Source organism: Kogia breviceps, chromosome X (genome assembly GCF_026419965.1).
Source record: "Kogia breviceps isolate mKogBre1 chromosome X, mKogBre1 haplotype 1, whole genome shotgun sequence".
Classification (NCBI taxonomy): Eukaryota; Metazoa; Chordata; class Mammalia; order Artiodactyla; family Physeteridae; genus Kogia; species Kogia breviceps.
Genome location: NC_081330.1, coordinates 99977229 through 101130661, shown reverse-complemented (window position 1 = coordinate 101130661; position 1153433 = coordinate 99977229). Strand labels below are relative to the sequence as shown.

The window sequence follows — 1153433 nt, the reverse complement described above, 5'->3', positions numbered from 1 at the left end:
AGAAATGAAACTGAGTTATTTGTAATGAGGTGGATAGACCTGGAGTCTGTTCTACAGAGTGAAGTAAGTCAGAAGGAGAAAAACAAATGCTATATGCTAACACGTATATATGGAATCTAAGGGAAAAAAATGTCACGAAGAGCCTAGGGTGTAGGAGGGGAATAAAACACAGACCTACTAGAGCATGGACCTGAGGATATGGGGGGGGGAGAAAAACAAAGGTAGCAGAAGGAAAGAAATCATAAATATCAGAGCAGAAATAAATGCAGATTTTTTTTAAAAATAGAAAAGATGGGCTTCCCGGGTGGCGCGGTGGTTGAAGAGTCCGCCTGCCGATGCAGGGGACGCGGGTTCCTGCCCCGGTCCGGGAGGATCCCACGTGCCGCGGAGCGGCTGGGCCCGTGAGCCATGGCCGCTGAGCCTGTGCTCCGCCAACGGGAGAGGCCACGGCGGGGAGAGGCCCGCGTACCACAAATAATAATAATAATTAATGATAATAATAATGATAAATACATAAATAAATAAATAGAAAAGATCAATGAAACTAAAATATGGTTCTTTGAGAAGATAAACAAAATTGATAAACCATTAGCTAGACTCATCAAGAAAAAAAGGGAGAAGACTCAAAATCAATAGAATTAGAAATGAAAAAGGAGATGTAACCACTGACACCGCAGAAATAAAAAAGATTATTAGAGATTACTACAAGTAACCGTATGCCAATAAAATGGACGACGTGGAAGAAATGGACAAATTCCTAGAAAGGCACACTCTCCCAGGGCTGAACCAGGAAGACACAGAAAATATGAACAGACCAATCACCAGCACTGAAATCGAACATTTGATTAAACAACTCCCAACCAACCAAAGTCCCGGACCAGATGGCTTCACAGGCAAATTCTACCAAACATTTAGAGAAGAGTTAACACCTATCCTTCTGCAACTATTCCAAAACACTGCAGAGGAAGGAACACTCCCAAACTCATTTTATGAGGACACAATCACCGCGATACCAAAACCAGACAAAGATACCACAAATCCAGAAAACTACAGGCCAATATCACTGATGAACAGAGATGCAAAATTCCTCAACAAAAGACTAGCAAACCAAATCCAATAATACAGTAAAAGGATCATTCACCGTGATGGAGTGGGATTGATCCCGGGGATGCAAGGATTTTTTTCACTATCTGCAAATCAATCAGTGTGATACCTCACATCAACAAATTGAAGGATAAACACGGTATCATCATCTCAATAGATGCAGAAAAAGCTTTTGACAAAATTCAACGCCCATTTACGACGCAAATGCTCCAGAAAGTGGGCATAGAGAGAACATACCTCAACATTATAAGGGCCATATACGGCAAACCTACAGCCAACATCATACTCAACAACGAAAAGCTGAAAGCATTTCCACTAAGATCAGGAACAAGACAAGGTTGCCCACTCTCGCCACACTTACTCAACATACTTTTGGAAGTCCTAGCCACGGCAATCAGAGAAGAAAGAGAAATAAAAGGAATCCAAATCGGAAAAGAAGAAGGAAAGCTACCACCGTTTGCAGATGACATGATACTATACATAGAGAATCCTAAAGATGCTACCAGAAAACTACTGGAGCTAATCAATGAATTTGGAAAAGTAGCAGGATACAAAATTAATGCACAGAAATCTCTGGCGTTCCTATACACTAAGGATGAAAAATCTGAAGGTGAAATTAAGAAAACACTCCCATTTACCACTGCAACAAAAAGAATAAAATACCTAGGAATAAACCTACCTAAGGAGACAAAAGACCTGCATGCAGAAAACTATAAGACACTGATGAAAGAAATTAAAGATGATACAAATAGATGGAGAGATACAGCATGTTCTTGGATGGGAAGAATCAACATTGTGAAAATGACTCTACTACCCAAAGCAATCTACAGATTCAATGCAATCCCTGTCAAACTACCACTGGCACTTTTTTTTTTTTTTTTTTTACAGAACTAGAACAAAAAATTTCACAATTTGTATGGAAACACCAAAGACCCCGAATAGCCAGAGCAATCTTGAGAATGAAAAATGGAGCTGGAGGAATCAGGCTCCCTGACTTCAGATTATACTAGAAAGCTACAGTAATCAAGGCAGTATGGTACTGGCACAAAAACAGAAATATAGATCAATGGAACAGGATAGAAGGCCCAGAGATAAACCCACGCACATATGGTCACCTCATCTTTGACAAAGGAGGGAAGGCTATACAGTGGAGAAAAGACAGCCCCTTCAATAAGTGGCGCCGGGAAAACTGGACAGCCACCTGTAAAAGTATGAAATTAGAACGCTCCCTAACACCACACACAAAAATAAACTCAAAATGGGTTAAAGACCTAAATGTAAGGCCAGACACTATCAAACTCTTAGAGGGAAAACATAGGCACAACCCTCTATGACATACATCACAGCAAGATCCTTTTTGACCCACCTCCTAGAGAAACGGAAATAAAAACAAAAATAAACAAATGGAACCTACTGAACCTTAAAAGCTTTTGCACAGCAAAGGATACCATAAACAAGACCAAAAGGCAACCCTCAGAATGGGAGAAAATAGTTGCAAATGAAGCAACTGACAAAGGATTCATCTCCAAAATTCATAAGCAACTCATGCAGCTCAATAACAAAAAAAACCCAAACAACCCAATCCAAAAATGGGCAGACGACCTAAATAGACATTTCTCCAAAGAAGATATACAGATTTGCCAACCAACACATGAAAAGAATGCTCAACATCATTAATCATGAGAGAAACGCAGATCAAAACTACCCTGAGATATCATCTCACACCGCTCAGAATGGCCATCATCAAAAACTCTAGAAACGATAAATGCTGGAGAGGGTGTGGAGGAAAGGGAACACTCTTGCACTGTTGGTGGGAGTGTAAATTGATAGAGCCACTACGGAGAACAGTGTGGAGGTTCCTTAAAAAACTACAAACGGAACTGCCATATGACCCCGCAATCCCACTATTGGGCATATACCCCGAGAAAACCATAATCCAAAAAGAGTCACGTACCAAAATGTTCCTTGCAGCTCTATTTACGATAGCCAGGACACGGAAGCAACCTAAGTGTCCATCAACAGATGAATGGATAAAGAAGATGTGGCACATACAGACAGTGGAATATTACTCAGCCACAAAAAGAAATGAAACTGAGTTATTTGTAATGAGGTGGATAGACCTGGAGTCTGTTCTACAGAGTGAAGTAAGTCAGAAGGAGAAAAACAAATGCTATATGCTAACACGTATATATGGAATCTAAGGGAAAAAAATGTCACGAAGAGCCTAGGGTGTAGGAGGGGAATAAAACACAGACCTACTAGAGCATGGACCTGAGGATATGGGGGGGGGAGAAAAACAAAGGTAGCAGAAGGAAAGAAATCATAAATATCAGAGCAGAAATAAATGCAGCAGATTGTTTTAAAAAATAGAAAAGATGGGCTTCCCGGGTGGCGCGGTGGTTGAAGAGTCCGCCTGCCGATGCAGGGGACGCGGGTTCGTGCCCCGGTCCGGGAGGATCCCACGTGCCGCGGAGCGGCTGGGCCCGAGAGCCATGGCCGCTGAGCCTGTGCTCCGCCAATGGGAGAGGCCACGGCGGGGAGAGGCCCGCGTACCACAAGTAATAATAATAATAATTAATGATAATAATAATGATAAATACATAAATAAATAGAAAAGATCAATGAAACTAAAATATGGTTCTTTGAGAAGATAAACAAAATTGATAAACCATTAGCTAGACTCATCAAGAAAAAAAGGGAGAAGACTCAAAATCAATAGAATTAGAAATGAAAACGGAGATGTAACCACTGACACCGCAGAAATAAAAAAGATTATTAGAGATTACTACAAGTAACCGTATGCCAATAAAATGGACGACGTGGAAGAAATGGACAAATTCCTAGAAAGGCACACTCTCCCAGGGCTGAACCAGGAAGACACAGAAAATATGAACAGACCAATCACCAGCACTGAAATCGAACATTTGATTAAACAACTCCCAACCAACCAAAGTCCCGGACCAGATGGCTTCACAGGCAAATTCTACCAAACATTTAGAGAAGAGTTAACACCTATCCTTCTGCAACTATTCCAAAACACTGCAGAGGAAGGAACACTCCCAAACTCATTTTATGAGGACACAATCACCGCGATACCAAAACCAGACAAAGATACCACAAATCCAGAAAACTACAGGCCAATATCACTGATGAACAGAGATGCAAAATTCCTCAACAAAAGACTAGCAAACCAAATCCAATAATACAGTAAAAGGATCATTCACCGTGATGGAGTGGGATTGATCCCGGGGATGCAAGGATTTTTTTCACTATCTGCAAATCAATCAGTGTGATACCTCACATCAACAAATTGAAGGATAAACACGGTATCATCATCTCAATAGATGCAGAAAAAGCTTTTGACAAAATTCAACGCCCATTTACGACGCAAATGCTCCAGAAAGTGGGCATAGAGAGAACATACCTCAACATTATAAGGGCCATATACGGCAAACCTACAGCCAACATCATACTCAACAACGAAAAGCTGAAAGCATTTCCACTAAGATCAGGAACAAGACAAGGTTGCCCACTCTCGCCACTCTTACTCAACATACTTTTGGAAGTCCTAGCCACGGCAATCAGAGAAGAAAGAGAAATAAAAGGAATCCAAATCGGAAAAGAAGAAGGAAAGCTACCACCGTTTGCAGATGACATGATACTATACATAGAGAATCCTAAAGATGCTACCAGAAAACTACTGGAGCTAATCAATGAATTTGGAAAAGTAGCAGGATACAAAATTAATGCACAGAAATCTCTGGCGTTCCTATACACTAAGGATGAAAAATCTGAAGGTGAAATTAAGAAAACACTCCCATTTACCACTGCAACAAAAAGAATAAAATACCTAGGAATAAACCTACCTAAGGAGACAAAAGACCTGCATGCAGAAAACTATAAGACACTGATGAAAGAAATTAAAGATGATACAAATAGATGGAGAGATACAGCATGTTCTTGGATGGGAAGAATCAACATTGTGAAAATGACTCTACTACCCAAAGCAATCTACAGATTCAATGCAATCCCTGTCAAACTACCACTGGCACTTTTTTTTTTTTTTTTTTTACAGAACTAGAACAAAAAATTTCACAATTTGTATGGAAACACCAAAGACCCCGAATAGCCAGAGCAATCTTGAGAATGAAAAATGGAGCTGGAGGAATCAGGCTCCCTGACTTCAGATTATACTAGAAAGCTACAGTAATCAAGGCAGTATGGTACTGGCACAAAAACAGAAATATAGATCAATGGAACAGGATAGAAGGCCCAGAGATAAACCCACGCACATATGGTCACCTCATCTTTGACAAAGGAGGGAAGGCTATACAGTGGAGAAAAGACAGCCCCTTCAATAAGTGGCGCCGGGAAAACTGGACAGCCACCTGTAAAAGTATGAAATTAGAACGCTCCCTAACACCACACACAAAAATAAACTCAAAATGGGTTAAAGACCTAAATGTAAGGCCAGACACTATCAAACTCTTAGAGGGAAAACATAGGCACAACCCTCTATGACATACATCACAGCAAGATCCTTTTTGACCCACCTCCTAGAGAAACGGAAATAAAAACAAAAATAAACAAATGGAACCTACTGAACCTTAAAAGCTTTTGCACAGCAAAGGATACCATAAACAAGACCAAAAGGCAACCCTCAGAATGGGAGAAAATAGTTGCAAATGAAGCAACTGACAAAGGATTCATCTGCAAAATTCATAAGCAACTCATGCAGCTCAATAACAGAAAAACCCAAACAACCCAATCCAAAAATGGGCAGACGACCTAAATAGACATTTCTCCAAAGAAGATATACAGATTTGCCAACCAACACATGAAAAGAATGCTCAACATCATTAATCATGAGAGAAACGCAAATCAAAACTACCCTGAGATATCATCTCACACCGCTCAGAATGGCCATCATCAAAAACTCTAGAAACGATAAATGCTGGAGAGGGTGTGGAGGAAAGGGAACACTCTTGCACTGTTGGTGGGAGTGTAAATTGATAGAGCCACTACGGAGAACAGTGTGGAGGTTCCTTAAAAAACTACAAACGGAACTGCCATATGACCCCGCAATCCCACTACTGGGCATATACCCCGAGAAAACCATAATCCAAAAAGAGTCACGTACCAAAATGTTCCTTGCAGCTCTATTTACGATAGCCAGGACACGGAAGCAACCTAAGTGTCCATCAACAGATGAATGGATAAAGAAGATGTGGCACATACAGACAGTGGAATATTACTCAGCCACAAAAAGAAATGAAACTGAGTTATTTGTAATGAGGTGGATAGACCTGGAGTCTGTTCTACAGAGTGAAGTAAGTCAGAAGGAGAAAAACAAATGCTATATGCTAACACGTATATATGGAATCTAAGGGAAAAAAATGTCACGAAGAGCCTAGGGTGTAGGAGGGGAATAAAACACAGACCTACTAGAGCATGGACCTGAGGATATGGGGGGGGGAGAAAAACAAAGGTAGCAGAAGGAAAGAAATCATAAATATCAGAGCAGAAATAAATGCAGATTTTTTTTAAAAATAGAAAAGATGGGCTTCCCGGGTGGCGCGGTGGTTGAAGAGTCCGCCTGCCGATGCAGGGGACGCGGGTTCCTGCCCCGGTCCGGGAGGATCCCACGTGCCGCGGAGCGGCTGGGCCCGTGAGCCATGGCCGCTGAGCCTGTGCTCCGCCAACGGGAGAGGCCACGGCGGGGAGAGGCCCGCGTACCACAAATAATAATAATAATTAATGATAATAATAATGATAAATACATAAATAAATAAATAGAAAAGATCAATGAAACTAAAATATGGTTCTTTGAGAAGATAAACAAAATTGATAAACCATTAGCTAGACTCATCAAGAAAAAAAGGGAGAAGACTCAAAATCAATAGAATTAGAAATGAAAAAGGAGATGTAACCACTGACACCGCAGAAATAAAAAAGATTATTAGAGATTACTACAAGTAACCGTATGCCAATAAAATGGACGACGTGGAAGAAATGGACAAATTCCTAGAAAGGCACACTCTCCCAGGGCTGAACCAGGAAGACACAGAAAATATGAACAGACCAATCACCAGCACTGAAATCGAACATTTGATTAAACAACTCCCAACCAACCAAAGTCCCGGACCAGATGGCTTCACAGGCAAATTCTACCAAACATTTAGAGAAGAGTTAACACCTATCCTTCTGCAACTATTCCAAAACACTGCAGAGGAAGGAACACTCCCAAACTCATTTTATGAGGACACAATCACCGCGATACCAAAACCAGACAAAGATACCACAAATCCAGAAAACTACAGGCCAATATCACTGATGAACAGAGATGCAAAATTCCTCAACAAAAGACTAGCAAACCAAATCCAATAATACAGTAAAAGGATCATTCACCGTGATGGAGTGGGATTGATCCCGGGGATGCAAGGATTTTTTTCACTATCTGCAAATCAATCAGTGTGATACCTCACATCAACAAATTGAAGGATAAACACGGTATCATCATCTCAATAGATGCAGAAAAAGCTTTTGACAAAATTCAACGCCCATTTACGATGCAAATGCTCCAGAAAGTGGGCATAGAGAGAACATACCTCAACATTATAAGGGCCATATACGGCAAACCTACAGCCAACATCATACTCAACAACGAAAAGCTGAAAGCATTTCCACTAAGATCAGGAACAAGACAAGGTTGCCCACTCTCGCCACACTTACTCAACATACTTTTGGAAGTCCTAGCCACGGCAATCAGAGAAGAAAGAGAAATAAAAGGAATCCAAATCGGAAAAGAAGAAGGAAAGCTACCACCGTTTGCAGATGACATGATACTATACATAGAGAATCCTAAAGATGCTACCAGAAAACTACTGGAGCTAATCAATGAATTTGGAAAAGTAGCAGGATACAAAATTAATGCACAGAAATCTCTGGCGTTCCTATACACTAAGGATGAAAAATCTGAAGGTGAAATTAAGAAAACACTCCCATTTACCACTGCAACAAAAAGAATAAAATACCTAGGAATAAACCTACCTAAGGAGACAAAAGACCTGCATGCAGAAAACTATAAGACACTGATGAAAGAAATTAAAGATGATACAAATAGATGGAGAGATACAGCATGTTCTTGGATGGGAAGAATCAACATTGTGAAAATGACTCTACTACCCAAAGCAATCTACAGATTCAATGCAATCCCTGTCAAACTACCACTGGCACTTTTTTTTTTTTTTTTTTTACAGAACTAGAACAAAAAATTTCACAATTTGTATGGAAACACCAAAGACCCCGAATAGCCAGAGCAATCTTGAGAATGAAAAATGGAGCTGGAGGAATCAGGCTCCCTGACTTCAGATTATACTAGAAAGCTACAGTAATCAAGGCAGTATGGTACTGGCACAAAAACAGAAATATAGATCAATGGAACAGGATAGAAGGCCCAGAGATAAACCCACGCACATATGGTCACCTCATCTTTGACAAAGGAGGGAAGGCTATACAGTGGAGAAAAGACAGCCCCTTCAATAAGTGGCGCCGGGAAAACTGGACAGCCACCTGTAAAAGTATGAAATTAGAACGCTCCCTAACACCACACACAAAAATAAACTCAAAATGGGTTAAAGACCTAAATGTAAGGCCAGACACTATCAAACTCTTAGAGGGAAAACATAGGCACAACCCTCTATGACATACATCACAGCAAGATCCTTTTTGACCCACCTCCTAGAGAAACGGAAATAAAAACAAAACTAAACAAATGGAACCTACTGAACCTTAAAAGCTTTTGCACAGCAAAGGATACCATAAACAAGACCAAAAGGCAACCCTCAGAATGGGAGAAAATAGTTGCAAATGAAGCAACTGACAAAGGATTCATCTCCAAAATTCATAAGCAACTCATGCAGCTCAATAACAAAAAAAACCCAAACAACCCAATCCAAAAATGGGCAGACGACCTAAATAGACATTTCTCCAAAGAAGATATACAGATTTGCCAACCAACACATGAAAAGAATGCTCAACATCATTAATCATGAGAGAAACGCAGATCAAAACTACCCTGAGATATCATCTCACACCGCTCAGAATGGCCATCATCAAAAACTCTAGAAACGATAAATGCTGGAGAGGGTGTGGAGGAAAGGGAACACTCTTGCACTGTTGGTGGGAGTGTAAATTGATAGAGCCACTACGGAGAACAGTGTGGAGGTTCCTTAAAAAACTACAAACGGAACTGCCATATGACCCCGCAATCCCACTATTGGGCATATACCCCGAGAAAACCATAATCCAAAAAGAGTCACGTACCAAAATGTTCCTTGCAGCTCTATTTACGATAGCCAGGACACGGAAGCAACCTAAGTGTCCATCAACAGATGAATGGATAAAGAAGATGTGGCACATACAGACAGTGGAATATTACTCAGCCACAAAAAGAAATGAAACTGAGTTATTTGTAATGAGGTGGATAGAACTGGAGTCTGTCCTACAGAGTGAAGTAAGTCAGAAGGAGAAAAACAAATGCTATATGCTAACACGTATATATGGAATCTAAGGGAAAAAAATGTCACGAAGAGCCTAGGGGGTAGGACGGGAATAAAACACAGACCTACTAGAGCATGGACCTGAGGATATGGGGGGGGGAGAAAAACAAAGGTAGCAGAAGGAAAGAAATCATAAATATCAGAGCAGAAATAAATGCAGCAGATTGTTTTAAAAAATAGAAAAGATGGGCTTCCCGGGTGGCGCGGTGGTTGAAGAGTCCGCCTGCCGATGCAGGGGACGCGGGTTCGTGCCCCGGTCCGGGAGGATCCCACGTGCCGCGGAGCGGCTGGGCCCGAGAGCCATGGCCGCTGAGCCTGTGCTCCGCCAATGGGAGAGGCCACGGCGGGGAGAGGCCCGCGTACCACAAGTAATAATAATAATAATTAATGATAATAATAATGATAAATACATAAATAAATAGAAAAGATCAATGAAACTAAAATATGGTTCTTTGAGAAGATAAACAAAATTGATAAACCATTAGCTAGACTCATCAAGAAAAAAAGGGAGAAGACTCAAAATCAATAGAATTAGAAATGAAAACGGAGATGTAACCACTGACACCGCAGAAATAAAAAAGATTATTAGAGATTACTACAAGTAACCGTATGCCAATAAAATGGACGACGTGGAAGAAATGGACAAATTCCTAGAAAGGCACACTCTCCCAGGGCTGAACCAGGAAGACACAGAAAATATGAACAGACCAATCACCAGCACTGAAATCGAACATTTGATTAAACAACTCCCAACCAACCAAAGTCCCGGACCAGATGGCTTCACAGGCAAATTCTACCAAACATTTAGAGAAGAGTTAACACCTATCCTTCTGCAACTATTCCAAAACACTGCAGAGGAAGGAACACTCCCAAACTCATTTTATGAGGACACAATCACCGCGATACCAAAACCAGACAAAGATACCACAAATCCAGAAAACTACAGGCCAATATCACTGATGAACAGAGATGCAAAATTCCTCAACAAAAGACTAGCAAACCAAATCCAATAATACAGTAAAAGGATCATTCACCGTGATGGAGTGGGATTGATCCCGGGGATGCAAGGATTTTTTTCACTATCTGCAAATCAATCAGTGTGATACCTCACATCAACAAATTGAAGGATAAACACGGTATCATCATCTCAATAGATGCAGAAAAAGCTTTTGACAAAATTCAACGCCCATTTACGACGCAAATGCTCCAGAAAGTGGGCATAGAGAGAACATACCTCAACATTATAAGGGCCATATACGGCAAACCTACAGCCAACATCATACTCAACAACGAAAAGCTGAAAGCATTTCCACTAAGATCAGGAACAAGACAAGGTTGCCCACTCTCGCCACTCTTACTCAACATACTTTTGGAAGTCCTAGCCACGGCAATCAGAGAAGAAAGAGAAATAAAAGGAATCCAAATCGGAAAAGAAGAAGGAAAGCTACCACCGTTTGCAGATGACATGATACTATACATAGAGAATCCTAAAGATGCTACCAGAAAACTACTGGAGCTAATCAATGAATTTGGAAAAGTAGCAGGATACAAAATTAATGCACAGAAATCTCTGGCGTTCCTATACACTAAGGATGAAAAATCTGAAGGTGAAATTAAGAAAACACTCCCATTTACCACTGCAACAAAAAGAATAAAATACCTAGGAATAAACCTACCTAAGGAGACAAAAGACCTGCATGCAGAAAACTATAAGACACTGATGAAAGAAATTAAAGATGATACAAATAGATGGAGAGATACAGCATGTTCTTGGATGGGAAGAATCAACATTGTGAAAATGACTCTACTACCCAAAGCAATCTACAGATTCAATGCAATCCCTGTCAAACTACCACTGGCACTTTTTTTTTTTTTTTTTTACAGAACTAGAACAAAAAATTTCACAATTTGTATGGAAACACCAAAGACCCCGAATAGCCAGAGCAATCTTGAGAATGAAAAATGGAGCTGGAGGAATCAGGCTCCCTGACTTCAGATTATACTAGAAAGGTACAGTAATCAAGGCAGTACCGTACTGGCACAAAAACAGAAATATAGATCAATGGAACAGGATAGAAGGCCCAGAGATAAACCCACGCACATATGGTCACCTCATCTTTGACAAAGGAGGGAAGGCTATACAGTGGAGAAAAGACAGCCCCTTCAATAAGTGGCGCCGGGAAAACTGGACAGCCACCTGTAAAAGTATGAAATTAGAACGCTCCCTAACACCAAACACAAAAATAAACTCAAAATGGGTTAAAGACCTAAATGTAAGGCCAGACACTATCAAACTCTTAGAGGGAAAACATAGGCACAACCCTCTATGACATACATCACAGCAAGATCCTTTTTGACCCACCTCCTAGAGAAACGGAAATAAAAACAAAAATAAACAAATGGAACCTACTGAACCTTAAAAGCTTTTGCACAGCAAAGGATACCATAAACAAGACCAAAAGGCAACCCTCAGAATGGGAGAAAATAGTTGCAAATGAAGCAACTGACAAAGGATTCATCTGCAAAATTCATAAGCAACTCATGCAGCTCAATAACAGAAAAACCCAAACAACCCAATCCAAAAATGGGCAGACGACCTAAATAGACATTTCTCCAAAGAAGATATACAGATTTGCCAACCAACACATGAAAAGAATGCTCAACATCATTAATCATGAGAGAAACGCAAATCAAAACTACCCTGAGATATCATCTCACACCGCTCAGAATGACCATCATCAAAAACTCTAGAAACGATAAATGCTGGAGAGGGTGTGGAGGAAAGGGAACACTCTTGCACTGTTGGTGGGAGTGTAAATTGATAGAGCCACTACGGAGAACAGTGTGGAGGTTCCTTAAAAAACTACAAACGGAACTGCCATATGACCCCGCAATCCCACTACTGGGCATATACCCCGAGAAAACCATAATCCAAAAAGAGTCACGTACCAAAATGTTCCTTGCAGCTCTATTTACGATAGCCAGGACACGGAAGCAACCTAAGTGTCCATCAACAGATGAATGGATAAAGAAGATGTGGCACATACAGACAGTGGAATATTACTCAGCCACAAAAAGAAATGAAACTGAGTTATTTGTAATGAGGTGGATAGACCTGGAGTCTGTTCTACAGAGTGAAGTAAGTCAGAAGGAGAAAAACAAATGCTATATGCTAACACGTATTTATGGAATCTAAGGGGAAAAAATGTCACGAAGAGCCTAGGGTGTAGGAGGGGAATAAAACACAGACCTACTAGAGCATGGACCTGAGGATATGGGGGGGGGGAGAAAAACAAAGGTAGCAGAAGGAAAGAAATCATAAATATCAGAGCAGAAATAAATGCAGATTTTTTTTAAAAATAGAAAAGATGGGCTTCCCGGGTGGCGCGGTGGTTGAAGAGTCCGCCTGCCGATGCAGGGGACACGGGTTCGTGCCCCGGTCCGGGAGGATCCCACGTGCCGCGGAGCGGCTGGGCCCGTGAGCCATGGCCGCTGAGCCTGTGCTCCGCCAACGGGAGAGGCCACGGCGGGGAGAGGCCCGCGTACCACAAATAATAATAATAATTAATGATAATAATAATGATAAATACATAAATAAATAAATAGAAAAGATCAATGAAACTAAAATATGGTTCTTTGAGAAGATAAACAAAATTGATAAACCATTAGCTAGACTCATCAAGAAAAAAAGGGAGAAGACTCAAAATCAATAGAATTAGAAATGAAAAAGGAGATGTAACCACTGACACCGCAGAAATAAAAAAGATTATTAGAGATTACTACAAGTAACCGTATGCCAATAAAATGGACGACGTGGAAGAAATGGACAAATTCCTAGAAAGGCACACTCTCCCAGGGCTGAACCAGGAAGACACAGAAAATATGAACAGACCAATCACCAGCACTGAAATCGAACATTTGATTAAACAACTCCCAACCAACCAAAGTCCCGGACCAGATGGCTTCACAGGCAAATTCTACCAAACATTTAGAGAAGAGTTAACACCTATCCTTCTGCAACTATTCCAAAACACTGCAGAGGAAGGAACACTCCCAAACTCATTTTATGAGGACACAATCACCGCGATACCAAAACCAGACAAAGATACCACAAATCCAGAAAACTACAGGCCAATATCACTGATGAACAGAGATGCAAAATTCCTCAACAAAAGACTAGCAAACCAAATCCAATAATACAGTAAAAGGATCATTCACCGTGATGGAGTGGGATTGATCCCGGGGATGCAAGGATTTTTTTCACTATCTGCAAATCAATCAGTGTGATACCTCACATCAACAAATTGAAGGATAAACACGGTATCATCATCTCAATAGATGCAGAAAAAGCTTTTGACAAAATTCAACGCCCATTTACGACGCAAATGCTCCAGAAAGTGGGCATAGAGAGAACATACCTCAACATTATAAGGGCCATATACGGCAAACCTACAGCCAACATCATACTCAACAACGAAAAGCTGAAAGCATTTCCACTAAGATCAGGAACAAGACAAGGTTGCCCACTCTCGCCACACTTACTCAACATACTTTTGGAAGTCCTAGCCACGGCAATCAGAGAAGAAAGAGAAATAAAAGGAATCCAAATCGGAAAAGAAGAAGGAAAGCTACCACCGTTTGCAGATGACATGATACTATACATAGAGAATCCTAAAGATGCTACCAGAAAACTACTGGAGCTAATCAATGAATTTGGAAAAGTAGCAGGATACAAAATTAATGCACAGAAATCTCTGGCGTTCCTATACACTAAGGATGAAAAATCTGAAGGTGAAATTAAGAAAACACTCCCATTTACCACTGCAACAAAAAGAATAAAATACCTAGGAATAAACCTACCTAAGGAGACAAAAGACCTGCATGCAGAAAACTATAAGACACTGATGAAAGAAATTAAAGATGATACAAATAGATGGAGAGATACAGCATGTTCTTGGATGGGAAGAATCAACATTGTGAAAATGACTCTACTACCCAAAGCAATCTACAGATTCAATGCAATCCCTGTCAAACTACCACTGGCACTTTTTTTTTTGTTTGTTTTTTTTTTTTTTTTTTTTTTTTTTTACAGAACTAGAACAAAAAATTTCACAATTTGTATGGAAACACCAAAGACCCCGAATAGCCAGAGCAATCTTGAGAATGAAAAATGGAGCTGGAGGAATCAGGCTCCCTGACTTCAGATTATACTAGAAAGCTACAGTAATCAAGGCAGTATGGTACTGGCACAAAAACAGAAATATAGATCAATGGAACAGGATAGAAGGCCCAGAGATAAACCCACGCACATATGGTCACCTCATCTTTGACAAAGGAGGGAAGGCTATACAGTGGAGAAAAGACAGCCCCTTCAATAAGTGGCGCCGGGAAAACTGGACAGCCACCTGTAAAAGTATGAAATTAGAACGCTCCCTAACACCAAACACAAAAATAAACTCAAAATGGGTTAAAGACCTAAATGTAAGGCCAGACACTATCAAACTCTTAGAGGGAAAACATAGGCACAACCCTCTATGACATACATCACAGCAAGATCCTTTTTGACCCACCTCCTAGAGAAACGGAAATAAAAACAAAACTAAACAAATGGAACCTACTGAACCTTAAAAGCTTTTGCACAGCAAAGGATACCATAAACAAGACCAAAAGGCAACCCTCAGAATGGGAGAAAATAGTTGCAAATGAAGCAACTGACAAAGGATTCATCTGCAAAATTCATAAGCAACTCATGCAGCTCAATAACAGAAAAACCCAAACAACCCAATCCAAAAATGGGCAGACGACCTAAATAGACATTTCTCCAAAGAAGATATACAGATTTGCCAACCAACACATGAAAAGAATGCTCAACATCATTAATCATGAGAGAAACGCAAATCAAAACTACCCTGAGATATCATCTCACACCGCTCAGAATGACCATCATCAAAAACTCTAGAAACGATAAATGCTGGAGAGGGTGTGGAGGAAAGGGAACACTCTTGCACTGTTGGTGGGAGTGTAAATTGATAGAGCCACTACGGAGAACAGTGTGGAGGTTCCTTAAAAAACTACAAACGGAACTGCCATATGACCCCGCAATCCCACTACTGGGCATATACCCCGAGAAAACCATAATCCAAAAAGAGTCACGTACCAAAATGTTCCTTGCAGCTCTATTTACGATAGCCAGGACACGGAAGCAACCTAAGTGTCCATCAACAGATGAATGGATAAAGAAGATGTGGCACATACAGACAGTGGAATATTACTCAGCCACAAAAAGAAATGAAACTGAGTTATTTGTAATGAGGTGGATAGACCTGGAGTCTGTTCTACAGAGTGAAGTAAGTCAGAAGGAGAAAAACAAATGCTATATGCTAACACGTATATATGGAATCTAAGGGGAAAAAATGTCACGAAGAGCCTAGGGTGTAGGAGGGGAATAAAACACAGACCTACTAGAGCATGGACCTGAGGATATGGGGGGGGGAGAAAAACAAAGGTAGCAGAAGGAAAGAAATCATAAATATCAGAGCAGAAATAAATGCAGATTTTTTAAAAAATAGAAAAGATGGGCTTCCCGGGTGGCGCGGTGGTTGAAGAGTCCGCCTGCCGATGCAGGGGACACGGGTTCGTGCCCCGGTCCGGGAGGATCCCACGTGCCGCGGAGCGGCTGGGCCCGTGAGCCATGGCCGCTGAGCCTGTGCTCCGCCAACGGGAGAGGCCACGGCGGGGAGAGGCCCGCGTACCACAAATAATAATAATAATTAATGATAATAATAATGATAAATACATAAATAAATAAATAGAAAAGATCAATGAAACTAAAATATGGTTCTTTGAGAAGATAAACAAAATTGATAAACCATTAGCTAGACTCATCAAGAAAAAAAGGGAGAAGACTCAAAATCAATAGAATTAGAAATGAAAAAGGAGATGTAACCACTGACACCGCAGAAATAAAAAAGATTATTAGAGATTACTACAAGTAACCGTATGCCAATAAAATGGACGACGTGGAAGAAATGGACAAATTCCTAGAAAGGCACACTCTCCCAGGGCTGAACCAGGAAGACACAGAAAATATGAACAGACCAATCACCAGCACTGAAATCGAACATTTGATTAAACAACTCCCAACCAACCAAAGTCCCGGACCAGATGGCTTCACAGGCAAATTCTACCAAACATTTAGAGAAGAGTTAACACCTATCCTTCTGCAACTATTCCAAAACACTGCAGAGGAAGGAACACTCCCAAACTCATTTTATGAGGACACAATCACCGCGATACCAAAACCAGACAAAGATACCACAAATCCAGAAAACTACAGGCCAATATCACTGATGAACAGAGATGCAAAATTCCTCAACAAAAGACTAGCAAACCAAATCCAATAATACAGTAAAAGGATCATTCACCGTGATGGAGTGGGATTGATCCCGGGGATGCAAGGATTTTTTTCACTATCTGCAAATCAATCAGTGTGATACCTCACATCAACAAATTGAAGGATAAACACGGTATCATCATCTCAATAGATGCAGAAAAAGCTTTTGACAAAATTCAACGCCCATTTACGACGCAAATGCTCCAGAAAGTGGGCATAGAGAGAACATACCTCAACATTATAAGGGCCATATACGGCAAACCTACAGCCAACATCATACTCAACAACGAAAAGCTGAAAGCATTTCCACTAAGATCAGGAACAAGACAAGGTTGCCCACTCTCGCCACACTTACTCAACATACTTTTGGAAGTCCTAGCCACGGCAATCAGAGAAGAAAGAGAAATAAAAGGAATCCAAATCGGAAAAGAAGAAGGAAAGCTACCACCGTTTGCAGATGACATGATACTATACATAGAGAATCCTAAAGATGCTACCAGAAAACTACTGGAGCTAATCAATGAATTTGGAAAAGTAGCAGGATACAAAATTAATGCACAGAAATCTCTGGCGTTCCTATACACTAAGGATGAAAAATCTGAAGGTGAAATTAAGAAAACACTCCCATTTACCACTGCAACAAAAAGAATAAAATACCTAGGAATAAACCTACCTAAGGAGACAAAAGACCTGCATGCAGAAAACTATAAGACACTGATGAAAGAAATTAAAGATGATACAAATAGATGGAGAGATACAGCATGTTCTTGGATGGGAAGAATCAACATTGTGAAAATGACTCTACTACCCAAAGCAATCTACAGATTCAATGCAATCCCTGTCAAACTACCACTGGCACTTTTTTTTTTTTTTTTTTTTTTTTTTTTTTTTTTTTACAGAACTAGAACAAAAAATTTCACAATTTGTATGGAAACACCAAAGACCCCGAATAGCCAGAGCAATCTTGAGAATGAAAAATGGAGCTGGAGGAATCAGGCTCCCTGACTTCAGATTATACTAGAAAGCTACAGTAATCAAGGCAGTATGGTACTGGCACAAAAACAGAAATATAGATCAATGGAACAGGATAGAAGGCCCAGAGATAAACCCACGCACATATGGTCACCTCATCTTTGACAAAGGAGGGAAGGCTATACAGTGGAGAAAAGACAGCCCCTTCAATAAGTGGCGCCGGGAAAACTGGACAGCCACCTGTAAAAGTATGAAATTAGAACGCTCCCTAACACCACACACAAAAATAAACTCAAAATGGGTTAAAGACCTAAATGTAAGGCCAGACACTATCAAACTCTTAGAGGGAAAACATAGGCACAACCCTCTATGACATACATCACAGCAAGATCCTTTTTGACCCACCTCCTAGAGAAACGGAAATAAAAACAAAACTAAACAAATGGAACCTACTGAACCTTAAAAGCTTTTGCACAGCAAAGGATACCATAAACAAGACCAAAAGGCAACCCTCAGAATGGGAGAAAATAGTTGCAAATGAAGCAACTGACAAAGGATTCATCTGCAAAATTCATAAGCAACTCATGCAGCTCAATAACAGAAAAACCCAAACAACCCAATCCAAAAATGGGCAGACGACCTAAATAGACATTTCTCCAAAGAAGATATACAGATTTGCCAACCAACACATGAAAAGAATGCTCAACATCATTAATCATGAGAGAAACGCAAATCAAAACTACCCTAAGATATCATCTCACACCGCTCAGAATGGCCATCATCAAAAACTCTAGAAACGATAAATGCTGGAGAGGGTGTGGAGGAAAGGGAACACTCTTGCACTGTTGGTGGGAGTGTAAATTGATAGAGCCACTACGGAGAACAGTGTGGAGGTTCCTTAAAAAACTACAAACGGAACTGCCATATGACCCCGCAATCCCACTACTGGGCATATACCCCGAGAAAACCATAATCCAAAAAGAGTCACGTACCAAAATGTTCCTTGCAGCTCTATTTACGATAGCCAGGACACGGAAGCAACCTAAGTGTCCATCAACAGATGAATGGATAAAGAAGATGTGGCACATACAGACAGTGGAATATTACTCAGCCACAAAAAGAAATGAAACTGAGTTATTTGTAATGAGGTGGATAGACCTGGAGTCTGTTCTACAGAGTGAAGTAAGTCAGAAGGAGAAAAACAAATGCTATATGCTAACACGTATATATGGAATCTAAGGGAAAAAAATGTCACGAAGAGCCTAGGGTGTAGGAGGGGAATAAAACACAGACCTACTAGAGCATGGACCTGAGGATATGGGGGGGGGAGAAAAACAAAGGTAGCAGAAGGAAAGAAATCATAAATATCAGAGCAGAAATAAATGCAGATTTTTTTAAAAAATAGAAAAGATGGGCTTCCCGGGTGGCGCAGTGGTTGAAGAGTCCGCCTGCCGATGCAGGGGACACGGGTTCGTGCCCCGGTCCGGGAGGATCCCACGTGCCGCGGAGCAGCTGGGCCCGTGAGCCATGGCCGCTGAGCCTGTGCTCCGCCAACGGGAGAGGCCACGGCGGGGAGAGGCCCGCGTACCACAAATAATAATAATAATTAATGATAATAATAATGATAAATACATAAATAAATAAATAGAAAAGATCAATGAAACTAAAATATGGTTCTTTGAGAAGATAAACAAAATTGATAAACCATTAGCTAGACTCATCAAGAAAAAAAGGGAGAAGACTCAAAATCAATAGAATTAGAAATGAAAAAGGAGATGTAACCACTGACACCGCAGAAATAAAAAAGATTATTAGAGATTACTACAAGTAACCGTATGCCAATAAAATGGACGACGTGGAAGAAATGGACAAATTCCTAGAAAGGCACACTCTCCCAGGGCTGAACCAGGAAGACACAGAAAATATGAACAGACCAATCACCAGCACTGAAATCGAACATTTGATTAAACAACTCCCAACCAACCAAAGTCCCGGACCAGATGGCTTCACAGGCAAATTCTACCAAACATTTAGAGAAGAGTTAACACCTATCCTTCTGCAACTATTCCAAAACACTGCAGAGGAAGGAACACTCCCAAACTCATTTTATGAGGACACAATCACTGCGATACCAAAACCAGACAAAGATACCACAAATCCAGAAAACTACAGGCCAATATCACTGATGAACAGAGATGCAAAATTCCTCAACAAAAGACTAGCAAACCAAATCCAATAATACAGTAAAAGGATCATTCACCGTGATGGAGTGGGATTGATCCCGGGGATGCAAGGATTTTTTTCACTATCTGCAAATCAATCAGTGTGATACCTCACATCAACAAATTGAAGGATAAACACGGTATCATCATCTCAATAGATGCAGAAAAAGCTTTTGACAAAATTCAACGCCCATTTACGACGCAAATGCTCCAGAAAGTGGGCATAGAGAGAACATACCTCAACATTATAAGGGCCATATACGGCAAACCTACAGCCAACATCATACTCAACAACGAAAAGCTGAAAGCATTTCCACTAAGATCAGGAACAAGACAAGGTTGCCCACTCTCGCCACACTTACTCAACATACTTTTGGAAGTCCTAGCCACGGCAATCAGAGAAGAAAGAGAAATAAAAGGAATCCAAATCGGAAAAGAAGAAGGAAAGCTACCACCGTTTGCAGATGACATGATACTATACATAGAGAATCCTAAAGATGCTACCAGAAAACTACTGGAGCTAATCAATGAATTTGGAAAAGTAGCAGGATACAAAATTAATGCACAGAAATCTCTGGCGTTCCTATACACTAAGGATGAAAAATCTGAAGGTGAAATTAAGAAAACACTCCCATTTACCACTGCAACAAAAAGAATAAAATACCTAGGAATAAACCTACCTAAGGAGACAAAAGACCTGCATGCAGAAAACTATAAGACACTGATGAAAGAAATTAAAGATGATACAAATAGATGGAGAGATACAGCATGTTCTTGGATGGGAAGAATCAACATTGTGAAAATGACTCTACTACCCAAAGCAATCTACAGATTCAATGCAATCCCTGTCAAACTACCACTGGCCCTTTTTTTTTTTTTTTTTTTTTTTTTTTTTTTTTTTTTTACAGAACTAGAACAAAAAATTTCACAATTTGTATGGAAACACCAAAGACCCCGAATAGCCAGAGCAATCTTGAGAATGAAAAATGGAGCTGGAGGAATCAGGCTCCCTGACTTCAGATTATACTAGAAAGCTACAGTAATCAAGGCAGTACCGTACTGGCACAAAAACAGAAATATAGATCAATGGAACAGGATAGAAGGCCCAGAGATAAACCCACGCACATATAATAACCTCATCTTTGACAAAGGAGGGAAGGCTATACAGTGGAGAAAAGACAGCCCCTTCAATAAGTGGCGCCGGGAAAACTGGACAGCCACCTGTAAAAGTATGAAATTAGAACGCTCCCTAACACCACACACAAAAATAAACTCAAAATGGGTTAAAGACCTAAATGTAAGGCCAGACACTATTAAACTCTTAGAGGGAAAACATAGGCACAACCCTCTATGACATACATCACAGCAAGATCCTTTTTGACCCACCTCCTAGAGAAACGGAAATAAAAACAAAAATAAACAAATGGAACCTACTGAACCTTAAAAGCTTTTGCACAGCAAAGGATACCATAAACAAGACCAAAAGGCAACCCTCAGAATGGGAGAAAATAGTTGCAAATGAAGCAACTGACAAAGGATTCATCTCCAAAATTCATAAGCAACTCATGCAGCTCAATAACAAAAAAAACCCAAACAACCCAATCCAAAAATGGGCAGACGACCTAAATAGACATTTCTCCAAAGAAGATATACAGATTTGCCAACAAACACATGAAAAGAATGCTCAACATCATTAATCATGAGAGAAACGCAAATCAAAACTACCCTGAGATATCATCTCACACCGCTCAGAATGGCCATCATCAAAAACTCTAGAAACGATAAATGCTGGAGAGGGTGTGGAGGAAAGGGAACACTCTTGCACTGTTGGTGGGAGTGTAAATTGATAGAACCACTACGGAGAACAGTGTGGAGGTTCCTTAAAAAACTACAAACGGAACTGCCATATGACCCCGCAATGCCACTACTGGGCATATACCCCGAGAAAACCATAATCCAAAAAGAGTCACGTATCAAAATGTTCCTTGCAGCTCTATTTACGATAGCCAGGACACGGAAGCAACCTAAGTATCCATCAACAGATGAATGGATAAAGAAGATGTGGCACATACAGACAGTGGAATATTACTCAGCCACAAAAAGAAATGAAACTGAGTTATTTGTAACGAGGTGGATAGACCTGGAGTCTGTCCTACAGAGTGAAGTAAGTCAGAAGGAGAAAAACAAATGCTATATGCTAACACGTATATATGGAATCTAAGGGGAAAAAATGTCACGAAGAGCCTAGGGGGTAGGACGGGAATAAAACACAGAGCTACTAGAGCATGGACGTGAGGATATGGGGGGGGGGAGAAAAACAAAGGTAGCAGAAGGAAAGAAATCATAAATATCAGAGCAGAAATAAATGCAGCAAATTTTTTTAAAAAATAGAAAAGATGGGCTTCCCGGGTGGCGCGGTGGTTGAAGAGTCCGCCTGCCGATGCAGGGGACGTGGGTTCGTGCCCCGGTCCGGGAGGATCCCACGTGCCGCGGAGTGGCTGGGCCCGTGAGCCATGGCCGCTGAGCCTGTGCTCCGCCAACGGGAGAGGCCACGGCGGGGAGAGGCCCGCGTACCACAAATAATAATAATAATAATAATAATAATTAATGATAATAATGAAAAATACATAAATAAATAGTAAAGATCAATGAAACTAAAATATGGTTCTTTGAGAAGATAAACAAAATTGATAAACCATTAGCTAGACTCATTAAGAAAAAAAGGGAGAAGACTCAAAATCAATAGAATTAGAAATGAAAAAGGAGATGTAACCACTGACACTGCAGAAATAAAAAAGATTATTAGAGATTACTACAAGTAACCGTATGCCAATAAAATGGACGACGTGGAGGAAATGGACAAATTCTTAGAAAGGCACACTCTCCCAGGGCTCAACCAGGAAGACACAGAAAATATGAACAGACCAATCACCAGCACTGAAATCGAACATTTGATTAAAAAACTCCCAACCAACCAAAGTCCCGGACCAGATGGCTTCACAGGCAAATTTTACCAAACATTTAGAGAAGAGTTAACATCTATCCTTCTGCAACTATTCCAAAACACTGCAGAGGAAGGAACACTCCCAAACTCATTTTATGAGGACACAATCACCGCGATACCAAAACCAGACAAAGATACCACAAATCCAGAAAACTACAGGCCAATATCACTGATGAACAGAGATGCAAAATTCCTCAACTAAAGACTAGCAAACCAAATCCAATAATACAGTAAAAGGATCATTCACCGTGATGGAGTGGGATTGATCCCGGGGATGCAAGGATTTTTTTTGACTATCAGCAAATCAATCAGTGTGATACCTCACATCAACAAATTGAAGGATAAACACGGTATCATCATCTCAATAGATGCAGAAAAAGCTTTTGACAAAATTCAACGCCCATTTACGACGCAAATGCTCCAGAAAGTGGGCATAGAGAGAACATACCTCAACATTATAAAGGCCATATACGGCAAACCTACAGCCAACATCATACTCAACAACGAAAAGCTGAAAGCATTTCCACTAAGATCAGGAACAAGACAAGGTTGCCCACTCTCGCCACACTTACTCAACATACTTTTGGAAGTCCTAGCCACGGCAATCAGAGAAGAAAGAGAAATAAAAGGAATCCAAATCGGAAAAGAAGAAGGAAAGCTACCACCGTTTGCAGATGACATGATACTATACATAGAGAATCCTAAAGATGCTACCAGAAAACTACTGGAGCTAATCAATGAATTTGGAAAAGTAGCAGGATACAAAATTAATGCACAGAAATCTCTGGCGTTCCTATACACTAAGGATGAAAAATCTGAAGGTGAAATTAAGAAAACACTCCCATTTACCACTGCAACAAAAAGAATAAAATACCTAGGAATAAACCTACCTAAGGAGACAAAAGACCTGCATGCAGAAATCTATAAGACACTGATGAAAGAAATTAAAGATGATACAAATAGATGGAGAGATACAGCATGTTCTTGGATGGGAAGAATCAACATTGTGAAAATGACTCTACTACCCAAAGCAATCTACAGATTCAATGCAATCTCTGTCAAACTACCACTGGCACTTTTTTTTTTTTTTTTTTTTTTTTTTTTTTAACAGAACTAGAACAAAAAATTTCACAATTTGTATGGAAACACCAAAGACCCCGAATAGCCAGAGCAATCTTGAGAATGAAAAATGGAGCTGGAGGAATCAGGCTCCCTGACTTCAGATTATACTAGAAAGGTACAGTAATCAAGGCAGTACCGTACTGGCACAAAAACAGAAATATAGATCAATGGAACAGGATAGAAAGCCCAGAGATAAACCCACGCACATATGGTCACCTCATGTTTGACAAAGGAGGGAAGGCTATACAGTGGAGAAAAGACAGCCCCTTCAATAAGTGGCGCCGGGAAAACTGGACAGCCACCTGTAAAAGTATGAAATTAGAACGCTCCCTAACACCACACACAAAAATAAACTCAAAATGGGTTAAAGACCTAAATGTAAGGCCAGACACTATCAAACTCTTAGAGGGAAAACATAGGCACAACCCTCTATGACATACATCACAGCAAGATCCTTTTTGACCCACCTCCTAGAGAAACGGAAATAAAAACAAAAATAAACAAATGGAACCTACTGAACCTTAAAAGCTTTTGCACAGCAAAGGATACCATAAACAAGACCAAAAGGCAACCCTCAGAATGGGAGAAAATAGTTGCAAATGAAGCAACTGACAAAGGATTCATCTCCAAAATTCATAAGCAACTCATGCAGCTCAATAACAAAAAAAAAAACAAACAACCCAATCCAAAAATGGGCAGACGACCTAAATAGACATTTCTCCAAAGAAGATATACAGATTTGCCGACCAACACATGAAAAGAATGCTCAACATCATTAATCATGAGAGAAACGCAGATCAAAACTACCCTGAGATATCATCTCACACCGCTCAGAATGGCCATCATCAAAAACTCTAGAAACGATAAATGCTGGAGAGGGTGTGGAGGAAAGGGAACACTCTTGCACTGTTGGTGGGAGTGTAAATTGATAGAGCCACTACGGAGAACAGTGTGGATGTTCCTTAAAAAACTACAAACGGGGTGGGAAGCTGCTGCATAGCACAGGGAGATCACCTCTGTGCTGTGTGACCGCCTGGGGGGGTGGGATAGGGAGGGTGGGAGAGAGGGTGATGCAAGAGGGAGGAGATGTGGGAGCATGTGTGTATGTATAACTGATTTAGTTTGTTGTAGAGGGAAAACTAACACACTATTGTAAAAAAATTATACTCCAATAAAGATGTTAAAAAAATTAAAAAAAAAAAAAACAAAAACAAAAAACTACAAACGGAACTGCCATATGACCCCGCAATCCCACTACTGGGCATATACCCCGAGAAAACCATAATCCAAAAAGAGTCACGTACCAAAATGTTCCTTGCAGCTCTATTTACGATAGCCAGGACACGGAAGCAACCTAAGTGTCCATCAACAGATGAATGGATAAAGAAGATGTGGCACATACAGACAGTGGAATATTACTCAGCCACAAAAAGAAATGAAACTGAGTTATTTGTAATGAGGTGGATAGACATGGAGTCTGTCCTACAGAGTGAAGTAAGTCAGAAGGAGAAAAACAAATGCTATATGCTAACACGTATATATGGAATCTAAGGGAAAAAAAATGTCACGAAGAGCCTAGGGGGTAGGACGGGAATAAAACACAGACCTACTAGAGCATGGACCTGAGGATATGGGGGGGGGGAGAAAAACAAAGGTAGCAGAAGGAAAGAAATCATAAATATCAGAGCAGAAATAAATGCAGCAGATTTTTTTAAAAAATAGAAAAGATGGGCTTCCCGGGTGGCGCGGTGGTTGAAGAGTCCGCCTGCCGATGCAGGGGACGCGGGTTCCTACCCCGGTCCGGGAGGATCCCACGTGCCGCGGAGCGGCTGGGCCCGTGAGCCATGGCCGCTGAGCCTGTGCTCCGCCAACGGGAGAGGCCACGGCGGGGAGAGGCCCGCGTACCACAAATAATAATAATAATAATAATAATAATTAATGATAATAATGAAAAATACATAAATAAATAGTAAAGATCAATGAAACTAAAATATGGTTCTTTGAGAAGATAAACAAAATTGATAAACCACTAGCTAGACTCATCAAGAAAAAAAGGGAGAAGACTCAAAATCAATAGAATTAGAAATGAAAAAGGAGATGTAACCACTGACACCGCAGAAATAAAAAAGATTATTAGAGATTGCTACAAGTAACCGTATGCCAATAAAATGGACGACGTGGAGGAAATGGACAAATTCTTAGAAAGGCACACTCTCCCAGGGCTGAACCAGGAAGACACAGAAAATATGAACAGACCAATCACCAGCACTGAAATCGAACATTTGATTAAAAAACTGCCAACCAACCAAAGTCCCGGACCAGATGGCTTCACAGGCAAATTCTACCAAACATTTAGAGAAGAGTTAACACCTATCCTTCTGCAACTATTCCAAAACACTGCAGAGGAAGGAACACTCCCAAACTCATTTTGAGGACACAATCACTGCGATACCAAAACCAGACAAAGATACCACAAATCCAGAAAACTACAGGCCAATATCACTGATGAACAGAGATGCAAAATTCCTCAACAAAAGACTAGCAAACCAAATCCAATAATACAGTAAAAGGATCATTCACCGTGATGGAGTGGGATTGATCCCAGGGATGCAAGGATTTTTTTCAATATCTGCAAATCAATCAGTGTGATACCTCACATCAACAAATTGAAGGATAAACACGGTATCATCATCTCAATAGATGCAGAAAAAGCTTTTGACAAAATTCAACGCCCATTTACGACGCAAATGCTCCAGAAAGTGGGCATAGAGAGAACATACCTCAACATTATAAGGGCCATATACGGCAAACCTACAGCCAACATCATACTCAACAACGAAAAGCTGAAAGCATTTCCACTAAGATCAGGAACAAGACAAGGTTGCCGACTCTCGCCACTCTTACTCAACATACTTTTGGAAGTCCTAGCCACGGCAATCAGAGAAGAAAGAGAAATAAAAGGAATCCAAATCGGAAAAGAAGAAGGAAAGCTACCACCGTTTGCAGATGACATGATACTATACATAGAGAATCCTAAAGATGCTACCAGAAAACTACTGGAGCTAATCAATGAATTTGGAAAAGTAGCAGGATACAAAATTAATGCACAGAAATCTCTGGCGTTCCTATACACTAAGGATGAAAAATCTGAAGGTGAAATTAAGAAAACACTCCCATTTACCACTGCAACAAAAAGAATAAAATACCTAGGAATAAACCTACCTAAGGAGACAAAAGACCTGCATGCAGAAAACTATAAGACACTGATGAAAGAAATTAAAGATGATACAAATAGATGGAGAGATACAGCATGTTCTTGGATGGGAAGAATCAACATTGTGAAAATGACTCTACTACCCAAAGCAAACTACAGATTCAATGCAATCCCTGTCAAACTACCAGTGGCACTTTTTTTTTTTTTTTTTTTTTTTACAGAACTAGAACAAAAAATTTCACAATTTGTATGGAAACACCAAAGACCCCGAATAGCCAGAGCAATCTTGAGAATGAAAAATGGAGCTGGAGGAATCAGGCTCCCGGACTTCAGATTATACTAGAAAGCTACAGTAATCAAGGCAGTACCGTACTGGCACAAAAACAGAAATATAGATCAATGGAACAGGATAGAAGGCCCAGAGATAAACCCACGCACATATGGTCACCTCATCTTTGACAAAGGAGGGAAGGCTATACAGTGGAGAAAAGACAGCCCCTTCAATAAGTGGCGCCGGGAAAACTGGACAGCCACCTGTAAAAGTATGAAATTAGAACGCTCCCTAACACCACACACAAAAATAAACTCAAAATGGGTTAAAGACCTAAATGTAAGGCCAGACACTATCAAACTCTTAGAGGGAAAACATAGGCACAACCCTCTATGACATACATCACAGCAAGATCCTTTTTGACCCACCTCCTAGAGAAACGGAAATAAAAACAAAAATAAACAAATGGAACCTACTGAACCTTAAAAGCTTTTGCACAGCAAAGGATACCATAAACAAGACCAAAAGGCAACCCTCAGAATGGGAGAAAATAGTTGCAAATGAAGCAACTGACAAAGGATTCATCTCCAAAATTCATAAGCAACTCATGCAGCTCAATAACAAAAACAAACAAACAACCCAATCCAAAAATGGGCAGACGACCTAAATAGACATTTCTCCAAAGAAGATATACAGATTTGCCGACCAACACATGAAAAGAATGCTCAACATCATTAATCATGAGAGAAACGCAGATCAAAACTACCCTGAGATATCATCTCACACCGCTCAGAATGGCCATCATCAAAAACTCTAGAAACAATAAATGCTGGAGAGGGTGTGGAGGAAAGGGAACACTCTTGCACTGTTGGTGGGAGTGTAAATTGATAGAGCCACTACGGAGAACAGTGTGGAGGTTCCTTAAAAAACTACAAACGGAACTGCCATATGACCCCGCAATCCCACTACTGGGCATATACCCCGAGAAAACCATAATCCAAAAAGAGTCACGTACCAAAATGTTCCTTGCAGCTCTATTTACGATAGCCAGGACACGGAAGCAACCTAAGTGTCCATCAACAGATGAATGGATAAAGAAGATGTGGCACATACAGACAGTGGAATATTACTCAGCCACAAAAAGAAATGAAACTGAGTTATTTGTAATGAGGTGGATAGACCTGGAGTCTGTCCTACAGAGTGAAGTAAGTCAGAAGGAGAAAAACAAATGCTATATGCTAACACGTATATATGGAATCTAAGGGAAAAAAATGTCACGAAGAGCCTAGGGGGTAGGACGGGAATAAAACACAGACCTACTAGAGCATGGACCTGAGGATATGGGGGGGGGGAGAAAAACAAAGGTAGCAGAAGGAAAGAAATCATAAATATCAGAGCAGAAATAAATGCAGCAGATTTTTTTAAAAAATAGAAAAGATGGGCTTCCCGGGTGGCGCGGTGTTTGAAGAGTCCGCCTGCCGATGCAGGGGACGCGGGTTCGTGCCCCGGTCCGGGAGGATCCCACGTGCCGCGGAGCGGCTGGGCCCGTGAGCCATGGCCGCTGAGCCTGTGCTCCGCCAACGGGAGAGGCCACGGCGGGGACAGGCCCGCGTACCACAAATAATAATAATAATAATAATAATTAATGATAATAATAATGATAAATACATAAATAAATAGAAAAGATCAATGAAACTAAAATATGGTTCTTTGAGAAGATAAACAAAATTGATAAACCACTAGCTAGACTCATCAAGAAAAAAAGGGAGAAGACTCAAAATCAATAGAATTAGAAATGAAAAAGGAGATGTAACCACTGACACCGCAGAAATAAAAAAGATTATTAGAGATTGCTACAAGTAACCATATGCCAATAAAATGGACGACGTGGAGGAAATGGACAAATTCTTAGAAAGGCACACTCTCCCAGGGCTGAACCAGGAAGACACAGAAAATATGAACAGACCAATCACCAGCACTGAAATCGAACATTTGATTAAAAAACTCCCAACCAACCAAAGTCCCGGACCAGATGGCTTCACAGGCAAATTCTACCAAACATTTAGAGAAGAGTTAACACCTATCCTTCTGCAACTATTCCAAAACACTGCAGAGGAAGGAACACTCCCAAACTCATTTTATGAGGACACAATCACCGCGATACCAAAACCAGACAAAGATACCACAAATCCAGAAAACTACAGGCCAATATCACTGATGAACAGAGATGCAAAATTCCTCAACAAAAGACTAGCAAACCAAATCCAATAATACAGTAAAAGGATCATTCACCGTGATGGAGTGGGATTGATCCCAGGGATGCAAGGATTTTTTTCACTATCTGCAAATCAATCAGTGTGATACCTCACATCAACAAATTGAAGGATAAACACGGTATCATCATCTCAATAGATGCAGAAAAAGCTTTTGACAAAATTCAACGCCCATTTACGACGCAAATGCTCCAGAAAGTGGGCATAGAGAGAACATACCTCAACATTATAAGGGCCATATACGGCAAACCTACAGCCAACATCATACTCAACAACGAAAAGCTGAAAGCATTTCCACTAAGATCAGGAACAAGACAAGGTTGCCCACTCTCGCCACTCTTACTCAACATACTTTTGGAAGTCCTAGCCACGGCAATCAGAGAAGAAAGAGAAATAAAAGGAATCCAAATCGGAAAAGAAGAAGGAAAGCTACCACCGTTTGCAGATGACATGATACTATACATAGAGAATCCTAAAGATGCTACCAGAAAACTACTGGAGCTAATCAATGAATTTGGAAAAGTAGCAGGATACAAAATTAATGCACAGAAATCTCTGGCGTTCCTATACACTAAGGATGAAAAATCTGAAGGTGAAATTAAGAAAACACTCCCATTTACCACTGCAACAAAAAGAATAAAATACCTAGGAATAAACCTACCTAAGGAGACAAAAGACCTGCATGCAGAAAACTATAAGACACTGATGAAAGAAATTAAAGATGATACAAATAGATGGAGAGATACAGCATGTTCTTGGATGGGAAGAATCAACATTGTGAAAATGACTCTACTACCCAAAGCAAACTACAGATTCAATGCAATCCCTGTCAAACTACCAGTGGCACTTTTTTTTCTTTTTTCTTTCTTTTTTTTTTACAGAACTAGAACAAAAAACTTCACAATTTGTATGGAAACACCAAAGACCCCGAATAGCCAGAGCAATCTTGAGAATGAAAAATGGAGCTGGAGGAATCAGGCTCCCGGACTTCAGATTATACTAGAAAGCTACAGTAATCAAGGCAGTACCGTACTGGCACAAAAACAGAAATATAGATCAATGGAACAGGATAGAAGGCCCAGAGATAAACCCACGCACATATGGTCACCTCATCTTTGACAAAGGAGGGAAGGCTATACAGTGGAGAAAAGACAGCCCCTTCAATAAGTGGCGCCGGGAAAACTGGACAGCCACCTGTAAAAGTATGAAATTAGAACGCTCCCTAACACCACACACAAAAATAAACTCAAAATGGGTTAAAGACCTAAATGTAAGGCCAGACACTATCAAACTCTTAGAGGGAAAACATAGGCACAACCCTCTATGACATACATCACAGCAAGATCCTTTTTGACCCACCTCCTAGAGAAACGGAAATAAAAACAAAAATAAACAAATGGAACCTACTGAACCTTAAAAGCTTTTGCACAGCAAAGGATACCATAAACAAGACCAAAAGGCAACCCTCAGAATGGGAGAAAATAGTTGCAAATGAAGCAACTGACAAAGGATTCATCTCCAAAATTCATAAGCAACTCATGCAGCTCAATAACAAAAACAAACAACCCAATCCAAAAATGGGCAGACGACCTAAATAGACATTTCTCCAAAGAAGATATACAGATTTGCCGACCAACACATGAAAAGAATGCTCAACATCATTAATCATGAGAGAAACGCAGATCAAAACTACCCTGAGATATCATCTCACACCGCTCAGAATGGCCATCATCAAAAACTCTAGAAACAATAAATGCTGGAGAGGGTGTGGAGGAAAGGGAACACTCTTGCACTGTTGGTGGGAGTGTAAATTGATAGAGCCACTACGGAGAACAGTGTGGAGGTTCCTTAAAAAACTACAAACGGAACTGCCATATGACCCCGCAATCCCACTACTGAGCATATACCCCGAGAAAACCATAATCCAAAAAGAGTCACGTACCAAAATGTTCCTTGCAGCTCTATTTACGATAGCCAGGACACGGAAGCAACCTAAGTGTCCATCAACAGATGAATGGATAAAGAAGATGTGGCACATACAGACAGTGGAATATTACTCAGCCACAAAAAGAAATGAAACTGAGTTATTTGTAATGAGGTGGATAGACCTGGAGTCTGTCCTACAGAGTGAAGTAAGTCAGAAGGAGAAAAACAAATGCTATATGCTAACACGTATATATGGAATCTAAGGGAAAAAAATGTCACGAAGAGCCTAGGGGGTAGGACGGGAATAAACCACAGACCTACTAGAGCATGGACCTGAGGATATGGGGGGGGGGGAGAAAAACAAAGGTAGCAGAAGGAAAGAAATCATAAATATCAGAGCAGAAATAAATGCAGCAGATTTTTTTACAAAATAGAAAAGATGGGCTTCCCGGGTGGCGCGGTGGTTGAAGAGTCCGCCTGCCGATGCAGGGGACGCGGGTTCCTGCCCCGGTCCGGGAGGATCCCACGTGCCGCGGAGCGGCTAGGCCCGTGAGCCATGGCCGCTGAGCCTGTGCTCCGCCAACGGGAGAGGCCACGGCGGGGACAGGCCCGCGTACCACAAATAATAATAATAATAATAATAATTAATGATAATAATAATGATAAATACATAAATAAATAGAAAAGATCAATGAAACTAAAATATGGTTCTTTGAGAAGATAAACAAAATTGATAAACCACTAGCTAGACTCATCAAGAAAAAAAGGGAGAAGACTCAAAATCAATAGAATTAGAAATGAAAAAGGAGATGTAACCACTGACACCGCAGAAATAAAAAAGATTATTAGAGATTGCTACAAGTAACCATATGCCAATAAAATGGACGACGTGGAGGAAATGGACAAATTCTTAGAAAGGCACACTCTCCCAGGGCTGAGCCAGGAAGACACAGAAAATATGAACAGACCAATCACCAGCACTGAAATCGAACATTTGATTAAAAAACTCCCAACCAACCAAAGTCCCGGACCAGATGGCTTCACAGGCAAATTCTACCAAACATTTAGAGAAGAGTTAACACCTATCCTTCTGCAACTATTCCAAAACACTGCAGAGGAAGGAACACTCCCAAACTCATTTTATGAGGACACAATCACCGCGATACCAAAACCAGACAAAGATACCACAAATCCAGAAAACTACAGGCCAATATCACTGATGAACAGTGATGCAAAATTCCTCAACAAAAGACTAGCAAACCAAATCCAATAATACAGTAAAAGGATCATTCACCGTGATGGAGTGGGATTGATCCCAGGGATGCAAGGATTTTTTTCACTATCTGCAAATCAATCAGTGTGATACCTCACATCAACAAATTGAAGGATAAACACGGTATCATCATCTCAATAGATGCAGAAAAAGCTTTTGACAAAATTCAACGCCCATTTACGACGCAAATGCTCCAGAAAGTGGGCATAGAGAGAACATACCTCAACATTATAAGGGCCATATACGGCAAACCTACAGCCAACATCATACTCAACAACGAAAAGCTGAAAGCATTTCCACTAAGATCAGGAACAAGACAAGGTTGCCCACTCTCGCCACTCTTACTCAACATACTTTTGGAAGTCCTAGCCACGGCAATCAGAGAAGAAAGAGAAATAAAAGGAATCCAAATCGGAAAAGAAGAAGGAAAGCTACCACCGTTTGCAGATGACATGATACTATACATAGAGAATCCTAAAGATGCTACCAGAAAACTACTGGAGCTAATCAATGAATTTGGAAAAGTAGCAGGATACAAAATTAATGCACAGAAATCTCTGGCGTTCCTATACACTAAGGATGAAAAATCTGAAGGTGAAATTAAGAAAACACTCCCATTTACCACTGCAACAAAAAGAATAAAATACCTAGGAATAAACCTACCTAAGGAGACAAAAGACCTGCATGCAGAAAACTATAAGACACTGATGAAAGAAATTAAAGATGATACAAATAGATGGAGAGATACAGCATGTTCTTGGATGGGAAGAATCAACATTGTGAAAATGACTCTACTACCCAAAGCAAACTACAGATTCAATGCAATCCCTGTCAAACTACCAGTGGCACTTTTTTTTCTTTTTTCTTTCTTTTTTTTTTACAGAACTAGAACAAAAAATTTCACAATTTGTATGGAAACACCAAAGACCCCGAATAGCCAGAGCAATCTTGAGAATGAAAAATGGAGCTGGAGGAATCAGGCTCCCGGACTTCAGATTATACTAGAAAGCTACAGTAATCAAGGCAGTACCGTACTGGCACAAAAACAGAAATATAGATCAATGGAACAGGATAGAAGGCCCAGAGATAAACCCACGCACATATGGTCACCTCATCTTTGACAAAGGAGGGAAGGCTATACAGTGGAGAAAAGACAGCCCCTTCAATAAGTGGCGCCGGGAAAACTGGACAGCCACCTGTAAAAGTATGAAATTAGAACGCTCCCTAACACCACACACAAAAATAAACTCAAAATGGGTTAAAGACCTAAATGTAAGGCCAGACACTATCAAACTCTTAGAGGGAAAACATAGGCACAACCCTCTATGACATACATCACAGCAAGATCCTTTTTGACCCACCTCCTAGAGAAACGGAAATAAAAACAAAAATAAAGAAATGGAACCTACTGAACCTTAAAAGCTTTTGCACAGCAAAGGATACCATAAACAAGACCAAAAGGCAACCCTCAGAATGGGAGAAAATAGTTGCAAATGAAGCAACTGACAAAGGATTCATCTCCAAAATTCATAAGCAACTCATGCAGCTCAATAACAAAAACAAACAAACAACCCAATCCAAAAATGGGCAGACGACCTAAATAGACATTTCTCCAAAGAAGATATACAGATTTGCCGACCAACACATGAAAAGAATGCTCAACATCATTAATCATGAGAGAAACGCAGATCAAAACTACCCTGAGATATCATCTCACACCGCTCAGAATGGCCATCATCAAAAACTCTAGAAACAATAAATGCTGGAGAGGGTGTGGAGGAAAGGGAACACTCTTGCACTGTTGGTGGGAGTGTAAATTGATAGAGCCACTACGGAGAACAGTGTGGAGGTTCCTTAAAAAACTACAAACGGAACTGCCATATGACCCCGCAATCCCACTACTGAGCATATACCCCGAGAAAACCATAATCCAAAAAGAGTCACGTACCAAAATGTTCCTTGCAGCTCTATTTACGATAGCCAGGACACGGAAGCAACCTAAGTGTCCATCAACAGATGAATGGATAAAGAAGATGTGGCACATACAGACAGTGGAATATTACTCAGCCACAAAAAGAAATGAAACTGAGTTATTTGTAATGAGGAGGATAGACCTGGAGTCTGTCCTACAGAGTGAAGTAAGTCAGAAGGAGAAAAACAAATGCTATATGCTAACACGTATATATGGAATCTAAGGGAAAAAAATGTCACGAAGAGCCTAGGGGGTAGGACGGGAATAAACCACAGACCTACTAGAGCATGGACCTGAGGATATGGGGGGGGGGGAGAAAAACAAAGGTAGCAGAAGGAAAGAAATCATAAATATCAGAGCAGAAATAAATGCAGCAGATTGTTTTAAAAAATAGAAAAGATGGGCTTCCCGGGTGGCGCGGTGGTTGAAGAGTCCGCCTGCCGATGCAGGGGACGCGGGTTCCTGCCCCGGTCCGGGAGGATCCCACGTGCCGCGGAGCGGCTGGGCCCGTGAGCCATGGCCGCTGAGCCTGTGCTCCGCCAACGGGAGAGGCCACGGCGGGGACAGGCCCGCGTACCACAAATAATAATAATAATAATAATAATTAATGATAATAATAATGATAAATACATAAATAAATAGAAAAGATCAATGAAACTAAAATATGGTTCTTTGAGAAGATAAACAAAATTGATAAACCATTAGCTAGACTCATCAAGAAAAAAAGGGAGAAGACTCAAAATCAATAGAATTAGAAATGAAAAAGGAGATGTAACCACTGACACCGCAGAAATAAAAAAGATTATTAGAGATTGCTACAAGTAACCGTATGCCAATAAAATGGACGACGTGGAGGAAATGGACAAATTCTTAGAAAGGCACACTCTCCCAGGGCTGAACCAGGAAGACACAGAAAATATGAACAGACCAATCACCAGCACTGAAATCGAACATTTGATTAAAAAACTCCCAACCAACCAAAGTCCCGGACCAGATGGCTTCACAGGCAAATTCTACCAAACATTTAGAGAAGAGTTAACACCTATCCTTCTGCAACTATTCCAAAACACTGCAGAGGAAGGAACACTCCCAAACTCATTTTATGAGGACACAATCACCGCGATACCAAAACCAGACAAAGATACCACAAATCCAGAAAACTACAGGCCAATATCACTGATGAACAGAGATGCAAAATTCCTCAACAAAAGACTAGCAAACCAAATCCAATAATACAGTAAAAGGATCATTCACCGTGATGGAGTGGGATTGATCCCAGGGATGCAAGGATTTTTTTCACTATCTGCAAATCAATCAGTGTGATACCTCACATCAACAAATTGAAGGATAAACACGGTATCATCATCTCAATAGATGCAGAAAAAGCTTTTGACAAAATTCAACGCCCATTTACGACGCAAATGCTCCAGAAAGTGGGCATAGAGAGAACATACCTCAACATTATAAGGGCCATATACGGCAAACCTACAGCCAACATCATACTCAACAACGAAAAGCTGAAAGCATTTCCACTAAGATCAGGAACAAGACAAGGTTGCCCACTCTCGCCACTCTTACTCAACATACTTTTGGAAGTCCTAGCCACGGCAATCAGAGAAGAAAGAGAAATAAAAGGAATCCAAATCGGAAAAGAAGAAGGAAAGCTACCACCGTTTGCAGATGACATGATACTATACATAGAGAATCCTAAAGATGCTACCAGAAAACTACTGGAGCTAATCAATGAATTTGGAAAAGTAGCAGGATACAAAATTAATGCACAGAAATCTCTGGCGTTCCTATACACTAAGGATGAAAAATCTGAAGGTGAAATTAAGAAAACACTCCCATTTACCACTGCAACAAAAAGAATAAAATACCTAGGAATAAACCTACCTAAGGAGACAAAAGACCTGCATGCAGAAAACTATAAGACACTGATGAAAGAAATTAAAGATGATACAAATAGATGGAGAGATACAGCATGTTCTTGGATGGGAAGAATCAACATTGTGAAAATGACTCTACTACCCAAAGCAAACTACAGATTCAATGCAATCCCTGTCAAACTACCAGTGGCACTTTTTTTTCTTTTTTCTTTCTTTTTTTTTTACAGAACTAGAACAAAAAATTTCACAATTTGTATGGAAACACCAAAGACCCCGAATAGCCAGAGCAATCTTGAGAATGAAAAATGGAGCTGGAGGAATCAGGCTCCCGGACTTCAGATTATACTAGAAAGCTACAGTAATCAAGGCAGTACCGTACTGGCACAAAAACAGAAATATAGATCAATGGAACAGGATAGAAGGCCCAGAGATAAACCCACGCACATATGGTCACCTCATCTTTGACAAAGGAGGGAAGGCTATACAGTGGAGAAAAGACAGCCCCTTCAATAAGTGGCGCCGGGAAAACTGGACAGCCACCTGTAAAAGTATGAAATTAGAACGCTCCCTAACACCACACACAAAAATAAACTCAAAATGGGTTAAAGACCTAAATGTAAGGCCAGACACTATCAAACTCTTAGAGGGAAAACATAGGCACAACCCTCTATGACATACATCACAGCAAGATCCTTTTTGACCCACCTCCTAGAGAAACGGAAATAAAAACAAAAATAAACAAATGGAACCTACTGAACCTTAAAAGCTTTTGCACAGCAAAGGATACCATAAACAAGACCAAAAGGCAACCCTCAGAATGGGAGAAAATAGTTGCAAATGAAGCAACTGACAAAGGATTCATCTCCAAAATTCATAAGCAACTCATGCAGCTCAATAACAAAAACAAACAAACAACCCAATCCAAAAATGGGCAGACGACCTAAATAGACATTTCTCCAAAGAAGATATACAGATTTGCCGACCAACACATGAAAAGAATGCTCAACATCATTAATCATGAGAGAAACGCAGATCAAAACTACCCTGAGATATCATCTCACACCGCTCAGAATGGCCATCATCAAAAACTCTAGAAACAATAAATGCTGGAGAGGGTGTGGAGGAAAGGGAACACTCTTGCACTGTTGGTGGGAGTGTAAATTGATAGAGCCACTACGGAGAACAGTGTGGAGGTTCCTTAAAAAACTACAAACGGAACTGCCATATGACCCCGCAATCCCACTACTGAGCATATACCCCGAGAAAACCATAATCCAAAAAGAGTCACGTACCAAAATGTTCCTTGCAGCTCTATTTACGATAGCCAGGACACGGAAGCAACCTAAGTGTCCATCAACAGATGAATGGATAAAGAAGATGTGGCACATACAGACAGTGGAATATTACTCAGCCACAAAAAGAAATGAAACTGAGTTATTTGTAATGAGGTGGATAGACCTGGAGTCTGTCCTACAGAGTGAAGTAAGTCAGAAGGAGAAAAACAAATGCTATATGCTAACACGTATATATGGAATCTAAGGGAAAAAAATGTCACGAAGAGCCTAGGGGGTAGGACGGGAATAAACCACAGACCTACTAGAGCATGGACCTGAGGATATGGGGGGGGGGGAGAAAAACAAAGGTAGCAGAAGGAAAGAAATCATAAATATCAGAGCAGAAATAAATGCAGCAGATTGTTTTAAAAAATAGAAAAGATGGGCTTCCCGGGTGGCGCGGTGGTTGAAGAGTCCGCCTGCCGATGCAGGGGACGCGGGTTCCTGCCCCGGTCCGGGAGGATCCCACGTGCCGCGGAGCGGCTGGGCCCGTGAGCCATGGCCGCTGAGCCTGTGCTCCGCCAACGGGAGAGGCCACGGCGGGGAGAGGCCCGCGTACCACAAATAATAATAATAATTAATGATAATAATAATGATAAATACATAAATAAATAAATAGAAAAGATCAATGAAACTAAAATATGGTTCTTTGAGAAGATAAACAAAATTGATAAACCATTAGCTAGACTCATCAAGAAAAAAAGGGAGAAGACTCAAAATCAATAGAATTAGAAATGAAAAAGGAGATGTAACCACTGACACCGCAGAAATAAAAAAGATTATTAGAGATTACTACAAGTAACCGTATGCCAATAAAATGGACGACGTGGAAGAAATGGACAAATTCCTAGAAAGGCACACTCTCCCAGGGCTGAACCAGGAAGACACAGAAAATATGAACAGACCAATCACCAGCACTGAAATCGAACATTTGATTAAACAACTCCCAACCAACCAAAGTCCCGGACCAGATGGCTTCACAGGCAAATTCTACCAAACATTTAGAGAAGAGTTAACACCTATCCTTCTGCAACTATTCCAAAACACTGCAGAGGAAGGAACACTCCCAAACTCATTTTATGAGGACACAATCACCGCGATACCAAAACCAGACAAAGATACCACAAATCCAGAAAACTACAGGCCAATATCACTGATGAACAGAGATGCAAAATTCCTCAACAAAAGACTAGCAAACCAAATCCAATAATACAGTAAAAGGATCATTCACCGTGATGGAGTGGGATTGATCCCGGGGATGCAAGGATTTTTTTCACTATCTGCAAATCAATCAGTGTGATACCTCACATCAACAAATTGAAGGATAAACACGGTATCATCATCTCAATAGATGCAGAAAAAGCTTTTGACAAAATTCAACGCCCATTTACGACGCAAATGCTCCAGAAAGTGGGCATAGAGAGAACATACCTCAACATTATAAGGGCCATATACGGCAAACCTACAGCCAACATCATACTCAACAACGAAAAGCTGAAAGCATTTCCACTAAGATCAGGAACAAGACAAGGTTGCCCACTCTCGCCACACTTACTCAACATACTTTTGGAAGTCCTAGCCACGGCAATCAGAGAAGAAAGAGAAATAAAAGGAATCCAAATCGGAAAAGAAGAAGGAAAGCTACCACCGTTTGCAGATGACATGATACTATACATAGAGAATCCTAAAGATGCTACCAGAAAACTACTGGAGCTAATCAATGAATTTGGAAAAGTAGCAGGATACAAAATTAATGCACAGAAATCTCTGGCGTTCCTATACACTAAGGATGAAAAATCTGAAGGTGAAATTAAGAAAACACTCCCATTTACCACTGCAACAAAAAGAATAAAATACCTAGGAATAAACCTACCTAAGGAGACAAAAGACCTGCATGCAGAAAACTATAAGACACTGATGAAAGAAATTAAAGATGATACAAATAGATGGAGAGATACAGCATGTTCTTGGATGGGAAGAATCAACATTGTGAAAATGACTCTACTACCCAAAGCAATCTACAGATTCAATGCAATCCCTGTCAAACTACCACTGGCACTTTTTTTTTTTTTTTTTTTTTTTTTTTTTTTTTTTTTTACAGAACTAGAACAAAAAATTTCACAATTTGTATGGAAACACCAAAGACCCCGAATAGCCAGAGCAATCTTGAGAATGAAAAATGGAGCTGGAGGAATCAGGCTCCCTGACTTCAGATTATACTAGAAAGGTACAGTAATCAAGGCAGTACCGTACTGGCACAAAAACAGAAATAGAGAACAATGGAACAGGATAGAAGGCCCAGAGATAAACCCACGCACATATGGTCACCTCATCTTTGACAAAGGAGGGAAGGCTATACAGTGGAGAAAAGACAGCCCGTTCAATAAGTGGCGCCGGGAAAACTGGACAGCCACCTGTAAAAGTATGAAATTCGAATGCTCCCTAACACCACACATAAAAATAAACTCAAAATGGGTTAAAGACCTAAATGTAAGGCCAGACACTATCAAACTCTTAGAGGGAAAACATAGGCACAACCCTCTATGACATACATCACAGCAAGATCCTTTTTGACCCACCTCCTAGAGAAACGGAAATAAAAACAAAAATAAACAAATGGAACCTACTGAACCTTAAAAGCTTTTGCACAGCAAAGGATACCATAAACAAGACCAAAAGGCAACCCTCAGAATGGGAGAAAATAGTTGCAAATGAAGCAACTGAAAAAGGATTCATCTCCAAAATTCATAAGCAACTCATGCAGCTCAATAACAGAAAAACCCAAACAACCCAATCCAAAAATGGGCATACGACCTAAATAGACATTTCTCCAAAGAAGATATACAGATTTGCCAACCAACACATGAAAAGAATGCTCAACATCATTAATCATGAGAGAAACGCAAATCAAAACTACCCTGAGATATCATCTCACACCGCTCAGAATGGCCATCATCAAAAACTCTAGAAACGATAAATGCTGGAGAGGGTGTGGAGGAAAGGGAATACTCTTGCACTGTTGGTGGGAGTGTAAATTGATAGAGCCACTACGGAGAACAGTGTGGAGGTTCCTTAAAAAACTACAAACGGAACTGCCATATGACCCCGCAATCCCACTATTGGGCATATACCCCGAGAAAACCATAATCCAAAAAGAGTCACGTACCAAAATGTTCCTTGCAGCTCTATTTACGATAGCCAGGACACGGAAGCAACCTAAGTGTCCATCAACAGATGAATGGATAAAGAAGATGTGGCACATACAGACAGTGGAATATTACTCAGCCACAAAAAGAAATGAAACTGAGTTATTTGTAATGAGGTGGATAGACCTGGAGTCTGTCCTACAGAGTGAAGTAAGTCAGAAGGAGAAAAACAAATGCTATATGCTAACACGTATATATGGAATCTAAGGGAAAAAAATGTCACGAAGAGCCTAGGGGGTAGGACGGGAATAAAACACAGACCTACTAGAGCATGGACCTGAGGATATGGGGGGGGGAGAAAAACAAAGGTAGCAGAAGGAAAGAAATCATAAATATCAGAGCAGAAATAAATGCAGCAGATTTTTTTAAAAAATAGAAAAGATGGGCTTCCCGCGTGGCGCGGTGGTTGAAGAGTCCGCCTGCCGATGCAGGGGACGCGGGTTCGTGCCCCGGTCCGGGAGGATCCCACGTGCCGCGGAGCGGCTGGCCCCGTGAGCCATGGCCGCTGAGCCTGTGCTCCGCCAACGGGAGAGGCCACGGCGGGGACAGGCCCGCGTACCACAAATAATAATAATAATAATAATAATTAATGATAATAATAATGATAAATACATAAATAAATAAATAGAAAAGATCAATGAAACTAAAATATGGTTCTTTGAGAAGATAAACAAAATTGATAAACCATTAGCTAGACTCATCAAGAAAAAAAGGGAGAAGACTCAAAATCAATAGAATTAGAAATGAAAAAGGAGATGTAACCACCGACACCGCAGAAATAAAAAAGATTATTAGAGATTACTACAAGTAACCGTATGCCAATAAAATGGACGACGTGGAGGAAATGGACAAATTCTTAGAAAGGCACACTCTCCCAGGGCTGAACCAGGAAGACACAGAAAATATGAACAGACCAATCACCAGCACTGAAATCGAACATTTGATTAAAAAACTCCCAACCAACCAAAGTCCCGGACCAGATGGCTTCACAGGCAAATTCTACCAAACATTTAGAGAAGAGTTAACACCTATCCTTCTGCAACTATTCCAAAACACTGCAGAGGAAGGAACACTCCCAAACTCATTTTATGAGGACACAATCACCACGATACCAAAACCAGACAAAGATACCACAAATCCAGAAAACTACAGGCCAATATCACTGATGAACAGAGATGCAAAATTCCTCAACAAAAGACTAGCAAACCAAATCCAATAATACAGTAAAAGGATCATTCACCGTGATGGAGTGGGATTGATCCCAGGGATGCAAGGATTTTTTTCAATATCTGCAAATCAATCAGTGTGATACCTCACATCAACAAATTGAAGGATAAACACGGTATCATCATCTCAATAGATGCAGAAAAAGCTTTTGACAAAATTCAACGCCCATTTACGACGCAAATGCTCCAGAAAGTGGGCATAGAGAGAACATACCTCAACATTATAAGGGCCATATACGGCAAACCTACAGCCAACATCATACTCAACAACGAAAAGCTGAAAGCATTTCCACTAAGATCAGGAACAAGACAAGGTTGCCCACTCTCGCCACTCTTACTCAACATACTTTTGGAAGTCCTAGCCACGGCAATCAGAGAAGAAAGAGAAATAAAAGGAATCCAAATCGGAAAAGAAGAAGGAAAGCTACCACCGTTTGCAGATGACATGATACTATACATAGAGAATCCTAAAGATGCTACCAGAAAACTACTGGAGCTAATCAATGAATTTGGAAAAGTAGCAGGATACAAAATTAATGCACAGAAATCTCTGGCATTCCTATACACTAAGGATGAAAAATCTGAAGGTGAAATTAAGAAAACACTCCCATTTACCACTGCAACAAAAAGAATAAAATACCTAGGAATAAACCTACCTAAGGAGACAAAAGACCTGCATGCAGAAAACTATAAGACACTGATGAAAGAAATTAAAGATGATACAAATAGATGGAGAGATACAGCATGTTCTTGGATGGGAAGAATCAACATTGTGAAAATGACTCTACTACCCAAAGCAATCTACAGATTCAATGCAATCTCTGTCAAACTACCACTGGCACTTTTTTTTTTTTACAGAACTAGAACAAAAAATTTCACAATTTGTATGGAAACACCAAAGACCCCGAATAGCCAGAGCAATCTTGAGAATGAAAAATGGAGCTGGAGGAATCAGGCTCCCTGACTTCAGATTATACTAGAAAGCTACAGTAATCAAGGCAGTACCGTACTGGCACAAAAACAGAAATAGAGATCAATGGAACAGGATAGAAAGCCCAGAGATAAACCCACGCACATATGGTCACCTCATGTTTGACAAAGGAGGGAAGGCTATACAGTGGAGAAAAGACAGCCCCTTCAATAAGTGGCGCCGGGAAAACTGGACAGCCACCTGTAAAAGTATGAAATTAGAACGCTCCCTAACACCACACACAAAAATAAACTCAAAATGGGTTAAAGACCTAAATGTAAGGCCAGACACTATCAAACTCTTAGAGGGAAAACATAGGCACAACCCTCTATGACATACATCACAGCAAGATCCTTTTTGACCCACCTCCTAGAGAAACGGAAATAAAAACAAAAATAAACAAATGGAACCTACTGAACCTTAAAAGCTTTTGCACAGCAAAGGATACCATAAACAAGACCAAAAGGCAACCCTCAGAATGGGAGAAAATAGTTGCAAATGAAGCAACTGACAAAGGATTCATCTCCAAAATTCATAAGCAACTGATGCAGCTCAATAACAAAAAAAAACAAACAACCCAATCCAAAAATGGGCAGACGACCTAAATAGACATTTCTCCAAAGAAGATATACAGATTTGCCAACCAACACATGAAAAGAATGCTCAACATCATTAATCATGAGAGAAACGCAGATCAAAACTACCCTCAGATATCATCTCACACCGCTCAGAATGGCCATCATCAAAAACTCTGGAAACAATAAATGCTGAAGAGGGTGTGGAGGAAAGGGAACACTCTTGCACTGTTGGTGGGAGTGTAAATTGATAGAGCCACTACGGAGAACAGTGTGGAGGTTCCTTAAAAAACTACAAACGGAACTGCCATATGACCCCGCAATCCCACTACTGGGCATATACCCTGAGAAAACCATAATCCAAAAAGAGTCACGTACAAAAATGTTCCTTGAAGCTCTATTTACGATAGCCAGGACACGGAAGCAACCTAAGTGTCCATCAACAGATGAATGGATAAAGAAGATGTGGCACATACAGACAGTGGAATATTAATCAGACACAAAAAGAAATGAAACTGAGTTATTTGTAATGAGGTGGATAGACCTGGAGTCTGTCCTACAGAGTGAAGTAAGTCAGAAGGAGAAAAACAAATGCTATATGCTAACACGTATATATGGAATCTAAGGGAAAAAAATGTCACGAAGAGCCTAGGGGGTAGGACGGGAATAAAACACAGACCTACTAGAGCATGGACCTGAGGATATGGGGGGGGGAGAAAAACAAAGGTAGCAGAAGGAAAGAAATCATAAATATCAGAGCAGAAATAAATGCAGCAGATTGTTTTAAAAAATAGAAAAGATGGGCTTCCCGGGTGGCGCGGTGGTTGAAGAGTCCGCCTGCCGATGCAGGGGACGCGGGTTCGTGCCCCGATCGGGGAGGATCCCACGTGCCGCGGAGCGGCTGGGCCTGTGAGCCATGGCCGCTGAGCCTGTGCTCCGCCAACGGGAGAGGCCACGGCGGGGAGAGGCCCGCGTACCACAAATAAAAATAATAATAATAATAGTAATTAATGATAATAATGATAAATACATAAATAAATAAATAGTAAAGATCAATGAAACTAAAATATGGTTCTTTGAGAAGATAAACAAAATTGATAAACCATTAGCTAGACTCATCAAGAAAAAAAGGGAGAAGACTCAAAATCAATAGAATTAGAAATGAAAAAGGAGATGTAACCACTGACACCGCAGAAATAAAAAAGATTATTAGAGATTACTACAAGTAACCGTATGCCAATAAAATGGACGACGTGGAGGAAATGGACAAATTCTTAGAAAGGCACACTCTCCCAGGGCTGAACCAGGAAGACACAGAAAATATGAACAGACCAATCACCAGCACTGAAATCGAACATTTGATTAAAAAACTCCCAACCAACCAAAGTCCCGGACCAGATGGCTTCACAGGCAAATTCTACCAAACATTTAGAGAAGAGTTAACACCTATCCTTCTGCAACTATTCCAAAACACTGCAGAGGAAGGAACACTCCCAAACTCATTTTATGAGGACACAATCACCGCGATACCAAAACCAGACAAAGATACCACAAATCCAGAAAACTACAGGCCAATATCACTGATGAACAGAGATGCAAAATTCCTCAACAAAAGACTAGCAAACCAAATCCAATAATACAGTAAAAGGATCATTCACCGTGATGGAGTGGGATTGATCCCAGGGATGCAAGGATTTTTTTCAATATCTGCAAATCAATCAGTGTGATACCTCACATCAACAAATTGAAGGATAAACACGGTATCATCATCTCAATAGATGCAGAAAAAGCTTTTGACAAAATTCAACGCCCATTTACGACGCAAATGCTCCAGAAAGTGGGCATAGAGAGAACATACCTCAACATTATAAGGGCCATATACGGCAAACCTACAGCCAACATCATACTCAACAACGAAAAGCTGAAAGCATTTCCACTAAGATCAGGAACAAGACAAGGTTGCCCACTCTCGCCATTCTTACTCAACATACTTTTGGAAGTCCTAGCCACGGCAATCAGAGAAGAAAGAGAAATAAAAGGAATCCAAATCGGAAAAGAAGAAGGAAAGCTACCACCGTTTGCAGATGACATGATACTATACATAGAGAATCCTAAAGATGCTACCAGAAAACTACTGGAGCTAATCAATGAATTTGGAAAAGTAGCAGGATACAAAATTAATGCACAGAAATCTCTGGCGTTCCTATACACTAAGGATGAAAAATCTGAAGGTGAAATTAAGAAAACACTCCCATTTACCACTGCAACAAAAAGAATAAAATACCTAGGAATAAACCTACCTAAGGAGACAAAAGACCTGCATGCAGAAAACTATAAGACACTGATGAAAGAAATTAAAGATGATACAAATAGATGGAGAGATACAGCATGTTCTTGGATGGGAAGAATCAACATTGTGAAAATGACTCTACTACCCAAAGCAATCTACAGATTCAATGCAATCCCTGTCAAACTACCACTGGCACTTTTTTTTTTTTTTTTTTTTTTTTTTTTTACAGAACTAGAACAAAAAATTTCACAATTTGTATGGAAACACCAAAGACCCCGAATAGCCAGAGCAATCTTGAGAATGAAAAATGGAGCTGGAGGAATCAGGCTCCCTGACTTCAGATTATACTAGAAAGCTACAGTAATCAAGGCAGTATGGTACTGGCACAAAAACAGAAATATAGATCAATGGAACAGGATAGAAGGCCCAGAGATAAACCCACGCACATATGGTCACCTCATCTTTGACAAAGGAGGGAAGGCTATACAGTGGAGAAAAGACAGCCCCTTCAATAAGTGGCGCCGGGAAAACTGGACAGCCACCTGTAAAAGTATGAAATTAGAACGCTCCCTAACACCACACACAAAAATAAACTCAAAATGGGTTAAAGACCTAAATGTAAGGCCAGACACTATCAAACTCTTAGAGGGAAAACATAGGCACAACCCTCTATGACATACATCACAGCAAGATCCTTTTTGACCCACCTCCTAGAGAAACGGAAATAAAAACAAAAATAAACAAATGGAACCTACTGAACCTTAAAAGCTTTTGCACAGCAAAGGATACCATAAACAAGACCAAAAGGCAACCCTCAGAATGGGAGAAAATAGTTGCAAATGAAGCAACTGACAAAGGATTCATCTCCAAAATTCATAAGCAACTCATGCAGCTCAATAACAAAAACAAACAAACAACCCAATCCAAAAATGGGCAGACGACCTAAATAGACATTTCTCCAAAGAAGATATACAGATTTGCCGACCAACACATGAAAAGAATGCTCAACATCATTAATCATGAGAGAAACGCAGATCAAAACTACCCTGAGATATCATCTCACACCGCTCAGAATGGCCATCATCAAAAACTCTAGAAACAATAAATGCTGGAGAGGGTGTGGAGGAAAGGGAACACTCTTGCACTGTTGGTGGGAGTGTAAATTGATAGAGCCACTACGGAGAACAGTGTGGAGGTTCCTTAAAAAACTACAAACGGAACTGCCATATGACCCCGCAATCCCACTACTGGGCATATACCCCGAGAAAACCATAATCCAAAAAGAGTCACGTACCAAAATGTTCCTTGCAGCTCTATTTACGATAGCCAGGACACGGAAGCAACCTAAGTGTCCATCAACAGATGAATGGATAAAGAAGATGTGGCACATACAGACAGTGGAATATTACTCAGCCACAAAAAGAAATGAAACTGAGTTATTTGTAATGAGGTGGATAGACCTGGAGTCTGTCCTACAGAGTGAAGTAAGTCAGAAGGAGAAAAACAAATGCTATATGCTAACACGTATATATGGAATCTAAGGGAAAAAAATGTCACGAAGAGCCTAGGGGGTAGGACGGGAATAAACCACAGACCTACTAGAGCATGGACCTGAGGATATGGAGGGGGGGGGAGAAAAACAAAGGTAGCAGAAGGAAAGAAATCATAAATATCAGAGCAGAAATAAATGCAGCAGATTTTTTTACAAAATAGAAAAGATGGGCTTCCCGGGTGGCGCGGTAGTTGAAGAGTCCGCCTGCCGATGCAGGCGACGCGGGTTCCTGCCCCGGTCCGGGAGGATCCCACGTGCCGCGGAGCGGCTGGGCCCGTGAGCCATGGCCGCTGAGCCTGTGCTCCGCCAACGGGAGAGGCCACGGCGGGGACAGGCCCGCGTACCACAAATAATAATAATAATAATAATAATTAATGATAATAATAATGATAAATACATAAATAAATAGAAAAGATCAATGAAACTAAAATATGGTTCTTTGAGAAGATAAACAAAATTGATAAACCATTAGCTAGACTCATCAAGGAAAAAAGGGAGAAGACTCAAAATCAATAGAATTAGAAATGAAAAAGGAGATGTAACCACTGACACCGCAGAAATAAAAAAGATTATTAGAGATTACTACAAGTAACCGTATGCCAATAAAATGGACGACGTGGAGGAAATGGACAAATTCTTAGAAAGGCACACTCTCCCAGGGCTGAACCAGGAAGACACAGAAAATATGAACAGACCAATCACCAGCACTGAAATCGAACATTTGATTAAAAAACTCCCAACCAACCAAAGTCCCGGACCAGATGGCTTCACAGGCAAATTCTACCAAACATTTAGAGAAGAGTTAACACCTATCCTTCTGCAACTATTCCAAAACACTGCAGAGGAACACTCCCAAACTCATTTTATGAGGACACAATCACCGCGATACCAAAACCAGACAAAGATACCACAAATCCAGAAAACTACAGGCCAATATCACTGATGAACAGAGATGCAAAATTCCTCAACAAAAGACTAGCAAACCAAATCCAATAATACAGTAAAAGGATCATTCACCGTGATGGAGTGGGATTGATCCCGGGGATGCAAGGATTTTTTCACTATCTGCAAATCAATCAGTGTGATACCTCACATCAACAAATTGAAGGATAAACACGGTATCATCATCTCAATAGATGCAGAAAAAGCTTTTGACAAAATTCAACGCCCATTTACGACGCAAATGCTCCAGAAAGTGGGCATAGAGAGAACATACCTCAACATTATAAGGGCCATATACGGCAAACCTACAGCCAACATCATACTCAACAACGAAAAGCTGAAAGCATTTCCACTAAGATCAGGAACAAGACAAGGTTGCCGACTCTCGCCACTCTTACTCAACATACTTTTGGAAGTCCTAGCCACGGCAATCAGAGAAGAAAGAGAAATAAAAGGAATCCAAATCGGAAAAGAAGAAGGAAAGCTACCACCGTTTGCAGATGACATGATACTATACATAGAGAATCCTAAAGATGCTACCAGAAAACTACTGGAGCTAATCAATGAATTTGGAAAAGTAGCAGGATACAAAATTAATGCACAGAAATCTCTGGCGTTCCTATACACTAAGGATGAAAAATCTGAAGGTGAAATTAAGAAAACACTCCCATTTACCACTGCAACAAAAAGAATAAAATACCTAGGAATAAACCTACCTAAGGAGACAAAAGACCTGCATGCAGAAAACTATAAGACACTGATGAAAGAAATTAAAGATGATACAAATAGATGGAGAGATACAGCATGTTCTTGGATGGGAAGAATCAACATTGTGAAAATGACTCTACTACCCAAAGCAAACTACAGATTCAATGCAATCCCTGTGAAACTACCAGTGGCACTTTTTTTTTTTTTTTTTTTTTTTTTTTTTTTTTTTTTTTTTTTTTTACAGAACTAGAACAAAAAATTTCACAATTTGTATGGAAACACCAAAGACCCCGAATAGCCAGAGCAATCTTGAGAATGAAAAATGGAGCTGGAGGAATCAGGCTCCCTGACTTCAGATTATACTAGAAAGCTACAGTAATCAAGGCAGTATGGTACTGGCACAAAAACAGAAATATAGATCAATGGAACAGGATAGAAGGCCCAGAGATAAACCCACACACATATGGTCACCTCATCTTTGACAAAGGAGGGAAGGCTATACAGTGGAGAAAAGACAGCCCCTTCAATAAGTGGCGCCGGGAAAACTGGACAGCCACCTGTAAAAGTATGAAATTAGAACGCTCCCTAACACCACACACAAAAATAAACTCAAAATGGGTTAAAGACCTAAATGTAAGGCCAGACACTATCAAACTCTTAGAGGGAAAACATAGGCACAACCCTCTATGACATACATCACAGCAAGATCCTTTTTGACCCACCTCCTAGAGAAACGGAAATAAAAACAAAACTAAACAAATGGAACCTACTGAACCTTAAAAGCTTTTGCACAGCAAAGGATACCATAAACAAGACCAAAAGGCAACCCTCAGAATGGGAGAAAATAGTTGCAAATGAAGCAACTGACAAAGGATTCATCTCCAAAATTCATAAGCAACTCATGCAGCTCAATAACAAAAACAAACAAACAACCCAATCCAAAAATGGGCAGACGACCTAAATAGACATTTCTCCAAAGAAGATATACAGATTTGCCAACCAACACATGAAAAGAATGCTCAACATCATTAATCATGAGAGAAACGCAGATCAAAACTACCCTGAGATATCATCTCACACCGCTCAGAATGGCCATCATCAAAAACTCTAGAAACAATAAATGCTGGAGAGGGTGTGGAGGAAAGGGAACACTCTTGCACTGTTGGTGGGAGTGTAAATTGATAGAGCCACTACGGAGAACAGTGTGGAGGTTCCTTAAAAAACTACAAACGGAACTGCCATATGACCCCGCAATCCCACTACTGGGCATATACCCCGAGAAAACCATAATCCAAAAAGAGTCACGTACCAAAATGTTCCTTGCAGCTCTATTTACGATAGCCAGGACACGGAAGCAACCTAAGTGTCCATCAACAGATGAATGGATAAAGAAGATGTGGCACATACAGACAGTGGAATATTACTCAGCCACAAAAAGAAATGAAACTGAGTTATTTGTAATGAGGTGGATAGACCTGGAGTCTGTCCTACAGAGTGAAGTAAGTCAGAAGGAGAAAAACAAATGCTATATGCTAACACGTATATATGGAATCTAAGGGAAAAAAATGTCACGAAGAGCCTAGGGGGTAGGACGGGAATAAAACACAGACCTACTAGAGCATGGACGGGAGGATATGGGGGGGGGGGAGAAAAACAAAGGTAGCAGAAGGAAAGAAATCATAAATATCAGAGCAGAAATAAATGCAGCAGATTGTTTTAAAAAATAGAAAAGATGGGCTTCCCGGGTGGCGCGGTGGTTGAAGAGTCCGCCTGCCGATGCAGGGGACGCGGGTTCGTGCCCCGGTCCGGGAGGATCCCACGTGCCGCGGAGCGGCTGGGCCCGTGAGCCATGGCCACTGAGCCTGTGCTCCGCCAACGGGAGAGGCCACGGCGGGGACAGGCCCGCGTACCACAAATAATAATAATAATAATAATAATTAATGATAATAATAATGATAAATACATAAATAAATAGAAAAGATCAATGAAACTAAAATATGGTTCTTTGAGAATATAAACAAAATTGATAAACCATTAGCTAGACTCATCAAGAAAAAAAGGGAGAAGACTCAAAATCAATAGAATTAGAAATGAAAAAGGAGATGTAACCACTGACACCGCAGAAATAAAAAAGATTATTAGAGATTGCTACAAGTAACCGTATGCCAATAAAATGGACGACGTGGAGGAAATGGACAAATTCTTAGAAAGGCACACTCTCCCAGGGCTGAACCAGGAAGACACAGAAAATATGAACAGACCAATCACCAGCACTGAAATCGAACATTTGATTAAAAAACTCCCAACCAACCAAAGTCCCGGACCAGATGGCTTCACAGGCAAATTCTACCAAACATTTAGAGAAGAGTTAACACCTATCCTTCTGCAACTATTCCAAAACACTGCAGAGGAAGGAACACTCCCAAACTCATTTTATGAGGACACAATCACCGCGATACCAAAACCAGACAAAGATACCACAAATCCAGAAAACTACAGGCCAATATCACTGATGAACAGAGATGCAAAATTCCTCAACAAAAGAATAGCAAACCAAATCCAATAATACAGTAAAAGGATCATTCACCGTGATGGAGTGGGATTGATCCCAGGGATGCAAGGATTTTTTTTCACTATCAGCAAATCAATCAGTGTGATACCTCACATCAACAAATTGAAGGATAAACACGGTATCATCATCTCAATAGATGCAGAAAAAGCTTTTGACAAAATTCAACGCCCATTTACGACGCAAATGCTCCAGAAAGTGGGCATAGAGAGAACATACCTCAACATTATAAGGGCCATATACGGCAAACCTACAGCCAACATCATACTCAACAACGAAAAGCTGAAAGCATTTCCACTAAGATCAGGAACAAGACAAGGTTGCCCACTCTCGCCACACTTACTCAACATACTTTTGGAAGTCCTAGCCACGGCAATCAGAGAAGAAAGAGAAATAAAAGGAATCCAAATCGGAAAAGAAGAAGGAAAGCTACCACCGTTTGCAGATGACATGATACTATACATAGAGAATCCTAAAGATGCTACCAGAAAACTACTGGAGCTAATCAATGAATTTGGAAAAGTAGCAGGATACAAAATTAATGCACAGAAATCTCTGGCGTTCCTATACACTAAGGATGAAAAATCTGAAGGTGAAATTAAGAAAACACTCCCATTTACCACTGCAACAAAAAGAATAAAATACCTAGGAATAAACCTACCTAAGGAGACAAAAGACCTGCATGCAGAAAACTATAAGACACTGATGAAAGAAATTAAAGATGATACATATAGATGGAGAGATACAGCATGTTCTTGGATGGGAAGAATCAACATTGTGAAAATGACTCTACTACCCAAAGCAATCTACAGATTCAATGCAATCCCTGTCAAACTACCACTGGCACTTTTTTTTTTTTTTTTTAACAGAACTAGAACAAAAAATTTCACAATTTGTATGGAAACACCAAAGACCCCGAATAGCCAGAGCAATCTTGAGAATGAAAAATGGAGCTGGAGGAATCAGGCTCCCTGACTTCAGATTATACTAGAAAGCTACAGTAATCAAGGCAGTACCGTACTGGCACAAAAACAGAAATAGAGATCAATGGAACAGGATAGAAAGCCCAGAGATAAACCCACGCACATATGGTCACCTCATCTTTGACAAAGGAGGGAAGGCTATACAGTGGAGAAAAGACAGCCCCTTCAATAAGTGGCGCCGGGAAAACTGGACAGCCACCTGTAAAAGTATGAAATTAGAACGCTCCCTAACACCACACACAAAATAAACTCAAAATGGGTTAAAGACCTAAATGTAAGGCCAGACACTATCAAACTCTTAGAGGGAAAACATAGGCACAACCCTCTATGACATACATCACAGCAAGATCCTTTTTGACCCACCTCCTAGAGAAACGGAAATAAAAACAAAAATAAACAAATGGAACCTACTGAACCTTAAAAGCTTTTGCACAGCAAAGGATACCATAAACAAGACCAAAAGGCAACCCTCAGAATGGGAGAAAATAGTTGCAAATGAAGCAACTGACAAAGGATTCATCTCCAAAATTCATAAGCAACTCATGCAGCTCAATAACAAAAAAAACCCAAACAACCCAATCCAAAAATGGGCAGACGACCTAAATAGACATTTCTCCAAAGAAGATATACAGATTTGCCAACCAACACATGAAAAGAATGCTCAACATCATTAATCATGAGAGAAACGCAAATCAAAACTACCCTGAGATATCATCTCACACCGCTCAGAATGGCCATCATCAAAAACTCTAGAAACGATAAATGCTGGAGAGGGTGTGGAGGAAAGGGAACACTCTTGCACTGTTGGTGGGAGTGTAAATTGATAGAGCCACTACGGAGAACAGTGTGGAGGTTCCTTAAAAAACTACAAACGGAACTGCCATATGACCCCGCAATCCCACTACTGGGCATATACCCCGAGAAAACCATAATCCAAAAAGAGTCACGTACCAAAATGTTCCTTGCAGCTCTATTTACGATAGCCAGGACACGGAAGCAACCTAAGTGTCCATCAACAGATGAATGGATAAAGAAGATGTGGCACATACAGACAGTGGAATATTACTCAGCCACAAAAAGAAATGAAACTGAGTTATTTGTAATGAGGTGGATAGACCTGGAGTCTGTTCTACAGAGTGAAGTAAGTCAGAAGGAGAAAAACAAATGCTATATGCTAACACGTATATATGGAATCTAAGGGAAAAAAATGTCACGAAGAGCCTAGGGGGTAGGACGGGAATAAAACACAGACCTACTAGAGCATGGACCTGAGGATATGGGGGGGGGGAGAAAAACAAAGGTAGCAGAAGGAAAGAAATCATAAATATCAGAGCAGAAATAAATGCAGCAGATTTTTTTAAAAAATAGAAAAGATGGGCTTCCCGGGTGGCGCGGTGGTTGAAGAGTCCGCCTGCCGATGCAGGGGACGCGGGTTCGTGCCCCGGTCCGGGAGGATCCCACGTGCCGCGGAGCGGCTGGGCCCGTGAGCCATGGCCGCTGAGCCTGTGCTCCGCCAACGGGAGAGGCCACGGCGGGGACAGGCCCGCGTACCACAAATAATAATAATAATAATAATAATTAATGATAATAATAATGATAAATACATAAATAAATAGAAAAGATCAATGAAACTAAAATATGGTTCTTTGAGAAGATAAACAAAATTGATAAACCACTAGCTAGACTCATCAAGAAAAAAAGGGAGATGACTCAAAATCAATAGAATTAGAAATGAAAAAGGAGATGTAACCACTGACACCGCAGAAATAAAAAAGATTATTAGAGATTACTACAAGTAACCGTATGCCAATAAAATGGACGACGTGGAGGAAATGGACAAATTCTTAGAAAGGCACACTCTCCCAGGGCTGAACCAGGAAGACACAGAAAATATGAACAGACCAATCACCAGCACTGAAATCGAACATTTGATTAAAAAACTCCCAACCAACCAAAGTCCCGGACCAGATGGCTTCACAGGCAAATTCTACCAAACATTTAGAGAAGAGTTAACACCTATCCTTCTGCAACTATTCCAAAACACTGCAGAGGAAGGAACACTCCCAAACTCATTTTATGAGGACACAATCACCGCGATACCAAAACCAGACAAAGATACCACAAATCCAGAAAACTACAGGCCAATATCACTGATGAACAGAGATGCAAAATTCCTCAACAAAAGACTAGCAAACCAAATCCAATAATACAGTAAAAGGATCATTCACCGTGATGGAGTGGGATTGATCCCGGGGATGCAAGGATTTTTTTCACTATCTGCAAATCAATCAGTGTGATACCTCACATCAACAAATTGAAGGATAAACACGGTATCATCATCTCAATAGATGCAGAAAAAGCTTTTGACAAAATTCAACGCCCATTTACGACGCAAATGCTCCAGAAAGTGGGCATAGAGAGAACATACCTCAACATTATAAGGGCCATATACGGCAAACCTACAGCCAACATCATACTCAACAACGAAAAGCTGAAAGCATTTCCACTAAGATCAGGAACAAGACAAGGTTGCCCACTCTCGCCACACTTACTCAACATACTTTTGGAAGTCCTAGCCACGGCAATCAGAGAAGAAAGAGAAATAAAAGGAATCCAAATCGGAAAAGAAGAAGGAAAGCTACCACCGTTTGCAGATGACATGATACTATACATAGAGAATCCTAAAGATGCTACCAGAAAACTACTGGAGCTAATCAATGAATTTGGAAAAGTAGCAGGATACAAAATTAATGCACAGAAATCTCTGGCGTTCCTATACACTAAGGATGAAAAATCTGAAGGTGAAATTAAGAAAACACTCCCATTTACCACTGCAACAAAAAGAATAAAATACCTAGGAATAAACCTACCTAAGGAGACAAAAGACCTGCATGCAGAAAACTATAAGACACTGATGAAAGAAATTAAAGATGATACAAATAGATGGAGAGATACAGCATGTTCTTGGATGGGAAGAATCAACATTGTGAAAATGACTCTACTACCCAAAGCAATCTACAGATTCAATGCAATCCCTGTCAAACTACCACTGGCACTTTTTTTTTTTTTTTTAACAGAACTAGAACAAAAAATTTCACAATTTGTATGGAAACACCAAAGACCCCGAATAGCCAGAGCAATCTTGAGAATGAAAAATGGAGCTGGAGGAATCAGGCTCCCTGACTTCAGATTATACTAGAAAGCTACAGTAATCAAGGCAGTACCGTACTGGCACAAAAACAGAAATATAGATCAATGGAACAGGATAGAAAGCCCAGAGATAAACCCACGCACATATGGTCACCTCATCTTTGACAAAGGAGGGAAGGCTATACAGTGGAGAAAAGACAGCCCCTTCAATAAGTGGCGCCGGGAAAACTGGACAGCCACCTGTAAAAGTATGAAATTAGAACGCTCCCTAACACCACACACAAAATAAACTCAAAATGGGTTAAAGACCTAAATGTAAGGCCAGACACTATCAAACTCTTAGAGGGAAAACATAGGCACAACCCTCTATGACATACATCACAGCAAGATCCTTTTTGACCCACCTCCTAGAGAAACGGAAATAAAAACAAAAATAAACAAATGGAACCTACTGAACCTTAAAAGCTTTTGCACAGCAAAGGATACCATAAACAAGACCAAAAGGCAACCCTCAGAATGGGAGAAAATAGTTGCAAATGAAGCAACTGACAAAGGATTCATCTCCAAAATTCATAAGCAACTCATGCAGCTCAATAACAAAAAAAACCCAAACAACCCAATCCAAAAATGGGCAGACGACCTAAATAGACATTTCTCCAAAGAAGATATACAGATTTGCCAACCAACACATGAAAAGAATGCTCAACATCATTAATCATGAGAGAAACGCAGATCAAAACTACCCTGAGACATCATCTCACACCGCTCAGAATGGCCATCATCAAAAACTCTAGAAACGATAAATGCTGGAGAGGGTGTGGAGGAAAGGGAACACTCTTGCACTGTTGGTGGGAGTGTAAATTGATAGAGCCACTACGGAGAACAGTGTGGAGGTTCCTTAAAAAACTACAAACGGAACTGCCATATGACCCCGCAATCCCACTACTGGGCATATACCCCGAGAAAACCATAATCCAAAAAGAGTCACGTACCAAAATGTTCCTTGCAGCTCTATTTACGATAGCCAGGACACGGAAGCAACCTAAGTGTCCATCAACAGATGAATGGATAAAGAAGATGTGGCACATACAGACAGTGGAATATTACTCAGCCACAAAAAGAAATGAAACTGAGTTATTTGTAATGAGGTGGATAGACCTGGAGTCTGTTCTACAGAGTGAAGTAAGTCAGAAGGAGAAAAACAAATGCTATATGCTAACACGTATATATGGAATCTAAGGGAAAAAAATGTCACGAAGAGCCTAGGGGGTAGGACGGGAATAAAACACAGACCTCCTAGAGTATGGACCTGAGGATATGGGGGGGGGAGAAAAACAAAGGTAGCAGAAGGAAAGAAATCATAAATATCAGAGCAGAAATAAATGCAGCAGATTTTTTTAAAAAATAGAAAAGATGGGCTTCTCGGGTGGCGCGGTGTTTGAAGAGTCCGCCTGCCGATGCAGGGGACGCGGGTTCCTGCCCCGGTCCGGGAGGATCCCACGTGCCGCGGAGCGGCTGGGCCCGTGAGCCATGGCCGCTGAGCCTGTGCTCCGCCAACGGGAGAGGCCACGGCGGGGAGAGGCCCGCGTACCACAAATAATAATAATAATTAATGATAATAATAATGATAAATACATAAATAAATAAATAGAAAAGATCAATGAAACTAAAATATGGTTCTTTGAGAAGATAAACAAAATTGATAAACCATTAGCTAGACTCATCAAGAAAAAAAGGGAGAAGACTCAAAATCAATAGAATTAGAAATGAAAAAGGAGATGTAACCACTGACACCGCAGAAATAAAAAAGATTATTAGAGATTACTACAAGTAACCGTATGCCAATAAAATGGACGACGTGGAGGAAATGGACAAATTCTTAGAAAGGCACACTCTCCCAGGGCTGAACCAGGAAGACACAGAAAATATGAACAGACCAATCACCAGCACTGAAATCGAACATTTGATTAAAAAACTCCCAACCAACCAAAGTCCCGGACCAGATGGCTTCACAGGCAAATTCTACCAAACATTTAGAGAAGAGTTAACACCTATCCTTCTGCAACTATTCCAAAACACTGCAGAGGAAGGAACACTCCCAAACTCATTTTATGAGGACACAATCACCGCGATACCAAAACCAGACAAAGATACCACAAATCCAGAAAACTACAGGCCAATATCACTGATGAACAGAGATGCAAAATTCCTCAACAAAAGACTAGCAAACCAAATCCAATAATACAGTAAAAGGATCATTCACCGTGATGGAGTGGGATTGATCCCGGGGATGCAAGGATTTTTTTCACTATCTGCAAATCAATCAGTGTGATACCTCACATCAACAAATTGAAGGATAAACACGGTATCATCATCTCAATAGATGCAGAAAAAGCTTTTGACAAAATTCAACGCCCATTTACGACGCAAATGCTCCAGAAAGTGGGCATAGAGAGAACATACCTCAACATTATAAGGGCCATATACGGCAAACCTACAGCCAACATCATACTCAACAACGAAAAGCTGAAAGCATTTCCACTAAGATCAGGAACAAGACAAGGTTGCCCACTCTCGCCACACTTACTCAACATACTTTTGGAAGTCCTAGCCACGGCAATCAGAGAAGAAAGAGAAATAAAAGGAATCCAAATCGGAAAAGAAGAAGGAAAGCTACCACCGTTTGCAGATGACATGATACTATACATAGAGAATCCTAAAGATGCTACCAGAAAACTACTGGAGCTAATCAATGAATTTGGAAAAGTAGCAGGATACAAAATTAATGCACAGAAATCTCTGGCGTTCCTATACACTAAGGATGAAAAATCTGAAGGTGAAATTAAGAAAACACTCCCATTTACCACTGCAACAAAAAGAATAAAATACCTAGGAATAAACCTACCTAAGGAGACAAAAGACCTGCATGCAGAAAACTATAAGACACTGATGAAAGAAATTAAAGATGATACAAATAGATGGAGAGATACAGCATGTTCTTGGATGGGAAGAATCAACATTGTGAAAATGACTCTACTACCCAAAGCAATCTACAGATTCAATGCAATCCCTGTCAAACTACCACTGGCACTTTTTTTTTTTTTTTTTTTTTTTTTTTTTTTTACAGAACTAGAACAAAAAATTTCACAATTTGTATGGAAACACCAAAGACCCCGAATAGCCAGAGCAATCTTGAGAATGAAAAATGGAGCTGGAGGAATCAGGCTCCCTGACTTCAGATTATACTAGAAAGCTACAGTAATCAAGGCAGTACCGTACTGGCACAAAAACAGAAATATAGATCAATGGAACAGGATAGAAGGCCCAGAGATAAACCCACGCACATATGGTCACCTCATCTTTGACAAAGGAGGGAAGGCTATACAGTGGAGAAAAGACAGCCCCTTCAATAAGTGGCGCCGGGAAAACTGGACAGCCACCTGTAAAAGTATGAAATTAGAACGCTCCCTAACACCACACACAAAAATAAACTCAAAATGGGTTAAAGACCTAAATGTAAGGCCAGACACTATCAAACTCTTAGAGGGAAAACATAGGCACAACCCTCTATGACATACATCACAGCAAGATCCTTTTTGACCCACCTCCTAGAGAAACGGAAATAAAAACAAAAATAAACAAATGGAACCTACTGAACCTTAAAAGCTTTTGCACAGCAAAGGATACCATAAACAAGACCAAAAGGCAACCCTCAGAATGGGAGAAAATAGTTGCAAATGAAGCAACTGACAAAGGATTCATCTCCAAAATTCATAAGCAACTCATGCAGCTCAATAACAAAAAAAACCCAAACAACCCAATCCAAAAATGGGCAGACGACCTAAATAGACATTTCTCCAAAGAAGATATACAGATTTGCCGACCAACACATGAAAAGAATGCTCAACATCATTAATCATGAGAGAAACGCAAATCAAAACTACCCTGAGATATCATCTCACACCGCTCAGAATGGCCATCATCAAAAACTCTAGAAACAATAAATGCTGGAGAGGGTGTGGAGGAAAGGGAACACTCTTGCACTGTTGGTGGGAGTGTAAATTGATAGAGCCACTACGGAGAACAGTGTGGAGGTTCCTTAAAAAACTACAAACGGAACTGCCATATGACCCCGCAATCCCACTACTGGGCATATACCCCGAGAAAACCATAATCCAAAAAGAGTCACGTACCAAAATGTTCCTTGCAGCTCTATTTACGATAGCCAGGACACGGAAGCAACCTAAGTGTCCATCAACAGATGAATGGATAAAGAAGATGTGGCACATACAGACAGTGGAATATTACTCAGCCACAAAAAGAAATGAAACTGAGTTATTTGTAATGAGGTGGATAGACCTGGAGTCTGTTCTACAGAGTGAAGTAAGTCAGAAGGAGAAAAACAAATGCTATATGCTAACACGTATATATGGAATCTAAGGGAAAAAAATGTCACGAAGAGCCTAGGGTGTAGGAGGGGAATAAAACACAGACCTACTAGAGCATGGACCTGAGGATATGGGGGGGGGGAGAAAAACAAAGGTAGCAGAAGGAAAGAAATCATAAATATCAGAGCAGAAATAAATGCAGATTTTTTTAAAAAATAGAAAAGATGGGCTTCCCGGGTGGCGCGGTGGTTGAAGAGTCCGCCTGCCGATGCAGGGGACGCGGGTTCCTGCCCCGGTCCGGGAGGATCCCACGTGCCGCGGAGCGGCTGGGCCCGTGAGCCATGGCCGCTGAGCCTGTGCTCCGCCAACGGGAGAGGCCACGGCGGGGAGAGGCCCGCGTACCACAAATAATAATAATAATTAATGATAATAATAATGATAAATACATAAATAAATAAATAGAAAAGATTAATGAAACTAAAATATGGTTCTTTGAGAAGATAAACAAAATTGATAAACCATTAGCTAGACTCATCAAGAAAAAAAGGGAGAAGACTCAAAATCAATAGAATTAGAAATGAAAAAGGAGATGTAACCACTGACACCGCAGAAATAAAAAAGATTATTAGAGATTACTACAAGTAACCGTATGCCAATAAAATGGACGACGTGGAAGAAATGGACAAATTCCTAGAAAGGCACACTCTCCCAGGGCTGAACCAGGAAGACACAGAAAATATGAACAGACCAATCACCAGCACTGAAATCGAACATTTGATTAAACAACTCCCAACCAACCAAAGTCCCGGACCAGATGGCTTCACAGGCAAATTCTACCAAACATTTAGAGAAGAGTTAACACCTATCCTTCTGCAACTATTCCAAAACACTGCAGAGGAAGGAACACTCCCAAACTCATTTTATGAGGACACAATCACCGCGATACCAAAACCAGACAAAGATACCACAAATCCAGAAAACTACAGGCCAATATCACTGATGAACAGAGATGCAAAATTCCTCAACAAAAGACTAGCAAACCAAATCCAATAATACAGTAAAAGGATCATTCACCGTGATGGAGTGGGATTGATCCCGGGGATGCTAGGATTTTTTTTCACTATCTGCAAATCAATCAGTGTGATACCTCACATCAACAAATTGAAGGATAAACACGGTATCATCATCTCAATAGATGCAGAAAAAGCTTTTGACAAAATTCAACGCCCATTTACGACGCAAATGCTCCAGAAAGTGGGCATAGAGAGAACATACCTCAACATTATAAGGGCCATATACGGCAAACCTACAGCCAACATCATACTCAACAACGAAAAGCTGAAAGCATTTCCACTAAGATCAGGAACAAGACAAGGTTGCCCACTCTCGCCACACTTACTCAACATACTTTTGGAAGTCCTAGCCACGGCAATCAGAGAAGAAAGAGAAATAAAAGGAATCCAAATCGGAAAAGAAGAAGGAAAGCTACCACCGTTTGCAGATGACATGATACTATACATAGAGAATCCTAAAGATGCTACCAGAAAACTACTGGAGCTAATCAATGAATTTGGAAAAGTAGCAGGATACAAAATTAATGCACAGAAATCTCTGGCGTTCCTATACACTAAGGATGAAAAATCTGAAGGTGAAATTAAGAAAACACTCCCATTTACCACTGCAACAAAAAGAATAAAATACCTAGGAATAAACCTACCTAAGGAGACAAAAGACCTGCATGCAGAAAACTATAAGACACTGATGAAAGAAATTAAAGATGATACAAATAGATGGAGAGATACAGCATGTTCTTGGATGGGAAGAATCAACATTGTGAAAATGACTCTACTACCCAAAGCAATCTACAGATTCAATGCAATCCCTGTCAAACTACCACTGGCACTTTTTTTTTTTTTTTTTTTTTTTTTTTTTTTTTTTTTTTTACAGAACTAGAACAAAAAATTTCACAATTTGTATGGAAACACCAAAGACCCCGAATAGCCAGAGCAATCTTGAGAATGAAAAATGGAGCTGGAGGAATCAGGCTCCCTGACTTCAGATTATACTAGAAAGCTACAGTAATCAAGGCAGTATGGTACTGGCACAAAAACAGAAATATAGATCAATGGAACAGGATAGAAGGCCCAGAGATAAACCCACGCACATATGGTCACCTCATCTTTGACAAAGGAGGGAAGGCTATACAGTGGAGAAAAGACAGCCCCTTCAATAAGTGGCGCCGGGAAAACTGGACAGCCACCTGTAAAAGTATGAAATTAGAACGCTCCCTAACACCACACACAAAAATAAACTCAAAATGGGTTAAAGACCTAAATGTAAGGCCAGACACTATCAAACTCTTAGAGGGAAAACATAGGCACAACCCTCTATGACATACATCACAGCAAGATCCTTTTTGACCCACCTCCTAGAGAAACGGAAATAAAAACAAAAATAAACAAATGGAACCTACTGAACCTTAAAAGCTTTTGCACAGCAAAGGATACCATAAACAAGACCAAAAGGCAACCCTCAGAATGGGAGAAAATAGTTGCAAATGAAGCAACTGACAAAGGATTCATCTGCAAAATTCATAAGCAACTCATGCAGCTCAATAACAGAAAAACCCAAACAACCCAATCCAAAAATGGGCAGACGACCTAAATAGACATTTCTCCAAAGAAGATATACAGATTTGCCAACCAACACATGAAAAGAATGCTCAACATCATTAATCATGAGAGAAACGCAGATCAAAACTACCCTGAGATATCATCTCACACCGCTCAGAATGGCCATCATCAAAAACTCTAGAAACGATAAATGCTGGAGAGGGTGTGGAGGAAAGGGAACACTCTTGCACTGTTGGTGGGAGTGTAAATTGATAGAGCCACTACGGAGAACAGTGTGGAGGTTCCTTAAAAAACTACAAACGGAACTGCCATATGACCCCGCAATCCCACTACTGGGCATATACCCCGAGAAAACCATAATCCAAAAAGAGTCACGTACCAAAATGTTCCTTGCAGCTCTATTTACGATAGCCAGGACACGGAAGCAACCTAAGTGTCCATCAACAGATGAATGGATAAAGAAGATGTGGCACATACAGACAGTGGAATATTACTCAGCCACAAAAAGAAATGAAACTGAGTTATTTGTAATGAGGTGGATAGACCTGGAGTCTGTCCTACAGAGTGAAGTAAGTCAGAAGGAGAAAAACAAATGCTATATGCTAACACGTATATATGGAATCTAAGGGAAAAAAATGTCACGAAGAGCCTAGGGGGTAGGACGGGAATAAAACACAGACCTACTAGAGCATGGATCTGAGGAATTGGGGTGGGGGGGGAAACAAAGGTAGCAGAAGGAAAGAAATCATAAATATCAGAGCAGAAATAAATGCAGCAGATTTTTTTAAAAAATAGAAAAGATGGGCTTCCCGGGTGGCGCGGTGGTTGAAGAGTCCGCCTGCCGATGCAGGGGACGCGCGTTCGTGCCCCGGTCCGGGAGGATCCCACGTGCCGCGGAGCGGCTGGGCCCGTGAGCCATGGCCGCTGAGCCTGTGCTCCGCCAACGGGAGAGGCCACGGCGGGGAGAGGCCCGCGTACCACAAATAATAATAATAATAATAATAATAATTAATGATAATAATAATGATAAATACATGAATAAATAAATAGTAAAGATCAATGAAACTAAAATATGGTTCTTTGAGAAGATAAACAAAATTGATAAACCATTAGCTAGACTCATCAAGAAAAAAAGGGAGAAGACTCAAAATCAATAGAATTAGAAATGAAAAAGGAGATGTAACCACTGACACCGCAGAAATAAAAAAGATTATTAGAGATTACTACAAGTAACCGTATGCCAATAAAATGGACGACGTGGAGGAAATGGACAAATTCTTAGAAAGGCACACTCTCCCAGGGCTGAACCAGGAAGACACAGAAAATATGAACAGACCAATCACCAGCACTGAAATCGAACATTTGATTAAACAACTCCCAACCAACCAAAGTCCCGGACCAGATGGCTTCACAGGCAAATTCTACCAAACATTTAGAGAAGAGTTAACACCTATCCTTCTGCAACTATTCCAAAACACTGCAGAGGAAGGAACACTCCCAAACTCATTTTATGAGGACACAATCACCGCGATACCAAAACCAGACAAAGATACCACAAATCCAGAAAACTACAGGCCAATATCACTGATGAACAGAGATGCAAAATTCCTCAACAAAAGACTAGCAAACCAAATCCAATAATACAGTAAAAGGATCATTCACCGTGATGGAGTGGGATTGATCCCGGGGATGCAAGGATTTTTTTCACTATCTGCAAATCAATCAGTGTGATACCTCACATCAACAAATTGAAGGATAAACACGGTATCATCATCTCAATAGATGCAGAAAAAGCTTTTGACAAAATTCAACGCCCATTTACGACGCAAATGCTCCAGAAAGTGGGCATAGAGAGAACATACCTCAACATTATAAGGGCCATATACGGCAAACCTACAGCCAACATCATACTCAACAACGAAAAGCTGAAAGCATTTCCACTAAGATCAGGAACAAGACAAGGTTGCCCACTCTCGCCACTCTTACTCAACATACTTTTGGAAGTCCTAGCCACGGCAATCAGAGAAGAAAGAGAAATAAAAGGAATCCAAATCGGAAAAGAAGAAGGAAAGCTACCACCGTTTGCAGATGACATGATACTATACATAGAGAATCCTAAAGATGCTACCAGAAAACTACTGGAGCTAATCAATGAATTTGGAAAAGTAGCAGGATACAAAATTAATGCACAGAAATCTCTGGCGTTCCTATACACTAAGGATGAAAAATCTGAAGGTGAAATTAAGAAAACACTCCCATTTACCACTGCAACAAAAAGAATAAAATACCTAGGAATAAACCTACCTAAGGAGACAAAAGACCTGCATGCAGAAAACTATAAGACACTGATGAAAGAAATTAAAGATGATACAAATAGATGGAGAGATACAGCATGTTCTTGGATGGGAAGAATCAACATTGTGAAAATGACTCTACTACCCAAAGCAATCTACAGATTCAATGCAATCCCTGTCAAACTACCACTGGCACTTTTTTTTTTTTTTTTTTTTTTTTTTTTTTTTTACAGAACTAGAACAAAAAATTTCACAATTTGTATGGAAACACCAAAGACCCCGAATAGCCAGAGCAATCTTGAGAATGAAAAATGGAGCTGGAGGAATCAGGCTCCCTGACTTCAGATTATACTAGAAAGCTACAGTAATCAAGGCAGTACCGTACTGGCACAAAAACAGAAATATAGATCAATGGAACAGGATAGAAGGCCCAGAGATAAACCCACGCACATATGGTCACCTCATCTTTGACAAAGGAGGGAAGGCTATACAGAGGAGAAACGACAGCCCCTTCAATAAGTGGCGCCGGGAAAACTGGACAGCCACCTGTAAAAGTATGAAATTAGAACGCTCCCTAACACCACACACAAAAATAAACTCAAAATGGGTTAAAGACCTAAATGTAAGGCCAGACACTATCAAACTCTTAGAGGGAAAACATAGGCACAACCCTCTATGACATACATCACAGCAAGATCCTTTTTGACCCACCTCCTAGAGAAACGGAAATAAAAACAAAACTAAACAAATGGAACCTACTGAACCTTAAAAGCTTTTGCACAGCAAAGGATACCATAAACAAGACCAAAAGGCAACCCTCAGAATGGGAGAAAATAGTTGCAAATGAAGCAACTGACAAAGGATTCATCTCCAAAATTCATAAGCAACTCATGCAGCTCAATAACAAAAAAAACCCAAACAACCCAATCCAAAAATGGGCAGACGACCTAAATAGACATTTCTCCAAAGAAGATATACAGATTTGCCAACCAACACATGAAAAGAATGCTCAACATCATTAATCATGAGAGAAACGCAAATCAAAACTACCCTGAGAGGGCTTCCCTGGTGGCGCAGTGGTTGAGAATCCGCCTGCCGATGCAGGAGACACGGGTTCGTGCCCTGGTCCGGGAAGATCCCACATGCCGCGGAGCAACTAAGCCCGTGAGCCATGGCGGCTGAGCCTGTGCGTTCGGAGCCTGTGCTCCGCAACGGGAGAGGCCACAACAGTGAGAGGCCCGCATACCGCAAAAAAAAAAAAAAAAAAAAAAAAAAAAAAAACTACCCTGAGATATCATCTCACACCGCTCAGAATGGCCATCATCAAAAACTCTAGAAACGATAAATGCTGGAGAGGGTGTGGAGGAAAGGGAACACTCTTGCACTGTTGGTGGGAGTGTAAATTGATAGAGCCACTACGGAGAACAGTGTGGAGGTTCCTTAAAAAACTACAAACGGAACTGCCATATGACCCCGCAATCCCACTACTGGGCATATACCCCGAGAAAACCATAATCCAAAAAGAGTCACGTACCAAAATGTTCCTTGCAGCTCTATTTACGATAGCCAGGACACGGAAGCAACCTAAGTGTCCATCAACAGATGAATGGATAAAGAAGATGTGGCACATACAGACAGTGGAATATTACTCAGCCACAAAAAGAAATGAAACTGAGTTATTTGTAATGAGGTGGATAGACCTGGAGTCTGTCCTACAGAGTGAAGTAAGTCAGAAGGAGAAAAACAAATGCTATATGCTAACACGTATATATGGAATCTAAGGGAAAAAAATGTCACGAAGAGCCTAGGGGGTAGGACGGGAATAAAACACAGACCTACTAGGGCATGGATCTGAGGATATGGGGGAGGGGGAGGAAACAAAGGTAGCAGAAGGAAAGAAATCATAAATATCAGAGCAGAAATAAATGCAGATTTTTTTAAAAAATAGAAAAGATGGGCTTCCCGGGTGGCGCGGTGGTTGAAGAGTCCGCCTGCCGATGCAGGGGACGCGGGTTCCTGCCCCGGTCCGGGAGGATCCCACGTGCCGCGGAGCGGCTGGGCCCGTGAGCCATGGCCGCTGAGCCTGTGCTCCGCCAACGGGAGAGGCCACGGCGGGGAGAGGCCCGCGTACCACAAATAATAATAATAATTAATGATAATAATAATGATAAATACATAAATAAATAAATAGAAAAGATCAATGAAACTAACATATGGTTCTTTGAGAAGATAAACAAAATTGATAAACCATTAGCTAGACTCATCAAGAAAAAAAGGGAGAAGACTCAAAATCAATAGAATTAGAAATGAAAAAGGAGATGTAACCACTGACACCGCAGAAATAAAAAAGATTATTAGAGATTACTACAAGTAACCGTATGCCAATAAAATGGACGACGTGGAGGAAATGGACAAATTCTTAGAAAGGCACACTCTCCCAGGGCTGAACCAGGAAGACACAGAAAATATGAACAGACCAATCACCAGCACTGAAATCGAACATTTGATTAAACAACTCCCAACCAACCAAAGTCCCGGACCAGATGGCTTCACAGGCAAATTCTACCAAACATTTAGAGAAGAGTTAACACCTATCCTTCTGCAACTATTCCAAAACACTGCAGAGGAAGGAACACTCCCAAACTCATTTTATGAGGACACAATCACCGCGATACCAAAACCAGACAAAGATACCACAAATCCAGAAAACTACAGGCCAATATCACTGATGAACAGAGATGCAAAATTCCTCAACAAAAGACTAGCAAACCAAATCCAATAATACAGTAAAAGGATCATTCACCGTGATGGAGTGGGATTGATCCCGGGGATGCAAGGATTTTTTTCACTATCTGCAAATCAATCAGTGTGATACCTCACATCAACAAATTGAAGGATAAACACGGTATCATCATCTCAATAGATGCAGAAAAAGCTTTTGACAAAATTCAACGCCCATTTACGACGCAAATGCTCCAGAAAGTGGGCATAGAGAGAACATACCTCAACATTATAAGGGCCATATACGGCAAACCTACAGCCAACATCATACTCAACAACGAAAAGCTGAAAGCATTTCCACTAAGATCAGGAACAAGACAAGGTTGCCCACTCTCGCCACTCTTACTCAACATACTTTTGGAAGTCCTAGCCACGGCAATCAGAGAAGAAAGAGAAATAAAAGGAATCCAAATCGGAAAAGAAGAAGGAAAGCTACCACCGTTTGCAGATGACATGATACTATACATAGAGAATCCTAAAGATGCTACCAGAAAACTACTGGAGCTAATCAATGAATTTGGAAAAGTAGCAGGATACAAAATTAATGCACAGAAATCTCTGGCGTTCCTATACACTAAGGATGAAAAATCTGAAGGTGAAATTAAGAAAACACTCCCATTTACCACTGCAACAAAAAGAATAAAATACCTAGGAATAAACCTACCTAAGGAGACAAAAGACCTGCATGCAGAAAACTATAAGACACTGATGAAAGAAATTAAAGATGATACAAATAGATGGAGAGATACAGCATGTTCTTGGATGGGAAGAATCAACATTGTGAAAATGACTCTACTACCCAAAGCAATCTACAGATTCAATGCAATCCCTGTCAAACTACCACTGGCACTTTTTTTTTTTTTTTTTTTTTTTTTTTTTTTACAGAACTAGAACAAAAAATTTCACAATTTGTATGGAAACACCAAAGACCCCGAATAGCCAGAGCAATCTTGAGAATGAAAAATGGAGCTGGAGGAATCAGGCTCCCTGACTTCAGATTATACTAGAAAGCTACAGTAATCAAGGCAGTACCGTACTGGCACAAAAACAGAAATATAGATCAATGGAACAGGATAGAAAGCCCAGAGATAAACCCACGCACATATGGTCACCTCATCTTTGACAAAGGAGGGAAGGCTATACAGAGGAGAAACGACAGCCCCTTCAATAAGTGGCGCCGGGAAAACTGGACAGCCACCTGTAAAAGTATGAAATTAGAACGCTCCCTAACACCACACACAAAAATAAACTCAAAATGGGTTAAAGACCTAAATGTAAGGCCAGACACTATCAAACTCTTAGAGGGAAAACATAGGCACAACCCTCTATGACATACATCACAGCAAGATCCTTTTTGACCCACCTCCTAGAGAAACGGAAATAAAAACAAAAATAAACAAATGGAACCTACTGAACCTTAAAAGCTTTTGCACAGCAAAGGATACCATAAACAAGACCAAAAGGCAACCCTCAGAATGGGAGAAAATAGTTGCAAATGAAGCAACTGAAAAAGGATTCATCTCCAAAATTCATAAGCAACTCATGCAGCTCAATAACAAAAAAAACCCAAACAACCCAATCCAAAAATGGGCAGACGACCTAAATAGACATTTCTCCAAAGAAGATATACAGATTTGCCAACCAACACATGAAAAGAATGCTCAACATCATTAATCATGAGAGAAACGCAAATCAAAACTACCCTGAGATATCATCTCACACCGCTCAGAATGGCCATCATCAAAAACTCTAGAAACGATAAATGCTGGAGAGGGTGTGGAGGAAAGGGAACACTCTTGCACTGTTGGTGGGAGTGTAAATTGATAGAGCCACTACGGAGAACAGTGTGGAGGTTCCTTAAAAAACTACAAACGGAACTGCCATATGACCCCGCAATCCCACTACTGGGCATATACCCCGAGAAAACCATAATCCAAAAAGAGTCACGTACCAAAATGTTCCTTGCAGCTCTATTTACGATAGCCAGGACACGGAAGCAACCTAAGTGTCCATCAACAGATGAATGGATAAAGAAGATGTGGCACATACAGACAGTGGAATATTACTCAGCCACAAAAAGAAATGAAACTGAGTTATTTGTAATGAGGTGGATAGACCTGGAGTCTGTCCTACAGAGTGAAGTAAGTCAGAAGGAGAAAAACAAACGCTATATGCTAACACGTATATATGGAATCTAAGGGAAAAAAATGTCACGAAGAGCCTAGGGGGTAGGAGGGGAATAAAACACAGACCTACTAGAGCTTGGACCTGAGGATATGGGGGGGGGGGAGAAAAACAATGGTAGCAGAAGGAAAGAAATCATAAATATCAGAGCAGAAATAAATGCAGCAGATTTTTTTAAAAAATAGAAAAGATGGGCTTCCCGGGTGGCGCGGTGGTTGAAGAGTCCGCCTGCCGATGCAGGGGACGCGGGTTCCTGCCCCGGTCCGGGAGGATCCCACGTGCCGCGGAGCGGCTGGGCCCGTGAGCCATGGCCGCTGAGCCTGTGCTCCGCCAACGGGAGAGGCCACGGCGGGGAGAGGCCCGCGTACCACAAATAATAATAATAATTAATGATAATAATAATGATAAATACATAAATAAATAAATAGAAAAGATCAATGAAACTAAAATATGGTTCTTTGAGAAGATAAACAAAATTGATAAACCATTAGCTAGACTCATCAAGAAAAAAAGGGAGAAGACTCAAAATCAATAGAATTAGAAATGAAAAAGGAGATGTAACCACTGACACCGCAGAAATAAAAAAGATTATTAGAGATTACTACAAGTAACCGTATGCCAATAAAATGGACGACGTGGAGGAAATGGACAAATTCTTAGAAAGGCACACTCTCCCAGGGCTGAACCAGGAAGACACAGAAAATATGAACAGACCAATCACCAGCACTGAAATCGAACATTTGATTAAAAAACTCCCAACCAACCAAAGTCCCGGACCAGATGGCTTCACAGGCAAATTCTACCAAACATTTAGAGAAGAGTTAACACCTATCCTTCTGCAACTATTCCAAAACACTGCAGAGGAAGGAACACTCCCAAACTCATTTTATGAGGACACAATCACCGCGATACCAAAACCAGACAAAGATACCACAAATCCAGAAAACTACAGGCCAATATCACTGATGAACAGAGATGCAAAATTCCTCAACAAAAGACTAGCAAACCAAATCCAATAATACAGTAAAAGGATCATTCACCGTGATGGAGTGGGATTGATCCCGGGGATGCAAGGATTTTTTCACTATCTGCAAATCAATCAGTGTGATACCTCACATCAACAAATTGAAGGATAAACACGGTATCATCATCTCAATAGATGCAGAAAAAGCTTTTGACAAAATTCAACGCCCATTTACGACGCAAATGCTCCAGAAAGTGGGCATAGAGAGAACATACCTCAACATTATAAGGGCCATATACGGCAAACCTACAGCCAACATCATACTCAACAACGAAAAGCTGAAAGCATTTCCACTAAGATCAGGAACAAGACAAGGTTGCCCACTCTCGCCACACTTACTCAACATACTTTTGGAAGTCCTAGCCACGGCAATCAGAGAAGAAAGAGAAATAAAAGGAATCCAAATCGGAAAAGAAGAAGGAAAGCTACCACCGTTTGCAGATGACATGATACTATACATAGAGAATCCTAAAGATGCTACCAGAAAACTACTGGAGCTAATCAATGAATTTGGAAAAGTAGCAGGATACAAAATTAATGCACAGAAATCTCTGGCGTTCCTATACACTAAGGATGAAAAATCTGAAGGTGAAATTAAGAAAACACTCCCATTTACCACTGCAACAAAAAGAATAAAATACCTAGGAATAAACCTACCTAAGGAGACAAAAGACCTGCATGCAGAAAACTATAAGACACTGATGAAAGAAATTAAAGATGATACAAATAGATGGAGAGATACAGCATGTTCTTGGATGGGAAGAATCAACATTGTGAAAATGACTCTACTACCCAAAGCAATCTACAGATTCAATGCAATCCCTGTCAAACTACCACTGGCACTTTTTTTTTTTTTTTTTTTTTTTTTTTTTTTTTTTTTTTTTTACAGAACTAGAACAAAAAATTTCACAATTTGTATGGAAACACCAAAGACCCCGAATAGCCAGAGCAATCTTGAGAATGAAAAATGGAGCTGGAGGAATCAGGCTCCCTGACTTCAGATTATACTAGAAAGCTACAGTAATCAAGGCAGTACCGTACTGGCACAAAAACAGAAATATAGATCAATGGAACAGGATAGAAGGCCCAGAGATAAACCCACGCACATATGGTCACCTCATCTTTGACAAAGGAGGGAAGGCTATACAGTGGAGAAAAGACAGCCCCTTCAATAAGTGGCGCCGGGAAAACTGGACAGCCACCTGTAAAAGTATGAAATTAGAACGCTCCCTAACACCACACACAAAAATAAACTCAAAATGGGTTAAAGACCTAAATGTAAGGCCAGACACTATCAAACTCTTAGAGGGAAAACATAGGCACAACCCTCTATGACATACATCACAGCAAGATCCTTTTTGACCCACCTCCTAGAGAAACGGAAATAAAAACAAAACTAAACAAATGGAACCTACTGAACCTTAAAAGCTTTTGCACAGCAAAGGATACCATAAACAAGACCAAAAGGCAACCCTCAGAATGGGAGAAAATAGTTGCAAATGAAGCAACTGACAAAGGATTCATCTCCAAAATTCATAAGCAACTCATGCAGCTCAATAACAAAAAAAACCCAAACAACCCAATCCAAAAATGGGCAGACGACCTAAATAGACATTTCTCCAAAGAAGATATACAGATTTGCCGACCAACACATGAAAAGAATGCTCAACATCATTAATCATGAGAGAAACGCAAATCAAAACTACCCTGAGATATCATCTCACACCGCTCAGAATGGCCATCATCAAAAACTCTAGAAACGATAAATGCTGGAGAGGGTGTGGAGGAAAGGGAACACTCTTGCACTGTTGGTGGGAGTGTAAATTGATAGAGCCACTACGGAGAACAGTGTGGAGGTTCCTTAAAAAACTACAAACGGAACTGCCATATGACCCCGCAATCCCACTACTGGGCATATACCCCGAGAAAACCATAATCCAAAAAGAGTCACGTACCAAAATGTTCCTTGCAGCTCTATTTACGATAGCCAGGACACGGAAGCAACCTAAGTGTCCATCAACAGATGAATGGATAAAGAAGATGTGGCACATACAGACAGTGGAATATTACTCAGCCACAAAAAGAAATGAAACTGAGTTATTTGTAATGAGGTGGATAGACCTGGAGTCTGTCCTACAGAGTGAAGTAAGTCAGAAGGAGAAAAACAAATGCTATATGCTAACACGTATATATGGAATCTAAGGGAAAAAAATGTCACGAAGAGCCTAGGGGGTAGGACGGGAATAAAACACAGACCTACTAGAGCATGGATCTGAGGAATTGGGGTGGGGGGGGAAACAAAGGTAGCAGAAGGAAAGAAATCATAAATATCAGAGCAGAAATAAATGCAGCAGATTTTTTTAAAAAATAGAAAAGATGGGCTTCCCGGGTGGCGCGGTGGTTGAAGAGTCCGCCTGCCGATGCAGGGGACGCGCGTTCGTGCCCCGGTCCGGGAGGATCCCACGTGCCGCGGAGCGGCTGGGCCCGTGAGCCATGGCCGCTGAGCCTGTGCTCCGCCAACGGGAGAGGCCACGGCGGGGAGAGGCCCGCGTACCACAAATAATAATAATAATAATAATAATAATTAATGATAATAATAATGATAAATACATGAATAAATAAATAGTAAAGATCAATGAAACTAAAATATGGTTCTTTGAGAAGATAAACAAAATTGATAAACCATTAGCTAGACTCATCAAGAAAAAAAGGGAGAAGACTCAAAATCAATAGAATTAGAAATGAAAAAGGAGATGTAACCACTGACACCGCAGAAATAAAAAAGATTATTAGAGATTACTACAAGTAACCGTATGCCAATAAAATGGACGACGTGGAGGAAATGGACAAATTCTTAGAAAGGCACACTCTCCCAGGGCTGAACCAGGAAGACACAGAAAATATGAACAGACCAATCACCAGCACTGAAATCGAACATTTGATTAAACAACTCCCAACCAACCAAAGTCCCGGACCAGATGGCTTCACAGGCAAATTCTACCAAACATTTAGAGAAGAGTTAACACCTATCCTTCTGCAACTATTCCAAAACACTGCAGAGGAAGGAACACTCCCAAACTCATTTTATGAGGACACAATCACCGCGATACCAAAACCAGACAAAGATACCACAAATCCAGAAAACTACAGGCCAATATCACTGATGAACAGAGATGCAAAATTCCTCAACAAAAGACTAGCAAACCAAATCCAATAATACAGTAAAAGGATCATTCACCGTGATGGAGTGGGATTGATCCCGGGGATGCAAGGATTTTTTTCACTATCTGCAAATCAATCAGTGTGATACCTCACATCAACAAATTGAAGGATAAACACGGTATCATCATCTCAATAGATGCAGAAAAAGCTTTTGACAAAATTCAACGCCCATTTACGACGCAAATGCTCCAGAAAGTGGGCATAGAGAGAACATACCTCAACATTATAAGGGCCATATACGGCAAACCTACAGCCAACATCATACTCAACAACGAAAAGCTGAAAGCATTTCCACTAAGATCAGGAACAAGACAAGGTTGCCCACTCTCGCCACTCTTACTCAACATACTTTTGGAAGTCCTAGCCACGGCAATCAGAGAAGAAAGAGAAATAAAAGGAATCCAAATCGGAAAAGAAGAAGGAAAGCTACCACCGTTTGCAGATGACATGATACTATACATAGAGAATCCTAAAGATGCTACCAGAAAACTACTGGAGCTAATCAATGAATTTGGAAAAGTAGCAGGATACAAAATTAATGCACAGAAATCTCTGGCGTTCCTATACACTAAGGATGAAAAATCTGAAGGTGAAATTAAGAAAACACTCCCATTTACCACTGCAACAAAAAGAATAAAATACCTAGGAATAAACCTACCTAAGGAGACAAAAGACCTGCATGCAGAAAACTATAAGACACTGATGAAAGAAATTAAAGATGATACAAATAGATGGAGAGATACAGCATGTTCTTGGATGGGAAGAATCAACATTGTGAAAATGACTCTACTACCCAAAGCAATCTACAGATTCAATGCAATCCCTGTCAAACTACCACTGGCACTTTTTTTTTTTTTTTTTTTTTTTTTTTTTTTTTTTTTTTTTTTTTTTTTACAGAACTAGAACAAAAAATTTCACAATTTGTATGGAAACACCAAAGACCCCGAATAGCCAGAGCAATCTTGAGAATGAAAAATGGAGCTGGAGGAATCAGGCTCCCTGACTTCAGATTATACTAGAAAGCTACAGTAATCAAGGCAGTACCGTACTGGCACAAAAACAGAAATATAGATCAATGGAACAGGATAGAAGGCCCAGAGATAAACCCACGCACATATGGTCACCTCATCTTTGACAAAGGAGGGAAGGCTATACAGAGGAGAAACGACAGCCCCTTCAATAAGTGGCGCCGGGAAAACTGGACAGCCACCTGTAAAAGTATGAAATTAGAACGCTCCCTAACACCACACACAAAAATAAACTCAAAATGGGTTAAAGACCTAAATGTAAGGCCAGACACTATCAAACTCTTAGAGGGAAAACATAGGCACAACCCTCTATGACATACATCACAGCAAGATCCTTTTTGACCCACCTCCTAGAGAAACGGAAATAAAAACAAAACTAAACAAATGGAACCTACTGAACCTTAAAAGCTTTTGCACAGCAAAGGATACCATAAACAAGACCAAAAGGCAACCCTCAGAATGGGAGAAAATAGTTGCAAATGAAGCAACTGACAAAGGATTCATCTCCAAAATTCATAAGCAACTCATGCAGCTCAATAACAAAAAAAACCCAAACAACCCAATCCAAAAATGGGCAGACGACCTAAATAGACATTTCTCCAAAGAAGATATACAGATTTGCCAACCAACACATGAAAAGAATGCTCAACATCATTAATCATGAGAGAAACGCAAATCAAAACTACCCTGAGAGGGCTTCCCTGGTGGCGCAGTGGTTGAGAATCCGCCTGCCGATGCAGGAGACACGGGTTCGTGCCCTGGTCCGGGAAGATCCCACATGCCGCGGAGCAACTAAGCCCGTGAGCCATGGCCGCTAGGCCTGCGCGTCCGGAGCCTGTGCTCCGCAACGGGAGAGGCCACAACAGTGAGAGGCCCGCATACCGCAAAAAAAAAAAAAAAAAAAAAAAAAAAAAAAAAAAAAAAAAAACTACCCTGAGATATCATCTCACACCGCTCAGAATGGCCATCATCAAAAACTCTAGAAACGATAAATGCTGGAGAGGGTGTGGAGGAAAGGGAACACTCTTGCACTGTTGGTGGGAGTGTAAATTGATAGAGCCACTACGGAGAACAGTGTGGAGGTTCCTTAAAAAACTACAAACGGAACTGCCATATGACCCCGCAATCCCACTACTGGGCATATACCCCGAGAAAACCATAATCCAAAAAGAGTCACGTACCAAAATGTTCCTTGCAGCTCTATTTACGATAGCCAGGACACGGAAGCAACCTAAGTGTCCATCAACAGATGAATGGATAAAGAAGATGTGGCACATACAGACAGTGGAATATTACTCAGCCACAAAAAGAAATGAAACTGAGTTATTTGTAATGAGGTGGATAGACCTGGAGTCTGTCCTACAGAGTGAAGTAAGTCAGAAGGAGAAAAACAAATGCTATATGCTAACACGTATATATGGAATCTAAGGGAAAAAAATGTCACGAAGAGCCTAGGGGGTAGGACGGGAATAAAACACAGACCTACTAGAGCATGGATCTGAGGATATGGGGGAGGGGGAGGAAACAAAGGTAGCAGAAGGAAAGAAATCATAAATATCAGAGCAGAAATAAATGCAGATTTTTTTAAAAAATAGAAAAGATGGGCTTCCCGGGTGGCGCGGTGGTTGAAGAGTCCGCCTGCCGATGCAGGGGACGCGGGTTCCTGCCCCGGTCCGGGAGGATCCCACGTGCCGCGGAGCGGCTGGGCCCGTGAGCCATGGCCGCTGAGCCTGTGCTCCGCCAACGGGAGAGGCCACGGCGGGGAGAGGCCCGCGTACCACAAATAATAATAATAATTAATGATAATAATAATGATAAATACATAAATAAATAAATAGAAAAGATCAATGAAACTAACATATGGTTCTTTGAGAAGATAAACAAAATTGATAAACCATTAGCTAGACTCATCAAGAAAAAAAGGGAGAAGACTCAAAATCAATAGAATTAGAAATGAAAAAGGAGATGTAACCACTGACACCGCAGAAATAAAAAAGATTATTAGAGATTACTACAAGTAACCGTATGCCAATAAAATGGACGACGTGGAGGAAATGGACAAATTCTTAGAAAGGCACACTCTCCCAGGGCTGAACCAGGAAGACACAGAAAATATGAACAGACCAATCACCAGCACTGAAATCGAACATTTGATTAAAAAACTCCCAACCAACCAAAGTCCCGGACCAGATGGCTTCACAGGCAAATTCTACCAAACATTTAGAGAAGAGTTAACACCTATCCTTCTGCAACTATTCCAAAACACTGCAGAGGAAGGAACACTCCCAAACTCATTTTATGAGGACACAATCACCGCGATACCAAAACCAGACAAAGATACCACAAATCCAGAAAACTACAGGCCAATATCACTGATGAACAGAGATGCAAAATTCCTCAACAAAAGACTAGCAAACCAAATCCAATAATACAGTAAAAGGATCATTCACCGTGATGGAGTGGGATTGATCCCGGGGATGCAAGGATTTTTTTCACTATCTGCAAATCAATCAGTGTGATACCTCACATCAACAAATTGAAGGATAAACACGGTATCATCATCTCAATAGATGCAGAAAAAGCTTTTGACAAAATTCAACGCCCATTTACGACGCAAATGCTCCAGAAAGTGGGCATAGAGAGAACATACCTCAACATTATAAGGGCCATATACGGCAAACCTACAGCCAACATCATACTCAACAACGAAAAGCTGAAAGCATTTCCACTAAGATCAGGAACAAGACAAGGTTGCCCACTCTCGCCACACTTACTCAACATACTTTTGGAAGTCCTAGCCACGGCAATCAGAGAAGAAAGAGAAATAAAAGGAATCCAAATCGGAAAAGAAGAAGGAAAGCTACCACCGTTTGCAGATGACATGATACTATACATAGAGAATCCTAAAGATGCTACCAGAAAACTACTGGAGCTAATCAATGAATTTGGAAAAGTAGCAGGATACAAAATTAATGCACAGAAATCTCTGGCGTTCCTATACACTAAGGATGAAAAATCTGAAGGTGAAATTAAGAAAACACTCCCATTTACCACTGCAACAAAAAGAATAAAATACCTAGGAATAAACCTACCTAAGGAGACAAAAGACCTGCATGCAGAAAACTATAAGACACTGATGAAAGAAATTAAAGATGATACAAATAGATGGAGAGATACAGCATGTTCTTGGATGGGAAGAATCAACATTGTGAAGATGACTCTACTACCCAAAGCAATCTACAGATTCAATGCAATCCCTGTCAAACTACCACTGGCACTTTTTTTTTTTTTTTTTTTTTTTTTTTTTTTACAGAACTAGAACAAAAAATTTCACAATTTGTATGGAAACACCAAAGACCCCGAATAGCCAGAGCAATCTTGAGAATGAAAAATGGAGCTGGAGGAATCAGGCTCCCTGACTTCAGATTATACTAGAAAGCTACAGTAATCAAGGCAGTACCGTACTGGCACAAAAACAGAAATATAGATCAATGGAACAGGATAGAAAGCCCAGAGATAAACCCACGCACATATGGTCACCTCATCTTTGACAAAGGAGGGAAGGCTATACAGAGGAGAAACGACAGCCCCTTCAATAAGTGGCGCCGGGAAAACTGGACAGCCACCTGTAAAAGTATGAAATTAGAACGCTCCCTAACACCACACACAAAAATAAACTCAAAATGGGTTAAAGACCTAAATGTAAGGCCAGACACTATCAAACTCTTAGAGGGAAAACATAGGCACAACCCTCTATGACATACATCACAGCAAGATCCTTTTTGACCCACCTCCTAGAGAAACGGAAATAAAAACAAAAATAAACAAATGGAACCTACTGAACCTTAAAAGCTTTTGCACAGCAAAGGATACCATAAACAAGACCAAAAGGCAACCCTCAGAATGGGAGAAAATAGTTGCAAATGAAGCAACTGAAAAAGGATTCATCTCCAAAATTCATAAGCAACTCATGCAGCTCAATAACAAAAAAAACCCAAACAACCCAATCCAAAAATGGGCAGACGACCTAAATAGACATTTCTCCAAAGAAGATATACAGATTTGCCAACCAACACATGAAAAGAATGCTCAACATCATTAATCATGAGAGAAACGCAAATCAAAACTACCCTGAGATATCATCTCACACCGCTCAGAATGGCCATCATCAAAAACTCTAGAAACGATAAATGCTGGAGAGGGTGTGGAGGAAAGGGAACACTCTTGCACTGTTGGTGGGAGTGTAAATTGATAGAGCCACTACGGAGAACAGTGTGGAGGTTCCTTAAAAAACTACAAACGGAACTGCCATATGACCCCGCAATCCCACTACTGGGCATATACCCCGAGAAAACCATAATCCAAAAAGAGTCACGTACCAAAATGTTCCTTGCAGCTCTATTTACGATAGCCAGGACACGGAAGCAACCTAAGTGTCCATCAACAGATGAATGGATAAAGAAGATGTGGCACATACAGACAGTGGAATATTACTCAGCCACAAAAAGAAATGAAACTGAGTTATTTGTAATGAGGTGGATAGACCTGGAGTCTGTCCTACAGAGTGAAGTAAGTCAGAAGGAGAAAAACAAACGCTATATGCTAACACGTATATATGGAATCTAAGGGAAAAAAATGTCACGAAGAGCCTAGGGGGTAGGAGGGGAATAAAACACAGACCTACTAGAGCTTGGACCTGAGGATATGGGGGTGGGGGAGAAAAACAATGGTAGCAGAAGGAAAGAAATCATAAATATCAGAGCAGAAATAAATGCAGCAGATTTTTTTAAAAAATAGAAAAGATGGGCTTCCCGGGTGGCGCGGTGGTTGAAGAGTCCGCCTGCCGATGCAGGGGACGCGGGTTCCTGCCCCGGTCCGGGAGGATCCCACGTGCCGCGGAGCGGCTGGGCCCGTGAGCCATGGCCGCTGAGCCTGTGTTCCGCCAACGGGAGAGGCCACGGCGGGGAGAGGCCCGCGTACCACAAATAATAATAATAATTAATGATAATAATAATGATAAATACATAAATAAATAAATAGAAAAAATCAATGAAACTAAAATATGGTTCTTTGAGAAGATAAACAAAATTGATAAACCATTAGCTAGACTCATCAAGAAAAAAAGGGAGAAGACTCAAAATCAATAGAATTAGAAATGAAAAAGGAGATGTAACCACTGACACCGCAGAAATAAAAAAGATTATTAGAGATTACTACAAGTAACCGTATGCCAATAAAATGGACGACGTGGAGGAAATGGACAAATTCTTAGAAAGGCACACTCTCCCAGGGCTGAACCAGGAAGACACAGAAAATATGAACAGACCAATCACCAGCACTGAAATCGAACATTTGATTAAAAAACTCCCAACCAACCAAAGTCCCGGACCAGATGGCTTCACAGGCAAATTCTACCAAACATTTAGAGAAGAGTTAACACCTATCCTTCTGCAACTATTCCAAAACACTGCAGAGGAAGGAACACTCCCAAACTCATTTTATGAGGACACAATCACCGCGATACCAAAACCAGACAAAGATACCACAAATCCAGAAAACTACAGGCCAATATCACTGATGAACAGAGATGCAAAATTCCTCAACAAAAGACTAGCAAACCAAATCCAATAATACAGTAAAAGGATCATTCACCGTGATGGAGTGGGATTGATCCCGGGGATGCAAGGATTTTTTCACTATCTGCAAATCAATCAGTGTGATACCTCACATCAACAAATTGAAGGATAAACACGGTATCATCATCTCAATAGATGCAGAAAAAGCTTTTGACAAAATTCAACGCCCATTTACGACGCAAATGCTCCAGAAAGTGGGCATAGAGAGAACATACCTCAACATTATAAGGGCCATATACGGCAAACCTACAGCCAACATCATACTCAACAACGAAAAGCTGAAAGCATTTCCACTAAGATCAGGAACAAGACAAGGTTGCCCACTCTCGCCACACTTACTCAACATACTTTTGGAAGTCCTAGCCACGGCAATCAGAGAAGAAAGAGAAATAAAAGGAATCCAAATCGGAAAAGAAGAAGGAAAGCTACCACCGTTTGCAGATGACATGATACTATACATAGAGAATCCTAAAGATGCTACCAGAAAACTACTGGAGCTAATCAATGAATTTGGAAAAGTAGCAGGATACAAAATTAATGCACAGAAATCTCTGGCGTTCCTATACACTAAGGATGAAAAATCTGAAGGTGAAATTAAGAAAACACTCCCATTTACCACTGCAACAAAAAGAATAAAATACCTAGGAATAAACCTACCTAAGGAGACAAAAGACCTGCATGCAGAAAACTATAAGACACTGATGAAAGAAATTAAAGATGATACAAATAGATGGAGAGATACAGCATGTTCTTGGATGGGAAGAATCAACATTGTGAAAATGACTCTACTACCCAAAGCAATCTACAGATTCAATGCAATCCCTGTCAAACTACCACTGGCACTTTTTTTTTTTTTTTTTTTTTTTTTTTTTTTTTACAGAACTAGAACAAAAAATTTCACAATTTGTATGGAAACACCAAAGACCCCGAATAGCCAGAGCAATCTTGAGAATGAAAAATGGAGCTGGAGGAATCAGGCTCCCTGACTTCAGATTATACTAGAAAGCTACAGTAATCAAGGCAGTACCGTACTGGCACAAAAACAGAAATATAGATCAATGGAACAGGATAGAAGGCCCAGAGATAAACCCACGCACATATGGTCACCTCATCTTTGACAAAGGAGGGAAGGCTATACAGTGGAGAAAAGACAGCCCCTTCAATAAGTGGCGCCGGGAAAACTGGACAGCCACCTGTAAAAGTATGAAATTAGAACGCTCCCTAACACCACACACAAAAATAAACTCAAAATGGGTTAAAGACCTAAATGTAAGGCCAGACACTATCAAACTCTTAGAGGGAAAACATAGGCACAACCCTCTATGACATACATCACAGCAAGATCCTTTTTGACCCACCTCCTAGAGAAACGGAAATAAAAACAAAACTAAACAAATGGAACCTACTGAACCTTAAAAGCTTTTGCACAGCAAAGGATACCATAAACAAGACCAAAAGGCAACCCTCAGAATGGGAGAAAATAGTTGCAAATGAAGCAACTGACAAAGGATTCATCTCCAAAATTCATAAGCAACTCATGCAGCTCAATAACAAAAAAAACCCAAACAACCCAATCCAAAAATGGGCAGACGACCTAAATAGACATTTCTCCAAAGAAGATATACAGATTTGCCGACCAACACATGAAAAGAATGCTCAACATCATTAATCATGAGAGAAACGCAAATCAAAACTACCCTGAGATATCATCTCACACCGCTCAGAATGGCCATCATCAAAAACTCTAGAAACGATAAATGCTGGAGAGGGTGTGGAGGAAAGGGAACACTCTTGCACTGTTGGTGGGAGTGTAAATTGATAGAGCCACTACGGAGAACAGTGTGGAGGTTCCTTAAAAAACTACAAACGGAACTGCCATATGACCCCGCAATCCCACTACTGGGCATATACCCCGAGAAAACCATAATCCAAAAAGAGTCACGTACCAAAATGTTCCTTGCAGCTCTATTTACGATAGCCAGGACACGGAAGCAACCTAAGTGTCCATCAACAGATGAATGGATAAAGAAGATGTGGCACATACAGACAGTGGAATATTACTCAGCCACAAAAAGAAATGAAACTGAGTTATTTGTAATGAGGTGGATAGACCTGGAGTCTGTCCTACAGAGTGAAGTAAGTCAGAAGGAGAAAAACAAATGCTATATGCTAACACGTATATATGGAATCTAAGGGAAAAAAATGTCACGAAGAGCCTAGGGGGTAGGACGGGAATAAAACACAGACCTACTAGAGCATGGATCTGAGGATATGGGGGAGGGGGGGGAAACAAAGGTAGCAGAAGGAAAGAAATCATAAATATCAGAGCAGAAATAAATGCAGATTTTTTTTAAAAATAGAAAAGATGGGCTTCCCGGGTGGCGCGGTGGTTGAAGAGTCCGCCTGCCGATGCAGGGGACGCGGGTTCCTGCCCCGGTCCGGGAGGATCCCACGTGCCGCGGAGCGGCTGGGCCCGTGAGCCATGGCCGCTGAGCCTGTGCTCCGCCAACGGGAGAGGCCACGGCGGGGAGAGGCCCGCGTACCACAAATAATAATAATAATTAATAATAATAATGATAAATACATAAATAAATAAATAGAAAAGATCAATGAAACTAAAATATGGTTCTTTGAGAAGATAAACAAAATTGATAAACCATTAGCTAGACTCATCAAGAAAAAAAGGGAGAAGACTCAAAATCAATAGAATTAGAAATGAAAAAGGAGATGTAACCACTGACACCGCAGAAATAAAAAAGATTATTAGAGATTACTACAAGTAACCGTATGCCAATAAAATGGACGACGTGGAGGAAATGGACAAATTCTTAGAAAGGCACACTCTCCCAGGGCTGAACCAGGAAGACACAGAAAATATGAACAGACCAATCACCAGCACTGAAATCGAACATTTGATTAAACAACTCCCAACCAACCAAAGTCCCGGACCAGATGGCTTCACAGGCAAATTCTACCAAACATTTAGAGAAGAGTTAACACCTATCCTTCTGCAACTATTCCAAAACACTGCAGAGGAAGGAACACTCCCAAACTCATTTTATGAGGACACAATCACCACGATACCAAAACCAGACAAAGATACCACAAATCTAGAAAACTACAGGCCAATATCACTGATGAACAGAGATGCAAAATTCCTCAACAAAAGACTAGCAAACCAAATCCAATAATACAGTAAAAGGATCATTCACCGTGATGGAGTGGGATTGATCCCGGGGATGCAAGGATTTTTTTCACTATCTGCAAATCAATCAGTGTGATACCTCACATCAACAAATTGAAGGATAAACACGGTATCATCATCTCAATAGATGCAGAAAAAGCTTTTGACAAAATTCAACGCCCATTTACGACGCAAATGCTCCAGAAAGTGGGCATAGAGAGAACATACCTCAACATTATAAGGGCCATATACGGCAAACCTACAGCCAACATCATACTCAACAACGAAAAGCTGAAAGCATTTCCACTAAGATCAGGAACAAGACAAGGTTGCCCACTCTCGCCACACTTACTCAACATACTTTTGGAAGTCCTAGCCACGGCAATCAGAGAAGAAAGAGAAATAAAAGGAATCCAAATCGGAAAAGAAGAAGGAAAGCTACCACCGTTTGCAGATGACATGATACTATACATAGAGAATCCTAAAGATGCTACCAGAAAACTACTGGAGCTAATCAATGAATTTGGAAAAGTAGCAGGATACAAAATTAATGCACAGAAATCTCTGGCGTTCCTATACACTAAGGATGAAAAATCTGAAGGTGAAATTAAGAAAACACTCCCATTTACCACTGCAACAAAAAGAATAAAATACCTAGGAATAAACCTACCTAAGGAGACAAAAGACCTGCATGCAGAAAACTATAAGACACTGATGAAAGAAATTAAAGATGATACAAATAGATGGAGAGATACAGCATGTTCTTGGATGGGAAGAATCAACATTGTGAAAATGACTCTACTACCGAAAGCAATCTACAGATTCAATGCAATCCCTGTCAAACTACCACTGGCACTTTTTTTTTTTTTTTTTTTTTTTTTTTACAGAACTAGAACAAAAAATTTCACAATTTGTATGGAAACACCAAAGACCCCGAATAGCCAGAGCAATCTTGAGAATGAAAAATGGAGCTGGAGGAATCAGGCTCCCTGACTTCAGATTATACTAGAAAGCTACAGTAATCAAGGCAGTACCGTACTGGCACAAAAACAGAAATATAGATCAATGGAACAGGATAGAAGGCCCAGAGATAAACCCACGCACATATGGTCACCTCATCTTTGACAAAGGAGGGAAGGCTATACAGTGGAGAAAAGACAGCCCCTTCAATAAGTGGCGCCGGGAAAACTGGACAGCCACCTGTAAAAGTATGAAATTAGAACGCTCCCTAACACCACACACAAAAATAAACTCAAAATGGGTTAAAGACCTAAATGTAAGGCCAGACACTATCAAACTCTTAGAGGGAAAACATAGGCACAACCCTCTATGACATACATCACAGCAAGATCCTTTTTGACCCACCTCCTAGAGAAACGGAAATAAAAACAAAAATAAACAAATGGAACCTACTGAACCTTAAAAGCTTTTGCACAGCAAAGGATACCATAAACAAGACCAAAAGGCAACCCTCAGAATGGGAGAAAATAGTTGCAAATGAAGCAACTGAAAAAGGATTCATCTCCAAAATTCATAAGCAACTCATGCAGCTCAATAACAAAAAAAACCCAAACAACCCAATCCAAAAATGGGCAGACGACCTAAATAGACATTTCTCCAAAGAAGATATACAGATTTGCCAACCAACACATGAAAAGAATGCTCAACATCATTAATCATGAGAGAAACGCAAATCAAAACTACCCTGAGATATCATCTCACACCGCTCAGAATGGCCATCATCAAAAACTCTAGAAACGATAAATGCTGGAGAGGGTGTGGAGGAAAGGGAACACTCTTGCACTGTTGGTGGGAGTGTAAATTGATAGAGCCACTACGGAGAACAGTGTGGAGGTTCCTTAAAAAACTACAAACGGAACTGCCATATGACCCCGCAATCCCACTACTGGGCATATACCCCGAGAAAACCATAATCCAAAAAGAGTCACGTACCAAAATGTTCCTTGCAGCTCTATTTACGATAGCCAGGACACGGAAGCAACCTAAGTGTCCATCAACAGATGAATGGATAAAGAAGATGTGGCACATACAGACAGTGGAATATTACTCAGCCACAAAAAGAAATGAAACTGAGTTATTTGTAATGAGGTGGATAGACCTGGAGTCTGTCCTACAGAGTGAAGTAAGTCAGAAGGAGAAAAACAAATGCTATATGCTAACACGTATATATGGAATCTAAGGGAAAAAAATGTCACGAAGAGCCTAGGGGGTAGGACGGGAATAAAACACAGACCTACTAGAGCATGGATCTGAGGATATGGGGGAGGGGGGGGGAAACAAAGGTAGCAGAAGGAAAGAAATCATAAATATCAGAGCAGAAATAAATGCAGATTTTTTTAAAAAATAGAAAAGATGGGCTTCCCGGGTGGCGCGGTGGTTGAAGAGTCCGCCTGCCGATGCAGGGGACGCGGGTTCCTGCCCCGGTCCGGGAGGATCCCACGTGCCGCGGAGCGGCTGGGCCCGTGAGCCATGGCCGCTGAGCCTGTGCTCCGCCAACGGGAGAGGCCACGGCGGGGAGAGGCCCGCGTACCACAAATAATAATAATAATTAATGATAATAATAATGATAAATACATAAATAAATAAATAAATAGAAAAGATCAATGAAACTAAAATATGGTTCTTTGAGAAGATAAACAAAATTGATAAACCATTAGCTAGACTCATCAAGAAAAAAAGGGAGAAGACTCAAAATCAATAGAATTAGAAATGAAAAAGGAGATGTAACCACTGACACCGCAGAAATAAAAAAGATTATTAGAGATTACTACAAGTAACCGTATGCCAATAAAATGGACGACGTGGAGGAAATGGACAAATTCTTAGAAAGGCACACTCTCCCAGGGCTGAACCAGGAAGACACAGAAAATATGAACAGACCAATCACCAGCACTGAAATCGAACATTTGATTAAAAAACTCCCAACCAACCAAAGTCCCGGACCAGATGGCTTCACAGGCAAATTCTACCAAACATTTAGAGAAGAGTTAACACCTATCCTTCTGCAACTATTCCAAAACACTGCAGAGGAAGGAACACTCCCAAACTCATTTTATGAGGACACAATCACCGCGATACCAAAACCAGACAAAGATACCACAAATCCAGAAAACTACAGGCCAATATCACTGATGAACAGAGATGCAAAATTCCTCAACAAAAGACTAGCAAACCAAATCCAATAATACAGTAAAAGGATCATTCACCGTGATGGAGTGGGATTGATCCCGGGGATGCTAGGATTTTTTTTCACTATCTGCAAATCAATCAGTGTGATACCTCACATCAACAAATTGAAGGATAAACACGGTATCATCATCTCAATAGATGCAGAAAAAGCTTTTGACAAAATTCAACGCCCATTTACGACACAAATGCTCCAGAAAGTGGGCATAGAGAGAACATACCTCAACATTATAAAGGCCATATATGGCAAACCTACAGCCAACATCATACTCAACAACGAAAAGCTGAAAGCATTTCCACTAAGATCAGGAACAAGACAAGGTTGCCCACTCTCGCCACACTTACTCAACATACTTTTGGAAGTCCTAGCCACGGCAATCAGAGAAGAAAGAGAAATAAAAGGAATCCAAATCGGAAAAGAAGAAGGAAAGCTACCACCGTTTGCAGATGACATGATACTATACATAGAGAATCCTAAAGATGCTACCAGAAAACTACTGGAGCTAATCAATGAATTTGGAAAAGTAGCAGGATACAAAATTAATGCACAGAAATCTCTGGCGTTCCTATACACTAAGGATGAAAAATCTGAAGGTGAAATTAAGAAAACACTCCCATTTACCACTGCAACAAAAAGAATAAAATACCTAGGAATAAACCTACCTAAGGAGACAAAAGACCTGCATGCAGAAAACTATAAGACACTGATGAAAGAAATTAAAGATGATACAAATAGATGGAGAGATACAGCATGTTCTTGGATGGGAAGAATCAACATTGTGAAAATGACTCTACTACCCAAAGCAATCTACAGATTCAATGCAATCCCTGTCAAACTACCACTGGCACTTTTTTTTTTTTTTTTTTTTTTTTTTTTTTTTACAGAACTAGAACAAAAAATTTCACAATTTGTATGGAAACACCAAAGACCCCGAATAGCCAGAGCAATCTTGAGAATGAAAAATGGAGCTGGAGGAATCAGGCTCCCTGACTTCAGATTATACTAGAAAGCTACAGTAATCAAGGCAGTACCGTACTGGCACAAAAACAGAAATATAGATCAATGGAACAGGATAGAAGGCCCAGAGATAAACCCACGCACATATGGTCACCTCATCTTTGACAAAGGAGGGAAGGCTATACAGTGGAGAAAAGACAGCCCCTTCAATAAGTGGCGCCGGGAAAACTGGACAGCCACCTGTAAAAGTATGAAATTAGAACGCTCCCTAACACCACACACAAAAATAAACTCAAAATGGGTTAAAGACCTAAATGTAAGGCCAGACACTATCAAACTCTTAGAGGGAAAACATAGGCACAACCCTCTATGACATACATCACAGCAAGATCCTTTTTGACCCACCTCCTAGAGAAACGGAAATAAAAACAAAAATAAACAAATGGAACCTACTGAACCTTAAAAGCTTTTGCACAGCAAAGGATACCATAAACAAGACCAAAAGGCAACCCTCAGAATGGGAGAAAATAGTTGCAAATGAAGCAACTGAAAAAGGATTCATCTCCAAAATTCATAAGCAACTCATGCAGCTCAATAACAAAAAAAACCCAAACAACCCAATCCAAAAATGGGCAGACGACCTAAATAGACATTTCTCCAAAGAAGATATACAGATTTGCCAACCAACACATGAAAAGAATGCTCAACATCATTAATCATGAGAGAAACGCAAATCAAAACTACCCTGAGATATCATCTCACACCGCTCAGAATGGCCATCATCAAAAACTCTAGAAACGATAAATGCTGGAGAGGGTGTGGAGGAAAGGGAACACTCTTGCACTGTTGGTGGGAGTGTAAATTGATAGAGCCACTACGGAGAACAGTGTGGAGGTTCCTTAAAAAACTACAAACGGAACTGCCATATGACCCCGCAATCCCACTACTGGGCATATACCCCGAGAAAACCATAATCCAAAAAGAGTCACGTACCAAAATGTTCCTTGCAGCTCTATTTACGATAGCCAGGACACGGAAGCAACCTAAGTGTCCATCAACAGATGAATGGATAAAGAAGATGTGGCACATACAGACAGTGGAATATTACTCAGCCACAAAAAGAAATGAAACCGAGTTATTTGTAATGAGGTGGATAGACCTGGAGTCTGTCCTACAGAGTGAAGTAAGTCAGAAGGAGAAAAACAAATGCTATATGCTAACACGTATATATGGAATCTAAGGGAAAAAAATGTCACGAAGAGCCTAGGGGGTAGGACGGGAATAAAACACAGACCTACTAGAGCATGGATCTAAGGATATGGGGGAGGGGGGGGAAACAAAGGTAGCAGAAGGAAAGAAATCATAAATATCAGAGCAGAAATAAATGCAGATTTTTTTAAAAAATAGAAAAGATGGGCTTCCCGGGTGGCGCGGTGGTTGAGGAGTCCGCCTGCCGATGCAGGGGACGCGGGTTCCTGCCCCGGTCCGGGAGGATCCCATGTGCCGCGGAGCGGCTGGGCCCGTGAGCCATGGCCGCTGAGCCTGTGCTCCGCCAACGGGAGAGGCCACGGCGGGGAGAGGCCCGCGTACCACAAATAATAATAATAATTAATGATAATAATAATGATAAATACATAAATAAATAAATAAATAGAAAAGATCAATGAAACTAAAATATGGTTCTTTGAGAAGATAAACAAAATTGATAAACCATTAGCTAGACTCATCAAGAAAAAAAGGGAGAAGACTCAAAATCAATAGAATTAGAAATGAAAAAGGAGATGTAACCACTGACACCGCAGAAATAAAAAAGATTATTAGAGATTACTACAAGTAACCGTATGCCAATAAAATGGACGACGTGGAGGAAATGGACAAATTCTTAGAAAGGCACACTCTCCCAGGGCTGAACCAGGAAGACACAGAAAATATGAACAGACCAATCACCAGCACTGAAATCGAACATTTGATTAAAAAACTCCCAACCAACCAAAGTCCCGGACCAGATGGCTTCACAGGCAAATTCTACCAAACATTTAGAGAAGAGTTAACACCTATCCTTCTGCAACTATTCCAAAACACTGCAGAGGAAGGAACACTCCCAAACTCATTTTATGAGGACACAATCACCGCGATACCAAAACCAGACAAAGATACCACAAATCCAGAAAACTACAGGCCAATATCACTGATGAACAGAGATGCAAAATTCCTCAACAAAAGACTAGCAAACCAAATCCAATAATACAGTAAAAGGATCATTCACCGTGATGGAGTGGGATTGATCCCGGGGATGCTAGGATTTTTTTTCACTATCTGCAAATCAATCAGTGTGATACCTCACATCAACAAATTGAAGGATAAACACGGTATCATCATCTCAATAGATGCAGAAAAAGCTTTTGACAAAATTCAACGCCCATTTACGACACAAATGCTCCAGAAAGTGGGCATAGAGAGAACATACCTCAACATTATAAAGGCCATATACGGCAAACCTACAGCCAACATCATACTCAACAACGAAAAGCTGAAAGCATTTCCACTAAGATCAGGAACAAGACAAGGTTGCCCACTCTCGCCACTCTTACTCAACATACTTTTGGAAGTCCTAGCCACGGCAATCAGAGAAGAAAGAGAAATAAAAGGAATCCAAATCGGAAAAGAAGAAGGAAAGCTACCACCGTTTGCAGATGACATGATACTATACATAGAGAATCCTAAAGATGCTACCAGAAAACTACTGGAGCTAATCAATGAATTTGGAAAAGTAGCAGGATACAAAATTAATGCACAGAAATCTCTGGCGTTCCTATACACTAAGGATGAAAAATCTGAAGGTGAAATTAAGAAAACACTCCCATTTACCACTGCAACAAAAAGAATAAAATACCTAGGAATAAACCTACCTAAGGAGACAAAAGACCTGCATGCAGAAAACTATAAGACACTGATGAAAGAAATTAAAGATGATACAAATAGATGGAGAGATACAGCATGTTCTTGGATGGGAAGAATCAACATTGTGAAAATGACTCTACTACCCAAAGCAATCTACAGATTCAATGCAATCCCTGTCAAACTACCACTGGCACTTTTTTTTTTTTTTTTTTTTTTTTTTTTTTTTTTTACAGAACTAGAACAAAAAATTTCACAATTTGTATGGAAACACCAAAGACCCCGAATAGCCAGAGCAATCTTGAGAATGAAAAATGGAGCTGGAGGAATCAGGCTCCCTGACTTCAGATTATACTAGAAAGCTACAGTAATCAAGGCAGTACCGTACTGGCACAAAAACAGAAATATAGATCAATGGAACAGGATAGAAGGCCCAGAGATAAACCCACGCACATATGGTCACCTCATCTTTGACAAAGGAGGGAAGGCTATACAGAGGAGAAACGACAGCCCCTTCAATAAGTGGCGCCGGGAAAACTGGACAGCCACCTGTAAAAGTATGAAATTAGAACGCTCCCTAACACCACACACAAAAATAAACTCAAAATGGGTTAAAGACCTAAATGTAAGGCCAGACACTATCAAACTCTTAGAGGGAAAACATAGGCACAACCCTCTATGACATACATCACAGCAAGATCCTTTTTGACCCACCTCCTAGAGAAACGGAAATAAAAACAAACAAATGGAACCTACTGAACCTTAAAAGCTTTTGCACAGCAAAGGATACCATAAACAAGACCAAAAGGCAACCCTCAGAATGGGAGAAAATAGTTGCAAATGAAGCAACTGACAAAGGATTCATCTCCAAAATTCATAAGCAACTCATGCAGCTCAATAACAAAAAAAACCCAAACAACCCAATCCAAAAATGGGCAGACGACCTAAATAGACATTTCTCCAAAGAAGATATACAGATTTGCCGACCAACACATGAAAAGAATGCTCAACATCATTAATCATGAGAGAAACGCAGATCAAAACTACCCTGAGATATCATCTCACACCGCTCAGAATGGCCATCATCAAAAACTCTAGAAACAATAAATGCTGGAGAGGGTGTGGAGGAAAGGGAACACTCTTGCACTGTTGGTGGGAGTGTAAATTGATAGAGCCACTACGGAGAACAGTGTGGAGGTTCCTTAAAAAACTACAAACGGAACTGCCATATGACCCCGCAATCCCACTACTGGGCATATACCCCGAGAAAACCATAATCCAAAAAGAGTCACGTACCAAAATGTTCCTTGCAGCTCTATTTACGATAGCCAGGACACGGAAGCAACCTAAGTGTCCATCAACAGATGAATGGATAAAGAAGATGTGGCACATACAGACAGTGGAATATTACTCAGCCACAAAAAGAAATGAAACTGAGTTATTTGTAATGAGGTGGATAGACCTGGAGTCTGTCCTACAGAGTGAAGTAAGTCAGAAGGAGAAAAACAAATGCTATATGCTAACACGTATATATGGAATCTAAGGGAAAAAAATGTCACGAAGAGCCTAGGGGGTAGGACGGGAATAAAACACAGACCTACTAGAGCATGGACCTGAGGATATGGGGAGGGGGAAGGGTAAGCTGTGACGAAGTGCGAGAGTGGCATGGACATATGTACACTACCAAACGTAGAGTGGATAGCTAGTGGGAAGCAGTTGCATGGCACAGGGAGATCAGCTGGGTGGTTTGTGACCACCTAGAGGGGTGGGATAGGGAGGGTGGGAGGGAGAGAGACAGAAAAAGTAAGAGATATGGGAACATATGTATAACTGATTCAGTTTGTTGTAAAGCAGAGACTAACACACCATTGTAAAGCAATTATACTCCAATAAAGATGTTAAAAAAAATTCATACTCAATAAATACCAAGATGCATGTGTTAAAAAAAGAAAATAAAATAATGTACAAGGATATATTGTACAACACAGGGAAAATATCCAATATTTTATAATAACTATAAATGAAGTATAACCTTTAAAACTCTGAATCACTATGTTGTGTACATGAACCTTATATAATATTGTACAACAGCTATGCCTCAATAAAGAATATACATACTATATATATTCATATTATATATATATATATATACACACAAACACACGTGTGCAGAGGCTACAGTAATCAAAATAGTGTGGAACTGACATAAAAAAATAGACACATACGAATAGAGCAGAATAGAGAGCCAAGAAATAAACTCACACTTATGGTCAACTAATATTTGACAAAGGTGCCAAGTATATACAATGGGAAAGGATAGTCTCTTCAATAAATGGTGTTGAGCAAAGTGGATATCCACATGCAAAAGAATGAAATCGGATTCTTATAGTTTACTCAAAAGTCAAATTTTAAAAGTAGGTTAAAGACTTACATATAAGACCTGAAACAGTGAAACTCCTAGAAGAAAACACAGGGAAAGAAGCTTCTTGATATTGGCTTTGGCAATAATTTCTTGGATATAATACCAATAGCACAGGCAACAAAAGCAAAAATAGACAAGTGAGACTGCCTTTTCATTTTGTTGATTGTTTTGATGTAATCTATGAAATGGGAGAAAATGTCTGCACACCATAAATCTGATAAAGGGTTAATATCCAAAATATATAAGGAACACCTACAACTCAATAGCAAAAAAACCCAAATAATGTGATTTAAAAATTGACAGAGAAACCGAATATACATTTTTCCAGTGAGGACATACTCATAGCCAACAGGTATATGAGAAGGTGCTCAATATCACTGACCACCAGAGAAATGCAAATCAAAACTACAATGAGATATCTCATAGCTGTTAGGATGGCTATTATTTTTTTTAAAGTAATTTTTGCCAGGGGTGTGGAGAAAAATGAACCATTGCACACTATTGGTAGCAATGCAGCCACTATGGAAAGAAGTACAAACGTTCCTAAAAAATTTAAAAATAGAACTACCATGACCCAGCAGTCCTACTTCTAGGTATAGCAAAAAGAATTGAAATCAGGATCTCTGAGAGATATCTGCACTGTCATGTTCATTGCAGCTTTACTCACAATAGCCAATTCATGGAAACAACCTAAATGTCTACCATTGGATGACTGGATTTAAAAGCGTAGTATACACAAACAGTGTAATATTATTTAGCCTTAAAATAGAAGGAAATCCTGCCATTTGCAACAACATGGGTGAACCTGGAGAACACTACGTTAAGTGACATAAGCCAGACACAGAAGGACGAAGACTACCTGCTACTGCTGACATTATGAATTTAAAAGTCAAACTCATAGAAGCAGAATAGAATGGTGGTTACCAGGAGCTGAGGGTGGGGCGGAGGGGGGGGGACAGGGAGGGATTAGTCAAAGGATTAAAAGTTTCAGTTATAAAAGATGAACAACTCCTGGAATAATAGCATAGAGCCTACAGTTGACAATACTGCATTGCCTACTTAAAAATTTGCTAAGAGTAGATCTTACATTATATGTTCTTATCACAAAAATTAAGTAAGAAGGTAAACAAGTCAGTATCAATCAATCAATCAATAAATATAGGGCAGGAGGGAAAAAATATCTTCCCACAAAGAAAACTCCAGGTCTGGATGAGTTTACTGGTGAATTTTACCAAACTTTTAAGAAAGAGATAATACCAGTTCTACACAAAGTATTCCAGAAAACTGAGAAAAAAAAGGTGAGGGAGGCATAATTCCCAAATCATTCTGCCAGGAGAGCATTACTCTTATACCAAACCTAATAAAGATATTAAAGAAAACTGCAGACCGATATCCCAATGAGCATGTATAGAAAAATTCTGAACAAAATTGTAGCAAACTGAATCCCACAATATATAAAAACAATGTTTTAATTTGTAGGGTTTATCCCAGGAATTAGCACTTCTCTTCTACCTTGTACTGAGAGTTCTAGCCAGAACAATCACACCAGAAAAAGAAATAAAATCCGTCTACAACATGGCTGAATCTGATGATCGTTACGCTAAGTGAAACAAACCAGTCAGAAATGATCATATATCGTATGATTCTCTTTATATAAATATAAATAGGCATATTTATAGAGACACAAAGTACATGAGTAGTTGCCTATGGGTGGACGGGTGGGGGCGTGGATGTTGGGGAGAAATGGAGAGTGTTAAAGGATACAGGGTTTCTTTTTGAGGTGATGAAAATGTTCTACAATTGATTGTGGCAATGGTTGCACAACTCTGAATATGCTAAAATCACTGAATTGTACACTTTAAATGGGCAAATTTTAAGGTAAGTGCGTTGTATCTCGATAAAGCTGTTATAAAAATATATGTCAATTATTATTTTTTAAAAGGTATATTTTGTGTCACTTAGTTCTTCTGGGTCTTCCCCTAAGTATGGTTGATTGAAAAAGTAAAGAAAATCCTTGTGCAGGTTAGCAAGAATTCTTTCGCCATTGTGTGTGTCACATTTTTTAAGTCAAGTTTCTTCAGGTTGTAACATTATTCAAAGATTGTTTGAATTACTTGAATTCTTCGGTCACTTGCTTGCCAAATAGTCATTTCTATTTAACAGAAGAGTCATTTCTGTATATGTTAATATTTTTAAAATGTTTCCATAAGCAATTGTGTGCTTTACCTGGCTATGAGATTGCAAGCTCAAGTCACTGAAGGGAGTATCCTCGTTTTTAAACTTTTCATTGAAGTGTAAGAGGCGAACAGAAAATGCTCATATCACAAATGGGTTTTTGATGATTTTTCACGAAGTAAACACACTCATTTCACTAGCACCAAGATCAAGATACAGAAATATATCCCAGCTTCTCGGAAACTCACTCATGTTCAGAAGAGAATGCTTTTTATTAACTGTGGTAGAAAACCACATAAACACGAAAATTATCATCTTAACTATTAAGCGCACATTTCAGTAGTACTAAGTACTAAGTATATTCACATTGTAGGGCAAACAATCTGCAGAAATTTTTATCTTGCAATTTTGAAACACTATACCTGTTAAACAACATCTCTGCATTTTTTCTTCCCCCACCATTCTATTTTTTGTTTCTATAAATTTGATTATTTTAGATACTTTGTAAGTGGAATCATACAGTATGTCTTTTTGTGACTGGCTTACTTCACTTAGCATCATGCCCTCAAGGTTCATCCATGTTGTAGCATGTGACGGGATTTCCTTCCTTTTTAAGGATGAATAGTATTCTACTGTATGGATAGAACACATTTTGTTTATCCATTCTTCTAGTGATGGACATTGGGTTGTGTCCACCTCCTGGCTATCGTGAATAGTGCTGCAATGAACATGGGAGTGCAGATAGGAGAATGCCTTTTAGTACTAAAAGTATCTAACGTTGACTGATGACAGTCATGTCAGGAAGGTTCTAAAGGTTTTATCCCATTTAATCTTCAAAGTGATAATATGAATTAGGAAGCATTCTCATTATCCCCATTTTACAGATTAATAAACTGAGCAACAAGGAGGTTAAGCAACTTTCCCAAGGTCACACCAGTGGAGTTGGGACTCTCAGTGAATCAGTCTGGCACCAGTACCACACACTTAACCACCATGTTATATTGCCTCTTCTTTGTTGTCTGTAATGATGCTATAAATTATCTCCAATGGAGTTTTGCTCATATGTGTGCTCATAAAATGTTCAGGTCTCCCAAGTACACGCCCCTTTAATTAAAAAGATGAGCAGTCCCTCTTGGAGCCCCAAATTTCTTTCAATTTGATTCATTTACAAACTGTAATATCATAAAGCATATTTATTAAGCACTCAACCTTCTAAAGCTTCTTTTCTTGTTCTGGGCAAGCATTTCAGATATGGTGTATGTTGAAAAGAAATAATCAAAATTAGCTTCATGTATTCAATTCTATTAAAAGTTATTAGCAATTAATACAGAATTAAGGGGAAGGGGAATAATTAGCTCTCTTGCCCTGAAAATTAATAGGTCCTTTTCATTATACTCCTAAGAGGTATTTTACCCAATAACATTCCATTTCAGACTAATGTAAAATGAAAACTACGTTGTTCGAGAATGCTGGCTACAAAACGATTACAAACCACAAATCTCACAAAGATTAACGGGGAAAGAAGATCAAGCAGAACAACAAACTATTAATAATTCTAGACAGGATGAAGGTAATCAAATCAATGTGTCAATCATTCTACCAGAATCAAGACACAGTATTTTTTGAGGGCATGGCCAGGCTTATGTAAAGTAAGAGTTGATATTGTTTTTTATAGGTTAAACTAGGCTTTCAGGAGTGGGTAATTTCTGTATAGTTACAAAAGAAATGAAATATGCTCCATAAATCCTAATTTCAAAAATGTAAGAGCCTATACACAAAGATACTCTCTTCTTCATTTCTAGGCAAAATTGTCTTCCTGCACAAGGGGCCCAAAACTGCTCAAGGTTAAGAGTGTCAACAACTCCAAATGAACCACTAGGGGGCAGAAGCAGACAGAAGCTTACCAACAGGTTCCTCTCAGACCCCATTCACACTTGGAGTGACTCGAAAGACTGCTGATAATTGCCTCCTATATATGTCGAATTTGAAAATTCATTATATTTTCTTACTAAGAACCAGCAACCAAGATAAAATTGCCTAATTCTCTTTTCTGTTCTGATGCCTGAGTTACCATTTGGTAAGAAATACTGACCTAGGAGCCGTGAGAGCAGCCACATGAATACAAGGCACTACTGTTTTGTTTTCTGTTCCTCTCCAACTCCAGTTTTACAGTCCTTTTTATCCTGACAGCCACTTGGTTTATTCTGCCTTATACGTGTGGTTACCCCTCAATACTTGGCAACTTGTGCTCTCATCCCAGAAGCAACATCCAGACAAATCTGATTATATAAGCAGCCCATTACCACACACGTTTAACCTATACCATTGTCATTTCATAACAGGCATAGAGTTCATGCCTCCCACTCCCACCCTGTCACAATGTGTTGAAATTTAGCCAGGAAATGTTGCAAAGGAACAAATAAACAAGTACCCAATATATGTGGTAAAACATGGCATTGATGCCAATTCTGAAAACTTTACCCCATAAACCCACAAAAAATATGTTTTATAAGGCAATAGAAGCTGGATTACAAAGCACCCGAAACATCTGCATCCATATATCACTGTAACTGTCTATACACTGAGGAGAAGTAAACACTGCTGCTTTTCCATTCGGCAAACTGGGCCCTTAATATGTGTTAGACTAAAGATGCATAAAATATGAACCCTGTCCTCATAGAGCTCACAGTCAAGTTGGAAGACTGATACAGAAAAGGAAAGATAGCATAAATAGAATTTTGCACTCTACGTGAAATCCCAGTGATTTGGATGGGGTATTGCTTAGCTAGGAGTTTGGGACTGAAATTCGAGGGATCTGATATAAATAAACGCTTCGCTTCCTGGGGAAGGACACCCGGAGTGCAGTGCTAAAGGATGAATAGAGCTGACCAAGTCAAGAGGAAGTGGAAGAGTGTGGGAGCCAAGGCAGGCGTTTGGAGCAAGAGACGAGGTAAGAATAGGATCGGTGTTATGGTCCATGGGAGGGCAGGTACCATCATCAGTTCTGTGTTCACTGGGAGTTGGGGACAGAGCAGGAAGAGTACCCAGGAACAGAGCTCTCTGGGCCTTCATACAACAGGTTGAGAACTGGGGGTTTCACCGTGTAGGCAACAAAGCCCTGGGGAACTGTTTTGAACAGGGAAAACTGATCGTTCTGGAAGAAACTGAGAAGCAGAAGGTTAAGGTCAGAGAGACTAGTTAATAGGAGGCTACAAATATCCAGAGATGATGCCAACCTTAGGTAAGGCACTGAGAGCTGGGGTGGAAAGGGGTTACATTGGGGGGTTCAAATGGATAGGTTTTGGTATTTGAGGAGAAATCAAGGATACTCTTGGATTTCTAGCCTGGATGACTAGGAGGACGGTGGGCCCACCAGCAGAAATGGGAAACACAGGGACAGGGCTGGGGGACAGCAAGGGGTCTACTTATAGATAGGCTGAGTTTGAGGTGCCTCAGAGCTGTCCACGTACAGATGTCTGACAGACACATGACTATCAGCCAGGTGAGTCCGAGTTGAGCTGCAGAGGTTGGTTAAGCCTCGTCACTGGTGGCAGAAAAGATGGGGTGGATGAGATTTTGCCGAAGGATGCGTACAGCAGAAGGGCAAGGCCTGAACGGTCAGCGAACCTCAAAGTTGAAGGGCTAGGCGGAGGACGCGGGTCATCAGGCTGGGGTAGAGAGGGAACAGTCAGAAGCAAGCATCTTGCGGAAGAAAGTGTTGACAAGGGCCTCAGATTACAGGTTAGGAGCACCCAAGGTCCTACCCATAATATTCAGTTAGTAATTATCTGAATGCTCAGCAGTGTGACAGGTCCCACACAGGAGGGGGCCACTAAGAAATCTACCACAGGACTCTTGACCTCAAGAGCCTTATAATCTAGCTGGGAAAACAAAACTCACTTCATAAAAGAGGTTAAATGAAAGCCTAAGGAAGAGCCAAACAGCTGGGGAGGGGCAAGGTCTAGAGGACCCTGTGGGAGTGAGGGAACCAAGACTTCCATGGGAAGCAGGACTTAGCTGATCTTTGGGGCCAGATGGGCCACAGGTGGAGATTCTCCTAAGAAAGAGAACTTGACAACAGAGGCCAAGAAGAGCACAATGTAATGTCTACGGTGGAAGGAGCAGCCACTTCACATCTGAGAAGAGAGACAGGTGCTCCTGGACACGTAGCTCAAAGCTAGGACTGAAAGGGCCTGAATGCCCACCTGGGCAGTGCAGATTGTGTTTAAGGGGTAATGGAAAGTTCAGGGCAGGAAAAGAACTGCCTTCATTAACAACAGCTGTGAAGTATGTATTCTCCACAGAGGGAGTAAGAAGATATCTTTCTGACCTTCAGAGACAAATGAAAGCAGTGTTTTTAAGAAATTAATACAATACTGGTGTCTCTCTTATTTTCTACTTTTGAAATAGTCTGACAAATCAAATTTTTATTTTCAGAAGGTATAATTCCTGTGCTATTTTTAGTTGTCAAGTTTCCTGGTTACTGTTATTTTCTGCCTCTCAAACTTGAGGAAAAATAAAATTGTACTTCAGTGAGCTTTAGCCTGTGAGATTCTATAAACTTCATACTTTTATAGTAGTTTCTCCTCCTTCAGAGAGCCTCAGAGAAATCTATGCCCAGAATCTTCAGAAATCACTAAATATGGGTACTTTAGTCAAGTGAATGATAAACTGTAATATCAATGTGGTGCTCTATAGCAAAAGAACTTTCCAAAATATGATTGTGAGGGCTTAAAGATGGCGGAAGAGTAAGACGCGGAGATCTCCTTCCTCCTCACAGAGAATCAGAAATACATCTACACGTGGAACTTCTCCTATAGAACACCCACCGAACGCTGGCAGAAGACCTCAGACCTCCCAAAAGGCAAGAAACTCCCCACGTACCTGGGCAGGGCAAAAGAAAAAAGAACAAACAGAGACAAAGAATAGGGATGGGACCTACACCAGTGGGGGGGAGCCGTGAAAGAGGAAAGACTCCCCCACACTAGAAGCCCCTTCGCAGGCGGAGACTGCGGGTGGCAGAGGGGGAAGCTCCGGAGCCGCGGAGGAGAGCGCAGTAACAGGGTGCGGAGGGCAAAGCGGAGAGATTCCCGCAGAGGATCTGTACTGACCGACCGGCACTCACCAGCCCGAGAGGCTTGTCTGCTCCCCCGCCGGGGCGGGCGGGGGCCGGGAGCTGAGGCTCGGGCTTCAGTCCGATCCCAGGGAAAGGTCTGGAGTTGCAGAGTGAAAAGAGCCTGAAGGGGTTAGTGTGCCACGGCTAGCCAGGAGGGAGTCCGATTGAAGTCCGGAGCTGCCGAAGAGGCAAGAGGCCTTTTCTTCCCTCTTTGCTTCCTGGGCGTGAGGAGAGGGGATTAAGCGTGCCACCTAAAGGAGCCCCAGAAACGGGCGTGGAGCTGTCGAGGAGACAGGAGACTTTCTTGCCTCTTTGCTTCCTCGGGCGCGAGGAGAGGGGATTAAGAGCACCACGTAGAGGAGCTCCAGAGACGGGCGCGAGCTGCGGCTGTCAGCACGGACAGTGGAGACGGGTGTGGGATGCTAGGGTTGCTGCTGCCGCCACCAAGAGGCCTGTGTGTGAGCGCGGGTCACTCTCCACACCGGCGCTCCCGGGAGCCCGTGCAGCCCGCCACTGCCGAGGTCCCAGGATTCAGGGACAGCTTCCCCGGGAGAACGGGGAAGGTGCTGTGGGCGTGCCTTGGGCCTGTGCGGCGTCACGTCGGCCTCTGCCGCCGCGGACTCGCCCCACACCCGTGCCACTCCATCCCCCCAGCCTGAGTGAGCCGGAGCCCCCGAATCAACTGCTCCTTTAACCCCGTCCTGTCTGACTGAAGGGCAGACGCCCTCGGACGACCTACACACAGAGGCGGGGCCAAGTCCAAAGCTGAACCCCAGGAGCTGTGCGAACAAAGAGGAGAGGGGGAGGTCTCTCCCAGCAGCCTCAGAAGCGGCGGATTAAAGCTCCACAATCAACTTGAAGTGCCCTGCATCTGTGGAAAACCTGAATAGACAACGAATCATCCCAAGTTGAGGAGGTGGACTTTGGGAGCAAGATACACTATTATTTTCCCCCTTTTTTCTTTTTGTGAGTGTGTATGTGTGTGCTGCTGTGTGAGATTTTGTCTGTATAGCTTTGCTTTCACCATTTGTCCTAGGGTTAGACCAACCCGTTTTTTCTGGTTTTTTTTAATAGAAATTTTTCTTAATAATTATTTTTTATTTTAATAACTATACTTTATCCTACTTTATTTTGTCTTCTCGCTTTCTTTCTTCCTTTATTCCTTCCTTTCTTCCCTCCTTTCTTCCTCCCCTTTCCTCCCTTCCTCTCTTCCTTCCTCCCTTTCTTCCTCTCCACCTTCCTTCCTTTCTTGCTTTCTTCCTTCCTTCATTTCTTCCTTCCTTTCTTCCATCTTCCCTTCCTCCTTCCTTCCTTCCTTCTTTCCCTCCTTCCTTTTCTTTCCTTTCTATTTTTTCTCCCTTTTATTTTGAGCCGTGTGGATTAAAGGCTCTTGGCGCCCAAGCCAGGCACCAGGGCTGTGTCTCTGAGGTGGGAGAACCAACCTCAAGACACTAGTCCACAAGAGACCTCCCAGCTCCACGCAATATCAAACGGCGAAAATCTCCCAGAGATCTCCATCTCAACACCAAAACACAGCTTCACTCAAGGACTAGCAATGAACAGTGCTGGACACCCTATCCCCAACAAAGAGCAAGACAGGCCTACAGCCCCATCCATTAGCAGAGAAGCTGCCTAAAATCATAATAAGGCTACCAACATCCCCAAACACACCACCAGACATGGACCTGCCCACCAGAAAGACAAGATCCAGCTTCATCCACCAGAACAGAGGCACTAGTCCCCCCAACCAGGGAACCTACTCAACCCACTGAACCAACCTTACCACTGGGGACAGCCACCAAAAACAACGGGAACTACGAACCTGTAGCCTGCAAAAAGGAGACCCCAAACACAACAAGATAAGTGAAATGAGAAGACAGAAAACCACACAGCAGATGAAGGAGCAAGATAAAAACACACCAGACCTAACAAATGAAGAGGAAATAGGCAGTCTACCTGAAAAAGAATTCAGAATGATAGTAAAGATGATTCAAAATCTTGGAAATACAATAGACAAATTGCAAGAAACAGTTAACAAGGACCAAGAAGAAATAAAGAGGAAGCAAGCAATGATGAGCAACACAATAAATGAAATGAAAAATACTCTAGATGGGATCAATAGCAGAATAACTGAGGCAGAAGGACGGATAAGTGACCTGGAAGATAAAATAGTGGAAATAACTACTGCAGAGCAGAAGAAAGAAAAAAGAATGAAAAGAACTGAGGACAGTCTTAGACACCTCTGGGACAACATTAAACGCACCAACATTCGAATTATAGGGGTCCCAGAAGAAGAAGAGAAAAAGAAAGGGACTGAGAAAATATTTGAAGAGATTATAGTTGAAAACTTCTCTAATATAGGAAAGGAAACAATCAATCAAGTCCAGGAAGCACAGAGAGTCCCATACAGGATAAATCCAAGGAGAAACACGCCAAGACACATAATAATCAAACTGTCAAAAATTAAATTCAAAGAAAACATTAAAAGCAGCAAGGGTAAAACAACAAATAACACACAAGGGAATCCCCATAAGGTTAACATCTGATCTTTCAGCAGAAACTCTACAAGCCAGAAGGGAGTGGCAGGACATATTTAAAGTGATGAAGGAAAAAAACCTACAACCAAGATTACTCTACCCAGCAAGGATCTCATTCAGATTTCATGGAGAAATTAAAACCTTTACAGACAAGCAAAAGCTGAGAGAGTTCAGCACCACCAAACCAGCTCTACAACAAATGCTAAAGGAATTTCTCTAGGCAAGAAACACAAGAGAAGGACAACACCTAGAAGAACAACCTGAAACAATTAAGTAAATGGTAATAGGAACATACATATCGATAATTACCTTAAATGTAAATGGATTAAATGCTCCCACCAAAAGACACAGACTGGCTGAATGGATACAAAAACAAGACCCATATATATGCTGTCTACAAGAGACCCACTTCAAACCTAGGGACACATATAGATTGAAAGTAAGGGGATGGAAAAAGATATTCCATGCAAATGGAAATCAGAAGAAAGCTGGAGTAGCAATTCTCATCAGACAAAATAGACTTTAAAATAAAGACTATTACAAGAGACAAAGAAGGACACTACATAATGATCAAGGGATCGATCCATGAAGAAGATATAACAATTGTAAATATTTATGCACCCAACATAGGAGCACCTCAATACATAAGGCAAATACTAACAGCCTTAAAAGGGGAAATTGACAGTAACACAATTATAGTAGGGGACTTTAACACCCCACTTTCACCAATGGACAGATCATCCAAAATGAAACTAAATAAGCAAACACAAGCTTTAAATGATACATTACACAAGATGGACTTAATTTATATTTATAGCACATTCCATCCAAAAACAACAGAATACACATTTTTCTCAAGTGCCCATGGAACATTCTCCAGGGTCGATCATATATTGGGTCACAAATCTAGCCTTGGCAAATTTAAGAAAATTGAAATCGTATCAAGTATCTTTTCTGACCACAACGCTATGAGACTAGATATCAATTACAGGAAAAGATCTGTAAAAAATACAAACACATGGAGGCTAAACAATACACTACTTAATAACGAAGTGATCACTGAAGAAATCAAAAGAGGAAATCAAAAAATACTTAGAAACAAATGACAATGGAGACACGACGACCCAAAACCTATGGGATAGCAAAAGCAGTTCTAAGAGGCAAGTTTATAGCAATACAATCATACCTTAAGAAACAGGAAACATCTCGAATAAACAACCTAACTTTGCACTTAAAGCAATCAGAGAAAGAAGAACCAAAAAAACCCAAATTTAGCAGAAGGAAAGAAATCATAAAGATCAGATCAGAAATAAATGAAAAAGAAATGAAGGAAACAATAGCAAAGATCAATAAAAGTAAAAGCTGGTTCTTTGAGAAGATAAATAAAATTGATAAACCATTAGCCAGACTCATCAAGAATAAAAGGGAGAAGACTCAAATCAATAGAATTAGAAATGAAAAAGGAGATGTAACAACTGACACTGCAGAAATACAAAAGATTATTAGAGATTACTACAAGCAACTGTATGCCAATAAAATGGACAACCTGGAAGAAATGGATAAATTCTTAGAAATGCACAACCTGCCGAGTCTGAACCAGGAAGAAATAGAAAATATGAACAGACCAATCACAAGCACTGAAATTGAAACTGTGATTAAAAATCTTCCAACAAACAAAAGCCCAGGACCAGATGGCTTCACAGGCGAATTCTATCAAACATTTAGAGAAGAGATAACACCTGTCCTTCTGAAACTCTTCCAAAAGATAGCAGAGGGAGGAACACTCCCAAACTCATTCTATGAGGCCACCATCACCCTGATACCAAAACCAGACAAAGACGTCACAAAGAAAGAAAACTACAGGCCAATATCACTGATGAACATAGATGCAAAAATCCTCAACAAAATATTAGCAAACAGAATCCAACAGCCCATTAAAAGGATCATACACCATGATCAAGTGGGGTTTATCCCAGGAATCCAAGGATTCTTCAATATACGCAAATCAATCAACGTGATACACCATATCAACAAACTGAAGGAGAAAAACCATATGGTCATCTCAATAGATGCAGAGAAAGCTTTTGACAAAATTCAACACCCATTTATGATAAAAACCCTGCAGTTTTGTTGTAGAGGGAAAACTAACACACTATTGTAAAACAATTATACTCCAATAAAGATGTTAAAAAAATAAATAAATAAAAATAAAAAAAAAATAAAAAAAAAAAATAAAAAAAAAAACCCTGCAGAAAGTAGGCATACAGGGAACTTTCCTCAACATAATAAAGGCCATATATGACAAACCCACAGCTAGCATTGTTCTCAATGGTGAAAAACTGAAACCATTTCCACTAAGATCAGGAACAAGACAAGGTTGCCCACTCTCGCCACTCTTACTCAACATACTTTTGGAAGTTCTAGCCACAGCAATCAAAGAAAAGGAAATAAAAGGAATCCAAATAGGAAAAGAAGAAGTAAAGCTGTCACTGTTTGCAGATGACATGATACTATACATAGAGAATACTAAGGATGCTACCAGAAAACTACTAGAGCTAATCAATGAATTTGGTAAAGTTGCAGGATACAAAATTAATGCACAGAAATCTCTGGCATTCTTATACACTAATGATGAAAAATCTAAGAGTGAAATTAAGAAAACACTCCCATTTACCATTGCAACAAAAAGAATAAAATATCTAGGAATAAACCTACCTAAGGAGACAAGAGACTTGTATGCAGAAAACTATAAGACACTGATGAAAGAAATTAAAGATGATACAAATAGGTGGAGAGATACAGCATGTTCTTGGATGGGAAGAATCAACATTGTGAAAATGACTCTACTACCCAAAGCAATCTACAGATTCAATGCTATCCCTATCAAATTACCACTGGCATTTTTTACAGAACTAGAACAAAAAAATTCAAAATTTGTATGGAAACACCAAAGACCCCGAATAGCCAAAGCAATCTTGAGAACGAAAAATGGAGCTGGAGGAATCAGGCTCCCTGACTTCAGACTATACTACAAGGCTACAGTAATCAAGACAGTATGGTACTGGCACAAAAACAGAAATATAGATCAATGGAACAGGATAGAAAGCCCAGAGATAAACCGACACACATATGGTCACCTCATCTTTGATAAAGGAGGGAAGGATATACAGTGGAGAAAAGACAGCCTCTTCAATAAGTGGTGCTGGGAAAACTGGACAGCTACATGTAAAAGTACGAAATTAGAACACCCCCTAACACCACACACAAAAATAAACTCAAAATGGGTTAAAGACCTAAATGTAAGGCCAGACACTATCAAACTCTTAGAGGAAAACATAGGCACAACACTCTATGACATAAATCACAGCAAGATCCTTTTTGACCCATCTTCTAGACAAATGGAAATAAAATCAAAAATAATGGGACCTAATGAAACTTAAAAGCTTTTGCACAGCAAAGGATACCATTAACAAGACCAAAAGACAACCCTCAGAATGGGAGAAAATAGTTGCAAATGAAGCAACTGACAAAGGATTAATCTCCAAAATTCATAAGCAACTCATGTAGCTCAATAACAAAAAAACAAACAACCCAATCCAAAAATGGGCAGAAGAACTAAATAGACATTTCTCCAAAGAAGATATACAGATTGCCAACAAACACATGAAAGAATGCTAAACATCATTAATCATTAGAGAAATGCAAATCAAAACTACAATGAGATATCATCTCACACCGGTCAGAATGGCCATCATCAAAAACTCTAGAAACAATAAATGCTGGAGAGGGTGTGGAGGAAAGGGAACACTCTTGCACTGTTGGTGGGAGTGTAAATTGATAGAGCCACTACGGAGAACAGTATGGAGGTTCCTTAAAAAACTACAAATAGAACTACCATACGACCCAGCAATCCCACTACTGGGCATATACCCTGAGAAAAACATAATTCAAAAAGAGTCATGTACCAAAATGTTCATTGCAGCTGTATTTACAATAGCCAGGACATGGAAGCAACCTAAGTGTCCATCAACAGATGAATGGATAAAGAAGATGTGGCACATATATACAATGGAATATTACTCAGCCATAAAAAGAAATGAAACTGAGTTATTTATAATGAGGTGGATGGACCTGGAGTCTGTCATACAGAGTGAAGTAAGTCAGAAGGAGAAAAACAAATACCGTATGCTAACACATATATATGGACTCTAAGGGAAAAAAAAAATGTCATGAAGAGATTAGTGGTAGGACGGGAATAAAACAGACTTACTAGAGCATGGACTTGAGGATATGGGGAGGGGGAAGGGTAAGCTGTGACGAAGTGAGAGAGTGGCAGGGACATATATACACTATCAAATGTAAATTAGATAGCTAGTGGGAAGCTGCCGCATAGCACAGGGAGATCTCCTCTGTGCTTTGTGACCACCTAGAGGGGTGGAATAGGGAGGGTGGGAGAAAGGGTGATACAAGAGGGAAGAGATATGGGAACATATGTATATGTATAACTGATTCACGTTGTTGTAAAGGAAAAACTAACACACTATTGTAAAACAGTTATATTCCAATAAAGATTAAAAAAATATGATTGTATTTCACTCTTATTTAAAATCCTTAAGTTTTACAATTCAATAAAAGAAAGGCTAACAAGTTAATGGAAAAGTGGGTGAGGGGCATGAAAAGGCAGTTCAAAAAAAAACAATTGCAAATAGCCATAAGCACATGAAAAATGCTTCTCATTCACTCTTATACTTCACTAACATTTAAAGACATGCATATAAAAACAGATGAATCACCGTTTTCACATCTGAAAGTATTTGCTATCATCCTCCATAGGTGACGGTGTAGGGACTCTTGTCCGATGTTAATGGCAGTGTAAAATTGGTGCGTCTTCTGGGAAGGACAAAGGCTTTCACATTGTAAATCTGTACACTCCTTGACCCAGCAATTCTACTCCCAAATGTCTTCCACCGATATTCTTGCTCAAGGGTTTCAAGATGTGTATAAAAGAATCTCCACTGCAGCATTTCTGTTGAGTTTTTTTTTTTTCCTTTTTTTAAAAAAAATAAAATCTCGGTCATCTAGTAAGAGGGGGGTGGTTAGAGTGACTGTGGTATCTGCAGACACTGTTGTTGCCTTGGCTGTCATCTACACCCTTTCAGACGCACTACATCCTCCCTCATAGACTCCCATTTGTTCCTGAAAGCCTGGCCACTAAGTGAAGAGCTGTTTCATGAAAGAACACCTACACGAATCTTACTAAATTGTGTTGGGCTCTAATCCAACTTCAAATACCCCAAAACGTTTTGCAGATAGAATGAGAAATGACTTGAACTATGCAAACACGTTTGTGTAAGTAATACGCATCAGTTTGCAAGTGTGCACATAATCGTTTCATTGTTCTTACCCACAGTGGATGGTGGGTGGTGGAGTGGGAGCTGTTCCTTTTAAGAATTCTGCTTTCTGTGCCATCTTCTTCACTTTTCTGTGGCTCACAGTTACCTTGCCCTGAGACTGTTCTTAAAAATAAAGTCATAGCATAGAAAAACATTGTGGAGGAGAGGTGAAGGCTACAACACAGGGTGTTTGGATCCCGTGGAAGCAGCACACCTGAACTCCAGGCTGAAGATGTGTGGGAGGTGCCACTGCTTCACCCCTCTTGCTGGGTCTCCATATACAAAGCCAGACGCTTTGGGCTTCCAACACGGTGCAGTTTAAATTAGTTCTACTCGATAATCTCTGACTAGACACCATTGTTATTCGAGCAAATTGGGGAGTGTGTCTTTGTCTGAAACCATTATGTCAAAATTCTCATTATAGTGCATTTATTTAGGATGCTTTGTGGAGGAACAGTCATTATACCAAATGGAAGAAGGTATTGCCCCCCAAAATGGTGCGACTTCAACAGCACTTATAGAAAAGATTAGTAATTAAGTGAAGAAGAAGAAAAAGCAAGTTGCAGGACAACACAGTACAATCTCCTTTTAAAAAGGACTTATATCCATAATACATGTTTCTGGAGAGAAAACTCTGAAAATATGTACAAGGAACTGTAGCAGTGGTCTTTTTGGAGGAGAGGAGTAGGGACAAGAAAGACTTAGGTGCACTATTTTTAGTATGTGAAAGTACCATTTTTTTTTTTTTTTTACAGTAAAAAACGAGCAAAATAAAGAATCTTTCAGTGATTTCCCCCAGACTGGAGAAAGGAGTTAGAGTTAGGGTTCAGGCACTGAATGCAGAGGACCCTGCAGGGTCTATCTGGCCACACAGGTCTCACACGTGCCCCTGTGTACCCTCATCAGAGCCCCACCAAACCACTTGCCACTCCCAGAATGCACTATGCAGCCCTGAATTTCTGTACTATTTGTTTCCTCTCTCTCAGGAATGCCCCCTCCAAACTCATCCGTCAGAAAACTCCCTCTTTTCCTTCAAGATCTAGTTCAAATGCACCTTCCTATTGGATGTCTTTCTTGACCGCCCCAAACCCCAATCCCTCCCCAGGCAGGTGTGCGCTCAGAAGTGCTTTCCCTGGGATGAATGCTTGTGATTCAGCTGATGTGCTATGAAGGGCTCCTCCCGGGTCTGCCAGCTGCTTGGGTCACCATTTTCCAATTGGAGAAAGGAATGGCTTAAAGTAGGGTATGGGATGCATGTGACAACCGCCCCAATCTGGGTGCAGTGTTCACTCACATATGTCAAGGCATCACTCCCAGCTTTCACTCAGAGCCAGACAACTGCTACCTGAACCCTTTCCCTTAAGGCTATTAGACCTGAAGCCAGGGGCTTATGTCTTATTGGCTTAGCCCATCCTAGGGCCAGGGAAGATTGGGCTCTGACTACCATGGGTTCACCTATTTTATTTTACTTGGTGAGATAAGTTCATTCTTCAGAGCAAGCTTCCATTGGGTTATGTTGGCCAATGCAAACTTAACCTTGGATTCACAAGAAAACTCTCCATCAAAACATTCTGCCTCATTTTTAGCAAGCAGAGAAAAATAATCTATAGAAAGAAGTTCCTATGATGTATGCAGAACTCTGCTTCATCCTTCATGTCCTCACACCAAAGGTTAAAAGATAACAAAACTATAAGAAACACTCACTACAAAATAAGCAAGAGTAGCCAGTGGAATTCTGAAAGAGAAAGACAATACAAGGACACTGACCCTACCAGACATTAAAATATACTGGGATGTCTTAGCAATTGAGAAAGTGCCTGAATAAAGAATGAGATCAATGGAAGAAAATTAGGAAGTCCAGAAATTAAACGAGGTACATAATGTTAGCACATGATAAAGATGTCATATCTACTTGGTAGACTCATAAGGACTTTATACTACTGGGTTGTGAGCTGGAAAAAGAAACCCCACAAAGTTGTTTCTATACCTCAAACTGTACAAGTGTACAATGGAACAAGTTCCAAGTGAATTGGAGATTTAAATGTAAAACAAACAAGAAATCCATAAAAGCATTCCAAGAAACATGGGTAAACAAAGAATATACAGACAGTTAACACACACCAAAAATCCCCAACATAAATGGCCCCTAAAACAGGTAAAAATATACCCAACCTCAGTGACCATTAGAGAAATGCAAATTAAAACTACACCGAGGTATTATTTTTCACCTCTCAGACTGGCAGAAGTCTAAATGCTCGACAACACAACCTACTGGTAAAGTTGTGGGGCAGCAGGCATGCTCACACATTACATGTGGAAATGCAAATGTCATAGCCCATATCAAGGGCAAATGGACACTATCACAATTACAAACGTGTTTACCTTTTGAACCTATTGCACAGATGCACTTGCCCATATAAGAAATGACATATGTTCATGATTATTCATTGCAGCACTGTTTGTAATTGCAAAAGATTGGACACAACCCAATTGCCCATTAATAGAGTATTGGTTAAATAAACTTTGCCACATCCATACAGTGGAATACTATGCAGTTGTTCAAATTGAATGAAAGTATTATTCTCTATGTACCAATATGGAAAAAAATCTCTAGGTTATAGTGTGAAAAAAGAGGCTGAACAACATATAGTACGCTTCCTTTTGTGTAAGAAATGAAGACTATAAGAATAATTACTCATATTTGCTTGTGATTGCATAAGGCGGCACTGGGACACAATTAAGTAGGATGACTGATTGCCTAAAAGGGACAGGAGAGAAAGGAGTGGTTGGAGACAGCAGAAGAGATATGCTTTAATATATGTCTTTCCATATTACTTTAACTTTTGACTACTGTGAATGCATTTCCTTTTTGAAAAACAGAAATAACATTTAAAAACATACTCTGGGGCTTCCCCGGTGGCGCAGTGGTTGAGAATCCGCCTGCCAATGCAGGGGACACGGGTTCAAGCCCTGGTCTGGGAAGATCCCACATGCCACGGAGCAACTAAGCCCGTGAGCCACAACTACTGAGCCCACGTGCCACAACTACTGAAGCCTGCGTGCCTAGAGCTCATGCTCCACAACAAGAGAAGCCACTGCAATGAAAAGCCCACGCACCGCGACGAAGAGTAGCCCCCGCTCGCCGCAGCTAGAGAAAGCCCATGCATAGCAACAAAGACCCAATGCAGCCAAAAATAAATTAATTTTTAAAAAAATACATACTCTGCAGAAACCTTCTGCCAAAGTCAGAGCTAAATAACACAAGGGTGGAGTAGATTTATTCTAAAGCATAAGCTCCAAGTTAAATGTGTTTTATTTTATTATTAACTTTGCCTCCTTATTAGAATCTACTGTGATCCTTTGCTTGGTGTGATGGCTCTGTCATATGTAAAACTAGGATGTCAATATTGGCTGGATAAGTCTGGAGAATACTATAATACATTCTTAGGTCCACAGATTAGAAAAAGCTATCCATAAAAAGTATAACATATATTTCCATCAATTATTCATTGAGAATCCATATGTTAGAGGATAGTTGAGTACTGTGGGTAAATAAAAATGTGATTCTTGGCTTCAAGAAGGTGACATTTGATGGCCAAGAAGCAATTAATCATTTCCAGGTGTGAACTTACAACCAAGCTTTCCTAAGATTAAGCCATTAAACATCATGATTGCTGGGGAAACATACCTTGAAATCGTGTTCGGGCTATGTGGCCTTGAGGCTGATTTTATCCTCCACTGTACCAACCCAGGTTTCTCAATGGCGTTCTGGATCACAGGAGTATCATAATTCAAGCTTTCCTTTTCACGTCTCTATTAACATCTTTTTCTTCATCTTCAGCATTGGGGCTTTGCTCCGTCCTCACTCTGTCTTTTTGCCAGCATGTCTCTCTCCCCATCTCTTTGACGCTGTTCAGTCACCTAGAAACATGTGCAGTGGCATTCACAGGCAATGATTGGCATCAGATTTCCCTCATTATTCTACCATAGAGTCAGCATTGAAATCAATGGGAAACCAAGTGCAATCACATAAAATTGATTGCCATTTGGATCCTATTGATTATCCTGCCAAATCTATGACAAGAAGAATAGCTTTGCTGGATGGCAAAAAGGCAGTGACTACATATGCTTCAGCTGCCATGTGAGGTTGGCTGAAATAGCATCTGCCCATTGACCTAGATCAGAAAGTAAGAGATGCCCTTACAGAAAAGCAGACCAGAAGAGGGAAAACATTTATTCTTGTCCACTAATGAGGACTTCTTAAACTTACCTTCAAGGACAGTCATTCAACAATGCTCCAGGGCTTCCCTGGTGGCGCAGTGGTTGAGAATCCGCCTGCCGATGCAGGAGACACGGGTTCGTGCCCTGGTCCGGGAAGATCCCACATGCCGCGGAGCAACTAAGCCCGTGAGCCATGGCCGCTAGGCCTGCGCGTCCGGAGCCTGTGCTCTGCAACGGGAGAGGCCACAACAGTGAGAGGCCCGCATACCGCAAAAAAAAAAAAAAACAATGCTCCATTTTTTAACCTCAAAATTTGAGGACCGAGGACCTCTGGGACCATCTTGGACTGAGTTACTATAGATAACCCTCTTACTACAAACACATAAAGGTGCTGGATAGAAAAAATTAACAATAACGTATAAATATATAGCTTAGTTCAAAATAAAGGAAAGCAAATCCTTACAAGTACAAAACTAAAAGGCAATCAAAAGCAAGGCTCCATGGGTTTGGGGTGGGGATAGGGTGCAGCATCAGATTCAGCTATAGGTAGGTCCTCGTGGCCAAGTATTGGGATTTAATGGTCATATAGAGACAGAAGATATGGCCTTGGGTCAATGCAAGACAATGAGTTGTAATGTATTTGTTTTGTAAAACCAGATTTCCAAAGAGCTGTCCCCTCATTGAAGGTAGATTAGAAGAACTCTGGCTCAAGGATTTAACAAGGAGGTGGTCTCCACCCACAACTTTAGATGGATTTAAAGTTTCTGAGAACATAAAGCCACAGGTTTATGCTACAAGATGTGTAGCATGAATTTTTACTACCTATATGAGAATCCCTAAGCTGAGAAATCAATATAAAAACTGGTTCCAGACCAATAAAATCTGAGCCACCTGGCTGAGAGAAATGGAAACACCCTGTAGGGATCCTTCTACAATCCAAGACACACAGGACTTCAGAAATGTGGTGATTTTAAAAATATTGGCCAAAATATTCTTGATATTCCACTGCTATTTCACTTAATTCCAGGCAGGCTTGCGACTGCTTTGACCAGAGTACAGCTGAAGTGATGCTACATGATTTCTGAAGCTAGACTTTAAGAAGCCTTGAACCTATCACCTTGTTTGCTGAATCATTCATGCTGGAGCCCTAAACCTCCATGTAAAGAAGTATCACCACTCTGAGGCTGCCATGCTGGAGAGTTCACATGTAGCTGTTTCCACCTACACATCAGCTGAGCTGTTGGCTGATAGCCAGAATCAACTGCCAGCCCTGTATGCGAGCCATCTTGGATGTCTAACCCAGTAAAGCCTTCAGATGATTCTAGGCCCAGTTGGCATCTGACTGCAAAAACGATGAAAGAACTCAAGCAAGAACTACCCAGTCAAGCCCTTCCTGAATTTCTGACCCACAAAATTGTGAGCAACATAAAATAGTCATTTTAAACCAATACGCTTTGGAGTAATTTGTTTGTAGCAACAGACAACCAGAAAAGGGGGGAAGAAAAATCTCAGGGGAAGAGATGCTCACTAACACAAATTATGAAAATGAGAAGAAAGGATCCTCAATGAGGGAGAAGTTCAAGGACAATATGCAGGAAGATACCAAGAACTGGAGACAATGCAATAATCTGAAAGAGACTATGTGAGGTATGTTAAACATGATTAAAGACAAGATCAGGCACTATCAGGGTGGTAAAGAATCAATATATGTATAACTGAACCACTTCGCTGTGCACCTCAAACTAACAACATTGTAAATCAACTATACTCCAATATAAAATAGAATTTTTTAAAAAATGATTAAAGAAATTTCACACATACTCTGTTAGTGATATTGTGGAGAATCAGGCACTTTCACGATTGTTGGTGGGGCACAAAATGTTCTAACTGCTATGAAGAACGACTGGGTTATATCTATCAAAATTACAAGTATAGTTACCCTTTCACCCAGCAATCCCACTCTGTGACTCTATCCCATAAATATAGTCGAGTGCTTGTAAAATGATATATTCACTACAGTATTATCTTTTAGAGTAAAAAACTGGAAACAACCCAAGTGTAGGGTACTGGTTAAACTAACCATGATATACCCACACAATGGAATGCTATGTAATGGCAAAAAGGAATGAGGTCATGTTTTTATGTGCAAAAAGTAAAACAGGCCACTGTTAATATAGTATATGGTGCTGCCTTATGGTAAACAAGGGAGAAAAAAAATCAGAATATATATTCAAAAATCCTTATATTTGTATAAAGAAACACTGGGAGAATACATAGGAAACTATTAAATGAGGTTACTTATTGAGGGAGGAATCTGTTGTTTTGAATCCTAAGCTAAATAAATAAAACGGGACTTTGAGACATTTTAAAGTAGGAGTTAAAGAAAAAGACATGAGGACTTCCCTGGTGGCGCAGCGGTTAAGAATCCGCCTGCCAGTGCAGGGGACAAGGGTTCGATCCCTGGGTGCAGAAGATCCCACATGCCGCAGAGCAACCAAGCCCATGCGCCACAACTACTGAAGCCCGTGCACCTAGAGTCTGTGCTCTGCAATAAGAGAAGCCACCGCAGTGAGAAGCCCACGCCCTGCAAAAAGGGTAGCCCCTACTCACCACAACTAGAGAAAGCCTGCGTGCAGCAACAAAGACCCAACGCAGCCAAAAATAAACAAAACCATTTTTTTAAAAAAGACATGACAAAAGTAGTATTTAAAGGTGGAAAATGAAAAATAGTTATTGGAATTAAACTCCAATGTCTATGTTAGACACAGCTGAAAACCTGTGAAAATTACTTATAATTCAGCAAAGGGAAATGAAGAGGTGGAAAATATAGCCAAAAATCTAAGAAATATGGAGGCAAGAAAGTGCAATATGTATCTAATAAGAGTTCCAGAAGGAAAGATTAGAGAGAATGGAGTAGAGAGAGTATGGGGTAGAGATCAACACAGTGAAACTGCAAAATACCAAAAAACTGTAAAGTAATCAGGGAAAAGACCAAAAAACAAAAATTAGACTGGGACTTAACAACAATAATGTCAGAAGATAATTGAATACTATCTTCAATTGTTAACCTCAATTCTATTCTCAGCTAGATTGTTGTGACTCGATCTTGAAGGAGCTCAAAGACATTTTTAGAAAAACAAAGAAAGAGAGTTGACATGCATAGAAGTTTGCTGGAAAAGCTCTAAAGGATATACTTCAATAAGAAGGAAACTGAATCCAGAATGAAGAAGTGGGATGTGAGAGGCAATGTGAGTTGTCACTGCTCAACACAGACTTCAAAATCTAAATAAATATTAACTATAAAAACAGTGACAAAGAAAATGAGTGATGGGAGGTTAAAAACAGGAGCAACTAAATATTAGACAACAAAGACATGGAAGATGGGAAGATGATGCTTGAAGTTTATGTTCCCAGATCTTCTGTTGTTCAGGTGGAGGGTAAAGATAGTAACTTTTTAGGTCAAGTATGTATGTTAAGCAATTAAGGGTTCCCACTAAAAGAACAGAAATGGAATGATAAATTCCAAGTGAGGAAATGAAAAAAAAAAATTTTTTTAAATAGAAACCATGAGAAGGTATGATATAAAGAAAATGCAAAAGAAGATATATTAGTAACCACAAAAATATGGAGGAATTCAACTCACCTATAGTTTCTCACCTCAGATTTTTTAATCCAGAAAAATTTCTTAAATATGATGACAGAAAGGAAGCAAAGGACAGAGAGAAATCAGACAAAGCAATATGTATGTCAAATGGGATAATCTTCAAGTCAAAAAGGCATTATTTGAGATTAAGTAACTCATTACATTTACATAGTAATGAAAGGAAAAATATAACAGGAACATAAAACGGTCATGAATTGGAATGCATCCAACAGATCTTCCAAATATACAAAGCCAAAAAAACCCCAAAAAACAATACTGCATAGAGAATTTTAAAACTATTCAATTAGTGAGGAATTTTAACACATCTCATTGAGACAGATACAGATCAAGAAGAGGAAAACTTAAGTGTATAGAAGAGCCGAACAACACAATCAACAAGCTTGAGCTAATGGAATGTGCAGAACTGAATCCAACAACTTGTGAATAGATACTTTTCTCAAACACCAGAGAATGCTTACAAAAATTGACTATGTACTTTATTATAAAAATGTCTCTAAAATTTCAAATAGTATCTCACTACCAGGCAAAAATTTTCATAGAGAAATCATTACACCACCTTACATCTACCATTTGACTTATTTAGTGTTTGCTCACACATGCATGTGTATGCACACCAAATGCACATATCTTCCGAGTACAGATGAAGAGTGAAAGTTTTCTAAAAAGAAATAAAGGGGTTTTTTTCCTGTTTGCTCGAGATACCGTCTCATATGATTCACCACCCATGTGTTGCTATTTTCATTGTGTATTTGAGCTGGTCATCAGAAGGGTGGTATTGGCAACATTTGTTCTACATTATCTATGAATGAAATTTGTGAGCTCTCAATTGGACCACAACTGAAAGCTTTGATAGCAAGGATGAAATGGAGGACAGTAGACAAAAATGTGAGTTCTTAAAAATATTTTTTCGGGCTTCCCTGGTGGCGTAGTGGTTGAGAGTCTGCCTGCCGATGCAGGGGACACGGGTTCATGCCCCGGTCCGGGAGGATCCCACGTGCCGCAGAGCAGCTGGGCCCATGAGCCATGGCTGCTGAGCCTGTGCGTCCGGAGCCTGTGCTACGCAACGGGAGAGGCCACAACAGTGAGACGCCCGCATACTGCAAAAAAAATTTAAACAATCTCTTTAGCTCCGTAGTCTGAGAAGAAAATAGCTGGAATAGAGAAACTCATTGCTTTATTTAACACTCCCCTGATCTTAGTCCTGTTAACCTGACAGCCTAAGAGAACCTGTATTGACAGAATGACGACAAACAAATAATGAATTGAGTCTGACCTCTTTCTCTATAGAAGGATGAGTTGCCGTATTGATATGGTAGAAAGATATTTTTGTTCCTTTTTACATCAAACTCAGTACAAAATTCTATAGTTCTGAAGCCTATGATTACTGTCTTGCATGTATGACAAGTTTAAGAATTAGGACTGTCTTTTTAAAAAGTTTCAGATGTTACAATTTCCAAACAATATTCTAATGGTACATGACTGGGGCTTGGGATGAAAGATCTCATCTGTGTGACAGGAAGCTAAAGACCTATTCTCTAAATCTGTCCCATAACTACAGAAATTTTGGGGGCAGTGACACAATTTTACAACATCAATGCAATGCTTATAATATCAATTGATACATAATGTTGAGACGCATAAACCTATTACATCGGGCTGAGTTGAGAGTATATGAAGAATGCAGACCTGTAACTGTACACAAAATACACAAAAACACATGAGGCAGATTGGGTGATGCTCATTAATTTCTCCAAGGCCACCTAGCTGGTGAATGACATCTCAGCATTTGACTCTAGCTGTCCCTTCTTCCAAGGCTTATGTTCTTCTCACCACACGATTTTGCCATATGCTCCACAAGCTGTATATTTTGAGCTAAGAGTTTAATTCACTTGAAGGTACATTTTGTATCAGTACCAGAATCCTTATTTACCTTGCAAAAGAATGGGCCAATATGGTTGTATCATTTAAGTCTCAGAAGCAGCTCCATTCTCCTACATTTGGAAATATGTATGACCAATTTTTTTTTTTTTTTTTTTTTTTTTTTTTTTCGGTATGCGGGCCTCTCACTGTTGTGGCCTCTCCCGTTGCGGAGCACAGGCTCCAGACACGCAGGCCCAGCGGCCATGGCTCACGGGCTTAGCCGCTCCGCGGCATGTGGGATCTTCCCGGACCAGGGCACGAACCCGTGTCTCCTGCATCGGCAGGCGGACTCTCAACCACTGCGCCACCAGGGAAGCCCTGTATGACCAATTTAATCAAATTTCAGGTAGCAAACCAAACTTAACATAAACAAATCTTATTTTTTAGTTTGCAGCAATTGAGCTCTATAACTTCGTTTACTTATTTGTTCCCTTTTCAAACAAGCATTTATTACATGTCTATTGTGTGCCCAGTATCACATTAGATGTTAGAGAAGATAAAAGTTATATCTTCAGTTGCCTTTTCTCATGGAAATGCTTATAATTCAGCTGGAGAAAAGCAATATACAAATAGACACTTAAAAAACAAAACAACTGGGCTTCCCTGGTGGCGCAGTGGTTAAGAATCCGCCTGCCAATGCAGGAGACACGGATTCGAGCCCTGGTCCAGAAAGATCCCACATGCTGTGGAGCAACTAAGTCCATGCGCCACAAGTACTGAGCCTGTGTGCCACAACTACTGAAGCCCACATGCCCTAGACCCCATGCTCTGCAACAAGAGAAGCCACTGCAATGAGAACCCTATGCATGGCAACGAAGAGTAGCCCCTGCTCACCGCAACTAGAGAAAGCCCATGCACAGCAACCAACACCCAACGCAGCCAAAAAAAATTTTTAAAAAAAGACTGTGGACTGGTTCTACAATCATATATAGACAAATGAAATGGTGTGTTAAGGACTTTAGAATTCAAAGAAAGGGCAATGTCACTATAAAATGGTATTGAGGAGGTAAGGCTTAACTGATAAGTAGAATCATTAAGACTTGAATAAGAGTGTGATTTATTTAGTTCAGCTTGGAGGGCAGCTTGGCTTCAGAGGAACCAAAGTCACAGTGTGGACCCAAGCCCTCTCTGACCTCCTAAACTAACACAGGTTTCCCTCTTTTGGTCCCTGCCTGAGCATCCATCACATTTCCTGAGAACTTACCAGGCTGCCTGCCTAGCTTCTAATAAGCAGGGACTCTGTCTTCTCATCTAAGTATCTCTGGCACATGGTACATTTCACATTTATCTAGTGAATGAATGAATGGCAGGTGAATTTTGGTTGAAGGACTTCATTGTGATGTCATATATTATGATTTTAAATACTTTTGACAGGTACCTATTCCACAATCCTATTCTGCCAAAATACTGTTGCATATACTGAGTGAAAATTATGTATTACTGCTTCATTTTATTTGTGATATGATTTTTTAAAAACAATGGTGTGCCCTCCTGGGCATATATCTGGAGAAAACCATAATTCAAAAAGATATATGCACCCCAATGTTCATTGCAGCACTATTTACAATAGCCAAGACATGGAAGCAACCTAAATGTCCATTGACAGATGAATGGATAAAGATGTGGTATATATATATATATATATATATATATATGCACACACATATGTATACATACACACACACACAATGGAATATTACTCAGCCATTACAAAGAATGAAACAATGCCATTTGCAGCAACATGGATAGACCTAGAGATTATCATACTAAGTGAAATAAGCCAAAGACAAACATCATATGATATTGCTTATATGTGGAATCTAAAAGAAAAGATAAATGAATTTCCAAAACAGAAAGACTCACAGACACAGAAAACAAACTTACAGTTACCAAGGGGGAAAGGGGGGTGGGGAGATGGATAAATTAGGAGGCTGGGATTAACATATACACACTACTATGATAACCAATAAGGACCCACAGTATAGCACAGGGAACTACACACAATATTATATAATAACCTATAAAGGAAAAGAATCTGAAAGAATATATATATATACACACATGTATATATCACTGAATCACTGTGCTGTATACCTGAAACGTACATGATACTGTAAATCAACTATACTTCAATAAAAAAATTAAAACACTGGTGTGTCTTTTTCTAGGTATTGATTGGGTACCTCTCAGATGCTTTCATTATCCCAGGGTTTACTACTTTGCCAGATTTGGAGAATGTAATGGACATATTTATGTTCTCAGCTAACAAGACTTGTAAATAGACGTTTTTATGAAGGTTTTTACTTTTTAAACCAAATTTAAAATTTGTAGTGTTCAGTACTTAAATGAGAGCACATGTGCCCTACCAATTGTATTTACACTACTTCTTTTCCTATTATATACTTCAGCCTTAGATAATATATGCCTGGATAAAGATGGTTATAGAAAGCAGTCTTTGGAAATTTGGTGTAGTACTTATCTAACGGTTAATGATTCTATAATAAATACATCAAACCTAAACATCCTTATAACAGCTTCTAGTTGGGGGCAAGATCATGATGGCAATGCAGTTATTTTAATCTCTCCAAATCGCCTCAAAACAACTAGGATAGCAAAATAAACAGTCCACAGGCACCATCTTCAAGCAAAGCAAGTGACTGTACACCCATGAACTCCAGAACACAGGTGATTGGATCCAAACCCTGACATCAGCAAGACCCCTATGGGTTTAATAGCTGTGGGAGGTTAATAGAGGGGGAATAAAACGGTGTTCTGACCATCTTAGGAGACCCAGGACACAGAATTTGCCAGACGCTTCCAAAAGAAGTATTCCACGTTGAGTGGAATATTCAGTAGGCAAGTCTGAGAACAACCTAACAGACATCTTCATAGTATCCATTTGCAAGTAAGTCTAGAAAGGGCCACGAGAACCCACTAAGGGGCTGTCACGGGGGTACTAAGGTGAATTAAGCCCATAACAACTTCACAAATACACAGTAACATCTGCCATCCCGAAGAACTGAGAGCCTCCCTGAAAAAGAGTCTCGTTGGGAGTGGAATCTGAATTGAGCAAGCCAGAAACGCTGGTGAGAGACAGAAGTTTCACACTGGCCAAGCGAGTTCCAAACTGAGTAGGTGGCTACAGAGATGCTGTGTTTTTTTAATACTCCCCAGCAGGACCAGTTACGTAATTCGCAGAGCACAGTGTAGAGTGAAAATCCAGAGCTCCTTGTTCACAAATGATTAAAAATTTCAAGACGGTAACAGGAGAGCGTGAAACCCGGAGCAGGACCCTGTGTGGCTATACAGGCCACATGCCCGTGAAGCCAGCCCTGCTTCTGAGCCAAAGCAGAAAGGGAATCCCTGAACAGGGAAGCCAGGAAAGCAGCTCTGGTTTGCTCTCTCCCTATTCAGGATCCTCCTAAAAACCTTCATCATTTAAACATGAACAATAGGAACAGATGGCGATCAAGCCCTTTACAATGATATTATAAGGAAAAAGAGGAATGAATCAACATACCAACAGATGATGAAGGCGCAGCAGAAAATTATAGTACAAAACCTATTACGCAATAGTACAAAATAAGGTTAAAAGAAACCACAAAAATTATCAAGCTATGAGAAAGTGTTTCCGAATGCAAGTTCTTGTGCCAGACGCGCAGCGAGGCCAATCAAACAGAAACGTCGGAGTTTGGAACAGAGGGAGGTTGATTGTAGGGTGGAGCAAGGAGACAGCGCCCAGGGCTCAAAAAACCTCGAAGTCCCCCAAGCGTTTCAGCAAAACAGTTTTAAAGGCCAGGTGAGGGAGGGGCGTCCCAAGGTACGTGATCAGCCCGTGCGCAGTTCTCTGATTGGTTGATGGTGATCACTTAGGCGCCAGCAGGTGCGGGGGCCACGGGCTCAGGATCATCAACTAGTTAATTTCTTCCATTTGGTGGTGGTTTCAGCATCTGAAACTCTCAGGGAATATGCATCGGGTACTATTATCCAGGTACTTCAGAGAGGAGCTAAAGCAGAGGATATGGGGGAGGGGTTTGTCCCGGGAAGGCCCCGTAGGGTGCTGCTCGGTTACAATTCCCCCCTTTTCTTTGGTACCTCTCAATCTTGAAAACAGATGTTGGACAAGAAAGGGAATAAGGTTTTGGATAGAGGTTCATCATAAACTCGGCAGAGAAACTCAGTTTCAATCTCCAATCCCGTTTCATACTTCCCCAAATCTTTCAGGGAATGGGGTGACAACACCTGACTACTTCCTGCTCAAATGGGGCATAGTCCTGCCTCAATTTGGGTAATGGATGTAACCGAGCAGGACCCTATGGGGCCTTCCCGGGGCAGACCCCTCCCCCATATCCTCTGCTTTAGCCCCTCTCTGAAGTACCTGGATAATAGTATCTGATGCATATTCCCTGAGTTTTACAGATGCTAAAACCACCACCAAATGGAAGAAATTAACTGCTTGATGATCTGAGCAGTGACACCCAGACCTTCTGGTGCCTAAGGAATGATCACCATCAACTAATTAGAGAATTGAGAATGAGCTGATCACATACCCTGGGACACCCCTCCTCACCTGGCCTAGTAAAAATGTTTTGCTGAAACCCTTTGGAGAGTTCGGGAGTTTAGAGCACCAGCCGGCCGTCCTCCTAGTTTTGGCACCTTTACAATAAAAGCTGCATTTTCCTTCACCACAACCCGGTGTCAACAGATTGGCTTCACTGCATGCAGGTGAGCAGACCCAAGTTTGGTTCGGTAACATGGACACAGAATTGGAAATATCCCTGAGTTTCGAGTCCCGATCCAAGTCTTGTATGATCTCAGTCCCTTAGTCCACCCTTTTGGTGCCAGCCGACCCAATTAGAAATAGTTGGAGGAGTGACAACTGGAACTTTAAGGGACAAGTATTGGACTGCATCCCGCAGGCCTACAAGGCCTGTACTTGCTGTTTCAAGACCTAAGAAAGAGCCTGGAGTCAGCAACAGAGACATCAATGGTCTAGTGGATGGGGGAGCTTACATATCTGAAGTAAGGTCCTGGAGCAAAACCCCACCATGTGCAGCAGGTGGTGGGCAGGACGTGGTGGCAGGCTTTGCTCCCAGGGGGAAGGGGAGATTACCAGTTATAGGGGGACTGACATCAGGTGGACTCATCGGTTACCAGGGAAACCGGCACGCCCCCTCACTGCCCCTTTGATAAGAACAATCACTAGCTGGGCCCTGGGGCAAGTAGGTAGGAAGGTCAGTTCTGTGAGTAGGGTGTAGCTGAAGCAGGCACTGGTCGAGAAGGGGAGGTACAGAGAGCAAGAGAACAGCCATCTGGAGTGGCCTGATCATATACCAAGAGACATGTCATTTCCTGAGGAATTCAGAGAATAAGTCTGAGAACCAGTCTGGACCTGCCAGTTTGGGGGAGACTTGTAGGCAGGTAGCCAGTTGTCTACTATTATCTAAGCCGATTTTAACTTCTGATGTGGTATTAACATATACATAACAGGAGCTATTGACCACTACATGTCTCCTTTTTTCTGCTAACATCTGATCTAAAGCAATTTTATTGTCTAGAAATCTAATAGTTACAAGAGGAGACCTTGAGGTTATGAGGTTGCAGCTGCCATCTGCCAGCAGACACTGCTTTGAGAATGGCTGGTGGCGTCCTGAGTATGACACAGCTCAGAAAATTCGAGTTCTCAACAATACAGGAACATGCCTGAAATCACGTCCAAAATGGCAACCTAGTTTTACCTTGGATGTCTGAACCACAGCTACTCCATTTTGATATTCAAAAGCATTCCCCTCCCCAAGGCCAAAGCAGATGTACAATGCATGTTCAAAAGGTCATAAAACAGGCTGCTTTGGTCAGTAAAGTATAAGTTAAACCAGGTATAAGCCAGAATGACTTCCCCATACCTCAAAAATGTGGAGATTTTTCCATCATTTCTCCCCGCTTTTTCTTTTTTTTGCAGTACGCAGGCCTCTCACTGTTGTGGCCTCTCCCGTTGCGGAGCACAGGCTCCGGACGCGCAGGCTCAGTGGCCATGGCTCACGGGCCTAGCCGCTCCACGGCATGTGGGATCTTCCCGGACCGGGGCACGAACCCGTGTCCCCTGCATCGGCAGGCCGGACTCTCAACCACTGCGCCACCAGGGAAGCCCCATCATTTCCCCTTTTGATTGCAAATCCCTGAAGGGTTTCAGCAAAACATTTTTAAAGGCAAGGTGCTCATGATCATCAAGTAGTTGATTTCTTCCATTTGGTGGTGGTTTTAGCATCTGAAAAACTCAGGGAATATGCATCAGATGCTATTATCTGGGTACTTCAGAGAGGAGCTACAGCAGAGGGCATGGGGGAGGGGGTCTGTTCATTTACAAAAGCAGCGATCAGGAACAGGCAAATCTCTGAAATGCTATGGCTAACCAACATGAGGGTCTGAAAAAAGCTTTCAGGACTTAGGAGCGAATTAGCAAATAAAGAAAAAAACCATTTCGGAAACAAAGACTCAGAGTAACACAAGAGTGAATAGACTCCATGTTGAAGTACAGTAAGAGAAGTAGGGGATAGGAAAAGAAGATGAAACAAACAGAAATAAAATCCTTCTGTGAAAAGAAAATTTCATAATCTCTAACCACTTGAATCCTACTTGACAAAAAACACTAAGTTTATTTTTCTCCTTTATTTGTTGACGTTTGATTAATCTTACCCAAAGAGGTTATAGTTAATTAATTTTTAAATCCAGTTTCAAGGAGATATTCTGGCAACCAATTTTGCATCCGCATTCTTCACAATTCATTTGATAATTTGAAACATTAACAAAAACATTTTTAATCTGCTTTTCAAAGGGAACATCTGTGTGTTATTGTTTGTGACAGTAGCTTTGTTATAGCAAGTGAAACATCTGGAGAGACTTGATTACTTGTTGACAGAAACTCCAATGCAAAACACAGGTGAAGGGCAATGTATTCTCCCTGGGCTCAAATAAATAAGCCCAGCCAATGGGGTTGGCCTAAGCTAATAAACTGGAACAGAGCAGTACTTGGGATCCTTATTTCTGAGCCATTCCTTGTAGTGGGTCTACATCTGTGGCCAATTTTGGTTCTAACCCAACTTAAAAGAACTAGAATTAAGAACTTTTAGCTTGTGACTTTTACTCTGGATGTTAGGAGTGGTCTGTTCAGTCTCCTTAGGTTAACTCCCTGCTAGAAACAAAGAAAATCCAAGTCTCAACAATCCAGATTGTTTGAACCCATGTTGATGGAATTTTTCAGTCTTTCTAATACTGATTTTCAGTTCACTTGGTTATTAGAATCAGTTGGGTAGCATTCTTGTTTGCCAATGAACAGCTCAGGGCTTCAGAGATAAATAGATGAACAAGTGGTTTCTAAGACCCCAACAGGTAATTTAATGACCATCCTAACTTTATTACAGCTTAATTAGGTAAATAATGTAATGCAGGTGAAGGTGCCTAACAGCATGCTAAGCCTGTGCTAAGCACTCGATGAAAGATGAATCTAAGTGTAGAAGGCACTGCTGATTATAAGCACAAAGGCCATCTCCTCCTCCTTTCTTGATGGCAGAGAACCTCCCAACCCAGAGACTGAAAATGCCAGCTTCTCACTTTCCAGCCTCCTTTGTAGCTAAGGCACAGACGATGTGGCCCAATTCTGGCCAATGATAAATGAGGAAGGGGACTTCTGGGGAGGCCTTCCTCCCTAATAAGAAATACTTCATGAGTAGAAACATCTCTTTTCTTCAGTTGGACATTGTTGTGTTGGCACTCAATGCTTGGGACCATGACAGCCACTTTGCAACCCTGAGGGGATGAGCCTAGGTACCTAGCTAATACCCCAAGGAAGGCAGAGCAGAAGATGGTGGGAGTCAGGGTCCTTGGTGCCATTGTGGAGCCACTGAACTGACCCTGATCCCACCCACCTCTGGATTTTTTTTGTGTGTATTAAATAAGAAGCATCCTTGTGTTGAAGCAATTTTAGTTGCAGCCAAAAGCACAACTAATACATTGAAGGAGCGAGCGCTCTCCTCTTCAAATACCTCAATAGAACCTAAACCCAGTTTTCCCTTAATGTGCCGGACAAAATGTGCATAAGTTGCCACTGAGGGGAACGGGTCCTTCCCAAACCCCCATCCGTTTCCACATTCAGTACTGTGTGTCCTCAAGTCTTCTTCATCCACAAAATGGAGATGGTTCCTGTTTCTCAACTCATTAAGTGTTTATGACGACTGGTAACCTAATTGATTTGTGGTCCCCAAATTAAAGGCACTAGAAAAGATTTTTTTTTAAATGGTAGTTTGCCATATGAGCTCTGCCCAGGCTGTACTGTAATTTATGGATGTGCTAACAGGCGAAAGGACAAAGTGACCTGTAATTCACTGACAGAGCCCTGAGAGGCTGCATAATGTCCGTTCCTCCCCATCATCACATGAATAATAACCATCAAACACGCTGGTGGGTACTGAGGGACTCCCTTATTTCTGAGCTTGTGTCCTGCATTGGATCCAAGCCCCATGCCCAACAGCCTGTGGTTATGACATCCCGAAGAAATCGGCACAGTGCCTCACAGAATCCAGCCCAGATTGAAAAGTAATCAACAATTACAGGGTACCAAATTAATATTTAACGAAGATGTAAATGATTAGAGTCAATACTGAATTGCTTGGTGAATTCTATTCCAGCAAGAGAAAGCAGCAGTGGTCTGTAGAGGCGGGGAACCGCCTTTCTTACGAGCCATTGTTCTTTGTAACTTCTCTCCAGCTCTAGCCGAGGCCTTGGCTCAGATTCCCCCAACAGCTGACAGTTGCAGCTAGAGTGAAATCAATCTTATAATCCTTCTAGCCATTGTACTCCTAATTTCCCTCTTTGTCCACCCTTTCGGTTCAAACTGTGCACTCTGAAACAAACTCCACATAGGGTTTCTGACATTAGACTTGCCTATTGCCAACACTCTGTCTGTCCCTCGGTCAGCTGGGTGTCTGCACCATTGAGAGGGGCCTGATGAGTCCGAGGCAATCCCTCACCTCTGCGGAGTGGGGAGAGTGGCGGAGCTCAGTGTGTCAGAAGAACCTGCCAATTCCTCAGTCAGAGCTGCAGGGTGGGTCTGAAGGTGCTGGTCCGTGAGACCACACGGGAGAAAGGGGGAAGCCTCCAGAAGCAGCGGAGAGCGAACCCTGGGCTGCAGGGTGTGATGGAGAATAACAGCTGGTTGTGTAGGACACTGAGCCCCTGAGAGGCCAAAAGATGCCAGAGGCTGCATCTGTTGCTCACTTTACTCTTGGGCTCCCACCCAGAAGATGCAATAACAGTGCTAGGGGCTGGAAGCAAAAAAGAATTTCCCAGGAAAATAGTTCCCCAGCCAAGATCCCCTGCTCTCGGACAAGCTAGGGATTGAAAGACAAGGAAGCAAGCCCGAAGGCTTCTTTTCTGTTTTCCCAGGTGGGTCTAGGAAAGAGCAGCTTCTTTGTCCACCAGGGATAGAGGAAATAGCACCTTTGCTGTGCACCAGCCCGCCAGCAGTCTGTAGAGACTGCTTCACCACGCTGTGGGCTGAACTCAGTCCCCAGAGCAGCCAGAACGTGACGTAAGCAGTATGGAGCCCTCAGTGAAGCCGTCCGAGCCCCAGAGAGGTGGGCTCAGCCCTCTATGATCACGATCGTGTCCACAGCCCTTAGACCTCCCCTAGCCCTGCTGTAGCCTCAGGGAGACCCTGCAAAGGGGAATCCCCAGGATGGCTGCTGCCACTGGGGAATACACACTCTGGCTCACACACCCTCCCTCCGTACCCGAGAATGCTCACTGTGGACTGGAATGGTGAGAAGGGCTGCTCTGTCACTCTGTCATCACCTTACAGAGCTGTTGCTGGGCTATCTGGTAGCTCAGCGGGTGGCTTTCTGTCTTAACCTATTTTATTCATGAAGACTGATTCCAGGACCTACAAGACTCTCTGTCCCACACTAATTTCTTTCTCTCTCTAAGACTTGTAAAGGCTCAACTGAGCCTACATGTCATAGAAGATGAAATGTTTTCCCCTACAATGCTAGAAACCATCCTAGGTATTTCAGACAGAAGGGGGTTAATACCAGCAGCTGGTTACATGGGTCAGAGAAGAGTGAGAAGCCAAAGAGGGGTCCATAAGGCAACACAGAGATCAGCCACAGCAGAAAGGTGCTAGTACCCTTAGGACGGGGGGGTCACATGGGAAGAGCTGGTGTCATCAGAGACCAGGAGCTAGGGTCATATGTCAGGAACTAGAGACATGCTGAAGGCTTGCCAGGAAAGAGGGGCTACCAGGTGGAGGCTTTTATTTGTCTACTGGTGTGTAATAAATGACCCCCAAACTTAGCAGCTGTAAACAATAAATTTATTACCTTACAGTTGCTGCAGGTCAGGAACCACCAGCTGAGCTGGGTCGTTCCGGTTCAGGTCTCTCACAAGGTTATGATCAAGGTGTCATCTGTGGCTGCAGTTAGCTCAAGGCTCAGCTGGGAAGGATCTGTTTCCCATATGGATGTTGACAGGCCTCAAGTCTTCACTGGCTGTTGGTTGAAGACATCAGTTCTTAGTCATGTGGGCCTCTCCCTAGGGCTAATCACAAGATGGTGGCTTTCTTCCTATAAAGCAAGGGCTCTGAGAGAGAGAGCATGTGAAAAAGGGAGAGCAAGAGGGAAGTCACAGTCTTCTTGTGACCCAAGAAGTGACTTGGAAGTGACTTCCCAACACTTTAGCCATATTCTATTTGTTAGAGTCATTAGGTACAGGCCACACTCAAGAAGAAGGGATCACAAAAGGCATGAATAGCAAGAAGCAAGATCTCAGAGGCTGCATGCTACAGGACTGTAGCCACCCACAGAGGCAGAGGCAGCTCTTAGTTTGAGGGCCCAAAGCTTACGCAATCCGGGGAGCCCTTTTAAGACAAAGCATGTAAAATTACAAATATAAAAATCACAGTCAGGTCCCGTAACTGGTGAACGTATAAACAAAATGGGGAATAGCCATACAATGGAATACTATTTGGCAACGAAAAGGAATGAAGTATTGATTCATGCTACGCCATGGATGAATCTCAAAAACATGCTGCTCGGTGAAGGAAACCAGCCACAAAAGACCACATACTATTTGATTCCATTTACATGAAAATGTCCAGAAGAGGCAAATCCATAGAGACAAGAAGCAGATTAGTGGTTACCAGGGCCTGGGCTTGGGAGCCAGGATTGACTGAAAAGACACGAGGGAAATTTGGGGTGATGGAAATTTTATAAAACTGGATTGTGGTGATGGTTGTACAACCCAATAAATTTACTAAAAACCATCGAACCGTATACTTACAATGGGTGATTTTCATGGTTTGTAAATGATATTTCAATAAAGCTGTTAAAAAAATTATACACACAGGGCATTAGAAGGGACCCGTGAAAGTGAGAGGCCCTGGAGCTTAGGCTTCATTAACTTTTCAGAAAATTTGTCTCCGTGGAAAAGATAGAGCTATTGCAGAGACACTGCCTGAGGCGGTGAGGGTAGAAGGCAATCACCAGGCTTCGCCTCTCCTTTCTCGTCCAGTCTTCTGCCTGGGCTTCCAATTGCCCTAACCTGCCCGGAAGCCAGGGAAATGGAGTGCTTTGTGATACAGAGTGGAGATACGAAGGGCTGGGAGGAGATCTGAGAACAAAGAGGCAAATGACAGGCTCAAGGGCCCCATCCTGCAGGGCTACCTCCACATCCTAATGCCAAGGCAACTTGGACCAGCTCTGCCTTTTGACGTTGAGAGATATCTTGAGAGGAAATCCATAGAAGGCCCATGTTTCCAAATGAAGGCCTAAGCTATGGATTATGTATCATCAAACAGTATAGAATACTGGATTGGTTGGTTCGCTTGAGCTGAACGTTCAAAATCATTTATTCATGCATAGATATGTACGGGAGGATGGAGAGCAGGCTTTGGGTGGGTAGGAGGAAGGGAACAAGGAGATAACTCATGGAAGAAAAATACTGGATGTGTTAAATATTCAATATCGGATGTATTGTCCTGGCAGCTTTCCTCATTTAACTCTTGCAGGCAAGGAGTACCAAGTGCAGGGCGGCGGGAGCAGTCAGCCCCAGGTGCAGGCAAGAAGAGGATGCATTGTTTGTGGAGAACTTAAAAACTACAATAAAACCTACTAAAAGTTGGTATCTTTATTATCAACATGTCCAAATAATTCTAAACAATGTCAGTGATAATATTCCTCCCCTCAAACTCCAAATATCATATTGGTTTAAGTTCTAAAATTGCCAAGGTTACAGCTGAGTTTTAAATAATATATATGTAAGCTTCAAATGAGCACATTTTCATTGCTTACCCTGTAAGAAACACTGTTTTCTGCGCGGGAGGTGATGCAAAGAACCCCAGTTATACAGTAGGCCACACACACAGTGGACTCAGCTACACGCATTTGATTCTAGAGTAAGTTCGTGTTGGTTCAGAATCATTTGGGCTCACCTTGGCTGAAGTTTGCGTCTCCAGTCCTGGCGGTACTACAGATTCCTGCATTCAAGTGGTAGATTCGGAAACGCAGCGATGGCACAGTGACGGTGAAAAAGAAGAAACAGAACTTGAGTTGCTTCGATCTGTCATTCTAGGTGCAGTGACTTTGAACCATGAGGTGCTCACTCTATTGGACATGTTTTTTCATGTGGTTCCCCCTCCTTCAAAAATATATGAACATATGATAACCTATATGAGAAAAGAATCTGAAAAAGAATGAATATATGTATATGTATAACTGAATCACTTTGCTGTTCACCTGAAACTAACACAACGCTGTAGATCAACTCCACTCCAATAAAATTTAAAAAAATACATTAACATAAATAAAACTATTCATCCAATTAATCCAATTTCTGTTTCCTTTTTGGCACTATTTATTTTTATTTTATTTTATATTCATTTTCATTTTATTTGTATATCTATTCATTTATTTTAAGTATTTATTTTTTATTTGTATTTGATTTTCTATTTCTACTAGAAGGAAAGTTCAACAAAAGAAAGATTTTCACTCTCTGTGTTTCTTAGTTGGCCGTTATAATCATTTGTTTTATTTCATAATTATTACTGAAAAAGATTTTGTCATATAGAGGAAGGGAGCTTTAAAAATAATCTGCTCTGGGTGTCAAATATTGATAGATATGCTACTGCATATAACCAAAAAGTATCATGTCCATAAATAAGGAAACCGAGGCTCAAAGAGGTGAAGAAATTTGCTGAAATTCACAAAAGTAGCAAGTCAGAGACCAAGGATTCAAACAATATGGTAGGGTCAGCAGAAAACATGTATCCTTTACATTTATGAACTCATTTGATACTAACCACAACCAGTATCATTGTCCCCACTTGACAGATGAGGGTCAAATGACTTCCCCAAAGCTCCATAGCTAGTAAATGGCAGAACAAGGATTTGAACCCTGGTAGCACTGCATGGAAGCAACCTGAGTAAACCTTTACTCTGGGCTTCCTCGTCAACTGAGGTTCACTTCCAAAGCCATGCTCAGTTCCCATGGCTGCCGCAGCTGAGTGACTTAGACCCGCTTCCGTTTGCGCTGTCCTCTCCACCATCCACTGCCACCAAGAAGGAAATCTGACAGACGCATGTGGGTGATTTCTAAGGACACAACTGCAGTGTGGTCTGAAGTTAGCTCAGCCTGGTTTTTTACTTGGTTTACTTTGAGAAGGGAAGGATGAGAAAGAAGACTGACTTTTTGGAGGTCGGAATCCTTGGGGGTTCTAACATACATTTACCACCCCGCAGACTTCTTGGCGAGCTTTCATAAAGGCCGAAGAAAACTGCATGGTGCTTCCATCACAGGTAATACTGACCTGCAACACTAGATGGCAAAATGGTGCTATGTTACTGCGTTGTTATCTGAAAAAGCCTGGTATAAAAGTCTTCCCCCCAAATCCAAATCTGCTGAACTGTCCTTTTTTTCAAAAATGTTTTAAAACATGTTTATTTTTGGAAAATAAAGTTCTATGTGGAGTTAATATCTTCACTTTTAAAAACCATTGTTTAGAAGTGCCCTATTTTGGATGGTCTCAGTCTCCTAGGCTCTATCAAGTAGGTAAATATATGTCTCTTTGCCTAATGGCCAGCTGGTCAAAAGCTACCTCCTAATTGATCAGATAAAAACGGGAGGATAACAGAAGATAATGGAGATAGTATGAAATGTACTTTCAAAAGCTGCATGTTAACAGAAATGTGACATAAATGTGACAAATGTATACGGCACAGATGTCATCTGTCATGGCCTCTTTTGTTTAAATAAACATAGAAGCCAATAACAAATTGGACACACTGCTCTTGTCCATTTCATTCATTCAAGAATAAGCACCTCTTATGTACAAGGCAGTTGTAGGCAGCACAGAATACAAAGAGAATTCTATTCTGGCCTTTAAGAAATCTGTGTTCTAGAGGGGGACAAAAGACAAATGTGCTGCTACTGTCAACCATCAGCCCCTGCATCATTCTTTCTCCGGAGCCTCACAGTTAAAGCTGCTGGTCCCCCCTTCCTCCCCCACCCCGTGCAAGCCTTGGGACCACCCAGGGTCCTGACCCGGGCAGGCAGCCCATCAGCGTATCAGGAGCGGCCCCAGCCAGGGGCTCAGAGCTGAGTCTGTAGTGCTCTCTGATTTGCCCGCGCAGATCAAATTTAGCAGAGTCCCTGCCTTATCAGAAGTGCAGAAAAACTATTAGCAGGAGGGAGGGACGCATCCTGGTGTACAGACATTGAGGAGAATTGATCCAGGAAGTTTTCTAGAACACTGCCATGAGCAATGAAGAGGAGGTGGAATTACAGGCCCAGAATATTATCCGCCCCGAGGCAGAGAACTCTGTCCCGGTCAGGGGAGCCTGCAGGGTTGCTTTGTGACCACCTAGAGGGGTGGGATAGGGAGGGTGGGAGGGAGACGCAAGAAGGAGGAGATATGGGGATATGTGTATATGTATAGCTTATTCACTTTGTTATAAAGCAGAGACTAACACACCAATGTAAAGCAATTATACTCCAAGAAAGATGTTAAAAAAACCACAAAAGTGTGGTCTGGTCAGCAGCCTTAGCATCCCTAGGAAATTGTTAGAAATGTAAATTCTCAGGCTCCACCCCAGATCTACTGACTGAGAAACTTTGGGGCTGGGGCCTAGCTATCTGTGTGTTAACACGTCCCCCACGTGATTCTAATGCACACTTAAGGTCCAGAACCACAGGGTTAGAGTATGGCCCCTGCCAGGGAGGGTTGATAGACAAGGGAAGCTACACAGGGGTTAGACCTTGAAGGGCTTTGTGCTGAGGAGATTGGTTTTTTTTTCTGTTTGTTTTATCTTGTAGGCAATATGGGAGCCACTGAGGGTTGCTAAGGAAGGAAGTAGTCAGAACAAATCTGTGCTTCCAATCCATCACTCTCAGGACGGTGTGGAGGAGGATGTGGAAGGAGGGGAGACACCCCCTCTTCGGAGCATCTCTAGCTTCTCTTCTGCCTTCACCACAAAGCTCCCTCCCGAACCCCACCCCAGCTCTCTTTGCTTGTTCTATAGCCTTGTCTCCTGGTGACCTCACCCACCTTCCTGGTGTCAGCCACCCCGTTGGCAGGTGACTACCAAACCTACCTCTTTAGTCTGTATCTTGCACCAGGCGGACTGGCTTGACTTCCTGGATGTCCAGCTGCCATCTCACACTCAGTACAGCTGAATCTGAGCTCACCATCCACAAACTACAGCTTCCTCTCCTGCCTTCTCGACTTCTGTTAATGGCAAGACTGTCTACACTGCCATTTAGGCAACAGCTGCCCTGGGGGTCATCCCCTAAGCTTTTTCAACCCGACTTACTTAATCACAGCCTATTCAGTGTTCCAGGAGTCCTCGGCACATACTTTTATTCCAACACATTGACGTGAGTGTCAGGGTCTGAGGGTGAGCATCTTAAGGGAAAAACAAGCTCATTTGCATATGTATCAAGCTGGCACACAGCAGAGGAGCTGGAGAGGGTAGACCTAGGATTTTTACTGAACAAAGGAGTGAATTCCACCCCTTAAAGCTGAGGGTGGGGCTTCCCTGGTGGCGCAGTGGTTGAGAATCCGCCTGCCGATGCAGGAGAGACGGGTTCGTGCCCTGGTCCGGGAGGATCCCACATGCCGCGGAGCGACTGAGCCCGTGAGCCGTGGCCGCTAGGCCTGTGCGTCCGGAGCCTGTGCTCCACAACGGGAGAGGCCACAACAGTGAGAGGCCCGCATACCGAAAAAAAAAAAAAAAAAAAAAAAAAAAAGCTGAGGGTGGAGACAGACCAGAGAACGGCAGAGAGATGCAAGTAATGCCAATTGGTATGGAGAGTGCAAACCCATAGAGGGTCCCTGGTAAGCTCTGGAAGCATGTGCAGCTGGGGGGTATGAGGGAAAGATCGGTTATGAGGCAATGGGATGAAGTTATAAGAAATTACAGAGGGAGTGGGTATGGAAGCAGAGGCAGCAGGTATAGATGAAGCTTTCTAGAAGTCTAGGGAAAAAAGAAAGGGAGATGGGTTAGCATTTCATAGGAGAAGGAAGGGAAAGGGAAGGGTGTTTGGGGGGTCTTGTTTTAAAAGGTAGGGGAAAACTTTGAATATGCAATTCAAGAAAAAGCAAAAAAAAAAAAATCAGTGGAACAGCAAACACTTAAGACATCAGAGGGCTTCCCTGGTGGCGCAGTGGTTGAGAGTCCGCCTGCCGATGCAGGGGACACGGGTTCGTGCCCCAGTCTAGGAAGATCCCACATGCCGCGGAGCGGCTAGGCCCGTGAGCCATGGCCGCTGAGCCTATGCATCCGGAGCCTATGCTCCGCAATGGGAGAGGCCACAACAGTGAGAGGCCCACAAACTGCAAAAAAAAAAAAAAAAAAAAAAAGACATCAGAGAGGGTTGAGGGAGCGCTCAAAAATCACAAAGACAGGGGTAGGTGACATCATGGACACAGAGGAAGGGGCTGGTCTAGGAGCAAAGGATTCATCTCCATGGTGTCAGCAGGTGGGCTGAATTGACGCTTTCGGAGCATGTCATTTCTGAGGTTGGTGAGGAGAAGGTGCAAAAAGATCCAGAGATGTTAAAGTGGCAAGAAAGAAAAGTCAGCAAGCTCACAGAGATGTCTGTGATGTTGAGGAGAGGAAAATGGAGGCAGGAGGAGGTTGGTGGTCTTTGGGAGAATGGAAAATGTTTGGAACATGCAGAATTTGATTGGCAGTCGGCAAGAGGCCCCAAACACAAGCTTCCCAGCATCGTCCACACTGGGCCCACTGCCTGTATTGCCTCAGCTTCTCCCCTGCCTGTTGGAAGCCTTCTCCTCTTCAAGCCCCAGGACCAAAGCCACTGTCTCTCTGAAATCTTTCTTGGGCGCTTGTCCCAGGCACAGCTGTTCTCATTAATAATAACGTTTATGTAGTGCTTTACAGCTTAAAAGCAATCACGCATACCTTTTCTTACATACGTTATCTTAATTAACTACTCTCTCCTCTGTAGTTATATAGCACTCTGTTCGTTACAGGAATGTAACACTTTATCAGTTCATATGCCCCCAAAACTAGATGTTCATTCTGTCTACTCGACTGTGAGTTTATTAAAAGGCAGCGTTGCACCTGACTCACCTTTGTAACCCTGTCTAACATAGCACCTGGCCCCAATTAGCAGCACAAAGGCATAGGCTGAACTGGGCCTCGAAGGATCAGTAGGATTGTTTTAAGCATATAATTTCAACAGAGTATCTTCTTCAGATTAAATAAACATAATTCCTTCTGTTTTCCTCAGAAAATGTATTTTCATTCTTTAGGTTTCGAAGTGATTTTGTTCAGACGTCTCGATATTATTCTTAAACATTTAGTGTTATGGAGTCAGAAACAGCCTCAGTGAGTTTCTGAACCATCAATGCTTCTCTACTCCTGGTTTGGCACAGGTTTGGGGTTGGCTTTGGATAGCTTTTCCTTCTGGTTACTAAAAGATATTAACAGGTACAATGAGGTTCTTTCCCCTAACTTCAATTAGCATTACTCTTCATTGTTAAGTAGTAAGGGCTTTTGTCTTGGAAGGCAGAGCAGGAGACCACCTTTTTCTTGAAAACAACCAGCGTCAATTCTAAATATGCTATGTGGTTTGGTTTTAAATACATCTCAGTGATTTTGGTCCTTAGGCAACTGAGAACCTTCTGCTTAACCTATGGCATCCAAGCGGGAAATAGAATGACCTCCTGAAAGTCTAAAAATACGAGGGCAGGTTGCCCCAATCCAAGCTTCACCTACAGTTCCCTAGAGTTTGTGGGATTCCTAGCAGGAAGAAGGTGGTGAAAGCCAAATTTTAACACCGTGAGTTCCACTAGACTGATGGCTACCATGTTCTGGAACACATTCCTAGCTCCCTTTCTGACTGTTGAGATCTGCTGGGAGACAGGGATTGTGGTGAAAGGATATAGCGTTTCCCAAACTGGGCTACACATAAGGATCACTTATATGTGTTAAAAATATGGATTTCCTGCGACTGACTTCCCTGAGATACTGATTCAGTTGATCTGAGGTTGAGCCAGAGAACATATATATTTTTTAAAAATTGTCTAAGGTTGAATTCTCCCAGAATCAGACCTTGAGAAAAATGTGAGAGCAAGGAGTTTATCTGAGGGGTAATTCCGGGGGGTAATGATAGGGAAGTGAGGAAGGGGAGAAGTCCAATAAGATATGTTGTTGAGCTGGTTACCACTGCGGGAAATCACATCTTAGAAATATTCCACCCAAGGTAGGTATAAGCTGGGGTATTAGTCAATTTCCATCGTTGATTCCCTGGCCCTGCCAGCCTGACTGACAGGTGAACCAAGGGGGCTCTGGCCCCCGTGCCCAAAGGCAAAGGCAAAGAGTTGCAGATGTGATCAGTTGGAGGCTATCTGATTGGCTTGCACAGGGATGGTGAATGTCCAGGGGATACAGGTAGGCCCTAACAGTGTCAGCTGCAACAAGCATCCTGGTGTTTTGAATATAGCCAAGGCTCACAAGAGACCAGATTTGGGAAATCTCACTAGGATTTTATGTAAAAACTCAATAGTTTTTTTTTTTTTTTTTCTTTTGTGGTATGCGGGCCTCTCACTGCCGTGGCCTCTCCCGTTGCGGAGCACAGGCTCCGGACACGCAGGCCCAGCGGCCATGGCTCACGGGCCCAGCCGCTCCGCGACATGTGGGATCTTCCCGGACCGGGGCACAAACCCGTGTCCCCTGCATCGGCAGGCGGGCTCTCAACCACTGCGCCACCAGGGAAGCCCCTCAATAGTTTTTATTTACCATCTTTTCCCCCATGATCTTGCTGACCACACTCCATCCTTTGACAGCAACTACCAACAAAGATGACAACTCCTACCTTTTACATTGAAATGGATTTCAATCCACTCTGAAATTTTAACGAAAACACTTATTACCAAACAACTCAGGTGAACAATGCACAACAGACAAGAAATGGCTTGGATTAGAAGGAAACATGAAAGCACAGTGTCTCACCTATTACTGAAGAGGAAGGAGAGAAGGGTCCTAGTCCACATCAAGGTGTCTCAATTGTCTCAGCAGCTATGAAGCCAAGGACATTGACATTTTCTATGCATCAGGACTGCCTGGGATGCCTTCCAGCTGCAGCATTGGGACTTTAATAAACGAGCCATATTATGTTTATACTTTACTGTTTAAGTAATGCTATTTCACTCTGTGTAAAGCCACTTAAAACACCAGTGGAAACACATGCATGGACCATGAAACAACTTTAAATGGATAATCAATTTTTATCACATATTGAGGGTTAGGCTGGTATATCTGAGTGAATTATGAAAGTCTGTATGTGCTCTGGCTAGGAGTGTTTGCATACCAAATCTTCTTCTTTGTTACAGAACCAAACTATTGTAAGCACGTTGGGAGTTTAGAAAATCTAACACCGAAAAACTTCCATTCTGAAAGAATTTTTCTGAACTTTAAAAACATGGATGTGTTATATTTGGGCTTAGCTGTGAACGATTGTATTAGAACATCTTAATTCCCTTGTACAGTGATTCTCCCCTAAAATAGAGGGAATAGGATCAACATGTAAGACACCAAGAAAGTATGGCCAGCACGAAGATGAACTTACTGATGAAAGTCTAGAATGTACAATGTACCCTAAAACTTATGGGATATGGTTTTGGAACAAACATGAAGCATTTGTTTTTGCAGTGACATGTAAACACATGGAACTCATTATATCTGCAAAGCTGGGCAAGATGAGAAGGTAAACGTGGTCAAGGAGAATTTGGATCAATTCATGGATAACAGAAACTTAACAGTTCACTACGGGGAAATTAGGGAAGTTCAAGTTACATCCTTAGCCTCTGAGATTGATGTCATGGATGCAAACTGCCACATTCTTACAAAGGAGTGGTATCACCTTCAGATAGAGAACACAAGATTGGTGGACCACTGATCTCACATATTATGACATTTCTTATGTTAACTAGAGGATGTTGAAAATGTCGTAAAATCTGAGCACCCTGAACCACCAAGAAGCTATCAGCTCTTTGATCTCCCAAGTTCCTTGAAGCGCTTGTTGTTCCTTTTTCGGTTCCAAAAGAGAACGGAGTAGAGAAGGTGCCCGGTCATGATTACCTTTCCCACACACCTGACACAATACACACCGACTGTGAACTTCCTAAAGCACTTCGAAAACTGACACTCTCCTCTATTTGTAAATGAGGATGCAGAATTGGGAAGGGCAATAGGCCAATCTTAATTCTTTAAAAAATGATCCACACCTCGGCCAAACATTAGTTAATTCATTTAGCGTGTCTGACCATGTTTTAAGCACTAAAATAGAGTCAGGATCTGTACTCCTGCCAACATAGCCTAATCACCAGTTGGTTTCACTTTTTTTTTTTTTTTGCGGTACGCGGGCCTCTCACTGTTGTGGCCTCTCCCGTTGCGGAGCACAGGCTCCGGACGCACAGGCTCAGCGGCCACGGCTCACGGGCCCAGCCGCTCCGCAGCACGTGGGATCTTCCCGGACCGGGGCACGAACCCGTGTCCCCTGCATCGGCAGGCGGATTCTCAACCACTGCGCCACCAGGGAAGTCCGGTTTCACTTTTTAGAAAATTTTTATTGAAGTATAGTTTATTTACAATGTTGTGTTAATTTCTACTGTACAGCAAAGTGACTCGGTTATACATATATTTATTCTTTTTCATATTCTTTTCCATTATGGATTATCACAGGATATTGAATATAGTTTCCTGTACTATATAGTAGGACCTTGTTGTTTATCCATCCTATATATAATAGTTTGCATCTGCTAACCCCAAACTCCCAATCCATCCCTCCTCCACCCCACCCCCTTGGCTTGTTTCCCTTTTAAATCCAGTGTTACATGAAGTTTGACTATGTGACAAGTCAAGTAAGACTATTTATTTCAACCAAGTCCCCATTTGATATTTGACCATGTGACATGTTCACACACTTAAGGGACAACCACAGGGACTACACATGTTCCTCAGATCTGAACTGTCACCCAATGACAGGTTTACATCAAAAACTCTGATGCTGGAAGATATAATTTTGTGCATGTGATAATTTTAACTTGTATTAATTGACTGTATTAAAGCATGGAATATTTTTTTAACCATAGTCTGACCTGTGGGCTGAGATGAATAAACATGTGTCTTAATGTAAAACATTCTTACACCAGAAAGAACATTCTGGTTTTGTTTTAGGTCATTGTTCACACAGCTCTTTTCTAACTCATATTATTTTTCAAAATGTTCATAACCCTCTGATAATTTATTTCTATTACCTCTGCCCCCTTTAGGATTTGCAGGTCAGAAAGGAGGAAGAGGAGGAGGAAGAGGAGGGGGAGGAAAAGAGGGAGGAAGAGGGTGAAACTTAAAGAGATGGAATTTATTATCAAAGAAGAAACGATTTGTGAATAACAAATGTGCATTCAATCAACAAATGACATAGGTCAAACCTACGTTTTGAGTGATAAATACATAAGTTCATTAAAAAAGTAAATGATGGTAGCATTCATTTAATCAATGCTAAATTCATCAAAATAACTTATAGATTTGGGTTTAAGAGAAAAATAACTAAAAAATTCCCATTTAAAAAATGTTGTTACCAGATGCTGGACTTTGTGATACACAATAATGATTCTGGTTAAATCAAGGAATATTTTGAGTACAAAAATAATGCATGAAAAATATTTTAAAAATTAAAATTGGGGGCTTCCCTGGTGGTGCAGTGGTTGGGAGTCCGCCTGCCGATGCAGGGGACGCGGGTTTGTGCCCCGGTCCGGGAGGATGCCACATGCCGCGGAGCGGCTGGGCCCGTGAGCCATGGCTGCTGAGCCTGCGCGTCCGGAGCCTGTGCTCCGCAACGGGAGAGGCCGCAGCAGTGAGAGGTCCGTGTACTGCAAAAATAATAATAATAATAAAATAAAATTGAAATGACTCCTCCCTGCTTAGTAAATGTCATAGAAAAGGAGCAAAATTACATTTTCATTTACTTTCAGTAAAGACTGAAACATCTAGCTTTTGTGTAAAATTGGCATAAAAATGTAAGAAAAACAATTGAAGAAAATATTAAAATATGAAAATGATTGCTATAACTAAAGCCAAGAAATTATAGCGTTCTAAAGTTTTTTTAAAAAAATATTCCTGGGCTTCCCTGGTGGCGCAGTGGTTGGGAGTCCGCCTGCCGATGCAGGGGATACGGGTTCGTGCCCCGGTCCGGAAGGATCCCACATGCCGCGGAGCGGCTGGGCCCGTGAGCTGCGGCCGCTGAGCCTGCGCGTCCGGAGCCTGTGCTCCGCAACGGGAGAGGCCACAGCAGTGAGAGGCCCGCGTACCAAAAAAAAAAAAAAAAAAAAAATATATATTCCTGCATCAATTCCTTGAACTCAGTATAATCTACTAAGATAACTCGATGGTAAATAATACCAAAAAAAAAAAATAAATTAATTCCCTTGTTTAAAAGCAGTTGTAAGTACCTGCATGTCTTGCGTATTAAGCACTTTATGGGAATAGCTGAAGGAGGGTTACAAGAGAAGTTTCAAATCATTTCTAAGTTGTAACTAAATTGGGAAGTACTACACATAAAACAATCAGAAAATTATAAAATAATACATTAATAAGGAAACATAAAATAATATAGCATAATGTGTCTAGACAAATGCAGAAAGAAAATAGATGGAAATGTCTGATTTCAGGTTAGAAAAAGAATTCACAAACCCTAGTAATTAGCGAAATAAAAAAAGATGTATTGTATACACATACACTCTAAATATACACACGCACATACATATAATTAGACATTCCTGTTGCTTCCAGATTACACTGATAATCAGGTATTTTTCTACCTAACACTGTACCCACTGCAGTTTCTATTTTTGAATTCTCTAGTTGGTGTTTGATAGTAATTCAGCAGTATTCAACAAATCATAAATTAAGAAGAAATAACAGATAATCTTCCTAATGGGGAAATTCCTGTATACCCCTGAAATGAACTTCAGCTCTGCCAAATTCTTGCAAAATTCCCCACGTATTTGTTTCCGATTATTCCACATTAGGCAAAAATATGCAATATTGCTATGTTTTACCCTAATATTCTTCTTCCTATGTCTCTAAATCCTAACACATCTATAACCTTCATTTGATGAATAATAACATTTCGATGCACTAGGTAATACATATGTTTTTTATTTGCCACAAAGAACTGTATTTCCTCAACTGATTTATGTAACACCTGGACAAAATTATTTTTATTACGGTTTGTTTCATTTTCTCCAGCATCCACAACTGAGAAACACTTGTAAACAGTCAATGACAATGGTAAAGAGGAAAGAAAGAGAGAGAGAAAGAATGAACAACCATGAAATTCAAAATCAAAACTTCACATTTCTTCAGAGAACCCCAATGAAAAATGCAGCTGCAATACTTTTCATTTGTTTGTTTTTGTTTATAACATTTTATTTTTAACATCTTTATTGGAGTATAATTGCTTTACAATGGTGTGTTAGTTTCTGCTGTATAACAAAGTGAGTCAGCTATATGTATACATATATCCCCTCCCTCTTGCGTCTCTCTCCCACCCTCCCTATCCCACCCCTCTAGGTGGTCACAAAGCACCGAGCTGCAATACTTTTAAACTAACAAATTCAAGATAAAATCAAACAGCCACCCATTTTTTTTCTGTGTTTCCTTATGAACAACTAGAAAAAATTCACTGGCAGTTCCAAATTTTTCCAAAACAGAAATAGTTATTTGGCTTATAGCTTGCATAAGGGACTTGTAAAGAAATTATAAACCACAAAAATATTATCATGACGTAATAACAAAGAAAGTTAATGATATTTTTTTAATCCCATGACTTCATTTCCTGAATTACATTTCATCTAGGACCTGAGAAAAAGCACTTCTAAGTTAAAAGTACTCCTTCACAGATTATTGTGTCATGTATCATTTCGATGACTTCTATTGAATTTCCTTGATAATTTTTTAACCAACAAAATTGCAACATGTTAAAGACAAGCAATTCAGAGAATGTTTGGGAAACATACCAGTGTTTGAGGCCATTTGCCTAATGAATATAACATGGACTCATTTCACTCCTCCTTTCCTGGAATAGCTTTGAATTTCAAACATTTGTTAGCCATTAACTACATTTTGCCTCTAATACTTCATATGTGCATTTTGGAGTCCACAAGCAAAACTAACTTATTTGTGATCCTATAACTAGTAATGGCCCTGCCCAGAACCAATAAGGTCGACACTCCCTGCCACCCACATCTGAACAATTAGTTCTGACTGGAACTAAACAGATTAACAGGATTTATCATCCAAAGATACTTTCTGTGCCTTTCAAAGTCACCCAAGGAAAGTCCTCCAGAATCTTCTCTAAATGGTTCATTGTTTTGTTTTTTTCTGTTTAGCTTTAAGTTCTACCAAAGTCAACATTTGTATTATTACAAGCCCACCTTCAAAATCTGGTGACACTCAAGTTATTTTTGCATGATTCTCTGAAGTAACCAAACTAGAGATGCTGATTTGCTAGTGAACAGGTTCTCAAATATAGGCCACAACACATACACATAAACATACATACTCATAATGTAGGTATTTCTTGACTCAGAAATGCCTAACTTATGAATTTCCTATACATACAAACAGCTAACCAGGGATGGCATCAACTGCTTTGTTAGCAGCCTTAAGAGTCTCCTCTGTTGCCCACTTTCATTTTCTCCTCAGACGGATCCACAGACTTTGGGGAGAGGAGGAAGGGGTGAGGTATGCTGAATTCCACCAAAGTGATTACACACGCCCACCCCAGTACACACGCTTATACATGTTCTCACCAAGTCATGGCTCTATGTGTGATCTCCCTAAATGTTCACTCACGTGCAGACAGGGTGTCTTGATATAAGCATTAGGAATTACCCAGTGGCTTCTCAAGCCTTCCAGATATGTTCCACTAACTGATTCGGGTCACTTACCCCAGGGCCAACAGCACAGAATGACCTGTGTAACCTAGTTGGGGGCTGCAGGCCAGTTCCCAGAATGGTGCAACCCAACTCTCATGAACTCTACTGTAGGGCTTGAGTTATTCTTCAGGGTGCCCATAACAAACAATGACCCCTTTTCCTTAGACAAGCTTCTGCAAAGGTATTTTAGGTTCCAAGCGGCTAAACGGATAATCATTCTCATTCATCTATTGAAGAATGAATTTATTCTACATTTATTGAGCACCTACTGTCCTCAAAACTGTTCTGCTTATGAACAAACAGGACACAGACACAGACACACACACACAGACACACACACACACACACACACATACACACACACCCCCTAACAAGCCAAGAAGAATATAGTAGTTGCTGTAAGAGAGGCTCAAATGGAAATGAGAATTCAGAGGCAGAAGATATTACTTTGACCAAGGAGTTCAGGGATTCTTTCCTAAAGGAAGTCTTAGTTTGGCTATGCCTTGAAAGATGGGTGTGAATTCAATGGGTGGGAATGGGGTTGGGAAAAGAGGTGCATTTAGGCATAGAGGTGGAAAAAGTACAAAGTCACTGAAGAGCATAATACGGTCAGAACATGGGCTTCCCTGGTGGCGCAGTGGTTGAGAATCTGCCTGCCAATGCAGGGTACATGGGTTCGAGCCCTAGCCCACAAAGACCCCACCTGCCGCGGAGCAACTAAGCCTGCGCGCCACAACTACTGAGCCTGCACTCTAGAGCCCGCGAGCCACAACTACTGAGCCCACATGCCACAACTACTGAAGCCCGCGTGCCTATAGCCCATGCTCTGCAACAAGAGAAGCCACCGTAGTGAGAAGCCCGCACACTGCAACGAAGAGCAGCCCCCGCTCGCCGCAACTAGAGAAAAGCCCGCGCACAGCAAAGATGATCCAACGCAGCCAAAAATAAATAAATAAATTTATTTTAAAACAATATATGGTCAGAACATGAATTACATGATGAGGAAAAGAGGGGACCAGACAAGGCCAGGAGCTGGGAGCAGATATGAGGAGCTCTAATTAATAAGATGAGGAATTGGGTGGGCAATGGAGATACATAGCAGGATTTTCATTATTTGTCTTTAAACTCTTTTTGTAATTGTGAAATACAACAAATTCAGAGAAGTGTATAAATCATAAGTATAGCTAAGGGAATTATTATAAGGCAAACACCTATCAAACTAGCACCCAGGAAGCAGAATGTTACCAAGTGCCTCAGAGGCCTCTCCTCATGTGTCCTCCTAGTCACTCTATCACCCCCTTAAGGGTAACCACTAACCTGACTGTTATGATAATGACACCATTGCTTTTCAAAATAATTTTACTACCTAGGCATGCACTCCTTAAACACAGTTTAATTTTGCTTGTTTTGTGAACTTTATATAAATGCTATAATTTCGTACATATTCTTTCGTGTGTCTGGCTTCTTACATTGTGTTGTATTTGTGAGACTCGTCCACGTTGTGTGGTAGCTGTAGTTCATTCATTTTCATCGCTCTAGAGTATGTCTGTGTGTGAATATATCACATTTATCCATCCTATTGTTGATGGCTATCTGGATTGTTTCTAGTTGGGGGCCATCATGAATAGTGCTGCTAGGAACCTTCTTGTACCTGTATCTTGATGCACATACCATGTCCTAATGTTGGCAGCATCACGACAACACCTAAAGAAGGACTGGACTACACAGAGACTAGTGACAAGGAAACTCCTTTAAAGATCAAGAAACTAGTTAGGAAACTCCTAACTAGTCTTGAGGATCTGACTCGGGATGTTGCCTCACTTGTCAAAAACTCACTAGGCAAAAGGTCTTTGGTTTCTAATATTCAAACCAAAGTAGGAATATTTTCCTTTCACTTTGGATTGTGGGAGCAAGAAATTGGATTTATCATAATCCTTGGTCCACAATGGACTCTATTACTGGTCCATTCCTGGTCTACTTCAATTAGTTTTTTTTTTTTTTTTTTTTTTTTTTTTTACTGTTTATTTGGTTAGTTTGAAAAATGTAATGATCACCTGCAAATCCACAGCCCCAAACGAAAACCAGGACCTTGGTAATAAATACAACTCACTCTACGTTTTCCCCCATTGTTCCATCCTCCAGACTTTCTCTACCTGGAGTAGAGGTATTTTTGAACATTACGTAAAACTCTCAAAAAGGACTATTGACCCCCCAAGTAAGTATCCACTTGTGCTAGGTAAGTAGAAAAGAATATTGATTTCATTCTCTTTATGTCCTGCTATTTCCAGGGAGGTAGATAAATGGTAAAACAATAAGTTGTGTGAATCATGTGAACACATTCTCCCAGGACAAAGCACTTGCCAGGGCTCCACAGTTTTTTTCATAGGTAACTACTCACTCCTTTCAGAAAGATTTCTAGTGGAAATATAGCTTATGGTGCAACAGACTTAAAGATAACCCAGATCTGAGAAACCTATTCCCTGATGATAAAACTGAACAGTGCCATGAAATTTAAATTCCTTGCTATAAAAAAATATGATTATACAATACTGACTTTCCTTGCTAATAAAATGCAATTGGATGATTAAAACTTATTTTAATGGCAAAACATTCCTTTTTATATGTTTTGCCACCAAATTGCTTGGTTTTCAGTTTAATTATGAATATACAACTTTGGTGGACTGAGTACTGCCAGGACAGAGTAAAGGAATCTGAACATCACGGTTTTGAGAAAAGAACGATAAGTCCAATATTACAAAGTTACAGTAGATGGTGCTAGACGGGTGCAAAAGATCCAACAGCCATTTGGGCCACCTTCAAGATTTCTCCTGAGCTTAGCAGTTTAGAAAATGTGCAATTTAGATTTATCAATTCAGGAGAGGCACTCAGATAAAACAGTTGAATTAGTGAGATCAATGAATGCAGAACCCTATAATTAGACAAATGTTAAGGTTTTTATGGAAATTAACAATGAAGGCAACTTTAAAGCTAAGGTCAAATCATCTGTCTTTCTGGGGTATTGGTGCCAATGTTAAATTGCTAAAAGAATGATTTTCTATTCATTTAAAATAATGTCAGCTATCAAGATGATTTTTAAGCTACTCTGCTCTTGGTATTAGTTATTTATTACTTATAAAGTATTGTACACTATGTAGCTTGGCTTGGAGATTTTAACGTCCTGTGTAATATATACAAAGTGATTTACAAAGCATGACCTAGTATAAATTTTTCTGTAGATGTAAATGATTATTTTAATTATTATTTACCTAAAAGTGTTTTTTCAAAAAATATTTGCGTTCATTACTTTTTTACGGCCATTTTGGGCTGAGTATTCTTCCTCTGATTCTTTTAGCTTTTTAGGTGAAACGGCTGAGACATAGGATAATGAAGTGAATAACTTCAAACATGTCTATTTTCCCCTTGCAGCCACAGTACAAAATGACTCTCAAATCGATGAGCCGGAGATCAGGCAAGCACCAGCCCTTAATGAGAGGGTGATCTAGGGTTAAGAAGAGAGGCTCCAGACCATCTCACTGGGCGCATCTCTGTAACAGATGCTTCCTTCCTATGATCCACTGAGTGCTCAGTCGATGCACTGGTCCTTGTCTTCCCTGGAGAAAGCAGCGACACAACAGCGCTAACCATATTCAGGATGTTACTTATCTCAGAATCTGTCAGTGACTGAGGGAAAATGTGGGATGGAGCGTAACTCACCCCTTGTCTCTCCCCAGAGCCACGTTCAGTCTAGGTTCATTTATCGGACAGGGCATGGAGGAAATTCCTTTTCTGAAAGGTAACCCACGTTTTCTAGCATTCAATCGTATGTCCAGTCCAAAATACTCTCTTAGATGCATACTTGCAAATCCTTGGAACTCCAAAGGCGTTTTCAGAGGCTGGGAGGTCCTAATTTTCAGTGAATTCTCTATTTATGAATCATTATGGCCTATTGATTGAATGTGCGAGATACAGTTCTAATACATCCGTCTGCCTTATCTAAACAGAATAGAAAATGTCCTATGGGCAGGGATACTATCTATAGTGATAGGGTGTTGCTAGTGTTTTGCTTTTTATAGAACTTAGAACCTAAATGGTTAAATAAATATAATATTAGTATCAGTATTAAATAATGATAGTAATATGAATATTTCTTTCATTTATTTTCCAAAATGTGTTTAGTGTCTCTAGAAGAATGTGCCTCGTCCTGGCTGTGATCAGTAGTGACAGAAGTCACGGTGGCTTTGGCTTCCTCAGCCACACTGACAGTATATCCAGAGACTAATATGCGATAGGCCTGTCCAGGAAGAAGGAGGAGAGAAATCCATATTTTTAAATGTCATAAAAGCGATTCGTGCAGTCGCCCAGCAGCCGACTTTCAGATGTTAATAATTAGGCTGCGGGCCAGGCCCATGGCTCAGCGGCTAACGCACTGTGCGTGCCGCCCTCGGGAGACCCCAATCTGACGTTCCCCGGAAGCTCTCCGATCTTTCAGGGGAGCAGGAACACCGTGGAGGTGACACTGGGCGCCTTCAGAGGAGCGATTGGCGTGATGTATCACCACTCACCAGCCCTCACCGGAGACCTGTTTAGAGCGAGATTACGGTCTCGTCAGAACCTCTCATTTCTCCTGGTCACGGGGTGACGGAGCACTTTACAACTTGCGCTTCAGTTACGCAGGGAGGGATTTAAATGCAAGGCTGGAAGGGCCCCTCCATAAACCTCAGCCAGATCAGCTCCAATTCACATGAAGTTTCTGCTTCCTCTGCCTTCGAGCCGGCCAGATCAACGTTTATGGAAAAATGTAAACTTGAAACGTGGAATGGAATACGAGTCGCCCATATTTCATGTGATCACAAATTTAACAGACAACTGGGGAAGCCTCTGAAATTCTGGCAGGAAAATGGTTCTTTCTCAGAATTATCTTTACTGCCCATCTCTACGGAGCCTCTACTACCACTAATGGGAGAACAACCCCTATAAGGTCAACACAAATGGTCCTGTAATAGTGTTCATTAACAGCGCTGCTCAGTGACTGTTTAAAATCGCTCCTGCTACGATCTCTCCCATGGATGAAATCATTTGTTTCATTTTTAACCATTGCTGGTAATTCTAGGATTTCCAAATCTTCCCCTATGCTCCTTATCTTGAAGACATGATCTAACATTATTATTTTTATTATTTGAAACTTAAAATTTCTGGGGATGGTCTCTCAGTGGTTTTTGAAAGTTAATCCATCACAATGATTAATGAGATAATATCTCTTTCTTGAGATTGCTATCAGTATTACCATCAAAGGGCCCATCAACTTCCCAAATTCAGAACTGCATCTCTTTGTTTCCCTCTTCCCCTTTGCTTCCCACATACAATTTACTACGAAGCCCAGCTGTTTTTTTCCTCCACAATATCTCTAATTTCTATTTGTTAATTCACTAAATATGTATTAAGTGTCAGGAACAATGCTACAAATGGGGGTTCTGTGCTCGAGCTAGGCCTGAGATCTACTTATTTTCATAGTCATTATCCTGGACCAAGTCTGTGCTGGATTAAAGATGGCCACACATTCCTTGACAGTTCTCCCATTGAGAGGTTTTATATATCTAATGAGACTGTAAGCCTTTTAAGGTATAGACTTTATGTTCTATACATGGACTAAATAGGTGACACACCACAACTAACATTTAACCCACCAGAAATATTCGTGTCACTTAGAACTTGACAGAATCCCATCAGTGTTGATGTAATCTTCAAGGTCTTCCAAAAAGTCTGAAAAGACTTTCATCTCTAGAATCAGAAACTCTGTACAGCATTGTCTTAATTTTGATAAAATTCCCTTGAAAGAGCTCATTATAACTCTTTCTTATGATGCTTAATAAAATTTGCAGGTTCTTTTCTCAAAACAGAAAAGAAGTAAATCAACTATTTCCAAGGATTTTCTAATGGATTCCAAGAGATTAGATCTGTATATCTTTTAAAGAGGCCTCATAGGGCTTCGCTGGTGGCGCAGTGGTTGAGAGTCTGCCTGCCGATGCAGGGGACGTGGGTTCGTGCCCCGGTCCGGGAGGATCTCACATGCCGCGGAACGGCTGGGCCCATGAGCCATGGCGGCTGAGTCTGCACGTCCGGAGCCTGTGCTCCGCAACAGGAGAGGCCACAACAGTGAGAGGCCCGCGTACTGCAAAAAAAAATAAATAAATAAAAAATAAAAATAAAAAATAAAGAGGCCTCATAAATGGTTTGAATGTGCCATATCAATTTCACTGGGAAATGATAATCCATGTCCTTAAATTTAAGCGTTGATTTTCAGTTATCAGTAAACCATATGAACTCTACAAGTGCTTGGCAGTCATACTGGATAGAACCTAACTAACTTAATTTGAAATTTAGTGTAGTTGGCAAAAAGCTATTAAGAGGAAGGTTGATGTGTTAAAGTGTGGCAATTTTAAAACTACATAAATATGCTGTACAAACAAAAATAACAACCTTCGGTTTTCCGAGAATCCTTATTTCTTCAGGAATTGCTTTGGGCCCTCACCTACCACCCAGTGGAGTAAGACAAAGCAAGTTAAAGGATGAGTGACGTTCATTTGTTTTCCAAAGCCATAAGCAATGTTGGCCCTAGTTATTATGTGTGCTTTATTTTTACAGACATTTCATAAAAACAAACAATTCAACGAGTATGTATTGAGCACTTAACCATGTAAAAGCTCTGTGCTGGAATTGTTTTTTCCATAATCTACTGGGAAGGGGGTGGCGGTGGGGGAGAAATGTACATAGATAACCAGAAAACACTGCATGACATAAATTGTAAAAGTGAAATATAAAAATATAAGCACGATGCTTTGGAAAGACAATGGTGAAGTGATTAATTTTACTTGGGGGAAGGTGTGAATGGGGACAGGAATCAGTGAAGGAGTCCTGGAGAGATGGCTTTCCTTCTAGAGATTGAGGAAAAATTCCAACCAATGTGGAGGGAAGAGGTGGAGAGTGAGGAACAGGAGGGAAGGGTAATTTCTGTTGAGGGCACTGCATGAACAATGCACAGTGCAGTACTTTTGGGGAATGGAAAAGGCAGGTTCCACTGTGGCTGCCACACAGGGCACAAGGTGGATAAGGGGAGAAACAAGTTTGGGAAGGTAGCTTGTGATGGACCTTAGAATTACTCCTAGGGTATTTGGCTTTTGCAGGCAATGGAAAGCCACAGAGGTTTCTGAGCAGGGAGTGACATGACCACCAAATATATTTTTATTAAATTTGTTGTCAGTAAAAGGATTTGAAATAACCCAAATGTTCACTACAGAGACTGGTTGGAAGAAGAATAGTTTATCCCCACGATGGGATATTAAGCCACCATAAAAAGGAATAAAGACAATTGCTATACATAATACATCTCCAGAATTTGTCATTAAGGAATAAAGATACCAAGCAGTGTATTTACCATGCTATCTTATATTTTAAAAAGGGAGAAAATACTACTAAACACATGTACATATACACATTTTGACTGTACTTGCCAAAAAAGCAAACACTGGAAAGACAAATGAGAAACTAATAAAAATACCTATAGAGGAGAGGAAGGAAGCAGGGTGGAAGAGACAATCATTGAAGTGAAACTTTCTGAACACAGCTTGTCAAATTATTTTGACTTTGGAAATAGAGATATATTTTAGATAATTAAAAACAATTTAAAAAGGAAACAAATTGGTGGCAAATATAGCCCAGAGACTGGAAACAAGAATGCTGCTTAAGAGGTTATTGCAAGAATTCAGCCCATATATGATAAGGGCGGCAGGAGGTGGAGAAGAGGTGCAGACACTGGTGGTGGCAAAGTCATCACCTTTGAATGCTGCTTTCCCATGTCTACTGGAGGCATCTGTCTGATTGAAGACAATTCATGCAATTTTAGAGTTTACCCCCAGGGGTACAGTAGAGAGCAATGGGAGAGCCACCATAGTTGAAGGAAGGAAGTAGTTTGGGAAGTGAAACTTGCATTTTATGAAATTTTGATTATTCCTTACTTGCTCAGCCCACACTAGACAGGAGGGTGGACAGATGCGAGTGTGGGTAAAATGGCTGTGGTGACAAAAATACCTTTGGCGCTGAGCCCCCTGAACTTCATAGAGTTCCTAAAACGTCAATGTCCTTTCGCTTCTCCTAGAATGATTCAGAGTCACTCAATTAGGTAGCAATGAAAGTTACCCCCTCACCTTAGCTGCTCAACTTTTCCCACTGCCATCACAGGGGCTGTCACTGGTTATGTTGGGGCTTTGCTTTGTCCATCCAGATCACCCATCACGAGTTGATCCTGCCACCAGCACTGACTCTGCTGGTCCCCTAGTCACTGCCCACATTGATGTCACTGATCCCAAGCCTATTCAGTCAACCCCATTGAGGTGGCCTCGTTCTGAGTTCTCCAGCCTCTCTCAGTGCAAAAGTTTCCTGAGGCTGGGAGAGGGAACACCTGAGAAGCAGCCACCAGAACTGGGCTCACAACAACCAACTGATTTGACTGTCTGGAGAGACAAAGGGCCTGCTGTGCTCTGAGGGACTGGGGGAGCCACTGCCTACTTTTTTTTTTTTTTTTTTAATTTTTTGGCCACGCTGCACGTTATGCAAGATCCTAGTTCCCCGACCAGGGATGGAACCTGTGCCCCCTGCATTGGAAGCATGGACTCTTAACCACTGGACTGCCAGCGAAGTCTGCCACTGTCTTCTTTACACTGAGGAATTTTAATCCTAGGGCCCAAATGTTAGTTAATTCCAATTGTGATCATTTCAATGAAGGCCACTTTGAAGAACTGTCAAAAGCAAGTGTATTTGCCTTAAACTGGGTGGTGAGTAATATTTTTGTTCACTGCATCATGATCCTTTATACCTTACATATAGGTTATAATTATTCCTTTCTACCTATTCAATATTCAGTCAATGTTTAAAAGACTGTTCTATTGACACCTCAGGAGAATTTTGAGAGTTTCTTTACCAGGGTTCAGATCCCAGCTCCAATACTTACCAGCTGTGTGACTCTGAGCAAGTTACTTAACCTCTCTAAGGCTTGATTTCCTTCTCCGTGAAATGGGAACATCCTAGTACCTCACAGATGGTTGCAAGGATTAAAGGAGAAAATACACGTAAAGTGCTCAGCCAAGTAGTACTGGGTACATAGTAAATGCTTATTAATATTCACTAGAACTTAAAATATAATGATGATGGGAAATGATGGCACAGGAACATGCTTATAATAAAATGTGGAGTAGAAGAAGTCCAAATGACTCTAATTACCTTAAAATTATATGTATATATATATATATATATATATATATATATATATACGTATACACACACACACACACACATACACATGTATATATAACATACCTGGTGGCCCAGTGGGTAAGATTCTGCTCTCCCAGGGCAGGGGGAAAGGGTTCAATCCCTGGTCAGGGAACTAGATCCCGCATGCATGCCACAACTAAGAGTTCGCATGCCTCAACTAGGAGGTCCTCATGCTGCAACTAACACCTGGTGCAGCCAAAATAAATAAATAAATATTTTTTTTAAAAAGAAGAAATACTGGGGCTTCCCTGGTGGGGCAGTGGTTGAGAGTCCGCCTGCCGATGCAGGGAACACGGGTTCGTGCCCCGGTCCGGAAGGATCCCACGTGCCGCGGAGCGGCTGGGCCCGTGAGCCATGGCCGCTGGGCCTGCAAGTCCGGAGCCTGTGCTCCGCAACGGGAGAGGCCACAACAGTGAGAGGCCTGCATATCACAAACAAAAAAAAAAATAAATAAATAAAAAGAAGAAATACTGGAATAAAATAAGACAAAATGTTATCAGTGATATCTTTTAGGAAGCATGATTACAGGTGATTTTCTTTTCTCTTTTATACTTTTCTGTATTTTCCAATTCTCTACCACTGAATGCAGTTACTTTAATAATTTGAAAAAGAACAATAAATGTTATCTTAAAAGGATAAAAGAAGGTGAGAATGACTGGGGCATCCTAGATTTGGGGAACCAGAAGTGAGATGACACTGGAGAGCTAAGTAGAAGGCAGGCCATGTAGAGCCTTGTAAGCTACCTCGGGGCTTTGAGACTCGTTATCTTTGAATGGCAATGGAAGGCCAGTCAAAGGTTTTAACCATGGGTTAGGGCTCACACTAGATTCAGGGTTTCCAACAAAAGATGGTGAAGTAAAGGTATATCTGTTACACTCTTTTGTTCCAAGCCCACAGATTTGAATGAAGGAAAACAAAGGAAAATTCCATCCATACTGAAACTAAGAAATGGCTACTATGCCCCAAAGAGCGAAGGATATTTGCTAAGCAAAGTGAACCCTGGGCGAAAGTATGGGCCAATGTGGGGCGGGGAGTAGGGGGTGCGGAGAGCTAACAAATAACTCTCCAGATCTCAAGCAGGGTGTAAATATCTCTGCACGTAAGTGAGAGGGTTTTGAGGCATCTACAGGCAATGGGTTCGTTGAGAATGGGCTGGGTGTGTGTGTGTGAGTGGGCCATGGTGGAATAGAGACCATCGCTGTATAGACTTATTTCCACCCTGAAAAACTATAGGGAGAGCAATGGTGAAGAAAAGACATTGTGGATATGCCATTTTTGTTTTCCCCAGCCCAGATAAATGTTCTCTAGAAAGTAAGGCAACTGGTAGCCAGAGTCGGATAGCAAAGGGAAGTCAAACCAAGCCAAACCAAACCAGACAAAAAACATAAGTCCATGAAAGAAAAAATTCCAATGAGCTGAAAAGTTAAACTAACCAATCTCCCCAGTAAACAATACCTTCCCCTTACCCCATGGAAGAGATACAGATTTGGATACAGTTTTCTAAGCCTTCATACCTGATTTAAAGCTTCAGGCTACCACAGCATACTTCCTTTCATCTTCCTCACAGCATTCCTTTTGTTTGTTTGTTTGCAGCAAAATTTACCTACAATAAAAGGCACAAATCTTAAGTTTACAAATCAATGAGTTCCGGCAAATGTATACATCTCTGTAATTAGCATCCTGATCAAGAATAAAATAGAACATTTCCATCACCCAAGAAAGCTCTTTTGTGCCCCCTTGCAATCAAACTCTAACTCCCCTTCTCCTCTCCCTCCAACACAATCACTGTTCTGATTTCTGTCACCATTGATTAGTTTTGCCTATTCTTGAACTTCATATCAACGTAATCATGGAGTAGGTACTCCTTTGTATTTGGATCCTTTTGCTCAACATAATGTCTTTAAGATTCATCCACGTTGTTCCATGTATAAGCAATTCATTCACTTTTATTGCTGACTAGTATTCCATTGTGCGACTATAGCACATTTATTTACCCAGTCATCTGTTAACAGACATTTGTATGATTTCCAGTTTTTGGTTATTATGAATAAAAGGGCTGTAAACATTCTTGAACAAATCTTTTTGTGGACATACGTTTTTATTTCTTTGAATGAACTGGAGTAGAATTAATGGTCATAGGACAGGTGTGTGTTTCACATTACAAGAAACGGACAGTTTTCCAAAGTGGTTGTACTATTTTATACTCCAGCTGCAATACTGGATTTCGGTTACTCCACATCTTCACCAAAATTTAGTGTTATCAGACTTGTAAATTTGAGCCATTTTAGTGGGTGTGAAGAAGTATCACATTGTGGTTTTAATCTGCATTTCTCTGATGACTGGTAACGTTGAATACCTTTTCATATGCTTATTGGCCTTCATATAGTTTCTTTTGCAAAGTGTCTTTGCAAAAGTATTTGATGCATTTTAAAATTGGGCTGCTTCTTATTTTATTACTGAAGGCATTCTTTATGAATTCTGGATACAAACCCCTTGTGAGACATATGCATTATGACTATTTTCATCTAGACCATAGCTTGTCTTTTCATTTTCTTAACTGACTTTGGATGAGCAGAAGTTTTTACTTTTGATGCAGCCCAATTTACAATTTTTAATGATTAGTTTCTTTTGTGTCCTGATTAGGAAATCTTTGCCTTCTTAAATTCATAAAGATAGTTTCCTAGATTTAATTCTAGAAGTTTATAATTTTAGCTTGTTTGCTTAGGTCTATGGTTCATCTAGAAGTAATTTTTGTGTATGAGGTTAAGTTTTTCTTTTAATGTATGAATGATTAGTTGTTCTAACAAAACTTTTTGAAAAGACTTTCCTTTTTCCCATTGTCTTGGCCTCTATATCATAAATAAATTGACTGTGTATCTATATCTATTTATGTATTATATTTTGTTTCATTAATCTATTTGTCTTTATGCCTTGATTTCTGTCTTGATTTGATAGCTTTATAATAATCCTTGAAATTGAATAGTGTGAGTCGTACAACTTTTTTATTTTTAATCCCAAGACCATATTGGCTACTCTAGGTCCTGTTCTGCTCTGATCCCTCCTCTTTAGTACACTGTCAGAAAATTCCATATGCTCCAGCTGCCCCAAACTCTGACCTCCTCAGCTCAGTAAGACTGGCATCCTCTGCTTGGTCTGCACCGTGATCCAAAAAGTACCCTAAGTCAGAAAGGTGATGTGAATTTGAGGCTTCCCTCCTGTGTTTCCATCCTCTCAAGGATCATACTCCTGTACTGCCCGTTGTTCAAAGCCTGCAAACACTTGTCTCCTATATTTTTTCCAATTTTTTAGTGTTTTATGATGGGAGGGTAAGTCCATTTCCAGTTACTCTGTCATGGATGGAAGCTGAAAGCTTCCTCACGCTATTATGAAGTAGCGGCCTCTTTCTGAACTGCCACCATATAAAGATAAGCAAAAGGGAGGAAGGACCTTGCATGACCTATATAGATATTAGTATCATCTCTACTCCCCCACCTGCAAAACTAGAAAAAGAGGAGAAAATAAACATATAACACAAGTTAGAGGAAGAATTTACATCAGAAGAAACAAAAAAAAATGTCAGATACTCTAGAGCAGCACTTTCCAATAGAACTTTCTGCAATGATGGAAATGTCATACTTCTGAGCTGTTCAGTATGGTAACCACCAGCCACATGTGGCTGTGGAGAATGTGAAATGTGACAGTGCAACTGAGGGACTGAATTTTTAATGATACTTAATTTAAATTTCATTTAATTTTAATTAATCTTATATTAATTAATTTTGGCTAGTGGTTACCAAATGTTTAGTATCACTCTATACTCTCATACGAACTTTTAGGGGGATAAAAAGGGAGACTTTCAGAAAACCAAGTCAGTGAGAGACTTGTTTTAACAGTTATCAGAATATACTGAAAAGTCACTTTTATCCAATCAATATGATATTGACATAAGAAGAAACATAGTAATCAGTATAAAAGGATAGAGAATCAAGAATTATAGCCCGTGTATATGAGAAATTAATAAATGACCAAGTCATAGTTCAAACCACTTTTTTGGAAAAGTATGAATTTGTTCAAGTAAGTGGTACATTACAATTGGATATCCATATGGAAAAAATTAAAATGGACTCCTTCTTCCATGATATAAAAAATAAATTTCAGAAGAGTTAAAGATGTAAATATAAAATAAAGCAACTAGAATCATCAGAGAAAATTAGGCGACTACATGTACAATATAGGGTCAGAGGAAACATTTTTAACCAAGATTAAAAACACAGAAACTATAAAGAAAAAGATAGATGTATTTGGCTTTACGTATAAAAAAGGTATCTAATTTGCAAGGACAGTTGTTGCTGGTAGGGGCTGATTGCATCACTCTATATGGGACAGAAAGCTAGGGGAGGGAGGTGGGCTACAGAATCAGGCTCTCCACTGAGGGACTACTAGATTCCATGACCACTTCTCTCTTTTGGAATGGGAATGTCTATCCAATGCCCATCTCATTACTGTATTTTGGGAAGCAGATAACTTATTTTCTAGTTTCCCAGGTCCACAGATGTAGAGGAAGTTAGACCCAAGGTGGATCATATCCGAATCTTCACCTATACCTGATTTAGATGATTTATAGGATGAGATTTTGAACTTTTTGAGTTGATGATATATTTTTTTTTTTTGGTGGTGGTACGTGGGCCTCTCACTGTTGTGGCCTCTCCCGTTGCGGAGCACAGGCTCTGGATGCGCAGGCCCAGTGGCCATGGCCCACGGGCCCAGCCGCTCCGCGGCATATGGGATCCTCCCGGACCGGGGCACGAACCCGCGTCCCCTGCATCGGCAAGCGGACTCCCAACCACTGCGCCACCAGAGAAGCCCGAGTTGATGATATTTATATGAGATTTTGGATTCAGAGTCAATGCTGAAATGAGTCAAGACTTTGGGGGATGTATTTTGCACACGAGATTGATGTGACTTTTTCGGGGGGGGGATGCAGGCAGAGGGCAGACTGTACTGGGTTGAATAGTGTCCCTAAAAAATTCATCTCCACCCAGAACCTCAGAATGTGACTTTATTGAGAAATATGGTGTTTGCAGATGTAATTTGTTAGGTTAATATGAGATCATAACGGATTACAGTGGGCCCTAAATCCAATGACTGGTGTCTTTATAAGAAGGCCATGTGAAGACACACAGGGAAGAAGGCCAGGTGATGATGGAGGCAGAGAATGAAGTCATGTGTCTACACGCTAAGGAAAGCCAAGGATGGCCAGCCGCCACCAGAAGGTAGGAGAGAGGCAGGAGACAGGTTCTCCCTCAGAGCCTCCAAAAAACAAACAGCTTTGGGCTTCCCTGGTGGCACAGTAGTTAAGAATCTGCCTGCCAATGCAGGGGACATGGGTTTGAGCCATGGTCCCGGAAGATCCCACGTGCCGCGGAGCAACTAAGCCTGTGCACCACAACTACTGAGCCTGCGCTCTAGAGCCCGCATGCCACAACTACTGAAGCCCACGTGGTACAACTACTGAAGCCCACGTCCCAAGAGCCCATGCTCCACAAGAGAAGCCACCGCAGTGAGAAGCCCATGCACCTCAACGAAGAGGAACCCCCGCTCGCTGCAACTAGAGAAAGTCCGCGCGCAGCAACGAAGACTCGACGCAGCCAAAAATAAATAAATAAATTTATAAAAAACAAAAAACATACTTGTTAACACCTTGGTTTCAGATGTTTAGAATTGTGAGACAATAAATTTCTGTTGCTCGAAAGCATCAAGATCGTGGTGCTTTGTTACAGCAGCCCTAGGAAACGAATACAGTGCTCTAGCTGAGCCTCTCCTTCAGTGCTAGTTAACCCAAGTGGGCTTTCTTCTATTAAATAACAGTTGCTGGGGCTTTGTCACATGTCCTTTGCCCATGACTTCTCATTTATCTCTCGCCTTTTTCAATTTTGTAGAAGTATAATTGAAATGCCCTATTTCATTTCTCTTTTGCATGCACTGAGAATTTGGGGGAAGCTCCGGGCAGTGTCAAGAGATGATCCACCTCCCCCGCTCAGCCTCCTAATGATTACAGTGGCTTAGTGAGCACAGCAGTGTTTCTAAAACCCTTTAATTCAATAAGTATTTAAACAGTAAAAACAGCCTCAAACAAAACTTTTGCATGACAAAGGATACCATAAACAAAATGAATAAAAAAAGAGCTGGAAAGATATTGTATCGCATAAGACAATCAAAGGCATACTTTCTGTAATATGCAAAGAGCTCCTATAAATTGACAAGAAAATGAAAAACAACTCAATAGAAAACTGAGGAAAGGGTATAAACAGATGAGAAACAGAAGTGCAAATTTAAATGGCAAAATCATATGAAAAGATGTTCAAATTCATAAGCAGTTAGAGAAATGAAAAATGAAGAACCAATAGTCACTTTATATACAACACAGTGGCAAAGATTAATAAAGAACAACGCCACCACTTCTTAGGGGTAATGTAGGGAAGAATGACATAAATTGTTGATTAAACTGAAGCACTGCAGCCTTATTTAAAAAGTAACCTGGAAATTCCTATTAAAATTAATACAAATATCTTTTTTTTTTTTTTTTTTTTTTTTTTGGCAGTACGTGGGCCTCTCACTGTTGTGGCTTCTCCCCATTGCGGAGCACAGGCTCCGGACACGCAGGCTCAGCGCCCAAGGCTCACGGGCCCAGCCGCTCCAGGGCATGTGGGATCCTCCCAGACTGGGGCACGAACCCGTGTCCCCTGCATTGGCAGGTGGACTCTCAACCACTGTGCCACCAGGGAAGCCCTACAAATATCTTTTGACCCAGGAGAGATTTTTTTTTTCTGTACTGTTCAAAATGAATGACCAAAAAAAAGAAACAAGAAACAAATTGAATACCCATCAGGAGAAAAACAGTTAAATAATTATAGTAGATTTACAAGATGGAATAAAATATGCAGCATTTAAAAACTGAATCAGAGAGGGAATTCCCTAGAGGTCCAGTGGTTAGGACTCCTCACTTCCACCGCAGGGACACAGGTTTGATCCCTGGTCGGGGAACAAAGATCCTGCAAGCCATGTGTGTGGCGTACCCACCCCCCCCGCCAAAAAAAAAAAAAAAAAACTGAATCAGAGATAAATAAGATGACTTAGAGATATTTCCATGAGGAGTCATTGAGAAAAGGAAGATGCAAGCAAATTACGTAGTATGAACCTATGTTTTTTTGTTGTTTTTTTTTGTTTTTTGCGGTACGCGGGCCTCTCACTGTTGTGGCCTCTCCCGTTGCGCAGCGCAGGCTCCGGACGCACAGGCTCAGCAGCCACGGCTCACGGGCCTAGCCGCTCCGCGGCATGTGGGATCTTCCCGGACTGGGGCACGAACCCGTGTCCCCTGCATCGGCAGGCGGACTCTCAACCACTGCGCCACCAGGGAAACCCTGAACCTATATTTTTAAACACTCACCAGATGAAGGCATATATGTTTATCATATCTGTTTGTAAGATAGACTGCATTATGGTTGCAATTTTGTGCTCCTCTTTGTTCTCATGCCTTTGCTATGTAACTTCACAGTTTCTTCCATCAAGAGATGAAATAGATTTCCCTGCCCATTGATTATGATGTGAGCCAATGAGATGTTAGCTGATGTGACACGAGCAGACTCTTGAAAAAGTGCTTGGGTGACTGGACTTGCCTGCCTATATTTCTCCTATCTCCATGGGAAGGATATTCCTGGGCTAGCTCACTGATCCCAGGAGGAGGATGAGGGATCCTTGAATCAGAGCAACTCTAGCAAAGATAAAAGCTATTCCAGACAAACCCAATCTAGAGCAGAGCCCCTAGCTGATCCTGAGATGTATAAGCAAACCCAACCAAGAGTGACCAAACCCCAATCTCATTATTTATGAACTATAATATTATGTAACTGCCATAATAAATTACTGAATTTGGGGTAGTTCATTATGCAGAATAACTAACCAATACTGTGTGTGTGTGTGTGTGTGTGTGCATGTGTATGTGTTTATCTGTGTATATACATTCTGTCTGCATAGGATTAAATGTCTGTGGATAAAATAAAAGTATCTGTGGGACTTCCCTTGGAGTTCAGTGGTTAAGAATCCGCCTGCCAATGCAGGGGACACGGGTTCAAGCCCTGGTCTGGGAAGATCCCACATGCCGCAGAGCAACTAAGGCTGTGCGCCACAACTACTGAGCCTGTGCTCTAGAGCTTGTGAGCCACAACTACGGAAGCCCAAGCGCCTAGAGAAGCGCTCCACAACAAGAGAAGCCCCTGCTCGCCACAACTAGAGAAAGCCCGCGTGCAGCAACGAAGACCCAGCACAGCCAAAAAATTTTTTTTTTAATAAAAATAAAATAAAATAAAAGTATTCACAATAGGCTGACCAGGATTATGGATCATTAGTATCATGTAGTTTGATGTGGGAAGAGAGAGAGAAGAATCAAGCAGAAAGTAAAATATAAAGAAATAAATACATAAATAAAAGGATTGCTCTAAAACAAAAATACATGTATATTATCCCATGTATCTACACACACACACACACACACACACGCAGTGGGTTAGATAATGCCCCTCACCAAAGACATGCCCACTCCGTATCTCAGAATATGGCCTTATTTGGAATAAAGCTCTTTGGAGATGTAATTAATGTAAGGATCTGTAGATGATATCATCCTGGATTACGGTGGACCCTAAATCCAAAGACTGGTGTCCATATAAGGGACAACAACAGACAATATATAGAAACAGAGAGGAAGGCCATGTGAAGACAGAAGCAGAGATCAGAGTAATGCATATACAAGCCAAGGACTGCCAGCAGCTGGTAGACACCACGAGAAAAGACTGGAACAGATTCTCCCTCAGAGCATACAGAAGGAAGCGATCTTGCTGACACCTTGATTTTGGACTTCTGGCTTCTAGGACAGTGAAAGAATAAATTTCTGTTTTAAAACACCAAGTCTGTGGTACTTTGTTGTGGCAGCCAGAGGAAACTAATACATACTCTATCTATGGTGTTCATCAGTCAAGACGGTGTTCAGCTGCACATACCGTAACAATGACCACACCCACTTTCTTATAGATTCATGCTTTATTATAGGTATATATGGTTATCTTCCTTATGGTGACAAATGGATGCTGCATCTGAGGCACCAAGCTGCTTTTCCAATGGTAGGAAGGGAGGAATGGAAAATAGAAAAAGGTGAAAGGCATCAGATGACAGTGTGGTCTGTCCTCTTTTAAAAAGTTTTTCCTGAGAGCCACTGAGAAATTTCATCTTTCAAGTCATTGGCCAGACCTGACCTCTCCTAGCTGCAAGGGGGCATAAAATGCAATCATATCCTAGAGATATTTTGAAGATTGAGCCAGTGTGATTTATTGATGGGTTCAAAGTGAAGTTAGGAGAGATGCAAAGAAGTAAAAAATACACAACTGGAAAAATGAAACTGCTCTCAATTAAGAAGAAATGTACAATTGTAAATAAGTTACATGTTTGACTACAATAAAGTATCACCTCACACCGGTCAGAATGGCCATCATCAAAAAATCTACAGACAATATGGGCTTCCCTGGTGGCGCAGTGGTTGAGAATCCGCCTGCAGATGCAGGAGACACGGGTTCGTGCCCTGGTCCGGGAAGATCCCACATGCCACGGATGGATGGACCTAGAGATTGTCATACTGAGTGAAGTAAGCCAGACAGAGAAAGACAAATATCATATGATATCACTTATACGTGGAATCTAAAAAGAGGGTACAAATGAATTTCTTTACAAAACAGAAGTAGAGTCACAGATGTAGAAAACAAACTTATGGTTACCAGGGGGTAAGGGGGGGAGGGATAAATTGGGAGACTGGGATTGACATATAAACACTAATATATATAAAATAGATAACTAATAAGGACCTACTGTATAGCACAGTGAACTCTACTCAACACTATAATGGCCTATATGGGAAAAGAATCTTAAAAAAGAGGGAGTATATGTATATGTATATGTATAACTGAATCACTTTGCTGTACACCTGAAACTCACACAACATTGTAAATCAACTCTACTCCAATAAAAAGTTAAAAAAAATAAGTTATATGTTTTTGAAGAGGAAAGGGAAAGGGGCTCAAGGAAGAGATAGTAAGGGATGATAAGATGCTGAGTAAGAGATATAAAATGTACTGACTCAGGAAATATGGATAATAACAAAACAATTATAGAAATAACAACTACATTTGTAATGTAAACTATGGACTCTGGGTGATAATGATGGGTCAATGTAGGTTCATTGATTGTAACAAAGGTACCACTCTGGTGGGGGATGCTGAGAGTGGAGGAGACTGTGGGTGTGTGTCTATTTCGGGGACTTCCCTGGTGGTCCAGTGGCTAAGACTCCATGCTCCCCATGCAGGGGGCCTGGGTCTGATCCCTGGTCAGAGAACAAGATCCCACATGCATTCCACAATTAAGAATTCACATGCCGTTGGGCTTCCCTGGTGGTGCAGTGGTTGAGAATCCGCCTGCTGATGCAGGGGACACGGGTTCGTGCCCTGGTTCGGGAAGATCCCACATGCCGCGGAGCGGCTGGGCCCGTGAGCCACGGCCGCTGAGCCTGCGCATCCGGAGCCTGTGCTCCGCAACGGGAGAGGCCTCGACAGTGAGAGGCCCGCGTACCACAAAAAAAAAAAAAAAAAAAAAAAAAAAAAAAAGAATTCACACACCGCAACTGAAGATCCCACACACCGCAACGAAGATCCTGCATGCCGCAACTAAGACCCTGCACAGCCAAAGAAATAAATAAATAAGTAAATTTATAAATAAATAAATAAAAATTTAAAAGTCTATTTTTAAAAAACCAAGCATACAGAAAAATATAGATGTTAATAAACAACCCAGGTACCCCCAACCCAATTTTATCAGATATTGACCTATTCACCATGATTTTTAAAAATGCTTCTTTAAATGAAGTATTTCAGATTGCTGGGAAAAAAACACCACATTTGAAAGGCAAAAAGTAGAATAGGTATTACTGCTATCGGAAGAAAGTAATATGGAGACAGCCTTGAAAAAATTGTCCAATATGAATTGGAAAAGGGGAAATAAATGAAACTAAATAGGAAAAAAGTAACAGCTATGAAAGGAAGACAAAAGAATACCGATAACCTCCAGAAGAAAAGGGTAGAAAACCTAGAGGAGAAAAAATATTCAATGATAAAATTAAAGGAAACTTGCTTGAAATTAAGGAAGACACGAATCTGTGGATTGAGTGTATACTAAATTCAAGGGAAAAAGTGATTTAGAATAGTAAATAGTGAGACATATACAAGTAATGTTACTGAACCTCAATGAATACATAGAATCTTATGGGCATCCATAGAAAAAGCTAGAATAAATCAGGGAGACTTCAGACTTCTCCACATCAACACTCAGCCATGGAAGATAGTAGGGTATATTCAGAGTTCTGGGGCAGGGAGTGTGATCCAATAATGTTATAGTTAGTTTAACTGTTGTCCAGATTTTTTTTTAAAAAAGAAATATATTTTAAAACCTACAAAAACTCACAGAATATTGCATCCACAAGCTGTTCTTGGGGAAAAAAAAAGTCACCTGATGACAAAATCAAGCCAACCAAGAGATGAATTGAAATTAAAAAACCAAGGAATGGGGAAGCTGGTAAAATCCAATTACCATAAAAACAGTTTGATATACAGAGATTTAAATTAAAACAATGGGCAAAACATCAAGCAAATGGAATGAAAGTGAAAAATTAGTCAGCAAAATTAATATCCTGTAAGGTTAAATTTTTAAAAACACATTAAAATGGCAAAGAGAATCAATTTTTAATGATAAAAGGAACAATTCAAATAACGAACTAACATTTGTGCAACAAGTAATATATATTCAACATGCATACATTAAAAGCCTGAAGGAACTACAATGAGAAATCGATAACATGTCCAAAAATTGGAGACTTTGACTTACTCTGCAGTAACACAGACCAAGTATACCAACTCCCCACCTCCCACCATCATCAAAATCTAAGTAAGGTTTTATTGAGGATTTAAATAACATAATTAAGATAATTGATTGAATAGATATTTATTAAACTTTATACCCTGAAAACAGGTAATAGTTCCTTTTTTTCATGTATCCATAGAACTAAAGGAAAGACTTTGTCATTAGTTCTAAGATTTCATCAACAGTAAGATACACCAATGATTCAATAATAGCAGTAGAGGGCTTCCCTGGTGGCACAGTGGTTAAGAATGTGCCTGCCAACGCAAGGGACATGGGTTCAAGCCCTGGTCCTGGAAGATCCCACATGCTGCGGAGCAACTAAACCCACGCACCACAACTACTGACCCTGCACTCTAGAGCCCACGAGCCACAACTACTGAGCCTGCAGACCACAACTACTGAAGCCTGTGCACCTAGAGCCCGCGCTCCACAACAAGAGAAGCCGCCGCAATGAGAAGCCCCGCACAACGCGACAAAGCATAGTCCTTGCTCGCCACAACTACAGAAAGCCCACGCGCAGCAACGAAGACCCAACGCAGCCAAAAAAAAAAAAAAAATAGCTGTAGGGAAAAAGCCTTAACAGTTGTCAATTTTCTTTTAGTAGACATTTTGAGGTATGTTACAATTTTAGAGTGATTTAAACAAAACACATTCATCAAATTTAAGATGTCATCAGATTGTAAAATCTAACATTATTTTAGGTTCCACTAAGAAAGTAAAAACGCTGCCAATTATGTAACTACAAGATACCATTAATTGTTGATAAGATGTCCCATTTCATAAACATTAAAATGTGTCTTAGAATCAATAAAAAGGGCAGTAAAATTAAAGTTTATATTAGAATTGAAGGAATAAGGCATAAGCAAAGAAAACTTTAATAAATCCCCAGAGTAGAAATCATGCAGATTATATTTGTTGACCCCAAATAATGAAACTTAACTTAATAACAAGCATAGAAACTAAAATAACTTATATAGAAATTTTAAAAATCTCAAGTAACATTTGGGCCAAAGAAGATATCAAAGCCACAAATAGAGTCTATCTAAAGAAGAATAATTAAAAGAACTAAAGCAGTAATCAAAGAAAAATCCATACCCTTAAGTAGTTTCATTACTAAATAGGAAAGATGAAAACAAATGAATTAAATAGTCAACTTAATAAGTTTAAAAAAACTGGCAAAACAACAAAGGAAAGCAGAAAGAAGAAACTCATAAGATAAAAAATATAGTAAAACCAAATGTAAAATAGATAGCTAGTGGGAAGCAGCCACATAGCACAGGGAGATCAGCTCCGTGCTTTGTGACCACCTAGAGGGGTGGGATAGGGAGGGTGGGAGGAAGATGCAAGAGGGAGGGGATATGGGGATATATGTATACATATAGCTGATTCACTTTGTTATACAGCAGCAACTAACACAACATTGTAAAGCAATTATACTCCAATAAAGATGTTAAAAAAAACATGTGGCACATATATACAATGGACTATTACTCAGCCATAAAAAGAAATGAAATTGAGTTATTTGTAGTGATGTGGATGGACCTAGAGACTGTCATACAGAATGAAGTAAGTCATAAAGAGAAAAACAAATATCGTATGCTAACACATGTATATGGAATCTAAAAAAAAATGGTTCTGAAGAACCTAGGGGCAGAAAAGGAATAAAGATGCAAGTGTAGAGAATCGACTTGAGGACATGTGGAGGGGGAAGGGTAAACTGGGACAAAGTGAGAGAGTGGCATGGACATATACAAACTACCAAATGTAAAATAGATGGCTAGTGGGAAGCAGCCACATAGCACAGGGAGATCAGCTCGGTGCTCTGTGACCACCTAGAGGGGTGGGATGATAGGGAGGGTGGGAGGGAGGAGATATCAGGATATATGTATATGTAGAGCTGATTCACTTTGTTATAAAGCAGAAACTAACACACCATTGTAAAGCAATTATACTCCAATAAATATGTTAAAAATATATATATAGTAAATTAGAAAAAATGACAGAATTCATAAATCAATTCAAAAGCAGTTGTTTCTTCAGAAAGGGGACAAAAAGCTAGATGGCCTAAATGAGAAAAAAGGATGACTATGAGAATGAATACAAAAATCTACAAATGAGATTAGGTTTATTATCATAGAAACAGAGGATCTTGAAAGAACTAGAAGAAAATACTTGACACAACTCTGTGGATAAAATGTATAATTTTCCAGGCAGATAAAAAGTATTAAAAATGACTTAAAACCCCAAATGGACTCATAACCAAAGTTGTTGTGTCAGTTAGGCCCATCTGAGAAAACAGAAACTGCCCTAGGTATTTTAACAGAGAGGTTTTAATATTGGAATTTAATTACACAGGTGGTGAAGGGCTGAAAGAACAAAAAGGCAAAATGGAGGCAGTGCAGAGATAATAGCTGTAAGAAGCAGCTGCCACTCATAAGGTTGGGGGAACAAGAAGGGAGAGGTTGGCATTACTCAAACCTAAGAGGTCAGACAAGAGGCTCCAAGAAGTTGCTGCTCAGACCTTTGTAGAGGGGTCCTGCCAACTGCTGCTAGTGTCCCAGTGCTGGGATATGGAGCAGCTGAGAGAGATTTGTCTCAGGTAGGGTGATTAGAGAAGACCCTTGAGTCTAGATCTGAAAGACAAGAATGAGCCAGCCAAACACAAAGCAAGAGAGTTGAAGGTGACAGATCTGAGATATGTTTAGGATTTTGTGACTAATTGGATGTGAAGGATTAAGAAGAGAAAGATGTCCAGGGTGACTTCCAAGTTTCTGGCATATGTAACTAACTGGCTGGATAATGGTGCCATTTCATGAGAAACGTGATACTTAAGGGAAGCAGGCTTGGCAGTGGTGAAAGTATGGTTTTGGACATGTTGAGTTTGAGATGCCTGGGAGGCATGACTGTGGAGAAAAGGGGTGACTATATGGGTCAGAGGCTAAGAAGAGGGGTCTTGGCTAGAGACACATTTTTTTAAAAAAATTAATTAATTAATTAATTATTTCTGGCTGGTTGGGTCTTCATTGCTGCATGCAGGCTTTCTCTGTGTGTGGCAAGCTGGGGCTACCCTTCGTTGTGGTACGTGGGCCTCTCACTGCGGTGGCCTCTCTCTTTGAGGAGCTCAGGCTCTAGAGTGCAGGCTCAGTAGCTGTGGTGCACAGGCTCAGTTGCTCCGCAGAATGTGGGATGCTCCCGGACCAGGGCTGGAACCCGTGTCCCCTGCACTGGCAGGCGGATTCTCAACCACTGCGCCACCAGGGAAGCCCGGAGACACATATTTTTGAGTCAATCACATATGGATGACATTTGACACCATGGCACTGCCCAGGGCAAAAGAACAAGGGGAGAAGAGAACAGGGTCTAAGAGGGAGTCCTTATGAACTCCAACATTTAAAGACTGGGTAGAGAAGGAAAAACTAGCAATGGAGACTAAGCAAGAGAGAAAGGAGGAAAACATAGAAGCTGAGGAAAGAGCACAGTCCAATGAGGATGTGGTCGGCAGGCAGTGTCAAGTGCTGACAACATCAAGTAGCAGGAGAACTGAAAACTTGATCTGCACCATGGACAGTGACTAGTAGCATCAGCAAAAGCAATTTCTGTGGAGTGATGGCTCTGGAAGCCAGAGTGTAGTGGGTTGAGCAGTGAAAAGGAGGTGACAGAGATGCTTAGGCAACTCTGGGGAAGGTAGCCTGTAAAGGGAACAAGAGAGATGGTGGTGGATTTTTTATAATCAAAAACTTTTTGATCCATTGCACTCTTATGAAAACTAGAATTTGGGGCAGCACTTACAAAATACTATGATTCAACACTGATATCTGACCACCTATGCAGTGTCTCTGCTTGATGTATAATATGTATCTTGAAATTAACATGTTTAAAATTGGATTCTTGATCGTCTCATTCAAACATGCTCTGCCAGGACTCTTTCCCATTTCAGTGTTAGCTCTTTTTGGTTGCTTGGATCAAAAACTTGTCTTCCTTGATTATCTTTTTTTTTCTGACACCTAAATGCAATCCATCAGCAGATTTTACTGGCTCAACTTTTTAAATATATCTAGAACACAACCACTTCTCACCACTTGCCATCTTTGTCTAAGCCACTTTCATCTCTCTCCTGGATGATTTCAGTGGTCTTCTAACTGCCCATCTAGCTTCCACTCTTGCTCCTCTGGAGACTATTCTCAACCCAGAGAATAATACAGGGTTCTTTTCATATGTAAATCAAAGCATGTCATACTTTTGCTCAAAACACTCCAATGACACCTCTTCCTCCAGTAAGAGCTAAAGTCTTTAAAACAGTTTACAAATCCCTCTGTGATCTGATCCCATTTGCCCTCCGGATCTCATCCCCTAACACTCTCCCCTTTACCTTTTACTGCCACACTGGCCTCTTTGTCATTCCTTGAATATTTCAAGGGGGCCTCTGCCTCAAGGCCTTTGCACTGGCTGTTTCCCCGTTTGCCCTGCTTTCCTCCCAGCTATCTGCATGGCTAACTTCCTCTCCTCCTTTCATTTATGATTTCTCTTTAAATTATTTGTTCTTCAAATATTACCTTTTTTGGCTAAATAAGTTTGAGAGATTTAAACAATGAATGTTGTAAATGTTCACATTATGTATGATGAGGAATTTGTGAACTGTTTTAAGAATGTGTGCTGAGGGCTTCCCTGGTGGCACAAGTGGTTAAGAATCCGCCTGCCAATGCAGGGGACACGGGTTCGAGCCCTGGCCCAGGAAGATCCCACATGCCACAGAGCAACTAAGCCCACGCCCCACAACTACTGAAGTCCACGTCCCTAGAGCCCATGCTCTGCAACAAGAGAAGCCATGACAATGAGAAGTACGCGCACTGCAATGAAGAGTAGCCCCCACTTGCTACAACTAGAGAAATCGCGCGCACAGCAACGAAGACCCAACGCAGCCAAAAAACAAACAAATAAATAAATAACTTTCTTTTAAAAAAAAAGAAAAAAAAAAGAATGTGTGCTGAGAGAAAGCATAGTGACAGAACTGACAAGGAAGGAAGGAAGGAAGGAAGGAAGAAAAGAAAAGAAAGAAAAGAAAGAAGGAAAGAAAAAGAAAGAAAGAGGGGAGGGAGGGAGGGAGGAGAAAAGAAAAAAAAAGACATCGTGTATCCCAAAAACTTGAAAGCAGAAGAGGTCCAAGGCCCCAAACAATGCTTCACATTACAAAAGATAGATGAGCTACAAGAAAATACAGGCATTTCTTGTCATTCACAGTTCTCACATATAGCCTCATGATACAGACTAATACAATATACAGTGAAAATATATCATAACCAAGTGACATATTAACAGCCTACCATATGCTTGATATTCTATAAGGTGCATACTTCATCTTTAATGCTTCCATTAACTCTGCAAGGTGAGGAAACTGAGGCTTACAGAGGGTATGTGTCTCTGCTGAGCCCACAGGCTAGGAAGTGGCAGAGGAGTGATTTACACCTGGGGGTTGTGGGGTGGGAGATGGGGATGGGTCTGACTCCAGAAGCTTTGCTCTTTCCATTACACTATGTGATCTGACACCTCCACCCTCTCAAGTAGATAGAATGTTTGTTAGAAAACTTATTTCTACCTAATTTTGGTATTTAAACACAAATTGACTTGGATGTTTCTACGGCCTTAATAAGAATGCAGTCATAAGTTTGGAATTAATCACTTACTTTGCAATGTGTGGTGGGTTTAATTTTTTCTGTGGTTAATTTATTGATATTATACCATCATATACAGTATCTTGTAGGTGAACTTGACCTCCTTGCACACCTCATTGTTTGGAATGGATTGTAGAAGGATTCCAAAATAGTTCGAGACTTGGGAGTACATTATACTCCTATTAAGCATTCCTCCCATTTCAATTTCTGGCCCTGTGGTGGGGAGAGAGAGAGGAGGTGGGTAGGAGCAGGGAGGGAGGGGAGGGGAGGGAGAGTGTTGGGCAGAGGGGAGGGGGGAGGGGGAGGGGAGGAGCGGTGGGGGAGGGGAGGGGAGAGGAGACTTTTTGTCTGGAAGATAGGTTACGAGCTGTGTTCTAGAAGGAAGGCAAATTAATACCTTATGCTTGAATAAATAAAAAATAGAATTTTGAGTAAACATGACATTAGATAGTAATAACCCAACCACTCTATTTTCCAGCTTTGGAGGAATTACACAAATGGAACAAAGAAATTCAAAGGACTTGAACCAATTGGTTGAATGTACAGAGGTCTGGTCCCTAGAATAGGTCAAGAGCGACATTTATAAAAGCAGCTGAAATGGTCATTCTTAGTGGCATCAGTTGCTTCAATCTGGAGCTAACAAAGCTGAACATGGTATCTGAAACTAAATGAAAAAACAGGAGGGAATGAACAAACCCTAAACCCACATTAGAATTTCTTAATTTAATACTTTATAGATTCCTAAGAATCTTCAATTTGTAATATTCTGGATTCTGAATCCAAAGCCCAAAGATTTAGATAATCTGCTAGTGAAGGAGACTAAATGAGAGAGAGAAGTTTTCATACACAGCAACGTTGTTCATTTTTTCTCTTATAGACTTTTTGTTAAGTAAATCAAGGTTGTTCTTTCTAAAATCCAAAATCTAATTACTATGTGAATCACCTCAGCATTTCCACTTATTGGGTTTTTTTAAAATTATTTTATTTATTTTTGGCCGTGTTGGGTCGTCATTGCTGTGCATGGGCATTCTCTAGTTGCTATGCGTGGGCTTCTCATTGTGGTGGCTTCTCTTGTTGTGAAGCATGGGCTCTAGGCGCACGGGCTTCGGTAGCCATGGCACACGGGCTCAGTAGTTGTGGCTTGCAGGCTCTAGGGTGCAGGCTCATTAGTTGTGGCTCGCGGGCTTAGTTCCTCTGCGGCATGTGGGATCTTCCCCGACCGGGGATGGAACCTGTGTCCCCTGCATTGGCAGGTGGATTCTTAACCACTGCACCACCAGGGAAGTCCCTCATCTATATTTTAAATCAGGATTGTAATGATATTTGAGCCCCTCCAATAGAAACCAAGTAAGTCGTTTCTAAAGATACTGTGTAGTTCCAAATAAACATTTTTGATAAATATTGCTGACTGAACTCTGTGCCACAAACACTTTCTACTTCCAGCCAAGCAATCACCCACTTGACACAAAATGAAATTACACGAGACGTTCTGTGTCTTAAAGATGGAAAACGTTTCCCTGTCTAATATTCTTCCAGGAACAAAACGACAATTATAACCATGATAATTATGACAAAGTTGCTTATTAATGGTGTACACATGAATTTGTTTCCAAATTTCTACTAATTGTAAAACAAAGAGAAATATCGTATGATATCACTTATATGCGGAATCTAAAAAGAAATGATACAAATGAATGTATTTACAAGACAGAAACGGACTCACAGACTTAGAGAATGATCTTATGGTTACGGAGGGTGGGGGGGAAGGGTGGAGGGAAGGGATAGTTAGGGAGTTTGGGATTAACATGTACACACTGCTATATTTAAAAAGGATAACCAACAAGGATCTACTGTATTTTACAGGGAACTCTGCTCAATGTTATGTGGCAGCCTGGATGGGAGGGGAGTCTGGGGGAGAATGGATACATGTATATGTATGGCTGAGTCACTTTGCTGTGCACTTGAAACTATCACAACATTGTTAATCGGCTATACTCCAATACAAAATAAAAAATCAAAAAAATAATAAAGAGACTTTTAAAAAATAAGATTGGGGGGCTTCCCTGGTGGTGCAGTGGTTAAGAATCTGCCTGCCAATGCACGGGACACGGGTTTGAGCCCTCATCTGGGAAGATCCCACATGCTGCGGAGCAACTAGGCCCGTGAGCCGCAACTACTGAGCCTGCGTGTCTGGAGCCTGTGCTCCGCAACAAGAGAGGCCGCGACAGTGAGAGGCCCGCGCACCATGATGAAGAGTGGCCCCCGCTCGTCACAACTGGAGAAAGCCCTCGCACAGAAACGAAGACCCAACACAGCAAAAATAAATAAATTAATTAATAAACTCCCACCCCCAACATCTTCTTTTAAAAAAAATAATAAGATTGGGACAAAATGCTAACCACAACATATTCAGACATGCCAGAACCTGAAAGCTTAAGGTTCAGGCCAGCAGACTCACTACTTGCATGTTCCCAGGTTTTAGCATCTTCCTATCTTCTCCCAGCTAAATCTTCATGAGGGTGTTTCCTATAATGACAATTACATTGAGATTAAATACCACCCCCTACACTTTTAATTTGGAATATTATGATGCAATTTCTGCATTTTTGTATCATATGACAGTAGCTCCTCCATGGCAGATGACAAAAATGCCCTTCTTCCTGATTCCATAAAAGAAAAACTGGCCATTAACTTGGGACTCTAGCAAGGCATTTAGCAAGGCCTCTCATAATATTCTGTGGTCAAGAAGAAAAATATAGGCTAGATGATTATACAATTAACATGATTCATAGCTGGCTGAAACAACATATGCCAAAAGGTGCTAATTAATTAATTAATAAAAGATGCTAATTAATGGGCTGATATCAAGCTGAAGAAGCTTTCCAAATGTTCCAAAGTACTTTGCCCTTTGCCCAGCCAGTGTTGCCTATAAATTATCAATAACTTGGATGAATATGTAGGATAGTTATCAAATGTATAGGTAAGACCCAAATACATTAGAGCACTGAATTAGGACCTAAAATATTGAAACATGCTGAAGTAATGGGCTAAATCTAATGAGATAAAGTTTAAGTAAGACAAATTAAAAGTTCTGTACTTTGGTCCAAAAAGATCTGCCCTGCTCAAGAATGGGATACAGAGAACTGGACAACTACATGTAAAAGAATGAAATTAGAACATTCTCTAACACCTTATACAAAACCTCAAAAGGGGTTAAAGACCTAAAAGTAAGACCGGATACTACAAAACTCCTAAAGGAAAACATAGGCAGAACACTCTGACATAAATTGCAGCAATATCTTTTTGGATACATCTCCTAGAGTAATGGAAATAAAAACAAAAATAAACAAATGGGACCTAATTAAACTTAAAAGATTTTTCACAGCAAAGGAAAAGAGAAACAAAGCAAAAAGACAACCTATAGGATGGGAGATAATATTTGCAAATGATGTGACCGACAAGGGATTAATTTCCAAAATATACAAACAACTCATATAGCTCAATATCAAAAAAAAAACCAAACAACCCAATCCAAAAATGGGCAGAAGATCTAAACAGACATTTCTCCAAAGAAGACATACAGGTGGCCAACAGGCACATGAAAAAAATGCTCAGCATTGCTAATTATTAGAGAAATGTAAATCAAAACTACAATGCGGTATCAGCTCACACTGGTCAGAATGTCCATCATCAAAAAGTCTACAAATAATAAATGCTGGAGAGGATGTGGAAAACAGAAACCCTCCTACACTGTTGGTGGGAATGTAAACTTGTACAGCCACTATGGAGAACAGTATGGAGGTTCCTTAAAAACTAAAAATAGAGCTACCGTATGATCCAGCAATCCCTCTTGGGCATATAAGCAGAGGAAACCATAATTCGAAAAGATACATGCACCCCAATGTTCACTGCAGCACTAATGACAATAGCCAAGACATGGGAGCAACCTAAATATCCATTGGCAGATGAATGGTAAAGACGATGTGGTATATATATATATATATATATATATATATATATATATATATATATACAATGGAATATTACTCAGACATTAAAAAGGAATGAAATAATGCCATTTGCAGCAACATGGATGGACCCAGAGATTGTTATACTAAGTGAAGTTAGCCAGAGAAAGACAAATATCTTATGATATCATTTATATGTGGAATCTAAAAGACAAATGATACAAATGAACTTATTTACAAAACAGAAATAGACCCACAGACATGGAAAACAAATTTATGTTTACCAAAGGGGAAAAGGGGAGGAGGGATAAATTAGAAGTTTGGAGTTAACCGATACACACTACTATATATAAAACAGATAACGAACAAGGACCTACTGTATAGCACAGGGAACTGTACTCAATATTTTGTAATAACCTATAAGGGAAAAGAACTTGAAAAGGAACATATATACATGTATAACTGAATCACTTTGCCGTACACCTGAAACTAACACAACATTGTAAATTAACTATAATGCAATTTAAAAAAAAAAAAGAACGGGATACATAGAATTTTGTTAACCAGCTGCATATGGATGTAGCAGTTAAAAGAAGTCCATTTAAATAGTAGGCAGCATTGTAAGAAATAGATATTTGTTGGGCAGTAGAAGGAACATTGGTTCTGGCATCAGCAAACTGGGTCAAATCCCAGTTCTGCTACTTTGGCTACTTAAACTCTGTGATCCTTACTTCCTTCTCAGGGTTGTTGTGAAGTTAAAATGTGTTAACATGTCTAAGTTCCAAGCACTTGTGTGCAATCAATATGATCTAGAAAAGTTACCGTTTACAGTAAAATAGGTGGCCACGCCACCCCATTCTGTCCTAGAAAAGATGGTGCTTGAATGAATTCCAGGTGCCACACTTACAAGCAAAGTGGAGCTACTTCAAGAGATGGTGAGCAGGATGGATGAGCAACTGCAGAGAGACCAAGAAAAACTGCTGCAGGAACTTGGAATAGCTGGCTTGAAAAATAGTGGGTTGGAGACCCTATCTATTGGTATCTGACAGTGTGCTGCATGGCCTCCCAGAGGGCTCCAAGATGGGAGAACTAACCTAGAAGATGGAAATTACAAGAATGTGGGCCAGGGTGACCACTTGGTGGGGATGTTGTGAGCAATTTCAGCACAAGTGGATGGCTGGTATGGCCTTTAACAAAACAGTCTGATTGTCATATTTCTACGACACTTAGCATGAAGTGGTTCCTTCTAATTTCTACCTCAAAGTAAGCCAGAGTCTCCTCTATCTTGAGTTGGGCTGGTTTCTAGCTTTTCAAGGATACCACCCTCTCACCAGCTCTAGGCCAAATCTCTTATTTCTCCAATGTGCCTTCTTCGACCAGTTTACTGTTGTTCTGTATTTTGTTTATGAATTTCTGGTTACTTTAAATGCCATCTTTCCCGGAACTATCCAAAGGACACAGAAGGGGTCATTTGTGAACGCTTTTTGGGAGATGGACCAGCAAAACGTGATGTTATGGTTGCTGAAGTAAGAAGGTAAATGTGGGAATTAAGAATCTGAACTGAGTTCCAGAGTTGGAGCTGTGAACCAAGAAGTGGGGTGGGTGCCAGACTCCAGACAAAGCTTTTACTGAGAATTTAGCGTCTTGGGGAGGAAGCAGAGACCAGAGGCCTGGAGCCTGCTGGCCTGCAAAAAGTACTCAAAAGTTGTTTGCTCACCAGACGACTTCTGTTTTCCAGAGGCAAAATGAGGCCTGGGCAGGTTGCTCAGCATCTCCAGCCTGTTCCGGATTGCAACTGGGAAATCGCCTAGGGCAACCGCGGAGGCTCTTCGCCTCCGGCCGGGCCAGACCCGCCCGCTCCCCTCCCAGGTGACCCCAAGGAACCATTTTAATTTTTTTTTCCAGGCACGAGTGGAGGGGAAAATTGGCGGAGCTCCGGTTGCCAGGGACGCCGCCGCCACTTCGTCTCGGCTGGGGTGAAAGAGGACGCTGGGGGGAGGGGGCCGTGGCTCCTGACTGGCTGGGGCACGAAGGCTTATTTGCATAATATCCCTTGACGGCACCTGATTGGCTGAAGCCGGAGGGGCGGTGGTGGGGTGATTCCAAGGGCCGGGAGCTCTGGCTCCGGACCTTTCCGTTCAGGAGTTACCCGGGTGGGCGTGAGTTGTTCTTCTGGCCCTGCGGGAGCCGAGAAGGCCCGGTTTGGGAAGTTTTGCAAGCAGGTGCATGAGCCATCTTTCTCTTATACTGTTTAAGAAATGTGAAAGAACAGGAGTCAAGAAACTGGGGGATGGAGAGTGACCTCGACACCAGAAGAAGGAAGGAAACAGACCGGGGAGCAGTGGAGGCCAAAAAGAAGGCATTAGGGGCTTTCTCCCAAGCTGGGAGTTTTTTGCTGGGATCCCTTTGCTAGATCACTTGAATTTCCGTTTTCTGCGAGTCATTATCACACTTTGCTGAAACTGGGAAGAAAAGAGGCAGGATCCTGGCTTTTAGTAACTCAGATTTGAATACTAAGTTTTCATCAGAGGTATACGGACTTAAAATATCCAGAGGGTCTGTCATGGGAGACAAAATACGTTTTAATTTATAGAGAATCAGTTGTTGGAAACTGGATGTGTGTGTGTGCATTTTTTCGAGATTACTTCTTGCAATGTTTTTTGTATGTCATTGCACATAAGGGCTTAAAATCAAGCTGGACTATTTTGTACTTGCCAGTTGCTTAAGCAATGGGGGGAAGGGTCTGTAGATCATCAATGACCATTTCCACATTTTAAGGTTTCTGACTCTTCACATAAACACCTTTAGACTATGATAAGAGCCTACATAAAGTACAATTTCATCTTTGTAAAGTACTTTGTATTTACATAATAATTTGTACGTCTATTATCTTATTCACCCCAAATCTGGCACAGCCCATGGGAGAAGCTCCATTTTATTGATAAGGAAACTGGGGCCGGAAGAGTTTGCAAGTCTCCATGTGTGTAAAGAGGGCGGTGAGATTATTTTAATGCTTGAAATTTTTATAATGCTTTTTTTGCTCTATATTTTCCTTTCCATTGATTCTCCCAAAGCCCCTGATAGGTTGAGCAGGTAACATGATTCCAGTTTTTCTAGATAAGAAAACAAGGGCTATGATCTGGCAGAGCTAATAAGCCCTGGGAAGGGGCTCCCCAGGCTGAGCTCTGTCTCCAGAAGGCACTGACTCCTGTCCAGCCCTTGTCGCACCAAGTCACAGTTTCATTCAAAAGACAATTAGGAAGATAGTCTTCTGTGGGAAAAAATTAAATATATATTATTAAGGTGAAAGAAACAGGGAAAAAAATAAACCTCTTATTATGTGCTTCTCCCTTTTGGCACTTTTTGTCCTGTGAAAAAACACTGTACTAAAAGCACCCCTGAAAGGTTTTAGAGAAAAGAGATTCAAAATTAGAAACTTGAGTCTTCTTGAATTATCTGTAGGACTGTTGGAGAAGACTGGTGTATGAAGGACAGACATGGCATGGAGATCGAGATGGTAAAACAAAAATGAAAACAGGCTGTGGTTTGGAGTCTCAAAGTGAAATTGAAGGCGCAAGCCTCTTAAAAGTTAAATCCAGCGATTTGGTACCTAGTTTAGGCCCTATTAAATGACCTTGCGTTTTAAGACCTATTTTTGGAAAGGTACATTTCAAACTCCCCTCCTAAAAAAATATATTGGACACCTCCCCCCTTTTCTGTTAAATGACGAAAGACACCCAACACCGGACCTACCTACTGTCACTCTCTCCTGGCCCTTTGGCAGCCAAAAGGCCACACGGCCTGGGGCCTGGGATCTCTGAGTAGCGGGACTTGGACAAAAGTCAGGAATTTGGTTGCTACACCGCATTGTCACATCTGATCTCTTGGCAAAATGTGCAGATCCGATGGTGGGTCGCTCTTCATCCCTGGCAAAGGCTGTTACAGGAAATATTGGGAAAGACCTCGCCAGCAGGGAGGCAAAAGCCTCCGAGGTCCCCCTCCCCCAGCAGCTGGCCAAGGCCAGGGCCACGGCGTGAGCACCACGCGTCCACGTGCACCCGGCATGCCCAGTCACCCTTCTTACGTAAGAGTCTTGGGATGGAGTTGCTGCTGCTGCGGGTCCCTCTTCCCCGACAGCTATTAATAAACCGGATCTGTAGTTTCCGGACCACAGCCAGCATAGATGCGGGGTTGGGGGTCTCACTTTACAACCTGGGCGCCTGCACTTCGGTCATCCCATCCTGGGAGCGTGAGCAAGGCGCACCCATCCCCCCGCACTTCAGCCCGCCCTCTTGCGGGACCGGACGCCGGCACCTTCTTTACCCGCTCTGTGCCTGGCCCTCCCCCCAAGCTGGCCTGCTCTGCACTCGGCGACGGCTGGGTGCGGCTGTTCTGTCCCTCCTCTGCCCTGCCCTGCCCTGCCTCTGCGCCCTCCCTCCGCCCGGGTATCAGGCGAGAGGCGGGGCTGGCCCGGCGCGCCCCGCCCCCGCTGTAGAAAGGGCCTGGAGTGTTACTCGCGGTCATCCCCAGCTCGGGCCTTTTATCTCCGCGCTACCGGGGAGGCGGGAGGAGGAGACACGGGGGGTGGCCCTGAGCGCCGGCGACACCTTTCCGGGGCTCTATAAATTGAGCACCTGGGATGGGTAGGGGGCCGACGCCATCACCACCGCCGGCAGTCACAGTTCGGCCACTGACCGCAGCAGCGTCCGCAGGCAGCAGCAGCCAGCAGCGGGAACACTGAGCTACCCAGCAGCAGGGGATCTCGAGGCGCCGGAGGAAGTGCGTACCCCCGCCCCACCTCTGCCCCGTCAGCGTGGGTGCTTGGACTCAGGCCTTGCGGAAGGAGACGGGAGTGGGGAGCACCCCTTCCTTTTCTCCGCGGCCCTGGGCGGGGGGCGAGGAGGTGAGACTGTCCGGCTGCTGGGAGTCACCCGGGAGCCGTCCCAGACAAGCTGTAACCTGGGAGGGAGGTGCGCGCGGGTGGGGGCGCCGGGCACCCTAGCCGCGTGAATAATCTGCTCTTTCGTCCCCGTCTCCCAACCAGGCCAGGGCTCGACCCAGAGGCCACGCGCCGATATCGCGAGCTTCCGGACGCCAGAGCCAGGAGAAGCCGTGCTTCCCGCCGGGCCGGGCTGCGATCTAGACGAGAGTTGGAGAGGGCGGAGGAGGAGCTGGGAATCCCGCCGCACCGGCTGTAGCCAGGCCCCCGGCGCCGGCCTCAGAGAGCGCGTGAAAGGCGTACAGCCCCTCGCCCCGGCCGGCCATCCCGTGCCCCCGCGTCCCTGTGCTTCGGCGCCCGCGCGGCCACCATGATGCAGATTTGCGACACCTACAACCAGAAGCACTCGCTCTTTAACGCCATGAATCGCTTCATCGGCGCCGTGAACAACATGGACCAGACGGTGATGGTGCCCAGCCTGCTGCGCGACGTGCCACTGGCTGAGCCCGGGCTGGACAACGGCGTCGGCGTGGAGGTAGGCGGCAGTGGCGGCTGCCTGGAGGAGCGCACGCCCCCGGCCCCCGGCGCGGGCAGCGGCAACGGCAGCTTTTTCGCGCCCTCTCGGGACATGTACAGCCACTACGTGCTGCTGAAGTCCATCCGCAACGACATCGAGTGGGGGGTCCTGCAGCAGCCGCCACCGGCGGCGGGGAGCGAGGAGGGGAACGCCTGGAAGTCCAAGGACATCCTGGTGGACCTGAGCCACCTGGAGGGCGCCGACGCCGGCGAGGAGGACCTGGAACAGCAGTTCCACTACCATCTGCGCGGGCTGCACACTGTGCTCTCCAAACTCACGCGCAAAGCCAACATCCTCACTAATAGATACAAGCAGGAGATCGGCTTCAGCAATTGGGGGCACTGAGGCGGGTCGCCCGCGGCTGCCCAGCACCCTTCCCGGCCCCATCTCTCACCCTCTCTTTCCTCAAAGCTATTTTCTTTCTGGCTCTAGGGCGCGATGGGCAGACTGCAAAGTTGGGGGGCTGCGTACGTGCAGGGGACGCGGCAGGGCTGCATGGAGGAGGGGGCTTCTTTGAGGAGAGGAGAGGAAAGCGGTGGCAAAAGAGGTGGGGTAGTGCTCAAGGACTTCCCTCTCCCACGGGTGTGGGGAGGGGGAATGAGGGGGCTGTATTCTACTTTGGTGGGAATAGGACTGAGTTGACGCCCTGCATTCAGTCTGTGCTTTTCCTGGAGTTTCTTTTCTGTTCTTTCCGGAGGATAAGGGCCGGGAAAGGGCCATTCCAGGGCGCGGCGCTGGGTTGCCACATTTGGGAGCGCCGCCCGGAGCTGGGCGCTGGGGAAGGCGGGGCGGGCGCACAGCCTCCCGCCGCCCTGCCGTTGGGCTGGTGGAGGCCGCAGCGCTGCTAGGGTTGCATCAGTTTTCCTGTTTGCACTATTTCTTTTTGTAACCGTGGCCCCGTCTTAAGTATTTCCAATCTCCTCCTTGCTCTGAAACTTCGGCGATTCCATTGTGATAAGCGCACAAACAGCACTGTCTGTCGGTAACCGGTACTACTTTATTAACGATTTTCTGTTACACTGTAGAGTTGTCCTGTGGTACCCCTATCCCATCCCTTTCACGCCACCCCCCCAAGTGGGTAAGCTGGCACTGTGCCAGCTCGTACGAAGCGTGCCACTCAATGAAAGTAATAACGTTATTATGAGAAAGTGGACTTACCCGAAATGGAACCAACTGACATTCTATCCGTGTTGTACATAGAATGATGAAGGGTTCCACTGTTGTTATATGTCTTAAATTTATTTAAAACTTTTTTAATCCAGATGTAGATTATATTCTAAAAAATAAAAAAAAGCAAATGTGTTAATGAAATTTGACAAGTTTGTTGCTTTCTGATCCACCAATGATGGCTTAGTAGTTAAATAAAATACAGTTAATTGATTTTTTTTTTTTTTTTTTAGCAAAAACCAATTTTATTTTTCTCTGGTATTTCAAAGTGGTAGATAATCATCTCTGTAAGTGTTCAGTTTTGTTTGGAAAGAAGCTACCAAGCTTTTTATTTCTAATTCAGTACCAAGGTAAGCACATCTCAACAAAAAGTTCATAAATATTCAAAGAATTTGGGAAGGTACATATATTACAGTTTTCAACCAACTTGACTAGCTTATTGGAGTGCTTAGTTAACATTTTGAATCTTTTAAGAGGCTCAAGCACGACCTATGCATTTTGAGGCCTAGAAACTTATTTTAAAGGCAGAAATTTCACTTGGCTACTGAGAAGTAAAGAGTCGGAAGAAAAACACCAGCTAATACTAGTGCACACATCTTGCAGGTCTTTATTTACAAGTCTTTTGTGTTAATCTTAGGAGAGACTTAAATGTGTTATAACATGTGCCGTGGCCTCTTTGACTAGTTGCCAGTGAAGTGCTAAGCTTTGTTGAGCAGTGTCCAGCAATGCTTCCAGTTTTCCAGGGAGCCAGTCTGCCGCTGTGGACAGCAGATCTGAGCATGATTGCAGTAGGGCCCTTTGGAACACTTCCTTAGATGCCATTATGATGCTTTCCTGGGACTGTGGGACAGGGGAAACACCATGCTCTGTATTTTCTCTATTTCATGATTCGTTTAGGGAGGATAAGTGTTGGATGAACTTCAGTTTTCGATCTTGAAGTCATGAGACATTCTCTAAGCTCATAGAGCTTGAATTTAAAATACATATAATTTTGCAGTTTAAAAAAAAAGGCAAAAAGTTTTTTTGTGCTGTGGGCAGCTCAAGCCTATTATCAGCTTTTAGCAGCAGTGAAAAAATGGGGAAGTGTTAAGGCTGGTGCCTGTGCTCCCAGAGAAAGTTAATATATAGAGATAAGCTAGGCAGCACCAGAAGTAAGGTGTATGACCTCTTGCCCTGTATCCCCTTGAAAAGCCCAAAGTGCGAGCAAAAATTCCAAAGGAAACTACAGAAGCCACATGGTAGAAACACCAAGACTTGGAGCCAGAAAGTTGTGTGTTCAAGTCCTCTTGTTATTACATATTAACTCTGAGAATTTAACTCTCCAAGCTTGTTGCCACATTTGAAATTAGGCATAATAATAACTACAAGGCTTACTTCGTGGAGATGCAGTGAGAGTGAAAGGAGATGGTGTATAGAATGTCTGATGCTTAGAAGTTTGTTCAGGCACTGCTGAAGGGCACTACAGGTTCTCTCCAGCTCTCTGAACGTGGCTTGTATCTTTATCTCCCTCCTTGCCTTTCTCCAGGAATATATGAAATTTAGGACAATATGTTCACTTTAAAAGCATAATTTCAATTACATACATGAAACCACAGGTAAACTATTTCCTTTCTCAAAGACTCAGGGAAGAAGCTGATTTAAAATCAAATAGGTATACTCAAATAAAGATGTTAAAAAAAAAATAAAATAAAATAGGCATAGTTTGGGCAAGTGATAGCAAGAATTTTATGGCATGTTAACATGATGTTTTCAGAACATTCTTGTATATAGAATACAGAAAGGTAGATGTTGATAGCAAAACTAAACTGTAAATAAAGCTATTAACTTTATTTTTTGAAAATATTCATGTGAGAGTATTTTTATATATAAATAGTGATTCTGACCTAGAAGTAGTGATGATCACTGTTAAAAGAGGATTGGATTTTTTCATGAACCAGTAGCATTTCCCAGGCCCAGTAAGTGTTATTCCACTGATATAACTATTGTATTCAAGTTCAGTTTATGCAACAATACAAAGTCAGATCACTGACCAGATTTACCTGTTAAAACTTCTCAAGCCATTTAAAACTTCGCTTAACTTCTGAGGTAAAGTGATAAGTGACTTCATATTTTTAGGTCTTTCCTGAGGAAGCTCAAAGTACTTCCTAGATTTTAAAAGTTGCAAAATTGTGTGGCCCCTCCTTCAAAGAGCTCTCCGAAATCATGGTTGTCTGCTAGTGCCCATCTCCATGGCAATTTGGGACTAAAGGGAAGGCGGGGATAGATGAGCTGGGCAAAAAGGAACAGCTTAGATTGGAGTTGATTGCCCTCCAGATATTTACATTTGATAAGAATTTTCTACATCAAAACCTCACACCAAAGCCTTTGAGAAGGCCTGCGTTTGCCTCTAAAAACAGCTTTCTGCTTTGCTCACATGGGGCTCTTCGTGTTTTACATTTACACAGTGTTCCTTAGTGGTCTAGCCTGATTTACTCTTGCTCTGAACCTGAACCCATTGTTAGCATGTCAAAGCTGCTGGGATTATCCTTCTTTGGACCAGCTTGAAAACTAGTCTACTGTTAACAATTTTTTTTTAAATGAAAGTTATTGTCATTTGCATATGCCTCTTCACTTTTAATTGCTGAACAAAAATCATTTGGGAGGTAGTAGCTCGTCTTCTCCACCTGCCTCTCCGCTCACGCCTTCTCCCCTTACTCCTGTGATTCTCAGATGTTTGCAAATTGGATACAGTTCTGGTGGACTGAGGGCTCAAAGTTCATATACCTTTTTTCTTTTTCAAAGGTAATTATCTTTTTATGGGGCATCTAGTACATTTATACCAATCATTACATCCTTGGGTGATTTATTTTGAAGAGTTTTGAACAAAATAATGACAGAAAGAATGTTTTCTTTAAAATTCTAGAGATAATTTTTACCCCCAACAGATAAAAAATTCTGAATCAGAAGCTTATGAAAAATTTAAACGTGGACTATTGGATTGGTCTCAAAAATTAATATTATTAATCATTTTAAAATTTCAAACTTTATGTAGTTTCTGATCAAGGCTAAGTTGCTTTAATTAGCAAGATAATTTAAGCTTAAAATTATTTTTTAAACTTTTTTTTCTTTCAAGGCCATGTTTCTTTTTTTTTTTTTTAGTAACTCAAGAAAATTTAAAGGTTGTTCTTGAGTTACTCTAAATATTAGGCCTCCAGTTAGTTCATCTGAAACTATGTAGAACTTTCTGATAAGTGGTGGAGATAATGATAGTCTCTGACCAATATAACTATTTCGGTATCTGGAAGTCAGTACTGTCCTTTGCCTCATGCAACCAGGGCTCCTTCCCTGGGATCCCCACTTTAGAGGGCCTCCACACTGACTCTTTGTAAGGCCTTGCAATTCCCCATGGGCAAGGAATCTTCAGAGCCAAGGGAATGCCCAGAGCTTGTGCCCTTCCTTCTAGACCACACTTGGGTTCCTGGCTCCCCAGAGTTCCCTGTCCAGATGGCCCCAAGCCCATTCCAGCGATTTCATAGGCATTTGCCCTGAGTTTTTCCTCCCGATAGTGGACAGGCTTGGTTGGTGGACAAGGCTTGGCCATGCAAACTGGGCTGTCCAAGGATGGAACTTGGGTGGAAAGATAAGGGGGTAGAATGTAGGCTGGAGGTTCCCGTTTGTTCTCTTGTCTTGGCCTCCCTGGGTTTCAGGGTGAACAAACGTTTCGAAAGCCTGCAAAAAGGAAATGAGGTGAAAGCAGCTCAAGCTTTAAGGCCTCTTCCAGTATTGACAAATGAGGATTCCATGGTTTTTCTCACTGTTTCCCTCCCACATCCCTCATGAGTCTCCTTGCTCCACTGAAAGAATGTTATTTCATTAATGAAATGTTGGTTAAGGAAAAGGAAAACCATATCTGTATACAGGCCTTTTCCAGCTGCTTGCTGTTCAGTGCTGGAAAGGTGGTGATTATGGTAAAGGCCTAAATGGATACATCTTCCATAAAACCAGGAAGATTTCACCTCCTCAAATGTTCTTTCATCTTGTTTTTATTATTATTATTATTATTATTATTATTATTATTATTATTATTGAGTTAGCTGTTTTCTTTTTGGCGTCAAAAGTCTTGGTCAGGTTAAAGCAGAAAACTAATAGTTGTGCATCTGTCTAAACAAAGCCTGCGAAAACCACAACTATCTCATCGGCCCTTCCTGTTTTGGCGTTCTCTATTTTTTAAGAGGACAATTTTTGTATCTTCCCATTCTTTTTCTTATATTTTATTACTTCTTTGTCTATTGTTTCAGAACCCTTTGCCTAGCAGTTTTAAAAATATATCTGCTGGTGTGTCCAACTTCAATAATCCCAAACTGGTAAGAATTTTGACTGGAGAAAATTCTTATCGTTTAGTTAAGAACAGAGTTATAGCAGGTCACTTTCTGACTTTGAACTGTCTAGAGAAAGTGCCTTCCAACCCAGTAGACAAGGAGACTGGGAAAATACTAGCAAAACATAGAGCCCAGCTCTTTATTTTAGTGAGGAAATAAACAATGTTGGAGGTGGGGCGTTTTCTCAAATCTATTTTACTTTTTAATCCCAATCTTACTAGTGTTGATATGTGCACTTTTATCAACAAGCATTCAGTTAACAGGATGAAACTGAACATGATTCATTTGATGTTTTCAAAGGTAGAAACTAACTTTGTAGTTTTTTTTTGTTCCTTTTGAATATCACACTGCTGAGGTAAAGAAGGTTGTAGCTTGTGGGTGAGCTCAATAGGGCCAATTAAAACCTGACTACTCTTCCGCCATGTTGAAATACCTGATAGGACTTGCTGTGTCCTTGGATAATGGCAGTTTTTTCTACTTAGCATACATCTAATTGAGGAGATTTCCTACTTGTTAGTCAAGGAAAGATGAAAACGAAAGTACCACATTGTTAATTCTGACAGAGGTATTTAAGTTTTTCTAGTTGTTCACAATGTGATGTTAATTGGAAGCCCTGTTTTTTTTTTTTTAATGAAACATATACATTGTGAAAGAACATGCATATGTTCCCTAGCAGCCAAGCTATGTGTAGAATGCAAGGAGTGTAGTTAGTGTACATTGGTCATTCAGAACAAGGTGTAGTATTTTGTGGCATCTGATTGACATTGCAGCTTGTAACTCATGGATGCTTTGGGGGTATAATTAATTTCTGTTGTGGTAAATACTTGTTGACAGTGCTTTCATAGCTTACACGTTTGAGGGGAAAGTGCCAGAAACCTAGATGTTTAACCCAGCTATTGGGGCCTAGGAGGAATCTCAGAAACCAGCAGCCCTTTCCCTTTAGTGGGTTGGGGAGCAGAGGAAAAGGCCTGATACCTGCAGCCAGTTAGGCCCCAAGTAGAAAAGCCAAGCCACTCCTGCCTTTCCAAATTTACCAGATGTCACTCCACCATTTCTGGGTCAATGTGATAAGGGAAGTGATGGAGAAGTGCAGGGTATCTCTCAGGATCCTCCCCCCCATTGGAAACCTGAGGAGTGGGGAGGTAATCATTTCTCTTCTGATAGTAGGTTGTGGTATCTTTTCCTCTCCCTAGACAAGCAGCAAATGTTAGGTTGAAGCATATGGAATTGCCATTTCTGTCTCTCCAAAATGGTTGAATAATCCCTGATTCCAGCAATTAGATGTCCTTCTGTGGACATGCTATAGCCTTCTTACATCACCTCATGAAACTGTTGTTTGCCAACTCAGGGTTGACCTGATTTTGAGATAGAAGGAGTGAGGGACAAAAAAAAAAAGACGAAGGTGGGCAACCATATAAGGGAGACACATACAGTGGAAGAAAGAGGAGACTTAAAATGAAGAGAAGAAATGGGAAAGTGGCAGAGAGGTTGTGGCCAATTGTATTTTCTAAAAGAGATTGCAGAGTTATTTCTGGCCCTAAATGCTCTTCCATCAAGAGGTAGAATCTCTGTCTCCTCACCTTGAATTTAGGTGGGGCTTTGTTGCTGCCTTGACAAAATCAATGTGACCATCACTACCAAGGCCAGACCATAAAGGGTGATACATCTTCCTCTTGTATGAAATACATGGCTGTCTCTTAAGAGATACTCATCCCTGGAACCCAGCTGCAATGCTATGAGGAATCCCAGGCCACACGGAGAGGTCACATGTAGGAGTTCCTGCTGACAGCCTCACTGAGGTCCCAGCCACCGACCAGCATCAAACTGCCAAACACGTGAGCAAGCCTTCAATTGATTCTAGCCCCCAGCCTTGGAGCTACTCTAGCTGATGCCAAGTGGAGCAGAGACAAGCTGTCCCCATCGAGCACTGCCCAAATTTTAGACTTGTGTGCAAAATATTTTCATTCTTTTGAGCCACTAAGTGGTTTGTTACACAGCAATAGATAATTGGAACCGAGACCTTTTTCCAAATTTCAGGAGATTGTAGAAATAAGTGGAAACAATTGAAAGTAGAATGTAATCTATGAAACATGGTCTATTTTATCGACTGTACCTGAGTAACAGCTTAAAATAAATCCGGAACCTTTGGAAACATTCATCTGATGGCTGATGTAGAGAATAGAAGGATTCGAAGTGATGGATGATGAGATAGATGTTATAAGTAACATTTTACAGTTCTGTTAAAGCTCGACATGGTCCCCCAAAGATGTCTGTGTCCTAATCCTTGGAGCCTGTGAATATATCACCTACATGGCAAGGGGCGATTAAGGTTGGCTGCAGCTGGAATTAAGGTTGCTAATCACCTGACCTTCAGATGGAGAAATTATCCTTGATTATCCAGATGGGACCAATGTAATCACGAGTCTTTCAAAATGGAAGTAGAAGGCAGAAGAGCCAGATTCAGAGTGACGCAGCATGACAAGGATTTGATTTGCCCTCGATGGCTTTGAAGATGGAGAAAAGCACCGCGAGCCAAAAGATGTAGGCAGACTCTATAAGCTGGAAAAGGCAGGACAACAGATTCTCCCTACAGTTTCCAGAAGGAATACAGCCCTGCCAACACCTTGATTTTAGCCCAGTGAGACCCATCGTAGGCTTCTGACTTCCAGAACTGTAAGAGAATAAGTTTGCATTGTTGTTAAGTCACCAAGTTTGTTGGAATTTGTTACGGAAGCAATAGGACACTAAAACACTGCCTCTAGCCTGTGGCACTTAATCCATTCATTGCTTTTGGGCTGGCTAAAATAGAGAATTTCAAACACAGCCACTTGTTGAAAACAGGACTGAATGGTACTTTTAGTCTTCTTTTGTGAAAGAGACTTTATTTTTCTTTTAAGCTCTAATCTTGTTGACAGTAGCCCTGCATAAACAGACACTACTTATGGGGCTGCCACTGTAGCACTGAAAGGGCTTGATTCAAATATAGCGGCATTATTTATTACATATTTTGTCGTTAAGATCTTAGATCCACTCTCTCTTTAATTTTTTTTTAATTCTCACTTCTTTCCCTTCTGAAGATATTTTTGGATCTTTATGTGTAACATTTATTTCTGCAGCCCCTGTCTCATTATTATTTTCTTTTTTATTGACATATTACATGCAATAAAATGTATGGATCTTAAGTGTATAGTTTGTTAAGTTTTGGCAAATGCATACACCCATGTAACTGACACCTCGACAAAGGTACAGACCATTCTCATCACCCTAAGAAATTTCCTTATATTCCTTTCTGATCATCTCCCCCCAGCCCCCCAGGCAACCACTATTCTGATTTCTGTCCCCATATATTAGTTTTGCCTGTTATTGATCTTCATATAAACTGAATCATACAGTATGTACTCTAGAGTCTGGCTTTTTTCACCCAACGTATTTTTGAGGTTCACCCATACTTTTGCCTAAGTTAGTAGTTCATTCCGTTTTATTGCTGAGCAGTATTCCATTTTATAAATTTTCACAATTTATTTTCCTGTTGATGGACATTTAGGTTGTTTCCATTTTTAAACTTATTTCTTTCAGCTTTTATGAATAAATCTATAAATAACATTCTAGTTCAAGTCTCTTTTTTTTTTTGGATAAATACATAGGGGTGGAATTGCTAGTTCATAAGATAGGTGTATATTTAACTTTATAAGAAACTGCCAAAGAGTCTTCCATAGTGGTTATACCATACACCCTCTCACCAGTAATATATGAGAGATACAATTATGCAGCCCTTTCTGATGAGTGATGTCTTTACCACTGGGACCTGGTACTCCTAGCTCTCATTGAATGGTGATCAGTTAGTGCTGGGATGGAGCATAAAAGCTTTTCAATGGAGAAACCTATTAGATGTTGTCTTGGTGAACATGAGAGACATTAAGAGAGGTGGTTGTGGTGAAGTGAGGTAGAAGGCAAGGTGGTACCCAGTGGTGAAAGAAAACCAGGATTTAGAGTCAAAGAATCTCTATTTAGCCCCAGTTCTTCCAGTTCATTCTGTGTGTCCTGGGGAAGTTAACTGTTTGGATTTTCAGTTTTCTCTTGTGCAAAATGGAGAGATACTAGCTCACAGGCTTCATAGTAATAGCAGTGAACTACCATTCAGTGCACACTTATTGTGTATACTTCCTTCTTATTATGAAGGAAGTCATTATTACTGTGAGTGTGGCAAACTTCCTGCGTTATCTCATTTTCTACTCACAAGGACTGTATGCGGTACGTATTAATATTATTCTCATTCTACAGATGAGTAAATTGTGTCAAAGGCTGCTTGTTGTTTCCCAATATCTGTTCTCTCCTTATTCCTCCAGCTTTAGCTGGGAACTGGATCACCTCAAATAAAAGCTATAATTCTCAGCTTCCCTTACAGCTAGGAGTGACCACACGACAAGGCTGTAGCCAACGAGCTGAAAGCAGGAGTTTCACATCTGACTTCCAAAAGGTGTCTTTAGAGGATAGAAGAGTACCTTTGTTCCTTTCTCCTTCTTGTTGAATGGAATGATATGGGATGGCTGGAGCTCCAGCAGCCATCTTAGCTAATAAGGTAGCAGCAACCTGTTAAGAACAACAAAACAACAGGAGAGAAGGAATCTGGGTTTCTGATTTTCATGTATAGCCTACCTCTGAACTTTGCTTTCAAAAGCCAGAAATAAACTGCTATCTTGTTTAAGCCACTGCCATGTCTGTTGCTCATGGCCAAATCTAATTCTAATACTGAAAGAAGGGCTAAAAGAAGTTGTTATAAGGAAAACTGAACCTTCAAGATATTACAAAGATTAAATTATAATTTGTAAAATCTTGAAGTAAGTGTTTGCTAGTTGTTTATTAAATATGAGCTCCAGGGAAAGGAGAAAAAGGAAACCTTTGGGGAAGGAGCTCCTTCTCTCACCTGATTTGTTCATTTAGGCTTCATAAGACAGTACAGCCAAGTTCTGGATTATTTTGACTATTTAATCTGTGAGTATTCCAGGTCTCTTTTTCTTTCTTCTCTTTTTTCTTCCTTTATTTATTTCACTGCTTATTAGTATATACACTGATGAGAATTTACCCTAGAAAAGCTTTAGAATCTTGTTAATAACTCTCACAAAGAGCATAAACTCAACCTTAAAGCAACCATTCCAGAATTGGGGCTGACAGGGAGTGAGAAGATGGCTAGAGCAACTGGAATGGTTCCCAGCCCCACCCCTCCCCAGTGCGATGCTGGAAGGCAGAATAAACAGGAAGTGGGGTGTGAGGGGAGGGGTGGCTGGGAGAGAGGATCCAAAATGCTCTGCACCTGCTCAACACAAACTCAGAAGGAACAATGTTCTAAGACAAAAGGCCCAATCTCTTCCTTCCTCCCTCCCTCTTTCTTTCCTTCTGTGTTAAGGTGTACTGGAATCAAATGTAAGAGCTCAGATGTGGTTCCAGGAATTTCCAGTCTAGCAGGGAAAACCAAACGTAGACAAACAATCTTGCAACACCATGAAAGACATAATGGAGGTATGCAGGGCTCTGGGAACATGCAGGAGGAAGCCTGCATGGAAGCAATGCTTCATTCAGTTATATCTGTATCTCTTTTGCTATAAAGGACACAGTTTGTTCAACTGGAAAAAATCTAAAGTTTGTATATTACATAATTGTATTGTAACAACGTAAATTTTCTGGTTATAATCATTGTTTTTTGCAGTTATATAAGTGATTGTTCTCATTCCTAGGAAACTATACACTGAAGTATTTAGGGGTAAAAGAGTATTATGTTTACAATGCATTCTCAAATTATATACATATATATATATATTCTACTATAGCTCTCTCTCTCTATATATATAGAGAGAGTAGTAAAATGGTATATCTGGGTGAGGGGTATATGGAAAGTGTTTGTACTATTCTTCCAACTTTTCTGTGAGTCAGAAATTATTTTAAAACAGAAAGTTAAAGAAAAATACACTTAGCACTTTGGGCTATATCCAAGGACAAGAAACAGTGGCCATCGGAGGGATTGGTGCTTTCAAGTGCAGTGTAGTGAATGACGCAATCTGCAGGGGACTCATTGCCAGTTCAGAGGCTCTTGTGAAAACGCAGATGAGCGATGATGGTGGCCTTGAATAAAGTGATGGCAATGGATGAGAGAAGTGGATGGATAAATGGAATGTCTAGGAAGTGGAAATCAGAGGACATGATGGGATGTTACGGAGGGAGAGGGAGGAATCAGGGTGACCTCTGGGACTCTGGGACTCTGGAGTCACTGAGTAGGTCTTCACTGAGTTTGTGAGTTAAGCACCAGAAGCAAAGGAGCAGATTTTAGGGGGAGGATGAGTTTAGTTACCTTACCAGTGAGCCAGCTCTAGCTATAACCTTCCTCCTGAAGTTGACGGCAACTCCACCCTTCCAGTTGCTGAGGCCCCAAACTCTGGAGATACTCTTGACTTTTCTCTTTCTCTCATATCAGGAAATCTTGTTGGCTCTGTCTTCATAAAATACCAGATATCTAACCACTTCTCACCACCTGTACTGATACTGTGCTGGTCCAAGCCACCATGATATCCCACCTGGATTATTTCATAGCTTCTTAACAGGTTTCTCTGCCTCTACACATTTTTATGTACAATAACCAGATGGATATTGTTGAAACAGAGGTCCTACCATGTTACTTCTCTGATCCAAACTCTGCAATAACTCCTAGCATCTGTCCACGTAATAGGCAGGGTCCTTCCAAGGGCCTTTAAGACTGCATGGAGTAGCTTCCAGTACCACCCTGATCTCATCTTCCACTCTCCCCCTTGTTCACTCTGTTCCAGCCACACCAGCCACTTCGATTCTCCTTAAACTTGCAAGATGCACTCCAGCCTTGGGGCCCTTGCTCTTACTGTCCTCTCTTCTGGAACACTCTTTCCTCAGATATCAGTATAACAGAAAACTCTGAAGTTACAAGGGCTTAGAATCGTTTCTCTCTGCATAAAGGGAATATAAAGGCAAGGTGTCCAGGGATGCTACTGTGACTCCATGGTGTGCCATCAGGCTCCGGGCTCAGAAATTTATGCTTCCATAGCTTCAGCATCATTCCTTTAAGGATACTCCGTGGCACAAGGTAGATGGCTGGAGCCCCGGATATCATGTTCATATTTTACACTGTCAGCAGGAGGGTAAGCAGAAAGAAACTCTCAACCAAGTCAGTTCCATTATAAGCAGCAATCCTAGCCCTTCCACAAATAATTCTGTGTAGAGGTCTTTGGTTACATCTTACTCACAACTTGCAATTTGAAAGCCTTTGGAAGGACTATGGCTTTTACGTTGAGAGACCATACTTAGTTGCTAAGAATGCTGAAAAATACAGTTGTTTATTTCAGGTGGCAACGTGCCCAGCTAAAAATTAGACTCCTGTTCCTAAGGAGAAAGGGGAGAATGGATATTGGCATAGGTAGCTAGCAGGCTTTGCCGCAGATATCTTGTTTCTAATGTTGATGACTTCACCACTACCTTATCCTCTGCCAGCACAGCCACAGGGCCTGATGCCACGTTGCCCATCTCCATTGTGGGTGGGCAGTGGGGAGCCTGGGTTTCGAGCCACACTGGTGAGGTAGTAAGAAGGACAGACAGGCTGAGAGAGAGGGTGTGGAAGCCCTGGACATGTACGAAGGGGGAGGGGAAATACATGCAGGAATCAGAGCTCTGGTCTTTGATGAATCTAAGACTAAATTGAGGTTTGAGTCTTACTATTGATGTGTATCCTTGTGTCTCTTTCCGCTCTAATCATTCACACTCAGGGTGGTCTGTGTGGGATCTGGCATAAGACATAGGTGTTCTGCTGGGCCTGTGTATGAAATGTGTCTGTGTTCAGAGTTTCTCATATTTCCCATTCTTTTTGCATTTTCATTTCAGTCTAGGATATTGGTAATACAATATGCAACTTGTAAGAAGAGACCCAAGTGTGAGTGAAGCTTTGCTACAAAGAGATAGAAAGGACTTAATGTTACCATAAATTATAATAATACATTTTCTGAGGTGTAAACTTCTTTGTGAAAGGAATGTGTAGGTAAATTTATCTCTTTTAATAAACTAGCAGAACTGAAGGGTTGTGGGAGTTAACAAAAATAAACACCAAGAGATCATTTCCTAGAATTTGACATGTTCACAAATACCTTTTAAAATCAAGGCAGGCATAGTATACATCTTAGACTAGTATATCCCATCGAAAAAAGTCTTTAGGGATAACCAATATTCTCCAACCATTGGGTATCTCTGCTGGAGTGATAGGAGGAATTTTAGTTTTATTATCTCCTTTTAAAATGATCAATTTGTTTTTTTTTTTTTTTTTTTTTTTTTTTTTTTTTTTTTTTTTTTTTGCGGTACGCGGGCCTCTCACTGTTGTGGCCTCTCCCGTCGCGGAGCACAGGCTCCGGACGCGCAGGCTCAGTGGCCATGGCTCACAGGCCCAGCCGCTCCGCGGCACGTGGGATCTTCCCGGACCGGGGCACGAACCCGTGTGCCCTGCATCGGCAGGCGGATTCCCAACCACTGCGCCACCAGGGAAGCCCTGTATCATTTTTTTAATGTGCACAAAAACCTCACCCTGAAACCCAAGGCAGGGCAAATAACCAAGCAGTCCCTGGATTGGCTCTCTTCAAAAACCCAGGGCACAATAATCAGACCATAGCCAACACAAATGATTTGTTCTAAAACGTCCAACTCGTATCACGATTGACCAATCTTCTTTGGGGGAAGATTGGGGAAAGAGTAGGGATCTTTAAGGTGTGGAGCACTGGGAAATGGAGATGGTTCCAAACTTTTGTGCCAACAGTGATATGGACTTTTGGCAAAACATTTCAATGTATGTTGCATAGATAGCAAAAGAGGAAGGTGCAAGATGGGGGCTTGGATACTGAACCATGGAGAAATTGAGACCAAGAAGATGAGCTAGCATGACTGGCATGGAAAGCAGTTCTGCTGATAGCAAGGAGACCACGAGGAAGCCTGGCAGAGCTGGGCAGGACACTCCTGCTGCTGAGGAAAGAGGGGGAGGCCCTCAGCAAGAGGGGGAGTCCACATGCAAGGTGAGAGCCAAGTCTATGAGAAGAGAGGACAGGAGTCTATCTCAACATGTTTCCTCTGGAAGATGCCTCTCAGAAAGGTAGAAATAAACATCTTGCTATCTAGGATCCAACACATTCCCACCTCAGCAAGCTAATTCCTTCCCCAAAGATGTATTTGTACTGCTGGTGGGAATGTAAAATGATACAGCCACTATGGAGAACAGTATGGAGGTTCCTTTAAAAACTACAAATAGGACTACCATATGACCCAGCAATCCCACTACTGGGCATATACCCTGAGAAAACCATAATCCAAAAAGAGTCATGTACCAAAATGTTTATTGCAGCTCTATTTACGATAGCCAGGACATGGAAGCAACCTAAGTGTCCATCAACAGATGAATGGATAAAGAAGATGTGGCACATATATACAATGGAATATTACTCAGCCATAAAAAGAAATGAAACTGAGTTATATGTAATGAGGTGGATAGACCTGGAGTCTGTCATACAGAGTGAAGTAAGTCAGAAGGAGAAAAACAAATACCATATGCTAACACATATATATGGAATCTAAAAAAAAAATGTCATGAAGAGATTAGTGGTAGGATGGGAATAAAACACAGACCTACTAGAGCATGGACTTGAGGATATGGGGAGGGGGAAGGGTAAGCTGTGACGATGTGAGAGAGTGGCAGGGACATATACACACTACCAAATGTAAATTAGATAGCTAGTGGGAAGCTGCAGCATAGCACAGGGAGTTCACCTCTGTGCTTTGTGACCACCTAGAGGGGTGGGATAGGGAGGGTGGGAGGGAGGGTGACACAAGAGGGAAGAGATATGGGAATATATGTATATGTATAACTGATTCACTTTGTTGTAAAGAAGAAACTAACACACTATTGTAAAACAGTTATACTCAAATAAAGATGTTTTAAAAAAAGATGTATTTGTAAATCTGTAGAAACAGCCTAATTCTCTAATATGATGCCTGGTAGGAGTTCTAGCCTTGTCTCCGTAAAGGTCAATTTCTTACTAGCAATTCGTCTCTCGTGGAAACACACTATTATCCAAAGTGGGTTACAGAGATCTGATGATTATTGCAAGGTAAAAATAATTGTCTACATTTGTTCATTTAAACATTTTGTCCAAAGAAACCATTTCTTCTTTCAGCTGAGAAAACAATCTAATCTAAAAAGTGTAAGTTCTTATTGTGGTAGAAATTCCCTTTTTGAGGTGAGCCTATGACTCTATGCATTCATGGACATGATGTCCTGACACTTCATGGCATCACGATCAAGCACTGTTATATCAGAAAGAAGCCCTGTGGGTAAATTCTGCTTCTGGACTCAGGCGATAATGTTACCTTTATGGCAATGGCAGGGCAATTTTTTTTTTGGTCATTTTAACAATATAATTAGCTCATTCTGAACATCATGGTTTTCAGACTATGGTTCATTCGCATAGGCTTGCAGCCATTATATTTGGATTTTCTTTAACTTAAAAGGATAGTGTCTTTTGTTTGTAAACCATGCAAATTAAAATGCAGAAAGATAAGCCACTGTGATATTCAAATCTGATATTTTAATCACTTAAGTCAAAGAAGTCAAGGTTCTATTTTCATGGCGAATATAATTTGCAGATGACCTTACTGTATATTTATACTTGTCCCTCAGGTGAATTAGGGGTCTTAAAAAAAATCTTCACACCAGGAGAGTTACTATGGTTCATACTATTAGGCTAACATCAGAACTGTCCACTCTAATAGGTTTTTCCCCAGTTGAAAAGCAGATTATTTTATGACCTTGAGATGATCACCTGAAGGGATGTACCTCACTGAGGGCTACTGTGTAGGAAAGGAGGTGTCAAATACTGAAAACTCAGATATAAAAAGAGTAATGTGATGCATGGAAAAGTTGTCAAAATGGTAATCCTGACTCTATGAAAGGGAAACACCCAAGAGGTGACCTTATTATACCCTTAGGAACAGAAGCCATGCACTCTGACAACAGTTGTACCCCTCTCAGCTTCTCATGATGGTTTCAGATTAAGGTGGCATATATTCCCTTCAAAGTAAACTCCATTTGTACATACTTTCTTCCCAAAGCAATTTCTTTCCAGTTAAAGAAGCCAGACAGCCTTTAAAATATCTCCCATGAGAATTAGCTTGCATATGATATTTAACCACTTAGTAAACATCAAAGTGTCATATGGATGCTTAACCTTACAACAAGGAGACATAAATCTACCCAAAAATAAAGATGTGAAAGGTAATGCTAAATTTTCATCAGATTGTAACTGAAAAAAAATTGATGAAGACATTTTAGTATTCTAATTCTTGTAAGGAGGATGGTAACTCCACACAAGAAAAGAATTTAACAAATGCTTCTAATCTAAGGTCCCCCGCCCCCCATCTCCAGGATTATTTTGAAGGGAGTTAAAACACTCGGATGAAAAGGTTGCTTATACAAATACATGTAGTCTATTATTTATGTGTGTATTGAAAATCAGACAATGGAATTCATAAAAGGTTAGAGCTGAAATGAACCTTAGGGATCATCTAGTATATTTTCCATTGTCTGAGACAGAGGCAAGACTAGAATTTAGGTCTCTCAACTTCTAGATCTTTGTTGCTGTTCCTTTCATTACACTGAGTTCTTTATTGTCCCTATTTAAACTATTTAATTTTTTGAGAAAAGTAAAAATTTTACCAAGGCGTTTTTAAAATTTTGTCTTTGGATATGAATTTCTAAAATTTGGGGGCTATCACTTACTAGTTTCTAAGGGGAAGGATCATTTGATAGTGTATATTATAGACAATTTTTAAGCCTAAGAAATAGCTTTCTCTACCTCAGACATGGGTTAGGAATGCTTATTAGCAAAACAAGTCTTTACTTTTGACCTTGAAAATATTTCCTTTTTCTTTATTCTGCAAACTTTTTCTTCCTTAATGATCATGCTGAGCCTTTATTTAGATCAAAGATTAAATGCCCCAACTCACTGTAGGAAAATAAACGTTCAAAGTTTTGATAGTACAACTTTAAGGACAATCTAAAGTCCTTTCTTTGTCGTTGTCTCATTCAGATCATAATAAATATTTCATTCCCAATCTAATGGATTTGGCTTGGAGGTACCTTACATAGCCATATTGTGATGTTAGGGTTTGGTTTGTTTTAAAAATTTATAGCAGTTCCAAGCAGAAGTTAGATCTGTTCTCACAACTGCCAATACCGCAGGCCATTTTCTATAAACATCTTCTCAAAAAAAAAAAAAAAATCAAACACGCATTACCCAAAGAACCAGAGACACAGCTGTTTCTGGTTCTGATCTTAAGAGACATCAACTTTTGCTTGGCAAAGTGCAAGTGAGAAGGGAATTGATGAAGTCTGATCACCTATTCCAAGGAATTCTGCCTGCGGATGGAAAAAGTAGAAGACGATGTCCCTGACATCACTTTCTTATTTAATTCAAAACTTATTTCCTAGCTGAGATGAGAAAGTAGAAGTAGTGAGAGAATCCATATAGTCCAAAATAAGATAAGGAAAGATTTATTTTGTCTTTCTTACTTTAAAAATATAAGCCCTTTGAGTTAAATGTATACTTACCATATGACCTAGCAATTCCATTCCTAGGTATTCATCCAAAAGAACTAAAAACATCTGTCCACACAAAGACTTCTAAACAGTTTTCCTTTTACTCCTAAAATCCCCAAACTGGAGCCAACCCAAATGCCCATTAATAAAGTACAGTATAGCCATACAATGGAGTACTGTTCAATAAAAAGGAACAAACTACCGATATATAAAGCAGCACGGATGAATCTCAACATTATGCTGAGCGAAAGAAGCCAGAGACGAAAAGAGAAAGAAAGTATTATTCCATCTATATGATGTTCAAGAACAAGCAAAACTACTCAATGGTAGAAAAACAGAATAGCACTTTCCAGGGACAGGTATTGGGGGAGCGACTGCAAAGAAGCACAAGAGATTTTGGGGGTGCTGCCAGGTCTAAGTTGGGAACAGTGGGTACATGAGTGTATATCAGGGTTTCTCAACCTTGTGACTACTGACATTTTGCGCTGTATAATTCTTTCTTGAGGAGGGCTGACTTGTGCATTATAGAATATTTAGCAGTGTCCCTGGCGTTCACCCACTAGATGCCAGTAACACCTCCCCTTATCTGAGATGAAACCACCAAAAATGTCTCTGGACATCGTCAAATGTCTTCTGGGTGACAAAATCACCTCTGGTGGAAAACCACCGCTGTGGTTCAGCAATCCTTGTCAAACTGTACACTTTAAATGGGTGCACTCATTTTACTGTATATAAAACATACTGCATAAAATAAATAAAAATAAGCCCCTTGGGAAGAAACAGTTATTTTGCAATGGAGAAACCTGACACACACTACCTCAGTTAGGTGATCAAGCTCAACATCAACTGTGATAAGTCATGGTGATAGTATGTAAACTGGATATAATGAGAATGGCAATCTTCCTTCCAAAAACACATAACCCCAGGCTAATCATGGCAAAAACAACAGAAAAATTCCAACAGAGGGGAAATCTATAAAATATCTGACCAGTACTCCTCAAAACTGTCAAAAACAAGGAAAGTCTGAGGAACTGTCACAGCAAGAGGAGCCTAAGGAGACATGACAACTAAATGTAATGTGGGATCCTGGATGGGATCCTGCAACAGAAAAAGGACAGGAGATAAAAATTAAGGAAATCTGAATAAAGTATGGACTTTAGTTAATAATAATATGTCAACGTTGGTTCATTAATTATGACAAATGTACCACACTAATGTAAGGTGTTAATCATAGTGGAAACTGCATGTAGGGTGTGTGGGAACTCTCTGTACTATCTATGCAATTTTTCTATAAACCTAAAACTTTTCTTAAAAAAACTTTTCTTAAAAGTAGGCCCTCGGGCTTCCCTGGTGGCGCAGTGGTTGAGAGTCCTCCTGCCGATGCAGGGGACACGGGTTCGTGCCCCGGTCCGGAAGGATCCCACATGCCGCGGAGAGGCTGGGCCCGTGAGCCATGGCCGCTGAGCCTGCGCGTCCGGAGCCTGTGCTCCGCCGCAACGGGAGAGGCCACAACAGTGAGAGGCCCGCGTACCGCATTAAAAAAAAAAAAAAAAAAAGTAGGCCCTTTTCTTCCCTGGTGGCGCAGTGGTTGAGAATCCGCCTGCCGATGCAGGGGACGCGGGTTCGTGTCCCGGTCCGGGAAGATCCCACATGCCGCGGAGCAGCTGGGCCCGTGAGCCATGGCCGCTGAGCCTGTGCGTCCGGAGCCTGTCCTATGCAACGGGAGAGGCCACAACGGTGAGAGGCCCGCGTACCGCAAAAAAAAAAAAAAAAAAGTAGGCCCTTTTAATATTTACACTGAGTTTAAATTGTTCAGAAATCTACATTTATGTTTTTTGTTGTTTATTTTGTTGTCTTTTGTTTTTAATACTGCTTAACCACAAACATGCCAAAGACATTTTATTAAATCATTGCCATCTATCCCTAGATCTTTGAAGTCATAAATGACCTTAAAAATCTGCTCAGGACATGTTGGAGCTAAATAAGATTTAATCAAATTGGATAAAAAAAATTTTGAGCACTTTATGCCATGCATTGACCTGCTTATTGGAGACATGAAGATGGATGCTATCTGGTCCCTGCTCTCCAGGAGCTCAGAGTCTTGAAGAAGGGCACCATTTGGTGTAATGGTGAAATTATTTATTACAGGAACATCAAGGTAGAAAACATTATTTTATAATGGGAGAGTCTTTTCCTTCCCACAACACAGATTGTAGTGATTCTGGCTGAGGGAGGGCCCAAGCCTGGATTAGGTAGTAAAAAACTATTTTGAAGAAGAGAGAAATACAAATCGATGGCAGTAGAAATATTTCTTTAACATGCTCCTATCATTCTCATTACTCTTTTAGTGTTGGCCTATGGGAGCAGTTGCTAGAGTTTTGTGAGCCATGACACTTGCTTTCTGTATGATAGAAGAAGAAGAAGAATTGTATTCTGTCAGATAGGATTCTCTGACTGATTGTGAGCTGACCTCCGTGTTTCCTGATGGCTGTGCTTATGCCCAGGTCTCCACATCTGGACAGATCTGTGGAAGGTTCAAGTCAGATATTGGATAATTCCCTGAAATTTCCTTCATCTCCATTTTCTTATCTGCAAAGAAAAGAAAATTCCAAACCTCATGGGATGGTTGGGGTAGGGTAAATGAAAATTCTTTATAAGTGGTAGGTGCTTCTCAGACGTTGGTGCTTTTTCCTATCCAGATCCCTATTTTGACCTGAGACTTACATGGACACTTTTATCCTAGGCTCCTTTGCAGTTTTAGAAAATTATTAGCATGAGGGAGATGGTGTAGCATGGCCATTAAGAACACAGACTTTGGACTCAGCAAGACCTTGGGTTTAAATCTCAGCTTGGCTATTTACCAGCTGTGTGAATGTAAGCTGGTTTTCCATTGGAGCCTCTTGTGAGGATTAGATGAATTAACGTACAGCTAAGTGCCAAGTACAGTGCCTGGCGGGCAGCAAGCACCTGATCATGAAAGTTGTTACTTTATCCCACTTTTTCAGTCTACGTTCTGCTAGAATGTAGACTCTATGCAGGCAGGAATTTTCTTTTTGAATTTTATTTAATTTATTTTTTTAATATAGCAGGTTCTTATTAGTTATCTATTTTATACATATTCGTGTATACATGTCAATCCCAATCTCCCAATTCATCCCACCACCACCACCCCCGCCCCCACTGCTTTACCCCCTTGGTGTCCATACATTTGTTCTCTACATCTGTGTATCAATTCTGCCCTGCAAACCGGTTCATCTGTACCATTTTTCTAGATTCCACATATATGCGTTAATATACGATATTTGTTTTTCTCTTTCTGACTTACTTCACTCTGTATGACAGACTCTAGGTCCACCCACATCACTACAAATAACTCAACTTTGTTTCTTTTTATGGCTGAGTAATATTCCATTGTATATATGTGCCACATCTTCTTTATCCATTCATCCGATGATGGACACTTGCAAGTGACAATTAAGCTGGTATAGTTTCTTCTCTAGATAACATAGTACTTCCCCATTTGTATGAGAACCTAGAAGCTCTAATAGCTGCTATGTGTTTTTTTGTTGTCTCGTGTAGATGTTGTTATAGTAATGAAAGTTGATTCTATTTTTCTTCATCTTCTTTCTCTTTGTACAATTTCATAAGGCAGGTTTATGCCCAACTTGACTGTCTCATGAATACGTAGGGGAAAAAAGTAGTTAATTAGGTTTGCATCAAAATAAGTTCAATGAAGCTGAGCAGTAAGAGCAATAGAAGTTAAAAGTAATTCCAGTTCATGGACTAGGAACAGGATGAGAAGGGAGATAATTTATAGCCAACTGGCAGCTGGAAGGGTAGTGAATTGATAAGGCCGCAGTCACAGACCTTTAATTGATGGCTCTGCCATCTGTATAGAAACTGTGTAAATAAGAACAAATAGTTTGGGCACAGAGCTCAATGTGACTCTGCAATCGAGTCACAGAAAAAGAGATGGCAAAATTCAATTTAATCCTCCTACTTTATGTGGCTCAGCCTCCTACTAGTTGAGAATGTTTCCTCTGCCACGGTTTAAAGAATATCTTATTTTTATGACTCAAGTGGAGAAGTTTCTACGACAATGCAATTACAACAGGACCACAGACCTCTAACAATTATCCTTTGCTGGCACGTTCCGGTCAAGTCTCTCAAGCAACCAAGGAGACAAGAACCATAAAAATGATCTGTATGCTTCTGTGTGGACTTGGCTTCTGCCATGTGTCCACATTTCTTTAGCTCAAGCTGTTTTCAGGGTACAGGTGCCAAAAGCTCTGTATTTTCAGGGGTCTCCCATGTGGCATGTCTGCTGTGACTCAGAAGATTATGATCTGCTTAATCTGACCCCATCCATAAGGTCACCACATGCATCTCTGTCACGTGATGATTGGAGAGGGTTGAGCACCTTCACAAGCGCCAGGTGTGTGACACCTGCTAGCTTGAAGGGGATGGAGAGGAGGCATCTGGTTGCTTCTTACAACCCATACAGCAAAGCAGGGTTATATAGAAAATCCACCTTGATCCATCCACAAGATGCATAGCTCATAGATGGAGATACAGAAATGAAAACAAAGAAACATACGTTACTTTGGGATCCCAGCAAAGTATGCTGGTGTTCCTATGACCAGACTCCAGAGCAAGCAAAGAATCTTTACTGCTGTATAAGCCCATGCTTATCTGTGGGACAGGGATGCCTCTCGCAACTTTGATTTTTTCTTAATAACATTTCTGTTTTTCTCTTTATAAAAGTAATTTATTAATAACAGCATGAAATAGGAAATATACCTAAATTATAAAGTAGAAAATAACTTAGAACATTAGAACATCCCCTTGGAAATAACTGCTGTTAATAATATTTGGGGCATTTCATGAAAATGTTTTTCCAGTGTGTGTGTATTACAAAATTAAGATGAAATATGTATGCTTTTCTCTCCTGTCTTCACTCAACATTAAATTTTTACCCTCTCATTAAAATTTAATTTGAATGCATAACATTGTATAGTATGGAAGTGCTGTGTGAGAAAATGCTATGGAGTCAAACAGATCCCACTCTGATCCTGATTCCTTCGGGTTCCAGGTCTGTAAATGCGCAATTGACCTCAGTTTCACCCTGTATAAAATGGGGATAATATTAGCTACTTCATATGATTTCTGTAAGGATTAACTGAGATACCTGCAAAACCCTTACATAGTTTCTGTAGATAGATAATAAATGTGAAATATACATTAGCTAGTACTGAATCATTGTTCAGTTGCTGGAAATGGAATCTATTCCCAATATTTTTGCTGTTTGTAATGTCAGATGTTTGCCCACATCCAAAATTATTTCCTCAGGACAAATTCCTAGCAGTGGAGTAAAGGGCATAAACATTTTAAAGGCTTGATGTGAATGCCTTTCTAGACCAGTTATATCTATTTGTACCCACACCAGTGTTGTGTAACACTGGTCATCTGGTTCCACCCTTAAGATCGCTGTGGATCTTTTGTAGCTGTGCTAATGAATAGGCAAATAAAGATATTTCATTTAAATATGAATTTTGTTGGTTACCTAGTGTCATTGAATATTTTTTTGTACATCTTTCTTTTTTTGAGAACTGTCTTGCCCATCAATCAACACATATTATCACACCTCTTTCGTGCCAGACATTGCTAGATATATTGTGGGAACATATTTGTATCAAGACGGACACGAAGCAGGCTTTGATCACACACCATTTATCGAAGGTGCTCTTCATGTCAAGCACTGGGCTGAATGCTTAACTTGACCATAATGTGAAACACTTTGAGTTTCCTGGTTAATGATTAGCCTCCTTTGGCTAATCACAGTCTGTTTTGCCACTTCCTTGTTTTGGCCACGTTCTTCAGAGTTGAGGATGCTCTGTTTATAATTCGGACTAAGTAACTGCTGTGGTATGAATTTAAATTTCATACATATACATGAAACAGAGATGGGTGGATGGACTCACTACAAAAAGTGTAGAGATGTATAGTGATGAATTAATCACATCTGGGTGACGAGAAGGGTCTCAAGCATATATAAACCATGTAAACCAAACTAAACAATTTTAGCATGTGTAAAGTTTGTGCACTCAATCCAAATTAAAGTGGTGTTCTTCGAATCATCAGGTTGAAAAGCCTGTCCTACATTTGGCAACTCACGTGGAGGCATCAGTGGTACCACCCTCCCATCTGCACAGCCATTGTCTAGTTATAACCTAGATTAAAAGGTCAACTTGGGTTTGACAACTGTAACATGAAGCTTTCTTGCCTACGTAGGTTAATTAGAACAGTCCTATGACAGGTACCGGTGAAAAACTTTCTCCTTCCAATGGTGGGTACAGGAGCCCCCAACATCTTACAATACTTTCAGGGAGTCGTTATTCACAGGGGTGATTACATCCCCTTCTGGCATACCGGCACTTCCAGTTTATCAGGGTAGTATTTACTGCCCACTGCAAAGATATCACACAGGAGAGAGGAAAGGCTAGCCCATGGTCGTTCTACCAACTCATTTTTTTAAAGGGATTTAAATGTTTTTATTTATTTATTTTTGGCTGCATTCGGTCTTTGCTGCTGCACGCGGGCTTCCTCTAGTTGCAGCAAGCGGGGGCTACTCTTCGTTGCAGTGCGCGGGCTCTAGGTGCGTGGGCTTCAGTAGTTGTGACTCACGGGCTCAGTAGTTGTGGCACGTGGGCTCAATATTTGTGGCGCACAGGCTTAGTTGCTCTGAGGCACGTGGGATCTTCCCAGACCAGGGCTCAAACCTGTGTCCCCTGCATTGGCAGGCGGATTCTTAACCACTGCACCACCAGGGAAGTCCCCAACTCATTTTTTCATTCCAATTCACAGCATTCAAAGAATTTTCACATATACTAGCACAATGATTCTGGGAGGTGTTTGAAAGCTGGCTTCCCAGACATCACCAACACATAAGACAAAGCTGAGTTTCTTGCTTTGATACTGTCTCAGAGGGATGAAGGTAAGGTTAGAGTTTATTGAGAATTATAAGTTTGGTTTACGACAAGTCTTTCAACGTAGGGAGGCTTGACTAGGATTGGATGAGAATCACCATACGTCCCGGATTGGTGAAAACAGCAAGATGATGTTTTGAGATGAGGGATTCAATGAATACTAGAGTACAAATTATCTATTGATGCTTTCTATCAAAGAGTTGATGGTTCTCTTGGCAAGATCCCATAATAAAAAATCAAACCATCCTGGAAAAGTAAAGTAATACTAATGAAGACAATGGAATAGCGAAGTCACGTTAGTGTAGCCGGTAAGGTGTGGTCTGGGTTCTCGGTGTCCAGGCTGAGTGTGGCGTAGACGGTTTTGGTTCTCAGAGGAAAAGTGGTCATATATCCATTTTATAGATGAGAAAACTGAGACTCAGGGGGATTAAGTGGCTTTCCAAGGTCACGCATCTAATTAGCTCTGGAGAGAGAACTAGCCCTTGAGCTTGTTTTTCCTTTTTACCTTGTCCACTGTGAACTTTCCCTCTTATGCTGTTCATCTTGCCCTTTGTCTCAAAGTCTCTTTGGGCATTGATGAGCTGCTAGAGCAAAAGGAAGTTTCAATTGATCTTAAGGTTTAAGCCACACAGTCTTACTTGAATAAATGATAAAATACTTTGCTGACAATGAGTTTGTCCAGTGGCTCTGGACAAACCCAAACACAGAGTTTCAAAGTTATGTTTCAAAGATAATTCATGGATGAAGAATAGGACATTGCGTCCTTACTTTGAAGTATGATGTGACATAGCAATCGTTAATACAGCACTGGCTGCTCTGTCGATAGCATGCAGGGAACATAAATCCTTTACTGGTTTTGCTCTAATTTTTTTCATAGGGATGTCTTTTTTTTTTTAAAGGTTTATTTATTATTTATTTTATTTATTTTTGGCTGCCTCAGGTCTTAGTTGCAGCACGTGGGATCTTCATTGATGCATGGGGGATCTTTTGTTGCGGCATGCGGGCTCTTCGTCGCAGCGCACAGGCTTCTCTTTAGTTGTGGTGCATGGGCTTCTCTGTAGTTGTGGCGCGCAGATTCCAGAGCATGTAGGCTCTGTAGTTTGTGGCATGCAAGCTCTCTAGTTGAGGCACACAAGCTCAGTAGTTGTGGCGTACGGGCTTAGTTGCTCCGTGGCATGTGGGATCTTAGTTCCCTGACCAGGGATCGAACCCACGTCCCCTGAATTGTAAGGCAGATTCTTTACCAGTGGACCACCAGGGAAATCCCTATAGGGATGTCCTTAAGTGAGAGCCAAGGAGGAAGGGAGAGACAGGGAAAAATTGAGACAGTTCATCTTATTCTATCTATCTCTATCTCTTTCTCATATTTGTGGTATGTACATCTGGATTTTCTTTATTTCGTTTTCACCACCCTGGCTCCGCTGTCCTCCTAATCTCCCATGTTTCACTGCAGCATTATTTATAATGGCCAAGATATGGAGTCAACCTAAGTGTCCCTTGAATGTACGGGTACATTTACTTTTCCATAATGGCTGCACCAATTTACATTCTCACCAATAGTGCACGAGGGTTCCCTTTTCTCCACATCCTTGCCAACACTGTTATTTCTTTCATTTTTGAAAATAGCCATCCAAACAGGTACGAGGTGGTATCTCATTGTAGTTCTGATTTGCAGTTCCCTGAAGTTGAACATCTTTTCATGTACTTATTTGGCCATCTGTATGTCTTCGTTTTAAAATAAGCTTCTGGGGCTTCCCTGGTGGCGCAGTGGTTAAGAATCTGCCTGCCAATGCAGGGGACACGGGTTTGAGCCCTGGTCCGGGAAGATCCCACATGCCGCGGAGCACCCAAGCCTGTGCGCCACAACTACTGAGCCTGCTCTCTAGAGCCTGCGAGCCACAACTACTGGGCCCACGTGCTACAACTACTGAAGCTCGCACGCCTAGAGCCTGTGCTCCACAACAAGAGAAACCACTTCAATGAGAAGCCTGCGCATCACAGCGAAGAGTAGCCCCCGCTCGCCACAACTAGAGAAAGCCTGCGTGGCAACAAAGACCCAACGCAGCCAAAAATAAAAAAATAAATAAATTTATATAGAATAAAATAAGCTTTGGTGTGGCAAGTGTACATAAGAAAATATTGCTGCTAGTTATAAAATTTCTTTCTTCCAGGCTTGATGCAAACAGATTAGGGATATAATCTGTCACATATACACATGAAAACTTGAATGTTTAGAGACAATGAGCTTCTTGTTGTTGTTTTTTTTTTTTTTTTTTCCTGTACGCGGGCCTCTCACTGTTGCGGCCTCTCCCGTTGCGGAGCACAGGCTCCGGACGCGCAGGCTCAGCAGCCATGGCTCACGGGCCCAGCCGCTCCGCGGCATGTGGGACCCTCCCGGACCAGGGCACGAACCCGCGTCCCCTGCATCGGCAGGCGGACTCTCAACCACTGCGCCACCAGGGAAGCCCTACAATGAGCATTTTGTTAAACCTATCTCTCTGGTATTGCATTTATATATAATTAAAATGTTAACTATTTTCATTTCCTTTTTAAACATAAAGTCCCAAGACTGACAGAATAATGGAATAGCCAGTGGAATAGCATGATTTAAACCACTATTTGGTAATCATGTTGCCTTTGTGGTCAACATAGAAAAGTAAAGGCCAAATATTCTTCTGTTGGAGAGTTTCAAGGTAACTTGAATGTTAAAAAATATTACATCTATGTCAACCTAGAATGAGGTTTTTGGTTGTGGGTTCCAGACCCCTGAACTTGGCCTTTTTTTTTTTTTCACTTTTATCAGCTGTTTGAATGAAGAGCCCAAAGCCACATGAAGCAAATTTACAAGTGAACCAAAGCTAGGAGAAATAGGCTGGGAGTGTTAGGTAATATGTTAGATGATGAAATGAAGATTGAAAGATAATTGTCATAGACTGGAATTAGGAAACAAAAACAATGAGATTAAAACTAAGAGATAAATGCAGATTTCTCATGAAATGTTCATAATTTAATTACATGGGTATATGATGGAGGAGATTCCTATGAAAATACCCAGGGGGATTTAATTGGCCCCAAGTTTAATATAAGCCAATAAGTCTAGAAAACTGTCCCAAAGTTATAATTTCTTTGGCTGTATAAGTTGCTGAAGGAGGGATCTTCTGCTTTCCCTCCTCCCTTCAATCTGCCTCTGGGGAGGAGGAGGATTGCTTTGGAATCATCAGATTCTGGGACATGATTACGCCATGTTTGCCAGTGGGCACAGTCAATGTGTGTTAACAGGTCAGCACTAGGGTGTGGCTGGCTTGCTAGGCTCCCTGAAACACTGCTGAAGTGGGAGGGGTCAGGGGCTACCCCCCGCCATGGGAGACTTTCTTCCTCTCTTCGTTCTCTGCCATCCATATGGCAGAAGTGATAAGCTCGCTCAGGGCTATCATCTTGACTCATAGGCAACCAACTAACTCACTTTTCTTTTTTCTTTACATGGGCCTGGAGCATGGTAAGATCCCAAACTTGGGAGGCAGGTGAAACATTAGCAGGGCTCACTCACAATCTGCTTTGGGCTGAAGGCATGTAGGCTAAGTGACATAGGAAAGGTTATGCACCGAATGAACACATGTTCCACATGACCCAGCCTGAACATCAGAGTGTCTTTTGGGGGAGCAGGGTTGGGGGTCTAAGCCCATAAAGTGATAGGATTTATTTAATTTTTCCTCTTCTATTATTTGTGTGTGTGTGTTTGTGTCTTTTTCATGAACCTTTCAAGGGAGGATGGCAGTGTCTAGAGCAAGCCATACATATTCTTTTTTAAAAATTTTTAAAAATTATTTATTTATTTATTTTTGGTTGCATTGGGTCTTTTTTTGTTTTGTTTTGTTTTTGTGGTACGCGGGCCTCTCACTGTTGTGGCCTCTTCCGTTGCAGAGCACAGGCTCTGGACGCGCAGGCTCAGCGGCCATGGCTCACAGGCCCAGCGGCTCTGCGGCATGTGGGATCTTCCCGGACCGGGGCACGAACCCGTGTTCCCTGCATGGGCAGGCGGACTCGCAACCACTGCGCCACCAGGGAAGCCCTGCATTGGGTCTTTGTTGCTATATGCGGGCTTTCTCTAGTTGTGGCGAGCGGGGGCTACTCTTTGTTGCAGTGCACGGGCTTCTCATTGCGGTGGCTTCTCTTGTTGCGGAGCACGGGCTCTACTGAAGCACACAGACTTCAGTAGTTGTGGCAAGAGGACTCTAGAATGCAGGCTCAGTAGTTGTGGCTCATGGGCTTAGTTGTTCCACTGCATGTGGGATCTTCCCTGACCAGGGCTAGAACCCGTGTCCCCTGCATTAGCTGGATTCTTAACCACTGCACCACCAGGGAAGACCCCCATATTCTTCAATTCTTTCATCGTAATACCACTCAAGAGCACAGCACTCTAATCCCTCCACTGTCTCTAAGAGCTGAATTAAGAGGACAATATAGCGGATAATGTCCCCTTATACTCCAGACATATGTTTTTGACTCTCTATGGCAAATCTCTATTTGAGCGTTCTATAGGTATGTCAAAAATTTATTTTCAAAACTTATCTCTTTGAATCCTCTTACCCTGATTCCCCACCACTACCACTAATTTGCAAATGCACTTCTGCTGCTATTTGAATATTATCCGTTTCATTGAAGACATCAACACCCATCTTATTCCTTGGCTCCTTGACCCTCCATATTTAGTTGGTTACCAAATTCTGTCATTAAGAAAAAAAAAAGTATTTTGAACATGTTTACTTCTGTCCTCACCTCGTTTGCCTTCACTATCTGTCACCTGGATTAAGGCATGAGCTATGTTTTCATTCATGCCGTAATGCTTGACACATAGTTTGTGACTGATTATGGAAAATATAGCTTTTGTGTTTATCTTCAGAATTTAAAGGAACATGATATTCTAGAGATAAAACATTCAGTTTTGGTTGCTTCAGATGTTAGGGAGGCAAATTTTCATTAATATAAGATAGAACTGAAAATAAAATGACTCCAGCTGTGGGCTAAACTATTTCATAAAGCTTTGAGCTCTTCACTATTGGGACTATTGAAGGAGGAGCTGGGTAGACATCAGAGAGGGTTCTGGTATAATGCCAGACAATATGACTTCTAGGTTCCTTTCGGCTTTAAGATTTGAGGATTTCTATATAAATTTTATACATTTGTGTAAAATCAAAAGTATTAAGAGCATTTGTTCTGATTGGTAGAATTAGAGACAAGTATAATTTTCTTCTTACTGCTTTTCTGTATTTTTTAAGCTTTCCAAAATAGAAATGTATTACTTTCATAATCAGAAAAAATTTTATGAGTAAGCCCCAAAACTGTTTACTTTTTAAAAGAATGTTTGATCTCCTTCAAATATGAATATAACCTTTTGTTACAGGTATCAAAGAAACATTTTTGTTGGTGCATATGCCAACTGTTAATTTGCTCTACGTTTGGCTGCATATAACAGGAAATAAATTAACAGTGGCTTAAACAAGCTAGAAATCCTGTTCTCTTTTATGTAAAAGCAGTTTATATGTAGACAGCCAGAGGTGGTATGATGGCGTCACTGTGGCAGGCACCAACGCTTTCTTATCTTGTTCAGCTGCATGTGGCTTCAATTCCCAAGGTCACCTCATGCTTCAAAAAGGCCACTGAATATCAGCATTACATATGTGTTTCGAACAGCAGGAAAGAGGAAGGAGAAGACGGGTTGGTCTCCTTTATTTTAAAGATCTTCCCAGAAATACCAGACAACACTTCTATATAAATTTCATTGGTGAGAACTTAGCCATAAGGCCATAGTTAACTGCAAGGAATTCTGGGGAAGGAAATCAGAGTTTTGTCTCTAATGAAGAAGAGAATGGAAATTGGGAAACTAATAGGTGTCTCTGTCACACCTAATGACTAAGGATAAGCATAATGCAGAGAAGCTAACTGCTGGCCTACGCCATCTCAGACTGGGAAGCATCCTCCTGATTCTTAAAAGTTCCAGGGGAGAGGCTACAGATTCCCCCATTTTTATGCCCATTTGTGAAACTATTACTTAGTATTTTAGGGTAAAAACTCATGAATTAAAGTAAGAATATTTTTTCTTAGTTTAAGAATATGCTACCCACTAAAAATAGCATCAAGTGAGTGAACAACAACACAGATATGGGTGAGAATGGATAATCTATTAGAACACATACTGCCTTTTTTTTTTTTTTTTTTTTTTTTTGAGAAGGGAAGTCTTTCCTAGCATTGCATCCTATTTTATGCAGTACATTTGCTAAGAGAATTCAAAAGAAGAGATCAGGCCCATTGTCCTTCATTCCAGCAGTATTGAAGGCCCAATTTCATCTTTTGAGGCTCTTAAAGAGCCTACTACATAAAAAGGAATGGACTGCTTGCTATTCAACCATAGCTGGAATAGCAATACCGATCATTATACTGTTATCTATTTGAAAAATGTGGATTTTACTTGGAGATGGTTTTTATGGAAGCCTGCAAGAAATCGTTTTCTGTCTACCTGGCAAAAGCAATTTGAAATGGAAAATTTGAGCTCAGAGATCAGTTGAAATTTGACCTTCTCTCTATCGTCATGGATTTTAGTATGATGGTGTCTGCAGGGGTGGAGGTGAGGGGTGTCCATCAGCTTCCAATCCTGTGCTGCGTTTGTCTCTTGCTGCAGAATAGGGCAATCTAAGAGAAACCTTCTCCGGCTTTATTAAAATGGGGGAGGGGGGACGCTGGGGCTGATGCACTTAAAATGCGCTTTGAAGCATCATGGAAATTTTGCAAAAGACTTTTATGTAGCAACAATTCTATTGATAAAGTCAATGAGAGTTTTGTCTGTGGGAGAACTGCAGGATGGGACCCCAAGTCACATGCTTTCAAAATTATTCTCCCTTTGTTGGATATCACAAAGGATATTTTCCCATGAAAACAAGATCTTTTGTTTCCTATGAATTCATTCTAATTGTGAAGCTGGCTGATAGGGTTACTTCGTGTTCTTCTCGCACTGGCAGGTGGCCTGAGGGAGCTGGTGAAATGGGCTCAATCATCTATTAAGGCTTTTCCTGGTCTTAATGTCATTCACTTCTCATCTAAAACCATAGTCCTTGATGTTTATTTCCAAAGGCGATAATAGTGAGGTCACAGATAGCGATTTGTTCCTGTTTAGCTTTTAAAGGCAGCGGACAAGATATCTCTGCCTTCCTGGTTTCCCTACCTTTTTGCAAATGTGTCTGGCTGACAAAGAAAAATGCAGAGACAAGAAAGACAGGTAGTGGAAGCTGATACAAGTTAGAGCATTGATTTTCAAAGGAACTTATTAAATTGCATGGGCTAGGTTCTGTGCAAAAAGTAAAACAGATATAGTCTCCTCATCCTGAGGTCTCACACTTGATCCAGCCAGTGTGCTGTGTGAAAACAGTTAACAGCAATTTGGCAAACATTTATGTAACCGATATGTAGAAGATCTGTGCTAACTACCGATGATTCAAGACAGGTAAGGCCTAGGTGGGACCCTCAATGAAGTCCGGCAGAAAATGCTCTGCAGCAACTCGGTGGCACTATGGCAGAGAGATGAATTTCAAAGTGCTATAAAACTCAGGTGAAAGCAAATTCAGCTTATACACTGGAAAGACTGCAGTCAAAAGTTCACAATATATTAAGCTGATGTAGGAAATATATATTTAAAATTTTCCTATGTAACCTATTGTGGAAAGCCTTGGTCAAGACTTTTTATGCACTGAGTTCTTTAGTCAGCCCAGTGCCACAATAAGAAAAGAGAGAGTGCTGTGTTACGAGGGTTGTGGGCTGTGGGTGGCTCTAAATAGTAACAGTAATCTGTAGACTGTGCCTGTGTATGTGTGCACACACGACTGTGTGACCATTGGACTATCTATCAGTATCTATGTGGAGCAAAGGAAGGTAGGAGGAGGGAACCTCATCCACTCACTTCCTATCTTTGATCTTGAGGACGTCTGCTGTACCTTTTGTTGGCTGATTCCTCATCCAGCATGAGTTATCATTTTCCTCAATCTTGGAATGTGCACTGGCCTTTGATGTCCAATATGGTGGTTTTTCGGGCATAGAGTGGGGTAAGGTATGGTTGGGGGCAGAGATGACTTGGAAATATCCTACATGGACAATACATGGTGTCACCTTTGGATCAAGAAAAGAACACTTTGCCGTGGGTGGGATGTGAGTTGCTTTCTTTGTTGGAGAAGAATAGATTTCCCCCCTTTTTTTGTGGAGGCAAGGAAGGAAACCCTGGTTAGCAGGGACGAGTGGGGGAAGGAAGTGTTCTTGACCCAAACATGGGGGTCAGGTGGAGCATAGGATTAAAGGCAGCAGGAACACTGGATAGTCATCGAGTCTGGTTTGACTGCAAGTTCAAGAACAGGGATGCACCACTGAGAGGGAGGCCAAGAGTGCCAAGCTGAGACCTGATACAATGATATCATGACCATGGTCTTGAATCAGAAACAGGGACATGTGGTCTGATGAGAGACGGTATCCAAAGAGGAATAGAAAAGAGACAGGTGGGGTAGACAGGGCATGTGATTTTATTTTTTTTGTTTTTAAAAAAATTAATTTATTTATTTTTGGCTGCGTTGGGTCTTCGTTGCTGCGTGCGGACTTTCTCTAGTTGCGGTGAGCGGTGGCTACTCTTTGTTGCGGTGCGCGGGCTTCCCATTGCGGTGGCTTTTCTTGTTGCAGAGCACGGGCTCTAGGCACGCGGGCTCAGTAGTTGTGGCTCGCAGGCTCTAGAGCGCAGGCTCAGTAGTTGTGGTGCACGGGCTTAGTGGGCACGTGGGATCTTCCCAGACCAGAGCTCGAACCCGTGTCCCCTGCACTGGCAGGCATATTCTTAACCACTGCACCACCAGGGAAGTCCAGGGCATGTGGTTTTAGTAACGATGGTGATGAAATACCCAGAGAGCGATTGTATTAAAAATAGGGCTTCTAGTGAAGTCTGGATTGCAGAGAGAGAAAACCATTGTTTTATATTTATTAAGCAGCATCTACATGAGACATTCAAGGTCTTTGGATTGCATTAGCTGCGTATTATACTGCTTTATCAGCCTTCAGAGGCCCTGGCCACACACTAACCTATAAAAGCCAAATTCAGGGATTGGTATGGGGAAGAGAAGTTTTCTTTACACGTGTTGTTTTGAAGAGGGTGTTAATGAATTCAAATGGTTCTCATCCACAGCTCTGCAGTATAAAGGGACTTCCACCTGAAGGGAAGCCCCGAGCAGGATCTTGAAGGATTTTCCTTCCCTATTCCAATTCCCTCCCTTTTCCTGGGCCTAGTTCTAAACATCTTTAAGAAAAGCACTTAGAAAATGTAAAATAAAAGTAGCCGAGAGAAAGGCCTGCCTTGAACTTTCTTCGTTCTTCGTGGAAGCTGCAGGGGCTAAGTGGGCCAGGCCATGTGGAAAGAGCTCTTGTTTGCTCAAGTGGCTGAGGATTTCACTCCAGACCATTTGTTTGAAAATCTGCTTGCCACACCGTAATGTGTCTTCTTTCTTTTAGGTGACATGTGGCTGCACCTGACCCTTATTTTGTAACTTGCCAGAGGCAGAAGCTGGCAGATGCATCTTCTTAATTTCAGCTGTTTGAATTAGTGTCACTGTAAGTGGACTAATATGGCTTTAAAAAGACCCCCAGAATTCCACAGAATTAAGGTCAAAAAGCTTCAGTGGGCCAAATCTACCACAATTCCTAGCGATAACCCTACTGAGAGCTAGGCAGGACCCTCTATTGCCTAGATGCCAAAGAAACAAAGGACAGCAGACCTCTCACAAACATGCATCCAACTAGTGGCTGTTACAGAATAGGTCCTCAATATTTGACTGACTGGATATACTCTCATCAAAAGCCTTTTTAGAGACTTCTGATCTCGCAAACCACTTGGTCGCCGCGGCACTACAGAAGATAATGCAATAAGGGTTTCACTAGTTTGTTGGTAGACCACCACTGAAGGGGGCCTCTAACATCTGCTGTCAGTGCTGTGCTGGAGCCTGCTTGTACCAGCTCACCAGAGCCCTTTGTGAAATTCTGGAAAGTATCTTGAAATTGGCAATGTTGGCAGTATTTATGCCACAAAAATTAGCGAATGCTACAAATCAGGGCTTCTTTTTTTTTTTTTTTCTTTCAGGGACCTGGTTGTTAAACATTTGCCAGCATACTACTGTCTTGACTCCATTCCTGGAAACTACTAAACTAACTAAAAGGCTACAGATCAGCATGGATAAATCTCATAGGCATGATTCTGCGTGAGAGAAGCCAGACACAGAAGATTACATACTATATGATTCCATTTATATGACGTTCTAGAACAGGCAAACTCATTTATGGTGAAAAATATCAGGTTGGAGTTACCTCTGGAGTGGGGAGGGTAACTGGACTGTGAAGGGGCATGAAGAATTTTCTGGGTTGATGCAAATATTCTCATTTTAATGTGGGTATGGGTTACACAGGCATATGCATTTGTCAAACACTCATCGAATTGTACACTTAATATCTGTGCAGTTGGTTTTATGAAAATTTTACCTCAAGATTTAAAAAAACTGCAAATACTGAACCCTACTTAATAGATTTTCTTTGTACAATTGTAAGGGTTAGCAATTTGGAAGTTATTTGTGCATTTTAAGTTTGAGCAAATGAGTAAATATGTTGAGAATAATGGGAGTCAGGTTTCCCACTATTAGAGAAAAAAAGGTCCCCGGGTAGGAATCCCAGGATAGAATGCAGACTGTGATAAAAAGAATTTAGGGCTTCCCTGGTGGCGCAGTGGTTGGGAGTCCGCCTGCCGATGCGGGGGACGCGGGTTCGTGCCCCGGTCCGGGGAGGATCCCACATGCCGCAGAGCGGCTGGGCCCATGAGCCATGGCCGCTGAGCCTGCGCGTCTGGAGCCTGTGCTCCGCAACGGGAGAGGCCACAGCGGTGAGAGGCCCGCGTACCGCCAAAAAAAAAGAATGTAACTGTATTACAAATGGATGAAGCAACCTCACTGAAGGGGATGGACGAGGAGGTGCTGACATAAGTAACTGAGGGAATAATTGGATTCTCTAAGATGAAAGGCAAAAGGGACTGCACAGAAACACTGTACCCATGGGGGCCCAGATGAACGATTCTGACCCTGGTACGCATATATACTGGAACTGAACAATTTAGTAAATGGGTGGTGGATGGTCGGAGCCAGGTGTCTCACTGTTGCAGTGGGAATCTACAAGTCAGCAAGGGGAGGAGTCTAGAATGATCCACGTGGTAACAGATTACAGGTGGAGACATAGGTATGAACTCTTATTTAGCTTATATCAATACAGATTACCTACAGAAATATTTATAGACATGTGTATATATACAAGTTATTATACTCATATCTTTCTTTGCTCTGCCAGCTGAAAGGGGCTAGAAGCAATGACACCCCAGTAGCAAAAACACATGTAGTATCAAGGCTGTAGTTTCTAATACAGTACTCTAATAAAAGAAAATGGGGCAAATTAATTCTAGGGCTGGGGCAGGAAGTATACCAAATGAGCCTGGAGCATCTTTTAGTGCCAAAAAGTAGGGAAATGCTAAAAAAAACAAAAAAAATCCGTTGATATGAGTATGTCAAAAGGATACAGGAGTCAACTGAAAGAGTTCCCAATGGCCAAAACTGCAAAAATTTGAGCAACAAAATAAAGTAGTATTGGATTAGTAACAAAAGTGTAAAATAAATATCTATGCGTCCGTACTGATATAAATAAGTCATTGAGTAAATACATAAATGCAGGAGAATAGACAAATCTCCAGTGCAGAAGAATTCCAAATAATTTATGTAGATGCTCCACCCTCAAGGATGTGGTACATAATTCCCCTCACCTTAAGTGTGGGCTGCAGGTAGTAACGTCCTTTCAAAGAGTGCAATGATGGAAAGGGGAAAAAAGAGTAAGTTGACAGTGGATAAACCCGACAAACACTATCTCCGCCAGGTGATCACAAGGTCAAGATCAACAGTGATAAATCCCATTGACGGTATGTACCCTGGATATGATGTGATGACAAGTGCACTTTACCTCTGTGGTCTTTCTCCCCATAACTCTAGTCTAATCATAAGAAAAACAGACAAATCCCACTTGAGGGGCATTCTACAAAATACATGACCAATACTCCTCAAAATCTTCAAGGTCAATATAAACAAGGAAAGCCTGAGACATTGTCACAGTCAAGAGGAGCTTAAGGACTCATGATGACTCCATGGAATGTGGTATCCTGGATGGGATCCTGGAACAGAAAAGGGATATTAGGGATAAACCAACAAAATGTGAATAAAGTGTGGATGCTTGTTAATAATAGCACATCAGTATTGGTTCATTAATTGTAACCACACTAATGTACCACGCTAATGCAAGATATTAACAATAGGGGAAACTGTGTGTGAGATATATGGGAATTCTGTGTACTATCTGTAACTCAATAGCTATAGTTTTTCTGTAAATCTAAAATAGTTCTAGGGACTTCCTTGGTGGTCCAGTGGCTAAGACCCCATGCTCCCAATGCAGGGGGCCTGGGTTCAATCCCTGGTCAGGGAACTAGATCTAGATCCCACATGCCACAACTAAGAGTTTGCATGCTGCAACCAAAGATTCCACATGCCGCAACTAAAGATCCTGCATGCTGAAACGAAGATCCCACGTGCCACAACTAAGACCCAGTACAACCAAATAATTAAATATTAAAAAATAAAATAAAATAGTTCTAAAAAATGAAGTGTTAAAAAAGAAACAATAGCTCTCAGATACAGATCGCTGGCGGTCAGCAGCTTGGGTGTATAGAGGAGAGTGTGGCAGAGGTGTGCACAAGGGGCTGACAGTATCTGTGTCACCTGACGTCTGCAGATAGGAACAGCCATGACTGTCTTAGTGTGCCCTTCTGGGGGATTTTGAAAGTTCTCCTCTGTCCCAATGGTCTTTTCTTGGAGAATTTGTGCAGCACACCTTTCAGCCTGCCAGCAGAGAATGGGCTCTGATTAAGGCCTGCACAGTGGCCTCAGAACGGGGGGGAGTCTGAGCAGACCCCCAAGACAGCCTGAGGCAGAGACTGCGGCACCTGCCCTGTGCAGAGCTCTGCTGATCCAGTGGGCAGAGCAATCTGCCTGTGTGTATGGGAAACATAACGATGCTGCCTGCCTCTCCGGGCTGTTCGTTTGGGCCTTCATAAAGATCTACTTTGGATGAACCAAGAGGTTCTGCTTTGAGGGTTTCATTGTATTCTCCCCATGTGATATGTTCGGTGATTTCAGCTGAGAAATTCACAAACTACAGAACTGAAGGAAGCATCTCAGCTCTGCAGACTCTTATCAGGCTGTTGCTGCTGTTTATGGAATTTGAATATCTAAACAAGAGCTCAAGGTGCTGATATCTTAGTTTCCGGGAGAATCATGAATAAACAAAAGTCTGTGTTCACCCTCCACAGGTGGCCAAGAGCAGAGACTTCTCTGATCATAACTATCTGGCGTGTTTTGACCAAGACTGACTAAATGGTTAAGCAAGCTGACCGACCTCAACCTGGTCAGTATGCCTCAAAGCAGCCATGTTTAGCACAAGGTCAACTCCACATTCCAGGGTACCAGTCACATATAGTCAACAGCTAACACTGAGAGTGGCAAATACTTCCTGGTTTTCCCAATTTCCCTTCTGAATTTAAAAATTGGGAACCTGCTGTCCTATTGCCAGAAGGTGAAGTGTTAGATGGCAATTAATATAGGTCAAGGGTTCTATCTCCTTTCCACATTTGTTCTGAGGAGACTACTATTGAGTTACGATTTGGGCTTACATCAGACGAGCATAAAACTAGAATCATTAAGAAGGGAACAAAACATTAACAAAGAACATTCGTACCTTCTCTCTTGCCCAGCAAGGATTCCCCTCACCAATGGAAATGGAGAAAGAGGCCTTGGAAAAAACATTTCTGACTTGTTGTCTAGTCCATCATGGTAAGCAGATATCATCAATAAAACTTCATTCCTAACTGACTTTGAGGACCAGGCCTTTATATATACATAAGTAAGCCCAGAAGAGTTGGCAAGGGATGCCTGGCTCTATACCTATTGATCTAAGATTGGGATTTACTGCCACCTAGGAAGTTCTACCCAATTTCAGCTTCTGCACTGTACCCAGCAGAGGGAATGTTAAGTACCACTGTGCCATTGCAGCTGGCCCTTTAGAGAGCAGCATGAATAATGATACAGACAAACACAAATTCCAGAAAAACTTGGATTGGCTTTCCTGTCAACACTACTGAAATGTGAGATGGGAAACTACTGATAGAAAGCACTGAGTGTTCCTGATAAAGTGTTGTGTAACAATGACTATGTTATGCAAAAGTATGTTTCTCTGTCTCTGGAAAAACAGGAATATGTCTTCTTTGAGGAGCATGCCTTTAGAAAAGATTCTCATATTTTCCTTGCAAGGGAATCCAAAGCAGAGAGAGAATGGAATAGGAAAAGTTTCAGAGGAAGCTTAGGAAACCATCAGAAAGTGTAAGGTGGTGTTTAGGAAATTCTCTGACTACTATATCTCCCTCACTAACTCAAAAGAAATTACTTAATTTAGGCTTTGGGAAAGCAGCTTGGACTATCTTGACCAGTCTTTTGAGTGACCTAAGTACTTGCTTTCTCTGTTGTCTGATGAAGGCATCAATACTGAATTGTCTTCAAGAAAGCTAATGGATTGTGTAAGTAACCATGTCAAAGGTACTTCAAGACATGGTACTAAAATAATTTTTATTAAATGTTAATATATGTAAAGGAAATAGTGCCTGGAACATAGTAAGTGTCCGATGAATGGTGGCGATTGTAGTAGATGCTATTGCCATCCTGCCCCATATTGCCTTGGCCCACGTCTGAGTTTGCCTGCAGCTGCCTCTGAGTTCCTATGCAAGTCAGTGGGTTCCCATCTTTAGTGCTGGGCTTCCTTGGTTTATCTGCCCAAGGGCCTCCTCAGGCACCTCAGGAGTTTATTTACTTCTTGGCAAGGCAGCCCAGAAATGCTGGGGCATGTAAGGGCCTGGGAAAATCCTCAACCAATAAGAAGTGAGACTTGGCACATAAGTACCCCAGCTTCCCGGTCCTTAGGTGGGACAATTCTGAGGCATGTTCTACAAGATTCCTCAGAGTGTCCCCAGCAGAATCAAGCTCCATTTGCCCACAGCAGAAGCTCATTCATTAAAGCACCCTTTTCTTACCTTCTCTCCCCTTATCTCATTTTCTCCACCCTTTCAATTGGGTTTCCTGGGATGACCTCCAAATAAACTGCCTGAACCTAAATCCTTTCTCAGAGTCTACTGTTTTGAGTAACTAGAGCTAAGAAAATATCATTGGCCTTACCCGCTGCTGAGCACGGGAAGTGGAGCCATAAAAGATCGTGACACAAAATTCATTGCTTGTTTGCTAGCTGAATATTTATCATGTGAAGCCAAATAGATGCATGCCAAATTTTGGATTTATAGGAAATGACCACAAATTATTGTAGCAGTAAGAAATAGGCTTTGGGGATAGTGGCTATAGCTAGAAGCCAAAGAAAAATGTTCGTATATACTAAAATGGAGGAAGAAGGGGTGGCTGCATTGTAACATAGAAGCAACTCCTGTGCTCATGGGCCATGAACTTTGTCACTTCCATCATGTTCCAACATGGAGAGCAAAACATATACAGTATGTATTATGGTGGTCTGTGAAACTGCATTTGCTGCATGAAAAAAAAAGTTAACATGGGACTTCCCTGGTGGTGCAGTGGTTAAGAATCCGCCTGCCAATGCAGGGGACATGGGTTCAAGCCCTGGTCCGGGACGATCCCACATGCTGCGGAGCAACTAAGCCCATGCACCACAACTACTGAGCCCATGCGCCACAGCTACTGAGCCTGTGCCCTAGAGCCCAAGAGCCACAACTACTGAGCCCATGTGCCACAACTACTAAAACTCATGCACCTAGAGCCCGTGCTTCACAACAAGAGAAGCCACTGCAAGGAGAAGCCCGTGCACAGCCACAAAGAGTAGCCCCCGCTCGCCACAACTAGAGAAAGCCCGCGTGCAACAGCGAAGACCCAATGCAGCCAAAGATAAATAAATAAAATAAATAAATTTATTTTTAAAAAAGTAAAGACACAAAAAGAAAAAGCTGTTCAAGGTTTTTAGTTCAGTATAAATTCATTCCTCTAAAGGAAAATGCCACCCTAAACATTTTTTACTTGCCAAACAATCTTCAAGATATAGAGCAATTTACTTCACATGACATTTACAGAAAATCAACAGAAGTAGCTTTTATAACATGTGAATCCACAAATCATGTTTCCTTGCTATGGTTATGCATTGAAATCTCTTGAGGTCTCCTCTGGTGCTGCCCATGGGAGAGGGCCTTTACAGATGATTGTTTCTGTTCACATAAGTATCCTTTGCTCAATGGAAAATTTATATTATTCCCTCCTGGGGCCCCACTGCTTTCTCCCTTCCCAGGCCCACAAAGACAGTCATTGACAAGGGTTGCTACATTCTGCCTTAATGGTTCCATTGTCTCCAACGTTTCATATGGCTTTTCTTGACGCAAACAAACAAAATTTTTAAAAAGAAATTTAAAAAGGCAAACTGAAGAAGTGGACTCAATAGTAATGCAATGCAATTTAATTGGTATAAAAATAATTTAAACATGGAAATTTGGATGAGTTCAATGAGTGTAATTATAACAGAATCTAGAAAAATTTGGTGACAGCATTAGTGTCCAAACTAAGCACAGTTATTATAAATGACCTTTCCCCCCTTCTTATTCACCCCCTTCAATACTTGGAGGATGGCTTTCATAATGCCAGCTGAGCTCAGGGCTAGAGTGGGCTCTCACCCGGGCATGCATAACCACAGCATTGACTCTCCAGCATGGGTTATTGCTATTTACCATTTATGCTGATCAACAGGAGACAGATGGCAAGCAATTACTTTCTGATGGCTTGTTCAGAAATAATCATTATATTTAAAATTTTATTTTATTACAGAGTGTTTTCCTAATTAAGCCTAGATCCTTGATCAGAAGGATCTACAGGTTTTGAGCAGTGACACAGTGGTTGCCTAAACAAAGGTAAATTAAAATATAGTACTGAGCCAGATTTCAAATGAAGGAGGTGGTGTTGGAAGGGCAGAGGATGTGCTGTTAATGAAATGTAGGCGAGCACAGGGTTTGCTTGTGATCTGCATAGTTTGTTTACAGTATCTGAAACATCTGGAAATGGTCAATAAGAAAGCAACCCCCTTAGTCAGTCTAGGTTGCTGTAACAAAATACCATAAGCTGGGTGGCTTAAACAACAGACATTTATTTCTCACAGTTCTGGAAGCTGGGAAGTCCAAGATCAAGGTACTATTCTCATCCTGGTGAGGATACATTTCTTGGTTTGCAGATGAGTTGTTTTATTGCTATATCATCATATGGTGGAGAAAGGGCTCTGGTTTCTTCCTCTTCTTATAAGAGCACTAATCTCATCATGGGGGCCCCACCCTCATGACATCATCTAAACCTAATTATCTCCCAAAGGCCCCACCTCCAAATACCATCACACTGGGGAACTAGGGCTTCAACATATGAACTTGGGGGGATGCAAATATTCAGCACCTCCAAAGACAGGTTCTTGAGTACTTAGTAGCTTAAAGAAGGTAAGGGTCTTGCTCAATCCTCTCCCATCAGCTAACCTTTCTGGTGCTGTGAGCAGACTTTAACACATAAAGCAACTCTGTGCAAGTGAACCGAGACTGTTCTACATTCCTTTGGAAAAGTTTGGGCTCAAGAATACTCTACCCAGTAAGGCTCCTGTTCAGATTTGATGGAGAAATCAAAAGCTTTACAGAAAAGCAAAAGCTAAAATAATTCAGCACCACTAAACCAGCTTTACAACAAATGCTAAAGGAACTTCTCTAAGTGGAAAAGAAAATGCCACAACCAGAAACAAGAAAATTACAAATGGGAAAGCTCACTGGTAAAGGCAAACATAGAGTAGAGGTAGAAAATCATCTACACACAAATATGATACAAGTACAGAATATTTGAAATGCTTTTGAAATTAAGAGATCAGCAACTTAAAACAATCGTGTGTGTGTGTGTGTGTGTGTGTGTATAGAGAGAGAGACTGCTATATCAAAACTTCATGGTAACTGCAAATAAAAAATCTGTAATAGGTATACAAACAAAAAGGAAAAAGAAATCCAAAGATAATCATCAAATTACAAGAGAAGAGAACAAACGAGGAAAGGAAGAAAAATGACCTACAAAAACAAATCCAAAACCATTCACAAAATGGCAATAAGAACATATATATCAATGATTACTTTATTTCATTTTATTTTTTATTTTTTGGCCATATAACATGGCTTGTAGGATCTTAGTTCCCCAACAAAAGATTGAGCCAGGGCCAATGGCAGTGAAAGCACTGAGTCCTAACCACTAGACTGTCAGGGAATTCAAGATAATTACTTTAAATGTAAATGGAGTAAATGCTCCACCCAAAAGACAGACTGGCTGAATGGATAGAAAAACAAGACCTGCATATATGTTGTTTAGAAGAGACCAACTTCAGATCTAGAGACACATATAGACTGAAAGTGAAGGGATGGAAAAAGTTATTTCATGCAAATGGAAATCAAAAGAAAGCTGGAGTAACAATACTCATATCAGACAAAATAGACTTTAAAATAAGGACTGTTATAAGAGACAAAGAAGAACACTACATAATGATCAAGGGATCAATCCAAGAAGAAGATATAACAATTGTAAATATATATGTACCCAACACAGGAGCACCTCAATATATAAGGCAAATGTTAATAGACATAAAAGGAGAAATTGACAGTAACACAATAATAGTGGGGGACTTTGACATCCCACTTACTTCAATAGACAGATCAATCAGATAGAAAATCAATAAGGACACACAGACCTTAAATAAACACAGACCAGATGGACTTAACTGATATTTACAGAGCATTCCATCCAAAAGCAAAAAAATACACATTCTTTTCAAGTGCAAATGAAACATTCTCCAGGATAGAGCACATGCTGGGCCACAAAGCAAGTGTTGGTAAATTTAATAAAACTGAAATCATATCAAGTGTCTTTTCTGACCACAATGCTATGAGATTAGAAATCAATTACAGGAAAAAAAAACTGTTAAAAAACCAAAAATATGTGGAGGCTAAACATTATGTTACTAAACAATGAATGGATCACTGAAGAAATCAAAGATAAATTAAAAAATGCCTAGAGACAAATGAAAATGAAAACATGACAATCCAAAACCTAAGGGATGCAGCAAAAGCAGTTCTAAGAGGGAAGTTCATAGTGATACAAGGTTACCTCAGGAAACAAGAAAAAACTCAAATAACAACCCAACCATACACCAAAAACAACTAGAGAAAGAAGAAGAAACAAAACCCAAAGTTAGTAGAAGGAAAGATATCATAAAGATCAGAGCAGAAATAAATGAGACTAAAATAAAAAACCAAAAAACAATAGAAAAGATTATTGAAACTAAAAGCTGATTCTTTAAAAAGATAAACAAAATTGATAAACCATTAGCCAGAATCATCCAGAAAATAAAGGAGAGGGCACAAATCAATAAAATTAGAAAGGAAAAAGGAGAGGTTACAACCGACACAACAGAAATACAAAGGACCATGAGAGATGACTATAGGAGCCTATATGCCAATAAAATGGACAGCCTAAAAGAAATGGACAAATTCTTAGAAAGGTACAATCTCCCAGGACTGAACCAGGAAGAAATAGAAAATATGAACAGACCAATTACAAGTACTGAAATTGTATCTGTGATTTAAAAACTCCCCAAAAAACAAAAGTCCAGGACCAGATGGCTTCACAGGCGAATTCTATCAAACATTTAGGGAAAAGTTAACACCTATCCTTCTGAAACTATTCCAAAAATCTGCAGAGGAAGGAACACGTACAAACTCATTATATAAGGCCACCATCACCCTGATACCAAAACCAGACAAAGATACCACAGAAAAAGAAAATTACAGGCCAATATCACTGTTGAACATAGATGCAAGAATCCTCAACAAAATACTAGCAAATTGAACCCAATAATACATTAAAAGGATCACACACCGTGATCTAGTGGGATTTACCCAAGGATGTAAGGATTTTTCAATATCCACAAGTCAATCAGTGTGATACACGACATTAACAAATTGAAGAATAAAAGCCATTTGATCATCTTAATAGATGCAGAAAAAGCTTTTGATAAAATTCAACATCCATTTATGATAAAAAAAACTCTCCAGAAAGTGGGAATAGAGGGAACATACATCAACATAGTAAAGGCCATATGTGTCAAACCCACAGCTAATATCATACTTGATGGTGAAAAGCTGGAAGCATTTCCTCTAAGATCAGGAAGAAGACAAGGATGTCCACTCTCACTACTTTTATTCAGCATAGTTTTGGAAGTCCTAGCTACAGCAATCAGAGAAGAAAAACAAATAAAAGGAATACAAATTGGAAAAGAAGAAGTAAAACTGGCACTGTTTGCAGATGACATGATACTATACATAGAAAATCCTAGGATGCTAACAGAAAACTACTAGAGCTCATCAATGAATTGGGTAAAGTTGCAGGATACAAAATTAATACACAGAAATCCATTGCATTTCTATACACTAACAATGAAAGATCAGAAAGAGAAATTAAGGGAAAAAATCCCATTTACCATTGCATCAAAAAGAATAAAATACCTAGGAATAAACTTACCTAAGGAGGCAAAGACTTGTACTCCAAAAACTGTAAGACATTAATGAAAGAAATCGAAGACAACACAAACAGATGGAAAGATATACCATGTTCTTGGATTGGAAGAATCAATATTGTCAAAATGACTACACTACCCGTGGCAATCTACAGATTCAATGCAATCCCTATCAAGCTGCAAATGGCATTTTTCACACTACTAGAACAAAAAACTTTAAAATTTTATAGAAATACAAAAGAGCCCAAATAGCCAAAGCAATCTTGAGAAAGAAAAATGGAGCTGGAGGAATCAGGCTCCCTGACTTCAGACTATACTACAACGCTACAGTCATCAAAACAATATGGTACTGACACAAAAGCAGAAATATAGATCAATGGAACAGGATAGAAAGCTCAGAAATAAATGCACGCATCTATGGTCAATTAATCTATGACAAAGGAGGCAAGACTATACAATGGAGAAAAGACAGTGTCTTCAATAAGTGGTGCCTGGGAAACTGGACAGCTACATGTAAAAGAATGAAAGTAGAACATTCTCTAATACCATCCATAAAAATTAACTTCAAATGGATTAAAGACCTAAATGTAAGACCAAATACTATAAAACTCCTAGAGGAAAACATAGGCAGGATACTCTTTGACATAAATAGTAGCAATATCTTTTTGGATCCTTCTCCTAGATTAATGGAAATAAAAACAAAAATTAACAAAACAGACTCAATTAAATGATTTTGCACAGCAAGGGAATCCATAAACAAAGTGAAGACAACCTACAGAATGGGAGAAAATATTTGCAAACAATGCTACTGACAAGGGATTAATCTCCAAAATACACAAACAGCTCATGCAGCTCAATATCAGAAAAACAAACAACCCAATTGAAAAATGGGCAGAAGATCTAAATAGACATTTCTCCAAAGAAGATATACAGATGGCCAAAAGGCACATGAAAAGATGCTCATCATCACTAATTATTAGAGAAATGCAAATCAAAACTATCATGAAGTATCACCTCACACCAGTCAGAATGGCCATCATCAAAAAGTCTACAAATAATAATTGCTGGAGAGGGTGTGGAGAAAAAGGAACCCTCCTACACTGTTGGTGGGAATGTAAATTGGTACAGACACTGTGGAAAACAGTATGGAGGTTCCTTAAAAAACTAAAAATAGAGCTACCATATGATCCTGCAATCCCACTTCTGGGCATATATGTGGAGAAAAGCATAATTTGAAAAGATACATGCACCCCAATATTCATTGCAGCACTATTTACAATAGCCAAGACATGGAAACAACCTAAACATCCATCGACAGATGAATGGATAAAGAAGATGTGGTATATACATACAGTGGAATATTACTCAGTCACAAAAAAGAATGAAACATTGCCATTTGCAGCAACATGGATGGACCTAGAGATTATCATATTAAGTGAAGCAAGCCACACAGAAAAAGACAAATATCATATGATATCGTTTATATGTGGAATCTAAAAACAAGATACAAATAAACTTATTTCCAAACCAGGAAGAGACTCATAGACATAGAAAACAAATTTATGGTTACCAAAGGGGAACGGGGATGGCTGGAGGTATAAATTAGGAGGTTGTGATTAACATATACTTATTACTGTATATAAAGTACATAACCAACAAGGACCTACTGTATAGCACAGGGAACTATACTCAATATTTTGTAATAACCTATAAGGGAAGAGAATCTGAAAAAGAATATATATGTATAACTGAATCACTGTGTTGCACCTAAAACTGACACAACACAACAAATCAACTATACTTCAAAAAAAAAAAAGCAGTAAAAGAAAAAAAAAAGAAAAAACTATGAGGAAGCTTTCAAACTCAGGTTATAGAAAAAAAATGTTTATTAATGGCCACAATGGCCTTCTCAGTAGGGTGGGTCTTACTAAACCAGAACCAGAGCTGCTTCTTCTTTTTTTATTGTGGTAAAACTGACATAAAATTCTCTATTTTAAATCAGGGCTTCTTAATGGTTTTTGTACCGTGGATCCCACTGGCAGTGTAGTAAAATCCATGGACCCCTTCTCAGAACCATATTTTTAAATGCATAAAATAAAATACATAGAATTTCAAAGGAAGCCAATTACTTTGAAATTTTGTTGTCAAATTTTTAAGGAACAAATAGTGAAACAGTAATATATATGTTTCTTAATGAATGCATTAATAGTAAGAGCTAGCAGGCAAGACTAATATCTGGTACAGTTTCAAAATGGTGGTGAACAAAGGTGATGATTTAGCTGTAACAACTATAATCTGACATGAAAATATCTGTGATTTCTCATGGTGGCAACAGACTCAGGTATTGCTAACACTGCTGGGGTTTGCTGCCTAGATTCATAAAAGAAGAAAATACTAAATGTTAAAGGTTACTGAAAATAAAGTAACACTTTTCTATCCAAGTTTTTGGACCCTCTGAACTCTTACCTCCGGATTAAGAATGCTTGCAGGAAATGCAAGCCTCTTTTGTCTGGTTATCTAAGTTTGGAAGCAGATTCTTCTGTTAAGATAGGGAGGGGGAACATTTGGAGCCAAGAGGGCCTCAATCTGGAAAGAATGCACAAGGTGAGGGCAGTGCAGCCATGGTGATGAGGTGGACACAGGGCATTCTAAAGTCAGTGATGTGTACTCTAACTCAGTTGTTTGCAACTTTTGATACAACTACTTCTCTGTCTCCCCCTGAACTTTTCATGAAAGTCTGATATGTTCTGGAATGCATTATGAGAGTGGACTTTTTGTGGCCCTTGAAGAAGGGCCAGCTTTACACGTTTGAGAATTGAAGGCTACTGGCCACCTGGGCAAAAGTAGGAGCCCCAAGAACCTCAGGCCTCTGAGGAGTCACTAAAGTCCTAGGGATGGCCTTGGACTCCTGCTGCACATAGAACTGGGGGCATGGTCTATCTAGATCCCCAAGGAACAGAGGGCCCCAGATGATATACAGTTATACTTGTTTTCTATAAAATAAGTAGAACTACAGGAGGTGTGAGTCTGACTCATTCGGACCCAGAGCCCTCCCTCTTCAGCTGACCTCTGAAGTCTGGAAGCAGATTTCTGCTTTGGAGCTGAGCTGAGGGGTAGAAACTGGGATTCTAACTGAGTAGCAGCATCTTTCTTGCCCTGACCTTAGGGGGACACACTACTTATCCCAGTACTTGAATCGCGCCACTGCCATTTGTTTGCTGTCCCCTACTGCCATATAGCAGACATGTCTGTGTACGAGCAAGGTGGTAACGACGCAAGTGGCGCACTGCCGTGGATTTGAGGGCCTGAGTAAGGTGATGTGGTGTAATGGACAAGAGCTCGCACTTTAGCATCTGATCTGAATTTGAACTCTGGCTCTGCTACTTACCTGGGTCAAGTTCCTTCACCTCTGCAAGCAACAACCCTCCCAATGTCAAATGAGGAAAGCAACTACACCTGATTCATGTGGCTTGGTGAGGATTAAACAATGTGTGTAAAGTTTTTAGTGCAGTTTGTGGCACATTAACAATGTAGCTATTATTGTTGCTGTTGTTGTTATTATTATATTAACCTTCCCCTCATAAGAGAGGTCAGTCTTAGTATTTTTTAAAATTTTAGTAGACAACTAAGAAAATCCTTACACAAAAGTCTTTAAATAGTCATGATAACACTTTCTCTCTACTCTTCCTCCTATCCATATACACCCCACCATTTCACTTGACTTTTTCCTCTTTACCTTCCTTTGGAATGACACAGGTGAAATATTTTTCAGAAGGGGGAAAGATTTCTTGAAAACATATACTCACCCTTTGCCCCCCACTTACTATCGCTGTAAACACCCTTCTCCCCCCACATACACACACACACATACACACACAGGCATATACACACATGCATGTACACACACGCACATATACACACACGCACACACTTATTCCTCTCTTCCTGCCGTAAGAGAGTCAAATTCAGGCCTCCTGCCTGGAACTGCAGAACATTACCATCAGGCTGGTCCATTAAATATCATTTGAAAGTCAATTTTATCCCAGAGTGGTAAGTAGTATGCGTGCTTATGTCTTCATCTACCTTAATTAGGAGAAGCAATTTGCTGCACATTTCTTAAAAGAAAGAAAAAAAAAAGCTGATCAAATTTGAGCTCCCGATAGATTGAAACACAGCGTATGTACACATCTAAATTATGGTCTCAAAACAGTCCAGCCTTATGACTCGTGTGTTTTCTAAGTAACTTGCGCAATTGCCCATAATTATGGAAATAGGGGCTGTCTCCTGAAAGCCAGCCCCTCCTCATTTTGTTTCTCAACCCAGAATAGAAAACTCCATTTTGAGATTATCACTCGAGATGTTTCTATCCCATCATATTTTCTGTGATTCTGCACCATTAACAATCTCAAGACCATTTTCACACATCTCCTTTTGCCAAAATGGTTGCAGTGTCTGAGAAGCTATAGTTCTGTTGAACGTAGGTGTCTGCTTTTCTCATTTGTTTCTTTTAACTAGGCCAGACCAATTTTAACTCACATGGGTGCCTCTGACTTGAAACCTCCTGAAATGCTGGTGGGGTGCTGGTGGCACCTGACCTGGCATTCAGATGGCCTGGGGGTGTCTGGGGTGCTCCAGGGACAAGCCTATCAGAAGTTTCTGTGTTTGAGGAACTAAGGAGCCTCTTGAGAGGGCACAACCCCTAAGAGAAAGATAAGCCAGGGAGGAAGCAGCCAGGCCTAAGAAGATTGACCCTGTAGGAGAGTTCTGGACTTGAGAAGGAGGTGTGCTTACGACCACGTGCTTCGTGATCAATGGCACTCTAAGCTGACCCCTGTGTACCTCTGAACTCATGTCTGGGTCCTGTTGAGAGATGAGCTATCATTCTCCCCCCCCCCCCAATATTCCATATGTCACACAGCAACCAGATTTTCAAATCATAAATTGGACCATGGCACTCCTTTGTTTAAAAACCTTCTGTGGCTTTCCCCTCCACGTAGTAGTAAATAAAACTCCCCTTCTGAGAGCCTACAGGATCCTACCTAAGCAGCTTCTGTTTGCTTCTCCCACCTCATCTTGTACCACTTTCCCCTCTGCCTTGTTTGTTTCAACCACAGGGCCTTCTTTCTCATCCTTAGCTAGGCCCATTCTCACCCTACCACCTTTATATTTGCTGTTCCCTCCTGAATACTCTTCCCTGGAGGATTCTTCTCACCCTCCAGGTCTCGATTTAAATATCACCTCCTTTAAATTGTCCTTTTCTGAGCCCCATAAGTGACAGCCCTTCTCGTGCCTCATAACTCTCTCACATCACCCTTTCCATCTTATTCTTAGCCCTTATCACAAGCTGACATGATCTTGTTTGGTTGCTAACTTATTGTCTTTCTCTTCCTTCTTGAGGACAGGGTCTAATTTTAGCTTCCCTTTCAGAAGCAAAGCCTGAGACAAGTGTTAGGTGCATGTACTTTGTGTTCAAAGACAGAGCTCCCCTAAGTATTACAGAAATAAAGAGGTTTGATAGAGGAATCAGGGCTTGCCTGAATATGGGAGGACCGAGAAGAGTGAAGGTCATGAAGACTGAAGCTGGAAGGTCAGGGACACTATCACTGATGATCTCAGCCTGGAGCAAAGCACCAAAATGGTTCTTGAATGTTCTCTGGGAAATTGTCCTGCCTTCTGTAACTTCCCAAGAATAGCCTCTTCTAACCTCTTCCTTTCCAATCTTACCTAGGTTCCTCTCACTGGCAAATTCTAATCTGTACCCAGGTTAAACTGGGTTGACGCCTGTGTGAAATTGTTTGCTATATTCATGACTGGGACCTGAAATGAGGCTGACAGGATAGGAGGTGCCTGACACTGGGCTTCTGTCGGTTTTTAATTTCTTGTCCCAGACCCTAGAAGGGTGCCTGGTGCATCATAGGGACTCAATAAGTGCTATTTAAGTGACTGGTTCACACAAGGGCTGTAAGTAAAAACTAACAGTTGTGACACTCAGTTTGGGAACCCAGTGGCACACAAGCCACATTACTATGGGATCCCTCTAATAGAGGGTACCTCGAAAGGCTGAGAGGCAGTCTCCATCTATTGCTCCAGACAACTGGCTCTACTAGCATGTCAAGGTTCCAGCCTTTAATGGCTGTGCTCAGTGGGAAGTAATAGAAAAATATGACTCCCAGTGGAATATCTGAGCAAACTTGTTCAGGAGCACATGTGAGACACCTCGGGGGCCTCCTAGAACTACTACATATAAGGGCAGGGGTGAGCGAAATCTTTGCTATGACATGTGATATGTCTATTAGTACTATTGGCTTGGCTAAAGGAAACCCAAGTAATAATATCTGCAAGAAAACGTGTCATGAACAAAGCACCCAAGGATGGGGCACATCACTTAAAAGTTCAGAAACCCCTAGAATAGCCTGGCCATCCATGGGATTCCCTTAGCCAGGGAGAAGTTGTATTGGCCAGGAGGAGGGAGGAGGATATGTTCAGTCATTAAACCAATATTTATTGAGATCTTACTATGTGCCAAACGGTGGGCTGAGCACTAAGGATGTAGCAGGGAACAAAACAGGGCTAACATTACACATTTATCCAAAAGAAATGAAAGCATATATCCATGCCAAGACTGGTATGCAAATGTTCATCACAGCTTTTTTCGTAAGAGACAAAAATCACCCAAATGCCCATCAGCTGGAGAATGGATCAACAAGCTGTGGTATGTCCATGTGATGGAGTACCACTCTGATAAAAAGGAACAAAATATTGATAACGACCACATGGGTGAATCTCAAAAATTATCATGTCAATTGAAAGAAGCCAGCCACAGAAGTCCACACACTGTACGGTTTCATTTATAGCATAACATCCTGGAAAAGGCAATATTATAGGGACAGAAAACAGATCCGTAGTTGCCAGTGGGTATAGGGGATTGGCTGCTAAAGGGGCACAGAGTTACTCTTGGGGGTGCTGGAAATGTTTTACAGCTTGATAGTGGTGGTGGCTATATGATGGAATGCATTTAACAAACTCATTGAGTTCTACACTTGAGAAGGCTGACTATTACTGTGTGTAACTTGTAGCTTAATAAACCTGACTTTAAGAAACAACACCAGCTTCTAGTCTAGTAGGGGTACAGATATTAATGAATATATAGAGAAGATGGAGCAGACCTATTTGGTGCCCCACAGCATTTCCCATCTGCCCCCCTCTGATGTCATCTGCTGCTCCAGGGCACAGTTCCCTGCAAACTTAGACTCCTCTCATGTCACAGCATCTCTCCTCAAGTGTGCACTCTATGTTTTTTTCACTTTCTGTTCTGGAGCTTCTCTAATACCTTCGGACTGTTCAGCCTGGAGGCAAGTCACCTGGCTGTGTGGATGAGTTAACTCTCAAGGGTAAGCTCAACACTTCAGGCCAAAATTTCTGGGATGCCTTCTGTACATTTTTTTAGAGAGTTCCTCTGGAATGGAGCCCAAGTGGGCCAAGTCTACAATGGCCCAATGGGCAACCTTGACAAAGCACCCTTACATTGTCTTTTCCTCCTTCCATGTCTCACTCTCCCCATTTCCTCACTCCTGCTTCATGGGATTATCTACCAAATAAACTACCTGTGCCAGTGCCTTGTCTCAGGCTCTGCTTTCAAGCTAAGATATAATATAATATCAGACACTGTGAAGCAAAATAGAGCAAGTAGAGGGATGGAGCAGTAAGACTGCTACTACGGATAAGGTTAGAAAAGATTTCTGTGAAGTAGGGACCTCTGAGTAGAAACCTGAATTCAGCAAAGGAATGAGCTGTGTGGTTAGTTAGGGGAAGGGAATTTGGGGCGGAGAAAACAGTAAGTCTACATGGAACATTCTAGAAATGGCAAGGAGTTCACCGTAGCTGGAGCTCAGTGAGCAGAAGATGAGGGCCTAGAGATAGTAGGGCAAGATCATGTAGGATCTCATAGGCCAAAAAAAGAACTGTGGATTTCATTCTGAATGAGCTAAGAGGCCATTGGAGGGTTTTGATCAGAGGAATAAAATGATCTGATTTATGTATTTAAAAGGACAACTCTATGCCCTATGATCCAGCAATCCCACTCCTGGGTATATATCTGGACAGAACTATAATTCAAGAAGATGGGCTTCCCTGGTGGCGCAGTGGTTGAGAGTCTTCCTGCTGATTCAGGGGACACGGGTTCGTGCCCTCGTCCCGGAGGATCCCACATGCCGCGGAGCGGCTGGGCCCGTGAGCCACGGCCGCTGAGCCTGCGCGTCCGGAGCCTGTGCTCCGCAACAGGAGAGGCCACAGCAGTGAGAGGCCGCTCACTGTTGTGAGGTGTGGCATCCGTAAGGCCTAAAGAAGAAATGTTTCCAGAAGGAGAAATGGGGCTGCTGGGTCGAGTTAGGGTGAGGTCTGAGAATTCGTCTTGAACTTACTTGTAGGGCTCATTGGTGACCTTGAAAAGAGCGGTTTCAATGGGATCGCGAGGATCGAAGCCTTGTTAAAGCAAGCTCAAAAAAGGGAAGAGAAGGACGTAAGGACAACAAATAGAAGTAACTTGAGTTTTGCTGTAGGAGGGAGTGTAGAAATGGGGCAGTGCCTGGAGGGGGAGGGGGGGATCAAAGGAGGTTTTTTATTAATCTGATTTCTGAAACCAGAGAAAGTTTGCATGCTGATAGGGAAGCTCTAGTAAGGTAGGCTAACTTAATGATGTAGGAGGGGGCAAGAGGGAAGTCTTGAGTAGCCTGGAGGTGGGGCAGGGGGTCCAGTTCACATACAGATTGTTTTGGCTTTAGACAGGAGCATGGACAGTTTATCTACTGTGACAGGAGAGAAGGTGGGGTATATGATCACAGACGCAGAGAGGCTGGGACACTTGATGGGGCAGGGGTTATGGAAGTTCTCTTCTGATGATTTCTGTTTTCTCAGTGACAAAAGCAAGATTGTCAGCTGAGGGTGAAGATCAAAAGTGGAGTATTGGAGATTTGAGGAGAGATGAGACAGAGTGGAATAGTTGTTTTAGAGACTGAATGAAGAGACTGACTAGGGAAATGTCAGACACTAGGCAGCATTACAGACCTGCTTGAAATGTGTGGTCATGAATTTAAAGTGAGACCAGTCATCAGGAGCCAAGGAAGTGGAGAGGTGGATTTAAACAGCACTGGGCTGTGAAGGAAGGAGAGATCTGTGAGGGATGGAGGTGGCTGAAGTGGTGGGAAAGGGAGTGGGTGTCATGATGGGATCAAAGCCAGGTGAGGAAGGAACTGAGGCTAGGAGGGTACTAAGGGGAGTGGGAAGCTGGTAGGATCAGTGGATAAATAAGAACTCCCAGTAAGATACAAGAACTGTTAGAGTTGGGGGATGGAGAGAGTGACATGGAAAGGTAGGAGGTGGTAGTTGGAGAGAGGAACATGTAAAACTGAGATTATGTTGAAGACAGTCATTGGTAATGACCTGGTCTAGGATGTGACCATAGGAATGAATGGCTGAGATAGAGCAAGGACATAATCCTTGGAGGAAAAGGGGTCAAAAATCTGAGAATCTAGAGAGTTGGAAGGATCATCTACGTTGAATACTGTTATCACCAAGAATTATGATAGTTACAGTGGCAGAGAGAGAGGAGAGCCACATGCTTAAATAATTCAAGGAAAAATGGGTGACTAGAAGATGTGTAAATGATAGCAACAAGGCATTCTTCATACTCTAACCTGTACTGGTCATCGTTTTGTACATTTTTTTTTCAACCTCTTCCCATCCTGTTCCCAACAAAGGATGCTGTGAGCTCCTGGAAGGAAGGGTCCATGTTGCTGTCATTTCTGTAGCTAAGCTAGTGCTTAGCCTAGAGGTGTTAGTTACTTGATTGACAGACAGAGCAGGACCTTCTTTCCTCAGATGGCTTCTAGAATTTCTGAAACATATGTCTAGATGTGCTTCAGCCCTCATAGCAACTGCACTTCTAAAGATAGTGCAGCCAAGTCAACTCGGGTTACCAGTTATATTCAGTGCTCAGTCAATGCAGGTGTCCAAACTGAAGAGAGTTTCTTCAAATCAACATAGGTATGGACCAAAGGTTGAGCCTGAATAAAACTGGGAAGCAGTCAACATTGTCTCTGATGATTTTCAGTCTCACTGCAAGCAAATTGTAGCACCCTGTTCCCCACTCCTGGGATCTGACCACTGTATCACTTTGTGTAATTTCTGCTAAAGCAGTGGGTTTCAAACGTCAGGCAATGGCAGTAACCTGGGGGAACTGTGAACACTGTTAACTCCTGGTCTTTACCCTCATTAAAACAGAATCATTGGGGTTAGGCCCAAGAATCAACATTTTCCGATGCTTCTCAGGTGCTTTTCAGTGGCTCACATTTGAGAAGCCCTGCACTAAAGTGGTGGTTGGCAAGGTTGGACCTTTTCCAGGTGCTTTTATATATTAACAGTGACCTCTTTAATGGGAGACCATTCTCAAGTCCAAAGGAGCAGATTGCTAATGGTGGAATTCGGGGCACCTGTCAGGATCCTCAAGAAGCAGAGGGCTAGTCTGTAGCTGTCAAATTTTGCGAGTCAAGATAAAGTGCAGGAGGAGATGCTATCACGTGCAGTCAGATTTCAATGGTCTAATGCTTCTCAACGTGTAGTTTCCACAGCAGCCTCAGAAGGATCACCTAGGAACTTGTGAGAGATGCAGATTCTCAAACCTCACTCCAGACCTGCTGAATGAGAAAGCCTGGGGGTTGCTTTTCATCTGTGTTTTCACAAACCTGACAGGTGATTCTGATGCCCTCTCACATTTGGGAGCCACTCTTCCAGCCTGTGAGCCCAAGGTAGTGGGTGCCCCTTCCCACGTGAGCGAGCTTCATGTGGGTTGAGCTCACTCGCTCTCTGGATCCGATGGCTCCCTCTCTCTGGTGCTCTGGGGTGTTTTGAGTGGGAGAGGTGCTTTGCTCTGATAAACTATGCCAGGGTGTGTGGCAGCAATGGCGTCTGCGTGTATGACACCACTGTGGTAGGTATGGGACAAAGATGTTTACATAGGGGACAGCTCTTCCCCTCCCCCAAACACCCTAAACTCTCCTCCATGGGTGGTCACCCCCTGTTTACTCTCAGAGCAGGTCTAGGGTAATGCCTTCTGATGTGTCTATATAGCAAACCATTTATTTTAACAAGGGGGTTGCCTTCCGAGGAGCTTCATGAACAACTCACCTCTTGGCTTGGATTTCAGTGCTAAAAGCCATAGGCTAATGCCTCCCAGGAATTGCCTGGACTATCCAATCACAGCCATCCCTTCCTTAAAGAATGTCATTAATTTAAACAGACACTTGGCTTAACAGAGAAGTAGGAGTGTCCATCTTATGCAAAGTCACATACAAATGATTTGGAATTACTTCCCTCACTGCCTCTTTCCTTAGTCCAGAAGATAAGGTTTCCACTGAATTATACAGGAGTCTTACATTGGCTGTTGATTATTTTTAAACTTGTTCTATTATTTAAAAGTAATAGAGATTGCAGTTTTATATGATCTGATTTTTATTCAGATTTGAAACTCATTCACATCAAATTAAAATTCCTTTGGGCCCTTTAAAATGCCTTAAATTAAAGTTTATGATTTAATAACTAACAGGTACAGAGGGAATGCGAACTGACTTTCTGAATCTTCAGTGATATGGAAATTTCCAGAAGATTCACAGCCTCTCCAAATTACTGTTTCCTCTACTGAACAGGCACAGTGGTGATGGGGGAGGATCCAGGATACTTGGGTTTCAGTCTAGGTAGGCTTTGTTGAAAGTGAGTTAGTGCAAAGAAAAGAGCTAAAGTAATTTAGTCACTCACTGTCCTTGAAGGACTTAGAAAATCAGAGGGCAAACATAGAGGGGAAAAGAGGAAAAAATAAGTGTATAAAAGGTTGATGGTATCAAGTAGGTCACAGTGAATGCAAACTGATGCTTACTTCACAGCAATGATGCCTAGTTCTAGGAGAAAGAGCTTCCTCTTTCCCTTCTCCCCTCCTTCCCTCCTCCACCTTTCCTCGCTTTATCCCTCATCTCCTTCTTTCCTCCCTCCCTCCATCCTCCCCTCCCCTCTCTTTTATCAAGCAACCCAAATAACTGAGCAAGAGTTCATTAAACATCTCTTGGTCCTAGAGGCATGGGAAGTACTGTCCATCCTTAGACCAGAGCTAAAGGGATATCTGCCCTGGGTTCTGGGGCTTTAGACACTTGTTACTGAAAGTGTGGTCCATGAATAAGCATCAGCAGCATCACCTGGGAGCAGGTTAGAAGTGGAGACTTGAGTACCACTCCAGATTTAAGGAATCAGAATCTACATTTTACCAGCTCCCCTTCTGAGTCAGGTGTACATTAATGTTTGAGAAGCATTGTTTTAGAGGTCCTCTCCTTTGGCCATGCCCCTCCCCACCAAGCAAGATTCTGAAAGGCCAAGGGGATGTGCCCACTCAGAACTTGCCCTCCTTCTAGAACACTCTCTGAGTTCCTGGATCCCTAAATTCCCCACCCAAAAGTCATGAGTCTGCTTCCAAGGCCTACACTGGGCTGATTGCACAGCCAGTATGCACTCCCCTAGGCCTGAGATGCAGCCAGATGTGGCTGTTTGGAGGGTGGAAGCAGGGAGGTCTGTGGAAGAAGCTTGGCCACTCAGTGCAGGATGGCTCTGTGGGTGGGAAATGGAGGAGGTGGCCGAGTGCCAGCTCTCTGCTCCTCCGAATTCCAGTGTGGAACTCCAAGGAAGCCCAAATTCTAAATTCACACCTGGCCTTCCAAGTTGTTATGACAGTTTATTTGTCAAGATAAGAGGAAAGAAGCTGTTTCATTTAAACATTTGTTAGCTTGATATATAACTTTCCAACATTCAGACATATGGTATGTGGGCCCCCCTTTGTACTATTGGCTCAGTTCTGCAGACGTTAGGGGCGAGCCTGCTGGTGATGGGGTGAGGGTTCATCCGAGGTTTTCCAGCACAGCTGGAAAACCTGCTTGTCTTCTGGAGACACAAAGTTAGAGAGGCACATCTGCTTCGCTCTCTCCTGAAGGCTGCATTCCTTTGTGTGCTTGGAGACTCCTCCTAAACTTTGAGGCCTTCTATTTAGGGAATTTCCTTTAGGATGTCCTTATAGCAGCTATTTGTCCATCCTTTAATCAAGCCTTCCTTTGGCCTCTCGTCAAGTTCGTTCTCTCTCTTTTTTTTAAAAAAATAAATACATCTTTATTTGGCATTGGGTATCCTAACATTTGTTTATTACAGTTCCTTAGAAAACAAACCAAAAAAATCAGAACCAATTAATAAATATTAAGGCCCAAGGGCCGCACTGACGTGGAGCCGAAGCTGTCCAGGCACCGCCCATTTGCGCGCGGGCATGCGCACACGCCCTCCCAGAGACTCTCGGCTACAGGTAAGACGTTAATAAACTTTGGGGAGTTTGCCGGGGGCAGGTTCCATGTTTTAGCAATTTTAAGACGTCTCCACTCCCCCCACCACGAAGTAAGGTGCCTCGTACAGCCAGTAAGGTAGAAAGAGTGTGGGTTGGCAGCTTTATTTTTCCTCTCAGGGTGCCTCACAAAATCACCCTGCGTCCGGCAACTCACGGCGTGTTCGCTTCAATGAGATTCACTCTTTTGGGGATTCAAGCTCGTAACAGTAGTCACATTTTCTCAAAAGCGCCTGCCCAATGCACGGTGTAGAGCACAGGTCCTCCAGCTTAGCACTCAGCACCCTGGGTCCCACCCTCAAAATTCTTATTTGCCAACAGGGAGGCCCAGTAGTCTGAAATTTTAGCAAACGCCCTGGTGATTCTGAGGTTGGTGGTTGGCAGGCCACACTTGGAGAAATCTTTTTTTTTTTTTTTTTTTTTTTTTTTTTTTTTGTGGTACGCGGGCCTCTCACTGCCGTGGCCTCTCCCGTTGCGGAGCACAGGCTCCGGACGCGCAGGCTCAGCGGCCATGGCCCACGGGCCCAGCCGCTCCGCGGTGGCACGAACCCGTGTTCCCTGCGTCGGCAGGCGGACTCGCAACCACTGCGCCACCAGGGAAACCCTGGAGAAATCTTGATATGGAAAGAAGGTGGTGTCACAGTCCCTACGTGCCCTTGTTCAATTTATATCCCAGTTCATGGCTGTCAATTAGCTGTACATATGCTGGTGACTCATAAGTGGCTTGGAGCTCATGAGATCCCCTGCATTCAATTTAACAAATATTTATTAGGCATCAGCTCTGTAGGGAGGAATGTAATGGGCACTGGAAACCCACCAAAGTATAAGATATGGCTCCAGTTATAAGGATCTTGACCGCCTCTTCTGTCTATTTACATAAAGTCAGGACTGTCATTAATATAATTTAGAAATATCTGTTTTGTTTCATGGGTAGAGTCCTGTGTTGGAGAGAAAATAGGCACGAAACAATACAGAGGAATGATGCAATATCTATTAGTTAAACACAATGTACTGAATGTAACTATAGTTACAAAATAAAACATTCTAACAACTCCAAATGCAATTACAGTAAATCTGTCTTAATCAAAAACCATCAATTTAAAAAGGCTAGTGAAAAAAAACTTAAGCCACTAAAAATGAACTTTTGAGCTCATGTGAAAGAATTTTTAAAAGACCTGTTACTAAGACGAAGTCTGTATAGCTATAATTATGTGATAATGGGAAAATATCCATTTAGGCTGTATTATCTGAATAAAGGAAGAAACCTTTTTTTAAAAAAAAAATTCTCTCTAGCCATTCCTCAATCTATGTTGTCTGCCAAATTCAGGGTAATCGTTTGGCCTTGGCTTTCTTTGATCTAGCTTGAGTTTGGAGTTAGAGATATAAGCAATATCCTTTTTGTTAAATTCCATGCATAGCTTCTGAAATCTAACACACTGCCTGACATCCCTGGACAGAGCACAGAAACCCACCTGGACACTGCTGTCGGGGTCTCTCTCACATATCGCACTGTGGAAGCTGTAAGCCTCTGAGGAAGGGTTTGCTAATTAAATGCCTTTTAGTCATGAGGTTTAATGAGACTGCTTTTAAGATATATTTGGGGAATTAATGGAATATTTTCTTTTCACACCCTCCACTACTACACACACACACACCCACACACACCAGTCCCCAACTTCTATCTCGAAAAATCAAAGGTGAGTTTGTGATTTATTATCAAACTGGAGCTAATGATTAAAAACCCCTCCCAGGCTGAAGTCTGGGGAGGAGGAATTCTGCCTGTGTTCACTAGGAGGAGGAGGAGGAGGATAAATTTCTCATTTACAGAAATGCACTTAAACTGTGGAAAATTTTCCACTCTTTTCTGAGAACTGCCTAACCCCTCAGTTCTCCACTCTCTGCCTCTCCTCCTGCTACTTTCCTTACCTCTATTCAACACTCAGAAGAGACCCAAGTGGCCTTACGTTGAAATTCTGGCCCCTAAAGCAGACTTCAGACATGGGCATCATCTTGCTTTTGGGACTGTGCAGTACAACCACATCCAACGCTCACCTCTATGGATGGCCTCTCTTTTGAACGCTCTGGGCAATGCACGTGTCCTATCACACCAAATTCTCTGGGATTTCAAGTGTTGGGCCCTGAAAGCAGTCCCAAGCCCGGCGTTTCTCTGCTTTTTCATTGATAGGAGATTGCTGTTGCAGCAAAGCTTTCGAGCCAGGAAATCCCATTGTCAGGCCACCTGGCCAGGCACGTGAGCTTCCTGCACAACGGCCTGTGACTGATCTTCACTTTGCACCACCAGCAGCCTTTTCCAGTTCACACCTGCCAACAAGGCAGCCTAGGGGGTGGCTTGGGAAGTAGCAAAAGGCGACAAGGCAGCAGGCTGAGCCTGCTGTGCCAGCTCTCCTCTTCTTCCCGCCCCTGGTGACTTGCATTTTCTTCCAGACAGCTTGCCAGTTTGGTCTTCCAGCTACCCTCAAGAATGGAAGTGTACAGCTTGGAGCAAGGGCAACTTCTCTGCATGTCAGAGGTGAGGGGAAATGAAAATGATTCTGGGACTAAGTGCCACTTCTCTGAGAAGTAACACAACCATGTGGCATGTAAGTGGGGGACGGGTGTGATTTGGGGGTGGGAGAGGGTCCAATCGAAAGTCAACAAAATCCAATTATTCCTCCCTCAACTTTACACTTTCTCTTGTTTTCCTAATCTGTGTATTATCTGCATACACACACACACACACACACACACACACACACACACACACACACACACTCACTCACTCACTCTCACTCCCAGGGCAGGAATTCTTTCCACAGTACCCCTTGTTGATGGCCATTCAGACCCTGCTTAAGTGCTTCCAATGATGGGGATCTCATTTTCTTGTGAGGTTGCTTCTTACAGTCCACTGTACAAATCTCCCGGATTCCTTCTTGTAGGCAATAGGTTTAATGTCGTGAGCTCAGCCAACCCAGCCTCTCTGAGGAGTACAGGATTGGACTAAAAAGGATTTGACCCTTAAGATGAAGTGGTAAACCTAGTCGTCCTCCAGGCCCACCACTGGCCTCGGATAGCTGTTAATTCTTCGGGAGCCTAATGCTATAGCCTTCGGGTGTTTCATGTAAACAGCTCTGTCGTGCTTTAAATTCTGTCACAACCACATTTGCTTCTCGTTTTTGCTGAAAGTGGTGTTCTGGTATTTCTTCGGGTCCAAGTGGCCCAGGTGGAAAATCTTGAAGGAACGGAATAAGAGGTGCATTTTCAAATGAAATGAAGGCAGATGGAAGCTGGAGTCATATAAAGGACATTTGAGTTGGATTTTCCCAGAGAGACTTCAAGACTATAATACCGATTTGCCATGTTTTATGTTTAAGTTTCCTCAGGCATTTGTTTTGCTCCACTTGCCTCTAGTCTATCTCAGCTGTTTTTCACTGATGGTTCTGAGGACATTTCTGCTGCAAGAATTTGTTAGCTAGAACCCTTTCCAAGTGTCAAAAAACCCAACTCCAGCTGTCTTAAGGGGAAATTCAAGAAAGTACTGGTTTACCTAATGGAGAAGTCCAGCGTGGAGGCTGGCTTTAGGTAAAGCTTGATTCAGAGGCTCCAGTGCTGTCACCAAGATGCATTTCTCTCCATCTGGAGACTCGGCCTCGTTCTTCTCCATCCATTGGCTCACTTCTCAGATTTCACAAGGTAGCAGGGCACTGGCAGTGGCTTCCCATTATTTTCTCAGTTCCAAATCTTGCTACTCCAATCAGAGGGACGCTTGAGACTTTGATAGGAGCTCCCAGCAAGTGACTCCCTCTCTCTTTCTCTTTTCTACACCCTGATGTGAGAGGTTGAGCCCACCCAGACCATTTGGACTTAGGCTCGATGGAGGGATCTATTTCCAAGCATATCTGGATCTTTGCTGGAAGAGGGGATAACAGATACTGGGAGGCAGATTGAACATGTCTGGAGCAGGGACAGCTATCAGTTTTCTTCTTGGGTGATTCTGGCCCCTCAGCACAACTCATATATACATATACATAGGAAACAGCTAGCACCGGAAGCTGCAGCTTCAAACACAAGAAGGATACATCAGGAGCTTTCTTGGAATAAAATACCAAGGAGAGTTTTGAAATCAGTGCCAATACAAGGAGGGTGATAGAGGAAATTCCACTCTGGGTGGTGGGAGAGGAGGAAAATGAGGAGAATCAGAGGACACAGGGTGAAAGTGGTTTGGCCATAGTATCCTCTAAAACTATATAATAGTGGTAATAATAATAACAATAATAATAACAGGAATACTTTGCAATAATGCACATTGAGCATAATGCTGGATGATAGCCAGGTACTTTACATGTATTAACTAATTTCATCAACATAACAACCCTATGAAGTCAAAACAATTATTATCATCATCGTCTCCATTTTACTGATGAGGAAATCAAAGCCCAGAGAAGTTAAGCAACATGCCCAAGATTGCAGAGCTAGTAAGTGGCACGACTAGGATTCCAACTCTGATAGCTCTTAACACCCACATTATAGTGTCCCCAATGAAGACACAGAAATAGCAATACCCTGGTGGCTCCACGGACAGGATTATGGCTGAAGGAGTGGCTGAGCCATTCTCTAGAGCTGGCAGCCCAGCGGACTTAGAAGAAGGACAGAAGAACGAAAGAAGGAAACTTCATTTCTTCACAACAGGGGTAAAAAGAAGATAATTACACCCCATACAACACAATAAAGTATCAAGGTTGCTGTATAATAGGTGAAGTGTCAGGGAGTGCAGGGAGTGGGTTAAGTCTCAGTGTTTTCCAGGCTAACCACTAACTTACAGTGTGACTGTGGGCAAGTCAGCTAACCTCTCTGTTCTTCAGTTCCCTCTTCTGTGAAATAAGGACGACTGTGCCTTGTCTCCCTTGTATGGAGATGAGACAAGATAATGTGAGATGAAGCACTTTGTATAGAGAGCTCCCAGTCATAATTATGCTTTCTATAGGCACTTAAAAGCTTATTTGCAATAATTTATGGCACTGTCATTGAGGTACTTTTATTAAAGAAAACCCTGTTTTTCTAAAGAGTATTATACAGCATCTTCTAGAGATAACTTACATTTTAAAAATTACATATTTAATGTAGGTAATTTAAAAAACAAAAATGAATGTATAAAGAAGAAAATAATAAAATTGCCCAGAAAAATCTACTCAACATTTTGGTTAATATTTTTTTCAGTTCATTTTCTGTGCCTATCTATGCTTTTATTTTAACCTAATAATGTTTCAGCTTAATATTTTATCTTACATACATACACTGTCTTTACTCTTTTGCAACCCACTTTTTTTCCATTTGTAAGAATATATTTACTTATCATAAATCTTGTACAACAGTGACTTCTAAATGTTTTGACCATGATCCATAGTAAAAAATACATTTACCTTGCTACTCAGTAAACACACACAGACATGCACACACTCGTACATATAATTGCCTGATACTTGCCATTAGTGTATATGGTGTACTTTGATATTTTCTATTCCGTATTAAAATGAAATAGTATAGAATAGATAGAATACACTATTTCATGATTTTCTAGTTGGTTATATGACCCACATATAGATCATAATTTGTAGTTTGAAAAACACTAGGATTTGTGGAGATATACCATAATTATTTAACATATCTCCCATTGTTGAACTTTTGTATTTTTTCTAATAGCTTGCCAGTCATTCTTTTGTTCATTAAATTGTTCACGAAATATGTATGGAGTGCCTACTATGCGCCAGGCACCGTTCTCGGTGCTGGGAACACAGTGGCGAACTAGACAGATGAGGTCCCCGTGTTACTGCACTTACAATCTATGGGGGCCAGGGAAACAGGCAATACACATATCTACAGACCAGAAAACACCAAGATAATGTGATGGGGAGTGATGGGGTAGGAGCTATTTTAGGTGATGGTCAGGAAAGTCCTCTCAGAGTGGTGGCATTTAAGCTGGTATTTCAGTACCAAGAAGATATTGTTGAACTGCCTCTTGAGAAGATCTGGGGTAAGAGAATCTAGGCTGGGAGGACAGCTAGCAGAAAGAGCCTAAGGTGGTCAACAGCCTGGCGTGTTTCAGGATCAGGAGGATGGCCAGTGTAACCCCAGAAAAGTGAGCAAGGTGGAAGAAGGAGGGTCACAGATGATGAGGTTAAAAAGGATAGCAGGGGTCAGATCATCCAGGACCTTCTATTGCAAATATGCGCCATCTTTGTTTACATCCACAGGTATGTCTTGAGGGAACAGCTTGAGAAACATCTTGACTAGCAAAAGCTGTGAGCAGGGAACATTGGGTGGTAGGGAGACTGAGAGAGTGACATGTTTTTCTGAAGGAAGGCTTCTGTGCTAAAGAAGATCCAAGTTCTGTTGGAGGAGCATAGCCCTGGCACAGCACCTTGTTCTGTCCCAAGTCGATCTTTTATGGGGGATTTTAATCTCTCAGAAAAGAGGATCTTTGTCTAATTCACTTCCATGTCCTCAGCACCTAGCACAATGCTTGACCCATAGCCGGTGTTCAGTAAATGTCTGTGAGACAAACAAGTGAATAAATGGACATCTCTCACCCCCAGGCACATAAGCAAAGGACAGAGGTAATTCGTGACAAATTTACATTTTCTCAAGTGTGACCCGCTAGCCTCATGCTAACAGAGGAGAAAGGCCCTCCATGTAGTGAAGGGAGAGTATTTCTTTAGCTCCTCTCTGGTGAAGTCACAGCTAATCTCTCAGAAGACATTATTTATTTTACTTGGCCTTTTTTTAAATAAATGAAATGGCATGATGACTCACCAGCTGCTTTTTGCAATGAAAAAAGCTAACACATTGAGACTGCCAGAAACAGATGTTGAAGCGGCCTAGAGAATCTGATTTTTCCACATCAGGGACCCTGTTGTGTATTGAAATAAATTGACAAGGTTATTGGGAGCTAGATTGTTGGTTTCTTTGAGGTCACTGGCTCATTGTGTTGAAGAAGGGGTGGCGGGAAACTCCAGCAAAACGGACGGGCACTGGAGGAGCTGCGAAAGGCAGCCCTTTGCCTGCCAGGGGCTCCTGCTGCTTTGGTGCTGACTGGCTCCATGTAACACAGCCTTCTGCCCTGCTTGCTCATCACCATCATCAATCCATGCCCTGGGTAAACATGGATGAAGCAAACAGAGACATTTTATTCTGCTGGTTAATGAAGGCCTCTCTTAACTGTCTTCCAATGACAGAGTAAATGGCCTAGACCCCATTCTTTGGAATACGGAAACCATTCCAGGAAGCAGTGCAGGGCAGAATATGATGAGTAGGGGGAGATCTCTGAGAGACCAACATAATACCTCCCTAAGGAATTTGAAGCAGACCACCCTAAGGGTGGTCACTGGGTTAGAAAACTGCTTTGGTCTTCATTGAAATAATTTTCCTCCTGGAAAATAAAAAGGAAGCCTGTCTATGTGGGGAGGCTTTCTGTCTCTTTTAGCAAAATTGTCCTCTATCATTTTTTGAGCTCTCTTTTTTTAATTGAAGTGTAGTTGATTTACAATGTTGTGTTAGTTTCAGGTGTACAGCAAAGTGATTTAGTTTATATATATATATATATATATATATATCTGTATAGATATATATGTTCTTTTTCAGGTTTTTTTCCCTTATAGGATATTACAAAATATTGAGTATACTTCCCTGTGCCATGCAGTAGGTCCTTGTTGTTTATTCATTTTATATATATCAGTGTGTATATGTTAATACCCTCCTCTTAAATTATCCCTCCCCCACCTTCCCCTTTGGTAACCATAAGTTTGTTTTCTATGTCTGGGTCTATTTCTGTTTTGTAAATAAGTTCATTTGTATCTTGTTTTTCAGATTCCACATATAAGTGACATCATATTATATTTGCCTTTCTCTGTGTGGCTTGCTTCACTTACTATGATAAACTCTAGGTCCATCCATGTTGCTGCAAATGGCAACGTTTCATTCTTTTTTGTGACTGAGTAATAGTCCATTGTGTATATACCCCACATCATTTTTATCCATTCATCTGTTGATGGACATTTAGGTTGCTTCCATGTCTTGACTACAGAGCTCTTTATTGAAGCATAGTATTCATACAGGAAATGCACAAATCCTAAGTGCACAACTCGATGGATTCGTATAAAGTCAACACACTGATGAAACCAGCACCCAGATCATGAAACAGAACATGACCAGCACTCTAGAAGGTCCCCCTCCTGCCCTCTTCCAGTCATCTCCCCCACCAAAGGTAACCACTGCTTTGTCTTTAAACACAGCAGATCCATTCTGTCTGTTATAAAACATAATGTAAACGGAATCTTGTAGTATACACTCTTTTGTGTCTGGCATCTTTGGCTCAACATCATGTTTGTGAAATTCATCCATACTTTTATATATAGGTATAGTTCAATTATTCCCACTGACATATAGTCATCCATTGTGTGCATCTACCATAGTTTATTATTCCTTTCTACTTTTGATGGGCATTTAGGGAGTTTGCAGTTTTTTACTATTACAACGAGTGCTGCTTTAAACGTCTCTTGGTGAACCTATGCACCCATTTCTGTTGGGTATATTCCTAGGAGTGGAATTGCTGATTTGCGTATATCCCACTTTAGTAGATGCTGCCAAACAGTTCTCCAAGGTGGTTGCACCAATTTACACTCCTTTTAGCAGTGCAGGAGAGCTCTGGCCTCTGTCATTTTGCTATCATCCCTCCCTTTCCCGCCTACCTTGGGTAACTTCCAGCTGCTGCCACTGTGAGTGTCTGAAAGTGTGGTTTGACAGGACTTCACTTGAAAAAGGCTGTGCTCTGGAGCAGTTTTGCCTACTCTGTCTTAAGTGGATACTTTCTGTAGCCACTGCGGTGCATACTGCTCAGCATCTGCTCAAGTATGAAATTAACTTTACATAATGCTGACTGGGATTGGAGGGGGGTGAAACAACTAGAGAAAACCATTCTGGCGATTGAGATTTGTTTTTCAGGATTATAGTTTCCAAGTGTCCCTGATTCCCCAGATATTAAAGCTTATAGAAGGAATGAATGAAAGCTAAACTTACTTTCTGAAAAGGAAGATAAGCAGGTATTAAAAAGAGTTATAAAAATCAGTCTGAATTGTAATTGGAGTTGGACTGCATGGGTTCAGATTCTGGCTCCATCACTTGCTGTATGACATTAAGCAAATTACTTACCATTTCTGTGTCTCAGTTGCCTTGGCTGCCAAGAGAAGGTGTTAGCAACATCTACCTCATAGGGGTAGATTTGTGAGGGCTGAATCTGGGACTACATGTGAAGCACTTAGAAGAACTCCTGGCATGTGGTATGTGCCATGTGAGTGTTAGCTGTATTACTACCTATCTTAAGTCTTGAACCCTAGAAGCAGTGTCTGAGAAGAAGATTCTTGTTTAAGTGCAACGAGGGAGTATTCTCTGGAGAAAGGAAGGTCAAGAAGCAGGACAGGACAGGGGAAGGACCTAAGCAAGGTTGTGGTACACCATAGGATACACTAAAGCTGGACTCCAGCTTTAGTGTATTCTATGGTGGCTCTTGGAGCATAAATGGCACCAGAGTTGCCCCACCTTGAATCAAGGGGGTTGGCTTTTTATACCCCCTATTGTGGTCTGTCATTGGCTGTGGGCTACAGGGGGTGGACTGAGGACTCTGCTCCTGTTAGCTGAGGCCAGTCCTCCAGAGAAAGGGACAGCTGTGAGCTCTTAGCAGCCAACAGCTCACAGCAGCTGAGGGCTGGGTGCACCTGCCAAAAAGCAGATCTCAGTGGGGACACCAAGACAGTCTGTTGTTCCTCACCAGGCTTTTATTTGTAGTCAAGTCAGAACAGCCACAAGACCAGTGAGTCTAAAGAAAGTCTTTCAGAGGTAAGGCCGGTTAGCTTCCTGGACATTCTTTGTCAGGAACAAGATGTCCACGGGCACCCCAAACTCTAGTAGTCTGTGCCCTCATGAGTGATGAGCATGTGAGTGTATGCACTGCCACACGAGCAGCTGCCTTGGTACAGGCTTAAAGCATTAAGGCTTCCCTTGTAATCCTGGCCCTTCCACTCAGCTGGTGCCTCCCTTAGCCCTCCCTCTCAGGACACTCACCTTTCCAGACCACCACTTTAAGTTTTTCTGTGCCTTCTGGCCATCTCTGTCCCTGTGGGAGAAATGAAAAGAAATATACAGAGGGCATCATCTACTTGAGACCCACTGGATCTGTGGTGCTTCAGAGTGAAATGTCATCATACCAACAGCTCATGACTTAATCAGCATTTAGATAATCTGCCCTTCTCTGTGGGAGATGGAAGCAAATGACCTGTGCCAGGTGTGTGTTTGGTTTCTAGGAAGTGGCCCTGTCAGCCATGGTTCTCTCAGGAGTCACATTTTCACTCACACGGGACGAAGATGAGTCACCATGTGGACAAATGGGAAGCCGCTTACTTTCCTGACTCTGCACCCAGGGAATGTAGGAGTAGCCTGTGAACACCCTGGTGCCGATGGGCGTGGGGTTTAAAGTACATGAGAGCCAGTCTCACGCTAACATATGCGTTTCCTCATTTCAATCAAACAAACTGGGAGAGTTGCACCTTGCCTGCCTGGGAAGTAAAATCTAGGAAAGGAAGGCAGAATGTACAGCAGCACTAAACTGAAATCTGCAACATGTACCATTTCTAAGCACTGGTTTATAGTAAGTAGCTCGTTCCTTCCTTCCTTCCTTCCTTCCTTCCTTCAACTGGTATTTAGCAAGTATCCTCTATGTGCCAGTTTCTGTGCTCCATGATGCATCTATCAAGGAAATCAGCCATACACACACACACACACACACACACACACACAAAATCTGTAATTGTGATGAGTGTTAAAAAGCCAAACCCAGCCAAAATTGGGAGCTCTAGCACATTGTTCACTGCTACCAGGAGCAGAGTTGGGAAGTTGTTCTAGCATAGGAACAGCTGCTTCTGACACATACGAAGCCCATGGGCCAAATGGAAGGCCAAACCTGGAAAGAAAATTAGATTTTGCATTCTAATGCTTTGGATGTAAGGAATGACCACACAAATGCCTGCCAGTTCATTTATACATTCATGTGGCAAATATCCGAACACCTCCAGGATATACCAGCTAGACTCATTTCTGATTCCTCAAGATTATTTTCATAATCTATGTAGTGGCATCATTCCTCTCTTCTATCCTTCTGGGGACTGCTCTGCTCAGATACACCAGAAGACCAGCTGGGTCGGTGAGAAGTTAAAAGAAAAGCCTGATGGAAACCTGAAATGATTCCATCAAGAAAAATTGCTAATTGTGGTTCTTAAACCTTTCCCCCAGGGACGTTTCAGAGCAGGTAGTGAATTTTCATGTGCTAAGCAGGAGGTTTTGTTTATGCCTCCACCCCTGAGGAACAACAGGAGCGCTCGCCAATGTTCCGTGTGATTGTTGGTCACTACGTGACTCAGTGGTCAAAACAAAACCCGTGGGACCTAACTCCTGAGGCCTGTGCTTCCCCGTCAGCTGTAACTTCCTCATTACTTTTCATGGCTGGTGAATTTGGCTCTTTAGAATGACATCCAATGAAGCTAGTGCAGCCATGGGTTCAGCATTAGAATTAAATGGAGATAATGCAGGTGAGATAGGCAGGAAGAGCAGCAAGAGCAATAGTAGGAGTAGGAGGGGACTTCCCTGGCAGTCCAGTGGTTAGCACTCCACACTTCCACTGCAGCGGGCACGGGTTCGATCCCTGGTCGGGGAACTAAGATCCCGCAAGCTGTGCGGCCAAAAACACAAAACGGAGTAGGAGCAGTAACCATTTATTGTATGTGTCAAGCACTGTATTTAGCACTTGTCTGGATTATCTCATTTAATTCTCTCAACAGTCCGAGGATGTGGGTTCTGGCTTATTCTCCAGTAAAGGTCAGTTAAGTTGCCCAGGGTCACAGCCATTTAAGTGGCAGACCCAGAACTGGAAGCAAGGTCTGTCTAGCTGCAAAACCCATTCTCTTAATTATTTCAGTTGATCGTCTCTCAAGAAAGTGAGCTTTGGCATAAAAGAAAAATAAAACTGCCAGTTAAGGCTCTACAACTGTGGTGAGGCTATTTAAACACTTTGTCCTTAGATTTTCTTCTTTGGAAAATGCACACAGCCCAGAGGGGTTGTGAGGATTAAGTGGATTAATTAATTTAAATTCTGGCACACAGTAGGCAGACAGTTCCCTTTCTCTTTGTGAAAGCCATTTGGATTCCACTGCAAGATGGAAATCAGGGAAGTGTTAGCTCAAATTAAAGCTTTCCAGAGGGCTGAAACTAACACTGCCCGAGTTTTCCCAGCTCGGTAAGGAGGCTAGAGAAGATCGTAGCCCTCAGCTGAGTGCCTGCCTCTGAGTAAGCCCTGGCCTCTGATCCTTCACAGGAAATGGTGGTGGGTGACTGTTTCCATTAAATGGAGTAATTGATGTGAAAATAAGCTCATATATTGCTATTTGAGGAGTTAGACTGTAATCATGTGATACCGTAGTTACTTTGAGAGAAGAGAGCAAAAAAATGAAAACTATCAGCCAGTGAAAATGTTCACTTTTTTTTTTTTTTTTTTTTTTGCGGTATGCGGGCCTCTCACTGTTGTGGCCTCTCCCGTTGCGGAGCACAGGCTCCGGACGCACAGGCTCAGCGGCCATGGCTCACGGGCTTAGTTGCTCCGCGGCATGTGGGATCTTCCCGGACCAGGGCACGAACCCGTGTCTCCTGCATCGGCAGGCGGATTCTCAACCACTGCGCCACCAGGGAAGCCCGAAAATGTTCACTTTTGATAAAAAAGCTCCTGGCAGTTTGAGAGACTCCTTCCCTGATAGTTTGTTGAAGCTTCCAGAAAGCGAGCCCAGTGACCTCTCATCCCACCCCCAACCCCGGCTGCAGTGGCACTCCCTAACTTGCCTTCCTGCCAGCTTGCCAAACCAGGGCACAGCCATATCCCAACAAACCTGCAGAGAGCTTCCTGCAACAGAGGCCACTTGGGGAGTGCTTGGTCAAGGCCTGGGTTTCAGTCATGGCTCTGCCTCAGGATAGGTGAAACTCCCATCAGTCTCACTGACTGTATTTAGCCTTTTCAAAGAACCAGCTTTGGCTTTATAGAATTTCTCTATTTATGTTAATGTTTCTTGTGCTTGTCTTTATTCTTTCCTTCCTTCTACTTTCTTTGAGTTTAATTTGTTGTGTTTTCCCTTAGTTCTTGAGATGAATACTGAGATCACTGACTTTCAGTCTTAATTTCTAATTTATGAAATTGAGGGTATAAATGTCCCTGTAAGCATGGCTTTAGCTGCATCCCACAAGTTTTGCTATGCTATATTTTCATTACCACTCAGTTCAAAGTATTTTCTAAGTTTTACTGTGATTTCTTCTTTTACCTAAAGGGTATTTAGAAGCATAATATTTAATTTCCAAATATTTGATGATTTTTTAGTTATGCCTATATTAAAATTAATTTCTAGCTTAATTTAGCTGTGGTTAGGGAACATATTATAAGTGATTTCAATTGCTCAAAATTTGTGTTGATGTGTTCTATGGCCCAGCATGTTTAATTTTGATAAATATTTCATGCACACTTGAGATGTCTCTGTGTGTGTGTGTGTGTGTGTGTGTGTGTGTGTGTGTGTGTGTGTGTGAGAGAGAGAGAGAGAGAGAGAGAGAGAGAGAGAGGGAGAGAGAGAGAGGTGGGGGGGTACTTTATTTGTGTGGTTCAGATCTTCCATATTGTTCCTGATTTTTTTGCCTGATTTTTCTCTAGCAGTTGTGGAGGGAAATAACTACCGAGGCAGAAATTATAAAAATGATCCAAGTCTCAGAATGAAGCACACATACCTACATTTTTTATTCCTTAGAATTATTTTAGATAAATCCCTGCTTGCCAGAAAGATGTTTATTTGGGAAAGATTGGTCCAAAGTCTTGCTGATAGTCTTGGGTTTTCAAGAATAAGAGAGTTACATTAAAATTTCCCATGGTTGTGCATGTGTCTGTTTCCTCTTTATTTCAGTCCATTCTTGCTTTGTATTTTGAGGCTATGTTATTATACACATATAGGCTTCTTTTATCTTCCTAGTAGACTGACCCTTTTTATCAAATGTTCTTCTTTATCTCTTATAATGCTTCTTGCCTTTAAGTCTACTTTGTTTGCTATTATTGTAGCTACATCAGCTTTCTTTTGGTTGATGTTTGTATGCTATAACTTTCTTCATCCTTTTACTTTCAACCTTGTTGTATCTTTCTATAGAAAGGAAGGGCATTGTGCCAAATGCCTCAGAGAATGTTGGGCTCACTTCAAGAGGTTTCCTGTCTCTCTTAAATCTTGGCCCCTCAAGTTCTGGCCTCCTGGGTAGCCCTGAACTCTAAGTCTTTTTCTCCTCATGCTGTGAGACTTCCAAAAGCCCCATTTGGCTTCCCAGTCTCTTAGTTGTCACATTATACTTGGCTTCTTAGACTCTTGGCCCCAAGTTTCTTATGAATCAGCAGACACCTCAGTGGGGAAATTGGGTACAGATGCCAGATTCAGATTCCCCTCAATGCACTTCTCTCTGGGATCCTGGTTGCTGTAGACTGAATGTGTCTCCCCTGCACCCAACTCATATATTCAAATCCTAACTCCTAATGTGATGGTACTAGGAGTGTGTCCTTTGAGAGATGATTATGTCCTGAGGGTGGAGCCTTCATGTATGGGGTTAGTGCCCACATAAAAGAGATCCCACAGAGCTCCCTTGCCCCTTCCATCATGTGAGGACACAGCAAGAAAATGGCCATCTGTTAAAAAAAAAAAGAAAGAAAGAAAGAAAAAGAAGATGGCCATCTGTGAACTAAAGATTAAGCCCTCGGCAGACATTGAATCTGCCAGTGCCTTGATCTTGGACTTGACCACCTTTAGAGCTATGAGAAATAAATGTTTGTTATTCAAACTACCTGCCACTATTTTTATTATAGAAGCCTGTGAGGACTAAGACTCTGGCCTTTCAAGTCCTTGCTGCTTTGGAAACTCTCTGAGGCCTTCACCCATGTTCTTTGTATTTTTGACCCACTCTTCTAGTTGTTCTCATGAAAGGGCTAGTCTGCAAAAGACCACTCCAGACTTGTTGGAAGTAGATGCCTGGGTGAACATTTTGGATGGTCCTTTGACCTGGGTAAGCCTTCGTTTCCACATTAGTAAAATAGAGGCATATGGGACATACCTCAAGGGGTTGTTTTGTGGCTTAGATATATGTTAAATATACTTTGTAAGCCTAAAAGCTATTTGAACACAAGCTGCTATTTTAAGTCTTTACATGATTGAGGTTCCTGATGAAAAAATGGTGGTGGGTGTCCATACGGGGCAGTTTGTTGCCATAGCCAGGTCTACCTGGGGGTGTGAATAGAAGTGACTTCTACTGGGAGCTTTGGTTGTTATGACTGTTGAGTTTATCATTCTTTAGTGTAACAAGTCACCTCATCGTGGTGGTTGGAAGTCCCAGAACACTATTCCAAACACTTTCTCTGAGGGCCAACTTGAAAATCCAAGGCCAACATTAAGGCCTTGGGGCCACCCTTTCCCAAGTACACAGCTTTTTGGCAAGCAGGAATTTATCTCAAAGAATTCAAAAGAATGGAAAATACAAGTATATGTATTTCGTTCTGAGATCTGGGCCACTGTGATAATTTCTACTCTGTTAGTTAAAATCTTAGGGTTTATCCCTGACTTCTTGCCCTGAGCAAGTCTTGCTCAGCTCAGGTGAAATAAGAGAGCTGCACAACTTGTTGGTCTATTTAGAGTAAACATTTGCATCAGCTTTAATTCTTTCTCTTACTATCCTGACAGTTCTGCACTTACTCTCTGGCTTTTTCTCCCTGTGCAAGGTCAACACCATCCTTGCAACACAAAGATGCATTTGTCCATCCCTTGATTGGTCTTTTTGAGAAGACCACTTCTTCCCTGCTGAGTGGTGAATAAGACATGCTTCTAGTCCATTCTGCCTGTCTTTTGAAAAATTACCTTTTTATGCCCATTATCATGTCCACCATCCTGGGAGTCCCAGAATCCTGATGTCTTTTTGTCTATAGGAAAACCACTGTGACTTGAATCTGCCATTAAGGTCTGCACAGTGCAGTCACTGATCAAGCCTCAAATACACTTGACCTACAAATGTTAGTTCAGAGGGGTATCAACGTGATTTAGGGTCACCCATTAAAACCTGAGCTCCAACCAGCCTTTTGAATTGGCTAACAAGCTCCTTGACTGCCCTGATGGCATAGACCACAAGACACTACAGAGGTGAGTGAGAGGGAAAATTCTAGATGCTAAAGTCACAGTTCTCATTTGGAGGGTATGGAGGTGGGGAAAACACTTTCCAAATGCAAATGTCAAGCTATACCTTAGGCCTACTGAATCAGAACCCAGAGCAGAGGCATTTCTTCCCTTTTCCTTCTCCTTTTCCTACCCAAAAAAGGCTTGGAGTCAAAGAACAGAGTGGGTTGAGGGCACTGGCATCTGTGGGTGGTAAGTTTGGCACCATTTTGATCGTGCCAAGATTCAACAGATGTCAAGAGTGAAATTATTGGACAAGAAAATTCCTGGGTACAAGAGACCTGGTTCAGCTATAATGTTTATTCACTCTGTTTCTGAAAGTAATTGACTTACTCTCTTAAACAATAATTTCTTAAACAGGAAATGTGCTAATGAGAATAGGTGCTTGATAAATGTTTAGTGCTTACCTAAATGTCCATCAACAGATGAATGGATAAAAAAGATGTGGTACATATATACAATGGAATATTACTCAGCCATAAAAAGGAACGAAGTTGGGTCATTTGTAGAGATGTGGATGGACCTAGAGACTGTCATACAGAGTGAAGTAAGTCAGAAAGGGAAAAACAAATATTGTATATTAATGCATATATGTGGAATCTAGAAAAATTGTACAGATGAACCGGTTTGCAAGGCAGAAATAGAGACATAGACGTAGAGAACAAATGTATGGACACCAAGGGGGAAAAGGGGGGGTGGGATGAATTGGGAGATTGGGATTGATGTATATACACTAATATGTATAAAATAGATAACTAAGGATAACCTGCTGTTATAGCACAGGGAACTCTACTTAATGCTCTGTGGTGACCAAAATGGGAAGGAAATTCAAAAAAGAGGGGATATATGTATGCATAAAGCTGATTCACTTTGCTGTACAGTGAAAACTAACACAACATTGTAAAGCAACTATATCCCAATTAAAAAAATAAGGTTAGTGCTTGACTGGTTGGTTCTTGTTGTTGATGTTATTCATGCTATCAATGAAATGATGAAGAATTAGGTGTTATTATCTGCAGTGCCTTTGGAGATTCCAGATGAAAACTGGCTGGCTGATTTAAGGTTGTTTTATACTGAATACTTCCTCATTATGCTAAACACAAATCTCATGATCAGGTTGGTTTTCCCTTTCCCCATTCTCAAAATTTTAGGGATATACGTTTACAAGTTTTTAACTCTCTTGAAAAGAAGTTTGGCAATATGTATAAATGGGATCAATTAGAATTTTATATAGCTATCTAAAGAAATTGACAAACCCCTAAACTTTTTTCTGTATCTGGGACAGTTGTCAACACTAAAATGTTATTTGGATGAAGTCAGGGGTCCTTTTTGTTCACTATTGAAATCTCAAGACCAAGCACAATGCCTGGCACACAGAAGGTACTCAATAAATATTTGTTAAATAAATGAATGAATAATTAAATGCTACCTTCATGTCTCTGGATAAGTCATTAATTTGTCTCAACCTCAATTTTCTCTTCTAAAATATGGGACTAATAATACTTAATCCTTGGGGTATTTAAAAAAAATAGCAGTAGTGGATGCTATGATTTGCATCCTGGATCCATTTAAAAAAAATAAATTTATTTATTTTATTTTATTTTTGGTTACGTTGGGTCTTCGTTGCTGCGTGCAGACTTTTCTCTGGTTGCAGCAAGTGGGGGCTGCTCTTCGTTGTGATGTGCAGGCTTCTCGTTGCGGTGGCTTCTCTTGTTGGGAGCATGGGCTCTAGGTGCAGGGGCTTCAGTAGTTGTGGCACACGGTCTCGGTAGTTGTGGCACACGGGCTCGGTAGTTGTGGCTCACGGGCTCTACAGCACAGGCTCAGTAGTTGTGGCACACAGACTTAGTTGCTCCACGGCATGTGGGATCTTCCCAGAACAGGGCTTGAACCCATTTTCCCCTGCATTGGCAGGCGGATTCTTAACCACTGCGCCATGAGGGAAGCCCCCTGGATCCCTTTTATTTAATTAATTAATTAATTTATTTATTTATTTTTTGGATCCCTTTTAAATCATGAAGCCCTCATTACCCCAGCTGTTGGGAGTTTGACAGCTGACAGCCCTCAGCTGAGTCCCACTTTGTGATTTGTCTCAACTGCAGAGAGCCACCTAGCCCAAGGTCATGCTCCATTCCTAGGGCTTCCCACACCCAGTGCCTATCTGGCATAGTATATGAAGGCTCAGACCCCTTCCTCCAGCTCAGGATAACTCTGATGAGCCATTTTAGCTCTAGAGCTCACTCTGAGATCAGCTGAGGCCTTCAATGGAACTGCATTGTAGTCCAACTTCTTCGTCTACCCAATCCTGCTTCTTGCCCCTCCCTTCCCCAGGTGTTGATCCCAAGAGCAAGCCCTAATAAATCTCCAACATGCTAATTTCTGTCTCAGTCTCAGTGTCCACTTCCAGAGAATCGAACCAGAAATGGAACATAGTATATGCTAAATAAAACACTTACTGGGTCTGGCAGTCAAAGAGAGGCAAGGATCCGCTAGAATTACATGGCTGTTTCTCCCAGCCCAAGATGTGGGCTCTTTCATGAGTTCTGACAGTCTTAATGAAATTGTTTTCTGTTAAATCCTCATGGATGAAGGTCAAGGAAGGAGTTGCAGTATTGGCCTACATCTGTTCCAATCAGACCTATATCTGTTTCAATCAGTCCAGTGTCATAGGTAAGCAGATGGGCTTTGGAATGAGACAGCCCGGAGTTCAGATACCAACTTTGCCATTCACCAGTTATATAACTTTTGTCAATTCATCTTTCATACCCTCGGTTTCTTCATCTACAAAATGAGGATTATAAGAATACTTAGCTCCTAGGGTTGTTATGAGAAGTAAATGAGATAAAGTAGGTATTGCTCATAGCATAGGGCTAATTAGTGCTTAATCAAAAGAGTTGTTATTATGCTGTGATCAGCGGAGATTTATAACATGATCAAGGCTGGGAAATGACTTTACAGATATAGGGAGCTGGGCTCTGATCATGTGGGCAATTGTCAACACCTCTGTGGTAGATACAGTGATGTAAGTCCCAGAACCCACTCCAGGGAAGGACTCTGTACTCTAGCTGTCACCTTGGTCAGGGTTTGCCTCAGCTACAGGAACACACCCTTGCCTTTATAATGATGGAGCCAAAGGAGGGGAATAAAGTCCCTACTGTTTCAGTGCAACACAGGACCACTCCCAAGCTCCCCAGAAGAGGGGAGATTAACAGAGATTTTGTCCAGCCGGCAGTGCTTTTCAGCTTCTCCCTCTACCCCGTCCTGCTTCTTCCCCCTCCTTTACGTAGCTGTGGATCCCTCATAAATAGCCTTCACCCCAAACTCCATCTCAGGGTCTGCTTCAAAGAATCCAGCCTATGACAAAGACTGAAAGCACAATGAAAGGGTACCTCTTCAGGCTCCACTCCCCCATAACGGCCCTACCACTCCCTTTGCCCATCCTTTTATCTTTCAATCTTATCCCTTTGTCTGTGTTTTGTACTCTCCATATTCAGAGCATTTTGTTTTAATGGCCTGTTGTACACAGCTTGTCCACGAGCTGTCAGGTCATGGCAGAAGCCTATTTAGACAAGTTGTCAGGTTGAACGGGAGAAGAAAAAAACCCCTAAATCAATGTGTTTTCTCATGCAATCACACGTGGGCTAATTTATCTGCAGCCAGTTTGGCATAAGGGTCCTCAGACAAGGGGGCTGCGAGTTGACCGATTAACAGAGCCATTTTTATTGGGAGAAGGACAACACAATTGTTTTATGGTAATTATCACCATTTGAACCTGCACACATGCTCACGGGGAAGATTAAAGAAAGGCTCTGTGCAGATGATGAAGCAGCTCGAAACATGCACAGGCTAGAGGGCTAGAACTATTTAGAATATTAACGTTCTCTACCTTGTAAAAAGCCCCCGGGAGGTGAAAGATTGGCTAACTTTTAAAATAGTCCTTGTGCCTTATCTGTGGGACTGGATGCAAATACGTTCTGTTTCTAGAGTTGGGAAAACAGCCGGGTAGATTACTAGGGTGACTTGCTTAGAGATAACAGCCAAGTCCATTTCAAGGCTAAGAACAGAGCCAGTGTTTCTGAAAGTGGTGAACTAGGCCATTAAACATCCTCCCTTACACTTTGCAAAAACCAAAAGCAAACCAAAAAAACAAAAAGCAACACACAGACACACACACATACACAGGTTTTAAACTTGAAACATGCCACAAAGTACAAAACACTTCCCAGGTGAATTGCAAACTCCAGCACAGACTTTAGTATCTTCTTCTTTGATATTTGATAATTCTCTTTGCAGCTTTGTCCATTCCCACAGTCATATCTGAGTTTAGGACAAGGACAGAGCAAGATAAGTCTGTCACCGCAAGGCAAAACAGACAAGCAGAGAGCTGTAAAAATGGTTTGCTGACTAGAAATGGCTGTTTTAAGGGCTTGTGGTATATGATTAACTTAAAACAATCTTGCTTACATTGTTAAGAACAAATTCTTTGGGGTCTGCGGCTGTATCTGTGGCTAGAATTAGAAACACACTGTAATGGGGACTATGACTTTTGGAGATCTCCCCACTTCTACGACTTTCTCTGCTTTATATTTTTATTCCCTTTACAACTAAGAGTCATTAAATGTTACCTCTCTTCTTGTGGCTGGAGTAGGAGAGTGGAAGGGCATTTCTGACAATCATTTTGTTAGGAAAACCCAGGTTCAGGGATCAAAACAGCTCTCTTCCCCCCAAACGAAGAAGAAAGATAAATGTCTGGGTAGTCAGGAACTCCCACCCAATCAAGAAATGCTTGCCCTGGAATGGAACATTGGAAAGTTGAGCCGCTAAGAGCATTTTAGAGCCCACAACCAGGCTTCCATTCTGCTGCCATTTCTAGAATGTCTTAGAAAGACAGGGATTTCATAATCGAAAATTAAAACATCTGGTATGCAAATGTAAGAGTTTATTTTCCCCCTTTGTAAGGACACTGAACATTTTTGCTAAGGGAGAGGAAATCAATTCTTCATTAAAATAAGGTGCTCAATGTAAACAAGGCATACCATTTGTTTTGTAATTATGGACTTGGAGAGATGAAACTGGCAGTGGGATATGAACCAGACATCTCTCAGCTGTAGCTTCACACCTGAGCTTTTTTTTTTTTTAATCATTATCTGGTTTCTCTCGATTTGCTATCATTTTCTAGAAAACAGATTTTGACCACCATTTGGTTTTTCTCAAAATCACAAAAGATCATTTACTTACTCACCAATTTATATGGTATAGCCAGCCAGTGTCAGGTACTATGCTAGACACAGGAAACAGAACTAAAGGCACAGAATTAGAATACAAAGGCAATCAGACAGATTCAAAGCCTGTGCTCTGGGGCTTCCCTGGTGGCGCAGTGGTTGAGAATCCACCTGCCAGTGCAGGAGACACGGGTTCGTGCCCCGGTCCAGGAAGATCCCACAGCCTGTGCACCACAACTGCTGAGCCTATGCTCTGGAGTCCGTGAGCCACAGCTGCTGAGGCCTGTGCGCCTGGAGCGCATGCTCCGCAACAGGAGAGACCACCCAATGAGAGGCCCGCACACCGCGGCAGGGAGTGGCCCCCACTCGCTGCAACTAGAGCGGGCCCTTGGGCAGCAACGAAGACCCAGCGCAGCCAAACATTGGCAAATAAATAAATTTTTTTAAAAAAGAAGCCTGTGCTCTTCCCCTTGACACTAGGAGTTGGGTGGGATTGAGGTGGGCCTGGGAATGGGCAAGAGTCAAGGAAAGCTCTTCAGAAGAAATAACAGCCTCAAAAATACTTCCATTGGCCATGTCAGCATGAGTATGTGTGGAAATCTAATCAGTGTGCAAGGCAGAAAACTGAGGGTAAGGAGAGAGAGAGAGCTTCCAGGCCATGGCTCCATGGAAGAAGGATCCACACTGCCCTATGATGGCAGTGCCGTGGCCCGTATTTCCACAGCTGTTGTCTTGGAACCTTAGTGCTCTCTGAGACAACGGTGGGCACTCTGACAAACAGGGTTCCAGGATCAAAGAAGTTTGGGAAATGTTTGGCTCAACAAAGGAAAAGGGGTTTCTTCAGATTTGCAAGGCCCATTCACATACTCATGTATACTGTGAAACTCCAAGAGGGGAATGGAATCTGAGTACAAATTTCTTTCATAGAAAGCCCTATGAAGATCTCCTAGAACAAGTGGGTCCCAGAGAACACAGTCTGTGAAATGATGTCTTCCAGGAGGCATGGAGGGGCTCAGGCTGGCTGGAACCCTGAGGCCTGCTCTGCCCCTTGACTGGATGGTAAAGGAAGCCCTATGTTGGGTGATGGGTGGTGGCTGGCGGGTGGTAGCTTTGATGTTTAGTGCCTGTTTTTTTTGTCAGTGACCTAGCTCGTGTCTAATTATTTGAGCCCTTTCCCTGCTCCCTGCTCCTTTGGCTCCTGGTTTTGTCCTCAAGGTTGTAGAGTGCTTTAGTTCACCTGCCAGGACCTGTGAAGCCAGCCTGTTGCTCCAGCAGGAGCTGACTTTTTTGGACTTGGCGTTTGAACACAAGGGACCCGTTAGCCTTAACCTTCAAGTTGGCTTAGCTTCTTCTGCTAGTTTTTCCTAACTAAACCTGCCCTGACCCTCTTCCCGTCTTCCTTCCTCCTTTCCTCTCTCCCTCCCTCCCTTCTGCCCTTTCCTCCTTCAACATTTACCATGGGCGTCCTATGGGAGCCACGGAGTTATAGGTTTTAGTGCAGTCTTTCCTGCATTCTGGTTCTGAACCGACTGGCTCAACTCAGGTCACATGCCTGCTCCCTAGCTGGTGGGTTGAGGGACGTAGTTATTGTAAGGGGCATGTATGAGGGGTCGTGTGAAAGACTAGATAAGTAACATGTCCTTCACATATGTTTTTCAAATGCATGTAGATCCTGTTGTGATTAATAAAACATTATGTGTAGATACTATTGGGATTCATAAAATATATCTTAACATATATGAATTAACGTTGCTTTTGTTATTATGTATTTTTAAATCAAAACATACTATAACCACTATTATGTTATTGGTGTCTATGAATTTTTTGATGTTGAAAGGGGGTCCTTTATCCCACCTAAACCTCAGGCTTTGGAGTCAGCCAAGCTTGGGTTCACATTCTACCTCTGTCACATATTAGCTCGGTGACTTTGGGCAAGTTGCTTAACTTTGAAAACCTTAATTCCCTTACCTGAAAATGGGAATCATCACACCTGTTTCATGGGTTTCCATGGAGATTAAATAAATGTAAGTCATCTGAGAAGTTGCATTGTGGCAGGAAAGACTGCACTAAATTTATTGATTTTGTTATGAGAAAATAGAAAGAAGGAGGAAGAGGAGGAAGACAGGGAGGAGAGTGAAGGAAAGGCATTAGCCATGAGCTAGTTAGGAGGTGGGGATACCAAGGGAAGTTGAAAACAGCCTTTTCTGCTATTACATGTCTTCCACCATATCTTTGACTCTTCTGAGGTTTAGCAGAAACTCATTAACTGAAAGAACAAGCAACATACTGCCAAGTGTGCTGGCCAATGCTAGGAGATACTTGTATTTTTGCTACCCCACAACTGAGCCCCCTTCCTATATTTCTGGATGGAGCTTCGTGGGAGACAAGAAGCTGGGTGGCACCCAGTGTTTAGTGGTGACCTCCATTGGCAGTGGCAGCGTTCAGAGGCAGCAGTGCCTGGAATTCTTTAACCAGGCTGGTCTTGCTGCATGAACATGTATACGCTGGTGGTCACAAGCTTCTTTTAATCATCTCATCTTCTTGCTTTTCTTAAAAAAAAAATATTTATTTATTTTTGGCTGCATTGGGTCTTCATGGCTGCGCACAGGCTTTCTCTAGTTGCAGCAAGTGAGGGCTACTCTTCCTTGCTGTGCGCGGGCTTCTCATTGCGGTGGCTTCTCTTGTTGCGGAGCATGGGCTCTAGGCACGTGGGCTTCAGTGGTTGCAGCACACAGGCTCAGTAGTTGTGGCTCGCGGGTTCTAGAGTGCACGCTCAGTAGTTGTGGCGCATGGGCTTAGTTGCTCCGTGGCATGTGGGACCTTCCCGGACCAGGGCTTGAACCCATGTCCCCTGCATTGGTGGGTGGATTCCCAACCACTGCACCACCAGGGAATCCCCCATCTTCTTGCTTTTTTGTCAAGTCTGCGAGCTAATCAATATCCTACCAATAAATTCTTCTTTAACTTCAATTCTCTAGGGTCAGTTTCTGAGGTTTGTAACCAAGAGAGCTGCCTGGTATACCCAGGATATAGACTCCATCTCCTCGGGCTCATCTTAGATGTTCAGGCTCCAGATCTGATGGCCAAACCAAAACCTTTCTGCACAGCCCCGTTTACGTGGCAGAGATGTTGTGAACGGCATTCTCTCCTGGTTCCACAGACTGTCTGCCAGCGTGGTTGGTGGCAGAAACCCCATCACGCCACATTTCGTCTCTGTCCCTTTGTGTCTGACTCTTTCTGGCTGTCGTGGGAGGGTCGGACAGTGGAGGAATGACTGCAAAGTCTGCCTAGGGCAATGTATAGCAAGGTCCTGACTGGTGGCTCTGTTCTGCTGCTGAGTTATCTTCGTAGGGTCACTTCATTGCAGAGATGACAGCAGTTAAACCCATGCGTGGGGTGGCAGGTAATGCTGGCTCTCGCTACTCTGTCCTCTCCTCCCTCCCTCCACGTATTATACCCCAGGAATCAGTCCTCCAGGACAACCTATGGATGTCCCAGTCCAGCTCACACTGTTGTTTATTGTGGGAAAGGACAAGGCAAGGGTGAGTGCTGCTCTAAAATCTCAGGCTCCCTGAAAGTGTTTTATGGACCCCACATGCCTGCAAAGCACCCTAGTTTTGTTTTTGCATTTCAGATATTAATTATAAGGAAGAGAATTAGGCATCTAAAACAAATTACATTGGCAGAGTTTGCTTCACTCATGCACCACGGGGCCCAGGTACCCCTAATGAGATGTGACTACAGATCATCATGCTTCCTACAAACAGCCAATTGCTTCTAATGTGACAGAGCCTTCCTTGTGTTGCCTGAGAATTAGCCACAGGTGTAGCATGTGACTTGGGTGAGCATCACCTGCTCAGGGAAGTGTGGTTAGGTCAACAACAGGAAGAGGAAGGGGGAGAGAGGGAAAGAGAGAAGCAGACACCCAAGGCTTTAGAGCTTCCTCATAATTTCCATTAGCTGCTCCTACTCCAACCCTCACAGCCACCCCAAATAAATGCTTAAGCCAAGAAAAAGCAGTATATCTCTGTCCTTTCTATAGAAAGCAATTCTGCAGCTGCCACAAGATACAGGCAGCAAGTGGTGTTTTTTTTTTTATCAGCATTTAATAATATTAATGTCCCGGCAAAGAACAAACATGCATTCTACCATGGTTTGAAAACTGTCTGTGGGCTAATTGGAAGACATTACTTAATGTTTTCTTTAATGAGAATTAATTACAAGACCCTAGTAAAGAAATAAGTCCATACATGAGATTCTGAGACCTCACACTAATGTGAAATTTCCCTAGGAGAGTTTGTCCTAAGAGAGTACCTCTGGCAGCTTATAGAATATGTGTACCTAAATATCTGTCTTCCTTGTGAGCATGAATCTTCCACCAGTATTGAGATCAGCACAGTATAATTGACTTATTGGCTTAAAAAAAAGGAGGAATATGATATTGGGTCAGAGGGGCCTACTTAGAGAGGGGATGTGACTTTTGGGGCCAATCAGCTACTAATGGTTATGGGATCTGGAGCCTCAGTTCTTTCATCTGTAAACTGAAGGGGTTGGACTAGAGTTTTCTAAAGTTCTTCAAGCTTGAACATTCTGGGTTTCTCGTTTCCTACTCCAGGATTTTGTCTTGAAATTGCTGGCTGTGAGATAGCAGAATTGGAAGAAAAAAAAAGGCAAAATTTTGATATAATGGAACAGTTGCAGAGAAGTTTATTTTGATTGGAGTTTCAGCTTTGTTTAGGGATACTCAATGTATTTATCTATGGAAACTGATTTTTTTAAAGAAGCAATATAGCAATTCTTGAGCTGAGTCAAATGTGCAGTTCCTTTGAGAGCAACCTGTTAGCTACTCCTGACTGCATATGAGTTTGGATGAATCAAGCTATATTCTGTAAAACCATATATGCATATAGACACAACCATTCTGAGCTGTAAAAGTCTCCCAAACCATGTTCTGAGGACCAGAAGTGTTCTGGGATCTATAAGTATGGGTGCAGTGGAGGAGAGGGGCAGCCTATGGTTAAATAAGCTTTGGGAGTGCTGAATCAAATTATTATACAGGTTTCTTCATAACAGGATCCTCAGAGCATTTGTCATGCCAAGGGGCTTTGCGACTTTCCTGGGACATGCAGTTTGCAGTGTCTGATCTCATTTAACTTTTGAACCCCTTTTATGAGCATGTCAACAATTCATGAAAGACCAGTGTTCTGCAGAATTAATTTGAGAGATAAAATACTATGCAATTAGAACACGTTATTTCAGTATTTCAGCTGAAAGTCCAAGCAAAACAAGCATAGAAGAAAGAATAAACTAGAAAAATACAGAAGTGTGGCCTTTGATCAATTTCCTTAGTGATAGGATTCAAATCAGTATATGAGAGAATTTGCCAATAAGAATCAGAATAATCATTAAGTTAGATTAAATACAATCAAATGATTTCTTGTAAGTGGCAAACGCAAAGCCCAATGATATGTAAAGTAAATTTGATTTATTTAAAAGATAGACAATTATATTTTGCTCTTAGAAGATTTTTAAGTTGTATCATTTAGAGGGCTATAGAAAAGATATATGATTGATAGCAATTTTAGTTTTCCATTTTAATAGCTAGTAAATCAAAATCTATCCATGTAAAGAAGGAATCCTATTTTCCTTGTGCTAAGAAAACAGCGGATAAATTTCTAAGTATCATGAAGGGAATTGTGGGTATGATGTTCTTGTTATTATTAATGTGAGTTAGGTATGGTATATCCAAAGAAATTCTGTTTTGCAAATGACCATTAAATAAGGCCTCCTCCAGAGAACAAAGATGACCCCTGGAATGTAGTTAGCAAGACAATAAATACAGGTGTAAGAATCAGAAGTTTCCAGAATAAATGTATTTCTTATGTGGATAGAAAATTTTTTTTTCCAAAAGTCATAAGATTATGCATCAACAGAGCACGTCTCAGGAAGAAATCTTAAAATGAATACAAAATTTCATCCTGAGCATAAAGAGTTTGTGTACTTATTTGTTAGAAATGCCATCTAAAACTCAAGTTATTATCTTTTATTTTGATTAACAGTAAGTCTTTGTTCCTCTTTCTTCCTCCCTTTCCCATGTTGCTTAGCACCCGTGATCAGTGACGTTAGGAGGGAGGAAAAAAAAGGATTAAAAAAAACACCACAGAATAATTTATTAGAAGGAGTACTTCCTGAGCACACTGTAATTTTGCTCTCAAGTAAGAATTTTAAACCTTCAATGAGTGATTCTTTGTCTCCTGGGAAAGGGAGGTTTCCCTTCCTGGGTGGGTCAGTGATCCTGTCTGCTCACACCAGACCATCCCTCATCGTAACTGTGACTATTATGCTTCTAGTTGAAAAGACACTGGATTTATGCTGTACAGCATGGGCAAATGGGACACCGGCCTGTCAAGTTTGATTGATCAGATTTGTAGGGGGCCATCTGAATGCCACCGAGGCATGTGGCTGGTGTTCCCTAGTACCTGCAGCAAGCTACCATGGTGGGGCTGAGCTGGGCCAATTTAGGCGGCCTGCATGTCTCAACCTTGCTCAGCTTAGCTGTGGTGACACAGGCCAGGGGCAGTGCAAGCTGTTTGGGGCTGTGCACTAACCACGTATGACAGATACTTTTGCCACCGACTCTGGCTTCCCTGCAGTAGAATCTTAACTAGAAACGGTGGGAAAACCACGCTTCTACTCCAGAGGAGACTGCAGAGGTGAGGCCTGACTTGTATTTCATACTATAATGAAAAGATTGTTACATGCCAGCAGGATAATAAAACTATAAACACTATAAAAGAAGAGTTGGCAAACACCATTTCCTCAGAGAAATCTTTTCGTATGCCCCAGACTGGGTGAGGACCCTCTGTTATATAATGCCCTGAATTCCTCCTTTGTGGCACTCACTGGTGTTGTCATAAATTAATCCATTATTTAATTATTTCTTATTGGTCCTCAAATATTTAATGTTAATTCCATACAGATAGAGACCTCTCTGTCTTTCTCCCGAACACTCAGGGCAAAATGCAATTGTAGCCCTCCCCTCCCCTTCCCTCCCCTTCTCTCCCCTTCTCTTCATAAATAATTTAGTCCTAAAGCCATTAGGTGGGGCAGAACAGGATAGGTGTCCACAGTGGAAAGGGGAGTGGGTGTGGAGTCCTCCACCTACATGTTAGAGCCCTAGCGGGGGAAGGAGGGCATCCATGCCCTCATACAACCAAAGGATGGGCTCATTTAACTTGTGTCCCATAACAGGAAGCTCTTGGCCTACTCAGCCACTTTGGGAAGCGGGGAGAGGACCATCAAATTATGACTGCAATTAGACAAAACGTCTGTTAGATTGATTTGTTTCATTGTTTCAACCAGTTCTTGTGGCATTGTAGAGACAGATCATTAGATAATTTAGTTTGATGGCCAGTAGTGTCTGTGCTAATTGAATTTTTGACTGGATGTTTGGGAATCATGAAAAGATATTCATATTTGTGTGGTGCGCACGTGTGTATATATGTGATGTAATAGAAAAACCATGGCCTTTGAAATAAGACAGATTTGGTTTTAGCCTCAGTTTCCTCATTAATACAATAGGATTGATGATAAATTTGCCTGTGGAATTGTGGTGATTATATAAAATAAGTTGTCCATATTTATTCATTATAGACTCTTGACATAAGATGCTCAAAGACAGGGGTGCTTCATATTTTTTTGTGCCATGGACCCCCTTGACAGTCTTGTGAAGCCAATGGATTCCTTCTCAAAAGAATGTTTTAGAGGGAGACCTTTAAGATGGTGGAGGAGTAAGACGTGGAGATATCCTTCCTCCCCATAAATATATCAGAAATACACCTACATGTGGAACAACTCCTAAGAACACCTACTGAACGCTGGCAGAAGACCTCAGACCTCCCAAAAGGCAAGAAACTCCCCACATACCAGGGCAGGGCAAAAGAAAAAGAAAAAACAGAGACAAAAGAATAGGGACGGGACCTGCCCCTCTGGGAGGGAGCTGTGAAGGAGGAAAAGTTTCCACACACTAGGAAGCCCCTTCACTGGGGAGACGGGGGCTGGGTGGGGGGGAAGCTTCTGAGCCACAGAGGAGAGCGCAGCAACAGGGGTGCAGAGGGCAAAGCGGTGAGATTCCTGCACAGAGGATCAGTGCCGACCAGCACTCACCAGCCCAAGAGGCTTGTCTGCTCACCCGCCAGGGTGGGCAGGAGCTGGGAGCTGAGGCTCAGGCTTTGGCCAGATGGCAGGGAGAGGACTGGGGTTGGCTGCTTGAACACAGCCTGAGGGGGCTACTGCACCACAGCTAGCCGGAAGGGAGTCCAGGAAAAAGTCTGCACCTGCCTAAGAGGCAAGAGACCATTGTTTTGGGGTGCGCAAGGAGAGGGGATTAAGAGCGCTGCCTAAACAAGCTCCAGAGACGGGTGTGAGCCTTGGCTATCAGCGCGGACCCCAGAGATGGGCATGAGACGCTAAGTCTGCTGCTGCCGCCACCAAGAAGCCTGTGAGCAAGCACAGGTCACTATCCACACCTCCCCTCCTGGGAGCCTATGCAGCCCGCCAGTGCCAGGGTCCCGTGATCCAGGGACAACCTCCCCAGGAGAACACAAGGCACTCCTCAGGCTGGTGCAACGTCATGTCGGCCTCTGCCACCGCAGGCTCGCCCCATATTCCGTACCCCTCCCTCCCCCTGCCTGATTGAGCCAGAGCCTCCTAATCAGCTGCTCCTTTAACCCCGTCCTGTCTGAGTGAAGAGCAGACGCCCTCAGGTGACCTACACACAGAGGCGGGGCCAAATTCAAAGCTGAACCCTGGGAGCTGTGCGAACAAAGAAGAGAAAGGGAAATCTCTCCCAACAGCCTCAGGAGCAACGGAGTAAATCTCCACAATCAACTTGATGTACCCTGCATCTGTGGAATACCTGAACAGACAATGAACCATCCCAAAATTGAGGCGGTGGACTTTGGGAGCAAATGTAGACTTGGGGTTTGCTTTCTGCATTTAATTTGTTTCTGGTTTTATGTTTATCTTCATTTAGTATTTAGAGTTTATCATCATTAGATTTGTTTATTGATTTGTTTGCTCTCTTCCTCCTTTTTTAATATATAAATATATATACTTTTTTCCTTTTTCCCTTTTTGTGAGTGTGTATGTGTATGCTTCTTTGTGTGATTTTGTCTGTACAGCTTTGCTTTTACCATTTGTCTTAGGGTTCTGTCTGTCCTTTTTTTTTTTTAAGTATAGTTTTTAGCACTTGTTATCACTGGTGGATTTGGTTTTTGGTTTGGTTGCTCTCTTCTTTCTTTCTCTCTTTTTATTATTTAAAAAAAATTTTTATTTTTAATAACTATTTTTTATTTTTAATTTCAGTAACTTTCTTTTCTTTTCTTTTCTTTTTTTCTTTCTTTTTTTCTCCCTTTTCTTCTGAGCTGCATGGCTGACAGGGTCTTGGTGCTCCCACTGGGTGTCAGGCCTGTGCCTCTGAGGTGGGGGAGCTGAGTTCAGAACATTGGTCCACCAGAGACCTCCAGGCTCCATGTAATATGAAACAGCAAAAGCTCGCCCAGAGATCTCCATCTAAACACTAAGACCCAGCTCCCCTCAACGACCAGCAAGCTACAGTGCTGGACACCCTGTGCCAAACAACTAGCAAGAGAGGAACACAACCCCACCCATTAGCAGAGAGGCTGCTTAAAATCATAATAAGGTCACAGACATCCCAAAACACACCACCGGACGTGGTACTGCCCACCAGAAAGACAAGATCCAGCCTCATCCACCAGAACACAGGCACTAGTCCCCTCCATCAGGAAGCCTACAAAACCCATTGGACCAACCTTAGCAACTGGGGGCAGACACCAAAAACAATGGGAACTACAAACCTGAAGCCTGAGAGAAGGAGACCCCAAACACAGTAATTTAAGCAAAATGAGAAGACAGAAATACACAGCAGATGAAGGAGCAAGGTAAAAATCCAGCAGACCAAACAAATGAAGAGGAAATAGGCAGTCTACCTGATAAAGAATTCAGAGTAATGACAGTAAAGATGATGCAAAATCTTGGAAATAGAATGGAGAAAATACAAGAAGCGTTTAACAAGGACCTAGAAGAACTAAAGAGGAAACAAACAATGATGAACAACACAATAAATGAAATTAAAATTCTCTAGAAGGAAGCAATAGCAGAATAACTGAGGCAGAAGAATGGATAAGTGACCTGGAAGACAAAATAGCAGAAATAACTACTGCAGAGCAGAATAAAGAAAAAAGAATGAAAAGAATTGAGGACAGTCTCAGAGACCTCTGGGACAACATTAAATGCACCAACATTCGAATTATAGGGCTCCCAGAAGAAGAAGAGAAAAAGAAAGGGACTGAGAAAATATTTGAAGAGATTATAGTTGAAAACTTCCCTAACATGGGAAAAGAAATAATCAAGTCCAGGAAGCACAGAGAGTCCCATAAAGGATAAATCCAAGGAGAAATACACCAAGACATATATTAATCAAACTATCAAAAGTTAAATGCAAAGACAAAATATTAAAAGCAGCCCAGAAAAAACAACAAATAACATACAAGGGAATCCCCATAAGGTTAATAGCTAATCTTTCAGCAGAAACTCTGCAAGCCAGAAGGGAGTGTCAGGACATATTTAAAGTGATGAAGGGGAAAAACCTACAACCAAGATTACTCTACCCAGCAAGGATCTCATTCAGATTCAACGGAGAAATTAAAACCTTTACAGACAAGCAAAAGCTAAGAGAATTCAACACCACCAACCCAGCTTTACAACAAATGCTAAAGAAACTTCTCTAGGCAGGAAACATAAGAGAAGGAAAAGACCTACAATAACAAACCCAAAACAATTAAGAAAATGGAAATAGGATCATACATATCGATAATTACCTTAAATGTAAATGGATTAAATGCTCCAACCAAAAGACATAGACTGGCCGAATGGATACAAAAAAAAGACCCATACATATGCTGTCTACAAGAGACCCACTTCAGACCTAGGGACACATACAGACTGAAAGTGAAGGGATGCAAAAAGAAGTTCCATGCAAATGGAAATCAAAAGAAAGCTGGAGTAGCAATTCTCATATCAGACAAAATAGACTTTAAAACAAAGACTATTACAAGAGACAGAGAAGGACACTGCGTAATGATCAAGGGATCAATCCAAGAAGAAGATATAACAATTGTAAATGTTTATTCACCCAACATAGGAGCACCTCAATACATAAGGCAAATGCCAACAGCCATAAAAGGGGAAACTGACAGTAACCCAATCATAGTAGGGGACTTTAACACCCCACTTTCACCAATGGACAGATCATCCAAAATGAAAATAAATAAGGAAACGCAAGCTGTAAATAATACATTAAACAAGATGGACTTAATTGATATGTATAGGACATTCCATTGAAAAACAACAGAGTACACTTTCTTCTCAAGTGCTCAAGGAACATTCTCCAGGATAGATCATATCTTGGGTCAGAAATCAAGCCTTAGTAAATTTAAGAAAATTGAAATCGTATCAAGTATCTTTTCCGACCACAATACTATGAGACTAGATATCAATTACAGGAAAAAATCTGTAAAAAATACAAACATATAGAGGCTAAACAATACACTACTTAATAACCAAGAGGTTACTGAAGAAATCAAAGAGGAAATCAAAAAATACCTAGAAACAAATGACAATGAAAACACGACGATGCAAAGCCTATGGGATGCAGCAAAAGCAGTTCTAAGAAGGAAGTTTATAGCAATACAATCCTACCTCAAGAAACAAGAAACATCTCAAATAAACAACCTAACCTTACACCTAAAGCAATTAGAGAAAGAAGAACATAAAAACCCCAATTTAGCAGAAGGAAAGAAATCATAAAGATCAGATCAGAAATAAATGAAAAAGTAATGGAGGAAACAGTAGCAAAGATCAGTAAAACTAAAAGCTGGTTCTTTGAGAAGATAAACAAAATTGATAAACCATTAGCCAGACTCATCAAGAAAAAATGGGAGACCTCTCAACGGAATTAGAAATGAGAAAGGAGAAGTAACAACTGACATTGCAGAAATACGAAGGATCATGAGAGATGACTACAAGCAACTGTATGCCAATAAAGTGGACAACCTGGAAGAAATGGAAAAATTCTTAGAAGAGCACAATCTTACAAGACTGAACCAGGAAAAAATAGAAAATATAAACAGACCAAACACAAGCACTGAAATTGCAACTGTGATTAAAAACCTTCCAACAAACAAAAGCCCAGGACGAATTGCCTTCAGAGGCGAATTCTATCAAACATTTAGGGAAGAGCTAACACCTATCCTTCTCAAAGTCTTCCAAAATATAGCAGAGGGAGGAACACTCCCAAACTCATTCTGTGAGGCCACCATCACCCTGATACCAAAACCAGACAAAGATGTCACAAAGAAAGAAAGCTACAGGCCAATATCACTGATGAACATAGATGCAAAAATCCTCAACAAATACTAGCAAACAGAATCCAACAGCACATTAAAAGGATCATACACCATGATCAAGTGGGGTTTATCCCAGGAATGCAAGGATTCTTCAATATACGCAAATCAATCAATGTGATACACCATATTAACAAATTGAAGGAGAAAAACCATATGATCATGTTAATAGATGTAGAAAAAGCTTTCAACAAAATTCAACACCCATTTACGATAAAAACCCTCCGGAAAGTAGGCATAGAGGGAACCTACCTCAACATAATAAAGGCCATATATGACAAACCCACAGCCAACATCGTTCTCAATGGTGAAAAACTAAAACCATTTCCACTATGATCAGGAACAAGAAAAGGTGGTCCACTATTACCACTACTATTCAACATAGTTTTGGAAGTTTTGGCCACAGCAGTCAGAGAAGAAAGGAAATAAAAGGAATCCAAATCAGAAAAGAAGAGGTAAAGCTGTCACTGTTTGCAGATGACGTGATACAATACATAGAGAATCCTAAGGATGCTACCAGAAAACTACTAGAGCTAATCAATGAATTTGGTAAAGTAGCAGAATACAAAATTAATGCAAAGAAATCTCTTGCATTCCTGTACACTAACAATGAAAAAGCTGAAATAGAAATTAAGGAAACACTCCCATTTACCATTGCAACAAAAAGAATAAAATGCCTAGGAATAAACCTATCTAAGGAGACAAAAGACCGTATGCTGAAAACTATAAGACACAGATGAAAGAAATTAAAGATACAAACAGATGGAAAGATATACCATGTTCTTGGATTGGAAAAATCAGCATTGTGAAAATTACTACCCAAAGCAAACTACAGATTCAGTGCAATCCCTATCAAACTACCAATGGCATTTTCCACAGAACTAGAACAAAAAATTTCACAATTTGTATGGAAACACCAAAGACCTCAAATAGCCAAAGCCATCTTGAGAAAGAAAATGGAGCTGGAGGAATCAGGGTCCCGGACTTTAGACTATACTACAAAGCTACAGTAATCAAGACAGTATGGTACTGGCACAAAAACAGAAATATAGATCAATGGAACAGGATATAAAGCCCAGAGATAAACTCACACACATATGGTCACCTTATCTTTGATAAAGGAGGCAAGAATATACAATGGAGAAAAGAAGCCTCTTCAATAAATGGTGCTGGGAAAACTGGACAGCTACATGTAAAAGAATGAAATTAGAACACTCCCTAACCCCATACGCAAAAATAAACTCAAAATGGATTAGAGACCTCAATGTAAGGCCAGGCACTATCAAACTCTTAGAGGAAAACATAGGCAGAACACTCTATGACATAAATCACAGCAAGAACCTTTTTGACCCATCTCCTAGAGAAATGGAAATAAAAACAAAAATAAACAAATGGGACCTAATGAAACTTAAAGGTTTTGCACAGCAAAGGATACCATAAACAAGACCAAAAGACAACCCTTAGAATGGGAGAAAATAGTTGCAAGTGAAGCAACTGACAAAGAATTAATCTCCAAAATTCACAAGCAGCTCATGCAGCTCAATATCAAAAATACAAACAACCCAATCCAAAAATGGGCAGAAGACCTAAATAGACACTTCTACAAAGAAGACATACAAATGGCCAACAAATACATGAAAAGGTGCTCAACATCACTAATTATTAGAGAAATGCCAATCAAAACTATGATGAAGTATCACCCCACACCAGTCAGAATGGCCATCATCAAAAAGTCTACAAACAATAAATGCTGGAGAGGGTGTAGAGAAAAGGGAACCCTCTTGCACTGCTGGTGGGAATGGAAATGGATACAGCCACTATGGAAAACAGTATGGACGTTCCTTAAAAAGCTAAAAATAGAACTACCATATGACACAGCAATCCCACTACTGTGCATATACCCTGAGAAAACCATAATTCAAAAAGTGTCATGTGCCACAATGTTCATTGTGGCTCTATTTACAATGGCCAGGACGTGGAAGCAGCCTAAGTGTCCATTGACAGATGAATGGATACAGAAGATGTGGCACATATATACAATGGAATATTACTCAGCTATAAAAAGAAATGAAATTGAGTTATTTGTAGTGAGGTGGATAGACCTGGAGTCTGTCCTACAGAGTGAAGTAAGTCAGAAGGAGAAAAACAAATACCGTATGCTAACACATATATATAGAATCTAAAAAAAAATAATTGTACTGATAAACCTTGGGGCAGGACAGGAATAAAGATGGAGACGTAGAGAATGGACTTGAGGACATGGGGAGAGGGAAGGGTAAGCTGGGATGAAGTGAGAGAGTGGCATGGACATATATACACTACCAAATGTAAAATAGCTAGTGGGAAGCAGCCGCATAGCACAGGGAGATCAGCTCGGTGCTTTGTGACCACCAGAGGGGTGGGATAGGGAGGGTGGGAGGGAGACGGAAGAGGGAGGAGGTAAAGGGATATATGTATATGTAGAGCTGATTCACTTTGTTATAAATCAGAAACCATACACCATTGTAAAGCAGTTATACTCCAATAAACATGTTTTTAAAAAGAATGTTTAAAAAATGCTATAAAAATACACACATTTAATAAGGGAGATAATTATATTGAAATATAGTTATCAAAATATTAGTAAACACATTTGTGATATAGTAATGTATACGTTCTGTTGGTATATTCAATGGAAAGATGTAGTGACAGATCCAATAACTGCCATAATTTTGAGGCAGAGATTAGCATAAATGATATATTGAGATATTCTGAACAACTGTAATGATACCAATGAACCTGTGATGTTTATTGGTAGCAAAGCCACAACAATTACTAGTAAAACTGTGGTCTGTTTCCTAGTCATAAACAGAAAATACTGTATTTTAGTTAGAGGTTAGCAAGTATAAAAATGTCAGACTTTTCCCATCTAAGTTCACAGACCTCTGAATGCTATCATCGAATCTCTCCATGGAGCCCAGATTTAAAACCCCTCCTCTAAATAACATTGACTTATACAAACATTTCTACACCTCTCACCTTCTCTGAAAGTTACTAAATAGAGCCTCTCTGTGATGGCTGAGGAACTTTCTGCCCCGCAGCTGCCGTCCTGGGTTTGTCTTCACCTGGGGATTCTGGAGGCAAGGCTTCAGGCCACCTGCGTCCCCCTCCGTTGTATATTTGATTTGCCAGGGCGTGAGCCAGAGGAGCCTGTGTGTGCTTAGACCTTTGAAATGTCCAAAATAAGGTGCCTCTGCTTGCTGGTCGAGGATGTGTGTATGCCCAGCATCGTTTACACTTTCTAATTCCCATCACTGACCATGCTGGCCAGGCTTGCTTCTGAGGAAACTCGAATGTAGCCATAGCCACTTGTGTTAAAAGCTATTTGTCCTCTGAACTTTATTTATAAACACCCCCGCGGTTAAGGCATCTGTTTCTTCATGTTCATTTCCCTGGCCCGGGTCTTCCTAGCCGGGAAGGAGAGTTTCAACCCATGGATAGGCCAGGCGAGAGAAGCAGGTAGCCTGTGAACTAGGCTGGGAAAGAAAGGCTCACCACAGGCCCTGTGGAACAGGCAGATGGAAATTCAGGGGAAGCGCCGTTTCATTCCTGACCTCCTCTGGAGATTCGGGGGGACAGGAAAACTGAGTAGAAGTGTGATTTTTGTCTCTGCTCAGGCTGTAGAAACAAGTGAGGTGGAGAAATGAAGAATCCAAGAAGAAAATAAAAGCCTAGTTCCTACATCAGAAAAAAAAAAAGCCACAAAAGTCGGAAGAAAATGTCTCCTTGCTTTTATCATTGGTAAGGATAAAGAATACGTGTGGCCTTTCCTGCTTGGAAACTGGCCTCTCACGTCAGCACAGAAGAAATTATTCAGAAACAGCACAGACCTTGGAACTTTGCAGTTACTGTTGTTATCATGTCCACGTCTGTATCCCCTGGCTGAAGTTTTCACAAACTCCCTTGTGCCGCTTTTGGGAAAGAAGTGTGGAGGAAACTAGGTCGCTTGGAGTTGAAAACAGAGAACGGAGAGAAGTGTAGTTTTGTGCTGGCTTTGGAGGTGAGCTGGAAATCACCAGCGAGAGGCCTGAGCAAGGACTCCCTGAGGTGGCTTCTTGATGTATCACATTAACAGTGGAAACTGTCCACTGAGAGAGCAGAGAGTGCTGTCGGCAGGTAGAAGAGGAAAAGATGGTGTGCTAGACAGCTTCAATCTCTGTCTGAGGAAAGGATTTCCCCCACTAAAGGCACCAAGCTTTAGTAGCAGTTCCAGGCCCCTGGGTAAAAAGAGGACAGAAGGATGAGAGGATTATTAATTAAAAACACAGGTTGACCCTGAAATGATCAAATGAGTACTAATGAATCCCATCAGCCTCCTTGGTAGAAAAGAAAGTATGCTAAGCTTAGAACCAGCATTAAGGTCCCTATCAGGCTACTTTTCTTACTTTTCTAGTTTGGCTGAAGTCTTATGCCTGATTTTCGCTACATAATGTAGTCAAATTTCAGGCCTTTGGGAATGTCAGTGTGTTTATCTGTAAAATAAGCTTTCTCTAATGATAATTAAAGCTATGCTTGGTCAAGGACATGTTATGCAACCACAGTGGGGGCCTTCTGTGATAAAATGCAGGAGAAGATTCTGTACCCCTGACACTGGGATCTTTCCTCTACTTCTGTATCTTTAATTAACACTTATTTTCTGTGGACAAAAGCCGTACTTCCTCATTGTAGGTCATTAAGTACAGAAAAAAAAGAAGAGAGAAAGGGAAAATTTAGCCTCTCATTTTACCACCCAGAACTGCCCATGGTTAACAGCTTACCTTCTGTATTTCTTCTCTTTTCTTGGTTTCAATTTTGTCTATAAAATTATAGATTAGATTAGATTTATTTGAAGCTATTTGTTGAAGGGAAGAGAAACTGATAGAGGCTTCAGGTTGCTCATGGTTCACTGTATCACACAGTTGGTCTCTGGCCCGTCTTCCCCCATTGGATGATGAGTAACTTGATTGCCCCAAGCAGTTAGACCCTCCTGCTTGGTGCCCCTTGCCACTTTGGGTGGCCCTCTCTTATCACACTGCCAGTTCTTTAAGTTGAGCACTCAGTACTATTTTTTTCAAAGAGCATTCTTTTAACCAACAATTTTCAATTCCTACTTTAGGTCAGGCCCAATGCCAGGTGCTTTAACATACATTATTTTTTATTTCGTTCTACTCATTTTTATATTCTTAGGGTGTGGCCAGTGCCTGGCACCCGGGAAGTTGAGTTAAAAAAAATAAGGTATTTTGGAAGGAATGTGAGCACTGAAGTTAGACTGGGTTTGGATCCCAGCCCTTCTGTACAGCTGTGTGAAACTCAGGCCAGGGATTTAACATCTCGAAGCCTCAATGTCCTCATTTATAAAATAGGTGTAATACAATCTTCAATAGAGGCTCGAGGTGGAGATGAAATGAAATGATAAATGGAATATCCTGGCTCATACTATGTGTTCCATACATAGAAAATGAATGAAGGAATGAAGAAAGAAAGAATGAATGATTAGAGTCCAAGAAATCAATCCAAGGGCTACCGTGTATGTTCATGTGGAAAATGAGGAAGAACCGAGACTCAATCTTTGGGCCCCAGGGCCTTCGTTCTCTCCTCTTCAAATCAGGTCTCAGGAGAGGTCCTAATGTTAGCCATTGAATTTTAGGTGTGAGTTTAAGTTGACATGCCCCCTCTCTGAGAAACATTTGCATTTTAAATCAGATTTCTAATTGTCTGGTTTAAGTAATGTTTTGTATAATTTCAGAGGGTTCACAGTTTTTCCTGGAGCCCATCTGTGAACCCTGTGCCACCCATTAAAAACCCCTTACGTCTCAACAAGTATTGACTGGGAGGTCACAGAGAAGTAGATGAGAGACTTGTCGGGTAGGATGCATTTTAACTGGAAGCAAATCAAGATACGATTTTAGTAATTTTGGCAGGAAGCAATAATCGCCTGAACTCTGGTGGTGCCCGTCTGTGTGGAAAGGAAAAACAGATTCCAGAGACCTGAAATGGTGAGAATTGAGCATCGTGAGGTCCAACTAGATGTAAGGAGAGAGACATAAAGAACAATTCAGAGAGGCTCTCAGCTTCGAAGCTGAGCAGCCGAGGTAATGGCACTTCCCTTGGGAACTGTAAGGTAGTGTAGAGGGGAGCTGGCTGTCTGGGGAATAGATGATAAATTTGGCTGTAGCCATAGTGAATTTGGGGTGGCTGGGAAGCAGCCAGGATGGGGGGATGTCTACCAAGCAGTTAGAGATGCAGAGTCCTGCAGGAAAATGGTTCCTTTCAGCTCCAACTTTGTGATTCTCTGATGACTAGGGGAAAAAATGGTGCCAGAGCTTTAATCTGGGAATCTTCGCCTTAGATGGGAGGTTGGAGGAGTCAAGAAGGTGGATAAATTGCCTGAGAGAAACAATGTGGAAAAAATTCATACAGGACCAAGTATTGAATCTTGAAATAAACCCATTTTTAGGGTCTAAGCTACAAGAAATCAAGAGAGAGAGACAGAGGCAGAGACAGAGTGACAGAGAGATGAAGATATAATGCCAAACGGGGACATCTCAGCAAAGAATGGACCACCCAGCCAGGAGAAGAATGAGGACATAGGCACATCTCAAAAGACTGAGACAGATGGAGACTGAGAGGCGGCCTGTCTTCCTGCTGATGGTGAGACAGCATTTGGGTGAGGCATGAGCTGAGATCCAGCCCAGGAGAAGGAAAGGGGGCAGCACAGGGAATTCTGAGTTTGTTTGAGTTTTCATCTGGATGACTGAGAAAATCACTGAAATGTCTGACAGCCTATTAGTGATCAGCCTATGTTTTCTGCTTCAGACAGATGGGAGTACCAGATAGAATTTAAGTCCAGCTTATAGGAAATTTTAAAAAGTTACAATTTTGTGTACTTGAGTCAGTACTATAAGATTCATACTGTCCAAACCATAATAGCTTGAATGCACAAAAACATTTATTGTCTTCTCTCTTGACAGATGTATTGATAAAGCACCCCTCCGTTATCTGATTTGATTCTTCTCATGAGGCAGGTAAAGCAGATATCAAAGTCCCCCCCCACCCTTTTTTTTTCTGTACGCGGGCCTCTCACTGTCGTGGCCTTTCCCGTTGCGGAGCACAGGCTCTGGATGCGCAGGCTCAGCGGCCATAGCTCACGGGCCCAGCCGCTCCACAGCATGTGGGATCTTCCCGGACCGGGGCATGAACCCATATCCCCTGCATTGGCAGGCGGACTCTCAACCACTGCACCACCAGGGAAGCCCCAAAGTTCCCTTTTACAGATGAGGAACCTGAGGCTTGGAGAGAGGAAGGAATATTGCCAAAGTCACAGGGTTTGTAAGTGGCTATGCAAGAACCACAACCCAGGACTTAGGACTTCTGAGTTAGTGCTTCTTCTGTACCAGAACCTCTTCCAAGGATAAGGGCAGTGGTCCTTACCAGCACCCAGTGGGAGTCTGTTTAGTTTATATCTTTCAGGTTACATAACCCAAGTTATAGAATCTAATGGATCTTTTGGGTTAATGTGCTAACAATTCTGCTTATTAATTGTTGTGAAATAGAAGTGGTGTGTGTGTGTGTGCATGTGCATGCGTGTGTGTGTGTGCGTATGTACGTGCATGCACTTTGGATAAGAGACGATTCAAAGATAATTTTGAACCATGGCCCTTTCAACATCCCTCAAAGTGTAGGATAAGGTAGTAGCCAAAAGCATCGACTTATTATATGAATTTGGACATGTTCTCTCCCTTCCCTTTGCCTCAGCTCATTACCTGTAAAATGAGGATAATACCTATTTTGTAGGGAGGCTAAGAAGATTAAATGGAATCATTTGTGTAAAGTCCCTGGCTCTCTGATCTTCCTGTTATGAGCGCACAACGCACCATGGCCAACACAAGCAGTACCCCTTGGAGGGCCACCAAGGATGGCTGCTCTCCTTCCAGGTCCCAGATCATGGCAGGGGGACTTGAGCTGCTCAGGTTACCAGCTTTGGCCTGGGGCTTGGCCATCCTCTTAGCCCCTTCTGCAGCCTTGAGGAGAAGCTAATGAGGGCAAAATGGGGAGCAATGGATACAAAAGTAGGGCTTGGGAAAATTATCCGGCTAGATTTAATGGAGAGAGACTTGCCTCACAAAAGAAAGATTGTTCTGGAACAAAATCTTACTATTTTTAAGAAAGGAAGTAACCACTGAGGGCCGGGTGTTCTGGGGACTGCAAGCATTCAGAGAAGGAGCTAGTAGGGAGACAACTGTGGGAGGAGGGCGGAGGGGGTGAAGAGGTATCAGAGGCAGGGAGAAGCGATAATATTTTCATCTGCTTCGATAAAATGTAACAGATTTTCCTGCATTACCGTAAATCTGGCTCGGGAGGCAGTCTTCAAAAGATGAGAGTGCTATTTACAATAGCCAGGACATGGAAGCAACCTATGTGTCCATCAACAGATGAATGGATAAGGAAGATGTGGCACATATATACAATGGAATATTACTCAGCCATAGAAAGAAATGAAACTGAGTTATTTGTAGTGAGGTGGATGGACTTAGAGACTGTCATATAGAGTGAAGTAAGTCAGAAGAGAACAACAAATACCATATGCTAACACATATATGTGGAATCTAAAAAAAAAAAAAAAAGGTTCTGAAGAACCTAGGGCCAGGACAGGAATAAAGACGCAGAGAATGGACATGAGGATGGGGGAGGGGGAAGGGTGAGCTGTGACAAAGTGAGGGAATGGCATGGACATATACACACTACCAAACGTAAAATAGATAGCTAGTGGGAAGCAGCCGCATAGCACAGGGAGATCAGCTCGGTGCTTTGTGACCACCTAGAGGGGTGGGATAGGGAGGGAGGGAGGGAGACGCAAGAGGGAAGAGATATGAGAACGTATATGTATATGTATAACTGATTCACTTTGTTATAAAGTAGAAACTAACACACCATTATAAAGCAATATACTCCAATAAATATGTTAAAAAAAAAAAAAAGAAGATGAGCGTGGAGCTTAGTTTGAGGAAAGCGAAGGATGACCTTCCAAGGAGATACACACAGAAAGGAGTCAGTTCCTGAACTCGTGTCAAGATGTCGTCCTTATTACACCCTGGTTCGTGGCAGGGGCCCAATAAATAATTGCTGGTGGAATCAATGAATTATATACATACCTCACACTGGCTGTTGGCAGGTAAAACCTTGGTTTGGTTCACAGGTAGAATGAAAGGCTGGGCCAGCCCTGCCAATTTCACTTGAGCTCAGTGAAACCCTGCCCCAAGAAACAAGTGACTTAGAAGAATAGAAAGTGTTACTGTGCCATTTATATTATAAATATAAGGTGGGTCAAGTTTCTAGCTCTCATGATCTTGAGAGAGGTGGGAAATAGAGGGTGGGCAGGATGGAGCGGAGAGCCTATAGTGCCCTTCTATCAAAACCTCCTTAGCTCAGCAACTAAGCTTTTCTGATCAAACATGTTGTCAGTTTACATCTGTGCTTCTTGAGGAGGTGTTTCCATTTTAAGCATGCTCATCAGGGAGCAGGTTGGGAAGGTTTTTGTGAGGAGCATAAGGAGGGAGTCTTGGAGGATGGGCTGTTGCTGCCTACTGTCCCCCCATTGCAGCTGGGCCTGATCAGTACCCCTGCGAGAGTCTCTAGGCCCTAGCAGCCCTGTGTACAGCACATGGGTCTTTCTATCACCAGCTTTGGTTAGAGAAGACAAATCATCTGCCTTTGAACTGGTTAGCTGGCTAAGAATAACAAGCTAGAATAGAATTCAGAAGGGGCTGATTCCTCTCTGCCAGTCTCAGAGTTCCTGAGTGCCCTCAGGAGAGCGCGGTGCCTGTCTTGTGATCTGCTCAATCCTAGTCACCTTTCAGAAACCAGCCAGTGTGTGCCTTCTGGTTTCTTCTCAAGCCTTGGCTTGCCCTACTCATTGAAATCTCCTTTCTCTCTCATGCAGTGGTGTCGCATACAGTCTATATCAGCAATTTTCATACCTGCTTATATTCCTGAATCACCCAAGAAACTTACACAATGTTGGTGATAATAGTTCCTGCTTATTACATGCTGGGCATTGTTCTAAGGAGCTTATGTATATTCATTAATTCTCACAACAACCCTGTGAAATAGGATTCCTCTTATTGTCACTACTTTGCAGATTAGAAAACTGAAGCTCAGAGTGGTGCAGTCACCTGCCCAAGGTTCTACAGCTATGATGGCGTCAGGATTCAAAATGGAGACTTCAGTGTTCATGCTCTAGATCACTCCACTCCACTCTCAAGAGTCTGCCTTTCAGAGTCCTGATACTGACCTCCCAATCAAGAGCTCCTTGGAGTGGAGCAAGAAACATTTATTTTTAAAACTTCACGGGAGACTCTAATGTGAACCAAAAGATGAGGGTCTTCATAAATAATGAGAACTAATTCTTATACTTGGCCAGCAGAGAATATGTAGAATTTTCCAGAGAGCTGGTAAATGCCCTGTAAGTGTCAAGTTTCTAGGACAGAGAGGAGCCCACCCTTACTTTCTCCTTCTGGGGGACAGAGAATATACCTTTGTTCATTCATTTATTCATTCACTCAACAAAATGTTACTGGAAGCCTACTATGTGCCAGGTGCTGTTCTAGATCCTGGGGAACATGGAGCTTATATTCTTTCTATATGAGGGAGGCAGATGCTAAGCAAATAAATATATGACAGGCTGAGTAGTGATAAGTGCTGTGAACAACAGTAATGCAGGTGAAAGGATAGATGGTGCGATGGGATGGAGTGGTGAATGTGTGGATGACTTTAGATAGAGGGATTTGGAAAGACCTCTCTGGTAAGGTGACATTTGAGGAGAGACCTGAATGAAGACAGGAAGGAAGAAATGTAGATATAGGGGAAGAGCATTCTAAGCAGCGAAAATAGCAAGTGCAAAGACCCTGAGGTGGGAGCAGCTTGGGCAGGTTTGCGGGCCATCAAGGAGGCCAGAGCAGCTGAAGTATTCTGGGACATTCCAAAGTTTAGGATAGGGAGAAGTGAGGGGGATTCAGGGAGGTGAGATTGAGCCAGTGAGATGAGAACTCTATCAGAGGCTGCCGAGGCTGAGCCAGATGAGATGGGGCATGGGTCACTGTGTTTGACAACACAGAAGTCACTGGTGGCCTGGAGGGGGATAATTTCAGTGGCGTGGATAAGGCCAGAAGCCTGATTGGAGAGGGATCCGGAAAAACTAGAAGAGAAAGTGGAGACAGCAAGCTTAGACTGATTTCATTTTCGTTTAACTATAAAATGGAATAGGGAAATTAAGCAGTAGCTGGCAGTGACAGTGGGGTCAAGAGAGCTTGTTAAAGGTGGGCCGCACTTTAGAATGTTTATGCGCAGATGGTGCTACCCAGTCAGGAGGGGAAATTGGTGATTGCACGAGGAGCATCTTTGATGAGCTGAGAGCCGGTGGGATTCTAGGGCACAACAGAAGGAGTTGACCTTAGAGCATTGTGAGAAGACCCCGTACAGGGGAATGTGGAGCAGAGCATAGAGTTGCAGGGAGGTGGGGCTACTTGGTGGTCAGTTCATGTGGGATTTCAGTTCTGATGACTTCAATTTTCTCAGTAAATAAGAAAGCCCTGAGCTGAGAGCAAGGAGGGAGTCTTCTATCTTATTCTACTATGTGGAACAGCCAAGAACTGTAATTTAAAAGTTGTCCTTGTAGGTTTATCTTTTAGAAACATCAGTAATCACTATAACATATTTTTATGACATTTCAAGCACAGTTTTGGGGGGTACTCAGCAATTTCAGGTATTCATGGTCTTTGGGGATGTTCTCTTCATAATCAAAACCCAGTGCACTGGTCCCAACTGACTAGTTTTTCAGCGGAAAATTCACCCCCATCTCCCTCAAGGAAACATAAGATAAGGTCTTATTAACATTATAACATGAACTTGAAGAAGTTATTTTTGTTTTTTCTCTGGTTTATGGCCGTTTTGCTCTTTTTAGATATTGATAACATTCATTTCATTTCAGAAGTCTTATGAAAAGCAACTATGAATCCTAATGTTTCTATCTCATTCTCTGACACAGAAAAATTTCTCCTTCAGTTGACTCCTTAGTAGATAACCCTGCCTTGTTTTTCCTAATACAGTGGTTGTCAAACTTGAATGCGCATCAGAATCCCCGGGAGGGTTAGTTAAAACAGAGTGCTGGGGGCTTCCCTGGTGGCTCAGTGGTTAAGAATCCACCTGCCAATGCAGGGGACACGGGTTTGAGCCCCGGTCCAGGAAGATCCCATGTGCCACGGAGCAACTAGGTCTGTGTGCCACAACTACTGAGCCCACGTGCCACAACTACTGAAGCCCGCACGCTTAGAGCCCGTGCTCCGCAACAAGAGAAGCCAGTGCAATGAGAAGCCCGCGCACTGCAACAAAGAGTAGCTCCCACTCGCCGCAACTAGAGAAATCCTGCACACGGCAACAAAGACCCAACGCAGCCAAAAAAAGACCCCCCCAAAACAGAGTGCTGGACCCCACCCCCAGAGTTTCTGATTCTGTAGGTCTTGGGTGGGACTCCCTTGATTCTGCATTCCTGGCAAGTTCCCAAGTGCTGCTGGGGCCGCCAGTCTGGGGACACACTTTGAGAACCGCCATCCTAAGAGATTCTATTTGTAGTCTCTTCCAATAGTTTTTGACGAGGGCCGGGCAGCTGCAGGGCCTCTTTCTGGACCTGCAGGAGTGATGGGGAGGATGATAGAAAGGAGGACAGCTCACAAGCTTGCTCCACTCCTCTCTCTTCCCCATAGAAACTCTGGAGCTACCCCTGACAGAGGAGACCCTGGGCTGGGTGGACCTTGGGTCGCCCCCGCAAGCATCTCCGATGATTCTCACGTCTGTCCTTGCCTGAAAGCAGTCGTGACTACAGCATCCCCAGGATGCTTTCATCTTTCAAGTCCTGATCCCTAGTGCCCCTTCCCACCCTCCTCTCACCCAAATCGCCTGGCCCTGCTCAGATCCCTGATCTCTGGCTTCCCCCTGTCTGCTGCTAGTTGCTCCCAGTGAGCTCTCGGTACAGGATGGATGGGCCTTCATAATAACCCTGGCAGGCAGCTGTTGGGCCAGGGCCTCCCCTTTGAGGCTGGTGTCTTTGATTTCTTGACAGATTAGCGGCACACAGAAGTGAAGCCTGCGTAAAAGGCTGGAGTGAAAGGACCAGCTCTCCACACGACACACGCCTGTAGTACACTGTGACTGGCAGGTAAGGGGAAAAGCTATTTGCAGAGCCCAGCAAGCGAGACGCTAGTTCTGAAGAGCCTGCACGGCCTAAAAATAACACAAAGGGTGGGAGGGGGAGAAAGGAAACTTGAGCGTGGAATATTAAAAAAAAAAATTAAAAATAGAAAAGCTTTGGTAAATGAGAGTCGCCAGTTGCTGTGCCGCTCACCACCTACAGGGCTTTTAGGATTCCCAGCAGACAGCCAGTAGCCGGCGTGACAGGAACAGTGAAATTATTTCAGCGAACGGAGTCAGGCCACCAATGGATGGTGGAAGCAAGTGCGGAGAGACAAAAGTGCCACGTGGCGGGCTGAACTGATTGGGATTGACGATAAGCCGGTCTGGGAATTAATGAGATCCAATAGATGTGGGGTTTGCCTCCAATTTGATGAACCACTTTGTCAGGCTTGCTTAACCTCGGCCTCAAATCAGTGAAATTGTAAGTCAGCAATAGGACTCTGATTCTACTTCTCTTCTTGTTAGGATGCTAGGATGCCGCCTTAGATCTTTGCACTGCCTCCTCTGCCTTCTCCCCTCCCCGCCCCGCCCCTCCCTGCAGCCTCTTCATTCATTCTGAGCTCCGGCAGATAAATGATTTGGTTTAGTTTCATCCTTATTGTCTTTCTTGGGAAACGCATGGATTAGCAAGGTAAATGAATGTCCTCCCCATGAATGAGTTGCCCTGATCAAGGACCTCATAGGTAGATAGACCTGGCCCAGCACGAACAAGATACAAGGGGACCAAAGCTGTCGTGTGTTAACAGAGTCCAGGTTTACCTTGTACCTCTGTCCAGTTCTAGGAGAAAAATGGCACCTGAAAAAGAGACCAGAATCGTACTGAGGAGGAAACCGGATTTCTGCTCTCTAAGGAGTTCAGTAATTCAGCCCATGGTGGGGGGCAGGGGGGCAGGTGGGAGGGGTTGGAAAAGGGGGCACATGCTTTTAAAAAGACAATTCCCTGAGGAGGCCCAGAGCGGAAATATAGACTGCAGGCTCTGGAGACAATCTGATTTATTTTCCAGTTCCCATATAAGAGATGAAGCAGAGAGGCCCCTCAATAAATGTTGGCTGATTTCAAATAAATGAGTGATGAGCTGAGCTGGCATTCATGCCAAACTCTGGGACTTACCATCAAGGTTATTGCATATTGCATTTGACTAGAGTTTTTTTTTTCCAGTGAGGGGGTGCACTGAACTGTCTTAGGGTACTCTGAGGACTGGCTGATTATCACCCCAACAGTGCCTGGGTCACACATTCCCAGATCTCAAATTACCAACTGCATGCCAGGGGTCAGGGCCAGCTCCACGCAGGGAGACAGTTGGCAGGGCCTCTGTGTCAGCAACGTGGGGTGAGCATGACCTTAAGCTGCTCTCACAGTCCAGCCCCATCCCGCTCAGCTCTTGAGCTCGGTTATCAGGCCTGTGTGTATTCGAAAACCCCTCTTCCCGTGAATGAGTTCAGTTGATAGGTATTAAAGATTGCTGAATTTCCATGGCACTCTCTGAGAATTTCAGAAAGCTCCATATCGTGGATATTCTTAAGATGTAAAATGTTGTATCATATAAGATGCATCGAAAGCCAGTAGGGGTATACTAGGAGACACTTAGATAAACAGATAATCTGGGCAAAAAAATTGTCTGTTATGGAGTTGATAGTTTAGGCCTTACAGGGTTAAAATTAGCAACCTGGGCTTAGAATGGAAGACACTTTCCTAGGTCTTTCTATGGTACCACATGACAGTTCCTTTTCATGACTGGATATTCATGATTTCAAAAGCAGCAGTGGGGGGAAGATGAGGGAAGAGAATGTTATTGAGCATCTTTTGTATGCTTTGCATGGGGCCAAGTACTTCATATACATGAGCATATCTAATTCTTAATGTTCCCTTGAGGTGGGTATTAAAAGCTAGATTTTGCAGTAAAGGAAACAAAGATTCAAAGAAGTGGCTAGACCAGCACACTGATTTTTGGCATATGAATTTGACTATAAAGACTATAGTTAGTCTACATTACCACACACCAGACTGCCAACCGGATTAGCCCAGAGGGCTCAGTAGATAGGCCAGAGCTGCTCTGGTCAACTGCCAGACGACAAAGGCACTGAGTTATGAGACCGGAGGTATCACCATGGCCTTGATACATAATAGAAGCCTGCACATTCCTTCTTTGGTGAGCGGTGAAGCCATAGCAAAACTAAAAATAGAAAAGTTACTATTAAAGAATAACAAATTATAAAACCTAAGACATGAAACAGTGTTTGCCTCATCCCAAGGGCCTAGCTGCTGTTTCTATCCTTCTTAAGTTCACCTACTAAATGATGACAGTTTGCTCCAATATTGAAGGAGCTCCTATAATCTTTGCAGAATGGCTGAATGAGAAAAACAAACTTGTTTTCAAGAGTCTCAGAGTTCAAAACAAGGACCAGTAGGTGGGAATTAAAAGAAGGTAGCTTCAAAGCTAACTGGAAGAACTTTCTAGCAAATGGATCCGTGTGACCATGGGATGGGTTGCTTTAGAATGAGCGAAGTTCTCTGCCTTGGACATGCTTAAACAGAGGTTTGGAAATACCTTGTGGATTTGGCATTGGCTAAATGGCCACGAAGGTCTCTGAGAGCCTTTAAGGATCTGAGAATCCATGACATATGGTACCAATTTTCAATCTGAAACAAATTTCACTCTTATCTGAGTCAACTCTGGTCTGTTCTTCAGTGCCAAAAAAAGGGTTTGGGGGGTAAGACCCAAGCCAAAGGAGTATGTATGGTTCTACTTGAGGCATGGGAGATTTAAAGGGAAGAGTGGATGGATGTCACAGGTGGCAGGGCTGTCCAAGTCCTTTGGAGGTAGTGACTTCTGCTTACTGAGGGTGGCCCAGGTGAGGGCAGCTAAGACTGGAGCTAGAGAAGGACTCGATATTGTATGGGAGGCCAGGTCATTGCCTTTAGGGTCTCTTCTAATCAAGGAATCTATGGTTTTTTAATGAGGAGCCATTTAGGAACAGGAGCTCTGCTCCCTGCCAGCTTTTCCAGGTGAGGGAAACCTTCACACTTTTGACCAAAGCAATGCATCTAACAAAGCAAACTATATGCCAGTCCTGTAATTTAGCAATCCACTTTTGGGTATATAGCCAATAGAATATATCTGGGCTTTTATATCCTCCAAAAGACATAATTAAGAATGTTCATAGCAGCTTTATTCATAATGTCCCCAAGCTAGAAACAATGTACAATGTACATCAGCAGTAAAATGGGTAAGAAAATTGTACTGTATTCATACAGTGGGACACCATGCGGCAATGAAAAAGTGGTGGCTCCAGATACATGCAACGCTGATGTGTCTCATAGACATAAGTTTGAGTGAAAGAAGTTAGATGTCAAAAATACAGACTGTATTATTTCATATACATGAAGTCCCAACATAGGCAAAAAAATTATAGTGAGAGAAGTCTGAACAGTAGTTATCTTTGGCAGGGTTAGGGGTAGTAATTAAATGAGATGGGGCATGAAGACATTTTGGGGATAGATAGCTGGAAATGGTCTATATCTTAATCTGATGGTGAATGGGTACAAAAATTCATGTAACTGATCTTTCCATTTTGCTCTATATAAGTGCCCTCTCTCTCAATATATAGATATAGATAAGATATAGATAACATATAGATATAGATGAGATATAGATATAATATAGATATAAATATATCTGGAAAAGAAAAAAAAGAGAGCAGTTTCTTTCCCATGGAGACTCGGTTATATCCTGGATTCTTTTGGCATTCCATGTTAATGGAAAATATCTAATCTTGTGGCTTTGGTATACTGATCCTTGAACAAAAGGAAGTATTGGGGCTTCCCTGGTGGTGCAGTGGTTAAGAATCTGCCTGCCAATGCAGGGGACATGGGTTCAAGCCCTGGTCCAGGAAGATCCCACGTGCTGCGGAGCAACTAAGCCCGTGCACCACAACTACTGAGCCTGCACTCTAGAGCCTGCGAGCCACAACTACTGAGCCAGCATGCCGCAATTACTGAAGCCCGTGTGCCTAGATCCCATGCTCCACAACAAGAGAAGCCATAGCAATGAGAGGCCCGTGCACCACAACCAAGAGTAGCCCCCGCTCGCCGCAACTAGAGAAAGCCCGCGTGGAGCAACGAAGACCCAACGCAGCCAAAAATAAGTAAGTAAATAAATAAATAAAATTTAAAAAAGGTTATTCACTAAAACATTAAAAAAAAAGGAAGTATTGGACTGGGACTACTGTAACCACTAATTATGGAATATAATATAATGTTATTACACAGATTTCAAAATGCTTTGAATCAAATTTTGGCTCCTAGACTTGGGTTTTACTTCTAGGTCCACCACTAACTTGCTGTGTGTACTCAATGTTCTTATCTTTGGAAGACTCACTATTCTCGTGAATAAAATGGTGGGTCATTCAATAAATATTTTTCAAATGCCTACCATGTGCAAGGGTAGATGTGTGGGAGAAACAGATAAATCAGACTCAGAGTTGAGAGACTCAACTGAGACACTCCATGTAAAATCACATTATAAAGAGAAAGAGTTACAGCAACGTAAGAATTTATTAAGACGTGACAATTATGGTGAATGCCTGATTCAATGCAATAAGGTAATTCTTTACTTCAGGAAATTAATACTTTTGCCAAAATATTATCCTCAGGCTTCTGTGTATACAAACATTTGCATCGAACTGGAAAATTTACTGAGATTTTTTCAAGCTCTGCAGCACCTTTAGATGTTAATGTGATGTGAATTGAGAAAGATTTTACATAGAGTTTAGTGTGTTGGGTATAATAGAATTGCTCAACATTTGGAAACCAAGTGTGTTTTGTGTCTAGTTGCCTTTCCATGTTCTGGAAAGCTACAGAATGCATAAGTAAGTCACAAAGACAAAAAGCAAGTATAATATGATACCACTTATATAGAATTTTAAAAGGTGCAAAAAACGCTATCCATTGTCTCGGAATGCATGCAAGCGCATCAGTGATAGAACCGTACCTGCCTATAAACAGTAGACAATTACAGGAGAGCCATGTCTTAGATTACATTCCCCTCCAACAGAGCCTGAGACCAGGACTTGGGTGCAGGGCATTTACTGAGGGGCGATCCCAGGGAGTAGGAGTGAAGGAGCAGGAGGGTGAGACAAGAAAAGGGGGAAAGCCAGGAAAGGGTGTGTTATTGAGGTCACTGCTTTAGGGAAAAGGGCTCAACCCCACCTCTGAGAATTGTCTGTCCTAAGGGCATTTATACAAGGCTCTGTCCCCCTGGGTTGATGGCTCTCCTGGGGGTGCTAATTCCCCCATGCATTTGTGATATGCCTGTGAGGGTTGAGTGCACTCTTGAGGGTTTGGAGGAAAGCCTTGGAGTAAAGAAACAGAGACTCGAGGTGGGCCCTGGACGTGGGATACTGCCAGTATGGCTGGCGGCTGAAGCCAGAAGTGGGCTGTGGGCACGCTATTTTAAGTTCTTACCCCTGGGAAAAGAGGGAAAGGAATGGGTTGAGAAAGGGATATACAGGGAACTTCAACTGGATCTTTAATGTGTTATTTCTTAAGAAAATACAGCAAAATATGAGTCATCCACTAAGCTGGACGGTAGGTGTATAGGTGCTCGTTATATTATTCTTGATACTTTTCTATATTCTTGAACTATTTCAAAATAAAAAAAAAATTGGGTTGCACCAGCATTAATTTGTTTCAGGGGAGCTCTGATTGAATAATTATGCAGAGCAATAATGTGTCAAATAGTAATATAATTTACCACTAGTTCTTAAATTAAGTTAACGTACCTAAGTATAATTTTGATGGAACTTAACTAACAAAATATTGAGTTTTATCCAAAATGTCATGGTCTAATTTTTATTCTAGTTGAGAGATCTCACTTGATAAACTTTTGATTGTATTTCCAGTTGTCTTACCAGGGCACTTTGTAAACAGGGGGTGATTTACCCATTTTCTGGTTGGGAAAATCATAACTCAGAGGAATTCAGTAGTTCATTCAAGATCATTCAGCAGTAGAAAGGCAGGAGAATAATGCAGGAGCTCTGCCCTTTCGATCTGCGATTCCCGCCCCGTTTTACCCAAATCTTTGCAAAATGATCAACAGAGTCATCTAGATGGTGTGGCCACAGTGGTGTGGGCACTGTGTAATTGGAGTATGCACGTACGTGATTCGGTCAACACAAGGGTGTTTGGTGGGGGAGAGCATAGAGATTACAGTCTCCGCATTCAAGGGTTTTATAATCTAGTGAAGATATGAATAAGCATAGCTGTATCATCTCTCCCAAGTGTGAGGACTGCTGACTGGGCGTCCACTGTGCACAGGAGCTGTTGTTAGCATTGCTCGTTTCCAGACTATCCCAAAGTTACCAAGTTCCTCTTAACCTTTCCTTAGCTTTGTGTACACTGTGTTTTGTCCCCTGGGTCGACAGCACCTTGTCCAAGGGCAATTTGTTTGTAGCAGGAGGTGTTCTGAGGAGCAAGCAAACTCAAACCCCAACTGCAATAACAACAGCAAAACCCAATACAGCCCAGCCTTGAGGAAACCCGTTGTAAGGCCACTTTTGAGACTTCATGGCTCCACTCGAGTCAAACATTTCAAGTGGTTGAACTAGGAACGTGGACTCAGAACCTTCTTTTCTGGAAGGAACTTGATCGGCTGTTTAAATGGTCACTGGGTAATACTGCACAATAACAGCTGCAGACCTCTGGGCTTTTTGACACTTATCACTGATGGAAAATGCCACCTGCACCCCTTGATTTACAGAAAAAAACCCAGTGCCCAATTGCAGCTGAAGGGTTTGTTTTTCTTTCTGCCTCTTCTAACTGAATGGCATCTTAATTGAGGCATTCTTGTGGCACAAAGGCGAGTGGCTTGGCCTCCTCCGTATGCTTTCTAGACCTGTCACTGAACTCACGAATGATTAAATATCCCCTTCAATCCCGGCCCCCTGAGAGCCGCACCCTAATTTCGAGGAAGCTGTGTACCCTAGATGTCTCCATCACTTCCCACTGTTGACGTGGCACCATACTGTTTTGACGATTGTTTTCCCCTACTTCGCTGGCTCTGCCTTCTGCTTCCTCAGTGTTCTTCAGTCCTCTCTGGCAAAAATTCTTAACGAGGAATATACGAGTCCTATGGCAGATACCGTTGGTGCCCTAGCTGTGTCTTCTGGCTTTCAAACCATTAGCGGCAATCTAATGGTTTCTTACTGTAAGCATCTGCACTCTCTCTGCCTGAGGGTGTTCTCTGGCCACTGAACCAAGTTGTTCTTAGTCCTGCAGTGGGTGGGACAGGGTGGAGAATGGGTACTAGGTAACTAGATAGGCCAGAGAGTTAATGCCCCTGGGGCGATCCTCAACCAATGAGAGATGGGAGATGATAGACAAACTCCCCAGCTTCCTTGCTGGGTGGGTGGGACAATTCTAAGGTGTGTCCCTCAGGGTTTCTCAGAGGGCTCCAGCAAGATTGAGCCCCAGTTAGCCACCTCCCATTAATGTACCTTTATTGGCTTTTCTCCCTTCCCTGCTCATTTCTCTACTCCCTCTCCAAGTTTCCTGAGATCACCTCCCAAATGAACCTCTTGAACCCAAATCTTGGTCCCAGGGTCCGCTGGTAGAGGAACCCAAACTAAGACAAGTTCCTGAAATTTTATGCAAGTTTTTGTTTGGAGTTGTGACTGTTAAGGGCCTTCATCAACTTTTCGAAAGGGTCTATGACCCTAAAGAGGCCAAGAACCAGCACCTAACCCTTTTACTCGAGATCAGCTCATCCACTCCTGAAATCCAGTCACAAAGAACCGGGTGCTTTCTGTATGTATCCCACTTCAGGTCTCACAAGTACCTCACACTTACATGTCAGTTGTGGATGCTGTGCTATGCTGCCCAGTACCCCTGCTAGGACAGAAGGACCTACCTCCTCAGCTGCTGGGAAGGTTAGCTGACAGCTCAGCTGTCAACTCTCTCCAGGAATTGCCTTCAGCTGAAGGGAGCCATACCACCCAAGGTTCCATGCTGTCCCCCAGGGTAATCTGCATCCAATGGCTGGGTGATGTGGGTGGACAGGGGCCTGGATCCCTTGTCCCAACTCAGGACAACTCTTGCAGGGCTCTCCCACCTCCGGAGCCCCACCATGAGTTTGGCTAAGGCCTTTGTGGAGACTTCATCACAGTCCAACTTCCTTCCCTTTCTACCAACAAGGGTCAATCCTGAGAGTTCTTTCCAATAGACTTCCTGCATTCCAATTTCCAAATAAGAGTCTGATTCCTAGGGACCCAGACCTGTGATAACCCAGGAAACATCTCTGTGTCCTCTCTTTCCTTATCCATCCCTATATGATCAATCACTCACTCAATCAAAACTTGAGTCTTAATTGAGTGTGACTTTGGAACATCTCTTGAATGCACCCATGTTCTCCCACTCCATTCTGATGACCTCTTTCCAGTTATGGCCTGGATGTCTGAGACAGCCTCCTAACTGCTCCCAGACTCCCATTTTGCTCCTCTCAAACAAAGCCATCTTTCTAAAGAGTAAATCTGGTCTCATCACTATAACCTTTCAACGGTTCACTATTACCCTGAAGGTCAAGTTCTTAATGGGACTTACACTTTTATGACCTCCATCCCTATGGGCGCCTCCAACCTCACTTCTCCCCATGACCTGTCATATATGCGCTGCACTCCAGCCAAACTAGACTGCTTGCTGTCTCCCAAGTTCACCACAACTTGGGGCCTTGGTTCAGACTCTTCCCCCACTTACAGTTTTGCCTTCCCAACCCCACCCAACATACATGCACACACACAAGCACATACCAATGTTGCTCCTTCTTAGAAGATTCTTCTGGTCCCAGTGCCGCTCCCAGGGGCCTCCACAGCCCAACTTCGGTATTCTACACTTAATGCATGTCTTAGGTTGGATTTCCCAGAAGTAAACCCTGAAGTAAGGATTCCTGGGAAAGCAACTTACTAGGAAGTGTTTCTGGGAGTAACCAGTAGGGAATTGGGGAAGCAGGAGATAGAGCGAAAGAAGCTGAGCCAGGGTGAATTATTACGTCAAGTCCTCCAGAGGGTGGGTAAGATGATTCTAGTACCAATTCCAATGTGTGGTTTTCCCCCCACACCACCAAGCAGTCCTCCAGCACCAGCTGAAGGTCCTACAGTTCAACTTGATTCCGAAACTATCTACCTGGAGGTAGCATCAGATCCCACAGGTTAAGGGCTCAGCCCTGCAAGACTGTCCAGACTTCAGATGCCAATTGCAAGTCCAGGTTGTCACCTGTGCTTCTGATAACCGGCTATAAATTGGAGATTCTCACAACCCTCTCCTCGGGTTCCATTAATTTGCTAGAGCGGCTCACCGAACTCAGAGAAACATTTTACTTACTAGATCACCAGTTTATGATAAAAGGATATAACTCAGGAACAGCCAGATGGAAGAGAGGCATAGGGCAAGGTGTGGGGAAAGGGCACAGAGCTTCCATGCCCTCTCTGGGCACACCGCTCTCCCCATGTCTCCACATGTTCACCAGCCCAGAAGCTTTCCAAACCCTGTCCTTTTGGGTGTTTATAGGGGCTTTGTTACACAGGCATGAGTGATTAAATCTCCAGCCCTTTCCCCCTTCTCAGAGGTCCAGGGGGTGGGAATGAAAGTCCTAACCCTCCACTCACAGGGTTCATTCCCCTGGCAACTAGCCCCCATCCTTAGGAGACTTCTGAAAGTCACCTCATTGCACAGCAAAGGAAACCATAAGCAAGATGAAAAGACAACCCTCAGAATGGGAGAAAATATTTGCAAACGAAGCAACTGACAAAGGATTAATCTCCAAAATATACAAACAGCTCATGCAGCTCAATATCAAAAAAATAAAAGACCCAATCCAAAAATGGACAGAAGACCTAAGTAGACACTTCTCCAAAGAAGACATACAAATGGTCAACAAATACATGAAAAGGTGCTCAACATCACTAATTATTAGAGAAATGCAAATCAAAACTACAATGAGATATCACCTTACACCAATCAGAATGGCCATCATCAAAAAATCTACAAACAATAAATGCTGGAGAGGGTGTGGAGAAAAGGGAACCCTCTTGCACTGTTGGTGGGAATGTAAATTGATACAGCCACTATGGAGAACAGTATGGACGTTCCTTCAAAAACTGAAAATAGAACTACCATATGACCCAGCAATTCCACTCTTGGGTATATACCCAGAGAAAACCATAATTCAAAAAGACACATGCACCCCAATGTTCATTGCAGCACTATTTACAATAGCCAGGTCATGGAAGCAACCTAAATGCCCATCAACAGGTGAATGGATAAAGAAGATGTGGTACATATATACAATGGAATATTACTCAGCCATAAAAAGGAATGAAATTGGGTCATTTGTAGAGACGTGGATGGACCTAGAGACTGTCATACAGAATGAAGTAAGTCAGAAAGAGAAAAACAAATACTGCATATTAATGCATATATGTGGAATCTAGAAAAATGGTACAGATGAACTGGTTTGCAAGGCAGAAATAGAGACACAGATGTAGAGAACAAACATATGGACACCAAAGGGGGAAGCAGGGGGTGGTGGTGGTGGGATGAATTGGGAGATTGAGATTGACATATGTACACTATTGATACTATGTATAAAATAGATAACTAATGAGAACCTACTGTATAGCTCGGGGAACTCTACTCAGTGCTCTGTGGTGACCTAAATGGGAAGGAAATCCAAAAAAGAGGGGATATATGTGTACGTATAGCTGATTCACTTTGCTGCACAGTAGAAACCAACACAACATTGTAAAGAAATTATACTCCAATAAAAATTATTTTAAAAGTCACCTCATTAACATAACAAAAGACAAATTCTAAGGGCTTTAGGAGCTCCGTGCCAGAAATGAGAACAAAGACCAAATATATATATTTCTTATTATAAATCACAATATCACAGTAGGTGACTTTGGCTTGGTCCTGGAGGGGAGCTCTGGATACAGTGAAGACCACAGCTCACTACTGTCCTAAACAGGGGATGAGGAAGCTGGAGTAATTATATTTATCAATACTTTATACTTATGGAGTATTTATACACCCCTCAGTCATTGGTTAAGGGGAGGGGAGAGGAAAGTTTCCAGGTAGTTCTAGCTTTCTTTGATGCAGGCAAATCTGGCTCCAGCAGCCTGGGGGCAGTCCTTTTACAAAGGGGCATGGATGATCTCTGTAGGCTGAAAGTACCTTTAGAGCAGGCATACACAGAACTGGCAAAGAGGTCCAAGGGCATGAGGTAAAGCGGTCCAAGGGACAGAGACTGGCAGCATCTGCTATGTGGCTTTTACCTCACTGGTCTATAATGGCCTGTTAAATGCCTGTAGCCCCCTGCCCCACCCTGCCAGGCAGTGAGCTCCTTGCTGTCAGGGCCTATGTGTTTGCCATGGTTGGCCTAGCACATAGCAGGTGCTCACTAGATGGTTGTTGAGTGAATGAATGAGTGGATGAATGACTAAACGGATGGCTGAATAACATCTATCTCTGAGGGAGCTTCTGCAGTGAGAGCACCAGCACATAGGTACAGTTTTCCTGCATTTGGAAATAATTTCTCCTTCTTGTGAGAGAAATGTGCTTACGCACTTAGAAAAAGAAGATCTTTTTTTGCAGGGACCCGGGAGGAATGAGATTTATGTTCCATGCCAACCACATGTTTCACAGAAGTCTTGCTTTCCCAGCTAGAGAGGTGTGGTGCCAGCAGGCAGCAGGAGCATCAGGCCTCACAATGAGAAAGCAACAGATAACTCTGGAGGTCTTCAGGTCTTAGGGCAGCCAGGAACCAAGGTCTGTTAGCCCTGGAAGGGACTGTTGGACATAAAGCCACCACACTCATTGTTGCACTTAACAATGAGGGTGAAAGGAGTTAATTTCCTTGCCCAACACCTCACAGACTGGCTGAAGCTCTCCAGGTGACAAATGGCAGGGCCGGGTTCTCATTCACGATTGGAAACTCTCACCTTTTCCCCTCCCTGCCCCATCACTAACTGCCACCCATTCACCAAACCTCCTTCCTTGTCCTCTGATTTTCCTGTCCTTTCTCAAAACACTTTTTTTCAGTATTTTTTTCAAAAATCAACTTTACTGAGGAATAATAAACATGAAGCAAAATGTGCCAATTTTAAACATCCAGTTAGTCAAATTTATATACTCACATGTGGTATGTGTACTCACTGCAATCAAGATATAGAACATTTCTAGTGCCCCCCAAATTTCCCTTGTGTCCATTTGCAGCCAAACCCACCCTAACCCTCAGTACCAGGCAGACACTGATCTGCTTTCTGTCAGTATAGATTCATTTTGCATGTACTCAAATATCATATAAATAGACTCATACAGAGATTTTTATATTATTTTGTTGTTTAGTTTCCTTCTTTTAACATAATTATTTTGAGATTCATCCATGGCGTTGTATGTGTTGTTAGTTTGCTCTTTTTTTATGGCTAGTAGCATTTCATTGTATGGATGTACCCAAATGGGTTCATCCATTCCCCTGTTGTTGGACATTTGGGTTGTTACTAGTTTTGGGTTATTATGAAGAAAGCTGCTGTGTATGTTCTTGTACAAGTCTTTGTGTGGACATGTGTCTTCATTTCTTTTGGGTAAATACTTAGAAGTAGAATGGCTGAATCATATGGTGAATGTATGTTTAACTTTATAAGAAACTGCCAAACTGGTTTAGTGGCTAGACTATTTCAGCTTCAGCAGCAATGTAGGCCAGTTCTACTTCCTGTGCATCCTTGTCAACACTTGATATTGTCAGACTTTTCATATTTAGCCATTCTAGTGGGTATGTACTAACATCTCATGTTTTAATTTCCATTTCGACTAATGATGTTGAGTACTTTTTCATACACTTCTTGTCCATTTGTACTTGTCTTTGGGGAAGTGTCTGTTAAAATATTTTGTCCATTTTTTAATTGACTTGTTTATTTTATTATTAAGTTGTAAGAGTTCTACATTCTGGATGCCAGTTCTCTGTCAAGTATATATCAACTTTTTTCTCCAAGTTTGTGGCTTACTTTTTCATTTTCTTAAAGGTGTTCTTTGAAGAGCCTAAGTTTTACATTTCAATGAAGTCCATTATCTAGTTTTTCTCTTATGGTCCATGCTTGTTTATCTAGGAACTTTTTGCCTACCCCAATGTCACAAAATGTTTTTATTTTTCTCTAGACATTTTATCATTTTTGCTTTTATGCTTAGGTCTATGATCCATTCTTGAAGCTCTCTAACCTCTCAAAACTTGGAGGGCATTTCCACGCTGATAGCTGAGGGTCTGACCGTTGGGTGCAGGGGCAACAACATGCCACTAGGTTTTGTCTCCTCTTAGGTCCTTGGTACATCTGGGGTCAATCAACCTCCAGTAGCACAAGTGTCACATGCCTGGAAGTGTACGACTGCAAGTGGTATTTAATGAGGTGTCTCAGAAACGGTGTGGAGTGCTGGCTAGGTGAATGCAGGGCAGTCATTTGACCTTTCTGAGACTGTACTTTCATCTGTAAAATGGGGATAATAAAACCTGTCATGCAGGGCAGCCACCAGCATGAAGTGAGAGTGGATATAAGAAAGTGCTTAGAGGGGTCTGACCCATGGAGGCCCTCACTGAGCAGGAGCTACTCTCATGGCTGCTGCTGTTGTTGTGGCTGTATTGCCTCAGCATTATTTGAATGCCACGCAGATGGCCTGGCCCGGGTTTTTATAAAACTACGCTGATGGCATGTGCTGATGGCTCTCGGCTAGCTCATTTGAACCTTTTTAAAAATAGGGCGCTTGCTATATTTGGCAGGTCGCTGTTCTGGTATGAAGGGACTTTTAGGGCCATGCTGATGAAGCATCTGAGCATGGCTTAGGGGTGGCCACCCGTGAGTAATGAGTCAGGATGCCTTTGGCATGCTCCTTGCAATATTTAAAAAATGAGTTCATGTGGGAACTTTTTGTTTATTCTCGGGAGCAGGAACAGATGGGAATTGTGGGAAGGCCTTAGTCTTTGCTCTGGCAGATTATGTAGTCACATCATCTCCTCTCCAGTCTTCCGCAAAGTCAGAGACTGTGCCCCTAACTGTAATTGAATAGACGCAACAGGACAGAAGTGCTTATGAATATATTTTTCAGGCTTGAAGTTTTATGCATTGGACCGACTTTCCTCTTAAGCTTTACCTGTGCAGCTGAATACTCTTTCTTGAACTGCTCTGAAGACTGATGTTTTAATTCTAGGAATTCTGACTCGCTGCCTGGTTTAGTTAGTTCTGTGTACACGATGACAGCACACAAAAAGTTACGTCATCCTCTGTGCCTCAGTTTTCTCATCTGTAAAATGGGGATAACAGTAATGCCTTATAGATTTGTGTGAGGATTAAATCGGTTACCACAAATAAAATGTTTTGAAGGGTGCCAGGCACATGGTAATAGACCATCTAAGTGCTGTCTATTAGTATTATTCTTTTATTCTACTTGAAGTTGCCTTCTTTCCCCTCTGTGAGTATGTGTGCACACACATTGAGTATCTGGGTGAGTGTTTGGGAGAGTCTTATTTGCACTTACATTTTTCCTTTGATCAACTGTCTGTTTTGGAAGTCCTTAAGTAGTAGGCAATTAGCAATTAACAATAGCCAAGATCCCTCTTAACCTTTAATGTACTGAAATTCTCCTTGCTTCAGTAATATTGTGTGGCTCCCCTCCCTCACCCCAAGCAATTTCTTGAGAGCTGCAGGAAGTTTGGGTTGAGTATAGCATAGAAACATGAATTCCTGTCATATCTTGGTGAAAAGTACCTCTTCAGCATTCTCAGCACTGTATGTCCTCCCATGGAGAGCCCCTCCTTCCCTCACCTCATTCTTTCCATCTGCTCGCCCAAACCTAGTCCTCCCCTTCAGTCTCTAAAATGTTGGGCAAGTCATCATCCCATCAAAGTAGTTGGAGAGGCGGGAAAAGTTGAAGTGTGTGATGGGGGTGGGGTGTAGGGAGGAGGCCGCTGGTTCAGTTCCAAAGTGTCAGAGAAAAGCGAGAGTGGATAAGCTCCACTGGAGAGGGCTGGGTGGGGCGGGGGGGTCAAAGATCTTGCTCCACACGGCATGCGGGAAAACAGGCTCACAGTGAGGAGGAGGGCAAAAAAGGCTGAGGGTTGTGTTCTGAGCCTCAACCACGGTCCTCCTACCCTAGGATGGTGAACGCGAAGGCTGCCACCCCATCCTGGTTCAGAAGCCACAGATCTCTCACCGAATACAAAGAGGGCCAGCAGCCCTGGCTTCATGGTCCTGTGGCCAGTACAGGAGGACCACACAGCCCTGTGCTCACAAGGGTCTCATGCTTGGGGTTTAATGCTCTGCGGTTGTTATCTTGAAATTCTTCATAATTTTGTCCTTGAGTTTGTGTTTTGTAAATGGAGTCCAAAGGCATCATGCAACACAACGGTGCCGGGCTGTGGAGCATCAGCTCACTGTGGTCCTGCCTCTTACTGCCTCCCTGCTTCCCCAGGTTGAGTTCTTGGCTGATTGCTGCCCTGCCCACACCCTGTGACCACTGCCCGCTTCTGCCCTCTGCCTTCATAGGGGGCCTGGGTACAGGTGTAGGAAGGGTCGGGGCCGGGAGCCTGTGCCCTGCACATCTTGCTGTGGTTATCACTGTAGCCGCCTCTGCTCTGAGATTAGTGTCATGGCACGTTTGGAGGGAAGGGGTGGGCTATGGGTCGGGGTGACGGGTTCACAGGAAGACCAGTTCCCTGCCCCTGGCTGTGGCGTAGCGTGTTGGTTGTGCGTCTGGTGGGATGGGGGAACTTAGCAGCTGGTGGGCCGTGCACTTTCACTCTTACCCTCGCCTCGCTCATCTCATTTCTTCCCTGCCTGCATCCACACACAAGGAGTTATTGAGAGACCGCTGTGTGCCAGGCACTGTTCTCGGTGATGGAGTATATTAAGACTGAGAAAGTTCCTGCCCACTTGGAGCTTATCCTAGGGAGGTGGTTGGGAAACAGAGATAAACAAAATAAATACGTCAGGTACGGGTGAGTGCCCCGAAAAATAAATAAAGCAGGGAAAGGGGATAGAGAGTGACTAGGGGTAAGGGTGGCAGGGTGCTATTTTAGAAAAGGCTTTGCTGATGAGGTGACATTTGAGTCCCAAATGAGTTGAGATTGAGAGCCACACGGCAATCTGGGAAGAAGGAGGGAACAGTAAGTGCAAGTACTCTGCGGTGGAGACACGCTTGGTTTGGGCCCGGAATAGCCGGGAGACCAGTGGGCTGGAGCAGATTGAGCAGGGGCCAGGCAGGGGCCGCTTCCTGAAGGACCTCGTAGACCATGGCGCAGACTCTGTATCGGGTTCTGAGGATGTTGGGAGGACACTGGAGGGGTTGGAGCAGAGGGAGGGCGTGACCAGCCTTACACTTTGGGAGGATGGCTGTAGCTATTGTTTGGAGCACAGGCTATAGGAGGAGGGGCAAGGGAGGAAACATGGAGGCCACTTGGAAAGTGATTTCAGAGATCAAGTGAGAAGTGGTGATACGTTGGAACTGGCTGGCGGCAGTCAGGGTGGGGAAGTGGTCAGATTTGAGTTGTATTTTGAGGGTAGGGTTAATTCTGATAATGTCTCCTTCATACTCAAAACACTTTGGTGGCTTCCTAGCACCCTCACTCTTGAGATAAACTCCAAAATTATGAACAAGGTCTATAGGACTCCCCAGCGCCTACCCACCCCTCCACCTGGTACAGTGTTCCCCCTCAGGTTCTCTATTCCGGCCCCTATTTTTTTTTTTTTTTTTTTTTTTTGCGGTATGCGGGCCTCTCATTGTTGTGGCTTCTCCCGTTGCAGAGCACAGGCTCCGGACGCGCAGACTCAGCCGCCATGGCTCACGGGCCCAGCCGCTCCGCGGCACGTGGGATCCTCCCAGACCGGGGCACGAATCCGTGTCCCCTGCATTGGCAGGCGGGCTCTCAACCACTGCGCCACCAGGGAAGCCCCAGTCCCTATTTTTATTGCTTAGTCCGCATTCTGGTCCTTCTGCCTGGGATAGTCTCCCCCTTCCCCTAGTTAACTGTTACTCTTTTTCAGATCCCACCTCAATCACAAGTCTCTCAGAGGACAGTCTTCTGACCTCCCTCACTATTAGGTGGGACTCTATTGTTTTTGTTATTGTACCTCTTGCCTCGATACATACTAAACTCAATGACTCTTGTGGCATAAAGATGCAAATGAGGACGTGTGGGTGGAAGGAACAGAGAGGCTGCTTCTGGAGCACCCACAAGTCAGTGCCATGGGGAACTTGCCAAAAGAGCTTGGGAAAGGGGGAGCCCTTTCAAGGGCACTGGTGGTAGCAGTTGGATTGATACAGGCCTGTGCCTTAATATTGAGTACCATGCGGGGTGGCAATCTCATTTGAAGTCCCCAGCTAACAAAGGCCTGTGGCATACATTGTAAGTTTTGTTTTACTTCTATCCGACTTGTGTGGGGATGTAAGAAGAAAATTATTCATTCTTCCTTCCACTGCCTTATCAAATGTGATTTCTCAGGTAGCTCTTTCTCACTCCTGGATGAAATCTCAGGCAGGTGCCAGAGGTTTTCAATCCCCTTCAGTCTCAAGCGCAATCTCGTTTCAGTAAATATAACGTCCCATCCAGTCTAACCTGAGAACTTCAATCTTTTATTCAATTTGAAGCATTTTCTGCTCCCCACGCCCTGCACCCACACTGTGGCCTGCCTCTGACTGGGACCTGTGCAGAGGGGCTGGGAGAGACGCATAGTGATGTCCTCTGTTCTCTCTTTTCCGCCTTTCACTGTCTCCCCGAGTCTCTGGCTACCCTTTCCAGTCCTTCCACAGTTGGTGCAGAGGAAGGGGTTGAGGACAGGACAGGGCATCCCTCAGTAGACAGGTGCAGCTGTTACTGGCCAGGGAACTTCCCAGGTGTGGAGAATGTTCAGTGTTGACTCTTATTTTGGCAGCTCTCATGGTCCCAAAGGGGACTTTGCTTTGCTGGGAATCTCTCCCCAGCAAGGCCTCCGTGACGGTGAGGATCCTCGGGCTGGCTTCTCCCTTAGCCCCCTGGCTTTGGTACAGTCCGTCCCTTGATGGGATCAACTGATCAACTGCCTTATAAGTGGTCCTCCTGGGCAGAGCCCTCTCAGGATCACTCAGTCCAGATCCCTTCCAAGGGTCACGTCTGGTTCAGGGGAAATATGCATGCATCTCAGACCCTTTTGCCACGGAAAGTGCTGGTGGTTCCGACGGCAGTCAGCTCTCCTTACGCTCTGCTTCCAGAGCAGCTGGTCGGCCACAGGCTCACCTTAGTACTTCCCCAGGAGGGAGTCAGATGGCTGCCTTTATGTCCCTCAAGCTCCAGGGAGCATAGGTCAGGCTCTTTGAGGTTCTCATAAAGCCCTTATCACCTGGTTTAAGATAAAGAGAAATAAGCCCCATTCCTCTCACTCATGACAGTGAGGGGCACCAGCACTCCAACCACTCTCTCCCCACCTTTAACTTCTAATGAATCATTTGGCTTTTCTCCTATGGCCTGGAGTTGGGTAATGGGCAGGATGACCTTATAATTTATCATCTAGAAAGGGTCACCTTTTTTGATTTGTGGTTGTTTTTTTCACCTTCTGTAAACTTTTTTTTTATTAAAGTGTAACATTCATCCAGCAAAATGGACAAATCACAACTGTACAGCTTGAAGAATTTTCACAAAATGAGCATACCTGTGTAACTAACACATAGATAAAAACAAAAACAGAACACCCGCTAGCCCCTTTGGGTTCTTGCCAGTCACTACCCTTCCCTCAGGGGTAACCACTATCCTGACTTCTAGGACTACAGATTTATTTTGCAAACCAAGAAAAATTTGAGAGTGGAAGGACAATGTGGTACCTTGTCCCCCAAATGGCTGCCATCAACTCCTTCTCTTCCTGTAAAGAAGTGCTATGTTTCCATTAAGAGGAATTAATCATTCTTACATTCCCTTGAATCTGGGCTTGTCTGTGACTACTTAGACCAATAGAATATTGCAGGTATGATGCTTTGCCAGTTGTAGGCTGAGTCTTTAAGAGGACTGGTACTTTCTAATTCTAGCCTTGACCCTGAGTGTCCATAAAAGAGGTCCAGGCTACTCTGCTGAAGAGACAGGCCATGTAGAGAAGCACTGGGATGCCAGACATGTGAGTGAAGAAGCTGATCTTGGGTGTTCAGCCCAGTGAATCCTTCAGATGACTCCTGCTTCAGCTGCCACCTGACTACAAATGAGATTCTCACCCTTGGATCTTTAAGCAAAGAATCTCCTTGGTCCCCAGCTCCTTTAACCCATCTAAATGCAGGAAATGTGACTCCCTAGAGCTGAATTACTCACTAACTCCTTTCTCATTTCCCCCAGATGTATTCTGCCTCCTCAAATAAGCCTTGACTCTTATTTTATCTACAGAGCTTTGGCATGGAGGCCATTCTATGTTTCTCTGATGAAGCAAAGAGGCAAGTCTTATTGATTGATGGGAATTAACCATAATAAGGATGCTTCGATTGTAACATGGACACCAAACATATCATCTGCTCAGAGGCAGACAAAAGTCATTCAAATGACAGACTGTGGTATAAAGCTCAGTGCCGCCGGGCTTCTGCACAGAGACTCAGGGGCAGCTCTTATGAGGTTAAGTGTAATGGCAGTGGAGAAGGGAGTACCTGTTGGCTCCACCCTGGTCCCACCCTACTTCCCCTCCACCCTTCCAAGGCAAATAGCTGATGGGCTGCCAGACAAATGCCCCTAGAGTACTCAAGGACAGAGGAAACTAAGGTAGACTTAGCCAAGCCTGGATGGGAACCAATGGTAGAATCATTTGTACTCATCCTTTGGAGAAGAGCCATTTTTCCTTTCTGCAAACTAAGGGTGTGTCTTTTTCTTTTAGGCTTTGATGTGAGGTAGCAACATATCTAGGTTTCACTGTCAGTTTTTCTCTTGGAATTGAGACTTCTTCTTATGTAATTATTTTTTTTTCAAAATTGTGTAAAAAAATGCTGGTTAATTGTAGGAGAAATATGCAAATAGAAACAGGATATCAGCACTTATTGGAATCTGTCTTTCCTACTGTCAAGCATGAGCTGGTGTATCAATCCCTATTCACTTTCACTATTGACATTTTGAATCCACGACCATATCTCTTGGAACTTTCTTTTATTTGAACTACAGAACTTATCATTCATCAGTATTTACATGCCTGCAGAATGTGGCTGTAACAGGTCATATCCTAGGAGGGGAGCAATTCGCATCCAAAGTTCATTTGGCATTTTTTCACAGGTTACACTTTCTACAAGGCAAATAAATACTCTGCCCACACTGCATCAATGATTTGAAGTATTGTGATTGCTCAGGGTTCCTGTGGTATCATGTGTATTTGTACCCTGTGATATGTTTCACCTGTTTTCTATTATCTGAAGTAATTTCTTCTGAACATTATCTGGAAGACATGCTAGAAATGTGAAGAACATGGAAGAAAGGAAAGGAAAATGAATAAAATGTGTTTCAATTATCTTTTGCTATGTAGTAAACCACTACGAAATTTAGTGGCTTAAACAACAATGATTTATTATATTTTGTGATTCTGTGGGTTGGCTCGACTTAGCTGGGCAGTCCTCCTCTACATCATGTTGACTGAAGTCACTCATGTGGCTGCATTCAGCTAATGGCAGGGCGGGAGCTGTCAGTTGGATGCCTTGGTTCTTCTCCACATGGCCTCTGCATGGTATTAACTTGGACTTTCTTGCAAAAAGGTAGTCTCAGGGTTCCAAGAGCAGGAAAGTAGCAGGTGCCAGCCTCTTAAGGTCTCAGCCCAGTACTGTGAAATTAAACTGTACCAAGTCCACAGTATGTTACTGGTCACAACAGGTCACCGAGTCAGCATAAGATTCAAGGGGAGGGAAATAGATTCTAGTTCTAAATAAAAGGAACAGCATGTACGTAAAGGGTGGGAGGAATTTCTGGTAGCCATCTTTAGTGATAGTTTACCAGCAAGGAGGGCAAAATATAAGGGAATGGTGAAGGAAACACACACACACACACACACACACACACACACACACACACACACAGAAATTGAAGAAAGAAAATTCAAGAATATAATAGGAATACTCTACAAATATGCATACATTCATGTGTATATTACCAACATTTAGGATAGAGTCTTGCACAAAGAGGCTCCTAGTTAATGTTTGTTAAATGAATGAATTTGATAACGTTTCTGTGGCAGAACCTGGCTAGTTACTCATCAAAATGATTCATATTCTTCCTGGGCGCTTAGACAGACCTCACTCCCCAGCCTCCCTGTGCTTAGGAATAGCCTGTGAGTTCTATCTGATCGGAAATTCAGTGGAAGCACCGTTTCCAAGTTAGATCCACAGAGACTTCTCAGACGGTATCCTTCATGCCCTTTCCCCCTTCTAGATTCCTGGAATGGAGCCAATCTCCAGGCTGACGTTTTGAAGACAACAGTTAAGCAACAAGATGGAAGGAGCCTAGGTCCCTGAATCACCACTTTCAGAAGACCCACCTAATCAGGAACCCCCAATTTACATGGTTATAGTAACAGCAAATAACCTAGTTTGTGTTAAGCCAGTGACATTTTGGGGTTTGTTATAGAAGCCAGTGTTATCTGAACTAACACATCTCTATCTCCCGACCCTCCTACCATTTCAAGGGCTACAATGAAGTTCAAATTCCTTATAACTGATGTTCTTAAGCTCTAGTTGGTATAGTGACAAGTATATTTAGAATCACACTGGGGTAGGCAGACTTCTAAATGGCCCCCAATGATTCCCACCTCTTGAAACTCACATCTTCATATAATCCTCTTCCCCTGGATGTAGACAGACCTAATGACTTGTTTCTAATCGGTAGAATAGTTCAAAGATCATGGAAGGTCAGTTCCATGATTAGATTACAAAAGATTGTGCGTTCCCTTGTGCTGGCAGATTTTCTCCCTGGCTTTGATGAAGCAAACTGCCATATTGGAGAGGCCCATGTGGCAAGGCATTGTGGGTGGGTTCCACCCAACAGCCAGTGAGGAACTGAGCCCCTCAGTCCAACAGCCTCAAGGAACTGGAGCCTCCCAAGAACTCCATAAATGAGTTTGGAAATGGATCCTTCTACAGTTGAACCTTGAGGTGAGACTATAGCCTCAGTCAATATCTAGTTGCAGCCTTGTGAGAGACCCTGAGACAGAGGACTCAACTAAGCATTGTCCAGATTCCTGACCTACAGAAACTGGGAAATATGAATGTGTATGTATTGTTTTAAGTTTCTAAAATTTGGGGTAATTTGTTGTATAGCAATAGACAACTAATACACTCAAATATTTGGGTTCTAATCTGGGGTTTACCCACAATCTGTTAACACTGGTAACCTTCTAATTTCAAGTAGGCAGTCTTAGAGATAAATATATGTTGAAGTGTTTCTGGCTTCTGTTTGCATTTTTAAACCATGAACTTCTGGAAAAATTGCCCTATCATACTGCTCTGGTTACCTAATCCATTATGTACTATGAAGAAACTTCTACATGATTGTTTAAAATCTGTTTGGTTTGGTGTTTGAAACTGTTGCAGAAAAACGTCTGTAGGAAGAGAAACAGGGAGAGGCAGACAGAAATGAAACATGAATGTTGTGTACCAAATGACCTAGGCTGAAGAAATTTGGAACATTCTACATCCATCTGAAACACAGGAAAACCAACAGGTGCCCCCAAAATAACAGGGAAACTCTAGGAAAGTTATTATGCCTTCATCCTGGTCAACAGCCTATTTTCAGGAGATGAGTTAAGGTCTGTGGAAAGAGCATGGAGCAGCCTGTAGGCGAAAGAGAGAAAAAGAAAAGTAAACACATTTAGAAGGTCTGGCAGCAATTGCTTCACAGTCTTGAAGACAACCATTTAAAAAAAATAAATTTATTGTTTATTTATTTTTGGCTGTGTTGGGTCTTCATTGCTGCACACGGGATTTCTCTAGTTGCGGCAAGCAGGGGCTACTCTTCGTTGCGGTGTGCGGGCTTCTTATTGCGGTGGCTTCTCTTGGTGTGGAGCACGGGCTCTAGGTGTGTGGGCTTCAGTAGTTGTGGTGCGCAGGCTCAGTAGTTGTGGCACACGGGCTTAGTTGCTCTGAGGCATGTGGGATCTTCCCGGCCCAGGGCTCGAACCCACGTCCCCTGCATTCTTAACCACTATGCCACCAGGGAAGCCCTGAAGACAACTATTGACTGAAGCTGGGGAGAAACTGACCCTTCTGGATGGAACTTGTCCGGTTAGTTGTCCAGTTAGATCCCTACTGACCATGACACTGAAGTCATATCTCTTATCCTGCTCATAATGGGTGCTGCTTTTCCCTGTAGCTAGAAATATTATTTTGTTTCCATATTGCTATTGAAAATGTTGGGGGGAGGGGAGCTAGAACATGAAGGTCACATGATTTCAAGAAAAACAAAAGAGGGGCATATTTCATATTGGTGAAAATTAGGTGTTTAAAAAGCAGATTCAAGGCCTGCTGTGCTCACTGATGTTATCTACCTCATCCCAGAAGGCATTTGATTGGGAATTTGATTTAACCTCTCTACACTTAACTAACATCATCTAAATAAAGAGATTAGGCTAGTTGGACCTTATGGTCTATGACTGCCCTAAAGTTTTATGACTTAATGACTCTTATGGTGGAAATTTCAGGCCAGAAGGAAAACCCATTTAGAAGGTTTCTTTAAAAGGAAAGAGGGCTGACTGGAGAACAACTTCATAATTAACTTGAATTATGATGCTACAGGGTAAGTTGAAATTATACTAGATGATGAGGATTCACCCCAACTGTGCTTTTAATACAACCCTGATATCATTCTTGTTTGGCTTAGCGAAAGGGAACTTTCCCTGTTCTGACAGCTGAGTCTGGTCCTAAGAAAAGATTAACTGGAATCAGCCTCTCCCCAGTGACTCCGCATTTCTCAAGTGCTGAGTCACTTGGAAGAGACTGATGGTGCTGAAAATATCCAGTCCACCAGGTTTTGAGATATCAAAGTATCTTCTAAATTTGACTCTAATCTATGAGCAGATCTCAACATGAGCTGTCCTTCCACAGGGATTGTGTGGAAGTGTCTGTTGAACCTCTTTATATTATATTTATAATACATTATCCATGCTACTTTATAAAAACAACTCATGATCATACTATTTTACTTTCCCCCTCAATTTTTTGACCTCGCTACATACAGCCCATACTCACCTGATATTTAGATATATATAAAAGCCTTTCAGTGTGTATATTCAGTTGGTTAACAGATATCAAACTATTAACATTACTCTATGATTCATTCTTGTTTCTCTTCTCTCTTCACTCAGCATACTTCCATGACTTGTTTTATCCCAAGGTTTCATTTATAATCTATATGTAGATATCTTCTAAATGTATCTCTTCTGTCATAAACTGTACCTCCACTTTAACCAGCTCCCTACTCCTCAAATCCAACATGTCCCAGAGCAGAATTCATCATCTTTCCATTCAAGCTCCTCTTCCTCACTTCTCTATTTTGGTTAATGGCTCCATCATTGACCAGGATGTCACCTATGGCTCTTCCTTTTCCCTTACTCTCTACACCCAGTTACCATATTCTGGCAATTTTCCTTTTAACCATTTCTTTTAGCTGTCACCTCCCCTTAACTCCCACTCTTCCTTCTTTTTTTCAACCCTTATAATCTCTGACCTATACCACTGCAGTGGACCCTTGGGCTTCCCCAGGCCACACAGTCCTAGTATGAGGGTAAAAATCAGGGCCAGAATATCTATCACAACATGGCCTTTCTTTTGCTCTGACCCTAACCATCTGCTGGAATTCCAGATCCCCTCAGATGGGTTCTAAGTACTTTTGGTATTCTCCAGGGAGTGTTTCACATGCGCCTTGGGAACCAGTCTTCTTGGCTACTCCCCAGGAGTTGCCATTTTCCTATTTTCCTACTTTATTTTTAAATTTTTATTTATTTATTTTTTTTGCGGTACGCAGGCCTCTCACTGTCGTGGCCTCTCCCGTTGCGGAGCACAGGCTCCGGACGCGCAGGCTCAGCGGCCATGGCTCACAGGCCCAGCCGCTCCGCGGCACGTGGGATCTTCCCGGACCGGGGCACGAACCCGTGTCCCCTGCATCGGCAGGCAGACTCTCAACCACTGCGCCACCAGGGAAGCCCCTATTTTCCTACTTTAGCTTGCTCTAGTGATATGCATTATACCATCATTGTCAAAAACAGCAAAAAATTCACTGCTTCTGGTGTCTACCAGCCAATGCCCAAGGCCTTGCCCACTGAGCCCACTGAGGTGTGGTCATTGCTACTGATGCCAGAACCTAGGGCATTGTTTCCCATCCCTATGGAGACTGTGGAAACTGATGCTGCCAAAGGACAAGTTTTTGCTGCCTCATGGGTATTTATGTTAGTGAACTGCATCCTTTTTAAAAATACTTTATTTATTCTTTATTGTAGCCCTCTCACCTTAGGACTTGGGTATGAATCCATGAAGCCTGAAACAGAAGGCAATCTTAGTGATAAACAGATCTTTTTTAGAATCATTACCCTTCCCTTACAGCTTTATCCTATTGCCCTTGAATAAAAATGGCACATCTATTCTTTTTCCCTCAGAGAGAGTTATTTCCCAGGATGCACTTCAAGACCTCAGACATATCATATGTCAAGCAGTTCCACCCCATCCATGGCCTGAGCCATGAACACAGTGTATGCTCAGGAGTGGGCTGCTGAGAGCTAATAAACCAAATCACAGATTTCTATGAAGATTTTTTTCAGCTAAAGACAATAAACTTATTGACCAAGCAGAAAAAAAAAACAAAAAAAAGTTTGGGTGGCTTTGGGATACCAGTCCACTCTCCACAATGTTGTCAGAGTCATTGTTCCAAAAAAACAAAACAGCTCATGTTTAAAACTTCCCTGATTAAAATCTCCCCTGCTTAAAATCTTTAGTGATTTCCTAAAACCTAAAACACAATCTGAAGTCTTCAACAAACATGTAGAACTCTTCCGAATCCAGTCATAGCTTCCTTCTCCAGCTTTGCTCGGGGAACCAGAAAAATTCCCCCAGATCAGCAGGTTCCTGATCATTGTGTGTGGGCATGAACCACCTGCAGTATAGCAAAGAGATTAAGAGCAGGTTCAGACAGGTCGAGAGTCAAGTCCTGCTTCAGCCTTTACCAGCTGTGAGATTTTAAGAACGTTAACCTCTCTAAGCCTCAATTTACATATCTGAAAATGAGAATAATAATAGTGCCTATGTTGTGGAATTGTGGTCAGGAAAAAATGAATTATAGGTATTTTCAACATGCCTCCTTTAGTGTCTCCTGGCTGTGGTGGGGAGAGGGGGGCTTCTCCATTGCTTCTTTGGCTTTTGAGGTCTTTGCTGGCTACTCAGGGTAAGGAGGGATGGAAAGAAGAATGGTAGCACTATATGTGAACACAGATGAGGTAGAAGAACGGGGAGAAAGAGAGTAAGACAAACCAGCAATGGGACAGGGACTGGAAGATTGGGGGAGAGAGAAAAGATAAAAAGACAGATTTTGGAAAGAACAGCATGTGAATTAGATTTTAATTAGTCTTCCTGTATGTTTCATGATAAAATCCCCTCCCCCCCACTGTCATCTCAAGAGATCTTCAGTGCTTTTAAAGGCTTTTGGTAATTAGATATTTTTGTTTCTTTTGGATATGCTGAGACAGGGGCTGGCCTCAAGGCAACCCAATTTTATTTGGGTTACATTTAAAACAATCAGGTTACTCAGGGCTACAGGGTAAATGACCAGTTTCTCTCCAGGGGAGACAAACTATGATGGAGGTGAATATAATTCATGTAATTTTCTTATTCAGCAATTTCGAAAGTTGTCTCTATCTTTTAACTTAAGAATTCAGGATTAGAGCCAGCCTACCTGTAGGTTCAGATCCTCACTCTTCAACTTAGTAGCTGTGAAAACTTGAGCAAAGTATTCAAACTCTCTGTGTTTCAATTTCTTTACCTGTCAAATGGAAAAATGATAACTTACCCCACAAAGGGCTGTTGTGGGAATTAAGTGAGCTAAAACATTTAAAGAGCTTAGAACAGTTCTTGGCACATGGTAAGCACACCACAAAAGTTAGCTATTATAGTATTTTTAGTTATCTTCCAAAATAGATAACTTAGTTCAGAGTATATGAAAGGCATTGAAAGTTAATATACACACATACACATTTATATTTATATAACTATATATATTTGTTAATGCATATAGGTATACATATATATGTATGTATATATATATATATATATATATATATATATATATATGAGAGAGAGGAAAGGAGATGAATGATACTTTAGTAATTAACCCCAAGAGACTTTCCAACACTTATTTATCCATTCATTCAACAGATTTGTAGCACCCCTACTATGATCCCCGCTAAAAAGGCAAGACTCTAAAGATATGCACACCAAATGTGGCAATTGCTGAGGCCAGCACCATCTCAGACTCTAGAAAACACTTGATGATGTTAACAGAAAAACGAAGAATGATCTGGGGAGAGGATGAAGTGAAATGATTTGTCCAGAGCCATCTGTTTACCAGCACACTTTTGAATAGAGCAGGTCAATCTGCTAATCCCTTATTCTCTCTGCTTCTCCACCTGTGCAATGGAAATGATCACAGCGGCTTCATAAAGGGATTGTGAGGATTTGTGAGTTAAATATGAACTCTTTCTGACTCAAGGATCATCCTCTACATGCCATAAAACAACTTTTGGTTTTAAGGCAGAGGGATAATGACAGATGGCACATTTTCTATGTGCCTTGCATCGGTGTTATAGTCACGTCTTGTTTTCTATTAGCACTCATTCACAGGTGCTCTTGGAACTCCTGTGGCTGGTTCTGTAGTTGAGGTGGGCTCTGTTAGGGGATGAGAAGCTTCCATGAAAACTCAAGGGTGAGGACAGGAAAGCAGGGCTGAGAGTTCTGCAAACTATTGATGCATTGAGGACCAGCCACTTTATTAACGTATATGTGGAAGAAAGCCAATCAGATAGTCCTCTGGTACATGAGCTCTTTGTTTATCAGCATCCTGACTCTCAGCGTGTTTGTGAAAATATATGTGAGAGCCATGTGTACTCAGAATTCTTGCTTCTGCACTGTGAGATCTATGTCAGCTCCCAGCCCTGTTTCATTGGGAATCAGGCTCAACCCTATGAGAGCAAAGATGGGGAATGAAAAAGGAGAACTGTCTTTATAAAATGTTGACCGTGGCGTCCTCCTGAAGAGATTGCATCCAGGAGAGCACAAACAATACTGCCTTTGCAATTTCATACCTGTATTGGGTGTGTTGTATCAGAAAGGGTAGCAGGGGCAGTGTTGGGTTTTCAGTGGTATTGCGTGTGAAACAAACTATGGTCCATTTCTGTTTTCAATCAATCCTCCCACACTTGCCACTTGACTTCTTAAAATGAAGATCTCATCTGTGTCTTTGCTTTGCATATGAACTTTCGATCGGCTCCCTTTTGCTTTTGGATCTGGAATTTCTTCATATAGCTCAGCACAGCCTACCCTTCCAAGGTCATCTCCTGGCATGGCCCCTTCCACACTCCACAATCTAACCAGCCAGGACGATTTGGGATTAAATGAGGCAGTCCTCATGGTGGCTCAGATCATAGGTTTTAGATGCAGACTCTTGGTTTAAATCCAGGATCTCACTATTGTGTAGCCTCAGACAAGTTACTTACCTCTGTGTGCTTCCATTTCCCCATCTATAAAATGGGGGAATAGTATCATAAGGCCACTGTGGAAAGTAGATGCGATAATATAAACAAAGTGTTTAGAGTAGTACTTGACACATAACAAATACCAGGGAAGATTAGGTAGCATTATTATTATTTACAATGATCTGAATGTGGCCTTCTCTCTGACACCTCTGTGCCTTTGCACATTCGGTTTCCAAAGCCTGTCACACCCTCTCCCCCTTCTGTGCCTAAGGGCTAACTGGCTTTCTACACCTCTCTCAAGTGTCATAACTTCTTTGCCTCTCTTTGCACAGCCCACTGTTTGGCACTTATCACAGCAGATTATTGCAGCTTTTGAAAAACAAACTTTTCTTTCCCTGTAAGATTGTGACTTCCTTGAGGGCAATGGTTGTCTTCATTTTTGCATCTCTAAGTCCCCAAAGTTCTGGGGTGAAACAGACTTCAAAAGTTATTGATGGGCAGGCAGGTTCTCGGGTCACCTGGCGGGTCTGTTTCCGGGCCCGCACTCGGCCCCGGCCCGGTTCCCTGTTCCAGCCTCTGCCCGGGGCCTGCGGGGTGGGAACGCCATGCCGTGGACTCGGCTCCGAGGCGGAATCTGGTAGCTCAAAGATCAAGAAACCTACCTTTATGGATGAGGAAGTCCAAAGCATACTCATCAAGATGACAGGCTTAGATCTGCAGAAGATTTTTAAGCCAGCTATACAAGAAGTGAAGCCACCAACTTATAAGCTAATGACCCAAGCACAGTTGGAAGAGGCTACAAGACAGGCAGTCGAGGCGGCTAAAGTCCGATTAAAAATGCCACCAGTTCTGGAAGAGCGAGCGCCAATAAATGACGTGTTAGCTGAAGATAAGATTTTGGAAGGAACAGAAACAGCCAAATATGTGTTTACTGATATATCATATAGCATACCACACCGGGAGCGTTTTATTGTCATCAGAGAACCAAGTGGCACACTACGCAAAGCCTCTTGGGAAGAAAGGGACCGGATGATTCAAGTTTATTTCCCAAAAGAAGGTCGTAGAATTTTAACACCAGTAATTTTCAAGGAAGAAAATCTTCGGACCATGTACAGCCAGGACCGGCACGTTGATGTCCTCAATCTCTGCGTTGCCCAGTTTGAGCCAGATTCTGCTGAATATATCAAAATTCATCATCAGACCTATGAAGATATAGATAAATACGGAAAGTATGACCTTTTACGTTCAACAAGACACTTAGGTGGAATGGCTTGGTATTTTGTAAATAAGAAAAAGATTGATGGTTTACTGATTGACCAGATTCAGAGAGATTTAGTTGATGATGCCACCAGCTTGGTCCAGCTCTATCACATCCTCCATCCAGATGGCCGGTCAGCTCAAGAGGCCAAAGAGCAGGCTGCTGAGGGATTACATTTAGTTAAGGTCTTTGCAGAAACAGAAGCACACAGAAGGGAGCATATATAGAATTAACACTGCAAGCTTATCAAGAAGCATTCATTAGCAATTCTGCAGCTTCCTAAAAATATTTTTTAAATAAATTTCGTTTTACTAAAAAAAAAAAAAAATTATTGATGGATCCACCAAAGAAACTTGTATAAAAATGTCCATATCACCATTATTCATAAGAGCCCAGAAGTGGAAACAACCCAAATATCCACCAGATGATGAATAAATAGACAAATCTATTCTCTCTACACAGGAGAATCATTACTCACTCATAAAAAGGAATGAAGGACTGATACATGCTACCACACGGATGAACTTTGAAGACATTATGCTAAATGAAAGAAGCCAGACACAAAAGACCACATACCATATGATTCCATTCACATATTATATGAAATGACAAGAACAGGCAAATCTAGAAATCAAGGAGATTAGTGATTGCTTAGAGCTTAGGGAGGGGATGGCAGGATTAGGGGGGTATAGCTAAAGGCCATGGAGTTTCTTTTGGGGGTGACGAAAGTGTTCTAAAATTGACTATGGTGGTGATTGCAAAGCTCTGAATACATGAAAAACTATCGAATTGTATACTTTAAATGGATGGCTTGTATGGTATATGAATTATATCTCAATGAAGCTGTCGCCAAAAAAAAAGAAAAAAAATATTGATGGAATGCAGAATGAGTGGGTGAAGGGGGGGCATTTTGCTTTAGTGTTTAAAGATAAACACATCCAGGAACAAAATCTCAAGTCCCCCCGGCCCCCGCCCCGAGCAGGGGCCAGTGTTAAGGCTCCTCGCCGTCCCGCCTTCTTGCTGCCAAATCCCCCATCTCAAGCACCTGCTTCCCTGCTTGCTCCCCCCTCCCCTCCTCACACCCTTTCAGTTTCCCCTCTTCTCTCCTACTGAGATCTTCTTTTCCTCCTTCACATTCAACCAGCCCTTTAAGATAGTTTATGCGAGACCATGAAGGGGATGGGACCTTCTTGGGAAAACTGGAATATGAGAGCCCAAAGGGACCCTGGACACATCCTTTTGTGGGAACACGGCTTTACAGATAAAGAAGCGGAGGCACAGAGGTGTCAAGGATGATGCCTAACCTCACACATTGGCGCTGGAGCTGAAGTTAAAATCCAGATCTTCTGTTCACCTGCTCAGTGCCATGCTTAGCACATGGCCTGCCTTCTTCACCTCCTCCATACCTACCTCCAGGCCAACAATGCTCTGGAAGCCAAAACAGGTGGAACCAAACTACATAATGAATGGCTCACTACATATCAGGCGTTTTCTGTTCGTTCTCTTCCAAGAATATTTCAGATAAAGATAACATCTCATCACATTGAATTCCAAGAGGTTTTAAAATTTCTTTTTTGGCACTTTTTCAGTTTAATTTAATTGAATTAGTATGGAATGCATGATATAGTAGAGAGACTGCAGGATTGGGAGTCCAGAGATCTAGACCCCAGTTCTCACGCTGTCAGTAACTAGCTGTGTGACTGCAGCAGGACCTTTAACTGCTCTGGATCTCTCTTCCCTCACTGTAAAACTCGAGGTTGGACGAGATTCCTCCTTTGCCCTCTCCTTCCCCCCCCCTCTCTATGGCTCTATAATTTGATAACTCTAGGTTGAAATAAAGAGACTATCAGCTGAGACTTAGAGCTCTTTTTTATGTAGAGATTTTCTTCCAGAGGTACTTGTGGTAACTGAATCTGACCAGTATGAACAGTTCTTCAACAGTGTATGAAGACAGGAATAATTGAAGAAGTATTTTTTGTTCATTCTGAATCATTATGCTAATTCGGGACATTACTGCTATGATAATAAGGAAATTAGAACCAAGATATACTGAAATGAAGGCAAGAGATGTACCAGGTACCTTCATTTCTCAAACTCCCACAGCAACTTTATAAGGAAAAGAATATTCACCCACTGTACAGATGTGAAAAGTGAGGTTTGGAGAGATAGCCTAACTTTCCAGGGCCACAGCAAATTATGGGTGCCACAGGGATATGGCACCAGGCCTGTCCTACTCTCTGAGTTACGTTTTTCTCCACCCTATTGGCTTCCCAGAACAGCAACTTTCTTAATATTTAAAAAAAAAAAAAAACCCTAAAACTCCTATTTTGGAGTCTAGGTCTCTGCCACTCTCTTTACTTCTAATGCTTCAGTCCTTTCTATAAGATACTTTATCGATTATGTATGTTACTTGGTTCCAGCTAATTTCTACTTTGAAATAACCTCTCTGTGGCATAGATTGACCTAGTTTGGCTAGGCAGAGTTTGTGGTTTAAATGGACTTTGGAAGAAACCTACTAGATCCAATCATGAATTAGCATCTGGAATCCTTCTTGCTACTTGAGGCTGCTGGGCTTGCGGCAATTGTAGACCTAATATGAGAACTGCTGGTGGGCGACAGATAATCTTAGTAAGAGGAGACCCTTTCCTGGGGAATGTTCTAAAGTTGGAAAATTCTTTCTGAAAGTGCCCCAAATCATAACACACATAATTCGAGTCGTTCCTGTCACCTTGTAGCTTAATCCGGAACCCACAGAGGGGTTTCAGGTGACGGTGAGGCTCTGAAAATAATATGCACTGTTTTGTGCGTATGAGTTTGTTTTGTTGGGGAGAGAATCCATGCTTTCATCAGACTCTTAAAGGGCTCCATCAACCAAGAAAGGTTAAAACCCCTGGCTGGTTTCAAAAAGCCTTCCCTGATCCCTATCTCTTAGGGCTATTCCTCTTGCAGAATTTGTGACTTCTTTCCCCTTGGGGAAGGTAAACCAGGGCCTGCATCAGCCTCGGCCCTCCCAGAGGCAACCTGGAGGAGAAAGATGTTTGAAGTCAGCAGATGTGTCCTCTGATCTCCACCGCACCACTGTCTTGTGTGTCTGTGCGTATAAGTTGCTTAACTCAGGGCTGATGGTTAGCAGATAAGCACAGGTACAGCCTTCCTGGCTGTTAAAACTTTGAACTACCTGGTGCTGGTTGTAAATAGTTGCTTTCCCATCCTCCTGGGCTACCTTGGCTCAAAACTAAGAAGTTGTTGTAATTGATGTCTGATTCTAAGTGTGGTTCAAAAGAACATACTGGTGGGCTGAACGATTGGCTGTCTTTGTAAGATGTAACCTAATGTGTAACTCTTCTCATTGACACATGGATTTAAAATATGCACTGTATAGTACACTGTTGGTGGCTGGTCCACGTCCCCTTAGCACTCACCTTCCTGTCCAAGCCAATAATAACCTATGGCGGGTGCCAGAGGGTCTCTGCCTGATGTTTTTCTCTCGGGCCCTTCTGGTGGGGCTGACTGAAAGTACTCAGGGGTTATAACCCCCTTGGGAGCATCCCTCAGCCAATATTGGATGGGAGTACTCTATCTTCCCCGCTCGTGGGTAGGATAATTATCCCTGGTGGCGCAGTGGTTAAGAATCCACCTGCCAATTCAGGGGACACGGGTTCGAGCCCTGGTCCGGGAAGATCCCACATGCCGCGGAGCAACTAAGCCTGTGCACCACAACTACTGAGCCTGTGCTCTAGAGCCCGTGAGCCACAACTACTGAGCCCGCGTGCCACAACCACTGAAGCCCTGAGTGCCTAGAGCCCATGCTCCATAACAGGAGAAGCCACCGCAATGAGAAGCCCGCACACCACAACAAAGAGTAGCCACCGCTCGCTGCAACTAGAGAAAAGCCCGCGCGCAGCAGCAAAGACCCAACGCAGCCAAAAATAAAAAAAAAAACAAAAAACAGGGCTAATAGGGCTAACAGGGCTGAGCCCTGACTCCCCACTGTGATCATTAATGAGCCCTGCCTTGGCTCTTTCCCCCTACCTGTGTCATTCCCCACTTCCCAACCAGTGCTGCCTGGGGTCACTTCCCAAATAAACTACCTGCACCCAAATCCTTGTCTCAGGTCAGCTTCCAGGGGAACTCAGCCAAAGACACACTTAAAAATAAATATTTACACATATGTTAATGCATATATAATATTTTATAAATGTTGGGAGAAGAAAATTTTTCATATACAATCTTCTCCCCAACATCAATAAAAAGGCAAATTGAGAAATGTGAGATTTAATATTCCACAGTGGGCTGTCAGCATTTTCAAAGCCCAAAGATGTCTGATAAAACATGTAATTTATTCAACCTCATTTCCTATGATCCTCCAATATTTGCTTAACTGTATTAATACTGTGGGACTCATCTGCCTTAGTTGGAAACCCTCTCCTTAAATTCTTTTTTAAATTAACTAACAAAAACTTCTAACAAAACCCCCTGCTTCTGAAACGTATATCATCTGATATTGTTCTATGCTCTGGAAGGAACGTGTGAAAGGAATAGTCCTGTATTTCTCACAGCATGAGATAGATTTTCCTTACCACTTTTCTCACTCCCCTGCCTGCCCCTCATGAGCTCTCCCCAGCCTTTCCTTAGCATCTGTCTACTTGCTAGGAGAGATGAATTAGTTAACATTTTTCATCCAGGACTTAAGTTCTGCATTACCCATGGTTGCAGTATACTTTTCAAGATTTGGCCCCAGCTACCCAAACTAGCTCACCGCTCCTTGGAAATCCATCTGTAGCTTTATATGGGTGATGGGCTGCTCTGACTACATTAGAATTAGTGCTAGGCGTGTGCTTTTCTGAAGGAGCCACCGATATTAAGAAAGAGCAACAAGAAAGGGAGATGTAGATTAGATGGCTCTAGTCTTCGTTCTTTTTACAGTGGAGGTACCCAGGAGTGGTTATTATAAGGGCCCTGCTTTGCTACAACACAATCCAAACAGAAATCTTGTCTATAAGACTCTAAGTCAGCTCCAGCAAGAATTCCCACAGCTCTTCTTTGGGATCCTTGCTTATGTGTTCGGTGGAGAGAATGAAGGGAGAGAAATGGGTAGTTAGTGGGCAGAGAAGGGCCACGATAAAGCTCTGTTCCTGTCCATCCCTGTCATAGCTACCATGGCCTATCTCAGACAGCCGTTGCCATGTGCTGTGTAACAAATCATCCTAGAACTCCATGGCTTAAAACAATCATTTGTTTCTTGCTTGAGTGTCTGTGCATTGGCTTGAGGTTAGCTGATCCAGGCTGGGTTCCACTGGGTTTGTTTCCAGGCTGCAGGTTGGATCTGGGTCTGCGCCTCTGATCTCTCATTCTCCTTGGATGTGTTGAATATATGTGGTATGTTTTTTTCATGACAATGAGAAGTACGAAAGGGAAAACTCATTTTAAGCCTCTGCACATGTCACATCTGTTAATCTCATTGGTCCAAATCAGTCACAGAGTGAAGCCCAAAGTCAAAGGGCAGGGAAGTATTCCACCCACACTGAGGCCACAGCAAGGTAGTATGTGTAGGTATATGATAACAGAGTAGTGAAAAACTGGGGTCAGTGATTCAGTCTACCAGATGTTCTCATCTGGACAGCCAGCACTTTAGACAGGCTGTCTCATGGCACCACTGCAGTGCTTTAGCATTATGTGTTCCTATTTCTGAATCTGCTACCAGACTGAGAGCCAGGGCTGGGCTTTTTTATCTTTGAATCCCCAGGACCTAGCAAAGTACTGAGCACATAGGACCAAAGCAGTCCAGTGTGAGCACACAGACACTCAGTAAATAGAGTCTTCAGAATAGAACAGAATTGAATTGAAATGACTTGAGGAAAGCCTTACAAAACGTACCTTTTATGCACCCATTGGACATTTTCCCCTTAATACAGTATGCATAAATCACCTCCAAGTTGCATTTGAATCTTCTCACATTCACAGTAAGATGCAAGTTTAAGTCCTCTATCAACTAATCTTTCTTTTAAACATGAGATATTTGAATGGCAACATACAAAAGTCATTGTGGATTTTTTTTAAATTAATTTATTTTTGGCTGTGTTGGGTCTTCATTTCTCATTGTGGATTTTGACTTTCCCAGTCTAATCTCATTGTTCAATTTGGCCCCCCCCAATTCTCTCTTTATTCCCCTTTGATAAGAACTATCATTCCTTACTCTTTAGCCAAAATTCTACGGTTTATCTTTTTGTTGCTGTTAAAGTATTTTATTATGTCAAATTTGATTCTAAACCATGTATCCTTATCTATCCCAGAATGTATCTAGTACCATGATTGCATTTAATTGATCCACTCTCATCTATATTGATTCACATAATCCATATACCCTTAAAACTGTAATGGCTACATTTTTAAAGAGCTGACTGTGTGCCAGATACTGAGCTCCATCATGTGTATGATCTCATTGTGTGACAACGAGGCTGAGGATGGGGGATACCAGGTACCTACCCCAGCCAGGCTGTCTGGTTCCAAGCCCACACACTTAACCACTAGGCTGTATTGCCTCGGTATCTTTATCTCTGGAGTGTTAGCCAGGGTGTGGAGCCTGGGCAGGAGACCTCAACTCAGGTCCATCTCCCTTTGTGAACATTGGAAAAAGCGTTAGACTTTTGTGAGCCTTGGTGTCTTATTTTGTAAAAGTAGGAACTCACAGTTAACCTTACTTACCACGCATGGGAGTTGTATGTGGAAATACTCTAGAAATGTAGCATCTGGCTCAAATTCTAAGGAATCTTTATTGTATTCTCTTCTAGTGTCCCCTAGATTCCTGCACTGACCATGCTTCCATCAGAAGTGATCTTGCTTCTCTGTTTCCTCTCCACATTTGCTGACAAGGCACATTTGGTCATCTGTCCTGAGAAATTTCATTTCCCTCGAGCCTTCCTATTTGTTTGTTGAACAAACCACACATCACTAGCAATGTCATATTCCCAGGCTTTCTTGATATTTCTTGATTAATTTCCCCCTTGTCCTTGTGGCTTCACTGTTTTCCCAGGCTCTTCCCTCAGAGGGGCTGCAGATTGTGTCTGATTGTGTCTGTACTTGCCAAAGGCCAAATGGGAATTTGAGAGCTTCAGGTTTTTTTTTTTTTTAAGTTGGTATTTTCTCTGATTGGCTCCAAATATTTGATTATTTTCAAAAGATAAGTCTCATTACAAAAAAAATCTTTGACCTAATTATTCAACCTTATAGTTTCTCTTTGGGGCTTTCATCCCTTTCCCCATCTCTCAATTCCTGGGTATGTAATGGTGAGACCAAAAACAACACAGTCCCTGCTTCCTATATTTCACAGTCTCACTGTATGTGCGTGTGTGTGTGTGCATGTGTGTGTGTGTTTATGATCAGCTTGGTGCTAAGTATTTCCACTTAACTTGTGTTGGCCTAATAAGAAAACCACAAAGGCAGACCTTATACGTTAATGAAGCATTTGTGCCGAATGCACATTGCTTGAGCCAAGGTTTCCTAGTAATTTGAAAATAATTTGCAAAGCACTGGGAAAATTGAGCCATTGTTTGACCCGTAGTTGTGTAGGCATAATGTCCCCTCTCATACTCTTAGAGCCAGTTGCAGTTTAGTTTCAGCAAAACAATATTATCCATTGTTTTAAATCAACGTTGTTAATTAGAATTGCACTGCCATTATAGTTCTAGTTGCATTGATTTGTAAATGTTTAAGGGCTTCAAATATGTAGACAAGCTAAAATATAAGGAATCTATATTATGTTTGCACATAATGAACAATATTTTAATTACTTTTATTTGAGTCAACATCTAAGACAAATTTTTCTTCAAAAAGATCTGTATATTATTCAAATTTGAAAAACACAAAAGCTTCAGATTTTTCTCTGAACCATCCACCAGTAGCAGATAACAGTGAAGATATATACCTCCCTTACCTCTGCCATCCTTATCTTTAGCTATATAGAATTATATTGTATATGATATAGTTACCTATTACTATAAATAAAACATATATACTCATGCATATTACTGAATATACAATATACATGAACACCCGTGTGTTACAGTATAGAGTCACATACCCCAAAATATGTGTATGGTACTTTGGGGAATGCCTTAAGAAATTTTTCATGGGAAATTGACTATGGATTACATACTGGATTTAGAACCCCCATATTTGATGTCTCTCAACTCTATTTGCATTTGTTTTAATATAAATTATTGCTAATGGGAATGTAAAATGGTAGAACCAATTTGGAAAAGTTTAGCACTTTCTTATAAAATTAAGTGCTGACTTACCATAAGATCTGGCAATCCTGCTCCTAGATATTTACCCAAAAGAAACGGAAACGTGTCCACACAAAGACTTGTACACAAATGTTCATAGCAGCTTTCTTCATAACAGTCAAAACTTGAAAGAGCCTAAAGTTTCACCAACAGAAGAATGGTTAAAAAAATTCTGCTCTGTTTATACAATGGAATACTATCTAGTAATAAAGAGGAATGACTTGATGCACAAAAACAACACGAATGAATCTCAAAGCCATTTTGCTGAGTGAAAGAAGCCAGACAAGCACACACACACACACACACACACACACACACACACACACACACACACACAAAAACCCACATACTGTGTGATTCCATTTCTATGAACCTCTAAAAAAAGACAAATCTAACTTGTAGCAACAGAAAACAATCAATGGTTTCCTGGGGCTAGGGGAGTATTAACTGAAAGAACACAAGGAAAATTTAGAAGATGATGAAAATGCTCTACATCTTGATTGTGGTGGTGTATATATTTGCTAAAACTCATGAACTGTACACTTAAAATTTTGTTTTATGTTGCTTATATTTCCCAAGGTTGATTGTAAAAATGGAAAGCAGTTTCTAAATTAAAAAAAAAACAATATTGAAAGTACTCATCATCAATTTCAGCGCCTTTGAAAGAAATGCTATGCTTATCCCCATGGTCCAGGCACTGCTGACATTCCACTGCCCTCCCTTGTCTCAGAAGCACAGACCTGGTGCTTACCTGTCTTTTCTCAAGTGACAAAACCAGTGGCCAAGGTCAATCTAGGACCCCTGCCACTTTGCCTCCAGTCTGGTTCCTGCATTTCTTTCTTTTTCTTAAATTTGTTTTTTTATTTTTTATTTATTTTTGGCTGGGTTGGGTCTTTGTTGCTACACGCGGGGCCTTCTCTAGTCGCGGCGAGCAGGGGCTACTCTTCACTGCGGTGCACGGGCCCCCCATTGCAGTGGCCTCTCCTGTTGCGGGGCACGGGCTCTAAGCACACACTTCAGTAGTTGTGGCTCGCTCGCGGGCTCTAGAGCGCAGGCTCAGTAGTTGTGGCGCACAGGCTCAGTTGCTCCGCGGCATGTGGGATCTTCGCGGACCAGGGCTCGAACCCGGGTCCCCTGCATCGGCAGGCGGATTCCTAACCTCTGCGCCACCAGGGAAGTCCCTGGTTCCTGTCTTTCTCACCACTATCTTTGTAAATGGTTCCCCTGCTTTCTCAACTAATGTCAAAACATACCTTCAACTGGCTGCCCTTGAGACTAAGGTTCAAGTGTTCCCCCATTTCAATTCAGAGCTGGCACTCAAAGGGTGCTTGTATATATGTGTATGTTTAAGCCTAGATTTTTCATAAGACTAATAATTAATGTTAATTAATTTCCTAGAATCGCCATTCTATACCTGCCTTGTTTTGTGGGACTCCTTAGACCCAGGGTAACTTAATCCAGCGCTCCTTGTTGCTGGGTTTTCCTGGGAGCCCAGCTATAATGGAAACTGTTCTGATGCTCATGTCCCTGGTATGGAAAGATAAACTGCTCGGAGCGTCACGCCATCCTTTTCCTTGCTTGCTGTCTTCTTCAGCAGGGAGGGCTGCTGACAGCTGAACAGCCTGCCTCATTAGAATTCACCGGGTGAGCTGATTCTCTGTTTAACTGATGAGGGAATTCTTACACCAAGCGGGTGGAGGAGAGGTTCATTCTATCAGAAAGCTGCTTTCTTCCTGCTTTGCTATTGGGGGGCAGGGAATGGCTGGTAGGCAATCTCAAATGGCCTGTACAGGAGATACCAGGAAACACCAAACCACTCTTCCACCAAGAAACAGTGAAAATCATTTCCAAAGATCTGCTTATTGTATCATGCATGTCACACACACCATATCTTCCTTTTGAAAAATGGTGACTACACTTTATTCCCCCCAGAGAATAGAAAGCCTATGCAAGGTGACATTCCTTTACTCCTAAACATTCCTTATGCACAGGAACTTTGGTCCTTCACTAAAGTGGATGGAGGAAGGAGAGGCTGGCCTCTGAGGTCACACTGAGGCTTTAACCTTCTGTCTGTGATCACACCGTGGGAAACTCCTTTCCACCACTGACTTGTCTGACATGTTGCATGGCAAGACCTGGGTTTCTACATTAGCTTCAAGCACTAACTTTCATACTACAAGCGGTCTTCAAGACCAAGTCTAACCCATTTGTTTCATGAAGGAAGAAGCCAAAAGGTGACATGAATATTCCCCCAGGTACAGAAGACTTTCTGAGGTCCCTGCTGATCCAAGATCCTAAAGACCACACTTAACAGGGAAGGCTGGACCTCTAAAGTCGCATCACAGTGATTCCAGCTTATAGACTCTAAAGCAATTGCTCTTCTTTGTTTCCATCTATGCTAGAGCCAAGTCATTTTATGGTATGGCAAACTGAAGAGCGTGGGGACACGTGCAAAATGATTTATCAATCCCGAAGGAGTTTGAGCTCTTGTCTCTGAATCTCTGGAGGGCTTTGCCCTGTGCGTGCAGCTGTTTGAAACAGGATCTGTTTTCCATGAGATGACAGGAGGCATCAAATGGTGGTTTTCTTCAGAAGAGGGAGCTGAATAGCCCATGACAATCTAAGTTAAGTGTGCCATAAGGGAAGGTTGTTGCAGAGGCTAGTGATATGAAAAGTGTACAGAAGATTTCCTCTCTTTTTTAAAAAAGACTTTCTTTTCCTTCAACTTTCTCTTTTATTTCTCCCTTTTATTTTGAAACTAAAAAAGAAACACGTGTTGGTTGTAAAAAAATTCAGACAATACAGAAGTACTTTTTTTTTTTTTTTTTTTACCGGTTAGGTATTGCTACAGAACAAACCACCCCAGAAATTAGTGGCTTAAAAAAACAACAACCCAGCCTGTATTTTGCTTTTGAATCTGCAATTTAGGAAGAGATGATCAGATTCTCCACCCCAGGATGACTGGGACCTCGGCTGGGAATGTCTGGAAGGCCTAGGGGCTGGTTGGGCCTTTCTCTCTCTTTCCTCATGTAGTCTCAAGGCCTCTCCATGTGGTCATTTTCTGTGCCCTTTCAGTGTGGTAGCCTCAGGGTGGTCAGCCTCCTTCCATGGCAACTGGCAAGCATCCTAAGAGACCTAGCAGAAGCTGCAAGCCTTCTCATGACTTAGCCTTGGAAGGCCCAGAACATCACTTCCCCTGAATGCTGTCTGTCAAGTAAGCCACAAAAGCGAGCCCAGTGCAGCAAGTGGGGCATTGATGCCACCTCTTGATGGGAGGAGTAGCAAAGAATTTTTGACCATCTTCAATCCCTGACGTGCTCATACTTACAAACGCTGAATCACACACCCTAGAGGTAACTTCTGTTAACACTCTGGTATGCATTTGAGCATGTGTATTCTTTGAAAGTGTAAATACCACTGTTCTGCATGTGATATCTATGCACTGGGATCTGGGTTAGATTTTTTTTTTTTTTTTTTTGGTAGGGTTGTGCTGAGGAGCAGGAGGGGGCCACGTACTGTAAGTTCTGCAATTCTGTCATGGGCTTTTGCTTTTCCAAACCCTAAAGCCCTGCTTCAACAGTGCGGTTCTCTCAGGAGTTTTATCTGTGGTTGAGCACCAAAACATCTATGATAAACATTCTTAGTGGTCCTTGTGGTGCTTTGAGTAACTCAGAATGGTATAATCACGTATATCATCTCACTTTGTCTTCCCAGCTGCCCCATGAGGTCAGTACCGTGGAATTGCATTGTACCTACTATTATCAACTGCTCATACTTCTAGCCCCATTTTTCAGATGAGTTCAGAGAAGTGAAGTAACTCACCAATGTCACTTAATTAGTAACTGGCAAAGCTCGGCTTCAAATTCTAGTCAGCCTGATACCCAAACCCATGCCCCGAAGCCCTTCCCATTCATTCTAATTTTATAGAATAAATAACTTAAGGTCAGAAAGTCATTTGACAAGTTTCATTTCCCAGAGTGGATGTAACAGGCACAGAAATATGACCATCTGATTCCGATATTCTGGAGTGTTAACCTCTCATGAAGTGTGTTTTGTGTTGCCTATAGCAACAGTCTATTGCTTCCACTTGTGGGAACTACTTCCATGGGCTTAGCATCTTGAGTAATCTAAGAACAGTGGGAACATTACTGAGTGGAGGAGGCTAGGAAAATCCCGTGGATTTTCTAGCAAACTAAAAGATAAACCTGAGAACGACTGGATCCTAAATTAGAAGTGGACCATAGATAATTTAGGAAACAGTTAAATTAATCACAGACACAAACACAGTTTCAAGCCATCGCGACAGGGTGGTTTTTTGTATTAATTGTGACTTCTCTCCTGTTGGAGCTGTGAGGAAGCTCTGGATGCATCATTGGGCTGATTCTGGAACAGGTCCCCTTTATCCTTTGTCCCCTGTTTCTTCATTGTGTTTTGACTTGATTCAACATTCACATGCCACCAGTTTCATCCAGATAGAAGCTGGACTGGTCACATCCCTACTGACAAGCCGAGCCATTGCTGCCAGGGGGCTTTCTGGCCCTCTGTAGGCAACCGTGCAGTGTTCAGACCAGAGACTTTCTCCTTTGTTCTGCGTGGACTTCCCCAGCTGTGTTTCTATTGCCCTAGCTCTTTCTGTCCCCACGCACTCTTTCTTAAATCCATGCGGGGCTGGAGTGTAGCTCTCAGTGCAGCTGCAGTCCACAAAGTAATGAACTCAGCTGGGGCCTGCTGCAAAATGCTTTCTATAGAAACGTCTGCTGCCTCTGGATGTCTGTAAATGTCCTTGGCCCATGAATGTCTGCCATTGCTAAGATGGGATGAGTCTGGGTAGCTATCTCAGGCTTTAAGAGAAAAGAAAAACTTTAGTCCAGAATGCTGCCTGGAAAACTTTCCCCCCATTATTCATTAATCCTTTTACCTGTAGCTTGTTCGTTTGTTACTGCATTCATTCAACAAGCATTTTTTGAGGTCTTCTATGCCAGACACTGGATGAATAGATATTGGACGTGTAAGTTCAAATAGAAAATGGTCCTGAGACCCATGCTGTGGGAGCTTACAGCGCAGTGGTAAGGCTCTATACTCCTGCTTTTAAGTGTTCCTTGTTCCTTTCCCTTTTTCTCTCCTAGTCTCTTCCTGCTGCCCATTTTAATAGAAGTTACCTCACTTAGGTTTTGCTGTTAAATCATTTCTAAATTTCCATGACTGTTCTTAGAAGTTTTTATTATTATTATTCTTACAAGTTATTATTATTATTATTTCAAATCAAGGTGATTTTTATTCATATTATCCTTTAATTTCATGATTATGTCTATTCTTTTATTTCTTTAATCATTTTCAAGACCTTTATTTTATGTTCTCCTTCAGATCTTTCTGTTATTTGCTGTGGTCAAGTTATAGTCTTTCTCTTTGTTGCATCTGTCTACCATTCCTTATGGTAGTTCATTTCCTTGAGCAGCTAGTCATTTTCTTTATTGTGAGTGTATCTTTAGATTTTGTTTCCCTCTGTGGGGATCTCTGGAGCCTTCGGAGCAATTTCACACTTACTTTTGCCAAGGCTCCAGGGTCTCCTAGGCCCTGGACCAGTTTTTTTTTTTTTTTTTGCCGTACGCGGGCCTCTCACTGCCGTGGCCTCTCCCGTTGCGGAGCACAGGCTCTGGACGCGCAGGCCCAGCGGCCATGGCTCACGGGCCCAGCCGCTCCACAGCATGTGGAATCTTCCCGGACCGGGGCATGAACCTGTGTCCCCTGCATCGGCAGGCAGACTCTCAACCACTGCGCCACCAGGGAAGCCCCCTGGACCAGTTTTAATGTTAATTTCTCAGCTTGAGTTTTCTATACGCACAGGTAGCATTAACTCACACTTCACACTTCACAAGGAACAGAGGCTTAGATTCTTGATTTTGTCATAGATGTCTTTTGATTTACCTGCTTAAAGCCCAGACAGACAGCAAGGATCCTTAATTGCTTTAGTGAGCTGGTGAACAGTATCATTGTGTGCCCTTTTCATGAACAGAAAAGATTTCTAAGGCTGCAAGCTCTACGGGCGTGCCTCAGTTTGAGCTCTCACTTTGCAAGGGCCTGAGGCCACAGTTTCTGTGTGTGCGGAGGGTATTGAAGCCTCTGTCACAGTCACTGTGCTGAAGCTCTTATGGGACTCCATGGCACCAGCGTGTATTTACTGCCCTGGCTTTCATTTCCCTCTTCTCATCTGGAATTTGGGGGTTTCTCTTTCTTTCAAGGCCAGCTTTGTGCTTTTATAAAATTTGGGGAGGGATAGTACTGTATTTTATCTAGACTTCCTATGTGTTGTAGCAGGAGAGTTTTCTTTAGTTCATAATATTTAAAAACATATTTTGAGTACCTATGATATTCCAGGCACTATGCCCACTCATATACTGTCATCACTCAGAGCCTATGTACTGTCTCAAACATGTTTCATTTGAAATAACAAATTAGAATATGGGGTGGCCAGCAGCACTGGCTGAAAGCTGATAACAGCAAAGAGATGAGGAAAGAAGCTGTTAAAAACAAACACATAGCCAAAGAAACCATGATGTTCTGGAACCAAGTAGTGTGAACAAACCAAGTTAGATGTCTGTATCACATGATAGCATCATCTTATTACATCATAGTACAATAGCTGGTGTTCACAGTGGTGTCCCTGCAGAGTTGCCACCGTATGTTTAAAGCATATTGAGATTGTGTATCAGCTACTTAAGGAGTGTGAAAGCTCACACAACTAAGGGTTGGGGATCGTGTGTGGCAGTGGTGGAGAAACTTGAATCGGTTACCAGGGAGAAAGTGGGTGGGAGGTGATCCACTGGTGATCATTCAGTGGACTTGGGTTGTGTTAATCATATCTGTCCTACAAAGAAACTTCAGAGGCAGCCTCGTGGATTTCAGGGAACATGGCAAAGCTGCCTTAAAGTCTCAGGCTGCCAGAAAGCCTGGGCTGGTAGCTTAAAATAATAGGCAAGAAGCCCAGCTTCACCTGAGTCCAGAACAGCCTTGGCAATTTGCAAGTGAACTCTCTTCAGGCAATTGGAACGAGACAGACAGAAGGGGTCAAGAGGGAAGGGAAGAATTCCAGAGACCAGAGGATGATTGACCTCAAGGGAGCAAAAATGATACCTGCCAGGGCATTGGCAGCCAGCTAGGACAGTGCTTTCCTTGGCTGGGACAAGGACCAGAGGAGGACACTCCAGGTCCAGGCTGTTGCGGAAGACATGGATGGTGATATTCTGAGACTGAGTGGTGTCTGGGGAGAGTGCTGAGCTCCTTACCCAGAGGGAAATGAAGAGGAAGCAGCCCTGAGACCTAAGTTGGTGACCAGGCTGGGTTGGCTCCAGGTGAACTTTGAAAGTAGGTGAAGATTATTTCCAGCAACTTCCTTTGCTGCACCAGCTCCTGTCTCATAGGGTCCTCTCTTCCTATCCTTAGCTCAGTTCTCTCCTCCTCTCTCTGGCTGTACTAAAGTCCTCCCCATCTCCACCACTTCACTGAAACCGTCCTCTCTAACATCACCAGTGGATGCCAAATCCAGTGGAAACGTCTCAGTGCTCATCTTATTTGACACGGCGTTGGACAGTGGAACTGTAGTGGGTTGAGGAGAGAATGGGAGGTGAGGGTGTGGAGATGATAGAGTTATTTTATGTCTTTTCCTCTCAGAAGGCACGAGAGAAACTTCTACTAGCATATGGAAAATTGGGACACGAATACTAGGGTCTTGAGTTTAGCTTGGCTTTAGGTGGGGCTGTTTCCTTCCCTAAAACTGATCCTGGTGGGAGAAGTGAGAAGGACAGTGGTGGGTAACTCTTCCTTCTGGTGAGGACAAGACTCAGAGACTGCAAAGACGTTTACTCTGCCCTCCCAGGCCTCGGGTGATGTTAATGATTTCTATTTATGTCAATTACTTCTCATTTTTGTCTGTTACCTTAGGAGGCAATAAAATGGATATACATTGTTGAATGCAAGTCATTTGAAGTTGTGAGCTGTTTTGTATTTCAACTCTAAACTCTCACTTAACAAGATAAGCCACAAGGTTAACCACAGGATCTGTGAGTTGACAGAGCTATTCCACTTAGACCTGTCAACTTATATATTTCCGTCATTCCAAAATTATTCATAATAAGTGGGAATTCTCTGGTGGTCCAGTGGTTAGGACACTGCACTTTCACTGCTGAGGGCCCGGGTTCAATCCCTGGTCGGGAAACTAAGATCCCACAAGCTGCAGTGTGCAGCCAAAACAAACAAACAAACAAACAACCTCAAAACAAACCAAAAACACAAAATTATTCATAATAGCCATAAAAACTGGAAACAATTGAAATATCCATCACCAAGTGCATGGATAAACAAAATGTGATAATTCATACAATGGAAGTCTACTCAGCAATAAAAAGGAATGAGCTACTGATACATGAGCTACATAACAGCATGGTTTCTATCACTGGTTGTATTGGAAAAATGTTGTTATACTGAGTGATAGAAAACTTGCCCAAGTAAATACAGTATGATTCCATTTACCTGACTTTGTAGAATATATAAAACTAATCTATGATGGTAAAAAATCAAGATGATGATGGTCTCTGATTGTTAGGGTTAGGGTTAGGAAAGGAAAGGTATATGAGGGAACTTTCTAGATGACAGCCATGTTCTTTATCTTGATAAGGGTTTGGGTTACACTGTTTTATACCTTTGTCAGAATTCATCAGATAGCAATTTAAGGTGTGTGTGTGTGTGTGTGTGTGTGTGTGTGTGTGTGTGTGTGTGTTTCACTGTATATAAATTTAACCTCAAGAGGAAAAAAAACCCCAAATATTGAACTTCAGTTAATGATATGCTTATGTATATACTGGGGCGAAGTGAACTGACATCTGCAACTCACTTTAAAATGTATTTTTTTAAAAAGATGGGCTAATGGGTGGATAAAGGGATATATGGGTATTCACTATAAAATTCCTTAAATTTTTCTGTTTGAAACATTTTCATATTAGAGAGGAAAAAAAAAGCAAACCAAATTCAAAATGAGCCTCACTTGGGGGCACTTTGTGTCTGGAATTCTGAGCCCACCCCTGGCTGAGTTGCCATCATTGCCAGACTCAGTGGTGCATGGATCTTCTGCCCCCTCTTCTGTCATCATTGTAGTCTAGGTTATTCTTTCCAACCACCTAGGCAACCTCTTTAAGCCAGTTTTTATTCCTGGACTTGCCTGGGGGTCATCTGTCCTGCCTACTCTTCTTCCATTGGAGTGGTGGATAACTTACAAATGTACAATTGTTGAATGGAAAATATTGGGAAGCACAAAATTTCCTTAGAAGCTGCCAATGATTACTCTTGATTGCATGGGGAGAGAGATGCAGGGACTTAGAGCTTGATAAATTGGCAGACATTACTCCCACTCTCTCCTTCCTTGCCCCCTCCTCTGAACTCTATTGAATTTGTAATGATGCGATCTTTCACCTCCCCAAATTGTATTGTAAAACCAGAAAACATACATTCTCTGGAATTGACATTCCCATCTCATGACCTCATTTGGCCAGAGGTTCAGCTACTATTTGCCTGGAGGTTCACATCCCTTTGCATGGGGTTGAGCTGACACCGCATAACCCATGACCTTCCCAGCATTGCAATCTCTTGCACATGGATATTACACAGAATGCCAAGTGTAGGTCAAAAGAGGCTGCCGGGAAAACATTTTTTTAAAAAAGCTTCCTTCTTCTCCATGCTTGTCTGCTTGCAAACAGAATGCTGCATTTGATATTTTTCCATTGTTGTATCAAACCTTTTGTGCAGGAAAATGAGGTATAAATAAATGAACACATAAGTAAATCTTTATTTTGAGGGAGAGAATTGTAAGTTAACCCCTGCCTTAGCATGTAAAGTTGTTTCTATCAAAAGATATAGTTGAGCTAGATGGAGGACGCTCATTTATTTGATCTCAAATCACTAGAAGAGAAAGCTGTTGGCCCACGTCTCAGTTTCTAAGGTAATCAGAAAGCATTTATGCTGACAGTTAAGATGTGGCCTGGAGTGCCTCTTCAAGGGTCAGAGTTGGCCTTGGAAGGAAAGCCAGGTTTCAGCAAGGAGGGCCAAATGCATTTGCAGTAAGACCAGAGAACAGACATGAAGCCCTGTTTCTGTGGCTGGGCTGATTTGTATTCATTCATTCGATAAATATTTCTTGAGCACCTACTTTGTACCAGGCATTGTTCTTGGGCTCTCAGGTCCTTGTGTATGGTCTGTTATGTGGCGCTGTTAATTCTGTGTAGTTCAACTCTTCTTCCAGACTTTGACACTTCTGGTTGTGTTTTGTTCTATTCATCCCAGCATTTTTTTTCACCTCTGTTGTTTCATTAGGTGAATCATCAGGCCCCTCATGGTTGGTTAAATGCTGATGTTCTGTGACTATGACCAAAGCTTAGAAATGGCCCAGTGGCAGACCATGGGAAGGTGGCAGGAATAGCAGCCGGGGCTCAGGCTCCTGACAGTTGGCAGCTGCTCACTCCTCCTTAAAAAGCCAGGCAGGACCTGATGGTGCCAATCCAAGAGGTGCCAAGCTCTGGAAAGAGATGAACTTCCTTTGCTGTAGCCTTGGATTTTGAATAACTACCTACAGTTGGCTAGTCAGCTGGCATCCCCGTGTGCATATATTGATGGCTTACTCAGGTGGTGGGCTGTGTCCTTTATGCCTGCTGGCCTGGGTGAAATGTCTGAAGTTGACTTGCTGATAGGAGTTTGTTGGCAGAGGCTGTGAGACTGTGGCCCTGTGTTCAAGTCTGGGGTCGGCTAATGGCCACGGTCCCCAGATGAAAACCCTTTACTCATCCTTATTACTTTGCCATCTCCTTTCTCTGCTTGTCTACTCCAGACTGCCATACAAAAGCCCGTCAAAAATGATACAAAGGGCAACCATGAACTGGCTGTAAATTACAACCAGAGTAATGTTTGAAATTCTTCCTTGAGGACCTAGCTCCTCTTGAAGCCCACTTCATGTGCTTTAAAAAAGTTTTGTAAAAGCTGGTGCCCTTTCTTTTCCCTGAGTTTGTTGAGTCTAAGGATGTATCTGCATCTGTGTACATTTGCGTGTGTTCTAGTGTGAGCATACTAAAGTATGAGGAGTGACTTTTCAAGGTTTTAAGTATGAAAAAGAGATGTAGTTCAGCATAAAATAATACTAACCGTTTGTATCAGTTAGCTTTGGTGTGTAACAAATCAACCCCAAATTTAGTGGCTTAAAGCAACAATCATTGATTTGCTTAAGATTTTGTGGCTTCTGCTTTGAGCTGGCTCGACTGGGACTGGATGGTCTAGGATGACCTCACTCATATGTCTGGAGCCTCAGTGGGGATGGCTGAGACAGTTGGGATTGCTGGGGCTTCTCTGTCCACAGGGTCTCTCATTCTCCAGTAGCCTATGCTGAGCTTCTTCACATGGTAATGAAAATATTCCCATCAATAAGAAAAAGAAAACCTCAAACTTTTGTTTACACCATTATTTGCCAATATCCCATTAGCCAAAGCAAGTCAAGTGACAAGCTTGGACTCCAGTAGGTGGATTAAAAGACTCAGTTTCTTGATGGGAGGTGCTGCAAAGAATTTGTGGCCATTCTTTATAATCTCTACCACACTGTGGATGATGATATGGGAATAAGCACAGGTTTTAGAGATGGAAGACACAGTCAAATCACAGTTCATCTACTTAATAGCTAAGTGACCTTTGACAATCAGCTACCTCTGCTGAGTCTGCTTTCTTATCTAAATGTGGGGGAAATCAGCACATCTACCTCAGTGGATGAAATGAGATCTTTCATTTATCCATTTTTACAATAAGCATGTCCTGAGCCTATGTGCCGGGGCCAGGCTATGCCAGGCTCACCCTCAAAATATCAATGCTTTTACAGATATTGGTAATATTCATTATAATGTCATCTCCATGAAGGTGAGATCTTTGGGGAAGTCATTTAGCTTCTTTCTCACTTTTTTCCTCATCCCCAATAAGAGATAATATTAGCAAATTTTATAGGGCTCTTGGAAGAATCAAATGAGAAAATCCTTGCAAAGCAAGTTAGCACTGTGCCTGACCCATAGTAAATGTCTAATAAATGTTAACTTTTGGTATTGCTGTTATTACAACTGCAAGGTTACCTTCCTTCTACAACCATAAAGTCTTTTCTCAAATTAAAAAGACAAAGGTGGGTGCCCTCCTTCTGCCAGTATCACTCTCTCCCCACTGCCTTTCCTCAGCCCCAACCTCCAGGCACGTAGAGAGATAGAACTGGCCTATCAGGAATGTCTCCCTCAGCCGTCCCCAGTCCCCAGCCCAGCAAAACAGAGATCAGTGGGGGAAGTTCTGAAAGGCTCTCTCTCCTCCAGTCTCTCTTTCTCCTGGCTGGATCTACAATATAATAATCAGGGCATGAAATCCCAACAGAGGCCTGATGGGAGGTTACCCAGCCTCTTCTGTGTATTGAATGGAAAACTGCGTCCTTCTTAACTCAGAATAAGCCTACCGTTAGTCCAAGGCGTCTCAAACCATAGGGCCCATCGGAATCCCCTGGACGGCTTGTTAAAACACAGAGTGCTGGGTGCCACCCCAGAGTTTCTGGTTCGGTGGCTCTAGTGTAGGGCTTGAGAATTTGCATGTCTGACAAGGTCCCAGGTTTTGTGGATGCTGCCAGTCTGGATCACACTATGAGCAGCGTTATATCAGTTTGTTTGAGAGCCTTTCAGATAATTAAGGACAGTGAGTGGGTCCTGCACTTCTTTCCTCAGTCACCTCTTCTCCAGGTTAAACATGTTAGGCTCCTCGCTTCTCCTTATTCTGTGTCAGGCTCTGTCCCTAGTCCTGAGTATCCAAAGATGGAAAATATTTAGACCCTGTCCTCAGGGAGCTTACACTTAAGTGGAAAAGAGAGAGAAAAAGAATTCACAGCAATGTGACCACAATAAATATTTTCTCTGTGCCTACTATGTGTTGTGATTGTCCCCAAAGGCTGGTGATTCAGCAGTGAGCAAGATGGCAGAGTCCTTGCCTCACGGAGTCTTCAGGCCAGTGGTGGAGATGGACCAGTGAATAGGAAATTATGTCCAAAGTGGTAAGAGTGTGGAGAGAAAAGGTCAGAAAGCTCTGGAAGCAGAGCAAGGACCCCGAAGTCCAACATGTGGCCAGAGTGTTGGGGAAGGCTTCCGGGGGCAGGTGATGCTAAGATGAAACATGGAAAATAAATAGGAATGACGCAGGCATGGGATGGGGTGGGTGATTTATGCAGAGGGGTGTACAGGAGCCTGGTGCAATTCAGGACTGCTGAGAAGTGCTGTGTGGCCCCGAAGAGGCTGTGCGTGGGGTCCTGCGAGGTAAGGTGGGCTGGAGGAGGGATGGTGAGAAGTGAGGGTAGAGCAGGGAGAGACTGCCACTTCCCAGGTGGACATTGATAATCCCTGCCTTCACTAAGAGCATCTGCTTCCTTCCCTGAGGGTGGCATTTGACATTATAGAGCCAGACTCCACATCCGTTCCACTCTCCATTTGGAAGATGGAAGACAGTTTTGTTCCACGTGTTATCTGGACACCTGGAAGCATGACACATGTCGGGGGAGAGTTGGCCCAGGATTAAACATTGTCTAGTGTCCCAGTAGGACATGTCTGGCCCGGGGACCTCATCCCTGCATCAGGGCCAAGTGTGCTATAGTGGGGCATGTATGCACCACAGTGTGTAAGGGGGTGCTGAAGTGAGACAGGAAGAGCTTAAGGGGAATTCTATGGACAAAATCTAGAGGGGAGTAGAAAAGATGAAGTAAATGCAGAATTCAAGACATCCCATGATGCTGTAGTCTAAATTAAAAGCTGGAGAGTCTGAGCTCCATCTTTGACACTGACTTACTGTGTGACCTTGGACAAGTTGCTTAAATTTTCTGTATCTCAGAATCCTCAGCTATGAGAAGAAATAATAAACCACAATTCACAGGGTCATTAAGAGTCTTAAATGAGGGGCAGCTCCTGGCACAGCTGGCAGTCAGGAAATCTGTGTTTCTGGCTGTGTGTCCGCCCCCGGAATCCAAAGGGATGGTGGCCCCCATCAGGCTGCGATGCCCAGCTGAAAGAATGAAATTCCAAGGCTGAAAGAGCACTGATGGCAGGAATGGTTTCCTGCTTTAAACTTCTGCCAAGCTGAGAGTGGCCATGTTCAGTTGTTCTGTGAGCTGGGCTCAGAGGCACGTGGGCGCTGGAAGTCCTGGGGAAGAAGACTGGTGCTGAGAGCAATGATCTTTGATGGAGAAAGTGCCCCCATTTTCAGAGCAAAGAGCAAAGCTAAGAGTCACTAATAGGAAGATGGAGCCCTGAGCCTTGTACTCAGCAAGAATGTGAAAGGGTTTCTCTTGTCATCTTTAGTGGACTATACCTTGAAGGGCAGTGTGGTACAGTACATTGCAAACTGAGGAAAATGATTTGTGCCTCATTTTATACTTTGAAATTACTTCATTGATATCATTTGCTCAGTCATTCAAACCATTTATTGAGTGCCTAGGTTGGTGTCAGACCCTCATCATCTTGGGTATCCACCAATAGTCCTTTTAAATTGACTCCCTTTGGGGATTCTCCTTGCCTTCTATTGATGTAAATAACCAGGAGTGACTCTATTTTTCTTTCTACTTTAGCCAGGCCTGGGGAAATTTCCATTTGCGTTCCTTCCCCTTTGGTGATGCCTGAATGGTTAGCTCACTGTGGTTAGTCTGTTTGGTTGGTTAATGAACTGAGCAAAGAGGTTAAGGTCATAGTTTTGATCCCAGGGGCTGATTTACCTCTCCACTTGTGTATACCATTCCTCCTCCCCTACCCTGAATGTCTATGCTTCCTCCCACTTCCAGGTCTTTGTACAATTTTTTCACTCTACCAAGAATCATCTGGCTCTAGCCCCTAGTTATTATTTTTAATAGATCTTTATTAGAGTATAATTGCTTCACAATACTGTGTTAGTTTCTGTTATACAATGAAGTGAATCAGCCACATGCATACATATATCCCCATATCCCCTCCCTCTTGCATCTGCCTCCCACCATCCCATCCCACCCCTCTAGGTGGTCACAGAGCACCCTGTGCTATGTGGCTGCTTCCAACTAGCTATCAATATTACATTTGGTAGTGCATATATATGTCCGTGCCACTCTCTCACTTTGTCACAGCTTACCCTTCCCAATCCCCATGTGCTCAGGTCCATTCTCTACTTCTGTGTCTTTATTACTGTCCTGCCCCTAAGTTCTTCAGAGCCATTTTTCCTTTTTTTAGATTCCATATATAGGTGTTAGCATACAGTATTCGTTTTTCTCTTTCTGACTTACTTCACTCTGTAGGACAGACTCCAGGTCCATCCACCTCACTACAAATAACTCAGTTTCGTTTCTTTTTATGGCTGAGTAATATTCCATTGTATACATGTGCCACATCTTCTTTATCCATTCATCTGTTGATGGACACTTAGGTTGCTTCCATGTCCTGGCTATTGTAAATAGTGCTGCAATGAACATTGTGGTACATGACTCTTTTTGAGTTATGGTTTTCTCAGGGTATATGCCCAGTAGTGGGATTGCTGGGTTGTATGATAGTCCTATTTTTAGTTTCTTAAGGAACCTCCATACTGTTCTCCATAGTGGCTGTATCAATTCACATTCCCACCAACAGTGCAAGAGGGTTCCCTTTTCTCCACACCCTCTCCAGCATTTACTGTTCATAGATTTTGTTGATGATGGCCATTCTGGCGGGTGTGAGGTGATACCTTGTTGTAGTTTTCATTTGCATTTCTCTAATGATTAGTGGTGTCGAGCATCCTTTCATGTGTTTGTTGGCAATCTGTATATCTTCTTTGGAGAAATGTCTGTTTAGGTCTTCTGCCCATTTTTGGATTGGGTTGTTTGTTTTTCTGATATCGAGCTACACGAGCTGCTTGTCTATTTTGGAGATTAATCCTTTGTCAGTTGCTTCATTTGCAAATATTTTCTCCCATTCTGAGGGTTGTCTTTTCATCCTGGTTATGGTTTCCTTTGCTGTGCAAAAGCTGTTAAGTTTCATTAGGTCCCATTTGTTTATTTTTGTTTTTATTTCCATTTCTCTAGGAGGTGCATCAGAAAGGATCTTGCTGTGATTTATGTCATAGAGTGTTCTGCCTATGTTTTCCTCTAAGAGTTTGATAGTGTCTGGCCTTACATTTAGGTCTTTAATCCATTTGGAGTTTATTTTTGTGTATGGTGTTAGGGAGCGTTCTAATTTCATTGTTTTACATGTAGCTGTCCAGTTTTCCCATCACCACTTATTGAAGAGGCTGTCTTTTCTCCATTGTATATCCTTGCCTCTTTTGCATAGGTTAGTTGACCATAGGTGCATGGGTTTATCTCTGTGCTTTGTATCCTGTTCCATTGATCTATATTTCTGTTTTTGTGCCAGTACCATACTGTCTTGATTACTGTAGCTTTGTAGTATAGTCTGAGTAAGGGAGCCTGATTTCTCCAGCTCCATTTTTCTTTCTCAAGATTGCTTTGGTTATTTGGGGTCTTTTGTGTTTCCATACAAATTGTGAAGTTTTTTGTTCTAGTTCTGTGAAAAATGCGATTGGTAGTTTGATGTGGATTGCATTGAATCTGTAGACTGCTTCGGGTAGTAGAGTCATTTTCACAATGTTGATTCTTCCAATCCAAGAACATGGTATATCTCTCCATCTGTTTTTATCATCTTTAATTTCTTTCATCAGTGTCCTATCATTTTCTGCATACATGTCTTTTGTCTCCTTAGATAGGTTTATTCCTAGGTATTTTATTCATTTTGTTGCAATGGTAAATGGGAGTGTTTCCTTAATTTCTCTTTCTGATTTTTCATTGTTGGTATATAGGAATTTCAGAGATTTCTGTGCATTAATTTTGTATCCTGCAGCCTTACCAAATTCACTGTTTAGTTCTAGTAGTTTTCTGGTGGCATCTTTAGGATTTTCTATGTATAGTATCATGTCATCTGCAGACAGTGACAGTTTTAGTTCTTCTTTTCCAATTTGTATTCCTTTTATTTCTTTTTCTTCTCTAACTGCCGTGGCTAAGACCTCAAAAACTATGTTGAATAAGAGTGGTGAGAGTGGACATCCTTGTCTTCTTCCTGATCTTAGAGGAAATGCTTTCAGTTTTTCACCATTGAGTATGATGCTTGCTGTGGTTTTGTCATATATGGCCTTTATTATGTTTAGGTAGGTTCCCTCTATGCCCTTTTTCTGGAGAGTTTTTCTCATAAATGGTGTTGAATTTTGTCAAAAGCTTTTTCTGCATCTATTGAGATGATCATATGGTTTTTATTCCTTAATTTGTTAATGTGGTGTATCACATTGATTGATTTGTGTATATTGAAGAATCCTTGAATCCCTGGGATAAATCCCACTTGATCATGGTGTATGATCCTTTTAATATGCTGTTGGATCCTCTTTGCTAGTATTTTGTTGAGGATTTTTGCATCTATGTTCATCAGTGATATTGGTCTATAATTTTCTTTTTATGTGATATCTTTTTCTGGTTTTGGTATCAGGGTGATGGGGGCTTTGTAAAATGAATTTGGGAGTGTTTCTCCCTCTGCAGTTTTTTGAAAGAGTTTGAGAAGGATCAGCGTTAGCTCTTCTCTAAATGTTTGATAGAATTCGCCCATGAAGCTCTCTGGTCCTGGACTTTTGTTTGTTGGAAGATTTTTAATTATGGTTTCAATTTCATTGCTTGTCATAAGTCTGTTTATATTTTCTAAATCTTCCTGGTTCAGTCTTGGAAAATTGTACCTTTTCAAGTATTTGTCCATTTCTTCGTGGTTGTCCATTTTATTTGCATATTGTTGTTCATAGTAGTCTCTTATAATCCTTTGTATTTCTGCAATGCCAGTTGTGATTTCTCCTTTTTCATTTCTAATTTTATTGATTTGCACCCTCTCCCTTTTTTTCTTGATGAGTCTGGCTAAGGGTTTATCAATTTTGTTTATCTTCTCAAAGAACCAGCTTTTAGTTTTATTGATCTTTGCTATTGTTTTCTTCATTTCTATTTCATTTATTTCTGCTCTGATCTTTATGATTTCATTCCTTCTACTGACTTTGGGTTTTCTTTGTTCTTCTTTCTCTAGTTGTTTTAAGTGTAGGGTTAGATTGTTTATTTGAGTTTTTTCTTGTTTCTTGAGGTGAGATTGAATTGCTATAAACTTCCCCCTTAGAACTGCTTCTGCTGTGTCCCATAAGTTTTCAGTTGTCGTGTTTTCATTGTCATTTGTTTCTACGTAATTTTTGATTTCTTCTTTGATTTCTTCAGTGATCTCTTGGTTATTTAGTAGCGCACTGTTTAGCCTCCATGTATTTGTGTTTTTTACAGTTTTTTCCCTGTAATTGACTTCCACTCTCATAGTGTGGTGGTCAGAAAAGATGCTTGATATGATTTCAATTTTCTTAAATTTTCCAAGGCTGGATTTGTGACGCAAGATGTGATCTATCCTGGAGAATGTTCTGTGTGCACTTGAGAAGAAAGTGTATTCTGCCACTTTTGGGTGGAATGTTCTATAAATATCAATTAAATCTATCTGGTCTGTTGTGTCATTTAAAGCTTGTGTTTCCTTATTTATTTTCTGTTTGGATGATCTGTCCATTGGTGTAAGTGAGGTGTTAAAGTTCCCTACTATTACTGTGTTACTGTCGATTTCTCCTTTCATGGTTGTTAGCATTTGCCTATGTATTGAGGTGCTCCTATCTTGGGTGCATAAACATTTATAATTGTTATATCTTCTTCTTGGATTGATCCTTTGATCATTATGTAGTGTCCCTCCTTATCTCTCATAAGTCTTTATTTTAAAGTGTATTTTATCTGATAGGAGTATTACTACTCCAGCTTTGTTTTGATTTCCATTTGCATGGAATATCTTTTTCCATCCCTTCACTCTCAGTCTGTACGTGTCCCTAGGTCTGAAGTGTATCTCTTGTAGACAGCATAAGTATGGGTCTTGTTTTTGTATCCATTCAGTCAGACTGTTTCTTTGGGTTGGGGCATTTAATCCATTTACATTCAAGGTTATTATTGATATGTATGTTCCTGTTACCATTCTTAATTGTTTTGGGTTTGTTTTGTGGGTCTTTTCCTTCTCTTGTATTTCCCACCTAGAGAAGTTTCTTAAGCATTTGTTGTAGAGCTGGTTTGGTGGTGCTGAATTCTCTTAGCTTTTGCTTGTCTGAAAAGCTTTTAATTTCTCCATTGAATCTGAATGAGATCCTTGCTGGGTAGAATAATCTTGGTTGTAGGTTTTTCTCTTTCATCTCTTTAAGTATATCCTGCCACTGCCTTCTGGCCTGCAGAGTTTCTGCTGAAAAATCTGTTGATAATCTTATGGGGATTCCTTTATATGTTATTTTTTGTTTTTCTCTTGCTGCTTTTTTTTTTTTTTTTTTTTTGCGGTATGCGGGCCTCTCACTGTTGCGGCCTCTCCCATTGCGGAGCACAGGCTGCGGACGCGCAGGCTCAGCGGCCATGGCTCACGGGTCCAGCCACTCCGCGGCATGTGGGACCCTCCCAGACCAGGGCACGAACCCGCGTCCCCTGCATCGGCAGGCGGACTCCCAACCACTGCGCCACCAGGGAAGCCCCCTCTCTTGCTGCTTTTAATATTTTTTCTTTGAATTTAATTTTTGTTAGTTTGATTAATATGTGTCTTGGTGTGTTTTTCCTAGGGTTTATCCTGTATGGGACTCTCTGTGCTTCCTGGACTTGGGTGGCTATTTCCTTTCCCATTTTAGGGAAGTTTTCAACTATAGTCTCTTCAAATATTTTGTCAGACTCTTTCTTTTTCTCTTCTTCTGGGACCCCTATTATTCGAATGTTGGTGCATTTAGTGTTGTTCCAGAGGTCTCTGAGATTGTCTTCAATTCTTTTCATTCTTTTTTCTGTATTCTACTCCTTGGCAGTTATTTGCACCATTTTGTCTTCCAACTCACTTATTCGTTCTTCTGCCTCACTTATTCTGTTATTGATTCCTTCTAGTGTATTTTTCATTTCAGTTATTGTGTTGTTCATCTCTGTGTCTTTGTTCTTTAGTTCTTCTAGATCTTTGTTAAACAAATTTCTTGTATTTTCTCAAGGCATGCCTCCATTCTATTTCCGAGGTTCGAAATCATCTTTACTATCATTACTCTGAATTCTTTTTCAGGTAGATTGCCTGTTTCCTCTTAATTTATTTGGTCTTGTAGGTTTTTACCTTGCTCCTACATGTGTGACAATTTTTTTTTGCCCTCTCATTTTCTAGTTTTTTTAATGAGTGGGATTGTGTTCCTGTCTTACTGGTTGTTTGGCCTGAGGCTTCCAACACTGGAGTATGTAGGCTCCTGGGTAGAGCTGAGTCTTGGTGCTGAGGTGAGGACCTCCATGAGACATCACTCCAGTGAATATTCCCTGGGGTCTGAGGTTCTGTGTTAGTCCAGTGGTTTGGACTCAGAGCTCCCACCTCAGGAGCTTCGCCTGACCCCTGGCAGTTCACTTGGGGGTTCCTCCCATCTCCTTGGTGTCAGGGTCCCCCACCAGTGGCCGTAAGTCACCCTAGTTGTGGGGAGACGCTAACTTGGAGTCTTCCCACACCACCATCTTGACTCCGCCCCCTCTAGCCTCTAGTTCTTGAGATCCAATGTCATTTCGTCAGCAAAGCCTTACTTGCCCCCCAGACATGGTCAGGTGCCTGAGTTTACATTCTCCTGGTGCCCTGTACTTCTCTAGTGTGGCATTTATTGGTATTTATAATTCTACATTTGTTTTTTTCATATTGCTTAATGTCTGTCTCCTTGTGTTAGTTTGGGTAGTGTTCAGCTGCAAGTAATAGAAAACTTGACTGATTGTAGTTTAAATACATGAGGGTTTATTTATCTCCCACAACAAGACAGGACATCCAGCCATGGTCGAATGGCTCAATCATGCCACACAGGACTCAGACTGCTTTTATCTTCTTTCTTTCTCTGCTATCTATAGCAAGTATGTTCCAGTCCTCATGTTTACAAGATGACTGCTGCTTCTCAGTCATAGCATCTGTGTTCCAACCAGAGAGAAAGGAGAAGAGGAAAAGTGAGCATCAGTTGACTACTGTTTATGTCTCATGGCCAGAACTGGGTCACATGGCAACTTCTGGTTGCAAAGGAGTCTTAAAAAGTTAAGTTGTTGTTGTTGCTGGTTAGTGTTTAAAACCTATAGAATAGAGCCAAGTCAGAGAGAAAGGGTAAGCCAATTAAAGTGGACCAACCTCTAGTGCCTTCCCTACTCTCTTATTGAAGTTCAATAAGAGAGGAGGGACCGTGTTTCTTTTGTTTGCCATTGCAGTAGGTCCACCTTGTATAATGTCTGTCCCATTGTAGGTACCTGATAAGCATTTTGTTAAATGTTAATAAATGAATTCTAGCAGAGAGCATCTCCCACTCTAGGTCTTAAGAGGGACCAGAAGAGGATAGACAGATCAATGTCATCTTACCACTATGGGTAAGAAGAATTTAAAGTGGACACCATCAGGGGTCCCACTAGCCTTTACATTGCCTTTGCATGAATTAGGAAAAGGCACCCACCCCTTCCTCAAGACACATTACTGCCATCTACTGGAAAATTATCTTCATAAAATGGTAAATCTACCACACCTATTTTGAATGGTGCCCCCATAGATGCAGTGAGGTCATTCACCAAACAACCTGCACAGCCACATGTGGCCACCTTGCAGGAAACATATGCATGCATTACCAGTAGGGTAGTGGTGGCCAATGAAGAAGCCATCACACCTGCCTCTGGAAGCAGAGGAGAGGGACCCTTCCTGTGGAGCAAGCCTGAAGATTTTACCAGGGCTGATGAGAGCTTGCTATATGTAAAGACTTATTATTCTGAGGTAGCAGGGGTATGGTAAGGAGACCAGAAAGTGTGTTTGAGTTCTGCTCTTCACTTTCTGCCTCTATAATACTGTTAGAATCACTTAATCCTTCTAAATTTCTATTTCCTCATCTCTAAATTAGAGACAAGAACTCCTGCCTCAAGAGATGTGTTTGAGTATCCAATGAGATAGTGTACATGAAAGGGTTTGGGAATCTGCTCAGCATTAGATAAATGTCAGCAATTGTCAGCATGGAGAGCTGATAGGAAATACTGAGTGAGTGTTCCAATCTTATCTCTACCACTGCCCAGCTACATGGCCTTGGGCATGTTTCTTAATTTCTCTGGGGCTCAGTCTTCTCATCTGTAAAATAGGTCTGATGATATTAGAATCTACTACCCAGGAAAGTTGTGAGGATTAAAAATAGTAGTAAGTGTTAAATAAATGTTAACTACTAACTTTAAGGCAATTGTGCCTTGTATGATACTCTGCATTTTACAGGCAGTATTTCATTGAAATTGTTAAATAAGTCACCTTTGACTTTTGGGGAAACAAAAACCAGAAAATGAAATGTAACAAGGTTCCTAGGCCTTTTTGCAAAGAGAGTCAAGACTGTGGGAAAAGAGTGACTCAGCATATTTCTGTGACTCAGGGTCTGTTGTGATGTCTCTGCTGTGTGAAAAGGAAACCTCCTTTTGGTAGACCTTCTCTTCCCCTTCCCCACCCCACCCCACCCCACCCCACCTCCAAACACTCTTGGCCAAATCTGGATGCTGGTCCTACTAGGTTGTAGCTAAATTTTCTCACTAAGTTGGTCGGTGAGATTGATTTCATGGAAATTTCATTATTTTACAAAGCAAAAAAGAACCAAGGGGCAGAAGGCCAGCCAGGCAGGCAGGGTAGGTCAGGCGGATTCTTGGTTCTTATGTGCTCTCATTCTCCCTTCCACACCGTCCTCCACAGCCCCTCTGGGATAGAGCCCTGTGACTGCAGAGAAAATCTGTCAGATACTGGATCAGAGAAACAGTAGGGCAGAGGGTTTTGAAATAGAAAGCAAGCAACAAACTTGTGATTTCAAGTGCTGTTATAATAGCTGGCTTTCTCGTACACAGTCTCCGAGAGCCCAGTGGGTCTGTCTGGTAACAATATTTTATCCTGTCCTCTTTTCCATTTGTCTCCCCTTCACCACTGTAATGACCCGCCCCCTAATCTCTTCAGGATATAGAATTATGGGGGAAACAAGATGTTTTCCCTTCATTTTTTCACATCACATTTCACTGGAGTAAATAGTACTTCATTTTCCTTCCTTCTTCCCCACAGAAGGAAAGCTATGTTGAGCACCTGAGTTCCTGGGCTTGGCTGCTATGTGGCCTGAAGCTGACATCTTTTGTGCATGTCATGGTTTATAGTAGAGTGGTTAAAAATCAGCTCCCATTCTGGTGACTAAATTTTATTGACTTTTCCAGGGCCTGTGGTGGGACTGACATGTCCCCCATTTAATTACTTCCTCCTTTTTGACAGCAGATTGAGTTAACCAGAGGACACGCAGGTGGCTCTGGGGCCAGGGAACTTGGAGTGGCCATGGCGAGGCAGCTGAGAGGGGGCCAGGGTGAGCACAGGCTGGGGATGTAACAACCTGCTGGCAGTTGTGAGCTGTGGTTTTACGGTTGCACTGGGGGCAATAACCAAACAGTGGGGCTTTTGGACTAATTTGAAGAATGCTTTACATAAATCCCAGCTGCTAGCCATATGTCCAACCCATGTAGAGGGGAGGGTATATTTCCCTGAGCTCTTGTTTCCTTCCCTGGAAGTCAAGACTAACCAAGCCTCTAAATGCCTAGCCCCAGTCTTTAGGGGAGGATGGTCGGCCACAAAAGCTTGAGCTGATTTAATCACAACCTAAATTTATATTATGCTTTACCACATCTTCCCTTCCAATAACGTTGTGTCATTTTGTCCTAATAAAACCCCACAGTATAAGCCAGGTAGGAATCCTCCATTTACAGATGAGAACACCGAGGCCCAGAGAGCCTGTGACCAATAATAAAAGCAAACAGGTTGGCACTTACTAAGTGTCAGGCAGGTTTCTAGACCCTTGAGAGATATTAATCCATTTCATGCTTGTATCAGTCCTACAAGGCAGGTACCATTATTATCCCTGCTTCATTGAAGAGGGAACTAGGTCCAGAGATGTCACTTTATTTTCCCATGGTCACACAGCTAGTAAGTAGTGGAGCTGGAATTTAAACCCAGGTAGTGTGGCTCCAGAATCTATATTTATAACCATTATACATGCTGCCAGCCAGCTTGACAGTGACAGCTGGAATTCACATGCAGGTACTCACATTCCAAGTTCAGGTTTTCCCCTGTGCCACACCCCTCCTCTGAAATTTGCTCCTTAAAGATCCGTAATTCCTGAAAGCATTAGGTGCAGCCATCTAGATTTGGATTCTTTTCATCTGGTATTGCAAAGTCTTTCACTTAGATTTATTTGATTAATCCCACCCTACCTACTTACCATGAAGTCAGAGGCATACCCAGTCCAAAGGAGCTGTAATGCGTTAGGAAATTACTCCCAAACCAAGACTTTGGAAAAATACAGGTATCTAGGTGTTGTAAGTTGTAAAGCTTGGCAGCCTAATGCCTGGAACAGGTATTTTCTCTCGCCTCCTTCCCTGGGAAGACTGGGTGTGGCTCTCACAGGACTGGCTGATTTTGTGAGCAAACGAGCTCCCAACTTTTACACACCCAGGGAGTCGGCCTCTGCCTTTGGGAAAAGGTCACTCCAGGCCTGAGTTCCCTGACAAGTATGGGTTTCTTAACTAAGGTGTCTCCACCAGCCTGTGGTAACTGTGAACCAACCAGGTGGAAGGGAGGGAGCTGTTTTCATGCGATAGTATCTTCAGCTGCCCAACTTTCTCGCAAGAGAAAACCAGTAAGAGCTTTGCTCCGCATTCACTTCTGCCCCAAAGGAAACCTCTGGGTGTGTCCAGATTTTATTATTTTATAGACAAAACCAAATGTAGACCAAACCCAAATTAGATTTTATGACTGCCACTTTCAGTTTCTCTCCTCATTTGCAAACTAACTCTGTAGCCACGCATTGGGTAACATGAAACAACACAACACAACTTTGGCTGAGAAACCACAAACATCGACTATTAGAAAGAGAAGAGCAAAATGGTTTGGGTCGTAGTCATCATTAGTCATATTTATTTAATTTGGGGGCAATGGTCTATTCCTCTAGGCTGGATTCCCCCAGAAGCTGACTCTGTGACAAGGATTTGGGTGCATGTAGTTTCTTTGGGAGGTGATTCCAGGAAGTATCACTAAGGGGTGGAGAAGTGAGACAGAGGAGAGAAGGGAACCAACTCATAGCGTCAAAACTGGTTACCGCTGTAGGCGACAATCCTGCTGGAGATCTCAGGGAGATGGTATGGAACATGCCTTCAAGTCCCACCCGATGGGTGGGAAAGCTGGGATCTTTCTTCACCATCTCCTGTCGGTTACTGGCTTAGGGCTGCCCCTATGTGGGTTACCTCCCCAGCACCCTGGCCTCTCCCACCTATGGGCTGAGAGCATCTCATTTGCTTACAGTAAGAAGGCATCAGGCTACATGGGGACAGCGAGTGCCAAGGAGACGAGAGCAGGACACTGACATCATCTGCTGCTCTCTGCTTAAGAGCTGAGCCAGTTTATGAAGGAGAAAGGTGTGAGGGCACACAATATATTGGAATTAGGATTCTTTTGGTTGCAAGTGACAGAATTCCAGCTCAACCTAGCTTAAGAACAGCAAAAAGCAATATCAGCTCCAGGTGCACAAGAAATGCTGTCAGGGCGCTGCCTTCTGTCCATCTCTTGCTTCTGCTCTCTTCTTTGTTGGCCTTATGGTCCGGCTGGCTGAGAAGAGATTGGAAGAAAGATGGCAACTCTCGGCTCACATGATCCTTACTCCTCGTGATCTCACAGGAGGAGAGCATCTTTTTCTAACAGCTCTGCTGAAAATCTTGCAGAAGGCTTTGATTGACCTGTTGTGGGTCACGTGCTCATCCCTGTACCAGATGATGTGACCAGGAGGATGGAGCACTCTGACCGAGCAGACTCAGGCCACGTGTTGTGCTGGGGAGGATGGTGTCATGCTACCCAAATATCACGGGCCAAGCAGAACATGGGGGACCTGAGGGAGGGGTGGTTCTAGAAGTCTCTGCTGATAAACCACCATTTAAACAGACAAACAAACAAAAACCAGAGGCCCCGATGTATAGCTGCTTTCTATGGTGTAGATAGTCCCACCATTACTAACTTCAGGCTAGCAACATGATGTCACTAAACATGGGATTGGGAAGAGATGCATACAGTCAGTCCTCATGAGACAGTATGAGCTGGCTCCAGCACACCACTGAGTGATTCCCACACACAGGGACCCTGGGCAGACAGTGTGGCCACTACGGCTGTAAAAGACAAGGCCAAGGTCTAGCTTGTGGAGCCTTGGTAGCCATGATGACCCAGGTTAAGAACTCACAAGACAGCTTGCTTTGTTCGGCATGTGTGATGCTTAGGATGGACTAATATACTAAAATCAACATTCTTCCCCCACAGTCTTTGCCTTGCAAGCACTTCCAGGAAACACTTAACTGGCAATCCGATGATCTAAAAATAATGTTTAGCAACATGTACTCTCCTATGGCGTACACTCCAGAAGGCAGGGATCTTTGGCTAGTTAGTTTAGTGCTCTATCCCCAAGGTCTAGAAGAGGGCTCAGGAAAACACACAGGCACTCAGTATTTGTCAGTTAGGATGGATTCCCCAACAGCACACATGTACACACCTAGTGAGTCACCAGCCCCTTGCTTGTGATGTTCGAGGCGTGCAGACCTCACTGTGTATCTCAAAGCCACCTCCACAGGCCTCCCAGACTTTCTCTTCCTAGTCCTGGAAGGGCCCACAATCCACATGCCACACTGCTTCCTGGTGTGAGGAAATTGTGACCTTGGCCCTTTGGCCTGTAATTGCCATTTTGTTCTCCTTGCTCCTTGATTTCGCCAGCATGGTGCTGTTTGTTGTTTTACACCAGGAGGGGCAGCTCTCCCTTCCTGCCTTGGGGCTCAGCCCTTCCCAGGCAGGGGCCTATCGTGACCATGATGGCTCCTCCTCATTAAGTCACAGGAGTGTCTGGGGCTTGTCTGATTAGAGTTTCCTAACACGTTGGTACAGAGAACTTTCTGCCTTTGCAGTTCTTTTGTTTGAAAATAAAAAGCATAGCTAGGAAGCTGCAAGGTTAGAAAGTTGTTAACTACACACACACACACACACACACACACACACACACACACACACACCCCAAATGAGATTTGCTGATAACAGGAGAATGGGAAGGCCTGAAGTTGAGGGAGCATTTCAAGGTCACAGGCAAGGAGGGGCCTGCGGTGGTGGCGATGGAAAAGATGAATAGACAACAGTTGAATGCATTATTTAGTGTGTTCCACATCGCAAAGCCAAGGATGGTTCCTTCGCACCAGAAGATTTGATGTATCGGGCTGGCTGTCTCCTCAGAGGACACCCCCCAGTCTCCTCTGGAGTTCATGGAGACATGGTTGTCTAGGTGACAACTGTCAGGCAAGAAGCTGCAAGCTGAAGAAGAAAATCGCCTCAGCTAATAGACTGGTGTGCTATTATGCACCTGAAGGTTTAACTGCTATATTACCCTGAAAGAGTCATTTGGAGGGGAGAAAGGAGCTGGCTTTTCCCTGGGCTACATCAGTGAATTCAATTTCTATTGAAGAGAGACTAGCATTTTAAAAACCACGGTGTGTGGAGCTTTGAGTCCTTTTCTTCTTTCTGTGAGAAATGATTTAATAATGAACTTACAACTGCGGGGCCTCCAGTCAGCCCCCTGGAGTCTTGAAGAGAGAAGAGGCAGAGTGGAGGGGCTGGTGGCTGGCAGGCTCCATCCTGTTCTGTCCCTGCTCGGGCCCAGGCTCTGTGACTGAGGTTACCCCAGAGCAACTTGGTTCAGACGCGGGTAGAGCCTGAGCGATCATTTTCCTCCCTCCTAAGATTGCCTGGTGCCTCTAATTAACGGTTGTGAATTCCTTAGATGAGGTTGTTATCAGATGGAAAGGGGCTAATTGTACCGGTCACAATAGTTAACCTCTTCCAGAAGGAAGGGTGTGTGGGGGTGTGTGTGGTGTGTGTGTGTGTCTGTGTGTGTGTGTCTGTGTGCGTGCGTGCACACCTTGGTTCTTTCTGCAAATGAGGCAGAAAAGCCTGAGAATCATTGACATTCTTTGGCATCAAGACACTGGCAAATGAAAGACTGTATTCACTAAGACTTTTTTACCAAGCAAAGAGCGGTCAGCATTTACTGGGCTCTCTCTCTGTGCCTGTGAGGCCACTAAGCGCTTTACCAGCTTGATCACATTTAACCCTCAGCATTCTTGAGCCTTAAGAGTGATTATTATTATCTTCAGTCTACAGATGGAGAAACCAAGGCTTAGTGAGTTTAGGAGACTTGTCCAAGGCCCCACCCATGCCAGCAAATGTGAGGGCCTTTTACATTCAGAAGATCCCACCTAAGGCTGAAGGCTGAGCAGGGGGACTTGAGATTCCTTCATTAAGAGGAAAGTAGATGCTCCTGTGCAAGGACCTGGCCAGCCTGGCCAGGGCTATCCCGCTCTCCACTCACCCGGGTGACCTCTTACCTTAACTTCTGCCCCAATTCCTGGCTCTGCCCTGTGTTTTCTTTGGCCCCATTCTTGGACTACACACAATAGCTCTGTTCTATTCCCTTGTGGCTCAAGAATCTGGCCTTCAATTTGCCTACAGGCCATCACAGGCAGCCCTCCTAAGTTATACATATGTTGGCTGGTCTCTACCATGGGCTGGGTGCTGAAGAGGCAAAGATAAATGGCATCAAGGCATTGCCTTGAGGAAGCGCTCTCTCTAGAGAGAGAATGAGATGTGAAATTACACAATCAACATAGCATGATCAGAATACTACTACTACCAATAATGAAAGATAACATTAATAACAAAACAACTGTTTTTGGAGTGCTTCCTATGTGGCAGGCCTTGTGCTAAGCACTGGAAACAAGCCTATGATGTAGGTACTATTATTATTTCCACTCTAAAGGTTAGAAAATTAAGGCATACAGAGATTAGATCATTTGCCCAAGGTCATACTTGTAGTAAATGGCAGAGCAGGAATTTAAACTAAGGCACTCTGTCTCCAAAGCTGATTCTATTAACCACTATGCTCTATTGCACATATATAGACCAGTGCAGAAGCATGTGTATATTCTAAAGGAAGCCCAGATGAAGGACAGAAATTCCTTCCTAAGTATAGTGGTTCACTGGAAGAGAAAGAGAAAAGGTATAAATAGGAGGGGGAAAGGCCGTGTGTCCAGAACCCTGAAGACACAGACCAGACATTGGGCTTCTGTTTTTGACCTTATGGCCTGTATCTGAGGCTGCATAACAAATCATTTCAAAGCTTAGTGGCTTAAAATAACAATAATTGTTTATTATTGCTCATGGTTTCTGTGGGTCAGCGATTCAAGAGTGGCTCATTTGCATGGTTTCTGACTCAAGATCTCTCATGAGATTGCACTTATATATCAGCTGGGGCTGCAGCCATCCAATATAGCTCACTCACATGGCTGGTAAGTTGGTTCTGTAACCAAAGTTCTTCTCAATATGGGTCACTCCACAGGGCTGCTTGAGTGTCCTCGTGACATGGTGGCTGCCTTTCCCAGAGCAAGGGATCCAACAGACCAAGGTAGAAGCTGTAATGCCTTTATGACTTATATGTAAGTCACACAGTGTCATATCTGCTGTATTCTATTGTCTATATACACCAGCTCTGATTCAACATAGGAGGGGACAGAAGGACACAAATATCAAAAGGCCAAGGCCACTGGGAACTATTTTGTAGTCCACCAACCAGAGTTTAAAGTTCTCATGTACTGAATGCAAAAATCTATACAGTCCTTCCATCCCCTACTTGCCTTAGGTTTGCCATTCCAAGCTATAGTCTTAGGATCGAGGGGCTAAGTATTTATGAGGAGACAGTATGTTTGGTATATCTTAGAAGCCCTATTGTCCTGGCCAAAACGGTGACTTTGATGAGGAGGAAAGAAGGGAATACAAGGCTGATAGGGAAGCTGGGAAGAGGGGCTGGAACTGGAGACACCTGCAGGTCTTTAGGTAACTAAGCCAAAGTACCAAACCCCCTGGAGATCTACTATCATTTAGACCACTGGCCAGGCCCATGTTCTGGTCCATAAATCCTATGGGGACAGAATCTATTTAGCCAGATTCTTTTGCTTCCAGATTGGATGTCTGCTTTTTGACTACATGCAGAAGGAAGTCACAAGCAGTTTTCTGTGGGAGAACTTGGATCCTACTTTCTTTCTTCTACTCTGGATTATGTATATCTGGAAGTATCAAAGCCATTGATGAATAAGTGGCTATTCAATGGCAAGTTAAAATACTATATTTGAAGCAAACAGGGATTTAATAGACTCAGTACTTTGTGGCATCCTACGGTGTGCTGGGCTAGATAGCCTGCTAGATATCCGGATAAGGGAAGGAAGGTGGTACTGCCCTTATGGTGCTTGTGAAAGACATGTATTAACCAAATAACAATACAGGTAAATGTCTCATTATGAACTGAGGTAAACACTATAAAGGAAAGGAAATGACTTCAGGAGATTAAAAATTGAAAACACTAAGGAAGTGGGTTTGAGCTGAGATCTGAAAGATAAATAGGTTTAAAAAAGATGGGAGGAAGAACATTGCAAGCAGCAGGAACAGCACGTGCAAAATGTGTTTGTGGAACTGAAAGGGCCCTGGTGTGGCTGAAACAGAGGGAGTGAAGCGGGGTATGATGTAAGATGAGGGTGGAGAGGCCATCGGGGACCAGATCACGTGGGATCTTATATAGCCACGTTAAGGATGTTGGTTGTAATCCTAAACAATGGGTAGCCATTGAAAGGTTTTAAAGCTATACAGTGACGTGATCAGATTTGTGCTTTGGAAATATCACTGTCCGCCATATGGAGCCTGAATTAGAGAGGCTAAGACTGGAGGTAGGAAAAGCAGTTAGGAGGGAGGCTATGTCCAGAAGAGAGATGTTGGCGATTTGGACCACAAAGTTGGTAATGGAGGTCAAGGGTCAGGTGAGAGTATTAGGGGAGGATGAGAATTCAGAATGGAGGCTCTAAGAGGTAAGAGGAAGAACGTGGTGTGTGAAAGGCAGGTTGGATAAAGCAAGGTAGGACTTAGTCTGCAGAAGGAGGGCTGTGTAGTGCCTGGAGTGTTTGAGCAATGAACTTCATTGCTAAGTGGCATTGGCCATTCCTATGTAGGGTTCTGGTTTATAAGTACCTTTGGAGCTGTACGCAATACATCTGTAATGATCAATGTTGCTATTCTATCAAACAGCAGCCATGTCATGTCACCAAGTACTCCCTGGAGGCCTTCATTGAATAGAGCAGTTCTTCTGGTGGTTTTTTATTGTATAGTTTGTAAAACAGGACAGGTGGTGTCAAAAATGGGTTTTCAGGTGGGGCCTTTATGAGTGAACAGCCCTTGAGAGTGACTTCAGACTGCACATCTGAAATTATTACTGAATTTAATTTAAAATATAGGTAGTTTATAAATAGGCAGACCCAAGACCAATGGAACAGATTCGAGATGGAGCCAAATACATATAGGAATGTAGTTATAAATTTCCAAATAGTGTGGGAAAAGAGGGACTGATTAATAAATGGTATTGGGACAACTAGTTAGCCATCTAGATAAAATTAAAAGGAATCCAGTCCTCATATCATATAACAGGACAAATCCCAAATTTGATCCAAGATTTGAATGCGAAAAGATAAAATCTTAAAGATTACTAGCAGAAAACATAGGGAAATTCTTGTATAATCTGGGAGTAAACGAGGCCTTTCTAAGTATGACTTGCAAACTGGAATCCATAAAAGAAAAGGGTGATAAATTTAGTTACATGAAAATGAGACTAAACTCTCTGCATGGCAAAAAGAACAATAAATAAAGTTAAATAAATAAATAACTAGAAGAAAAATTGCCAGCCAAATCACAAAATACAAATCTCCCTGAAAAAAAAAAATTGATACAAGCAACAACCTAACGGGAAAATGGACAAAGGATACAGACAGTTCACAGAAAGGGAAATATTAATGTCTCTAAAAGTTATGAAAAGATGCTCCACTGTGCTCATAATATGAGAAATATAAAATAGAACTATACAAAAGTACCATTTCTTTTTACCTATCAGATTTATGAAAAATAACAACAGCCTACCAAGTGTCTGTTGGCCAAGCTGTGGGAAACAGGTATGCTCATACCTTACCTGTGGGAGGGTAAGTTTGGTATGATCCCCTATGCCAGATGATTTGGCAATACCTGTCAAAACTACAAATGCCAATTCTATTTTGCCCACCTGTTCAACTTTAGTACTCTATCCTATAGAAATACTTGCTCTTGGGCTTCCCTGGTGGCGCAGTGGTTGGGAGTCCGCCTACCGATGCAAAGCACGCGGGTTCGTGCCCCGGTCTGGGAGGATCCCACATGCCACGGAGCGGCTGGGCCCGTGAGCCATGGCCGCTGGGCCTGCGCGTCCGGGGCCTGTGCTCCGCAGCGGGAGAGGCCACAGCAGTGAGAGGCCTGAGTACGGCAAAAAAAAAAAAAAGAAATACTTGCTCTTACGAAGTGATGTACATGCAAGGCTATTCATTGCAGCATTATTTGAAAGAGCACAAGAATAGACACAACCCAAAATGTCCAACAATTGAGAACTGGTTAAATAAATTATATCACATCTACCCAATAGAATACTATGCAGCCATAAAAATGAATGAGGGCCATCTCTCTATAATGATACAATCAGATCACCAAGATACACTTTGAAGTGAAAAAAAGCAATGAGGAGACCATTATGTACTCTTTGCTATGTTGAGGATGTAGAACTGACATCTATACTCATATTTGTTTGTATTTGCATAAAGAAATTAGGGAACATACACAAGGAGACAGCCATATTTCATTGATTCTAAGATATACCTTTTTTTCTCATCTTGACATCTGTGAAATAGGAGCGTATCTTTCATTATATGGCATTTTAGAATATAATTAGCTGTATTATCTTTCTTAATGGTACATGAATTAATGATGCATCTTAAAATTGATGATGTCTTAGATTGGATGGAATACAGTAATGACAATAGTTATCTATGAGGAGGGGAGCCTGGGGAAAAGGATGAAGAGGAGTCTTTTCATTTATATGTTTTCAAATGGTTTTTGTTTGAGCATGTGAATCTATGGCCTACTCAAAAGTTGAATAAATAATATTAATAAAAATTTTACATATATATATATATATATATATACACATACACATATACATATTACATATAAGCAGTATATTAGTTCCTGGGGTCTACGTCCTTCTATAGTGATGGCCTGAGTATGAAATCCAGTCCTAAGCTGTTAAAATGGGACGCAAACTGACCCACACTCGGAACATGTTAACTGCTAAGAAGACAACAGCTGTGTACTGTGCTGACCTGGGTCCACCTGGAAAGCTAGCTGTTGGCCCCTCAGCATTGCAACTGGTTTTGCCAGTAGGCAGGACGCTATTATTTTTCTAGATGCGACTAACGCACCTTTAGTTAGGGAACCAGGAAGACACTGGCTTGTCATAAAGCTTTATGAGAGAAGGAGGCATGCTGTTAAGGCTTCTGTTATGACCTCGTAGACATTTTCAGAGCTCTCAGGCAAAAATCAATGCTTGGGAGAATGCACAACTAAACCAGGATCTTGCTTTTATTTTTTTCTCTCTGTGAAAGACTAGATAAGCTCCAAATTAGATAGGTTTTTCTTTTTGGCTTTTATTTCAGTGATGAGAGCAATTGCTTCTCTTCCCCTCCTTCCTACTTCCACAAACCTTCATCAGCCTCTTTTGCGTTGAATGTAGTTTCTAGGTAAGACATTGACAAAAAGCAGGGTGACAAATGCCACAGGAAAGGCCAGATGTATAGCATCTTAAATTGTGTTCCAAACTCATCTTTTTAATGAAAAAGAGAACTCGGAGAAATCCTGGAAGGGATTTTATTTTTGTGAGAGGAAAGGCTAACCTTGTGGAATGCCTAGCTTAGGTTCAAGAGACCTGGATTCTAGGTCCAGGCTGTTCAGCAAACAGATGGATGCTTTCTGTATACTCTTTTAATGGCTCTTTCCCTCAGTTTTCTTATCTGAAAAATGGATGCGATAGTGGTACTTATTCTGCTTTCCTTAGAGGTCTGCAGTGAGAATAAATGAGTTACTGCTTGGGAAGACACATAAACTCTATCAAAGTTCTACAGATAGAGAGGAGGTTCTATTTTTCCCATCATTTAAAGGCCAATCAGAATGTGTGCAGAGAGGCCATTTGACAGACACTCATCAGGTCTCAGCTTGAGAGTCTTCTTTCCCAACTGCTCTGTGTGACAGTTAGGGAACATCCCTGAACAATGACAGTTGGAAGCAGGGAGGGGCTAGGCTTGTCACCACCCGATGAGGTAACAACAATAATAACTAAACTGTCCTTCCCAAAGTATTTTCACATCCTTTATGTCACATCATCCTCTAACAGTCCTGTGTAGTGAGTATTAGCATTATAATTCCCACATTACAGATATAGAACCTGAAATTATGAGTGAAGCTGAAAAGTGGACCCAGCTCAAAACTTTGTGCTCCTTCCACAGTGCTGCCCTGCCTGCTCTCCTCTTTGCTCTGAACCTATCTCAGCAACATGTCACAGAAACCACAGAAAGCTGGGGCCTGGGCTGTTCTGGGGACCAGAGATGGGAATAGGGAGGGTCAATGGAAACTTTTTCTACTTCTAACACAGGCTATTAGCACACATGTATTAGGACATGTGGTGACCATCTGGAACTGGAATCACTTAGGTCATTGCTGAAATTCAGCCCAACAACGCACTCAGGTTAGATGGCATTATAATGCTCTAGTCCTCTAAAATTTTGCTTTTGGGGAGAATGCCCTTGGCAAATGGTGATTAAGAGTAACGGTAATCTGTTGACACACAAAATAAAATGTCAGCCAATGTATGGGGCCTTGGTACTAATTTAGTTGACCTAAATGTCTTCAGGCAGCTTGTGTCCTAATCTAACCATAGATGTCACTGTTAATGATCTAGCCATGCAAGATTATACCAACAAAAGGGACACCCGCAAAGGGATCCAACTTAGTTCCATAAATCAGGTTCCCCTACTGAGGAGCAAAATTACCAGTTTCAGCTGGTGGTGGGTAGCGCTGGACCAGAGATGGGCAAACTACAGCCCTCAGGCCAAATCTGGCCCCTGACCTGTTTTTATTTGTTTGTTTGTTTAATATTTATTTATTTATTTATGCATTTGGCTGTGCTGGGTCTTAGTTGCGGCACGTGGGATCTCCATTGCTGTGTGTGGGCTCTTAGTTGCAGCAAGCAGGATCTAGTTCCCTGACCAGGGATCGAATCTGGGCCCCCTGCATTGAGAGCATGGAGTCTTAACCTCTAGACCACCAGGGAAGTCCCCCCCTGACCTGTTTTTGTAGATAAAGTTTTATTAGAATACAGCCACACTTATTTGTTAAGTGTTGTTGGCTCTGTGCTGTAATAGCCGAGTTTAGTGGTTGATGGGTTGACGGACACTGTGTGGCCTACAAAGTCGAAAATATTTACTATCTAGCCCTTTACAGAAAATGTTTGCCAATTTCTGGTCCAGACAACGAATGTGCAGGTGAGTTCAGACTTGTGAGTGCAGCCAAAAACGCTGGCCATGTCTCCAAGGGGCCTGGCTCCAGTTGAAAGGGGGCAGTGGTCCCATGGAGTCAAACATCAGGGAACCCTAAACCACATGTTTATAGTTTATCACTTTCATTTGGGGTCTGAAGGGCCTCAGAGACCTGGCTGATCACTCTCTTGGCTGCCCTCTCTACCAGCTTCTATAGCATTTGAATTAAGCTGGAACAGGGTGAGCCCTTGTTAGATAGAAGGCTATTGTGAATGATGTGCCTGGGACATTGGAGGCCTCTCTTAGACAGTTAGGTGATTTGACAGGCATTCTTCAAGGGATACTAGAGAAAGCAGTGATAGCAGTGAATCAGGTTCTCACAGCCCTGGAGGAACCTCTTGAACCAGGAACCCAAACTAGTAGACCTTGAGGGACCCTCAGAGATCATCTAGACCAAAAGAATGGAATGGCTTGCTCAGGGGCTCGCCATGAGTTAAGTGGTGAAGTGTTCTAATCCCATTCAGGGTGTTCCTTACCTTTCTACTCACTGTGACCTAACATCAATCCACAGCACATCAATGTCTCAGATACCCAGTGGGCTGCAGGAGTGTTTATAGGTTCGGCATGGCCTATCCCTTATGATCTGGACCTGCTAGGCAGAGATGGCCGTTTTAGGGAAGCCACAAACCCATGGTTATCACTGAAGCTGAGTTTCTTACAGAGGTTAAAGGGATGGGAAGGGTTATAAATAAGCCTTTTGTGGACATATGGGAGAGGAAGGAAGGAGCTATCTGAAATGGTTGCCGTATGGCTCTTAAATAAAGGTCTGGATGAGTAAACCTGGGTCAGAGCCAAAGGGGCAAGAGTCAGGACAAGTTGCCAAGACACTGGGAAAAGAGCCAAGACATCCCAAGAATAGTGCCAGGATCTACACTGCTGGATAAGAAATCAGTCAGATCAGAATCAGAATCCAAAGTCAGAGTCACTAAGAAGAAAGAACAACCCTGGGAAGGGAAGGGGTTCCATTCTAAACACTGGGATCATGCAGACAGGCTGAGGTCATGGCAACAATATGAGGCATGTTGGGTTAGAGATTCTGTCAGCTGATGACATACCTACTCTCCCATAATAATGATCAGTGTGGGTTCACAGGGTTCCAGAATGTCAATGTTGTTTTGTAGGTGACTCTGTAAAAGTCTAGAAGAACTATGTGCAAGTTTGGTCTACATGGTGACCACTATTGCTATAAATATGTAGAAGGATAACCAATTAAAAACACCGAGTCCCCAGTCACAGAGTTTCAGGGTGCCTACAGAACTACCCAGGGGTCAAGATGGTTGCAGGATTGAGTGTCACATTCTGTTTGGCAAGAACCGAGCACCCACAAATGAGCACAAGGCCAGATTAGTAGAAGACCCCAGCAGTACGCTGAGCCCAAAGCTAAAAAAGTGGACTAAGAAAGACGTTGAGAAATGAGCTCGGAGGTGTCCCACTGAATGTGGAGCTCTAGCCCAGCTCTCCTTACCACAGAGCATTTTGAAATTTGGCTGCTGCTCTAGAATAGGGGCCTATGAGTAAAAGTGAAATAACACATGTGCTTGGAAATAAAATCCTGAATAAATTATGAAGCTGAATATCAGCCTAATTTGTCTTCGGTATTTGATTCAAGCCAGCTGAACAAATTTATTGCACACCTGTGGACACCATACTCTGTAATAGGTACTAAGGGCATGAAGATGAATGGACATAGCCGCTTCCCTCTGGGGCCTTTCTGCTTAATAGAGGAAACACACACATGGACAGATCATTTTGGTATAATTTAGTAAGGGCCAGAGTGTTAAAGGAGCATAAAGGAGCATCATATAACTCAGTATAGGGTGTTATGGAAGCTTCTGGAAGGAGAGGACACTTGGTTTCCCAATGGGGTCAGTTATGGGATAGTCAGTGAGGCAGGAAGAGAACCAGGGGACATAGAAACCAGGGAATGAAGTAGTGAAAAGGCAACAGTGTCAAATACAGCAGATGACGATGAAACAGTTTTCACCGGATTTGGAAACAAGGAGGTCATTGGTGATCTTAAGGATAGCATGTTTCAGGGGACCCAGAGTGGGCGGGGGGAGCCAGTTTTGGGGGCTGAATGGAATTGAGGAAATGGATGCAGCCAGCATAGGCTTGTGACTGAAAAGGAAAGGAGGGCAATGGACAGTGGTTGCAGAAGGTAAAAGGGAAGTGTGTGTGTGTGTGTGTGTGTGTGTGTGTGTGTTGTGTTTCTGTCGAGTTTGGGTTTTTTGGATTGGAGGGGTATTTCTCATGCGTTATAGGCTGAGAAGAGAGTGAATAAAAAGGGTGCAGTGACAAACAGAAGAAAGAAGGAAGATGGCTGCTGAAGCTGGGAGGGAGAGGCTGGCCTCGAACAGGAAGGCTGACCCTCATCCTCTGAGACTAGTGGTAGGATCCAGAGCAGTAGGTGCCATGGAGTTAAATCAGTAGGAGGGAAAAGGTGGTGGTGGGGGCAGCCTCAATGGCTTCAGTTTTCTTAGTTGGCTGGGGTCTTAGCCATCTTGGTGTGGAGGTGGCACTGTTTGGCATGTTTCCCTCTCTGTCAAGGTCTCCCTATGACAAATATCTCTACATCTTTTTGGTGATAGATTTAACTTTACAGTCATTGGTCCTGGGTCTCCCTGTGGAAGCAGAGCACCCCGAAGTCCTTGAAATAACCAAGAGGCTGGCCAGTAGGGCAGAAGGGGGAATTGCAGGAATCTCCTGACTTCCTGCAGTCAAGAGTGGGCACCGGATCTGTCATGCCATTCTTCAGAATGGCTCTGCCCTTCCTTGACAAGGGCTTATTCTGGACCGTGGCGCAAGCCAGGACAGGAGTCTTGCACAGAGTAGAGGCCTCTACCGCAGCCACTGGCCCCCATGATGACTCAATCGTACTTCTTCCTCCCAGTTTTATAGCCCCCTTGAACCGCCCCATCTTCTCTGCAGCCCTGAATGCGTGAAGCTGTCCTTGCGTAGTTCCCATCCCACCTCCCCCAGGACCTCAGACTTACAGATCTCTGGACTGCCCTCCACCCTCCAACCCCATTCCTGTTATAATACACTTTGCTTCAATTCAATGAAATGACAATAACTTTCTTTGTCTTTAGCACTCTCTTGGCATTTATTAACTACTGCTTTGTTTCTGCTAGTTTTTCATGTTGGTATGTCTTATCCCTTCCCTCTCAACAAAACAGGGACCTTCTTGACACCAGGTATGGAATCTTGCACATTTGGTTTCAGTATTCCCCAGCAGCAGCTCCATAGTTGCTGCTAAATAAATACTGCTGATTTATTTGGCTAAACTGATGGATAAAGCAAGCATGGGTGTGCTCTGCCTTGGGGTGGGCTGGTTCTTTTCTGACCCATGGAAAACCAGGCCTTTGAGAGCAGACTCCCTCTCTGGGTGGAGCCGGGGGTAAAGTTGTCAATAAACGTGACTTTCTTTTTTTTTTTTTTTTTTTTTTTTTTTGCGGTATGCGGGCTTCTCACTGTTGTGGCCTCTCCCTTTGAGGAGCACAAGCTCCGGACGCGCAGGCTCAGCGGCCATGGCTCACGGGCCCAGCCGCTCCGCAGCATGTGGGATCTTCCCAGACCGGGGCACGAACCCGTGTCCCCTGCATCGGCAGGCGGATTCTCAACCACTGCGCCACCAGGGAAGCCCTAAACGTGACTTTCTTATTGAAAAGTGTGTGGATGCTGATTAACAGCTTCCCTGATGGTCCGGAACATACTGCTACAGGAGCACATTTGGAGAGGAAGGATGTGGAGTGGAAACCTGCACCCTCCATGGCTCCCATGTCCCCTGCAACCCCCCAGCCACTGCCTCCTCCACGACCCTGCCCCTGTTTCCAGGTTTATTCATTCCTGTGGGCAAAGCCTGCCTGGTACACAAGCTGGACCCACTAAGCAGAGGGCATGGTCACCCAGCATTCCTTTTGCTTGCAAGTAATTTGTCCTGTTGCAAAGGTGAAACAAGACTTTCTTTTTTCCATCTGATTTATGGAGCAGGGAAAAAAATGATGGTGTAAGGAAGAACTACAGAGGTAGCTACTCCCCTTCTTGGGCTCTCTGTTGGAGAGAGCTCAAGATTTGTGCTTCATGAACTTGGGTTTCGCCTGCTGAGTCTGTTGCACCTCATTATAGGGCCAAACCATGGAGAGTTGGGAGGCTGAACTCTGTTTAAATGTTGGTCTAAAGAAAGCCCTTCTTGGAATTTTCAGAGGAGGAATGTTACTAGATGAGTAATGATCTTGAGCATCCTTATTCAGTAAGATGTTTGGATTTGGTCTTAAAACTGGAACAAATCAAAAGGCCATTTCGTTGCTTTTTGTGGCTAGATGTGAATTAAACTCATGGATTTTCAGATTGATTCAAGGCCAGACTATCCTTCATTTTAAGCTTTGATATTTTTGCCTTTATCTTTGTTTCTTGGGTTGTTTCTCACTCTATAAAGGACAATGTAATACTTGGGTAGTGCAAAAAAGTTTCAAGGCATTTCATTATAAAAACTTAAATTTCCCTTTGTTCATCCTAGCTCCAGTCCAGGCCACATGCCAGGTACCCTTTACAACATGTCACCCCTTCTGAAATAGCACTAAACGGCACTAGGGTAGAGCACAAGGTCATATATTTAAAATAATAATGAGGGGGACACCAAAAGGTTAGGAATGGCAATGTACTCATCTTAACCAACCTAATTGCTCCCTCCTCTTAACATTGGATTGGTAAGTTCCAGAGCATTGGTTTACTTCTGTGATCTTTGATCCGAAGGCGCAAACTCACATCCCTGTCATTGCAGACACCATCTGGTCCTGAGGTACAAGTTCTCTTTACTTCAGTCTAAACCCAGCTCCTGATTCAGCATAGGATCACTTGGGTAGCAATTGTTGGTCTTTCTGTAACCACAGGAACCTATTTTGCAGAGGGGACAGTCTTAATGGCAAAGACTGTCTCCATAAATATACTCATACATGTCCCATATTTGGATTGTGATATCTGGCCGTTGATAACATAAGACAGTAACAAAGCAACGTTTTTGTCAACTCTAAGGTAGAGCGGTGATTCTCAAATTCGAATGCACCTGTGAACCACCTGGGGCTCTTGTTAAAATGCAGGTTCTTGTTCAGTAGGTCTGGGGAGGGACCTGTGACTCTGTATTTCTAACAAAGTGCCCAGGGGGTGCCACATATAGATCTAAGAAAAAAAAATGTCATGAAGAGACTAGGGCTAGGACGGGAATAAAACACAGACCTACTAGAGCATGGACTTGAGAGAGTGAGAGAGTGGCATGGACATATATACACTACCAAACGTAGGGTGGATAGCTAGTGGGAAGCGGCCGCATGGCACAGGGAGATAGATCAGCTAGGTGGTTTGTGACCACCCAGAGGGGTGGGATAGGGAGGGTGGGAGGGAGGGAGACGCAAGAGGGAAGAGATATGGGAACATGTGTATATGTATAACTGATTCACTTTGTTGTAAAGCAGAAACTAACACACCACTGTAAAGCAATTATACTCCAATAAAGATGTTAAAAAAAAAAAGATCCAGCCTCACTTTAGGTAAGTACACATTTAAAAACCAAAGGCTCTAAATAGGTATTTTAAATTTGGTAGAACAAAACCATGCGAAGGCCTGTGGCTTCTGATTTAGTCTCACAGTCCCTTCTTAGCTCTTACTTCACCTGCATCTGACCCAAGATAACTTGAGTTATTTGGCTTTTAATTCCAGGAGACAGGAACCTTTGGGATCTGCCTGTTATTAGTGCTTGATGAATGTTGTTTGTTCTTATGGAAACTGATTATGAGTGTCCTTTGAATGTTAGGTTCTAAATCAGCCTTGCAAACCTAGTGGCACCTAGCTAATTTTGGTCCTGGCTCATCTCCATTCTGTCTGGCCCCTGAGGTCTTTCATCAGGCCACATTATTTACTTGGCTTCAGAGACAGCTAATATCTGTATATGTTAATACTTGATTCTATAATTCACCTGCTTCCTGAATTCAGATATGCTTTCTCCAATTAACCCAAGATGGAATCATAGCATGTCGAGTCCAAAAGGGACTTCTGAGGCCAGGGCCTCCACAAACCCTTGTAGATCATTCTTGAGCTTTCTTTGAAATTATTAAGCTGACTGGTAGTTCCCTGCCTCATACAGCAGCCTGTTCCTTGGTTGTGATGTTTGGACTGAGAGAGAGTTCTTCAGATCTTCAGCTACATGTTACCTCTCTGTAATTTCCACTGTGATGTTGCCTTCTAGAACTAACCCCTCTTCTACAGTATGGCTCTTCACCAAATTAAAGGTACCCTTGTGACTCCCTGTTTCTTATTTTCAGGCACAAGTGTCCCATTTCTTCAGTTATTTCTTCTATATCAAAGTTTCCAGACCTCTTACCTTCCTCATCACTGGGCGCTACATGTTGTAGTTTGTCAGTGTCCTTTTTTCCCTAGCCTTCTCTGATACGGCCTGACCAAACCTGGTTCTGATATGTATCTTGGCAGCCGTGTTTGGCTGTTGGCTCATATTGAGTCAAGAAACCCCCGCCCCCCAGGGGCTTTTCAAAGGGAGCTGAGTTTCACAGACTAGGGACACTGACTATTTGAATCCAGTGCAGATGCTTATAGTTATCTTTACTGGATTTCATCTTGTTTCTTTCCATCCGGTTGAGATCTTGAGTCCTGCTTCCAAACCTTCATCCTTGATAGCCTACTTGTCATCAGGATACTCACATCCTGTTGGGTCTTTCTTTCTGTTTTTCATTTTTTTGGCCACACCATGCAGCAGGCGGGATCTTAGTTCCCTGACCAGTGATCGAACCCGTGCCCCCCTGCAATGGAAGTTAGGAGTCTTAACCACTGGACCGCCAGGGAACTCCCCTGTTGGGTCTTTCTGATCCCATCTATCACCTGCCAGGCTAGCCTCCCATTCCCCTACCACTTGCTTTCCTTGTAAAGTGAGGACCAAGACCCTGGGATATGGAGGAGAAGGGCTCAGAGACAGAGAGCAACAAAATGCAGTGGGCCCTACAGAGGGGAGTGAAAAGGGAAGAGGAGTGATAGAGAAAGAGAAGTGGAGGGGAAGGAAAGGCCAGAGGAGGCTGGGAGGGAAGGAAATCCTTTGACATAGTGGCTGGTTGGAAGTCTAGTGTGGTAGGTTGGATGTGGTTGAATGTACATGTGAAGTGAATGTGTATAAATCAGGACGTGTCTGTGTAACCAAGATATAGACAAGCATAGCCTCAGATGTGAACAAAGTAGCACTTGAGTGCTTGCCTTTATTCAGGAAAAACAATCTTTCCCCAAACCTGAATGCAGACTGAACAGGTCTCATTTCTATAGATTGGTTTTGGTTTTGTTTTGTTTTTACATATAGACTTTATCTTTTTGAACAGTTTTAGGTTCACAGCAAAACAGTGAAAAGTACAGAGATTTTCCATATACTCCTATACCCCCAAGTCTCCCCCAGCATCAATGTCCCCCACCAGAGTGGTTCATTTGTTAAAATTGTTGAACCTGTATATAGACACATCATTGTCACCCATAATCCATAGTCTGCATTAGGGTTCACTCTTGAAGTTGTACATTCTATGTTTTTTTAAAAAAACAATATTTTGAGTGTCTTTCTTTCTAGTTTTTATTGTATAGATCTGTTTAGTTATCATAACGATTTAACTAGTTTCAGTTACCAACAGTATATGCTATTTTTTAAAATAATAGTGAGAACCAATAGATATAATTTTTTTCTCCTCCTTTTTTTCTTTTTTGCTTAAGTTGTGAGCATTTGCTCATGTCACTAAGAAAAAACTTGATATTTTTTTCAGAGACCAAAGAGGAAAAAAATGTATCAGTGGATGATTACTATGAGCTAGTATACCGAGTCTTTATAATTAAGAATTCACTAATTCACTAGAAAAGGTGAGTTCAGTTGAGTAGATGCATTCGGTGGTTTTTTCCTTTGTTCATTTAAGTAACATTTTAGCCATAAAATATGTCCTCTGTTTAGCTACTCTATCCCCTCTTGTTTTTCCTTATCTTTTTTTTTTTTAGTTTCTTCTCACCTTCACCCTCATTGATAAACAATTAGTGCTTAGCATCAGCATCAGAATCTGTGTGTGTGTGTGTGTGTGTGTGTGTGTGTGCGCACCTTTTCAGTTACTCAGCTTGTCTCCACTGGATCTTCCCTGCATAGCTAGAGATTGGTAGTAACAATATTCCACAAATAATCATTTTTATGGGCTTTAAAGTGGCTTTTGGATCAGAGCATTCATTATATATATACTTGTGCCAATTTTGCTGTGATATTCTTTTATTTTTATTTTTTTTACCTCATGACCTCCTTCACCCATTCCCCCTGCCTGTCCCCACCTGCCCCCCACCGCCAGCCTCTGACGACCCACCATGTTGTCACACATGGCAAGATTTCCTTCTTTTTTATGGCTGAATAGTATTCCATTGTATACATATATCTCAATTTATCTACCCATTCATCCACTGATGGACACTTAGGCTGTTTCCATATCTTGGCTATTGTAAATAATGCTGCAATGAACATGAGAATGCAAATATCTTTTCAAGTCAGTGTTTTGTTTTCTTCAGATAAATACCCAGAGGTGGAATTGCGGGATCATATGGTAGCTCTATTCTTAATTTTTTGAGGGACCTCCATGCTGTTTTCCATAGTAGCTGCCCCAATTTACTTCCTCAGCAACAGTGCATGGGAGTTTCCTTTTCTCCACATACTCGCCAGTACTTGTTATTTCTTGTCGTTTTGACAATAGCCATTCTAATAGGTGTGAGGTGAGATTGTTTGTTTGTTGCTATCGAATTGTATGAGTTCTTGAAATATTTTGGGTATTAACCTTTCATCAGATATATGATTTGCAAATATTTTCTCCCATTCAGTGAGTTACCTTTTCATTTTGTTGAAAATGAAAGCTTTGCTATGCAGAAGCTTTTTAGTGTGATGTAGTCCCACTTGTTTATTTTTGCTTTTGTTCCTTTTACTTTTTGTGTCAGATTAAAAATATTATCACCAAGGCCTATGTCAAAGAGCTTACCACCTATGTTTTCTTTTAGGAGTTTTATGGTTTCAGGTCTTATGTTCAAGTTTTTAATCCATTTTGAGTTATTTTTTTGTGTATAGTGTATGATAGTGGTCCAGAGGTAATAGATTGCAATGGTCCCTTCAAGTCATAATTGAGCAATTAGAATGTCCCATCCAAGATGTTAAAAGTCAAAACTCCAAGCTTGGCTTAGCATTAAAGTTTTTCCCTGCCTGCCTCAGACCTCTTTTAGACTGAAAGGCTGCAGTGGAGAGGTAGGGTGGGGAGCAGAACTTCTCCCCCACTTCCTGCTCACTAGCTCCACTTGTTGGCTGCCATTTTGCTTCAGCCACTGTTGAAGCTGAGAAAGGGAGGAGAGGTCAGGAAGCAGACAGCTCTGACTTGCCTGAGTGGCGTTGCCCTTCCTGGGTCTCATTTTCGGACGGTGAAATCTGAGGCCCCAGCTGGCATTCCTGGATGGGTATGGAAGATGAATAAAGCCAGCTCCTTCTTTCTTGTGCTATTCTCTTGGGCTTTTCCGAGGTTCCCATGGCTAGAGACCTCTCTCCTACAGTTCTCTTGACCTCGGTCTGATATGTCATCATAAAAGGTGGTGACCTTGGGCTGCTCCCCAGTTAGAAATCTGGCAAGACACTTTCAGCCTTTTGCTGCTGAGATTGCCTTGCACTACCGGTCAGGATCCAAGTGGACTCAACATCAGCTCTCTCTCTGCCATGGCCACTTTGGATCTATGGGTCACACTTTTCCATCTCTTCTCCCAGCATACTCTGAGAGTCCGGGGTCATCCCAAGGCAGTGGTCTCTACTGACTTGGCCACCAAAGCACTTAGCAGCCTTTCGCTCTCCCCTTGATGGCCCCAGGCTGGAGGGAGACCTTGACCCACAGCCCACTTTAGCTCTCATAGGCATGGATAAGGTTCCCTGGGGCTCCCAGCTGCAGGGAACATACTGCAAACCACCTTGAAGGCCACTCACTGGGCTTGGGGTTAAAGAGTAACACACCAACCCCCGCCTTAAAAGGGGGAGAAGAGGGCATTCACTCCAGAGCTACTGCTCTTCACCAATCTCCTTGTATGCAACCCTCTTTTCCCACCCTCTGACTCTTTTGTTTTTAAAATTTTATTGACTTTATTTTTATTTTACATATTACTGTTCTTTCACTACCCAAACATTCCTTCTCCCTCTTTCCCACCTCCCATCTTTCCTCTCTTCCTTCCTGTCTTCTTTCCTTTCTTCTTTCCCTCCCTTCCTCTCTCCTTACTTATTACTTTAAATTCCCTTTCCTTTGTTTAAAACATATTTATTGGAGTATAATTGCTTTACAATGTTGTATTAGTTTCTGCTTTATAACTAAGTGAATCAGCTTATGTACACACATATCCCCATATCTCCTCCCTCTTGCATCTCCCACCCACCCTCCCTATCCCACCCCTCTAGGTGGTCACAAAGCACTGAGCTGATCTCCCTGTGCTATGCAGCTGCTTCCCACTAACTATCTATTTTACATTTGGCAGTATATATAAGTCCATGCCACTCTCTCATTTCATCCCAACTTCCCCTTCCCCTTCCCTGTATCCTATAGTCCATTCTCTACGTCTGCATCTTTATTCCTGTCCTACCCCTAGGTCCTTCAGAACCATTGTTTTCTTTTTAAGATTCCATATATATGTGTTAGCATACGGTACTTGTTCTTCTCTTTCTGACTTACTTCACTCTGTATGACAGACTCTGGGTCCATCCACCTCACCACAAATAACTCAGTTTCGTTTCTTTTTATGGGTGAGTAATATTCCATTGTATATATGTTCCACATCTTCTTTATCCATTCATCTGTCAATGGACACTTAGGTTGCTTCCATATCCTGGCTATTGTAAATAGAGCTGCAATGAACATTGTGGCACATGACTCTTTTTGAATTATGGTTTTCTCAGGGTATATGCCCAATAGTGGGACTGCTGGGTCATATGGTAGTTCTATTTTTAGTTTCTTAAGGAACCTCCATACTGTTCTCCATAGTGGCTGTATCAATTTACATTCCCACCAACAGTGCAAGAGGGTTCCCTTTTCTCCACACCCTCTCCAGCATTTATTGTCTATACATTTTTTTGATGATGGCCATTCTGACTGGTGTGAGGTGATACCTCATTGTAGTTTTGATTTGCATTTCTCTAATGCTTAGTGATGTTGAGCATCCTTTCATTTGTTTGTTGGCAATCTGTATATCTTCTTTGGAGAAATGTCTATTTATGTCTCCTACCCATTTTTGGATTGGGTTGTTTGTTTTTTTTGATACTGAGCTGCATGAGCTGTTTGTATATTTTGGAAATTAATCCTTTGTCAGTTGCTTCATTCGCAAATATTTTCTCCCATTCTGAGGGTTGTCTCTTCATCTTGTTTATGGTTTCCTTTGCTGTGCAAAAGGTTTTTAGTTTCATTAGGTCCCATTTGTTTATTTTTGTTTTTATTTCCATTTCTCTAGGAGGTGCATCAGAAAGGATCTTGCTGTGATTTATGTCATAGAGTGTTCTGCCTATGGTTTCCTCTAAGAGTTTGATAGTGTCTGGCCTTACATTTAGGTCTTTAATCCATTTGGAGTTTATTTTTGTGTGTGGTGTTAGGGAGGGTTCTAATTTCATTCTTTTACATGTAACTGTCCAGTTTTCCCATCACCACTTATTGAAGAGGCTGTCTTTTCTCCATTGTATATTCTTCCCTCCTTTATCAAAGATAAGGTGACCATATGTGTGTGGGTTTATCTCTGGGCTTTCTATCCTGTTCCATTGATCTATATTTCTGTTTTTGTGCCAGAACCACACTGTCTTGATTACTGTAGCTTTGTAGTATAGTCTGAAGTCAGGGGACCTGATTCCTCCAGCTCTGTTTTTCTCTCTTAAATTGCTTTGGCTCTTCGGGGTCTTTTGTGTCTCCATACAAATTGTGAATTTTTTGGTTCTAGTTCTGTGAAAAATGTGATTGGTAGTTTGATGTGGATTGCATTGCATCTGTAGATTGCTTTGGGTAGTAGAGTCATTTTCATAATATTGACTCTTCCAATCCAAGAACATGGTATATCTCTCCATCTGTTTGTATCATCTCTAATTTCTTTCATCAGTGTCTTATAGTTTTCTGCATACAGGTCTTTTTTCTCCTTAGGTAGTTTTATTCCTCAGTATTTTATTCTTTTTGTTGCAGTGGTAAATGGGAGTGTTTTCTTAATTTCATTTAAATATTTTTCATCATTAGTGTATAGGAATGCAAGAGATTTCTCTGCATTAATTTTGTGTCCTGCAACTTTACCAAATGCATTGATTAGCTCCACTAGTTTTGTGGTAGCATCTTTAGGATTCACTATGCATAGTACCATGTCATCTGCAAACAGTGACAGCTTTACTTCTTCTTTTCCGATTTGGATTCCTTTTATTTCTTTTTCTTCTCTGATTGCTGTGGCTAAAACTTCCAAAACTATGTTGAATATTAGTGGCGAGAGTGGGCATCCTTGTCTTGTTCCTGATCTTAGAAAAATGTTTTCAGTTTTTCACCATTGAGAATGATGTTGGCTGTGGGTTTGTCCTATGTGGCCTTTATTATGTTGAGGTAGGTTCCCTCTATGCCTATTTTCTGGAGAGTTTTTATCATAAATGGTTGCTGAATTTTGTCAAAAGCTTTTTCTGCATCTATTGAGATTATCATATGGTTTTTATCCTTCAGTTTGTTAATATGGTGTATTACATTGATTGATTTGCATATATTGAAGAATCCTTGCATTCCTGGGATAAACCCCACTTGATCATGGTGTATGATCCTTTTAATGTGCTGTTGGATTCTGTTTGCTAGTATTTTGTTGAGGATTTTTGCATCTATGTTCATCAGTGATATTGGCCTGTAGTTTTCTTTTTTTGTGACATCTTTGTTTGGTTTTGGTATCAGGGTGATGGTGGCCTTGTAGAATGAGTTTGGGAATATTCCTCCCTCTGCTATATTTTGGAAGAGTTTGAAAAGGATAGGTGTTAGCTCTTCTCTAAATGTTAGAAAGAAATCGCCTCTGAAGCCATCTGGTCCTGGACTTTAGTTTGTTGGAAGATTTTTAATCACAGTTTCAATTTCAGTGCTTGTGATTTGTCTGTTTATATTTTCTATTTCTTCCTGGTTTAGTCTCAGAAGGTTGTGCTTTTCTAAGAATTTGTCCATTTCTTCCAGGTTGTCCATTTTATTGGCTTACAGTTGCTTGTAGTAATCTCTCATGATTCTTTGTATTTCTGCAGTGTCAGTGGTTAACATCTTTTCTTTAGCTAGAAATGTTATTTAAGGTGATGAGTTGAGCCATTTGGGGGAGGTACTCGGTTTTCCTGTGTCTTTCCCATATATACAAAAGTTATACATGTTATTAAACTTCTGTTTGGTTTTTCTCCTGATAATCTGTCTTTTTTATTACTGGGGGGGTTGGGGGGGCGTTCTCAGCCAAGAATCCAGAAGGGTAGAGGGAAAATGATCTTTCCTCCCCAACACAGCCATACATCTCACAAGGCAGAAGTCCAGAGGGCATAATTTCAGGACCATGGTCTCATTCAGTATGGCACGAACTCTGTCCCACAATAAATAAAAAATTCTTTCCTCCTAGTGGTGCTCTGAATTAAGGCTTTCTTTCTGGCATTTTCCTTTCCTTCCTTCTTTTGCATCTCACATATGCTGACATGGGATCCTCTAGCCTTAGATTTTGATGATGTTCTCCTAAGAACATAGAATTTCTGAGAAGATCACATCCAGCCTCCCTTCTTTTTAACAGCCGTGTTCTTCCTCCTCTTCATTTCCTTGGTCATAAATGAGAGTCTTTCTTTCTATACAATTTAATTTCTTTCAATTTCTTTTCTGCATTTAAAACTCTTTGTCTTTATTGTGTCTGGTCTTTTCCTGTCTCTCCCCTCCAGGGTACTTAACAGCAGAGTCTGCAAAGAGCATATTTTACAGAAAGTGCTCCACGGATTACAATGCCCACATTTATTTGCTGAGAAAGATTTTCATTAGGTTGTATTAGAGTGTTCTGGAATCACCTGGAAGGTGAACTCCTAGTGAATATGTTTGGGTCCAGATTGTTAATTGAACTGTGTGCAGCCTCAAAATCTTTCTGCAACCTCCTGGGACTTCTCAGCCTGATTGCTAGAGACGGAGGTTGGGCTTTGTCACCTGCTGCCACCACCTCAGCAGGTGACAGGGGCCAGTCCAGCAGCATGATGGCTCTGAGGTTTTCTGCCAGGGAAGACAGATGATAATGCCTCACTCCTCTGGGCCTCGGGTAAGGGGGGGTTGGGGAATGAGGCAATCTGTGCGCCCACAGAACAATGACTTCCTCTGAGGATTAAGGCCAAGACGCTGGACTCTTTCCAGCCAGTGAAGACTTCCCATGTTGCAACAGTGCTCTTGGCACCTCTGCCCACAATGCGGGTTGACCTGGCTCCCGCAGTGAGGGGAAAAAAAAAAGAGACCTTATCACTGTAACAAGGATGCTCCCAACAGTTTCCTTCAGGCCAAACCCTGGGTGTTGTAGGTGAGGAAACAGGCCTGAGGTCAAAGTCACTGTGGTGGCTTTGTACTATAGCAGCTAAGCTGGAACTACCTTTCACGGAATTCTTTTCCTTTCCCTCTGTGGTTAGGGTTGGCCAGAAGAGCAACAGGGTGAGATTTGGAAGGTAGAAGTGAAGGAGCAGCCATGTCTATGGTTGCTGTGGGCGGCGGCCCCTGCCACTCTCCGAGCGGAGCACCGGGGCAGGCGGGGCGGGCGCATGTGCAGCTTTGGGCTAGAGGCCACCCATCTCTCCCTCCCTCCCTCCCACCCACCCTGCTGGCTTCAGGCTTAACAAAGGACGCAGGGCAGCAGGCCTAGCACACTGCTTAACATTCCCCGCAACCGTGGAGGGTTCTGCCCTCTCATAAATCCCTTACTCTGTAGCCTCGGAAGGGTTTCTGCGTCAGACCCAACCCTAACTGATACAGTGCCACAACTTTGTTTGCTGCAGAACCCAGGGCCCTAGGCTTCCAGGACAACATGCTTCCTGCTTCCAGTGTCACCTCTCCTTAGAGGTTCTATCAGCTTGGTGCAATGCTAGTATTGATAAATGCTGAAAAGCAAATGGGGAGGTTCTGGCCAAGAATTTGTCATCAAAATGCCTGCCTCACCCCCCAGGCCCCATCTCACACTGTGCAGGGTACGCCGTGTTTGCATTACTCTGAGCCAGAGCAGAGTACCTAAGTATGATAGACACTGAATCAATCCTGGGTGCTTGGGCGAGAGATTCTGAGCACCATCGGATGAGTCCCGGATACAGTTAATTCTCTCCAGTGGTTTTGCCATTCTTAGTGTGGGAAAGGTGGTGAGGAAAGGTCAGCCAACGTGTATTGAATCAGGCGATGTGTGGTGACACCGTTTGCCGTGGGACTTGGGGAGTTAGAGAGGGACACCTTTAAGTCACCCTCCCTCTTTCCACACGTCTCCATCCCCAAGATGCCTCCATCTCCAAGATGAAATATTAGGAGGTCTGAAGTCCAGGAAGTCAGAGGGGTGGAGCTGAATTCACCCCTAGTCGGTTAGTAATTAAACAGAACCGTATCAGGGATTAGTTGTTAGTTAATGGGGAACCAGAGAGTCCCACAGGCCCCCAGAGGTTGCTATTGAGATGTCAGCCCGGCAGAGCAGGCTGGCGGGGTAGCCTGGGGCACCTGCTGTGCTGTCCAGTGATTCTCTACTGCATTCAGGATCTATGGCCACGTCCCTTGTCTTTCCACTCCAGCTCCATTGGCTCCCAGGGTGTATTTTGCATCTGCCAAGCACTGTTCTACCTCAGAACTTTCGCACTCACCATCCCCTCTACCTGGGTCCCTCTCCCCTAGAGAGCCTCCTGGCAAGACTCATTCCTTCACTCCTGTTTGTCTTTGCTCAAAAGTCACTTCATCTCCATGAGCCTTCCCTGACTACCCCACTATACATCTCAGCCCTCCCCCACTCTCCATCCCTCTCCCACGCAGTGGATGTTTGTTTTGCCTCGTCTCACCCTGCAGGGTGCTGTTAGCACTGCATTCGCCCTTGACACCTCCTGAAACACGACTCCACAGACTGTGCCGACAATAGTGCTTCCTAGAGTTGTGTAACACAGAGGTACAGAGCCCAGTATTTGTCGAAAGGAGGCCACGGGTGGCTCCCTCTCTCTGCTTACCTTCTCGACTCGCCACTGTAAAAATCCTGTCAGCAGCTTCTAAGGCTGCAGCTCATATTCGAAAGCTGCCCTGTGTCAGGATCGGGAAGCTGGCATGAAGCACCGGGCCGACTTTGTTTGTTCGTGGTTTATGTTCAAACTTTGACATCTTATTTCCGAGAGATGTGAGAAGAGCACTTGATAGGCTGTCTGCTGCAGTTTCTCCTAAGGGGTCTGCCAAAAACTGCGTGTGATCTCAGGGTCTAGTTTTCTTCGCCTTCTGCAGGTAAGCTTGTTTATAAGGAGGAAACATTTGTGCCGCTCAGCAGGTTTGAGAAACCCGGTGGGAATGGCTGTTTATTTGTCTTTTGATCACAAAGCCTGGGGTTTGGCTCCAAGGCTGAAAGGTCTCCAGGCCTCTTTATCTCCTCCCCTAGAGACTTTAATCTCTCCACTGACATTCCTTCGGCCCCCAGGGATTCCCCAGCTGGCCTGCCCAGAGTCTCTGTCCTCAATCTGACCTCCCACCAGGGACTGGGGTTTCATCTGAGATCGGCTCCAGAACCTAGCTTCTCCCTCTCCTTTGGCCTACAAACAATCAAAAGGAAGGGTTACCCGAGCCGCCCACCCTTCCCAAAACCCCAGTAAACATTCCTTTGGGGGAAGGAATCTTTTGTGTTTTAAGCCACGCCTTATCACTTGCCTTTTATGGAAGCTGAGCACTGAAGTCAGGTGAAGGGGCGCAGTGTGCAGTTCACTCACTTTGTAGATGAGGACACAGGGGTTCTGGGGCCCGCCAAATCACACCCAACTTCTCTGGAAACACTGCTGGGCTAGTCCCCCAGCCCGCCTCTGTTGTATGATCCCCCGGGCGGTTTGCAGGCTGCCCCACTGCCCAGTGCAATGTGAGCTGCCCACGCTCAGCCGGAAAGCCCAGCGAGCAGAGACAATTTTCTTTGCATCAGCATGCAGCACCACGCGGCGTTCCCCACAGGAGGACAGAGTGAGAAAATGAAATTCAAATCACCCCTCCCGTACGCTTTTCACTCCCTTTCCTGATAAGGCACAGAGAGAAACTGATTCTGTGGGTGAGCAGGCAGGTGTTGATAGGGGCCACCCGGGGCCTTTCTTCTCTCCCCAGGGGCCCCTGATAGGACCCACTGAGAGCAGCCCAGGGTTTGAGGACACAGGCACCTCCAGACCTTGCTCCTTGACACCGGGCTTGCTTCCCCAAGTAGCTAACCAGCCTTTCAGGGTATGTGGCTGCACCCACGTCCCGTCTCCCTCACTTGGCACCAGGCTGAGTAAGCACCTGGGTGTTCCGCGACCTCAAGAGATTGTGAACCGATTTTGAACTTGCTTCCTCAAGTCATTCTGCTCCCGGGTAGAGGGCTTTACATCTTTCTCGAAAAACTAAATAAAAACAAATGAAAAGTCCTCAGCTTCGTGCAGTGACTTTGCTCATGCAGAAGAATGTAAGGTAAAAGACGAGACTACAAGAGGCAGCCTTTGTGCTCTCTGGGTGTCCTGGAAAAAGAGGGCAGGCAGGGCTTATGTGCACGAGGCAGGAGCTGCTTTTGCAGAAATGGAAATGCTCCCCCGTCTTTCCTTCCACACTAAGTTGCTTCATTATATTTTCAGGCGAGCGAGTCATGGGTTCCTGGTGCGCGGGGCTGTCTTTTTCAATTAATGCTTTTCACAGAAGTTCAGGTTTTAAACATCTCCCCCTCTCTTCCCAGGTCTGTTACATTTCCCAGAATGGTTCCCAGCGCTGGAGATAATTCCTTTTCGGAGAACCTACATTTCTCACCTGCTGATTGCAATTAGCCACTGCCAGCTGGGGCCTGGTATGCAGCTGAAACGCTAACAAGAAGTGGAGACCACGCGGAACCCGGACAGGGCAAAGGATGTGAACAAGTAAGGAAATGGTTGGTGCCTGTGTTTATAAGACACTCCTGTGAATTCGAGGTTTCCCGACCCTCTGGATGGCCCTCCCTCTTTGGGTTCTGTGCTCTCCACCCCTCCCCCACTTTTTTAATTTATTTTTTTTTGGTCTTTGGGCTTGTAGCCTACAGTTAACATCACGGTCACGACTTTACCACTAAATACATTTTGTTAGGCAATAAACAGCCTCGGAAGAAAAATGAAATTCGACTAGGACTTCTGTTCCAATAATATTTGTGAGCTGTGGTGGATTCAGGCAGGCCCTGCTTACAGGTCTTAGAGCTAACCTTGAACATGAGGGCTGGCTGGCAGGGCTTGGAGAGGACTAGGGAACAACTCATCGGAACCCCTCATTTTATAGATAAGGGCATTGAATCCCAGAAGGGAAGCATGGCTCGTCCGAGGTCTTAGAGGAAGTCACAGTGCTGGGCGCAGTCCATGTCTCCTGACCCCCAGCCCAGGGCTCTAACCACCGAACTGCCTTACCTTTGATCATCTTGGCTAGCCAACCTGTAGAGTTTGTGAGGAAAACACCAAAGAGATTGGTTGGAAGGTAGTCTTTGTTGGGCAATGTGCTTTCCAACCTAAGGAGACACTTCTTTCCTTCCGCATGAGCTAGTACCAATGTTATACCCCTGGACATTGTCATCCACGGTCCGTGGATGACTATGATCCCCTGCCTGCCCCCTAAGGGGAGAATGCTTAGCCTTTGGAGCTGTTTGGGGTTTCTTCTGTAGGCAACAATAGGGAACAACCAACCGGGGGGGAAATTAGCAGCTGTTCCTGGGAGCTCCACAGCGTACATGGAGGGAGGCTGGCCTGGGAAATCTGTGGCTTCTGGTACGACCGTATCTGCTTGGGGGGATCAAGCTGAGTCCTTTGCAGCCATTCCCTACCTGCACTTAGAGGGTCGGGCATTCCCTGTCCAGCTCACTTTCCACTGCGAAAGGCCACCTTGTAGGGTATGGTGTCAGAGAATTGGATAGGCTTCCAGGGCAGCAGGCAGTAATGAAGAGTGCCTGGATGTAGACTCTAACCCCAAATCTGTTCTCTGGTAGACGTGTCTCTCAGCCTCTGTTTCTTTATTGGAAACTTGGAGACTCATTCTGTATGGCTCATTGGGCTTGCTAGAGGATGAGGGAAGGAGATGTAGATAAAAGTAGGTTCTCTATAAGTATTCATTTTCCTTCCCTCTAGTACTAAGTCTCCAGTTTACAGATGAGGAAAACTAAGGCCCAGGGAAGTAAAGCTACTCTCCCAAGGCCACAGGCTCCTCCATTGGCTCCAGCCATCTACTATGTCTTCTGTGAGGCACTCAGAGAAAAAAAACCACACCAAGTTTTACTAACACAAAGTTCGTTCTCCAAAGAGAAGTGGATCTGTGTGCTGGTAAATGTTTAGCATCTAGCTGGGGGTAGGGGGCAGGGGAAGGGAAGTGGGGAAGAAGCTCTGATTTGTAGTGTTGTTGTTTTTATTTTGAGATAATTGTAGGTTCACATGAAATTAAAAGAGATAATATAGAAATATCCCCTGTACCCTTTATCCAGTTTCCCCCAATGATAACATCTAGCAAAACTGTCGTACAGTATCACAACCAGGATATTGACATGATATAATCCACCAGTCTTTATATTTTGCTTCCACTCATTTGTGTTTGCGTGTACTTAGATCTATGCAATTTTATCACATGTGTAGGTTCGTGTATTCACCACACAGTCAAGATACAGAACAGTCCCATTACCACAAGGATCCCTCTGTTGCTATCTCCACTTTCCTCCTGCTCTACCTTGCCCCATCTTTAACCCCTGACAACCTCTAATCTGTCCTCCTTTCTAAAATTTTGTCATTTGTTGCATAAATGGAATCATGTAGCATGTAACCTTTTCGGATTGACTGAGTGAAAGTCTCAGCATAATTCTATCAAATTTGATTCATTTTTATCGGTAACAATAGTTCATTCCTCTTTATTGTTGAACAGTATTCCACAGTGTGGGTGTATGACAGTTTGTTTAACCATTCACCTTGAATGTCTGGGTTGTTTACAGATTTTGGCTATCATGTATAAAACTACTATGTATATTCATATACAGGTTTTTGTGTGAACATAAATTTCCATTTCTTTGGAAACTTTGCACTCCACCTCAGAGTGTAGTTGTTGAATTGTATGGTAGTTGCATGTTTAGTTTTATAAGAAATGGTCAAATTGTTTTCCAGAGTGGCTTTACCATTTTCCATTCTCACCAGCAATATATGAGTGATCCATTTTCACCACATCCTGGCTAGTATTTGCTATTGTCACTATTCTTTATTTTAGCCATTCTGATAGATATATAGTGATACCTCATTGTGTGTTTTTTGTGTACATTTTCCTAATGGCTAATGAAGCTGAACATCTATTCATGTGCTTATTTTCTATCTATCCTCTTTGGTGAAATATCTCTTAATGTCTTCTGTCCATTTTCTAATTAGGCTGTTTGCTTATTTACTGCTGAGTTTTGAGAGTTTTTTAAATATTCTACATTCTAGTCCTTTGTAGCTAATATGTGATTGGCAAATATTTCTCCCTAGTATGTAGCTTGTCTTTTCATCCTCTTAACAGGGTGTTTTGTAGAGCAAACATTTTTAATTTTGATGAGGTCAAATTTATTAATTTTTCCTTTTACTGATTGCACTTTTGGTGTCAAGTCTAAAAACTGTTGTTTTCTTTTTCGAAATGTTTCATACTTTTATATTTTGCCTTTAAGCCCGTGATCCATTTTGAGTTAATTTTTTATAAGGTATGAGGTCTGGGTCAAAGGCTGCTTTTTTATGTATATGTGGATTTTTTTTTTCCCCTATGGAATCTGTTCTGGCACTGTTTGTTAAAAAGGCTATTTTTCTCCATTGAATTACTTTTACACCTTTGTCAAAAATTAGTTGGGCGTATTTGTGTGGGCCAACTTCTGGGTTCTCTATTCTGTTCCATTAACCCATATGTCTGTTTACCCACCAATACCACGGCCTTGATTACTGTAGCTAAATAATAAGCCTTAATATTGGGTAGAATAATTCCTCCCTTCATCCTTCTTTTTCAAGATTGTTTTGGCTATTCTAGGGCTTGTGCTTTTCCATATAAATTTTAGAATAAGTTTGTCTATGTCTACAAAAAATCTTGCTCAAATTTTGATAGGAATTGCATTAAATTTATATATCAATTTGGAGAGAATTGACATTTTTACTATATTGAGTCTTCTAATCCTTTATTGGGATGTCTTTCCATTTATTAGGTCTTCCTTGATTTCTTTTATCAGTCTTTTATAATTTTTAGCATACAAATCTTGTGCACGTTTTGTTAAGTATATACCTAAGTATTTCACTTCCTTTGGAGTAAATATAAATGGCATTGTGTTTTTAATTTCAGTTTCCACATGTTCATTATTAGTATATAAAATATGATTGATTTTTGTGTGTTGATCTTATATCCTGCAACCTTGCAGAACTCACTTATTGGTTCCAGGAATTTAAAAAAATAGATATCTTGGGATATTCTATATAGACAGCATGAAAATGGGGACAATTTTATTTCTTCCTTTCTGATCTTCATGTCTTTTTTTTTTCTTGTCAATTGCACTGGCTAGAACTTCCTGTACTCTGGCGAATATGAGGAATGAGAATGAACATCTATACTTTGTTCCTTAAGAGGAGAGCATACAGTTGTTCACCATTAAGTATGATGCTGGTTTTAGGTTTCTTGTAAATACTTTTTATCAAACTGAGGTAGTTCCCTTCTATTTCTAATTTGCTGAGAGTTTTTATCATGAAGGGTGCTGGATTTTCAGTTGTTGTTTCTATGTCCATTGATATGATCATATAATTTTTCTCATTTGACTTATTGGTATGATGGATTACACTGATGGATTTTAAAAGTAATTTTATTATTTATTTATTCATTCATTTTTTGGTTGTGTTGGGTCTTCGTTGCTGTGTGTGGGCTTTCTCTCTAGTTGCGGAGAGCGGGGGCTACTCTTCATTGTGGTGTGCGGGCTTCTCATTGCAGTGGCTTCTCTTGTTGAAGCACACAGACTCAGTAGTTGTGGCTCGCGGACTCTAGAGAGCAGGCTCAGTTGTTGTGGCACATGGGCTTAGTTGTTCCGTGGCATGTGGGATCTTCCCTGACCAGGGATCGAACCCGTGTCCCCTGCATTGGCAGGCAGATTCTTAACCACTGAGCCACCAGGGAAGTCTCCTGATTGATTTTTGAATGTTGAACCACCTTTGCATTTCTTGGAATAATCACATTTGATCGTGGTATATAATTATTTGTATACATTGTTGGATTGTATTTGATAATATTTTGTTGAGGATTTTTAAAATTTCTGAGTTCATGAGGATATTGGTCTGTAGTTTTCTTTTTTTGTACTGTCTTTTTCTGGTTTTGGTATCTATATAATACAGGCCACATAACGTGAGTTGAGAAGTGTTGCTTCCTCTTCTATTTTCTGGAAGAGATTGGGTAAAATTGGTGTTAATTCTTTAAATGTTTGGTAAAATTCTTAAGTGAATCCACCTGGGGCAAGGGACTTCTTTCTGGGGAGTTTTCAATTACAAATTCTATTTATTTAATGGTTATAGTAGTGTTCAGGTTATCTATTTCATCTTGATTGAGGTTTGTTAGTTCACAGTTTTTGAGGAATTGGTCAATTTCTTCTAAGTTGTCAAATTTATGAGAGCAAAGTTGTTTGTTGTATTCCTTTATTATCCTTTAATAGCTGCAGGATCTATAATGATATCCCCTATTTCATTCTCGATATTGGTGATTTGTGTCTCTTCTCATTTTATATGTCAGCTTTGCTAGAGGTTTATTGATTGTTTTTTCAAAGAACCAGCTTTTTGTTTCATTGATTTTTCTCTGTATTCCTGTATTCAATTTCATTTATTTCTGTTCTTATTTTTATTATTTCCTTCCATCTGCCTACTTTGGCTTTATTTTGCTCTTCTTTTTCTAGCTTTTTGAAGTAGGAACTTAGATTATTGATTTGAGATCTTTCCTTTTTTCTAATATAAGAATTTAGTGCTATAAGTTTCCCTCTCAGCAATGCTTTGGCTGAGGCCCACAAATGGTGAAATGTTCTATTTTAATTTGGTTTAGTTCCATGTATTTTTAAATTTTTTTGAGACTTCCTCTTGGGTCCATGGATTGCTCAGTAGTGTGTTGTTTAATTTCTAATAGTTTTATTTTTGTTTTTCTGTTATTGATTTCTACTTTGATTCCATTATGGTTGGAGAATATGTTCTATATGATTTCAATTCTTTGAAATATATTGAGGTTTTGTTTTATGACCCAGGATAAGGTCTATCTTGATGAATGTTTCACAGGATATTATTTAGGAGACTATGTGTTTAAATCTTATTTTAGCAGGCATTTGTCCTGTTTAGGTTTAGCTTATAGGTATTGTCCTACTTTTGTGTCTTGTAGTTCCAGTGACAATTTAGTTTTCTGAGCCCTTGAAATGATGTTCTGGTGTGTTTCATTCATCTTGCTCTTCTTGAGCTTCTGTTACATCTCTGCTGGTGGCATTTGCAGGGATGAACAGTGTTTTCCAAGGCCTCTCAGTATTCTTAGGTGGGATGTGAAGCATACCAGACCTATGAGAGGAAGAGCATTTCCCTTGGTCTTGGTGTTCATTGGTGTTGGTCATGTTCATTGGTCATTTGGTGCCATTTGGCTCCCCATTCTATTTCTACAGGTACCTCTGAAGGAGTAAAGAGCCTACTTGAGCTGCCTTCTGTCACTGAAAAGAGAATGAGGAACTATGGGGCCTGGGTGACTCTTTGCCATTAGGTGGAGGGTTGGGTGACATTGTCCCTGGGTCACCTTCTGCTCAGGTGGCAGAAGTGGATGGCTGGAAAAGATGGGGCTTGCTAGCCCAGCTGATGCCTGTGTAAATGTCTATCTGATGCTGGGTGATGTGTGGTGTGGGGTGGATTGGTCTACTCAGGACCCACTCTTGCCCCCGCCATGGACAGATTGAGCCAACTGCTATTGTTGGATGTGGGCAGGGGATGGGTCAGCCTCCTGAGCTCCGCTGGTACCATTGCTGTGAGTAGGCTGGCCTGCCACTGCCACTGCCACTGGGTGTGGGTGTCTCTGCTAAATTCCTGCTGGGCTTACCTTTTCGTGGTTAAAAATGAAGGAGAAAAATAAAAAAACAGGGAACTTACCACAGTATTGTTCTTTAAGTCCTGAGGTCCCTAACCAGTCTGTCTTCATCTATCCAGCATTTATAGTCCATTTATCATTGTTTGTTGAATTATTTCTGGGGTGTTTAGCCGTAGTTAGAGGGGAAGAGAAGAGAAAATTGAGTCTATGCTATCTTGTCCCAGAACCAGAAGCCAGTTATTTAAAAACTCAAAATTACTGCTCAGAAAAGGAGTCTTTTCTGGTGATAGATATACAGTATTCATTTTATAATATTCTTTATATATTCCTGTGGGCTTAGAATATCAAAAATAGCTGCATGTAAGGCTATGCCAGGTGTAAGCTAATCTCCCATTGACATTACACTGTGTATTGTGGTTTACTCTCTATTATATTTATTTTCATCAACAAAATACTTGTTTGGTCAAGACACATTAGCTAGGAATTATTTTAATCAATGCTAAATTTGGATGGCCATCTGACAGAATAGACAGAAAATGAGGCAAAGAAATTTAATGCAAATTTAGTTATTATGCATGAGAGCATGGCCTCACAATTGCAAGAGTTACTTGTTGATGTAAACAAGCCTTTTATGAATTGCTTTACAAAGCAATGAAGAAAGTGGTTACCTTTGGGGAGAGTAAGTATAAACCTATAGGATGATTAAAAGAAAAATTATCCTAATTCAAGGATGGGAACTTTCATTCAAATAGCTTTAAAAATTTTCTTTTTGTCCTTGATGTTCTGAAATTTCAATATAATATGTTTTAATTTACATTTGTTTTTATTCATGCTGTTTAGAATTTGGTTTAACATTTAATATGAATGCTTTCTATCTTTCTCTAATTACCATAATTCTGGAAAATTCTGTTCCCTTGTTTTGAACTCCAATTAGATATATATTGGAGCTTCTTCTCAGTATCTCTCTCAACTGCTCTTTCATTGTATCCTTTTATCTCTTTGTACTGTGTTTTATAAATTATGCAAGACTATCTTCCAATTCACTAATTTTCTCTTTGATTGAGTCCAACTTAGAACCAACCTCATTTATTGATTCATTTTCCTAATTATATATTTTTTATTTCCAAGAGTGCTAAATGGTTCTTTTTCATGTTCACTGAGCCATTTTTCATTTTAGCTACTTTTCCTAGTTACATTTCATAATATCTTGTTCTCTCTCTAATATTATTCTTTCCTTTATCTCTTTGGGTATTGGAGCTATACCAACATTCTACTATTAAAGTTGTTTTTATATTACTAGTTAGTTTCATTTTATCTGGAGTAAATTCATTTCCTATTACTGATTTTGTCAACTGTCTTTCCTAATGTTCTTTTTCTTCATGTATTTGGAATTTTTGTTTTCAGGCTTATCTTGAATGGGATTTGATGTTATTTTTCTCTTATTCTGTTTATGCAGTCACTTCTCCTTGTCTAGAAGTTTTGAAGTTGCCTCTACCTGACCCACTAGACTCCCATGACTTATATCGGTTGCTCAAAGCTCCCATTTATGATGACATTGAGATATCATCAGTTCAGTCACAGAGCCATGAATAGCTTCAACCAGATCTGAGCTATTAGGCACTCTTACTCCCAGTCTAACCCATAGTCACTGAGCCCCACCCTTCTCCCCTCAACTTGAACCTGATTCTGGTCTATTGCCAACCAGGCCCATAGCTTTTGTGCAGTTACCGCTTTGAGTTTCTGTTTTATTTCTGTTTCCCAGAGATGTTTTTATTATTGATATTTTAGAACATAGTTGGGTTTCTTTAATTTTACCTTATAATATGTGATCTGTCATCCCTACTGATTTTTTGGGAAAAGAAATAGGTATCATCTTTATTTTATTTCCTTACCTTTATTTTCCCTTGACCTGATTTCTATATCTGCTTAGATTAACTTATTATATCAGATTTATATAAACTACCTCTAATCTTTCCTGGCTTGATGAAGAGTATAAATAAATAAACAAATAAATACAGAGATATACATAAATAGTACACTTATGTTCCACCTATAGACTATTGTAGTTGTTAAGCCATCAAATCTCCCTTACTTCAGCTTTATTTGTTCACCTGCCAGAACCAGATCTTCACATAACCATCCAGAAGTGGTTCTGGGTTGCTCTACCTCCTTGGTTTAGTCCTGGGGTTTGGTGCTGGCTCTGGAACCCCTAACTATCCTTTCATCCCCAAGATAAGAACACGTCCATTGTGGCTTTTGATCTTATCATTTTGACTATACGAAACTTGAAAAAATATTCATTCAGCAAACACTTGTTGGGTGGTTTATTATGTGTCATGTACAATGATAGGCACCATACTTATGTAGATGAATGAGATAGATCCCTACCTTTGATGAATCCCACATTTAGTCAGGGAGAGAGGCAACTTAAGAAGCAATGTCACATGGTATCTTAAGTGTTGTGACATAACCATGGTGTTTTCTAAGTATCGAGGGTGGGTACCTAGAAATCAGAGAGGGCAACCTTAGGTAAAAGCTCTCCAAGATGAACCTTACAGGCCAGGTAGAATTTTTCCAGGTGAACAAAGAGGTGGAAGTACATGCTTGTCAAAGAGAAAAACTGTACAAAGAGGAACAGGAACCGCTGTGTCTGTTAGTAACTGAACAGGAGGCACAAGGAAATCTAAGGGGAGGGGTGAGAGGTGAGATTAGAGAGGTGGACAGGGTTCACATCATGAAGGGCCTGGTACACTCTGTTCTTGAGTGTGAATTCTTTCCTGAAAGTGATAGAGAGTAATCTATACATTTTAAGCAGAGGACTTAGCATGATTAGATTTTTTTTTTTTTTTTTTTTTTTTTTTTTTTTTGCGGTATGCGGGCCTCTCACTGTTGTGTCCTCTCCCATTGCGGAGCACGGGCTCCAGACGTGCAGGCTCAGTGGCCATGGCTCACGGGCCCAGCCGCTCCGCAGCATGTGGGATCCTCCCGGACCAGGCACGAACCCGTGACCCCTGCATCAGCAGGCGGACTCTCAACCACTGTGCCACCAGGGAAGCCCAGATTAGATTTGTTTTTTAGGACTGTCACTCCAGATTGCAGGAACTTGGGGCCAGATACAGGAAATGATGAGGATATGGATTCTGGCTGTCATTAGAGGAGTTGGAGAGGGCAAGACGTGTGGGAGAGATGCTTAGGAGGCAGACATGACTGAGCTTGGTGATGGTGAGGCTGAGGAGTGTGAGGAAAGGCAGGAGTCAAGGACAACTCACAAGTTTGTGACTTTTGTAATTGGGTAGATAAGATGTTGTCACTGGAAATAAGAAGGAGGAGCAGATTTGTGGGGAGGGTATGGGAGTGATAATAAATAGGGGTTGGGACATGTTAAATTCTAGAAGCTTTGTGGGTCTTACAGATGAAAATGTGCAGTAGTAGGCGGATGTGAAAATCTTGAATTCACAAGAGATCTGTGAAAGGCAGGTGGAGAAGGCTGTTGATAACATTGGCTCTTTGAATGTATACAAGCTGTTAGAATCACCTCAGTAATAGGGGCAAATGCAGAAAATTTGTCTGTTTTCCATGTATCATCCTTCTCACAAAGAAAGGCTAAAGATTTCCACCATCACTGATAAAAGAACGTGATAGGACCTATCATTGATCCAAGGAAGAGAAGACTTGGGACAGTCTTCCTATCTCTTGGAATGCAGTGGGATTCCATTATCACCCGGTCCCTATTTACTGGTTGTATTAGACCCCTTGTCATTGAAACTACCACATGTAGCAAAATGCCTGATATCAACCCAGTTAACTTATAACACAGGAATCTGACCTATTCCCTAAGACTTTTCTACTGCATGGAAGAAGCACAGAGAACGGTAACCAGTGTGTTTTAGGTCAAGTAAAACACAAAAAAGAAATATACTTTAGTTAATTAAAGAAAGAGCTTTAGGTTAGAGACAGAGGAACTTTCCATGAGGATCTTGGCTAAGTGCAGAAATGGTTTACCCAAAGTGTCAGGGAATTTCCTCCCTCAAATGCATCTAAGAATAGAACAAACATTCATTTTATTAGGAAAAAAATTAAGGTAGATTAGTAAAAGCACCAGCATTGTTTAGTGCCCTTCTACTGCCCTCAGGATGAAATATAAAATCTTAGTATGGCTTACACAGCTCATCATGATCTCTTCCCTGCTACTCTAACCTAACTCTCTCCTCCTAATTCCCTCCAGATCCAAACCTATTGCATGTTCACTGTCTCCAGAGGTCCATGTTCTATCCCCTTGGGTCTTCTCTCTATTTGGAACCCTCTTCCTCCTGCCTTATACCTCTGTTGACTCTGATTCATCCTTCAAGTCTCACCATAGATACTACTTCCTTCAGGAAATCGTTACTGATCTTCTAAATTATAGTTGTCTCTCCTGTGTGCTCATATTTATTAATTAAATCATTCAGTATATTTTTAAGGGCTTACTTTTGTGTCAGGCACTGTGCTAAATTCTGAAAAAAAAAAAAAAAACCCTGGCCCAATGGAGTCTATTGAGGAAGAGAGACAGTAAACAGTCAACCAATGGTATTAATTAGTACACAAGGTAAGCTGCTGTACTAAAAATATCCACCAATAACGTAGCATGAAGAACACAGACATTTATTTCCCTTTCAGCAGTCAGGGGTAAGTGCTCCAGGTCAATGGGCAGCTGATCTTCAAGCAGTTGTGCAAGAACCCAGACCAAGAGTGGCTCTGCCATCTTCAATGCATGGCTTCCAAAGTCACTGCAGTCCAGTGCTGTCCAATACAATATCAATATTCTATAATGATGAAAATGTTCTATCTGAATCTGTGTGGTCCAGCATAGCAACCACTAACCACAAGTGACTATTGAACACTTGAATTGCGACTAGTACAATCAAGGAACTGAATTTTAACATTTAACTAATTAAAATGTACATTTAAATATCCCCATGTGGCTAGCTAGTGGCTACCATATTGGACAGTGTATCGTTGTTGTCACTCCAGCCCGTGGGGTGGGAGAAAAAGTGGAATTCCAGGGCCTGAGATCTTCTCTTAAGCAAGTGAGGCCAACTTTGTACCCACAGCTTCAGCTCACTTTTCTTTGGACCAACTGTGTTTCCTTGCATCTAAGTTGGCATCAGTTGTATGACAGATCATGATTTTATTGTATGTGCCACTGGGAAAGAAAAAAATGCTGCCAATTAAGCTCTTATAATGCTTTTTTAAAAAATCACATGGACTTTTATTTTTTTGCACATTGAAAGAGCCTTTTAGGGCTTCCCTGGTGGCACAGTGGTTTATTGTCCGCCTGCCGATGCAGGGGACACGGGTTTGTGCCCCAGTCCGGGAAGATCCCACATGCCGCGGAGCGGCTGGGCCCGTGAGCCATGGCTGCTGGGCCTGCGCGTCCGGTGCCTGTGCTCCGCAACGGGAGAGGCCAGAACAGTGAGAGGCCCGTGTACCACAAAAAAAAAAAAAAGAGCCTTTTAGATATACTAAGTATACATGAAAAGGAAAATATAAATAAAATAGATTCCTAAAACTTGAGTCTTACTCTTCTGAAATGCTTTTCAACTCAGAATTGCTGATGTCAATGGTTTTCCACAGAAGATCTTTCTCTATGCCCCCTAAAACATCCATTATGTAGAATTTCTTAAAAGAGTACTCTACTATTATATCCAGGATTTTCTTCCAAGATGCGGAAACCCGTTTGGCAAGTTTTGATTCTGGTGCTCGATCAAATTAATAGTATTATTCTCCCCTCAATTGAAACAAATGTTGCTAGAAGTTGAGAAGTTTTGACATGGGTATTCAGTCTTAACAATGGTCCTGCTTGACACCAGTTGGTCACATCAGCCTCTCACAGCTTTGAAATTTCTTTTGTCCGTTCTGAAGGGTTTGGCAATTTCTCCTGCTTTCAATTGCATTGTTCAACATGAGATAGGCAATCGTTTTGCTTGTATCTCAGAAGCAAAATGTTAATTCAGCTTCATCTACTTGTAGATGTCTTCCTTTCTTAGGTCTTGTAAACTCTTGGTTGTTACTTTGAAAGAAAATATGAAATCGCTGCCAGTCCTCTAATGATGAATGCTTGCTTCACTGATGTCAAATTTATGCCCCATTGCTCTGTTTACATGCCTTTCTGTGTACATGATACCTTTTCATTTCAATGCTAAATCATAGTATAATCTTTCTGAAGACACTTTAAACAACAGTTCAATTCAGTGTAGCATGTGTAGCATCAGTGATGCACAGATCTCAATTGAAGTGATGACAGTATGAATAGCCACGACCATTGTTGCATATACGAGGGCAATGACAACCATTTCATGAGTGGCATCTAGCCTACGGCAGTGGTAACATGCCATTGACTGGGTGGCAGGAATCAGTGCCAGGACAAACCAAACCAAAGGCAAGCCAGTTACAGGTGAGCTAAGAGGATTCTGGTCTGTGGGGAAATAGAAGAGAAACCCATGTATGGGCAGAGAGAGGCAAAAATGAGAGCCCACTTGGGACTTCCCTGGTGGCTCAGTGGTTAAGAATCCACCTGCCAATGCAGGGGACACGGGTTCGAGCCCTGGTCCGGGAAGATCCCACATGCCGCGGAGCAACTAAGCCCGTGCGCCACAACTACTGAGCCTGTGCTCTAGAGCCAGTGAGCCACAACTACTGAAGCCCACGCACCTAGAGCCCATGCTCTGCAACAAGAGAAGCCACCACAGTGAGAAGCCCGTGCACCACAGCAAAGAGTAGCCCCTGCTCGCTGCAACTAGAGAAAGCCGATGCGCAGCAACGAAGACCCAACGGACCCAACAATAAAAATTAATTAATTTATTTATTTTAAAAAAATGAGAGCCCATGATAACCTTGAAAGGGAGGAAGGAGGGAGGGAAGGAAGGTTGTTTTCTGAAGACTCCTTAGCTTGAGGCCAATGGTATATACATGTATGTATCTGTTATATGCATGCACATGCACATGCATAATACATACATACACGTTTGTGTTTTAATCTACCAATTCTTAACCTAGCTCAAGTGGGTTTCTGTACTTGCAAAAAACAAAGACTAGAACATGAGCCTTTTAAGATCTGTTTTGGTTCAAGGACTGACCTTCCAGAAAAAGTCCAAAGAAGCTGATCTGACCACAAAAGGAACTGCATTGGTTGGGTCAGTGTGAGGGATTCTGACTAAAGAAGAAACATGAATTTCATGCAGCTTAATATGAGCTGACACTCAAGCACACACCCTCTATAGGATTTCACCCATGACTAACAAGCCTTTTAATCATGGCAAGAAGACACGGAGATTTTGCAGACATGCTTTTGCAGTACCCGCATTTAGTGTTCCTGACCCTGTTTTCTTGCCAGATTCTGAGAAGCACCTGCTTCTTTTCAAGCAGTTGTCAGATCAATATTTAATCAATTGCCTTTTGATATTTGGTAGCGCTGAATAAATGGGATGCCAATATTTCTGCTCAGAGCCTTTCCTCTGGTGTACCTCATTCCGTTTCTGTGAAAGCCTTCAGGAACCTCTGAGCGCTAAGTGGCACGTCCTCCGAGTTCTGTGATATCCCCCTCTCAGCTGCAGAGGGGCTCAGTGGCACAAGGAGATGCAGGATACTGGTGTCAGTGCCACTCTTATTAAAGCAGCGTCCTAACTGAGTCATGAAAGCGGGAGTGCAGAGCTGCATTCGGGACACTGGGTGGGGGGGGGCTTTGCCAGGTGAGGGCTATTTAATAGACCAGCCACATTAAAGACAGGCAATGATGTAGTGAAAGGAGCCTAATGAGCAGAAGTGAGGCTACTGTATCTAAAGAGAAAAAATAATGAGCTGCGAAATATCCCCCAAGGCGAGATTGCCAGTCTTGTGCAAGGAGGTCTCAGCCTATAGGTAAAAAAGGCTCATGTGGTCCCTTATCCTTGCATGGTAAACAGAAGTTCTGTGGGCAATTAGGGGCTGAGCTGAATGTGGGATTTGAGGAACGAGAATTATGTTGCTGACTCTTTGGAGATTTCCACACCCAAGACCCCAGCTTTAATTCCCAAAAGCAACAGGGACATACTCGAGCTGTGAATAGAAATTAGGAACATCACATCATCAAAAACAACCCTCTCAGTGTCTGTGCAGCAGACGGACATCTGGATGTTAGTTTTAGAAATCTCAGGGATTGGCACCTCAGGATCTTTCTAAACCTGTCCTCAGGGGCCATGCCATGGGGCTGCCTTGAGGGCAAAACCACCTTCTAATGAGACCCTCTTGGTCTTTCAGTAATGCCTCTTCCTAGAATGGGATCCAAGCTGGGCATGCCCTACCCATGATTTTATTTCTTTTACAGTTTGTGTGGGAATGCCAGGCTAGATTTGGGTACATCTGGGTGGGAAAAAATTATTAAACACAAAGTGTGACTACATTACTAATGTGAAGGAAATAAAAGAAACAGAAGGTTTGGTTCCTACCCTTAAGAAATATATAAACCTGTGTCTTTAGACAATGGATCATTTACAGAGCAACTTTTCAAGTTCACATAGTGGGAAAGAGCATGATACCTGTGCTTCCCAGCTGAGGAAGGGGACAGGACAACAAAATATATGTATATATATATATATATATATATATATATATATATATATAATGAAACTGTAAAAATAATACAACTTTATGATAATAAATCCTTATTACTTATGAATATTTTCTTCAGTATTTTCTAAATAGGTGCTCACAGCAACCCTATGAGATAGGCAGGGTTAGTATTGTCCTGCCATCTTACATGTGGGAAACTGAAGCTCAGTGGGATTGAGCCAGGAGTTCCTAATCTTTTAGCTACTGGAATGCAAGGATGAGTAGAGTTTACATGCATGATGACTCCCATAGTCATATCCAAATTTAGAAGAAATTCACATTTCTAGGGTAAACAAATAGTACTATAAACTTTTTTGGAGGGGGAAGTGAGGCAGGGATAGACATTATATTCATAACAATTTTATAAATATGGGAATAATGAAATCATTTAAAAATAGCAAAATTTTATCAGAAAAAATCCAGAAAGATGACCAATTAGGGCTAAGATTACTATATTATTTTGAGTCAGTCAAGCAATCCACAGAACCATTCATGAACCAATGATGACAGTGCATGTTCCATTAAAACTGTTATTTAACAAATTACCCCAAAACTTAGTAGCTTGATACAATAGCAATTAGCTTTCGTTTTTAGGGGTGATTCATGTGATTGCAGTGAGATAGTGATTAAGGCTGGGACAGCTGATGTTTCTTTCTCTTCATATTATCTCAGGATCTCTCCATGTGGTCTTGCCTGGTGGACTAGTTTGGGCTTCCTTACAGCATGGCTGCTCCAGCCTGAATGTTCCAGCGAGCAAGGCAGAAGCTGCATCACCTTTACTGACCTAGACACATTCTATTGGTCACAAGCAAATCACAGGTCCCACCTAGTTTCAAGGAGTGGGAGCAGAGATCCCCACTTCTCTCTGAGAGAAGTGTTCAGGTCACATTGTTGTATGTGAGCGAGTCATTATTATAGCCATCTTCGAAAAAGAAAATCTGCCAGAGTATGTCTTGAACTAAGGATTATGATTAATTTAATTTTGTTCCCCCTGAGGTCCACACAGAGAAAAAATGTGATAAATCAAATTTCCTGTAATGGAACTTATTTTTGAAAAAAATGAGGCTTGAATTTTTCCAAACTTTCTTCCATACATAAATTTAATAAAGTAGTAAACATGTAAATTGAAAGAAAAATAGAAAAAATATTATTTTATTGTTAATATCACAAAAGGTAGAATTTATAGAGAATTAACATCTTATTATAAACATGATGAGCATTTTACAACTTCACTTGTGTTATCGCTTTGTCTTGTCTTTTATTGGGAAGTTAACTATTGTCTCATAGACAGAAATGTTCCTAAGATCCTTTTCATTCATGTGCAATATAGAAGACCACACACCACTTTTTTCTCTCTTGTCTTTCCTTGCAGTTTGTTATTTAAAATGTATTATTGTATGAAATAGAAAGGGAATGGAAGCAATTGTAGAATCACAACTCATGGGCACTGTAAAAATCCATGATCATTATTGTAAATACTGATAGAGCAGTAACTGTCTGGTTTGGCTGGGGCATGGTTTAACAGTTTCACAAACTTTTCCACCTCAGAACCCATAGCAGCCAAGGAGAAAGGATATATATCCCTGAGTCCTTGGATACATATCCAAGTAACCTCAAGGCTATGGGTGATCTTGAAAATTCATGCACATTTTACATTCTTTTCAAGAAGGCATCAGTACTTTTGTTTTAATATATATTTAAAAAGGATGTTCTAGATACCATCATTTAGTGCTGAATGGCAATGTCTATGACTTCAAGCACCTCTGCACAACCCCTCATAGCAGTTTGAGAGGCAATGGATGAGTCATGCTTAGTTTCCATAATGCCGGCTATAATTTCCCTAATACTTTCTCTCTTTGAGAAAACACATCAGAATGCAGGAAAATTAGAATGATGTAATTATTGGCATTACTTTAAATTCACTCTAATTTATGTATTTTAAATTGCTTTCAAACTTCAGCACTTGGCTGTTATTGTTAACTAATTGCTTGAGGCACACCTCCCAGTGATTATGACACCCTAGAATGTTCTAGGCACCTCTGCTAAGAATTGCTGGGATTAGTGACTAACCTAAGGTCATGTGGTTAATTAATAACAGTGCTGGTATTCAGACCCTATCTTTGAACTCCTTATCTTGTGTTTTCTCTGCTACACTTGAAAGCCATAAAAACTCCTAACAAAAATCCACATTCCTAAAGAAGGCTGGGGGCCCAAGTTAGGCCTAAAAGAACATTTGGAAAAGAAAGTAAATTTTAGTGACTTATGCTGTATTATTTACACATTCAATTACTTATTTATTCCCGAGATGATTAGAGAAGAAACATATGGTACCGAAGAGTCTCTGTTTTTAAGCCAAGCCAGACTTCACTCTCTCTGCCCACCCCAAGTTCCGCAGCAGAGCTGCTCCATGCTGGCCCCGCACCCCATGCCTAAGGGGCTAGGCAGGTGCTGGTGATGCTGGAACTCCACTGAGCCTTGATATGGTGAAGCAGAAATGCCATGTCATGGGTCTTGTGAAGTGAGGAGTGTTATAATCAGTTGGGGTGAGGGTCCCATGGCAAGGTTACTTGGGCCACACAGTGCTGTAGAGTTGAGTTATTGGGGGGCATTCACATCCACAGGGTGGCAGGATCCCACCACTGCTTGCCATCATGTTGTACCCAGATACCACCATTTGCCTCAGAGGCATAGTTCTTGTTATTGAATGGGCTTCACTTCTTTCTTTATAGGGAATTCCCTTTCAGGGGCTCTGTTGCCCTCCATGAGATCATGCTTCTACCAGAGACCCTCTAGATAAATATCATGTATAACCATGTGTCCAAACCCCAAGATTTTTTTTTTTACCCAGCAAACTTCTTATCTTCTATTAAAACAGTGGACGTATATTTAGTGGTGGAGAGGGAGGATGTCACCTGATTTCATTCACCATAAGCACCCCAGTCCCAGCTTTGTATTGTCTAATAGAGCTTGTCACACTGGCTTTAGGAAGATCTTTGGTGAAAGGTCTGAGAAAGAGAGGGAGACTGGTGCTAGGACAGAATTGCTAAACTAGCTCATTGCATGCACTTGAATCCACCAAAAAATATTGAACAAAAAAATCAGAATATAATATAATCATTATATTCATATATATATTCTTATATATATATATATATATATATATAAGAATATAATCATTGTTATTGTTGTTTTCTTACTTGTGTTTTCTTTGCTTTTTTTAAAAAAATCTTTTTAGGCCAACAAAGAGACTTGAGATATTAGAAAAATCCTGGAAGCCAGCAGACCTGGATTTCAATCCTCATTCTCCTTAACTGATCTGGCTATTCACTTCCCTTTCCTGAGCCTTGGTCCCTCATGTTTCCTGGAGGGTTAAACTAGACAGTCTCCCAGAGACTTTCCAGCACTAACATGCTATGCTTCCATGGACTTGTGAATTCTGCCAAGTGATCGTAATTGTGAGGTGCCAGCACCATGACTCCCAACAAAGTCTCCTGTAAACTCTACAGGAGTGGAGTTGGCAAACTGCCCAGCAGACTCACATGGAAAGTGCACTGGGCTCGAGTCTCTAACGGAGGGCCGCTTCAGCATCCTGGAACTTAGACCCATTGGTTGCATGCCCCTTCATAAGTCTTAATGGATAAAAACAGAAAGAAATTACTGGGCTTCTGCTACCTCAAAAAAGTCTGAAGCCAAGACAATGCAGGCAATCCAGAAACTCAAGTCCCTGAAAGTGTGAGTAAAATACTGGTTGTTTTGAACCCTCTGCAGAATTAATAGGCTGAGTCAAATGCCTTTGTGGCACAGGTTTTATTGAAACTGTCAACGGGGCAAGAGAGTAATGCAGTGAGTTGCTGAGGAGAAGACCTGAGTGAGGCAAGTGGCCACTCACCTTGCACCTGGGTCCCAAGTCCCCAGAGGCTCCTGGCTCAGGTAAGGGTCAACAGGTGGAGGGGAAGGGGAAAGGGCTCACTTTGGTGTTGAGTGATCCAGCTCTGGGTTTATAGGGCTTCAGGAACACTTTTTGATGACAAGCCAGGGATCAGCTCTTTCTTCAGGAAGTCCCAGGTCTTACATCAGTAAAGGTTTGCCAATCTTGCTCAAGAAAAGATCCCAATTCCCTCACTAGCACCAAAACCATCTGGGTCTTCCAGGTCCTATATTTAAAAGCCTTTTCTCCATTCTTCTCCTTGATCACTTCTCATTCATCCACCAACACCCAGCTCAATGTCATATGCCCCTGGAATTCCCCAACTCCAGATAGAAAGAGGATTCCAAGAGATGAGATAGTCTCTTCTCCCAGAGCACTGAAATCTCACCATAACCCACCCCTCTGTTACAGGGCAGGTCACCTTATATTGTAATCATTTGCTCTTATTTTTGTATCAGTTATATTTTAATTGCAAGTGTCCAAAAAAACAAAACAAAACAAACAACTGGCTTAAACCAAAATGAGAATTTATTGGTTTGTGCCACTGGAAAATTTACCTTCAGTTGCAGCTTAATTCAGCTGCCAATACAGTTACTCCAAGATCTATTTGGGTGAGCTCTATTCTCAGGTTTCCTGTGCTCTCTGGCTTTTATATGTTGCTCCTCAGGAGCTGTCAAGCTTAAATAATCTCAGAACTCCTGCCAAGAACAGAAAGAGACTCCTTTTCCCTGAAGCTAGAGGAAAAATTTGAGACATGAGTCTTCTTGATCCTGATTGGCCTGGCATGTATCATGTACCCATCTCTAACAAAACACAGTGGTCTGGAGGATTGAAGTCTCTAATTAGCTTAAAAGAGGTCACATGTCCCATTCATATTGTCCAGAAGTGGAGGTGAGTTTCTTGAACCTTGTAGGCTGAGAGCATCAGAGGGGTAGTTTTTACTATATATGAAGGATCTACTGAGGCTGGGTTGCAAAAATAACAAGTGTCCATCCCTGTGCTGTGAGCTCCTCAGGGCATAGCACTGTCTGGCATACAGTAAGCACTTAATAAATGCTGAATGGGTTCATGAATGTGGAAGAGAATGAACACAGCCTGACCCTACCTCCTTTTCTCTGCTCCACTCTCATCCATTGCCCACTCATGGCCAGTGGAAGACATCGACCTTTTGGGGACTGAGGATTAAACAGTTGATATCTTCCTGCACTCTTCCCCTTTCTACAATTCTAGCCAATATAATTTTGATGGGTCATGATTCAATTGCTTTTGTTCAGAAGCTATAGAAAGAAATTATTTCATGCTAATATTCTTGAAGGATTTTCTACAATATGACTAGATTATTGCTAATCTAATAAGACACCATATAATGGTGATATTAATAATATTATATGATTTTTCAGCAATCACATTGCTCACTGAATGAAGATTTTGAAAATTTTCTTTCTGAAAAGTTTTGGATGACCAAGATATAGATATAGTTCATTGTGTTGCTCTGTAGCTTTCTATACATTCATAAAAATAAGCAAATTTTTAAAAAGCTACCAGTTTTGTGGTACAGAATTATGAGTGTTTTATTTCTTTATTTATGTTCCTCTGTATTTGTACTTCCTCTACAATGAGCATTCATCAAAATGTACTTTGGATACTTTTTTTTTTTGAGAGGGGGAACTTTACAGGAGATTCCATTTTCCTTAACTATCACTTTGGGGCAGTTTCCTTTCAGACTGAGGAGGTGGATTGGATTCAGGGGTTCTGCCCCAGACCCAGGCCTATCCCTAACATATGCAAAAATAAGGGCACAAGTCCAAATAGAGGCCTGCATAGCATTTGTATACTAGTTACAAGGTATAATTAAGTTTATAAATTGTTAAATAAAATAGGTCTGTCTTCCTACCTTGACAAATATACCTTCATAACGGTCTGGAGGTTCAGCTTTGAGTTTAGAATCCTTGGACTCCTCCAAGTTGTGTGCTGGAACATGGTGGCATGGGAGGGTGGGCCTCTGGCCCTTGTGCCACTGTTCTTCTCTTCCTATCCCTGGCTCCAGCCCACATTGCAAGAGGTCCTACGAGCCTTCATGTACAAATTCCATCACCCCACTTTGGAAACAGCCACTCCATGGCCACTTCTTGGGGCTGGGGTGCACATCAGCTATGTGGTACACCCTCGGGGGAAGCCCTAGGGAAGAAGCCTGTGCAGGCCCTAGGTACATTTTCTTGCCCTTCTGAACTCTTTACCCCATGAGGAAGGGTATAGCCAGTGGAAGGCCAGAGTGGTAATCTTCTAAAGCACAGGGCCCAGGGCAGGGGGTCACTTTTCTGGGGCCAGGAGAGAAACTGCCCATGATTGAGGATGCTGGGTCACAGATAAGATGCAGTCGCCCCCTCTATGAAGTAGAAGATGGCAGAGCAGAGGGACGTGCACTCACTCCCTCTTGTGGGAGCACCGGAATCAACAACTAACTACTGAACAGTTGTCGACAAGAAGACACTAGAATTCACCAAAGGTGATACCCCACATCCAAAGACAAAGGAGAAGCTGCAGTGAGATGGTAGGAGGGGTGCAATCACAATAAAATCAAATCCCACAACTGCTGGGTGGGTGACTCACAAACTGGAGAACAATTATACCACAGAAGTCCACCCACTGGAGTGAAGGTTCTGAGCCCCACGTCAGGCTTCCAACCTGGGGGTCTGGCAACAGGAAGAGGAATTCCCAGAGAATCAGACTTTGAAGGCTAGCAAGATTTGATTGCAGGACTTCGACAGGACTGGAGGAAACAGAGACTCCACTCTTGGAGGGCAACACAAAGTGGTATGCGCATCAGGGCCCAGGGTGAAGGAGCAGTGACCCCATGGGAGACTGGGCCAGACCTACCTGCTAGTGTTGGAGGGTCTCCTGCAGAGGCAGGGGGAGGCTGTGGCTCACCACAGGGACAAGGACACTGGCAGCAGAAGTTCTGGGAAGTACTCCTTGGTGTGAGCCCTCCTGGAGTCTGCCATTAGCCTGACCAAAGGGCCTGTAGGCGCCAGTGTTGGGTTGCCTCAGGCAAAACAACCAACAGGGAGGAAACTCAGCCCCACCCATCATCAGACAAGCAGATTAAAGTTTTACTGAGCTCTGCCCACCAAAGCAACACCCAGCTCTACACACCAGCAGTCCCTCCTATCAGGAAGCTTGCGCAAGCCTCTTAGATAGCCTCATCCACCAGAGGGAAGACAGCAGAAGCAAGAAGAACTACAGTCCTGCAGTCTGTGGAATAAAAACCACATTCACAGAAAGACAGACAAGATGAAAAGGCAGAGGACTATGTACCAGATGAAGGAACACGATAAAACCCCGGAAAAACAACTAAATGAAGTGGAGATAGGCAACCTTCCAGAAAAAGAATTCAGAATAATGATAGTGAAGATGATCCAGGACCTCGGAAAAAGAATGGAGGCAAAGATCTAGAAGATGCAAGAAATGTTTAATAAAGACCTACAAGAATTAAAGAACAAACAAACAGAGATGAACAATACAATAGCTGAAATGAAAAATACACTAGAAGGAATCAATAGCAGAATAACTGAGGCAGAAGAACGGATAAGTGACCTGGAAAACAGAATGGTGGAATTCACTGCCACAGAACAGAATAAAGAAAAAAGAATGAAAAGAAATGAGGACAGCCTAAGAGACCTCTGGGACAACATTAAATGCACCAACATTCACATTATAGGGGTCCCAGAAGGAGAAAAGTGAGAGAAAGGACCTAAGAAAATATTTGAAGAGATTATAGTCAAAAACTTCCCTAACATGGGAAAGAAAATAGCCACCCAAGTCCAGGAAGTACAGAGAGTCCCAGGCAGGATAAACCCAAGGAGTACTGTGCCGAGAAACATAGTAATCAAATTGATAAAAATTAAAAACAAAGAAAAATTATTAAAAGTAACAAGGGAAGAATGACAAATAACATAAAAGGGAATTCCCATAAGGTTAACAGCTGATTTCTCAGCAGAAAATCTACAAGCCAGAAGGTAGTAGCATGATATATTTAAAGTGATGAAAGGGAAGAACCTACAACCAAGATTACTCCACCCGGCAAGGATCTCATTCAGATTCGACAGAGAAATGAAAAGCTTTACAGACAAACAAAAGCTAAGAGAATTCAGCACCACCAAACCAGCTCTACAACAAATGCTAAAGGAAATTCTCTAAGTGGGAAACACAAGAGAAGAAAAGGACCTACAAAGAAAAACTTCAAAAAATTAAGAAAATAGTAATAGGAACATATATATTGATAATTACCTTAATGTGAATGGATTAAATGCTCCAACCAAAAGACACAGGCTTTCTGAATGGATACAAAAACAAGGCCCATATATATGCTGTCTACAAGAGACCCACTTCAGACCTAGGGACACATACAGACTGAAAGTGAGGGGATGGAAGAAGATATTCCATGCAAATGGAAAACAAAAGAAAGCTGGAGTGGCAATACTCATATCAGATAAAATAGACTTTAAAATAAAGAATGTTACAAGAGACAAGGAAGGACACTACAAAATGATCAAGGGACCAATCCAAGAAAAAGATATAACAATTATAAATATATATGCACCCAACATAGGAGCACCTCAATACATAAGGCAGATGCTAACAGCTATAAAAGAGGAAATCGACAGTAACACAATAACAGTGGGGGACTTTAACACCTCACTTAGACCTATGGACAGATCATCCAGACAGAAAATTAATAAAGAAACACAAGCTTTAAATGACACAATAGATCAAATAGATTTAGTTGATAGGACATGCCATCCAAAAACAGATTACACTTTCTTCTCAAGTGCACATGGAACATTCTCCAGGATAGACCACATCTTGGGTCACAAATCAAGCCTCGGTAAACTTAAGAAAATTGAAATCATATCAAGCATCTTTTCCGACCACAAAACGCTATGAGATTAGAAATAAATTACAAGGAAAAAAACATAAAAAACACAAACACATGGAGGCCAAACTATACATTACTAAATAACCAAGAGATCACTGAAGAAATCAAAGAGGAAATCAAAAAATACCTAGAGACAAATGACAACGAAAACACAATGATCCAAAACCCATAGGATACAGCAAAAGCAGTTCTAAGAGGGAAGTTTATAGCAATACAATCCTACCTCAGGAAACAAGAAGAGTCTCAAATAATCTAACCTTACACCTAAAGGAACTAGAGAAAGAAGAACAAACAAAACCCAAAGGTAGTAGAAGGAAAGATATCATAAAGATCAGAGCAAAAATAAATGAAATAGAGACTTAAAAAGACAGGAAAAGATCAATACAACTAAAAGATGATTCTTTGAGAAGATAAACAAAATTGATAAAACTTTAGCCAGACTAATCAAGAAAAAGAGGGAGAGGACTCAAATCAGTAAAATTAGAAATGAAAAAGGAGAGGTTACAATGGACACTGCAGAAATACAAAGCATCACAAGAGACTACTACAAGCAACTCTATTACAATAAAATGGACAACCTGGAAGAAATGAACAAATTCTTAGAAAGGTATAACCTTCCAAGACTGAACCAGAAAGAAATAGAAAACGTGAACAGATGAATCACAAGTAATGAAATTGAAACTGTGATAAAAAATCTTCCAACAAACAAAAGTCCAGGACCAGATGGCTTCACAGGTGACTTCTATCCAACATTTAGAGAACAGCTAACACTCATCCTTCTCAAACTCTTCCAAAAAATTGCAGAGGCAGGAACACTCCCATATTCTTTCTACAAGGCCACCATCACCCTGATACCAAAACCAGACAGAGATAGTACAAAAAAAGAAAATTACAGACCAATATCACTGATGAATATAGATGAAAAACTCCTCAACAGAATACTAGCAAACAGAATCCAAGAACACATTAAAAGGATCATACAATATGATCAAGTGGGATTTATCCCAGGGAGGCAAAGATTCTTCAATATATGTAAATCAATCAATGTGATACACCATATTACCAAATTGAAGGAGAAAAACCATATGATCATCTCAATAGATGCAGAAAAAGCCTTTGACAAAGTTCAACACCCATTTATGATGAAAACTCTCCAGAAAGTGGGCATAGAGGGAAACTGCTTCAACATAATAAAAGCCATATATGACAAACCCACAGCCAACATCGTTCTCAATGGTGAAAAACTGAAAGTGTTTCCTCTAAGATCAGGAAAAAGAGAAGGATGTCCACTCTCGCCACTATTATTCAACATAGTTTTGGAAGTCCTAGCCATGGCAGTCAGAGAAGAAAAAGAAATAAATGGAATAAAAATTGGAAAAGAAGAAGTAAAATTGTCATTGCTTGCAGATGACATGATACTATACATAGAGAATCCTAAAGATGCTACCAGAAAACTACTAGAGCTAATCAATGAATTTGGTAAAGTAGCAGGATACAAAATTAATGCACAGAAATCTCATGCATTCCTATAGACTAACGATGAAAAATATTAAAGAGAAATTAAGGAAACACTCCCATTTACCATTGCAACAAAAAGAATAAAATACCTAGGAATAAACCTACCTAGGGAGACAAAAGACCTGTATGCTGAAAACTATAAGACACTGATGAAAGAAATTAAAGATGATACCAACAGATGGAGAGATATACCATGTTCTTGGATTGGAAGAATCAATATTGTGAAAATGACTATACTCCCCAAAGCAATCTACAGATTCAATGCAATCCCTATCAAATTATCAATGGCATTTTTTACAGAACTAGAACAAAATATCTTAAAATTTGTATGGAGACACAGAGGACCCCAAATAGCCAAAGCAGTCTTGAGGGAAAAAAACGGAGCTGGAGGAATCAGACTCCTTGGCTTCAGACCATACTACAAAGCTACAGTCATCAAGACAATATGGTACTGACACAAAAACAGAAATATAGATCAATGGAATAGGATATAAAGCCCAGAGATAAACCCATGCACCTATGGTCAACTAACCTATGACAAAGGAGGCAAGGATATACAATGGAGAAAAGACAGCCTCTTCAATAAGTGGTTCTGGGAAAACTGGACAGGTACATGTAAAAGAATGAAATTAGAGCCCTCCCTAACACCATACACAAAAATAAACTCCAAATGGATTAAAGACCTAAATGTAAGGCCAGACACTATCAAACTCTTAGAGGAAAACATAGGAAGAACACTCTTTGACATAAATCATAGCAAGATCTTTTTTAACCCACCTCCTAGAGAAATGGAAATAAAAACAAAAGTAAACAAATGGGACCTAATGAAACTTCAAAGCTTTTGCACGGCAAAGGAAACTATAAACAAGATGAAAAGACAACCTTCAGAATGGGAGAAAATATTTGCAAATGAATCAATGGGCAAAGGATTAATCTCCAAAATATATAAACAGCTCATGCAGCTCAATATTAAAAAAACAGGGCTTCCCTGGTTGCGCAGTGGTTGAGAGTCCGCCTGCCAATGCAGGGGACACGGGTTTGTGCCCCGGTCTGGGAAGATCCCACATGCCGTGGAGCGGCTGGGCCTGTGAGCCATGGCCGCTGAGCCTGCGCATCCGGAGCCTGTGCTCTGCAACGGGAGAGGCCACAACAGTGAGAGGCCCGCCTAGCACAAAAACAAACAAACAAACAAACAAAAACCCAATCCAAAAATGGGCAGAAGACCTAAATAGACATTTCTCCAAAGAAGACATACAGATGGCCAAGGGGCACATGAAAAGCTGCTCAACATCACTAAGTATTAGAGAAATGCAAATCAAAACTACAATGAGGTATCACCTCACAACAGTCAGAATGGCCATCATCAGAAAATGTGCAAACAACAAATGCTGGAGTGGGTGTGGAGAAAAGGGAACTCTCTTGCACTGTTGGTGGGAATGTAAATTGATACAGCCACTATGGAGAACAGTATGGACGTTCCTTACAAAACTAAAAGTAAAACTACCATATGACCCAGCAATCCCACTATTGGGCATATACCCTGAAAAAACTATAATTCAGAAAGACACATGCACCCCAATGTTCATTGCAGCGCTGTTTACAATAACCAGGTTATGGCAGTAACCTAAATCCCCATTGACAGATGAATGGATAAAAAAGATGTGGTACATATATACAATGGAATATTACTCAGCCATAAAAAGGAACAAAATTGGGTCATTTGTAGAGATGTGGATAGACCTAGAAACTGTCATACAGACTGAAGTAAGTCAGAAAGAGGAAAACAAGTATCATATATTAACACATATATGTGGAATCCAGAAAAATGGTACAGATGAACTGGTTTGCAGGGCAGAAATAGAGACACAGATGTAGAGAACAAACATATGGATACCCAGTGGGGAAAGCAGCGGGGGTGGTGGTGTGATGAATTGGGAGATTGGGATTGACATGTATACACTAACATGTATAAAATAGATAACTAATAAGAACCTGCTGTATAAAAAAATAAATTAAATTTAAAAAAAGATGCAGTGGCCCCTGTTATTATGACTGCTGCTCCAGGGATACCCCCATTTACCCCCCCCCCCACATACTCACATACACACACACTCAACATACACCATGATCTGGGTCTTCAAAGTGATCTCTATAGTAAAAAGGAACCTGTCCTCAGATGGGGCCATCATTGAATATGGAAGCTGTTGTCAGGAAGCCACATAGATCTGGGTGTTCTCTGGTTCTGGCCCCCTAGGTCCTTAAGGACCCTACTGAGGGGCCAGCCCAAATGACCAAGACAAACATTAACTGAGCCTTTAAAATTGTTTTAACAGATGTTGTCGCTACTCTACCTGTATTCCTTCAACACTTATTGCAGTCCTTGCCAACAACGTCATTTTGCAAGCACCCAAAACTCTCCACCTGATGGAATCACTTCGCTGAAGCATGGGCAGGCCAGAAGTGCTAAGGGGTTAATGCCTCCAGGAATGGCGCTCAGCCAATGATGGGTAGAGTTGAAGGGTGAGTACCTAGCTTCCTCATTCCTCCAGTGGGCTCATTGTGAGCATGAATTCTATACCCTCTCTCAGAGGTGTCCAGCAGGACTGAGTCTCAGTTGTCTACAGTGGTAGCCTGACCATCTTTGTCCATTTCCTTCCCTTCCCTGTCACATTTCTCCACTCCTCTACCAGTATTTCCTGGGATATTTTCCTTGGATATTTCCCTAATGAACTCCTTGTACCCAAATCCTTCTCTTGGGGTCTGCTTCTGGGTTCAACAACCTGAGACAAGTTGTCTATTTCTGGTTCCACTGATTTCGATTGCTTATGGCATGGCAGGCACTGTTCTCTGCATTTGACTACTGTCATCTCAGTTTTTCAGATGAGGAAACCAAGGCTCAGTGAAATCAAATAACCTCCCTGAACTCTCACAACTAGAAAGCAGCAGAGACAGGATGTGAACAACATGGTCAGACTCCAGAACCCAAACGATTGATCGTTCAGCTCTAATTGCATTATATGTGGCCAAAAGGCCCAGGCTTAGCTTGGGCTTAGAGTCAAATAGAAGAGGAGTACAGGGTTTTAGGAATCAGGTTTGAAACCCCCATCTACCATTTTCTACTTGTCTGACCCTCCATTCTCTTCCTTGTACATTGACAATAATAATAGCAACTACCTTCCAGAGTTGTTGGGGGAAATTAAATGACATGATACATTCACTGTGCTTTGCACCATGCCAGGCACGTGGGACGTGTCCTGCTCCTGTGTTAGTTGGCTTACCCATTCCCTCCTCCTCTCCATTAGGCCCCTTCCCTGGGCTGTCAGGAGGACGGGTAATGGCGGAGGAGAACGCAGCCTCAAAAGCCTGCTGTTGCCAGCAAGGATCTGGCTAATTTATTTCAAAAGGTTTTGCTTCTGTGAAGTTTAATAGAGTTGATGAGTATTAAAGGAATCATTTAATCTTCATTTGAATGTGAGCGGTAAGTGTGTTTTGGAGATTATATTCATTCCCCAGTGACTCCGAGTACTTTCCCATTCCAAAGCTGATTTTCATCCATCAGAGCAAAGGGTTTTCAGGTCTGTGGATGTGTCTGAATGAAAAGCAGAAGTTCCAAACAGAGGGTGCTGCTCAGTGTCGTCTCAAGCAAGATGGCAGAGTTGCCTTCTGGGTGTAGGGACACACGTGACCCCTGCCTGACCCATCTATTCCTATCTGAAGCTGCTTCCCGACATGTCCAAGGCTTCGAGGCTCTCTAAGCAGGCTTCAGAAGCACAGGATGTAGATTGGTCCTCCTCACCTTGACAGCCTGCTGTCTCTTCCACTTTATTGCACCTAATGGAAGGTCAGCCACATCCGCTACAGGTGAAGAGGCTAAGATCCATCTGGGGAGGCATTTCACCAAATGAATTTTAACAGCTTGGAATCAGGTTAAACTTGTATAGAAGGAAAGAAAGGGAGCCTTACTTGTTATCAAATGTGTAATAGGACACTTTTCCATCCTGTAAGCACTTGGGATGTGCATGTTACTTTGTCTTTTTTTTTTTTTTTTTTTTTTTTTGCGGTACGCGTGCCTCTCACTGCCGTGGCCTCTCCCGCTGCGGAGCACAGGCTCCGGACGCGCAGGCGCAGTGGCCGTGGCTCACGGGCCCAGCCGCTCCGCGGCACGTGGGATCTTCCCGGACCAGGGCACGAACTCGCGTCCCCTGCATCGGCAGGCGGACTCTCAACCACCGCGCCACCAGGGAAGCCCCAAAGCAATTCAGTCTTTAGCTAAGCCCAGTAGCGTCTGAGGAAGGGCTTGGAGTTTAGGGTTTCTCCTGTGGGCTAGCAAAACATCCCCGAATCAGGGCAGAGCACTGATGGGGTAGTTATATAATACGTATGCGATGAGTGCAGTGGTGGGGTGTAAGGGGCAGTTGATCAAGGGGGAACATGGCCAAGGGTTTCCAAGGATGTCTAATGGGCCTCATGCCTTTCTGCTTCCCACACTGGGTCTCATCCTCCCAGGCACCCTCTGAACTGTGCCTCAGACACACCTGAGCCTTGTTTTTTCAAAAGGGAACACATAATTGGAGAGGTTAAAACACTGAACAAATTCCATTCCCAACTGGGATTCGAACCCAAACCTTTCCGTGACTAAACTTGTGTACTTTCTCAGATATCATGCCACCTGTTGCCCAGGAGTAGGAAGACCTGAATTCAAGGTTAGCTTCAGCACTCATGTGGCCTTGACCAAGTCACTTATTCTATTAGACACCCAGTTCCATCTGTAAAATGGGAATGATAGTGCTGACTTTTATATACACGATAAGTTTGTCATGAGGAGCAAATACATGTGAAAGTGCTTGAAAGGCAGTTAAATGCTCTTCAAATATAACGCATTGTCATTTATTAAGGATGGTGATAAGGAGGACAACAATAATGGTAAGCACTGGACCACCAGAGACACCCAAAAGGAGAATTCTTTACCTTGGGGAACGCAGGAGCATGCGGCTGTTTGTGGAGAAAGCCATGGGATATGGTTTTTGGAAGGCTGCTGCTAATCAAGTAGAAAGATGGAGCTAGATGCCAGGGAATCAAAGGCAGCATAGAGTAGGAGGAAATGCATCAGTGCTCAAGTATTCTGGTGGTGAACTCAGACCAAGAAGCAAGAAATAGGGCAAGAGCTGAGGGGTCAGCTGGGTCAGAGGCCAGCAAGGCAGCAAAGGAGGGGGCAGGGGAGCAGCCAGATGGGATGCAGGCCCTGAGCAGCGGTGAGATCTGACTGTCTGTCTCTGTTAGCTGTCAGTTTCAGGTCATATTTTTGAACAGCAAGTGAGCAGCCTTATGCCAAAACCATCTGGGCCTGTTCTGGGACAAGCCCCCAGCTGCAAAAGTACATGGAAGTGGAGTCTTACAATATTTATGGACTTCAGATGCGTGCTCTCTGGAGCTCCGGGGGGTGAAAGCACACTCCAGATACATAAAGGCTGAGTATCCGTGTGTGAAACACCACAGGAGGCTCTGGCTAAGACGGTTGTTCCCAGCTGAGCCTGGGTGGCTGCAGATGGAGATGAGGAGTCCAGAGCCTCAGGCCAGGCACACTCCGGGGCAGGCAGGCTCTGGGGTGAGTCCTCATGTTGCTTTTGGCTGAAGTACCACAGGGGGACCCTGACTCAAGGGCTTTCTTTCTCGTGGCCACGTTAGCGTTCTCCTGTGGGAGCATGCGTATAGCCATCTGTTGGCTCTTTCTCCCCTGTTAAAAGCTGAACTCCTCAGGGGGACAGAAATAGGTTACACTTGTTTGCAAAGGTGCTAGAACTCAATCCAGCGCTTCATCGGTGTTTATTAAACAAAAGGCGGCTTGTTCTTGGCGGCTGGAGTGGCTGCAGTGCCTTTGGCCCTGGACCTTGGTCTCAAGCCCTTTGGCAGAGAGGTTTTTACAAAGGAGCGACTGTAAGAAAATATAAAAGAGCACAGTCTGCTGAAGGTGAAGGGGTAAAGAACAGGAACTTTTGTCTTTTGGGGGCCAGGAGGAACCACCTGGGGTTTCTCAGGTGTGAGTTTAATCTGCCCATGACTCGGATAAGGTGTCTGTTCTCCAGATACATTATCTGTCACCTTTCCACACCAACCCTTCGACAGCTGAGAGAGTAGCAGGGACCCTGCAGAGGCTGTAAAGGCAAAGTCAGGAGAGTAGAAATCAGGCATTTGGTGATTTAAGACAAGTTCGGCTTCTGATAGGTAAAACGCAGATGAAAGTAGGGCACTGGGGCGTCTGGTTCACCGTGAGAGAGGTTCCTCCTTACCTCAGGAAAGGGGAGAACAGTCTCGGTGCTGCTTCTCAGTGAGGACTGAGGCATGGGAGGGTCCTGGCAAGTGTGAGAACAGCCTTTTCCCATGAACTTGAGATATTTGGACCTCTCAATAGCAGGCCTCGTCTACAATGAGGAGTGGAGGACCCAAAGCAACAAGGGATACTTTGAAGTCTGGACCCTGAGACTATTTTCCTGCCACCATAGAACCAAACAAAGCTGACCTCAGGGGGCCCTCAAGAGTCATGGAGCTCAATGTCTGTATCTGACCAACCTGGAGAGTGGGGAGCAGAGACCCCAGTTCTCAGCTTCTGTATTCCAGGCCATCTTTCCACTGCTCCCTTGTGTCTGCTCTACTTGGCAGGGTGCTTTTGAGGATAAACATAGCAAACTGAACAGCCGCCATGATTCTGATGTGTAATGACCTTACTAGCTGTGATTTCAATGTGTAACAACCTTATTCGTTGAATTTGTCCAGTGACGGTAACTTTGAGAAACTCTTTTTTTAAGGATGTTTGCAGATGTAATTATTATTTTATTTATTTAAATATTATTTAAATATATTATTTAATTATTTAAATAATAAGACCCTGTGTTGGGTCTTCGTTTCTGTGCGAGGACTTTCTCTAGTTGCGGCGAGCGGGGCCCACTCTTCATCGCGGTACGCGGGCCTCTCACTGTTGTGGCCTCTCTTGTTGCGGAGAACAGGCTCCAGATGCGCAGGCTCAGTAGTTGTGGCTCACGGGCCTAGTTGCTCTGCGGCATGTGGGATCTTCCCAGGCCAGCGCTTGAACCCGTGTCTCCTGCATTGGCACGTGGACTCTCAACCACTGCGCCACCAGGGAAGCCCTGAGAAACTCTTGATGATGTTCCGCGGCTCAAGTCTACAGATCTGTGCACGTTTCTCCCTCCCAGGGTCTATTGCTCAGCTGCAGAGTATGGAGTATGAAGGATCCTTCTAGGGAATACCTTTCTGCCAGAGTTGATTTCTAGTGCTTCTAAGTGAAGAAACCTAACTGATATTCCCATTCATTCATTCATCCAGTAATCATTTATTTAGCACCACCATCTGTCAAGAACAGATGTCATTACAGGTAAAGCATGGCACCTGCCTTCAAGGACCTTAGAATCTAATGGGAAAGAGGTATAAGTAAGAAGAGAGGCCGTACGTGTGTACCAGGGAAGCACAGGAGGTGCAAGCAGCTGAGACTTGATGGGGTCAGGGAAGGCTTCCAGAGAAGTGGAGGCTTGAGTTAAGTTCTGATGGGCGGGCAGAGGTGGCCCAAGCAGAGAAAAGGGGGAAAGATGTATCCCCTTTAGGCAGGAAAGCATTGTGCAAAGGCCCAAAGGTGTGTGGCAGCAGGGCACATCGGAGGCGCTGCTGGCGGCTTAGCTGGGACCTAGACAGACATGCAAATGCTGCAGGAGGGGCTGCGAGAGAGGTTGGCAGGCAGGCAGCAGACCAGGATGTCTACTGGTGATTAGCCAAAGAGACAGAACGTTGGCCCGGAGGAGTCACTGAAAAAAAAAAAAAAAAAACAGTTTGAACCAGAGAATGCTTTGGTCATGCTTGTGTGTGAGAAGGGTCACCCCAGCCTCAACTGCAGACTGATTTAGGAGAGGCCTTGGTGGAAGAAGGGAGACCAGTCATTCAGGGGGCAAGGATGGGAGTCTGAACCAAGCTGCTTGTCATGGGAATTGGAGTGCTAAGGTTCAGACCAAGGAGAGAGCCATTTGGAAAGCAGACTATTTAGAATATACTCATCTAGATAGGCAGAGGAGAACAAAGAAAAAGCCAGAAGATGGAGTCACGCTGGGCTCTTTCTTCTCTCTCACCTCCTATAGCTAATCTAATCGTGTCTTTCTTCTGGTGAAACTCTGTGACTTACTTTAGCTTTCAGGAAAAATTTCAAATTCTTAGATTAATCAAATAAAGATTTTTCTAATCTGGTCCCTGATAACCTTTATGTTAGCAGGAGGGGGGACAGAGTTTGCTTGCTTGATTCCCCATATTGTGCTTAAATGTATAAACCTACAGAAAAGCTGAAAGGATAGGACATGAATACCTCTATATGCTTCCTCTAGATGCACCAGTTGTTAACATTTTGCTGCATCTGCTTTATCTCTCCCTCTATCTGTCTCTCGTTTTCAGTGTATGCACATTCACACACAGAAACATTTTTTAACTAGACCATTTGTGAGTTGCAGACATAACGATATCTCACATCTAGATACATCAGGGAGTATCTCCTAAGAGTAAGGACATTCTCCTTCAAAATTGCAATACTCAATAAATTTAACATCAATCCGATAATATTATCTAATATACAATCCACTTTTACATTTCCCCAGCTGTCCCCAAATATGTGCTTAATAGCTTTTAAAAACATCTAGAACTCAAGGATCATGAATTGCATGTGGTAATCATGTCCCTTTAGTCTCCTTTAATTTACAACAGTCTCCCCTGCCTTTTTCTGTTTTTTCATGACATGACCTTTTCTGAGAGTCCAGGCCAGTTGCCTTGTTGAATGAGTTGCAATCTGAGTGTGGCTGATTGTTTCCTCATGATCAGATTCATTATGTATTTTGGGCAAGAATTCTACATGGGTGATCTTATATCTTTCCTGCTGTGTCACATCAGGGACACATAATAGCTGTTTGTCCGGTTAGTAATGATGCTAAGTTTCATCTCTCCACAAGAAAGCCACCTTTCCCCCTTTGTAATTAATCAGTAATTTGGGGTGTGATATTATGTGTAAATACCTTGTTCTGAACAACGTTTCACCCGTTATCATCTATTAATGGTCCTTGCTTGAATCAATTACTCTGTTGTTGGTTACAAAATATTGATTTCCTAAATCTGTCATACCTTATACATAGATTAGCTGTTCATCTGTAAAGAAGAGCTTTCCCTCTCCACTTCTCCCTCCATCCCCTCACCATTTTGTAAAAGTACTGCCATGGACTCCTGGATGCCTTTAAATTTCTATATGTATATAGGTGTATATAGGTGTATATAGGTATATATAGGTATACATATATATATATATATAAAACTCTCATCATTCTTTCTGATGTTCTAATTGTCCCAAATCTAGCCAGTGGGAGCTTCTTTAAGCCAATTATTGTGTCCTTTGCATATCCCCAGTAGCCTTTGAGCATGTCTTTGCTTTCTGACATAATATTATTTTCCAGCAGCATTTGGTACTCTCCTAAAGGGCAGAGTTTTGGGGGAGAAGAAGATGAATTATTTTTGTACATGCTGTACTTGAATTTGGCATACCTCTGTGATATCTAGTGTCTGGTAGGCAATTGTGTGCATATGTACACACATACACACACACACACACGCACGCTCCTATATATATCTTCAGTTTTGTCTTCAGTGTGTTTGAATGGTGGTCTTTTCTCTTGACAGTCTAGGTAGCCCCTCACAGCTGTGCTGCACCTCTGGAAGGGGAACATGTATCGGTGGTGGACTGCTGACTGTCTGTGCCATAGGGAGTAATTGGTTTGCCAGTCAGTACTCTCTAAGAATGATGTGAGCAAGATAATCCATTGGGAGGGAGGAGAAATGATTAGAGCCTCATATTTAGGATTTTTCAAAATTCAACTTTCACATTTTATTACATACAAGTTTTAAAACATACAGAGTAAACAAATACAATAATGCATGCATGTTACCCTATAAATAAAAAATTATACATACAGAGGAGTCTATGCCCAATTCTTAAAATAATAGCATGGACAAAAATATTTGGAGGGTCTTGGTATAATTGTAGTTGAAGGTGTGGATTGGAAGAAGTCATCTGGAGGTGTTTATAGAAGAAGAAGAGCAGAGGGTCTAGAATGGAAGCACAGGGAAGCCTCAACCTTTAGGACATGAGAAAAGTACTAGAGTAGACACCTAGAAAGGCGACAAGCCAACCAAGAAGTGGGAGGAAAACCTGGGTGGGTGATGTCACCAAAACCTACAAAATGGTGGAATTGCCACCAGTCCCAAATACTGGAGAGAGGCCCTGGAAGAGAGGCCAGAAGTGTACTTACTTGACTTGACAATATGGAGACCATCATACTGCCGATTGATTGCAGTGTAGAAAGTAGGGGCAACTTAAAAACTGTGTCTTTGAAGGGCAGGAGAGCCATCAGACAGATAGAGTATATGGAACCAGCTAGCATGATAGTCATATTAGCTGCTGTAACAAATAGACCCCAGCTGTGAAGTGGGGATGATGATAGAAAATGGTGTGGACTTTTGAGAGACCTGTGAAATAGTCTAAAGGCTTTGAGAGAAAGGGGCTGCAGAAATCTGACTTGACATGGCTAAAGGCAGAAAGCAGCACAAATACACTTTGGGGCCATGTGTTTTGACATCACAGTTCCAGGCACAGAGTATGTCCTCAATCAGTATTTGCTGAATAACAGTGACCTTCAACTCTGCTCCACCATGGCTGGGCCCAGTGTGAGGTGTTCCAATGTTATGTCTTACATGGCCTAGACTGGCCTGGGAAAAACCTGGGATGGACTCTCTTCGGTCTTTAGCACAGCCTGTCTTCCATCTGGGGTCTTCTCCTGTCCTGTTGAAGTGTCACGCCCATTGCAGGGCACACAGTCCTGTTCTGTGCCCCACAGTCCTGAGCAGAACTTTTCACTCTGGACCTCTTCTTACAGTTCCTCCATCAGCATCAGCTGCTCTTGGGAGCCTTGTTCTCTGCCAGATGATAATAGGAAAAGAATCTATGCTAATGTTGTGTTTGCTCATGTGCTTGTGGGAAGTGAGCTTTGGCCGTGCCTCAGGCGAGAATTCAGAGAAAGAGCCCAGATGGACCAGTCAAAGAGGCTTCGGTTCTCATCTGGACCCTGCCACTTCCTGCATGGAAGGCCTGGAGCAGGTGCTTAAGTCTGCCAGGCCCAGTTTTCTCACCCATAAAATGGGGGTGATGATGGTAATAATATCTAGCCTGTAGGTTACAAGGTTACTTATGAGAAGTAAATGAAGTAATCCGCAAAAAGCTCTAGCTTGTCCCAGTAAACATGTTAATAAATTCATTCATCCACGAAATAGGTATTAAGCCTGTTTGGGGGCCAGGCATTGTTGCAGGCACTGGATAGATGACAGTGGAAGAAAAAACAAAAAGAACAAATACAATCCTTGCCCTTAGGGAGCTTCCATTCTAGTGAGGGAGGGGAGAAGTAAACAAATAAATGTATAATAGAAAGCCAGATAGTAATAAGTTCTAAGAAGGAAAAGAAAAGAGGGTGGGGCCCAGGGAATGGTGGGAGTGTGAACTGGGAAAGGTACAAGGAAGACCTCCCTGAGGGCCTGAAAGTGAGTAGAGGCTTACCTGAAGTGAGCCTGTGAGCTACATGCCAATGGGGTTGGGAGCATTCCAGGCACAGGGGACAGCAAGTGTGAGGGTGCTCAGGCAGGAGCACCTAGGAGGGCACCAAGAGCACACCTGTGCGTGGTAAGGGTAAAAGGAGATGCGACCAGATGGGTAAGGAGCGGTCAGGCCTTCTGAGTCTTGTAAGCCACTGTCAGAACTTTTGACACCATTTTATTCTAAAGATGTTAGAAACCACTGGAGGGTGAGAACAGAGAAAGATGACATGTTTTCAATGACCTTTTTGGTGGCTGTGTGGAGAGCAGATGGCAGGGCAAAAAGGGAGTAGAAGTCCTATTAGGAGGCTCTCTGAGGGGTCAGGTAGGAGATGGAGCTGGTGTGGACTAGGGTGGGAAGAGCAGGCACGGTGAGAAGGGGTCAGATTCGGGACATGTTTCAAAGTTAGAACTGACGGCATGTGCTGATGAGTTGAGAGTAGAATCAAAGAGCAGAATCAAGGATAATGCTGAGGCTTTTGGCCTGAGCAACTAGGTAAATGGTAGTACCATTTGAAAAAATATTAGATATTATCATCATCAGCAGCAGCAGTAGCATCTTGACATTGAATCCTATTTCATGACTACCTGGAACACTGCCTTGATAAGATAAGGATTCCAAGGCTGTGATCAGGGTTAGCAGAAAAGTGAATGTTGACTTGTGAGCTCTTTCTGCCATCTTATATACTAAATAGTTAAGAACCTGGGTCTACATCAGTGGATCTCCAAGTGTGGTCCATGGACCTGTGGCATCAGCATCATCTGGGAACTTGATAGAAATGAAAATTCTTGGATCCCACCCCTGACCTATTGAATCAGAAACTCCAGAACTGGGCCTGAACCCGTGTAACTCAGACTGGGACTCAAACCTGGATGAAACCCAGATTGGGACTTGAACCCATGGTCTTTCAACTGAGATCACACACCTGGTCTCAGGTTCTTGATGTCTCATCGCAGAAAGAATTCAGTGAGAGACAAAGTGATAGGTAAGAAGTGGATTTATTTAGAGAGAAACACACTCCACAGACAGAGTGTGGGCCGTCTCAGAAGGTGAGAGTGGCCCCAGGGTATGGGGTTGTCAGTTTTGATAGGAGTGGGTAATTTCATAGGCTAATGATGGGAGGAGTATTCTAGCCATTTTGGGGAAGGGGTGGGGATTTCCAGAAATTGGGCCACCACTTTTTGACCTTTATGGTTGGCCTTGGAACTGTCATGGCGCCTGTGGGTGTGTCATTTAGCTTGCTGATGTGTTGATAGTGAGCATACACTGAGGCTCAAGGTCTAGTGGAAGTTGACTTGTCTGCCATCTTGGACCTATTTGGTTCTAATCAGTTTATGTTGTGTCATTCTTTTAAAAGTTGTGCCCTGCACCCTTCCCTCCTGTTTCAGGCCCAGTGGTCTTTTAACCAGCCTTCCAGGTGATTCTGATGTGAGATACCTTAGGTCAGTGTGAGAACCACTGACCTAAGGTAGTTCTGTGATTTTTTTGCTGTTGGGTACCACGAGAAAGCTGCAGTGTTCCCCAGGAATGGATCATCGTTCCTCTGTATCCCCAGAAGGTCTGTGTGACAAGAGACCTCTGCTTAAAAGGAAAAGAAAGGAAAGAAAGTGAGGGGAGAACCTAGGATCCAAACAAAAGGGATTGTCTGGGGGTGTTTGGGCCCTTGGAATCGGGTCTAAGGGCTGAGTTGAAGAATCAGCCAGAGTAGAGCTAGAATTCCTTTACTTGATAAACATGGCTTGTTTGTACTTGTGTGTGTGTGTGTGTGTGTGTGTGTGTGTGTGTGTATGTGTTTTCCTTTTTTTGCCCTTAGACTTTTAGATTTTATTTTTCAAATTCATAATCTTCTCAGCAGTCTGCACAGTTAGAAGGAAAGGCCTTTTCTTCCCACCAGGGACAGAGTTTTCAAGAGAGCCACCCGCGAGACTGGCTGCTGAAGTCATGGCGGCTGTGTGGGAGCTGGAGGGCCCCAAGGGGAAGGTAGAACCTAAGGTAGAGGTCCCTCCGCCACCCCACAACCTATTCTAAAGATGTTCCTTCTACACAGTTGACTGACCTCAAACCTTAGAGGGATTGAGGCTTTATTTTTATAAAGAAGGTCTCATCTCCTCCCGCCAAATAAATAACAAACAAAAAAGGAGCCTCTTTCAAAGAAGGTGCTAAAGGTGGGAATTTTCAGGCCTTCCAGGCAATGCTTCTGGTGCAGCTCGCCTGCTTCCCTTCACTCCAATTGGCAGTTGGTGAAGCAGCCTCCACGTCCTGGGGGTGATGTGGACCCTATGATCCCTCAGCTTCCCTGGCAGGCAGCTGCAGGACTTCTGATTGGCTGACCCGTTAGTTCCAGTTCCTTAGAGCCATCACAGGATGCTTGCACACACGTGGGCCCCACGGTGCCAAGGAACACCCGGGGCAGCACGAGGTCTCCGTTGTCTCTTCAACCGGAGTTGAGTCAGTGTCAAGGAAAACAACCTCCCAGGCTAAAGCTGCAGATGCGCATTGCTGTGGGCTGGCTTGCCCTCTGCACTCTGGCCAGGGTCTCTGCAGCTGGCTTGGTGGCCTTGAAAGGCCCCCTGCTTCTCTTTAAGACTTTCTCCCTCTTCCACCTTCGAGGTTGGCCACGTGCCATGGGCCCTGCTTGTAATCACGGTCCCTTTCCATTTCTCAGCCTACCTGGCTTCTCAGCAGCATTTGGCACTGATGACCACTCTCCCCTTTGAAAATGACGTTCGTCCTTGGCATCTGTGACCTCCAATGCACTCCCGACCTCGCTGGCCGCTAGCAGGCTCCTCCCCACCCCAAACGTTTCTTAAGGGCTGATCTTCAGGATTCTGTCCTGGGCCCTCTTTTCTTGTCTGTGGTGTTCTCATCCATTTCTGGGATTTCAACCACTATCTGCCTGTATTCTCATGTGTCCCAATCTTCACCTCCAGTCCAGACCTCTCTCCTGAGTTTTGGACCCTCTGTCCACCTGGAGTCCCATGGCCGTCTCAAATGCAGCGTGTTGAGAATGTGCTCAGCCGTCTCAAATGCAGCGTGTTGAGAATGTGCTCAGCCCCTGCCCTGGACACCTGTTCCTGGCCTTTGTCCCTGAGAGCCGTGAATTGCTCCGCTGTCCCTCCAGCCCTCAAGCCTGACACCTGCTGGCTGTCCTCACCTGCGCCCTCTGCCTCCCTCCCCAGTGCCAGTGACTCACCAAGTCTGTTGAGTCCACCTACAAAATGTCTCCAGTTCCATGACCTCTGTCCACTCCCCTCCTCATCCTCTCAGCCCGACTCTGCACAGACCCTCTCTTGCCTCCAGGTGTGATATCATTCCATGTGTGACTTCCTTTCTCGGCCACGCTTGGGTCTTCTCTGCCTTGCCACCATCCCTCTTTGTTGGCTAATGCCTCAGCTCAGGTGACATATCTCCTCTGGGCAGCAAGACTGGGGCAGGCACCCTGTTCTCTCCCTACTACTCCTGCCCATTTATTTGCCTGTGTCCCACTCCAGCCCTAAATGTTGAGTCTATCTTAGTCACAGCTGTCCCTGCACTCAGCAGGGTGTCTGGCACATAGGGGCACAGAATAAACAAGACAGAGATGCTACTTCCCAGCGGACCTTTAAACCAGGTCTGGGACTGGTCTGGGGCTTAGAGCCACGTGGGTTCACCCGGAGACCCTCTGGGTGTGGGGTCGGTGGCAGTTCTTTATCTCGATTGGCATCAGTACAGGAAGGAAAGAAGACCCAGCAGGAACTCCAGGTACACCTGCACGCCCCCTTCCTCTGGGCAGCTGACCCTTATGGGCTGGCGGGCTATACATCAATTCCCATCACTGAGCATATTGTAAATGAACGTGCATTGATGAGAAATGGTCTTATTTGGCTCAGTAATGTTCAGCTCATGAGCGAAGTGAGAATATGGCACCTGTTTCCAAGCCATTGTCTGTGGCGCCTGGAACCCCCTTCTTTCATCAAGTCCCTTAGTCAGCAGGTCTCAAAACCCTAATATGACATTTGTCACACTGGTTTGTAATTGTATCTTTACATCTCTGACCTTGGGAGCTTGGCAGGGACCAGATTTTACTCCTCTCTCAGGTCTCGGCTGGTGGCATGGACGCTGGCGCAGACTAGAGGAATAGCCCAGGTATATACCGTTTTGTTAAGGGATAGAAGCCAGGAGCGGTAGTGATGCCAGATGCTGCCAGAGCCCCATTCCCATTCCACAAGGTTTGTCCTGCCCTCTCTCGGCATTATTCAGAGGAAAGATTCCACAAGCTCCTTTCAGGGGTGCTGGCGCCACTAGTTAGGTAACAACAGGTCATGATGCAATGTTACTGGGTCTCTGAAACAAGGAGGAAGCCATGCAAGAGGAGACGGGGTAGACGCCCCTGGACCAGGGCCAGAGCTTTCAGAACCTGTGCTTCAGAGAGTCTGTCTGGGTGTTGCCTCTGTGAGTTTCACCAATCTGTGTGTCCTGTCAGGAAAGGAATTCAAATGCTGGGCCTTCCACCCTCTTCACAGTATTGGGGACGATGTAAAACCGGACCCAAAGGATTGGCCTTGCCCTTTGCCAGAAGGTCACCGCATAAATTATGGGAATTCAGGGAGGAAACTATTCCCAAACATGCCCCACCCACCGAGCCACAGTTCCTTTAGCCAGGGCTGAAGCCTTTCTTGCCGCTAAAAGAAATGAGATGTCTTAGGCTGGGTTTCCTGGGAAAGACACTCGGAGTCAGAGATTGGTGTACGGCAAGTTTATCAGGAGTGCCCTGGGGAACAACACCTATTAGGAGGGAGGGAAGTGAGACGAGGCAGAGGCAGAAGTCATAATGTGATGCTGTTGCTACAGAGACCTCAGCTCATCCCTCAAGAGCTCCAGAGCTGGGAGTGTCTTGCAAAATTGTCCCAAATTGAGGGAAAGGGGCTGAACCTTTGTACCGCCTCCCCTTCCCACCCCGGAAGGAGGCGTGACTTTGGACAAAGAGGCTACCATCAGCTGAGAGTGGTTCCCAGAGTGGGACTCAGCAGCTGACAGTCCCAGTGGCTAGCGGCTGGAGGGCTTATGAGGAGGGGTCCGGACATGATAGCACCCACCACGTGAGGCTAAACATGCAAATCTACCTGAGAAAAACAACAAACTGTTTTCCATGGATACCAAGGACTCTGATACCAGAGGCTTTTTTGGATAAAGTTTGGAAAAGGGTTGTTGAAGTGGATTTGAGGTTGAGATGAACAGGACCAGGGTCGGGGTAGAGGAGAAGAGGATGTGGTGAGGGACAAGGAAGGGGGATCCGGATTCCTGTGGCTTCCTTTCTGCGGAGTTCTGCTCCAAGTGCCTCGCTAAAAATTCCCGAGGACCCAGAGTTTCACCTGGCCCTCAGAGAGACCTTGGGCAGAAGGTCATCTCTCGGCTTCAGCCCTCCCACTTGGCAAACAAGGACTGGTGATGGCAAACTAATCTGGGGGCTTCAGTGGTTAGGAGAAAAGAGGAAAAATACGCACGTATGTTTGCTGCAAGGGACACACAGGTAAAAATCAGCTCTTTGTTAATTTGAAATAAGATAGAAATTATCTGATTCATAGAGACTCAGAGGCAGAAGGGGTCATTCAACCCACTCATCTCACAGATGAGGAAACAGGCTCAGGGGGCAGAAGCAACTTGCCCAAGATCACCCAGCTTGTTGTTAGTGTCAAAATCAAAAAGAAGCCCAAGGTCCCTGACTTGTGGCTCAGTGCTCATTCATAACACCCAACTTCTATGATCTTTACTAGGCTGCCTGCCTTCTTAAAAGCAACCCCGAAGTCCGGCAGAATCTGAATTTTCTAAGCCGGTTTTGTCGAAGGCGGCCCTCTCTCTTGGAAGCTCGTATTCTTTGCAGAGGTCTATGGCTGCTACTCCTGCCAGCAGAAGGCCAGCCAGCCAGCCAGCGAGGCCTTGGAGACATTTGCATTTGGGTGAAAGGGGCTGATGGTCTTGGACTCACAGCTGAAGGTTTTCTGGGGTGGAAATTAAAGTGGCAGCAGGAAGCAGAATGCGACCTAATTAGCAGTTTGGTCTCTGAGGCTGACCTCCTTTCGGGAAAGCTGGCACTCAGAGGGGCATAAAGCAGCTGTCGCCTCTTCCCTGCCTGGCCAGGTGGGCTTAGAGCAGTGCTAGCCCAGCCGTCACCTCACGCCAGTTGCCCTCCTGGAAAGAAGTCTCACCTCATCACCCCCACCACCCAGAGCTCTCCATCTAGGGCTCCAAGGGGTTGTGCAAACAGGCAGCACTCCCAGCATGAAACCCTTGAAAAGGAGGGAAGGAAGAGAGAGAAGACAAAAGCCTTTCCCAGTCTCTGGGGTGGAGGGAGGAGGCTGAGGACTGGACTGGAGCCCAGGAGGCTGAGCTGGGGGCGGGGGGTGCATGGGGAGCGGAGGGCTGCACAGGGGACAGTAGATGCGTTCACCAGCATCTCGCACCTGTTGTCGTCTTCTGTGACCACACGTGCAGGCGACCCCAGGAGCTCCAGCTAAACAGGCGAGGAGTGTAATTAATCCATTGTTTAGCATTATTGAAGCTCACTGCTGTGCGGATCCTTCCTGGCAGTTCTCCCAGACCAGGGGAGGTTCAGCAGCCGGAAGGGAGTCGGAAGGATTGAGATGTCAGGTCTGAGGAGGGAGGCTCATAGCTGGGGGTGAGGGGAGGACAGTGCCCAGCTCCCCTCCCTGTTACCCTGTTACAGGGGCGCTTCCCACTGCTAGGCAATAGTCTATGTGTTTGGCGCCTGCTGAGAGAGCACACTTTCCACCTTGGTCCCCAGGGGCTGGCTGAGCTGTGGGCGCAGTGTGGATGAGGTCTGTCCAGAGATCGGAGTTGCTTCCTACTGCCTGGCTTCTCATCTGCTGTGGGGTCAGTGGCTTTCCCTTGGCATAAATGGCCCAGTATCAGCCGTGACAGGATCTTAGCGGCCTCCCCAGGAGTAAGAGCCAACACTTTGACAGCTCTTACTAAATGCCAGGCACTGTTCTAAGCCCTGGACATGTATCATCTCACTGAATCTTCACAACAATGCTACAAGATAGGTATCCTCATCATCCCCATTTTACAGATGGGGTTAGGGAGGGAGGCACAGAGAGGCTCAGTAACTTACCGAAAGTAGCACAGCTAATAAGAAGGAGAAGTGGGATTCAAATACAGAGCCTGTGCACCCAGCCTCTGCATGTACAGCCTTTTCCTGGGGTCGTGGTTCTAGGCTCACACGCCTGGCACCAGGGGAGCAGGAAGAATTGTTCTTGGTATCTCAGTCTCCACATCGACCTGCCAGGGCACATTTCCATTTCTGCCCTATGGATTCAGGTCATCCATAGAGGGGCCTGGGCATCTGAATTTTTAACAAGTACTCGGCATGCCTTCTAGGATCTGGTCTGCTTGAGAGATCCTGGAGATAAGGGGGTACTTCAGCTCAGTGGTTCTCAAACTTCGATGTGAAGAACAAACACACACCATGGAGGTTATTAACACTACTAATTCCTGACCCCTCAAGCCCCCAGATTTCTGTTTTAGACCTACTGGTTGGGTTTTGTCTCCCTCGCTTTAGTGGATAAAATACAACTGGTAAATATACATACCTCTGGGCTCCATGCCAGTGCGTGCGGCCAGGAGGGCCAGAGCGGCCTGTCCATCCTGATCGAGCAGCGTGGGGCTGAGGCAGCCCCGCAGGGCTCACCAAGTCTCAGGGGCGGAGGGAGGTCTGGGTGAGGGATCAGGGAGAGCTCCAGCAACCTCCGCTTCTTAACTGGATGCTTATTGGATTGCCAGGGCTGGGCCTGCTGACTCCTTACTTAACAGAATGGAGCCACCCTGGTCCAGACGGCTAGGCAGGCTTTTTGCTTCACTGGACCCGCGTGGACTGTGGATGGTGCTTGTCTTTCTCTCCCAATTCCAACGCACTGGGAGGAGAAAGCACATTCCTGGAACTTGACAGCATCAAAGAATAAAACAAAAGACCACTGGAGCTTAAAAATATACATTTGCAAACCTGGGTCTATTCACTTGCCAGGCGAGGCAGCACAGGCCAATGAGTAGTTCTCTGAGTTAAGCGCTAGAAGGGGAAGTCCTCGGTGGTTATGCTAATTAAGGTTCCAAAAGTAGCCCTTGGGATAGGACTCTGTTGGTTAAAGCTCTGAACACAGTTGGTTAAAACAAGTCCCCTCGTTCCTTGATTGCGAAAGGGTCTTCAGGTGGGTCCAGTGAGGGGCTGGCATCGTATAGCATTCAGTTTTGATACCTCACAGGCAAGTGTGGCTATCATTGAAAAATTGTCCTTTTATAACTTGTTGGGATTGTGGCTGCCATAGGCCTGCAATGACCCAAATCTCTTCCCTGAGGTCACTTTGAGCCCCTTCAGGGCTGGACCGGCTACCAGCAGCCCATGGGATGAAAGGGCAGCTGCTCACAGGTCACCAAATGGCCCAGATTGGGGATCCTTCCCTAGCCAGGCAGAGCAAAGTAGGCAAGGTGCCCAGGGGGGCAAAGTTTAAAGAGGCACGGACTGTCAAGGTTGTGCAAGTGCAGAGTCGACCCTTCAGAGTAAGTACCTCCTTAAATTTTGTGCTGGCCTCAGCCTAGTTCCACTGCTTTCCAAGCTGTAAGCTGTAAGGGAGGACGTTTTCAGTGTGTTGGTCTCCATAGAAAACATTCTTGCTGGATGAACGATGGTTTCAGTCCCTCCACATACGTGTTATTTCTAGTTGCTCGTGTTTCCCCCATGGTAGAAATGGATAGTGTGTGTTTCCTGGGACCAGGAATGGAGAGTGGGGAAGAATGAATCTCAGGGCATGTCAGCTTTGGCTCTGGATCTCCCCAGTTCCATGGATTTTAGTCTTAGGGCACAGGCCGTCTGTCCCACTACAGTCCCGTACTCGGGGTTCTCTCGTGTTCCCTCAGGCCAGAGACATTTTTTTCAGGAGCTATTTACTTGAAGTTTCAGGTCACCTGGAAATTACTCATATCAAATCAGATTCATGGGATTCTTTTCTCCCGGCCATTCATAAAACAGCACCAGCAGAATAAGTGTAGGGAAAGGGTTTTCCTGATTCCAGTTTCCTCCTACAATTTCTAGAAAGGCCCTTGAGTTCAATCCCAGGTACACTGATTTGCAAAGAAACAGGGACCTCTGGGGGCTTTGGCAGGCAAGCAAACCATGCATGCCCCGGACTCTGGGCTGGAGTGGGCCTCGACAGTTCTGAGCAGAAAAAACTCTGTTCTATTTGTCACGGTCCATCATGAAGGCATGCTATAGTCTAGGACAGCCCTGGCTTCAGTGGTTAAGCGTCCCCAACATGTTGAGCCAAGGCTGACTCATGATAGCATCTTCATCCCTGGAAGAAACAGTCCTTTCTGTGTAATGGAAATTGTCCATTAGTAGACTTCATTTTGTGGCCATTTTCAGCTGTTCCTTCTTTTTCCATCCTTCAGAGACACAGAGGGCAGCCAAGTGCCAACTGCTCAGTCACCTCCTTCATTTGGGGCATTGAAAAAACACATAGGCAAGTGCAGGGTTAATGTGCGAGCCTCACTTCAATTCATCCATGCAGGGATCTCAGGAAGTTTTGCTGCTGAATTTCTTCCTGAACATCAACGACGCATAATGAAGTCAGTTCAGGATGGGCTTTAAGCCCAAATTCACTTGCTTTGGGATTCGTCACTCAGGCTCCTATATTAAATTCACCTTGGGGTCTATGGTACATTTTATGAAATGTTACTTTCGTCTTTACGGCTAGCATAAACATTTATGATACATCCTGTGATATATGTTTCTAGGAAGTAAGGAAATGCTGTTGTGGAAAGATAGGATTCCCAGCTGGTTTGAAATATAGACGAATAGCATGTTTTAGAAAGGGGCCGGGACTTTAATGGAAAAAAGTAGTTATCAGATATTTTTTTCTTGTCTTTCTCTGCCTTCTCTTCTGGCACCAGTTAAAGGAACATTTCTCAGCCCTTCTCCCCATGCACACAAAAGATGATACCTGATATGAAATGCTGTCAAATCCTGCTTCATTAAAGCCCACAAAAGCTAATGCACAGAGCTCCCCTCGCACTGCCCTAAAATGGGAACAAAGAGGCAGAATAATGTCAAAATAGAACACAAAGGAAAAGAGTTTGTCCTCTGGGCCTGGGAGATGAAAGATAGGAGAAATCATCTGTGAATGCTGGGCTGGGCCAGAGTTTCTAGGGCTCATTTCAGAGATGATGGGGGATTGTCAGACTGGGCAGCTTGTGTAAACATAGCAAGAAGGCAGTGAGGGCCCTGCAAGAAGAGGCCAGGCGGTGCTCCTGTTATCAATTCAGTCACAGGCAAGAAGGAGTATCGACCTCACAACGGGGACAGATGAACAATTGGGGCATCCAGACTGCCACTCCCTTGCTGTGCAGTAGAATACCCCCTAGATGAGGAATGAGGTCTGGGGATCTGATCTGGGTTGGGGGACCCAGGAAACCAATGATTTTGAGGGGTGTGCTGGGTTCTTGAAGGGAGGTGACTGTAAGAAAAAGCAAGTCATAAAAAAAGCTCTCTCACTGCTGGTGGCATCATCAACCATGAAGACCAAGATACTTGGCTTTGTGGTGTATTAACAAAGTTCAGTAGTTCACTGACAGGGTGAATGTATTCCACCAGGTCAGAATATGGCCCCTGGAGAGGTAAGAGGGCAAATTCAGGGTAACCTAGTTGATACTACCAGCTAGGATTTGAAATTGAGCACCATGGGATGCAGTTATGTGATACTGTCAGTAAGAGCAGTGTCAGAACATAGCCCAGACCCTTCCCACCATCCACACTACCTCTTCACTTAGACTCCTGGCTTCCCCTCCTTCCTCCTTCACTATTCCACCATCCACAACTAAAGCCAGTTCCTGTGGTGCTGTCTCTGGGCCCTGTAAGGAGAGAAGCAGCGAGGGCTGGACAGCCACTGGGGTCATAGCCTCTTTGGTTGGCAAGCGAGACCATGTCTTACTTGGGTTACCCAAAGCAGAGCCTGAAACAAGTCTGTGAGAACAGGTAGTTTGTTTGGGAAGTGATTCCAAAGAGCAGGAGTGTGGGAGTGGGGAGTGTGAGCCAGGGATGGAGAGGAAGCCAATATAAAGGCACATTATCAGGGGCCAGTTCTGCCAGGATGTCTTGAAAAAGCATCTGGGTTACCTCTAAAAAATGTTCAACTAAAACATAGGAAGCAGGAATATTAATTCACTGCCTCCCATCTGCCATTGGTTGAGGGCTGCCCCTGTGTGTGTGTGTTGACATTTCTGAACTTCTGAGCTGGAAATGCAGTGTCCTGAGCCTCCTAAGTGCCTTGGGGCAGAGAGCAAAGGCGTGGTGCTCACTCCTGGTGAGACACGTGAACCTAAGCTCACAGAGAACTGTCTACCCCAGTCACTGCTGGAATCAGAGCTGTGACCACTAGAATGTGTGACCGGGCGCCAGACGCATCTACTACAGGATGTAAGACTGCTGAGGGGTGAGACAACAAGGAGATAATGTACGACCACGTGGGAGCACCCAAGTGAAGGGATCTTGGACAAAAGTCTTCTCAGAAAATACGCTGATCTGGGATGATTCAAGCTGACAGAAGTAAGGAGGCTTAAAAGAAGAGTTGGAGATGGTGACTGAGAATTGGGTGGGGGCTACTGTCAGAGAAAAGTGCAGAAGTCCTTCTGGACACCCAGCATCCTGTGCATTAGGATGCACTTGAGCCCTGACCCTGCAGAGTCCTCAACATGAACTCATAGAGGAGGTGAGACCATACTGTAATGAGATTTTCTGGTTCTAACAGTAATCAACCTCTGTGGGTAGGGACCAGGATGGCCTATATACTATTGATTTCAGAGCTACAGCAGGGTCATGCTTTTGTGAGGCTATTTCAAAAACTTGGAGTACAAGGGATGGGGTGTTGGGAAACAGAGAAGGCTTGAGCTGGAATCTTGATGAGACTTTTGGAGCTGTTTGCCCTATAAAGCCAGAGCCTAGACATTGTCCCTCCTAACTGCAGCAAAGCACCTTGGGAGCAAGTCAAGGGTCTCTGAGGCACTGCAAACCCAAACTTGTAAATAGAAAGGAAACCTCCACTCCATCTCCATTTGGATGTGAATGAGAATGCTGATGAGTGCTGTTGGCTGTTGTTGACTATTAGGGATCCAGACTTAATGTGAGAATAAACTCTAGAGAAGGAGGAGCAGAGAGATGGATAGAACCTCCATGTGGCTGACAGGGTCTTGGTGCTCTGGCTGGGTGTCAGGCCTGTGCCTTGCCTCTGAGGTGGGAGAGCCGAGTTCAGGACATTGGTCCACCAGAGACCTCCTGGCTTCACGTAATATGAAATGGCAAAAGCTCTCCCAGAGATCTCCATCTCAACACTAAGACCCAGCTCCACTCAACGACCAGCAAGCTACACTGCTGGACATCCTATGCCAAACAACTAGCAAGACGGGAACACAGCCCCACCCATTAGCAGAGAGGCTGCCTAAAATCATAATAAGTTCACTGACATCCCAAAACACACCACCAGACACAGCCCTGACCACCAGGAAGACAGGATCCAGCCTCATCCACCAGAACACAGGCACCAGTCTGCTCCAGCAGGAAGCCTACACAACCCACTGGACCAACCTTAGCCACTGGGGGCAGACACCAAAAACAACTGGAATGACGAACCTTCAGCCTGCGAAAAGGAGACCCCAAACACAGTAAGATAAGCAAAATGAGAAGACAGAAATACACACAGCAGATGAAGGAGCAAGGTAAAAACCCACCAGACCTAACAAATGAAGAGGAAATAGGCAGTCTACCTGTAAAGAATTCAGAGTAATGAGAGTAAAGATGATCCAAAATCTTGGAAATAGAATGGAGAAAATACAAGAAACGTTTAACAAGGACCTAGAAGAACTAAAGAGCAAACAAACAGTGATGAACAACACAATAAATGAAATTAAAAATTCTCTAGAAGGAATCAATAGCAGAATAACTGAGGCAGAAGAACGGATAAGTGACCTGGAAGATAAAATAGCGGAAATAACTACCACAGAGCAGAATAAAGAAAAGAGAATGAAAAGAACTGAGGACAGTCTCAGAAACCTCTGGGACAACATTAAATGCACCAACATTCGAATTATAGGAGTCCCAGAAGAAGAAGAAGAGAAAAAGAAAGGGACTGAGAAAATATTTGAAGAGATTATACTTGAAAACTTCCCTAATATGGGAAAGGACATAGTCAATCAAGTCCAGGAAGTGCAGAGAGTCCCATACAGGATAAATCCAAGGAGAAACATGCCAAGACACATATTAATCAAACTATCAAAAATTAAACACAAAGAAAACATATTAAGAGCAGCAAGGGAAAAACAACAAATAACATACAAGGGAATCCCCATAAGGTTAACAGCTGATATTTCAGCAAAAACTCTGCAAGCCAGAAGGGAGTGTCAGGACATATTTAAACTGATGAAAGGGAAAAACCTACAACCTAGATTACTCTACCCAGCAAGGATCTCCTTCAGATTCAACAGAGAAATTAAAACCTTTACAGATGAGCAAAAGCTAAAAGAATTCAGCACCACCAAACCAGCTTTACAACAAATGCTAAAGGAACTTCTCAAGGCAGGAAACAAAAGAGAAGGAAAAGACCTACAATAACAAACCCAAAACAATTAAGAAAATGGTAATAGGGACATACATATCGATAACTACCTTAGATGTAAATGGATTAAATGCTCTAACCAAGAGACATAGACTGGCTGAATGGATCTAAAAACAAGACCCGTATATATGCTGTCTACAAGAGACCCACTTCAGACCTAGGGACACATACAGACTGAAAATGAGGGGATGGAAAAAGATATTTCATGAAAATGGAAATCAAAAGAAAGGTGGAGTAGCAATTCTCATATCAGACAAAATAGACTTTAAAACAAAGACTATTACAAGAGACAAAGAAGGACACTACATAATGATCAAGGGATCAATCCAAGAAGAAGATATAACAATTGTGAATATTTATGCACCCAACATAGAAGCACCTCAATACATAATTGGCTGTTAGCAAATGCTAACAGCCATAAAAGGGGAAATTGACAGTAACATGTTAATAGTAGGGGACTTTAACACCAACTTTCACCAATGGCCAAATCATCCAAAATGAAAATAAATAAGGAAACACAAGCTTTAAATGATACATTAAACGAGATGGATTTAATTGATATTTATAGGACATTCCATCGAAAAACAACAGAATACACTTTCTTCTCAAGTGCTCAAGGAACATTCGCCAGGATAGATCATATCTTGGGTCACAAATCAAGCCTTGGTAAATTTAAGAAAATTGAAATTTTATCAAGTATCTTTTCCAACCACAACGCTATGAGAGTAGATATCAATCACAGGAAAAAATCTGTAAAAAATACAAACACATGGAGGCTAAACAATACACTACTAAATAACCAAGAGATCACTGAAGAAATCAAAGGGGAAATTTAAAAATACCTGGAAACAAATGACAATGAAAACATGATGACCCAAAACCTATGGGATGCAGCAAAAGCAGTTCGAAGATGGAAGTTTATAGCAATAGAATCATACATCAAAAAACAAAAAACATCTCAAATAAACAATCTAACCTTTCACCTAAAGCAATTAGAGAAAAAAGAACAAAAAAACCTCAAAGTTAGCAGAAGGAAAGAAATCATAAATATCAGATCAGAAATAAATGAAAAAGAAATGAAGGAAAAAATAGCAAAGATCAATAAAATGAAAAGCTGGCTCTTTGAGAAGATAAACAAAATTGATAAACCATTAGCCAGACTCATCAAGAAGAAAACGGAGAAGACTCAAATCAATAGAATTAGAAATGAAAAAGGAGAAGTAACAACTGACACTGCAGAAATAAAAGGATCATGAGAGATTACTACAAGCAACTATATGCCAATAAAATCGACAACCTGGAAGAAATGGACAAATTCTTAGAAAAGCACAACCTCTGAGACTGAACCAGGAAGAAATAGAAAATATAAACAGGGCTTCCCTGGTGGCGCAGTGGTTGAGAGTCTGCCTGCCAATGCAGGGGACACAGGTTTGTGCCCTGGTCCGGGAAGATCCCACATGCCACGGAGTGGCTGGGCCTGTGAGCCATGGCCGCTGAGCCTGCGCACTCGGAGCCTGTTCTCCACAATGGGAGAGGCCACAACAGTGAGAGGCCTACGTACCACAAAAAAAAAAAGATTCAAGAAGATAAGTAAACTCCAAATAAGATAAACTCAAAAAAAAAAAAAATCCGTAACCAGACACAACATCATCAAACTACTAAAAACAAAGAAAAAAATCTCAAAATCAGAGAAAATCTATGCTTCATTTATAAGAGAACAGTTGTTTCAATGACTGTGAATTTCTCCTCAGAAACCATGGAGGCCAGCAGAAAGTGGCACAATATTTTTGAAGTGCTGGAAAAATGATCAGTTAACCTAGAATTCCATATCCAGTGAAAGTGTTCTTTAGGAGTGAAGGTGAACTAAAGATATTCTGAGATGAAGAAAAAATAAGAGAATTCATTGCCAGAAAAGCTGTTCTAAAATAATTGCAATTTGGACAGAAGAAAATAATAAGGATAAGACAAAATAATGAAATTGAGAACAGAAAAATAGAGAAAATCAATGAAACCAAAAGCTGTTCTTTGAAAAGATTTATAAAATTGACAAATGTCTACCCATATTGACAAAGAAGGTAAAAAGAATCCAAATCACCAACGTCAGAAGTGAACAAAAGGATATTACAACAAACAAGTCATTAAACAGATAATAAGGACATATTATGAACAACTCTACCCATGTGGATTTGACAGTTTAGATGAAATGGATCAATTTCTTGCAAACTACAAATAACCAAATTCACCTAAGATGAAATAAGTAACTTGTGTAGTCCTTTAACAGTTAAATAAATTATAAATTTAGTTGAAAGCTTGTCAAAAAAGAAATCTCCAGGCCTAGATGGTTTCACTGGAGATACCAAACACTAAATAAGAAATAGTACCAATTCTATGCAATCTCTTCTAGAATCTAGAAGAGTATGGAACACTTCCAAATTCATATTGTAAGGCCAGAATTACCTGATACCAAAATCAGGCAAAGCCAGTATAAGAATAGAAAATTACAGACGAATATCTTTCATAAGCAAAGGCCCAAGCATCCTCAACAAAATACTAGAAAATTGAATCCAGTAATGTTAATTGCAGTCCTCCCCAGAGTCCTATAGAACCAGTGGGCACTTTCCCCACATTACCCCTCTGGCTCTCTCCGACAATAAAACCAAGTTGACAGCATTTCCCTGGAAGGAGCTTGTCCACACATCTAGTGCCCCCAATTTTATGGCTGTCACCCAAGCGATGGGCCCCCAAATCATCTAGCTCTGATAGCCAATGGGGCTTGCATTCATGAGCCCCACAGGACTATAACAAACAAAAAAGTAGTTTTCAAATGGGCACAGGAACACCCTCTGTGGCTATATACCTGGGCTCAGCACAGAGGGAGCAAGCAAATATGTCCATCTCCAGCTGCTGCCTGAGGGTCCAGCTTCTAATTGCCACACATCTAGGTGCTGATTGTGATCCTCTCCTTTGGGACACTGATGGGTCTTGGCACACCCTCAACTACTGGAAGCCACTAAGAACAAAGATAGCAGCTTGGACAATCACAAAGGTTTGATAGGCAGCCTGGAGCTTGGGCCAGGAAGATAGATGAGGTTCATCTCCTACATGAGACCAGTCTGCATCAAGACTGGGAGAGAGGTGGCTGTTTTATCTAATGTGCAGAAACCAACATAGAGAATCAAGAAAAATGAAGAAACAAGGGAATATGTTCCAAGCCAAAGAATAAGATAAATCTCCTGAAACTGATCTTAATGAAATGGAGATGAGTGATTTACCCAACAGAGAGTTCAAAACAGCAGTCATTAAGGTGCTTCCTGAGTTCAGGAGAGAAATGCATGAACAAAGTGAGGATTTCAACAAAGATACAAAGAAAGTACTTTAAAAGTTCCAAACAGAAATTACAGAGCTGAAGAGTACAATAACTGAGATGAAAAATTCAGTAGAGTGGTTCAACAAAAGACAGGATCCAACAAAAGAAAGGATCAGCAAACTCAAAAATAGGGCAGTGGAATTCATCCAAACAGAGGAGAGAAAAGAATGAAAGTGTGAAGATAACCTAATGGACTTATGGGACACCATCAAGTGGACCAATATATGCATTATAGCACAATAGCAATAGTTAAGGTATGGAAACAACCTCAGTAATCCATGGACAGATGAACTGATAAAGAAAATGTTGTATATATATTCAGTGGAATACTATTCAGCCTTAAAAAAGAAGGAAATCCTGCCATTTGTGACAACATGGATGAACCTGGAGGGCATTAGGCTACGTGAAATAAGCCAGCCACAGAAAGACAAATATTGCATAATATCACTTATATGTGGAATCTAAAAAAAAAGTCAAACTCATAGAAACAGAGTAGAAAAGTGGATGCCAGGGGCTGGGGGGGTGGGGGAAATAGAGGTTGGTAAAAGGGTACAAACTTTCAGTTATAAGATGAATGAGATCTGAGGATCTAATGTATCACATGATGATTACAGTTGATAACACTATTGAAATTTGCTAAAGGGATTCTCACCAACAAAAAAAAAAAGAAAAGAAAAATAAACATGTGAGATGATGAATGTGTTAATTATCTCGATGGCAGGAATCTTTTCATAATGTGCACGTATATCAAATCATCACAGTGTATGCTTTAAATACACTACAATTTTATTTGTCAATTATACCTCAAGAAAGCTGAAAAAAGGCAGGTGAATAGATAAATTCCGCTACATTCATACAATGGAATATTATTCAGCAATAAAAAGAAGTGAACTGTTGATAAGCGCAACTTGTATAACTCTCAGAGGGTGAGTGAAAGAAGCCAGTCTCAAAAGACAACCTACTGCACGATCTCATTTATATGACATCCTCTAAAATACGAAACTATAGTGACAGAGAACAGATCAGTGATTGCCGGGGGTTAGAGGTAGGGGCAGGAACAGCTAAAAAGAGATTTTGTGAGAGTTTCTTGGAGTAATGGAAATCAATGTTCTGTATCCTGCTATTGGTGGTGGTTACATGAAGCAATGTATGTGTTAAAATTCATAGAAATGTATGTCTTCCCCCAATCAATTTCCCTTTATGTTAATCTAAAACATAAAATTAAAAAAGAACAATATACTAATTATTAATGTGGTATTAGCACCACTTACACAGCACTTGCTCTGTCCTAGACAGTGTTCTAAGTTCTCTCCATGTATTAACTCACATGTGGAAAATAAGACCCAATGATTTGCCTAAGTCAGTGTTTCTCAGCTTCACCTGGGGATCTTGTTAAAATGCAGATTCAAATACAGTAGTGTCAGATGAGTCCTGAGTTCCTCCATGGAATGCCCATGCAGCTGGTCCATGGACCACATTTTAAGTAGCCCGAGCCTAATGTTCCACACCTAGTAAGTCAAGACCAAGAGCCACATTCTGATCATCAGAGACAGAGCCCAGTGTTCTTTCTATTCCACCACCTCTATCTCCAGAGATTTTTTCCTCCTACTGCAGCTTGATAGAAGGCAACAGGTCAGTTAATTACAGGCTGCCAGTTCCAGAGTGCAGTGCTGTGCTGCAGAAAACAGAAAGCACCCTTTTTCACAGTCAGCCCCCTGCGCCACTAGTTGCCCCGGCGATGAGTAGCAGTCTAACCCCCAGTCGATTTAACCACAGGCACATGGTGCCTCAAGATTGAACTTTTAAAAATGTGTTGATACTGATAAGCCAGCTGTAGACATTGGTGCGGGCCTCTGGAGGAGAAAGGAGAGAAGGAAGAAATGAACAGGCTTGGGAAAGAGAATTCGTGGACAATAGAAGAGAATGGAGGTTGGAGGAGGGGAATTTCTAAATGCCTTCGGTGGTCTGCTGGGGAATGCTTACTATAATAAGGGAATCGCAAGGATGCTGCTAATGCTTCCTGTCAGGAGCAAGTCACAGCTGTTCAGACGGACTGCTGAGCAGTGCCTCTGTCGAAGGAGCCTGGTGATTATTTATTTGCATCACGGAGTCCTCGTGTTGCAGGCCCGGCTCTCTCAGCCTGCATGCTGACTGGCTGTCCAGACATGGTCCCATCTTTGATGTTGGTGGATTTCTGAGTTAGCCCCACTCTCTTCCTTTGTGGCATGCCACACACTCATAAATGAGCATGCTGTAGAACTGTGCATGACCCTCGTGCTCCTGGAATACAGTGCCAAGGGCCGGTGAGAGGCTCATCTCAGCAGGGCCTGGCACATTTGAGAAGTACACAGGCCCCCTTTATTTCTTCTTGCTGGATTTTGGTTTAGAAGAAGATCCTGGGTTATACTGGCATAGGCTTTTTTCTTTTCCTGTTTTATTTATTTTTTAAAACGAGATATAACTTACATACAATAAAATAAATGAATCTCAAGTTTGATGGATTTTTACATGTATATAACCTGCCATAGGCTTTTGAATCTATCAACCCCTATAGACAGAATATCTTCAATACTCAGCACAGTGGATATACTAATGGAAGTCACCTTCATGGTAATGAATCAAATTCCACTAGCTCTTATCCCATCACTGATAGAGGTCTCCTCTACAAGTGGTCCTTCAGGAGATGTTCTTTATGTGCTCATAAGCTGAGTCAGCTACCTATTTCCACAATATTTCTTCATAACATATTAAACACCTCCATGGCATTCAACTATAATATTTATTGCTTATGCAGCTTGGGGTATGATGAGTATTGGCTGATCTAGGCTGGGATTCTCACACTTCTTGGCTAGAGATTGGCTAATCTAAGCTGGGTCCAGTGGTGGTGACTCAACTACACTCCATGTGAGGCCAATGGCTATCCCGGGCATGTTTTGTCTCATGGCAATGGCAAAAGGATGAGAAAGGAGAATTGAAGCTGGCACATCATCACTTCTGCCTCACTCCATTGGACAAAGCAATAACATGGCTGAACCCAGAATCGAGAAGTACGCTCTGCCTCTTGATGGCAAAAGGTACAGATACAAGGAATGATGAAGTGTTGTGTTCATTACTGCCATGCACCACAGTCGCCAAGAGATACCGCTTTCCCTCTTTCACCAGAATCTCCCACCACTGCTCTACACCATGGTCAGGCCCAGGCCCAGGCCCAATGTGGTGGCACCAGACTCATGGCAGGGCCCAAGGTGTGGGGAAGGAAAGAGAAATGGAGTGCTCCCTCCTCTCTGTTACAGTTTGAGAGATGGATGTTTGTAACCCTGAATCTTTCAGAAAACTTAATGAAATGGTCTTTTCTTATGGCCCTCTTCTCTCTAGGAACAGTATCAGCATTAGAGTTGGGATAGGGATGAATTTAAGTGAAAGCCATTAAATATACTCAGAATCACTAATTTCCTCCAAAAATGTCATCAAACTGGAGCCTATGTTCTTTCCTTCCCTAGATGATCTCAGAGAATACCAGTGAGGTTGTACCTAATATTCCTGCTTCATTAAAAGAACTTCAGCTATTTCAGCATGACTCAGGCTTAAAATAGATAAATTGACTTATCATAATGACTGTTCAATTAATGACTTTTTGTCATAGCAGCAGTTAGACACCTAATATCACTTTTAGAGCAATGGTTTCTTTTTTTATTATTCCTCTATTTAACTTATTTTATTTTGGTATAATTATTTTCTCACCCCAAACACACTAAATAAATATACTCTAAGAAGTTATATTTTGACATTGAAATTCCAGGAAAAGACACATTCACCAAATTAACTGACACATCAGCTTTTAGTCTGAGTATATCATTTGGAACAAATTTGTATTGCACACCATGTTCAGATGAGCCCAAAATGGTTTGCCTCACATATGCAGACCTAGCAGGAAGGATGAAGATGTAGCATCTTCTGCAACTGTTCTCTGTGGTTCATGTGAGCTACTTCCATGCTTCCAAAGAGTCTTCCACATAAAGACTCTTTTGCTCAGTCTTTACTTTGTCCTAGGTGTTTTTCTATGCTATCACGTTATTTTTAAGGCACTTTGAATGTAAGATAACCATGTGCCCAAATAAGTTAAAAAATTGATGAAGAAAATGGTAGAGAAAAAAGGAAACAGCTTACAAAGAATGACTCTCTTGTACCCTTCCTCCATCACCCACCACTACTATTAAATCTTCTCTTCTTCCTCTGACAAGAACACTAAACCTTTATGACATGATATTTTATGTACCAACTGGATTTATTTACTTTCAAGTTGTTATTTATAGAAACTTGTTTTATCATTTAATTGATATATATTGTCTCTCTATGGATATTTCTTCTGTATCTTATGTTGAGATGGAACACATCATAATTTTCCTCATTAAAATAAATGGAACTTATGGCATGAATCTCCAGACAGAATAAACACAATTCACCTTTTTCCCCCTAAAAACCCCGGAAAAACTATATAAAGCAAATGTCAGAAGCCACTGAAAATTAGAGAAAAAAAATGTGGTCTGTCTAGGAACCTTGGAATTTGAAGAGCAACCATTTTGCTTCCTCTGTATCCTGGCCTGGATGCCATAGAAACTCATAAGCCAGAAATACCAAGCACAGAAAAGTCAAATCAAAACAAAACCATAAAACAAAATAAGCCTTCTTTCTCTACACAAAGGACTAGGAGAGTAGAAACCCTTGCAGAACAAAACCCTTTTGACACATGAGCCCTACACCATCTGAACACCACAAAAAAGCATGAGTCCTCTCCAGCCCAACTGTGCGTGCCAGCCAACACCAGGACTGTGTGAGCACCAGTTTAAAATTCCCACCAGCAGTGCACAAAGGTTCTCGACATCCTCACCAACACTTGCTATTTTCTGTTTTTTCGCTAGTGGGCATCCTAGTGCATGGGAGGAGATATCTCATTGTGGTTTTGATTTATATTTCCCTGACGAATAGTGATATTGAACATCTTTTCATATGCCTGTTGGCCATTTGTATATCTTCTTTGGAGAAATGTGAAATACAAGGTTCCCATGTCCATTCTCCCGGCTGCTAGGTGTTGGGAGGCACTGGTGGCAGTGGGTTCAGGGGCAATGGTTCCTTCTTGATTCTGGTTTTCCAATCCCTGGATCACAGCTATAATTCTCTGTTCTTGAACTCAGTATTCCAGTGGTGAACTCAGAGGCGCTGCTACTCTGGTGGGTCAGTAGTGTATTATTCCACAAAACATTCATGGGGGTGCAGCTTAGAAATTACTCCTTCAGCCCTTCCAATGATATCATAAGCTGCAATTTCCCTGTATTCAATTCCTTCTTTTGCATAACACATACAGGGGTTTCTGTTTCCTGCAATGAACTGGACTGTTTCTTCTTCTAAAACACCTAGCAATTAAACATACATGCCTATGCCCAAGTAAACAAGGGTCTCTTTGGATGTCAGCACTACCCAGGCATTTCCCTACTCTGCTTTCTGATATCATAGCTATATTCTTATCCATCTTTACCCTGCAATCCTTGTGGCATCTTTACTCAAGTGGACCTGGAGGTATAATGGGAGGACTACATAGAGAGGCAAACAGGAATCTCCCATGTGACTAGTTCCTCCTGAGTCTCCAGAAAGGAGGGCTCTAAAACAAAGATCTTGACCATGAAAGGTTTTATGGATTAGAATTTGTTGCCACATTAGGAAATAAGCACCCTCACCTTCTTACATTATTTTCTCTTCCAAAGTTTTTCTGACTGCTGGTTAAGCAAAGTCTCCCTAGAACTTAACTCAAGAAGTCAGGTGGATATGGGCCGATGCTTTGGTTTGGAGATGCTAAGTGACTCCTGAATTGTGGTGTGAAAAGCCAAAGGTTAACTTTCTACTGCCACCTGTGAGGGCTTTTTTTTTTTTTTTTTTCATCTCTAGCTACAGATTTCAGTAAACAAGTGAAACTCAGAATATACATTTAAGAAGCAGATTCCATCTAGGCGAGTATTGTATTTCTACATGACACAAATGGATGTAGCTAAAAGAACAACAGGAGAGGTAGGTGGGCCAAGAAGCCTTGTTATGAGTGAAAGGGGTCTTCATGGTGGGAATACACCAGTGGTGAGATACTTTAGGAAGAAGTCATTTGGATATTTGAAACCTAAATGCCTTGGGGTGGGTTTTTTATCAGACCTCTTCCTTCAAACATATTTCACTTTGTAATAAATAGCTCCATAGAGATGACTCAGTGAATTAATAAAAGGACTAAAACATCTTGCTAAGCTAGAATTGTTAAAACTCATCAGTTTGCTCTTGTCTATATTTTTTCAATCTGTAGAGAAGGGAAAATTATATGGACTATAGTTGGATTCTGGAAATAGTTATCAAGGATTTTATTTTAAAGAATACCCTGATAATGTGAGGAAATGGGCATACTTATACACTGTTGGTGAGTGTAAATTGGCACAAGATTTCTGGAGGGTAATCTGGCAATACGTAGCAAAATTTTAAATAGGCACTTCTTGATCCGGAAATTCAACCTGTAGAAATTTATCCTAAGGAAAGAACCAGGCAACTGCAAAAAAGATGTCCAAGGATGTTCACTGAAGGGGTCTTTATAAAATATAAAAAGTGGAAATAGCCAAAAGGTCTGTTGGTAGAAGATTGGTTTAATAAAATGTGATGGAGCTTTCCAGTGGAATATTATGCTGGGTCAGGGGGATTTATATGTTTTAACAAAAAGATACCTACAATAAACTGGGTATTGATAAAAGCTAGTTAGGGAGAGTTTTTTTGTATATCCTGTATATTTTGTTATCACTTATACTTGACTCATGACAGATGCTTAATAATACATAGTGAATTAATTCATGTAAATCTATTTTTATATATGTATATATGCATTATACATTCTGGAAGGATATATGCCTATCTGTTAACCATGGTTATTTTTATCATCACTGGGTGGAGCTTGAGGCCATAGTGGAGATTATTAGAAACAACTTTTACTTTCTATTTTCTTCTTTTGCATTATTTAAAATTTAGATAAACGTGTGTTATTTTAAAATGGTATTTCTATTTTGAAACAATGTGTGGTTTTCAATTTTTATAACAGACCAAGCCATGTAGAATATACTAGAATTCCTGCAAATCAAATAGAAAAAGGAAAACAGCCCAACAGAAGAAAGGGCAAACAGGTTATTCACAGAATAGGAAAACTGAAAGGACCACAAACATATGTCAAGGTGTCAAAGTCACATAAGGGGTTACCACTTCTCAGCCACTAGATTGGCAAAACTTGAAGTCTGCCAATGTCACAGATTTTCAGGAATGTAGGGAACCAGGGACTCAGTCACTGCTGGTGGAACTGTGAATGAGTGCAAGCACTTTGGAGAGCACCTGGTAAGATGGAAACTGCCCATGTTCCAGGAGCCCCAAATTGCCCTAAGTATATACCTTCGAAAGAATGCCTGTTCCCTGCAGGAAGGGAGGCCCACACGTGTGAACCGGGGTTAGGGGCAATAGAACTGGTGAAAAAAGGCCCTGGAAGATCTGGATGGAGGACTGAGGGCATAGATTATAGGTGCAAAAATACGCTGGAACCATATGTGATAAATTCATAACTTTCATTGAGAGGAAGGAAAGATAATGGGAACTTATCTATCTGTAATGTTTTATTTATTTAATTTTTTTTAAAGATGAAGACAATAAATATGAATAATAGCCAATTCCAGGTGGTAGAAAGATCGGTGAATCCTTATGTGTGCTTACACTGGGCATCAAACACACCCAGGCGTGGTTGGTGAAGAGGTGAGGGGGAATCCCCAAACTGGATTTGCAGTAGGAACTGGGGAGCTTTCTGGGTGTAAAATCTACCTGGGCCTCAAGTCTTAGTGCTGGCACAGAACCTGGCACATAGCAGGTGCTAACTGAATAGCCAATGAGTAATGCAGCTTGGGAACCGCTTAAAATGATAAAGAGCCCCCCTCCAGCTTTGCTACAGACCACAGCCTAACTTTGGCGCTTCAAGGACCTTACGTACTGGTGAGAACACCCAGCAAAGATTTCAGAGTTTGAGAGGAGCAGACATGTTCATATACACCTGGAAGACACCCCCTGTGCACTTCTAGAAAGCCCCGAGACAGGGAGGCATAAGGATGGTAATTTGTTAGCAGCTGAGATACCTCAGAAGCAGGAGTGGGTTAAAATGGAGTTTTGCGGGGGGCGGGGGAGGTCGGGGAGGGTGATAGAACTATTCTATAATTAGATTGTGGTGTTGGTTGCACAACTCTGTAAATATACTAAATTTGGTTGAATTGCTTACATAAAACGAGTGAATTTATGCTATGTAAATTATCCCTCAATCAAGCTATTTTAAAAATGGAGTTATTCTTAAAGAGACCTTAGTAAGTAGCAGAACTGAGATCTACAGGGAACCTGAGGCTTCTGAGAAGAACCACCTGTGCTTTGGCCTCACACTGTGACTTTCTACGGTATAAACTCAAAATAGTTGTTAATACCCTGTTAATACAATTGACACGTGACAGATGGGTTACAGATATGCTGGGAAGGCTGCCTGGGGCTTGGGGCACAGAAAATCCTCTGTCAGTTGCCTCTGGCCAAGGGCATCCTCGTCCATTTGCCCCAGTGTGTCAAACAAATAGAATACATCTTCTTTGAGTGCCATGATATGAAAGAGGCTAGAAAGCATTGCCCTAAAGAAATGCTCTATTTTTTGACCTTTTCTGTATTTCTTCATGAGGACCTGGGCCTCGCAGAGGTGAGAATGGTGGGGGAACTCCTGCTGTTGACAGATTTGGGGCTTTATGAAACCAAAGGGCATGGGGCTGGCCAGCTAGGAGAGGGTGGCCTGAGTAGACGTGAGAGCTGCCAGCACAACTGTGGGAATTGACTTGGATGCTTCCCTTACCCCTGCAGAGAATTATGTTTATTCACCTGGAAAGCAGAAACTGTTGCTAACTGGAGCAGAAAAGTAATTTCCATTTGGATGTGGCAAAAGAAGACCAGAGCATCAAGAAAAGGAACCCTCATACAAAAGAGACAGGTTCACCTGCGCCTCCATTTTCAAAGGCAAAAACCTAGTCCAGGAGTAACTCCAGGGCTGAGGGAGCCACCTGGGAGGTATTGGAGGAGTGTGGAAATTCAGAGTCTCAGGCCTGCCTTCAGTCAGATTGCAAAACCCCTTACTAGGCTTTTCTAAGCTTGGCTTCCTTCTATGACCTACCTGTCTTTGGAGAACGTTAGAACAGGCTTCCCTCCCAGAATCTAGAGATTGCACAGGTGAAGAATGTTTCTCAGGATGTAATTTGCCACCAAGAGTCCTTTCCGGTGTCTTAGTTTGAGTTCCCCAGAAGCAGGCTGTGAGACAATGAAGTGACTGCAAGTTGTTTATTCGGAGAGCCCAGGAAGGGGTGTAAGGAAGTGAGGCAGGGAAGAGAAAGAAGGAAGTGAAGAAAGGGTGTGTTATCAAGCAAGTTACTACTTGGGGCAACAGGAGCTGTTGCTGGTGATGTCCGGGAGACAGTGCAGGGTACACATCTCAGAAGCGTTCCCACTGAGGGGCGAGGAAGCGCTCCACTAGCTCCCCATTGGTTGAGGGCTACTCTCAGGGGCAGTTCATCCCCCAGCCTTCTGGGCCTATTATACAGGTGGGCGAAGTAGGGCCTGAGGATAGAGAAAGCGCTGCGGAAAGGGGTGCAGGTGCTGGCGATTGCGAGTTGGGCCTGTGAGCCCTCTAGCCCTCCTTCCACACACATTTGGAGTCACCAGTCATCCCGATTCTCGTGGCTCACCCCAATCCTTATAACAGCTCCAGCCATAGAGCCAGATTTCAGCATCGACTTCCCTGCAGCTGGAATTCTGATCAGATGTCCCAAACCCGACTCTCCCCTTGCTCCCCAGTCCCAGCCCCACAGCCCTGTGCCCCAATTCCCATGCCTCAGCTTGTCTCATGGGCCCTGTTCCCTTTCCTTTGTGCATTCAGCACCATGCCTGGCACCAGGTAGGTCCTCAGGCAGGGGGCGTTGGTTGCGCTAGTCTTTGCCTAAGGTCTAAGTACAAGGAACAATACCATGATGCCTACCTGGAACTAAAGTCCTGCCAGTCCCAGGAGACTGCTCTCCATTTCTGGACCCTTGGTGTCATACCCTGTTTTCTTGGACTTCTATGCCCAACCCACCATGGGTTCCTGGGCCCCATGCTCTTAGTTCCCTTGTCCTGATTATTGGATGTTTGCCTGGATAGAGGTCAGAAGTGGCTGTGACTTCTGATGCCAGACTCAGCTTCCAGGACGAACCTCTTCCAGCAGCACCCGCAGCTGGGGCAGCACCCCCAGTCCAATGGCTGGGTCTGCAGCCCATCCCCAATTCCTTCCTCCTCACCTCTTCATTCTATCTGGTGATAGAGCTTCTGGTCTAGCAGGCACCTCAGGCCACACTGGCTGCATCCTACTCATTTCTTGTCCCCAAATAAGAAACGAAATGCCTCAGAGTTTGGAGTCCATTTCCAGAGTCAGAACCTCTATTCCACCCAATCAGATACTGGCTGAACCCACTGTATTTATAGATTAAATTCAAACTAGAGTAATTCTTGAGGCCCTACAACATATGTCTGTTTAAACTCACCATTAATTTTTTTCATCACCAATTCTAGGTGCCAGAGGTACAAAAATTAATAAGTCACATCCGTTATCTCCTGATGGAGAAGGCAGATGTGTAAGCAAATAGCTATTATATGAGGTTATAAACGCTAAAATAAAACTATCATTAAAATGCTTTGGGAATGTCAATAAAGGAAGAATTAATCCTATGGGAAAAAGTCAAAGAAAGCTTCAAAATGGAGATTATGTCTGAGCTAAGCTGGAAGGATGAGTGGGAACATGGCAAATGGAGAAAGGGGAAAGGGCATTTTATTTCTTTTTCTCCTTTTAAACCCGAGATCTGTTTGCCAACCCTATCTTCATTGGCCCATTGAACTTCTCGCTTTTTCTTTCCCTCTCTTCTCCTTTAAATCTTCAACCCTCCACTTCCATTCCCTTCCCTCAGAGGCACCCTTTTGAAGGTGTATAATAGTACCCTTAAATATTCTTTTGTATTTGCATAATGCATAGTGTTGTTTTGTGCATATGTTTTTAATTTCCATAAAAGATATTGTGCTGTGTCATTCTCTTTCCTACACCGTTCACCCAACACTCCTTTTAAAGATCTATGCATGTTGCTGTATGAGCACTTTGTTTTTTTCTTCCAGCTGCAGCATCGTGTTGTATGGTATGCACACACCTCGTTTTTCTCATCATCTCCTTCAATAATGGACACCTAGGTTGCTTGTAACTCTCTCCTCCCATAGAGAACCTCCTCATATATGTCCTCTTACAGATAGACCTGTGCATGACTTTTCCTTGGCAACATTGCTCGGTCATGGGCCATCTACATACTTAATTTTACAAGGTATTGCCAAATTGCTTGCAGAACGCACACCCTCTGCAAAGATTCACGGAGCACCAATCACCTGCCAGGCACTGTTCTCGCCACATGGGATTGAGCCGTGAACAACAAGTCCCTGCTCTCCATGAGCTTAGAGTCAAATGCGGGAGACAGCAACGAAGAAGTAGCATGTAGTGAATAGAGCCATGAAGAAAATGAGGCAGGGCAGGGGATAGAGAGTGACAGAGAGTCACCTCTCTGAGGGGTGGTATTTGATGGGAGGCCTGAATGAAGTGAGGGGATGAGCCATGTACCGGGCCTGGGTAAGAACATGCCAGGCACGGGGAACAGCAAGGCTCCGGGGTGGGAGCACGTTGGGTATGTGTGAGCAGGAGGGCAGTGTTTGGAGCTTTAGGCAATGGATTTAAATTCGACTATAATGCTAGTAAAACGCTTCGCACAGTGCCCAGTGCAGTGTAAGTGCTCAATTTCAACCAACGATTACTGTTATTGGAGTGCTGTGATTAGATCGGAGGTTTGGAAAGGTCCCTTTCATTGCAGAAGAAAGATGGGGGGATTAGAGACCAGTGAGAGGGGTGGGCGCCTGGCTTGGGCTAGTGTCAGCGGGGTTTCAGTTTAGAGTTATGTAGACAGTCTAGCTAACTTTGTAATTTTTCATTTTCACAAGTGTTTTCTGAACAACCCTTGGGGTCCGATTTTGGAGCCAGCAGTTGAGTTGATGGTCATCACCCATCTTCGTGACCATTAGGGAGAACCCTCAGGGTATGGCCCCTACAGAATAGGAAGCTCCTTCAAGGACCAAGAGGTACTCAGAAAATAAGCTGGACCAAAGTACAGCCTTTGCTTGTTGGGAGCTTAGAGAGAACAGCATCTTGGCAGGATGTTCTAGCTAAATGCCCAGACAATCAACTAATTACTTGGGTCTGAACACAGCTGAACAAATCCACCTTCCCAAGTCACTGCCAGAGGTTTTAGCAACTTCATTCTGGCTGGATTTCAGTACCACACACCAAGAACCAGATGACTGGGCCAGGAGGGGCATTTCTTACTTACCTGCTTCCTTCTGTTAAAAAAAAATACTACAGTACAATCAGTTTTCCTACCTACAGATTTGATGAGGGATATAAAAAATATGAAGAGCTATTCAGCCTCACTAGAAATCAGACCTATGCAATTATAAACAGGAATGAGGGGCCATTTTTCATCCACCGGGTTGGCAAACATTAAAAGAATTGATAATACCTAGTCCTGGGGAGAGTGGGGGGGAAATGGGCACTGTTTTATGTTCTTGGTGGGAGTTTTAATTGGCAAAGACGTTTTGGAGGGCAATTTGGCAGCTTCTAGCAACATTTAAAATGGTCATAGTCTTTGGCCCAACAAGCCCTCTTCCAAGCCAGCCCCTGGAAACTCTCTCCCATAGATATAATTGCATGTGTACCCAGATACACACACACACACACACACACACACACACACACACACACACACACACACAAATATAGTGAAAAATACGATTGATCTAAATTCCCATCCATAGGGGAGAGATTAAATAAAGCATGGCATGCCTGTACTGTGAAGTCCTTGGTATGTACTGACAGGGGAAGATGTTCAAGATATGCTATCATGAAACAAAGGCAAACTCTGGATAATACGTAGGATAAAATCACATTAATATAAAACATTTATATAAGTTCATTTATGTGTGTAGATTCTTTTCTAGAAGGCCTGAGAGAACACACTTCAACTGCTAACTCCAGCTACTCCCTGGAGAGGGGACTAGGAAGAGGGAAGGGTGGTTTGAAAGGTTTTTCTCTATATACTTCTAATATATATAATATATATTTAGCATATATATATGCTATATTATATATAATATATATTTAGATTCATGTATTATATGTGCATTTAAAGGTAATTTTATAAGAAAAACAGAAAATAAGGGACTGTGTGGCATTTGAATTTAATAGGCTTCGTCTTCTTCCTCTTCACTACCCGTCATCACCCTGATCATCACTTTCAAACCCCTGAGCCTTTTCTCTTCCTTGGCACATGACAAACCCTGAATCCTAAGCATACTCTTATTGTGGCTGATAGCTCTGTCAGCTGTTAATTATTCATGCTAATGGAAGGGGCTGGAGGCACAGATAATGCAAAATCAAGAAGAGTAAATCTTTCAGAGTCTTGGTCTACTCCCCTCCTGGATCCCCTGAGAACACCTTGCATACTGTAGGTATTTATTCAGCAATAAATATTGATTGATATGGATTGATATTTGTCTCTGCAATTTTGAATCACTCACATTCTCAGACTTGCAGATACACACTCCTAGGCAGTGCCTTCCTCAAATCTTCACTGGCTTGGCCCTGCTGGTGGGGACCTGACCCCTGTAGGCCCCCCACCCCCCAACCATGAGGACTGACAAGCCCCAGGCATTATCTACCAACAGGCTATTCTGTTCATGGATAAAGCAGAGATGACAGGAATGCTTGATCTTATTTGTTTATTTTTTACATGAACTGATTGGTATGCTGACTGGTGGCCTTGCCTCTCTAGTGGCAAATATGGTCAGGGTTAGAACTTCAACATATCTTTTTGAGGGAGACAATTCAACTCATAACACCGTCCAAATGGAAAATGAAATCATATGCTATGAACTCTTTTGTGGTTGGCTTCTTTCATTCAATGCAGTGTTTGTGAGATTCCTTTATATTGTAATATGTAGTTAGTTCAATCTCACTGCGGCATAGTATTCCCTTTTGTGAATATACCATCATTTAGTTATCCATTCTTCTGTTGATGGGCATGTGTGTAGTTTCCTGTTTGGTGCTAGTATGAATAATGTTGCTATGGATATTCAAGTATGTGTATTCTGGTTAACTTACGTGTACATCTCTGTTGGTACATATATGGGAGCGGAATTGCTGGGTCACAAGGTAGACATTTGGTCAGCCCTTGTAGAGAATGGCAAACAGTATTCCAAAGGGATTTGACCAATTTACCCTTCCACCAGCAGCATCTGAGAGTTCTGGTTGCTCCCCTCCAACACTTGGTATTGTCTTTCTTTCTCATTCTAGCTGTTCTGCTGGGTGTATATTGACATCACATCATGTTTTTAATTGGCTTCCTTTTGTTTTTTATTCCAGCTTCCCATCCCTCTTTGATCATCTTGGGCACTTCCTGGTCTTTTCATCATCTGTTACCACCACTAGCATCTCAAAATTCCTCCTTACCGTCAGATGTCTTGATCTATAGGAAAACAATGTTTCCCCATTTATCACCCTCTTACAGAAGAATTTCTCTTGCAGCAACTTTGAACTGCCTCTGAACACATGCTGCAGAAGAATCCATGCCTGTTTGTTGATTGTGTGATTATTTTGTTTATGCCTTAAAATCACAGCTGGAACAAACACGAAGTTGCAGAGCAAGATGCTTGCCATAACAAATTGATAGGGTCTGTATTGCATACAAATCTACTTCTAACAAAGTCATCCCCCCAGCTTGGCTCTATGGGTGTCTTTCTCATTGTATGACTGTTAAATGCATTTCATGGTGAAGTTATGTTAGGGTGTCAGATCTTTAATGGAGATAAAGCAATTCCTGAGCATCATGGGTGGGTGTGAGGAGGCAGCCATTCCCTGTTCAAATTGCCACAGCCAGGCCTTTCACTTAGCGGAGGAATTGGGTCTCTCAGACTGGAGACTGGAACTGGCCCCTTGCTTTCCTCCTACCCTCACTATCTGTCTAGAATGAAGCAGGATGTAGCAAGTTTGAGTCTATTATAACAAGGAAACAAAATGGCATCCTGGAAAAGATATGGGCTTGGGGGGCAGGGTCAGTCACCTTCACTTCAACCCTTGTCCTGCCATCCCCTGGTGATGTGAGAGGCGGACAGGGAGCTGAGTGGATGGGCATCCTTGAGGAAGCAGGTGGCTCAGCGAGAGTAGAATGAGTCTCAGCCTGAGACCAGAAGCCCACCTTCATGAGCCGTAATGGGCTATGGTCTTAGTGAGTTCTGAGCTTGCTCACGTGTTGCCCCCTCAAGTGTTCTCTAAAGTCTTTTTGAAGAAGCCAGTCTGTCTGCGTACTGTCCAGACTTGGGTTGGAGATTTAAAGAGGAGCCACCACAGTGGGGCCATGAGTGTGCTCCATGGTTAAAGAGTGCTGGCTTCTTGGTCCAGCTTTTCCTCCATCTCCAAGTGTCTCCTCTCAGAACTGATAGACAAGGAAGGGCACTCGCCTACCAGCTCTCAGTTTTGAACCTATGTTTCCAAAACTGGCCTCGAGTGAGTCAGGCTCTTGATATTTGCCATTTATTGAATGTCCCAGTGCATTTGGTATGGTAGAGATTATAAATAAATATATCATAACCTGGCCCTATAAGGACTTTTTATTAAACATTTACGAAGAAACTTGCATGTGTAAAGGGGATCTCAGAACCATCCACACCCATCCACAGGGCTGACTAATGAGGACTGCCAAGCCTTAAGGTAAGTGGAATATAGACTTTCCTCAACAGGCCCAACAAACCAGTGCCAGACCATAGAGTTAGACTCTTTCTGCCATTTCCCTTAGCTTTAGCTTTCCTGTCTGGAAACAGCTGGTCTCTGTGACTTACTTATTTAGGTAGAATTTCCCCCAAGCATTGAGTTCTTGTATTTTTCTTCCAAAGGTGAGAGAATAATTGAGTTTGATGTGAAGCTGTGTAGTAGTGGCCCCTTCAGGGAGGACAGGACTGGGAGGACAGTTTGTGGGCTGGGTTTAAGGTGCAGAGACATGAGGGAATTGTGGAGGGGGTAGACTGAGGAAGGGAGGAACCACCTCGCTTATCTGTGGCTTGTCTCAAATCTGTGCAGATGTGGTGGCTGCACAAGGAGCCTCCGTTGACAGGAGGGAATGATTGAGGGCCATTGCCGTATTGTGGCCAATATGATAAGGTGGAGAACTGACAAACGGGTTAAAATATCAGCTTACAGACTGAGCACTGCCCACCAAGCTGGAGACAGGCCCGCCACCTAATATCAGGAGGAAAGGATAGAAAGCCATTTCACAGTTGATACTTCTCACGTATGTCAAGATATCAACCTCCCAGTGGCTGGGAATCAGAGTCAGTTTTCTCACTGACATTCTTCTATGATTTACTCAATGATTAGTAGATAAACTAAGTTGTAAGAAAATACATTTTTATTTTCCCACGTGGGAATAAATAGAGCCATTTTTCATTTAAATAAATGCTATCAAGAAGCATTTCTTCTTTTTTTAAACCTGAACTGGCAAGAGTTTGTCCATCACTCCATCAACCCCCATGGAGGATGACAGCCTCTGGATCTCCAGTATGATTAGTGGAGCAATCTAGAACAACCACTTATATTTTCTGAGTAGGTCATGCGCCTAAGAGCTTGTGGTAGCTGTTCCCAATTCTTCAGCCCTCCCTCTAGCCATACCTTTTACCATGCCACTTTGCAGTGCCTCCCCTCTCCACTGAGATTGGAATTGACCACGTGACTTGCTGTGGCCAATGAGATAATGGAAGATGTGATGCCAACAGAGACTTGAAATGGCCTTGCCCTCTCATGTGGTGCCTGCTGCCCTTTGTCTTGGCCTCAGAATGAAAACAAGTGGAGCAGCAGACCTGCTTGCCACCGCCCCCCCCCCGCCCAGCTAAACCTGCAGCTTGAAGTGGACCTGCCCAGCAGAGCCTCACGTGGGTCCACTGATACACACACACTTGCAGATCCATAAATGTGAGATTAAATGGTGATTTTTGTTTGCCGTTGAGTGTGAGGATATGTCGTGATAGCTGAATGTCACAGAACTCTAAGTATTTTTTCATTTAACTCAATAGTGCTATATGTGGGCACTACTACTATTATTCCCATTTTAAAGATGTATAAACTGATTCTTAGAGAGGTTAATTAATTTGCTCAGGTCCACATTGCTAGGAAATGTCAGAATGGCAATTCAAACAGATGTGTGGGATTCCAAGGCTTGAGCTCTTAGCAACTATGTCTTCTTCATAGAGTGCAAACCCATGGGGTGTAGGGCAAGGAGAGACCAGCTACCTGCTTCATTTCCTGCATAGCTTAATTGCCAGCCAACTGACTTCCTGTTTCTGCATCACTGGACAACTTGAGACCTTGAGATTCTGAACTTCTCTTCCCTATTCTGCCCAGAAGATGGGTCTTGTTCTTAAGAAAACTAGAGTTTACAGTGTCATTGACTTTTCAAAGTTTGGGGAAATTCCCTGGTGATGTGTTTTCTCATGGACCATTAGCCATTTACTTGCCAAGGGATGCAGGGGGTATACCCCCTGGCAGTTGAAGGTCAATCTGGAGTGATGACAAAGAAGCTTTGAAGCCTTAATCCAAATCTGTGGAAAACCAGGATTTTTAAAATAACATATCCATTTCACTATAATTTTCTAGGAATATTGGTATATATAAACCCACTTGCCTTTACTTTTACTGGCTTAGAATGTGGATTTTTAAAAATAACTTTATTGGAGTATAATTCCTTTACAATGGTGTGTTAGTTCCTGCTGTATAACAAAGTGAATCAGCTATATGTATACATATATCCCCATATCTCCTCCCTATTGCATCTCCCTCCCACCCTCCCTATCCCACCCGTCTAGGTGGACACAAAGCATCGAGCTGATCTCCCTGTGCTATGCAGCAGCTTCCCACTAGCCATCCATTTACATCTGGTAGTGTATATATGTCCATGCTGCTCTCTCACTTCATCCCAGCTTCCCCTTCTGCTACTGTGTCCTCAAGTCAGTTCTCTACGTCTGTGTCTTTATTCTTGCCCTGCCACTGGGTTCATCAGTACTGTCTTTTTAGATTCCATATATGTGCATTAACATACGGTATTTGTTTTTCTCTTTCTGACTTACTTCACTCTGTATGACAGACTCTAGGTCCATCCACCTCATTACAAATAACTCAATTTCATTCCTTTTTATGGCTGAGTAATATTCCATTGTATGTATGTGCCACATCTTCTCTATCCATTCATCTGTCGATGGACATTTAGGTTGCTTCCATGTCTTGGCTATTGTAAATAGTGCTGCAATGGACATTGCGGTACATGTATCTTTTTGAATTATGGTTTTCTCTGGGTATATGCCCAGGAGTGGGATTGCTGGATCATATGGTAATTCTATTTTTAGTTTTTTAAGGAACCTCCATACTTTTCTTCATAGTGGCTATATCAATTTACATTCCCACCAACAGTTCAAGAGTGTTGCCTTTTCTCCACACCCTCTCCAGCATTTATTGTTTCTAGATTTTTTGATGATGGCCATTCTGACCGGTGTGAGGTGATACCTCATTGTGGTTTTGATTTGCATTTCTCTAATGATTAGTGATGTTGAGCATCTTTTCATGTGTTTGTTGGCAATCTGTATGTCTTCTTTGGAGAAATGTCTATTTAGGTCTTCCGCCCATTTTTGGATTGGGTTGTTTGTGGGGTTTTTTTTGATATTGAGCTGCATGAGCTGCTTGTATATTTTTGAGATTAATCCTTTGTCAGTTGCTTTGTTTGCAAGTATTTTCTCCCAGGATGTGGATTTTGGAGACAGATGACGGAATTCAGTAACTGACTCCGAGCAAGTTACTTAACTTTCTCATGCCTGTTTTTTCACCTGTAAGATGGAGATAATAATACTACTTCCTCTAGGGTGGTATGTGGATAAAATGAGATAATGCATATAAAGTCCTTACTTAACACAGTATCTGGCTTTAAGATGCTTTGGGTTGTAAGTGACAGAGATCCTGAGTGAAAATGGCTTAAACAAATAGGAAATGTATTATGTCACATAATCCAGTGAGGGAAGAGACCTCCAGGTGCAATCCAACCGGGGCTCTGGTCCTGATCTATCAGCCATTTTCTTGACTTGGCTATCGCCCCCCTTGAAGCAAGATACCTGTTGGCAGCAACCAGGGCAGTGGAATTGCTTGTCCATCGCCAGTGGAAGAGAAAGAGCAAACCACTCCCAAATATGGAAAGAAATGCCTTCCCTTCAATCTCATTGGGCCAACCTAGGTTACCACCATCTTCTTGAATCAATATCAGTTGCCAGAGGAGCGCCCCATGGCAATGGGCTTTAGCTTGGGTCTGTGAACCAATCGGGGGAGAAGAGGAATGGATTATGGTGATTGATTCACATGAATCAGGATTCATCTTTGTGGCTAGAGGTAGGAGTTGCCTTTGCCTAAGTTACATGGTTTGGGTGGTGAAGGGATGATTACTTGAACAAGGTCAAGGTCTTTTTAGAAAAGAGAAAGGGGGAAATAGATTTGGTGAAGGCATTCAGCAGTGGTGACCACAGCTGGCAGAGAGTAGATACTCAATAATTGCCAGCTTTACTATTCTATTTTTGCAAGCATCAGGTTTCTTTTCAAACAGTCAGTTGTGGTGTTTCATGATAAGGCAACTAATATCTGGCCCCTAACCATTCCCTAAAAAGATAAATTTGGGAACTCTGGGGTGACAAATGATTTGCATTGAAAACTTGTCTTGCCTCTTCTTTTTTGGAAATTAATCTACCTGGAAAACAAACTCCAGTGGCCTGTAAAGACTTGGGAGGTCTAAGCTCAATTTTTCACATGATTATCACCTTGAAAGTTGACAAAGCACAGCAGCTTTTCCTTCCTTGGGCCAAGCAATATATTTTCCTTCAAAAATATACTTCAACATTTTTTGTGCAGAACCTTGGCACTTTGTGGTGGACACCTATTGTTTCTGCCTACCCACCTACCTTTCCCTCTTTTCCACCTAACAGAACTTCTGTTTCCTATGGGAAACCTATTCTGTGTGATTTGGATGAAACTGACCTCATCTACACACACACACACACACACACACACACACACACACACGCGCGCGCGCGCGCGCGCGCGCGCGCGCGCGCGCATGCACCAGCCAGCTTCACCAATCAGAAAACATTATCCATTCCTTTGGAAACAGTGATTATTTCCAGGTCGGGTACATGACGCAAGCTTAGCCAATCATCTACTCTCTCTCCTGAAAATTTGAACCTTGAGTTGAATGAACAAGTGTCAAAGGAACCACAGCTAAATCTTTATAAGGCCGGTGCCTGGAAAATATACTTTATGCATTCTTTTTATTTATATCCAGAGCTGACATGGTTTCCATCAGTCCCAAATTCTGATTGTCTTGATTATTTAGCTCTGTGAGCGTTCTAGAATTTCTCTAATAAAACTGCTACGGATTGAATTGTACCACCCCAAAATTCATATGTTGAAGCTTTAACCTCCACCATGACTATTTGGAGACAGGGCTTTTAGGTGGTAATTAACGTTAAATGAGGTCATAAGGGTGGGGCTCTAATCAAGTAGGATTGGTGACCTTCTAAGTAGGAGAGAGGGAGCCATCTCTCTCTCCACACACAATCCCTGAGGAAAGACTATTGGAGCACACAGTGAGAGGTGGCTCTCTATAAGCCAGGAAGAGGGTCCCCACCAGAATCGACCATGTTGGCACACTGATCTCAGACTTCTAGCCTTCAGAACTGTGAGAAAGAAATTTCTGTTGTTTAAGGCCCCCAGTCTATGGTATTTTATTATGGTAGCCTGAGCAGAGAGACAAATACCATCTTCCTTCTCGTGTCAATGTCTATAACTTGCCAACCAAGTAAGTCCTCATTTAGAAGTGGCAAAACAGCTGGTCAAATTGCCACCCCCTGTATCTTCAGAGACAAGCAATATGCCTATCTACACCAACTACTGGGCTTAGTAGGAAAATATCAGGATGTTGTAGTATGGGGGCTACTTCTTCTAGCTCTCCCCAAGGTCCTACAAGAAAGCCTATTCCATCTGAAAGCTTAAAAGGAGTAGCATATGCCTCTGCTAAGAGACTCTGCCTAATGTGGACAGCAACCCCAAATGGCTGAGAAACGTGATCCAGACCATTGGGAGAACTGAAAAGGCCCTATTTTATGCCCCAAGCTAAAGTTAGAGCTCCTAAGGCAGTGGGGAAGGGAAGCACAATGGGGGGTAAAATTGGTCCCAGGAAGAGATTTGTGCAAGATTGGAAATCTTTGACTACTTCCAAATATCTCCAGTTGAGTACTCTTTGCCTGACAAAGGTAATAACTATCCTCATTGTAATGAGTCATTCACTCAAATTGAATTGGAGCTTTGAACTGGAAGCAAAGGGCAGATTAACTGGGCTTCACAACCAGCCTGTTTTTTTTTTTTTTTTTTAACATCTTTATTTGAGTATAACTGTTTTACAATAGTGTGTTAGTTTCTCCTTTACAACAAAGTGAATCAGTTATACATATACATATGTTCCCATATCTCTTCCCTCTTGCGTCACCCTCCCTCCCACCCTCCCTATCCCACCCCTCTAGGTGGTCACAAAGCACAGAGGTGAACTCCCTGTGCTATGTGGCAGCTTCCCACCAGCTATCTAACTTACATTTGGTAGTGTGTATATGTCCCTGCCACTCTCTCACTTCGTCACAGCCCACCCTTCCCCCTCCCCATATCCTCAAGTCCATGCTCTAGTAGGTCTGTGTTTTACTCCCGTCCTACCACTAATCTCTTCATGACATTTTTTTCTTAGATTCCATATATATGTGTTAGCATACGGTATTTGTTTTTCTCCTTCTGACTTACTTCACTCTGTATGACAGACTCCAGGTCTATCCACCTCATTACAAATAACTCAGTTTCGTTCCTTTTTATGGCTGAGTAATATTCCATTGTATATATGTGCCACATCTTCTTTATCCATTCATCTGTTGATGGATACTTAGGTTGCTTCCATGTCCTGGCTATCGTAAATAGAGCTGCAATAAACATTTTGGTACATGACTCTTTTTGAATTATGAGAAATGCAAATCAAAACTACAATGAGATATCAGCCTGTTGTTTTTATTGCCCAAATACTGAGGCCAAAATGGAAGCTGTTAGACTAAGAATGAGGGGTTACCTGCTGCACATTGAGACCAATTATGAAAAAAAAAAGAAGCTGCAAGGCTGGGGTACAGGTTCAAGAACTGAAACTCAACAAGGCCTTCAGCCTTGATTAGAGCCACCCCTAGGTTGTGCAGGGGCACCCACTCAAGTGCAGTAAATCCCCTACATATGAACCTTCAAGTTGCAAACTTTCAAAGATGCGAATGTGTGTGCCATCAATGTCAGGCGTGAGTGAAATTGCAGCTTGCCCTCCATCTCCTATTGCTGATGATCCCTCAGCTCTACCATCTCCCACCTCCTCCCCCTCCTCCAGTCAGTAACTCTTCTTCCCTGTTCACTCGACACCAGCCCCTGTATGCCAGCTGTTGTACTGTACTACTGTACTTTTCAAGGTACTGCACTGTAAGTTTAAAAATATTTCCTTTATTTTTTGTCTGTTTTTTAGGTATTATTTGTGTGAAAAGTATTATAAACCTATTACAGTACAGTACTATATAGCCGATTTTGCTGGTCGGGTACCAAAGCTAACTTTGTTGGATTTACGAACAAATTGGACTTATGAACATGCTTTCAGGATGGAACTCATTCGTATGTAGGGGACTTAGTATATTGTTTTGGAGGGTGATGGGAGCTGTCCATATAAACAATTTAATTTTTTAATGTGCTACACAATTCATGGGCTCATGTGAGGTGTAGTGATTTATTGATGAAGATACAGAGTGATGGGTATAGAAGAGGTACTTACATATTTGTTCACTGTCCAGTCAGTGCTTGTGAAGAGTCTTCATAGTATCCTGGCACCATCTCTTCCTGTTTCAGGTCCAGGAACCATTCTTTGTGTTCTTTATTGCCGAATGTATCATTCCTGGACAATTTTTTATCTCTCACTATAAGAAGAAGTTAGCAATGCTATCATTACTCAGAATGCCACAGCTCTTTGGAACCTGTTTGTATTGAAACTATATAGATCTTCTTGCCTCTTCAGTTCCCTCGTAGTACTTGTTCCATTTATTCAAAGCTGGTTACATTACCCAGGACACTGCATCATCCACAGTGCCACCCCTGGACCAAGGCTTCCAATGACTCTCTCAAAGGTCATTACTGTGTTTCACTGAGGATCATCACAAATGCAAGTCTTACTGAGTCTATGCAAGAAAATGTAAATGATAGTTCATTGTCTGGTCATATTAAATCTACTGTTTAGAATTTTATAGTTTAAACATAGAACAACACATCTTCCACTCCTACCTTCCCTTGATTTCTTTAGGCTACCATCATTGCGTTTCTAGAATGTGATCTCTTTTGATGTTGACCTCACCCCTGCTTTTCACACATCACCACCAATAGGGAGATAGGTGAGGGGTCCTCCATGGGCTAATAGAGAAGAGTAGTCTCATTTGTGCAAGGAATGTCCATCCCTTGTCCTGCATGGCTTGATATCAGCCCGGGAGAGCACAAAATTGCATCCATTGCAGACAAGAGAGGACATAGATCAGAAAGGTCCATTGACATTATGGAGCAACAGTCAGAGAGCATTGCATCCTCTTGGCTAGAGTGATTGGTTCAGAGCAGGACGTGTTCCGAAACAGACCAGTGAGTCTTCCCTGGGATATTTCTACTGAAACAATCAATTTAGTGTTTGTTTTTTGAGATTATAAGTTGTAAGGACAGAAAAACTGGAGCAGCTTGAAGCAATATTTCCCAGCTGTTTTTAGTAGGAGAGAATGTTTAGGAAGAAAAAGCAAGGACAAGCCAAGCAAAGACCAGAGATGAGAGCCCAATAAGTTCAGTTACTTGAGCTAACAAATCCCCTTTGGCTTGTTGTTTTCCCGGTTTCTGGTTTAAAATGGGTCTCTGTCACTTGCAACCAGAAGATTCTTGACTCATACAATGAGAGAGACAGAGAGAGAAAGAGAGAAAGTGTGTGTGTGTGATCCCAGCAGAAACTAAGAATGATTGAGAATTGGATTTCTATGTAATTGGTAGTTAGGTGTTTATTGTTCTTGTTTTAATAAATAAAGAAATGAAGACACAGCGATTAAATAATCCTTCCAATATCACACAGATAGAAAGTGACAAAGCCAGGACTTGATATATTTTGTTCCTAAGCCGATATTCAATATGAATTCAAATGGGATAATGAGACAAGAAAAAGCCCTTTAGCACTTGGGTTCCCCACACTTATCTAGTGTTTGACCTGGTGGGTGGGAAGAGGGTAGAAGGAACACAGCAAAAATTCCCTTACTCAGGGATGCCTTCACCATCTAAGTTCTCTTTTTCTTTTCTGATTTTCTCCCCCTAGCCTAGTGCTGGGAGGCCTGATCTCACAGCATTATGCTGTCTCATGTCTAAGGGCTTTGGAAGTCTAGGTTCTGTAACTTTCATGACTGAGCTAGCAAAACTTAAAATTCTTTTCTCTAATTATTTGCTCGATTATTTCTGGCATAGGTCAACAAATATCACTGATTAGAAATGAAGGGTTCCTTTTGGAACCTGGAGATTTCTTTCTTGTTTTGTTCATTCTTCCCTTTCTCCTCCCTCCCTCCCTCCCTCCCTCCCTCCCTTCCTTCCTTCCTTCCTTCCTTCCTTCCTTCCTTCCCAATCTGTGTACTTATTTATTTTTTCATTATGTTTGATCAGATATCTCTGTGTGTCTGCAGTGGGAGTGCGATGAGTGCCATCCTGGTTTGCTCTGTCCACCAAGTTATTGAAACACCGCAGATCTTTCGCACCCCTACCTCCCACCAGGTTCTTGGTTCACTCGGACTGCCTTCATTCTGAGTTTAAGGAAAGCTGAATTGTCGGGGTTCCAGATGTGATATCAGGGGCTGAGTTTCGAGAAGCAGGGTTTGCAGGGCTTGGGACTGCCCAGGGATAGATTGTGGTCCGGCGTTGGTGAGCCTGGTCCTGCCTCTATCCTGAGAGGCATTGCGTCTATCAGATAAATCCTTTCTGTTACGAGGAGCCCTAATTAATGCATGAGCTGATTTGTTCTTCCCTGCTGAGGATTTCAGATGAATGATTACTGGGTGCCACATGTGTTATCTCTTATGTATCTTTAAAAAAAAATAACAATGGCTACAATTTCCAGTCCCCTCACTGTGTTCGGGAGCCCTGGGCCAAGCCCTTCATATTCATTATTCCATTTAACCCTTGCACCACCCTATGAGGCAACTCTTGGACATTATTTCCCTCACCGCATAGAGGAAGGAACTGAGGCTCAAAGAGTTTCAGTAAATTTCTCAAGGTCACACTGTTAGAAAGAGGTAAGGCGGGTTTCACACCAAGGCTTGTTTGATTTCATGGCACTTAACCACTTGCCATCGTGCTGGTATGTTTTAATGTTAAGGGGAAGTGAGAAATTTAATAACAGAACTTGGGCAAGGTGACAATAACAATGAGGTAGCGCTGTTGTATCACTCTTACAACTACCCTCTTTCAATCCCCTTATATTCCAGAGGTGCTCAGAATACTGAGGGGGCTGAATGAGCAAGGAGGGTATGCCTAGGAAGGCAGCAGACTCCTGATTCCAAAGTTGGTCCAGCCAAGTAGGGGATGCCATTCCTGCCTTAAGGTTGTGTCATGGAGGGAAGGGGAAGGGGATGCGCTGGGAACTCCTGCTGGTCTAGAGAGCTAGACGCCAGCCAGCTCTGCGACCTTGGGGAAGTTCCTTAACCTCTCTGGGCTTCCCTCTGTTATGTACCACGGGGATGTTAGGCTATGTGTGTTGCTGGTTCAGGCAGCCTATGATGCCCTGATTGTAAGACAGGCAAACAGAGACGGCTGTCCCAGATAACACAGGCTAGGAAAGTTTCTGAGCCTACTGGCCTCACCTGGGTGCTTGCCCTCCAATGTTGTGTCAGTTCTTGTCTGGCTTTCTGACGCTGCCTTGTGTCACCATATGGTTCCTCTTCACTGTGAGCCATCAGCTGTCAGCTGTGTCCAGTGCTTTGCTCCAGCAGGGTGGTGAGGGGCTCGGGCTCACATTCGCACGCCCTTGATTATTAACTCTCTGTGCCTCAGTTTCCTCATCTGCAAAATGGGAATAATCCCGGTGCTCTCCTCGTGGGGTTGTCTGAGGACTAAATGAAATATTCATGTGAAATGCTCAGCCTTCTTCCTTTGGTGCCAGGCACATGGACCTACTCCTTAAAAGTTAGCTATTCCTAGCAGCAGTTAGACTTAAGTCAGCACACATTTGCTGAGTGCCTCCTAAGAGCCAGCCCTGCAGGTCTGTGCTGGGGGGACGCAGAGAGACACAGCCGTGGCCCCTTATCCCAGAGTAGCCGGTTGTGCTCACTAGAAATGGACGCTAAGGCAGAGTCTGGGGTATGAGGTATCTGTTGGGGATCAACACCTATGAAAAGGAGGAGTTGAAAACAAAACTGTAGAGAGGAAGAACTGGAACTGTGATGCAGGCCTGAAAAAAACCTCAGCCAGCCCAGCAGGGAGCTCTGGAATGAGTGTTGTCCCTAAGGGCGTCCCACGTTGGACCGAAATGGCAAGACCTTCATATCCCTGCCTCACCCCCTCACCAGAGGAGGGTCACCCTGGGTGAGGCAGCTCGGGCAGACCCTGAAGGGCTGACTCCGGGAGGCTGTGGGGGGGGCTGGATAGCAAGTCCGCTCCTGAACGGGGATCTGAGCAGCGTGATGGAGTATTGACCACACTCAAGGAGTTTATAAACGGCAGAGGGCGCAGGGAGGGGACAAACCAATGACGGGTTGACCAGGGAAAGGTTCCCAGAGCTTGGCTGAGCCAGACAGCCTTGCTACAGGGAGAACTCAGGTTCTCATAGAGAACCAGTGGAAAAGTAGATCTGTGCCCTATGCCCAGTTGGAGTGGCACATTGACGACCTATGGAGGGAAGTTAAGCCCAAGGTCAGAAACCTGGGGGAACAGGGGGCCCGGGAGAAGAAAAAGCCAGGGCAAGCAGGCCTCATGTCCTCACCTACCTGCAAGCCATGGATGGGTGTCAGCTGCCTGGCACAATGGAGAGCCTGAAGGCCTTAAGCCTGGACCTAGGCCTGATTAGGTAAAGACTCAGTTAAATAGGTGTTATGAGAGAGAATCCAAAAACTTTCTATGGCCCCCCCTAAGATACCTGTAAGGAAAAGTGAGGCCAAATTTTTAAATGGGCAAGAAAGACCATACAAATGGCCCCAGACACTCTCTGACTCCGTGTTCAATGTGTTTCCTTCGTCTGTTGTCTGTGCATCATGATCTTAAGCACAGCGGTGATCCCAACATATTAAAACAGCCCATTTGGGGTGAAGGTGCTGAGTGGGAGGAGGGTTCCCATCTCTGTCCTGTTAGGAATTTGGAAATGTAGGCTGGAGGCAGGTTGGCGAGGGCCGTGCCTGCCAGACAAGGAAGGTGCACTTGCTTTGGCAAGGACTGGGAAGTGTCTGAAGACTTGGGGGCCTGGGGAGTGATGGAGAGATTAAACCTGGGCTTCAGCAGGGTCCATTTGCTAGCAGTGTGCTAGATGTTCTGGAACAGTGGGAGGCGGGAGGTGGATACGTAGTACTGAGGGCTGATCATATCGGGCAAGGAGGTGAAGGAAGGGGACCTGAGCTGCGGGGGGAGGGTTTGGTAGGGAGAGGGACTGGGCATGAGAGACAATGCAAGGCACCCGCGTTTCTGAACTTGGTGTTGAAGAGAATGCCGGGTCCCTCTAACAGCAATTAGTTCTAGAGGAGGAGCTGGTTGGTGGGGAAGGGAGCTGGAGTGAGAGAGCAAGAGGGAGGGGAACAGAGCATTTCCTCTGGTTGTGAGATATTAATGGGAGGAAAATTCAGAATTTCTTATGTGTAACCTAGGTTGTATATCCCAGAAGGAAACCATGAGATGAGGATTTGTGTGCAAGGGATTTAGTAAGGAAGTACTTCCGGGGGAGACTCACCAGGGAGAAGGGGAAGCAGGAAAAATAAAAGAGAAGGGAAGGAACCAAGCAGGGCAGGCACTCAAGCAAGTCCCCTCCTGGCCTGACCCACATGGCAGCTCTTCACGGGAGCTGTGCCTCCCAGTCTAAGCGAGCTGGGCTTCCACACTCCTGCCCTCATCAGTCCAAGAGCCACCAAGGGGGTAGGGCAACTCCAGGCACGTCCAGCTACCTGCACAGGTGTGCAAAGTGGCTCTCGTCTCCTAGTCTGAGAGCCGTCCTCCTAAAGCACAGCGTGGGTGCTGGGTGTTAGAAGTAAAAGCACAGTGAGCGAGCATGGTGCTCACACAAAGGGTCCAAAGGGACCCAAGGGGGTCAGGGTGGGACACCAACACTGTCTGCTGGTACAAGGAGCTCTGTCTTGAGAAAGAACAGTGGCACCAGCGAGTGTCCTAGCCGCGCTGATCCTTGCCCTCCTCCAGCCACCTGCTGCTCCAAGGAATCGAGTTTGGAATCCTGGGCCAGTGTCTGTTTTGCTATTTCACCTCAGATTCACCCTTCTCCATAGAAATCGGGGAGCCAGAAAGAGCATTTCTCGATGCCAAGCACCTAATGGGCTGCGATGTGCCCTGATGCTCTGGTTTGGGGGGAGGCGTCCACCCAGCCCTGCAGAGGGCTCTGGGTTCCAGCTCATTATCAAGCCCAGTGCTGTGGCTTCTGAGATGGCCATGAGTGCCTCGGCCCCCTGGCAGCCCTCTCTAAGGCAGCCACTTGTCAGCCGTCAGAGACTGGCCCCGGCCCCCTGGCTGATGCTTCTAGCCCGTTAGAAATTGCTGGAAGACTCAGGAAACGGAGGATACAGGCGCGCCGCAACCACATGTGAATTGTGTTGGCCTCAACTACACTGAGCTCAAATCCAAAGTGAATGAAGCCAGGCTTCTGGCAGGGAGGATGCCTCCTCCTTTCTCGCAAAGAAATAACAATGAGAGCCACAGGAATACAAAGCCGGACTAAAGAGCCACCTCCTCGGACCCTCCCACTTATTCAGGCCAGTGCTGTGAGTGCTGGGCAAAGCACAGGGCCAGGGCCTCTGAAAGGTTAACTCCTGAAACAAAGGGGTTGGTTAGGATCCTGTTCCAGCCTCCTCTGGCTGCCTTCTGTTCTGACAGGTCCGTGTCTAAGCCATACGGCTTGTTCTATATTTTGCGTCCCACTCCTGCTTATATGCACTCCTGCTCCCAATCCCCCATGGCCCCTGCCCACCTCACTCCTAGAGAGAGAGGGAAACAGGCCTGGCTTTGCCCTCAGCTTCCAAGCAGCAAAAAAGAAAACAGGAGGCAGCCAGGAGGCAACTGTCTTTTCCCAAAGGCCCCGCCACCATCGCCGCTCTGTCCACCTTCCTGTGGGAGAGCAGTGCCCTGTGAGCTCGCTGCCGCCCATCTCTGGGACTGCCTTGTCCCTGGTGGGGGTGGGGGGGCCAGCCTGGAGCCAGGTTGTCAAGGTGGCGCTTTTTCCCCTGTGTGGACCATGCTGACATTTCTCAACCCCCCCCCCCCCCCAGTTCTTCCCGCTCTCCGGTTTTTCTTAGGTTTGGCATCCTTCCAATCCCACAGGAATTCAGCTGATAAATGAATTCATACTCAAAGGTTATTGACTTAATTTGTCACCCCCATCCAGGAGCTATTTGCACTGAAAAGAGATCCACCAGGGAGAGGGCGATGTTTAACTGCAAAGCACGCCTTTCTAAGGGGGCTGGGGGGAGTTAGGCAGTGTGGCCTTCGGGCAGCCCCCTTCAGGTCACCATCAAGGTGATCCTTTCTGTCCGCAAATTCCAGCTGCAGGGATTTCCCAATGTGAGTGTGCACTGGGATGGCCTGGGGTGCTTGAGACAGACTACGGATTCCTGAGCCCTAGAGATTTGATTAAGTAGGTCTGAATGGGGCCCAGGCATCTAAATTTTAATCCACTCATCACCTTCTGATGAAAGTGGTCCATGGACCATATTGTGAAAAATACTCGGGTATCAGTTTCCTCAGGCTGTCATAACAGAGTACCACAGACTGGGTGGTTTAAACAAGAGAAATTTCTTTTGTCACAGTTCTGGAGGTTAGAAGTCCAAGAGCAGGGTGTCAGCAGGGTTGGTTTCTCCCGAGACCTCTCTCTCTAGCCTGCAGATGGCCGCCTTCTCACTGTGTCCCCACATGGTATTTGCTCTGTCTGTGCACACTCCTGGGGTCTCTTCGCGTGTTCAAATTTCCTCTTATATGGACACCAGTCAGATGGGATTAAGGCCCACCTTAAGGGCCTTATTTTAACTTAATCATTTATGTAGTGGCTCCAAATGCAGTCACATTCTAAAGTCCTGGGGGTTCGGGCTTCAACATATCAATCTGGGGGGAGAGGGCACGGTCCAGTCCCTAACAGGAATGTAGAAACAACAAAAACAAAAAGGCATTCATAAAGGCAGGGGCAGCAGAAACCAAGTTCTCCATTCTTTCCAGCAACTGCAAGAGAGAAAAATCTACCCAGGTTGAAAGAGGTTGTGCAGAAAGCACTGGGGAGCCGCAAACACCTCGGCTCACCCTCTCAATTGCCTTTTCTGCTGTTATTCCTGTTATTCCTCCTCGGTTTAGAAACAGCCTTTCTTCTTTGAGCTTCTTGGGAGAGAACAGTCTTTGGCTCTGGCACCAGCGTGGCTGCCCGAGGCAGCCCTCGCCTCTGCCTTCGAGGATGTTTCTGCCCCCAGAAAGAAGCCGAGGACCCTTCACCCTCCCCATTCATCATCACCACGGGCAATCTAATTACAACCTTGTCTTAAAAGAGGTACTCACTTCCAATGGAGACGTCTTCCTTATGAAAACGTAACATCTTGAACTATGTTTTTATGGCCCCCCTTTTGAAAAATAATAAAGGAAATTAATTAATTTCCTTGTACACGGGAAAGACTCATGAGGTCTTGCTTGGGTTTGCGTGGAAAGGATGCTCTCTCTCCCTCTCTCCCTCCCTCCCTCTCTCTGCCTCCTGCTGTGTGACAGTGAAATGCTAAAATGATTTTGGCAGGAGAATATTCTCAAAGGCTGTTTTTATTTCAGCAGCAGAAGAGTATCTCAGAACGCAGGCTGCACCTCTGCCCTGTGGGGCTGTTTCTAATTGCACGAGGTGAGCTGCAGAAATCCTTCCCCCAGCTGGGTGGGGAGAAAGCGGCCAGAAACCTAAGAAAGATAATCGTGTCTGCCATGCTCAGCACTCACCACTTAAAGGAATTAACTTGTTGGAATAAAATATTTCTATGGGTTCAGAAAACTATGCTTTAGAATAATGAGGCTGACCCCTTCCTCATGTACTGCAATCACTGGGGTTTGTTTCTTCTCTCTCTAATCACAACATGCGATCTTCCTCTTTGCTCACACCTCTGTAGGCAAGACTGGCTGCGAATACTTTAGATTATCACCTTCTCATTTTCAGTGTGAAATAATTGCCCAAGGATGGAAACTCACAAACAAGCATGTGGATTTCGGAAAGCAGCCCACTTGTTATTTCGGACAGCCTAAGCGGAATGGAGACGGGTGCATTCTGTCTCAACTGCTCCCACCTCAGGCTCACCCCTTTAGAAAATGAGTTGTCCTTTCGCAGACCTGGATTGATTTAACATTTTGAAGACGGTGGGGATGCTGATATGTTTAATTAGAAACTTGTACTATCCAGCAGTGTAAAGGTATGAGGTTCTGGGGTGGGTTGGGGGGTAAGCCCCAAGGGATTCATTCTTAGCACCACTTCTTACTGGCTGTGTGGCCTTGGGCAAATTATCTAACCTCTCTGGGCCTCAGTATTTTAATCCATAGGAATGAGACAATGATGATGACACTTTATGAGATGGTGAGGGCTGAATGAGTTAGTACAGGTAAAATGCTTAGAACAATGATCAGCCTATAGTAAATAGTAGATATTCTTACTTATGCTCTTGGAAAAGGAAGAGGAGATGACTTCTTTCTCTCCATCAAAAATATTTGTTAAGCATTGTGCTTGGGTATAAGGAAAAGTAACTAAGGCCCCTGCCCCCAGGGAGCTCATAGTTCAGTGCATGTGCCCCATGTGTAAACAACTTACTATATAATACACGACAAATTGGAGTAAGTGCTGACTAAGGGTAATAGGGATATCGAATGGGGGCCATAAGAGGAGAAACACTTAACTGGAAGAGAAGGTGGAGGATGGAGTCATGAAGGAGGTGGCATTTAAGCTGGATCTTGGCAGGATAAAAGGTCTCTGTAAGCAGAGAACAAAAGAAAGATGTTCCAGACTGTGGGATAACCAGGGACACGGGCAAGGGAGGAGGAGTCCATGGCACCTTTAGAGAAAGGCAAGGATCCTGTGATGTTGAGACGAAGGAATGGAGGGGACCTGGGGCTGGAAGGGTAGTTGGAGGCCTCCCCTGTCCTGCAGCAACCTGGCATCCTGATTTTTATTTCCAGGAGAAAGAACTGGAAATGATATCGGAGTAGTAAGTGTTCCCCATATTTCCCCCCTGAAAGAGTTAGAGAAAAAAAATTTGAATAATGAGCAAAATCCTATAGTTACCAGCTCTCATTTAGCAGAAAGAGCCCCCCGATTCTGTCCATACAGGTCATTTATTGCACCCAGAGAAATCTTTGTAGTCACTACAAAAGTGCAGCTACCTCTGGGGTACGATGCAGCCGCTATTTAACTGTCACGTAACATGACAATCGAGTGTCCTATTAGAGCAAAAATTTAATTGTGAAGACGGGTACCATATTTAACTGCAATCCTGGGGGGAATTTAGGTTGACAGGCTGTAATTACCCAAACTGGAACCTGGCCAGGACACACCTACTCTTTGCCAAAACCACGGCAGGCGGGCCGGAGGAAGCTGCGGGTTCTGGAGGGTGGGGAATCAGCACTTGCGGCACCACAGCGCCCCCTAACAGAGCTCCGGGCCAGCGCAGGCGCTGCGGGGAGCCGGCCTCTCCTGACCCTCAGCACTCCCGGTGGCTTCCCAAGCCCCTCCCCGCGTCCACCTGGCTGCAATCCATCATGGGTTATCAGAAACTTTCCATTTAAGGTTGCGTGGCCATGGGTTCTGCAGGCAGGTTTTTGCTGGGTCTTATCTGTGTCTGTCTGTCTGCTTGACCCTCTCTGTGTGCCTCTCCCCAGGTCCTGCTGTTTCTCTCTTATCATGACGGAAGTGCTTGTCCTGATAAAATAATTACCCACCAGAGCACAGTGGTTCTGATCACCAGCTGCTGTTTCTACATAGAGATCAATTAGAGGCATGTTTTCACTGGGGAAGTGGGCTGGTAGGGCCCGTTTACTAAAAATCCCATTAGGATTCTTACTGTGAAATGCATTATACTTTGGTCTTCCAATGCAGTTGCTACAGGCAAAAAGAAAAATTGGGCCAAGATGAGGTGGAAACGTGGCTTGCTGATGTCACTGAAGGGTTAAAAGGGAGAAAGTTCTGGGCCGCGAGCGGCAGTGTGAATAAATGTGGTCTTAATTTTAAGGTTATGGATTTTTTTAAAAGCCTTGCTTTTTGTCCTCAGAAGTCTTTGCATTCATATCAGTTAAAAAATAATTTAGACAGAAAATAAATGTTGGAGCAAAGTCAAATTATTATGTGCATTTTAAATAAACCTTTGTTTTCTGCCGCAGAAATAGCGTATGAATAATAACATTAATAATGATCACTATAGTTTGTCAACTGATGATCTTTTTCCCTTAGACCTTCCAGGCTCTTGGTTCCCAGGCTGGCTATTTAACTTAGTCGATCCTCCTTCAAGAGGGGAGCTGATGATAACAGCCCTTACTCCCTCTGCAGGGTGGAAAAGCCCAAAAGCCCAAGGTTCTAGTCCCAGCTCTGCTCTAATTAGCTGTGTGACCTTGGCCAAGTTGTCTAACATCTCTGGCCAGCTGTCAAAGGACGGCATGGTCTCTCAGGGGGAAGAGAGGTGCTGTAATGTGAAAAATGAATAGCAATGTAGTAATATCACCTGGGAAGATATTTTTTCCTTTTTTTTTAAAGATAAAAGTTCTGAAAAATAGAAACAGACTCAAAAAACAACTTCAACAAAGCAGTTATTAGATGGGGCACAGGAGAAAGTTAGATTAAGACTAATTTTTTTTTAAACGTATGGGGTGTTTTCTAATTCGTTTCTAAGGACACGCACACATGCATACACACATAGGTATACTTCGGTCATAGGGAAATCCACTTAAAACGGTCGCTTTTCTGCTTCCCTGGAAAGAGATTTTTATTGCACTACAAAAGCAACAACAACAACATTGTAGTATTAGTTTCTATTTAATTCTTCTAATTGTATAAAACTGTCCAGATACTATCAATAGAAGAATAGTATGTAAGGTTGAACCATATGAAATTGCCATCTCTATAGGTCAAAAAGAGTTGAATATAAGAAATTTCATATGGTTCAAACTAAAAATGTATATATATATATATATATATGGTGTATGTATGTATTAATATATCTGCCTTATGATATATAATACAGCTGAGAGGAGTGTGATTCTTCTGTATTCTTATTTCTCTAGCAAATATTTTCTCAGTGAAAGATTGGTACGCCGTTCATATTCCTGTCTTCATATTAAGACGACATAAGACTTACTAACAGAAGATACTTTAGCATCCCAGGTTACATTTCTAAACATGAGGATGGGCCCTGATTTGGTCCTATAAGAATGGAACGAGAAGCTAATACGTGGGAAGATCACTCAGAGGCACTAGCAGGGCTGCTGGCTCCCAGCGAAGGGAAAGGGTGCCCTGCACACCTGGGGACAGTGATCCCAGTGGAGTTGGCCCAGTGGGACCTCTTTGCACAGCTTCACTCAGAGGATTGAGATCATAATATATGTCCGTGGGGAGAGATGCTTTTTAGCAGAATTTATTGGCAATTATTTTTTATTAGAGATTTTAAAAATTAAAAATACAAGTATACCCAAGAATGATTTCGGGAGCAACTAATGTAATAGAATATTCCAGGATATTTTCAAAAGAAAAAGATGGGACTGCTGGGGGTAGGGAAGCTTCCATGTGGGTGCATTCCAAAATGAGTGATGAAATAATACTCCCAGAGAGGAACAGTCAAATTTTACTTCCTTATTTTTATTTATGTACTTAACGTCTTTATTTGTTGCTTCTCCCACCTCCGTAAAACAGCCAGAATAACCAGACCGAGTGCTCCTAAAACGTATTTTTCAATGGAGATAACTATAAATTTTCATTGTGAAAAGTCAATAAGTTATGGAAAAGTATAAAAGAAGAAAGTAAAAATCACCTGTAACCTCATCCTTCAAAAAGTATGATTTTAGAGCACTTTTACTGAGACGTTTTTCTACACGCACACACTTTAAAAAATGCTCAAAAGAAACAAATCATTCTACACCTCCAGTCTCCAACTTTCTTTGTTTCCTTTAGTGACACCTACATGTCACGGACACCTTTCCATATCAATAGGATAAAGCTATTGATCTTTTTAAAGTGACCATATAGTATTCAACTATGTTTAACCAATCAGTCACTGATACACATTTAGATAGCTTCCAGTTTTGCTACTATAAACCTCGCTGAGGTAACCAATCTTATCATACACATCTTTGTGTACTTGTTTGATTATTCCTTAGGATTCATTCCTAGAGGTGGAATCTGTAACTCAAAGGACAAGGCTTCTGTTATTCATTGCCAAATTGCTCTCCAGAAAGACTGTGCCTATATACAGTCCCATTAGTGGCAAATGTAAATACCCATTCCTGTTCACTTGGCCTGGTGATGATCTATATGTTTTATCTTTGCCAGTCTGATAAATGAAGAATTATATTCATTCAGCTTCAGTGGTAATCAAAAGAGATGCCAAATAAAACAGCACCTCTTTACATATGTAGTCAACTGGTATTTCTTCTTTTCTGGATTACCTACTTATGCCTTTTGCCCATTTTTATATTTGTATATTCCTCACTTTCTTATTGATTGTAAGAGCACTTTACATATTAAGGGTCCTCTTCTTTCAATTGCCATCTATGTAAAACATTTTCCCCAGTTTTTCATTTGTCCTTTCATTGTTTATGGCTTTTTATAGTTTTTACAATGCTGAAGTTTTTACATTTTTATGTATTAAAGCAGTGAACGTTTTTCTTAGAATTTCAGTCTTCAGGGTCACTCTAGAAAGGCAACATATTTATCTGCATTTTATTTTTCCAGTCATACTGAGGTACACTACAGTTACAGCTCTCTTTTCCCTCCAAATCATGTTTCTCATTACTTTCCAGAGGTTCTGGAATGAAAGTATAAGGGACCTTGGAAACCAGAGCAGAGGAAACATGACTATTAATAGTAACACTTGACATTTCTATTTTCAATGTGCTATAGGATGACTAATTAGTCTCCCCTTCAACTTAGCCCCGAGGGTCACCCTTGCCACCATTCTTTCACACTACAGGCCACTGAGGCACAGGACAGAGAAAGGTGTGGCATTCCACTTGGTGGATAACACTCTACCTGGCCAGGACTTAAATCCAATCTCCCCATCTGTGCTTAAATCAAGGTGAGGCAATTGCCTCCACAGAGGCTGGTAGAGTCCCAGGATGCACTCAGCTGGTGGGGATGAGTTCTCTGGATGAAACTCCATGCTTTCCCTTCTCCCTCCCCCTAAAAGGGAAATCATATAATATATAGGATGGTTTGCAACCTGGGGTTTTCTGACTTTAACTTGAGCCTCAGAAGGGATTGTACCACTTGTTAATTCACTGTTAGAACTTGACTGTCAGGATGCCTACTGCAAGAGTTAAGGAAGACGAAGAAAAAAGGGGGAAGTGAGTGGACAGAAAATGCCTTCTAACTTGGTGAAAGGTGTGCTCCCAAGGCCACCTCCCTTGAAACTCATTCCTACCACAAAGGTCGATTGCATGCTGGGAGCTGGGCTAGGGGCTGGGGAAACAATGATGTTTTGCAGCTGCAACGGAGTCTGACGTGTCCTGTTGTGTGGATTGTATGGACAGTACAAGGTTCTACAGCAGCAGAGAGGAGAGCCTTCCTGGAGGGGTGGCCTCTCTGCTGAGATCCGATAGATGCACAGGATTTCGTCAGGAAAGGGCAAATCTTTGGGGTGGGTGAGATGCAGGCAACATGCAAATGTTCGAGAGGCGTGGAGTGGGAGGGAAGCCAGGAGAGCCAGATTCAGAAAAAATAAAGGTCTATAGCGGTGCTTCTTCTATTATCTTTGGAGAAGGACTAGGCTTTTTCCCCTCCAATATGTCACAGGCAATATTTTTGTAATCAGATGCAAGAAAAATGGATTAACACAAAATTAACAGACATTCAAAATACAAACTCCATTTTTATTATTAGATTCAGCAGACAAAAGTTATTGTCGAATTGCTGTAAAAGTTTTGATTATTCTTAGTTTCTGTACTTATCTCATTGCAGACCAGCAGCAGTTTGCCTTCTGGTACGGGTCCACAAAACTTGTTGGCAGTGTCAAATGCTGCCAAGGCGGTAAGTAAAATGCAGTTTGGTAATCCTTCGAATGTAGCAACAGTTACATAGTTGTAAAGAGCACTTTCACTGGAGTGGTTGAAGAGTTCAGCAGCATTCACAGCGACTAAAAAAAGTGGAAGCGAAGACGGACTAAAACATGAAATGCTTAGGCTTTATATTGATAAACATCAGCCTTGTTTACACAAAACAGTTAACCAAAAAATCTATGTTGTGACAAGGAGTAAGGACAGCTGGTAACCAGATAAAGTGCATCATGGAGTAGAAAATGTATCAGTTTAAGATTCTGGGGACCTATATTATCTAGTGGAGCCAGGCAGTCGTAAGCTGTGTGACCTTGGGTAAGTCATTCACCCCACTCTGGTCCTCAGTTTCCTTCTCTGCCAAATGAGGGGATTGTGCAAAATCCCTTCTCTGTGTTTACTTCCCACTTTTGCATTCTATGATTTTAGTGTTAAATAATCACTGTAAATATTGATGCTTCTCAAAATGGTACAATCTGGGGGGAGTCACTGAGTTCTGTTGAATCTGGCTGTGCATTTTTAAGAGCTCATCCATTGCCTGCAGCCAGGTGCCAGACAGCAAAAACCTTCTCACTTGGTTACGACTAGTAAGACGAACCTGTCCCCCAAACATTAGCAACCAGAATACGTGCTAAGATCCTACATGTTCATGCTGTTGGTGTAGAACCTACTTCAGGGTTTAGCTGGGAAGGAGAAGAAAGAACCCGAAAGCATCCTTGAGCTGCTCTGAGCTTTGAGAAAACCCAGAGCAAAGGTGGTGGGAGAGTGGGAGTGAGGAGCAAAGCCATGGTTGTGATGCAAGCTGGGCAGGGGTCGGGGAGACTCTGCAGTGGGGCGATTTTTCCTTTTCTTCCCAAACCCCTCTGAAGTGTCAGGGACTCTGGCTGGATCATTGGTCCTCATCCTTGTCCTTTCTATAGCTAAGAAATTGACCTGTCGTTCTGTCTTTACAGTCCCTGATAGCACAGCATCCAAATTCAGCAAATCATGAAGTGTCCTGCAGGTCTTTCTCACATCCACAGTGTATTATCTTTGAACGTCACTCCTAGCTTCATAGACCTTACTAGGACTGTCTCCTGCATTTCCTTCGGGGCAGAATTAGTAGAGGCACTGTGTGATCACAGACAGACCCACCCACACAGACACAGACACACAGACACACACACACACACACACACACACACACACACACACATGCTTTGTTCAGTCAGAGCAAGCAGTCCAGGGGGCCCAGGTAAACAATGAATTGCCACATGCTCCCTGCAGCGTGGCTTCCTGATAATGGGCAGGGTTGAAAGCAGGGGCTGTTTTCTGCGGGTCCCCTCATAGGTTCACATCGCTCTCTGCCCATTAAGTGAAACTGGAACAAGCCATTTGGGTGGTTGCAACCACATCTGGCTGAAGTGCCCAGCTGTTACTCTTTCCTCTCTCTGGTTCCCAGTCCCCGTGATGTGGGCTCATTATGGCTGTGATGGTTGCTGATGACATTAACGCACTGTGCTGCTTCTCCATCACACGTGCCATCTGCCCCCATAAGCCCTGTGGGGTAAGTGGTAGGTAATTGTTTCCCATCGGTAGTCAATTTTCTCAGATAAAGGATGCAAGATTCAAAAATAAACATCCGCTCTGAGCCATTGCAATGAGGCCAGTGTGGATCTGGGGGCAGTCACCCCATCTACTACGAGTAGTGGGTGAGGCTGCTTTCCCCGTAATTCAAGTCGAAGGGCAATTTGATTCATTAACAGTGGCTCTGGGAGACGAAGAGGTTCAGAAAGAGAGCAGAGGCAAAAAAAAAAAAAAAAAAAAAATCCCTGAGAGTTCTTGTAAAGCAGCAGGGTCAGTGCAAGAGAGAAAGGGAAAGATGGAGAGAGAAATTGGTGATTCATCAGCGAAGGCTTACTCGTGGATGGGAATGAAAGATAAGAGCCCATGTAGTTTTAGCAGTGGGAAATGGGCTTGGGCTCCATGACCTCAGCTTCTTAGCTGTTGTTAGCTATGGCTTCGGCTGTCTCACCAAGGACCATAGGTTCCAGACCAGAATTGAAAGCGCAGCATGTCAGGGAGTGCCAGGCACGGCTGAGAAAATGGGCACACAGAGAGCATAAGATGGGGTGACGCCAAAGAGGAACCAAAAGGCCAGCTTACGGAAATTATGACAGGAGAAATGTGATTTACCTGCATCCTCCCAGACTCCCAAGATGATTGATAGGGCTTGATTTTTTTTTTATTTTTTTAAGGAAATTGCATCCTGTGGTTCACTTTTAACCTGTTTTCCCTTAAGAACTGCCACACGGCATCCTCGGTTTGACTTTCACCTCCCCTCAAAGCTCACCCCCACATACACCAGTCATTTATTCAACAAATACTTATTGCTCTCCTGCCGGCTGCCAGGCGCTGTTCTCACTGGGAGCTTGCTATGGGCCTCTGGAGCTGGGCAGGCCCAGGTTTGCCATTTGCTGCTGCAAATCTGTAACCCCTCCGAATTTATGTTTTTGAATCTCTACAGTAGGGTAATTGTACCAGTTTCCTGTGATTGTTATGAGAACCAAAGGAGACTATGTGCAGCTCGGGCCAGAGGCAGAAAAGGCCCTCGATAAACATGGGGGCTGAGATGATGAGCATCCCTCCTTTCCCACACCAGACCCGTCTCTTCACATCCTTTCATCCGTGTGGTCCTCTCACGCCTCCTCCACTAGCTGGGGTCTGCTGCCCGCATCTGCTCAGGCCCTGATTTCATACCGACTGTGCCCAACTGCTAGTCCCTACTTTTGGGAATGGCTCCATCCCTCCTCGGGGCAGGGTGAGGGCAGAGCTTTCCTCCCTGGGGCAGCTGAGCTGGTCTGGAGGGGTCGCCTTCCAGCAGCCTTCCTGCCCACCCAGTGCTCCTGAGTTAGGATTCCCTAACACCAGGCTTGTTCCAATTGCAGTCAGTCCCGCTAATTGATTCATGTTATTTTATTTTCTGTACCGGTCGGTGGTTAGGGCCTCAAGCAATTTTATGCAAATTAATGAACTTTATGCAAATGAGGGCATCCCTAGACTAATTGCACACAGAATGGAAGCTTTGTGGGCACCTCTCCCATGCAAGTGTGCCCTGACTCCTTCTCATCCTTTAAATCACTCCCAAACTCCCCCAGCTCCACAAGCCCCCAAGATCAATAGCCTCCCCTTCCACCAGCCTCCCCACCTGCAGGCTCCTCAGCAGCCAGTTTGGAATATTTGAGGTACTGTGTCAGCCCTGTTTGCAAGGGCCGGTGGCTGCCTGGTGTCCCAGGAAACCATAGCCTTGCGGGATACCCCTCCCAGCTTGTTTTTACTTTAAGTCATTTGAATCCCACCCAGCTTCCTTTTCCAATTTTCCCAGGACAGGTGAGACCAGCCCGGGGCAGCCTGGAACCTGCCAGAGGTTTACAAAGCTGACCTGATGTGGCCACTTTGGGTAAGAGCAGGGCTGTGTGTGGCCCTTCTATCTCCAGGGGACCCTGTCGCCAAATGTTAGGCCCATTTTTGGTCCCAGCACATTGACAACTAGTCCTCAGGAAGGTGCTATCTTAAGTGGGGTTCCCTAGGAGCAAGCAGAGCCTGAGATAGGAATTGAGGTGTGAGTGGCTTGTTGGAAGAGGGCTCTCAGGAGAAGCCTTCGAGGGAGTGAGGGAAGCAGGATGGGGCAGGGGAAAGCTGAACGGAAGTGGGTTCAGGTAAGTCTTGACTTAGCCTGATCCCTTGGGGAGCTCTGGAGTTGCCCACCTTGAGGCAAGGGGGTGGGTTTGTACCACTTCCAGCCCCTGCTTAGAGAGGCATTGGCTGCCAGTAGCCCCAGGGGGCAGAGGTGGTAATCTCCCAGGCATTTGGGGGCAAGGGGGTTCAGCCAACACGGCAGTTGGGGGATGGGTGTGCCAGCCCAGGTCAGGCACCAATGTGCATCTCTACAAGCACCAAATGAAATGCTAGGTCATGACCACTGAGATCAAAGCCTTTCCATTTCTTTGTTTGTTTAACCTAATTTAACATCCCTGTAAAGCAGGCATTTAAATCATCCCCATTTTATAAATGTGCTCAGGGCAAGTTGCCACCTTCTTCCAAGGTCATATGCCCAGTGAACCTCCTAGACAGAAGAGGGATTTGAACTTGGACTCACTGACTTTCCCTGGGGGGGCCTGACTGGCCTGGCATGGGCCAGGACCTTTGTATCCAGCCCCTCAGTTGTCCAAGGTCAGTATGTGCCACTTCAGAGCTCTTACACACCTAGCTTTTCTCAAGAGCCCTCTTTCCCTATGGCTCCTTTTTACAGAATCCTTCATGGAAATGTGTGCAGGGGGGTATCGGAAGTACTGAGGTCATAGGAGACACGAAGCAGAGCCCAAGCTTTCCCATCCTCTTTCCCCCTTCCATCCTGCTCCTTCCTCTCCTCCTAGAACCCGTGGTCCCATTTCTTCTTCCCCTCTCACCCCTTCTCCTCCCTTCTTTCCCCTCTTGGACCCCTTACCCCGCCTTCCTTTCCTCCTCCTCTCTCCCCTTTCACTCCCTTCCCTCCAGCTTTGCCTTCCCCCTCCCCCTTCCTCTTCCCCCTCCCTTTGCCTGCCTTTCTCCTCCCCCTCCTCCTCCCCCACTCTCCCTTGCCATTCCTCCCTTCCTTTCCCTTCCCTTTCCACCTCCTCTTTCCCCTCCTCCTTTCCCTCTCGCGCAGCGCATCACCTTTCCGTTCCTTTCCACCCTCTCTTATTTCCCCCTCCTTTTTCTTCCCCTCCCCCCATTTCCACCCCCATCACCTCCCTTCCCCTTTCTTTCCATCATCTTCCTATTCCCTTCCTTCTTTACCACGCCTTCACTCCCTCACCCCCTCCCCGCCCCACTGCCTCCCAGAGGGCCGACACCCCCTCCCCAGCCCTTGCCCTTAGATGAGCCAAAGTCTGTCCGTCTCAGCCCAGGACGGATTATCCAGACTAGGGTGCGAGGCACGCTCTGCACTGAAGGCAGCATCTCAGCTCTGGCCGCTCCCGCCCTCTTCCCGCCCTCTCCCCGCCCGCTGGGGGAGGGGAGCGGGAAGGGAGGCCCTGGGCCTCCCTGAGTCCGGGCTGGCGCTTGGCTCGCCGGGCACGCAGAGATTTCGATCAGCCCGGGCCCACTTGGAGACGGTAGCTGGATCCGCCTCCGCATGGCAGTCTAGCTCGAGAGAGGGCGCAGGCGGGGAACTGAGTGAAACCGCGGCTGGAGGGGATCACTGTATCGTGACTCTGGGAGCAGCCTGCTGCCAGGCAGCCCCCCCCACCCCCCGGGGAATGGACAAACGAGGAGCACGCTGAGAATCCACGTGGCTGCAAGAAGCTAAAAGTAAACCGTGTCGGTGGGTTCTCCGCGCATGGGCCCCACGCTCCCCTCCCTTTGCATCAGCAGCAAAGTCCGAGTTAACCTGCCCTCCTCCCCGAGAGGTGTTCCCAGTGCTGGGCAGCTGGCCAACGAGTGTAATCATTAAAGCCAATATTGAAAGAGCGCTTACCATGTATCCGGCGTTGTGCGAAGTCGTCCCATTTTACAGATAAGTAAATGGAAGCATATTGAAATTAAGTCACACAGCCGGCAAGTTGTAGAATTCAAACACAGGAGGTCTGCCTCCAAAATCTGGATCCCTAAGGACAGCACTGACAGCCTCCCTGTGCTCAATCAAGATGCCCCAGAGGCTCAGAGAATGGATGAGAGAATGATCTGGAAACACTTTTCCAAATCAGCAGCCAGAGAGGCAGTCCCATTTCTCTAAGGAAGGTAGTCCTACTGATGGTTCTGGCCAAACCTTAAGCCATCGGAAAACTATTTCCCCAGGGGCAGGAAAAAAACTGCATTTCTTCTCTCTTTGGAGCTTGTCTTGGGACCCCCCCCCCTCACACCACTGCCTTAACCTTATATGCTGCCGTCCCCAGCGCTCCATCCCTGTGGGTGACAGCGTAACCTACAACCCCTGCCACTCTTCCCACCATCGCCGGGGTGACTGGACATCTGGAATGAGTCATGAGGGGCACAGCTTTGCCATAAAGGAAGACAGCGCATCACCATGTGTCCTACATCGTCCCCTATGAATGGGGCTCAGAACTGACACCCTCCAAGATCCCTTCTCATTTAGGCGCTGTGATAATAGCAGCCATTTGTTGAGGCTTCCCTCTGTTCCAGTCTCCTTATAAACATAACTCCCTCCTTCTCCTCCTCCCAGCACCTCTAAAAGACAAGTGTCATTATCCCCGCTTTAGAGGTAGGAAAACTGAGACTTGGAGAGGTTAAGTGACCTCCTGGCCGAAGGTCCCGGCAGGAAGTCTCCTGACTCTCAAACCTCTCCTTTCCCCACATCTTGTCTCCCTGCTGGGGTCAGAGAAGAGCTCTGAGGTCAGCCTCCAAGCACCTCCCACTCCAATTTGTCAACCCTCGGCAGGGCCACTGTGTCTCTCCCGCAGCCCTCCTCCCCGCTCCTCCCGCCTCTCCCTCTCCCTCTCCTTCCTTTCTTCTGATTTTCCAAAAGTTCAATTTCCACCTGCCCTTAGTTGGGGTGCCCAACTAAGGGCAGGAATGGGAACATCCCCTCTGCTCAAAGTGGGGGCAATTGGGATGGCAGAGGGAAGGGTCCCATTGCTTTCCCCCCATCATCACTCTCAGTCCTGACAGTTACCCAGTTGTAATAGGATTCACATCTAAAGCTGGAGGTATCACGGGGCTGAGGGCACCGCCAGAACATGTGTGAGAGCGAGTGTGCCTGTCTGAGTGCACGGGAGAGCGTGTCTGGAGTGGGTGTGCGCCTGCACGCCCAGCAGTATCTGTAACAGGGAGCAGAGTAGATTTGAGCAGATCAGGAAAGGACGTTTCCTGCAGGCTCGTCCGGCACTCTGTTTTCATGGCGATGCAGATAGCTGAAAGCTGGAGCTGGAGAGCTGGGTGGCTGAGGGCTGTGCACACCCCAGCTTCCTGGGGCCCATCTTCCAGCTTCCCGCAGAGCTGAGAAGCAAGGCTCTGGGCTGCCTTTACACTGGAATTGTATTTTGTTTGCTTGGAGTGTCCGAAGGGGCCCAAGCCAGAAAGGAAGGCTGGGACTGGCAAACCTCATGGGAGTTCTGGGTAGGAGGAGGGAGAGGGAGGAATCCTGAAGATCAGACTTCCCCACCCCTAACCAGAGCAGATGCCTTTGACTTCTGGGACCTCAGCGCTGGGGAAGTGTGTTGAGAGGATGTGCAGCGGCTGCTTAAACTCTGCAGGAAGACTTTGGCTGGGACCTCCCAGCCAGTTGCCTCAGCATGGAACTAAGGGAGGAGGGAGAGGCAGGAGTGGCCGGTTATCTTGTTGTAGGAGGACTCAGATTGCATAAGCGCTTGTTCCCAAAGGCCTTGGGAAACCTCTCTGTGTGGTCCAGCGCCTCACCCTCACCCCCCTGTCCCTGCCAACCGAGCTGGACCTCGCTGCATTCTCATTACAAGGGCTGCCATCTGCAACACAGGCAAGGGCGAGGTGCTTCCTCTCCCGCTGGTGTGCTGAGAAATTAGGTCCAGGGGCACATCAATCTCTTTCACAGCACAGTTATGTGCTAAGAACAGACAGCTTCTGACAGGGAACCCACCAGCAAGTGGCAAAACGCCTCTCTCAGATACAGTCTTGGATATTGTAGACGCATGCTTCCAGAAGGCAGAGACCGAGGCCTAATCCCAGCAGACGTGCGTCTCCATCCCTTCATCGCCGCTCTGCTCTGGCACACACACTGGAGTTATTAGGGGAAGTATCAATATAATGATAAGGCCACTGAGTGGCCTCTATGTGTCCCATGGCCAGGAAGAGAGGAAAGCTGGGGACATCCGTGTTTCAGATTTCTGAACATACCCTGGGAGCTGGAGCGACCCTGGAGATTCCCATGCCCGGGGCCCAGCAGAATTTCTGGAAACCAGAACGCTTCCCGAGTCTTTGTCCCCATCCCGATCTGACCTGTGTGGGCAAGATTTGCTAGAAGGAAAGCTTTTGCTGCCCCCCACTCAGAGTTTTCTTTCAGGCAGTGCCTCCCCACCCCCATTTACAGGAAAGATGAGGGATGGAGTCTTAGAGAAAAGTGCCCCCTGCATCCATCCTCCCCTCTCATCCAAGACTGCGTCCCTCCAAGAGGGCTGAGTCAGCCTGGCCAAGGCCCGCCTCCTTGAGGCCCTTGCTGACTCCAGCTTCAGAGTGGATTTATATTGAAATTCAAATGAGATCGAGGTTATCCAGGGTGAGTGAGGCTGCTCCTCATCCCTCCTTTCTCTGGAGGGGGCTGCAGACCGTAGATCTTAACCTTCATCAAGAATTGTTTTTGAAAGCAGAGTTAGACAGGATGGAGTAGATACAGGCCAGGGTAGGAGGGGGAGAGGCCCTTGTGGTCCATTCAAACCCTGTGGTTGCAATTCCTTAGCTAAAAAGAATAGGAACAGGGCACTTCCGACTCTCATCTGAACACCTGTGTGCCCTTGAGATCTTCAGGAGGCTTCTGGAGAGAGCTCACCACTGCTGTGCACGCAGGCATAGGCTGGGTGTGAACCCCAGACCCATTCCAGTCATCAGATCGGGAATTGAACTCAGCACAGTGGGAAGGGCATAAGCTTCATGGCCTCTGCTGGCCGAGACTGCTGTTTTAATTTTCAGCTGCACGTCTTCTTTTACCACCTGAAGCAGTAGCCGGTCTCTGGGTTCTTCCTAAGCAGACAGAATGCAGTCTGATGACCCCGGGAGCATCCATGCAGAAGCACACTGGCCAGGACTAAAAGCCTAGTGCCTTCTGCCCTGGAGTCGGCCCCATTTCCTGAGACCCCGGGCAGACCCGGCCAGGCCAGGCAGTGCTGCCGAAGTCTGGCCTCCAGTCTGCGGGATTCCAGCAAGGTGCCATTTCCATATTCTCTGGCAATAACTAATTAGTGATTATAAAGCTCTTTGAAATATGAAGTGCTGCATGATAATATCTGTAATGAGCCTGATTCTTTCCCTCTTGCATGCAAGGCGAGGGGGTAGGTTTAACACCCATTAGGGTGAGTTGGGCTGCAAGGCAGCTTCTTCCCCAAGGGGCATGAGAGTCCTGGTCTGATCAAGTGGTCCTGGGAGAGCAGCCCACTGGCAAAGCAGCACTTTGATGCCCGCCCTCCTCCAATCTTCTAACCGCTCCCATCAGCTGCTTACCAGCTTCCGAATTACCGTCTCCTGGGTGGGAGAAGGAGCGGGGCAGTGGATGGTGGATGGAAAGGGGAGAAGAGAAAGGTGGAGTCGGGGTGAGGAGAATGAGTTGGGCTTGTGGTCTCCTTAATGTGACTTAGAATTTCATATTAATATATCACTCAGAAAAAAATTAATGAGAAACGTGAAGAAAATAAGATAATGAATATGATAATATATGGGGAGTGCTTTGGGCTTCTTGGAACAAAGGTACAAGGAATTATTGCTGTGATTTTCTCATGATGCATATATATTTTTATTAAACTCTAAAAAAAATGCCAGTAGATTCACTTCTTTGCAAAGTACTAATGCCCCGCAGAGGAGTCGTTCTTCAGTTAGTTTCCTGAGCCTCTGCCCACCTCTTGGCTCTTGTTGCTCTTCTGGAGACTTCCAGCTTAAGGGACGCGGAGTGTGGATTAGAACAGTCAGTGGCTTTGCCCGGAGTGTCGGGTGCACACATGCCTGGAAAGATGGCTTTCTGAGCAAGTGGGGCTCAGGAGGGCTGGAGACTGGGATGGCGGGGAATTGAATGCAAAACAGAAATAGAAGTCGGGGTCCTGGCTGCGTGAAAACTTGGGGAAATAGCAACTTACTTGTGTTCAGTCTCCTGGCCGCCCTGCCCAAGGGTCCACTCAGGCCAGACTTCTTTTTAAAGATTCAAGCATCACGGGCTTCCCTGGTGGCGCAGTGGTTGAGAGTCCGCCTGCCGATGCAGGGGACATGGGTTCGTGCCCCGGTCCGGGAGGATCCCGCATGCCGCGGAGCGGCTGGGCCCGTGAGCCATGGCCACTGAACCTGCGCGTCCGGAGCCTGTGCTCCGCAACGGGAGAGGCCACAACAGTGAGAGGCCTGCGTACCGCAAAAAAAATAAAAATTAAAAAAAATTAAGATTCAAGCATCATTAAATATAAGTTCTCAGTTGGAAGGGAACTTTGTGGGGCTACCTTGGCAAGGGACTACAGAGACTAGAATGAAGATGAGACCATCACAATTTCTACTTCTCGCTTCCCTATATACCAGCGGTTCTCACTACACAGTCCCCAGGCAGCAGCCTCAGCACCACCCGGAACTTGTCAGAAATGCACATCCCTAGTCTCCACCCCAGACCCAGTGAATCAGAAATTCTGGGTGTGAGGCCCAGCAATCTGTGTTTTAACAAGTCCTTCAACACACTCAAGTTGGAGAACCCGGACTCGGGAATGAGTTCTGCTCCAGGAAAGAAAAAAAGGGATGGGGTGGGCGGTGCCCTTGGTAAAAGTGCATTAACTATGTGCAAAAGCTAAGTAAGCAATAGGAAGGTCTGGAGACTGAATGTCACAGGTTGGATGTCCCACAAAGCTGACTCTGAGATGGAGTTTAACAAGTGGAATGTCTACGAGGGACTGCCCTTTTTAAAAAAAACTTTTGATTTTATATTGGGGTATAGCCCATTAACATCCATTAACATCCATTCTCCCCCAAACTACCCACCTATCTAGGCTGCCACATAACACTGAGCAGAGTTCTCTGTGCTACACAGTAGTAGGTCCTTGTTGGTTATCCATCTCAAATATAGCAGTGTGTACATGTCAACCCAAACTCCCTAACTATCCCTTCCCCCTACCCTTCCCCCTAGGTAACCAAAAGTTTGTTTTCTACATCTGTGACTCTACTTCTGTTTTGTAAATAAGTTCATTTGTACCCCCCGTTTTTTTTAGATTCCACATACGAGCAATATCATATGATAGCTATCTTTCTCTGTCTGACTTACTTCACTCAGTATGACAATCTCTAGGTCCATCCATGTTACTGCAAATGGCACAGTTTTGTTCCTTTTTGTGGCTGAGTAATATTCCATTGCATATATATATATATATATATATATATATATATATATACCACATCTTCTTCATCCATTCCTCTGTCGATGGACATTTAGGTTGCTTCCATGTCATGGCTATTGTTAACAGCGCTTCAGTGAACATTGGGGTGCATGTATCCTTTTGGACCACGTTTTTCTCCAGATATATGCCCAGGAGTGGGACTGCAGGGTCATATAGTAGCTCTGTTTTTAGTTTTTTAAGGAACCTCCATACTGTTCTACATAGTGGCTGTACCAATTTACATTCTACTAGGGAATGCCCTTGAGATCAGTACCTATGGTGGGGATGGGAGGGTGGGGGGAGGAAGCGGGAGAGGGCAGGAGGAGATGTTGAGTTGTGATCCATGCCTGGGGACAGCCTTAGTGGTCCCGTGGGGAGCTCTGGAGCTTGGATGGCCCGCCAGTGATGCAATGAGTTGAAGTAAGATGGCTAGACCTTTATACCCCATGTCAGATAGTAACTGAGTGTGGGTTGCTCTGGGAGGGGTGTGCTCTTGGCCTAGGCTGAGGCTGTCCCTGAAGGTTCCACCACTGACCAGCTGGGCGACCTTGGCCAAATTTCTCTCTGCCTCTCTGAGTCCGTTTCTCAGTAGGAATTGCTGAGTATTAGATGTAGCTATTCAGAAAGGACCTAGGAAGTTGTAAATGCTTTCATTCATTCAATAAATATTTCTTGAGGGCCAACTGTATGTCAGGCTAGGAATGCCCTCCTCCCTGGCCTTATAAAATTGAGAATCTCATAGAGGGGGGTGGATCAGAAGTCCATAAACACACAAATATTTGACTACAAATTGCGGTGTTACCACACTTTGGAACAGAACAGGCTGTCAAAGAAGGTACAAAGGGACCTAATTTAGATGGGGGATGGTGAGGCGGTCCTCTCTCCAGATGCTACATTTAGTGGAAGAATGAAGGAAGAGGAGTTTTCTAGGGGTGGATGGTCATTTCGAGCTAAAGGAACAGCAGATGCAAAGGGCCTGAGGCAGGAAGGGGCTTGGCTTATTAAGGAGCGAGGGCAAGGATAGAAGGAGCTGGATGCAGAGCCCTGAGGGCTGTGCTAAGGAGTTTGGGTTTTCTGCCTAGTGAAGCAGGAAGCCATCGGGAAGGTTTAAGTAGGGGAGCGACAATGACAATGACTGCTCTGGCTGCTATGTGGAGAGCAGATCATAGAGGCAAGAGTGAGAATAGTTAGGGACAATGGCTAAGTCCTGGTGAGATGACGGTGGCTGGGGCTGGGTGGTATCATGGAGGTGGAGAGCTGTGGGCAGGTTCCAGACACACTCTGGAGGGAGCGCTGATGGGACTTGGTGGTGGTTTGGAAGTGAGGGGTGAAGGAGAGGAAGATGTCAGCTCCGGTTCCTTGGTTTCTGGCTCGAGCAGCTGAGTGGAGGCTAAATGTCTGTTGAACTGAATCGAGGAGGTTCTGAGGCAACTCGGGCTGTTGCAATACAGGCAGCATGGAATTCAGATGGCTAACAGGAAGGAGCCCACTAATGCACAGTGAGAAGGAAAAGGAGGAGAAGAAGGAGGAGGAAGAGGAGAAGGAAGAAAAGCAGATGATGCAGCAAATCATCAACAGCTAATATGCATTGAGTACTTGAACACCAGCTATGTGCTATTCTAAGCACTTTATTATTTTACTATTCTTGACAGCTATTCTATGAAGGCTATAAAATTATTATCCTCATTTTACATGCAAGGAAAAGAGGACCAGAGAGGTTATGTAACTTGCCTGAGGTCACACAGCCAGGAAGTGGTGCAGCCAGGCTTTGAACCAGGCAATGCAGCTTCTGGAGCCTGAGCTTGAACACCCTATACCTTCATGCCCCTCACAATACCAGTTGCTGCTCAACAGGCATCCACATGGACCCCATAAGCCATCTCACATACCTTGTCTCTATCTTTCCACAGCCCTCATTTCACCACTGAGAAACCTGAAGGCTCAGAGGTTCCATAACTTGCCCAAGGTCACTCAACTCGAAAAGGGCTGAACCAGGGTTCAAACTCTAATCTGTCTGACTTCAAAGGCCCTGCTGTAACTACAATACTGCACTTTTCCCCAGAGGCATTCAGACCCTCTTCAAGAGGAAGGAGGCAAAATAAGTTTGTTATATTTCATTCTAATGGCCGGCTTTCATGCCTATGATAGCACAGAGACACGCTGGCTGTCTTCCCCCTCCTATTCCTTGATAGGCTCTCAGAATTTCCTTGGAACTCAAGTCTTCATCCCTCGTCCGTCTATCCATCCTTCAATGCATCCAGCCAGCCTTCCTTGACACGCACCCATGTGCTTAGTTCTGTTCTAGGTCCCATGGTGCATCCAAAATGAATATAACACAGTGTCCCTGACCTTGGGAATTTTGCCATCTAGTTGGAGAATAATAAGAACCACTTGTGTAGGTCTTTTTGGTATCCCAAGCAACTTCCCCTATTTGTACCATTAATTCTTATCATGTTTGGCATGATCCCTTCACAGCTGAGGAGACTGAATTCTGCCAACAACCACATGAGCTTGGAAGAGGATCCCAAACCCCAGATAGGAAGGCAATCTGGCGAGACCCCTGACTGCAGCCTTACAAGATTCAGCAGAGGACCGAGCCGAGCTGTGCTCTAGCTCCTGACCCATAGGAATGGTAAAACTGTACATGATGGCGAGCCACTAAGTGTGTGGAAAATTCGTCTAAATGGCCAAACAATATATCCCATCCCACACTCTCCCCTACAACTGTGACTTTAACATGTATCCCATCAATAGGCGGAGTCTAATTCCCCTCACCTTGACTCCAGATGGGTTTGTGACTACTTTGACAACAGAGGACTGTGGAAGTGACACTGATTTTCAAGACTGGGTCATAAAAGGCGACGCAGCATCCACCTTGTCACTGGATCACATGCTCTTGGAGCCCTGAGCTGTCATGTAAGAAGTCTGACTATGCTGAGGCCGCCATGTTGTGAGGAAGCCCAGGCACTACACATGTGAGAGAACAAAGTTTCCAGCGACCCCAGCCTGCAGCCATTGACTCACTCCCAGCCCTCTAGTCTTTCCAACTGAGGTTCTAGATATCAAGGAGCAGAGACAAGCTATCTCCACTGTGCCCTAACCAAATTCCTCACCCACCGAATCCATGAAGGTAAGAAAATTGTTGTTGTTTTACATTACTAAGTTTGGGGGCAGTTTGCTACACAATACTAGTGATCAGAAAACAGACCAAACCCCAAATCCATGGAGTGGGAAAGGAAACTTTGCCTACTCCAATGTTCAGATTCACATGGCAAAGGGCATACATGTATAATTTTCAAATAGCAAGGGCCTGAAGGTTTGGGAGCAATACCATGATCTATCAGACAGCCTTGTATCCAATTATATTAAGGATTCAGCTGAGGCCCAGAGAAGGTTTGTACTTTGTTCATAATCACACAGCATCAGCATCAAGGCTTCAGAGCCAGCCCTGGTGGGCGTCTAGGACTATCCATATCTGTGTGTTTGCCACACCCAGAGCTGGAACTGGTTGATTAAACTTGACCTGAGGATGACCTTCCCAGTGAAAGAGGAACCCAGTGAATGTACCCTGAATGATTTCCTTAGCTCTTAAAAGCCTGGGCTGGTACCTGTTGTAAATGGTTGTGCAGTATCGATATTTATTGGATTTTGCACCCTGTGAGTCGGTTTTGTGCCTGCACACCCGTGATGGGTCACCTTTTTTTTTTTTTTTTAAGATTATAAATGTAACATGCAAAAACCATATTTGTTACACTTATACATATTTATATCATACATTTGCAGTATATAGAAGCACTCAGAATATATATTATTTATAAGCATTGCTGCATCTCAGGTTTGTTAGAAAGGCTCAGAATGAGAGTGTGTTTGTAAAGTGCTCCAGGGTCCTCTGGGATGAGGGCAGCTATGTAAGTGTAAGTCATTATCATTAAACTAAACTGCCTTCCTCCGATTACTGACAGCACCAAAGAGGTTCTCCCAACTCCCCGGCCCCTGCACACGGCCTGGTAATGCTGGGGTAATATAAAGATAATATTCCTGTAATAAGTGCCTTGCAGCATTTACACTTTTATTAGCAACGGCCATATTGTAAGGAAGGGAGAGGCTCCCAGAAGTTAGCCAAAGGGTTGGTGAGGAAGGCGGAACACTCAGAAAGGCAAAGCAGAATTTTGGGTCCAAGCTAAGCGTGGGGCTGTGTAGCATGAGGTAAAATTGTTGCTCCTCATCCCCACCCACAGAGCCGCTTTTCAATTTCAGTTGATCCTCAAATAGGCTGCTGAGTCCAGCTAAATGGGATACTGGGTGGTGTGTAATTGATACAGGGGGCTTCTGGAATTCTAGTCCCAGGGACACCCTATTGCATTTTAAGTGGCCTCCAAACTGAGGGGAGGCCCCAAATTGATGGCCGAAGCCCTCACTTTGATTGGGGTGTAATGGAGAGGGCCACAAAGCCATGGACTTCCCAGAATGAAATTAATCTCCATGACTGGATGGCTTCATTGGTTGCCTCCACGTAACCTATGATCGAGCATAAAAGTAAGAAGGAGCTTCTGAATGGTTCTTGTATTTTACAATGGGCCCCTTTCCTCTTAGAGTTGCATCTGTGTTACACTTGCTGCAGGTTGCATAGGTCTTCTGGCCATATACATGTGATGTGGAGAAGCCTGTTATTTTATTTATTTATTTATTTATTTATTTATTTTTTGCGGTGCGCGGGCCTCTCACTGTTGTGGCCTCTCCCGTTGCGGAGCACAGGCTCTGGACCCGCAGGCTCAGCGGCCATGGCTCATGGGCCCAGCCGCTCCGCGGCATGTGGGATCTTCCCGGACCGGGGCACAAACCCGTGTCCCCTGCATCGGCAGGCGGACTCTCAACCACTGCGCCACCAGGGAAGCCCGAAGCCTGTTATTTATAGATCTTGTGTCTCAGGGTGTTGGGAAATCTAAGAGTTACATCCACCATCTCATTTGACCTTTCTAACATCTCCGTGAAGCTAGCCTTAGCTATCACCCCCATTTTATAGATATGGAAACTGAGGTCCTGAAGGGTTGAGTGAGTGGACCAAAGTGTTATGTCAGGAAGAGTCAGAACTGGAATTCAGGAATTTTGACCTGAGGTCAGCAGCCCATTCGTTCAGGCTGTCCTGTCAAGGGAGGATTTGTACAGCAAAAGGGGACCTACCTTCCACAATTTTGCTTTGGAGGAGACAAAATCAGAAGGCAGAGGTCCAAGGTACTGGTTATCTATCACTGCGTAACAAACCACTCCAAACTTAATGGGGTAACACAGCAGCAGCCATTTTATCATTACCCCTTGTGGTTCTGGGGTGACTGGGCTTGGCGAAGCAGCCTCTTCAGCCGCTGCAGTCAGATGGCTGGAGGAGGGGACGTCTTGAAGGCTTCTTCTCTCAGATGTCTGCTGCTTGGGTTGGGAAGACTCCAACAGCTGGGGGCTGGCACAGCTGGGCTCCTGCTCTTTCTGTGTGGTCTCTCCATGTGGTCCCTTCAGCATGATGACTTCGGGACAGCTGGATCTCTTCCGTGGCCACTCAGGGTACCCAAGGTGGCTGTCCTTCAAGAGAGAGCCAGGTGGGGCTTCCCTGGTGGCGCAGTGGTTGGGAGTCCGCCTGCCGATGAAGGGTACACGGGTTCGTGCCCCGGTCCAGGAGGATCACACATGCCGCAGAGCGGCTGGGCCCGTGAGCCATGGCCGCTGAGCCTGCGTGTCCGGAGCCTGTGCTCCGCAACGGGAGAGGCCACAACAGTGAGAGGCCCGCATACCGCAAAAAAAAGAGAGAGAGAGAGAGAGAGAGAGAGAGAGAGAGAGCCAGGTGGAAGGTGTATGGCCTTTTATCATCTAGCCTTGGAAATCACCCAGCATCAATTTTGGTTACTTTTCGAGCTCTTTGTTAGATGTGAGTCATGAAAGCCAGCCCAGCCTTAAGGGGAGGGAGTGAGGCTCCACCCTGTCCTGGGGGGACTGTTGCAGAATTTGGAGGCCTCTTTTAAAACCACCACAGTTTTGTTCAGACCACTGCTCCTTGAGGCTCCTTCCAGGAACCCCAAGCAGGACTCAGGCAGGGATTAATCGCCCACCTCCCAACCTTTCATCCCACCTGCCTCCAAACCGGCCAAACTGCCCTCGGCTCCAGCATGATCTGATAAGGCCACCTGGGCACTGTCTGCTTGTGTGTTGATGATGTCAGAAGGCACAGCCGGGCCAGGCTCCCAGGGGCGACCTGTGTCGTGGTTAAGGAACCACAGCGACCCATCATCAAAAGCCCCTGGACCAGAGCTGCTGAGAAGGTGTGTTTGCCTTTTGGCTGAGATGCTTTAAAACCCCAGCGACTCGGTTTCATTTTGAACCTGACAGATAAAAGGCCGACTTTGACTGAGAATATTAACTTTCTGGCTCCCGCCCAAGAAAGCTGAACAGATGAGGAAATAATATAAAATAAAAGGCGTCTGCAAACACTGATTGTCGGCTGCTTTCCATAAAATACGCCCACTGTTATGTGTAACACTCTCCGAGTCTTTCATTTCTTGGCCCCCTCCCTCTTTTTCGCTCCCGGTACCAAAGGAACTGCCTTCTTTTATTTAGGAAAAAAAAAAAAAAAAAAAAAAAAAAACCCAGACAGAGAGGAAAGGGTGCGTGTGCTAAAAACAGCCCCTCGTTCCTCTCCTGGAGGCGCCAAGCAGGTGCGCCCAGAGGCTAACGCTTCTCGCTCCTTGATGAGGATCGTGGATGGTCCCTGGACCAGCCCCGCACGAACCTGGCTTCTGAGGCCCAGGAAGAAGGCTGTTCCTCAGGACCAGCCCCTCCCTGGGCCTCTACTTGCAGCTGCTTTCAGATGGCCAGGGGAGCAACTTCTAGCTGTGAGGTCTCCTCCAGGCAGTGCAGAGGGCCTGGAAAGTTCTCCTGCAGCCGCTCATGGACTGCCCTCGTGGACTGCCCGTGACTGGCCCTCTGAGGCCCTCTGGGAAGAGAGGGGAGGGATGCTGAGAGCAGAGGCTTTGGGAAGTGTTCTACATGGCACCTCTCCAGTCCCCACTCCGTGGCTGCTGCTGTCTCTGTGGTTGCCCCTTAATTGGGGGCATGAGACCTGGACTGGGAGGGACCTCACTTGTCATGCCTTGACCTGAAACTTTAGAAAATCGGATGATTCATGTATTGGGTTGGCCAAAAAGTTCGTTTGGGTTTTTCCACAAGATGTTATGGGAAAACCTGAACGAACTTTTTGGCCAACCCAATATTCGTTTGCTCTGGCTGCTGTAACAAAGTAACCCACACTAGGGGGCTTAAACCACAGAAATGTACTGTCTCACTGTTCCAGAGGCAGGAAGTCTGAGATCAAGGTGTGGGCAGGCTTGGTTCCTTCTGAGGGGAGGATCTGTTCCAGGCCTCTCTCCTTGGCCTGTAGATGGCTGTCATCTCCCTGTGTCTTCACATGGTCTTCCTTCTGTGCTATCTGTGTCCCAACTTCCTCGTCTTCTAAGGGCAGTTGTATTGGATTTGAGCCCACCCTAAGGACCTCATTTTATCTTAATCACTTCTATAAAGACTCTGTCTCCAAATGTAGTCACTTTCTGATGTCCTGAGGGTTAGGGTTTCAACATATAAATTTGCAGAGGACACAATTCAACCCATAACAACTCTGTAGCCTAAAAAGAAAAGTTACAATCGGCGGTGGCCCTCAGCTGTGTTTCAGAGCGGCAGTCTAGTCACAGCACGCTGCTTGATGGACACCCCACACCTTTCATCACCCCGCTTTGGCCTGTCACCTCTGCTGTTTGTCCACCTTCCCCACCTGGATCAGTGGAGGCCCAGACCTTGCAGGCAGACAGCCAAGGGGCTACTTGCAAAGCAGGATACTTGAGGGCATCAACTCCCTGCACTGCCACCCTGCCCACTGCACAGTGGGCCTGGTTCATGACGGAAGCCCTCTTGGCTGTCTAGAAAGATCAGATCAGTAAGGATAGCAAGAACCCGAAGGTGGCTATCGGACTGGAGCACCTCCCATGCATGGTCAGAGCAACAGACAGAAACTGCCGCCAACTCGAGCTGGGATACTGGGTGTGTCACCATAGTTCTCCACACCTAATTTTTTTAATCTATAAAATGAAGAAAAGGAAATCTGTCCATTTGTGATCTGAAACCCTACTGAGTGGGTCCAGCCTACGAGAGTCTGGCTGGCTTCATGAGGTCCAGCCATCCAGTGGGTCACCTGACGTGAGAGTGGCTCTTCTTCCACAGACCTCAGGGGAAAAGGCCAGATGTTCCCATGAAGCCAAGACAGTGACCCTCTGCTTGCCCCACCCATTACAGGCATACACTCCCGAGTCTTGGGAATCCAGGGGCTCAAAGCAGTTGTGAGACCTCTGAGTCAGCCTTCCAGTGAGCAGAATGGAGGGGAAATATAATCGCTCCAAGAGCAGCCTTGTTGAACTTTTTTTTTACTGCAACAGTAAGAAATTCTCATCACAACCCCTAACACGCACACGCACGCACACGCACGTGCACACACACACACACACACACACACACACACACACCACAACCTGTACATTCAAATTATGCCCAGAACCGACCACTTTTCCCCACCATCACTGCTTCCACTTTGGTCCAGGCCACCATCATCTGTCACCAGGTTTATCTGAGAAGCCTCCTAACTGGTTTCCCTGCTTCATCCTCCCTGCACTCCATCACCCGGTTCCGTCATTTCTCAACCCGGCAGTAAGAATGAGTCTATTAAAAGGTTAAGTCAGACTGTGTCACTCCCTGGCTCAAAACCCTCTCATGGCACAACTCAGAGGAAAGTCCAAGTCCTCCCAGGGACTGACCAGGTCCTTTGCCACCTCTGTCCTCACCTCCTCTTCTTGCCCTCACTCCCCGTGCTCCAGCCATACTGACCTCCTCGTTCCTCACACATGCCAGGGCCTTCCTGATTCTTCTGCTGAGGACCTTTTTCTCCACTTTGTTGGCTGTTTCTGAAAAGGCTATGGTTGGTGGGAAGGGTGTCCAGCTGTCTTCTCAGGAGCCATGGGGAGAGTTAAAGTCCCTTCAGTTCAGGATCCCCCGTGCCCACCTCTGCCCTGCCCACAGAATGCCGAAAAGGGCCAGTGTCTGCTCCTTGCAACTTCATTAAAAATCAGTTGGCCATGCTGCTTTGAGTTTATTTCTAGATGCTCCATTCGGTTTCGTTGATCTATGTGTCTATCCTTTGCTAATACCACACTGTCTTGATTATTATAGCTATTGAGTGAGACTGAAAATGGAGAATTATCATACTTGGTACCTTTATTCTTTTTCAAATTTGTTTTAGCTCCTCTAGTTCCTTTGTCTTTCTGTATGAGTTTTAGAATCAGCTTGTTTGTATGTACAAAAATCTTGCTGGGGTTTTGACTGGTGTTGCATTAAATCTATAAATCATTTCATTGAGAATTGATGTATTTATTATGTTGAACTTTAACAATCCATAGGCATGGTCTATGATTCTGTTTCTCCAATTCTTTTAGGTTTTCTTTGATTTCTTTTATCACTGCTTTGTATTTTTCAGCATACAGATCCTGTACCTATTTTGTTATATTTATGCCTAAAAAGTTCATTCTTTTGGAATGATTATAAATTATACTGCTTTCTAAAGTTTTCATTTACAATTTTACAATGCCAGTGCATAGACTTACAGTTTATTTTCCTATATTGACCTTATATCTGCACCCTTGCTATTATTAGTTCTAGGAGGTTTTGTTTTGTTTTACAGATTCCTTGGGATTTTCTATGTAGGCAATCATGTTACCTGTAAATAGGGACAATTTTATTTCTTCCTTTCCAATACATAAACCTTTATTTCTTTTTCTTGCCTTATTGCACTGCTCAATCCACTGGTGTTGAATTGGAGGGGTAATTGTGGACATCCTTGCCTTGTTCCTGATCATAGGGAGAAAGCAATCCATCTTTCATCATTAAGTATGATGTTAACTGCAGGGTTTTTGTAGTTACCTCTTTATCAGGTTAAAGAAGAGCCCTTCTATTTCTCGTTTGCTGAGATTTTTTTAAAAATCATGAATAGATATTGAATTTTATCAAGTACTTTTTCTGCATCAATTGATAGGATCTTGTGGTTTCTCTTCTTTAGACTGTCAATATTGTGAATTACATTTATCTATTTTTTAACATTGCGCTTCTGAGCTAAATCCCACTTGGTTGTGCTATGGTTTTATATATTGATGGGTTCAATTTGCTAATATTTCATTGAGGATTTTTGTGTCTATGTTTATGAGAAATATTAGTGTGTAGTTTTCTATTTTTCTACCCTCTTTGTCTTTGGTATCAGAGTAGTGTTGGCCACACAAAATGTGTTGGGAAGTGTTCCATGCTCTGCTATTCTCTGGAAGATATTTTATAGAATTGATGTTATTTCTTCTTTAAATGTTTGGTAGAATTTACCATCTGATCCTAGAGATTTCTCTTTTGGAAGGTTTTTAATGACAGCTTTAATTTCTTAAATAGTTAATTGACTATTCAGATGATCTATTTCATCTTGGGTGAGTTTTGCTAATTTGTGATTTGCAAGGAATTGGTTGGTCCATTTTATCTAAGTTATCAAATTCATATGCATAGAGTGGCCCATATTATTCCCTTATTATCTTTTTAATATTTGCAGAGTCTGTAGTGAAATTCCCTCTTTCTTCTCTGGAATTGGAAATTTGTGTTTTCTCTCTCTTTTTCCCTTTTTTTTCAGTCCTGCTAGAGATTTATCAATTGTTTTGATCTTTTCAAAGAACTGGTTTTTGGTTTGATTGGTTTTATCTATTGCTTATTTGTTTTCCATTTCATTGATTTCTACTCTTTATTATTTCCTTCCTTCTGCTTGATTTGGATTGTTTTTCTTTTTCTAAGATGGGAGCTATTGGTTATTATTTGAGAACTCTCCTTTTCTAATGTAAGCATTTAATGCTATAAATTTCCCTCTAAGCACTGCCATAGATATATCACACAAATTTCAATATGTTGCCTTTTTATTTTCATGCAGTTCAAAATATATTTAAAATTTCCCTGATATTTCCTTTTTGATCCAAAGATTATTTAGAAGTATGTTGTTAACTTTCCCAGTGTTTGATGCTTTTCCTTTTACTTTTCTATTACTGATTTTTAGTTTAATTCCATTATGGAATGAGAGCACACTTTGTATAATTTCAATTCTTTTTTTAAATTTGTTAAGACTTGTAGTATACTGTCTATCTTGGTGAATGTTTCATGTTCACTTGAAAAAACTGTGTATTCTCCTGTTTTGCATGGAATATTCTATAAATGTTGATTAGATCCAGTTGTTTGACATCATTGTTTAATCTATATGCTTGCTGGTTTTCTGCCTACCAGTTCTATCTATTAAGTGTTGAAAAGTTTCTAACTATAATTGTGGATTTGTCTGTTTTTCTTTTCAGTTTTGTCAGTTTTTGCTTCATGTAGTAGAAACTCTTGTTAGGTGCATGCACATTTAGCACTGTTCTGTCTCCTTGGAGAATTGATCCTTTTACTGTTATGTAATGTCCCTCTTGATCTTTGGTAATTTTCTCTTCTCTGAAAACTCTTTTGTCTGATATTAATAGAGCCACTCCAGCTTTCTTTTGATTAGTGTTTGCATGGTACATCATTTTTCTCCTTTAATTTTTACCCTACCTGTATCGTTATATTTGAAATGAGTTTCTTGTAGACAGTGTATAGTTGGGTCATGTTTTTCTTTTATTTATCAATTCTGACCATCTTTCTTTTAATCAGTGTTTTTAGACCATCTGTATTTATGTAATTATTGATATGTTTGATTAACCCTACCATTTTATTATTTGGTTCCTATTGGTTCCCTCTGGCTTTTGTTCTTCTGCTTGCCCTTTCTTGCCTAACTGGGGGTTATTTGAACATTTTTTAAGTAAAGCCTTTATTTTAGAAAACGTTTAGATTGACAGAAAAGTTACAATGATAATACAGAGAGTTCTCATATCCCTCACCCAGTTTCCTCTAATGTCAACAGCTTATATTACTATGATGTTTGTTAAAATCAAGAAACCAAAAATTGGCACATTTTTATTAATTAAACTCCAGGATTTATTTAGATTTCAGCAATTTTTCTACTCATCCCGTTTTTCTTTTCTGAGAGTCAATCCAGAATACCACACTGCGTCGAGTCATAGTATTATTTGAAATTTTTGGTATTCAATTTTAATTTATCTATTGTGATTTTGACTGTATCTCATATACTTATTTAGTGGATGCTCTGGGTATTATAAAATATATACATAACTTTTCACCATCAATTTGGAATGAATGATTTGCCACTTTAATTGGGATGTACAAAATCTACCACTGTTTAAAATCTTTTACCTTCCCTCTTCTGTGCTGTATCCATCTTGTATATTATATCAATGTGTATCAAAACCCCCAGAAGATAACGTTATAATTTTTGCTTTCAATGGTCAAACATATTTTAAATATCTCAAAATAGAAGAATAATCTATTATATTTACTCAGATGTTGACCATTTCTGTTGCTCTTCCTTTATTTCGGATATTCCAAGTTTTCTTCTGTTATCATTTCCTTTTGGTTTGAAAAACTTCCTTTAGCAATTCTTTGAGAGCTCTGTAGTTACAAATTCTCTTAATTTTCTATCATCTGAAAATATCTTAATTTCACCTTCATTTATTTCTGAAGTATACTTTTGCTCAATTTAGAATTGTGTTCACAGGTTTTTTGTTGTTGTTGTTTTTAGCACTTTAAAAATGTTGTGCCACTTCCTTTTGGCCTCCATCATTTGTGTGAGCTATCTGCAGTCATTCAAATTGTTAAATTGTTGTTTCCCTATAGGTAATGCTTTGTTTTTCTCAGGCAGCTTTCAAGAGTTTTTCATTTTTAGTTTTCACCAGTTTATGAGGTGTCTAGCCATGGATTTCTTTGGGTTTGTCCTATTTTGGATTCACTCTGCTTCTTGAATACATAGGTTTATGTCCTTTGCCAAACTTGGGAAGCTTTCAGCCATTATTTCTTCAAATATTTTCTCAGTGTTGCACTCTTTCTCTTCTCCTCTGGGTCTCTGATGACATAAATGCTAGACCACACAGCTCCCTGAGGCTCTATTCATTTTTTTCTAGTATTTTTTCTGTCTGTTTTTCAGATTGGATAGTTTCCATTCATCTATCTTTACATTCACAGACTCTTTTTGCCCAACCTCTGCTATAGTCTCTTCTCAGTACAGCAGCCAGAATGATCCATTTAAAGCTGAAGTTGGAGCAATTCCTTCTTCTGTTTGGAACCCTCCATCTCGCTTAGAGTCAAAGCCCTCAAAATGTCCTTACAGAGTCCAAGTTTTGCAGTGGCCTAAGGGGACCTACACAATCTGGCCCTTACTGCCTCCCTAGTTTCATCTCATAGTTCTAGCCTCCCTTGCTCATTTGATTCTGGCCACATTGGCCTCTTTGCTGTTCCTCTATTTATTTTAAATTAAAAAAAAATTTTTTTTTTGGCGGTACGTGGGCCTCTCACTGTTGTGGCCTCTCCCATTGCAGAGCACAGGCTCAGTGGCCATGGCTCACGGGCCTAGCCGCTCCACGGCATGTGGGATCTTCCTGGGCTGGGGCACGAACCCATGTCCCCTGCATCGTCAGGCGGACTCTCAACCACTGCACCACCAGGGAAGCCCTGCTGTTCCTCTAATACTCCAGCATGCTTCTGCTTCCTAGCCTTTGCACTGGCTGGTCTTGTTCCCTAGGAGTGTCTTTCCAGCTACCCACAGAGCTGACTCCCTCACCTCTAAAAGTCTTTGCTTAACTGTCCTCTTTTCAATGACATCTTTCATGACCACCCTCTCTAAAAGTGAAGCCCCACTTTTGCCATTTTCTGCTTTATTTTTCTCCTACTATATTATCTAACATAATATATAATGTATTCCTTAATCCTCTAGAATGTGAGCTCCATGAAGGCAGGGGTTTTTTGGTCCTGTTTCCTCCTGTACATTCATGGCCTGACCCATAGTAGAAGTTTGATAAATATACATTGAAAGAATGAGTTAAAATATCCCCGGGGTCTGCTTCAACTGTAGCCTGTAGAAGACAGACGTTTTAGCTTCTTATTGAGTGTTTTGAGTCTGGCCATTGAAAAGTTCCTGAGTATTTACAAGAGCAGATTGGATGTCATTGATGGTGTAGGATCTTCTAAAAGAAATCAATGGTTTAGGCACCTGCTGTTACTGCATCCTCCTAGAACTGAGTACCAGAAATGCCAAGAGTGTGAGGTTCTGCACAGATTGACTCTTCGCAAGGTGTTGGAAACAGGTACCAAATTAGAAACTGAGAGCTTTGTACTTGGATTGATTCACAGGTTTCAGCTTTTCAACTTCCCAAGCACTGCTGCTGCTGCTAGTTTCTGAAATATCTCACGAAGCACCAGCACAGTGCTTGCGGGTGTGTGCACATGCTCACACAGGCACACACGTGCTGCCTTACCCCAGGTGCTGCTCTGACATAACCCATTCCCCATCCCAGCTGAAGTCTGGAGTGCTCAGATGACTGTTCAAAGGGGCTTCTGCCAGGACAGAATTTCCCAAGCTCCCTGGTTCCCGAGGGAATGAGGTGTGTCTGATGGTGTCCGCAGTACCTTCCCACATCTGTCAGCACAGTAATATATGGCAGATAATAGGATTTCACTGTATTGTGGTGGTTTAAACAGGCATGACAAGATTGTGATTTCAAACCTGTGTAAGTTGTAGACACCTAAGCGATTGTGGCTTCTCTTCCATCTTACTGGCAGGCAAGGTGAAACAGCCTGGTGATTCTTAGGGTCTAGACCTGACCCTCAGCCTTTCCTCCCCTCCACAGTGGGAGATTGGCCTTGTACCCCATTTTGGAACCTCTCCCTTTCTGCCATGGCCCTGCGTCTGCAGGAATCTAACCCCCAAAGACTACCAAGTTCTGTGAAGGAAATCGTCGGCTGGGTTTGTCACGCAGAATGGTTATTTTAGGTGCTTTGTTTCTCGTGTGTCTATGTTAACATTGAGTTGCAGACACTCTTGTCAGTAGAACCTGAGGAAAATGAGAGCCCTTTTCCTGTAATATACACTTACGCTCACAATTGCGTGTATTGTTTTATGGATCCCAGAGACTCCAGAGAACACAGGTCAAGAATACCACGTCCACTGGGTCAGTGATTTATTTTTTAAATCAGCTTTACAGATGTATAATTAACATGCAAAATGCACCCATTTGAAGTGTACAGTTTGATGAGTTTTGACAAACGTGTGCACCTATGTGAACACTACCCCACTGAGATAAAGGAAATTTCCATCTCCCTAGAAAATTCCCCGTACCCCTCTCCAGTCAAAACATCCACCAGCGAAGGTAATCACTATTCTGACCTCCATCAACATAGAAGCGTTTCTAGAACTTTATGTAAATGGAATCATACAGTTTGTGTTTTTTTGTATCTGGCTTCTTTCACTTACCATGTTTTTGAGATTTATCCATGTTGTTGCATGGATCTATAGTTTGTTCCTTTTTATTGCTGAAAAATATAGATATACCACAAATAGTTTATCTGTTCACCAGTTGATGGACATTTGGGTTATTTCCAGGTCTGGGGCATTGCAAAGAAAGCTGCTCTGAGCATTCACGGACAAGTCTTTGGATGTATGATTTTTTTCCCCCTTGGGTAAATACCCAGGAGTGGGAATGAAAAGAGTATGTTTAACTCTTTAAGAAACTGTTCAACTTTTGCAAATTTTCCGAAGTTTTTTAAAAAACCATTTTACATTCCCATTAGCGTTGTAGAAGAGTTCCAGTTGCTTTTTGCATGTCAAAAGATTTCAAGGAAAAGGTAAACATTAGCTCTCAGGGGCTGACTGTAGTGGTGGAATTTCAGGTTTCAGTGGTGGAAGGGAGCATTTAGAGTTTAGGGAGTTTATCAGAACCCCACAAATCACACCAGTTGTTGTCCCAGATTCGTCCAGGAATGAACTTCCTGATACATATGTGCGCAACAGGAAAGGAGCCAAGGAAAGGAAGTGGTTGTATGGAGACTGAGTAGGGCAGGGCAAGGTGGAAAGAGCATGGGACTTACAACAAAAAAACCTAAGTTCAAGTCCCAGTTCTGCCATGGACCGGCTAGTGATTTGACCCTTGCCCTGTGTCTCAGTGTTCCCATCTGTGGAATAGGGATCACAAGGCCCATGCTGCCTTATTCACAGGATGACATGGAGGTCTAAGCCTGACGGAGGGGCCACATGTGCAGAAGCTTTAGCAAGGGCAGGATTCTGATGGCATTGATGGCACCCGTACAACTGCTCAGACTCTCAGAATTCTAGAGTTTTGGGGTTCAGGCAGAGAGGCGGAGTGAAGCTGCAGATGGCACCACTTCCTGGGCAGGAGCAAACTCTTATATAGAAGAGCATCCTGCCCTGCTCCCAACCTAAAGTCTTGGACGGGGAGTGAACAGGTTTCAGGGCTGGGCCTGGGGCTGCCAAACAAGGCAAGAGACCCAGACTCAAAGTCTGCTGAAGCCCCCATCTCCTTGCTTAACATCTCGAGCCTCAGGCCCCTGTACGCAGAATGGGGGTAGTGATATCGCGAAGGTTGAAGGATTAAATGAGTCAAAGAGGGAATTCCCTGGTGGTCCAGTGGTTAGGACTCTGCACTTCCACTGCAGGGGGCACGGGTTCGATCCCTGGTCTGGGAACTAACATCCCGCATGCTGCACAACACGGCCAAAATAAATAAATGAGTCAAAGAATATGGATGAAGTACCAGGCCCAGGGTTGAGCAGAGAAGAGCTTCCCACACATTAGTGACCACCGGATAAGAAGGTAGAAGCTACCTTCACAGCTCACTAGCCACATGTTCTTGATGAGCTGGAGGTTACTTCTCCTCCTATCTCAGGTGTGAGCCCTGGGAGACACACTCTGAAATGGAGAGGGAGATGCGAGTGCAAGAGGTTCATTGAGGAGGGCCCTTGGGATACACAGCAATGGAGGGGGGGCACGGGGTAAAAGAGGCAGGACTGGGCTAAGGGAAGGGTTGAGCTGCGATGCAGTCACAAAGGAGACCTCAGTGGACCCCCAGGGAGCAGAAGATCTGGGGTGGCTCTGTGGAGTTGGTCTGAAGAATTGAGGCAAGATGGCGGGCCTTTATACCCCTGCATGAGCCTGTCATTAAATATGGGTCGCCCCCAGGAAGGGGGTGTGACCTTAATGACAGTTTCTAGAGGGGCATTAAGTGTTGTACACCTTAAATACATACAGTCTTCATTTAAAATTTTTTATATGTGAACTGTCTGCTGTCCATACTCCCAGCAGCTGGGGGAATGAGTGCCTCAGTCATGAAGGGCTGTCTGGACAGCACACCACAACATACCTCGCCACACCTCAGTTTCCTCATCTGTAAAATGGGGATACTAATAGCGTCTACCTCACTGGATTAAAATGAGGATAAAAAGAGTTAATAGATACAAAGTCGGTTAAACAGTGGCTGGTGCATATTATTCCTGGTACTAGCATTTTAGAAAACATTCAATAAACCCTTCTTTATCAAATGAATAGATAGATGAAGGAGCTCTCTCAACCCTGTCCAGAATAAAAGACAAATGTCATGTTTGCCCATTTGGGAAATAAACTCACTAGCCAGGTGACAAAGCATTTGTCTGGAAAGCAGAGGGTTCAATATATTTGAAACCTTGGGACTCATGCTTGGAGGAAATTGAAATCTCCCTTTCCAAACCTTAGCTGCACTTGAGGGTCCCGCACTCCCCGCGTAGGCATTGCCAAAGTCCTTTACACTCAGTGTGCCAAGCTGCAGTATGGGGATCTGACAGCTGAAGACAGCTCGGCAGGGTGCAGGAAGGCAGACATTTAATGTGCTTTGACAATACAAAGGGTTATATAAACGACCCAGTTTCTATAACTTTGCTGTAACTGTCATGGGAATTGCTATAGACAGATACGGAGAAGGCCCTGTTTATGCACTTAAACTTTAAAAGGTTTAACCACTAAACACACAGTCTTCTCTTCCCCTCCCCTTCTCCCAATCCTGCATTTAAATTGTATCAGAGCTGGGGTGTGGGGAGAGGGGACAGCAGCTGGAATAATGGGTTGCCTTTATCTGCCCCCTTCCCGGACCAGAGCCCCACTGGCCAGCCTCCTCGGGGAGATTGCCTTACCTGCTGCCTGCGACAAGATGCAGAGATGGGGGAGGGATGGCAGGAAGTGAAATGCGCCTGCTCTGAGCTCAGGGCTTTTGCCCAATTTAAATCTGGTTCCCGTCCCAGTGTTCAAAGCACGTCGCTGTTTGATTCTTGCCGTCTCATCTTAGAAGACTTTTCCCAAGGTGGAGGTGGGGAGAGTTCTGAAACCAGAGAGGCAGGAGGCGGAGGGTTTATACAGGCAGATACCACAGGCTTCCAAGCTAAGTGCCTTAGCGGGGAAAGCTCCTGGCTGCTGCTGACATTTCTCAGACAGGAGATCAATAAGTGGGCAGAGCTTGAAAAGCAAATCATGCTTCCACCTGCCCTGGGGAACCCTCAGCAACTGTCATGGCAGAGGAGGCATCCCAGAGGAGGCCAGAAAAGACAGGGAGGACTCAGATAGCCTTGATAAAGCCGAGACGGGGGCCAGGGAAATCGGGACTGCCCACGGAGATGAAAGGGGCAAATGCGGGATTCCCACCACCCCTACCCTTCCTTCACAGCTCTTGCCGAGTGCGTTAAGAGCCCTGACTTCTGCCTCCCAGGTAAAACCAGGCACTTGAAGATGAGTTTGCAGCTGATGTGCCTTTTCCAGCCTGAATGAGCTTGGCGCGAGCATGGAAAGCTGCCCCAGCTGGGAGACCCTGTCTCTGTGGACAAGTCCCTCCAAATTCCCTGCCCCACTAGCACCCATGAAGATTTCTCCATGCTCCACTCAGATCTGCAAAGGAATTTTCTATAGCAGACTGGAGCTTTCTCATGAGCCCAACGTGCCTTTGCACGTGTGTGTGTGTGTGTGTGTGTGTGTGTGTGTGTGTGTCCATGGGAGGGCACATACACACACATGGAAGTGGGCCACAGAACTGGAAGTCAGTATTAAACTTGGTTCTGACCTGGTAAGCCTGTTTTACTCCAATCAGTTAAAACAGTCTCTTTTGGAAATCGAGTCTCCTTTGCTTGAAATAGTTACTCTTTCCATTTTGTTCTCCCCCTCTTGATCCTCTCCAAGATCGCACCTGGGTATGGGGAGGGAATATGCCACATCCTTATGGCTAGGGGGTCAGGATCCATTCAGCGCCACCGTTCCACTCTCTGGGTCCTTCTTGCCTCCACGGCAATAGACATTCACAATGCCAGCAACTGCTGAAGTCAGTGGTTAGTGATCTTGTGGTATCCTCTCCCAGGGCCTTGTGGCCCTCCCCAATGGCTACGGTCCTCCTCAGCCCTGGCTGCTATTGAAGACCCCGTGAGGCATGGCCATGATCCTATTTAGTCTCCCGCTCAGGTAGCCCAACCAATTCCCTTGACTCTAGGATCTCTTTCAGTCCGTGGTGGTGACCGCTCTGGTGAGCTCTTCAGCTAGCATCTTGCCAACATCTGTGTTCTCCTAGGGGCTTGAAGGCATGTGTGGGATCTCTTGCATGCCAAATATTTCCCAGGATATCTCAGGGATGCTAACTCGGGCTTGCTGTCTGCCTAACCACTCCCTGCCCTAGGGGATTGCAGGTGTACCGTGCTGGGCGGGCTCCTCCTGGAGTCCCAGGCAGAGTGGATGACTGCACTTCTGCTCTAGGCTTTCACTTTCACTCCCATCAGACAACTCCCTGCTCTGAAACTTTGGTACAGAGAGGACCAGAAGGAGCAGACTTTTCTGGCCTGGTTAGGACTCCTCCACTCATGTGACATTTTTGGCTTTGTGACCCAAGCTTCTGCATGGTGTAGCTTTAATGGTGAAAGATGGGCAGAGAAAGAAATGGCTTCCTTCTTAGCCTGGGTTCTCTTGAAAGGAGAGCATGACACAAGGTCCTGGGTGAAGGTAGTTGATTGAAGAGGTGATCCCAGCAATTAAGAGTGAAGAAAAGGAGCGAGTGATTTAGGGAGGGAAGAAACACGAATATAACAGAGGGCAACAGGGGCTGATTTCACAAGAAGTGTAGAGAATGCCTTGCAGAATTGTCCACTGGAAGGACAGCACACACACACACACACACACACACACACACACACAGACCAGGCACACTCCCGTAGGGGTGGAGACGGCCCGGGGGCAGAAAGAAGATGAACGCTCTCGGCTTGAGATGAGTGTACCCACTGCAGATGCGGCTGAAATTACACGTGGGCCAAGGGGATGATGAGGGTCACCAGATGTGTCTGATACACTTCGTCAAAGGGAATTTAAATGAGGAGGAATTTTTTAGAACATATTACTGATTACAGTAGCCTTAAAGAACTTCTGGTCTAATCTCCTTGTTTTAAAGGGGGGGGAAACCAAGACCCTAAGAAGTTGCGACGTACCCAAGGTCAAAATAGTTGAATGCTGAGCCAAAAGTAGAACTTGGATGCCAGAGACCCATGTAGAGCTCTTTCTGGTATATCACACTGATCCATTCAACGACAATTATACATTTATTGACTGCATATGGTTTTCAGAGCATTACAAAGTATAAGACAGAATTCCTGCTTTCAAGGAATTTGCAACCTAGATGATGAGAGAAGTTTGGTCTTTGGTCATCATGTGTACTTGTTAGGAAGGAGACTGGCTTATGTACCCTATTCAATCAGACGGTGCTCCAGAAGCATAAGGAAGAGACAGAAGGGGCCCAGAAAATACAGAGTACCCGTGGTAAATATGCATTCAGAAAACTTTGAGTATTAATCTGAGCTCAGGTGTAGAACTTCCGGAAAGCGGCCCCATGATCCCTGCCTTTGGGCATTGATGCCTTTGTGAAATCCTCTCTCGGTCAAGGGTGGGCTGGACCCAGTGACTCACTTCTAACAGATAGAATATGGCAGAAGTGCTGGGATGTCACTTCCAAGTTTAAGCTGTGAAAAGACTGGCTCCTGTTCTGGGTCCTTTCCCTCACTCTCTCTTGTGTTGCTTGCTCTAGGAGTAGCCAGCCACCATGTTGTAAGGCAACCCTGCAAATGTGCGTGAGCCGGAGGCATATGCGTGAGCCGGAGGCATATCTTCTGAGGCCTGCCAGCAGCCAGGCCAGTGGGCTTGGGAGCAGATCCTCCGCCAGTCGAGCCTTGAGATGGGACTGCAACCCTAGCGATACTTTGATTGCAGCCTTGTGGGGGACGCTGAGCCAGAGGACCCAGCTAAGCCACATCCAGATTCCTGACCGTCAGAGACTGTGAGGTAATTGGGGGTTTTTTTTCCTGTCTTTTTTAGCTGCTGTGTTTTGGAGTAGTTTGTTTCAATAGATAACTGATACAGAAGGCATTGCATTAGAAGTTGGCAATGAAAGTGTGAGTAGTATATGGACTTGGGAGCAAGTGACAGAAATCTGTTGAAACGGGTTAGTGAGCCGTTTTCCCCTGACTCTCTCTATGAGGCCCTTAAATCCTCGTGTCTCAGCAACTGGCATTTTCTATTTCTTCTTGTACATGGGAAAAATCGGTCCTACCTTGAGGACCTGACACGTTCTCTTCATTTAGGCACAACACATACTTACTTAAATTCCCAGTTCCTGGAAGAGACTTATCAAATAGTACAACTCAGATCAGCCATCCATTTTTGGTCCCCACCAACAGAGGCTAGCAGATGGGGTTATGGGGCTGGCTGCACACCCAGAAGGGACCTTCGAGAAGAAGGTATGGGAAATGCAGGTAAAGTAAGCAACAAATTAGTTGAACTGCCCTCAAGAAGCTTGCAATGGATTTTGAGTGAGTATGGTAAGAGAACCGTATTCCAGGGTCCACCTGGCTGGCTTCTCAAGAGCCAGCACTCTTCCCTGGGCTTTAGTCTCCTCATCTATAGGATGAGCAAGTTGACCCCAGATGATCTCTAATAGCCCTGCCAGCTTTGAAGTTCTGTGTCTCTAAGAGAAAGAGAAAGCAGAGGTGGCATCTCCAGACATACTCATGGAATTGTGGTGCCCGGCATTGTACGACCACATGGCCTAGGTCTCTGGCATGCGGGGAAGGTGCTCAGCACAGGGAAAGGGCAAATGAGGACAACACAGAGATCAGCCTTAAGAACAATCAAACCACAAAACAAAGCTTTTGTAACAAAAGTTGTGTTTGGGGCAAAGACACAGATACACAGAGGTTTATAAGCAACTCAGTGGCCTTGTGCCTTATGGAGTAAAAAGCTACCTGGACAATTGACAAAGCAGAACATTTTAAAAATAGAAAACCAATTTTACCCCCAAGGCTGTGCTGTCTTCCTGCAGAAGGTTCTTGGGATGACCAGAGTGGCTTTTCAAATCATGGGCTAGGGCACACCCACAGGCAGTGTTGGTCTCGTGCACCCACCTTCCCACTTTTCCATCCTTCACACACGCACGCACGTGTGCACGCACGCCTGTGTTCTCCCGAGTCTTGGTCTCAGTCATTCCACGCCATGCTTTCTCCCAGCCACTCAGAGCTCAGTGTGCTACTGACATCATCACATCTGGAGAGCAGCCCCCATCAGCTGGCTCCCTGCCTTGGGTCATTTGCATGGCACTGCCTCATTCCAGCATCGGTGGAGATTTGGGTTTTTTTTTTTTTTTTTTTTTCATTATTCTCAGTGTAGAAACGCCCTCCTACCCTTCACATTGCCATTAGCTGGAAGGAGAAATGGGTGGAAAGAATTACCTCTGTGTGGTTCACGCCTCAAATAGAAGCTGTGACTCAGGTCTGGAATCTGCTAAGGAGGTGCCTTTCTAGGAAAGGGGACTTGTGCAAGGAATACCAATCTGATGTGGCAGACGCGTTTTTCCTTTCCTGTTTTCCCCCCTTTCACAAACCAAAGCACAGGGTATGCTAAGGGGCTGAGAACCCAGCCCCTCCGTGAGGGCAGGGAGCCGCCTCCCTCACCAGTGAAGATGGATTAGTTAATGCCTGTTAAATACTTTAAAATGAAATATCTCCTGTACCCAAATACTCAGTCTCATCATAGCCCTAGGTCTGATGTCATGGGCAGGGAAATGTAGTTCTAGGCAGACATGTGGGAAAAGGGAAGGGCATTGAGGCTTTGCCCAATGGTGAGGGGCGGGAAGGGAGGGGCAGAGAGAGAGAAAGAGACACAGGGGCAAGAGTCAGAGAAGAGGGAGGCAGAGCGTGGGGTGGAGAGGAGAGGGAGGGAGGGCAGTTAGGGAGAATTCCAATTATTAGCAGGATCGGACAGTTGTAGCCTTCCCTTATATTTCTGTGGGACCTGCTGAAAACAAATGCAGTCTTGGAAAAGATAAGGTTTACCCTTAAAGAGAAAAGCTGCTTTTCTAAGTCAAGTTGTCAGGGATTGTTTTAGTTGGCTTTTCTTTATCTGTTTACTTATTTGGTTAGTAAGTTGCTTGGTTGGCTGCATTTTGTTGTTTCAGTTTAGCATCCAACAAAATAGGACGCATTTGAATTTTGCCAAGGTGGTTCTTTCTTTTGGCCTGAAATGCGGCCTGCTTACCCACCCCAGCTGTGGGAAGACACAGGCCTTCCCTCATGTTAATGGCAGGTCCAGTCTGCCTGGACACCCCTGGACTCTGTGCCTGTCTTTGTCCCTCTTGGAAAGACGTGTGCCTGGCTGTCACTCCAGCTGCCCTCTGGTTGCAGGCAGCTGAGACTTGCTCTTCCCGGTTGGTGATGCCGAGCCTGCTAAGTTGGATTCCCTTCTTGATCTGTAGGGGAGAGGACACAAGGCAGCTCGGGGATAGCAAAGATAACGAGCAATGACAAGAGAGGGTTCCTGTCAGGGAAAATCTGACAAAGAGAAGGCGTGAGTGCTGCTGAGTCTGTGAGATATCCACCCTGGAGGCTGTCAAGGCTGAGGCTGGAAGATGCTCACCCAGAAGGAGTAGCACGATCATTTATTTATTCATTCATTCATTTGTTCATTCATCCTTTTCTCCTTCTTTCCCTTCCTTCCTTCCTTCCTTCCTCCCTTCCTTCCTTTCTTTCTTTCTCATTCTTTCTCTCTTCATTCATTCATTCTCCATTCTTTTACATGTTCATCTATTCACTCTGTATTCATCAACTATAATAGCTATTCATTGTGCATTTTTTATATATCTCTTCTTTCAACAAACATGTATTGAGTACCTTCTGTGTACCAGGTACTATTCTAGGTTCTGGACTTACACTGATCTGAAACTAACACAATATTGTAAATCAACTATACATCAATTTTTTTAAAAAGATTAGAAAAAGATAAATAAGACAAAGGTGCTCACTTAAAGGAATCAGACACATGCCCAAATAACCATAATATGGATGAAGCATAATACTTGTCCTCATAGAGGTACCAATGAAGTTCTCTGGGAGCTCAGACAAGAAGGGCTGCATCAAGCTGGAGGGAGCTCAGAGGCTTCGTAGAGGAGGCGGCATCGGCACTGAGCCTGGAGAGATGGAAGGAAATTTCCCACACGGCCGCAGGGGATTGTCAAGAATACAACTGGCAGCAGTTCAAGGAAGGCCATGGAGGCAAGATGTTCGATAAGTGCCAGGAAGGGCAGGCCACTCAGGCTGACTGGACGAGCAGGGCCAGAAGGCTGGGGGGCTCCAGAGGCTGCACCACTGTCCTCTCCAACATGGCCCACCACATGGACATGGGAAAGCAGAAGTGTCTCCAAAGGCCACAGTTAACACCTGGCCACTTGAGAGAAGCAGGAGGAAAAGGCCGCGTGCATGGAGAGCAGGTCTCCTAGACTCTTTTCCCATCAGCCATTCAGCCTAGATGAGTTTGTCACATTTGCTAATTTTTATCAAAGAATCGTGTATCCTAGTCCCAGCTTGTACGGCATAATGATTAAGAGAGCCGGGTCTGGGTTTTGTATTTCACAGACCAATATAATGTTTTAAAAATCAAAGGGACTGCCATAATGATGTCAACTTTTAATTTTGGCAAGAAAGAATATACTCAGAATTTGCCAATTTACTATCACCATCTGTGGTGAGGGCTACTATGCCTACCGAGTATCCATTTTTCTCTCCTGCCTGATAAACAAAATACTATTTTATTGGGGGCAGCAATATGGCCAAATCAAAACCACATTTTCCAGCCTATATTGGTCACTGGGTAGAACGTCTGGGACAGCTCTTAAAGGGGGCTGACTGATCAGCATGCATTTTCCCCCTTCATCTCTGGTTCCTTCTTCCGATTTAAAATCACGACCTTTGTGAGACCACGTGTACAAGCATCAGGTTGAACACGGGGCTCGCTCTGAGGGGCTTGCGACTTTCCATAGGAAGCAAGGAGCAACGCACCCGCCCCGTGTTTAGAACCCTCCACATCTCTCTTGGTGTTTCTAGTTCCTTCCATTGCTGCCCTCCTCATGTTTGACCCCGGTGTGTGTGTGAGGGAAGTGAGCATGCTGGCAGCTGACCTCTGGCCCTTTTCTCTCTTTCTGAGACTCCAACTTCCATCACCTCATGAGCTTTCATTTGTTCCTCTTGGCTGGTAGTAACTGCCCTTGAATAATGACCAGAGTCGCAGTTTGTCTTCTCCCTCTGCCCGATCCTGCTGCCTCCTGCTCCCTCCCACAGATGTTGATCCTTAATTAATATCCTGCCCCCCAAACTCCACATCAGCATCGGCTTCCAGACAACGCAACCTATGACGTGTGGTAAGCTAGAGATTAGCAACTCACTGTGGAAAGTCACAGACACTCCTAGGCTGAGCGACAGTCAGCAGGAGGCACGTCATCAGAGCCTGGAGGCCTGCTCTCCACCGACGCAGCTGGAGAATTTGCTGGAACAGAGCTACTGCTGAAACTCCAGAAGCCCCTCTAGAATCACCAAAGTCCCTAGAGCCTGGAGCCAGCCCCTCCCCCCGCTGATAAAGATGCCACTCTCAGGGGAAAGAAAGAAAAATGTCTTCTATCTCTTTCTTACCTTCCCAGTCACCCACCACTCCTCCCCGTTAGAAGAACCTGCCTGGGAGCCAACTGGCAAAGGAGTCTGGGAAACTGGTTTTGTAGGATTTCAACCCTGAGTGACACAGAGCAGAGCACACGGCAGCAATGGAGCTGAGAGAAAAACAGGCAAATAACTGGCAGTAAACCCCCATCTCAGGAAGGACTGAAGGGGAAGGTGGGGGGTGAGTTTTCAGATGAACCCCCAGGCCTGGCTGACATCCTGATTGCAGCCTCATGAAAAACTCTGAAGCAGAGGACCCAGCTAAGCCATGCTCAGACTCTCAATCTCCAGACATTGGGAAATGAGAAATGCAACGTTGTTTTAAGCTGCTAGTTTTGTGGCAATTTGTTATGAAGCAATAGATAACCAATACAGTGGGTGATTAACAACGTGGGGTGAGAGAAGCCCAGGAAAGCATCTTAGCAAATGTTTGGAATAAAGAATAATGCTTCATGGGGCTTCCCTGGTGGCGTAGTGGTTGAGAGTCCGCCTGCTGATGCAGGGGACACGGGTTCGTGCCCCGGTCCGGGAAGATCCCACGTGCCGTGGAGTGGCTGGGCCCGTGAGCCATGGCAGCTGAGCCTGCGCGTCCGGAGCCTGTGCTCCGCAACGGGAGAGGCTGCAACAGTGAGAGGCCTGAGTACCGCAAAAAAAAAAAAAAAAAAAAAAAAAAAGAATAATGCTTCAGTAGATAGCACAGGGAGAAAGAATATTTCAAGTAGAGTGAATAGTAAATACACGTGATTGGAGGTATGAAGCTGCCTGGTGTGTTCCAGGACCTACAAGCATTTAGTATTGCTAGACTGCAAAATGTAGAGTACACCCAGGGCAAGAGATGAAGTCAAGAAGTCAGGAAAGTTAGACTGTGGTTCTCAAAGTGGAATTAGAATCAACCAGGAAGCTTCCAAAATACTAATGCCTGGTTCCCACCTCCAGAGATTCTGTTGTAATAAGTGTGGGTTGCTGTGTTGACACAGGGACTTTAAAAAGTTCTCCAGGTAGCAGGGGAGGGACTAGAGTGAAAAAGATGAGGTACTTGCCTTGGCTACAAAATTTAATGGGACACCAACAAACCCAGTCATCAAGATAAGTAATATGTGAATGTGGTAGTTAAAAAAATAAAAATTAATGCAAAAACTCCATGAACAAAATATAAATATTTTAAATAAAGGTAGAATCCTCAGGTGGTTTTAATGGGCATCCAGCATTGAGAGCCTCCATTCCAGACCCTGAAGGAACTTGGGCACCTTCCTGTAGATCTTGGGATTTGTACTGGGCAAAGGAACCAAGCTTGGGTCTCAAGCAGCAGGGAGACGTGTTCAGATTGGTAGTTTGAAATCAGCAGCGGTGAAGGTATTTACACCAAAGAAATTGGCCAGCACTACAAATCATAGGTGCCCGGTTTTTGTTTTGTTTTCCTTTTTTTTTTGGTAGAGTCAGTTGTTAAACATTCACCAGTACACCCATGGCGGAGAGGTGTGTTTATGAGCATTAGAGAGGATCTGGTGGTGAGTTAGACAGGGAAGGTAAAGGGAGAGAAGGGCTAAAGTGACCCACAAGATGACTGTATGGTGTCAGCCAGTAAATTCTGAACTCTAAGGAGAGGGAATTGGCCCCAGGTTAATTGTTAGTTGCAAAGGGTAGTATACAGGGAGGCATCTGAGGTCACCCTTAGTCTCGTAAGCTCAGCAGCTGGAAGGAATATTTCTATGGTGCCTTTTATTATAGTTCAAAGCAGTTCTGAAGAGTCACAGGCCCTGAAAGATTTAGGGTATGCTAGAGGATGCCAAGGGACAGGCTGACTAGGAAGAAATTCAAGCCTCCTTTTTCTCATCCCTTGGTCTATGATTTTGTGTCTGGGGAGGAACCATGGTGTTCACTCAAGAGCCACAGAAACAATTGCAGGATTAATATTATCTGGTTAACTAGGAATTAGGCTGGGAGTGTTGATTCTAGAGGCAGGCGTGCCAAGACGTTGTTGGCTAACTAAGACACTATATTAACCCTCCTGAGTGCCTCATTTTCTTTATCTGTAAGATGGACTTATTAGTCCTGCCCATCTTATGGTGTGATTATGAAGATAAAATGAGTTAATAGCTGTTAAGATCCCTCGAAAAATTTAAAGGAACTCTTCAAATACAGATGATCCCATAATTATGGAAATCATCATTATGCTAATAACATTAGGCTAATCACCTAATAACTTTCAAAGACCTCAATGGACCACTGTGAAGTCATGGAATCCAGGCTCCTAGAAGGATTGAGAAAGCTATTTAAGTTTAAATTCTATGGATGGCAACTCACTAAATTTTTGGTTTATTTTTCACTTCCTACTTCCTTTGGAATTTAAGAAACTACAGCTCTGCCTCAAAGAGAGGTAATTTATTTGGTTTCATGATAAGAAATTTCAGCTTAGCTTGCCTGCTTGCATTTGAGTTCAAAGTTTCTCTAGATATATTATCATTTAAACTGGAGGGAAACAATCTTCCTTAACTAGAGCATGGGCCATGACCTTGCCTACATGATGGGCAGCTAATCCACTTAGAACCAGTGACTTGCTTTGTATAATTTATAAGACCTCATGAAAAGACAGGCCTCCATAGATTAATATTTCAGCTGTCTTCCCTTCCATTTCATCCTCTGGATGTGGCAGCAACAATCACATGAATCATTCCTGAACTGAGTCAATATCAAACACCCAGAGCTTCATCTGCATTCGATGAAGGTTCAGCTCATTCAAGGGAAGTTCCTATACGATTTCAAATACATGAATGATTTACCTTTGACACCTCTTACCCCATCCTGGCTGTGGTGTTTTTTTTTAAAAAAAAGCTTTAAATTCTTTGGCACTCCTCTTATTTAGAGATGGGAGTCTAGGTCCCTTCCCCTTGAATCTAGGCAGGCTTGGGACTGCTTTGCCCGGTAGAGTATGGCAGAAGTATGTTACGTATGTGACTTCTGAGATTTGGTCATAAAGTGCCATGCAGCTTCCTCTATGGCTCTTGAGATGCTTATTCTCTGAATACTCTCTCTCTCTGGATGCTCCCTTTCCGAACCCAGCTCTTATGCTGAGAGAATCCAAGCTACAAGGAGAGACCATATGTAGATGCTTTGGTCAACCATCCCAGAGAAGCCCAGCCTCTGACACCTTGCATATAAGTGAAGAAGCCTCCAGATGATTCTAGACCCCAGCCATGGATTCACCCAGCCTTTCAAGTCATCTTATATGTGGCACATTGTGGAATAGGGACATTGTAGGGCAAGAACAAGCTACCCCAGTTAGAAGGTGTGGCAGGGTCCAGACAGGGATGCTAGACTGCTTGGGCTAGAGGTGATGGAGGGAGGGAGAATTTGAGAATAACTTAAATCAACGGACCTGTTAGAAAGTCCAGTGACTCAGAACACAGTATAGGTTTGGTTAATTGTAGAAAAACATGGACAATGTAAAATTTTCATGTGTGTAAGTATGAGTTTTAATTTAGAAATCTGGGTGCAAGAAGTGAAATTTATATTTTACTAAATTCAGCTTAATCTGTTCTGAGCTGGGGGGGAATTCAATCTCAGTTACTACTAATTCTTCCTTCCTGCCTTCCCAAGGCTGTGTGAAAGGTCTGAGTACTTTATACAGATGACATTTGAGGAAGGACCCTGGGGTGTGTTTAGTGCTCAGCAGTCACCGCTTATACACACACACACACACATATATATCTTGGTGTTCAGTAGCTTGTTTCCCTGTAATTTCAAAGCAATCTATGCCAACATGCACAGCTCTTTGGTTCTTTTTGGTTCTCTTGGCCATTGTAGCCAAGAGAAACTTTGAGATGAGGAAGCATTAACTACCCTTCCTATAACCTTGCCAAAAGAATGCAAGTCTTGAAGCAAATTCTGCCATTTACATGGACATTTATTAACTTTTTTTAAAAGGAAAGCACGGGAACAATTCATACAGCCTGCAGGCTTGGAAGCCCTGGGTCTCTGTCCTTTCTGGTGCTCCAACCACCGCCTTGCTTGAAAGATTTACTAGAGGCAAATCTCAAAACTCCAGAGGCAGGATTCTTGAATGATGCAATTGAATCTCTCCTGTTCAGGGTTAGGTACAAGATCATTTCAAGCTTGAGTTTAGAGCTGACAGTGAATGTGGGCTACAGGCTTTGCTAGCCTCTTGTGGCCTGTTCAGGCTTCCATTTGGGTTCTCCCATAAGCCAGGTAGTCCATTTAGGAGGTGAAGGAACCACCAGTAGGAGAATGGATTAGTGAGCCTCATATGTTGTCAAGCTCATTACCACTGTAAGTTACTAGAGGTTAATTCTGTAGGAAAAATACATGGAGCCAGTGTAGAGCACAGGCCTCAGAGTTATCCCATCTGAGGGCCAAGAGAGCTGGGGTATGTATGCACCAACTCTGGTTAATGATTGATTGAAGGCTACGCAAGAATTAATTTCCTGGCACTTGTGACCAGACACACAGCCAACAAAGTGACAAAAGAAAGCCCATAGGCTGGGCAATGCAGCTGTTGGCACTGGGCAGTGGGCTGGTATGCCCAAAGTGTACAGGTGAGGGGACCACAGGTGGCATGCCAACAGCATCTGCTACAGGTGGGAAGAGAGCCCATTTCTGGCATTCCTCCTGCTAGCTAACAAGTCACTAATTCCACCAATGAAAACCCATTTCTGATACTCCCTGTGTACTAATTAGGAAAGCCTCCAGTGTTGATTGGAACACTATGGACGGCGTGCTTGAAGGAGCCACCTTTGGAAGGTGGCCTTTTTGATCAAATGTCAGCCGAGTACTCCTGGCATGGGGAGTCTCCAACAGACAACTGATGGCCCCTAGAGCTGAAGCTTAAACTCTCACATACACTCACTCATATGGTCTATTCTGGAATCACTTAGAGTGAGTGACAGACATCATCATACTTGCCATCCCAGAGCCCTTTAATCAGAGGACCTCACCCTACTCAGTTACCGGGTACGGGAACAGGGCTTGGGTGCCCTACTGCTAGCAGGACCTGCCAGAAACCAATCCCTTTCATCAAAGAGTCCCAGACAGTCTCTAACCCTCCTCCCTCTTAAGGGGGATTTTGCCTTCTTAAAATCTTTGAACTCCAATATTCTCCTCCATTTCCTCCCATCCATCTCCCCCCGTCTTCCCCCAGCACACATGTGGAGATGCACACTTTGTCAGGGCAATTCTTTTCAGTGGCTTGAGGTTTCTGTAAAAGAACAGGCTGGAGTTATAATTCCTATCCCATGTCCTGGGACCAGCATACTCTAGTTTTCAGCCATTCCACACAGAGCCCCTGAGGCAAAGGAGCCCCCAACTCGTCTTCCCGTGGGGGACCCTGAAAAAGGAAAAATACCTAAAGCAGCAAGATCAAACTACAAGTTAATATTGTCATAAATTATCCTGCCACGTTTATGTAAAACTTGTGTGCTGTGCTTTCTTTAAAAAAAAAAAAAAGGTAATTTAAAAATACATAACATTGGGCTTCCCTGGTGGCGCAGTTGTTGAGAGTCCGCCTGCCGATGCAGGGGACACGGGTTCGTGCCCCGGTCCGGGAAGATCCCACATGCCACGGAGTGGCTGGGCCCGTGAGCTATGGCCACTGGGCCGGCACGTCCGGAGCCTGTGCCCCGCAACGGGAGAGGCCATAACAGTGAGAGGCCCGCGTACAGCCAAAAGGAAAAAAAAAAAGATACATAACATAGATTGATGCCTCCACAGCATCGATGCCAATCTATGGGATGTCACCTCTGTTTTAGGGTCTATGCCAAGATCAGTATATACATTATGTCATCAAATCCTCATGAATCTTATGTGAGGTGTGATTATCCCCTTCTTACAGATAAGAAAACTGATTTTCATAGGGATTCTTAAAAAAAAACACCATTTTTATAATCACAAAAAAAGTTAATTGGCAAGTAAATTAAAAAGCTCGATGAAGGAAATGGAAATCCCTATAATCCCTCAATCCATAGATTACAATTTATCGTATTTTGATGATATCATTCCATCTTTTTTTTGATGTCCATTTGCACATATATTTTGAAAAACCAAAATGGGGCTCTTTAGGTAGCAATCTTTTAAATGTATTCTCTGAGAATGCTGAAGGATGATTTTCTGACATGGTTTTTCTTGAGCCAGAGACTAAATCTTCATGAGGGCAATCCAAAAGCATGCCGCCTTCAAATCATTCATGGTGTGAAGAGATGTGTGGTGAAAAGGGGGAGGTGGGGCTTAATTGTGCAATTTTTGTGGGTTCTTTGTAAGACTCTTGGCCTGCAGCTTAGAAAACCTTTGCTTGGTTTGCTAAATAGCCCTTCTCACTTGGCCCGGGACCTTCCATCTGACTGAACATCAGCAATTTAGATTGTGTTACGTTAAAATTTGAGGCCATGATCATGGGTCGTCTGGGACCATAACAAAAATCTACACATTTGATTCTTCCTCTTTTCTCCTTTCTCAAATACAGACTAGTTTGAGAACTCTCATTAAGTAGAAAACAACATTTTTTAGAGTGGCTCTCAAAGGCTAAAAGGAAAGAAAAGAAACCCTTCTTGAGACTCCTCGCCAAGCTCCCCACAAGCCCACGATTGTCTTGGGTTTGAGTCTCAGCTGAGCGAGCACATTCCCGGCCTGGGGGAAAGACAGGGCCTGGCTTCTTCCCAGGCCCGCTCATTGTGATGGGAGGCTGAGCCCTGCCACTGTTGCAGCGGGAGGAGTGGGGAGGATGGGAGCCCCACGCAATGGGGAGTGGGTGGCCTCGCCCCTAGCAACCAGGCTCTCTGTGGCTGCACTTCCTTTCAGGGGTACTCACAGCCTCCCTCCCCTGCTTGCTTCCTTGCTACAGACTATAACACCCCAGGCTGTGAATTCCCTTAGAGCAGGGACTGTGTCTGACTTATTTTAGAGTCAGCCCCGTAGCAGTGCTCAAAGTATGCTTATCGAATGAATGAACGAACCAAGATCTAATTTCCATAACACCAAGGCATTTCCCAGAGGCAACAGGCCCTTTGACCTTCAAGGAACCAAATGCAATGGATGTATTTCACAATACCCACCCCTGTGGAAACAGGGGTCTCAATGCCAGATTAAACAAACCCCTGGCCCCAAAGCCAGACCGAACTAACCAGGGCCGGAGACTCCCGTCATGCTCGCCTTCTCGCTTTTCTTCTCCCATGTCCCGTCTGCCACTGGCCAACCTCAGAAGAGGGACTCAGATCTGGCCTCTGCTTACTTGTCAACCTCACTAGCCACTTTAGCCAAGACCTTCATCCCATCTCTCCTATTACAGTGGGATCTAATCAGTCTTAGAGCAAAGCACTCCCATCAAATGAAATGTTACAGATGTCAAACTGCTGAAAGCCGTTGCTCTGGAAAAAGATGATGATGTCCCACACACCCACCTATGGTAAACTCACTGTCAGTCTTGGGTTCTAAGGATACGCTTCGAAACCAACCGACCAAGACTTCTACAGCAGCCTTGAACCTGGTGTCTCTGCCTCAGCTTGATAAAATGAACACCTAATCATGAAACACTCCTGCTTAAAAATTTATATTGCTTCCTGTTATGGATAGGAAAACCATCATAAATTCTTAGCTTGCATGCAAAATCCTTCTGGATCTGGCCCCAGCCTGCTCTTCTTCCAGAAGGCATTCTGTAGGCTTCACAGAAGTGCCTGCACAATCCAAATCCTGATGATGATATCCCGTCGATAACACACTCTTATATCCTGGCTTGCTTTCCTTTCCTGTCTCACTCTTTCTGCTTCTTCACTCCTGATTCCTGGGATGACCTCTCAGATAGATAGACTACCTGCACTCTGTTTCAGACTCTGCTTTCTGGAAAAACAGACCAAGACACCGGGAGAGTTTGACAGAGACCTAAATCCGGGCTCTGCACGTGGAGCAGTGCCTCACCCATGCGGTCATGCCAGACCCTCAGGGCCACTGGTGCTTGAATAAAGCTTCCCTATTTGACCTTGGCGACCACAAAGTCCACAGCAGAAAGTTATTCCCATCAGAAGTGGGGACCATTTTTCTCTCTTCACCTTCTAGGACCCAGCAGGGCCAGCGCCTTTCTCTCATTTGTGATCTTTGTCTCCCAGCACCTCTCCCCAACACCCAAACCCACAGAACGGAAACCGGAGGAATGGAAAAGTCCACCTTCGTCCTTGAGGCAAGGAATTCTACTGGGGCCTTATTAGGCTTTCACTGCCTGCTGGTCATGCCTTCAATTAAACATTCCAGCATCTGCTGTTGCCATCACCAGAACACCTCAGCGAGATCTAGCACATTTCTCGGATGGAAATAATGGGACCGGAAGAAGATAAGGAAGGGCTGAATACATTTTGAAATCTGGCTGGGGGAAGTCAGGATCACCGCTGTGTTGGTGATCTGCTGCTGCATAACCCATTCCCACACCTTTAGAGGCTTTAGGCAACACGTACTTATCTCACATTTGCCATGGGTCAGGAGTCTGATACAGCTTAACTGGCTCCTCTGCTCAGGGTCTCACGAGGCTGCAGTCAAGGGGTTGACTGGGGCCGAGGGTCTTTATCGGAGGCTCCGGGTCTTCTTCCAAGCTCGTGTGGTCGTCCGGGTGAATTTAGTTCCTTGCAGCTATAGGGCTTGTGACGGCTTTGCTTCTTCAAGGCCAACAGCAGAATCTCCCTGACTTCTTCCACCTCTGACTTCTAGACCCTGTTTAAAGGGCTTATCTGGTTAAGTCTGGTCCACCCACACTCAAAGAGAGGAGATTACACAAGGGTGTGAGCCATCGAGGATCTTAGAATTCTGCCCCACACCCACCTGAATGACCTCCTCTGAGAAATACAAACTGAGGGAGGGAATTGCAGAGAGGGGAAGAAGCTGATCTGACCTTAGTTGTTTTCTCCACTTGTCATTCTCTATGAGTAATGCCTTCTCTAATGAGCAAACATTTTTCATTTTTAAATTAGCCATCAATGAGAGAGGAAAGCACAAAGAGTTTGGAGAATACAATTAATTTCTTTGGTGAGATTAAGCAGAAACAAAACCTCACGTGGTCCTCTTTACCTTTGCTATCACCAGGTCCTCAAGTCTGAAACCGGGGGCCACCCTTGAAAGCTTCATCTTCTTCCTCTGCCGTATAAATCATTACATTCTGTCCATCTTACCTCCTTAGTGTCTCATGAGTGCACGACTGCTACAGAGGCCCCCTAACTGTCCCTCAACTTCCACCCTAGCCCTCTCTACTCCATTCCACCCACAGCAGTCTGAGCTGGATGATCACACTCTTGACCCAGGACAGAGTGGCCCCCTGTGACCATCCTCTCAAGCTGCTCAGTTCAAATCCCTAAGGACAGCTCTGTGAGTGGCTCCATCACTGTATTAATTTCCCAGGGTTGCTGTAACCAAGTGCCATAATGCGGAGGCTAGCTGTCCAAAATCAGGATGTTAGCAGGGCCATGCTCCCTCCAAAGGCTCCAGGGAAGGATCCTTCCTTGCCTCGTTGAGCTTCTGGTGCTCCCAGGCATTCCTTGGCTTTTGGCCGCATCATTCCATTGTCTGCCTTAATCTTGCCATGGCTGTCTTCCTTCTGTGTCTCTCTGTGTCTTCACACAGCATTCTCCCTAAGTGTCTGTCCAAATTTCCCCTTTTTATATAGACACCAATCATATTAGGTTAAAGCCCACTCTAATGACCTCATCTTTATTTTTTTAAATTGCTGTATAGTTGATTTACACTACTCTGTTAGTTTCAGTGTACAGCAAACTGATTCAGTTATACATATATATATATGTTTACATTTTTTTTCAGATTCTTTTCCATTATAGGTTATTACAAGATCATGAATACTGTTCCCTGTGCTATACAGTAAATCCTTGCTGTTTATTTTATATATAGTAGTATGTATCTGTTAATCCCATACTCCTAATTTATCCCTCCCCCCTCCTTTCCCCTTTGGTAGCCATAAGTTTGTTTTCTATGTCTGTGAGTCTGTTTCTGTTTTGTAAATAAGTTCATTTGTATCATACTTTAGATTCCACATATAAGTGATATCATGGGTATTTGTCTTTCTCTTTCTGACTTACTTAGTATGATAATCTCTAGGTCCATCTATGTTGCTTCAAATGGCATTATTTCATTCTTTCTTATGGCTGAGTAGCATTCCATTGTATATATGTACCACATCTTCTTTATCCATTCTTCTGTCGATGGACACTTAGGTTGCTTCCGTGTCTTGGCTATTGTAAATAGAGCTGCAATGAACATTGGGGTGCATGTACCTTTTCAAATTATAGTTTTTGCCTAATGACCTCATCTTAATTTGACCCTCTGCAAAGACCCTCTTTGCAAACAAGGTTACATTTGCAGGTGCTGAGTGTTAGGGCTTCAGCATATGTTTTTGCAGGAGGAGAAGGTGGAGGGAACACAGTGCCTCACATAGCAATCACTCTGATAGAAATCCAGGTATCCCACTGGCCTATGGTTGTCCTCACGGGGTGACTGGACAGAAGAACACAGGCTTGAGGAACAACCTAGCATGACTCCCTCTGGGTAGATACCTCCAAGGCCTTACTTTTGTGACGACTGGAAAGTAGCCTGACTAGAGCCACAGCATGGGTGCTGTGACATTCCTACCCACAGGAAGATGGGGTTTGGAGCTGGCAAGAACATTAAGTGTGCCTCTGGCAGTGGCCTTTCTCTGGCGTCCACCTATCCATCCTTCAGATATCAGTTTGAGCTATCCTTTCTCAGCAAAGCCAACCTTGACTCTGAAGGTGGGTCCCCTGTCACTTGCTCTCCCAGAACCCATTCTCCTCCTTCACAGCAGCTTCATGGGCTATAATGTCACACTGGTGTGACTACTGGATTCATGTTTACTTCTCTTTCTAGACTATAAGCTCCACGAGTTCAGGACCCATGAGAATTTTGCTGGGTTTTTATCCCTGTCCAGCACCCAAGCACGTACCTGGCAGTGAGGGGGTATTCGATCAATACTTGTTTTATGACTAAATGAATGAATAAATGAATGAATGCCTAGGGAACCATTTTGCTTCCTCGACATCTTGATGAATGGTACAGAGATGAGGACAGCTGGAGAACTATATAGCCCTGATGTTTGTGATGGAAGCATCTTTTGTGGATCGCCAAGTCTCTGAAAAGAGGAATGTTTATATGGGCGTTCACCTGAATTACATTCCCATGGAAGCCAAGCGACTCCCTGACCCTAGCCTCAAAGTAGCTGTAATTTAAGCACAGACTTTAGCAAAAGGGCAGTACAGTGTAATGGGTCTTCAGGGCTGCTTGTGAGAAACTGGTGCTCCTTATGTTAGACCAGGAGATGGCTGGGATGCACAGGGACTCGGTACAGAGGAACATGGAGCCCCGCTACTCAGTGTGACGCTCAGAGCAGCAGCAACAAGAACATTTGGGAGCCAGTTAGAGAAGCCGACTCTCAGGTCCTCCTACCATCTGCGTGATCAGGACCTGCATAATGGGCTAGGCTGTTATATGTTTGCCTACTACCAGGGGATTTCTAAAGGTGATATCTTAACACTGAAGAGCAGATTGGAGTTTCAGGAGGCATGGAAATGGAGGGGAATATATTTCTGAGGTTAGAGATTTTTCTGTGGATGCTGCCTTGGCCAACACCTGGATTCATGGTTGCCTTTGACATGTCCTGATATCTGGAGTTCCTGGGAGTAAGACTAGCATCACAGTCACAGCCATTAACAGCAGAGTGCCTCTGGCTCTACTCCCACTCACTCTGCAGAGACTAGGGGGCCCCTCAGATTCCTCCCAAATGGTTCTGAGCCCTCCTGCTATGTTCAGCAGGCTTGTGTTCTTGGCAGCCTGTGGTATCACCTCCACCACCGCCTCCACTGCAGCTGTTGTGGCAGAGTCTGTCATCTCTGCCTAAGCCGAAATGGCCCCTTCATCCTCAGTGCCTGACAAAGGCACTGTCGCTGCTACCCACCCTACCAGAGATGCCTCAACAGCCACTGGCAACCACCAATGTCTGATAGGGGTGCCCAGACCCTATGCCAGATGGCTGGTGTGCAGGCAGAGGAACCACCTTCCGTAGGCCATCAAGGGGCTGCCATCAGAACTGCCAGGCTCTCCCCACATGTATAGTGCCCCACTGAGGGTAGAGAATTTCCATGCCCTTTTCTTTCGTATTCCTTCCCCTTGCCTCAGGCCTTGGAGGCAGGATCATCTTCGTGAAGGTTTTTGGTGTTGGCCAGCTCTGGCCCGTTGTCCAAGAACCAAGGCAGTGTGGTAAGAGGTTAGGAGCTCAGGCTCTACAATCAGCCAGCTGGGGCTGAAATCCTTGGCTCCACTCTCACTAGCTGTCTGACTTTGGTTAGTAACTTGACCTCTCTGAGCCTCAGTTTTCTCATCTGCAAATAAAGATACTGGTAGCACCTACTTTCTAGGATAGTTGTGAAGCTTAAACGAGATAACCCATGTAATGCACTTAGCAGAGTGTCTGGCACATTATAAGTACTCAATAAATGCAAAACGATTACTATTTACTACTATCCTTCACACTTAGGGTGAGTTCTTTCCCAGGGGTCTCTTTGATCACAAATGCTAACAGATGGCTGGTGGGACCCTGCCACCCCTTACAGACATGACTGGATAAGTTTGAATCCTACCATGACCATAGCCTAGGTTCAACCTGTTACAATTACTATAGTCAAAACCACTGTTCTTGGATTCAACACAAAGTTTCGATTTATTTCACATAGCATGGGTGCTAATACTAATAGTTATAGTAACACTTATTGAGTCCTTGCTTATGCCAAGGACAGGGCATATAATAAACTTTTAGCTTATTTAATCCTCATGACAATCCTACAGATAGTTGCTATTATTATCCCCACTTGACAGATGGGAAAATTGAAGCACAGAGAAATTAAATAACTGTCCCAAGGACACACATCTTACTAAGCAGTGGAACCTAGGCTCAAGTCCAACTTTCTGGCTTCAGAGCCCAAGCATAAGACTTTTATCCCCTTGTTAATCAACAGGTAAAACTTGGATGCTAAAAAGCATTAAGTACCTTTTGCTTTATGCTCAGTACCAATGCTGAGTGGCTTAAAACAATGATCTATTATTTTTTTAACATCTTTATTGGAGTATAATTGCTTTACAATGGTGTGTTAGTTTCTGCTTTGTAACAAAGTGAATAAGCTATACATACACATATATCCCCATATCTCCTCCCTCTTGCATCTCCCTCCCACCCTCCCTATCCCACCGCTCTAGGTGGTCACAAAACACTGAGCTGATCTCCCTGTGCTATGCGGCTGCTTCCCACTGGCTATCAGTTTTACATTTGGTAGTGTATATATGTCAACGCAACTCTCTCACTTCGTCCCAGCTTACCCTTCGCCCTCCCCGGGTCCTCAAGACCATTCTCTACATCTGCGTCCTTATTCCTGTCCTGCCCCTAGGTTCTTCAGAACCTTTTTTTTTTTTAGATTCCATATATGTGTGTTAGCATATGGTATTTGCTTTTCTCTTTCTGACTTACTTCACTCTGTATGACAGACTCTAGGTCCATCCACCTCACTACAAATAACTCAATTTCATTTCTTTTCATGGCTGAGTAATATTCCATTGTATATATGTGCCACCTCTTCTTTATCCATTCATCTGTCATTGGACACTTTGGTTGCTTCCATGACCTGGCTATTGTAAATAGAGCTGCAATGAACATTGCAGTACATGACACTTTTTGAACTATGGTTTTCCCAGGGTTTCCCTATGGTTTGCCCAGTAGTGGGATTGCTGGGTTGTATGGTAGTTCTATTTTTACATTTGTAAGGAACCTCCGTACTGTTCTCCATAGTGGCTGTATCAATTTAGATTCCCACCAACAGTGCAAAAGGGTTCCCTTTACTCCACACCCTCTCCAAGATTTATTGTTTATAGATTTTTTTGATGATGGCCATTCTGACCAGTGTGAGGTCATGCCTCACTGTAGTTTTGATTTGCATTTCTCTAATGATTAGTGATGTTGAGCGTCCTTTCATATGTTTGTTGGCAATCTGTATATCTTCTTTGGAGAAATGTCTATTTAGCTCTTCTGCCCATTTTTGGATTGGGTTGTTTGTTTTTTGGTATTGAGCTGCATGAGCTGCTTGTAAATTTTGGAGATTAATCCTTTGTCAGTTGCTTTGTTTGCAAATATTTTCTCCCATTCTGAGGGTTGTCTTTTCCTCTGGCTTATGGTTTCCTTTGCTGTGCAAAAGCTTTTAAGTTTCATTAGGTCCCATTTGTTTATTTTTGTTTTTATTTCCATTTCTCTAGGAGGTGGGTCAAAAAGGATCTTGCCGTGATTTATGTTGTAGTGTGTTCTGCTTATGTTTTCCTCTAGAGTTTTATAGTGCCTGGCCTTACATTGAGGTCTTTAATCCATTTTGAGTATATTTTTGTGTAGGGTGTTAGGGAGTGTTCTAATTTCATACTTTTACATGTAGCTGTCAAGTTTTCCCAGCACCACTTATTGAAGAGGCTGTCTTTTCTCCATTGCATATTCTTGCCTCCTTCATCAAAAATAAGGTAACCATATGTGTGTGGGTTTACCTCTGGGCTTTCTCTCCTGTTCCATTGATCTCTATTTCTGTTTTTGTACCAGTACCATACTGTTTTGAATACTGTAGCTCTGTAGTATAGTCTGAAGTCAGGGAGCCTGATTCCTCCAGCTCTGTTTTTCTTTCTCAAGAGTGCTTTGGCTATTCGGGGTCTTTTGTGTTTCTATGCAAATTGTAAAATTTTTTGTTCTAGTTTTGTGATAAATGCCATTGTTAGTTTGATAGGGATTGTACTAAATCTGTAGATTGCTTTGGGTAGTAGAGTCATTTTCACAGTGTTGATTCTTCCAGTCCAAGAACATGGTATATCTCTCCATCTGTTGGTATCATCTTTAATTTCTTTCATCAGTGTCTTATAGTTTTATGCATACAGGTCTTTTGTCTCCTTAGGTAAGTTTATTCCTAGGTATTTTATTCTTTTTGTTGCAATGGCAAATGAGAGTGTTTCCTTAATGTCTCTTTCAGATTTTTCATCATTAGTGTATAGGAATGCAAGAGATTTCTGTGCATTAATTTTATATCCTGCTACTTTACCAGATTCATTGATTAGCTCTAGTAGATTTCTGGTAGCATCTTTAGAATTCTCTATGTGTAGTATCATGTCATCTGGAAACAGTGATGGTTTTACTTCTTCTTTTCCAATTTGGATTCCTTTTATTTCTTTTTCTTCTGATTGCTGTGGCTAAAACTTCCAAAACTATATTGAATACTAGTGGTGAGAGTGGGCATCCTTGTCTTGTTCCTGATCTTAGAGGAAATGGTTTCAGTTTTTCACCATTGAGAATGATGTTGGCTGTGGGTTTGTCTCATATAGCCTTTAAAACATTGAGGTAAGTTCCCTCTATGCCTACTTTCTGGAGGGTTTTTACCATAAATCGGTGTTGAATTTTGTTGAAAGATTTTTCTACATCTCTTGAGATGCTCGTATGTTTTTTCTCCTTCGGTTTGTTAAAATGGATTATCACATTGATTGATTTGCGTATATTGAGGAATCCATGCATTCCTGGGATAAACCCCACTTGGTCATGGTGTATGATCCTTTTAATGTGCTGTTGGATTCTGTTTGCTAGTATTTTGTTGAGGATTTTTGCATCTATGTTCATCAGTGATATTGGCCTGTAGTTTTCTTTCTTTGTGACGTCTTTTTCTGGTTTTGGTATCAGGGTGATGGTGGCCTCATAGAATGAGTTTGGGAGTGTTCCTCCCTCTGCTATATTTCGGAAGAGTTTGAGAAGGATAGGTGTTAGCTCTTCTCTAAATGTTTGATTGAATTCACCTGTGAAGTCATCTGGTCCTGGACTTTTGTTTATTGGAAGATTTTTAATCACAGTTTCAATTTCAGTGCTTGTGATTTGTCTGTTTATATTTTCTATTTCTTCCTGGTTCAGTGTCAGAAGGTTGTACTTTTCTAAGAATTTGTCCATTTTTTCCAGGTTGTCCATTTTACTGGCATACTGTGGCTGTAGTAATCTCTCATGATCCTTTGTATTTGTGCAGTGTCAGTTGTTACTTTTCCTTTTTCATTTCTAATTCTATTGATTTGAGTCTTCTCCCTTTTATTCTTGATGAGTCTGGCTAATGGTTTATCAATTTTGTTTATCTTCTCCAAGAAGCAGATTTTAGTTTTCTTGATCTTTGCTATCATTTCCTTAATTTCTTTTTCATTTATTTCTGATCTGATCGTTATGTTTTCTTCCTTCTGCTAACTTTGGGTTTTTTTTGTTCTTCTTTCTCTAATTACTTTAGGTATAAGGTTTGGTTGTTTATTTGAGATGTTTCTTGTTTCTTGAGGTAGGATTGTATCGCTATAAACTTCCCTCTTAGAACTGCTTTTGCTGCATCCCATAGGTTTTGGGTCGTCGTGTTTTCATTGTCATTTGTTTCTAGGTAGTTTTTGATTTCCTCTTTAATTTCTTCAGTGATCTCTTGGTTATTTAGTAGTCTATTGTCTAGCCTCCATGTATTTGTATTTTTTACAGATTTTTTCCTGTAATTGATATCTAGTCTCATAGCGTTGTCGTCGGAAAAGATACTTGATACAATTTCAATTTTCTTAAATTTACCAAGGCTTGATTTGTGACCCAAGATATGATCTATCCTGGAGAATGTTCCATGAGCACTTGGGAAGAAAGTGTATTCTGTTGTTTTTGGATGAAATGTCCTATAAATATCAATTAAGTCCATCTTATTTAATGTATCATTGAAAGCTTGTGTTTCCTAATTTATTTTCATTTTGGATGATCTGTCCATTGGTGAAAGTGGGGTGTTAAAGTCCCCTACTATGATTGTGTTACTGTCAATTTCCCCTTTTATGGCTGTTAGTCCCCTTTTATGGCTGTTAGCATTTGCCTTATGTATTGAGGTGCTCCTATGTTGGGTGCATAAATATTTACAATTGTTATATCTTCTTCTTGGGTTGATCCCTTGATCATTATGCAGTGTCCTTCTCTGTCTCTTGTAGTAGTCTTTATTTTAAAGTCTATTTGGTCTGATATGAGAATAGCTACTCCAGCTTTCTTTTGATTTCCATTTGCATGGAATATCTTTTTCCATCCTCTCACTTTCAGCCTGTATGTGTCCCTAGGTCTGAAGTGGGTCTCTTGTAGACAGCATGTATACGGGTCTTGTTTTTGGATCCATTCAGCTCGTCTCTGTCTTTCGGTTGCAGCATTTAATCCATTTACATTTAAGGTAGTTATCGATATGTATGTCCATATTACCATTTTCTTAATTGTTTTGGGTTTGTTATTGTAGATCTTTTCATTCTCTCGTGTTTCTTACCTAGAGAAGTTCTTTTAGCATTTGTTGTAAAGCTGGTTTGGCGGTGCTGAATTCTCTTAGCTTTTGCTTGTCTGTAAAGGTTTTAATTTCTCTGTCAAATCTGAATGAGATCCTTGCTGGGTAGAGTAATCTTGGTTATAGTTTTTTCCTTTTCATCACTTTAAATATGTCCCGCCACTCCCTTCTGGCTTGCAGAATTTCTGCTGAAATATCAGCTGTTAACCTTATGGGGATTCCCTTTTATGTTATTTGTTGTTTTTCCCTTGCTGCTCTTATTATTTTTTCTTGGTATTTAATTTTTGATAGCCTGATTAATATGTGTCTTGGCGTGTTTCTACTTGGATTTATCCTGTGTGGGACTCTCTGCGATTCCTGGACTTGATTGACTATGTCCTCTCCCATATTAGGGAAGTTTTCAACTATAATCTCTTCAAATATTTTCTCAGTCCCTTTCTTGTTCTCTTCTTCTCCTGGGACCCCTATAATTCGAATGCTGGTGCATTTAATGTTGTCCCAGAGGTCTCTGAGACTGTCCTCAGTCCTTTTCATTCCTTTTTCTTTATTCTGCTCTGTGGTAGTTATTTCCACTATTTTATCTTCCAGGTCACTTATCCGTCCTTCTGCCTCAGTTATTCTGCTATTGATTCCTTCTAGAGAATTTTTAATTTCATTTATTGTGTTTTTCATCATTGTTTATTTGCTTTCTAATTCTTCTAGGTACTTGTTAAACATTTCTTATATTTTCTCCATTCTATTTCCAAGATTTTGGATCATGTTTACTATCATTACTCTGAATTCTTTTTCAGGTAGACTGCCTATTTCCTCTTCATTTGTTAGGTCTGGTGGGTTTTTGCCTTGCTCCTTCATCTGCTATATGTTTCTCTGTCTTCTCATTTTGCTTAACTTACTCTGTTTGTGGGTCTCCTTTTCTCAGACTGCAGGTTTGTAGTTCCCGTTGTTTTTGGTGTCTGCCCCCAGTGGCTAAGGTTGGTTCAGTGGGTTGTGTAGGCTTCCTGGTTGAGGGGACTGGTGCCTGTGTTCTGGTGGGTGGGGCTGGATCTTGTCTTTCTGGTGGGCCGGGCTGCGTTCAGTGGTGTGTTTGGGGGTGTATGTCACCTTATTATGATTTTAGGCAGCCTCTCTGCTAATGGGTGGGGTTGTGTTCCTGTCTTGCTAGTTGTTTGGCATAGGGTGTCCAGCACTGTAGCTTGCTGGTCATTGAATGGAGCTGAGTCTTAGTGTTGAAATGGAGATCTCTGGGAAAGCTTTCACCATTTGATATTACTTGGAGCCAGGAGGCCTCTGGTGGACCAGTGTCCTGAACTCAGCTCTCCCACCTCAGAGGTTCAGGCCTGACCCCCGGCCAGAGCACCAAGACCCTGTCAGCCACACAGCCAGGTATGTGGGGAATTTCTTGTCTTTGGGGAAGTCTGAGGTCTTCTGCCAGCATTCAGTAGATGTTCTGTAAGAGTTGTTCCACATGTAGATGTATTTCTGATGTATTTGTGGGGAGGTAGGTGATCTCCACGTCTTACTCCTCTGCCATCTTGAAGGTCCCTCCAATGATTTATTATTTCTCTTGATTCTGTGCATTGGCTGCAGGTTCTTTGTTAGTCTTGACTAGGCTCACTCCACGGGCTGCGTTCAGCTCGAGAGTTGGCTGGGCGTTGGGCTCAGTAGGGATACCTGGGTCAGCTGAGCATCCCTTTCTTTGTGGTCCTTCACCCCACATGGATGGTGGTGTCAGATCATAGTGGTCTCAGTGTTCCAAGAGAGCAGAGGTGGAAGCTACAAGATCTCCAGAAGCCTGTTTCAGAAGTTGTAGAGGATCACTACTGGTACATTCTGTCAGCCCAAACAAGTCACAAGCCCAGCTCAGATTCCAGGGAGGGGGACATAGAGTCTACTTCTTGAAGGAAGAAGCTGCAAAATCACATTGCAAAGGAGTATGCCTAGTGGGAGGGGAGGAATTTGTAGCCATTAAACTGTCTACCACAAATAGATAAAACCTGACATGAGATAACATGTAACACAGCTCTGTTATTGTGGACCCTGGGTTGCACACGGCAGAACTCTAACTCCAACTGGCTTATCAAGAAAAAGGAGGGGAGAATTTATTGTGTCACTTTCCTTTTAAATCCAAGGGTTAGTCCAGCCTAGTCACCAGCACTTGGTATCTTGTCCTTTCCTTCTTTCAGGTGGGACCACCTCCATATATTGGTAGATTCGACATTACCAGTTTCATCCATACATTCCCACTAAAAAGAACCTTTTCTCCATATTTTTCCAACAAACGTCTCAGGATTGCCTGTCCTTGGCCTGGGTCTGGACATGCATCCATCTCTGAACCTGTCACTAAAGCCAGGAAGCTGAAATATGCTGATTGGCCATTCTTGGATCATATGTCTATGGAACGGGGTATAAGCCCAGGGTTGTGCTGGTAAACATTTAACAGCCAGCTCTGGGGTGAGAGGAAGAAGATGCTTATTTGTAGGCTTTGCCAAGGTCAGTGGTATAAATACTCTCACCATGGCTGAGTTCAAGTTGCCATCATGATGCACATTGAACATGGAGTTTGGAAGAGATGGCACGATCACAAGCAGAGCTAGTAGAAGTGTTCGCCAGCACACCACTACATAACCCTGCCCAAATCACAGGACTAAGAGTGGGGGAAGGGTGGTGCCCTGGGGGAAATCAGGAGATAGAAACTAAATAGACCAATAAAACCCCACCGGATTTCCAATCTAATTCCTTTATTTTCTTTCCCCACAAATGGACAATATTTAAGGGACTAGTATTTTGCTTGCGGTTGTTTTTAATAATCAAAGTCAATAGGAAGTTTGGAGATCGAAGAAATCAAATCAACTTTATGAGGTTGCTGCAATTATTGCCCCCATATAACAGATGCAGAAACTGAGGCACAGAGCGGAAAGGTGACTTGCTTATGGTTACACAGCTAGTCAGTGGCAGTGTTAAGAATGAGCCTAAATGACAGTCCCTCCTGTCAATGGTCTCAACTTCTACCCTCTATTGCCTTCTCACTGCTAGAGTGGGGTATCTCATAACCCCAGAGAGCCCTTTAGTGGATATTTTGCAAAACTGAGGGTTCCTTCATAATGTGTCTGTGACATTATGTCCCGTGTTTGAATATGGGTTTTTATTAAAGAGGGAAAGGCAAGCCTTTTAAAAGAGCAGGCTCTAGACGGCTTCTTCTGGGAGGACAAATCCCATCCGGACACATGTGGGTAGGTCGTGGCTCAGGCTGCATCTGCTTACAGCAGGGAACTCTGGCCTGTAAGAGTGTGTGGGTGTGTGAAGTCTTCTGGCCTCCACCTCAGGAGCTGAAACCAACCTGTGGTCGGTGGCTCAGGAGACTAGAGTTAGCTGCCTGGAACCGACAATTCCAGGGAGGACCCAGGTCTCCCTTAGAACCTCCTGGACCATTTATGTGACCGCCAGTCCTGGGACAATCAGAGGAGAGTGGAAGTGGCAGGACCCTGAGGTGGGGAGGGCCACTCCGATGACTAATGTGTGTCCAGGAAGGCCTTGGCTGGGTTGGGTGTCTCCTTCAGGCTGGAATCGATGATTTGTGGGTCTGGGAGTTTGGATTTTATGACCTGAACCTTTAGCCTTTCTGGGGTCTGCGAGAGAGGCCCAAGAGGAGAAGTTGCCAGGGGCAGTTAACGTTTGGCCTTGGTTTGATTTGTTCCAGTTGTTTTGCAGCGGCCCCTCAGTCTGTTGTCATCGATCGTGGGGAGTCCCTGGGCACCCAACTCCCCAGCTGGAGTCAGGCTGTAGGAAGAAGAGGGCAAGAAATAAAACAAGGATGAGGACCCCTGTCTTCCGGAAGGAGGGCGCAAGGACAGAACGGGGACCTGCACAGTGGCAGGGCGTCTCCGGGGAGCCCTTGTGCTTAGAGCCGTCGGAGCTCAGTGGAGGGAGGGAGGGAGGGAAGACTTTTTGGAGGAAGGGGGCTTCGCGACTATTCAAAGGGCATACATAGGCATCTTGAGAGGAAGGCGGAAAGCACTGGAGCTGAAGGAACAGCCTGTGGAGGGGTAGCGTCGGAAGGTTCTGGGGGGAGAAGGAAGTGGGAAGCAGAGGACAGAATTGAGGAGAGGAGATGGGGGTGGGGAAGTTGGATAGGGACCGCTTCAAGCCTGGAGCAGAAGGGAAGGGAGAACACAAATATAAATGAAAATAGGATTCCTGTCTTCCAGGAGCTTGCCAGTGAGTCTCTGATGTTTTTGAGGAGAATCCATGTTATCCAGGAAATCCAGGAAATTGAAGAAATTTAGAGGAACCCCTTGGAGGGAGACATTGTCCAGGCATCTGCTGTACATGAAGCGTCTAAGTTACACATTCGGGTGCTTTTCCTCCACCCAGACAATGTTTTTCTTCTTCCATAACAACAAGCCTACAGCTGGGGAAGGGGAGGGGGTGATTTTTAAAAAACCATTCCAAGAGATAAATCTTGTAATACTAACCACTGAACAGCTGGCCCTTTAAAGCATAGAACAGCCATTTAGCCATTAATCCATCCCTTTAAAATGCAGAACCAGCGCCCCCCCCACACCCCCATGCATGCACGCGCGCCCGCGCGCGCGCGTACACACACAAAGGATAGTTCCATTGCATTCAGCGCAGCTACAGCTGACACTGCTCTTGTACTTTTCAGGTTCGCGCGTACAACCCTGGGTCCAGTTGAAAGAGTTTAAGCCAGCAATGGGAACCAGGGAAGGGGAATGAAAGAGAATCCACAAATTCTAAATGCCTTTTCACCAAATTCCTCTCTGGGGACTCCCCATGATCCTGGATCCTGACACAGCAGTACCTGGTGCCCTTTCCAGAACCTCTTGCCTTGCCTGAGCTTCTCGCTTTCCTGGAAACAATCTGCAAGGGCAGCTGTCACCACCAGGCCCCACAGCCCACCAGACATTCACCAGATCTCCTTGCAGGTCCGACTCTTCTGTTTCTCTGTCTTATTCCCCATGGTCACCTTGAGTGATCTATACCACATGTTGTCCTCATTGTGCCTAGTTGCCCTAGGGCTTTGATGAGACCATCCTGTCTGTCCTTCCCAGCTTAGAATCTTAGTAGCCTCTTTGCATCTGTGCTTTGTAACCTTCCTGAGAGGCAAAGAAATACAATTAAGCCCCATCCCTCTCCCTCTCTCTCTCTCTCTCTCTCTCTCTCACACACACACACACACACACACACACACACTCACGCACGCACATGTGTGCATGCACAAACACATGGCTGTGACTGACAGGTTTGGAAAAGAGTGGTGTGTGTTTGTGTTTTTGAGAGAGAAAGAGAGAGAGGGAGAGGGAGAGGGAGAAGGGGGGAATCAGATGAGTAACTGTTTGGGATGGGATGAATTGGTTAGCTGTCAGGTATAAGAAAATTAAGGCCATTAGCTATTTTCGATTTTTTTCTGTCCTGTCAACAAGATTAGCAAGCCAAATGCTCAAGGAGCACATTTGGGGGAGTTTTGAGTGCTCCATGAAACCCGCAAACCTCTGCTGAGGGAGATTGCCTAGAATTCTCTCCCGCCTGCCCTTTCAGTGGGTAATAATAACGGGAGAATTAGTGAGCAGACAGATGCCGCGCGCACTGGTGCACAGCGCTCGGCATTGTATAATGATGAATATATTCACAATGGCTGTTTCAATGGTTGTTTCTTAAAATGATAAAGTTAATTTTGCTGGGCCCTTCTTTATGTTTTAAATCTGAGCCTCACAAAAGATGGAAGCTGAAATCACCTCTTATTCTTTTATTCACAATGGTTTCATTATGGCATTTGGAAATACAAACAAAAAAATTGTATTCTGCAGGGAGCTGGGAAACACGCAAAGCCTGGTATGTTCTCCCAGCATCTGGATGTCCAGTGATTGCTGCTTTGTTTTGATCTTGGTTGGTGTTTAGACAAGTAAACAGGGTCCTTGGGCAGTGGGTTGTTATTATCAGTATTTACTCAAAATCGGAGTGTAGGGGTTTATACCTTTTACAGTGTGATCTCCGTAAGATGTTATCTCAATAATAATAGTCATAGCAGATACAATGGTACCTTGGGTGCCTACAATGTGCAGGTAAGTATACTAGATGCTTTTCAGTTATTAATTTAAATCCTCACATCAACCTTTGCAAGATAGGTCTTAGGTTGAACCACATGAAATTGCCGTTTCTGTAGATCAAAATATCAAATATAGGTGGTGTCATGTGATTCAAATTAATGTTGTTTCTCTATTTTATAAAGACACGGTCTCAGAGATATTAGGTAATTGGCACAAGGTCAGTCAGCAACGAAAGGGCAAAACAGAGGTTTAGACCCAGACCTGCAGAGCCTGGGGGTTCTTCTTTACCCCAGGCTCCTTACAGCTTGGTTCAATGTGCATTATTATTATCTCCAATTACATCCAAGGACATCACTGAAAAACAAAATGACTAGGATATACAACCAGGAAAAGGCAAGGCAAAACTCAAACTGTAGGTCTTAAGGGAACCCATTCATCTTTCCCATTTAGCAATGAAACCCCAAGAATAGGATAAGCTTCAAGCAGAACTGCAATGACAGATGAGCTGGCATCTTTCCACCTGGCAATCAGCGACCTGTGTCACACATCCTGCACCTAGTTTCCACAGCCCCACAACATGCCCTCTACTCCCATCCTTGCCCAGGGGGTAATCCTGAGTTCCTCTGCCACATTTCCCTCATAATGTGTTCACTCAGAAAGCCCCACTCATTCCTGAACCCCTGAATCTGTGCCACACTGGAGTGGTAGCATTTTAATGGAGGACGTTTGGGGCACTGTCTTAGCTTGGGGTCCCCCAGAAGCAGGTCCTAAGACAAAGATTTGAGTGTGAGGTGTTTACTTAGAAGTTAATCCTAAGAAGCTCTGATAGAGGAATGAAGAAGTGAGGCGGGGAAAGAAAGGACACCGATACAAGGTGTGTTACCGAGCAAGTGACCTCCGTGGGCTCCCCATTGGAGCTCAATCCAGCTGGGGACCTCTGGGCGATAGTAGAATATGCCCCAGAGTTATCCCAACCAAGAAGTGAGGAAGCCAGTGTATATATCCACCAACTCATTGGCTGAGGACAGCTTCCAGGGTATAAACTCCAGTTTGCCTTCTTAGAGTCCTGAATGTTCTCCCATGGCCAGAATCCTTGGCAGGTATTCGCTGTAAATGCCTGCAGGATATAGGAGTGAGTGCTAAGCGGAGCTCTTTGAGAAGAGCTGGCCCAAGAGATTCCAAATCTGATCACCACGTCTGTGACAGGCACCTGAACATCATCTGAACTTAAAGGACTCTGTCTCCATGAAACTCAAGAACATCTCTACACTCAAGGACAGGCAGTCGGGTCAGGACATCCTGAGGCATGAGCCCCAGTGCCATTCACCTAGTACCTGCAAAGCCACCTATTCCTCAGGTGTGTCCTAACCGAAGTAGGACTTCCAGCATTTCACTGCCTCCTTTTTCCAGAACCCCTTTCCCACAAATGTGCGACTTCTCTGTAATGCATCCAATGGGATTTTTCAGCCCCTGGTCCCTCTTGAGGTCACTTTTCACGCTATTAAAATGGGTGATTCCTTGGGGATACTGGGAGAAGGCACCTTGCAAGTTTCAGAACTTGATTGGTGGTAGAATTTTTCCTGTCTCTTCCCAACTTTAATGTGGCTCTAATTCTGACTTCGTTGCAGAGCCGTGAAATCAAATTAGGAAGTGGGAGGGAACGCGCAACCCCTTCAAGCACAATCAACTTCTGATGGCTTCCCCAAAGCTCTAGTGAATCTGCGTACACCTCCAGTAATACAAGATTGCTTTTTGCAGCCCTTGGTTTTTCTCCTTTCCTAACGAGAAAATGGGCCAGAGCATAGGTATGCAGGTAGCTAATGCAACAAGGTGTCGGAGAACCGTGGCTTTTTACTGAGTTGGGAAGCCTTGGGGAAGGGAGAGGAGGCTGATTAGGAGGAAGGGAAGGCAGGGGCAGCAGCAGCAACTTCCAACCCCGATGGTGGGTCTGTGATGTATCAGCTAATGTGCGAGACATTGTGTGGAAACAAAGAGAAGGAAAACATAATCCCTGACCCTGAATGGCTAGCAGGCTGTTTGCTCAGAGCCTTGCAACTCCAAGTGTGAAACAGCAGCATGACCATCACCAGAGAGCTTGTTGAAATGCAGAATCCCAGGCTCCCCTACAAGACTTCCTGAATCAGAATCTGAATTTCAGCAAGACCCCCAGGGGATTTGTATGCACGATAAAGTTTGAGAAGAGCTGGCCCAAGAGATTCCAGATCTGATCATGTCACATCCGTGCTCACAACTCCATTCTGATCTCATCCTGACTTCCCATCCTCAGCTCTCACCACTCCTTATCATCCCTTGGAACTCTCCACTCCAGTCTCGTGATCACATCACATCCTTCCATCCATCCTCGCGCTGTTTCCTGCAGCGGCAATGCCCTGACTTTTGTCTCCTGCCTATCAAAAATCCTCTTCATCTTCATGCCCAGGTATCCCCTCTGTGACGCCTGACCCAACCCCCCAGTCAGAATGTCATTAGTATTCATTTGCCGCTGCCTGACTTCCTTGTTCTTAGTTGTTTGCATGCAGCCTAACGGTTAGAAGGATGGGCTTTAGAGCCTGATCATTTTGAGTCCGAATCCCAGTTCTACCCATTTTGATCTGTGTGTGCAGATTAGATCACTGTTTTTAATTTTTTGCACCCACCCTCTATTAGAATTACACACCCGCAGCCTTTTCTATGTGACTTTACAATTTCTCCCACTTGGTTGGGCATAAAATACTTCCCCGTCCATTGATGTTAGTCTTGCCGTGTGACTTGTATTGGTTAATAGAATATGAGTGAAAGTGACAGTGAGTGAGTTCTGAGCCTATCGTGTGTTTTCAGTTGTCACCCTGTGATTCTACCATCATCATGAGTAGAACACACCCCAGGTTAGCTGTTGGGTCCAAAGAGGATGAGATACACAGGAACAGTCTTGAACTCAACCTGCAGCCAAGCCAGGATGACCCACATCTTGAAGCAGAACTTCCCAAGCGGACCCACGGACCCATGCTCAATAAAAATAAGCCTTATTATGGTATGTCACTGAGTTTTGTGGTGGGTTGCACAGCATAATTTGTGGCACTAGGTAACTGATATACTATGCCTCTCGAAACCTCAATTTTCCCATCTGTATAATGGACAGATAAATATCTACCTCATATTATTGTTGTGATGATTAAAGTGTGATAATATATGCAAACTGAGTTCACAGTAGTGCCTGATAAATACTAGGTATTTATAAATACTAGATATTTAATATTAATAGTATTATTATGTCTTCCCACTAAACTGGAGGCTTTTTTACAGTAGGATCTTTGTCTTACCCATCTTTTTCTCCTCCCAAATGTGTATCGAGCTCCTAGAAAGCACTCATTCAGTGAATAGAATCAAGCATTAATACAGAAAGTTGCTCTTTTGCTTGGGCAGTTCTTGCCCTGCAAATCCTTACTCAGCCTTTAGTGACGAGCCTGAGCTTGTCACAGCAGATAGATGAAAGCTTCAGGATTGAGGGTGTTCTGTTCAAAGCAGTGGTTATAGTAGGCCTTGGGGGTATTTTGCTGAGTTTTGTGTGTAGTTAAGGAATCTAATAGTGTTTTGATTTGTTTCTCAATTAGAAATGCTACACATAGAATTTCATGGAAAAGAAGCATTTCTTCTTCAAAGGAAGTTGTGGGAAATACAGAAATACCCACCCCTCTGCCTTCCAAATTCAAGTGTGAGCCTTACGTGTATTCTTCACCCAGTCTGGAGTTTAACCTCTGAAAAGCTGGCTGTGGAGGTGGGAGGGAGTGATGACTGGGGCAGGGCCCCGTGGCATCTGTCTCTTTAAGAAACAGAAATGAAACCTAATTAGCATAGACTGGCTGCAATTAACATATAAGTCCCAGTTCTGGGAGTTGGAGGAAGGGAAAAGGATAGAGCTAAAACTTAATGGGGTTTTGTTAGACAAAATTAGCTCCCACAGAACAGCCATAAAAATATCTAAATTATGAGAGCCTCTTGCCATTTGCCATTAACATGAAGGGACATGCTAATATTTAGTGGCGCCATGTCCTGGAAATTAACTGCAGTGAAGAAAGCCCCAGGGGCATCCCCATGAGTAATAAGGGCAAGTCCACTGACTCAACTGTTACCCAACTGCTTGACTGAATGTTTTACAGAAACTTAGACTCTGCAAATCACACGGATCTCAGCCAGTCTTTTTGGCAATGGTTCCAGAACTGTCGGATGACACCTCCATGGGTGATATATGGAAAGGCGAAGTCTCTTTGTATAGTCTTTGAATTTGGGTACTATTTTCCTCAAAAGAAGACATTCCTAAGGCTGATTTGTGGACATTTGAAGATGCCTCCAATTCTTTCTCTCTCCATCTTTATGCTCTCAGGGAAAATTAGCCCCTTTGCTTTTAGAATAGTGCCAAACCAACTGGTATGAGTTTCATTGTAGACTCCTCCCATGGTTTTACTTCTTGCCTTCCCTTGGGGGAAAGGGGTAAACCATTATCCTCTATTTTCTTCTCCTAAAAGTCACCACTGATCAGCTAAACATACAAAGGTTTTTTTTCATGGTCCTCGGTCTCTTCTACCCCCATTTCATTAGACTTTGTTGACCAATCTCCCCTGCCTTGATTTCCATACCGCGTTCTCTGAGGCTTTCACTCTGCCCTTTCTCTTTTAGTGGGTCCACTTTCTCCTTTCACATCTACAGGCATTGCCCACAACTCCTGGCCTCTATCCTAAGGTCTTCTCTTACTATTCTCTTTGAAGATGAATTAATCATCATTTGCTGGTGTCCACCATCACTTATAGGCTAGTGTCACTCAAATCTGAAACCTTGGCCTGACTATTTAGCCCTGTGTTTCAAACTTCCAGCGGGACAGCCACATTTGGAGTTCCTATTTTCATTTCCAATTCAGCCTGCCCACACCCCCATCCATTATCCTCTCCTATTTTAGGGAGATGCCCATTATTTCCTCCCTGACCCTCATCTGCCTCTTTATATCTCTGGAGAGTACATCCTATACACTTATTATTCTCATCCTCCTCCACAGCTGGTTGGATCAGGATCCACAAATACCTGACGCAGGAGCTCATCTGTTAGGTGGCCTACAGCCTCACTCTCCAGAGTTCAAACTCAGTTGAGAACAAGAGCATCCTGGAATGGCATGGTGGGGTGAAGATCCAGAAAATCTTGCTACTGAGATCTCCAAGCTTAGCCTCTTTCTTGCCCTTTCTAAGGCTTGGGTTGTCAGCTTTCCCTTGCATTCTGTAGGATACACTGATTCTTCCAACAAATTACAATTTTAAGTGAGTTCTAACAATGTTTTGACAGCCATGAAATTTCTGACTGAATCACACTTGATTTGCTTGCCCTCCCCAACTTTCCATTCTATATCTTTGAAACCATTGTTTTCCCAGGCTTAAAAAGGATAAACCTTGGAGACATTTTTGAAGCCATCCTTTACTACTTTATACCTGATCAGTCTTAATGACTTTCTATTCCTTCCTCTGAAATACCTTTGAGATTTTAGATCCTCCTTTATCCACGCTCTGATCACCTTCAAGCCGGGCTTCTCCACTCTAAGCTCTACCCTTCCAATCTCTCATTCATTTCTTCTTAAAACACTGCTCTCATGAAAGTATCCCTCTGCCAAAGAACCTCTGAGTTCTTCTCCATGCAGCCTCTCCAATAGGCTAGTTCAGGCTCATTCACATGGTGGTCTGATGGTCCCAAGTGTAGCAAGAGGACAAACTCCAAGGTGTCAGTCCTTTTGAAACCTCTGCCTATGTCTCATTGGCTAAAGCCAGTCATGTAGACAACCCAGATTCAAGGAGAAAGGAAACAGACCCCATCTTCTGATGGGAGGAGCTGCAGTGTCACATTGCAGGGAAATGAATGCAGAGAGGCGAATAATTTGTAAGCATTTTTCTAATCTACCACATTCAGCATGAACTGGGAGTGGGCCTCATTAGTATTCTCTTCTTGTCCATTCTGTCACGGGAATATCCTCCCTCTCTGCTCTTTTCCCTTAATTCAAATTCTTCTTCCCATAGGTTAGGGACAAATCTCTGAACTCTGCTCTAAGGATTCCCAAATAACCAGCTCTGCACCATTTCTGGTCTCTGGCCCCTCCCTTACTTTTTGGTCATTTTCTTGAACTCATGTCTTTCTTCTGAACTGGAATGCAAATTAACCAAGGATTACTTTTCATATCTTTATTTATGAAATATATATTTATAGCTTTCATATATCTTGACTTTCATGTCTAGTACAGGGTACAGCGTCTGGGAGGTGCCAAATAATACTTGCTGGTTATTTGCTATCAAGGAATAGCTCAGAATTCTCCTCAAAGCCATTTTTTCTCTGAAATTCATTTAAGTTAAAAAAAAATAAATAAATGTATGCCCTTAGCACTCTGAAGAAGGTTGCAGGGAAAGCTCAGATGATCTAAAGATTTCAGCTTTCTGACTAGGTGAGAATCACAGCTCCAACTGGAATGCCTTTCCTAACCTTGGGCCCCATGAAACCTGTGGGTCTCCTCAGCCAGTTTTCTTCAATGCCCTGGCCACGCGACCACTCTTAGCAGTCATTCTGTAAGCTCAACGCCATACTCCATGGCTGGCAATCAGCATCTTTCTTGCTCTTGATTTGCCTGTTGAGAGAATTCCATGAAAAATACCAATCTTCCAGGCCTCAACAGGACAGTTTAGGGACCACAATCTGAAAATACCCTCTGCCTGCAGGCTCTAATTTTCCCTGGGCTCCTGCTCAGACAGTTAGGGCTTTATTGTCTGTGCTCCCAGGGACCCTCCATAGACAGGTTGGCATAGAACCTGCCTTATGAATGCCTCTGCTCCAGTCAGATCTTTCAGTGCTTAGACCCCCTTTGCCTCCCAGGCTTGCTGATCCAGGGCCCTATTTTCCTAATTTGTTTGATCCTAGAGTATGTTGCTTGTCCCTTGGGTTGCACATCAGGCCAACTCTCAGAAATACCTTCTGAAATCTGATCGGTGTCCCTTCTTGCATTTCCCTTTCTGAGAATTTGGAAAGGAATCCAGGAAGCCCGGTCATATGTAGCCACTGATTTTTATACCACTGTCAAAAATAAAAACAGTCTCCAAACATCAAAACAAGGCTTAACTTCTAGACCTTTGGGGTGACGTGGGATGATGGATCAAGCTCAAGGATGCTGTGCTGTTTCTGATCCTGACACTGGGTTTTTACACTGAGGACTCTTTCTGATGATATAAGAAAATACGTGCCTCTGGAAAGATGGAGAAGAGTGGATAAGGAAAGTGCATGTGCGCGAATGTGTTTCTGTGTGTCTATGTGTAGGGGTGTGTGTGTGTGTGTGTGTGTGTGTGTGTGTGTGTGTGTGTGTGTGTAAAGAAGAACAGCAGGTTTCCCAGTCTAAGAAATTTTTTGGCTGTGGGACGAGATTTGCATGCCCTTCTGTGTCGCAGAGACTCGGTATGTTTGAAGCACATCGTCGGGGTGCCTGCATCTCAAATCACTGGCTGTGTGCAGCCTTGATGAGGCACCCGATTTACATATTCTCAATTTAATCTAAAGTAGGTACTAATTGATTACTGCTGAATGTCTGCACGCTCTGATTATCTGTTCAGATCCTGAGGGGGGTGGAGGAAAAGCAAGAGATCTTTCTTCTGTGAGTAAGATTTTTGTTTTCTCTGATCCAAGGAGCACTTATTTGCTAGGCCTGGAGGTCTAGCAAACTCCCGTCTAACCTCTCCCCACCTTCACCCCCAGTTGCTGAAAATACCACTGGCTCCAACACTGGTTTTTTTTTTTTTATGTTGTAGAATAAACTATTCTCTATTGAGTTATTCAGCATTTATCAAACAAATATTTTGGAAATGTCTCCCAAGTATATGTTATTGTCATCTCCATAAGGACAGGATTCCATAGGGCTTGAGAGTACAGACTCTGGAGCCAGATTGCTGGCTTTAATCCAGGCTCTGTCACTTACGAGCTGTGTGACTTTGGGCAAGTTGCTTAACTTCTCTGTGCCTCGGCTTAGCTGCCTATAAATGGGATTAATAGCAGTCCCCACCTCACAGGGTTGTCAGGAAGATGAAAAGAGTTCATACATGTAAATCACCCAGCACAGCATCAATCCGCTATATAGTGCTGTTTCTTCACAGCTCTGTGGAGGGTTTGCTGCGAGAAGAAGGCAAAGATCTTGATTAAAGTTCCCCTGGGGAATTTTAGGATCTTCATTTGTTTTCACCTTACCTGTCCTGCGTCATCTCAGGTATCAACAGTGACAGGGAGCCGGTCTGAGAAAATATAGATCTTGCTATGGGGGTGGGTATTATTAGCTAGAGCCTTCTGGAAAGGCTTTCCCTGTCAGTCGAGGTAAGGAGTAGGAAGGAGGAAAGGGAGGCTAAGGGTTTGGGGGGGGTCAGTGAACACTCCTTGGACGTCTTCTGTATGCCAGATTTCATGTTGGTACTGGTGACACAAACATGAAAGCTATGGCCTGTTCTCTGAAGGACTTCACTGCTGAGGGGCACTGCTGCAACTGCTAGGCACGTTTCCTCTGTTATTGCTCCTGGAGCATTTATTTTAGGTTTCAACCCCGCTGGTTGAAATTGAATTGCTGGTCTGCTTTTTTTTTTTTCTTGTTACTGATATGTAACATACAGGCAGAAGACATGCACAAGGCATAAGTGCACAGCTCAGTGAGTCATCACAGAGTGAACACACTGTGTAAGCAGCACCCAGATCGAGAGAAAGGGAACATGACCGGCCCTCAGAAGCCCCCCTCCTGCCCGTACTCCCCTCCAGCCACCACCATCCACCAATAGGTAATCAGCTTCCTGACTCTGAGTCCCACCCTCAGGTTTCCCAGCTGGGTGCTAGTCCTCGGACAAGAGAAGCTCAGGGAGCAAGGTTGGGAGATGTGACAAGATCAGGCATGATTGGGAAATGTCTGGATCATTACGATGATGGTCTTGTCCCTGGTGTCTGTGTGGCTCCCCTTAAGACTGCTTTGACTTTTTCAAAAGGAAAGCCATTCTTGGCTGCTTCACACCAGAGCCAGCATCAGGCAGAGCAGGGCAGCCTTTCTGTGGGTCTGAGCAAGCCCCCATCCAGAAATGTGTCCAGTGAAGGGCCAGGATTTCTCATCCTTGGCCAGCCTGGCTCCTGAGATCTCTTACGGAGACAGGCATATTAGCAAAAGAAGACCCTCTGATATCTTGTAAGGCTGACGATTAACCAGGAAGTAGCTTAGCAGGGATGAGTGCAGTTAACCGTCTCAGAACTTCCCTCTCTCATCCAGAGAGTTCAGGGTCTTAAAAGAATGGAAAACAGAAGAGGTCGATTTTGCCAGGACCATCCAGGACATCACAGTGGGGAGTTCTGATCAATCAGGGAGGGAGGCGGGCATTGCCTGGAAAGAACTGACAGAGAATAGCAGAGTAGCGGTTCCAGTTATCTATCGCTGCATCACAAACCTCTCCAAACTTAGTGAAGTGAAACAACAACCATTTTATATGTTTAGTGAGGCTGTGGGTCAGAAATTCAGACAGGGCACAGCAGGGGCGCTTGTCTCTGCCTCAGCTGGGAAGACTTGCTGGCGGAAGACTTGATTATCTGGAAGCTTCTTCACTACATGTCTGGCACCTGGGCAAGGATGCTGTGGAGACTGGGACTGTAGACAGGGGGTCTACACGCAGCTTCTCCATGTGGTCTGGGCTTTTCATAGCACAGAGGCTGAGTTTCGAGAAAGAACATCCCCAAAGAGAGTATCTAGAGAGCAAGAGTCCCAAGAGCCCCAGGCGGAAGCTGCAGGCTCTTTCTCTCTTTCTGACCTAGCTCAGAAGTCACCTGGCATCATTTCCAACGCCTTCTACTGGTTACCTGTGAATCACGAAGGCTGGCCCACATTCAAGGGGAGGAGAATTCGATTCCACCTCGATGGGTCCTAGTGTAGAACTACTTGTGGGGTTGGGAGCTCTTGTTGCAGCCTGCTTTGAAAAATACCATCTTCCACTATAGATAGCAGCTAGGACTCTGGAGTAAGACCCACCTGGTTTCATTTCCCGGCTCTGACACATATTAGCTACGTGACTTCAGGCAAGTATCTTAACCGCTCTGTGCCTCAGTTTCCGCATGAGTGAAACTGGAATGATGATCCTGTCATCATTGTCAACAAAGTGAGCCATGCATGGTGTTAGCAGAATGCCTGACACACTGTAAGTGCACAATGTCACCTTTAACTGAGACCCAAGGAGGCGATTGTTTAGGACAAGCTTCACCTATGACACTTTTTTTTAGGCTCATCTTAGTGAGGAGGTTAATCACGCAATTCCCATACCAGGCTGTATAACAGCCCAGAACTCACTAGCAGCAACAAGAACGACAGACGCTGTGCATTAGGGGATAGCACTTTACAGTTTACAAAGCCCTTCCATATTCATCCTTCATTTAATCCCAGGACTCCCATTTTACAGATGAGGCTTATCAAGATGTGACTTACTCAAGGTCACATAGCTGGTAAATTACAGAGCAAGGCCACCATCCCAGAGTTCCCGTCTAAAGCCCTTGCTCTTATCTTCTCTGATAATCTCAAGGGCACTGCTAAGTTATCAAAGGAAAAATACAATTTAATTAGAATTTAATTAATTTGAAGAGTGCCCTAGAAATGAGGAGAAAGGAAGGAGGTCAGATTTCCAATAGCCAAGGAATGTCAGAGCCAGGGCGGGAAGGTGACTGCCGTGTGCAAGAGGAGACCTGAAGTTATGACTCTCCTCCAAAGAGCTCAAAGGCATTCCTGGAAAGTGTCCCATAATGCTTTTCAAAGTTGAGAGTTAATCACTCAGCCAAATAGCACCTTTTGCTCTGCAACCTCAGAGTCCCCTAATCACCCCTCACTCCCCTAAAACTGAGAAGCCAGTGGTGCCCTCTTCTTTCTGTGTTTCCCTTCAGATTTCAGTCCACTCACATCAACATCAAAATGCACAAATGCTGGGAAAGCATTGTAAACCCTGCCTTTCTGGTGTTTTCCATCCGCTTTTGGAAACAAACCAAAATACCCATAAATATTCAAGCTTATAATATTGACTTAAAGCTCAGTTAGAGCCCCGGCTGCAGTCAGCTCCTGATTATCCATGTGTGACTTATCCACAGCTAATTTGAAAACTCAAACTTACTTCCTTCGAACTTGCAGCGCACCCTTGGCCCCCTCTGCGGGTGCTGGCTCGGGGATGCAGGGAGATGAGGTGGGAACGTGCCCAGCCGAGGGCCTGACGACCCTGCTTTTGCTCTTGACACAGCTCCTGACTAGCTGCATGACCTTGAGTACATGTCTTTAGCTCCCGGGACCTCCAAGGTTTTTCAACTGTAAAATGAGGTAGCAAAGTCATCAAAACAAATGGGGAGATAAGTTTGCTGCACAGATACAATATTGAAATCGATGGTCCAAAAGGCCCATTTCCTGGACAAGATGGTGTGTGGCCTCAGAACTGATGAATGGCAGACCCAAGCCTAGCACCCGAGACTCCAATGGTTATTTCATGAATTTCATGGCCAAACACGTGAGATTTTTCTATTTCCCCAATTAAGATTCTCCCCAGTGAGCACAGATAGTTCAAAGATTCAGAGATTTGGCTCTGCCTGAACATGGAAAAGGCTATTCTTTTGTTTTTCAGAATATTGGCCTTCCCTTCCAATGGAGCCAAGGTGGGGACCCAGAATTGTACGTCTGTGGGAGTCAAGACCACTGCCCACTACCCCACCCCCAATAAGACCGAATGGGGGTATCAGCAGGAAAGCTCCTGGGTCCTCTTTGTGTCCAGTCCTCTCCCTCCCACCCCCTGCCATTCCTACGGACTAGAAAAGACACTCCTGTATTTTTCTTTTTTTCTGGTACGCGGGCCTCTCACTGTTGTGGCCTCTCCCGTTGCGGAGCACAGGCTCCGGACGCGCAGGCTCAGCGGCCACGGCTCACGGGCCCAGCCGCTCCGCGGCACGTGGGATCCTCCCAGACCGGGGCACGAACTCGTAATCCCCTGCATCGGCAGGTGGACTCCCAACCACTGCGCCACCAGGGAAGCGCGACCCTCCTGTATTTTAAGGGAGAAATCGCTGGAGTCTTCTTACTCCCTGCCTTAAGCTCAACCTCCCAGACCCAGGCTCTCCTTATAGGAGGAAGGATGAGCAGTGGAGTGGTGGTCGAAAGAGACCTGGAAGCAGGGATGAGAGACGAGGTGGCAGGATCCCACCACTATATGCCCTTTGACCAAACACATCACAAGTGTGCGTTCTGTGCTCGGCCCCCCCGTGATAAAGAACAGACGCCCATTCTCCTTGCAATGAGATCTTGGGTTCAGGGAAGAGTACAGTGAGACCTCTGTGAACCTGGTTTTCATGAAGTATTGTAGATGCTCTGAAAGAAAGATGTGTAAAACCAGGTGGTGGTGAGGATGTGAGAGGACACAGAGGGGGAAGCAGTTAACCTCATCCAGGGTGTGGGGTATCAAGAACCACTGGCTGGAAAAGGTGGTGCTTGGTCTTTGAGCTGTAAAGCATTATGTCAGCAACATTTTAAATGGTTGTTCAGTCTTCCAGAAGCATAGTAGTGGCTCTGTGGTTCAGTCTGATCAAGGGGTCATTAACAATGGGGGGCTAGCCTGCAAACTCAAGGACTCCTTATGTCATTTCTGTGGGACAAGGTATTTTATGTTCGAAACAACTTGGAAGCAATCTTTAGAACACAGAGTTCTTTGGATACATGCTGCCTGTGTTGTGCAGAAAGAGACCATCGCCTACCTAAACAATACGTGGTGTGAAATTGCGAAATGACGATACACTCGACATTGGATGCTTTGCGGTCTGAACAAGTGCTTCCCTGTTTGGAACCCACGCTGGTCTCCAGCTAGCTGCAGTTTGAGATGAACAACAAATGAAAGGACATCCTTGGTGGAAATTCTAGCACCCAGGAGCAAGGTGAGAAGGGAGGCTCCCCCTCGCCTGTTGGCACATTTGTTTATACTCCCTCTGGTGGCTGATTCAGGTCTGCATGTTCTGTCCTTCTGGTGTGTGAAGCAACCATGCCCTATCTGATTCAAGAGGCCTGGAGCACTGGGATCTTGTCCACGTCCACAGGAGCAAACATCCGAACAGTCAGCATCTGTTTTGGTCTGGGTTTTAACTAGCTATTGGTGTTGGTGTTTGGAAACTCATGATTGAAATGAATGTATCTTATTCTTTTTGTGCCTATCACACTGCTTTTGTACCATATAGCTTTGTAAAACTTCATAGAATCATAGATTTCAAGCCCCTGTTCTACTTAGGTTCTTTTGAGTTTCAAGAAGCAGCAATTGAATAAGTTTACTTCATGATTACCTCAATGGGATAAGGATACTTGTGAAAGTATAAGGAAATACTGTATGGCTAGGACCTGAGAAGTACTGAGAGTTGACAGAAGGCTCCAAAGCCAGTGAGAATATAACCCCTAAGAACGGGGGTTTGTGGGCCCAACAAACTCCCATCTCAGTTCCATTTCCCTCTTTTTATGGACCTTCTTGTCATCCACTAATCCTTACCTTACATCTTCCGCTTGTTCACATTTCCTTCTCCTTCATAATGTTGACTTGCATGGGGCCCATCTTCTCCTCTGTGACTTCTCTCGGAGTAGTGATCATTCAGCTTTAGCTCCCTTTGCAAATGGATCCTTTCTCTCTTTGAATCAGCCAAAGGCACAGGCAACCACTGTAACTGGAATATATGGTACTCACCTGAAAAGAAACTTTGGACTCTAGTTCATCATATGGGAAAATTGGTAACCCAAGAGCTGATGAGACTTACCTAAGATTACACACATAACCAAGAAGTGGTGATGGTAGGAGGAGACCCCAGTTCTCCTACAGTCTACAGAGGCTATTTTCACACTAAACTGTGTCATCTGCTATGGAAGTTTGTGTGGTAGGCGTGTTCCCATGCACGGGTGTCTTGTTACTCACCTATTGTGCTTGCAGTTGAGAGACAGATGGTCTTCTCTTTTCTGCTTCCTTCCTTCTCCCCACCTCCTGCTTAGGCATCTGATATAGGACCCAGACGAGTGGCAGAATGGTGCTTAAGAGAAAGGTATTTAAAATTAGCTCCCTTTAATAGCATTTGTTCTTATTAGAATTCACGGCTGGTCTATGTGCCAATGATTTCAACGTCACTAAATTCAAACTAAGATTGACAGTGAAGTGTCTTGGTTGCCAAGTAAGATTCATTCAGAAAGGGGGAATTACACAGTAAATCTCAAATGAGAAAACTTGATAGATGAACTGAATTCTGAGTTGGTGAGGCCAGCTAGAATGTAGCTAAGTTGTCAATTGAAATATTTCACTCTTTATTTCTCTTTGGTTGAAAATATTAGAATATCATTTTGGGGTCATCCAGATTTAGAACTTCAGGTAGTCGCTTTCAGTAAGCTGGGCTTGCATTTAGATTTAGAAGTCTACGTGACTTATGGTTTTTCCAAAACTTGCTTACTAGAAAAGAAACTCTAAGAAAATCCTGATATAGCAATCACATTGACAAATTCATTCATACAGCTGGAATGCTGCAGCCAATGCAATGGGATTTTTGAATAGGAGAATAAGGACACTATCATATTCACTATTGGGTTCAACAGATCAGCATGACTCAATGAACCATCCATATAGTCATTTGTTCTCATTCATTAGACATTTATTGAAAGGCTCCTATAATATAAGCACGATGCTGGGGATATGAGGGTGAATGAGACATGGCTGCCTACAAGAAACTTACTGTCTAGTGAGGAATACAGACAAGTAAAGAGAATTACGACACCAGATCTGAGGAGCTTGTACAGATCAATGACAAAGGAGGCCATGCTAAATTGTCTGGTCTTCCTGTGGTATGACTGACTTGGCTGTAATCCTATCAATCCTCTGATAACATTGTCCAGATGTCATGACCTCATAAGCAGATGACCCTCATGCCATATGTCAATTTCCCTTGCATGGACATTTCAGTAATTATGTTGTATTCTGTTAAGCCTCATCTCTTGAGATCTGCAAAGTAAGGCATCCCCATGGGCAAGAGAAATGTTCTCTTCTGAAATCTGAGGTCATTCCTAGAGCAGATACCCCGAGAAGGGTGAATCCTTGGACAGGAACCCAGAACTTCAGGAGGAGCCTCAGCCAGATGGGAAAAAGCTCAGCCTCTCCCTTGCCTTATGCTTGGAAGCATCTAGACGTCTGAGGTATGATGCTAGGAAGAGGGATTTAGAAGTCACAAAAAAGCAAGAAACCCAAAAGAAGAGCGATCCAAAGAAGATTTCTTCTTCCTGGATCCCTGATTGATGGGAAAAGACAAGCGAGCCTCAGAAAGCAGCATGTGCTTTTCAGGTCAGATTGTGCAGCTTCGTGGTATTAAAGCCCCTGGACCAGCCTCCAGCCCAGTGCCCATCCAAGACTGGTCAGGAAGCACCTGCAGTAGTTTCCCCTGGGACACTGGGTCAGCATGCAGATTCCCGGACTCCTCCTCAGATCCAAGCCTCTGAATCAGAATGGAAAGGGAGGTAGAATTTGCATTAAAAATTTTTTTTTATTGAAGTATAGTCTTTTTCTTTTTTATTTATTGAAGTATAGTTGATTTACAATGTTAGTTTCAGGTGTACAGCAAAGTGATTCAGTTATACCGTACATATAATTTGCATTTTGGTAAGCCCCTTAAGTTTGAAATCTTGTGGTCAGCGGGGTCTTTTGTGAAGATTTAAGCCTTGATTTAATATGGTGCAATTACCCCTGCTCACCAAGAAATGGGTCTTCCAATATCATACTTGGAGTTGCTAGCTTTTATTATCACCTAGATTTGTGTTTTATTTTATCACCTGGGCTCTGGCATTCCCTTATAACATCTCCTTCTTCAGAATGTCCCATATCATGCAGTTAGTCTAGATCAGGGATTGACGAACTTTTTCTGTAAAGGGTCATATTGTAAATATTTTCCACATTGTGGGCTCTATAGTCTCTGTCACAACTACTCAACTCTGCTACCGCAGCGCAAAAGCACCCATAGACAATACTTAAACAAATGGACACAGTTGTGTTCCAATAAAACTTCATTTACAAAGACAGGGGGCTGGTAGGATTTGGCCTGTGGGCCACAGTTTGCTGACTCCTAGTCTAAGCCATTAGGCAATTAAACATATACCGCCTTGTAACATCTCCTTATATTGAGATACTCTGCCTTTTGTTAGTGGATTAGTTGCAAGGAATGGAAACCCACTTGAGTTACCTCTGGTTCTCAAACTTGAATGTTTATCTGAATCCCTTGGAGGGTTTGGTGAAACAGAGTGCTGGGCCCACTCCCATAATTTCTGACTGAATAGATTTGCAGTAAGGCCCAAGAATTTGAATTTCTAACAAGTTCACAGGTGATTCTGGTCCAAAGACCATACCCTGAGAGCCACTGCTTTAAGTAAAGGGGAAGAGGTTATAGAAGGGATTTGTGTGGGAATTAGGAGTCTCAGCCATGAGGCTAAGAACACAGGGTGAGCTCCCCAGAGGTCCTCCCAGAGATGGAAAGGATCCCTACCACTCTAGGAATTGGGTTTTCATAGGGGCTAGTCACCCTTACCATCATGGGGTTCTCTCTCCTCTAGGTTTCTGCTTCGATTAGAGTGATAACCTAAAACTCAAATATGGTCAAGCCACTTACTCACCTTTGTAGAAGAACCTGTATTTTTATACATGTTCTTAAAGTCCAAACTTCTTAATCTGGCTCATGGGGCCTTGTATGACCTTCCTACCCCCTCCATTCCTCTATTCTCATTCCCACCATCCTCTATTGGTCCACAATAGGCACTCTGGATTTTTCCTCCACCATACTCTCCACACTACCATGTACCCCTTGTGCAGACAGCCATATGCCCTGCTGACTGTGAGCTTTATGAGGGCTGGAACTGTGTTTTCCTCATTTTGTCTTCAGCGTCTGGCACGGTTGATGTTCAGTAAACATTAGATGAATGAACAAATCAATGGTTTCTTCCTCAGATTTCCTACCAGATACCAGAGAAGAGGTGAACTCAGGGGCACAGTGAAGGTAAAAGCCTTTAGGGGGCTGATGGCCCAGGAATCTTCATAGTAGAGGTTAAGTGTTGTTCTCTAACAACAACACTTAAAAGTGGAGGGAGACCACAATGAGATACCATGTCACATCCACTAGGATGGCTCTAATAAAAAACACAGATAATAGCAAAAGTTGTCAAGGGTGTGGAGAAATTGGAACCCTCATACATTGTTGGTATGTAGTCATTTTGGAGAGTAGTTTAAAAATTCCTCAAAAATTTAAACAGAGTTACCATATGGCCCAGTCATTCCACTCCTAGGTATATACTCAAGAGACATAAAAACACATGTGCACACAAAAACCTGCACACAAACACTCATATCACCATTATTCATAAGAGCCAAAAATAGAAACAACCCAAATATTCATCAAATGCTGAATGGATAAACAAAATGTGGTATATCCATACACTGGAGTATGATTCAGCAGCAAAAAGGAATGCTACAATGTGGATGAACTGCAAAAACATTATGCTAAGTGATAGAAACCAGTCACAAAAGGCTACATATTATATGATTCCATTTATATGAAATGTCCAAAATAGTCAAGTGTAGAGAGATGGAAAGAATAGTGATTGCCAGATGCTGAAGAGGGGGTCATGGGCAGTGACTGCTAGTGGGTATGGAGCTTCTTCTTGAGTGATAAAAACATTCTAAAATTAGATAGTGATGGTAGTTACACAAATGTAAATATATGATGATATATGTAAAGATATGTAAATTATATCTCAATGAAGCTGTTAAAAAAGTTGGGGCAGGGAGTGCTCAGATTGGTCCCAGAAAAAAGAGTTGGCTCCACGTTCAGAACATGCTACCATACCTACAGTGTTATCCTTTGACAACAGTGTGCAGCACTGGAACGACTTGTCTAACAAAGTCACACTGTATTTATTTATATCCCCACACAGCTTGGAACACAGTGAATTATACTGAAAAGTTTTTGATTTATTGATCTGATAAGAGAAATTCCTAATTTTCTTTTTTTTTTTTAGGGGTTTCTCTAATAACTCATTTTTTTTAACATAGTTACTGGAGTATAATTGCTTTACAATGTTGTGTTAGTTTCTGCTGTACAACAAAGTGAATCAGCTATATGTATACATATCTAATTTTCTTTATTTTCCATCAAAAATATTCAATACCTTGAGTATCCAGCACAATTTCATGTACCCCATAACTCAGTCTATTCTTATGGATGAAAATGATGAATTCCCTCAAAATGCTAAAATTGTTTTGTTGAAAAACAAAGCAAAGCGTGGTCTAAATTTATTTAGGACATCCATTGAAAGAGGCTTGCATTGTTTACAGATCTGCATCTGCTTCATACACAAAGAGCTTTTATACCAAGGCCGACTATTATTGTTTTCTTTCTTTATCATGGAACCTTTCCTGAATTCATGGCTCTGAGCAAACACAGTTTAGTGCATAAATGTAGACCAGCAACTCCCTTTATTTTTGTTGATCTTGTATGATACTGAAATTCCCATTAACTCTTTCTCCCATCCGTGATATTGCAGACTAATTCCTATCACTTCTCTAAAGCAAATAAGAAATGGCTTGTGATCAAAAACATTTTATAGAAATTACACAACCAATTCAGAAAAAAGAACAATATTGCCATATATGGATGGAAGCATGAAAACATTCATATTTGCGGGGGGAGGTTAAAGGCTTAATATACAATGGAAAAGAAAAGATATAGCAATGTCAGTTTAATGTCTGCTTCTGAATCTGAAAAATGATACTAGGATAGAAGAGTTAGAAATTGTTCAGTTGGTTTTTATTACACGTGGCCTTAGTGAACTTATAAAACTAAACTACAGCCCACAGCCAGACAGTGGTTTATCAATGGCTTTGGATCACTTGGTCATTTTCCAACTTGATCTCCAGCCCCAGGAGACAGGGGCTGTCTTCTCAAGAAGTCTTTCCTCTCTCAATCAAAATTATCTTTTCTGGAATTCAACCATTAAAAATTAGTATCTTTAAGTCTTTAAGGGTTTTTCTACTCAGTAGAGCCCCCTATTAAACTAAAAATTGCCCTATCATGGCCTCAGTTGGCAGTCTGTGCCAAGAGAATTGGAGCTCAGAAAATATACAAGACCCAGTTGATTTTGCACTAGACAGGGCTTCTTCTCAGACTCCCAAGATACCCTGACAGCCCTTAGATATGCAGCCCTTTTCCAGTCCCACCCACAATGGTGAGAGGGAGTTATTTCTGAGGACCCATCTTGCTGGAATTTCCTCACTTAGACAGGTGATAGATGTGACCTGAGTGCTCTGTGGTTTGTATAAAGTGAAGATAAAGAATCTATCCACTTGGGTGACTGTGTCTTAAGGGTCCACCACTGAAGCCAAGGAAATGATTAAGAGTGGCATATCTGTAAGTTTGAGTAGCAATTTATTAAACAATAATTGGTATTTTAAAGGTCATTTTAAAGGTAATTAAAAGCCATATAGGGCTTCCCTGGTGGCGCAGTGGTTGAGCGTCCACCTGCGGATACAGGGGACATGGGTTCGTGCCCCGGTCCGGGAAGATCCCACATGCCGCAGAACGGCTGGGCCCGTGAGCCGTAGGCAGCTGAGCTTACGCGTCTGGAGCCTGTGCTCCGCAACGGGAGAGGCCACAGCAGTGAGAGGCCCGCGTACCGTAAAAAAAAAAAAAAAAAAAAAAAAAGCCATATATTCAGGCCTTTCATAAACCTCTTCATCTCATGCCAAATGAAGAGAACTTAAACAAAAACAGTTTATAAGCCTTAGGATTTTATGATTCTTCTCTAGTCTCTCTTCCTATAGTTCCCTCACTCAGCTTCAATCTTATCCCTTCTCCATGCTTTATGCATATTTTCTTTCTTCTGGAGGCTGCCCTGGTTATAACTCTTTTATTACTTTCTTCTCCAACTATCCTTCTAGCTTTTCTTCCCTCTTCCTCTTTTTTTTTCTTCTGCTCATTCTACCTTTGCCTTAAATAACATAGTATGAAGCATACATGTTTAGAAATAGTTGTTTTTTATTAACTTTTGTTAACTTCTGTTTTTTTCTTAAACTTTTTTTTCTTAACTTTTGTTTTAGATATTGTGTCTTTTAGTTCTAGAATTTGTTTTTTTCATAGATTCTATGTTAAGATTTTCTATTTATTTATTGCAAGTATATTTTCCTTTAAGTCATTGAGCATAGTTATAATGGCGAGTTTAAACTTCCTGTTTGCTAATTCTAATATCTGGGTTGCCTTGAGGTTAGTCTTCATTGATTGTCTTTCCTCTTGAAAATGGGTGATGTTTTTAATTCTTCATAACTCAAGTAATTTTGTATTATATCCTGGACATTCTGAATGTTATGGGGACTCTGAATTCTGTTATATTCCTCCAAAGATTGTTTCTCTTTTTAAGCAGGCAATTAAATTGGTTGGACTTAAACTGCAAACTCTATCTCTTAGGTAGTATCTCAGATGTCAATATAATTATTTTGTCCTTAGCTGGGGTACTTTGTGTCTTCCCTGTGTCCGTGGTTCAGGGGTCAGCTGGAGGTTTGGGCAAAGGATACACATAGAATTTAGACTTTCTCTTCTCTGGATAACTTCATTCTAGGATTTTTCTCTCACACTGTAGTTAGTGACTGTGGGTATGAGTTGCCCTGAACATTTCAGACTAGAAAAACTGGATTTTCTTTCTTTCTTTCTTTTTTTCTTTTTTTTGGCTGTGCTGCACCACACAGCTTGCAGGATTTTAGTTCCCTGGCCAGGGATCGAACCTGGGCCACGGCAGTGAAAGCACCAAGTCCTAACCACTGGACTACCAGGGAATTCCCCAAATGGATTTTCAATGGGAGTTTTAACAGCCCTCTGCAGTGTTGACTACAGCCTATTCTCAGGCTAAGAGCTATAAACAGCAGAAGCTCATTCTATGTTTTCCCTGCTTCCCAAGGTTGATTCCCCAGTGGAATTTTCTTATTTTTGCTCACTCTCCAGAGCCTTCAGGTAGCTGGGGTTTCTTTGTGTGTGTGTGGTTTTTTTTCCCAGAGTTTATAGCTGTTATCTATGGGAAAGTTAGTCCAGTAGGAGCTTACTCAACCATACTGGGAGCAGAGACACCTTTTCTTGATTTTTGAAATGATATGGATTCAGCCTTTCCTGTGTCTTTCTCTAAAAGAATGCTAATTTACATTGTAGTTCAGAGCCTTTGATTGATTTTTTTGGGTCAATGGCCTTCAATAATGAGACAGTTCTATAGCCCAATCTAGGGAAAGATGTTACATCAAGCTTCATTTCAATTTATTCAACAAAATTCATTGTCCTCCTGTTATGAGAAAAACCTTGGGTTGCTTGCTGTGGTTGTCTAGGGACCATCCTTGAATTTTTGTGGGAGGAAGGAAAAACTGACTACCAGAATGATTATATGCTTAAGAGGAAAGAAAGATCTCCTTATCTTTGAGAAACACTGATTCTGTATCAGGTAATCATTTGACAAATGCTCTCTTGTTTAACCCTCATAACTCTGCCAGGTGGATATTATTTTCCACTTTTTATAGATGAGAGAAGTGAGGCTCAAAGCCTGCACAGCTGGTAATTTTCATAGGCTTTTGATTAAAAAAATGAGTCAATGCTAAAAAAAATTAGGTTGCTCATCATACTGTGTTCTCAAAAATAATATTGATAATGATAGTAAAAATAACAGCATCCAAGTGCTACTTTTGCGCTTAGCAAAAAGGGATTGTGACTCAGTACGGCCCCTGATTTTTGACTGACAAGGTTCCATAAATGCTAAGTATAGTTTTCTATTAAGATTGAAACCTATGAGAAAAAAGCCATGGGCTGACCCATCTTCAAAATGTCCATTTAAGATTATTTTTTGTCAGCCAGGTGGCTAACGGGCTGTGTTAGACAATGGATAGATATTGTATTCTGTCTGAAACCATAGAATTGGAGTAAAAAAAAAAAAAAGAGCGATTCTGCATTTATTTGGCTTGTCTACTGCCCGGGAGCCCAAGCTGCAGAGAACATTTATTTCATTTTAACAAATGGATGGCACCTCCCTGTTTTAGGCTGGAAGAAAACCTCTGTTCTGGCCTCAGTGTGATGGGGAACATTGGTGATGGCATATCCAGTGTGAGCCATTGTCCCCACGCTGGGCAAAAATAGTTAAACATTCTGGGGAAATTCTAAGGGAATATGTTCAGTTAATGGTAGGTTTATCTAATAACTGGATTTTAAAAAAAATATTGACTGCTTCATGTTTTACAAAGGGAACTTGCAGACAACAGAAAGTGAGCTCCCTATTGAATAATGTCTCCGTTAAGAGATGAGAATACAAGAAGAGATGTTTTAAAGCACGGTTGAAAGAAGGAAGTAATAAACCTGACTTAGACAACAGACAGCAGCCTCAGCCTGGGCAGTTGGAGATACTGGAAAAGCATTGGTTTTCAGTTTCCAACCCACTTGGTCATGGAAGCACTGTGGCCTGTAGGGTTGCATTTCTCCTCCAAGTTCTGTAGCTCACTTTGCGGTTAGTCATTTGAGCTTGGGGAAGTCATTTCATCTCTCTGAGCATCAGTTTCCCCACCTATAAAGCAAAGCGGCTGGATTGTGTTATCTTTTAGATCCCTTCCGTTTTAACTTGTAAGTATCCAAGAATCTTTCTCTACTTTCATACCCAGGTTTTTTTCTCACTGTATCCAAGAGTCAAGAATTCTACATGTGGGAAAGCAAAATGGCGTCAGAATAGATGAATGAGTCAAAACTTTTGAATTAGAATGGAAGCAAAATAAAAGCAGGAAAAAGGGCTTCCCTGGCGGCGCGGTGGTTGAGAGTCCGCCTGCCGATGCAGGGGACGCAGGTTCGTGCCCTGGTCCGGGAGGATCCCACGTGCCGCGGAGCGGCTGGGCCCGTGAGCCATGGCCGCTGGGCCTGTGCGTCCGGAGCCTGTGCTCCGCAACGGGAGAGGCCACAGCGGTGAGAGGCCCGCGTACCGCAAAAAAAAAAAAAAAAAAAAAAAAAAAAGCAGGAAAAATACATCTTTCTCACCTGAACTAGAAAATAGATGGCAGGTGATAAATGAATAGACTTTGGACTACTCTCTGACTGTAAACTTTCCTAAACTTTTATGTGAGACTAACAGTTCACTTTAAATATCTATGAGTTCTAACAGAGAAGAGCAGGCAGCTCAGATAATGAAGGTCAGAAACTAATGCCCAAATCCCACTGCTTTAGAATGTGCTCAAAGACAGCATCAAATACATGAAGAGGAACAAACACATTTGTCTCACCCATGACCCTGTCAGTAGCAGGCTTGTCCAGTGGTGGACATGGCTGGAATCCAAAGGTCAAATAGACCCAGAGGGAAGGACACACAATTTGGGGAGGTTCCAGTGTGACCTTGATGGAATAGATAGAATAAGCAGTTCAGGCTTAAAAGCCTGAGATCATGGATTGCTTTTGAACCATTATAGCTTTGAGATGCTTTGGTGGTAAAGGCACTGGTGGTACCATAGCAAAGAGGCAAGGTTGTTTGTTTCCTGAGGAAATGGTATTTCTCAGAGCATTCCTAGAAGCCAAACCTATTCTGTCTCAACTTTTTGGTTTTCTAAGGGACAGACAAATCCTCCCTCTAGCCGTACAGAGAGAGTGAATGAATCAAACACCACTGACTGAAAGAAACCAAACAGACATGAAAGAAGAAGGAAAAAGAGAGGGCAGCAAACCCTAGTAATAATATTACTGGTCAGATCTGGAGTTATTGGCAGAAGCATTCTCTTCAATATGCATGTCTTATTTTTGGTTGTCGCAAAAGCAGACCTTGAAATGAGGACTTGGATGCAGATCCCACGAAGCTCAAATGAGGGAGGTGGGAAAAGTGAGACTGGAAAAAGAGGCCAATGAAAGATACATTAAGGTGTGGGTTATCCTTGTGGGCAACTGGAGCTCAGATCCCTAGGAACTCTCTGAGAAACAGTGTAGAAACCTATGTTAGTTTCCTAAGGCTGCTGTAATAAATAATCACAAACTTTGTGGGTTAAAACAATGAGCCTTATTCTCTCATAGTTCTGGAGACCACAAGTTTGAAATCAAGGTGTCAGCAGGATTGGTTCCTTCTGGAGCCTCTGAGGAAGAATCTGTTCCCTGAGTCCCTCCTAGCTCCTGGTGGTTTGCCAGCACTCCTTGGCTTGTAGATGCATCACTCCAATTTCTGCCTCTGTCTTCATGTCACCTTCTCTGTCTTCTCATTTCTTCTTTTGTAAGGTACTTGTCATTAGATTTAAGACCCACCCTAATCCAGGATGATTTCATCTCGAAATCCTTAACTATGTCTGCAAAGACCCTTTTTCCAAATAAGGACACACTCACAGGTTCCACTTGGACATCTCTTTTGGGGGGTGGTCACCATTCACCTTACTACAGGGTCCCTTAGAATTATCCCACTGAGGAAGCTGGAATATGTAGTCCACTGACTCTGATCTCCTATTGGTTAAATATTGCCCCTATGGAAAAAAAAAAGAAAGAAACCAAAAAAAGTTTAAGACTGTGCTTCCAATGCAGGGGGTGTGGGTTCGATCCCTGGTTGGGGAACGAAGGTCCCACATGCTGCGTGGTGTGGCAAAATTAAAAAAGCGCCTGTGAGGGCGTCAAATCTCTTGCCCTTCTGGGCTGTCTTTGCTTAGGGCTGAGCAAGCTTCTTTGATGCTACTGAAATTCCCGAGACAGAGAAGCAGAGAGAGGCAGGTGCTTGAGGTGGGAAGCAACAAGGACACGTGGGAACTGACAAGCCCAGTGGCAGGGGACCTGAGAAGTGAACCAGGGGGATGTGAGGCATCAGTAATGACCGCTACAAGGCCACACCAAACAAAGACCCTGGATGAGGTGACTGCCAGGTCATTGGTGTGAATGGATGCAGACGACGTGGGAAGGCTGGGCGGGGCTGGAGAGAGCAGAAAGAGACTAAGATCCTAGCACAGCAGCAGGACTTGTGCAGACTCAAGCATGCCATCCCTATGAGTGCCTGAGCAGCACTAGAGGCCCCCGGGATGTGCTGGAATGTTTACTTGAGGAGCTGCCCAACTTCCCTGGAAAAGTCATCCAAAGGCTCAGGTGGTGTCCATTAGGTCCTGCAGCCTTGTCTTACTTCAAGAACTTTTTAGGTGGGTCTCAGCAAGGACTTCAGAAGTTGGCCAAATCCTTAGGGTTTGGGAAGGTGTTTCCTGAACATCTGCCACTGGTGAAGACCCCAGCCATTTGAAGGCACAGAGACAGACTCCATCCCTGGAGAAGAACAGGGAATAGCAAAAGGCAGACAGGATGGTCAGGTCCCACACTGATAACTTTGGCTTTAGGATAGGGCTTTGTTCTGGGTGAAGGGAGAAGAAACAGGAAAATAACTGACCAAAAATAAGGGTGGGGTCCTGGGTAGGATTCGAATCCTGCTGGCTAATTCAAGTGCCTGGAAGAGGAAGGACGAGTCAGCATGATGACCCAGAGGTTTCACGAGGCCTGGGGCTAATCTGGGCACCAGGTTTGCTCTCTGCCATGTAGGCCACAGGCCCGAGTTAGGATCCTGGCACCTAGACAGGACAGCATTGGTGTCATCAGGCTAGGTGGCCAGGTCAGGGATTATTAGAAGGTTCCCCTCATTTTTTGCCTACCTGAATTCTGTCTGAATCCCAAGCCCTTAAAGTGGGTGGCATTTTCTCACCATCCTGCCACACCTAACTTTCATGAATCCTTGGGGCTGGGGGAGGGATAAATATTTTCCTGGTCCTTACTGCTACTTCTAGGTTATTTTGTCCCTCCCTCTTCCCTAAAGCACCCCGACTCTTGGAAGCAATCGTAGACCACATTCCCCATTGCTTCTCTGTGCTAGTTCAGGTCCTCTGAGAAGCTAACACCAAGACAAGATTAGATGTACGAGAGATTTATTGGAGAAACCAACTTCGAGGGAAAAGATGGAGAGGGGACTGGAGGAGCCAGAACATGCGGGTCTAAGCCTGCAAAAGAAAGGAAGGTTGGGTAGGAAAAGCCTTAGATTTTACTGGCATGTCTGAAAAAGTTTTGGTGAAGCTGATGGGGAACTCTGGAGCCAAAGCTGCATCTCCCAGGAGTGTTTCTGCTTTCATATCCCTGCAGTGTTCACTCTCTGGCTGGGAGCAGCCAGTGAGAGGTGGGGCTTCAGCAGGGTGATGGATTTCAGAGCACAGCAGCTGGGGCCAAAGGTCAGTGGCACTGGCCACAGTCAGAGGTCTGAGGGGGCATTCTCATGGCCGCTGCAGTCTCCTCGTAGGAGTCACCTTCTGTCCTCTGACCAGACACACCCCACCTTCACCCCACACTTTCACTGAAGACTTTACCACCAAGATCGGTGTCTTACTTTCCACTGCTACGACTTTCTTAATTCTTGGTCATTTCAACATACACATGGGGAGTCCTTCCAACATTCTGGCCTCTCATTTCCTTGACATCCTCACTTCCTGGGGTCTTCACCACCTTCATCAATGAGCCATTGCCAAGGTCGCATTACCAAGGATTGCTCCATTCCCTAATGTTCATTTCAAGCCTCCCACATTCCTACCTCCTATCATCCCCTCTCACTCTCTCTAGCATTGTGACTTCAACCAACCTTGGGCCCCCTTAGATCCCCCAGTCCTGTTACTGTGCCAACTTTTCACCACCTCTTACCCCCTTCATTTCCTCCATCTCCACCTTTTTTTGTTAGAGTCCACAGTCTTCACCGAATGTACCACTCCTTGTACACAGTGTCCACTCCGTGTACATTCTGTCAGCTCCATCATTTTGCTTTTGCCTTTGCTAAGCCAGCTCAGCCTTGTTTAATTCTAGCTCCCACCTCTTCCAGCCCAGCTCCTAAAGAGCTGAAGGTGGCTGGCGAAAAACACTCTACCATTGCTGACTGGTCTGACTTGAAATTTACCACGGCAGACCTCAAGGGCGGCTTCAGTGCAGCCAGGCAATCGTACCCCATTTCCCCAATCATTTTGCTCTCCCCTCTCCCTGAGATGACTATTTCATACTTTCTCATCTTTCCTCAAACCCCCAGAAATTCCACCCCTGATCCTCCTTCTCAGCTGATTACCTTGTTTCTTAGTACCCTGAGAGAGAAGCAATCAGGAGAGGACTTTCCTAATGCCCGCCACCATATCTGTCTACCTTCCTGCATTTGTGCTCACGATTCTGACTTTTTCCCCCGAGACACGGACAAACTGTGTTCTTCTACCCAAGGCCAACACCTCCACGTGTGAACTGGATCCCATCCCCCGTTGCTCAGTCAAGGCTTTGCTCCTGCAATTACATCTTCTCTCTCTCCTGCTGCTTCCATATTTCTCTCCCTCCTGAATCATTTCCATCAGCATAAAAACATGCTGTAATACCTGCTATCAAAAATCAATCAATCAATCAATAAGACCTCCCTGATGCACACACCCTTCCAACTACCACTCGTTTCTCCCCTCCCCTTTATAGTACAACTCCTTTACAAAGGGGTCTATACTTGCCATCTTCGCTTCCTCTCCTCCCATGACTCTTGAACCCCCTCTAGTCTGGTGTCGAGGAAATGAGAAGCATTTTTCCAGCCCCACTGTTTGATCTGCAGCAAACATTTCACAGTGTCAGCCTACTTTCCTGCCTCTGATATTCTTCGTGCAGTAGGTCATCCCATCCTCAGGAGGCTCCTCCTGGGTAGGGAACCCCCAGATTCTAGCACCTGCTTGATCTGGGGCTGGGTTGACCCAGGCTCGTCTCCTCCCAGGACCCTTTGGTAGGGCACCCAGGGTGTGTATAGATGTATGAACTTGACGGAACACCACTTAGACTCACTTGGAGAAGCCATTCCGAGTCCCCATCTTACCCTGGACATTCCTGTGCTCACAGTTTCCACACCCCACCCTTCACTCCAGCAATAAAGAAAAATGGGTCCCTCTGAGGGCCCCTCTCTGTTCACAGTTCCAGGACCTACCCACCACCCCATGGCCAAAGATGAACATCTCTTCTGCCTGGACCTGGTGCACGCTTTTACACGGCCCACCTTCACTTCTCTTTTAGAAAACATGCGAGCTCTCCTTTGCAGGTCTTCCCAGGCATGGGAAGTGGAGGGACAAGTACATAAGAAATAGCAAAGCAACAGAGTTAATACATTTTTGTTAATCAACTTCTCCATGTTAGGCGCATGTTCACAGCAGTGAGTGAAACAAGCGAATTCCCATCCATATGGATATTGCATCAAATGTTTATCTATCTACCTATCATCTGTCTCTCTAGCATTCATATATCTTATCTATCTGTCTATCAAAGCCAATAATATAATTTTCTCAAAAAGAGCAGTACAATCTAAGTGAAGGAAAACATGTTCTATGATCAGGTGCCCTCCCTTCAGACCCCAAACCAGCTTTCACACTTGCTTGTCTGTTGTACTCCCTCAGTAGAAACAGCCCACTTGTTCATGAGCTCAAGTGGGTCATGATTTCCAGTTCTGTGCATTCTTGCATCTACAACAATGGCCACCTTGTGAGCTATAGGGCCATTACAATTAGCTCCACATCATCATTAAAGAATTTCTGGCTCAGAGACGTTAAGCAAGTTTCCTGAGGTCGGTCAGGACCTCAGTCGTTGAGCTGATAGTTGAAGACCAGGATTCTAAATTCAAATTGTATGGTTTTACAGGTCTTATAGGCCATAAAGATTCTTACTTTCCCAGTACCTCGTAAAACATAATAGGCGTATCTAAGGTTTGTTTCTGTAGCTGTATTACGTGCACAGAAGTACTTGTTGGCCTTGTGCTGACCACAGGGAGTAGTAAAGTCCACACCTACCTGTTTTCCTTCTTCTTGAACTCAAAATAGTGCCTGAGTAAAGATGGCCACACCGCATTTACATGTATCCCAAGCAGTAGGAGATAAAGGTATGCAGCGTTGTTCTTTAGTTCTTTACTAAGTAGTCATCCAGATTATTTTATTTCCAATTTATAATCATGCTTGTTTTTGCTATTCAAGAATGAAACTATGGTAGTATTTACTGAGAAACTCTTGATAAGTGTTATTCTAAGCATCGCACAGATACTACAGTTCATACTTTGTTTTTAATCATGTTAGTTTCAGGTATGTAATTCTGAGGTATATATTATATGTATTACCAATCTGTAGCCCCTACATAATTCTGTTCTCCAATAGATAAATATCTTTATTCTTCAGGATCCCCCAACACTTGATGAAGAAACATTAAGTCAAAGCATGTAGCCTCTAGGGGGAGCTCAAGACTTCTCTCTCTCTTCCCTCTATCCTCTGGGAAGGATGAGGACTGAAGAGATGCGTGAGTGGGTGAGATGGGTGAAGGCAAGGACATTATTGGGCCCAAGTGTGGACAGGTAGCCTTTGACTGTGCCTTGCCTGGAGGTTAGGGGGCATTGTATGTGCATAATGAGGGTCTTTTGACCTTCCCTCGGGATGCAACCTTTCGAAAATTCTCCCATATGGCTGATATCATAAGAGGGGCCCTTTCTACACCCAAGGAACCACGGCAGGAAATGGACGGGGCAGAGGAAAGGATGACACATGGACATGTGTTAGTCTGGGCTGTAACCTAGGGAAGCAATGGAGTCCTATGACTTACCACGACCCAGCCCCGCTCTCCACATCCAGGGGTTCGACACAGGGCTGAATGGGCGTTGAGGGTCAAAGCCATATGGCATCAAGCAGAGAGACTTTGCCTGGAAGTCTCTCCATTGAGCTCTTAGGGGAGCCTAGTAGGGCCGTCTGTGGCCACAGTGGGCTAATGTTTGTGGACTTGACAACCAGGGGACCTGACTCACCCCTTCATCAGTAACACAAGTAACCTGAACCAACACAGCAATTCAACTCACAGTGTAGAAAATGTGCCCGGAGAAAAAAAATATATGACATAAACATAAATACAATACTGTGTGTTATGCAAATGAGTTATAAGAAGTATATATTGAATAAGGTTGCAAGTAATGTATTACCTAGCAAACTAGAACTCTATATATGTGTGTGTGTGTATATATATATATATATATATATATATATATATATATATATATTAATATACTTTAACCAAAATGAATGCACGTGTCATGGATTCGGAGAGTGATAAAGGCAAGGGTGGGAAGTTAATAGATGTGAGTTCATGAGCAGATTACCACTCAGGGCAACTAGGGTTTGATCCTGTGGTGGGCCACGCGAGACGACACATGGTTCACATCTCGGAATCTCCTCCCTGGAGGACGGGAAGGCTGGGGCACTGATGCACCAACTCCCATCTCCCACTAACGAGGGTTCTCCCCTTGGTAATCAACTTACCTGCCCTTCTGGGTTGGTTGTGCCCATGATATGAGTTTGCTCAGTACTCTTGAGGTGGGAAGCTGTTAACGTGCCCAAGATTGTCCAAGACTTCAGGAACATGGGCTGGGTCATCAACACCTTGCTCATATGAAGACTGAGACTAGTTAGTCTAGATGACCTCCAAAGCTCCTCCCAGCTATTCAATGATTCTCTGATGTATGGAATTGCCTGCACCATGGGTTTTCTACCCTAGGTGATGGGGAGTTACCCATCTCTAGAAGTAACCAAGCAGACACTTGATAAGCACTTGGAGAGAATGTTATAGCGTCAGATATGTGATTGGAATGAGGAACTTTTCACACACTCACTGTCTAAGGCTGAGTTCCTGGGAAACAGCCCCTGCAATGAGGGTTCAGGTGTGAGTGATTCCTTAAGGAGATGCTCCCTGGGGAGGGCAGGAAGGGAGTGGGAGAAGTAGGATGAGAGGGGAAGGAAGCCAAGCCAGGGGTCCGTGTTGGGGAAGGTCCCAGCCTCAGCCTGATGCTGCGGGGGAGCTCTGCAGTATGTGCTACACCTCAGATTCTGTGGGACTGCAGGCAAGGGAGCTGGGTTTTCATATTCCCTCACCCATCAGTCATTAGCTAAGGGCCATCCCAGGAGGACATAAAGTTCGAGGCATATTTGGCTCTCCATGCATATGGGCAGAGTGGTTCCAGTTGCCAACGACAGTCGTCTGAGGAGAGCAGGTGTAGGCAGCCAGGAGCAAAGGCACAATGAAGCCAGAGGGGTGTCCAGAGACAACAGTACGAGGAATCCAAGGGGACACTGTCACTGTCTGCTACAGTTACTACGAGGATGGCAGTCATACTCGTGTGTGGGTTTTCTCTGTTTTGCTGCAGATTTACAAGGTCTGGTGGGCGAAGCCTTGGCCCCAGGGCTCCAAAAGTCCTGTCCTTGGCCTACTCTAATGCTGCAGATAGCCACCATGCAGGAGACTTAGCATTTCAGAGCTTGAACTTCCAGAATCCCATGATGCTGAAGGGGGCAGCCCGGGGACTTTTTTTTTTTATAGACTGGAAATAAGAGTTTATAAGGTACAGAAAGAATGACCCCCAAGCCCTCATGCAAACTATGTGGAATCTCTTCAGTCTGAAGTAGATTTGGGACTAAAGACAGTACAAATATTTCGGAAATAAAGGGATAAATCTAGCTATACAGAGGCAGCATGATGCTGTCATAAAAAATCCACTTTTGTCCATGCCACAGCCCTGAACCTCCTGTGCAGTCGATCAGAGACCCTGATAAATCTGGGCTGCTAGAAATGCCAACCAGCTCATATGTTTTCAGTGAGCGATGACAGGGAGCCAAATTGCTTTAGTCCGATTAGGGAAGGGCCTCTGACTGTAAAATATACTGTGTGAAAAAAAATATTGAGTTTTAGTTCGCTGACACATCAATTTAAGAGAGTTATGGCTCTCACACGGAGGCCAAGCAGGTATCTCCCCACATGTATGTGCAATAAAAATTAATTGTGGTCTTTTATACAGGGCACTGTTCTCACTTGTGGGATCAGAGGGTGACCTGAGCGTCACCTCCAGTGGCAAGCTGCAACACTGGAGGTGGTGGTTCTTTTCCCGGAAGCCACAGAGGGAAACAAACGCCAAAAACCACGGACAAGATTCACGTGTAACACTCCGAATTTTAAAAAAGATATGCAGCCATGTCATGTCCATATTTTTTCTGAAAGTATCTATATGTTTGATGGGTATGATATGTGTATATCTATCAGGGTTAGGACAAGAAAACAGAAACTTCAGCACGTCTTTCAGATGAATTCAGGGGGTTGGTTATAGGAAATGGAAGAGTGAAAAAGCCAAACAGAAAGATCAGTCAGCCCAGGAGTTAGCAACAGCAGGAAGTGGCTACCACTTTGAGGGCTCAGGGGACACAAGGAAGAGGGGGTTTTAGGGAGACCAGGGGCAGAGGTCATCCAGGGAACCTAGAACCATGGTGGAAGCATCCCAGGGAGCTGTAGCCACAGAGGGAGGAGCTGGGTTATCTCTGCTGCCAGAGGTGCTACAGGAAGCAGAGAGTGAGGGGGTAAAATACCCTGGCTTCTCCCTTCCTCCTGCCCTTAGTGGCTCTCAATGGCCAAACTGAGCTGGAAGCCGGAGGGCAAGGGAGTCTGGGAAATGTAGTTCCCTGGGATACAAAACACAACGGGGGAACGGTGAGGAATGGATCCTAGAACAGAAGGGCAGTTGATAGGCATGCTATACAGGTAAATCTCCTTTTGTTGCTTTGGATCCCAGTTTGACAGACCTGTAAGACTCTGCTGACTGTGTGATTTGGAGAGAAAGGAGTAGGCCTGATGTTCAATTGACTGTGGCGTCTTCAGCTTGGGAATGTCTTGTACCTGGTGGGCATTGCACAGTGGCAGGGCCCTTCAGAACGGGCCTCCAGATGGTGGACAGACATGTCACACATCACAGGGTGATATTTTAGAAGTGCTTCCTAGCAGACCTCCCTTCCTTGTGAGTCAATCCCTTTGACTGCACCCTGTTCATTGTTGATGCCAAGATGAGCTCCACCTAGAACAAATAATTCCACATCCTCTTCTGAGAGCAGGTGGCAAGGTAGAGAGAAGGGAGTCAGGAAGAGCTGGACAAAGCAGTGAGATGCCAGGGCCTGGCTTCCCAGTGGGCAGGGAGAGTGAGACCCTAAATATAGTGGAATAAGGAAGCCAAAAATAGAGGACTTTTGCTTCACTTCTTATTGGGCCTCTAGGAGGAGGCCACCTCACTGGGGGCCCTGCACCATCATGGGGATGTCACAGCAGAAGACAAAGCTGTCACGTGAGTAGGCAGAAAGATGGCTTTGGAGCCATCTCAGCTCCTGTGTGGTGTGGCAGGAATTCGGATGTTCCCAATTCATCCAGTGTGGTCACAGAGTGTAGCAGGGTTGAGGGCAGTAGCCATACATTGGGCCTCCATGGGTGACAAGGTGACCCTCACAGTAGTGGCTCAGGAGTGGAGGAAGAGAAAACCAGAGGCAGATGAAGGGTGTAGCTGAGGGCTGAGAGGGTCTGTGGCAGCAGTGACAAAACAGTGAGGTCAAGAGAGCCAGGCCAGGGCTTCCCTGGTGGTGCAGTGGTTGAGAGTCCGCCTGCCGATGCAGGGGACGTGGGTTCGTGCCCCGGTCCGGGAGGATCCCACATGCCACGGAGCGGCTGGGCCCGTGAGCCATGGCCACTGAGCCTGCGTGTCCGGAGTCTGTGCTCTGCAATGGGAGAGGCCACAGCAGTGAGAGGCCCGCGTACCGCAAAAAAAAAAAAAAAAGAGAGCCAGGCCAGGGGACTGCACACCCTGGCCATGCCAGAAGACCAAACAAGAGGGTTTTTTACCACCACCGACTTTAGCAGAAAATGTCAGTCATGGTGCCTCTCAGGGACACAGATGTCCCCTCACAACGGGGAGCAGAAATCTTTCCCAGGAAGCACTTCAGCTTCCAGGGAGTTTGGGTTCTCAACCCGGAGTACAGAAGCAAGACTAGTGAAATAAGAAAGCACTCTGACTCCACCCAAAAGGGAACACCATGTGGTCTCAGCCTGGATTCTAATTCTCTGGTCCTGCCGGCTGTGGAATGCTGGCGAGTGGGGAAAGCACATTTCGGCATTAAACAGACTTGGCTTGGTTTCCGGCTCTACCAGTATCTGGCTGTGGATTTCCTGGACAAGTTCCTTAACTTCTCCCAGCTCAGATTCATCTTTTATGAAATGCAGATGCTCATCCCAACCCACTAGTGCTGTTGGGAAAAGTAGAGCTAATGTATGTAACTCTCAATATTGTACTGGAAGCAGAATGGGGTTACAATCATGGGTAGTTATTATTATCAGAAATAGTCATAATGAATATAGCCTGTGTGGTGGAGATTGATTGGCTGTTGACCAGATTGTTTTATTCCTCTTCCAGTTTGGTGTGACCATGGGACTGAGTTTAAGTCAAGGGGATGGGAGTATAAGTACACAACCTTTGGGCCTGGCTCAGAAGACCTCCCATGCACTCATCCATGCTCTTTCTTCCCTTGTTTCTTGGCCACTTGAAGGGGTGAAGTGAAGGGTCTGAGGCCCTCAGAGGTGGCAAAGCTACAAGATGGAAGGACCCTGGGTCCTTGAGTCACTGCTTGTGGGAGAGCTGCCTGGCCAGGAACACTCACACTGGACTGTTCCCTGGGTGAGAAACACACTTGCGCTGAAATCGTGGGATTGTTTTTTAAGGCAACTAACCTGACTAAGATAGCCTATGTCTTCCCTCAGCTTTCCCTTCCTCTACCTGCCTTACAGAGTTATTATGAAAATAAATATGAAAACGCAAGTGAAAGTGCTTTAAAAGCCTGAAAGCACTCTAAAAAATGTGAAGTTCTGTTAAGGATGATATCATTTTCTCCAAGCCTTCAAACCTTACCGTGGACTTCTGGGTGCCCTTGTATTGTACCTCCTTGAGAGGCAGATGCATCCCCCTTGGGAGGAAGGCAAGAATGTGGGATGGGAAAGAGGGCTACTATCCCCCTCCAAGACAGTCTGGCAGGGGTCTCAGAGTTTCCCTTCCCCTGTCTTCTGACCTGAACTTTCAGTCACTGGCATCCTCTGGGCCTCTAGCACTGGAGGTGTCTGCCAATGGGGACATTTCTGGGGGTCCAGGCCTGGTCGAGAGCAGAAACCATTCTTGCTGAGGGGAGGTGGCACTTGGCAGTGCCCGCCCTGCCCTGTCACCTGCAGCAGCAACTCATAATTCATGGAGCCAGTGGCCTACGTGGTGATTTAAGGACACCCAGAAGGGACCCCACTATTCTCTTTCTAAAAATGTCTTGCCTGGCCTATCCTCTTGAGGTCTTCTCTATGAACATGGAAACAGCCTTGCGGGGCTGGGAAGTGAAGCAATAAGCTAATGTTACGCACTAACATTGTAGAATGAAATGGTGGCTCAGATCTTTCCCTCTGTGACAAGCAGCTGAGGGTTTAGAAGGTGCCAAGGAAGGAGAGTCATTCTGGAGCAGAAGTCACTGAGCTGGAAGGTGGGACCAGGTGGGCTACTACAGTAAGGACACAAGAACGTGAGGAAGAGGTTTCCAAGGAAGGAGACAGGAAGAAAGGAAGGAAGTGTGGGAAAGAGTGAAGCCCAACTAGGGCTGCTTGCCCAAGAGCAGCCTTAACTGTATCAACCCACCTCCAATGGCAATTTTAATAAAAAGAACAAATACCTAATGTTTTCTATGTGGCAGGCATTGCTCTAAGTGCTTTATGTCCTAAAACCAATCTTTGGGGGGTAAGTACCATTATTATCTCTTCAAAGGAACACCACCAATTGCCCAAGATCGTGTAACCAGTAAGAGGGCAAGCTGGGATTTGAACCCAGGAAGACTAGCTGTGGAGGCAGGTCCCTTAAACCACTAAATCATATTCCTCCTCAACTTAATAGAATTGGATCTAACAAACACTTTAGGAGGAATATTGTATGAAGCACTGAGGAAGTTGGAAAGATGGATGAGAGACATCATCTTTACTCTTCCTCAAGGAATTTCTACTATAATGAAGACCAGCCAGGCACACACTATGAGGGGTTTGGGAACAGCAACTCAGAGCAGTCAAGGCAGACAAGTAACATCCATGAAAGTGGTTCCCAGAAAGAGAGGCTGCAGACATCTGGCTCAGGTTGGGGACAGGATTCCCATTCTATACGAGCAAAAACAAGGAAGACCCAAAGTTTTGAGGGGATAAGGGTGAGAACCCGGGATAGGATGAGTTATTGACGTTGGAATTCAGATGGAGACTAAAGCTGTAATGCACTGCATCAGTTAGGAGTGATTGTTTAGCGGCAGCTAAGAGAAAATCTAACATTGACTTGGTTTTCTTTTGTTTACCCCCTCTGCCTCCCTGAATCCCAAAAGATGGGCTCATCAAACTTCCCAACTGCGTATTCAGCACTGTCCTGGGTCCTAGAACAATCTATTGAGGCAGGACGTTTTCGATCACCCTTCGCTTCTATGCCTCCGGTAGGCAGGCCCTGACCTGGAGCCCATCTCCCCCACACAACATGCTGACCAGGAAACAGGGACTCTTCCGGTCTCCATCTCTAGTTGGGCGTCTGGTGGAAGCTTGCCTCCCTCTCCCTGCAGTCCATCTTTCTGAGCTCCCTAACCCCAGCCCAGTTTGTAAGATTGTATGGGGCCAACACTCTTAGTGGTCTGCTTAACACCCATCCCCCTTTCTTCCTTGCTAACAGAAATTCAATTTTGTTTGGGAGCAGTACGTCATCCCCAGGCACTGGATCATGATTTGTCTAAGCTAATTATGACAATTTTCTTCTCTATTTCTCCAGACTCCGGGGAAGCCAGGGATATCACATGACCCAATTCATCTGGTCAGTAAGACTCTGTGTGTGAGTGTGTGTCTGGGTGTGTGCATGCAGTGGTTGGGGGATATACTCTGGGAAAGGTTGTCTTCCTGAAAAAAAGGAATAGACAAGGTTGCATGGCCCTCCCCCGCCACTATCTCCTTGTCTTAAATTTAGGCTTGATGTCTGTGGTTCCCCCACTACCCCAGTTCGTAGTTTCTGACCTAGGTATTTGGACTTGAGCAAAACTGAGCCATCAGTCTGCCTTCCAGCCTGCTCATTCTGAAGGTTCACAGTTCCTGATTTCACCAGCATGTATCAGTCACCCAGGCAAAAGCCAAGGGCCAGGTTTTCTTCCTGGCTCTCCCTCGCTACCACTCCCTGCCAACCCCCATCCTATCAGTCACCAAGTCTTATTCATTTGACCTCTTGACTGTCTCTTGAGTCAGTTTCCTCTCCAGCACCACTGCCACTGCCTTAGTTCAGACCTTCATCCCGCCTCACCTTGATCTCTGCCGTGGTCTCCTAATTGCTCTCTTCCTTCCCTCTGAACTCTCCAATCAGACCTCCAAAAGTGAGTTTCATTTCTAAAATGCAAATCTGATCAGGTCGTTTCTCTGCATAAAATTCTTCCATTACCCCTCCACCCCGAGCTTTAGCTTAGGCCCCTTGAGGTGTACCTTTTAACAGACCCTTCGGGCTGTGGTTCTTACCTACTTACTTTTCCTACTATCCTCAAAGGTATCCTTCCATCCAAGTTTATCAGATGCAGTGTAGCCTTGGAACCATCTCTGCTGTTTCTCATGACGTTCCCTCTGCCTGGATTTGTCCTTCCCTCTGATCCTCTTTGGTCAATCCTATTGGACGTTTAAAACTCAGGTCAATTCGTCACTCCTCCCTTTCCCAGGAAGTTTTCCTCAACTCTCCTTCTCTTCTGTCTACTTTGATGTCCTCTTCTCTGTTCCTATACCTTCAATATTACCCTACACATTGATCTGTAATTTCCAGCTGTTTTTTTCTAGTTAATGCTTATATAGATTGACTTGTCTGTTTACCAGGGTCACTTCTTGTCATTGCTTTTTGCATCCTATCACTTCCTTCTGGGTTTAATTTCTGAGTTCTTTTTCTGAAGTAAATCCTTAGTAATTCTTTCAGCTAAAATCATAGGTGTAAATTCTCTCACCTTGTTTTTAAATTTCTATATTGATTTCACCTTCACTTCTTTTTACTTTTTGTTATGGAAAATTTCAAATATACAGAAAAGTACGAAAAATAGTAAACACACATATTCTTCATCTGGATTTAACAATTGTTAGCATATGCCAGATTTGCTTCATCTAATTTTTTCTTATTTTTGAGTAGATAACAGGCATCCTCACTTTTACCCTGTGCAGAATATTTTTATTTTCCCTATTCTTTTCTGTATCCTTCTCTGTCCTAGATAAAATTACTTCTAGGGACTGGATCCCCAGACCCTCTTGCCCGCTGGCTCTTGGTTGGGTTTGATTCATAGGAGGATTCAGGAGAAGATGAGAAGATGGGCCAAGAGTTGGCAGTGGTTATGTTTCTCCACTAAAGTCCACAGCTTCTGTCAGGGGACCTTCTAGAGCTACAACCACAATCCTTTCTCCAGGTCTGAGTGACTGCTCCCTCCTCTTTCCCTTTAGACCCATGATTGAGAACTCGTGTAGCTCCAGGGTATTTTAACATGCTTTGTTGGTTTCCCTATATCCTGGCCATACCTTTGTGAATAGTTCCTTTCTTCTATTATCCCACTTGATTTTAATACACACTCCTAAGTCCTTCAGTGTGCATCTCTAAAAAAAAGAGACTTTTAAAACATAAAACCACAAACATACAAACTAAACAAAATTAATAGTACTTCCCTAATATCACCTAATATCTAGTCCATATTCAAATTCCTCCAGTTGTTCCAAACATTCTCTTTTATAGCTGATTTGTTTAATTTAGAACTCAAACTGAGCACCACATACTGCATTTAGTTGTTGTGTCTCTTAAATCCCTTTAAATCCAAAATCCATTACCAACTTCATAGGCAATGTTGCCTATTTCATATTGCATCATATCAGGAGGAACATGCGGACCCACTATTAGTAATGCTGTTTGATCACTGTCATCTTCACTTTTGAATGATAGTTGAGATGGGTATAGAATTTTTGAAATGACAGTTATTTCTCCCTGATTTTGGCCATTATTTCTTCTCTCCTTAATTGATGCTGCTGCAAAATCTGCTGCTGTCATTCAGTTGTTGCTCCTTGTAAATCATTTTCCTTTCTCATGGACTATTTTTGAGATTTCCTCTTTGCCTTTGTTATTTATTATGATGCGTCTAATTGTGGATTAATTTTCACTTACCCTCAGGATTCACTGTACTTTTGAATCTGAGGATTTCATTAGTTCTGAAAAGTTCTTTGTCATGAATGTTTCTAATTTAGCCACATCCCTCTAGTCTCTATTTCTATAGACTTTATTAGATACACATTGAACCTTCTCATTATATCCTCCATGTTCTCTAACTCTCTTGTATGGTTCCCATCACTTTATCTCACTATACATTATAGGTGATTTCTTCCATGTTGAAGTTCACAAATTCTCTCTTTAGCTGCATCTCTTATTCTGTTTAACTCATCCATTGAACTTTTAATTTCACCTTTTTTATTTCCAGAGATTTTATTTGCTTCTTTTCTGAATATGCCTGCTTTTTATATTAGCATAGTGTCACATCTTTTCATTATGACTTTTGCATCTTTTATTGATTTAATTATTTAAAAGATATTTACAGTCTCACTCAGTTGGTCTATTACCTCAAGTTCTTGGGATGCTTATAGGAATTTTCATTCACTTATTTGTTTTTTCTGCTGCCTCTCCCTCATGGTGAATTATGTCCTCAAATGGTTTGTAATGTGTTTTATTGTGAAGTCATCTTCAACGGGCTTTTTTAGGAGGTTGGATGGGAGTCTATTTCACTCTGGAATGTGGCAGCATTGCCACAGAGGATTTTTGCATTTGCTTTCTAGGCCCAGATTTTATGGTTGGAGGAATTCCTATATCATGCATGTAGGGTAAATTCAGACTCCATAGGGCTTTGCATTCTCATTGAGAGCTTTTAATTGACTACCTAGAGCTCTGGGAAAAGAGAAGAGGATATTTGCCACTATCCTGGACTCGTGGCCAAGTTGTCTACTTCCCTTCTTCATCCCCATAAGGTATCAGCTTTATGCAAAGACCTCACCTTTAGCTCTCCCATTTTATGAGGGCCCACAACCATATTTTCTGACTCCATATCCATGTTCAAACTCTGACTCCTAGCTCCTAAAATCTATATTCTTTCTGATAGATTCCCTGGATGCCATGGGATCAATCTATGCATTTATTGTGCCGGCTTAACTTTGTGTTTGATCCGGGCACCTTGGAAGTTTCATTTCCAGCTGGAACTAATTTTCTGATATTTTATTCCTACACTTTTCCAAATATTTATGTGCTATTGTTATTGTCTGCCTAGTTTATTATCTCTATAACTAGACTGTAAGCACTTTGCGGGCATCATCTGTAACAGATTCAACTCCAAATTCCTCAAATCTAACAAAGTTCCTGGCAGATAATGGGTGCATTATGAATAATTTTTTAATGTCTGAATGCAAAAAGTTTTTTGTAATTGTGAAGTTAGTGTTTCCCTAGGCATTGACTTACAGTTAGTATGTCCTGTGTGAACATTTTTCATTAATCCCCTTTGACCCATTGTATCATGGAGTCTGGATGTTGACTTTCTATGTTTCTGTCCATTCTTTCTATGTTTAGAAGAAAGCATTTCATCCACGTATTTATAATGCACATTCCACTGCCTTCTTCTTTAATATGTTTTCTTATTATTTGTTAGTATACCATAACGTGACAGTTCTATGTAGTCTAAAAAATAAATAATAAAAAAAAGATTCTTCTGACTGTAAGAAAAAGAAACCCACTCAAGCTACCTCCCGGAAGAAGGTTTACTTGCGAATACACAGATCTTACAAAATCCCAAGAGCAGGAAATGGGGAACAGCAAATGTGCTATAAACTGAGATTGGGAATGGAAATTCAGAGTGAATGAAAATCTCACTCTCTCAGGGGTCACGTGGTCTCTTTCATCCTGGACTCTCTTTGTGAGCCTCACCCAGGCTCCCTCTCCCTTCAAAGGGCTTCCTTCACTTCTTTGCACATAGCCTATCAGAGCCACCCAGCCCTGAATCCACGTCCCCTTGCATTTTCAGCAGGGTATAGACACAGGGAGGCTGGTCTAATGGGCTTGACCAAACAAGGAGGGGGCGAGATGCACATAGGATCTGGAGGGGCTCAACACGGATTTACAGAATGATTGAATGGAAGAAGGCACATATGAGAGAAACCTGAAACGATGAGGGTCTTTCAGCAGGGAGCCTTGAAGGCAGATCACAACCCTGTTCCTAGCAGTGTCAAGGAGGCATGACTTCATCTGAATGAGCCATATCAACATAAACTCATCCACTCCTGGGACCCTAAGCACTTCTACCCCAAAACTTCTGAGCACTTGCTCCTGTAAAAGTTGCAATAACAGGCTATTGCAATAGAATAGAATCAGAGCCTATTTAACAGAGGATGGTACCCTAGAGGCTATTGTGGGGATTATTTCATTTTGCTTCATATTCTGTTATTTGTGTAAATGTCTGTCTCCCCTAAAAAATTTGGAGTCCTTGAGTGCCAGAAATATGTCTCATAAGACATCTAAGTCTCTGAAGCACCAAACACCTTGCCTTGCTCACATCCCAATCCCAGGCTATCCCCTTACTAGTTGCATGACTTTGGACAAGTTACTTTGCCACTCCATACCTCAGTTTCCTTATCTGTAGATGGGGGTAATAATGGTACCTACCTCTTAAGGTTGTAACGAGGATTGAATAGCCAGCACGTGGTAAATAATTTACAACAGTTCCTGATACATAGCAAGCTCTTAAGAAATGCCAGCCACTTATTAATCGATGTTGTTTTCCAACTGGGTTGGGTTTTTAAAGGCTCCTGAGACATCTATTGACTGATTTCCACGTTGGCTTTGCTGTTTATCTACCACATCTGGGACAGCTGTACCTGCACCACTTCATGGGCCCTCCTGGCATTTGGAGGTCACTGTTGGGGACAGAAGCTGTGCCCAGTCAGAACTGAGTCCCAGACGAGGTATTTGCCACTGGGTCTCATACTGGCCTAGGACTCAGGCCCTTCCTCACCTACAGGTACCCTTTCATGCTGCCTGGAAGCTGTGCAGCCCCCTCAACCCAGGCATGCACACATCCGCACACACACACACACAACCTGGGGCACACTCGTGGCTGCCTGCCCTTGCTGGTATCACTCCTGTTGAGTCCTGCTTCCCCAGGGCCTCTTTTGCCCTGTTCCCTGCCACCCCCTCCCCCCATCAGTAATCTCCATCTCTTGGTTTTCCTCTCTCCTTGCCCTCCCAAGTGATAAATAACTCCCCTGATGAAACTTCCACGTGAACAGGAGAGAGGGAAAGGGCTTTTTCTCCCTCACTAAGTTATACATGGGCACTTTTACAAGAGCTATTGGAAGATGCCCTGCCTTTATCCTACTCAAAGGAGCAAATCCAATGATGCACATCTGTCTTAGTTTGGTTTTTCTGGAAACAGAACCTGAGACTAAGACTTGGGTATAGGGCCCTCATTTCAGAGGTGATCCTAAGAATCAGGAAAGAGGGAGAAAGGAGAGGGAGACTGGAAAGGGGGAAAAGCCAGGGTAAGTGTGTGGTCAGGTTGCTATCATAGGCGACCAGGGTTTGGCCCTGCTGGGACACCGTGAGAAGTATGTGGAATGCTTCTGGACTTGTCCACCTGAAAGAAGGGAGGCAGGAGCATTTAGCCCTGGCTCTTGTCCCCCAGTTGGTTGAAGACTGCCTCTTCGGGTGTCAGCCTTGCACTTCTGGATCATACTTGTGCACTGGGCAAGGGGGCTGCTGCAGTGTCAGAGAAACCCTAGGACAGAAAGTAGAAAGATGAGAGGTCCATACCTGAGGTGGGATGCTACCAGCTGGAAGTGAGTTTGAGCTTGCAGGAAACTGACTGCCAGTAGCTTCGGCTAGCTGGAGGATGTGACTCGGGGGACGAAAGCGTCTGATACCAGGTGAGAGGTGTGTGAGCACAGGCATCATGGAGGCAGTGAGTAGGGCCTGCCCTCCCTGTGTTGGAAGCACTTGGCTGAGAATAGCCCCGTTACACCACCAGCTCCTTCTCCCTGCTGCCCGCTCTTTCTGGAAAGGCAACAGAGGCTCCAGACTGTATCAGACACAGCTCCATCCTGCCTGGAGTCCTGAAGCCTGGCTTAAGTGCCACAGCACTAATGCATGACAGCCCATTCCCCCCCCCACCCCCCCCACCCCCGGTCACAGAATTTGGCTGGATTCTGGCCTGAAGCCATATGGTCGTTCTCCCAGATGTCAGGGGTGGCTGTGCTTTTGTGCCGATTTTCATCCAAACCAGCTCCTGAGCTGGTTAGAAGAGCAGCAGGGAATCTTCGGGCCAGACCACCAAGACTCAAATGAGAGCCCCTCAGTGCAAGCGGTGGAAGGTCCTGTTTCATCAGCATGAGAGACCTCAAGCTGGGTGACTGGAAACTGACATGGCTTCTATTTACTTATGAAATTTGTAACTGTGGAAATTAGCCTTAGAAGTTGTAGACCCATTACTATTAGCTTTATCGTCCTCCTAAGACATACCCTGAGGCATTCCTCCAGATTGAATCCTATTGTGCTTTGCAATAAACCCATAATTGATAATGCCACGGAGCTTTAATATGGATGGAGAAATGAAATCTAGAAAGTAAATACATTCAGAATTTTGCTAGCAGGCTGAATTTAAAACTGATTTTCTGAACCTACCAGGATTATTCCTCCTCAATAATGATTTAATTTGAATGAGCCGCCCTGAGAGCTCTTGGGGGGGGTGGGTAGGGAGGACCAATGTAGCCTGGTTTCTCATGGGGGCCCCTTAAAGAACTTTATCCTGCATTTTGCACCTGTAAGTTTGTGAAGATAAAATTAAACTCTAAAATTATACATGATGGACCAGTAAATAACACGGGCGCCCGGGTCCTGGCCGCTGTTCCAGTGTCCTGATGCGATCACTTGTCACTAACGCTGTCATCAGAGGGGCACTGATTCAAGTCGCTTCTACAAGGCGAGCAATTACACCGTGTTTCTCCGCGAGCTGGGCAGCAGCAGGGAGGGCCAGCTGAGAGGGAGGGAAGCTGTCTTCATAACTGCTGGCCTGTAAACAGCCACTTGGGCTGCAGGTGTTGGGGGAGCGTCCATAGGTGGTCCCGCAGGCTGCCTTTCAGGAAAACAGAGCCCCGGTGGACCCCTGAGGAAATCCATTTTGCTCACCCTCTAACAGCCTTGCAGGGAGGCAGGAGGGGAGAGTCCAGGTTGCAACCTTATGGAGGTCACATTCCATCCTAGAAAGGGCTGGCACTCAGCTCTCCACCAGACAGGATTATGTAGTTAAAAGTATGGATTCTGGAGCCAGACTGCCTGGGCTCATGCCTCAGTTTTATCATCACCTGCTAATGCTGTGGCCTTCAGACAATTGCATAACCTCTCTGAACTTCAGTTTCTTGATTTGTAAATGTGGAGTGTCGAAGGTTCAGTTTCCCAGGGAGCTGACTGCGAGGTGAAGATTAACAGGCAGGAAACAATGAGGTTGTGCTCTTGGGATCAAAACTTATGGAAGTTGCAGTTTATGTCCTCTGGACCTTCACATTTTCAGATACAAAAATAATAGCATTTGATAAACGCTTTACTAGAGAAAAAGAGCAGGAAGAATTTTCGTGATGAAAGCTGCCCGGTAGCATCAGAGAAGGATTCTCAGAAGAGAGGGCATTTGAATTGGGTCTAGAAGACAGCTTGGATTTCAAAAGGCATTCCAGGTGGAGGGAATAATCTGATCAGAGGCTTGCAGGGAGTGGAGAACGGTCTCAAGCTTGGGGAGTGGTTGTAAGCATCTGGGACTTAAGGGGGTGAGGATGGGGAAAAAGCTGGTAGATGAGGTTGGCGAGGCTCCCTGGGACCAGTGTTGAGAAAGACTTTGCATCTCATGTTATGGAGGTCAAACTTCATTCCCCAAAGCCAGAGTCATCAAAGTGCCAGGACCATGATTTGTGCTACAGAATAATCTCTGGTGACAGTCATTAAGCTGAGACAGAGGGAAGAGACAAGAGGCAGGAAAACCAGTTAGAAGATGATTGCATTATTCTAGATAAGAGATGACAGGGATCAGGCTGTGGGAGTAGAGAGGAGATGACAAAATTTGAAAACAATTTAGGTGGTTGGGTCATTTGCATTAGTGGAACTGAGGTTTCCACCAGGAGCCACAGAGTTGATGGTGAGGTCACTTGCTGAGAGGAGAGAAGTAATCGACTGTATCTTGCCTGAGTGGTGCCCAGGTGGATCTGGAATACCAGAGGCAGTGAGTGTTCAGTTCAGAGCAGAGGAGAGGTGCCTTTCGGGTCGTGGGTGTGGCTGTGAGCATTAGGGCTGCATAGAAAGAGCAGGAGGACAAAGTAGAATGCTGGGTAGCATCAGCTCCTAGCGTGGGCAACAGTGAACACTTACCAATGGAGAATGAAAAAGAGCAATCAGAGAAAGAGGAAAACAAGGAAACTGGGTCCCAGGTGCCAAGTGAGGCGAGTTTTTCATACACATGGTCATTATGTTGTGTGCTAATCTTGTTATTAGTTAACTTTCTATTTTGAAATAATTTTAGACTTACTGAAAAGTTGCAAAAAATTACAGTATGCTCATATTCCCTTCACCGAGCTTTCCATAATTGTAAGGACTTACATAACCATAGCACACTTAGAAAAATCAGAAAATTAACATTGGTACAATACGATTAACTAAATTACAGACTTCATTCAAAGCTCACCAGTTTTTCCACTCGTGTCATGTTTGTTTGTTTTCTTGTCCCAGGATCCAGTCTATGATCCCACCCTGCATCTAGTTGTGTCTTCTTAGTCTCTGCTGGGCATTTGAGAGGAAAGGAAAGGCCCAGGTCACATGCTAAAGACAAATCTGGAGGGACAACTACCATGCAGATACCATTCATTTTGCTAGTGGTTGGGGCTCCATCCCAGTTACTACTGCTGCGTAACAAATTAGCCCAAAACAGTGCATTAAAACAATCATTACTTCATTACCCCTCATTGTTTAGAACAAGGCTCAGAGGAGGTGGCTTGTCTCTGCTCCACAATGTCAGGGTCTCACCAGGAAGACTCTAAGGCTGGGGGCTGCAAGCATCTGGATGCATCTCCACTCACCTGTCTGGTGGTTGATGCTGGCAGTTGGCTGGGACCTTAGGGGGGCTATCAGCCAGAGAACCTCCACATGGCCTCTCCATGTGGCTGCTGGTCTTCCTCACAGCATGGTGGCTGGATTCCAAGAGTGAACATCTCAAGAGGACTAGGTGGAAGCTGTATCCCCTTTTATAACCTAGCTTCCAAAGTCACATAAAGTCAGTCTACCATAGTCACAGACCTGCTCAGATTCCAGGGGAGGGAACATCAAGCCCACCTCTTTGTGTGTGTGTGTGTGTGTGTGTGTGTGTGTGTGTGTGTGTGTGTGTGGTACGCGGGCCTCTCACTGCTGTGGCCTCTCCCGTTGCGGAGCACAGGCTCCGGACGTGCAGGCTCAGTGGCCACGGCTCAGGGGCCCAGCCGCTCTGCGGCATGTGGGATCCTCCCGGACCGGGGCACGAACCCGTGTCCCCCGCATCGGCAGGCGGACTCTCAACCACTGCGCCACCAGGGAAGCCCAAGCCCACCTCTCGATGAAAGGAGCATCAATGTGACATGAGAAGAAGAGCACGTGGGATGGAGATCTTGTGGTGGCCATCTTGGAAAGATAACCTGCCACGGGGTCTTTAGGTTTCTGGGCGTGGTGGGGGAAGAAGGAGACTGAGAGGGTACAGAGTACATAGCAATCGGGAAGTGGGGAGAGCTTGTTTCATATTTTGTAGGTAATTTGGTACTGGAAGGACGCAGAGAGCCTAGAGGAGGAAGAGGAGGAAGAAAATGTTTCTTTTAGGCAGAGAGATAGCTTGAATGTGTAGAGAGGGAGAGAGTGAAGAGATTAGAGGAATAAGTTGGATGATGGAATAAGTTCCCTGAGCAAACCAAGAAAGAGGGCACCGTGCAGTTGCTGAGACAATGCCTTGGAGCCAGCGAGCCTGGGTTCAAATCCCCACTCAGCTGATCATTCCTGGGTGACCTGGAGAAAATTACTTCTCCTCTTTGCACCTCAGTTTCCTCACCTTTAAAAGGAAGGTCATAATAGAGCAAACCTTTCAGAGTTGTTATAAATATTAATAGAAGATAAAATATTGCAACTGCGGCTGGCACAGAGTGAATTGCTCACTACTCATTAACTCCAGAAAGCTAAGAATCAGGATGGGGAGGTGCTATCCTGCACAAGGGAAAAGGGGTTATTCTTGGTGGGGAAAGGGGATGCTTTTCTTCAGAGACCGATGAAAAACAGGAAAAGGTAAAATCTGAAGGCAAGGAGGATGGAATCTAGAGAACTTATGCCTCAACTTGCCTCTGTGTTTTCCTTGAGTTAGGATATCAGGGCACCTAACTAGGCTGGGAGAGCAGAAGGTGGGGTCGTGAGCTTAAGAAGAGTAGAAAAGGAGGCAGCAGACTGAATGGATGGAAGTGTGTGGCGGGGGGAAGGACCGTGGGGCGGGGGATATGGGGGATCCTAGACTGGGTACAAGAGGGCCGCCCTTGTCAATAGTTCCACTGAGGTGGGATAAGATCACTGCATAATCTCCTTCTGGGACACTGTGGTGAGATTTTCCCCAACAGGTTATCAGAGAGGGGGATGTGGTCGTTTGGATTGACCCAGGTGTTCCGGCCCAGTGGGAAGACCAGCGGGGAGGGTCCTGAGACTGCTGATAAGGCCCCCAAGCTAATGATCACTGGTGGAGCTCAGGCCAGTCTGAGAGGAAGGAGGGGAGGGTGTTTACTGAGGAATGCGAGGAGGTGGGGCGTGGAGGGGGGTAGCCCGGAGGCCTGGTGGACCCAGGAGGATTAGATAAAGGGAATGAAAGAGTGAGAGGCTAGGAAACAGTGGTCAGGGAAGGTGATTCCTGAGCTCACAGCTTTCCATGTACATCAGGTCTTGGTCAGAGAAAAGATGACCACTTAATATAATTTGCTACAGCTCTTGACTACCCTGTAGGATTCTGCCTTCACCTACTTCCTAACTGACCTTTCTCATGAAGTCCCACCCTCCAAAACACACACACACATACACACACACACACACACACACTCTCAGGTTCTCTGAGCCCTGTGTTAACTGGGGTTTCTGGTTAGAGCATCCTCCAAATATCTCTAATGGCTGCTAGTACTCAGCAGGGCGAGAATGTCCCCCTGTCCTTCAAGAGTGGGAAGGAGAGTAAAGAGGTCCCCCAGGTCTGGGGCACCCAGAAATCCTGAGCATGTGGGGGTGAGCCAGCCCCTCAGCACCCCTGAGATCTGGCATCTCAGTGTGTGAAATGGGGAGAGTTATCTCCATGTGAAATTTCCCACAGCCTCGTCACCTGGCACATCCTGCCCTGGTGGTGTTGATATAAAAACAACTTGAAAGAAAAACAAACCAGAAAAATGAGGAAGTTCACATTCATTAAGCAAAGCAAACTTTTTTTTTTCCTTCTAAAATTAACTCTTTGACAATCTCTCTTGGTGATTGTCTGTGAAGAAAGGAAGGCAGGAAAGAAAAAACAGTGTTGTTTGGATCCATGGTATACTTCCCAGTCTAGGGCGTTCAGCACGTATCTAAAATGTTGAGTCCTCTGCTTTATTAAATTATAGTAACTAAAGTCAGAAAATCTGCCACTTATTGATAGCTTTCTAAGTGCTGGGCACAGTAACAAGCACTTTTCTTATATTCTGTTTAATTCTCATAACATTCCTCTGAGGTAGATGTTAAAATTCTCAATTTGCTGAGGAGGAAACTTAAAGCTTCCATAACTTCCCCAAGATGACACAGTAAGCAAAAAAACTAGGATTTGAACCCAAGATTACGTGATGCCCCAAATGCATGCTTATAATCATTATGGTATATGGACAACTTGGAAAAGAAGAAGAATCATCTGCAAAGCAACACTGTGACCCAGTGTTTGGGTGGATTTTCATCTTGTGTTTTTACATACTTTAATGTATGTGTGTGTGTGTGTGTGTGTGTGAGTAGGAATCTATGTAATATACTGCTTTAAGCAAAATTTCCTCCTCTTTCCAGTTAACATTACGCAACAGTCCTTTGCCCATGGAGCTAGTCAGTCTTCCCAGACATCATTTTTAATGGATCCATAGTGTTTCATCTGGTAAATGCACCACGAATTAGTCTATCAGTCCCTTGTAGCTGAAGGTTTAGATACTGGTATTTGCGATTCTGCTGCTATAGCATTCCCGGGCATACAGTGTTTTTCCCATACACATCGTGTTTATGATCATTTCCTTAGACTAGATTCCTGTGGGTAGGAGTGGAATTGCTGGGTCTAGGCATATGAACATTTTTATGGCTCTTAATTCATATTTACCAAATACCTTCCCAACACAGTTGCATTAATCAACGTTGTCATCAGCAACGATTGCCCTACACACTCCACAGCACTAGGTAAGATTTTAGGTAATTTTATTGCAGGAAAATGGCACCTCATTATTTTAATTTGCAATTATTTCCTTCCTAATGAGGCATGGCATTCTTTTTTTTTTTTTTTTTTTTCGGTACACGGGCCTCCCACTGTTGTGGCCTCTCCCGTTGTGGAGCACAGGCTCCGGACGCGCAGGCTCAGCAGTTGTGGTTTACAGGCCCAGCCGCTCCGCGGCATGTGGGATCTTCCCGGACCGGGGCACGAACCCACGTCCCCTGCATCGGCAGGCGGACTCTCAACCACTGCGCCACCAGGGAAGCCCCATGGCATTCTTCTAAACGTTGGTGAACTAGTCGTGTTTTCTCTTTGGTGAATTATCTGCTCATGCTCTTTGCCCACTGAAATATTAGCAACTGGGCATCTTCCTTGTCCCACGTTTTCTGATCTCTCCACAAGAAAGAACCTTGCTACAAGTATTTTATCAACGGTGTATGCACGTTCGTGATGTATATCTAAACAAATATTTTTAACTCTGCAGTTAAGCTGGTCGATCTTTTTCCTTTCTGGTTGGTTCTATCATTTCAACATGTAGAAAGTTCTCCTTCCCCTAGAGGCTGGCTAAATACACACTTCTGTGTCCTTCTGCTTTTTTCTACTAGCTTAAAACAAGTCTTTCTTTTTCCCATGTGATATTCTTTTGTGTATTGAGTGAAAGGGGACGGCTAGCTCGAAGAAAGACCACCAACCCTAGCTTGAACGATGAAATTCATAGATAATCCAACAAACGACAACAAACAGAAACCAACTCATCATTTCAAATTATTCCTCTGCTAAATCTTTCCAAAGATCTGATAGATTATGTCATAAAATTGACTGGGGAAAGTTTATTTCCCTTGTCCAGCCTTTGGTTGAAGGGCTGATAAACTGTGAAATGACTCAAAGGAGAGCAGACAAAGGGCCTGGGTAGCCCGTAAACTGGTCAATAAACCCTCCTCTCCCCAGCAATTGACAGGTACACGTGGAGCTCCAAGCACCAAGTCAAGAACTCGCTGAGATGGTAGGAAGGTGTGGAGACTAGTATTCAGTCTTCACTCTTCTTGACTTCTCTGCAGAATCTGATACCATTGGCCAACTTATGGAACCAACCTTGACTTCCCTTCTATCATTTCCGGTTCTCCTCTGGCATCTTTGACTATTCCACCGTCTCCTCTGCAGACTCCTCTTACGTGGCTCACTCCTTTGATGCTTCTTTTTCCTGGAATTTGTCTTCAACCTCCTTTGTTTCGCCCTCAGCTCACTTGCCTTGGATGAATTCACCTGCTTATGTGGCTTCAATTACCATCTACCAGCTGATGATTGCAAAATCCATGTCTTCTTTGAGATCATCCATCCAACTGTCCACAGGATATCTCCATCTGGAGGTCCCCACCTGTGTTTTGAATCCACTGAATCTCAAATGAGCCCACCAGCCCATCTTCCCACCACCACCACCAAAATAGCCTCTGACATTTCTGTCTCTTGGATATACCGCCTCAGGGGAAGGCTTCATTTCCTACCTAGTCACACAAAGTAAAAACCTTGGAGTCAGCACCCCCTGACTTTTCCAACTGCTCCTATTCAGTCCTTTCCATCACACCTCCTTCAAGCCTCTTAAATCCTTCTCTGCCCATTTTATCCCTGTGCAGCCTCCTTGGTTTCAGCACTCATGTGGACTGCTGCAGAAATCTTCAAACTGACCTCCTTTTCCCACCTTCATGGATCCCTTGCGGACGTTCCCTGGCAAGACACACAGGACCTTTTATGATCGGCCCCAGTTTACTACCCCCTCTTATTTCTTTTCCCTCCATCACTTATGCCACCCACAGTAGCCAGGTAAATTGCGGTTCCTTCAACTACACCGTGATTTTGCACCTGCTGTTCTTACTGCCTGTAATGCCATCTCGTGCCCCTGTGGTCCTCATTTCCAAACCTCTGGTTGTCTTGGCGGTCTCCTTGGCTATACCATGCCTGGGTTTCATGTGAGCTCTGTGAAGGTAAAGACGAGACCCAGACTCCACCAGCCTGACTCCATCTCATGCCCTTCGGGCTTATAATATTCTGTGAGTCTTGCTCTAATGAAGGTGATGGTTGGTCTGAACCCAGGTCAGAAATCTTGGATAAAGTCTTTTGCTTTTTAGGCTTATTTGGGGGCTGCCAACTTGTGAGAAAGCCAAGATGAAAGTACAATTTGATTTCCATTTTTTAAAAAAGAAAACTCACGTGTGTTTCATTCTTCACACTTGGATGCTCTTTAGTATGCTTTGTAAGATTGTTTCTCCAGGGTGACTTAGCTGAGCTATGTTGCTCTCACATAAGCTGCGGGGCCAGACCTGCATTTGCATACATAATCAGAACTGCCTGTCTGCACTAGTCTCCCCGGCAGGCAGCTCGCTTGGGAGAAGGCTCAGGCTGCCCCCAAAGATGTGGGTGGCATCTCCCCAGCTAGGAGGGCACCTGACAGCTCAGAACAACACAGTTCTTGAATCGCAGCATGGTCCCCGCGCAGCCAAATTGGACTAGTGGGTCCTGCGTCCTTGATCACTCATTCCTGTGACCTTTATTGGGCACTTGCTATGTGCAGGGCACTGAGTGGCTGTTGAGGTCCCTGCTTAGTTGGGGTTCCCCCCAGAGCAGACCCTAAGACAAGGTTTAAGATGTAGATAGTTTTTTTAGGAGAATACCTAGGAGGCACAAGTGAGGCAATGAGAAAAGTGAGACGGGAAAGGAAGACGAGCCGATGACGGGTTCTTTAATGAGCAAGTTACTGCTGTGGGCAACTGGGGCACAACCTCCCTAAAGACTCTCGGAGGCAGCATGTACAACCTGCTGGGAATCCTCTCTCTGGAGGCTGGGAAGCCTGGGGCATCAATCCACCAACTCTCATCCCCAGGGCTGTTAACTCCGTTGGCCCCAGGGGCATTAACACCCCTGCACTTCTGGCTTGTGCCTACTTGCAGCAGAGCAAGCTTCTAAGGCGCTGGGGAATCCCTGCGGCCCAGAAGCCGAGAGAGGCAGGCTCTTGAGGGAGGAAATTGTCAGTGTGCTTGGAAGTTGCCCATCACGGCTGTACGTAACTCAGGTGGGTCAAGGCGATACAGGACGGGGCATCAATGGCGTCTGCTACGGATGGAGAGATGCATTAGGCATGGCACCTCTGCCTTCGAAGAACTCGTCGCCTTATGGGAAAGACAAGCAGGCCAACAATCCAACCATTAGCTGGCTCAGAGCTCTACACAAACCGCAAGGGGGCAGGTGCTTTGCCCTGGGCTGGGACACGTGGAAGAGGAGTGACATCTTCCAGGAGCACGTGATATCTGGGCCGAGACTTGAAGGATGCTTGTTCCTCAGGCACAGAAGGAGGAGCAATGAACTTCAGGAAGCGCAGGGGGCAAGCCCCGAGCGTGCAAGGCCATGTGCAATGACGCTCAGAGCGCCTGGTGTGACCAAAGCTTTGGCTGCTTTACAGGGAGCGGGAGGCTATCTGACCAGACTGCAGGCTGGGTCTGGATCATGCAGGAGCTTGAATATGCCAGAAGGAGACATTTGCATTGCAGCCCCCAGGAGGCAATGGGGGCCCATCAGTGTTTAAATAGTGACAGGTTCTGAGCTTTAGAAAGCTCACTCAGAGAGCGGCTTGGAGGGTGGGTTGGATGGTGACGGGTGAAACTGGAGCCCAAGGATCATGATTAGGAGGCGTGTCAGTCAGGCTCTGGGCAGGACACAGATGGCATTCTCAAAAGGAGGGGAAGAGTTCCCAGACACTGGAGAGTCCTATGGCTCAGAAGAGGGCCGCTCAACAGGGGCTGGGGCCTTAGGTAGAGGAAAGCAGCCCCGGCCAACCTCACCGTGGCAGGAAGGATGAGGGAGCCAGGGGAACAAATCCTCCAGCCTCTCTGCCCGCCCACTCTCTTAACTCCTGCCGGAGATGCTCGTTGGTCGAATCCAACCAGAAGCCAGGTGGCAGGGCGCCCGGTTTATGCATCCCACAAAGGTCAGCCTTCCGGGGCTCAGAGCAGGGTGGAAAAGCGCAAAGGGTGGATCTGGAGAAGCAAACAGGACCTCCAGCCCAGGAGGTCCCTGCCATCGGCCAGGCCAGAGATGACAGCACATGACGTCAGCGTTGAGGCCACGGAGTTTGAGGACGCTGTGGCACTCTGGTGGAGGTGGGGAGTGATCTGAAGACACCGGGCTGAAATCCCTGCCACTTACAGGATCGTTTTTGAGTACCGATCTCTTTCTAATGAGCACAGACATCTGAGCCGGGTAAGGCTTTGTCTGTTATCCGCCTAACTTTAGTGTTCAATGGAGTGTTGAGGGCAAAACCTGGATGAATCTTTGAGAGAAAGAACCTTGCAGAGAGGAGCCACCATAGATCTCCATGGAGCCAGGCTGGAGTCCTGTTAGCCATAGGGTAACAGGAAGGGAAAGGAGGCAGCACAGCTCTGGGGACAAAGGGCTGAGGAAAAAGGGTACGGGAGAGTCCTGGAGAAAAGCTTCGCCCAGGCTACAAGGGCCAAGGACTGATCTTATCTAGGAGTCTGTAGGATCACACAGAAAGAGGCCAGCTTCATAGAAACCCACCTGCTGTACACACACAATGCCTGCTGCCACACACACAGGCGGCACACAGAGTTAATCCCTCCGTATTAGTCTGGTAGAGCTGCTGTAACAAAGCAGCACAGGCCGAGTGCCTTAAACACCACGAAGATGTTGTCTCACAGCTCTGGAGGTGAGAAGTCCAAAATCAAGGTGTGGGGCTTCCCTGGTGGCGCAGTGGTTGAGAGTCCGCCTGCTGATGCTGGGGACATGGGTTCGTGCCCCGGTCTGGGAGGATCCCACGTGCCGCGGAGCGGCTGGGCCCGTGAGCCATGGCCGTTGAGCCTGCGTGTCCGGAGCCTGTGCTCCGCAATGGGAGAGGCCACAACAGTGAGAGGCCCACGTACCACAAAAAAAAAAAAATCAAGGTGTGGCAGGGCCATGCTCCTTTTGAAGCCACAAGGGAAGTATCTGCTCCAGGCCTCTCTCCTAGTTCTTGATGGTACCTTGGTGGTGGCAACATAATTCCAATCTGTACATGGTGTTCTCCCTGGGTGTGTCTATCACACTGGGTCCAAATTCTCCTTTTTTATAAGGATACCAGTCATCCTGGATTGGGCCTCACCTCAGTGATCTCATTTTAACTTCATTGTCTGCAAAGACCCTATTTCCAAATAAGGCCACATTCTGAGGTACTGGGGGTTAGGACATATCTTTTGGAGGGGACACAGTTCAATTCATAACCGCCCTCCACCATGCTTACATGGCGTTGGTGTGACCACCTCTCCCCAAGTCAATCTTTGTGTGGGATCCAAGGAGTCTTGGGGATGTTGAGACCATCAACTCCGCAATCCTCCCTAGGACTACAGAGGATAGGGCTAACATGAGCCCACAGGGATAGAAGTCCTTCCTGGAGGGCCTCAAAGGAATTCTTTAAAAATTAAGCATACACAAAATGTAGGCATAGAGATCCACAATTGAATTTCAAATTTCCAGAAACCATGAGAGGAACATGGTACCATCTATTAAGTGTTTGAGTCATGCCAACCTCTGGGCTTGGATTTGCCCCCGAGACAAGGATTTGGGTGCAATCATTCACTTGGGAGGTGATCTACAAGGCATGGTGAAGGGTGGAGCAGTGAGAGAGGCAAGGGAGGAAAGCCAGTGGGGGCGGGGTGGGTGAACGAGTGTGTTACCGTGGGCAGGCGACTGGGCTCAGTGCCTCCGGAGGCCTCTGAGAGATTGTGTAGCACATGCCTGGGTGCCAAAGCTGGGGTTTGTTTTTAATCCATCGACTCCCATCTTTCACTGGTGGAGGGCCTTCAGGACCAAAGAACAAGCTCAGGCAGAAAGATGCAGGAAGCCACAAGCTGACAGGAGCTGACTGCAGTTCACCTCCGGGGTGGGCCCCAGGCACGTGGGTGGAGCTTCTGCTGGCCCCAGGCATGGCCCTTTAAGCTCAGCACAGAAATAGGAAGTAGATACTATTCCGCCCACTTTGCAGATGAGGAAACTAAGGCTCAGGGGTTTCCAAAACATTCCAAAATTCACTAGTAAGTAAGTGGTTTATACAGGACAGGAACTCATTTCTATATGACTTTTAAGCCAATATTCTTAACCACAGAGCTTCATGACTGTGGGAGCAATATGCGTTTTGTGTCATGTTATTCCAAAAAGATGAGACTTTTTTCTTCTTTCTGAATTAGGTCGGGAACTAAAGCTGTCACAAATTAGAGACAGAGTGACCGCCAGCAGACAGCTCACACCCCAATTGCCAGGCCTTTGAATATGAGCTTAATTCTCCTGGGTTTCTTCACCATACTCCCTAAGACTTGTTTCTGAGGAGAGGTGCTGGAAGGAGAGTCTCCCTCCCGCCCCTGGACCCCCTACCGAGGCCTATCGGGAAGTGTGGCAGGACAGAGGCCCATGGCAGCCACGCTCAAGTTCCAGTTGGCGGCCATGTTGTCCTCGGCTTTTGTGGACTCTCCCTTTTTCAGACTTGCCACTGCCTGTCCCTTCCCAGCTGTTTGTGAGGCCTGGGGCAGCAGGGAGACCCTGCCAAGGGGCCGCTTAAGTCTCTCACCACCTACCGCTATGATGACATTCTCCCCAGGCTGGCGTGGAGTGACAGTGATAGATTAAATGCACCAATTAAATTAGATCCTATTTTAAAGAGCTTGAGCTGGATTTACTTTTAATTATAGTGCTGTGCTCGCTGATGAGGTATTGTCGAGGACTTAACAATTGGTTGATTGTGCATCCGAGTGTTCAGAGCGCAGTTTCTGGGGAGAGACTGGGGAGGGTTTACTTCCTAAGGAGCTCCTTGGGATAAGACAGAGGGAAGAAGCAGCCAGGGAGAGAGGGAGCGAGGGCAGGGTGTCCTATCTCCACTGAGAAGCCATCTCTCTTCTCCTTGTTTTCTGCTTTCGGAGTCCCGTGTTACTTGGAGATTGAATGAGCCCAGTGCAGGGTAGAGAAATGGGCCAGAGGCCATGGAGTTGCACTGGCTTGGGACCCATGTTGCCTCTGTGCCACTTGGCTTTATGTGTTCCCCAGGCCAAGGTAACTAACCTGTCCTATCTCCTTTCAGTGACTCGTTAATTCATCTCAACAAGGATTTATTGGGCCTCTAGAATACACTGGCACTGTTCTAGGTACTGGGGATAGAGGGGTGGACAAAACAGGAAAAAAAATCTCTGTCCTCATGGAACTCACATTCTAGTGGTGGGGCTAAAGGGGGCAGCAAGAAACAAACATATTACAGGACATCAGGAAAAGAAAGCAAGGTAAAGGTGTGATGGGCAGGAGGGTCTATTTCAGACAGTGGTCAGGGAAGCTCTCTCTGAGGGTGGTATTTGAACAAATTCCTGAAGCAATGTGGGAATCTTTTTTTTGAATTTTATTTTTTAACATTTTTATTGGAGTATAATTGCTTTACAATGGTGTGTTAGTTTCTGCTTTATAACAAAGTGAATCAGTTATACATATACATATGTTCCCATATCTCTTCCCTCTTGTGTCACCCTCCCTCCCACCCTCCCTATCCCACCCCTCTAGGTGGTCACAAAGCACAGAGGTGATCTCCCTGTGCTATGCGGCTGCTTCCCACTAGCTATCTATTTTACGTTTGGTAGTGTATATATGTCCCTGCCACTCTCTCACTTCGTCCCAGCTTACCCTTCCTAATCCCGATATCCTCAAGTCCATGCTCTAGTAGGCCTGTGTTTTACTCCCATCCTACCCCTAGTCTCTTCATGACATTTTTTTCCCTTAGATTCCATATATATGTGTTAGCATACGGTATTTGTTTTTCTCCTTCTGACTTACTTCACTCTGTATGACAGACTCCAAGTCCATCCACCTCATTACAAATAACTCAGTTTCGTTTCTTTTTATGGCTGAGTAATATTCCACTGTCTGTATGTGCCACGTCTTCTTTATCCATTCATCTGTCGATGGACACTTAGGTTGCTTCCATGTCCTGGCTATTGTAAATAGAGCTGCAATGAACATTGTGGTATATGACTCTTTTTGAATTTTGGTTTTCTCAGGGTACAGGCCCAGTAGTGGGATTGCTGGGTCGTATGGCAGTTCTATTTGTAGTTTTTTAAGGAATCTCCATACTGTTCTCCATAGTGGCTGTATCAATTTACATTCCCACCAACAGTGCAAGAGGGTTCCCTTTTCTCCACACCCTCTCCAGCATTTATTGTTTGTAGATTTTTTGATGATGGCCATTCTGACCGGTGTGAGGTGATATCTCATTGTAGTTTTGATTTGCATTTCTCTAGTGATTAATGAGGTTGAGCATTCTTTCACGTGTTTGTTGGCAATCTGTATATCTTCTTTGGAGAAATGTCTATTTAGGTCTTTCTCTGAGGGTGGTATTTGAACAAATTCCTGAAGCAATGTGGGAGTCTTTGAGGGGCTGAGCCATGTGGATGTCTGGAGGAACAGCGTTCTAGGCCAAGGGAGCAGTGCCGCCTGGTCAAGGGCTGTCCCCTCTGCCCCTAGATCCTCTGCCATACTACCAGCTGAGCCCTATCCATGTAACCACTTCTTAGATCTTTGTGATTGCCCTACTGGGGTTCCTGTCCCCAGAGGTGTTAATCTACAAATGTGTCTGGCTCTGTGAGAGAGTGCAGTCACCATGCACTGATTAAATGACACATCCTGCCAGTCGCCATTGAGGACACTACTTTTGGGACCCGACTCTTTGTCGTAATGAGAAAGAAGGAGTATTCAGAACAAAAGGCCCATGAGCCAAGTTTCCATGCACAGGTGTACTTGAAAAGTGCCTTGGACTGTAAATCCAAATGCTTGGATTTGGGTTCCTGCTTTGTCACTCACAAATCAAGTGAATCTGGGTAAATCTCTCACCCTTCTGATCTATAGTTTTGTCATCTGTAAAATATAAAACAAGTGCGTTGTATCAGGCCTATGGTATCTTACAGCTAAGGATGGAAGAAGGGGGACAAGTCTTTGAAAATCACGGAATCATGAAAAGAGAGAGGGAAAAGGCCTAGAAAGACATCAGAGGAGCCCCCAGCCTTAGCCCCTGGGCATGGAGAGTTTTCAGAAACCTTTGTCTTCAGTTTAGAAGTGACAGCCCCATCAGTGGCTGGGGTAAAAGAGAAGTTCTTCCCCTGACTCAGTTTGGGTCCCCAGAAGCAGAACTGAGGTACAGATTCAAGGACAAGCAGTTAATTTCGGAGATGAGCCCCAAACACACTAGTAGGGAGAGTGGGCAAGTGAGATAGCACATCATTCAGCCAGTTGCCACTGTGGGGACACTGTGAGTCCACGCAGAGCATGTGCCCCAGAGTTGTCCCACCGAGGGCAGGGAGCTGGGGCATTTATACACCCAGTCCTGTTGTTCAATGCTTGAGGGTTGCTCTGGGGTATTGGGAGGGGTGTTAATTCTCTGGAACCGCTGACTGCCAGCTACAGCAGGCAAAGTACACTTCTAGGCTTCAGAAAGCCCTGAGATAAAAGAATGAAGGAGTTGGTGCCTGAAAGTTGGGTGGCATTCACTAAAGTCAATATGGGCGAGACTCCGACAGCCCCCAAAACAGGCAGCACCTGCCCAGACTGGCCTGCAGGCAGGGGGCCCTGAGCTGGGACTCCAGACCCACACCATAGGGGCTGCCTCTCAGCAGCAGGTGGCAGGTCTGCTCCCTAGCCCGTGGTCCACACGCGTGTGGTCAGGCCTCTGGCCTTTGGGAAGTAGCAGGGACAGGAATCAGGGAGGGAAAGCCCAGCTGAGAGAGACTGAGCTTAATGCTCTAGGAAGTTCAGTGTGCCATGGAAACACCGTGTGCTCAGCCCCTCAGATACTGGAGGAGCCTGGCAGATGGAAGTATCTCTGTGTGCTGCCCCCTTCAGGGGACGCCCGCCCTGACTGGCAAGAGAGTGGCTGGCGGTATTACTATGGCAGCCAACAAAAACCCACCCAAGGATGCTCTAGCGATGGAAGAGAGGAAGTGGAGACCAGGATTCCAGGGAGTGCACCTCTATGGCAGGGGGCCAGAGCCAAAGATAGTTGGTTTTCCTCGCTCTTGACATTGTAATTGTGACCCATGTTACACACACACACACACACACACACACACACACACACACACACACACTCCGCTCTAAGCTGGCTGGGGCCCAGGAAAACACCTGTCACAATGTTGTGCCGACTTGCTGTGTAAGCAGAAACTAGTGGGTGTCTCTGTTTTCCCCTCCATCCAATGATTCAGATGGTACCGGTTCCTTGGCCTCCACCGTGGGAGGCGGCAAGACCTGACGCAAAAACGTCTGGGAGGCATTTGGAGCATCTTGAAAGAAAGAGGTTGTCAAGCATTCCTGTTATGAAATGCAAAAGTTTTTCTTTTCATTTTCATGTGAAACCTTGTGAGTTTTCAAATTGCATTTATGCTATTTCAAACCAGCAGCTGTTCTGAGACCACAAGCCATCCAGAGCTGCTGACCACAAAGTTAAGTAAAAATGAAATCCGAATTAAGAAGATGTTCTCCTGAGTCACGGCCAGATTCCAGGTTGGATCTTAAAAGCTTCCTCCTTGGCCAGCTTCCTGCGCTGACCCCCAGGCTCACAGAGCTCTGGGCTACTGCGTATTCCTTGCCATTATATATTGAAAACAGGAAATGAAGGGGCCAGTCGGGGGGTCGGTAAGGCTTGAAACAACTTCAGAGAACAAGCTGATGAAGTCATAGATCTTATCTCCCTTGCCTTTTCCATGTCCGGTTTCTTTAAAGATAAGGTAGTGAATCAAAATGTTCAGCCTTTTTTTTTCAAGATGGAAGCAAAGGAGGATTTCTTTAATATCCCCTTCCCTCCCAGTGTTTCCAAAGATAACCAGATGAGAGAAATGCCTCATGATCGTGTGCACGTGCATGCAAAATGCGATTATGGGACAATTTCCCCATCTTGGTCCCTGAGGGCTGGCGGAAGCCAGCGAGGAGGGATGAGGCTGGGGACGGAGAGGACGCAGGTAGCCGCTGGGGCCTTGCGCGATGGTTGTTAATGATGATGCCTTTGTTGTCCTGCTTCATTAGGGCAGGGCTCAAGCCAGAGGGGACGTTGTGGGCCTCTGGCCAGTCTGTGCTGGAGAACTCAATGAAGGTGATGGTCAGGGGCTGGGGGAGAGCGGGCAATGTTATGTGTTTGGGTCCTGCCTGTGAGATGTGGGGCACACCCAGCAGGATTGCCAGCGCCGTGGGCATATTTCTTAGTGCCAGATCCCCCTGGCTGGGCTGGGTCGGGCAGAGTATTATATTGAGAGTGACTTGAAGCAATATTTTTGTCTAGGAGGACAAATGTGAGATGGGGTGAAGAAGGCAGCAAAGCATCCCAGTTGACCACTCAGATGTGAGGGGTGAGGCCAGAAAAACGAGCCATGAGGCATTAAGGGACACAGGGAAGGTGTGAGGAAGGGCTGGGACAGCTCAGGGGAAGCAAGGACCTTAGGGTGTAGTGACTAAGGACACAGGCTTTGGGACCAGCAGTCCTTGGTTCAAATCCAGCTCTGCCACAGGCACGTGACCCAAACCTGGGGGGTTGGTTTGGTTTGTAACATTGGTCAATACCTGTATCAGGGGGTTGTTATGGAAATGAAACAAGTTAACTTTAAAAAAAAGTGCTTGAGGTGGTGAAGTGTGCAGGGTTCTGGAAGGATGTATTGATGTAGTTCTAGGAAAATCATGCTTAGGGAGGGGGGAGGCTGCCAGGTTAAAGGGAAAACACAAAGGTAGGCGCGATGCTTATTTATGAAACAGCTTCGATGGCCTTTTGGTGAACCTCAAGAACAATTTACATCTGGCAAAGCAAATCTGGGATGAGCCAGAGAGTCTGGGTTTTGTCAGCTGTTGGGGGCAGCCCCCTGGGAAAGGAGGCCCCTTGACTCTCTTAAGCAGTAGACACCTGGACTTGGCCCTGCCGCATTCTGCCAAGTGTGATGGGTGTGGGTCAGGCCCTAGAATGGCCAGGCTTCCCTCTTGAGGCAGTTGGGAAAGAGGAACTTGCGGGAAATGAAGGAAGAAGAAGGGATCTATGGAGTGAGAGGGACTGAAAAGGGATGGTAGAGAAAATACAGAAGAGGTTGCGGTGCTGGGGGGAATTGTGCAGTGCACAACATGTACGGCTGTCCAGACGAGCCCAGGAGTGGGGATGTGAGAAGAAACAAAACAAATTAGAGAAGGGAAAGGCAACGGGCAGGGCAGCAGCGAGGGACACAGGGGATGGCCGTTCCAGGTTTGATTTCACTCACAGCCCAAGAGAATGGAAGGTCTGTTGCTTTGGGAGTTCTTTCTGCCACTGAAAAGTTTAACATAAATGAAAAAGCACAGGCCACAGGCCATGTGTTTGTCCCAAAAGAAGGAAGAAGAGAAGATGGATTAATATTCCTGGGATAGGGACTTAGCAAACAGGTTATTGTCCCCTCGCCCCACCCCCGCACCTCTCCTGGCGGCACCAGAATGGGAGGAAGGCTCCTTCAAATACTCTCCCATCTCTGCTCATGGGCCCCTTTCCCCACCCCTCCATCCCCCAGGCCCTGGGGAGCTCACTTCTGATTAGGGCAGAGCCTCTTATGTTCACATTCCCAGATGGGTATCGGCCTTTGAAACCCCCTTCCAGGTGAACAGAAACTGGCGAGTGAGGCATTTTAATAACCTTTCTCCAGGCATCTTGGAGCAGCCTGACATTCCCACTGGACTCCTGGGAGCCAGGCTCTTTCGGGTGGAGGTGGGGGCATTGGAAGCCTCTACATGCAGCTCAAGAGTTTAGGATGCCTCCAGCACCAGGCCCAGAAGGAGCCATGATGGCCCTTCAGTGTAAGGGGCATGGGCTCCATCCTCTTTGTCAGTGATTCTCAGCCCTGGTTGCCCATTTGATTCAGCAGGAAGCTAAAAAAAAAAAAAAAATTCTGGGCCCAGTTCCCACCCTGAAACAATGGAATTAGAATCTCTTAAGCATGGGACCCAAAGATCTATATTTTTAAAAAGCTCTTCCAGGTACTTGTAACAACCAGGGTTGGGAAACTACTACTCTAGCCACTTAAGTGACTCCAAGTAGCAACTCACATTCCCTCTCTGGGCCTCAACTTACCCACCAGCAAAACAATGGAGTTAGACTTTGTAATCTATATATCCCATTAGTCCTAATATTCTGCAACTCTGTGACCTAGCAGCAGGCAAGACACCTGTATACTCTCCTCATGAGTACATAGGCACTCAAAACATACACACACATACACGCTCATATATTCCTCTCCTGCTCTAGTCTATAAACTTCACCTCGTCCCTCCTAATGTACAGAAATACTAGATCTCAACAATTCCTCCCCCCGCACCCTTCCTTCCCCAAAGGAGCTGACAGAAAATTCCAGAAACATTTTAGATAGAAGACCAAAAGTCAAAAGTTCTGGGACAATAACCAGAAGTTGAGTTTGCTAAAAGAACTGAAGGTACAGAAATAAGTTGCCAGCCTGGATGGGCCCTGGAGGTTCCCTCTAACCCCTCTGATTGTTCCTGAAGAAATTAGACTCCAGTAGGTGTAGTTCATTGTCTAAGGTCACTCAGGTGGCAGAGCCAGGGCAAGTTCGAGACCCAAGTATGGTCTAAGGACCTTCTGTATCAGAATGATCCAGAAAATGGCTTCAAATGCATGTTCCTGGGATTTCACATATGCTATTCCTCGTGTGTGTGAGGGGAGCAGGAAGCTGATTTGAAATCTGCTCTCCTGGTGAGCCCAGAACTGTTCTGCATCCCACGATCTTGGTAGCAGGGAACAGACCTGGCGTGCTGGAGGCCAAGTACAGTAGCCCAGAGGTACCCACCTCTGCTTGGTGGCTGGAAATTCTCAGTGCATGTCACTCTTTTCTGTAAAGTTGGATGGCTCACTGGTGGGAGGTGGGGAGGCAGTGATGGGAGGAGAGTGACCCAACCGTGACCCAAACCTGGTGCCTGACTGGATGGGCTGAGGCCACATGCCATTACCCTGGCCCCTCCCCCAGCAGGAGCCCACTGGAGGGGTGCCTGTGCTGAGCGGAGCCCCAGTCAACATCTGTAGCCCAGCAAGGAGGGCAAGGCCGAATTCAGGGGTTCAGCTGTGACATGGGCAAGGCCAGATTGTGCTCCAGGTCAGATTGGATGTCATTCACTCTTGCAACTCAGCAGATGTTAGAGCTGCTGTCTTTTGCCCTGCCCCCACTATAATCTGTCAGTGAAACTTTAAGCTTGAGGGCCTGCTCTGTACAAAGCTTTCTGCCAGCCATTTCTGTTCTCAGAAGGGCGTCGTAAAAAAAATAATCATGGGTGGCGTGAGCTGAGCCCCTGTTATGTGCCAGGCTCTGTGTGAGATGCTTTACAGGCCTTTCCTTGTTTGATCCATGAGAGTGTGGTAGGCAGGATAATGGCCCCCAAAGATGTCCACGTCCTAATCCCCAGAACCTATCAATGTTACCTTATCTGACAAAAGGGACTTTGCAGGTGTGGTTAAATTTAACTATCCTGAGATGGGGAGATTAGCCTGGATTATCTGGATGGGCCCAATATAATCACAAGGGGCCTTATTAGAGAGAGGCAGGAGGCTCAGAGTCAGAAAGAAGACATGAAGATGGAAACAGAGGTTAGAGAGGAGAGAAGATGCTACATGGCTAGCTTTGAAGGTGTAGGAAGGGGACACGAGCCAAGGAATGTAGGTGGCCTCTAGAAGCTGGAAAAGCAAGGAAATGGTGTCAGGGTGGACATTTTTGCTGATCTGTCTTCTTTGGGTAAAATAGATCTCTGACTTGCCCTCAGAGCACCACGCCTCTGCCACAGCCATGAGACCACATCTCAGGTCCTAGAGGGGGCTCCCCTTGGCTTAAACCAGTGAAGATCCCCCTCTCCTTGGCCACATTTGAGCCTCTGGATCAATGCTGGGGCCTGTGGGTGGCAGAGGGGTGAGAAGGGGAGAAGGTCCCTCTTCCTTCTTCAGGAGCTACTGGAAGAGATGCTCTCTTCCACTGAATGATGAAGGGTGAAGGTAGGAGGCTCTGCCACTCCTGGGCCACTGACAACCACAAGGGGAGGGTCTGTCAGTGGTCCAGGTGGGTTGAATGTCTCCGAACTGTATCCTACCATCATGGTTTGCAGAGAGGGGCCCTAGAGTGGAGTGAGGGCATGGCTGGGAGGCCTGGCAGAAGAGCTATTTGTATAAGAACATATTGTATCACGGGATAGATGATGACGGGCCAGGGCAGAGTTTCCTCTTAGGCTTTCAAGCAGTGGCTCTGCCATGGAAGACAGGCCCCTGTCTTGTGCCTAAGTATCCAATACACGTTTGTTAAGTGAATGAATGAATGGATGAATGCTGAATGAGAGTAGAAGGCAGCTAGGAGCACAGCAGAGCAAGTGTGTCACCCGATAATAGCTGGTAACTGATCTCAGGAGGAAAGACGTGGGCTCCCTGACACAGAAGGGGCTCTGATTTTGTGGGAGTGGGGACTGAGCTGAGAGGGGGCGACCATGCCTAACTGGGTGAGTGGATGAAGCATGGTTGCCTCTGAACAGAAACCACGGGGTGGGGCTGGGGCAGGCTCACCCTAGCCCATCCAGGAGTAGCCAGAGGCAATTCTAGAAATTTCAAGAAATCTAGAATTCAAGCCAGAATTCTAGAAATTTCACTGAGCGGGCCAGAGCTGGTGATTATTCTTGGTCCTGTTCTTGGGGGCCTTTTCTCATTCACACTCCGGCACAGTGAAGAAAAAAATCAATGATTTGACAAACCTTCCTCAGTCTGCGGATTGCAGACCCCCATCTTCCCATGTCTCTTCTCTAGCACGTGCTGCTACCTTCTTTCTCTCTCTGCATCCCATAATACGTGCAGGCAGCACCTGACGTCAATCGTCTATGGAGTCTGGAAAATAATTAGGAAATCTTTTTTGGCCACAGTCTCATTACCATCACTCACCAAATGGTCCTCATGTGGATCAGAATATTCTCAGTAAAATGGCTTGAAACAGCCAAACTGGAAGCAGCAGCCCCATGTCCATCAGCAGGGGAGTGGATAGATAAATCAGGGTATATACATGCACAGAGGAAAATGAACAGTTACTTGGAGCAACACAGATGAATCTCACAAGCACAATATTGAGCAAAAGAAGTCACGTTGAAGATTCCAGGTTGTATAAGTCCATTTATGAATACATTTCAAAGGTAGGCAAAAGGAAAATGTGATGTTAGGAATTAGAATGAATAGAGTGGAGGGAAGGGATAGGGCTGGAGGAGGAATGAAGGAGGCTTCTTGGGTGCTGGGAAGGCTCTATGTTTTGACCTGAGTCGCAGTTAAGTAACACCTGCTTTGTGGTAATTCATTGGGCTGGATACTCATGGACTGTGTGCTTTTCTGCATGTGTGTTTTATTTTTACAATAAAAAAGCTTGGAGGCCATAATGCCATTACCCAGGAAAAAGGAAAATTTACATGGCCAGTGTTGCCTAGTTGGAGACCCACTTTCCTACCTCATGCTACAGGGATCCACGCACATGATTTCAAGGGTTGTGCTTGGCTCTGGTGGTTCCATATCACAGTAGACCTGGTCTCCTTGGCTTATTGTTTTAAAAATCATCCATTTCATATACAGGCACAGCTTTCCGAAGGCACACTTGTGGTTTTGAAGGTGTGGAGTTCAGGTCAGCAGTGCAGCCTCTGCTTTCCTCCTCACCCACACGCCCCTCCTAAACACCAGGCTCCTTGCTTGGCAGCTGACTTTAGCCACGCCCCCTCAGTCCATCAGAGATGGGGTCAAGGTTTTAACCCCCTTTCTCCTAAGTGAGCTCTTGCTCCCTATGTAAATTTACCTGCACCTTCCCTAGAGTATATCAGGTTCCTCTTCCCTGAGCTTTAGTTGTGGGGGACAGCCTTTTTCAACCCTTCTCCATAACAGTGGTGTCTACTTGCTTTATGGATACAAAACTGAAACATCAGTGATGGGTCCCTCATGAGCAAAAAGGTCTGCTCCCTGGGGATTTGCAGTCTCCTCTGCTAGCAATGAAGAAGCTGATAACTCTTAAGGATTAACCTTAAGAAGGGGAGGGAATTTAGAGGGGACGAGGGAGGGAGGGAGGAGAGGAGGAGGAAAGAAGGGGACAGGAAGGGGTAGGGGGAAGGGCAGGAGGCAAGGGAAGAGCACAAGGGAAGAGGAAGGGAGGGGGAAAGGAAGAAAAGAGGTTAAATTAAATTCATATGTTGAAGTCCCAAACCCCAATGTGAGGGTATCTGGAAGTGGAGCCTTTGGGAGGTGCTTAGGTGTAGATGAGGTCATGAGGGGGACCCCATGATGGGATTAGTGCCTTTATAAGGAGATGAAGGGACCAGAGCTCTCTATCCCTGCCATCTGTGTACCAGGAGGAGAGTGGTTACCAAGAACTGGACCATGCTGCCATCCTGATCTCACACTTCCAGCCTCCAGAACCATGAGAAATCAATGTTTGTCGTTGAAACCACCCAGTCTGTGGTAACTTGTTATAGCAGCTTGAACTGACTAAAATACTTGCCAAATTAAAGGTGCCCCACGTTTCAAGTTCGTCTTCATGGTGTGTCCCAGATACTGTTTTCTGGATCACTCCTAGTTCATTAACCCGCTCTGAGGTGCAAAAACCAAAGGGCAACAAGTATGTTCTGTTCAGCACATGACTAGGCTCAGTCCTTGGGAATTAACCTTAAGCCAAAGACTCCAACGGAACTGGTAAGAGTGCAAAGCCCTTGTAGCAAGCCAAATTCTGTTACCCAGGGAGGAGGCATGTCTCCACATGGAAGAGCATGGCTACATAAGTCCGAAGTTTTGCAATCCAGGTAAAGCATTCCCAAAGAGAGGAATACTCCACATTTAGCCTGAAATTAGTGTGTGTCAACCCACAAAGACATATTTCTCCATCACACACACTCCAATCTGCTCTCTCAGGCCATACAAGGATAGGACCTTGAAGACCTACAGGCCTCAGTTTCCCTTCTCCATCATTCCATCCCTCACCACACCACTCTCCTCCTTTAACTGCACTGGCTTCTCAAGCATTTCCTAGATACCCAGGTGGGAGGCCCATTCCCCATCCCTGAGGTGAACCTCTTTATTCATCTCCTACCAATAGCCTCCTTTCAGCCAGGAATTGGTCAGGACCTGACTGGCGAATCCATTTATGGAAATGCAGTTGCCCCATGTGTCAGTTAAGACAGTACTATAGCATGAGCTTAACACAATGGCAGTTTATTTCTTTTTCAGGGAAAGTTCAGTTGGTGGCAGAGGTTGGGACTCTGCTTCACACAGTCATTGAGGGATTTAAACAAATGGTGAGCTCTGCCTCTCTGACAGTAGATATCCTAATTCCACTGGTTCAGGGTGAGATGTGGGCATCCATTTTTTAATGAATTTTTTTATGTTCCACTGGTGACGCTATGGGCGTCCAGGGCTGAGAAGCTTCTATCTTCCAACATCACCCTGGGAATCAACATCCAACCACCAAATATGGGAAATGGAAGAAATAGATCAAAAGACTATGTGGGAGGTATTTATGTGCCAGGGCTGGAAGTAAGATACATCACTCTGTCTACATCTCATTGGCCAGAAGTCAGTCACATGGCCACATTTCACCCCCAAGGACAGCTGGGAAATGTAGTCCAGCTGAGTGCCCAAGAACAAAATGAGTGGGTTAAGGATCATCCCCCTGGTTTCTGCCCACCCATATGGCTATCTCTGAAATATGATCTTAAGCTTAGAGAAGACATGTCAGTTCTTTTTGTTTACTTGTTTTATATGACAAAAAGGATATGGAGCCTAAGAGAGTTAAAAGTTTTAGAAATTCCCAAGGGAGTTAATGGCACAGCCCTCTACTGAGATAGTCTGACTGGGAGACGGTAAATGGTGCAATGTTCATTCACCCTTGGGCTGAGCCAGGGGTGTAACCATAGAACTAATGGATGTTTGAGGAGGGCGTGTTGGGGAGTGGGGAGAGAAGAGTCCCCTAGAACACGATGTGAGGGGCAAGACTGTGCAAGGCAGAGCAGAGCCCAGGGGCAAAAGAAACAACCGTAAGGAGAGAGGGGGAGGTGAAGGGCCATAGTTTCCAAAATGGATGAGACACAGCCCCTGCGTCGAGGAGTCCACAGGCTCCAGGGAGAGAGCAAGGTGTGTGTGCCCAGCTCCTTGTAGTAAAATGCTAATTGGATGGATGGCTGGGTCTAATGCACAGCCTAGTCTTTCAGGCCATGTCTGGTGTGAACCAGACAAGAGAGCGTGTGGGCCAAGGCGGGGGGAGGGGGCACTGTTTAGGTTCTGGAAGACTCAAATTGGCAAGGTATCTGTGCTTGGGAATTGAAGACATTCAGAAAGCCTTCTCCATCCAAGGACAGAGCCAAAGTCATGTGCTGACCAGACCATATTTGTTGCCCTTTGGTTTATGCACCTCAGAGCAGGTTAATGAACTAGGAGTGATCCAGAAAACAGTATCTGGGACACACCATGAAGACGAACTTGAAACGTGGGGCACCTTTAATTTGGCAAGTATTTTAGTCAGTTCAAGCTGCTATAACAAGTTACCACAGACTGGGTGGTTTCAACGACAAACATTGATTTCTCATGGTTCTGGAGGCTGGAAGTGTGAGATCAGGATGGCAGCATGGTCCAGTTCTTGGTAACCACTCTCCTCCTGGTACACAGATGGCAGGGATAGAGAGCTCTGGTCCCTTCATCTCCTTATAAAGGCACTAATCCCATCATGGGGTCCCCCTCCTCATCTACACCTAAGCACCTCCCAAAGGCTCCACTTCCAGATACCGTCGCATTGGGGTTTGGGACTTCAACATATGAATTTGGAGGCAACGTAAACATTCAGTCCATAGCAGCCAGCTAAGGAGAGAGATGAACATCTATAAATGCCTGAATGCGGTGTATCCACCAAGCTCAGACCAGGAGAGGTGGGGCAGCATCACTGGAAGGTGCTAACAAGGCTGTCCTAGGACTGGAAAAAAAGATGCACACCAGACAAGGCAACTGAGACTCCTTTCTGCCCAAGAGGTGCTACGGGCCTCAAACCTGAGCAGAACCAAGAATGCGGGTGGCAAACGGGTGAAGTCGAGGGATGGTGTGTGACTCGCGGGAAAGAGGCCATATTATTTTGTCTTCTTACCTAATTGAGATAGACATGCAGAAAATTGCACAAATCACAGATGTAAAACTTAATGATTTTTTTTTACAAATTCAACACATCTGTATAACCAGCTCCCAGATCAAGAAACAACATGACCAACATCCTTGAAGGCCCCTTGTATTCCTTTCCTTTCACAACCTCTGCCAGTGAAGGCTATCCTGACTTCCAACAGCATAGATGAATTTTGCTTGTTTCTGAACTCTGTATAAACGGAATCATGTGAATATGTACCATTTTGTGTCTGACTTCTTTCACTCAAGATTATGTTTGTGAGGTTCATCCACAGTGTTGCACTTAGTTGCCTTTGTTCGTTCTCACTGCTATATAGTGTTCCATTGCGTGAATATACCATGTTTTATGTATCTGTTCTCCTGTTGATAGACATTTGAGTTGTTTCCAGTCTTTGACTATTAGGAATATGCTTGAAGGTGGCTTTTCAGTGAGCATATGCCTGCATTTCTGTTGGTAGACACCTAGGAGTGGGATTGCTGGACGAGAGCTATGTGTTTCTTCAGCTTTAGTAGATACTTGCAAACAGTTTTCCAAAAAGCTACTAGATCATGGAGACACTTTTGAGAGTGAATGGGTTGCTAACTGGTTAAGGTACCAGAACCAGAGGAATAAACTGGGACTGTCCTGGGCAAACTGGATCAGTCGCCTCCCAATCCACACACCCTGGACCTTCTTGGCAGGGTGCACCTCGGAATAAGATGGATGTGGCTTGAGGCTTGTGGGGGCATTCTTGCAACTGTGTGTGTTTCATAAAGCTGAGAAGCTGCAGATGTCCTTGCGATAGAAATTCATAAACTAACACCTTCCCCTCAGCAAGTAATGGGTTCTGGACACATACCCTCTGGCTAAGCTCTTGTTTTATCATTTATGAGCATTCTCCCAACATCTCCTCCAGCCTTCATAGAAGTTGGTTGAAGCTGAAACTCTTGGCAGGTCCCTGAACCATACAGCCAAAAAAATTATACGCTGTGCACATCTGCAGCGAGAAACGTGAGGCTTTCTAGGGGAGATTTATTGCCTCCTTTCCCTCCCCCTTTTGGAAGGTTTCTGGGTGCTGCTCCTTGTGTATAGCATGTGCCTCCGGCTTATCACTACAGTTAAGTATAAAAGCAATTAATTTTCCCCCCTTTTGGAAAGCGGAAGTTTTAACCGCACTTCAATACCATTTGCATTTCTGATTTCTAGCAAGTTCACACTTCCAGCAAGAAAAGTCCTGCTGATATAATTTGTTTTTTTAATTGTGTATTCTCTGGCAGGAAGCTGCTGCTTTTGCTTCCAAAGCAGAAAACATGTACACATTGGGAGGAGCTCAGCTCTGACCTCTGCTACAGGGTAGCTCGCCTTCTTGGCATTAGGGAGGTGAGGACAGGTGTAGGAATTTGGAGTGGGGTCCTCTTACAGATGTTCAGATATGCTGAGCTCGTGAAATTCCATTGCCTGATTTGGGTGAAGTGGGCAGCTTTTGAGAAGCATGTCTGTGTACCTGGTTGTAATTTCCTCACATGTTCAGAGAAATTTTCGTAAGACAGGCCGGATTTATTTCTTGCTCACTTTCACTGGTTAATATCCTTTGACACTGTTTCCACAACATTATTTCGACTTACAGAATGTTTAGGCTGTAAGGGATCCAAGGGACCATATGACCTGATGATCCACTCATGTTATGGGACCATGCAGTCAATCTACCACACTCTACCTTGCTTCATGGCATTGTCCCGGCGTTGCCATAGGTGGAGTGTACTTCCCTGTCCCTTGATTTGAGGCATAGCCAAGTGACTTGCTCTGGCCGATGAAATGGGCCTTAAGATAGTTAGGAGCCTAGACCTCAAGAGGCCCCACGTACGTCCACATCCTCCTGGTGCCTCTGCTATTGTATGAAAAGAACATGTGCACCTAGCCCACTGGGCCAGGAGGAGAAGAGACACGTGGAGCAGAGCTGGCTCAGACAACCCTCAGTCCTGTGGCACGAAGCCGAGCCACTGCAGCCTACAGTACTGCTGCCAAGCTAAGCCCAGCCTAGGTCAGCTAAACAGACCCAGCCGCCCCCCCCAGGTCTGCGCTACTAATTGCTTGTCGTTGGATGATACTGAGACCATCGGGATTTTTCCCTGGTGTTTGCTAAGCAATACAGATGCTGGAGGCCAGGGAGGAAAAGCGACTCCCCACAGCTGGCTTGTGTTCAAGGCAAGTCTAGAACCCGTGTCCCCTGTTCTCAGGCTTACAGCAGATACCCTAGGATTTTCACGTGCCTGGCAAAGATACTGCTCAGTCGTAGGTCTTGCAGCTTTTGGGAAATGTAGCTTGTAAAAAGTCATTGAGAGAAAACAGATGAAACTTTACATGGCTCTGGGGATTAATAAAGTAACGGGGATTGTTCCACTTTTGGTTTGAAGTGAATCTGAACTGGCTGCTCCACCCCTATCCCCTTCTGACAGCTGTGGAGTTCCCCAGGACAGAGGGTGTAATAGCTTGGGAGCTGCTCCAAAGAGCCTCTATAAGAGCCGGGGCTTCACTAGCCCTGGAGGCCATCATAACTGGAGCTGGGGTTTGGTCCTTTTCTAGACAAGCAGGAAGCCCAAGCCCCCATCTCAGCGTCCTCAGACCCAGGCCAGCCTCTGCGAGAAGCACAAGGAAGATCCAGAAAGATAAACTGCCCCACACCCCAGCTCTCTCCCCGCAAACATCAAAATCCCACGTTTAGAACTCGGCCCCTTTATGCCAATGACCCCTGAGATGCCGGAACTTGATGGGGGTGGACATGGAGGAGAGGTGCCACACTGGAAGCTTATGTCACCCATTTACACCTCCCTGTAAATAAAGCCTCCTGCCACCCTTTCTGGGACTGGCCACTCACTGACCTGTCTCGCCTTGGCCTGCAGAGAAAAAGGGTCGTTCATCATTAGACTAGCAAGAGTTAACAGAATTCCTGTGTATTAGCTTTTCTTCCCAATGACTGCCATGGCTGCCTGTCTCGTGGCACCACTCCACAGGAGATTTTATCATGCCAAAGAACTCTCTTTTCTCCACTTTTCAAACACCCTGTCTTGATAAGGGCTAGGGCTCCAGATAGAGAGTGGGTATGAGAAATGGGGGAAAGAAAACCCCAGGCTGCCATATAAGGATGCACAGTTGATACTTGATCAATACCTGCCTCCATTCTATAATATCAGTTCCAAAAAGAGGGAGATCACATCTACCCTGTTCCCAGTTGTAGGCCTAGTTCATACCACAATGCCAGGCACAATAAGCAGCATCAATAAGTATTATAGGAATGAAGGAGTGAATGAATGCACACACCTGTTCCAGGAGATAACCCACAAAGGACATCTTTGCACACCCAGCCCAACACGGTTCAGCGTGTCAGGCCTGGGCCTGTAGGTCCTTTGGCACCTGGTTGCAGCCTCTCTTCCATTCCGCATGGCGCCACGCCATGCTAAGCTTGTCTCGACAGATCAGTCGCTCCTGAGCTGACATCTCCATCACCCAGGGCTCCGTCATGACTGGAAGACGTAGGAAAGAGACTGGGGGCCGTGGCGACCACGGCAAGTGATGGAACTTTCCTCCCCCCCACCCGGGGCAGCCTTGGTCTCTTCTTCCTGCCCAGCCCTTAGCCCGGATTCCCTGGCAGGAGTTGGTGAGCTGGCAGCATGTGCTACCCTCTGGACCCAGCGCTGCTTATCTAGTGCGTCGCGCCGGCCGGGCAGCAGCACAAAGTCAGCGATACAAAAGAGTCCAGACTGGCAGGTGCCACCAACCCCCTATGACAGGGACGAGACTCTGACAGGAGGTGTCCGATAAGGGGATCACGTGGCCTTTCTTCTTGCTCACTGCCCCGAGAGGTTATCTGAGTCCAGTTCAGAGAGGATGACAGAAAATGCTTCTGAGTGCTTCCGACTTCCCCTGGTGCACGTGTGCTGCCTTAGTCCGGGTTCACCCGAACGCCGGCGCTAAGTCAAGACGTGGGTGCAGCTGACTGATTTGACATATGATCCCACAGAATGGGGGAGAGGGAGCAGGGAGGGTGAGACAGGGAAGGGAGGAAATTGAGTTTATCGTGTGCTTATGAGCTGTGGGCACCTGGTAGAGATCCACTGAGAAACCCCGTGGAGCAGGCCTCAGTGAGTGGGGAGGATGAGGCATTGATCCTCCACCCCCTGGCCCCCAGTGCTTGAAGGCTGCCCCCTGGGCCCTTAACTCCCTTACATTTCCCAGTTGCACCTGTGCTAAGTGAAGCAAGCTCCCATGGTACTGGAGCAAGCCCTCAGACAGAGCAGATGAGAGATGCAGGTCTGGGGGCGGGGGAGATATCCTGTGATCCAGAACAGTGCACCTCAGCTGCAGTGAACTCAGGTGGGTCTAGACGGTGCAGGTGGGGCATCCACATGGTCTACAATTTGCTCACAACTGGCCTGGAGCCAGAAGACATGGATTCCCTCTTCCATTGAACTATGAGATCTTAGTCAGCTCGCCCTCAGCCTCAATTTCCCGACCCAGAAAAAAAATAATAGATTTTGCCCATCCAACTTATTTTAAATATCTTTATTGGAGTATAATTGTCCCATCCAAATTTGCGGGGTTGTTGTGGCAGTCAAATTAAAGCAGAGAATCAAATGGAAATTACCTTTATGTTTATATGAAATCTTGTTCCTTTAATTAACTTGTCCAAAAAGGTGTATTGCTCACCTGTCAGTAGGTTAAATATGGAGCGTTTCCAAGGATACACGTTGTCAAAGATACTTTAAGAGACCGAGGGTAAACTCCAGTTTCAGATGGGAATGTGTCAATGAGTCAACCTGCAGTGGGTTCCAAATGTTCCTCTATATAAATTTGGTCTCATAGAACGGAAAACTGTCATTACCTCAGTCAAAGAATTCTTCTAAGAGCAAATTAAATGCTGTTTGAAGCCACTAAGTTTTGAGGTTGTTTGTTAGGCAGCAGTAGATGACTGACGCAATGTCCTTCAAGGGTCATGGCAGCCTTTGCCTCTCCTTAGACATGTTCCCCTCTTCTTCCCACTACCTTCTCTAACAGTCCCTTAGCAGAGCTAAGAGCCTTCCCGTTGACACTTTTCTCCACTCCCACAGAATCCTTTACAGTACACACACCTCTCTTACGATTTCTCACACTATGCCTTATCATTTCCATTCTTGTCCGTTTACCTTTAAGGGCTATGCACTTTTTCATGGCTTAGACCAAATCTTATTCCTTTCTGAGTCTCCTATGCCTACTACAGTGTGTGGCACATAATAGGTACTCAAAAATGCATCTTTAAAAATATGAATCATTGTTTTTTAATTCATCCGTGAACTAAAATATGGGTTGAATCTAAGGGAGGGAGCCCAAGGGAATGAGAAGGGGTGTCTTTCACCCAAAAATTCATAAAGGGAATTCAGAGCTGGCCGGCGGGAGAGAATGGTTCTAGATAATTGGATTCACTTTCCTCAAACTCCAGTTGAACCTCCTTGTATTTGGAGATGTTGGAAAGCTACATTTTGCAGACTCCTTTCAAACTAGGGTTCTATCAATGTGATACAGTCTTGAGAGATTTGGAAAGTAGAAGGGAGGAGGAGGCCATCTATCTGAGGCAGTTCTGGTGGCCAAGTGGGCTCTGCCCTCCTGAGTTTTGGCAGCAGCTGGGCTGGGACTCCATGGTCCACCGTCTGGTCAACAGCTTTTTATGGGCGTGGGTGGCCTTGAAGGAAGTGAGCGAACATCTCTTGACCTCTGGGTCAGAGCTATAGGGGTGTCTGTCCTGTGGCATGAAAGCCAAAGTACATTTTTCCCTCCTTACTTCCAATGATTTTGAAAGTACCTAATTCCCTGTATTAAATCCCTTTCCACTTGAAATACCCACATTGGTTTCTGTTTCCTGCACTGACTTCCGATGCAAGTATGCTGATTGGGAGCAATCAGTGGGAAGGAGAGAAATGTCCTGTATATGAGAAGCTGTGGAGGAAGAGGTGGGACAGCTCCGAGGGAAAGCTGAGAGGCTTGGCTGGCTAAGCCCTGGGCAGTGTAAGGGTCTGGGGTAATGGAAGACATCATTGGCCCTGGTCTACTGAATGCTGAGAGGCCTGGTGAGCAAGAATAGGAAAAGCTTCCCAATTAGGGAAGGCGTGACTGGGAAGCCTGATTCCCTCGGGTAACAAGGAGGGCCAATCAGAGGATGCCTCTGGGGGCTTCACAGGAATAGAGAGCACAGGCCCCAAAGCCAAGGTCTCCACACACCATCTGGAGGAGGTGGGCAACACAAACTCAATATTGGGAACAGGGGCAGGGAGATTCTGGATCCGGTCAAGAAGGACTGGGAAGAATCCAGGCTAAAATTCAAAAATTCTGCTATTTTTGGATGATCCTGGAGCGCTATGTAGCCAACCACATTTTACAACGTGGTATTGATGAAGCTCTTAGTGGGGGCAATGATGGTTTATTGATGATGTGTATTTTCCCAGAGGTCAGAAAGTAGAATGGAATTTACTTCAGTTCCATAACAATAACAAGACCCCTGAGCCCTTGCTGCAAGAGACATCTCTATGTAAATATTGAAGACAAGATGGCCCCAGGGGTTTGGAGCAAGGACTTTCACATCAAGAAGATCTGGGTTTGAGTCTCAACCTCACCACTTTCCAGTAGTTAAACTTAAGACAAGTTAATTAACCTCTCTGAGCCCCTATTTCTTAGTTTGAAAGTGGAGACGCTAATATTAACTCCCTCAGAAGGTTGCTGTGATGATTAAATGCAATACTGCCTTTTAAAGCACAAAGCACAATGCCAGGCGAACAGCAAATGCTTTAAAAAATAATGGCCACAAACCCAGTGGATTGTGGGAAATAATCAACAGCCAGTCTGGAGCAATTTACTTACACAAAATCTGTTGTTATCATTTAAAAATTCTTTGGATAATACTTCGAAGAAAAAGTAACACATACACAGTTATGGTATTGTTTGTAAACATGTTTATATCCATAGTAATAAGTTAAAATGATGAAATATTTATTTTTAATGACTGGCAATGATAAAATTTAATACTTAAGATAGTCTTTGAAGTACTTTATATGCATTCAATCATTTAATACTCTCAACAATCCTATAAGGTGGATATTATTATCACCCTCATCTTATTATAGCTCAGGAAGCTCAGGGCTCAGAAAGGCTAAATAACTTACCCAAGGCCACACAGCTAGCAGGATGCTGAGTTCAGTTTCGACCCCTGTTGTTCTGGCTAACCAGCAATTAACCACAACCATAAAATGCCTCTCATCTGAAGAATGTTCCAGGGCAGTTGCAAGATCAGAACTTATTTGTAAGCAGGGATTGCTCTGTTATTAAAGAACTTATAAGGGAGACTAGAAAAAGAAATATATTGCTCGTGTGAGTAAATATTTACATACACCAAAATATTTATGTTCATATATGTGAGTACTGCTTTCTGCAGGGGGAGAGGAAAACGTGTAAATATTTACTCACTGGAAATAGCTGACAAGTAGTTAGGAAATAAGAATATTTATACTGTACATTGCTTTTGTGCTGTCAAATGGTTTCATCTGGAGTCTATGCACTAATTCCCAAATTGGACAAGCAACACAAGAATCCTGAAATGGTAAATCCAAGGATCCTTTTGGAGGTTCCTAACTTCTATGAGACCAATTTCCAAATAAAGTTAATTCCAATTTTCCTAACTCATACTTTCTAAAAATGTACACTGCCTTCTAAAATGTCCTGATTCCTTCCAGGAGGAATTATCCGTAAGCCCCAAATCAGAGGCTCTGTCATTACGCCCAGAGTCCCACGCTGTGGGTGTTGACTGGGAGACATACTCTGGGGACCACTTCTGGACCAGCACTTGGAAAGAAGCAGGTCAAATACTGAATTGACTGGACGGTGGTGAGCCTCAGACAGCACCAAAGACAAGAAAATTTTCAAATTAAAAAAAAAACCCATCTTTACATGAATAATGAGGATTTTGAGAGAGAGTGTAGCAAAATGGAATTGAAATAGATGAATAGATATATATATCATGGGCCTAGTGTATTGGCTTTGGGTTGGTACTTTCGCATGTCATTGTGTTTAACCCTTATTGTGGCAGATATCCTTTGTGTCAACTGGATGGCCCTCAGCTGCAAATAACAGAAAGTCTTGATGCGACAGATTTAAACAACAGAGAATGTATTACCTCATGTAATAAGGAGGTCCAAAGTGGGAATGTTCTGGAGTTGGTCTCATGTTTCTTCCATCTTTCCCTCTGCATTCTTGGCATAGCATCTTGTCCTTGGCGAGATTGCTTTATGAGATTGCCTCTGGAAGTCATTTGCAGATACCACAAAGTCTAATAGAAGTAAAGAGATTTTCACGTTTGTATGTCTCTCTTTCTTATCCAAATACTTCCCAGAAGGCTTCAACAGACTTCCCCTCATAGATCATTGGCCAGAACTAAATCACATGCTCATGTCTAACCAATCACTGCCAAGGGGGCTGGGACTGCCATATTTAACTTTGTTGAATCATGAGTTCTCTGCCTTCTGAGGACAGGGCTGAGGGCTGATTCCTTTGAAACACATGACCTCCTTGAACAAGGGGGATTCCTGAATGATACTGAGGTTTGGTAAGAAAGGATAAAGAAGGGTCATGGGGTAGGCAACCAACAGGGTCCATTGCATCTCATTTGAAAGAGGGGGAAAACAAGGCTCAGAGAAGTTGTGACCATGCATTTAGGGAATGTTATAGCTCTAATTTCAAACCCAGAGCTTTTTCTGTCATACCACAGCTGCCTCAAGTACCTCCAACTGCTGCTGCTTTCATGTTACTGGAACAGTTAGGTGCGTGGGCACAATTGATGTTTTCCACTGAGCTCCCTTCTCTATTTCCTGTCTAGACAATTGTGAAAGGGCTGTTTGTGTAAATTTAATTAATTCATAGGCATTACCCACCCACCATTGGCTACAAGCCTCCTTTCCCCCTCCCTCTCCAGCAATCCTGCCAGAGGCCACACTTGCCTTAGCTTGGAGACCTACCCAGAAGAGTATCTCTGGACCTGGGCAGCAGAAGAGTGAGCAGCCAGAGAAGGGACTCTGGTTCCTTGGCCAGCACTGTTTTTGCTGTAGTTGCCTGAGCCTATCCCACACTCTGTCTCCCCCAGGCTTAGATTCTGGATGCCCAGTACTCAGTCTCCCTAGCCTGGGTTGTATCTTGCCGATCATGCAGCTGTCTGTCGCTCTGGTGTCTGGAGAATATCTGCTCTTCTCTCCTTAAGATGATGTGTCCAGTATCTCTTAGTTTCTGGATCCCTGACTCCTTGACACAGACCAAGGTGTTACTCTTTTCAGTTCCCTTTGTCTCTAGAAATTTCCTCTCCTCCCACTTAGGTCATTGTCTTATATCAGATTGTCTCTTTCCTTATTGTATTGTGAGTTTCCTGGGGGCAGAGTCTACATCTCTTTATCTTGGCTCAACTAACCCCAGTGAAGATGAAGATATCTTTAACATGGTGGCGACCATCTTCCTTGCAAGATCTGTATGCCTGAAATTTCATATGCATGGGAGCTTTTGTGTCTTGGCTAATGAAAGAGGAAGGCTATTTGTTTGGTTTGTTTATTTGTTTGGTTTGCTTGTTTACTTATTTTTAATGCCAAAGCAGTAGGAGAATAGAGAGAAGAAAGGGAAGCGGAAAAGAGGATATGGCATGTGTTCTACCATGGCAGAGGCTGCTGGTGATCTACCTAAATATCTTAAATATGCTCCCCTATTTCTTATTAAAGGAACCTTCATTTTGTTCATGGTGGCAATATGCCCAGCTAAAAGTCTACCTTTCCAGCTACCATGCAGCTAACGGTAGCTACATGCCATAGTTCTGGCCATTGAGATATAAATAGAAGTCGTTATCTTCCAGGAAAGCTTGTGTGGGAGACTCTGGTTCACCCTTAGACTTCCCTTCAGGAATAACCAACTTGTTGCTTCAGCCACTGGGAACAATTTTGGCAGATATCCCTTGGCTGTTAGCAGCTACACAGATTGCCTCATCTGAAGAAATCTTCCCAGGAGGCTAGCCACCAGTGACTTCTCAACGTGAAGGATTAATATCTGGCCCCTTCATCCCAATTTGGGTGAACTCCAGAGGGCCATCAAGCTCCATAGCTCCCAATGGGATTGGTTGAGACCATCATTGTGACCGCATCCTGGCCCAACTTCTCCCTCTGTCCACTCTTTTTTCCTTCCCCACCTTCTCCATGTGTTGATCCTAAGAGTTCTCCCTAATAAATCTCCTACATGCGAATCTTCATCTAAGAGTCTGAATCCTGGGGGACTCAACCTGTGATAGCTCCTTAAAGAGGAAGGTTCTTTGAACTTATAGCTTTGGCCTCCCCAAAGCAGGGAGGCCAAAAAACTTAAATTTTTCCTACCTGGCACACAGATGTTACACAGATGGCACAGCAGCCATCTTGTGACCATGAGACAAGAAGAATAGGAGAAAACCACACACTCAGAACAGCCAAATAAAAGCATGAAGGAGCCTATGCTCCTGGTGGCATTGTGGAACCATGGTACAGTCCTGAACTGACTGACTGCCTCTGAACCTCTTGTTCCATGAAAAAGAAAACCAAATCACAATTTGGCTAAGCCACCGTTTAATGCAGCAAAATCTATTTCTAACTAAAACAACCATCGATAGCACCTGAAAGACAATTTTGAGGTCTTGCGAAAGAAAGGTTCATTCACTTAGCAGTCAACAAAGAGTCAACATGCTTCTACTATTATTTCCAGATCTGTGCTAGGCGTTGGGGAAATAGCATTAAATAAGATAGACAAGGTTCCTGTTCTTTAGAGCTTAGATTTACATGGAGGGGGAGACAGATAAGTACATAAGCGAGATGAATAGACAAGGTAATTGCGGAGTGTGATACGGGCTATGAAATTAATAATTGTTATTCTCTACTAATGCAAAACTTGCAAGGGGGTCTACTTTTAAAAAGGTGGTCAGAGAAAGGCTAAGAAGGCAACAGCAAGGTGATCTCTAAAGAATGAGGAGAAGTGAGTGATATGAAGCTCTAGGAGTAGGGTATGCAGAGGCTCTAGGGAGGGTGGGAATGTGTCTGAGGAATAGAGAGGAGGTGTGTGTGCCTAGATCCTAATGAGCCTGGGGAAGTAGCTGGGGACCATATCACACAGGGCCTTGTAGAGCAAGGAAATGTGCTTGGATTTTAGTATGATTATTTCAAATGGGAGGCTACTGAAACAAAGGCATGTGACATGTTCTAAGTTACTTTGTGAAGGATCACTTTGGGTGTTGTGAAGAATCGGCTGTAAGGTGGCAAGGGTGACAGTGGAGAGGTGATTTAGGAGACCAGGTGAGAAAGGACAGAGGCTTGGACTAAGGTGGTAGCTGTGGAGATGGAGAGAAGTAATGGATTCAAGATTCGGGGCGGGGTGGGGGGGGTAAGTCCAGCAGGACTTACTTGTGGATTGAATGTAGAGAATGAGGGATTTAAAAAATCAAGGATGAGTCCTAGGTTTTTGGCTTTAGCATCTGGAGGAAAGTAAGGCCATTTACCAAGATGATGAACACCTAAGGGGAACACATATGTGGTGAAAAGAATCAAGAGTTCCATTTTTTTCTATGTGAAGTTTGAGATGTTTCTTAGAAATTCAAGAGGAAACTTCACCTAATATTGGGGCCATGAAAAATGCACCACAGATCTCTTAAAGCTCTTGTTGCAGGAAGGGAAATTGATTGCTGGTCTCCGCTGCTACACTTCACACTGAGGCCACATGTCCCACAGGCCACTCTCAGGCAATGACTAAATACAGTCAGTTACGAAGGCAGGATGTGGGGACATCTCTGACAGGTGACTTTGGCTCAAGGACTCCCTGTTGACCTGACTGAACGTTTTCTGGCATTGTGCTGCATTCCAAGACTCTTCCTACCCAAGTATCCTTCCTTCCCCCTCTCCCTCCACAGGTGTCAGACCTGCATCACTGTCTGGAGCCCCTTCCTGCCTTTTCCAGCTCCCTACCTGCTTTACTTCACAGCTGCTCCCGCGCCCAAGTAAATGTCTTGCGTGTCCAGGCCAGACTGCTTCTTAGAGTACCCAAACTACCACAACTGGGCAGGTAGAAGATATATGAGCCTGGAGTGCAGGGGAGAGGTCTAGGCTGGAAATGTAAATCTTGCATATAGATGGTTGAGTATATAAAATCATGTTACTGGATGAGAAGACCTAAGGAGTGTGGGTGTATATAAGAGAAGAATACCTAGGACAAAACCTTGGAGTTCTCTTTACAGTGGTTGAGTATAGGACAAAGGGCAAAAATTGTGGCATGGAAGCTGAGAGATGAAAGTATTTTAAGAAGCAAGGAGGAACCAACTGTGCCAAATGCTCCTGAGACAACCAGTAAGATGACGAAAGAGGTGTGTCTACTGCATTTGGTAACTTGGTAACATGGAAATCAGAGCAGGTAAATTTGTTGGTTTGATGTTGGAAAAGATAGAGGTCCTGGGTGATTATTTTTAAGCTCATAGGCTTGTGAGTAAGCAGTGAGGGAAATATAGAGGGTTTGAAGAAAAAGATGAGGGAATAAAATAGTTTTATTCAGAAGGCAAATAACAAACTGCCTAGGGAGGCTTGTCATGTGGATAGAGTGCCTTTTTGAGGTTTGTGGTCATACATTTTAAGTGAAACCAATCAGTCCATTTGAGAAAAGGTCAACATGCCAGACAAGGATGAGTGGAGCTCTCCAGGACCCAAGGTTTAAAGAGCCAACCAAGTTAGGAAAGGAGGTCTGTCTTCCCCCATCTCTCTCCAGCCCAGATCTCGATGCAGCTTTGACATCCTAGGAGTTCAGGGTTGGCACCGCCAAGAAAGAACTGCTGTGTGGTGGAACCTTGGGTATGACCATGGCCCCCAGAAGAATTGTGTCCTCTGGGAGGCCCTCAATCAGGGTCCCTGAGGAAGGGACTTGTTCCCATACACACTTAAGGCTCTTTCTGGGCATTCCCAGAAATATTTGGGGAAAATTTTGTGGTCCTGCAGCCTTGTCGGTGAAAAGAATGCACTGCTGCAACTTAGATACTGAGATGGTTAATTTTATGCATCAACTAGGATGGTGCCCAGGTATTTGGTCAAACATTAATCTGGATGTTTCTGTGAAGATGTTTTTGAATGAGACTATCATTTAAATCGGTGGACTTTGAGTAAAGCAGATTGCTCTCCATAATGTGGATGGGTCTTATCCAATCAGTCAAAGGCCTGAATAAAATGAAAGACTGGTCTACCCCAGTAGGAGAAAATTCTGCCTGCGGACAGTCTTTGGACCTGAACTGCAACATTGTTTTTTCTCTTGAGTCCTCAACTTGATGGTCCTGGAACTTGAACTGCAACAGCAGCTCCTCCCTGGGTCTCCAGTCTGCCAGCCCACCCTGTAGGTTTTGGACTTGCCAGCCCCCATAATCATGTGAGCCAGTTTCTTAAAATAAATCCATTTTGTTCTGTCTCTGTCTCTCTGTGTACATCTCTCTGTCCCCATCTCTTTATCTGTGTCTCTCTCTCTCTCTCTGTCTCTCTCTGTCTTTCTCTCTGTCTCCATCTCTTTATCTCTCTGTCTCTCTGTCTCTCTGTCTCTCTCTGTATGTGTGTGTGTGTGTGTATATATATATATATATATATATATCTCCTATTGGCTCTGTTTCTCTGGAGAACTCTGACTAATATGGATATAAATTCTAGTGTGACCTCATTTGTCCTAAAAGCCTAGGGAAGTCTAGGTACTAAGATTACATCTTTTAATCCTCAGAACCCAGAACAATGTCTGTCACATAAGAGCCCACTGAGTATTTGTTGAATAGATGAATAGATAGATGGATGAATGAATATAACAGAAGGATGGATGGAGAGATGGATGACTGAATGGATATGAATGATTGGAGCAATAACTGGATGATACTGTGGTGGAAAGAGCACTGAGCTTGGAATCACGTCTTGTGTTCTGTTGCCAATTCTGCCACTTACTTACTAGCTTTGTGACTTTGAGTATTTCTTTATAATAGAAATAGGAACAATGATAAATAACAATACTTGACCTACCAACCCCACAGGAATATTGTGGCAATAGAGTGAGATGCCCAAAGGAACACCACCCTAGATTGCATTCATAAACATACAATCCTCAGATCAAAGCCCTAATAGTTCCACAGTGCTCTGCAGTGTTGAGACCACATTTGGAGTACATATTGTGTGCTCTTGAGAACTGATGATGTTTTAGAAACTATGAAGCACTCTGTACCTGCAAAGCACTTTTATTATCATCATTATTTTTTCTCAGTCTCTGAGCCTGAGTCTTGCTGTAATTGACCTTCTTGAAAATTCTGAGACCTTCCTTGTTACCTGCCTTCCTGCTAAAGAAGCTAAACTTTTGGGACCACATCTCTGGTTCACTTGACTTTTTCTTGGTTTTTTAACGGAAAAGGGAGTTTATTGGTTTGCAGACCTCAGAAATAAAAGGCTTTGTCTGGACATGGGAGTTCCAATTCACAATCTATCTCCTTTTTTCCATCTCACTGCTTTCCTTGGCCTTAGTTTCACTCTCAGGCAGGCTTTCACCACATGGAAAGATGGTGTGCTGACCTTCTCTACCTGCAACATTCTTTGAGCCTAACTCAATTTCTGATCCAGTTCCTTTTTCTCTTAAGAAATTCCCTCACCCCGAAACAGACACACATGTATTCAACCAGCATCGTCTTCTTGCTTCACCTTATGATTGAGGGTCAGACCAACATACAGCGGAACTGATAGGATATCTTCTACGAAGCTGGCCCTGGGATAAAGAATGCAATGAACTCACCGGGACTCCAGATTGGCTGGCTGCAGAAGATCCTGTGATGAAAAATCAAGATGTGTTGAATCCTTGACTCAATGAAACAAGATACCCCTGGGCTGTCATGAGAAGACACTGGGAATATTGGGTTCTGTTTCCAAAACTCAGCAGTGGTTTTCAGTCAAGACAACTCAGTCCAAGAGGCTCTCTGAAGCCACACTGAAAGGGAGAAGCCTCAACAGTCACTGAGATATGCTCATCATGTCTGCTTTAATCAAATCAGAGAACAGTCCCACTCCAGAGCAAAATAATAATATCTGTCCATTTATGGAACCATCAACTGCTTTCCTCTTGTCCAGAAAAGATGGGATTGGGCTTCTCATAGTATCAGCTTCTTTAGAGTATGCATATGCTGACAGCCTAGAGCAGGAGGCTCATGTCTTCACACAGCACTGAGCCTATAGCTGTGCTCAGGAAACAGTGTTCCAGTATTTGACAATCTGACCCTCAGCCATTGATCCTGTCCTGTTAAAATGAGAATTAGAAGGGGCTAAGAAATGGCTCTCCACAGGCCAGGATCTGACAAGTTTCTGAAATTGCAGTTTTCTGCTTTACTTCCACAGAACAATGTGTTCAGATTTTCACTCGGGGTCATGAGTAAAACATGATATTGGCAAAAAGCTCCCTGACCTAGAAGGGCAATGTGGGCTCGAACAAGAGGCAGGAATCTGGGATGCCATGCCAGTTCCTGTTCTGAGTGCTTTTGCCCTGGCCCCCTGAAACTAGAACACCACCGAGGTTGCCATTTTGGCTCTCTGTATCAGCAAAGAACTCCAACACATTTTTCTATTTAGACCCAGAATGTTAGTGCTGGAAGGAATCTTAAAGATCCATCTAGTTCAGTGTTTCCCAACACAAACTATACAAAGGAGGGGTAAGCTCTCTAAATTCTCCACCATGGATCAATTAAAATTCTATAGATGTAATATATATTTATTAAATTCTTCAATAAACAGTGGAAATCTATTTAAACTCTTTCCCATACATTTCTTTTATCACTGAAATAAAACATTAATTCACATTAAAGACATTAAAGATGAATTTTATAGGTTTGAAGAAGTAAAGGTTTTTCAGTGCTAAATTTGCAGTCTGGAAGATTTGTCCTGGATCACTGCCAGGTTGAATGTCAGGAGACCCTGAATCTATTCAACCTCTTTTGTTTCTTCTATGAAAAGAGGGAACTGAGGCCCAAGATGACAGACCTGGGACCCAAACTTGGCTCTCTTGACACCATTCCATTGAACTTTCTACTGTCCTGGGCTGTGTCACAATGGAAGGCAACAGATATCAATCGATCTACAAATAGATTTGGTGTCAGTAAAGCTCAGCACGCCACCTAAGCAGAGCACAATTTGTACTTTACCATCTGGCAGAATTCACAGTACACGTTTTCAACTTATTGATCACTCTGGTGCCCAATTTCCATCATCAGTATGCAGTAACAATTAGGATATATTTCAGTACAACAGAAAAAAATCTGCCTAACAGTGGCCTTTGCCATGAGTACGCCTGTGGCTTACTTAACAAGTAGTCTGGCTGTGGGCAGTTGCAAGGTTGGTTCAGCAATTTAACAAGACCACTAAAGCCCCTCCATGGCACAGTCCTCAGCCCAATACTTTTATCCTCAGGTTTGCTGCCTCATGGTCTCAGAATGGCTGCTGCAGCCTCATGCATCATCCTCACATGTCAGCATACAACTCAGGAAGCAAGGAAGAGGTAAAAGCCCTTACTCTCCTGTGGCCAACTGTTTTATTTAGGGAATAGTGTTTCCCAGTATTCCTCCATGACAGATCCTTTTACCTCTTATTGGCCATACCTGGTCATAAAGTACCAGTCAATTGTGAGAGAAGACAGAATTGCTCTAGTCGTCTGGGTCTAATCATGATTTATTCCCTGAGATTGAGCACATTGCCACCAAACAAACCAAGGTTCTATCAGCAAGGCAAAAAAAGGGGACAGACTTTGTCTAAACAACTATCAGCATCTGTCACACATACTCACCCCCCGCCCCACTGACACATAAAAGTAAAAGAGTTTCCACTGGAAGAAACCTCTGTGAGCTGATGCCCCGCTTCCTTTCAACATTTTGACACCATAACTAACTTGTCTCTAAAAAAATAGCACATCCTGAGCCCACAGCAGTCCATCTGATGAGCATTTGTAAGTCCCTCTCTTAAGTCACATCAGCCCAGAGGCAGTGTTGCTCAAGGCGAAGGGGCAGCTCCTTTTCTGCACTTCTAGAACCTGCCACTTTAGCTGCCGCTCTGTTCTTCCAATCCCCTTGAGGCCTCAAAAAGGAGGTCTAAGAAACTGCTAATGCCTCCGTGGGTTATCCTCACCGCATCTTACCCCCAGGAGTCCCCTTCACTAACAAACTGAGTGCCCTAAGAGGCCCTGGGCAGCAAGGGAGCTGATGTCAGTGGCAGCCAGAGTAAAGGCTCTTGGGGCTCAAGACATGAAGTCCTCTGCAGAAGAAAGATATTCTTTTTTAAAAGCTCAGGGGAAGTATTTCTCTCTCATTGACGTTTTGGATATTACAACACAGGGGTGCGTGTAAGGAGAGGAGCTATCTAGGGACTGTCCTGTAGCCCTCAGATCACCCCATCAGAAGGCACCACTTCCCCTGCCCAGGGGGACAACCTCTGACTCCATATGACCTCTGACCCAGCCTCACTCTCCCAGGCAGCACGGCCAGCTCCAAAGCTCTGGTGGCCACCAGCTCATTCCAGACCGATGCGCAGCCCTGGGTAAATGCACGCAAGCCTCAACCCGCTTCCTTGAACAAGTCCATCCCATCTCCAGGCCTCTCGAAGGGAACCTCGTCTTTCACAGAGGGCTGTTGGTGTGCGCGAGTATGTCAAAGTCTTTGCATTCCTTCTAACCACACATCTTAGGTGACGCCAAGTGCTGTCACCGAGTTTCTGGCTCTTTGGCGTTGAGTCCCTGAGGTTGTACGGCACACGAGCGCATCCACGTCATTCTGCATCTCTCTCTGCCATGTAGGCAGTTTATCTGAAGATGTCTCTGTTTTCCCCTCCTGACCGGGGACTCCTGGAAGCCCGTGGCTGGTGTCTTATTTATCTGTGCTTCCCTTGTGCCTGCCTCTCACAGCGGCCTCAGTAGCCGTTGCATTAATGACAAATGAACGCATACACCAAGAGGGAGGATAAAGCTTTCCCAGGGTCTAGATGCAGTGTTGAAAAAGAGAGGGAGAGGGAATTGCCTGGCGGTCCAGTGGTTAGGACTCTGCATTTCCACTGCAGGGGACCTGGGTTCGAGCCATGGTCTGGTCCCGGAACTAAGATCCCGCATGCCGTGCAGCATGGCCAAAAAAAAGACAGGTACACAATGATAGCGTCCGCTTTCTGGCAGAAAACCCAGTGCGATGTCCTGCGGTCCTGAGTTACAGCATGCTCTCCTGCACACACTCTGAGTCCCATGGCTGCCTTCCGAGTTACTGTATCCCCGTGGCGAGGGCCATTTCCTGTGTTCGATTTAGATCTATCAATAGAACACACTCGGAGAGTTCCACTTTGTGCTTCCTTCTCCCCTCGGTACTAGCGACGTGAATGTCGTCATTGCAGCCGCACACAAGCCCCCAGTCTCTCGCTCTCTCTGCCAGATTTACTCGGGGCTGTAGGAACCCGCTATCAATGTCAGGTCTTCTTTGTACCAAAAAGCAGAAATTATAATTGTCTCCTCTCTTTCCCAACCTTGACTTCAGATCAGGGGAGTTTGATCCTCCCTTTTGATCCACACTTCGATGTCCTTTTTCCTTATTCTTTTATGGGACGTTTCTTCCTGTCTCTCTCTCTCTCTCTCTCTCCCCCGCTCTTTCTCAGACTGCAATCCCCTTATCCCTTATCACAGGTTTTAAGGGACAAGGAACCAAGGACAGAGAGATGCTACCAAGTGGGATGAGAATTAACACACCTGTGTGTCCCTGGGGCTCTAGAAGATGTCACGGACAGGAGAGAGCCAGGTTTTCGTTGTCTGTGTGGTGGGAGAGGCATCATCTGTGTGCAGGGAGAGCGCGTGAACTGGGCACCTGCAAAAATGCGACAAAGGGAGGGGAGGGCACAGAGTGTACCCTCCCAAAGCTCCTGCTCCTAGACCACCCAATGGGCCCAGAACTCCTGGTTGCGTGGTTGCCTGGGCCGTCTGTTTGCACTCATGCTGAAACATCGCCTTTTTCTCCTTGAGCGCCTTCCATTCGAAACCAGTGAGATGCAGAAGATACACACACACACACGTTGGTGTTTCCAGCTCTGCCGGAGCCTGTAACACATGAGCTCCCTGAAGCCAGCTTGTGCTGACACAGACCAGGGCGAGACCAAGGGCTGTGAAGGAGGTGAGGGTAGAGTTGAAGGAAGCAGCCGATAGCCAGTGAGTCAGTGTGTACAAGCTTCGCAGGGCCTCAGCTTCCCAAGCTCTCAAAGAGGACTCCCACTCTCCACTGGCCTTCCATGTGTTTTGTAAGGACATCATAAACTGTCACCTGCTAAGTGCCTGACACTGTTTCCAATGCTTTAATTTTAGTAATTCATTCAATACTCGCTGCTGTCCCCCAAGATAGGTACCATTATTACCCCCATTTTCACGTAAGAAATGGAGGCACAGAGAGGTTGAATAACTTGCCCAAGGACACACAGCTGGTAAGTGGCAGAGGTGGGATTTGAACCCTCTCAATCTGGCACCAGGGTCAGTGCTCATAACTACCACACTGTTTTGCTTTGTGCGACATAAATGTGAGTGCTTTAAATGGTCAAAAGCTCGAAACAAATGTACTCTTACAAATGAGGTCAAAGGGAGATGCTGTTGCTCTGGAGCTATTATTTAGGTGGGCAGAGGAAACAGCCCTCAGCCAATGTCAGATGGGAAGCTGGTGCATAAATGCTCCAGCTCGCTCGCCCCTCGGGTGCGACAACTCTAAGGTGTGCTCCCCGGCATCCCGCAGAGGAGCCAGTGGGACTGAGTACCAGTTGTCTACAGCAGTAACCCGCTTGTCAACACACCCTTGATTGGCTGCCTTCCCTTCCCTGCCTCCCTTCGCCGCCCCTTTCAGGGCTTCCTGGATCACCTCCCATAGAAACGACTTAACACTTCAATCCTGTTGCATGGTCTGCTTGCTGGGAAACCCAGCCTAAGACAACATATACTCTCTAAGGTGCCTTCTCATTATTGCATCTTGATAACAGTCCTTCAAAGTATTGACAGATAGGCAGGTAATATAACAACCCCTTTTACAGATGAGGAAACTGAGCTCCCCACACATTCAGCAATAAAGCCAAGATCATATGGCTTGTCAATGGTGGAGCTGGGTTCAAACCTGGTTCTCCCAAATCTCAGAGTCTGAGGTGCCTACATCACATGGCTCTGAGGTTCCCTGGGACACTGACATGCTGCTGGACACAAGGTGACATGGTTAAGCATTTTCCACTGTCAACAGAAACGTATGCATGATTCCTGAGAGATGCAATCCATGACTGCTGTGGGATCAGCATCCTACCTACGATACTGTGACAGTAAGGTGTTATTTCCAAACTTTGTTGATGGCACATCCCATCCATAAAACATTTCAAGGTCCTCCATTAGATATATAACACTTATAAATTACATATATATACTTAGAAGTTATATAAATACACATCACTGTACTAACATGATATATACACAATATGGTAACTTGAATTATAGGTTCCAATCCTTGACCCCTTTGTAGTAGTAGGGTATACTCACATCCTTGCATCCTTGCTATGACCTCATGGCAGCCAGTGTGTACACTCCTACGCCTTGACTTTGGGCTTGGACCCGTGACTTGCTTTGGCCAATGGGATGTTAGTAGATGTGATGCAGGCAGAGGCTTGAGTTGGGCTAACCCTCTAACATGTCTGCCGTTGCCATGAGAAGAAGAACGTGGTCCAGTTAGCCAGCAGGTCCGAGTAGGAGAAGAAACATGTGGGGCAGACCCAGACTCAACCTGCATCTTGGTACCAAGTCCAGCCAAGCCTAGACTAAATCAGCTGTCCCACAAATATGAAGATGAGAATAAATGATGGTTGTTTTAAGCCACAGAGTTTGAAGGTGACGTGTTACTCAGCATCGTGGTGACAAAAGCTGACTGATTCAGAAATAAAACACTCAGAAAATAGAAATTTAGAAGAAATTATCTATACATATATAAATATACATATATAAATATACATGTATATATATATATATATTTCAAATACTTCTTCTGGCCCTCCATGGCTCATCTTCTGCATCTCCTGTTATATGTACACCCTATTTGTGACACCAATTCACTAAGTTTGCAGGAGTCATTTCTGTATTTGTTGATTTATGCATTCAATGACATGAATTGGGCATATAATAGGGATGCAGGGTGACAGTACATCCTGGCTACATTGAAACAGTCTTGGTTGTCTTGATGTAATTATTAACGACATCTCTTTTCACTCTTAGAAGTGTCCCACTTGGGATCAGAATTCTTTGGTCACCCTCACCATATGTCCAGCACTGTGCTGGGCAGAGAGAACGCAGGAAGCTTTAGGAGTAATTAAGAGAGGCACATCCTTGGAGAGTGTGGAGTAGGGGCGAGAAGGCAATGCTTCCTGGAGCACTGATGCCTGGGCTGAGTCTTCTAAGACAGAGCTGGAGAAAGAAGAAGGAGAAGGTGGGCAGGCACAAGGCTCACAGGTACAAAGGCATGGCTGTATCAGATCGTGCCTGGAAATGAGGCCAGGAATTTAGGAGGCGGGAGAGGTGGGTGTTGGATCCATAAGTGGTAGCCTTGTTGGCCATTCTAAGTTTGGCTAGTTCCTCGAGAGCTATAGAAAGTCCTAAGGAGGGCTGCCCTGGTGGCGCAGTGGTTGAGAGTCCGCCTGCCAATGCAGGGGACACGGGTTCGTGTCCTGGTCCGGGAAGATCCCACATGCCATGGAGCGGCTGGGCCCGTGAGCCATGGCCGCTGAGCCTGCGCGTCCGGAGCCTGTGCTCCGCAACGGGAGAGGCCACAACAGTGAGAGGCCCGCGTAACGCAAAAAAAAAAAAAAGAAAGTCCTAAGGAGTTTTAGCAGGGAAGGGGCACGGTTAGATTTGCATTTTCATAAGACTCTCCCAGCAATAACGTAGATGGGGAAGGGTCAGAGAGTGGAGGCTGGGAGGCCCGTCAGAAGCTCTTGGAGCAGTCTTGGCGAGAGATGATGAAGGCTTGAATGAAATCACAGCAGGGAGGCAGAGAGGAAGGTAATAAAGCCTATGTGACATGGTGGCAGGCTAGATGAAGAGAGGTGGAGGGCAGATCACCTTGGTCACTGACATTAACAACATCTCCGTGGGTGTAGGAAGAGTGGCTCTCATAGTTTCCCTGGGTTCCACACAGTGATCTGAATTTGCCATCTTACTTGTATAGGACTAGACAGATCCGCCTATGAGACAGCAAGAAGCAGTGTAATGGAGTGTGGGTGGAGTAGGCATGGCTGATGCCCTGGCCACATCCTCTCTTCCCACCTGGGAGGTCACTGCTGAAAGTTCGGGTATGTGCCCACGGCCTCTTGTGTCTCTCTGGCTGAGGCCGTTCTCTGGCCGTAGGGGCACGTGTGGCACATCCAGGGACCGGCTGAAAGGGCCAGGGAGTAAACACACCATGAATGATCCTCCACACTGAGCTGTATCCAGTCTCTCAGAGCATCGCAGTTGCCCCCAGCAGAAACCCACTTATGAGCATATTCTTACTCAGTTTTCTTCCCTTTTGTGTTTCATTTCTCACCATGCTTCCTGAAATCATTTCCCAAATAAAATTTTTGAACCTGAATGCCTGTCTCAAGGTCTGCTTTTGGAGAAAGCCGCCCTAAGACAGTGGTTAAGAGCATGGACTCTGGAGCCAGCCTTCCTGAATTTGAGTACAAGTTTTGCCTCTTGCTATCTGTATGTCTTTAAGGAATTTCATTCTCTGTGCCTTGAGCCTCACTCTCCTCGTCTAGAAAATGCAAACAATAATAGTACCTTTCTGACAAATATCATGTGATATCACTTATATGTGGAATGTAACAAAACGATACAAATGAACTTATTTACAAAACAGAAATAGACTCACAGACATGGAAGACAAACTTATGGTTACCAAAGGGGAAAAGGGGGCAGATAAATTAGGAGTTTGGGATTAACATATACACACTACTGTATATAAAATAGATAAACAGCAAGGATCTACTGTATAGCACAGGGAACTATACTCAGTATCTTGTAATAACCTATAATGGAAAAGAATCTGAAAAAGAACATATATGTTTGTGTGTGTGTCTAAATGAATCACTTTGCTGTACACTTGAAACTAACACAACATTGTAAATTAACTATACTTTGAGTTAAAAAAAGAAAAAATAATAATACCTTTCTCACAGGGTTATTGGAAGGATTAAATTAATTAATATATATATAATGCTTAGAATAATGCCTGGCCCATGGTAAGTACTATTTATGGGTTAGGTATTATTATTACTACTATCAACCCATTTGTCTCAATTAAATGCATTTTGCAACATAAGATTCTGATGTCAAATGACCACCATGATTCATGCAAGGAAGACTTCTCCAGGAGCTCTCATCATATACTATTGCCCTTTGAGCTCCACTTTACATAATGGAATATCTAGTCAGGAAAACAGAAACCCACTAGGTATTTCAAACAGAGGGGATTTAAGACAGGGCATTGGTTACCCTGGCATTGCAAGGCTGAAAGAGGCAAAAGAAGAAGGTAATTCAACCCAAAGGTTAGAAACTACAGGAAGCAGCTAGCATCCCTAAGGCTAGCAGGATAAAAGAGAATTGGTTACCAATCCCCATGGGTGAGGAAGAGGTACCACCACCTCAGGAACTGAGACCATGGAGGAGTGGGCATGGCTACTCCTAGAGACCCCTCATAGCAGAAGGAAATGAAAGGAGAAAGCAAGAGAGGCAGGCAACGCTGCTTCCCACTTCCGGCCTTCTGATCTCCTTCCAGTGCCTCTCTGTTTCTTTTGGACAGTTTTGGGGGTCATATGGGCTATTATTTAGTCTTCCTTCTTTCCAGGAGAAAGTTTTCCTTTTCCTCTTCCTGCAATAGCCTATCCTTCACCTCCCATTTGCAGAGTCCACCCTCCCCCAAACCTGTGCTTCTGCTGACATACATGTGATTTTGGCCCAAAGCCTCAGAGTCAGAATTTGTGTTTCCAATATGGCAGCCGCCTGTCACATACCCCCATTCTGGACTGAAGCTTCTAGCCTGTGTTCTTTTATCTTAAGGCAAAGTGAATATTCTGGTTTATGCCAGTGGGTGGTTGGAAGAATTGTTTGGTCCTATGGTCTATAGAATTCAAGGTTAATATTCTTGCATTCAAGGCCAGAATGGAAGAGGTGATGCCTGCTTCTCAAAAACCCAACCATCCTCACGTGTAGCTTATAAGTCTCAATTCAGGCCAATTCAAGTGATTAGTGCCAACTGCACTTACAGCATGTTCTAGATACTACAAAGGAGGTAGCCCCAGCCTTCCAGGAATGCTCAATCAGATTGCACATGAACTACTGATTAGTCATACCAATAATAATATAAACCAACAATGATACAATACCTTGAAGTTTTCCATACATAACAGCATTTTCTCACAATCACCCTGTGAAATAGGCAGTGTCATCACTTTACAAAGAGGAAACTGAAGTTCAGAGAGGTTAGATGACTCACCCAAAGTCACACAGCAGATAAATTCCAGAGTCTAGATTTAAATGTAGGTCAGAGTCCAAAGGTGAGCTCCTTGTACTCTGCCCATGGCACAGGAATAAGCATCTAAATGAATGTGGGAAGAGTTAGGGCTCCCAAGTAGCCAGAAATGGAGGAGGTCAGTGCAGAATGAAGTCAATGGGAACAGCTCTGGGGTGATAAGATTGGGGCTACAGATGAGTGGGATTTGGAAAGCCAGAGAGCAGAGAGCAGGCATTGCAGTGAGGGACCTGCGTTTGAGAACTGGAAGGGTGGGTTCTCAGAGAGCATACAGCTCTTTACCCCATGACAAAATGGAAACCCACTGCATTTAAGAGATCTCCAACTGGTTAAAGGCAGATCTCAGGTTAGGTCTCAGGGTTCCTGAGCCGAGATCCTTTTTCGCTTACCCCTGGCTCTTGGGTAGTAAATAGACTAGAACCAAGTTTCCAAGAAAGTAGCTAGGTCATCATCTCTTCCCTAGAATTTCTGGAATTCACATCCACAGATTGGTCCTATCCTAGCCCATGGTGTTGTTCATGACACTGGGGGAACTTATCTCCCTCTTGCAAGGCATGGGCTTTGGACACAATCAAACCCAGGTTTAGATCTTACACCAGCATTCACTTGCCATGCGACCTTAAATAGATTCTCAACCTCTTGAATTTCCATGCTCCCATCTGTAGAAGAGGATAAAAAAGCAAGCTTCATAGGATGGCTGCGGGAATCAAATCAGGCATTTATGGTGAGGGTTCCATTGCCTGTAAACAATTAGAGAGCCAATAGGTGAAAGTCTAAGAAAGAGAATAAAGGGAAAAATTGTCACATGAACTCAAGAACCCACTTGATATACTTAATAGAACTAAGGATCATGTAGCACAGCACAGCACAAACACAAGGGCCGTCTCTCACCCTGTGCGGGAGACTTCAGGGGAACCCCTTCTACAGACAAGGAAACTGAGGCACAGGGTTTGGGAATGATTTGCACGAGGTGCCACAGGTGGTTAGTGATGCAGTCAGTCTTGAAGCTGGGCCTCTCCCCTCCTGAGCTGGTGTTCTTTCTACGGTACTGATGAGGAAAAGGCAAAGTAGGGAACCACTGGAGATTCTCATGCCATCTGAGAGACAACTGCAAGGGCTAAAGTAAGCTGCCGGGGCTGTGGGACCAGAAACACAGGCGAGATGAGTTGCCTGGGGAACAGGGCTTCAGTAAATGACAAAGGAGAGCTCCAAGGAGAAAGGTAGGTTGTAGGCATCAGGGAGAGAAGAAAATTAGGGGGGATGGGGAGAGAGACAGTGTATGTGTGTATGTGTGTGTGAGAGAGAGAGAGACTATGAGTGTCACCAGCTGGGTTTCCTGGGAAGCAAACTTGGAGACTGAGCTTAGCAGGCAGCATGTTAATTAAGGAGAGACCTTGGGATCAACATCTGGGGAAAGGATGGGAAGAGGAGGAAGCAAGAGTAGGCAGATGAAGCTGACAAGCTGCTGTGACGCGGGCCTGATGACAGCCTTGGTCAAGTCCACTGGGTGCTGCAGAGCTACAGTGGTCCTTCAGAGACGGGTTGAGAAGGCCAAAAATTCTGTATCAATCCATCACCAGATACGGGCCGCCCAGCAAGCGGTGTGCCCTCAGGCGAGGTGCTCTCTGCCACTGAGGCCATCTCTGAAGGGACGGAGGGTGTCCACAGCTGGAGGGTGTCCACTTCACTGCTGACTCTCCCAGTAGCTGGGCAACAAGTCCTTCCATGATGGGGGAGCTGGGTGGCTTGCCAGTGCATCCGCCAAACTGTGTATGTGTGAGAGTGTGTCTGAGTGTGTGTTTTGCATGTGTGTGTTCTCTGCCCTTGCACTTGCACTTGGGTTCCAGCACTGAGTTGCCACAAGAGACATCAGCCCTCCAGCTTCACTTTTTTTTGTTTGTTTGTTTTGTTTTGTTTTGCGGTACGCGGGCCTCTCACTGCTGTGGCCTCTCCCGTTGCAGAGCACACAGGCTCCGGACGCGCAGGCTCAGCGGCCATGGCTCACGGGCCCAGCCGCTCCGCGGCATGTGGGATCCTCCCGGACCGGGGCACGAACCCGTGTCCCCTGCATCGGCAGGCGGACCCTCAACCACTGCGCCACCAGGGAAGCCCCTCCAGCTTCACTTTTGATGCCAGTCTTGGAAGGGTCTGGATGGCAAACCAGCTGTGAACAGCAAGCCTGCCCACAGAGGAGCCACCAGACAGAGGCCCAGAGCCACCCATTGGCAGCTGGCGGGGCAGGGATTCAAGTCCAACCGTGCAGGGCAGGCAAGTGTAGATGCCGGGATGTAAGAAGACATCTTGCCAGAGAGTGACTCAGGCATGTGAAACCCTGAGAAGATAGAAAGAAGATGTGAGAAAGACAGACAGACAGACAGACAGACACACACACATAATGAGACACGTGGGGAGAGACAGAGTCACGTAGAGAGAGGGATGAGATTGCACGAATCAGAGAGGATCAAAGAGAGAGACAGAGATGGAGGACACAGAGAAAGAGACCAAAAACCAGGTGAAGAGAGATGCAGAGGAAGCACATAGAGAAACACGGAGTGAGCAAAGACAGAGAGACCCAGAAGAGAGACAGTGGGGACAGAGAGAGGGGTCCTCAGGCTTCTTGCCCCCTCTCGGATGAGGGGGTGGCCAGGTGATGGCTTAGCTCCCTGCCAGCTCTCATTCCATACATTTAGAGGCTTCTGTTTTTAATTCAAACATCTAGCAAGTTTTACCTCTTCCATATCTTAACACTGCAGCATGAGAAATATGCTCTCATGTAGGAGCTGACGGGGAATTTGAGAGACAGGACAGAGCCACTTGGTTAAGGAGTCACGGCACGTTGAAACCAAATGGACCTTGGAGATCCTAGTGCCATCAGGTTCCTTCGTGTTATAAATGAGAAAACCAGGAGGAACTCAACTGATCTGCCTTTTTTCTGATTTGAAAGAGATGATTGGATAGCAGTTGCTTAAAAAATTTTTTTGAATTATAAGGTATGTAGTGTTTTTAAAAAGTTAATTTTAGGGTTTCCTCCTCAGTTACCATCGTGGTAGACTGTACATTTGTCTTCTCCTCCCCCAATGTATTGCCTTCTTTGTGGAGTCCCCTCCCACACTGACTTGGGGATTGGCTATATGACTAGCTTTGGCTAATGAGATGCCTGCAAAGCATGAAGCAAGCAAAAGCTTAATAATTGCTTGCACATTGGGGCTTGCCTTCCCTTCTTCTCCATTTCCTCTCAGAAGCTAGCTGCCATGTTTGGGGAAGCCCAAACCATCTAGAGAGGCCATGTGGAGGAGAATGGAGGCTCTGGACCACAGCCCCAGCTGAGCTCCCAGCTGGCAGCCAGCACCAACTTGCCAGCCACATGAGTGAGCCATCTAGAACGTGGCTCTTCCCTAGTGGAGCCCCCCAGTTGATACCACATGAAGTGGAGATGAGTCTTCCCCACCCAGCTCTGTTCAAATTGCAGAATCGTGAGCAAAGGAGTGATTTGCTACTGTTTTAAGCCACTAATGATAAGGGTGGTTGGTTACCCAGCAACAGACAAGTGACACACCTCACTCATGCTCAGAAGAGTCTGGTCCCGCACCCTGCGTCTGACAGAATTCCTAATGGGGTCTCTATACTGCCCATAGGGTTTCTTTCAGGTATTCAGTTGAGCGCCTTCAATCCTATTCAGGAGGGGCAAAGGAACTGCTAAATGGCTTTCCAATTCCACCTTTGCAGTGATAGGTGGGTTGGTTCTCTGTATATGTGTCCTTTAGAATATAAGTTTGTTTTCTTTCCCAAGATAAATATCTATTTGCATAGACAAATAAAGACAGTTGAGATAGAAAGAACTGATTTAGGGAAAGGCTCTATAGTTTGCTTGCTTGTCAGGTGCTTATGGGGTTTGAATGCATCAAGGTCCCAAACCTAAAGGTTAATGTTCTGACACTAAGAATGCATCAGTCAGAGGGTGAGGATGGGGGGACAGTTTGCCTTAATTATTAGTCTGACTCTTAATTTGAATCAATGAAAATGCCAGTGTGTCGGAGGTGTTCGGGCTGAATAATAATTAGCAAGGCTGACATGTGCCTGAGTGAAGCATTATAGGAGAGGAGGACAGAGTCCACTGGCAGGGGCTGGGCTCAGGAGGCAGGCCTGGGGCTGGACAGGAAAGAAAAGAAAGAGTTGTAACCAGAGATCTTGGCCTTGGCTGCAGTCATCGGGGGAGGGTGGAGGAGAGGCAGGCCGTGGATCAGGGCACGGCGAGCTGGCGCTCTGTGGTTCTGGGCCATGGGGAAATGCAGTCTCTGAAGCATCCTTCGTGTTGCTGAGCAAACATGGCTTCTGTTGGAAGCCACTTGGCTCCTGAATGTGCCAATCGTGGCCTTTTGAGAAATGAGCCAAGTTGAGGATGCTTCCTTGTATCGACACAGCCTCGTCGCGGGACCCAGGATGTCCCGTTGGACCTTAAACACCACCTGTCCTAATGGGCCACTTTAGTTTGCAGATGGGTGAACTGAAGCTCAGAGACTAGAGGGGCTTTGGGGAAAGTCACACAGCTGGCGAGGGACAGGGCACCTAGGTCTTCTAACCCCTCCCCCAAGATGTCCTTCCCCCAGGCCCCAGTATTTGAAAGTTCCATGTAAATTAATTATCCTGATGTATTTTCACCCTCTGATTGGGAGCAGGGCACGAAGCAGTTAGGTGCTTCCCTGGTGGGGAAGAGGACAGAATGGTTTGACAGAGATGGATGTCAGTCACCTGGTTAAGATGGAACTCAGCAGTAGCTGGGAAGGATAACTGGTGGATTGCTGGAATTTGCAAGAACCCGGGTTCTTTTGCTACAAAATTGCTTGTGTAAAATTCCACTGGAAAGTCATTTCTTTGGTTGAAACATTTCTATCCTTCTGTGGTCCTTTAAAAATATAAATGCCCCTGAAAGAGACAGAATAAAGCAATTAATCCACATCTTAGTAAGAATTAACATTATTAAGCCATCTATTCATCTCATGGACAGGAATCCAGTACCTCCTTTGCTCTCCAGACCCCGGGACCCTGAAGTGGAGTCCTTGCTTCAAGAAGTTCACCATATCGTAAGGGAGCCAGACATATGAAGGCCATACAGAAACTGCCCTTTGCTGAGCATCTGCTCGGTTCCTGGCACTGCATAAAGAAACCCAGTTTGAACCAAGCCCATCCCCCTTCACAGAGTTATCTCCAGGCAGAGAAATCTGGTACCTTCACGAGGTTACAGTGGGTGGTGAAGCTAGAATTTGGACTCATCTGTCTGATTGCCAAAGCTGGGTGTTGTCCATCACCTCACACAAAGTCCTGTGCCTCACTGAGACATGCACCGGATATGATGGGAAGAGAGTGAAGCCAGCAAGTCTAATTGCTTGGACTTCAAGGCCATCTGGGCTGGTAAGGGGTGAGGGGGTAGGAAGAGGGTACCGGGCATTGTTCATGGGAGGGTGTTATAGACAGACGGAAGAGCCTGGGCAGAGGCATAGAAGGATGAAAGGATTGTCTGCTTTCGGGAAACTACAAGTAGTTCATCACAACTGAAGCCAAGGGTGTGAGGGCAATCTGCCCAGGGAAACTAAACTAGGCAGGCAGGGCCAGCTCTCCCAGGGTGCTGCTAACAAAATCTGGATTTTATCCTGAGCTTGTGGGAAATCTTTGGCAAATGTTAAGCAAAAGTGTTTGAAAAGACATAAAGTCCAGGGCTCCTAGAGCAAAATGCTTAAGAATGCAGGCCCTGGTATCAGAGCTGGGTACCATCCTACTTCAAAACTATTTTAGTAGTTGATTCATTGTTCTCTTTCCCCTTGGAATCTAAGTTCTCTGAGGTCAATGCCATGTCTTCTTGATCATTGCTGTGACTGGGGGATCTGGAAGTCTCTGGCATACAGGATATGCTTATGGGACACTATTGGTTGCTCTTCGAAGTCCGTTCTTCCTTTCCTCCTTGGACACATAGGCACCCAAGTAGAACTGCCATTTCCAGCCTCCCTTGCAGCTAGATATGGCCATGCAATTAAGTCATCCCCAACGGAATGAAAGTGGAAGATGTGTGTGGAACTTTGCCTCACTCGCTTTAAAAACTGCTGGCCCTGAAATTCCCCTTTCACCTTCCCCCAAGCTAGGACACAAATGTGCCCCTGACCAGGCGCTGACCTTACAGATGAGAGCAGCACCCTAGTGGGTGGAAGGGCCCAACAGCAAAGGATCTCAGGTTCCTGAAGAACCACATAGAACTGAGCTGCCCTGCAAATCTGGACCACTGACCTTAGAACTGTTACATGAGAGACAGATGAATTCCTCTGTTTTGTAAGCCACTGCACTAGGGGTCCTTTTTCTTACAGTGCCTGAGCCCTTACCTTAACTAATACAATGCTCAATAAATATTTTTTGCGTGAATGAATGAATTACATTTGACCCTTGAACAATGGGGGGTGGGGGGCTTAGGGGCTCTGACCCCCACGCAGTCGAAAATCTGCATAGAACTTTACAGTCAGCCCTCTGTATCCACAGTTCTGCACCCGCAGATTCAACCAATCTCATATCACACAGTACTGTAGTATGCATTTACCGAAAAACATCCACCTATAAGCGGACCTGTGCAGTTCAAACCCATGTTGTTCAAGGGTCAACTGTATATTGTTCTGCAAATGTTATAGAAATCTTCAATCATTTCTCCAACAAGACCATACCTTGAGTGCAGGGACCCTGTCTCTGTTTACCATCCCCAAAGCACCTAGGTTGGTGCTGGACTCTTATTGAATTGAATTAAATAGAACAAACTCACTTCTGACTAGATGAGTCTCATTAGACCAGGTGTTTTAGTCGTCTGCTCTGCCAGGAGGGAAGAGGACTATCTCTCTAAACTGGTAATAGTTAGAGAGTTTAGGACGTGTTTGAGGCTCTTTGGGTGAGGAGTTACTAAGTGCAAAAAAAGTCAAGGTGGCATGATTAAGGTAAAAACCTCTGGGGTGACACTAGAAAATTTGCAGAATTACAGCTGGCAGAGCTCAAGCATTTGTACAGTGGCTGAAAAGTCACAGGGGAGAAAGGGCTTCCCTCTCTGTGAAGAGAAGCATTGTGCATCAAATTTAACAACATTGCCGCGCGCGCACACACACACAAAACCCTGTTCTGCTGAAAACTCGTTAGTTACATCGGATGTGACATATGAGTGGGTAATATAGTCTGGAGCCTAGGTTTCTTTAATTAAGCAATAGCAATCAGGAGTGAGGGCAATTCCAGGGGAATGGTAATTGTCTGGAAGTTCTGGATGCCTGCAGGCTGAGCCTCAGGCCAGAAACCCAGCCAGCTCTGTCCCCGCAAAGCAAGCAGAGCCAAGGTCACGACTGCCATTTTAAACAGGGGCCTTTTTCAAAAAGGTTGAGATCACAGCTGACTGTTGTGGGCGAGGATTTCCGCTGTGATGTGTACAGCCTTGGGAGAGTGAGCGAGCTATATGAGGCATTCCTCGATGTCACAGGAGGGAACATACAACCTGCTGGGGCTCTAGGGACCAAATTCTGCAGGTGCTGGGTGACCAGTGAGTGGGGGAGGACAGTCTGACTCAGAGTTCTCTGGTTTAACAAGTACTTACTGTATAGCTAGTATATACCAGGCTTGAGGCTGGGGCTAGATATTTACGAAACACTTTTAAACATTTGAGAAGAAATACGAAACAAAAAATTTTAATGTGGTGATAGCATCCACTGTGATTGTAAACTCCTCGTGCGTAGAGATTGCATTGTTTTCATCTCACTACATCCCACAGGACCTATCTCATGCTCTACAGGGAACAGGAGCTCAGTAAATGTCAAACTGAATTTAACATAGAGTAATGCCAACTAGACCACCAATGGGTTGCTTTAAAAAGTATTTTGAGATCAATAAACTGATAAGAATGTCACATGAATTTCTGACTGTAAACTGATGCTTTTAAAGCGAGAGAAGGGTGTTTTTCCTCCTTAAAGTTGTTGAAATGGTTCCTTTACAATCGTGCTCACATTCGCCATTGGCTCGGCAGGCTCTTTTTTCCCTGATAATGCAAAAGTAAACAAACATCCACGGGGGGGCCCCCCCCTCTGGATCATCACAAATTCCAAATAAGAACAGTCTGAATTAATGAGGTTTTAAAATTTACCGTTCTAAGTGAAGTTGAAAGATAAACAGCTCTCTTTGTCTGGGCCAAAAGACAGTGAGCTCAGAATATTCCCAGGCTTAAGTCAGGACACCTAAGGTCACTGAGGAGTTAAACTGCCAAAGGAGAAAACAAGAAGGTGGTTCTGGGTCCCTGAACTTCCAAAGAGAGCCTCAAGCATTAACTTGAACTTGGAAGGAGGTTGAGTCTTTGTTCCCATCACAGGTTGTGCTTTGTGGAAGCAGAGGTGGAGTTTGTGGGTCAAGAAGTTTGTTTGAGATCAACACCTGTGGAAAAGGGGAAGGAAGCAGGAGTGGGGGGCAGGTGGGAAGGGAGGGTCTAGCTGCCATGTGCACCTAAGACTCGGCCAACCCAGTGGGATGCTCTGGACAAGGATTGCCCGTAGGAAATCTCACGTTGGGCAGAAATGGCTGACCCTTTACACCCCCCCACTGCTCAGTCACAGGGCGTGGCCCGCCCTGGGGAAAGGCATGACCTCGGGCCAGACAGCTCTGGGCAGCTGAGATGCTCCCTGAAGGAGCTGGCAGCTAGAGGCTGTGTGCTGACCACGCGCCTCACAGTTGGGCAGGGAGCCCTTCCTTGCCGCGGGATCTGAGCAGTGGCGCATCCCTGTCTATCACAGGGCCAGAGGCAAAACTGGTTCTCAGTGCTGCCCAGGGCTTCCTGGCTGTTTGCCCCACTCAGCCTGCCCTCTCAGGCATCCGATGAGCTCCAGGGAGAACTACAAAGAAGCTGATTGTGTTTCCCCATGTGGTCCCTTCCTCCTTCGTCCTTTTTCAGACCCTTCTCCTTTCTCCTTCTGTCCTTTAGATATAATATTCATTTTAAAATATTGTCAGGGCTTCCCTGGTGGTGCAGTGGTTGAGAATCCGCCTGCCAATGCAGGGGACACAGGTTCGAGCCCTGGTCCAGGAAGATCCCACATGCCACGGAGCAACTAGGCCCGTGAGCCACAACTACTGAGCCCTCGGGCCACAAGTACTGAAGCCCGTGCGCCTAGAGCCCGTGCTCCGCAATAAGAGAAGCCACCGCAATGAGAAGCCCTTGCACCACAACGAAGAGTAGCCCCTGCTCGCCGCAACTAGAGAAAGCCCACACGCAGCAACAAAGACCCAATGCAGCCAAAAATAAATAATAATAATAATAATAATAATAATAAAAAATATATATATATATATATATATAGTCAGACACCAATTCACCACTCCAGGCACTGTGTATAAGCAGAGGTAAACACAGACTGGTCTCTGCTTTCAAAGAGCTTGTCTTCCAGAGAAGAAAATGCTATTGAACTCTCCTCAGAATTAATTGTTTTACTAACCATTTGATACGTGTATGAAAGAGGCTCGTGCAATGCTAAAAGTGCACTGGATACTAACTTGTTAAAGTGACCAATAATAACCACCACTTATTAGGTGTTTGCTATGTGCCCAGTGCTGTACTAAGAAGGCTGCCTCTGCTAGCATCTATTTCTTACAGCGAGCCCAGGAGGTAGGTTCAATTACCACCCCCATGTTGAGGCTTGTAGAGATTAAGTAACCTGCTCACCATCACTCAGTAAGTGGTGGAGAAGGTTTTTTGTTTTTGTTTTTGTTTTTTTGTGGTACGCGGGCCTCTCACTGTTGTGGCCTCTCCCGTTGCGGAGCACAGGCTCCGGACGCGCAGGCTCAGTGGCCATGGCTCACGGGCCCGGCCGCTCCACGGCACGTGGGATCCTCCCGGACCAGGGCACGAACCCACGTCCCCTGCATCGGTAGACGGATTCTCAACCACTGCACCACCAGGGAAGCCTGTGCAGAAGGTTTTGAATCCATATAGTCTAGCTTCAGAGTCCACTGTCTTAACCTTTATGCCGCGCTGTCTCTCTCGATTATTTGTACAGATAATAGCCTATTGTGATCACTTGGGATGGGCAGGAAGAGGAGAGATTGGTAGGTACAGAAGTGCTGGGGGAGACCCCAGGGCAGAAGAGGGTTTAGAAAGATGAGCAGTTGGGCATGAGAAGAAAAGGGACATTTCAGGCAGGAGAACTGCATGAACAAGGCTTGGAAGAAATATTTGCAAGATGCGTGTCTTAGTTTAGAGGCAAGGATTCAAGTGCAAGTAGTTTATTTGGAAGATCATTCTAGAACATGCCAGTAGGAGAGTGGAGTAAGAGAGACAGGCCAGGGAAGGTAGCCAACAAAGGGAGTGTTATCAAGCTACTTATCACTGCGAGCAACCGGAGAGCAATCCCTCTGTGGACCTCTGGGGAGCAGTGTAGGACACACCTCAGTTATCGCCACCAAGGAACAAGAGAGCTGGGGTATTGATCCACCAGATGCCGTCAGGCATTGCTTAAGACCTGCTCTCAGCGTTGAGAGGGAAGGGCAGGAGGGGATGTCAATTCCTTGACTTCTCCTCCCCCGCTCCCACCCCCGGCCATATACAATGGCAGAGCAGGCCCCAATGGCCAAAAGCCCTCAGGCAGAGAGAGAAGCTGGTGGAGGCAGTTGGAAAGCGCCCGCGTGCACGAACATGTTAAGTACTGAAGGGGTACGGTTGGGACATGGGCAGGGGTTGCTAGGAAACATTCTGGGGGCTGGTGCGTGAAATAGCTCTGTTAGAGAGGGAAGAACAGGCCTCGTGATAGGCTGAATAATGGCCTTCAAAGATGCAGGACTTGAGGACTCGGGGAGGTGGAAGGGTAAGCTGGGACAAAGTGAGAGAGTGGCATGGACATATATATACACTACCAAACGTAAAATAGCTAGCTAGTGGGAAGCAGCCGCATAGCACAGGGAGATCAGCTCGGTGCTCTGTGACCACCTAGAGGGGTGGGATAGGGAGGGTGGGAGGGAGGGAGACGCAAGAGGGAAGAGATATGGGAACATATGTATATGTATAACTGATTCACTTTGTTATAAAGCAGAAACTAACACACCATTGTAAAGAAATTATACTCCAATAAAGATGTTAAAAAAAAAAAAAAAAGAAGCTCTGTGGAACCACTGCATCTGGAACTCTGATGGGAGTGGGAGGGCCGTGAAGCCAGTCCCTTCCTGCCACTTGTCCCTTCCTTGTCACAGCTCACCCCAGAAGGTGTTAACTCCCCCACGCCTCCAGGCTGTGTTCTTCAACCTCTCCAGAAGCTTCTAGGAAAACCAAAGCCTTTGTGGTTTAGACCTGGTGCTGGAGGCGTGGCAGCAGGAGGCCAGGCGGAAGCCCAGTGAGGCACTTCAGAAGTGCAGGAACGGGAGCAGTCACTGAGGCTGCTCTTCCTGACAAACACAGGCGCCCAAGGGCTACAGGGAGGGAGAGATGGGCACCAGCAGAACGGGGGTGGTGCCTAAACTTGGTCTGAAATACTCTTGAGCATTAATTCAGAAAATCAGACCAGAATCACCATGAAGTGTTATCGCACTGCATCCCCATGCAGAGTCAAAGCCTGAAGTGTCACCTCCCCTTCTCCACTGACCCCGAAACTATCTGACGAGGCTGGAACATTCTGGAGGTTAGCATGCAAAGCACTTGTGCAGACTGCTGTGGAAGCGGCTCGGTGATCCTCTGCTGGACCACGTGATGACAAGTTTAGATGTGAAGAAAACAGTCCCTCAGTTCGGGGGCAGCACATCTTCTAAGCTATCGAAGCTCACTCCGCGGATGGCCTTCTTTTCTTCGTCTTCTGGGAAGTTAGCAGAGTGATACAATGCTTTCATGCGTGCTCCTGGACCAAAACTATTGTCAGCAGAACGCGCCTGGGCCAGCCAGCGAGAGGAAGAAAGATATAAGGAGCAGAGCCAAGTGACCTCAGTCACACCACTTGAAGCCCTTCTAGATCAGCTGATAACAAGCAGACCCTCAGACATACAAGTGAGCCCAGCCAAGGTCAGCAGAGGCATTCAGCTGAGGCACAGTAAACCCAGCTGAGATCAGCTGAGCCCAGCCAGAGTAGCCGAAACTTGCAGACTTAGTAATGAAAGAAATGATTATTGTTACATGTCACTGAGATTTTGTAAGGGGAGCATGGGGCAGCTACCCAGAATTATTGTGGCAATATCCATCCCAAGCTGAACTCTCCCTCTGTGAATTCCCATTGGCTCTCCTTGTAGCAGTTTCTCAAGGAGAAGTGAGAAACTAGACAAATTAGAATTTGTCTAATTCTTTCACACGTGTCACCTCCCAGACCCGACTGCAGACTCAAGTGTTCAGGTTTACATTTCTCTGTCTCCTTACAGAATATTTAGCAACCGCATTCAGCATGCAGTAGACCTTCAAAGTGTTGGTGTGATTTCTAAACCCATGTGGCATGGACTCTTTGCCTTCATCTCCAATGCCACTGCTATGTGTTTTTCATAATTTTAGAATACGAGACTAGCAGAGATCTTAGATGGCATCAGACCAACTCCCTCCTTTTACATCTGGCTGCTTATTGGTTAGTCTGTTGTTGTCTGTGTACTAGAAAGATGCCGTTTTGTTTTGTTTTCACCTTCATCTAGTTCTTGGTTTGAAGAGTCTCGGGTTGAACCCTTTCTGTATCTGCCCACGATCAGCAATCCCCTCCCATTGCTGCAAAGCAGCATTTTAAAAATCCTTCTTCTAGTGATGCTGTCAGGTCATAAGCTCACAGAAATGAAGCCCCAAACCAAAAGAAGGCTGAAGATCTGAGAAATCAATGTCAGAATTGGGCACAGAGTTAAGAGCAGCAAATTGAGGCATTCTGAGCTGGAGAATGGCTGTTGATATATATATATATATATATATATATATATATATATATATATTTTTTTTTTTTTTTTTTGCCTGCCCCCCAAAGCTGGGTTCTCCTTGCCTCAGCCAGTGTCATTCATCCCCAGGTTAAGAAGCAGGGTCATCACCAAATACAACACAGCTGGCCTTGAACTGCATGTAAGGGAGCGGCTAGTCCTGCCGAAGACACAGGTAGGGAAATCCCATGAGAGTAGGATGAAATGGGGGCTATATTTTCCTTTCCTCCTTTCTAGGAAAATTCAGTGGTCCTTTCCAGGCTTCCTCTCCTTGCATGGACCTTAATGTCACTTCCTCAGAGAAGCCCTCCCTGAGACCCCAGATGGGGTAAGATGCCTCATTACATGTTCTCATGACCCTTACATTTTTCCTTTTTGGCAGGGGTATTTCACTGAATCTGAGATACATCAGTTATAAAACCTTCCAATATTTTATGTACCAATCAGGACAAATATGCCACCATTTAAACTATAACACCATGCTTTTGTGCCACTTAGAATTTTTATTGTACTTTTAAATTTGTTTAGACAGACTTGGATGATATAGCACTCTGGTAGAAAGGAAAATATACTTGAAAATAACTGGTTGAGGTAATAATCCTTAACCTTCTCCACACCGAGAATTTGAATATTTGGAATCACTTTGTGACTTGGTGTCATCGAGGCCCACGTGTTGCCACCCAGTATTGGTCTCAATACCATCTCCACCATATCACCCATCACCTGTCTCCAGCTGCTTTGCTCACTGTTCACAAAAGACTTTTACATACTCGAACTCATGCCATCCCCACAAAAGTCTCTTCAGGTGAGAACTGGAGTTATTTTTATCCCCAACTTGTAAATGTGGATTTTGAAACTCAGAGCTATGAAGCCACTTGGTTGAGTTTATATGACAAAGTAACCAGCAAAGCGGGTACAAGGGCCCAGGTGGTCTGATTCCTAGTAAAACGCTCCCTCTGCAAACCTTCCTTACACCCATTCCTCATGCAGCTTAAAATCCATGACTCACAGAAGAGGGGAGTTCTTGCAGTTGGGCCTTGCAGGGGAAAAGACCAAGGTGGAAATCACAGCTCGGTGACTTCCTAAGCTGTGGGAACTTGGGCTAGTGTCTCCACCCCCTGGGTCTCAGTTTCCTCATCTGAAAAATGGGGATATCACACTGCTTTGCAGGGCTGTTGTGAAAACTCAGTAAGTCAGTGCTGTGAACGAGGTTAGCACAGTGCCTGGCCCACAGTGAGTGCAGGATCATTGTTAACTACAATTATTATTGCAACAGTATATCTACGAAGGTCAATGCTTCCTGCATTGAGATATACACAACTGATAACACCTTAACAGAGGAGAGAGTCCACATACATCAATAAATACATTGCAAGAGAATGCCTAATGAATGCTGGATGGAAGTAGGGTAACCTAGTGGTGAAAACAAGATTGCATTTGGCTCTGCATATACAAAGGTATTACAGAATTTTATAGAAGGCAAAAGACCATGGTTCTTTTCAGGGAAGGAGTTAGGAGGAGGTGAGTATCCATCTGATTCATAAAAGAAAAAGACAATGTAGAACAACAGAAAGGAGTGGAGGGGGTGTTTCAGGTAAAGAGAACAACATGATCAAAGACACAGAGATTAAAAATGATTATAGTATATTGGAGCAAAACTAATATATCAATTAGGATTGTGTTCAATTATAAGTCAGAAAATATCCAAGCAGCAATAGCTTAAATAAATAGGGGTAAGTTTCATATAACAAGAAATCTACAAGTTGCCAGTTGCTGGTGTTGATTCAGTCACTCAAATATGTCAGAGGTGACATTTCTGCCACTTTCTTAGGCTTTCCCTCACGCTGGTCCCCAAAAGGCTGCTTGGCTCCAGCCATCACATCTGTATCTGCCTTCAAGAGAGAAGAAAGAGAGAAGGTGATGCCAGCTATTTTAGTTTGGGTTGCCCCAAAATCAAAGCCCAAAACAAAGACTTGTGCACGCCTAGTTTATTTGGCAACTGATTCCTGGAAGCAGAAGAGGAAGAACAGAGAGTAAGAGAGGGAAGGAAAAAAAGACAGGAAGATCTGCTAAGGAGTTTGCTGTCATGGGTAATGGGGGCTCAGTTCCACCTGGACCTCCAGAGAGGTATACGCAATGCCTCCCAGAAGTGTACCCCTGAAAGACAGGGGTACCTGTCCACCCCTGAAGGCGGCTGGAGCATCTCCCCACCAGGCCCTGTCCCCCATTGACTGAGGGTCGACTCCAAGAGCATGAACCCCACACCTCCAGGCTTTACTTGTGTGCAGGTCCAGTGAGCTTACATAGCATCAGAAGAGCCCCAGAGTAGAAAGCAAGAAGGTGCACAGTGCACACAGGAAGTTAGATGCAGTCTGTGTGAAGTGAGTCCAAAGGACACGAAACCGTCCACTGCAGCTGCGGCTGAAATCAGAGGTGGGCTAAGGGCATGTGACATGGGGCGCCACAGCCATCCGCCACCCCAGCAGACGTCCCTGTGCCTTGTCAGCCAGAACTGCATCACTTGGCCACTGACAGCTGAAAGAGAGGCTGAGAAGCAAGCATCTTAGCTCATCCAACCTCTAAGACAGAGGCGAGAAGGGAAGAAAAAGACTATCGATGGAGAGGAAAATTGTAAGATTTCAGATTGTCGAAGGACATGCTAGATTAGATCATCTACTCGGAATGCATCGTTTTATACCGGAGAAAAGAACTGATTCCTGGGTAAAGAGGGTAACTTGCCTGCCCTGGCCCTATAGTTGGGGTAAAGCTGGGCTTTGAACCAAGCCTTCCATCTCTGGAGGTCTTTCTACTCCCTCCATAATAACCCTCTTAGGCTGCAGAAGAATGTCTGGCCTGTAAATCTGTTTTTTACAAAAAAAAAAAAAGAAAGAAAAGAAAAAAGCCCCTGCATAGCTGAGGTGAGGTCTGTTGTCACAAGACCTAGAAAAATAAGCCCAGGCACTTGGACTTGCTCTGAGGGACGATGGGGAGCCGTTGTAGAATCTTAAACAGGAGCATGGCAATTGGAGTTGCTTGTAGGTAGATATTATATAAATATAAGGGGTTATTTCTCTGTTGGTTACGGCTGCCGATTCAGCCAAGGGGAAATGGAGTTCTGGACAGGCCCATACCTCCAGCGGTGACTGCAGGTGCTGTCGAGGGGAAGTGTGGGCCGCTGTCTGACATCCTCAAAAGGCCCCTGATCTCCCGAGAATGGCTTGATGCTTATTGCTAATAACAAGGCTGGCAGCCGGCTGCAGCTTTCACTCAAAATTCTCCAGCTTTCAGTAATCAAAGCCAGGCCTGGGTTGTTCCTCGGCCCTAGACTGCAAAAGGAATTTCCTTGATTTTTGAACATGGAGAGAATAAAAAGAAGTACAAGTTGTTTTATAAGACAAGTGGGGCAACAATTTGAAATAGGCATTTAGGCATCTCTTAGGGATTAACATCAGGACTCATTTAAGGGCTTGGAGTGTTAATAAGGATGAGATGTATTTACTTTTCCCTGGGTTCTTTTTAGGAATCCCTGGGCAACGTTCTGGAATTGATCTACCCTGGTTCAAATTTCACACATCCCCCCATTTTCCATGCTGATTCTCCCACCTCTCTTTTGATTGAGTTGTGCCTTCCTTTAACTTGGAGAAAATGCCTTAGCCAGGGTGTACAACTGGGCATAATTGGTACCCAGAAATAGTGTGCATCGGGTTGAGGCAGCTCAGCAAACAAAATGGTCTTCTTTTACCTAGGGAATCTGGTTGGAAAATTGGACATTAAGTTACACTTCTAATTGAAATGAATTTGATGGTTTCAGAGCAGTCCCCAGTGAACCCAGCCCACATCATAAAAACCACCATAGGCAAATTGGCACCATTCAGCCTTGGCTCAAATAGGCTAGGGAATAAAAGAAGATGTAAACTGAATTTGTGGTTGTTTTTATCTTCAAATAGACAGGCTGGGAGGAGCTTCCAGAGGAGAATTCTTGGGTCAGATGACATAATTTTCCTGACAGTCTGGGACGCAGTGAGGTATAGTAGGAAAATACTAGGTTAAGAGTCTACTCTTGTCTCTGCCAGTTATTGATGTTGTGTTGTTTGGTAAGTCATCAAATCTTTCCATGCCTCAGTTTCCTCATCAGCAAAGTAGGGATAACAGCATCACCGTGGCTCGTGGGTTGGTGTTGAGCTCAAGAGATGACAGCTGAGTGGTTTGCCCAATGGACTGAGGTAACCCCCAGAACCCAGGGCTCCTGATGGGTGGCCCAGTATGCACTTTCCACTCCCTCAGCTGACACCCAAAGGACAAGCTGCTTGTCCTCTCATGAAACTTGGCTGTGAGGTTAGATGCACTCAAAGCAAAGAATGGTGACAAGACAAGGAGGGCGCTCAAGGCTGGACGGAGACTTCCATCGCTCGAGGGACCTGAACCACCGCATTGTCCACACCAGCTCCTTATTTATCTCAGGCACATCCACTTAAACAGCAACATACATGTATTCTGTACCTACTCTAAAAGATGCCAGCTCTTTAATGCACGCTCTTTGCCAGGTGCCCTGCTAGGAGAGTCATGCTTACAAATTAGAATCCTCTCTACAACCATGTCAGGTAGATTTTCATATTCCCACATCACTGATAACAGGAGAGAGGCACAACAAGGTCACATGGCTTAGCCAAGGTCACACAGCTAGTACATTACTGAGTAGAAATTGTACATGCCAAAACCTGTCTTCCCACTCTACTGTATTTTCAATCACTGTTCCAAGGGGAAAAGGTAAAAATAAATAAGATCCAGTCCAGCTTTTAAGAAGGTCATAGTTTAGTCACAGAGGTAGCTACATACACAGAAATACGTGTGTACAAGCAGAGTAAGGGTCTGAGAGAACGTGAACACAATTACCTTCGAGGAGTAAAAATGGAGTGAGAGAGGTAGAGGAAGGGGAGTGTATTAGTTAGCCACTGCTGCTGTAACAAACAACTCCAAACCTCAATGATTTAAAACAGCTCATACTCACATATCTGTGGATTGACTGTGGGTTGGCTGATCTGGCCTGGACTCTGCTGGAAAGCTCTTCTTCAGAATGGGTCAGGTCTGCTGTCATGGGCCACCTGAAGGGGTGGCCATTTCCTTGGGGAAGCTCTTCTCACAGTGATGGTAGCAACACTAGAGGGAAAGCATGACCGCACAATCACGTTTCAGGGTGCTGCTTGCTTCATTTCTGCTAACATCTCATTGACCAAAGCAGGTCAATGGCCAAGCCCCAAAGTCAAGGGGCAGAGCAAAGAGTAGGGAAGGATAGAGAAGGCATGAACAATTCAGTCCAGTTGTCTACCCCTAGAGAGCTTCACTTTTTTTGGCTGCATTGGGTCTTTGTTGCTGCGTGCGGGCTTTCTCTAGTTGCGGCGAGCGGGGGCTACTCTTCGTTGCAGTGCGCAGGCTTTCTCATTGTGGTGGCTTCTCTTGTTGCAGAGCACAGGCTCTAGGTGCACAGGCTTCAGTAGTTGCAGCACGCGTGCTCAGTGGTTGTGGCTCACCGGCTGTAGTGCTCAGGCTCAGTAGTTGTGGTGCATGGGCTTAGTTGCTCCATGGTATGTGGGATCTTCCCAGACCAGGGTTCGAACTTGTGTCCCCTGGGTTGGCAGGCGGACTCTCAACCACTGCACCACCAGGGAAGTCCTGAGCTTCAGGTTTTTTTTGTTTGTTTTTGTTTTTTCTGAGCTTCAGTTTTTACAATAAAATATCTGCATTATTAATGTTTAAATGATACAAATGTATTATTTTTAATTTAAAACCTCAATTTAAAAAACACCAACACAGAAACCATTCCAGGAAGATTAGGGTGGACAGTCCCTGGGGGACATAGTCCAAGGTGACATTTCTCATCCCATTTCCTATAATCCAATAAAAACAAAAATTCACACACACACACACACACACACACACACACACACACACACACGCACACTGCATTCTTGTGGTTGCTGTAACATAGGTATGTCCCCTATGCTATGGGAACCCATGTGAGAGGCAATTTTCATTCCACTGCCTAGGCACTGGAAATGAAGAAAAGAAAAAAACTGGTCAGGTCACTGCCATCAGGTAGCTCAAAAGCCTAGCAATGTAAATAGACTCTAAGCAAGTACAAATGGGATGAATTATTGAAGGAGGGGTGGAGAAAGCTATGGAAACAAATAAGAAAAGAACCCCATTTAGATTGGGGTTCTGGCAGAGACTCCTAGGGGTTTGTACCCTAATCTCTTTTCCCTTATTAATAGTCAAAACCCCAAATATTAACTGACCACGTGGCTACCTGGGATAAAGGCAACATTTCCCAGCCTTCCTTACAGCTAGGTATAACCAGTAAGTTTTGGCCAATAGATATAAGTGGAAATGGTATGCACAACTTCTAGGAAGTGCCCTTAAAGGGAGGAGGCTTACCCTCATCTTTCCTGCTGCCTGGAATATGAATGTGATAACTGGAGCCACAGCAGCCATTTTGGGCCATAAAGTGACCTTGAGAAGTGACCACTCAAGATGAAACAAGATAGAAGGAGGCTGGGTCCCTGCGGATCTCTTGGAGAAGAATGGCCAACCCCACCCTGAACCGCCTACCTCTGGACATTTGCATGAGTGAGAAATACACCTCTATCGTGTGGATTTTGAGACTGTTGGATGTGTAAGTCTGGAGTCAAAGAGTGGTCTGGCCATGAGATCCACATTTGGAAGTCATCATCATGCTGAGGGGATTGGATGCCCTGGGAGCTGGCGAGGAGGCAGAGGGGACGGTCCCTTTCCCTCCGGGCTATCTACCATGTCCTCTTACTTTTTTGCTCTCAAAAGCTTCCAAAACCTTGCTTCCTTCCAAGAAGTCTTCTCAAGTGGAAAGGACAGAGTGTACTCAGGGCTGGCCCAGCCCTGCCCTTTCTGCCTTCGGGACTTCATGGTCCTTCCATTCCCCAGCCCCATCCTTAGCCTTGACCTTCAACTAAAGTACCCTTGTCTGATGAGCCTTTGCAGTCATTGCTGTGCCCCCTCAGACTCTTACAGACAAGATGCCCCCTGTGCCGGGGATCAGCGGCTGCAGAGGAGGAAGGGGTGCCTGCCCCAGGACAACCCGGGGACTCGGGAAGCCTGCATCTCCACCTGCCTTGCTCTTAAACGCTGCCCAGAAAACCCTCTTCCCGCCCATATCTCGACTGCACATCGCAGATATGCAGTAAAAGTGTGTTGAATGAATGAGATCATTTTATCATTTGGTTGCCTGATCAGCATGTCTGTCAGAAAGCCCATCTTTTCGATTTTAGCTTTCGGCATAGCTGCAAACAAGCCGGCCATTATTTTCCAGTTAAGTACTTGTCAAGGGAAAGTTCCTCCTGGAGAAGTAGCTTGCCACAGAGCGAAAAGCGTGAGGAGAAAGGCCCATCTTTCTCACCTGTGTAAAACGGGATGACGGTCCCCACACCACACGTCTTACAACTGAGTTGGTCTGAAGAATGAGCAAAAGTCCTCAGTCCAACAATGCTTTTGCCTTCACAGAGAGATGGTGGGCTCATACGCCATTACCCCATCCCAACCTGAGCCTTCTTTGTTGAGTGGAATAATCCCAGCTTCTCATTTTCTTCTTCCATATGACATTTTGCAGCAAAACATTCGATGCCTACAGGGCTTGGAAACGGGCCTTGGCTTACAGACAACAGGGACCGTGCTGGATATTCTTGCTCCGTGGTTCTGCACTCCCACTTCCCTCTTCTAGCCGCCTGCCGGTTTTGCTTATGGGAACTTTCCTCTCCCATGTCATGTTGTGTGAGTGGTGAGAGGGGGGATAATCAAGGGGCCTGCCCACTCCCTATGGAAGCCAATGAGCTCTCTCCTTCACTACATTAATCCATCAAAGGGCAGGCGGGGGCCCTAATCTTCTGGGAGAATCTCAAATGGTGAGCAGGGTGACACAAAGCAAGAAGAGGGCTTGGAGGAGATTCATTTGCCCTGGGAGTGGTATCCATCCTGACCTCTAGAGTGCCTGCTGCCCAGCTGGGTTCCTGACTAGGTTTCCTGCCTTCCCTCATTGCTCTAAACTGCCAATAGCATCCCATCACATTCCCTTCTGCCCAAGGTAGCCAAGAGTCTGTTTCTGTCACTTGCGACCACAAGATTTTGAACGGATCCAGGCAGTTTCTGAAAGGGGCACTGTTATCATTAATATCCAGCATTGCCGAAGAGGGACGATTAATTAGTGTGAACCCTCTTACTTCACCTATCTTTGGGGCAGTCCACAGAGGATTTCTCCCTGAGCCACTAATGAATTTCGCAACTGTCACAAAACAATGCAAATAAGTAAGACCCACATCTGCTGAACACCATGATGAGGTCAAACTGTGTGTAAATAAACACTTGCATCAAGGAGAGGGTAAATCCTAAGGTGAGGAGTGACGGATTTGTTTGCATAAACCCAGCAAGGTATTATGGGTAGGATATTAATTAAATCATGCTCTTGGGCCTCACGGAGGCCCAGCTCAATGGCCTCAGCTTGTTGACAAACCGAACGCGAGGCCCCTGGAGAGAGCACTAACATTTTGATGAACAGGGTTTGTTGGAGGTGATGTTTCCTAACTAGCATTTTAATATCACTTTTGATGCTTTGTCTGAGCCACTGGAAAAGAATGTTCAGATAAAAGAGAGGGGCAAATATCAAATGTCCAGAAGGTGACACTTCCATCTAATCTTGGCCTATTGGCCTCGCTTCCTGGGAAGAATATTTTGCCTCTCCCACCGTTCCCCAGGCCTCCCGGCACTCCCCAGTCTTACCCTTCTTCCCAGTGCACACACAGCTGGGAGAACATCTCTGAAGACTGTTGAAGTTGCCTCAGGTTTAAATAACGCTTGAGTGTTTACTATCAGAATCACTGATAGTCTGCCTAAGATGCTTTCCATATGCCCTTTTGTTCTTCCTTCCTTTTTGAAGAAATTAACCTGATGGTAGGTACCGTACTGTCTTCACAGAAAGGGCTTTTATTTTAAGGTTGAAATAAAAGAACCCATCTCAGCTGGAGTGGGAGGCTGGTCATTGAAAGACTCTCTGTGACCACCAGATGTGCCCACTCTCTGAGAGATGCTGACGTTCCAGCTCCTGGTAATTGACTAATGACCCTGGTCCACCCATCCTAACCATTTCCGTCTTCATTTGCACTACATGGCCTCTTTCAGCTCAAAATTTCATGCTTCGTTTGAGGATTATAAAGGCTCTTTTATGTGAGAATATGCAGACAAATATGAACTAATTAATGATCCCACTATCCCCCTGTGAGTGTGCAATCGTCCTGTGACCCACCAGCTTCCCTGGCATTCCCTGACTTAGGCTGGTGTCCAGTATCAGTGGGGTCCCTGCTTCGCCCCCTCCCTCCCCTCGCCACTCCAGCCAGCAACTCTCAACTCTGTTTCCTCAAAAAGATATTAAGAATCTATCCACTTCACACCATCTCTGCTTCCCGGCTGGTTGCTTGCCTTGACTATAAAACCAGACCCCCACTTCTTCTATTGCCCCTTGCAATCTATTACCCAATTCTCTACCCAGCAGGTAGAGGGAGATTTCGAGGACCTAAATCTGGAAAAGTCATTTCTTGCAATGTTCACTGCAGCTCTATTTACAATAGCCAGGACATGGAAGCAACCTAAGTATCCATCGACAGATGAATGGATAAAGAAGATGTGGCACATATATACAATGGAATATTACTCAGCCATGAAAAGAAACGAAATTGAGTTATTGGTAGTGAGGTGGATGGACCTAGAGTCTGTCATACAGAGTGAAGCAAGTCAGAAAGAGAAAAACAAATACCGTATGCTAACACATATATATGGAATCTTTTAAAAAAATGGTTATGAAGAACCCAGGGGCAGGACAGGAATAAAGACACAGACGTAGAGAATGGACCTGAGGACATGGGGAGGGGGAAGGGTAATCTGGGATGGAGAGAGTGGCATGGACTTATATATACTACCAAATGTAAAATAGATAGCTAGTGGGAAGCAACTGCATAGCACAGGGAGATCAGCTCGGTGCTTTGTGACCACCTAGAGGGGTGGGATAGGGAGGGTGGGAGGGAGACGCAAGAGGGAGGGGATATAGGGATATATGTATACGTAGAGCTGATTCACTTTGCTATAAAGCAGAAACTAACACACCACTGTGAAGCAATTATACTCCAATAAAGATGTTAAAAAATACATGCATACATACATACATACAAGCATTCAAGCGACTGTTTCCCTTTTAGAGACATCATCAATGGAAGCTCTATACTTTTGTGATGGTACTGCCATTGCTGTTGGCATTTCTAGAGTTCCTACTTGGAAAGGCTTTAGGTTGTATAAACTCTAGTATGGGCTTATAAGACGTGATGTTAGCTTGAGATTTTTAAAAATCTTCCTTTTCATCCTTCCCTCTCTTAGTGTTGGAGGACTGGTGATACCTGATCTTTGTAACAGAGTAATTCATGTTGGTAGGTGTCACTTAAGCCACTGGAGATTGCTTTGTACCTTCCAGATGGAAACAATGTATTTGTCTTAGATTGGGTGTGGGTATTTTATTTGGGAGGTGAGCTCAGGAAGAAGGGTCGAGGCAACAGATGGAGAGAGAAACAGGGGAAGGAGGAAATGCCACAAGAAGAATGAATCATTAAGGTCTGTAATGTAGGGAACTGGGGGCTGGATTCCATCAGGACCTCTAAGAGACATGGGATGCCTCCTAGAATTGTCTGCTGGGAACACAGGAGGCTGAGGTTTTATTCTCCACTAGCTGAGTTGAGCATTTGTCCCCAGTGCAGTTATCTCCCCCACATTTCTGGAGGTTGCTTCCAGGCTGAGCAGGTTCCCAGGCCTTTTCAAAGGCCTCGAGGCAGAAAAAATGGAGAGATGTATGCTGCGTGTTTGAGATGAGACATAATTGCAGGGTGAGTCCGAACTCACACAGGCTGATGCATCACTGCTGGGGCCGATACCAGAGTTGCTCCGAAGAGCTGGTACTTGGGGCACCAAAAACATCTGCTAATGGTGTGTAAAGAGCCTGATCCTTTATAACCATCTAAATGGCCAACGTTAAAAAAGTGAATCTATCAAATGCTGATGAAGATGTAGGGAGAGGGACGATCCCAGGCACAGCTGATGGGTGTGTAAACTACAGCAGCTTTTCTGAAAAGGAATCTGATTTGGTTTAGTGCAATTTAATTGGCATATGCGCTGTGACACCCCCCGCCCCAAGTATAGAGCCCAGAGGAATGGTCCCATGCCCAGGTCCAGAAGGACATCGTTATAAGGATGCTCACTATTGAGTTGTTGTTGGGGACAGCTTGGAGGAGAGTTGGACACAACCTGGGTGTCCATCCTTACGGGAATGGATAAGAAAAGAAAGGTGGATGGACATTATGATATACCATGTGGCAGGAAGAAGCAATGCACAAAATCCATATACAGCAAGAGCAGTAGCTCTCCATGACATTGTGTGGAGTGAAGAAAGATAAGAAAATGAGTGAGGTTTATGACACAATACTGGTCATGGAAACTCAAAACCCGCTCACAAAAAACGCATTTCCTGTTTTACACGACTATGCTCATATATAAAGATGCATAGCAAGCACATACCACAGAGGGGATGCCTGTAGGGGGAAGGAAATGAAAGTGAGGATTGGAGATGATGGTGGGGAGAAAAAGAGGAAATAAGACACAAGCAGGGTCTTACCTGGTCCAGGTTTCATTACGTGCTAGGAGCCGAGGACTATGATTAACCACCCCCCTGGACCTGAAGGTCTAAATAGATTTTTTTTTAAGTAAATAAAGTGCCTGGAACACAGTAGGTGTTCAATAAACGGTCCCTAAGAATGTGGCTGCAGGGACAATTGAGCAATTTTCCAGAAAGACGAAAGCCTGCCATCTCCTCTAGAAACTAGGAGGCAAAAAAGAAATGGCTCTCTCCACCCCGTGCCTCATATCTGGGGTGAGAGGGTAATCCCCAAAGGGGTCGGTCAATTTGGATGGGAAAAAAAAATCACGTATTTATTTTCACCCACCTCTGGTGGCAGTTTAGCAAGTGCACAGTTATGTTCGGAGTCACCGAGAGAAATCATAGATATTTTTATATCATGTTATATGGTTGTTGCAGGTATCTTGAAATTATGGTTGTTATTAGACCTGCCGCTAGATCATATTTAATGCATTAATAAATGTGCATTTATCATACATCTGGGTTTTTAATATTTTTATAACTGCATTTCAACATAATTGGCTTCCTTTTTGATTTTTCTGTATTTTATTTTATGTACTTAATCTGCTTTCTGAGAAAAGGTCTGTAGGCTTCCCCAGATGTCGGAGGGGCCCTGGCATCGCAAAGGGTAAGACCCTGGCAATAGGCTTTATCATTGCCTCCTTAAGTCAGAAGATTTGTGAGAAAATTCACAATTAGGACTTTCCGTTGTCCCACTGTCGGCGGACAAGAATGAGTTAAATGGTGGCCCCAGCTGTGTGGTGTGACCCAGCTGGTTTCTGCCTCTCAGGCCTGCAGGGACAGGGAAGGACAGAGCAAAGGGGAGAAGGGAGAAGAGGGAAGGAAAAATGAAAAAGAAAGTGATTGGAAGATAATTTACCCAGCTCCTTCTCATCACTGATTTGAACTTTATTTTTAATAAAATTTTTATTAAATAGAAATGGCATGCTCATGATTTTGCAATTAGGTGATTTTCAGAGACACAGTCCCAGTAATTACTTGTGCTGGGGAAGGCCAAAGTGTTCTATTCTTCCAAATGTATTTGAACCAGCATCTCTAATTCCAGGCATAGCCTTTCCCTGGACCTCAGAGAGGTGTAGACAGTCTCTTCTGTCTTCTTCCTCTTGCCTGCCTGGAACCAACAGGTGCCCTTAATATGGCCCAGAGTTCTCGAAGTTGTCATAGGGTACCTCACTCTGCATGGAGAAATATCCCACGCCCATCATTGTAATGTTTGCATCAGAAGGCACCCCAGAGAGAGGCGCTTTCTTCTTTGTACAGATCACAGCTATTCAGACCTGGGCTAAGTTGAGGTTCTCCCCAAGGCAGACCCTGCCTACAGGATTCAAGCACAGCTAGCTTATTTGGGAAGTGCAGGAAACCCTGGTGGAGACACGGGGCAACAAGACAGGGAAGGGAGGGCAACCAGTAATGAGTACGTTATTAATCCAGCCACTACAGTGGGCAACTGGATCTCAGTATCCTGGAGACACTCTGGGAAAGATGTAGAACATGCATGTCAGCATTATCCCACCCAGTGGGGCAAGGGAGCCGGGGCATTTATACTCCAACTCCCAACTCCCATTGGTTGAGGGCTGCTCCCAAGGGGTGATACTTCTCAGTCCTTCCAGTTTGTACAGACGACGTGTCCTTTAGGGGACTTCTCTGGTGGTCCAGTGGTTAGGGCTCCACGCTCTCGTTGCCGAGGGTCCGGGTTCGATCCCTGGTCGGGCAGCTAAGATCCCACAAGCCATGCAATGTGACAAAAAAAAACAAACAAACAAACAAACAAAAAAAACAGAAAAAACTTAGGCACAGAGCTGCAGAGACGTTGCTCTTGGGGGTGAAGAGAACCCACGGAATCGGAAAGGTGGGTGGGGAGGCGGTGGGGCACTGATGGTACCTGCTGCAGGCCCAGCGCTTGCAAACCATCTGCTTCTCCTCCAGGTAATCGTTTCTTCATCTCCGCACCTCAGCTTCCCTGTCTCCACAAGAGGCAAGGGCTCTCCAAAGGTTGCAAACTGGAGGCCTGGAAACCAAATGAGTTTCTTGGGTGTGTTTGGTTTGGCTCACAGGGCTTTTACAATTTTTTTTTTATAATTGAACTAACTTAAAATGAGGAGGCTTCGTATGAAAACAAGACTTTTTATTTCCTCCAGAAAAATCTATTGGCAACATTAGACCCCAAACTCAATGACCCGCAATACCATATGGCTCTGGGAAGCTAGACTTTTTTCTACCCAAAGTCAAACGGTTTAAGGGAAAACTTTTGCAGCTTGCCTGCAAAGTCTCTCCTATCCCCTTTTTTGTTAACTTTTTTTTTTTTTCTGGCCACGTTGCTCGGCTTCGCTTGCAGGATCTTTGTTCCCTGACCAGGGATCCAACCCATCCCCCCTGCAGTGGAAGTGCGGAGTCCTAACCACTGCATTGCCAGGGAAGTCCCTCCTGTCCCCTTTTTTGAAAGTGTTTTTCGTTTGTTTTGTTTGTAAAGGAAACTGCAACTCTCTGCCTCTTTACAGAGTTGGGGAGTGGGGAATTGGGTTAAAGCCCCAGGTAGCCTCAGCCCACTCTGCAAGGGCTGAGAGTCAGGATGTTTGAGCATCAGCTGGCAGGCTGGCTGCTCGCAGGGAAGGCCCCGCCATCTGTTCCCAGAGACAGCGAGGGAGCCATCTTCCTCCCTCTGCACCTGCCTCCAAACTCAGGCCCAGGGACATCTTATAACCCAAGAACAGCTCTGGTCTGAGCCAAATATAGGACCCCAAATGCCTCCATTCTTTGCCACATTCTCCTTCAGCTCCTCGTGTATGAGATGAATCAGCTGCCTCCAGCTCAAAGCATCTCTCCTCGGATGCTGGGTTCTAGCCAACCCCCAGAGGCCACCAACTGTGCCCATCAGCAGAAGTGGAAGTCGAGGGCTCTCATCCCGTCACTGCTCTGCCCTGGGAGTCGGCAGCTGATGACACGGGCTGGCCCCTGATTGCCAATCTAGATGACACTTTCAAACATCCCATCCCCGGAGATCCCCTCAAATGCAGCTGTGATTAGTCTAGTCTCCAAAGCCTCCGAGAAAAACCTCAGTTACCGAATAGTAATGGGAAAGCCAGTCTAAAAGGGTGGAAAGTCTGAATCCGAGGGTCTTTTTGAATGAAGTGAAATTTTATTCATTCCACGTGCATGAAATAAGGGCTAACAGGATGGTCAAGGAGCAGCTGTGACTTAATGAATGGATAAGAATCATCAATGGGGTCACTTTTTTTAAAGAACAGAAATGGGTATGATGAAAATGATGTTTGCATCCTTAGAAGCAATTGGAATTCTTGACTGAGCTGGCAGTTGCCTTTCCAAACGTGATTGAGAACGTGGCTCTGGTACCAGACTGCTTGTGTGTCAAATTCGGGCTGTGTGACCTTGGGCAAGTCTTAACCTCTCTGTGCCTCAATATCATCAGCTGTAAAATGGCAGAATAATAAGGCCTTCCTCACAGGGTTGCTTTGAAGATTAAATGAAACATCCATATAAAGCACTCCAGCCCCTTCTTCAGAGTCAGGACTCAGTAAATGTTATATATTATTGTTGTATTATTTTTTTAAATTAATTACTTTAGTTATTTATTTTTGGCCGCGTTGGGTCTTTGTTGCCGTGCACGGGCTTTCCTTAGTTGCAGCAAGTGGGGGCTACTCTTTGATGTGGAGCACAGGCTCTAGGCGTGCAGGCTTCAGTAGTTGTGGCACGTGGGCTCAGCAGTTGTGGCTTGCGGGCTCTAGAGTGCAGGCTCAGTAGTTGTGGCGCACGGGCTTAGCTCCTCCGCGGCATGTGGGATCTTCCTGGATCAGGGCTCGAACCCGTGTCCCCTGCATTAGTAGGCAGATTCTTAACCACTGCACCACCAGGGAAGCCCTTATTGTTGTATTATTATGAATGATTTATTTTTCAAGGATAGTGCCAAGATTAACATCAGTTCTGGTTCTCTGTGACAAAAAAATAAATCCAAATTTCTGAATAGTGGGGTCTGAATGGCTGAGCTCTTACCAGCATCTTTCTTTCCCCCTGGCCCTTGTCGCAGCAAATCTGATCAGCAACGCAGGGGGTGTGCTTTCGTTGACAAAAGCCCGCTGTGAGGCTGGCAGCAGAGCCCAGTGTTGGCGGCTGGCATGGGTGGAGCAAAGGGCAGGGGCCTGGCCAGGGTGGAGCAGGGCTTCTGTGCAGCGCCCACGGGCCCTGAGAGCTTGTGTATTCAGCTGGCCTCCCCGCTCATGTGCAGGTGGAGGTGAAACATCAGAATCCAATTTTTTGTCACCTTGTGAAATTATGAGCCTCCATTCCCATTGTGCTGGTATCATCAGAGCACAGTGGACACGTGGGGTGATGGCTGTTGCTGGGTTACTCCTTGTAAGTTCAAACAGTTCCACATGCTGAATGACAACAGATTGCCGTGACCTGGGTAAATTCAACCGATGCTTCCTGCCTAGGTAGACTTTGACATGATGCTGTACATCTGCTTCTGATGAAGGGAATGCCTCACTCAGTAAAGCAGGAAATAAAAACGCAGTCCTACCTTGCCAGTTGGTTTCCCTCCCTCCCTCCCTCCCTTCCTTCCTTCCTTCTTTCCTGCCTCCCTCCCTCTCTTACCCCCCCACTTCCTTCTCTCTCTTCTCTCCTTTCTTCTTTCCTATCTATTTTTCTTTCTTGATCTTCTCTGTCATTTTCTTTTCCTAAGAGGAGAGATACCAGTGCTGAACTCTGTGTTCTGGGCGCCAGAACCTGCTCTCCGTGTGTACACGGTCTGAGTCCTGTGTCCAAACATAAGACAGAAATGTGATCAGGGCCTGGTAGAGGAAGGGATTTGACAGGCCTTCTGTATCCCAAAGCTCCAGGATGCAAGGGTAAAGTCAGGCTCTTTTCTTAAAGGTTACATTTCACATTTGAATTGCCTCACATGGAGGCCCTCTGGCCCGGGCAGTCCGCTCCTGGCTCGCTGAGGTTATGGTCTCCCACGGAGCTCCTCCTTCCTCCCTCCAGCTCCGGGAGAACTGGGGCCACAACAACGACATATACAAAGGAGCTGAACAATAAGTGGGTCTGCAGCGCTAGGTGAATCTCGTGTTAGCCCCTCACGCTTGTTCCAGCTACTGTCTGTGGGTAACAAATCACTCTAAGACTTGGTGGCTTAAAATAATTATGACTGTCTCTTGGGTTCTGTGAGTTGACTGGACTCAGCTCGATGGTTCTCACTTGGGGTCCCTCAAGCTGTCACAACCAGCTAGTGGCTGGGACTGAAATCTTCCAGAGGCCCAGCTGGGTTGGACATCCAAGATGGTGCCCTCACGGGGCTGGTGGTTGACAAGAGCTCAGGGAAAACTGTCCACCCGAACATTACCAGTGACCTCTCCATGTGGCTTGGGATTCTCTCAGCATTGCGAATGAGCTCCAAGGCTGTCCTGAGAGGGAACGGGAGAAGCTGAACAGTCCAAAAGCAAGCATTCCAGGAGAAACATTTCAAAGGAATCAAGTGGAAGCTGTGTGGCCTTTGATAGCCCAGCCTAGAAGTCGTACAGTATGATTTTTCTCGGTAATCGATTGGTCAAAGCAGTCACAGAGCCCACCCAGGTTCAAGGGGGGAGGACCTAGACTCCACGTCTCAATGGAAGAAGTGCCAGAGAATTTGGGGGGCATATTTAAAAACTGCTACAGCGTTCAATACAACAACTCTGCTCATTGAAGTCTTCAACACCAGCCTATCTCTTTGTTACTAATGCCTAAAGCATCTGGAGGGGAGGGTGGAGGATTTGGAGGGAGGAATGAATGGTATATTTTATTTCGTATCTTTTAGCTGTCTTTTTAGGGCACAGGTGACAAACCAGAAGTCTCCAATATAAGCATAGCCTGAAATGGGTTTAAAAAATTGATCCAGTATTTTGAAGGTTGGAGATTTCCCATAAAACTCTGAATTTTCAGCATCTCTTATGAGATCTGAGCTGAATGGTGGCTGCCCCCTTTAGACAAGGCTGATGTACACCAGTTAGTCACAGTCCCTACCCCTTGCTATTGCCCCAATACTAAGAGTGGATATCAGTACCTATCCATCCACATGGCTGCACCGTTTCTATCTGCTTGCTTTTGCTTTTGCTTTAGTTAGAGAAAACAATTTACCGTGGTACCACGTCTTTATCCAAAGTGAAAATACAACACTAGACCGGGAGGGCTATACGTCCAACACAAATGGGAAAAGGCATTTTTAATGGGCATTATGTTATTTTTCATATACACCGAAGAGGATTATGTTGCTTGTTCTTACACCGCTCCCTCTCTCCCTCCTTCCTTTCCTCTCTTTCTCTTTCCTGCCCTCTCCTCTTCCCTCCTTTCTTCCCTCCCTCCTCCGCCCTCCCCCCCCCTTTCCTCTCCCTTTCTCTCCCTCTTTTTCTTTCAATACTTAGCAGGAGAATGAGGAGAGGTGATCAATTCTTGTTAACTACACTGAGTTGATTTCATTTTTCGTCTTTCGCTATTACTTGAGTTAAAACAGTTTTTCTCTCTCCTGCTGTTCGTCTTTTACATGACAGCCAAGCAAATAAACAGGTGGGACCTCAAAACACTATCTTTGGTATAATAGACCCATGCAAAGGCCTCCCAGACAAGCCTAAAGTGGTCTCCCAAATGATGGAGGTGGTCTGCTCTCCCCTGGGAGAAGCCCCTTGCCAGGCTGGCCCTGGGCCTTTTCGGCTGTTTTTTATGTTCCAGACCACCAGGAGAGGTAGCTACTCCAGACCAACCCCTCCTAATGTTCAAAGTGTGGCAAACTACGAGACAACGGACAAGTTGCTTCTTTTGACTGATGACTGTGTCATGTCCACGTTTGGGGTTCAGTACTTGTCCACAGAGTCCAGCCCCCTTGGTCTGAGAGAGGCCTGTTACCTCCCCATGCTTGGCTTGGGACTTTTCTGTTCCATCCACATTTTCTAGCTCTCTTTTGATTGATTCCGGAAGTCTGTTTTCCTCTCTCTCTCTCTCTCTCTCTCTCTCTCTCTCTCTCTCTCTCTCTCTCTCTCTCTCTCTCTCTCTCTCTCTCTCTTTTCCCCAGAAGTTTGAGGCCAACCCTATTTGCCCCTTGTTCCCAGTTCTCCCTGGCAGGTTCATCCCCTGCAGATGACCATTTGCGAATATCTGTATTCCTTTACCATAGACAACAGTCTTCAAGCATCCCTCCTGGATTTATCTGAGGAGGAGAAGTTCCTTTGAGAAGGAGCCTCAGAACATCCAAGTCCTATGTATTCCTAAAGAGAACAAGGGAGGGAATGAGCTAGAAGAGGAACTTAATGACCACGTGCACCCCTCTGGAGGACACTGAATGGCCCAGGTCTTTCTCTGTGGGACAGCCACCCACTCTGGCTCACGGTGGAGCCCCATGAGTCCCTGGGTGGACTCCCAGGTAGCGGAGCCAAGGTGCGGGGAATGCTTCACTTGTCTCCATGTCAAGAAAACAAATGTTTGGGCAGGAAATTTCCCTTCGAGAATGATCTGCTTTTTGAAGGCAACATTTTTCTGAATTATCTCCTCAGGGGAAACCACTCAGCTATCTCAAGAAGGAAAACATTCCTCCTTCTGGGCTCCGTACGCTACTTTGACTCATAGGGGAGATATGCCTGCGTAGTAATGAAACTGATTTCCTGACTCCTGCAAAAATCAGCTTGCATGCGCGCGTGTGTGTGCACGCGGGTCTGCATTTGCACGTGGGCACTCGTGTGTGTATTAGTGATTGTGCGTGTGTGTGCAATGAGTATGTCAGCCCGTGTGTGCATATGTATGTGTGTGTGTACATTTTGTGCTCGTGCATCACGATAGATCATAGAGGCTTAAAGGGAGAGAGGGAAGGCGCAGGCTGCTGAAGGATGGGTTTGCAGGGATGCTGGGAACTCCACGCAGGGCTGTCTACCAGGCTCCTCCCATAACTGAATGCCCGTGGCATCTGGCGCCATGAAAACCAGAGGTAAAGTCATTTCACGTGTCCACATGTCCATCAATGGCTGAGGCCGGGTCATCGGAGAGGCATATCAGATTGTCCCCCAACCTATGGGCCCCCGCTACAGGGGGACCCGATAGCTAGATGTTTGCCCACAGTGCCCCCTCACCCCCACTCAGAGCCTCCCTAGACTCCACGCTAGAACCATCATTCTGGGAAGTTCCTATTTTATGACACAAAGAATCCTAAAATCAAGAAGTTGACCAAGAAGGAAATGATTTGAATTTAAAGATTTGGGGCAAGGACCCTAAATTCTCTGAGCTTCAATATCCTCCTTGGTGAAATGAAGATAGTCATATCCCCTGCCTCCAAGAATTCAATGCATATGTAGCTGGTTGCAAGATGTGTATAAAACTAGCCTAGTACACGGACTGGAGTGGATGGGGTCCTGATAGGGACCAGAGAATTGTCTCCGACACCTGCCTTTACACCTGTAACCATCGGCCTCCACTCCATCCCTTGATAGCTTTACCAGCTTCCAGAGCTTCCAGTAAACTTTGGGGATGAAATTGCCCAGTCTGACCTCTTCAGGCTCGGCCTGAGGTTTGGGGACCTACCCTGAGAACGGGGAGGAGAATCTACACTTTCACTGTGCTACCATTTCCCTACCGCTCTCTTTGGCTGTTTTGGAGTCTTCCTCCTTTCCTTCCTCGAAGCATTGGAGTCTGGGAGGAGGGAAGGGAGAAAAGCACACATTTCATACGAGACGAGCCCGCCCATAATCCTATCATTGGGCTCTCTCCAAGGAGGGACCCAAATGATGCCCTCTCAGGGGGCATATTTATGGGTGCTTGGGAGGCTCCACACAAAGCCCTCAGTACCGCAGTGTCCCTGACGAGCATGGGTGGCACAGCCTCTGGCTGTCCTTACATGGCACCCCCCCAATCCCTGCCCACCGTGGTTCATGCCATCACCTCTCACTGTGGCCCCGCTCCACCCAGCAAGCAGCTTACCTTCTGCAGGACTCACGTGATGCCCCGGAAGCTCACTCACCTTTGCCACACCAAGTCCTGGGAATGCGGTCGTGCCGCCCCCTCCTGCCTTCTGTGATGTACCTGCCACCATGGGTGATGATTCCAGCCATGCTTCCTCCTTCTGGATTCTGCAGGCAGGAAGCAGGTGCTGGTCTCTGCTCTCAAAGCCCCCTCCTTCTAGGACCAAGTCAGGCTCTTGCAGGAATTCCAGGGCACTGGTGTGGGCAGCCCACTAATCTCTGCAGCTCGGGATCACACCTCTGAGGGAGTTACCAGGTGCCCCTTCTGGCAGCTTCTCATGGCATAGGTGATATCGCTTCTCCTGAAGACCCCGACTTATGCTAGTGGCAGGGGGTGTGGTGGGAAGTAGAACATGGGAAAGGCAGGAAAGATACCAAACTCTTTCTTCCAGATGAATCCCCTCCACATACACACACACACACACACACACACACACACACACACACACACACACACACCTCTCACATTTCTAGGCAGCCTGCTTACATAGGCTGGCAGGCATGTGAGGGAGAGGTTTATGGGACAATTTCTCACTCGCCCACCTCTCTAGGGAGCCCAAATTTTGAGCCAAGGTTGAGTACAGTATAGGCTGGGAGACAGAGTGTTTAGATCTAGGCTCTGCCTCTCCTCAACTGTGTGTCTTTGGGCGAGTTACTTCACCTCTCTGTGCCTCCATTTCCACAATTGTGAATGAGGACCCTCCCTGTAGGATTATTGTGAGGGTTAAATGAGTTACTATGGGAATAGGGCTTCATAGTTGCCTGGTACATATTAGGTGCTCAATATATGATAGCTACTGTGGGATTTTTCCCATCTAGTTACTATATGAAATGCTGAGCATTTAGTATGCAGTAAGTCCTCAATAAGTGTTAGCCTTTAGCCATGATGAAGAGGTTGAACATTTGGGGCTGAAAATGTACATCTCGCAGCCCATTTAAACTCCCAGTCAAGGAGATCTGATCATGCTATTCTCCTTTTTTTTTTTTTTTTTTTTTTTTTTTTTTTTTTTTTTTGCGGTATGCAGGCCTCTCACTGTTGTGGCCTCTCCCGTTGCGGAGCACAGGCTCCGGACGCGCAGGCTCAGCGGCCATGGCTCACGGGCTTAGTTGCTCCGCGGCATGTGGGATCTTCCCGTACCAGGGCACGAACCCGTGTCTCCTGCATCGGCAGGCGGATTCTCAACCACTGCGCCACCAGGGAAGCCCCTATTCTCCTTCTTTTAATCTTTCAGTTACTCCCCTTATGGGGGACAAAAGTCTAACCTCCCTCTGGCCCGCAGGCATGATACTCAACTACCTGTCATCTCCCGGGCTTGCCATGCTGACTCTTGCCATCATGCCTCTTTGCTCATGCTGTCCACCCTGCCGGAAATGACTTTCCCCATCTTCTCCACCAAAGTAATCTTCATTTAGTGTGGCAGCCATGGGAAGGCCTTACCCAGGCTTCCCTTCGGTGGAGAAGGTTCTGGAAGGAGTGCTCTTAGCTGACAGCCCCCAGCTGCTGTACCTTCAGGAGCCACAGCAGCTGAGACCACAGGCTCCCCAGGCTGCCCCACCCAGCGATCGCAAGATGGGGGCACCAGAGCTGGGCCATTCTGCCGGACGTGGGACGTCTCTGATGGGCGGTCTTTGCTCCGGGGCTCCCCATCGGCCTGGTGCAGCCTTTCTCAGAGTTGCGCTGCGTCTGAGGCTCTTCCCACCCCATCCTCCTTCCTTTCCCCTCCTTCCTCAGGGATCAGACCTGAGTCCTGAAGGCTCTCCCACCTACTCGTTCTCCCTCCCCTTTGAGCCTGCACTTGGCTGTGTAATCCCATCTCGGTGTCTGCTTCTCCCAGGACCTGAACTGACACGCTTAGCCATCAAGGCTCAGCCCAAGCTTCACTTCTTGGAGGTACGAGGTACCCACCTCTGCTCTACTCATCCGTTTCCTGTCTGTCTCCCAACGGCTGAGTTCCTCACCAGAAAGAAACTGTCCTATTAATCTCTGAATCCACAGTACATGGATATAAAATACCAGGCGCATAGTGGGCACTTAAGGTTTATTGAACCTGTGAACATGGAGCTTGGAGAACGTAAGCGTGGGAGACATTCTTCAGAACGAAGAAAAGGAAAAAAAGAAAAAGATGTAAAGGGTAATTTCCATATTGCTCATGAATTTCAAAAGCCTGAATTCTAGGGCCTGACCCTAATTCTAAAGTTTCATGACCCCAAATACGTATAACGCAGTCTTTTATTGCCAATCCTTTTTGTCTTTTAATGAAGACACATCTCTTATTGTATTGGGCTGGCCCAAAAGTTCATTTGGGTTTTTCCGTAAGATGTTCTGGAAAAACCCAAACGAACTTTTTGTCCAATCCGTAGAATGAAAGTTGCTGAGAACATAGGACCTGGTTTAGAGCAATTTGGTCCCCAACTCTCCTGGAATTCAGAGCACCACCAGTTTAAGCAAAGATTGCTTGATTTCAGAAAACGGAAGCCCTCAGAGCTAGCTAAATAAAGAGGCTTTAGGTAAGGAAGCTGGGGTAGTTCAGAGGCCCCAGGGCACATAGCACAGGCAGTTCTTAGGAGAAATGGTAGCCAAGAGCTGGGAGGTTAGGAGCCGGGGTCAGGGCCTCCTAACCCACCAGGCCGCACACTTCTGCCTGCTGGGCCCTCCTTCTTCAGAAGACCGGCTGTTTGTCACTTCCCAGAGCAAGCATTCAACTGAGGAGACCAACTGAACTCCATGGGTCCTGCTCCCAAAGTACTGAGAAGGGGCCTAGCTTGGGCCAGCTGTCCACGCCCCCTGGCTGTCAGTTATGGTCCCAGGGCGTGGCCTCAGAGCCACGAGCAGGGCTCGTGGGAGGACACTGGGAGAAAAGGGGTGTGCTGATGCGGATGAGCCTCAGCCAGCCCTCATCCCCGCCTCGAAGCCATGGAGCAGCCTGAAGAGGAAGAAATGACGCCTCATCTTCCTCATCTCAGAGATGAGGAGGCGAAAGGTACCAGGTTTTAAACCTTGTTTTCCTCCAGAGCCCGTAAGTTCATCACTACGCCTCCCCCTCCCCCTAGACTTTAAAGTAATACTCAGCAGCACTCTCTCCCTCACATTCAGCAAAGCTGTGAGCTCTAAAAAAAAAAATACTATATTTAACATTTTAGGGCAAATTTTTCTGTAATTCCCTCATAATACTCCGAATCATTCAAAGCCACTTTACTGTCAGAAAAGAAATATCTATGCATACACTTAGCTCATTTAAGCCAAATGCCTTTTTAACAACATTTCTCAATTAAATATTCAGCAGAGATGATATTAAGTCAGAAGCATTTCATCCACTTAAAAAAAATCTGAGGTGAAAGAATCCAAAATGGGGAATATCAGAAATTAGAATGAAAGGACCACAGCATCTGACGCTTGTCCGAAGGGCAAAACCACAAGTCAAAGCCACATCTCTCTGGATTTGTTGGCATTTAACTAGATGCAAAATGTCAGCACAGAAAATGGCTTGTTCAGTGCAAATATTAACAAGAGAGGAGTGTGTCAGTGTGGAAATGGAGCTTCAGCTGACCAGGGCCTTTCTGACTCCCCCCATAAAGTCACTCTGAAGCAACTAGGGAGCTTTCTTTTTGGTTAATTTTCACCCTCTTTGCTGGAGATAAAGCTGCAGGGCATTTGTTTCATGGGAGAAAGGGAAGGCTGATACAGGAGCCACTAGGAAAGATGGTATTGTTTGCCTGTAGTGAGGTCAGTTTATCCTATCCTATTCTACTACCTTACTCTACCCTACCCTACCCTACCCTACCCTACGCTACCCTACCTTATCCTATCCTATCTTATCCTATCCTATCCTATCCTACCTTACCTTATCCTAACCCTATTGTACCCCACCCTACCCTACCTTATCCCAGCCTACCCTACCCTATCCTATCTCGCCCTATTCTATCCTTTCCTATCCTATTTTATACTGTGGGCTATGCTATTCTACACTAGTCTACTCTACCCTCTTCTATTCTATTCTATTATGTTTCTTGTGCACATATTCAGAGGAGACTGGCACTTAGCAACATTAATTTTATCAAGACCAGGAAGAAGGCAGAAGAATAAGAAAATACTTTCCTTTTTCCCCTCTTCACTGCACTAAGGAGGATCCCACGGTAGCTCAAAGCTGCACATTGCACTTTCTGTCCTTGCTCTCCACTGCACAGTCTTCTCAGAAAAAGATGCTCCTACTGGCGCCTTCCCCAGTTCACGGCATTTGCCATCTTGCTCTGAAAAGGGAAGCTCGCGTGTGAGTCTGATCTGGTGACAGGTGGAAAGCTTAGAGCTGCTCTTTCAAATATAATGAACCTTGATTCAAGGGCCATGGAGGAGCAATGTCTGTGCGTCCCCTTCTGAGGTGGCGTTTTGGTGAATCCACTGCCAGCAGCAGTTAGATCCTCAGCTGGGCAGCCTCAGAAACCGGATGCTCTCGGCCCCCTGAGAACGGATCAGCTCACTCGTCCAGCTCAACAGAAACTTACATCTACGAACCAGGATGACTAATCAGACTGATGCAGAGTGATGCCAGATGTTTCCTCCAGCCCAACGATCACATTCTCTGCTTATGAGCAAATGATACGGGCAGCCACATTAGTTGACTGTGGCTTGGTGTTTAGCACGAAGTCTGGCTTAATTGGAGCATTAAAAGAATCGTTGAAGCGATATTAGATGGTTCATTCACCAGGCTGCCAGTAAAGCTGCTGAGCTAGCCTTGGAACGCAGGTAGGGACAGAGGGCAGCTGGGGAGCCAGACCCAGGCCAGAGAGAACACCGGCTTGTCCAGCCAACAGATGATGGACACTCGACTCCTTTGCTCCCTGGTATCGTCTGGAAACTGGATGTTGCCACCACCGTGGCTGCTGCCAGAAAGAATTCTCACTGTCCCCTGCTCCAGATTCAAATCTGTGGCAGGTGGATCTGACTGGCCAAGCCAGAGTGCTCATGGCCTACCGCTAGGAATGTTGGAAAGGCAAGTGTCTTAGCTTGGGTTTCCCCAGAGGGAAATCCCAAGATAAGGATTCAAGTGCAAGTAGTTTCCTTGGGAGTGATACCGGGAAGTACCAGTAGGGAAGTCAGGTGTTGAGATAGGAAAAGGGAGGGGCCTGCTCTGGGCAATTGGGGCTCATCCTTCTTGGGAACCTCAGGGCGGCAGTTAAGGCTCTTGGAGTTGTCCCACCGGAGGGGTGAGGAAACCGGAGTTCTAATCCATCAATTCCCATCTGTCGTTGGTTAAGGGTGGCCTTAACCCTGTCCCCCAGGGGATGTTAACTTCTGCACCCTTCCAGTGTGCCCTGTATGGAGAGTCACATGTGCTTACGTTGGCATATACAGGGGGCTTCTGTGTGGGCACGACAGCATCTGCTACAGAGAGTGCCATGCAGTTTTAGCCGTTCAAGTGACAGTGGGGGGGGGGGGGCGCGGCTGTCTCCTACCTAGATTCAGAGAAAGGGGTTCCGATGCCGGCAACTACAAATATGACAACGTTCTCTACACGTGGATGCCTTTTACTTTATCTGCCAAACTCTCCCTTCTCCTCTGCTGCTATCAAATTCTCCGCACCCCTAAAAACTGGTGGTTCCCGCAGGAGTGACCACTTTTTATCATGGTCGCTGCACACTGTTAATTGGTCCAAAGTGGTACCTGACCCAAGAGAGGGAAAGTTAGAACTCTTCTCTGGAGTTTCCCAAACTAGAAAGGCATTGGTTTTTCCTTTCTTTTTTTTTTTTAAATTATTTATTTATTTATCTATCTATTTATTTATTTTTGGCTACCTTGGGTCTTCGTTACTGCAAGCAGTCTTTCTTCAGATGCCACGAGCAGGGGCTACTCTTTGTTGCAGTGCGCAGGATTCTCATTGCGGTGGCTTCTCTTGTTGCGGAGCACAGGCTCTGGGTGCACAGGCTTCAGTAGTTGTGGCACGTGGGCTCAGTAGTTGTGGCTCGCAGGCTCTAGAGCGCAGGCTCAGTAATTGTGGCCCATGGTGTTCTTAGTGGCTCCGTGGCATGTGAGATCTTCGGGACCAGGGATCAAACTCATGTCCCCTGCATTGGCAGGCAGATTCTTAACCACTGCGCCACCAGGGAAGTCCCTCTTTTTTTTTTTTTTTTTTTTTGCGGTATGCGGGCCTCTCACTGTTGTGGCCTCTCCCGTTGCGGAGCACAGGCTCCGGACGCACAGGCTCAGCGGCCATGGCTCACGGGCCCAGCCTCTCCGCGGCATGTGGGATCTTCCCGGACCAGGGCACGAACCCATGTCTCCTGCATCGGCAGGCGGATTCTCAACCACTGCGCCACCAGGGAAGCCCATCCCTCTTTTTTAAAAAAAATCCAACTTAAGTCTGGAACTTGAGGTGCAAAATTCAGAAGCTCTGAATTCACAGACCTGAGCAAAAGAAGGTGTCTCGGTGGCATTCAAGTGTCCAATATGGAGACCCAATGTTTTCCATTTGTGCTACCTCTTTACTTTCCTAGGATTCTGTGATCCAACTCATTGTCCTTTTTGCCTAAACTTACAACCCAAAGAATCCTGATTAACACGGTGAGCGTAGAAATAGAAGGAGGGAGGGGGATGGTTACGGCAGGTAGAGCGTCCTGGGAAGTAGACCTCCCCCACGTGACATGCCAGAAATTTGTAGAGGAAAGCTCTTGGAGCGAACTGCGGTAGGGAGTGAGGGAAGCAGGATAGGGCAGAGGAGGAACTCGGGCTGCGATGCCCAAAACTGAGAGGTCTCGGCCAACCCCGTGGGGGCTTGGGAGCTGAGGTGGCCTTTCAGAGTTGTCCCCGTTGGGTAAAGACCTGGGCCTGTGTACCCCTAGATGATCAGCCATTGGATGCGGGAGACAGGGGCCGACCTGGGATGAGGCAGCTCTCTGCATCTGAGGCAGTCCCTCCCTGCAGAGGCAGACAGGTGAGGCCCCCCTGCCGGCAGCTCTCTCCGCAGCTGGGGGAGCCAGCCCCGGGGTCCTGAAGGGGAACGTGGTGGCACATCCCAGCATCCACTACAGTGACTTTAAGAAACATCTCTCAGATAAGCCTGAACGAGGACTCCCTCGTAGCAGAGAGGACACCTTGCCGAGCTAGTCATAATCATGTGCTGAAAGCTCTATGCTTAGAGCTCGGTAAGCACCGTCTTCCTTTATCCCTCTCTGAGACGGGAACTGCATCCTTATTTTCCAGATGGGGAAACTGGAGTTTGGAGAGTTAAGACTTGGTTCAAGATCACAGAGCTAAAGAGTGGCTGAGCCCAGATTCAAAACACACCTCCCAAGTCCAGAGCAGGTGCCTTAGCCTCTGTGCCAGGGCTGGGACCCGGGTAGAGCCAGTGAGGCGCCAACAGCACATAACCATCAAGTGCCCACCTTGCACTTCCATGACCCTGACAGTGAGTGCCTCTTTAAATTCGTCCCCTGGGTGCCTCGCTTGCCTCACCCGAGTCCCAGAGCCCTGCTCTTGGCTCTTGGGCAGAGGAAAGCCACATGATCAAGGACCCTGAGCCACCCTGGAGTTGCTCAGTGGGCCCCACCAGCCTCAGCCTCCGGGTCGCATTTTTCTGGAAGGTCCCATGGCTAACCAGCCTTTTTTTTTTTTTCTTTTAGTCTTTTTTTCCAAACAGAGCATGCCCTTATGAACCTTAGGTTGGCATTTGGGAGCTCATTTGCTCTCCAGCTGGCCCGTCACAGCCCCTGGGCAGGGCTTCACCCCATGGCTAACAAATCACACCTATTCTGCGCACGTTGTCCCAGTTTAACTGTGAGAGTAGCCCTACGGCCACTATTTGGAGGTGTGGAGGCTTCACAATGGCCTCCGTATATGGACAGCCGCTGATAGTTACTTTTCTGCCTATAAAATATCCTCAGACCTTGCCGACACCCACAGCATATCGCATTGTAATTGTCACTGGCCTGCTTCTCTCCCCTCCAGGCTGGGTCCCTGCAGATCCGGTGGTGTACAGAAGCTTCCTCACCCAAGGGTGCTCAAGATATGTTTCTTGAATGAAGATTAACCAGCCCTCCCTAGAGCTTAGTTCAGGTGAATCCACTGTCCCAGCTGGAGTGAAAATCATGCCAGGCCTCCATCTGTTTTTAAATGATAGAAGGGCATTCCTACTCTGGGGAGAAACTGCAAAGATTTAATGAAATGTTTCTGCAGTTGAGGCTATGGATGATCTGTTGACATGGTCTAAAGGGTTGTCGGTAGCTTAATGTCTTTCTGTACCATCAGTTCTGCACTTTGTACCAACTCAGCAAATTGGTCTGAATTTAGGCTACTGACAAGGACCTTGGAAATAATGTGGCTTCTGCAGGCTTAAGAAATGAAAGAATTTGAAAATGGTCCTAACAAGTTCTGAGATCGTACCCTCTGCCATCCAGTGCCTCCAAGGACTTGGCCCAGGATGGACTACAGCAGAACATATGGGTTTCCTGCCTCTGGTGCCTCTGTCTGAGGGCTCCAAACCTTCCTCAAAGTGCCAGCCTGGAGACGCTACAGCCCTCACCTGCCCCACCCCCTGTATTTCTCCTTACAGTAAGAAATCCCAAAGGCACACTATTTCAGGGCAGGCTTCCAACCCTAGAGGCAGCTCTTCAGCTTGATATGGTGAGGCAAGCAGGCTTTGGAATTAGAAGACTTGAGTGTGCCTCTGGCATAGCCATTGACTAACTGTGACTCAGCATTTCCCAAAAAAGTTCCATGGAGTGCTAGGATTCTATGACATATTAAATAGGAACAGTGCATCAGGTAGCTGTTGCCCTGATAACAATGCTGCATAACAAACACCCTCAAAACTCAGTGGCACACAATGATTAGCATTTATTTTTCACTCATGCATCTGCAGGTTGGCTGGGGCATCTCTGCTCCATGTGTCTCATTCTGAGATCCACAATGGAAAGGCAGCAGCGCCCTGAGGAATATTCTTCTCACGGAGAATAAAGCACAGAAGAAAAATTTGCACAGAAACATGCAATGCCCCTTAAGGCCTACACTTGAAACTGGCACACTGTCACCTCCACCCTCATTCCATAGGCCAAAGCAAGTCACGTGGCCAAGCTTGTGACAAAGGAGCTTACTTGGGACATCAATGGGACACGGAAGTTTACTCTTTCCATGAAGGTTTAGACAGAGGGAGTGAATTTTTGTAATATAATAACTGAATCTACTACAAGTTGCATGGGGAAAATGTTCTGTGGTCAAATAAATTGGAAAAAAAATTTTTAATGAAAAAGAGGTGGATGTTAGAGATTGGGGAGGGGTGTCAATTTTTTTCAAAAGTCAAGCAGTTCTCAGAGGCTTTCATGTATATGTCTGTTCTGAGCCTCCAATTGGGAAGCATGGAATGTGATGTTTTCTAACATTTTTTCACCATGCCACTAGTGTTCCACAGAACCCACTTTAGGAAAGTTTGCTATAGATCACAGGCAAGTCACGTAACCTCTCTGAGCCCCAGGTATCCAGGATGTTTTAACAGGAATAATGATATCTAGCTCGGAGGATGGTCTGGTAATCCCGTGAGATAAGGTGTGTGTAGCACTGGACCACATGGCTAGGTGCGTGAAGATGCCCGTTCACTCATGAGTTCAGTCCTTCTAGAACCCCAGTTAGAAAGAGAGTTCCCGGGGCTTCCCTGGTGGCGCAGTGGTTGAGAATCTGCCTGCCAGTGCAGGGGACACGGGTTCGAGCCCTGGTCTGGGAAGATCCCACATGCCGTGGAGCAACTGGGCCCTTGAGCCACAACTGCTGAGCCTGCGCGTCTGGAGCCTGTGCTCCGCAACAAGAGAGGCCACAATAGTGAGAGGCCTGTGCACCGCGATAAAGAGTGGCCCCCACTTGCCGTAACTAGAGAAAGCCCTCGCACAGAAACGAAGACCCAACATAGCCAAAAATTAATTAATCAATTAATTAATTTTTTAAAAAGAAAAAAAAAAGAAAAAAAGAAAGAGAGTTCCCTAGCATGGGGCAGGCCAGATCCAGGCCACTGGCGATCCATGCACTGAACTGGGTAGGCCCTGGGTGATAGAACCAGCTGCAAAAAGGGGGAGAAAAGTCCCCTGAATGCTGACAGTGGTGACATACAGCAGAGGCCTCACAGATGGGGGGTGGTCTTAAGAGACTACAGGGTTGTGATGGGGTGTGGTGTTCCGGGCCAGTGGCTACCAGTGGGCCATGGTATTTCAGGGAAGGCTCCAGTGGGCTGCTGGCCTGGACTGACCCCTGATTCTGACCCCGAGAAAAGGCTAGGCCTTCAGGTCAGAAATCAGGAGCCCCAGTCACAGAGCGGAGAGCTATGGGGGCAAGAAGCCATGGACATCATTAGACACCGCCCCCTGCCAGGCTTGGAGCACCGTCTGGTTTCGGTCAGAACCCTGCCTTTTCCCTGCACCCTCCAAAAGTCTGTGTCGTTTTGCTCCTGTCTCATCCCTGCCCAAGCCAGTGGGAGGCCTGGTCCTCTTTGCCTTCATCTTTCCAAAGCAGGACCGGCTCTTCCTGTGACCTCCCCAAACAATGAAACATCACAGTCATGAGCGTAAGGCCATGAAGGCAGGAACAAAATTCACAGGAGATTTCCATTCGGGTATGAGTAGGAAATTCTCTATGGAATGGCAGGCTTCTCCTCAGTGAGAAATGAAAACATGTGGTTTTCATTTCTCTGGGAGAAAAAAAAAAAGACTCCAGGTGCTGTTCTCCAAAATCTCACCCCACCCCTGCCTTGGTAAGCTCCCAACTGCCCCAGTCTGTAGAAGTGCCAGTGCTGGGGCCGACAGCTTCCAGCATCTTCCACAACCACAGCAACAAATATGAAAGACTGTTATACACACTGGCTTTTCTTCCATCAAAAACACGCAGATATTTGTCCTCTGTATCTCTCAGGGTTGCACCACCTCCTCTCTTTGCTTGTGGCTGTGATGAACATTAGTTGAACAATATTTTCGGGTAGTTCAAGGATCCTTACCCTAGAATCCCAGGTAACGTGTCTCAGACGCTTACAGGGCTATGCCCTGGGTCCCAGTGTCTCTGAGCCACCAAGATGGCACAACGTCAACTCATTGGGGGTTTTTGTTGTTGTGTTTTGGTTTAGACATTCTTTAGAGGAAACAGATACCACATCTTTTTCCTTTGGGGAAATAACTTGAGAGGGAAATGAAACCCTGGGAATATGCAGATGCACCCTGAAAATGAAAACATATTGTGGAAAGAAAATTATAAGAGTGAGAGTGCCCTCAAAATATCTATTTGAAGGAAATATTGTTTGAATGGAAAAGCAAGATATCTGGGCAGGTAGGATCACCCAGTGCTGAGGAAGCAATAACTTGTCCTTTGGGGGATTATGTAAAATTTCTTATGAGTACAGCCTCTGCAGCAAGGTGGCCCACTGCGGTTAGGGTCCCAGCTCTGCTACTTAACCCATCATGTGACTTTGAGCCAAGTTACTTAATCTCTCTGTGCCTCAATTTCCTCCTCTATCAAATGTGGATACTAATATACTGTACCACCTCATAGGGTTGTTATGAGAATTAAATGAGTCCAATTTGTACAGCTCTTGCTACAGTGTCTGGTACACGGCAAGCACCAAGCGTTTGTGAAATAAAACTTCAGGAAGAGGGCTGCCCTGAGAATGTCATGGGTGCCAGCACCCAGGACACACTGGAAACATGGGAAGTGCTCATCTTTCTTCTCATTGTTTTGTCTTCACAGACCTCACCCCACCTCCCTTTACTCCATGCCCTTATCTCCACACCAACGCCCTCTTATGCTGACTTTTATGTATTCCACTTCCTTCTTTGAAAAAAGGGAATATGAAAAAAGAAAGAAAATGTCATTCTAGGAACCACAGCAAGAGGTGTTGCATCTTAATGGCAGAGAAAATACAAAGTCAAAGGAATGAAACTCTAATTGTAGAATTTGTGGTTGCTGGTGAGAGGACTGCTTGGTGAGGCAGAGGTGGCAGGGCTGAGAAGGATGGGAGGGGAGGACAGAGGATCAACCTGAAATTCCTCCAGGCAGGGAGCTGCCTACTGGACCTGACAGAAATGCCAGCCCCTACTGTGTACAAGGAAACATACTTCCCCTTAGGTCACTCCCATTCCAAATGGAAACCCATGCATATCCTAGACCAGTTCTTCCAATTATGGAAAAGGCCCCCAAATATCCCCTGATTGGCATACCACAAACGCCACATCCCCGCAATAATGATGATGATAATAGCGTTGGTAATAGCCGCAATGCAGCTGTTACTCAGCCTTGTGCATCTTCAGAGCCTCCTGGGGATTGGCGGTATGCTAAGAATAGTCCTAGCACCAGCATTCAAGAGCAATCAGTTGACCCAAGTGAACCCCACAAGGTAGGATCCTGGTTGCTGAATGGGCTGCCAGGTGTGAGGGGAGGGATTTGCTGCAAGAACTGAGTCCAAGAGGAGCCACGGCTGTGGGTTCAGGCTGGGAAACCCTGGAACAAGGACTGGGGAGAGACTTTTCTAAGTTGTAGCAATCAGATTAACCCCAGTGTCAAACCCCACCCGTACCCTGGCTCCTAGGACCAGCTCCCGCATCAACTTCACTGCCCAGAGCAGAGAGACGAGTCAGCCTCACGCATGGTCGGTGACTGGCGTGGAGAAGACACAGTGCCGTCAGCATAGATTAGCTCTAAGTGATGGAAAATGCCAACTAAGACTTATGGAGCTTTCTTCCTCTCTCATGTAAATAAGGTTCAGAAGTGGATAGTTCAGGGCTAAAAGAGTGGCTTCACAAAGTCAACAGGATCAAGGCTATTATTATCATTATCATTGTATAATTTGCATTGTATTATTGTATAATTTGCATATGGTGAAATACACAGATCATGAAGGTATAGTTTGATGAGTTTTGACAAATGTATACACCATGTGCTCAACAATGCAACTGAGATATAGGATAGTTCCATTGTCTTAGAAAGTTTCTTCATGCCCTTTTCCAGTTGACCTCCACCACTCATAGACAACCACTGTCCGGACATCTATCACCAAAGAGGGAGTGGTTTTGCCTGTTCTTGAATTCCATATACTTGGAGTCATACAGCATGTATTCTTTTTTGTCCAGTTTCTTTCACTCGGCATAATACTTTTGGGATTCACCCACGTAGTCATACATATCAATAGTTTATTTGTGTTGCTGAGTAGTATTCTATTGTATGAATATACCACAATTTGTATAATCACCCACTAATGGAAATTAAGATCGTCTCCAGTTTGGGGCTATTATGAAAAAAACTGTTATGAACATCTATCATCTGCAAATCTTTGTGCGGACATAGGTTTTTGATCTCTCTTGGGTAAATACTTAGGAGTGAGATTGCTGAGTGTAGTGTATGTATATGTTTAATTGTATAAGGAGCTGTCAGTTTTCCAAATGATTCTACCATCTCAGGATCTTTCTATCTTGCTCCTCTACCATCCAGTGTACATGACTTCCACATCATGGTATTAAATGGCTGCTTGAACTCCAGCCATCACATCCACATTCCAGCCCACAAGAAGGAAGATGGAGGTAATGGTATGCTCCTCTTGTGTTAATAACACTTCCTGGAAGCTTCTCACAATACTTCTGCTTACATCCCATTAGCGAGAACTTAGTCACATAGCCACACCTGGCTTCAAGGGAGGCTGAGATGTGTAATTTTTATTCTGGAAATCCAAGCACCCAGCTAGATAATGGGGGCTTTATTATTGGGAAAGAAGAGGTATTATTGGGTGTTGGGGGGGCAAGAAACAGCATCTGCCAAGACAGGTGGCCAGAAATCGTGCAGGGACTATTTCTGTGTTGCTCAGAGAGGTTTCTCCAGAACCTATCTTGGGCCTTGACTCGTGGTATGTGCTCAATAATTGTTTGTGAATGATGGAAGGAGGGAGGGGAAAGGGGGAAAGGAAGGAAGAGAAAAATAGCCCTGGCAGCCAGCCCCACAACTTGAGAAAGTTCTCTGGGATCATTATACTCATCTGACAAGAGGGCTGTTTTTAAAAGGCTTTCACAATGCTTCAGTTTCTGAAATTGTTTCAAAATATCTCTTCGAGGCAATTAAATGTCACTGTGTGAATTGTCAAGAGACTCCTTTAGTAGCCTCATAGGTAAGGGGCCTTTTGACTTCACTATCTGATGGAGATAGTTTGGGCATCTTGTTTTTCAGTACAGAGTAGGGTGTGTGTGTGTGTGTGTGTGTGTGTGTGTGTGTGTGTGTGTGTGTGTGCGCGCGTTTGCATGCATGTTTGCACACAAGAGACCTTCTCTGGACCTTTTCCTGTCAGAGTCTCACAATTTGTGTGGTGATAAACGTGTTGTCACCCAGGGCTTGTGCCTTGGATATTGAAATGAGGGCTGAAATGCCCGAGGGGAGGGGAAAAGAAGAGCGAGACAGCAAAGTTGCTCGAGAGCAGAGCTGTGGCCGAGGCAGGCAGGCGGCGGGAACTTTTGCAAGAGGCCTCGGTGTTTCCAGCCGGGCGCCCCTTCAGCAAATGAGGGGGTCATCAGGTTATGTTATTTTATGGTCCAAAAGCAGATACGGTCCGCTGCCTCCGCTCTACCCTGATAATTTTGTTTTCCTGGCGGGTTTGCCATCAAGGATCTGACATGCCATTAGGTTTTTATCTCTGCTGCCCAAGGAGGGGCAACGGTGAGCGGGGTCTGCTTTTCATTAAAGTGAGAGTGGTTGCACGAGCACTTCTTTGAACAAAACAAGCGCGGTTCACGCCAAGGTTAGGGAAAGGCGGGGCGGAGGGGAGGTTATTAGTTATTACCTCTGCTTCCTTAGCGGGAGTGGAGGCTTCTCTCCTTCGGGGTTGGGCCCCCTCCCTGGGGGGCTGAGAACTAATTCTGCGCTCGGGCGATGATCCCCAGGCCCGCCTAAGAAGCGGCACCTTTTAATCATGTCCAATCCGGTGACATTGACTGTTACCCATTAGGGAACCGGCTGACACCAAGAAAGGCATTTCCCTTACCATCTGGGCCGGCGCTGGAGTCACAGCCCCGGAGGTGAGAGGCCCAATTTGGCTGGAGGGAGATCTGCCCCGGCAAGTTCACCCCATTCTGCCGGGGACACGGGCCTCCGGCCAGCTCTGAAGCTTCTGTCCGGTCTCTCTCCCCAAGTGAAAGTGGTGTCTGGGAGGGCCTGTGAGGAGGGGGAGGATGGGCGGCCCCAAACTGCCTCGGCCCCGTGTGGAAGGGCCTGGTACGTTCTAGATCTTTCCTGTGCATCACTTTCCTCGCAGCAGATGAAAACCAAGCAGAGACTCCACTCAGTAGCAAGTCTGAGCGGAAAAATATTCCGCACATATCTCCGTTTCTTCTTTACAGATGCAGGAGATGATGTTGGTGTCAGGAGGGGTCCCGGCTGTTTATGGCGCTTGCATAAACAGCCTGGCTGACTTTAGTCGGTCCTCATAAGGGCTGCTTTAGTCAACCCAAGCACTCCAGGCCACCTCTTGTGTCGTTTCCATCAGCAACATCACTCTGGGCTGAGGCTCAGTGTGGCGCGTTAGGCTCCTACGAAACGTTGCCATCCTCGCGGTGGGACTCAGAGCCTCCCTCCCAGCCTGCCCTGCCCCCCCTCCTCCTCCACGCTCTCAACCCACCCACCACTGGGTGCGATTTATAAGCACGGAAATCCCCTTAATCTCTGGGCTACGTGGTTTAATTCACCCAGGAATTCGGAGAGCTGCGTCGTCTCCCTCGCAAAGTGAATTATAACACAAGCATAGAATATTGATTCCAGGCGTGCGGAACTGTAATCCCCAGGTTCCCACGCAGCGCTCCCATCCATGGCGAATTGGCCCACCCTTTCCTCGTGTCCGGGCAGCGAGGACAGGTGACCCCCTGTGGCCACCGCCATTCAAGTCACGTGGGGGGCCCCTGGGCGTCCCAGCGTCTCCGTCACATGACTTTGTATCTGCTCTCACATGTGTGACGTGCAATTCCGGTTTGTATTTCTGTGGGGACCGGCATCCATCGAGCATTTGAAAATCCCCTTGCTTCTGGTAAAGCCAAAGCCTGGCTGCGGTCTTCAAAATGTCACCGCATATTCACTGCAAGCAGGGATGAATGATGCTCATCGCCATGGCCAGGTACGCTGGGGAGAGCACCTCACAGGGGCAGCCTGCCATGCCCTGGGAGGAAATTCCAGCCCCAAGCCCTGCCCGGGGCTGTGCCAGGACCACCAGACTGGGTTTCCAGAGATGCCATGGCTCTATTTGCAGTTAGGTTGGGTTTTATTGGGTGTTAGCCCTTATGATCTGCAAGACCTTGTTTCCAGCACTGTGGTCCCAATAACTCCCTATGTCCTGGTTACAGGTGAGAATTGAGAGGCTCAGAACTGTTGGATGCACTGCTCAAGGGCACACAGCCTGTGTATGGGGGAAACACGTCTGCTACCAGGATCAGTCTTTTATCTGCTTCTCTTTATTATGATATCACACCCAAAGGAGCTTCTGTCAATCTTCTGCATGGCTTTGACTATGCCCCAGTATTATCACCAGGCCTAGGCACTGATATTTTAATGATGATACAACAGGAGCCCAGAGAGGTGAAGTGACCCGTGCAAAGACACACAGCTGCGTAGGTGGAGGGAAAGCAGGCACTGTAACCCAGAAGGCCACGGGCATTTATTGAGTGCCAGGTTTGTGCTAAACTTTGGGGACATCCAGCTGAATGAGACGCTCAAGTCCCTTACAGTCGGGTCTCCTTATCTTCAGGGTCTGCATCTGAGAAATAGAGGGTGGATTGTATATTTATTGAAAACGATCTGTGTATAAGTGGACCTGTGCAGTTCAAGGTATTTTTCAAGGGTCAACTGGATATGCAGTTCCACGTGTGGAATACTATTAGTATATGGCATGTAGAACAGAAACTCAGGGCTGGAGTGAGTCATTCACAGAGGAGGTGACATTTGCGTTGGTCCAGGGGAGGATGGGGAGGTATGAACTGACAGCGAGAGAAGTCCCTGATAGCACAGCCCCAGCCTCCAAGCCTTTCCGATGGGTGGCCTGTTCACTGTGAACGACAGCCAGGGAATGTCAAACTGCCTGTCCCAGCCTCTAACTCAGCTCTGTCCAACAGAACTTTCTACAATCACGGAAATGTTCTAGAGCCGTGCTGTCCAATATGGTGGCCCCCAGCCGCCTGTCCCTATTGAGCACTTGAAATGTGGCTAGTGAGACTGAGGAACTGAATTTTTAATGCTATTTACTCTTAATTTATATTTCAATTTAAAAAGCCACACGCCGCTAGTGTCCATATAGGACAGCACAGCTCTGCCTAGTTGTCCGTGCAGAGAGGTGGGAATACAAGATCAACCTTTTCAGGGGATGGCGGACCCATCTGGGTGTGGGTGGCCAGTGGACAGCTATCCAGTACCGAAAGGCAAAGGGGGGAAGTGTGGATGGCACGGCCTGCCTCAGGGCCTTTGCCCTGGCTATCTCCCCTACCTGGAGTACTCGTCCCCCAGACACTCACATGGCCCACTCCCATGCTCTCTTCACGCCTTTATTCAAGTGCCACCTTCTCAGTGAGGTCTTCCTTGGACACCTATTTAGATTTGCAATTCTCAGACCTAGAGATAATCATACTAAGTGACGTAAGTCAGAATCAGAAAGACAAGTATCACATGACATCACTTATAGGTGGACTCTAGCAGTTCACACCAATGAAATGATTGACAACACAGAAAGAGGTCTCGCGGACTTCAAAAAAACCTTTCTGATTACCAATGGGAAAAGATGTGGGGAAGGGATAAGATCCCCTGACAAGGTTGGTCTCCCTCAATTCCCCGTCAATTTCCCCTGGTCTCTTTTTCTTCCTAGCCTTAGCAGCATCTGCCATACTAGATTTTACTTACTTATTTGGTTAACTATCTATCTCCCTCCACTTGAATGTGAGCTCTGGGAAGGTGGGTGGGGTTTTTTCCCTGCTTTGTACTCTGTTCAACCTTCAGTGCCTAGAATGGTGTCTGGCACAATGCCATAATAAATAATGGGAATAATAAATTCCCAATAAATATGGGAATAATAGAATGAAGGAATAAACGAATGAAAATCACCCATATCTCATCACCCAGAGGTAGTCACTGCTAAAGATTGGCTGTATTCCCTTCCAGACTTTCTTCTAGTGAAGCTCCTTTTGACTGAGTTTTGTAGAAGTCCTGTGGTCACCAAGAGAGAGGAGGGAGACAGTTCTCTCAGGATCTGTCTCCACCTATGATCACCTTGGTGGAGGCCTGGGTCTCATCATGGCAGGCCCAGAAATCAATGCTTTCAGTTCTCTCAGGGATAATCAGCCTCTGAAAGACTGACCTACACTAACCAGACTCACAAGAACCTGATGGATAAATCCAAAGCCCACTTTACTAATCCCTACCCATTTCCAGTGATCCTGCCATCAAAGAACCCAGAACACCACACTGGAAATCAGGGCTTCACCTGGAAGGGGTGAGGTTTGTTGATTGCCCACAGGGGCTACATTAAGAATTTAGGGACCTCCAAGCACTGAAAATATTATGGTGTCCTGCACCATTCCATGTGTTATCCAAAATAAAAGTAATGCTCAACTATAAAACAATGAAATTGCAATGAAAACACTGTTCCAATGTTTCCCATTATGTCAACTTCAATGCTTTTAAACATATATATTAAAAATCAAATTGGGGACTTCCCTGGCCATCTAGTGGTTAAGATGCTGCACTTCCACTGCCAAGGATGCGGGTTCTATCCCTGGTCGGGGAACTAAGATCCCACATGTCGTGCTGTATGGCCAAAAATAAAAAAATAAAAATCAGATTGCTTCTTTTAGCAATCACCTTTTTTCCTCCTGCTTTCTTGGTGCCCTGAGCATGTGCTTGGGATTCTTCCCCAAGCATTATCTCCCCAACATGCTTTTCCCCATCCTTGCAGCAAAAGGACTGTGATTTTTCCCTTGGGGACCCTTCCTTCATTTTCAGCCAGAGTGATTTGTGAGGGTGGACCACCCCTTCACCTCCAGAGGCAGAGTCAATGAGATGTGAGGAGAAATTGAGTGGAACATCTGAGAAAGCCTCTTGAGCAGTGTGATGTAAAGATGCTTAAGATTTGGTGTTTGGTAGAATTCTATTATCATAAGGAGGGTCTTGGGGCAAGTAGGGGTTGGAGCCAACATGGCATAATTCAGAGAAGAGAGATGAAGAGAAACCAGGTGCTTGGTAGAATGATTTGTGCTGCTGGATCAAACTTTGCCTAAATCCCACATTTCTCCTCAACGTTTTTTTTTTTTTTTTCAGTTACTTGAGCCAATAAATTCCATTTGGGTTTAAGTTAGTTTGAGTTAAATTTTCTGTCACTTAAAACCAAAAGATTCCTAACAGATATACCTTAGAAACAAGAATCATAGCATAGAGAATTGAACAGACCTTAGCACCTTTCTAGATGTATTGACTGACACGTTCTTACAATGTGTTCTTTTAGACTCTATGAAGAGTCTTCATAGAGTCTTCCTTTCTGTTAAGAGGCATATCATCTTGGTTGTGGTATAACTAATTAGATCACTTTAGAAACTCCGTGAGGGCCAAAATTTGGTCTGTTTTATTTACTGCAGTAACTTCAACATCTAAAACGATGACTGGCCTCCAGTAGGCATTCCGTAAATATTGGCTGCCTGCCTGAATGAATGATGAAACTGAAACAAAAGAGAGTCAACCTGCCCAAAGTCACATAGCTAGTTACTGAGATAATAAGATGGGAAATCTACCATATTACCCCTGCAACATGCTTATAAGCATTCTTAATTCTTCAGAGAGAGGGAAAACAACTAACATTTGTGCTACGCGGGCCTCTCACTGTTGTGGCCTCTCCCGTTGCGGAGCACAGGCTCCGGACGCGCAGGCTCAGCGGCGATGGCTCACGGGCCCAGCCGCTCCGCGGCACGTGGGATCCTCCCGGACCGGGGCACGAACCCGTGTCCCCTGCATCGGCAGGCAGACTCTCAACCACTGCGCCACCAGGGAAGCCCACAACTAACATTTTTTGTGCTCCTTCCCTAGAGCAGGAAGAGTTTGGGTGTGTTTATAGCCAGCATCTTATTGTTATATGTGAATCCCCCAGTATACACATACCATACCAAGAGCTGTGTATTACTACTCTCGTTTTGCAAATGGGGAAACTGAGGCACCAAAATTTAAGCTACGTTCCCAAGATCACAAAGCTACCGTGTGGCAGAAAATGCAGCTCAGCTTTTCCAACATGGAAAAACTTCCGAGGGCGCCTAGGATGTGGTCAGCTCTTGGAAGATTCTGAAGATAACGAAAGTCATGCATACCAGGTAGATTTTTATTAGATTCCATTTCAGAGGCTGATATTTTGGGACCTAGACCTACAAATCTGGGGGAGAGAGCCTCCCCTGTACAAATTACACAGGTGTATGTGGGAGGGAGGGGGACGCACAGCAGTGGGGTGGCTGCAGTGTCATGGTCCATGCGAGCTGTACGTGAGTGTGTGTACATGACCATGCGTGTATGTAAAGGAGTGTGTGTGTGTGTGTGTGTGTGTGTGTGTGTGTGTGTCTTTTCACATAGTCTCAAAGCTACAGGACTATTATTTCTGTGGTCCTGCCCTGGTACGTTGTAGACACATCACAATGAAGGGAAGTGATAGAATCTTCTGGTCACATCCAACCACCCAGATATGTTGCTAGTATGGCCATAATTTAAGCAGAGCCTGCTTACTACCTCTGAACAGAAAACGGTAGAAGAGTCTGGGCACTGGTGCCTAGGGGAGCTCAACATAAACCAGACAGAAGTATGACCCTTCCTTCCATCCTAAGCAGCGTGAATTCTCACACCCTGGTCTGTCCACTTGCTTTCCCTTGCTCCCTATGTGCTCAAAGTGGTTTCATTTAATAACACTTCAAAGGGCCATGGTAGTGACACCAAGCTCAGTTCTGTGGGAGCGGCCCTGTGGGGGTTCAGAAGGAACCCCGGTGACCCTTATGCTTGGTGACCTTGAAAAAGCCTCTCCACTCTCTGGGCCTTGGCACCCTCGTTTGGGGAAAGGGGTGATGGATACAGAGCTTCCAAGCTTCCTCGTTCCACAGCACCAAAGCAGAAACTTTAGGTCGCAGAGATGAAAACCTACTAGGACGGTGGCTTTTCAAATGGGGCAGATGGGGTTCTGGTTGGGAGCGTCCACTGAAGGACACCCATAATTCTGAATGCGGCTCAAGGCCTCACCCCTGGCCTGGTTTGGAGGCTGCTGGGTGGTGTATTGAGGAGACATCATAAGGAAAAGGAGAAGGTGGGGAGGGAGGGATGGGAGGAATGCCCAGATTTCACAAACACTGACTTGCATAGGCGGCTGTCTCCTTCTCCCCACTTTGCAGAGAAAAACATAAAAGTGTATGTGTGTGTGTATTTTTTTTTTAACTCACGCAGGTCACAGGGGAAACCGAGAAAGTAAACATCTAAGAGAAAGAAAAGATTTCTCTCCTTTGTGTTTTTTCTTCTGTGGAGCCAAGAGCCCCAGAAGGTATTGCAAAGGGTGGGGCCTGGGGCCCGGGGAGAGGGCAGGGTACTGTGAACGCTCCCCTCCTGCCTTTGAAGGCGGCTGGGCCTCTCTGTAAACACAAGTGACTTCTGACTTCTCACGGCTCTAAAAATAATCAGAGTGTGGGGTGTTCTAAATCAGGAACAAAGAAGAAACAAAGGGTTAATGAGAGGACATGAGTTTGATGTTTCACTGGATAAACACAGAGTTAGCTAGGAGCAAAGGCGCCAGGGGCTGGCCTTTGCCAGGAGGTAACCAGCACAGCTTTTAGTCCTTGAAATTCTGTGCATTACTGTTTCTTCCTCACATTCAAAAAGGGCACCTCACACCCTGCTCTCTGGACCAGCCCCCTTCAAAACCGTTACCCCTCCCGCCTCCACATCAAAGCCTCGCTGTGAGATCTAACTCATACTAACTTGTGAGTGACTGATGTGGCCTCAGCAGTCCCAGAGGCTCTTGCTCACCAGGAGGTTCACTTTCTCTGCATCCTTCTTGCCGCATTCTCACAACACCCCTAAGGACCTCATTACCACGCCCATGTTACAGAAGAGGGGACAGAGGGTGACCTTAACTTGCCCACAGCCTCAGCTCCAAGCAATCAGATCCAAGAATCCAAACTCTTAACCCTCACTCGTCTGCATTTCAGGCCAGGGCATTGAGTAGTGCGGCGTTCCCTAGAGGCTAAGAGACCCAGGGCTGACGTTCAGGGCAGTCATTCCCTGTGTCTCTCAAAGACCCGCCCTCTCAAAAGGGGCGAGCTGTTGTCCCCTAGTGGTATTGAACTTTGGGGGATGTCCCTTCCCCACCACCCGAACCCCACACCCTGTGCCAGGCTCTTTCAGGAGTCCAGCGCACACACACCCATCTGGCTGTTTGCAGCCCAACAAGTAGGTTCCTGTCCCAACCAAACATCATGCACCAGCGATCCCGCTGTGTGTGTGTGTGTTGTGTTCTAGGGGTGGGGGAAGAAAGGAGAGAAAATTGTGGGGGGTGGGACAGGAAAAGCCGGGTGGTTAATCATCGCTGCGGGTCTTTTTACTAATCCCATTTAACTAGCAGGTCACAGCTCCTGGCCTAGAGGGGGCACTCAAAGAATACTTGTTGAATGGATGCATAGAGAAAATAAGGAAGGAAGGAGGGAAGGAAGGAAGGAGGGAAGGAAGGAAGGAAGGAAAGAAGGAAGGAACTAATGAACATACGGACCAGTAGCTACCTCCCGTCTTTTCTTCCACTGTGTTCTCTAAGTCAGCAATATTTCCTCATCCTGTGACGGTCATACCCGTCAGATGGCGGTGCAGATTCTGAGTCAGATTGTGTGCGTCTAGCCTGCTCCCAGGTGATGTCAGTGCTGCTGGTCCGGGGACCACACTTTGAGTAATAAGGGTCTAGGCCAGCCAGGTCTTACTCCTGGTTGTTGTTACAGTTCAAGGTCACAGAAGAAGAGAGTCTCACCTTTTCCATGGAATTATTTGGATTAAATATCCCCAGCCATTTCATCAGTGTTTGTTTTTATTTTTATGGTACAGTTTTGGTCTGAGGTGTGTGAAGAAGATTCCACCTGTGCTGTCTTTTATCTCCTGAAGCCAATGAAGCTTAAACTTCAGGACCCCTCACTTGTACAGGCCCCTTTTTGTCTATTTGCAAAAGTAAAAGTATTGTGTATTTGGACAAACCTCAGGCTCTATGTGAGCCTGACTCCACCCTTTCACTTGCCCTGTTGAATTTCATAGAGTAGATAAATATGTATATTGTACCCATAGCTCTACCAAAAAGGAAAAGATGGCCACGAGTTTTAAGAAACATGTGAAAGAGCATAATTCTTTGAGGAAGGGAAAAATACACTTGGATATTTAAATATGCAAACATCTAGCTCTGATTTATGATGTGTGCTGCCCTCCCGGGCCCAGGTAGGCATCTGCGTTTGCAACCACTAACCTGGCCTTTAGTAAAGAAGCATCGCAAAGGAAGAGTTCAGCTGGGGTCAGCTCATTACCCTGTAAAAGTCCATGAACCCCGTCAGCCTTGGGCTCCTGGACAAACGGGCTCCTCACCTGGGCAGGGGGGATGGGGGGCTGTGCATCCATGACACAGCCGCCCAGTGTAGACCCCCGTGTCAGTGAACTACATCTGCTCTATTTAATGGATTGTCACAAGCGAGCCTACGAGGGTGACAGACCTCAAAATAGCTGGTTCTATGTGTGAAAGCCACGTGGGGCCTGTGACCAGTTCTACCCAACCTTGGCTGCACCTTGGAATCACCTGGGGAACTTTAACAAATATCGTTGCCTGGGTCGCACCCCCAAAGATTCCGATTTAATTGGTCTGGGACGTGGTCTGGGCAACGGCATCTTTTAAAGCTCCGCCAGGTGATTCTAACGCGCAGCCAAGGGTGGGAGTCACTGCCCAGACCTACCCAATTAGAATCTGCATTTTTAACAAGAGCCCAGGGGATTTGCCCGCCCACTGACGTTTGAGAAACACTGCCTTAGAAATCAGTAGTTTCTGGATCAGCCTCCTCCATTTCCTGATGCAGAAATTGGAACCCAATCACATGAAATGATTGATTTGGCCAAGAGTTGCCCCAGAATCATGCCGAAGCTCCAGGTCTCCCATCACCCAGCTTCAGCCAGATTTCCTCTTGTCCAGCTGGACTTTGTGTCATTCTAGAAGGGCACTGAGAGTGTTCAGAGATTCCCCAGTCCCTTGCGTGGACAGCCCTGAGTGGGAGACACAGCTCTGATTTCAGAGTTGTGGAAACCACCCGATCAATTTACTGCAGAATTTCTGGCTTTTTCTTGCTAGGGGAAAAATATGTCTCGGTAAAATCCATTATGTATTCTGGGTATATGCAATGAGTTTGTCTTGAGACATATTTATGCCCGAGAATATTATGTATTCTCTTTCTATACCATGCAAGGTTAAATTTTTTGAAAATTTATATTTGCTTTTTATCACCCAGACATATAAGCGATTTATAGCCAGGCCTGAATACATTGGAATCAGATGGCGAAACCCAGATTAACCCCCTGCATCCTGGTGGCCGTTGGTCAGTCTTTGCGATTAATGATATTTTCACCTGAGTGAACACATTCAAGACTTTCCTTTTAAAAGAGAAATATGCAGGTGGGTATCATTTTTGCAATGCAGGCTCTTCCTCTTGCTGCTTTAAGTTCATCCAGCATTTTTTTAAAGACAGACATATTGAAACAGTCATACACTGAATAATTCATGTGGAAAAATTTGGGGGAGAGCTAAATAGAGGTGACTCGTGGTATATTCTTACTTACTGGTTGTTGGAAATTGGAGAGTTTCTGTATTACATAATTGCTATTCACCAGAAATGCAGTGGCTGAAGCAGCCGGGGATACTTCACATGGTTCCTTTTGCTCCAATCCTGCAGTCACTCGACCAACTCTGAATAGTCCTCCTTCGGAAAGAAAAGGTGCTCAGAGGACACTGGTCCAGTCCAGGGGAGGTCAGGCGGCACACCCTTAGGAGCTTCCTGCTGAAGACACGATTTGATCGCAGCTACACGTGCCTGGGCGCGGGCGCATACCCCCAGCCGCCAGTGTGATCGATCACCCACCATTTTCTGCCAGACCCAAAGCGGGTCTTTATGTGCAAATCCCTGGCCAGGGTGGTCCCGTAGAACCGCTCAGCATTCACCCAGGTGCAAAAGGCAGCCAGAGGATGAATCATTATTATTTTTTTAATCAAGTAACAGACCCAGGTGTAGCAGCAGCCCAGCTTTCTAATATCATTCTGGCTTTGATAAATATGTCCCATTCCTTGATAACTTTTCCAAATCCTTTAATATCCTGCAGCTCGGTCCCTGATGTCTGCCTGTCGCAAAAATGTGTGAAGGGAGACCAAATGTCAATAAAATCTCCCTGCCTGCCTCAACCCGACTACATAATCAGCTCCAAGGTAAATAAATGTTAAGTTAGTTATCTGCTGCTGGGGAGGGGGGTTGCTCGGGGCTTATCTGGCTTGCATTTTTGCCTTCTTGTGGAGCTGACCAAAACGTCTTCTTATTCTAGCGTCTTCTGGGAGAAGGTGTTGGATTTTTTTTCCCCCTTCCTCTTTTTTTTTTTTTTTTTCTTCTTACCCTTGGAGGGACAGCCTGCTCCACTTTTCTGAAACGGCTGTCTGCTTTCTGCTTCGCTCTCCTCAACTCCATTAAATCACCTTTCATCACATTAAACAGGTCTTCAGGGTGGTCAGAGAGCTTCGCTCTGAGGGATGATGTTATAATGAGGGCGACGTGTATGAAAAATCATTTTTCAGCTCAATCCCAGGCAGGCCACAGGGAAGACTGGAGGGGAGGGGCAAGGCGCTGAGCGGGTCTCACTTCAGACAGGAGGAGCCAGGTTCCTGAGGAGAGATTTCATTCATTCATTCATTCATTCATTCATCAAACACATAGCGATCACTACTCCATGTCAGGCTCTGAAATACATCAACGAACAGAAGAGACAGAAATAGGCCTTCCCTCATGGAGCTTCCATAAGTAGAAGCATTTGAAAGCCTTTGGGGGAACGTGCTGAAAATCAGACTCACAGAAAAGCAGAAGAGGCTGAGTTGAAGGGTTTCAGGCAGCCCCGCCCATAAATTTCTCCCATGCCAGCACCAAAGAGTGGTATTCTTCCCAGAGACCCTCTTTCTTTTGAGTGAAATCATCCTTTTTTCCAAGAGCAATTGCCCTTGGAAGGGATTAGCTGTTATCACTTTCTAGCACCTTCGTGTGAATTTATTTATTGGCTCCTCTTCCTGCCTAGATAGGAGGGCCTCCAAGGCTGGAAAAGACAGGAAAGTCCTGAAAAGGCAGTGGCAAAGGATATGAGGACAATTGGGGCCAGCCTTTCTCCTCAGAGCCCCCTGGGGCCCCCTGTTAGCAGGCAGATGCCTCATCCCCCCCTGACCGCACTGAGTAAGGGTCCCACTCCATAGCCCGGGAGCCCCTTCACAGGCTTTTCCCGCTAAACGACCCAGGGACATTAAAGGAACTCTTTAGGGAGAAGGCCAAAGGACATTGAGGTTCTCCAAGTTCAGATAACTTCTAGCTGCCCTTTCTAGCGGTGATGACAGCTCTCCACCGTTGCTTAACCAAAGGTACTGCCCCATGCTTGCTTGGTGTCTTGAAACCCTGCCCGTGCCATTGCAACCAGTCTCCTGATTAGATGCGTACCCTATTGGAGTGTGCCATATGTCTGCTGCCCACACCCAGCCCCATACAGGGGGGCAAAAGGAGAGCAGAGAGATCGGATGTAGGACCAGAATCTGGACCCGGGTAGGAAAAAATGGATGCCTGCAGAGCCTGATGTAAGAACTTTCTTTCACATGTAGTGGGCATAAGAAAGTCCATAAAATGTAGATTCCGGTACATAGCCCCTTCTGACTCAGTGATCTGACTGACGACCTGGGAATGGGGATTTTTAACAAGCATCAAAAATGATGCCAAAGCATGTGACCTGTGTACCACAATTCAATACGTGTGGATTTAATAGGTCCTAACTAAGCATGGCTACTCCCTTTTGCTACAATGTCGTTCTACCTTCTGCTTTATCCAAAATCTCTACTATCATAGTCACTAACAATTTAAGCAGCAGATGAATAGCAGTAAAATACAGACGAATAAAGAGGAGCTAAAGAAAGAACTATTTTGTTTTCAAGCGGAATTTGGACAAAATGTAAGGAAGCCAGGACTTGCTGGGTTCAAATATAAAACAGTTTTTCATCCATGGTCTTTTCTGGCAAGGGTCTCAAAGTAATAATTGGCATCCAGACTGCCACTACGATGTGGGATCACGGTAAGATTAGATCAAGGGTACAGTCATAAGACCCTTTGTTGAGATCTCAAAAGGCTCAATGCAGTGACTTATAGACTTAATGTTTTCTACGAATCTTAAGGATGCTGTCCTACAGCCCTGACTTGTAGCATAAAATAAAGAGGTAGCTGTCTCAAAGAAATTTGTGGATATAGTTCTTGTCTAATGGAATACATTATAACTTGATACACAGGAAACCCACTAAGTTTTGAAAAGAATTACGTTGGCTTGGACTATGGCTAGATAGCTGCAGTGACCTGTGACCTCTGTGGTGACTTTGCTCATGTTGGCCCTGCCACTGAAGTTGTCCTTTCACCTCTTGCTCTAGCTAGTATTGCTGCATAACATAGTGCTCCAAATTTAGTGCTTAAAACAACAACTGGGGCTTCCCTGGTGGCGCAGCGGTTGAGAGTCCGCCTGCCGATGCGGGGGATGCGGGTTTGTGCCCCGGTCCGGGAAGATCCCACATGCCGCGGAGCGGCTGGGCCCGTGAGCCATGGCCGCTGTGCCTGTGCGTCCGGAGCCTGTGCCCCGCAACGGGAGAGGCCACGACAGTGAGAGGCCCGCGTACCGCAAAAAAAAAAAAAAAAAAAAAAAAAAAAAAAAACTTTTATTATGCTCATGGATTCTGTGGGTCAGGATCGAGTATGATCGGGATGATTTGTTTCTGCTCCAGGATGTTTAAGGCCTCAGCTGTGAAGGCTCAAAGGCTCAGGGTGACTTGCAGCAGGAGGCTGGGATTGGGAAACATCGGAAGACTCCTTCACTCACCTGTCTGGCACTTGGGCTGGGAAGACAAGTTCTACTTAAAACGCAGGGTGGTGGAGGAGTCGTAGTACTAGTACTAGTACTGGTAGTATAGCTAACATTTCACCTATACTAACTCATCAAATCCTCGGAACAATTTCAAAAGGTAGGTACTATTATTATCACCCTTACACAGAGAAGGAAAGTGAAGCTGGAGCCATACCAGTAACAAGAGGCAGAGCCAGAGTTCAAACCCAGACAGTCAGCTGCAGAGTCTGCCTCTCCCCCGCCTCCTAGCCAGCCTCTCACTAGCTCTTACTTATCACAGTGAATTCTCCGCAGCCAGGCTGAAACAGCTACACTCCTCGGCACCGCCGTGATCCATGGCGCGGTGCTAGGCTCACCTGTGCCAGCGTGCATGTTCCTGCAACAGACCTGCTGACCCCAGCCTGGGCCAGGCCAGGAGCAAACTCTACAGAGCTTATAAAAGAGCTTCAAGAGAAGCATTCCACGCCAGAGCCCCTTGAACAGGGAAGGGCACCAACAGGGATGTCCAAGGTGCCTGTGCAGACACACCAAAAAGCCAAAGGGCAAGAAGTTGCTAGATGGAGAATTAAAAATTAGATTTCAAGATGGTCTTAATTCCGGGCTGTGGGAGTCCCGGGGACCTGAGTTGAGTAAGTGAGAGAGAGAGATGATTTAGAAGTGCAGGGTTTTTACGGGCGGCAGGGCCTCTTTCAGCCTGAGCAGTCAGATTGAGAAATCCGTAAACAAGTAAGGAGTAGAGGGATCAGAGAGCTCAAGCCCAGGGAGGCTCTGAGCCACATGGAAATGATTCAGGGCGTAAAGGACCGCGACCCGGCACTCTGTATCTGAACAAAAGCATTCCACGTGCATGCAACAGTGGCTTCAGAAAAAGAACAGGTTTTCCTGACTTGCCATTCTGGCCTATAAATTCCTGCCTCAGACCTTTCCCTCGAAGCTCCCTTGGCCCTGGAAGAGCCAGCCTGGAGGTGAAGTGGGGGACATTCGATATTAGCCAGAATTTCCGCAATTCCGGGCAGCCTAGCGCCTGAAAGTGTGTCTTCCATCAGCCGTGTGGCCAGTCTGCGTGACTCCAGAGAAGCAAAGGGCAGTGGGGGCAGTGACCTGGGCCTTAGGCCATGGAAGCAGGAAGCAGTGTGGAGGTGGGCAGATAACTTTGTCATCCTTCATGGGCTACTTAACCCCTTGGGGAAAGTGTCAAGGAGCTCCCAGGGCCATGCCCTGAGCAGCAAATGGCAGCGTGGGCAGCCTTATATGAGGGAGGGTGCCCGAGTTTGGGTTGCCCCAGAAGCCAACCCTGAGACAAAGAAATGAGTGCCAGTGACTCATTTTATTTGGGAAATGCAAGAAACACTGGTGGTGTGAGGGAGGGGAGGTAGGGAAGGGAGACAGCGAAGGGAAGGCAGCCAATAACGGGTGTGTTATCAAGCCAGCTGGCCCTGCAGGCAACTGGGCTTCATCCCACTGGGGAAACTAGGAAAGAACAAGACCAGTGCTTCTCAAGGGTCAAGGCCAGGTTTCTTGGTGTTGGTATCAATCCACTGTAGACGGATAGTTTTGTAAAGTACAATACAAATGTCACAGCAATGTCAAATTTCTCTACAAGTTCCTAAACAAGGACTCTCTCTTTGTGGTCTTATCTCGAAGGGAAGAAGTAATAAACTTTTCACAGCTTGTCACCGGTCGGGGGGGGGGGGGGACCACACTCTGAGTAGAATTGGCGTGGAACACATGCCTCTGAGCCATCCCCCGGCCCAGGCCACGGCCACCCTATGGATCTGGGCTATTCGTACACTGACTCCCATTTGTCATTGGTTGAGGGGGTGTTTTGGGGGTGGGAGTCATTCCTCCGGGCACACAGGCAGAGGGGTGGTGCATAGTTTCAAGAAAGCCATTGGGCAGAGAGATGCACATACTGGCAGGCGGGAGACAGCCTGAACCCACCCAAGGAGGGAACAGGGTGGAGTGTCCACAGCATCTGTTACACGGGGGCCCATCCTATCCTTTCCCCCATATTGCCCTGGTCAGCAACACGCTGGATCTTGAGGCAAGAGCCAGGCAGAGGGCAGAGGGCGTGTCCAGCATGCAGGGAGCTCTGAACCCCCAAGTCAGGACTTCACTATGGCTGATTGTAAATGAAGAGGCAATATAACCCCTCTGTATTTGAGGATTGGTCAGAGCTGATCCAAGCACTGTTAAAAAACTAAAAGCAAGGGCAGCACCCCATGTCAGCTCTGACCAACCCTCAAATACAGAGGGGTTATTTTTCCTGAGCTAAGGTTGTTTGATTTGCTCCTGCCTGGAACGTGTGTTGTACATGCCTCTTCTGCTGCGGGCTTGTCTTCCAGGGCACCTGGCAGCTACTGCTGGTTGTGCGGTAAACTCTCGGTCTGCAACTTGGCTGCGCGGGGTGACTGCAATCATGGCAAGTATCAGGGGATTGAAGAGTCGATTTCGGCCACCCAGGTGTCCTCAGAGAGAGGCTGGATCAGCCTGGCCACCCTGCCGTCAGCAGGACTCCTGGGACAGGTCGTTTCAGGGCACACGGGAAGATGAGGATAACAGGAACGTAAAACAATGACTCCACCTGGCATTGACCTTCTGCTGGGCCCTTTATACACTCTATTTCATGGTTCCCGGAACAGTTCTGAGGCGTGTGCTACAGTGACTGAGAGTGACAGCTCGGCTGTCACATTGCCTGGGTCTGGACATTGGATCTGCCACCTCCAAGCTGTGTGACTTCATGCACCTCAGTTTCCTCATCTGTCAAATGGGGTTCCACCTACCTCATTGAATTGTCAGTGTATTAAATGAGCTAGTAACTGTGATCCACCCTGGTCAGGCCCCCTGGTCAGGCCCCCAGCTCGGCTCTCTGGGGAAGTGATTAGTAGCAGGTGGGCTGAGCACCCCCCCTGCAGCACAATTTCCCCGTTACCCCACAGATGGCAACCAAAGAAAGGAGTGTAACTAAAACTTTCCATTTTTGACTGTTGGCTCTGTGATGACATGCAGGCCCCAGACTGAGGGTTTCCGCCAACTGTGGCTACTGTCGCTGCAGCTACTCCTATTATTGCCACCTGGGAAACTTCTCAGGCTCACTGCCTCGAAGGCCAGGAGGCTTTCCACCTCAGGGGACAGAGCCCAGGGTCGTGGTCAGCCCCTTAACCTCTTTGGGTCATGTTTCTCCCCCAGCGTCCTCACAGTTGGCATATAAGGTGCCCAAGGGGATGATGGGATGCAAACCATTCCCAGATTAGATAGGTTAAAGGTTAAATGTTCGCAGATCTGCCTGCTGCGGCCCAGAGTCACACGTAATCCAGGCCTCTGTAGTCATTTCCAGTGTGCTAATTAGTTCACCCTTATTTCCAACCACTGTTCAGGGTGCCAGATAAAATACAGGATGCCCGGTTAAATTTGATTTTCAGATAAACAACGAATATTTATTAGTATAAATATACCCCTGATATTTCATAAGACATACTAAAAACGTACCCACGGTTTACCTGAAATCTAAGTGTAACGTTGAAATAAATACTGGACAACCTGGAGTTATTTGCAAACTCTGGCAACCCTGGTCCAGGGCCACAGAGTAGGTCTCTCAGTATCATCAATAAGCTTGGTCCCCTTTTGTGTCAGTTTACGTGTTGTGTTGGTCCATTCGTGCTGCTGTAATAGAACGCCATGGACTGGGTGACTTATAAACAATAGACAGTAGACTTTTTGTTGCCGGGGGCGGGGGCACGTGGCGCTGCACATGGGATCTTAGTTCCCCGACCATTGATCGAATCCGTGCCCCCTGCAGTGGAAGCACAGAGTCTTAACCACTGGACAGCCAGGGAAGTCCCTAGACAATAGACATTTATTTCTCACAGTTCTGGAAGCTGGGAAGTCCAAGGTCAAGGCACTGGCAGATTCTGTGCCTGATGGGGGCCCTCTTCCTGGTTCATAGATGGCCTTCTTTTCACGGTGTCCTCACACAGTGGAACAGACAAGAGAGTTCTCTGGGGTCTCTTTTATAAAACCTAAATCCCATTTATGAGAGCTTCACCCTCATGAGCCCATCACCTCCCAAAGGCCCCACCTCCTGTGCCATCACATTGGGCGTTAGGTTTCAGCATATGAATTGGGGGGGGACACAAACATTCAGTCTGTAACAGGTACCCCCAGAAGCCAGCCCTGAGAAAGGACTCAGATGCAGTTGGTTTGACTGGGAGGTGATCCAGGAAGCACAGCAAGGGAGCAGAGAAGGAAGAAAAGGCAATAAAATGAGCAAACATTTGCAGGTGAACAGCCCTACACCTGAGCTGAGAGAATAAACTCTGGGACATCTGGAGCACCTGCTTCATTTTCCTTTGTCCAAGGCTGACCCCTCAGTCACAGGAGAACGGGAAAACTTACTCAGTCAGCCTCAGAGGGTTGTTGTCAAGATTGGATGAGATCATGTGTGTGAGAGGGTTATGTGTGTCCCCTGCAAAATTCATATATTGAAAGCTTATCCCCAGTGTGATGGTATTATGAAGTACATTTGGGAGATGATTAGGTCATGAGGGTGGACCCCTCAGGAATCAGATTAGTGCCTTACAAAAGAGACCCCTTGCCCTTCTGCCATGTGAAGACACAGTGAAAAGATGGCAGTCTATGAAGAAGCAGGCACCCACCAGACACTGAATCTGCTGCACTTTTGGTCTTGGAGTTCCAGCCTCCAGAGCTGTGAGAAAGAAATTTCTCTGGTTTATAAGCCACCCAGTCTGTGGTATTTCTGTGGTATCACAGCAGCCCGAATCTACTAAGACAGAGGGTGTGAAAACCTCTAAGGCACTACAGAAATTGAAGGTATAGTAAGCATTATTTAGTTAACCAAGAATGGGAAAGAGAGAGAGGAGAAGGAGGAGAAAAAGAAGGAGAAGGAGGAAGAGGAAGGGGAAAAGGAAGGAAGGAAGGAAAGACAGAAGGAAGGAAGGAAGAGAAAAATATACAGGTTAATAATAACATAGAATATGACCCAAGGAGAGAAACTAATTTTATGTGTCTGATAAGTTTTTATTGAGTACCTTAATTTGTTCCAGGCCCTGTTCAAGGTATTAAAGGTTCCATAGTGAACCAAACACTTCCAAGTTTTTGCCTTCCCAGAGCCTACATTCTAGTGGGAGAGGAAAATATTGAGCGAGTTGATAGAGTGCTATGGAGAAAAATAAATCAGGAAGCAGGCTAGGGAGAGTGGGGGACAGTAGGGTGGTGTAGGAAGGTGTCACTGAGAAGGTGACGTTCGGGTCAAGCCCTGAAGGAGAGGAGGGAGAGTTTTCCAAACAAACGAAGAGCCAGGGCAAAGGCCCTCAGACAGGGGTGTGCCTGGCCTGTTGGGGGCAGGGCAAGGAAGCCATCTTGGCATGGGGGTTGAGCAGGGAGAGCACAGGGGAGCGCGGTAGGAAGTAAAGTTGGGGCGGTGGGGGGAGGGGAGATTGTGTAGGGCCACGGAGACCACTGTGATGACTTTGGCTTTACCTAGGGTGAGATGGTGGCCATTGGAAGGTGAAGCGACATGGTCTGCCATGTTCTAAAGGAGCAATTTGGCTGCCATGTTAAGAACAGGTTCTAAGGGCAGTCACTTGGGAGGCTACTGCTGTGATCCAGGGCACAGGGGATGGCGACCGGAGCGGGACAGCGGCGGCTGGAAGGGTGGGAAGTGGCCAGATTCTGGATCTATGTTGTAAGGTACTGCCAACAACAGGATTTACTGCAAGATTGGATGAGAGGAAAAAGGTTAGGGGTGAATCTGAGGTCTGGGACGTGAGCAGCTGGTGGGGAGCGTGAGCGTGGCTGAGTGTGGCGTGCTGTTGGGTGTCCCAGCGGGGATGTCTGCACTGAAGACGGGCATCCGGCAGGCCTCGGCGTAGAGATTCAGCACTGCGAGACTGGATGAGCTCACCTAGGGCAAGGGTGTAGGCAGAGAAGAGGAGAGGTGCAAGGGAGTCCTGAAGCACCGCGAAGGTGAGAGACTGGGGCAGCAAGAAGGAAGCAGCAAAGGAGAAGGAGTGGCCAGAGGGGTGAGCAAAGCCAGGGGGCGATGACACCCTGGGAGCCAAGTAAAGAATTGAGGCCACCTTAGGATTAAGGCGTCATCAGTAACAACACAACCACCAAAGGTCTCCCAACAACAAGTACAATCCTTCCAGGGAGATGGGATTCCTTGGGTTCTTCCTGCCTGGCTCAGAGCTTTCCCGGCCTCCCCTTGTAGACAAAGCTGCAGCTAAGGCCCCCATCGCCTGCTCCCTGTTTCTTCACCATCTTGCTGCTTGATCACCTCCCTGCCCACGTCCAGGCCTGGCTTCTGTCCTGCCCTCTTGTACGGTATCTCCTGGCATCTGGCCCAGTCCTCAGCCAAGTACTCACGAGCCCGTCGGCATGTGTCTATCCCAGCTCCACTCTGGTTCCCCTGGTTCTGGACCCATCAGCTACCCCTTCAGATCAGCACCTGCCAGGGTTCGCACCTGCACCAGCCTCAAACCACGTGGCGGTGCCTCCATGGAGCCCCCTCCTGGCACAAGGCTTGTTTGTGACTTGTGCTCTTTGTCGGCTGACGCGTTGTCCCTCTCCGGCAAGCCCCATCCTTCTGGAAGCTCTCCAGCAAGCACACCTTCTTTCCTCCCGTTTGTTCAGCCCCAAAGGTACCCAGCACTAACCTGATAAGCAGAGCCGACCTGGTTGTGAAGAAGCACAGATGCACCCACGCGCGCTCGTGCACACACATGCACGCTCACACGCCACCGCCAATGTCATCCTTTGCAACCAAATCCATTGCTGAACCACTCAGCTGTCAACAGCTATTTGGGAATCATGACTGAAGAGGCCCAAATTGCCCGTGTACCTCTCTTCTCTTCTTGCCACTCCGAGGCAACAAGAGCCCTTAAAAACCGATTACAGCATCCTCCCCTCCTACAGAGTAAATAGATGCTGGTCTCTGAGTAAGGAGCCGGGAAGGGAGGCTGGGAGGCATTGGGTGGGTTTTTCCCTTGTCACAGCAACCCCTTCACTCCTTGGAGGCTGCCTCAGAGGTTTTAGAGGGAGGCGGCGCCGTAACTCACGAGATTAAAACATGCCCGCTTCTCCTCAGACATGTATTCTATATGAAAATGTGGTTTATGGGCATCAGATCCACAAATCTAAAGCCCAAGCAATTCTACCTATGACCATCAGTCATGGAAGTTACACTCACTGAGAATGAAAATTTACACGGCCACTGTTAGCCCATAACCAGCGACGTTTTTACTGGCTGGTACCCAGACTAGTAGCAATGACTCTCAAGTGTGAGTGTTTATCACGAGACACTCTCAAGGCCCATCCCTTCTACTTTGTAGAAAGGGGACTAGATTAGGAATCAGGGAAAAGAGGTCAATTCTCCACCTCTGCCACTTACCACCCAAGTGAAACTCAGCCTTTGACCCCTCTCGGTCCCAGTTTCCCTCTCTGCCTTGACAACCTCATTTGCAACAGTTGTTACAAGAATTATCTTAATTCAGCAGAGCATAGTGGCAAAGCTCTAAGGCTCTGGAGTCAGACTGCCTTTCAAATTCTATCACTTGCTCTGCAACCTTGGGTAAGTTACTTAACCTCTCTGTGCTTAAGTTTTCTTCTCTGTGAAATGAGGATACTAACAACACTTGCCTCACAGTGGTGTTATGAGAATTAAAGGAGTTAGTATTTGTGTCGGGTTTAGAACAGTGCCTGGTATGTGGTAAGTGCTAAATAAGGGTGACGTCAAATTCATTCATTCAAAAAACATTTACTGAGCACCGTATTCATTTCCTGGGGCCGCCATAACAAAGTACCATGAATTGAGGGACTTACAACAACTGAAATGCGCTGTCTCACAGTTCTGGTGGCCAGAAGCCCAAGATCAAGGTGTCGGTAGGGTTGGCTCCTTCTGAGGGTGTGAGGGAGAATTTGTTCTATGCCTTTCCCCTAGCTTCTGATGGTTTGCTGGCAATATTTGGTGTTCCTTGACTTGTCGAAGCATCACCTCAGCCGCCGCCTTCATGTTCACATGTCTTTCTCCCTGTGTCCAAATTTCCCTTTTTTATTAGGACCCCAGTCATATTGGATTAGGGCCCACCCTAATGACTTCACTGTAACTTACCAACATCTGCAAAGACCCTGTCTCCAAATAAAATCACATGGTGGGGTCCTGGTAGTTAGGACTTCAGCATATTTTTTTTCTGGGGGATATAATTCAGCCCATAACAAGCACTTACTGAGGACCAGGGACTCTGCAAAGTGCCAAGAATACCAAACTTCATGAGACGTGGTCATGCCTGAGGAAGTTCATATCTGAATGTGGGAAACAGACTTACGCGCATTAACTCAATAAGTATTGTACCAGGGAAATAATACAAAAGACAAAGACAAAAAGGACCTGGGGCGGTGGCACTGGAAGAGGGATTTCAAAAGTTTTCCCATGTGTGCTGGGCCTTCAAGGATGAGCTGGATTGACATGTCCCAACAGCGGAGCCACAAGAGTCTGGAAGCACATGGCCTTTTCTGGGAATGCAAGTCCTTGATGTGGCTGCAGTGGCACATGGAACTCAGGAAACATGAATCCAGAAACATTGTTAAGACTAGATTTTGAAGGGCCTTGATTTCCAGATTTAGGAGGTTTTTTTCTCCTCAAGTCAAGGTCAAGGTCCGCAGAAGCTGACTTGGAGACAAGGATTCTTGTGAAAATGATTTGTTAGCAGATGCTATCAGCAAGAGCTCGAGGGAAAGTAGGAAAAGGTCAAAAGCCAAGCCGAGGGCCCATACTGAGCCAAGTCCTTCCAAAGGCAACCTTAGCATAGTCCTGCAGGGGGAACTTACAGCCGCCCACCCATTAGTCACTGGTTCAGGGCTGCCCCCTGGGGAACTTAGGCTGTTCTTGCTCCATGGCAGAGGGGAAGTGGCTCTGACAGCCTGAGTGCAGTCCCTCGGCAAAGAGACGCTGGCTGTCAGGACACAAATGGTGAAGAGATTAGAGGACGGAGAGCTGGTAGTGTCCTCTACAATTACGGAGAGTCATTCCACTGTTTTAATCAGGGATTTAAGTGATCTGTTTAAGATTAAGAAATCTAACTGGTAATGGTGTAAACAAATGGAATGGCAGGGAAATCGGCTGGCGGCAAGGAAAGCTTAGAAAGCCATGGCAATGGTCCAGGCAGGAGCTACTGGGGAGCCAAACAAGGATGGGGGTGGATAAGGAGACTAGAGAAACATTTCTGGCTAGGATCTGATGATCATTTGGCTTTGAGGGGATAAAGGATGGAAAGCAGGTTTACCAAAGATTATAGAAGGATGGTTTTGGACATGGTGAATGTATACAGGATCCCCAGCTCAAGATCCCCAGTAGGCTGGTGGAAATATGGGCCTGGAAATCAGCAAAGAGCCTATAGCAGGAGCTATACATTTGGAAGGCATTGGTGTGTAGATGGACGATGATGGTAGGAACCGGGCAGGAAGGGTAGAGGCTGAGAAAAGATCAAGAAGAGAACAGTAGAGCATGTCAACCTTCGAGAGATGAGCAAAGAAAGAGAGGAAGAAAGAGCAACAAGGTGGGTTCAGAACTGCAAGAGGTATGTAGCAGGAGGCAAGGGAAGAGGAAGTTTGCAAGAAGGAAAAAGTAGCGAATGGCATTGAATGGTGCCTAGATGTCAAAGGAGGGGTAGGGAATGAGCAAAAGTCATTTTTGTTTGACTATTACACAATCCTGGGGGAGGGAAAAATCACACTGTACTAGGCTGAAGGGGGAATAGAAGGAGAAGGGGAGCAACGGATATATACCAGTGCATCAGCAACATCTGGAAGCTTGTTAGAAACACACAATCTTGGGCCTCACTGAATCAGACCTACTGAAATTCTGAGGGTGGAGTCCAGGAATCTGGTTTTTAACGAGCCCCCCAGGTGATTCTGATGTAGGCTAAAGTTTGAGACCACTGATGCATACAACTTTCAAGAAGTTTGAGCAGAAAGCAAGGTGACCGCTACCTACGGGGGAGCCAGTACACAGTTAGGACTGAAAATTGGACCGTACTTCACAAACGGAAGGAAGTATTGAGAGAACATACAGATAGTCCATTGGTTTTGCAACTAACAAAGAATAGATAACCTGCAGGTTATCGGCTGGCATGGTTAAGTCGGTCATCCCTGGGCAAACTGCTAAGACAAGCGCCCAGTGGAAACGGGACGGCTGTTTCTTTTGGTGCACGAAATCGGCATCTGGATCATAATTGTCACCTAGATCCCTCACAGCATTTTACAATCAGAGCAGTGACTGATTATGGCTGTGTGCACCCCGCACAAGACCAACCGTCAACCAGGTCATATGAGAAGCAGTTAAACATCTTTGCTTTTAGAGGCAGATAAGTTGAGATGTTGAAGTGAGCTCATTGTGGGAAATCTTGCCATAGTGCCCAGACTTCTAATTCCTAACGTCTGACTTCATTCTAGTTTTTCTATTGCTGTGAAACAAGCCGTCCCAAACCCATTGGCAGAAAACCACAGCCATCAGTTGGGGATCGGCTGAGCTCAGCCAGGCGATTCGAGTTGTAGTATTTGAGTAGTTAAGAGGCCATAAGGACTCCGATTGGTGCCCAGGTTCAAGGGGAAGGGACATAGATTCCACCTTTGCATGTGAGCGAGGCAAGGTTCCCGGAGAGCATGTAATGCAGAAGCTGTTGTTTTAGCCATTTGTGCAAAATACAAGCTGCCACAGGAAATAAATCCTCGCTGGTCAACCCCATTATAACCTTGCTCGCTCTGGCAGGTAAGCCCCAGCCCGTCTCTAATTACCCATGACCAGGCTGATTTGTCATTCCAATGACCTTCCTTCAGAGGAGGGGCCTGGACAGTTGGAAGGCAACTCCTCAGAAGGTCTCCATGGCCAGCAATACGGCCCTGGGTCCAGGCTGGAGGCTCTGGAAACCCCCCACGGAGAGTCCCTTCCACCCTTAGGAGTTAAGAACAGGGAGGGTGTGGTCGCTGGAGGGACAAAAGGAATTGATCAACAGCCGGAATTACATCACCCCTTCTCTTTGTTCATTTTTCTTTACTGTTGTTCTTTTTCCTGTGTTTAATTTCTCTCCTTCCTCACTCTCCCCTAGGACCTCCCCCTGAGAGATGGGGTTGGGGGGTTTGATTGATTGGTGCTGAAAGCAGGGAGGTTGGAAGTAGAGAGAGATCACCTTACCCCAGATAGTTTCCATGGCAACAGGGACAGGTTGGTGGGAGGGGCGGGCAGATAAGGGCCCCACTTTGGGGTTCAGTGTGCGGTGGAGGTGAAGGCTGGAGTGTTTACAGTGGAGAGAGAAAAAAAAAAACAGCCTGTTCAGCTGTGTCAGGGAGTGGAAACATAATTCGAGACAGCTTGGAGGCTGGCCTTCGCTGACCTCGCGCCCTTCCCTCTCCCCTCGTTCGTTACCCGCCAACCCTAGCAGCAGCATCGGCGTCCCCGCCACCCCTCGTCCTGACTTGTAGCCCTTCTGGTCATTATTTCCTCCAGCAGAAGCTCTCTCTTCCTCTTCTCCTCCTCCTTCCTCTCTCTGCTCTCACTTCTCTTGCTCCGTCTTGGCTTCTAACCTGGAGGAAGCCACAAAGCCCAATTCGCATCCTGCCCGGGGTCTGGGGTGAGGGAGACAGCCCTGCTTGCTTCCTGCTGCAGCCTGGTTGCGGGGGTGTCTCCCGCTGCAGCCTTCACCTGCCATTGTTGGGGGGGCGGAGCAGGTGGAGGTCCCAGGGAAAGAATCTGGGAAATCAGCAAAGGCTATTCAGTAGGCCAGAATACACAGGAAGCCCCTGAATGGTGACCACCCAGGCATCAACCACCCTCCCATGCCTAGCACTTCAATTCCGCCACCAGACCTGGCCACCTTCGGGGAGGTGTGGCCCAGCAGTTCCTCTTGAAAGCAAAGAGGGATTTTCACCCTTTTACTTTGAGGCTACTCCTCCTTCCTCAAGGATGGATCCAGAAATTGACTCTCCCTCCTATCCCCCCACCGCCTTCTTCCCTCCGTCTCAACTCCCCGGCACCAATGGCCGCGCACTCAAGGACTATAACACACTTTCGTACTCTCCACTCGGTTTCCTCAGCCCCCCGTTGGCTCCTTCAGTGTAACTGAGCAACAGGAATTTCTGTTCCAGTTCCTCGAAGGAGGCTGCAGAGCACGGGAAAGCAAAACGGAGGCTCTCCAGCCTGGGCCAGCAACCGAGGGGACTGGGGGCACCCGGGCCTCAACGGGCATGCGCGCTGACTCACCCCTAGACAGATGCCTGCAAGGGCAGAGTCTAGGTGGTGTTTCTCTCTGGATCTGAAGGGTTTTTCTTCGGTGCCCAACACACAGAGGACCTTAAAAATGCATAAAAGTAGAACTCCTAAATGACCCTAGGAGCAGTTCAGCTCTCAGGTACAGACCCCGAAGAATTGAACACAGGGACTCGAACAGATACTTGTACAGCACTTGTACAGCAATGTTCATAGCAGTATTCTTCACAATAGCCAAAGGTGGAAAGAGCCAAAATGTCCATCAGGGGATGAATGGGTAAACAAAATGCTGTCTGTGCATACAATGGAACCATAAAAAGGAATGAAATTCTGACACATGCTGCAGTGTGGGTGAACCTCAGAAACACTACGTTAAGTGAAAGAAGCCAGACACAAAAGACCACATACTGTCCATTCTATTTCTATGAAATGTCCAGTATAGACAAATCTATAGAGAGAAAGTAAATCAGTAGTTGCCAGGGGCTGGGGAGGAGAGGATAATGGGAGAGGCTAATGGGTATGGGGCTTCCATTCAGGGGCATGGAAAACTTCTGGAACTAGAAAGTGGTGATGGTTGCAGGATATTATGAATCTACTTAATGCTACAGAATTGTACACTTTATTTTTTTTAGTTTTTTTTAATTGATTAATTTTTTTTATTTTTGGCCTCATTGGGTCTTCGTTGCTGCGCGTGGGCTTTCTCTAGTTGCAGCGAGCGGGGGCTACTCTTCGTTGCTGTGCGCGGGCTTCTCATTGCGGTGGTTTCTCTTGCTGTGGAGCACGGGCTCTAGGCGTGTGGGCTTCAGTAGTTGTGGCTTGCGGGCTCTAGAGCGCAGGCTCAGTAGTTGTGGCACACAGGCTTAGTTGCTCCATGGCATGTGGGATCTTCCCGGACCAGGGCTCGAACCCGTGTCCCCTGCATTGGCAGGCGGATTCTTAACCACTGCGCCACCGGGGACTCCCCAGAATTGTACACTTTAAATGGTAAATGTTCTGACATTTGTATTTAACCACAGTAAAAAAAAAAAAAAAAATGCATGTTGCAGTGATGCTGTGTGCCGTAGGCAGGGCCCCTGAAACTTGGTGTTATCTGCACCTATGGTGACCAACCGAACCCACAATGGTTCTCCTGGGGCCATCTTGCTTTTAGCACTGAAAGCCCCTCATTTCTGGGCACAGAGGGCTGGTTGCTGACTGTCTTTACACTGGAATCCTGCCTCCCGGGTGTGGGAGCCGGGGCAGCATACTTACCTTGTCTGAGTCTCAGATTCCTGCCCTGTGGTGTGCTGTGGGATTAGATGTAACGATAAATAATAACACTCATCACAGCCGACGGTTACAGAGCACTTACCCCACTCCAGGTGATGTTTCCAGCCAGTGCTTCTAGCATGTATGTGAAACCCCTCGGGGTCTTGGAAATATAGATTCGGATTCAGTAGGCCTGGGACAGGGCCTGAGCCCTGCATTTCTAATGGGGGATGCAGAAGCCGCTGGTCCACAGACCACACTTTGAACACCAGTGTTCTAAACTCTCTGTGTATGTTAATCCATTCAATCTCCACAACACCTCAATGAGGGAAGAACTATTATATCCCCTTTCTGCAAACAGAGCCAGGGGAGGTTCCATGACTCACCCAAGGTCACATAGCTGGGATATGGTGATAGAGTCGGGATTGGAACCCAGGGCAGCCTGGCAGCAGGCCACAGTGGTAACCAGCACCCTTTTCTGCTGCAGAGATAATACGAGGAAAGGATTCAGCACCAGGCCTGCCACGGGTTGACTTTTCAAAGACTAGTAGCTATTGTTGTCACGAATTACATTAGAAGCCGCCTTGTCCTTGAGAAATCAGCCATCTTTTCCTATTCCTCACTAAACCATATGATCTCTAATGGCCCTCCAGTTCTCATCTAATCTACAGGCAAGGGACAACCATTCCAGCCACAAGTTCAGAGCAGTCTTCTTTCTCTGGTCTTTGCTTTTCAGTCATTTGTGTGGGATGCCCCAGGGATGCACTTCTCTGCAACTCTCTCATCTACAGGTTACAAAGCAAAGAGACAGAGTCTCCCACCCTCTCATTGAGCAATAAGCCCCCAGGACCAGGGTTGATGATATCCTCATATTTGTAATCCCCAGCGCCTAATCCTGAGCCTGGCACGAGTACTCAACAAGCACCAGGTATCTGTGAGCTACCTCTGTGCCGCCTCTCAAGTCTCAGTTTCCCAATCTGTAAAATGGAGCCATTAATACCTACCACACATTCTATGCCATGAAATCAGACGATTGAAAAACAATCCTCTCGCACGGTCCTGCGGATCTATGATGAAACACCTACGGTGTGCCTAGAACTATGGTACAGCCAGAGAAAGAGAGAGACAGAGACATCTGAAACAGAAACCTCCTGTCCCCCACCTGGTACTTTTGTGATTGCTCACAGCGGATGGTTGTAAGGGAGCCAGGAATCAAGAGGCGGACTGCAGAGCACAGTGGTGTGTTTTCAGGGATTCTGACCGGGGTGTGGGAGCCTGGGATGGCTCTGTGAGAAAAGGAAGAGGACAGACTTGATCTGGGTCTTGATCGAAGTCCAAGACAATATCTGGATTTACCGAATGGAGGAGGTTTCCCAAGCCATACAAATACCAGGAGCTGACAGCTGTCACCCCGTCCCCTGTAGGCCCTGTTCAGAGTCTCCTGGACTGCTCTGGTCTGGAAGGGAGCGTGAGGCCAGAAGCCTGACAGAGAAGGCATCCAGGAGGACCTCCATAAGCTGGAGGTCCTCAGAATAGGTTTGTGCCAGAGGGGGCGGGCCTGAGGTGGTCCCCTCCGGCCCAGCCAGCGCCAGAGCCCCTGCAGCCTTTTCAGCCCTGGCTCCCGCTCCCCCCACCCAGGCCCTCTGCAGGGACAGCTTCCAGAGGTCTCCCTGAATCCATATGTGGGTTTTGGCTCTTCCTGTTTTTGGCTCTGCTTGGCGGCGGGGGATATGACGGGGTGGTTGTGTGATTTGTACAGCTGTCATTAGGGTAATTGCACGATATTTTCCCAAATTTCTCCTGCAGCTTCAGGCTGGGTTTCCAAACTTCCTGCCCTAACAGGGGCTCTGGTGAGAGGGGGCTGGCTCTGAGCCTGCCCGGCAGCTGTCGATGGCACCCAGGGGCAGCCCACCCCACTTTTCCCAGGGGACCAGGCACCAGGGTGCTAGGAAAGAGGTGGAATAGCGCCCCTGGATCGGCGGCCTGGTGGCTTCAGATAAAAGGCACAACTGTGGCCATGGCTAAGTGTACCCAGTGTCCCTTCCCCCTCTCCAAATGGAAACAGATACAAATCAACCCATGTCTCTTCTGACAAAGCAAAGACTGCCTTCTCGTGACACCAGGATTTGGAAAGCTCTTCACTGTCTTCAAAGAAAGATGACAGACCGAAACCCTGCACCCTATTTCTCAGCAGCTTATCAACCCCGACCTAATGATACGCAGAGTGAGGGTCTCAAGCTGGCTTAGGTTAGTGCCAGACGGCTGGCGTTGAAACAAAGTAGGGAGCTGCATGGGCCTGGCCCAGGTGGGGAACGGGAGCATTTCAGCAAGGCGAATTAATGCCGGGGACAACTTTGGATCTGACTGGTGAAGGATTACCTCCCTCCCTTCTCAAGTACATTTGCCCACTCGCTTCCCATTCAGCCTGACAGGTTAATACCCTGGACTAGCTCCTCTACCCTTCACACGCACACGCGCACGCACACAGAGTGAGAAGGAAAGCAGCCCCTTTTTTCTGCTTGTGTCTGGGAGCTGGGCATGAGAAGAGGCTTGGTCCAGGGCTCCAAATCCTTTCAGAAAGTGAGAAAGGGCTGGGGGATGATGCTCTCTGGACATGGCTTCCTCTGGCAAAGATTCTCCGCCCTGGGTCCTCCGAGGCTGGAACAGCCAGGGAGATCACAGGGCAGATGTGCTGGCTTTAGGCCTCAGGGCTCGTGCTCCTTTTGACCCGCTGGCTGGGGAGTGGGGTGCACGGTGGAGAGCTTCGTCACTTAGCATTGCGCCTGCTCCGACAGGATGCCTCCGAGTAATGTAATTTATATTTCATGCACAATTGAAGCAGCTAATGGTGTAATTCTCCAAGGGGGAAACAAGTTGTTATAGTGTTAATTACATTGCAGGCATGTTCCCTCTCCTTTGCCCCCCAAGTGCTCCAAGGGAAGTTACCAGGTAGTAACTTGAGTGGGTGTCCAAGACAGTGGCTTTGGTGGGCTTCACCGATGGCAGGGCTGGGCAGTGGCAGCCAAGGATGACTTCTTCTTCCCTGCTGGGGGTGGGGTGGGGGGGACGGGATGCAGGAATGGCTTAAATTGCCTGGTGGTCTGGGTTTCCTTATCTAGCCTGGTAGTTGAATCCCACTGGGCTGGGCTGCTTCTTTCTATTCACCGGACACTGCTGTTCAGGAGAAAGTAAAGACGATACATTTAGAAAAGGAAGAAAAACACTATCAAAACAAACCAAACACAGTGAATGGTGACACACCCGGGGGCTAACAACAGCAGGCCGCTGTGACCGCTCCTAGGCCTGTGCCATGGACTGCATGTTTGTGTCTCCCCAAAATGCATATGTTAAAAACCTAACCCCCAAGGCTATGGTATTAGGACGTGGGGCCTTTGAGAGGAGAACAGGCCACGAGGGTGGAGCCCTCATGAATGAGGTTAGTGCCCTCAGAAAAAAGACACAAGAGACCTTGCTTTTCTCCTTCTTTGCTGTCTGCCATGTGAGGAGACCAGGAGAAGATAGCCGTCTGCAGACCAGGAAGTGGGTCCTCACCAGACACCAGGTCTGACAGCACCTTGATCCTGGACTTCCCAACCTCCAGAACCATGAGAAATAAATATCCATTGTTTAACCAGCCCAAACTGACTAAGATGGCTTGAAAGGGAAAAGGGAACAAGTGGTTTTGCCCCAGTTCAGCTCGGCAACCACAGAAGCAAGGCCTTCAGACAGGAGCTGTGGCTATAGGTAGAGAAATGCAGCCAGTCTCACTACTGTGACCTGGAAAAGAGATTCAGGAGGTAGGATAAATGCCCTGCCTCACTCTCCTCTCTCACTCCAAACCCCTGCAGGTGCCTCCCATTGGCAACACCCAACAGGGAGCCAGAGGGCCAGAGAGCCCAGTGATGCCATCTGCAGAGGTCAGCCTCCTGAGACAAGAACAGAACAAAGATCAGAGACTGGATATGAGTGGTTGGAGAGGAAATCTCCACATCTGTGCAGACTTGTCAATGCACTTTTCCTTGTATTTAACACCTGCAAATTGCTTAGGACAGCACCCGGCCCATCGTGAGCATTGTTACTGGCAGTACTACTGCTGCTGGTGACTGTTGTCCCCATCACAGTGTGTCCAGGAGGTCAGAGGCCAGTTCTGGCATCCCCATGTAACAGACAGGAGGCCAGGATTCCGGGGAGTCGGGAACGTCAGGACTAGGATTCCACCTCTGTTCGCCCATTCAGTTAACGTCGTGTAATTTGTGTGTCAGGCATCATACAGAGTTCTGGGGATCCATGTTCTGAGCAAAATGGGTATATGATCCCTGCCCTCATGGAGCTTACAGTCTAGTCAGAGAGACGGGCTGTAATCAATTAATCCCACAACACTGTACAATTGCAAACTGAAACAGTTCCTTTGCAGGAAAGGACCCCAACCTCCGCTCAGGTGGACGTTGTCAGGGCATCGTCCCTGAGGCACAAATAGTGGTGTGAGAGCTGAAACATGGAAGCCAAGGACAGGTTGACTGGGCCAGGAATTCTCAACCTTCAGCAGGCATCAGAATCCCCTAGGTGGCTGGTTAGAGCTGAGAGTGCTGGACCCCACCCCCAGAGTGTCTGATTCAGCGGGTCTGGGGTCGGGCCTGAGGATCGGCTTTACCAATAAGGTCCCAGATGAGGCTGATGCTGCTGTTCTCAGGACTTCACTATGAGAACCACTGAACTGGCTCAAAGGAGGTTGGAGGAGCATATTCTGAACTGAGAGAACAGCATGTTCAAAGGTCCTGGGGTCAGGAAGGAGAGTATGAGGCTCTGTGAGGCCAACGTGGCTGGAGTTTTGTGGGCACAGGGGAGTGCCAGAGGTGGAAGATGAGTCTGAAGATGTCCACAGGGGCCAGACCGAGTTTGGTTTTTACCCCAAGAGTGATGGGAAGCCATTGGGGGCTTAAAAACAGGTCAGTGCCATGACCGTATTTGCATGGCTCTGGCTGCTTTGCAAAGGAGTGTGAGTGGACACCAGGTGGCCAGTTAGGCAGCCTCAGACTTACAAATGTCCCAATGAAATTTTTTTCAACTGCTTGGTTGCTGCTACCTAGAAAATTGACTATAACCCACATTCCTAACCCTTGCCCATTGAGGCAGAAGCTTTTGTTACTGTTGTTGGCTACAAGGTGAAGGTTTTTTCTCAGGGGCTGGGTTTACAGAGAAGGCAAGGTCTCTCTCCTTTAGGGGTCTCTTCTTTCTTTCTTTCTTTCTTTCTTCCTTTCTTTCTTTCCTTTTTATTTGCTGTGCCATTTGGCATTTGTCCCAAAAAGTAGTAAATTTAATACCAGCGGCTATAAAATGTGGGCTTTTAAAAACATCAAAACCACTGCAAGAATCAGTACAAGTTGACATTCAGAGTTTATTTCTAAAAATGGAGTGTTTGTGGAGGGATGAAAGTCAGCATTTCTGATGCTGGAGGATGGGGATCACTTCCATGTGTTTCCGACCACATGTGGGAGGAGACTGGGAGCAGCATGATAGTTATGAATGGAGTTCGGGAGCCACTCTTCCTGGGTACGAATCCCGGCTCTGCCACTTACTCATCGTGTCTCCTGGGAGACAGTATCTCTATGCCTCAGTTTTCCCCATCTGTAAAGTGGGGATAATAACAGTAACTACTTCATAGGGTTGTTTTGGGGATTTGATGAGTAAACAAACATAAGGTATGAGAGTTTCATGCCATCCAAACCCAGATCCAGGCGGTCATATTTGCATCACGTGGGTAGACATCAATGCCCTCAAGTCAAATAATTAAAGGAGGCAGGAGGAAAGAACAGGGTCCCCGTGGCAGGGAATTGGCCAGGGCAGTGCCAGGAGGCCTTGCTTCTAGGATGCGCTCATGTGTGCGCGTGTCTCTAACCTGCTCAGAGAGCTAAAGCCCCCGGCCAGCAGACCCGGAGCTAAATGTGGTAAAAATAGCCTGTGAGTCCGGGAGGCGAGGCTGCCCTGTCTGACCGCAGCCCTCACTCACTGCTAGGCTGGGAGGACTGGGTTGGCAGGGAGGCGGGCGGGGCTGAGGGAGATGCTGGGTGAGGAAAAGAAATGCTGTGCTGGGCTTGCTGGCTCCACAGTCCCCTCAGGACGCACGCTCAGGCTGCGCACTGCCACAGGATCCAAGAGAGAGACAGAGAAATTGAGGTGAGGGGGAAGAAGAGAGAGACAGCAAGAAAGAGATAGGTAGAAATAGAAACAGAGAGACAGGGAGAGGGAGAGAGAAGGAAGGAGTATGAGACACAGAAGGAGACAGAGAGACACAGAGACCAAGAGAACTGGGGACACACACGAATCGAAGCCAAGACACACCAAGACAGAGAGGAGAGAGGCCCAGAGAGGGGATGAAAGTGGGAGACGCAGAAACAGAAAAAGGAGAGAGAATCTGAGAAACAGAAGCAGAGGGGAGAGAGCCAGGCGGCCATAGAAAGAGGCCGGGGATGCTCTCAGGGGCTCAGGTGGGAGCAGGCAGCCCCAGAGCCGGGGGTGGCGACTGGCCCCCAACCCATCGCCCCCGCCTCCGGCTTCCACCCCGACTCAGGGGCTCAAAGACATCCAACATCAGCGCCTACACACGGAGTCAAAGCCCACAGAACGCGCAATCTCCGTCTCAGAAAACCCCTCCTTAGCGGCGAGGTGAGCGGTGGAGAGAGGCCAGGGGGGCCAGGATTGTCAGGGAGCTTGTTGGCCCGGGAGCCGTCGCTGTTCAGATGTGCCATGAGCAATTGCCACTCCGCACGCCTTCCCCTGGCAAATTATTCTGCTGGAGTTTCTTCCGGCGTTCGGAGCTGCGCTGCTGTAAATGCCAGAAATCATGTACATTAAGCCCAGAGTGACGGCGGGCTTATGGATGGACTTACCTTCAAACAGAGGCCGCCGAGGTGCTTGGCGTGGGGGGCAGCACTTTATGGATGCCTCTGTCCGCTTTGTCAAGGCCTTAGGGGGTCAGGTTGGCTGTGGAATCAGTTTCTCACACAGGCCTGGCTGGGGGCCACGTGCTCCCAAGCAGGGGTTTGGGACGCAGCCCCTCAGTCCACACCTCTACCTCCCCCGCTGGAGACCTTCCCCCCACCTCCACCCTGAGAGGGATGTGCTTCTGTCTGCCTGGGATGCTAGTGGTGGGGGACCAGCCCGGGGTGACACCCTGCTAACTCAGGCAGACACGGAATGCGAGAGCCTGCCTCTCCTCCTCGAAGCCCTTTCCCCAGTGGCCCTCGCGAGGGCAGTAAGCATCCTCAACGCTAACTCGCCAATCTGGGCCTAGTCCCCACTCTTAGCCCCTCCCCTTCTCCAAAGCGGGGTCTGAGCTCTCCATAGGGTGGTCTGAACTCAGCTCCTCTTGGCCCGTGATCCACTATTTCACCTCTCTGATTTGGATGGCTGTCACTCAGCTCCTCCCGTCCCTTCGGACCCCTCCCCTCAATGCCTTCCTGCAGCCCTGACCTCCCAGGGCACCTGCTCCAGGCAAGGCTCCATCCAGCACCTCCCTGAGCAGTGCCCTCGGGCAGCTAGGTGCCCAAGGTTTGTAAGTATCAGGGACACAGCCTGGGTCAAGAGACCCCTGGAGGGCTCTCGCATTGTCCTGGAGCCCCTGCCAAACCCCCTCTGTGGCAGATTGCGTTTTCCAAAGATGGCTCCTCTTGGTGGCTTGGACACTCCTTCCATGGTGAGGTGAGGGCTCCGTTCCCTTGCCTTAAACCTCACTATGGGGGGAGTGACCCTATGTGACTTCCAAGACTGGGTCACAGAAGATGATGCGGCTTCTGCCTGGGTCCGTGACACACTCGGGCTTGGGACCCTGAGTTACCACGCCTCACTATCCTGAGGCCACCGTGCTGTAAGGGAGCCCCAAGCAACCTAGGCTAAAAGACCAGGTGGAGAGGCCCTGAGGCCACAGGCAAGGAGAGAAATGGCTCAGTAACCCCCCACCCCAGCCATTCCAGTTCCAGCCCCTTTCCAACTGCAACCGCATCAGAGACCCCAAGCAGAATGGCTCAGCTGAGGCCTTCCTGAATTCCTGACCCACAGAAACCATGGAATATCACACAATGGCCGTTTTCGTTGTAGCCCACCAAGCTTCTATGTCCATAAAACCAGCTTTCAAAGGCTGATGAGCCAAAATACAATAAAAATAGAAGATGTACAGTAATTACTAAACCAAGACTAAACAATCCAATCTCTCTCTGATCATCAAAAGGCATCCAGGGAGGTGCAGAGCACAGGGGGGTGTCTGTTGTCATAGCACAGGGTCCAGGTACCAGAGGCAGGGGTCCAAGCCACCAAGACTCCCAGACCGTACCTGGGTTTATTCACAATACGTGCAGCAAGCTGGAAAGCACGTGTGACCAGAATTGCTGTCTTCTTAACTCCTCAGAAGTAATGAACAAGCAAATGACATAAAGGCGGGAATCGTTTCCAAAAGCACTGCCTATGGGTCACACATATTCAGTCCAACGTTTCCCGATGTTCTCTTTGGTGCCAGGAACTGTGTCCTCTACTGACTAAGAGGGGTTTGGGTAACTGGTAATCTGGACATGAAGGGTCTTTTTTTCTTTTTTAGCATGAAGCATGGATTTCCCCATGGCCCAGGCACCGCTCTGGGGCTCTGCAATGGGAGCTTTACAGAAGTCCACTCCTACTTGGGGAAAACCTTTCTCTTTTCTTCTCCCACTCAGGCCAAAGGCCACGCTGAGGCACTGAAAGGTGATGACAGACCTTGTAGTGGAGTAGTTCAGAGTATTCGTGCGGCTACTTCCGGCATGAACTACCGGAAGTGAATTACTTAGCCTCTCTGTGCCTTGGTTTGCCCGTCTGTAAACTGGAATGATGGTAGGACTTTCTCACGGGCATTTTCGGGGTTAAATGAGTTTATAGACATAAAGAGCTCAGAACAGGACCTGTGCGTAGCAAGTGCTAAGTGCTACCTATTATTATTATTGCTGTTGTTTTCGGATTCTAGGTTATTAGCGCTAAGAGATCCCGTTCAACTTATTCTCGAGACACAGCAGTCGGGAGAGAAATGTAGCATTCCTGACACTATCCCGTCCTTGGCATCGACTCCTCTCCCTAACTCACGTGCCTACACGCACGCACACACACCTACATTCAATAAGCGGTGGCCGCACCACACTCATGTAGTAGCGCAGGAGGAACAAGCCGCCTTATCTTCCTCTCCAGGCAGAAGCACGTGTGTAGAAGACGGATGCACAGCATCTGCCTGCACTGACAGAGGAAAACACGTCCAGCTGGCTCCGCGGCCCCTAGAGAAGCAAGGCAGAGGCTGACCTTGGGGCCCGAAACGGACCTCGGGAGTCCTAGGGGGGCTTGGAGGCCGGGTCCTGTGGGTCGCTGCCACTTCTCTGTCCTAATAGCAAGCCCAGTCTCCCGGCACCTGCCTGATTCCAAAGCCCCCTCCCTCTTCTGGCTGTTGTGTCTGCAGCAGGCTTTCTGCTGTGTACACAGTCTCCAAGGGGACGACGTGTGGGCTGTGAGGAGGAGGGGAGGAATGGGAGCGATCAGCGGAGACGAAGGACTTACAGGGCCTTTCCCTCTAGAAGCAAGGGGGCCTCTACTTAGCTTCCTGACTCGTGGCAGATCTGACCCCAGGGTGGCTCTGCTGGACCAAGGCTCTTCCCGAGTGAGAGAATCGAGCGGGACCGTGCTGTCCACAAACAGCGGAAAAGGCCTCGGGCCTCTCACCCTGTAAGACTTTTCACAGCGGGCTGCACCAGGCCCTGGCAATTTTTGCAAACATAGACTAATGTCACAAAAGGGAAAACTATCGGAAAGAAAGTAATCAGTCTCATTGGGAGGATCTATTTAGCAAAAGGAAAGCATACACTTTGGGACGGATTCACTTTCCAGTTCTGTAGTCATTTAACAAATATTTATGGAGTGACAGCTACATGCAAAGCCCTGCAGTTGGCTTGGGGCCCCTGTCCCAACAGAATTCAAGGGCTTTCCCCGTCTGGTAGGCAAATTATTGGAAAGCAACTGTACTGGAAACTGTGCTTCACAGCCCTCCAACTTCAGGGAACATAACTGCACCAGGGCCCCAGCTGCCCAGCTCTGAAATGCATCCCAGCGTCTCGGCCGAGGCTGCACCTCCCTTTGGCCACCCCAGCCAATGACTGAGCGAGGCGCGGTGCTAAGGAGAAACAGGACTCTTCTGCCAGCTGACTTTGGTTTGAGGACAGCCTACCGGCCTCGCTGAACCTTCCAGAGACTGCAGGACAGTCTAAGATGCTCCTTGCCCTCTCGCCTTCTCTCGGGTCAGACGGCATCACAACCTCGCAGCTCTGCCAGCTTTGCCAGCTCCCTCCCTAGTTCTCTCACAGGCATTTCCCCTAATAAAATCCTGGCACATCCTCTCCTGACATCTGCTTCTCGGAGGACCCAGACTACCCCAGAAGCATTGCCACGTCCTCCTCCTCCATCCTCTGCACAGCCTTCCCAGGTGGACCACCCTGCCTCTAGCCAATACGAAGCCCTTGCAGACACCTGAACTGGCTCACTCCTTAGGAGCCTCTTGATAATTTGGCATCGCCCTGGTAGATTCTAAGCTCTGTGAGAACTTACAACATCCCTAAGGCTTCCCGCTTTGCTGTTTCTCAGAGGTGTTGCTGACCCATCGCAGGGAGGTCCTTGCCACCAAACTCTTACATCATATTTCAAGATATTTCTGCGATTTATTAATATAATTCACAATTACTATTGCCCGAGGAGTCCAGAGCCCGATGCTAAGCTGTTTACGTGCATTACCTCACTTGACGCCTAACCCTCTCGGCGCGCACCCCCATCACCCACACGCCCCCCCATCCATCCGGCGGATGCCCTCCTTCCAAACGCAGTTCTATGGCTTTACTCTCACTTAGCAGCCCCTCCTCGTCTGCGACTCCACATCAAGACATGTGCAGGCAGAACACAAAGATCTGATCTTACAAAGTGTGAGCATTTTCCAAGAGACAGCTGATACCCAGGTTGAGAAATTCCAGGCACACGGCTTAGTAACAAAGTCCAGCTTTGCCTGGGCTTACAGATGATACGGTCAGCTCCTCTCTTTAATCCTACTCTGTTTTTACGCTGCCCCCATCCCACCCCACCCCCAGCCATTTCTTTCCTCCCTGTGTCTTGGCTTCTCAGTCCTTGAAAACCCAGGCCTCTGGGCTCACATCCAGGACACATCCCAGGCATCTACCGACCCTCCGAGCTGGATGCATCGTCCCCAGCCTCCACAGGCGGAAATGTTCTCCCGCTCGCTCTGGGACACGGCCTTACAGACTAACAGAAAGCCAAGGGCTGGTACTTGGCATCTCTGAGCCTCAATTCCCTGGTCTGTAAAAGAGGGTGCATCCAAAAGTTCCTGTAAATCCTTACTACTCAAAGTGCGGTCACGTTAGAAATGCAGGCTCTCAGGCCCCGCCCAGACCTACTCAATCAGAAGCCCCAGGCTCACAGAACCTCTTTCCTCCCAGGTGATTCAGGTGCACACTGACGAGCCTTGTTTGAACAAGCCTTGTTCTCCGAGCTGTAGATCTTCACGGTTATTCTCTCTTCCTGGGGAACACCCTGGGGAGGACTTGGGAGCCACTGACCCCTCTGCCTTTGCCGTTTCTCCTACTTCTCCCAGTTACCCCTCGTCTTTCTCACGTCCCTCCCTCCTCTTCCTCTCCCCCGCCCCTCCAGGGCTGAGATCTCCTCTCTACCCTATCCCATCACTTCCTCTCCTTTGGTCAATTACACAGTCAGCACTCCCAAACTCACCATTTCTACTGTCTCAGCAAAAAGGGGAATGCGGGGGAGACTTGGCAATGTACGTGCAATCGGAGGGGGCCGCTCATCACAGCTTGAAGGCCTGCAGGGCGTGGAGAGAAGGCTGGAAATGTACAGAGGGGCCCAGGCAGGGATACAACCTGGGGCCAGCTGGAGGCATCCATTCACCTCTGGTTCTAGGCCATGCTGGGTGGTGAATTGCCCCCATCCCCTGTGCCTGATGTGTAATGTATTTTCTGTAATTATGGTGATGCCCGTCTGTGTATATGTTAAATGACTGTAGCACTTAATTATTTGTGGGTATACAAGGGATGCCTTTTTGCCCCAAGAGAGACTTAAAGACCCCCGGTTAAGGAACCACAAGATCAAAGAGAAAGGGAGGGAGAAAATGACAGGAAAAGTCATTTCTCCCCTGGGAGCTTCTGGGAAGGAGGGGTGAGCTGATTTGGCCTTCAAGGAGACCTCAAGCAAGGCCAAAAGACCCTCAGGTAGCAAGAGCAGCCTGTCCTCAGAGAACCAAGCTGAGGTGTGGAGATGAGAGATGATTTCCAAAGGCTAGCAGGAGAGCCCAAACGCCTGGCAGTCCACACGCAGCCTCTGCCCCCCCCCCGGGGGGGGTCTGCACCGTCCTGAGTAGCTTTGTGGTGGGCACACAGCCAGCACCTACTAGTTGTCGCAAATATCCACCTTCTTCTTCCCCCTTAGACATAAAATCCCCAGTATTTAGCTGGACACGTGCTCCTTTCCCCGAATAAAGACCACACCGGCCCCAGCCTCGGTTTGCAGCCAAGTGTGGTATGGCCACGTGACTGAGTTTGGCCAATGGGATGTAAGCAGAAGCAACTTCCAGAATGTGTTGTAGAAGGGGAGTGAGTGCATCCCTCTTTGCCCTCTTCTCCTTTCTGCCCGATAGAACAGGGAGGTGATGGGGAGCTCGAGCAGCCATCTTGAACCATGAGGTAACTGTGGGACGGGAAGCCATGCTGGTCAGAACAACAAGACCAAAGGCACCTGAGTCACTTGTCTTACTTCCGACCTCTGGGCTTTTATGTGAGAGGTCCATTTCTGGCGTGTTTAGGTCATTGTTAGTTTGGAGGGTTTGTTATTCACAGATGACCAAAATCGAAATGAAAAGTTACACAACATGGCGTCTTAGCTCATGTTCTCCAGGACACACACAGACTTTGAGATGGAAATTTATAAGGAGGAGGTTTAGTGGCGTGTGGTCTCAAGATCAACGCTTGAGTTGGAGTGAGAGAATTAGGCAGAGAAGTCGAATGGCAATGAGATCACAGTAGTGGCTTTGGTGCATCCCACAGGGACCTCCAGAGTGAAGATGGCCCTTCTAAGTTCTTCTGAATTGAGACAAGAGGGCTGAGGCTTTGGACTTCTCTGGGCTTTGGTTTTCTTGCCTGTAAAATGGGCATGTTAGTGATCTTGCCCTCGGAGTGAGGATAAGACAGAGTGTGTGTGCAGGGTCTAGCTCGCAAGTGAACAAACACGAGAACCAGCCTGCGGAAGACTTAAGAACTTTGTCCTTGTCCTCTGGGGGCCCATATCTGTGTCACAACTGAGTGCCCTGTCTGTGCGTCATAGAAGACAAGCAGGTGACTGTCCTTCTCCAGAACTTTCTCTAACACTGTCACTTTCCCCAAATGGGAGAATTCACAGTCTCCTCCTTCATGCTCCCACCATAGTCCATTCTTAACACCATCGTGATTCTCACCACATTGAAAGGGGCTGTTTTGAAGCTCTGAGCTCTGTGATCTCCTCTGTATCTCCAACTCCCCGTTCTGTGCCGGGCAGGCAGAAAACGTCCAATGTATGATTGTTAAATCAATGACTGTCACTGAAGAGGCCAAATCCTCGTGATGTCAAGAAGACAGAGATTCTTCACCCGAAGCCAGGAGACATGGCTTTGAGTCTCTATCTTACCATCCCTTACTTAGAGCCTCCCTGAGCCTCAGTTGTAATGATGAAACGAACTGTTAGTTTTGAAACTGCAGAACGTGATGTAGATGTTATACCGTTGGAGGTGGGGGAGGTTTTCATCGAATCTAAGTCTGTGATTCTGAGGGATTGTTTTCAGCCCATGCCCTCTGACTACACCGTCCTGCAAAATCAGGCAGCCACCAAAGTGTAGGACCAGGGATAACTGGCAGCATCCCAAGGGTAGCCCTAACTCCAGCCTCTGTTGCCTGGAAATGCAAACTGTTTGGCCACATAGGCAGCCAGGGTAAAGGCCCTCCAGTGGGCCTAGCCCTGGAAGGACAAATGCAGAGGGGCAGCTAAGACACACAGCAGTTAGATGTGGGATTGGAGCTGCTTCACACCCCGCCCACAGTGACAAGGGGGTCCCTGCGTAATGCACACAGGACTCAGGGACAGGACAGGCTCCCTCAGGGGACAGCTGTGAGGGACAATAGATAACCCAGGCTCTCTAGTTGTTCCAAAGCATGCACAGGTATGAGGGGCCCACCATAAATCTCAAGGGAAGTCGTGATGCAACTATACCCGTCTGGCAGGAAGAGGAATTCAGATCCTGAGTGGAAGCATTGGGGGCCATAGGAGGAACTCGAAGCACCCTGGACCAGGAAAATAAGTGATATATCAGGCAAACTTTTAAAAGGCTCTGTTGGTCAGTGTTTAGGAGCAAACGGGCCTGGAGTCAAATCTTGCCTCTGCAACCAATGAACTGCATTACTTAGGTCAAGTATATAACCTTCCTGGGCCTCAGTTTTCTGATTGGCAAAATGGAGACAGTCATAATTCCGACCTCGGGTGCCTGTAAAGGGCTGGGCCGGCATAGGTAAAGCTCTTAGTGCCTGGCACCTAGTAACTGTGCCCGGGGGCTGGGAACAGTGAGGAGGCTGTAAGGGGGAGACCATCTGCGTTCCTGCTGGTAATAATGATCACCCGCCGCAGGCTGCTGGCACACAGGAGACAGGGCCCGCCCTCAGGAGGGGCTCAGGCCATTTGGAGATAAGGTTCTCCGCCCGCAGGTCCAAATAACACCGCAAAACTGAATGCGGTTGGAGCCCAGTGAGGGGTAGGGAAGGCAACAATTTAGAGCTGCAGACTGAGAGAGGTGTCTCAGGACTGAGGCAGGCAGGACTCTTCTGGTTGGAAGGCAGAGAAACGCCACTCAAACTGGCTCAGTGGGTAGGGGTGGGGGAACGAAAGGTACTGGCTCCGGAAACCAGCACGTTAAAAGGTGCTTGGCTTCAGGCAGGGCTGATTCCAGGCACTTATCCCAAGTGGTGGTGACAAGACGGCCACCAGCGGCCTCAGACTCACATTTCGTTAGTAGAGCAACTGTGACAGAGAGGATGCGCTTTCCCAACAGTTCCAGAAGATTCCCCAGGTCTGCCACTGCCTGGCTAGAACTGGGGCCAGCTCGAGCCATGGCCCACCCCAGGATCTTGGGCGCATGGCTGACTTCACTTGATCCCTACAGACTCTGCGGGGGTGGGGCGGCGGGGGGGGGGGGAAAGATGGGGAACGGATACTGACTGGTCAGGCAAAAGAACTGTGCTCTCCCCTTCCGGAAGGCTTCTCTAAGGGGGTGAGACTTGAGCCCACCCCCACCCCCTCCCACTCTTGTTTAAATAGTAACTAGCATTTGTTCAAAGCCACAAATTGCAGAGGGCTGGCACCTATACCATTTAATCTCTTAATTCACTGGGATCAATTCTAGGCTGAGGAAACCTGACCACGTGAAGGCCCAGAGGTGGGCGGCCCCGGCAAGGGAAGATGAACCTGGCAGCTGCATGTAGGAGGGACCAAGGGTCCAGAGCCCGGTGGGTTTCGTTGGGCTGGGGATATTCTTTTCAGCTGGGGGGCCCATTCCTGTCCCTTTCCAATTCATCAGTAAAGTCCCAGGGTGGCGTGGCAGGAGGGACAAGGAGAGGGAGGGGTGTAGGAAGAGGGTAACAACCAGCTCGGGTTTGGAAACTGGCTTTGAAGGAGGCCGCGGGTGAGTCAAATATGATTCTCCAGTGTGGGTTGAGGGGAGAGTGACAGACATCTCTGACAGAAACGGGGAACACTATGGGGAAAGAAGTGGGGTTGATTTGATTCATTTGAATCGAAGGTGCCACAAGAGCGTTCCGGTGAAAGTGACCACGGGTTGAGGCCAGAGCTGTGGATTTCAGGGTCCTGAAGTCGCCGCTGAGCCCTGGGGATGGTTTGGCCTGGCTCCTACGGGAAGTTCGGGGAGAGAGGGAAGCAGGAAGTGGGTAGTGGGCCTTGGGAGATGCCCACATCGAGGGGATCAGACGAGGAACATGGCCACAAAGAAGCCAGTGAATGCTCAGCAGAAGTAATGAAAATTGGATGGAAAGAGGGTGGGTGCTTGGCGGGGCTGGGGGCAGGGACACATGTGGGAAGGGCTGTTGATGAAGAATGAATCGTTTCCCAACTCCAATGGTCTCAGGTCCTTGGAATGAGGCAGCTGGGGGCCTTCCTGCTCCAACAAGGGCCGGTGGACCAGGGCTCATGTCTCTCCAACAGGTACATACACAACAGAATTTGCCTCAGACTAGAGAAGGGGGCAGAAGGGTGTTTAATCAATGCTCTCGTGCTAGTGACTGGAGAGGAGGAAAAAGAAAGGGACAGAACCAAGGGGAGCAATAGGAGAAGGGGAGTAACTGTGGCACCCCTACACGCACACACGCGCGCATGCGCACACACACACACACACACACACACACACACACACACGGGGTTGAGAAGGGGAGAGAAATCATTTCTGTTCTCAAAGAATTCCTTGGAGAATCCTCCCCAGACGCCATCTTCTCCTGAAATATAAGGTTCTCACACCGGGGCACGCGTGCACACACCCACAGGGACGGGGCTGCTTGGCCCACACTCGGCGGGCTGTAGAATGACACAGCGGCGGGGGCAAGGGAGCGGGAGGGAGGGGACCACAGCACCCCATCTGTGCCCACCCTTGGTCGAGGAGGCAAGGGATGGGGCCGTCAGTCTGAGTGTGGGTGGACGGACGCTCGATCCTCCCTGCTGGCAGGCCAGGGCAGGCGCCATCCCCAGATGTCAGTGTTAATGCCTTGATAAACAGGGAGCTTGCTGGAATGTGGCTGTTAATTGGGGATAGAGCCGCAGCCTTTAGCTCCGGGAGCAACGGTTAATGACAGGCCCGCTGGGGGAAGCTGCAGACCGTTGCCACTGTTCGGGTTCTGTACTCTCTGCTTCTTAAACAGCAGTTTATCTAAAACTTGAAAACACTTTCCTGGGAATAATTATTTCTTGGAAGCTACGGGACTGCTATCAGATTTCACAGCTGCCGGCAGGTTGACCTTCTGTAGGCCAAGGGGCCGGCTGCCTTTGGGGGCACAATTTTACTGCTGCGCTTTCCTGCATCCGTCTCTTTCCTGGGTCCCCACCGTGCAGCCACTGTGGGCATGTTGGAAGGGGCCTTGTGGCTAACTTAGGACTGAGTGGGAGGTTCATAAAGCGCACATGGGCAGGACAAGGAGGAACCTCAGGAAGGCGGGAGAGACTCTTCAGCCTTCCAGAGGAAGATGCTTGGGGCATTGCCAAAACCCACCTGGGTGCCTCGGGGTGTCGGTGCCGGCCCCAGGCTTGGGCCGAGCTCCAGGTCTACTGGTGGGAGAGTGTCAGGGAACAGGGGCTGTGGTCGCCGAAAGACCCTCTGTGGGCCCCGTTGCTTTGTCAGAGGCTGTTTCCAGAACGGCCAGCTTGCAGCAGCACGGGAGGGGCAGGGACCCGAGGCCCCGCCAGCTGTTCAGATGAAGGCAGGGGCAGCCCTGCCGGAGGGGGTGCCCCAGAGCCAGAGCTGGCCTTTCCCTCCGTAGTTGGGCCTGGGCACAGCTGCCCAGGCTGTGACAGGGTCAGCCCAGGCCAGACCACGACAGGGCACTCAGCCTGGAAACATGGCCGCGGGCAGCATCCTCCTTGGATGTGGAGGGCAGTGACACAGGCGACTAAACTCAATGCGCTGGCCACAGGCCAGCCTTCCGGCTTGGCAATTACACACTGTCTACCTCTGCCTCTCCCCGCTGCCCCATCACCTCCCTGTCAGGCGGCTTTAATGCCGCTCGCCTCTTCCTGTCAGCAAATGTTTGTATGTGGCGTTGCTGGGCGACAGCTGAACAGGGCCTGCATTCTCCTGGCCCCTGGGCCCCTGGTGGAGGCTTCCCTCCAAGGGCTTTGCAGGCCTTATGCATCAACACTGCGGGAGCCGCAGCGCAGAGAAGCACAGGCCGGGCTCCTGCAAGGAAGGGTTGCTCTGGCCAGATGGGCCGGAGATAACTGGAAAGTGGGGCCGGGCCTTTCTCAGGCTCCCAGCTCCTCAGGGAACTGTTTTGTTCATCCCCTGTCCCCTTCACAGACACATCCGGGGAGACTGGAATTCATTTTGCCAAATGCCGATAAAGACAGGAACCATGGCTCCATCCCCTGGGAGGTCACATGTGGCTCCCTGTCCGTGGGAATCTGGACAGCAGGGTGGACCGACAGGCATTCGGTAAACACCGTACATTTATGGAGACACCCCGAGGTTTAAGAGGCAAACTTGGATTTCTAGCCAGGCTCTGCCAACCACCAGCTGTGGCCTCAGCCTCTCACACCACCTGTCTGGGTCTCTGCTTTCCTATCTGCGGTTTGGGGTGGTAATAAGGACCTCTACCTTGTTCGAGACCGATGGGGCTTCTTTCTTGCTGTGTCTATGGAGAAGCAGGATGGAGATGTCAGAGCAGGGAAGGAGCCTCTATGCCAATGAGGAAAACGCAGGGGAATAAGTGAGCCAGGGACCTGGAAAGAAACAGACAGGACTAGGGAAAAGGAAACCAAGTAATCACTTGGTAGTTTTTGTTTTTGTTTTTGGTGGGGGTAGGACCTGAGAGAATGGCGCCTGATGGGAGAAGATGCTGATGCTTTTAAAATGATAGCTGATGAACTTGGGTGAAGGGCGGCAGGACTGGAGCAAGAAAGGCAGCAAAAAACAGGGGTCTTCAGGTCACCCAGACCCAAATCCAAGTTTGGCTGCATCCCGTCCTAGCTGTGTGACCTTGGGCAAGTTGCTTAATCTCTCTGAACCTCATCGATCAAATGCAATCCGAGTACTTACCTTATAGGGTTGCTGTGACATCACAGCCTGAGGGACAATTGTGAAACTGCAGGTGTGCATGTGAGTGTGTTTAACTAGTGATGAAGCTGGCTTCTGGGAGCCGAAGGTCCCCTGTGAGCTGGGAGGGGCAACCCTGAGGCAGCTAGAATAGGAGATCCTGGGTGTGGAGGCTGAGGGCAGGAGGGATTGAAAGCAGGCGCTCTGGAAACTGAGAGCCCGGATGAAGGAGCAGAGATGGGGTGACCAACCATTTTGGTTTGCCAGGGACTGTCTCCGTTATAGCACTGAAAGTCCCAAGTCCTGAGGGAAAACTGGGACCGGTGGTGACCTTGGCTGAGACATTCTGGCACCAGCTCCCAGGAGAACGCAGATTCTGAGCAGAAAAGCGGAGTAGAGCCCTTCTGGATGGAGCCGAGAAACTAAAAGAGAAGGTGGTCCAAAATATTTTAAGAGAAATGCTTGCACCCAAAAATACACGCACCAAGAGTTCTACCAGCCTCAACTGTCATGTTGAAAAATTAGCAGCACCATAATTATCTAATAATAGGAGAGTAATAAGGAATGGTTAAAGAAATGGTGTATCCATACTGTGGCATCCTCGGCAGTTAATAACAAGCAAAAAGTATTTCTAGATTGTCATAGTATGGGTTTCCGGAGAAACAGACCCTAAGACAAGTGCAAATTATTTATTCAAGAGGTAGAGGAAACACAGGAGAGGTGTGGGCGGTAGGTGGAGGGAAGGGGGAAGGGAGGCAGGAAAGGGAAAGCCGCCAATAAGAGGTGTGTTCTCAAGCTAGTTACCACTGTGGGCAACCGGGGCTCATTCCCGCAGGGGAGTTCGAAGAGATGCCCCCAGAGTTACCGCACCCGAGGAACAGCGCGTGAGCTGGCAGAATTAAACACCACCTCCTGAGATTCCTTGGTTGAGGGCTGCTCCCTGGGCTGTGAATTTCCTGGCACTTCCAGCCAGCCTTCCCTGCTTTTGGCAGAGCTTTGGGAAAGCACTCAAGCCGAAAGACGTGGACCCTGGCAGTTGGAAGGCACGCCAGGAAGTGGGAAGTCTCCAGGGATGCAGCCGATCGGGTACCAAAAGCATCTGCCAAACATAAGCGTTGTCGTGGGGTTTCTCCTGATACATTAAGGCGTGTGCAGCAGCGGTGGGGGGGGGGGGGGCGGGTGCAGAGGGCTATGCAAGGTGTGATTGCATTTTTGTTAGTAAAATGTATGTGTGCACATGTGTGTTTCCGGGTGCACCTATACACGTGCATAAGAAAGGAAAAGAAAATACAGACACCATGCTGTGATCAGGAGCCGAGGCAGGATCCCCTATTTCCATAGTCTGAATTTCTCTAAACCAGACTTAGTTTTGTAATCAATAATAAGGATTATTATTGCTATTATTTAAAATGAGAGGGAAAATTAAAGAAATTGAATGCATCATCTATGAGGAGAAAAGGAGATAAAGGTCCAGAACCCATCCAAACCCTTCAGGCCACATAAATTCCAGAATTGAGAGGTTTTCCTATATTAGAAAAGTAAGACCTGTAGAAAGTAAGACCATGTCTTAGGAAACATCCCCTGGCGGGTGATCAACCACCTTAATATTGCTGCGCTCAAACATATGAATAGTCACACAAAGCAGGGTAAATAATGACTATAAAAAGCCTCACATTAGCTCAAACCAGGTTTTGCTGCCAGATACATTTGTGTGAAACATATAAAACCTTTGCGTTTCTGTTGCAGATAAGGGATTGTGGACGGGTAGTAAGGAAAGAGGGTTTCCAAAAGTAGAGCCAGTGTGACAGGGCCAAAAATGTGGAGTAGCTAAGCACTCATGGAATAATACAGAATTGGGACCCTTCTGCCCAGCTCCTACCCGGGGCACAGAGGCTGGAAGGGGGCCACCCGGACCCAGGTGCTTCTGGGGGCCCCTACTTCCTGATAAAGTACCCGTGCCACCTTAGAGCACAGGTGTTACGACCGAAACGTTATGGGCAGTTGAATCCCCTGGGGATCTTGTGAAAATGCACGTTCTGATTCAGTGGGTTATTCTCCTCCTGCTTGGTCGCAGTAGACAGGGAGAGAGGAGCGTTGCCTAAAAAACACAGGTAGAGAGCAGAGGCCAACAGCATAGGTCCCCTTTGGAAGAATCTGCACAGCCTGAAAAGAACCTATTATCTCAATGGTGACAGAAATTAGAATCATGGTTACCTCTGAGAGTGCATATTGATGGCATAGAGGCAGGAGGGAACTTTCTGGGTGGGGGTAGGAGGCCTGAAAATGTTCTATAACTTGATCTGGGTAGTGGTTACATGGATGCGCACATATTCATCAAGCTGTACGCTTAAACTTCGTGAACATTACTGTGTGGTTATCACATCTCAATTAAAATTGGGAAAAAATGAAAAGGAACCTCAACCCTGGCATGAAGTAGGTGGACCAGTCCTGGGCCCTCTCAGAGCATTGCCTAAGAGGCTGCTGGGCCACAAGGGGATGACAATTGCCTAGGGGACTGTGTACCTTTACCTGAACCGAACTAACTAGAGGACATGAGTCCACCCCAGGTGTGATGATTATACTAATGAGACAGGCAAAGATGTCTCATGATTTCACAGTCACATAACATGTTTGTGAAAAACCTGCTTTGGCAAAGATCCCAACATCCATTCTGCTCCCCCTCCTTAGTCACAGGAAATTTATTAGAAGTATCAATGTGCCCCAGCTTTTTCTGGGTCTCCCTTGCAGATAGGTGTGTCCTGTACCCATGAGAACAGCTAATTTCAGACCAGTGAGGAAGCAAGAAAGAGTGAGGCTTGGGACATTCTCCTTTAAGAGAGGGATATGTCCTTCTTCTACATTTCCTCCATATTGTTACCTATGGGTGTGATGGCTGGAGCTCTGGCAGCCTTCTTAGACAATGAGGACAAGGGCCATTGTGTGGGGTTGGTAAATAAGTGAGCTGGAAGAAACCTTGGTCTCTGGCTGTTTAACCTGAGAGAGAGAACTTCCTATTTTATTTTAAACCCACAGTTATTTGGATTAGTTTTATTATATTCCCAGAGATGGTACCTTTGCCTATGTGTAATGGCACCTGAAATCTCTCACAGTGTGGTGCACATTGGCCCCATACTGACTGTGTGCCTTGGATTGTGGGGTGGAGGGGAAGGGCACTGGGGAGACCCTATGCCAGAGAAGAAGTAGAATAGAAAGGCTGGGATTCAGGAGTGGTGGGGTGCAAATGATTCCAAACTAGTCCCCTCCCCGTATCCCTATCCTTACAATGTGACTTTATAGCTCCTCCCATCAAGGAATAAAACCTATTTCCCTACCCCTTAATCTGGATTGGCCGTGTGACTTACTTTGGCCAATGAGATAGGAACAAAAGTGACCCAGAGGTCTGAAAAGTACTTGAGCATTGGGACTTGTCCTCTTTTTGTCCTTGGAACCCTACAATGGCCTTGTGCACAATCCCAGGGCTAGCCTGGTAGAGGGAGAGAGATGTCCCAGTCAACATACCAGCTAGATGGACCCACGAACGAGGCCAGTGGAGATCTACAGAGCCCAGCCCAGACTGGAAGAAGCACCTGGCCAAGCCAAAGACTAGTGAGAAATGATAAACGGTCATGTTTTAGACCACTAAATCTTGGGGTAGTTGGTTAAACAGCAAGAGCTCACTGAGACAGGGGCCATGGCTCTTGAATAGCAATGTTCTCACCATTTTATCCCAGGGTGATGGCACTGAGGAAGGAACCAAAACCGATCTGGAAAATACAAGACACCCCAGCCCTGTGTCCCCGCTAAGGTTCCACCCTTGGCCCCTGTTTTTTCTCATCTCTCAGCTACATACATACCTCCTCCAGGGGCACAGAGAGAAGTCCTGGGGGACCTCTCCATTCCTCGGCAGTGGGCCTTGGGTGGGAATAGCAGGTGGCCACAAGGGGATGGCCACACATGCATTGCTTTCCTAGGGCAAAAGGCAGGCTCCGCTCCGGGAGCCGGGAGAGGAGTGCGGGTGGAGGAAGACCCAGCCCTTGGGGCTAGTTGATGCCTTTAAAACATGCAGACGTACGGAGAGAACGAACTAGTCTTTTCTATTATAAAATATGTGCTTAGCATAGTTATGTAATAGTTTCACCACGTGCAGTGAATTGAGTTCCTGCATTAGGGAAGGAGATTTGCTTCGCTGCTTTTGACGCACTTTAGTAGGTCCCCAGCCTTTGTCCTCACACACAAAAGGACCCCTGGTGGCTGATGGGGGTGGGAGGGGCGTGGCCCGGGGTGGGAAACTGGCCCACAGGCCATGCCTGGCTTTTAGCTTCACTTTGATGGCCTGCCGGATGCTGCCCCCATGAAACACACATGTGAGGGTGCTTTCTTCAAGGACCCCCATTCAGGGCACTGGGGGCCTGCTGTTTACTGGCAGTAGTCCCCAGGAAGATGGGTGGCTGGGGAAATTGGAAGACCGCCAGGAGCCTGAGGATCTGGCTTCCTGGGGCTGCAGGTTGAGGTGAAATGGTATGAGATATGGGGCTCAGCTGGCAGAAAAGACCGACCTTGCTGTGGCATTTGTCCTGGCCCCCGCTTCTCCCCACAAAAGCCCCTTCCATTTTCTTCCCGATTCTTTCTCCTCTCACTTTCTTTCCCTCCCTCTTTTTCAATCTCTTTCCCCTTAACTTTTTCTATCTTAATTGGTCATAACATGGACGTGAAATTCTTTTTATTTTCTACTATATTTATTGAATACAGTTTTATGTTCCTTGCTCTTAATTTTTAAAGTGGATGAGCTGAACATTTTATGGTTTTCTTTCAAAAAATTTTGTATCACAGTGGTAGTCATTAGGGCTGTTCACAAATATTGCGCTTCTCCATTTGGGCGCATGGCTGGATCGGACATCCCCTCAGGTTGGGGAGTTGCCTCTCTGCGTGTGGCTTGTTTGGGCCAATTAAACGTGAGCCCTCCTGGGTGGAACCTCGACAGCCCGCAAGCTTAGGGGTCAACTTGCTCTCCTGCTGCTGTAGTGATGGGGGAAGCTTATGTAGGTGGTGAAAACTTTCTCCGCCTGGTTGTCTGAGTGACCGTAGTGGCATATACTCTCCTGGCCCGCCCACATCAAGTGCAAAGCGTGAGTAAGGAATAAGCTTTTTTATATTAAGCCACTGAATTTGTTAGTGCAGCCTAGTTTTACTTATTCTGATGGATGCAATTATTTTACTAGGTATCTTCCTCATTTGACTATCTTCTCTAATAAGAAATCATTTACTGTGACGCTAAAATTATTATCTGTGCAAATTTTTAATCTTGGTCGGGGAGAGGGTCAGGACTTCTTTGAGAATCTGATAAAACAATGAGCTCCCTTCCCCGCAAGATGTACACATGGCATTTTGCACGCAATCGCAGGTGTTCGTGTGCCCCAAAGCACAAACGCCTTCTCTAGCCTCGGAAATGGATGCTGAATCACCACCGATCCTGCTGGGCATTGCCAGTCAGTCCAAAGTGCTGGGGTGGGTCAAATCTTCTTTCCTCCTTGTCCTCGCCTCTCCCTGCACATCACAGGGACAGGATCCTGACCATTCTAGCGGCGTCCCGATGACAAGAAGCCGTGCATCACTTCAATTGCTGGAGCCACGGCAATCATAGCAATATGGATAATTAGGTTTCCACGGAAGTTTCTTAGGGTGGGAATGAACTTCTACAGGGATGCCTCTGGCAGCAGACAGGGATTTGGGCGCTCTGGAGCCACACCTCGGAAACCCCCTGTCAGGGTAGAACTCAAAATAAAGGCTAGCAGGGAGTCGAGGGGTTTGGAAGGATGCAGTGACAAAGCACTTGACCATGACCCCGCAATCTCATCCTCATGGATTTCTTTGTGCTGAGAGGACTTTCTTGATCTCTGACATGCGCCCTACATCTAGAAGAATGCCTTTTTTCACTCTGACACATGCGACACCTTTTGGCCTTTGTGAATGTCAGTTTCATCATTTGCACGGCCTAAATTACTGACTGAAAAGATTCCCTTGCAAGCTGGTTGTTCAGAACTGGGAACAAATGTCCCCCATGAAAACAGTGTTTAAAATGGTGGTCAGTCTCCTTAGACCAATCACCGAAGTCTATCAGATGCAGCTGAATGCTAGAAAATGTTGGAAGCCAAATGTAGGAGTCTGTGCAATGTGACAGGAGAGAGGGAATCTGCCTTCCTTATCCATTTTCCATCTCTCATCTTCTTCCCTCCCTCGGACCGAGTAAGCCTCTTCACATCCCCAAGGCACACTGTTTCCAAAATCACCCCTCTTTCTCCAAATCTCACTGTCTCAGTGTAGCTGAACCCAAAAAGGTGTTCAGAGGAAAACAATTTTATTGGACTAATTCTCACTAAAATGTGAGTGACTGAGAACCCCTTCATCCTCTCAGAAGAATGCCTGTTTTTCTAAGACAAATGTCAGAAACCCAGTTGGATGCCAAATCAGTAGCCCATGTAGCAAAGGAAAAGAAAAACTGTCAAGAGCAGTAAAGGAACGTTTTTCTGAGAGTTTGCCTCCTGGGATCGAATCCCCAAAGCACAGCTCTTAATTGTTACAGTTCTTTCCATTTTTCCACCAGCCCACACAATCTCTAAAACAAAAGTATTTTTCAAGATCACCACATTGAGGTTTCTTGCATGCGTGTGTGTGTGTGTGTGTGTGTACACGCGTGCACGCGCAAGTGTGACTAAGGGGGCATTGTAGGCAGGAAAAGCAGCAGCTGTCAGCAACCATGGATAAATCCAGTGTCCGTTAAGCCAGAGGACAGCCTAGAACAGGAGTAATGATGCCTTCTCCATGCCAACTTCACACAGAATCTCCCATAACAAGTGAGTGGCATTGTCTGCAAAGCAATCTGGCATCTTGGGAAAGGGAAACCCTTCTTTGAGTTAGTGGGTGGTTGAGGAAGGATAGATTTTTCATTCCTCAAAAAGCGCTTGCAGAATATAAAATTAGTCACAGCCCCTTGATAGTGGGAACAGCAATCGAATTCACGAGGAGGCTAATTTGGCCTAAAAACACAGTTCTCTGTGCCACGGGGCTGTGTCCAGAGTCCTGACAGATGACACAGGCTTCGCTCCCTTCCACGGGGGTTCGGGAGGCACCTCCCACAAAGAGGCTGGGTGCCAGAAAGGAAAATTTCGCCCCTTCCTTCCTTCAGCCGCTTTGTCTGCAAGACTGGGGAAAGGCTAGTTGGCATATTTCAAGGGAGCAAATAATTAGTTCTCTTGGAATCTCGTTTTAGATTTTAATTCTTAGTCTTGGAGCCAAACTCTAGGAGCAGAAATTTCTATCTGCGGCTGGAGGGACTCAGTTCCGGCACACTAAAAAAAGGCCCTGCTTCGGAGGCATTTTTCCATGCATGAATCAAATTATTCCAGCTGGGTTTTACCAACACGTAGGCAATCAAAACCTACTTTAACTTGCTATTTTATTCTTTATTTACTAGTTCTATAAATACGATGATGGGTGTGCTTTTATATTGGGCTGGGGGTGGTGGCGCGAGGAGGACGAGTGGCAGCTGTTTGCAGCTATGGGTCACGTGTAGGTCCAGGGTTTGCGGGGAGACAGGCCTGCCGCCATCGCCCCATCTGCGGTGAAGGCATCTCCTGCCCACTCGGGTCTTGGCTCGCGAGTGTGGCCACGAGTCCTCCATTTGCCAGACCTGTGCAGAGCGCCTTTGCCACCCTCCCTTCCTTCCTGGGCTGACAAGGGCAAGCTGATTTTTCATAAAGGGCATCCAAGCCTGGCATGGCAATAAGAATAAAATACTATTCCAATCCAGGGGAGAAGCAGACACATACAAGTGGCAGACAATTCTGGCCAAGGCAGGAGAAGGAACTTAAGATGAGGGGTTGGCCTTTGGTGGCCTTCAGTTCTGATAGCTGATGATTTGATGAATTATACTTGTGCTCCAGGCCCCAGTGGGTAAACTTAAGGATTAAGGGGGTGAAGTGCCAGGGAGGCAAGATTCTGACTCAGCATGAGGATGAATTTGATAAAGATTAGAGTTGTCTAAAATGAATCGGGCTGCCTTAGTGGCAGCAAGTGTCCTGTCTCTGTGGTTTTCTGAAGCATGGGGTGACCCTGAGGAGAGGCCGTGGAGTGAGGGCTCAAAACTCCAAGGAACGTTAGATTTGATGGCAGTAAATGTCATCTCTGCCTCGGGGAGGCCACCTTCCAAAGGAGGTGATGTGCGTGCTCCTTGGGCTCCCCGCCCCCTTTCCTACGTGGTCCCCATGGGGACCAGAGACCCTCCTGTCAGAGCCAGCACCGGGGTGGGGGCACAGAAGCAGGGGGGAGCCCACAAAGTCTCAACTGCAAGATTCCAAGGGCGGCAAAGAAGGATGGAAACGTGGAAGGCCACATATATACACAGGGCTGGACCGTGATATCTGAGGCACAGGCTCCTGAGGGCCCCTGGGATGTTACCTTAGAACAGTGAGAGCCTCATCATGCAAATTATCTGCCGGCACCCGCTCCTCCTCCCAGCGTTTCGTTGTCAAGCCACTGGAGGTCTGCAGGAGCCCTTGCCATGTGGCAGTCATTTTACCTTGTCAGGACACATCTCCAAAGTCAGCAACAGCCTGAAGTCACCCCCACCAGCCTTGCCAGGTGAGCCTGAGAGACTGGACCTTCCCACAGCTCTGTGGGTCCCTGGAGGGCCCCGAGCTCTCATCTACCCTTCCAGGCTGTCAGTGGCACACGCCTGCCTGAGACGTGGAGGTGGGCCTCAACGTGGCCCGATGGGATCGTGGCCCAGCCGACCTGGACCCTCATCTGAACACTGAGTCAGGAATTCAACTTGGCTGGCCCATGTCCTGGGTTGAATAGTGTCCCCACAAAACTCATATCCACCCAGAACCTTAGAAGGTGAACTTGTTTGGACATAGGGTCTTTGCAGATGCAATCAAGTGAAGGTGAAATCTCTGTTGCTTTCATCCATCTAGCTTGTGGTTACTTTGTTATAGCACCCTAGGAAACGAATACAGTCAGCCTGGCTGCCCCCAGCTTCAGTGGGTTCTGGCCAGGCAACTGTCTGCCTGCCCCCGCCATGACTCCCGGCCGCCCGTGGACTCTTGGCTGATCTAGATTTTAGTGTATTAAACAGTATTGCAAGGGGAGCAGGCAGCATCACCTGGTGGGAGCAGTCTCAGGGAAATGGAGTAACCAAATCCAGAAGCAAAAGCCTCTTCCCTCTACAGTTCCCTGAGGGCCACCATCTGGACCCTTATGCCCACACCCCAGTTCTCTGGCCCTTTGATATAGCCTTGTCATCTGGACCATGTCTGTCTGTCTTGAAGGTGTCGCTCTTGGGGAATGTCGACCATCCCACATCGAAGGGGACTATCCCCAGTGCCCTGGGCCACCGCTTATAGTATTGGGGAGTATCAGCCTCTATGGTGTGGTTAGCGGCAAAGTTCTAGACTGAAAAGACAGTGGCAAACCAGTATTGTCTCGTTGGCCCCTTTGACACCTCTTCTGCATTACACTAGAGCTGTGAGGCTTACCCAGAGCCCACCCTATCCTAATGACAGGGATAAAACCACATCCGGGTGCCCAGTCCGTCCGCCTGCCCTGCTCGGAGATCAAGGTGCTAATGGCCTTCTGACAGCCTGGACCTCGAGTCCTAAGCCAGTCTGTCACTTGGTCAGCCCGACCCTTTCATTAAGTATTTCCGCATCCTTTCACCAATCTTTAAGTAACGAAAAGACGACACCAATAGTTCTGGAAGTTGTCCTGATGGCTGGTACGTCCTAAAAATAGTTTGGGATTGATTGACTGTGGTTATAACCAGCAGGCCTCACCGTGGGCGCCCCCGGCCCATGCATAATATAAAATATACAAACAGCAGACAGGGAACAAAGCCAAGACTGTGGCTCTTTACGTTGATTTGTGATCAGCTCTTTTGTAATCCCCTGTATTTGGAAGACTGAGAATGAAAATGATCCTGCTTTGCAGCCCTGGTCTCTCCCAGGGTCTCGAGAACTCCAGGGCTGAGGAGACAGATGCAAAGTACAGGCAATGCTCGAGGCTTTTTTGGTGGCGAAGCAGGGTAAAGGGAGTAGAAGGCAGCAGGCAATCAGATGTTTTTGTGAAATTAAGGTGTGGCTCGGTACAGGTGATCACCTTCCAGAAGTCTCACTCATAATCATTTTTTTTTAATGAATTAAGACATGGGAGGGATAGAAAATGCCTTTTGATCGAAAACCTGGGTCACTGGTGACATCGCTGAGCCGCTGAATTACCCAACCCTGAGTACTGACTGGGCTTCTTAAAATGAAGAGAATACATTCTTCTTATTATTTAAAAAGAAAAGAAAATGCCTCCTGAATGATTCTAAAGGCTCTTAAAGTCTTGAGGTATTTTTAAAGGGTATTTCCAAGTAGAAACTTTAGGCATTTCATCTCCTAAAGTATAAACACTTGAAAAATCACAGGATGTCACTGGGTTCTAGAATAAATTGGAAAGGAATAGAAATCATTGTCTTAGGCTGGGTTCCCCCTCGAAGCAGACCCTGAGACAAGAATTTGCATGTAAATAGTTTATTTTAGGGGACTATCTCCGGAAGCACTGTAGGTGGTAGGGAGGCAAAACAGGGAAGGGAAGATAAGCGACAGACCATGCATTACTGGGGGGTGGGAACCAGGACTGAATCCCACTACTGGGAAACAGTGAACAGTTCTCAAACTACCTATGGTGAAGGATTGCGGGTTTTTTGGTTTTTTTTTTTTAATCTCCAATGGACCAATACTTTTTCCCCCGATACTTTTTTTTTTTTTTTTTTTTTTTTTTTGCGGTACGCGGGCCTCTCACCGTCGCGGCCTCCCCCGCCACGGAGCACAGGCTCCGGACGCGCAGGCCCAGCGGCCATGGCTCACGGGCCCAGCCGCTCGGCGGCACGCGGGATCCCCCCGGACCAGGGCACGAACCCGTGTCCCCTGCATCGACAGGCAGACCCCCAACCACTGCGCCACCAGGGAAGCCCCCCCCCCGATACTTTTGAATAGACAATAAAAAGGAATTACTAGAAAATTTTAAAAACATACAAGCCCCAATTTCTTAAAAAAAAACAACAACTTGTGAAACCCATAACTACTCTATGAAATTACTACAGAAGTTTCCAAATGCTTACTCTCAACTTTGGTTCTTTTTGCAGACCAGTGATAGACAGTTTCCAGACTGGCACCAGTCCAAGGACCGCACTTTGCACCTGTGTCTCAGAGTTCACCCATGTGAGGGGCAAGGAGCTGGGGTATTTATGTAACCGTGCATCGGTTGAGGCTTGCTCCCAGGCAACGGTCGGCAGCAGTTCTCTCTCACTGTGTGTGTAGGCGCAGCAAAAGCCCTTGGACGAAGAGACGCAGAGGAGCTGGCAACTGGAAGGGAAGGGAGCGAATTAAATAGTAAGGGTGGGGCAGCCAGAGCATTCTGGGTTCATGTGGCAGGAAGGGACCACGAAGCCATCGGGCCAGCCTCTTCTGCAGGGGATGGAAAAACTGGTCCCTGAGCCACTCATTGCCCCCAGTGTAGCACTTAGATATCATTGAGTAACACCGCTGCCAGGACTAGGGGAGAGGGAGGACACCCCCCCCCCCACTTGCCTACCTTGGCATTCTTCTAGACCTCTGCTTGCCTAGTCCCTGGCACCAGAGGGACAACAGCCAACTGGGAGACAGGTGGTATCATCTGCAACAGTGCCAACTCCCACAGGAGTGAGGCCTGGCTAAACTCTCATCTGCCCACTAATCTGCTGGGGAATGGAGGAAAGGTCCGGGGATTAGCACAAAGCCAGGGCTAGACTGCAGATCTCCTGGCTTGAACCCACCTTATGACCCTCTGAGGCTCTGTTTCCTCATCCGTAAAATGGAAATGCTAACCTGTGCCCTACTTACCTCACAGGCCTGCTGTAAGGATCAAGTGAGATAAATAAGTGAAAGAAGTTTTGGAAAAGTTTAAAGTCCCCTCTAGCTGTCCACCCTGAGAGCAACTCATTAGGCGCTGATGAGTTGTCCAGCACCCTCAGCTCTCAGAAGACAGACCCCAACTCAATAGTGATTTTAAAAGGTCTCTTAGCTTTGTTATACAGCAGAAACTAACACACCATTGTAAAGCAATTATACTCCAATAAAGATGTTAAAGAAATAATAATTTTAAAAAATAAAAGGTCTCATTCAATTCCACATGGGACCTTGATTTGGACACTGGATCAGAAAACTAATGCTATAAAGCACATCATTGGGACAATTAGCACTATCTCAATAAGGCCTGTATAGTAAATAATAGTTGTCTCAATGTCAAATTTCCTGAATTTGATCATTGTACTGTGGTTACATAGGAGAATGTCCATGTTCCTAGGAGGTACATGTGGAAGTATTTAGGATTAAAATATCATGATGTCTGCAATGTATTCTCAAGTGGTTCAGCCATAACAATAATAACAACAGTAATAATAGTAGCAACAATAGCAATAATAATCATATATGTATGTGTGTGTGTACATGGAGAGAAAGAGATGGGGGCAGAAAAGAAAATGAGGTAAAAAGTTAAGAATTGTTGACTCCTAATGACTTGTGTATATAGGAATTTACAATACTGTTTCTGTAACTTTTCTGTAAGCTTGATTATTTTCAAACTAAAAAGGTTTTATTTATTTATTTTTGGCTGCGTTGCGTCTTCGTTGCTGTGCGCGGGCTTTCTCTCTAGTTGCGGCGAGCGGGGGCCACTCTTCGTCGCGGTTCGTGGGCCTCTCATTGCAGTGGCTTCTCTTGTTGCAGAGCACGGCCTCTAGGCACGCGGGCTTCAGCAGTTGCAGCACGCAGGCTCAGTAGTTGTGGCGCACGGGCTTAGTTGCTCCGAGGTATGTGGGACCTATAGATAGATAGATAGATAGATAACCTCCTTCCTCAAAAAAAAGTCTCTGCGCCTCTGAGCCACTCTAGACATTGCACTAACACTGGAAACTTCCTGGTCCCCCATTCAGAGCTTACTGACTCATAATCAACCCAGATTCCTAACAAACTTGGTTATCTGATTTCTCAGCCCAGAATAGAATTAGGGCAAAAAAGGTAGAAGGAGGAAATGGCAAGCGTAAAGACAACAGAAGAAGTAACAGTTGACATTTGGCTATCAAGATATTGGACCAAAAAAAAAAAAAAAGAAAAAGAAAACAAACAAACCCGAAAGGTAGACACACAGCTGTGAAACCTCAGTGCTGTAAGGGATGGCATGATGCGAAAGGCTAGAGCTGGAAAGGTCTTGATCTCACAGAACAGGAGGTGAGGGTGTGACTTATCAAAGAACTCACAGCCAGTTAGCGGAGAAACACAAATTCACTAATATTTTGGGTATTCTCTTTTCTCTGCTCTGTGTTGAACCTACATAAAAAGAGGGGTGGTTCAGTATCTCTGTTCCAGAAGAGAGGGAAACACAAACATCAAAAACAGTTGAAGACACTTCATTGCTACTAGAAGTAGTAAGCCATGGCAGATGCTCTCCAACAGTTTTTTCTCTCCTACTTCTCTGTTCCCGTCAAAGCCTTCCTACCCTAAAAGACTGAAACTACCAGATATTCACTTCCCCAGGCTCCCTTGTGGCTAGATCATGGCCATATAACCCTGGGGTACCTGAAGGGGAGGCTTTGGGGCAACTTCTGGGACAGATGCTTCTCCCTGGTTGAAAAAGGTATGTAATGAGGGACTCCTCTTTATACTCTGCCTTGGACATGATTGGGTAAGAATATGCTGCCTGGAGCTGTGACAACAATTTTGTGATCATGAGTAGACATGCTGAAGATTAAAATGCAATATTCTGAGGGCAATGGAGAAGGATGGGAAGATCTTCAGTTTTTAATGACCTGTCTAAAAAGCTGAATTAACCAACCCTGAAACCAGACTTCTTGTTAGACACTCTCATTATTTAAACCACACTTAGTTTGCTAACCTATTACTTGCAGCCCCAAACATTCTTATATCACACTGGGAAAACATCTGTTTTCTGGAAACATCGATTTCTGCAGAGCCCTCTGCAATACTTTACTGTGGGGAGGAAGGTTGGGAAGGCCTAAACAAAATGTGAGAGGTGAGTCCTCTTGAAAACCTGCTTGGAGGGGAAGTAAATAACGCTTGGGGTCATCTTAGAAGCAGGTCAGCCTAACAGGAATTCTAATACTGTCAATATTTTTCTTACAGGACCTTCACACTACTAGTTCCCCAAGCCAACTGCATCATGATTATAAAGAAAGTTTTGTTAAAAATACAGATGGCAGGAATTCCCTGGAAGTCCAGTGGTTAGGACTCTGTTCTTTCACTGCCGAGGGCCCAGGTTCAATCCCTGGTTGGGGAACTAAGATCCCACAAGCTGCATGGTGTGCCCTACCCCCCCAAAAAAAACAGATGCCAAGTTTCCTTTATTTCTTCAGAATCATAATCCTAGAATCCCCAAGCCATTCATTCTTACCAAAGAATTCATGAGTTCAGTAAAGTTCTTGATGACTTTACAACACGCAGCCTCTGTCAGTGCCATCTGCTTGTTTCTCTCCATACTTCCTTATTCCTGAAACCGGCTCCCCCTCAGATGCAGCTAGATTCCCCTCTTTTTCTTGAAGAGCGATTTTCCCACCCAACTCAGCTTCTACCCCAAAAGGCTTCCTGAGATGGTTCCACACACATACAGTCCATTCCCTAAGAAACATGTTAATCATATAAATGTATCCATCTTATTGCACTGGCAAAAATCAGCTGGGATTGTCGAATATGGTTTCTAAGTTTTAAAAAATGCTCTGAATTTTTCAGGAAATAAGAAAAGAGCGTACTCACAGCAATTCCCCTGAGGTATCCTGGATGTTATTCTTATTTCTCTCTTGTGGGTGAAATTTGGCCTGTGGTTCTGCTGTGTCTTCCAAATCAGTGACTTTTGGTCTTTCCTAGCCAACCATGTGAGGGAATTCATCTGAAGCCAACTAAGGCCTGCTTCAAGGCCTGGGAGAGAGCCGTGCAGGGCTAAATGTGGACAAGACCCATAGAAAAAGGGCATCCAGCCTCCCCACCAGGGACAAGGACTTTGCCATATCCCTTGCTTAGTGCTGATTGCCCCAGTTCCCCATGAAAAATAAAAAGGCAAAAGAGAAGTGTGAGCGGCTCACTTTACACCCGTTCTACTGCCCTTGGATTGCCTTCCACCATTATAGGGCCCAAAAGCTAAAAACTACAACCCCCAGGATCCTCTGTAGTCAGGGGTCAGGCACGTGACTCGAGTACCACCGATCAGTCACAGTAAGATCTGGATGCAGATGTGAGCGATACGAGGCATCAGTCTCACACAGAGACATCAGCTCTTCTGGCAAGAATTGTGGCAGAGGCATCCAGTTTGGGACAGCCGAGGTAGAGCTTCTGGCACCCACTGCTGAGGGTCAAAGGGGCTAAGCTGTAGGCAGAGGGGTCAGGGATGCTTCAGCTAGAACACTCGTTTGCTGTGGTCGGGTGTTTCCTGCTAAGTTGTCCTGTCTGCATTGCCCTGGATCTGAAGCATCCAAGGACTGGTCTTTGGACTTCCTAGGGATTCTTTAGCTACTTAGTAGCTCATAATAAATCCCTTTCTGCTTAAGCAATTTAGAGTGGACTCTGTGGTTTGCAAGCAAGAACCTTGAGCTATTGGGGAGGCAATTTAGATATTCTGCCAAATGAAAAAGAGATAGAACTAATGTCTTTTTTGTGTGTGTAAGAAATAAGAGTTACAGCATTGCCAGCAGCCCAGAAAACATCCTTGAACCCATTCCCGATCAATAAACCTCCAAAGGTAACCATTGTTAGGATTCTTATCACCATAGATTAGTTTTGCCTGGTTTTGAATTTTATATTAATGTAATAAATCATACATTCTAACCTCTCTTGTGTCTGGCTTCTTTGCTCAGCATTTTTTTTAACTGTGCGATTCATCCCTGGCCCTTCTTTTTCAGTGCTGTATAGTATTCTACAGTCTATTTCCCCATCCTCATGTTGGCAGACATCTGGGTGGTTTCCAGTCCGGGGCCATCATGAATACAGCTGCTGTGCACATTCTGTGCACATACCTAAAAGTGGAATTGCTGGGTGGTTGGCTTAGGGCTAGCTTTAGTAGATATTGCTAAACAGCCTTCCAAAGGAGTTGAACCAATTCACATCCCCACCAGCAGTGTACAGGGCAAAAGACTTTGGCAAAGGTCTTTGTCTAATATTAAAACAACCCCAAAGAGTAAGGAAGTTCCTGTCTTCCAGGACTGATCAAAGTGCAAGTGATGCTGATTACTAGAAGTTTGAGGTGAAGGCCTCAAAGAAGTCTATGCCTAGTTGTATTGCAGAGACCCTGGGCTGCAAAGGCTCAGGTGGAAAAATTTCGGACTTCCAGTACCCAGACTCATGGGACAGGCCAGGTGCAACTTCATAGAGAGAGAACAAAGCCCTACAATAAAAACTATGATCCTAGACGTCAAGTTCAGGGATGAGCCTGTCGTGATGGAGTACAAAGGGATTATTTGCCAGTCCTCCCTTCTTATCCCACTAATTCCAGGTTAGAGTTCTTGCTCCCTCGATCATAATTCCCTACCTAGCCCATCCAATCAATCCCTTACTAAAGAAGAAAAATCCCTGGGCGCTCATTTAGGAGTGTAGACGCGGAAGTTGTACAGACCTGGGTTTGAATCCTGACCAGGGCCAGGGTTAAGATGAGGCAGGCAAGGTGACTGGGTGCAAAATTTAAGGATCAGCACCCTCTTGACCCTGAGAGTGGAGGTTTCCTCACATTTTGTGCCCTGAGTCTTCTTCACTTGCCTCACCCTAGTCCAGACCCTGACCCTGAATGTTACTAGTTATATATCTTGGACAATGGCTTAAGTTCTCTAAGCCATAGTTTCTTCATCTGGAAAATGGGAATAAATACCTACTACAGAGGTACTCATCAAGTGGTAGCACAGTGTTAGATTCATAGCAAATGCTCAGTGACGTTTATCTGTTGTTATACTTAAAAGCAAACCAGCTTGATTTTTGCTAACAATGACATTGTTGGAAACTTAGGTGACCCTGAGCAAAAATTATTGAAACCCATGCCTCTTCCCCACTCCCACCCGACTTAGTTCTACTCTAGTCACATGATGATCCTTTTCCTCAGCATCCCCTGGACAACTCAGTTTGAGGTTAAATTAAAATTTTGACCTTGGATTGCTTTGGCCATGACCAACACGGTGCAGCCCACCTTCCCAATTCAGAGACTCACCTCTAACACTCTCAAGATCAGTCTTGCGGTCTGCTTGGGGCAGCAGGGCTACCAGCCTTGGGTGGGGATAAGGGTCAAACAAATCAATAAGATGACTCCCAAGATTCTATTCATCTGAAAATCCAGAAGGAGATCCACAGAGAGAGAGATGGATGAACTAACTCAGAGCTTTGGAGACATATTCCAGAATAGACTAGTGTTTTCTCCCCAGACAGTCTTCAGAAGTGAAGTCTCATTCATTTCCTTTGCAGTACATCACTGAGGTGTGGGTGAATCGGCTTATCATGTTCTTAACCTTTTTCTCCCCTTTTCCAGCCCAGAACATAGGGAAGATGAGCGCAGTGTCTTTTCCACAACCTTGGAGACCTCCCCACCCACCATCGTGCATTCATGGCATTTATGTGGTATCCGCAAAATGCACGATGTGAGTTAGAATTTTTTTCATTTTCATATGGAGAACTTTGAAACATACAAAAATGGATAGAATCATATAGTAAACCCCCATGTACCCATCGCCCAACTCCAACAATTACTAATTCACGATCAATCTTCTTTCACACTCTCATCCACTTCTCCTGTCCCTGTATTATTTTAAAGCAAATCCCAGACATCATATCATTTCACCCGTCAATATTTCAGCATACATCACTAAAGATAAGGACTCTCTGTTTAACATAGCCATCATTCCATTATCACACCCCCAAATTAACAAAAATTCCTCAATGCCGTCAAATCCACAGTGTTCAAGTCTCCAGTTGTCTCAGAAATGTCATAAAAATAATCATGACACATTGTTTTGAATCCAGATCCAAATAGGCTTTGGGACTTTTAATTCATCTTTACTGTTATTCTTTTCTCCTCCCGTGGCCACCTCTCTGGGGATGATTACATCATAGTTCTAAAATTCCTGCCCCAAATGTGCACATAGCTCACTTTGCTGATACCACATAAATTCCATGAATACATGATGGAGGAATCGGGAGGGGCTTAACACACACTCCTAATTGTAGCCCATCAGACTGCTATGTGCTGGGGCTCAAACTGTCGACACATCATAAATTCACAGAATTCTCAGCAGGGGGTGGGGGGCTGGGACCCTTTTGATTGCAACCTCTCAGGGAACATTGTGTTCCCGTGTTCCCTCCGCTTTGCTAATTCAGCATCCATTCTGCCAGCACAGGGAGGGCTGGGGGACAGATTGGTTTCCAGAATGGACTGTCTCTGCCTCCAAAGTGGTTTGGCTGGCTCCCTCAGCCCCCAGAGAGCTCCTGACCTCCCCCAGACGCCCCTGCTCAACCAGCCCAATCATCAGACCTTCACGCACATGGTTGACTGCTCCGTGATGGTCAGCCAAGGCCACTGGCGTTGCCTTGAGGGCTCAGGCAACCACCTTGATGGGGAATGTGTTGAGGGGTGCCAGGGCATGGGAGTGGGGGGTGTCTCTGGTGCTGCAGCAGCCCCAAGGAGGTACTGTGACCGCACCAAAGACTCCCTTCCATGTGTCTCCCCGTACCCAATCCTAGTCGCCATTGCACCTGCCCTTCCTGAGTGCATTCCAGGCAACTGCCCGCTTCTAGATTCTGGGCCGCCCCCAGAAACGGACACGCCAGCCAAAGCTTTGCCTCTCAAAATATGGTCCGTGGACCAGCAGCAGTGACTTGTTGAAAATGCAGAATCTCAGGCCTCACCCCAAGCCAACTGAGTCAGAATCTATACGTGAGCAAGATCCCCAGGGGCTCCGTGTGCATGTTCAAGTTTAAGAAGCGTGGGGCCAAGGCCAAGTTCCTGAGGAAAGGATGGCAGGGCCAGGGAGCTTGAGAGCTGGGACTGTTTTCCTACACATCCACGTGTTTCGCCAGCGCTTCCCGTGAGGGGCCGCTGCTCCTTAAAACCTTGTAATCAGGACTAATGGGTCTCAAAATGGAAGATGAGGTTCTTTTCTGCCTGTGCCCTAGGGCACAGTCCCCGGCCCCCTCTCCCGACACGTACCGGCGCCCTCGGAGATCTCTGTTCTGGGAGAACTTGTTTTTAAATGAAAGTCAATGGACCAGGTCGGGAAGCTGTCAGAGGCAGGAATTTCTGGTGCTTGTGACTGTTATAATTAAAATCATCCAAGTTGACTAAATTGGCCGAAAAGGAACCAGGCCCACATGACTGCTGTTCAAAGGGGAACAAAATAGCTCCTAATTTGTTAATTAAAAATATGAATGCACTCCACACGGAATGGCTGTGCGTTAAATTCTATTCAGATTCCATTAGAAAACAAATAAACTCTGGTGCCCTGATTAGAGGGACCCGGTTCCCCCAAATCTGTGTGGATTTGGCCAGGCTTTTTTCAGAGAACACATTTAGAGCTTGCAAGACCTTGCAAGGAACTCAAATTCCTGGGGAAGCTTCCCTAGTAAATCAATCTGGTAATTAGAAAAACACACCAATAGATTAGATCTGCTCTCTGTTTCTTCATCATACCGATGAGACGGGTTCAAAGAACTTCTATTTCCTGAGAGATGGGTGAGGCATTCCCTACCTGCTCGGAAATTCATGCACTATGGAAACAGACGGCTTTGAGGCGGGAGGGAAGGCAGAGACAGAAAAACTACGGCTGAGTTACTTTATGGAGAAGGATGGGGGCAGAAGCCACACCAGCCTTCTACTCAGGCCGGCCCCCTCTGCCCGCAGTTTTGAATTCCCGGCCCCAAGCACCCACGGCTCGGGCAGCTGAGTCTCAGTTTCTGAGAATCAAAGTTGGGTTACATGCTCTCTGCGGGCCCTGCCAGCATCATCGAGGTCCTGCCACTCTTCCGGCCCTGAGTGTCCCCGAGGCTGCCTGGCTCAAGCTCTCCACCACTGAACAGCCAGCGATTCTCCATTCTCAAGCCCAGCCCACTGGGGCCCAGCGCTCCCAGGCAGTTTCAGGATCGCTTATAGCCTGAGGCTGGCTTTGCAAGGCTCTCTCCAGAGGATCGAGGTTAATCTCCTCTGCCTCCATGCGGTTCGTGCTTTCCTGAGCCCAAGGTTTTCTCCGGCAAACAACAGAGCCCTGCTGGCATACTCGCCACGCCATCACCGCACTGCCTCCTTCCCCTCCTTCATTGGCTGGATTCATGCTTTTCATGCTGCCCCCCTCCTAGCCTATTTTCCTGTCTTGGGGCTATGGAGGCAACGCTGGGGACCCAACCCACAATGGAAATCTGGGCTGAGCAGAGTCAATGTGTCCCGGCAGCCTGGACGGACGGACACACCACGCTGTGTTTGCGCCTTTGGCCTGCCGTAGCCACTAAAGGCATTTATAATGGCACAGCTCACCAAGCCCTCAAAAAGTGAAAAAGTGCACAGGGCCTTTGATCTCACTGCCCGCCCCTGGCCGGGGGTCCATCACGCCCTCTCAGGGTGGATGCAGCCGACCCAGGGCAAGACCAGCCTCTGAGGGCCTCCGGAACAGCAGGTCGGCATCTGCTGGGAGCATTTTTCTAAAACAGCAACAGCTCAGGGATGTGTCACGAAGGATTTATTTTACAGACTCGTTGGGGTTCTTTCAAGGTGTGGAAGCTGTGGCTTTGCCTTGCTTGGGATGGATTATTTTAACACCATTTCAGATGGGTTGTCAGGAAAAGGTGCTGTCCGTAGGTCTGCTCTTTTCCACCGAGAGGGAGGCTGGGGCGCAGAGAGGTCAAGAAAGGGTACACACTTGCAGTCAGGCTGACTGGGTTCCGATTGCAGCTTCACCACTGCCCCTGGCTGTGACCCTGGGCAAGTAGTTAACGTGGCAGACGCTGCAGATGTCCTGCTTGCGTGCACCGGCGCTCACCACCCCCAGGCAAGCTGGCAGCTGCTTACTTGCAAGAACCTGCGAGAAGCCTAAGGGCTTTCTCTGGCTTCAGGAGCAAATGCCACTTTCCACAGGGCAGGACTGAGGTGCCCCAAAAAACTGAGACTCCCCGGAGCAGTCTTCAGCCAACGAGGTCAGGAGTTAGAAAACAAATCCCCTGGCTCCCTTGCCTTTGGGTGAAACAACTCTGAGGTGCGTTCTACGGTCTCCCAGAGTTCCCCAGGAGGACTGGGTCCCAGTTGCCCACGGCACTCACCTGCCCATTACTGGCTCCCCGCCTCCACTTCCTTCTGGAAGCACCATTTTTACTCACCACTGGTGCTGCGATCTCAGCTTAGGGTCTGATTCGGGGAGAAACCCCACCTAAATCACTGAACTTGCAAGTTTACCGACCTGTAAAACTGGAGCAATAACAGAACCTTCCTCAGAGAAATCATGATGAGGATTGAAAGGGAGGAGGCTCGTGAAGCACCTAGCGCGTGCTTGGCACCTAGGAAGCTTGATAACCTAAGATTTCTCCTTTCCATTCTCAAAATCCTCCCCTCACAGTCCTCATCAACTCAGTCCCTCATCAACTCCATTCCTGGGCCTTGTCTGTTCATTTGTTCTTACTTAACGCGAAAACACAAAAATAGATGTTAGAGGCTTTGAAGACATCATAGTGTGCAGCCCCTTCTAACGGCTTGGCCTTTGGAGCAGCCGTTTTTCTATCTCAGATAATGAGATGGGACGTCCCTAGGTGCTATAGTGCGCACACACACACACACACACACACACACACACACACACAGAGCTCTATTTCTCCCAACCATTGACACTTGAGGGTGAGGCACAGGTCACCCACCCCAGTGGAGCTCTTGGGCACTTATCCTCATTCATGTTCTTGTTAGCGCTCGCTTTGGAGGATGTTTAGTTATCTATTGCTGCATAACAAATCATCCCCCAAACTTAGTGGTTTAAAACAACCATATTGATTATTTCTCTCAGGAGTCTTGACTGGGCAGATCTTCTCTTAGCTGAGGTTACTCATGCAGCTGCAGACATCTGGAGGTTTAACCAGGGCTCGCGATGCCCAGGATGGCCCCACTCACAGTCGTATTGGTTGTCACTGGCTGTTAGCAGGGTTGCCGTGGTTCTCTTCCACGTGCCCTCTCCACACACGGGCTTGGGCTTCCTCACAACATGGCTACTGAGTACCAAATGGGAGCATTCCAAGGGGATAAACTCCAATGTAGAAGTACTTATTAAGCCTCTGCTTGCATGATGCTTGCTAATGTCCCTCTGGCCAAAGCAAGTCACATGGATAAGTCTGCAGGATTGGTATGGCAAAGGACTACACCAGGACATGAATACTGGAGGCTGTGATTCATTGGGGGCTACCAATGTAACAGGGCACCACAGGGGGCTCCAACACTGCAAAGCCTCCTTAATTAACCATGCACACAGCATCTACCTCCCAGGATATATCATCAAACAACCAGGGGTGTTCCGTTATCATCTCCCCATGTACCTTTACCCTGATGGGGCTGACCCACCACTCAGCCACACACATTAGGCAAAAAAGCCTCTGAGTTACTGGATCAATTAGGATTCCTTCAGTTGAAAAGTCAAACAAACTCAATTCAAACTATCTTAAAACAGTGAGTTTACTGCTTCATGTAACTAAAAAGTCCAGAGGTAGTTAGTTTCAGGCGTGGCTGGATCTAGGTGTTCAAATGACATCATTAGTAGTCATTCTCTATGTTCCCATTTATTGGTTCTGCCCCTCTTTGCGTTGACTTCATCGTCAGGAAAGCTTCTCTGCAGTGGTGGTAAAGACACCCCATTGGCAGCTCCAGGCTTACATCCTACTGCTTTAGAAATTGCAGCAGAAAGAGAGCTTCTCTTTTCGAATAGTTCCAGCCAATGTCTCAGAATTAGGTCTCGTTGGCCAGGCTTGTGTTTCACGTCTCTGTGGATAAGTCACTGTGTGGCTAGTGGTTGGCTTCTGTTAATGGGTCAAACCTGGGACGTGTGCTTGCCCCTAGAGCTAAGGGTGTGAGCAGCTGCCCCAGCAAACCCCATGCCCTGAAATAGGAGAAAGTCAGGATTCTCTAGAGAAACAGAACCGATATGGGTATATATATAGAAAGAGAGAGATTTATTTTAAGGAATTGGCTCATACGATTAGGGAGGCTGGCAAATCCAAAATCTGCAGGGTGGGCCAGCAGGCTGGAGACCCACAAAGATCTAATGGTGCAGTTCAAGTCCAAAGGCCATCTGCTGGGAGAACTCCCTCTTGCTCAGGAGAAGCCAGTCTTTTGTTCCACTCAGGCCTTAACTGATAGGATGAGGCCCACCTACATTAGGGAGAGTGATCTGCTTTATTCAAAGTCCACCAATTTAAATGTCAATCTTATTCCAAAACACCCTTACAGAAACGTCCAGAATAATGTTTGACCACATATCTGGGCATACCGTGACCCAGTCAAATTGATGCCTACAATTAACCATCACAATTAGTTTCTCAAATGATGCTGTTACCAGATATAGGGGAGACAAAAACACAAACATCCACTAGCGTTAGAAAATAAGTAGTGAAGCTCAGCAAAACCAACTTCCGGGTGTCTGGGGGATGGTTACCCGGATCTCCCCTTGGCTGCCCCTCTAGGTGCTCCCTCCTGCTGCATGTTTTCGACCATTTCGGTGCTCGGAAGGAATCTTCTTACAAGGGAAGATACAAGAGGCAAAGCTCAAGTCAGTAAGTTTTCTTGTCTGCTAATAAACTGATTCCGAGTTCCATAAAGTGGAAGGTAAACAACTATGTCAAATAAATAGTGCACAATGTTTTGTTATAATAATTATTATCGGCATCATCTGGTGATTATGAGTGTGTCATCTACTCATTTCTGAGACCACTAGTTATCGAGAATTAATTATTTCCAGCATGACACATGCCCTCTTTCTAAAGATGGAGAAGAGCAGAATAAATCCATATGAAAGGATGGTTGCTAAGAAGTGGGGGGAATTGCCCGCTGACCACAGGAAACTGGTGGCCACAAGTTCTGTGAACAGTTGTCGCAAATGCTAAGTAGGGACTGCAGTGCATTGGTACCCAGTGGCCAATCCCAGGAAGTCAAGGACGGGGCATCTTTCTTCAGGGGACACTGGACCAATAGCCCTTTGGAGCAGGCTAGGAGATGAGGAAAAATGGAAGCAAAGAGGAAGGGAGTTTATCACAAACTCATCAAAAAGTGAGGGGCCCGGGGCACTGTTAGCAAAAGAGAGCTAAGACCTTGGCTCCACGGGGAGCTCTGAAACTAGAATGACATTCCGAGTTGTCCCTCATTGGGCCGAAATGGCCAGGCTTTTACAGTATCATATTGATTAGTCATTGGACATGAGCTGCCCCAGGAAGAGGTGTGACCGAGGGTCCTTCCCTCTGAGGCAGCCCCTGAAGATGCAGAAGACTCAGTACCACTCTCAGCATCTGGGTCAATCAGCCCTTCACTAAAGGGGCCCCGAGACATGCATCCAGTGCCCACCCCAAATGCTGTCATTTGCATCAATCCTCATGGAAGATATTAGACATGTAATGAAAACAGTGCTTGCCCCTGCATCTTACATGCCACCGATGTCTCCATCGGTGACACCTTAACCTTTAGGAAAAGAGGTTGTAACAGAATGTCCTGTTGGAGACTAAACGTGAATTTTCACCTTTACTGTGTTTAGAGCAGGACAAGGGAATCTCTCGGGCTCCCTTTGGGAGTGTGAGTCAGCTCTGAGGCACGACGTCCCACCAGGCTGGATAATAATTGGCCTTTTGTGTTTAAGGATAAAAAATGGGGAGCCACCAGGCCCATGTGGGCCTCCCTGAAGCCCTCGTATAAAGGGAGTTTTGTGATTTAAAGGTCTGGACCCAGTTGTAGATAATCAAGCTCAATTGCCTGAAAAAGAGAGCAGCATCAGCTCACTGGGGTCAGAGGCAGTAAAGAAGGGGTGTCTGGCCTGAGGAGCAATAAGGGGGGGCAAGGGAATGGCCAGGGAGGGGACTTTGGGGCCCCAAACCTAGTGGAGGAGCCTGCCCTAGCTTGTCTCAGGGTTGGTTTGTGGTCCAGGAGACTGGGATGCCGGAGGATGTGGGAAGCAGACATCGTGTTACTGACTACCCAGAACAGCGGCTGTGTTCCCCTAACATTCGGGAGACTCAGGCAGGCAGGCCATCAACCCACCTGGATCCTACCCATTTCTGTGCATTGGAAAAGAGTTCAATATGCTCCCTAACCTTCAGTGCTCTGGGAGTCGGGGGCCTGCTGCACCTCTGTCTCGGTGCCTGACCCCTGATTGCAGCCCACCCCTCTCTGCTCCAGGAGAAGGTCCAAATTCCTGGTGCGGGAGGGATTTGGGATAACTTACCTGTCCCCCAAAAACTCTGCTGTTCCTCTGCCCAGTTTTATCCACAAATCTTTTCACAGGAGATGATTCTTTTATTCTACAACACAGAGATGACGCTTGAATTGCAAATAATCCCAGGGGAGGCAACTCCTTTATCTGAATTCACACTAAGGTGTAAAGGACAGTGAAAAGAAGAGGGTCTAAAGGAGAAAAGATGTTACACTGATGGGGGAGGGGGACAATAGTAAATAGTAATGGTGAAAAGGCAGAAGGAGCTGTAGAACAAGGGGTGGTGTATTAAAGACTATACGTTTGCTTAGGCCACCCTGATGAATACATATAGGTATGGGCTGCTATGGCTTTGTTGGCCTAGATTCATGGTTTTCAACCCTGGCTGCACCTTGGAATCCCCAGGGGAGCTTTGAAAAATTACCAATACCTGGGCCCCACCCCAGGCCAATTCAATCAGAATCTCTGGGAGTGATGCCTGAGGATAGGGATATTTTAAAACTCCCCAATCATTCTAAAGAACAAGCAGGGTTAATGTATTAGTCAGCTATCATCATGATACTCCTGCGTAACAAACAAACTCCCAAAGCCGAGTCTCCTATAACAGTAAACATCTGCTTTTCTCACTGGTAGATCTGCAGGTCAGCTACAATTTAGTTGATTTCAGCTGGACTCAGTTGGATTCAACTTCAGATTATAAATGGGATTCAGGTCTGCTGCGCTTGTCTCATCCTGAGACAAATGGCTATGCAGGATAAATTCTCCCCACAGGATAGCTGGAACATAAGAAGCCAAGCCAAATCATACAAAGGTGAATACACATCAGATGTCCAAACTCACAGAATGTACAACACCGAGAGTGAACCTTAATGTAGACTATGGACTTTGGGTGATGATGATGTACTGATGTAGGTTCATTGATTGTAACAAACATACCACTCTGGTGGGGGATGTCAATCATGGGGGAGGCTGTGTGCTGGGGGCTGCAGGGGGGTATATGGGAAATCTCTGTGCCTTCCTCTCAATTGTGCTATAAACTTGAAACTGTTCTAAAACAATAAAACCTATTCATAGAAAAAAAAGGCAAAAAAAAGCTTAATCAAAGCCAAATATGTGATGAATACTCCAGGTACACATCCATGTGTGTGACTGGAAGTTACTAAAGGTGACTCAGGGGCCTGAGGCTGGGACATGAGTGAGCATCTCCCAGCCTGCTGTGGCCTATAAGGCCAGTGTGGGTCCTCCCTCCCCCGCCTGGAGGTCTTGACCTAAAGCAGCAAACTCTGTGGAGACATCTGTGATGGACTCTGTGAAGCACCCCCCATCCCCCCTTCCCAGCTGAGGCTTGCATTCTCCCAGCTGTCAGGGTGTCAGCTGCTGAAGACCCTCAGCTGAGTCCCCTCTTGGAAGTTGCCCGGCCAATGGAGTTGGTTTCACCCAAGGTCACTTACCCCTCCCCATGTGTACCCAGCTACAAATGACCAGTCCATGCTGGGGTGCAAAGTCCCTGCCTTCTCATTTCAATTGCAGAACAATTCTGCAGGTCTCTCCTGGTTCCAGAGCTGCCCGTGGGATCAGCTGAGCCTCTGGTGCAATCCTGTCGCACGCAATTCAATTTCTCCTCTGCCCCATCCTACCGCCTGTACTCCCTTACGGATGCTGTTCCCGAGGGCACTCCTCCATCAGCTCCGCACATGCAAATCTCCAACCAGAGCCTGATTCCTGGGGAACTCGGCCTGGACAGCACCCCGGAAGGAACAGTCACCGGGTTCTTACGAGACCAGACAGAGGGCACATTTACCTACATCAGAGACCTTAGAAGCCCTGAGAACTGTCCGCATAGGTCTCTGGTTTGTGCAGTGCAGCTGTATACTATGTGGCATCAGATGCGAGACTCGGTCAGAATAAGCAGTCTTCAATAGAAAGACTCCAGCTGTTGCTAAAGGTAGAGCCCCCAGGAAGCCGCCTCCCTGCTGTTTGTGCTGAGAGCGTGCGTGCGTGCGTGCGTGCGTGCGTGTATCTGTGTGACTGTGGTGAGTAAATGTTTAAGTCAGTGTGTCGGTTATCATTAGAGTGACTCTCCCTTCTTCACTGAGGAATGCACTTCCCCCACCCAAACCCACCTCCCCATCCCCCTGCCCAGCCTCGTGAGTTGTACTCACCATCCTCACCATCCAGTCGCCCATCTTGAGCTCCTCAAGGACATCTGCTCAGTGCCGGTTACACAAGGAGTGATCAAAAACAGAATGAATGAATGAAAAACTAGACTGGGAGAGAAGCGGTTAATTCTGGCTATGCCACCAGAGAAAGCACCCTAGCTGTGTCTCAGGGAGTCCGGCCCCCATAGAGCTTTCCTGGAGCTATAAGATCCCCAACATGCAGAAAGAAAACAGACCCACCGGAACGCGTCCTCCCGACCCCCCGTCCCCACCCGCGCACGGTTAGTTAACCTCTGGGCAAAGTATCTGACTTCCCAGCACCTGGGAAAAGGCTGGAGCACAGCTGCCCGCACCCCACTCAGACCTCCCTCCCCACCCCTCCCTCTTCTTGCACAGGGCCTGCCTGCAGGGCCAGCCGTGGAGCGCTCAGGGCGTGGCTGCCTTGGGCTGACGGAGCAATGCGTTATTTCAACTGATCAACTGATCAACTTATCAACGCACAGTTTGATGAGCGTTTGGGGCTGATGTGAACCCAGGAGAAAAGCCATGGATTTTCACTGGAAATAAATCCAAGCAGAAAGGCTCACCTTGCTGAAGGTGCCTTCCCTTCCCCCACCGCAGCACACTACCCTCCCGTGCCCGTCCTCGGGGAGGCTCTCCATAGGTGAGGAGATGAAGCAGGGCCAGATCCTTCCTAATCCTCTCTCTTAAAACCACAGCTGAGGCAGCCAAACGTGCCTGCCCTTTGCAAGCGCCTTTCAGACAGCAGCATGCGTTTGGGGAACCTTCTCTTTGGTAATGTTCTCCCCAGTGACTTCCGGAAAGGGATCAAAGAACCATGGACTCCTAGCCTAGGCTCAGCGTGCACAGGACTGGGGAGAGCCCACAGGACTGGGGAGAGCCCACAGGAAGCTGGGCTCCCGGCTGCAGGAATATTCCTCCTGCGCAGGAGCTGCGCAGCAGAGCCCGGGTGGGGCTGAGGGCCCCATCCTTCTGGGGCCTGCATTCCTCGGGGGAGAAATAATTGGCCTGTCTAGAGAGCATCAGGATTCAAATAAAGCTTAAAAACACATGCAGCCCTGCGAATTCTATAAATGTGGCATTATAAATGATGGCCGGCCACCACATACACACGTGCGCACACAGCGCTGAAGGCTGCCTCTGCTTTTCTCCCTGATTGTTTCCCAGGTCTACCTGATTCAAATAAGCCCACTCTCATTTGAACTGGAGGCAATCGGGGTGGAAAATACCCTGTTCTGTTGGTGCAGGTCCAAACTGTCACCATTTGGCATCCTGACACGCCGATGTCCCCATCAGCTGTTCAACGTCAGCCAAATGGGGGCCTCCCCCAGCCAACAAATCAGAGATTTCATTAACCAGCAAAGCCTCCCGGAAGGATGGGCGACCTCACGTGGGCCTCCCCAACCCCATCCCCCTCACCTCCCCCCTCCCTTCTGCTACACAAACAGGCTCGCAGCCACTAGATTGGATTCAGATCTTGTAGATGAAGAAATTCAGACACGACAGCGGCGCCTCGCCAGACCCCGAGCGAGGGCCGAGCCCTGCATGGCAGCTGGGCTGCCTCGGTAATAACCACTCGTAATATCTGACAGAAAGAACCCACGCTGGTCGTATCCGATCCTGCCACATGAAAAGAAGCATTACACCGGCCGCTCGGGGGCCGGGGCTAGGGGAGAGCCTCCGCACAAATCAGAAACATTTTCCCCGAAGCTGCTATTCAAGGGCTGGAAAATCAACAGGGGCTGTTTTCCTGACATCCTGGGAGCTGCTATTATTCTCTGGGCGGCGCGGCTCACAGAACGCAGCAAGGCCAGCTTAACCCGAATTCGCTGAGCGTTTGGCATTGCTTGAGCTCAGAGGCCTTGGGTGGGCGGGAGCAAAATCCCATGCCGGTTGTGGGAGCGAGCTGCAGGGCTCCACGGGGGTGACATCCAAAATATTCAACAACTGGAACAGCCTGGGCCTCCGCCATTCTGAATGAGTGCTAGCCTCAGCCCTGGGGCAGGGACCTGTGTGCTCTGAGCTGTCAGGGCAGCCAGTGGGGAGCGGACACTTAGGACAACAGATGCAGAAACATTTCAATTCTATGGCAACTAATAGGGCTGACGGTATGAGCCCGGGTCCAGAAGCCCCTTCCTGAGCCAGGCTTGGGGGCGCCATAGCACCTCATCCTTTGGTGCCAAGGACAGCCCTGAGCCACCTCCCTGAGCCAAAAGCTTCCAGATGCAGGGCCGTGCCCTAAAGACACAGAATTAGATGGCTGGCTCTTCCAAGGTCCGTGCCCATCTAAAGCAGAAACTTACAACTGATAGTACCCAGCATGTTTCTCCAAGGCTGGATTTAAAATTTTGAGCAATTCTAGATGCTTCTAACCACCCGTAACAGATACCCAAAGGGATGGCCCTGACAATACTCCCCATCCCCGCCTCCAATTTTTGTCCTTCCCATCTTTTCATTGCCACAAACATGGTCCTAACCAGGAAAAAAGGGCTAGATTCCTCCAGTCCTGTTTCTGTCTCTACAACCCCACGCTCCCAGCCCGTCTCCTCCTGGCTTAATCTCAAACACCTATGTTGGTCTTAGGGGCCATGGTTCTTTGTGACGTTGGGTCCCCAAGGCTTTGCCTTTTACTGTATAAAGCAGCTTTGCTGTCAGGGACCTTGTGACATGTCAGTGACGTGAGGTCACGTTGGTTTTAAAGCAAGGGATGTTGAGCTGGTTAATAGCTGTCTACAAGGACATAGGTGGTGTCTCCTGAAATCTACAAGGACATGGGTGGTGGCTCCTGAAATCTACAAGGACATGGGTGGTGTCTCCTGAAATCTACAAGGACAGGGGTGGTGGCTCCTGAAATCTACAAGGACAGGGGTGGTGTCTCCTGAAATCTACAAGGACATAGGTGGTGTATCCTGAAATCTCGTGGGTTGGGATGAAAACAAATGAGGTGTAGGCAATTTACTTCACTTTGCTCTTATGCAATTTCCCTGCTGGTAAAATCAGACCAGTGTGGCTTCTCTGTGCCTCAGTTTACTCAGCCAGGAATTGGGACGGATCTACACCCTGTATCATTGGGTTATTGTGAGGATCAAATGATCTTGTGTGTGAAAGTGAGCCCTGGAAGCTATAAAAACATCTTGTGTGTGAAAGTGAGCCCTGGAAGCTATAAAAACAGACTCCCCAAAGGAGCCCCCAAATAGCCCAAGCCCGTGCACAGCTAAAAAGCGATCTCTGCTAAAGCTGTTCCCTTGGGGGAACAGAGTCTGCCCGAGCTTCCTTGGCCCGGCATTGCCGGAGGGCAATCTTCGAGGACAAAACAGCCCCAGCGCTCAGGCAAGGACCCGCGCCACAAGACAGCCGCGTCACCTCAGCGTTTCTATAAAAAGATTGCTCGGGCTCCGGAGCCCGGCTGACAGGCAGGGCTGGGAGGGTGTGTGCGTGTGTGTGCAACAAAATGCTCTCAGAACAGCTGGCCTCGGCCAAGGATCCGTGCTCGCCCCAAAGCCCCCAGCCCCGCTGGCAGGAGCGGGATGAATGCAAGGAGGAGAAGAGAGGCAGAGAGAGAATGAGAGAAAGAGGAGGCTGTGCCCTGAAGAATGGGGCTGAGCAAAGAAATTTCTGCGGTGCGGATCTGTCGCTCTGTGCAGCCAACACAATGGACCTCTGGGTGGGCTCAGATAGCCCCCCACTGCCCCCCCTCCGGTCTCCTGCCCGTGACACAGATAAGGACCTGGAGGACAGCTCTGAGCTGCTGCGTGTGCCCTGGGCCAGCCAGCAGCGAGGCCAGCCTGGTGTGAGTGGCAGCAAAGATAAACGGCGGCCGCGCGGGCATTAACTGCCCCCATACAAAGGCCACCTCTCCCCGAGTCCCTCTGAGGCCCAGATGGTCAGGGAAGCCCTTTCCCGCCTCACAAAGAGGATCGCTGCGTGTCTTTTTCTTTTAAAATGGCATTAAAAAAAAAAAAAAAAAAAAAAGCCATTGCTCACAAAGGACCTGGATGAAAAATAAACCCTTAAAAAAACCCAGCCTCTCCTCGCTCAGCAGCCCGGCATTTCTTCCGACTGTCAGACTTAGCAGATTGCTTTCTGGAAAGAATCCAATTGGCAAGACCTGCCGCTGTGCAAATGAAATTTTAAAACCCCTCTCCTTGTTGCACTCAAAGAGCTTTTCTCTCTCTGCTTGTTCGACACGGTCTCGTCGAATTATTCTCTTGTCTCTGGTTGTATCGGAAACTAATATTCCCCCTGCTTTCCCGCCCCACCTGAGGGGTCCTCACCCCAGCTGGGGATTTGGGTAATCAGGGGAGCCTGGAGCACCACTCCAGACCCCCATCTTGATTCCCCACCTGGGCTTCATCTCGCAGAATCACCTACTAATTAGGAGTCTCGCTCGTGTAAGAGAATAAACACTTCCAGGCTGCCTCCCTCCCTGCCCGACTCCCCCTCACCCCCTCCGTAATGAGATAAGTGTTTGGGGGGTGAGGGAGAATGGATAACGCGCCCGGACGTTCTTCACACACCAGGCTTGACACCCGTCAGGCCCGTGACACCCGCTCTGTTTGGCTGGCGTCCCCCTGGTGAAAAGTCAGCGGAAAAAATAGCCACAGGACTTGTCTGGGTTTGACAAGCTGCCTCAGCGTGTGATGAACTTGTATAGAGGCGGCATCGTGATGCATCAGAAGAGTCCCAGGCCTGGGAGCCAGGCGACCTGGGTTCCAAGTCTGAGGCTGCGCCTTATAGCAGCATACCGGGCACCGTGCAAGGCTCCGGACATGTGTTCTGTTCCACTTAGCTCTGTGCTTGTGCCATTCGGGGAAGGTGCTGGTACTGTGAGGTAGGCTGCAGTTGTTCAGAACATTACCTTGTGGGTAGATTGCATTATTGGCCCCCATTCCTCAGCTTCCCCTTTAGCTGTGCCCTTCACCATGAATCTTTGCAGCTTCTCTCACTAAAGGGGCAAAGTATTCCCCTTATATTCCCCACCCTTTGACTCTGGATTTGACCCTACAATGTGCTTTGGCCCATTGAATGAGGCAGAGGGGACAGGGCCCCGACAAGCACGACCAGGCTCCCCTCGGTCTCTTGTGTCTCTGCACCCCACGAGAAGAAATTCCTCTAGGGGCTGCTGACCCCTCAGCCTGCCCCCCACCCCGCGAGTACATGTGAAGCGGATCCAACTTACAAATGCCCTTTGGGTGATGATACCCCCGCCTCCCACTGGTCGCTGCCTGCCTCCCAGTTTTTGACAAGAAGGTACCCCTTGCAACCCTGAAGGATGTCTGTTAAATTCCATCGCTGCCCTATTTGGAACGAGGGCATTAACAACTAATTATTCATTCATTCATCACTCACATATCTACTGAGTACCTATTGTGTGCTAGGAGCCAGGCCAAACACCCCCAGGAAGAAATATGGGCTGCCAGGCGGTGACAGTGCCATCCCCCAGTAAAGGGGGTCCCCGATCAGTTGATCCATCCATCTGTACGTCCGGATTTCCTCAGTCATAAGATATTAAGAAAAGAAAGGGGGAAAAGGGGGCAAGGCAGGCAGGCAAGAATACGTCAAATGGAAATGATGGCATCCTGATTTCGGAAACGGTAAAATGTGAAGCAGAAGCGTGTGTCCTGCGTAGGAGCAGGGAAGCCCGTTCTCTACTGTGCTGCTGTGTGTCCAGGGCACTGTCCACTGAGACTGCAAAGACGTTGAACCCAAGTTTGGGGTTTAAAGCTCAGAATATTGGAAAGAGCCCCCAGAATCGTTTTGTTTTCAATGTTTTCACAAGACCTGGCTCAACTCTCCAGGTGATGTGACATGCCCCACGTGGGCCACCAATAGGTCCCCCAAGGTGTTCGCCACCCAAGAGCCTTCCCACAAGCAGGGACTGTCATTTGGGATGCAGGTCCGGCTGCTTGAACCAACCAAGCCAGGGCTTCAAAACCCAGCAACGTGACGGTTCAAATGGCTTGTGGAAAGTTCAAATGCCTGGCCACGGGGTTCCCTGGAGAAGGAGGGACAAGGCTGGGGAAATGTCTCGCCCAAAGCAGCAGCTCCACCCTGGGAAGTTCTGGTGAGTCACAACAGACAGAGGAGAGGCGAGGGCAGAATGCCAGGCCCATTCCAAACAGGCTTCAGTGTTCAAAAGCAGCCAGATCAGAGGAGCAGGAGGAGGATAGCCCGGGGCCAGAACTGGAGCCAGTCAGTCCTCTGGGGAAAGGCAGGCAGAAGCTGGAGAGGGGCCCAGCCCAGTGCAGGCCCCAGAGACCCAGGACAGTGGGACGTGCCAGGAGCTCCAAGACACAGGCAGAAGAGCCAGTGGAAACTCAGAACGTTCCACAAACCCTGCTAGCTGCTGGGGAGATGGCTGTAATTATTTTGCCAGTCTGGGCTCCTGCCGACTCCAGGATGAGGTCTGGGGCTGAGCCTGGAGGTCGAGCCCCCCCATTCCTCATGGTCCGAGCAGGGCTAACCCCTCGCCTCCCCTCCAGCTCGCCCAAGTCTCAGTGTCCCAGCAAGCCCTTGTCGGGGGGTGTTCTCGCATCAGCAAGAGTCCAGACATACTTAGTACTCACAGGTTACAGATATTCTAGCTATTTGACTCTTGCCATACTTTAAGACTGGGTGGCAGATAACTACAGCCTCGAGTTCCCCATCCCACCCCCCGCCAACCGTGGACCTCCGCACAAACCAGCATGTAAACAGTTAAGGCCCACAGCACTGGGACCAGTGTCTGTCCTGATTGGTCAGGGACTGTGCTCTACCGGTTGTTAAATGTTTGGAACATGCCGCCTGGGTATATGGCAAATACCAAGTGCAGCGCCCTGTCCTGTTAATCATGGCCAGGCATGCGCTACAGCTGTTCCCCACCAAGGGACAAACCCTTCCCCGACCACTAACACAGACAGGATGGTGTCTTCTCCATTGCAGTCCTTCTGAAGGAACCAAGCACGGCCCACCCTGCCAGCCTCCCCACCCCATCCTGGTCTCAGCCCCCACTAAATCCTTGGATCTATGACCCAGGATTTCATTTACTAATTTGAACCTTGACATTCCCAAAAGACAGTGGCAAGCATCACGCAGCTTGCCCAGATTTTCCTAGGGCCACAATCTAATTCACAGGTAGCACACTAAAAGTGTTAACAAATATCAATCCCCTTCATTCACCTGCTTGCATCGGGGTGCCTTGCTCAAGCTGAGTGATTCCAGTCAGCACACCTGTCATCACCTGGTCCAGCCTTGCCTGCTGCCCCCCCCCTCCCTGAGGGTTTATGGGAGAATCTGTTCTGTGTTAGGAGGGGAGGACCCTTTAGTTCATGTCAACTGAGGTACTTCCCTCCACTTTGTGCCCGAAGGGCATCTATCTGATGGTTCTGGCCATTTGGGCTTAGCAGATGGTGAGAAGAGTATGCCCAGGGAGGGTGGCTCAGCTCAAGTCCAACTCAGCGTCTGGGCCTCCGTGGGTGGGTCACAGCTAGGGCAAGTCCACTGTCAGGGGCAGAGCCTCTCAATTTAGTGCCTTCTCACATCCTCAAAGACAGTCACCACTCTCACTCTCGCCTGACCAGAGCTGGCTTCCTGAACAGAGAGACTCTGGGTGGAGGATGCTGGTGCTGGGGCTGGCATCTTCTTGGAGCAGGATGACCCCACCGTAGCTCCAGAGGCTGAGATGCAGGTGCAGTCCGGCCAGGGCAGAGGTGGGCAAGGTCTTTGGCCACGCAAAGGCCCAGGTGGAGACTAGATACCCTGCAGGCCACATGGTCTTCCTGATGAAGTCAGCTGCGGGAGGCAGTTAGGAGAAGACATGGAGAGCGTCATCAGTAATAACCAGCAAGCCTGGGAATCATACCCTCAATGTCACTGACTAAGCCAGGGCGCCCCCTCCGGAATAGCTTACGCTGTGTCCACTTCTGAGCTCTCATGCATCTCTCAAGGTTAAGGACAGATGCTTCCGTAGCTGATTCAGAGCTGCAAAGGCCTGGGGTTCCTACTAATTCAACTTGAGGAAATAAATCAAGACGACATTCAGGTAAATGCCGACTCCTCTGTCAGGGTGAGAAGAGAGCAGAGGTGCTGAAGGGTCCAAGGGCTTTCCGATGCACTTGAACTTTCTGAAGCACATGTAGAGGACAGTCTTCAGATTGCAGGGTAAACAGTTCTTGATTCTTTCAACCATTTATTTAGTTATATTGAGCACCAACCACGTACCAGGCACCATCTGAGATCCAGGGGTCTGGGATTAGCTGCAGAGAATGGAATCCACTTTTGCAAATTTGAGCAGAAAAGTAATCATTGCCGACTGTTTGGCAGGGCTATAGAAACGAGTTCAAGACAGAGCTTTTAGGAGCTCCCCAAACCACACTACAGGAGCAGGCTACCAAGGCTCTGTCGTGATGTGGACTGTGGTCAGAAAGCCACCGCCTTGGCTGTTGGACTGCAGTGCCTCTGCCACGACCCACCCAACAAAACGGATGCCTGTCGTCACGTGCACGTGAGTCAGCGCAAGACTCGCTGAGCTCCCCAACTGATGAAAACCAAAAACGTCTCCAGAACTAGCTGCATGTCACACAAGCCAGTCCTCTGTATTTGCCACAAATGTTGAACAAGACAGACCCAGCCCCTCCTCCGGGGAGCTCACATCCTAGCTGAGGAAATGGATATTAAACATCCCGTTACCTAATTAGTCATCAGAGGAGGATTCGGAGAAGTTCCAAGAAGGGGAGGTATCGGGGCATACGACAGGGAATGTGACTGTCTGGGCATGGGGGGGGGGGTCAGGGAAGGTTTGCCTGAGGAAATGGCTGAAGGTTGAGAAGGAGTTAGTCTGGTGAAGAGGGTGGGAGAGAACCTTGCAGATGGAGGGAACGGCATGTACCTGGGCTCAGAGAAAGGAAGGAGGGTGGCACATCCGGTCCATGTGGCCAAAGCCTTGAAGGAGGGACAGAAGGTTCCGTGTAATGCAGGGAAGACATTCTCGGCATGCATGGAGACCTGGCTGCAGCCCATGGCTGGCCAGAAGTGTGCTTAGCTGAGCAGAACAGCCAATGTGGGCACTATTGAGAAGCAGGCGTCAGTTGAAACTCATTTCATCAATTAACTCGTTTCATCCTCACAACACTGTGTTCTCAGTATCCTCGTGTTCAGGTAAAGAAACTGAAACCTGGAGAGGTTAAGTAACTGACTTGTCCACAATCACACAGCTAGTAAGTGGTAGAGTCACTTTAAACCCGGATTCAAACCCAGAGAGTTCACACTGCAGGGCCTGCCATCTCAAGCCCTCTGTTACACAATCCCTGCCACAAATGGGGGTTGGGGGCTACGGGGATATCACAGGGAGGAGCTTCTGCAAGTGTTGTTAAATGGTAAAATGTAATTAACACTGTAAGGCACAGTTCAGTGAATAGCAAATGAGGAGAGTAGTGGAAATAAGCTAAAGGGGTTTGTAGCAGATGCTATGGGTACCCTGCCCCTGTCCCCTCAGTCTTACCATGACACTGGCATGTGGTCCTAACTCCCAGCTGCTAGCACCTGCATCTCTGCCTGAGGGCGTCTCTAGCCACCAAAGCCTGCTCTGCCCACCCATTCAGCTGGCCAGAAATGCCAGGGAATTATCACCACCCCAGGGGCAGCCCTCAGCTAATGCCTGATGGGAACTGGAGGACAGATGCCCCAGCTCCCTCACCCCTAGGATGGAACAAGTACGAGGCACGTGCTCCACAGTCATTCCCGGGGTTTCCTGGCGGGATTCAGCCTCAGTCACCCCCAATGGTAGCTGGCTTGTGCTACACCCTGTCTTCTCTTCCCTGGCCCATGTCCCCAACCCTACCAGTGCTTCCTGGGGTCACCTCCCACACAAACCACTTCCACTCAGATCTTTGGCAGAGGAGGTGGGATCGAGGAGAGATACAGTTCTGGCTGGTAGCCGTGTGAGGTGGAGGTTTCTGAAGTGACCTGGACATCATTCACGCAGGCCTTGATGTGTGGTTTTCCCCAGCAGGGGGGCTGTCCTGCGACTTGGTACTGTCCTAACAAAAGTCACTGGGAAAATGTCATACAGTCTGGCCACTGCCAGCTTCCTGGCCCTCCTCCTGTCACTGCCCACACAGCTGAGTGATGGAGGGAAGGCACGCTTAGCTCTCCTCTCCCGGGCACAGCACTCCAGGGGGACATGTGAGACTCATAGTGTGGCAGATCGATTTTTCAAAGGTAGCCGCAAAAATATATGTATCCCATCCCCCGCGCTCTCTAACACTGTCACTGCCACTCTTTCCACTGCAGGGTGGGGGGCTATGCTCCCTCCCCTTGAGCGGGGCTGGTGGCCAATAGATTCTGACCAATAGATTCTGGGAGAGATGATGCCACGTGACTGCCTAGGCCAGGTCATAAAAAGATCAAGCTTCTACCTGCTTCTCGCTTCCTCAGAAGCTTACTCTGGGTACCCGGAGTGAGGAAACCCAAATCAGTTCCTGGAGAGCGTTCACGCAGAGGGTGGAGCAGGGCTGCGGTCCCCCAGCCGCCAGCCAGCATCCATCGCCAGACTTGTGCGTGTATAACCCTGCAGATGGCCCCAGCCGCCAGCCTTCGGGGTTTCCAGCTGAGCTCCGCAGACACCGCGGAGCAGAGACAAGCCATCCCCACCCGCCCTGTCCAAACGGCGGATCCACAGAATCTGTGAGCGTAAGAAATGATGATTGTTTTAATCCACTAAGTTGTGGAGGGGGAGGGTGTGATTTGTCATACAATCATAGGAACGAAAACACCAAGCTTCCAAGATCCTGCCACATGGGTAAACCTGGAGGCCATCATGCTGAGTGAAATAAGCCAGACACAGAAAGACAAATACTGCCTGATCTCACTTATAGGTGGAATCTCAAAAAGTCAAATACATAGAAGCAGAGAGGTGAATGGTGGTTACCAGGGGCGGGGAGGTGGGGAATACGGGGAGATGTTGGTCAAAGGGCACGAAGCTACAGTAACTATTTCCCTAACACCATCCCCTGACTCACAGGTCCAAAGGGAGCATGCCTGGTGTTTCTACAGGGATGTCCTTCCTAAGAACTGGGGACAGCAGTTTGTCGGCTGATAATGGGACCAACCGGGTGACTTACAGTCCTGCCTTGTCTCTTGATTAGTTCTGACAATAACCTCATGACAACACCTTCCAGGGAGGCCACCTGCCTTCTCCCGCCGGGTCCCTCACACCCCATAGGCTACTGGACGAGTCCACGTCTATGGAAGCAAAGCCTCGTGATCAGGGGAGCAAGTGTCTGCGGAATTTGTTAGTTTTGCAGTTGTGTAAGTTGGGCCCCTCTAGGGCTCCCTCAGATGTTTTTCATCTCCCTTTTGGCCGTTCCCATCTGCGTGGCCCACTCACGCTGGAAAGACTCTCAAAGCAGGGATGTTCAGCCCAGGGTCCAGCCCAGCCCCATGGACAGACAGTGCTTTAACGGTGACCCTGGCAGTGACACTGATGTTGAGCAGCCTAACTCACCCATTACCCCCTCCCCACGCACACCTGGCTCAGTAAGGGGCCGCCCCTGCAAAGCCGCTCTCCTAGGCTCTTGTAGCAACTAACGCCAGGAGCTAAAAGCTTCGCAATCTGCTCTAGGAAGCAAAATCACTAGCTCTTTTGAAATTGCTTTTTGCTTGGGGGCTGGGATGCCACTAACTAGCTGTGTGACTTTGGGCTAATTATGTAAACTCTCAAAGCCTCATGCTCCTTATGTGTAAAATATGGCTGGCACCCACCTCAAAGGGTTCGTGAATGAATTCAATGAGATAATAACATGTGCTTGCTGAGTGCTCACTGTGTTCCGGAAACGATGCCACGCCCCGTGCCGGTAGTGTTAGTTACTTTGGTCTGGAAGCCGGTGATAAATTTCTGCCACCATAAGCCTAGCTGGGCTCCAAGAAACTACACAAATTATTTGCTTGCAATCAACATTAACTCTATTAAAGGGACTTGAACCTAGTGACTAGTCAATGGATACAGGAACATATCTTGAAAACAGATTTGTTTTCTGTGTGATATGAATTGCACGTGACATCAGAAAGTCCACCTTGAGGGACTTCCCTGGCGGTCCAGTGGTTAGGACTCTGCGCTTCCATGGCAGGGGGCGTGGGTTCGATCCCTGGTTGGGGAACTAGGTTCCGCAAGCTGCTCAGCGCGGCCAAAAAAAAAACAGTCCACCTAGGTTTGGGCTCTCCAGGTGGCAGTGTGGAGGGGGCACTGACTTAGGAGTGTGACAACTTGGCCTCTCCTTCCATGTGGGTCCCACAGCACCCACAGGGTTGGGATTCTCCAGTGGCTTCTCATGATTTGAGGGACACAATCCAAAGCCCTCACCACGGCCGCAAGGTCCTGTGGGAAGCAGCCCCAGCTCTGTCCCCAACCTCATTTCACTTCAGGCCCCCTGACTTCTTTGCTGTTCTTCGGACAGGTCAAAGCCACACTTGCCTCAGGGCCTTTGCACTTGCTGTTCCCTCTGCCTGAAATGCTCTCCCCACCCCCACCCCCACGCAACAGTCCTGGGCTGATGCTCACTTATTCAGAAAGCAGCTCAAATGGCCTCCTCCAGCATCTCTCCCCTTAACACGCTTTTTTTTTTTCTTTAAGTACTTATCCTGACATTATATTACATCTTGTATGTGTTTATGGTCTACCTCTCCGGGATTTTGTTCTTATTCACCGTTTCATCCCCAGAATCTGGAATAGGATCTGACACATACTAGATGCTCAATAAAAATGTATAGATGAGCACGTGGCTTTTCTAAAACATCAATCTGAGGCTTCAGTTCACTGGACGACTCCCCTATGTCTTAAGGGTAAACTTTTCCAGAGCCCATCATGATCTGGTCTCTGTATAGCTCTAGTCACCTCCCGACCCTGTCCACTCCCACCGTACACACACACACACACACACACACACACACACACACACACTAATGCACACACATAACTACACAGATACACACAGATACACAAATATATGATCATGGAACACACAAACATATCCACAGACATACACAGAGACACACGCAGACTTACATATACAAACATGCACGCATGTATATATACATGGACACATATATACACACACAGACGTATCTATAGACATATACAGGCACACCAGGAGGACACATGTACACATACACACAGACACACACACATATACATACACACAGACTCATACAAATAGACATAGACAGACACATGCACAACACATAGATGATACACAAATACACACATAGAGACACACAGAGATACGTGAACAAAGACACACACACTTTCAGCCCACAGTTCCATAGACACACCACACTCATGCTCATCTGTAGGAATTTACCATTTTGCACGTGGCCCTCCTTCTACCCAACTTCTACCCTTCTCCTGGACAGCTCCTACTCCTTCCTCAGGACACAGCTCTGAGGTCATCCTCCCTAAAGAGTCAGTACCACACGGTGGTAAAAAGTACAGACTCTGGAGCCAGACTCCCTGAATTCAAAGTCTGGCTATGCTGCTTGCTAGCTGTGTGCCCTAGGACAAGTTACTTAACCTTTCTGAGCCTCAGTTTCCCCCCACAGTAAACGGGGATGGTGATGAAACTAGTACCTACCTCAAGGAGTCATTGGAGTGGGAGTTAATACATGTAAAGTGGCCCAGAATGAAGATGAATTAGCTGTTATGGTTATTTCCTGACCACCCCTAAGACTCGATTCAGGGCTGCCCCCAAGTTCTCCTTAGCATCAGTACAGCTGTCTCTGTAGCATGGACCCGTCTGCATTACAAACGTGTGCTTATTGTCTTTCTCTGCAACAGGTCTCGGAGGCCCGTGGAGGACGTCCTGTGCACTTGGAGCCCCAGTGCCCAGCCCAGGGCCTGTACACCAGGTGCTCAACCATATTCCCTGAGGGCGAGTATGCCCTTGAGTGATCCACTGAGTTGCCCTGGGATGTCAAGTTCTCTTCTGTAAAGTAAGATCATTGGACTGCGAGTTTCCTAAGGCCCTTCTGGGTCAAATGGTCTGTGATTCTTCAATGCCATGCCTGACCCCCTATGTGAAAAAATGAGTTCTTCCTTTATTATACCAAAACTATAATCATATCTTCATAAAAGCTCTTTCAACTCCTCTAGATCTTTCCAAAGGGAAAGTGCAAAATAATGGGCATCAAGGGCCCTTAGAAATGAGATCAATCCCAACCTTTCTCTGAGGAGAGGACCAAGGCCCAGAGACTGAAGCTGGCTTGTTCAAGGTCACTCAGCAAGCTAATAGAAGACCCAGGGCCACAATTCAGGGGTCATGGTTCACTGCACTATTTTTTTCTGCACATACACACAAAAATGATTCAGGGAGATTCTTCAGCAGAGGCAGAAGAGTGAAAGCTAGCAAAATTTGGATGGAAATTTAAGAGAGAGGATGAGTCAGTGATACTCTTTAAAGTATCACTCGGTGCTTTTGCTGTGACAGTACATAAAAATAACACTAGCTAACTGGTTTAGTGAATTCTTGCCACCAGCCAGACACTGTCTTAAACACTTGACACACTTTTTCTCACTTAAACCTCCAAATGATGCTCTAGAAAGGTGCCCATTTTACAGATGAGGAAACTGAGGCTTAGGGAGGAAAAGTAACTTTCCCAAAGGTACCCAGATAGTAAGTGGTAGAACCAGGATCTGAAACAATGTGGTGTGATGACAGCTCCAGGTCCCTGACTCTGGCGCCGTCCTATGTACCAGCCCCATCAATCAGTGTTATCAACACACCTTCTCAAATTAAATTAACGTCCCTAGACAGACTGCTGCATTTTTCAGAAACAAGTTCACACAGCAAATTTTGGACAGAGCATTTCTGTGCTGTAACTTTTTCCCTTGTTTTTCCTTATTTTTCTTTTAAGGTCAGTTTTACTTAAGAACGTCTTGTTCTTGTTGCTGTTGTTTCTGGCCACACCACGTGGCTCACGGGATCTTAGTTCCCCAACCAGGAATCGAACCTGGGCCCCGGCAGTGAAAGTGTCGAGCCCTAACCACTAGACTGCCAGGGAGTTCCCTTCCCTATTTTTTTTTTCAGTGACTTGCAGTGTAGACAATATGTGTGTCGCAGACACAAACTCAGAGAGGTGGAAGTGGGAAGAGGATTACAGAAGATACCAGTGGTATCAGTCAGCTATTGCTGGGCAGCAAAGCACCCAAACTCTCAGTAACATACAATAGCATTTACTCTCATACTCACAGGTCTCAGGGTGAACTGGCATGGCTCTGCTTCAGGTGTGCAGCTGCAGGTTGGCTGGGCTAGGCTGAACTGAACTCCAAGTTCTGGGTTCGGGTCAGGCTCACAGATCTCCTGGTTCTTCTGACACCAGCTGGCTCCCTGGGGCATGTTCTCTCATAATGATGACAGAAATGCAAGAGGACAAATGCAAACTCATGGTACCACTTAAGGCTTAGGCTTGGAACCGGCCATGTCATCACTTCCATCTACACGCCAAAGGCCACAGAAAGTTACACGGCCAAGTCCAGCATCAGTGGGGTGGAAAATAGACGCCACCTCTTATGGGAGGCATGCCAGTGGCACGGATAGAGGGAGGGGTGAGAAATTGGAAGCAGTTATGTAAGCTACGGCGGGGATCATCCGAAAATTCAGGGAGATCTGATCATCAACATGTTTTATGAAGATGGGGGAGAGAGGGAGGGGGAAGGATGGAGACTGGCGTTACCTGTATTTCAAATTCTGGGACAAGATGTCCCATTGCATCTTGAATTCAGGCCCGAGGTTTCCAGGGAAACTTCTGGGCTCAGCAGAGGACATAGGGACAAGCCACCTCCTCAGGTGCGCTCCCAGACCACGAGCAGAGCAGCGGTTATCTCTGTTAAATCAGACACCTGCTCAGTGCCCAGCCTGCATGGCGTAAAGGGCTGCAGCCCTGATCACTTGAGGGAGGCTCACAGGGAAAGCGGGTGGGCAAACGCAGACGTCCCAGACGCCTCTGCGCACCTGAACACCAACCAGATGGCCACGCTGCCTCTTGCACCGGCACCTCTCCTCCCTGAGGTCACGGTGCCTGCTCTCACTCCTTCTGTGTCTTGAGCTAGAAAGGAGACAATGCCACCCATACAGGGCTGGAAAATGGAGTTAAGGGATTGGCTGAACTCTTCCTGCCCCGGATACACTGTCTTTCTCACTGCCTCTTATCTGCCTAAACAAATAGACCACTCTCTCCATCGGGCCTCAGTTTCCCCACCTGTAACGACAGGTATAGAATCCTCCTCACCCCAGCCCTTGCCCTGGGGGCCGCACAGTGCTTCTGGGGTGGCGATGAGGGTCTGGAGCTAGATGAGTGTGATCAGGTAGTCCTGGTCCCAGCCTTGGAGGCAGGCTGGCCAGAACCAAATCCAAGCCTCACCACTGTGTAGCCTGGTGACCTCTCAAGCCTCAGTCTTCTCATCAAGAAAATGTTCATAATGATGATACCTACCTCAGAGGAATGCTGTAAGGAGGGTTAAACAAGGAAAGCATGGACAGTGGCTGGAACATAATGACACTCTGTAATTTACAGATATTCTGGTCATATGTCTCTTAGATTTCTGATGTCCGGGTTGAGCCTTCTATTAAGTCTATGCAGGCACCCTCTGCTTCTGTGGAGACCCTGTTCTAAATACCTTACATCAGGGGCTTCCCTGATGTCACAGTGGTTAAGAATCCACCTGTCAATGCAAAGGACAGGGGTTCGAGCCCTGGTCTGGGAAGATCCCACATGCCGCGGGGCAACTAAGCCCATGCTCCACAACTACTGAGTCCATGTGACACAACTACTGAGCGTGCGCTCTAGAACCTGCAAGCTACAACTACTGAGCCCATGCGCCACAACTACTGAAGCCCGTGTGCCTAGAGCCCGTGCTCCGCAACAAGAGAAGCCACCGCAATGAGAAGCCCGTGCACTGCAACGAAGAGGAGCCCCTGCTTGCCGCAACTAGAGAAAGCCCGCGAGCAGCAACGAAGACCCAACGCAGCCAAAAATAAAATAAATAAAATAAAAATAAATAAGTAAATATATATCTCACACCAACCCCGCCAAAGAGCAGCTTTGCAAGTGGGCCCCCAGAACCCCATTCATTCATTCGTTCTTTCATCCATTCAATAATTTTTATTTATAAAATTTACATGCCCAGAACCAGTCCAGACACCGTGGGAAACATGAAGAAATGTAAAACACAAGTCGTCTCTCAAGTAACTCCCAGTCTACCTAGGAATCAACGCCTTTAAGTCTAGCACGAAAATCTGAGAGACAGGAGGGGTCTATGGCCTCCTGGCTCAACTCCCACCCAAGGCAAGAAGCGCCCCCACCCCCAACCCGGTCTATTCCCAAAAGATCCAGCCTCTGCTGAAATAAACCTGGAGACAGGAAGCTTAGGGCCTGACCATGCAGAAGACCAGATCTTTTCAGTTCTTATTGTGAGAAAAAAAATCACTTTCTGACTTTAAGCTGAAATTCAGCTTCCTGTGACTTTTGCCCTCCTGGCACGCTCACAGGCGGCTGTTGCATCTCCTCTGAGCCAGACAACTCCTCACCATCCATCTCCAGGCGCTAATTCCTTCCCACAACACTCCTTTTGTATAGGTGTATAGGGGACATCACAAGACACAATATTGATTAATTTGCTAAATCTGTGCTTTCTGGGGTGTTCCGTGGAACACTAGTTCCACAGAGCTTAAGTAAGTACGTGCTCAAGCAAAATAAGCGCTCATCCGTTATTCCGTTGAGAAATTCTAGGTAAAGCCAAGCCAACCGGTTTCCGTCACTGAAAGATACCACCTTGAAGCCTATAAGAGAATCATGTGAGGCTGCAGTATGTCCCCAAATCTTTTGCTCCCAGAACTGCACTCTGCTCATGGATCATCTCCCAGAGAGCAGTGTCCCTCTTTGGGGGAAAAGTAAGTTTAAAAACAAGGAATCCAGACTGTGAGCACATAGGCAAAGAAGACTGTTCTGAGTTGGATGGTGTAGCAAAAACCATCACGTCCCGCCTGCCCCCACTTGGCACTTAACATATCGGCGCCCATGGCCTTGACTTCCGATTGCCAGCACTGCATATCTGCCTGAGAGCTTTCTGGCTACTGGAGCCCACTGTGCCCATGAAGGCAGCAGGCTGGAATTCCTAGAAATCTAGCGACCCCCCTCCCCGAGAGCAGCTGTCAAGCCATGACTGACAGCCCAGCTCCTCCACCCTCGGTTGGGATAACCGAGTGCACGGTTCCTCGGGCGGTTCCTTTCCATTCCTGCCTCATTTCCCAGCTCCCCTGCTGGTTTTTCTGGCGATCTCCTTGCAAATAAACTATTTGCACTCAAATCCGGGTCCAGGCTCTGTCATCCTTACTGCCCCCCATCTGCACCAGACACACACCATCTCTCAAGTCTCTCCCTGCCTCAATTTCCCCATTTGTTTTTCCACGGCTTGGGGACTCAGTCTGGCCGGGAGGAAGAGGACTCCAGGCAAGGAGTCATGGGAAAGGAGGAGAGGGCTCTCTCAGGCACATAAATCACTTCGCAGCTGAGAGGCCTGGCGTTCCCAAGCCTGGAAGGTAATTCCCAGGGCTGAGAATAACTTGGCAAGCAACCCCCAAGTCAGGGCGGGACTCAGGGCCAAGCTTCTGGGTTGCTTTTCTCCATTTTTACTGTGGGTGTAACCTTGATCCCTCTGCAGAGGTAAACAACGGGGTCTGAATTACTTGGTTTGGAAAAGGAAGAGGCCCCAGGGAGGTAAACGCCGCAGTAATAAATGCAGAGGAGAGACAGCTGTGCACAGCACGCCCGCTTCCCCTCCCCTAGTGCAAACCTGGGGCATCTCTAAAGGCGAAAAGGCATCACTCTTCTCTCCCTCTAGCACGGGCCAGAGTTGCTGAAGCCACAAATCACCAAGAAAAGTGCAGAAGAAAGTTCGCCATTTCTTGGAATGGAAATAATAATAAATAATAATAATCTGTTCCGTGTATTTAGCCAAGACATTTTCTCCAAGGAGCTTTGCACTCAAATTTATTTTAAGTCCCCAGGGTCTGAATTTTTTTAATTAAAAACTTTTACTGGGAAAACATACCAAAAAAAAAAAAAAAAAAAAGAAAAAAAATTAACCCCAGAAGTGAGTTATGTGGAGGTGATCACCATCCTGCATTTCTTCAGCATTTGTCTTTTTATTCTTCTCCCTGTGGATGGTTTCACCCTGATCAGTCCTGCAGTGTTGATTGTCCATCGCATAAAAAATTAAGCATAAGTGCCTACACTGGATGCCCTGGAAGAGGGAGGGGAAAGGCGTGGAAATACATTGACCATTTCCTAAGTGCCAGGCACATCCGACATACATTATATTCTTAATCCTCATTACAACCCCGGGACCTAGCGTTTAAGCGATTGCTATACGCCTGCTAAGGGCTTTCAATGAGTTACCACATTAAATCCTCACAAAGTCCTCTGGTGTGATTCTTTTAGTGTCCCCATGTTTCAGATGAGGACAATCGAGGCTTAGAGAAGGTAAAACATGAGGAAAGACTCGCACATGGAGACGGGAGGAAACCAGTTCTGCCTGGTTCCGGGGCACTAGTTTTCCCTCGCGGGGGTGAGGTGGGGGACAGAGTTTGGCATCGTGCCTCAGGCTCTGCTGGAAGCCCTGTCGAGCCAAGGCTTCCAGTGCAGGTAAGTTATTAGGGATGCGCTCCCAGGAGAAAGCAGTAAGGACCGGCAGAGAAGAACGGAAAAGTGGAGGAAGCCAGGGAAGCTTGCCAACCCCAAGTCCCAGCCTCAGCCTGATCCCATGGGAGGACTCCGGGAGACAACTTACACCCCAGAGTTTGTCCTGCCTCCAGGGAATGGAGCTGGGCGGGGGTGGGGGGGTATTCCACACCAGTCACTGGCTGATGGGTGCCCCAGGGTGGAGGGGGAAAGGGGGACAGGAAACTTCTAGGCGCTTCCAGCTCTCCCTACCTCTGGGGAGGCCGCAGAGTCTAAGGGCAACCCTCTGAAAGCCCCGGCTGTTGGCAGCAGAGCCCCCTGAAGCTGGGGGCTGGTCCCTCAGGCCTGGCAAAAGGGATGGGAGCGAATCTGGGTGGGGCACCAGCAATGCGTGCCGCGCTTGGTGACTTCATTAAACAAGGAGCACCTGGACGGCCAGGACGTTCGCATTCTTGGGCAGGAGACCCTCCTCCTGCCCCATATATGTGGCTGGGTGAAGAGCTTTGGGAGGGTACCGTGACGTTCTGGGCGTAATTGTCAATAGCCTGCCCAACCCACCCCACGACGCAGACCACCCGGCCAAGGCTGAGGGGATGAGGCATGGGCTGTCAGCCCAAGTTAGCCAACTTGTTACTGGAGAACAACCCATCAGATGTTGTCACTAAGAACTGGAGCTCGGAGGTGGCAGATCCTGCCAGGTCCTCTAGACTCCTGGCTTTGGCTTAACCGAGAAATAGACCCGAGAGCATGTGGCAGCCAGGAGCCAGGGGGCAAAGTCCCCGCGGGGCAGGCTGGGGCAGCCTCTAAGAGCTCGCATGTCACTGCGGTGGCATGGGTTCCAGCCCCGGGTCCAAGGAGCCCGGCTGCACTTTGGTCCCTGTGCCTTGACACTGACGGTGGTGGCCTGACAAAGAAGCCTGCTTTGCTGGTGGCAGCCCTAGGGCCCTGCCTGAGGCAGACAGCCAAGAGTCCGAGTCACAGGTATCCAACCAGAAAGCAGACAGATATGGCTGCTGCTGGGCCATGGAAGTGGCAGAGCACAGGGTAGGGGTCCACAACCCCTGCCACCAGGGCTTTGGGCCTGGGGCTGCCCTGTGCCTCTCCCCGAGGCAGCCCAGGACTTGCCGAGCTCAGATGCAAGGGCTCACACACAATCACACACACACACATACAATCTCTCTCACCCACCTCTCACACCTAGCCTGTCAAAGTACCAAAAAACCCATATCAAGGCACACATTCTGTGTTCTCTATTTATACGTGTTGGTATTTGTCAATTTACTTCTATCAATGGAATAAAGCTTCTATTGCAGGACGTTTAGGTTTCCACTGCTTTGCTGTGGCAAACAAACAATGTTGAGTGAATAAAAGTAAGTTTCAATAGGATACGTACAGGACGCTACCACATTTGTAAAATTTAAAAACATTCAAAACAATGGTGTTGGGCTTCCCTGGTGGCGCAGTGGTTGAGAATCCGCCTGCCGATGCAGGGGACACGGGTTCGTGCCCCGGTCTGGGAAGATCCCACATACCGCGGAGCAGCTGGGCCCGTGAGCCATGGCCGCTGAGCCTGTGCATCCGGAGCCTGCGCTCCGCAAAGGGAGAGGCCACAACAGTGAGAGGCCCGCGTACCGAAAAAAAAAAAAAAAATGGTGTATGTGGTTTAGGGATACATACATACATAGTACACGTCTAAAACGTGCAGAAGATGACACACCAGCCCCTGAGGGGAAGGAAGCAGGGAGGGAAGGAGAGATGGGGTTTTCGCTGTACACGACCCTTGAACAACACAGGGGTACAGGCGCTGACACTTCTCGCAGTCGAAAATCCGAGTATAATTTATAGTCTGCCCTCCGTATCTGCAATCCCTCTATATCCACGGTTCCACATCTGCGGATTCAACCAACAAGGATGTTGTAGTACTATAGTATTTACTATTGAAAAAAAAAATCCACATATAAGTGGACCCACGCAGTTCAAATCCATGATGTTCAAGGGTCAACTGTATTTGGGAATTTGTATTTTTTCATATATGAAAGAGAGAAACGAGGGAATTGTGGCAAAATATTAAATTTGTCTAACCTCTGTGGCAGGTTCATGGGTGTTTCATATTACTTCCCATAATTTTCTGTGTTTGGAATGTTTCTTATTTTTAAATAATGTTTTAATAATTTTTAAAAGTTCACCTAAAACTGAATATCAACACACCCTATGACTCAGCAATTCTACTCTTAAGTACATACTCAGTGCAATGTGTTCATATTCTCACCAAGACATGCACAAAGAACATTCATGCCAGCACAGTCTTACCGTCCCTGCTTGGAAAACAAGCCCAGTGCATTGTCAAGGTCCGTTTCTTTTTTTTTTTGTCCAGCTTTATTGAGGTATACTTGACAAATACAATTTTATATATTTAAAGAGTATAACATGGTGATTCGATATACATATACTTTGTGAAATGATGATCCAATCAGGTTAATTAACACATCCATCACCTCACACAGTTTTTCTATTTTGCGTGTGTGATAAGAAGGCTTAAAATCTACTCTCTTAACAAATTTCAAGTATACAATACAGTATTATTAGTGTATGGTCAGCATGCTGTACATTCAATCTCCAGAACTTATTCATTTCATAACTAAAGGCTTGTACCTTGTGTCACACACACACACACACACACACACACACACACACACACACACATACACATACATATAAGTATAGCTACCCCTGCTCTCTTTTGGTTTCTATTTGCATGGAATATCTTTTTCCATCCCTTCACTTTTAGCCTATGTGTGTGTTCTTAAAGTTGAATGGGTCTCTTGTAGGCAGCATATATTTGAGTGTTATTTTTTAATCTATTCAGCCACTCTATGTCTTTTGATTAGAGAAATTAATCCATTTACACTTGAAATAATTATTGGTAGGTAAGGACCTCCTAATGCCATCTTCTTAATTGTTTTCTGGTTGTTTTACAGTCCCTTTGTTCCTTTCTTCCCCTCTTACTATCTTCCTTTGTGAATTTGATACCTTTCTGTAGTGGTATGCTTTGATTCCCTTCTTTTGTACCTTTTGTGTATCTACTGTAGGTCTTTGCTTTGAGGTTACCATGAGGATTACATAAAACATCTTACAGTTATAAAAGTCTATTGTAAGCTGATAACAACTTAACTCTGATTGCATACAAAAACTCTGCCCTTTTACTCTCCTCCCACATTTTTTGTTTTGGGTATCACACTTTACATCTTTTTATATGGTGTATCCATTAACAAATTGTAGCCAAAGTTATTTTTAATACTTCTGTCCTTTAACTTTTATAGTTCAGTGATTAGCACACCACCATATTACAATATTAGAGTGCTCTGAATTTTACTATATGCTTATTTTTACCAGTGTATTTTATATTTTCATGTGTTTTCATGTTACTAATTAGCATCCTTTCATTTCAGCTTGAATAACTCCTTTCAGTATCTCTTGTAAGTCAGGTCTAGTGGTGATGAACTTCCTCAGCTTTTGTTTGTCTAAGAAAATCTGTATCTTTCCTTCATTTCTAAAGGGGAGCTTTGCTGGGTAAAGTTTTCTTGGTTGGCAGTTTTTTTTTTCTTTCAGCACTTTGAATATATCACCCCATTCTATCCTGGCCTGCAAGGTTTCTCCTAAGAAATATGGCTAATAGCCTTACGGGGGTTCCCTTGAATGTGATACCTTCTGATCTCTGGCTGCTCTTCTCCCAGCTCCTCCCTGCCCCTTAGTAATGCAACTCACCTCGCATTCTAGATGAGGCAAAAATGAAGTGAGTTTCTAGGGCAGCATCCCACACTGCCAGGGGAGCCAGGCATTCACTCACATGTTCTCACTTCCTCTGTAGAAGAAAGCATGGGCCGAGGGGGTCTTTCTTGGTACTGAGATGTGCCACCTTGGGAGAGGGGTGATTCAAGTCAAATGAAACTGTTCCTTTTACCCTCTTCAATGCCTCTAATCTCAGAAACTTTTGCTCCAACAGTGTGCTGACTCCAAGACTTCCACAAAGGCAGTGTCATCTGTGAGAGAATGTCAGAATCTGTGTTCTTTGAGTGGGGGGAATGGTAGAAAACTCCCATTCTACTATCTTGATGATATCACTCTCTAGGGTCTGTTTCTTGATCCAGGTGTGGTTACATGGGTGTGTTTGGTTTGTGACAATCCATCAAATGTATACTTATGATTTGTGCACTTTTCATCATTATCTTACATTTGAATAAAATCTACGTTCATTTTGTTTCCAATAGTGAAAGTTAAGGCACATTCAACATAATGCTCTATGCCCGAGCTATCACATGAAGGTCATTTTCGGCCATTAATTTCTCAGCTCAAATTCATCTATTGATCACCACTGTTGTAACACACTCAATGTCCGACATGAAATTATCGACCTGGAATAGCTCCTAAGTTGCTGCAGTAATAGGAGGTGGGTAGTGCATGGAGCTCTGTTAATGGTATTTCACAGGAATTATCATTGTATCTTTGCATCCCTCCAGTGGAATGTCCATTTTTCATTCAGACCCCATCAGAAAAGGGCTCATCTCATCCCCAAAGGAAATTAAACTATCTCTCCCTGCTCTAGAGCAGTGGACTGATCACAGTTAGGAACCAAGTGCTCAGGTTAGAGGAGGGGGTGCTGGGAAGCTAAAGGAAAAAGCTGATCCACCCAGTCCTCAAGAGAACACACTTCCTTAGACATCACCCACAAATGCCTGGGTCTAGAGCAGCCTTTGAACATGGGCTGAAGCAAGTGAGCAAGCCTGGCCTACACAGCCTTTCAAGGTAGCGATGGCACTTACACAGCACATGTGCCCCCAATCTCCCTGCCAAGCCACTGGCAGACATCACTAATCAATCAAGGCCCTCAGAGATGGGACAAGGTGTCATAGTCCTTCTCAATGTCTCTCTGGGAAACCTGGAAGAAGAAGATCTAGCAAAGAGGTTTCCCTGGGTTGTGTGTGTGGAGGGGGGTAGGGATCGTAGTATTGAAGATCATTACTAAGAAGAGCGGCTGGGACTACACAGCACAATGCACTGTTTATTACTCTGAATTTGATGTATGCAGTTATTCCTCTGTTAATTGAAATATATATACTTCGTATTTCAGAAGGCAAACTGCCTTCTTTCTGTGGGCCTAATGTAAAGTACCCCTTTGGACTCTTGTTATATCTGCATAGTAGACAATGGGTGGAACCTACACTATCAATCAGTCGTACCCTTCCACCATAGTGGGGACAAGCCAGGAGGGGAAGAAGCTGGAAACTTCTCCTGTTTCATAATTGTGTACAAGCTAGACCAGGGCAGGACCCCAAGACCAACTGACTCCTTAAAGGTAAAAGTGATGCCTTTCCTGTGTAGAAAATGTGCCCAAAGGAACAGGTCACCAATGGGCAGGGTGCCATGTTGCACTTGGGGACGTCATTCACGTCGTATTTTTATGAGATCTGCCTTCCCGAAAAGCTGTGTGCCATGGCGGCTCCGCCCAAAAGTGACTGAGTCAAGGTCCAATGGTAAAGGCTGCCCACGACCCACAACCTGGGAAAAGGCATCTCAGGCCAGGATCAATCGGCCCAGTGATGAATAAAACACAGCCATGTCTTCTGTTCAGCTGTCATGTCCAGCTCCCCAGACAGGGGAGGAAGGCTCCAGGAAGGAGGCAAGCCCCCCCCCCCTTCTGCAACCTCAACAGATTCTGAAGCTTGACTGCGGGCTGAGGGGGGGAGTTGCTGACGAGCCTGCAGACAGCCCTCTATTACCACTTCCCCACCCCAGGAGGACTGACCGCCACACACAGCCACAGCGTCGCTCCCGGGCCAGCTGCTGATGTACGGCGTGGCTCACATCCAACCATCAAAATGGCTTTTTCTTCATGGCTGAAGTGGCACACTGAGTCTTCCTCTCCTAGGGGAGGTGAAATGGTGACTCAGTCGCTGTTAACCCCGCATTTAACCCATCTGTGCTCCTGACACGCGGAGCCAGCCCGTCTCTATTCATCGCAGTGCCGCCTGCTCCCTGAGGTGACCGCCTCCACTTAGCCCTCCATTCCTCCCGAGGCCCTCAGGGATACCCCGTCCCTTCCTTCACCCCCGCCTCCCTGCCGCAGCACCAGACCTAAAAAAAAAAAAAAAAACCCTCCAAGGACCTTGCAAGTTTCCATTCCGTTTCATTCCCCGATTCTAGACCTAGCTCCTTTGGGCGTTTGTAAATAGCATGAATCCCAAGTCTTGGACCTCCCTCTGGGCCGAGTATCACAAAAGTGAGCAGGTTGCCGATAAAAGGGGGCAGAGAGCTGCTTCTCTCTAGCAGCTGGGCACCACGTATTCTGCCCTTGGGGCAGGATCAAACTTCACAGAATTGAGCACCCTTCTTAATGTCCCATTCGACCTCTCACCAGGAAAGGTTCAAAGAGGTGATAGGTGAGGTCATGGCATGACCTGTGCAAGGGGGCCACACCTGGAGCTAGCTACCAGACGGAGAGCCTTTAGCATCTTACCAATACATTTGGGCTTTGATTTGGACTCATTGGGAACCACTGAAAGTTCTTAAAGAGGGGAGTAGATAAGCAGAGTGATATTTTAAGAAGATATGCAGGAGAAAAGCCTGGGGATAGAGGACATGTTAGGGATTCTGCAATAGCCCAGCCCAGGAGAAAGGAGAGGAGTATCTGGCCCACAGGAAAAGTCTTGAAAGCTCCAACAGGCAGGGGCAAGCTGCGAGGCTGAGCAAGCAAAGAAGCTGAGGCAACAGCCTCCTCTTGCAGCCCACCCAGAATGGAAGGTAGATGTGTGGAAGTGATGCGGCCTTAGAGAACGTCCAAGCCAGCCACCTTGTCTCACGGGTGACGAAACTGCGACCAGAGCCCAGAGGTAGTGACTCTGTTGAGTGCCGGGTCTGAGCCAGTCACGATGCAAGTACTTCATGATCTCTCCCCAAGAACCCAATGAACCATCTTTCTGGGATCAAGAAACTTGGCACAGAGAGGTTCACCGATTTGCCCCGGGCCAGGGCTAGAAGCCAGCCTGCACTTCACTGCACACTGTGCCACCTCTCTGAAGCAAAAGGGCCTGATCTTCTAGAAACCAGCAGTGGCCTTGGTTTTAGATCAAAGGGCAATAGAGGGAGAGACAGCCAAACGCACAGCACCCACTCAGGGTGGAGAATGTAAAGGGGGACCCAGACGCTGGAACATGGGAGCAACTACAGATTGAAAGTCTGAAAAGAACAGCAGCATGATGAGTCACCAGAAAACCAGAAAGCTAAGTTCAGCTGTGAACTCCTTCTGTGAGGATCGGAGCCCCTGCCCGCAGCCAAAAGCCCTTGTGAGAATTGGCCCGCACTCAGAGGGGCGGGAACATCAGAAAAGGGGCGGTGATGGGGAAAAGGGGCGGGGATGGGGTGGTGGGGTGGTGGAATGCTCGTGCACATGATGTACTGAGGGTGGGCTCTCCAGAGAAACTTGTACAGGAGTGAGGGAAACAGGGCAACCAGCGAAACAGAGATATGGGCTTAGTTGAGGGCAAGGGCAATTAACTGTCCCGGTTTGCCCAGGAAGGAGGGTTTCTGGGGATGTGGACTTCCAGACCGAAAATTGAGAGTCCCAAGAAAACTGGGACAGATCGGGCACCGTACTTCGCCCTGATCCCACAGGGAGCTCAGGAACAGGCAAGTCACCACAGAGTTGTCCCCTCCCCTTAAAGCAAAGAGTCCAGGCTTTTGTACTGGTCGTTGGCTGTGCCTCTCCCTGACCCCTAGGTAGGGGGTAACCTCCCAGGTACCGCGGGGGAAAGTGGATCCCATCAACTGAGAGCAGTCCTTCGAGAAGGAGGCAGCTGTGAGCTGATGACAGCCAAAAATGACCCTGGCTGATGGGGCAACAACAGTGTCTGCTAGGTTTGAGGGTAGCTTGGTTCAATCCCTTACCTCCCACAGGACCCAATGGCATTGTTGGAGGCTTTACCAAGGCCTGTTTGATACAGGTGACAAGGCTGCAGATGAAACTTGTGGTTCACAACAGTACTCCAGCCACAATTCAGTGTAGCTGAGTTTTGAGAAAACCCACCTGTTATTTTTTGTTTTTCAAACTGCAAGGGTTTCTTGGGACTCCTTAGCAGTGTATCAAGTTTGATGAAACTTATTAGTTAACACTTGTAAAAATACAGTTATTGCGGAATGAATAGAGATGTGAAATGCTACATATTCCTAAGGTTCATATGAGGTTTTTCCGGGAATTTGCTCAACAAGCATTTATGGAGCACCTACTATGCACGAGCTGGCTCAGTGCTGCATGCTGGGGGGAGGAGATGAATAGCACAAGGTCCCCACCCTCAGGGAGTTCACAGTCCCAATACAAAAACACATAAATCCCAGTGAAAGTGCTGAGGAATTATAGAGTATGGGGCATCAACTGTACCCAGGGCAGGACATTGGGTGTAAGGGGTCTTGAAGGTTTCCCTGAGAGATGATCTTTAGAGATGAAGAATTTGTCAGCTTGAAGCAGACACTGTGTACATCTTCCCAATAGCTGTTCTCCACTTTTTCCTGAGTTTTGCTTGGAAGAAAAGGTCATCTGGAATAAAAACTACATTTCCCAGAATCCTTTGCAGCTAGACCTGGCCATGTGACTAAGTTTGTTGGTCAATGGGATTAAGGTGCCCTGTGTGGCTTCCAGGAGGTGTCCTTAAATGGAAAAGCCATGCCTTCTTCATCTCTCCCCCCTTCCTGTTGGTTGCTGGACTGCAGAGGTAATGGCTGGCACTTTCGCAGCCATCTTGAACCATGAAGTGCACCCATGTGCTAAAGAGGGTAGACCAAAAAGATGGAAGAATCCTGAGTCTCTCACAACTTTGTGAAACTAACTGAACAGGCTTGGGCTGTGTAACTCCAGCTTCACTGACAGAAATCTACTTGTACTGTGTTAAAGCCACTGTTATTTTGGATTTTCTAATACTCATTGACAAACCTAATCCTAACAGGTAAAGTGAGAGTAGAGCAATTCTATTCCATACACACAGGCTGTGAATTACCATGGCCCTCGCTTTGGCTTGTGTGGGTTATTTTACTGTCCCTTCCAATTTCCCATCAGCACTTCTGCGTTTTCTCTCTCTTAGCCCCTGTGGTGGGTGCCAGGGTATACTGACCAGAGCCCTTTTCAGGAAGGAAGGACCTGGTGCCCCAGTTGATGGAAGTGGTGTCAGCAAATAGCCTTTGACTGTCAGCCTCCTGGGGGTGGGAGTCTCACCTAAGGTCATGCTTCTTCCCAATGTAGCCTCCATCAATGACTGATCAGTGCGGGGATAGGGAGGCCTGGCCATCTCAGCCCAACTGAGGACCCCTCCAAAGGGCCATCCCTTAGCTCCAGACCTCCCTGGAGCATCAGCTGAGGCTTTTGGGGGGCCTGCATTGCACATCAACTTCTCCTTCTGCCTACTCCTGCTTTCTTCACTTTCCTTCCACCGGGGTCGATCTCAACGGTCCTCCTTAGTTTTATTATCCTATACTTTAAACTTCATCTCAGAGTCTGCTTCCTAAGCTTCCTAGACCCAAGCTGCAACAACCCTGATTTCTTGGCCCCTGGCCTCTGTCCCAGTCCTTCAGCCTCTCCTTCCCCACCCCATCTCTTAGTAACGTTTTAGGGCCAGTGACACCAATGCCTACCACTGTGTGCATTTAGCACCTAATGCAATTAGCATTTAATATGAGCTTCCTATGATGCTAATGGAAGCCTCTCAGCTAAGCTGAGTTAGCATTCCCTCTGGCCTTCTCCAAGTGGCCCACAGGGAGGCAACTTGAGTAAACTGAGCCCTGAGTAAAAATCAGGAGACCTGGGTTCTCTTCCCCCCTTTGCCTCCAGCGTGCTGCGTGACCTCAGAGCAGCCACTCAACTTCTCTGAGTTTCAAATGCTTGAACCAGAAAGCAGAAACCACAATTTTTACTTCAGAGGGCATTTTGGTCACTAAACCAGGGGCTGGCAAACTATGGCTTGTGAGCCAAATCTGGCCTGTTGCCTGTTTTGTTTTTTCTTTAATACATTTATTTATTTTATTTAATTAGTTTTGGCTGCGTTGGGTCTTCGTTGCTGTGCAGGCTTTCTCTAGTTGCGACGAGCGGGGGCCACTCCCTGTTGCGTTGCACGGGCCTCTCATCACGGTGGCCTCTCTTGTTGTGGAGCACGGGCTCCGGGCACGCGGGCTTCAGTAGTTGTAGCACGCGGGCTCAGTAGTTGTGGCTCGCAAGCTCCAGAGCGCAGGCCCAGCAACCATGGCACATGGACCTAGTTGCTCTGCAACATGTGGGATCCTCCCGGACCAGGGCTTGAACCCACGTCGCCTGCATTGGCAGACAGACCCACAACCGCTGCGCCACCAGGGAAGCCCTATCACCTGTTTTTATAAATAAAATTTTTTTTTTTTTTTTTTTTTTTTTTCGGTATGCGGGCCTCTCACTGTTGTGGCCTCTCCCGTTGCAGAGCACAGGCTCCGGACGCGCAGGCCTAGTGGCCATGGCTCACGGGTTTAGCTGCTCTGCGGCATGTGGGATCTTCCCGGACCAGGGCACGAACCCGTGTCCCCTGCATCGGCAGGCGGATTCTCAACCACTGCGCCACCAGGGAAGCCCCTATAAATAAAATTTTATTGGAACACAACCATGCCCATATGTTTCAATGTTAATGATGGCTGCTTTTATGCTACAATGGTAGAGTTTAGTAGTTGCGATGGAGATTGTATGGCCCGCAAAACCTAAAATTTACTATCTGGTCCTTTGTAGAAAAAGTTGGCTGCTCCCTGGTCTAAATGGATTAAGGTGCTGTTGTATTTCTTGCCTCAAGAGTTATGACTGGACTGAAATCTGCCCATATTATTCAATATTTATTGAGCACCTACTAAGTGCAAGGCCCCATTGTAGACACTGGGACAGCAGTAGTGAACAAACAAGTTGCAGCCCCTGCTCTCCCAGAGCCTACATTCCAGTGGAGGAGCTAGACAGTAAACAAACAAACCAATAAACATCTGTCAAGGGGCCATAAGTGCTATGGAGAAAATTAAAGCAGGGCATGGGAAAGAGGGATAGAGGTAAGGCAGGCCTGAGATTTTAAGTCAAATGATTGAGGAGGCCTCCCTGATGGGGTAGCATTGGAGCAGAGACCTGAGCCATGTAGATATCTGAGGTAAAATATAGATATCTGAGGTAAAAGCATTCCAAGCAGAAGGAACAATCCAGTGCAAAGGACCTGAGGCAGGAGCATAGCTGGTTTGTTCAAGACGCATAAGGATCCTAGTGTGTACATGCACCCCAGTGTCCATTGCAGCACTATTCACAATAGCCAAGACATGGAAGCAACCTAAATGTCCATCGACAGAGGAATGGATAAAGAAGATGTGGCACTTATATACAATGGAATATTACTCAGCCATAAAAAAGAACAAAATAATTCCATTTGCAGCAACATGGATGAACCTAGAGATTGTCATACTGAGCAAAGTAAGTCAAAGACAAATATCATATGATATTGCTTATATGTGAAATCTAAAAAAAAAATGGTACAAATGAACTTATTTACAAAACAGAAATAGAGTCAGAGATTTAAAAAACAAACTTATGGTCACCAGGCGGGAAAGGTGGGGGAAGGGATAAATTGGAAGATTGGGATTGATGTATACACTACTATATATAAAATAGATAACTGATAAGGACCTACTGTATAGCACAGGGAACTCTACTCAATACTCTGTAATGACCTATATGGGAAAAGAATCTAATAAAGAGTGGATATATGTATATGTATAACTGAATCACTTTGCTATACATCTGAAACTAACACAACATTGGAAATCAACTAGACTCCAATAAAATTTTTGTTTTGTTTTGTTTTGTTTTGCTTAGGTTGCCTTTTAATCGTTATCTCCTCAGAAAAGATGATTCTAAAGATTATGACTGGATAAAGAAGATGTGGCACATATATACAATGGAATATTACTCAGCCATAAAAAGAAATGAAATTGAATTAGTAGTAGTAGTAGTAGTAGTGAGGTGGATGGACCTAGAGTCTGTCATACAGAGTGAAGTAAGTCAGAAAGAGAAAAACAAATACCATAATCTGAGAAATCTGAGAAAAAAAAAATGGTCATGAAGAACCTAGGGGCAAGACGGGAATAAAGACACAGACCTACTAGAGAATGGACTTGAGGATATGGGGAGGGGGAAGGGTAAGCTGAGACGAAGTGAGAGAGTGGCATGGACATATATACACTACCAAACGTAAAATAGATAGCTAGTGGGAAGCAGCCGCATAGCACAGGGAGATCAGCTCGGTGCTTAGTGACCACCTAGAGGGGTGGGATAGGGAGAGCGGGAGGGAGGGAGACGCAAGAGGGAAGAGATATGGGAACATATGTATACGTATAACTGATTCACTTTGTTATAAAGCAGAAACTAACATACCATTGTAAAGCAATTATACTCCAATAAAGATGTTAAAAAATAAAAAATAAAAGTTTTTTAAAAAGATTATGACCAGGGCTTCCCTGGTGGCGCAGTGGTTGAGAATCCGCCTGCCGATGCAGGGGTCACGGGTTCGTGCCCTGGTCCGGGAAGATCCCACATGCCGCGGAGCACCTAAGCCCGTGAGCCATGGCCGCTGGGCCTGCGCGTCCGGAGCCTGTGCTCCACAACGGGAGAGGCCACAGCAGTGAGAGGCCCGCATACAGCAAAAAAAAAAAAAAGATTATGACCAAATTTCACAACATAATAAAGAATACTTTTGCATTCTTTATAAAATCTTATTTCCAAAGTTAGCAAATTACCTAGAAAATCAAGCTTTAATCAAGATTTATGTTCTGAGACTTTGGAAGAAGGACTTTCTTTTAAACACAAATATTTAAAAGAAAAAAAGTGCATCCTTTTTTAAGATTCTTGACTATCTTCATCAAATGATGGTGTTTCTTTTTAAAAATTAAGCTTTCTTCAAAAGAATCTTCTTTCATTTTGTAACTTAGAAATTCCAAATAAGCACAACAATAGAATCATACAACCAACTCCCACTTATCCATCAGCCAATATCACATTTTTAACATATAACCAATGTTATTTCATTTATGCTTTTTCCTGCCTCCTCCCCCCGATTTCCAATAAAAATTAAAAAAAAAAAAAGATCCCAGTGTGGCTGAAACAGAAAGGATGAGGGGGCGAGAAAGAGGAGGTGAGACCAAGGCGGTCACAGGGGGTCACATCCCAGAAGGCCTTGCAGGGCATTGTAAGGACTCCTCTAGTTCTTACTCTGAGAGAGGTAGTGTCACAAGAGGGCTCTGAGCAGGGGAGGGACACGTCTGACTCAGGTTTAAGGATCTGTGTGGCAAACAGACTGTAGAGGTCACAGGGAGGCCAGTAACAATCGGAGTGACAGATGAGGGTGTCTCAGACCAGGGAGGTGGAAGCAGAGATAGGGAGAAGTGGTCAGATTTGGGCTGTTTTGAGCGAGATGTAGAGCCAATAGGTGAGCATGCTTGTTCCATGAATGCGGCTTGAGGTGGAATTACCCACTTCTGCCCTTTCCCCTGCTCTTCCTTAAATGGGGATATTGTGCCCTCAAGTCATTTTTGGGATGCCTGGCATGGTAGGAATTTACTGACCCTGGAAGCCCACCTTGTCAGAAATTATCTATGTGAGCATCGCCCATGAGGTGGTAGGTCTGTCCTCGCCAAAGGGGATTTCAGCAGTTAGTGACAGTGCAGAAGTTCCTCCTAGTGCCCCCTCCTTTTTAACTCACAGCAAAATTCCTGTGGGGTTCAGAGCTGCTTCGGGAGCAAACAGGCAGACAGAGGGATCCTTTTTTTTTTTTTAAATTTATTTGGCTGTGCCGGGTCTTAGTTGCGGCACGCGGGATCTTCGTTGCGGCATACGGGATCCTTTAGTTGCGGCATGTGAGATCTTTAGTTGTGGCATGTGGGCTCTTAGTTGCGGCATGCATGCGGGATCTAGTTCCCCGACCAGGGATCGAACCCGGGCCCCCTACATTGGGAGCGTGGAGTCTTAACCACTGGACCACCAGGGAAGTCCCAATGGATCCTTAAATCTAAGTCAGACATGTCCTTCCTCTGTTCAGAGCCCTCCTGTGACCACCTGGGTCAGAAGGTAGGGTCTATGTCCTCTCCTTTTGAACCTGCACCGACCTCAGTGACTCGCCGTAGCCCAGAGAATGGAGCAGAAGTGACATTGCATGACATCCAAGGGCAGGTCAGAAAAGGCCATGTGGCTTCTACCTGGCTCTCAGAACACTCACTCTGGGAGATGCCAACTGCCATGCAAGAAGTCCAGCCACCCTGAGACTGCTACGCTGGAGGGTCCTCACGGAGGTGCCCACTCCCACAGTGTCAGCTGAGCTCCAGGCTGACATCCCGAGTCAATGCCAGCCCTGTGGGTGCGCCATTTTGGATGTCCAGCCCGGTCCAGCCTTCAGATGACTCCCAACTGGCATCTGAGTGTAACAGCATGAGAGACTCCAAGTGAGAACTGCTCAGCCAAGGCCTTCCTGATTTCCCAGCCTAGAGAACCATGAGCAAAGAAGAGCTGTAAAGTTTCAGGATAAACGGTAGCCCAACAGTAATAATTGAAACACCATTGATTTTGGAGCCTTGCCACCAAGGATCTGTAGGTAGACTCGGACCGGTCACAAGATGTCCCCAGCCACTGTGGGCTCTTCTCCTCCAGGTTAATCCCCATTGAACACCCAGGGTGATGGCCCTTTGGCGTTCTGTACACCAAGGGATAGTAAACATTGCTTGGGTTTGGCTCCTTCCCTCAGTCAGCTCTTCTACACGGGTGGTGGCATGGGAGGGGTGGGCCCCATACCCCAGAGAATCGCCCCTATGGGCTAAGCAGTGTCTGATGCAAAACAGAGAGGGGCAGGCCACGGAGTCCAACGAGAGAGAGATTTATGCCTCTTACTCTCCATCTGCAAAGCAAAACAAAAATAGCTGAAATGCCGGTTTTCTGCTTTATCGGCTCTGTGAATAAGCATATAAATTTCTATGACATTTCTGGAGGCTTGCTGAAGGGGAAAAAAGCCATCCCCCAGGACGCGGCCAGCAGCAGCGGCCGCATATGGTTTGCTGAGAGCAGAGGTAGAGTGCATTGTGTGTCTGTGAGTGACTTTGCGGGTAATTTCAGACTCGAGGCAGTGTTTGCACCTTTTTAAATTTTTTTTCATTATAAAAAGTCTTGCCTAAGCCCAGGCAGTTGTCATGGCCAATCAGTCCTCAGCGGGGAAGCAGGATTATGCTGGGCCGTGGTTAAGTGCAGGGAGGCGGGTCTGAGCCCGGGCTCCTTGGGGCTCCAGGTGGCCCAGGGTATCATGCTCGGCTCCTGGAAGAGGGGAACAGCATCTTATTAAGAAGCTCACATAAGAGAAAAGGGGAGGCAGTCTGCAGGACATGTGGAAAGACCCAAATAGCTGAAGAACAGAACAGGAGTCTGGCTTTTTGTCTCACTCCAGCAATTCCTTTCTCCAGTGAGGACTCAGGCAAGAAGTTCAGTGAAGATGTCTCCAACCCCAGCGGGTGGGAACCGGCACTGACATCAAGTCACCATCAGCCTGGCAGGGAGACCGGTCCCACAGCTCCTGCCAGGAGACAGAAAGGGCACCGCCTGTGTGCAGTTCCATGGGGTTAGGGAAGCCCAACAAATTATTCAGCTCATTCTGTACTTAAATTCCACACTTAACTTGATTCTTATGGCTCAAGCCAAACAAGGGACTCGTCCCCTTTTATGTTGTAATTATGCTGTTCCCTGAAGTACATTAATACATTGGTTTCTTATCAGTCGTTTACACTTTAGTATAAATGAATGTATTAGAAACTACCCTAAAAGTACATTGCATGGAAAGGAGGGAGAAAGAGAACATGAGGACACTGTCTGGAGGGAGGGAGTTATGGCAAAGGACAGGCAGAGAGTTTCGAGGAAGGAATAGAAAAGGAAAAGGTATCCCACAGAAAAACCTAGCTTTCATCACAGTTTTACCCAGGACCCCATCCTGTTGAAGGGAGAAAATGGCTAGAAATCCTCAGAAAAAGGGGTAGTGCAAACAGAAGCAGTGTGTCAGGTGTAAACAAACAAGCTGCCCTCTTCTCCAGGAGCACCAGCCAACAGTAAGAGCGTAGGCTTCATCCTGCTCCAGACTCGTGCACCCCCTGCAGTCACCTAGACCCAGCGTTGGATATATTTGCAGGACAAAGTGAATACATTTGCAGAATAAAGTGAAAACTTCTTACGTTGGCATGCGACGCCCAGCACAACTTGGCTTTGACCTTTTTCCCACTCTTATCTCCTACAGCCTCTCCTCCCCTTCCCAGCTTTATCCATGTGCCCTGCTCCCCACTTTTCTTCTCGCCATTCCCTAAGTCTATTTTGTATTTCCTCCATCTCTCTCTTTGCCCAAACTATCTACTCTCCCTGGACTGCTCTTCCCATCCTCGCTGCCTGTCAAATTCCGACATTCTTCCAAAACCCAGATCAAATTACACCTCCTCAAAGATTTCCAAGATCTTCCCATGGTCTTCTTTCCTCCTCTCTCATCATTCCTTAGCAGGCTATTTAAAGGCCTCTTGTCATACTTTGCCTTGAGTCATAGTTTGGTTCCCCCCAAAAGCAGAGCCTGAGATTTGGATGCAGATCATTTATTTGAGAGATGATCCCAGGGACCACAGTGAGGAAGCAGGGAGAGTGAGATCAAAAAGAGGGAGGCCAATAAGAGGAGATTACCCCTTATGATGGTTCATTATATGTGCCAACTTGACTGAGCCATCAGGTACCCAGATATTTGGTCAACCATTATTCTGAGTATATCTCTGAGGGTGTGTCCGGATGAGGTTGACATTTGGACCTGTGGACTGAGTAAAGCAGATTGCCCTCCCCTCTGTGGGTGGGCCTCATCCAATCAGTTGAAGGCCTGATAGAACAAAAAGTCTCAGTAAGTGGGAACTCCTCCTGCCTGTTTGAGCTGGGACATTGGTCTTTCCCTACCCTTGAACTTGAATTGAAATACTGGCTCTTTCTGGACCACCAGCCTGCCAGTTTTCAGACTTGGAACTCACAATCTGAACTCTCCTGGCTCTGGCTTGCTGACCGAAGATCTTGGGACTTCTCAGCCTATATAATCACGTGAGCCAATTTCTTATAATAAATCTATCTCTCTATCTATATTGAGAGAGCTACCCTATTGGTTCTGTTTCTCTGGAGAACCCTGACAAATACACCCCTGTAGGCAACTAGGGCTCAGTCCCCCTGGAGAACCTCTGGGAAAGTAAATGACAAAAGCCTCCGAATCAGCCCCTGCAGGGTGGATACTTCCAGACACTCCAGGGCCTTCCTATCTTCGACATTCATTTCTCTGTCTTCAGCCTTTCTCTGGTGGCAGAAGTGTGCTCAGTCCACATGGCAGGCGGCCTGGAATTGCTGGGAGGCAACACCCAAGGGACAACTCTCAAGCAATGAGATGGAGGCAAAAGTTGGTACAGAAGGACTGCAGCTTCCTGGCCCCTATGTGGAGGGCAGCCTGGGGCATGTTCCTCACAGTTTTCCAAAAGGTGTCCAGCAGCACTGAGCCTGTCGCCCCACCACCCCTCAGCGTGCACTTCACTGGCTTTCCTCCCTTCCCTGGCTCACTTCCACAGCCCCTCACTGTGCACCCTGGGATCTCTTCCCCAGCAAAGGACTTGCATGCATATCTCTGTCTCAGGGGCTGCTCTGAGAGAACACAGGCCAGGCCACATGTCATGTGCCACGCACGCTGTGCCCGGAGCTAGAGATTCAGAGCAGAGTAAGCCTTGGGGAGGTGCCCAGAGCCACAGAATAACGGTCCCAACCATCGAGGAATCTGGAAAGTCGGCTCCCTCTGAAACGTGGCACTCCCTCTGGCAATAGGTATCAGCACTATGAATTCTGGGGACGTGCCAGAGGGGTGACATATCACTAAGCCGCTATCTGAAAACACCTTCAAGGGCCGTCGACTGGCCAAGCAAGAAAGTCAAGGTCATCCAGCTGTGGTGATTCATCACACCACATTGTGAATCCTGGAAACGGTTCACTCATTCCCTGATCCCGCAAATATCTCCTGGGAAGAGCGCCACAAGCCCGGCAGACCCGGATTGCACCCGGATTCCCTCTCTCCCGCCTGATCACCCAAAGAGTGGCCCTCGGAACCAAGATCTGCCGTCACTGAAGCCACGTGAAAGCACATGGCACAGGTCCCAAAGGCACGCCCACGAGACGTGTCCCCAAAGCATTTTTGAGAGATGCTAGCCTCCCGGCAATAAGGCAAACGTCTCCCAAGGTGTCCCTCTCAGAGATCACAGTCAGGAAGAAGCAGTTCTGGAATGCTGGGTTGGAATACCAGCTCTCATTAGCTCAAATGATACCATTATTCACGTTAAACCAAAAAGGCAGACAAACAAAAGATGGAGAGTAAATCATCCGTGGTCCCCCAGCAGACCCCAGAAAAAGCCAAACCGTTAAGCAAACTGTGGTGGATTCCTTCTGCTTGGGTTGCCAGAATGATACCCTCTACAAGGTGCAATGTGTCTCTGGGCCGATTTATATAGAAAACCAAACCTAGCCGAGGCCAACCATTGATCCATCGGCCTGACCGGCCCTGAGTCCTCCTCACATGCTTGTCTGAGCCTCTGAAGGACAACAGGATGCCTCAGCCTGACCTGCAAGGAGCTCTCTGAGCCGCTAGGTTTGGGGCAGGGGAGCTTTACTGCCAACCTTGAAGTCAGTGCCAGGGAGGGTGTGTTCTAGGCTTTTCCATTTAGCTTTGCCCTGGGCTAAATGCAGTTACCACCAGGTGAGGCCCGATTCTCCCTTCCCTCCTTGCCCTGTCTGTTCCTCCTCCTGCAGCCACATCCTCCAAAGGGGCTCCAGGGGACTCCAGGAAACTGGCCTTCTGAGCCCCCTCGCCTGAGTTGCAGGAAGAGGCTGAAAGGCGCAAGCCCGAAATCTCCACCTGGCTTCTTCCCAGCAGCCCGGTGGGCGCCTCCCTGCACGATTTGGACCATTTGACTTTCTTCTTGTAGAATCCCGAGTTCGTCTCCTTTTGTTTAATTCATCAGGAGCCCGTGGTGGGTGGAAGGCTCCCAGAAGATCAAAGGAAGAGGGAAGGGCTCCCTGGAAGACGCATCAGGCCTTTCTGGGAGGGAAACATTTTCTAATCCAGGAAAGAAAAGTCTTGCATTTTAGGCAGTGCTTAAAGATGGGATATTCTGTGTCTGCCAGGATTGGGAAGGAGGGATGAGAGGACTTACGTTTTTTTTTTTTTTTGAAATGCCACCCGGTGCAGAAAGGGGCAAGTCTGAAATTCGGCAGCAAGTTCAGAGGAGCCCAAGGCAGGAAGCCCTGTCTTGGAAATTCAGGTCTTCTCCAGGGTGGGGGAGGGAGGAGAAGAGAGGGGTGTCGATTTTTTGGGTTGTTTTTTTTTTTTTAATTTTATTTTATTTTTATTTATTTATTTATTTATTTATACCACAGGTTCTTACTAGTGAGAAGGTTCTTACTTAACAGCACTCGTGGAAGATGTCCGCCTGCGGCTGCCCAGTGCTCAAAGCTACTGGTTCCTCCATGGGAAGGGAGGGCTCTTCCATGGGAGACTTTCTGGGCCCTCCGGAGACTCCAACAGCATCTCCTGTGACCAGGCATGGTGCATCTCTTTGGGCGGACACTCCTGCTGCCCTCAGTGGCACCCGTCCCACAAAGACATCTGCTAGTGGTCCCCTCACCCTCTGACAGAAGCCATGACCTTAGTTTGGGTTCCCGCAGCAGACTCAGGAACAAGGACTCTGATGCAAGTCATTTATTAGGGAGGGGACCCCAGGTTGTGCTCTGAAGAGGTCGCTGCTGTGGACAACTGGAGACGGTGTAGAACACACATCAGGGTGTCCCACCCAAGGGAAGGAAACTGGGGGCAGCGGGCGGTGGGGGGCTCATAACTCCCACCTGGTACAAGTTGAGCCCTGCTCCCAAAGGCCTTTAGCTCCCTAGAACTTTGAGACCACCCAGCCAGGACCCAAGCACATTTCTAAGTGGAGAGAGTGCTTTCAGGTAGAAAACTCTAGGCTTATAAGGAATGAGTGCTAAGGGGTTATCTGGAAGGACCGAGGACACTGCTGCAGCCTTCTTAACTGAATCCCTCTTAGAGATGCATCTGGACCAAGCCAGCATCCCTAGCCAGGTTGGGCGCCCACTGCCTGTGATTCACCCACCACTGATGTGCACCCCACCTAGGTAGGAATGTTGACATGTGTGGGATCCCAGTCCACAGCTCCCAGATCACGGCTGGGGTCAAGTATCACGATCTCAAGGCTCTCCAAGTGGAGTGCTTACATCTTTCTTTCTAGGCTCTTGGTTAACGCCCTCCCTCCCCCCAGCCCTATCTGTACATCTTTACTGTCTTTTTTTGGCGGGGACTGGGGTTTCCAGCAAGAGACCAAAGAAATCTACCAGCAGAACACCCAGTGCCCCCTCTTTTCCCCCTTTTATATCCTCCTCCAGGTTTGAAGTCCTTTAACTGGTTCTTTGATATTTCCTTTGAAAATATCTGCATTTTGGTCTCACGGTGGAATTTCTTAGCTGTTGTCTTTGGCACTCAAGGTGAAATGTGCAGTTTAATGTCCTAACTTGGTAGCTCAGCTCTGATGTCTCCATCCCACAAGGGGCTCTGTGAAGGGGGAGGGAGCACGCCCTCCTCCTCACCCCAGGCCCAACTCTGACCTGGCGGGCGCCAGAGCAGCCTGCTGGTGCCCCCTTTGGTAGAATTAAACCTTTCAGGAGAACAGCTTCTCTCCCGTCAACCTGCAAGCATTCTCTCCATCAGCCTCAGTCCAAGCTCAAAGGGGCCAACATCAAAGACTATAGTGGATTGAATGGTGCTCTACCCTCCACAAAAGAAGAGTCCATTCAGAACCTGTGAATGTGATCTTATTTGGAAAAAAGGTCTTTACAGACCTAATCAAGTTAGGGATCACAAGATGAGATCATCCTGGATTAGGGTGGCCCTTAAATCCAGTGACGTGTGTCCTTAGGAAAGAAGTGCACAAGGGACATATTGTAGAGCACAGGAAATTATAGCCATAATCTTGTAATAACTTTTAATGGAGTATAATCTGTAAACATACTGAATCACAGTGCTGTACATCTGAAACTAATATAATATTGTAAATCAACTATACTTCAAGAAAAAGAAAAAGAAAGGAAAGAGAAGGAGACACAACACACAGGGGAGAGGGTGACATAAAGACGGAGGCGGAGATTGGAGGGATGCGTCCACAAGCCAAGGAAAACCAAAGATGGCCAACAGTCACCAGAAGCTTGAAGAGAGGTCTGGAAGGGATTCTCCCTCAGAGCCTCCAGAAGGAACCAATCCTCCCAACTGGTGGATTTCAGACTTCCATCTTCCGGACCTGTGAGAAAATACATTTCTGTTGTTTTAAAGTACCCAGTTTGTGGCACTTTGTTATAGCAGCCCTGGCAAACCAATACAGGTGCAAATACCAAGTGTGACAGTTTGATGAGACAATAAAACTAAGGGGGGAGCTGGCCCAAGGTGATCACCGAAAGGTAAGGTGGTCAATGTCAGAAGACAAGAATCCCTGATGTGGGCTCCCTTGAGGGTTAGGAGTTTGTGGGCCCTCTTGTCAGCTTTCCCACTACTGGGGACCAGCTTTTGGTTCAGGCACCCCTGCTTTCAAATCTGGACTGAGCCAAGTCCCAGCTATGGGACTCGGCCCAGATTCTGAGCATAGCTTCTTAATCTGAAAAATGGGAACACGTTCCACTTCCCAGGGTTGGGAGGATTAAATGTAGCTAACACAGAGCCTGGTCCGTAGGAGGTCCTCTCTGTGAGCTGCCTTAAGTTGGATTCGTGACCCAAAGGTTCAAGTGATTTATTTGGGAAGGGATCCCAGGATATTGGGTAGGGAAGTACTAAAGCGATGCAAGGAAAGAAAGAAGGGAACAAAGAGTGCATTAGTGAGGCAGCTATTGCAGTAGTGACAAGAGCTTAATTCCACAGGGAAACTGAGAAGTGGTATATAACGGGCACCTCCAAGTAAACTTACCTAAAGGATGAGGGAGTTGGGGTATTTATCCTCCAACTTCCATTAGGCATTGGTTGAGGGTTGCTCCTGGGGCAGTGTGAATTCCTGACTGCATTCCTATTGCCACTATAACAAATTTTGCTGTTGTAACCCATTACCTCAAACTTTGTGGCTTCAAGCAGCACAAACTTATTATCCGCTGGAAGTCAGAAGTCCACAGTGGGTCAGCAGATCTGTGCTTCTCTTGGAACTCTACAGGAGACTCTGTTGCCTTGCCCTTTCCAGCTTCTAGAGGTTATAGCCACATTCCGTGGCTCGCGATCTCGCATTACTCTGATCTATGCTGGTCTTGTCACTTCTCCTCCTCTGCTTCCGTCATCACATCACATTCTCTGACTCTGACCCTCCCGCCTCCCTCTTATAAGGGCCCACCTGGATAATCCAGGATAGTCCTCGCCCTGGCAAGATCCCTAACTTAATGACATCTGCAAAGTCCCTTTTACCAAAAGGTACTGTAATCACAGGTTCCAGGGATTCAGATGTGGACAGCTTTGGGAGTCATTATTCGGCCCACCGCTTGGGGCCTTTCTAGCCTGCTCCACCTGGTCAGAGCTGCCTTCTGGGGCTGGGGTGGGGTTGAGGAAGCTCTCAGGTACTGCTATGCAGGCCCGCTGAAAGGCTGCAGGAATATGAGCAGGGCGCTGACACTGAGCAGCTCAGCTTTCGTTAGCAGTAATAGAATAGCAAAGATGTACAGGCAAAACCACTAGGTGGGCAGAGGTAGAGCAGGTGGCCGTGGCGGCCTCAGAACTCCTTGGTCTGAAGGTGTTGAAGAGAAAACCAGTTGCCAGAACGTTCAAAAGAGCCAAACGCACACATAAACATCTCGGATCCTCACAAGAACTATTTTGTGCTGGGGAGGGCACATACACTCTTTCCCATTTTAGAGCTGAAGAAACTGAGGTTCAGTGACTTGCTCCAGGTCACACAGTGGCAGAGCAAGGACCTGCTCTTGGATGTGCTCACCCAGTGCTGCTCTCACCACCCTCCCTAGCCACAGCATGGCTTGGAACAATCTGGAATGAGCCAGGCCTGTGGCCACACCTAAGAAGATGCCAGCCCCTCAGGCACATCGTCTTCTACTTCTGAGTCTTTAAGGGTCTGGCTGAGTTGCTGGAGTCGAGAGAGACCCAGCAGGACTGTTGATGAATGTGATTGCTTCACCAGAAGTTTAAAAATGTAGTTACTACGGTTGAGCGCTGTTTAGAATCGATCTCTGGTAATGTGCCTCCCACGTGCGTACGTGCGGGCTCAGTGGCTGAATTCTGTGGGTGATATTTCCCCAACGTCTCTCTCCCCCATCTGTCACCTCTTCTTCCTCCCCACACTCCCGGCTCAGACCTCCATCATTTCCCACCTGGACCACAGCCAAAGCCTTCTCGTGTGTCCCTTTCCTCTGAGTCTCCCTGCCCCAATCCATCTCACTCCTTGGCTCCCTTTAACTTCAGTGGAGGACTGGCTGTCGGTGCCCTTTCATTTTCTTCCAGACTTTCCACTTTGGTGTGTTCCGGCAGACTTCCAATTGCCAGTATCTGTATCTCTGATCCTGAGCGTTTTTTCCAGAACCACAAGTCGGGAGGGCCAAAGAATTAGTACTCCAGAAAACAGCCCTCAGGCAATGATGGAAGAGGAGCAAGTAGACAAATGCCCCAGCTCTCCATCCCTCAGTTGAGGTAAGTATGAGCTGTGCGTCCCAAACCATCTCCCAGATGTCCCGCTGGGATTAAGCACCAGTGGCCAACAGTGGGGACTTGCTTAATAACACCCTTTATTTCAGCCTTCCCTTCCCTGTCTCACTTCTCTACTCCCCTGCTGGTGTCTCCTGAAACCACCTTCCAAATAACCACTTGTCCTTGAATCCTTCTTTTACGGTCTACAACTAGGAAACCCAAGTTAGATAATGGGGTTACTTACCTACACAACAACTTCCAAGAGAATGTCTCTCCACGCCCCCCTTAGCCTGCTAGCCAAGGCTGACCCCAGTCCATCTTTCTACTCAAACTCCATTTCTCCATCTTGCCCGTGACACACAAGTCAAAGAGCACTGCACGCCTATTTCCTGCTTTCGCATCCCTGTGCCTTTGGTCAGCTGTCTCTGCCCTCCCTTTCTTACCATGTTTCCTCCAGCATAGAAAAACCAGTTCAGAAGTAGACATGAAACAAGGAAAGAATGTTGATAACTGTAGAAGCTAGGCATGGGTACATGGGGTGGGGGGCAGTTATTATACCATCCTGTTAACTTTATACATGTCTGATCTTTTCCATAATAAAAAACTAAAACAGAAAATCAATTCATATCAATGACTGACATTGATAGTGTCCTGCCCATACGTCCTCATATGCTCCTATGGCTTCTTATAGCAACTACCAGCCTCTCTCAGCCAGAGGGCATTCTCTAATGTGTGTGTGTGTGTGAGTGGGGGGTGGGGTGCTCAGCAACTATGCAGGGCAGTTTGGGGGTGCCAGGGAGTTAACACTCCCCAAAGCAGCTCTCCAAGGAGTGCGTGGAGTCAGTGGATATTCTGGTTTCCTCACCCTCAGTGTAATAATCCCAAGAGCATTTCCACACCATCTTCCAGCAGTGCCCAGTGGGACTGAGTCTCAGTTGTTCGTTAATATCCGCTGTATTGGCTTTCTCCTCTCCCCTGTCTGATTTCCCCACTTCTCTACGGTGTTGCCCGAGATCTCCTCCCAAACAAAGTGCATACGTACAAATCCTAGTCTCAGGATCTCTTCAAGGCAAAGCCAATCTAAAACAAGATGTTACCATCACCATGAAAGCATCCCTTCTTCCCCAACTTAGAAGTGATGTCTTTCTCTTCTGAGCCCTTGGAGCATGTTGCCTGGGCTTGGAAGACTCAGGACAGATTCCTTCTCTTAAAAATGTTTGGAAGTATGGCAGGATGAAGCCTGATAAAGGAATTAAGTCCTAGACGGCAGGGTTAGCTTAAAATAAATATTATTAATTCTGGATGGACCCAGCCTCAGAGCCCCTGTCATACCCTGCATAGACTTAACCCAGTTCCCTGCACATCGTACCTGCCCCATCATCATCTGTTGGGTGGACATAATACTCACTGATGTGTATTGAGCAAATACTATGAATTCTGTATGTTCTAAAGTATTTAATCCACACAATAACACCAAGAGGGAGTTATTATTATTATTACCTGCCACTTAAGAAATTGAGGGACTTCCCTGGTGCCACAGTGGTTAAGAATCCGCCTGCCAATGCAGGGGACACGGGTTCGAGCCCTGGTCCGAGAAGATCCCACGTGCCGCGGAGCAACTAAGCCCGCGCGCCACAACTACTGAGCCTGCGCTCTAGAGCCCGCGAGCCGCAACTACTGAAGCCTGCGCGCACCTAGAGCCCGTGCTCCGCAACAAGAGAAGCCGCCACAGTGAGAAGCCCGTGCACCGCAACAGGGTGGCCCCCGCTCGCCACAACTAGAGAGAAAGCCGGCGCACAGCAACGAAGACCCAATGCAGCCAAAAATAAATAATTTTTTAAAAAAATCTAAAAAGAAGAAACTGAGGATCAGGAGGGTTAAGTGACAATCCCAAGGTCACACAGCCAGGAAATGGCAGGTCAGGGAGAGAAAGCACGGCTGGCTGGCTTGTTCCTCATCCTTCTTCCCTCTTCTGGAGCACATCACAGGTGTCTACAGGAAACCCGCTTTCCCGTTCTCTGGATCCATGAGAATAAAAGTCATCCCAACCCAAGTCTTTACCGCTTCTCCTGACGAGGGCTTGGTGCTCGCGTGAGCCGCAGAGTGCCAGGCCTGAGGGCTCTTTCTTCACAGTCACGGGGCTTGGCACACAGGCCTCCCCAGCCCCGCTGCCCCCGACCGCACAGCGCCTGCAACGATCAGCCTCCCCAGCAGGCCTCATCCGGCCAGGAGGCTCCAGCTGCCTCCTGCACCCTCCAACCAGCCACCCCAGGCTTCCTTGGGGCTGCAGAGGAGACCCACCAAGGCACGCAGGTGTGGCCACCCTGCTGGGTGCTTGTCCAACACCCCACACACACCCTTCCCAAGCCAGCTCTGCATTCTGCTGCAGTAATAACACAAACCCGTCAAGAGAAAAAGAGAGCATGAGATGCGTGTGTGTGTGTGTGTGTGTGAGTGAGAGAGAGAGAGAAGAGATTTGCTTGGAAACGCCAACCCCTCACCAAAGATGTTCCCAGCCCTCATTTGTACACACAGTCTTCAAACATCAAAGTGTTTGTTAAGTGTAAATATTTTTATTCGCTCCCCTCCTTCTCCTCCCTCTCCTCCTCCATGCCGGCTCCGAGCTCAGCGGATGCCAGGAGACCCCTCCGACTCAGAGCCAGCGGGGATGGTTTTGGGAAAGGGCACTTCCAGGTCCCAGCAGGCAGCCGGCAGCTGCGCCTCACAGCCGCCCGGGACTCGGCTCCCAGCAGCAGGCTCCTCTCTTGGCGCCTGTTTCCATAGGAACGGGCAGGCCCAGGATTGGCAGCCGTGGGAGCGTTACCCACGCTGGCTGCTTTTCAAGTGGTCCCTCCATGTACCTCCCCTCTCCTCCCCACCCCGTGCCCAGGTCTGCCCTGGGAAGGACCACACGTCTGGAGAAGTGCCCAGGTAGAGGGGAGCTGCAGGGCTCCCCCTAATGTCCTGAATTCTGGAGCAACAAGGTGAATCTCGCTTGGGGCCTTTGTCACACACACACCCCCGCCCGAGTCCCCTGCCTTCCTCCACTGGGTACTCATCTGCATGCCTAGGTTAGCTTTCCCAGCCTGGCAAAGGACGGAGATCTGATCCAGAGACTCCATCGGGGCCGCACTCAGAAAACTCATTCCCATCCAGGAAAACCCTCTTATTTAGCACCTCTCTGCTCTACGGCTTTCTGTGCCCTGCAGGTCAAACTGTGCTCTGTCTCTTCGTTTCCCCACCAACCCGGTGCTGTGCATCTCTCTTTATTAAACAGAAAGTTGACAAACAGAAGGCCTCTCTGGGTCTCCAACGCCAGCCTGATGATGGCTCTACCAGAGATCATTGAGAATGAGCCCATCGATTACTGCCTTGCTCCCAAGGTCGAATCCCCGCTGCCAGCATATCTCCTGTGCCCCTCCTTTGAGGAGCCTCCACAGAAGGGACCTTCTTTGATGCTGTTCCAGGTTCTGGCTGTCACCACGCTTTGAACCCGAGTCCCCTGTCGTGGTGGGTCTTCTCGCCATTATCAGGCTGGCCCGCAGCCTCCTTAGGCCTCCCCGCAGATGGGACTTCCCGAGGGGAGGGTTGATCCGAGCTCTGCAAAGTTCAAAGGGCACTCCGGGAGACACCGGGGTTTTGCTGATGGGCTTGAAGAGTCTGAAAACTCCTGCACAGAGCTAGAGGTTGAAATGCCAGCCCATCAGCGAGAACTAAACAGCTCTTAAAGCAGGAGGACACTCAGAACTATTGATCAAGGATGCACAGACTCCATCTATAATTAGACCCAGAAAGCTGCTTGCACATCAGAAAGAGAGTGAGAAAGACGTGACCATGGCTTCGCTGAAGCCAGATCCGCATCAGTATTGCACAAAACAAACAGAAACCCCACAGCTGAAAATGCCCTGTGCCGTTAATTCCTCTCTCCAAAAGGTTCACTGTGAGTCACACAGTTCAGTCCTATAAAAGCAGCCAGATGTTATAAAGATCCTGTTGACGAGGCAGCAACAGCTGACTCTGGGGTCGATCACAGCTAGCCCTCCCAGCTCCGTGGTGGCCGTGACCTTCTAGACCAGGACAGCCCAGCAGCTGGTGCCCTGGAAACCCCGGAAGCAAAGTTACTGTTGAGAAGTTTCATTTGTTTGGTTGGTTGGTTTTGGTTTTGGTTTTTTTTAATCATTAAAAGTGGCAGGAAAAGCTCGATTTCTGGGCACTTTGTGGCCTTCCTTCGCTCTTTTGTGTAATGAATCTGATTTGGAAACTGCAGTTAAAATTTGGAGGGGGAGAGTCCATTAGAAAGAAATACTGTTTGTTGGGGCCAGGGAATGCTGGTGGCAAATTGCCCTTCCTAAGTGCTGTTTTTTGAAAACGCATTCCTGCGGTAGGAAAATAAAGCAGATTTCCAACACTTAAGAGATCATTTTCGGAATGGTCTAGATGCGCGCTGCTATGCTGGTACATTTGCTTCTCATTGTTTTTTAATCACTATTTTGTCAAGTTTAATTGCTGCCACTCTAACAACCCAAACGGGAGCGAAACAAAATAGGGGATATCTATCACTGGTGAGAGCATTTTGATGGAATCCATATCTATTTGCATCTTCTCCACCAAATTAGGAAAAAAGGAAAATAGAAAACGTTGTCTCCGCCGCCGCCGCCGCCGCCGCCGCCGCCGCCGGTAGAAGGATTCTTTTCATTGGTCTGGGTGGGGAAATCCCCAAAAGAATGGGCAAACTGGCCAGCCTCCCCCATATCAGCTCAGCCTCTTCTGAGCTCCATCTGGGGTTTTCTTGCCTGGATTTTCCTTCTAAGGATATTATGAATTCTGACCAATTCTGCTGGATGGTGAGAGCCTTGAAGGCAGAGACAGACCTTGCCTTAATTATGCACGTGTTTCCCGGGTCTTCTCCTAATTCTCCTTTCGGGTCTCGTGAAAGACAAAGAAGCATCACTCAGAGCGCCTTCAGTAAAGGACTCTGCACAGCTGCCCCACGTGGGGTGAGCTGACAGCCTCCAGCTGTTAGCTTGGGCAGGTTCAGCCTCAGTTTACGAGCTGAAGCCATGCCCTTTTCGGGGTGGCCCCGGCCGATGACTGAGCAAGCTGGTGGCACTCGGCGCTGGCCATTTCCACCCAAATTGAGGCTCTGATAGGCACCCTTCTCTCGGAGGTCCTGCTGGGTGGGCAGAGGCTTTTCAGATTGCCTGCCGGTTCCCCTGCCTAATCCTGCTTCCTCCCTTCTCCTTTCAGGGGTGCTGCCCCTGTGTTATTATTCGTGCCCAATTATATACAGTCGCTCCCGGAAGTCACTGAAGGGTTAAATCAACTCTCACAGTCACTCCGTCTGGACAGCTGCTTCTTGGAAAACCCAACCCGATGACTTTTTAGAGCTCAACCGGCAACTCTGGGATTGCCTTTTCCCCTCTGCACTAAAGAGGGCCAAAACCATTCTCTGAGTAAAACCTTGGCTGTGCCCAGGGCACTGCCTTAGAGCCCCTCCCCAGCACCCTCCACCCACCCCACCCTCCCACCCCCACCCCGCCAAGGCTTGACGAGTTCATGCAAATATATTAGGTGCTTTGCTGAGTATCAGGAGCACTAGGGGGTCTTAGCGACCAAGAGACAGTGCCAGGCCGGCTGCTGCGAATGATTGGGGGTGAAACCAGTGTGAAGTTGGACAGCTCTTTAAGGAATTCCCAGAATGGTCAGTGCAGGGTTTGCATCTGGCAAGCTGGTGAAGAAACGCAAAGACCCCTCTGTCCCCAGGGTCGGCTCTGGGAAGGGCATTTCAGAATTAGGGCTTGTGTCCAGCAGGGCTGGGGCTTATTATCACTTGAAGGTTTGCCAAGCCCTTGGCTCCCCAGGTAGATGGCTCATCAGCGACTTGAAGGCCAAGACACGCCCGTCTTGCTCACCACCCTTTATCTGCAGGGTCTGGAACCGTGCAGGGCACACGGTTGCCGCTCTGTGAATACTTCATGAATTGAATGAATGAACGATCAAAACTAGTATGTATCACTTCATCACTATCAGCCCAATGCTCTCCCATCACCTTGAGGATAAAGTCCAAACCTTTCACAGGGGAGACGAGAATATTCGTGATCTGGCCTTCATGTATCCTCCCCTCCCTCCTTCCAGCCATTAACTCAGAATTTGCAATCTCGGTGGTCCCTCTCTAGGCCTCATTAATCAGCAGCTGCCTCCCCTACTACTTTTTGGACAAGCGAATGTCTTTTCATGCAGAGAAGACTTCCCTAGGCCTTCTCCTTCTGTCCTCGGCCCCTGCCCTTCGACCCCTGGACTTTGGCACCACCAAGGACAGTGCCAGTGCAGGACATTGAAATCCCAGGGCCCCAGGCAGAAAATAGTAAACTGAATTCTTTCCCAGGCCGCCTCCCAGGAAGGTCTTGGCCCAGAGCCGTCATTAGTACCCTCCTGTGCCTTGCAGTAATAAAGCCTCACACTTTAATATGGAATCTACTCTATCCCAAGCACTGTTCCAAACACTTTATATATGTTAACTAATTGGAGCCCTATACCATTTCCATGAGGTAGGTATTATTCTTACCTTCACTTGGCAGGTGAGGAAGCTGAAGCACAGAGAGGTTAAGTAACTTGCCCAAAGCACACAGCTACTAAACAGTGGAGCTGGGATTTGGATCTGGGCAGTCTGACTCCAAAGTTCACGCTACGACCAGGTACACCGTCTCCCCGCCTGTGTGGCTGGTGGCTGCACTGAGGCCTGGTTCGTGGAAGGGACTCTGGCCAAGCAGAGACGAGGGGATGAAACCCGTGCTTTCCACAGTGGCCTCTGACAGGCCACGTGCTGGCCACACACACCTGGTGCCTTATCTACCACAAAACCTAGGCCACCCGGCTGGCACCTTCTGCCCTCATGGAGAAGAGGCCAAAGAGAAAAGGTGGGGGCAGTGTGGGAGGAGTGGGATCAAGGATAAGAGCCTCTATGCTCCCAGGAAGGTGGCCTCGTGCCTCCACTTCTGCCCAGGGGCCCTGGCGTGAGTTCGAACTTTGGGGAAGGCCTGCTAGGCGTCCGGCGCAGGGCGAAGCACATTTCGCCCTCACAACACCCCCGTGAACTGGATGCTCTTGGCATTCTCTTCATCGCATGCATTTGCACTTAGGAAGTGGCAGGGCTGGACTTCGAGCCCTGGCAGGTCCGGCTCCAGGGAGCAACTGCTATTCATCGTGCTCTACCAAGAGGAGACGCTAGCAGCCTCCCCACTGCCCTTTGAGGCCAACTCTACCCCTCCTCCCCCACATGCTTCTGTCTCCCTCACGCCTACCCCATCTTTGTTTCTGTCTGGCCAGTCTCTCCTGTCCCGCTCCCAGCCAGCCGCCACGCCCATCCCGTTGCATCTGGGTGTTCTCTACTGATTTTGGGGTCCCAGCTAGAGGCTGGGCTGGACAGCCCCCCTGGTCCTAGACACTGTGCAGCTTCCTTCCCCTAAGTGACAGCTGGCTGGCCCCGCTGCCCCGCTGCTGTGTCACGCTGCTGTGACAGCGTGGCAGGCAGACACACACCAGCCCGCACCTGGGGATTTTGCCTCTGCCCCCGGATGAAAGAAGAAATAATATCTATCGGCTCTTCCGCATTTGGGGAGGCACGGGCCTCCCGAGGCTTTTGTAGATGTTGCGATCTCATTTATTCTTTCAGAAGCAGGTGACAAGGCTCCACTGGGTGCGGACTAGGTATTCCGGGAGCTCACAGAGAATCGCAAGTCCTATTCAGATGTGTTAGCGGAATCCAGAATCAGGTTGGCAGAGACCAACACCCATAAAACCAGAAGAAAGCAACATGAAGGCTTGTAAGGCACTGCTTCAAGAAGGGAGAGGCCCCTGCAGCAGTTCCTGCTGACACCCCACCCCATTTCCCCTCCAGATCCCCGAGTTCACCTGCACCTATGACGGTGAGTCTGCACGCTAACAGCTTCCCACCTCGACTGCCTGCCTCTCTCCGCTCCTCTGCCCTCAGGGCTTCCTCCAGAATCAGGGGCAAGCCAGCCACATAATTTGTAGGACACAGTGCCAAGAGAACATGCGACCCCTTCGCCAAAAAGCAGGACACTAGCTTTTTCCTCTCTTCTGACGGTTCTCTCTCTCTCTTTCTCTCTCTCCTTCCCGGTGTTTTTGGGTTTTGGGGGGTTTTTTTAACATCTTTATTGGAGTATAATTGTTTTACAATGGTCCGTTATTTTCTGCTTTTTAACAAAGTGAATCAGTTATACATATACATATGTTCCCATATCTCTTCCCTCTTGCGTCACCCTCTCTCCCACCCTCCCTATCCCACCCCTCTAGGTGGTCACAAAGCACAGAGGTGAACTCCCTATGCTATGCGGCTGCTTCCCACTAGCTATCTAATTTACATTTGGTAGTGTATATATGTCCATGCCACTCTCTCACTTCATCACAGCTTACCCTTCCCCCTCCCCGTATCCTCAAGTCCATTCTCTAGTAGGTCTGTGTCTTTATTCCAGTCTTACCCCTAGGTTCTTCATGACCCTTTTTTCTTTTTTCTTAGATTCCATGTATATGTGTTAGCACATGGTATTTGTTTTTCTCTTTCTAATCTACTTCACTCTGTATGACAAACTCTAGGTCCACCCACCTCACTACAAATAACTCAATTTCGTTTCTTTTTATGGCTGAGTAATATTCCATTGTATATATGTGCCACTTCATCTTTATAATCTCCAAAATGTATAAGCAGCTCATGCAGCTCAATCTCAAAAAACAAACAACCTAATCCAAAAATGGGCAGAAGACCTAAACAGACATTTCTCCAAAGAAGATATACAGATTGCCAACAAATGCGTGAAAGGATGCTCAACATCATTAATCGTTAGAGAAATGCAAATCAATACTACAATGAGATATCATCTCACACCGGTCAGAATGGCCATCATCAAAAAATCTACAAACAATCAATGCTGGAGAGGATGTGGAGAAAAGGGAACCCTCTTGCACTGCTGGTGGGAATGTAAGTTGATACAGCCACTATGGAGAACAGTATGGAGGTTCCTTAAAAAACTACAAATAGAACTACCCTACGACCCAGCAATCCCACTACTGGTGATTTTAAATTGTTATCTAATGTTGCACTCCCTCTGGCAAGTGTTACTCTCAGGACAAAGGCAGACCTCAGCGAAGCTTTGTCCCACAACTTGGTGCATGCCCAATCCTCCCCCTGCCCACGCCAGGCTCCTGCGGAGGCAGAGATCAGCCACAGTGCCAGCGTCGGGAGATGGAGCAGGCAGCCAAGAACCCATTCCCAAGAGGCGGGAGGTGGGGAGGCGGGGAAGCAGAGGAGGTAGGAGCACAATGAGCGTTGTCCCATCAGACTTCACTTACAAAACCCCATTTCAAAGATAAAATTATTAAGAATTGCAAGATCGTGGGCTTCCCTAGTGGCGCAGTCGTTGAGAGTCCGCCTGCCGATGCAGGGGACGCGGGTTCGTGCCCCGGTCCGGGAAGATCCCACGTGCCGCGGAGCAGGTGGGCCCGTGAGCCATGGCCGCTGAGCCTGCGCGTCCGGAGCCTGTGCTCCGCAGCGGGAGAGGCCACAGCAGTGAGAGGCCCGCGTACCGCAAAAAAAAAAAAAAAAAAAAAAAAAAAAAAAGAATTGCAAGATCGTGACTGCAAGGCACAATCCTAAAGTGGGAGGAAATGAACAACCCTGGGGGCAAACCACAACTGCCAGGGACAAGAGTCAGCAGGTAAATGCCAACCTGCCTTCCAGTGTCACGATTCTGAGGTACGTTCTCCTTGTGCTGCTCAGAGGGTGCCGATGGGATGGAGCCCAGCTGCCCACAGTAGCAACTTGCTCACGAGTGCATCCTTTATTGGCCGTTCTCCCCATCCTCATTGGTGCTTCCCACAATCTGTGCCCATTGTCCATATTTCAAATAAGCTCCCTAACAGTTTGGGGGTTTTATTGGTTTCCTAGGGCTGTTGCAACAAAATACCACAAACTGGGTGGCTTAGAACAGCAGATATGGATGGTCTCACGGTTCTGGAGGCTAGAAGTCCAAAATCAAGGTGTTGGCAGGGCCATGCTCCCTCCAAAGCCTGAAGGGGAGGATCCTTCCTTGCCTCTTCCAGCTTCTGGTCACCTCAAGAATTTCTTGGCTTGTAGATGCATTACTTTAACCTCTGCCTCCATCATCCCATGGGCATCTTCTCCCTGTGTGTCTCTGTGTCTCTTCTCCTCTTATAAGGACACGAGTCATATTGGATTAGGGGCCCATCCTACTCTAGTATGACCTCAACTTAACTAATTACATCAGCCACAACCCTATTTCCAAATAAGATTACAGTCTGAGGTACTGGGGTTAGGGCTTCGACATATCTTTTTGGGGGACACGTCATTCGGCATCATAACAGGAGGTCATGAGAAAAGTCTTCATGGAAGAGGAGAACTTGATCTATGTCTCCAAGTAATATTTCACTTTATTTTGCAGGTGACTCACCTGGGAATCGTGTCCAAATGCAGATTCTCATTTGGGATGTCTGGGTGGGGCCTGAGAGTCTACATTTTTATCACACTCCCTGATGATGCTGATGCAGCTTTCCTATAAGGGTCAGAGAGGGAAAATGGTAGACAGGCCTGTATTCATCTGCCATGCCTTAGATCTAGTAAATATCAGATTCGAGGGCTGCTACATCCTCCCCGCTTGATGGGGGAGAAAGCTGTCATTTATGCCCCTCATTTGGTGGAGCTTTGGTGGTAGGCCAACGCATAAGCCACTGGCCAGTCTGTGACTTGGTTGTCCTTTGGCAAGTGCCCATCCAACCTTGGTCCAGTCAACATATGCAAGGGCAGCAGCATCCCATGGCACTGGCCCGGAGACTTTCCAGAAGGAATTTCTCTGGAGAATGCAATGGGTGTGGCAGGAATTCTGAGCCTTGGTCTTGCTAATAGTATAAACAATTTCTATCAAAAGAATTTGAAAACTGAAACATGCTGTTTGAATATTGAGATGCAGACATTTTGATGACTCAGGGCATCAAGAGGTGGGGCAGTAAAGTAAATCAATCTGGATACACTCAGGGCTCAAGCCAACCCACCGGCTTAAGAAGGGATTTGCTCAGACTCTCAAGGGTTCACTAAGACTTTAGCTGGCTAAGTAACTCAAAGGACCCCTGTGGTCCTAACCCACCTCTGTTGCAGGGAGATTTCAGACAGCCCCAATGTGTGCCCATCTGGGTTCAAGAATGCTACTTTACTAGGTATAATAATGCTGCATAACAGACCATCCCCAAACTCAGTAGTTTACCAAACAAACCTTTATTTTTCTTTCTCACACACCTACCGGTCATCTAGGGATGATCTGCTTCAGGCTCCTAAGTGGCTTTGGGATGGATCCACATATCTTATCCTCTCCTTGGACCACTGACTACTCAGGACATGTCGATGGCAGAAGTGCAAAGGGTCTGAGCAGAGAAACACAGGACTGGTACCCTGTCACTCTTGTTGGCATTCCCTTGAACAAAGCACATCACGTGCTGAGCCCAGCGTAAAGAGGTGGAGAGTACATGCCTCCTAGTCTTGTGATAAGTACTGAAAAAATCACATGACAGCCTGCTGGTCATCAAGGGTCAACTCTCCTGACCCCTACAATGGTAACTTGCTCTGTGAGTATCATATCAAGTGCGCTTTTCATTGATTTCTTCCATCTTGGCTATTTTCTTCATTAAATTTAGAATTGACTAAGCATTGAGTGTTATATGTACGTTTTGTTCTTGGAACAGTGTTAAGTGTACACTGCATATTACTTATGAAGCAGATCAACTGATGAGCCACATTGGAAGGTAATTACTGATGAGAAAAGTCCTCATGAGGTTGTGTTATAATAACTAATGATAACTATTGAGATTATTGCATCCATTTTCATGGGATTTTTGTCTTGTTTTAGCCTAAGGTGGTTTCAGTTTAGGGGCTCCTGAATGCACCCAACTTTTTTCTCCTTTGGTAACTATGATTTAAGCCAATGAGAAGTAACTCTAAACGAGGTTTTCTAGAAACAGAATTCTTTCATAAGACAGAGGAAGGCAGTACAAGTGGCTGTACATGGCGGGGGTGGGGGGGGCGGGGGAGTTGTCTGGAAAAGGGGCAGAAGCCCAAATATGCTCACTCCTCCTCACATGTGGACGGCCCAGTGAGAGTAAGAAAGGACAGAGTTCGAAGGGAAACTAGCTCCTTCCTTGGCCCTACCCTGGGGTGGAGGGCAGGCCTCTTACTCTTTATTAGGTTTCTCCCACCCCTGTCACCACTCTCCTACCAGCTAGCCCCCAGCTCCCATAGCTTAGAACACTCCTCCCCACCAGCTCTCCACTTGAGCAGTCTCTCATGAGTCTGAGGGAGTGCTGGGGGCTGGGGTGAGCACCAGGAGTTTTGACGTTCCTAGTAACTGGGGCACTTTGGATGGACTGGGAGTCAGTCAGCCACTGAGGGGCACGATAACTAAGACAGTGGTTAAAGGCCAGGCTTTGAGGCCAAATACAGTAGGTTCAATTCCTGGTTCCTCTGTTTACTAGCTGGGGATGTAGGGCAAGTTGGTTAAATCTTTGGGCCTCAGTTTCTCCATCTGTAAAGTGGGAATAATAGCATTATACCCATGCATGCATGTGCGTGCACACACACACACACACACACACACACACACACACACACACACACACAGGGTTGTGAATATCCAATGTGGTACACTATAGAAAGAGGTCAGCCCGGCCCCTGGCACTTGGCCTTCACTCAGTAGATGGGAGCTAGCATGGGCCCACAATCCCTTATCCAATCACAGGAACAGATAAGTTTCAGAGCTTAGAATTTTTCGTTTTTAGGAAGGTCTTATGGTGCATATATTACACGAAATCCCATACTTCACAAAGACATTAACATTTCTGCAGCAAAGTGTATGAATATTCACATTCACTGGAATTATATAAGGCCTTAAGTGGCCTCACAGCAGCTCTGGCCAGGTTTTGCCATCAAAGGAGTTTTTGCCAAACCTTCGTGTTCTGGGATTTGGGGATTTTAGTACTGCGGGGTACTGGCTATATTAGTAGGTTACCAGCATTCAGACTGCAAGTGAGAGGAAGGAGGCAGGAAGCGGGAAGGGCAGGTGGTGTTGGGCAGAGGCCTTTTCTGTTTGGGGCTCAACAAGCACCCTTCTGGGGTAGAGGGAGAAGGAAGGCCAACGGGAAACTGGCCACGAGGCAGAGCGTGGTGGGAAAGGAGCACAGACTGTTCCTGCATTTCGAGTAGCATCATTTTGCTCCCCGGAGGCCTAGAAAATATTCATTCCCAGACCCCCTCTAACAGCCACCGAAGAGCTGAATAAATGGATGCAAGGCCATGAATAAATAAACAAACAGAGAGGAGAGAGGAGAGTGACTGGGTTCTGCACTCTAAGAGATGTAGATAAGCCAGACACCCCTTTCCACTGGGCGTTCCAGAAGGTGCCATGATGAACTACTGGTGATGCCTTGGCAGGAGGAACTGGTCAAGGTGAGCATCCCCTGACTGCCAGCCCTGGGGTAGAACTGGGATGACCCCTCGCCAAAGAAAACTGGCTTCAGGGCCAGGAGTTTCATAAGCCCCAGGAACAAAATAATTCTATTATCTTGGGTTTTGTTCCCAGGTTCCCGATAATGGCCTCTGGTCGATTGTTAGTAACAACTCTGTGTGTGTGTGTGTGTGTGTGTGTGTGTGTGTGTGTGTGTGGTGTGCCTATGTAACAACAGAGACACACGGAGAAAAGAAAACAATGGCTTTCTCTGAGCCCCAAAGGGAGCAGACCCGGTGCTCTGGAGGGAGAGAGAGTTGCATGTCCTCCTCTCCGTGTCTTCTTATTTTGCATTTCTCATTACATCCGCATGTCACGGAGCTGCTGGCTGATTTATAATTTATTGGTTTAGTGTCTTGCGGCAGGGAAAGGATGCTACGCTATATTTTTCAGGGACGCTCAATTCAACTTTGGTGAAGCAGCCAGGGCCACAGCTGTGAGGGGCACGGAAGAAGGATGTGTGTGAGAGGAGGAAGAGGCCCGCGAGCCCAGGGCTTCAGGGCATCCTAGCTAAGTGCTGTCCGCCATCAGAAATGCTGGCCTGTGTGAGGGTATTATTTAAGTGGAGGTTTTCTAATTGGATTTGGGAGATTCCATCTCAAGCAGGCATGTAAACACGCATCCAGAATTCAGGGCACTGATGGAGCCCTGCTTTCCTGGGTTTCTCATGGCAGACCCTGAGATGAGGATTCGTGTCAGACTGATTTTATTAAGAAATTCTGCCAGGAAAAGAGAAATGGGAGTGTATTCGTTTGCTAGGGCTGCCGTAACAAAATACCACATGCTGAGTGGCTTAAACAACAGAAATGTATTGTCTCACCATAATGGAGGCTAGAAGTCCAAGATCAAGGTGTCGGCAGAACTGGTTCCTTCCGAGGGTGTGAAGGAGAATCTTCCAGGCCTCTCCCCTAGCTTCTGGTGCTTCGCTGGCAGTCTTTGGCATCTATTGGCTTGTAGAAGCATCCCCTCCATCTCTGCCTTCATCTTCACTTGACATTCTCCCCTCATGGGTGTCTGTGTCCAAATTTCCCCTTTTTATAAGGACAACAGTCGTAACGAGTTAAACCTCGTTTCAACTTGATCACCTCTGTAAAGACCCTACCCCCAAATAAGGTCACATTCTGAGGTCCTGGGGATGAGGACTTCAACATATGGATTTTGAAGGGATACAATTCAACCCCTAGCAGGAAGTGAGGAAGTGATACAAGGAAAGGAAGGTGGCCGAGAGAGGGTGCAATATCAAGCAAAGTCCCTGAGAGGGGAACCTGGGCTCAACCTCGCAAAGCATTCTGGGGCAAGGGAGGGAGGTCACCCTCAGAGGTGCCTGATCGGGGAATAAGGGAGCCGGAGTATCAGTTAGAGGAGGCCCACAGAGGGACCTCAATTCCCAGGTACTCCCAGCCCTCCTAGGATGCAGATAAAATGGGCGCTGGCTGTTGAGAAGGAAAGCAACTATAAAAGGATGTGCTAGAAAATGCAAGATGGATTTCGAGGGGGCATGGCAAGCGCTGACAGTATTTGCTGTGAGCCCTCAAGTCCCATGTCTACCCAGAGGTGACTAGTCGCCTGTTTGGTGTGTTGGCACATGCTCACACCAGGGTCTGGAGGGGATGTGAAAACAGGGAGATGAGAGCATAAATTCCCAGAAAAGCCTAGATTGATATTGAAAACCCAGTTGTTCTTTTGCTAGATTTTTGTCAATGGTAGATTTTAATTGCAGGGAGGTGACAGGGAGAGCAACGTAAAGACAGGCAACAGGGCCGGGCATTCTCGTGTAAAGCAGGGAAAAGGAAATACACTTCGGGAAAAGTGGTAATGATCGACTCTTGGGGTTCAAATCACGGTCTTTGATTGAATAACATGGCAGGGTTTTGATTCAATAGTAATCCGATTTGGGTGGCACACCAATCATAAATTCTCCAGCAAACTGAAAAATTCTGTAGGGTAATGGAAAGCATTCGAACCCCACGGTTTTCATTGAATTAAATATGAAAATGTATCATACAATCGATATTGCAATATTTGATTCAATCAGCATTTCAGGATGAGAACCGTTTTCTCCCATTTGTTTTATGCTGTCGCAAAATATTTCAATATGCTTCAGAATTTATTATTGACAAATCACCCTAACAGCCGTTGGGGGTTGGGTTGGGGAGCTTGTCACAGAGGATTGGCAGCTGAGAGATGGTGGGCCAAACCGGGCCCTGGGAAATAGCCAGGGACTGCGGAATGCTCAGGTGAAATTCTAGAAAGGAGCTCATTATGCACAGCAAGGAGGGAGATGAGGACATTTGTCACCGGGAGAAGGGAGACAGGACAGGGGGCCTTGCCTTTCCTCTGGACAGGGCTGCTCTTGACAGCAAGGGCCTGCCCTGGGCAAAATTATGAGGTAGGCAGAGGGGGCACCCCACCTTTTCTGCTCTCTGTGACCCTGGCCCTCAAGAGGAAAGGGCTTTCATCTGTAACCCTGCAGTAAGTGGCCTCGTGCTGTGTTATAAACACCAGCGTGGAGTCTCAGAAATGTGGGTCTGATATGGGTTCCTCCACTAACTAGCTGCGTGGCCTCGGGTAAGTGACTGAACTGCTCTGTGACTCTGTTTCCTTATTTCTGGACTAGTGATAAAAATCTTTCCTTCCTCATAGAGCTGTTGTAATTATTAAATAAATGTGTGCATGTTCAGGACTTCATAAGCAACCAGTAAATGGACGTTATTATTATTGTTGTTGTTATTATTATTATATCAGTTATCTATTGCTGTGTAATTAACTTACACTCCAAAATGTAGTGGCTTAAAACAATAATGATTCTACTGGTCAGTTCTGGGCTGGGTTGGGCTCCGCTGATCTTGGCTAGGCTCACACAAGCATTTGTGGTAGGAGGGTCAGCTGTGGGCTGGCTAGTCTGGAGAGGTCTCACTTACACGTCTAGAGGTTGACTGGCTGTTGGCAATGGCGGTGACAGGGCCAGGTATCTCTCAGCCTCCAGCAGACCCTCCTGAGCTTGTGACATGGTGGAGTTCGGCTGTAGAAGAGGACAAGCCTTGATGTGCAAACATTATTCAACTGTCTGCTTGTGGCATATTTACTAATGTTCCCCCGTGGCCAGAGTGAGACACAAGGACAGCTCAGATTCAAGGGGTGGAGAAAAGCTTCTCCACCTGATACGTGAATACACATTTCAAGGACATACATCTAAGGAGAGGAAGAATCTGTGGCCACTTTTGCACACAGCCTTTATTATCATCATTGTTTCTTTTAAAGTGTTTGTCACTCTACCCCACCCCCACCCCCCGTGTAAAGCTAGAGACATGAAACTCCTCCCTCACTAGCCCAGAGCTCTTTGAGGGCAGTGTATCTTTTGTACCCAGCAAGGCGGCAGGCGGCAGGCGCTCAAAAATGCTTCCTGAATGAATTATCTAAGTATAATTATATAATCTTATGAGAAAGAATACTTCTAGAAATACATTCATACTAAAGAGTTAAGTCATCAAAATTGCCTGCCTCATAAGAGTGTTTGAATTTTTAAGTTAATGGTGGGAAAAGGGCATGGCTTAACATGAATAGAAGCTCTGGGTAAAATGTTAGGAATCATTGATGGGTGGCTATTTTAGAAAGAATCTCTCTCTCATATTCCTCATATTGCACCATTGGACAACTTTCAACTCCACTTACAAGTACAGCTGCCCTGTTTGCGGCTCCCGGGGCTGAGTGGGTAGCCGATGGGGGTTGCTCCACTTCCCAGGTCTTAATTAGTCACCACTGGGGTTCTGGACTTCACCATCCCACTGGCTCTGAGCATGCTTAGGAAGAGGTAGAAAGAGCTAGCGGAAGTTCATTGGAATTGAGAAAAGCGATGAAATCAAAGCTAAACAGACTAAATAAGTCTGTAATCAGTCAACCAGTCAGACACGTCCAGACCTACTATGTGTCGGCAGCTGCCTCGGACACTGGAGATACATCAGTGGGCAAGACAGACAAAGTCTGTGCTCTCGTGGGGCTCCCACTCTGATGTCTGATCCGAAGAGATCGAAGCCAGAGAAGGCAGGAGCCAGGAGCTATCCCAGAGGACAGCGTGAACAGCATTCGAATCCTGAGCACAGTGGTATGAAGTCTGTCCCATCTCAGCTACTCACAACCCCCAGCACTCCCTCCAGGCATGGGGGCTGGAACAAACATGGTAGGCAGAATGGCACAGGTCTCCAGCTCCTGGGAAAGAAATCCCAGATCCATAAGGCCTACATATGTTCCATGCCCGGGACTTCCTAAGCATATGTCCCAGCCACTGTTCTGAGCATTTTACATGTACAAACTCATTTAAACTTCACAGCAAAACCATGACAGTAAGTCAGCTTGTGCTGCGTAACAGATAGTCACAAAACTTTCATAACATACAAAGGTCAACATTTATTCTTCTATAGCATCTACAGGATTCAGCTGATCTAGGCTGGGCTGGGCTGGGCTGGGCAGCTTTGCTGATCTTGCCTGTACTTGCTCATGCATCTGGAGGACAGCAAGGGTGAGCTGAGCTAGGCTGTCCTCAGCTGGAGCAACTCAATTCCCTTCCCCACGTCTCACTGTCCAGCCTGCTCATCCTTAGGGCCGTGGCAGAGGCACAAGAGAGCAAGACTCAATGCACAAACTCCAAGCATCTGCTTGTGTCAAGTCTGCTAACATCCCATCGGCCAAAACATGTCACATGGCCCAGAATCAAGGGACGGGCAGACCATCTGCCACAGCAGGAGGACACTGAAAAATTACAAGGCAAAGGGCACAGGGCTGAAGAATAAGGACCAATAAAGTAACCCACCACAAAGAAGTAGATACTATCATTAAGCCCATTTTACAGATAGGAAAGCTGAGCACAAAAAGTTGAAGGCACTTGCCCAAGGCAGCCCAGCTAGTAATTGGTGTATCCAGAACTTGACCTCGGGACATCTGCTCTTACACACTCCTCTTTACCATTTCACTTCTTAGCTCTGCCTTAATCCAAAGATAAATCTAAGCGCATGGGATATATGGATTGCATCTCCTTCAGGAAACCCTCCATAAATCTTTTTTTTTCTTCCAGCCTTTGGCAAGCACGAAGCCACAGTGCATTCAAGATTAGACTCCTAGTCAAACACCCAGAGTTTGGGAATTAAGTGTTACCATTTGGATGTGGAGCCACATGCTTTAACAATTAGCAGTGCTGGGTTTTGACATTTGGAGAAGCTGAAGAGCCTGGTGAGGACACAGCCTGATACAAAGCTGTCTCCCCCTGCCATGGGAAGGGGGTGGAGGGTGCTGGGGAGGGATTCTAAGGCAGTGTCATAGGCAAAGCCAAGGTTTTACTCAGAAAGTTGTTTTGATCATTTTTAGTGGAGAGGAGAAAAGGCAATCCTAGAGTTGCCTACCACGGAGTGGTGTATCTTAACCTTTTTTGTGTTGCAGAGCCTTTGAGAATTGAAGAAAGGGAAAGACACTCCCACTTATCCTATCTGTTAAGGGGTCAGGCCATAAGAATTTTAGGCTGGACAATGTCTAAAGCAGATGTCCATTTCGGCCCTGCAAATTTCAGTAAAGAACTCACAGGCTGTTTAACTTGGAACCACGGAACTTCCTGGCATCCCTTTTGAGAGCAACTTGTAGCAAAATATACCCCTGGCTAGATTCCAAGTCAAGAGAGGGTCCTCCTTGAAGAAGCCATTGCCCCTCTATTCCAGCCCCATCCCAGCTACTCCAAAAATGTACCCAGAAGCCCATACTCATATGGCTCTGCTCCCACAGCCAGCCAGAGGGTACCAGCCACGGTAATGCCAGTTTCCCCAGGAAGCTGCAGATTCAGAATGATTCATCTCTGGCCTGAGTCCAGTTGGGAAAGTCTTAGGGCTTTTCTGCAGTGAGAGACAGTAGGGTACAGTTAAGGGCATGGATTCTAGGGTTGGGATCATAAGGATTATCAAATCAATCTCTTCTCTCTCTCTCTCAATCTCTCTCTCTCTCTCTCTCTCTCTCTCTCAATCTCTCTCTCTCTCGGTCTCTCCCCCACCTTTTAACTTGCTATTAGAAAAGAAGAAAAACCCTCTCTCACACTCCACCAGTAACCATTTTTCAAATCTCATGATGGGCTCCTGATTGGCCCTGCTTGGGACATATGATCCCCCTGGTTCAATCACTTTGGACCAGAAAAGACTGTCCTATGATTGGCCAGGCCTGGGTCATGTGACCATCCTGTGGCCCAAGCACAGGTGGGGCTTCGGGACTGACCATCTTCCCCAAACCACAGAAGTTGGTGGAGGAGGGGCTGCAACTGAAAGAGTGGTGTGGGGCAGACAAAACCAGCAGATATCCACTGCAATTATTGTTTTGTGCAAGAGTCCTATAAAGTTCATTGCTATGCTGGCTCTTGGGATGAGATGTTGTGGGAACATTGCTTGTCATACTGTGGTGGTTCTCAAACATTAGTGCGCTTCAGAATCACCTGGAGGCTTGTTTAAACAGACTGCTGGGCCTCACCCCCAGAGTACAAAGACAAGAATGTGTATTTCTTTTTTTCTTTCTTTTTTTTTTTTTTTTTTTTGCGGTACGCGGGCCTCTCGCTGCTGTGGCCTCTCCCGTTGCGCAGCACAGGCTCCAGAAGCGCAGGCCCAGCGGCCATGGCTCACGGGCCCAGCCGCTCTGCAGCACATGGAATCCTCCCGGACCGGGGCACGAACCCGCGTCCCCTGCATCGGCAGGCGGACTCAACCACTGCGCCACCAGGGAAGCCCAAGAATGTGTATTTCTAACAAGTTCCCAGGGGATCATGCTGCTGCTGGTCCAGATGACCTTTGAGAATCGCTGTCAAATTGTCTCGTGCCCTCTCTCAAAAGGCCTCCAAAGAAAGTGCTGTCTGGTCTCAGTATTACACCATGATGGGTGTTGCTTCTGACGATTGATTTATTTTGATTCGTGTAGACACTGAATCTTATAAATCACACCTCCCTCTTTGGGCCAGCCTCTAGAAAGCTTAGGGCTAACCGTGTGGCCCAGTTCTATCACATCTGTGGGACCACAGAGCCTCAAGTTCAACCTTAACCCTAGCTTCATTTTTTACTTTCGTTTCTGTTTTCCCTTCAGTCTAAAAAGGGATTTGGGGCTTCCCTGGTGGCGGAGTGGTTGAGAATCCGCCTGCCGATGCAGGGGACACAGGTTCGTGCCCTGGTCCGGGAAGATCCCACATGCCGCGGAGCGGCTGGGCCCGTGAGCCATGGCCGCTGAGCCTGCACGTCCGGAGCCTGTGCTCCGCGACGGGAGAGGCCACAGCAGTGAGAGGCCTGCATACCACGAAAAAATAAAAAAGTAAATAAATAAATAAATAAAATAAAATAAAAAGGGATTTGGTTGAAAGTGACAGAAACCAACTAGTTCTCATAAGAGGATGCTAGGAGAGCAGTTCCCCCAGGTGCTCACCTCACTCTTCTTCCTGATCCATTTTATTGCATCTTGGTATAGCATGTATGTTAACAGTAGTCACTTGAAATAATTTCCAATAAGGGATAGACAGAAGGACAAGCAGAAACATAATAGTGGGATATTCTATTAGTCAAAGTTCTCCAGGGCAAGTCAAATATGCAAGGTGGGCTGGCAGTCTGGAGACCCAGCAAAAGCCGATGTTCCAGCTTGAAGGCCATCAGGCAGGAAGAGCCAATGTTGCAGACGAAGTCCAAGGTCATCTGCTATAGAATTCCCTCCTGCTCAAGGAGGCCAAATTTTTTGTTCTAGTCAGGCCTTCAACCGTTTGGGTGAGGTCCACCCACGTTAGGGAGGACAATCTGCTTTAGCCAAAGTTTATTGATTTTAAAATATGGTAATGTCATCCAGAAACACCCTCAAAGAAACACCCAGAATAATGTTTGACCACATTTCTGGGCCTCCCACAGCCCATTCAAGTTAACACCTGCAATTAACCATCAGATGTTTTTTGAGTTGCATAAATTACATTTTATCCCATTTCTTAATCCCAGGAAGCTAGCCCAGTGTCTGTCATATAAGAGTTCAATAAATGTTGAATGAATGAATGAGAAATGATATTTTTAATTCCAGTGAGGCGGAACTTTGTCATTTAAAGGGACCCTGAGGTTAGGCCTTCTATAATAGAATGTGAGGAATTATACCCTAATCCACTCAACTTGTAGATTCTGACTTTAATTTTTGAGCCTTCTTAACACCCTCAGTAGAACGGTTTGGTGGTTTTAAGTTTCTTTCCTCCTCAAATGACCCGAGATATGATGGAGACACATACTTTTGTGACAGAGACAAGAATTTAGCTCTCTACTCAGCTCTCAGCCCCAGTCTTTCCAGCTCGCTAGGCTTCTGTCCAGGTGGGCTGAGAAGGAGCCGAGACCCAGCCTTCCACATCTGAACCCAAGAAGCAGGCTGCACCTTTCATGACTACAGCTGCCATGCAGGAGTTGGCCCATCCTGTGGCATGTCCCAGCGACATCATCAAAGTGAAGGTGGCAACTTCCCATGGCCAGGTCTGCCACCTGAGTTCGGCTGAAGTTGGAGGGGTAGGAGAACATATTTCTAGACATGAGTTGCCAAATTATGGTTTTTTCCACCAGCTTAGAGCCTCTTACAGCAGAAGTTCCTGGCTAACTACATTTGAAGTTCCAACACCAGATCGTGGGAGAAGACAGTTTCTGGGCTCCTTGGTTCAAATCCTAAACTGAAATGTTCAAGATGTGAAGAGATTCTAGGCTGGTGGTCGAAGAGGGTGACCAGGAAGTCAGAAATCCTTGGGTTCACGGCACTGAGCCTCAATTGCCTCATCTGTAAAGTGGGGGCGATCATAATGCAGCATGTTGCTGTGATCATTCAACTATATCATTAAGTCATTTTTCAATGTGCGTTTATTGAGCACCCACTGTATGTCAAACACTGCTATACAGACATGGCCTCTGCCCTTGTGGACGTTTAAGGAAGAGGAGCTGGGTATCACTGAGCTGTACCTGTCAGGGCTGTGGCCACCACTATGGCACAAGGTGTAGCCGGGAGCCCCATGAGGTCTGACACCTGTGGTCACAGGCTGGGGTTTGGAGGGCCATTTGTCACCACTCTTTGTGCCTTTACTCACTTTACTAGGTATAGTTGTGCCACTGACGTGGCATAACTTTGAAGAGAAATGGTGACTTCTTTAGGAGCGAGGAGGTTACACATAATGAAGGAAGGTCATTCATCCAGGTGACTTGACCCAGGCCCTTTATGCAGAGCACAGAAGTAAAAACATCACCTAACAGTGGGCATAACCACACTAAAATCAATTAGGAAAAAGAAATCAAACCCTGAAATGTTTCAGAAAAAAAAATTTAAGTTACAAAAGAACATAAAGAAGACTTATCATGGGTGTGCTTGCAAATGCACCAACGACAGAGCCAAACATACAGTCGGTGCTCAATAAGTGTACATTTCTAGGTATTAATTTGGGGGAAAGCAGGATGGTAATAACATAGAAAACTTGACTTCTAAGTCCTGGATTCTGATCCCAGATTTACAATTTACTGCCTCTATAACATACCTTCTTTGGCAGTAACTATTTATTGAGCACCTACTATGAGCCAGGCATTCTTCTAGCCCTGGGGATACAGGTGTAGGAAAAAAAATAGACAAAAATCCTGATCCTGGAGCTCCATTCTAGTGGGGAGGGTTGCTATCAAATGACCTAACCCTTCTGAGCCTCAAATTCTCATCTGTGAAATAGGTAATAATCTCCACCTCGCTGGATTCCCTTGATAATTACTCTAGACAATCTAGATGAAGTGACTGGGTCCCAGAGACCTCAATGGTTGTGTCCCCGCCACCTCCCCACCAAGTCTTCCCTTAGCCTGCTGATGCCAACAAAAACCACGTGGCCAGCATTCAGAAGAAGCATCCTCCTTGTAGCATTTCAGAATATCCCTGGTCTTTTGGGGGTCTGTATCTATCTTGAGAGTATCATCTTGCCATGAGAAGATTCCAGGCATTTGTTGTAATTTATGGGAAGGCAACCTATGCTGTGGGAAACACACAGACTTAGGAACCAGACAGACAGGAATTCAAATCCTGTTTCTGCATCTACCAGTTGTCAGACTTTGAGCCTTTGTTTCACTGTTGTCAAACAGACTAGCACCAAGAATGTCCTGTGCATGCAGTGGGTGGTTGAACCTATTACAGTTCTTTCTCTTCTCCTATGGGCACCAGAGAAATACATTGTCGTCTCCAGAAGGTCAGGTGGGGACAGCATCAGCATGGGGTACCTGTTTATGCCTCACCTGCTATCAGTCAGGTGTTGCCAGGAGGCAACCCTCACCAACACAGAAGCAGATAAACAGACTTTGCTGTAGGGGACACGTGCAGAGGGGCTGACGGGTGACAGCAACCAGGCGGGGATGTTGAGGCACCTAGAAACTAGGATCAGCTGGAAGCCATTAGCACTCCTAGGACAAGGGGAGGGAATAACGTCATATGCGAGCCCAGGGAGAGGTAGAACCTTGAAGGCCTCCAGCAGGAGCTGCAGTGATGGAGGGACATGGCCTTCCTTGTAGCAGAGAGGTGAGCGGAGGGGAGGCAAAGGAGAAATACCCCGACCTCTCTCTCCTCCCACCTCCAATCTGTTGCTCGCAACTGGCCAACCCCAACTAAAAACCAGCTGGCGAGGAGCCCAATGAATCAATCCACACAGTTGGGTCTCCAGGACACAGAACATGGTGGGAAATAGTTGAAATGGATCTTGGAAGGCAAACAGAGGACACACAGCTCACACCTACACCATGATGTTTGCTCTTGACATACTTCCGGGCATCTGCTCTTCCTATACCACAGTGGTTCTCACACTGCAGCAGGCCTGCAAATCCCCTGGAGGACTTGTTAAACACAGATTACTGGGCCCAACCCCCCAAAGCGTCTGATTCCGGGGTCTGATGTGTGGCCCCTTGCATTTCTAACAAGTTCCCAGGTGATATCAATGCTGCCAGTCTGAGGACCACCCTTTGAGATCCACTGCGCTTTTTTTTTTTTGGCGGTACGTGGGCCTCTCACTGTTGTGGCATCTACCGTTGTGGAGCACAGGCTCCGGACGCACAGGCTCAGCGGCCATGGCTCACGGGCCCAGCTGCTCCGCGGCATGTGGGATCTTCCCGGACCGGGGAAGGAACCCGCGTCCCCTGCATCGGCAGGCAGACTCTCAACCACTGCGCCACCAGGGAAGCCCGAGATCCACTGCTTTATAACAAGAGATGTCTCGAGAGCAGCTTCCCTTCTTCTGTGCTTAGCATTTAACTGTGTCCCCTACACCCCAGGACAGCTCCCCAGCCAGCAAAACCATGGGCAGCTCAGAGCCATGCAGGGCATCCTCCACAGCTCCCCTCACCTGACGGCCCCAGGGCCACAGACCCTGCCAGATAGGCTGGCCTGGCCTGGACTTAGCTCACCCTGTTCTTGGCCCCCTCCCCAGGACTCATCTTCTATGTAATCCTTGTTAAGGTTCCCTGTTCTTCCTGCCCAGCTGCCCATGGTTAACACACACACACACACACACACACACACACACACACACGCACGCACACGCACACGCACGCGCGCGCACACACACACACACACACACACACACACACACGCATGCACATGCACACGTGCGTGGACAATCACACTCCGATTAGCTACACCTGGATGCCTGGTCTGTTTCCTAGGGGAAGATGAGTCAACCACTCCTTGGGGCCCTGCGACGTCCTGTGCTCAGGCCAGGAGGTCACAACTCCTGGTCACGCAACATTGCCTCTCTGCAGGCAGCCCTGCCAGTCTGCGGCTTTGCCTGACATCTTTGTTTTAGGGGAAATGAACACAGAATACTGCTGGGTCCCTGCCAAACTGGGTCAACCGTGTTCCCTCCTCTGTCCCCTGATGGGCTGAGACCCATCCAAGAGCTGCTTCCTCTTCCCCTTCTTGTTCTCATCTGGCTCCTCGTCTGACTTATCCCTTTCCTCGGATTTCTGCTCTGAGGATGTCACTCTAACAGCATGTCCTCTCTTCCATCTTCACTAAGCAGCTGCTAGAGTAATATCTGAGACGCCCCAGGGAGTGTCAGCCACGGAAAAGTCCTCCTGGGAACACATGTTGTTTAGGCCCCTTCTGGGGGTTCCCACTCCCATTCCATGTGGTTTTAGTGTGGATCTTGGTCCCATCATCTTATGCCCCCTCCCCAACCCCAGCCACCAGGCAACAAGAGACTTCGTCCTGACCAATCAGCATAGCCCATTCCCCTGGACACGGGGCTCAGTCTGGGGCTGGGCCTGAGTGCCAAGCACAGGCAATCAGACTGATTTCCTGGAATGGGTGTGCAGACACCAAAGCAGCAGCGTGCTGGAGCCCTCCTTCCACCGGCTTTTGAGAGCCAAAGATGTGCAGCTCTTGAGTACCTTGAAACGGACCACGGTGGGAATATGTGTACTCTGGAGAAATCAGCAAATGCTACACAACAGAGCTTTTTTATTTGGAGAGTCAATGGTTAAACATTTACCAACATACAACTGCATGGTAAAGAGAAACTCTGTTTTCATGAGGTGGCAAAACTGGAAGGCTCTGAAGGCAGCAACTTCTTGTGCTGCGTGGAGAGAGCTGTTATGCATCAGCAAAGAATGAGGATAGTGCAGAGTCAAGAATAATGGAAGAGAGAAAGAGAGAGAGAGAGAGCTGACAATATGGGGTGTGCTCCTGGATCCAGCCATGCCTGAACTCCAAATTATTGCAATTATATAAAACAAGAACTGCCCGGTTTGCATTTGCTAATTTGAACTGGGTTTTTCCCTTGAAGCAGTTTAGGATGAGCCTCCCCAAAATGTGCCACTTTGGCATGTGGACTATTTTGAGCTGAAGACAGTCAAGACCTAAAATACCGAGGAAGAGCTTTTTACTTCCCCCTTTGAACTACCTAAGAGAATTTAGACAGGGGAGCCTGGCTCAGAGACAGAGCTATTACCAAAGATAAGTTTTATCTGAATGACGCATCTGCATGGCAGGGCAAACATCTAATTACCAAATATCTGCTCTTCTTATCATCCCGTGACTGACCCTCCTATCCTTGGAAACCCTAGGCCCCTATCCCATTTCTTGGTTCCGGATGTCATATAAGCCTCAACTGCCCCACTTGCCCTTGGGTCTTATATTTTTATGGGAATCCCTTAGGTGCAAAATTAAATTTGTTTTTCTCCTGTTAATCTGTCTAGTGTTTATCTGATTATTAGATCAGCCAAAGAACCCACAAGGGTAGAGGAAAATGTTTTCCTCCCCAACACCTTCATGAACTTTAAGATCCCTGACTGAAATGGAACTTAGGAGAAATTATCTTCTGCTTGGGGATTCCTAAAATTGTCACCACAAAAGGGGAAACTTAGTCCAAAAGAAGGTCAGTCATCTCATAGTTCCGGGGTGCAAGGAGATGGAGGCTGATGAGCCCTGCTAAGCAGGATGCAGGGCATCTAGGGTGTGGCTCTCCAGTGTCAGACCCACACCTTCAGCCCAATGGCAGGGGTCCCAGCCCTGGGGGCCTAGGGCTTGGGTGATCAGCTTGGAGAATCTCCACCACCATCATCACCATCATGAAGCCCAGGTGGGACCGCTCTGGTTTCTGTTATTGTGAATCTCAGATGCAAATGTTTACAATTGGCCCTGAAGGGAAGTCAAATTTGCCACCCCAAAATATGCCTCTTAGGCATAAGGATGATTTTAGGCTGATTACTTTTAAGAAACAGCAGTCACTGGAGAAGCTCTGAAAACAGAGTAGAAGTTTTGTAAGAGACATTTCCGTGTATAAGGGAAATTTCCATTCGCCAGGGTGTCTCCCTCTCTGTACCAGGAAGAGGAAGATGACTCGAAATCTCTAGAAACGCCTATGAATGAAGCAGGCACGGACTTAAATCTGCATAAAAACCTTACCTTTGTTTCCTGTGCATTTCCTGACAACCTCCCATAAATGGCCCCCCCACCCACCCCCAGCATCTTCCTTTGTCTTTAGCTGGAGATGGGATTTAAGGTGGTGCTTTGAGCCATTTCGGGGAGCTACTCATTTTTCCTGGGGCTCTCCCATGTATACAGACAGTATACACGTTACTAAACTTCCGTTTGTTTTTCTCCTGTTCATCTGTCTTCTAGTACAGGGGGGTCTTAGCCAAGAACCTAGAAAGGTAGCAGGAGAATTCTATTTCCTCCCCCAGAGCCCCTTTCCAGCCAGAAGGCCTCCAAGTGCAGCCACCCTGCCTGTGCTGCTGGCACAGAGCAGCAGGGCCCACCAGCCCTCTCGGGAGGACCAGAGCCAGGGAGTCACAGGAGACCCCGTTATCACTGAACTCCGATTCCACGTAGCCAAGAGAGGTCCTTCCAGCACCTTCGCCCCAGCACAACGATGATGTGCTCCAGGCTACCGGCAGCCTCAGCCCCAACACAGGAGAGGCCACAGATTAAAGCCCTCCGTCAGGGCTTCCCTGGTGCCGCGGTGGTTGAGGGTCTGCCTGCCGATGCAGGGGACGCGGGTTCGTGCCCCGGTCCGAGAGGATCCCACGTGCCGCGGAGCGGCTGGGGCCCGTGAGCCACGACAGCTGAGCCTGCGCGTCCGGAGCCTGTGCTCCACAACGGGAGAGGCCACAGCAGTGAGAGGCCCGTGTACCGCAAAAAAAAAAAGCCCTCCGTCAAGGGCATCCTGGGCTATCTGGCCTCAAAGGCACCCAGTCGCTCTTAGGATCTTGAGAAACCCTGACCCTTTCTGAAGCACCCACTTGTGTTATTTCTTTTTCTCTTTGGCCACAGGTTAGTTACCCACCCTGCCCCCCCATGGTGATCAGCTTTGAAACCCTGACACCAGAAGGTTCTGCGGGTGTTCCTTCTAGGAGAGAGAAGAAAGAAGAGGAGAGATTGTGACTCATCTTGCAGCCCAGCCTGGGTCGGGGAAGGAGGGTGCCCCACCATGGCGAGAGGGCAGCGGGCTGAGCCCCAGGTGCCCGAGAGAAGGAGGCAGCCCATGGACGGCCCAGCGCGGACAGCAAGGGGCCCTGGATCAAGAGGGCGGCTGGCAGACAGGGGCCCGAGGAGATGCAGTGGGTTCAGCACTGGGCTGAAGCCTGCCTGGCCTCAGCATGTGCAAGACCCAGCTACATCCACATACACCATACACACACCACACAGAGACACACACTGCAGACACACCGTGCATAAACATACACCCCACACGCTACACAACCCACACTCGCTCCTGCGCAGACACGAACATGCAAAGACGCATACGCACACTCCCACACGTGCATACACATGCACCGACACACACATATATAAACACACACACTTACAATCGCCTGTGCCTAGACATACTCACCCAAATGTGCGTGTGCTCACACACACACACACACACACACACACACACACACACACACCTGTCTACAACTACTGTGAAATCCCAGCTCACAAAGCAATCTCCGGGACACTTCTGTGATCAAACTCCTTCGCTCCTCACTGACCCCAGGCCATCTTTCCCCTCCCCGCTGCTGCCCTCGCCCCCTCCCCCTCCCGAGGAGCTGGACCACTTTACCCACTCCTCCCCCACACCCCCCAGCTTGTTTTCTTTTCCTGAGCGATTTTAAGTTTCCATCTGTCATCTGAGGTCATTAATCCCAAGACAGAAGGCCAAAGAAGCCTACCCCACACAGCCAAGCCATTAACTAATTGCAAAAGGTGCGCACATCCCATCATGTTAATCCCCCTGCAGCAACCCCTCGCCTGCGCCTCGCTTCCGGAGTTGTACTGATCAAAAGGACAAGCCGCCTGCTACCGTCCTGGATGGCGTTGCCATGATGGATGGTCCGTGTCCGGAAAGGGTGTGGGTCAGCCTCGGGGCCTCATGTGTCAGGCTGAGGAGCGGGGGAGAGGTAGCTGGGCAGGAGTAGGTGGCCGGGTGCCAGGGTGATTTTTTTTTTCTCCAGCTGAGAAGGAGCCAAGACTTCCTGTGTCCCCAGGCCTTGCCAGACCTAGATCACTGCCCCAGGATGGCCAGGCCTCTGAGGACAAGCACAGGTGAGAAGATCTGAAAGGTCCCCAGCCCCCTCCTTCCAGCAACTCTTCTCTCACTAAGTCAGCAAGTTCAAGGAGACTGGCTTTCAATGGACCGCCCACGGTCTGCGGACACAAACCTTCTTTCTGACGGTGCTCCTGGAGGGCAGGTGGTCTCCCCAAGCTTCCCCTCGCCTCCACTGAGGGCTGGCAGGCCATGCCAGCAACGTGCAGGAACTGTCTGATGACCTATTTCCCAGCGGGAATTATTGGCGACACTGCGAGCGTGCGTGCGTCCGTGCGTGCACATCCTGCTTCTCTGCTTCCAGGATGGGAATAAATTGCCTGATTGACAAACCTCCACTGTAGTTCATGCACACTGCGCCCATGGGTCGGCCGTGGCTACAGTTGCAGTCAGCTGACCTAATCCATTTATCTTATTTATACTGTGTTCCATTTTCCATATGCGGAGTCGGGGCCTCCTGGATCTGGTATGCAAATGAGACACAGTGATTTGCAAATGAGCAGAGGCCTGACACTTTAAAAAATTATCATTAAGAACCTTGCCACCCTGCCACTGGGTAGGAGGAGAGAGGCTGGAACTGAGAGCGAGTGATATGCAGCTTCCTTCCCTATGTGCTGGTCTGCACTCTCCAGCTCCCAGCCTTCCTGAAGCCTCACTGGCCCCTGGCCCCTTACACAGCCCCTCTGTTGTTGGGGGGTGATGAGCACAGGCATCCCTGAGGACAAAAAGGCTGGCAGGACATTCCCAGAGGGTTAAACAAGGCCAGACGGTGATTCCAACTGGCACTTCCCATCCGGGTCCTGGAGTCCCACAGCCCACTGCTTCAAGGAACACAAGATCGAGTTTCGCTGACCCAGTTTTTTCTTTTATGGGGATATCCATGGATGGTGATTTCTCCTGGGCTTTCTTTAGAGCAAGCAGGTACACGTAAGCCACGTAATAAGATAATCATGGATCAAATAGCCCTCGAGCAAGCTCTGAGTTTACTACATTATAACGCGCGACCATGCAACTTTACAGAACCTTCCTTCTCCTTCTTCCTCCCCTCCAAACCCCCTTCAGGCAGATGTGTTTGTTCAAAATAGGCAAGCGTGGCCCAGCTTAGTCTTTATCGAAAGCCCCCTACCTCAGAAGCCAGCACATGGATGAATCTTCCTCGGGAGCTCCACGGAGTACGTTGAGTGTGAGGCACCTGACGTGGTCCCGCAACGCATCCTGGAGAGTGAGTGAGTAACCTCTAGTGGGCTGGATGGAGGCCAGCCGGGGAACCCAGTTTTGAGAAATAGGAAGGCACGACCATCCAAAGCTCCTCCGTGCAGTAACTCTGCCCCTTCTGGTCTCCCCCGCTCCAGCTTCTGGAAGCCTGCTGTGTTATTCTCTAGTGTGGTATTCTAGAAAGGAACCTCATTTTAGTTCAAAGTTCTGTGGATTCATTTGAAGCCAACGTCTTACTTTAAAAAAAAAAAAAAAACACTGGAGAAAAGAACATGTAATCCCAGCTTTTCCAAAGGCGGAGCAAGAGACCTCAATAACAAAGTTGTATTTCACTTGGCAATCAGTGAAAGCCGCCCTTTTTTTTCCAAGTGTCCTTGTTTATTGTTCTGTTTCTAAGAATACGCAGAAGAGACATCTCCGGGGCAGTAGGAACTCTTCCATCAGGAATTTCAAAAATGGCATTCAAAACATTTGGTCAACGGTTAGGCATATGTGAGCCCGTTTCCAAGATGCAAATCATGGTACCTGACATCAGGAGCTGTACGGCAAGTTGTCTCTGACAAATAAGACAACATTCGCAGAGGTTTTAGTAAAATTAAGTACAAGATCCTGAAGAAGATAATGCCAGATTTAACCCCAAAGCGCCCGGTTTGCAGTAAGAATGTACTCAACACCCTTGCTAGCTCTCAACGCAAACCTACGTGTCCTTTGGATTTGTCTTAATATGATTCATTAAGGACAAGCCACATTGGTGACCAGGCGATGTTTTTAATTACTGTGTTCCCGTTCCTGTCTGCATGGCCTTGTTATCATTCCAGCAGATATTTACAAATATGACTTCTATGGGGGTTCCCTGTGATCTCCACAAGGACTACAGCTGCTAATGAGAGCCAGGCAGGCCCCCAGCCAAGGGGGCCGCTGATTATCAAGCCAAGAAACATCCAGATTCAGAAACTAATGAGCTGGCAGAGAGACCAAAACAGACTCAGAATGTGTAGCACAGCACTGGCGAGAGAGGCCACCGAAACAACCTTAGGAGTGGGACAGAGCAGAGAGAGAAACTTTCATTTGAGCCGAATCTTTGCAGTTGCTAACAGCCGGGACAGCTGTGTTGGCAAGAGCCGAGGGAGCTGTTTATTTGGAGCTTCTTGGAGACATGGCTGAGGCTCACCAGGGAAAGAACGTGTGCACCAGTAGATTTGTTCCCGGAAACCTCTGCAAGTCTGCTCCAGCATTCCAAGGCCAAGCGTGCATTCCATCCCCTCTGCTGGACTGCCCCGATTAACAGTGCTTTTATTCACCAAACGTTTATCAACTTCCTTCTATGTGCCTGGCATTGGGCTAGGTGCTGGGGAGATGATTCCTCATGGTTGCCGCCCTGGAAGAAGAGCTGGGAAGGCCGACAGGGAAAGGATTACCACAAATATGTAGGAGCCCCAAGGGCTCTTCCACTCATGGAGAAAGTAATCATGTTCTGCCTTGTGACCTGCTCTCGCGGTATCATCTGGATCTGAGATTTCACTCTGGAATGGCTTCAGACACATGCCTTGGGGCAGAGATGGGCCAGATGCTCAATAAAACTGTTTCCTCTTCCTGGGCCCACAGTTAAACTAATTTCGAAGCCCCTTTTAATCTTGATGAGAGACTAGCTTTCACCAATCAAATGTGAGCAAAAGGGATGAGGTACTGAAGAATGAGGGTGCCTTCTCTCTCCCTTGCTCCTCCTGTCTGCTTGCTGGATGATGCCAGAGTGACCCTGAAGGCACATTTTGAAGATGGCAATGCTACAGCATGTTAGAAGCTAGGTAAGGCTCCCCAAAGGCAGAACTTGTAATGGGGATTCCTATGCAAGGGATTGAAATGATAGGCTGCTCCCAGGTGAAACTTACAAAGAGAGAAGCAGGAGAAGTCAAGGGAAGAATCTCAGCGAACAGGTAGTTTGAGATGAAGTTTAGCCTCTGATCCCCCAGGGAGCTCTGGAAGCTGAATGGCTCCATGGAGCTGTGTCCAGTTGAGGCCATGGAGCCAGGCATCTGTTCTGGGTCAGTCAGTCATTGGCTATGGGCTACCTCCCGGGGCTGCCTGTCCTCTCCGGCATTTCTGGGTGGAGTGGCTGCCTGCGGACTCAGGGCAAATAGCTGGATAATGGTGTGACTGAGGGCAATCAGCACCCAGCTTTTACAACAGCTGCTGGACGGGGGTACCAGCCTGATGAAGGGGAACTGAGAAAAGACCTAGTAGCCTCTACTACGATGGGTTCCCTCAATGCCCCCACCTGCATTCGACTGTGACATGAACAGGAAGTAACCCTTTATGGCTGGAAGTGTTAAGCCACTGAGATCTTGGATTTGTTTGTTACAGTAGCCGGCATCAGACTAGTCGCACACCTAGCCTCCTAAACCAGAAGTTGGTAAGCTTTCTCTGTAGAGGACCAGACTGTAAATATTTTCAACTTCTTGGGCCACACTGACCTCCGTCACTACGGTTGACCAGATTTGTCTTGTGGGTCACAGTTTGCCAACCCGTCTCCTAAGCTACAACCCTCAAGAGTAGAGAGTATGTCTTGGGGTTCTTTCTTTTTCACCTAAGGCCTAGGACAGAACTTTACGTGTATTATACAACCCATTAAATAAAGCCCAGGTGATCGATTTGAAAATGAAAAAAAAAAAAAGTACGGTTTGGGTTATGGTTGTTGCTTGATTTGATTTCATCTTGAGTGACCACAGAAGGGCTGACTTTCTGGGTCTGTTGGAGATTGTTCTGGATTCTGTGTGGGCTCCTTATGAGTTTCTATTGGAGATGGCTGGCTGCAGCTCCCCGTGCCTTGGAACCTCCCGTCTCAAATCTCTCTCACCAGTGAGAACAGAAGTTGGCGGGAGAGGTCAGCAAAGTCTGGCATGCCAGCTGGGGCAGTGCTGACTGTGGAGGGCCCAAAGTGTGCAGAAGGACCAGCATCATCATGTCCTAGAATCTTAGGGTTGATCCATGTAGCACTTAAGTCCTATTGGCTACAATCTCATCTTGATGCTCCCACATCCAATTTTAATGGTAAATAGGCAAATATAGCAACCATAGTCTGAGAAGAGCATGGTAATCAGAGGCCCAGACCCATATGCAATGAGAGTCTAACTCACCCCACCAGGAAAGCTGCCTAGAATTAGCAGAGGTGCTACCCAAGTGTGAGGGGATCCTTGAACGTATGATAGAGGTGGGGTGTGGTGAACATCAGTTATGGCCACAAGATCAATTAACTCTTCTTTTGTAAGTTTCCTGGGAAATAAGACCATTCAGAATCCTGGAGAAGGCCTTCCCAAATGGGACAAACTTACCTAAGAAGCAAGTAAATCAGAACAGCACAGGGGTAGACTTAGGGGACACTAAGGACATGAGACAGTCCGTGTCAGGGCCAACACACCTATCCCCCAGTGGCTGAGAATATCAGCTGTTGACCACTCACAGCTGGGCCCTTCACTGGGCATTGCCCTCAGTCACAAGAAACTGCCCCACCCTAGTTTATGCTCCCGTCCCAGGAGACAGCCCTCAGCCATCCCTGTGGCTGATACAAGGGTACATAGGCCTGGCCCCCTCACCTCAATTTGGGACAACTCTGAAGGGCCATCTCAGCTCCAATGCCCCCATATCTGCTGAAACCTCAGTTGCAACTGCTTTATGTGTCAGCTTCCCCATCCTGCATCCCTCACTCCCTTGCAGGTGCCTCTCTAGAGCCACTCCCAATAAACCTGCACGCAGCAACTGAGCTCATCCTAGTATGTATATGAAGCTGTAAAGGAACCAGAAGAGCCAAAACAATTTTGAAAAGAAGAATAAAATTGGAGGACTTATACTTCCTGATTTAAAATATACTACAAAGCTATAGTAATCAAGATAGTACGTTACTGGTGTAAGGATGGACATATAAACCAATGGAGCAGAATTGACAGTCCAGAAAGAAACCCTTACATTTATGGTCAATTAATTTTCAACACAGGTGCCAAGACTATTCAATGGGAAAGGATAATCTTTTCAATAAATGATGCTGGGACTACTGGATACACTTATGGAAAAAGATGAATTTAAATGCTTATCTCTCATCATATACAAAAACTAACTCAAAATGGATGATAGATCTAAATGTTAGAGCTAATACTATAAAACTTTTAGAAGAAAACATATGACAAAATCTTTGTGGACTTGGATTAGTCTTCCTCTTAAATATGACAGCAAAAGCATAATCCAAAAATTTTAGAAATTATAAATTGGACTACATCAAATTTTATAACTTTTGCACTTCAAAAGACACCATTAAGAAAATGAAAAGACATGCCACAGACTGGGAAAAAATATTTGCAAATCATATAACTGATAAAGGTCTTGCATCCAAAAAAAAATTTTTTTTTAACTCTTAAAACTCAATAATGAGGGGAAAAAAACCCATTTTTTTTAATGAGTAAAGACATTTGAATAGCTGTTTCATCAAAGACGATATATTGTACAAATGGCTAATAAGCATATGAAAAGATGCTCAACATCATTAGTCATTAGGGAAATGCAAATCAAACCCATGATGAGATATCACTTCACACCACTAGGATGGCTAGAATCAAAAAGACAGTAGCAAGTGTCAGTGAGGATGTGGAGCAACTGGGACTCTCATACTCTGCTGGTGAAAATGCAAATGGAGCAGCCACTTCAAAAACAATTTGGCGGTTTCTTAAAAAGTTAATAAATATACCATACGATCCAGCAATTCCACTCCTAGGTAAATACCCAAGAAAAAATGAAAACTTATGTCTGCCCACACAAAGACTTGTGCACAAGTGTTCATAGCAGCATTACTCATAATAGCCAAAAAGTGGAAACAACACAAATGTCCATCAACAGATGAACAGATAAATAAAATGTGGTCTACCCATAGAATGGAATATTATTCGGCTCTAAAAAGGAACAAAGCATGGATACATGTTAAAACGTGAATGAAGCTTGAAAACATTATGCCTAATAAAAGAAGCCAGACATGAAAACCACATACTGTGTAATTCTATTCACATGAAATATCCAGAAAAGGCAAATTTATAGAGACAGAAGGTAGATTAATGATTGCCTGGGGCTGGGGGTGGAAATGGACAATCACCACTCACGGACACGAGGGGTCTTCTTGGGGTGATGGAAATGTTTTAAAGTTGGATTGTGGTGATGGTTGCACAACTGGGTAAATTTACTAAAAAATCTTTGAAAGGTATGCTTCAAACAGGTGAATTTTGCAGTATGTAAATCATGGTTCAATAAAGCCATTTTGGTTTTTTTTTTTTTTTTTTTTTGTGGTACGCAGGCCTCTCCCATCGCGGAGCACAGGCTCTGGACGCACAGGTTCAGCGGCCATGGGTCACGGGCCCAGCCGCTCCGCGGCATGTGGGTTCTTCCCGGACCGGGGCACGAACTCGTGGCCCCTGCATCTGCCGGCGGACTCTCAACCCCTGTGCCACCAGGGAAGCCCGCCATTTTGATTTTTTAAAAAACCTTCTGCCCACGTATCTCTATCTCAAACTCCATTTCCAGGGAACCCAACTGAAGACAACATACATTGCATTTTAATAGGAATGTCTATTACTTTGTGCCTCTGGTCAAATTTGAGAAAATTGCAGTTTCAAGATGAAAAGCCCCAAAGGATTCCCAAGCACACAGACACACACATATACACATACATCTTTCAAGCTTTAGGCATTGACACCACAGCTACCATCACCATCACCTTCACTGACACAAGGTCTGGGACCCAACACTGGAATCCCTTCCCATGAAGAAAATAACTTGATCGCCGCCCACATGAAACAGTCACAGTGGCCCATCCTACCCTTCCTCATCATTTTTAACTGTGAATTCCTATTTTTCATAGCTGTTTCTGTTCCGTGCTATGTCATAATTCTTTGGCCTGAAAAGCTCTGCTACCCTGAGGTGTAAACAGTGGTGGTATAAATTGCCTGTGTTTGGTGGGGAGCGAGGGTCAATGGGTTGGCAGGAAGGAGCCCCTGAGACAGGCTAGGAATCAGAGAAGGGCAGGGGGAAAAAAAAAAAAAAGACGAGTTGATAAATAAGGACTCTGAGTCCATCCCCACAAGGCTGAGCAGTCATTGCTCAATGTTGCGAGACACTGACTTCTTAGAGGTTTGCAGTAACAGCTCGCTCGACTTGGAAGTTGCCGTGAATGTGCGTTCCACCTGAGGCTGAGCCTGCAGAAAGAGTTCTCGTGCATCCCTGCCTCGCTGACAGGTCTGGGACATCAGGTGCTCCTTGGAGGGTGGCTGAGTCTGAGCCCAGAAACCCTGGCCCCAAGATGTTGACCACTGGACTGATCAGCAATGACCTTGTGCCACCACTCCATCTGTCCCCTGGCTCTTGCTTCTGCCGTAGGTCTCAGCCACAGTACCACGCCCTTCCTACTGCCTGGAACGCCAGATGCCCACTCAGTCACTCCCCGAACATTTATAGAGCATCTACCATGTGTCCATGGAACTACCTCTGGGCTAAGTTCCAGTTCAAACAAGCCATGAATAACAGCCTCCACCCACAAGAAGCTCGCAGATGTCAGAATTAGGTGTTCTTTGTGCGGTGACGGGTGTGGAAGGGGGAAATATCGGAGACAGAGAGGTGGCTTTGGACAAGTCCACCTAGAAGGAGATGCCTGGGGAGACTTCCAAGAAGAGAGGACGCTTAGATGGTCTCTTCAAAGAAGGGTGGCCGCTTGCAGACAAGGGGTTAGATTTCTTCAAAAGGAGAGAGCATGTCAGTTGAACTAAAACCCCAGAGCCAGGCTGTCCGTTAGAACTTTCTTCAATGACGAAAATGTTCTGTATGTGCTCCATCCAAAACGGTAGCCACTCACTAATGAGCACGTGAAATGTGGCTAGTGCCGCTGAGGAAGGGAATTTTAAATTTTATTTCATTTTGGTTTACTATAACTTAAATTTAAATATGCACATGTGACTGAAGGCTAACGAAGTGGACAGCACATCTCCCAGGATACAAAACAGCAGGGCCCATTCCCAGAAATGCCAGTGGTCATAGGAGACAGACGATTCGGGTGCCTGGAAGTGGCTACTAGAAACACAGCCAGCTAAAAAGAGGCCAGGTCACCGAGGAGCTCGTGGGCATGTCTTTCACGCACCTGGACAGTGACACATAGATACCGCACTACCCAGCAAAGGAAATGCATCCATCTCTGCCCCTCCACTCAAATGCTGCCAGCTGCCAGGGGGAGATGGGCTGAGAAAGGGCACAGATGCCCGTTGTGGGCGTCCTGGTCACAGTGACCAGCTGGACAAGTGCAAGCCCCATTAAAAGGGGGCAGCCACTACTCAGCATCACTTGTGCTCTTGTTGCCTCCAAACACAGGCCCCCAATTTGCCTGGTCTTCAAATGATTCAAGAAGAGCCAAAAGTCATGAATTATTTTGTGAAATCGTTCAGTATCTAAATGTTGGCTACATTTTTTTTTAACTCTCTGCAGTCCAAGGAAAGCCAATCTTGGGGCTGGGATTTGGTCCTTGAAACTACACATTTGCCACCAAGACTCCTTTCTCTACCTCTTTTGTAGCACCTGTCATGCTTCTAGCATGAACCTGTGTTTATAATGCTCATCTCTCCCCACTAGGCTCCCCATTCCTCAAGGACGGTCTTATTCATCCATCATTCCCAGAACCTAGTACAATGCCTGTACATGGTCTCTGTTTCATAGGTGTTTGTTGAACGAATGAAGGAAGGAAGGAACGAACGAACGACCTTATTCATGGGTGAAATGATTTTGCCAGCCAAGGCAGTGGCTCGAAGAGACAGCAGCAAAGGAGTTAAAAGGCAGGAAATGAACTAGGCTTTGGGACAGCAGCAAAGGAGTTAAAAGGCAGGAAATGAACTAGGCTTTGGGATAAATCCCCATTAATTGCCATCTTACCAGAAATCCTCTTCCCTGCAAATCCGCAGGCTGTAAATTAAGATCTGAATTGTTGTTTTGAGCGCAGCTTTCTCCAAACCACAGATCTGCAAGCACCTCTCTCTCTTCCTGGTAGCTTGAGGCCTCGCAACAGTCTTGTGCTATTAAATCTTGCTGAAAACTGGGTTGAGACCACTAGGTCTCTTGTGAAAATTACCAGACCTGTGGACGGCTGGTGTAGGATTCAGCAAGATACCTCTGCCCCAGTCACCAGGGAGAGTCCAGCCACGAAGAGGCACTTCGAGAGGAGAATCTCTGACCTCGGGTGACTCCCGGAGCTGTGAGGAGGGATGGGGCCGGGGATCGGAGGTGGCATCCCAAAGTGGAGAATCCAGGTCCACAGCCCCCTTGCTTGTTCCCCTCCCAATTCCTATAGCACGTTAGGGGAAGTCATGCTTCAGTTGCTCCAAGCGATGCCTGGGAATAGATGTGCTCGGAGGCACAGCAGCTTTCGAAGGCCAGGTGGATCTTTGTGCAGCGATTTCAAACTTGTGGCAAGAACAGCGAGAGCTGAGCCAAGAAAATGCACAGAGAAACTTCTAAAAGAGGTGGGAGGGTGTGCTGTGGCAGACACAGAAAAGCCTGTTCCCGACATACCTACACCCGGCCTCCCGTTAGAAGCGAGAGACTGCCTTCTTTGGATTTTTTTCCTTTGGGGCCATTTTGGAGAGATTCTGAATGCCTAAAGTTTATCCTGGTAGAATCAAGAGTGTAAGGCACCCAAAGGACTTTGAGTTGACCCCCCCCCCCCCCCCGCTTACTGTACAGATGAGGAAACCAAGGCTCCCGTTTCTTATGCGCTTAGTTCAAGGGCACATGGATAGACCCCCAGTGCCAAGCCCAGCACTGTCTGTCTTTTATGGCACCACGGTGCCCCTTGCTAATCCATACATCTGCACACACCGTGGAGTCCTCTCCCAGTCACTGATGACAAAGGCCATTTTTCACAAGAGGATATAATCTGCTAAAATCTTCTGCATTCCAGGGCAAGAGTTCCCATATGTCACCAAGCAGGTTAATCACAAACATCAAGTGATGAAGCGAGAAGAACAACAAGAGAAGAAAAGGAGCCCTCGCAGTTCATGGAAACTTCTGGAATGGGACCCATTTTGCTTCCCCTGCTCATACAATACAAACTTCCTAAAAGCCTCTAACATTTAGCAAAACTCTTTGCAATACCTGGATACAAAATCATACTCTCTTTAAACCAATGGACAATTTATTTAGGAAAGATAATGGATGAGTTATTTATATTTGTCTCCAGTGCCCAGTGCCACCATCACTGAGATGAAGTACTCAGGACAGAGTGAAATCCCTTAATTACTCTCACATGTGTTGCTTGTTGCCGAGAAAGAAAACATAATGCAAAGGGCTTATATATTTCAGCAGCATAATAGCTTGATGAAGATTTCTAAATTTTTCAAAATGTCATTTCTTTCCAAAAGATGGATTATTTCTGTTGGGGTTTAGTCTACCTAATTACTCCTGCCTTGATTACTTAACTGCTCCAGATATTTCATCCCTCCAATCTCTTATCATGTTTGGTGTGTTAGAAGAACCAAGGCAGCTTATTAGCACAAAGTAGTAGACCATCGTGTTTCCTGGCAGTTAGTATGGGAGGGTGGGTGACAAAATGGAACCCTAGGAACCGCTCCCATGAAGCAGTGGCCTTACTGCAGCTTCTGCCCACTAGCAGCTACCAGGGCTAGTCGGCATGCGCATCTTCTAGACCTGTGTCCCCCCTTCCCCCGCATCCCAGGAGACCACAGCATGTTAATTCCCCTCTGCCCTCCAGCTCTCCGCCCTGTCCATTACATAGGCCTTGAGTCTGGGCTCTGTATTTCTTTCTTTAGAGGAGTGCTTCTCCAACTTCAACCTGGAGGACTTATTAAAACAGAGATGGCCAGGCCGCACTCCCAGGGCGGCTGATTTGGCACGTCTGGGGTGAGGGTTGGAGAACCTGCGTTTCTAACAACTTCCCAGGCCATATGCTGATGCTCCTGGTCCTGGGACCACACTCTGAGAACACTACTCTACAACAATTTTCGTCTTTCTTTAAAAAAAAATTTTTTTTACCAACTAAATCTGCGATTAGTGTCTGTATTAGGTTGGAAATTGGGACCTCATGGCATCTGTTTGATTTTAGAAATATCTGTCCAGTATCCAGCTCTGGATTGAAGGCGCAGAATAACAATTTAGGTGAAAGGTAAGGGCCTCAAAGTGAGAGAGGGGAAGGAAGGGAGGGAGGAGGGACGGATGGAAGGAAGGAAGATGGTTGCAAATGGCAGCTTCCAGAACATCTCTGGAAGGTGTGATTCTACATCTTTGAAGAAACAGGAAGTGAGCACAGCTCCACGGCTGGACTAAAAGGAATATGGCTTTTCTCCGTGTTTTCCTATCACATGGGGGTGGCAGGGGTCGGGGGTTACCCTACCAACCGCGGGTCCATTTTCACTCACGCGGGGCGCTGGGCAATAGGCAAGCCCGGATTCCAGAGCCTGCCTCCGGCGCACCTGTCACGCTGAGGGAAGGAGGCCCGCGCCCTTTGGCTGATCCCAGAGCCTGGAAAAATTCCAGACTCCGCTGCCTTTGAAAGCCTGTTCCTTGGAGCAATCCTGGCTCGCTAGGTTTAATTGTTTCGTCTCTTTTTTTTTTCTGGTTTATGAAGCCGCCTCGCCTGGAGTCCGCCCCTTGCGCAGCGGCCCGGAAAGGTGGGAGGAGCGCACTCAGCGTTCCCGGCTTGGGCCAGAGCGGGTTTCTATTTCCCGATTATAAAGAAGCATTTGTTGGGAGCTGATGAATTGCGGCGGGGCTGGGGCCGGGCCGGATGCGCACCTGTGATGCTCTGCCTCTGCTGGATTCTGTTTATCCAGTGCAGCCTCTTTCCATCCCCCCTCCACAAGTGTGAAAGCCTCTGGTCCTTGGACCAGCAGCAGCACCCGGGAGCTTGTTAGAAATGCAGATCTCGGGCCCCACCCAGACCTACTGCATCAAAATCTGCATTTTAATGAGAGCTTGCAGTAATTCCCTATTCCGGTTAAGCAAGACACTGGGGGCGGTCCGTGGCACAGAAAAGGTTAAGAGCTCCTTCTCTTGGACAAGGAAAGGGAGGGGAGGGGGGGAAGGTTCAGTCCCCGATTTGCAAAGGAGTAGGGGGTTAACCCTGAGGATTGCCCGCTGGAGTGGAAGACAGAGAAATTAACATATGGAGTGAGTTACTGGGAAAGTGGCGGAAGCTGGAAGTGAACATGAGTTGGGGGACAGCCCAATCCGTCTGGCGGGAGGGGTGGAAAAAAAGGAGATAGGGTAAGTGGGTGCCGCCCACACTCCAGGAAAGCTGGGTATGTTGCAGGCTGGGACCTTTTCCTCTGCCTGCTGCGCGTTTTCTGAGACCCAACTGAGGCGTTTCGGCACGTACAAGGCGTAATAGATGAGAAAACAGTAGCGGCCAGAGCTGATGGCAGGCGCGCAGCTGAGGTAAGAGCACCTGGGAACTTCTTAATAAGCAGGCTGACATGTGGTGAATAAAATTTTAATGCTGGAAGAAAGAGAAAACACACGGTCGTAAAAAGTATACCCGTTATCGCTGCATCGTAACCAAGAGGACACGCCGGGCAGGGAGCTCCGGTGGAGCCGACAGTGGCGAGAGTCACCCCACCTCGTCGGGCCTAGCGGTAACTCATGTCTGGGCCCGAGAACCAGCCAGGCTCCATTTTCTGCACTAGTGGAGGGGAGGAGAGGCGCTGAGCGCGTTCAAGAGGACGTAATCCAAAAAGAAATGATTTGGATTTGGTGTAAGGACAGGAACTGATACAAGTCTTTCTGGGTCCCCATCTGACCATCTCTTGCCCTCACGTACTATCAGCCCTGCGGGAACCATGTGGTGGTAGGCAAAAGTGGCCGGGTCGGGGGTGGGGAGGCTTCAGTTAAATCTTATAAAATCCAAAGTAGCTGATACACGTTCAGGCTCCCCTCCAGGCCTCTTTCATCAGCCCTGTTCAACAATTTTATGCATGGAGCCAGTGGGCCTCAGGAAGACACACACCTATCAAATTCCTGATTGCCCCAAGCTGGTAGAGTAGCTAATCTACCAAGAAGATAATCTATTTGTGTAACCAAGCAGGACCCTATGGGGCCTTCCCCCATATCCTCTGCTTTAGCTCCTCTCTGAAGTACCCAGATAATTGTATTTGATGCACATTTCCTGAGTTGTTTTGCAGACAGTGAAACCCCCCCACCAAATGGAAGATATTAACTACTTGATGACCGTGAGTACATAGCCCCAGGCCTCCTGGAGCCTAAGGACTGGTAATGTTAACCCCTGTGACGCCACCCTGCTGCCTCACCATCAGCCAATCAGAGAATTGTGCACAAGCTGGTCACATACCCTGTGACACGCCCCGCCCCCCCTCACCTGGCCTTTAAAAATGCTTAGCCGAAACCCTTCAGGGGGCTCGAGGCTTTTTAGGGCAGGAGCCGCCTCTTCTGTTTGCATGGCCCTGCAATAAACCTTTCTCTGCTCCAAACTCCGACGTTTCCGTTTGTTTGGCCTCACTGTGCGTCGGGCACACGAACTTGCATTAACACTTGGACTCCAATCATGTTTCAACAGACTGTTACAATAAAGCGAATCTATCAGAACGGTATTCACTTATTTATATGCCTCCTCATCCTCTTTCATAAAGGTTTTGAGATGATTTGCAGAAATCGTAGTAAATTAAATTAAAATATTAAAATAAAAATGTAAAACTCAAGTTCAGTTCTGGTATAAATTAGCATTAGAGGTCAGGACTGGTGTGAATGGTGACATTTAATAGGAAAAAATATAAAGTTCTGTCCTCCATCAAGAAAGAGAAAGCCCAGGTATAGGATGTAAGCAATGTGGTTTAGCAACGTCTCAGATAAAAAAGAAACTGTAATGAATGGTAAGCTCAGTCTGAGTAAAGAGTGGCATACGGTGGCTGGAAAAATTAAAAAGAACACTGCCCCTAGGGTATAGTTACAGATGGAAATGTTTCTAAAAAAGGAAGGGATGGTCCCACACTGCCCCACTCTTGTTAAGACCACTCCTAGAACATTCAGCTCAGTTCTGAAAGTCACACTTTGAAAAAGTCATTGGCAAACTGGAAACATTCCAAAGAGAGTAATCTGGAGCGTGAAAGATCATGAAACACAGAAGTGGGCTATGTGCCGGCCCCTGTGTGAGGTACCAAAGGGACAAAGTCATAGAAGACATGGTCTTGTCCTTCAGAAACTTACAGCCCATGAGAAAATCAGATAAGTAAACCACAGAAAGAAGGAAGGCTAAATCAGGCTGTGGAATCTTGGAAGAAATTATGAAATATTTGGACTGGATGACATCCGGCACTCAACACTCCCAGCAGCTGGGGAAAGGAGTGCCTCCGTGTTAAAGGGAGAATCCAAGTGGTGCATCTCCGATGTACTACATGTATCAAAAAAAACCTGACTGCAGAGGCTTCAACAAATAAGATGTATTTTGCTTGCACCACAAGAAAAGAGGAGGTAGGCAAATATCAGTCCAAGAACGTCAGCCCCTTAGACTCTGTGATTCTCTTGGCCCTTCCCTCATGATTACAAAGTGGTTGCTACTGCTCTTGCCTTCATGTCTGCATTCCAGCAGGAAGAATGGGAAGGGGCAACACTTGTATCAGGAAGACAAAAGCCTTCCCAGGAGCCCACAGCAGACGCCTGCTTACAGCTCATCAGCCAGAACTGTGGCCCCTGGTCCCACAGTGGGGTTCATTATCAGGAATGGGGATTGGGTCAGGCAACTAATGGATGGTGGTGCCATCCACAGAGACAAGAAATACAGAGGAGGAACAGGTTTGCTGGGTGCAGGGGTGGCAGTTAATGAGTTCAGCCTTGGACATGTTAAGTTGAAAAGCCTGTGAAGTATCCCAAAACAGAGATGTTAAGTGGAGAAATTCGATGTGAGGGTTTGGATTGCAGCTGAGAGTACTGTGCTTCAGACATGGATTTGGGAGTCAGCAGCAAAGTGGGGATCGCAGCGCTGGTTGTAGGCGAGTTCCCTCAGGGAGGAAGTACAGAGTGAGAGGCCCAGCCAGGCTCCAGCTGGATACCAGTTTCACATTTAGGCATGAAGTTGGGAGGAAGAGAGGAGTCTGAAAATGTGCTAGGAAGAAAAAGCCAGAGAGATGGGAAACCAGGAGACAGCGGTTCACAGAGGCTGTGGGAAGAGAGACTTTGAAGTGGGGGAGAGAGACAGGCACCGCCCACACTGTCGACGCCCCTCCCCTTATCCCTTTAGCCCTCCTCTGATCGCACCTGCAGCCGGGGGCCATGCCTTCCTGGGCACGCTGCCAGCTTCTGCCTTGAGCGCTCATGTCTCCCTGTGTCATGGGACTTTCTCTGGCCCCATGGGGGATTGTTCAGCCAAGTGCAGGCACAGCTTGGAAGGGAGGGAGTTAACCCCCGAGTCTGGAGGGGGTTGGGGGAAGCAGGAGGCATCGGGTAAATCCCCCAACCTTCCCAGTTCCAAGCTGGATCCCACAAGGTTCTTCGAGGACCCACAGAGGGGATTGAGCTCTGGTTGCCCACTGCAGTGACCCGCTTTACTGGCTCTGCTCTCTTCTCCGTCTCATTCTCCCTACCCATTGAAGTGTGGGCATGGCTCGGGAGCCCCCGCGGAGGTGACAGGGAACCACCCACCCACTGGTATCAACATCTTGTTTTGATCCTTTTTATGGTTTGGTTGTTACTTTAGAAGGAAACCAAACTAAACACAACCTTGAACCAGGTCCCAGTCATCATTTTCTCCCATCCTTGAACGAGGACCAGACTCTGAACTGACCCAACACAGAGGTCAAAATGCATGGGAGAAGGACAGAAAAGTGAAGCTTGGCTTTGGCGAAGGGGGTCAGCGTTGACCTTGGACCAAGCAATTTCAGAGATGTGGCAGTGGCTGGGGCCAGGTGTCAGTGAGATGAGAAGTAAATAAAAGAGAAGGAAGTAGAGTCAGCCGGTGTGGACCACACTTTCAAGACTCTTGACTCCGAGGGGCAGGAGAGACCCAGGATCATAGCTAGCGTGTGATGTAGAGTCCAGGGAAGCTGTTGTTGTTGTTGTTTTGAATTGTCTTGTTTTGCTTTGTTTGTTATTTGAGATGGAGGAATGGCCCCTCAGAGGGTCTAAGGTGAGAACAAGGCTACTGACAGCCACAGCAAAGACTGTGGGAGCAGGGATAAGGACCAAGGTCTGGTCCAGCAGGAAGATGGGAACTGATGGCTGGGGTCATTCACATCCCACCCCTACCTCCTGCCCTGTTACTGCGTAGGATCCTGAAACTGCGGCGTGACCCTGGGGGGGGGGGGAGGCCCCCTGGAAGGCCTGTGGTTCAGTTTTCCACCAGTCCAGTGAAATGGGGGCTCTGAGTCAGAGTTCCACTGGACTTGTAGGAAATAACAAAGACATGGCATGTAACCCCAAATGAAGTAATGAATCATATTCATTGGCTGCTAATCATATCAATGGCTGCTAAGATCACAAAAAGAGGGATGACCAGACGTCATGTGCCTGCTAAAGGAATTAACAAATATTGAGCCTCAGTCCCTTCAGCCCCAGATCCATTTACCTAATCACAGTAAGTACACAGAGCAGAGAAGCAAGTGAAACTATACCACAGAGATGCAATCACCAAAGCCCACACTATGGGATACTCCACAGGACAAATGACGAGGTTCCCTCAACAAGTAAGAGAGAGAGGAGAAATCTACAGATTAAGAGACTTTAAAAGACAAATCAATAACCCCAATGTGTAGAATCTATTTGAATCCCAATCCAAAGAAACTTAAAAGAAAAACTTTGAGATGTATGAAGCAATTAAAATTGGAACACTGATGAGATTTGATAATATTAACAGGTAATGTTAAATAATATGGTTACATTAGGAAAAGAGTCTTTATCTTTTAGAGATATATACTGAGATATTTACATATAAGTGATAGGATGTTTGGGATTTGCTTTAGAACAGTCCAGTGGATAGAAATGAAACCAAACTGGCATGAGTTCATCATTGTTGCAGCTGGATAATGGGTCCATGGAGGTTAATGATCCTAGTCTGTCTAATTTGGTATGTGTTTGAAATTCTTTTTTAAAAATATTTTTAAAAATATTCATTTATCTATTTAGGCTGCACCAGGTCCTGGTTTCGGCATGCAGGCTCTTAGTTGCAGCATTCGAACTCTTAGCTGTGGCATGCGCACTCTTAGTTGTGGCATGCATGTGGGATCTAGTTCCCTGACCAGGGATCGAACCCAGGCCCCCCCTGCATTGGGAGCACTGAGTGTTACCCATTGGACCACCAGGGAAGTCCCTATGTTTGAAATTAAAAGGTGAGTAGGAGGGAGAGAAGGAAGGAAGGTGGGATGGAGAAAGGGGGTAGGAAAGGGGAGGGAAGAGAGCGGGGAGGGGAGGGGACTCACACAATTTTCTCCCCAACCTAAAACAATCAAAAAGTAAAAAGCCGGTGGCACGGTGTGCACTCCTGCATTGGGGGAGGGATATTCAGAGCCACCACAGCGGTGGAAGGAAGGGTTTTTACTTGCTCACAGCTACACATGGTTCCACCACTAACTCACTGCCCCAACAGCCCCTGATGCTCTCCAGACCTTTTCAAATGGCCCCTTGTTAAGCCTTATCTCTCCATCCTGTTACTTGGGCTGGAAAGTGACTCCTCGCACCAGGATTGAAAATAAGGGAAATAAGTTTGCCCGTAGGAAGTAATGTAAACCATCAACACTGAATGTGTCAGAGTGAAGTCACCTTGAAGGAGTGGAATGCCCGGGCCAGCGAGACTTGGCAGGCAGCAGCCTGATTTAAGTGGTTAGGAAATTAATATGTGTCCGTCACATGGCAGGCTGGGGGCAGGCAGGGTCGGGTGGACACCTTGCTTTTTCCCTCCGGAAACATTCTCCTCCCTCGCCAACCTGCGCTGGCTCCAGCAGGCTGACCTATATGGCTTCCGTTGTGCTTTGATGGAGTTTGGCTAATGGGAAGCCACAGAAGGTGGTTGGGGGGGAGGGGATTGCAGTCAACTTACTTCTTCTCCTGGCTCCCCCCTGCCACCAAGGATCCCCCAGTGTTCTTCGTAAGGGTCCTTCTCCAACTAGGTTTTGCTAACCACCCCGTTGCTTTGGGCTTAGGGATGCTTCAAGCCGTTCCTCTGTAAATAATAACACCTTTGAAATTATCCCAATGTGTGTGTTGCCCACCGTTTGCTATTTGAACTCTGAGGGGAACCGAGGCAGAAACAGGAGTTGGGGTACCCACTCAAACACTGTTCAAAGAAAATACTGCCCTCCACAAGGCCGGCTCAAATGGCCTCACCTCTGACAGGTGCAGCCTTATGGAGGGGCTATCCCAGCCAGCTCCCAGGAAACTCGCAAATGCTGGCAATCCTTACACTTGCCTGGAGTTCAGGCCACTCTGCCAGCCTCAGACAGTGAGGCAGTCCCATGACCAAACTGCAAGGCCAGGGCCAGCTAATAGCAGCATCCAGCCAGTTTCTGATTGTAAATGACAGCTTTAACCTTCCAGCTCCTTCTAGCCACCTTGCGTTAACTTGGTTCCAGAGCTGACTCACACAGACTGTGGTGAGACTGTATTTCTGAGCGTACAAAGCTGAGAGCCACACCAGGCTGTGGACAGGCCAACAAGGTAAATGTCCCTCTGAGGGGAGCTGTCTGAGGCCCAGCCAGCCCTGCCCGGTGTCGCGGTTCTGCACCGCTGAGTGTCATATGCCATTTGAATTATATGCACCCTTGAAGCCGAATCCGGCCTCTGTAGCCCAACACCGAATTAAATCTCGGAGACAGAGTTTTGGGTGAAATAGAAAAGAATAGCTTTATTGCTTTGCCAGACAAAGGGGCCCACAGTGGGCTAATGCCCTCAAAACTGTGTGTCCCGACCTCGAGGGGGTAGTGAGACGTTTTATAGTAATGGTTCAAAGAGGGTGTGATCAGCTGGTGGACATTCTTTTGATTGGTTGGTGGTGAGGTAAGTGGGAATCGGCGTCATCAACCTTCTGGTTCCAACCCGTCTGGGGGTCTGCGTGCTTGTGGGCAGCAGACAGTTAACTTCTCCCACCTGGTGGGGGTTTCAGTGTCTGCAAAACAGCTCAAGGATATTGTTCTGTGTGTCCCTTGAGGGGGAACCAGGACCCAGCCCCAAGGCTGCACTATTGGTTCTCTTGACTGTTCCTCCCTTGTCTCTGCATCCCCACCCTTCCCTAATTAACATCTGTTTGAACCTGCCCGTTGGAACTCTGGGAATGTCCTGGAGGCTGAATGAAGCCTATTTCCTATAATCAAGAAATGGGGGACACGGAAAGGCTTTTGTGCCCAGGAGGCCCACTGGCTACTCAGTATTACTCTGAACATCACATAAAATCATAAACGTGTAGAGCTTGAATGGTCTTAGACATGAGATGGCCTGGTCCCGGCTCCTCATTTAGAGGGCGAGAGATTTGGAGATCAGAGAGGCTGAATAACTTGCCCAGGGGTGTTCAGAGAGTGAATGGATCAAGGCAAGGACCACCACCACCACCCACACCCCCCTGCCCCCGCCGCCCAAGGCAGTGTCCTTTTTATTTTTAAATTTCAGCTTTATTGAGTACATTGACAAACAAAATTTAAATTAACATACCCACCACCTCACATATCTATCTTTCTTTTTTTTTTTTTGGTGAGAACATCTGAGTTCCATCCTCCCAGCAAACCTCAACCATATAATAGTGTTATCAACAGTGGTCACCCTGCTTTACATCAGATCCTCAGACCTTATTCATCTTATAACTGAAAGTTTGTACCCTTTTACCAACCTTTCCCTATCTCCTCTCCCCCCAGCCCCTGGCAACTACTTTTCTACTCTCTGTTTCTATGAGGCAGACTTTTTATTCCCCGTTCAGATTCCATATATAAGTGCAGTATTTGTCTTTCTCTGTCTGGCTTATTTCACTTAGCATAATGCCCTCAAGGTCCGTCCATGTTGTCGAAAACGGCAAGATTTCCTTTTCTTTATGGCTGGATAATGTTCCATTGTATGTATATACCACATCTTCTTTATCCATTTATCGGTTAATGGACACTTAGGTTGCTTCCATGTCCTGGCTATTGTGAATAATGCTACAGTGAACGTTGGGGTGCCCGTTTTCATTTCCTTTGGATAAATACCCAGAAGTGGGATTGCTGGATCATAGGGTAGTTCTAGTCTTAAGTTTTTAAGGAAACTCCATACTGTTTACCGCCTGCGCCAGTTTACTGCCCCGAGGGCAGTGCCTTTTGACCACACCCAGCACTGCCCATCTACAAGGGCATATCTGGATTTGGGGGTCCTGGGCCTATCAGCCAGTGGGACTTCCCAACCATCCCAGTTCTGAGCCACCCTCAGCGCAGGTAAAGGATGGATTTGTTGGGGTTGTGGAAGAGCCCTAGACTCACTAAGACAAGCGGCACTGGGCCTGTGTGACCCTCTGGAAGCGTCTTAACCACTCTGAATCTTTTCCTCATCTGTAAAATCGTACCTAATAATACCTTCCATGACAAGATTGTCATGAGAGCCAGAATGTGATATTGCAGAGAACTCCTAACTCAGTGCCTGGCGTGAAGCAGGGACTCATAACTAAATATTACTCATAACTAACTAAGGGTCTGAAATTGCTTACTGGGCCCCAGCCTAGGACTGCACCCTCCATCCCCACCTTACGCCTTCCTCCAGGTCAACATCTACACCTTCCCCAACACCTTTTCAAGTCAAGGCAAATGTCACAGATGCTGCCAGCACCTTGCCTGGATCCCCTCAGCTTACCCTGGGGGTCACAAACTAGCTGCTTTCTCCACCCCTCTGCCTGAGAGCCATCTCTGGCTGCAGCACGTGCTGGGCCCAGCTCTGGGCAGGCCGGAAGCGCCGGGGACTTAGCATCATCCAGGACAGCCCTCCAACCATGTGGGCCGGGGGTGGGGGTGGGGTTGAAGAGATGCCTGACCCCCTCGCCTCTCAGTAGGACAGTTATGAGCCACATTTCAGACAGTCTCTGAGAAGGTCCCCAACGGGACTGCACCCCTGTGCCTAAAGTGGAAACCCGCTCAATGAAACGCCCGTCACTGGCTTTCCCTCCTTCCTTGTCTCATTTCTGAGCTTTCTGGACTCACCTCCCAAATCCTTATCTCGAGGCTGCTTTGAGGGGAGCCCAAGTGCAAGGAAATCTCACTGCGCTTTGCTGGGTGCACCCCAGTGTTCCCCCTGCCAGAGCAGCCTGGGAAGGTGGAGAACTCACCCCCAGGTGTTGGGGTGCTTCCTGGAGAATCAGCCTCAGGAAAGAGAGAACTGACTAAGCAACAGGCTGGCCCCGTGCCAGCGTGCAGAGCCGCATTTGAGGACAGAGCAATCTGTCACGAAAATCCTCCTCCTCCCCAATCCAGTGGGGTTCCGTCTGCACCCACCAGCAAAGGGATTTAGAGAAAAGTGCAGGGAAAATCTCAACGATGGAGACAATGAAGCCCCTCCCTCCCGCAGCGTCGATGGCTGTAAAGAAGACAGAAATGGGGCCCCGGGCCCGCGACCTGAACACCATCAGGCTCCTCCAAGCGGCAGGGCCAAGCCTGGCCCCGCCGGCTCTTCGGCATGATCGACAGAACTGAGGTTCCTGGGGCTCCCTGCAGAGCAGCAGCTCTTGGTCAAGTCCATCATTTCTTCTCCCTTGTACTCCTTTGTGGTGGTTGATTTGGAATTTCATTTCTGCATCCTTCCAACCTTCCAGATAGCCTCTATAACATCTCAAGCCATGAGTTCCTACCTCTGTTTTCCCCAAAGTGCCCTCTGGGGCTCCCTTGCAACGAGAATAGAGATTCCTGGCCCTGCTTCCAACAGACCCAATCAGGCAGAGCCTGGCAGGGTGGAGGTGGGGTTGTATCAGCCCTTGATGGTGTGTCTGGCCCTCCAGCCTGAGGACAGCGGCTCCAAGCCTTTTGAAGTCTGAACAGCCCATATTCCCCATGACTCTTATTCCCAGAGGACAGACTCACCTTCTCCCATGGTCTCGTCCTGCTCCCTCACCAAACGGTTCCTCCTTCTTGGTTTGAATTAACTCAAGAAGAGCAATTCTCCTTGTCAATGCTCAATCTTAACAGGAGGTGAAATTGTCAGTAAGACGAGCCAAGCGTTTGTTCAGAGGCTCTGCTTTCAGCGACTCCCCACTGCCCCCCATCGGAAGGTATCTCGACTCCAGGCCCGTTGTGTGGTCTCAGTCACGAACCCATCATCAGTTTTCCCCATCTGGTCTGGCAGCCGGTAATACCACCCATAGATCCATTTCCTGCTTCTGAGGCTGACCCTCCTGCTGAAGTAACTTTGGCCACACCTAGTTGGACAAGCATTTTAGCGTGGGCTCCCCCAGCACTGGACTCCCAGGCAAGGGTTCACGTGCAATACAGGCAGACGTCGGATATATTGTGGGTTTGGTTCCAAACCACTGCAATAAAGCAAATATCACAATAAAGCAGTCATGCGAACCTTTTGCTTTCCCAGTGCATATAAAAGTTTACACTACACTAGAGTCTATTAAGTGAGCAATGGCACTATGTCTAAAAACCAATGGACATACCTTAATGAAAAAATACTTTCTTGCTAAAAAATGCTAACCATCATCTAAGCCTTCGACGAGTCGTAAACTTTTTGCAATAGGAACTTCAAAGATCACTGATCACAGATTGCCATAACAATATAATAATAACGAAAAACTCGGAAATAGTTCAAGAATTACCAAAATATGCCACAGAGACACAAAGTGAGCAAATGCTGTTAGAAAATGATGCCGATAGACTTGCTCAACATTGGGTTGCCATAAACCTTGAATTTGTAAAAAAAAAAATGCAACATTTGTGAAGTGCAATAAAGTGAGGTGAAATAAAATGAGGTATGTCTGTAGTTTATGTAGGAGGTGATTTCGAGATGCACCAGTAGTGGAGTGGAGAAATGAGACTGGAAAGCAGCCAGTAGAGGGTGCCTTGTCAAGCAAGTTACCACTGTGGGTAACTGGAGCTCAGTCTCATTGGAGACTACTCTAGAGGAAAAGCCTTGGTGTTATCCCACCAAAGGGGTAAAGGAATCAGGGTGTTTACAAACTAACTCTCATCAGTCACTGGGCATTTATACCCAGAACTTCTAGCCAGCCATGCCTGCCGAAATCACAGCAGTGTCTAGGCCACAGAAGCTCCCAGATAAAGAGATATAAGGAACGTACATTGGAAATGCAGCCAGCATGCACTGAGATGGTAAAAGCTCTGGGCAGGCACTGCCAGCAGCTGCTCCAACCAGGCATAAATCCCCTGACTAAAGGAAGCACACAGCTATCTAGAGTCACCAAAAACTTGAACCAAGAGATACAGAAACTGCAGTTTTTTCCTGTGACTGCTTGGATTAAGATGGATCCCACAGAACTGGGATGGAGCAGCCTTTTTCAGCTACATGCATGTTCCTGAGTTAACAGGAAAATCCATCTGTAAAGGCACGGAGAAGAGGGAAGATAAGTGAGGGAAAGAAGAAACAAGAGAACGTGTGGCCCCAAGAAGGAAAAGAGGTCAGCATCCTTGGACCCTAAGGGCTTCTTCGCAATGCCAGCCCCCAAACCATTGTTCCTCGTCTCATAAGATGCCTGCGCATCTTTTTATATGAGTCAATGTAAGTAGGCTTATGTTCCACCCAATCAAAACGCTTTGACTAAGGCCACTTATGAAGTCTTCTGTCAACATCTCAATTTTGTTTTGTTTGTGTTCATACGCTGTACACAGGTGCATGGATTTCTAAAGCAATAGGACTGTTCCCATCACCCTTCTCAATCACTTGCTCCAACTAACTCTGCAAGGCGTTTCTCCCTCACCCTCATTCCTGTCATTTCCCTTCAACTCAGATCAACACATCTCACTGCAACGCAATTCTTCTCTGTCTTTATGAGAGGTGTTGCCTCAATCTTTCAGCCCGCTGTGACAGTGCCTAAGAGGGGTTCGGTCCCAGTTCTGATATGGGGAGGGATTTTCCCCCCACACCACCAGGCAATTCTTCGGACACCAGCAGTGCATCCTACAATTTAACTCAATTCTGACATTATCTACTCAGAGATAGCTTCAGATCGCACATGCCAAGGGCTCAGTCCCACAAGACTGCCCCACCCCTTACTCCAGATGCCAGTTGAAAGTCCAGGTTGTCACCTGTGCTTCTGACCAACTGGCTATAGATCCAAGGTTCCAACAACCCCCTCCTTGGGTTTGATTAATTTGCTAGAGCAGCTCACAGGACTCAGAGAAACATTTTACCTACTGGATCACTGGTTTATTATAAAAGGATATAACTCAGGAACCGGCAGATGGAATTGATGCGTAGGGCAAGGTGTGGGGAAAGGGCGTGGAGCTTCCACGCCCTCCCTGGGCTCAGCACTCTCCCCACATCTCCACGTGTTTGCCAACTCAGAAGCTCTCCGGAACCCTATCAGTTTTGGTTTTCACAGAGGCTTCTTTATATAGACACGATTGATTGGCCATTGGTGATTGGTTCAACTTCCAGCCCCTCTCCCCTTTCCTGAGGTCAAGGGGTGGGGCTGAAAGTCCTCCAGTCACATGGTTGGTTCCCCTGGCAGCCCCCATTTTTAGGTGTTTTCCAAAACTCACCTCATTAACATAATCCTAGTTGTGATGGAAAGGAGTTCGTTATGAATAACAAGGCACCCATTTCACCTTTATGGCTCTGAAGGGATTTCAGGAACTGAGGACAAGAGACCAAATTTTATAGCAAAAGATGCTCCTATTGTTCTTATCACTCAGGAAATTCTAAGAGTTTGGGGATCTGTGAGCCAGGAACTGTGGACGAAACCAAATACAAATGTGAAGTGTATTGGGGTCGTCTGAACAATGAAATATATATTTCTTGTAAATCATAATATCTAAGCACCTTAAGCCAAGATACTCATCACATTATGTATTGTATGTGAGAAATCCATTATGAACCCTGATCCTGGACTTCTTCCACGGCCTGAACTGAGGGTCAGTTTCCCACTGCCTCGTTGCAGCACGTGTGTTACAAGGACGCTGATGACATGATCTTTAGATGCCTTATGGTCATGTGGCTAGCCAGACCCCAGGAGAACCAGAGAGGGCCCTAGGGACTTTCCCACAGGCTCTTTACTGCATGGGTTTGATGGATTCTGGGACTCAAAACCAAAGGTGACACTCCACAGCCTATGGGTAATCAGGCCCTGGTAACCAGCCTCATGTCTGAATAGCAGTTAAATGCCAACTATCCAAGGCCTGGTTCTTTTTCATTCTGGTTAAAGATCTTCATTTCCCAGTTCAGACACCCCGATCCTAGTTGTTGTTGTTGTTTTTTACTCTTTATTACTATTATTTTTTTATTTTATTGAAGTATAGTTGATTTACAATGTGTTAATTTCTGCTGTACAGCAAAGTGATTCAGTTATACATATATACTCTTTTAGGTACTCTTTCCCATTATGTTTTATCACAGGATATTGAATATAGTTCCCTGTGCTATACAATAGGACCTTGTTGTTTATTCGATCCTAGTTTTAATTCAAACTCTGTTCAGTGGGTCAGAGCTGGGAGCCCTCAATGAAGTCAGATTTTTGTGGCACTTTATTTTTCCAACTTGCAAATGTAGTGCTATGGTAATACAAGGTCTTTTATTTAGCCAGAAATTCTGCCTTAGCAGCGTTTAATTAACGTACTACCTTATGAGTTTCAAATATTTCTTGGAAGCAGGTGAGAAATTAATACAAAACTAAATAAATAAGCATTTTCTTTCTTTAAAGCCAGTATTTTTGACACGCAGCAAATGCTTACCAGATTAAAAACTCACTTCACTTGTGCCTACACTGATGAAAATCCTCAGAAAATGGGATGTATTTTGGACACTGAGCTTTTAAGAAAAAAAAGTACAAATGAAACACACAGCACAGTTCTTTGAGCTAGGCTGGTACTCTTGAACCATTTGGTGATGGACTTTTATTTTTTTAATTTTAGAATCTTTTAAATTATAAAATTAGCAGATAATCATGGTAAAAAAAATTCAAAATATAAACAAGTAAAAGTTCTTCCTACCCCTATCGCAGGCCCAGAGATATTTTTGATTAACAGTTTCTTCAGTGTTCTTTTAGAATTTTCCACGTATATACATACAGCACAAATTTAATCTAATGGAATCATATTTAGCATACTATTCTAGCACTTGCATTTTAAACATGATAATATGTAGATGAGCCTTTTTTTAGAAAAGCAAATAAGGTATGTGTTGGACTAGGTATAAATCCAACCTCTGTCTTTTAAATCTATAGTTCTAAAGAATCAATATTCAGTCTATGACCCCAAGAATTACAAAATGCCAATTCACCAAACATTCCATTATGTTTAGTATCCTGTACAGTTAGCTTTTTCTGCATAACAAATTACCCCATAACTCAGTAGCTTAAAACAATAACCATTTATTTAGCTCAAGAGTAAGTGGACTACAGGCTTCCCTGGTGACGTAGTGGTTAAGAATCCGCCTGCCAATGCAGGAGACACGGATTCAAACCCTGGTCCGGGAAGATCCCACGTGCCGTGGAGCAACCAGGCCCGTGCACCACAACGACTGAGCCTGCGCTCCAGAGTCCGCAAGCCACAGCTACTGAGCCCATGTGCCTGTACTCCTCAGGGGGAGAAGCCACCACAATGAGAAGCCTGCGCACCACAACAAAGAGTAGCCACCGCTTGCCGCAACTAGAGAAAGCCCGCGCACAGCAACGAAGACCCAACGCGGCCAAAAATAAAAATAAATTAATTAATTTCAAAAGGAAAAAGAGTAAGTGGACTAGCAATTTGGGCTGGGCATGACTGAGCAGTTCTGCTGGTCTTAGGCAGTCTTAGTCACGCATCTGTGGTCAGCTGCAAGGTCAGCTGAGGTCACAGGGGCCTAGTCAGGCCACAGGTCTGCCATCATCCAGCAGACTAGCCCAGGGCTATTCACACGGTGGTGGGGGCAGGGCCCTCAAGAGCACAAGAAGGTGACCCCCAGTGCACAAGAACTGTGTCCATCCCATTGGCTAAAGCAAATCACACAGTCAAGGTCAGAGTCAAGAGGTGAAGAAAGTGTCTCTACCTCTTGATGGGAAGGGAAGAATTTGTGGCCATTTTTGCAATCTACTATATATATGGCAGCGGAAGGGGGGAAGCAGAACCTCATTTAAAAAGAAATTCAACACTACTATATATAAAATAGATAAACAATAAGGACCTACTGTATAGCACAGGGAACTATATACAATATCTTGTAATAACCTATAATGGAAAAGAATCTGAAAAAGAATACACACACACACACACACATATATATATATAATTTCATAGAAATAAAATATGTTATATACCTAACTCAGTGACTGTTAAACATGTATATATATAACTGAATCACTTTGGTGTACACCTGAAACTAATACAACATTGTAAATCAACTACAATTTAAAAAAAAAGAAATTCGAATTAACCAAAATCTCACTGTCACCCTAAAGGTTTTGAATTCTTCAAATATCATATGAGAAGTAAGAATAACAATGCAGACTGTTTTACAGAGCTAGTTCAGTGCAGTACCAGAGTGAGCTGTGCTCTCTCTTGTGCTAGCAACCATGGATGATGTACACATTAGAAACAGGAAAGGCAGCAAAGCACCAGAGTCTTCTAGCAGGTTCTTCCTTATGGCCACAGAAAAAGGAGTACAGTAAACAGAGACCACCTAGAAACAGCACCCACAAGCCACTTTCTTTTGAGATTTGGTCATCTGGTTGATAATTAGAAAAGAACCCCATTGCCATGGTATAATGTCTTGAAATAATAACAGAATTTTTTTTCCTACATTTTTCCTCTTGCCTCTATAAGCCTTTGGTGCATGATGTCAGTGGCATTCATGGGGGTGGGGAGGGAGGAAGGGGTGAGAATACAGCTGAAAACAAAGAAGCCATTTGAGTTTCAGAACAGATTTTTAGAAACTCAAAGCAGAGGCCAAAGTTTGAAAGACAGGGCTTTCAATGATAAGCAGGGAGCTCTTGAGAGAGCAAAGTTTCTGAGTGCCAAGAGAATAAGAAGCTAGGGGCCTGGAACAGACACTGGAGTTGCAAATAACAGAGCGAGAAAGAGCCTCAAGATAGATCAAGGTTAGGCCAGCTGGCCAGAGGAGAGAACTGGAGAGAGGAGAGTCAAGCTTGGATGCTTGACTCACCATCCGAAGGAGCCCCTTAGCTCATCCCCAACTAAGCCTGGCTGGTCCCTGGGACCAGGACAAGAGGAACGCCAGAGGAAAGGGCAGACGATTCTGGGTAAATCCCTGAGCAGAGGAGCCTTTCACTCTAGTTCAAACCAAGACGATGCCCGAGGGGCAGAGTGCGTGTGTTGGTAGCATGTCTGGTGGCTTGAAATGAGAAGGATCTCAGAGAGGTGGTCACAACTCAGCTTGGCCCAGAGTGGCTGAGATGTGGCCAGAAAGGCATGGAGAGTTTCCACAGCCAGACAAGGAAGCTGCCAGGTAATAGCAAGTACCCTGCAAGGTGGAGGCAGAAAGGATACAGGTGTTTTCCATGCGCTGGCAGTATGGTGGGTGCTAATGACCAAATATGCATGGAGCCCACATCTTGGCCAACGACCAGGGCAGGACAGAAATCAGCCTCGTACAAGAGACCTCAGTCCCATGCCAGGACAATGGTCAGCCCACCAGAACTTAGAAGCACTGGAAGTTGGGGGCAAGACCCTGAACTGGCTGAGCTTTTTACAATCTCTAAGTGACTCTGTTTACATGGAAGCATAGGTCAAGTTTTCTGCAATTTGGCAGAATGGAATGCCAGGCCAATTTCAGTTTAATTTCATAGAAATAAAAGATGTTATATACCTAACTCAGTGACTGTTAAACTTGTACTAACATCCCTTCGTTCCCTAATTCCCCATCCACTGTTAGACTTGGGCGAGGGCCCATTTGCTAATTCCTGGGGGATAAACAGGTATTTACAAACTATAATTGAGATTATAAATAATTGAAATAAAAATCATTCGTATTACTAACATTTTGGGCATGTTTGGCTGTTGCTTCAAGGAGAATGCTCATGCAGATAGTATCCTTATACTCCAGGCAGAATGTAGCATCTTGTAATTTGGGGTAATGATGCACTCAGCAGGACCCTGGAGACCAGGTGGCCAGAGCAAAGCAGTAAATCAGGAATATGGCACACCTGTGTAGCTGGGCTTGCTCTTATGCATCTGCCATCTCCATGAGAAGAACATTCTGGTCCTAGGAGGGGATGAGAGGCACATGACACAAACTGAATAGCCCCAGCTAAACCTGACTTAAATCAGCGAACACCAGAAATGTGAGTGCAGTCAAGATCAGCAAGATTGCCCAGCCAAGCCCAGCCTAAATGAGCTAGGCTCCAGCCGATCCAGGGACTCGTGAGTGAAATAAATGCTTATTGTTGTACGCTGATGGGATTTTTGTGGTTGGTTGTTACACAGCACTAGCTAACTGAAACAAGAACTGCGTGCAGTTCTGAGAGTCATACTTGGTAAGGGACATTGACAAACTAGAATGCATCCATAGGAGGGCAGTGGGAACCATGAAAGGTCAGAAGGCCATGGGATATAAGGAGTAATTGATGACATTGATATCATTTATGCTGTAAAAGAGAATCCATATGGAGAACATGAACTTGGCCACCAAATATGTGAAAAGCTGTCATATGAAAGAGGGGGTGGATTTATTCTTCATAACACTTAAAGACCTAAGACCGCTTGAGAGAAAGTACAAAGGTACATCCCTCCATCAGAGCTGTCTGGGATTGGAACCAGTTTTCAGAAGTCACGAGTTCCTCTTTACTAAAATATCCAAGTAGAGGCAGTAGAATCCCTTGGCAGGTTTATTGTGGAGGATACTTGACAGTAGAGAGACCTCTGAGGATCCTTCCAATCTTGCAAAACTTTGAGGCCACCACCTGGCCCACAAAACCTTTGTCTCATTGCTGTCCTCACTCAAGTGTTCATGCTGCCATCTTTCTCCCTGCTGCTCCATGGCTTCCTGTCTGCTCCCCAGCACCCCTCCCCAGCCCCCTCTTAGGCTGTTTCACTCCCTCATCAGCACCCCTCCCCCCTGCCACATCTGAGTTTATGTTCTCAATTTCAATGATGAAAGCAGAATGCTACTCACCACACCTGGATGCACATCAGGGAGTGGCTCCTATCGTTTTCACTAGAGAGGACCCCAGCTTTGTGGCAGCCTCTCTCCCACTGCCTAAGGAGTGATGCTCTCTCCCCCAACATGACTCCCCATCCTTGGTTGGCCAGAACCGTCACGCAGGCCATCCTTCCTCAATCAAAACGTGGCTGAGAATGACTTTCTAATATTAGTGATTTACAACATAGCATGAATTGAAGCCCAGGTCCTACCCCCTCTCCCAGGAGCACTTGGATTTGAAGTGCTACCTCTTGCTATGGAATGAAGTGTGGTCAACCTTGCATCTTGTTCAACGAATTTACAATAGCCTCGTGGTTTTCCTTTGGGAGCCAGCCTCACCTGGGCTCCTCCAGACACTGTCTTTACATTCATAAATAAGGATTTAAATAGAGTGGGACTCTCCAAGGGTGAGATACTGCCTCTGACACCAGCCCAAGCAGGCAGCTGAAAACAGAAAGGATTAGTCAACGATCTGATATTTCCAAGTAATCCCACCTACTTCGTGGTCGGTAGAAATCATCTTCAGCCTGGGTCTTTTCAAAGGTCATTTTTTTCAAAATGCACTAACAGCGGGGAAAAGTCAGGGGAGAGAGAGAGACTTAGTGCCCCAAATTAGTAGCACAGTTCCTGTCAAGCATGTTTCTGCGAGAAGCAAAACCCAATGGTCACTGGCAAGTGTGTGGCCCCGGCTTGTCAGAGCTATTGATTGACTGCTCGCAATATTGCAGGTGATTTAAAGAGTTCCCCGCCACCTTGTTTGTTTAATGTCACCTCCATATGAGAATGTCAGCCTCTGACATGTTTGACTTCTCCACAGGACAAATGCCAAGCCACGTGCGGTTGTCCCACTGACATAGATTGTTCCTACTCTCCATAACCACGACGATGACAATTTCGAAATGCTTAATTTAAAAGAAGCACTAACAATCGTTGGCCCTCTCTTTATCGGTGGCATAACAGGATTCTGGCATCGTGCTGAGGAAACCTATCCCATTCGCTTTTCTTATCTGTACGGCTCTATCTTCCAAATCTTTGTCACACTTCAGTGCTCCTCGGGAGCCGCTGCTGGCTGATGAGGCTGGTCGGGGCAGGGAGCGGGTGCCCAGTCGGAGCTGAGACTGTCTGGGGCCAGAGGCCAAACTTGGCCAGCCCAAGACAAACACAGACTGGAGATAAAAGAGGGAAAAGCAGGAAACAGAGCCAGAACCGGCAGAGACAACAATAAAGAAGAAACAGCACAGGGCACTGGGAAAGTGAGGCTCTGTGCTGTGGGGAGAGAAGGGATGCAGCAGAGGAGGGGACGCAGGGAGGGAGGCGGAGAGGCTTAGGGTGTGGAAAGAAACGGACAGAAGAGAGAAAGATGGGGAACAGAAGCCCAGCAAGGAAGTAGGGAAGAGTTTGGAAGACAAAAAGGGCAACAAGGGAAGGAAAGGAGAAAGACTAGGAGGGAGAAAATAGAGGAGGGAGGGGAAGAAGAAGAGAAAAGTCGGGGGCAGCCTGACCATTTAGTGCCCAGTGAATACCCAGCCATAAACACACTGATTATTTTTGATGGAAAAAATAATTCCAACCTAGGCTATACCGGCCTAGGTTTTAGAGCAGATGTAAGAAGAAATTCAGTTCAGATTTAAATTCAAGATAGTTGTCTTTTTCTAATGTAATATGTTCAAACTCTGATGTAAAAAAAAAAAAAAAAAAGGTCTTTGTTTATGTCTAGACCAGTGGTTCTTGACTAGGGGTGGATTTTGCTCCCCAGAGGACACTGACCTTGTCTGGAGACACTTGTGGTTGTCACAAGTGATGGTGGGACGGTATTGGGTGCTACTGGCATTGAGTAGGTAGAGGCCAGAATGATGCACAGGACAGTTCCTGCAACAAAAAGTATATCTGGCCCCAGATGGCAGCAATGTCAAGGTTGAGAAAGAACCAGCAGCAGCAGCAGCAGCTGGGCCCACCCCGGACCTCTGGAACCAGAAACTCTGGGGGTACCCAGCACTGTGTGCTTTAACCAGCCCTCCATGTGATTCTGATGCCTGCTAAAGGTTCAAGAGCTTTGTCCTAGAGCTACACTCTCCAGTATACTAGTCATAGATATGTAATTATTTAAATTAATTAAATAATTTAATTAAAACAAAATAAAGCTAAAAATTCAGCTCCTCAGCCCCACTAAGACAATTTCAAGTGCTCAGTAGCTACCTGTGGCTAGTGGCTGCCATATTAGACAGTGCAGACATAGACTATGCCTATCACCACAGAAAGTTCTAGATCTCTGTTCAGCAAGCTTTTCTCACGAACAGGAAAAGCTGACAAACACACAGACCGAGGAAGCTTTCTTACCACACCACCTCTGCACAGAAGTAGTCTGAGGCTGAGTTTCGGAAAAGATAGGACCATGCGGGGTGTCTGAAAGAACCCTGGAGCGAGGTCAAGAAAAGCAGATTTGAATCTCAGTGTCATTTTTACAAATGTGTGACACTGGACAAGCCACCCGCCACGTGTGAGCTTCAGTTCTCCATCCATACGGTGGGATAGTATGCCATCCTGCCTGGTGGATCCGTCAGAGTAGGGAATACTGGATGCCTTAACAAACACTTCCTAAATGTCTCTGGCACAGCCCGATAAAAGGTTTGTCACTCATTCACATTAGGGTAATTGTGCCAGGATTTCTATCCATTGGTGCCGTGGGCTCCTTTTGCAGTCTGGTGAAGTCTACGGGGTGCTTCTCAGAAGAAGTTTTGTAAATGCACAAAATAAAATAAAATTACAAAGAAAACCAATTACATTGAAATGTAGTTATCAAAATTTAAAAAACCACAGTCGTGATATGTGATCTATATACCTGTTTATTAACGCAGTAATTAATAAGGTAGAGTGGCAGGTCTAATAACTGTTGCAATTTCAAAGAAGTGATAAGTGAAAATGATATTTTGTGATATGCATAACAATGGTAATATGATATGAAGTGTCTATGATTTCTATTGGAGACAAGGTCTCAGGGACTGCTAATACCATCACAGTTTGTTGCCTACATTCATAATTGAAGGAAATGCTAAATCTCATTAGAAAGTTAGTGGAAATAAAGATGTCATTTTTTTTTTTCCCATCCAAGTTCACAGCCTGACAGGTTGGAACCTCTGGTGCAGTGGCTCCACGGTCCCCCGAGGGCCTCCAGTCTTCTCAAAGACCCCCTCCCCTGCGGGTAGACGCTGAGCAAAGACAGAATGAGGGGAGGCCGACGAGGGACATTTTAGGGACCAGGCCTGGAAGTGGCAGTGCGCATGTCACTCTGCCCTCGCTCCATTGGCCAGAATTACTACCACACCCACCTGGATGCCAGGGGGCTGAGAAGTGGTGTCTGGCACTGTGCCAGGAAGGAGGGCCCCCTGAGATGTGTGGGCACATGGGGTCTCTGTGACAGCTAGCTACCTCAAAGATCAAATATGAAAATGCATAGGAAAGCACTCTATCAAACCAGAAAAGAGTTTGATTTTCTGAGGCAAACTCATTACGAGAACCAGAAACAATATGATGGGGGTGATTCTCCCTCCAGCAGAGAGCTGGACAGACCAGTGAGGGGAAGAGTTTAAGTATGATTCCAAGACGTGAGGTCCCAGCTTTAACACCTAGGCCACTCCTGCACCATTTCCATCCCAGACCGCACCTTCCTACCCCCATGCCACTCCAAAAACACCCAGAAAAGTTCCAGGACTTTAGGCCTGGTATGGCCCACCTCCCTCGGTCATTCACATCCCGGCCTGGTAGGCCCCCAGGAGGAAGGTAACAAAATTAAAAATAGCCTCTCCTCCAAGGAAAAAAAATTAAAAATAGATTCCAACCCGCATGAAAATTTGGGTGGAAAGAAAGGAAAGGAAAACAAAATGAATCATCTTTATGTGTTTTGCTGAGCGAAAGCCCGTTGCCATGGCTACGGGGCCCTATGTGCAGGCCTGGTCTTTTCCAGCAAGTTCAAGGCCCGCCGAGGAGCCAATGGGGGCGGCCCTATCACCAATATGTTATAAACATCGGATCTGTGATCTCCCAACACTGTCGCTGCCACCGAGCAGGTCATATTAATGACTGTCATAGTTAATTTAGTGTTTCCTTCCATTGAGATCTGTCTATCGCTGTAACTGAGCAAACGAGAGGACTTGTGCAGGTCTCCTGGGATTTTAGGGAAATCTGGCCTGGTTTTGCAATCTAGATTGTCAAGAGAGGTTATGTGAACTTGTGGAGGAGCCGGGTCTGAAATCACAGAGTGGGAAGGTCGGTGTTCCAGCCAGCCACTGCCTGCCTTCCTAGTGGGCTCTCTAGCGTGTACAGGAAAGTCCCCAAGAAGGCAAGGAAAGAGGGGAGGATGAATCGACCGGCCTCATGGCCTCAGTAGCTGGTGAAACACATGGGACTGTGGCCCTATCCCTCCAGCAGGTAATCCACTCCGAGAACAGTCTCCCAGATTAGGAAGGGCTGGAATGATGAGGTCCCTTCTCAGAACTGGAGTTTGAGGCCTTATCCCCAAACTGGAGGAGACAGCTTAGGGCTTTGGTGAGGACTCTCATCTCACATCCACCTTTGTAAAACAACAGTGTTCTGTCTTTAAAAAAAAAAAAAAAACCAATCTATTAAAAAAATCAAACTTTACAAAATAAATAAGTTAGAGGTGGGAGGAAAAGGAGCCTCACTTCATAAAGAATTCTTCACTTGAAAATAATTAGCCTGGAAATTTTCCACATAGGAGAAGAGAGAGACATGGTAATTCAGTGCAATATCTGATCCTAGACTAGACCCTATCCCGGAGGGGGAAATGCTATTAGAAACATGATTGGGGCAATCGACAAAATGAGAATATGAATGATAGATTAGGTAAAAAGATTGTATTGATAAATTTACTGAAGTTGGTAACTCTACTGTTGGTAACTGTACTGTGGTTATGTAAGAAATGTTCTTACTCTTAAGAAATACTTAGGTATTTCAGAGTGAAGGGCTGGGATGTATGCAACCTATCCAAAAAGAGTATAGAAAAAACTATATATGTGTATGTGCATAGATAGAGTGATTGATACAGAGAGAGGGGGGGTGCACAAGTGATAAAGCAGATGTGGTAAAATTTTAAATGTTAAAAATAGGTGAATATAGATAAAGGGTGTATGGTTGTTCTTTGTACTATAACCATTCTTGTAACATTTCTGTTAAGTTGGAAATTCTTTCCAATTAAAATTTTTTAAAAAGTTGGCTTCAATTTCCTTTGAAGTAGTCAGCCTTCCCAGTGTGTTTAAGCATCATTTAATTCTGCAAAATTCTATTTAAACTCAACTTTTCAGGGACAACTCTGGTATGTGAAACTCAAGTACATCTGGGATTATACTCCTTCCATCTTTCAGATATAACAAATGTACTCTAGACCAGGGCTGTCCAGTAGAAGTTTCTATGGTTATGGAAATGTCCTATACCTGCATTGTCCAATACCATAGCCAATAGCTGCATGTGGCTACTGAGCATCTGAAATGAGGCTTGTCCTAATGGAGATGTGCTATAAATGTAAAATACACAACAGGTCTCAAAGACTTGGTGTCTTTGTCACCTGTTTCTTTTTACTCTCTTTAATGTGGTGATTAGAAAATTTTACATTACTTACATGGCTCACATTTGTGGCTTACATTATGTTTCTATTGGACTGAATTGTTCTAGAAAGTCATGGAAGATGGGCTGGTTCTGACATGGGGAATAGTCTTGGGGAATAATGGCTGATTTTAGGGTCTTCAAGGAGCTAGATCTTTTAGAGTCTGAGAACTGAATATCTAGGCAAGGGAAGGGCTTGGTGGAGAAGTGCTCTAAGTTGAGGCACCATTTTGTAGAGGTGATGTTTTATTCAAAGCTCATAGGCAAGAAAAGGCACAGTAGGCTTGACATACAAAGTGGAGTCCAGAGTAGGAAGAGAATGAGTAGTAAGAGAGAAGACCAAAGAGGTAGGCCTTGTAAGTCCCACTGAGAAGCTTGCATTTTTCCCTAAGGTCAATGGGGAAGCATCAAAACTGTTCTAAGCAGTCATTATGGGCCGAATGTTTATGTCCACCCTCCCTCCCCCCACCCCAAAATCGGTTGAAAGCTAATCCCCAATGTGATGGTATTAGGAGGTGGAGCCTTTAGGAGGTAATTAGGTCATGAGGGTGGAGCCCTCATGAGTGGGATTAGTGCCCTTATGGGAAGAGAACAGAGAGCTAGCTTTCCCTGTCTCACCATGTGAAGATACAAGAGAAACTGGCATTCTGCAACCCAGAAAATGGCCCTTGGCAGAACCCAACCATGCTGACATCCTGATCTTGGACTTCCAGCCTCCAGAACTGTGAGAGAGAAATTTCTGTTGTTTATAAACCACCCAGTCTATGATACTTTGTTATAGCTGCCTGAACTGCCTAAGCCAGCAAGGAAGTGCCCTGATCCAAATCAAGTTTGTAAATGATTATTCTGGAAGTGTGTCTGGCTAGGTGGTTGGGATCCATATGTCTACCACTGTTGAATGTTACCGAAGCAATCACTCAAGTCTCTGCTCCTTCCAGCCAGAAGACCATGACCAACAGCTCTCAACCAGAGGAGAGGACAGGACCTCACCAAGGACAGTCCCAGTGTGGCCAACTGTATTTTCAAAACATGCCCATATTACAGTCCCGTGTATTCTTCCAGTACCTTGCACTTCCCATCAGAGGTGGAGCCTGTGTCCTGTGATTGCTCTCATCAACTGTGTCCAGCAGAAGTGACATGTGACTTCTAAGGTTAGGTCCTAAAAGGATACAGCTTCCACCTGGCTCTCTCCTGGGACACTGGTCCTTGGAACCCAGTCGCCATGCTGTAAGGAAGCGCAGGCTACATGGAGGGGCCACAGCCAGCTAAGATCTCAGCCAACAGCCAGCATCAACCGCCAGACACATGAGTGCACAAGCTTCCAGATGATTCAAGCCCCCAGTCGGTGAGTCGTCTCACTAAGGCTCCAGACATTATGAAGCAGAGACAAGTCATTTCTGCTATACTGTCAGAATTCCTCACCCACAGAATCTGTGAGCATAATAAATAGTTGTTTTAGGCCACTATGTTTGAGGGTAATTTGTTTTGCAGCCTTGGTATGTGGAATACCCAGAATGTGGCCAAAAGCGTCCAAGCTTTACAGAAGGAAGGCAGCAGTTGCAATGCATGCTGGGGCCTGGGGGTGGGGCCTAAGCAGTAGCCACTTGCCACCAGCCTCTCACACACCACGGAGCACATACAAGCTGGTATCCCGCTGTGAGCTTAGCATTTAGCAGCTGGTAGATAGTTCTCAATTGGGTTTTCTAGAATTATCAGTGGCCTGGGCAACTTTGTAGAGGAAAGAGTCAAATAAAATGAAGAGCAGATTTAAAAGCACTAAGTTTGACATTAAATAGGTGTGAAAATGTGTGTCATCGATACGGCCTTTCAGCTCTAGAGAACTCCAATCATGACAATAATTAATATAATGACTTGATTTATTGCTACGCTTCTTCAGGATAGTATTTATTTCATTATTTTAAAATGTTTGAATCACCCAGGCAGGCTGGCTAAGGTGAAAGATCGTGAGGAATGTTCTGCCAGGAAAAAAAAAAGAGAGAGAGAGAGGAAACCACACGATTTATAAAATTAGTAACATCAAGTAAAAGTGACTGTCCATGTACTTTAAAAATAAACTGGCTCTAGGCAATCTTGGCGGTGAGGTAAATTTTTTTAAAAAAACATAGAAGAAACCAAAAGCTGAATCACGTAGGTGGTCAGATGGTGTGCTCTTAGGAACTCGTAGCTGGTATCTCCGGACCTGGCCTCTGTTTGCTAAAATGCCTGACAATGCCCCCACTAAAGTGAGTCACTGGGTTAGGAGGGGAACAGGGGAGCAGAGAGGAACGTGCCCTCCCAGAGAAGGGTAAGTCTGGAAAGACAGGACAGAAAAAGCCTCATCCTCTTGAGGCCGGAGTGTGGAGGGGGAATGCTGGGAACTCACATGGGTGTTCTGACCCCAGCATCATTTCATTTGATCCTCACGACAAGAGTAGGAAGGAGATCCTTGTAATCCCCATATTACAGACCAGAAAACAGAAGCTCTAGGTTGAATTTCCCAAGACCACAAAAATTAGAAAACAATAATAATCAGATATTAATAACTAATACTTTTGGAGCCCTTACTATGGTCCCAGGAAGTATTCCTAACAATTTCACTTGTATAACATGGCTATTATTACATGCATCGTGCAGATGAGAAGACTGAAGCTGAGATCATTTGCCAAAAGACAGAAGACCCACCTTCCCCCACCAAATTATCCCCAGATTGTTTTTTCAGCCCAGAGAAATGGGAGGGCTGCACCAAGGGTGTAAATGAGGCAGCCCTGGGCGAGGCACCTGGGGGAGCGGATGGCACTAATGGGTATAATGCAGAGAGTATGTCCCCACGGAGGCAGAAGCAGCAGCAGCGTCTCTGAGGATGGTAGGGCCCAGGGATTCACAGCCTAATGAACTAGATCATGAAATCTCATTTGCCTGTTCGATAGCTTCTGTGATGCGCTCAGGTTCACTTAGGACGAAAAGAAAAGGGGGGCTGAGAAAGGGCTCATTCTGTGCACTTTCAAATGTGGGAAGATTGATGGGGAGAGGGATCCCAGAGGGTCCACCCAGGAGGCAGGCGTGGCCAGCAAGGCTGAGAGAGCAGGGAGGTCTGAGCGTCCACATCAACAGCCCAGTGGATGTCCTACACAAGCCACTGCCAGCCCAGCCGCTGGCGCAGAGCAGGGCTCTCTGTCGTTAATTCATAATTTAATTTACTGAGAAAGCAGCTCTGCACATGCCCCTACGATCTCCCATCAGGAGGTTGCTGTAGGAGAGTGGCCATGGGACCCCACAGAGCAGTGCTTCTCAAACTATCTGCGGTGAGGGACCAGTTGTTTTTTATTTGTTTGTTTCCCCAATCTGTCACAGACAAATCTTTGCTAAAATACAACAAAGATGAATTACTCTGGAAAGAAAAAGAAATTTAAAAAGCCCCAAGTTTTAGTATTTGGATTCAACCAATGTAAAATTACTTTGTCCTAGTGTTAAGTTTCTAAATTCTTGTTCTCAGTTTCTGTCACTTACAGGTTAACAAACCCTTCCCCAGTTGGCAGTGGTCTGCGGACCACTCTTTGAGTAGCACTGCCGCAAAGGACTCTGGGATGATTGGCCAGAGCCTCCCAGGGGATGAGATGTCCGTGAGGAGGAGATCTCTGGGCAAAGGGTTTGGCAGGACAGGAACACATGACTGCCCCTAGTTGAGTATAAAATTCTACAAACGTTGATGCTTGTCACACTTTTACTCAGGACACATTCCTGAGGGAAGGAGCCAGGACAAGTATTACATTTTTTCTTCCTTAAGGGGGGAAACCAAGGCTCAGGGCAGTATGGGACTTATCAAGTTCACAAGAGTTTGTGAAGGCCAGGTCTTCCTCCTCATTTCCAATAATCTCTTGGACCAGCTTTCTCATTCTTATGAGGGAACACCATTTTCTACGCATTTTCTACATGTACCCCGAAGAAAATCTTCTCCTCTGCAGGGGTCCCTCCTTTCTGCTGTTGCTAATGGTTTTAGTGGGAGTCTCTCAGAGTCTTCCTAACTCTCTTACCTGCCTTCCTCACCCCCTCTTCCATAAGGAATGAGAGTCCCAGCCCCTCCCAAAGGAGAGAGCAGAACAGGATGCCCAAATCAGAGAACTTCTGGCTGGCAACAGGAACCCCGAGATCCACTTTAGATGTTTCCTCTCACCCACTGGCAAATTGTACCTCCTGAAATTGAAAGGGCATCCAGAATCATTGGAATCTCGACCTTCTGAGCCCTCAGTTCCACTCCCTGCTGGCTGGGCCTGTCTTCCATATCACACTCAAAAGGGGCTGTGTGGGCTTCCCTGGTGGTGCAGTGGTTGAGAGTCCGCCTGCCGATGCAGGGGACACGGGTTCGTGCCCCGGTCCGGGAGGATCCCACATGCCGCAGAGCGGCTGGGCCCGTGAGCCATGGCCGCTGAGCCTGCGCGTCCAGAGCCTGTGCTCCGCAACGGGAGAGGCCACAACAGTGAGAGGCCCAACATAACAAAAAAAAAGGGGGGGTGCTGTGCAACCCTCTTTCCCAATCACGTCATCCACAAGCCCACAGTAAATGTAGAAGGACCACTATCTCCTGGCCCAGCAGCCGCCAGCAACAGAAAAACCTGCTTTGGCCAGTGACACTTTTGCCAGCAGATGTCACTGCAGCCTGACCTCAGGTTACCAAAAACAAGCCATTAATTTTGGTTTTGAAGCTCTAGGAAGACCATGGACAAACAGGCACCCAGAAGACACACTCCTTTGGCTCTTTTTCTTCTCTTCCTATGTGTCACACTTGCTATCTGACTGCCGGAAAGGTGCCTTTTATACCTCTGTTTCACCATCTGTAAAATGGGTTTCTTTCCACATGTTCCTTTCCTTCCCTACAGAGATGCTGTGGGATTCTGCAATGGCTGTGATGTTACAGAGCTAATCGGTTCCCCTCCTCACAGAACCGTGGTTATTTCCTCAAACAGAGGTTAAATGGGAGCACCCCGACGACAACTGACTTACTTTCTATTTGCCTTAACAGGTATCCTGGAACCGCCTCCACCTACTCTCGTTTCCATAGTAACAGAAGGGTCTAACAAAATAAGACATCTAAGAGGCATAAACAAAATATGTGATGGTGTGGGAGGCTGTAAAGTTTTTATGGCCACCTGTTTGGGAAGACCTGCATAATTCAATCGTGCTCCTGGCATTTGCGAGGGAAGCAATCACCCCAAAGTTGTGGCAATAAAGCCTTTATGGCCCCCCCCATGCTGGCACGCCCGCTTTCGAGGTACAAAGCCCCAGTTTGATAAACTTCCGCTTCTTACATCTGCATAATGGAAACGGACGAGACTTTAAACCCGGGCTGTTGGGAGGCATAACTCGCAGCTCTCCTGGAAGTGAATCATGAGCTTGTCTGGGTGGAGGTGGCTATGGGTGGGGAGGCACCAAACCCTGGGGACAGGACCTGGGGCCGGGCCGTGGTTCTGGTTGAAGGTCACAATACCCTGCATCAGAGAATCCTAAAAGCAAAGGGCCTTCCTGGTGAGCCCACTGGCTGAGAGAGCCTGTATAGTGCCAGTTTGGGGTAGAAAAGGGAGTTCCGACCCAAGCGCGCATCTGATGTGCCTTCCCATCAGCCCCCCACCCTGCTCTCTTGGAGCGCTCACATTTTCTGGCACCCCCTCTCTCATCTGCCATCCATCACCCCCCACTCCCACGATTTTTGCAGTCTACCCGTCGGGGGCAGGGGCGGGAGCCGGGAAGTAGCAGCGGCTACTCAGGAGATTACTGCAGCCCTGCCGGCACTCAGTGGTAAAAGTTTGAACGTGTCTGCAGAGCTTAATCAAATGCTAATTCCATGTGGTGAAAGAATTTGCTGGAATCTGCAAGGGAGCTCCTGGCAGCAAGAAAATGCGTTGATTCACTCCCAAATCTGCTTTGCCCAAGCCGGGTGCGATTTAGACTGTAAAGCTGCATTAAATCACAAAGTGCTGTGTGGATCACACAGCCATCCTTTGTGTCGTTAATGAAGGGAAAAACAGGGCTTTATTCTGAAGCTTTGTGTATAATCAGATGCCATGTTGTAAAGCTCTGGAAAACACACCAGAAATCATAATTGGGAGGAAATAAAAGGGTTAGTCCAAAACAGCATATGATTTAAATAAGAAGGAAAAAGAAACTGCCCCCAAGATTTGTGCGTTTCAAGAATCAACTTCTAATTCATTCGCAGGGAGATTACAGAAGGGGAGGAGCAGCCTTTAAAATAGTATGAAAAGCTAGTTTAGATGTAAATGAGAGATAATGGGCTTTCGCCGGGAAATAAGCAAGGGGGCCAAGTTTGTGCCCAGGGCGGGGAAGGAGGGGAACACATCTTGTTAGGCCCGGCTCCGAAGGCCTCGAGACCCAGATACCGCGCAGAACACGGGGTTTACGTCCTGGTGGGAGAGGGGCGGTTTCGTGGCACAGGGTCTGGTAACCAGCATTCAGAGCAAAACGAAGGTGCTGGCTGTCCTCGGTGGTCCCCTAGGAGTCTGCTGTTTGGCCAGGTTGGAGCAGGAGGAGAGCTTGATTGTCGCTGCTCTAACACAGAAAATCTCGGTGTGAGCATTTTGAGGTCGCTAAGGAAGGGGGTTGGGGCTTTTACGCTTGTCTTACAGCTGGAGTTAAGGAGCGCTGCGTCGAGCCCTCCCCAGCCCTAATTCTCTAATGATTTGCTTATTAGTTCGGATCAGGGAGCCAGCTTCTGGAGAGATGTGAATTGGCATTGATTTAATCCTCTTCCCAGCACGCGCTCCCAGCCCAGGGTGAGGCTGGGAGGGGAGAGGGGGGCTGCCAGCCTCTTCAACAGCAAGTTGCTGCTTCTCCTGCCTGGCTTTGTCTGCTCTCCTTACCGTCTGCTCTCAGGCACAGAGGAGCCGTGGGATGAAGCCCGGGGTCTCTTGTGTTGGCTGAGCTCGGCAGCCTCCTAGGGAAATGAGGGGTGTGGACGAGATGCTGGGGGAAGATCCCTCAGCTCTAGCTTCTCTAATTAGATGGACAGGGGCCTTTGGAAAGTTTCAGGGGGGATAATATCGCCCAACACGTATTCGGTATTCTGTATGTCAGGCACTGTCCCATGTTACTGAAACCACCCAACAGCCTCTCAGGTAGATCTCGTCATTATCCACACTTAACAAGAGAGGAAGCTGAGCCTCAGAGAGGTTAAGTAACTTGCCTAAGGTTGCACAGGTAAAAGGACCAGTCTTCAGTCTTTACCACCGTGTTGTGTGGCTTCCTCGGAGCTGCTTCGGCTTGCATGTGCCTTCTTTGTCTTTGATGATCCATCCCTTTGTAAACCGTCATCGAGAGCATTTCTCTCCATCCTTCCTCTAACTAGATAACTTAGTGATAGTCAAGGACTTGGTGTTCTAGAGTTTGCTGCCCAGGCTTCATCCTAGTGACTGGGTACCCTTTTCTGAACATGGCAAGAAGCACAACCCAGTTATTGTTTATTCCAACCCAACTGACCTAATTATAATTCCAGCTCCACACCTGTGCTCAGGTGGTCCCCAGGACCTACACTACCCATTCGTCTCATGCCCACTTATCTAAGGCCTAGCAATACCGCAAGGCTTCCTTTAATCTATTGGCAAGTTGATCGTCATCTTGACCACACACTGACCTCTCCTATGGAAGTTCTCTGTTTTGGACAGCCACTGGGCCCAGTATGTGCTTACTCTTCTTGTCCCCCATTAGACTAAGTGTTTGAGAATTGGAACTCTTTTTTTTCTTTTTTTTTCATAGCAAAACGTTTATTGCCACTTACAGGATTGCAATTTTAAATAATGCTATTTGTTTTGTTTTGGTTTTTCTTTTTTTTAACATCTTTATTGGGGTATAATTGCTTTACAGTGGTGTGTTAGTTTCCGCTTTATGACAAAGTGAATCAGGTATACATATACATATATCCCCATATTGCCTCCCTCTTGCGTCTCCCTCCCTCCCACCCTCCTTATCCCACCCCTCTAGGTGGTCACAAAGCACCGAGCTGATCTCCCTGTGCTATGAGGCTGCCTCCCACTAGCTATCTATTTTACATTTGGTAGTGTATATAAGTCCACGCCACTCTCTCACGTTGTCCCAGCTTACCCTTCCCCTACCCCATGTCCTCAAGTCCATTCTCTACGTCTGTGTCTTTATTCCTGTCCTGCCCCTAGGTTCTTCAGAACCAGGTTTTTTTTAGATTCCATATACATGTGTTAGCGTACGGTATTTGTTTCTCTTTCTGACTTACTTCACTCTGTATGACAGATTCTAGGTCCATCCACTTCACTACAAATAACTGAATTTCGTTTCTTTTTACGGCTGAGTAATATTGCATTGTATATATGTGCCACATCTTCTGTATCCATTCATCTATCGATGGACACTTAGGTTGCTTCCATGTCCTGGCTACTATAAATACAGCTGCAATGAACACTGTGGTACATGACTCTTTTTGAATTATGGCTTTCTCAGGGTATATGCCCAGTAGTGGGATTGCAGGATCATATGGTAGTTCTATTTTTAATTTTTTAAGGAACCTCCATACTGTTCTCCATAGTGGCTGTATCTAGTTACATTCCCACCAACAGTGCAAGAGGGTTCCCTTTTCTCCACATCCTCTCCAGCATTTATTGTTTGTAGATTTTTTGATGATGGCCATTCTGACTGGTGTGAGGTGATACCTCATTGTAGTTTTGATTTGCATTTCTCTAATGATTAGTGATTTTGAGCATCCTTTCACGCGTTTGTTAGCAATCTGTATAACTTCTTTGGAGAAATGTCTATTTAGGTCTTCTGCCCATTTTTGGATTGGGTTGTTTGTTTTTTTGTTATTGAGCTGCACAAGCCGCTTGTAAATTTTGGAGATTACTCCTTTGTTAGTTGCTTCATTTGCAACTATTTTCTCCCATTCTGAGGGTTGTCTTTTCATCTTGTTTATGGTTTCCTTTGCTGTGCAAAAGCTTTTAAGTTTCATTAGGTCCTATTGGTTTATTTTTGTTTTTATTTTCATTTTTCTAGGAGGTAGGTCAAAAAGGATCTTGCTGTGATTTATGTCATAGAGTGTTCTGCCTATGTTTTCCTCTAAGAGTTTGATAGTGTCTGGCCTTACATTTTGGTCTTTAATCCATTTTGAGTTTATTTTTGTGTATGGTGTTAGGGAGTGTTCTAATTTCATTGTTTTACATGTAGCTGCCCAGTTTTCCCATCACCACTTATTGAAGAGGCTGTCTTTTCTCCATTGTATATTCTTGCCTCCTTTATCAAAAATAAGGTGACCGTATATGTGTGGGTTTACCTCTGGGCTTTCTATCCTGTTCCATTGATCTATATTTCTGTTTTTGTGCCAGTACCATACTGTCTTGATTACTGTAGTTTTGTAGTATAGTCTGAAGTCCAGGAGCCTGATTCCTCCAGCTCCGTTTTTCTTTCTCAAGATTGCTTTGGCTATTCGAGGTCTTTTGTGTTTCCATACAAATTGTGAAATTTTTTGTTCTAGTTCTGTGAAAAATGCCATTGGTAGTTTGATAGGGATTGCATTGAATCTGTGGATTGCTTTGGGTAGTATAGTCATTTTCACAGTGTTGATTCTTCCAGTCCAAGAACATGGTATATCTCTCCATCTGTTGGTATCATCTTTAATTTCTTTCATCAGTGTCTTATAGTTTTCTGCATACAGGTCTTTTGTCTCCTTAGGTAGGTTTATACCTAGGTATTTTATTCTTTTCGTTGCAATGGTAAATGGGAGTGTTTCCTTAATTTCTCTTTCAGATTTTTCATCATTAGTGTATAGGAATGCAAGAGATTTCTGTGCATTAATTTTGTATCCTGCTACTTCACCAAATTCATTGATTAGCTCTAGTAGTTTTCTGGTAGCATCTTTAGGATTCTCTATGTACAGAATGTCATTTGCAAACTGTGACAGCTTTACTTCTTCTTTTCCAATTTGGATTCCTTTTGTTTCTTTTTCTTCTCTGATTGCTGTGGCTTGGAACTGACTCTTACACTTCTGTACATTTCTAATTCGACAGTGTCTTGAACATAGTAGGCCCTGGGATAATATTTGCCAGTTGACTGATTAACAGAACCTGGGACTATACTTGTGGTTTCTTTGAAAAATGTCTGGTGGATATCTTTTCAATCCCCATAAGCCCTGCCACTCGTCAAAAGAGATCCATTACAGATTTCACCTGCCAAGGACTCAGCTTCAGAATGCTATTAAGGGTCCAAATAAAGTAAGAGTTTCCAAGAAATCCCTAGAGTTGGCTGGTCCTAAAGTCAGTTCTGGAAGAGTCCAACCAGCATATGTTAAGCTCCTACTGTGTACCCAGGCACTGTGCTAGGCCTTGAGGATACCAAAATGAATAAGATAGAGGGTCTGCCTCTCCATCTGGAGGGCTGTAACCTGAACTGGATGCCCTTGTGTGGCTCTCTCCCACTAAATGGTAAACTTGGTGAGAACCGGGATGGTGCACTACATGTGTTCACCATTTTATCTCCAGCGTGTAGCACAGTAGAAGGCATACTTCAGAAATCCATGCTGAATAAGAACATGAAGAGAACTTTGCCATATTGCCTTGTCTAATCTTTACCTCAACACAGTGAAATTAGTACTATGATTTTTCATTCTAATGATGAGAAAACAGGCTGAATGACTTCACATAAATTTCTGGAGATCACATTTCGGATGGAGGTGGGGGGTTCAGATCTATGTCTGTATGACTCCCAACTCAGCTACAACACCCTTCACCAGGGACTCCCAGGATGCCCTCCTGAGTTGGCAGCTGATGGGTCAGAAAGCCATGAGCCTGTTCTGATTAAGTGTAAGTTACCATTGTCTCCTCCACAGCCAATTCACATCCAGGCTTAAAAGGAATCTTTCAGAATGAGCCCACATAGCCCTTGGTTTCTAAATACCATTTTTCCCATCAAAAGCCACCAGCCTCCTTGGAGAAATAGATGAAAGGAAATTAAAGAGACATGACGACTAAATGCAATATTGATCCTAGATTGGATTCTGGATCAGGAAAAGAACGTGATACAGAGTACAGTAGAGGGACTTTTGACAAAATTTGAATATGGACTCTATATTGGATAATGTTTGTATTAGCATAAATTCCTTGGGTGTTAAAAATTGTCTTGTGGTTATGTAGGAGAATGCCCTTGTTCTTAGGAAAGAGGGGCTGAAATATTTAGAGGTGAAGTGTCACTATGCCTATGAATTACTTTTAAATGATTGGGGAAAAGATATATAGATAGATAATAGAAAAACAAATATGGCAAAATAATAATTAGTGAATCAAGATGGAGGGTAGTAGGGTATACAGGTGCTCATTGTACTATTCCTTCTATTTTTCTGAAGGCTTGACATTTTTCAAAATAAGAATTAGAAGGGCTCCTCATAATCTCTCTCCTCATGATCTCTCTCTCCTCATGATCTCTCTCTCCTCATGATCTCTCTCTCTCCTCATAATCTCTCTCTCTCCTCATGATCTCTCCTCATAATCTCTCTCTCTCTCCTCATAATCTCTCTCTCTCCTCATAATCTCTCTCCTCATGATTTCTCTTTCCTCATGATCTCTCTCCTCATGATCTCTCTCTCCTCATAATCTCTCTCTCTCCTCATAATCTCTCTCTCTCCTCATGATCTCTCTCTCTCTCCTCATGATCTCTCTCTATCTCCTCAAGATCTCTCTCTCTCTCCTCATGATCTCTCTCTCTCACCTCATGATCTCTCTCTCTCCTCATAATCTCTCTCTCTCCTCATAATCTCTCTCTCCTCATAATCTCTCTCTCCTCATAATCTCTCTCTCTCCTCATAATCTCTCTCTCTCCTCATAATCTCTCTCTCTTCTCATAATCTCTCTCCTCATAATCTCTCTCCTCATAATCTCTCTCTCCTCATAATCTCTCTCTCTCTCCTCATAATCTCTCTCTCCTCATAATCTCTCTCTCTCTCCTCATGATCTCTCTCTCCTCATGATCTCTCTCTCCTCATGAACTCTCTCTCTCTCCTCATAATCTCCCTCTCTCCTCATAATCTCTCCTCATAATCTCTCTCTCCTCATAATCTCTCTCTCCTCATAATCTCTCCTCATAATCTCTTTCTCTCCTCATAATATCTCTCTCCTCATAATCTCTCTCTCCTCATAATCTCTCTCTCCTCATAATCTCTCTCTCTCCTCATAAACTCTCTCTCTCCTCATGATCTCTCTCCTCATGATCTCTCCATCTCTCCTCATAATCTCTCTCTCTCCTCATAATCTCTCTCTCCTCATAATCTCTCTCTCTCCTCATGATCTCTCTCTCTCCTCATAATCTCTCTCCTCATAATCTCTCTCTCCTCATAATCTCTCTCTCTCCTCATGATCTCTCTCTCTCACCTCATGATCTCTCTCTCACCTCATGATCTCTCTCTCTCCTCATGATCTCTCTCTCTCCTCATAATCTCTCTCTCCTCAAAATCTCTCTCTTTCCTCATAATCTCTCTCTCCTCATAATCTCTCTCTCCTCATAATCTCTGTCTCTCTCCTCATAATCTCTCTCTCCTCATAATCTCTCCTCATAATCTCTCTCCTCATAATCTCTCTCTCTCCTCATAATCTCTCTCTCTTCTCATAATCTCTCTCCTCATAATCTCTCTCCTCATAATCTCTCTCTCCTCATAATCTCTCTCTCTCTCCTCATAATCTCTCTCTCCTCATAATCTCTCCTCATAATCTCTCTCTCCTCATAATCTCTCCCCATAATCTCTCTCTCTCTCCTCATAATCTCTCACTCTCCTCATAATCTCTCCTCATAATCTCTCTCCTCATAATCTCTCTCTCTCCTCATAATCTCTCTCTCTTCATAATCTCTCTCTCTCCTCATGATCTCTCTCTCCTCATGATCTCTCTCTCCTCATAATCTCTCTCTCTCCTAATAATCTTTCTCTCTCCTCATAATCTCTCCTCATAATCTCTCTCTCCTCAAAATCTCTCTCTTTCCTCATAATCTCTCCTCATAATCTCTCCTCATAATCTCTCTCTCCTCATAATCTCTCTCCTCATAATCTCTCCATCTCCTCATAAACTCTCTCTCCTCATAATCTCTCTCTCCTCATAATCAATCTCTCTCTCTCCTCATAATCTTTCTCTCCTCATAACCTCTCTCTCTCCTCATAATCTCTCTCTCTCTCCTCATAATCTCTCTCCTCATAATCTCTCTCCTCATAATCTCTCTCTCTCCTCATAATCTCTCTCTCTCCTCACACTCTCTCTCTCCTCATAATCTCTCTCTCCTCATAATCTCTCCTCATAATCTCTCTCTCTCCTCATAATCTCTCTCTCTCCTCATAATCTTTCTCTCCTCACCTCTCTCTCTCCTCATAATCTCTCTCTCTCTCTCCTCATAATCTCTCTCCTCATGATCTCTCTCTCCTCATGATCTCTCTCTCCTCATGATCTCTCTCTCTCCTCATGATCTCTCCTCATAATCTCTGTCTCCTCATAATCTCTCTCCTCATGATCTCTCTTTCCTCATGATCTCTCTCTCCTCATGATCTCTCTCTCCTCATAATCTCTCTCTCTCCTCATAATCTCTCTCTCTCCTCATGATCTCTCTCTCTCTCCTCACACTCTCTCTCTCCTCATAATCTCTCTCTCCTCATAATCTCTCCTCATAATCTCTCTCTCTCCTCATAATCTCTCTCTCTCCTCATAATCTTTCTCTCCTCACCTCTCTCTCTCCTCATAATCTCTCTCTCTCTCTCCTCATAATCTCTCTCCTCATGATCTCTCTCTCCTCATGATCTCTCTCTCCTCATGATCTCTCTCTCTCCTCATGATCTCTCCTCATAATCTCTGTCTCCTCATAATCTCTCTCCTCATGATCTCTCTTTCCTCATGATCTCTCTGTCCTCATGATCTCTCTCTCCTCATAATCTCTCTCTCTCCTCATAATCTCTCTCTCTCCTCATGATCTCTCTCTCTCTCCTCATGATCTCTCTCTATCTCCTCAAGATCTCTCTCTCTCTCCTCATGATCTCTCTCTCTCACCTCATGATCTCTCTCTCTCCTCATAATCTCTCTCTCTCCTCATAATCTCTCTATCCTCATAATCTCTCTCTCCTCATAATCTCTCTCTCTCCTCATAATCTCTCTCTCTTCTCATAATCTCTCTCCTCATAATCTCTCTCCTCATAATCTCTCTCTCTCTCCTCATAATCTCTCACTCTCTCCTCATGATCTCTCTCTCTCTCCTCATAATCTCTCTCCTCATAATCTCTCTCCTCATAATCTCTCTCTCTCCTCATAATCTCTCTCTCTCCTCATAATCTCTCACTCTCTCCTCATGATCTCTCTCTCTCTCTCCTCATGATCTCTCTCCTCATAATTTCTCTCCCCTCATAATCTCTCTCTCTCCTCATGATCTCTCTCTCTCCTCATAATCTCTCTCTCCTCATAATCTCTCTCTCCTCATAATCTCTCTCTCTCCTCATAATCTCTCTCTCTCCTCATAATCTCTCTCTCTCCTCATGATCTCTCTCTCTCTCCTCATGATCTCTCTCTATCTCCTCAAGATCTCTCTCTCTCTCCTCATGATCTCTCTCTCTCACCTCATGATCTCTCTCTCTCCTCATAATCTCTCTCTCTCCTCATAATCTCTCTCTCCTCATAATCTCTCTCTCCTCATAATCTCTCTCTCTCCTCATAATCTCTCTCTCTTCTCATAATCTCTCTCCTCATAATCTCTCTCCTCATAATCTCTCTCTCTCTCCTCATAATCTCTCACTCTCTCCTCATGATCTCTCTCTCTCTCCTCATAATCTCTCTCCTCATAATCTCTCTCCTCATAATCTCTCTCTCTCCTCATAATCTCTCTCTCTCCTCATAATCTCTCACTCTCTCCTCATGATCTCTCTCTCTCTCTCCTCATGATCTCTCTCCTCATAATTTCTCTCCCCTCATAATCTCTCTCTCTCCTCATGATCTCTCTCTCTCCTCATAATCTCTCTCTCCTCATAATCTCTCTCTCCTCATAATCTCTCTCTCTCCTCATAATCTCTCTCTCTCCTCATAATCTCTCTCTCTCCTCATGATCTCTCTCTCTCTCCTCATGATCTCTCTCTATCTCCTCAAGATCTCTCTCTCTCTCCTCATGATCTCTCTCTCTCACCTCATGATCTCTCTCTCTCCTCATAATCTCTCTCTCTCCTCATAATCTCTCTCTCCTCATAATCTCTCTCTCCTCATAATCTCTCTCTCTCCTCATAATCTCTCTCTCTTCTCATAATCTCTCTCCTCATAATCTCTCTCCTCATAATCTCTCTCTCTCTCCTCATAATCTCTCACTCTCTCCTCATGATCTCTCTCTCTCTCCTCATAATCTCTCTCCTCATAATCTCTCTCCTCATAATCTCTCTCTCTCCTCATAATCTCTCTCTCTCCTCATGATCTTTCTCCTCATAATATCTCTCTCCTCATAATCTCTCTCTCTCCTCATAATCTCTCTCTCTCCTCATAATCTCTCTCTCTCCTCATAATCTCTCCTCATAATCTCTCTCTCCTCATAATCTCTCTCTCCTCATAATCTCTCTCTCTCCTCATAATCTCTCTCTCTCCTCATAATCTCTCTCTCTCCTCATGATCTCTCTCTCTCTCCTCATGATCTCTCTCTATCTCCTCAAGATCTCTCTCTCTCTCCTCATGATCTCTCTCTCTCACCTCATGATCTCTCTCTCTCCTCATAATCTCTCTCTCTCCTCATAATCTCTCTCTCCTCATAATCTCTCTCTCCTCATAATCTCTCTCTCTCCTCATAATCTCTCTCTCTTCTCATAATCTCTCTCCTCATAATCTCTCTCCTCATAATCTCTCTCTCTCTCCTCATAATCTCTCACTCTCTCCTCATGATCTCTCTCTCTCTCCTCATAATCTCTCTCCTCATAATCTTTCTCCTCATAATCTCTCTCTCTCCTCATAATCTCTCTCTCCTCATGATCTTTCTCCTCATAATATCTCTCTCCTCATAATCTCTCTCTCTCCTCATAATCTCTCTCTCTCCTAATAATCTCTCTCTCTCCTCATAATCTCTCCTCATAATCTCTCTCTCCTCATAATCTCTCTCTCCTCATAATCTCTCCTCATAATCTCTCTCTCTCCTCATAATCTCCCTCTCCTCATAAATTATAAGGAGAGAGATTATGAGGAGAGAAAGATTATGAGGAGAGAGAGAGATTATGAGGAGAGAGAGAGATTATGAGGAGAGAGATTATGAGGAGAGAGAGATTATGTGGAGAGATTATGAGGAGAGAGAGAGATTATGAGGAAAGAGATTATGAGGAGAGATTATGAGGAGAGAGAGAGATTATGAGGAGAGAGAGAGATTATGAGGAGAGAGAGATTATGAGGAGAGAGATTATGAGGAGAGAAAGATTATGAGGAGAGAGAGAGAGATTATGAGGAGAGAGAGAGATTATGAGGAGAGAGATTATGAGGAGAGAGAGATTATGTGGAGAGATTATGAGGAGAGAGAGAGACTATGAGGAGAGAGAGATTATGAGGAGAGATTATGAGGAGAGAGAGAGATTATGAGGAGAGAGAGAGAGATTATGAGGAGAGAGATTATGAGGAGAGAGAGATTATGTGGAGAGATTATGAGGAGAGAGAGAGATTATGAGGAGAGAGATTATGAGGAGAGATTATGAGGAGAGAGAGAGATTATGAGGAGAGAGAGAGATTATGAGGAGAGAGAGATTATGAGGAGAGAGATTATGAGGAGAGAAAGATTATGAGGAGAGAGAGAGAGATTATGAGGAGAGAGAGAGATTATGAGGAGAGAGATTATGAGGAGAGAGAGATTATGTGGAGAGATTATGAGGAGAGAGAGAGACTATGAGGAGAGAGAGATTATGAGGAGAGATTATGAGGAGAGAGAGAGATTATGAGGAGAGAGAGAGAGATTATGAGGAGAGAGAGATTATGAGGAGAGAGAGAGATTATGAGGAGAGAGATTATGAGGAGAGATTATGAGGAGAGAGAGAGATTATGAGGAGAGAGATTATGAGGAGAGAAAGATTATGAGGAGAGAGAGAGATTATGAGGAGAGAGAGAGATTATGAGGAGAGAGATTATGAGGAGAGAGAGATTATGTGGAGAGATTATGAGGAGAGAGAGAGATTATGAGGAGAGAGAGATTATGAGGAGAGATTATGAGGAGAGAGAGAGATTATGAGGAGAGAGATTATGAGGAGAGAGAGAGATTATGAGGAGAGAGAGAGATTATGAGGAGAGAGAGAGATTATGAGGAGAGAGAGATTATGAGGAGAGAGATTATGAGGAGAGAAAGATTATGAGGAGAGAGAGAGAGATTATGAGGAGAGAGAGAGATTATGAGGAGAGAGATTATGAGGAGAGAGAGATTATGTGGAGAGATTATGAGGAGAGAGAGAGACTATGAGGAGAGAGAGATTATGAGGAGAGATTATGAGGAGAGAGAGAGATTATGAGGAGAGAGAGAGAGATTATGAGGAGAGAGAGATTATGAGGAGAGAGAGAGATTATGAGGAGAGAGATTATGAGGAGAGATTATGAGGAGAGAGAGAGATTATGAGGAGAGAGATTATGAGGAGAGAAAGATTATGAGGAGAGAGAGAGAGATTATGAGGAGAGAGAGAGATTATGAGGAGAGAGATTATGAGGAGAGAGAGATTATGTGGAGAGATTATGAGGAGAGAGAGAGATTATGAGGAGAGAGAGATTATGAGGAGAGATTATGAGGAGAGAGAGAGATTATGAGGAGAGAGAGAGATTATGAGGAGAGAGATTATGAGGAGAGAGAGAGATTATGAGGAGAGAGAGAGATTATGAGGAGAGAGAGATTATGAGGAGAGAGATTATGAGGAGAGAAAGATTATGAGGAGAGAGAGAGAGATTATGAGGAGAGAGAGAGATTATGAGGAGAGAGATTATGAGGAGAGAGAGATTATGTGGAGAGATTATGAGGAGAGAGAGAGACTATGAGGAGAGAGAGATTATGAGGAGAGATTATGAGGAGAGAGAGAGATTATGAGGAGAGAGAGAGAGATTATGAGGAGAGAGAGATTATGAGGAGAGAGAGAGATTATGAGGAGAGAGATTATGAGGAGAGATTATGAGGAGAGAGAGAGATTATGAGGAGAGAGATTATGAGGAGAGAAAGATTATGAGGAGAGAGAGAGATTATGAGGAGAGAGAGAGATTATGAGGAGAGAGATTATGAGGAGAGAGAGATTATGTGGAGAGATTATGAGGAGAGAGAGAGATTATGAGGAGAGAGAGATTATGAGGAGAGATTATGAGGAGAGAGAGAGATTATGAGGAGAGAGAGAGATTATGAGGAGAGAGATTATGAGGAGAGATTATGAGGAGAGAGAGAGATTATGAGGAGAGAGAGAGATTATGAGGAGAGAGAGATTATGAGGAGAGAGATTATGAGGAGAGAAAGATTATGAGGAGAGAGAGAGAGATTATGAGGAGAGAGATTATGAGGAGAGAGAGATTATGTGGAGAGATTATGAGGAGAGAGAGAGACTATGAGGAGAGAGAGATTATGAGGAGAGATTATGAGGAGAGATTATGAGGAGAGAGAGATTGTGAGGAGAGAGAGAGATTATGAGGAGAGAGAGAGATTATGAGGAGAGAGAGAGAGATTATGAGGAGAGAGAGATTATGAGGAGAGAGAGATTATGAGGAAAGAGAGAGATTTTGAGGAGAGAGAGATTATGAGGAGAGATTATGAGGAGAGAGAGAGATTATTAGGAGAGAGATTATGAGGAGAGAGAGAGATTATGAGGAGAGAGATATTATGAGGAGAGAGAGATTATGAGGAGAAAGATCATGAGGTGAGAGAGAGATTATGAGGAGAGAGAGATTATGAGGAGAGAGATTATGAGGAGAGAGATTATGAGGAGAGAGAGAGGTTATGAGGAGAGAAAGATTATGAGGAGAAAGAGAGATTGATTATGAGGAGAGAGAGATTATGAGGAGAGAGAGTTTATGAGGAGATGGAGAGATTATGAGGAGAGAGAGATTATGAGGAGAGATTATGAGGAGAGAGAGATTATGAGGAGAGAGAGAGATTATGAGGAGAGAGAGATCATGAGGAGAGAGAGATCATGAGGAGAGAGAGAGATTATGAGGAGAGAGAGATTATGAGGAGAGAGAGAGATTATGAGGAGAGAGAGATTATGAGGAGAGAGAGAGATCATGAGGAGAGAGAGAGATTATGAGGAGAGAGAGAGATTATGAGGAGAGAGAGATTATGAGGAGAGAGATTATGAGGAGAGAGAGATTATGAGGAGAGAGAGAGAGATTATGAGGAGAGAGAGATTATGAGGAGAGAGAGAGATTATGAGGAGAGAGATTATGAGGAGAGATTATGAGGAGAGAGAGAGATTATGAGGAGAGAGAGAGAGATTATGAGGAGAGAGAGATTATGAGGAGAGAGAGATCTCTCTCTCTCTCCTCATAATCTCTCTCTCCTCATAATCTCTCTCTCTCCTCATAATCTCTCCACATAATCTCTCTCTCCTCATAATCTCTCTCTCCTCATAATCTCTCTCTCTCTCCTCATAATCTCTCTCTCCTCATAATCTCTCTCTCTCCTCATAATCTCTCCTCATAATCTCTCTCTTCATAATCTCTCTCTCTCCTCATAATCTCTCTCTCTCCTCATAATCTCTCTCTCTCCTCATAATCTCTCTCTCTCCTCATAATCTCTCTCTCTCCTCATAATCTCTCTTCTAATAATCTCTCTCTCCTCATAATCTCTCTCTCCTCATAATCTCTCCTCCTAATCTCTCTCTCTCCTCATAATCTCTCCGCATAATCTCTCTCCTCATAATCTCTCTCTCTCCTCATAATCTCTCTCCTCATAATCTCTCTCTCCTCATAATCTCTCTCTCTCCTCATAAACTCTCTCTCTCCTCATGATCTCTCTCCTCATGATCTCTCTCCTCATAATCTCTCTCTCTAAAAAAAAAAAAAAAAAAAAAAAGAATTAGAAGGGGAGAGAATTACGCAGATATGGACCTGAAATTTTTGCCCACGTCCACTAGGAAGGTCTGGGATGGAGGACGGGGCCCACAAATGCAGATGCCCTGGTCACAAGAAGTAGACAACAGCCGAGGGAATGGATTCATTGACTGAAGTGCATTCTCACAAGAACGCTCGCAAGAAGCTTTTCTAGCAACTGATCATTTTTACAGGCGTTTTCAAACGTGAAACCAAATTAACTACTACATACCATTAAATACAGAGCTGTACGTGTGAAAACCCTTGAGTGGTAACCCAGGACAAGATGGGAGCAGGATGGAGGTATCCCATCTCCACTTCAAAGACTAAAATCTGGGCCACTTATTACCTCGGGTAACACCTAAATGTCAAAAGGCACGGACGGAGCCAGAGAGCAAAGCTTGCCTGTGAATACAAATGGGAACAGGCTTTAAAAATAAAGCCAGAGTTCAGGTTCCAATACTCCAAATGCCAATCAAAAGACTCATTTATTTTTTAAATACGTGGGTGAGAGTTGAGAATTATGTCTGAAACGCCACTATCCAGGAATAAGTACAGAGATCATCCTGTAGATTTCAGAAGTTCTGTTTGTCCGCCTCGGCTTTAGATTTTTTTTTTTTACTGATGGTGGGGGGGGGGGTCTTTTGAAGTTTTTAAAACAAGCATATATTTGTGAATTTTTTTAAATTAAATTGAGTGAATGAAAAAAAACTGCTCAGACCTGGCTCTGGAAATGTCTGTCCCAGGTAGGTCTGGGGAGTGCGGATGGAGAGAATCATTGTAATTAAAGAAAAGCTGAGATGAAGTAAGTCAGACAGATAAAGACAAATATCATATGATATCACTCATATGTGGAATCTAATTTTTAAAAAATGATACAAATGAACTTATTTACAAAACAGAAACAGACTCACAGATATAGAAAACAAACTTATGGTTACCAAAGGGGAAATGTCAGGGGGGAGGGATAAATCAGGAGCTTGGGATTAGCATACACACACTACTATATATAAAATAGATAATCAACAAGGACCTACTGTATAGCACAGAGAACTCTACTCAATATTTTGTAATAATGTGTACGGGAAAAGAATCTGAAAAAGAATATATATATATAACTGAATCACTGTGCTGTACACCTGAAACTAACACAACATTGTAAATCAACTATACGCCAATAAATTTTGTTTTAAAAGCAAGAAAAGCAGAGAAGCATAGGGCCTATGATTAGCGATACTGCGTTGTATACTTAAAGATATGCTAAGAACGTAGATCTTATGTTAAGTGCTCTTACCACAAAACGAAAAAAAAAAGTGGCTGGAAGGAAACTTTTGGAGGTGATGGATATGTTTATGGCATTGATGGTGGTGATATTCTCATGAGTGTATACTTACCTCCAAACCCATCATGTTGTATACATTAAATATTTACAGCTTTCTGTGTGTCAAGCATACCTCAATAGAGCACTTTTTTTAAAAAAAGAAAGAAAAGCGGGGGATATATTTTAGATCTAAAATTTTGCCCTAGATGGAAAAATATTTGACAACAAGGATGAATTTTGATGTCGACACTTTGAGGAAGTCGCCAAGCCCAAGAAGGCTTTCTGAAGACAGCTTATTTACTTAACATTGCTTCTTGCATCACACACTTACATTCTAGGATCATTTTCCTTTTTTCTGGAGTACATCCTTTAGAAGTCTTTTCAGTGACAATATGTCAGTGGTAGACAGGTTTTGTTTATTTGAAAATGTCTTTGTTTCACCTTCATTCCTGATTAATAATTTAACGGAGGTGATTGGGAACTCCCTGGCAGTCCAGTGGTTAGGACTGCACTTTCACTGCCAAGGGCACAGGTTCAATCCCTGGTTGGGAAACTAAGATCCTGCAAGCCATGTGGGGTGGCCAAAAATATAATAATAATAATTTAACAAAGTATGGAATTCTAGATACTGTTTTCACTCAGTATTTTGAAGATATTATTCCATTGTCTTCTGGTTTTTATTATTGCTGGTGAGAAATCTGCTGCCAGTCTTAATATTCTTCCTTAGTAGGTAATCTGTCTCTCCTCTCTGATTGCTTTTAAGATGCTCTTTCTCTTTAGAATTTTATGACAATGTGGCTCGGTTTTACTTCTATTTATTTTGCTGAGGATTTATAGTGCATTCTGAATCCATCTTTTATCAGTTCTGGAAAGTTCTTAGCTATTATGTCATTGAATATTGCTTCTCCCACATTCTCTCTGTTCTTCCTTCTAAAACTATTAGTTGCATATGGGACTTTTCTTCATCCTATTCTCCATATCTTTTTACTGCCCTTTCGTATTTTTATTTATTCTGTGCTTCATCCTGGGTAATTATCTGTCATTACTCTCTGGTTCAATACTTTCCTGTATCTCAGGTCCAACTCTTGACTCACAGGACCCAAGGCATTAGTTCCTTCCCCCTCCCCCTGAAGTGGGCATTAAATTTTCCAAGGCCCTAGAGTGCTGAGACAATGTCTCTCCCCCTTCACTTCTACCCTAAGGCAGTCACATCATCATTCACAAGCTTGCTGCCCTAGTTTTCAGTATCTTTTTCATTCACAGCCCCTGTCAATTTCCCTTGTGCACATCTATTCATTCAAATAAATATTTGTTTCTTTCTAGATAACTATGGAATATGGGTTTTCAGGTTGTCTTTATCCTAGTATTGCCAGAACTAGAAGTTGAAATTTATTTATATAAGCAAATATGAAATCCACCATTTGCTGAGATTTCTGGCTGTGATATTGATATTCTTTCCTTAAGTATCTCTGACAGATAAATATACTGGTTTACTTCTTTTGCACATTCTAATATTGAAATCATACAGGCTCACCACTGCCCTAAGTTTCACTATATAGTGAGTTAAAACCCCTGGAATATTTGCCCTGCTGCCTAGAATTGCTCCTTGATAATGGGGGTTGTGTCTTGGTACCTCTTCCATTGATCTTTGCATAAAAATACTCTTGCTTTTATGTTTTAGTAATACTATTAAGTCATTAAAAAGAGAGGCAGGGCAGAGTATGAGAAAAAATATACATAAGCTTTCTTATTTTCCAGCTGGGTCTCCTTGGGAAAAATAGTTCTATTTGTGCCTCAAGTTCTGCCATCTATAAAATGGGGATGATGAATACCTCCTTTGCAGGGATGTAGTTAAAATTAAAAATAATGTTTATAAAGCATCCAGCACAAAATTCATCCTTAAATTATTATTTAATCTACCTTTGAGGTCTTTTCTTTTAACTACATAAGTATGCCCCTTGGCATCATCCACCGTGGCTAAAAGGGTGTTCCTTCAATTATGAGTTCCTTTATCTCACTAGTCACCAACTATTTCCTAAATGGTTGCTCACTAAAGTTTGAGAACCATTGTCCCTAAAAGATGGCAGAGCCACAAGATAGAAGAGCCCTGGGTTCCCAAATCCCCACGTGGAGGAGAACCACCCACCAACCAGAAACATATGCGTCAGACTAGTCTATGAAATAGAAATAAACTTCGGTTGTGTTAGCCACTGAGATTGGATGGTTGATTTGTTACAACAGCTAGTGTTACACTATTACAGACGGGAAGTCTAACTCCATACCAAACCCAATCACAGTGGCGGGGGGGGGGTGTCGCAGGGGGAGAAGGGTGCTAAATGTCACTGGATTCCTGACACTGAAAAGGGAGTACAGAGGGGGGCTAACACAGGTAGTTAGTGGTAGCAGTGGTGGGAGTAAAGGGTCCAGGTCTAGAGGCCTCAAGTAACGGGGGGTCACGCTGCTCAAACTGGTAGGCCTCAAGAATCACCAGGAAGCGGGGAGGGGCAGGATAAGGGGAGGGGATTTAGAGGTACAAACTATTATATATAAAATAAGTTACAAGGATATATTGTACAATGCAGAGAGTAGAGCCAATATTCTATAATAACTATAGATGGAGTATAACCTTTAAAAATTGTGAATCACTATATTGTACACCTGTAACTTCCATTATAGTATACAGCAACTCTACTTCAATTAACAAAAAGAAAAAGAAAAAGAATCATCAGGGATAGTAAGAGACATGGGTGACATGGAATGACTATGTCTCCCGGGAGCTCTCTGCCAATCTCACACAGGTGGTTTCCTCAGGAAACAAGGGAGATACAAGGATCATCTGCCCATAGTCAGCTGACTATAACTATTGAATCACTGTTGCTGGCCGGACAGGACAAGGCCCAGGAACCTTCCAGCGCCCACGAATCTACCAACACCTGGCCTTGAAACAGCTATACAGTCGCACTACTGAGCTTGCTGGATTCACTTCAGGAATAGCTGCAAGGATGTAGGGTTTAGTAGATGAAACCCCCGCCAGTGACTCTTGCCCCAGTATGATCCCTTCCCCTACGAGTGCGAGCAGAAGCTGTGAATGTGATGAAAAGTGACATCATCCTGGGTGGGCCTGACTTAATCAGGTGAGCCCTTAAGAAACAGAGAGTTTTCTCTGGCTGGTCGAGAGAAAGGAAGGCAGAATGACACACTCTAAATGGCCTAGGAGAAAGCAAACATCCATGTGAACTGCCTATGAGGGCCACATAGCCAGGAACTTCTGGAGGCCTCTGGAAGCTGAGAATGGGCCCCAGCCAGCAGCTTGTAAGAAGATGGTGCCCCAGCCCTACAACCCCAAAGAACTAAATTCTGTCAACTTCCAGTGAGCCTGGAAGAGGACCGCAAGCCTCAGAGGAGAACCACAGCCCCGGCTGACACCTTGATGTTAGCCCAGTGCAAAAACTTTGGTCACGTCAATGACAGGACTTCAGACCTACAGAACGATGAGATAGTGCATTGGAGTTGTTTTGAGTTTCTGCATTTGTGGCCATTTGTTACGCAGTAATAGAAAACTAATCCACGGGGGGACCACGGGTCCACCAGGGTAGGGGACACGGACATGCTTGGCTCAGATCCCTCAGATGCCTTTGATCCTGTCTGTGGGCCCTCTCCATCTTGCCGTGCTCTCAGTGCCAACAGCTCACACCTGTAATTCTCCTTTGCTGGCTGGTCCGGAGCTTCTGGAGTTGCATTACGCAGCTTATGCAGAGCTAGAAGTGCCTGAGAGTTTCTGTTGCCCCAGAGATACACTTAGTCTAAGACCGACTGGCATATGGGAGCAAAAACCCCAGCTCCCTTGCCTCGAGTTGGAATAAACTCGGAGGATAACTCACACTCCAGAGCTCCCCTGTGGGATCAGGCTGAGCTAAGACTTGGCCTGAGATGCTACCTTGCCCAACAAGGTAGCCTCCCCGTCCTGCCTCCCCCCAGGCCTCCTTGGTCTCCCCTGGGAGCCTGTCCTTAATAAATCACTCGCGGCCCACTCCTCGTTTCAGATTCTCCTCCTGGGTTACCCGGTCTCAAATGATCCGTTATCCCTTTTCCTCTCTCCCCAGCCTCAAGTGAGATGGGGTCTGTGCTGTTTTTCCTCAGCCCTCCCCCTTCGGTGTTGGTGTGTCAGGGTGACATCATTATTTTAGTGCCTGGCAAAGGAGTTCTTTTCCGCGAGGAAGGAGTCTTGCTTTAGGTAAAGACCTTGATGGGGCAGAGGAGGCACTGAGAGTACTCTTTAGAGAGGGACCACTAAATCAGGTAGATAGAACACTGTGCATAACGAAGAAACGGGAAGTCGGGAGGAGAAGAGAACAAAGGCGAAGGTTGGCAGGGAGAGGAAGAAGGTGGCTGGATTGGTGGCTGGATGCGAATCCACAATGGCGTGAAGAGAGAACTTGGTTCTTATAAGTTGAGTTGTTGATGTGACTCTCCAGGCCCCCTCCCAGCATAGCCTGGAACCTCAGTAAAGCCAGCTGTGTTCACAGTTGCCTTAGGAGAGTGGTTTTTAGGAAACCAGGTTCGTGTTCTTGGTCCTCACAGAGCAGGGAAGAGGGCAGCCCAGATCTGGCTCCAGGCTCTGGCCACACATGCCAACTGCCGACTGGAGGGCTCCACGGACCCACCATCAGTCTGAACGTGGCCCCGCCTGAACTCACCACCTTCCCTCCCAAACCCCATCCTTCTACGGTCCTCCAGCACTCCAGTGCTCGTATTGCCCTGTGACAGGCTGTATTAGTTTTGTTCCTCCCTAAGCAGACCCTGAGACAAGGACGTGGGTGATCCCAAGTGACGAGGTGGGGACATGAGACAGGGAAGAAAGAGCCAGTAAAGGGTGTAGACGCTGGCGCTCCCTCCTGCTGGGGGCCCTCTGAGGAAGTGTATAGAACACGTTTCAAAATTTTCCAACCAAAGCATGGGGAAGCTGACGTTTTTTCCAGTGGTCCTCATTGGTTGAGATTTGCTCTGGGTGATTAAATTCCTGGAACTTCTGGACTGCCCAGTGCCTGGGCTGAGCAGCTCCCATGGTGCCAGAGAAAGGCCTCAGACAGAGCACCAGGGAAGTGTGGGTACCCGAGGCAGAAGCTGCCCACCGCCACTGCAGGTGAACTCAGAGATGGGTGGAGGGGTGTGGGGTGCCACATTTACAGCATCCATAGAAAACCCATGAGCTCCCACCAGCCCCTCTCTCTATCCTCTCACCTCATCACTCATGTCTAATTCCTGGTCACCTGCTCTTTTTTTCCCATTCCCCACCACTACTGAAGCTCAGGCATCATTTCTCTCCTAGAAATAATAACTTACTGTCTGACTGTATTGGGCCTCCCCCAAATTCCTATGTTGAAGCCCAACCCCCAAGGTGAATGTATCTGGAGATGAGGCCTTTAAGGAGGGAATTAAGGTTAAATGAGGTCATAAGGGTGGGCCCCTAATCCCACAGGACTGGTGTGTCCTTATAAGAATAAGAAATACTAGAGCGGATCACTGGAGCTGCACTGGAGCTTGTGCACGCCCTTGCTCTCTCTGTCCTGCAAGCACAGAGGAAAGGCCATGTGAGGACACAGTGAGAAGGTGGCCATCTATAAACCAGGAAGAGAGGTCTCAGGAGAAATCAACTCTGCCAGCACCTTGATCTCAGAATTCCAGCCTCCAGAACTGTGAGAAAATAAATGTCTGCTGTTTAAGCCTCCCAGTTGGCGGTATTTTGTTATAGCAGCCCCAGCCTACTAAGATGCTTACCTACTCAACCCTCTACCTCCCATCTCATTCCTTCCCTTTGTGATTCAGGTGACCTTTCTGGAAGGCAAATCTGGCCCTGTCACTCCCAGTGCAAACATTTTTGACAGCTCCCAGTCCTCCAGGATCTAACGGGTAGCCCTTGACATTGGCCCCAAGGCCCCACACACTCTATGGAGGAGCCCAGCCTTGTCCCTCATACTTCCTGGCTTGTTTTAGATATTCCAGCCACCCCGAATTATTTTTAGTTCCCCTATGCTGCCATGTCCCTGAGCTGCAACACTGTTCCTACTGCCTAAAGTGCCTTTCTCCCCCCTGTCTCCCTGACAAACCTGTGCTCTTTCTACAAGGGTCCCTGGCTCTCCCTTGACGCCTCCAGCCAGAGTCCCATGTGCCAAGGCCTTCCCATGGCTTCTAACGTCCGCTGGTACTAAGTTTGTTCCCCTACCTGTCTGCCTGCCCTCCTACATATCCTGAGCATGAAGACCAGCATCTGGCACACAGCAGATGCTCACGTATTTACTCAATCAATAAAGGAGGAAGGGGACTTCCCTGGTGGCACAGTGGTTAAGAATCCACCTGCCAATGCAGGGGCCACAGGTTCGAGCCCTGGTCCGGGAAGAGCCCACATGCCGCGGAGCAACTAAGCCCGTGTGCCACAACTACTGAGCCTGCGCTCTAGAGCCCGCGAGCCACAAGTACCGAGCCCACGTGCCACAACTACTGAAGCCCATGCGCCTAGTGCCCGTGTTCCGCAACAAGAGAAGCCACTGAAGTGAGAAGCCCACGCACCGCAACGAAGAGTAGCTCCCACTCGCTGCAACTAGAGAAAGCCCGTGAGCAGCAACGAAGACGCAACACAGCCAAATAAATAAATAAATAAATAAACGTTTTAAAATAAAGAAATAAAAATAAAGGAGGAAGGAATAAAGAATTGCTCATTCACAGGTCACTGAGTATCACAAGGGAAAGGAACTTGAAAGATGCCATGGCACAAGTTCCATATTTTACAGCAGGGAAAGCATAGCGGTAGTCAATGCCACCCCCCGCTCATGCTCTTTGGCTTTCCTGTTCTGGTGGAGTCCAGCCTGTGGTGCCACTGCCTGGGCCTCATCTCTGCCCATACTTTCAGCAGACCAGGAATGCCAGGAAGGAATACCTACCACCACCCACGAGCAGCCCTCAAGCAATGACTGACAGGACTTGGTGGACAAATAGCCCAGCTCCCTCCCCCCTCAGTCTGGGGGGAACTGATAAATACCCCAGTCCCTCCCCCACGCCATCACTGAGGCGTGTTCTATACTATCTCCCAGAGGTCCCAGGAGGACTGAGCTGCCCACAGGAGTGACTAGTCTGAAGATCCCACTTTATTGATTTCCTTCTCCTCCAGGCCTTACTTCCCCACTTCCCTGCCAGTGATTAGTTCCAAATAAACTATTTGCACTTGAATCTTTGTTTCTAAGTCTATCCTGGGGGAACCCGAGCTAAGGCAGAGACTGAGGCCCAGAGAGGACAAGGAACATGGCCAAGGTCACACTGCTGCTCAGTGTCAAAGCGAGGTCTACGTGTATGTTTCCTGGCTACGCCTGCCTGCAGCTCATCTTACCACCCAGCACGTAGGACTTTTACAGGAACAAAGGGCTCCAGGGCCTGAAGTGTAAACCTCTCCCTGAGTGAACCAAGGAAAGATCTCCTCGCTCTTAGTGAGTGGTGAGCCCAAGCTGGTGACTCAGGTGCCAGGACTAGGGCCCTGTTCTCTTCCTTTACTGCCCGGCCCTCTGCTGTCACTTCTAAACCACTTCTCACCTCCTCTCTTTGGAGTCCCAAACTCTCACCTCCCAGTTTAGACAATACCAGCTGGAAGAGAGTTTCTTTGGAGAACCTTAAAATGTTCAAGCTTCGCCCCACCCCAGTCCTCATTCCCACTCTTCTTGACTCAGACTGAAGTGGGTGAGAACATTCCATTGATTTTAAGCTGAAGATGCCAACTTCCAAGTCAAATACAACAAATCTTATATTCGAAAGCCCATTTCAAGCCCCTCGAGCTTTGGGGAATTGATGCTAAAAAATAAATCTCTCATTCACACACACAGACACACACAGACACACACACACACCACAACAGACGATGCAAACGTGGAATGTATACAACACGTAAACATAATACATATGATATAGACGACACACATGACCTACTTAATGCACACAAACAGGAGACATACAACCCACATAACAACAACACATACCACAGGTGTGCACACACACACACACACACACACACACCACCTCATTTCTTCCAGTCCCTTGTCCACCTGGCCAGGAGGCGACATCTGGGATAGGCATGGCACCAGCTCTCATCTTGTCAGCACATCTAGGCTGCTCTGAGTGCCACGCCGAAGAGAAGGTTACGCCAGTTCATTTCCACCAGGCATTTTACCCGACTTTGCTCATTTCTTTCTCATGCCTCGGTATTAATTAGCCCCAGGATTTAAATCTGATGCATTAGGCAAAAACAATTCTAAATGCTTTGGAGAAACAAGTTCCAAATTAGCTGTAGCTGAACGTGCATCTATTTGAAAGGCAGGCAGCATGAACACTGACAGCATAAAAAATAGAAGCAAAACCCTCTAAGAGGGGAGGCCAAGATCAGCGGTGTTTGCTGACTGCCTGCTTCACAGCCCGGCCTTGGCATAGGCTGTGGCGTACAGGTTCCCGGGCCACTGGAGGGTAGAAAAGGAAAACTGCTTTTACATCTAGGTTACAAGTAAGGAGAGGGCAGTGACAGCCATCCTCTCTCCTTCCTGCTTTCCCCTGCCCAGCCCTCCCGTCTTTGGAACACACAGCCTGGCCTGGAAGTCTAGAAAGATCAATTCTCCTAAGGCGGCTACAGGCAAAATCCATCTCCAATATCTCCCCGCTCCAAGCAGTCATTTTTATCACCTGCCTTGTCCTCCTCTGAATGGCCCATAGGGTGTAGGGCGGGGATGGCCCACCTGGGGACCCTTCAACCTAGCCCTGCAGTGCCTAACCCCTCCCACCAGTCTGTGACCCACTGATCAAGCTGAGTCTTTCCTCCTCAGGAAGACTTGAAGTTCCTTAAACGCAGGTATGTGGCACCTTTGTGGTTAGGGACCCCAGGCTTGCGACCGTTTTCTGTGTACAGTTGTCTAACTGGTTGTATCAGCTGGAGTTGATCGGGGAAGCAGAACCACTCTGAGCGACTAGAGAAGGGGGAGTTATGATAGAGATCAGCCCGGATGCGGTGGAGGGAACCGGTTAAGCAGTCTCTACCCCGGCTACCGCTTCTGTGCCTGGTAATGGCTCGGAAGCCAGCAGTCTGGGAGGAAAGATGGATGTGAAGTGGGGGAGGCCAAGGGCAAGCTGAACCTGCCAGGACAAGTGGGGACTCGCATCTATCTCTCACCACATCCAACCTCAAAGATACAGGATGACCTGCAGGCCAGGCGGGCGGCCTCTAGCCGGAAGCCACACGCACGCCCGCCGGCCCCAGCGCTCAGGGGAGCTGGGGGAGGAGGCCTGGCGTGCGCTGCAGAGGCCAACGCTCACAAGAGCCACAGAAATGGCTGCCCCTTCACTCCCACCTTCCAAATCACATGCACATTTCTCCCGTGACCAACCTTAACCCAGAAACACAGAGGAAAGTGAATTCTGGAACACATTATTCAGTCTCGTTACGTGGACCCAAAGCCGTCAACTGGAAAATTCCTTCCTGGTGTACTCAATGCCCTCCACTCACTCACTTTTGCACCAGATCGTTTATAAGCTGGGTGGGTTATTGGTTTATCACCCAACTACTGCTGTGTAACAATCTCCAAATCATAGCAGCATCCAACAATGAGCATTTATTTCTTACTCACAAAGTTCTTGGGTCAGCTGGGGGCTCACCTCCACAAGTCTCTCCCCCTCCTCCCAGGATGGGTACAAGCTGGGGTGCGTTCTTCTAGTGGCAATGGCAGAAGTCCAAGAGGACAAGCAGAGACCCATGAGGCCTCTTGGAGCCTAGGCTCAGGCCAGAACACTGTCCCTTCCGTGCCACCCCCTCGGCCAAGCAAGTCACATGGCCAAGCCCAAAGTCAAGGGCAGGAGCGTACACTCCACCCATGACGAAGCCATGGCAAGGACATGGATGCAGGGAGGGGGAAGAATTGGGGCCAGTGATTCAATCCACCACAAGGGGACAGCTCCCTCCATCTGGTCATATCTCCCCCACCATTTCGGTCACCAACCCAAGGAGAGTTCATGTCTCCTGTAACCTCTCTTTCATCGACTTTGCTCAGTCAACGAGTCGGAGGCTACTTCTGTCTCCCTTTTACTCCTATTCTTCCACTCCCCTCTTCCAAATCTTGTCTGGTAATCACAGGGGAAAGAAAAAAAAAATCTCTTCTTCTTTTTCTTCATTCCATACCTGAGCTAAAAAACCATATGATGGCCATGCAAACTTCTGCAACGGATACAACTGAATGGAGGAAAAGAAGGGTTATTCGTTTTGAAGTGAAACTAGACAAAATAGTCAATGTCATCAATCTCTAACAACCCTTGACATTGTCTAGAAGTGCCATCCATCATCACTGCGATGTCTCCGTGTGCTTCCTCACACCCAGCTAATTCGTGCCTGTTTTGCTTCAAGCCCCAGTATTGAGCTGTAAGAAACTTTCTCCGTTTCAAGTTACTGTTTGTTGTATTTGTATTTAATGACTAAGATTACTTTCTACTAGTTCCTAGTAGAGGAACAAATGAGTTAATCCACAGTGCCTGGCATACAGTAAGCCCTAAACAACTGTGAGCCAGTTAGTATTGGCCTGTAGTCTTCATTACAAAGGCACAGTGCTTCGAACAGCTATTTCTGTGTAACAAATTACCCCAAAATATAGTGGCCAAAAAAACCCCCCCAGAAGCCATTGTATTAAGCTCACAGATGTCATCCATCAGGAATTCAAACAGGGCACCCTGGGGTGGCTTGTCTCTTCTCCATGATGACTGGGGTCTCAGCTGGCAAGACTCGAATGGTTAAGAATGACTCGAATGACTGTGGGCTCATCAGGCATCTCTCGTCTCTCTCTCTCTCTCTCCCCCCAACATGGTGGCCTCAGGGTAGCCAGGCACCTTACGTGGCAGCTGTAAGGACGAGTGTTCTAGCCAACAAGGAAGAAGCTGCCTGGCCTTTTGTGACCCAGCCTCTGAGCCACATTACGTTACTGCTGCCACACTCTTGATTAAAGCAGTCACAAGCCCAAGGGACTCAAGGGGAGGGGACAGAGACCCCATCTCTCAATGGGAAGAGTATGAAAGAATTCTCTGCCATGTTTTAAAGCCACCACTCAGCTATTTCTGGTACATTGACAGTTGAATCGGCTTTTGTGGGTTAACCGGGAGCCTCACGACTCTTCTTAGCAGTGTTTCTATGGGAACCATGTTTTGAGGTCCAAATTACAGACTTACAAGTTAACTTTGGGGCCCAATTTATTGATAAAGTGGGACTTCCCGAGTTCGCGTTCCTCGGCCCCCTCCAATGTCTAACACTGTGTACATAGCTACTGATATTATTTATTAATTATCAATGCTTATTGAGCACATCCTATGTACTGGGCTCTACACTCAGCACTCTACATGGATTATGTCATTCGATCCTCCCAACAGTCCTATAGATGCTATAGTTATTTCCATTTTACAGATGGGGAAACTGAGGCTTAGAGAAGGCAAGTGACAAGCCAAAGGTCACTCAGCTAGGACTGTGACACGGATTTTGAAACCAGGTCTGTCTGATCTTTAAGCCCGTGCCTAACTGCCACAGTGCTCTGACTCCATAAATACTCTCTGAGTAAAGGAAAACTTCTGAAGATGTGTAAAGGCCAGAGGCCCCGGAGAGCCAGGAGAGAGGACCTAACAGGGAAACTGCCCCATATGTGGCCATCAGTCCCCACCATGGGTGACCTGTTCTTGTGCCATCGGGTCAAGGGGCACCAAAGGGATGGCCCTCCTTCCTGAGTGGATCTGGGTCACACAGTCCCTTCACGTGGTCACAGCCACTTTGCATCCCTGCCTTGCTCCTGGGCCGCCAGCCTTCTCCCTCCGTCCTCACCAGCTCCATCTTTCCTAAACCAGAGCAAACCGGGCCACACTCAGCTTTTTGTCCCCAGGCACGGATGGGGAATGAACGGCCGTTTTGTCCCTGGTTGTACAAAGCCATTTGTGCTGGGGCAGCTCGGGGGGGTGGGGGGGTGTTGGGCAGCCGGCAAGGCAAACACAACCCCATTCTTCCAGGCTGCTTAACAGACTTCAACTACACGTAGCCAGGAGGCAGGGCTCAGGCTGGAACCCGTGGCCCCAGCGGCTGCTCCAGAGGAAAAGAAGTTATTGCTGGTGGGCTCATCCCCGGAGGTTTCACAGTCGAGTGTATGTGTCAGCCTCCCCCCGACTCCCTGTTTCCCCAGCACCCCTCCTCTGCCCCCCATCCTGCAGTTTGGGATGAGAAAACCCCCTTGTATGGGGTCTTTGCAACAACGATGAAAGAAAGCCTTTTTTTTTTTTTTTCCTTTTTAAGAATTCATCCCTGCATTCCAGAGGGGGCATTTATCACCCCGTGCCCAGGCTGCAGACATCTCCCTGCTTCAGATCCTCCTGTCCAGAAAGGCGGCCTTGTCAGACACATGAAACCAGCCCCTCTGGACATCTGGACAAGGAGCAGCCCTTTGGCTGAGCACGAGGCCGTCCTGAATGCCACAGACAGTGAAAGGAGAGCCCTTGTTCCTGGTCCAAATAGCCTGGCTAAATGGATGCAGCTGGACACAGTTGGGGCAGCTATGGGGATGGGGGAGCCAGGCCCTCTTGGTGGCCGCCCCAGGCACCTCCACGGGGCAATCTGAAAGGCAACTTTGCTTTCGGAAGAAGCTCCTGAAGCTGCCTTAATAACAGTGTTTCCACCAATAGTTAAGAAAGCTCAGTGGGTAACTGTGGCTTTGGCCTGGCCAGCACTCTCATCTTCTAGAAACAGAATCTTTCTTTCTTGTGGGCAACCAGTTCCAATAAAGGGTCTGAGCCTGCCACCACTCTCTATACCCACCTGAGCCTATACCCACCACCTCTCATGCTCTTTCCCTAATGACCACACTTACTAAGAAAATAACTGGAGCCTACTTTATGCCAGACGACTCTTGACTCTTTCTGGAACTTCTAAGTAGGTGTTGCCATGCCCATTTTACAGAAGAGGAAAACTGAATCTTAGAGGGTTAAGTTGCCCCAAACCACTCAGCGGAGTTGAGATTTGAACCCAGGTCTGAGGGGACAGCAGCACCTGCGATCTTCCATTGCACTCTACCGCCTCCAATAGTCACGTGCGGAAAAAGCTGCCTTCAGTGTGGCGAAGTACTCGGAAGCGCTCTGAAAACGGCTTGGCTCTCCGTCCGCACCTGGGTTGTAAAGCCCTCGAGCTTTACAGTCTTTCTCTGTGCTTTAGGGCCAGTCTTCCTCCAGCGCTGACATTATTCCAGCACTCAATCAATATTGATTAAATCGAATATCATAAGATGAACAGAAGTAAGCCATGCAGCCAGGGGGGCCAGCAAATCTTTTTACAATAGGGAGCTCTGGGCCATGTTCCTTATCATCTTTAGTCTATAAAGGGGGAGTCGTAGTAGTACCTCTTTCGTAGGGTTGTTGTCAGGTTCAAAAGCAAAAAGAGAGGGGCAGCATAGGGCTGGCACACAGTAAGTGCTCAATAAGTATGAGATAATATTCTTGTTGTTATTACTTCCACCCAATGGTCCAAGCTTGAAGCAAGGATCTTAATTCCCTTTACTCCATGATGGCTCTGCCAATATGCTTCGTCCAGTGAGGGAGACACCCAAGAAGAGAGATGTACGTAGCCCAGTAACTGTCTGCCGGTGGTGTGGGTTGTGGGGGGGGGCTCCCAGGGCAGGATGCAAGGTGCTTTTAAGGTTTCTCATAAACGCACTGCTCTACCGAGACTCTCAGAGGACAGAAGCAGGGCTGGCCGAGTGAGCCATTTTGTGTCTTATTTAGAAGCAGTCTTGCACGCTGGCGTAAAGGTCACTGTCATGCCATCATGTGACTGAGCCTGTGCCCACTTCCTGCAGGTCACCAAACACAGACCCGCTGCGTGCCTGAATGCCAAGATCACTTAATGATTTAAAAAGATCGAGATCAATGGCTTCAGCAATTTCTGGGAAGCGGTAACTCAGCGAGCTGTGGAAGGTTCTCAATTTGCTGTCTCCAGCCTGGCCCCGTGGCAGGATTTATGCTGAATGGGCTCCATGAGGCAAATATATCCTGGGATGGGGCCCCATCCAATCACCCCGCCCAGGAAGTGCTGGCCTGCTGACATCACCCTCACAGCTGCCAAGTCTCCCTTGCTCTGAGGGGCACTCTCTCATTTCACATTAATTAGAAGGCCATTTTCCAAGCATTTCCATCCCATAATGAAGGGCTTTCTGCAGTGGCTCAGTGAAATATTAAAACATCTGACTTGGAATCTTAAAAAACAAAAAACACAACATCCTGCCTGCTCAGTCTGTACATTGTATAACCCTTCATATTCGGGGGGCGTGGGCGGGGCGCGGGTGGGCAGGGAATAAGTTCAGAAGTAAGGACATCTTGCCCAAGACACTGAGATGCAGATCAGGGAGGTGAGGGGGATGGTCACACCACCGCCATCACCACTGACCATCCTGCTGTCTTCCGCCCACCCCACATCTGCCTCTGACGGGAAGAGCAGGGCGCTGGAGGGAAGAAGGGAGGAAAGAACAGGGAATACAAAATAGCAGCCTCTAAGAGGACATAAACAGCAGGCCCCTTGTGATAGACAGGCACGTGGTGGCTCCCTGTAAACTGTACTTCTGAGTGTTCACCGCCTCATCTAGTCCCCTCGCACTCTGACTCTGCGCCTGGCCATGGGACTTGCTTTGGCCAAGGGGACCTTACCAAGAGTGATGCAGGCAGAGGCTGGATAAGCATGTTCTCTTGGAACACTCACTCTTGGGAATCCAGCCACCACACAAAGAAGCCCAAGTTCTTCTCTCTCCAAGTCACGTGGAGACAGAGAGGCTTCAACCTCCTGGCCACCCCCCCATCAAAGAGCCAGACATGGGGATGAAGCCATCACAGACATTCCAGTCCCACCCACCAACTGACTTTAACCACAAGCAAGACCAGCAGAAGATCCACCCAGCTGAGCCCTAGTCAACCCAGAGAATTGTGGAAAATAATCAAATTATTTTTGTTCCCAGCAAACAAGTTCTGGGGTCGTGAGTTATGCTGCAATGAAAAACCAAAACATTCCATTATTCTCTAGTGGCTTCAAGGTCAAGACCACATTTCCCGGTGATCCCTGATGAAAGGTTCCCAGACATCCGTCATTAGCATCCACTGATCCACTCTAGCTCCCCACTAACTGCCACCCTTCTCCCTCTGGTATAGTCATCTCTCCTGCTCAGTAAAAGTGGGGTTTCTATTAAACCATAGCATCTACATTTCTTGCACAGTGAATCTTGATCATCAAGTGCTTCACTCGCTCGTGGCCCTTTACTGTGTTAACAAACCGGGGCTCCAGGCTTGTAAGGATGTAAAAGACAATCTCCTGCATCCCACCCTGTGTGGCAGAGGGCATGTTTGTGTCAGGTAGGGTATGGACGCTGAGAAATGAGATTCGAATTAGTAGAGACTCTAAACTTTACATATTTAGGCATTTATATGTGTGCGTGTGTGTGATTATATATAGTGGTTATATATAGGGATTACGTATGCAATTTCCTAGCTCATGCTATATCACTAAGCTAAGTACTGAAAAGCTGTTTTGCTATGTGGATATCCTTGCTATAATGAATTAATAAGAAGGCTGTGCAATCAACATATTAATTGTATGTAAATGGTGTTTTTTAAACGCTTTAAAACAATTTATTCCCCTGAGCATTTTAAATAGGCCCCCTGGAAAGCTGTTTATGTAGTCATTTCCTTGGCGGACTTCTCTCTCCTAGTGGGTTCCTTCAACCCGAAAATGAACACTCGAGGAAAGCTTGTGGTGGCCCTTCCTCTTCCTCTGGAGGTCCCAGGAGCAAGCGTCCTGCAGGCTAGGGCCTGGGATCTGCCAGAGTGGTTCTGAAATTTAATCACCTGTTCTTTGTTCCAAATGCCTCTTGTCCCTTCTGTCAGTTAATGCCTATCCTGCATGAGGTCTGGGTACGGTGAAAACCTTGGTGACTACCAGGGACAAAAGAGAATCGATCAACCCACTAACTCAGCCCTGCCATGTTCCCACCTTGGAGGAGAAGGAGAAGTTTGCTCCAGCCAGGCGTCCTACAGGTTCCCAAGATGACCATCACATTAAAATGCCACCAGTCACTCAGGACCTTCCTCCAGGAACTCCTGGACCTTCCCATCAAGCTAAAGCAATAAACCAGGAAAACCTACAGCACCAAAACAAGATGTCCAATAAGGAAAATGCATGCGTTCAAAGCACAGAAAGAACCACTGTTTGATTGTTTTGCTTTTGGCTCCAAACAAATTAACCCCAATTTCCAAATTAACCCAACTTCCCAAGGACCTTTCCGATAAGTAAGGTTTCCAGTAAGTAAGGCCTGATCTGAAGCAGGCCTGTTGTCCATCTAGAATTTTCCCACAAGCCTCACAGAAGTATAATTTGATTTGTGTTCTTGAGATACGTAAGATGCCAGTATAGAAGAACCGTGCAGAGCCCCACTTGGGCATGTGTTTAGAATCAGCTCCTCTCACCTGGAATGTTTCAAGGTGGGTCCTCAGAAAGTCGGCTTAAGTCTTCCTTCCCCTCCCGTCTTCCCCCTTGCGATGAGCCCACTTTTCCCCTCAGGTTCCCAAGAACCAGAGGCTTGAGGGGACAATTAACGAAGCCACTGCACGTTGTGACCTGGGGCCACAACTGCAGCCACCTTGGTGACAAAGGTGGCATTTGTAGGGGAGTGGAGGTGGCCATCCAGTACTCCTACAGGCTGGAAGCCACTCTTAGGGAGTCTGAGATCAACAGAAACCTGTAACCCTTTGCTGGGATGAACTCAGCTTGATGACGTTTGGAAAGGCCTCTGTCACCCGGTGTCACCATGGCAGCAGGGCTGCAGAAGGCCTGGTCTTTGCACTGGTCAAATGCCCGTTTGCTCCCTGTCCACCATTTTCCTAGCCTGCCCCGTACTGCAGGGAATCACAGTTCTGGGACTCCCTTGCCCTGGCAGAACATTAGAGGGCAGGAGGGAGAAGCCAGGGTATTTCTTCCTCTCTGGCTCTGCTTCCTGTGGCCTCCCTAGCAGCAGCTGTGGTTCCTTTTTGTGGCTCCAAGGCTCCTCCCTTCACAACCCCACATGCCATACTGACCTGGCTTCTGGGTTCCAATAACACCATATCCTCCCTTTAGCCCTCCAGCCTGAATGGTAGTAGCAGCTCCCTGCTACTGTGAATCTCTGGATTGCCTCACCTCCAGGGCTTCTCAGCAATTCCATCACCTGTGTAACCAGTGCCCTATATTAGATCCTTGCAGTTGAAAGACTTAGTATGGTTTTTGCACTAGCCATCCACACTTATCTGTTCTTCCACCTAATTTAACTCAAACTACCTATGATTTCTCCCACAGCCAAATGTATTGCATTGAGCTCATAAGAGCAATGAGAATTTTGAAAAGGAAGAAAGGAAGGAAGGAAGGGAGGAAAGGAGGAAGGGAGGGGCAACTGACAGAGTGATTATGTTGTTAAATACATATATGCCGTTACCTCATTTAATCCTCACAACAATCTTATGAGGTTGGTACCTTTAGTAACTTCTTTATACAGATGAGAAAACTGAGGCTCTGAGAAGTTCAGCAGTTGGCCCAAGGGCACACAGCTAGGAAGCCGGGGGTTCTGGATTTCAAACCTAGGAAGGATCTGGAGCAGCCTTTAGGAGCTAAGCCCCCTAACCCATCAGAGGACCCATCTCCACTAAGAGCCCAAGAGGGGCAGGGGGGTATTCTGAGCTGGCTTCTGAAAACGGTACATCCTAGGCTGGAACTGACCTTGAGGATCTGCTTGGCTCCAAAGGGGAACACTCGAAAGGTGGGGTGGGACCAGCTTTGTATTGTCTGATTCAGGAAACCTTAAGCAGTGAGGAGCTGAGGGGCTTTCTGCTTTCCTTCTGGAATATGTGTATGTGGGAAGGGGACAGGAGCCAGTTGCCACTTCCGACACAGTCACCCACAGCGGGCTGTGACCAAACCCTGGAAAGGGGTTTGGCAGTTGCTCTGGATTTCCCAAAGCACTTAGGCCAAGGTGCTGAGGACCAGGCGGCCCCCTCTGCCCTGCTGTGGGACTCCAACCTCTGGCCCCAGTGTCCCCAAAGCCCCCCCACCCCCAGACGGCAGCGTCTGTGTCTTCCAGCTGGGCAGGCGGTTATGTCATCTCCTGCACCTTGCCTCCCACCGGCTGCCCCATGCCCAGGGCACAAGATTTGCAAAGACGAAGATGTAAAGAACATTTGAAAACAGGATCACAGAGGAGGCCACAGCTGAATACAAAACAATGAAATCATGGGAGAGATATTCGGAGCCTCCACAGAAGGGAAATTTGAGGGTGAATTCAGTCTCTCAAGTTCACCGATAGGTCACCAACTGGCCACCTAATAGTTTTGGTAAAAGCTGGGTCTGGGGGCAGCTGTCATCCCCACTGACCAATCGGAAGGGAGGCAGGCTGGGCCAGGGTCTTGAAGCCCACCCCCACCCCTACCCCCGCCCTGCACCTGCTCTTAACCTTTTCATTGCTGGATTGGGCAGGGTCCTGGGAGCTGGGCATTTGGGGTTTGGGGTTGTTGACCAAGGAGCACAGAGAGATTTGAACAGGTGCCATCCGGGACAGATGTGGGAAGCCTCAGGGAAAGATGACTGCTCTGTAAGGCAGGTTCTCCCAGGTCCCCAGGAAGGAGCATCCATGAAAGAGTCCATTCCTGATCAGAAGCTCTGTGCCATCAACACTGCGGATATGCAGTGGCCTGTAGGGCTGGCGCTCAGAGATGTCTCCCCACCCTGCCCCCCAACTGGAGGGAGCAGTGATTGGCACCAAGGCTCCCAGGCTCTCTCTGCCTATGGCCCAGTGCCTCATCTCTGAGGCCAGTGTTTGTGAGCTGAAAGGCCCCCATGGCTATTCTCTGTGAAAAGCTAAGTGGCCCAGAGGAGGGGTGGGGAGCGGGAAGGAAGACCTTGACCTCGGGAGCCCTAAGCCACTGCTGACAGCAGACAGCAAGGGGGGCCCTTGGGAACAGTGGATTGAAGGGGAAGTGGCCTCTTAAAGCCCCTCAGGGCCAAGGTGACAGATGTCAGGGAAGAGCAGCAGATTCACTCAGGGCAGCACCCCAGAAAGCTCCCAGCCCCGGTGCAGGAGAGGAGACCTAGGGCAGGGTGGGTACCTCACAGACTCAGACCCCAAACTCTGGGTCCTCCTCAGCCAGAGGGTGATTCTGGAAGTTCAAAACTCATATTTAGCGTAATAATCCTAGATTTGGATGATGAAAACATTTTACCTATTGTTTTCATGATGCAAACTAATAAAAACTAAACCTCCTCCAAATCTTCGTGGCGGGTCAGGGAAGCCCCCTGACTCAGTCTTCTCTCTCGTGGAAAGAGACTCTGGCAGGAAGGACTCAGCAAGTGAGCTTCAGAATCTGAAAATATCAGAGTGCAAGATTTTAGTGGGGAGTTTTTTCCCTGAAAAAGTCAGGAGGTTCAAAATGTTGGAAGACCACGAACTACGCCCTAGACGCAGCCACTAATCTGCAGAGCTATGAATAAATCATTTTCTCTCCCCGTTTCTCACGTTGCCAAATATTAAAAAACCAAATCGCCTGATCACCAAAGGCGCTGGCCGGAAGATCGGCTACCAAGGCACGATGCTGACTCTTAACAGACCCCCGACCCAGGTCCCTAGCTTTGCTTGGGACGCTATGGACCCTCTGGGCCTGGGGGGCTGTTCAGGGGTAAAGCGGAGAAGGCCTTGGTTAGCTGCACAGTGCCAAGCACAGCCCTACAGCCGGTTTAGGGAGCTGCAGAGAGGGACGCACCAGGCACGTGGCACCCCGGCTCCAGCACTTTCCAAACACACAGCGGTGCGGGGCAAGCGGCTGGCGCTCCGGGGGCGACCGGGGACCCATCGCCACCATCTAGGGGGTGGGGGTGGGGGTCGTCGCGTTCAAAACGCAGGTCCGAAGGGGGCGCCCGGGCCGGCACGTCGCCTCGCTCGCCTCCCCAGCTCGCCGAGTTCATTTCCATGTGGAGCGCGGCGCGTCCCAGGCGCCCTTATCTCGCCGCCGCCGCCGCCGCCGCCGCGGCTCTGCAGGCGCGGGCGCCCCGGGCTCCCTCCCTCCCTCCCTCCCTCCCTTCCTTCCTTCCCTCCCTTCCCCTCCCGCGCCCACCCGCCGCCCGCGCCTTTGTCTGGCCCGGCGGCGCGCTCGGAGCCAGCAGGGCGGGTAATTGGCGGCCGGAGGAGGCGAACGGGCCGGCCCGGCCTCCGCTAATGAGCGGGAGGAGCCGCCGGGAGAGCGCGGCGGGGCGCGGAGCGGGGGAGGGGGTTCCGTGGCCGCGCGGCTCCCCCGGATGGCTGTCCGGGTCCCCACTGCCCCCTCCCGGACTGTGGCGGGGACCGGCGCCCCGAGGGACGTGCCCTCCCCCCTCCCCCTCCCCCTCCCCCAGGCGGTCCCCGGCGCGCTCCAATTACCCTGCGGCCGTGCCAAGGCCTCCGGCTGCCCGCGGGCCGCCCCCGCGTCCCCGGAGAAGTGCCAGGGACTGAACGCGCGGGCGGGAGGGCCGAGGAGCGGGCTCCCTGGGGGCTTCGCCGCGCTGCAGGGGACCCCAGCGGCCCAGGCGGCCCTCGGGCAGGGGCACTGGGGGGAGGGGATGCCCCCAGGGTCTGATGCCAGAGTGCTCACCTAGGGAAGCCCGCAGGCAGAAGCGAAACCTGCTCCCCGCGTGGATGGTGATAAAATCCACCCTCGTTTCTAAATTAATTATATTGAATCCGCCGCTCTCCGCGGCTGGGGCTACGGCGGGCTTGGATGTTCTTAACCAAGGGGCGCCTGGCCCCTCGCTAGCGGAGGGGGAATCACGTACTGTGGGCGCCGAGAAACCCCCTCTCCAAGCCTGAGGGGCGGTGAGGCGAGGGGAGGGACGCGGGAACAGGGGACTTGGAAGGGAAGCCTTTCTGCAGCTAGCCCTTCTCCTCCGGGAAGCCCGCAGCGCTGCCAACACCTGACGCAAGGTCCCTGCTCCAGGAGCCGGCTCCTTCCTGGGGTCCAGTCCCTAACTGTCGGGAAGCGGATTCCGCAGCAAACTGGCCCTGTGGCTCCAGGACCTCAACTTCCACAAATCTCCCCCGAGTCCCCCTGCAGTCACTCCCGTTGGCGGCAGCTGTTGTCTTGAAGTCACTGATGCTTCATGTTAACAGGAGTCTTCATGGCTGCCCTTTCAGACTTTGCTTCTCAGATTGGAGGCTGAGACTCTGCTTGTGGAAGGAAGAAGCCAGGCCTGGGGAACTTGGGGGGGGTCCTCCTGGGAACCCTACACTGGTCCTAGCACAGCCTTAGGGAAACACAAGCAGCTCAGGACAGCCCTAGGGGGAGAGTTAGTTCTCCACTGGGAGACTTAACCAGGACTGCTACCTCCTAGGGAAAAAGAAGGCATTTGCTTCCAAAGACTCCCCACTTAGAATCCCACCCCTCCCTACCTTTTCCCCTTCCGGCCCCCAACTCCCTGACAGTGGCCACCTAGGAGCAGCCCACCCACAGCGAGCTTTCCCTCCTTTTTATTTACGTTTTTATTGACATACAACGTACATACAGTGAAGAGCACAACTGAAGTGCACAGCTTGGTTCAGTTTTACATACGTATCTGCCTTCGTAATCACCACCCAGGTCAAGATATAGAACATTTCCAGCAGCCCAGAAGGTTCCCTCATGCCTCCTCTTAGTCAACATCCCCCAACTATTCTGACCTCCATCACCATGGATTCGTTTTGCCTGTTTTTATAAACAAAATCATGCAGCATGTGCTCTTTTGTCTGTGGCTTTTTTCACTCATTGCCAGATTCATCCAGGCTGTTGCATGAAACAGTGGTTCATTCTTTATAATTACTGAGTGTTATTCCATTGAATGAACATACCACAATTTATTTATCCATTTGACTGTTGATGGACATTTGGATTGTCTCCAACTTGGGGCTATCATGAATAAAGTGGTTGTGAACTTTCTCATATACGCCTTTGGATGGAGATGAGGACCCATTTCTGTTGGGGATACACCCAGGGGTGGAATTGCTAGGTCATAGGTAGTCGCGTGTTTAACTTTATTGCCAAACAGATTTCCAAAGTAGTTGTACCGGTTAGCTTTTTAAAGCTGCAATTAGGGTACAAAGGCTATTCAGAGAAGTAAGTTGCAGACACAGCATAATAATGACAGCTGGCAGTTAACTGAGCACTTAGAATGTGCTAGGTACTGTTCTAAGAGATTTGCGTGTAATCAACATGTACTTACATGCATTTGTATGCAGGCATTCTCACAGTGCCTGGTTTCATCTTAGAGTGGGCACAAGATCTCAAGGGCTGGGTTGTATTGACCTTTGCATTGCCCACCCCAGTTGGGATCCAGATACAATAGTCTGTGTTTGTGGAATGAATCATCTCCATTTTACAGATGAGGAAACTGAGGCCCAGAGTGCTGATAACTTGCTGAAGACTCTGGGGCTAGTGAGTGGCAGGACCAAGCCTGCAGCTCAAGTTTCCAGGCTCCTGGTCTTGCTGGTGTTCTTATGAATATAAGCCTGTAAAGGTGGCTTTAATTTTCTCCTCCTTACACCCCAGGTTGACACTGTCAGCACTCCAGCACTCCAATCCTTGGAGACCCTTGTCTTTCTGTTATCTATTATCTGTTCTTGTGTAACAAACAACCCTAAGACTTAGTAACTTAAAGCAACAGTTATTGTTGTCTCGGGTTCTCTGAGCGGACTGCACTCAGCTGAATCGTTCTCACTTGGGGGTTCTCAAGTGGATGCAGCAGCAGTCACCTGCAGGCTGGACTGGGCTGGACTCCAAGATGGCGCATACACATGGCTGGTGGCTGATGCTGGCTGTGGGCTCAGCTGGGACCATCCACTCGAGCACCTCCATGTGGCTTGGGCTTCCCACTGCATGGCGGCTGGGTTCTGAGAGGGAGTGTCCCAAGAGCAAGAGGAGTCTCAAGAGGCAGGAAGGGGAAGCCACCAGGTCAGTTAAGGGTATAGATTCACCTCCATCATATTCTGTTGCTCAAAGGAATCACAGGGTCTCACCAGCTTCAAAGGGCTGGAGACACAGACTTGATGGATGGGTGGCAGGTCCCATTGTAGAAGACCACGTGGGAATGACAGCTATAGTTGTGGCCATCTTTGTAGCATACACCTTCGTGTCCACTTGCCTTGTTTCTGAACTATAGGTCTAGCAAGGCCAAAAGCACCCCTCCACTTCTTTGGTTGTTAAAGATTCAAGGTTCCCGGGACTCCTTCCATTTCAGGCCAAAACCACAGCACTGAGTCATCTCAACACCAGGCCCTTGGCATGCCCCCCACTGGGCCCGCTCTGCATCGTGCCCTGCACCAGCTCACCATTCCAGTGGCCACATGGCTCCTCCGGGTCCCTGCCCATACACATCAGCTCCTGTTCAAGCTCTGAGCACTGTCACCACACTGGAATGTCCCAACCTAATCCTTGCCGTCTTGGCCCCCCAGCTCCAGCTGCCCCCTGTCCAGGCCTTTCCCTCCTGACGGTCATCTCATCTGAAACAAACACAGAACCTGCTGGAACCCTGACCAAACTGGGATTTCCTTATAGCCGCCTGAGGTGTTTGAGCTGGGGAGTTGGCCTCTACCCCTGTTCGCCACCTGTTTGAAAGGACACGGACTTTCCAGCTGGAAGACCCAGGTTTGAATCCCTGCTCTGCTGCTAACTGGCTGTGTGGTCTTGGGCAGGTGGTCAAACCTCCCTATGACTTGGTGGCTACAGAATGGATGTCATTACTGGACCCAGCTCAGAAGGCCGGTGTGAGGATTAAAGGCAGTAACATATAAGCTTTGGGGACAATGCAAGGGAAAGAGTAGACACTCCCAACGTCAAGTCTTCTTTCCCCAGACTCCAAAGCAAAATTTTTAAACTTTTTCCATGTCATTAGATTCTATATTGGATGAGTTTTACCAAAGCAAACACCCAGGTAACCGGCACCCAGATCAAGAAACAGACATGACTAGCACCCTAGAAGTCCCTGCCGCCTTATAGTTCCTACCCACCCTCCAAGACTATCCAGACTTGTAACACCCTAGATTAATATCTGGCTCCATCTGTGGCAGCCAACGCCCCTGCACAATGGCAAATAAGATAGGTATCTATCTAGTGTGATTTAAAAGGTCTCTTTTAAAACCCAAATCCATCTGTGTTGTGGTAACCGCAATTCCCTCCTCCCATAGGAAAAATATCCGGTTGACCTTTTCACACTGATTCCCAGGACAGTAGAATATCCTTAACCAGCAAAGAAATGAAGGAACAGGGGGAGCATAGGCTCAGGAACACGGGCTTTACCCGCTTCACAATTTTGCCCAAGGATGGTTCAGACTTCTAGCATTTTTTTTTAGCATATTTTAAAATCTGGTGTTTAAGGGAATTAAGAACCCATCCTCCTCTCCTCCCCTCTCCCAGCCGCCATCAACCACAGCAATTCCAACAAGCCACCAACGCACAGAAAAGAAGCAGGTGGAGATAAAAATGAATCCTGTGGGCCAGCCGGGGCATGACCCCACCCTGCTCTCCCAAAACACCTTTTCTAAGCCAGGCCCAGGAGAGCTTCTGGAGCTATGACATCATCAAATGTCAGGCCTTTGACAAATGGGTCCAGCCTGCGGCTGGAGCCTTTGATAAGCCATTTGCAGGCGTCTGGGAGACATCCACGCTGGTCTTGGGAATGCATCCTAGCCCCATCTCAAATTCACATCTTTTCATGTGTTTTTAAAAGCGTGCCATACATCTGTGAAGATTCATGGCTTCAAATATTTTTTTCTTTTTTCTGACATTTCACCTTTTCTCCTTATTTTATTTTATTTTTTTTAAAGAAAAGAAAATATTCACTCCAAGGTTCATTTAGTTTCTGGGTAATAACTGTCAGATATTAACGGATAGCCCCATACATCCAGCATAAAATAATAGAATTTGTTGAGTGCATTAGACATCCAATAATGGGCACAGCGGACAGTGTGGTGGAGCTGAAGAAAGGCTTCTCTTAGGAAAAGAGAAATGCATGCTATGAAAAACAAGACATAAAGGACATTTGTCAAAATGCCCTCTTGTACCTTCATACATTTGCACACACAAGTCCCCCTACCTGGAAAATTTTGTCTTGACTTCTCTCCCTTATACTGCCTCCTCATCCAGCAAGATTCAAATCAGCCTCATGTCTTCCAGGAAGCATGCCCTCGCCCCACTTCTGTACTCCCATGCATCACACACCCTGTCCCCATAGAATCCTGGGCTCGCTTCTGTCAAGGCACTTGTCACACTGCACTGTAACCCTCAGCTGCGCTGTTGGCCTCTGCAAACTCTAAGCTCCTTGAGGGCAGGGCTTGTACCTTCTCCCATTGCATTCCTGGCACTTAACACTGAGACTCAGTCTGGCAGCTGCTCCAAGTGCCCACCTGTGCCCTTGAGCCCTGACCACTTCAGTGAAGACCTCTCCAGTTCCAATGGGCAGCGTCTGCATCTTTGCCTGAGTTTTTTCTCTGGCTTCTGGGGCCCACTTTTTTTTTTAAATTAATTTATTTAATTTATTTATTTTGGGCCGCGTTGGGTCTTCGTTGCTGCGTGCGGTCTTTCTCTAGTTGTAGAGAGCGGGGGCTACTCTTGGTTGTGGTGCGCGGGCTTCTCATCGCAGTGGCTTCTCTAGCTGCGGAGCATGGGCCTTAGGCGCACGGGCTTCAGTAGTTGCAGCACGCAGGCTCAGTAGTTGTGGCTCGCAGGCTCTAGAGTGCAGGCTCAGTAGTTGTGGTGCACGGGCTTAACTGCTCCACGGCATGTGGGATCTTCCCGGACCAGGGCACGAACCCGTGTCTCCTGCATCGGCAGGCGGATTCTCAACCACTGCGGCACCAGGGAAGCCCCTGGGGCCCACTTTGCTTCTCCTGTGGCAGGCTGGAAGCGCCAGGGAATTCGTGCCCTTCCCAACAGCCCTCAAATGATGGCCTGGAGGGAGTTGGAACACTCTCATCCCTCCCAGTTGGGAAAACTGAGACCTGTGTTCAACGTTGGCTTCAAAAGTTCGCCAGTGGTATTAAATTCCAATTGCCCACAGTGGTAATGGGCTTGATAACACGCTCTTCATTGCTTACCTGCCTGCCTTCCCATCCCTGTCTCACTTGCCTACTCCCCTAAGATGTTTCCTGGCATCACCTCCCAAATAAACTACTTGCCTTCCAATCCTTGTCTCTCCTTCTGAACCACATAATAGGTGCTCAATAAATGATCTTTGAATGAATGAAGAAATAAGTGATGGAATTTTTATAGCACAACTGTCCAAAGGAGATCTCTAGGGCTGGATTTTCTGTAAGGTCTATATTATCCATTTTAAGTGACAGCACTGAGTCAAATTCAAAGTCTCCTTGGACAGTTCCCCTTCACTTTGGACCAAGCAGACAAGGCCAAGTGCCAAGGAACGGGGAAGATTGCATAGCGTATGGCAGAAGCCATGACAATTCGGTTTTGATTTGGGTCCACTGGCTGCCCTGGTTCCCCCTTGTCCTTCTTCTATCATCTGTCACCCTGGACTTCAACTGGGTCGTGGGGTTCTATTTAAGTGAGAAGCTGTCAGCCTCCGTGTGCTATTCCTTTCCCCAGGGGAGACATCAGCAGCTCAGAGTCTGTCCTCACTGCTGTCCCCAAGTCCCTTTAGCTAACACAAGGGGCAGGGAACTAAGGAAACAAGTGAAGGTGTTGTCAATAGCACACAGTCTGATTTTACTGATTGCCTTTTTCCCCAGTGGTCATCTGTACATTAGACCCTAGCCTGGTTCCAAAGACCATTTCCCGCCCCGCCTGATGTTTCTGCTACTTCTATGGTTCGGGGGGCTTTTTCTGGAAGTACTCAAGCTTATTGGCGACAAAGCTGACCACTGACCTTCTTTCTACTTCAAAAATTCTTTGAATTTTTTTAAATGTCCAGATTTGTAATAAACTACGTTTTCTTTCCCATTCTCACTTCCCTGTGTTTCCCAACCAGAGTCCAGAATTGAGATTTTCTTTTTTTAGGCCTTTTTGTAGGCAAAAGTGGCTGGATACTCACTTGGCCCACAGGTGGGAAAGGAACCAAACAAAAATAGTGAATTTTTATGGAGTCTTATACTGTGCTAAGAACTCTGTGTATATTATCTCCTTTAACCCACACCCAACCCACAGGACACTATTATTATCTCCACTGGACAGATGAAGAAAGCAAAGCCCAGAGAGACTACTGAACTAGTCCAGAGTCTTTTCAGGCTTGTAAATGTCAGGGCGGGGCACAAGCCAGGAGCCTGAGCTCTTAACCACGGCTCGCAACCACCTCCAACACTCGCGGCTCTCGTGATTGCTAGGTGTGGTAATGGAAACTTTCCTGGTTTTTCTTGTCTAATCTCCTACTCGTTATGCTCTATTCAGTAGCACTGCCTTCATCTGTGTTCTCCCAAAAGGACACTGTGAGATAAGGATGTGAGTGCAAGCTGTTTATTTAGGAGGGGATTCAAGAAGGCACCAGTAAGTGAATGGGGAGGTGACACAGGGAAGGGAAGGCAGCCACTCAGGCGTGTATTACTGAGCCAGTTACCACCATGGGCAACTAGGATTGAGTCCTGCTGGAGACCTTGGGGAGATGTCCATTCCTGCCTCACAACGCACAGACTCACCAGCCTGGAGTCTCCCTGGGTTTTGTCCAGGCCAGTTGGGAATGCATAATAGCTGAGACATGGGATGGGGTGAGCTTGCCACGTCTTTGCATGCCTCCGTGAAAGTCTCCCTTCTTCCATTCTTTCCCCCCTTCTGCCCTTTTCTCTGGCAGTTGTAGAACATGCACCTCGATTACCCTGTCCAAGGGGCAAGAAGACTGGGGGATCACCTGCTGTCATGGGTCATTAGCTGAGGGCTGGGCCCCTGGCCTGCTGCATTCAGAGGGGAGGGGTCTCTGGTGCCAGAGGAAGCCAAGAGGTGCAGGTGCCAGCAGCTGGAAGACAGACCTGCGTGCCTTGAAGGGCAAGGGTGTGGGGAATGTGGGCAAGGTGCCAGCTGTGCCTGCTACGTGTTATTAACCTCATGGTACAGATGAGGAAATGGAAGCTTTATCATATATTGCAGACATCTGGGTAACTTTATTTATTTATTAATTATACAATTTGTAAAGGTTACACTCCATTTACAGTTATTACAAAACATTGGCTATATTCCCTGTGTTGTACAATACATCCTTGTAGTCTATCTTACACCCAATAGTTTGTACCTCCCACTCTCCCACTCTTATATTGCCCCTCCCCCCTTCCCACTGGTAACCACTAGTTTGTTCTCTATATTTGTGAGTTTGTGAGTCTGCTTTTTTTCTTTCTCTTTTTTTGTTAATTTTAGTTTTGGCTGCATTGGGTCTTCATTGCTGCGCACAGGCTTCCTCTAGTTGCGGCGAGCAGGGGCTACACTTGGTTGCGGTGCGCGGGCTTCTCATTGCAGTGGCTTCTTTTGTTGCGGAGCACAGGCTCTAGGCGCATGGGCTTCAGTAGTTGTGGCTTATGGGCTTCAGTAGTTGTGGCTCACGAGTTCTAGAGCGCAGGCTCAGTAGTTGTGGCGCACGGGCTTAGTTGCTCTTCTGCGGCATGTGGGATCTTCCCGGGCCAGGGCTCGAACTCGTGTCCCCTTCATTGGCAGGCGGATTCTTAACCACCATGCCACCAGGGAGGCCCCTGCTTCTTTTTTGTTACATTCACTAGTTTGTTGTATTTTTTAGATTCCACATATAAGTGATATCATACAGTATTTGTCTTTCTCTGACTTATTTCACTTAACATAATGCCCTCTAAGTCCATCCATGTTGCTGCAAATGGCAAAATTTTCATTCTTTTTTATGGCTGAGTAGTATTCCATTGCATATATATTTTATATATATATATATATATACACACACACACACACACACACACCACCTTTTCTTTATCCATTCATCTTTTGGTGGACACCACTTAGGTTGCTTCCAGATCTTGGCAGTTGTAAATAATGCTGCTATGAACGTTGGGGTGCATGTATTTTTTCAAATTAGTAGGGGTTTTTTTTCGGATATATAACCAGGAGTGGAATTGATGGATCATACGGTAGTTCTATTTTGAGTTTTTTGAGAAGCCTCCAAACCGTTTTCCACAGTTGCTATACCAATTTACACTGGGTAGAGGCAGAGGTCTGGGTAACTACAGATGGAGGACATGGTAACTAGAAATCTCAAGACAACAAGGACAGACAGCACTGTCTCTACCCTTAAAAGACTTCTCACTTTAAACTAGATCAAGGTGACCCCCTTCCCTAGGATTAGGGTGTCATGGGGGTGCTGAGGTCCCTTGGGATGTCCCAAGGAAGACAGAAGCAGTAGACAATACTAACAGAAGAAATAGAAATAAAAATGAAAAGAAAGATTCTCAGTGTGTTTGCTGTGACATGGCAAAACTTAAAAGAGAAGAAGACAATTTCACAGACCACTAGGGCAATGTTTTCCAATCTTTTATTATGCAAAAGCAACAACAACAAAAACAAATGTCCTATGCTTAAAAGAACTATCTCCAGGTTTGAGAATGAAAAAGGCGTGTAATAAATGACCTTCCATCAGGGAATTCCCTGCTCTCACACTATGTCCTGGGACAACAAACTCACCTTTGCCCAAGTACAGAAAAGAGGAATTGCCTTGAATGAGAACTCTTCCTAGGACGGGTCTGACTCCCAAAGCAATGGTGCCCTCAGCAGAATATTCCAAGAAAATGCCTTTTTCCCAAGGGAGAAAAGCCAATTCAGCGAAGGGGATGGCTCTTGAACCATAAAAGTTCACACCCTTTCTTTTATGACTCTTAGCAGTGCTGTATCGCCAAGTGTGGTAGACAGAATAATGGCCCCCCAAAGATGTCCACGTCCAAATATGCAGAACCGATGAATATGTTACCTTATATGGCAAAAGGGGCTTTGCGGGTGGGATTCAGTTAAGGACCTTGAGATGGGGAGATTATCCTGAATTATCCTGTGGGTTCAATGTAACCACAAGGGTTCTTTTTTTTTTTTTTGCGGTACGCAGGCCTCTCACTGTTGTGGCCTCTCCCTTTGCAGAGCACAGGCTCCGGACGCGCAGGCTCAGCGGCCATGGCTCACGGGCCCAGCCGCTCTGCGGCATGTGGGATCTTCCCGGACCGGGGCACGAACCCGTGTCTCCTGCATCGGCAGGCGGATTCTCAACCACTGTGCCACCAGGGAAGCCCAAGGGTTCTTATAAATAGAAGAGGGAAGCAGGAGAGGAGGTCAGGAGCCTGCCATTGCTGGCTTTAAAGATGGAGAAAAGGGGTCACGAGCCAAGGAATGTGGGCAGCCTCTAGAAAGTGGAAAAGGCAAGGAAATAGATTCTTCCCTAGGCCTCCAGAGGGGAACACAGCACTACTGACCCCTTGATTTTAGTACAGTGAGACCCGTTTCAGACTTCAATCTCCAAAACTGCAAGGTAATAAATTTGTGTTAAGACCTTACCTTTACGGTAGCTTGTTACCATACAACACACCAAATATGATGCACCAAGTATAACACACCAAGGTCCCCAGGAAGCTCCCAAGTTGGCAGGCTATTCAGGTCTCCCACGAGTGCTGTGGGGAATGGAGTAGCCTCACAATCGCCCCTTTGAGAGATTTCCAGAAAAAACTGCAGAGGGTCCCCACTTCTTGGGAGATAGACAGCAGCGGTCCCCAGGAAATGTCAGGCCTAAGAGGATTCACAGCCCCTGCATCCACCCGGGAGCCAAACACCACAGGAATTAGCAAACAGTTCCCTCGCAGGGATTTACTGAGTTAACGAAAAACTCTACCCCAGCTGTTTCTCATCATCTTCAGATGGCTTTAATCGCATCTAGAATCATAAAACAGTGGTTTCCAAACCTGTTTGGGCCTCAGAATTACTTGGGAGCACTTGCTAAAGGAGCTCAAGGCTGCCCCCTTCTCTGCTCTCAGTGGCTTCATCCCAGGCCTCTTGAGTCAGAGTCTCTGAGGGTAGCGTCTGGGAATCTGTGTTCTGAACAAGCATCTCCAGACATTCGAGCCCTTATCTGTGGACCAGGATTTAGAAAATACTGTCCTAAACCACTTAGCTTTCAGAGCCCTGTGGGACGTCTCAACCAGCTGAGATATCTGGATTCCAAAACTCTCAGGGGGGCTGTGCTAAAGAAAGGGTTTTGCCAGGAGAACATAACTTGCCCTCCAAGTGTCTTCCACCGGGATGGTCTCTCGCTGAACGTTGGGCCCAGAGCTGAGAGTCCACCACGTGAGGAAAGGCCCCTGCCTCCCAGCTCCCGCTTCACCACATTTCCCAGAGCCTTGGCCTCAGCCCTGGTGCCCCACCGCTCCAAGACCTCCATCAGCAGAACAATATCCAACATCGCAGACACTATGCGTTGACCGGTCAACAGCCTCTCCTCCCTTTTTCCTTGCTAACAGAAGCCTGGTGTTTGCTGGCAGGCAGCAACGGAGCAGGAAACCTCCGAAGACAATTGCTCTAATCCAGCCACGGAAATCCCGATTCTTTCTGCTAGCGACTGGGAAAGAAATGATCTTATGACCCAATTCTGAATAAGGAGTCCGTATTGGAACTCTGCTGGGCACTTCCTGATATGAGAGAAAGTGTTTCAGGAAGGTTTCTTTTAAACTCACGTTCTTCTTTCCTGCTTGGGACGCGATTATGTGGGGACATAAAGCATGGCACTATAACTGCCATCTTGTGACCATGGGGTGACAGATTTAAGTGTTGAAAGAAGCATCCTCGAGATTGCAGAGCACGAGGATAAAGAAGAGTAGCCCTTGATAAAAATCACTGGACTTCTTGACCAACCTTGTAAACACCTAGCTCCAGACTACTTGGCATGGGAAATGGAATAAAAGTCTGTGTTGTTTAGGCCACTGTTTGTTATTCTACGTGGCAGTTTTAAAAGACGCCTCACCCCCGATTTTTTGATATCCCCTCCATCAAGAGGTGGGGTCTATGTCTCCTGCTCTTGAATCCGGGCTCTATGGCTACTTGATCAATAGAAGATGCTGGAAGTCTGTGCCCATACCCAGGCCCAGGCCTTAAAAAACAAGCCGTCGCCTCCTTCCTATTTCCTGGGACACTTGCCCTCAGAACCCAGATTTGAAGACATGAGGACATCTGAGGAGCCTGTGGTAAGTCCCACATGGAGAGAAAATGAGGGCCCTGGTCCCCAGCCTGGCTGAGCTCCCAGCTGACAGCCAACACCAACTTGCTAGCTATTTGAGTGAGCTATCTTAAAAGTGGATCGTCCAGTCCCAAGCTGAGCAGTCCCCATTGATGTCACATGGAACAGGACAAGCCTTCTCCACCAAGCTCTGCTCAGATTGCAGATTTATGAGATAAGTAAATGATTATTGTTATTTTAGGCCACGAAGTTTGGGGTGGTTTTATTGTCCATCAATAGGTTACGGGAACACTCTGTCACTTTAGGTCTTTGGGCCTTTGCAGGACATGTGGTCTTGGTTGCAACTACTCAGCTCTCCCACTGTAGCATGAAAGCAGCCATGGACAATAAGCAAAGGAATGGGTGTGGCCAGGTTCCAATAAAACATAATTTGTAAAAACAGGTGGTGAGTAGGATCTGACCATCAGGCCATAGTTTGCTGACCCCTGCTGTAGATCAGGGCCATACATTCTACTTCCTCCCAAGCCTGACACCTTCCATTAGTCCTTGTCCTGGTCCTCGTGTCAGCCAAGAAGAGACCACTGGACCTGTTGTCATCATCCATCATGATGTTCTAAGCAGCCAGCAGGGAAGCAGAAAAACTCAACTCTCCGCTGTGCATTGAACCTGGGGCCTGACCAAAAAACCTTCCAAAAGCCTGTGGTTTCTCCCAGGGAACCCCCCAGACATCAAAACCATAAAGACTCTTCCCCAGGCAAATCGTTACCCCCACTTGACACTCTATTTAATGGAAAGCCTTGGCCAAAAATAAGTATATTAAAATAAGCTTTGCATTTCTTACATTAACTGAAATTTGATGCAAATTGATAATAAATTACTTTCCCCCTACTCATTCATTTGGGAATCACATAAACTAGTTTAGAGTTATGTATTATTACATTTCACATTAATATAGCCATAGGAAGCTAGGCTTTGGAGAAATTTGCTTCCCAGCGAACCATCAGAAATCGAAGACGTAAAAGTGGGATTTGGTGGGATATCTGACTCTCCTAAAGTGCCAGCCACTCCGAGCTGTGAAAAATAAGGCATCAGCACACTGCTCGAGGCCCAACTAATTCATCAAAGGACCACCGTTTGTCTTATTTATCTGGCAGAGTTTTTCCCACTTCAGGATCTTACAGTGTTCCTTCTTTCCCTCTTTCTCTTCTTCCTCCCTCCCTCCCTGCCTCCCTCCCATCCTTCCTGCCTTCAGATTACATGGCTGAGCCCAGATGCAAGTGGAGAAACCAACCAAGAGGTAGAGAGGCGCCAAGATCACATTGCAACGGGGTGTGCATTCAGGGAGGAATTATTGCAGCCATCTTTACTAATAATCTACCCCAGTAAGAAGTGAGGAAATGCCATAGTATACTACGTGGCTCAGCTATGGATATTGTTTACACAGTCATAACGATGTGAATGCTGACTATTGATCTAACCTAAATTAGAATACGAGTATTTTGAGAGGAACTGTGTCAGGGAAGAATAAGTATAAGTGGTGGTGGTGAAAGAGAGCTAAATACTCATTTTCCATCCTAGGAAGTCAATAGGAATTAAAAGATATAACACCTTAAACTGAAAAATCATGACATGGCAGTTTAAGGGTGCTATTTAGAGTTGGAGAGGTAAACACCCGAAGAGGTAGTCAAAGGAGATGAAGTGGAACGGGGACAGGTTTGCCAGAGACTTCTGTTTGCTCCTAAAAAGCCTGTAGAACTCGTTCACTGTTTAAAATATATGTATGTATAGTATGACAAAAACAGAAACCAGTATTTTGAAAGAAAGGTGTACTACTTCTCCTGCAGCTATACATTCTCTCATTGACCATCCAAAGCCCATGCTAAAAGCTGTCTTTCCCTCACAAATATACAGGTAAAAATAAACTAAAAAGGCAATGTTTTATACATACATGTAGATTAAATGAAAAGGCCTCAAATAGAAGTGAGGACTCCAAACTACGTAGCCTGGAGGCTGATGAAAGGCCACCGTAATGTTAACAGGCATTTGCCTGATAGTTATAAAGGTAATTTATACCCAGAACATTCCCACCCATGTGAGAGAATGACCCTCTATTTTACTACATGTTGTATTAATGTCAATCAATATATGTTTGAGGGCTTTATACATTATGGATAATAATGTTGGAGCTTTGCAAACCATTCCTCTTGGGGGAGCTACACAAAATTCTACAGGAGAGAATAGAGCAGAGCATCTAAGGCCTGAATAGCTGAGCTCTTACTGGGGTCAGCAGACCTTAATCAGCTCAGCTATGCAAATGAGATCAGAGCCAGCCCACTCCCGGGCTGAAAACAGGAAATGCCCATGGGGGTGAGGCCATGTGAAAAGGGAAAGCAGGGCCTGGGTCTGTTCAGAAGGGAGATTCAATGGACAGGGGACTTATTCCTGGACCATGATGCTATGCCTAGGAAAGACAACCATGCACATGGGCCAGGGGACTTTGACCAAGTCATTTAGTTACTTTACACTCAACTGTTGCTTTGTAAAATTCGCTGATGGGGAGAATCCTTTTACAATATGTATGTATAGCAAATCATCACATTGTACACTTTAAATATCTTACAACCTGATTTGTCAATTATAGTTCAATGGACATGAAAAATAAAATAATAAAACAAAGTAAAATAGGACAGTTTAATCACCTGTACTTGGAGTTGTTGAGAGGATTAGAAAAATCTCTATACTACATATTCACTTTAGAAATTTTCTATTTCCCCTTGTAGAAAATGAATTATTGGGCCCAATTCTTCCCTTTTGCCTGCATCCACACCCTTTGTCACATAACTTAGCAGTCCATTGTACTTCTAACTTGACTTGAGTGCAAGAATGTCTTACTCTTCTGTGCATCTTTTGTGCCTTGCACAGTGCCTGGTCCATATTACATGCATGGATGGATGGATGGATGGATGGATGGATGGATGGATGGTTGGATGGTTGAATGCATGGATGGATGGATGGGTGGATGGATGGATGGATGGATGGATGGATGGTTGGATGGATGGATGAATGGGTGAATGGATGGATGGATGGATGGATGGAAGAATGGATGGATGGATGGATGGATGGATGGATGGATGGATGGATGGATGGTTGAATGCATGGATGGATGGATGGGTGGATGGATGGATGGATGGATGGATGGATGGATGGATGGATGGATGAATGGGTGAATGGATGAATGGGTGGATGGATGGAAGAATGGATGGATGGATGAATGGATGGATGGACAGTTGGTTGAATGCATCGGTGGATGGATGGATGGATGAATGGATAAATACTCACTTGTTGGAATTTGTGGAAGTGTAACCCCATACAGAATAGAAGCATTTTTGCTTGGAGATAATCCTATTAAAGACTTCTTCTAAAGTTCTTTAAATCACTTTGTGTATTGTCAGTGCTCAAATATCTTTAACATCATTGCTATCATTTAATAATATTTTGGAGCTTTCTCCACTATCTAGTAACTAACAGAACTCATTTAAAGCAAGTTCTCTGACATCTAGGACCTTACTGTGTAATGGAATGTTAATGCAGTCTTTAAATTGCCACAGTTTTCATACCTTTGGTTATATGTCATTTCTGTCTCATTAATTTCTATTTTTTGTAGTCTAAATGCTAAGGTGTTCATGAGTACACAGCTTCTCTGCCCCATGATGACAAAGTATGCTGGAGCCTCAGTCAGCTCATTCTCAGATTGGAGCCACTGGTCACGAAGAGGACATGGCAGCTGGAAAACTCATGCATTGAGCACAGCCTGGTGAAGGTGACTGCCCACAGCATCACAGATCAGGGACAGGGTATGTTTTTCCAAACACCAGTTGCCTCTGAATATCTCCTCTTTCTGCCCCACTCCTTACCTTTCTGATGCCCGTGCTTCCCTCACCACCTGGTCCTGCCTCCAAGCTGTGAACTCCCACATCTGCCTGATGATCCACCTGTCTGCCACCTCCCCTCCTCTGCCCTCCTCTTCCACCTCAGTCCTTAACCTCAGCACCTGCCCCACCCCAGGAGTGTCCCCTCCCTGACCCAGGACCTCCCACTGGCAGCAAATGGAATTTTCAGGAGCTGCTGATGGCAGCATCGCTAATGTAGCCGTGAAGAATACCTGCAAATGTCGAGGCATTTATTTCTGTTCATTGATTTCCATTTGCTGTGCAGTCATTTCCTGGGCTCCCATTCGCCCACGCGCTCAGAGCCGTCTTCAAGGTGCTGCTGAGAGGGAAAACTCAAGTTCCTGGGGCAGGCCCGTCCTTGATCGCCAGGCACAACCCAGAGCTCCACCGAAGCAACTTCAATATGTGGGCCAGCGCCCAGCAAATGGGAGAACATTTTGAAGCCGCAGGCGTCTGCTGAATTAAATATTTGCTCATTTCGTGCCTCTCCCTCTGTCCACGGAGAATCCAGCTCAAACTAAATAACAAAGGAGGTCAGGCTTGTGATCTGCACAAAAATACTTACCCTGCAATTATAGGAATATTGGGCTTTACAATTAATGCCAGGCCTGTAGAACTTGGAGAAGCCCCAAAGAAAAGCAACAGAAATGATGTAGGGACAGAGAGATAACTCTGGCAGGAAAAGCTAGAGAGGTGGGGCTGGTTTTGAATGGAAAAGACCTTGAGGGGGCCTTAATGACAGTCTTCAATATAGTCCTGTGCTGGAAAGTGGCAGCTTGGGGACCCCTGTTCTACTGGGGACATGCTTACCCTCTACCACCAGGACGGCCACCTCTTGTGTTCAAACTTTTTGCTCTCAGTTCCCTATTACTAAAAACCTATTGAGCATTCACTCCTTAATATGGTTAAAATTATTCACTTTTAATTTATATCATTCTCCTCATATTATCTTCATGATGAAACAAGCATAAAAATAGAAAAGATTAAAGGGCGAGATCAACACAACTTGATATAGACCTCCGGTTCGTCTCATATCTCAACCTTGCCGTCACACCCACTTTGGAGTCCATAGTCTAGATTGTAAATATGCCCGGCCACATCTTTCTTGGCCAGAACAGTGATGGTTTTCAACTGAGATCCCCAGAAGCAGATCCTGAGATTAGGAGGTAGGGAAGCAAGACAGGGAAGGGGGTGGTCCCGAGCAAGATGCGACTTCCGGCAAGGTCCTGGAAGAGGGTACCTCAGCCGGCTCCTTCGGGGACTCAGGAGTGTGAGTCAGACCTCAGAGCCTTCCTGACCAACGGCAAGGGAGTTGGGCTTTCACACTCCCTCGCTGCCAGTCATCCGTTAACCAACATACGCCTGGGGGCTGGGAGAGCAGGGGTGATGCCCTGCAGGCAAAGTAGCTCGAGTTGCCTGGGGGCGATGCTCCGCAAAGGAACCTCCAGTGCTGGCTGGAGAAAAGCACACTGCAGGGGTGGGGAGTTGCAAAAACAAATGGTAAAAAATGTATGGAAGGAGATCTGGGGAACATTGTGCACGATGGTAACTAATTCATGGCATATGCTGAACTGTGCATCGCATGCTCGCAGGTCACTCTCGCGCTCTCACGCGGGGGCCTGGAAGCTCTCTTTAGGTGAGAATGAGAGGGGTGAGATGACCGTTTTCTCTGCCCGGCCCTGGATTGTCCAGGAAACACAGCGAGGAGGGCACTCGATGACTTGTATGCGTGACCGCCCTCAGGAGACTGAGATGAAGGCGTCTCCTTCGTAAAACACTGGCAAAGTACCGTCCCAGAGGTACTGGCAAGCTGGAGCAGAGCCTGCACTTTCAAAAAGCATCCCTCTAGGACTGACTAGGCAGCGGGGATCTGCTGCCCCTGGAAATATGGACCAAGGACCGAACCGAACGCCCCATTGGCCAGCTCCTGCTGTGGCCACGTGACCTTGGGGAGAGTTTGACTTCTCTCGGTAGGGACATTTCTGCAACTATTAAAATGAGGAGGGCTGTGCTCTCTTCTTGCCTAATCCACAGAGAAATATTCTGTTTCTGGAAAACTCAGGAGCCCTTGGAAGAAGGGAAATTACAAGTACCTGCCGGGGTTACACAAATGATACAGCCGGGGCTGTATCATTTGTGGCTTAGATGGACATGCAGCCACCCACAGCAGAGTGACTGGTGGTGTGTTTGTGGCCATGTTCTGAGGACCCAGAGCTGGCCACGTGGCCATGTTCACAGAAACGAACACCCGAGGCTCCCCGCTATGATGTTATCATCCTCTGTCCTCTGCTTGTCCCGATCTCAGAAATATCACCAGGAACATTTCACTGTTCTTGCAGCAGTCTTTAATGAAGAACTCTATTTCATCATCTGAGATGCTGTGGAGTTAGTAGGTGTGGATGTGGGTTCTAAGGCCACTGGATTTCTGACTCACCAGACAATGATCACATTTCTATTTTTCTGCACCATCCACCTTTTCAGATGGTGTTTATGTTTCATGTTAAATATAATTCTCTTTGGCTTCCCTGGCTGCCTGGGGCCTAGCTCTGCTCTGTCCTAGAGCAGCTCGCCCAGGAGCTGCCTCTCCATGTGGCCTCTGGGGTCGATTCATTTTTCTCCCAATGCCTTAATGAGTGATGATTTCTCGAGACAATCAGATCGGCTGTGCATGAGATTCAGCTCCATCATTACGACAGCCGGATACATCACAGGCACCATTTTTCAAACCCATGTTTTTCATCACACAGATATGACTTGATTAAACCTTTGTGATATTACATTGGGATATTTGAAACTAGCCTTTAGTGGCCAGCATGTGGGTCTTGTTTCTGATCAATCTATTACTGCTATGTGAGGTACTTTTACATCTGTTTGAGAGCCAAGACTAAAGCCAGACTGCCTGGGTCCAAATCCCAACTCTGCTACTTACCGCTGTGTAACTTTGGTCAAGTTACAGCCTCTTTGTGCCTCGGTTTTCTCCTCGACAAACTAGGAATAATACTAATAAAAAGATATAATACTACTAAGATACTCACTTCATGGGATGGTCTCCAGGGTGAAAGGAGATAATATGTATAAAGTGTTTGGCACATAATAAGAGTTATAGATGTTTTCTGTTATTGTCGTTGTTGTTGCTATTATTACTATTATTATTATTATTATTTACTCCTTTTTACAGTCCTCTGAGGTAAAGTTAATTTATAGATAAGGGAACTGATATTTGAGAAGGATCAAGTAACTTGCCCAAGCAACAGAGACATGGCACCAAATTTTATGTTCAGAGTTGAATGTCTGTGCTCATGGCTGTTTTACTTCTCTCTTCAAAGCTGGTTTTATGTGAAGGTAAATAAAGATGTTGCAGAGGAGGGGGACCCCAGCCCCAGCCCCATCAACAAGCAAAAGGAGCAACTGAGACACACAGTTAGTCAACTAGTCATTGAGTAAGCACCCACTATGTGCCAGGCACTGTGCCAGGCCCTTGAGGGTCTCGTGAGCTATCTAGAGAGCGGGACAGAGATACAACTAGCCCCATACACCATGAGTGCCAGAAAAGACCCCTGTGCCAAGTGTTATGGGAAAATAGAGGTGTGAGGAAAAGGAGGAAGCAGGGAGTCTAGTTAATATTGTTGGCTCCCCAGGCTCATGCCTTGTATCAGTCAGGTTTCTGCCAATCCTGCCACATAACAAACAATCCCCGAGTCCTGATGGCTTACAGTAACAATCTTTCATTTTCCTTCAGCTGAGCTTGGCTCCAGGCAGCAGGTGGGTTTCAAAGCTTCTCTACCTAACTCTGCCTTCTGAGACCAGCAGCTACCAGCTCATGTTCTTCTCACAGCAACTAGTAGGAGAGCAAGAGGCCAACGTGAAACACAAAAGCATATTTAAAGCCTCTATTCACGTCACTTCTTCTGACTTCCCTTTGGCTCAAACAAGTCACAGAACCAAGCAACATTAATAGCACAGGGCAGTCCACCCTGCCTTACTCTAACAGGAGGACCTGCAATGTCACATTGGTGTGGTTGTGAAATCCTATTATCAGGATGGAGTAAAGAGTGGGGAGCAAGAATGCAATCTACCATGAGTGCCGCAGGCCAGGCCCCGAAAGAAGAATAATGCAGGCTATACAAACACTAATAGCCACTCCACAAAACAGGGTGTGGCTACTAAATTTATTAGATGAGAGATGGAAACTCAATTCAAATTCCCTTTTGCTACATAACTAGGATGTCTGGGGTTTTATTGAATTCCAGTTCAACTGTTTCCAAAGGCTCAGATGATGTCAGTGTTCTGTCGCTCTCTCTCCATTTTTCTGTCCTAATTTTCTGTGTCATGGGAAGTTGGACTCGTCGGCCTGAGGATTTTTTGGTCTCTACAGTTTGAGATCCCAGAGGAAGTGAGAGTCTCCGACAGCACCGATAGAACAAATCTCAGGGAAGCTGCCAATTGGCCCAGTTTACCCCAACCACACATCCCTGAACCAGTTACTATCACAGGGCAAAGGGGGAGAAGAATTGAACTATTAAAAGCTCCTAGATTCAAAATGAGGGCATAGAGCCTAGTGCAGTTCAATTAAAAAGTAAAGAATACTGTCCTGATCACTACAAACCACAGGCTTTCTGAGCTGTTGTTGCCTTACCACCCTGGCTTTGCTCCACGGGGCAACAAGAACCAAGCCCCAAACGCCTTCTTGCATTTCATTCGGTTCTGAAGTAGCAGGAAAAAAAGCATCATATAAGGGCTCGCCAAAAGTGGCGTTACCTAATGTTAAGTATCTCAGCCACCATCTAATGCGCATTAAGGAGGCCATTCTGATATTTGCAATATATTGTGGGACTCACATAAGGAAGGAACTTGATTTAGGGAGCAGCGGGGGCTGCTGCTGTGAGCTCTGTGGAGTTCCCCCTCCCCCAACCACCTCCACTCGGTTTCTAGAATGCACAGTTGTGAAGTGTAATCCCACGGTTTGGGAGAAACACAAGTTCTCCTCCCTTGTCATTCAAACAACACCAGGGAAGCATCTTGCCCTTTTCCGGGGCTTCCATCTTTGGTTGAGTTTCCACAAAGCCTCGGGATCCTCCCAACAGACATCCTGTGCACATCTTATCAGAAGAATAAAAACTGCTGTATTTCCCTTGGCAGAGGTGGCTGTGACATAACTCCAGAACAAATGCTCTGCACTCTCCTCTGCTCGGATCATTTGCGAGGTTTGAAACACAGCCGTATTCAACAGGGACTACAGCATTTGCCTTCCCATCAGCATTCCACAGACTCAATATGGGGAGACGAGTCGGCCCTTCGGACTTAGCTGAAAGGCTGGCGCTTGGACAGGCCATTTCACGAGAACTAGCCCTGAAAGGCTGAGAGGTTGGCTGCTGGCGGGTCACCGAGGTGTGGTGTGTGCTGAGAAGTGGAAGCAACGGGACCCCTGGGTTCATCCGCTGGGCAAGTGTTGATGGAATGTGGGCCGAGGCGCAAGCCCCGGGGAGAGGTAGGACGCTGAGCCAAGGGGTGGACTCTGCTGCAGGAAGTTCACGGTCTGCTTAGGGAGCAAGTTCCTTCCCAACGCCCACTAGAGAATAATGCACAGGCCAGAGTGGTAAAGCACCAGGCAGGAGACAGAAGGAATTGGAAACAGTGGCGTCAGAGCCCTGCACGTTGTGCCCAAGAACACAGATCCAGCCGTGCCAGCTACCGGGCGAGGAATGGGTTCCTCTAGGCTCATCAGACCAGAAGGCATTAGAGAGAAATCTAGGAGCCAAAGGCTGAGGACACGGTGAGTTGAGTAGGTGGGGCGAAGGGGTTCAGAACAGGCTCAAAACCTATTCAATTTTTTCTCCCTCCAGCTGTCTGTTTGTGTGCCTCGATTTCATTTTGGCTTTTTCTATGTTTCCCTCCCCTCCTCCTCGCCCTCCTCCCTCCTCCCCCTCCCCCTCCTCCCCCTTCCTCCTCCCCCTCCCCTGATTCTTCTCTTTTTCTCCTCCTCCTTCTCTCTGTCTGGCTCCTTCCCTGATCTCTTTCCCTTTCTGCATTCCTCTTTTAGATTCTTTTGCTTTCTTCCTTTCCGTTCTTTCAACCTGTCTTTTCATCCTTCAATCTCTCTTTTCCTCTCCTTCTGTATCTGACAAAACTAGACAAGGAACTGAAAACACTGAAAGTACACTGTTTTGTGGGCGGGCAGCGGGGTCCTGCTCATTTGCTTCAAAACCATTCTGCTTGAGTTTTTATTTTAAGAAGTAAGAAGTGACCCAGACTTTAAAGGGAAACAATAAGCAATATTCAAGTTTCAGACTGTCATAAGTTGCCTTTGTATGTGGTCTTCATTAGGTATTTGTCTGTGTTCACTCTTATCCAAGTAGATAAGGAAAACAGGGGGAAACAGTGGGGAAAAGGTCAAGTGATACAGGTAAGCAATTCCTAGATAGGAAGCCCTTAATGACTAACAAGAAGATGAAGAGATAATCAACCCCCATAAGTGATTAGAGAAATGCAAATTAAAACAGCATCCCTTGACACCTAAGACATTGGCAAAACTTACAGAGTGGAGTAAAACCAAATGCTGTAGAAGATGTGGGGAAATGGGAACTCCCATGCACTGCTGGTGGGACTGCAAAGTGACACTGTCATTCTGGAGGATTATCTGGTGGTGCTTGGGGAAATGAAGTCAGTGCCAACCCTACGACCTAGAAATCCCCTACCTCTTCACCTCAGAGAAACTGTTGTACAGGGTCATGAAGGGGCATGATTGAGACTGTCCATCATGGCTGCATTTGCAGTGCCAGAGAGTGGGGGACAACCGAGGCATCCTTCACAAGGGGGAAGAAGAAGCAAGATGGGGTAGACATATACCACATAGACACATACGATGGTGGTAGGTACATATGATGGAATTCCTTGTAGCACTCAGATGCAATGGACCAGATTTACATACAACACATGGACAGATCTTTAAGACATTGTGTTGAGTGAAAAAGGAACAAGATCTATGGCTTTATATTAAATTACTATTCTTATAATTTAAAAGCACGTGTATGCCATACATCATATAAAGCACAAAACACACCATATACCTTTCAAAGAATATACATTAGAGTAGGTGCCAGACAGACCTGGAGGCAGGATGGGGAGAGAAGAATGGAGTAGGGGTGAGGGATGTAGGGGAGAAATCAGAAAATAAGTAAAACAAGAGGGATCTATGCCTGGATCGATGAGGATGGCAGTGTGACATGATCTGTGGTATTAGATTAATTCAACTGTCTGCATCTAAAGGCCAAAGGACAGAAAGACGAGAAAAAAGAGAGGAAGGGAAGGAAGGAAGGAGGGGGGAAAGCAGACCAACAAGGTCGTTGTCGTCAAGAGCTGCAGAGCATGTATGGTAGAGCCTCTTTTTTGTTTGTTTGTTTGTTTGCGGTACGCGGGCCTCTCACCGTTGTGGCCTCTCCCATTGCAGAGCACAGGCTCCGGACGCGCAGGCCCAGCGGCCATGGCTCACGGGCCCAGCCGCTCCGCAGCATGTGGGATCCTCCTGGACCGGGGCACGAACCCGTGTCCCCTGCATCGGCAGGCGGACCCGCGACCACTGTGCCACCAGGGAAGCCCAGAGCCTCTTTTTAAGAGGAGAAAAATGAAGGTCAAATGAAGGCACTGAAGGATTCACCCAAGGTCACAGGACAAAGAGAGGCATGGGCCGAGGTCTTCTCTTTTCTGGTCCAGGCTCTTCTCTCTGCCTCGTTCTTATAATGCAAGGAAGCAGTGTGTTCTCAATGGCCCAAAGTGAAACGTTGTGCCAGATAACCAAGATGGTGGCTGAAAGGATGAAGGGAGAAAGAAGGCCAGCAACTGGACTTGGTCAAATGGATGGGGACCCTTCTCTGACCAGATCAGACAGCTGGGCAGTGGTTCAGAGGGGCTGGTAGCCACTGCTAAGCAAAGGAGCAAGAGTATCCAAGGCTTGAGTGTATACAATCCCCATATCCTCGAGGGGGAAAGGCGGGACTTACAGAGAACCTCTTAGGGGGTTTTCTTGGACACTCTTTTTGCCGCTCTACGTTGCTCTAGATATTTCCTTTCATCCTAACTCAGCCTCGTGTAAATATGTGCACAATTGGGACTTCTTCAGTTGTAAAGGACAGAAATCCAACTCAAATGGACTGAAGGAAAAAAAACACCAGGGTGGGGTTTACCTGCTCATATAACTGGCCAGTTCACGGAATATAGCCTACTTCAGGCATGGCTGGATCCAGAGTTTCAAGCAATGTCAAAGGACAGAGAGCCTGTTTCTCTGCCTGTGTGGCTGTTCCTCTCTTCTTCTCTCTCTCCCTCTGTTTTCCTCAGTGCTGGCTTCATTCCAAGGTAGGATCTCTCCTCTCTCCCACCAAACATAGTTGCTGGCTGGACCAGACTGATATTCTGCTCACTCAGCAGTACCAGACATCAGCACATGTCTCTTTTCTCATCATGATAACAAAAGTTGAAGGAAGGGCTTTCATGGTCTTTACTGTGTCGTATGCCCGAGCCTGAACCGATCATGGCAGCCAGGGGTACCCTGAGCTCTGATGGGTAGGCCTGCATCATACGCCCACTCTCAGAGTGTATGTAAGGGGAGGGTGTTAAAGGCAATACCATCCAAGCTACAGGAACTGAGAATGGGGGTAGAAGTTACCCCCAAAGGAAAGCAGGGTTCTGTGTAGACACAAACAACAGATATCTACTACTATGTATATGTATACATGCACATGTATATGTATACGCGTAGGTATATATCTATATGTCTTTATATGTGTATTTATATATATTTGTGTATGACTTGGTATGTACCTATTTCTATTTAGTTAGTTTTACACAGCTAACCAGTTCACATGGCTCACAATTTACAAAGTACAAATGAGTAGACAATGAAGTCTCCTTTCCATCCTTCTCGCAGACACCCGGTCACCTTTCTGGGGCAGCCAGTAGTACTAGGGTCTTATCTTTCTCCACAGAGACGCTGTGTGGATATACAAGCCAATCTGCAAAACAGTCTCTGCCCTTCCCCTCACATGATCTTTGTACACAAATGGACGCATTCTGTACTAGGGTTTGGGCTCCTAGGTGGGCATTTTCTGGTGGAGGGGGAGCAGTTTGACCCTGGAGGAGACCTGCCTCCGCCACCCGCCTCCTCTCCCTCCCACTTCAGCCCCACCTCCACAAAAAGGCCAGGGCAGGCCGGGCTGGGCTGCAGGGAGGCCTGGGAAGGGAACCTCGCTGGGCTCCACAGAGCTTCCCGCCAGCTGTCTTGGAGCCATTTGTTCTGTGAGGCACCTCCAGCCCCTGAGGGAGAAGTTATGAGGGAATCCCAGCTAACAGAGCAGTACATCTCCACACAGGGGATCTTGGCCTGCCTCCGACCTGACCCTTCCTTCCAGGCCAGCAGACCAGGTGCAGGTCTGGGTGGTAGGCCTGCCCCCCCACCAAGGAAGCGGGCAAGAGGGATTGGCTGAGCAGGGTGGGTTTTGGTGGGAGGAGCAGTGCAGGGGAGGGGCAAAGGGGGGGGCTCTGCTGGCCAAAGGTGATCACAGCCCAGGGCAGCAGTGGGAGGGCAGAAACCCAACACAGTCCCAACCTCGGCCTTCCTGGGAAACAAGACCCACCCCGAGAGTGGCCTTCATAATTGGTGCGCCCCCTTGCAACATATTTACGATAGGGGTTTGGCTTTGATGCTGGTTGAGTGCCAACCTTCCATAGGTGCTTTTCCAATATGAGCCCATTTAAATCTTACAACCGTTCTACAAGGTAGGAAGCGGCCTGATTCCCTTTTTGCAGGTGAGGACATGAGCCTCAGCTGCGAGTACCGGGCGAGGATGCAGACCTAGGTCTGGGCTGTACCACTCGGCCTCCCTGGTCACCACCGCCGGCCCACACCCGACTCCCCCGTCAGCCCCTGCTTGGCAAACTTCCAGCAGGACCGCAAAAATCAGAAGCCTGAAGATGGCCAATCAAGAGAAAGGGATGCTTGGACCGAGCCTGATGTTCGTTCACCTGTTGATGCTGAAACCCAGGGCAGGTTTCTCAAAAGGACGGGGCCAGGTCCTCCACTTCCTCCCTCTGACCTCAGCAGCGTGCAGGGGAGTGGGTCATGGCGGTTAAGTGTTGTCATAATTCTCTCCCCTGGGGCAATGAACTCCATCTCCCTGCATCTGTGTGGGAGGAATGTAATCCAGTTCTGCTAGGAACTCAGAGCACATAGGGATTCCTTTCTCCTTTTGTGGTCAGGAAATGAGTTTTGCTCTGTTTTTCACTCGGGAGCTTATTATGCAATTGCTTAAAATATGCAACGGGATGCAGATATTTATATGAGGATGTTGAAATGATGACTTTTTAATGGAAGCAATCTAATTATGCCATATCTGCGCCCTTTTCATTTTTTTAAAAAAATTATTCTTACGGTGTTTGAAAGAAGCAGCAATTTTTGTGTGTGCGTCTGGGTTGCGTTTTTGTTTTTGTTTAGGGTATGTGGTTTTATTTAATCTCCCAGACTGTTTAAATGGATTGCAAAGAAAAAAAAAATCCAAAAAGTATATGGCTGTGATTTAACAAGATAATTAGCAGCTGCACTTTATAACAAAATCTAAGGCAATTATCACTTCAGGAGGACCCGAAGGAATCCCAGCTGCCGACATCCTGCTTCTCTGCCAGAGGGAATGACATCATAACTGCTCTAGACAAAGGGGAGGTGGTTTCTGGTCACTGTGATGTCACTTGCTCCAACAGACAGTCCCGGACAGCTGGAAGACAGGTGGCTGCTTCCTAAGATGTGAAAGAGGAGGACGGGCACTGGAAGGACATCAGTCAATTACAGGCCCAAACCCCGCCCCCATCCCCTACTTCTGGTGCCATCTTCTTCCCCTAGTCCTTGCAGCACCTTCTTTTGAGAAGTCGAACTGTTCCTCTCCTCGTCTCCGAAGCCTCATTTCTAAATCTTTATCCCAACGAACCAAACTTTAGTGGCTTATCAGGTCTTACTCACAGTCAGGTGTACCACTTAGCCAAAATGTGTCCCTTCAAAGATGAGAATTCCTAAGTTCCACTGGACGGCAAGTCAAAGCAATCCTGAGAAGATTTGTGTTTGCATGTCAGGATTGCTTTCTTTGACTCTGTAGGAAACAATGAATCAGTCTAGGCTCCCAAACACTTTTGGAATCAAAAAACAGAGCACTCTAATACAGCATCATCAACTTCCAGGTAGCAAATAGGAATTCGTCACTGGTTGAATTTTATACGTAAAATAGAGCCATAATTGGCTCATTCCATGATTATCAATTCCAGGAAATATTTCAATGCATTGTGGGATAGTCCATGATGCACTTAAATATCGAACACACGGTTGGTCTTTTGATGGTTCCAAAGGATGGAGAGAGCAGGTCTGATTTCCTTGTAAATTGCAGGAGTCACAGACCAGCAAGCTGATTCTGGTTACAAGCAGCCAAACGTGCCTCTACCCCTGCTCGTTCATAAAACTATAAAGTGCCAGCCAGGGCCTTGAACGTCACAACGCCAGATGACATTCTTGGTCCCCGGGTGGGAATTTGTCTTCCGTCCTTTGACAGATAAACCACAAAAAGATGTGGGCTTATTCTTGCTCTCGCTCAATCCCCCCACCCCTGAAAGCCATCTCCCTTGTGCCCAAGTTACAAACTGGGGGAGAATAACAGGGTCAGAACGTCTCTCCTCCCAACCTCAGCTAGAAGGCTTCTGGGCGCACAGGAAATGAAAGGAGACTTGAACAGCCCCAAGAAGGCCACCGACTGCTGAGTCTCACTCAAACACTGACGTAGCGACCACAGCCCTGCCCAGAATTCAGCCTCCCTCTGGAACTGGGCAGAATTCTGCAGCCAGGGGGCTAAGTCTGCAGCCCACACAGCAGATCGTTGGCCCAGTGCCATTCTCAGCCTTCTAGAAAACTTCCTGCTTCCTTTATGGAAAACAGGTGTCCGTGTCTTCATGCATTAGGCTGGATATCAGGCAGGAGCCTGGGCTGAGGGGTTGTTTCTGTTATCTCTTGCTATTTAATAAATCACCCAACCTTAGTGGTCTAAACAATAACCATTTTAGTATGCTCCTGGATTCAACGGGTCAGAAATTCAGACAGGGCACAACTGTGGTGGCTTGACTCTGCTCCATGATGTCTGGGCCCTCAGCTGAGAAGACCGGAATGGCTGAGGGGTGACTCAGTGGCTGGGGGCTGGAATCATCTGGAGGCTCATTCACTCACATGTCTGGCAATTGGGCTAAAATGACTCAAAAGCTGGGCTCAGCTGGGACTGTGGATTGGCCCACCCACATGTAGTCTCTTCATGGGGTTGGGCTTCCTCACAGCATGGCAGCCAGCATAGCCAGCCTTCTCACAGCTTGGAGCTCCAAGTCTGAGGGTTCCAGCAAAGAAGGCAGAAGTTGCATGGCCTTTTATGACCTGGTCACATAGGCGAGTCACATAGCATCACTCTCATAGTGGTTTTTTTGGTTGAAGCAGTCACAAGCCCACCCAGATTCAAGGGGCGGGGTCATAGAACCCACCTGTCGATTGGAAGAGTGTCAAAGACTTTGTGGCCATGTTTCAAAACCACCATGAGGCTGACTTCTGTACAGTGCCCACTTTCACCTTCAGCCAAGTGTTCAACGCCACTTGAACACTAGGGCAACATTTTTCCATCAGGATCAGTGGCATTAGGGCAACACTTAAGATGAGGAGGAGAATGGGGAAGTGGAGGATGGAGTGCAAAACTTTGGTTTGCCCTTTCTGAATGTCTAATTGTTTTCCCTCATTTCTGAGGGTGTATAGAGTCCACCCCCCAGACCCTCCCCCTTGCCATTTGCTTCCAAAGTAGATGGAAAAGGATGAGCCACGTGACTCATCCTCATGGGGAGAGAAAGCCAGGAGGCCTGCCTGGAGAAAGCAGTTTTCTTGGGGTTTGGAGAGATCTAGATGGGAGGGGCCCTGGTCAAGTTGGAGGTACAAAGCCATTTCACTTCCTTCCTCTCTTCTGACCCTCAAAGCCACACTCCAGGCTGGGTTAGCCTGTGACTCCCAGGGCTTCTGTCCCCAGAAGGAAAGTGTGACTATAGAAAGCGATAGAGTGAGATTATGGCCAGAGTTCTTGGCAAGGCAGAGTTCTGGGGTTTGTTTTCCACTCCAGCCCCAGGGATGCACCTGGTGGCTTGCCTGGGCCTCTAAAAAAGCACTCAACGTTTGTACAGACCCTTCCAGGTGTTGAGATAGGTAACAGAAGAGGCATCCCAAATCGGGGCTTGGAAGGGAGCTTCTGGCCCAGGGACCCCACCCCCATCCTTTTAACAGCCTAGGGAACCAAGGCTCAGAGGGGCTGTGACTTGTCCAGGGTCACCAGTGTGTCAGTGGCTGAGTGTGGTCAGCTTGCCCTCCACCCAGAGGGGAATTTCCACAACGGACTGACTGCCAGGGCTTACGCTCAGGAGAAAGTCCCTAATATCCAGCGTTTAGCCAGGCCCAGCAAGCCCCCCTGGGCCTCTGGGCAGCTCTGGGCCTGCCGGGCGGCTCCTGCCCACTCCCAGCCACCCGCAGAGGCCCCTCAGGCTGCCAGGGCCACGTCACCGTCACCGCAGCCTGCGGCCTGCGCGGCTAATGGCAGCGGCTGCGAGGGAAGCAAAGCCTCGGTGATTACAGCATCAAGGAATCACAAATGGATCTACAAAGATGACATTAGGAGCATTAGACCCGGCACGGCTGCCTCCGGAGAGGTCGCTGGGAGGAGGCCGGGGCGGGGGGCCAGGGGCCGGGAGACAGACGCGCCTCTGTCTCACCCCACCCCCTGCGTTCGCAGCCGGGCCGAGATGACAATGCCAGGATTCACGAGCCCCTCGCAGAAACCACATCGGCCGCCAGTCTCGTGTGTGTCAGCGAAGATAACAGACGTCTTTCACGGGGAAATAATTGCCTGAAACACAACTGGACAAGCCCCCAGGAGGTTGCATTAGAGGGAGGGAGCCTTGCTTTGGGGGAGGGGGGGTGACCTGGTAGGCAGCCCCCTCCCCAGTTCCCATGATCCTTTGACATCCTAATGAGCTGTGCTGGCCTCTGTGGAAGATAATCGTTATGTCAGCGATGGCCGCCTGCCCCTCTGGCCAGCCTGGCTGTGAGGCCCGCTGCCGGTGGGGCGGGGCTTGGGGAGGGGGGGTGGGGATTTGTTGCTGGTGGGGCGGGGCTTGGGGAGGGGGGTGGGGATTTGTTGCTGGAGGAATTCTCCAGGGGCGGAGGGGGCTGAGAAAGGGGGAGTGGAGGCAAGGAGCAGGCCTGGGTCAGTTACCATCTTTCAAAGCCTGAGAAATGGGTCTGAAGCGGAAAGGCTGCCTTTGGCCCAAGCTGGCACCAGTAGGTGTCACTATAAGGAAGGAGGGGCCCCGGGGGCTGTCTGCGGACTGTGCTGGTAAAAATAGAGCTCGCCTGTGTTCCCACTGCCAAGTCGCCAAGCCTGGTGATTTATAAGGCTGGGAGCAGACGTGTGTGTAAATGTTTTTGCGTGCGAGATGTGTAGCCAACCGCGGGCTGGCTTTTTCTAACTTACAAGGAGAGAGGGAGGGAGGGAGGGGAGGGGAGAGAGCGAAGGCAGCCAGGGTGGGAAGCACATGGGCCACTTTTATGTAACACTCCTCTGATACACGCCGCAGTGGGGATTTATGCTGTCTTTGAAGTAAATTGCATCCCGGTGCACCATAGCATGAAAGTTAAGATTTACCATGGCTGGGACCTCCGAGACCCTGCTGGAAGCTAGAATAATTAGCACAGCATTTGGCTGCCTCTCCTCCCGCTCTGCGGGCGGTGACAGGAGTGGCACTAATAGATCTTCCAGGCCTCGGCTCCGTGTGTTTGTTATGGGGTCCAAGGCGGCTGTGGGCAAAGAGGACTCTGGTCAACGGGAGACGTGGAGGCGGGGGGGAGGGACTGGGACCGATCCCATTGCTTGGAACAGGGGGTCCTCCTCCTCCTCCATCAAAGGGAGGGTTTGGGCCACCATAAGCGCTTCCGGAACCCAGGGAGTTCATTTATAAACAGATTCCAGTGCCAGACTCCTGGCTCGCTACAGGTGGGCATCCTGGGGCACCTGGCCAGTTTGGGGATCGCCCGGGTTATATCAGCTCCAGTATTCAACGGTTTTCAGAAGGCAGTGCCTGAGTCCCCCACCAAGTCCTGCCAACTTTGCTCCTCCCCTTCCCCTCCTGCGGGCACCTTGGGGTGGGGGTGGGGGGCTTTCCCAGATCCTTCCCCAGACCCTCAATCTTTCATGCTGGAGCAGCTGAGACGTGAACTTGATCAACAAATCCTGGTAGCAACCGCCCCCCCCCCCGCCCCAGCAGCTGCCTGGCCACCCCAGCTCTACCACTAACCAGCTGTGTGACCTTGGGCAAGTCCCTGCCCCTCTCTGGGCCTCAGCTTCCACTTATGTATCCTGATGGGGTTGGATTTTCATCAGATCATCTTGAAGGACCTCCTGGAATATTCTGTGATATAGTTGACTCTCCTCTTCCCCAGGACACCTGCATGGAACTCTAAGGAATCAAAGTGTGGAAGTAATGTCCAGTTATAGGGTCCCAGGCTCACGAGAGGATACTGGTGGGGGGAGTGGGGACCAGCCGGCACTGCTCACTGCAAAGATACAAACACCTACTCAGCAAAGGCTTTCCTGAGGTTACGATGATGTCATATGATCAGTTATCATTCCATAGAGCAGAGCAGCTTCCCAGGACCCCTAGAGGCCCCAGTTCATAATCATAATAAGAAAGCAACACTGGGTAGCATTTTCCAAAGCCCCCATCTGATTCTCACAGCATTGGTTTAAGCTTGCTAATAAAATTGTCCCCATTTCACATCTGGGAAAACTAAGGCTCTGGGAAGGTGGCCTGAGTGAGTCAATGAAATGTTATAGAAATAGCGATTTTGAACTCAAATCCATATGAGTGCAAATCTCAACTCTGCCACACTAGCTGGGTGAACTAGGGTAAATGGGAAACTCTCAAGGCCTCAGTTTTGTCATCCGTGAAATGGACGTTAACTGGACCTAAATGAGGTCTTGTAAGGGCTCATGGAGCAAGCACACCTCAAAGGGACACACAGGGTGGCCTCCCCAGCGGAGCAGAAGTTCCCTGGGCCAGAGTTGCTCTACGAGTAACAGGAGAGTCTGGCTTCAGACCCAAGTCACTTTTGCCTCCCGAGCCTCATGTGATGTCTGGCACAAGTTGGGCCCAGTAAATATTTGTGTTGGAGAAGATAGCAGATAAAGCTGTGAGGGCTGCAGAAGATTTTCAAAGTGAACTGGGGGCCTGTGCTGTGAAGAGAGGGTAGGAAAGGGGCAGAACCCAGTGTAAAAAGCTCACACTGCAGGGTCCAGAGTGCCGTGTAGGTTGGGACCAGAATCACAAGGGTGCAGAAGTTCTTGGGTGGATTCTGCAGGACCAGTCCCCAAAAGGCCCTGAGCAGTCTTTCAGATCGATCGTCTAAGGCCGGCGATTTGGGGAAAATCCAATCAATGAAGTGGAATCAGCGGCCAGAAATGCCAAGTGGGGTTCCTGAATGAACCATCTTCGTGCTCCTCTCCCTTGTCCTGACCACACCCTAAATTCCCCTCTGCCACATAGACATCGGTGTGGCAGGGCAAGATGAAGTGGGGGCTCCCTCCAGTGTAAATCCTAGACCCAGAAGGGTGAGGGGATCCCAGAGTCACCCCAGAAGATTGCCAACCCCTCTCCCCACTCCATGTTCTCCAGCCTCAGGTCTCTCCCTGAGATGAAAGTGACGGACATCCCAATCCCTCGAGTGTTCTGTAAGACCTACGTTTTGCCCCATAAAGGGGAGAGCACCACGAGGAGAACCTCCTTCATTGATGAGGCCAGAGGCTCCCCTGCATACTTACTCTTTTTGCTCAGAGACACCTCCCTTCACTGAGGTCACACCCAGGATGGGTGACACAGGCTTACCAAACAGGCAGGCCAGCAGAACACCCCAGTGCTCTTGATTGCTCCTCAAAGATCATGGATGGATAGATGAATGGATGGATGGATAGATGGACGGTTAGACAGAGGGATGAGCAGAGTTCCCCAGCACAGGCTGGCTTCTTGCTCTGGAGCCTTACACCTGTTACAATCAGGAGGTTTTTGCAAGTGTCTTGCCTACTTTTGCCCAACTATGGCTTTAAGCCACTCCCTTTTCTCTGTTCCTTGGGAGACAACAAAGAGCCAGGTGATCTCCAGTAAGAAATGGTCCTACTGGCCATATACCCAGAGAAAACCATAATGCAAAAAGACACATGCACCCCAATGTTCATTGCGGCACTATTTACAATAGCCAGGTCATGGAAGCAACCTAAGTGTCCATCAACAGATGAATGGATAAAGAAGCTGTGGTATATAGAGACACTGGAATATTACTCAGCCATAAAAAGGAACGAAATTGGGTCATTTGTAGAGACGTGGATGAATCTAGAGACTGTCATACAGAGTGAAGTAAGTCAGAAAGAGAAAAACAAATATCGTTTATTAACGCATATATGTGGAATCTGAAAAAATTGATATAGATGACCTTATCTACAAAGCAGAAATAGAGACACGGATGTAGAGAAGAAACGTATGGATACCAGGGGGAAGGGGGGGATGGGATGAATTGGGAGATTGGGATTGACATATATAAACTATTGACACTATGTATAAAATAGATAACTAATGAGAACCTACTGTATAGCATAGGGAACTCTACTCAATGCTCTGTGGTGACCTATTATGAGAAGGAAATCCAAAAAAGAGGGGATATATGTATACATATAACTGATTCACTTTGCCGCACAGTAGAAACCAACACAACATTGTAAAGCAACTATACTCCAATAAAAATTTGAAAAAAAAAAAAAAAAAGGAAATGGTCACACGTAGTTAACTGCCATTCCACACATATGACATCAGGGAAAGAGGGAGGGCTTGGAGGCAGACAGACCCAAGCTTGAAAACCAGACCCAACAGCCCTGAGCTGTGTGACCTTGCGCAACCTACAAAACCTCTCTGAACCTATTTCATCATCTGTAAAATGGGGTCGTGATCATGACCTCTCAGGGATGTTGTGAGAAAAGAGATCATTCCCAAGAAGTACGTGGCATGTGGTAGATATTTTCTTTGCAAGGAAGTGAGCTAGAGGTGGTGGAAAATAGCCTGGGCGTTGGTATCTAAACAGGTCTGGGCTAAAACCTGCTCGACCACTGACAGTGCAGCCTTGAGCCAAGGTAGTAGATTCCAAGCCTGCCTCATCTACAAAAAGGCGTTATAATATGTACCTTTCAGGGTTGCCATGAACAGTAGACATATTTTCTGTAAAGCTCCCAGCTCTCAGTAGGTGCTTAACAAATGGTAGCTGTTATTATCTCTTGAGAAAGGACATGGGGAAACTGAGGCACAAAATGACCTACTCAGCCAGTGAAAGAGTGATGGGGTCCAGGCTTCTGTGTGGCCCATGAGCCATGCCAAAATACCACCAGAGACATCGTTCACCATGCCTGGTCCCCACTCAGCCGCCCTTCAGGCTCCCGTGATTAGGATTCAGCCTGACCTCCGATTGGCTGCAGCTTGCAGGGTGGGTGGGGCCTGAGAGCTCATTTTGTCCAGTATTCTGGACTCCCAATCCAGTGCTCTCCCCACATCTTCACAAGGCCGCGTAACAGATGACGGAGAACACTGGAGACACGCCACTGTGAATTCCGATCCTGGTGCCACGGACCCCGGCATGGCCCCTCTGTATCTCAGTAATGGGAGTGACAACGGTGCCTACCTCAAAGAGTTGTTGCGACCGTGAGACAGCGCCTGGCACGTGCAAAGTCCCCAGTCAACGTTAGCTATGATTATTATTCGCTCTGTGCCACATAGAGCTTTGATCTCTCAAAGACCCATTAATCGCTCAGCCTCTTCTTCAAGGGATTAAAAAAAAAAAAACCCAGCAAATGAAATTCTACATGAAATCATCGCTGTAATATTTCTGCTGCCAGGACAAATCATTAGGAGGGAAAAAAAAAACCTAGCAGTGATACCACTGGCCTGCTCAGAATGAAGAAGGGACCTTAATATAGCAGCTTCCAGTCTAATGGGGAAGGAAGGGGGAGGGGAGGGGAGGGCTGCCGAAGGAGGGGACTCTGGGAGGAAGGGGGCTTGTCAGTCAGGAGCCCCCCGGAGGTGCAGGGGTCTCCATGCTCAGCAAGGAGAGGCACGGAGGCAGCGTGAGTTTGGGGAGGAGAAATCCCACCCCCAGCCAACTGCCCAGCATACCCATGGCCATGGCCCTGACTCCCGGCAGTGTCCAGCCAGTCTCTGGCTCTGATGCCCCCACCTTCAGGACGGGGGGCCTCCTCGGGCTCAAGGAACCTTCTCCACAGAGCGCTGGAGCCAGGAGCTTGGCAATCCCTGAGGCTGGCCCCAAGAGACAGTGGACCCAGATTCGTGCCATCTCTGCCTCTCTCTCCGACCTCCCCCGCCCTTTCTGGACGTCCATTTCCTCAACTGAAGAGTGAGGGGTTGAGCCGAGGTCTGGTTTTGAAAGCTGTGTCAGGGAGCCCAAGGGTGGGTACGGGACCCCACCTTGCTTCTCCCAGAGCGGGCCCACCATGAGCCGATTGAGGCCTGGGGTTACAGACAGGTATGATTTTGTTTAGCAGAAGGGTTCTGCTACTTCAAACTCAAGAATGAAGGAAGCCCTGGAGTAGAGGATCTCCAGCTCCCCTCTCCCTAACCAAGTGTCCCCTGGCCTGGGAGGCATCAAGGACAAACCGGTGAAGCTGGCTCAGGGTTCCAAGGCCTTGCTCATCCTCCTTCCCGAGCGGCCACCAGGCCTTGTGTGTCACACTTTGTCCTCCGGCAAGGGCTGGCTGGACACAACGCCTTGGCCCAAGGCCTGCCTGCAAGAGCCAAGCCCAGTAGTCTCCTCGGCGTCCTGCCTTGTGCCAGCACACTCCTTGGTGGAGGAGGTGACCCGTGGGGCAACTGAGAGTCACGTTCTGAGCTCAGGCCTGGGGTGTCTCAATGGGCAACTTGTCCCGCTCGGGGTGGGGGGGCGGGGTGAGGCAGCAAAGGGGGCTAAGGTGTAGGACCAGCCCGAGCCCACCCTGGGACCCCCAGGAAGTGGCGTAGGCCACCAGGCCCCCACCCCCAGTCTGAGCCCCCAATTCTGAATTCAGTCTTGGGGTCCCTGATCAGATCATTTCTTAACAGCACTCTTTGTCAGGGGCGAGGAAGAATGCTGACCTGTTAAGCACACCAAAGCTAGAAGAGGGGCAGGGTTTCCTTGAAGGAGGAAAAACCAGCTCAGAAAGGATGGCCAGGGGCCCATACCATTTTTTATATTTTTGCTGGGGTGTGGATCAGAGCTCCTTGGTACAGCGGTCAAGGTCCTCTGAGTGAAAGCCCCCATCTACTCTCTGCCTCCTGCACTCGGCAGTTGATGATCAATCAGGCCATTCTTGTGCCCCTGTGCCTTTGCACATGCGATTCTCCGTAACAGAATGACTGTACTTTCCCACCTCACCCCTCTGTCTCCCGCCTGCCCTCAGCCTTATCTGCCTGGCAAGCTCCTGCTCACCCTTCAAAACCCATTTTCCATTCCACTGTAAGACCTCTGATTCCCTCCAGAGAGAGGTTCTTGCCCCCTCCTCTGTCTCCCTACAATATCTTACACACACACAGAGACACACACAGATGTCACTTGTGGCAATTATATTTATTGGAAGAATGTGTCTTTGGCCTGCATTACTAGACTGTGAGCTCCTTGATATGGACTCTACCTTTTTGTATGCACATATACTTGCATAATTGTCTAAATTCGTCTCACCTGCCTAAAAAATTGGTTGTGACGGCATGGGGAAGAATGCTGACCAGCATTTATCAGTGACCCAGTGTGTGCCGGGCACCCAGCTGGTATTTCCGACAAGACCCCTGCGGTGAGTGCAGGGCGGGGTGGGGATGGGGAACTATGACTCCATTTCACAAATGAGGAAACTGAGGCTCAGGAAGGTTAAGAATCCTTCCCAAGGTCACACAGCTAGTAAAGTTAAGCCAGGACACAATCATCGTTCTTTTAGATTCCAGAACGCAGCATTTTTATCGCTTTCTCTCCACACTGTGCTGGTGCCAGAAGCTATATCCCCATTTCTTGATCCCCAGTGCCTGCCAGGGGATGCACCATCAGTGCCTGTGAAGCAGATCGAGCAAGTGAGGGGACAGTCTGACAGCGACCCCTGGACTGAGTGGCTCTTGCTCCTCAAAGTGTGGTCCCTGGACCAGTAGCAACCGCAGTACCCGGGAGCCTGTAGCAAATCTTAGGTTCCCTTGGCCTCTCCTGAAGCAGAATCTGCATTTGAACAAGATATTAGGGCTTCCCTGGTGGCGCAGTTGTTGAGAGAGTCCGCCTGCCGATGCGGGGGACACGGGTTCGTGCCCCCGGTCCGGGAAGATCCCACATGCCGCGGAGCGGCTGGGCCCGTGAGCCATGGCCGCTGAGCCTGCGCGTCCGGAGCCTGTGCTCCGCAACGGGAGAGGCCACAACAGTGAGAGGCCCGCGTACCGCAAACAAACAAACAAAAAAGAAATCCCAAAGCTTGTCACTGCACAGGGTTAAAATCAGAATTTCCCTTTCTCATTGCCATGTTGACTTTGCTAATTTCTTCCACAATTTATTAGAATGTAAAATGTATCCAGAACTTTTTTTAACTGTATCTTTTCCTTTCTTCACTATGTTCAGGAATGAAAAGCTGATGTTCTAGAGAATGGTTTGGCCTTCTCGACTAAAGCTGGACATACATACCTCCGTAGTTCTACTCCTAGGTAACCACCCACAGTGGGAATTAGAGGTACCCACCAAGAGGTATGTTCTAGAATGTCCACAGCAAGGTTAACCCACCCCAAAGCCCATCCAAAGCCGGATGGATAAATGAGTAGCATAATGGTCACACAACAGAGTGCTACACGGCAACAGAAACGAGCAAACTACACTCAACAAAGTGGATACATCTCAGCATCACGATGTTGCATAAAAGACATCAGACCCCAAAGATGACACACTGTATGATTCTATTTATGTAAGGTTCAAAGATAGGCAAACTGCTCTCGGTATAAAGTCAGGAGGCCTCCCCTTGGGAGAGACAATGACTGGGAGAGGGCTTGAGAGGGGCTCCTGTGGGGGCTGGTGACGTTCTCTTTCCTGACCTGGATGCTCCTATAGGAGAAGTTTCAGCTTGTAAGAATTTACCAAGAGTACACTTAGGATATGTGCACTTCTCTGAATGTAGGTTATACTTCAATAAAAAAGTAAAAAAAAAAAAAAAAAAAAAGAAGCTAATGTTGCCTAATGGCCTAAATTCTATGAATATGCAATAAACTTGCAGCCTAAGAATTTTGTCCTGCAATTTGCCGCTGACTCCGAGTTCGGGAGGTGTCAGGGTAACAAAGCACCCCAGGGTGAGCATTTGACAGGAAGAATTAGCTGCCCCCTGGGAGCCTCAAATGCCTGATGGGTTTTCTCCTGCTTAAAATTAAAACCCTGCCCACAGAGATGCCGAGGAAGGGAGAATGCATCTACAGCCCTCATTTTGTAATCTTATTAACTGTGGGAGTTGAGCACAGTGGGTACGGGACTTCTATGGCTATGGGCAGCCACAACTGCTGGCCGGGCATCAGGTGCCTGTGTTGCTTGCGTGAGCGCACACACACGTAGCCTTACCCACAAGGGTGCAAAGACATCATTTGCTCGATAATGGTTGCATGCGGACCATAGCACTAAGGGACTGGAGGGTAATAATAATATCTCACTTTGATTTTGCACCTGCTGCGTGCCTGGCACGTGTAAGCTCTTTGTACACATGATCTCATTGAATCCTCATGACCACCCTGTGAGGGAAGGGTCATTATTATTCCCATTTTACAGATGAGGCTTGGAGCTTGTCAGGGGTCACGGTGTGGCCCCTGGCAGCACTGGGATCACACCCAGGTAGGGTGTGGATCCAGAGGCTGCTTTGCCTCGAGACTTCACTGCCTCGGAGGCCATACCGTCTAAGCCCCATTTTACAAATGTGGCCATTGGGGAGGGATGCCGGATTTAGCAAATGAAAATACAGGCTGCCCAGTTAAAGGTGAATTTCAGAGAAATACTGCATACTTTTGTAGAAGAAGGATGTCCCATGTAACATTTGGGACATACTTCTAGTGAAATTATTCATTTGTTTATCTGAAATTCAACTTTCACCGGATGGCCTCTATTTTATCCAGCACCCCTACCAGTGGGGCCTGAGGAAGTATAGGGACATATGAAGTCACAGTGGTGGTTTGTCAAAGTCAAGGATCTGGGCCCAAGACCCTGGACTCCTCATTTGGTGCTCTTTCCACTGGCTGTGCCCAAACCCAGCCCCGAACATTCTCACACTCCCCATGTTTACAGCCAAACCCATCACTCTCCCCAGGGACTGCCTCTTACATTCCTTGTGCTCTGCTAAGCCAGAGGCCCCCCCAAGTTCACAGCTGGGGTCACTGCAGCCCCACCCTGAGGCTCAGCCCAGCCCTAGACTATGGGGAGCATGAACCTCCTTCTCAGGGGAAACCAAGGGCTCCCGAATTCATAGCCTGGGGATTCAGCCTTGCCAGAGCCTCCCCACCCACCTGGAACCCAGTTCCAGTAAGCATGGGTTTCTTGCTACATGATAAGCCACCCCTATACTTAGAGGCTTAAAACATGGCAATCATTCTTTTTGTTCCTGAATCTGCACTTTGGGCAGGGCTCAGTGGGGAAGACTCATCTCTGGACCACATGGCGTCATCTGGGACAGTTCACCTGAGGACTGGAGGGGGGTCACCTCCCACACGACTGGCTCACACAGCTGACAAGCTAGGACTGGTAGTGAGCTTGGAGCTCAGCCAAAGCTGAGGACCGGGGGCCATGGTCCCTGTGCACTTGAGCCTCTGCACACAGCCTGGGCTTCCTCACAGCATGGCAGCCAGGTCCCAAGGGTAAGCATTCTGAGAGAGAGCCGGGTGGAAGCTGAATCACCCTTTTATGGCCCAGCCTCAGGAGTCATATACTGTTACTTCTCTTTTAGCCAAGACAGCCACAAAGACCCACCCAGGTGCGAGGGGAGAGGACACAGACTTGTCTCTTGAGAGGGACGTGTATGTCAAAGTTCTGGAAGAGCATGCCATACTGGAAATATTAATGTGGTTCTCCAAGGCTTGTTGTTTGGGAGACCTCACACCTTCTAACCAAGGTCAAAGTAAGACCTTTGGAGACGCTGAGCATTGAAGATGTTATGGTGTGACCTTCCCAGATGTATCAAGGCAGATACAAAACAATACATTCAATATGATATTGTTCAGATTAAAACCAGTTCAAAAAAATCCCAGGTTGCTATGTACATGTATGTGTATGGAAACGCATTTTTTTTACATTAAAAAAAAATTTTTTTAATCTTAGAGAAAAAGCATCCAAGATAACAGTGGTGATCTCTGGGGAAGGGCCTTGGATCAGGGGCCACCAGGAGTAACAAAGGGGACTCTGGCTCTATCCATACGGCTTGAATAATTTACAATGGAAATGGACTCTTGTGTTAGTTGGGTAACTAAAAATAGAAAGAAAAAAATGAGAAAGAGGGAAAGTGGGAGAGAAGGAAGAAAGAAAGATACAAAGGTTTCCAGTTGGTGTTAGAATAAAAAGCACAATTCTTAACCTGGCCCACGTGGTAGATGGGATTATTGTGTGCAGTTTTTCCCTCTAGCTGAGGTAGAATTACACACCCATGCCCTTTGCCACCTGACTGCGTGTAAAGGGCGTGGGTGTGTAATTCTACCTGGCCTGCAATGAAGGAAGTTCTGAACCCTAAGGTACAGGTTGGATTTAATATGAGCAAAACCATGGCCATGGGAAGCTCCAATAACTCTGGTGGACGAGATCCAGGGTGTCTCCTTGTCCACTGACTTAGGCCTTATGACTGGCTTTGACCAGTGGAGTGTGGACAGAAGTCACAGTATATCAATTCCAAACCTTGGCCTTAAAAAGCATTGTTTCCAGTTACCCCCTTGAGTTTAGCCTCAGCCATGAAAAGAGCCTGCTCCACATAGCCGTTTCTCCTCTATTCTTGGTCCCAGAATGAGAGAAACGTGGAGCTGTCCTGAACCCAACCCAAAGCCAGGACCTGCCGAGCCACAGCTAAGCCCCGCTGAGCTACAGGCAATCAAAAGACCTATGAGCGGGAAATAAATGCTTGATGTTGTAAGCCACGGAGATTTGGGGGGCGGTTTGTTATACAGCTTTCATGCAGCAGAAACCTGACTACTACAGTCTATAAGACCCTGAGTAATCTGGCTGTTGACAATCCTTCCAGCCCCATTTCCCTTTATACGGACCTTTTGTTTACCAAATTCTAGCCCCACTGACCGTTTTTAGTGCCTCAAAGGTTTATCGTCTTCTCATGAGATACTCATTCTACCTGGACAATTTTCTACCCTTCTTCTAGCTAATTCCTAGTCATACTTCATGTTGAGAGGATCTCATCTGAACACCCAGTGCTTCCCACTTAAATCAGCTTGTGCCTTGTTCGGCCTTCTGATAACACCTTGTCAATTGCTCATAGTCCTTAACTCGATTGATAATTTTACATCTCTGTGATTATTTTATTTCTGTTTCCTCCCCCACTGTCCTGTGAGCCTCATGAGGGCAGGGGTCATGCTTATTTTCATCAATATATCCCCACGGGTAATGAGCAAGGTGCCTGGGACACAGTGATTTATTGAACAAACATGGCTGTTTCCAGTCCTGCTGCAGGAATCAAAGGAGGACCTCCTTCCCAGCGGGGATGGGCTGCAATGAAGGAAGTGGGATTTAATCTGAACCCTAAGGTACAGGTTGGATTTAATATGAGCAAAACCATGGCCATGGGAAGCTCCAGTGACTCCAGGGTGCACTGAAGGGTACAGCAGTTGGGCTAGGTCAAGGGGGTTCATACCGAGACAGGGAGGTTCAGGGCCCTTTCCTACCCAGTTGTGGAGCTCCAACTTTATGCAGCGGCCAATGGGGAGCGGTGGATGGGCTTTGAGCAAGGACAAGGAGTGATAAAGAGTCAATAGGAATCTCTTCTGGACGATGACAACAGGGAGGCCAGTAGACTGGTGTGAGGTGAGGAGGGCATGAAGGGTGAGAGAAGGGATATCACTAAGCAAAGACAGTCATGGCCTGGGGATCAGCACAGAGCAGCTCTCGCACCAAAGGAGCTCAATAAATATTTGTTGACAATAACCACTGGATATGGTGGGATAAGTCCATGTTTCTGTCTTGAATGACTGAGGGAAATGGTGTTGTCTATGATGTGGGGAAGACAGGAGAATGGGCTAGTTTGATGGAGAAGAGAGTAAGTATCATTTTATATATATATTGAGTTTGATGTGATCACAGGTTGTCCAGACATAATTTGGGGATCAGTACCAGAAATGGAGGGGAACAGCTAGAAAAAAAATGCTCTAGTTCGGGTTTCCCAGAAGCAGACTCTAAGACAGGATTTGTGTGCTGGTGGTTTATAGGGAGATGATTTCTGGAAACACTGAGAGGGGAATAGAGATGTGAAATGGGGAAGGAAGGAACCAACCAAAGGCGAGTTTTCGAAGAAGTTAGCACTGCAGGCAATTGAAGCTCAGTGCTGCAGGGGACCCCTGGGGGTCAGTATCGAGCACATGCCTCAGAGTGCTCCCACCTGAGGGTAGAGAGTGGGACTGATTCTTATCAGCCTTTGCTTGTGGGCTGTTCTGGGGACCTCGTATTCCTTGGCACTTCCGGGTCCTGTGCACACAGGCAGAGAGTGCTCAGGTAGCAGAAGAAAGCCCTCAAGCAAGGAGATATGGGTTCTAATGACTGGAAGCGGGTAGCCATGCATGGAAATGGAATGGAAATGGTATGTTTTTAGTGCCAGATGCACCTCTAGATACTTGCAAGTATTATCAGTTCCATCCTCCCAAGAACCTTTTGAAACACGAGGAAACAGAGTCCCAGGGTAGTAACTAACAGCTATAAGTGGTGGGTCACTGAGACTCACTTTGACAGAGGGATCAGCCAAGAAGACATGGGACCACGGTGTTTGCTGGGCATTGGCGGGACTCAGAACCTTCCAGCCCCAAGAGCCCCCAGTAGCCAGAGGAAATGAAGGCAGACAGAAAGAACTCTTGCGAGAACCACAGTAATGACAGCCATGTTTAACGTCCTGGGTAATAATGTGTCACGAAAGACAAAGTTAGTAAAGACAGTGGAAACCCTGCTCTTATAAGTCAGTAGGACTGAGTGATTGTCATTCTAAGATTCTGAAGGAAATGAAGTATTTAAATGGCACTGATGTAAACAGAGATGAGAAACTTATTCAACAGTGCACCCTAGTAAGTTCACTTTGGAGGGTTCATCTAGGGGCTGTCCCACTAGCTGCCAACCTGCAGAGTTTATAGCGTTCCTGGGAAGACAAGGGAAATGTCAAAGGGCCAGGTATTGCCAACAGAACACTGGGCTTTCTCAGCCACAACAAGGACAAAACTAAAGGAAAATAATTTATTGATGCAGTGCAAAAGCAAAGAATTGGTTTTGAAGAATTGGAGCAAATGGCTGGGAAAATATGAACCAGAAACCCTAGAAAGCTCAGTTAATGCTAAACAAATGATTAATCACTAACAATGGTTGGAAAACAGGCTTGTGCGGGCAGGTGAAAGGGAATGGGGTTGAGAAGGCTCTGGAAAGAGGAGATGCTCAACCGTCTTTGAGTGTGTGAGAGGTGATTAGTTCTTTTCTTGTAATCTGGTGATGATCACTGAGGCAGTGTGGGAGGTAGGGCTGGGTAAAAGAGGGAAAGGCGATTCCATCAGAATCAAAATACGGGTGACCTGTGCTACCTCTAACTTGAGCAAATCTCTCAGGGTGTCTAGGTCCTGCTCACTTTGCTATCTGACATCAGTTGTCCTATAGTCTTGTCAAAACGGCCCTTTCCATGTCCTGAGAGTGGGTCTCACCACACCTCCCCTTTCTGCTGGCTCCCATGCAAAACAAAGGGCTGCCAGGAAGTTCTTCCCTCCCCACGGTCCCTCTAACCAGCACGATCCTGGAGGCCCCAGAACAAGACCAAGCTGGCCTCATGCACCACTATCCCTCCCGCACAGTGCCCAGAGCATAGTCAGACACTAGATGGTTGAGTGAATGACACAGATTCATCCTCAAACCAACCAGAATGACCACTTCCAGGAGTTTCCTCAAAAGCAGGTAGATTACTGAAGGCACCATGGCCTCTCCTTAGGTGGAAAGAGTCAAAGGTGAAATACCCGCCCAGGGGCGGCAGGACATGGGACAAATGACCTCTTAAGGAAAATGGTAGTCTTCTCAGTCACAAGAAGCAACAGCAGCAGCGAACTGAGACGAGCCTTTGCTGACACGGGCCTCTGGTGGGTGCTGTGGCTGTCCTAGCTCCGGTGGCTGACATGGCAGCTGTGGTTTTCATGGCTGTCGGGGCGATCTCAGCTCCCTGAGGAAGGGCTGCTTAGGAAGATCCCAACCAGACTGCCCTTGTCTTGGGCCCCGGGTGATTTATGTCCACATCCACATCCACACACTCACTCATCCTGTCCACAGGCTGAATCTGGGCTGAGGCCCATAAAATAGGCAACAGCTATTGGCAAATTCATTAATTAGGATTCTGTTTGTACTTTTATTGTGAAGGAAAATCATTTGTCAGCTGAAAGTCAGACCCAGCGCCTGATGAGAGCTGTTATTCTAAGAAGGTATCGACTGGCCACTCTACGTGGCGTTCCCTCGCTCTCTCCATCCCCGCCGTCCCACCGCCCCCCCCCACCTTGGTCGGAGTGAGAAAGCCTCCTGCCCCTCTGCTTGATTCAGGGCCAGGGCGGCAGACCCTGCAAGTTGCCTTCCCCAGGGACCTACCCCCTTTTCCCCACCAACCTAGCCCAGATTTTGTTCAAGGAAAGGGCCGTCAATAGGCGTCAAGGGTGACTGGCCCCCTCCCAACTCTAGAGGGTGAAGCTTGATAGGTTAAAGCCGGTTGTGGCAACTCCATTTCCTGTCCCAGTGACACAACTCCCACCAGTGGGTGTGAGAGGAAGTCTGCTAGGACTCTTTTGGAAGAAGGGACATTCTCTCGTCAAGCCTTTGGACTTGTGTTAGAATGTGTCACTTGGAACCAGTGAAGTCCTCTTGTGAACACCAGGAGGCAACACAGAGGACCAACAGCAGCACGCTGAGGATGGCAGAGCAGAAAGGTGGGAGGGGCCTGGGTCTTCGATGCCATCAATGAGCAGTGAGTTAACCAACCCCCAAAATGTCCTGCCTCTGGCCTTCTGGGTCACAGGAGATGGTAATCTCCCTCTTGTCTCTGCCATTCTGAGTGAGCTTTTTGTAATTAGAACTGAATTGAATATAGCTGCAAACATCCTGCGCCATTGTATTATAACCAACTCAAACTTGAACTCCCTCCAGAAACATGCCCATTCCAATAGATGGTAATGGCCCTGCTCTAGATATTGTATGTGGTTGTCCAACTTCAGACTCTCCCTAGACTCCAGTAGCCTTTGCTTTGTTGGGAAAGTACCAAAGGCTTCCCTGTGAACCACTTTCCCAACTGCCATCTTGCTATCGCTGGTGGAATCCACCCTCCCCACCAAAAAATCAGGACACTTTAAGCCAGGGTTTGCAAAAACAATACACACACACACACACACACACACACACACACACACACACACACACTCATCTCATATGTGGATGTCTTTGACGTGGATTGGCTTGTGTCCCTCCCAAAATTCATATACTGAAGTCCTAATCCCCAGTACCTCATAATGAGACTGCATTTGGAAATAGAGTCATTGTAAATGTAATTAGTTAAGATGAGGTCATACTGGAGCGGGGTGGACCCTAATCCAGTATGACTGGTATCCCAGTAAAAAGGGGAAATTTGGACACAGACAAGTACACAGGGAAAATGCCATGTGAAGATTGGAATTATGCTGCCACAGCCAAGGAACTACCAGAACCTGAGAGAGACCCGAAACAGATCCTTCCCTAGCGCCTTCAGAGGGGATGTGGCCTTGCTAACACCTTGATCTCAGACTTCTAGCCTCCAGAACTGTGACACGATACATTTCTGTTGTTTAAGCCACCCAGTTTGTCGTGATTTGTTACAACAGCCTGAGGAAATTAGACCAGTCTCTTAGATGAATATCAGGCTTGGGGTGGTACCCAGAGGCACAGTTCACCTATTGAGGACCATGAGGCCAAGGCCATACCTTTCAGACAGAGCCCAGGTCTTCTCTAAATTACTAAGTGCATCCTAGTGTCCTCAGACACCAGGCTAGCTGGGCAGGCCAGCTGGGCAGTCGTCCAGAACACCAGTCTGTTAGAGGGTCCAAAATATCCCTGGAATAAATAGAAATACCTAGGCCTGTTGACGTAAGTTTCCACAAGTTCTTACCAAAGTAAACAGCAGCCTTATATGGAAAATTTAAAAACACCCCTAGCCGGCGCTGACCCCTCTCTTTGGGTATTTTTGTAATACACACATATAGCTGCGATCACTGAAATTCTGAAACCAAATAAAGCATGGCATAACTTTCTTACTTACCACAAACAATAATTCATTTTATCATGTAATTTGTAAACCCTTCAAGATGCTTCCACCTCCAAATTGTCTGCCTTGAGAAATTGCCAAAGAAAGCTGATGTGAGTCAAAGAAATACAAAAAGTGTAAGAGATTTTTGCCATATTTTTAGACCATTAATTTTTTCTGCAGCCAGGGGAGGTAAATTAGTGAGTAAATCTGTCTGCATAAAATGTTTTAATTAATAAGTTTGGCAGAGTCTGCTTGTCAGCCCACAGTATCCTTTCTCCGTGCTAAGAATATCAGCTGGGCACACAGCCACCCCGAATAGACTCTATTTCCCAGCTCAACAGCGAGGAGTGACCATGTGGATAAGTTCTGGCCAATGAGATACGATCAGAAATATCATGTGACAGCTCTGGGAACACTCTGCTGTTTCTTCTTGATCCTTTCAGATCCGAATGCAGCTGCAACAATCATCTTGGACCACGAAGTGACCTGAGCACTGGAGGCCATGCATGGCAGAGCAGCAAGATAGAGAAGTGTGGGCTCCTAAGGACATCATAAGGCAGAACTTCCATACCAGGCGTGGACCACTAGTGAGAGAGGAATACACCTCTACCTCATTTTACATCTCTCTGTGCCTTGTAGTCCATGCTGTTCTGATAGGAAATCCATTTTTTCCCAGTGCAGAGGGGCACAAAATTCTTCCCGCATGCAGAGTGCTGTTGAGTCTTGGTGTGGCCTTGATCAGAGGGAGCATTCTCTCTCTCTTGGACTGGCTTCCATGAAGGCACTGCTGGGTGGTAGGTGGTATGATGGTGACCCTGTGAAGAAAGAGACCGGGCATTGGGAAGGGCAAGATCCCAAGTCTTGTGTGAATGGGAAGGAAGCTGTCAACCACTGTGGTGGTTTTCCAGCATGGCTGCAAATTCTTTCACCTTCCTCCCATCAAGAGGTAGAGTCCAGTCCCTTCTCCTTGAATGTGGGCCAACCTTAGTGATGGCTTCTAACAGATATAATCTGGTGGAAGTGATACTACGTGACTTCCAAGGCTGAGTTCTAAAAGGTGTAATGGCTTCCACATGGCTCTCTCTCGGGGCACTGGCCCTTGGAACCCAGCCGCCATGTTGTGAGGAAGCCAAGAGCCACTTGGAGAGGCCACATATCGGCATTCTGATCGACAATCCAATAGATGTCTCAGCCTGCAACCAGCATTGACACCAAACATATGAGTGAGCGAGCCTTCAGATAATCCAACCCCCAGCTTCAAGCCACCCCAGCTGACACCAAGTGGAGCAGAGATGAGCTGTCCCTGCTGAGCCCTGCCCAAATTGTGTATTCATGAGCAAAATTAATGTCATTATTTCAAGCCACTAAGTTTTGGGAGGCTTTGTTATATAGCAAGAGATCATTGCAGCAGACACCTGCTCTGCCCCACAAGCCTGCATGCCAGCATATGTGAGTCCCCTACAACCACAGAGGTTTCTGGAAAGTTCCAATTTTATTTTAGTAGGCTCCTGAGAAAAAAAGCTGGGGTCCTGGGCTACACCTAGGCTAGAGGGCTAAAGAGAGCACAGCTTGGTGGTGTCAAGTGCCCAAAGTGAGGGAGATCAGGGTAAAGGGAGCCAGCAGCCCCTCCCTGCCTGGCAGCTCTAATCTAAGAATGCATGCTTCTGTGTGCTCAGAAGTGCACTTACACATACAGAGACATGGGAGAAGATGAACCTCAGGCAGGAATCCCAGCCCCAGGGCCCACATACAGCACTCCTCACTCCTCATCTTGCCACTCAAAGCTTCTCCTTCTAGGGCCACCTGAGAGGGCCTGGGTTTCATTTCATTAAGGTCAGAGGCATTACCTAGGTGGACCCTGACATTTCTGGGAGGATTTCTCAAAATTATTCCCTGAGCCCTAACAGCATTAAGAGAGGGATGAGATGCCTCCTGAGACACCTATCTGGTGGGAAAATCTCCACAACTCTCTGCTGAGAGTCAAAGGTCCCTCCCCACTATGGACTGAATTTTGTCTCCCCGCCCCCCCCCCCCAAATTCGTATATTGAAGCTCTAACCCCCGCGTGACTATATTTGGAACTAGGGCCTACAGAGAGGTAATTAAGGTTAAATGAGGTCATGAGGCTGGGGCCCTAATCCAATAGGATTAGTGTCCTTATAAGAAGAGATGCCAGAGAGCTTGCTCTTTCTGCGTGTGCACAAAGGAAAGGCCATGTGAAGACACAGCATTCTTGGTGGCCATCTACAAGTCAAGGAGTAAGGCCTCAGGAGAAACCAACCCTACTTGATTTGGGATATCCAGCCTCCAGAACTATGAGAAAATAAATGTCTGTTGGTGAAGCCACCCAGTCTGTGGCATTTTGTTATGGCAGCCCAAGCTGACTAAGACACTCTCTGAGAGAAACAAAGAGGGAAGGAGTGTAAGAGAGACGCTATCCAAGGTCCCTGTAGCTTGGCTGCTGGTGGCACAGGGAAGGGCTTTGTCCTGGCACATCTTCGGCAGCACAGTCCCATGCAGGGATCCCCGGCAGGCAGCATGACTGGGCGGACGTTTGCTGGGAAAGCCCCATCCTTACATCTCTCCCCTGAAATAGCCCCTTGTGTTAAGTATTACTCTCTCTTCACAGTCTTGTGGTCAAACGCAAACTCTCCCAGAGGGGCACCACACCCTCCCTGTGTGCATGTTTATCTGCCAGGTGGCAGGAGCTAGGGGTGGCTGGGTGAACCCTCTGGCCAGAACACAGGGGAGACGACATCTGAAGACAAATGCCTGACTTCCTCTGCTTCTTTCCCTGAAGCTGGTAACCTGGCAGCCTCTCCTCCATTCAGAACGAGCCAACCCACCTCTGTTCTAGTGGTCCGGCTGGCCTGGCAATTCCTGCTGCTCTGTAAGCCTTCCCTCTAGGCTGCCTTTGTGCTTTAAATGTAAGTGTATTTATGACTGATTCTCCAGCCTTTACCCCCCACTCTCAACACTTTACAGCGAAGGAAGGAAGGAAGGAAGGAAGGAAGGAAGGAAGGAAGGAAGGTAAGAAGGAAGGAAGGAAGGGAGGAAGGGAGGAAGGGTGGATCTGTACTGCAGGGCTGAAAGATGCCTCCATCCCCCTACCCCATCTCATTATGCCTTCTCATTGTTTCCTCTAGTTCCCCCTTAAGGGCACTGTGCAGGGACCCCTAAGCCACAGGGCTGCCATCTGCCCTATTTGCGCACGAGCCCAGCAGAGCTGCACTGCGGCCAACGTAGACGATCTGGCAGAACTCCAAGACTTCCGGGTTAAGACCCCAGCTTGCAATCGTTACTAAGCAATCCTTCATCAAGAGTTCATTCAGCAAATTCTCAATCAATATTCCTCCCACAGCCGTGGACCAGGCCCTGTGCTAGGTGCACAGGGCAAGGTACACGGGGTCCCTTCTTTCTTCTCATAGGGGAGACAGATGGCAAACAGATGAGCAAGTGGCAGATGGTAGTAAATCCTATGCTAAGAACCCAAACCAGGTGCTGTGGTGGAGCTACTGGGAGCTCCTTTAGGTGGGTGGGCAGGTAAGGCCTCCCTCAGGGGATCTGTAAGCCGAGATCTGAAAGACACAAAGGAGCCAGGCATGAAGAATATATACATTTTTTAATCCTTAAAAAAAAGAAGAAGAAGAAGCCAGGCATGTAATGACTGGATGGAAGAGCATTCCAGGAAGAGGGAACAGCTCGTACGAAGACCCTGAGGTGGAAACGAGCTTGATGTGTTCTAGGAAGAGCAGGAAGGCCAGTGTGCCTGAAATTCCCAGAAAGGTGATAGGAGATGATAGCACAGATCTCCACAAGGGCCAAGACCTAGGGCTGGGGACACCAAGGTAAGGAATTGGGATTTCAACTAAGGTTAGAGGAGGAGGTGATGTAATCAGATTTCTAGTTTTTAAAAGGTTGCTCTGCCCGTAAGATACTTATTAATTATAAAGGGAAAACTAGTAACAAAGTGGAGAAACCTGGCAGACAGCACCTTACCAAATGATCAAAGTGAACATCGCCAGTCAGGGATCAAATGGACATCACGTGAAGGACACGCGTCACCTCAGTGGGGTTCCTGCCAAACATGCAGAACCTGAATCTAGTCAGGAAACATCAGGACCAAACTAAGGGACCGTCTACAAAGTCACCAGTCTGTGCTCTTCAGAAGCGTTCATGTCTGAAAGACAAAGACAGACTAAGGGACCACACCAGATTAAAGGAGATTAAAGAGACATGACAATTGAATACAATGAATGATTCTAGATCAGCTCCTGGGCAAGAAAAATAATTTATTTCTTTTGTTATAAAGAACAGGAGTGGGACAACTAATGAGATTTGAATAAGATCTGTCAATCAAGAAATAATATTATATCAGTGCTCATCTCCTGATTTTGATAAATGATGCTGTGGTCTTTTAAGAGAATGTCCTTGCTCTGTTTTTGCTTTTTTTATGGAATACACCCTGAAATATACAGGGGCAAAGGAGCATCACGTCTGTAAATTAATCTTAAAAGTTTCAGGGGGGAAAAAGTGTGTGTGTGTGTGTGTGTGTGTGTGTGTGTGTGTGTGTGTGTGTGTGGAGAGAGCAAGAGCTCGAAAATTGGTAGATTCAGGGAATCTAGGTGAAGGGGAGGCAGAAATTTGGGGCGCTATTTTTGTAACTTTTCAAATCTGAAATTATTTCAAAATCGAAAGTTTTAAAAATCGAAAATTTTAAAAAGTTCACTCTGGCTGCTCGGTGGAGTATAAACTTTGGGAGCAGGGGCAGCAGGAGGGGAAGCAGGGCCAAGGTTGAAAGCCCCTTCCCCCAACCTAGGAGGGAGCAAAGACCAAGGCTTTCAGACCTGATTCAGAAATCAGGACCTAGGGAAAGCCACCCAGTCCCCCATCAGACTGCTAACAAGGGGCCCACCCTGTGCCCACCAAACAGCTCCTGCAATTTTCCTTTGCCGCCAACACTGAAAGACAATCAAATGTGAAAGCCCAGAGAGGCCAGAGCAATGTGGCCGGCACTCGGCTCCAGGAGGCCCGTCAGGGGAAGGAGGGACTGGCTGCGGCCGCTGCTGCCGCATCACCTGTAACCCCAAGCATCGCCTCCAACCCTAGCATCCCCTGTAACCCCGAGTATCCCCTGTAACCCCAAGCATCCCCTGCGAACCTGAGCATCCCGCACTGCCTGTCACCCCCTTGGCCGGCCTCAGCCCCTCAGCAGATAAGGTTCTCTGTGCCCCAGCAGACTTTGGTCAAGATCCTTTTGACCCAAGCCAGGGCAGGTTCTGGAAGAATAAAGGATCAGGCTTCCTCAGGGGCCTGCCCCTGCTGGTCTGGTGCAGGGGACGCGTGTCGTGGCCAGTGAGGCTGCCTAAACAAGCAGGGGATTCTCTGCACATCAGGCGCCACACTCATTAAACAGAGGCCAGCCGCGGGGCGCATCTGATAGGGCCGCCTCCAGACGCCGGCTTCCCGCAGGTGGACGGGTGTGCCTCGGCCCTGAGGGCTCCGGATGCCGGGTGGTCTGATAATTCCGGACAAATGTGCCGGACACATCCCACATTTGCTGGGCCTCCTTCCCCGGTTTAGCAGTTCACATTTTGACACCCATAACCCTCTTTGCTGGTTTAGCGGCATCCATGGCCCGCAGGGAAAGGAGGCCCAAGTGTAGATGCGGTGATAGATTGTAATCAGCAGGCCCCTAGGAGAGCCTGTTCCTTTATCCTTGCAGTCTTTCATGGACACGGCCGAGGCGGGGTGACTCAGACGCTCCAGAACTGGGAGCAGCAGGGCCGTGGGTCTGGATGGTGATGTTGGCCTGTGTGTCAGGCCCAGCCCCTGGCGCCGTGCCAGCTGGGAGGCCGGGAGGCTGGAGGTTTGCAGGCTCATAAAAAGAAAGCACTTGTCCCTCTGCCAGACAAGAACGCGCCAGGTTCGGCGGGAAGAGGAGAGTGCTGCTGATGCTGGGACATTTCTGCCCAAGGCAGTGTCATCCGTCAGATCGGGAGGCTGGCGAACATCTGCTGCTTCTTCAGGGCAGGTGGCGACAGCATCGGGGGAGGACGGCTCCACTGGTCCCCTTGCAGGTGACCCAGTAGCAGGTGAGGAAACTGGGACGCAGGGAGATGGAATGACTTAACCTAAGGCTCCCACTAATACCTGCCCCCGACACCTCCACTTCCCTATGGTAGCCAGGCCTCTGGGAAACTTGGGGACACGGAGCTGCAATGATCATCACCTTCCAAGTCAGCCTGCCCCTCAGGCTGCAGCACTCACAGGTTTCTCCTGGGCTGGGGCAAACTTATGATGATTTTGTTTTCCAGAATCTCTCCCTTTGACTTGAAATGGCACAGCATCAAGCAGGGTTTCTCAAGCTAACTACACATGTAGGACCCAACTTGTTTGCGTTTGTTTGTTTGTTGATTAATTTCAGTCAGCCACGGATGGATACATTTGTAAAGTACAATAAAAATGATTTGCTAGAAAAAAATGAAACGAAAAGGAAATACAAGTTATAAAATACAAGCCCCAGCTTTTATCGCTCGCTTTAACAGACATAAACATACTCCGTCAAGCTTCTATCAAACTTTCTAAACACTCACCCCCAATTTCTGTACTCAGCTCGCGGTGGACAGGTACCAGTTTGTGGACAGGCACTGGCCTGTGGTAGTGGCCCACTTCGAGGGTCGGCGGTGAAAAGTTAAGGTCAAAGCGTGTGGGTTCTCATGACATCTCCGTCATTAACTGGCTGCATGGCTTCCCCTTCTGAGCCGCCGCCTTCGCTTACACATAGCAGACCCACAAGTCAACTCACACTATGGTCAGATGAGTGAAGAAAGATGCCAGTTTTTTTTTCTTTGTCCATATCCCTTCCAATCCTTCTCAGCATCACTGGACAGGATGGGGTGATGAGATTTCAGCTGGAGCCAGCAGACGGAGTGCAGTGCAATTGTGTAAATGGTCCTTTCAAGCAAATGCCGGGGCTCTCTCAGGTTTCTACCCTGCACTTCTCACACGGATGCCCTGGGGAGATTGTTAAAAGGCAGATGCTGATTCAGCAGGCCTGGGCTGGGACCTGAGACTCAGCATTCATACCAAGCTCCCAGGTGATGCTAAGGCTACTGGTCCTGAGACCACACTTTGAATAGCTTCTGAAGGGCTTAGGAGGCTCACGCAGGGGGAGGAATCGGGTCCTAGGACACTCCCTCCCACGTTCTCTGCCCCCCCCCCACCGCCCCGCAACAAAGCTTCCAGGTCTCTGCAGTGGAGTGGCTGATCTTGGCTGCTCCCGGAATGGTGATTGCTGAGGCGCAGACGGCCCTGCCTCTCTGACTGAAGTCTGAGCCTGGAGAACCCCAAGTCCGATTCCCTGGGCGAAGTCACAGCCCCATCACTCCAGCCAGCTCTGCCTTCCCTCAGTTCTCACTGGTACCATGAAACCTTGAAAACTCTGTGATGTCCCCCACCTGGACCCTGGCTAGGGCCACTGGCCCTCAACACAGCTACCTTCCACTGAGAGAACTGCTGGGTACCATTGCCAGCCCCCAGGAACCAAGGGCAGCTCAGCTCACCACACCATGCCACTCTCTGAGTTTTCTTTAACATGGAGTCCACCAGATGAGTGTGGGGTGCAACCTCCAAACTGTCCTCCCAGAGCCCCCAATCCAAACAGGGACAAACATGCCCCCTCACTTCTCAAATGTACCTCTCTCCAGCCAGATCCCAGAGTGGGTGACTAGAACTCCCCCAGATTGCTACCCCAGCTCCAGCCCCTATCTTCCTACCATCCTCCCAAAGCAAAGGGATCAGCCTCTGTGCATTCCTCTTGCTGTCTGGTCATGACTTCCCTCTTGACACAAAACAGGAACTACAGGAACAGTCTCTCCGGACAATGCCTGACTTCCACACAATTTCTTCCCTGTGGATTCAGACACAGTCTAATTTGACCAAAGCTAAACAACAGCTTCCTGGGCAAGCAGTCACAGCCATCCCCTGATGCTCTGGAAACCTGAGACTCGCTGAAAATCCACATGAAAATACTGCTGCTTCATGGGAAATGGAGGCATCCCTCTCACTAGACCCAAGAATCTACAAAAGGACCAGTCTCTTGGCAAGTCGGAAATGGAGCACACTTCCTAGGGAGGCCTGCGGCTGGGGAGTCAGATGCCTCCACCACCCCGCAGGGAATTAGTGAGCACCTCCTGGGTGACAGGTAACTTGGGCGGTGGTGGTGGGGGACTGGGGAGACAGGTCATCGAGGTCCTGCTTTCAAAGTACTCACAAGCTTAGGGTGACAACATCACCATCATCCCCTGTGGTGGGCGTTCTGACACACCTCCCAGCCCTCAGCTCCAGCCCCTTTTGGGCAGGGTCTGCCTCAGCTGCTGAGAGCCGCCACGTTGAGGTAACACCCTCCCGGGGCAGCCCACACCCACTGACGGATGGCTGCAGGGTATCACCTGGGGACCACTATGATGGGCCATCAAGCTCCAGAACTCTCTATGGGCTCGGCCAAGCTGTTGTTGGTCCAGATCTCAGCTCAGCTCTTTCCTCTGTCCTCACCCACTCCTGCTTCCTTCCTCTCCCTTCCTCAGGTGTGGATCCCAAGGGCCCCCCTTAGTAAACACCTTGCATGCTAAACTCCATCTCAGAGTCGGTTTCTCAGAGAACCCAACCCTCATCACCCTCAAGGCCTGAGAGATGGGAGAGCAAGATGTAGCTGTCCCTGGGCTCATGCTGAGAAAGAGCGGGGTCACAAGGCTGGGCCTGGGCTCCATCCTGCCCCTTCTGAAACAGAGCAGGACTCTGTGGGGCTCCTGGACACCGAAGCCTTTCTGTGTCCCCACCACCACCACCATTTCTTGTTTGTAGGGAATAGACTCCAGCCTCCAGGACCTTCCCTGAGTTCCAAAGGTCAGATCCTAACAGTTGCTAATCAGGGAAGGGACGGGACGCAGAGACAAGGGAGAAGCAGTCAAGAAATAATAGTGCAGGGGCTTCCCTGGTGGTGCAGTGGTTGAGAATCCATCTGCTGATGCAGGGGACATGGGTTCGAGCCCTGGTCCAGAAGGATCCCACATGCTGTGGAGCAACTGGGCCCGTGCACCTCGGCTACTGAGCCTGCGCTCTAGAGCCCACGAGCCACAGCTACTGAGCCCGCGCGCCTGGAGCCTGTGCTCCGCAGCAGGAGAGGCCACCACAGTGAGAAGCCTGTGTGCCATGGTGAGGAGTGGCCCCCACTCTCTGCAACTAGAGAAAAGCCCTCTTGCGCAGCAAGAAGATCCAACGAAGACAAAAATAAATATTTTTTTTTTAAAAAAAGAAAGAAAGAAACAATAGTGCAGCCTTGGGGCAGGGTGCTGGTTCCCCATCTAGGGATATACATAACATTATCTTTGAGCTCTTTACAGAACTAAAACTCCCAACAAATGGAAGTTGTTAGCATTCTTGATTCCAGATAACCTCAAGAAGCTCATCAGGAGACCACCTGAGGCCAGATAAAAGGTGTGCAGGCCCTATACACACCCTGATCCTTGTCAGCAACCCTGCCCTTGAACCATTGCTATAAAACTCCTCATCAAATCCCCCCCCCCCCCCGTGTTGGGACACAGTTTTGAGAGGCACAAGACGGCTGTGGTCCCCTTTGCCTGGCAAAGCAATAAAGCGATTCTTTTCTACTTCACCCAAAACTCTGTCTCCGACATTCGATTCAGCACTGGTGCACAGAGGCCAAGTTTTCAGTACCACTTCCACTGCCGTGGAAGGGGAAGCCACCCCTCCAGGAAGACAGGCCTCTGCTCCCCCCACTTTTCCTCAGAGAAAAAGCAGTGGGAATAGCACCTGCTAGGTGGGAGGTTGGGGGAGCCTGACTGGAGAAACGGCAGGAGGGGCAGGAATCAGGGTGGGAAACAGACCCACAGGCCAGAGTGGGAAGAAGAGATCAGTGGGGAGAAGTGGTGCAGTGCAGGGAGTGGACCCTGGCCTGGCCATTGGGAGACACAAGTTCCCTCCCATCCGGGCTGGGCTGGGGGCCACTGAACAGATCCTCTCTCCAGGCCCGACCCCTCACATGCCAGATAAGGAATGTGCACCTGTGGCTCAGGTGGCCTTTGAGGCCTTCTGGCTCTGACATTCCGGCCGGCCTCGTGTTAGGCTGCATTTGTGGCCCTGGGCCTCGTGCATGTGGCCCAGAGAGCTGAGCAAACAGGGCGGAATTTACCAGGGGAGGTGGCCCCTCTCTTTTCCAGAGAGGTCAGTGGTAGTCTGGTTGTTAAGGGCTGAATTGTTCCCCCTGCAAAAGAAAAAAATCATACATTGATGTCCTGCCTCCCACCTCTCAGGATTTCAGAATGTGACTGTATTTGAGATAAGGCCTTTACTGAGGTGATTCAGGTAAAATGAGGTGACATGGGTGGGCCCCAATCCAATCTGACTGTAGTCTATTGACACAGACACACATACAGGGAAGACCACTCAAAGACACAGGGAGGAGACGGCCGTCTACAAGCCACGGAGAGAGGCCTCAGAAGAAACCAACCCTGCTGGGACTTTGATCTTGGACTTCCAGCCTCCAGGACTGGGAGGCAGTACATTTCTGTGGTTTAAGCCACCCAGTCTGTGGTCCTTGTTAGGGCAGCCTGAGCAGAGCAGACTAATAACACTGGTTGATTAAATGTATAGACAATTCCAAACCTAGCCCTGGAGGGTTTTGTTCCATATGGGGAGGGCCAGGCACTGCTGAGGGACTCCTGGCTGATCCTCTGCAGCTGGTGTGCTCGGGCTCCGGGCTGGGCAAGCCCCCCGCTTACCACACAGCCGGGCTCTGGGAGGGCGGCACGGGAAGTGAAGGTGCGCACTGATTGCAAAGCCGAGAGCTGTTAGCTGTGGCCCTGACGCTGTGGCTGGCAACCCCATACCGTGTATGCTCCACACCATGAAGGGGAGCAGAGAGAATGTTCTGACCAGCTCTGGGCCACCACCACTGTCTGCATCTGTTTCCTTTCCTCTGAGGAAAGGTTTCCCAGTTCCAATATGCATATGGCTCATCACTCACTGTGGAATAGAATCGGAGATATAACTAGCTGTCCTCCCAGCCCACAAACTCAGGGAGTATCCACGTGGCCTGCTTTGCCCACTCAAGGCACCCCAGGGTGTCTCAGGACAGAGGCCCGGGACTACTCCCAGTGACCCAAGGGCCGACTCTGCTTAGGAAAGGCCCTTCTCTAAATATTTTCTCTCTGGGTTTGGCTGGAGACCGTCACAGCCAGTCAGGGGGCTTGGAGAGAGGACCAGGCCTGCCAAAAGTCTCCTGATGACTGTCTCTTGTGAGGAAAACCCAGGGAGAAGGGCTGGCCTACTCCCAGGCAGCAAAGGGACAGACCCACCCTCCCCTTCCTGGGTTCAAGCCAGGGCACCCACTGGGGCTGGGGAGTTCTGGACCCAGGCAGACCCCAGAAAACAGCCCGCAGCCCTCCAATCAGCTGCCGTGTGTTTATTTTCACAGCTGCTCCTCCCCGTTCGGCTGTTCCAGGGAGCAAAGGAATCTGTTTGTCTGCGAAAAAGAATGTGGCAGAGGCGGAAGGCGGCCTCGGGCAGCCCAGGCAGCCTCAACAGCTACAGAGCCGGCCAAGACCAGCCAGACACCCAGGAGAGTCACCCAAAGGCCTAGAGGCCAAGGCCACAGACTCAGAGACACCCTTCCCCCTCCCCTCCCCAGGCAGCCCTGCTCTACCAGGTGCCAGGCTGGCGGCCTAAATGCACGGAACAGGGACCCACCCTCCCAAGGTATTTCATTTGCTTCTTTCTCATTTACAGACAAGCCCACACCCCCCCCCCCACTACCCACCACACGCACACACACACACACGCACACACACACACACACACACACACCCTCTGAGAAGGTCAGTCAGCTGTATAGACAAGAGACAAGCACATAGGAACAAAAGCGAACATGCTTACAGCCAGGCCTGCAGTGGGTCTGGAGACAAAGAAGGGGGGCAGGGGGAGGGGGATGAGAAGCGCCCCCACCCCAAGGCCAGCTTAGTCCCAGCCCAGCCAAGGGAGGCCATCTGTCACACTGGCGGTCCAGCTGAAGCCCCCAGACCTGTCAGCTTTGCTCTGGAACATTCTGGGCAGGCCAGGGGTAGTCCAAGCAAAGCCAGCCCAAAGTCACTGTCTTTTGGGTGATCAGGGGCTCTGTCCCTCCAGGCACTCTTGATACCCACTCCCACTCGGACCCCTCCCCAACCTCCTGGGCTGACCAAGAAGTTGTCCTGGGGGCTGGGCGAGGGGTGGAAGGGACACATAGCCTCCAGCTACATTTTCTAGATTACAACACCTGAGTGGTCAGATTTAGGTTGGAAAATTTCCCCCTGCTGTTGTGATCTGGCTTATCTTGAACCCCTCAGAGGTATAGGAGTAGAATTGATCATAGTTAATCCTCCCTCTAGGTCTTCCCTGGTCAGATGAATAATCCAGACGTAATTGAGCTCGTCCCCTGGGTCTGCCTCTTCACCCCTGAAAAGCTCTAGGAGACTGAGAGACTTGCCCAAGGACATACAGCAAGAGTAACCAAAGGAAAATGTCTTAGACTGGGCTCTTCCGGACCTGAGACAAGGATTTGGGGCCAAGTGATTGATTTGGGAGCCGGGAAGTGAGGCAGAGAAGGGAAGTGGGCAGTAAGGAAGGTGCTGGCAAGCCAGTTCCCAGAGTGAGACATTGGGCTTCTCTGAGAGACCCTCAGCGTCACCCAACTTGGGCAATGGCAAAGCTGGAGTCTTCGTCCTCTCGTTCCCATGTATCAGTGCCTGGGAGATGCTCCCAGGAGCATTGCCTCAAAGCCCTCAGGTGGGGATCTCATGCCCTTTGAGAATGTTCTGGACTGATGAATGCCAAGGGACTTTGGGCCTGGCACCAGGAGCGTCTGCTGAAGAAGTTGACCACAGTTCTCTGTGAATACAGGGTCTTACTGGGTTCCCTGCACTAGCTGCCCCTCCTGGCACCTGAGACCAGAATATTCAAGGCCCTCCAGCTGCCCTGTGAGGAAGTCAGCCTGTCGGGAGCTGGAGCGGAGGGGATGGTGGGAGATGGGGTAGAAAGAGCCAGCCCACGCACACGTACACACAGGTACACACACACATATCAGTGTGTGCCACTAGAATGGGGTTGGGCTTCTGTGCCAGCTTCGGAACGGGGGGCACCCCTGAGAATCCCTGATGCCGCACAGACTAAGTAGGTGGGGACCCCCTCAGAAGGGTCCCACACTTTGGTAGCAGATTCCCAAAGTGGACCCAATTCGCAAATTTACCACCATGTGACCTTGGGCCCAGGACAGGTTGCTGGACGCCTCGATGCCTATAAAATGAGGATATTAATACCTGCCTCAATGGCCAAAGGCTTGGTCTAAGAGTTAGAAGTAACAGGGTGATCTTCCTACCACAGTACCTGGTCCACAAAAGAGGTGGTAGGTCATATTTTTTCTTATTGAGGTAAAATTCATGTACCATAAAAATTCACCATTGTAAAGTGTGCATTTCAGTGGCTTTAAGTATATTTACAATGGTGTGAAAGCATCACCACTATCTAATTCTAGAATATTTTATCACCCCAAAAGAAATTCTGTACCCATTCGGCAGCCTTTCCCTATTCTCTCCTCCTCCACCCCTGGCAACCATTAATCTCCTATCTGTCTCTGTAGAGTTGCCTATTCTAGGCATTTCCTATAAACGAAATCATACACTGTGTGGCCTTTTGTGACTGGCTTATTTCACATAGCACAATGTCCTCAAGGTTCATCCATGTGGTAACATGTGTCAGTCCTTTATTCCTTTTTATGGTGGAAAGCTATTTCACTATGTGGAGAGACCACATTTTGTCTATCCATTCATCAGCTCATGGACATTTGGGCTGTTTCCACTTTTTGGCTATTATGACTAGTGTTGCTAAGAACATTCGTGTACAGTTTTTTGTGCGGACCTACATTTTGAACTCCTTTGGGTGTATGCCTAAGAGTGAAATTGCTGGTCGTATGGTAACTCTGTGTTTAACTTTTTAAGGAACTGCCAAACTCTTTTCTGCGGTGGCTATACCTTTTACATTCCCACCAGCAACGTAGGAGTGCTCCAATTTCTCCACATCCTCGTCAACACTTGTCATTTTCCATTAAAAAAAAAATATTATAGCCATCCTATGGATGTGAAGGGGTGTCTCATCATGGTTTTGATTTGCATTTCTCTAATGACGAATGATGTTGAGCATCTTTTCAGGTGCTCATTGGCCCATATATTTTTTTTAAGATATCAAACATTCCCAGTAATAATTACCTTGGAATTAAACCAAAACACAAAAGTGGGCTGAGGCCAATAGGACTGGAGACTCCAGAATGCCCTGGGCCTCCATCCCTTGGTCAGACATCAGAGTCATAAGATGACTTCCAGGGCCTAGAATGTGGGGACAGTGCAGTGGCTAGGAGGAGTGGCTTCCGTTGGCAGCCCACAGACAGAAGAGGGGGGGCATATATCAGCTAATTTATCTACAGTAAGTCCCCCACATATGAACCTTCAAGTTGCGAACTTTCAAAGATGCAAATGTGCGTGCCAGCCCCTGTATGCCAGCTGTTGTACTGGTACTACTGTACTTTTCAAGATACTATACTGTAAGATTTAAAATGTTTTCTTTATTTTTTGTGTTTGTTTTCTATGTACATATTATCTGTGTGAAAAGTATTATAAACCAATTACAGTACAGTACTATAGAGTGGATTGTGTTAGTTGGGTACCTAGGCTACCTTTGTTGGACTTAGGAACAAATTGGACTTACGAACCCACTCTTGGAATGGAACTGGTTCATATGCAGGGGACTTACTGTAATTTTTTTCCTTCTTTTGAATAAATTCCCAGGAATCAGATCACTTGGACAAAGAGAACAGAAGTTCTTGTCGCTGCCCCTTTTTAAACCACCACAAGCTACATATGTATGCAGTTTTACCCTTCTGACCTCTTAAGTATTGCTATACCAATACTTATACACAGATAACTAAAAAGTTATCTGGTATTTTGCTCATTTCTTAATATTTCCACATCAATTCGGATGAGCTCTTTCCTAAAATAACTATATCAACCATATTTTTTGTCCTCAGTCTGCTTTCTCTTCATAAGCTGATTGGAATGTGGTTTGAGTTTTTGTCTTTCTGTTAAGCATCTTTGATTATCTGTGCAGTTAACTTTTACTTTCTTTTTTCTGATTCCTTCTGTCACATCCAAACTTTAAAAGTCCTTCCCTGGGGGCAGAACATGGTTTCAAGATGAGATCCTTCAGAAGAAAATGTTCCAGCGCCTAAGAAATTGCAAAATCCCTCGGACAGGTTAGATGACATTGGTTCCTTCCTGTCTGCAAGGTCCTTCTGGGGAGGGGGGATTATTTAGCCTCATAGTTTAGAGCTTGGGCTGTGGAGCCAGGCTGCTGGGTTTGAATCCTAGCTCTGTCAAGTGGGCCAGTTACTTAATTCTCTGTGCCTCAACTTTTCATCTGTAAAATGGGGATAATAATGGTACACCCCCCCCCCGCCGCTTCATAGGGTTGTTGAGAAAATTGAATGGTACCCTAAGTATATCTAAGTTCATCTAAGTAAAGTTTTGGGTCTCCAGGGCCTCAGATCTCCCATGGCAAGTAAAGTAGAAAGATGAGACTGGTATTTCTTCTGGTCCTGCCCAAAGAGCAGGCCACCGACAGGTCCCAGCCAGGTTCAGCAGGGAGCCAGGGAGGACAGCCCGCTGGGCCCACAGGGCTTCTCTGCCAGCTTTTCTTTCTCCTGCCTTCTGTTTGGTTTGATCTGAGGTTGACAGACCACCTGGCCTGCTAAACTGGGGCAGTAAGCTCATCCCATCTGCCGGCATACCTGCCCAGAGCCTGTCATTTGTCTGTGTTTTTTCACCCTAAGGGGGTGGCCACGGATGCAAACAGCCCGGCTTGTTTTGTCACTTGGTCTCCACTGCCGAAGCTGCTGCCCTGTCATCTCCCTCCCCACCAGGCGGCTCAGACCCAGGAATTTTAATTGACCTGAATTAGAAACTTTGTGAACCAGAGTCACTGGAGAAAGATCTGAGGGGGATTCAAATGCCTGTGACTTTCAGGTGGGGAAGTCAAGTCCCTAGAGAGCCAGTCAATGGGGAGTAGTGACATGGCCTCAGCCATACTCTGAGCCCCAGAGTATCCCAGCTGTGGAAAAAAACGATCCCCGCATTCCTCCAACCAGGGTGGAGTTCAAGTGTCTCAGCTTAAAGTGAAATCTCCCCTAACTCTCCCCCATCACCCCCCAAATCCTGCAACAAAGTGCCTAATAATAATAATAGCTGGCCTTGCCTTGGCTTTGCAAACGGTTCCCACACTCACTGTTTGAGTCATCCTCTCATGAGGTGAGGGAGGTGAGTGTTGTTGCTCCCATTTTACAGAGGAATCAACTGAGGCCAAAAAACGTGATGGCAATGGACCTCAATCCAAGGGTTCTCCATCTTTAGCACATTAGAATTCCCTGGGGGCCTCAGGGGCTGGCCCCACCCCCAGAGTCTCTGAGTAGTGGGTCTCTCCTGTGGACGAGAACTAGGTTTGCTTCTTTTTCTCCCCCTGCTCATCTTTATTTGAGGTATAATTGTCAAATTTAAAAGTGTACACATTTCAGGAGTCACACTTGATGTTTTGTTTTGTTTTTTTATTTATTTTTGGCTGCGTTGGGTCTTCGCTGCTGCACTCGGGCTTTTTCTAGTTGCGTGGAGCAGGGGCTACTCTTGGTTGCGGTGCGTGGGCTTCTCAGTGTGGTGTCTTCTCTTGTTGTGGAGCACGGGCTCTGGGTGCGTGGGCTTCAGTAGTTGTGGCACGTGGGCTCAGTAGTTGTGGCTTGTGGGCTCTAGAGCACAGGTTATGTATACATTGTAATAAATAATAATAATAATAGTAATAATAATCACCACAGTCATCCAAAGGAAATGAAAACAGTATCCTGAAGAGAATTCACTTTTCTAACAAGTTTCCAGCCGATGCTGATGCTTCAGAGCTGGGGTCCACACTTGGAGAACCACTGGCTTAAAACTTTTGCCACTACATTATACCTCCCCATCGGGTTAATAAAGAAATGCTTCCAGCAGCTATGGTTGGACAGATTTGGGTGTTTTCCCAAAACTCTGTTAATGGCAGCATATCTAAAACATAAGGCAGGAGCAGCAGCTTCCAGCTGCGGGGTATTTCATACATGAAGGGAAGGGGTGTGGATGAGAGAGGCTGGGGTGTCCGGGTCTGGGGCTTGAGCACAGCGGGTTAATTCTGGGTTCCCTCCAGGGAGTCCACGTGACTGGGAAAGAGGAAGGTGGAATGATTGCTCATGTACGGAAGCATCAAGGTCTTGGCTGTGTAAAAGCCAATCATTACTTCCAGGTAGTAATGTGTTTTAGGCAATGCATGAGTCTCAGAGTGGTGGCCAGAGAAATGGCGAGTCGTCGGATATTGAGCGAGTGATAATGGAATCCAGGAGGTGGAAATTACAAGTCGAAAAGTAAAATCGATGCCCTGACTGTGAAATGACTGAATGCCTGGTGAGGAACTGTGCAGGGATGTCCCCCTTCCGCGCTCCCCACCAACCTTTAAGATGCTCACTGGTTCAGAAGTTCCTTGAGGGCAGGGACCATATTTTAATCATGGGTAATCATATCATGTCAGGGCAGAAATGGCCCTTAGAGAGCTTCCAGCCCTGGAATGGCAGATCGGTTTCATTTTGGTGCCAGCTCCGATCGTTTAGCGATGGCTGCCTGAAGCGCCGGGCTGAGAAGCCGGCTGCCCATCTCGGGGCTCTGTGGGGAGCCGAGCCTCGATCAATTAGCGAGGCTTACCACGGGCAGGGGAGCGGGGAGGCAGCACTTTGCACCGATTAGCCAACCCCGATCTAGTCCTACCTGCCCTGCCTACAGATGAGAAAAGAACTGCTCCAGAGCCCTGTCTGTGTCCCCAGAGCACTCCCGTCCCCTAGCAGCCATTCCATACCAGGCAAAGGGGTCTGTGCGTAACATTCAAGGGTCTGTGAACTCGGATGGGAAAAAAAATTACATCTTCAGTTTTACTAACCTCTAACTGAAATTGAGCACTTCCTTTCGTCATGAACGTAGGCAAGAAACCATAGTAGCATCAGCAGTCCCTGTGACTGTCACCAGTAGAAACCACAGCTATCTTTACAGCACATCAGAGCTGTTGCAGATATCTTTAAAGATCGCTTACACTCCTCACTAGGGTGAAATGAGAGTAGTTATTAGATCTGCCACTAAATCTTGTTGTTGAATGCATTAATAAAGAAGCACATATATGACTCCCACACGAACTTGTTTTTAAATATTTGGATAACTGCATTTCAATAGAATTGGTTTCCTCGGTGATCCTATACGACACATTTAAATCCATTATTCTGAGAAGAAGCGCATAGACTTCACCAGATGCCAAAGGGGTGCATGGTCCACAAAAGGTTAAACCCCCCCCTGCCAAAGTTGGCTGCCTGCAAGTCCTGTGTGCCAGGGCCCCTCCCAGCCTCGGCTTCAGTCACAGGAGCGGATGTGGGCAACACGGGCTGTCTTTGGTACCTTGAATGCTTTGCTGTGACTTGGCGGCAACTGGCAGCTGAGATAGTGCAAATTGGCCGCTCTCCACTCTGGGGAGACAGCTGACCTCGGGGGCTCCCTGGGCTCAGATGCCCAGACGGTGACAGCTCTGGCCCTGTGCCAGGCCTCCCCCGTTTGGCCTTCCACAGCGATGGCCAGTCTGGGTCACAGACACGGCAGCTCCGTGTTTGGCTCCAGCCTTCTTTCTCCTATAGCAACCCTGCCCTTCTGCCGTGCTGTCCCCCAGGAGCCTGAAAGGCCGGCTTCGTGGATATCTTACTGCTGCGTCTGCTTGCCTGTTTCTCATCCTCAGCATGGGGGAGAAAGACAGCCTGGAGATTTCAATCACGGAGCACAGGCTACATCCCCGGTCCTTAGGCTCACCTTGCTGTTCCCTTTCATTTTCAAAATGCATCTATTCTCCTTCCTTTGGGCATGCAGATGTTGAATTCTCAGCTATTTGCCCTGGAAGACACCTCCAAAAATGGTTCCACACATCCCGCCCCTCCCCGCCCCACCCTTCGCTTTACAAACCAGAACACAGGCTGGGAGAGGCAGCATGACCTGCCCTTGTGACACAGACCTGGAACCACCCGGCCAGTGCTTTCCCCAACGTTGCACAGCCTCATAAATAATGTAAGATTTTGGCATCGTAACCATCTGTCTCAGGTCAGGGAAACAAATTGCAAATTCATCTCTATACAAAATCACCATTTGATGAAGTCAGGGGAATTGGGGCTACTGCTGTTCCAGGGGGCTCTGTTCCCAGTAGAGTCTCTGTACCTGGCACGACCGAAGGTTCTGTGCAGAATTCTTGTTTGTTTTTATTTTCAAAGACCCCTTGAGGAGTTTTAGAAGTGTGGGGTAAAGGGTGGATCCCTCCTATTTTCCATCAGCATCACAGATGATGCTTTCAGGATGCTTCTGGGGTGGAGCTGCTCCTTTGCCCAAGGAATCTTCCCCACTGCCTTTCAGCTCAACAGTCACGCCTGAGCTACAAGGTCTTTCAGTTAGTGGAGACAGGGAAGGAGCTGTAACGAACATCCCCCAAATCTCTGCGGCTTAACAGAATGTGTGAAAGGTTTATTTCTCGTTCACATCACATTCCAATCAGGCGTTCCAGGGAAGGCCTTGCACATGGTGATTCAGGGATCCAGGATCCCTTCATCTTGTGGAAAACAGCACTACGAACTTCAATATGTGGCTTCCAAGGTCAAGGTAGAACAAGATGAGAAAATGGAGGCTCCTGAGTGACAGATTTTTATGGTTCAGGTATACTACTTCTGCCTACTTTCCATAGGCTAGAACTCAGTCACATGGCCCCAACCTAACTGCAAGGAAGCCTGGGAAATGTAGTCTAGCTGTGGACTCAGGAAGATGAAGAAATGGATACGGTGGGAACAGAGTTGGCATGGCCATGGTCATTAATGTTATACTATTGTCCTAGTAAAGTTCTTTGGGTTGCACGTGACACTAGCTTAAGTGGGGCAGGAAAATATTGGATGGTGATGACCAAAAGGATGCTGGATACCTCACAGAGGCCAAAGGAAAGTAGATTGAGGAGATTCAGGAGGGGCTGGACAAGAGAGTAATGATCATCAATAGCTTCCCATTCTATGGGACCCCGTGGTTTTTTACTTTTTCTTTGCTTCATCTATTCATTCAACAAATATTATTGAGCACCTACTAGATGCCAGACCAGGCTTTATTGCAGTGAAGCAAACAGAGCACATCCCAGCTCTCATGGAGCTGACGTTATGTTCAATTTTCTATGCAAACTGTTTTCTCTCTTCTTTGTGCCCATGTTCCTGAGGTCCACTGTGGTCCTTGTATGGGATGTGATAGTGCTGGCCTGTGGCCCTCCCAACTGCTATTTCTGTCCTTTCCCCCATCTAATGGCCCCCACCTTCTACCTACAAGATATCTGGACAACTGTTTTGTGCCATCACTTGTGAAAGAGAGACTATTAAATGGGGACTTCCTGCTTATCACATAGACCAGATGTCTTTTTTTTAAAACATCTTTCTTGGAGTATAATTGCTTTACAATGGTTAGTTTCTGCTTTATAACAAAGTGAATCAGCTATAGGTATACATATATCTATTCCCATATCTCTTCCCTCTTGTGCCTCCCTCCCACCCCTCTAGGTGGTCACAAAGCACCGAGCTGATCTCCCTGTGCTATGCGGCTGCTTCCCACTAGCTATCTATTTTACATTTGGTAGTGTATATATGTCCATGCCACTCTCTCACTTCGTCACAGCTTACCCTTCCCCCTCCCCATGTCCTCAAGTCCATTCTCTATGTCTGCATCTTTATTCCTATCCTTCCCCTAGGTTCTTCAGAACCTTGTTTTTTTTAGATTCCATATATATGTGTTAACATACGGCATTTGTTTTTCTCTTTCTGACTTACTTCACTCTGTATGACAGACTCTAGGTCCATCCACCTCACTACAAATAACTCAATTTCGTTTCTTTATATGACTGAGTAACATTCCATTGTATATATGTGCCACATCTTCTTTATCCATTCATGTGTCGATGGACACTTAGGTTGCTTCCATGTCCTTGCTTTTGTAAATAGAGCTGCAATGAATATTTTGGTACATGCCTCTTTTTGAATTATGGCTTTCTCAGGATATATGCCCAGTAGTGGGATTGCTGGGTAGTATGGTAGTTCTATTTGTAGTTTCTTAAGGAACCTCCATACTGTTCTCCAGAGTGGTTGTATCCATTTACATTCCCACCAGCAGTGCAAGAGGGTTCCCTTTTCTCCACACCCTCTCCAACGTTTATTGTCTGTAGATTTTTTGATGATGGCCATTCTGACCAGTGTGAGGTGATACCTCACCGTAGTTTTGATTTGCATTTTTCTAATGATTAGTGATGTTGAGCATTCTTTCACGTGTTTGTTGGCAATCTGTATATCTTCTTTGGAGAAATGTCTATTTAGGTCTCCTGCCCATTTTTTGATTGGGTTGTTTGATTTTTTGATATTGAGCTGCATGCGCTGCTTGTAAATTTTGGAGATTGATCCTTTGTCAGTTGCTTCATTTGCAAATATTTTCTCCCATTCTGAGGTTTGTCTTTTGGTCTTGTTTATGGTTTCCTTTGCTTTGCAAAAGCTTTTAAGTTTCATTAGGTCCCATTTGTTTATTTTTGTTTTTATTTCCATTTTTCTAGGAGGTGGGTCGAAAAGGATCTTGCTGTGATTTATGTCATAGAGTGTTCTATGTTCTTTTTTTTTAAATAAGTTTTTGTTTTGTTTTGTTTATTTATTTATTTTCAGCTGCGTTGGGTCTTCATTGCTGTGCATGGGCTTTCTCTAGTTGCGGTGAGCAGGGTCTACTCTTCGTGGCAGTGCACGGGCTTCTCATTGCGGTAGCTTCTCTTGTTGCGGAGCATAGGCTCTAGGCACATGGGCTACAGTAGTTGTGGCACGTGGGCTCAGTAGCTGTGGCTCACGGCCTCTAGAGCACAGGCTCAGTAGTCATGGTGCACAGGCTTAGTTGCTCTGCAGCATGTGGGATCTTCCCGGACCAGGGCTCAAACCCGTGTCCCCTGCACTGGCAGGCGGATCCTTAACCACTGCGCCACCAGGGAAGTCCCGACCAGATGTCTTAATTTGGGTTCCCCCAAAAGCAGACCTGGGGCTTCCCTGGTGGCGCAGTGGTTGGGAGTCCGCCTGCCGATGCAGGGGACACGGGTTCGTGCCCCGGTCCAGGAAGATCCCACATGCCGCGGAGAGGCTGGGCCCGTGAGCCATGGCCGCTGAGCCTGCGCGTCCGAAGCCTTTGCTCCGCAACGGGAGAGGCCACAACAGTGAGAGGCCCGTGTACCGCAAAAAAAAAAAAAAAAAAAAAGCAGACCTGGAGACAAAGATTTGGGTGTCAGTGGTTTATTTGGGAGATGAGCCCAGGGAGCATCAGCAGGGAAATGAGGAAGTGAGATGGAGAGAGGAGGAAAGGCAATACAGGGAGAGTTTATGAGCTGGTTCCCACTGTGGACAACTGGTACTCAAAATCACTGGGGACCATGTGGAACACACTTCTGAATTGGCCCACCAAGGGGCAAGGAAGCAAAGTACCCATCTATCAACTCCTTGATGGTCATTGGTTGGGGGGATTAACTCCCACTGCAGGCAGCCAATCACAGCCCTCAAGAGGAAAGCTTGGGAAGCAATGAGCAGGGCACTAGCAGTTACTGCTCTACCAGGGATCAGAGCTCAGAGCCAAGCTTCTCAAAGTGTGGTCCAGGACCCTCCACTTGGGAATCACCAGTGTGACTCTTTATGCTTTTCCCCAGCCATGCAGACCTTCAGCTTGAGTACCTGAGGAGGGGCTGGAATGGACACTTTTTACCCACTCTCTAGCTAAGTGATGGCCACCAAAGGCCATCTTGACCTACTACTCAAGGAAAGCATCCCAACTCCTCACCATGGCCCGCAAGACCCACCTGATCTGGTCCTGCCTACCAATCAAGCCCCAGCTCTCCCTGCCCCAACACTTGGCAGCCCCTGTTTAGGCTGTGCTGGCCTGTTTCCTGAACCCTACAAGCCTAGTCCTGCCTATAGACACTTGCTTTTCCAACCAGCCAACTGCTCCCCTCTGTTCCCCATCTACCTCACCTTGTCTTGGTCTCTACTCCAAATTCCTTCTCTGACCAGCTTGTCTACAATAGCCACCCCCCCAACCCTCTCCTTACCCAATGTGACTCCTTTCCGTGAAAGTTACATGAGACATTCATTCATTTACTTGTTTGTTGCCCAGCTTCCCATTCAGTGGACGAATCCTGAGGACAGGGATGTGCTTTCCTGAGCACATAGCAGGCACTCAGGAAATACTGGTTAAATGAACAGACCTGGGCACCTCCACCTCCTTCATGATCTGATTTTAGGAGTAGTTACCTCTTCATACAAAGCAGAGGAAATTGGACGTGGGGTGGGGGGTTGGTCCAACGTTCTGAAAAACCTAGGCCCAGGACAGGAATAAAGACGCAGACGTAGAGAATGGACTTGAGTTCCAGTGGTTAAGACATTACGTTCCAATGCAGAGGGTGCAGGTTCAATCCTTCCTCGGGGAGCTAAGATCCCACATGCCTTGAGGCCAAAAGCCCCAAACAAAAGAGAAGCAATATTATAACAAATTCAATATAGACTTTAAAAATGGTCCACATCCAGGAATCAAGAAGCAGACGTAGAGAATGGACTTGAGGACACGGGGAAGGGGAAGGGGAAGCTGGGACGAAGTGAGAGAGTGGCATGGACATATCTACACTATCAAATGTAAAATAGATAGCTAGTGTATTTACATTTTACTCTAAAAAGTAAAGCTTTTTTTTTTTTTTTTTTTTTTGCGGTACGCGGGCCTCTCACTGTTGTGGCCTCTCCCGTTGCGGAGCACAGGCTCCGGACGCGCAGGCTCAGTGGCCGTGGCTCACGGGCCCAGCCGCTCCGCGGCACGTAGGATTTTCCCGGACCAGGGCACGAACCCGTGTCCCCTGCATCAGCAGGCAGCTCCTCAACCACTGCGCCACCAGGGAAGCCCAAAAGTAAAGCCTTTAAAACTGCTTCCCACCCCCTCCCTCGTACCTTGCCAACTCCCCATAAACCTCTGACCTAAGCAATCACTGACGTCTGGGATTCTCAGGCCAGGCCCCCCAAAAGAGGCAATCTGAAAACCAGGAACTCAGAATCTTGAGCTGGGAAACTGTGTGTGGGGGTGAGGGGAATACCTCTGTACCCCGAGTCCAAAGCTCACACAATCAGGAGTGCCAAAAATTAGAAGGAATCCATTCTAACCCCACCTGGGCCTCTGTTTCCTCCTCTGTAAAATGGGTATAATACTTATCTGAGACCACTGCTGTGAGAACTAAGGGAGCTAATTAAATTCACATAAAAACACTCAGCACTGTACACTATGCATGATAGCCTTCAATAAATGCTAGCTTAGGACTCTTCTATTACCAGGATGCACGTGGCGCAGTGCCTGGCACACTGGAGAACCTGGGAAAGGTGGTCTTGAGCGGGTTTCTAAGAACTGACTGTCAAGTAATTACCACCTAAGGCGAGCACAGCAATGGAGCTGGGGGGACGTGGCCCCGGAACCCAGAGGAGGGAATCAAGACGAAATTTACTGGTGAGGCCTCTGGGAGGGTGAACAAGACTCAGCCTAGTCGCTGTTCTGTCCCTAAGGGCGGGGCTTGGAAGGGCTCTGAGACAGTTGTCACGCAGCGAGGCTGTTTTTTCCATGTCCTTCACTGAGTTCCCCACTTAGGAGCCTGAGGAAAATGAAAGAAAATTCTCACGACCTCCATCATTTCCACCTCGTATTTACTTATTTTTGTGAATGTTATTTTTTGACCCTGATCCCTTCACTCGGGATTTGGGGCTCAGACATGGCCGAACTCTGTCTTATTTCGTGCTGCCCCTTTTCTGGAAGCCGCCACCTCTGTTGGGGTGGCTGGCTAAAAGGGGGATTGGGCAAGATCTCAAGGGGAACGATGAGGAGATTTCAGTTTGCTTCTTGTGTTTCCACCTCCTTTCTGATCTGGGAGGGGGGAAGAGGCAGCCCACGTGGGTGACCGGGGAAACAAGCAGAGATAAGAGCTTCTCGACAGGCTGGGCTAGCGGGCCCCTCATTCACACCGCTTCAAAGACAAACACTTTCCGTTTGTCGATTTGTTTTAGGCCTTGCCGAATCTGCAACTCTGTGGCCTTGACTCTAAAAATAAATCTCCTGCAGTAATGACGACGCTGTTGCAGAGAAGGAAAGACCGAGGGAGGCGGGAGAGATACTGAATACCCAAACAGGAAGAAGGGATGTGGGGAAATTGTCCTGGCTCCTTCCTCCCGACCGATGCCCGGCCAGGCAGGCAGCAAAAGCCAACAGCCCTGGGCAGGATGCTCCCCCAGTTCATTAGAACCTGAGCACAGAGGAGGGGACCGTCCTACCTAGCCATTGTGACCCAGCTGCTAACTGTGGTCTGCGCACCGGCAGCTGCGTCAGCATCACCTGCGAACCTTTTAGAAATACAAATTCTCCGGCCCCGCCCCAGCCCTGCTGAATCGGAATCTGCATCTTAACCAGCTCCCCGGGTGATTCATGGGCACACTAGAGTTTGAGAAGCGGGTAGAGTCCCTGATGTTGCACCGAATGCACCAAACAGATGCTCAATCCTCCTCCCTTCCAACAAACCAGAGGCGTGCCCCTCCCCCGCTGGCGGGCTTCTTCCCAGGACTCTCCTTTGGAGAAAGGAACCTCTTAGCAGGATCCAGCTAGGTTCCTTGTGACCACAGTTCATTTTACTACAGTGCTGCAGCTCCCCATTCACCCCCAAGATAATTAGGAATATCTTTGGCCGGTCCTGTGCTCATCCAACTTTCACATGGACGTAGGACGCAGGCTCATTACAGGCTGGTTACTCCCCAGGGGCTCTCTGGGATTTGTCATTTGAGTCCTTTTCCTCCACCCCTGGTTGCTTTGTTTCTCCTTCCCCAGCTCCTGGCCTGAAATGTTTCCCTATCTCCTCATCTTTTTGAAACTCAATTTCACGGCCTCAGTGCGAGATTTTGATACACGCTGATATCCCCCTTCATTCTCGCCTCTTAGGTCTCGCTGACATATTTCCACCCTCCTTACTGTTCTCATCAGTTTTGCAAAGAGACCATCCTCTCCTCCTTTCTGGCTCAGCGGTCATAAACTTGGTTATTTAGTGTGGACTCCGGTTCCCTTCCCTCCAGCCCAGGCCAGGCAGGTGAGCAGTCAGGCCATTGTTTAGCTGCTGAGTAGGTGACAAAGAGTTATGGTTGCTCTTTGCTGGAATTCTAAATGATGGCTGTCACTCCTCATTGACTATAAAACGTACAAATGTGAATGATAAGAAAGAACATAACTGTGGCCCATCTTATCAAATTTATTTTCTCTGTGCTTTAAAATCAATTTAATTTGTAAATTATTCATGGCGTGTAGCAACTATTACAGAGTTTCACTCCTTTAAACCTATGCTTTAAAGATTGTACTAACTTTTTGGAGACATTTTGTGAATGTTTTTATTACAAAGGTAATAATGCCTGTCTATCTTAGAAAATGTGGATACTACCGATAAGCAAAAATAATTATTATATTATTATCACCTCTAATCCTATGACCAAGAAATAACTAACATTTTAGTATATATCCTTTCAGTCTTTTTTCATTCTATACACACAGGTATGTATATGAATCTCTCTATCTCTATTTTTATAGGGTCACTGTATATGTGTTAGCTTGTCTCAAAAGATGGCTGCCATCATCAATGCCTTCCCCTCTGTTCTGGAAGCAGCTCATACCAACTCTCCAGAGCTGATAGTGGGCATTTCCTCCCAACTCTGTGTTAAGTGACATCATGTTGATAGCTTGAAATCAGCCATGGTGGTAAATACTATCAATCAGGGCTTTTCTTTCCCCAGATATCTGGTTATTCAACATTTACCAGCATACCACTGTGTATATATACACCCACGGCCAACTTCACGGACGAGCAATCTTAATAATTTTATGTTTGAAATTGGGTTTTGTCAGTGAAGTCTGATGGGCCGATGGAACATCACGTGACGAGAGGAAATACATACAAGATGTGTGTCCACCATTTCTTATTGCCCCGTTAGCCTTGGGGTTCACGATGCCCCATGAGCACAGAATTCTGGTGAACCCACAAGGCATGGGAGTTCAGTGAGACTCAAGGCAAATGCAAAGTGAGTATGTGATGTCTACAGCTGAGTAAGTGGGGGAGCTGACAGCCCCAAGAGGCCATGCTTTCCGTTTGAAACAGTATTTGCTCCAGATGTAGAAAGAAAGTACCGGCGTTTGAAGAAACACAAACGACCGAGGAGCCCTATCATATTCCTTCTTGCGTTACTTCCGTGTTAGCCAACCACTCACACTGAAAATGGTGATGTACGTAGAAGAAAAGGGAAAGACAAGGCACCTCGGAGTTCCTTTTCCTTCACTCCTTCCCCTTCCTTGCTAATCAGTGAAGCAGAAGGTAGAGTGCTGGCAGAATGCGCGCATATCAAGTCAAGTCAAACAGTCGAGTTCGTTTTGTGCAGCGTTTCCTCTGTTCTGCTAAGAGCGAAATACATATGGGTGTACAAGCTTCGAAACACAAATTGTGTAATTTCACCGATTCTGCGTGAGTTCAATGCTCTTACATTTGCACGTAAAACTGACATTGCACAAGATATAGATAAATGGTAAATTCATGTTACTAATTTAAATTTTGAATTTTTCTTTACTTAGAACTACATTAAATAGAAAATTTTAAAACACCATGACAGGTCAAGAGAAAGACCCTGAGAGAAAGGAGAAAAGCTTTATATTTAAGTATCTGTAACAGCACTTTATCCTGGTTTTTCGAACAAGGGGCCCTACGTTTTTATTTTGCGCTCAGCTCCACAAATTGTGGAGTGGAGCCAGCCATGTCCATTCCATTCCCCACTGAGGGGTTGAGTCTATTCCTTCACCTCCTGAATCTAGGTGACCTGTGGCTGCTTTGACCAGTAGAATTCCGTAGACGTGAGCTTTGTTGGTTGTACACTTTACCTTTAACAGAACTGGAGGTTTCCACTTCCTGCCTCTTAGAGCCCTGAGCCACGGGGAAAGAAGTCCAGGCTACTCTGCTAGAGAGAGACGTCATGTGCGAGAGTACTGGGGCACCAGATGCGTTGTGCAGAAGCCACCTTGAAGGTCCAGTGCAGTCGAGCCTTCAGATGACTCCAGCCCCAGCTGCATTCTAAATGCAGCCTTGTGAGAGACCCCAGGCAAAAACCACCACAGAATCATGAGCGATAATAATAAACTGTTGTTTAATTCCACTAAGCTTTGGGATGGTTTGTTCGGCAGCAACAGATAACTACAACAGTATCCGTCCCCTTTCGTAATGTGTGCTTTTAGATCTTAAAGAGAAAATTCTAGATTTTCCCCCCCAAGAATCAGGACACTAAGTGGACAATATTAGGGTGAGAGTCAAGCTGCAATGAAGCAGGAGAGTATGACCTCAAAGTTTAGTGTGCTTGAGATTCACTGGGGCGGGGGCAGGGTGATTGGGGACACATTAAAAATGCAGCTCTTCTGACTCCAGCCCCCAGATTTGGATTCAGTAAATCTGGGGTATGGCCAAGGCATCTGTACTTTTCCAAGCCCTCCCCTCATGATTTGGAGGAGGCTTTTCTGCAATTTGCAGAATGCTGCTTCAGAGGGTATTAATCCACAGTGGCAACGGGCTGTTGATTTCAGAGTCAGAAGATTCCCATAACCCCCTCCCCAGCCCCAAATTACAGAACTTGCTGATGGCCTGGGAGGGTTACCTGGAATAAAGATAGACTTGCCCATCACAGAACTTTCCTCATCTTTTTTTTTTTTTTTTTTTTTTTTTGTTGTTGTGGTAGGCAGGCCTCTCACTGTTGTGGTCTCTCCCTTTGCGGAGCACAGGCTCCGGACGCGCAGGCTCAGCGGCCATGGCTCACGGGCCCAGCCGCATCCGCGGCATGTGGGATCTTCCCGGACCGGGGCACAAACCCGTGTCCCCTGCATCGGCAGGCGGATTCTCAACCACTGCGCCACCAGGGAAGCCCTCCTCATCTTATATTTGAAAACCAACAGAGAAAACAAACAACAAACTCTTCTGATTACAGATTAAGCAGAATTTTCAGGAAAGGCATCCAACCATTCCTGATTACTCCTAGGACCATGCATGGGAGCAGAGAGAGAGAAAATGCCCATGTTCTGTCTGCAGCAGACTTTTCCTTTGGGTTATCATTCCCCAAAGAGACATGGGTGGCCCCAAAATGCCACTTGGTTTTACTTCTTCAGAGGGAACTAAAAACCATACGCATATTTTAGGTAGCCATACCAAATGAAAAATGATATCCTTAAGACTGTGACTTATGCATCTTTGCCTAATCTGAGTTACCAATAAATTTGAAGCATCAAACAAAGCTACCGTCTTGATGTCATGCAGACATCACTGGATGTGATTAGCATTCAACGGACCTAATCTCACCTTTGTAGGAAATGTCCTAAAAGAGAGAGATGATGAACACATCCTGGTGAAATAAACTCACTCAAAGGTTCCCAGAAATGGCTGAATCCCTGGGAAGCAGTTTTGATCTGGCAGCTCTCAGGGAGAGACTTAACGGAGCCACGTTTGCTGAGTATCCACCCACAGAGGGTGAGGGATGGTGGGTGGTTCCGGGGCATGGCCACGACAAATGGGCGTGGCCAGAGACCTGGACCAAAGAACGAAAGGGCATCTGTGTGACAAGCAGATGAGAGGTGATGAGAATGAATGGCGCTCAACCTCATCCTCCTCACTGTAAAACGGTGCAAACTGTATACATCTCACAAAGTTTTCGTGAGAATTGAAGAACACGTAAACACACAAAGTCTCTTGCGCAGTGCCTGGCACATAATGGCTCCTCAACAAAATGTTATCTCATATTCCCTGAACTCTCTAACTACCCTGGATGATTCTCTCATGCTTCAGCTTTCTCTGACGATACAGTAGTGCTTGTTATAAAGGAAGCTGAGAATGGGTGGTGTTTATCAGCGTTCGCTGCATAACAAATCACCTCAAGCTTAGTAGTTTAAAACCACACTCATTTATGCTTGCTTTTACATCTTTAGGTCAGTTAATCTCAGCTGGGCTCGACTGGGAAGCTCTGCTTCTGGCTGCTAGTTTGCCCGGGTGTGGTTCCTCATCACAGATTGGGTTCAAGTCTGAATCTGAGTCCCAGGACGAGGGGCAGCTACAGGGGAAAATACGTTCTCAGGGCAATGACAGAGGCGCAAAAGGGCAAGCCCAGCCATGAAACCACATTTCCAGCTAGAAAGTCAAAAGGAGGGGGTGGTAGAAATACAGCTTTAGAAGCTGGGGCCACCTGGCAAAAGTTGCAGCCACAGTCTATGAAAGAAACTGAAGCTGTGGAGGAGACCCAGCTGCTGCAGGGATGTGCGGAGAAATACCCTGGTGTCTTCCCTCTTCCTGCCCTGGGACTTCCATCAGTGTCTCCTGTTGGCCAAACATCCCAGGAAGTCAGAAAGCAAGGGCAAAGGGAAATGCAGTTCCCCTTGAGACAGAGCAGGCTAGAAAGGGCGGGGATGGATCTGGAAACAAACTGGTGTATGTGATGGCATTTACTTGGCCCAGACCCGTATGCACACCCAGGCAACACACTGCCCAAGCACAGTGGCAGTCACTCCCAACGCCCCATCCGTACCCCCTGGCACTGACTGATCCCACACCACCAGTGTTTTACTGAAGACGCCTGCAGCTCTGCCCGAGGGCTTTTCCTGTGCACGGGAGCACGCTTGGGCTGCGTGCTAGGGAAATTGAAGGGCTGTAGGGTTGGCGCTCCTGCTGCTGGACAGACTTGGTGGCTCGTGCCCCTCACCCTGTGAGCAAGCTTTACGTTGTCTCTTAGAGGTCCTCAGTGGGACTGAGCCCCGATGGCACCCAGCGCTCATCTGCACATTGTAGCACATTCCGTGTTGACTTCCTTTCCTTCTCTCTCATACCTAACCCCATCACGAATCAACTCCCTCATCCAAGCTAAGACAGACACCCCCCGCAAAACAACTCACAGCTGGCATGTGTGCCTTTGTGGCAAAGCAGGAACAGACCAGGGGTCAGGCCCAGGACTGGGCACCCCTGGATCCATCCCTACGACTCATATCCCCCTCACACACCAGGGCCCTATTTGGTTCCCCCCACCCACCGCAGAACATCTTCCTTTCCATTCTTTCCATGGGAGGAGGAGCAGAGGCTCAGGGCCCCCCTCCAGCAAAAGCCAGGGGCAGACCTGGGCGTGGAACATTCTCCCAGAATCTCTACCTTGCTCCCACTCCCACGCCCCCGCCCCACCTGCCCCCGGCACCCCACGAAAGGCTGCCCCTCCTCAGAAGGGAGCGAGTTAAGCTCCGTGTTACCAAGGAACTGCCACACTAGCCACCAAAGTGACTGCTCGTTATTTGAACACTTTCTTCTATTTGACTGAATACAGGAAAAATGTCACAAATAGAATATTCATCATCCTCCTCATGTGCCTTTTCTTCCCTGCTTATCTCCCTGCTGTCATGTACGAATCCCAGCTTCAGGTTCATTTGGTATGTTGAGTGCATGCCCAGGGAGAAGATGCCGCTGAAAGCCTTGCCCACGTGCTCCATGTGGCGACAGCCCTCCCTCCCCACCGGTGACACCCCACCAGACAAACGCCACTCACACTGACCCCTCGAGAGTAGGACAACGTCTGCCTAAGCGGAGGGGCCCTCTGCTCTACGCAGAGGGAACGTAAAGGACCTGAGGGGCCTTCAGAGCCATTCAGTGATTCTCGGCACGTCACTTTTACAGACACCTCAGCTTCCAGAGCTTTTATCCTCAGGTGCTTCTCAGAAGACGCAGGATGGCATCCCCACCCCACTTCAAACACCGTCTGTTTCGAGATCCTCAGAGGGCCTAACGCCGCCTGCCAATTTCTCAGCTACGGAGTCATCCGTGCGGAGCGTCGCTCTCTGTCTCTTTTCCATCAGTGGTGGAGACACGGTTTCCCCAACCTGCTCCTCCTCCAACCAGGCCCCACCTTACAGATTGCCCTGTCAAGCTGCAGGGAACACGTTTCTAGGACTGGAAAATGAAAGTACTTATTGCCCTGACAATTAGATATTATGTTCAACTGCAGTAACACAGGCCTGAAAACTGGTGGCTTAAAAAAGAGAGGGATTTCTTTTTCTCTCCTGTAATATCAGTCCAGAGGTGGGCCATCCAGGGCTGGTATGGCTGCTCCATACAGCCACCAAGGAACCAGCCCTTTTCTTTCTCATTCTGAGGGGGCTACCATCACCCCAGGCTCTTAAGATGGCCACTGGACCTCCAGCCATCACATCAGAATTTCAGGCAGGGTAAAGAGAAAGGGCAGAAGGGGGCTCCCAAGCTGATTCGGCCTCCGTTCTAAAGAGCTTTCCAGAAATCCCACCCAAGAACTCCAGCTTAACATTTCATTGACCGGTAGCTACAATCGAGCCTGGCAAATCTAAGTTTTTAGCTGGGTACATTGCCATCATCCATAAAAGCGGAGCTCTATGAATGTTATGGGCTTATTGTGTCTTCCTACAATTCATGTGTTCAAGTCCTAACTCCCAGTGCTTCAGAGTATGACTGTATTTGGAGATAGGGTCTTTAAAGAAGTGATTAAGTTAAATGGGGTCATTAGAGCTGGCCCTAATCCAACCTGACTGGTGTCCTTAGAAGAAGACGCCATTAGGACACAGACAACATATAGAAGGAAGACCATGTGAAGACACAGAGAGAAGGTGACCATCTACAAGCCATGGAGAGAGACCTCAAAATGAAACCAGCCCTGCCAAGGTGCCGCCATCTTGATCTTGGACTTGGCAAACCGTAAGAAAATAAATTGCTGCTCTTTAAGCCACCTGGTGTGTGGCACTTTGTTATGGCAGCCTGAGTAGACTAAGACAAGAAGTAAGGAAAAGAGAAGAATGGTCAGGGGTAGGCAATTACCAATACCTGGCACAGTTGGGAAATCCGTGTCTTCATTACCTGAGCTTCTTAAGATCCTTTTTAAGGTGGTTTTCATCAGGTGGCATCCAGAGGGCCTGCACCGTCCCCACCCCTCCCTAACCAGCTCTCCGCCAACCTCCATTTCTCTCTTGTCTTTGCATGACTCTCCTCCCTAGAAGTACTTATATAAAACTGTGGCCTCTCTGGAACAATTTGCGAAGTCCCGAAATAGCCCTCCCTCCCTTCCACTGGCCATAAATAGCCTGAAAGTCTAAAGTCAGTGCTTCATTCCTTTGGTTAATCTATTATTTCCTACGAAAGTGCAAATTAAATGGCAAATGATGTAGCTCTGGTCAGCCCAGAGCAGGTTGTGATGGGGAGAGCACAGGGTAGGGCCAGAGAGGCTGGCTGGACAGTGGGCACCAAAGAGCCAGAGGCCAGAACGAGAGCACAGGAGGCCCAGGTGGGGATGCTACCAGCAGAGGGGTCCCTGAACACTGCTGGGCTCATCCTTCTTGGCTAAAAGGGGAAAGGCATTGGGACCAGGATCAAGTATTTTCCCAGGGAAGACCCGATACCTCCACCGCATCTCAACCTTTAATGACACAACATTCAGAGGCCACCTTCCCGCTCATTCACTCGCCGGCTCTCCCTCCCTCGCCTGTCAAGTTTCTCCACAGGAAGTGAACAGGCAGCTGAATTGGAATGTTCTGCACGACACTGGTTCCCTCACAGGGGACGCCACAGTCACGGGACATTTGTCTTGGTCTTTGCTGTGTCCGACAGTTCTGTCTTCTTTCTTGCATTGGTTCACTGTATTGGTCTGATGGAGAACACCTCGAATAATTCATTCAGAAAGTGTTAAACTTCCCAAGTCCTTCTGTATCTGAAAACATCCTTCATATGCTCCCACACTTGAATACTTACTTATCTCAGCACTATACCCGCCCTTTTAAACTCAGCTGTGTACTGCTAGGGCTGGGAGATAGCAAACGACATTTCCCAGCTGCCTTTCTCGTAGGTTCTGCCAACAGGAGGCATTGGCAGGAGGTGAGAAGGCAGGAGAAAGCGAGAAACTTGACGTTCCTGCCTCCAAAGAGATGCAGCCCCTGGTCCCTCTTTCCCTGGTTGGACCCTGGCAGATGTAAGTATGGAATTCAAATCTCAAAATAATTTCCCTCAGAACTTTGAAGAAAATGCAACATTGTCTTCTAGCTTTCCAGCTGAGGTGTTTCACGCTAGGTTACTATTTTTTATCTTACCGGAAAATGTGGATTTCTTTTGTAATTACCCTCGGAGTTCAAAATCACCATGCCTTTAGGCACAGGTCTTTTATAAATCTTCCTGTCGGGCACTTGGTCTGCTCTCTAAATTTAAAGATTGAGGTTTTTCTCCAGCTCAGGGAAGCTGTTTATTCTAGTATTACTTTGATAATTTCCTCTCCCACAAGCTCTCTGTTCTTTGCTTCTGAAAATTCCTATTAGATCGATATGTGAATTTCAGGTCCTGATCCATGTCTCTTAATTTTTCTCTGATACTTTTTTTTTTTAAATCTCCTTGTCTTTTTGTACTTGTTGAGAGAATCTTTCAGCCTAGGCATCGGTTCAGTCTCTGCCCATGACCGATCAGCTACTGCATCCAATGAGCTTCTGATGTTGTTTTTTTTTTTTTATTCCCAGAACTCTGATATATTCTTTTGACAACAATCAGCTCTTTATTTATGGATGGCACTTTTACTTAATTGAAATCTCTCTCCATATCCTGGGAGAATTCTGTGGGGATTAGTTCTCTTGTTTGTTTAGTTTGGTGCCTCTCTTTCACAATGTTGGTTTTCCTCGAATACGTTTGATAATTCTGTACTGTCTGTTCCTATTATAGACGAAGCTCTAGGCTTATCTACAGTGGAGGCTGGTGGGCATTTTCTAAGCTCCAGTGAAAAGTGCCCGCTCTCAAGACAGTGAAAGCCAGTTCTGGTCATGGAAGCCTGGACTCTCAGGACTGTTTCGGTGACGAAGGACTTGGATCAAGCCACCTTTCCTTGCTGACATTTGCTAGCATGTTGTTCTCCGAGCGTAGGGACTGCCTTCTCTACTGTCCACTAACTGGGGTCATGCGTGCCCTTTTCTCCAGCCACTGGGGGAGGGGCTGGTTTCCTGGGTGACAACTCCCATATTGGAGAATTGTTCTCCCGGCTTTAGCCTGGAGGCAAAGATCAGGAGCCAGCTCTCTGAGAGCTGGGGTCAGGGGCAGAGCCTTTAACTCACAGCCTCACCGATAGTCCCACAGTTCATCCTCCCTCCTCCAGCCCTTGCTGCCTCTGGTCTTGGGATTCTTCCAGAGTTTTCCAGAAAACTCACCTTTGAGAGGGAGAGCTCTCTTTCTCCTGTGTAGAATTCTGGGATCTTCAGCTGTGAGGATCCTACCTCCTTTACATCTTCCCCAAATTTCTGACCAACCGGTAACACCTTTCCCAGCTTCCCAGCTAAGCTCCTGGTTTCATGTAACATTTCAGTATGAAAAACTTCATGTATGTACAAAAGTAGATAATATGTATAGTGGGGCTTCCCTGGTGGCGCAGCGGTTGAGAGTCCGCCTGCCGATGCAGGAGACACGGGTTTGTGCCTCGGTCCGGGAAGATCCCACATGCCGCGGAGCGGCTGGGCCCGTGAGCCGTGGCCGCTGAGCCAGCGTGTCCGGAGCCTGTGCTCCGCGACGGGAGAGGCTGCAACAGTGAGAGGCCCGCGTACCGCAAAAAAAAAAAAAAAAAAAAAATGTATAGTGAACATTACGCTAAGTGAAATAAGCCAGTTACAAACAGACAAATACTGTAAGATTCCACTTATGTATGGTGCCTAGTAATCAAAATCATAGAGGCAGAAAGTGGAAAGAAGGTGGTTGCCAGGGGTTGGGCGGTGGGGAGAATGGGACGGGAGGTAGGGGGTGCAAGAGTTGGTGTTTAATGGGAATAGAGTTGCAAGATGAAAAGTTTTCAAGTTTGGCAAGATGAAAAAAGTTCTGGAGATTGGTTGCACAACAATGTGACTGTACTTACCACTGCTGAACCGGACACTTAAAAATGGTTAAGATGGTAAATTTTATGTTTTGTGTATCTTACTACAATTAAATATTTTTAATATTGTAAGGAATCCCCCCATGGACCCATCACCCAGCTTTAATGACTACAAAATTGGTGCATCTGTAATCACGCTTCCCCTCAGGAACCCCCAACGTATTTATTTCTTTTTAATTTTTACTTTTTGACCATTTTGATGGAGTTTGAAGAGGGAAGACAAATGATAAATCGGCAATCTAGAAACGCAAGCTCGTTTCTTCATAAATGCTGGAGGAGGGAATTCCCTGGTGGTCCAGTGGTTAGGACTCCGTGCTTCCACTGCGGAAGCCAAGGGTTCAATCCTTGTTCAGGGAGGTAGGATCCCACCTGCCGCGTGAGGCGGCCAGAAAAAACAATTTTTTTGGAGGAGTTATTGAAGCTGGGTCATGGATTCATGATGGAGGTTCGTTACATTCTTCTCTCTACTCTTTACTATGTTTGAAAATTTCCATAATTAAAAGTTTGTGGGGTTTTTTTGCGGTACGCCGGCCTCTCACTGCTGTGGCCTCTCCCGTTGCGGAGCACAGGCTCCGGACGCGCAGGCTCAGCAGCCATGGCTCACGGGCCCAGCCGCTCCGCTGCACGTGGGATCTTCCCGGACCGGGGCACGAACCCGCGTCCCCTGCATTGGCGGGCGGACTCTCAACCACTGCGCCACCAGGGAAGCCCTACAAGTTTTTGAAGAAAGTAAAACTCAGTGTTGGAAGAATAAATGCTACTAAATAGAGTATTTTCTCCAAGCTGTTTCTGCGGCTGTCTTCTAGCCCAGTGATTCTCAGACAGCCGGGCAGGGAGAACGGTGCCTTCCTTTCTCCCGTTTGAAAGAGTCTTTGACAATCACGGTGTGGCCTAAGACAATTTATGGAGCGGAGTGCTTTGTCAGGTGAAGACAGTGGAAAGCTGGGATGCAGGGGTGAAGGGCTGGGACCAACACTCCAGCCTTCAGTGGCTGCTGTGAGCCCAGAGCCACACTCCTTACTTGATAGAAAACTCAGTGTCTACTTACAGGATGTAATATATGTATATATACACATATATTTCATTTAAAAATTAAAAATCATAATCACACAGGAGAAGCACATGAATAGGGCAAGACTGGCCATGGATTGATAGTTATTGAGGCCGGGTGAGCAGTACATGGGGGCTCACTATTCTGTTAAATCTACTTCCAGGTATATTTGAAATTCTCCATGCTAAAATACCTTTTTTAGGGCTTCCCTGGTGGCGCAGTGGTTGAGAGTCCGCCTGCCAATGCAGGGGACACGGGTTCGTGCCCCGGTCCGGGAAGATCCCACGTGCCGCGGAGCGGCTGGGCCCGTGGGCCATGGCCGCTGAGCCTGCACGTCCGGAGCCTGTGCTCCGCAACGGGAGAGGCCACAACAGTGAGAGGCCCGCGTACCACAAAAAAAAAATAAAAATTTAAAAAAAAAGTAAAATAAAATACCTTTTTTAAAATCACCTTATTTTTAAAATACATATCTTCCAGCATGGGGTGGGGGAGTGTTGTGATTATTGTTTTAGGGGAAAAAACTCCAAATTCAATGACCTGCATTTCTTTCTAGTCCAGTAAGGGTAGATTTCCTAGCCATGCGCACTTCTCTGCTTAAAGACTCCTCAAGGCTCTCCTCATTTCTTCTCTCACCTCCCTCCTCAACTGCCCTCCACATCCCCATGAAACAGACCTCTATATCCAGGGACAATTGTTTTCACAAAGAGAAAGCTGTCCAGAGCTTCCATTAGCCACTATGCATTTTTATTGATTTATATCTGCCTTGTTCCAAAGATGTATTTAAGGTTTGCAAAGATGCATACACTAGAACAGCATAAAATAAATTACAAGTAAATAAGAGACAAATAAAAACAAAGGAGATAAAGGGAAAACAAGGATAGGAAAGTAAGATGGAGCCAAGAGTGAGGAGACTATACAAAAATACTGGAAGCAGAACACAAGTTTGAGGCTGAGTTCCCTAGCAACCCATGCGAAAAAGGAAGCCAGGTCACACTGTGATTTACAGAGCTGGTGATATAAAAACAAAGCCGACAATCAGGAGAAGCACAAGTATTCTTAATATGCAGATCAAGGAGGCAAGTTTCCACCGTGGATTATCATAAATAATATGATATTATTATTATTATTATTATTATTATTATCATGAACAATATTCTCATGTTACACACAGCCAACAGAACACAGGCTTTCTACCGACATGCTCACTGCTATACAGCAATGAGGGAGAGCAAGGTACACCTCTACACAACCATAGAGACTTTCTCAACTTCTTTCAAAATAGGTTGATGGAGAACCTCTAGATGCCATTCTAGGAAAATCACTCTGTGGGGACCAAAAGCGGTCTCTGCACTGGGGTGGCTTCCCATGGGACAGCCTCAGAATATCCAAAGCAAAGATCTGTAGCCTAGAAGCTATGCACCAGGATTCAAGGGGTTCTGGACTCCTTGGCACTATCAGCAAAAGTGCATGCACATGTGCATTTTTTCCAGGGAATGGGTCCATAGCTTTCATTAGATTCGCAAAGGTGTCAGTGATTCCAAAGAAAGTGAAGAACACCCCCAAAAAGAGGCAGCACAGGTTTCAAAACTTCTGTCAAGGGTGTGGAAAAAAAGGTTACCTTCCTACACTGTTGGTGGGAATGTAAATTGGTGCAGCCACTATGAAGAACAGCATGGAGGTTCTTTAAAAAACTAAAAATAGAGTTACCATATGATCCAGCTGTCGAATGAAAAAAATGCACAACATGAGAATTGTGAGTTAAGTCTTATTGGGGGCAAAATGAGGACAATAGCCCAGGAGACGGCATTTCAGAGAGCTCTGAGGAAGTGCTCCAGAGAGGCAGGCGGAAGGTCAGTGTTATATGTGACTTTAGTGAAGGGGGACGTGCAGTGAAGCACACATGTTGGCAGAGGCTGGCTGCTAGTCACGAGGAGCAGACATCACCATTAATGATTTTAATGCTTTTCTAGATACAAAGAGATGCAAGAATTAGGCTCATAAAGTCTTCTCCTGAAAATATCTAACTATCTAAAGACCTGTTCTGCCAGTTTTTCCCAGAGCACAGAGGGCCTCCTCATTCCTGATCTCCACCCTGAAATCCTTTCAGGGGGTGTTGAAGGTCAGCAGCTGCAGTGGCTCATGATTTAATCCTTGTAGAGTAGATGGTATGTGCCAATTTGTAGTTGGCACAGCAATCCTACTCCTGGGCATATATCTGGACAAAACTATAATTCGAAAAGGTACATGCACCCCAGTGTTCACTGCAGCACTATATTTACAATAGCTGAGACATAGAAGCAACCTAAGTGTCCATCGACAGGCAAATGGATAAAGAAGATGTGGTACACATATACAATGGATTATCACTCAGCCATGAAAAAGAACAAAATAATGCCATTTGCTGCAACACAGATGGACCTAGAGACTATCATACTAAGTGAAGTAAGTCAGGCAGAGAAAGACAAATATATGATATCCCTCATATGTGGAATCTAAAATATGATACAAATGAACTTACAAAACAAAAACAGACTCACAGACATGGAAAACAAACTTATAGTTATCAAAGGGGAAAGTGGGGGATAGATTAGGAGTCTGGGATTAGCAGATACAAACTAGTATATATAAAAAAAACAACAAGGTCCTATTGTATAGCACAGGGAACTATATTCAATATCTTGTAATAACCTATATGGGAAATGAATATATATACATATGTATATATGTATAATGGAATCACTTTGCTGTACACCAGAAACATGTTTATAAAACAACTATACTTCAGTCTAAAAAAAACTTCTCCATCGACGCTACTTCTCCCGGGCTCCTGGCATGTAACGTCTCGGGTTGCTGGTGAGGAGTGGAAGTGTAGCTTTAACATTGAATGGAACTGGGGATAGAAGGGATCCTCCTGTGAAACTGAGCTGATCAGAACAATTTCCAACTAGAAGACCCCCTTTCCCACCCTTGCTCGGGGATCCCTCAGGGACAGGGTAACTTTGAGATGACAGAGTGACCGAGGTGCCACCATGGTTCCAGGCCATCAAGCAGGGCTACACTAATCTCTACCAGGAGAATTTTTTCTAATTTAAGACAGTTATCGCTGCCGCCAACAATGGCTTCGATACATGACAATTAAACTAGAGTTCTTCCTGCCAATAATTAGATAAAAGTTTTTATGAAAATCATTGCTGGAGGTCATTAGTCATAATAACAACAGCTAACATTTCTTAATCATTTATTATATGCCAGGCACTCTATGTTCTCCTGGGAGCCTCACAACTGTGCTGTAATTGCGGGGAGCAGCCCATCATTCCCATTTTACAGATGGGTGATCCAAGGCTGAAAGAGGTGAAGTAATTTGCAGAAAGTCAAATAGAAGCTAAGATTTATCTGACTGATCTGCCTTTGCCCTCAGCGGCTATGCTGTCACATTTGTGAATGTGAAAAGTTCAGCTCACCAGCAGTGGTATGGAATGGTTAAGGAAGGAGTTTCAAGGTGGGGAGGGAGCGGTGGTAAGGGGAAAAAAGTCCTGCTTATCCCCCTGAAAATAATTGTCATATCCATGAAGAGAACATTCTCCCTGTTTCAATGATCTATTATTGTATAACAAACCACCCCACAATGTGGTGACATAAACCAACCATTTATGATTGCAATCAGGTGCTCCCTGGAGGTGGAGTCCTCTGGAGGGTCAACTGGGCTGCACATCCAAGATGGCACACGCACAGGCCTGGCAGTGGATGCTGGCTGTCATCTAGGAGGTCAGCTGTCAAGCAGAGTGCCTATATGCAGACTTGGGCTGTGAAATTTGAATTTCAATTGTTTTCTTCAATTAATTGTTTCATTTTTCAATTGTTTAATGAATCAGTTTTTAGTATATCTCAAATATTGCACAGGATGTATTTACACTTTAAAAAAAATCATTGTTTATCTGAAATTCAAAATGGAGACATACTTATACTTAAAAATATATTAGTAATCTTGTAATAACCTATAAAGGAAAAGAATTTTTTAAAGAATGCATATATTATATATGTGTATATATTCAGTATATATATATTTATATATATATATACACATATATATTCAGCATAACTGAATCACCTTGCTGTATACCTGAAACTAACGCAACATTGTAAATTTATCTGATGTTCAAATTTAACTGAGAGTCTTGTATTTTTATTTATCTGGCAACCCTACCCAGGAGACCACTCTGCCTCCATTCTCAACTACGTGTCTGGCATGGAATTGACTTTAACCCCGTATTAGTTTTCTTTTGCTGCATCACAAATTATTATAAACTTAGCAGCTTAAAACACCATCCATTTATTAGCTCACAGTTTACGCGGGTCAGAAATCCCGGCATAGACTCATTCAGCCCGATTCTCTGCTTAGAAGCTCACAAGGCTAATAAAATCAAGGTGTCGGCGGGACTGCGTTCCTTTCTGGAAACTTGGGAAAGAATCCACTCCAAGCTCTTTCAGGCTGTTGGCCGAACCTAGTTCCTCCTCACATTTTCCACCCGGCCCCCTCCATCTTCAAGCCAGCCAGGGTACATCAAGTTGTTCTCCTGTTTTGAATCTCTAGGATTTTTCCTTCTTCTTCGGCTTCTGCCACCAGCCGGAGAAAGTTCTCTGCTTTTAAAGGATCATGTGATTTGATTAGGCCCATCATCTCCCTTTGTAAAGGTCAACTGGGCCACATAACATAACACAACCATAGGAGTGAAATCTCATTAAATTTACAGCTTGTGAGGGGACATGGGATCTTAAAGGGCCATTGCTAGAAATTCAACTCGAAACATCCCCAAACCTGGCGGTATGCCCTGAGGGTCTTAGGCCGATGAATGTTTCTGATGTCCAGCTGCAGCCCAGAGCCAGTGAGATGGAAGGAAATGTTTGTCCAGGATTTGGCGAAAGAATTTTTTCTCTTCTACAGGATTGGGTGCTACCTGGGGAGATGTCTGGAGGTACCACCACCAGAAAAGCACCAGGGGTGGGCTAGAAGCAAGCAAGGGCAACCACAGAGATCTAGAGATGGAGCCTGCCCAAGGGAGCAAAGCCAAGAACTGGGGTGGTGGTAGCATCACAGTCCTGAATCTGGCTGCTCTGGAACCCCACTCTCCTTGTTGACTTTTTACTCATAGGGGCCCAAGAAGTCTGGATAGCTTTTTCTCATCAATTTCTATTGAAGCCTTCTTCGTTGACGCAGGAGGTGATGTCACTAACCCAGCTGGAGTGTTTCTAGCTGCTGGTAAACTGTGTCAAACAAGCTCCAGATAAGTCCCTCATTTACAAAAACAGGGCCCTGAACCCCTGCTTGGCTACCAGCAATCCGACGGAGGAAAAATTCTCTCTCTCAAAGTAGGGAGAGAATGAAATAACTCTCAGAGGGCAGCAGGTCTCCTGTCGATGCCAGAAGCCTGCTCCCCTAACTTTTCCAGTTCCTTCAGGGGTCAGTCAGGCTGACTCAAGGGTTATCATGCAGAAAAAAAGCAGTGTGCTTGGCCTGGCTCACTGTCGCTGGTCCTTTCTAGAACTTTCTCTGGTGTGTTACACTGTGAGAAAGGCTCATATCACTGGTCTTTGCCCTCAAGAAATTTACAATCTATTAAGGAAGATGATTTGTTTGTGTGCCGAAAAGGAGTTGGAAAGGATTGTAAAGGAGAGATAGGATTTCTACAAGTGAGAGGGGAGTCTGGGGGTATGTGAGAAACTGAGGGCAGAACATTCTACCAGCGCAGGAGGCAGGGGCAGAATCCAGAGGCGGGGAGATGACAGAGTTCTCAGCAGGGAATAGAAGATACGGAGAATGAGGTGCTAACCACACCATTGAAAGGCTCCTACGAGACTGATCTGTGTGGCTTGTCGTCCTGCATGAGGGGAGGAGCCCAGCCAGTGAAACTAGAGCTTCCCCACAGATGGCTGACCGTCTCCATGGCCCAGGCAGATGAAGTTTCTTCATTCTCCATTTTGTTCTCAAATGTTCACAAGATACCACCACAAGGAAGTGGAGGATTCCAAGCAACAGAGCCAATGAGGGAGCCGTTTGCTGCTGGCCAGTTTGAAGAATCTTAACCAGAAGGGTCAATCTCCTGGGCTCTTTTTTTTTTTTTTTTTGGCAGGAGGGTGGCTTTTGTTATATTGCATTGGTGAAAAATCTTCCAGTTCGACTGCTGTGAAGTATTGACCCAAAGAAGATAAATTTCAAAAGGAACCTTCCAAAAGGAGCATGAAAGGCACTGGGAAAGGGCTTCCCTGGTGGCGCAGTGGCTGTGAGTCCGCCTGCCGATGCGGGGGACGCGGGTTCGTGCCCCGGTCCGGAAGGATCCCACGTGCCGCAGAGCGGCTGGGCCCGTGAGCCATGGCGGCTGAGCCTGCGCGTCCGGAGCCTGTGCTCCGCAACGGGAGAGGCCACAGCAGTGAGAGGCCCGCGTACCGCAAAAAAAAAAAAAAAAAAAAAAAAAAAGGCACTGGGAAAGAGAAAAAAACGATAATAAAAAAAATTAGATCTTAATTTAAGTTGGAACTGTGACTAGAGGGAAAGGAGGAGGTGGTGTATTTTGTAATTGAAGACATAAAACCTTTGTGGCTGGAAACAAGAGTTAACACAAGACAAGAAGGGACCTGGCTGAGGCCTCCTGGACTGGCTGGGGCCTCCTCACTGAGTCCTAATTGGCTTAGGCCAACAGTAGTGTGGGAACACAAATGGGGGGAGTGCCATATATAAAAAGTTACGGGACAGTTCATCTACCTCAAGCGTCTTACAGCGCCCACCTCTTGAATTTTAACGACCAGAGTTATGACTGGGCAATTAACCCCATGTGCAGTAGTAGCCCTCCACCCAAGACAGCTAAAGACAAAAGGCAGAGATGGGGTCTATTCAGTCAACAAGCAGGGCTCCACCCTCCTCCGCCTGGGCAGAAGTGAATGGCTTTTCTTTTCACACCAGGATCTCCAAAAAAGTAAGCACACAAGCAAGGGAATTACCCTATAACCTACTGTCTTAAAAAAAAAAAAAATTGTTTCCTTCAAATGTACTGTAATTCGAAATGTTTAGAGGTCAAATGGTAAAAATCCCTTTAAAAATCCGAAAGGCCCAAAGCAGGTTTGAAGCCTGTTGGGTACTTCACGATCATAATTAGCCACTGGATGCAAAAATCACTTTTCTATCCAGGCTGGCACAACAGCGGGGAATGAGTTCCTGAAAGAAGTTAAGAACAGAGTCTCCAAGGCCATCTTCCTGCTCCCTGGAAGGTCGCTTTCTGGAGGGTTTATGCAACATTTTGGAAAAGGGTGGCATTTTACCAATTGTGCTTCAGCGGTCCCAGCCTCTCCGTCCTTCTGACCAAGGCAGAAAAAAGAGAGTGGGGACGGCCCACAACTGACAAAACGCCTAGGAGCACTTTGCTCTTTTAAAACAGGGGTGAGGAGGGTAGGATGGAGTTGAAGGAGGTCTCATTTCAAAAAGAGTGGCTCCTGATACCCAAGCTGCCATGAAAGCAGTGCCAGAGATGGAAGGGATAGGACCATGTGTGATCCCAATGCTCTAGAGAAAAAAACAAACAAAACAGATTTATTAAGTCATGACCCCAACCCCCTCAAGTCATGGACCACATGCTCTGGAGTCTTTATTCAAGGCCCTGCCTGATCTCGGCTATGCGGGGGTGCATTAAATAATTTATGTGATTGTTTTAATGAAAAGTTCACTCTCTATAGGAAAATCAATAATGGCTACATCATGTCCTACTTTGGTCCAGGCATGCACTGAATCTACTCTCTTGGACTCCCGCCGCCCAGGGTGGGTGTCCAGCTGGCCGGGTTGTCCTCTGACTCAGAGGCCAAATACTGAGGACATATAGGCAACACCTCTAGTAGCAAGTCTTGTCAAACTAAGCCTTTTGAACATTAGTCGTATCATCGGGCAGGGCCGGCTCCATGGCTGATCACACAGGGCCCTGGGCTCAGAAGGGTCCTGTGCTGGGGGTTTAATGCTCTGCGGTGGCCATCTTGAAATGCTGAACAATTTTATCTTTGGATTGTTGCTTTGGTAAGTGAAGTCTAATAGGATAATAAAGGGGACTTGGAGGGTCAGCTCATGACAGTCTCCCCCATTCCTTGCCCATCCACGCAGCAACCACCCAGGCTCTCCATCCCTGGTAGGAGGGCTGAGGTGGGATGGGCTCTCCCACGACAGTAGGGAGGGGCACCGTGGAGGCCACGCCCACCCCAGGCTGGTAGCACCACCCACATCTGGTACCAAGCACATCTCAGCAGGGAGGCAGCTTAGGGTATTCCTGTGTGAAGAGGACAATGATTCCCCTGCCGGAAGACCACATAGGTCTGGCTGAAGAAAGGGGGAACCTGGCAGCTGGTGGGCCAAGGGTGCAGAATGGTAAGGCGGGACCCCCAAGCCCCTGGGAAGGTGTACACTTGCCCCAGAAGTATCCCTGTACCCAAGGGGACACGACATGAAGTAGCAAATTAAAAACATGATTGGTTGAAAGAGAGACTGCAGAAGAAAGGGAAAAGTTTCATATGTTAGTACCTTTCATGGCACCTTTTTTTCCTGCTTTTTGAATAAGGAGCCTTGAATTTTCATTTTGTTCCAGGTCCCCCAAATTATGTAGCTCGTCCTGTCCCCATGTTTTACCCATATTTTGATCCTGAGTGCTGACACAGGTTCTAGATTGCCCCTCACTGATTTCAATCTGTATTGGGCCCTCTGGCCTGGGTCCTGACCCTGCCCGTCTGCAGCCATGCCTGGGTTCTCCAATCAGGGTAACCTGCTGTCACCAGTGGTGACCTGCTGATGATTAACAAAAGTTCTCCAGTGATGACAGCCCTGATCTGTAGCATGTGCCCATTTCGGTGATGTAAACACTCCCCACCACGGGCAATTTCAAGAAGAGAAGCCCACTATCTGCTGTGTGTGCAGGTGAGCGCTGCCTGTGCAATGCCACTTGGCCTCTGAATCCTCGAGGCATTAAGCCAGGGCCCCAGGAAGCCCAGGGAGATAATAGAACAAAAGCGCTTTCTCCTAGATGCAAGGTTTTCCATTTGGCTGCACATTGGAATCACCCAGGGAGCTTTAAAAATGCGTAGACCCAGACTACACATCCCAGACCAATTACATCAGCATGCCTGGGGGTGGACCAGGCTGCAGTATTTGTAAATCCCAGAGTGATTCCAATGTGAGGCCAAGGTTGTAAACCTCAATGGATCAGTGGTTCTCAAACCTGGAGTGCTTGTCAAAACACCCATTCCTGGGCCCTGGGCCTCGACCTTCCGATCCTGAGGCCTGGGGTAGGGCCCAGGAATTGGCATTTCTAACCAGTTCCCAGGCAATGCTGAGGCTGCTGGTCCAGCGACCACATTTTGAGATCCAGCATTTTCGAAAAACCTGCCTGGCGTCAACCACCCGGGGTTCACCCTGATTAAGAAGGTGCAAGGTATAAAGCTGTTACTTAATTGGAAGCCCTGGAGTTGGGGTTTACAGAAAGCCTCCCTCCCGCGAAGAAGCTATTTATTACGAGGAAGAGGCAGGAGGCTGCTAGTGAAAGACGACTGAGCTGTGACATGCCACCTGCTTAATTAAAAATGCATACCCGGAGAAAGAGGTCAGGTTGGTCAGCCCTGGTTGGTCACCTTGAGGGATTTGCTGCCGGGCGGGCAGGGAAGCAGAGGAAGAAGCAGAGAGAGGGAGAGCTGGGCTGTCTCCCTCTGGAGAGTCTTAACCACTGGACCGCCAGGGAACTCCCCCACCCCACCTTTTAAACCACCATCCCAAGTTCAACCACCATTGATTCATTTTGCCTGGTCTGGAACTTCACGTAAATGGAATCAGAATGTAGGTACTCTTTCATGCCTGGCTTTGTTCAGTCCGAACGTCTGTGAGGGTCATCTCTGTTGTTACATGTGTCGCTAGCTCTTTCTCCTGCATTGCTAGGTGGTATTGCATTGTATGAATACACAAGCTGGCTGCTCCAGCTTGCTCTAATCCCCTCCAAGGGCATGTCAGGCGCCTGGACCTGGCTTCTCAACTCCCTTTGGAAGTTCTTTCCCTCGTGCAGCCCCTTTCTTGGACTAAAATAGGGAGCCATGCTTGGCAAACAAAGGCTGGTTATTAATGACAATAATATCAACCTAAAAAAAAAAAACTTCAGGACTGGAATTCCTGTTGCCTTGTGTCTGGAAAATCACCAGGTGAGACTGGGGAGGCAGGTATGGGGAAACCCCTGGTTCATGAGCAGCTGTCCCACCTAACGCACCATCTAAGCCTCGTTCTTGAGAGAATCCATCTTTTTAAAGGTAAGTGGAACTAAACAGAAACACACGAAAATATCCTGACCCAGGAATTCCACTCCTAGGAATACCCAAGAGAAAGGAGTACACACACCCTCACAAAGTCACGGATACGAATATTTGTGGCAACGTTCTTCATAAGAGCCAAAAAATGGAATCAACCCAAATTGCCATCAACAGGAGAATGGATAAATAAATTGTAGTGTATTCATACAATGGAATACCACCTAGCAATGAAGGAGAAAGAGCTGGTGACACATATAACAGCAGAGATGAACCTCACAGACACTCAGACTGAAAAAAAGCCAGGCATGAAAGAGTACCTACATTCTGATTCCATTTACGTGAAGTTCCAGACCAAGCAAAATTAATCAATGCTGGTAGAACTCGGGATGGTGGTTTAAAAAGTGGGGTAGGGGGAGTTCCCTGGCAGTCCAGTGGTTAGGACTCGGCACTTTCACTGCCGTGGCCCAGGTTCAGTCCCTGGTCGGAGAGCTAAGATCCTGTAAGCCACGTGGAGCAGCCAAAAGTAAACAGATAAATAAATAAAAATAAAATAATAAGTTTGTGTTGGGACTTCCCTGGTGGTCCAATGGTTAAGAATCTACTTTCCAATGCAGGGGACACGGGTTCAACCCCTGATCGGGGAACTAAGATCCCACATGCCGAGGGGCAACTAAGCCCGAGCGCCACAACTACTGAGCCCAAGCTCTCTGGAGCTCGTGCACCACAACTAGAGAGCCCGCACACCACAACGAAGAGTCCACGTGTCACAACGAAAGATCCCGCGTGCCCGCAACGAACACCTGACACAGCCAAATAAATAACTAATTTTGGAAAGAGGTTTGTGTTAAAAATAAAAGGTGGGGTAGCATTGACTGAGAAGGGGCAAGAGGGAACCTTCTGGAATGCTGGAAATATTCTGTATCTTGATCTGGGTAGTGAGGACATGCATCTAGACATATGTAAAAATGTATTGAGTTGGACACTTAAGATAGGTGCACTTCCTGATATATAAGTTACAGTTTCAGTTAAAAAATGTATTTTAGTCCATGTGACCTCAGACGATAGTTTTTGATACCTGGGAACTGAGGTTTGAAAAAGTTGGACAAATTAGCAAAGATTTTCTTCCTCTCCTTCTCCTTCTTCTTCTTGAATCAGCCAAGATAAAGAAATGACTCTCGCCAACCCAAGACCCCACGGACCAGCACACTGGGGTTTGGCAACTACCACTAATATGTATTGAACGCTTACCCTGGACCAACACTGTATGTGTGCCCTCACCTCGTAACAGCCTGGAAATATGGGGACAATTATTATCCTATTTCATGGACAAGGAAGCTGAGGTTCAGAGAGCTTGAGTAGCAGCTAACAATGGAACCCAGCCCTCTTGTCACCAAGGCTGAGTGCTAACCCTCCCATCAAACTGAGTCTACCACAAAAGGTGTCCTGTGTGTTTTATGGACGGCGGTCCTTAAGAAGGGGTGGGACTCTCTTACACCATGGACCCCTGTGGCATCCACAGGCTGGCAAAGCCTATGGACCCCGTCCCAGAATAATGCTTTAAATGCACACAATAAAACACCATGGATTGCAAAGCAAGCCAATTATACTGAAAGAGGTGTCCAAATATCTTGTGATATAGCCATATATGTGCTTATTTAATGCATCACCTAGAGAGGCAAAATAACTGCTAGAATTTCAAAATAATGATGAGTGTAAATGATATTTGCAACTATCTGCAATAACGGTCACGTGATATGAAAATATCTGTGATTTCTGTTGGTGATAAAGTTACAGCGACTGCCAATCTCACTGTGGTTTCTTTCCCACGTCCATTAAAGGCAACGCTAGATTTCTCTTAGAGGTTAGTGAAAAGAAAGATGTAAATTTTCTTCTCATCCAAGTTCACGGACCTTCTGGCGTCTATCAGTTTAATAATCCTGCCTTCCAGGAAGCAGACAGAGGCCCTAGAAGGAGAAGGGGCAGCTGGGCTGGATTTGGGGCCTGGCTCTATCAGGAGCTCACTGGGTGGCCTTCCAGAGCTTACTTCCTCCCTCTGGCTCCGGTCCACTCTGGGGAAGAAAGGAGGTCGCACTTAGGCACTCTTTGCAGCCTCTGGCTGTGTGCTTGTCCCCAGAAGCTCCACGGCTGCCTCTGGAGCTGTCTTCAACCCACCAATACATGTTTAATGTGGGCTCACCCTCTGCTAAGAGGCTGGAAACCCCTGAGGGGCGCCCCTCTGCTTCCCAAATGTAATCGGGCCTCCCCTCCCGAACCTGAAAGATAGCGTAAAGCCCCAAATGCAGACTTCCTTCCTGGCCAGCTCCCCTCCAGGAGTTTGGTGCGACTCCAAAAACGCTTATTGCCGCCTGCCTTGCAATCGAATGATCTATGGGCTGCTCTCGCCCTCCCCAGCCGAACTGAGAGGACCAGGACTGTCCTCCTCATCTCTCAACTCCCTTCATTCCCAAGCGGGAGCGTTTGCGGCTCAAAATTCTTTGTCGCGTTGATTCTGCACCCAACGGAAGTGGGGTTAAGTGAGAGGAGAGAGTACATAACCCGGCTTCGAGTCAAAGTAGTAAACACCGGGGAAGATAAATAATAACACAAGGGTCAGATCAGGCCCAGGAAGGAATGATTAATTACCCAGCACCCACATCCAAAAGCAAGCACGTGGCGAGAGAGAGCACTCGGTGGGATCAGACCCTGTGTCCAGAAGCCTTTTGCAAATGCAAGGCCCACAGATGGGCCTTGAGAGTCGGCAAGATGTAAACTGGCCAAGGGGAGGGGACCCAATGGCAAAGATCAGTAGGTCCGGATCCAAGGCACAAGGGTACATCTCTCCACCGGTTACACTGGTTCCCCCCTGGGCCTCAGACCTGACCGCACCGCAGGATCACCTGGGGTGATTTTTTTGGTTTGGTTTGGTTTGGTTTGGTTTTTATTAAGTCAGTGCTGCCTGGGTCCCATCCTCAGAGATTAGGATTTAATTTGAGTGAGGTCAGGTCCAGGCATAGGGATTTTTTGGTTTGTTTTCTCCCCCAATGATTGGAAAACAGGACCAGGACCGAGGACCCCAGCTGGCGGTGATACCCCACAGCAGCAAACTGGGGAAACAATTTTCCTCTTCCAGCTGCGGGCATGGGCGGGGCACTGCCAGGGCAAGAAGGCTCTCCAAAAGAAGAGACCTGCAGGCAGGCCAGAGGTGGGCTACAGAGATGAGATGCGAATTCTAGGAACTCTCTGAAGTAAGACTTCCCATCCTGCTTTCACAGGATCGGCCAGTGTAGACACCTGCTGTTGTGTCTTTTTCCCTTTCACTCAACAAAAACAGCTAAAGCATCTGCAAGAGCCCAAGCAGCTGGTCTAGGGGTTGCAGTAGATACAAAAGGGTCTGCCTATGTCTAGCCTTACCTGACAGTGTGCATAAAGAAAACAGCCTTAGCAGCAACAGCAGGATGCCCCCGAGTCATTCCTCCACGCTACCCCTCAGCTGAGTGCTAGCCAAAGTTCCCCTGGGTATTTCCTGAAACCCCCAGAGGGCCTCCCAGGTGCCCAGCATTGAGCTGTCTGCTCTGCTCAGGGGCCCTCCAGCCATGGTGGGAAGCGGGGAGGCCTTCCTGACAGCACTGCGTACGGGACCCCTGGGGCCATCAGGGTGGCCAGGCAAAGGCCTCGGTCAAAGACATGGGAGTTGGGGGTGAGGGAGTTGAGGGGCTGGGTGTGGAAAGAGAATAGTTCTTTCTCACACTACAGCCCCACTTTATTACCAATGCACGAGTCCAGTATTTGCCCCCAGCCCCACTCATTCACATATTCAACAAATATTGAGAGCCTACTCTGTGCCAGACACTGAACTAGATGCTGAAAATACAGCAAGAAACCACAAAACAGCTTTTTTTATTTAAAAAAACAAAAATCCTTGTCGGCATGGAGGCTGCCATTCTGGTAAAAGTAAGGCCAGAGACAAGATAACCAAGTAAACAGAATAACTGAGTAGGGACTTCCCTGGCGGTCCAGCGGTTAAGACATTACCTTCCAATGCAGGGGGTGCGGGTTCGATCCTTCCTTGGGGAGCTAAGATTCCACATGCCTCGCGGCCAAAAACCCCAAACATAAAACAGAAGCAATATAGTAACAAATTCAATAAAGACTTTAAAAATGGTCCACACCCAGGAATAAAGAAGCAGACATAGAGAATGGACTTGAGGACACTGGGACGGGGAAGGGTAAGCTGGGACGAAGTGAGAGAGTGGCAGGGACATATATACACTACCAGATGTGAAATAGATAGCTAGTGGGAAGCAGCCGCATAGCACAGGGAGATCAGGTTGGTGCTTTGTGACCCCCTAGAGGGGTGGGAGGGGGGTGTGGGAGGGAGATGCAAGAGGGAAGAGATATGGGAACATAGGTATATGTATAACTGATTCACTTTGTTATAAAGCAGAAACTAGCACACCATAAAGTATAAAGCAATTATACTCCAATAAAGATGTTTTAAAAAAATGGTCCACATCAAAAATAAATAAATAACCGAATAAACTGTATTGTGGTTCAGATGGTAATAAATGCCAAGAGGTACAAGAAACAGGGAGGGGGGACAGGGTGTGTGGGAGTCAACAGCCAAGGAAATCCTCCCTGAGAAGCTGACATCTGCATAAAGAGCTGAAGGGAAGAAGGGATCAGCCAGTGTCAGGGGGCAGAAGATTCCGGGCAGAGGGAAGAAGAAGTGCAAAGGCCCTGAGGCAGGAGCAGCCTGCTCTGTTCTGGGCAGTGTGGCCAGAGCAGAGACATCCAGGAAGAGAGACTAGAAGATGAGGTCAGACAGGTGGCAGCCTGGGTGGTGCAGGCCTTATAAGACACCACCAAGAGACAACAGAATTGCCATCAGTGAAGAAACTGAAACTCAGACTGCAGGGGGCAGGGGTGAAGCTGAGAGGCAAGCGGGGAGTCACAGCAGAGGGAAAATCAGGGCTCGACCCAGGCTGGTGGCAGGCACCCATGGAGACAGTCTGGGAGTGTTTTGAAAGTGAGGCCAGTGGGGTTTACTAACCAAGCAGATGTGGAGTAGTAAAGAAAGAGAGGCAAGGGGAACTCGAAGGGTTTGGGCCTTTGATGCAGGACGAAGGGGTAGCTGTTTACTGAGATGGTGGGAGATTGGAGATCAGAGGCACTGGGGAGGGGGGTTCCAGGCCACGCTGGAGAGGCCTTTCTGACATCCCATTGGTGATGTTAAGGAAGTTGGTAGACGACTGGGCTTCCATGCCCTGTTTCTGAGCTTCAGACCCTGAATGGGGAAGTGCAAAGGCCCTGAGGCAGGAGCAAGCCTGCTGTGTTCCCTGGGCTGGGGCATTGGCAGCCCACATCCCTCCATCCTCCTGAGTCTTAGCCCTCTCCCCCCACCAAAGAACAACAAAGCCCCCAGGCTCATCAGCTCCTGGAAATACTGGAGACCTTTGTCACCTGAGGTCAGCCAACAGGGGGAAAGCCCACTTACCTGAAACCACTCAAATAGAGATCAACATTCCCAAGTACATATGGGAAAATTTTTTTAACTGGGACTCGATTTCAAAAATGACACTTGAATCATAAAAATAAGGTATTTCATCTTTAACAAAATAGAGCTTCTAAGTGCAACTGTGCACTAATTCTTAACAGTAGCAAAGTACTAACAAGATTGGTTGGGAGTTCAAAGCTTTTCCCTCCCCCCGCCCCACCAAAGCATCAAGTGGCAAAATGGCCTCTAATTCACCCTTAAATTTCACATGCCATCATAAAGAGGGTCATTTGGCAAAATGGTTCAAGGCCTCCATGAGTTAGCCTAAGTCTCTCTTGAGTCTTTGTTCTTCAAAGGGTCTTCTTTTGGAAACTCCCATCATGCACCCTGTTTGTGAATAGTCTCTCCAGTTGAGAATCTTGCCAACTCGACCAGACCCCAATTAGAGGCTTCTTGTGTGATGGGAGCAACTCTCTGGCATCGTTTTCATTGACTTCAAGAAATCCAGCAGCTGTTGACTTCACTTCGCAATTGCATTGCACTGTATTGGGCTGTAGCCCGCATCCTGGAGATCCAGGGACTCAGGAGGGACCTGGTTGCTGAGCAGGGAGGGATGCTTGAGTAGGGACCGATTTCATGTGGTCAGTTCATTACTGACTGTTTATCTAATATGACAACTTCTGCTTTCCTGCCCAATCACACAGCTACAGCGACCCAGGGAGCAAATGCTTGGAGAAAGAGGAGCCCCTGCACGTGGCCAAGGCCATTCTAAAATACCCGCATCTGGGGACTTCCCTGGAGGTCCAGTGGTTAGGACTCCGTGCTTCCACTGCAGGGCGCACAGGTGGAACTAAGATCCTGCATGCCGCGTGGCGTGGCCAAAAACAAAAACTAAAATAAATACCCGCATCTATATCCCAGTTCCGACTGAGCTAAGGCACCTCAAAGAGTTACCATCTCAGACGCAGAAAAACGCACGGAAGTTTCCCATCCGGCAGCTACGATTCTGCAACCCCAGTCTTTCAAAACCACAAGGCTGCATTTTCTCCTTTGTTTTGCTGTGTTTTTCTTCGCAACTCCAAGGGTATTACCCGTGCAGAGCTCTGCGCCCACAAAGCCACGTTTATGTAATCATTCCAAAACTCACAACTCCTAAAAACTTTGAGGAATGTTATTAGGCTCTGTAGGCCAGAAGGGCCGTTTCCAGGGTAACAGCAGCTCCACACTAAGGAAGCAAGGCCTTTCCTGTCCTGCACGTCTCTCAGAGTCCAGGCCGCTGGGGAGAGACACAGGCCTGGAGCCTGAGGGACAGTCCCCCGGGTCCTTGCCCAGCGAGCCAGCACCCACGGTGAGGACACACCACCAGTCCCTGTGCACTTAAGGCCATACCTCCTGCTTCCCATACCTCTTCCTGTTGTCTTGCCATAAATCCACCCATTCTCGTTCGTCAGCACGTCCCCATTTGTGGTCTGGAAAAGTCGGCAGACATGTGAGAGGGACTGCTGCTCAGTTTGTTTTTCCACTGTGGAGCTCGAGGCCAGCTGCGTGGCTTTCGTGTGGAGCAAGGTGGAAATGAAAACTGTGTCTCGAAGGGGAAAGAATGCTCTTTCCAGGTGCTTGAGTGATTCCAGGCCCAGAGAGCTTGACTGTGCCCCTTTGACCTTGGTGCAAAGATAAAACATCAGTGTCCTTCTTGCCTGAACAAGATACATTTCCCCCATCTGATAAGGAAACTTGGAAATGAAGAGGGAGGCCCGCAGTCGAGCATTGGGAACTGCTGTCCATGTAAGGCTTTCTCCCCTGTGATTGTCAGGTTTCTGCGCTGCCAGCTCTGGCCTGACAGCTGAAGGGGGGGTGCGTTCAGCTGAGTGATAGATGCCCCCTGTGGGACTCATGACTTCTCACTGAAGTCCAAGAACAGGGTGATAAAGCTCATGGGGCCAAGGCAGGTCATAGCCACAGGACGTTCTACCCTTTCTTCCTTCCCGTCTCTCTGCATTCCACCTCCCCTGCCCCCGTGGACACCAAAATCGGCCTTGGCCTTGCCTTGGCTTGTAAGTTTCTTACTCAGGAAAAGTCTGAGCTATGGCTGGAAAACCAGATGTTTCTGCCAATGACACTGAACTTCTCTGATTCATATGGAGTCAGACCTTCTGATTCCTCACGGGTGCAGAAGAAGTGACACAGAGGAAACCCTTGCGATTGTGGGCCTTCAGCCTTGGGAATGGGAGAGCCCAGAGGAGAGAGAAAATTAACACGTGTGACAAATAAGGGGCAAGGGCAAAGCTGAATGGCTCTATTTAAATTCAATAGCAATTCAAGAGCTTTGGGGGTCGGCCCACTTGAAAGGGGAGGGCCAGGCAGAGGTGGGAATGCCCATGTCCTGTGCGAACAGAGAGAACCATCCACAGAAAAACAGCGTTTGCTTACTTCATTTAGAGGATTTTCTGATACAGATTGGAGCCACTCAGCATTTACCAGGCACCCACTACAGGGTACCTGCTGTGGGTCAGGCAGGGGATCTGAGGCTGGTTCCGCAGGACCAGGACCGAACAAACAAGGACAAAGGACCGGAACAAAGTGACATGTCATCTGAACTTGGGTCCCCCGGTAGCCGCCACTGAGACAAAGACAAGTGGTTTATCTGGTAGGAGACCGGGAAGTGAAGGCAGCCAGTGAGCAGGTTACCCTGTGGACAATCGAGGCTCAGTCCCACTGGGGACCTCTGAAAGCCGGCACAGGACAATCACTCCAGAATGTTCCACCACGGGGTGAGGGAGCTGGGGTGTTTATCCACCAGCTCCTCGAAGTCATTGGTTGAGGGCTGCTCCCAGGCAGCATTAATCCCCTGGCACTTCCTGGCTCCTGGGTGGCTAGACACAGGTGCTGGCAGCTGACAACAGAAATGCTCAGCACAGGGACTTCCCTGGCAGCCCAGCAATTAAGACTCTGCGCTTCCAATGCAGGGGGGCATGGGTTCGATCCCTGGTCGGGGAACTAAGATCCCACATACCTCAGTGCGGCCAAAAAAAAAAAAAAGAAAGAAAGAAATGTGAGCACGAGAGGATGGGAGTGAGGCATGCATAACATCTGCTGCACATGTGGTTGAAACGGGGGCAGGGGGGAAGAAGAGGACATGGACTTGTGACCTCAGTAAAGACACCAGGACAGAGATGGGTTCCCAAAATAGTCCTTAAAAGATCCTCTGGAATCCAATATGTTGGTTGAGGGGGGGTGGGGAAGAGGTGCATCATTTCTCATAGATGTAGCAGCACAAACGATGAGAGCCAAGCAAGGGTCATGTCTGCGGGAGGCTGAAAGGTGCAACCTGGCCGAAGCGCAGTGGCTGGGAAGGTCGGAGGGGGACCTGGGTGACCCCGTGGCGAAGGCAAGGCCTTTGTCCCAGGCAACAGCTTTATTCCTCATTCATAAGCAGTGGGGAGCCACCAAAGGTGCTGGAGCAGGGGTGGCATTGAGCTGTGTTTGGGGAACATTAACCTGACCAAAAAGCAAGGGAATAACTCCGAGGTGGGGCGACAAGGGAAAAAGTCCCCAAATGAACCATTTGTCAGCCACAGCGGTGATGATGTTGCCGGGGAGAGAGATGAAGGGGGCTCCCTCTGGAGCTCTGGCCCCAAAAGAAAGGCCCTGAAAAGAACCGCGTGGGAGTTGCTAAAAGGGGGACCAGCCCCTCAGCTGGCCGGCCCGATTGTTCCTTCTGGCGGAGATGTGGGCCCACTCATTTCTCTCCTATTTTCTTTCCTCCCCAAAACGCTTTTGGCCTCTGGTTGGTGAAAGCTTTGCTCCATGAGTTTAAACAGCATCTCACAGCATGGCCGAGCAATAACAAATGGCGCCTGGTGGCTCGCCTGCTGCCGGCTTAAAAAACAATTGATGACTTTTAATCAGCTGAATGAGCATGGGACAAATGACAGCATGGCCTGAATGCGCCCAGACGTCATCGGCTGACATCAGTGGGGAGGAAGGAGGTGTCCTTCTGGCGAGCTCGGGAACAAACAAGAGCAGTTCCTGGCCTGGGTCCTGGCTCCATGAGGAGCCCCGCCCACGCCCCAAAGCTGCAGCTTCTTTCGCTTTTGGGGAGACTGGGAGAACCAGCTGCAAAAACAGCAAGGGTAAGCCTCTGGGAATTACAGAAACCTGCACATGGTGTCACAAGACCTGATGCGCAAAGGGCTGGGGCCCTGCAAGCCCAGGGCCCAGGTCCTTTGAAATCTACCCAAGTCAGTCTCCCTCCAGACCTCAGTCTTCCCCTCTGGAAAATGGAGGTGATAAAGACAAGCCCGCTTCCACTGTCAGGTTGCCCCGCACGTCGGATGGCTTTGGGAGAGGGCCGGATCTCTAAAGGACTTATTTAGGGCTCTTTCTGTGTGTTCTGCCCCCCCCCCACTCCTACCAACACCACGCCCCCGCAATGACTCCCCCGACCCATACACCAAACTGTTCTGATAAAGGGGTACAAAGTAGAGCAAATGAATCCCAAATGGTAGGACTGAAAAGGAAGGTAACTATTGAGTGTCTACCATGTGCCAGGCCTCACGCTAAGCGTTTATAGGCATTATCTCCATTTTGCAGGAAACAGACTCTAAAAGGTCAAGGCATTTGCCCCTAGTTCCACAACAGCTACTATGTTGTAGTGGGAGGGATCTGGATCCACACTCACCTGCTTGCAAAGCCTCACTTTTCCAGATCAAACGGGGCACAGCACCCACCTAAGAAAGTAAGAGGCCAGGGGACATGTGGCTCGTTGCAGGAACACATAAATTATGTTAAGAAGAGCCCAGGGCTTCCCTGGTGGCGCAGTGGTTGAGAGTCCGCCTGCCGATGCAGGGGACACGGGTTCGTGCCCCGGTCCGGGAGGATCCCACGTGCCGCGGAGCGGCTGGGCCCGTGAGCCATGGCCGCTGGGCCTGCGCGTCCGGAGCCTGCGCTCCGCAATGGGAGAGGCCACAACAGTGAGAAAGAAGAGCCCAAAGTCTGACTAGGCAGCTCAGAGTAACGCTTACGGGCTACACCTCGGTCAGAGGCACAGGAATGCAAGATCTTTGGGTCACGAATTCTCGCTGACCACCACAAATTAGGAATCAAGAAGCTGCTTCCCAGTATTATCTTTTTTTCCTTCTGACTATGTGCACTGCAGACTTTCCTGATAGCTTCTGTGCCCACAGCCCCTTCCCAATCTTCCTTATGCCCATCCTAACACTCCCTCCCTCCTCTGACCTTCCTAGGACTTACTGTCCGTCTCTGTCACCAGCCCATCGCAGACCCGGTGCCCACGCACAGGAGGAAATCTGGACTCACCTGCATTGCCCCAGGTAACGCCTGCTCTCCATGCTCCGTGCCCCTCTGCACACTGTTTCTCTCCCTCAGAAGGACTGTCCATCCCTCCCTCCTCCCCTCCCTCCTTCCCTTCCTCCCTCCCTCCCAGGCTTGTGTCAGGTTGCCTGGGAGATGAGTCCCCAGATGGAGACCAGTATTTAGGAGGTTGCCTGGAGGGTGCTCTCGGGAACAGCGCCCAAGAGGGAGGGCCACAGGATGGGGCAGAGAAGTTGAACTACCGTGCAGCTGCAACAAAGGCCTCAGCCGACCAAAAGTTCTGGAGCTGGGATGGCCCTTTAGAGGTGTCTCAAACTGAGGCAAGGGGGTGTGCCCTAGTACCCCCCGCCCAGACCAGTCATTGAATACCAGTTGACCCCCCCCCGGGGTAGGGGGGCATTACGTTAGGTAAGGCAGCTTAGCACCCCTCAGCTAAGGGCAATTCTAAGTGGACAGCAGTACCCCCCTAACCCCTGAAGGGGGGATCTAGGTGGTTCACCACCGCATCGAGTACCCCATCCCTACAAAACTCCTGCTCAGCCTTCCATTAACAGCTCCAGCCTGCCCCATCCTTGCCAGACTCTAGCCACCCCCTAGGTGCCTGGGACTCACCACTATTTCAGTACTGATCACCGGGCTTCAGAAAAGTCAGACAACTCCTTACTCTCCGTGTCTACACAGTGAGAAGCAGGGATCACCTTCCCTTTACTTCCCTTTACTTTCCCTTCACCTTTACTTCCCAGGGACCCCCTGAGCCTGGAGCACACTACACAGAAGTCTCTCCCTAAGTGCTGAGTAGATGGATATTGCATGGGAGGTGACAGCAGGTCCATGGGAATGTTCCGGCTTCTACGATTTCTACTCTGTCAGTGCCTCAAAGTATCGACGTGGCTTCTGCCCATGACAGGCAGGCATACAGAAAGCTTGCTTCCACGGCCAACCTGGCAATCTCTCCTGGGCTCCAGCCAAGAAAGTCCTGTCCTTGTTTCCTTCCCTGTCCAGCATTCTGCTGCAAGTCCATTTCCCAGCTAAGAGGACCAAGTGCACAAGTGCATTTAGAGACCTCCGTGCCAGGGAAAGCCCAGTACCATTGCCAACCGCGCTACATCGCCGTTCTTCTGAAGGAAATTACTATTGATCCCACAGCTCGCCTCCCCATGCTGTTTGCCGGGGACAGCCAAGGATTCCCATGCCAGCTGGGCTCCCACACGGCTCCACTGTTCCTGCACCAGATGGCCAGAGCAACACCCTCTGGCTGCCACACGCCCCTGGGAGACGAGGCTCTGACGTCTATCCGCCTGGCTTTTTATGTGCGGAGGGCGGCAGGGTCAGAGATTACAGGGCCCAACCACATTACAATAAAAATCTCTGCAAAACGAAAAGATGTCCAAATCCCAGTCGCTATCACTGGAACCAAAGAACCAAGTTCTTCTGTAGCCCTGACTTTCACTGCTCATTCAACAGATCCCAGTCAGACTCATTCGGCCAGAGGGAGGCAGTGGTAAACAAGACAACCCCTACCCTCAAGGAAGTTACAGTCTAGCGGGACACAGGGAGGGTGACTACATCATTTACTGTTCAAGCCGGAACACTTTTGAGAACAAAAGGGTGTGCAATTAATAGTTAAACCAACGCTGTAGGCATAAGGCAGGACTTGTCCCAGGCAAACCAGGACCCTGGGTCACCCCAGATATAGATCCAACATGTCCAAAGTGGGGGAGTTCAGACAAGGGGGTGTGGTAGTGTTAGGTTGTGCCACAAGGTGGCGCAATTGAAATACTCGTAGCTTTTCTTTGTTTTTGTTTTCTATCTTGATGAAAATTAAGTTTTCTTTCCATTGCCACAGAGCAAACAGAAGCCTTCCATGGTGTGCTGGAGCTGGATAGTACCAGTTTGTGAGAGCTGATCATTAAATTTTCAGGAGTTTTGTAAGCCAGTTGTTAAACGCAAACCCCAATACAAATGAAATTAAAATCACTAAAATTAAATTACAATTAAAGTAATTAAAAACTGAACGTTGAATAAACCATATTAAAAACAACGGTGCTAAATACTCAAAACTCACGCCTTCCTGATGACTTTGCTGCCGTTTCTATTATCTGTGTCTCTGAGATTAGCCAATCTGTGTATCTGTGTGGTGGAAATGCTACTTAATGGTGTGCTATTGTACGTCTCTCCCCAGCTCCACAGTCAGAGCCAGCGCCTGAGTAGCTTGAGACTGGCCGGGGTTGGAGTATTTCCATCATGGAAATCAACAGATGCTACAGCTCAGGAAGGGAAGTGGGTGGGGCAGCCAGTCGTTAAGCATTTACCAGCACACTGCTGAAACCAGAATTTAAGCTCATAATTTAGGTGGCCAATTTTCATGTACTTTGGACAGTTTTATCACATTCCCCCAAAAGGACGATGTCCTCCCCCACCTCAAAAAAACAGAGAGTTGGGAGAGAAAGGGATCATGTTCCTCCCATAACCTCATCTAGACAAGAAGGAGTGGGGACCCTGCACAGATAAGCCAGTTCAGTGCTAAATGTCACGACAGGGGTGAGTCAGGGGGTCCACAGCCAGGCTCTAGACTGTTACGGAAAGCTTACCCCAAGTAATTGACGCCTAACATTTGCATATTCAAATTGACCAATGGTGAACTCAAGGTGTCTTGTCTGTGATTGGTGAGATGACTTTGAGGCCGCCCACAGCACAGCTCTCGCTGTCCTGAGTCAGGGCCCCAGCAGGAACGGACGGCGCACTCAACAAGACGGTTGATTGGAAAGAGTTTAGCAAAGGGGCTTTTTACAGAGGCGTGGGCTATTTACAGAAACCACAAGGGACAGGGAAGTGTCCTGGGACTAGGAACAGTGGGAAGCTACTACCAGGCCCTGAGCTGAAGAGGCGAGGGCTGAGGGCTGTTAGCAGAACGGGAGAGAGCTATAGGTGAAAGCTGCTGTGGGCGTAGAAATGTAGCCCGCACCAAACTGCAGCCCAGCCAGGGAAATAAATACTCCCACCTCTTGACTCTTCCTGCCAGCCAGGTTGCCCGCTGGTGCATCTCACTGGCCAAACCTTAACCCAACCGGGAGTCAGTGGCCAAGGTCACCCAACTGATCTGGTCCACGACGAGCAGCCTCCTGGGAGCCGCAGACAGCAGATGGGGGGGGGGGGGGGCTGCAAACGGATCTGCCCAACCAATATGGTGCTGCCCTCACTGGGCTGCAGGCCCCAAAAGGATGCGCCAGTAGACCACTCACCTGCTTGAGGCCTGGCCCAGCAGAACAAACGACAGGCTGGCCGTGGCCTGGCAGAGCTATACCAAAGAAGAGCTGTCCCAGACCATGCACTTGACCCACGCTTAACATGTGAACGTGTCTTAGCTACACGTATGCCTATAATTAAGCATCTGCACAGGTGTGGATTTTACCTTGACGCTAATAAAGCTTAATGTTCAGGCCACGGGACAGGGATTCTATTCACACCACCCCGCGTCTTGAGGGGAAAGAGGGGTTTCTGGGCTGCTACCTAAGAAGTAGGATCTAGCAGAGAAACGCATGGCTCTCCCTGGCCCCAGCTTCTCTCAGAGGACCCTTTCCCAATCTCTTCCTTCTCAGGGAGAGGATTAATAGATATGAGGGGGTCTGCGGAGGCCTTTTGTGGCCAAACACTCTGGAAAAGATTGGTGCTCCCCCCTTCCCCCCCCCCCAGCCCCCCCCCCGAAGATTCACAATGTACATTAGCATAGTAAAGGCTCCAGATAAAGAAAACGTTTGGCTTTGTTTACAGTGGAGGTTACCCGTACTTCCTGGAGCTTAAGCTGAAAGCGAAAGGAAGGGTAGGAGTTAGATAAGAGTGTTTGAGGCTGAGGGCACGGCCCAAGCGAAGGCCCGGAAAAGCCTGGAGAAGTGGATGAAGTTTGAGTGCAGCTGGAGGAGCCGGCCTTGGATCCAGAGGGCCCCGGGGCGACGATGCGCTCGGAGCTAGTGCGCCGCAATACGAGGCAGCGTGCCCAGCTCTCCGCAGGCTTGGCTGGCTGCCCCCCCCCCTTGCATCCATCCATCTGTAACTGATGTCTGGGGGACGGGCAGGAGTGGATGAGGACCGCAGGAAGAGCACGTCCTCTAGGAGTTTCTCCACCGTAGCCTCCGGCTCTCTTCACTGGGAAGAACCACAGTGCCCAGGGGTCCCCGGCAGCACATAACCCTGCTAGCCCCTCAGAGGGCGTGCGCACTTCAGGCTGGTTTCCCAGGAACCGAGGAGGGTTTGGAGATACCCCTTGAGCCCCACCCCTGCTATGACCAAAAAGTACTGTCCCCAAAACCCTTGGCCATGGGGCTGCAGCCTGGCACCACCAAGTAAAGTCTGGCCCTGGGGACAAAAAACAAAACAAACAGCGTGCAGGGGTGGCACTGGCTGTCTTGGAAGCTCTAAAACCCAGGTCACTGGGTGCTGGTCTCAGTCCCGTGAGACTTCACAGCTGCCAGGGATGGCAGAAATGAGAGTTCACAGATGGATCCTCTTCAGAAAGGTGGGGGGATGGACAGAGGTGCTGTGAATGGCTGGCAGAATAGAAGACCTCTGCAACGCATGCCTCTCTGCCACTCTCCTAGTTGAGGGCCTGCCCGTCCTCCCCAGTGAATAGTATCTGCGGACTGCATCTCCCGGACCAGAGAGCACTTTCCAGCCTCAAATTACCACCCTCCTTATGTCAAATATAACACATTCTCTGAGCTAATGACCTCTGCCCCCGCCTTTAATTAAAAAAAAAAAAAAAAAAAAAAAAAAAAAAAAAAAACAGCCTTCCACTTCATCTGTCTTTAGGCTGGTGACTGCCTTTCCAGGAGCAGGCGGAGAGTCTAGCAGTTCTTTTGTTTTCCAATGATGTTTTTTCTCCTTGATTCCCTTCCTTTCAATCTGATTTTAGTCCATGTCTCTAAAGAGCAGGGCTGTCCAGGCTACTGGCTCACCCTGGCATCAGGCGGAAGGCGGTCAGGGGAGCCTCTGATTCGACATACAGATTTGCAGGGTGGGCATTCAACTCTCAGGTTCATGGCTTGGAGTGGCCATTCGGAAGGAGTTCTGGGCCTCAGAGTGCAGCCTGGCCTGAGGACTGACTTTCCAAGAGCAGCCGGGCAAACTGGTGGGTAGAGCCAGCCTTTATGGCAGCAGGGACCCTGGGTAGAGATGAGTCCAGCTGGGCCCAGGAGCAACTGGAAGAATAAATACAAGTCACAAGCATCACGACCACCCAAGTGTGGCAGCGTGCCACCTAGCCTTAGAGGCACGTGGGAGAGTGTCTGGTGCCTACAACCTTCTGGAACAGGGGCAAGGGAGTAGCCGAGAGCTCCCAGCTTCACCCCTGACTCTACATGACCCTGCACACACAAGGGTTCTACCTAAAGTGATGGAGAGCACAGGAGTCTGAGTGTTGGTCCCTGTGGCAGCCCGGGTCCTCCAGGGAGCAGACACCAACATGGAATCAGAAGTTCAGGAGATGTATAGGGGGTAATGTGCGTGAAGGATCAAGGGGGAGGGAGACAAGGAGTAGGTGGGAGAGCCTTCAGGCCAAGATACAGGTCTGATCCCTGAGGAAGGAGGGGAAAGGAAGGAGGATGGGGTGGGAAGAGCCTCAGACGCAGCGCAACTCTGAGAAAGGCTGCACCAGGCCGATGGGGAGCCCCGGAGCAAAGACCGCCCATCAGAGACGTCCCACGTCCGGCAGAATGGCCCAGCTTTGGTGCCCCCATCTTGTGATCGCTGGGTGGGGCAGCCTGGGGAGCATGTGGTCTCAGCTGCTGTGGCTCCTGAAGGTACAGCAGCTGGGGGCTGTCAGCTAAGAGCACTCCTTCCAGAACCTTCTCCACCGAAGGGAAGCTTGGGCAGTGCCCCCCCCCATGGCTGCCACAGTGCTTTTGTGCCAAAGCAAGAGGCTGTATGGGAGGGTGCAGTGCACTGGCTCTAACCCTGGTCTCCTGACCGCAGACAAACTTTCCCCCCTTTTTGTCTCCGTGTGTGGAGGAAGAGAATTAGCTGTCACCTCATCTGTCTTCGTCTCTGTGGGATGCTGAACATCCCTGGATTCTGGTTATTTTCATCTTTGAGCTCCTCGAAGGTAGATATGGAATCAGAAAGGATTTGGGGACTGAGGGGCCTCTACCCCAGAGATAATTACATTCAAGTTGGAAAGGGTCCAGAGTCGTATTTGCAAGTCCAGAAGGGAGGTGGGGTGGGCCAAGACCACTAGCTACCCGTTGATTTGATTATTCCTCAAAGGTGTACTAAGCACCTGCTCTGTGCCCGAGAGAGGCCATGAGTCTCCTGACGGCCAGAGCAGCTGGGGCTGGAAGACCTTGCCGTCTACTCCCTCCATCCCCCACCCCTGAGGTAGAGAGATGAGGGGTTCAGAAGTTCCCTAAAATGGAGAACATGTAATCCCAACGCCCCCCTCACACACACACTGCCCCTGCACTGCCTTGCGCGTGTGCGCGAAAAAACGCACATACACACGCACGCGCGCACATACAGAGCCATCTTTGGCATCGTTAATAATTTATCTTTGTAGAACTCTGTACAGTTTACAAATATTAAAGCGGTATCTCATTGTTTTGATCACAACAACTGCTTTGGAGAAGCCTCATTCTTCCTGATAATGAAGCTGGGCTCAGAGATAAGATCTGAGCAAGGTGAAACAGCTGCTAGGTGGTTCTTAACCTTTGGGGTGATCTCAGATCCCTTTAAGAATCCTCTTCTCAGAAAAATGCTTACCAACTCAAATTTTTCCCCAAGTTTTCAGGTCATGACAATTCCCTCCTCCAAACCCTCCAAACCAGGGTTAACACCCCACCCACCAACCCCTTGTGGTAGCAGGCCAGACTAAAGTTTCGACCTGCTGGGGCTGAGGTCCATGAGGCAGCCCCTGGACGCAGTCCCGAGAGGAATCTGCATGCCACCACAGCAGGACAAGGAAATCTCTCAGCCAGGTTGGGCATGGAAGAGTTAAGGGGGTGTAGGGTTTTGTTTTTCACCTCTGGGGACTCTGTTCTGGGTCATTAAGAACACACAAGGCCGAGTGAGCATTCCACTCGCCGGGCCTGCCTCTAGCTCACAGATCTGCTTCCCAACAAGATAAGTCCTGTGCAGAAGCCAATCCTGCTTCCCCGAGAGGCAGATGGGAAATCGCCCCAGATAAGGGCCGTCCAGTGCCGGAGTCACACGGGGCCTTTCTGCTGCAAGAATGGCCAAGCTGGAGGCTGCATTTCTTGCAGGCTAAGGCACGGGAAGCCTTTCTGAAGGGCCCCCTAACACAATGCTCTTCCGGGCCGCTGTGGAGGAAGAATCCTGCCCGGGGTGCAGGACGGTACGGGGCAAAAGAGGGGCTGCCTCCAGGTTGTGGAGACGGGGCCTCGGTGTCGGTTTGGGGCATGGCTGGGTTCCAGCGATGCCTCAGCCGCCTGCTGCTGGGCTCACATGCCGCTTACCCAACCTACCCGGGCCTTGGAGCACTCCCCAACCCCCATCCACCATCCGGCTAGTACCTGGGCCCGCACAGGTAAGGAGAAAGGCCTGTGGAAAACACCATTACAGATAAGTAACAGCCCTTTTCAGGTTTAATGACACGTTGCATCCATCCTAAAGCTCAAAAAAAAAAAAAAAAAAAAAAAAAGGCCCTCTCGAGGGACAGCGCCTCGCGCCTGTAAGTAGGAACGACATGCCGGGGCGCGCGCGGGGGGAGGGCGCACGGCGCGGCGCGGGTGTGTAAATTAACTGGGGGCAGCAGAGTAAATACATTACACACGGTATTTATTATGCGTCCGGGCCTCGGAGGGTTTCTCCGGCTCCCGGACGTGGCATATCTTGTCCTGAGCGCCGCGGGCCGCGCTGCTGAGGCCGAGGCCGATGGCAAGCCTGTCGGGGCCCTGGGGGTGGCGGGGGGAGCGGGGGGACTTTTGATCCCGCCCCCAGGAGCCCCCCCCCCGGCAGCCCCCTTCCCACGGCTGGCGGTGGGGGGAAGGGCAGGGGCGGGGGAGACGTGGCCCCGGGCGCCAATCGGGCGAGGGGCCGGGCAGGGAGGGCGGCGGGGTGGGACCGGGCGGCGCGCCCGGCCCCTTAGCATTCTGCCGGCGCGCCCGCCATCGCAGCGTGCGCCCCCGCGCCCCGCTGTAATTACCCCGATTACCAAATGAATCTCGCGCTTTTGTGCTCGCCGGGCGGTGGGTGCGGGGAGGCAGTTCTAATAGTTGTCATTAGGGCCGGGGGAGGCGGGGCGCCGGGGGTGGGGAGCACGAGGTGGGGGGAGGCCCGCCGTTGCCTCGCTCGCTCGCTTGCTCGCTCGCTCGCTCGCAAGCGGTCCCGGGCGGCGCGCAGGCCGCTGCTGGCTGCTGAGTAATGATTTTTTTTCTAATTGGAGGCGAACAGCGGCCCTAATGGATGGAGCCGCTCTCGGCGCGCTCGCTGCGCCCGCCCCTCGATCAATACTGCTTGCAGAGACCGCCGGGCCGAGCTCCCCCGCCCTTTGTGTCGGAGATGCCGCGGGGGCCCCCAATATCCCCCACCACCGAGCCCCCCACGCAGCCTCTGCCCCGCCCGGGGAGGACCCCGCCTCCCCGGACACCCTCCCACCCCTCACGGACTCTCCGTCCCCTCCTGTCCTCACACCACGCCAGCAGCCTAGTCCTGGTGGCTTTCCAGACAGGGCAGGTTGTCGGGGAGGCGCAAGGATGTAGGGGGAGGACGGATCCTGGATTGCGCCCCACCCCCCTCCGCAACCACGCTTCCGCCGAGCGCCCCAGGCCCAGAGGAGAGCCAGGCACTGGCGGCCGCCTCTGAGGGTTTGCGCCGACTGGTCCGGGAAGGGTTCGCGGAATCCAATGAAATCCCCACGTTTTTTCCTCCCTGAGCCTTTTCCAGCTCAAACTCGCTCCTCCTCGGCCCCTTCAGCTTTCTGTACGAGTAGAACCACGGCGACTAGACACACACCCCGGGGTACCGTTCTCCAAGAAGCCCCCGGTCTATTTAGCTCCGAAACTGGACAGGGGGAAGAGTTCTCAGGGATGACGGATCAAACGTGCTCCCTGTTTCGCCAGCCCGGTTCCTGCACTGCTTCTAACTAGCTGGTGACCTTGGGCAAAGACTCAGTGCCTGGGAGCCCTTTTGGTTACACCCTGCCAAGTTTATCCAGCCCTGCCAGCTAGGTGCCTGGGATACAGCGTTCAAAGGCATGGCCAAAGCCTACCGATCCTCCGTGTAGTTTGCAGACCCTCCTCCCTCTGGAGAAAATCCGAAAATCCGGGCTTCTGGGAGTCCCTAGCTGCTCCAACTTCTACCCTCCTTCCATTCTGCACTTTCTGTTGCTGACCATCAGTCATGCTTATAGCATTTAACATCACCCAATATAATAAGCTCTTGTTTGTTTATAATGAGTCTTCCCCACTACCATGTAATCTCCATAAGGACTGGGATTTTTGTCCATCTTGTATCCCCGGCACCTGAAATTAAGCTTGGAGCGTAGGAGGTGCTCAATAAATATTAGTTGTATGAATGAATTGAAGGAATTTGAACTTGGCCCAACTTCTTCATCTCCTCTCCCAGAAGGAGATAAGACCTTGGCTTCTCACTTCTTGGGTTCTGTGGCACATCATATTTTCCAGAAATGGCCACAGCAATATTTCTGGTCTCACATGCTCTTCTGTATTTTATTTATTTATTTATTTATTTATTTAGGCTGTGTTGCGTGTTCGTTGCTGCACGCGGGCTTTCTCTAGTTGCGGCGAGTGGGGGCTACTCTACGTTGCGGTGCGCGGACTTCTCATTGTGATGGCTTCTCTTGTGGAGCACAGGCTCTAGGCGCACAAGCTTCAGTAGTTGTGGCACGCAGGCTCAGTAGTTGTGGCTCATGGGCTTAGTTGCTCCGTGGCATGTGGGATCTTCCCATACCAGGGCACGAACCTGTGTCCCTTGCATTGGCAGGCGGATTCTTAACAACTGTGCCACCAGGGAAGCCCTCACATGCTCTTCTAGAACCTTGCCACTAGCCCCCTTTAGGAAGAGGAGTTTCCCCTCCACTTGACCCGCGTCTGGCCTTTGTGACTACCTCCACGAATAGAATGTGGCCCAAGTGATACTGCAGACCTCCTAGTCTAGGTCATAGAAGGTGATATGGCATCCATCTGACTCTCTTTCTCTCCCAGGATGGTCACCCTTGGAATCCAGCCACCATGTTGTAAGGAAGCCCAGGCCACATGGAGAGGCCAAGATAGGTGTCCCAGCCAACAGCCTGATGTTCCCACTAATGTCCTAGCTGACAGCCAGCACCAAGCACCAGATAGGTGAAAGAGGGTGCCTTCAAATGATTCCTTTGATCCACCCTAGTCAATGCCAAGTGGCGTCACCCTTTAAGCTCCCCAACTGACACTGAGTGGAGCAGACAAGCTGTCCCTGCTAAGCACTGCCCAAGTAGCAGATTCATGAGCAAACTAAATGTTGATGTTGTAAGTCACTACATTTGGGGATAGTTTGCTACCCAGTAGTAGATAGCTGGATCTCCCACTCAAGTGACTTCTCTTCAGCCCCCTACTTCCTTCCAAGCACACCATGGACCTGCTTGCCACGGTACACAGAGCCACCCCTCTTGTGAGGCGCTCAGCTCTGGGCCCCATCCCTTCAGCCCACCACTTTTCTGAGGGTCCTGAGTTCCCCTAGCCAGCTCTCTCCCACCTGACATACACCTACTTCTCACTCTTCACTCAGCTCCAACTTCACAGTGACCACAGGAGTCACAGATTAACCCCATCCCTTCCCCCACCCCAGCATCTGTCCATACCACCCTATCCGCCTGCCTTCCAGTGCCAAGGGAAAGGTATCCTCTCACTCATCTCGTGGCCAATCCCATTGAACTCTGAGTCCCAGGAGCTCAAACTCTAGGGCAGAGATCTACAGTAGATCTTTCTTGCCATGATGGAATTGTTCTACACTTTCTTAGCCACTAGACACGTGTGGCTCTTGAGCACTTAAAATGTGGCTAGTCTGACCAAAGAACTGAATAGTTTTATTTTGTTTATTTTAATTAATTGAGAGAATTGAGCATGGCTAGTAGCTACTGTACTGTACAGTGCAACTCTAGACATTAGTCCCTTTCCTCCCATGTCCCCAGCCTCACCCTCCCCATCAGCAATTAACGTGTCCTTCTCTCTCTCATCCCCTTCCGGCTGCATGCCCCTCATCTTTCCCTGGTCCTTCGCAGCCAGACTTCTTTTTTCAAAATATATATTTATTTATTTTTGGCTGTGTTGGGTCTTCGTTTCTGTGCGAGGGCTTTCTCTAGTTGCGGCGGGCGGGGGCCACTCCTCATCGCGGTGCGCGGGCCTCTCACTATCGCGGCCTCTCTTGTCGTGGAGCACAGGCTCCAGACGCGCAGGCTCAGTAGCTGTGGCTCAAGGGCCCAGTTGCTCCACGGCATGTGGGATCTTCCCAGACCAGGGCTCGAACCCGTGTCCCCTGCATTGGCAGGCAGATTCTCAACCACTGCGCCACCAGGCAAGCCCCCAGCCAGACTTCTTGATGGATTTGTCTCCACGGCCTCTTCTCCTACTTACATCTCAGGCCACGAACACCCAGCATCCACACCTGCACCCTCTCCGTGCCCCAGGTCTTGCACACGCTGTCACCTCTGTGAACTCTGATTCTCTTGGAAGCCTCCACTGAAAAGTCTGGAAGGAAGACAAGGCTTACCTTGCAGGAAGACTTACCTGACACCCCCATCCCCGAATAGGTCGGGGGGGGGTCCCTGCTGTGTGCTGCCATGGTTCCCAGTTCCCCAGGACCGCGCGTGTCACCGGCTATTGCTACTGTCTGTGTAACCTTCCCTACAGACTGGTTGCCCCACGAGGGTAGAGGCCAAACTCCCTCACTCATCTTTACACCCCCGTGCCTGGACCAAGCACATAATGAGGACTCAGGACATATCTGTGGAAGAAATACCCTGGGAAGAGAGGGCCAAAAGTCACAGCCTAATGGGGGAGACTATAGCTCTACAAGCGAGTGACGGCTGCTTCAGTGGAGGACCCACCGGGTGGGTGGGAGCGGGGTCTGGCAAAGGTTTCACAAGAAGGTGACATCTCCAGCAGAACTGAAAGGACAGAGTGCATTTACCGGGTGGGTAGGGTGGGTGATTATTCCAGGGAGAGGAATGTCCTGAGCAAAAGCCCAGACGGGAAATGACAAGGAGCAGAAAGAAATGGAGTGTTGGCGTGAGGCGTCAGAGAAGGGAGCTTCTGGTGCCCTCGATGTTTGGTGTCCCCCTCTGCCTCAGGCTAACTTCCTGTCCCAGGACTGCCCACCCAAGACGCCCATGGACAAAGGTGGGGTTTTTTTCTCCAGGCTTTCAAGGTGATCTGTGCCCTGGGCTCAAGAGTCTGAAAGATGATGTTTGCAACCAGGGGAGTAGAATACCTGAGAACGGCTTAGGCAAACAGCCAGGCCAGGCTGCCTGGGGAGAGGGCTTCTGGGTGGAGAGTGGAGGACGGTGAGAGAGGAGCCCATCCCAGGCCTGCTTGAGCCGGAGCCTGGCCCTGCCCTCGTTCACAGCGAAGAGCTCCTCCAGGAGAGGCTGCAGGGGTCGGCAGTGACCCACTCCGCTGCCCACTCTGGGGGTCTAACCAGTGGTGTGCTGGTGAAGGTTTAACAGCCGGCTCTGGGATAGAGGAGTCTCGATTTCTAGCATTTGCCAATGTCCATAGAAAAAATCCTCCTACCCTAGCCAGTTCCAAGCTACCTACTTGTCCCTAAACACAGAGGTGGGAAGGGATACGCAGAGTGGACTCGGCTCTTTTTTTAAAAAAATTATTTATTTTATTTATTTGGGGCTGCATCGGGTCTTCGTTGTGGTGCGTGGGCTTCTCACTGCAGTGGCTTCTCCCTTTGCAGAGCACAGGCTCTAGGCGCGAGGGCTTCAGTAGTTGCAGCACATGGGCTCAGTAGTTGTGGCTTGCCAGCTCTAGAGCACAGGCTCAGTGGTTGTGGCTCACGGGCTTAGCTGCTCCGCTGCACGTGGGATCTTCTGGGACCAGGGCTCGAACCCGTGTCCCCTGCATTGGCAGGCTGATTCTCAACCACTGCGCCACCAGGGAGGCCCCGGACTCGGCTCTTATGAGTTGCAGGCGGCTCCAGCACACCACTGGCTCCAGCCCCTTGGCTAAAGGGGCCGTGGCTCCCTGGGAACAGCCAGGGGCTCCTAAGTACAGAGGGCAGGGCTGGGGAGCGGAAGAATCAACGAGAAGGGACAGGGGTTAGGGGCTTCGACTGCCTAGGCCCATTAGCTGGGCTGAGGTCCTGGGAGGGGAGGTGGCGCCAGATGCCACATCACAGCCCGGGGTGTGGCCGGATGGTCTGGCCCAGCATTCATTCCTCTGTTTGCTGTCTCTTTCTGGTGACCCTCTAGAACTCAGGCCCTACACGAGCGGACGCTCACTACCATTTGTAGTTGAGGAGCGTGTGCAGGCTTTGATCCAGGCCTTTCTCAAGGAAAGCTGGGCCACGGGCTTGGCTGCTCTGGGCTGTTGGGGTCAGAGTGGGAGGCTGCAGTTCAGACCCCAGGGCTGGGGGGGAGAATTGCTCAGGGTAGAGCTGAGCTGGATGAGAGGCTCCTGAAGCAAAACTGGCAACAGGCCTCCCCTTCTACAGAGAGACCCCTTGGACCAGGCCTGAGGCCATTAGGAAGCTAAAGGCCGCCGCCCGACCTGCTCACTCTCAGACCATCTTCCCTGAGTCCCATCCCCTCCCTGCTGTTGCCTGACTGACCCGAGATCCCTTTTTCTTTTCTTCTTCCTTTTCTTTGTGCACAAAGGAGAGGACCAGTCCTGCTCAGACCTGCCCCTCTCTGGGCATTGCTGGGAATCTGACTGAGTGACGCCCGCACGCGGCGGAGGACGGGGCAGGTTTCCGAAGCCCCGCGTGGGCACCTCTGATAACCCCTATGGTGTCTTTTCTTCATGCCACCGGCTCATTAGGCTTTCTGGGGCTGGGCCAAAAAATTGCCAAGGACAAGACACGCGGTGTCTGCTTGCAAACTCTGCGGAGCCCACCTCCGAGGCCCTTCCTTCAGTGTGAGTTCCGCTGAGCTAGAACTGCGCCTGACAAGTGACACTTTGACGAGAGATGTGATGACGAGTCCCTTGGGAGGCTGTGGAGTCTGGTTCCTGCAGACAGTGTCTCCCCTGAGGCAGTCTCCGTGCTTGAGTGCTGAGTCTGTGTGTGTGTGTGTGTGTGTGTGTGTGTGTGTGTGTGTGTGTGTACACATCCTGCTTCTCTGAGGAGGAGTCTCCAAGCTCCACAGCCAGCTTGACAGAGGCCCTCCTGAACACTCGTGGGGCCCACAGACACAGAGAACAGATGCGACACACCAGCCAGTGGCTACCGGATTCAGGAGATCCTTCCCCGGGCTGACCTGGCTTCACCCCCTTGTTCCAAGCCGGTCCCCTTCTAAGCTGCTCCTCCTGCCCCGATGTGGCAAGGGAGCCACGATCCAGCCTCCAGGTGTGTGATTTGCCTGCTAAGTCCAAACCCCTGGATTGAGCCCGAGCCATCAGCCCCGTGCTAGGCACTGGGCGAACAGAGAAATAAATAAAACAGGATCCCTTTCTTTAGAGAGCTTACCATCCAGGCACTGTAGCTGGTAAAGGTCATCGGTTCCCAAGCAGCCAAGATCACATGAAAAGCTTTCAGAAAGAGGTGGCATTTGAACTTCAAAAATGCCTAGGGCCTCCCTGGTGGCGCAGTGGTTGAGAGTCCGCCTGCCGATGCAGGGGACGCGGGTTCGTGCCCCGGTCCGGGAGGATCCCACGTGCCGCAGGGCGGCTGGGCCTGTGAGCCATGGCTGCTGAGCCTGCGCGTCCGGAGCCTGTGCTCCGCGACGGGAGAGGCCGCAAAAGTGAGAGGCCCGCGTACCACAAAAAAAAAAAAAAATCCACATACACCTTTACCGTCAGCCCGCCATTTCCACGGTTCCGCATCTGCAGATTCAACCAACCACAGATCGTGTATTACGATCGTGTGGACTCGTGCAGTTCAAACCCATGTTGTGGCAGCATCAGCTGTATTTGAAACAGCAGTGTTTTGGTTATCTACTGCTGCCTGAGAAACAACCCAAAACTCAGTGCCATAAAACAACAGTTGACTCTTTCGCACAATTGATGGGTTGGCTTGGCCCAGCGGGTGGCTCTTCTATTCCACATTGGCTGCAGTTGCTCACGCAACCGCACTCAGCTGGGAGTCTGGCTGGGTCTGGGACATCCCGGACGGCCTCACTCGCGTCTTTGGCACTTGGTGGCAGCTGTCGGCTGAGGGGGCTCTGTTCTCCTCCGCTCAGCCTCTCCAGCAGGATGGCCTGGGCTTCTCACCTGGCACTTCCGTTTGAGGGAACAAACACAGATGCTGCCGGACCTCTTAATGCCCCAGCTCAGAAGTTACATGGCAACACTTCCGATGAATTCTGTTGGCCCAAGCAGGTCACAAAGACTGCCTAGATTCAAGGGGAGGGGAAATAGACTCACCGTTCCTTCTTTTGGATGGGGGTAGCAGCGCACACACGTAGGGCTGGGAGAAATTGGTGGTGGTGAATTTTGTAGAGTCTGCCATCATGGCCCCTCTCTGTCAGCTCCTCCAGGCTGCATAGCCCACATCCCTTCAGAAGCTCCTGACAGGCCCAAGGCTCTTTCTTCAAAGCCATCTCTCCCCCTCTGAACCTACTCTGCTTTGGGTACATCCCTTTCAGACCTGCCCTAGAGCCTCCATCAGCGGGGCGGGAGGAAGTCATCTGAACAGAATACTGAGGACCTTCAGAGGAGATCTGGGGAGATGGCTGACTAGGGCCAGAGGATGGGGTGAGGGAGAGGGGCCTCTCGATTGAGGATGATTTAGAGCCCTCCTTGTCCTAAAGGCCCTTAGGAAAGAAAGCTTCCCGGCTGGTAAAGACTCTGGGAAAGCTGTCACACAGCAGAACAAAGCGTTCTTTAAAAACGCTAAAGACTCTCCCTGTCCCAGCTGGTCACAAGGAGCAAACACTGCTGGTTAGGAAACTTCGTAGTGCTTACTTGGCAATTAATCACTTAAAGCCCTATGACGTCCTGCATATTGTGCTGGGTTGTTATTTAACTCTGGCCGTGTTTATGCTGCCAGGCACTGGGTGGAGCCTCCTAGGACCGAGTGCAGAGTGGCCCAGACACCTTCTTCCTGGGGAGAGAATCTCTCCTCTCAATCTCTCTCTCTCTCTCTCAATGATAATTTTTATTGTCTTCTTTATATTCTTCCGTATTTTTCGACGGCTTTCTAGACCAAGTATATTGTACTTTCATAACAAGAAAAAGAATGTCAGAAACCAATTCAAGGAACCCCTGACAAAGGTGTTCATTGTGCTATTATTTATATGACCAAAAACTTGAGAACAGCATCCATGTCCAGCAACAAGAAAATTGCTAAGTAAATTAAGATGAATCCATGGGGCGCAAGAAAGCTATTTAAAATGATGCTCTAAACAGACTTCTGGTTGCCAAGGGTGGGGGGGGTGGAGGAGGGATGGATTGGGAGCTTGGGGTTAGCAGATGCAAACTAGTATATATAGGATGGATAAACAACAAGGTCCTATTGTATAGCACAGGGAACTATATTCAATATCCTGGGATAAACCATAATGGAAAAGAATATGAAAGAGAGTGTGTATATATGTATAACTGAGTCACTTTGCTGTACAGCAGAAATTAACGCAAAACTGTAACTCAACTACACTTCAATAAAATAAATTAAAAATAAAAGTGAAGAATAAAGTGATGGTCTGGAAGGAGTGTTTGATGATACAGGAAAATGCTCATACGAAAACATTTGGTGGGAAAAGAAGTAGCATTCAACACTTTTTAAGGGTTCGATCTAAATTGTGATATATGGAAATAGGCTGGTAAGAGCTAGCACTTATTAAGCACTCACTGTGTGTCAGCACTTAAGGAATCATCTCATTCCATCCTTACAACATCCCTATAAGGTAAGTACTCGTCGTATGCCCATTTTAAAGACGAGAAAGCTGAGGCACAGAGAAGTCAAATCCCTTATCTCAAAATGACACAGCTAATGTTACAGGGCACAGATTTGAACCCAAAGAGCAAGATTCCTCTCCCATACTCTTCACCACTGCGCTGTGTGCACATTTAAACAGGCTGGAAGGAGACGGGTTAAATGTTCACAGCCGTGATGTCTAGCTAGGGATTATAGGTGGTTTTTAGTGTCTTTGTTACACTTCTCCGTGAGTTCCAAATTTTCCACAATAGAGCATGATTTACTTTGATCACTGGGAAGAAATAATAATTATTTTAAAATAAGAATCAAAACCAATGGGACTGGCCGTCCTGGTTCCCGCTGGTTCCCGCTCTTGGCTCTTCTCCTTGGGAAGCACAAGGATATGGCCCCCTCCTCCATTCTTGGCAGCTCTTCATCAGTATCTGATTGGAGCTCGCAGGTCCTAAGTGACTACGGAGAGGCAGCTGCTTCCCCCACGCCAAGCCACACCCCCATCCTTTCCACCTCCCCCCCCCCCTCACCCGCACACCCCCCTGGTTTCACTGCCCCAGCATCTGGCAGACACGTGTGTCTTATCCCCACTCCTCCCAGCGCAGACCGTGCCTTGCACACATCCTGCCATCACCCACGGCAGCTGACGTTTTGACATAGATAACCGCCTCCGAAAACACGTCTACCCACTGGCTGCCCGACACCAACACCGACACCGGAAGCTTAGAAACACTCGGGCAGTGCAGACAGCTTGGAAGGTTATGGTGGGTGGAAGCATCATGCCAGCCCCAGACATCCTACCCGAGTGGGGAGAATCGAGGGAAGAGTGTGTGCCTCAGACCAGACATACCAGAGCCACCAGATGGGCCAGTTTGAGGCAGTCAGAAAAAAAAAAAAAAAAAAAGCAAGAAGGGGCACCAGAAACTCCATTCCTGCCATAGAACCTTGAGGTGGCGTCTTGCGGGTACTCACAGCAAGGAGGTCATCTTCAGACTCATTGACATTCAATCCAAGCCCCGGGGGGATTCGCTTTGTCCCTGGGAATGTCAGCCTGTATTTATCAGTCAGTCAACAAATATTTATTGAGCCCAAAGCAGCAAGTTACAAGGTACTTGGGTTAGGGCAGGGGTTCGTGGGGTGTGGGGAGGAACAGTGGGCCCCTTATCTTCCCCACGCACTCCCCACCACACACACACACACACACACACACACACACACACACACACACACACCCCACACACATTTTGAAACCATTAACATTGGAACGTGGGAGGTTGGTTCTGGTAGATTTCAGATGGTTTTAATGGCTGGTTTACAGGTTGCAGGATAGAGCGGTCAATGGATCATTGTTCCCCAATTCCTCTCTGCTCCTTGCATTAGAATGATACACCCACACCCCTTGACATGTGATTTTGCCGTTTTTCTCACTGAAAGTGGAGTATATTTCTCCACCCCTTGACTTTGGCTTGGACTTGTGACTTGCCCTGGGGCAATGGGGTGCCGGCTCCAGAAACTTCCAGGTGAACCACCAGGTGGTGAACAGCTCTCCTCACTCTCTTCTGACTCCCTGGGAACCTCATCCGCCAGTAGATTCTGGGCTCCCAGGTCAAGTCCAGCCCAAAGGGAACATCCCTCACCTGTGATGACCTGGTAGCTGTGTTTCATCTCAACCCCTGGCTGATAAAGAGCCTGGAACATTCCTGCCCACTCTCACCACCACGACACTCACCTGCTTCAGAGGCCCGGGCCACTTGAGCTTCAGCCCTGGGCCGCCAGAAGCAGCCTGTGGCACTGAGCGTGCCCCTGGCCATGTGACAGAGGTCCTGGATGTGCTGGGGATTGGCCTCCCGGTGGGCCCCACCCCCTCTCACACTGGAATTGGAAACCTCAGGCAAAGAATAAAATCACCACTTTTTCCATCTCCACCAGGGCCAGGGCCTGGGGGTTTGGAGATAAGGGCCCAGGATCAGACCTTATCTCCAAACCCAGAGGCCCATCACAGGACTCTCCAAGAAGGCGCCTGTAGCCTGAGAACCGCAAGCACAGTGTCCTGGGTTTACACAAGAGAAAAGACCCTTTCTAGTTTATAGCCCCTGAAGGACAGGGCAGGAAGGTGGAAGTCCTGTCCTTTACTATTGTATTAGAAAAGGAGATTTATTTGAGTCAAACACTAATTCACACCAAGTCCAGAAGATGGCTAAACAGTCCTCTACTTAAAGTCCCTTAAAAGCCCACACAGAGCAGATCTCTATGATTAGTACAGGATTTGGCTCTGAGTAACAAAGGCCAAAGATAAGAGTGCCTCAGGAGAGTCAGAGTATATTTCTCACTCGATTTCCAAGCTAGGTGATTGGGGCTGGCATGGTAGCTCTCTCCCTGAACTTTAAGGGAATGTGGCAGGTGGTATTTTCCAGAACTGACCACCACAGTACATCTCATCCCTCATGCTCTTGGACAATGTGACCTTGACGCTCTTCCAATCAGGATGGGGAGTCTAATTCCCCTCCCCTTGACCCTGAACAGACTTGTAACTGTTTTTAGCCAATAGCGTTGGCAGAACTGATGCTGAGAGATTTTTGAAAGTGGGTCATAGAAGGTCATGCAGTTTCCTCCTTGTTCACTGGAATATTCCTGCTTGGGGCTCATGGAAGACACCAAACTACCCTGAGGCCGCCATGCTGTGAGGAGTCCAAGCCACAGGGAAAAGCCATGCGTAGATGCTCTGGTTGGCAGTCCTAATCTTTTTAGTCATCCATTTCGGACTCCAGCCATGCAAGTGAAGCTGTGTTGGATCCTCCAGACCAGCCCTTCAGCCTACCACTGAGTGACCTTAGTCAACACCACCAAGGGTGAAAGAATTGCCCAGCCAGGCCCTGCCCAAATTCCTGACCCACGTAATCTATGAACACAGTAAAATGGCTGTTTAAGCCATGAAGTCTGAGGTGTTACATACCAAACGTGACTGGAAAGGGCACTCAGTTTCCGTCCAGTTCATTGTTCTGCCATACCTGGGTGGGTGGGTCGGGAGGGATAGCCTTGTCCTCATTGTTCAAAATGGTGTCTAGAGCTCCAACCATCACATCTGCATCCCAGACAGCAGGGTGTTGGGAGTGATGAAGAAGAAAAGCAAAGGGCATGACCCTATTAAGGAAGTTCATGAAGGATGTCTCGACATGACACATCCTATTGGCTAATATTTAGTCATGTAGTCATACCTAGTAGTAAGAGAGGGTGGGAAACATTGTCTTTATTCTAGATGACTGGCTATGTACTGAACTAAAAATCAGGAATTCAATTACCGAAGAAGATGAAGAAAATGAATATTACAGCAGTCTGCCCTGCATCCAAAAGTTCCTTTGCCCTCCTCCCTTACCACTCCCCAAATTTATTTCTATACTCTCAGCCAGCTGAACACCAAGGCTGAAGAAACTATAGACCTTCAAACTGAACATCCACAAGACAAATGAGTGCTTCTCCAGCCAGTACTGAAGGTAACTCTCAAGGCATAATTTCTGATGCTCCCTTTTCTCTTCTTTCTAAAGACCCCTTTCCACAAAGGATGAGGAAAGGTGGTAAGTTTGGGTGGGGATGGGGGACCTGGCCTTTCACGTATATTAATTGAGCATCTGCTAGCTTGTCCGGCACTGGCTCATCGAATCCTCATCCTGAGATCCAGCACTGCTATTATCTTCATTTAACAGATGAAAAAAACTGAGGCTCAGAAAACGTAAATGACTCACTCAAAGTCACACAGCTCATCCCCCGAGCACAAGGCCAGGGCAGTGACTCTGTAAACACCAGGTCCAAGCATGTCCCTCCCTGAGTTCGTCAGAGGGCCTACCTGTGTTCTGCAAGGTCCCTCCACTATAGAGATGCTCCACGTCTTTCTCCTTTCTGCTTCTTCAGGATCCTCAGTGAGTGTGCCTGAGGGCAAGAAGCCAGTGTCATTCTTAATCACCTACCACCTCTGCCAAGAGGAGCTCCATTGACTCCTGTAAAGCAGGCAGGCTCCACGGTGGGGTTGTCAGAAGCCTTGAGCTGGCTGGGGATGGGGGTGGGGGGTGGCCACAGCTGAAGCGCCGGGAGCCTCTTTTCTTTCAGCTTGGGTTGGGTCACGTCCCAGAGCCCTGTGCCCTAGCCTGAGCCTCCCACCTGGCTCCCCTCAGAGGCAGGCTCACCACTGCGAGAGAGTCAGGGAGGTGGTGGCAACCCCCACAGCTTATAAATCAGTGAGGCTTGCTATGTAAAGAACCATCACAAATGATGAAAAAGTTCTGAAGATGGATGGTGGTGACGGTGGCACAACAATGGCAATGTACTTAATGCCACTCAACCGTACACTTAAAAATGGTTCAAGTGGGGACTTCCCTGGTGGTCTAGTGGCTAAGACTCCCTGCTCCCACTGCAGGGGGCACAGGTTCGATCCGTGGTCAGGGAACTAGATCCCGCATGCCATGCAGTGAGGAAAAAAAAAAAGTTCAAACGGCCAATTCTATGTAATATACATCTTACCACAATAAAAAAAGCATCGTAAAAACTTAGTGGCGGGACTGCCCTGGTGGCACAGTGGTTAAGAATCCGCCTGCCAATGCAGGGGACATGGGTTCAATCCTGGTCCGGGAAGATCCCACATGCCACGGAGCAACTAAGCCCGTGCGCCACAACTACTGAGCCTACACTCTAAAGCCCGCAAGCCACACCTACTGAGCCTGTGAGCCACAACCACTGAGCCCGCGTGCCACAACCACTGAAGCCCGCGTGCCTAGAGCCCATGCTCCGCAACAAGAGAAGCCACTGCAGTGAGTAGCCCGCACACCGCAGGGAAGAGTAGCCCCCGCTCACGGCAACTAGAGAAAGCCCGCACCCAGCAACGAAGACCCAGTGCAGCCCAAGATAAATTAATTAAATAAATAATTTTTTTTTTAAACTTAGTGGCTTAAAAGAGCAACCGTTTATCAGTTCGTGAGTCTATGAGTCCACAGCTTGGGCTGGGCGAGGCTGGGCAGTTGTGCTGGACTCACCCGGGCTCACTCAAGAAGCTGTGGTCAGCCGGCAGGTCGCCTGACGATGGTTGGCCGAGGAGGGCTTCACTCCTGTCTAGTGGTCGGTGAGGTTGTCAGCAATCTGAGCCGCATACCTCCAGCTGCCTAATCCAGGCCCGTGTTGTCGTAACCGAGGTGTATTCACAGCTTGGTAGTTACGGGGGGGGGTCCCAAGAACGCCAACAGAGGGTAAGTCCCAGTACACAAGCACTTTGCAAACCTCTGCTAGTCATGTGTGATAGCGTCCCTTTGGCCAAAGCAAGTCAGATTGCCAAGCCCAGGATCAGTATGAGAGGAGACGACACCAGGGGATGAATCCAAGGCGATGTGAGCAAATGGAGGGTCACAACCGCTACACGTCTTGCCCAAGAATTACTGTTGCAACGACAACGTTACGTGTGTGACCGCACAGGCGCCTTCGTTTTCAAACCAGAAAAGAGAGCCGGTTGCCCAAACCAGCAGCTACTTTAGTCATTAAAGGCACAAGATGCCTCCAGGCAGGAGTGTGGTTTCTAAAGATGCAGACCAGAGAAAGGGAACGTTCTAGCATGAAGTCTCCCCACGGAGATCCAGAACAGAGCCCACGTCTTCAGCTCTTGGGGATTTCTGCAAGTCTAGGGGAGCAAGCCGGGTGCCCCCAGCTCTTCCCCAGCCGGGTTTGCGGCAGTGCTATCCTCTCCCGGCCCATCCACTCCTTACGGGCCAACAGTGATTCCCAGGCCCTGTCCCCATCAACACTGGTATGCTGAAAATCGGGGCCGGAAAGTGGTGAGAAGGCAGAAAATGACTCTTTCCACAGTCTTCCTTTCTGCCCTGCCCTGGGAAAGCTGACTGTGCCCTTTCACAGGTGACCCCCTGTCCGTCTGGGAGGAAGGTGGGGGTTCGTCCTGCCCCAGTCACCTGTGGAAGGCCAGCCATCACAGCTAAATGGATGGCAAGAGAAGCATCCACACCGACAGCGCAAGTTTGTACAGGGGGCTGGACGGCCTGGGTCAGCGCCATCGACCGCTACTGGGTGTCCCTGGGCAAGTTACTTAGCCTTGTCCAATTAGTTTCTTCCTCTAAGTAAAAAGACTAGATTAAGCCCTCCTGCAGGGCCATCCAGAGGATCCTATGCCCTAACCCAGCGGTCCCCAACCTTTTTGACCCCAAGGACCGGTTTCGTGGAAGACGATTTTTCCACGGATGGACGGTGGAGGGGGGCAGAAATGCTTCAGGCGGTAATTTGAGCGATGGGGAGTAATGGGGAGCTGCAGATGAAGCTTCACTCGCTCGCCCGCCGCTCACCTGCTGCTGTGCGGCCCGGTTCCTAATAGGCTGTGGACCTGGGAGGTTGGGGACCCCTGCCCTAACCCTTGCATACAACAGACAGTTCGGAGCATGCAGAAGATGTTTAACAACCAAGGTTTGTCTTTCAAAACGGCTGTGTCTCTCCCAAGCCACAAGACAAGAAAGCTTCTGTAACCTAGGCCAGGGTAACAGGGCACAGAGGTTGCTTTTAAACCCTTGTTTGGGCAGCCCATCTAAGAGCCCTCCCTTCATCCAAAGGGCCATTATGGCATGATTCCAGACAGCCTCCCTCTCCTCTGTCCAGGAGCCATCCCAAAGTCTAAGGATATCCCAACAGTCCCTGGAAACCCTACTTCTCACTCACTATGGCAGGGGTAGGGGAGGCGCCTGACAGGAAAGGAGGTATCACCATGGCGGCGGTTGGGGGGTGATCACAGGCCGCTGTCAGGGTGCATCCCCGCAGGTTCCAGAGAGCAGGTCAAACCATGGCCCCCACACACCACCTCTCCACGGTGCAGAAGCTGCATTATTGAAAGAATTTGAATTTTTCCCTTCCCTAGACCTTCCCCTCCAGCGCACCAAATGCCAACCCCCGGGGGAAGTAGGGACAAGAGGGCATTTTTAATGACTTCATGTGGTAGCAGCATCCTCCAGGATGGAGCATCCTTTGGGGAAAAAAAAATAATTAGGATTCTCATCAGCTGGAGAAAGAATCTGAGGCTAAGAGATGGTGTTCTCTCATCCTATCCCAAAACTGCCACACACATACACAACCCCCCACTTCACATCCCCTTGGTTCACCAGATTTCACCACTGAGCATGCTCAGTGGTCTGGAGTGGACCGGCAGCGCGCCACAGATTACCTAGGTGCTGGAACCCCGCCTCAGTCTGCATGTTGACTCAGCAAACGCTGCCCCCACCTGTTCAGTTGGTTTATTGCAAGTTCATTGGTCTCCCGACCCCTACCCAGCTCCGTCATACTCCGTTATTTATTTTAATAACTTCATTGATTTCTATATATCAAAAAACATAATCGTTTCCTGCTCTTTCATGAGATAAAAACCGTCTCTGCCTCCCAATTCTTACTTGGAGTTGGAGGGAGGGAGACAAGTGATGTCCCCCTGGCACTGGGGAACACTTGGAGGTTCCCTCCCCTGGGCTGTCCCACAGAGGCTGGGAAGGATGCCCTGCCCCCTTTCCCTTACGGGTCAGGCTGGGAAGGCTGCAGGCCTCCTGCTGTCCCCTGTGGGCTCCTTGCCTCCTCGGCTAGGGGAATCCGGCCATTGTTAAATTGGGGAGGGGGGCACATAGGTACGGAGTGGGGGACAGCAGAGGACGCTGATCAATCCGTCCTGGCTTTGAAGCTCTAAAGAGGAGCTGCCCTCGTGGCCTCCTTTCTCCAGGTTCAGAAACCTGGACAAATAACTCCCCGCCTCCCAGGGCCGATGCCCAGATCCGGATGAAAGGGGAGGAGAGAGCGGGCTGTGGGAGGGAGGAGGTGGCAATGTCGCACCACCGCTGCTGCCGCCGTCGCCGCCACCGCCTCCCCCTGTGTATAAAACTCCCTTTGTATGCAGGTCGCCGGCTGCTCCCCATGCCAGGTGCAGCTGCCAGGATTCTCAATGCGGTTTGAACACAATTTGCCAGTGTTGGTTCAGCTCCGCTGGCTTCCAGTTGGGGGGCCATATGCTGCCTTTAATCTGCCTGTGCGATTCTCCCCGATGTCAATAGGCGCGGGCGGGTGGGTGGCTCAAATGGCCCGAGAGCCGGGGCTGGGGTGGGTTCCCACTGCTGCCCGGCGCCCCGGCTCTCCACGCTGCCGGGGACCACCGGCGGGTCCTCGCGGGAGGCCGTGGCGCTGGGCGGAGCGGACAGGCGGGACCGGCCGCTGGCAGCTGCCCCTGTGTTTGGCTATGGCGCGTGGGAGCCTCTCTGGTCGGCCATCCCCATATAGCCATCATTGGCCTTCCCCTCCGCAGAGCTCCCTGCCAAGGACGTCGGCCAGGGAGGTGCCAGCGCTCAGTCCAGACTTCACATTTCCCTCATTCTTTCTTTAATTGGATTTTTGGTCCTGCTGGGCAAAATAAGCTTTCCACTGGCAAAGCACTCTTGCCTCTTCTGAACGCACGATGGTGCCCGGCGGCTCTGGGCGGCTCTAGGCAGAGCCTCGCCTTCCTCCCCCGCCAAAGCATTCATTCCTTCTCTCCAGGGGCGTGAGAGCATGGTGTGCCCACACGCGCGTGCACACGCACACACACACACACCACATGCACACATGCCACCGACCAAATGCACACACACACACACACCCCACATGCACACAAACATCCCACCACCATCATGTGCACACGCGTATACCACGCGCACACCCTACGTGCACACACACACTCTGCCAGGTCCAGGCAAACTCGCCTTCCCCCCAGAATTTGATTTTGAGGCCTTCTTTGAAAACAGTGATTCTCACTAACAAGGTGAAGATCCCCGCTGCGAATGGCGCAGCATCGGGCACCAGTGTCCTGACCCAGCCACAGATCAAAGTGCCAAGAAAGCCACCTCCTGTCCTTCCAGGACCACCAGGCAAGCAAGCTTAGCTTGCTGGGGGCGGGGCGGGGGCTGAGGAAGAAGCGGACAGGCAAGCTGGAGTCTGACCGAGCAGTGGCATTTCACTAGCAACGCGACAGAAGACATTTGGATACTCTGAGACTTGCACTAAGCGTTAGGGAAGAGAGGGAAAGGAGGGAGAGAAAGAAGGGGGACGGTGGGGAGGAGGGGAGAAGGAAGAGGAGGAGAAAGGGAGGAAGGCAAGAGGAGAATGGGAAGAGGGGAGGAGAGGGGGAGAGGGGTAGGGGAAAGAGGAAGAGAGGAAGGGGAGGGGGAGGAGAGGGGGAGGGAGAGTAGGAAGGAGGGGGCAGGAGAGGGGGAGGGGAAAGAGGAAGGAGAGGAGGAGAAGAGAGGGGGAGGGGAAGGAGAGAGGAAGGGAGCAGAGGAAGAACGGGGGGGGGGAAGAAGAAGAGGAAACGGAGGGGAGAAAAGGAAGGGGAGGAGGGAGAGGAAGAAGAAGGGAGGAAGGGAGGGAAAAGCCATCCCCCACCCCCACCCCCATCCATCTTTAAAGTAGGTGCATTTTAAACGGAGGCAGCTCTGAGGGCAGGACGGGCTAACCCCCCCACCCCACCCCCGCCGGGGTTTAGCATATTAAGGAAACGCAGCCTGTGGGATCCTCGCTCCCAAGCCCTCCCGCAGCCCAGCAATCTTCAATCCCGGGCACCGGAGGCCGCACGTCTCTCGGCGGCTGGGCCCTTCCACCCGGGGCCCTGGAGCGTTAGAGACCTCCAAGGACTACCTTAAGCAGCCCTCGCCCGGGGGTTGCGAAGGCGCCTATTAAAATACACCGCGCTCAGCCCCAACTGCGGCCCCGGAAAGCTGCTGACCGTCAAGTACATCACAATATTTCAGAGTCCCTGTTAACAAGCGCCCATTAAAATTTGACGACCAGGTAGTGGCGCAGAAAGCGCTCATTTTGAAAACACTTGAGCGCTTTCTGCTGCTTCAGCAAGACAAAGCCGGTTTACCTGTCCCTGGCATTTTAAGCCCAGAGGAGCACGCAGGCCTTAGCTCCTGGGTGCCGCCTGGTTAACGGAATGCGGGCTGTTTATTTGCCAGGCCACATCTGAACCCGGCTTGTTAATGACCCTGCCGTTGTAAGCTCACTGTCAGTCAGCCTGCCTTTTTTTAATCAAAAGATAAAACAGTCGGTTATCAAGGATTAATGACTCTTACAGCATCCATATGAGAGTCGTATTTATCTTTTAAAAGAAAACGGAGGGAAGAAAAATGACGAGATTTTGTTTCAGTAAGCAGTTTAAATCTGCTCTGGTAAGTTGAATTCATTCATTCATTAATTCAGTCATGTGTCTGGGAGAAGCCAGCGGGAGCCCCTTCCATCATAAGAACTTCTGACTGTGAAATAAACCCCGAGTAACCAGATTAACTATGAAGTATGTCTCCGTCAGGTTTTAGGCATTAGTTCAAGTGTAGTTTCTGGGCGTTCTGGCTTATTGTAGCGAGTTGCCCATTCTGGGATTCTAGGCAGCACTTCCGGAGGAGAAAGAGTCTCTGTTCCCCTTCTCTGGCTTCAAAATAGAGCTCGTGTGTGCAGTGACGTGATTGTGCAGTGTTGATTTCACTGTGGATATCAATATTTTAAATAGATTCCCATATAATTCACATGTTTTTGCATAGCATGGAGCGTGTCGATGTCTCTCCACATCTGAACACACGGAGGCACATGTGCACACATGCTCACACAACACGCACCCGTATCACATGTACATGCTTGTGACCGTGCAGAGACTGTGGCTACCAAAACACTCATTTAAACTGTCAGGGGGCTTTGTTTACAACAAATAGTATGATACTGGGATCTTTTATTTAGTAACCCAAGATATAGTTTGGCCAAAAGAAAAAGCTATTGGCTTTGCTCTCATCCAAAGTGGGCCCAGCCGTTTTCTAAGTCGGCTGTCTCCATTCACGGTCCTCTCTCTGAGTGCCTACGTGCTCTGGGGGATGAAAGCAATAGCTCACATGAGGATACTTGAAATCACAGCCAGAAATGTCAAGGTGCTCCTTCCCACGTCATCAACAATGAGACATGCTCAGGTGACAATGCCGGACATTCTGGAAATCAAATGATGTTTATGGCGCTGCCGCCCAATATTCGATGGCTTCAAGGAAAGGCAAATACTGATTCTGGAGTGGGCTGGGGATCACAGACAAATTCAGAAACCTCAGTGAGGTCTGTCTACTGCGGTGTAATGTCGCCGGGTCTCGGGCTCCTCATCTGTAACATGGTGATATTAACACCTGATCTACCAGCCAGCTGGGGATCCAGGAGAATTAGAGAAGAAAATAGAAATTAAAGGAAATGCCTAAAGGGGATTATTTCAGGGTGGGGTAACTAATAGTTCGGTTCCCTTGGGAAAGGTGTCATCTGGAGGACCTGGAACCCTGGCTGTTCTGCAGATGGATGTTCTGACCTCTGGGTTAGGAAAAGAGGTTGTTGGGAGTAGGAGTGTGGAGACAGTCCCAGGGACTTCCCTTAACCAAATGACAACGTCAACAAACCAGCGTCATATCACATGGCTTGCGACACGAAGCACTGAGAAGGACACAGCATCGCCTCTGCCATCTTCTCGCCCAACGTGCAGAAGCTGAATGGAATCATGAGGAAACATCAGACAAACCCAAGTCGAAGGACATTTTGCAAAATAACTAGCCTGTATGCTTGAAAAAGATCAAGGTCAAGAAACTCAACTAAAGACCATGGAACTGTTCCAGATTAAAGGAGACTAGAGTGACATGACAATGAACTGCAATGTGCAACTCTGAATTGGATCTTGGAGCAGCAATTTTTTTTTTTCTTTTGCTATACAGAACAGTAGTGGGACAATTGGAGAAATATGAATGTCTGTAGATTAGATAACAGTATTATAGCGATGTTAATTTCCTGATTTTGATCATTGTATTGTGGTTATGTAAGAGAATATCCTTGTTTCTTAAGAAATCTATACCAAAGTATCATAGTTAAAGGGTCATCATGTCCGCAGCTTATTCTCAAATAGTTCACAAATATCTACTGTACATCTGCAGCTATCTACCTATCTATGTCTGTCTAGAGAGAGAAAGAGAATAAAGGAAATTGGTAAAATGCTTACCTTTAGAGAATCTGGGTGAAGGGTATATCAGAATTCTTTGCACTATTTCTGCAACTTTTCTGTGAGCCTGAATTTTTTTTAAGCTAACGATTAATAAATATATAAAGGACTTTGGGTTTCTCTTTGGAGACGCAAGGAACAAGGGAGCTTAGGAGGAGGCTGGAGCCAGACTTGGTGAGTATGAGGGTGGCCATGACCCAGCAGAGAAGAAACGAGAAGTCAGCACTAGTGCTGACTTCAGCCAAAAGCTGCCTCTGGAATTTTCAGCAACGTGTACTGAAGTAGGCTGGGAACGTGTTCTTTATGGCTCAGTGCCTAGCACCGGGCTCATCACTTAGTAGGTGGTCAGTCCGTTTTGTTGCTGGATGAATGAATAAATGAAGGATGCTCCTCCTTACGTACGTATCACAGGGCAGCAGGCTCTACAGGTCTGACCAGGGCGTTAAAGGAAGCTTGCTCCTCCGTTTAGTGGCCCCAGTTGGGTGAGAAGTCTTGAGTGGCAGTGGGGGTCAGAGCTCCCTGCATTCATCCGAATACTTATTCGAGATTCATTATTTAAGCGACAGCACATCCCCCAAATAAACACGTGCGTCTTTGCAGCCTGCAGCCCAGGAGCACTATTAAACACACAGCAGCAAGAGGCCCAGGCCCTGGCTGCTGCGTGCAATTTCCAGCCGGCTCGCTATTCTTTTGTTACCGCCTTTTTATTGGTTTTCTCAAAGTGGTTACAATGCTGTTATTGTAAAACCCTCACACCAGAAGAGCGAGAGAGGCGGCAGTGACGGGGAATGGAGCAATTTCTGCCGGGAGAGCCTGCAGGCCCGGTGTGGGAGGCTACCTAGCAAAAGGGGTCGGGGTAGGGGGAAACAGAGCCCTTTCTTTGCTCCGGTCCACTTGACCTGCTCGTAAATCCACTGGGAGCCAGGGCAGCCCTTGAATTCCCTGGAGGGTAAGTGGCCTTGCGCTTTCTGCCCCTGGGGAGGGCCCTGTAAAGAAACTCGGGAGCCCCTCCCCCTTCACAGTCTACCCCTGCTTCTGGATGCTTGGCCAGGCCTGGCCCCAGATGGGGGAAAGTGGGGAGGCTGGAGGACAGAAGCCAGGCTTTTGGGGGCTGTGACTTCCCCAGCATCCCCACTCCTCACCTACAGGAAAGACTTTTCTTTCAACCCACCCCGTTATAAGTACTGAGGTATAATTTACATGCAATGAAATGTGCAAATTTTGTCTCCGGACACCTCAGTGACTTTCTACGCGGCCCAGTTCAAGAAATAGAGCAGCTCTGTCCAACACAATGTTGTGCAAAGTTGAAAATGTTCTGTATCTGTTACATGTGGCCATTGAGTGCTTGAAATATGGCTGGTGTGGCTAACGACACAGATTTGTAATTGCATTTCATTTTAATGTCCATAGCCACATGTGGCTAGCGGCTACTATATTAGCACAGATAGAGAACATTCCCATCAGCCCAGGAAGTTCCCTTGCTCTCTTTCCAGTCAGCACTCCCCAAGAGGTAACCACTTTTCTGACTTGCATCGCCCAAGACCAGGGCTGCTCCGGTTCGGATGGACATTTGGGGCCGAGCTGTGCCCTGTAGAATGTTTAGCAGATCCCTGACCTTGACCCACGAAGTACCAGTAGCACTCATCCCCAGTCGTGACAACCAAAAATGTCTCCAGACATAGCCAAATGTCCCCCACTGGGAGGTGGGGGGTTGGTAGGGTGGAGATTGACTCCTGGTAGACAAACCATGTCCTAAATTAGTTTTGCCTGTTCTTAAACTTCAAGTAAATGTAATCATATTTTAAGTACACTGTGCAGCTTTTTTTTTTTTTTAATAAGCAGCAGAAATTTGTTGTTCACAGTTCTGGAGGCTGGAAGTCAGAGATCAGGGTGCCAGCCTATTGGGCTGAGGGCCCCTTCCAGGTGGCAGTTTTCTCTCACTTGGCAGAAGGCTGCGTGCTGATTCTTTTACTCAACATAATGTCTGGGAGACTCATCCAGGTCGTTTTGAGTATCGGTAAGACATTCCTTTGTATGGCTGAGTAGTATTCCATTGCATGGCTGTATCACGGTTTGTGTATCCATTTGTCTGTTGATAAGCATCTAGGCTGTTCCCACTTTGGGGCTATTATGCACAAAGTGCTGTGAACATTAATGTAGGGAACTTTGTGTGGATAGAGGCTGTCATTTCTCCAGGGTAAATGCCCAGGAGTGGAATTGCTCGTCACAGGTAGGTGTGTGTTGAACTTCATCAGAAGCTCTTTCCCAGAGCGGCTGTGCCATTCTACGCTCCTACCAGCAACCTACGAGGGTCCTGCTTTCTCCGCACCCTCGCCTTGTGGCATCACCCATCTTTTTCATTTTAGCTGTTCTAGTGGGTGAGAGGGTGGCCTCCTAAAGGTCGCAAAGCCTTCCACAGGAGTCAGATTAAAACTGCAGCTACAATAATGACAGCGTCGGGACTTCCCCGGTGGTGCAGTGGTTAAGAATCCGCCTTCCAATGCAGGGGACGCAGGTTTGATCCCTGCCTGGTCAGGGAACTAGATCCCACATGCATGCCGCAACGAAGAGTTCACGTGCCACAACTAAGGAGCCGGCGAGCCGCAACTAAGGAGCCTGCCTGCTGCAACTAAGACCCAGTGCAACCAACACGAGTAAATAAAATAAATAATTTTCTCTTTAAATGATGTATTAAAAAAAATGACAGCGTAAGAATTGGGAGGGGCCTCGGAGACCCCTGGCCTTAGTGAGCTTGAGTCTGGGGAGCTGAGTGCACCTTGGGGACACCCCCCACTGGGAGTGTGGCCAGTTGCTTCCCCATGAAGCTCTTTCTGCTCCACAGCTTGTAGGAGCCGAGACAGCTCGGAAGGTGCCCAGGGGCAGGGAAGACACAGACAAGGAAGACAATTCCTGTAAAACCATTTGCATCCCAAAGGAGAATAGCACCGGGAAAAACGTGTTCAACCCCTCCCCCCCCAGCCCCACCCCATTTCCAACGCACATGTGGACACACCCCTCCCTTAGAGACACAGGACAGCAATTTGTTCTTTGCAAAGCGGACAGGTGACATTGATGAAGTGGAGGCAAGGAGGAGGTGAGAAAAGCTGCTTGGCTGCTACTTGAGGAGTTCAGAATGGTTGGCCGAGAACTTGCCAACTTTTGGAGGGCAGGCCCTGTGAATATTATAAGTTAGACACTAGAAGATGGGAAATACATCCAAGAAATCAATCCCTATCCCCACCTCGGAGCACCTTCTGGTCTAATTTTCAATGGAAGAAAAATAGTGCAACTCTGAAGTTGGAGATCATATAATGCCACCAGGACCTGGACACAGAGCACTGCCCATGTCGGGACTGACAGAGTATGACAGGTTAATCCAGAGGGTTTACCACAGGAAGTCGGGAATATGAAGGAGAGGAGCACCTGGAATTAACCTCGAGACAGAGGAAGCACCCCATCCGAGTCAGAATCCGTGTCTCAACACGCTCTTTCATTTGGTGCTGTTTCTGAGGGCCTCTTTAGCTGCATTGCTCCCCTTAATTGTTATCTTGGGGAAATGTTATTCCCCCCCTAAAAAAAACCCACTAATCTTTTTTTCTTTCTTTGGCTGCGTTGGGTCTTTGTTGCTGTGCGCAGGCTTTCTCTAGTTGCGGCGAGCGGGGGCTGCTCTTTGTTGCTGCACACCGGCTTCTCATTGTGCTGGCTTTTCTTGTTGCAGAGCACGGGCTCTAGGCACATGGGCTTCAGTAGTTGCAGCGTGCGGGCTCAGTAGTTGCGGCCCGCGGGCCCTAGAGCTCAGGCTCAGTAGTTGTGGCGTACGGGCTTAGTTGCTCCGCGGCATGTGGGATCTTCCCGGACCAGGGCTCGAACCCGTGTTCCCTGCATTGGCAGGCGGACTCTCAACCACTGCGCCACCAGGGAAGTCCCATTAATCTCCTTTTAGAATCTTAAGTAAACTCCTGGTAATGAAGCAACCTACACCCACTACTACAAGAAGTGTCAGTCTCTTGTGGGCCACCAGGGAAGGTCTCTGACAATATTATCTTGTAGAGGTCAAGGTAGGGGTGGCAGAGATAGGAAATGGGGTAGGGGAGAGTCTCCTGGAGACGGCATCACCTGTTCTGTCAATGGCTCAGGAAAAAAATTGGCTGGAACTGGGAAGTGGCCCTTCTGGCGTTCGAAGGTGGACGTTGGTCAACCTAGAGAGGGGACTTGGTCTAGTTATCTCGGGGCTGGAACATTCTTAAGGGCACCATCCCATGGTAGGGCTCCAAGTTGACATCTGCTCTGGGAGAAGAAATGTTAGCCAGCGAGGAAATCCTAGGGGGAGGACATCAAGCTGAAGATGGTAAGCCAAATGCTCCAGGTTAATGTTTGTGTATTTTCTCTGTGCCTGCCTCAGAAATATTTATTAAAATGTGAGCTCCACGAAGGCAGGGACATCAACTGTTTTATTCACAGCCGCATGAACAGCTACAGATGTGTCTAGCACATCGCTCACTGAATATGTGTTGAACCACTAAAGAGCAGCACCCTGATTCAATGCTCAGGCCTTGACTTAGCTGAGCGGCTCAATCATCTGAGAAGGCACAGTATCTGGGAGCAGAGAAGGCCCGCTCAGGGTGTGGCAGAGAAACAGGAAGTGCCCGTGACGCCAGCGTGACAGTCTCAGGGGTGACCAGCGCAAAGAGCCCAAGGGGAAGGTGACATCTCTGAGGCTTCATTGTCCAGCCGTGTTCTCATTCCCTTGGTGCTGGTTCGGCTTCCATTGCCAATCTCCGGGGACAGTGGCTTTTATTTTACTTCTCACTGCCCGTATGTGGCCTCTTTTCTTATACAGGCCCCTGAACCTTCAAGGCGTGAACAAAAGCAAGTTTCCAGGAAGGAAAAGCTCCAGGCGGACAGGGGCGGCCGGACTCCCAAACTTCCCTCCCTCCCAGAATGGCCCTTCCTCTTGGGGTTTGTGCCTAGAAGCCTCTGGCCACCCCCAGGAAAGATGCCCTTTGTGACTGGTCCCTGAAGGACAGAGTCCTTTTCTCTGTTTCACCTCAGCGGAGTCAAGACAGGCAGACAATTTTTAAATGAGCTTTGCTGAAGACTGAAGGAACAGCAGGAGCATAAGTAATAAAAAAAAATCAGGGGCTTCCCTGGTGGCACAGTGGTTAAGAACCTGCCTGCCAGTGCAGGGGACATGGGTTCGAGCCCTGGTCCGGGAAGATCCCACATGCCGTGGAGCAACTAAGCCCGTGCACCACAACTACTGAGCCTGAGCTCTAGAGACCGCGAGCCGCAACTACTGAGCCCGCGTGTCACAGCTACCGAAGCCCATGCGCTTAGAGCCCGTGCTCCGCAACAAGAGAAGCCACCGCAATTAGAAGCCCGTGCACCTCAAGGAAGAGTAGCCCCCGCTCGCCGCAACTAGAGAAAGCCCGCACACAGCAACGAAGACCCAACGCAGCCAAACTTAAATAAATAAATAAATAAATAAACCTAAAAAAAAAAAAAAATCACACTCATTTCCCAAGTCCAGACTCCAGGAGGTAGGCATGCCTAGACATAGAGTGTACCCTTGGTTCCAAACCTGCGCTCCAGAGTAGGATAAGGGAGCTGGAGTGCCAGCCAGCAGCCTCGGTTTCACCTAAGTCTCCCTACTCCCAGCCTACAAGAAGCCAAGGCCACCTTCCTCCAAGAGGCAGACACCATCTCTGTTCCAGGGCCTGCGGGGAGTCGTTTCCCTGTCCTTCTGCCTTGGGATGGCACCTCCCAACTCCCCTTGATCTCTCCCCCACGGTGTGAGGGCGCAGCTAGCCTGTGGATGATTTGCAGGACAGCCGTACTTGACAGCCAGCAAATAATAGAGCTCCCTGGGTCTATGTTATCTAATCCACCTACCTCTGGAGCTTCCCTTGGCAACTCACTCAGGAAGTGCCCCTCCCCCCACACCATCTGGAAGTGGTTTTTGAAAAATTGACTCATTATTGTTAAAAAGCAACACGTAGGCTTTTGCAAGATACAATTGCAAGAGCAGCCCCTAAACTGTAAGTTCCTGGAAGGTAAGGATTTGATTTTGTGCCCCACTGTAGAACCATCACCTGGCACATAGTAGGGAGCTTGATAAGTGATGGTGGCATGAATGAGGAACTAATCATCTTACAGAAGGGTGTTCCAGTTATTTCTGCATAACAAATTATTCCAAAATGTAGGAGCTTAACAACTATTTTATTATTCTTGCAGTTTCCACGGGTTGGGATTTTGGACCGGGTACAGCAATGGTGCCTTATCTCTCTGCCCCCTGATGTCTGGGCTCTCAGTTGAACAAAGGTGAAGGTTTGGGGGCCGGAATCACCTGGAGAGTCCTTCAGTCACATGTCTTGCACTTGGGCTGAAATAACTCAAAGTCTGGGCTCAGCTGGGACTGTCAATTTGAGCACCTACATGTGGTCTCTTTGTGTAGATTGGGCTTCCTCACAGCATGGCCAACTCAGGGTGATCAAAGTGCTTACATGATAGCCATTCAGGCTCCAGGGTGGAAGTTGCCTGGCCTTTCATGACCCAGCCCTGTCATACTCTTAGTTGAAGCTGTCATCAACACATCCAGATTCAAGGGGAGGAGAAACAGACCCCACTTCCCATTAGAAAAAGTGTCAGAAAACTTTGGGGTCATGTTTTTAAACCACCACAATGGCTGAAAGATTGGAAAGCCCTGTCTCCTAAGGATTTTGCATTCATTCCCTCAACAGAATTTATGTTGTGCACCTACCACGTGTCAAACCCTGGGTTGGGTGATGTGTAGGGATTTAAGGGAGTGAACAAAATAGACATTGTCTCTGCCCTCGTGTAGCCTGCATTCCACTAGAGAAGATAGACATTAAACAAATAAACATGCAAACAAATGCATAGTTACAGATCACGATGAGCGCTATTACGCAGGGGTTGGGGGTGGGGAATGCCCTGAGAAAGAAGAGGGAGACTTAATTTAGACGGAAATATCTTGCTCCTCTAGAAGCAAAATCTGATGCAAGGTTTTGAGTGTAAGCAGTTTCTTTGGAGGCGATCCTCGGAAGCACCATAGGGCAATGAGGGCATGAGAGAGAGCCAGTATGGAAGCCGGAGGATGTATTAATAAGTAGGCTATCACTGTGGGCAAATGGGTCACTTCTGGTTAACAGTGTAGAACACACATCAGCCGGTTCCACCCCAAAGTCAAGGAAGCTGGGGCATCTCCCCACCAAATCCTAGTAGTTGTAGTTGGGGGCACTAGTGCAGGCTGCCGTCCCTGTGGGCACTGCTCATTCAGGCAGCCAGGGAGAGCCTCGGGCAAAGGGCCGCAAGCGCTGGTGGAAGGAGCCTTCACTTGGCTCCGGAGCCAAGGGGATGTGGAGCGACATCAAGGTGCCTTCCCCGGGGGTCAGAGTGGCCCTCCCTGAGCAGGTGACCTCTCAAAGAAGGCGTTCAAGCGTCAAGGACACGGGACTTGTAGATGCTGTATATATTTCTCCGTGTTATATGTGGGTTTTCACCAAACACCACCCCAATGCCAGCACTTAGCACAGTGCCTTCGATAGCAATGCATTTTGGGTTTTCTTCTAATGACTATGGGTTTGCGATGACTGGCCACGCTGCCCACCCTACCCCCACCCACCTTGCCTCCGTTATGACTAATGGAAAAACATTGGCAAAATTGCCCACGGGCAGGCAAGGTGGAGCTGTTTGTGCTCAGGAGAGTTTTCCCTTTGTGTGAGGGTAACTGCCAGGAGTTGTGGGTACCACACCCTGCAACTCTGACCTCCGCTGAGCTTGCAGCAGAGAGGCTGGCCCACCTTAAGCTACCACCTAGCAATTCACAGGGCTCGTTCAAACCTAGTCAATTCCCCAAGAAGGGAGGATGTACATACAGGGAAATCTGGTAAGCCCCACCCGTTGTCCAGGGGTGGTCACATTAGCTGGAGACCTTGCTCTCGACACGTGCCCGATTCACAGTCAAGGCTGGCAGGTAGCTCTCTGGCTCTGGACCCCTTAGTGAGTTTCCAAGAGAACACACGCAGTTCCTCCGAAAAGCTTTGCCAGGCTAGGCTCCACCAAATCACAGGGCTGCCGCGAACTGGGGATGATACTACAAAAACAGCATCTAATAAACTAGAGCAACGGGGTGCGGGGCCGGGCGGGGGTGGAATAAGTGAGTCGCTGAAAGGAAAGGTATTTTTACTACAACAATATAATACCCTTTTATTTTCAAATAGCTAAATAGAATTTCTGTAAAATTTTCAAAGAGCGTTTGTCTTAATATGATCCTTTTAAAGCATCCTTTTCCAATGCCGCTGCTACCGAACATCAAGTATATGCCATGCCCTGCGTTAAGCAATTTTTTTAAGTTAAAAATAATAATAATGACTGCTGAGGTCGTGAAGGCGCTTGGCAGGGTGGGTGACTGAAGTCAAGAATGGAGCTCTTGGCCCCTTGTCAACACGTTTTTCCGTGCTGTGCGAGCACTGCCAGTGACCTGCTGCTTACCTGAGAGGCCGGCTAGCCTGGGGGCTCTCGAGTGTGCCCCCAAGCAGTGGCCCATCCCTGTGTGTCGCCTGGGTCACTGCCACCCCAAGGACAGCCAAACCGGGAAGGGGTGGGGGGAGGGGAAGAAGGAAGGAAAGGGAGCAGAGAGGGAGGAGAAGGGGGAGGGGAAAGAAAATGGAAAAAGGAAGCAGAGGAGAGGGAGAAAAGAGGGGGGAAGGAGAAAGGGAGGAGGGGAGGGAGGGGAGAGAATTCTATGGGGATGGAAAAGCCAGGAAGTCAAATTCCTAAGCTAGTGATAAATAGAATCCCAGCTGCACCAAGAACACAGCAGTGGTAAGATCATTCACACTCAGAATTCCTGACCGTGGAAAATAAACTCATCATTGCTGGTGAATGGAAACTTGGGGGTGATGATGTCCGGGACTCGAGACCTCACATCCCGTGTCCCGGTAGAGGGCACAGACACCTTAGTGGGTTGAGAAAGGGGGCTGGGGGCCTGCCTGAGGAGGCACCCCTGGAAGTCTTCAGACCAAGTTGCCCAAAGTCCAGAGAGGCTGAGAAAAGAAGCCGGAAGGAGGCAGGGAAGAAGTTGGGAGTCAGAAGATGGGAAAGAGAGCGGGTTGGCCTGGAACGGGGAGGGGCACGGAGCTGAAGCCGGAACCCAAGGATCCTGGCGGGTGGGGTGACCTGAAGGAGAAGCTGCAAGTCTGGAATGAGGAGTGGAAAGAAAGAAGGCTGCTAGGCCGTGGGGAAGGAAGATAAAACCCCGGACATGGATTTTGAAGCCTCCCTCACCTCCATGCCCAGTGTCAGGGTATCCCCGGAGGTTGGTCTTGGTCAGAAGCCCCTCAGGCTTCGGCATCCTCATCCGGCAGTCCTTCCACCTGGTGTGAGGGGCAAAGCCTGGGCAGTGCCTCGCCTCCAGACTCCAACCACCTTCCCCGTCCCTGACACCAGTCTCATCCATGGCGGGCTGCTGGCCACTGATGGGAGGAGAGGGACAGACCCCTGGGTCCCATTTTGATTATAAGCGCCCCTCCCCCAACTTCTGACAGCCTGCACCTGTGACTGTTTGCAGGCTGCCCTCTCCTCCTGGAGCAGCTCATCCTCAGAGAGCCAGACGGGTCTGAGAGTTTGTCACCACTGCCAGGGTCGCCCTGAGCCTCTGACAATGCCCGGTGAGGGAGTATGACAGCTCACCTCTCTTGCCTGGAGTCAGGCCAGACTGTGAGGTGTGACTTACCCTCCAGAGCCCCCCGGAGAGTCAGGCTGAGGCTGCCCTCTGCAGTGGGACTTTGTCTGAAACTGGCTTCCTCCCCTTCCCGGTCCTGCCTCCTCCACACCCTTTCGGGGCATCTCCTGGAAGCCCTTCCATCAGAAATCACTTCCACACACATCCTCGTCTCAGGGTCTGCTTGTGGGGAAACGGAAGTCCTAGGGCCCACGGGCTGGGCAAGAACAACAGTTACTGTGGGTACACACGTCACCGACGGCCCCTCGTCCAGTCCTTGCAACCAGACGGCCCTGCTGGTACTGAGCGCGCCGCACCGGAGAGGAAGCGGAAACTCGGCGATCAGAAGGGACTCGCTCAGGGTGGCACAGCTGGTGAGCAGAGCAGGCCTAGATTAAAGCCAGCTGTTGCCGGCTCCGAAGCCAGCATTTAGTCCTTGACATCCCACTGAAATGAGATGGGGGGCTGCCGGCTCTCCTGCGCGGAGCCCGGCTGCTTCGGAAAGGAGCTAACATCTCTGGGGCCCTGCTGCCAGGGCCAATCTGCGGCCAGCCGGGTATTTAGGACAGGTGACCGAGGAGAGAGCGAAAGCTCCATTCAAGCCCTTAGCTTAGCAATTGATGTCTCCGCGTTCACTGGCTCACCCGGACCCAGTTCCCCAAAGCCCTGCTGGATTTGCCAAGCACCCAGAGGTCTTCAGCTAGGGGCCTGCTCGTTCATCAACTCCCCCCCCCCACCCCGCATTCTCCGTGTGGATTTTTAAGACAACACCTCAAAGCCGACACTTACTAGGAGGAGGGTAGAAGCTGCGACAAACGCCCTATGAATAAATGTTCAGGGTTCCAGCCAGAAACGCCCACAGTGACTGATGAGTCATCAGATGACCAGCTGTCACCACAGAGTGCTATATATAGAAGGGGAAAGCCAGAGGGGTGCCTGGGACCTAAAGCAGAGAGGAGGAACAGGCACCTAGGAGGCGAGGCCCCAGCTGGGGGGGGCGGGCCTACAGGGCACCTGGCAACTGCGCGCTCAGCTCCCCCAAATAATGGAAGCCGGGTCACTGGTGCCCCAGCACAGCATACTGCTTGATCTGGAAACAGACAGGGCCGGACGCGGGCGATGCCAGAACACTGATGATGATTACTGCTAATGATGCTAATGGGAGAATAATCGCTCAGAGAACTTCCCGCACATCACCTTGTGTTCTTCCCATCAAACATACATACGGAGGACGTACTAACAGCGCTGCCACTTAGGCAGCCTAAATTGCGTTTCTGGACTCCAGGCTTGGTTAGGCTCGGCCTGCACTGTCCAATACGGTGGCCACGAGTCCCGTGTGGCTATGGAGTCCTTGAAATGTGGTCAGTCTAAATGGAGGCATGCCGTAAGCATAAACCACCCCCTGGATTTCAAAGGCTTAGTTCCCAAAATACAACGTAAGCGATCTCACTAATAATTGTTTTCTTCACTACCTGTTGAAATGATAATATTTTGGATAAACTGGGTTAAATAAGACATACTATTGAAATTAATTTCACCTGTTTCTTTCTACCTTTTTCATGTGGCTACTAGGACATGCCGAAGGACGTATGTGGCTCACATTTGTGGTTTGCATTGTATTTCTATTGGACAGCACTGGGTTACAGGCTGGAGGCCAGAACCTTCAGGAAACCCTGGTTATGCCCTGTGCTGATAAATAAAGCCTGCTCCCTGGTTCAAGGCTGAGGCAGGCCAAGGCCGCTCTCCAGACGATGCCAGTGGCCAGCTTCAGCTCCACACACTGGTCACAGCAGGCCCAGGTGGCACACAAAAGCCCCTGAGTGTCTGTCAACCTCAAACTTGCCCCTCATATCTTCAGAAAGTTCCCAGTCTTCCTGGGAAATGTTGGTGAATCCTCTCTGGCTGTGTCTGTCTTCTCCCATCCCCCACTTCACCCCCAAGAGAGTTCAATTTGATGCTGTGTGATTACAAAAAAGAGATTCATAAAATAAGGCCACTTCATAAATGAAGTAGCCCTTTCCCTCAAATATGCAAACAGCAGAGGCAATCAAAGGAAAGAAGGGAAATGAGAAACAGAAAGAGAAATGCAGATGAGAGTTATAACAATTCACACCGAGAGGGAGAAACTGTATCCCGGAGACAGACACACAAATGTCACACACTCTACCCACACAGACCTGGGGGGAGGGAGAGCAGGGCACTCGTGCATGCACCTGTGTGTGTGTGTGTGTGTGTGTGTGTGTGTGTGTGTACACCATGAGTGTGTCTGTTGAGCCCAAGAGAACACCAGAGAAAGGTTCAAGTTCAAGAACAAGGCAGACACACAGAAACCGAACAAGAGAAATGCAGGAGGTAAAGCCAAAGAGAGGTTCGGTGTGTGTGTGTGTGTGTGTGTGTGTGCTTTCTGTGTCAGTTTAAATTATTCACGTCAGGACAATGGAAAGAATATAGCAAAATAAAAAATGCATCAGGGCCAGGCGAGCCCTAGATTCCTATGTGGTGGAAACAACCCAGAGGGGAGGAAGGCTGCCTGCCCAGCACCTAGGAGTGGTCTAGGCTTCAGGTGATTTTGTTGGGGGGTGCCTTTCTGCTGGTTCCCATACCTACAGAGTTGACAGAGCCAGGGCTGAATGTGCACCCCCAGGGGCCAGGCCTGGAGGGTCCCTGCAGACCACAACCCCTCTTGGGCCAGACCAGGGGCCTCCCTACTGCCTCTTTCCCATCCCCAGACTGGCTAACACTTTGCGCCAACCTCATGCCTGCCCTGAGCTGAACCCTCACTGGTGAGTCCAGAGACCCTGGGTGACCACCAGTTAATCCAACCAAAGCAGCTTTACGTGCTGCCAGGACAGGATGGGGGCCAAGGGGTGCCCCCACCCCAGGGCTCCCACTCCTCCCAGGTAATACCTCTAGGGACAGGCCTTCTGGGAGCCTGTACCCACCTTGGTAACCTCACTGGAAGAGGGCCTTCCTAAAGAGGATACAGGATGAACGTGTTAGTCTGCTCGGGCTGCCATAACAAACCAAGAGATATTTAAGACTGGGTGGCTTGAACAACAGAAATGTATGTCTCCCAGTTCTGGAGGCTAGAAGTCCCAGATCAAGATGTCGGCAGGGTTGGTTTCTCCTGAGGCCTCTCTCCTTGGCTTAACAGACGGCCGCCTTCTCGCTGTGTCCTCACATGGTCTTTCCTCCGTGCATGCATGTCCCTGGTGTCTCTTCCTCTTCTTATAAAGATATCAGTCTTATTGGATTGGGGCCACACTCTTGTAACCTCATTGTAATCTTAATTACCTCCTTAATTAAAGGCCCTATTTCCAAACATAGTCACAATCTGTGGTACTGGGAGGCACCATATGACTTCGGGGGGACACAATTCAGCCCATAACAACAAAGAACAGAGAAAGATAAGGCCAAGCCAGCGCAAGGACTGGGGGGAAGGTGGGGACAGTTCAGGGTGAACCGCTCCAACTCCCTGACTGTGTAAGGGCGCCTCCACGTACATTTATAAAAACTAAAGACGACAATTCTTTGGGATAGGGGCTTGGGGGGATTTTCTCCTCATGGCTGATAGTTGCTGTTTTCCCCAGGATCAAGGATTTTGTATCCCCAATTCCAACTCAGTGTCTGGCTCCTAGCAGGGAAACTATAACAGGGCAGAACAGAGGCTATTGGGCAAGGCTCTGGGTCCCTACTCATTTAGCATCTTCTCACTAAGGGAAGTGACTCCAAAATGAATTTGGACTTAATTCACAGAGGCCCTTACAAGGTTAAAAAAAAAAAATTAAAGAGAAAAAGCGTAACGGCAGATTGCATTTTCCAAAATGGTCACGACAAGATCTCCCATGCCACGTGCCCTTCTTACAATCTCATGTCATTCTTCCCATCAAGAGCTGAGATCTATGGTCCCTCCCCTTGATCTGTGTGGATTTGTGGCAGTGGTAGAAGTGTCACTATGTGACTTCTAAGGCTTCCTCTCTCAGGATACTTACTCTTAGAAACCAGCTGCCATGCTGTGGGGAAGCCCAGATTACACAGAGAGGCCTCATGGAGATGTTCCAGCTGACAGCCCCAGCTGAGATCACTGCTGACAGCCAGCATCAATGACCAGACATGTGAGCGAGGAAGGAAGCCTTCCTTAGGACTTCAGACCCAGGCATTGTCTGATGAAATGGCACCAGATAGAGACAGAGACAGAGAGAGAACTGCCTAGCTGAGGGCAGACAACCCCCAGAGCAGCAAGAGATAGTAATAAAATGATAGCTGTTTTTTTTAAATCACTAAGTTTTGGAGTGATTCATTATGCATTAATAGATAACCAAAACACAGGCCAAAACACACACACACACACACACACACACACACACACACACGTGCACAAAAGCCCCACTTCACAGGACCTGTTTAGAGGTCCCAGGCAGCAGGCCTGGGTGCTTACTACATAGGCCCTGGGGCCAGGCTGCCAGGATCAAATCGCTTTTCCACCACTTCTCTAAAACCTTGGGTGAGTGAATTGACACACCTCTGCCTCAGTTTCCTCATTTCTGAACAGGGACCCATACCCGAGCCCTCCAGTACGGGATGCGTGTGAGGATGCAATGTGATAACCCACATCAAGTGCTCAGATGGGCGCCAGGTATGCAGTAAGCGCTCAATAACTGCTTGCAGTGATGATCTTAGTCAATATCTCTCTTTCCTCTTCCTAACAGGTGGGCTGAGAAACATGCCATTTCTGGCAGACACTCTGCTGACTGTCTTTTTCCGTCACACTGAGGTCACCAGCTCTGCCCCATGCTGATTTGTTTTGTAAAAATGTCAGCAGCTGGGCCCCAGTCCCTTCCCCCAGCCCTTGTGGGAAGTAAGCTCCCCTCCCCCTGCGGTATTTGAGTTGTGTTCCCTGCCACTGTCATCTCGCTCCTTTGCCTTGCAAACCATTGATTGGCAGAAGACAAAACACTGGCTAGGGCTTCCCTGGTGGCACAGCGGTTGAGAATCCGCCTGCCAATACAGGGGACACGGGCCCGTGAGCCATGGCCGCTGAGCCTGCGCGTCCGGAGCCTGTGCTCCGCAACGGGAGAGGCCACAGAGGTGAGAGGCCTGTGTACCGTAAAAAAAAAAAAAAAAAAAAACTAGCGAACAGCTGACCTCAAGACCTGTTTTTAAAGTCCCTGGGCCCGGCCCAGCCACCGAGCCATGGGACCCGGGATGGGCTGGCAGCAGATGATGACAGTTGGCTGGGCTTGCCCCACCCTCTTGCCTCTCCTTTTGTGAGGTGGCTGAACGTTGCAGCCCTGGGATGCCCAGTTCCTCTACACGCTGCTGGCACGTGGGACCCCCCTCCCGGAGGCAGTTCCCCCAGCCTGCAGTGGACCAGGCCAATACAGGTTGGTTCCAGCTGTAGCAAGTCCTCCTCCCTGCCGGGGGCCCCTCGGGGATACCAACAGAGGCAGAGGCCCCTCCCCTTAAGAACTGGAGAAGCCAAGAGCAGAGGAGAAGGAAATCAGCAGCAGAACCCTTTTCTGTCCAGCTAAGGTTTGCTGGGCCTCCGCAAGGGCCCCCTGTGCCTTTTGGGGGGCAGCACCTTGATTCCACTCGACCTGAAATCCCGTCTGACCCCGCCCCCACCTCCTCTGACTTTTGGGCTGTCTCGCTCTGGGCGGGGAAGGGGACCCCAACCTCACTGGGAACCACCCACAGTCTTCTCACTCTCCATTGGTGGTAACTGCCTTCCCTACGTAGCACCTCCCCCATACCGCATACCCCATACCCCTCCCCCACACCCCTCCACGTGGCCGCAGCTGGACCTCAGTGGGTCCTCAGGTGTCTCCCAAGCCTCCTTGGGCTGCAGGGGACACAGGCAGGCTTTCGATGAGCTCACCAACTATCTTACTCGGAACAGTCCCTGCCCCAATACCTTGGGTCTCCTTGAAAAATGATCCTTAATCTCTAAGGAACCAATGGGATCTTTAGAAAAGACACCTGGAACTTTCTTTGCAGCTACTAGCTCTGTCAATGGGAGCACTACTGATATCTGGGCCTGGGCATATCTCCATTGCATGGGACGGTCCCCCTCACTGTCGGATGTTAAGTGTCCTTGCCCCCCACCCCACCCACTAAATGTCAGCAGCTCCCCCTACTCATTTTGACAACTAAAAATGTGCCCCCATTTCCAAATCCACCCCACCCCCCACCCCCAGAGCAGGGAGACAGTTCCTGAACAGGGAAGCACTGTTCATCTCGGGATAAAATTCTTTCTGCTCCACAACCATCAGGGAGCTGCATCTCCCCCACAGGATCAGTTATGCACACTTGATCACTGCAAATCAGCAAGTCCCTTCTTCCGTTCCCACACTCACCTGTGCACACTGCGAGCTGGGGCTCCGAACTCCCTAACTCGACTCCCCTTTAGTAAGGCTTAGGTGTGGGTTGCCCCGAGAGATCATTCACCGCAAAGCGTTTACTGAGAAATCCTTTGTGGAATTCCGCACCTCCCCTTCCATCGCTGGGCATCATGTTAAAAACGAACTAAATAAATAAATAAGAGCCACCGTGGTGGGAAGTGTTTCGTGGGAGTTATTTGTTCTTCAAGGTCTATTGAGTCAAAATTCCCAGTTTCACTTTGAACGCTCGGCTCTGCTGCTTCTACTGTGAGGTGGATGCTGGTGCCTTAAAAAGAGAAGGGAAATCTTGTCTTCTAAAGAAAGAGAAAAGGGAATAAAATAATCCTCCCTTTACAGTGCCTACTGGATGCGTTCACTTTTCAATATAACGTGAGGATGCTGGCCCCTTTCATCTGCCCTTTGAGTTACCCTTTTACTAAAACCCGTGGCCAGGCTGGCCCGAAGTACCCATACTTGGATCTACCAGGAGAGAAAGCATTCGTTTGCACAGGGACATGGCTTTGACCCTCCTGCTGACAGGGCAGCATATCTGTGGGTTTAGCTGAAGTAGGTCCAGATGCCTAGGGCAGTTTTCCTTCTTGGAACAACTGCTCTTAACACCAGTAGCTTCTTGCTGATGTCTTAGATCCCCAATCTCATAGTGATGGCCTAGGCCTGAAATTGAAGGGGCAGGTTAGTCTTTGGGGGCCCGCTTTTACCTACAGCCTCTCTTCCCAGAACAAGACATGCATGTGTACGAGTGGGGTGTGCCCACACCCGGTCACGCAGAATTTTTGCACACAATCATAAAGCTTCCGGAAGCCTGTCCACCGGCCATGGATTGAGAATCCAGCCCTGGTTTACCCCAACAGGGAATCTGATGTCACAGCAGCTCTGGTGGCACATAGAGATAGCATTTGCTTCCAGCAGGTAAGGAGACAGACTCTGTAACTGTTCTTCCTGAAACAAGCCAAGAGCCTGCTAAAGACGATGGCCGCTGTACATAAGCTCCACTGGTTTGCAAATACAGCCAGAGATAGTGAGAAAAAGCTTCCAGAACCCACTGTCGCTCCTAAGCACACAAAATATATGTGAACTACTAAGGAGAGAGGCCATAAAACAAAATGACCTTGAAAAACTCAAAAGCCATTGCCCCCAAAATGAAACAGTTCGTGCTGGTGGCAGTTCCCGTAGCTAACGACACCGCACTGCCTTGGACGATGATTTGCTCAGTTCACGCTGCTTTCACGGGCGTTTCTCCAGCAGCCTCTCAACCACTGCGTGAGGAAGGCAGGGCAGGTATTCTTGCCCCCATTAAGAGGTTATGACAAAAAAAGGAGGGTTCAAAGAGCTGCCTGAAAAGCACATGATGAGTAGTGATAGGGCTGGAAGGACAACTTGGGCGTCAGCTGATCCCCCCAAGTCCAACAGTCATAGGAATTGGAGAGGGTATTACACCATCACAGGGTAATCAAATAACAATAAATATAAGAACCACAATTCACTTTTGTAAGGCAGATCCTTAAAGTTCTGCCCCCAATGCTTCAGCAGCCCCATTGGGTCATGAAAAGGAATAACTCTAAAGGTTCTTTTCTGGAATTGGTGCTTGGCAGCCTGGAATTTAAACTCATGCCACTACTTCCAAATATTTTCCCGTCTCTTCCTTCTTTCAGACTGGACTTAGAGGATGTCGGAGTTAGAACAGGCAGAAAAAGGCAGAGAGAAAGGAAGAAAAGACAAGGAAAACTGGGATTTCCCTGGTGGTCCAGTGGTTAAGAATCCATCTTGCAATTCAGGGGACGCCGGTTCGATCTCTGGTTGGGGAACTAAGATCCCACGTGCCACAGAGCAACTAAGCCCTTACGCTGCAACTACAGAGCCCATGCGCTCTGGAGCCCATGTGCCGCGCTGCAACAAAAGATCCCGTGTGCCACAACTAAGACCCAACCCGCCGCAGCCAAAAAATAAAATTTTAAAAAAAGACAAAGGAAAACTGTATAACAAAGTTATACTGATGCTGGTAACAAAGTGATGGGATCTGTAAGCAGAAGATGGAGGCGGGGGGGGGCGGTGTCGGGGGGAAGCTATATGGATGGGGAAGGTCACAGTGGTGGTGCTGCATGCCCCCCAGGCCAGCACTGACACCAGCAAGACTCAGCCCCAATTTTAGCAAATGTTTAGCCATTGCCTAACATGGGTCACTATCTTTCCATCCTCTTTGCCATCTGCCACCCAACCCTAAGTCAGGACCTTATATATATATTTTTTTTTATTTTTTTTTGCGATACGTGGGCCTCTCACCGTTGTGGCCTCTCCCGTTGCGGAGCACAGGCTCCGGACGCGCAGGCTCAGCGGCCATGGCTCACGGGCCCAGCCGCTCCGCGGCATGTGGGATCTTCCCGGACCGGGGCACGAACCCGCGTCTCTTGCACCAGCAGGCGGACTCTCAACCACTGCTCCACCAGGGAAGCCCAGGACCTTATATTTTAGAGTTTTTGTTACAGCTGAATCCCACTTCTGGTACCAATTCCTGTTTAGGCTAGGTTATCCTGAGGTAACAAGCAGTACCCAAAATCTCACTCCCCAGCCCCCCCAAATCTGGATCATTCTCTCCATGTGGTCTTTTCATCTCAAGGAGGCTAGACCAGGTTTCTTTATATGGTGAGGGCAACAGGTCAAGTAGGCAGGCCTCAATGCCCAAGCGCTTGTATCATGCTTACTGATGTCCCATTGGCCAAAATAAGTCATGTGGTTCAACCCAAAGTCAGAGTGATAGAGGACTACCTTCAGATGTGGTTACTGGCAGTTATGATCCATTGGGGGCCGTGTTTGTAACAATCCCCCACACACATGAGCAAAATATCTCCCCACCCACATGGTGCCTGAAATGCCATCATTTACGTTTTAGACTTTTGGCCTCTTTTGGCGTACTCTTTTAAAAATCAGGCATGGCTTCATTGCATATCCTGTGACCCAGCAATTTCATTTCGAGGCATATAGCCAAGAGAAATGAGTGCTTATGTTCACCAACATCCATACACACAAATGCACGGAGCAGTTTTATTCAGAACAGCCCCAAACTGGAAACCACCCAAATGCCCACCAAGAGGAGAACAGATAAACTGACCGTGATGTATTCATACAAAGGGACATTACACAGCATTGGAAAAAGAATGAATGACTTGCTCCATGTGACAACACGATGGATGGATGGATGGATGTTCCAGGCAATGGTGAGTAGAAGGAACCGGACCCACAAGAATATATATTGTATGATTCTAGTTAATGGAGGTTCTCAAACAGGTCTATACTGTTAGGAGACAGAATAATGGTTACCTTCGGGGGCATGTCAAAATGTCAGCTGGCAGGGGGCATAAGGAACTTCTGGGGCAGATGCTGACAATGTCCTGTGTCTTTTTTGTTGTTGTTGTTTGTTTTTTAATTGCAGTATAGTTGATTTACAATGTTGTATGTGTTTCAGGTGTATAGCAAAGTGATTCAGTTATACATATACATATATTCTTTTTCAGATTCTTTTCCACTATAGGTTATTACAAGACAATGAATAGAGTTCCCTGTGCTATACAGTAGGTCCTTGTTGTTTATCTATTTTATATATAGTCGTGTGTACCTGTGAATCCCAAACCCCTAATTTATCCCTCCCCCCCACCAACATCCTATATCTTGATCTGGGTGAATCTATACTTATGATTCATGAATCTATACTTATGTAAAAAGCCATAGAGCTGTACACTTAAGATTGGTGGACTTTACTGAATGTATGTTCAATCTTAATTGTTTTCAAAGTACAAGATTAGAAGTAAGAATAGGTTTCCTAGCTTGGTGGCTCTGGACAGTGTGGCAGGCAGAGGAGGGGCGGGTGAGAGAGCCTGACCCAGGCCTTCTCAACCTTTGAAGCCAGAGGGAAGAGACCTTGCACAGGTCCTGAAGGGTTCCCCATCTCCAGCCCTGGATGGGGGTACTTGGGGCTGGGGCCCGGTGGTAGTGGTCCTGCGGGAGGGATCCTATGGGGACGGAAATGCTTTGAGGAGCCTTTGTTCCAGGAATTGATCAAGGAAACGAGCTGGTAATGAACAGCAGAAATAACAATAATTAATAATGGGTAGAATAAAAATGGATTTCAAATCCTGCAGCTAATTTGCCAAGAGACTTATTTCTGTGGCAGGCAGCCACTCTCCTCTCCTCAGACTGCTGAGTAAACCAGGAAGTGGCAGGACCAGGCCAGCCAGCTGCGGGAATGGGGGAGCCAGGAGTGGGTGGGGGAGAGCCAAGGAGGTGCAATAACCCCAGGCAGTGGGAATGAGCCGGGACTTGTCTGGGTACTGCGCTGGGTCATGGGCTCTGCACCCCACTAGGAAGGGCAGGAGACCCCAAACTTCGAGGATGCCTCTCAGAGGCCAGGCGGCCTCCCCTGTCCCCATGACGGCTGCCAAGCCCAGGGAACGACCCCCCAGGGCCGGCCTCGGACCCTCAGACCCTTGGCATATATCCCCACCAATACTGCCCCGCTCCTAGGAGTCAAGGTTGTAGGGGGAGGGGAGCAAGACCACACAACAATGGAAGGAAAACCCTTGTCAGAGAAGAAAGATTCTAATTGGAGCCCTAAATGCTCCAGAAAGATTATCTTTCCGGTTCCCATTGCACAGAGAGCAACTAACAGTCGCCCCACCCATTAACCCTCACCAGCCATTTCCTCCCCCGACCCCCCCCTCCCCGCAAACAGGCTGAGTTGTATAGCTTTTATCACTCCGTTCAACAGTGAGTGCTCAGAGATCCTTCCAGCTTCCCCCCCAGGATGGGGCAAAAGGCTGCCCTGGCCTACTCTGTTGGTTTTTCGTGCAAGGTCTCTGCAGGGAGGAGGTCGGTGCTTGCAATGTGAGGGTCGAGTCTATTAAGACCTGCTCACACCAGTGTCTTCGGCTGAACTTGTCCGTGGCCGGTGAGAAAAATGCTTCCTTTCCCATCATGTCCTTCCCTGTGCGTCCCCAGTCCCCTTCAGCTGTCTCTAGCTTTGGAGCGCTTCTCTCCTGCCCTTCCCACTGGGGCCCAGGCTCCAAGCCCACTGTTTGCCGGTAGCATCTACCCTTCTAAGCCGCATCCCCGGCTTTTTTTTCCAAGACGGTGCTTATCAGGTGCAGCGGAAGCCAAAATCTATGCGTGCATCTCTGTCTTTGACCACGAGTCCTTGGAGCTACAATGTCTTAACCCTGAGGCCAGTGGACAAGCTCTGAGGGATTCCTCACCTCCCACTCCTTGAGCAGCTGCCTACATTGACAAATGGATCTCCCTCCCTTTTCAACTTTAGCAAAGTGGATTCTTCTTGCTAAAGGCTAAGTACTCGCTAAGTTGCAAGTTTTCGAAAACGAGGCCATTGTGTGGCTATTTCTGAGGGAAAGAAAGGCCAGTGGTGCCAGCGCCAGCCCCGTCCACCTCCCACAAGAATTGGGCACCATTATTTTTACATCGGGGAAAATTCCATCTCCTGTTTCAAAACCAGCTGAATCTGGCTTCATCTTCTGCAAAAGTATACGTGGCAGGGAGAAGGCGAGGCTTTAACTCTTAAAGACAGTTCAGAGCAGGTGACCCCAAGGAAGATCAGGATGATGATGATTAGGAGGGCTCTGCTGATGAAGCCTCTGCAGCTAGGGTATCAGCTGTGGGGTTAAGGTGGTAGGAGAGAGACCCCGGGAGGGCAGTGTACTGAGAGCACAGCCAGGCTCTGGGCAGGGAAGCCAGACCCCAGGAAAGGGCCAGGAGAGGCAAGGTTCCCGGTAGGTTTTGAAACCTGTCATGTTAGTCTGCTCAGGCTGACGCAACAAAGAACCACAGGCTGTGTGTCTTCAACGACAGAGTTTTATTGTCTTACAGTTCTGGAGGCTGCAAGCCTGAGATCAAGGTATCAGCAGGGTTGGTTTCATTCTGAGTTCTCTCTCCTTGGCTCATAGACGGCTGTCTCCCCCCACCACCGTGTCCTCGTGTCATCTTCCCTCTGCATCTGTCTGTGTCATAATCTCTTATAAGGACACCAGTCAGATTGGATTAGGGCCCACCCATGTGAACTCATTTTAACTTAATTACCTTTCAAAAGACCCTGTCTTCAAACACAGCCACATCCTAAGGTATACTGGGAGTTAGAGCTTCAAAGTATGAATTTTGGGGGAGACAAAATTTACCCATGACACCAGAACAGGGTTTCTCTTTTGCTTCCACAGTCACAACCTGTTCCCACTCCAATCAACGTAGTTGCTGGACTGGGAGAAGCTGCAGGGCTGTGGACCCTACATAAAGGGGTCCTTGTCTGCCTGTCCCCCAGGCTCCTCCCTGTGCAAATTCTCCTCAGCAAAGTCCCACCTCTTCCAAGAAGCCCTCCCTGACTGCTAAGCTCACATGGAGCTTTCCTTTTGCCAAACTCCAGTGCACTATAGGAAGGGTCAGGGTCCAGCTATGTGTCCTGAGTATAAATCTGCTTTCTGAATAAGACCTTTGAGGATAGGCAACCCCTGCCCACCCACCCCCCGCCCACACACACACTGCCAGTGTCTGTTTCCTCCCTTTCCCAGCCAGGCAGTTTGGAGAGTTGGGGTTGGCTGTACAGCCAGCTCCAGGGATCAGCCTGATTGGTTTAACTAGAGGACACACATGACCTAATTGGTCCAATCAAAGTGAACATCAGGACTTTTGCTGGGAATGCTGGGACATGGTCTCTCTTCTAGGTTGGGTTTGGCTGGGGGAGAAAGCCAAGCTTAGAGTACACAGCTGCAACTAAGGTGGGGGAGATGGGGTGTGGCAGGATGCTAGAAGTTCCAGAGATTTGGATGGGGCAGGGCAGGGAACAACCACTATGTGCAGCCACTGAAGCTTATCCAGAGGAAACAAAGCAAATAAGGTGTCCTAGAGTGATATTTAAGTCCTAGATCAAGCCATACCTGAAGTACGTTACCCCTGGACCATTCAGTAACATAAAGCCATCAATTTGCCTTTGTGCTAACATTGGTTTGGGCTGAGAGTATAATGGAAAGATCACTAACTGATACAATTTCTTTCAGATCCTACAAACAGCCTAGCCCCATGATCACAAGGACACTCAATAAATACTACAGAATCACAAACTCACAACATGTGAAGGCTTTGTAGATGAGGAAATTAGGACCAGGGTTAAAGGGATTTGCTAAGTCTCGTGACAGATTAGTGGCAGAGCCTGGATGACAGCCTAGGTCTCCAGTCTAGTGCCTTTCCCTCTGCACCAGAAGAGAGGAAGGCCACTGTTCCTCCTGGCCTGCCCTCCAAATCTTGTCCCTGTGGGAGAGGGAAGGGCTGGAGAAAGCCAGTGCAAAACCGCAGCACCCTCAGCCCCCCAAACAGGAAGATTTGGTTGCAAGCCAGGAGGCCAGAGGGGAGACGAGGCAGGAAATTGAGTGGCTCTGTGTCAACCACATGTGCCAAGTCACCTGGGGGCTGTGAGCAAGAAGCCAGTGCAGAGACGGGGAGCAGCCGCTAACCCAGGCAGCAGGCACGTCCGTGTCGCCAGGACCTCAGAGGACCCCATCCCACGCTCCAAAGAGTCCTCTCCCCTCAGGAGGGCTGTCCTCAAATGGAACAGTTTCCGGGCAGGCTCCAATAGGGGTAAGAAATATGTGGTCCCTAGAACAGAACAGTCAGTCAGACATTTGTGATAGACAAGTGCTTATGGCCATCTGCATAGCAATCAGATGCCTTAGATTTTCCACACCAGTTGGCATTTGAGTCAACGAATTTTAAGCTCCAGAAGCCATCTTGGACCACGAAGTGACTTTGGAAAAAAGAGCTGAACTAGTTGTTTTACTGCTTCGTAACAAATCTCCCCAAAGCCCAGTGGCTTAAAAGAACATCATTCGATGGTTTTGTTTTCTCTTGGTCCTGGGGATGACTGGCCTCAGCTCTGCGGTTCTTGATCTTTTGTGTGTTTGTGGTCAGATGGTGTCCGGGGCTGAAATCATCTGAAGGCTTCCTTACTCGCATGTCTGGTGCCTGGGCTGGGAAGACTCCAGCGTCTGGGGGTGGGGCGTGCAGAATACCTGATGTACCTCATGCATCTCTCTCCAACACGGCAGCTTCAGAATAACCAAGCTTCTTACATGGCAGCTCAAGAAGGAACCGGATGGAAGCCATATCTCCTTTTGTGACCTAGCCTCGGAAGTCCCTCAGTGTCACCTCTGCCTCATTTAATTCGTTAGAAGAGTCTGGCCCATATACAAGGAGAGGGGATTTAAACTCCACCCAGTTGGAAGGGCTGTTGAAGACATGGTTTTCAACCACAGTAGAAGCCATACCTGGCAGAGCAACAAGGTCAAGGAGCCCAGGTCTCTGCCATGCCAGAGCTGCCCGGGACTGCCTAAACCTGAACTCCCCAAACATGAGAGAGAAATCGAATTCTGTTGTATACACGCCGCTGTCAGTTGGGGTTTTTCGGTGACTCTCAGCCCAACCTAATCCTAATTAATACAGAGAGTACAAACCGCCATGTCCTGTTCCTGGCACAGAGCAAGCTCTCAAAGGGAGGGAGGTTAGGGGTTGTGGGGCAGGGACGAGCAGGACATCAGAGCTCAAATATTCCCTTGTCCCATAAGTTCACTTACACTATGTGCCCACATTGATTTGTTAAAATGAGAAAACATGCAAAGGAAAACTAAGGAAGTAGAGTGCAAACAGTAAGTGCCTATCAATGAATGAATAAGTACACGGGATAAGCGGCCAAGAAAAGGTCCCCAAAGCAAAGGCTCTCAGATGTGGCAGAGGGTCCCAGGCCAGCCGTAGGCCACATTAAGAAAAAATCCTTTGTCTTAAGACTTGTCTCTTTTCCTCTCCTCCTCCTCCTCCTTCTCTTTCTTCTTTTCCTTCATCTTCTCCTCCTCTTCCCTCGCCCCTCCCCTTCTGGTTTTCCTCCTCCTCCTTCTCCCCCCACCCACTGTCTCTCTTCCCACACCCACCTAGCTCCTATTCTTCCCAAGCAAACCAGGAATTTTCTGATGCCCTGGCCAGAGGAAAGAGAAAAATCAATCCCTCCATCGATCCCAATTCTTTGACAGGCCTGGCAGATGTGGTCCCAGACTCCATCCACCCTCCCCTCCCCCACCACTTCCACCCATGCTCCGGTCACCTCATCACATTCTTCCCCCCTCCCTGCCTTTGCACGTGCTGTCCCCTCTGCAGGGATGCCTGTCTCATCTCCCCTTTCTGTTCTGGTCAACTCCCACTTGTCACTCACCACCCAGCTCATATGTCACCTTCTGTAGGAAACGTGGCCCCAGTGGGAAAGGCTCCCTTCCCACATGCTCCCAGAAGCCCACGCTTGTCTTGTCGGAACACTCATCCCACCGGGTCGGAATAGTCTGTCTTGGTCTCTACACGAGACACGGAGTTGCAGGGCTGGTGTGCTATCACGGCAGACCCTCTGAGAGTACACCTTCCGGAGCATCTGCAATAGCAGCTTTAATGACTTATTGTCTCTTGGATTACAGCAACGACTAACCCAGAAGAGGGTGTCTCCTGTGTTCCGATACCTGGAATGAGTGCCTTCTTGGCATCTCTCAGATCAAGGTAGGTGGGCAGCTCCTATATTGTGTCTGGACCCAAAGGAGCCCTGGGTGTTCCTTGAGGTGGTTCCCTGGAATTTGAGTTTTTAACATGTTTGAGCAATGTCTTATCCATTCATTCCCTGGACATTTCTGTTACGATTGACTGTAGTTTTCAAATACGGCACAGCAATATTTCCAGTCCCATAGGTTCTTCCTATATTTCCATCAAGAGGTGGTGTCTTTTGCCTCTCCCCTGAACCTGGGTGGCTTAGTGACACTTCCAACCAATAGAATATGGTGGAAGTTCCTTTAAAAACTAAAAATAGAATTACCGTATGACCCAGCAATCCCACTACTGGGCATATACCCAGAGAAAACCGTAATTCAAAAAGACACATGCACCCCAATGTTCACTGCAGCACTATTTACAATAGCCAGGTCATGGAAGCAACCCAAATGCCCATCAACAGACGAATGAATAAAGAAGATGTGGTACATATATACAATGGAATATTACTCAGCCATAAAAAGGAACGAAATTGGGTCATTTGTAGAGACGTGGATGAATCTAGAGACTGTCATACAGAGTGAAGTAAGTCAGAAAGAGAAAAACAAATATCGTATATTAACGCATATCTGTGGAACCTAGACAAATGGTACAGATGAACCGGTTTGCAGGGCAGAAATAGAGACACAGAAGTAGAGAACAAACGTATGGAAACCAAGGGGGTAAAGCAGTGGCAGGTGGGGGTGGGGGTGTGATGAATTGGGAGATTGGGATTGACATGTATACACTGATGTGTATAAAATGGATAACTAATAAAAACCTGCTGTATAAAAATATAAATAAAATAAAATTCAAAAAAAAGCAAGATGCAGAAAAGTGTGAATGATATGACCCTGTTTTTGTAAAACTAACAACAATAAAGATATTTCATATACATGTAAAAAAAAAAGAACATGGTGGAAGTGGTGCTATGTGACTTTTGATGCTAGGTCATAAAATGCAAACAGCTTTCACCTCTCTCTCTCTCAGGACACTCACCCTGGGAACCCAGCTGCCATGCTGTGAGGAAGCCCAAGCCACATGAAGAGGTTCACGTGTAGATTCCTGGCCAAATGCCTCAGCTCAGCTGACAGCCAGAATCAACTGCCAGACATGCAAGCAAGCCAGATGCAAGGTTTGCACTTTGAGTGAGAGGTTGTCAGGGTGAGCTGAGTGTCAGCCAGCCACAGCTGGAAATGGAGGTCACGCCGCCGGGAAGTGAGCCTGGGCACCAGAGGCAAATAACCCAGCAAGTTCTTTAACCGCTTGGTCTCAATTTCCTCATATGCAAACTGGAAATCGTAACAGGGCGGTTGTGAGGATTAAACTGAATAACCCATGCAAAGGGAGGGCCGTGTCAGAAGTGTCCATAAATCTTAGTCTGCTGGGAAGGAAAAGCTTCTGAGGTCCCACAAAGACTTCTGTAAATCTGGAGCAGATTGGCTGCTCTTGAGAACCATGAATTCCCAATGCAAGCACCAAAGGCTCGAGACAAAAAGGATGTTCTGGAATTCTGAAAACCTACCTTTTTAGATGCCTGGGATTTAGAACATTGATTCCATACCATAATATAGAGAATGGGGAGGCATGAGAGCAGTTTTCCTGGGAACGGGAATAAAGGTTCTGCTTTCCAGGGAGCGAGAATAAAGGTTCTATCAGTCTGAGAGGTCCATTAACCGGTAGGAAGGTCTCCATGTCGACTGAGGTCTAGGACAGGCCTGAGGCTCTTATGATACAGAGATGCGACAGACATGGAAAGCCCAGAGAGGTTGACAGGCATGGAGAGGAGAGAGGGGCCTGGGCCTTGCTGGTTTTCCCAGCAGCCAGCAGAGAAAACCGCATGCCCTAGAGAAAAGATCCGCACAGCCTAGAGAGAAGGTCCGCACTTAGCGTGGAGCCGCAGAGGTAAAGGGGCTGTGACTAAATGAGGGGACTTAGCAGTGGTGGCCCAGGCCCTGCACACCCCAGCACAGTGGAGGGAAGAGCCAAGACCACCCAAGTGCCCACAGTACCCTGAAGGGCTAACCGAAGGGGCCCACCGGGGGCGTGTAAGGAAACAGCATGTAGGGTCCCTGGACCCAAGGCTGCAGAGGACATCAGGGTCTGTGTACGAGTCTAGGAAGGACAAGTGCAACTTGGCCAAGGTCAGCGAGTCCAGTAGGGGGCGGAGGGCAGAAACAAGGCAGCATGTGGATACAGGCTCAATGCCTGGACCGCGTAGGACTCCTTCCCGCCCTCGCCAACCCAACGCTGCAACTCAGACCAGGGCAGAAAGGGCGAGAGAGAATAGACCCTATAGTGACCATGATTTGAACCCAAAGTGACTGTTGCCTTGACTTGGCAAGTTCAAGCTGTCCGCCGTCAGTAGAATGGGTGCTCAAGAGCCCAGTTAAGCCTGCAGTTTGGGAGAAATAGAGAAAAGCTACATCTTAGCACATCTGAGGGTCAGGATTCTAGAATTTCACCCCACTCAAGGCTTCCAAACGACATCAGGGAATGAAGTCAGAACGTAGAATCCGGTTGACCAGCTGCGACTTGCTCTCCAGGGTCCATGTCCGCAAGGGGAGGTGGGGGGGGGAGGGGCAGGCAGAGGGGGAGGGGCAGGATTTCAGGAGTCTGTCCAAAAGAAGACAAAACGCGTGAGTCTCCTTTTTGGATCCTGCTGGCTCTCTCAACAACTCTTAATTACCAGCAATCAGCTCTTAATTACCTACAACAAGAGAGACAGGGGAAAACACAGATAAATGAAATCCATAGATAATCCCCAAACCCCAATTTGGTCGATAACATCATCCAGCTTCCCCAAGCAACCTCTTGCCAGGACTTCTGATCTCCCGGCAACTTGCTGTGTAGAATGATCCCCAATTCCCCAGCTGGCCTTGCCCTTGCCCCTGGTACACAGGGAGAAGCCAGTGGGCCCTAAATAATGCCCAACTCCATACCATACTCTTCCCTGCTGTCCCCGGGAGGTGGCTGCCAGGCTCTAAGCCTTCGGGCACTGGACTGTTTTCACTGTCTGTTTGCCCAGCAAACAAACAGGGGTGCTGGCTGCAAATTGAAGCCACCTTGGAGAGCAGGAAGGGAGGACAACAGGCTCCAGGGCAAGAGCCTCTGGGACCACAACTGTCCAAGGGCTACTGTGGGCCACCACGTGTCCCACAGACCCAGGGACCTCTTTGTCTACACCTGAGGCAGGATGGCCACCCAGAAGGAGGGATGCAAGTTAAAGCAAGTTAGAGTCTCAAGCGAGAGCAGGAATGGGGCAAGATGGAGCATTCCCAGGGGCTCCCTGTTTCCTGACTTTTCCACCCTCAAGTATTCTCAAGTGTTCCCTCCTCTTGAGTGGGCAGGCAAGGTAGACACCTCAGACCCCATGCCTGAACCAGCAGAAAGCTGATCTTCTGCGGAAAAAGAACGTCTTGTGGTCATTAGTTTGGGGAAAATGTCCCACTGTGACCCAAGGGCACCAAAAATGGTGCCCAGTATTAATTCGAAAGAAAAAAGAGATAGGGACGGGGGATACAGAGAATGAACAACAGTCCTCCTCAAACCCCTCCATCCCCTCTCCTCCCCCTGCACCCTGAACCCACAGTGGTGGCAAAGGCAGAAGCTGTGGGGAGTCCAGGGAAGGAGTGAAAGTTGAACACAAACCCAAACACTGCTCTCCATTTTCTGACTTTTCCTCTTCTCCTACAGTCCAGTTAACACGGTGGACAAGCCAGTCCTCATTCCCGCAGGCCTCGATAATGAACCTGCAGTAGCAAACGCGCCTTGTTATTGCTGGGAGCCTGGAAGCAGCACGCTTCCCACCAACGAGGAAATACCACACAGAAAGGCCCCCGTCCCCCTCCCTCACCGGGCCCCCCCTCTCCCAGGGCCGTTCTCGAGGCCAATGCCTGCAACTGGGGCTTCCGGTGCCAGGAGTCCTGCTGGGCGACCCCTACCCAGCATACCACGCCCTACAGTCCCCATCCCACCCGTGACCCTTACCCATCCCCCTCCCGGATTTCACCAGAATTGGGGCAGGGGCGGCCCACAGGGAGTCCCAGGGGGGAGGATGCCCACCTGAGGAAGGACGGGACTGCAAAGCTAGCGCTCAGCTGGACCTCAGACCTGCTTCCCTGCCTGCAAATCTGCAAATCGGGGCCAGACAGCGCATTGAAAGGGGACCACCGGGCCCGGGTTGAAAAGGAGACTAAGGGATGCTAAGAGTTCTGAGGCCCGCAGTGAGGGGAGCTCCTGCTGTGGCCTCATCCCCCCACCCTCCCACGCCGGCCCTGACCCGGTCGCGGTTCCTTCCGCAGTCTAAGTGGGCATTAATGCAGCCAGTGCTAACTTGATTTCATCACAGAGCTCCTGCTCTGTCTCTCTCCTCTGATGGGGACAGTCGGTTCAGCCTCATGAGGTCAGATTTGCAGGGGTTTTGGCCTTTTCTTACTTGCTTAATGACAACCTGGGTAAAAGAGGAGGCCAGGAGGGAGAGATGGCGAAAAACACAGGCTCCAGGCACAAAGTAGTCTCCTACAATCTAAAGCCGACCTGTTTCTGGGGGGTCGTTATGCATCTCTCCTGTCACCTGGTGACCTGGGACGCCCGAGGGCCACCTGGCACGGCAGGCGAGATATGCCAACAGCCCGTATCGCCAAACTGATGGGAAATCAAATGATGCAGGGAAGTTTCTAGAAGGGAAAAGAAGAAAGACAGCGAGAAAGACAACATTCGATTTCCCCCGCTGAGGAGGCTGACATCACTCTCTGCCAAGCAGAAATTGCCTGCCTTTCTCCAAGCCAGCATTCTGGAGCTGTTTTCTGATTATTTCAATCAGCCTAATAACATGTACATTTCAGACAGCTGCCTTGGCGGTTTGGAGAGTTTGGCTTTTCTGCTGGCTCCTGCAGAAGCATAATTTTTGCTCCCCGAAGTTCACGTGCAGCTAGGGAAAAAGGGTTTGGATGGATTTCCCGACCCCAAAATAGAACCATCCCAGAATTCGGTTCTGGGTCCAGAAGTCTTTTCACATTGACTGGTCGGATCAGAGGCCCTGCTGCTGTGTCTCCTTTGGAGCATATACATTCTCAGCTGGTTTCCTCCCCCATGATAGGAACTGGCTAGATTGGGGTTCTGTTCATTCCTGTTGGCAATCCGCAGGCCTCGGAGCCCCATGGGGTGCACTGGGTATGATGGTTTCCCTCGCGGCTTGTTACTTCATGCCAGGCGTGTGCAGAAGGTTGCCAGCAAGGCCATAAACAGCTACGAGAGCAGACAGAGCACAGAGCCATCCGCCACATGCAACGGAGCCCAGAAATGGATGCAATTCATTGGAACGTGCTTAACTCAAGGTGGCTCTCCGAGCAGGCAAGGTTAGAATCAGGCTCCTCTCAGGTGGGGGGGGGGGGGGGGGGAATCGGAACAGCGTCAGAGAAAGTTAACCAACGTATTGTATAGAACTACATTTATTAGAATTATAACGCTCACATTTTGAGCGCCTGCTCTGAGCGGGAGCATTGCCAGACCTTTTTGCATACATTACCTCATTTAATCCTCGCGACAAGTAAAGCAGATATTACAATCTCCGTTTTCATTTCTGAAATCTGGAAAACCTTCCTGTGAGTTCATTTTTTCTGCAGCTGCAAATGTTCCCTTCTCTGGGCCTATGTGTTTCTAAAACACATGTAATCCTAAATAAACATTAAAAGAGCATGATCTTCAGAAAACAATGCAGGAAGAGGTCTGTCTTCCTGGAGGCCGGCACTGATGGGAAGGGGTAGGCGAGCTGGAAGGGCGTCCTCCAGCTGCAGTGGCATATGAGCTGGGGCAAAGAGCAGCCCTCCAAGAACTCCTCACAGCTAGCTGTCCACACCCACTGTCCTCACTGTTGGGGGAAGCACGCTCTTTTTTTGTTTTTCTTTTTTATGGCTACTCTACCCCTGATTGGAAGTCCTAAATATTTCCTGATGCTCATCATCACGCAGGCTTTCAGAAAATGGGGAGGAAGTTGTCATGGACTCTGGGGAAGCTGACCTCTGCTGCCCACCGCAGGGGCAAAACCTCAATCAAACAAGGCGTTCATGGAACATCTCTGCGCTGGGCTCCCCGGAGCTCACAAAAGCCCCCACCTGAGCAGGGAACAGTGTCCTGCCATCACTGAGCAGAGCCTTCCTGGGAGAAGTCACGAACAGGGCAGGGTTAGAGAGCTAGAAGACTGATCAGTCCGCTAAGCGGTACCCCAGAGCACGGACGCCCAAAGGCGTCTCCCTCACCGGTGACACCTTACAAGACCACAGATTTCTTTCGATCACGCAGTCATCACTCAAAACCTTGAGAAATTCCAGCGGTGGTAGCCAGACCACATGAAAACCTTTGTTTCATTGCACTGATCTTAGTTTCATATTTGCCCCCTCCTCTAAAGGAGTAGTCCCCACGTACAGGTAATCTCTTTGGGAGGTGATCCCGGGATATACAATTGAGAGAGTGGAGAAAGTGAGATAAGAAAGGGGGAAAAGACAAAAAGAGTGCATTAATAAGCAGATTTGCATTGTAGGCAACTGACCCATTTGGGACCCTCTGGGAGACTGTAGAATTGTCCCACAGAGCAGTGATGAAACAGAGATATTGATGCATTATCTCCCCTGCCTCATTGGTTGAGAGTCACTCTAAGGGTGTTCTTTCCCCAGCTCTTGCAGTGCCATTATCCCGGCTGCAAGCCACTTGGAAGGGCCTTCATCCCCTCCAAGGCCAGCCAACCCCTTCTGGCAGAGACATGCAGGAAGCCATCTGCAGGTACAAGAACTGTCAGCAGGGGCCTCTGGGGTGGGTGGAGGGCACACCGGTACGGACAGCACCTGCTACAGATCTGGATGACTTTTGAACCGTCAGCAAGAAATCAGATCCACCTTCACAAGGTAAAGATTGCTATCAGCAGAGATCTTTAGAGGAGTAATAATAATAGCTGGGGTTTACTGAGTGCTTATTGCGTGCCAGCTACTGTTGTAAGCACTTTTATGCACTAAGTCTTTTAGTTCTCACACATCTGTATAAAATAGGCACCGTTATTATAGCCTGTTGGCAGATAAGGATGTGGACGTACCACAAACTCCAAGGCAGTCCCACAGACATCTTGGAGCACTGAACGCATCATTGGAATGAACAAATAGTCATCCAAGGGATAGTTTTAAGGAAGGAGATAAGGTAGATTCGTGTGTGTATTTATAAATATATGTATGTGCAAATGCATTTGGGTATGTTTGTTAAAGGCAAAAATTGTCTCATTATTTATACATGAACCAATGAATAACCAATTGAATTTTGACCACCTGAAATGCCCTAAGAGTTCAGAAGCAGTAAGTACCTGCGCTGGAAATACTAAGAAAGGTTTTATGGGAAAGATGGGCCTGGAGCTGTGGTTGAAAGGTGAGAAATTAGCATGAAATAAGTCCTAGAGGCAGGATGGAGGAGGGCATGGAGGGGCCAGCTTGTCTAAAATATTTATCAAGATGTCAACCTACTGTTCGCCAAGTATTTCCAGCTCTTTGCTTCCCTGGCGTATGGTCGAGTGACATTGTCTTGCCCTCCTTTGAAGTTCGATGTGGCCATTTAACTTGATTTGGCCAATGAAACGTTAGCAGAACTTACTTGTGAAACTTACTTAGAGTGAAAGTTTTAAGATTCAGGGCATGATTCACCATGTTCTTTCCCCCCTTGGAGGTGATCATAGAGCACAAACTAAGATGGACTCTCAGCCCTCCTAGATACCTGAGTGACTATGACAGGAAGAGCCTCTTCTCCTGCTGACCTACACAAAACATGTAGCATGAGCAAGAAATAAACCTTTTTTATTGTGTTGTAAGCCACTGAGATTTGGTTGTTGCTGCAGCATAACCCCACCTATCCTGACCAACACGCTAGGCTTGTGCTATCGTAACAAACAACTCCCAGATCTCAGTGGCTCAACAAACAAACTGCATGCCCTTGCAAGGTTCACTGCAAGGCAATGGATGAAAGGGGAAAGGTGTTCTGCTCCATCAGTCACTCAGGGACTTAGGCTAATGGAGGCTCCACCATCTGGAACATTCCCACTACTCTCCCAGCAAGAGTGGAAAGAGTTGGAGGGTCCTAGAGGGCCTTCCCATTGCTTCAATATAAAAGTATCATACATGACTTCCATATATATTTCATTGGGCAGAACTGTTCACTGGTTCTGCCTAACTGCAACGGGACTGGGAAGTATCATGTCCTCCATGCCCAAGAAGGAGAGAAGAACTGACTATTGGTGAGCACTAAGAATGTCCACCACTCCTGGCTCCAGGATACTGGAAAGTAGTGGGCAGTTGGAAGTTGGAGAGCATGGGCACAGGTTAAGAAGGCTTTTGAGAGCCAGAATGTGACCCATGAGGTATCAGGGAGCCACCGTAAGTCTATGAGCAGGGCAGGGACATGAGAAAGACAGATTTAGGTATCACTGGACTAGCAGTCTAATGCTGGACAGATGGGTATGCAGGGGACAAATGGAGCTTGGTGGGGATTGTATGCTTATATTCGAGGAGATTTGTTAGGAGGCTGTTGTATTAATCAATGCTTGTAGTGATGAGAGCTTGGCACCCACTGTTGTCAGAGGAAGAGAGATGAGGAGTGAATCTTGTGATATCCTTAAGGAAAGAGGAAGTATGGTATAGTGGGAGCTCAGGCTTTGACATCAGACAAACCAGGATTCAAATCCCACCTCTGACACCTACTATCTTTTTTTTGGCCATGCCACGTGGCTTGCAGGATCTCAGTTCCCCAACCAGGGATTGAACCCTGGCCACAGCAGTGAAAGCCTGGAATCCTAACCACTAGGCCACCAGGGAACTCCCACCTACTAGCTTTTTTATCTTTGGCAAAATACATTATCTTCTCAGAACCTTGGTGTTCTTATCTGCAAAATGAGGATAATAAGATTACTTACCTCATACAGCTATCATGAGGATTGGAAGATTAGTGATTATGTTTCTAAATTGACAGTGGAAGTGGTGATGGTGGAGATGTTGATGGTTGTGGTGACAGTGATGATGATGGTGGTCATATTGGTGGTAATGGAGATAGATGGTGGTCGTGATGGTGGTGGAGATGCTGGGAGTGGTAGTGGTGCTAGTGATTCATAAAACGACTAAGATTAAAGCTTAGGGGAATAAAATATCTAGAATTAGGGGCAAGACAAGGAAGAGGTTCCCACTATGTAAAATGTAGAAGTCATAGTCAGAAGATAGAAAGTGAACTATGAAATCTAGGACCCTAGAAACCAAGGGGGAAAAGTTTCATTAAGAAGTCTTAAGAACGCTTTAGGGGGACTTCTCTAGTGGCACGGAATCCATCTGCCAATGCAGGCGGGTTCAAGCCCTGGTCCAGGAAGATCCCACATGCCGTGGAGCAACTAAGCCCCTGCGCCACATCTACTGAGCCTGCGTGCCACAACTACTGAAGCCTGCATGCCTAGACCCCGTGCTCCACAACAAGAGAAGCCACCGCAATGAGAAGCCCACGCACTGCAACGAAGAGTAGCTCCCGCTCACCGCAACTAGAGAAAGCCCGAGCACAGCAACGAAGACCCAATGCAGCCAAATATAAATAAATAAATAAATAAATTTTAAAAAGAAAAGAACACTTTAGGACACAGAAGACATGAACAAGTCGTTAGATTTTATACGAATAAAGTGACTATGACCCGGTGAAGGAGCAAGTTGGTGGCGAGGGATTAAGAGGGACTAGGCATCTGAGAGGTGGAGCCCAGCGGGTGTAGACCTCCCTCCTGAGTTTCCAGTGGAAGGAAGAATGATAAAAGGACCGTTATCAGTCAGAAATGCTTTTGGCTGCAAGTGACAGTAATTTTTTTAAGAAGTCCGTGGAGAGAAAGAGAGGAGAAATAGTTGTAAAAATGCTTTGCATTCACAGAGTTGAAAAGATCAGCCATAGATAGAGAGGGGGAAAAAAATCAATAGCTAAAATTTAAAATAAGGCTCTATTTAACTTATAGCTCCTTTCTTTTCCTAACAGATCTTTATAGACCATTTTCAATGAAGAACCCCAATATTTGATTTGGATGAGGTTGAGCCATTTTTCATAGTCTTTGAAGTTGTCCCTTAATATCTCTTCTCTCCTGGCCCCCCCAGGAGAAAGACTACATTTCCAAGCTAGGTGTGGTCACATGACTAAGTTCTGGCCAATGGGACATAAATGGAAGCATGACCTGTCAGTTTCCAGGAATCTTCCTTAAAAGACAGCAGATCTGGGCTTACCTGGTGGCGCAGTGGTTGAGAATCCGCCTGCCGATTCAGGGGACACGGGTTCGTGCCCCGGTCCGGGAAGATCCCATGTGCCGCGGAGCGACTGGGCCCGTGAGCCATGGCCGCTGAGCCTGCGCGTCCGGAGCCTGTGCTCCGCAACAGGAGAGGCCCGCGTTAAAAAAAAAAAAAAAGACAGCAGATCTGTGCCTTTCCATCTCCTTATTTTTAGTCACTTCCTCTCTCCTGTTGCCTTAAACATGGGTGTCGTGGTTGCCATCTTGGACCATGGGGCTAAAGGCCCCATTCTTTTTTTTTTCTTCTTTTGGCCGCGCTGCACGGCATGCAGGATCTTAGTTCCCCCACCAGGGATCGAACCTCTGCCCCCTGCAGTGGAAGCGCGGAGTCTTAACCACTGGACCGCCAGGGAAGTCCCTAAAGGCCCCATTTGAGGGCAGAGCGTTGAGCTTGGAGGTCCTAGATCCCTGAGGACTTCATGGAGCAGAGAAGTCATTCCAGCTCTGGACTGAAGCCAAAGCCCATCTTCCCAGATGCAGTGCCCAAGGAGGGGACAACTGGCCTGCATACCCACCGGGGTGGTGTCTGAGATTCACCCAGAGACTGTGGCAGTCTCACAGAGGGCTGTCCCAGTTCCTAGGCGCCACTTTGCAGGGTGGGGAGAAGTAGAATCCACATTGTCCTCTGCCTACTCCTCAGGCGGGAGAAATCTTAGAAGGAAGGTGCCCGAGCAGCCCTTCAGAGCAGCTTGTGAGACACTGGGCCTCGGCGCTGGCTGGCTGGCTGGCTGGCAGGAGGACAGATTCTGATCTCAGTTGTGCATAGCTAACAAGCGGTGACTTCACGTTGGCAAGGCGAGCCGATTTGAGTGCTTTCAAGGACAAAACGTGTCCTGCTATCTGGAGGTGAAAATCAGAACCAAGCTGCACCACCTTGCTATATCTAGAGGCAAAGGAAAAGCTTTTGGAGGCTGATTCCACCCCTGTTCTGAAATGAAGGCTACTCCTCAGCCACACCAGCCCTTCGCCCCATATGAGCTTCTGCGTCATTTCCCCTTATGATTCATCCAGTACATCCCCCCTACTGCCTGATTCTGTGGTCATCTTGGGCAGGGTCATCCGCCCCATGACCCCATTATGAACTCTGGGAGAACAGGGAACCTGATTTATTCATTTTTGTAACTTCATGACATAGCCCCACGCCTGGCACGCAGCAAATGCTCAAAAAAGGTTTCTGATTAATCATTCCTGTATATTATTTTAGGATCTTTGCTTGCAAATGAGAGGAAAGAGTTCCAAAGAAGTCATTTGTGCCGATGCCAGGCCAGCCTAACAAAGCCACATCTAGTCCATATCGAAGACATGCCTCTTATAACCCCGCAAAGTTTCAGAGATAACTTCCACCAGCCCACCTTGGTAAAAGATAGTGATATCAGTTTTCCAATGACTAGCCTAAATTTCTCCTGTCGCAGTTTAGAACCACTCCATCTCCTCTTAGTGTCAGTGTGACAGCCCAGCTGCCCACTGCCACCTACAACCTGGGCTGACATTCAGCCGCAAGGCACTGCTGCGACAGCTGGACTGGTTGTTAAAATATTGAAATGCTTCTGTACCATACAGTAAATAGCCAGTGTCCCCAGCCCCCTGAATGTCCTCATCTGCCACCCTGACCACCCTCAGCTACTCCCCTGGGATCCTTAGATTCCACTCCAGAGCACAGAGGACCTCCAGGAACCCAAATCTCCAAGACAGTTCTGAGTCGTTGGTGCCCACATTCGAATGTCGCCCAGCCGTGGCAACTCCACCCCTCTCCTCCCCAGCTGAGTCCGGCAGCCTGTCCCCTCCCCTCGGGCGTCGATGTGCAATGACAGCAGCCTCTGGCAGATGTGTAGGCAAATGTGCCAACCAGATCGGGAAGTGGTGCTGTCAGCTGTCCACAATGGGAGGAGAGGTGAAGTCACTCATCAGGGACAGGTGGGGATCAAATGCCCAGAGAGGGGACAGGAGGTCAAAGCCTGATCTGTGAAGCCACTGAAAGCCAGGATGAGGCTGGAGCCTGACCTGAGCGGGATGTGCGAGAGAGACCAGGTTCTTGGGCAAGTGTGAGGTCAAGGCCAGCCAGGCAAAAGACAAGTTTATCTGGGCTACCAGCTCCCTCTCCCAAGCCTGGAAATGCCCATGAAATGAGAAGGTACTCTGTTTTCCAGAGGGCAACCAAAAACCCATGAGAAACTCCAGGAGAGCCTTGAAGGCAACCTTGAAGTGGTGTCTGTTGGGATGGTAGGTGGCCAGAAGCAGAATGAAGGAATAGGTAAGAAAGAAGCTTTTGAACTTTGGTTTTTGCATCATCTCATCCACGGAAGACCTTGGGACTGTCGTTTCCTGCCCCTCCATGGCAGAAATCAGTGGCAACAGCCCACGTTGCCAATGCCAGGGTCATGGGGTACAATCAGGCGACACAAGCCCACTGGGTGAGGAGCTGATGCAAAAAGACACTGGGCGAAGCAGTAGCCCCCAGGACTGATGGGCTAGAACCTAGCGAGTCTGCCCCCTCCTCTGCTGCGGACATTTGAGGGCTGAAAAGAAAATCACCATCCGTAGGATTTGCCTGGTGGCATGGCTGCAAAATGGAGTGACCAACACTGGTTCTGTGGTGCCAGGGACTCTGCCACTACCTGGGGTCTGGCTTTTGGCCCCACACCATGGCATGTGACCTCAAAGGGCAAAGCAATGAGGCCCCTGAGGAGAACGCCCAGCACAAAAGAAAGCCCTCGAACTGAACATCCGAACCAGCTGCAACGGACATACATGACCGGCTCGGAAGGCCCAAGCATTTAAAATAAGCATGAGGACTCTCCTGAAGGAGGGAATAGAAGACAGCAGTGACCTCAGACAAGAACACAGGATCATTGAAAAATACCAAATGGAAATCAGGAGAAAGAAAAGGAGAGATGAAATCAAGAGCATGCTGGGGGACTTCGCTGGTGGCGCAGTGGTTAAGAATCCGCCTGCCAAGGCAGGGGACACGGGTCCGAGCCCTGGTCCGGGAAGATCCCACATGCCGCGGAGCAACTAAGCCCGTGCGCCACAACTACTGAGCCTGCGCTCTAGAGCCCGCGAGCCACAACCACTGAGCCCACGTGCCACAACTACTGAAGCCCGTGTGTCTAGAGCCCGTGCTCCACAACAAGAGAAGCCACCGCAGTGAGAAGCCCACGCACCGCAACGAAGAGTAGCCCCCGCTCGCTACAACTAGAGAAAGCCCGCGTGCAGCAATGAAGACCCAACCGCAGCCAAAAATAAATTTAAAATATAAATAAATAAAGCATATTTGTCAAAGAGCTCTTTAAAAAAAAATAAGCTCGCTGGTCGGGATAAATACTAGCACAGGGACAATTAGAGACCAAACTGGCGAGCCTGTTCTTCGGATGCCATCCACGTCCCACGCATATCCCTCGGGTTCCTTTCTCATTTCTGTGCATGCCCAGAAACCAGCACCAGTGTCCCTTGACTGGAGGACTGTCCTCCGGGTGCCAGACTTGCTTTGCCCGTGCACACAGCCAGTACCTGGTATTGTGAATTCAGCCCTTAGCCACTCATTGGAGGGAGAGGTAGTAAACACTCTGGCCCCCTTGTCCCAGACCAGGGCCAACTCTGAGGTGTGACCTCCCCTGTCTCCCAGAGGTCCCCTGTGGGACTCTGCGTGGTAGCACACCCTCGCCTGGCGCTTTCCCCTCCTCATCCCAGTTCGACACTCCCCAGTTTGTTTTCCCAGAAAGCAGGTCCTAACAAATCACTTTCACATACCGCCCTGGCTCGGGGGCTTGCTTCTGGGGTACCCACCCTAAGACGCAGGGCAGCTTTTCTCAGTGAACGACACTGCCGTCTCTCCCGCCGCCCAAGCCCAAGACCTTGGAAGCCAAGACCTTGCACCTTGGAAGCCACCTGCACCCCATGCTCTCCCTCGCCCCCACATCCAATCCACCAGATTCCCTTGGCTCTAACCCCTCAATGTCTCTAGAATCTTCTCTCTCTCACAGTCATGTCCTGTGTGGACTACTGAAACAGCTCCTAGCAGCTCATCCCTTCCTGTCTTGGCCCCTCCGATCCTTCCTCTAGGAAGTGGCTCCCTGTTGCCCTCAAGCTAAAGTCCAGTCTTAGGCGTGTTTGCAGGGCCTCTGCTGCCCTGGCCCCTCGTCTCTCACCACTCACCACCTCCCCAGCCTCACTGAGCCCATCAGCTCCACGTCTCACACAGGGTCTTCCTTCTATCCCCAACAGTTGTCCACCCTGCAGCCTGCTCTGGGCTTGCCCTCTTTCGGCTCTCCATCTAAATGCCCCTGACTCTGGAAGCCTTCCCCTCTCCCTCTCTAGCCCTGTCCAGTGCCCCTACCACTCTGGGATGGACACTTCATGTATTATCTGCCCCTTTTCCACAAGTGGCCCCCTCCCCATCCACAAGGTTTCCACGGACAGCACCGTATTAATTGTTTATAACCCCACCCCTTCCCTGAAGTTGATTGGTCCAGAACTGGATACCTGACCGAGCAAAGCCAATGAAACCCTTCCCCAGGATTTTTGGACCTGGAATGGAAAAAGGTGAGTAAATCTGACTGGGTGGCTGAAGCTGTGGGAGATAGTACCCCAAAGCATCAGACTTTATAATCTCTGTCACATGAAGAAAGCCAGTCTGCATGAGAGAGAAGAGAGATACTAAAGAGCAGAGAGGAGATGGAGAGAAGAGGTTCCTGGGTTCCTAGTGTCCTGAGCCCAGACACATTGCTGCCTTGAGTTCTGTGACATGCCCGTTTCCCTGTAAATGATAGCGGAACTTGAACTCCATTTTCCTTTAAGCTAGTTTGAATTGAGTTTTGTCCCTTGCAACAAAAGAGATGTAACTATTAAGCTAATGTCAGACTTTACTGTAAGCATTTGTTTAGTTGGCCCTCTTCTAGTCGGCAAGCTTCTGTCCCTATCTTCTTCCCTATGGAATGAGAGGACCAAGTGCAGTGCTTGGGACATGGTAGGTGCTCAGCATGCGTGTGGGCAACAGCATGGAGGTGGCAGAGGGTGTGGCAGCTGCTCATTGCTGCAAAACAGGTGCAGGCACAGACTGGTCACTTCATCTCTCCAGAGGCTACCCAATCTGGCAGCTCCTACGTCCCTTCTTGTGCCCTGCAGGTGGGCAGTGGGGGAGGATGGGGCACATGCACTGTGACTCAGTCCAGTTCCGAGCTTTAGGAGTTCAAAGGGGGCTACTGACAACTTGAACGACACTCCTAAGTAGCTTTGGTCCTGTTGCAGAGGCACATTGAGTTATGCCCCTGCAGGGACCTGGCTGACCCTGACCATAGGCTCAGAAGTGAGTCTGCTGGTATTTCCCGAGCCCGATGACAAGGAATTACCACATGGAAACCCATTACCACATGGCTCTGGACATGGCCAGAGAAATGGGATCCTATTCCCACAGACCAGCATGCTGACATTCAAAGAGCCAAGGAATACATCCGGCTGGAATCAACCCCCAAACGTGTCTGAAAATGCCCGTGACATCCTTTAGAAATGTCAGCTCCTGGTCAGCAGCGAGCGTGGGGAATGTTCTGTCACTCCTCAGGGACAGCACACCCCAGGAGTGGAAACACCTGCCCTTTTGCCTTTGGCGAGAGGGTATTTCCCAAAACGCATCCACAAAGGGCAAAACAGGTTAGGTACCAAGGTTTAAATTAGGCATAATTACTCAGCCTCCCCATTGCAGGCTCTTCTTTTTTTTTTTTTAAGATCTACAAAGGCTTCTGGAAGCCAAGTAGGCCTGTGACTTTCCCTTTCTTTGTTTATTTTCCTCTTATCTGTTATATTATTATTACACATATTAAGGATATTTTATGTTAATTTTTGAATATGTATTATCATACCAGCATGGGGACTTATTTATACAGTGCAGAGTCTCCACCCATCTCAGTCCCCTGTCCACACGGTGCTCCCCCACCCCCATGCTATTCCTTTCTTGTTTCTCTTTCCAGAGTTAATTTATGCAAATATAAGCAAACACAAATACATATATTCTTATTTCTCTCCTCTATTTACGTAAAAGGTAGCATTCTGTACACACTGCCCTGCACCTGGCTTTTTTCACTTCATCTACCTTCAGGATTTTCCCAATCGTATACAGGGGGATTTTTCATCCTTTGTTCAGCTGCAGATTATTCTGGCGCGCAGATGCCATAGTTTATTTAGCCCATCCTCTACTAATGGCCATTTTGGTCGTTTCTATCACAAGCAATGCTGCAGTAAGTAACCATACACAAATGTCATTGCACACGCATGGAGGATTGAATACATATGTCATTGCATCGATGACCCCAAGCCTTTACCTCTTCCTGTGTCCCTGCCCTTTGACCCTTGACTTTGCTGCTTCACTCGCGAAAGAGGCACAGTGCCGTTCCTTGACCCTTAAATCTGGACTTCACCATGTAACTTGTTTAGCAGACTTGATGCATACTTAAAGCAGACTTTAAAACATACTTGCAGTTTTAGTTTCCTCTTTCATTTCCCTGAAATTGCCATGAAACATGCCCAGGCCAGCTTGAGAACAAGCTCAGGATAGCCTGCTGGAGGATGAGAGCATGCAGGGCACACGGCCCAGTGGCCCAGCTGAGGCTGTCCTAGACAAGCCAACCCCTAGCCAATCTGCCAGCTGACCACAGATACAGGAGTGAACTTCGCCAAGATTAGCTGAGTCTAACTCAAATCAGCAGAACCACCCCCACCAACCAACTAGTGAGAAATAATTAAGAGTTGTGGGGAGGTTCGTTATGCAGCAATAGGTAAGTGATACATCATACAATATAGGTGCAAGTAAGATAAATTCCCAGAAGTGGAATTGCTGGATCACAGCGTAGGATGCATTTGAGATTTTGATAGCTATTGCCAATTTCTCTGCATAAAGATTAAGCTAATTTACACTCCCACAACAATGTATGAGAGCACTTGTTTGTAAACAGCCTCACCTTCATAGTATGTTATCAGTTTTTCAGATTTTTGTCAATCTGGTAGATGAAAAAGAAGAGCTCTGTGTCTTTTTTTTTTTTTTAAGATTTATTTTATTATTTAATTTCTTTTTTGGCTGCGTCGGGTCTTAGTTGCGGCACAAGGGATCTTCATTGTGGTGCGCAGTCTTCTCTCTAGTTGTTGTGGGTTTTCTCTTCTCTAGTTGTGGCATGCAGGCTCCAGGGCACGTGGGCTCTGTAGTTGTGGCATGCAGGCTTAATTGCCCTGTGGCATGTGGATCTTAGTTCCCTGACCAGGGCTCGAACCCTCGTTCCCTGCATTGCAAGGCAGATTCTTTACCACTGGACCACCAGGGAAGTGCCCCTCTGTGTAGTTTTATTTGCATTTTCTTATCGTAAGCATGAGCAACACTTCATATGTTTAAACGCCATTAGACCTCCTTTTCAGTAAACTGTGTGTTCATTTTTTGCACATTTTTCCTATTGGATCACTATTTTTCTTACTGATTTCTAGGAACTCTTTATATATTGATGAGATTAGCCTTTTGCCTGTGATCACCCTTCCTTGAAACCATACACTCCAGATGAGAAGCTTAATGGCAGGCAAAGGGGGTAAACACAGAAAGCAGAGCTCGAGCGGAAGGTAACTTTTCCTCAAACAATCAGCAACTAGGTACTGAGCACTTTTTTGGTTCAGGGCTCTGGGTTACGCATCCCAGCATACTCAGAAAAAAATTGGCATGGTACATAAGGAATGTTCTATAGAATGGCTATGGTTAAATCCTCACATATATCTACCCATAGTCCCTGCCTAAGGAGTGGGCAAGGGACCATATATATTCCTCGTGGCCCAACCTCCCTGACCACTGCTGATCGGCCAGAGCAATACGCCCCATCTAGGGCAGAACCAATTCGATTCTCTTTTGAGATTTTGAACTCAGAGACATAAAATCAATCACAGAATGGTGGGCCCTGGAGCTATCACACCACTTTGCAGAGATGGCGCTGCCATTTGGGGCAGCCGTATGGAGCCATGTACAATCAGACAAATGAAGCGAGGAGGAGCCAGCGTGCAGACAGAACACGGCAGTCACCCAGAGACCGGCAGGGAGGAGCGGCCACGGGCCCCAGCCTGAGGGAGAGACAGACAGACTGCCACCTCATTTCCAGCTCTTCCAGGCTCAGCTCCTATCTCCTTGGTCCCCAAGAGTTTTCCTGTAGTTGGGCTCTATAAGAGCCCTTCTTTGTATCTTGTTACTAAACCTCCTATTTCCTTGAACTAATTTAAGTAGTGTTCTTATTCTTGGTGTCAAGAGTGTTTTAAGACAAGGAATTTTCATATCAGCTGAAAAAAAGAATAGAGCATTTTCATCTCGTATGGCATAGTTCTGCTTTAAAGAGTTTCGTGGTTGCCATCACTTCTCATTTCATAGCGGGAGAACCTGGGGGCTTGGCCAAGGTCACCCTGACCACAAAAGGCAGAGCCCAGACATGAGGGGAGGCGTCTGCTGCCAGGTGGGCCTTCCCCCCAACCCCACCTTGCTGCTTCCAGGCATTACATAAGCGCATGCTAAACCATGGGGCTAAGGCTCTAGGTTAGGGACAGTTCCTGGGAGAGGGCGATCAATACAGGCTAGCATCGCCAGGGATGTGGCCAGGCCCTGAAGACCTCTCCGGCTTCAACTCCAGCCCTCACCCCGGGTTACTCAGGGACACTTCCCACGGTCACCCGTGCTTATTATGTGTATGGCGCCCTGCCTGGGAGGAGGGCTGGTTCTCTAAAGGAAAATCAGAGTACTGGTCCCCCAAAGAGATATGCTGGCCTGCAGGGCTGCTCACCCGGCCCCCACAGAGGACCGCCATCTCTGCAGGGACACGGGTGGCCATGCACTTCACGCAGGGACCACTCTTCCCAGCCACCCATCATCCCTGACCATATTTCACATCAGAAGCGGGGAAAAGAGGCACCTGAGCCCAGTGGCCAGCCACTGCCCCTTCCTATCCCTACCTTCTCTCTCCCAGTGATCAGCAGAGCTGCCCGGAGGTGTGAAGTTTTCCTCTCACGTGGGATCCTAACGTTCAGGTGGGGTGGGCTAGGCAAGGGGGTGGGAGGGGAGACACCACAAGCAGGCTGGAACAGCCTCCTGCCCCCGGGGACTCCCCAACTCCCACCCCACCCCCGAGGGGACTTACAGAACCCCTACTATGGGGGGTAAATGGGTCCCGAGCAAGAAATCCACGTTGTCCTTCTGTCCGCAGACACATCCAAGAAAAGAATGAGCTCACCCAGTCTTTCCTAAGCACCCACTATGTACAAGACATCCTGCATGACGCTGGCATCGGTTCTGGAGCCTTCTGGGTGCATTCTCTAACAGGGGGAGGGGACAGGGCTGGGGCCTGGGGGGAAGGGAGCAGGAAATTAACCTCCTGCCAAGTAGGACGGAAATTGAATTTCTTCCCCTCCCCCTTCCTCTGCCTCTCTCACCACCCCTCCCGGACGACTCACTTTTTCTCTCTCTCTCCAGTTACATTTTTAAGCCGTTTAGGGTGTTGTTGTTTTAGTTTAAAATTTTGTTAGGCTCAATTTATGCCACTTAGTAAAACCTCTTTTCCAAATGAAGCCAAATTAGGACTAAAGCACTGCAAGCAATAAAATGTGGGCATTTCATTTGGGCTGGCTTGGCTTTTTGATTATTTGTGTAAATGAGGTCGAGAGAAGAATTCAGGAGTCTGTCTCAGGCCTGGGCGAGGGGAGAGATTCTCTTGGGTCCCTCAGAGGTCTGTAGGTGGCCGGGGGCCAGCCTGTCCCCTGGCCCTCAGGTCGCCCCTCTTGTGCAGCTGGGTGAATAGCGAGCCTTAAAGCAGGTCACTCCATTCTTTGGCAACGCCCTCCCATCCCTCACTTCTCCCCTAATGGTTGGGAGCACTTCCTGCTAGCCAACCGCACCCCGGCAGGCCCCGGGCAAGCTGGTGGCCACCACTCACTGCCACCGCACAGTGTACAATAAATAGATGGTGAATTTAATCCAACTGGCTGTAACTGGGGGGCGGGCGGGCGGGGGGGGGGGGCACTGTCTGAAAGCATCTCCTCCCACACCCTTGCCAAGCAACCCCTAAAAATACACCTTTGCTTTCAATGACTGTGGCCTGGGGGTAAAGGTGAGCCCCACCCCTCCCGGTGGAGGAGAGGAGGGGGAAGAAGGGGGAGGGGAAAGGGGGAGTGGGAGGAGATCCTGAGCCACTAATTAGGCATCTGGTGTTAGGGGAGGTGACTACTAAGGTCAGAGAAGTTCCTGGCTGGCTGATGAGCTGGGCCTCCCAGGGGCCCTCAAGAGGTGACATCTGGGGTTCCCCGGCTGGCCCCCTCTGTGCCAGGCGAAGAGGGCAGCAAATACCGCGAGGACTGAGAGCCCAAGAGGGGAGACGGAGGCAGCAGCGACGGCCACGGTGATGAGACCCTGACTGCGGGCCGGCGTGAGGCTTGCAGAGGGATTTGGCTTGTGCCCATGCCAACGATAAAGGCCTGGCGCCTGGCAGGGGATGGGGTTTTGTGTGCAGAGGGACACCTCACGACTGACCCTGGCGGAGAGCCACAATTGTCAGGAATCAGCCCAAGAGGAGAGCAGACGAGAGCGGGCAGAGGAGTCCTTTACAACAGCAGGGGCAGGACTCGGGTTGGGGGATGTCTGGGGAGGAAGGGCGGAGGGTGGGGTGAAAGGGAGTGGAACAGAATTCACGCTGAAGGCCAGGGTTGGTGGGGTGTTGTCCTAATGAAGGAGTCTATTTACGCTTGCGATAATCTCTCAGAGCAAGTGGAGATAAAATACAATCAGTGGAGGAAACTTCAGGAAGAGTTTAAAGGAAACTGGATAAAACCCCCAGAATAAAATGGCATCTGGAGCCCTACTGGTCCCTAGGATGGAATCCATGACCCAAGGCGTAGGTTACCCTCCGTCGCAGGCTGGGTTCCCGGGAAGTGGACGCTGAGATGGAGTTGGGGGGTGGAGAGATGTTGGGGAGGGATCCATCACTCTGAAAGGAAGGGGTTGGCGGGGAGCAGGACTGGACAGAGCGGGGAGTCAAGTTGACATGCAGGCCTGACAGAGACTCAGCCATCCTGGAGGAGAGAGATGGGGCATGAGGCGTGTCCAGGATAGTGTCCTGCCTGGCGCCAAAATGGCCAGGTCTTTACATCAGACGCACCCCATCCCAATTCGGCCACCAGATAGGGGCCGCCCAGGAGAGGGGGCCAGGGCTGAGGTGCTCTCAGCAGCTGAGGCCGGGCCTGGATGGGCAGCGAGTCCTTCCCGGAAGGGGGCTCTGCTTCTCCGTGTCTGCCACATCCTCCCCCTCCCTTCATGTCTAAGCTCCTGGCACATCTGGACAGATAAATCTATCTCTTTTCCTCTGGGCCTGGTCGCCCCCTCCCTGTTCCTTCCGAGCCTGCTGGCTTTGTGTCTGGAACCCAGTCTGACCCTAGCCCAGCCCAGCGTTTTTGATTTGCTGCATTTTCCCAGGCCCGCCGATGAGAATTCTGGTCTTATTTCTCCATCAGGATTTCCTCCTACACTCAGGTCCTGCGTCCTGGTAACCAGCAGCCGTCACAGCTTGCAACTTGCAGGGGGCCTAACGCTTATGGCTTGTTTGCGGCTCAGCCTCGGTTCTGCAGTGCTGGTCATTAAGCTTCATTGTGCCACCCGCCAGGGCACTGGCCAGCCCAGGACAAGCCTCAGATGAACTCAGTCTCGCTTAACTAGGACAAACCAATCCGGACCACAAAACGTCCACCGCTTGGCCCATCAGCTGCGGCAAACGTGGTCCTCCACAGCCTCCAGCTCAGCCCCCCTTCCGTCGGTGGCTTGCCAGTAACCAGCTGTTCCTCGGCCCCATAGCTTCACCTCCAAAGAATCCAGAGCACCAGTTCCACTTTTGAGCCTCATTAGTGGAATAACTGGCACATTCTCCAGATACCTGCCCGCTTCCTGATTTGCCTGGGCTATTCAGAAGCACGATTTCTGTCTCTGAACTAACGGGGAGGGTCCTGCAGAGGAAGAGAACGGGTCTGGGGATGTGTGGGAAAGGAGCTCAACATGCAGGCCCGGTTTCCCTTCCTGACTTCCGTCCAACCTCCCTGTCTTGCAGCCCCTGAAGCCCAGCCAGGATGACACAAGTTATAGCACAAAATGAGCCCTGTTGGGGGCTAAGTGAAGGCAGGAGCAGCCTCTGGCTTCTGCGGTGGTAGGAAAGGAATGCCAGGAGCCCTGCCCTCCTAGGAGGTGGGAGAGCATCGGGGGAGGCCGCGGCACGCCCAGCATACATGTGTACGGAGACGGAACCAACTAAGCCAAGCTCTACCAGTCTGCCTGCTTTGTCGGGCTCACGCCACAGCCCCCATGCTCCTGCCAGGAGGGAGGTCTTGGTTGCAGGTGCCCAGTCCACTCTGGCTTGTAACTTGGGTCGGCAAGAAGCTGTGGGCCTCTGGGGGTGGAATCCTGCAGGAGGCCTCCTGTAGGCCTACTTAACCCCCATTACATTCATTCCCTAATATACTTTTCACCTTCAGCAAATAGTGCAAATTTGAATTTTTACTCACTGATCAAATATTTACCCTGTGTGCTGCCAATCTGACTGAGCTTGACTTCTACAATTCTCCACGTTTATATTAGGTGAATTAGCATTTTATTGTTGGCCCACTGGTTTGGGACTCAAAGGTGAGATAGGGAAAACCGAGAGGGAGCAGCCCGAGAGATTCTCCATGAAGAATGGGTTGAGTTTAGTCTTGTGTCTTAGCGTGAGGGACAGGTCTCCCAAACAACTCACCAGATACTTGAAAACGGTGTTTTGGAAGCGACAGAAGATAATGGCTTCTAAAGAACAACAACTTTCTATACTTCTTATCTGCATGACACATATCTTTGAAATCTGTTATCCAGGAAGGTGGGTTAAATGTTCATCTCATGGTTTACTTGCTCTATAGACACGGACAAATCAGGTCACCTCTCTGAGCCTCGGTTTCCTTATCAGCATAATGGGTACAATAACATTACCCCATCAGAAGGTTGTTGCAGAAGTCAAAAGGAATACTGGAGATGACAACACCGTAAGATGGAAGGCACTAAATGAAGAGTTGTATAAGATCGGAAACTCAAGCTCTTTTAAAATATAGTCCCCAGATTCTCAGATGCTCCTTGCATCAAGAATTTTGGGGTCTATGTCCCTTCCCATTGAAGCTGAATGGGCCTGTGACTCCTTCAATGGCTAGAGTATGGCACATGTAACATTGTGTGACTTCCCAGGCTGGGTCAGATAAAAACACGTAGCTCCCACCTGGGTCTCTTGGGACACTTACTGTGGAGGAAGCCAGTCTCCGTGTAAGAAGTCCAACCACCCCAAAACTGCCCTGCTGGGGGGTGGGGGCATATGCAGATGCTCCAGGCAACAGACATGGGAGAGAAGCATCTAGACCCAACCTACCCATCACTGGGTGGTCTCAGTAGATGCTACAAAGAGCAAAAGAATCACCCAGCTGAGCCCTGTCTGAATTCTGACCCCCAGATCTGTGAGCATAAGAAAATGCTTGTTATTTTATGCCACTAAGTTTGGGGTTGTTTGTTACGTGGCAGTAGTAACTGGAACCTAAAGTATTCATCTGTTAAGTTCCTATACCTACTAAGACATCAAAACCCCCCATTGCTGGTTTTCTTTCCTCAGCCTCGAAGAATCAGGCTGACGTGGGATTTCTTATGACCCAGCTTTGTGGATATGGAACCGCAACATACCCAAAAGTCCACGGAATCATGGAAGGCTTGAACCCAGGGGTCCTGCTGCCTGGACCCTGGCTTCTCCCACAGGACAGAGTTGCCAGGGCCTCAAATGGAAAGGCTATCCTCATGGGTTCTGACCTCATGTAAAAGAATAACGAAGAAACCCCCAATTACCAAGCGATAAAGTAAGTGGGCACCACAGAAAACCACCAACAGCTCATCATCCACAATTCATTTCTTCTTGACTCGGGAATGCTGGGGGGTTTGTGGTTGAAGCAGGCTGTCCTTCCCACTTACGTTTGGGCTTCTTCTAAAATGCAAAAAAAGAAAAAGGAAAAAAAGGAAACGAAAAAGGGGGTTGAGGAAGGCTGGCCTTCCCAGAACCTACACTGCACTGCCTGGAAGGAGCTTGGTGTGGCCCAGAAGGGCGTGATAAGCATGCCGGCAGTGGCCTGCCAGGGATCTTAAAAATACCCTGCTTCAGACAATCCGGAAAGTGAGCAACCCACACCTGGAAAACAGGTTGCTGGCTGCACAGAGGTTTCCAAGTCTGGATCCCGTTTACACTTGCTGAAGCGCAGCCTTCTAATTCCAGCCGCTCATGAAAAGGCACGTAGGTCCTCCTTGACGTCAAATCGCTCTTTCAACTGAGCATAATTTCTTTCAATGATGGGCTTGGAGGGGTTGCAGCAACGGTGGGTCTTTTTTTTTTTTTTTAATGAATCATAGACATGCAGATCAGATTTAGTGTTATGACTGTGGTGCACAGAGCGTCACTGTTAATTCTTGCTAAGCGCTGACAGCAGGATCAACCCCCAAAGAGCACAGGCAAATACACCATCCCAGCCCCGGGGGCTTAGAGACTGCATAATTACAGAGGACGCGCGGTACTCATTACCATCACCGGAACATCTCAGCCCAGGCACGGCACCCCCCTCACCCAGATCCAGAGGCCCCCCTGGTGCGCCTGCCAGCGCGGGTCCCCTCAGCTCACTGTCCTTCTCTAGACCAGAACGTGGTCACTAAAAGTGGGCTGGGCACAGCCAGAGCGCCTGCTCCCCCGTCCTGAAGGTTGCAGTCCGCAGCGGATGAAGCTTGCTCTGAAATGCTGCTGAGTTTGAGCTGGAAGGGAAGGGGTGCAGGGCTGTGCCGAATGCATGCCAGATTTTGCTAAATGCCGAACAGCTGAACAAGTCCCCAGGGCTGAGGAAAGAGCGTTCTCCTTTCCCTGCGAGCCGCTGGCTCTAGGCGTCTCTCATCAAAGGCCTGGGGGTGGGGGGGCCAGAAGTCAGAGCGCTCAGCTGGGGTGCCCTGTCATTGTGTGTTGTCCCGGGATGGCCGGGGAGGGGAGAGGGGTCTGTTGAACACTGCAGGGCTCTCCTTGCTCCTTCTCCGTCAACCTGCAAACATTTAATGAGCCTCAACCACATGCAAGTGATGGAGTTGGGCTAAGAAGGCTGAAGAGGAAAGAAAATAGGCAGCCTCCAGACCTGGAAAATGGGGAAGTGATTTTAGATCTTTCAATGCAGCGTTTTCTGGCACAGGAAGGCCAGCAATCATGCTTTATCACCCATCGTTCCAGAGCACCTGCTCTGTGCTTTGTCTGAGCTTCACGGATCCGGGCTCACTTGGCCCTCCCAAGGACACTGGGACATGGGTGTCACCACCGCCCACTCAACAGATAGGGAAACTGAGACTCCACTTCGGTGATCTGCTTAAAGGCACACAGCACATGAGGCTCCGAGTTTGAATGGAGTTCTGTTCTTTCTGAGGCTGAGGCCAGACCCTTGAGGTCAGTGGTCCTCACCTGGGGCCTCACACTAGAGTCCCCGGGGAGCTTTCAGTAACCCCCCCCCCCATGCCCAGGCCACACTCCAGACCAAATGAGTCTGAATTTGGGGGACGGGGATGCAGGCATCAATACTTTTTAAAGCCCCGTAGGTGATTCCAATACGCAGGCGAAGTCGAGAACCTGCGTTTTTGTCCCACTGCAGCCATCTTTCTTTCTCTTCCTTTCCTTCCTTCCAACAAATATGCATTGAGTGCTTACTGGGCACTAGATGTTCAGTAAATGAGCTTCCTTCCCTCGAAAGCAGTGGTTCTTGAGTGTGTGTGTATATACGTCCCACAGACAATCACCCAGAGTGACGAGGGGTGACCTGACGGGAGTGGGCTCGCAAGAGGGGCCAGAGTGGAGGCAGAAATTGGGGTGCGGGCTCAGGAGCCTGAAGCCCCTGATTAGCAATCCTCTGGTTCTGCTCAGATAGTCCAGAAAGGAGGTGGGGCCGGGCGATTTGGTGTTGATCACTCCAGCCTCGGAAATTTTATTCCTAAAGTGGCTTCCATCTCTCCAGGAGAACGATGCACATCAGTGAAGGCTTAAGCTAAGCCTCAGGCCTACAGGGCCCCCATAGCCAAGCGGGGAGCTCTTGGGCTACTCCTGCTGCACCCATCAAGCCTCTGGGGTGGACTCTGCCCAGCCAAAGGGTCCCCTTCTCCATCATCAGGAACAAAGGAGGGGGAAGCACCCTGCTTCCTACTGGATTGCTGTCCCTCCCGGAAGCCAGGGAACAGCGCTGCAAATCAATTGTTTTCAAACTAAAGGATGCTCTGGTGGGCATGCTTCTCACATTCTGCATACAAAGGAATTATGCCAGGTTTCCTATGTCAAGTGAGATAAAGTGAATTTTCTTGGGCAGCCAGCAGAAATTTTTTCGTCTTTCAGACATAACGTGTAGGGAAAACACTGACCCCCTCACTTAACCAGCCTCGGGAAACAATGAGTTGTTTTCAAGAAATGAATTTGCAGGCTAAGGAAAGCTTCCCTTCTGGAAACTCTAAAACTTCAAAACAAAAGTGCATCTATTTTTAAAGAAACCATGTCTAAACTGCATTACAGGGGGAGGGATAAATTAGGATTACCAGATACACACTACTATATAGAAAAGAGATAACCAACAAGGATCTACTGTATAGCACAGGGAACTCTACTCAATATTTTGAAAGAACCTATAAGGGAAAAGAATCTGAAAAAGAATATTATATATATATATATATATATATATATATATATATATATATATATACAAAACTGAATCACTGTGCTGTACACCTGAAACTAACACAACACTGTAAATCAACTATGCTTCAATTAAAAAATAATAAAATAAAAAAGTAAACTGCATTACACATTTGCCTCTTTCCTTTGATGGCACAGACACAGTCGAAGTGGTCTTGGTGGCCCACTCACTGGGAACATGGACAACTGTGTCACGCTCAGAGACAAAGCCACCTTCTGCGTCCACTTGCCCCACTAGATGGCCCCACCCTGCTGTCCTCCCTGACCTCTTGTTTCTGCTTTGTTTCCATCTCTTCTTTTGCTCAGATGTGCACAGTAACCCCTTCCTGCCGCTCTCAGTATCCCAGAGGCCTCACAGTCTGTGTCCACACCAGAACTCATCACCTTTCCCTCCTACCTGCTGCTCTGCCTCTTGTATTCCTGACCCTGGTCAGTGGCACCCATGTTCACCCAACCGTCGCCATCAAAACAAAAACCAAAATGGAAGCAGGAGCTGGAAGGAATTTCTGAGTCATATGGTTTGTTAGAATAGTTTGTGAAGTAAGAGTCAAAAGGCTCTGATAAAAAAAGATCCCAACACGTCTGTGGTGAACAGTCAGTGGACTTCAGAGCAGGGAATTCTTCCCCTATTTTGGCGCTTCTGGATTGTTCCTGATAGTTGAGGTCGCTAAGGCAAGTAACTTCTGGGTAAGGAAGGGGTCATGGTTCATAGTATTTAGTTTGTCTCCTTTGGTTTAAAGCATCAATTTTGTATTATTCCAGAAACAGGCTACAATTCAGGGACTCGATGAGACCTTTTGATTTCTCTCCTCTTCTCAATTCCCCCATTACACCATCCCCCAAAGGGCCAAGACTCCCAAATTGGAAAGGGCAGCTGCCAGACCAGGACCAGTGTGAAATGAGGACGAGGCCTCCTCCATCCCCCCTTCTCTCTTTCTCTTCCTCCTTTTCCCCACCCACAGCTCTGCCTGCCTCGTGCATCAGTCAGAAACCAAGGCAGGAGGCAGCACTGCCCCAGAATAAGAGCAAATAAGGCTCTTGAAATTCCAGAGGGGAGTGAGCTCCCAGGACAGGGGGCAGTGCTGGGCACGCCGGCAGACCACCACGTTCCGGAGCTGACTCGGGAACAGGATTTAGTCGGTGCAGCTGGAGCAGAACAGGGGCGGCCAGGCCTGACTCACAACTGCCACGCTGAAAAGATCTGTGCAGAAGTCGGATGCCGACACAGCCATTGGCCACGGGGCCTATTCCTTTCCCGGGTCGGGAAAACCCATGCCCACCTCGGAAGCATCCTCTTTGAGGTTCCTGGGACACCGAGTCCGAGTTTGGCAGGTGTGTCATGGGAAGGAGAGCTGGAAGTCACGGTCAGTGTCTCTGCCTGGGCGGCACTGGGTAAATCCTGCTGATGGTTGGTTGGTTGCTTTCGACCTCTTGACTCCGTACGGACCCTTCCCTGCCTTTGACACAATCTAGCAGACAGGTCCCAATATGATAGGCTAGGCAAGGGCATCCCTTGACGTCCCAAGATGGTAGGCCTACACTGTGGATGGGCCAGGTTGCCCCAGCTGCCCCCAGGCCCACCCCTGGATAAGTGCGAAGGGGAAAGGGTTTGGGAGAGTGAGGAGGGAGAACTGACCTGGGAGAGATGCTCATTTTCCCAAATTCTGCGGTTCTTCCCAGAAGGCCCCTATAAACCGACTCCAAGTGCCACTTGTAAAATAAGTCCCTCCGGCCTTCCCCACCAGCTTCCAGGAGCCCGATGGCTAATCATGGGACTAATTTAAGATCCTGAATCCTCAGAGAAAGCCTGCAAGTAGATGGGGGCAGAGATGGCCTGGTGTTCCCCACCATGACCCCCACTGCACTTGTCCTGAGCGCCAGATCTGCCCCCCGCTGCTAGGGGGTCCCCAGGCGCCGCCTGCCCCGTCACTCACCAGGGGAGCCGTCCTTGACCTCGTGGGAGCCGTCCTTGACCTCGTGGGAGCCGCCCGCCCACCTGCCCGGGAGGCCAGCCTGGCAGAATAGCTCTCCCACAGCCTCTTCACCGACCTCCCGGGCAGCTTTTCCGAGCTCTCTCTCTGGCTAACACAGGAGCTTTGGAATGAGACAGGGAGAGAAAGACATGAGGGGTGGCGGCCCTTTCTCCGAGCTTATTAAAAATCTTTTGTGTGCCATAGAATGAGTCCCGTCTTGTCCGTCCTGCTCCCCCAGCACTTAACTTTTTCAAGCCTGATGAGCATAAACGCTTCAGTTAGTCCATGAAACCAAAGATCCTTCTGGCTTTCGATTGTGTCTGGATTTCCTTTATGTGGCCGTCATCATTAGGCAGCCGCCCGACCCCGTGGCCAGAGGTGCCTTCTCCGGCTCTCCACAGCCCTGTCTGTGTCTCTGAGGACCCACGCGCTGTGCCAGGCTGGAAGAACAGTCTGGAAGGAAAGCCCGTTGTCAAACAAATCATCGTTCTGGGAACACAAAGCCGCGGGGACCCTCGGGGTGCTGCTGACACTCGGGCCGGCAGCATCAGAGAGTCGTGTCTCCTGTGTGGCGCTGAAGCCCCAAGTTTGGAGACAGAAAGCTGGCTGGCAGCCAAGAGCAGCGGCCGCGGACACCTTATCTAAATAAAGGGAGAGAGCGCAGCTCGCAATGTTATCACAGGCGCACAACAGGCTCCGAGAGGGGAAGGGGTGGGTGGACGCTGCGTGGGTGGTTTCGTGTTGCGATTTTTTTTTTTTTTTTTTTTTTTTTTTGTCTCTTGCGGCTGTTGTTTTCTTTTTTATCTATTCAGTTTTGGAGGATCCAACAGCCGGGCGCTTGGCAAAGCCTGGCAGCGATACCCACACGGCCCTTTCCAGTCCAAACGGCTCCTGTCAACTTTTACAACCCCGCGCTAAAACTCCAGGCACGCCTCCTATTGCCAGCAGCAGGTTATTTATTTGCCCTGCCTGTCCGGCCACACATTTTTTCACGGGTGTGTTACCCCCATACTGGCTACAACTTCCCTCCGGCCCTTAAAATACCAGTAACCGCCCAGTCCACTGGAGAGCTGGGAGGTGTTCAGCATTTCATGATTTCAGGATCCTGCACTGATTAATGTCATTTTCATCTCCGTTCAGCTCTTTGTGACCTGAAGGAAGAGGAAGACTTCTCCATTGTGAAAATTGCTCTCTTTCGCTGGAAACCATTGTTACTAATAATACCCTCACCAGGCACAGCCGTCAAAGGGCCCGCCGGCCATCCCCTACCCGCGGGGGTCAGGCACACACAACTCAGAGGGGACACGGCTGGCCCAGGTCAGCAGGCGAGGGGCCCAGCCTCAGCCACTCCTGCAGCCCCATCCGTGTTCTGGAACCCTGCTCATGTTCTCGAACTGGGCCTCTCATTCTTTTTTAATCCTTTACACAAACAGAGTGTGTGTGTGCTTTCCTGTGTGTGTGTTGGGCGGGGGGTGCTTTGAGATCATCCAAAAAAAATAATAAAAAGGGTTTTCATGGTTGAGCCTGACCTGGTGCAACGCAGAATATATTATTTCTTTCAGAGCATGGATAGCAGATCTGCACGTGAAACACAGATCAAACACGGCCCACAGAAACAATGGTAGGAAGCATAACCAGAGTGAATCGATTCCTTGATCCTGCTGTACCAAAAAATTAAAGAGGAGCACTCCTGGGGTTTTTAACCCAGATACGACTTCAGCCACAGCTGTGTTTCCCGTGTTCTGAGATCTCTTGCTCTGGCTCCCTTTTTCTGTGTTGAGTTCTGGCTTTTTTTTTTTCTTAATTAAATACCTCTATCCTATCAACACACACACACACATACACACACACACACACATACACACACACACACACACACACACAGAGGCTTGTTTTACCTTTTCCCCAGAACTCAACACTAAACAGGACAGACTCTGCAGTTTCCCTCATCAGGACAAGAAGGCAGAAAAGTCCCTGGCAGGCATCAGGGGAAAATCCTTAAAGCAAAGAAGGTTCTATTCCCCAGCCTGAGGCCCCATCCTCTCTCTCTATCCGCAGGTGATGACATGGCCCCTTTGCTCTCAAAGATCTGTTTAAATATGTAGGTGGTCTTGCTCATGTCGGCTGGTTTTTATGTCGGCATTGACCCCAGGCTGACCCCAGGCCTGAAGATCCCGGATGGCCCATCCTGGCTGAGCACTGGAGGGTGCTGGGCCACCAAGGCCACCCTGCCGGGCTGATCAGCTGCAGCCAGTGTCCTCTCCTGACCTCTGCTCTAATCCCGAGGACGCCCTTTATTTAGACACCACAGTCCAGCCCCATCCTCAAGTCCCAGATTTGCTCACTGGAGACAAGCTGGCAATGGCCCCAGGCTGGATCGAGGGCTCCTCAAAAGGGGCCTCAGGAGGGCAGGCCTGGCTCAGGCAGGTTCTGGGTGAGACGGAACAGAGATCACAGGTTTGAGTCTCTGAGGCCTGAGTTCAAATTCCAGCTCTCTCACTGGCTGTGACCTTGGGCTACTGTGTAACCTCCCTGCTCCTGGTGTCTGCATTAATAAAATGGAAGAGGAGAAGATCACAGAAGGATGGAGCAGAGAGAGATTTGAAGATGCTGGCCTTGAAGTTTGGAGATGCAACCACAGGCCAAGGAAGGCCAGCAGCCACCAGAAGCTGGCAGAGGCACGGAACTGATTCTTTCCTGAATTCTCCGGAGGGAATGCGGCTGACACCTTGATTTCCACCCAGTGAAACCGATTTCAGACTGCTGGCCTGCAGAACTGCGAGAGAATAAACTTCTGCTGTTCTTAGCCCCTGAGTTTGCAGTCATTTGTGACAGCAGCAATGCTAGATTAATACCGGCTTCCAGGAGATGGGCTGTGACCTGGCTGTCCAATCTGAATGGGCCTCACAAAGAGCTTGTAAAGTGGTGGGTGAGGCAGGCCTTACCCCTTTACTGATTAGAAACTGGAGGTGCCCAGCAATTAAATGTCTTGCTCAAGGCCACATGCTGTTCAGTGGCAGGGCCGGGACTAGACCAGTCACCCCGAGTCTGATCCCTCTCCACCACCACCATGCTCTGTGCCCACGCTCTCCCCTCTGGACAATTCTAAGCAGGTGGAAAAGAAGACTCAGTCCCCACTGGGAGCTGGGCAAGGCTTCCAAGTTCCCGGAGAACACGGAAACCACTCTCTCGTCCCCTTCCTGGCCCCGGTGTTTGCATCCGGAGGGCTCACTCCCCACCCGAGTTGCATCTCTCCTCGCAGAGGAGAGGGAATCCCAGGACATGAACTCTCCCTCACTGACTCACCTCCAAGCCCTATCAGGTCTCCCGGGCCTCAGATTCCTCCGGGGTGACATGGAAATACTAACAGGGCCGCCCCCCTCTTCAAGGAGCCGTGGAATTAGAGAAGCCATGCCTGTAGAGAAATGCCCGGAGTGAGTGGGTTACTCCTCGGGAACAGGAGGGCCACAGGGAAGCTCCCCTCCGGGATGGCCCTGATCGGCCCCTCACCCACGTGGGCCCCGGCCATGACTACTGACACTGCTCGGAGAGCCTTCCCCTTTCTTGCTCCCTCATTTTCTTATTCTCTCATGGTCTCTGCTGCAAAGGAGGCCCCAGAGCTCCCCCTCGGGATCTGGCTGAGGCCAGACTTCCCATGAAATGGCATCCTTGCCTAGCCTGCTCCTCTACCTCTCCTGCTTCCCTCCCTCCCTCACTGGTTTCTCCTGAGAACACACTCTCCATAAACCACGTGCACATCACATGAAAAGGAGCTCAACATCGCTAATTACCAGAGAAATGTAAATCAAAAATACAATGAGGTATCACCTCACACCGGTCAGAATGGCCATCAATAAAAAATCTACAAACAATAAATGCTGGAGAGGGTGTGGAGAAAAGGGAACACTCTTGCTCTGTTGGTGGGAATGTAAATTGATACAGCCACTATGGAGAACAGCGTGGAGGTTCCTTAAAAAACTACAAATAGAACTACCATATGATCCAGCAACCCGACTCCTGGGCATGTATCTGGAGAAAACTCTAAGTTGAAAAGATACTTGCACCCCAATGTTCATAGCAGCACTATTTACAATAGCCAAGACATGGAAGCAACCTAAATGTCCATTGGCAGATGAATGGATAAAGAAGATGTGGTACATATATACAATGGAATATTACTCAGCCATAAAAAAGAACGGAATAATGCCATTAGCAGCAACATGGATGGACCTAGAGACTATCATACTGAGTGAAGTAAGTCAAAGACAAATGTCATATGATATCACTTATATGTGGATTCTAAAATATGATACAAATGAACTTATTTACAAAACAGAAGTAGACTCACAGACATAGAAAACAAACTTATGGCTACCAGAGGGGAAACACAGGGAGAGGGATAAATTAAGAGTTTGGGACTAACAGATACACACTACTATATATAAAATAGATTAACAACAAGGTTCTACTGTATAGCACAGGAAACTATATTCACTGTCTTGTAATCACCTATAATGGAAGAGAATATGAAAAAGAGTATATTTTGTTGGCCAAAAAGTTCGTTCGGGTTTTCCCATAAAATGTTACATAAGATGTTATGGAAAACCCAAACGAACTTTTTGGCCAACCCTATATATGTAAAATAATGGAATCACTTTCCTGTACACCAGAAACTAACACAACATTACAAATCAACTATACTTTAATAAAAAAAAATAATAAAAAATTTTAAAATCACGTGCACATGATTACCTGTCTCAGGCTCTGCATCTAGAGAATTCTTATCTAAGATACCACCACATTCGGTTCTAGGGAAGCAAAACCAGTAAAGACATGCCCTGGCCCTCCAGGAGCTTCTGTCCCCGTAGGAGAAGCAGCGTGATGGAGAATCCAGAGCAACCTCCAGTGTTCTAGGTGTAACGGTGGAAGTCTGCTCAGCTGTCTACAGAGCAGGTGATCTGTCTAGTGTGTGTAGGGGTAATCAGGAAAGGCTTCATAGAGGAGGAGGTCCAGATTAATGAGGAGGCAGGGGAGGGAAGGGAGATGAAAAGAGAGAAGATAGGGCCACAGTCTAGCCCACCAGGGAGCTGCCTGCTGCTGTGTGTAGCTGGAACACAGGGTGACCAGGGTGGGTGGCACAGGATGAGGCTGGAAAAGTCTCAGGGCCTCATACAGCAGGCCTCCAGGGGCTCAGTTAAGGAGGTCCAACTTTCTCCTGAGGGCAGCAGGGAGCCATTGAAGGTTTTAGAGAGATCCAGGTTTGTTTCTGAAAGCTTACCTTGGCTGCAGAATGGAAAGATTTGAGTAAGGCAGCTGGAGGCAGGGGGTTGGACAGTGTGACCTCTCGGGTCCCTTTCAACCGGGACGTTCTAGAAGTCTCCAGGGAAAACAGGGAGAGCTGTGGCACATGGAGAAGAAAGAAGAGCAAGAGCTGGCCAGTCAGCTCCCCTCAACGGCAGCTATCAGGAGAGATGGCAAACAGAGTAAGCAGCAGGCAGAGGGCCTGCCCAAGTGCTGGGCTGGGCCACACACTGCCAGCCCTGACCCAGAGGCATTCCCACTTGGGCCCATCATGTGGCCAGACCCTAAAGTGCCTGGGGCTGGCAGACAGGGCAGGAAGACAGACTGGGAGAACAGGGCGATGATGGACTGGGGAGATGCCTAGTGAGGGCCTGGGACACAGCCGGGTGGGCACCAGACCCCTTTATTCCTCTGAGAGTCCTTCTCTGCCCCTGCCCACAGCGCAGCCCTGCATCCCTCCCCTCCCCCAGTGGTGCAGCTGGGGGGAGGGGTGTCCTGGCCACCTCCAGTATCCCGAGAGGCCCAGGCAGGGCTCAGACCGGCCATCGGAGGCAGGCTCAGCTTGTGGCCTTTCTGCAAGTCTGGCGACGAGCAGCGGAGGAGCCGGAGAGCAGACAGCAAATGGCCACTGGGGTGGGGGGCGGGGAGGGGGCAGGGCGAGGGGCCCGCTTCCTCGTTAGAATGCAAAGCACTTCCTTCCGCAAGCCTCTCTCTGCTGCCCGGCCACTCTTGCCAAGAGCTGTGTGCAGAGCTGCGGGAAACAGGGCAGGACAAGGCGCCCAGAACCAGGCGTCCCAGGAAGACAAGGAGATGCTTGTCGGGGTTCTGGGAACCGGCAGAGGCCGCAGGGCCCAGGGCAGGCCCAGGCTGCCTACAGAGGCGGGAGGGCTCCCTGGCTCCCAGGGAGTCCTCGGCACCCCACCCACTGTCCCTTCGGCCTGACTCTGTCTTCCCTGGGTCTCTAAGACCCTGGGGCAGAAAAAGCCAGTTTTAATTCCTTTCTGGGTCCTTCTGCAAACACAGAGAACTCCACCTAAATGGGCCAAGTGGGAGGGTGGGAGCGGGGTGGGCGAGAGAGGTGGGCTGCAAGTGAGGGTCTCTACCGTTCAGCTGTAAGCTATTCTCGCCCCTGCCCTCCAGGAGTTCCAAGCTAAGGGGTGGGGGGGACACACACAGATATAGTCAGGACCACCCACGGTGTGATCAGATACGGAGGATAAATGGCATCTATACTTAGTAACACGGGAGGAGCGCTGCTCTAAGCCGCTGATGTGCAGCAACACATTTCCTCCTCACCAGAGCCCTTAGGCAGGTACTAGCACATGCCCCATTTTACAGATGAGGCAGCTGAGGCCCAGAGACGTTGAGCAACTTGCCCAAGGTCACACAGGGAGAGTGGGATTTGTCCCAAGTGGCCTGGCTCCCTGAGTCTGTGCCCTCAACCACCAGCCAAGACGAAGGTAATAATGTCATCTCTTCGGTCTTTGTGATGGCATTGGTGCGAGGTAGAGAGCACGGGGCCTTGAGTCAGGTAGACCCTTGTGTCTCTCTAAGTGGCCTTAGGCAAGCCCCTTGCCCGCTTGAAGCCTCAGTTTTCTCACCTGTAAAATGGGGATAGCAACAGTACAGCACCTTCTCGGGGGGCTGTCGAGAGGAGTAGAAGAGCAGAGGGGCGTGGGGCTCTCAGCACAGGAACCACCAGCAGACAGCTGGATTTGCCTGGGCCTTGAAGAACCGCAAGGCGCTTTCACGTAAATTCATTCTACTTGACCTTAACAGAGGAGGAGCCAGGTAGGGACTGTGCAGGGCCTGGCATCAGAGCCCCTGAAGGGATGAGGGCTTCAGGAATGGCTTATGAAGGGGGCCAGCGCTTGCTTCTCCCCTGAGAAATAGTTAGGTCCCCAGAGCGTCTCCCCCAAGCCACCTGCCCTGGCTTCCTCTCACCCCCGTGGACTCCTGAGCCATCGCACAACGGCACTGGTCACCCCTGTCATCGGGGGAGGCCAAAACTCAGCAGCCCCCAGCGTTCAAGGACCAGGGGCTCCCAGTCAGCTGCCGTTCAGATGACAGACCTGAATCTGAGGGCAAGGTCTAGGGAGGACAGGCTCCGGTGGGGGAGAGGAGGAGGGAAAGGGAGGGGAGGCACACCTGCCTCTACCCCGCCTCATTGACGAGCTACAGAGCCTGCCTAGCATTAGCTCCCTGCCCCCCCGCCACCCCGCCCAACAGGAAAGCTGCCCTCAGGCCACCAACCCCTGCACTGGGATTTGCAGATGCCTCTGTGATGCGATCTAGGTCTCTCCCTGGCTGGCATCCACCAGCCTCAGATGCAATTAGGGGAAAATCATGTGTAAACAAGAACTAGAACCTGTGCTGCTGTGGGCGGGCACCAGCAGCTCCCCCCCACCCCCCGGCCTCCAGCCCTGGACAACCACCCACCTCTGTGACCTTGAAGCTCTGTGACCTTGCACCTCTGTGACCTTGTACCTCTGTGAGCTCACAGCTCTGTGACCTCGAAACTCTGTGACTTTCCACTGGCTCTTCCTTTGCTGAGAACCTTCCCCACCCCATTTTGTCTGCCTGGAAATATCCATTTCCAGCCCCATCTCCTCCATGGCACTGTGTCTCATGGAACCTCTCCGATCTCACGCACACGGGCTAAAGTCTTCCTTCATCTCCTAATGCCTAGCTTGTGGCATGTATACACCTTGGTTGAAGAGAGTACCTCACGATGTTACATGGTTTCCTCTGACCTGTCTATCCCCCGGTTCCAGTTATCTACTGCTTCATAACAAATTACCCACAGCTTAATGGTTTAAAACAGCGCCATTTATTTTGCTCACCAGTCTGCGGTTTCAGCAGGTGCAGTGGAGACAGCTCATCTCTGCTCCACTCAGCGCCACCTGGGGCAGATGGAAGGCTAGCGCTGGCTCATCTGAAGGTCCTTCTCATGTCTGGGGGTTCACACTAGCCATTGGGTGGGATCTCAGCTAGGACAGGGGCCATAGCCCCTACACATGGCTGCTACATGTGACCTCTGGGCTCCCTCCCAGCATGGCGGCAGATTCCGAGAGGGAGCGCCCCAAGACCAGGCAGAAGCTCTAGTCCCCTTTATGGCCTCACCTTTGATGCCACACAGCATCACTTCTGCCATACTCACAGGCTCTCTGATTCCCAGGGAGGGAATGCAGACCCCACATTTCAGTAGAAGAGCATCAATGGCCAGTTGGAAGACAAGCGTGTGGGATGGCATGTATTTTTTTTTAATTTTAATTTACTTTCTATTGAAGTATAGTTGAATTACAATGTTGTGTTAATTACTGTTGTAGAGCAAAGTGATTCGGTGATACATATATACATAAATTCTTTTTCATCTTCTTTTCCATTATGGTTTATCACAGGATATTGAATATAGTTCCCTGTGCTATACAGTAGGACCTTGTTGGTTATCCATTCTCTACATACCAGTTTGCGTCTGGTAATGGAATGGCATGTATTGATGCAGCTATCTTTAGGAAGAACAATCTGCCATATTCCCCTACTAGACTATGATTCAAGAGGACAGGCAGCATTCAATGGCGCTAAAAAACAATGCTTGCAAAAAGAACGGAAGGACTGAGGAAGGGAGGGAGAAAGAGAGGGAGGGAGGGAATTTATAACAGAAGTGCAAAGACTCTTTACAGCTGGAGCTACTGAGATCACCTAGTCGAATGCTCCCATTTTACAGATGAGATAACTGAGGCTCAGAGGTATACACACCCTGCCCAAGGGCACAGAGCCAGTTCAGTAAGATCCAGTCTCTGAGTCCCTCTCCTCCCCATGATGGAGAAGGGGAGGGCCCCTTGACACTTATCTGAGGTCTTGGGCCTGCCCAGTCCCTAGAGTCAATGCCGTCTTGGCATTTTGGGAACATCAGCCCCATCCTTGGACTCAGTCTCCCCAGACTTTGTTTCTCAGGCCCGGTCTTCACCACACGCATGCCCCAGTCCCTGCCTGCCTCCCCATGTGTGGGGCGGACTGGGGCCAGTGCCCAGGCCCCACTTCCAACTGCCCTGGGCCTGCCTGGGGGCTGGAGCCTGCCCTGTCCTCCAGCCTGCTGTCAGCCTTCCTGGATCTCCATGTGTCAGCCCGTCCCAGGAGGCCTGTCAGAAACCATCACTCCCCGCCTCCCAACCCTGCCCCAGACAGCGTGGGGTCAGGGAGAGAGCACTGGCTGGGGAGTCTGATGGATGTCAGTCTAAACACAGGCTCAAGTTGGTGTGACCCAGGACATCAGGCTTCCTGGCAGGCGAGCAGGGTAGATTCAATGGAATCTCATCCCTGAAGGACTCACCAGCTCATTGGAGGTGCCCAGAAATGGCAGTTCGTCTCCCCTGCTTTTCCCTGATCCTCATGAAAGCAGCAGCTCCCAGCCCAGAGATTTTCTTGATTCCAGAAATGGAGCTTGGGTGGGAAGAGGATGACTGTCCTCTCAGCCCTGGCCAGGGATAGCAGCAGAGTCCAGCCTGCTCAGCCACTGTCCCCTGTGGAGGGGAGAGTGACCCACCAGTCCTTCTCCCCCAGCCTAGGGAGAACATCCCTCAACTCTCACTACACCGTTTCTATAGTCACCAAATAGTCCAGTCATCTCTCGCTGCATAACAAATTACCCCAAAACTTAGTGGCTTAAAACAATCACTTTATTATCTCTCATGATGTTGGGGTCAGGAATTCAGGTGGGACGCAGCTGGGCAATTTTTCAGCAGCACCTGGCATTGACTGGGGTCACTTGGTGGCATTCATCTAGCGACTGTGCTGTCTAGAGCATCCAAGATGGCTTCACTCCCGCGCCTGGTGCCTTGGCAGGGGAACCTGGGAGGCTGGCTCAGCTGGGCCTCTCTCCCTGGCCAAGGCGCATCATGACTTCTCCATGGGGTCTCTCCAGCAGCATGGTCCAGCTTCTGACATGGAGGCTTAGGGCCCCAAGAGACCAAGGTAAAAGCTGCCGGTCCTCATAAAGGCTAAGCCTGACACTGGCACAGCATCACTTCTGCCATCCTCATTAGTCAAAGCTGCCGGGCCCAGCTCAGATACAGGGAAGGGATGACAGACCCCACCTCTCAATGGGAAAAGCGTCAAAATATCCACGGCCCTCTTTGATCTGTCAGAGCCAAGTGGCTCTCAGACCCGAGGCCTGGGCTCCTGGGTAGATCTGACTGCCTACCAGGCAGCTCTGTGCCCAGGGTCAGTCCCATGACTCACACCAGATTGAGCTTGTTATGGGCTGAACTGTGTCCTCCGCCTCCACAAATTCATATATTGAAGCCCTAACCCCCATTACCTCAGAATGTAACTGCATTTAGAGACAGGGCCTTTAAAGAGGTGATTAAGTTAAAATGGGGCTGTTAGGGTAGGCTTAAGCCAATATGACTTGTGTCCTTATAAGAAGAGGAAATGTGGACACACGGAGGGACACCAGGAATGTGAGCACAGAGGGAAACCCATGGGAGGACACAGTGAGAAGGCGGCCGTCCACAAGCCAAGGAGAGAGACCTCAAGACAAACCAGCCCCCTGACACCTTGACCTTGGACTTCCAGCCTCCAGAACTATGAGAAAATAAATGTTTGTTGTTTAAGCCACCCAGTCGGTGGTATTTTGTTTGGCGGCCTAATATAAAGCTCCTCCAGGTAATCAACACATTGGCATTTTGGTATCTATCACTCTTTAGTGAATTTGGTGGAGTCTACTGCTCCACTGCTTTGAGAGTGTGATTAACATAGTTAAGTTCACAGAATGGGCAAAGGAATAGGGAACCCAGTTCCGATCCTGCAATGATGAGGCTTGGACCAGGCCCCTTGGGGAGCCCTGTCAGGCGCAGCCAAGGTATGTGGCAGCCAGTCGGCACCCACCTATCCTCACCTCACCCACATTCCTGGGTCTGGGGAGGAGCAGTCAGCTTCAGCTGGGCCTCGGCCAAGATCCCATGAGCCTGTTGGAGAGATGCTGAAGGGACAGATAAAGGACGTGGGTCTGAAGTTGAACATTCCGAGTGTCTAGAAATTGGCAGGGATGACAGATGTTTGTCATGTGGGCCACAGCGGGCTCCTCTATGGCTTCTGTCCCCTTGGCATCTTCCATGGCCTCCGGCCCAGCTCTGTGCCGCAGTTTCCCGCCACCCGCCAGCGGGATGGTGCCGCTCGAGCCCAAGGGAAAGCGAGGGTCTCCAAGAGGCAATGTCCACAGAGAGCTGGAGTTTCCTGGGTGCGAGAGGTGACCACCAAAGCGCTGATGACTGTCACCGCTGTCACTTCCAGCACCGGCACCTCTCAGAGTGATGCTCACCCGAGGCCCAGCTCATCCGCCCCGCCCTCTCCCAGGCTGATTCCCAGCCAGCCTGCCTCACTGTCATCCACTGGGCTTAGATCACCTGCTGAAGGTTTCCTGCAGCCAGAAAAACAAGCAGAGCACCAAGAAGAAGGTAATAGCCCTGCTGGGAGCCCCGCCTACAAGGGACAGGACCCCAACCCCTGAGCCACCAGCCTAGGCCTTGGGCTTCTCCCAGAAGCCATCCATGCACTCACCCATGGTGGCTGGGCTCCCGGGCTGGCGGAGGAGGGATCACTGAGCGATGGGGTCACACAGGGCTGGGAGAGGAGGACTTGGGCAGCTGGACACCCAGCAGAAGAGGAGCTTTCAGCTCACCCTTTCCAGAAGCATGACTGGCCGGCAACGGGTAGAAGCAGAGCTCCTGGTCCCTAAGCTCTGGCAGGGAGCTCAGCCCTGGTCGAGGGCCTCGCGGGCGGACCTGGGTTCCTCCCCGGTGACTTCGGAGGAGGATGCTTTATTGTATAACGTCAAACAGAGGCTTATCAGAGAGGGGAGGGGATAGATTTGACGTCACACAGCTGGTAAGAGGCAGAGCCCAGATTCAAAACCAGACCAGTCTGATGCAGTTTCCATGCCCTTAAATTCTACCCTGTGCTGTGGTACCAGGCAGGGTAATGAGGCGTAGTTGGTGGCTGTGTGTGCATGTGCATGTGTGTGTGAGTCTGGAGTCATAGAAATAGATTTCAGCATGATACAAGTAACAGCTTAAACAGCACTTCACTATTTTAAAAATTCATCAGCAGTTCCTGGTGTTCAGGAATTTTTCCCTGGCCCCGATTCACAGCCACATTCAAAAGCTTCTCTCCTTTGGTAACCTCTTCCCTCCCTGTCCCTTTGCTTCCCCACTTGCTGACCACCCCCCGCAAAATTCTTCCTAATCTCTTAGGCAGAGCAATTCCGCCTTCACTTAGTCTCACCCACCCACCCAGACTGGGGAAAGGCCCAAGAAGTTTCATTGAAGTGTTGCGACAGTTTGACGCCAGTCAGAGGAAAACACTCACGTCTCTGCCCATCCCAGCCTCTTCTGCCCTCCTTACTCTCCACATTTCGAGACACTTTCAGCTGGAAAAAGGCCAGCATCTGCTAGACCAACCATCTCACTTTACAGATGAGGACACCGAGGCCCAGATTGGTGACACGGTTTGTCCAATGCCAAGGAGCATGTTTCTGGAGATTTGGGGCTAAAACCCAGGGACAGAGACGCCTAAATGTTACTTAGCCCAATACTTCTTCTTAATAGTCTGTGGGTTGTATTTGCAGGATTGGCTTTGGTTATTCCAGTGACAGGAAGTCTGTATTCATTATCTATTACTTGGTAACAAATTGCTCCAAAACTTAGCAGCTTGAAACAGCAAACATTTATTATCTCGCACAGTTTCTGAGGGTCAGGAATCTGGGAGCAGCCTGGCTGGGTGATTCTGGCTCAGGCTGCAGCCAAGTTGTCTGGAGCTGCAGATTCTCAAGACTTCACTGGGGCAGGAGCATCCACTTCCAAGCTCACTCACGTGGCTGTTGGCAGGAGGCCTCAGTTCCTTGCTACATGGGCCTCTTCATGGGGCTATTCATGACATAGCTTTCCCAGAGCCAGTGATCCATGAGAGAGAGAGAGAACCTGAGACATAAGCAGCAGTCTTTTTATAACCAAATCTCAGAAGTGATATGCCATCACTTCTGCCATATGCTGTTGGTCACACAAACCAGCCCTGCAACAATGTGGGAGGGGACTGTACCAAAGTAGGCATCCCAGGCTGCAGGATCATTGAGGTAGATCTTAGAGGCTGCCTACCACAAACCCAAGAACATAGTGGATTAAACAAGAGAAAAATGTATTTCCCTTTGTCTCAGATAAAGTCCATGGGAGCAGTCCAAAGTTGGTATAATATTCCATCTTCATGGGAGCTCCAGACCCCTTCCCTCTTGTTTTTTTGCCACCTCATAGTCCAAGATGGCTGCTCAAGCTCTAGCCATCACTTCTGTTCTCCAGCCAGCAGGAAGAAAGAAAAAGTCCCCTTCCCTTTAGGAACACTTCCTGGAACTTGCACATAACGTGTCTACTTATATCCTCTTGGCCAACAATTAATCACTTCTAGCCTGGAAGGAGGCTGGGAAATGTAGTCTTTATTTCACCTGGTCTATGTGCTGAAAAAGAATTCAGGGGCTCTATTATTGGGAAAAAAGAAAAAAACAGATATTGGGGGTCAACTGCCAATCTTTGTCTTTGACCACCCAATGAAGGCTATGAACTTTCCCTTTCACAGAATAAAAGAAATCATGTACATGCAAAATTGTGCATACAGCTCTGACGGCTTGCGGACATCTGTGGAGTCAGTTTATGGATGTCACATGAAGAACCTCTGCAGCTCTGGCCAGGCCCTCCCCCATTCCTGTGTGTGAACAGTGTTGATGCATACCCTTGGGGCAAGGTCCTATGAGAGGACAAGCAGTGCTCCGAGACAGCCCTAGCACAGTTCCTCGACGGTGTGTGGCCAGTGTCCTCCTACCTGGTAGGATGTTCCTCCCCAGGAGTTGTTGTACCAGCGTCCAGCAGAGTACAAACCTCCCTCTCCCTCCATGACTTAATGCAAAACAAGGACTGATAAGGCGGGAACTGAAATGGGTTAGTGTCATGGGTTACGTTGAGAGACAAGCCACTGGTGTTGAATGAAGAATCAGCAAATAGCGCTCCTTGGAATTCCAAATCAGCTGTTCTCTGCTGATATTTCAAATGCCAGGTTACAAGCACACAGGCACAGAGCAGTTGCCTTTGGAAAACGGTTTGGCAAGTTCTTATAAAATTATATATGCCTTTGCCACAAGACTCAGCTATCTCCCCACTGAGTACCTATTGCAAAAGAGATGAAAGTATTTGTCCATGAAAAGATCTGAACTTGTATATTCATAGCAGCATTACTCATAGCAGCCCCAAACTGGAAACAACCCAAATGTCCACCAGTGAGAATGAATATACTAACTGTGGTATATCCACACAATGGAAAACTACTCAGGAATCAAAAAGAGGAAACTCTTGATAGATAACAACAACTTGGGTGATCTCAAATGCATTATGCTGAAAGAAAAAAAAGCCAAACATGAAAGAGCACACACTGTATGATTCCATTTATGTGAAATTCAAAAACAGGCAAAATTAGCCTATGGTGATAGAAATCAGAGAAAGGAAGGAGCATGAGAGAGCTCTCTGGGGATGATGGAAATGAGTTATATCTTGATAGAAGGATGGGTTACACAAGGGAAAACTTTTGCCAAAACTCCTCAAACCTTAGCACTTAAGATCGGTGCATTTCACTGTATGTAAGTTACACCTGAGCTTAAAAAAAGAAAAAAAAATCTGGCAAAAATATGGGAGCTGGCACCCCACAGACAAAACCCCAGCTAGCTGCCTGCCCTCCTTGCAGGGCCAAGATCAGTGCTGGGTCAGCCGTGGCAGCACAAACTGAGAGCTACTGAGATCTGCCAAGGAAGGGGATTCTGTTCTAAGACAGCCCCAGCCAGTCAACCTGCAAGTAGTAATGATACTAACAGAGCCGCCTGAGATCCCGCCTGCCGGAGTTCTGCTTGCAGCAGTGAGCTCCCCAAAATGCACGAGGGACTCAGACTGGCACCCACTGCCCTAGCATGTCTTTTCCACCCCCTTCAGCCTCGAAGAGGCCGCCAGCATGACCAGAATGGAGCGAGTACAGACGCGGCCGATGTCAGCTCCCATCTTCCAGAGGAGGAAACCGAGACACAGAGGGACAGCGCCTTGCCAACTGTCACCTAACCCCGTCCCTGGGCTCCCACGCCAAGTGGTCACACATCCACAAACAACTTCCTCTCTTGATCAGAACATTCCCAGCAACATTTCCAAAGGCACCAAAATGAACAAGAAAGCCTGTTTTCCTTCGTTTTCTCTTCAAAGTTTATGCCCCCCCACCCCCCCAAAAAATCATTTCGTGTTGGGAATGGGTTTCCCTACAGATAGATTACAGTCCGTTTGGGCCAGAATGTTACAAAAATAAAGAAGCCCAAAAGTTGCAGGGACCGTGGACTTCCCTGGTGGCTCAGTGGTTAAGAATCCGCCTGCCGATGCAGGAGACACAGGTTCGAGCCCTGGTCCGGGAAGATCCCACACCCTGCGGAGCAACTAAGCCCCGTGCGCCACAGCTACTGAACCGCAAGCCACAGCTGCTGAAGCCCACGCGCCTGGAGCCCGTGCTCTGCAACGAGAAGCCACCGCAACGAGAAGCCCGTGCGCCGCAATGAAGAGTAGCCCCTGCCCACCGCGACAAGAGAAAGCCAGTGCACGGCAGCAAAGACCCAACACAGCCAAAAATAAATAAATAAATAAAAATAAATTAATTAATTTTTTTTAAAAAGTTGCAGGGGCCTTAACTCAACCCACAAATCAAAAGCAGCTGGAGTGTCTACACATCCCTGTCCTACACAGTTAAGGCAGGTTTCAAACTGGCCAAGTCAGAGAGCGGGCCTGTCAGAGAAGGCTTGCCTCCCCTCCCGCAGCTGGGAGATGAGAAGATGACCAATCCGGTGGTATCCAGGGAGCCTAAGAAACCCTCTTCCCTCCCCGAAATGTAGGCATCTCTTGAATCTCTTCAGCTCACACTAGAAGGGACCAAAATGCCAAATAAAAAGGGCCTTTCCCCCAGACTTGAGTGACAAATGACACTTGCATGTCCAGGTATCTTGGAACTCCCCCTCTTCTTCCATGCCCTCTTGTAGCTGCACCCGTCTCCCTCCTATGCACGTGCAATCTAGAAGCCTCACCCTGTTCCCTCTCCCCCATCCCTCGTGACTTTCTAGATGCAATACTTCTAATACCAGAGCAGATGCCTTTCACTGAGCTCCTTCTATGTGCCAGGAGCTGTATCAGTTAACTAGAGTTCCTGGACTGCAAGCAACAGAGACAGATTCTGACTAATTTGGGCAAAAGGGAATTTGCTGGAAGACGATTGGAGATTGGCATAATAGGTTGGAAATCTGGAGAAGAAAACTTGGCATTGGTAGGGGTCAAGGCAGACCCAGAGACAAACAACCTCCTACAACTCAAGATTTAAATGCCAGACAAGGGTATAAAATGACAGGACTGCTTTGGACAGTAGTCTGGCAGCTTCTCACAAGGTTAAACATATAACTACCCTCCAACCCCACGACTCCACTCCTGGGTACTTACCCAAGAGAAATAAGAGCATACATCCAAAAAAACACTTGCACGGGAATGTTCATAGAAACTTTATTCGTAATAGGTCCAAACTGGAGTCAATTCAAATATCCATCAACTGGTGAATAGATAAACGAATTTTGATATAACCAAATAATGGAATACTACTCAGCAATAGAAAGGAAGGTGCTGGGCTTCCCTGATGGTGCAGTTGAGAGTCCACCTGCCGATGCAGGGGACACGGGTTCGTGCCCCGGTCCGGGAAGATCCCACATGCCGCACAGCGGCTAGGCCCGTGAGCCATGGCCGCTGAGCCTGCGCGTCCGGAGCCTGTGCTCCGCAACGGGAGAGGCCACAACAGTGAGAGGCCCACGTACCTCAAAAAAAAAAAAAAAAAAAAGGAATCTGCCTGCCAATGCAGGGGACACAGTTTCAAGCCCTGGTCCGGGAAGAGCCCACATGCCACGGAGCAACTAAGCCCATGCGCCACAACTACTGAGCCTGCGCTCTAGAGCCCGTGAGCCACAACTACTGAGCCCACGAGCCACAACTACTGAAGCCCGCACCCCCAGAGCCCACGCTCCACAACAAGAAAAACCACCGCAACGAGAAGCCCGCACACCACAATGAAGTGCAGCCCCCGCTCGCCGCAACTAAAGAAAGCCCACGCCCAGCAACGAAGACCCAACGCAGCCATAAATAAATAAATAAATAAAATTAAAAATTAAAAAAAAGAAAGGAAGGTGCTAACAGCACTCACAACAATGTGAATGAATCTCACAGATGAATATGTCGAGCCAAAGAAGCCAAACACAAGAGAACACATGCTGTATGATCTATTTCTATAAAATGCAAGAAGAGACAAAACTAACCTACAGTGACAGAAATCAGAACAGGAGCTGCCTTTGGTGACCCATAGGATTCGCTGGGAAGGGGACGAGGGGACTTTTGGGGAATGATGGAAATGTTCTATATCTTGACTGCGGTGGTGGTTCCACAGATGCATATATTTGCCAAAACTCATCAAACTGTACACCTTCTGCGCATTTCAATGTATGCAAATTAGGCTTTAATTTAAAAATTAAATTAAAAAGAATCGCAAGCAGGGCTTGTGCGAGGAGTGGAAATATGATAGTGAACAAGGCAGGCAGAGCCCCGTCCAGAGGGAACTTCTGTCTGGCCCCAGAGTCACAGAGCTGGGGGCGAACTGACATCCTTCTGCCTTCCAAGTCACCTGGTGATTCCCTCGGCGTGGCCCTGGGCAGCACACCCCAGAGCATGACGGGAGCCTCAGGGAGGTGGCGGGCAGCTGCCCCAGAAGCCAGAGGCCTGTCCCCCAAAGGGCTCCAGGCTTCCCAGCGCAGTCCAGCCCCTCAGGGAGGAAGCATTCTCAGAGCCTGCCACTCCCACCGTGTGCAGCGGGGCCAGGCCTCTCTCTCCCCTCTTGAAGACTTCTGGCCCCCAGAACCTCATGCAAGAGGGGCATATCAAATCTTTCTTTCAGGACAGAGGAAACAGAAAATATGCAGGACCAGAAACCAGAATATCATTCAGAAAGCACCAAACTATTTAAAGATTTTCTTACCCATTCTGGCCAGTTTAGAGGTAGGCAGAGAGAGAGATCTAAACAAAGAGTTGCAGAGACCGTAAGAGACCAGGGTGATGGGACAGGCAAGGCGTTCGCTTTGAGGGGGTGTGGTTTGCCAGTGAACTTCGGCCATCTCCTTGGCCTGAGGTCCTCAGAGCATCACCAGAAAGCAGTCAGTTACTTAATGGTTGTGCAGGCTTTTGTCACTCTGGCCCTTAAGGCCCTAGAGCCTGGAGTGGCCAGGATAGCCCACCACAGTAGAAATCGTCACCCACATAAGCCCCAGGTCCCCCGATCCTGGGGAATGTTCTCAAGATCACCAGTGTAATTCCTTACGTCATTCAATCAGCCCTACCATTGAGAGGTCAGTATTGCTGTCCCTATGCTACAGATGGCGAAACTGACTCTTTGAGAGACTTTTGTCTTTGCTCTGAGAGACACAGACAGGAAACAGCAGAGGCAGGGCAAGAACCAAGATCCTTCAAGTCTTATATTTGAAGCTCTTTTCTCCACAGTTATTGGTACTGATGGGAACTTTCTCAGGCCCAAGAACTTTCGAGGGTGGCGAGGCCGACCAAGGGCCTGACCTCTGTGGCAGGCAGCCTCTATCTAGGAAGGCCCCCAGGTAGCCCCACCTCCTGGTATTCACACCCTCTGAGCATGGGCTGGACTCAGGGTCAAGCTTGTAATACATAGAACAGAGCAGAAGCGATAGGTTACAGAAAGACGGTGACTTCCAACTCCGGCTCTCTCTGGCTCACTCACTCTCCCTCAGGTCACCAGCTGACATGTCCTGAGGACACTCTGGCAGCCTATGGGAAGCCCCACGTGGTGAGGAACCCCTGACAGCACCACGTGAGCGAGCTCGGAGATGGATCTTCTGAGGCCACCTGCCAACAGCCACGTGCGTGAGCCATTCTGGAAGCGGGACCTCCAGCTCAGTTAAGCCTGGAGGCAACTGTAGCCCTGGCTGACATCTTGACGGCATTTCATCAGAGACCCTGAGCTAGAATCACGCAGCTAAGCCACTCTGGAGTCCTGACCCTCAGAAACCACGGGAGATTATAGATGCTTGTTTCTTTAAGCTGCTAAGTTTGGGGGTCATTTGTTACACAGCAAAAGATAAATAATACAGCTCATAACCAAAAAAGTCCAATACCCCAGCACTAATAGCTAATACCTCCTGCCCCACAAGGCTTCTCAGGCCAGGGCATGTGACCCTGACCTTCCCGGCCTGATACACACACACACACACACACACACACACACACACACACACACACACACTCTGATATCTTGCCATTATTTGACTTGCTTTCCTTTTCCCATTTTTCTCTCTTCCCCTTTCCCTAAGAAGCATGACAAAGTTGATCTTCCTATACGGAGAACACTTGAAATTGCAGGTGTGTCACCCAGAGGTTCCACACGCTGTACCAGTTACCTTGACCGCCTGGCATACGCCCGGCGCCTTTTGCACGACAGCCTTTGTTTCAAGCACACCCTCAATTGCCACTGCGCCAAATGCTGAATGTGACCAGAAATGACACAGGATGAATAATGTGGCATATAATTATCACCACATTTCAGATGAGGGCAGTATGCATTTTTCTCGGAGCCGAAGGGATGCAATTTTATTTTGTAATACAAAATGCTCCATTTGGGGGTCAGTTTTAGAGCAGCCCTTCATTCGGAAGCAATTTCACGTGAATAAAACCATTTGTATTCATGCTCTGCGTACCGCACATTATCCCAGCCCCGCTGCTGGTGTATACTTCTCCACACGACTCCAGCTCTTTGCAGTGATCCAGCCCCAAATTCGAATATGAGAAGGTGACAATGAAGATGTTTTTTGACTTATTCCGGGTCTCTGGATCTTTGTCTCCTTCTCTGCCCAATGGGGACGAGCCAGCATCTCTACAAACTGCTCTCAGACTCCACCTTGGTGACTGGGCTGTAGCATCCATACTAAGAGCATACACCTTCATGGAGCACCGACCTTCTGTGCCTGTATGACGCTGTCCTAAATTTTTTCCCCCAGAAAAGCAGACTCTGAGCCAAGGATTTGAGGGCAGGTAGTTTCTTTGGGAGGTATATTCACCTGCTTGGGCTGCTGTAACAAAATACCACCGGCCAGGCAGATTAAGCAACAGATTTCTTTCCCGTGGTTCTGGAGGCTGGAAGTCCAAGATCAAGGTGCCGGCAGGGATGGATTCCTCCGGAGCTTCTCTCCTTAGCTCAGCGGTCCCCAACCTCTTTGGCACCGGGGACCGGTTTTGTGGAAGACAAATCCCCGGTTGGCAGGGGTTGGGGGGAGGGGAGGGTTCAGGCGGTAATGCAAGCAATGGGGAGCCCCAGATGAAGCTTCGCTCGCTCTCTGGTCACCTCCTGCGGTGTGGCCCCGTTCCTAACAGGCCGCGGACCCGTGCCTTAGCTTGCAAATGGTCACCCTCCTGCTTCCTCTTCCCCTTTTTACAGGCCCTATCTCCAAATGCAGTCACATTCTGAGGTGCTGAGGTTTAGGGCTGCAACATACGGATTGGCAGGGGACACGACTGGGCCTATGACAGGAGGTGACCCAGGAAGCATGGTGAGGGGCGGAAAGCGAGATGGGAAGGGAGGATGCGTTGGTGAGCAGGACCTGGGCGACTGGGGCCCAGGTCCTCAGAGGACCTCTGAGGGAGAGCATAGAGCACACCACAGAGCTGTCCCACCAAACGATGAGGGAGGCAGGGCACACTGATGCACCCAATGGATTCCGTGTTGGTTAAGAGTTCTCCCCTGGAGACCTTCCCCACCCCCGGCATTCTCAGACCGAGCGCTCTCCCATGATCGGAGACGCCTCTTAAGCAGAGCCACGGGAGGCCTTGGATGTACCCAGGAATGGTGTGCAGAGGAGATGCCTCAGAAATTCAGAGCAATCACCTTGAAAAGGGAAGAGAACATCAACAGGATTTTGATTTCCAGGTTTGAAATGATTCTCAAGGAAAAATTGCAAATATAAATTGACACCAGAGGAGTTCCCTGGTGATCCAGTGGTTAGGAGTCCAGGCTTTCGCGGCCGTGGCCCAGGTTCAATCCCTGGTTGGGGAACTGAGATTCCCGCAAGCAGCATGGCGCGGCCAGTAAATAAATACCTAAAATGACACCAGCTCAGAACCGGACCGGCTACTTGAAGCTCCTTGCACAGACAGACAGCTGGGGCTCAGCAAGATTACCTGACAGGCCCGAAGTTGACAAAGTGGAGGAGAGAAGTGAGGAGACCGCTCACTTCCAGACGCCCAGGCCAGCGCTCTCCCCACGCCAAGCGGCTGCTTCCTCACGTAGCTTTTCCTTCTCACTGAACAGGAGCAGGCTTGGATTTGCCAGCCCCTTTGCTGGATAATAAACTCTCAGCTCACCAGAAAATGCACACGGAAAAATCTAAGAAAGGTCAGAGGTCATCTCCTTCCCAACACATGCCGTTTCCACCTCCAAAGCAGCCAGATAGAGACCCTAGGAGCCCGACTAAAAAGAGAGGCGACCCTCCAGTCGCAGAAGGCTGTACCTCAAGCCCAAGCCCCAGATGTGAGCAGAAGAGGTCACCAAATTCTTCCAGGATCCCACAGGGTCCCCCCACCCTACAGAGTAGCAGGCTCTCCCTAGAGAGTCTGCCCCACCGATAACAGTAAAACCAGATGCTTTTATGGATTTCCCAATTTATTCTTCACACAACAACTGTATGAGGTCAATAGCACTGGCCCCATTTTATGGATGCATAACGTGAGCACCCAGGCCCAGTGAAATGTCGTCTAAGATCCGCACCTTCAGGTAAATTACATACTTCTTCTTGAAATTGGAATGCTCGCTCGGTGAGACAAGTTTCCTCTGAGGGAGCTTGAAAGGGCTGATGGGAAAGCGGGGCTCTCTCGTTTTCATCTCTAAGGGGCACCAAGGGCTACTGGCACCCACGATGCAGTGAAAACTCATGCATCTCTCTCCAGGGCCCATGAGGTTTCTAGAACGTTCCAAGAGCAACATCCCAGCAGTAAGTCATGTAGAACCGCTGCCGGTTATGAGCTACAGCACAGCAAGGAAAAGCCACAAACACTCACTCGCAGCCTGCAGAAAAGGAAGTGGCAGATGGTCACCCCTCTGTCCACATCAACAGCATCAGAAGTCGGCTGAGGAGGAAGAAATCGAATTCCAGGACAGATGACCACTGAGTTTTTGGAGTCTGTTCACTCCCAGCCTTCGGAATGGTGAGCAGGCTTCCTCCAGGGGCCAACCAACATCCTCGGTCTTCAGACATTGCTTGTAAGACGGAAGTCAGTGGAACATTTATCTAACTGCCATCCATCCATTCATCTTCTATCCAGCAAATATTGAGTAAGTGCCTGCTCTGTGCCAGGCGTTGTTCTAGGCACTAAGGATATAGCAGTGAACCAAACAAATGAAATCTCTGCTCTAGCAAAGGCTTACACTGCGACAGGAGAGGAATAGACAGTAATCAAGATCAATGAGAAAGAAAGATGCATAATCTCTCAGGTGGTAAGTGCTAGGGAGGAAAATAAAGCAGGGACAGGGTGCTGGGGAGAAGGAGTTCATTTCTCAGAAGGGTGTTGGGAGAAGGCGTCACTGAGGAGACGTGAAGGAAGGGAGGGAGGCAGCCCTGCCGATGACTGGGGGACAAGCCTTCTAGGTGGAGGGAACAGCAAGTGCAAAGGACCTGAGGCTGGGTGTGTCCAGGGAGTGGGAGGGATGGCAAGGAAGCCAGTTGGTTGGGGTGGAGGGAGTGAGGGAGAAGTGACAGGTGATGAGGTCAGAGAGGTGACAGGGACCATTCTGTAGAGAGTTGCAGGCCACGGGGAGGACTGGAAGCCACCTTGAAGGCGATGCCAAGCCACCAAGGGTTCTGAGCAAGGAGCCCGTGACCTCACTTCGGTTTTAACAAGATCGCCTGGCTGCTATGTTGAGAGTGGAATGAAGAAGCGCCAAAAGGGGAATCAGGGGGACCGGTGCAGGGGAGGGGGAGGGTACTGCAGTAATTCGGATGTGAGAAAGTGGAGAGTGGAGGCTGCCCCAGGGTGGGAGAGAGGCTGGGGGGCAGTTGGATATAGGAGTCAGGGGTTCAGGGGGGAGGTCCAGGCTGGAGTCAGACATTAGGGAGTCTTCAGCATACAGGGGCATTTAGAGCCTGGAGACTAAACAAGGAGGGGAGGGGAGGGGTGAGGAGAGGGGAAGGGAGGGGAGGGGAGGAGCGATCCAAGGGCCTGAGAAAGACCGGGCTACAAGCCACACTGTAGCAGGTGACCACAGGCTTCGAGAAGGTCCCAGCGAAGGTCCCAACTGGAAACCTCTCCGCCTCACTCAGGGAACCCCAAGAGTGGCCAGACCTCAAGGACCAGGAGACCAGACCTAAAGAAGAAGACAAGTTCACCTCTGCTCAAGGTGATGTGCACTCTTTAGCCCTGCTGGGAAACAAGGCACAGCCCTCGCTCTTGACAAACAAGACTCCTTATGCCCGGGGTTGGGGGCAAGGGATCTGCTGGTGCGCAAAGAGCAGGGTAGGGAGGGATGGGCGAGGCCCCTGGCACGAAGGACCCCTTTCTGGGTTTGTAATTGCCAGTTACATATGTCTCGGATTGACTAAAAAACAATTAAATGAATGAATTCACGGCTTAACAATTTATAGCCAGACTCAGGAGGTGACACCTGAGCTGCCCCCTGACAGGGTAATCCAGGAGGGGCTGGAGAGAATTGTTCTAGAAAGAGGGAAAACAAAGTCCTGGGGACAGTAGCTTGGGGCTGCCAGAGGGCGAGGAGAATCGAGGCTGGAGAGGTAGATCCGAGAGGGGGTGATAAACCACTGAAAGAAACTTGGCCTTCATCTCCAAGCGCTGGAAACCCCACAAAGCATTTTCAGGAGGGAATAACAGAGTCCAATGTGCATTTTAAAGAGATCCTTCAGGCAGTTCTGCAGAGAGAAGACTTGAAAAGGATGGAGGAGGCAGCCCAGAGGCCTGGGGCTGGGGGCGGGCAGGGGAGGTGAGATCCTCTGAATCAGTGGCTTTCCCACGTCCCCCTCCTTCCCCATGGAATCCAGTGGGTCAGGAATCTCTCTCGCCTTCCCCACTTAGCCACTGTCAACCTGGGAGCCCTGGGAGAGACATCGTGGAAGGGACCCTGGCGGAGAAGCGGGGCGACCTACTGGCCAGGATCGTCATCCAGTAGCCCCCCTGGCAGCTGTTGACAGCGGGCCCCTTGGGAATACTGGTTCCAAGTAGTCCCCAGGCCAGGCAGGCGGCGGGGAGCTGAGGCGACAAGGTGTCCAGTTCTCAATTCTGCCACCGCCGGCCCAGAAAACAATCCCGGGGCCATGGGGGAGGAGGGTTAGTTAGTGGCAGAAGTGGGTCACTGGAGAGGGAGGGGGCACCCTGATTCCAGCCTTGGTCCCCTAAAAGGGAAGAAGGGTGGTCCAGAGCGCCCTGGGCATGCATCCCCTCACCCCATCCCACCTCCAGGTTCTGCGAGCTGAGAAGATGTGTGCTACGTTCCCCCATCAACATATTGCAGCCTGCTGGGTAGGAGAAGGCAAATCAGGTAAGCCCAGGCTTAGCCACCCAGCTGGACTCAATGCCGAGAGTCCCTATCTAGCCCCACCCTCAGCAGAACCACTCCTCCCACCAACACCTCCCCCTCAGGTCCCCCTCCCTCCTGGATCACTATTATTCCTTGTTCCCCCAGTAGGATTCCTCATTCCGGTTGCGGGTGCGCGAAGGCCCCGGTGCTCTGGTGTACACTGCAGGCCTGGGAGATTAGAGACCTTTTCCCCAAATCCCCCAGCAAATCACAGCAGTGCTGGGGCAGCCCCGATTCCCAAGCAGGAAGCAGAGAGCAAATCCTGGCCAGGCACCAGGGAACCCTCTCTCCGGTCTTGCAAGGCCTCCGAAAGCCATGGGCCGGCCAGTCCGAGACTTCATTAAAAACCGCTCGGTGGCCTGCGTTTGCTGCAAACCCATTAAACAGCCGACATAATCCATTCATACATAAAAATAAGGGAAGGGGAAGAAGGAGCGCAGTCCCACAGGATGTGTGTCTGGGAGAAACAGTTTCCATGAAAATCCAAACAGAAACGAGGTTCACGGGGAGGTTTTGGCTGCAGTCACTTTTGGCTTCTGGAAATTCTAGCTGAGGAAAGATTCCCTTTGTGGCCCGTTTGGAAGCCCTCTGATTCGGAGTCACAGAAACAAGGCAAGGGGAGGGGCTCCCCAGTCCCTATGCTGACCACCCTACAGCTGAGGGATTCTTCTAGAAATCTGGGGTATTTGGGGGTTCCGGAGACGGCAAATCACAGGTTCACACAGGCCGATCTCAGCCACCGCAAAGCCAGGCCACTGAGCTGAGTGTCCACAACAGCTGTGGCCATGGAGACACTCCCAGAGCTTTGGAAAAGGGAGGAAGACTCCAAGATTTAAATAACTCAGGCAGCAGGATCCCTGCTCCTTCCCATGGGAAACTGGTTCACAGGCCAAGAAACCCCACGGAAGAGACCCCTCTCTCCAGCTCTCGCCGAAGCCAACGGACCCGCCATGTGTACACATGCACAAACACACGTCGCCTTGCAGAAGAGAAGGTCAGGAGTCGCTGGATTATGTTTTTAATAAGCTGGTAAACCAGTATTTTTATTCTCTGTCATCTTTAAAAGAGAAGAAAAAAAACACAGAAGAATGCAGCTAGTTTCTTAAATTAGAGATCTGTTGTGTAATTAGTCCATTTTATCTTCTGCGAGTTGTTGCTGTTTTCTCTCTGTGGTTTCCAGAAATGTCATTGGCTAGGCTTAAAAGTAGGGGTTTTTTTTCCTTCTAGAGAAAAATTCTATAAATATTTTCTCCCTTTTAGCATGTTTTAAATTTGAACGACATATTGTAAAGATAGCAAGAGTTATGAAAGTCTCTCTTGGCCACCAGTGAAATGCAGTGGGAAAACTGATTAGAGAGGGAACTTGTGTCCACAGAGAACGCCACTGGGCTGCTCCCCCAAGGAGTTCAGGAGCCAGGGTACCCCAGCTGCCTCTGCTCGCTGGCATTTGGGCTTGGGAGCTGGAGAGAGGGGAGGGCCACTCTCAGGGTGAGCAGGCCAACTTTACTCAGGGAACCAGTCTCCCTTGCTGATAGTCAGAATTCCACCCTTAGTGATTCATTTCTTTGGATGAGATTTAAGCACGGATTTTTGGCATGGATTTTACATAGTTAGATATGCCTTAAAGGTTTTTCATGTTAAAATGCATATCCTTTTTTCCAGCCAAGATATACAGATCTACCACATGTGAGTAAAAACCTATGTAAAGGGATAGTCGTAGCCAGGTTATTTGTAGCTGCAAAGGACCAGAAATGACCTGAATGAATATCCATTAACAGAAGACTGGTTAAACAAAGTCTGGCACATCCTCATAAGAGAATGTTATGCTGCCATTAGAAAGAATGCAATAGAGCTCAAGGTACTGATGCAGAATGCTCTGTGAGACACAGTGTTAAGTGAAAAAACAGGATGTACAGAACTTTATCATATGTTTACAGTATGCCGTCATTGGTCTTTTTAAAAAGAATATTAGGGCTTCCCTGGTGGCACAGTGATTGAGAGTCCGCCTGCCGAGGCAGGGGACGCGGGTTCGTGCCCCAGTCCGGGAGGATCCCACATGTCGCAGAGCGGCTGGGCCCGTGAGCCATGGCCGCTCAGCCTGCGTTTCCGGAGCCTGTGCTCCGCAACGGGAGAGGCCACAACAGGGAGAGGCCCGCGTACCGCAAAAAAGAAAAAAAAAAGAAAAAGAAAAGAATATTAACCCTGTATTAGAAGTTGGTAGCAGGAATGGCCTTCAGGAAGGGGAATAGAGTCAGGAGGGTGACTCGCTTTTATATATAGATATAAATGATATAGATACAGCAGATATCTTATTGAACTGTTTGCTTATAGCGTGCTGTCATTTGCAGTATTTGAAAAGGTTACATTTAGATACAATCATATACATATTCCAATATGCCCCGACTATCTCTGGAAGGATACTAAGAAGTCAGGGGGACTTCCCTAGTGGCACAGTGGTTAAGAATCCACCTGCCAGTACAGGGGACACGGGTTCGAGCCCTGGCCCGGGAAGATCCCACATGCCACGGAGCAACTAAGCCCGTGCACCACAACTACTGAGCCTGCGCTCTAGAGTCCGTGAGCCACAACCACTGAGCCTGCGTGCTGCAACTACTGAAGCCCGTGCGCCTAGAGCCCGTGCTCCGCAGCAAGAGAAGCCACCGCAACGAGAAGCCCACGCACCACAACGAAGAGTAGCCCCTGCTCGCCGCAACTAGAGAAAGCCCGCGCGCAGCAACGAAGACCCAACACAGCCAAAAATAAATAAATTAATTTTAAAACAAACAAACAAACAAAAAGTCAGGGGCCACACGGGGGGAACATCTCTTGATTCCAATGTACGCCCTTGAAGTAATTTGACATTTTAAAGAGGCTGCTCTCCCAGGCTGGTGTGGGGCTGATTCCAAGCAGGTGGGTTGGGCCCTCGGGAGGCGGGGGAATAAACTTTATGCTCTTCTGTGTGACTTCAGATCCACACAGGAAAACATTAACATGCGTTAACACTGGGAATTTCCTGGTGGTCCAGTGTTTGGGACTCGACACTTCCACTGCAGGGACCTCAGGTTGGATCCCTGATCGGGGAACGAAGATCCCACAAGGCTACAGCGCAGCCGAAAAGAAAAAAACAAAAAACGTGCATTAACATTGCCAGCCCTATGCTCCCCAATGCCCCCAGCTGCCCCTAGGCTGTGCCCCACATTACCCCATGCCTACTGCCATCACTGCATGTTGCTGATCTGATTTCTTTGGCTGTCTCCACCCCTGGACAGGGCGCTCCCTGTAGCTGAGGATGACTTTTATTCCCCTTTACAGCCCCAGGGCCCAGCACAGTACCTGCACCTTAGACAAAGATGCTAGAGCCAGTTAAACCAGGGCACGGCTTGGGCAAGTGCCTTAATCCCTCAGAACCTGTTTCCTCATCTGTAAAATGGGAGTGATACTTTTTGGGGGGTGAGGCCGTGCCACACAGCTTGTGGGATTTCAGTTCGCCGATCAGGGATTGAACCGGGGCCACCGCGGTGAAAGCACCGACTCCTAACCGCTAGGCCATCAGGGAACTCCCCCTATTAGCTTCCTCATAATGCTGGTACAAAGGTGAAGCTGGATAACAAAGGTGCCTGGTACATTGTGGGTACTCAGTGATAATAACTGTCTGGTAGAGGATAGGATAGGATCTCAGTAAATGCTTACTGAATGAATCAATTCACCCCACGAGGCTGAGACTGGTTAAAGTGCAAATATTCCTGATGCTAACACCGTCAGGTCCCGTCGCCAGGTAGGTGAGTTTATCACATAACTTCTTGTCAAGGCCCCCTTGACTGCCTGAGAACACGCAGTACCTGAAGAAAGAGGGTGGGCCCCCGAGGAAAGAGGATGCTTGCCGAGGACAAGGGAGGCGATGCTCCGATGAGTAATAGTAGCGGCTACGTCACTAAGCACCTGCTACGTGACCAGCATCACACGCCCGGCTCTTACGAGCACTATTTGATTGAACTCTCACAATTACCTCGAAGGAATATATTAGTGTGCCCATTTTATAGACCAGGAAACTAGGGCTCAGGGAAGAAAGATCACTCACCTGAGTTCCCATCATGGAGTCTGGATTTGAACCCAGTTCTATCTGACTCCAAAAGTCCTGCCATTGACCAGCCTGCCGGCCCGCCTGCTCCTGGGCCTCCAGGTGGCTCTGTGTAGCCCCGGCCTCGCGGATGCCAGCTGCCTCCGTCTGTCACAGCCCAGAGCGCCGGTTCACCAAGTGCCAGGGAAATCTTCCTGCCAGAGGAGCCTGAAAACCCCTCAGTCACACAGACGGAAAAACAAATCTCTGTTCTGGGCCTGTGCACTCGGTGGTGGCCAAGCCCTGGGGGCGCTCCTCCTCGGAGCCATCATCTGGAAGGCGGGCAGCCTCTTCCACGGCTCTCACTCCCTCGCTCCCAGCAGCCTGTTGGCCACTGACCATTTGGGAACCACTGAGCTCTGATGATAGGAAATCAACCTGGGTGCGTGGGGAGCGTGCGGGGGCGGGCAGAAGGGACTCCGGGCTGTGTTTCCTTTCCCCCTCTAGCCCGGCTCAAGAACATTCCAGAAGTCCTGGAAGAAAACTCCTAACTCCCCAAGGAGGAATGAACTAAACTGCAGGGTATCTGGCAACTTGTCCTCAGCCAGGCCTTCTTAAGAAGCTCCTGTATGTAGCTGGGCGATCCTCGGCCTCCCCGCGGTCCACCTCCATGCCATCTTGCCAATGTTCCACTCCACGTGGACCAGGTAAATGGGCAAAAGGAGATGCCCGGTGAGGAGCCCCTGCCTGCACCCCGCACCCTCACACACTCAGAGGACTTTGCTGGGTCCACGGGAGAGAACGCTGATACTCTGCGGAGGGATCCACGTGGCCGGAGAATAGCCTTCTTGGGCAGCCAGGCAGCCTGCCTGTGGTGCCAGGTCTCTGCCAGCCTGCCAGGAACCAGTGGCTCAGCACTGGCAGGATACTCTCTCGGCCTGTCCCAGTGAGCCCACAGCACTAGCAGAAGGGAAGTAAAGGGCATTGGAATCTGAGACTACATTTCAATTTGGGCTGGTTTTGTGTTTCCCTCAAGCTAAAGTTGTGCGGTTTCCAGCACCTGAGCTCCTACAGGAAAGGGAAACGTTTCTGTTAGGTGCCTGCTTTCAGAGGGAGGGCAACCGGTGGGAGTGGAGGGCAGGGTGGCCACCCACTCTCAGCCCAACAAATGGCCAAACAAAGCTGAGCTTCTGAGTGACCCCGACAGCTGAGGGTGGCCAAGGCCAAAGTCCATGGTGGGAAGCCAGAACTTCAACACCCAGGTCAATGTCGCTCTCTCTCCCTCTGTAGTTGGCAATAGTACTCGAGGCCAACCAGCCAGATAGAGTTAGTCCAGAAGTCAAAGTTTCAGAAAGAAAAACTTCTCCGTCTTCAAGGTACATATGCAGATTGCCTAACAGCAAAAGATCCGGAGGCCATAGTGGACCCCAGACTTCAGAAACAGTCTGCTATTCCAAAATGGTCTAGGTTCACTCTGGAGGGCTTCTGGGGATTTGGCTTGCATGTCCTTCTTGGGGTACCCCTGGGCCTGCCCCTCAGCAAGCTCATCCTTTAAGCATGGAAGTATACTATGTTTCCTTGGTTCTGAGGATAGGCTTGCATCCTAGTTCTTCCACCTACTGGCTGTGGTCTTTGGGAAGTTATTTGAGCCCTTGAGCTTCACCTTCCTCTTCTGCCAAATGAAGCTAGTAACAATATTAATGTCAGGGTAGCATCATGAAGCTTAAAGAATGTAAATGAGATTTCGAAATTTAGCCCACTACCTAGTACATAGTAGGCCCTCAAGAGATGTTAGTACTTCTGGCTCCCCAGAATGCTAACCTAGCACAGCCTAGGGCAGGCTTGCTAAAGCTCAAAGGAACAAGACAGCTGCCAAAGTGAATCCCACTCACTGGCCGATTTTCCAAAAGGCCTTCTGAGTCTATGCATCTTACACTCTATCCCAAAGAAGAAGCCAGACCCACTGCTCACCAGCTCGTCTTGCTGCACCTTCCAGTTCTTGCTGGCACATTTTCCCACTGTCCTTCAGATCAGGGAGCGGAGGCGGGGGTGTGTCTCTCCCTGGGCCCCCAGCAGGGAGGGAGGAGCACTCATCAGCAGGGCACAGATGATCTGGGCTCCTGAGCCCAGACAGGCCGTGGCTGTAGCCATAGCACACACAGGTAATGCTCCAAGGGCGCCACGCTCAGACACGTCTTGAGGGGACCTGCAAGACTGCACCGTTGTGCTTACTGGCACCATAAGTCACCAACTCTTCATGTCCTGCTGCACCTCCCTCCCCCCCCACCCTTCCAGCCAATCTGTCCCCAGGGGTCCCCCACTGCCACACACCCAGCAGGACTCCCCCATTCAGGGCCCAGAGCCAATAGCTCATTCACAAGCAAGAGGGGTTCGGCTGAGTTTATTTTTTCTCCTTCTTGTTCACAAATCTGAACTGCCTTTGTTCCTGCACAATGAGGAGGGTACAGCCTTGGAAGGTGGAAGGGGCCTGGGGCCAGGGATGGGGCAGGGTGGGATGGGGTCAGGACCAGGGCTTGGTTGCTCTTAGAGCCTCAGACCAGCACCCTGCTGAACCCTGACTCCTGGTCAGCCCTCCTCCAAGCTGGCTTCTCTGTCCAGAACATTTTCTCTATTACACAGTTCACAGCCCTTTTTCAAAATCAGCCTAACCAGACACAGGCTCAGCTCCTGCGGGCATTTGGGAAACCAACGTAGAGTCTTTGGCCCTATCACCCGCTGAGTCCCACGGCCTGCTCCCCATGTGCAGAGCCAGTGTCACCTCTGGGAGTCCCTTCCCTCCAAAGACGCTGCTACCAGGTGGTCTTCCGGATTTTCTTCTGCTTCCACAGAAAAGACCTGGCAGGCAGAGGCCTTCTCTTTGGTTTCATGACCTGGACAGAGGGGACTCTCCAGATGTATCCTAGAAATGCCCCCCCCACCAAAAGTAGAGAAAAAGTCCCAAATCAGAGCCAAAAAAAGGAAGAGGGAAAGGATGAAGGAGATTGTCAGGGCACGAGATTTTGTCACATATGTGGAATTGAAGGCCCTCCCGTGTGCACGTATGCGCAGGCGTGCGCACACACACACACACACACACAACACAGTTAGGAAATTCTCCAAGAAGACCTTAACATATCCCAGCTCCCCTTGACTAGCTGTGTGATTTAGGGAAAGTTATCTGTGCTCAGTTTCCTCATCTGTGAAATGGGGTCACAATAATCCATGTCTCAGTGTACTGTTGTGAAGTGTCCATGAGGTTATCCATATCAGGATTTGAGAGCAGTGTCAGGCATATATAGTCACAGATTCAATAAATACAACTATTAAAACCTTTTAACCCTATTTCCTTGGCCCACATTGTTGCCTTTTAAATTTCATTTTAAAAATATATGTATATACATATGTGTGTGTGTGTGTATACATAGTTTGAATTCAAAAAGTAACATGTGCTTATAAGATTTCAAACAATTCCCAGGAAAAAAAGGTGAACCTCTCCTCTCACCATCCTTCCTGATACTGCTCTCCTCCCCAGAGGGACCCACCAGCCCCAGTCTAGCCAGATAGCTCAAGGCCTTTCTCTCTGCATTGATAAATACACACACGGGTTGTTGTGTATAAAGGAACTCATGCTGGATTTGCAAGTTACTTCTCATTTCATATTTCTTGGAGAACATTCTGTATCAGTACACACTAGTCTTTTTAAATGATCTACTGTATTTCATGGCATAGATGCTCCTTATTTATTTAACCATCCCCTCCTGTTGGACATTTAGGTTATTCTCAAATTTTTGCCATAAAATGACGATGCTGTGAATATCCCAGGATATAGGTTAGCCTGCTCATGTAGGTTTGAAAAAATGAGATTTAAAAGGAGAAATTCTGAGCCAAAGGCTATGACCACACTTAAATGTGCATAGATACAACCAAATTATTCTCCGAAGGGCCTGTCCCAATTTAAATCCCCTCCAGCATCCCGCTGTAGCTCTGATTTGCATTTCTTTAATTATAAGTGAGTATAATATAAGCATATTCTCACAGGTTGTTGGTTATTTGTGTTGGGAGAGGCCTTCCTACCCTACAATTATTAAACAGTCCACAATGGGATTTCATCAGGTTTTTACAGTTCTTTGAAACGTTTGGATTTTTAATCCACCTGGTATTTCTTTTTGTATAGGGTGTGAGATTAGGTCCTAATATTATGAGAATATTGCTTATAAATAATTTTTAAGAAGCTACTTAAGGGCTTCCCTGGTGGCGCTGTGGTTGAGAGTCCGCCTGCCGACGCAGGGGACACGGGTTCATGCCCCTATCCGGGAGGATCCCACATGCCGCGGAGCGGCTGGGCCCGTGAGCCATGGCCGCTGAGCCTGCATGTCCAGAGCCTGTGCTCCGCAACGGGAGAGGCCGCAGCAGTGAGAGGCCCGTGTACCACAAAAAAAAAAAAAGAAGAAGAAGAAGAAGCTACTTAAAAAGAAAGGCTCTACATGTAGACGTCACACACACACACACACACACATACACACACACACACACACACACACACACCAGCTATGTGTGTGAAGCAGACAACCAGCTTAGTCAGTATCTGGAGAGCAAAGTGCAGGGGTCCCCTGGTTTGGATGTCCAGGCCAAGAAGCCTGTGGACCCCAAGATAGAGCTGGGCCCCCTGGCAAGCAGGTGCCAGCTGGCAAAGGGGGCCCAGGCTTCTACCTTCTGCGCTTCAGGGTAGGACGGGTTTTCTGACCCTCAGGATTCAGGAAATTGTAGACATAGTTCTGGCTGCTCACCCTGCCCCCAGCGTGCTGCCTGGGGACCCCACAGATAGACCAGGGCTCTGCAGAGGACCTGTCCACAGACCGGCATTCCAGGGCACAGACAGAGAGGCAAGGTAAACCCAGACACCAGGAATGCAGTCCGCCCCTGCAAAATAATGCCGCTGGCCGCCCAGATCCCCATCATAAAAGCTTAATGTAATTACACAGGAACGGGGAACTTCCAGCTGGAGTCAGGATGAAGAAGGCATTCTAATAAGGCCAGGGCCCCCCGCCGACGCAGCCCAACTGGAGGAACAGCTTGGCTTCCAGACCCTCACCAACCCCCGACTCCCCACCTAGCCCACCCAGGGCCAGCAGGTTCCACACACCCCAGAGCATGAGGTGCTTAGCCTGAGCACCACCAGGCAGTGTGGCCTGTCACCCACCATTTATGGGGGTCCATGGACCCAGGCCTTACCCTCAAGAAACCCTCAGGCTGTCGGCGGGCGTGGGGGGAGGCGGGGGGAGGGGACACAACAAGGACACTGATGGTAAAGTAACAGTGGTGTCCACTCTGTGACGAGTATGTGCAGGAAGAGTTGGGGAAGGAAGGAGCAGGGTGGCCTCCTGCAGCCTTGGGAGGTCAGGGAAGGTTCTGGAAAAGGTGATCTGGAGGGGTGTGGCTCTCAGGAGATCTGATGGCTGCAAAGGCATGGTGTGCCAGGGAGGGGGCCAAGGGACAAGGCAGGCTGCTGGTGTTGGCAGGAACACCCCAAGGGAGGAACCAGAAATTAATTGCCTCTCTTGTGGACATCTCCCTGTCAGCTCGCCCTTCCCACCACCAGCCCCCCCCAAAATTCTCCATCTCCTCTGAGACAGGCCACTGCTGACCGATCCTCATAACCATTCCTAGCCTGTAGACAGTTGTTCTTTGAAACAGGCCGGAAAATGCTAAAGGCTTCTTCTCTAGGTGCCCGTCCCCAGGCTCTGCTCTGGAGATACCGCAGCAAGCCAAGCCAGGGGAGGGCCACCTGGCAGAGACCATTTTCCAAAGTCTGCTCTCCTACAATGTGACTTTGGCATCTTTACCATGGAGAGATGGGGTCTATGTCCCCTTCCCTTGAATCTGGTGGACTTCCGACTGACGTGTAATCAAAGAATGTGGCAGAAGTGATACCACGTGACTTTGGAGGCTGGGTCAGAAAAGGGGAATCAGCTCGCGCCTTGTTCGTTACAACACAGGTCCCGGAGCTGCCACAGAGGAAATTTAACTCCCCTGAAGCCACCATGCTGTGAGGAAGCCCAAGCCACATGGAGAGGCCAGGGTAGGTGCTCCAGCCAGCAGTCCTAGGTCTTCAAGTCTTCCCAAGTGCCCAACACGTGCTGCACAAGCCTTCAGATGGTCCACCCCTCCAGCCTTCCAGGCTTCCAGCTGAGTCCCCAGACATCATGGAGCAGTGACTAACCATCCCTTCTGTGCCCCTTTCAAACTCCTAACCCATAGAATCTGTGAGCATAACAAATGGTTGTTGTTTTATGCCCCTAAGTTTGGAGTGGTTGGCTCTGAAGCTATAGTAACTGGAGATAGGCTGGAGATGAGATTGAAAGGGCAGAAGGGACCAGCGCCTCTAGATTATGGGCCACGTCAAGGGTTGGGAATGTTGTGCGTGTGAGCTTACTGAAGGGCCGTAAGCGGGAGAGTGGATGATCAGATTTGTCAGCTTGTAATGTCCCCTCTGGCTGCAATGCGGAGAATGGACTGCGGGGGGTTGAATGTGGGAGACTGGGTAGGAGGCATCTCAGCGGTCCAGGAGAGAGGGGAGGGGGGTTAGATGAGGGAGGGCTGTGGCCATGGGCATGAGTGGATGGCCTTGGAAGACTTGCTGGAGGTAAGGTGGTCAGGGCCAGGAGTTGAGTTGGATGTGGGGTGTGAGGTATCAAGGATGGCTCCCAGGCTTCTGGAAAGAGCCATTGGAGGAGCCATTGACTAAGGTGGGAAATGCTGAAGGAGCAGAATGGTTGGGCTGGGGAGGTGAGGGGCAGAGATCAGGCATTCTGCTTTGGACGCACTGGGTTTAAGGTACCAGTGAAACTGCCACTTGGGACGCCAGCCGCAGGCGGGCTTGGATGTCTGGAGATCTGGAAAGAGGTCTGGTCTCAAGTTATCAGTACATGGACGGTATTTTAAAAGCCATGAGAGGAAATGAGATCATCCAGGGAGAGGGGCCGGGGGAGACGTGGAGAGTCCAAGGACTGAGCCCTGAGGCAGCCAACACATGGAGGGCGGCCGAGGAGGAGGCCCGGGAAAAGGGAATGAGAGGGGACCCCAGAGGGCCTGAGGAAAATCCTCCTGCAGGGGAAGCCAAGTCAAGAGGCAGTTTCAAAACAGAGAGTGTGGTCAACCACGCCATAGGCATCCTACCGACATTCCGTGTGCAGGACCTTCGAGTAGAAACGCAGAATATCAGTCGACTTATTATGGAATAATCTTTGCATAGGGTTATTCTGGATCCTAGAAAGAGCTGCTCTGCATTTAAAGTCAACAGCAAAACAAGGAGACCATTTCCCACTCAGGGCCCCATGAGAAGCTTTCTTGGGAACCAAGTGCTCACTCCCAAGAAGCCTGTGGTCTAATCGAATTAACAAGTCAAATGACAGGGCCATGAAGTGAACAGTAATAACCGCCGGGGCTCCTTGCAGACCCCCAAGATCTGTTCACCCCTCTTCCTCAGCAATCAAACTTTCCAATTTTTACTGCCTGGAGCAAAGACTACATTTCCCAGCCCCCCTTGCAGGTAGGTATGATCATGTGCTTAAATTCTGGCCAATGGGTTGTAAGAGGAGGGAGGGTGTACAGAGACCAGGAAGTGGGGAGCCCAAAAACAGAGGGCTTAGGAGAACTTGAATGAGCCTGCCTAAGTCCAAATCTTGCTTCAGTCACTTCCTAGCTGTGTGACCTTGCACAAGTTACTTAACCTCTCTGTGTCTCCATTTCCTCATTTGTAAATGGAAGCTAATAATAGTTCTTACCTCATAGAGTTATATGAAAAATAAATGCACTTGGAACAGTGTTTGGCACGTGGTAAATGATGCATAAGTGATTACTGCTTTTATTGTTATTATTATTATTATTATTACTAACCCTAAAGAGAGGTGGCATGCCCTTCTCCTTCCCTTTCCTCCTTTTTACTAGCTGGAATGCAGTCATGATGGCTGGAGCTGAAGCAGGCATCTTGGTCCATGAAATGACTTTGGCAACCAAGGCTCCACACGGTAGGCTGGGCTAGCCGGGAACCTCCCTGGGGAGGTAGACTAGAAAGGAGTGTCTCCTAAAATCGATAGGGCAGAGAGAGAACTAGATCACACTAGCTGGCATATCCCCAGCTAGGAGTCCCAGCTACTCAAAAAGGGAGGCAGCATCTGCCCAGGAGCAGTGGCAGACTGGGAAGGAGGAGTCAGCTGGTTCGGTCAGGGGAGCTTCTTAATTAAATGTCAGGAGAGGAATGCCGACTTGAGCAGGTAGTGGGGAGCCACTGAAGGTCTGTGAGCAGAGGAGTGGCAGGATAAGCCCAGGCCCAGACGGCACCGGGGCGGCCAGTCAGGGGCCACCACACAAATCCAGGAAGGAGAAGAAAAGGCTGTGCTGCGCTGTGCTAGAAGACACCAGACCTCAGTGACGTTTCTCTTCTGCTGCATGCCGCATGTTTGCAAATCGCAACTTATTATTTCCAAGCCCCACCCCACATCTGGGGCTGTTCCAGCTTCCTCCTGAATCCCTAGGAGGTTTCCAAGCCGAGGCGAGGTTACTGGCCCAGTAGCCTGGAATAAACAGGGAACCCGATGCCTGAGGCTGCACTGGCCTCAGGAGCCGGGCTCTGGCAGCATCAGCACTGCGGCGTCCCGCAGTTGGGAGCGAAGGTACCCACTGGGAGTGCTACCTCCCAGGCTGCGGACGGGAGCAAAACGGGATCTTCGAGCTGCTGGCTTTACACCCCTGCAGGGTCCCAATTTTGAGCCCCTTTGGTGGTGAGGAATAGGAATCAAATAAAACCAAACATCAACAAAACAAACAGGAGGGGAACCATTGCTACACACAGCATGGCTGGCTCGCGCGCATCCACATATTAGGTAAAAGAAGAAGCCAGACACCGAAGCGGACAATGCTGGTTGCTTCCCTTTTACAGGTAAAAAGCAGGTGATCAATCTCCAGTGATAAAGGTCAGGATAGTGGTTGCCTCTGTGGGAGGGGGTACTAATTGGGAGGGGCATTACGGAAACTTCTGGAGCCATGGGGAAGTTCTATATCTTTTTTTTTCTTTTTCTTTTTTCGGATTTTTTAAAAACTGAAGTATAGTTAATTTACAATGTTGTGTTAGTTTCAAGTGTATCCATATCTTGGTGGTGGCATGGTGTAGACATACGGAAAAATCCATCAAGCCACACACAGCGCACTGGATGCTCTTTACTGTATCTATTTTATACCTCAAGGAAGAAGAAAAAAATACAAAAAGGAGAGGGATCCACTCTGAGGGGTAGGGAGTATTGGTACGCAAAATGAACCTTTTTATTTCCCTTCTTATCAAAGTCCTATGGGGAAGCTGCAGCCACTTTGCCAAGCTCTGCCAGGCCACTCTCCTACGGTCCCCTCTCTGAGCGTGGCTCCCCTCGGCTGAAATGCAATTAGGAAAAAAAAAAAAAAAAAACACCGATGTCTGTGTCCCAGATGCCACTGCGGAAGTGACCAGGAGGAACAGCGGGGGATCTGGAGGGAGTCCGGAGCTGTGGGGAGAAGAGAAAGCAGACACGTGGCCGAGCTGTATCAGCCAAATATTCCGACATCCACAGTTGCATCTTCTTCCCGGAGCCCAGGCCTTCCCGGAGCCCAGGAAGACGAGACAGAAACCATGCCATGCCGTCGTCGACTCTCCAGCCACTCAGCTGAGGCAGCGACACAGGACGTGTTTAAACATAAATAAACAGGAGCGGCAAAAAGGAGAGAGAACAAAGGCAGAGGGGAAAGGCAAACAAGACCAATAGCTGGAAACCAAGCCCATCTCTCGCTGTAATCTGAAGGGCTCCCGGCTCCTGTCCATCCACAGACACTCTGGACCCTGGGCGCGGGGGGGCCAACGCCAGTACCTCCCCACGTGCCACATTGAGGCAACCCCAGATTGCCCAAATGCTCCAACCCCATTTGTCCCATCAATTTCCATTTCAAAATGGCTGCTTCACCTCCATGGGGTCTCGGACCCCTGCCATTTCTGCCCTGCTGTCTTTACCCCACCTGCCCAGTTCTCGTGTGGTCCTCACATGCGCCGTGTGGGGAATATTTAACTCACAAAATTGCTAAGGCTGAGAACCTTGCAATTTCAGTCTTTCCCATTATGATAAGTATCTCCAGATCTGTCAACTCCAGAAAATCAAAATCCTATCTATTGATGTCCTAGTTTTAGATTTTTCCTGCAAAGCAGCCCCTGAGATAAGGATTTGGGGACAGGTAGTTTATCTGGGAGGTGACCCCAAGAGTCATGAGTGAGAGAGAGAGTGGGGAAAGAGACAGGGCACAGAGGAAAGCTGATTAAGGGTCCTTTATTGAGAGGATTCCCACTCTGGGCTACTGGGGTGCAGTTCTGCTGGGGACCCTCAAAGAAACTGTGTAGAAGACACCTCCAGATTGTCCTCTCAAGGGGCAAGGGAGCCCAAGTATGCTCTCACTGGAAGAGGGTTACTCCTGAGGCATTAATTCCCTGACATTTTAGAACTGTCTTCCTCTCCCCGTGTGTACACCACACACACACACACACACACACACACACAGGCCAAGCATGGTCCTGACGCCAGAGAACCTCAGACAGAGAGATGCAGGAAGCCACTGGCCTGTAAGCAAAGAGTCTGCCGTGACCTCCAGCATAGGCCAGCAGGGCGTCACCAGCAACTGCTACATTTAGTCACCATATAGAGGAGCTATGCTCTACTGCTCCGAGATGCTAAAAGCAACTCCCAAGTTTGCCCACTGCACTGCAAGCAACACAAACCCAATTCAAATTAGCTGAGACCAAAAAAAATGGGAATTTACTGACTCTTGGAACTGGACAGTCCAGGGAGAAGAATGGCTTCAGGCATAGCTGGATCCAGAGGCTCAAGTGGGTCCAGGGTTCTGCCTCCCTTCATGTCTTGGCTCGACCTGACTCTGTAGACAGGCAGGCCTGCCAGTCCCAGAGGCACCAGATCCACAGCCTCCCAGCTCAGCAACCCCAGAAGAAAGAAAGAGCCGTTCTCTCCGTTGGCTCTGGCAGAGATGCTCTGTGGAATATTTTGATCGGCCTGGATACAATCGTATGCCCATTCCTTAACTAATCACTGTGGTCGGGGGAATGGATCTCTCTTACTGACCAGTAAGGAGGTTCCTTAAAAAACTAAAAATATGGGGTTTCCCTGGTGGCTCAGTGGTTAAGAATCCGCCTGGATTCTTTTTTTTTTTGCCACAGTCACAAACATGTTCTCTGTTATGGGTTGAACTGTGTCCTCCTTCCCCCCCACCCTCATGCATATGTTGAAATCCTAACCCCCAGGACCGCAGAATGTAATCTTATTTGGAGATAGGATCCTTACAAAGGTTATAAATTTACAATGAGGTCATTAGGGTGGGCCCTAATTCACTATGACTAGTGTTTTTATAAGAAGAGAACGTTTGGACACAGATACTCAGAGGGAAGATGATGTGAAGAGGCAAAGGGAGAAGATGGCCATCTATAAACCCAGGAGAGAGGCCTGGACAGATCTTCCCTCACAGCCCTCAGAAGGAACCAACCCTGCGGACACTTTGATCTTGGACTTCCAGGCTCCAGGACAGAATTTCTCCTGTTCTCAATCCTTCCTCTTGCCTCATATATCAGTCAGCTATTGTTGTAATCAATGCTGTGTAACAAGCCACCCCAGAATCTGTGGTGTATAACCACAAGCATTTGTTTATGCTCATGCATCTGCTGGTCAGCTGGGTTTGGCTGCAGGTTGCAGGTTGGATTCAGGTCTGCTCCATGTATTTCTCATCCTCATTGGACCATCGGGCTACCTGGGGCACTTTCTTCTCATGGTGATGGCAGAAGCACAAGGAGAGTGGGCCACCATGATTGACAGCCCCCCAGGCTACAAGGAATGGTACAGGGGCCCTTTCACAAAGAAAAAAGGCCCCCGCCGGGTAGTCACTTGCGAAAGCCTATGCAATTAGTCAGAAACAAGGCCAGGCCCTTGACTTAGATGCTTTATTCCTAAGCAGAGGCAGCCTGCTAAAGAAACACAGATTTAGTGCCCCAACGACCAGGCTTCTTGTGTACTCTTGAGCAAGGGTCTTAACATATCTGAGGCTCAGTATTCTTATCTAGAAAATGGGACTAGTAATACTTTCCCACAGGACGGCTGAGATGATTAGATGACATAACCAATGGAAAATGCTCAGCATGTATGCCCACAGTATCACTGCCCTTCTCCCAAACTACACATTCTTCTTTTCCAGTTTCCAACATCCTTATAAGGCAGGAAAAAAAGGAAAGGCATCATGAATTCTTTCAAATGACACTTTGAAGGACAAGGAGAGGGGTCTGTACAAGTTATCTATTGCTACATAACAAGTTACCTCAAAACTTAGCAGCTTAAAACAACACACGTTTATTATGTCAGAGTTTCTGTGGGTCAGGAGTTTGGGAGCACCTAGGCTCACTGTTTCTGACCCAGGGTCCCTCCTGAGGCCGTAGTCATCCAAAGGCTCGACCAAGGCTGGAAGCTCTGCTCCCCAGATGGTCACTCACATGGCTGTGGGCAGGAGGCCTCAGCCCTCTCACCACACAGGGCTCTCCACAAGCCACCTCACTGGGTCCTCACCACACAGCAGCCGGCCTCCCTCCGGAGGGAAAGAGTGTCAACAAATGTGTGGACATATCTTGCAAAGCACCGCGGTGTCCAATCTAGGGTGGAGTTTCCACCAGCTGTTTCCTCCCCTCCGCACACCTGTCCAGCTGGGCTCCCAACCCCCTCTCTCACTGTGCAGGGAGGAGTCCCATTATCCATGAAAGCGAGTTTCAGAAGCAGACATGGCTTTTGTCTCAGAAGTGGCCACACAGGTCACGCAGAGGAACTGGGAAGAGCAGAGTGTTACTGGGTGTGGGCGCTGGCCCGGGGTGGGGAGCCCGAGGCATTGGTACTACCGTGCCTCAGATGTCTGATAGCCCAGGGCACGCTGTGACCGCATTTCTGCACTACACATCTGAGCGGCCTCCATGCTTTCAGCGCCCACGGTTGCTTTCACAGGATAAAGACTTAAACTGCCCTGTGGCCACAATGGGTCCTGCCAGAGGCTGAAAACACTGAGTAGTTTCTCTGCCAGGGGCAGCCCCCCGGGATGTCAGCTTGGAGTGGGGGCACATGAGTAGGCAGGCCTGGTCCTATAAGGAAGGAGCTGGTATCAGTCTCATTTTACAGAGGAAGAGACTGAGGCTCAGAGAGGTTGAGCCACTCGCCCTAAATCACATAGCTAGTAACTAGCAGAGCCAGGTCTTGAACCCCAGCCTTGTCCCTCGCACTAAACCATTTCTACATTGCGTTTAGCATTTTATCTAGGGCCGGCCTTCTTAAACGTTGTCACCAAAGGGCCCCAACAGCCTTTTGGGGGGGTATCAAGTTAGAGTTCAAAGTGGCACTTCAGCAAGCTGGGCTTTCCTCATCCGGTTCCTGTCCATCTGCATTGGATTCCATTAGACAGCACTGTGCTTGTTTTAATACAAAAGCAACATTGACAGTCACTTAAAATCAAATACAGTGGATCCTCCAGGAAATGCTTCCAGCCTGACTCCACAGTTTCAAGTACCCCAGCACCCCTGCAGAGACGGCGGAGTACAGGGACCCCCATCTAAAATCACAGGCGAAAGCTCCCACCAGCGAGCGGGCTGCTCCCCTGGCTCCCACGGCCTGAGCCCTGCCCAGTGTCATCTCAGCTTCTTTCTCTTTGTCACCCCCATCCACGCCGGGATTCCCAGCAGCTTGAAACTGAGGCAGGAACATGGAAGGGGACGGTCGAGGCAGGGGATTTCTCCCACCTGGCTGCTTCACTCACACCCCGCACCCCTCCTCCTCTGCTCCCAGCCACACATCAGCCCAGAACAGAACTTTGCACGTACTGGAACTGAGCGGTTGCAGCCTCCACTGATGCCCGAGAGGAAGGGGTTAAGAACATCTTTCATCTCTCAGCAGCCCTTTATAGAGTCTACGTGTGACTCTGAATGGTTATGGCTTTATATAGAGCGTGCTCTGTGCAGAGGGAGAAACCACCGTAGTTAAGGGAACAAAGACAGCTCTAGTCTAACGACCTGCTTTTATTTGTAGGGACCGCATCTCCAAAGGGCGGCCTTCAGGTGACATCTGCCATGTTGAGTCTGCGCCTGAAGAATTACACCAATAAACCCCGGAGATGCAAATACGAGAGGGATAGGAACGCACACAAATAAACGAAAGCCACTCCTGTTTATTGTTTCTAGGGAAAAAGAGAGAGAGAGAGAGAGAGAGAGAGAGAAATCACACACTTCCCTTTGGATGTTTTCACACAGAGCCGAACCTTCAAATGTCAAGTTCTGCAGGGTGTTTGACCTAAAAATAGTATAATTTCTGTGTCATTTGAAAAGCTGTTTAAAATGACAGACCTAAGCCTGATTTTTTCAAACAGACATCTAGAATGAGAAACTGAAGTTGCATTATTTAGGGGCAGCGGTCTCGCAAAAAAAAAAAAGCGAGTAGGCCTTCATTTTACTAAAATGTGCCCGTTCCTGTGGTTTCCGTAGGTAATATCTGCGTGGGATGTTTTTGGCGGCCAGATCTCCTCTTTGTCCCTTGGTGATTAAGAGAAACGGGGAGGGAAAAAAGAAAAGAAAGGAACAGCTTGGGGGAGGTGGAGGGAGCTGGCAGTGATGTTCTGGGGCCTCCACTCACCTTTTGCGTCTCTGCTCACTCTGGGGAACCAGAGGACGCAGACCTGCATTTTCTCTGCCCAGCTCTCAAAATGAGCAAAGCTGGAATCCTAACCCAGCGCACCTCTCGGGCCAGAGGATGTCACACACACCCTGGCAGGCGGGTCGCCAGAAGCTCGCGGTTTGTTTAGACAGCTCAGGTCATTCCTGTCCACACCCCAAGCTGACGCGGCTTTATAAACACGGAGCAGGGGATGCGGTCTCTGAAGTAACCGGGCCAGAGATACGCGCTGCACACAGGGCGGGGTTCGGGTGGGAGGGGTCCGGCCTGTTCTGCTCAGAGGGAGACGCATCTCTCCCCCACCCCCGTCAGAAGGACCCCTGGCTGGATGCAAGTCAGCCGCAAGAGGCAGTCACCATCCTTGAAAATGACTCCAAATGTGACCTTCAGGCCCAATATCCGCAGGACTGGACCATGTCTGAAGGCAGGGGAGGGGCTGGATGCCTCTCGGCAGCCCCCGCAAACCCTGGGAGCTCCAGTCTGGGAGGCAAAAGACTAAGGTTCAAATCTTCCACTGCTCAGAACTGGCTATGTCACCCTGAGCAAGTCACTTAACCTTTCCAAACCTTCATTTGCCAAATACAGAACTTAGACTAGCTCCAAAGGTCTGACCATTCTGGTGGCTCCTAAATTCACACCTTCATTCCATGTAGGAAAGAACAAATGAATTCATGAATAAACAGCCTGCAACAGGAGCCCCAAGCCCGAGCCATCTCTGCCCTGGGTCCAACTTCATACCTGCATCCTTTCCCTGAGGACCTTTCATCCTGGAAAAGGTAAACCCTTGAAAACTGCTTCATACAAACATGAATTCACAGACACATCTTCAATGCTCCAGCGCCCAAGCCTCCCCCAACCTGGAGCATTTACCCAAGGCGGTGCTCACCACCCGTTCTCCGAGTCTGCTTCCCGAGACGGAGCCCCAGGGAGCCCGGGCCGCAAGCTGCGGCACCAAACCGTGGGGAAGAAACAAACCCTCCGCCCTCTCCCTGCTTGCACTTCACCAGTGGGTTCGTTTCAGAGCCTGTGGGTGTATTTCAATGAGAACAACATGAAAACATGGGCGGATTCTTTTCTCTTGAAAAGAAAAAACCTGAAACAATAAGCTGAAGTAATAACAAGGCAGAATGTGGACATTTGCTCCCCGCCCCGGAACGACTCCCCAGCTCGCTTCTTCCCGGGGCCCGTCACACCCCTCCCCCACAAGGCATGGATTGCTAAAGAGCCCAAATTAATTCACCTGCACTGACTAGGTATTGCTACCTGCTGTTGTGTTGCTTGCTACTTATTTGTTCATTCATTAAACTAACAGGCAATGCGCCCTTCCTAGGCTCGGGGTACTGCGTGTCGGGGGCTGTGGAGGCTTCATTTTCAACAAGCCTTTAAGGAAGCCTGCAGTCTAATGGCGGAGCTGAGACAAGCCCATTAATAACTATGATACAGGGAGAAACGAGGCGAGGCAGAGATGCAGGAAGCACTGGGGAAGAAAAAAAAAAGAACGTTTTGTTTGTGTGTGTTGGAGGCTAGAAGTGATGGCCAGGAAGGCTTCATGAAGGAGGTGGCTTCCACCTGGGCATTAAAGTCTGGGTGAGGTTACACCAGCATGGCTGGGAAGGAAAGCCTTCTGGGCCGAGGATACTGAGTGAGGAAGGGTACAGAGGTGGCAGGCGTGGAAGCAGGGGTCCCCACATAAGCCACATTCAGTGTGAGTGTGCAGGGACAATGGCAGAGAAGGCCAGCAAATGGACGGAAGAGGACCCAAAGCACGTAGAAAGACTGAGGTGCTTGGAGTTTATTCGGTGAGTTCTTTGCCAGGGAGTGTGTATAGTCATTTTTCTGTCTCAGATCCATTCTCTGCCCTTCTCTTGCTTGCAGTGTAGCAGGGAACTACATTTCCCAGGCTACTTTGCAACTGGCCTCAAGATTCAGCCAATGGGAGATACCAGAGGGAGACAGGTGGGCAGAAAGAGGGAGAAGCCAGGGTATTTCTCCCCACTCTCTTCTCCTTGGGCAGCATCCCCAGCATTAGTTGCTTCTCCCGCATCTCCTCCGTGGTTCGAGTTCCTGTTAGCTGACTCTGGCTTCCAAGTTCCTATAATACTCCCTCTTCCTTTGTCCCTCCAGCCCGAGGGATGCCAGCAGCTTCCTACTGTTACTAATCTCTGGGTTGCTAACCTCTGCATTACCTCACTGTGCCCTGTTTGGCTTTTTGGCTCCTCCAGAGCCTATGAAGTCAATTTCCTGGATTAAATACCTTATGTTTCAATACCTAGAGAGGTTTCTGTTTTCTTGGCTAGACCCTCACTGATACAGGGTAATTGTATCCCATTTGGCTTCAGAAGGCTCACGTTGGCTGCAGAGGGCCCGATTCACAGTGTCTGCAACCTCCCAGGAGAAATGTGAGGAAGGGTGAGGGAGGCCTGAAGCAGGGAAGTGGCATGAGGATAGACAAGGAAAGACATTGAAAGAGCCCCAGAAGAGGTGACGCAGCAGGACCTCACAGAAGCATGGGACGTGGGCACCAAAGATGATGCTGAGCTTAGCTTGAACACCCAGGGGAATGGCTGGGCCACCAACAGAGTTGGGAAGAGCAAGGGAGAAGCTGAACTGCAAAGGAGCTGATGAGCCGGATTTTTCTTTATGCTTTTTCTCCTTTTTTAATTGCTTTTTTTCTTTAACTAATCCATGCACTTGGCTCTTGGGCTTTCCCTCATTGATTTTGGATTGAGGAGATTGATGGAGGAGACCTCTAAAGGGAGCAAGCACCCAGAGGCAAGAGTAGGAGGCAGAGAGCTCCTTTGGGCCCAAGGAGGGAGTGTGAAGAGAAGTGGGGAGGGGACACACGAGAGCATGGAGAAGGGCCACAAGGGCTGGAGGGTCTGAGCAGCGGGCAGGAGCCAAGGGAACGAGGTGGGAGAGCAGCGGGACGGGACACGTGGGCTGTCGGAGCCAAGAGGAAGCAGCGTCAGGGGCACGAAGGAGGTCACCATATGAGGGCAGCAAGCCCAGAGGGCTGGCGACGCGCAGTCTGGCGGAGAGAGACAGGGGAGGGAAGGCAAGGGGAGACTTGCTCTGGGACAAGGTAGATCTGTACATGTGGGAAAAGGCCCAACGAAGAGCAAGGGCCCAAAGGTGCCAGGGTGAGTGCGTTCATTCATTCATTCACTCAACAAGTATTTACCACATGCTTCTATGTGCCAAGCACTGTCTTGAGCTCCAGGGGTGGAACAGTGAATGGAAGAAGTGAAAAGTCCCTGCCTGCTTAGAGTTTCTATTTGAACAAAGGGAGATAGACAATAAACAAAAACACATCGACTATGTCACACTGCACATAATGGTAATGGGTATGAGGTGAGGGGCAGTGGTCGTGCAGGAAACAGGATTGTGGGGAGGGGTCATTGTGATTTCAGTAGGGTGGTTGGGGAAGGCCTATCTGGAAAGGAGACCTGAGGAGGTGAAGAAGCAAGCCGGGGGGAATATCTGGAGGAAGTACACACCAGGCAGAGGGAATAGTCAGTGCAAAGGCCCTGAGGTAGGAGTGTGCCGGTGAGCGGGGTGGGGGAGGGGGCATGGGTAGCAGGACCTGACATCGGGGAGGTAGAGTGGAAGGGCCAGACCAGGGAGGCCTTGACTATCAGAGTAAGAACTTGAGTTTTTATCTGAGGGAAATGGGGAGCCACGGGAGGGCTTTGAGCTAGAGCATGACGTGATCTGACTCAGGGCAGTTACTGAGGAAGGGAGCTGAGTCATCTGAAGCCTGGAAAGCTGCAGTGGTGAGCTACATCCCTGTGGGAACCACTGTCCCTGGGGCCCTTATGCACTGGCAGGTGGGTGGCTTCCCTGAGAGCAGGTGGGGCGGGGACAGGGCCAAGGGGAACCTCAGGCCTTTGCCGCGACTGCAGCCAGGGTACACTGGGATTGGCTAGCACACGGTAGGACCCTGTCGACCCATGAACAGCCCCTGAGTCCCACGTTCACAATTCCACAGCACAAAGTGTTTATGAGCCCCCTTCCCCAGAATCCTTAAGCAGGGGTCTTTACTGTTCATCCTTGGTGTCCACTTGAGGGGGTGGTCATCTGTACTCCTCGGCTCCCAGAACCCCTTACACTGAGGCCTGCACTCACACGGGCCAGCAGGGTCCCCAGGCTCCCAAATGGCCTGTCAGAGGGGCAGTCTGCAGACTGGGGTAACTTCAGTGTACCACCCACGGCCTGGCCTTACGCCCAGAGCCATTCTCTTTCCCCCTACACCTACACGTCACCATTCGTGGGACTCAATGAAGACACCTGTCACCCCTCCTTCCTAAGGTGGCCTGCCTCTGGGAAGGCCCTGGTTGTGGCTTCTACAAACTTCCCACTGGCAATGGAACCCCCAGAGCCAGGGCAGTCAACCTTGCAAACTTGGCTGGCTGTTTCATTCTAGAGCTTTGGCCTAACCTCTTCTCCCCAGTCTTTTTGGGTATCCACAAGAGTATGTATCCCTGCGCCCACATACACAGACCTACTGGACAGCTCCTTTAGAAGAGTGGCTTCTCACAGCCTGAGATAGCGATTTCCACTCAGAACTCTGAGAACAACAACAGTCCCTGGTGGGCACTCAATAGCAGTAATGGCAGCCATGTGGGAACTGGTGGTCATGTTGGACCTGGCAGCCATGTTAGAACTAGTGGCCCTGTTGGAAAGGGTACATCCAAAAACAGGCATTGAAATCTCATCACTGTGGACTGAGCTCTTTGTAGAAATGGTGCTGCCATTCTCTGTCCTCACAACCCCAAACTTTCAGTCTCAGGGAGCCTAGGCGTACTCAGCTGGGTATAAAAGGCACCACCTTCAGATCTAGAATCTGTTCCTAAATCCTCTGAAACAATAAAGTATAGTTTCCCTGGTTGCCTTATGAAAGTTGACACTTTTGTACTCTACATAAAGTTGAATGTTAAAAATGATAGCTTTTGTGTTGGAGTATACACTTTCAATATTCATTTTCCATGCTTCAGGATAAAATATATGACCATTAAGTCACCACAATAAGTGGAAAAACAAGATTACTGCTTTCACATCCTCTGTGAGTTGCTAATAATCTTGCTGTTATCCTGACATTATGGTCAAGAGATAATGCTTTTAGTTATTTGGATAGAATGCACCAAAGACAATGGGTTTTTTGAAAGGGAAGAGGGGAGAATATGATTTTATTGGGGTGGGTGTGATGTCTTTTTATACTTTTTATTATGAAGAATCTCAAAACTATGCAAAAGTCAAGGAAATCTTATGAGGAACTGCTGGGACCCATTGCCAGCTTCAACAACCTGCAACCCAGGGTCTGTACTGCCCTGCTCATCCCCAACCCCAGGATGCTTTGAAGCAAACCCCAGACACCCACGCTTCATTCCCACAATACTGGGTTTTGTTAATAATGTAAGGGATTACTGTCAAGGGGTAGGAACTCTCTCAGTAGCCTTCCCTATCTACTTCAGTGAAACTGAGAGATGAACTTCAGCCTAATCCATCCCCAGGAGGCCTGGGACACAAGTCAGTTTCCAGACCTGGGCCGCCTGGACCTTTGCTACAGTCAGAACAGAAGGCATGTCTGCGGCTTAATGAGGGGAGCAGGAATGAAAGGCTACCTGCAAGGCTCTGGTCAGCGGTCCCAGATAAACTGAGGGTTTGAGCCTTCCCAACACAGGTGCCAGGGGTCTCCAGATAAATCCAGTGCCTAGTTGCAGGTCATCCCCAGTCTTTGTGCTCCTCACTCATGGTGCAGCAGAAGCAAGCCATCTGCTGTGCCCTGTCTGAACTCCTGACTCCCAGAATCCATGAACACAATAAAATCCTTGTTTTATGTCCTTAAGTTTTACAGTGGTTTGTTATGCAGCAACAGTAACCAAAGCACACTGAATCTTGAATGATCAGAAAAGACAGACACGCAAAGAGCTGAGTGTGACGAGCACAGCAAGTGCAAATGTCCTGAGGCAAGACCAAGCTCGGCCTCTTGTGAAAGAGGTAGGACCTTGTTATAGACCTTGTAAAGAGTGAGGATTTTATTCTAAGTGTTACAGGAAACCATTGGAGGCTTCTGAGCTGGACAACGACATGACCTGATTTATGCTTTAAAAAGATCCTTCAGGCCTTCCCTGGTGGCGCAGTGGTTGAGAGTCCACCTGCCGATGCAGGGGACACAGGTTCGTGCCCCGGTCCGGGAAGATCCCACGTGCCGCGGAGCGGCTGGGCCCGTGAGCCATGGCTGCTGAGCCTGCGCGTCCGGAGCCTGTGCTCCACAACGGGAGAGGCCACAACAGTGAGAGGCCCACGTACTGCAAAAAAAAAAAAAAAAGATCCTTCAACCTTCAAATGATCCTTCATATCATGTTGACAGGATGTGGAGGAACTGGAACTTTCATCCACTGCTGATGTGGGCATACAGTCTCTAAGAAAGGAATGCTATTCACGGTCAGATAGATAGTCCAGTGTCGTTTCTCTCACAATGTCCCCAGAAGACACTGTCTGTGAGGGGCAGGCTGCCATCCACGGCTCCTTCCTAGTGTTCACGGGGCCTCTCCCACTGCCCTTGGAACCTCTGAACACCCCTGCCAGCCCATCAGTGGGGCTAAGCGGTCTGCCTTTTCCTCACCTTCCTGCCTCCCCTCTCTCCCTCTTCCCTTTCTCTTTTCTCACCTTGTAGCCCAGGTGGCAGCTTCTACCTTCATCGTCCTGCTTTGTTGCTTACCTGGCCTGTGGCATCAGCCTCCTCACAAATCTGCCTACCTCTACCCTCACCCATTGTCCAATTCTCCACACAGCACCCTGAGGGATTTTTGTAACTAAAATAATTCAAGCAAAATGTATGTAAAGAACAGCATGCATGTCATAAGTGTACAGCTTGGTGACATTTCACTAAATGCACTTATACCCATGTCACCAGCATCCAGATCAAAAAGTCAAAGAGGGGCTTCCCTGGTGGCGCAATGGTTAAGAATCTGCCTGCCAATAAAGGGGACACGGGTTCAAACCCTGGTCTGGAAAGATCCCACATGCCGTGGAGCAACTAAACCCGTGAGCCACAACTACTGAGCTTGTGCTCTAGAGCTCGCGTGCCACAGCTACTGAGGCTGTGTGCCACAACTACTGAAGCCCGCGCGCCTACAGCCCGTGTTCCCCAACAAGAGAAGCCACTGCAATGAGAAGCCCGCGCACTGCAACAAAGAGTAGCCCCCGCTCGTTGCAACCAGAGAAAGCCCACACACAGCAACGAAGACCCAACGCAGCCAACAAAATAAATAAATTTATTTTTTTAAAAAAAGAAGTCAAAGAGCATGACCAACACTCCAGAAGCCCCCTGGGGACACTTCCGGTGGCTACCCTGAGCCCCCAAGGCTAACTATTTTCCTGGCTTCCAACAGCATAAACTAGTTCTGCCTGGCTTTGAGCTTTATAATCACTGAAATCTACAATATGTGTTCTTTTGTCTGGGGTTTCTTTTGCTCAACATCATGTTTCTGAAAGTTTCCATGTTGTTGCATGGTGCACAGTTTGCTCTTTTTCATTGCTGTCTACAATCCTGTTGTGTGAATATGCCACCATGTATTGATCCATTCTACTGCTAGTAGTCACTTGTGTAGTTTTCAAGTTATTGTGTTTGTTTGTTTTACAAGTAGTGCTGTAATCATATATTGATCATGAGGGAAGCTTTCTTGAGGAGCAAGGTGACATACACAGCAGAAAAGAGCCGAGAGATTGGCAGATAAATGGATGTGGAGCCCTGATCATACCATTCCTGAAGCTCACACAGCTGCTGGATTTTTCAGTTACTTAAGCTATTACATCCCTTTACTGTTTAAGCTTACTGAGCTGGATTTTCTGTTACATGAAGTTGAAATCATTCTAATTGGTACAGAAGGCTAGGAAGGAAAGGACCTTGAAGAGGTAGAAGTAATGCTCCAAAAGCATACACAGGGCAGGAAGAAATGAGAAGCCTTGGGTCAAGGCAAATAGGAAAGAAAATATGTGAGTTCATTCCAAAGCCAGAGCTCCTCTAAGAAGGGTGATAATTAGAATTATAGTTTAGTAAATATCCATCCCCTTCTCCCACCTCTATGGGCCAGAATATAATGCTGCCCACCTCCCATCATTGAGGTTGTGCTGAACCACATGACCTAGTTTAGTCAAAAAATGTTAGCAGACTCTAATGTGAGCAAAGGTTAGAAATGTGCTGCTGTGTCTGACTTTGGCCTCTTGTGCTTCTGCCATCACCGTGAGAAGAAAGTGCCCCAGGTAGCCCGATGGTCCAATGAGGATGAGAAATACATGGAGCAGACCTGAATCCAACCTGCAACCTGCAGCCAAACCCAGCTGACCAGCAGATGCATGAGCATAAACAAATGCTTGTGGTTATACACCACAGATTCTGGGGTGGCTTGTTACACAGCATGATTACAACAATAGCTGACTGATATATGAGGCAAGAGGAAGGATTGAGAACAGGAGAAATTCTGTCCTGGAGCCTGGAAGTCCAAGATCAAAGTGTCCGCAGTGTTGGTTCCTTCTGAGGGCTGTGAGGGAAGATCTGTCCAGGCCTCTCTCCTGGGTTTATAGATGGCCATCTTCTCCCTTTGCCTCTTCACATCATCTTCTCTCTATGAGTATCTGTGTCCAGACGTTCTCTTCTTATAAAAACACTAGTCATAGTGAATTAGGGCCCACCCTAATGACCTCATTGTAAATTTATAACCTTTGTAAGGATCCTATCTCCAAATAAGATTACATTCTGCGGTCCTGGGGGTTAGGATTTCAACATATGCATGAGGGTGGGGGGGAAGGGGGACACAGTTCAACCCATAACAGAGAACATGTTTGTGACTGTGGCAAAAACATTCACAATAATAATAGGGAAAATTCTCACTGCTACTCATGAACCTCATACCAAACTTCTGCATCCCACCCCAGACCTGAGGTGGGTTTCTACCACGGGGCTGATGTGGTGGGTTCTCTACCACATGGAAGGAGGTAGTATAGAAAAGGTTTGGAGTCACACAGTCCTGCGTTCAGACCCTAACTCTGCAACTAACTAGCTGTCTGACCTTCCGAGCTTTGGTGTCCTCATCTGTAAAACAGAGATGTCAATTCTATCCCATTGGATTAGTCTGAAGATAAAATCATCTGTCATTTAGATTCCCATTTGGTAAGTTACAGAAAACCCAACAAATCATGCCTTGAACAAGTTGCAGATGTATTTGCTTCACATAGAAAGAAATGAAGAGAATGGCTATCTAGGACTAGTATGGCAGCCCCAAAATATCCCTGAAGACCAAATCTCTTCTGCCTTCTCTAGCATCCTCAGCATGTGGTCCTCATGACCACAATATGGCTTCTGCACCTCCAGGCATGAGCCTGCATTCCAGACAGGAAGTGGGGAGGAGGACAAAGGGCTAAAGGGCCATGCCAGCTGAAACGGCCCTTTGCCAAAAACTTCCTCTTACAGCCATTGGCGGGATCTGGGTCACATGGGTACCACCAGCTGCAAGGAAATCTGGAAGATCACAGAATTGTGCTTTCCAGCCTCTAAAATAGAGGAAGATAAGGGAGAAGGCAGTGTATAGCCAGTCCACCGTGTCTGCCATTTCAGATAGGCCAAAACTTCAAGCAGAGCCCAGTTTAAAAAAAAAAAGAGAGAGAGAGAGAGAGAGAGAGAGAGAGAGCGTATTTAATAAATGTTTTCCCAAGTTCATTTTGTGGAAGGAAACATTTCGGACAAAGCATGGAATCCTATGTGTATCCCCACCCACTTGAGTTACTGTGATTGCTCTAAACCCTACACCAGCATTTCCCCACCCCTGGTTAGATTGGAGAGTTGCAGAGACAAGTGTGAGCCTCCTTGAATCTGCTTCCACCCCCTCCTCCCCTTCGAGGCTGGGGTCACAAGCAGAGACTCCAGATCCTACAAAGAGAGTTGTGAAACCCCGTCCCAGCATACCAGGAGAGCATCCAAAATCTACAATTGCCAGCCAAGAGCTGGGGACATTCGAAGGTGTTGGACTGTAGCAGAAGTGGCCCCGGCCACAAAGAACCAACTGGCATCTCTGAACACCCTCCCAGACCACAGCTGTTGGCTGACCTGACACGCAGCTCACAAAAGTGGTGCAGTCCCCGTGCAAAAGGGGTCAGCTCTCAGAACCATGCTGCTCAAACTTCTCATACACCAGGCCCACTTTCGAAAAGGTCCAAAGTTCTCCTTTTGCTGCACTTTCAGTATCTCTCAAAAACAGCACATAATGACATAAAGCAACTAGGAATTCTGTAAAGCTTGGTAATGCGGTATTTTCCTCATCACAGCAGCACTGTAGACATTTGGAAAATAGTATTACCACATGTAAGAGAGAATATTTGTCCAAGTCTACGTATGCAGACTACCTGGCCCAGATATGGATTGGAGGACACAGTACTATAACCAGACAGCCTAGGTATTAAGTAACAGAAGTCAGATGCCACAGAATTCCAAGAGCTGAGGGAGGGAGAAGTGTCATGGGGTAATAGCTGAGAAAGACAGAGTAGCCATCAGAGAAAAGCCAACACTGCAGCCAGGGGTCAGGTTGGAGAAAATGGCCTCCAAAAGCCCTCTTGGGAGAGGTGTGAGATTGCACTTAACCTGTCCAAAAAGGTCCAAAACCAGATAATGAGGCTGTGGCGTGATGCATTTTATAGTCTCTTGATTAATGAACGTCCCCTTCTTAAAGGTGCCCCATCCTCCACACCTCCCCAGCACACACGCGCGCGCATACGCGCACACACATGTTCTCAGGGCCTACAGGTCAGACGACCTTCCATGCTGCCGGGCGCTTCTTCTGTTCAGATCAGCTAGGGCTGAGTTGGGCCTGGCCACTGAGCCACCAAGAGAGAACCAGGTCACCAGTCACCACGCAGGCAGCAAAAAATCCCTGGGCACACGTCCACCAACCACTCGGAAGCCCCTTTGCACGTGGAAATGCAGCCGGGTCTCCAGACCCCGCATACCACTGCCTTCCCTCCCAACCCTGGTCCAGGCCTCAGAGGCCTCCTAACAGGTCTCCCTGCTTTCTGTCTTCCTTTTCCAAACTGTTGTCCTGAAAAGGGCCCTGAGACCCTGGCAGGATGGGCTCTATCCCACTCCAGGCCCCTCCATCCAGCCACAGGGCCTTTGCAGGTTCCCTCGAGCCTGGAAATCCATTCCCATAGTGCTCATCTAGTTAACCCCTTCTTACTCTTTCAGTTTCAATTCAAATGTGGCTTCGGCAGGACAGACTTCTTGGATGCCTCAGACCAAGTCAGGGCACTTATACCCTCTCAGACATCCCAATGCCATGGCCGCATGGCAGATGGCAGGTTTGTACACTCATAGGTCACCTGGTGACTGTGTCTCCCTTAGGTTTTCAGTTCCAGGAACCCAGGGACAGGGTCTGTTTGCTTCATCTGTGTAGGCCCAGTGCCATTCACTACCTCCTACCTGGTAGGTGCCCGATACATATTTATTGAGGGAATAAAGGTAGAAATAAAAATATGTTCATTTTCAATTACTTTTTTCTAATTTTAAAACAGAATACATTCTTTTAGAAGATGTTAAAAAAATTAAATCAGCCATATTTCTAGAGATAAGCACTGATAACAGTTTTCGGTCTTTCCTTTCCACCGCCTATACTTTTCTGTTTTACTAAACGGAGATTCTGTTGAATATACAGTACAAAGAAATATTGTATATAGAACAATTATTTCTCAAGAAACGTGAATATACCATTCCCTCTATTCTTTTTCCCATCATTTTTTGTTCGGATTTAACAATAACTTGTAGTCACTGTAGAAAATTTGGAAATTACCAAAAAAAGTATAAAAAGGAAATGTAAATTACCTATAATTGCAAGCTAAGGATTTTCCAGTGGTAACGTAGCCCTGTGTTTTCTTTTGGTATTTTTTCCTATGCATAAATTTCGCTGCATTTATTTCTGATAAAATCACAAGCTCACCACACTTCCAGATGCTCTCCACCCAGAGAGGGAAACTGGGTGTTTCTGGTGAGATTTTACCTGGGCCCCTGCCCATCCTATCTGCTTAAGATGAAGGGTGTCCTCTGGGTGGGCGGGCCCTTTTAGGGGGCTCGGCCTCAGCTCCTCCCCCACTTAACCCACCCCAGGCCCCGGGGCCTTTTGTGTGCCCCTGGCCTCCCGTGAAGCCATCGGGGCCTGGTGTGCTTTTGTAACCTGATCACCTTCATCCCCGCATCCCTGCAGCTTTCCTTAACAAGGCCAAATTTATGTGCCCCAAAGGGAGCCCGAGCCCACCTACCACCACCCCCAAAAGCCACAGGGCATTTACAAGGGGGTCGGGTGAGCTTTGATAAAACTGAAGCAGTCCCTGGTGTCAGGTCGGAAACTCCACCTCTCGGAGCTCTGGGGACACAAGACAGGGAGTCATAAACAGGAAGCATTTCCACCGCGCCTACTGGAAGGCAGGCGGGGCTGCTGGATGGATTCAAGTCTGCAAAATAAAAGACGCACTGGTGAGCGCTCAGGGTCACCTCAGCCATAGCACTGTCACCCTGCAGCGTTCTGGTTGTCGTTGCTAAGTTGCTACTTGGTTTTGTTTGGGGTTTTTTTGCGGTACGCAGGCCTCTCACTGTTGTGGCCTCTCCCGTCGTGGAGCGCAGGCTCCGGACGCGCAGGCTCACGGGCCCAGCCGCTCCGCGGCATGTGGGATCTTTCCTGACGGGGGCACGAACCCGCGTCCCCCGCATTGGCAAGCGGACTCCCAACCACTGCGCCACCAGGGAAGCCCCTAAGTTGCTACTTGGACTTGGCAGTTGGGTGAAGTCCAGGGCAGTTTTATGATGCTCAGGGTTCAGCAGAGAGGGGACAGGCAGACACCCCAGCCCCAGCCCAGGGAGTTTGTAAGTGGGTAGCGCAGGCATCCAGATACTTTGGGGAGGAGAGTAGCCCCAGCTCTCAAAGCCCTGACTCTTCAGTGGCAGGAACCTGGCCTCCAGCCTAGAGCCACAGGGAAAAGCCAGAGGCCGCATGCCCAGGCCCAGGAAGGCTGACCCTCACTCACTGTCTTCCTGGAGCAACAGAACACAGGAAAAATGAATTTCCCGGCCCAGCCATACAGTTCCTAAAACTACGCCTCTCAGGAAGTAATGCCTCCGGGAGGGTTCTGCTCATCCCCAGCAAGGGCTGGACAAAAGACTGGCTGGGGAGAGAAGGTGAAGGTGAAGCAGAAGGGCATCATGGGAACAGCTGGTAGGGATCCCTTCTGATGGCGACTTCTGCCCTGGAGTGTGGTTCCCAGGTACCTGCCTCTAGCCACGCCTTCTGCCGCTTCTGGTCAAATCCCATCTACTGGGCATGATCCAGATTTGCTATCAACTCCTTCCTGAAGCCAGAGTGAAGACTCAGGGCATCAGAATCGCAAGATTTTAAGCATTGCTCCTCAGGTATTTCCCAAAGTTTGTGTTGTGAAAGCCAGTGGGATGGACAAAGGAGTTCCTTGGTCAGGTGACTTTTGGAAACACTGTGTGGTAGAGGGCCTCAGTGACCCCAATTCTTGACCTCTCCTGAAATCCACGCCCTTTGCCATGGAGCTTCACAGTGTCCCCCCATGGCAGGCAGGTGACCTGCTCGGCCTTCGGTCAGCTGGCCAATAGGATGCTAGCAGACCTGAGGGAAGCAGAGGCTTGCAGTGAGCTGGGACTTTGCTCTCTTGAGCCTCTGTCACCACCACGAGAACATGCGCAGGTAGGCTGCTGGAGAATGAGATACAGGTGGGACAGGGCAGACCTGCCCCAAAGGGAACTCGAGCCCACCTACCACCACCCCCAAAAGCCAATAGTCATCCCAACCAGGACCAGCTCAGATGGCCCTCCAGCCAGCCACCACGGGACACATGAGGGTGCCCAGCCAATGCCCAGCTGATTCAAGACACTTGAGGAAGAAATATGTATCACTGTAGGCCGTTGAGGTTTTGTAGCATTGTTTTGTTTTGTTTTGTTTGTTTATTTATTTATTTATGGCTGTGTTGGGTCTTCGTTGCTGTGCGCGGGCTTTCTCTAGTTGCGGCGAGCAGGGGCTACTCTTCGTTGTGGTACGCGGGCTTCTCATCGCGGTGACTTCTCTTGTTGCAGAGCATGGGCTCTAGGTGCACGGGCTTCAGTAGTTGCAGCACACAGGTTCAGTAGTTGTGGCTCGCAAGCTCTAGAGTGCAGGTTCAGTAGTCGTGGCGCACAGGCTTAGTTGCTCCGCGGCATGTGGGATCTTCCCAGACCAGGGCTCGAACCCGTGTCCCCCGCATTGGTAGGCGGACTCGTAACCACTGCGCCACCAGGGAAGCCCCTTGTAGCATTGTTGAAGCCAAAGAAAACTGAGATATGGGGATATATGTATATGTATAGCTGATTCACTTTGTTGTAAAGCAGAAACACACTATTGTAAAGCAATTATACTCCAATAAAGATGTTAAAAAAAAAACAAACTGATACAACACTGCATACTAGAATTTTCCAGCATCACAACGCATTCTAGCATATTGAAGGCCCTGGGAAATTCTGTAGTGGTGAAACCTGTTTAATTTTGCTGAACCCAACATTTCCCAAACTCATTTGCTCATGGAACCCTTGTCTCCCAGGTAACACTAAGGAAGTGTTGTTCAGAGGAATGCACAGCAGGAAACACTAATGAACTCTCACCCCTCGCTTTATAGATGAGGAAACCAGACCCAGAAAGGGAGCTCTCCTGGCTTCTGGGTCACAATTTCTTCCCCTCGGTGATATTCCCTCTTCCTCTAGGCAGTGGTGGTCTCTCCCTTTGCTGAATTGAAGTCTGAACCACACAACTTCACATTTGACTATGTGCCGTATGTTGTTTTCTTTCTTTCTTTCTTTCTTTCTCTTTCTTTCTTTCTTTCTTTTTTTGAAGTATAGCTGATTTACAGTGTTGTGTTAGTTTCAGCTGTACAGCAAAGTGATTCAGTTATACATACATATTTATATAAATCTATTCTTTTTCAGATTCTTTTCCATTATAGGTTATTACAAGATATTCAGTATTGGGGACTTCCCTGGCAGTCCAGTGGTTAAGACTCACCACTTCCACTACAGAGGGCACATGTTCGACCCCTGGTCGGGGAACTAAGATCCCGCATGGCCAAAAAGAAAAAAAAAAAGATATTAAGTATAGTTCCCCATGCTATACAGTGGGACATTGTTGTTTATCTATTTTATATATAGTAGTGTGTATCTGTTAATCCCAAGCTCCTAATTTATCCTTCCCTCCCCCCTTCCCCTTTGGTAACCATAAGTTTGTTTTCTATGTCTATGAGTCTGTTTCTGTTTTGTAAATAAGCTCATTTGTATCATTTTTTTAGATTCCACATATAAGTGACATCATATGGTATTTGTCTTTCTCTGTCTGGCTTCCTTCACTTAGTATGATGATCCCTAGGGCCAGTATGTTGTTTTCTAATTCAACAAAAAAAGTTTTCTTGAGCACCTACTACATGCAAGGACCTGTGCTAGGCACCAGGTACCTCAAGAAAAGACTGTCCTTGGCTTCAAGCAGCTCACAGTCCAGTGGGGGAGGAAAGCAAAGAAAAAGATGCTGTGAAGGGAAGCATTGGGGGTGCTATGGGGCAAGAAGGATGTAGAGGTGACATACATATCAAGGAAAGCTTCATGGAGGAGGTGACATCTAAACTGAGCCTTGAAGAATGAGTAGGAGTTACCTGCATACGAAAGATGAGATGGACTGGGATGGGATGGGATGGTGGGGGAGGCGTGGGGGAGGAACTGGAAGGCAGTGACAATGGAAGCCTGAGTGAGTCAGGAGTCAGTTGCAGAGAATAGGATCCCCTCCAGCTAGTTGCAACAGAAGGATTCCTTGTAGGGTATTAAGAGGCTAACAAGCTTATTTGGAGGGCTGAAGAGACCCATTCAATGCTGAGCTTTCAGGAAAGTCCCCCAAAGCCGCACCACAGAACTGAGCTGTCATGATCAGGAAGCCATTACATAATCAGAAGCCCCCACTGCCAGCTTGAGAACCACGTGGCCTCAGCCATGATCCATATCAGCAAAAGGCATGCCTCTCTCCCTCTTTCACTGAGATCCAAAGCCAAGTTTCACACATGAATGTCTGATTGGCTGAACCTCATCATACCTGGAACCCTAGCTGCAAGGGAGTCTGGGAAATGTCCTATTTAGCTCTCTAACAGAGGTTGAAATGGATGCCGCACATCAATTCACCGCATCTTTCTCAAAAGTGCACTTAAGGAAAGCCAGTTCAGCATGTATTTAGGGCTTATCTTCCCAGAAAATATTCTCAGCTCTTACAGCTTCTTTTTATTGTCTCCCTCATGGCACCTCCCCCCACTTCTGGGCATGCCATAGGCACTCATTAAAGACCTCCAAAAAGCCTAAGCTGATTAACCGGCTCCCTCACTGCTTGATCTCTGGGGTGGGCAGGTATCAAGATGAATAAAAGCAACCTCTTTTTTCTTTTTTCCAGTCTTGCCTGGAATAAATTGCTACTTTCTTGAATGCAGAGAAAGATGTATTATTATGAAGGGGTTCTGTATTATTACTGAGAACAATTATTCAGAAGCCAGAAGCCTAGAGCTGATGAGGATATATTCTCTGAGGAGAAATTCCAGAAACCATTACTCATTAACTTTTTTGCTTGGGAGAACCTTTTCCTTCTCCTGCATGGCTTGCCACCCAAAGAAGGACTCTACCCTCCATGTTTGCACTGCATTGGTGAGTCGGTGACTGGGAAGGCAGTAGCCTCCATTCAGATGCCAAAGCCAGCAGGCAATCATTGGATGAGGCCTAATTGTAGCACTCCACAGAGGAGGACTCTGGGAATGAAGCTTTAGCTTGAGAATGCCGAACAACTGTGTTTCCAGTGAATTCCCACCCGCCCAGCCTTCCCTGGCAGGGACGGGTCAGGTGGCGCGGTGCTTTTGTCACTGTCCAACCAAACTCCTCACGCTCTGCCCTGAAGATGCAGAAGCCAGGGCCTCTGGAATCGAACATCTGTCCAAACCCCACAGGAGGCGCGGGAGGTCTAATTAATTCATGTCTGTGGAGCACCTGTACAGCCTCAAATGAGAGGTGTAAGGCGACCACAAGCCCAATTAATTACCACCATTGATGGAGGCTTCTGGCCCCACCCCCTCTTTTATTTCAGTTGCCTGGCCCTATCTCAGAGCCAAGGCAGGCAAGCTCTGACTGAAGGGGTGGAAAAGCCAGCGGGCGAGCCAGAGATGTTGGCCAGGGCCTCGGCTCCCCATGGCAGGGTGCCGTGATCAATCAGAGTCACTGAAGGTTTTCTGGATCTCACCATTTTCCTCAGAGAAAATGGCTCTAGTATGAGTCTTCCTCAGATTATATGTCTTTTCCCTCAGAGTGAGGTACTAGTGCCAAGCTGAGACACTTTTCTCAAACTCTGGCCTCTGCTTTAAAGTGGACTTGGATCCCCCAAGAATGTCTGCAAAGACCAACCACTCCAAGGACCGTATTTAAACTCACCACAATCAAACGCAGGGCGGGGAGGAAAAGGAGAGAATGTACATACAGGAGGACGTGGTCTTATTAAAGCAAAGTGAACATGCAATCATCCATAAATGGACGGTGGCAAATGGGGGCTATTTCACATTTGATTCCTTGCACATTTTATGGCATAAGAGCTCACTGGGTGTCTCATTTTCCAGCTCCAAGCATGGGCTCCCTGGACGTAAGTTCAAGGCTGCCTTGGCATCCGTGCCTTTGTCCACAGGTCACCAGAGCTAAGCCAGTCCGGAGGCTAGCACGTCTGAGCCCCTGGAGCAGGCGGGAATGCTGGGGTAGCCCGGCAAGTTTACGTGGCCTGTGTCTGCAAGACCGGGTTCTGCGTGGCCCGGGGTTTGCATAGCCCAGGTCTACCTAGCCAGGTTCTTTCTGGCCAAGATCTGCATCATCAGAGCCTGTGTGGCCTGAGTCTGTGTGGCACCCACGTGGCCACCCCTTTAACTAGTCTGAGGCCTCCTGACCCAGAAGAGGGAGTCACTGCTCAGCTTCTAACAAAGCCCTCAGGCGGTGGGAGTGAGGACCACACTGGGGAGGAGTGGGGATGGATCTGAGCGCTCCCCCCGGGGTGACAGGTCCATCCGGGACCTCTGAGCAGGAAGGCAGTTTCCTCCTCCTCCCCCGGGGGTGCCCCTCCCAGGTCCGTTCCACTTCCCGAATCCACCTCCTGCTTTTCCTTTCGCCACCAGCTGCTTTCCTGTCGCAAGGGAGGACAAGGAGCCCGGAGCTGTGCGCAGCAGCCCAGGAAGGCAATCCTGCCTCTGTGGGTGACAACACAGGGTTGTTTACCTTACCTCTCCTGACCTCAGAGAGCAGGGGGCTCCAGCCACATTGCTCGGGCAGGGGAAGGGCCCAGGCCTGCTGGCCTTGCAGGCTGGGGAGAGACATGCTCAGAAAACAGCACTGAGAAAAGAACTGTCAGCCTTCATTATTGATACCCAGTGTTAATATTTAATGTCAGAAAACTGCAGCTCCCTTCTCTTCATCATCATCAGACCTGCACGGGTCACACCAACCAGAACTTTTCCATCTCGGCACCCCTCTAGCTGCGTGTGAAGATCCGCAGAGAGGTTTAGGTTTGATTAAAATACTGGATGCCCAATGAATCCTCAAAACAGAAAATTAAAATTAAGGAAGACTCAGAGGGACTTCCCTGGTGGTCCAGTGGTAAAGAATCCGCCTTCTGATGCAGGGGACTAGGTTCGATCCCTGGATCGGGGAACTAAGATCCCACATGCTGCGGAGCAACTAAGCCCGCGCACCTCAACGAGAAAGCCCGCGTGCCGCAAACTACAGAACTCACGCACCCTGGAGCCCGTGCGCCACTACTAGAGGGAGAAAACCCGCATGCCACAACTAGAGAGAAGCCCACACGCTGCAACGAAAGATCCCACATGCTGCAACTAAGACCCGACTCAGCCAAAAATAAATAAATAAAATTAAGATTTTAAAAAGAAAAATACGACTCAGAAAGGATGTTATCGCTTTGAAATCAACCCTTTTCCTTAAACGTCTCTAATACTCTGTGCTCAGAGGCCAGGAAGTTTAAAAATAGGGTAAGGCAAAAGCGTAACCTTTAAGATAAGGAAGAGTGGGGGAATTCCCTGGCGATCCAGTGGTTAGGTCTCGGTGCTTTCACTGCCACGGGCCCGGGTTCCATCCCTGGTTGGGGAACTAAAGATTCTGCACACCGTACAGCATGGTGAAAAAAAAAAAAAAAAAAAGATAGGGAAGATTGGGCCTCTGCAGAGTATTTTGTATGTTGTTGAGAGTCCGGATGTATTTCTTAATCAGCAGCAGCACTACAGTATGGACGCAACCAACAAAATCTGAAGGATCCGATGGACACCCCAAGGTGAATGCAGGGTATTGAATGAACAAGAAATCTAGCGCTTAAGCAATCAACTAATTTTTAACTATCAGAACCAACTCATTTCTCAACCTGGGGCACTCTGTTAGCTTTAGGGGTGGGACAGTCCTTCATTGCACAGAGCTGTCCCACACACTGTCCCTGCCCATTCACCCCATGCAGCCCCCTACAGCTGTGACCATCAAAAACACACGGACTGGACTTCCCTGGTGGCACAGTGGTTAAGAATCCGCCTAATGCAGGGGACACGGGTTCAAGCCCTGGTCCGGGAAGATCCCACATGCCGCGGAGCAACTAAGCCCACACGCCACAACTACTGAAGCCCTCAAGCCTAGAGCCCGTGCTCCGCAGCAGGAGAAGCCCCCGCAGTGAGAAGCCCGCGCACGGCAACGAAGAGTAGCCCCCGCTCGCCACAACTAGAGAAAGCCCGCGCACAGCAACGAAGACCCAATGCAGCCACAAATAAATAAGTAAATAAATTTATTTATTTTTTTAAAAATTGACGTATAGTTGACGTACAATATAATGTTAGTTAAAAAAATAAACAAAACAACAACAGCAACAAAACACGAGGACCCATTTCCAAACCCGCCCCCGCAGGGGGCTGCGTGGCTCAGCCCCAGGGCTGGGAACCCCCAGTCCAGTTGCACGGGGCCACCGACGTGAGGCAAGTGCAGAGGTGCAAAGGAAACTCAGAAATGACGCTGGCGCCAGGCCAGGCCATCAGAGCAGGGCCACGCTCACAGTGGAGCATTTGGGAAGGCAACAGAGTCTGGGACTGGCCTCCACAGAGTGAGCCAAAGGGATAACCTGCCCCCGCCCAAACCCCACCCCCACCCTAGGGCATTGGCCTGCGGGGCCCGCCCTTCTCCACCCTCCTCTGCTGCGAGTGGGCTGCCACCTCCAGCTGCAGCGGGAGGGGCCACGGCTTGTAAAGATTTCATCTTTTTGACATCAAAGAACCGCCTCACCAAAAAGCCCCGGGCACAGTTTTCCAAGATCCAGGAAACCGGATGACTCACCTGTGCTGGCACCGACCTGGGGTCCCTTGACCTGAACCACGGTTACTAGGCCCTAAACCTCACCTCACCGCCAGCAACTAGCAGGCATTCTTAAAGGAGCAGTTAGTTACCAGAGCTGGGTCCCTGACTCGGTTGGGAAAGCCACTTAGAAGAATATAAATAGAAGATGATTTAACTTCCAGGGAATCTTCTCCCTATAAAGTTTTTTATAGTATTTTATTGAGAAATAATTTATATCCAGTAAAATGCAGAAATCTTAAGTGTACAACTTGAA

At 46.1% G+C, this 1153433-nt stretch overlaps 2 protein-coding genes, 1 long non-coding RNA gene and 1 other non-coding gene across 5 annotated transcripts; 2 read left to right on the top strand and 2 right to left on the bottom strand.

Moving 5' to 3' along the window:
* The first annotated feature begins 180156 nt into the window (after positions 1 to 180156).
* Positions 180157 to 182899, top strand: MID1IP1 (MID1 interacting protein 1). Of its 2 annotated transcripts, none has more exons than XM_059050519.2 (2): positions 180157 to 180851; positions 181117 to 182899. In XM_059050519.2, the coding sequence occupies exon 2, from the start codon at positions 181382 to 181384 to the stop codon at positions 181931 to 181933; it is 552 nt and encodes a 183-aa protein (XP_058906502.1). In that variant the 5' UTR covers positions 180157 to 180851; positions 181117 to 181381; the 3' UTR covers positions 181934 to 182899. The 2 variants fall into 2 exon arrangements, with proteins under 2 accessions (XP_058906502.1, XP_066880368.1); XM_067024267.1 differs by having other exon boundaries at positions 180553 to 180975.
* Positions 182900 to 317547: 134648 nt separating this feature from the next.
* On the top strand, positions 317548 to 318531 carry LOC131748433 (small ribosomal subunit protein mS22). Its single transcript, XM_059050518.2, has one exon. It carries the CDS (start codon positions 317645 to 317647, stop codon positions 318461 to 318463), a length of 819 nt encoding a protein of 272 aa, XP_058906501.1. The 5' UTR covers positions 317548 to 317644; the 3' UTR covers positions 318464 to 318531.
* Positions 318532 to 553507: 234976 nt separating this feature from the next.
* Positions 553508 to 553579, bottom strand: TRNAE-UUC (transfer RNA glutamic acid (anticodon UUC)). The gene has a single exon. It is a non-coding gene; the product is annotated as a tRNA-Glu (tRNA).
* Positions 553580 to 1085040: 531461 nt separating this feature from the next.
* Positions 1085041 to 1089419, bottom strand: LOC136793406 (uncharacterized). The gene is made up of 3 exons (XR_010838618.1): positions 1088791 to 1089419; positions 1088493 to 1088663; positions 1085041 to 1085177 (listed from the first exon to the last, which is right to left on the bottom strand). It is a non-coding gene; the product is annotated as an uncharacterized lncRNA (long non-coding RNA).
* Positions 1089420 to 1153433: the final 64014 nt, after the last annotated feature.

Bases quoted from the DNA above. Each gene is read 5' to 3' on its own strand.
- LOC131748433 (XM_059050518.2), top strand. From the start codon at position 317,645: ATGGATGAGGAAGTCCAAAGCATACTCATCAAGATGACAGGCTTAGAT.
- MID1IP1 (XM_059050519.2), top strand. From the start codon at position 181,382: ATGATGCAGATTTGCGACACCTACAACCAGAAGCACTCGCTCTTTAAC.